Source organism: Pelodiscus sinensis, chromosome 10 (assembly GCF_052426305.1).
Source record: "Pelodiscus sinensis isolate ZL-2025 chromosome 10, ASM5242630v1, whole genome shotgun sequence".
NCBI lineage: Eukaryota > Metazoa > Chordata > Testudines > Trionychidae > Pelodiscus > Pelodiscus sinensis.
The window spans coordinates 51,490,795-52,391,508 of record NC_143061.1 but is presented as its reverse complement, the minus strand read 5'-3'; the positions used below and the strand labels follow the sequence as shown (position 1 = coordinate 52,391,508).

At 44.2% G+C, this 900,714-nt stretch overlaps 12 protein-coding genes, 2 long non-coding RNA genes, 1 other non-coding gene and 1 pseudogene across 31 annotated transcripts; 7 read left to right on the top strand and 9 right to left on the bottom strand.

Annotated features, from left to right (window-relative positions):
- The first annotated feature begins 15,648 nt into the window (after positions 1-15,648).
- PPP2R3A (protein phosphatase 2 regulatory subunit B''alpha) lies at positions 15,649-93,384 on the top strand. 3 transcript variants are annotated; one of them, XM_075937375.2, is made up of 14 exons: positions 15,649-15,802; positions 43,339-45,872; positions 58,749-59,009; positions 62,081-62,184; positions 66,790-66,892; positions 68,763-68,837; positions 71,363-71,449; positions 72,065-72,221; positions 74,179-74,227; positions 74,801-74,890; positions 76,897-77,072; positions 80,827-80,945; positions 83,267-83,373; positions 93,067-93,384. In XM_075937375.2, the coding sequence occupies exons 2-14, from the start codon at positions 43,863-43,865 to the stop codon at positions 93,161-93,163; spliced, it is 3,435 nt and encodes a 1,144-aa protein (XP_075793490.2). In that variant the 5' UTR covers positions 15,649-15,802; positions 43,339-43,862; the 3' UTR covers positions 93,164-93,384. The 3 variants fall into 3 exon arrangements, with proteins under 3 accessions (XP_075793490.2, XP_075793488.2, XP_075793491.2); XM_075937373.2 differs by lacking the exon at positions 15,649-15,802 and adding an exon at positions 15,841-15,978; XM_075937376.2 differs by lacking the exon at positions 15,649-15,802 and adding an exon at positions 16,815-16,994.
- LOC149523878 (uncharacterized) lies at positions 83,868-101,245 on the bottom strand. The gene is made up of 3 exons (XM_089780985.1): positions 97,151-101,245; positions 85,258-92,659; positions 83,868-83,902 (listed from the first exon to the last, which is right to left on the bottom strand). The coding sequence occupies exons 2-3, from the start codon at positions 87,041-87,043 to the stop codon at positions 83,868-83,870; spliced, it is 1,821 nt and encodes a 606-aa protein (XP_089637111.1). The 5' UTR covers positions 87,044-92,659; positions 97,151-101,245.
- A 9,113-nt stretch (positions 101,246-110,358) lies between these two features.
- Positions 110,359-145,603, bottom strand: MSL2 (MSL complex subunit 2). Its single transcript, XM_075937378.2, has 2 exons — positions 144,251-145,603; positions 110,359-116,735 (listed from the first exon to the last, which is right to left on the bottom strand). Exons 1-2 carry the CDS (start codon positions 144,390-144,392, stop codon positions 115,141-115,143), a joined length of 1,737 nt encoding a protein of 578 aa, XP_075793493.2. The 5' UTR covers positions 144,393-145,603; the 3' UTR covers positions 110,359-115,140.
- Positions 145,604-149,645: 4,042 nt separating this feature from the next.
- PCCB (propionyl-CoA carboxylase subunit beta) lies at positions 149,646-225,354 on the bottom strand. Its single transcript, XM_075937379.2, has 15 exons — positions 225,155-225,354; positions 217,115-217,234; positions 213,742-213,810; positions 199,655-199,711; positions 198,763-198,876; positions 193,948-194,058; positions 191,469-191,577; positions 190,925-191,045; positions 185,797-185,878; positions 181,686-181,809; positions 172,985-173,092; positions 169,290-169,390; positions 159,028-159,126; positions 158,705-158,798; positions 149,646-157,467 (listed from the first exon to the last, which is right to left on the bottom strand). The coding sequence occupies exons 1-15, from the start codon at positions 225,320-225,322 to the stop codon at positions 157,346-157,348; spliced, it is 1,599 nt and encodes a 532-aa protein (XP_075793494.1). The 5' UTR covers positions 225,323-225,354; the 3' UTR covers positions 149,646-157,345.
- A 4-nt stretch (positions 225,355-225,358) lies between these two features.
- LOC142830733 (uncharacterized) lies at positions 225,359-243,223 on the top strand. The gene is made up of 3 exons (XR_012906180.2): positions 225,359-225,480; positions 240,948-241,044; positions 243,087-243,223. It is a non-coding gene; the product is annotated as an uncharacterized LOC142830733 (long non-coding RNA).
- Positions 243,079-539,187, bottom strand: STAG1 (STAG1 cohesin complex component). 2 transcript variants are annotated; one of them, XM_089780890.1, is made up of 35 exons: positions 538,940-539,187; positions 500,697-500,748; positions 464,859-464,999; positions 460,482-460,584; positions 444,142-444,306; positions 416,588-416,684; positions 389,632-389,708; positions 381,911-382,115; positions 377,405-377,556; positions 367,001-367,074; positions 357,662-357,785; positions 344,897-344,995; positions 339,460-339,539; positions 335,372-335,479; positions 332,025-332,139; positions 329,928-330,045; positions 317,392-317,495; positions 311,566-311,658; positions 311,371-311,460; positions 310,972-311,175; positions 307,425-307,495; positions 302,930-303,017; positions 300,520-300,600; positions 286,067-286,159; positions 277,434-277,608; positions 272,033-272,172; positions 270,220-270,321; positions 265,072-265,220; positions 263,086-263,214; positions 260,404-260,609; positions 259,505-259,676; positions 256,838-256,948; positions 252,155-252,269; positions 246,710-246,790; positions 243,079-246,619 (listed from the first exon to the last, which is right to left on the bottom strand). In XM_089780890.1, exons 3-35 carry the CDS (start codon positions 464,885-464,887, stop codon positions 246,596-246,598), a joined length of 3,774 nt encoding a protein of 1,257 aa, XP_089637016.1. In that variant the 5' UTR covers positions 464,888-464,999; positions 500,697-500,748; positions 538,940-539,187; the 3' UTR covers positions 243,079-246,595. The 2 variants fall into 2 exon arrangements, with proteins under 2 accessions (XP_089637016.1, XP_089637017.1); XM_089780891.1 differs by lacking the exon at positions 538,940-539,187 and adding an exon at positions 534,841-535,447.
- Positions 539,188-554,100: 14,913 nt separating this feature from the next.
- Positions 554,101-566,787, top strand: SLC35G2 (solute carrier family 35 member G2). Its single transcript, XM_075937380.2, has 2 exons — positions 554,101-554,380; positions 561,975-566,787. The coding sequence occupies exon 2, from the start codon at positions 561,998-562,000 to the stop codon at positions 563,231-563,233; it is 1,236 nt and encodes a 411-aa protein (XP_075793495.1). The 5' UTR covers positions 554,101-554,380; positions 561,975-561,997; the 3' UTR covers positions 563,234-566,787.
- A 23,593-nt stretch (positions 566,788-590,380) lies between these two features.
- Positions 590,381-629,453, top strand: EFHD1 (EF-hand domain family member D1). The gene is made up of 4 exons (XM_006123680.5): positions 590,381-590,898; positions 615,919-616,066; positions 625,063-625,197; positions 627,723-629,453. The coding sequence occupies exons 1-4, from the start codon at positions 590,588-590,590 to the stop codon at positions 627,855-627,857; spliced, it is 729 nt and encodes a 242-aa protein (XP_006123742.3). The 5' UTR covers positions 590,381-590,587; the 3' UTR covers positions 627,858-629,453.
- A 134-nt stretch (positions 629,454-629,587) lies between these two features.
- LOC102449525 (uncharacterized) lies at positions 629,588-644,454 on the bottom strand. Its single transcript, XR_016350374.1, has 5 exons — positions 643,702-644,454; positions 637,023-637,076; positions 634,991-635,086; positions 634,098-634,383; positions 629,588-633,824 (listed from the first exon to the last, which is right to left on the bottom strand). It is a non-coding gene; the product is annotated as an uncharacterized LOC102449525 (long non-coding RNA).
- GIGYF2 (GRB10 interacting GYF protein 2) lies at positions 644,358-777,107 on the top strand. Of its 8 annotated transcripts, XM_006123679.4 has the most exons (28): positions 644,358-644,484; positions 655,038-655,115; positions 667,352-667,481; positions 672,816-672,911; positions 685,161-685,269; positions 702,398-702,509; positions 703,350-703,390; positions 729,090-729,269; positions 734,187-734,395; positions 734,477-734,639; positions 734,728-734,928; positions 735,230-735,420; positions 738,671-738,830; positions 742,349-742,515; positions 742,961-743,052; positions 744,549-744,656; positions 745,272-745,372; positions 745,958-746,058; positions 747,521-747,682; positions 749,517-749,675; positions 751,716-751,952; positions 753,803-753,925; positions 761,727-761,936; positions 762,088-762,293; positions 762,632-762,786; positions 768,137-768,297; positions 768,688-768,832; positions 775,346-777,107. In XM_006123679.4, exons 2-28 carry the CDS (start codon positions 655,075-655,077, stop codon positions 775,411-775,413), a joined length of 3,828 nt encoding a protein of 1,275 aa, XP_006123741.3. In that variant the 5' UTR covers positions 644,358-644,484; positions 655,038-655,074; the 3' UTR covers positions 775,414-777,107. The 8 variants fall into 8 exon arrangements, 7 of the variants coding, with proteins under 7 accessions (XP_006123741.3, XP_075793498.2, XP_075793497.2 ...); XR_012906183.2 differs by lacking the exon at positions 775,346-777,107 and having other exon boundaries at positions 768,163-768,297; positions 768,688-768,824; XM_075937383.2 differs by lacking the exon at positions 729,090-729,269.
- Positions 690,563-692,426, bottom strand: LOC149523877 (uncharacterized). The gene is made up of 2 exons (XM_089780889.1): positions 691,549-692,426; positions 690,563-691,353 (listed from the first exon to the last, which is right to left on the bottom strand). Exons 1-2 carry the CDS (start codon positions 692,096-692,098, stop codon positions 690,731-690,733), a joined length of 1,173 nt encoding a protein of 390 aa, XP_089637015.1. The 5' UTR covers positions 692,099-692,426; the 3' UTR covers positions 690,563-690,730.
- On the bottom strand, positions 709,838-744,961 carry KCNJ13 (potassium inwardly rectifying channel subfamily J member 13). 2 transcript variants are annotated; one of them, XM_025184983.3, is made up of 5 exons: positions 744,837-744,961; positions 742,720-742,892; positions 713,424-713,475; positions 712,332-712,819; positions 709,838-711,352 (listed from the first exon to the last, which is right to left on the bottom strand). In XM_025184983.3, the coding sequence occupies exons 2-5, from the start codon at positions 742,739-742,741 to the stop codon at positions 710,730-710,732; spliced, it is 1,185 nt and encodes a 394-aa protein (XP_025040768.2). In that variant the 5' UTR covers positions 742,742-742,892; positions 744,837-744,961; the 3' UTR covers positions 709,838-710,729. The 2 variants fall into 2 exon arrangements, with proteins under 2 accessions (XP_025040768.2, XP_006123738.1); XM_006123676.5 differs by lacking the exons at positions 713,424-713,475; positions 742,720-742,892; positions 744,837-744,961 and adding an exon at positions 713,116-713,218.
- Positions 719,693-719,846, bottom strand: LOC112545891 (U1 spliceosomal RNA; annotated as a pseudogene).
- Positions 777,108-777,244: 137 nt separating the features above from the next.
- Positions 777,245-795,111, top strand: SNORC (secondary ossification center associated regulator of chondrocyte maturation). Of its 2 annotated transcripts, none has more exons than XM_006123674.5 (3): positions 777,245-781,271; positions 791,910-792,089; positions 794,979-795,111. In XM_006123674.5, the coding sequence occupies exons 1-3, from the start codon at positions 781,199-781,201 to the stop codon at positions 795,086-795,088; spliced, it is 363 nt and encodes a 120-aa protein (XP_006123736.1). In that variant the 5' UTR covers positions 777,245-781,198; the 3' UTR covers positions 795,089-795,111. The 2 variants fall into 2 exon arrangements, with proteins under 2 accessions (XP_006123736.1, XP_006123735.1); XM_006123673.5 differs by having other exon boundaries at positions 791,907-792,089.
- Positions 795,112-798,458: 3,347 nt separating this feature from the next.
- On the bottom strand, positions 798,459-895,194 carry NGEF (neuronal guanine nucleotide exchange factor). 5 transcript variants are annotated; one of them, XM_075937389.2, is made up of 16 exons: positions 895,055-895,194; positions 877,855-878,209; positions 871,210-871,315; positions 856,883-857,089; positions 855,423-855,565; positions 826,189-826,463; positions 816,827-816,987; positions 816,448-816,600; positions 814,211-814,340; positions 812,392-812,466; positions 808,778-808,867; positions 807,212-807,375; positions 805,935-806,090; positions 802,683-802,762; positions 801,389-801,493; positions 798,459-800,729 (listed from the first exon to the last, which is right to left on the bottom strand). In XM_075937389.2, the coding sequence occupies exons 2-16, from the start codon at positions 878,129-878,131 to the stop codon at positions 800,557-800,559; spliced, it is 2,295 nt and encodes a 764-aa protein (XP_075793504.2). In that variant the 5' UTR covers positions 878,132-878,209; positions 895,055-895,194; the 3' UTR covers positions 798,459-800,556. The 5 variants fall into 5 exon arrangements, with proteins under 5 accessions (XP_075793504.2, XP_075793503.2, XP_089637014.1 ...); XM_075937388.2 differs by having other exon boundaries at positions 894,929-895,067; XM_089780888.1 differs by lacking the exon at positions 895,055-895,194 and adding an exon at positions 887,104-887,211.
- LOC102447502 (uncharacterized) lies at positions 801,796-876,322 on the top strand. The gene is made up of 6 exons (XR_016350375.1): positions 801,796-802,080; positions 820,504-820,585; positions 828,866-828,987; positions 850,791-851,091; positions 853,883-853,981; positions 873,304-876,322. It is a non-coding gene; the product is annotated as an uncharacterized LOC102447502 (transcript).
- Positions 895,195-900,714: the final 5,520 nt, after the last annotated feature.

Here is a 900,714-nt window from a genome sequence, read left to right as displayed (position 1 = left end):
GGGGTTTACTCCAAAATCAAGTGCATTCTAAGCTCAGTCACTTAGCTTTTTTGGTAATTTGGAACTGGACATTCCTCTTTGCCGAAAAAAATGTAAAAGATTAACTGAATATTAGAGTGAGAAGAATGACTATTCAAGATAATTTCTGAATTTTATTTCAGGATATCATTTAAGCATAAAAGACTTAGACTGTCTAACTGCAACAACTTTGGAATCATCTGTTGGTACTTTTAGTAGCAATGTTGCAATTAAATATATTTCAGACCACAGAGTATCAGTAGCAAGCAAAACATTTCAATCATTCAGTAAAACCATCACCACGGACAGGTTTGTGGTAAGGACCAGCAAATACCATCAAGACACCATAGATAAAAAGATTGCTCGGTTCATTTATGCCACAAATTCTCCTTTTTATATTAGAGCGGTAGCTGTATTAGTCTGTAAGTTTATACATGAGTAGTCATGTGGCACCTTACAAACTAACAAAAATATATAAACAGTATCATGAGCTTTGGTGGCTAAAATTCACTTCATCATAAACACCTTCATTGACATGTTACAACCAGGCTACACTCCATCTGGTAGAGCAAACATTGGTGGAAGGTTGCTTGATAGAGTGTATGAGAAGAAAGTTGAACAGCATGCAAAAAATATCAAGGACAAATGTGCCAGTTTAAGCCTTGATGGCTGGAGCAATGTACACAATGATCCAGTAATGTGTATCTGTGTAACAACAGAAGATGGGGCTGCATACCTTTCGGAAACAATAGATACATCAGGGAATGCCCACACAACAGAATATTTAAAAGAAGTGGCAGTGAACAAAAATTCAACTGTCCCATGCACAGGTTTGTCACAAGACAATGCTACAACCAAGGCAAAGAGGAGAAGAACCTTAGAAGAAAAGGAACACTGCTCCTAAATAACATATGATTGCAGTGCCCGTTTACTGCATCTTTTAGCCAAAGACTTACGTACATCTTCTCCAGGAATAAAATAAAATATTAAAGTCACAAAATACTTCTGTAACAACCATTTTACTTCAGCTTCACTGAAGAGAGCAGGAGGATACAAACTAATTTTCCCTCTGAAGCTACGTCTACAGTACGAGTTTTCTCGGCAAAAAATATGTTAATGAGGGGCTCATTTGCATGAGTTGCAATCTCATTTGCATATTTTCTGCCAATCCATTTTTGCTCTAGGGTTTTTTACGCAAAAACAAGCAGTGTGGCTGTTTTCTTTTTGCTCAAAACCCCCTTTTTCCGCAAGATCCTTATGCCCCAGGTATACTGGTCTTGCCGAAAAAGGGTTTTTTTGCGCAAAAAGAAAACATCCTCACTGCTTGTTTTTGCGCAAAAACCCCTAGCACAAAAATGGATCGGAAGAAAATATTCAAATGAGATAGTGACTCATGAAAATGAGTCCCTCATTAGCATATTTTTTGCTGAGAAAACTTGTAGTGTAGACGTAGCCACAGTGTTCAATGGAGTAAGTGGTTGATTGTTTTGAACAACTTATTAAGAATTAACTTCATAAAACTTCTGAAGTTTCTAACATTGGATTAAAGAGAAATGTAGAGGATATGCTTGGTATACTGAAATCTATTGTCCATAGCCCTAAACAAACTTCAGAGACATTGTTGAAATTTGGAAGGCATTTCAAGAGGCATTGACAAAAAAATTCCTCACCAGAAAGTTAAACTGCGGGCAATAAATAAGTGAATAAATCAAACACTAATTCCACCCTCATTTTCTTGTGAGCATTCTTAACCCCAGGTATAAAGATAGATACCTAACTTCAAAGCTAATGATGCTGCTGTGATATGGGCATTTCAAAATCATTCTTCAGTTATGTCTGTCATAGTAGTTTCGCTCCATCCCCTGAAATGTATTTAATCGGTACATGTTTACTGATGGGCTGTGTCTAGACTGCATCCCTTTTCCGTAAAAGGGATGCAAATTAGACACATCGCAATTGCAAATGAAGCGGGGATTTAAATTCCCCCGCTGCATTTGCATAAACATGGCTGCCGCTTTTTTCCGGCTCGGAGCTTTGCCGGAAAAAAGCACCAGTCTAGACGGGGATCTTTCAGAAAATAAAGCCTTTTCCAAAAGATCCCTTATTCCTCTTAAGAAAAGGAATAAGGGATCTTTTGGAAAAGGCTTTATTTTCCAAAAGATCCCAGTCTAGACTGGCGCTTTTTTCCAGCAAAGCTCCGAGCCAGAAAAAAGCGGCAGCCATGTTTATGCAAATGCAGCGGGGGGATTTAAATCCCCGCTTCATTTGCAATTGCGATGTGTCTAATTTGCATCCCTTTTACGGAAAAGGGATGCAGTCTAGACACAGCCATGATGTTTTGAACAAAGTAATTCCCCTGAATCAGTGAAAATCATTAGTTAGGAACCTTGAAACAGAGTTCCTTCAGTTGCTAAACCAATTTTTCACACCAGTAGCTTCCACTGTAGGCAGAGAGAATATTTTCATTTGGCATTATTCACTCAAATCTCAGAAATTGACTGGGAGTTGAAAGAAGCGGGAAAACTCATATTTCTGTTTCAATCTGTGAATCAAAATGACAGTGGGAGCCAATTGTAGAAGTTTTAAGGAGCCCATACATTTAGTGTTGTGATGACTTATCTGTTAGAGTTTATAACATTTGAAAATTACAAAAAAAACCTTGAAGAACAGCTGTCAGCTGGCAACTCAGGAGACAACTGCCATTGTAAATATGAAACATTTATGTAACATTTAAGGCTATATCTACACTACAAGGTTTTTGCGCAAAAACCGGCGGAGCGTCCACCCTCAAGCACATTTTTGCGCAAGAAAATTGACAGAACAGAGGGCTTTTGTTGGTAGAGTTATTCTTCTCCCCACGAGGAATAACTCCTTTTTGCGTTACAGCTCTTACGCAAAAAGGTATGTGTGGATGTTCCAGAGGGGTTTTTGTGCAAGAAACCCCTATTGGAAAAAGCACAGATGCTCTCATGCCCATTCTGTGAATGGAAATCAGAGCTTTCTTGCACAAGAGTGTCCGTGCAGTGTGGATGCTCTCTTGTGCAAAAGCACATCGCTCTTGCGATGCTCTTTGAGGTCTGGACGCACTTTTGCGCAAGACATTTTTGTGAAAGAACTGTTCCGCAAAAGGCTTCTTGCACAAAAACACTGAAGTGTAGACAAAGCCTAAGATTTAGTTTAATAAAATATATGTGCTCTGCAGTTTTGTGTGTGTGATTTCGTTCTTACTATTCCTAATGTACTGCTACTACCTCTGCAGCTTCACACAGGTAATAAGTATTATGTAATGTTTCCTAAATTTAAAACAATCAAGTTATCTAAAACAATCACACAACATATACCCTCTTCGATGATGTAAAATGCTGTACAGAATTGTAAATTAACATGTTTTAGTGATCAGATTTGCACCATTGCTTTGGAGTTCTATGAAGAAGTATTAGGGGGAAACTTGATTTAAAGAAATTATTTTTCTTGGTGATTTAAACAAATCCACCCTGGTTACATATGCAATAATAACACACATTCTAGAATCTAGACTTATTATTTGATACTCTTCTGTCTTGTAGAGCAAAGCTCATACCCAAGTCATTTCAAAGTTTTTCAATCACGCATGGCTCTGATACTTTTTTTTTATGAGATTAAACACACTGCCAGATTGTCCCCTAAGCAAGGTATGCAGGGGGTACAGCTTTAGGTTGAGGCTCTTTTTTGTTTTCTCTCTATATATTTTTTAAAAATTTCCTGCAGGATGACAGAATGATGTCATCATGTCATCGGCATCCACATGCTGCCGCCACCCCCGTCCTCAGCTGCTTGCTGGGGCCAGCCTTGGTGCCATCCCCTCTAGACATGGGTTGCTCCAGCTCTGGCTCTCACTTCAGACCCCGGGGGGGCTGCACTTCTGGGAAGGAGCTGCTGGGGCTGGGTCCCCTCCATCATCTGAGCCTGACCCCGCCCTGGGGCACCCCACATCCCCTCCGACATCTGAACCCACCCCCCCTCAGCCCCTCACCCCTTCCACCAAGACCCTGCCCCCCAGCCCGTTTCTGCCCCCTCCATCCCAGCCAGATACCTACCCCCAGCCTGCTCCTGCACCTTCCCCTGCTCTTGTACCCTCCCCCAGGCTAGACACCCTGCCCCCAGCCAGCTCCTGCCCCGTCCTCCTGGACAGACACCTACCCCCAGAGAGAGGGGGGTTGGCAAGCATAGCAAGTAGGAGGCACAGCCCCCTAGTATTAGTTTAATTAAAATTAAACCATATTACAACAAAAGTATTATCCAATTGCTAAATATTTTTTAGCTATTTGAATTAAATAATTCTAATAATTTTATTTCCCCCAGTTTAAACCTCTATTTATCAGGTTCAACTTGATTTATTTGTTTAACCCTAAACTAGCTTTTCCTGGGAAATTGCTAACCTGCATAATATCTCTGGTCTTCTTAGCTCACAAGTACCATGTGAAAATGGCTAGTTTGCTAGAAGCCAAGCAGCAGACCCTGAGGGTATGTCTAGACTTCATGGCTCCATCGATGGAGCCATGTAGATGAGTTTACTAGACATAGGAAAATGAAGCGGCAATTTAAATAATCGTGGCTTCATTTACATTAAAATGGCCGCCGTGCTGTGCCGATCAGCTGTTTGGCGGCATAGTGCGGTAGTCTGGATGTTCCGTGGTCAACAACAGAAGCCTTTGTCGACTGCTATGGTAAACCTCATTCCACGAGGCATAACGGAGCGGTCGACAAAGGTTTCCGTTGTTGACCACGGAGTGTCCAGACTACCGCGCTGTGCCGCCAAATAGCTGATCGGCACAGCACGGTGGCCATTTTGATGTAAATGAAGCAGTGATTATTTAAATCGCCGCTTCATTTTCCTATGTCTAGTAAACTCATCTACATGGCTCCGTCGACAGAGCCACATAGTCTAGACATACCCTGAGAGATCAGGGACAAGGGCTGCCATGGAACAAGGTTTGCTGACCCTGGGCTCACTACTCTTAAAAGAAACATCTGTCACCATCCAGCTAGCTGAGGAAAATAAAGGGTTAGAATTCTAGAGAGACCCTGGATGGTGACAGATGTTTCTTTTAAGAGTAGTGAGCCCAGGGTCAGCAAAACTTGTTCCATGGCACGGTCCCTTTTAAAAAGAAGCATTCCAGGAGGATCAGGGGAGCGGGTTGGGAGTGAGGGCAGGTGATTATCTCCTGAATCTCAGAAAGGCCTTCTCTGGGCTCAGCCAAGGAAGCCTAGAATCAGGACAGAACTGCAGGGAGGTTCCCTGGAATTTACTCTCGGTCCTGGTGGGCCATGAAGCCTGCAAGAATGATGGGCTGTAGTCTCAGGCAGACAAGCTGTGGAGACCCTGTCCCAAGTCAGAAGAAGTGCTTGTTCTCAGATCTTTCTGTCTGACTCCTCGGTTCAGAGACTCGAGAGAGGCCAGGCCTCAGGAACTAGGGGTAGACCGAGTTTGAGTGATGGAACAAACGGACCAGTAGTTTATGGATCCGCGTGCTGGGACCCTATCGTATAAAGCAGGCAAGGGGACTCCCTGTGTGGCCAATTTGCGAGGGAAGCTGTGACACTTTTGGTCACAGAGATCCCCTCAAGACTGTCAGTTGTGCTGAAAATACCATAGAGCCCACCTACCTGCCCTCTGGGGCACCCCACCACCCTTGCCTACTAAGCCAGAATCTCTAATCTCCCCCCAGCAGTGGTACAGAGTTGAGGTCACGCCCACAGCAGAGCAATACAGACACTAAGAGCAGCTCAGCTCCAGGAAGTCTCAGTCAAAGGCACAGCCCCCGTGGGAACAGACCCCCAGATAACTCCGTCTCACTCTACATAAAGTCTATACAAAGTTCATAAGTTATTGGTCCCTATGACGGGATGCGCATACCCCCCGCTGACACAGGTGGAGTTAAAACCCTGTGGGTGGAGGAAGTCCTGCCCCTTCACCCAGACTGGGCATGCTCCAAATGTTGGGGCAGCATAAAAAGCAGCAGAGCAGCTCACTCTGGGCTGGCTACTGAAGGATCAGGACCTTCAGCTAGAGCTCCAGGGCTGCATCAGCCAGCGGGAACCAGAGCCCCAGGAGACTGCTACCACGCAACCCCAGAGCAGCCCCAGGGAGAAGCAGCTGCCGGGAAACCAGAAGAGCCAGCCACCTCATGGGATGCCATCTCACCAGAACTGATTGGATGTTACCCGGGGAGGATGAGGGAGCGGCCTCTCCCACCCAGGTAAACTTGGTGTGTTTTGCAGAATTCCCCCCTGAGGGAGTGGTAGACTGTTCTGCCACTCATGGGGCCCTGGGTCGGGAACCAGTGGAGTAAGGAGGGGACAGGTCCCTCTCCTGGGGTGACTGGCCCCAATCCCCCAATTATTGACTTTTGGCTACCAAGCCATGCTGCCCTAAGTTAAAGGGCCCTTCCATATTGACTTTGGCTACTAGAATGGGCTGCCCTGAGTTAGAGGGCTACCTCTCATTGACTCTAGACATTAGGCGGTACTATCCTGGACCAAAGGTTGGTGTTCATAGTCCATGAGAGAGACTGCCAATAATTCAATGATGACTAGGTGGTGTCCACCCCCCCGTGTATCCTCCCCCCAAGAGACAAGGTGTGCTTATGCCACGACAGTCCCCATTATCAATGAAAAGGAGCTATGCACAGCTGTTGTCCCTCCTCAGGTAACAATTATTTACACTGGGTTTAATAAGTTATTAAATATAAAAAGTAAGATTTAAGTGATTGCTAGTGATAGAAGACAGATCAAAGTAAGTTACTAAGCAAAATACAACAAAACACCAGCTAAGCCAAATACACAAAGACCATGGTGTCCAATGCACTAAGCTACAAGCCACATGTGGCTATTCAGTTGGTTGAGTGTGGCTAGTTCGCCAGAACTGGTTGGACACCATGGCACTTAGATTACTTGTTACAAATCTTAATTTCTTGCTCTAGTTTTTACTTCAGATAAAGTTCTTCTCAGGCTAGAGATGTCTTTTTTGACCTGTGTCCAGCCGTTCCCTTCCACCCCTTTTGTATGCAGGTATTTTCATGTAACCTCTTGGGGTAGGGAGGCAGTCTCTAAAGCCAGCTTAAGACCATCACTGTTTACTTTCCATGCTTTGTATAGAAGTTCCCAAGGGAAGGAAGTCTTTGTTCAAGTCCTCACACTCTGTGGAAAAGTACAAAATTCAGGATAGATTTCAGTACCAGGTGACCTGGTCACATGTTTGTAAGACCAACTGTAGTTCAGCTTACAGGAAAAGCAAGTCTATTCAAAGATCATTGTCCTAAATACTAAGCCATTGAGCTCCTTAAGTACCATCAATGGCCCTTACTTAGCAGGTCTAGATCAGTACACAGGTTTATGCTTCATATTTATAACTTCAAAACCAGGAATGATAAATGCACCCAAATGGAATACACACATTCAGCAGATTATAACTTTTTAAATGATATGTTACAGGAAGTATTTTGCCTAAAGCATATTTGAGTTATGTTCTAGTCAGGCATACTTCCATAAAGATGAGTGTGCCTCCTCACAGAGGCAAACTCTGTAGCTAAAGAGAAGAGGCTGTCTGGAAGGTAGGAAGTTGAGCCCAGGCAGGGAAGGACTGAAAGCTGCTGTGTGAAACAGGACAGCCCTTTGGAGGAAGGGCTTCACAAGTCTGGGGCAGACTGGCAGTGTGTTTTCCTTTAGACTTTGGTTTGACTTTTGTGTCTTGCTGCAGAGCTGAGGGTATGTCTAGACTGCAAGCTTCTTCTGAAAAGAAGCTTTTTTGAAAGAGCTCTTTTGAAAAAGCTTCTTTGGAAAGAGAGCATGAACATCTCAAAACCAGATCAAAAAAGCAATCTGCTTTTTCAAAAGAGACCATCCAGACTGTATGGACACTCTCTCGAAATAAAGCCCTGATTGCTATTCACAGAATGGCTACCAGGGTACTTGTGCTTTTTTCAATGGCCTCTTCTTTAAAAAAATGCCCTGTTCTGCGTCCACACACACCTTTTTTTCAAAAGAGCGTTTTTGAAAAAGGCGTTCTTCCTTGTAATCTGACATTTACCAATGTTGAAAATAACCCTGCATTCTTTCGATTTTTAATTTCGAAAGAACATGATTGCAGTGTGGACGCAGGTGAAGTTTTTTTTGAAAAGGGCCAGTTTTTTTCGAAAAAACAATGTAGGCTAGTCATACCCTGAGTTACCACAGTAATCAAAAGGCTGAGAGAACCATTGCAGGTTGGGGGAGGGGAACTGAGGGGGGGTTACTGTAGTGCCGTTTGCCATCACAAAGATTGATCTGGCTCTGCTTCCTGCTGAAAGCTAGTAACTTTAAATTGTTTCAAAATCCACACAAACTCACACCATTTTGAAAATTGCTGTGCCTCGTCAGGCCCAAGGTGAGAGTTAATGTGAGTTGTTGGTCCCTTGATCATGGGTTTCTTCAGATACCCCAATAAGTAGCTGATTTAAATGTTTACAGGGCTGTACTATGAGCATTTCAAAACATACTGCTCCAACAGGGTGAGGGTAGAACGAATGATGTGAATTGGGCCAATTGGTCAAGGAGTTCCTGGTGTTCAGTTCCACACAGATAAGTTGCTTTTCATTTTCAAAGTGCTCCAAAATCTACATGCACAGGAAAAAGCTCTTAAAAATTGGCATGCTGCAGCAGGCATGAGTTTTATATGAAAATGCAGCTGTCCTGAAGTACAGCCCTCTTCCCGCCCCCCTGCCCCAGAAAGTGATGGTAAGCATCTGAAAATGTTCAGGTTTTGTGGAGAACTAGGGAAAAATATAAATCTATAAACCTCCACATCTGTATCTTTGCACTGACATGGCTGGAGCAGCACCACTCTTGCTGCCATAGGTGGCCCTGGTAAGTTCCCACACACACCTCCCAATCTCCTGTCCTGAGCCTGCTGCCCTGAGTCCTGCGCCTCCCACCTTGTTCCCCTGAGCCCCCCACCTCCTTCCCTCTGCCCTGAAGTCTCCACCCTGTTACCTGCACAAATTTCTTTCCCTTCCACACTTTTTAGGGACACATACCTTTACCCAATTCCTAGGGCTCAGGGCAGAACTTCCTGTGGGTTTGCAGGATCTCTTGCCACTGAAAGACTTACGCAGTAATATTCTTATTCTCTATTTATTGACAGTTTGCAAGAATACACATGCTAAGCACACAGTGTCATGCTCACCAATCCTGATAAAGGCAGGCAGACTTCCCCTGTTGGCCAGGCAAGGTCAGTCTCTCTGGATCTAGCTGCTGCTCATCATGGTTGTACAGAGGAGTTCTGGCAGCTCTAGTCTCAGGCCATGTCTTGGAGATGAGTTCTTCTTCCAGGTCTTCCCTCCTTCTTTTTGGTGTTCCTTTCTTCCTTTCCCTTTTCCTTCTTCTTGCTAGTCTCCTTCTTGGACCCCAGCTTATATAGTGAAACTTGAGTCCTGCTTAGCTATACCTTAACCAATTATTTTAGTATAATTTTACTAATCAATCATAACATACTATAACAGAATTACCTAACCAATCATACCCCACCACCTTAGTTGATTTACACCTAGCAAAATTATACAGCAGACAGAAACAGTTACAAACCAGACAGAGATCATACAGACAAACAATAGGAAAGTGGGGACAATAATCATAGAATGTGGATTCCACAACCATAACTATTGGTAAATAGTTTCTTGCCAGACTAAATGCTGTTAACTAAAATTTCTCTACCCATCTTGAAATCTGTTTCTTTGTTTATCTGGTGACAGTGGGGGCCATTAGGACAGGATCTCCCTCTTACAGCCTAGTGTGACGCTATTTTAACGCAATTTAGATAGAATGTGACTCCAGGTTTTACAGCTAATGGCTGCTGCTCTTCAGTCTGGCTGCAGAAGAAGGCTTTAGTTTAGGCCTACCAATATGGCTACAGGCCTTCCAATATGGCTACAGAAAAACTATATTGTTATAACCCTCTGCCTTGAGCTCATAACCCCCTGCCCTAAGCCACTCATCCCCTGCCTCTTCTTACCCTTGAACCCTCATTCCATTTAAAGAAAGCATGGACACTTTTCATTTATTTTCAAAAAACAAAACTGCTTCAGTTAAAGACCCAAGCAACACCGGGTACATCTGCTAGTACTTTATATTACAGATGCTTTGTTTTTAATTCTTTTTCTGTATCTCCAAAAAAATCTATTGCCCTGGGAGTAAGCAGACCAAGGTCATTGTACTCAAAACCCCACAGTGTTTGCCTTCATAGTGTTGTACCGTGACAGAGTCAAATGTGTTAACATGACTCTGGGCTCATTCAGTCCATCAAAATTAACATGACGACAAGAATGGCAAGCAAGTCTAACACATTTTACAGTGGAGGGGAGCTCATTTATTTTCTCCATGTTTTATTTAATTTCAAGCTTCCCATTCTGGGCAATGTGCTTATAAAATGGATTGTAGAGAATGTGGTTTGCATTGTCACATCATAAAACCTTTTGAGCTTTTTCCAGTTGGTTTTTTTTTTAAATAGCTGTGGTGGGGTTTTTTGAGTTGGGGAAAACTGCAACAACATTGTTAAACCCTATAATCACTGAGCTGAGCATTTTATTCCACTGTAGTTGCAAATATTGTATAAAGGTTTCTCTTTTAATATTAAGAATTGTGATCATTCTCTACTGCATTTCTAAGTTTACAATGGTGATACTGAACTGCTCTATGGTCTTTGGCAAAACTGTCCTTAGACCAAATGATGCCTCAGGGGACGTGTATCTTGAACGCTCCTTCCCCTCCCCGTTTAATCTTTTGAGTACCTTGTTTTTATTGCCATAATAGCCCGTCACATATGTTAAACATGACAAAAGAAGTAGTAGTATTTCATGTGTATTGTTTCATAGATAGGGGTTCAATAGATATCTCTGGCATCTGATTAAATATGTCCTTTATTAGTTGCTGTTTACACTCTTCAAGGTTCACAATATCACAGCTGGGCTTTCACATCACTTTACTTTGCACTTATAGCTCACTGACTGATTGGTAACACCCTGCTCCTTGGCATGGCTGACAGTATTCTAAGAGCTTGGAGGAAAATTTGGTCCTCACAAGGTCTGGAAGGTTCCACAAGATGCTACAAAGGTCCAGTACATTAATTTTTCAGTAACCTCCAAGAATCGACATGTGGGCTACCTGAAACATGTTATTTCCTTCCCTTTTGTCACTAACAGGAAAGACCACCCTGAGTCTGGTGTGCCCCCAAGCCTAGCATCCCAGGTGGTTGCTTGGGTCACCTAAACATGGCTCTGACCTTTGGGGTTCATTCAAAGCCCATTGAAATCAATAGAAAGCTTCCCATGGGCTTTGAATCAGGACCTTGGAACAAAAGGGGTATGCAGAACCCTACCAGGACCACTGCAAAGATCTACCAAAATATAGTGCAAATCAGATCTCATCTACCTGATACAATCTTGAGGGAAGGCCTTCCAGCCTCTTTGGGAATAATATTAGCCACTGGCATTTCAAGGGGAGAGTTCTCCTCTCAGAGTTCCCCTAGCAGTACCCACAAGTGTCTCTATAGTTGCAATCCTCCTTGTGGCCAGAGGGCGTTCTGCCCGTTTGAGGGTGGCACAAACTGAAAAAATGTTGGATAACAAATTCAAACATTGGATAACAAATACTGGATGCACTTGGTGCAAAAACCTGGCTGAAAAGGTGAGTCCATGCATGGATTTGGGTTATTCATACTATTGTTTGCTGCTGTCCACACCTGACAAGAGCTTGGAACTCTGATCCAGACTTTCAGGCAGGGCCGTCCCTACCCACATGCAAAACATGCAGTTGCGTAGGTCACCACAAAATTTGGGGCACCAAATTGCCCAAGTACCACTTTGAAGTACCCCTTCCTCTCTCTTTGTTGCCCCTCTATTATAGAGGCAGCAAAGGGGGTGGGGATGTTGACTAGTCAAAATACTATCCGATAAGCATTGCTTATCGGATAGTTCTGTCTTTTACATCCTTAGTTTATATTGTATGAATTTTAAGTTTTTTACAGATATAACTAAAAATACAATTTGAAAATAAGTGACTTTCCTCTGGACAGTGTCTAAAACAGTGTTTCCGTACCGGGGTTCCACAGAACCCTGGGGTTCTGCAAGCCATCATCAGGGGTTCCGCGAGAAATCGTGGAATAAATAAATACAAATTTTGAAATGCCGTGACTATCTTACTCCAGGTTTTCAACTTCTTACCTCTGTGAACAACCTTTCTCATGTCTTACAGACATTAAAAGCAAAGAAAGAAATCGTCTGCTGTCTGTCGAGGAAGAACTGCGAGTGTGTTTGTCAAAAATTCAGCCAAGAATTCAACATTTGTGCAAAAAGAAACAAGTCCAAGTGTCACACTGAAAGTAAGCTTTATATTGACTTTGGATGTGAACTTTATTTTGATGTTTAAGTAAACTTTATTTTGATTTGATATTTGAAAAAAAGATTAGATAATACAAAAAAGATAGGAAAAATACTCAATTTTTTTTTCTTACAATGTAAGCTGACTATATATATATAATATATAACAGCTCTTTACAAATAAATTTTCTTGACAATAATTTAGCAGTAAATGAATTGCACTCCCCGCTGTCAACTTTTTCTAGCCAAGCAAATGTTTTCATAGGTAGGGGTTCCTCGAGATATGAAAAATTATTTTAGGGGTTCTTCCATGGGGAAAAAGGTTGGGAATCACGGGTCTAAAGTGTTATGTGTTTGTTTAGCTAATTGTAAATTTAGCTCATCCTCACCTTACCTATACCAATTTAAAACATTGTAGAAGGATACTAATTGTACCATTTTAAATAGTGAATGATAAAGCACAATATATTAATAAAAATAATAATGAGAATTACACCCACCGGGGCAAGTTAGGCATTTTAGAACTCAATACTCAAAGAACTGAATTTAACCATAAGGGAGAAATAAAATTATGAAATGCAAAGACCAGTTAAAATAATAGTACTATAATCCTTAATGAAGTTTGGAAGAAAATTGCAGAGAATGTATGTACACTGTGCATTTTGATAGGAAGTACCAAGTAGTAAAATACTAGGTACGTATGTGCATGTGTGAGAACCATTACTAATATGTAGTGGTATATTAATACGGTCTTCTTCGGGGGACCCAACAGATCATCCCTATTTGTTCAAAGGGCACCTCCTCTACTTGGAGTGGAATCAGAAGGCCCTTGGGTGTTCTTTTGGGCTCTGCTAACAGCTGATTATCTGTGTGGCAACTTCCCCTTTGAAACTGCCGCCTCCGCCTTCTTTAAAGGGGCAGTGGAGCCCGGAATCAGCTGGGGAGCCCTGCTGGGGCTCTTGTACATTGCAAAGGAGGAATGTGGAAATGCCTATGACTAGTTGATGGAATGTTTATTGACTAGTCTAATTAACCGCATTTTAACATCCTTAATATAAACACAGTTCCAACTCAAGTATAATAGTAACAGTAATGATGAAGTCAAATGTTAATCATGTACATGATTGTGACTGGTAAATATAAATGCCAAAATAATTAGAAAAAAATCCTGTTCTTAATAAAGGAGAAAAAAACTTAATTGTGTGTGAAAATTAAGTAAATACATTTTAATGGTGTGAGAAACAGTTCACTTAAGCAGAATAGATATCGGCATTAACACAGAGTGTGTCTGTTATAAAAATAAAATCTGCTTATTTTCTAGCTACTCAAGATATCGCACACACAGTATCAATCATGTGTTATAAAATGTGTATTAAAGCTTCAGAACTGATACCTGAATATTTGGGATTGGGAATATCTTTCTGATTTATCTCCTGATTGTTCTAAATGTACATATTAAAGTAAGTTTTAGTATTTTTCTCTTTTTTTTTTTTATATCATGGTGGGGGAGGGGGAGAAGGTGCCCTGTGTGAACTGGTATTTTGGCCTATCTTTCCTAAGGCCAGCCCTATATGTAGATGCAGGGCTGCCTGTAGTTGCTGGTTACTTGGCATCCATTTGAGCAGCTTTTCAATTTCCATAGCCCCTCTTTGATCAGTATGTTGACGGTCTTCTTAACCATTGCCCACATTCTCCACCATGGGTTAGAGCAGGGGCCTCCACCCTTTTTAAGCACCTAGGTGCAGGATCTGGGAGGGTGTTTGTATGCAGGGAGGCTGGAGCAGGGGTTTGGGGTGCAGGAGGGGTTCATGACTGGAGTAGGAGTTTAGGATGTGGGCACCACCAGGGCACCGCTTACCTCTGATGACTCCTGGGTGGTGGCGCAGTGGGGCTAAGGCAGGGTCACCCCTGCCCTGGCCCTGCACCACTCCCCAAAACAGCCAGCAAACTCCATCCCAAGTCCTGTTGTGCCCCCTCTTTGTTCTATGGAGATAAGGTGCCCTCCTCCCACTCTGCATCCTGACATCAGCAGCCTTCCTCTTCCTACCCGGACACTCCCTGGGGATGTGGGGGGCACAGGTTCAAGGCCAAGGGCAGGAGATGTGCAGCAGTGGGAAGAGGAGCAACTGAAGTGCTGGTACTTTATAGTCTCTTGGCAAAACCAGTGAGGATCACCTGTCAGAGGCTCCAAGTTCTACCAGAAAATTCTGATATACGTGCTGGTGACCACTGGGTTACAGGGCTTGATGTTTGAGGTTGGCCATATTGCTCAGAATCAAGGGCCTTTGGCCTGGTCACTCGGCAGAGAGAGCCCCTGGCCAGGGGAAGGGACATCTGACCAGGGGTGTCCCGTGAGCCTAGGCAGTTGCCTAGGGCGCTGCCAGCCAGGGTGTCCCGTGATTACGTCATGGCCATTGACGGCCAAGCAGGCAGGGGCACTGATCGTGCCTTCTGCCTAGGGCGCCAGCTGCCGCAACCGGCCTCAGACCACTCCTACATCTGACCTTCCCTGCTTCACCAGGTTCTGACCCAGGGCCCAATAAATAGTAGTTCACAATGTACAGCCTAGAGATCAGGCACCCCTATGCACCTGTCCCCTGGGCCACTCCCTACCCAAGCCTCAGTTCCTCCACTGGAGCCACTGATTAGCTTCCGAGTCCCCCCTGGAGTCTTCCCAGGCTGCATTCGATTTCCCATCCCCTCGCTGTCACAGCCTCATAGCCATCCTCCCCAGGGGAAGGGCCCGGACCCAACTGTGTGGGGCCTTGGCAGCGTCCCAACCAGCACAGACACGGGCACTAGCACAATTGCTCTCCTGCTCCATCCACCCAAGCTGGGCTGGTGTCTCCCTGGGAGCATGCTCAGTATGGGTGTGGAGATGGGGCCCCCTGGCTCCAGAGCGACCCTTAACTCTCCCGTCACCAGTATGTGGCTTGCGGGGAGGGGAGAAGGGGATGTCAGGGCACGAGGGAGCAGAGGGGGAAGGGGCGTCAGGGGCTCGTGCCCCCTCTGCAGCTATTGCTTTGGCCACACGGGTCAGACCGCGGGCCGCCTCCTCCACTAGCCTGTCTCCCTACAGCCGCCAGTGCCCGCCGCCCCAGGGCAGGAAGAGAACAGGCCAGCAGCGGGCGAGCCCCCGTCCCCACCGCCGGACGCGCAGGGGCTGGGGCGCCTAGTCCCGCCTTTGGGCCCTTGGCGAGAGCTTCAGCCGCTCCCCGCCCGCTGAGCCGCCTCCGTCCTCGCTCCGGGCTGGGGCACGTGGCAAGGCTCCTCTCGCCCGCAGCCCTGCGGGGGCCGCTGGGGAGCCGGCCCCGGGCCGGGCGCTCTCCGGGCCGCCCGGCTCCTCCCCCGCGCTGGGTGGCCGCGGGCAGGGGCGGCCCCCTGCGGCGCACGGGGTAAGTGACACGCGGGGCGGGGGCGGCCCGCGCAGGGCTGCGCCTGCCCCGGCCGCTCGCTCGCTGCCCTCCCCCGGCTCCGCCTTGGCGTGCGGCCCCCGCGCTGCTCCGGCTGCCGCCGCGGCCCGCAGGCGCCGCCCGCTCCCGGAGCCCGGCCGCGCGGAGGAGACCGGCGGGTAGGTGTCGCGCGGCCCCGCCCCGCTTCCTCTCCGGCCGGGGCGCCCCGCGGCTCGGCCCCGCTCCCGGGCGGTGCGCGCGGCTGCCCGACCCCCAGCCGCACCGGACGGCCCGGCCGGGCGCTGCGTGCTTTGGCCGCAGCCCCCGCCCTGCTGCCCGCTCCAGGCTGCCCGGGGCCGGGGGTTCGGGGAGGCATTGGCGTCCAGCCTGGCTGGCGGAAGGCACCGTTCGCAGGAGCTTGCGGGCGAGCCCCAGGGGGCACGTTCATGCCTTTTAAAAATAGCGGCGCAAAAGCCCACCTAGTGGCCTCTGCCTGGCCGCACGAATCCCCAGCGTGTGGGGACCCTCAGTCCAGGACCGCGTCCTGCAAGCGGGCAGCTCTGCGCTGGCCCAGCAGTTGTGAGGAGAACCTGGCCATGGCCCCCCTCGTGCCCTGAGCACCCAACTGAGAAAATTAAACTGTAAACACTTCATCAGCTAGCGCTGGAGCAATGCATCTGCTGTGTCTTTGTGTGCACACACTCAGCTGGAGGGTGGTAGGAGGGGGAAGTGCTCCAGGGCTGCTCACACACTGCTTGTTAAAGTGCCAGTTTACAATAGGTTGCACTTTTCTGCAGTGTTAGGATCCTACATGAAGTTAGGGTATTAGCAACTAGTGTCTTCCTCACTGAAGGGGAATCCCTCATGAACATCTCTTCTGAGTGATGGTAACTGCTTTCTGGATCATGTTCTTGTGAGTCACAGGTTCCTAGCACTTGGAGATCAGCCTTTACTGCTGACTCAGTGTTCAGTTGTCGAGTGATTCGCTGCTTTGGATAGTATGCACCACTGATGCCTAGTTTGGGATGCACTATGCCTGACATGCCCTTGGGAAGCAAAACTCCTATTTTAGTAGGACTAGGAGTTCATAGTGTTTAAAAGGTGACCAGATTCTGATTCCGAGGTCTTCTAATGGTGTCACCTACTCGACTTTACGGTTGACTGGTGGGTCTCTGTTATATCGCTAAATGAACAGGTGAGAAGGGTTTTCTGTTGCTTGTGTTCCTCATGGGTGCAGGTATTGCTGTTTGCTGGGTTGTGGTATTGCTATGGGTTAGACGTGTTTCACCATCTTGCCCATTCCTGTGCTGCAGGCTACCGGGCTGGTCAGGCAAAATTTGAAGTGGGATTCTGACTGAGGTAGAAATTTCATGAAACAGTCACTTAGTTGTGACATTGGTTCTCTCTTCAATTTTGTTTAGACGGTAGATGGAGGGAATTGCAGTTCCTACAATGCTGCAGAATTGTCCATTTGTCTTTTTGCAGCTGAGATATTGTCACTTGATAGCTCTTTAGGGATCAGATACCTTGCAAGCACAGCTCTGAGTTTGGAAATCAGCACAACAACTATATGCCTCCGGCATAGGTAGGACTTTTGGATACACTGATAAATCATCTACTAGGAGCAAATATAAATATCTACAGATATATTGTGCCACGGTGGAGCAGCATTTTGGTGAGCTTGGATCGTTCCAGTGGCTTTTGCTTATTCCTGATACCGTCTGTATTTTTCGCTAAATTGTTTTGTCTCTTGAAACGCGTTTGGTCAGCACGCAATATTTCTGAATTGTGCTTTGTTCTCTTCACTGCCTGAGTATCCTTGATAAAGCAAATGTAGAAACTTTTATGCATGTATTGCACCATGTCTTTAATAATGGATGTCCAGTCTCCTGCCAAGGATAGTTTCTACCCTGAAGAAGTGTGTCTTTCAGCTGACCCATTGGGGCATGTGCAAGAGCTCTAGTGTAAACAGGGCTTTATCTGAACCAAAATGTTGGTTACAACAGGCCAACAATAAGAGTCTTGCAGCATAGGTCAGGCCATGCAAGAGCCCAGTCCTTAAGATCAAATCTTACTTGTGGGCACCCCCTCTTCCAGCCTCCTGTTCCACATGCCACAGCTTCTCTGTTGCTACTGCAGGGCATAGGAAGAAACAAATGGTTGAGTGCAGCTGTTTGCTTCTGTACTCTTGTTTAGTTTTTGTTCTTTATCAGTACTGTTTATTTGTTTTCTGGGGCTGTAGAGCTACTTGTGTTACAGAATCTCCCTGTTGCCTATGCTAAATTAGGGATGTAAAAGGTTAACTGGTTAACCAGTAAGCATTAGCCTTACTGGCATGCTTACCAGTTAACCAGAGGGTTGGGTCAAGCCACAAAGGAAGAGGCAATTTTTAGTTTAGCAAAGACTCTTTAAGCAAAATAAGCAGTGATGGGATAAGAGAAGGTCCTCTCATGAGTTGCTAATTACAAAATAGGAAACAAAAGGGTAGGAATAAATGGTCAGTTTTCACAATGGAGAGGGGGAAATAGCCGGGGATCCCCAAGGGAACTGTACTGAGACCTGTGTTGTTCAACATATTCATAAGTGATCTGGAAAAAGGGGTGAATAGTGAGGTAGCAAAATTTGCAGATGATACAAAATTACGCATGGTATTTATGTCCAAAGCTGTCTGTTAACAGTCACAATGGGATCTCACTACACTGCGTGAATGGTAACAAAACGGCAGATGAAACTCAGTGTTGACAAGTGAAGGGTAAAGTACATGAAGAAACATAATCGCAAGTATAAATAAAAATGGTGGGGTCATTGTGGATAGTTCTTTGAAAACGTGGCACTAGTGGAAAAAAGCTAACAATGTTAGGAACCATTAGGAAAGGTGTAGATAAGGCAGAAAATATCATAGTGCCCTTCTATAAAACCATAATATGCCCACACCTTGAATATTGAATGCAGTTCTGGCCTCCCCATCTCAAAAACAATGTCTTAGAATTGCAAAAAGAACCGACAAGGCGTATGAAATAGCTTCCATATGAGGACAGAGTAAAGAAGTCATCCCCTCCAAGACCAACTCCTTACCATCAGTACAACTGACAAACCTCCATTGCACGGGCATCTTTGGATGCCACCACATTGGCCGTACTGGAGTCCCTGAGGCTTATATTACAGACTCTGCCAGGCAGCCTACCTCTAGACCTTTGCCACAGGTGTCTGTACACCAGAGTGCACTTTCACTTGCACAACTGGAAGAAAATGCTCAAGAACGGGCACAGAGCAATCAGCCCCCGATGTATCTCCTCCTGACAACTCTTCTTCCTCTCTGGACGGAGCAGTCATGCCTCTGCCATCTACACATGACTTTTTGCACTTTTAAGATCTTTTTAAAAGAGTCGCTGCAGTGCTTAAAATAGCTTTAGAGGAAGTATCGGAATCCCAACACGAAGGTGTTACAAGGAGGAGGGAGAAAAATTATTCTCCTTGACCTCTGATGGATGATAGGACAATAAGCAATGAGCTTAAATTGCAGCAAGGGAGGTTTAGGTTGGACATTAAGAAAAACATCTTAACTCTCAGGGTGGTTAAACACTGGAATAAATTCCCTAGGGTGGTTGTGGACTCTCCGTCACTGGAGATATTTAAGAGCAGGTTGGACAGACATCTATTGGGGTGATCTAGATCAGTGTTTCTCAACCTTTTTTTGCTCATGGCCCCTTTCTGAGCCTCGTTTACCTCTGTGGTCCCCCTCAGAGCCACTGTTAGTTGGAAAAAATGGAACATTAGGTAAATTATGTACCTTTTTTTCCCCATGTGGCTCCCTAGAGAAAGGGCGTGGCCCCTGGGGAGCCATATGGCCCATGGTTGAGAACCACTGATCTAGATGGTGCTTGGTCCTGCCATGAGGGCAGGGGGCTGGAATTGATGATCTCCCAAGGTCCCTTCCAGTTCTATGATTCTAAGACTGTTTAGCTTAGAAAAGAAATGACTAAAGAGGGATAGGATGGAGGTTTCTAAAATCATGAATGATGTGGAGAAAGTGAATAGAGAAGTATTATTTATATGCTTCACTTAACATAATAACTGGGAGTTACCTGATATGTCGGTCAATAGCTCTTAGGCAAGGTTGTCAAGGATATTAGCTCATGTTCTGGATGTTTCTAAATTTTTGATTGTCAGAAGCTGGAACTGGATGACAGGGGTTGGATCACTCAATGATTGTCCTATTTTGTTCATTCCTTCCAATGGATCTGGCACTGCCACTGCTGGAAGACCGAACACTGGGTTAGGTGGACAATTGGTCTGACCCAGTATGGCCAGTCGTATGTTCTTATGCATATACTATATATGTTGCTGTAAGTAAATGCACAGTGTAGAAATAACCTGAGACTGAGACACGGAGCCATTAGGTTGCTGGGATGTCTAGAATGAGGAATTGAGGAAGTGGGAGTAAGAGACAGGAGAGGGAAAAGCTGAAGAAAACTGGGGCAGAAGAATCTGCCCACTAGAGAGCACTCCTCTTCAGAGCCAGAATGGACAAGAATCTTGAGTTTCAACATTCCTCTGCCGTCAGAAAACACCTGTGACGCCCATTTGAAAAGTGGGTGTGTCAGCCCCCTCTTCTCATCCACTTAGAACAGTGGTTCTCAAATAGGAAGGGGGGGTTGCGATCAGCTTTCAGGGGGTCCGTTGAGCATGGCCGGCATTAATTTGCTAGGTCCATGACAGAAAGCCAAATACCTAGTGTGCAGTATTGCAGCCTGGGCCTCACTAGCCAAGGCATGAAGCCAAAGCCCGAGCAACTTAGCTTCAAGGTGCCCCCTGTGGAAGTTGACCTGCTTGGTACCCGCTAATGCCGGTTCTGGCTTTTATATGCAGAAAAACAGTTGTTGTGGCACAGCTGGGCTTTGGAGTTTTTTATTACATGCTGTGGTAGGGGGAGCTCAGAAAGAAAGAGGTTGAGAACCCCTGACCTAGAGGACAGCTTAACTACTGCTATTAGTTGCTCTATTACTATAGAAACTATAGTAAGAAATAAACTTGTCAGACACATAGATGAACATAATTTGTTGGGAGAAAGTCAATATGGTTTCTGTAAAGGGAAATCATGCCTTACTAATCTGCTAAAGTTCTCTGAGGGGGTCAACAAACGTGGACAAGTGGGATCCAGTGGATATAGTATACTAGATTTCCAGAAAGCATTTGACAAGGACCCTCACCAAAGGCTCTTAAGTAAAGTAAGTTGTCATGGGATAAGAGGGAAGGTCCTTTCATGGTTCGATAACTGGTTAAAAGACAGGAAACAAAGGGTAGGAATAAATGGCAAGTTTTCCGAGTGGAGAGAGGTAACTATTGGGGCCCCCCAAGGGTCTGTCCTGGAACCCATCCTATTCAACTTATTTATAAATGATCTAGAGAAAGGGGTAAACAGTGACAAAATTCGCAGGTGATACCAAACTGCTCAAGATAGTTAAGACCAAAGCTGAGTGTGAAGAGCTTCAAAGAGATTTCACCGAACGAAGTGATTGGGCAACAAAATGGCAAATGAAATTTACTGTTGATAAATGTAAAGTAATGCACATTGGAAAACATAATCCCAACTGTACATACAATATAATGTGGACTAATTTGACTACAGCTACTCAAGAGAGAGATCTTGGAGTCATTGTAGATAGTTCTCTGAAAACATCCACTCAGTGTGCAGTGGCAGTCAAAAAAGCCAATAGAATGTTAGGAATCATTAAAAAAGGGATAGAGAATAAGACAGAAAATATTGCGTTGCCTCTATATAAAACCATGGTACGCCCACATCTTGAATACTGAGTATAGATGTGGTTGCCTCATCCCAAAAAAGATATATTAGTATTGGAAAAGGTTCAGAAAAGGGCAACAAAATGATTAGGGGTTTGGAACAGGTCCCATATGAAGAAAGATTAAAAAAAGTTGGACTTTTCAGCTTAGAAAAGAGGAGACTTGAGGTACGTCTGCGCTGCAACACTATTTCAAAATAACTCGCGCTATTCCAAAATAACTTAGTCTGCCTCTACACAGCAGGCAGTTATTTTGAAGTAGCATCAAAATACTGTCAAGTAGGAGGACTTCTTACTCCGTCTGTAACCCCTTATTCCTCGTATAATGAGGAAGTTGAAGGAAGAGTGCTGTATTTCATAATAAATGCCGTGTAGATGCTTCTTATTTTGAAATAAGGTACACAATTGACGTAGCTCAATTTGTGTAGCTTATTTCGAGTTAAGCCCTGCAGTGTAGACACATCTTATGGGGGGATATGATAGAGGCCTATAAAATCAAGACTGGTGTGGAAAAAGTGAATAAGGAAAAATTATTTACTTATTCCCACAATCTATGAACTAGGGGTCACCAAATGAAATTAATAGGCAGGAGGTTTAAAACAAACAAAAGGAAGTTTTTCTTCAGTCAGCACACAGTCAACCTCTGGAACTCCTTGCAAGAGGATGTGGTGAAGGTTAGGACTTGAACGGGGTTAATAAAACAGCTAGATAGCCATTGATGGATGTAACCTCCGTGAATCTTTTGTCCAGGGTGGGAAGGAATGGTGTCCCGAGCCTCTTTTTCTCTGGAGTTGGGTGACGGGAGGGATCACATGAGGATTACCTGGTGTGTTCAGTCCCTCTGGGGTATCTGGTATTGGCCACTGTCGGCAGACAGGATACAGGGTTAGATGGACCTTTGGTCTGACCCAGTATGTCCGTTCTTATGGTCTTATTAGCTCCAGTGACAGAAGTTTGTGTGATGGATATAATGGTTCTAGTCCTGCTTGTGAATTATGTGGGTGTCAGTGTGGTCTCTCACAATGAAATTTCTGCATATTTAATTTACTTTTTAAAATAGCAAGGTAATTACATCTGCAAAACTGCATTAAAGGAACATTAAGGTTACAAAATCAAGCTCTCCCTGTTAGGAAACTCCAGAATTAAGTTGTCTTTGCAAGCTAATTCAGCCCTCTTGTCTGTGTGCATTATGATACAGTATCTAATTACGTGACCACATACTGCATTTTCCATAGGACCCCTGAGTCAGTGGAATGAATGGATGAACTTGCTCTGGGAGTGAATTAAGGTTGTGTAATGAATCAGGCTTTTGTCTGTAGGATCCACATCTCCTTTGTTGCAGAAGTTGGAAGGTGCGTGGTGAAGGAGGCAAGGGATTGCTGCAAGAGGAGAAGTGATCTCATGGTAATTGAATGCTGCTTTGCAGAATTAGATTCTACTCCTGCCTCTGCTACAGAGTTCCTATGTAATGCTGGTCAAGTCACATCAACCAGATGTTTCATAGGTGATCACCAACTTTGTGTTCCTTGGGTGCTTAAAGAGATGAGATGGGTGAGATAATACCTAGTATTAGACCAGCTTCTGTGGGTGAGAGAGACTGGCATTCAAATTACACAGATACAGAGACCTGGATGTCTGATTTGTTGAAGTGCAGAGTGCTCAGATGCAACTGAAGTTAATGGGAGCTGTGCTCTGAACACGTAAAGTGCCATACAACATCAAGTACTCTGAAAAATCAAATTCTGTGTATCTCAGATTGGGCAACCCAAATCAGTGGATACTTTTCACTTTAATCTCTCTCTGGCTCAGTCTCCCATCTGCACAATGGTAGTGAAAATATTTATCTCACCTCATGGCAGTGTTGTGAAAATAAATTCCTTAATCTGTATGAAGCACTCAGATACTCACGTGATGAGCGCAGTAGAAAGGTCCAGAGGAACTTATTAATTCTGTGTTCAGGGTGGGGTTTGACTAATGGAAATAAGTCCTGGAACCAATTTTAACAATAAGGGTAAAACTAAATACTGAATCGCTGCTAAGTTACTGAGCACTGTTCAGTGAAACGTTAGGATCACCTCCATTTGTCAGGTCTATGTTTTTTTTCCCAAGTCCTCATCATTTCTAGTTCTCGGTAGTTTATGATCAAGTGTATTTAGTAGAAAAAATGAGATAAATACATGGGGCTTTTTAAAAAGTCCCCTGACTTAGTAAAGCTACAGGAGAACAGCCTCCTGCTATTTACTGAGCATGCCGGGCTATAAAAGAGGTTTCATTTTCTTTAAAGGAGGAATGGAAAAATCATCCATGCTTAAGTATTTAATTTGCATGGATCATATTTGCCCTGTGTGATTCTAGTGTGGTTCAGCCAAAATCACAAGTTGTAAAAATGCCAGACTTTTCTGAGCACTAGAACATGCTGCACCTTTTTGGAATAATTTATTACATTTTAACAGCTGCAACTCTGCAGAAGACAAGATAGAACTAGCAAAAAGATGAATGAATTCATGGAAGGCATGACTAGTAAGAGTGAATTCTCATCTGCCTATCACTTGTTGTTTATGTATCAGAGAAGGTAACTTATCAAGTATAGACCAGCATATCTAGCTTTTACATAAAAAGTTTGTGATTTTTAGATTTCCTTCAACCTCCTACTGCTTCTTCCATAGATTCCTACAGTCACTTGGTTTATATTTTCAAGACTAGTGCCACAAGAATCAGCTAGAAACCTGCTTTTAAAAAACCTCCTCTAAGGTTAAGTTTCTCCTTTATATTGCTAAGTGTTCCATATCTCTGAGTCCTGAAGGCTGGCTCTCCATTACAGGCATTCTGGTACGGGAAGGCTGGCTCTCCATTACAGGCATTCTGGTACGGACAGACCTTATGTATTGGAGTTCACATGGTTCTTGAATTCAATAGACTATTAGGAAGTGTTAGGACATGACCTTGAGGAGCTGTATTAAATAACCCGGTGTGCAATGGGCCTTTGCACTAGGTGTAGGCCTAGACCGGTTGTGTTCAGCAGTGTGCCAAAGCCTGCTAGAACCAGGGGTTAGCCATGATCAGCTGACATGCTGTTAAACATTACTTGTCCCAGTCTGTGCTGCCTGCAAAATCATGTTTTCACACCACCTTAACAGGACTCCTCCAGGCCATGTTTAACCTGAGAGTTGCCCTAACTTGTACTCCTGCTCCACTGGTCTCCAGTGGGTCACTGTGAGCATATGAAGCCTTGCAGAAGTTATGCAAAAGCCCCTTCTGCTTGGGGATGTTCCCAGAGGGAAACTTTACTCTGGACCTCTAACTCCTTTGTGTGAGCCTCATTAACACATAGGAGGCATAGCGCAGCAATGAATTTGTCCCCTTTTATTTAGCCATACAATGTATCGAGCAGGCCTCCTGGCATTGCAAGCTTTCCAACATGTCTCAAACCAGCATCTCTAAGAACCTGTAGTTTTTATTCTACTTGTTGAGTCAGCTGTAGCTGAGACCACCCAAACCTTATCATAACCCCAAGTAGTAGGGTGGTGGGTTATTTTCTTCAGAGTCACTTTATTGCCAGGTGCATAACCCTGCATCAGAGCTATTTTGTTGGATTTAGCTGAACAAATAAGGGGATTGGGAGCATCTCATTGAAAGAGAGGGAACTAGGAATAAGCAAAAGAGGGGGGGGAAAGCTTTTCTTTGTTTGCTTAAGATTCAGCTTAACGCTTTAAGTTAACACTAAATGCAGAAAAGGGAATATCCAGTGTTGGTGTATTTACTAGGCTCAGCTCTCTGGTTGGTAGCTTTGCATGTTTTTTATAAGACACCCAGGGGACTCTGATAATTGCACAAAAGAAACAAATGTAATGACTAATCTTATTGATTTTAAACATCATAGATGACATTTTCCTAACTAAATAGGTGTTACAGCCATCATGAGGGAATTTTTCAATAAACCTTTTCCTAAAATCTAAAGAGGAACTAATCTCAGAACAGAAAATTAACAGGAGCTTAGGTACAAAAGATAAGGACTTGATCACATTCATAATGTGCAAGTAGAATAAAGTTCAGACGAGTTATTTATATCCGTGTTTACGCACACTCTCTCACAGAGCACTTGCTGCTTTGATAGGGCCAGTTTCAAAAAGGTAAAAATGATCATGAGCCAAATCAGCTGAGAGAGAGAATTTAATTTAAAAAAAAAAAAAAGGATTTGGGAATCACTAAAGAACACCTTACTAGCTGCCTCAAACGCCCCAATCTCTCAATTGAGGAAGAAGGCCATACTGGGTGAAAAACTGACATGGTTTAGTAGGGAACCGAAGATAGCTATATTAATAATAATAATAGATAGCAAATGGAAGAAGGGCGAGGTTAATAATCATGAACAGGGCTCGACAATCTATGTAATCTACTTGCCCGTGGCGAGTAGATTACATCCCGGAAGAGTCGGGTTCGGGCAATCTGCGCATGCGCAGAACGCCGGACAGCGTGGCTGGAGAGCCCTGATCATGAACATATATTAGAAGTTAGGAATTGTGAAAAAGTGAGAAAGGAAGGGACCCAAGAACACATGGCCAGCAGAGTTCAGAACAATAAGGAGGAGGACTGTGGTCCATCACCAGAGGGAAATGGTAGTGTTATGAACAACAATGCAGCTCTCTGTTCTGTGTCTGGGGAAAAGCAGATGATGTAATTTCATTGTATGGTGATAACACTCATTCCATTCCCCTAATATCTCTGGAGGATGTTTAGCAAAAGCTACTAAAGTGAGACATTTTAAAATCAGCAGGTCTAGATACTTGCATCTAAGAATTTGTTTTTCAGGATCTGGTCGTGTAGCTAGCTGATTCCAAGTAAGTCTCAGAGCCCGGGGCAAATTCCAGAAGCCTGGAAGAAAGCTGCTGTTGTTTCAGTTTTTTAAAAAGGGTAAATTTTAGGCCTGTCAGCCTGATATCCTGGCAAGATAATGGAGCAACTGATACTGGACCTGATTAATAAAGAATTAAATCAGGGTAACGTGAGAAATGCAAATCCACATGGGTTTATTGAAAGTAGATCTCTGTTTTTGATGAGATTACGAGTTTGATAAAGATAATAGTATTCTGGTCTGCTGCGGGGGTAGGCAAAGAGGGCAGCTGCCCTGGGGCCTAGTGATTTTAAAAGGATCTGGGACTTTAGGTTGCTTTTGCAGTCGACAGAGCCCTGGGCCCTTTAAGTCATCATGGTCTGGGATGCACTGAGGGCTCCGTGGGTAGGCTAGCCCAGGCCACGCCCCTTTCTGGGGGCCAGAGGCCCTGCCCCTTCTGGGGTGGAAAAGCTGAGTCCCCCATTCACTTTGCCCAGGGCCCTATGAAGTCTGTTGCCAGCCCTGATCATGTTCACATAATATACTGGGACTTCTGTAAGGCATTTCACTTGGTACTGCATGCTGTTTTGATTAAAAAATTAGAAGGATGTTAACGTGGCACACATTAAATTGATTAAACACTTGGCTAACAGAGGTCTCAAAATGTAATTATAAAGGAGGTGTAATTCTCAAGTGGGTCCTGCCGTGATTGGTTCCCAGTGTGATGCTGTGGCCATGTGACAGGGGGTGGCTACTCTCTGCGGGATAGTGCCTCCTCCTGGCTGCTCTGGGGATTAGCTTTGCTAGGCGTTGCCCCTGCCAGTGGTTACCCTCTGCCATTCTCACAGCTTACAACCCTCTCCTGCCCCAGTGCCTCAGCGCACTCTTAAAGGGTTGACCCTCTGGCGCAGGTCACCAGGTGGGTGGTCTCCCTTTCTGGGCTTGGAAAATCACATGCCACCAACACGCTCAAGGACTCTTTCTGTTCCGGTCCTGCCGATGCTACTTCTCCAGAGGCTGGTTAGGGAACCTAGGTCCTCCCTCTTTTCTGGCTTCTGGCTCAGGCACCCTAGTCTGCAGTCAACCTCGTCTGTTCCATCCCAGACCTAGCTGCGTTTCCCTGAATCTTTTCCTAGCCTTCTGGCTCTCCCCTCCTTGTCTGGTTTGCCAGCCTGTCAGGGGGTGCATGCCCCCAGTGTGCCTCAGTGCCCCCTGACTGTCCTCATATAGCCCCTCGCAGGGCGAATTCCAGTCTGTTTGGGTTGCTCATCATAGGCCACAAAGCAGTATATAACTGGCCCTTTAAGCAAGGCCGAGTCCACCAAGCAGTTTATAACTGTTGTAGCAGGGCGCACCCCAGGTAGGGGGACCCGGGCCCACCGTACTCCACCGGGTCCCAGCCCAGGGCCCTGTGAGCGACCAGGTACCGGGTCACTCCCCCGGCGGGGCCATCCAGCCGAACGCACCAAGGTTCTCAGGCCAGGAGGGGCGGCTCCCGCTCCTGCCCTGGGCCACTTCCTACCTGGATCCCCTGGCTTCCTTCCCCTGGACTTGCCCCGCTGGCTGCGATCTCCAGGCCAGCGTCCCCTCGGCCGGCAGTCTCCGGTTGGCCCCAACTCGCCTCCGCCTTCCTCCGGCCTTTCCTGGAGTCCCTGGCAACTGCTGCGGGAGAGCTCCCTGCTCCAGCCCTTCTACTTCGGCTGGCTCCCTCCAAGGAGCTCCTGCTTCCTCTGCAGTCAGCCTTCCACTGCCTCCCCAAAGCAACCTGTGCTTCTCTATATATACCTGCCCGCTGGGGCTCTCACTCCTCTAATGGGTTCAGCTGGCTTCCCCAAGCCAATTGTGCTGCCCTAGATAGTTGTCAGCTGGGCTCTCACTGGCCCTAAACCGCTCCAGCTGGCCTCTTTCTTTCTAGCCCTGGCTCAGAGCCTGAGTCCTGGTCTTAATGGGCCAGTGCAGGGCAGGCGCCCTGTCACACAGCCCCAAAACTCTCTCCTCCAAAGGAGCAACATTATGCCACTTGTCTCTCTAACTGACTTCCTTGCAACGTTCTGCTGCTGCCTGCTTCCCAACTTCATGGAAGCCTGGCCTGTTTCTTCACAAGTGAGTTTCTCCTATTTAAGGCTTTTTTCCTCCTCCTAATTGGTTCATTTGGCCCTCTGGGCTACTGTAGCCCCTTCTGAGCATGCATAGCAAGGACGCCGTATCCCAGACCAAAATTGTCAATCCAATGTGGGGATGCATAAATGGGAGGAGCAGAGCGGTTATTTTACCTCATTGTATGGCACTGCTATGACTACTGCTGATATGTGGTGTCCAGTTCTCTGATTCAAGACAGATGTTGGTAAATTGGAGAAGGTTAAGAGAAAACCCGCAAGAATGATTAAAGGAGTAGAAAACCTGCCTTATATAAGGATAGACTCAAAGAGCTCAATCTCTTCAGCTTAACAAAGCGAAGGTTAAGGCGCGACTTGATTACAGTCTGGAAGAATCTACATGGGGAACAGATATTTACTAATGGACTCTTCTGCCTGGCAGAGAAAGGTCTACCATGTACCATTATGTGGAAGCTGAAGAAAGAAAAATTCAGACAGTAAGGCACACATTTTTAACAGTGAGGTTAATGGACTGTGTCGCAATCTATGTGGATTCTTCAGCACTGACCATATTTACATCAAGATTTAAAAAAATTTGCTTTAGGAATTATTTTTGGGAGTTCTGTGGCCTGTGTCATTCAGAAGGTCAGACTAGATAATCAAAATGGTTCCTTCTGGCCTTGACTTATATTAAACATAATTTGTAGTGCTTGTACGGATGCTGAAAAGTAAAAGAACCCAAGGTGTCCTATTTGGACTAGATACACACACTGCCATTGAAGGTCAAGTATCAGAATATGAAACCTGTGTAAGAAACAGAAGGGAAAGGAGTCCCTGAAATGGCACAAGCTTCCTGCTCTCCCTTCTGTAGTTTGGGAGTATGTGTAATTCCCTGGGCAAAATAGTGATAAAGTAACGAGATATCATTTGATTCATAAAAATGTACAGACTCAATTTTTGGTGGTGACCCCCTTGTATGTCATGGCAGGGGAACTCGCTATCGTGGCTCCTCGCACCAGCTCCTCCGGTTGTTTTAAATTTTGATAATCCAGCATCATTGGAAACAAGTCAAATTGAGTATCATTCAAAAGTCCTTTCTCCCCCAAATACAGTGGTACCAAACGTGACAAACCTAGCACCATTATGTAGCTATGTATTGGAGAATATGTTGAAAAATTCGTGTTTGAATTGCACTGTAACTCTGGCATGGCAAACATGTGGCCTTCACAAAGGTCATCTGTGTTGTCAGTTAATGTACAGAACATGGTACTTGATCAATTTTTTTAATATTACCGATTACTGTAAATGGAAGGAGTGTTTCCAGCTGATTTGCCATTGACAAAAAAAGAAGTGGTTCAGTTGTATTGATTATCGGCTTTGTTTATTATGCCAAAAACTGTTATGAGGCATTTGCTATGACACCTGCATCCAGCCAGAAATTAATGGAATCAGTTTGCAAACGTGATGCACATAGTTATGCAGCATATGTTACTTAATATAGTGAATTACAATCCCAAAGTGATTTATTACAAATCTTTGTTATTTCTGTGATCTTGATCATGTTTAGCTGTCAGTGGGGGAACAGAGTACCAACCAGTAGCTGAATCTTTGGGGAATACTGCTGCATTGGATGTTTGGTGCACCTTTCATGCTGTAAGACATGTACCCATAAACTGAATTTGGCATAGTTTGAGAGGAAGGACATTGAGCATCAAGAAAAAATTGAAGATGCGGGGAACAGTGCCAACTGTGGTTGAGATTCACATAATAGTAGGCCCTATGGCATGTATTTGGAGAATACTTACTTCTTTTGAGGGAAGCCAGAAGCCTGAAGGCATTCATTAAGTACAGTTTCAACATGCGAGACAGGTAAGAAAGGGTATGAATCAGTCACTGTTAATGAGACTATTGCATGGAAAATAGGGAGTGTGTTTGTCCAAAAGACGCCCATGCGTACGATGTTGGGTAATCTATAGAGTGCTACAACAAGAACATATGTAATGTATTGCATTAAAAGGTAAAAGCAACAGAAATAAATACGGATAGGACTAATGCAGTGGTCTCCAGCCTTTTTATGCCCAAGATCACTTTTTAAATGTCAGAAGAAGCCAAGATCTACCATCCCATCCTTCCCCCAAGATCCCACCCCTTCCTTGAAGCCCTACCCTCTCTGTTCTCCTCCTCTCCATCACTTGCTATCCCCAGCCCTTATATTCTCTCAAGGTATGTCTAGACTACATGCCTCTGCCAACAGAGGCATGTAAATTAGACTATCTGACATAGTCAGTGAAGCGGGGATTTAAATATCCCCGCTTCATTAAAATAAAAATGGCCTTCGCACTATGCCAGCTCAGCAGATCATTGGCACAACGCGGCAGTCTAGACGGGGATCGGTCGGCAAGGAAAGCCTTTGCTGACTGATACCTTATGAGGTTTACAGGATCGGTCGGCAAAGGCTTTCCTTGCCGACCGATCCACGTCTCGACTGCTGCATTGTGCCGACGATCAACTGAGCTGGCACAGCGCAGCGGCCATTTTTATTTTAATGAAGCAGGGGATATTTAAATCCCTGCTTCATTGACTATGTCGAGTAGTCTCATTTACATTCTTCTGCCGGCAGAGGCATGTAGTCTAGACATACCCTCAGGGTACGGTTACACTGCTGCTTTTTTTTCCTGATTCTTCCATAGGAAGAGGTTTTTCCAACATTTGACCTGTCTAGACTGGACCAAATGTCAGAAAAACCCTTCTTTCAGAAGCCCCCTTATTCCTTGTGGAACGAGGAACACAGGGGTTACCGGAAGAGCATGTTTGCTTTTCCTCTTAAAAAAAAAAAAAAAAAAGGGGTGGAAGAACAAACACATCCCTGGACGCAGAAGAGTTTTCTTGGGATACCTCTGGAATCCTGGAAAAACTCCTGCAGTCTAGCCATACCCTCACTGGGTTGAGACAGGATGGGTGGGCTATGGGGTGGGAATGAGGGATTTGAGTGTGGGAAGGGGTGAGAGATGCAATCTCTGAGAGGGAATTTGGTTGCAGGAGGAGGTGGAGTAGGGGATGCAGCCTTGGGGAGAGGGTTCCAGGCTGGGGATTGTTGGGGTCAGATGGAGGCTTGGGGTGCTGAGAAAGCTACAGGCTTGTGGATGTGAGGGTGCAGGAGTTTGGGTTGGGGTATGTGAGGGGCTACGGGCAGGGAGGTTGGGCGTATAACGGGCTCAGGACACATTTGCAGTGTGTGGGTGGTGCAGAAATGTTGTGGCAGAAGGCTGGGGATGTGGGGGTGCAGGAGTTTGGGGATATGAGAGGCTCAGGACAGGGGGTGCCAGTGTATGATAGGCTCAGATCTAGAGTCTGGGGTGGGGGTGTTATGATGCTGCGGCCAGATGGGGGCTTGGCCAGGCTTCATTTTTAAATAAAATATTATGACAAACTCAAAAAGTTTCAGCACTTTCTTTATGAGAAGGGCGGGGAACCTGCTTTGAGTCAGGAGTCACTTACCCACAGAAAAGTCAGTTGGTGCCACACAAGTGAGATGCAAAAAAATAACTCCTCCAAACCAGCCACCCACCCCAAGCCTCACTAATGTGGCCCCAACTGTGCTAGTGGGAGCAGGGGACATGGTACTGGGGAGGGGTGCTAGTGGCTGCTGGGGTGGGGACAGGGTGCCAGTGGGAGCAGGGACAGGGTGCCAGTGGGAGTAGGGGACAGGGTGCTAATGGGGACAGGGGACAAGCTGTTGGTGGGGGCAGGGGACAGGCTGTCCCTGGCACGCATCTCCTCCAGGGACGCCTCTCCCTTTCTCCCCCACGCAGAGGAGGGAAGTCCCCCTCCCCCCATGCAACAAGTCCTCAGCATGCTACACACCTGGATTGTGGTACCGGGCCAGCTGTTTGGGGGACGGGGAGCAGCCAGTGCACTTCCTGAAACCCTGGAAGTGGTACACAGCTGCTGGACTTCTTCCACCCTGTAGGATGCTGGCACTACCTCCATTGTCGCTGGAGGTAGGTAGTGGGGCTTCTTGGGGGTGGGGGGAAATGGGAGGGCCCCAGATGCCTTGTGATCGACCAGTCAATCACGATTGAGGGGTTGGTGACCACAGGACTAATGCAAACTATGCGGCTTAGCTGGACTTCATACGTTGCCTTGCTGAGCCTTTACTGGTGGCAAGGGCTGTGACAGAGACTAAGGTGGAGAGAAATATGTGCTTTGAACATGATTGAAGAGGAACAGGTGCTTAGCAGAAAGGCTTTTAAAGCGCTGACTGAAGGTGACGTGTGTGACACAGTTTTCTATCTGCAGAAGTGAATCATGGCGCATAGCCTTAAAAGCTGCAAAAAAAAAAAAAATGGACGCTATCAAAATGAGAAGATAGCACATTTGTCAACAGTCATATGAACACTCTTTCCATCTGGGAAAAGCTTTTGGTTCTATAGTACGAGAGAGTTTCAGGGGTCCCTGATTGATGCCAAACCTGAAAAAAATAACACTGGGTGACCCATATTACTACTTTAAGTACATTACAGCAATGGCTGGGTGGCATCCGCACCAGCAGGTATGACAGTCAGTAAGTGGCGTAGCTCACAAAGCCTCACATATGGCCGGTTTCTAGCACAAACATGAGCACTAGGGCTGCTTTTTCTCCACTCGGGCTCTTCTGAAGAAGCGGGTTTTGCCCACGAAAGCTCATGATACTCCTATGTTATTTTTGTGGGTCTCTAAGGCTATCAGGTTATTTTGAAATAACTCCCGACATAACTATTTCTTATTCCTCTTCACAAGCAGAAGTAGATATTTCAAAATAACAAGCCCATTATTTTGAAATAACAGGCTAGGTAGTATGGATGCCTCGCCTTGTTATTTCAAAATAACTCCCCAGCGTAGACATGCCCTAAGATGCCACAGGGCTGCTCTTTGTTTTTAAAGTTACAGACTAACACAGCTACCCCTCTGAGATCATTGATTTAAATTTGCCGTGTTTGGTGCCACTGTGTTCATGGGAGGAGTTCCGCAGAGGGTGACACTACTGGAATAACGGTTCTGTAGATTTTTCTATCCCTAACTTGACCTTGGAATGAGATCGTATTACACTGTCCTCAGACTGCCTAGGTCTGTGCAAAGTAAATGGGAAGGAGTACTTGAACTAGTAGAGCCCTGGTCTCAAACCCTGTAACTTTGCTAGTATTAATAGATTGTATGCTGGTTTGCTTTCCATATGAGATTGGCGAGGAATTAACAAATATTGGCTTATAATGCACAAGTAGCTCATTTCAACAATTCTGTGTGGCGGTGACAGCATGGTGTATTTCGGGCAACTCTTTCTCACTGTTGCTAACACCGGTGCAGCCTCAGAAGGGTAGACAAGGCTGTGTTTTTGATGCTGTGTTGTGGAACCTTTCTCAGAACAGATACAAACTTGGTGTTAAAGTTGTGTTGGGTCCGGCAGCTTTGTCTACCCTCATACTCCCACAGTTGCTACTACTGACAGACCAGTCAATTATGTGAAGCTTTTGCCGTGGTGTATATCCAGTTAAGCATGTCACGTTTTCACTGTGATGCACAGTCAAAGGGACTAGCAGGAAAGTCAGGGCAGATAGTAAAACTCTGGAGAATTTAAGGGAGTCATCTCTACATTTTTAAAATACAGGAATACACTTCACAGGGCTTTATTAGGATCACCTGTTCAGAGATTTTATGAGCACAAGGAAAAAAACTTTACTGCCCACAGCTAAAAAGCATCTTGTGGTAAAGGCAATTAACCATGAAGTAGCCACAAAAGGTTTCTAACTCAGAGCATAAGATAAACCTTAACAGTCACCACCTTTGCAAGTTGCAGTGAATGTCAGTGTCTTAACAGTGGCTGGCAAGTTGCCAAGGGAACACCTACAACCATCACAAAGTGCATGCTTTTGTTATTTGTTTCTTCATATTTTACAGGCTGCAGCCAGATAAAAGGGAAAGTCCTTGCTACATTTTAAACTGTAGTGTACAGCCCTGTAGCAATTTTTGGAGCTACAGGTGATATAAAAGTAGAAGATGAATATCCATCATTTTCATTCATTCCACGAGTTATTACACCAGAGACTGAAGGCTCTGAATGATTTGCAGGAGAATATTTTCCCAGGTCTTGTCTTTTTATATTTGAGAAAATGAAGCAAGATCTATAAGGAAACCCTCTCCTCTGGAGGCTATAGATGGAGTTTTCCATTCTAAGAATCTCCTACTCTGCTGAAACATGAGATGTTTTTGGAAACTCCCTGTTTTCCCCAAATTCTAGCAGGGCCCTCCAAGGTTATGTTAGAAAGTGTCTGAGAGCAGTTTTGTCTGTAGAGTGATCAGATCTTTTTTATGTGGAAACCCAGTTGTGTGCGTTACAATTTGTAGGTGGACACTTTTGGTAGGACCTCATATAATCTGTGGCCACAGAATTTACTTCTGAATCCACCTTGCCATAGAATTTTGAAAAAAAAAAAAATCAAGCATTTGTAAAAAGGAAGAGAGCTTTAGAGACACTGTGTTGTTTTATTCAGTCTACAGCCGACTTTAAGTAATAGCTTTGAGTTGTGAACTGCTCCCTGAGAGAGAGCGTTAACTCTGAAACCTCGTCATTGTCAACGTGGTTTCACTGCTGATTATTTTTGCAGAAATATCAAACTAATGAGTCTATTCTACATCTGAAATATCTCCCCTGCCTTCCCAGCTGTCCCCTAGTCTGATGCCAGAATCTTCAACTTCTTTCTGTAAGTTCTATAATGCAGCTGTGCATTTCTGAGTGCAAAATTTGGATCACACCGAAAATGTAAGGATGGTATAAATACATTGCATTTACTATCAAAATTAATAGCAGAAGGAATACAGTATCCTTCTGTATATATTTTCATGTGTATGCCATTAGAAATACTAGAGTGTAACGAACTAGACCATAGACTAGAATTTCCTGTTGCATTGTACCAGAGCACACCAAAACTGTGGGTCTTGCAGCAGATGTGGATCACGCTTGCTGCAGGCTCCATGGTATCCTGACTGTTAATTGATACAGTGTTTTATATGTAGTCATTTTCCAAAAAGAAGGGGATTGGAATTAATGGAAATAGAATTCTGTAATGTGATAGAGTACAGGAACCTTGGCCCATGTCACATGAGGTTAAGTATGTATCGTCAACATTATACACAGAAACTCCCTGGCCCCCTTTCCCCAAAAGTCGGTATTGGAGTAGTTCTTTATAGAATTATCCAAGAAGTGTTGAAGATTGGGCTTCTTTTCTCCACCCAGCCTTTTTATTCTGAAAAGTAGAACTTTGCTGGTCAGCGTTACACATTGTTGGATGTTAGATATGACTCTGCCCTCTCTCTTTCCTTGTCTAAGTGGAATGAAGAATTTGGTACCTCACTACAAAGATGTCACCATGAGAAAACGTATTGCGACTGGATCCGAATGAAATTTCAAACAGGTTTTCCTGTGAGCCGTCCAGGTGCCAAAGCCTAGGGTGTGTCTATACTGCGGCTGGGAGCAAGCCTCCCAGTCTGGGAAGGCAGATTCATACTTGAGCTACTGTACTGCCGTGGTCATTCCGGTTTGGGCTGGGGCTTTGACCCTAGGGGTTCAGATGGGCTTTAGAATGTGAACCGCAGTGTCCATGTTGCTATTTCTAGTGTCCCCGTTCAAGCCCTGCTCGTGTGAGTCCGTGTGCCAGGGCTGAGAGACTGCCTCCAGTCTGCAGTGTAGAGAATCCGTAGAGAACGCAAATGTCTGATCCTGACACCACTCACCCATCATAATCTCTCCTATTCTTTGCTGCCTTTTCCCAGCTTCAATGTGGATGACCCATGGTAGATAGGTTACAGAGGCTCTGATCTTCCCTGACATCCTTTAAACGCCTACCTCAGCCTGGATGAAGACAGACACTCTCCAGGCAAAAGTCCTTGAGTAAAAATGTCTTATTCTCTCTGCTCGGGACCGCAGCTTGTTTAGCGGGAATTGCCTTGTGGACAGCTGCCTTGTAGATTGTCAAGGCTGCTGTAAAACCTATGGGTTTATACAGCTATTAGTATTTCAGAATCTGATACTCACCTAACACTGTGCTCCTTTGGGGAGTTCCCTTTGCCTTCTAGCAAATACTCTGCTGCTAACATTGAGGCAGCTGCCCACTGCAGGAAGAGTGAGTAGAACTTTAAGTGTAGACAGGTCCTTAGAGACTAGCTGCAGAGGCCTGTCCTATGCTTCTTAGGCGCACAGGATGTAAGTAAATGGAATATTTAACAGAGTGCCATTGTTCAGTTATTTCACACCAGCATAATCTGGATGTGAATAGAGCTTCCAGTGTGTTTTACAGAATAACCTTTTATATCCTTGATATCTGCAGCAATTTTCCCCCCTTCAAAAGTGATTCATGCCTGCTTGCAGATAGGAAAGATATAAAGCATTATTCTGTAACCACACAAGAAGCCCCATTCATTCACATGTCATTTTGTGAAACTAACTCTTTATCCTCTGGGTTGAAGTTGGTTTCGTGGCAGCCATTATCCAAAGTCTGTCTTAACCCACAGTTCAGATGTACTGTTCTAGAGGCACAACTAGAACAAAACTTCAGGCTTAAAAGAGTGAAATAAGTATGTTTCTTTTGGGAGCGCTTAGTCTTTCCAATGTTACTATTCATGAAGAGAGGGTGTTAGTCACCAAACTCTAATCACAAGAAGAGCAGATTCAAGCTATGTTTAAGATCAGATAACTGGAAGGCTCTTTTTATGCCTCATCTTGACTCGGATTTAAAGTGTGTTGTTAGATCATGTTTTCTGGCTCAGTCTAACACCTTCTAAAACTAGTCAAGACAAGGCAAACTGCAGTATAGCACAGCGGTTCTCAGCTGGGGGACACATGCCCTTTGGGGTACGCAGGTCTCTTGTAGGGGGTACATCAACTTATTTAGATATTTGTTAGGTTTTACAACACGCTACATACTTCAACGTGCCATTGAAGTCAATATACACTAAAATGTCATACAGACATTGACATTTATACCGCTGTAGAAACTATACCGTGAAATGTAAGTACAATATTTATATTCCAGTTGATTTGTGTAATTAAACTAATTGTAGATCTCATGACCTTGTTTAGCATTTGTTTATTATTATCCTTACTTATTTGTGGTCTACTTTTTCAGTTCCATATATAAGACTGTTATTAGGGGTTCCGCAAAATTATTTTGAGTTTAAAAGGGTTCTGTGGCCAAATGAAACTGGGAAACACTGCAATAGGGTGTTGAATGTAGCAAAGCTGGTGTTATAACATGTTACCCAGTTCAAGTCTTTGTTCAGGCCAAGGGTGTCATATTTGCATAGGGAGGTCAATTCCTCTCTCTCTCTCAATCTCTTTCTCTCTCTCAGTCTCTCTCTCAATCTGTGTAGTTGGCTTGTGAAAGTCCTTTGTATAAGAATGGCTACTTTTAAGTCCATTAATGAGTGCCCGGGCAGGTTAAAATGTTCCCTTTCAGGTTTCTGTGTGTTTCCATTTCTAAAACCTGACTACTTGTTGTTTTTAAAGTTACAGACTAACATGGCTACCCCTTTGGGATTTTCAGTAAGTGTGTGCTATGATACTTTTGTATTTTGATCTCTGATTTTGCATGCAGTAGTTTTTAAGCGAGATGAAAACTGGGCTTACACAACACAAATCAGACTCCTGAATGAGCTACAGTAGTCTGGAAAGGTTGAGAACCGCTGGTGTAGCACATACTAAGCTAGCCATGTTAAAGCCAAGGGACAAGAAGAGGTACAGTGAGGAAAGGACTTTCTGCGTTAACTTTAAAAGTTTTTTTTTTCTTCTTTCTTTGGTGGCAAGTCCCAAGTACTTCTTTACCTGACAGTTCTTAGTCGAGCACATTTTCAGATGCAGTAAGAATTAGTAACTGGCAAGGTGCAGCATGTTAGTACAATTAAAAGGATGTGAGGAATTCTTTGATATGGCGGCAAAGGAATCCACGTGCTTTTGGGCTTCTGAGCAGAGGCGCCCTATCATGGAAGCAAGAGGTAATAACCCTCCTCTGTCAGCTCTGATGAGTCTCTGTCTGGACTGTGTTGATGCCCAGACACGTTAGTACCAGAAAGATATTGACAATTTGGAAAGAGTTCAGAGAAAAGCAACAAACAGGGCTAAGGGGACTGGGTTCTATTGAAACACAGTGTTTTATAAGTACGTCGCTCAAGGGTGTGGGAAGGCGAGATGACGTACATACTCTGCTGGGCCATAGGGAATGTCTTTCCTGCCATGTTGTAAGTGGAGACAAGCCCTAAGGATGGACGTAATCATCCATTTGTATTGGACAGGTGTAAACAGTGAGGGTGGAGAACGACTACTGAGGTTGGTACGAGGCCATAATTTGAGACAAGGGAGGTAAAGCAGAAACAATAAAATGTAGGCTCAATATCTGGAACAATGTGTTGCTCCTAAGCTGAATTAGAGCATGGAATCGTATTTCTAAGGCCGTGGTAGCAGCTCCATTGTTTGGGACTTTTTGAATTCGACTGGAAGGGGCATGGGAACACGCACTAGGAGAGTTAACTCTCAGAAGCCAGAGCAGTGGAGAGCTCTAGTCATTATGCTAGGATAGGCTCCTAAGAGCTAGTTTTGGTGCCACTGTGATCCATAGGATTCTGTGGGACTCTATAGACACCTGACCTCACTCAGTACCTGGGTTTTCAGGGGAGCCGCTCCCTCCATGCCTTTGTTTCCTCTTTGAGGCATGCACGTGTTCCTCTAGGTGTCTGTCTCAGCCTAAGCCCCAGGGTGATTCACATGGGAACATCGGCATTTGTCTGCCAAATTTGTGGGTGGGGCCCAAGTCTGTTGGGTGCTCAGAAACACCCATGGATCGCAGTCAGCCTCTGGCTGCTAGAGGAGCTGGTGGTGCCAGGATCTGCCTTATAAGCGTTAGACAGCGATTAGAACTCCCCCCTGGGACGTGGGAGACGCAAGTTCAATTCTTCCTCCCTGCCCGAGGGGTGAAAAGGATTTGAGTAGGAGTTTCCCACCTCTCAGGTAAGGCTCTAGCTACTAAGCTATGGGATATTCTTAGCTGGGGCTCCCTCGAGATCTCCTATTGAAGCTGCTCCTGTGTGGATAAATAATCCAAGAATTGCTTGAACTGTGGTCTCCCACATCCTATGTGTGTCCCCCTAAGCACCGGACTGCAGAGCTGTCCTCTCTTGCTTTGGCCTGGCCCGATGGCTAAGTATCCACCATGGAACAGCTGCAGCAGAAGAGACTAAGGGAGCTGGAGAGAGGCTCCTGTTAAAATCGGGCTTCCCCCTCTGCCAGAGGAATTAAACCCGAGTCTCCCATATCCTAGACCAGTGTGCTAACCACTGAGCTGACTGGCGTAAGACAAGTGCTGCTATTTCCTCCTCCTCCGGCAGGTTGGTAGGTTTGAGGCAGGCACCTGATTGCTGTAAGAAACATGTTGGGTGTCTAAACCGGCCGACTGCCGGAGAAGGTCCCCAGTTGTGAGCTACAAGCAGAAAGAGGCACCTCCCTACGGGGCCCAGGTGTAGGAGCCCAGCTCTGTGAGAGGGGAGGACACTCCCTCTCGTCCACCTCTGCCAATGGCTAATTCACGCGCTCCTCTGCCTATTGTCCTGGCTTTTGTGGATAGCACCCGTAGGCTCCTGTCTCTCCCCATTCATTGCGTAGGGAGCCTAGGGCCTGCCCCACCAAGGGAGAGGAGAACTGACTGCTAACGTCCTTTTTGTAGCACCTGCTGGGAATGGAAAGAATTAGGGGCTTTATTGAGCCTAGGCAGTCCACCTCTGTCAGTGCTGGAAAGGACGTGCAAGCCCAAGGACCAAAGATGCTTTTAAAGACATACAAGTGTGCGCTTTTCGGCTTGGAAAAAACCTCGCCGCTGCATTAAAAAGCTGACTTTGGAGACTTCGCGCGCGGTGGCCCAGCTTCAGCAAAGCACTTCAGCAAACACATCAGGGACACCAGGTCCCACACTTAGCATTCAGAGCTTTGCCGAATTGGAGTCTATGTAATTCAGAGTGTTTTGTGTGGTAAGCCTCCCAAGGTTTAAAAAATGACGTCTCTTTATCCCAGGGCCTATTGAGTCATCGCTGTGACTGATGGCACTCACCCCCCTAAGTGCCCCTCCCAGCCCCTGGGTGCTTGGGGGCTACAGCCAGCTGGCGTAGATTCTCGCAGCCCAGGATGGGCTAAAACTGGCACCAGAATAGGGGAGCAGCGGCAGGTTCCTTTGCAGCCCGGCCCAGCTGTGCCTGGCAGCCAGCGGAGGCAGGATGGAATGTTCAGCCAGCAGGTGCCTGCACGTTGCAGACACCGACATTAGAAGGAGGGTGGCCTGGGGACGTGGCTTTCAAGAGTGTGATCATTGCGATGTGGTATGCAGTCCTGAGAACGAATGTGGAGAGCGTCCCAACCATGCATTGGTAGGTGTGTAGAGCTGGAAGCACATAGACCATCCCAGACAGCTGCTTGTCCGAACTCTCCTTAAATACGTACATGGCAAGCCACAGTGTTCTTCCTAGTAATTTCATTGCAAGGAGAGTTAACTTTCTAATTGCACATATTTCACAAACTGGCATGCCTATCAAATGCTAAAACTCACAATAATTTGACAGATAAGCTGGATTTGAGGGTGGTTGGAGGGGGTTAATGTGCTTTGCCTGAGTATTGTATGAATGGTATTAATATCTAAATATCTCCTTGTCCTCTGTTTGTTGGGTACATAACTGGAGCTATCATTTTTCCATAGCCACCACTTTTCATATTTTTGAACCATCCTTCTGCAGTTGGACGGTTTTTCTTTTCCCAGCAGGAGGCTATTGGTAGCCTTGCAGCTACCAGCAGGCAAGAGATGAATGTTACATTTCCTATTGAGCGACCTTTTCCACTAGGAAGCCCTAAGGCTATTACCGAAGGATCATTTGGTAACAATCTACTATGTATTTGTGTGTGTGTATGTATGTGTATGTGTCTGTTTGTCTGAGAGTCCGTTTGTTCAAGAATGCCTCCCAAACAGTAAGAGCTAGGACTGCCAAATTTGGTTGCGTCTTCCTCTTATCCTAACGTAAAGCAGAGTCATTGTGCCGAGACAATAGGACGTGCCTAGAATCCAACTGTTTCTCATCAAATGGAAAGAAGGGCTCCGATAGCAGGGACAGTTATACTACAAAATGACCACAGGGGAACAGCAAGCATGCTAGGCCTGGGGATCCCTGCTACCTTGGCTGGCCCCAGAGAAACTCCCCCACCCCACCCCGGCCCTGACTGCTGCTGGGGTTGTAAAATCCCATTTAAAGGGGGGCTGGAGTGCCCCTGTCCACGGTGGGCCCCAGAGGGCTGGAGCAGTCCCTTGCCTGTGGTCGGAAAGGAGCTGCTCCAACCCCCACTGGTTAACTGGAACCGGTAAGCATCACCCATTAAGAATAATTCTTACCAGTTAACCTTCCAAATCCCTAACTCCTGCACCCCCCACCTCCCAACCCCCTGCCCTGACTCCTGCACCCTCCAGCCCCCTGCCCTGAAGGACCCGAACACCACCAGGTACAATTTCTAGTTACTCCAATAGTTTGTGATATTTGGCACCCCCAGGATTCTTTAATGACTGGATGTGTTCGTCATCTATGCATACAATTTCCTCTTTCAGCACATTCAATCTAGATACATATTTTAACTTGACTGGCTGATGCAAGGTACCCCTGAAGCTATAGTGTAAAGAAGCTCTCTTTTATTGTACAAATAAACTAAAACGGCTGGTCCTGGTCTGAATCGCACCCTGTGTTGTGGTAACTTGTCTATTCAGGCTCTTTTCTTGTGTCAAATATGGACGTCCTTTTGTTTGTTTAAAACTTGCTGCCTGCAGTATTCCAGATATGGGCGTACCATGGATTTATAAAAGTGTAATAAGATATTCTCCGTCTCATTCGCTATCCCTTTTTTAATGATTCCTAACATCCTGTTTGCTTTTTTGACTGCCACTACACACTGAGGGGACATCTTCAGAGAACTATCCACGATGACTCCAAGATCTCTTTCCTGATTAGTTGTAGCTAAATAAGCCCCCATCATATTGTATGTGAGATTGGGTTCTCAGAGCAGCTGTTATGACCTTAAACTCAGCGGTCAACTCTAGTGTCTGGTTTGGTGGCGATTTCTTTTTCCAGCTTTGGTATTTCTGCCTAGTTCGGCTGTTGTGTGTATTTGTGTAGGGCCTGAGAGGGTGCTTCAGGTTGTGAGCCAGAAACTCTCTTCTTCGTAAGGGATCTTTCCCGATATTTTTGAAGGATCCATTCTCTGCAGCTCTATATTGAGGGTGGGAAGGAGAGTTTAGCATGTTTGGGGGGGTCAAAGGAGGCAAATGTCTTTGCCTCCGAGCTCAGGCATCAAACAGCCATGTTATTGCAGCCCCTGTGTTGGTCTTCATTACATGTGTGACTTTAATTATGCGATCACAGTGTGCAGTCTGGGTTTGATCTTCTCTCCCTATCTGTCCTCATTCCCCAAAATGGTCAAAACATTTTTGCTCCATTTAAGAGGGGAAAAAAGTCTCCTTGAGAAGCCCTAAAGAAATACATTGTGGAATATGAGACAGAGCTAAGAAAAGAGTCTTTAGAATGGAAATACAAAGGCAGCCTTCAACTGCATTATGTTTGGCCCACTGATTCTCATCGTGCCATTTCCCAATACAACATCGTGCTGGGAATTAGATCTCGTGTCTTATGTTTGGTACTGTATTAGTTCAGGTTGCGTATTCTCACTAGTAATGATATTGACTCTTGGTTTGTTTTTTTTTATTGCAGGTGTCTCCCTTCTTAACGACAGGAGTTTAGTTACAGGCGATTAGTGCCTGCCTTTCTCAGCACAAAGCCTCCCTCCCTAACATCCCAGGCCTGAAGAAGGAGAAGAAATATAAGGGGAAAAAATAACATTGTCATTTTTTAGCCTGGGATCTGGTGTGTGTTCTAAAATGTCCCTTACTGAACCACCCTGGACTATAAGAAAGGAAGCGATGGATGCAGTGGTCAGACGAGTAATCTCCACGTGGAGTACAGTTTTGAGCAATATTATGTAATCAGATCAGCCCGAATCAAACTTTATCGGTGCTGCTGGGGCTGTTGCAACGTTACTGCAGACATCGACCCGGGCCTCGCCAGGATTATAGACTTTACAGCCCAGAATTTTCCCTCTAGTTATTTTCTTAACCAGTGGGATGAGGCTGAAATGGGAATGTTTCCGTTAACCCCAGCCTGGGTCTGAAGGGGCGGTTGGCCCTTCGGAGTTTGTGGTGAATTTCAGAGCCTCCGTCCCCAGGGGAGTTCATGCTATGGCAGCGGCCTATAGGCTTGTCGTCACGTCTGTGAACTGTTACAGCAGCGTGGTGATAGACTGTCACTTTCGGCACACGGTGCACTACTGCGCCGGGACCTGCCAGGTGTTCAGGCGAGGAGTGGCGTGCATCGTGGCCCACCGCGGAATCTGTGCAGAGCTACTTCACGTCCCTGCGTCCAATGCCAAAGGGGCAGATCTCGACCAGAGACTTCCAGCTCCTGAGCACAGGCTGTCTTTGCCTGGGAATGAAGACTATCAGCAGATCCTCCCAAGCAATCCCCGGCTCAAAAAGGGGTTGTCTTTGCAAGCCAGCTGCAGTCTTAAGGACATCACTGGGGAAGCGATAAACCTGGCCAGTGGTAAAATAAAGGAATTCTCCTTTGAAAGGCTCAGAAGCTCTTCCAGCCATGTGACCTACCGAAAGGGAAGGAAAGTGAGATCAGAAACATTCAGCAGACGGTCATTTGATTTTGATCTGATTTATGGACACTTTAGCAATGAGGAGAATTGTCCTCCCTTTGGCTTGCCGCAGACTCCCTCCGCTGGGGAGAAATGGCAGGCGAGCTGCAGTTCCCCAGAGGGAAACGTGAGTGCTGCCGCTTCCCTCTCCACCCAGCCCTTCTCTGAAGAGAGCTTTATCACCCAGATTTTGGAAAAGCACAAGCTGGACAGCTCTTCTGGTGGAGATATCAAAGTGTGTCTGGACATTCTGCTCAAATGCTCCGAGGACCTGAAAAAATGTACCGATATCATCAAGCACTGCATCAAAAAGAAATCGACAGGCGAGACCAGTGGGGCCAATGATAATGACCCCTTGCCCAGCTCTGAGATGATATATAAGAATTTGATGACTAGATTTTCTTCCTACCTGAAAAAGCTCCCCGTTGATCTAAAGCAGCCCAGTCACTTGGAACTCAGTGAGCTGGCAGAACTGGTGACCAGTTTGCATGGGTTGCAGCAGGCTCCCTTTTCCCCAATATTCGGCAATGAGCAACCTCCTCGATACGAGGATATTGTGCATTTGCCACCCACCATGACAAGACCCTCTCCTGCTGTAGAACTGCAAGAGGGCCAGCATGAGATTGGCACATCTGGCACCCCAAAACCTGTCCAAACCAACGCCGGGGGCTTTACCTCAGACTCCTTCCACAATGCCACACAGCAGAACAACTCTCAAACTGTGAAAAATGTTTGTACTGTATCTCCATTACTAGCAGCAAGCCCTTCCAACTGCGTGTCTTCCACAGAAACACTCTACATTGAAGAGGAGTCAGATGGGGAGGTAGCACTAGGGAAGGAAAAGAGGACAGAAAGCAAAGGTAGCTGGGAGAGTTTAGAGACCAGCCAGCAGAAAATTGGAAGTTCAGATTTTACTGTAGTCCATAAAGAGGCCAGAGTGAACACGGAAGCTCTCGCTCAGGCCTCTGAGAAGGACACTGGTTCTACACAAGTGGTTGATTCTCTTAAGAGTGATTCCAGGGATAACGCTTCTTCAGGAGAACAAAGCAAATCAAGGAAAACCAACCAGGATGAGATAGATAAGCTGCTGTTGGAGTTGGAGCACTTTTCACAGAAAATGGAGAGCACACTGAAGGAGCCCACCGCAAAGCAGAATGATCCTGCGTGTTTGAAGAGCCTTGGCCAACAAGGTGGGAAGGTCCAACCTCTAACACCTGAAACCAAAAATAAAGTCTGTTTATTCCCTGACAAGACCTCTCCTTCCCCTTTATCAAAGACCTTGGAAACCAATGGCCACAAAATGGAGGAAGACGACAAAGCCCTTCTAATGCGTATCCTGGAAAGTATTGAGGATTTTGCCCAGGAATTGGTGGAAAGCCAAATGGGCAAAGGAAGTTTATCCAAAGAGAAGGAAATGATGCAAATTCTTCAGGAAACCTTGACCACTCCCTCTCAGTCCTTCCCAGCTGTACAGAGAACTGGTACAAGTGCCACAACCAAAGACACTGTCCCCACATTGATTCAGCAGGCCCCAGAGGTGATCAAGGTAGGACCTCAAAGCCTGTGACACTGGAAACTATGAAAAACGTGTGACTGTTGAATGAATGTATGTGCTCACATGACAGGTCATGCCCGACTCTCTGAATGCGACGGGGACACAGATTGAAAGGTGGCTTTGAAAAAAAATGCATCACAGTTTCAATCTGAGATCACCGCTTCCTCATTGCAGGAAGAGCTTTTCTCCTTACTGGTGGTGCTTGGGTTGGTTCTTCTTGCATTGTCCTGTAAGTGCACCCTTTATAGCCGAGGGGAAAGGAAATGTCATTGCTAAACAAATTACCGATGCCCTGGACCGGGGTGAGCCAAAGTAGCCTCCCTTACCATTCCCTTCATCACCGAGCACCACACACTGGTGTGCCCCTGCCTCCAGGCAGAGCCACAGGCCTGTTACCCTGCTATCCTGCATTCCTTGTGAACAGCAGAGCCCGCACCCTCATCACCCCTGAAAAAGAAGCTGGCAAGAGGCAGTTTCTTTTACTCACTCTCTCTTCCGAGCACAAGGAGCCAGCATGGAGTCTGGCATTTCTGCAGCAGGGTTCCAGGTAGGGTTGCCAGATACCTTCACAAAAAATCCCGAACAGGCAGGGAAAAATTGGGTGTACAAAACAAAAAAAAAAGGTCACTGCGCCTTTAAATTAGCATGCTCCTTGCTTCCCACCCCACCTTCGCAGATGCCACCAGCCATCTGTCTGAGGAAAACAGTTTTTTTTTTTTTTTTTAAACCAGACGGAAAGCCAAAATACCAACTGTCCTGGAGGAAACCGGACACCTGGCAACCCTAGTTCCACGAACCGGCAGCCCAACTTCCTGGCAGCCAGTTTCACTGCCATTGTCCCGTGAAGCCCAGTGTGGATCTGCCCAGGTGGTGGGGATGGCTCATGGCCTCGGTTGCTTGAACAAGCTTGGTGGCCCTGCATTTGGCATTGGGTTGAATTTTCAAACAAGCCTAGGGCCAGGTTTCCAAGTGCTCAGGATACACAGGCGGGGCCAGACGCTCCAGAGCCCAGCTCCCATTTAGGCACCTAAGTAAGGGCCAGGTTTTCAACCGTGCTCTGTGCCCAGTAATGCCAATGGGAACTTATGGCCAGATTTTTAGAAGAACTCTGCATCCAAATTGGCCCCCAAGGCTTCGTGGGTTTTTTTGAGTGTGTAGCTACCGGCAGTGGTATAGATAGGGGGGGAGCTCTTCTGGTTCCGACAATGGGGTGCGGAAATCCTTTTTTAGACCCCTCGGTATTTCTTCAGGCAGCTCTGCTAATAGCAGGCTGCAAACAGAACCTTGTCCGGTATCACTAGCAGGAGGGAGGGATTCCTTCCTGCAAGAGAGAGGAGAATGAGTCAGGCCCAAACTCTCTGAAATAAATGTTGGTCTTACCCTCCTCAGACCCATATTTATTTATTTACAAAGCCAGGTCATTGGAAAGAGTGTAGCTGCCCTTAAACTATGAATGTCAAACAAAAACCTTGTTTGATATGTATTGCTCCTGACTGATGTATAAAGATAGCACCAACTTTTTTTCATTTGATGGGAACATTTCTGGGGTTTTTATGTTTGATTTTTTTTCCAGCCTGAGGAATATGTGTCCTGGGCTTCCCTCTTCTCCTGGGGGACAGTGGAAGTCTTTGGAAAGCTGGAACATGGCTGTTGCCGGAGATTAACCCTGAGCCACTGTTCTTTCAGTTCCCAGTCCGGGGTGAGGATGCAACTTCCTCATCTGAGCCTGGGAAAGCTAAAGAATTAGTTTCCTTCTTCAGGAATGTCACCTTTCTGTTACCCAAAGATTTCTGAAGTCCCCCAGGGAAAAAAGGGAAGTGAGCCCCTGGTATTACAAAGACAAACAGAAGGCGCAGTGATAAAACATGGATGCTGTCTTTATATCACAGAGAGCAGCAAGCAAGCATCACGGTTTTGTGGTTGTTGCTTTGCTTTTGTCCTGTAGCAACAAGGGGATTTTTTAACTAACTGTGGGAGGCAGTCAGTGTTCCAGCCAGTCCCTGTAAGACAGTGCTATGTTAGCCATACCACCGTGACTTTGGTTTGGAAAATTGTGTTTAGCTGACAATTGCCAGGCTTCATCTGAAGAGACAGGAGACTGTTTCAGGAGAGCGGTTGTTACACTAAAGGAGTCGACTGTAAAACGAGGGTAGCCAGGTTTACTCGCTTGTCTTCAGTGCTGTGAGCACTTCGGATGAACAAGCGTTGGGTATTCGCTGTAAAGCCAAAAACCGCATCTTTCAGATGGAGTCACTGACACAGTGAGAGGTAGTGAATTGATTGGGATCTTCATTAGGTTTTGGCTATGGTGCCACGTGCTTTTTACCCCTAATCTGAGCTAACATAGCATGTGTCCACGTGGAGGTGCATGTGCCCATGTGGCCAGCATCTTGTTTGTTTTTAGCAGTTAAATCTCCCACAGTGCCGCTCTCACGGAGCGCAGCTTCTGCCTGTGCCCAGAGTGTGCATGTGCCATCACCACCATGGAGCCACTGAATACGCTCCAGCTGCAGGCTACTGGAGCACAGTAGGACTTTCTGGCCTGGTGCACCGATTTGCAGGGAATGGCGCCAGACACCAGAACTGGGTCTCAGAGCAGGGAGGCTGTTTCCTGCTGGGTCCTGTGGAAGAGCACCTGCCTGAATTGAATGGAGAGGGGGGCAGGAACCAGTCCCTGGGGAACTGAGGAAAGAGTGCATTGGGACAAGGAACCTGGGTGGAGGTGGCTGAGATTGGAGGCTGGTGGAGGGGGAGAGAGGGACACTGGACTGGAAATTCATGGGGATCCTGGAAGTGGCTAGGCAAGGAGCCAGTGGCAGATGGGGGTGAAGAAACGGGGAATGAGGATGAGAAACCCAAGGAGTGGAAATTGGAACTGTGTCGGTGAGAGAATAGGATTGGAATCAGGCGCTAGGGGTGGGGAAGAGATGAGACTGAGACAGGGACAGAGAGAGGTTGTAGGTGGTAGGAAGGAAGAATTTCTGCCACTAGAGAATGCTCCCTCCAATGCATGAAATGGAACCCAAGATCCCTGAGCCTCATCTTTTCTCTGTTACAAATATCTGTGAAGGCCACTGGCAAAGTGGCCTTAGTCTCTCTATTGCTGGTCCACACAGAAGGTTAAAAACCTACTACTGCTATCGGTTACTCCATTAGTTCTGTGAGGGAGAACCTGATGATTCCAACTCTGCTGATGTCCCACGGGGGTGTTAATATGATGTTGCATGATATTTCTGCTTTTCCAATTTGCTTCTTTTAAAATTGACAAAATTGCTGAATGTTTAAATGGTTATTAAGGTTGCAAAGTCAGTCACCAATTGGGTTATAACTTATTTTTCTTCAAATGATGGTTCATATTATATTCCACTGAGGGTGATGCATTTGTGACCATGCTTCCAAGGTTGGAGAATTTGAAAGTAGTGTCTGTTGGCCCATTCATGTGCCCTGGTTTGTCTCATGCTCCCATCCAAGGTAAGAAAGAGCAGAGTGGACTGACTTCATCTCGAGTTCCTTCTCGCTGCCACCTGGTCTGAGTTCGAAATTGTAAAGGTTTAGCCTCTGCCTAAAAAGACAATTATACATACTTTTATGAGTTTTATTGTGATTTTACCAATTCTATTTTTACCTTAGTTCTGATAATTAATAGTTTCAGTGCTTGTTTTAGAGAGAGACGTTCAGGTTTTCACCCATCCCCTCCCATACCCATGTGCAGGTCCTGGACTATGTCGAGTACTCCAGACTTCAAAGTCTGAGCCTTCTGGCCATGAATTTGGTAGGGCCCTACTTACTGATGAAAGGAAGTTTGTGGTCAGAATTGTCCTCCAAGTAGATGCAGCAGATACCTCCTTCAGAGTTTTGGCTATGGCTATAGTCACGTGTGGGGAGTCTTGGCCTGATTCTTTTGGTTTTCTAGGGAGATACAGAGCACTTAACCATAAGACAGATGAATCGCTGGATATGCTAAAGGACTCCAGGTCCTTTACTCGTTGGGCACCTACAGTCTCTTTACTCGTTGGGCACCTACAGTCCTGCCCTGAAATGAAAATTCTAGTCCAGTCATTTACCCAACATTACCGGTCTTCTCAGTTATCCAGGGTGCACACAACCTCCTGGAACCCTAAGTTGCAAGAGAGACTTGCCAATCCTTTCTTCCGTTCGCACGGTTCCATCACCTCAGACGTCCGTGAGGTGAATAGTCTCTGGTTGGTATCCCCTGTTTGGTGAAGATGTCATCTATGTCCACCAGCGGAGAGGAGTGAGATCGGCTGCACAGAGGCAGTTAATCTGTGGAATTGGTGCATCAATCCTCAGATCTTCTTGTCTATAGCCTGTCTTGCCAGGACACAGAATGTACTTGGAGACTCACTCTGCAGACATTTTGCGATCAACCATGAATGGAAACTTCATGATTTGATAGTACACGGCCTCTTCACCTTGGGCGGGGGCGGACCTTGACCAGAGACCTGTTTTGTTTCGTAGATGAACAGAGAATATAAGACATATTGCTAGGGAGCCCTCAGTCACCGCTCCCAGGATGACAGACTCCTCCTATTCCTTAACAGTCTCCCGTCAAGTAATTACAGCAATGTATAAATCTCCCCAGCCAGCCATAGGTGATAGAGAGGGGAAAAAAGAACAAAACTATTTTTTGAAAATTAGAAAGTAATACACTGTGGAGAAATAGCCCAAACACGCCTGCCCAATGGAACAAAACACTTGGCACCTGAAACCTCTAAAGCTGTGACTGCTAATGGAAATGCCAGTGCTATTGGGCTTTTGTGGCAGTTCACTTGGGTTTGAAACCACTGACCAGTTCACCTGCAGGGAGTGCTTGGATCAGCCCCAGCCATGTAGGAATGGGGTGCAGCTATATCTAGCGATAGCAGTTTCATTCGTCTTCCTTTATCAGGACTGGGCCTCCAGATCTAGCTTTTGAGCGAGTGTCTGACTGCCTTCTGTTGGGTAAATAAGAGCTCTCTGACTTGTGGCATCTCTCTACCTCATCCTTTAAACTGGGCCACTTAACAGTGAAGAGTTGCCTCAGAATTCGGAAGTGTTTTCTGATCTCTTGACCCAGAAATTCTGCTGAGCTGGGTTCATTCTGGTGACTGGTATGGGCTTTGCCCTGTAGGTCAGCAGAACTAATATGAGATTTCTCTGCTGCACAGTTCTGTTAGTTCCTTTGTGCGTCCTGATAACTAGAAGGAATTTGCTTGAAATCTGCTGTATCTCCAGTGCTTGGAACTCACATCTGGCAAACCAGGCCTCATTGTCAGTTACATTCTTCTGGAATGTCAAAGCAAGAAAAGAAGCTTCTTAGCTTGTCTATGACCTATTTACCTGGGCATGAAAAGTAAATTTCTACAATTCTAAAAAACTCATTGGCTTCCAGATAACTACATCCCTTTTTCCACACAGGTATAGGGGGACTTCTTTTAAAGACAGGTTACTAAAACTGTGGCTACAAGAAGTCCTTTGGTATCTTTCTGGTCATTCAGTAAGGCTTGCCTGATTTCAGTGAAAGACCAGATAAAAATGCCCTGTCACTGCTGATTCAAAATAAATCAACATCTGATACCCTGCCATGTGACAGTGGAAACAGATCACAGCAAAGTGGAGCCCTGAGTCCTGTTGGAGCATCTAAGCGCTGCCACAATATTTTAGAAATTAATTAAAATAAAGAAATTGGAAACTAATTATAAACTTTTGTCTGTCTCTGGAGAGTGCTGTCTTGGACCTTTCCCCTGCCCCATTCCTGCGATGGACTTACAATGGTAAAGCCCTGTGTTCCGTTTAGGTAAGCTGAAGGAAAGGTGTCCAGTTGAACACAAGGATCGGACTGACACCACTTTCTCATTCGAACGTCCTTTTGTAGCATAATATGACGCATAGCCCGTGCTGGGCTCTGGTCTAGTCACCTTGGAGTATAGGCAACCCAGGAGAGAAAATTTTCTTGGATTTTCTGGCCGCAGATCAATAGAGAAACCAAAGAATAGTGTAATTCTGCCATGTATGCCAGCTGGCAGCTCCCCACATTCTCTTTTCCCTCTTCGTTCATGGGGGTCCCCCATTTAGGTGCTGCATCGGGGTTTATGCGATAGGAGCATTAGAACTAAGGGTGCAGTTAGACGCTCGCCCATTCCGGCGACTTGGGCGCATGGGGGTCAAGCTATGGGGCTGTTTAATTGTTTAATCTCTGGAACCGCCCCCCCCCCCCCACGCAGCCTCACCCTGCACCAGATCAGAGCTGGCTGTGCCACATATGCTGTTGCTAGGGTTGCCAGGTATCCGGTATTCACCCAGACAGTCCGGTATTTTCGCCTCCTGTCCGGTAAAAATAATTCAGAGAATACTGGACACCGGAGCTGTCCGGTATTTTCTGAATTTTTACCCGGCCAGGAGGCGAAAATGCCGGGCACCTGGCAACCCTACAAACACTCAGTGCCCAGCCTCCCTGCCCTCCCCCCTGAGTCCCTCTCCGGCTTCCAACACCCCCTGACCCCAGCCCCCAAGCTTACCTGGTTCCCCAAGGCTGCTGGGCAAAAGACCTTTTCTTGAACAAAAAACCCCCAAGTTTGGTCTCTCTCTCCCCCCCCCCTTTCCCTCCCAACAGAATTTTTTCCTGTAGTTTTTTTTTTTGGGGGGGGGGCGGCTCAGTATTTTTGTTTCAACCATCTGGAAACCCTACCAGTGGCCACGTTCCTTGTTCTCCATTGCAGCACAGTTTGTCTAGTCAGCTGCTTCATGTTCTAGTAAGTGGATGCTCACATAAGCCATTTGTCTGAATGAGACTCCTACGGGAATGCTGCACACACTCGTGAACACTGAAGCCTGCGGCTGGGACAAGTGACACCCAAATCTGTCGTGTGCGGAGGTCCAACAACCATTGACAGGTCTCCCTTTTAAACTACTGCATGGGATAAAATCCTGTGCATTTCTGGACCTCCTACAAGAGTCCCAGTGAGAGCAAAGGACCAACACCGGGAGTGTGGCTCAATATGGCCTTAATTTGGTGGATGATGGGACACTGTAGGGATATTTGCTTGTATTCTCAAAAGCACGTTTATAATAAAAACAGGCGCGTCATCGGGAAGACCACCTCAGCTGTGTTTTCCCAAACTCAGAAAGTAAGTTCCTGGTGAAGCAGCTGGGACCATCCAACCCCACTGGGGATGGTAGAGACTAGAAGAGGATTCCTAGAAAACTGATATTTGCTCGTCCCGTCACATGATTCCATACAGTTATACGGATCAGAGAATCAAGCTTGCACCCAGCTATCATAAACCAGGATCCTCTGTAGGAGTCTCTTCAGAGTAGCATAGTTAGACACTGGCTGCTCCTCATGCCAGAGACAACAAAGTGAGAGCTATGGAAAAAGTAACTAGAAAGGGTGACTCATTAAGGTCTCTTTATAAAACCGTTTTTGTAACCACTGCTCCAAAATGCCTGAGTTTATTACCCAAGGTCACCTTACCAGGCTTCTTTTAAATGGAGAGAAACAAGGTGATTTGCTTTTTCCAAATGAGGAGTAAAAGTTAAGCTTTTGTAAAAATAAAAGTCTACAATTTGAGTTAGAATGAGTCTTGCTCCACGGCTTAGTCAGCTCATGAAGCAGAGGCATCATAAACCTCTCCCACCATTTCCACATTGGCCGGTGCTTAGAGCATGTGTTTGGCCCAGCAGGGGCTGACGGATGCAGGTTTACACATCAAATTTCAGCTTTGAAGCTCTTAAAATAAGTACTATTGGGCAAGGTGATATATTTAGCAACTTTTGCAGTGTGTCTAACTTTAGCACTCTTGGTAGTGGTGGTGGGTACCTCCTTTCCCACAATACCCCTGGCCTATTACAAGCCAAGGACAGATTATCTGTCATATAGCCAGCAGGGGAATAGATTCTGTTGTAGATCATGTTTCTCGATAAAGTATTGCAAGAAGGCATCAGGAGATACTGGTAGTGCTGAGGGATAGCTTAAATGTCAGTAAAAAAGGGGGGGAAGGGCGGGGGCTTTGGCTTTGGGATTGAGATACTATGCGAGGACACTTCCCTGTGAGGAAAGAGGAGAGTTAGTATGTTTCTACCTGAAATCACTTGTAGCTCCTGGCCTGTGAAGTGCAAAAATAAGAAAGTGACCCACTGGGGCTGACGTGATTGCCTGCCCAGACTGTGGTCCACAGCTGGAAAGCGAAACGCTTGCTCAGGAACTTAACAAGATGATGATCAAGGAAAGCTCTCTGCGAAGAGACCCAGACTTAAGGGGAGAGCTAGCTTTCCTTGCGAGGGGCTGTGATTTTGTTCTCCCATCGCGGGTCAAGAAGAGGCAGAAGTCATTCCAGCAGGCCCAGGTTTGAAGTCTGGGGTTTCGTTTTCTTTTTTTGTATTACTTTGTGCGTTTTTATTGGAGCAGGGCATGCGACTATGTTCCCTCTAGGCTTGTCTATTTGCAGAGAGTAATTTGCAGCCAGATACCAACCGGTTTATAAATAGACCATCAAGGCTTAGAGTGCAGAGTTAAAATGTCTTATTCGTAAACAAGGGGAAACAGTTTTTTGGTTTGTTTGTTATTTTAGGACAAGGACCACAACTTCACAGGTGTAGGGAGAAATAGATAAAGATGGTGAAAACTTTGTTGCACTGTTTTTAAGAGAAGCACCATTGGGGGGTGTCCCCAAATGCCTGGCTGGTTGGTATTTTGCTTTACGTGCCATGCCCAGTGATCCAGACCTCTGTTGCATTGTGGCAGCTTTGTGCTGCTCTTTTGACACAAATCTGCCCTGAAGCCAGCATAGCTGGTCTTGGGAGATTATGCCAGGCGAGCGTGCTCCCCTGCGTCAGCTCCAAAGCTGGCTTATGACTTTTCCAAACCCTGCATCTTCTTGGACAGCCAGGGATTCAACTTTACAGATAGGGTCAGCAGCCAACGTGTGTTTGGACTGATTCTTCTCCAGCCCTGAAATCTGTTCTGTGGGTTGATTACTCAATGCCCATGTCATAGCAGCATCAGCCTTATTTGTACTTAGCTACCCTGAAGCTTTGGGTGGACAACATGGACGAGAAAATGAAGTGGAGTAAGTTTTTGCTTCATCTGTTTCTTCTCTGCCTGTCATGTAAGCTCATCCTTAAACATTTTGCTGCGGTGTTTCCTCAAATCCTTTCCAAATGTCTTGACACCATTAACAGTATTACAGCCCTCCATTTGCACTTTGTCCAAGCCAGAGGAAATCTTCAGCCTGTTCTTCTAAATTTCTCTGCCACCCTGTCTTTGACTATATACGTTGAGACGGCACCACTTGCTTTCACACAGTTGTCTTCGCAAAAGATCATCCGGCTCTGCCAGTTATTAACAAACTATTCAAAATAATTAGCTTCTGAATGCCATTTGTCATCTTGAGGTAGGATAAGCTATGATCTGGCTTGCTGTCTTAAGAGCAACTTAGGAATCCAGCACCATCCTTTGTAAATTGTTCCAATGGTTAATAATTACTCTTACTACTTAAAATTTAGATCTTTTTTTCCAGTGTGAATGTCTAGCTTTAACTGCCAGCCTTTGGATCATGGTGTTCCCCTCTTTGCTGAATTGAAGAACCAGTTATCAAATATTTGTTCCTCATGTAACTACTTGAGTCTGTAATTTTATATAGACTGAACCCCTTGTCTTTGTTAAGAAAGATTGAGATCCTTGAATCTTATCACTGTAGCATGTTTTCTAATCCTTTAATTATTCTCTTAACTCTTTTCTGAACCCTGTCCAATTTTTAACCTCCTTGAATTGTGGACCCAGTGTTACAGCAGTGGTCACATTAATTCCAAATGAATAGGTAAAATTAACCCTTCTACTACTACTTGAGATTACCCTGTTTATAGCCCTGTTGGGCACAACTTTGATCTGGGATACGTGTTCAACTGATTCTCCACTATGACCTCCAAATCTTTCTGAGAATTGCTGCTTTCCCGGATAGAGTCCTCCATCGTGTAAGTATGGCCTATGTTCCTAGTTCTTAGATGAGGCATTCATCCATATTAACATGCATATTCTTTGCTTGGCCCAGTTTACAAAGTGATGCAGATGGCTCTGTGTAAGTGACCTATTCTTTTCAGTGTTTACCGCTCCCCCAATCATTGTGTCGTTATCAATAAGGATTTTGTTTTCTTCTAGGCTGTAGATAAAAATGGTAGTGCAGTATAATGCTAAGAACAAATCCCTGTCGGATCACACTCGAAACATATCCACTTGATGCTCCCTCGTTTACAGTTACCTTTTAAGATATAACAGTCAGACAGCTTTTAATTTATTTAATACTTGCCATGTTAATCTTGTATTTTTTTAAATAAAAATGTTGTGTGGCACCAAGTCAAATGCCTCGCAGAAGACGGAGGGATGTCACATCAACATTACCTTTTTCAACGAAACTTGTAATCTCATTAAATAAAATGCCAAGTTCACTTGGCAGGATCTATTTTCCATAAATACATCTTGATTGGCATTAATTCTATTACCCTACTTTAATTTTTTTATTAATCATGTCCCATATCAGCCTCTCCATTATCTTGCCAGGGTCTATGTGATACTGATAAGTCTGTAACTAGGTATGTCATCCCATTTACGCTTTTCAAATATTGGCACATTAGCTTTCTTACAGGCTTCTAGAACTTCCCTGCTTGCTCTGAGATTTATTAAAAAACAACATTTAATGGTACAGAAAGCTACGTAGCCAGCTCTTTTAAAATGTTTGGAGTCATGTGGTCCAGACCTGCTAAATTAAAAAGTCTAACTTCAGTAACTGTAGTTTAACAGCTCTTGAAATACTAGTGGAATGGAAAGTCTGTTAGCATATGATATAATTATGTTATTCCATCCCCAACTATAAAACAGAAAATATTTATTGAACATGTCTGCCTTTCTGCATTGTTATTGATAATTCTGCCATTACCATCTAGTAATGGACAAATACCATAGTCGGGATTCATTTTGTTTCTAATATCCTTTAAAAACTCCTTATTGTACTTTTCTTGCCATAGATTTCTCCTTGTGTCTCTTGGCTTCTTTTATCAAAGTTCTACATTTCTTAGCTTCTGAATTTTATTCATTGCTATCAATTTACCCTTTCTTATTTTATATAAATAATCTGCCAGTTTAGTTTTCTTCTTCCATTGTGGGGTTATGGTTTTTGGTGTATCTAGGTATTCTTAAACAATTTTCAATTATCATTCATATTCTTTTTATTTTAAATTCTTCCTGCATGCTGATTTGGCTCATAATTGTTTTCAGTTTTGTGAAATTGCCCCTTTTGAGACCACTGTGTCAACATGGCTTGCATCTTTATGGCCTACCCAATCATACTGGTTTCCATGCAGACACCCCTGAGAGGGGTCAGGTAATTCCTATATAAAAGAGCATCTGGGAGTACCAAAAGGAGGAAGAAGGGATTACAGCATTTCTAGGAAGGGAAGCCTGAGAGAAACAAAGAAGAAACAGAAGGAAGGAATTACAAATCTCTCCTCCTGAGAACTCTGGGAAAGACCCTGAGCAAGCTTGAGGCTTTACACTAGGAGCTGCTGCTGGTATTCAGAGACTTCCTGTTTTGTGACTCTTAATTTTTGCCTGGGCTGTAAAGTAAGAACCCGTAAATGTTGTTCACATACTTTTCTAGAAGGCTCCATTAAAGAAGAGATACTGATGCAGAATAGAGTGTTTGGCCTATCTTTGTGGGCTCTTACAGTGAAGTCATTACCTCACTGAGAAGGAAACTGAGGCAGGCCAGAGCAAAGTGACCTCTGGCCATGAGGGGGCGCTCAGTAGGTGGCTCTCTTACTACAAACAAAAAGTGCATGTGAATTCTTGACCTAGACTTTGTTCTGTTTGCACATTATAAATGTAATCAAGTCATGAACATTTTTACCAGAGATACCATTCATTTTTAGCTCTGTATCAGATCTTTTTTATAAGTTAAGACTAAGTATAATATAGAAATCCCTCCTGTTTTTGAGTTAGGAAACTATCATCGATAATTTTTGAAATTCCAAGTATGTTTCAGTACTGGCAGCTGAGGACCTCTGGTGCATGACATTCAGATTGAAGTCCTGTATGAGCATGCAGGGGGGTTTTGTTTTTTTTTCTCTTACACATTGTAGGTGGGTGTGTAGAAGGGAATTCCTAGTGTCCTTTGGTGGTCTTAGACACCAACTAATACCGCATGTAGCGCTTTATCTGTTAGGACATTGGTCCATAACCATTCGAGGTCATTTTCTTCTAGACTTGGCAACAAGAATTGCCAGTTTTGACAGAGAGGGCCTTTTCCCCTCCCTTTTTGCCTTCATCGATGGCTGTAAGCCAGGATGGGCGGGGGGGGGGTGAAGGGGGGCCCCAGCCTCTGCTTGCCAGAAGCTGGGAACAATCAATGGGGGGAGACATGAATCTGTCTAGCTCTTTTTTGAACCCTGTTAAAGTCCTAGCCTTCACCATATCCTCTGGCAAGGAGTTCCAGAGGTTGACGGTGCGCTGACTGAAGGAAAAACTTCCTTCTGTTTGTTTTAAGCCATCTTGTACGCTGAATAAGGCAGAGGCCCTGTAGAAAAAGTAATATATGATTGGCATCGCTGTCATAATATGCATGTACCGAGGGGTGGAGCTAAGGTTGTGGAAGCAACTTTAAATCGGCCATTTCCCAGCTTTTAGATGATCGACTTTGCAATCTTATTAATAATAATTTGAACGTGGCACTTTTGTGTCTTTTATGCACACGCATAAATTACAGAATATTTGATGCGCGTTAGTGTCTGGCTGCATGTGTGGAGCATGAGGGTTTCCCCCTCCCTTTAAAAAAAAGAATCTAGGAAAAGAATTTATTTCTTGCATTATCTTTTCAGGTTCAAAGTAAGCAAGAGAAGAAGCCTGGGACTCCATCCCCAGCCCCTTTGAAGTCACCAGCCAGCCCACGACCTCTTGTGCCTGTGAATAAAGCCGTTGCCAATGCCCCTGTGTCCATAAACATTCCACGTTTCTACTTCCCCAAAGGGCTTCCCAATGTCTGCGCCAATCCGGAGGAGACCATTGCCAGCATCGAGGCATGCTTTACTGCCTTGGAAGATATGAGAGCCAACATTTATGAAATGGGAAAGATTGCCAAGGTAAATGAACCACTACTCTCTAGATCACTCGCCGCTTGGGGGCCGGTGAAAGATTAATTACACGTATCAATTATCTCTCAACTCTAGTTGCAGCCTAATATTTTTTGGTGCACGAAGAGCAAATGTACCGAAAGTTGGAATGACTTAGATTCAGAAAATAAAAAACCAAGAACGAACCCTGTTGGTCTCCCTGGGAGAAGGGTGCCGTGTGTCACCTCTGATACGTGCTGAGTCAAATCTGACTCATAAAATGGCAGCTTCTCTGGCCAGCAGGCAGACCTCTCAGAAGTGCTGAGGTATTTAGCGGAGAGCACAGGCACCGCTGTTGCGTAAAGCACAGTTGTGAATAATTTGTCCTGGGCATATAGAGCTAACTTCTGACCTCACTTATGCTGGTACAGATCCAGACTGAGAGCTGAAATACATGGATTTATACCAGGATTAGATGGGTATGAGATCAAAAACTGATCCTTGGCCTGTTTTCCTGTTCGCTAATCTCCATAAACAGCTTCACTTTTTCTCAGCTTTGTAAGTTGAAATTATTCACCAGACATTTATCATTGTTAGCCTTTCATGAGCGCTTCGTTGTGAGCATTCAGGATCTCAGCCTAGGGGTTCATGCTGTGGGTTAGGTTTGACTGCAAACCTATCACAGGCACGGGTCCCGGATGCACTGGTGCCAGCCTGTGCCAGGAGGCAGGAGGGCTGGTGTACTGCAACTGCAGACATTGCCAGTTGCCCTGTTTGTGATCGGCTCTCTGCCCCTGTGATCCTGAGATGGCATGAAGCAGGCACACTCTGGCTATGGTTGCCATTGTGAGTGGAGGTGCTTACAGCAGCTCTCATCGCACCAGGGTGGCATGAGCAGTGGCGCAGTTACTCATCCAAGTACATACCCAAGGGGTTCTGGCACATTTGTAGTGGGGGATGCAGCTTGGTCACACTCCCTGCAGCACAGCAGTCAGTCTCTGTTAGGTCATGATTAGCAGAAGCAGACTATGGCCAGCTACAGCCCTTGTGACACTGATCCCTAGGGGATGAGTTTGTATAGGGCAGGCTTAGCAGCTCTAACAGTCTGCATGTGGGAGCCTGGATCCGGGGAACAGAACAGCGCGCTGGCTCACAAGCAGTTGACCATGTTACCCTTTTCTCCCACATTTCAAGTGCGTACTCTACTAAGGCTCTTAACACAATGGCAGCCATTGGACAGATGAGAATTTAGGTAACGCATCATTAGGCAAAGTAGCAGGGCTTCTGTAGAGCAAACCAGTGCCTCAATCAGTGGTACATCGAGACATCCCTGGGCCGGCACGCTACCTGATGACATCCAGCTGGGACAAGGTACCCTGTGGGAATACAGAAGTACTGAAACGACACTAGATTTGGGGTTCTGGAGGAAGCGCAGTAGAATTAGCAGCCTCCATGAGTCAAACGGTGTAATGTGAACCTCCATCCTTTCTCACTGCATACCTAGATCTGACTCACGTTCAGTGGACTGAAATCAGGTTGGTCGCGTCCGGAAGTAGTCACTCAGCTGGCTGGTATTCAGGTTGGAAGAGGGGCAACGAAGGAGAAAAGCTTGGGGAAAGGGAGCCCGGGAGAGAACTTGGTTCAACACACAGAAAAGGGATAAACGTGTGTGAGAGGCTTTCCGTGATTAGTGGGGGTTATATCTCAGTTAGTGCTTCCCTGCGTTTCCCCTTTGGTCACGCCTGGATGCAGCTTGAACCCGTTGCTCTTCGTCCGAGTGCCAGCCCCACGTGGGCATTCTGACATCTGGGAGGTGGTTGCATCTGCTTAGAACAGGGGTCTCGAACTTGCGACCCCGGGGCCTTCTACAGCCTAGGCAGTTCCATAATCCACTGCCGGCGTGTAAAATCCCTGTGGCCATGGCAGAGTGTGTTCATACTTTTCCCCCCTGCCCTGCCCTGCCCTGCCCTGCCCTTGCCCCACCTCTTCCTGCTTCTGCTCCACCCTCTTCCCCATGGCATCCTTCCGCTCTCCTGCCCTGAGGGATGCGGCGCGGGGTGTTCCGAGGGACCTGGTGTGGGGCGGCAGCAGGGTTGGGGCTCCCCCTGCATTCACCGCGTGGGGGGGGAAGTGATGCAGCATCCTCTGCTCTGCCGTCATCACCCGGGCCTGCTAGGTCATCCCACTTGGCTGCGGTGGCAGGAAACGGAGCATCCCAGCCCCAGCCTGCATGGGAGGTGGCAGCGGAGCGGAGGCTGACACATCGCTCCACTCCACTTCCCTGCAGCTCCTGCTGCTGCAGTGTGTGCACCCAGCCTGCCTAGGACCCCGGGGGCTAACCTGAGTATAGGACAGTTGGGGCAGCTGCTGTGGGGGCCCACCATCCAGTCCCTATGTAGGGGATGGGGCTGCCACCAGCTCCCAGCCCTTTCTGGAGCAGCCCTTGCCGATGGTGGGCGCCCTATGGGGCTGGAGCAGCCCCCTGCCCATGGTTACCGGTGAACCTTTCGTATCCCTGGTCCATACACAGATCTCAGGGCACCGGAGGTTGGCTGATATAACCAGCAGGCTCCAGTATGTCTCTGCTTCCTCAGTTGAATTGCCCAGGAGCGGGAGGCTGAAGTGACGATGATGTCTGGAAAGTTCTGCAGCGTCAAAGACTTTGGCAGGTTTGCTTCTCTGAAGCACCAGCGCTCATGATGCGTGGGAAGGGAGGGGGGCTTTCTAGACCAGCTCTTTGAATTGCATCCAGAAGTAAAAGCCAGGGCAGATGCTGACTTATAATTTGCTATGGGACATGAGTCCTAGCCACTGGAAACTGCCCCTCTCTGTATGCACCATCCGACAAAGGCGGTGCTCTTGCCTGTGTAGCACCATGGGCAGGCCAGGGAGCGGTGTCCTTGGTGGAGGTTGCTTGACTCCGTTGACGTCTCACGCTGGCCTGACGAGGTGTGAGAGGCAGCAGGTCCTGTGTTGCGGTGAGAGCCTGAGTAGGTTGCTTGTGGACAGAACACACGGGTTATATGTAAGTGAGCCCTGTCTGTGACTGTGTTAACATCTAGCCCCCTCTGCTACCACGTGTCTGTGTGTTTGATTTGCAGGTCTGTGGCTGCCCTCTGTACTGGAAAGCCGCCATGTTCAATGCAGCAGGGGGAGAAAGGACGGGATTTGTGTCTGTACGTTCGTTCGTAGCTATGTGGAGACAGTGAGTACAGCGAATAAGAACATCCTTCCTGGGGAGAGGAAAAGGCCAGCTACCCAACAGCCTGCCCTGCTAACACTTCTTCACGCCCGCTTTCTCACCAGCTGCTTCAAATCCCTCCTCCTTCTCTCTGAAGAAATCCATGCTTCAAAATCTACATGGGTTTCAAGTTACCTTCCCCATCACTTGCTGAGTGTGTGTTTCCCCGCTGCATTAATAGGTTCTGCAGCCGTTGACTAGAAGTCACCCATATCTGCTAATGTTTCCGTCTGAAGTACAAAGAGGCGGACACCGAGTCAGTCCTGAGATAGAATCGTTCCCTAGGACACCAGGACCTACTGTGGGGAGGATGGTCCAGTCCAGTCTGGTGACCCCTGTTGGAGGGAGAGTCCCACAAAACTTGTCCATTTGGGTGGAGTGGGGGAGAGGGGGCCATACCCTTTCCTCCTGGCGGCAGAGCCTCTCCTTGGCATATTTCCCGCTTGGGCACTTTGCGTGTTTCCACCCTTGTGCCTCCCTGACCACATTGGAGCACAGCTCTGCAGCAGGCAGTGGAAGCGTATCGTGTCTAATTTGCCATCCAGTGTTGCAACAGCCTCTCCAGTGTTAAAGCTGGTGCTCTCATTATTAAGCCCTATATTAGTTTCCCTTTAGTGCTGGGTTTAAAAGTTGGTTTTGCCTGAAAATTGTCCAATTTGCTCTGCAGCGCAGCAGCATGTTCCTGCAAAGAGCAATTAAAACTCATGCTCTTTTGAGCTCCAGGCTATTGAAAGTTTGCCTTAACTTTTGCTTCGGTATTTCATTACTTCTCCTAAAAATGCTCTTCCCATTCAGTTTTGTCACTGAGCTACGCAAGATGCAATTTCAAGGGAAGAAATAACCAAACATTTAAAGAGTTGTTGTTGAAAACTGGGTCTGAGGCTCCGTCAGTCAAGTTGATGGAGGAAAAATATGGCAACTCAGCATACTTTTTAATCTGTCCCTTAATGGGCTGGGCCTGCGGTGACTGTGTGCTAGGCCTATTGCCTACACTTAAGAGTCACCATCAGAAATCTCCACTTCATATCTTTTACTTTAGGGAGAGTTAACACAGTCCTCTAGGTGGACTATTCTATTTATCCCTGTTTTCAGACTGGTGTGATGGAGCTACTTTGATTAAATATATTGCACATTCTGTGTTTGGGAATGGAGATATATTCATGACATACAGTGATGGAACACTTTATATTCCATCATTAACTAAGGAGGCGCATCTACTACAGATAAACGCTTAAATCAGCCAAACCAGATTACGTGCACCTCAGATTTATAGCAGAACTGGCTGAGGAGTGGATCCTGGTGGAAACTTGAACTCCCAGGGCAGTGTTATGACTGAACACTGCATTTATTTTTCTAACCGTTTTCTATAATTTCCTGTGTTCAGGCATCTAAGGTCTCAGCTTTTAGCAAGTACTTAAACATGTGCATAACTTTATGCACATGGGTATTCCCGGTGCGTTGAACAAGACTGTGCACAAGCATAAAGCTACTCACAGATGAAAATGTCCATCGGCGTTAATGCAAGTCTGTAATAACTAGTTCTTATTAATGCCAAGTAATCACTAGCAAATGTGTTTTAATTTTTGCAGTTCTTGGAAATGATGGAGTAATTTTTCTGAGTGTCTTATTGTTTCCAACCCAATAGCTAGGGAGGGTTCTGCAGCCTGGTGCTTTGTACAGTGTTTCTCAGTCCCTGTTATGATTGTTATCAGTAGTGGCTTAGTGAAAGCCTGAGAATTCTTCATTTTTTGTGCACGTTTTGGTTCTATAGACACCAGTTATTTAGATGACTATGTTAATCTTGACCCACAACATTATGCAGTAGGAAATAGCAAAGACTGGAATAACGTTCCACTCCTCTGAACTAGTCACGCCTCAGAGTCACAGACTAAGATATCATCCTATAGGGCATGTTTCCATTCAGTAAGGCACCACACCCTGTTAGCTCTCCCCGCCACAGCCTCCCTCCCCCACCCTCTCCACTTCCCACACACCCTTGACAAAAGAAGTCTTTGTTTGCCTCTTTGGGGTGATTAGTATGCTAGGGAATTCTGTCAGTCAAGTTTGGCAGCATCCTCAAATTCTGCAGTCTTGGAAAAAGATTAAACTATGGGGGGAGAGTCTAGTAGGGCATCTCGTTGGCTCCCTCGCTAATGGCTACTCAATGTTAAGTGGCCGTGTCAATCTTAAAAGTTCAGAATGACACAAGAAGTGGATGTTGGCAGCCTTGCCTTGATTTGAGCAAGGCTTTTGACACAGGCCCCCATGGCATTCTTGTGAGCAGGGAAAAGTGGTCGAGAGGAAATATTTACAAGGTAGGTACGAACAAGGCCATCCCCAGGGGACTTTGCTGCACCTCTGCTCTACCCCCACTTGCCCCTGCTCCACCCTTTCCCGCAAGCCCACCCCCTGCTCCGCCCCTTCTTTTCCACCTGCTCCGCCCAGTCGCTGTCTCCCTGGCTGCTTCCCCCAAGCCGCCCTGGGGCTGAGGCCGGAACGCTCTGCTTCTTGCTGCCACAGAGAAGCCGCGAGCCGGGGGGGAGGAGGGAGCAGAGCAGGCTGCTGGGCTACTCGGCGAGTGCCGCGGGAGGGTGACCCCTGCTGCTACACCACACCAGGCCCCTGTGGCTCCCATCCAGAGGACGGTTGAAGCAGCCACCATGGGGCCTAGGACAGTTGCTACACACCCAACTGCTCTGAGTGCACAGCTGGTTGAAAGACCGTACTCCGAGTAGTTATCGATGATTCACTGTCAAGCTGGAAGCCGTATCTAGTGGTGTCCTATAATGGTCAGTCCTGGGGCAGCTTAATAGTGTTTTCATTAATGACTCGGATGAGCAGAAAGATTGCTTATAAAATTGGCACATGACACTAACTGAGCTCTGGAATAGGCTGCCAAGGGAGGTTGTGAAATCCCCATCATTGCAGGTTTTTAAAACCAGGTTGGATAAACCCCTGTCAGTGATGATCTAGGTTTATTTGGCCCTGTCTCCATGTAGTGGCTGGACTTGATGACCTTTCAAGGTCCCTTCTAGCACTACCTTTCAATGAGTCTATGAATATTGATTTTGGTGGGCCATATTTAGCCCTCTTACACATATACATAGTGAAATTTTCCCTTTTGCAGAGGGCTAGCAAGAGCCTACTATGCCACGGAATTCCCTCTGAAATCCGCAAATTAGGGCCTAAATGAGATTCAAGTGCCTTGTGCTTTTGCTTTGCACAAAGGTGAATTTCATCCATTCAGAGTGAGAGAGGCAGAGTCATGTTCTAAAAACAAAGTTTTCAGGCAATGCGAAGACATAAATCTTTTCAACTGATAAGGGAAGCTGAAGGTATCAGTGGAAAAAAACTGTGGTCAGTGGAACTAAGGACAATAACAATGAATTTTTAAAACCTATCAGAAACAAATGCAATGCTAACAGGGGTGTAGGTTGAGTATTAGATGGGCATAGGAAAATTATTAATCATGGTGCAGAAAAGTTTCTTCAATAAATATTTCAGTTCTGCATTTGAAAAGCAGCTGGCTGACTTATTTTTATCTTACACAGTTAATTAAACGTTTTATATTCAAACAGTAATTAGGCAGAATATTAAACAGAAAACTGCTAAAGCAAAACATTTTTTTAAAATCACAGGACCAGATAACTTGCAACAAAGAGCTTTAAAAGAATTGGCCAAGCAGGTGATAATCAGGTAGAAGTAGAAAGGTGATATTGCCACTGGATTTGGCATTCGTGAGTCTGTTATTGAATACTGTGGCCAGGTCTCTTATCAACACTTCAAAAAACTGGAAGGTTTAGAAAAGAGCTGGAAGAATGTTATGCAGCCTAGAAAGCCTGCCTTATGTAGAAAGAGATGAGAGAAACTCAATTTTAGATTAATTTATCCTAGAGAAGATCAAGTCACTTCCTGAGCAGTGGGACACCGTGATAAGAAGCACCACAACCATTTCTGTCAGAGGGCTTTTTCTTTTTCTTCAAGGCAGTAGTTGCTATGTGACAGTCATCACAGTTATGGGGCTAACTGTGCCAGTGCCCCCCTCAAGTGTTTGGCCTCTTGCCCCTTAGCTGTCTAAGGCTGGAATCTCATTATTCTTTCACTCTTTGGGCAGACACAGAACACATGGCCTCATGTACCAATTACTTGTAACCCCGCAGGGCTGTCAGGGTTCAGACACCTTCCTTTCCTCCCTTCAGGGTCTTGTGATATTGACCAACTTCCTCCTTTAAACAGAGGTGTTTTATTTAGCAGTTGGAGCAAGACATAAAAAAGAGATGTAAAAAATAACAGTCTATTTACATGATCACATCTAATGTTACACCACCCTACATGCCCAGTTCGACGCCCTTTCCTCTTCAGCTGCACACACTGTACAGAACCAGCCGTTTGCATAACTTACATGGTCACAACAACTTTGTGTAAGTTGCCTAACTCCTGGGTGAAATTTGACACTTGAAATAAGAGAGCCTGACATTCAGACTGTGGCTTCTGATTGCAGTGTCCCCGGAGAGTACCAATTAGTGTGAGTATTTTGTACCCTTATCTCTTTCTCTCTCTCTCCCTTAGATTACTTCAGAGCTGCCATGATGATGCAGCCAAATTCCTGTACCTTTTAGCAAAACCCAACTGCGACTACCTAGAGCAGGAAGATTTCATCCCGCTACTTCAGGTACATATCCCTTGATCAGCAGAACCTGGGTGGGTGAGCACGGGGGAATGGGTTTTGCTAATTTAGGATATTTGTTCGTAACTTCTTCAGTGAATGTAAAGGGCAGGCAGAGCTCTGGATGGGCTTCCAAATAGTAATGTGGGGGAGGCTCATTTATGCAAAACTTTCACTCAACCCGTAGTCTCCAGTTGGGGTAACTGTTTGGAATTAACAGGTAGATGCACTGAACTCACTCAGCATTTCTGCATGCTTGTATCTGCAAATCTCAAACCTTGGGACTGGAGAACATACAAGGCATCGTGAAACAGACCAATAGATGATATAGACTAAAGTATAAACCATTGCAGGTTAAGAGTGCAGATAACCATTATTTAATTTACCTAATCATACTACTACTCCCAGACTCCCAAGTGCAATTGTCAATTGGCACGTTTGCAAAGAATTATGAAAATAAAACACTGTATATGCCACCTAGACGATTACGTATTTATATTCTACTTTACAAATAACATTTCTTTGTATTTAACCTAAGTTATCCTTGTTTTAATTTCATCCCATTGCTTTTTCTTTTACTCTGATGTTCTGTATTAAACAAACATCCCTCTCCATTCTAGGTGTCTAGCTCCTTCAGATATGTGTGTCCCCGTATCATGTCCTGTCTTAGTCTTTGCTTGCCAAGCTCTGTATGTACTTAGCTCTTTTAATCTTCCTTCCATAAATTAGTCCCTCTGGCTTCTCTGGCCATGGGCTCATGCCCTTCCCTGAGCTCCCTTCGGTATCAGTCATTTCTGATATTGTGCTGCCCAACGTACATAAACGTGAAGATGCCTTGAGGGGCAAAATTGGGTCTCTGAGCGAGTGGTTGCCTTCCCACAAACAAAACTGGCACCATTCTGAGGTGGTGGGTGAGACTTCTGGGATGGATTTTTCTCGTGCTCCCGGGCGGCACTTCTTACATTTTTTTCCCCACTGTGCATGTTGCCTCTCCTGACTGACACCAGCTCCAGTTTGCAGCTGCCAGTGCAATCTAAGAGCTGCATAATCCTTTTTGTAGATTCATAGATTCTGAGGCCAGAAGGGAGCCTCTATGATCATCTATGAGACCTTTTGCGCAGCATTGGCCAGAGACTATCCCTGAAATAACTAACTGTTGTAATGTTTCCTGGGCTGCTGGTCAGTCAGGCGGTGGCTGTTCACTGCCACTGGCCTTCAAGGAAGCCATGCAACATGCTTGGAGCCTTCCCAGGATCCTCTTAGAGATGGGGCACAGTCAGGCATGGAAACATCCACTTGCCCTTGGAGAGGCTTGTAGTGCAGGCCTGTGGTGCTTATGCCGCCGATGGAGGTATTGACTGGCACTGGGTATTTCCTACAAACCACACGAGAGTGTATCTTTGTGAAAAGATTTAAAAAAGCAGCTTTCCCCGTTGTTGGGTATTGCTCTGGAAAGACATCGAGGAAGGGCTGTGCTTAGTCTTTCAGAAGAGGACTTATTTCTGATGCATCAGTAAGACAAATATCAGTATCTGTGAGGAAATAAAAGGGAATTTGGGGCGGAAAGAGTTGTGTGGTCCAGGTAACTCACTTTTTTTTTTCTCTACCTCTAAAAACGAGTTTTCATCTGCTCAGTAATTCTTCCTTTGTTTTTCTGTCTTTAAGTAAATCAAAATGGCTCAGCAGGTGCGTATTGTCCAGAAATGCCTGTACGTTAGTTTTAAAATGGTGTAACTTTCGTTTCTAAATGCTGCCGTTGCCTTTTAAAAAGTGCCCCAGAACATCACATTATAAACTCAGTCATTCTTAAACTCCGATTACAAGGAGTAGAGAAAAACACCTTCTTGTTCCAGTTTCACTTGGTTTTGTCTTTCAGGACGTGGTTGAGACGCACCCTGGCCTGACGTTCTTGAAGGATGCTCCAGAATTCCATTCCCGCTACATTACTACGGTAGGGTCTCTGGGTCTCTCCACCTTGCCCTGCGATCCCAACCCTCCCCCGTTTTACAGTCTGTCACGGTTCGTGAGCAAGTGTTGTGAGGTATTTGGAAAAGCATGTGTGTTTACCCAGGCTGCTAATGGTGGGCTATTGTATTGTACCGTTTTGGCATTTCCTTGAGCTGCAGGTTGGATTTTTTTTTTTTTTTTTGGCCGCTGTCCTGACAACAGGCATCATGATAGCGAAGGAAATAAGAGTATGAGCCTCGTGCCTAACCACTGGACCACACAGTCGTTCCCACCCTCTTTGGCCTAGTACCTCATGCCCAGTGTCACCCAGCAGACCTGTTCAGAGCCAGGAATAGAGTGCCCAGGGCTAGAAGGACAAACAGACCTGCAGGCACTAAGTGTGTGCATGAAATGATAGCGTAGGGAGGAGGAGTTTAAGTTAATTGGGAACTGGGGAAAGTTTTGGAAAAGGAGTGAAATTGGCTTTCTAGCGCATGAAATTAAAAAGGTGAAGAATGTTTTAACTAAGATAGACAGCTGACATCCCCTAGAGATTACTTTATCAAAGAGGGACTCTTGTATCATAGTAAAGAGGAAAGGGCAAGAAATTGGTCAAGTACAGCTCTGCACTAGTGAGAACTAGTCAAATGTAAAAGTCCCCATTAAAACGTGTGAAAGCAAGCAACTGAGTATTGACAGAATGTGCCAGTGCTTTTGGGCAAAGGCTAGAAGTCTGAATGCTAAGATGTGTGAACTGGACAGAGAGTGCCTGGCAATGAACCAGGATATTGATATAATCGGCGTCGCAGAAACTTGGTGAAAGGAGGCTAATCAATGGGACATGGTAATAACATGCTGGGATGTACCGACATACAGTCCAGACCAGTGGGAAGCTGTCCCATGCCTGCCCTGGAACTTGGGGTACTTGGCTGCTGCAACCTGGACTGCTCACACCACCCACCAGCATGCAGGTCACCCCAGATATGTTTGTGTAACTGCAGCCTGCCAGTCACATTCTGGCTCTTGCCAGCTTGGGTTTCACTGCTGGGTGACCCCAATGCGTCCCTAGTCCCAGATTTTCCCCCAGAAATTTATGTCCTGTACTGTCCAGCCCTCCCCGGACAGTCCAAATATATTAACTCTGTTGTTCCTTTAAGGGAAAAATACACCATCTTACTACCTTAAGTGGCGTTACCCAGATACTTCAGTTTGAACACATTGGATTAGATAAAACAATAAAACAAGTTTATTACTTACAAAGAGAGATTTTAAGTAAGTACAAGTCAAGAGGCATAAATGTCGGAAATGGCTGAAAGGAAAAGATAAAACATGTTCGAGTGCTTGATTGAACAGACTATCTTAGACCCAAGCAGCGTTTCTCAGCACGTGCTTGCAACAAGATTACCGACCAAACTCTTCAGATCAGGACCCCTCGCCCAGAGTCAATGGCTATTTCCTTTGCTTTTTCAGGTGTAGTGAATGCTATGGGCAGAGAAGTGCCTTGGATTTCTGTCCCTCTTTGTTATCATTTCAGTCCTCTCCCTCCCCCCGAAACATTTCCATCGGAGAACCAGGAGACCACATGTCTGTGCGGAAAGATATTCTCTGCTGGCTTTTTCTCATTTGTTTGAGCTTCCTTCGTGTTCCTTTCTTGATGGATAACTCTGTTTACTGCTTATATGCAAATTAAGGAAAGCCGATACTCCTTTCTTTACAGCAGACCTGTTTGCCGATTTCTGCCTAGCCAGGGGCTGCGAGGTTCGAAGCGTGTTAATGACATGATACGTTGGAATCTTATAACTTCACATATAATATTGCCACACATATTTTATCGGGACAACACAGACCAGCAAATTATAGGTTCCAAATGATATCTTGCAAGGTGTATTTTCTACAAAGATTTTTACACTTTGTAGGGAGTGAATAGAGGGATCTATTCCATCACACAGGATACGAAAGGAGTAATGGGATAGGTCACGCTGATGGGGTGTTGCACCCTAGCTGAAGGAAAGTATGGTCAAATGAAGTCAGAATCTTAAATGAATCAAAGTGTAACCTTGATGTCTATAGATGGAAATTCCATGCTTGACGAACAGAGCGTAGCAGTAGGAACGTACTTCTGACCTTCTGACCAAGATGGCAATTGTGAAACACTCCCTGCCAGATTAGAAAGGTTAGAAAGGCACAGAATACAATAGATAGCGCATGTGGTCTTGATAACATAGATACACAGGCACAACCACACACAAAAATCCAATGTGTTGGGGAAGAGTCAACACTGCTTTGGTAGAGTGAAGTCATGTTTGTTGTTAAAAGCAAAATTCCTGTGGGTGAGGTTAAAGTGGATGAGTTTGGCAATGCCTTTGGGCAGATATCTGATGTCCATTGTCTTGTAAATCCAAAGGGTAAATTGCTTTTTTTTTAATCATTGACTAAAGCAAGGGAATATGTTCACTCAGCTTTATGAACTGATGTAGTTTAGACACCAGATGTCTTTAAGATTTCTATTCATGTGTTTGCTTTTTGCAGGTCATACAGAGAATATTCTACATGGTCAATAGATCTTGGTCTGGGAAAATTACCCTAACAGAGATGAGGAAAAGCAACTTTCTGCAAGTATGTCCTTAGCCTTCTATTCTGAAATATTTGTGTTCCTATAGCCCCCCGGGGCTCTGGCTACATTTAAAAGGCAGAGGCACGGCAGTTGGACTGGCGCGAGCGGGGACTGCCCCGGGCCCCGCTCGCGCTGTTTCCCACTGTGTCTCTGCCTCCCCCCACACACTCTGAGACAGTGCTGGGGGGAGCCGGTTTTCAAGGGATGCGCCCCATTTCCTGCTGAGATTTGAGACTCTCAGAGGCAAATGTTGCTGAGTGTCTCGGGTGATGGAAGGCAGCGTGTGCAGACGCTGGGGCAATTGCAGGTGGCTGTTTGGTTCCCTCTTCCGCCCCGGTGGTGGTAACAGGACTCTCTGGGGATGAGAGTTGTTCATGCAGACATCCATACTCTCATGTGGGCAGCTCCATGTGCGAGCAAGGGTGTCTGTCTGTCGCTGTCCCTCTTTTCTCAGTCCCTCGGTAAATCATGTATTTGCATAATCCGAATCAGCAAGCGCCTGGGAAAGAGGTGGATTAGTTCCCAACGTGTATTTCCCCCTCCGTGCTTAGACAGTTGCTGCAGCATCTCCCTGTCTAGTTTAGAGTTAACTTCCCATCCCACTTGTGCCATTTCAGACTCTTGCCCTTTTGGAGGAAGAGGACGATATAAACCAAATCACAGACTACTTCTCCTACGAGCACTTCTATGTCATCTACTGTAAATTCTGGGAGCTGGACACTGACCACGACCTCTACATCAACCAGAAGGATCTGGCTAGGTACAACGATCATGGTGAGTTGCTGCGCCAGGCCAGGGCATGGGCTGGGGATGGTGGGAACTGGAACCTGTAAGAGCTGCAGGAAGCTTCCCTTGCTGGACTTCACTTGGTGCTAATTGACAGAGCCATTCCTAGGGCTAGGGGAAGGGGTGCTGCAATAGGCGATCCAGCCATCCAGCTCCGTGGCCAGTGGCTGCAGGGGGATGATGTAGCTCAGCAGAGGAAACAGAGCGTAGCTGTAAAAAAATAGCAAGAGGGACAAGCAGCTGGCTCCGGTTGTTGCCGCGAGTGGAAGGCGAGCGGTTCAAGTGACAGTGGAGCGTGGGGTGGGGGGAATAGCCCTGAAGAAGCTTTGTGCCCTGAAAACAAGATCCTGAGAGCACAAGGAGGTCTCTGGCATGAGGGCAGCTCCTCCATGTTCTGGCCCTAGCCACAGGGGTTGGGATGGTCGGCCACGACGTGTTCTTATGCAAGTGTAACCCACACACCTAGTGGGGGGATTGCTGGCCCATGGAGTGGCACTTAGACACTTACAGCGAGAGAGAAGAATGAGGGCGCTCTACAGCTTAGCTGGGAGCCAGCTGGCTTGATAGCACAAGCTGTAGCACAGTGTTTCTTAAACTGTTTAAGACCGAGGAACACCAAACAATAATTTTTTTTAATGTGGAACACCAAGGACTTTTTGTTGAGCAAACAAAAAAGGACCAGGGAAAAGTTGTTGAACTTTCTTCTCTGTGGCACACCTCCGACTGCCTCGCAGAACCCGGTGTGCTGCGGAACACGCTTTCAGAAACATTGCTCCAGAGCCCCCACTCGTAACTGCCTGCAGGCGGATCCGAACCTGGGCCCTCTGCAGCTTAGTGTAGGAACCTCTGCAGCTTGAGCCAGCTGGTTCGAATCCGCCAGGTGGTGATTACGCAAGCTCAGGATCCCAGACTCCTTGGTGGTCCTCCATGAACCCAACAGGAGCACCAGCCGCAGCCCACACGTCTTCCACATCCCCCGAGGCAGCACTAAAGCACAGGCGCCTTGTTCAGGACAAAGCAACAGCAGCCCCCAAGGAAAGGCACCAGGGAGAGAGCTCGTCTGCACAACATAGCCTCAGGCCGGACACGAGAGTCGGGAGCCAAACGCCCGGCCCCTCCAAATGCTGCTCAGCCCTCTCTGAATCTCGCTGCCCGGTCACGTTTCAGATGCGTTTAACCCTCAGCTTTTACCCCGTCGTAGGGCACTAGCCTCCCGCCTCCTTATTCATTCGCCCAGGGACCTCTGGCTCCTCTCCCTGCGTGGTCTCAGCACTAACCCAGGGGCCTGCCGGGCTCCAGGCCTGGGAGGGGCTCTGAGGCACTTCCTCTCTTGGCTGGGGGAGAGGACAGGCTGCTATGGGCCTTGTGGCTCCATCTGGTTGGGGGGGAGGGGGCGCAGCACGGCCTCATCCAGCCTGCACTTCGCCTGATCAGCTGTTTGTCGGCTCAGCGCGGCAGCCATGTAAATTTAAATGAAGCGGTGATTATTTAAATCGCCGCTTCATTTTACTATGTCTGGTAGCCTAATCTAAATGCCTCTGTCGCCAGAGGCATGTAGTCTAGACGTACCCTAAACGTGCTGCACTAGCCTTCGTGCCACAAGTCCTCCTGTCACTACGGCAGCCCTTGCTCGTGGACAAGTCCCAGGGGTGCCAATAGTGCTAGTATGGCACGCTCCTTAGACCTGGATGATCCGGAACCGCCGTGTTGTGAGGAGACGCTAGTTTTGTTGGGGGGAGGGGAGGACACAGGAAGTGACAGCGCGAGAGAGAACTGAAATGATTTGTTGCTGCGGTGTAAGGCTGGGCTGGGCTAAAATGGCTGCTGGCCAGCCGTCTGGGTGTGGGATGGCGCCTTCCCACACACTGAGCCCACCACAGAGCGCTGAGAGACCATGAGGCTGACCGTGCCTAGGTCCTGATGCTTCATTTTTCTTCATTTGCAGCTTTATCAACCCGGATTATTGAGCGGATATTCAGTGGCGCAGTGGTGAGGTACGGCAGAGCCCTCTGGCTGGGGAATGAAATGGAAGGAAGCAAAAACTAGAACAGGAGCCGTGTCAGCCTTCGCTGGAAGTGCCGGGTGTTCTCGTATGGTCCCCATTCCCGAGGGAGGGCAAAGTGCTAGCAGTGCTGTCGTGGGATAGAGCCAGTTGGAAGGGGGGGCACTGGGTGATATTAAATAACATCCTGTCAAATTAGCACAGTCCCACACGCACTGGGCTGTGGGAGAGGCGGCGAGCGGGAGGGGGGGGGTCCTAGCCCTGTGGCACCGTCAGGAAAGCATCATTGCAAAAGCTCCTAACTGCTCTGGGGGAAGAGCGTCAGAAGCCCCTTGGTCTCTGCAGGGCCGGTAGGGACCCGAATGCAGAATCTGCTCTCCGGTGCGCTCCTCCCCCGAGCCAGGCCCAGTCAGTGGGGGTCGGAGGGGCTGACCAATCCCAGGCGCTCCTACCGGCCTGATAGAACAAGCGAGGGTGTTTTTCAGGTGTGTGGCGATTCCCAGCCCCCCCCAATGCTGCGGGCTGGGTTCCTGTTGTCACGGCGCGGGCGCTTTGTGTCTTGCAGAGGCAGCGACGCGCAGAAGGAGGGGCGGCTGAGCTATGCAGATTTCGTGTGGCTCCTCATTGCTGAGGAAGACAAAAGGAGCCCCACAAGGTAGGACTTGTGGGAAGGGCATGGAGAGAGACACGCGGAAAGCACAGGGGAGTGGGGCCTACTGGTTAGTGCAAAGCCCACTGCAAGCCGGCTCCTTGCCAGGCAAGTCAGGAGTGGTCCTGCCGGATCCCCCGTGCAGAGAACTTACCAATGGAAAACTGGGTAAAACCAGCCTTTGCTTTGCCTCCTTCTCTCTAGCCCCTGGACTTCACTAGGGCCCCACAACTTCCCATCACGTCCTGCTCTGTCCTGCCCCATGTTTGCCTCAGGAGAGATGCAGCGATGGGGGGAGGAAGAAGCTCCAAGCCGTCGTTAGCACCACCAGGCAGACCCTGCTCTTGGCTTCAGCATGGCTTATGCCTGGGCCCGGGGCAATGCCCCCGGCTACCACAGCACCCCTGGACAGCAGCCATAACTGCAGTCTCGGTCCCCACACTGCCAGCCCAAGGGCACCCAGTCCCCCCCTCCTCCCCAAGATTTAGGCCCAAGCTGTTGTAGCTTCACCCCCAGCTGCCCCATTCGGCGCCGCATTTCACCTTCCCCAGCAGGGCCCGGCCTGGCCTTGCCTACGGGCAGGGCTAGGTGCAAACGCTGCCAGCAGGCACAGACCCGCCAGCTGTTGTGGGGCATCAGGGAGGCTTTTCTCTCAGGCATCGAGGTTGCTACATGAGGGGGGGAGGCCAGGGCACCAGAGAACCATCTTGCCCCCCCCCCCCCCCCCACACCTCCCATGTGAGCCCCCACCCAATTTTGTATAAGGACCGCAGCCTGCCAGCCGCCTTCTGCCGCCAGGCCAGCACCGGGAACACACGCCTGTCTCTCTGGTTTCTCTGGGCGGGGACCCTGGTTTCTGGGGCTCTAAAGGGTGCGGATTGTTTTAGGGGGGCTGCTTATCAGAGAGGTGATTCCTGCACTGAGCTCTTAGTGCGAGTCAGTGACTTGGGTGGGTGGGAGGCTGGTGATAACGAAGGGGGAGGCTGGACTCTAATCCCTGCCCTCTTGCCACACCGTTGCCCTCTTGTAGGAGACTTGCCTCGTTCTGACCCGTTCTAGCAGCGGTGAGGGTACAGGACAGGCCATTCAGGCGGGATTGGGCACTGCGGTGACTGCCTGGGGAAGGGTGGTAAAAAGCACAATCCAGGGAGCCCCTGATTGAAGACAGATGTGTGAACCAGTCGGTGTGGGAGAAAACTACACCCCCCCACCCCATTCTCCTGCCTTGTGTCCATCCACTCTGAGCCTCATTGGGTGGATTAGGACAGCGACTGGGGATGAGGAGCGTGAACTGGCTTCCCATCAGTCCTGCCCCAGAACTGTCTCTGGCAAAAGCCACGGCACGTGAGAGCTTTGCCTCTTGCTCGGAAGAGCCCAGAGCACGAGGTGAAACACTCAACCTACGCTAGCTCCTGCCGTCTGTTCTCCAGCAACTAGCCTGTTCTGTTTGAACAACCCCATCTTGGGCTAGAGCAGAGCCCGTAACACACGACACAGCAAACATAGTGATTAGGGGTGGAAGAGATCGCAGGAGGTCTTCTAGTCCAGTGTTTCTCAACCTTGTTTTATAAAATACCCCTTTAAAAAAAATTATAAGTACCCCCAGTACCTACAGTTTTCAGACACACGCCATTTTTTCTACCATTGCAACACATTTGTTTGAACAACGTAATCGTAGCCTGGTAGGCGATGCAATTTTTGGGTGTAAAAAGTTCAAAAATAATAAAACACTGTAAAACAAAAAAATTCAGTTGTCTCCAAAATTCAATTGTCCGTGTACCCCCAGACGTCTCTCGAGTACCCCTGGGGTACTCGTACCACTGGTTGAGAAACACTGAGCTAGTCTAACCCCCTGCTCGAAGCAGGTACAACCTCAAATCATCCCCGCGAGGGCTCCTGACGTGGTGATTGTTTCACGCTCACACGGCTCCGCTCTCCGGTGCCCCAGGTAATATTGTTGGCTTCTGCACCACTGCCAACAGGAAAAGACGAAACCTCTTCTTGCTCCTTAGCATTGAATACTGGTTCCGGTGCCTGGACGTGGATGGGGACGGTGTGCTGTCCATGTATGAACTGGAGTATTTTTACGAGGAACAGTGCGAGCGGATGGAGGCCATGGGCATCGAGCCGTTGCCATTCCATGACTTACTGTGCCAGATGCTGGACCTGGTGAAGCCAGACAGGGATGGTAAGAGCTGCTGTCACGCCCACCTCCTGGGGGTGCTTAGCAAGGCCCGTGTGCTCTTTGTTTGGATTCTCTCCCCACTACACCAGCCTCGCCCAAGGCTGTGCTAAACGTTGGGACGTGGGAGAGAAGAAGGTTGCTTGCCCATCCCGGCACAAGCGGTAACAATCAAGGGCTTGGGAGGAAGGGATTTATGGTGACTAATTCTTGCTAAATTACCGGGGCCACTTCTTAAATTTATGATGCAAAACAAGCAGGAGTTGGGTGACATGTATCATAGAGGAGAGTAAATACATAATGGGGGGGGACACTTTGGCCAACTGATGTTCTCCTCTGATACCACAAAGAGACGTAGGGCAGCCCCCTAGCCCTGCAGTGAAATAGTCCAGGAGGTAGAAGGGCAGCGCTGATGTTTCAGAAGCTGGTGGCTGAGGGTCTAAAGCTCTGTAAGGCCAAGTTCTGGGCAGGACTTGTGCACCTGGGTGTGCAGAGAGGGGTTTGCCCTAGCCGGGCTGGAGGACGCCAGTCAAGCCATTCTGGGCCACTGTGCAGCACCAAAGCCATCCTCTCACACAGCCACACAACAGGGCTGCGCAGAGCTCCGCAGTGAGCTCTGCGTGTGGTGGATGCTCCCTGAACAGTCCCATGCAGTCACTGCCTTAGGGACTAATTCTTGCTAAATTACCGGGGCCACTTCTTAAATTTATGATGCAAAACAAGCAGGAGTTGGGTGACATGTCTCATAGAGGAGAGTAAATACATAATGGGGGGGGACACTTTGGCCAACTGATGTTCTCCTCTGATACCACAGGGCTCTGCTCCAGGCAGAGTGAAGGAGTGGGGAGGGGAGGAGGAGGCTTCATTGGCTGCCTCTTCCTCAGCAAAATATCTCAGCTGCTATTGATCAGAAACTTGCCAATGGGAGCTGAGAGATTTTGCTGAGGGGCAGGACAGAGCACAAAGCCTCCCTCCTAGAATAGAGCAGCCACATTGAATGCGGCTGTCGCTGTCCCTGACCTGTGCTGATCTAGCTCGCTGACAGCCTCTTGCCCACCCCAGACTCTCATCCGCTTCACAGTACCACTGAGGCTGCTGCTGCTTCTGGCTCTGCCAGAAGCATTTACCACCCACCCTGTAGACTGTCTCTCAGCAAGCAACCCCACTCAGCCCTGGTCTCTGTTTTCAGAGCCCTCTGGTCTCAAGGAAAGCACCGTCCCCATCTTTGGCGTTCTCTGAGCATAAGGAGCATCTGGCCCATACAGCTGTATGGTCACTGGTACAGCTTGACTCAGCTGCTTGGCAGAGCACCCACAGCTAGCAGCATGTGTTTCTACTTGGGGTGCACATCAAATTTATTCCACATGTGGATGGAAAAATTAGAGGGAACATTATGGGTGCAGCTAGAAGCCTTGTAACATGCAAAGATGGAGTCTTGAGTCCCATTTTAGCTAGTCTGGGTGTATGGAAAGAGAAAATCCCTTCCTTCTCTGGTCTGTCCCTCTGAAATGGGGGCTTAAAAGGGCCCTTCTCTTCCTGTGGCAGATGGTCTCCTGAATGCAGCCATGGACCATTGAGCACCCATAGGGACAGCACTTCTCTTCCTTTCCTTAGCCCAGATAAAAACTCTCACAAAGTGCCTGTGGGCAAAACCCCGCTCGGGGAGGGATAAAAACATCACCCAGGAGGTCAAAAGACACTGTTTCACCCTGTAGTGGGTGAGCTGGCATTCACAGGGTCCCCACCCTGCTGCAGTAATGGCAGGCTTAGCACCTGAGTTAACCTGCTTCAGCTGATGTGCTACCCTCGGCCTGAGTGACAAGCAAGAACATCAGACCAAAACAGTCCCCACCAGAAAGTTTAGCACAGCATTAGAATCCAAGCTCTGGCATAAATTCTGGCATGCAGTGGTTTTACAGCCTGAAGGGCACATTATCGTAATCCGCTCTGGCCAGCTGGATTGCACTAGCTGTAGTAGGAAAAGAGCCTGAGAACTAAGCTCTTGCAGGACCGGCTCTCAGAATCTGGCAAGACCAGGGCTGATGGGGCAGAAATATACGTGTTTAAGTGCTAGCCAAAGAGTACTTAGCCAAACATCCTGATAGCAAGAGCTACCCAAACGTCCTCCAATCAAAGATGGTCAGAAAACATTTCCCAAAGAGCAAGACACTGACCTTTCCTAAATGATACGCTCGGAATAACAGTACAAATTAAATATATTTAAATTGAACCATCCATGCCTAAGGTGACATGAGAGGGGCAGCATGAACTTGTTTGTATGAGGGTATAAAGGGGTCTGTCAGAGGGAGGCTCTTTCATTCGAGGGGGAACGAAAAGGCCTGCCATTTGCCACGGTGTGTCCTTTAGCACGGGTGGGCAGACCTGTCTCAGCATCCTTCTAGAATTGGCCCGGTGCTGCTAATGTCCATGTTTGACAGTAAATCCGGCCTGGTGCCTTTGGATCTTGTGGTCATAAAGTGGTTTGCTCAAGGTCGGCCCTGCCAGCTGTCTGCACGGGGTTGGGGCACCGCACAAAGAAAACACAAACACACGCACACAGCCACACACATCTATCAGCATCTCACCCCATCTAGCCATTCCTACAACAGGCTCCTGCAGTCTTGCTCAGCTTGGCTGTTACCTCTTTTAGCGAGAGACATTTAATCTTCATTGAAGGATGGAAAATCCACCCCCACCAATTAAATAATGGATAATAGTATTTAAAATACTGTTTAGATTCAGTCTTGCTCAATGGGAGGGGGAGGGTTAATTAAAAAGTTCTTTTGTAGGTATCAAAATATAGCCTGTATTGGGACGTTCACAGCAAAACTGCACCTTCAAATCACCTTTACAGTTGAAACAGCCACTATTCAGCCCCTTGTCCTGGAACGGCGGGATTGGGATGAGGTAATCACACGCATCTCCTGAGTGTAGGTGCAAATAATCAACACAACAGGAGGAACAAGCCTTACACTAAACAAGGCAAAAGCCACAGACAGCGAGCAGCCTGGCTCATGGCCAGCTGTAAGATGATTGTCCAGCAACACATGTTGCTAAAGCACTGATTAAAACACCGCAGCCCTGCACTCAGATGGAAAAGCAATGCTGGCCACTCTTTTGGCTGCGATTCATGAGTGTATTTAGGAGCAAAAAGTAAACCTAGAGAAAGCCCCAGCACAAAACACAAACAAAAGCAGCCTGCAAAGCACCAGCTGGCCTTCAGCGGGTAATCCTGAACCTGAAACCAAGCCAGCAAATGTCAGTACCAGCCTGGTAAGGAGCTGTTTACAACAGTAGCCTGTCCATGAACATGCGTCAAATACGCCTCATTAGGGAGCCTACCTGAGAGGCTCCCACAAGAAATACAAAAGTGGCCCGATTAGAAACAGCCTGAGGCAAGAAAACCACAGTGGACCCATTGACGTTGCAGCACATGCTGGCAATCTCTGCATTGGTCATGCAGAATGCGGAGTGTAGTGCTAACAGGCGCTGGGCCCTGAGCAAGGGTACAGCAGAGCCCAAGATGGGCCCTACTAGACAGGCATGACAAAGCCAAATGCGAAACAGTCGCAGGAGATGCTCGCCTTTGGTCCAGGCCGGATGGCGCTGTTTGTTTACGTAACAAACGGGCATTGGCAGCTTGAAAACCCAACACCTGCTGGTGGCGGTATCCCAACGTAGAAACGGCTTGTGCTGCCTGAGGCCTGTTGTGCAACTAATTAAGAATGTGCCACTAAAATAGCGTGTGCTCTTTCGGCAGGAAGGGTGACACTGCGAGACCTGAAGCGCTGCAGGATGGCTCACGTGTTCTACAACACCTTCTTTAACTTAGAAAAGTACCTGGACAACGAACAGCGGGATCCCTTTGCGATACAGAAGGTACAAGGCAGGGTCTCCACACATTGCTGCTCCAAACCTTAGTATGGGTGACGTTTAGCTTGTTGTATGTAGCGAGACAAGCAGCAGCAATAGCAAGAGGGTGGGAGGCGAAACTGGACGAAGCTGCTCTGAAAATACACGTTGGTCTTGTCCGGTGTAGCTTTTAAGTGAGCAATCCATCCGCTGCACCCGCTCTCTGGCACCAGAGAGGAAACGTCGCTCGTTCACAGACCGTGTTTGGGTATAAGGCCCAGGGTACAATGGTTTGTTCTGCCATTGTATGGGGGAGGGGGTTGCTGGGCTCTAGTGACAGGCCCCTCACTGCGTTAATTGCTCCACCGCCCCTTTGTCCTTTGAGAATGCTCAACCTCCGCCCCTTCTGAAGGTTCTGCTCTACTCCGAGGGCATTTCCCCTCTTCACCCTACCCCCACCAAAAAGTCCTTTGCGGGGCAGATTGCACCAGTGTGCCCAGGCCGTTCATGTTCAGATTTCTGACAAGGGTTGGGTTTCAATTGACAGTGTCAGGCTGTAGCTCACTAGTAGAAATTGTAAGAAAAGATGTTTCTAGGGTGAAGATAGGACAGGGTATCTCAGGCCCACATTGGTCATTCACAGACACCAAATTTGGCACTATAAGAATTAGGCTTGTCAATCACAGGTAACTCAAGCAATTAATGTAAAATGAATGAAAGGAAAAAAGTCATGATTACATACCACTTTAAATTATACATATTCTTGGATATTTTTCTGCATTTTCAAATGTATTGATTTCATTTACAACAACAGAATACTAAATGTACAGTTCACTTTTTGTCTTTATAGTACAGCTTTCCCGTGGGAATGCCTGCTCACTCTTTCAGGTGACACTGTAAATAAGCAGGCAGTACTGTCTTACAAATATAAACAAACTTATTTTTCTTAAACAAAATACAGGACTATGTAGCACTTTAAAGACTAACAAGATGGTTTATTAGGTGATGAGCTTTCGTGGGCCAGACCCACTTCCTCAGATCAAATAGTGGAAGAAAATAGTCACAACCATATATACCAAAGGATACAATTTAAAAAAATGAACACATATGAAAAGGACAAATCACATTTCAGAACAGAAGGGGAATGCGGGGGGGGGGGGGAGATTATTTTTCTTAGTGATTGACTGAACAAGAAATAGGACTGGTTTTACATTGTTTTCTTTTTGAGTGCAGTTATATAACAAAAATATTAACTTTGCATTTGTAAGCTGCCCTTTCGTGATGCAGAAATTGCACTAGAGTGCTTGTATGAGGTGAATGAAAAATACTGTTTCTTTTGTTTACCTTTTTACTTCATAAAAATTATATGAAGTGATCATTGTACACCTTTAGTACTCTGTGCTGTAATTGAAAGTGTGGGGACTATCCAACAACATTTATAAATACATTTAAATTGGTAGTCTGTTATTATGTAACAGTGCAATTAAAACTGATCTATTGCAGCTATTTTTTAAAATCTCAATCAATGTTTTCAATTGTTTGACAGTCCTAGCAATAAGCTCATTGCACACACCCTAGGTGAACACCAAATGCCAAGGCAAGCCGAGTAGCTGTGCAGAGTTTAGGTCACTTGAACTATTGTACAGCTGGTGTTCCCCTCTATCTAATGAAAGTGTCTGTTTTGGGTACGTCATTATCAGTAAGAGACTCTGCATTCCTTCCCATCTGTATTGGCTCCTGTTGTGTGTTTACATGGCCCCTGACACCTCTGCCAGCATTGCACAGACCCAGTGTGCCAGATTGATCCAGGACCTTGAGCTGTCCAGGCCCCACTGCTGAATTGCTACCTGGGGCCAGCATCGTATGTTTCTTGAAAAGCTCATCTGGAGCGAAAGGCCTGGCCCAGCTCATGCCTGTTGAAGAATGCTCTAAGCATACTGCCCTTGTGCTCCAAAGAAGCTGCCTGGTTGGTTGTAGGAGCAATTCAAAGTAGTGTCAGTGTTTTCTAAAGCCTGGACTGATCTGAGAACAAGTCCCCGGGGGGGAGTTCCCTTCCTCTTACAGAATGTCCTGCCAGAGAAGTTCAGATTTGCAGTGTTATTCCTGCTAAACATTTTTGGAATGCCATTGTTCACGGTGGCTGTCAGATCCACCTAGATCTGAGTTTTAAAGCCTAATATGAAATATATAATTTCTATTCAGCCCTTTGCGTAAAGAACTCGACCAATCTGTAATTTAAACCCCAACAGCAAGAGTTGCAGAAATGCTTGTGGTTATAGAGGGGGGAGAAGATTTTGCCAAACTCGTTTGTAGACCCGTAAGGACATTTCCTTTTCTGATTTGTTCAGGATGTTGAAAACGATGGGCCGGAGCCCTCAGACTGGGATAGATATGCTGCGGAAGAGTATGAGCTCCTTGTTGCTGAAGAATCTGGAAATGAGCAATTACAAGAAGGGTAGGTGCTGACATGCTACTCTAATTGACGATTCTTTTCCCTTCTCTTCCCCCTCCCTCTCTCCCCATCTGCTATTTATTTAGCAACTAGACTATTAATAACTCCAGTCATCTGAAGAAGTGGGCTGTTCCCATGAAAGCTCTTAATACCATCTACATGTTTTGTTAGTCTCTAAGGTGCTCCTGGACTATTCGTTGTTTACGTTTTTTCCAGTTACAGACTAACACAGCTACCCCTCTGATGCCTTACATTCAGTAATCCCACACATTTTGTATACAGAAAAACTGCCTTAAACTAGGCTGCAAAGGGAGAGAAGAGCATTTGCCTACTTCAGACGAGCAGGCAGCGAATGTTAGAAGGAAGAAAACGTAGATCATCTTCGTTGTTTGTTTCAGAAAGAGAGTAAATATGTATTACAGTTGGATTAGAAATGCAAGGTAAATAGAAAATGAAACCTTAAAGTATTACTAGAGGATGAGAGATACAAGCCTCTACTACAGGTCTGGGAAATGCACTCCTGCTGTCACCGCTAAATACAAGGTGGAACAGATTGTTTAGCATAAGAAGTGAACATAGATTATAAAACCATGACACTCAACCTTTCCAGACTACTGTACCTCCTTCAGGAGTCTGATTTGTCTTGCACACGCCAAGTTTCACCTCCCTTAAAATCTACTTGCTTACAAAATCAGACATAGAAATAAAAGTGTGAGCATTATTATTAATTTATACGCTATTATTCATAGAATCATAGAATAATAGGACTGGAAGGGACCTCAAGAGGTCATCGAGTCCAGCCCCCCTCCTTCAAGGCAGGACCAAGCTCCGTCTACACCATCCCTGACAGATGTCTATCTAACCTGTTCTTAAATATCTCCAGAGAGGGAGATTCCACCACCTCCCTTGGCAATTTATTCCAATATTTGACCACCCTGACAGTTAGGAATTTTTTCCTAATGTCCAATCTAAACCTCCTCTGCTGCACTTTAAGCCCATTACTCCTTGTCCTGTCCTCAGAAACCAAGAGGAACAAATTTTCTCCTTCCTCCTTGTGACACCCTTTTAGATATTTGAAAACCGCTATCATGTCCCCCCTTAATCTTCTTTTTTCCAAACTAAACAAGCCCAGTTCATGAAGCCTGGCTTCATAGGTCATGTTCTCTAGACCTTTAATCATTCTTGTCGCTCTTCTCTGTACCCTTTCCAATTTCTCCACATCTTTCTTGAAATGTGGCGCCCAGAACTGGACACAGTACTCCAGCTGAGGCCTAACCAGTGCAGAGTAGAGCGGCAGAATGACTTCACGAGTTTTGCTTACAACACACCTGTTGATACAACCTAGAATCATATTTGCTTTTTTTGCAACAGCATCACACTATTGACTCATATTCAACTTGTGGTCCACTATGACCCCTAGATCCCTTTCCGCCATGCTCCTTCCTAGACAGTCACTTCCCATCTTGTATGTATGGAACTGATTGTTCCTTCTTAAGTGGAGCACTTTGCATTTCTCTTTATTAAACCTCATCCTGTTTACCTCTGACCATTTCTCTAACTTGCTAAGGTCATTTTGAATTATGTCCCTATCCTCCAAAGAAGTCGCAACCCCACCCAGTTTGGTATCATCTGCAAACTTAATAAGCGTACTCTCTATCCCAATATCTACATCATTGATGAAGATATTGAACAGTACGGGGCCCAAAACAGACCCTTGAGGAACTCCACTTGTTATCCCTTTCCAGCAGGATTTAGAACCGTTAACAACAACTCTCTGACTACGGTTATCCAACCAATTATGCACCCACCTTATCGTGGCCCTATCTAAGTTATATTTGCCTAGTTTATCAATAAGAATATCATGTGAGACCGTATCAAATGCCTTACTAAAGTCTAAGTATATGACATCCACCGCTTCTCCCTTATCCACAAGGCTCGTTATCCTATCAAAGAAAGCTATCAGATTAGTTTGGCATGACTTGTTCTTCACAAACCCATGCTGGCTATTCCCTATCACTTTATTACCTTCCAAGTGTTTGCATATGATTTCCTTAATTACCTGCTCCATTATCTTCCCTGGGACAGACGTTAAACTGACCGGTCTGTAGTTTCCTGGGTTGTTCTTATTCCCCTTTTTATAGATGGGCACAATATTTGCCCTTTTCCAGTCTTCTGGAATCTCCCCTGTCTGCCATGATTTTTCAAAGATCATAGCTAAAGGCTCAGATACCTCCTCTATCAGCTCCTTGAGTATCCTGGGCTGCATTTCATCAGGACCTGGTGACTTGCTGACATCTAACTTTCCTAAGTGATTTTTAACTTGTTCTTTGTGTATCCTATCTTCTAAACTTACCCTCTCTCTGCTTGTATTCACTACGTTAGGCACACCTCCAGACTTCTCGGTGAAGACCGAAACAAAGAAGTCATTGAGCATCTCTGCCATTTCCAAGTTTCCTGTTACTGCTTCTCCCTCCTCACTAAGCAGTGGGCCTACCCTGTCCTTGGTCTTCCTCTTGCTTTTAATGTATTTATAAACGGTCTTCTTGTTTCCCTTTATGCCTGTAGCTAGTTTGATCTCATTTTGTGCCTTTGCCTTTCTAATCTTGCCCCTGCAGTCCCGTGTTGCTTGCCTATATTCATCCTTTGTTATTTGTCCTAGTTTCCATTTTTTATACGACTCCTTTTTTATTTTGAGATCATGCAAGATCTCCTTGTTAAGCCAAGCTGGTCTTTTGCCATATTTTCTATCTTTCCTACACAGCGGAATTGTTTGCTTTTGGGCCCTTAACAACGTCCCTTTGAAATACTTCCAACTTTCCTCAGTTGTTTTTCCCTTCAGTCTTGCTTTCCATGGGACCTTACCTACAAGTTCTCTGAGCTTATCAAAATCTGCCTTCCTGAAATCCATTACCTCAGTTGTGCTGGTCTCCCTTCTACCTTTCCTTAAGAGCATGAACTCTATTATTTCGTGATCACTGTCCCCTATACTGTTTTCCACTTTCAAGTTCTCAACTAGTTCCTCCCTATTTGTTAAAACCAAATCCAGAACAGCTTCTCCTCTGGTAGCTTTTTCAACCTTCTGAAACAGAAAGTTGTCTCCAATGCAGTCCAGAAACTTATTGGATAGCCTGTGCCCCGCTGTGTTAGTTTCCCAACATATGTCTGGATAGTTGAAGTCCCCCATCACCACCAAATCTTGGGCTTTGGATAGTTTTGTTAATTGTTTAAAAAAGGCCTCATCCACCTCTTCCACCTGACTAGGTGGCCTGTAGTAGACTCCTAGCATGATAGCATCCTCGTTTTTTACCCCTTTTAGCTTAACCCAGAGACTCTCTACACAGCTATCTCCTACGTTCATCTCCACTTCAGTCCAAGTGTGTACATTTTTAATATACAAGGCAACTCCTCCTCCCTTTTTCCCCTGTCTGTCCTTCCTGAGCAAGCCGTACCCTTCCATACCAACATTCCAATCATGTGTCCCATCCCACCAGGTTTCTGTAATACCAATGATATCATAGTTGTATTTATTGGTTAGCAATTCCAGTTCTTCCTGCTTATTACCCATACTTCTTGCATTTGTATATAGGCATCTAAGATACTGATTTGATCTTGCCTCCCTGTTGTGCCCTGACCCTCCTTTCTCCTTGCCATTATAGGCCGTAGTCCCCCCCATTTCCAACCCATCTCCCAGTCCCGCACATTCAGCACTTACCTGTGGGCTTTGCTCACCAGTCCCCGTCGAACCTAGTTTAAAGCCCTCCTCAGCCCTTATTGAAACATTGCTTCCTTTTTACTGTTTAATTATAAAATAAATTACTTGGAATATAAATATTGTACTTAATTTCAGTGTATAGAATATAGATCAGTGCAAACAAGTCATTGTCCACATGAAATTTTACTTCATATTGACTTCACTAGTGCTTTTTATGTAGCATGTTGTAAAACCAGGTAAATAACAGAAGAACTAGGGGGTCACCAAATGAAACTAACAGGTAGCAGGTTTAAAACAAACAGCAGGAAGTTTTTCTTAACACAGCGCATGTGGAACTCCTTGCCAGAGGAGGTTGTGAAGAGCAGGACTTTAATGGGGTTCAATAAAGAGCGAGATAAATTCATGGAAGTTAGGTGCATCAATGGCTATTAGCCAGGATGGGTAGGAATCGTGGTGGCCCTAGCCTCTGTCATGGGTGATGGGAAAGGGAGTACTTGAAAATTACCTGTTCTGTTCACTGCCCTCTGGGGCATCTGGCATTGGCTACTGTCGGCCGACAGGACACTAGGCTATATGGACCCTTGGTTGGACTCAGTCTGTCCGTTCTTATGTTCTTGATGCAGTAATATAATCCCTGGGAGACCTTGGCACATCCCTAGTTGAGAATCATTGTCGTAAGAGACCATTCAAGGTGAAAAAGTCACTTGGCACCTCTGTAGGCATAGGATGAACAGGGTCGTTAGGGGCTCACAAGCTGTTGTAATAAACCATAAATCCAGTGTCTTTATTAAAACCTTGCAAGGTGTTATGCAAATTTCATTTGGGGATGAGAACAAAGAATTCTTTCACAATAATACTCGCCGCCCCCCCCCCCCCCCCCCAGACAACTGTCACTGTCTTAAGAAAAAAGAACCATCTGCCCAGAGACTCCACTGTAGTTGAAGTCACAAAGTTGGCCATTGCATAGATTGTGAAGTCTTTAAGCATCACACTCACCACAAGCTCTCCAGGGCTGGGAGGCCAGCTGTCCCGATCCTGATCCCTCGCTGCCAGGTCACGATGAAACAGACAAAGCGGCTGCCACTGTAGTGCTCGGCTGTGGCACCTACACGAAGGAGGCCGACTGCCAGCTCTCCAGTACCATCGCTCTAAAGAATTCAAACGAGACTCCGCACCACAGTTCACCCGGTAGCTTCGGGATTGCATCAAACCCTTCCCCCAACACCGTCAAGGGAAAGAGCCCCACTGCAGCCCTCCCCCTGCTTCCCACACTGAGAGCTGGACCAGACTAGCCACCCCATGGCCTGTGCTTTGCAGAGCCCTGCAGCCACTGCCCCAACCGTCTTGGGGCCGATCCCTACTGCTGAGGTCAGCCCGCAAGGCCCTGGGAATTACGGGGGGGAGGGGCCCTCTGTGCTCTCCGCAGTGGCAGGAGCCACGGGAAGTGGAGCGATGCAATAGCCTGCTCTGCCATCGCTGACCCGGGTCACTCTGCTTTACTGCAGTGGTGGGAAGTGGAGTGATCCGGCCCCCCGGCCTGCTCTGCTCTCCTGCACAACGTGGGTTTCTGGGAGAGGGTGGCAGAGCAAAGCAGGCTGCCAGGTCGCTCTGCTTCCCGAGGCTCCTGCTGCCACGATGCGGGCCGGCTGGCCTGACCCCTGCTGCCTCCCCATGCCAGGCCCCCCTAGTCATCCTCCAGGTTGCGTTGATTGGGGAGGGGATGGTTGGGAAAAGGTGCACAGGGTAGAAAGGAGCTGGGCAGGGCTTGGGAAAAGGGCAGAGGGAAGGTGGAGTAGGGTTGGGGGTTGGGCCCCACACTCCCCGAGGGCCTGCCTATCAAACGCTCTCTGGGAAACTCCCACGTGAGCATCGATTGTTTGGATACAGTGATCGGCTTCAACAACCCTCTAGATGAAGTTTTCCAAGGAATCCGGACCACGCTGCAGCAGAGACCTGTCCTTTTTGTTATGGCCCACTCGGTGTGTCATCTGCAAATTTCATCCGTGACGCTGTTGTATCCATCCAGCTTAGTGATAAATATTAAATAGCATGGGGGAGGAACCAGTCCCTGTGGGAAACTCTCTCTCTCTCTCACACACACGATTCCCCTCTTATGGTTACACTTTGAGAGCTGTCAGTAAGCCAGTTTTTAATCCACTTACTCTGTGACTTAGAGCAGGCTTAGTTTTTAATCAAAATGTCACATGGTATCAAGTCAGCCTCTGGCTCATTATGTGGATCTTCCTATCGATCCTTTCTGCTTCTAATGCTTGCAGCTGATCCCAAGCTGGGAGGGTGGCAAGAGTTTTGAAGGATAGTGCTATAATATAACGTGATCTGGACACACTAGAGAAATGGTCTGAGGTAAATAGGATGAAGTTCAATAAGGACAAATGCAAAGTGCTCCACTTAGGAAGGAACAAGCAGTTTCACACACAGCATGGGAAGCGACTGTCTAGGAAGGAGCACTGCTGAAAGGGATCCAGGGGGCACAGTGGCCCACAAGATGAATATGAGTCAATAGTGTGACCGTTGCAAACCTCCTCCCCCAAACAAACAAATCCCCCCAAAACAAACATCATTCTGGGCTGTATTAACAGGAGTGTTGCAAGCAAGACCTGTGATGTTCTGCCACTCCACTTGGTGCTGATTAGGCTTCAACTGGAGTATTGTGTCCGGTTCTGGGCACCACATCTCAGGAAAGCTGTGGAGCAACCGGGGAAGTAGACTTGGAGAAAAGCAACAAAAATAATTAAAGGTCTAGAAAACATGAGCTATGAGGGAAGACAATGAACTGTGCTTTAGTTTAGAAAAGAGAAGACTGAAGGGGGACATGACAGCAGCTTTCAGGTATCTAAAAGAGGTCAAGGAGAACAATTTTTATCCTGCCTCCTGTGACATCCTAAGGATAGGACAAGAAGCAATGGGCTTAAATTGCAGCAAGGGAGGAAAAACTCCCTGTCAGGGTGATTAAACACTGGAATAAATTGCCGAGGGGTGGTGTGGAATCTCCATCATTGGAGATACTAAAGAGAGGTTAGACAAACTCCCGTCAGGGAGGAACGGTACTTGGTCCTACCGTGAGGGAGGGGACTGGATTTGATGAGCTCTCAAGGTCCCTTCCAGTCCTAGTGTTCTGTGATTCTAGCTTCTGAAATGCACTGCGAATGAGACAACGTTCATGCCACGCAGATGGCCCTGTGGCACCAAGGTGTCTTGACTGTGCCAGGCAGATGCAGTAGAAATGGGTGTTACCTACCTTGGAACTCAGCGGGGGAGCCGGAGGAAGAGACTGAGTCCTCAGTCCCTGACACAAACCAGCTGGTTCCTGGGAGAAAGACGCAACCAAGGCAGGCTCCTCCAGCAGGCACCAAGTGAGCCCTCCCGCCTGGAAGGACAGTTCTGGTCTTTTGAACTTCTCCAACATCAAAGCTGAGGAGACATTCTTGGGAGGCAGGCTGGCACGTTGCACTCCCGCTGCTCATCTCCCAGAACATGCCAGGGAAGGGGAAGAGGCCTCACAGAAGTGCAGGGCTGGGCTGATGTTTTCCTTTCCCTCTCTCTGCGAGCACAGGGGAAACGGGAATCCAGAAGAAAAGGCCGAAGAACCCAGCAGGCACTTCCCCTTGGAGATCTTACTCTTCTACCCTTTGCAGACGATTCAGTCAAGTGAGATAGGCCCAGTAACCCCAGTGAGGGCCCACTGGGCAGTGTTGGTAGCCCTGACAGACTGATGGACGGACATGACTCCCATGGGGTTCCGGCATCTGAGTCACTAACAAGATGCCACCCTCTGAGTTCAAGCCTAACAGGAAGGCTCTGTTCAGTGGTGCCACACACCGCGCAGCACGAGATGCAGGCTGCCGTGTGGCTGCTGCCAAAAAAAAAAAAAAAAATCTGGCCTAAGATTTCCACAATGTCAGGGTACTGAATGCATCCAAGGTCATGGGGAGAATTTAAATTGCCTGGCACCCTGCGCTCCATTTTAAAGAGGATGGAGAAACTTCAGGTAGAAGAACCCAAAGGAATCTCCTCTTTACGGGTATGACTTTGATGGAGCGCCTCCTGCTAACCATGATATTGATTAGTCCCTAGCATAGTTCTACTATAGCAGCTCCTCTGAGAACGAAGGGAAATTCAGAGCCACTGAGGTCTAAGACAAGGAGGTGGATGATGAGGCTTCCAGCTGGGGTCTGAGCGAGGCAAAGCCAAGGCCGCCTGCACAAGAACGGTCTGCAGCCCAGCCTTTGAGTTTTTATGGCCAGAGACGTTTGGTCGATTCTTAGACACTAAGTTCTTTTGGAACTATATTGGAGGCAAAGGTGTCTAATGGACACCATCAGCACCAAGAGGAGCACCAGTTGGAACCACAATGGCAGCGCTGAAAAAGCGGCTCCATTAGAACAGAAGTGTTTTTACCTGATTAAAAAATCCTAAACCGAAACTCTTTTTCTCAAAATAGAAACCCTCAGCTAGAGTAGCGTTCCTTGCTGCTGCAGCAGGGAGGGGAACTAGGCACTGCTAGGGAGAGTGAGATTATTCCTACCCTTGGCTCCAGGTGAAAAGGACTAGAACATCAGGCACGTGTCCCCAGCTATCAACACTAAAAAGAGTCACTGACCACAGCACACAACTGAGAGTGGTGCTCAGTGTAGACACAAATACAGGAGAATCTTAGTGATAATTTTCCTATGCTGTAATTTAAAGGGCATTCTTAAATATTAACAGGAAAAAGAGATTCATATTTAAACCTTCCCAAAATGTCCCTCTGTGCTCTTGTATCTTTTTGCTCTCTTGGTGGGTGGGATTGCAAAAATCAACAGTACAGTATGGGACTGAAAGGCTATGTCTACACTGCAGGCTTTTTACACAAGAACAATTGTTCTTGCGCAAAAACTTGAGGAGCATCTACACTGCACGTGCATTCTTGCGCAAGTACATTTTCAGTAAAGCGTCGGAAAAGAGGGCTTCTTGTGCACGAGTTATTCCTCTCCCCCTTGAGGAGTAAGCCCTCTTGCGCAAGAGCTCTTGCACAAGAAAGCAGTGTGGACGGGCAACGGGGGTTTCTTGCGCAAGAAACCCCTATGGCTAAAATGGCCATCAGAGCTTTCTTGCACAAGAGAGTGTCCACACTGCCATGAACGCTCTTGTACAAAAGCACATGACAGTGTGGATGCGCTCTTGTGCAAGACCTTTTGCACAAGAACTCTTGCACAAAACAGTTCTTGTGCAAGAAGCCTGCAGTGTAGACGTAGCCTAAAAGTTTAAGTAATAGAAGCCACAACATCTGGGGCTTGTACAACTGCACATCGTTTAATGTAATCTATGCCATCAAGTGCCAGCAATGCCCCTCTGCCATGGATATTGTCCAAACTGGGCAGTGTCTGTGACAAAGGATAAATGGACACAAATCAGACACCAGAAACAGTAACACACACAAACCTGTAGGGGAACATTTTAACCTCCCTGGCCAGTCGATAAAAGTATCCTTTCTTCTACAAAGGAATGTCACCATCCAATTAAAGAGACAGACTGCTGAACTGGAGTTCATTGCATGTTTGACGCTGTCTGCATAGCCTTGAATAAAGACATGAATTAGTTAACACACTATAAAATTTCCCATGTCTTTGACATTCTCATTTCACATCAATAGCTATGAATGGGACACATCCAGCCTACTTAACTTATTAACTCGGGTCCTACAATTGACAGTCACTTCTCCTATTGTTATACACATCTTAGTTTCTGTTATTTCCACTCCAGTTCATCTGATGAAGTGGGTTTTGTCCATGAAAACTCAGGATTCTATATATTTTGGTTAGTCTCTAAGGTGCCACAGGACCACTCGTTTTTAATAGAACTAGAGATAGCAATGAAAATGCTGCATGAAAGTTTAAATACTTTTGTATCTGAAAACATTAGATTTTTATAAACAAAGTAAACATGTTGAAACATGTGACAGTGGCTTTGTTCTTTCATTGCAGATCATTTGAAGAGGACTATGAAACAGATGAACTTTTAACTCTCCCTGAAACTGGAGACAAGTCAGACAAACTAGTTATCTCGGATCTTTCTTCATAGATGAAAGGAAGATATGTAACTAGTATCTTCAGTATTTAAATGGAGAGTCCTTAGACATTTAGGGATTTTTTTTTAAAAATCCTTCCTTGAGGCAAAGTGCTTTATTTTATACACTGTAATTCAGGATCCCTTTTTTCTTTCATGTGTAACTGCCAGATAATTTCTATAAAAAGGCTTTTGCAAATTGTTATTGTGCATACTTATTAAATATGGCGACTGCACTTTGTTTCCTTTTTCTCTTGACATACAAATTCTATAAAATCTCCATGTGCAATAATGGTCAATCAGCTAATGCTTAAACATCATAAAACTGCATGTAACTTCAACAATAGTCATTACCAAATTAATTCAAGGCAGTTATTTCTGCATTAGTTACTCTGTGCTGTTTAATTTACCAGTCTGCCAAATTAACTCTGTTTAAATGAACATCTAAAAAGATTTCCATCAAATCTCAGCTACAATTAAGTTCTTTTTTTTAATCAAAATATCCTGTTCATTCTAGAAAGAAGCAATATTCCCAAACACTTATTTGTTAAGCATGCTTTATTCACCCTACAGGGCAATGCAGAGACACCGCTACCCAAAAACAAAACAATTAAGATGGAATGCAGGTTTAAGCACTTTTATATTTTCTCTCACGGATGGCAGGAACTTGCTGCAAATACCCAGGATGCCACCATATTGTCCTCTCGCAATTCTGCTCTATTGTAATGCCTACAGAACAACTCAACAATTCGGGCATTGATGTAGTATGAGAGCTGCTTCTTGGGCGTACCAGAATTAGCACCATTTCCTTGTGCTTCCCCTATCTGTTGTATCCATCTGTTATCTATAATCTTAGCCTTTAACGTGTTTAGCTCTGTGAGGCGCAGGCCTTAAGATACTACTGCAATACCAATTAATTAATTAAGAGTATAATACTCATAAAAGGTTGAGTGTACTTTTTAGGTAACAACATTGCAGGGCTGTTCTAATGGGCCCCAGAGCATGCTTTACAACCTGAAGAAATTCAGAGTTAAGGCTAACCTTAAAATATCCAAGCATATAAGGTATGAAAATGTACAGTAAATGCACCCAAACACCCTTCACTCTGCCCTATAGTGACACTATGCAACACCCATTTATTAATAATCTATTATCCCAAATTACTGATTTTTAAGAACAACTGATCCTGCCCCTCCCCCCACTCCCCCCCCCGCACCCCAACCATGTTACAGGGAAAGTTAAGCTTGTTGGATGCCTTAACCTTGTAGTCCCATTCCTTTGGTGTGGCTTTCTTTTACATTCTTTTCTCCAAATGTCCACAATTTACCACATTTATTTTTGTGCTAATTATATCATTCCCTTTACAGGTGCTTGTTGTAAATTATCAGTGTAGTTACTTAACCTGAACAACCACCTTCATGCATTTGTTTGATGGGCATTTCCTTAAAACCATCTTACACGGACAGTAAAAAAGAAACCCAAAGAGAATGGTTCCATTTGGTATCCAATAGCGTCTAATGCAGTGAAGCCATGCCGGGTCAACCTTCATGTGAAGATAAAGGCTGCTTCATGCTGCGGAGGAACAGTTCAGAGCAGTCTGGGGTTTGTTAGTTTTACAGCTGCCTTGTAGCATCTCAGCATCACAAAGCAGCCAGCTTGCACATCCAGTAGTTTCCTCCCTCCCGTGCTTCACCTGCTCCTGATACCCACACCTCACAGGCCATCCTGCCCTATCCCTTTTGTGCAGTTTTCCCTTCTTCTTTAGCTCCCTCCCTTCCGCCGTGTACACATAGCCTCCCTTCCCCTCCGCCTGTCGCCTTGTTGGACAGATCTAGTGAAACAGGCAATTTTTTTAAAAGAACTATTCCAGATTAAGGGTAACTGTTTTAAACTATAAATCTTCATCACTGAGCTTTTTTCTTCAGCCGAGCCTGGTGTCTCAAATCTTATCTGGGAAGCCTTTCAGGCAGGGCGCAATTTGGGTCAGCGCACAGCCCTGGTACCTCTAGACATGGCAGTTCATAGCCCCGGCTTGCTGTGTCAGGGATGAAAATAAAATAAATTGCTTGAGCCACAACACCTCTTTCATAAGCCCTGCTCTCAAAACACTTCCCTCTTCTCAAACGGCCACCGTCTCGTTTGGCTCCCAAAAGGGACTGAGGCCATATGCTGCCCTTAACTGAGATGGCGATCGGTTTCTGTTTGGCCCATGGGGAATGAAGTCAAATTGCCCTCAGGGAATATGGTGCTGGTTTGCAGTACAGGAGGTAGAGCAGAGCCAATGAATGAATGTGATGAGTATCTGGGCTAAGGAAAGATGTGGTCTCAGTGCCCTGAGAACATGAGCTGGCTGAAGGAAAAACTGTCGATGGTGAAGAAAAACAGAAAGCAATGATGGCTAAGCCTGCCTGTCTTCACACTGGAGCGACACAGGATTTACCTCTCTGCCAGTTCCTGTGCAGATAATGACTGAGCTCAAATCATCAGGGACCAGAGAGAGGCCTGGCACAGGAAGCTAAGTTCATATTAAAAATGGGTCTTTCAACTAATAAATTAATGTACTGATCACGTCACTTGAAAAATGTATTCGGTGCCCAAAAAAGTATATGATTCTAGAGGAGGGGATGAACTCCACTCAGCCTTCACCATCACTTCATGCTCTATAATAAATAATAATACGGTGAGATGCATGGTCTGAGCTGCTCACAAGTGTATCTTACCACTGCTAGTAAGATTTTTGTGCTGCAAGGGGACTGCAATGCACAGTACTATGATTTGCAAATTGTTAGGGAACCATCCATGGACAGTATACAGATAACCATGGGTCTGTCTATTTGTGGTAGATTTCAGCTAGCCAACCAGAAGTGATTCTTCTTTCTTCAAATGCCATAATCACACCTAATTATAGTCAGTTGGCTTTTCTGTAGTGCTTTTTGCATCTACACCACTTCACAAACAGTAGATGATTAATTCTCAGAACATCCCTCTGTAGTTAGGTCCACTTTACAGAAGGGGGAACAGACACAGACTGGTTTAACAACTTGGAATGGAATTTATTTAACCCTTCTGCCAGGTGGAATCAGCAGCAACCAGTGCCAGGTTCAATATTTAGGCGGTTTCCTTTAACAATACAACACTGAACTGATTGAGCCTCACGCCTCCCTGCCCTCCAGTAACCTAGGAAAACAACACACCCTGCCCGAGGCATCTCTAAGGGGCAATACTTCCCCCCTCATGGAGAGAGAGGCTGAGTGTAGAAAATAAACTTTAAGGGCATGTCTAGACTTGCTTTCACTTTCGAAATTTTATATGCAAATTTGGTGCTAATTTGCATAGTCTTCTGATCGCTTTTTTGAAAGTGAAAGCAGTTTAGATAGTTTTTTTTAAAGACTCCCCCCACTTGTTCGAAAGAACCCTGTACACCTCTTTTTTTTTTTTAAGGAAGAAGGGTTCTTTCGGAAAAAAAAAAGTCTAAACTGCTTTCACTTTCGGAAAAAACGCTTTCAAAAAAAAAATCAGAAGAATATATGCAAATTAGTGCTGAATTTATATATCTCCTTTCGAAAAAAGAAAGTCTAGAGCATGGGTTCCCAAACTTCCAGGGGGGGCATGAGGCGACCCAGCCACCGCCTCCCCGGTCAATCCCACCCCAAGTTTTGCTGCTATTTTTTTGGGAGGAGGGGGCGTGAGGGTTTCTCAAAAATCAAAAAGGGGGCATAAAGTTTGGGAACCACTGCTCTAGATGTACCCTAAATGAAAGGAGGGATGTCACCTGGCTTTAAGTAGGAAAAATGCTGCAAGCAAAATTCATGACCATAAAACTAAGTTCTTGTATTCTACAACTCAGAGGTCCTTTACCAGGTGCCCTTCTGCTCCCTCACCACATCCCAATCACAGTGATTGTCCTTGGTCAGTGAAGACCTAGAATACAGCAGTGCAGCTTTGAGTTCACCTCCCTCCCAGGAGGGAGAAGGAGTCACCATGTATGATCTATCCACGTACCTGTTCTGAGGCTGCTGCCGCACCAGTCACCCACCATGCGGCTCACCAGCTGCCTCACGGCTCCACCCGCCACAGTGCCAGCTGTTCCAGTGCATAATGTCATCTTCTGCTGCTTCCTGCTTCCTTACTGTGACCTCCGCACGTCAGGCTCTTGAGGTTCCATGCTGCTATTTGTGATTTTTAGCTCTGGGGTGGGAGGAAGGGCAAGAGAACGTCATTGCTGAAGCAGGCGGGGAAGAAATGCTGTTCCACAGGTGATTTCAGTTCTAGTGATCACTTAACAAAAGACTGTTAATGGAGCTTAATTAGTTCCAACTTTGAATAATGGGGCAGGTTAAATCGTGCCTAAGGGCTTGTCATCACTATACCAGGAATCCGTGCTGCAGTTATCGATTCACTAGCTGCCGATGTATCGTGTCTGCTTAGATACCATAAATCGATCTCCCAGGAGTCTCCTGTGGAGGCCAGTACTCAGCCAGGATGAGATGAGTAGCCAGAGTCAAGGGGAGAGCAGGCCCACCAACCTTACTGCCCACAAAACTGCCAAGTGCGTAAATGATGTTACAGAAATTAGGTTGACGGCCGGGGTTAGTGTTGACAAGGCCTTAGACTAAGTCCCCTTCCCCTCTTATCCTTCATGGGGTGTGGCATGCAAGCTCTCTGCTCGTTTTGTCATCTCCCCTCCATCAGGACAAGCTAAGTCCAGTCCCATAGCCTTATACTCAGTGACCTGTAATCGAACCCCACCCAAAGTGAGGACGACCGAAATTGCTAAGTTAAACATTCCATTAAAATGGAATGAGGTTTAACAGTTAATTCAAACTAAGGGGTTTATCTAGGAATCGCGCTTCTCTGCCGCATGTAGACACAGGCAGTTACTTCGGGCTAGTCAGTTTCCAAAATGACGACTAGCTGGGAATATGCTAATCAAGCACAGGATATTTAGGGGGTAGGTTTAGAAGATAAAATAAAAAAAGAACAAGTTTAAAATCACCTAGAAAAGTTAGATGCCTGCAAGTCACCAGGGCCTGATGAAATGCAGCCTAGAATACTCAAGGAGCTGATAGAGGAGGTATCTGAGCCTCTAGCTATCATCTTTGGAAAATCATGGGTGACTGGAGAGATTCCAGAAGACTGGAAAAGGGCAAATATAGTGCCCATTTATAAAAAGGGAAATAAGAACAACCCAGGAAACTACAGACCAGTTAATTTAACTTCTGTGCCAGAGAAGATAATGGAGCAAGTAATTAAGGAAATCATCTGTAAACACTTGGAAGGTGGCAAGGTGATAGGGAACAGCCAGCATGGATTTGTAAAGAATAAATCATGTCAAACCAATCTGATAGCTTTCTTTGATACGATAACGAGCCTTGTGGATAAGGGAGATGTGGTATACCTAGACTTTAGTAAGGCGTTTGATACGGTCTCTCATGATATTCTTATCAATAAACTAGGCAAATATAACTTAGATGGGGCTACTATAAGGAAGGAACAATATGTTTCACACATACAGAATGGGAAGTGACTGTCTAGGAAGGAGTACGGCAGAAAGGGATCTAGGGGTTATAGTGGACCACAAGCTTAATATGAGTCAGCAGTGTGATGCTGCTGCAAAAAAAGCAAACATGATTCTGGGATGCATTAACAGGTGTGTTGTGAGCAAGACATGAGAAGTCATTCTTCCGCTCTATTCTGCGCTGGTGAGGCCTCACTTGGAGTATTGTGTCCAGTTCTGAGCACCACATTTCAAGAAAGATGTGGAGAAATTGGAGAGGATCCAGAGAAGAGCAACAAGAATGATGAAAGGTATAGAGAACATGACCTATGAGGGAAGGCTGAAAGAATTGGGTTTATTTAGTTTAGAAAAGAGAAGATTGAGGGGGGACATGATAGCCGTTTTCAGGTATCTAAAAGCATGTTATAAGGAGGAGGGAGAAAACTTGTTCATCTTGGCCTCTGGGGATAGAACAAGCAGCAATGGGCTTAAACTGCAGCAAGGGAGGTTTAGGTTGGAGATTAGGAAAAAGTTCCTAACTGTCAGGGTAGTCAAACACTGGAATAAATGGCCCAGAGAGGTTGTGGAATCTCCATCTCTGGAGATATTTAAGAGTAGGTTAGATAAATGTCTATCAGGGATGGTCTAGACAGTATTTGGTCCTGCCATGGGGGAGGGGACTGGACTCGATGAACTCTCGAGGTCCCTTTCAGTCCTAGTATTCTACGATTCTATATTTAAATCCAGCGCTTCATTAGCAATTTCGGTCAGCTTTATTAGCCTCCCTAGTTGAAACTAGGGGGCTAGTGTAGACATACCCTTAGTCTAGGGAGATTTAAACTGTATCCTTTGTACTGATACAAGTGTAGATTTCTTAACACTCAGCTACTGGTCCCAACTCTTGGAAGACAGCAAAGGCCTTCTGGGTTAAAAACAGTCTCAAAGGAACAGCTATTGAACAATGGGAAGACAGGAATCACATCCTGCAAAAGGTAAGCTGCCACTACTGCTAGAACCTTTGAAAGCACCTTTGTGGCCAAGATGTGTCAAAGGAAAGCACTTGGTACTGGAAATGATCTTGGCCTATACTGAATTGTAGGTATTTTTCTGTATGGTGTGTGTGTGTGTGTGTGTGTGTGTGTGTGTAGTTATACAGAAATAGGAATCTTGTAGGTTTAGACATTAAAAATAATCCCTTTCTTCTAGTAAAGGAATTATAGTTGCTTGAGTTACCATCCTGAACTTCTGAGATTTCACAAACTTGTTCAGTTTAGATCTAAAAATTAGCCTCCATCTTCCATCCTCCTTTGGCACTAGGAAGTATTTTGAGTAGAACCCCTATTCCTGTAAGGAAAAGGAACCAGCTCTACTGTTCTTACAAGGGGAAGAGACACCACTTCTTGTCTTAGTAGATGCTTGTGAGACAAGTCCCTGAAGAGAGACCAGGGTGGAATCTGTTCTATAAAAATCATCAGTTTGTTGTAATTAGGGCGAGTCTAAACTAGAAATGCCACACTGCTGCAGCTGCAGCACTGTAGTACATCTGCTGAAGACACTTATGCTAATCAGGGAACTCTCCCATTGGTGTAATAAATCCACACCCTCAAGAGATAGTAGCTACATTGACAGGCAGAGCACCATCCACACCCCAGTGCTTAGGTTGCTGAAATATACGTTGCTTGTGAGGAGGAGATGGCTTATTCGCAGACATACAGGTAGGGTAGATGTGGCCTCTGTAAAATTTTATTTGGCCATGACTGCCTGATCATGATCTGGAATTGAAGAGTTGGGAACTAGTAATATTTGTGTCCAAAAATGTTCAGCTGCTTTTGGTCCTTGTCGTAGGGGATAGGTCTCAAAAAGTGCTGCCCACCCCCATTCATTCACAACTATGGAGTTAGGTGGGGGATAGGAAAATAAAAAGTCAGAATCTTTAACGGGTATGTACTATTTATCTCCCCCTTCTACAGATCGGTGTAGAGAGTGGCTGGCATCTGCTATATCATCTGAGGTAGATTCGTGAGAGCCTTATTTATAGGTAGGACCACTCTGGAGGGTGTTGCCAACTGCAAAATATCCTGCAACTTGTACTGCAGATCTTTGACCTCCTCCAGAGGGATTGATCCATAGGGTGTCAGCGAGGCGTCTAATGAGGTCCTGAAGCTGCCTGATGTCATATGCCATGGAAGGTTGTGGAGACATGGAGATGATGGCTAACTCATCTGCCCCAGACTCCTGCTCTTGAAATAACTCCTCCTGTCATGCTTAGCCAAAGAGAGAAGGAAAGGTTACTCACTGTGTGCAGTAACTGAGGTTCTTGGAGTCACGTGTCCCTGTGGATGCTCCACTTCAGGTATTGATGTGCCCCAGCAGCCTTGATCAGAGCTTTACAGTAGCAGTGTCCGGGAGGCTGTGGATGCAAATTAGGGCTATGTCTAGACTACATCCCTTTTTCGAAAGAGGGATGTAAATTAGACAGATTGAAGTTGCAAATGAAGCCGGGATTTGAATTTCCCATGCTTCATTTGCATGATGGTGGCTGAGCGTTCTTTCGAAAAAGGGCTTTTTTAAAGTGAAACCATCTAGACACAGTTCTTTTGGAGAAAAAAACCCTTTTTCGAAAGATCCTGTAAATCTCGTTTTTTGAGTACAGGATCTTTCGAAAAAGGGTTTTTTTTCCTCAAAAGAACTGTGTCTAGACAGTGGTTTCACTTTCAAAAGAACGCATGGCTGCCATTATGCAAATGAAGTGTGCGAAATTCAAATCCCAGCTTCATTTGCAATTTTGATCTGTCTAATTTACATCCCTCTTTCGAAAGAGGGATGTAGTCTAGACATGCCCTAAGAGTCTCACAGTGCCATTGATGCTGTGAGCTTTACCCAAGCCCACCAGTTCCTTTTCTATCACAAAGTCCCTACTGCAAACTCTGAAGTAGAGGGCAGGTGGAGCACCCACAGGGTGTTGAAGAAGATCAAGGTACCAAGCTTGTCTTGACCACTATGAGAATCATTATGGCCTTCTGCCTGATCTTGCTCATTGCTCCTAGAATTATGGGGATTGTAGAAGCATTTTGTAGTTTGCACAAATGTTGAGGTTCCATCCATATTCTGATGGAATGCAGAAATGACCACAAGATGGACTTTGATCAAGCTCCTTGCTAAACCTGAACTTTTCAACTCCAGTAGGTGTTCCAAGACTAATGGTAGTGGTGTGGTAGAGATCATCAAATGTCTTGACACCATGCAGAGAACCTCTTCCATTTCTAAACGTGAGTATTAAATGTGGTCAACTTCCTGGTGTTTAACAAAATGTGTTTAACTTGTTCTGAGTAGATTAGTTCATTATTATGGAACCATGCAGGAGACATGCTTGTAGGTAGAGTATCTCCAGGTTTGGATGAAGAGTATGATCATTATGCTGAGACAGCAGATCTGGATGGCAAGGGAGAACTCGTGAGGTGCCATGTTCATCATGCAACGGTACCATGTTTGGGCCATATCAAGACTATGCAAATAACTTTGACCCTGTCTGTTTGTATCTTGTGTATGATATCAGTGGAATTGGTGGAAACACCTAAATGAGTTATGCCTCACATTTGATAGTGATGCCCAGTGATCATGGCAACAATCCTGCTTGCGAACAGAAACCTGTGCATTTGTGGTTCACTAGAGATGCAAACAAGTGGATAATGGGAATGCCCCAATGGTTGAAGATTGATCTCAGAACCTCACCATTCACCCCCATTTTGTAGCTTTGGGAGAAGTATCAGGTGAGTGTGTCCACCATTGCATTCGGATGGCTGGGTAGATAGCATACTGTGAAGCTTATGTTGTGTTGTATGTACCAGATCCATAGTTGCTATGCAGTGAAGCCATGAAAGTGTGAATGAGCTCCTCCTTGGAAGTTGATGTAAAACATGCATGCAACATTGTCAGTAATGATGAGAATGGACTTGTTCTTTATATGAGGTAGGAAATGCCTGTCAGCATTGCAGACAGCTCTAATAAGTTAATGTGTAACAATCTCCACTTGAGACTGTTTGCCTTGAATCGTATGTTAATTTATGTGTGTGCCCCACCCTATCAGTGAAGCATCTGTGGTGATCACAGTCAATGAGGGTTCCTGTTGGAACAGGATACCCATAAAAAAGTATTGTGTTCTTGTCTACCACTGTAAAGCATCCAGGACAGTGAGTGGTACTGAGAGTAATTTGTGTAGGTTGTTTGCTGGGTATGTGTTCCTATACTAGGCTTAACCATTCTTGCATGTTGCACCATGAATGTTGTGGCTGCCAAGTGTCCTGGTAGTTGTTGGACCATGCAAGCCCCTATTTGGGGACTGGCTTGTGCCTCTGAGAGAAGGTTTGTAAGAGTGGTGAATCTGGCTAGGGGCAGGGATGCCTTGGCTACTATGGTATCAAGATGTGCCCCAATGAAGCCTAGATGTTGGACCAGGATTACAATTGATTTCCATTCATTTATTTGTAACCCTAACTCCTGGAATAGTGAAATGGTGATCCAGACTATGTCCATAGTTTCTTGTCGAGTTTGGCCTCTGAGAAGGTAATCGTCCAGGTAAGGGAAGATCATAATTCCCTGTTTGCATTAGATATACCGCAACCACAGATTGGGCTTGGGAGAAAACTCTTGGTGCAATAGATAGGCTGAATACTCTGTACTGGAAGTGTTCCTGCAGACATTTCCTCTGCAAGGGATGAATAGTGATATGAAAATAAGTATCTCCGAGGTCAAAGGCTGAAAACTAGTTCTCCTGTTGGAGCACTGGGAGAACTGTGCCCAATGTAACTATTTTGAATATTTGCAAGTGTACAAACTTGACCTTTCTTAGGTTCAAGATAGGTCTCCATCCCCTGTTCTTCTTCTGGGTCAGGAAATAATGTGAATAGAATCCCTTCCCTTTGAATTGTGACAATATTTTCTATGACACTTAGTGGTAGAAGGTCTATTCTTTGTTGTAACACGTTTGTGAAATGTGTCCCTGTAGAGATAGGGAAGGCGGAGGGTAGGTGGTCTGGAAGCACAAGGGGATAGTATATCTCAACTGGAATCATTTTAACCCCATTGGTCCAATGTTATTGACACCGAGATGTGATAAAAGGGCTAAGTTAAATGACTGAAAATTGGGGATGGATTGGGCACAGGTGCTGTCTGGTGAGGGAGACAAATTCTTGACCAACTTTTCAAAACTGTGGTTTGGAGGAGCTGTCTGGGAATGTCAGCACCTGTGATTGGGGCATTTGTCAAAGCTGGAGCATTGTTGTTGCCAACCTCTAGTGTCAGTTTTCTTTGAGAAAAGCTTTTCTGGATTGAAAGGTAAATATTCTATCTTTTTCTGTAGGCCCTTGAGTATACTCAAGATCTGTAGTCAGGATGCCTGGCACATTACTATAGCTGTGGTCCTTGGCTGCCATATCTGTAGTGGCTAGTGACTTTTGGCTGTTTTGGCTATCAGTTGACTTCCACTGATGATGCTTGAAATTGTGACACTCTCCTCAGGGAACTCTGCTGTGAACGAGCTAAGTTTCCCATAGTTATTATAGCCTTATTTTACCAATAATGCAGAATATTTGGCCATTTTGAATATTAGGGTACCTGAAGAATATACTTCATGCCCAAATAGATCTAGTCTCATGTTTTTTCTCCTGTGGTGTGATTTGAACTCTGGTTGCTTGAAGAGTTGATTCAAGCATCGACTACTAAGAAGTTGGGGGCAGATATGCAAAGAGAAAGTCTGCCGATTGCGAGGGTTCATAGTACTTTCTATCAATCCTTTTACATGTTTGTGGAATTGAGGCTGGTGACTGCCAAATGGTCTCTACTGGATACAAGATTGCATTGTTGAGATGAAAAGCGATCTCGGAAGTAAATACTTATTGCAGTATTTGTACCAGCTTGTGCTGATTTCTCAGCATCTCCACAGGTGGGATGTCCTAGCTGTGAGCAACCTCCTTAAACAGTTTCTGAAACTCTTAAAATCATCCACCAAAGTGGGCAGTTGATGCATAATAGCCTCTTCTGGGGAAGTAGAAAGAAGATGTAGTTTCTTGGTCTGTATTAATTTGTATGTTCTCTCCTAATCCTGAGCCTCCATGGGTGGGATGTCCTCTGTAGCCTGTTGAGGAGCCCTCGTTGTATTGGACTATTGGCGCATGCAGTGCTGATATCACAAAGTCTTTCCGGTATATCAAAGACCGTATCAGAGCCAATGTCCGGTCTGTTGGTGCTCTGGGGTCTGCTGCTCTTGTCCATGCTGGCATCTGTGCCGACTGATGCTGTGACTGTTCAGTCGGTGCAGATGGTGCTGATGTATTTTTCTCCATTGAAGCCCTCTGCGTTGTTGGTGCTGAGGGTGGAGTCATGATGCCTGAGGAGATGCTCGGTGCAGAGTCCCATGCTGGTGAACTCGGCGCTGTGGAGACATGTCTTTGTCTGTGCCTCAACTGCCTTTCCTTTGCTTGGATCTCAGTAGTGCTGGAAGTGCCTGGTGTGCCAAAAAATGCTTATGGGAGCATATTTCAGCATCTGGGGTCACAACCTGGCAGGAGTCCACCTTTGTATTTGCAATGCTCATTGTGAAGAAGTCTGAGCCCTCTTTTCTTGGTCTTTTAGGGGGTACATCTCCCTTCCCCATTTGGAGGAGTGTCCGGAGAAGCAATTTGCTTGTCTGACTGTGGTGATTTCTCCATTAAGATCATTTTTAACCACAGAACCCTATTAGGTGGGCTCTCGCTTTCAAATGTATGCAGTAGGAGGGATATGCCCCTCACTCAGATAGAATACACACAATGAGCACCCATCTAAAATGGGCATAGCTTTGGGGCAGGAGCTGAAGTGTATGAATTTTGAGTAACCAGGCATCTTAACAGTAACCATCCCCCGTAAAGGTGCTAACAATATAAAACTTTTTTCCAATAAACTATAACTTTGTGATAAATTAACAACAACTTTCAATCTAATTAAACTATGTTTCTAATGGTCTGGTAGCACTTTATAGATTAACAAAACATGTAGATGGTATCATGAGCTTTCGTGGGCACAGCCCACTTCTTCAGATGACCGGACTTTCTGAAGAAGTGGGCTGTGCCCACGAAAGCTCATGATACCATCTACATGTTTTGTTAGTCTATAAAGTGCTACCAGACCATTAGTTGTTTTTAAAGTTTATCCTGTACAGACGAACTTGGCTACCCCCTGAAACTCATGTTGCTAATGTTTTTAGGGAAAAGTGGTAACACTGTTAGAGCTCCATCTTCAGCTGATAACAGCTGAGAAGGAAATAGAGAGCCCAGGTCATATGTGTGTCACAAGCAGCACCAATGGCACTGCAAGATGGTTACTACATGTGTGTCCTATTCGGACACTGCTACTGTAAGCCTCTGATCGACAGCACTAGGATGTACCAACACCTGAAGTAGAGCACCTGCACTGACAGCACTCCAAGAATAATGTGAAACTCCAGCCTCTTTGAGGGATGATGGACTGTTAAATTGCTGTCAATAGGCAGCCCACAGGTCCCAATATGGCCATTGTGAGGGTCCAATAAGAAAGCAGGTTCCACCAACATTGGAGCAAGATCCTCTCTGCAAAAAAGGCAAATTCCCAAAGATATGTGTGGGAGAATACGCCTCAGAAATTGACAAGGCTGACTGGGAGTCCTTTTCCTCCACATGGGGGCAATGAGGTTGAATGGTTACTTAGAGACTGAGATCTTGATACTCAGAGATGCTCGGCACCTGACAAAGACAACTCTGGATCTTCCAACATCAAAATGTCCTTCAAATATAGGAAGAATTAGAAGCCCTGACCTAGTCAGAGAAATATGATTTGATTGGAATAACGGAGACTTGGTGGGATGACTCACATGACTGGAGCACTGTCATGGAAGGGTATAAACTGTTCAGGAAGAACAAGCAGGGGAGAAAAGGAGTTGCACTGTATGTAACAGAGCAGTATGATTGCTCAGAGCTCCAGTATATATAGAGGGAGAAAAGCCTGTTGGGGGTCTATGGGTTAAGTTTAGAGGTGGAAGCAACAAGGGTGTCTACTATAAACTGCCGGATCAGGTGGATGAGGTAGACAAGGCTTTCTTCAGACAACTAAGAGAATGCTTCCAGATCACAGGCCCTGGTTCTCATGGGGGACTTTAATCACTCTGACATCTGTTGGGAGATCAATATATCAGTACACAGACAATCCAGGAACATAAGAATGGCATACTGGGTCAGACCAAAAGTCCATCCAGCCCAGTACTCTGTCTGCCGACAGTGGCCAAAGCCAGGAGTCCCAGAGGGAGTGAATCAAACAAGTAACGCTCAAGCGATCTCTCTCCTGCCATCCATCTCCACCCTCTGAGAAACAGAGGCTAGGGACACCACTCCTTACCCATACTGGCTAATAGCCATTTATGGACTTAACCTCCATGAATTTATCTAGTTCTCTTTTAAACCCTGTTATAGTCCTAGCCTGCACAACCTCCTCAGGCGAGGAGTTCCACAGATTGACTATGCGCTGTGTGAAGAAGAACTTGCTTTTATTTGTTTTAAATCTGCTGCCCATTAGTTTCCTTTTGGTAGCCCCTAGCTCTTGTATTATGGGAACTAGTAAATAACTTTTCTTTATTCACTTTCTCCACACCACTCATGATTTTATAGACCTCTATCATATCCCCCCTTGGTCTCCTCTTTTCCAAGCTGAAAAGTCCCAGTCTCTTTAATCTCTCCGCATATGGGACCTCTTCCAAACCCCTAATCATTTTAGTTGCCCTTCTCTGAACCTTTTCTAATGTCAGTTTATCTTTTTTCAAATGAGGAGACCACATCTGTACGCAGTATTCAAGACGTGGGCATACCATGGATTTATGTAAGGGCAATAAGATATTCTCCATCTTATTCTCTATCCCTTTTTCAATTATTCCTAACATCCTGTTTGCCTGGACGTCTTCAGAGAACTAGCCACGATGATGCCAAGATCTCTTTCCTGATTAGTTTGTAGCTAAAACCAGGATGTTTTTGAAGAATGTTGGGGATAACTTTCTGGTACAAGTGCTGAAGGAACCAACCAGGGACCATGCACAGCTTGACCTGCTGCTCACAAACAGGGAGGAACCAGTAGGGGAAGTAGATGTGGTTGGCAACTTGGGAACCAGTGATCATGAGATGGTAGATTTCAGGATCCCGACAAAAGGAAGAAAGGAGAGTCGCAAAATACACACCCTGGACTTCAGAAAAGCAGACTGACTCCCTCAGAGAACTGATGGGCAGGATTCCCTGGGTTGCTAACATAAAGGGGAAAGGAGTCCAGGAGAGCTGGCAGTATTTTAAAGAAGCCTTATTGAAAGCACAGGAAGAAGCCATCCCGATGCACAGTATTGAAAGCAAATATGGTAGGCGACCAGATTGGCTTATTGGGGAAATCCTTGGTGAGCTTAAACACTAAAAGGAAGCTTACAAGAAGTGGAAACTTGGACAGATGACTAGGGAGGAGTATAAATATATTACTTGAAACTGCAGGGGGATTATCAGGAAGGCAAAAGCACAGTTGGAATTACAGATAGCAAGGGATGTGAAGAGTAACAAAGGTTTCTACAGGCATGTTAGCAATAAGAGGGTGATCGAGGAGGGTGTAGGGCCCTTACTGGATGAGGAAGACAACCTAGTGACAGATGACGTGGGAGAAGCTGAAGTACTCAATGCTTTCTTTGTCTCAGTCTTCACAGACAAGGTCAGCTCCCAGATTAATGCACTAGGCAATGCAGTATGGGAAGGAGGTTGACAACCCTTAGTGGGGAAAGAACAGATTAAGAACTATTTAGAAAAGCTAGACATACACAAATCCATGGGTCTAGGTTTAATGCTTTCGAGGGTACTGAAGGAGTTGGAAAATGTTATTGCAGAGACTTTGGCCATTATCTTTGAAAACTCGCGGAGATCAGGAGAGATCCCAGATGATTGGAAAAAGGCAAATGTAGTGCACATCTTTAAAGATGGGAAGGAGGACAATTCAGGGAACTACAGACCCATCAACCTTACATCAGTCCCTGGAAAAATCATGGAGGAGATCCTCAAGGATTCCATTTTGAAGCACTTGGAAGAGGGTAAGGTGATCAGGAATAGTGAACATGGAGTCACCAAGGGCAAGTCATGCCTGACCAATCTGATTAGCTTCCATGATGAGGTAACTGGCTCTGTGGATATGGGAAAGTCAGTGGATGTGATATATTTTGACTTTAGCAAAACTTTTGATACGGTCTCCCACAATATTCTTGCCAGCAACTTAAGGAAATATGGATTGGATAAATGGACTGTAAGATGGATAGAAGGCTGGCTAGACTGTTGGGCCCAACGGGTAGTGATCAACGGCTTGATGTCAGGTTGGCGGTCGGTTTCTAGCAGAGTACAAGGATCGGTTCTAGGGCCGGATTTGTTCAACATCTTTATTAATGACCTGGATGAGGGGACAGATTGCACCCTCAGCAAGTTTGCAGATGACACTAAGCTAGGGGGAGAGGTAGATATGTTGAAGGGCAGGGATAGGGTCCAGAATGACCTAGACAAATTAGAGGATTGCGCCAAAAGAAATCTGATGAGGTTCAACAAGGACAAGTGTAGAGTCCTCCACTTAGGACGGAAGAATCCCAAACACTGTTACAGGCTGGGGACTGAATGGCTAAGTAGCAGTTTGGCAGAAAAGGACCAGGGGATTACAGTGAATGAGAAGCTGAATATGAGTCAACAGTGTGCCCTTGTAGCCAAGAAGGCAAATGGAATATTAGGTTGCATTAGGAGGAGCACTGCCAGCAGATCTAGAGAAGTGATTATTCCCCTTTATTTGGCTCTGGTGAGGCCACATCTGGAGTACTGTGTCCAATTCTGGGCCCCCCACTATAGAAATGATATGGACGCATTGGAGAGGGTCCAGGGGAGGACAACCAAAATGACTGGGGGGTTGGAGCACATGACCTATGAGGAGAGGCTGAGGGATTTGGGCTTATTTAGTCTGCAGAAGAGAAGAGTGAGGGGGATTTGATAGCAGCCTTCAACTTCCTGAAGGGAGGTTCCAAAGAGGATGGAGAGAGGATCTGCTCAGTGGTGACAGATGGCAGAACAAGGAGCAATGGTCTCAAGTTACAGTGGGAGAGGTCTAGGTTGGATATTAAGAAAAACTATTTCACTAGGAGGGTGGGGAAGTACTGGAATGGGTTACCTAGAGAAGTAGTGGAATCTCCATCTCTAGAGGTTTTTAAGTCTCGGCTTGACAAAGCCCTGGCTAGTATGACTGAACTGGGGTTGGTCCTGCTTTGGGTAGAGGGCTGGACTCGATGACCTCCTGAGATCTCTTCCAGCCCTATAATTCTATGATTCTATACCAGAACTACTACAGTGCCAGAAAAGACCCTGGTACCAAATAGCTCAGGTTGCCATAGCTGGTGTCAACAGAACCGATAATGAGCACACTGTATGTCAGGCTCTCATGCTTGTTTGACTGAGGGTACCACTTGTATAGGCCACCTTAAAAATATGCTGTTTTTAAAATCACAGTATGTTAAATCTATGCAATTAACAGTTTTAATAAAGAGCACAAACTACTTTAAGAATTAAATATATAAACAATTATTGCAATTTAATCTGTACGTATTTTAACCTTTTACTCTATAATTAGGTAATGTTTACAGCATTTAAAGACTTAATAGCAAAGAGATTGCTTGTCGTGGTTTTACTTTTGCTGTTTTACTTTGCATTGGTGTATTTGTTTTTCAATGTAAAAGTACTTCATTCTATGGAGGTGTCATAGCATTGGGATCAACAATTATATCCCCTTGTGTTATCCAAAAATCTTTTCCTTACTGTCGCTTAGATCACACTGCCCACGTTGTTCCATTATCCTAATCATCAAAATCAAACTTCTCATTCACATGTTTAGAGGCCTAGTTCATTTCCAACAACCTGTATCCAGGACTCAGTCTGCCAGAGCATTCTTCCGTCATTTTCTGATCTACAAATGATCAAATTCTGGGGGAAAAAGCAGGGATAGATTATAATGAATAGGGTCCTTAGTAAACGTGGATGATCCTGGAGAGAGATGTCAGCGCAGTTTCACAACTGAGCTTTTCTCTTCTCTGCCTCTACCTCCCTCTTCTGCCCTTATGCCACCCCTACCACTAACTGACCCCTCATCCTTTATCTGTTAACCCACTTTATCTGTTAACTCCTGCTTTATCCCTCCAACCTTCTGCCCTTGCATCCCCTAACAACTGCATGTCCCCTGCCTTTTGCCCTTGCCTGCTCCCCGCACTTAACTCCCCTGTCTGCATTTCCATAGCATCCCTTCTACTTGCTACTACCAGTTCTCAGTCCATTTTCCTCCTTGTAGATTCCAGGTCCCCTCTCCTTCCAACTCAACCAGTCTCTGACCTCCCATCTCCTCAGCTTGCCCAGTCTCTGACCCTCTTTCTCTTCTCTCCCTCTTCAGCCCTGCAGCTGGAGGAGTAGTGCAAGCTGATTCTTGTCAAGCAGATGGCCAAGACACCAAACAGCACCTCTTATTCTTGCCTGGATGAAGGCAGAATAGGATGTTGGAGCCTGGGATATATCAGTGAAATGCCAAGCATGGGCAGTAAGACTGGTTGTAATTGGACTGTCCCCTTGCTGCACTCCAGCTCCCCCAGCCATGGGGTGGCAGCACCTGCTGCCTTTGCTCTCCCAGCAACATCTGACTGTTGCTAGACACAGAGGAAGTCACATCACTCCCTCCCACCAAAGACTTAAAATAAATCAGAAGCTGGGGCCCCACAATAATGAGACCCCATCCTCTCCTCCCCCTGCAATGAAAGCACTGTTCAACTTCTCCTATTCTCATTTCTCATCACACTGCCCCTTCAGGGTGTAACATATTCCCACTGTCCATTTATGAAACCGCCATTCTTACCTCATTTTAATCCTTCTTAAAACTCACTTTTGACGTATCAACTACAAGGTGGAAAAACAGATGTTATTTAAACAACAGAATTTCATGACCTGCAAATGCCCGAATTATGTCAGTGCATATCAACTTACTATTTCATCTAATTGTTTCTCAGCCTTTTGGTGCCTGTCTACAATTAGAGAAATGTAAGACCATTGGGGCAAAGACCATTTTTCTTCATGTTTCTTCAAAACATGAAGCGTACTGCTGATACAATAAAAATAATAAATTTAAAGTCCATCAAAACTAGATGTGCTTGCAACTTGGACATACTTGTTTATATATAAATAGTAATTTGGCATGGAAAATGTTTAAAAGTTTCTATTCCTTGAAAAAGGATTTGTACTCTTTTATTCAGATGGTACACCTGTGTACAACCACATTAATTTTGTACCATATGAACTGCACCTTACCATGAGCCATTTTCCTAAAGTAAATAGAGCCCAAGCATATCACAATACAATGTTAATATAATATTACATGATCCAGAGAAGGGCATTTTGAAAGCAAGTTTTTGATCTTCCTGTGCAGCATGCTCTCAGTTAAGAAGCAGCTTACATCAGAAATATCTTTGATAGACATCCTTCACCAGCTTTTGTAGCCGACGCAGTTCTGAAACTAGAGAATTTGAAGAAAGTTTGCAGAGTAGTACATTACTTCAGAAAAACTGAGGTGATACGGCGTGCACACTTAGTAAATGCCAGGTAGTCCCAAGTGGTCCTGTCTACACTAATGCAGACTTCAAGGTTTCCCGCTATTGCACCACTACATGAGGGCAGCACTGCTTGTGGTATTAAGTAATTGTGGTACTCACTAGTATAGACAGCCAAAGCACAGCCAACATGAAGGTAAAGATAATTTAAATTACTATTCAGATTGCTTTACATGGCACTAGAAAGACAGGACCTATGCAATTATTTCACTTCAGTTCTCTTCTCCAACCTTGTAATCCTTTTCCACTGCTTAATTTACTTGTCAACACACATGGGAGGCAGAAAATAAAAAGAAACAAAAGCTAACTAAGTTATGAAGAAGCAAAGAATTTTCCCCCAAAACTAAAAAGCGTCCAGACATGCCACACTGGTACCCTCAGCAGTTACAAAATAGAATTAGAAAACTAACATTTATTAATTATTTACATTTTAATACACATTTGAAGAACGTGGTAGCATAAAAAGAAACTTGTTTTTAAAACAACCTGAATTTACCATTTAGCAATGTTACATTAATGCTCAGGGATCTCCTATCAATGGTTCCAAAAAACACTTCACCTAAATCTCCAACAACTGGAACCTCACTTAATGCAACAGTAAAATATAAATAATTAAAAACTACTCCCACATTCAGGAATGTATACTCAAGTATAAAGTTTAAAGTACAAATAAATGTACTAACAATAATCTCAGCAAAACTTAATAGCTTTGCGGAAGTGTTCAGAAGCAACTACCCATGTTGCTCAATCTCCACTAAAATCTGTTTGTCATTTGATTACTTTACTTACATGTAGTGGAATAATAAACACAGATTTACATGAGTAGGTCAAAGTCAAACCACCAAAGTAGAAAAGGGTAGGATCCTCTTGATCAACACACAAAATCACATACAAATTTAACTAAATATGTTTTAATAGGACATCATTAAATCTCATGAGGGTTAAAAACAGAGAATTCAGGTACTTGGGTTGGCAAATAAAGACAAGAATACTAAGAAGCATTTTCCACCATTTACTCTCGTTATCAAAAATATTTTTCAACTCTTCTTGCAAAACAAAAACAAAATAGTACAGACTGGACACATACATCACATTTTTCTTCCTATGGCTTTAACCCCCCACCCTACCCCACCCCACAAAAAAGACGGGGGGGAATACAAAACAAAACAAAAAAATTATCTGACCACGTTCACAGAAAATGACACCATGGTACACTACAAAAACAAAAGGTGGTGTCATTTGATTTGTGTCCAAAATGTTTTTGCTTATTTCTTAGATAGGTAACCTTCATTGTACATGCTTTGTGCACAATCAAAATATATCCAACATTATGTCATAATTCATTGGAAGTTTCATTTAATTAATAAAAATATGGCTGCCATAAAATGAAATTTGAAAAATTCTAGCACTGTTTCTCTTTAGACATGCTGTTATAACAGTATCTGTCCTTTAAATTAGAAGAATAATGCTAGTCAGACTATTCTTATTTGTGCTGTGCCATTTAAAGATGAGATGTCTCTGCAACATGAAGTCTGACTTTTTAAAAATGGCATAAAAAACTTAAAACTGCTGTAATGTGCAAAATGCAAAAAGCCTTCTGTAAACTATTTCATTATTTTCAGAGATTAACTGGAAATCCACCAACTGGGCATCAACAATTGGGGGGAAATGAGCTATCCAGCATACTTTACTTAATGAGTACTGAGAATAATTTGATCCCATGTACCCTATCTTTCTTGACTAAGGAGAAGCAATTAACAATGGGCCATTTTCCTAGGGTAAATAGATCCACAGTAGAGTGTTATTAACTCATGCATATTTTAAAATGGCAAGTAAAGGCTGTATAAACAAGGATGTATGGAGGGCACCAATGGAACAAGAGATTTTATTCCAGAGCAGATTTATTTTTTATATTTTTGGCCTAGGGTCAAATTGTTCTCAAATACTACGTGCGATTCCCACTGAAATCAATAGATTTATATATGTAAAGTATATATAAGTATTTGCTTATTAGTTGTTTTCTCTCATGATGAAATGAACAGCAATATGTCAAAGATGAATGGAGTTTATGCCATATGACATAAAATATGTCAGACATCTACCTTTTTCAGAAAAAGCAAATAAAGCAATTACACAGAGGCTCAATCAGGATCCGTGGGACAGCCACTTTACTACTTACTGCAGTTGTTAGTATTGTTACTTCTTAGCCAATTCCAGTGAAGGACAACTTCTCTTTTCATGAAATTACTGATTTGCAATAGTTCCATGCTCTAGATAACCAATGTTTGTGATAAAAAATACGGGTCAATCAAACACTGTATTCCTTAGTTAATAACTATTTTCAAGATGAATGGGATGTGATTTGCTAGCAACACTGACGCCCTATGGCAGTGTAATTGGCAGTTACTTTCACGTATCATAAACAAGCACAATTTTGATGGACTGACTGGATACACTTCCTTACATTTAATTGGAAGCTTTAATTGTGTACAAAGCATTAACTGGGACAATAAGGTTAATATGTGTCTTGCCAAAGGTCATCTTGTATTAAAACCATTTACATCAGCATGTGATCTCAAACTATGAGGTGCTGTGAGATCTAAAGACATAGTTTTAGGGTAATTCCTCCATTATCTGCAAACTATTTCCCAGACACTAACACACAAAACATAGCAATGAAAAACACTTGATACAAGTGATCTATATGCAGGAGCTTCGGCAAGTTAAACAGAACCATAGCTGCCTTAAAACTGTAGCAGTTCCCCTACTAAGGGCAGGGAAAAGACCAAGAAAAAAAAAGATTTAACAGTCATATCTCATGTCTATAGCTTCATCCAAACTTTTATCATCGTGTGTACTGGCAGCTAAAAATGTAGTTACTGGTGATCCTGTCACATTAATTACACTGGTGCTTGTGCTGGCACTGCGCACAATGCTTGTCACATTAATGCCCAAAGTAAGCCTAGTCTGTTCTAAGGCTTTTTCTGGCACTGCAAATGCTTCCAGCTTCTTCTCCCCATTAGCCATATATGAGTTTTGGCATCCACGGCATATACAGTCTAAGCAGGCTTTACGGTTAGAGTAGCAAGGGCAACGTTGGCCACGGCATGTAAGAACACTTGGATTTTGGGTGGCGCGACCACATTTACACCCTTTCTTTTCTTGTGGTTTTTTATACACAGTTTTTGTCGGACTTCCTGGCATAACATTACTGCTAGCAACTTTTTCTTTTGCTTTGTCTTTTGTTTTCAGTATTCCTGGTTTGGCTTTCGGGTGAGATTTCTTGGGGGCATGTTCTTGAGTCTTTTTCATGCTTTTATTAGGCAGAAGTACAGTTTTACTTATTTTGGGAGTAGTGCCTCCATTGGGTACAGTTGCCACAGGCTGCAAAGACAGTTTATTTTCCTGTTTCACTGTTACTGGTGCTGATGCTCCCAACGTTGGGCCACAAAGAATGCTGGAAATGGGCAGTGGCTGAACCTTTTCGCTGTCACTTTCTGATCGAGATCGTTTTCGGTTTAACTTAACAACCTTAGGTGTTGCTGCTGTACAGGAGATCCCATGTGGAGAAGCACCTGTGGACATGAAAACATTATGGCTAAGAGGTGGGGGAGAAAGCTGCAGAAAAGGACCATTGGATACAGTGGCTTCCAAGCTGGGCTGCAAATCAGAACCACAGACTTCAGTGCCTGAAACAGTTTCTAAGCTTCGGAGAACTTCCTCAACACTAAGCAATAGTGAGCCACCAGGTTTTATATCTTCACTGAAACCGCAGATGTCAATGCCTGATGCACACAAGTCACTAGTAGAAACTGTGTCACACACAGGTTGAAGACTGCTAGAGATATCCTCAGTTTTTATGTATTCTCCAGTACTACACACATCAATTGTATTTGTATGTTCAGGAGAAGGCATGTTTACTCCAAGTTTATCCACTGAAAGCCCATTACAATTGGGCAACCCATTGATAACAGAACTTCTAATATCAATATTGTGTGTGTTTTCTGGTATGGAGGAAAAACTAGCTTGAGGATCATTAGTATGTTCTGAGGTTGAAGGTAAAGGGGAATGTGTCAAACATAAAGGCATGGCTGCATCGGAAGTTTTTTCTGTGTCTTCATGGAGTGGTGATCCATCTTTGAGCAAAGCCAAAAGATCCGAAGAACAGTCAACAGCCTGTATTATGTCTCGTGCCAATGGAGTCTGTGTTATGTATTCGCACAGTTTTTTATAGCAGTTCACTAGAATGCTCAACTGTTTATTTTCCTCAAACTGCTCATAGTCTTTACACCAACTACATGATGGTTTCATCATCATTTTCTTGCCTTTACAAGTTTTGCAGACATAATGCTGACACGTGGAGTTGGTGGGGGCAATAGGATCCTGTAGCAAATTTCCTACGAGGAAAAAGAAAAGAAGGCTATTAGAGCAGACCAATGGGCATCGGCTTTCAGGGTAACCTAAGAGGGACTTCCTATTAACAGCAATATGAATTTCCTGCATATTTTTCAGTGATTTATAAGGTCATGAGAAAAAAAAATACAAAAACAGTATGAGATTTCAGACTCGTTACAAAAGCTGTATTGCGTTGTAAAACAACTTTGTGTTTAAAATGTTACTACACTGCAGAGAAAAAATTTAATGTAATCTGATGTGTTGCTGTCTGTTAACCCAGACTTTAGAAAACACTGTCTCAAGCAAACCAGTATCAGCTTTGCCTCATTAAACACCACATCCATCTCAATGTGGTGATCTCCATAGCAAAAGAAATTTGTAACCACTTCTATAACAAACAAGAAGCTGAAATGTATTCACTTGAGTTTTTTTATAAACACTGACTACAAATACAACAGAAATCAAAACTAATTCATAAACTGTTTGCAAAAACTGGTGGTGATGGGGAATCACAATTTATATTAGTTACAATATATTATATGATTGGTTTCTATGTCTGGACATAGAACAACATTTGAATGGCACAGAGAGCTCTTCAGACCACAGTCTGGAAAATCTATTCAGAAGACAACCGTGGCCTAGTTGAGTGTAACTGATTTTTGATCCAAATGAGACAAGCCAAACCCTTGTTAACTTTCTTTAACACGGAATCTGAGCCACCAGGTAAAGGAATGAGATGCGCAATCTGATTATTCAAATCAAGTTCTGATTCACTTGTTGAGTCTTTTGTGTTATCAATTCCATTCACTAACTCTGATCAGTGTATGGCTGGGTTTTGATAATCAAAGGAACAAAGCCCTATATTCATTTTACCTTAAAATACATTTTCCCTCTCTTCTCCTCCCCATATTTTAAAGTAAATATAACAGGTGTTAGCTGTGGTGGCAGCCAAAGCAAGCCCTCATCCTCCATATCCTACCCCTTTTTGCTGGCAGGATTCTCTATTCCTTGGCCTAGCTCAGCCGCTGTATTATTCTTACTTCAAACTATTAAAAACTAAACTATGTTCTAATTCAGCTGTTTAAAAATGAAATTTAAGAGTCCAATCACTCAGCAGCACTCCTTGGTTCAAAGGATGGACTAAGGGGAATCATTCTATTTCTCCTTTAACATTTAAAGCCTAGAAAATTCCTATCTGCTGAGCTACAAAGGGGAACTGCCATTGCATTCTCTCATGTCAGCTGTCATTAAGCACAGTCAGTTGGTTTTGATTTAAAATCAATTTTCAAGTAAAATTATCAGGGATCATTTCTTGGTCCAAAATTATGTCCTATTTTAATCAATGAGCTGAAAGAAAATACATTTGCTCATAAAGTTTTCAGGTGACAAAAGATCTGTGGAGTGGCAAAAAAGTGAGGACTGGTCAATGTTACTGTGCAATCAGAATGAGTTGTTAAGCACAGCTAAAATATGCATTTTAATACAACCAAAAGCAAGGCCATACATCCAGGAATAAAGAACAGAGGCTATGTTTATTGGTTAGGAATTATAGCTTGGAAAGTGATGACTAAAAAAGGCTTGAGGGTCACAGTGGGAACTTACTGAATACAAGCTCCCAGTATGATGCTGTGGTCAAAAGGGGAATACAATCCATAAAGGATATTGAATAAGACAGAAAGGAGGCAATATTACCTCTATGCAGCATTGGTGAGACCGGTAATGGAATACTGTGTCCAAACTCCTAGGATTGTATTCACCCTCTGCCTCAGTGTCTACTTCTCTTGAAGTTTGTTGTGAAGCAACCAAGAAAGTTTTGAATGACACTGTCCCTGAATAGCCACACTTAACTGGTATTGTATCTGTTGTTGAGTTTTGAATGCAAACAAATATTCCATTCAAGGATGTGTACACTCAGTGTACCCAAGTGGGATAACTTTTCCTAGCAGTACACATCAGGATGGCACTCATGTTCTGTGGCTCTTGACATTTCCCTGGCTAGTTAGGGACAGTATCACCCAAAGTGCTCTCAGTTTCTTCACAACAAATATCAAGAGTAGAGACTGATGGAGAAGGAATGGAAGGGATGGAGGAATATACATCTGTAGCCACATCTCAAAGAACAATAGTTATGATACAGGTAAGTAACCATCTTTTCTTCCTTTGAGTGTTTACATCAGTAAGTCTTCTAATTTAATAAAATATAAGTGCTATTGTGTTTGTGTGTATAATTTAGTTCTTAGAATTCCTAATATACTACTGCCGCATCTGCAGCATGATATACATAAGCATTATGTACTATTTCCTAGATTAATACAAAAATCAAGTTATCTAAAAAAAATTAAACAAAGTATACCCTATTAGATGATGTAAAATGATATACTGAGCTGTAAATTAACAAGTTTTAGTGCTCAGATTTGCATGACTGTTTGAAGAAGTATGTGAAGTAATATCAGTGAGAAATTGTATTTAAATCAATAATTTTTTGGGGGTGATTTAAATCAAATAACCCTGGGTAGAAGGATGGGGGGGGGGGTTTGACAGAAATCATATGGTTTAATACGATCTCATACTGCTGTTACTGTTTTCCAGGCATTATTGAAGCAAGATAGCGTGTTGCCAAATTGAAGTACATGGACCTGAAGGACTCTATGCGCCTTGAAAGCTTCTCTGTCTCTCACCAACAGAAGCTGGTCCAATAAAATAAATTACAACCCTCCCACCATGTCTAATATCCTGGGATCGACAAAGCTACAACTATGCCAAATAGAGGCGACAGGGTTGAGATTTCGGAATTGGTCTGTTGCTCTTAATTTACTAGTCAAATAGGCTGCTTCTTGAAATGGAGGACAATAAGCTGTTTAGATAAACTATATCCAGCAGGTTTTTCCTGTGAGATTTATTCCCCTTTCTGGAGTTATCTTGACATCTTAACCAATAAAGTGTCCATCTGAAATACTGGTGAGGTAGTATTACAGCAAAAAGTATTGTAGACCAGCAAAAAGATGTATAAATACCTAAGGAATGCAGAGCTGCTCACAAGTCCTTAAAGGATTAAATGTATGTTAAGTCTCACCCACTTTCTCAGAGAATATAAAAAATGCTGAATTGCAGTCTTCTACAACCACAATGCCCTTCATGCTGTTACTGCTAATGTGACAGCTCTGGAAGCTGCACCCATTATGTCTAGAGCTGACAGCAAAGTCTTGGCAACCAGATGACCTTCAGCAATGAATGCCTTGAATCCCTCCCTAGATGTTTCAGGTGACTTATCTGATTGTCGTTTAACTCTGTCTTGAAGGGGTGCGTGCACATGCCTGGGTGTGTAATATGTACCTGATCTTCAACTTGATGAATCCCCAAAGTCAGCAGACAGTATTGGGGAAACCACTTTACGTGGGGTGAACAAATGTCCAGCTTCATCCAAGACACAATCTGCACCAAGAGAGATACAGGGGTTGGCATGCAGAGGGGCAGGAGCATTGCACTCTTATTTGGTAATGACACAAAAGATGGCACAATGCTAAAGTTGGAACTAGTCCCAAAGATGTGGTATGAACTGCAGTCATCAGTTCAGCCAACAACTAGGATACATCTGCAATGATTCCAGTTAGTGCCAGGCAGTGTCTCAATGAGGTCCCAGCAATTGAATGCTCCTGAACAGTGAGGGAATCAGGAAGAGGGGAAAGCAATTCTGATACGGCATGATAACTCAGTGACGACGTTATCACTACTGGCACAGTCAAGCTGATGCTTCCTCAGTACCAGCGAGCAAGCAGATGGCTCAGTTCCATCTTGCATACTTGAAATATCACAATGCTGATGTGTACTTCTCATAGAAGAGGAGAAAGACTCTCCTTGACCTCCGGATTGGCTGCAAACAATTTTGACACACCTTTTTCTTGGAAGACCTGAGGAAGGAGAATGATATCTTTCTCCTGGGGGAGGAATCAGCATCTGAATGAGGAACACTGGTTTGCTCTGAAGTTTGCTTTCAGCTTCAAAGTTGTGCCTTCAGTGCATATGCATGCTTCACAGCCCATTCAGTAAGGTGCTGCTTGAACCTCAATTTCCTTGGCACCTGTGTTCTTTTCTTAAGAGACTTGCAAATGAGCATTTTTCTTTAACAGTGTCCTTCCCCTAGACACAAACACCACGTGTGGGATCGCTATTGGGAACAGTTACCCCTCATCACAGACAGTGTTTAAACTCTGGTGAGGACATTCCAATAGGATCATTAATTAACCTAACTATTCCTAATTTATATTAAGGGTACTACTAACTAACTATAATCTATTTATAACAAAATCTCAGAAGACAAGAAACCATCTGAGGAAATACCACATGACTTGCTCTAAATCCAGCCGTAGGTAATGAGAAGAACCGAGGGAGGTTGCAGCAATACTGCCCTGAAATAGTCAGGGGAGATAACAATCTATGGATTTTATTTAAAGTATGCATTAATCTTTGTTTTTAAATAAATCTGTTTAAAACAAAATCTGAATTTAAATATAAAATATGTTAAGGCCTAAACTTATTATAATCTCTGGTAACATATACATTTAAAAAAAAAAGCTGAATCCATGAGCCTCTATCATAAACTTTATATAGAAAAGCAGCTTTTATTGCAAAGAAAGAATAAGGGGGAAACAACTCACTTTTGAGGTAAAGCTTTGCAAATATGGGACAAAAGGCACCACTGCATTAACGGCAGAGGATATAGGGGCTGTGTTACTGGGTGCAAGAGACTGGCAAAGTTATCACAGATTTTAGAACCAGGTTCTCTGACTCTCAGATATAATATGTATCGCACCAGAAGCTTCAACCTATAATATTATTTTATGGTTTCTCCCTGAGTTTCAATTGGCTCAGTTCTCAAATTATAAATATTTAATATGCTCCAAGTCATGGAAAAAACCCTGAAGTGTATGTTTCCAAAATACATTTTATGTGCTGTTTTGTGTGTTTAAATTCCAGTTACCATCCTAATGCAGCTTGACCTAAATCATGAGCAAAAAGTTAAGATAGTAAACAAGCAATACAGGCAGTCCCCGGGTTACGTATAAGATAGGGACTATAGGTTTGTTCTTAAGTTGAATTTGTACGTAAGTCGGAACTGGCTCCAGATTCAGCCGCTGCTGCTGAAACTGACCAGGGGCTGACTACAGGAAGCCCAAGGCAGAGTTGCTCTGCCCCCAGCTTCCTGGAATCAGCCACTGATCAGTTTCAACAGCGGCTGAATCTGGAGCCTGGAACAGAACAGCTGGGGCGCTGCCGGGTAGGTCCCCCCAGGACCAACCCGGCAGCACCCCAGATGCTCTACCCCAGGCATCCACAACAAAAGCCTGGTCTGCTGGGGGGGGGGGGGGTGCACTAGCTGCGCCCCCCGCCCCCCAGCAGACCAGGGAGACCCGGAGCAAAGCCGCGGGGGCGGCAGGGTCCCGCGCCTCTGCGGCTTTGCTCCGGAGCAAAGCCTTGGAGGCGCGGGACCCCGCCGCCTCTGTGGCTTTGCTCCAGGTGTCCCTGGTCTGCTGGGAGGGGTCCCCGGTCTGCTGGGAGGGGTCCCCAGCAGACCAGGGACACCCTGAGCAAAGCCGCAGAGGCGGCAGGGTCCTGCGCCTAAAAGGCTTTGCTCCGGGTGTCCCTGGTCTGCTCGGGGTCTCCCTGGTCTGCTGGGGGGGGTCCCCAGCAGACCAGGGAGACCCCGAGCAAAGCCGCAGAGGCAGTGGGGTCCCGCGCCTCCAAGGCTTTGCTCCGGAGCAAAGTCGCAGAGGCGCGGGACTCCGCCGCCTCCAAGGCTTTGCTCGGGGTCTCCCTGGTCTGCTGGGGATCCTCCCTACAGACCAGGGACACCCGGAGCAGCTTTTCTCGCCCCGGAGGATGCGGTGGCGGGACCACTGTACGTCTGGATGGTCCCTCCTCCTGCGAGTTCCGGGGCGAGAAAAGCCCCGTTCGTAAGTCGGATCCGCGTAACTCGGGGACTGCCTGTATATCAGTCACCATTTTCTAACATACTACACATTTGAAAATATTAAGCTGCACAGTTGCTTAACTACACTTTCAGTGGTTACACAAGGGGACAGGCAGCTCTGCAGGAGCCAGTATGTGCAGGGATCCGCTTTTAAGACAGCTCCAAGTGCACACAACCCGCACCTGCTCTCGCACTGCTGCCTCTGATACAGGGGTAGAAGTGCAGGGAACAGAACTGTGTGTAACCACACACGTTAACTGATGAACCCAGGCTCATCAATTAACCTTGTAAACAGATACACTATCACATCCTTAGTGTCTTCTAGCTGCTCTGGTACTTGGAAGATACAAGGTACCTGTTACCTATTGCCTTTTACCAGTTTATTAGCATACTCCTAGTTATATGGGGGATCCTATGTTCACAGGGAGCTTCCCTCCTAAAGACTGTCTCTCAGTTTCTAAATGATAACTGAAGTTTCAAGTTTCTTTTTTTAATGCTCTCTCTCAGCATGATAATTCTTGGTTATTCAGAGCTTGGGTAGGGGAAGGGAGTCAACACAGGATATTTCAATATCTTCCCACTAACTCTAACAATCTATTATTGTCTTTTCCCGAGCTGGACAAAATATGAGTATTTGAAGTTGGTTTTGTGTAAACAACTGATTTGGAAGGTGTCCCTCCATATCCAGCTGCTTCAGCTGAAGTTGCTCATATATCCTGGGCATAGTTTTCTATATACACAAAGACAAATTAATAACCAAGTCTGTATACTAGGGATGTAAAAAGTTGTTTAAAAAAGTAACTGTAACCACTAAAATTAAAGATTAAAAACTTTGTAGTTACATGGTTACACGGCTTAGCTTTATACTGAGCCCGCAGCAAAGCCTCCTCAGCAACAGGGCCCCAGCCCCTGCCGGCCCTGCTCCTGAGAAGGAGGCTTTGCTGAAGCAGTGAAGCCACCTTCCAGGAGTGAGGCCAGAAAGGGCTGACCAAAGCAGCCCCTGTACGTGGCGGCCCTCACAGGGCTGGAGCAGCTCCAGCCTCTACCAGTTAATTGCACCGATAAGCCTCATCCATTAGGGGTGAGGCATACCAATTAACTAGTTAACCTTTTACATTCCCAACTATGAATCTCTCATAATGACCAAGTTCAGAACATCGGCAGCTTTCAGTAAAAGTCCTTCCTCAATTGAGTTACATAGTACAATGACAGTATGCAACCAGTCAAACCAACAGCTCATTTTTACCAACAGCTTCTGATTTACTTTTGATATGTCTGCAGCCTGATAGTCACAAATAACACTTCATGAACCTCAAGTATTACAAAGTTCATCTCTGGCCTCTGGATTTCAAAAGTGTTATTACTGATCAGACAGACAAATCATCTTCTATGGCAAATAAATACACTGTATGTTTGTGTTGTAAGCTAGAGCTCCACACAAGCTCTTTCAGAAAACATAGCAACAATATCCACTGGAAATACCAAAAGCTGACAAATGTTCCCATGGATGCCTTCACAAAATTACCATAATTGAAAAATTCCTACACCATCAGACAATGTCAAAAAAAGTTGAACATTCATCTCTTCGAGGCAATATGGTTCCTAAAAGTAACTTTTTATGAAATGACAAAACATCTATTCAACCAGAATTCATCCCCCTACTAGGGAAGAAAGAACTGCTGCAACATTGTCATCCAGTTATGCTGGAATAAATAGAAAACTCTTCCGCAGAAGAGTGAAGTTCTTAATATAGTTCCTCAACTCACAGTGAAAGAAAGGAAATATTGGTATTGCAACAATCTTTTATTTCCACCTCCTTGTTATACTCTGGTTAAGTTAGTGGGGGGGAGGGAGAGGAGGAGGAAAGCTACAGTTAACGAGCTGAGAAAACAAAAGCTCACAGGCAAGTAAAAAACATGGAGAAATGGATGAAAGGTCAGAATTTGAAGGGAGCATGGGCAATGATATAAGGTCAAAGGAGAAACAAGAAGGAACAGAGTAGAAATCAAATCACTATTTCTATGTTCATATACTAATGCAAGAAGTAGGGGGAATAAATAGGAAGAACTATCAATACTTATAATTACAACTACGATATAACTGGCATCACACAGACTTGATGGAAAAATACACAACTGGAATGTTGCTACAGAAGGGAACATCTTGCTCAAGAAGGACAGGCAAGGAAAAAGTTGCCTTGTATATCACAGATGTACAGTTTTGCATAGGGGCTGAGCTGAAAATAGGAGACAAACTTGTTGAAAGTTTCTGGTTAAAGACAAAAAGCGGTAAAAATAGGGTGAAATGTGTTTATGATCCCACAAGCAGCCAAATTTTCTACTGCACACCATTACTGAACATTTGCTTACTTACTCATTTTTACCATATAATTATAAAATAAATTAGAATATAAACATTGTACTTAAATTTCAGTGTATAATATAAAGAGCAGCATAAATAAGTCACTGTATGAAATTGTAGCTTGTAGCAATTTTGCTAGTGCTTTTCATGTAGCCGGCTGTAAAGCTTGGCAAATAGCAAGATGAGACCCTGGAATACCCCTGCATGCCCCCAGTTGTATACATACTTCTGGTTGAGAAACACTGGTTTAGACTGGGTCTGTTTGTAGAATAAACTGCCTTGACCCAGACCCAGCTGTGAAGGCAGTATATTTATAACCTTGCATGGTCTAGAACAAAAGTTCCAGCTATCATATAGCCTAGCAATTGCAAACAGTTCCTTACCAAGGTCTGTAAGCTGATCTGGACTGGGTTGACTACATTGGATAAGGCCACAAATCTGTGCACTTGGAGGCAGACTATCGCTGCTATCAAACTGAGATAAGTGTCCATGAATTCCAGTGTTTGTACAGGAGGCAAGGGGATTGTTGAATGTTCAACTGTAAAAAAGTTCAAAGTTGTTTATGACGTTCTGTGGTAGCCATCAAAAATTCTGCATGTTGTTTCATACAAGATTCTTGATACGTGTTTTGAAAATATATGTGGGTCCAACAGAGAGCACCCTGTATTGAAAGTGATTCTGAGCTAGATTGAAACACAGAAACCATCTGTGGGAGGAGTGGATAGCTATATGAAAATATGCATGCTGAGGCTCAGAACCAACCCAGTAGCAGAATTACGGCTGTAAGAATTACATTTTGAATTTTTGTGCCTTCATAAAGGTATTCAGTAGCCTTAAGTCAAAGAGAGGCTTTCACCCACCATTTCTTTTTGGAGCCAGGAAATACTTGGAATAAAACCCCTTACCGCTATTTTGTATGGGAACAGGTACTGTAGCTCCCAAGAGTAGGGAGTCTATTTCTTGAGAAAGTGTTTTTGAGAAGTGTACCTGAAAAGAGACGGGGAAGGGGGTTGGAAGGCAGAAGGGAAGTAAAGTGGGGGGTATCTGTGGAGATAATCTCCAAAACCCACTTGTCCATAGTGACAGACTCTGAAGCTTGCTGTAAGTGCAAGCCAAATGGAGAAAGGTAGACAAAGCATTGCAGTCAATACGATGGAGTTTGCAACCCAGAATTTTGACCACCCAGTCAAAACTGTTGCTCAGAGGCCAAAGGCTGGTCTGTAGATGTTTTTCTCTATGAAACCTCTGCCTTTTGCATTGGCCTTCATAAGATCTCTGGGAACTAGAGCATTGAACAGGGCAAGATCTCTGTATTTTCTGGGACTTTAAATTTTGTTTTTCAGTAGGTGTATAAATCCTCAGAGACTATAGAGTGGCTTTCGAGTCCTTTTTTATGTTCACAGACTTGTCTGTGCTCTTTGCAAACTGTTTGGATATATCAAAAAGAAGGTCCTTTGATCTGCTGTGGACTTTATTATCTTGAGCAATTTGATATTAAATTACTCAAGATAGTAAAGTCCACAGCAGTCTGCGAATAGCTTCAAAAGGATCTCACAAAACTGAGTGGACAGATGAAATTCAATGTTGATGAATGCAAAGTAATGCATATTTGAAAACAGAATCCCAACTATACCTTGGAAATAATGGGGTCTAAATAAGTTGTTACCACTCAAAAGAGAGACCTTGGATTCACTGTGGATAGTTCTCTGAAAATGTCCACTGAATGTGCAACAGCAGTCACAAAAGCAAACAGAATGTTGGGAATCATTAATATAACAGAAAATATCATATTGCCTCTATCTAAATCCATGGTACACCCACATCTTGAACACTGTGTGAATATGTGGTCACCTCATCTCAATATATATATATATATATATATATATATATTCATAAATACACACAGACACTTATAGAGGGAGAGATCTCAGAAAAGGTTCAAAAAAGGTCAACAAAAATTATTAAGGGTATATAATGGCTGCCATTAGAGGAGAGATTAATAAGACTGGGCCTTTTCAACTTGGAAAAGAGATGACTAAGTGGGGACATGATAGAGGTCTATAAAATTATGACTGGTGTGGAGAGAGTAAATAAGGAAAATGTATTTATTCCTTCCTATCACACAAGAACTTCAGGGGTCACAAAACAGAATTAATAGACAGAAGGTTTAAAACAAACCAAATTAAGTATTTCTTCACACAAAACACCCAGTTAACCTGTGGAACACCCTGCCAGAAGATGCTATGAAAGCCCAGACTTTAATTGGATTAGAAAAAAACAACAAAACCTATATACATTAATGGAGGGTAAGTCCATCAATGACTATTAGCCAGGATGTACAGGGATGGTTTTCCTACCCTCTGTATGTCAGGGCTGGGAATGGGCTTGGGCAGGATGATTACCTATTCTGTTCACACCCTTTGGGCCCATCTGGCTTTGGCTACTGCTAGAAGACAGGATACTGGGTTAGATGGACCTTTTGTGTGACCCAATATGGCCATTATGTCCTCTAACATAGTCTGGACCTGCCTCAGAAATCCTGAAAGCTGGCACTAGGAGGACCTACACATAACTACTAGCATGCACACAGAACAACTGCTAGTATCAACAGTGTCAAGAGAGTTCTACAGAGACATTATGGAAAGAAGCTGGCCTTCTGGAAACTACTCTACGTGTTCCGATGGGAGATGATCAATAAAGGAGCTCAGCTTGATGTAATCAGTGTAGGGATATAACTATTGTTTAAAAAGTTAACCATTTAAATGACTTTAAAGTATTTCATATAAACCATTAACTAGTTAAAGGGACGGGGCGGGGGTTGGGTTCAGCTGACTGGCCAGTGCAACTGGGGCTGCTCCAGACAGCTGGCTGGCAGGAGATTACGGGGGTCGGTTGACCAGCACAAGAGTTAATGGTTAAAGCAGGTTAATTGGTAAGACTAATGCTTCCCAGTTAACATTTTACATCCCTAAATTAGTGTGGTTGTATTTTACCACTAATATCTACTAGTTTGTGATTTTTACTGATAAAGGAGCCAATGAGTACCACAACTACTACTTAAAACTAGTAAGAATCATAAAAAGCTCAACTATGGGGTCACAGTTAAAGGAAGATCAACATGGATAGCTGCTAAGTCTCTGTCTCAAGCTGAGGAACTGATGGTAATTCTCCTGTGCAGTGTTATATAACAACAGGGTAATGTGGGAGACTGAACAACATACAGACATAGGCTGAACAGAGAGTGCTATATGAAATCTCCAATCAAAGGCACAAACACACCTTGAGTGAAGCAACCATAGAACAACTATTTGAGGAAGAACCTTATTTCTCTGGACTGTGGAAGAGAAGGCTGAATATTACAAACACATGGTTCTGGGAAAATTCGGGACTGCAAGTGTGCTGAGGTCATTCTGCAAGAAATAACCAAGACTGGGTTACCAAAGTGCAGTTTGAGTCAGGCTCCTGTGACCAGAGCTGCTGAACCAGGGCTATTTAGCACTCCAACACTCAGGTATTGTCTATTTTAACCCCCGTTGTTGATCTAATTTACGTTACTTCACCCATGCAAATAGCATAAGTGAAGTTGGCATACTTACCATGACATCTTGCGAGTGGTAAGAACTGTGGGGGCTGCTTTGCTGTTGATGCCAGCTACTTTTCTCGTCCTGGTGGAGTACCAGCATCGACAGAAATGCTCTCTGAGATCAATTTATCATGTCTACCATGGAGACAAGCCCTCAGAGTGTGATTTTCATGCTCTCAACCAGTCTACAGGCATGTGTGTCTCAGATTGGAAGCTGCAGCAGCAAAGCATTGTGGTGCACTCAACTTTCAGGGCAAGTGGTGACACAATCCCTTTCTGGTCTGGATTACAGATGTTAGTAGCATGTAATTCGTTAATTGTGTAGTCAACAAAAATTCTTTCGACTACACAATTAATCAACAAGGGTGATCACTGCACTCATTTCCAAGCTTGGTCTGGCAAGTAGTTCAGGTGCTGGTGTGAAGGCATCCCAGCTTGCACTCACTCCCAGGAACTACCTCTGCTGCGTCTCTGCAGTATCACCGCAGAGCCGCAGTGGGGGAGTAGCTCCCAGGACCTGGTGCAAGCCAGGACTGAGCCAGGCTGCCATCCTGCCTGGTCCTAATTACTTTTCATGCAGAGCTGCAACAGGGAGTAGCTCCCGGGACCCAGTGCGAGCCAGGACTGCTCTGGACTGCTGGCCAGCCCTCTAAAAAATTTACTGGCAGAGCTGGGGATGGAGGAAGGGAGTTGGTTGTGTGCAGTTGGTAACATTAACCAACAACACTTTCATTTATCGGTTAATTGTTTAACCAGCTATACTATTATTTCCCTAGTCTGGACTGCACCTCAAACCCTAACACAGCGTCTTGTCATCTGCAGACTTTGTGTGTGTACTCTTCCCCCCCCCCACTATTTAAATCATTAATGAAAATACTGAATAGTATTGGATTCAGGGCAGGCCACGCAGGACCCCACTATATATGTGTTCTCATTTTGACAGCAAACCACTGATAACTACACTTTGAGAACAGTTTTTCAAACAGTTGTGCATTCACCTTGTAGTAATTTCATTTAGATAACATTATCCTAATCTACTACCATATGAAACTGTGTCAGTGACATTATAAATATAAATATTACAATCAAGGTCTCTGAACTCTGGTGTAAACTGGATCTTAATTCTTCATCATTCTGATGAGAAACCGCAAATTTAACAAAATAGATCTGAAAATACAATCAGCACAGAGTGCACATATATTTTGATATTGAAAATGGAAAAGGAATTTTATGTGCCAAGACAAAATATGAACTGCCTCACAAAAGTTGGGGGGAAAGCTGAAAGTTTTAGTGTCTGGACAAATGCTTTTGCCAGCTCAGAGCATGAAAACAGTTTGGGGTTATGGGATAGATGACTGTTTCTGCTAAAATAATCAGCAGAGAGACAGTTAACAGCTGATACATGAAAATTTTCATGTTTGGATTTCAGAGTTAACAGCCACTGAGGTGAATGGGCTTGTGCTCAGCTATCCTTCAGGTTGTCTACAGACTTAGAAAGATAATAGCGCATCAAGTTATAATCTCTTTACATTTCCAAAGTTCTTTTCAGATGAAAGCTAAGTTTTTGCTTAAACTAATATTTCAACTTGAACACAAATCTGTGGCAAATCCTTCAGCATTACAGAAAGGTGATCATAATGTTAGGAAAACTATGTATCTTGCATATCACATGTGAAATGAAACCATTAATAAACAACCACCACTAAGTATTCTGAACAATATTGCAAGGATTTATCACTTCCATCTAGCTACACAGCAATGTATTAACAGGAAAGTATATCAATATCACCCAGAATGTTTTATAGATACATAACTAAAATAACATATTGAGTATTATTCTTTATCTTAAACAACCTTAAAAAGACAAAATAGAAAAACCCCTCAAAAACGGATAAGCGAATATATCAGAATAATTCACACCACTTCAAACTTCTCTCCACACAATTAGCGAAGACACTACAAGTCCTGTTTTAGCTATTCAGAGAAGTAGAATTAAAGATTACTATGGATGAGTGTATGTTATCCTCTTTGTTAGTTCTCGAGAATAAGTAGCTCACGTGAGCTTTCAAACTAAAACAAGCAAAATTAAAATACTACAGGCAGTAATAAGGGCAATACCCAATAAGTTTTTAAAAGGTATTAGACAATCCCAGACATTTTAAAAATATACACACAGGAGGAATAAGAATATGTCCTAAAATATGAGGCTTAAACCAATCAAAATCTCAAGAATTTAGCTAAAAAAAGTAAGGGACAATCTGAGGTTAGAGAAGAAAAAACTCTTTTGCTGCTGACTTAAAACAGGTCCTTTGCAATCAGAAATATCAGTGAATAGGAAGTACAGGAATCATCAATCTGAATGGAGAAAGCATTTCTTCCTAACTTGGTATTTTTTCAGCATGAAGAGCTGATGGCTGGCAGATACTTACACAGGTGGCTAGCAAATAAATAATTTGCTGGCATCTGCCACTGGAGAAATATTTGATAAACCAATAACTGATCAAAAGACCACTTGTAAGGAGCTTGCATAAATCAGCTGAGTTCCCCCACCCCCACTCTGCCAGATATGAAACCAAGAAAGATTTGTGGGATGGAGACCATGGGCTGGCTGACTGAAGGAACAATGCAAAACCACATTACTTGTTTATTTAAAACAAGGCAGCTAGACAACCCATTTGAATCAAGTCCACTTTTTAGGATAGCTAGTATTAGTACTAAGATGACCTAGCTCATTTCCCGAATGTTGGTGCAGTAGCTTTTCCTCCAGAAAAAAGCCCCCACAATTTAAACCACTTCTGAAACACGTGATAGGATCAATATTCCCCTTTCCATGCTGGAAGGATGGAAGTTGGGTGAACCATGGGTCCTTGATTTATGCAAGGACACCCTCATTTATTGACATGGCTAGGTTCCCTTGCTATGGGAATGACAGTATGTAGAATAATTTGATTCTCTTCCTGCACTTCTGTCAGCTCAGCACTGAGGGTCTCAGTTACCTTGGCCAGAAGATCCTGGAAGGCCTTGAAACTGTCAAGTGGGGATGCTGGGTTCCCAGTCACTGCCTTGCTTTGAGGAGTAAAGGCATGGCGGGGAGCTTATCATAAATAAAATAGTTCCTCCATATCCTTGTCTTCTCATCACCTGGTAATAAGAAAACTCTGAATGGTAATAGTAACCACTGTAAGGAAGAATTCTGGGTTGGGAGAACATGAGTCTGGTCCTCAATCTCCACCTCTGATGATGGTGACAGTGAGGGGAGAAGAGAAGGATTGGGGGCTGGTTTCAAATTGGCTCTGAGAAGAATAAGATATAGCTAGCCCTCTTCTTCAATTCAAGGGGATTTTTTCTTGTACCAAAGAGCCTAGTATCTGATGGCTCATGTTAGTGTTGGCATTGAGTAGCTCTGAAGACACCAACCCAGGTTGTTCCAAGGAAATGTTGCCTTATATATGGAAGATGTATCCACTTACACTGAAGTTAAGATAGAAGTGGGGGAGGGGAACCCATTGAAAGTCTCCAGGTAAGGATAAGAGGGGTAACAAACAAGGGTGATGTGATGGTAAAGGTCTATAGACTACCTAATATGGAAGAAGAGGTTGATGAGATTTTTTTTAAATAACAAAATAATCCAAAACACAGGAGTTGGTGGTGACTTGGGACTTCAACTACCCAGACACCTATCAGAAAAATAATATATCAGGGCACAGATTACAAACAAGTTCTTGGAATACACTGGTGACAACCATTTACAACAGAAGGTGAAGAAAGCAAATGGATTTGATTCTGACAAATAGGGACGATATAGCTGAGAAGCTGAAGAAAGAAGGCAGCCTGGTTGATAAGTCCATGATTCTAAGGAATGATAGGAGAGAAAACAGCAGAATAAAGACAACAGACATCAAGTGGGCAAAACTCAGCCAATTCAGAATTGGGAAGCAAGTCAAAGAAAAAAGTTCAGGAGAGACATAAATAAGGGCAAACTCTACTAATGCAATGGAAAGACAGAAAATATGGGAACAGGTCACCCATACCTTAACCGGATTTTCGATTACGTGAAACTTAAAAAAAAAAATTCATACAAGAAGAGGGCATTGTAAATTTGCAAAGATGAATATAAAAAAAAATACACCACCACAAGCATGTAGGGATAAAATTAGAAAGGCCACAACACAAAATGAAGTTAAAATAGACTGGGAATTAAAGGGTAAAAAGAAAGGATTTACTAAATACATACAAAGAAAGAGGAAAATCAGGGACAGGGTAGGCCTTATACTAAATGAGGACAGCAAGACAAGGATATCAAATGCAGCAATGGCCAAAGTATTTAAATTTTCACCAAAGAAGTTAGCAGAGGTTGGATGGCTGACAATAACAAACATTAGTGTAAATGTAAATATACTGGGTCAGAGCAATAAGCTATCTAGCCCAATATCCTGTCTTCTCAATGCCAATTACTCCACAGGGAATGAACTGAACATGTAATAATCAGGTGATCTACCCCTTCACCTATGCCCCACTTCTGACAAACAGCAGCTAGAGACACCATTCCTAGCCATCTTGGTTAATATTGGACCTATTCTCCATGAATTTATCTAGCACTTTTTTGAACCCTGCTAAAAATCCTGGCTTCCACAACATCCTCTGGCAAGGAGTTCCATAGACTGATTGTGCATTATGTGAAGTAATACTTCCTTTTTTTTAAAACCTGCTACCTATTAATTTCATGTGGTGACCCCCTAGTTTGTGTTATAGGAACAAGTAAATAACACTTCCTTATTTACTTTCTCAATAGTAATGATTTTATAGACCTCAATTATATTCTTCCCCCTTTAGTTGTTTCTTTTCCAAGATGAAAATGCCCAGTCTTTTTCATGTCTCCTCATATGGCAGCTGTTCCATACTCCTAACCATTTCTGTTGCCCTTTTCTGAACCTTTTCTAGTGCCAAGATACCTTTTTACGGATAAGGTGACCACATCAGCACAAAGAATTCAAGATGTGGGCATGTCATGGATTTATACAGAAGCAATAAGATATTCTCTGGCTTATTCTCTATCCTTTTCTTAATGATTCCCAAGATTCTGTTTGATTTATTGACTGCTGTTGCACATTGAGTGGATGTTTCTAAAGAACTATTCACAGTAACTCCAAGATTTCCCTCGAGTGGTAACAGCTAATTTAGTCCACATCATTTTACACATATAACTGGGATTTTGTTTTCAAATATGCATTACTTTGCATTTATCAACATTAAAATCCATCTGCCATTTTATTGCCCAGTCATCTAGTTTTGTGAGATCCTTCTGAAGCTCTTCACAGTCTGCTTGGGACTTAACTATCTTGAACAGTTTAATATCACCTGCAAATTTTGCTACTTCACTGTTTACCCCTTTCACCAGATAATTTATGAATATGTTGACTAGACTTTTGTAGGGTTTAGCCTCTTTTTAAGAGGAAATCTTTCCCATAGAAGATCTTTTGCAGAAACTGCAGCTAAAGTCAACCCTTGAAATGAAGAATCAGTTCCTGGGCCTCACAGCGGAGAAAACGCCTTGTTTAGTGTTGCTTGCTGAATTTCACACAGATCTGGACTACACAAGAAAATTATACCAGTTCAGTTAAAACTGGTTCTGAACCACAGATGGGCAATAATTTTTGCTGGTGGGGCCACTCCAAGAATTTGGTAAGTGATCAAAGGCAGCACTCTTCCATGATCTTAATGGAGGAGTTGCAGGGTCTGGGATGGAGGTTAGGTGCAGAAGGGAGCTCGGGGTAGATGAATGGAGTGCAGGAGGGGATGTGGAGTCTGGGAGAGAGTTTCGGTGAAGGAAAGGTTGTAACATAGTGCAGGGTCTGGGAGGTGCAGAAAGGATTCTGACCTGGAGGAGGAGTGCAGGGAGTAGAAGGGGGTTGTGACCTGAGGCAGGAGTTCAGGGGTTTGAGTAGTGATATGAAGCAAGGGATTGGGGTGCACATTCATGGTTACACACAAGCTCCTGGTATGCATTGGGAACTGCTTGCCGCCCCATGCTGCTGCCTCTGATACAGAGGCAGCAGTGTGGGCCGGGCCAGCAGGCGGGAGCCGGTACACATGGGGAACTGGCTTACAAGTCAGCTCCTCTCGTGCACTGGCTTCCAGGGAGCCACCTGCTGTCCCACACTGCTGCCTCTGATACAGGCACAGAGAGATCTTCCAGGGGGCACTTCTTCTCATCCAGCTATCTGCCTAGTTTTACAACATACATAAAAAACACCAAAGTCAGTACAAACTAAATTTTTGTACAACAGGTTTATACCCCGCCATATACTACACTCCAGTGGTTCTCAAACTTTTTGACTTATGGTTCAATTCAGATCTTTCCACGGACCACCAGTCAACCACCCATGATGACAAAATGGGTGCAAGGGTGGGGGTCTGGGTGGAAGGTGGGTGCAGAAGCAGGCTAAGGGTGGGGGTCTGGTGGGGAGGTTGGGTGCAGAAGTGGCCAAAAGGTTGGGTGCAGGAAAGAGCTGAGGGGGTCCTCGAGGGAGGGAGGGCGCAGGAGTGGGGTGGGGATGTGAGATCTCGGCAAGAGAACAGTGCATGAAGGCAATGGGAGTGCGGGGTCTGGGCATGAGGGGGATGAGAGGGACTTAACGGGCTCCGCCACTCCCAGGCACCACTGCTTCCATTAGCCATGATTCTGGCCAATAGGAGCAGCAGGAAAAGCCTCCAGACAAGCTGTTTCCTTCACTGCTGTTGCCCCAGCCATTGAGGGGGGAGGGGGCAGGGAGATAAACAGCAGCACACGGAACCACTTCCTTTCCTTGCAAGCTGGATCTGGCCCACAAGGCTCACCACCGCCCCCTTCTCCTGCCCCAGAAGCGGGAAGTCAGCACTAGCACTCTAATCTTGTGGGGGGCCTCAGGCCTGGAGCACTAACACAGGCTTCCTGCTGCCAGGGGGGGTCAGGCCCTGAGCCCAGGGCTCACCTGCAAGGTAGTCAAGGGTCACTAGAGGTCTGTGGACCGCACTTTGAGAACGACTGCTATACACCTAAATCAGTTGGTAGGGTGCAGGAATGGGTTGGGGGAGTGGGAGGAAAGTAGGGTGCAGGAACTGGGTGTGGTGTCTGGGCAGGAGGGAGGGTGCAGGAGTGGGGCACAGGGTCTAGAGGCATGAGAGTCATGGGGGGTGCTTACCTAGCTCTGTTCCTCCTGCTGCTCCCATTGGTCATAATTCTGGCCAATGGGAGCAATGGGGAAAACCTCCAGGCAAGTGGTTTCCTGCACTGCCACTCCCCTAGCCCAGTGGTTCCCAACTTGTTTTATACCGAGGAGCGGCAAACCCATTCACAAACTTTTGGCGGACCAGGAACATTTTACTTTCATATTCATTATGTAAATAATGAATATTCAGATATGCAAATAAAATGTTGCCAGTCTGCCAAAAGTTTGTGAATGGGATTGCCGGTCTGTGGTATAAAAAGCCCCAGCCCCTAGAGCTAGTCCTAACCCCTAGAGCCCCTCAACCCTCCACTACTCTGCCAGTGCCAGGCACTGACCCAAGACCCTTGCACCCAACCCCGCCCCCGATGCCAGCCTCTCGCCCTCAGAGTTCCCTAGTGCCAGGTTCCTGCTTCCAGAGCCCCACTGCACCCAATCCCCTCATGTCCCCCTGTTCCAGCCCCCAGTCTCCGCCCTGCCTCCCAACTCCATCTCCAGAGTCCACCCATGCCCGCTCCCCTTCCTGGATGTCACAGTGCCCCTCAGTGTCAGCCTCCCCCTGAACCTGCTAGCATTAACCCCAACTCCTCACCTAGCCCTGCTGCTGCCTCCCAACCGCCAGCTGAGTGCAGTGTGCTGGGCCCCTGCTGAGCACCACAGTAGCCACACTCCAAATGGCACTTGGTCCCAGCTGACTATTGAGGTTGCTGGGCCCCTGCTGAGTGCAGCTGCAGCACTCAGCTGAAGCCAATCACTGCGTGGAGCCCGGCTGCTGCGATGCTCAGCTGGGGCCAAGCACTGCATGGAGCTTGGCTGCCATGGCACTCAGCTGGGGCCAAGCACTGCATGGAGCTTGGCTGCCATGGCACTCAGCTGGGGCCAAGCATCATGTGGAGCCCAGCTGCTACAGAAGATGAGCCCTGATGAGTGCTGGGCTCCACGCAGCACTTGGCCCTGGGTGAGCATTGCAGCTGCCTATCACGTGGCCCTGCCAGCTGGGCCATCGGAGCTAGAACCAGGGCCACAGTGAGGCTGTGCCGGCTCCAGCCGCAGCACATCCCATTGCCTGCTGGGCCACTCACCCTGCTGCTGCATGGGAACCCCAGAGGGTGGGGCTCATTAGCAGCTGGGGGAGTGGCCTGGCAGCATGCTGCGGCCCAGTAAGCAGGGGTTCATGGACAAGCAGTTGGGAATTGCTGCCCTAGCCAACACTGAGCTGCTTCATTCCCCCTGCATCCCGGATTGGCCCACAAGGCCTCCCCTCCTCCCACAGCAGGAAGCTGGTGTTCCAACCTTGGGAGAGGCAGGGCTAGAGTGCCAGCACAGGCTCCATGCTGCAGGGTCTGGGCAAGCCTGTGGCCCGTGTGCAAAATGTTGTGCACCACTAATGGTCCACGGACCACACTCTGAGAACCACTGACTTAGAATATAAATATTGCACTTACATTTAACAGATTTATTTTATAATTATATGGTAGAAATAAGTTAGCAATGTTTCAGTAAGTGTGCTGTGACACTTTTGTATTTTTATGTCTTATTTTATAACTATTATTTAAGGGAAGTGAAACTTGGGGTAAGCAAGACGAATCAGACTCCTACAAAGGATACAGTAATTTGGAGCCAATGACTTAGACAAACACTGCATGAAAATTACTTTTCCCGCTATATGATCTCCACAAATACTTTAGACAAATACTAAAGTGACATTTTTTCTAGGTATTTCTAAAACATAGCGATATCAAACAGCTACACAACATAGTAGCTAAGTGTCCAAAACCTAAACATTCCTGAGGTATCTAGCAAAACCAGGGAAAGCCAAACCTGACATTCCTGTTATTTATAAGGTTTTTAAAAAAGCAGAAAACATCTATAAAATAAACCACCAACATTTTGGGCATTCTTCATATAGCCTAAAGTAAAAAGGATATGCCCAGCTCTTTTAAAAAATCTTTTACAGTTCACCTTTGGAATATACTCTCCCTGCAAAGTGCTAAGCTAATATTTCTGTGGTAAAAGTATCAGAGAGTCAGCCGTGTTAGTCTATAACTACAAAAACTTAAAAAACAGCAGTGGTCCTGTAGCACCTTAGAGATTAAACCAAAAAATATATGGATAGTATCATGAGCTTTCGTGGGTACATCTGAAGAAATGGGTGGTGCCCACAAAAAGCTCATGATACTATCTATATATTTTTGGTTAGTCTCTAAGGTGCTACAGGACCATTGTTGTTTCTTAAGTTTATTTCTGTGGTAGTTTGTGGCCGTGCTGACTCACTTTCTAGTATAAACGTTTTAAAGTTCCAGTTTTCCAAATTTAGTTTTTAATGAGAGTAAGAGCTGTCAATTGTCTGCTAGTGACAAGCTGATACTGAAAAGTCAACTGAATTTCTGAACAAGCCCTGAAAGGGTCCAAATTGTTTAGGAAATCTTTAAAAAAAAGTTGGAAAAATATAGTAGCAAAATACATATTAAAGCAGTAGAAAAAATACTTATAACCTTTCCTTTCACATTTCCATACTTTTTCCATAGTGGAAGAATATGTTGCATAAACATTTACAAAACTTTGTTTTTAGAATGAATTGTAATATTAAACAGACTATAATTTAAAAGCAACAATACCTGAGAACTCATGTCCCCAAAACACCTAAAAAAGCACCAAAGCTTCATACAAATCCAGGATTAGTCTGTTTGCAGATTATAAGCTCTTTGGAGAAGAATCATCTTGCATTTGTCTATAAAATCATCACACACACTGCCGCACTGTAAAAGTAAATACTATTGTATGGCCGTGGTTTTCACCCTGATTACAGTCCAATCAGTTCAGAACAGAACTGCAGCCTATGTGACATCCTCAGGACCATATAAGTAGTATTGAATGTGGCCTACAAATACAGCCCACTATGGTAACCAAGTTGAGAACCGCTGCTGCATGGTCATGTCTATATTCCAGATGTGCATCTATGTAACTTTATCAGTGTAATTACAACTACAGCAAATCCACACTATAGAGACCCTACACTGATGCAGTCTACTCTAATACTGCTATTCTCAAACGATGGGTCAGAATCCCAAGGTGAGTCACCAGAGCTGGCATTAAGCTGGCTGGGGCCTAGGACTAAACTCTGAGGGCCTCAGCCCTGAGTGGCAGAGCTCATATTACAGCCCCGCACACCCACCTATGGCGGCAAGGCTTTCTCTCCCTGCCCAGGATGAGAGGGCTTGTGCAGACTCAGGCTGCAGTCTCCCACCATAGGGTCATATAGTAATTTTTGTCGTCAGAAGAGGGCCACAGTGAAATGAAGTTTTGAGAACCCCTGCTCTAATAACTACGCTGGTTCAGTGTATCTTAATTAGGGGTTTGCACTGGTTTAAATTAATCAATACAGAAAAATTTGCACTGGTGTAACAAACTAGGGCCAAAGCGGCGAAGAGTCCTGTGGCACCTTACAGACTAACCGAAGTGTAGGAGCATAAGCTTTCGTGGGCAAAGACCCACTTCGTCAGATGCATGTAGTGGAAATTCCCAGAGGCAGGTATAAATATGCCTCCCTGATTGGCTAAATTGATTCCTGATTGGCTAAATTGATAGATCCCTGATTGGATCCACCTCATCATCTCTAGCCTGATTCTGGCCTGCATATTTATACCTGCGTCTGGGAATTTCCACTACATGCATCTGACGAAGTGGGTCTTTGCCCATGAAAGCTTATGCTCCAACATTTCAGTTAGTCTATAAGGTGCCACAGGACTCCTCGCCGCTTTTGCAGATTCAGACTAACACGGCTACCCCTTTGATAAATAAAACTAACACTGGCCCTAGTTTCAAATATCATAGCACAACTATGTGGCTCTAAACATTTCTGCCAAGACTGGTTTACACAGGGTGATTTAAAGTGCCCTGCAATTCACACCCCCATGGACCAGTCTGCAGCACAGTGTGGATAAGCCCTAACACTTTGTTAAAAGTATAGAATCATAGAATAATAGAACTAGAATGTCATCAAGTCCAGTCCCCTGCCCTCGCAGCAGGACTAAGCACTATCTAGATCAGGGCTACTCAAATTTTGGAAGCCCCTGGGGCCACAATGATACTCACAGCACATGCTGAGGGTCACAACTTAAATGTGGTTTCATATGCATGCGAATAGCTTCTTTCACACTGATGGGCATGAATACACAGATTAAGGCAAGACTCTACAACACGCAGGCTCCATTTAAGTCCGTTCTGCTGATATTAATAAAAATGCAATATTTACCTGATTTCCACCCATATGACAGCAATTTTAATGAGCCAGGAATTTAGCTACTAAAACACATATCAACAGAAGACCATTATATTGACTACTTTTTTGTTTTGGCTTCACAACAGTCCAGGAATTTAACTACTAAAATACATATCAACTCAAACTGCAGCATAAGCCCAAACCACACCACAGGTGGCAAGGCCACATGTTGAGTAGCTCTGATCTAGATCATACCTGATACATGCCTGACTAACCTACTCTTAGATATCTTCAATGATGGAGATCCCACAATCTCCCCAGGCAATTTATTCCAGTGTTTAACCAACCTGACATTTAGGAAGATTTTCCTAATGTCCAACCTAAACCTCCCTTGCTGCAATTTAAGCCCATTGCTTCTTGTCCTATCATCAGAGGTTAAGAATAATTTTTCCTTCCTCATCCTCATAAAAGTATTATAAAGAGAATGTGAGGAAAAAAAGATGTTTCTGTTTTAAGGCATTACCATGATTCCAAATGGATTTCAGTCACTTTATATGCTTGCCCTTTTACAGATTCTGTTTCAAAAAAGCCTAGACCTACATGAGATATCTTTAGGGTGGTATCAACAGAATAATTAAGCATTTTAAAAGCTGAAATTTAAATCACACCTCAAGTAAAGTTTCCAATGGTGAGATGTATTAAGCTATAGAATAATCTCCCAATGTAAGTGTGAGAAATCCTATCACTTAGAACTTTTAAAACTAGACTATACAATATACTGTTCTTTATTTTATTTGCTGCATCCGAATTGCACACTACCTCACCAACACTGTAAAATAAATCCTGATGCTGATTACTTTATTACTAAGGCCCTAATCTGGCAACACATTCTATGGAAGGGGACATTGTATCCACCTAAAGCCCCACTTAAATGAACAGAATCATAGTCTAAAATCAACAAATAGACAGAAAGACTGGAGATAAGGAAACAGACAGACACGGACTCCAGAAAACAGAGAGGGAGATCACATATGAATCATACTGATTTCTTATTTTAATAGCTACATTTAAAAAAAAATGAAACACAGAGGATCATTTTTCTTTGATAGTTAAATGAAGGATTGAGGAACAATCAAAAACGGATCAAATCCAGTTTTGTTTTGTTTAATCATTTTTAGATTTTCTTTAAGGCAAGGACAATGGCTATGATAGTAGGGATAGAAAGGAACACACGGATTTTGGGTATACTGTACAGGAGCAGCAGATTTTAGCAACACACTAGATACAAGGAGTAAATGAGAAAATTAAACCAAAGTTGGAGGGCCAAAGAAACAGATCACACATTTTCTGCCATAGGAAAGTAGAGGAGGGAATGAAGACTTGAATAGTAGTTGAGAAAAAGGGATGGCAAGTCTGCTTTTTGTCATATTGAGTTTAAATTGATGAGTTACACAATGTATGTACATGGTAAACTTTCCTATTCAATGGGACTATTCACATGCTGAAAGGTCTATGGAATCAAGGTGAGCCTATTATAGTTTCTCTGTGGCAAGGACTTCCTTTTACAATGTGAACACTGAGCAAAATGTGGGGGGGAGTTGCACTACTGTAGGACAAATAATAATAGTGAGACTGAAGTGGGAGAAGTCAGGACAGAAAGATTTGGAAGCTATAATTACGGATAAGGTATATTAAGGCAAGAGAGTAGACAAATTAATCTAAGGAAGAGCTGTAAAATAAGAGGGAGCCCAGGGAAGAAGCCTGTGAAAATCCCAAGGGGGAAGAAGGAGGTGGAACTGCCAAGCAAAACACAGAAGGAGCAGTCTATAAGGTAAAATAACCATGGAGGAAAGCAAATAGATAGGTGGAGTGATTTACCACAGTGAAAGAGAGAGAAAGCAAGGAGGAAAAATATGGAAAAGAAAAGACAGCTCTTGAACTTCCCCACAGATTATCCAGGAAAGAGCAATCTCAATGGAACAGGAAGCATGAAAACAAGACCACAGAAGACCATGGAGAAAGTTAACAGAAAGTCAAGGCAACAAAAAGAAATGAAGCAGCTTGGTCTTGAAGGGGGAGGAAGAAGATGGGATAGTAGTTAAGAGACAGAGGGTATTAAGCAAAAGATCTTTAAGTAAAGGAAATGGCAACAATGTACAGTAAAACTCCAGTGGTCCGGCATTCAATGGTCAGGCACTCCTGATGGTCTGGCACCATCTGAAACCTGGAAGTGCTCCAGGCAGCAGGACAATTGGAGCTGCTCTGCCCCTGGCTTCCCCGATACAGCGGCTGAATCGGGGACACCTGGAGCAGAGCAGCTGGGGCGCTGCTGGGTTGGTCCTGCAGCACCAAGGGGCGCATCCTCCCCACTCCACCCCAGACCCCTCATAGCCCCCCCCTTCCGATAGTCCAACATATTTGATATTCCAGTACCCCCTGGGTCCTAAAGGTGCCGGACTATCGGAAGTTTACTGTAATTAGATTTCTGTTCAAAAGCAGGAGGGATTCCAAATAGTCCAGCACCTTGGGACCTGACCAGTTCCAAACCAGAGAATTTGCCGAACCACAGGAGGTCAATATTGTCTAGCAGCATTACCAATACTTCCACAGCTTACTGAGCTCTTAGAAGACATTTACGGTTAAATTAAAGCTAAATAACAGCACTGAACACTGAGAGCTAGGACTGGTAGTTGCAAACAAACTTTATGGGACCATGGGGAAACTTGGCCATACCCATAAGTGGACAACCAGATAACTAAAATCATGCTGGACCAGGGACATTGCTGGACCAGACAGTGCCCAACTAGAGAGGCTAAAACCTGTGTTTTTCTTCTATTTTAACCCTTACTGTTGTAATGCTACATTTCTGTTATCCATATAAATGTCGAATTCTTTTTTTAAATCCAGTTAAGCTCTTGGCCCCAATTATATCTTATGGCACTGAGCTCTATGGGGTAATTATTTGTTATGTGAAAAAAATTGTCACTTTAAGCTTGCTGTTTCAAATTAATTGACACTCCCTTTGCTCTTCGGTTATGAGAAAAGAGGAATAAAAGTTCCTGGTCTGCCTTTTACACCATTTAGTATACCTTTTGTCACATCCCTCTTATTCCGTTTCTAAGAAAACTGTCCCAATTATTTTTCCTGTTTTGTCGGTGGAAAATTTCCCACTATTTCTAATAATTATCATATACCATAGAGTCTTTTTCAGCTGTATCCTATATGAGGTAGATTGACCATAAGTGACTAGAGTATTTCTGAGTATACCTTTGATTTTATAGCATTCTTTCTGTATTATTGTCCTTATGCATTCCAATGTGTTTTTTTATACCAGTACTGCATGTTCTCCAAAAACCTTTTAAGATAGTTGAGAGAAGCTATTTTTTTAAGGCAGCAGAGAACTGTATTCTCCATTCCCAGCTAGCAATACAAACCTACCACATTTCGTGCATGCCCCCAATACAGCTACACAAGATCGCCATCAGCATCCTATCCCCTCATTCAGTGCACCTCACCAAGGCATGAACTGCACTACCACATCTACTGTTTTGCAAGTCAAGTAGGCAGGGAGATACAGCACACCCACGTGTTAAATGTTTTGGTTCCAATGCCTGATGTCAAAACATTTTGGTTCTAATTCAGCTTCTCTGTCACAGGGCACAACCATTACAAGATACTATATATATATATATATAGTGCTCTGGGTTTTTTTTGCAAAAAGCTGAACTTAAAATTTTTTGACTCAGCAAGGTTTCTATATCTGAATGTTTTCCACCTGATTTGGAAACTTTCGGGGGCAATCCTTTATTGGGTATTTTATAAGATCTCAAAAATTAGACAAGTTTTGTTCCCAGCATGCTCATTCTTGTTATGTTTTCTACATTTCTCCAATTTATGCAGGCACAAGGTGAACAATTTTGGAGTTGTTGGAAAATAGGCAAGGGGGGGCGGAGAAAAAAAAAAGGTCTAACTTCATTGGAAGCTATACAGACTTCTACAGGTGTCACATCTTAGCGATGTGCCCCACTCTCCGGAAAAGGGGTTAAACAACGGTAAGATTTGCGGGACCATTTCCCATTTAAGTGGGTGTAAAAGCAAGGCGGCTTCAGCGCTGTGGGCTCCCCAGGGTACACAAGGCCCCGAATTCATTGTGCAGCGAACAATAGAAAGCTCCTCACCGCAAACACAGCAGGAGAGGGACTGTCGGAAGTAAGGCAGGAGCTTGGTGACCTCGGAGAAGGCCTGGGGGTCGCCGGGGTCGTAGTTGAGCACCAGGCGGCTCGCTGACACGTAGAGAGCAGTGGCATTCACCGGGTTCATCGCAGCCGCTCCGACGCCCACGGCTCCGGGGTGAGAAGAAAGGGCGGCGGCGAATCCGCGCCGGCCGAAAGTCCGCGGGGCTGCGGGACCCCGGGAGCCGCGCGGCGGCCCGAGCGGGGCGCGGAGGCCGCGGCGCTGCCCGGCGGGGGCTGGGCGGGGCGAAGGGCCGCGCTGCGCCGGGCTCGCTCGTCGCCCCTCAGGGCCCGCCCGGCCCTCTCCGGCAGTGTCACGGGGCCGGGGCCTGGCTCGTCCGGCGGCCGCGAGGCTCCTCCTCCGCCTGCAGCGGGCCCGGCGGCTGCGCTACTCCAGGCTGCGGGCCATGCCGGGCCGCCCGCCCGCCGGGCCTGCTCCTCTCGGCCACACGCCCTCGCCCGTCCCGCCGGCGGCTTAGCAGGGGCCCCGCATGGGGGCGCGGGGCGGGGCGGGACCGCGAGCCCAGCGTAGGGCGGCGGTGGCGGCCCGGGCCGCGGCTCCCGATCCGGCAGCGGGGGAGGGGGCGGATGCACCGGGCCTCAGCACTGCCGCATCACCGCGCCGCTTCTGCGGCCTCTTGCGCGGGGCCGAGAGCTTCCCCCGCTGGGCGCTCGGCAGGATCCGCTGCGCGCCGCAATGTCAATAGCAACCGTTAGAGCCAACCGTCACTGCGGAGCCATCGCCGCTGCCGCCTGGCTCCGCGCACGGCGCATGCGCGGCCCGGCCGCGGCTCTTCCCCGCAGCAGAGGCCCAGCCCTGGGGTGGGGGCGGCGGCCAGCGCCCCCTAGCGGAACCCGGCCGTGCCCTGGCAAGGCGCGCCGGGGACAGCCCCTGCCCGCGCGGAGCCATCGCGGTGCGCCCGGCCCCTGGCTCAGCCTGGCCCAGCCCAACCTTGCCCCAGGCCCGAGCCAGGGGCCCCGTCCCAGCAGCAGACCCCAGGCCCGCGCCTTCCCCTTCCAGGCCCGCTGACGGGGGCAGGAAGGGCCGTTGCCCCGGAGCTCCCGGTCCCTGCTACTGCAGCAGTGGCTGGAGCCCCGCGCCGCCCCCTCTGGCCGGCTCGGAGGGCCAGCGGGGGGTGGGGCACAGGCCTGGGCCGTGCTGAGGGGCTGGCTGCCCGAGCCTCGCCCCTTTTCGGAGCCGGCAGCCTCCCCCACCCAAAGCCAGTGACACTTGCCACGAGGCTGCCCCCTAACCTGCATGGGGCTCCTCGAGCTGCTCCCCACCCATAGCAGCTTAGGCCTGGGGAGCGGAGGCACAGCTGCGGCTGGCCCGGGGCGCTGTGTGAGAGAGACTGACACAGGTCTCCTGGCACCGAGGCCTGCAGCATGTGCGGGGCTCCTCTGGCCTGGGGAGGGTTGAGGCTTCTCTGAGTGGGGGAGTTGGGATGAGTGTAGCCCAGGGACTAGCCTCCTGCCAGGGGGTTCTATCCGCTGCCCATGCGCCTGTGCCTGCCTTTTAAAATGCTCAGGCAATTTTTAAAAGGCCTGGCACGTTTCCCAGCTGCCACTACTGTTGACCAGGACTCTTTTAGAGCCAGTGTGATGCCATAGAGGCAAACTAGGCAGTCATCTGGGGTGCCAGGCTTTAAAGTTGTGCCAAATTAGACATGAGTGATTTTTTTCTATTAAATGTATTCTTATAAACAACATATTGAATATTATACGTGTAAAATAGTGCATCATTGCCATGACAAAAGTTGAGATTGATTTCACATCATGGCACGTGGCTGTGTATGTAAATACAGTTAAAATGTGTCACAGCATAGCTTCAAAACAGCACCACCTGGCTTTGCTGCCTGGGGGCAGAGTCTGGCAGTTTAGTCAGTAGCCCAGCCTTGACCAGTCATACATGTGAGTCAGTATTGCTCCCCGTTTAGTGAAGGCTGGTCAGCAACCCACAACAGCTGTTCTGCCATATTACAAGCTGTGAACCCAAAGATGCTGTACCCGTGAAGAATTTGTATTGTGTTGGACTTGAAAAATTTGATGAGGTTTTAACAAGATTGTAAAAGGAGAATCACAAATACTTGTAAGATTAAGATTGTATATTTATTGTAAACTTTTGTTGTTAAAGTAATAGCAAAGCCCTGATTTTCAAACATCTGACTGCTAATGTTAAATATCTTTTAACATATGCATTCCCTGCTGTTCTATTGCAATTAATGTTCAATAATAGAAATTCCAGCCTTTTTATTTTAAATAGTTTTAAGTTAACATCTTACATCTCAAGATGTACTTGAAATTTATTTCTGAACAGACAATTTTCACAACATCTTCATTGCTCTTCAAATTCTCTTGCCTTTCACAGTTTCTGTTGCTAGTAGGGGAACGTGGCTTTCCAAAGTTAAAATTGATTAAGACATACCTTTGTTCATCCATGGTGAAGGAGAGACTTGTTGGACTGGCCACCCTCCCGCTAGAACACAAAGTATCTCCTACTTTGTCTCAAAAAACTTATTACCCAATTTGTAAAAGCAAGAGCACAAAAAGCAAAATTGCTAAATGTTTATATAAATCAATGACCCAGTGCAAAAGGGTTATAACTCAAAATCAGACTTCATTCAGTAGCAAGGAAGGAAGATTTCCATAGCTTCCCCCGCCCCCCCAGCCCCAAAATCAGTTCCTTAGGAAGGAAGACAGTTGCAACTTGAAATACAACTCTTTATAGCACTTGTCACAAATTCAATGTGGGTAAAACTTTAAAGTGTCAGCTACTGAGCAGTTTACCCTATACAGTATAAATGTGTTACAATTAAGAAAAGTAGAAAACATACATTTTTTTATTTTATATTCTTTCAAATGACAAGTTAATAAAGATAAAATGTCATTGCAGATGTCTCATTTTTCTCTGTATTTAATGTGGGGAAGACAAATTCATAGTTTGCTTATGCGGTGAAAAACCCTTGGGCTCTACTTTTAACCTCCCTGTTGGCAGCTCTGCTCAGCCCCAGCCAGCCAGGCTCAGCACAACATAGGACAGACCCACTCCCCTATCCTGGCTCAGATCAGCATGGACCCCTGCCTGTCTCATTTCAGCTCCATTCCCAGCACAGCCTAGATCAGCACCAACCCCTCACCTGCCTCAGCCTTGCATTGACAGCATCCTGTTCAGCCTGGCTTAGCACAGCATATGATGAACCCATGCCCAGCTAGCCTCAACACAACCCTCTAACACAACTCAGAACAATACAGACCACTGCTGGTCTCAGCTCAAGCTCCCACCCAGCATGGCTTAGTACAGTCTATTATGGACACACACCCATGTTCCCCAGCAAAGCCTAAACTTCAACCCAGCACTTTCCCTGGCCAGCTCTGCTCAACATCCCAGTCCCTGCTCAGCCCAATATGGAGACCAGCCCAGACTCCTCCACTCTGTCCAGCCCAATGCACCTCACACACAACCTGGGTTAACACAACCTATTACAGCCCCAATCTCCATCCTGGCTTAATAGAGCTGACTACACCCCCACAGCTTGGTCCAAGCTGGGCTATGCTGCACCCTAACCCTGCACAGCCTGGCTTTGCACAGAAAAGGCCAGACCTCCCCACCATCTGCCCTGGTTGAGAACAGCAGAGAACAGACCCCACCCCAGCATGGCTCAAATCAGCCCAGCACACACAGTTACAAAGCTTGGCTTAGCCCAAAACAGCACAGCCCCCTTCCTGATTTAACAATTGCTGACATCACAATTTACTACTAGTAGCAGTTACGTCTGCAGCTGGTTTTGTTGGGTTTTACTGCCTTGTCACAATTTGCTACTATTGTGAAATCTCAATTTTGAAATTTGGACACAAAAAGGTATTTTCAAATTGTGAAAGTTAGTATAAGAAGTATTTAAAAAGAACTGCTTACTTTTCATTTCAACATTATTTCACAATCAAGCATCTAAAGCCCATTTTTAGAAAGTGTTTAATATATTTTTCCTTTACTCAAAAGAACATTAAAATTGAACTTCTCTATTACACATTTGTAGTTCAATGGTATAATTCCAAAAAAAATCAAGATATTTACCTTAAGAAAATTATACATGTTCTGTAAACACCCCAACTATACACGCTTTCTGCAGTTGTATTCATCCTTCTTATGATTTCGGAAGTATTCACTGGTTCCCTCTGGAAGGCAGGGCACGTATGCTCACCTCTTGCAAGAGTTACACTGTACTTTTGATAAGTAAGTATGACCTGAGTTGCTAACACCAACTTCACACATGTTAAATGCTACTGTTTGGGTCTACATTCAATGAGCATTCCATGCTCAATTCCCATGAGTCCAGTCAATGTCCACTATTAAACATAGTGAGTACAGGAATGTGTTGCTTCCATTTTTATTTGTAGGTGTCAGGATCATATTGTCTTCATTGTTGTAGTATCATTTATTAAAAATTTATTTCACCCTAACACTACATGTAAACTATGAAAATATGTACCTAAAAAGAAATCACCTCCAATTCCTCAAGAAGTTTCTTTCATCTCATCACACAAGGGTCAATTATTAACAATTCTTTTGATTCCATTCATGTGTGTGTGTTATTGGAAATATAATTTCAACAATTTTGTAACAATTTTTTTCAAAACATTGTATGCAGATACTCTTGTGTGTAATATCTCACTAAAACAAGAGAAAATCATATTGTGAATTCCCTGATGTATGTAGTCTTTGAGTATACATTACCAATATAACATTCTTCAGACTAGCCCTTTATTTTTAAACTGCAGTACTCAGAATTTCAAGCCTTATATTGAAGTACCATTTGAATCTATTACATTTATTGAAAACCCACAAAATACAGGAAATTATATCACAGCTGCACTTGAATCTTATTATGTAGTACTACATTAGTGGATACAATCCCAATGTATAACAATGGAAACATCTTAATGCAATAACCCAATGATCTGGTACATTGTATGGAAGCAATAATATATCATTTTGCATTCCAGTCTGTGTTCTTTGAAAAAAAGAAAAATCCAGTTATACTTGTCAATTAGGCAAACCATGCAATCTAGATTGTATTGTGTAGCCTTCTTTTTTTAGAAGGGGTCAGCTCCTGTTGCTACAGTTTCAAGTTCAAAGTGAACAATACCTCTGGTGCTTTTCTCAAATTTAGAAATGCACAAAGTCCAAGGATAGTAACTGCAGACAACCACAAGTCTTATTTGTACTACAAGTTTTATGAAAGCAATGAGTAAAAGTTATGTGTCCATGAATATGTAAATCCTACAAAAATCTATGCAATGACTAAAAATGTAGTAAATACTCACATCCTCAAAGATATTCTAGGGTCTGATGGACCTCTCAAACAATCATTGACAGCGGGATGGTTCCTGCTGGGGTTGCTTATTGGGTCATCTCTTGGGGATCTTCCCACTTTTACCCACCCAGCAATCTCTTCTTTCTTGTTATTCTTAATACACCCATGGCATTATGCCAACCCTCTTTTCCAATCTGCAGTTCCAACGCCATGAATATTGGTGTGTTCCATTTTTCATAGATTATTTTTAGTTACTCTCATTCTCATTAGTATCTATGTACAACATGTACCCTGCAGTGATGGCAGGACTTTCCAGGATGTTTCAACTGGATATCTCATGATCTTGGACAGTAACTGGCATTTTTCTGAAATCTAATTTTATCATAACATCACATATTGGCATATCTTTTGCAGTAAACTTGCAATATTACCGGTGTAGGGTTATTTCTAAACCACCCATTTGAGGCAAGCATCCTTAAGCCTATGACCTAGTAACTTAAATCTATTTAGCATACATTGATTATGTATGAACTAGCATATGAACTGACCATAACACTACATAACACAATGATAACTAACTGATGAAATGAGCTAATTGGTTATAACTGTATTTCCCTATTTCAGTACTGTACATACTTACCATATTTATACTCATTCCCCTATGCAGCACTTATGTTCTTTATGATGCACTCAACCACAGAGGTCCTACATCTTTGCACACATGATAGGAAAGTTTTCATGGTAGGACAGTTATCTCACTGAAGCCTCCTAAGTGGAGTCACTTGAGAGGTTTCCCACAAAGTAAGCAAGCAAAGTCAGCAATACCCTTGTATGGGTTAACTAACCCTATGTTACCTTCCAGTAAGATTTAAGTGACTTACATCCATTATGTATGTAGTTGAAAAGTCCTAAGAGACACTTTAGTTTTATGATGTCTGTGTTTTCAGGACTTTTTAGAAAGTATTCTGCACAGTTGAATTTCATGACTATTTGTATGTAAATCCCTGAGCGTCTCTGGTCATGTCTACAGTAATGAGGTTGTAGCTGCACCACTGTAAGATCTTTTGCATAGCTGCTCTATGTCATCAGAAACTCTCCTGTTGACATACTAAAACCACCTCCTTGAGTGGTGGTAGCTATGTATGCAGGAGAACCTCTTCTATGACATAGTGCTGTGCATATTACTGCTGATTCTAGCAAAACTTAACATTGTTCAGGGGAATATTTTTCACATAATTGTGTCCGGGATATGAGATAATCAGACATTCAGCCAAACCAAAGACAACTAGATGCTACAGTGAGAATCTTAAAGCTATATATGAGTACTGGAAGAACATTAATTAGGAAATTGCCAGACTCATGACTGCTCAGAAAACGTACTATATGGCACAAAAAGATTACAAACTCTGACACCTGTCGCATGTTCAGATTTAGTAAGACATGAATTAACTCATCTGAAGCTTTATTTGAGTATGCTAGTGAATCAATACTTAATACAGTACTCTACAGAATACAGAAAGGAAATGTACATACCAATGTATGTATGTAACTGGAGAAGGGACAGCAGTATACTTCAGTTCACTTCTATCTTCCAACAACTTATCCTCTATATTCTAGTTTAGAACGGGGAATATCCACTCATGCGTTTTTCCAGGATTGATTTTGCTGTCAAAAGATAGGCTTATCTCAACCTAATCAATAAGCTAATGGCATCTGTCACCATATTTGCTTCTTAATGACTTAACAATCAAGACATCACTTAATGGTTTGCTGTTACACTGATCACAGAACACATGTAGAGCCCTGTGTAGCTTCACATCTGATCTGTGACCTGTAAACATGATTTGTGCATATAAAGTAAATATCTGCGTATTTACAAGAGCTTTAAAATTTGGATCTGCAACCATCTGCAAAAATGGTCAGTGGATATCCATGGATTTGCAGGGCTCTACCCATCTACTATACCAAATGTTCCTTATCCATTTGATAGATTACTGATTTTATCTATTATAGTGCATTTATGAGTATCCCTTATTAATTACACTATTTTTTCCATGACAGCACAAACCTATAGGAATAGGCATTCCTTTGTATACCATGGGTGTTTGTAGAAAGAGATCAAGGAAAAATGACCTATTGGCTGTGAACCTGTTTTCAGTATCTGGTTTCTGTGACTGATAATCTAAAAGCATCTATTGATAGACTATCACTAATAATAGAAAACACCTGCCCCATATTAATTACAAGTCATTCCTTTTGGGGCATTTGGACTAGGTCAGCTAAGAGTAAAAGCAAAGTGGATGATTAAGCACATTTTCCTGCTTATTAATTTAACACAAAGCACTAGGGTCAGCTAAAGTTTACCTTAGGTTCATCTAAAAAACAAAGAATAATAAACAAAACACAGTGGGGCCGGCTCTCTTATAAAGAATCAAAGGGTTATGGTAGTTCGGTTCATAACACTTCACTCTTTCACTGGGATGGGTTGCATCTACTGGGTCAGAGGATATTTCTCTTACTCAAAAATCTCCGTATTTTGAAATAGCCAGCGAGAGAAATCAGACTGGGTTTTTATGTGACAAATTTCACCTACCAGCCATTGTGAAACATGATCGGGAACACCACTCCATTGTAACACGGTTGCTCTTCGCTCCGGGCAAACAGATTTTCTTTTTTAAAGTTTGAAAACTGGTAGGAGGAAGGCTCACATTGCTAACAAGATGAAGGGAGCAACAATGCACTCTGTGGACTGTGACAGAATCAGCTTTCCCTTTTTAAAGTTAATACTCAAATACAGGTATGTAAATAAATCAATTATTTTCTTTCCTACCACTCTGAACTGCGTGCATGGCTTCACCCTTATGAAGATGACTGGTCGGGGGGGGGGGGGGGGGGGGAGAAATTGTAAACACCCTCAGTGTTGATTAAATTATGAAAGGCACCCGACTCCCAGAGCCATAAAACATATTTACTGTCTGTAAGCATCCTGTAAGTCGAGCGGAATGAACTAATCCCATGGGATCCAGGATAGGGATGACTAAAGGAAGAATTGCCATGTGGGGAACTTCACATATCAGATGAATTTGTTCAGGTCCCTGAGACCTAGAATCTGACCCAAGCCACCTTTCTTTTTTGATAAGAGGAAATAAGGAGAATAAAAATCTTTTCCAATATATCCCTGAAATTTTCACTCTTTCTTTCTCTAAGTTTGATCAGCTTGCCTATCTCCTGATGCCTGGCTCTCTCATGAGAGTGGTTCCTGAAAAGGCACCATGAAGGGGAGTAGCAAGGAGGCAGGGATTGAAACTGACCCGCAGAATCAGCCCTGGTTACTTGAAGGATCCATTGATCTGTGGTGATTGCCACTCAAGTCTCCAGGAAATAAGATAGATGGGAATCCAAGGGTGGAGTAAAGGGTATACAACACCTTTGTAGACTAGTCCAAGTCAAATTTGATGTCATTGTGTCTGATCCAACTGATTGCTTACAGAAGAGGTAGTGAAGCTGTCTTCTTTCTCCTTGTACAAATTGTTTAGGAGGTCTCTGCTACTGAGAATCTGAATCAGGATATTGAATGTTCTCATAGCTGAGGAATGAAGATGGATGACAAAACTTTCTTTCTGAAACAAGGGGTGCATAACAAACCCAATGATCTGAGTGTGGATCTCAAGTCTTTTAATGAATGTAGAGTCATCAGCCTTGACACAGGACAGATTCCAACCACTGAATGACAAATATTCTATAATCACTTGCATCTCTTTTGGTAAACCTGACAGTTAAGTATGATGAATATTGCATCAGAATACATGTAGTCACTAAGCCCTGATCTACACTGCAGATTTAGGCTGATGTAAGGCAGCTTACATAGACCTAACTTTGTAAGTATGCGCTAAAATGCAGCTCCCACCAACATAACTTGCCTGCTATACCAACTTAACTCCACCTCATGAAAGGCATGGTTCTTAAGCCAATGTAGTTAGGTTAATGCAGTGTCAATGTAGATAATGTGCTGCCTGCATTGATTGTTGCTGCCTGTCAGAAGTCATCCCATATGCCGCACACTAACAGTTAAAATGGTGCAAGCATTCTGCGTGAGGATGCTCACTGCTGACAAAAGGAGCGTAGTGCGGGCATGAAAAAGCAGTCTAATTTCTGTGGTGCTGTACGCTAATGTAACTTAGGTTGTAATTTTGTGCAGGTTGGATCTCTCTGTTTCAGCATCCTTGGGACCTGGCTGATCCCAAAGGAGGGAGTTTGCCAGGCCAGAGGTCAGCCTGTCTGCTGATGGTCACCAGGCTCCCCTGGGGTCTGTCAGCAGATTGCTGGGCTCCCCTGCTCCCGGCTCCACAACCAGCCCCAGTAGCTCTGCAGGCTGTCCCAGGGCCACTGGGGCTCCACAGCCTGCCCTGGGACCACCATGGCTCCACTGCTCCAGGGCCACTGGGACTCCACAGCCAGCCCCAGGGTGTCTGGGCTCTACAGCCCTGGGTCCACCGGAGCTCCGCAACTAGCATGACCATGGATGTTGCCAGACCAGATAGTTCCAGACCAGAGAGGTTCAATCTGTAGTTGAAACTTGCCCTGAATGAACATTCAAATCAACCTCATGTAATACAGCTAGAAAAGAGGTTTCAGCAGTTAGCTGCCCTTCACAAATAGCTTAAACTGACCTCTAGATTCTGAAGATAACTTGTCCTTAACACTCACACTCTATCCTGCTGCAGAAAATAATATTGTGCTATGCTTACCTGTAAAACTCAAGAAGAGTAAATTTTGTTCCCAAACAAATCCATTGTCTTGGGGTTTCTCCTTGAGGGTAGATTTTCCATACTCCTTTGATCATTCATTTGCTGCAGCAACAGCTAGAGATGATGGACCCAGATGAGCATCAAAATATACAAATCTTTTAGATGGCACCAGATATCTATGATCTGTGCATTTTGCAGTAGCTAAAATGGAAGCTGATTGATCAGAAACAGATCTTTGGCTGAGTCCAGCATCCCTTCATTAACTGGTAATGCGACCCAGCTTCAGGATGCTACCTGTAGAATGTCCAAGTGTTTATATGCTTTTTCCTAAACTATTTCCAAAGGAACTTCTAATAGTTTTTCCAGACACTTTAATAATTTCTAAAAGGTGTTAAAGTCATCAGCTGAACTCTGTGAAATGGAAAAGAAGAAGAATGAAGTAAAGGATCAAAAGGATTGTCTCGATGGGCTGCTATTTCACCATCACTTCAAATGTGTTGTTCCTTGCATTTGACATGTAGAGTGATCAAAATTAGAAGAGATTACAGCAGATGACTCAGACACAAATCCTGTATATTGTGGGAGAACTTGTACTTTAAATTGTGGTTATTGAAGCCATGAGGGCTGATGTGACCATGTCTGTGGACATTAGAAGAAAGAGTTTGGAGGGAACCAAGTGTGGCTAGTTTGGAGCAAACCAAGCAGCAAAGTTAGAATTATTATCTTCAGGACTTTTAGGAGGTTCTTTCCCATATGCCCCCCCTCCTCTCCCAGACTTATTTTTCCCCAATCCAATCCATTCCCCCCCCCCCTTTTTTTTTTGCAGAGGACCTTCTGCCAGAGTCTGTAGAGGAATCAGACTTTGGAGGAAGAAACCTCTAATGCAGAGTCATGACAGGAGACTGAATGATTTGAGTGGTACTAAAATCCTTAATTTGACATGTGGTTCAAAGACATTATCATTACAGGTTCCCTGACTTCTTTTTTAACTGAGGATTTGTCTGGCATGTAGATCAGGGAATCCTCCAGGACTGGTTATTGAGGTTCTGGAGTGAACCTGAAGAATGGTGAAAGTAAAAAGAAGCTTTTGGAACTAAAAATGTAATTGTAAAAGGTCCCTGTAAGGAGGCTGCTGTAGGTGGCTCTCTTCTTTGAAGCTTCCTCTATAGATGAAACTGCTGGTGCCAACAACGGAAGGTCTGCAGAAGACTGCCCTGAGCACTCTGATCCTGAGTGAGGCAGTGCTGCGAAAGAGGATGAAGGCAGGTGATTCTTCTTTCCCTGAGGTCCCTCAGCTGAAGCAGGAAGTTTCTGTATCAAGTCTCTGCTGCGGTGCAGCATGCCAGGTCCTAGTCCCTCTTTTTCCCACACCAGAAAGAGCTCACCTGCACTAACAGCTCTGCACTCCCCAGCACAAATGGCTCCTTTGAAGACTTCTTTCTTTGTGGATTTTAATTTAATTTTCTCAGCATGAGTCATACAACAAATGAACCGAGTACATGAAAATGAAAAAACGAACCCTCACACAACAGAAGCAATGCCAGCATTCTCACACATGGTGCCTCCATCTGGGTCACAGACAGGACATGGCGGACGTGCCTAGTGGTTGGAGCAGGACTAGATAGTCATGAATTGGAGCTCTGAGTTAGAGCTGGAGTCAGAGGCTAAGAACTGAAACTAAGGGTCAGAACCAGAGTCAAAAGTCAAATGCCAGACTAGAAAAAAGCCAGGAACTGAAGCCAAGTTCAAAATCTGTACTTAAAGCAAAGCAAGACTGAGGTGAAGACTGGAGCAGAGCTGGAACAAGGAAGAAGCAAGACTGGGAACAAACAGGTACAGGAGCTACCACAGCTGCGGGTGAATGCTCTGAGTAGCTGCTACCCATCTGCTGGCTCTACCCATTGCTCTGGCAGTATAAACAGTCAGGCAGTTACTATAGGCTGGCTGCACTTGTTAGGTTGCCCACAGACTGGCTCTGCTTCAGTCTCCAATTCCTGACAATCTGTACCATCACACGTCACAAGGACAAGGACCAGTCCCATACAAAGTGCTGAACACCTCTCGTGCTATTTAAATATCCCAAATGCACAAATCTGCATTTTCCAGTGCAGTAATTTGCATATCTTGTTTATTTTCAATTAGCCATTACCAGTTTCCACTGTTGTATATTAATTTCCCTTCTGTCAGCCTCTTGTCACAAACAGCAGTGGGAAGGTGTGATAAAAGTAACAATGGATCAAGCAATATCAGGATACATTAGCACATTTTACACCTTTCATTAGATCCAACTTTAATTAAACAAACAATTAAGTTTCTAGCCAAGTGTTATTACACCCACCTGTGAGAATGTGATCTCACTTAAAGAGTGTTGCTTCAGTGGGAGTGTAAAGTCAACAGCTCTGGAGAAAACAACAGAGGAAACGAAACCATGGATCCCAAGAACAAATTCCTCAGGACTCTGCATTCAGGATGATTTCCAGTGCTTCAAGAACCCTACCATCAGCACCATTAGAGTGATTATCCTAGGAGTTTGGCCTAACAAATCTGATGGTTGCTGAAATGCAGGGACAGAACCAACAAGCCAGGAGCCATACATGATGCATCCTTCCCAAATTCCACTGATACCAAGATCTGACTGGATCCAAAGGCATAATTCTCTATTGGAGCCCTTTCTGTCTGTGCTAAATAACAAAGGAAAGCCAACAGAAAGCCATGGAATATTCCTTCTCTGTCTCCATGCCAGAAGATCAGACTCTGGGGTCTTTGGCTTCATTTGGACTCACAATTTCAAAGGGGAAAGCAATTTCAGGACTGTTGTCTGACTAAAGAATCTGATCATTATAAGTAATGATGTAATACCAGATAAAACAATTCTGTCAAATGTATTGCTACATAGTACTTAAGCAAATAATATACGTATTCCAAGCACCTTCCCCATGTCTCAAAAGTGGCTTCATGTTGCAGCTAATTCTCCTTAATATTCACAGTGGAATGTTTGCATGCTTCTTCCAGGGATTGGATAGTGTTTTGCTTGCCAGAACTTCCAGATCACGGCAAATGCGGATTCGAGTAGTAGAAGGTTCAATGATATCATCAACAAATCCTGTTCAATTTACCAAAAACAAATTACACACATACACACTTTTGCCTCCCAACCACAATATATCTAAATGTAATTACTTTGCATCATCAAAACTATGCAGTCACTTAACAATTCATGTATTAGAGAACTGATTGTAATTGTAAAATTAGAAATTAATTCGCAAGAGAAGCATTTGAGTTAAACTGTAGTTAAAATTTACAATGTGTTTCAATAACTTATAAAGCCTTCAATAAACTTTATCAAACAAGCAGACATTAGAAAGCCAAGAAATTTAGATTTACAGTGGGGCTCAACTGTAAATATCATAGGGCAGTTCTATATGTACAGTCTCCTACAGTTCAAATTAAGTCAGTTCAATTTACAAACGTCAAGATATATTTTCTGTCAATTCTGCAAATTCCACTTGGAATCTGATAGTAAAATTCTGTTTATTTTCTGGCTCAAGCCCTAACAATATGCATGGCAGTGAAAACATATAGCACGTCTATTGATAAACCACTGCCCAGAAAACAATTAATCTTGCTGTGCAGAGTTACCATATTTGAACTTTCAAAAAGGAGGACACTCTGGAGAAGAAGTGTATCTGTATCATTATCTACCAAATCATGTTGTATTAATGTATTATATACTATTCATTATGTGCATGCTATCAGGCTGTATGTACTCCTGATAAGATGACAACGTGGTACAAATGAATATACTGATCAACAGAGTAGGCAGATGATGGCTTCGACTGAGAAACGGGACTGCCACCTGGGAGAAGTAGTGTCTGGTGGGGAAACTGAAGTTGAGGCCAAAGTCTGGTTTCTCCTAAAGTTGACCAGCATACCTCATTGAACTCCACCCCAACTGCTGGAGCACTCTAAAATACTGTGGAAATTGTACAGGTTTTGAAATGTTTCTTACATTTAGAACATTTTTAATATGCTTATCAGCACCTCAGACATGGCCCTGTGTCTTACATCTAACCAATACCTCAAAAAAAATTGTGTTAGAAGCCCTTCAGATTGTTTTGTGGCTGGAATTGGGCAAAAAAAGTGTTTTAATAATTTTCAAACCATGATTAGTGCCACTTTTATTTCTGTATCCCTTATCTTTACAATGCCTTGTGTGAATAACTGAATATTTGATCAAAGTGTTAGCTTGTGTCCACAGACCACACAAGTGAAATGTGACTTTCAAAGGACTTCAACCAAGGAATTTAAGAAAGGAACTCAAAAAACAAAGTCTCAGGTACCTCTCACAGCTGCAGGAAAGGGATTTGCAAACTTATTCACATATTCTGCCTCGGCATCTGTCTCTTTTCCTCTGAAAATGATCTGGACAGCACCCTAGAAAGACATACAAACATGCCCTGAAACTGGGCTGCAATAATTAATCCATCATGAAAAAGGCTCTTTTTTAAGGCACAGGATTTAATACCTGAAAGCACCACAGGAAAAACTAGCAAGTTACATGAGAGAAAAATCATAGCTGTCTTCATCCCAGCAAGCTTCTTGAGTGATTCTTCAGAGATAGCTATGGCTGCTAGAAGTTAGAAGTGAAACAGCCCCCATTTACCTTTGCACCCATTACTGCAACCTCTGCTGTAGGCCACGCGTAATTAACATCTCCTCGTAAATGCTTCGAACTCATCACATCATACGCACCCCCATAAGCCTGGAAGAGACAGAAAGTCATTGATATCCAACAAGTGCACCAACAGCAACACATTAAATCCCTTCTGCAAGTATTGCCATTCCAGAGACAAGGATGCACTGACAAGAGCCCACGTTGATCCATTTTGACAGCAACTGCTCAGCATTTTGCTGCAAACTTCACAGGAAGGCTGTGCCAAAGCTGACCTCTATCTAACAAAAGCATTAAAGTAAATTGGAACAATAGAGGTGGCTAAACTCAATGACATGAACATTAACTTCTTTTAGTATATGCTTTTTATAAACATGTGTCTATCACAAAAGCCTTTCCCTTCCTTGTCATGAAAGGGTTAATGTATTGAAAGTACAGTAGTGCCATAATACATACCTGCTGATCTCGACTCAAAGATATTCTGAAAATGACTTTCTGAAAATGACATGGGAATGGTACTTCTGAGCAAAACTGTACCAGAAGAAGAAAAGAAAACTGAACCTGTTTAGAATTCAGTTGATACTAGCCTCATCTTTATGGTTCTATCAAAGAGTCACTTAGAGCAGAATCAAGACCTTCAATTTTAGCATCTTTATTATTATATTACTGCTATCACCAATGTAATCAATGCTGAATATAAAAAGGAGACACCAAACGTTATCATCTTAAGAGTTCTGAAATTTATCTGAAACTAATGTGCTGCCAAGCCACAAAACTGAATTTGCAGCAACTAAGAAGAGCATATAATTTGCAGGAACTAATAAGAACATAAGAATGGCCACACTAGATCAGATCAATGGTCCATATAGCCTAGCATCCCACTTCAAGCAGCAATCAATGCTAGGTGTTTCCGAGAGAATGAACAGAACAGATAAACAAGTGGATCCATCCTGTCATCTACTCCCAGCTGCTTGCAAACAGAGACTGGGGACACCCAGACCATGGGATACATTCTGACCAGTTGATAATAGTACTTAATGGACTTACCTTCCATGAACTAACCTCATGCTTTTTTGAACCCAGCTATATTTTTGGCTTTCACAACATCCCCTAGAGTTTCACATGTCGATCGTGCACTGTGTGAAAAAGTACTTTATTTTGTTTGATTTAAATCTGCTGCCTATTAATTTCATTGGGTGACCCCTGCTTCTTGTGTTATGTGAAGAGGTAAATAACACTTCCATATTCACTTTCTTCACAGCATTCGTGATTTTATAGACATTTATCGTATCACCCCTTAGTCATCTCCTTTTCTAAACAGAAAAGTAATAGACTTTTTAATCTCTTCTCATATGGAAACTATTCCATACCTTTAATCATTTTTGCTACCCTTCTTTATATCTTTTCCATTTTATCTACATGTCTGATAATTCTGTTCTTTACTATAGTTTCAGCCAACTTGCATGATACTGAAATCAGGCTTACTGGCCTGCAATTGCTAGGATTACCTCTGGCACCTTTTAAAAAAAACTGGTTTCACATTAGCTATCCTTACTATCATCTCGTATAGATGCTGATTTAAATGATAGGTTACAAACCACACGAGGAAGTTACTAACCTTGTTCAGTAACGATGGTTCTTTGAGGTGTCCCCCCCGTGGGGGTGCTCCACTTTAGGCGTTGGGCTCATCCCAGTGCCGCAAGTCAGAGACTCATCAGCCATGGTTCAGCCGGACCGCGCATGTGTGGCAGCATCACGTGCCCTTCGCACCTTTTGTGAGTCTGCGTGTGGTCTGGCTCCCACCAATTCCTCCTAATCGAGTCACTCCTGAAAGACATAAAGAAGAGGCTCCGAAGCGAGGCGGAGGGCAGGTCGTGGAGCACCCCTGGGGGGGACACACCTCGAAGAACTGTTGTTACTGCACAAGGTGAGTAACTACTACTACTTCTTCGGGTAGTGTCCCTGTGGGTGCTCCACTCTAGGTGAGTACAGAGCAGTAACCTGGTCTACGGAGGTGGGATCGGAATTATGATGTTTGTGCTATGGAGAGCACTGTGGAGGCCAGTACTGAGTCACGAACAAGAACGTCGATATGTTTTGCAAATGTTATGTCCGAGGACCAGGTTGTCACACGGTGGAAATCCTGTAATGGGACTCCTTTGAGGAAGGCCGTTGACGTGGCCATCGCTCTAGTGAAGTGAGCTTTCTTTGAGGTTGGTATGGGCTTATTGCTTAATGAGTAGCATCGTGCGATGCATTTCACATTTAGTTTAGAAATAAGCTGCAACATTAAAGGTTGGCCTTTAGTTCGTTCATCCGTCCATTCATAGCAACAGCCATTGTGACTATTGGAAGGGACGTGTTCTCTCAAGGTAGAAAGCCAACACTCTACGCACGTCCAAGGTATGTAGTCAGGCTTCATGGCAAGAGGCATGTGGTTTGGATAAAAGGTTGGAGTACAGGAGCTGCCAAGAAAGCTCTCCACTGTCAGCAGAGCCGTGGCTACACTTTACTTTCACTTTCGACACTGAGGCTGATCGGCACAGCATCGAAACATGAGTATGCAAATGAAGACCGATACATTTAAATCCCGGGCTCATTTGCACTTCCAAAGGGCTTGATTTGCATCTCTCTGTCGGCAGAGGGATGCAGTCTAGACACAGCCCATGTCAGGGAGTGTTGCACTAGTGGGGGTGCCGCCAGTAGCCTGTGAACGTCCTGGTTGCCTGGGCAATATATTGATGCTATCCAATGTTGGAGGCATCTGAGATGCAACCTCATGTGTTGCACCACGTAAGTTGTGGCTGCCATATGCCCCATGAGTTGCAAGCAGGTAAGTATGAGGACTTTGGGGCTGATGGAAAGAGTGCACGAGGCTTTGTATTTTGTGGAATCTGTCCAGAGGAAGATGGGCCCTTGCTGTTGTAGAATCTAATCATGCCCCGATGAACTCAAGAGACCTTTGCAGTGTGAAGGAGGATTTCGGGACACTGCTCACGAGGCCCAGAGCTGTGAATAACTTTCTCGTGATCTCGGTGGCCCGTAGTGCATGATCGTAAGTAGGTGCCTTGATTAAGCGATCGTCCAGGTATAGAAATATCATGATTATCTTGGCGGTGGAGATACATGGCGACTACCGATAGTGTCTTCGAGAAGACTCTGGGCACCGACAATAGGCTGAATGGAAGGACTCTGTATTGAAAGATTTGCATATGACAAATCTGAGGAAGTGTCTGTGTGCTGGATATATCGTCAACATGGAAATAAGCATCCTGCACGTCAAGGGACATAAACCAATCTCCAGTGTTGAGCGCTGGAATGATAGAAGCTAATGTCACCATCTTGTAGGTATCGATTGAGCTGTCAAAGGTCCAGGATAGGCCTCCATCCCCCTAATTTTCTCTCGGTGAGAAAGTAATGAGAATAAAATCCGTTGCCCTGAAATTGTTCAGGCACTCTCTCCATGGCCTCAATACGTGTAAGGTGTAAAGCCTCCTGCATTAGGAGGGCCTCATGAGACGGGTCCCTGAAGAGGGACAGGGATGGGGGAGAAGTAGGGGGAAGAGAAAGAAGTGGTATCATCTAGCCGGATGTTATTAGCTCTTGGACCCAATGGTCGGTGGTGATAGCAAACCACCTGTGTTGGTATGGTCGTAGACGATGGTGAAACAGCTTCTGTGATTCCGGGTGACATTTCAGGGGAATAGTCTACAGTCCCTTGACCAGACCATAAAACTGGCAGCCTGTTATTGAGGGTTGGGCGTCCTACCCATCTGAGGACGATGTTTCTGTTGGCATGGTTTCCCCTGCTGTTGTGGTTCATACTCCCTGTATCTGGGTATGGAGTATGAAAAAGGCCTTTGCTTATAATACGGTGTGTAAAGTTTGTGGTGGTACGGTGGCATGTACATGCTGAGAGTCCTCAGAGTCGTCCTCGAATCCTTGCCTCAGTCTTTTCGGCAAACAGACTCTGCCTGTCGAACAGCAAACCCTCTACCTTTGCTTGTAGTTCCTTGGGCACCGAAGCCATCTGGAGCCAAGAAGATCTTCGCATTACCACAGATGTTGCTGTGGTATGAGTCGCTGTGTCTGCGATGTCGACGGAAATTTGTAAGGCAGTATAGCTCTCCTAGACTACTGATTTTAATATCTGATGCTTGTCCTCAGGTAAGTGTTCTAGGAGTGTCACTAACTTTGTGTAATTATCAAAGTTATTATTGGAGAGGAGGGCAGCATAATTCGCCATTCTCAGGGTTAGCGTGGCGGACAAATAAACTTTCCTTCTGAAGAGGTCTAAATGTTTAGCCTCTTTATCGGAGGCGACATTTTTGTATTGCGGGGTCTTGGCTCTTTGTTGAGCAGCATCAACAACAAACGAATTAGGTTGCAGGTGCGTGAATAAGAATTCCATCCCTTTAGAGGGAACAAAATACTTTTTGTCCTCCCTCTTATGTGTGGCGTGGTAGCAAGCTGGTGTCTGGCAAATTTTGTTTGCAATTTCCAAGATTGCATTGTCTAACTGTAACGCCTATCTAGACTTTTGCAATGGTTGCAGATTCTTCAGGAAATGGTGTTGCTTCTGTTGTACTTCACCTAGCTGCATTTCTTGTGTCTCCGCCACTCTCTTACACAGGTCATGGAATTGCCAAATATCATCTGTGTGGGAAGAATCACCAGGAAAGACCGCATTGTCCGGAGAGGAAGAAGACTGATCAGTCGGGGACTTCACCTGGAATTGGGTGCATTCCGACGTCGGTATCTCTTCTGCCTCTGGTTGTTGTACTGGAACAGGTGCCTCTCCTGAGGGAGTAGGTGATCTTGTGGGTGGTTGAGGAGGTGTTGGTAATCTGACACTGCTATGTGAACGCCACTGATGGTAATGAGGGGATGTAGAACAAGAGTGGTCTAACAAATAGCGGTGTCAATGGTGGTAGTCACGATGTCGATGATATCGGTGGCAGTAATACCTCCTTGGGGAATACTCAAGTGAGTACCTTCTTCGAGTCACTTGACAATATCTGGAACACGATGATCGTGTGGGTCATCTAGGTGAGTGAGATCTATTCCTCGTGTACGTTGGGGAGTGTGAGTGCCTGCAGTATCGCTGTGGTGATGGTGAATATCATGGTGAGTGCCTGTGTTGCTGGCTAGTTAATGTGGCGCAGCTCTCATGCAGTGATGGCATCGAGAAACCGGAGGCTGGCGAATGAGGCTGTGGAGAGAAGACAGCCAGTTCCGGGCTAGGAGAGGGTGTAATTATCCTCCTAGACTTATGCTTGGCTTTCCCCGGTGCTGGAGAAGGTTGTCTACGGTGCTCTGGTACATCTTGTACCGGTGCCGAAGATGCAGGTGAAAGCAGCACTGTTGTTTGCGGTGCTGGTGTATCGAGTGAGCTCGGTGCCGTTGGTCTCGGTGCTGCAATGGTGATTGGTGCCGAGCTTGCTGTCGATGAGGCACTCGGTGACGGTGCCATGGGTGATACCGGAGTGCTCAGTACTGCCCGACTCCATGTTGGTTTTATTGCTGGTGTCAGCACCGGTGCTGTGGTCGGTTCTGATGCCGGTTGTGATGCCGGTGCTGCCCTGATTGGTGCCGCTGTCTTCTGCTTTGTCGGCGCTGGTGCTGAGTCAGCTCTTGGAATTGTGGCCAGTGCCAGTACCAATTCCCTATGTAGGGTCGGACTCTGCTCTGATATGCTGTGTCTTGTCTTATGCCTTTGAGCATGACAGCCAACGGCCGATCCGGATGTCTCCGGCTTATCACCCGCACTTCTCTGAGCCGAGGATGAGTGTCGGGGAGATGACTTTTTGCCTGTTGGTGTTCCTGGGGACGCTGGAGATCTGGACCACTCGCTCTCAGTGGACTGCAACGCCTTATTGAATAAGAGCATTTTCAATCACATCTCACAATCACACCTGGCCCGAGCCACCAGCTTGGAACAGTGCGGGCATTTCTGAAGGATATGACCCTTGCCCAAGCACTTAATGTAGGTTGAGTGCCCGTCCGATACTACCATTGCATTACGGCATGTTGTGCATTTTTTGAAACTGGGGGACCCCGGCATTTCGAGTGATTTAAAGTAAGAACCAAAACTTTGAAGATAAAATGACACTATATATATATATACACACACACACACACACACACACACACACACACACACACACACACACACACACAAAGTAACGAAGGATATATAATTTCTTTTAAAATGACGAACTCTGAGAATAAAACTATATAACTGCTGACAAACTATAACTAACAACTAAGTATTTATACATTTTACAGATTTTTTTTCAGTCAGACTGAGGAGAAGGGGTTCGCTCCGCCTGCGACCGTGAACGGTTAGGAGGAACTGGCGGGAGCCAGACCGCGTGCAGACTCACAAACGGCGCAAAGGGCACGCGACGCTGCCACGCATGCATGATCTGACTGAACCGTGGCTGATGAGTCTCCGACCTACGGTGCCGGGACGAGCCTGACACCTATAGTGGAGCACCCTCGGGGACAGTAGTTCTGCAATTTCATATCTGAATTCCTTCAGAACACTTAGAGGAATACTATGTAGTCCTGGTGGCTTATTACTATTTAACATATCAATTTGTTTCCTTTATTGAAAGAATGGCTAAAGTTTGGGAATCTCCCTCATACCCTATCCAGTGAAAAGCGATGCAAAGAATTTACAGGCAGTCCCTGGGTTATGTACAAGATAGGGACTGTAGGTTTGTTCTTAAGTTGAATCTGTATGTAAGTCGGAACTGGCGTCCAGATTCAGCCGCTGCTGAAACTGATCAGTTTCAACAGTGGCTGAATCTGGACGCCAGTTCTGACTGACATACAGATTCAACTTAAGAACCCCATGCATCCCCAAGTCAGCTGCTGCTGAAACTGATCAGCGGCTGATTCCAGGAAGCCCGGGGCAGGGGCTTCCTGTAGTCAGCCACTGGTCATTTTCAGCAGCTGCTGACTTGGGGACACCTGGGGCAGAGCAGCTGGGGTGCTGCTGGGTTGGTCCAGTGGCGCCCAGAGCGGCGCTACGGGACCAACCGGCAGCGCCCCAGCTGCTGTACCACAGGCGTCTGGAGCAAAGCCGCGGAGCACGGGGGCAGCGGGACAGCCCAGACGTGCCGTGGCTATCCTGCTGCCCTCGGGCTCCGTGGCTTTGCTCTGCTTTGCTCCCCGTCCCCCAGGTCTGCAGACCAGGGGGAGGGGGAGCAGAGCAGAGCAGAGGAACGCGCGGCCAGCTGACAGCCCAGACGCGTCTGGGCTGTCAGCTGGCCGCGTGCTCCGCTCTGCTCTGCCCCCCCCCCCCCCGGGTCGGATCCGCAGTTACGAACGGGGCACTTCCTCTCCCTGGTCTCCAGCAGACCAGGAAGAGGAAGCAAAGCGGCGGAACGCGCAGCCAGCTGACAGCCCAGACGCGTCTGGGCTGTCAGCTGGCCGCGTGCTCCGCTCTGCTTCCCCCTCCCTCCAATGGTCTGCAGACCAGGGGGAGGGGGAGCAGAGCGGAGCGGAGCAGAGCAGAGCAGCAGAACGCGCAGCCAGCTGACAGCCCAGACGCGTCTGGGCTGTCAGCTGGCTGCGCGTTCCGCTGCTTTGCTTCCTCTTCCTGGTCTGCTGGAGACCAGGGAGAGGAAGTGCCCCATTCGTAACTGCGGATCCGACGTAAGTCGGATCCGCGTAACTCGGGGACTGCCTGTATTTAGCATCTCCAGAATGGCCCTATCTTCCTTGAGTGCTCCTTGAGCACCTCTATCATCCACTCATCCCACTGATTATTTGGTGGGCTTCCTGGTTCCTATATACTTTTTTGAGGCAGTCCTTTTTGGCAACTCTTCTGCTTCATCATGGGTTAGTAGCTGTCCTTGTGAAATGTACTTTTTCTCCCCAGGTGCTCAAAGTTGTTTTTTTCTCCTGTAGACTCATTCTCACAGACCTGTTAAGAGTAGACCTGAGTGGTTTAGATCTCATGATTCAAGAGCCAGTTGGACGCAGAATCTGCACACTGCTGCAAAGAAGTGATCTGAGAGATCAATCATCTTCTTATGTTTTTCTTGATCTGTCTTTTTTGAAGGAACTTCCCTGCAGAACAAACAGTACTTCCATGGCCTCTTGGTATTCCCGCAGCCAATTATTCAGATTGTGCAGTGGGTGCTGGACTTAAGAGGTCTCAGTCTTGCAATGCAATTTCCACAGGGTCAGCAGCTAAAGCAGGGGTGGGCAAGAGGCTGCCTGTGGGCCGGATCTGGCACGCAGCTGCCTCAACAGAATCCCTGAGGCAGAGAACAGGTCAGACTTCAATTGTTCTCCATTTCAGACGGCTGGGGAAGGAAGAGGGAGACTTCTCATGCTGTCCCTCCCTACCCCCCAGGCAAAATCTCTTATCTCCCATTGGCCAATCTCTTAGTTTCTAGCCAATAGGAGCTGAGAATTTTTGCTGGGAGAAGGGACAATGTAGGAAGCCATTTCCCTTCCTCCTCAACTCCTCCTCCTCATGCCTGGAGCGCAGCCACATGGAGCAGCCTGCAGCAATCTGCCTAAGATTTCTCCTGGTAAGCACCTCCCAGCCAGAGCCTGCTTCTGGCACCCCAGCTCCTCTCGCACCCCAACCCTCTGCCCCACCTCCACATACCCAAACCCTCTGCTCCCTCCTGCACCCATATTTCCTCCCAGATCTGGCACCCCAATCCCATGCCCCAGATCACAATTTCCTCCTACCCTAGGTCACATCCCAAAATCCTGCACCCCAGTCCCCTGCCCTAGGTCACAACTGCTTCCTTCACCCAAACTCCCTCACAGACCTCATTCACCCTCCTGCACCCCAATCCGTTCCTCCCAGCTCCCTTCTGCACCCAACCTCCATTACAGACCCTGGAATTCCTCCATTAATATCCTGGAAGAGTGCGGCCCTTGACCACTTTCCAAAATCTTGGTGTCGCCCCGTCAAAAATTACTGCGCACCCTTCAGCTAAAGCTATTCCTTATTCTAAAAGTAAATGTTGCACAGGCAAAAGAGGCTCCTATGTAACAGTGTCAGTGCATGAGAAATAACTCATTTTTACTCCATGAGGCCCACAATTTGAAGACTGGCCCTTTCACTTCGTCTGCTATTACAAATAATCAGGAGCCAGTCAACCAAACTTTTTTTTAACTACTAATGGTGAACTACAAGAAACATACACCAAGTTTCTTTTAAAAAGCACAACTGCACAAGAAAAAGGAAAGGTTGGGGTCCCAAGACCACTTGTGATGGCACACACACAGAGGGAACAGTTGTGATTTTTAACACTTCACACTCTCTCATAGTTGTGCAGCTCTGAACATTCTGGGACACTTCAGTCAGGGCATGCATCTCCCAAAATGAGTATCTGAAGAGGAAAAAGGAGCAGGATCTCAGCGATACGGACAGAGAATAGGGAGAGATTAACAGGAAGCAGCAGCAGCAGGAAAGTATTATGCGAAAGGGTAGAGTCAAAATGATATCAAGGTGGCACACTTAGAAGAAAGAGGATTTTTTATAACAATAGAGAACACAGGGAGAAATGGAGAAAACTAAAAAGTACAGTTTTTGCCATGCTGCGACAGAAGAGTCTCTCTAATAAGTAGCTGAAGAGGTGAGGCTGAACACAGAAAGAAAGAAGAGCAAGAAAATGGTACCTTAATCCACGAGAGACTGTAAGGTATGGAGACTTTGCATTTACAAAGCTCCTATCAGTGCAGTGTCTAACAGAAAGAATACATGGCTAGGAATAGAAGGGAGAAGAAAAGGGCACCGAGGACAGAGCTCTGAGGGACAATGATGAAGTTCAAGGCCTAGGGGTGATGACAGAGCAGCAGAGAAAGAAAGCGGAGAACACAGACTCACCACAGCTCCAGGTCTCAACTGTTTAAAGCGACAAAAAGATCAGAGTATGGTAAGCCTGGATCTGGCCAGAGTTAGGTCATTTATGACCTTAGCGAGAGAAGTTTAGTGACATGGAGGAGACACAGGCTTGTCTGCAAGAGATCCAAGAGAGGAAATGAAGGTGAGAGTGACAGAATACTGAAGAAGCTTAGTGTCAAAGGGCATGGAGGGGTTGTAGCAATATTCTGACAAGCAAGTAGAAACAAAAGCTGCATGAAAATTGAAAAAAGAACCATTATGAGAGAAGAAGCAAGAGAGAACAGGATTCCAGAAGAAAGTTGTCTATGAATAACATTCCTTCTAGCAGAACAAGAGTACTTGTGAACTCCAAGAAATGATACCACCTTACCTTTCTGGTGATAATAGTAATTTTGGGCACAGTTGCTTCTGCAAAGGCAAACAGTAGTTTTGCACCATGACGTATGATTCCACCATACTCCTGAGCTGTGCCTAAAAATTATGAGAACCAAAAAACCACTTTAGCAAAGTTATAAAAAAAAAAATCATTCACCTGTGAAGGGGTCTCCAGATGCTGCCAGCAGGTCAGCTAACACCACCAGCTGTGTTTACTGGACAGCAGTGTTCTCCACAGCTCCATACTGGACAATAGGGTGAGGAAAGCTCAGATGGAGAACTGCAATGAATATATACTACAGGGAACAGCAGCTATATGGCATTGCGATACCATACAAATACTGTCAAAAGAGTCCCATTTGGAGGCAAATTTTGATTCAGCTGAGAATAGCACAAGACCCCAAACTATCTACTAATTTCACTTTTTTGGAACCATACGACTCTGAGAAGGGTATGGTTTTTCAGTTTAGCTTCAAGGACAGTTCAAAGCCATCATTCAGAGTCAGCAGCAGGTGAGTTACAGTGAAAACGATCTATAAAAATCTGTTCCCTAACTACACACCTTCCCACAAAGTTAAGGGAGGATTTGCTGCTATACCCTTTCTTAGAAATGAGATTAATAGGCAAGCAAAGAATTTCCCTCCATCACTCTGAGGTCCTGGGCTCCCCGGAAGTTTGAGGAATCAATCCTGTGGTTCTAATGATGGAAATACAGCTGCAAGAGACACCATCCTGAATGCCTGAGACTTGGCAAAGTTGTTTAGAACTTTTACATTTAAGATCAATCTCCACCCTCCATTCTTTTTTGGGACCAGGAAGTAGTTGGAATAAAATCTTTTCCCTCTGCGCTTAATAGAAAATAGATCCACAGCTCCCATTCACAGAAGCAAATCAACCTTTTGCTTTAACAAGTGCTTATGAGAGGGGTCCCAGAAGAGAAACAAGATGGGGGTGGTATACTGGAGAAAAATGAAATGGATACTGTACCCAGGTCTTATAATCTCCAGCACCCATTTGTCCAATGTGATTCTCTCCCCTGTGGAAAGACAAGCAGAGGTGACTTCTGAAGGGTGGAAGGAGAGGTGTGTATACAGCTCAGTGTAGTGAGATGGTTCCGGGTCCTCAACCAACCTGCAGAAACAGACACTTGGATGATGATGATGGCTCAGGAGTCGGTGCCGAGGGAACAGGTGGTCTCTTCCGCTGGAATCTCAACTTTTTCCTTAACGGGGATGTAATATTTCTTACTGGCTCATTCACACGTCTGCAGACTCATCAGAGAAGTCTGCCAGATGGACTTTGCCAGATCCTACAGGGCCTCATTCACAGGCAGAGCAACTCGGGTAGAGAGAGATCACGGGAGGATGCTTAGGCGCTTATGCTGGACTTTTAAGGGAATCTGCAATGCACTTCATTAACTTTTGGAAATGTCTGAACTCATCAGCTGCAGACATTAGGGGAGGCATAACCCCTTCATTAGGGAAAATTAAGAAATATTTGTTTGGGGAGTGTGATGAGGTGGCTGCCTCTCACTGGCAGAAAAGGGGTTAAAAGCAGCCCTAGGGAGGTTGCACCAGAGACAGCCAATTAGAAAGGGGCTGAGAGCAGCAGTGACCCCTGGCATATTGGAAGGGCTGCAGTGGAGGCAGAGCAGATTCAGTAGCTGACAGCAGTGAGGCACCACCAAGGCGGGCACCCTAGCAAGGAGAGCGAATTCCCATGGCAGCTGGCAGAAAGCGCCAGAACAGTGATTCGCACCCTATCGCAGGGGATAATCTCCTTAGCTGCCCTAGGCTCCTGGTCTTCACAGGGTTTTTGTGCCTACGGTCATAAAGGAGGAGGAGCTGGAGCAGGGAAGCATCTCGTCCACATTCCCCACAGAAGAGTCTAGGGGCCTGGGAAAGTTGCTGATGATCCCACTATGGAGAGGTCTGAAACGCACTGGGGTGACAGTCACTTGGATGGGATTCTGCAGCCTATTTTTGGTGGAACTCCCCCCTTCTTGTCACCAGAGCGTCAGGATGGAAATTCCTTGTTTGATGTGCTGGGGAGCACTGCCTCGAAACATTCACTTTGAAGGAAAATTCCTTGTTTTTAAGAGGGGGAGCCTCAGCACCCTGAAAGTGTTGGGTAGTCAAGTGGCACCAGGGGAAAGGTCCCACCTTGGTGACCATGCTTGTCTCGGTACCAATAGCCAATTAGTACCAACTAACAAGGGAGATGCACACTCCTGCAAAACAAACAGTGCTCTTGAGAATCTGAATTCTTGCAGTACTGGGTGGGTTTGAAGAGCAGGGCTCTGTTCTTTTGTCTGTATTGAGGATATATGCTTTCCAGGTGAGTCCACGCTGATGAAAGTAGACAGTAACAATGAGGGTGCCTAAGGGGCCATGGAGACCATAACATCTTCCTGAAACTGTGGCCAACTGGGATGTAGATGGTGAAGAAAAGGCCGTGGCTACCATCCTCTGTGAGGTGGACTATTTCAATGATGCAGTGTCCTGCTTACGCTGCACTGAAGGTTTCAGTATGGAGTTACGCTTGCAGCCCTTTTTCTCTGCTGAGCCTGGAGACTTGGGTACAGAAGCAATACTAAGCATGTCTGGAGCCTTAACCATACCCAGGGTGGAATGCAATGTCTCTACAGAAATTGTCTTCTGCAGGGACCAATTGTCTTCTGCCTGTTTTAGATGGAGTCTTTCTGTGGAAATTACTCCATTTGCTATGAATATTCTCTGTATCTCAGGTAGACCAAGGTAAAAGTGCTGTGGTTAAGTGGGCACTGACTGCTCAGCACTGAATTCGGTAGTTGAGGGGGGAGGTGTCTTCTGAGCCAGATCTCAGGCTAGTTGGAGGAAAAACCCTGTCATTAGGAGTCTCAGGGTTAGCTCCCGATTTCTTTTTGCCCTGCCCTTAAAGCAGTGCAGAGCACTTCTGTGGGACACAAGATGCTCCCAAGCAAAAGATATGACAGGAATGCCTATTGCTGGCCAGGAGGCCTCCAGGCAAGAGACATACTGCTTGAAGCTCAAAGAGCCTGCACATCCCCAGGTAACAGTATGCAGCAGGGGAAGGGGCCTCTCCCCAAAGGGGAAAGAGAGTGAAAGGCTCACCTTGATCAGGGCTCTGAGGAACAGAACTGCTGGAATCAGACAACACAGCTGTTCTGACACAGGTGGTCAGCCAGGAATTCCCACCCCAGAAGTTTCCCCCTTAGCACTCCATGGGACACTGGCTACTCCAAAAGAGGCACTGCCCCTTTCTCCCCAGAAGAACTAGTAGGTGATGCAGTGGGTTTGCTCTCAGCTGCACCTTTTCATGTACTATCCCTCTCAGAGCAGCAACACTATCACTGAACCCTTTTGGAGGTACCTGCATTCTCAAAATAATATGGAAACAGAGCAAGTGAAGTGTGAACAACTTCTGCTCTAGCTGCAATGAGGGCAGGATTTCTGGGGTGCTGGCAATGGCAAGGAAGCAGCCCATCTTTGGCTGGGCCCAGCATGATGGCTTTCAACTGCTCTGGCACTTGCAGGGGGATGGGCACATCCTGCTCCCTATGGCTGAGCCTGACAAACATGACTTTAGATCAAAACAAAAAAAGAAACAAAGAGAAACTGTATTAACTATCCATAACCAACTGTCCTCCCCACCCCAAATCACACCGTGTTACAAACATGGAGGGCCTACCTGGCAGAAATCCAGGAACATCCACAAAAGTGATCAGAGGAATGTTGAAAGCATCACAGAATCGAACAAAGCGGGCTCCCTTCACAGAAGAATTTATGTCCAAACACCCTAATAACGTTCAGAAACAGAGAGGACACTATATGTCATGGGGTTTTACAACTGTTCTAATAAATTGTAACCTTCAGATATTGCATTCAGGATAGTATCAGGATCTCGCTGGCTCGTTTGGCTGTATTACCTTGTATCCAAATTACTCCTGTTTCTGTATTTTCAGTTGTGGCGGGCTATTTTTTGTCTACTTAGTGATGTTTCCCCCTCATTTCACTTCAAGGTCATGGATAAAAAAAATAAAAAACATTCCAGGTGCCTAAGTCCAACTGGTAGTCAGAGAGACTTAGGTGCTTTGAATGTTATGGGATATTATTGCATGTTACGAGACTGCATTGTTTTAGCACTAAGAGTATGACATGTATTTTATCTGTAAGCATTACATAGTATTTCTCTATAACGTACAAAGCCTCAGATATCTGCAGTGTTGTAGCCATGTCAGTCCCAGGGTGTTAGCAACACCAGGTGGGTGAGGTAATATCTTTTATTGCACTAACTTCTGATGATGAGACAAGCTTTCGACCTATACAGAGCTCATCTTCAGGTCTGCGACCAGTACTCAGTGTCACAGCTAAATACAATACTGAACTGATAGTTTAGCAGTCCTCATTATAGGCTAAGGAGACCATTCCAGGTGAAGTGGCCCATTACTTATATCCAGATAATTCTGGTAAGTGTGCTGTGCCCACATGCTGGAGAGGAAGGTGAAACTCTCCCAAGGTCATTGTCAATCTGACCTGGAGGAAAATTCCTTCCTCACCCCACATATGGGGATGAGTTAGATCCTGGGCATGTGAGCAAGAACCAGCCAGAGCTAAGCACCTGACAGAGGGATTCTAGATACCACCTGAGAGCCTCACTCCATGTAGTGTCCCATTGTCCTGTCTTGTCACTGCTAGTATATCACAGAAGGGAGATAAAAATCTCCCAGGATTCACTAACATGGGAGCCTTTCCTGACTTTTGCAGGTGACCAGCTGAAGTTTGAGCTTTAGACACATAAAATATAAATCAGAAATTACCCTATAATTAAGCCTTAACCTCCACTGCACATGCCACTCAGTCATACAACTGCACATACATTTGTCCAGTTCTCTCTCAAAGCTAAGTAAGTAGTTGGCCTGCACAACTCCTGTTGAGAGGCTGTTCCATGAGAAAAAGTGAGGTTCTGGCTAGAAACCTTCTAATTTCCAGTCTGAATTTGTTCTGGCCAGTTGATATCCATTTATTCTTGTGGGAACATTGCTCATTAGCTTACATAGCTCTTCACCTTCCCTGGCATTTACCCCTCTATTGTGTTTATAGAGAGCAATCATATGCCCTTTCAGCTTTTGTTTTTACTAGACTTAACAAGTCAAGCTTTTCTATTCTCTAAGAAGACAGACCTTTTGTTACCCTAATCACCCTAATAGCTCTTCTCTGCATCTATTCCACTTTAAATTTATCTTTCTTGAATATGGGTGAGTACAGTTGTACACAGATGAGGTCTGATCTGTGCCTTTTAACAAGGCATTAATATGTCTCTATCTCTAGAAATGCCTCATCTGATATATCATAAGAGGCACATTTACCTTTTTCACAGCTTCATATTCATGCTCTTAGTCACTCTGGGTATGTCTATACACTGCAGCTATTTTGGGATACTGGAGTTGTAAGAATTTATTATTACTTTCTTCACTATTTGCTCTAAAACCTTGTATATCACTGAGGTCAGACTTACACGCCTGAAATTGTCAGATCACTTTTCTTCCCTTTCTTAAATAGAAGTATGACACTAGCTTTTCTCCAGTCAGATGACACTACCCTCAGATAACTGATTTATTAAAAATTATTAGTACTGAATCAGCAATCTTATGTTCCAGTTGTTTCAGTATTATAGGATGGAAGTTTATGTAGTCCCCCCACCTCAATTTGAGTGCATTAACCTCTAAATTTTTCTTCCACATCAGATGTTATTTCCATTTTTAAACACACATTTCCATCAGACATATTGCATTCATGCACATCATCATAGTTACTGAAAACTGAGGCAAAGGATTCATGTAGGTTCTAGTTATCTTCTTCCTGTTCACACTGCATAGTGGCCCAACCTCAACCTTCTTTATTCTCTATTTATATAACTAAGAAACTAATTTATTTTATATTTCCTGAGCAAAAGATAATTCAGCTTGACTTTTAGCACTTCTCACTTTATTCTCACATTTTCTAACCCCCTTGTGATGTAGCTTTCTTTGCTGATCAGCCCCTTTTTGCATTCCTTACAGACTCTCTGCCAACTCTTAATAACCTTTTTTAAGTAGTTATTCATTCAGCTGAGCCTGGAGCCTTTCCCTCGAAGTTTTTTCCCTCTTTCTTGGTGAAAATTTCAGGCAGCTTTTGTATAGTTGATTTGAAGAAATTCCAAGGCTCCTCCACATTTAAGACCTTGAGCTCTTCAGTACAGCTGACTTTTCCTAATTCCCTTAATCTCCCAAAGTCTGGCCTTTTGAAATAAAAAAACATAGTGACCTTGTTTTAATGATCCTTCCATTTAATTTAAATTGCATCAACTGGTGATCACTTTATGCTAGGTTTTTCCTAAGAGCAGCTCTCCCATTATGTCCTTACTACTTATTAAAACACTGAAGAAGTTTTTCCTTCTTTTTCCATGTCAGAAAACAATTAAAATATACATATTTTATTATATTTAATTTATACTAAACTGGTATCCAAATGGAAACAAACAGTCTTGAGCATTTAGACATCTTTGCCAAAATTAAAACCACCGAATCGAAAGGAAGCCAGCAGAAAAACCTGCTAATTTTTTCAGGTACTCATATGACGGTTAACAATTTAACTTGGCAAATGTTTGTATTTGATCAAGTTGCCCTTGAGAAAAACGATCAAAAGTCATCATATGACCATTTGATTTTCTCAAAAATGTAATTTGCCACATAGAAACAACATCATTTAAGAAAAGCAACAAAACTCCCTTCAAAATAACAGAATTCCCCTACCAGCTCTGATAGAGGTTTATCTAATCCAGTAACAGCAACCTAGGGCTAGTACTAGAGACTGCAGAGAAACATGCAAGGGAAATAAGGGCTAATACTTATGTTAGTTACAGATAAATTTATACCCTGAAAGGGGAAGTTACTCACCTGGTGTAGTAAGGATTATTCTTCGAGATGTGTCCCTGTGGGTGCTCCACTCTAGGTGTCGGGCTGATCGGAGGCTTTTCGTAGCTGTAGTCGGCCAGACCGCGCATGCGCAGCAGGTTCCACGCACCGTTTCTCCAGTCACGCGGTCCGGCCCCTTCGCCAGTTCCTGTCACCGTCCGGAATCTGTAACGAGATAAGGAGACAGACCCGGAGCGGGGAGGAGGGCGGGACGTGGAGCACCCACGGGGACACATCTTGAAGAACGATCGTTACTACACCAGGTGAGTAACTTCCCCTTCTTTGAGTGGTCCCCGTGGGTGCTCCACTCTAGGTGACTACAAAGCAGTAGTCAAGATGCGCACCGGGTCAATGATTTTGTGCAGAGGCTAGAACCGCGGACGCTACTGCTGCGTCCGGGGCCCAACGCCGCACTGCAGCATAATGATGAATGAAAGAAGTGCTAGAGGACCAGGTGGCTGCCCGGAAAATGTCGCTGAGAGGGACGCCTCGGGCAAAGGCGGTGGAGGTGGCCACCGCTCTAGTGGAATGAACAATAGGTTGAGAAACGAGAGGCCTTCCTTTGAGTGAATGGCATGTCGAGATGCAATCGGTAATCAGTCTAGCTATACGTTGACTCGAAATAGGATTGCCTTTGGAACGCTGCGCTATGGACACAAGCAGCCTGTCCGTACGTCTTCATGAGCGGGTTCTTTCTATGTAAAAGGAGAGAGCTCGTTGCACGTCGAGCGTGTGAAACAAGGCCTCTGATGGAGAAGAATGTGGCTTGGGATAGAAGGCAGTTAAAACTATAGGCTCATTGATATGAAAAGAGGTATTGACCGTGGGAATGAACGCCGGATGCAGGCGCAATATCACTGTGTCCTTTAAAAAGGATGTGTAAGGAGGACTTGCCATTAACGCTCCTAGCTCGCTGACTCTGCGTGCCGAGGTAATCGCCAATAGGAATACAACTTTCATTGTTAACATTCGCAGTGATATTGATGCCAAAGGCTCAAAGGGGGGGTGCACTATTGTGTGCAGTACCAAATCCAGGCTCCAGGCTGATGGAGGGGGTCTGTGAGGTGGATGCAGGTTCATTAGACCCTTTAAAAACCTTTTTGTAGTTTGATGGGAAAAATTGAGGAACCCTGCAGTGGCTCATGAAAGGCACTGATTGCTGCTAAATGAACTTTCAGAGTAGACAAGGAGAGACCAGAGTCTTGAAGCTGCAGGACGTAATCTAGGATCTGCTGCAAAGGAGAAACAAGGGGTTCCACGTTTTGAATTTGAAACCATTGAGCAAATCTGCGCCACTTTAAGTTCTCCAAGTGGAATCTTTCCTACTACTCATCAAAATTGTCTTGACTCGTTGTGAGCAAAGGTGCTCATCATGTTTGAACCAGTTATCAGCCATGCTGTGAGGTGAAGTGAATCGAGTCTGGGATGCAGGAGAGCTCCGTTCTGCTGTGATAACAGGTCTGGACGAAGAGGTAGTGTCCATGGTGGGCATAACGACATACTGTGCAAGAGTGGGTATCACGGCTGTCTTGGCCATGCCGGAGCTATCAAGATGACTGTCGCCCGTTTGAGCATTATTTTCTCGAGAGTCCTGGCCACTAGGACTGTCGGGGGAAATGCATAGAGAAGCAATCCGCGCCAAGTGGTGAGAAGAGCGTCACCCAGAGATCCGCTCCCCATCCCCGCTCTGGAACAGAACTGGGGACACTTGGCATTCTGCGCTGTGGCAAATAGGTCTACTCTCGGCATACCCCACCTGCGAAAGATGCAATGTAGAACATCTGATCTTATCTCCCACTCGTGATCTACCGGGAATCGTCTGCTCAACGAGTCTGCAATGACATTGCTGATGCCAGGTAAGTACGACGCTGTGATGGTTGCGCCGTTCTTTATGCACCAGTTCCACAACCGTATTGCTTCCACACAGAGGGAACAAGATCTGGCACCCCCGTCAGTTTACATAGTACATTGCTGCCACATTGTCTGTGAATATCCTGACGGTGGTGTGCCGTATGCATGGGAGAAAATGCTTGCATGCTAGGAAAATGGCGCGTAACTCCAAGAGATTGATGTGATAAGTCTTCTCTATGGAGGACCATTTGCCCTGAACACGATCGTTGCCCATATGTGCACCCCAGCCTATGAGAGATGCATCTGTCGTTATAAGCACAGAAGGCTGAGGACGACAGAATGGGACTCCGGAAAGGATGTTTCCTGTGCATTTCCACCAACGCAGGGAGTCGCGAACATGAGGCGGCACAGTGACCGTCTTGTGAATGCTGTGTTTTTGTGGTAAGTATACCCTTCCTAACCAGTGTTGAAGATCTCTGAAGTGAAGTCTTGCATGAGGAAACACGAAGGTGGTGGATGCCATGTGGCCCAGAAGGCGCAGACACGTATGTATGGACACAGTTGGAGCTATGTCGAGTACCTTTACTAGTTCCTGTATCGCTTGGAACCTGTCTAGAGGTAAGTATGCCCTTGCCGTGATAGAATCTAGGACTGCGCTGATGAACTTTATGTTTTGTGTCGGAGCAATGGTCGACTTCTGTTCATTTATTATCAAGCCGAGAGAATCGAACGTGTTTCTGACTAACGAGATCATCCACATGGTCTCTTGATGCGTTGGGGCCTTTATGAGGCAATCGTCTAAATAAGGGAATATGAGGACGTGCTGGCACCGTAGATATGCCACAACTACCGCTAGAGTCTTTGAGAAAACTCTGGGAGCTGCCGCCAAACCAAAGGGGAGGACCCTGTATTGGAAATGGTCGTTGTTTATCACGAAGCGCAGAAAGCATCTGTGCGCCCGGTGGATTGTAATGTGAAAATACGCGTCTTGCAAGTCGAGGGCTGCAAACCAATGGTTGTGCGATAGGAGCCATCGGGAGATGGTCTCCTGGATGAATAGGCAGTGCTGTATCTGCTGCCATAAGACCTCGAGGGTGAACGAGTTGGTGAGCGAGACCTAGAAGTATGCATCCCAAAATGTGGTATGGGGTGCCTGTAAACATAAGTTTAGTGAGGCCTCGAGTGGCGGTGCGGAGAACGCGAGCTGCGATGATAACGAGGCCCCTTGGAGAATGGTATCGCGGAGGGGAGGGAGACAGTGCCGAAAAAATCGGTGATGGAGATGGAGACCCTCTTCTAGGAGCCGACTTCCTTTGAGCTTTTGAAGGTACGGCCGAAGGCATGGCGCAGGGCTCATCGACGGAGGAATGCCTGGAGACCTGATCCTCATCATCTAAGACCAGTATTGGGGAGTGCCGCGCCGATGAAGCTGGGGAGGCTAACTCTCCTACCGGTGCCTTAGGCGGAACCGAGCTGCCATGGTCCGCTGGTGCCGTGCTCGCTTTCTTCATAATTTGCAGTGCCACTCCCGGCACTGTAGTGTGACTGCCACTCGGCGCTGTATCAGGTGCCGTGGGCGTTCGGTGCCCCGGTGCCGCCTGCTCTGTCGGTGCCGCTTGTTGAAGCGATGCCGTATCGTGTCTTCCGTGTTTCTGCACTGTCGGTGCCGAGGTTGTAGGGTCAGGCACTCTCATAGGCTGCTGCCCTTGAGTCGGCGGTGCCGATTTCTTCCCCGCCTTAACAGTGGTCGACGGCACCGGCACGGAAGAGGAACGTCCCACAGACTTATGCCTGTGCGATTTTTGTTTCGCGGGTTGATAACCTGTTCCGGAGGTACCTGGCTGGTCACCATCACTGATTTTAGATAGAGGGGCCGCGGTCAGGGATCGCGCCGGGGAGACTTTTTTCCCCTTCTTTTGAGTCCACCCGCTCTGCGGTGAAGACCTCCTCTTGCGCTCCATAGAGGGATCTCCTTGAGGCATTTCAGAAGGCTGCAGAGCCTTATCAAATAGGATGAGCTTCAGCCTCATGTCCCTGTCCCTACGTGCCCTGGCCGTTAATTTGGAAGAGTGAGCATATTTGCTCGGCACATGGGACTCCCCCAAGCCGTGGCCGTCGGACGCCGGCATGGGGTCTTTGCACAAAGAACATTTCTTAAAACCCGGTGAACCGGGCATTTTGAATTTCCTGGGTTCAAACAGTAGAGAAAACTAGAAATAACAGTAGCCTTAACTAACTATGTCAAACTTTCAATTTTTTTTTAAACAAATAACTAACTACCTAACGCTAACCATAACCTGAGGAAAACGAATGAAAATTTTTAACTTTTCTATTGAAAGGAGCTGCCTCTGAGGAGAGACTCAGATCTCCGTCAGCAACCTAGGATGGTTGAAAGGAACTGGCGAAGGGGCCGGACCGCGTGACTGGAAAAACGGCGCGCGGAACCTGCCACGCATGCGCGGTCCGGCCGACTACAGCTACAAAAAGCCTCCGATCAGCGGCGCTGGAACGAGCCCGACACCTAGAGTGGAGCACCCACGGGGACCACTCGAAGAAGAACACAAGGATATATAGACTTCGCACATTTTTTCATCTTTTAAAAAGAACCCTTACTATGGTAACTCCAGATGTGCTTATTATCCAACAAAATGTCTCAAGTCTGTTAAGCTCTTGATCTCCGTTAATCATACATGGATATAATGGCATTAAGCTCCACAGGCTTGTTGTGTGTTATGTGAAAAAGCACTACATTTATCAGATTTCAAGTTGCTGGCTACTGATTTCACCAAATATCTTTTCTTAAAATAAACAAACAAGGAGGTGAGTAGAAGTGCCCTCTCCATACTGTTTATTTCATTTACCTTTTTCATATCCCTCAGATTTGTCATTTTGCCAAATTAAACAGTTCAGATGGCAGGTTTTCCATGTCCCTAGTCTTTCTTGCTGCCTGCCTAGGAATCCTCTCTCTCTTTCAGCTGTGTCTGTTGGGCTAGAAATCCAAACACCATATTCCATCTGATGAGGACTACTAATTTATAGTAGAAATTTAGAATTTTTTCCAGTAGTGTCCTCTATTTATTATTTTTTATTATTAATTATTATTATTATTAGCTGTGCACTGAGCAAAGCTTTTCACTGAGCTGACCCAAAAAACCCATCGTGTCTTTTTCTGAGTGGTACCAGTTGAAAACAATTTTTATTTCAGACCATACAAATCATCTTACATTGCTCAACATAGAATTTTATCTGCCATTGTACTATGTTGCTCATCCCACTGAAGTTTTTCATGGGCTTTACTAATCTTGACATAACATTATTTAGGCTCATGATCTGCAAATTCTGCCACATCACTGTTTACCTCTCTTTTCCAGATCATTGTCACATAAAATGCTACCCCTAGCACAGAACCTGGAGACATTCCACTATTAAACTTTTAGGGGAAAACGAATCATAGACCCAACCTTTAAACACTCATAGTACACCAAGTTATCATACGTCCTCACAATGTGTTTAATAAAACACAACCAGTAGCCACCTTACAAACACCCTTAAGCAGATATACAGCAGCAGACCGCTTGCTCCTACCTGATGCCACTTTGGGTTGATTACCCACTATTCCAACAGTTCTTCCATTCATCCTTGCAAATCCAACAACGATGTTCCTGGCATAAGAGGGCATGATCTCAAAGAATTCCCTCTCATCAACAATCTGTAAGAATGAGATTCAGACAGAATCCTCATATGGATACACATGGTGTAGTTCTGGGACTTACAACAATATCAATGTTACACAGAAAACCCCCCCACTGACGAGGAATCAGACAATTTTATTCTCTTTCTTTACAAATGTAATTGTCAATATATACTGGATGCTGCATTTACTTTTGAATATATTCTATTGAGGTGCTAAAGAAAAGAAGGACAATCCAGGGAACTACAGACCAGTCAGCCTTACTTAAGTCCCCGGAAAAATCATGGAGGAGATCCTCAAGAAATCCATTTTGAAGCACTGGGAAGAGGGGAATGTGATCAGGAATAGTCAACATGGATTCACCAAGGGCAAGTTGTGCCTGACCAATCTGATTAGCTTCTATGATGAGGTAACTGGCTCTATGGATATGGGGAAGTCAGTGGATGTTATATATCTTTACTTTAGCAAATCTTTTGATACGGTCTCCCACAATATTCTTGCCAACAAGTTAAGGAAAGATGGATTGGACTGTAAGGTGGATAGAAAGCTGGCTAAATTGTCAGGCCCAATGGGTAGTGATCAGTGGCTCAATGTCTGGCTGGCTGGCTGGCTGCTGGTTTCAAGTGCAGTGCCCCAAGGATCAGTTTTAGGGCCAGTTTTATTCAACATCTTCATAAATGACCTGGATTAGGGGACGGATTGCACCCTCAGCAAGTTTTCATATGACACTAAGCTAGGGGGTGAGGTAGATACGTTGTAGGGCAGAGATAGGGTCCAGAGTGACCTAGATAGATTAGAGGATTGGGCCAAAAGTAATCTGATGAGGTTCAACAAGGACAAGTGCAGAGTCCTGTACTTGGGATGGAAGAATCCAAAGCATTATTACAGGCTGGGGACCGACTGGCTAGGAAGGAGTTCAGCAGAAAAGGACCTGGGGATTACAGTGGATGAGAAGCTGAATATGAGTCAACAGTGTGCCCTTGAAGCCAAGAAGGCTAATGGCATATTAGGTTGCATTAGGAGGAGCACTGCCAGCAGATCTAAAGAAGTGATTATTCCCCTTTATTCGGCACTAGTGAGGCCACATCTGTGTCCAATTCTGAGCCCCCCCACTACAGAAAGGATGTGGACGCACTGGAGAGGGTCCCAGTAGTGAAGGGTCCCATTTTGGTGAAAGGCAACCAAAATGATTAGGGGGCTTGAGCACTTGACCTACAAGGAGAGGCTGAGGGATTTGGGCTTAGTCAGTCTGCAGAAGAGAAGAGAGTGAGGGGGGATTTGATAGCAGCCTTCAACTTCCTGAAGGGAGGTTCCAAAGAGGATCGAGAGAGGCTGTTCTTCCTAGTGATGGATGGCAGAACAAGGAGCAATGGTCTCAAGTTACAGTGGGGGAGGTCTAGGTTGGATATTAGGAAAAATTATTTCACTAGGAGGGTGGTGAAATACCGCAATGGGTTACCTAAGGAGGTGGTGGAATCTCCATCCCTAGAGGTTTTTAAGTCTTGGCTTGACAAAGCCCTGGCTGGGATGATTGAGTTGGGGTTGGTCCTGCCTTGGGCAGGGGGCTGGACTCGATGACCTCCTGAGGTCTCTTCCAGCCCTGTGATTCTATGACACCAAAGAAAATCTTTCAACGGATTCCCCTGTAATGAGGGCACTTTTCTAGTTTGCAACACACTAATACTTACCTTGGATGTTTATAAATACTTGATAATAATCTGAAGTGTGTGCTTTATTAAAGACTGATCTCCAAATGTTAAAAAAAAGTAAATGAGACACACAAGGTGGATGAGGAAATACACACACACATCTATATAATTGTTTTGATCAGCATTGGTTGGTGAAAGACAGAAACTTTTAAGTTCCACAGTTGTTTACATCTCTTTTTTTAAACAAACCATTTTCCTTACATATTTAGTATGTGTTGCAGTCCTCCGTGAAGTCAAAGCATTTTGCTTCTTCAGAGAAGATCAGTGCATAATTCTTTGTGTAATCCCATACACATTATACTAATACATGCAATCTGTGTAATGCTATCTAAGTAACTGGTGTTGCACAAAATGTAAGAGGCTCATAACAGAGCAGAACTGAAGTGTAATTTTATTTGCACAGAAGCAGCACATACTAAGTCAATGGCATCTATAGAACTGAGACAGAAAAACACAGCAGAGCAGTCTCCCTGAAAAGCAGTTCTTGGCCATGTTCTGCTTTTACCACCTGAAGGGATCAGGCAAGGAAGGTTCTTCAAACCTCCCTTGTAGCCAAATTCCTTTCTGTGCCCCACCTCCTCAGAGGTCAGGGCTAAATTCCTCATATCTGCCTTTAAACCTAGGAACAGACTTCTCATTCTGTGATCTATAAAGTGATGTCCACAGAAATGCAAAGCAAAGTTCAAATGTTCGTAAGTGTGCATAAGTATAGATGGAGCAATAGTTATACCTGTATTATTGTCGCCTAACATATCATTATGAACCCGTTTTCTGCTGTTTAAAATAACTTTGCCTACCACCCATGTAGGCTGCAGTTTTCCATGCTAGATGTTGGCTTCAGAATATTTTGTTCAGTTTGAGTAAAGGCAGTTCAGCTATTTCTGAGGACCTGGTAAAGGACAGATAGGTAGTTGTAATAATGCAAAAAATATCGGCTCATATTTTAAACAGCTCTGTGCCTGGGGGGAGAATTTTCAACAGTATCTGGCCTAGGAGCAGAAGTCCTGTTGAAAGTTAGTTGGACTTTTCTAACTCACACAGGCACTTGTGAAATCCCAACCCTCTTTTGGGGCAGGTGCTTGAATTTTGGCAGACGAATAAGCCCTTTGCTTACCCCCATGATAATTCACCCAGAGGTGATCTAATTTTTAGCTCTGGGAACAGAACTTGACAAGGTTTATGCCTTAATATTCAGAACATTCCATCCACAGTGAGCATGCTCCTAGACCCCACTAAGTCGCTAGCACTATTCTGAGGTAACTTCACAGAGCTGAACTGCCAGATAAAATGCATCATTACTCTTATCAAAATACTATTCAATTACAGAGCTGTTACACCATGATTTCTGCGGTTTTATCTTTTCCACAGAACAATATTAACATGCCCATGCACATGAACTGTATTTTAGCAGGTAGGCAAATATCAGCCTTTACCGCCTATTTCACAGGGTAGATGGATATTGGACAAAGTCAATTCTGTCAAATTTCAGACTATAGCTCAATAAGGAAGAGCCAATTCACACCTTTTTACACTGCCTCTCAGAAAATCTGAAAAATCTATGTGCCAGGATGCCAGTACAATTGAGCTATTGTACATGTACCCTATTGCTTCAGTATGTTGCACATGATCCCCTTGTGTCTGTTCCACAGAGGATAACAGCACACTACTGCTGACAATTAACATTTAACTCAAGTAGTAGAGTGCTGAGCCATGAATCTGAAGGTGTAAAATTCAAACCCTAATGATAACCTGCAGAGGATATTGTAACAATTATATATTTTTGTATTGTTATTTTTAGTTTTCGTATGAAATAAAATATGACACAAAAAGCTAAGTGTTTCTATGAATAGATCTGAATCCCCGAATAAAGTATGTTTCTCTTTTAGTTAGGGGAAACGGTACAACACACAGCATTATTTAAAGAAATAAAATGGGAAGGGCTCTAAGGTGTGCTTTTTATAGCTTTTTTCTCATCCACCTTTTAAGAAAAGAACTGTGAACAATACTATCTTCCATTTATGTGACTTATGAGCATTTGGAAGAGGAAAATGAGTCAAAGATAAATCCTAAATCTGATATTCCATTCATACACCAGAATGCTTATTTTTGCAGTTTTATTTCCCCTGGGTTTATGATCAATGCATGGAGAAAGAATTATCTTAATGGCTACTGTGAAGAGAGAGTTCACTGTAAGTGGGTCTCCTGTAGCATTCTGCTAGTCTGCTTCGAGCATTTTGAGCCATTTCATAATTTGTCACATACTGTAAATACTTTTCTTTAAGAACAGAAGGCTTACCGAATGTACAATGTCCACCATATCATAGGCTTTAGTAGACTCCATTGGGACAATTGTGTCCAGCTCAGGAACCAAGCGGTTACTTCAGACAAATAAAATGCAAAGTAATTAAAAATGACATCTACAACCACAAAAATCAGATTAATTTCTATACAATGGGAGGAGTTACAAGTGCATGTCTTCTGTATGGAAAGAGGTGGCCTCTTGGAGGATTGCAGGATCTGTACATCTTCCACCTGCTGCAGACTCTACTGGCCACTAACACAGGAGCTACAAAGAGGCGGTGGGATGGGGAAGACACAGAGAATATTCTGGCCTGGGAAGTGTTAAGGGGGAAGAAGCAGCAGCAGGAGATGTTTTAGGGCAGGGGGGAGCAAACATTTTTGACTGGGGGCCACTTCACAAATTTTTGAAGTGGCCCTGGGCTGCCTTGGAAGGGGGGGTTCAGGTGGAAGGGGCGGTGCCAGGATATTCTGTGCTTCCCCAAACACAGACCCTGATTGGTCTGGAGGTGGGAGAGCACGCAAAGTTTTTGCCCCCCCTCAGAGAGAACTGCCAGCTGTTCCGAATTGCTGGCAGTTCCCTCTAGGTACTCATGCTCCTGGCGGTGGGAGGAGACTTTGCGTGCTCCCCACAGGTCAACCAGGGACTGGGGAGGGGGAACACGTGAAGTCTCATGTTTTCTGCCTCTGCCCTGCAAGGGAGAGCTGCACTTAGAGTCAACCGCCAGCTGAGCAGCAGCTGGCAGTTGATTTTTAAGTGCTGAGCCCCCTGCAGGGCAGGAGGAGACTTCATGGGCTCTCTCCGACCCTAAGCCCTGATTGGCCTGGGGACAGGGGGAGCGTTGCAAAGTCTCCTCCCACCCTGCCCCCCGGCCTGTAAGGAGTGTGCAGTGCTTAGAAGCACTGCACCCCTTGCAAGGCAGGAGGAGACTCTGTGCACTTCCGCCCCTGCCCCCAAGCCCAGATTGGCCTGGGGGCAGGGGAGTACCAGGGCCTTTGCAGGCCAGATCAACTTGCTTGGTGGACTGGATCCAGCCCGCAGAGGCCCTTTTGCCCACCCCTGTTTCGGGGGAAAGGGGACAAGTCTTTCATTTCTGTCTCCCTAATTGTTGGGCTGGAACACTACTGTGATGGTGCGAGGGAGGGAAGCACCAATGAGGAAAAAGTTGCACATAACTATCCTCTATATATCAGCCCTAAAGCAGTGATGCAAATCTATGGGCTGTCATCTTTCCTGTCTGAATTATATGGCGGTGAGGCACCTCTCTTTGGCTTTCTCCACTGGCCATAAAGTCTTTTGCACAAGGAAGAATACATTTATTAATGGGATAAAACTGGCAGGAATATACAGTAAAGTTTTTCATGTTGCTGTTACAATAGTCTACTTAAAGGTTTCCCTAAAATCATCATCTAAAGGAATCCTTAATTTGAAAAATGCAACTGAGTTTGATTAAATCATGTTAAAGCTAAACATCTCAGAAACATCAACTGTCCAGAAAATGTTTTTGTAAATGGGTAAAAAATTCTGCAAGATACTTGGGAATCCAATCTCAAGTAACCTTAAGGATCTGTACAATGGAAACATCAAAGCGTTGCTCCAGGAAATAAACAGAGCTCTGGAGTGTTGGAGGAATAACAGTCTTTTGGCAAGAGAGAACAGCCATTGTGAAAATAAATGTTTAGCCCGTGATACCCATGTTGTTTCACAGCCCTCTTCAAATAATAAAACTCCAGCAGATATTCAGAGGATGCTGTTTGAATGTATATAAGAGAAAGTTGAGAGCGCGTGCAGCTACTTTCCACAGACTCACAAAGCAGAATGGACCAGCTGCTCCAAACAGTATAAGGTACTATGAAAGCAGACAACGTAGGCAGTAGTGGGTTGAGGGACTCTAAACCAGGCAAATACTAATTTTTAATTGGACAGGCGAATTGTGGTAATATTTCTAGGTTAACAAAGATTAATAAAATTACATCCCCCAGAAATCTGGAGGCACCCTTTGGCATGGGCCCCTGTAATGGGGGGGGGGGGTCTATAAACCTCATGTAGATGGAAAGGGAGAAGAGTTCCTCCTGTTTGCAAACAAGCAGCTTGATCACACCCCCATGCAGCTGCCAGAACTGACAATCATGAATGCAGGAGCACAGCTGCAATCAACAGAGAAAACAAGACCTGCTATAAAAGGGAGTACAGACAAGGAAAGGGAGGCAGAAAGGCCAGGGATAACAAAGGGGTGACAGCTCAGCACCAAGAAAATGGCAAGGACACTAAGGGAGACTGCAAGCCCTACAACTGAAGAGCTGATAGATTTAAATGGAGTTGAGGGTCCAATAATGGACCCAACTGAGGATAAACTAAGGAGGTTCAGCGAGGAGAGGCTGAGACCCCTCAAAAGACCACAACAAATGGTGGTGACAGCCTCCCTTTGAGTTTTGGACAGTATTATATTTATTTTTCAATGCCTTTGCCTACAGTCCAAACTTTAACACAAGGAACTAGAGAGTTATACAGAGTAGAAGAGAAACGGGATACTCATGGCTGATGGATTGTGTACTAAAGAGAGTCTTCCAACTCCTTTAGTAAACAAACATCAATTTTTATTGGCCTTCTTTCCATCAGATGAGTACTTTCAACCTAGGTATTATGGACCTGATCAGAGATAGTCAATGCCTCTAATTTCCGTGAGCACAGAATAAAACCCTATATTTCTCAGCTCTGGAATGAAATTCTTATATAGAGGAAACTAATTTAAATATCATCTGGACTAACAGGAAACAAATATAACTCATAAGTCACATCAGTATTTACTGCCAATTTTCCTGACAAGAAAATATCTGAATATATGTTATAACAGGACAAGAATTTAGGCAGATGCATTATCCCAAAGGAATGGGCTTTGATTTGGGGGAAAAGGATCAGCAATGTTGTTTTGTGGCACTATATAAGAAAATACATTTTAGATCTCGGTGTAAGTACCCACTCTCCATATGCAGAGCTCGCCACGCAGCAGCAAGCCCCGCTCGCCAGCCGTGCGGTTCGGCACGCTGCACATGTGCAGACCGCGCTGCGCATGCGCTGATCGTGCTGTGTGGCTGTGCCAGCTTGTAATCTACTTGCCACGGGTGAGTAGATTACACTAATTGTCGAGCCCTGCCCATATGGATGGAGAGACATGTTGCAGAAATTGTGGTGCAAAAAGGTTATGTTATGCATATATGGTGGAGATGTCAAAATGTTAGAGCCCTGAGATATAGTTCATAACCTAATACTACAAAATGCTGACACACAGAGATTCTTTGGTAATACTTCTTCCTAGTAGAAATGGATCCCTGTGTGAAGGGGGAGGGCAGTACAGCCGCATGGGAGGGGTGGAAAGCTAGCTCTTGGGAGCGGTGGCTCCATGTTCTGCTCCTTTCATCACTGCAGTTCCCAGGAGAAGCTTGTGGATCCTGGATACCGATTTATATCCATGGATATAAATGTGTTTCCGCATAGGGCTCTAATTACTGGTAGCCCCTCTCAGAAAAAAAATGGCCATTATTAGAGGAATTCTTTAAAAAAAAAAAAAAAAACACCCACATGGCATGCTACTCACATGGAAAATTTACTCACTGAGTTCATGTATGGGAAAAAGATAGACTACAAAAATAACACTTACAAATGTCTTGAAATATTAATAAATATAATAGGATTTCTTGGTTTCTTAATCTCTCTCTCTATATAAAAAGTGTTTCCTGCTGGATGACAGAACATCATCATCGTGTCAACAGGCTCTCAACAAAGCGAAAGTGGCTAGAGAGGGGGTAGGCAAGCGTAGCGAGCAGAGGGCGTAGCCCCATAATATCAGTAAAGACACAAATGTTCTCCTGTTTAAAACACCATCCAGGAGAGTCTGTTTTTGGTAAGAAGATCTGTTCTGTAACTTATTTCTGCCTAACAGGAACACAGGATGAATCTAAACAATGATCGGTTAATACCGTATTTCTGGTAGCTTTGGGACAATGGTTTACAAAACTGCTCATAATTCCTAAACAAAGAGCTAACGAAGTACCCAAATATGCAAAGGCATCAATGTAGAACCAGTGAAACTACAAAGCTATACGCACTGGGCCTTTGTGCTGCTGACATCACCTCTCCTCACAAGCCACAACTCTGGCCTCCTCCCCAAGGGAGTAGAAGCTACCAATATCTGATGATGATTGCTCTCCTGGACACTCAGTGGGAGAGCACACTCCCTACAGGCTGCTCCAATATGCCATGAAGCACCATATTATTGAACTACATATACGTCATAAATAACGTGTGGTGCTGAAATCATTGTCTTTGCTCACTGCTATGACCCCATCAGCCACATCCAAGTCCCTCGGTTGGTTCTTCCATCACCTCCACATCAAATACAAGCTTCTTGTTTTTACCTGTAAGGGCCCTTCCTAACCCAGCCCCACACTCCATAGCTAATCTAACCTGTAGCAACATCAACCCTTGCCTTTATTCCACCAGTGTTCCCATCCTGTACCACCTTCTTCTATCAAACAGCTTCACACTGTCTTCAGGTTGCCCTTATGCCCAAGAAAAACTTGATAAAATTCAAGCAGCCACTTCCTTATCCTCCTTAAGACACACCTCTACCATGCTGTCTACAAAACATAACTTGATGAGTATGATTAGGCAGCACATGGTAAACTGGATTGTCTGTCCTTCAGGGCAAGGATTGACCCTTGTCATAATCTGAGCCTAACACAAAGGGTCCTTTTGTCGAAAAGCCGCTCTTCCTCAAAAAAGGAGGTTTATGTGGCTTTTTGACAAAGGAAGGGTCGCCAAAAAAGCCGCGTCTTAACTACTTTCACTTTCGAAAGCTCTGCAAAATCCCACAGAATTTGCATATCTTCTTTCGACCGTTCCTCGTAGTCTAGATGAGCCCTATAATAATAACTATAAATAGACTTGACAAAGTATTGCGTGTGCACATATACATGTTGCAAGAGGGAATTCATCAGTGAAGAAGGCAAAAACCAGAAGCCTAACTGCAAGATGCTCATTTCCACGTATTCACGCGGTCAGAAAGATGCAAGATTATTAAACTGATAAGAACATTTAAGATATTACATGCAAGCCCCTCACTTACCTAGGATCATGGCATTTGCGAACTGGGGCTGGATCACGATTACTGAGAGGTAGGTAATTAAAAAACTCCCTGAGATTGAGCAGAGCATCTACATCATTCTCAAAAGCTCTGTGTGCGACCCCTGTAGAAAAAGGGAGGGAAAGAAGGAAATGAAAGAGAAACTCTAGAAAGGGATGGCAAACTCAGCCACAGGTTTTCCACCACAACCCAGTAAAACACTCTATAGTCGAGTTAAAATTACTTAAAGGGCTTGAAAATCCATTTCACTTCCCCTTGTATGTGAAAGCAGCATATTATTTTCACTTAAAACTTTCAACGTACTCCCAGTTGTTGTTATCCCATCGATACACTGCAAAGTGCAAAAATGACTACTGCTACTCAATGCTCAAAACCCAATACCCAAAGCCCATAATCTTCAGTGAAGAATTTCACCTGGAGGCTCTTAGTGTGAAAAAGAAATTCTAACATCTATGCTGGAACTGCTGCTTCATTCAGTGTGGAAAACTGGAGCATATGTTAGCTAAGTAAAATAACTAGGTCTCACCGGATACTGAAGTGTGTGTCTTTGCTCCCCCAAGCTGTTCCTGAGTAACATCTTCATTGGTGACTGACTTGACTACATCAGGGCCGGTGATGAACAGATAGGATGTGTCCTGAAAAAGTAGATTGTCAAGTGAGAGTTCTAAGCTGCAACAGCACTTCACCGATAGGAAACTATAAATGATTTTCTTCCGCTCTCACACTTTCCCTCAAAGGGTATGAAAAAAGGTGAAAAAGAATAAATTCCTTCAAGATCCCTTTTTTTAAAAGATGAGTCGAGATTAATTCAGCAACATTTAGTCAAAAATCTCTAAAGAATTTAATAATTTCCCACAGATTATGTGTTGTTGATCTGGATAAGATACTCTGCATTCCTCAAAGAAGACTGAGAATGAAGGCTCAATCCCTGGCCTTAAGTGAAAAATAAAACCTGAACTTAATCCAAAGGCACTGCAGCATCTCTACAGTTCTGGCATTCTGCCCCATCTCTTACTGTTGATATATTGACCTGTCTACACAATTCCTCTCTCAGCTTATGCAGAAAAACAACCGGGGACAAAAGTTCATTCTGGTTTATACACAGTTGCATCTTCAGTGCAATTATATTCTTTCCCAAATTAAGCAAAATAAAATCTTGTCTGTACTAGACTGAGATTTTGGGACAGTAATATACCACCTGCTTTTTCTGTGCAAGCCACAAAAAAATTTCAATGAGAAGAACTGCCAAATTCTGTAATGTGTATTGCCAGCTTCAATATATCTCTTGTACAGTCAAACACACAAAGCACACCAATGGAATGGAGAGTTAATTTTTTTCTTTGAAGTCTTTCTGTTACCAGTGATCTTAGATATAATCAACTCCCATAACAAGTGTCCATCTGTAGCACTATATAGGGCTAGGATGCTGCTCCTGGAAACTCTGACGAAAGCTTGGAAGATCATTTTTCTCCTTCCCCATCTCCTCCAATGGACCCTACCTAAATAGCTGCGTCCCCGCTAGCCTTGTTTCAGTCACTGATTGCCACAAGCTTAAGAAGATTCCACATCCAGCAGCTCCTTTTACATTATAGGGCTCATATATAGGCCTTCCAGAACCCTCTTGCCTGACATTGTCACACCTGGTATGATGACTCCATGGTGACTTCATAACTTCATGCTGACTTTGTATGTAAACAATGTTTCCATTATGTTGGTTTACAATACTTAATTTACATGCAATCCGAGGCAGACAGGTGAATTTACATCCTTTGGATGGCAGAAGCCTATTTGTCAACTCTGCCTTAATGCAGTCACTTAGAAACATTTTATATTTTTTTTTACACACACACCTGCGTTTCTTACACAAATATTATATGATAGAAATGTAGCCGTGTTAGTCTGGTGTAGCTGAAACAAAATACGGGACTACAGGCAGTCCCCGGGTTACGTACAAGATAGGAACTGTAGGTTTGTTCTTAAGTTGAATCTGTATGTAAGTCGGAACTGGCGTCCAGATTCAGACACTGCTGAAACTGACCGCCAGTTCTGACTTACATACAGAATCAACTTAAGAACCGCAGGCGTCCCCAAGTCAGCTGCTGCTGAAACTGATCAGCAGCTGATTCCAGGAAGCCCGGGGCAGAGCAACTCTGCCTGGGGCTTCCTGTAGTCAGCGCTGGTCAGTTTCAGCAGAAGCTGACTTGGGGACGCCTGAGGCTTTGAGACGGTCCCCAGCAGACCAGAGGCACCGGGAGCGCAGCGGCAGCGGGGTGCCGCGCCTCTGAGGCTTTGCTCTGGCAAAGCCTCAGAGGCGCGGCACCCCGCCGCTGCTGCGGCTTTGCTCCCCGTGCCCCTGGTCTGCTGGGGGGGGCGCGCAGGTAGTGCCCGCCCCCCCCCCCAGCAGACCAGGCTTTTGTTGTGAATCCTGGGGTAGAGCAGCTGGGGTGCTGCCGGGTTGGTCCTGCAGGGACCTACCTGGCAGCCCAGCTGTTCTGTCCCAGGCTTGAGATTCAGCCGCTGTTGAAACTGATCAGTGGTTGATTCCAGGAAGCTGGGGGCAGAGCAATTCTGCCTCCAGCTTCCTGAAGCCAGCCCCTGGTCAGTTTCAGCAGCAGCGGCTGAATCTGAAGCCAGTTCTGACTTACATACAAATTCAACTTAAGAACAAACCTATAGTCCCTATCTTGTACGTAACCCGGGGACTGCCTGTATTTTCTTCCACTATTTGATCTGAGGAAGTGGGTCTGGCCCACGAAAGCTCCTCATCTAATAAACCATCTTGTTAGTCCTGTATTTTGTTTCAAATATTATATGCACATACATTTCACAATGCTATTAAAGAGCAGTGTGATTGTGGCTTTTATTCAAGACCTCACATGACATTCTTTGGGGACAAATACATGAAAGCAGTGTGCTAAGCGCAGTGAGTTTTGATAAGCTTGCTAAGAGTTGCTGTTACAGAACAATGAATGTTGGCACTGAGGAATTCTTAGAGCCATATTTACCTTCACCATGAATGTAAAATCTGTTAAAGCAGGTGAGTAGACTGCTCCACCAGCACAAGGACCCATGATAAGAGAGATCTGTGGGACTACTCCTGAGCTCAAAACATTTCTCTGCAAGAGCAAAGAAACAAAACGAGTTATAATAAAAGCATCTTGATTCTTACATCCCTGCAAAAGCTTGCAATAGTCCAGGGATGGGGAACCTACAGTCCACAGGCTGGATCCAGCCCCCAGCTTACTTGGATTGTGTCTGCGTCAAACCTCGGCACCTCCCCTCTTCGCGAGGGCTGTAGTCCAAGCACCGGCAGCCCTGAACCAGGTCAGCGAAGTTTATTTTTGTTCTTGTGAGACATGTCAGTGAGAGTTGTTTATTTTATTTTGCTTGTTGGAAGTCATGTGAGGAGGTATGTGGTGTTTTTAAATATTTTTTTTAAGCAAGTCACAAGATTTACAAAGATTCCATGAGAACTCTCAATGACAGGCAAGAGAGGAACATAACTGCTCAAATACATTCAATTTTACAAAAATGAGATGGGAGAATGCAGACAGCCTCTGTCAATGTGAGGAATGGCTAGAGTTTCTGTGCCACACCTCCTTTTAATTCTGTTTCATTGGCATGCTCAATCCTTCATTACGGGACCATCTGTGCTAGTCACTAGCAACCCTCCCCTACTGACTGCCTCTCCCTACAGCACCACTGTACTGGCATCAATCCCTCCACAACATAAGCCAAAACTAACCACCTTCTCAAAAAGCATCAACAATGTTTTCATATTATTGTGGGGCATTAGGCTGGATCAGCTGAAACACTTCCAGCAGAAACCCTTTTGGTTTCCACATTTCTCATTAACTGAAAGAGCACTTAACACCCAAAATCAAGTTGGTGTATGGGCAGGGGCGGCCCGTGAGCCTACGCGAGCTAGGCAGCTGCCTAAGGCAGAACTGGAAAAAGTTCAAGAAGGGCGACAAAGATGACCACATGTTGAATAGTAATAGAGAGGTAGTCGTGTTAGTCTGATCCGGCTAAAACAAAAGGAAAAACTATGTAGCACTTTGAAGACTAACAAGATAGTTTAATAGGTGATGAGCTTTCGTGGGCCAGACCCACTTCCTCAGATCATATTCTGGAAGAGAATTGGCATGACCATATATACCAAAGGAATACAATGAAAAAAGCGAACACATTATTAAACTGACAAATCAGATTTAGTATAGAAGGTGGGGTGAGGGGGAGGAAGGGAGGGAATAGCTATTTGAGTCAATGAATGGCTAATCAGGGGTGATAAGTGGGAAGCTCTCTTTGTAATGCTTAAGGTAATTAGCATCTTTGTTAAGGCCCATTTGTAAAGTGTCAAATTTAAGGATGAAAGAAAGTTCTGAAGTTTCCCTCTGTCATCTGGGCTATGTCTAGACTGCAGGCTTCTTTCGAAAGAGCCTCTTTCGAAAGACCGCGTCTAGACTGCAGGCGGATCTTTCGAAAGAGCAATCCGCTTTTTCGAAAGAGAGCACCCAGCGAGTCTGGATGCTCTCTTTCGAGGAAGCCCTATTTACATTGAAGAACGCCTTCTTTCGAAAGAGGAACTTTTGAAAGAAGGCGTTCTTCCTCGTAAATTGAGGTTTACCGCCATCGAAAGAAAAGCCGCGTTCTTTCGAAATGATTTTGAAAGAACGCGGCTTGAGTCTGGACGCAGGGGAAGTTTTTTCGGGAAAAGGCTACTTTTCCCGAAAAAACCCCTGAGTCTGGACACAGCCCTGGTGTTAAAGTCTCTTTGAAGTAACCACCCGGCTTGCTGCACCCGCCCCATGCCGCTTTGTCTCCGCGCTGCCCGTTCCCCACGCCTCCCCTGTACCCCGGATTCCCTGCTCTCCCTCTTCCCTGCGACACTCTGGCTCTGCGCTACCTTTGCACCCTGCTCCCGTCCGATACCTGCCCCCAGCTCTATGCTGCCCGTTCCCTGCACTGCCCCTAGACCCTGATCCCTCTGCCCCTCCCGTTCCCCGCGTCCCATTCCCCATGCCTCAACCGCACCCTGCACCCCTCTGGCTCTGTGCCTCCCATTCCCTGCGTCACCCTTGTACCCCCCCCCCAGTTTCGTGCACCCTGTTCCCCCTGTGGGTCGGGAGTGAGGGGTGCTTGTCCATAGGGAGGGGCTGGACAGGCCAGGGAACAGGCTGCTATGACCCAGCAGGGAGTGAAAGGTGGAGTTCACTTGACGTGCCTTTGCCATTATGGAAAAAAGCAAATGAAAATGCTATTTGCTATTTATAGGGCTAAAATGCCAGGACAAAAATGAAAACAAACACCAGAAGGGTGCAGGTGCCAGAGGATTCTGGGGGTGAAGCAGAAGGGCAGACACCCGCAGGAGAGGGACCATCATCAGAGGAGAGAGGCAGGGCAGGTGTGTTGAGGGAGATGTTAGGAGAGGGGATGAGGATCAGATCAGAGTACGGCTACTGGAGGAGTGGGCACAGGGGGAGAGAAGGGCTGGTGGAAGGGGGCAGGTCTCAGGAAGGCTGAGGGCAGTGAGAAGGGCAGGAGTCAGGACAGCAGGGGAGGGTGAGGGGTTGGGGGGCAGCAGGCACCAGGGGAGCTGATGGAGCAAGGGGAGGAGACAGGGCAGCAGAGGGAAAAGGTAGAGGTTTATAAGATATTTATTAATAACTTGGGTGATATTTAGTAATAACTTATTAGTAATTACTGTTCTTATTCTTATTAGGAATTTATGCCATTAAAAAAACACTTTTTGGGGTGGAGGGTGGCAAGTCCCTTTTTTGTCTGGCGAGTAGGGTTTTCCAGAATTTGTCGAGACCTGATCATGCCAATTCTCTTCCAGAATATGATCTGAGGAAGTGGGTCTGGACCACGAAAGCTCATCACCTATTAAACCATCATGTTAGTCTTTAAAGTGCTACGTAGTTTTTCCTTTTGTTTTAGAAAGATGACCACGGGCATGGAACAGCTTCCAAACAAGGAAAGACTGAAAGGAGTAAGGGTGTTCATTTTAGAAAACAGACAACTAAGCGGGATATGACAGAGAGCTACAACATGAAGAATGGTGTGAAAAAGTGAATGAAGAAGTGTTATTTACGCTCAATACGAAAACCAGGAGTAACCTAATAAAATTAATAAGCAAACAAATGGAAACACTTCTTCACAAAATGAACACTCTACTTGTGGAGTTCATTGCCAGGGGAGGCTGTGAAGCCAAAAGTATAACCGTGATAAAATAAGAATGAGATAAGCTGATGATAGTTAGCTGTATCAATGGCTATTACACAAGATGGTCAGAGTGTAACCCCATGCTCGGGGTGACCCTAAACCTCTGACTGCCAGAAGCTGTGAGGCAAAAACAAGGATGGATCCTCTAAAATTCCTCTGCTCTGTGCACTATAGAGATGTTAAAGACTAGTCAACTAGTTGACTATCTGATAAGCATTTGCTTATCGGACAGTCTTTTGACTAGTTAACTAGTCGATTTCCCCCCCCATGCCTCTACAAGATAAAGGCAGCAAAGGGCACTGGGGGATAGAGGGGGGAGAGGGAGGTGCTGGGAGAAGGCTAGAAAGAAGGGGTGGGCATGAGGAAGGCAGGGATGGAGCAAGTCATGTGTGAGGGGTACTTCAAAGTGGCAGCGCTGCACAGCTGTGCGGTGCTGACGCTTTGAACCCAAAGGTGGCATTTCAAAGCAGCAGCTGCCATGGAGCCCAGGGTCAGCTGGGAACTCCTAGCTGACCCTGGGCTCCCTGCGGCATTTCACTAGAACCCGGGGTCAGCTGGGGACTCCACTGACCCTTTGAAACGCCGCCTCCTGCCAGTAAATTTTTTAGCAGGCTGGCCAGCAGCCCACCTCAGTCCTGGTTCATGCCGGATATGGGACCTACCGCCGCTGTGGCTCTCCATTTAAAGTGTATTAGGAGGCAGCCTGGTTCAGTTCCGGTTCATGCTGGGTCTTGGGAGTTCAGCTCCTTCCCTGGACAGGAGATGATGCCACCTTCTGCTGCTGGCTCTGTTTCAGAGGCAGCAGTACAGGGTGACAGACAGTGGGTCTGGGAGTGGAGCTGGTTTTTAAACTGACTCTCTTTGTGGACCAGCTCCCACCTGGGACCCCACGCTGCTGCCTCTGATACAGGGGGCTCCTCAGAAGTGGGGCCGGAGCGCACTGGCTTCCGGCCCCAGCCCCCCGGGGACTATAGAATAGTCAACTAACCAATAAGGATTCATAAGGTTAACTGACTATTCAATTAACCGATATTTAACTTCCCTAGTTTTTAGTAAAATCAGAAACAAAGAAGTCCTTTAGCACTTCTGTCATTTTCATATTTTCTGTTATTGTTTCCCTCCTCTCTTGTTGAGAAGGCGCTCGCCCTGTCTGTGGTCTTCCTCTTGCTCCTAATGTACTGTAGAATGTCTCTTCCTGCATCTCTTTGCTTTTACTGTTTATAGATGCTCTTGAAAGAGTGTCTGCTATAAGATGCTCTTTGCTGGGTTTGTATTCAATAACTACAAACAAGGAGGAACGGACTAGATTTTTGGTCAGAAGTGAGGATGTGCACAATGATAATTAGAGAGCATCATGCACTACCAAGCTACAGAACAAAGCCTTAAGAGAGAGTAGGTCCACCAGTATCAAAGCAGGGAGCAGAGATCCAATCTGATTTAAAGAAAGTTCTTTTCTGACATATATCTCAGCATATGCATAGGACGTTAGACGTTAATGTGACTCAGAAGGTAGTCTATTATATTTCCGTTGTATAATAATAATAGATGTTATATAGTGCTTTTCATCAGTATATCTCATCCATTAGGTCACTTACCAAGAAGATATCAGCATAACCAGCCAAAGACTCTACTCCTTCCTGGATACGGGCTCCTCCAGAGTCATTCAGCCCAATTACAGGAGCCCCAACCATGACAGCCTGATCCATGATCTAAAGATAAACACATAAGCTGCTGATTAGACAAGATCCAGCTAAAGCTGAAAAAACAGCAGAAGTCAATTAAGTTTACTACTATGTACTTGCCACACACACAATAAACCTCCAACAGAATAAAATAACTACATACTCCATACTAAACTCACACAGTTACAAAAAGAATCATTCAAAGATCAGGAAATGCTACAATTAAAGTCATTTGTGTAACCTTAACTCCACCCTTTGGTGTGTGGGTTATCATAGTCTTCAGTTGCATGATCACTTACAATCTTTGGTCTCATTCTGCATGAAAATTAAATGATTCACATTCAGGTAGTCAGTGGTACAATAATTTTATCCTCAGTGAGGGTGCCCTGTCTCATAGTGCAACACCCAAACAATGCAAGAACCCCCTGCCTTATCTGCTATATGCACATTGCTTTACAGTGTTCTCCACCCAACCTGTGAAATGAATATGGCGTAACTCTGCATAAAAAACCTAACAGTACATGATCATGTAATTAGCTCTCATGTTGTAAACACACATGTGGAAGAAGTGGATAATAAATTTAAAGTACATTAGGAACTGACAAGGGGAAGAAATATTGTACAAAAATACAAGACGGTAAAGGCTGAATAAGAGAGGTGTATTTTTCTCAAAGTAGCAACAGCACCTTGCCTTACGTTATTAGCAAATTGAAAAGTCCAAGTCATTCTCAGATCTGGTTATTAAAATCAGTAGCACAATATAGTGACAGGGAGTCATTGGCAACTTGTTTTTTTCTCCTCTTACCTTGCAGATCTTTTGGGCATGGGCACCAGACAAACTCCCTCCAAATACAGTAAAATCCTAAAAGAAAAAAAAATTGCACATAGAAACAGTTCAATTGCCAATGAAATTATATCCTTGCATTAGTATTTTCAAGATAGTGTTGGGGTTATATACTTGATACCTGACCTTCTCAGTTACATATTGGTATAAACTAGTAGTAACTCCAGCTACTCTGGTGTAGAATTAATGTGAGATCAGAATCTCACCTTGCATTCTGAGATTCATGCAGCCTAAACTGATCTCTTCTTTCTAGAAGTATCCTCATTCTAGAAAACAATTTTTAAATGTCAACCTGAAAACTTGCCTCACACCATGATGTGAACTGTTGTTACACGACAGTAAACTTTAATTCTGTCAGGACAGGACTATGGGGATACATCTACCCAGCACCCTAAACTTGAAATAAGATATATAATTTGTGCTACACAGACTGCGTATCTTATTTCGAATCTATTTTGAAATAGCTTCTTTTGAAGTTTGTTGCGTCTACACAGCGCCAAATTTCAAAATAACAAGCCATCCTTTAACCCTTGTGTAACGAGGTTTACCAGGATGATGAAAAAGTGCGCCTGTTATTTTGAAAAATATTTAAAAATAACAGGCAGCCTGTGCAAACACGGAGTAGCTATTTCGGGATACCTCTGGTATCCCAAAAGAGCTGTGCAGTATAGATATACTCTAGCTGATTGCTCCAGTTCTGTTGTTCCTATGGACGGTGCCTGCCCAACAGTCAATAGAAGTAACAGTGTTATTTGATATAAGCTAGTCAGCTTCCCACTTCCCACCCGAGCTATGGAGACAGACTGAGTGAGACTATCACAGGCACAATTCAATGCTGCTGTTACACGTGGGAGAAGTGTTGAGCAAGGATCTTATTTCTGACTTCATTCCCTGTGACAGCATCAAGGATCATGCGTGTGTTGCTGATGAAGAAAGGGTTTCAATGAGCCTAGAAAGTTTCAGAGGGACATAATGAGAGTTTCAGGCCTCAACACATGATGCAGAAGCAAACTCTTTAACTCTCACCTCAGTGTATTTCCACCCATGTCTCCCTTCCCATTCTATTTTACTTTTGCTTCCCCACCTCCATTCTTCACCACCTTGATCACTAATCAACCTCCGGTGTTTCTGAGGAAAACCAACTTTTACCCATGTTTCTCACTTCAGATCTCTATTTTATGTGTATTATACCACTACACTTTATATCAGAAATACAGGCAGTCCCCGGGTTACGTACAAGATAGGAACTGTAGGTTTGTTCTTAAGTTGAATTTGTACGTAAGTCGGAACTGGCGTCCAGATTCAGCTGCTGCTGAAACTGACCAGCGGCTGACTACAGGAAGCCCGAGGTAGAGTTTCTCTGCCCCGGGGTTCCTGGAATCAGCCGCTGATCAGTTTCAACAGCGGCTGAATCTGGACGCCTGGGACAGAGTAGCTGGGGCGCTGCCGGGTAGGTCCCCGCAGCACCGCTCCTCGGCGCTCCCGAAGTCAGCTGCTGCTGAAACTGATCAGCGGCTGATTCCAGGAAGCCTGGGGCAGAGCAACTCTGCCTCGGGCTTCCTGTAGTCAGCCGCTGATCAGTTTCAGCAGCGGCTGACTTGGGGACGCCTGGGCCAGAGCAGCTGGGGTGCTGCCGGGTTGGTCCCCGCAGCGCCCCAGCTGCTCTACCACAGGTGTCCATGAGAAAAGCCTGGTCTGTTGAGCGGAGGGGGGCGGCGCACTAGCTGTGCGCCCCCCCCCCCAGCAGACTAGGGAGACGCGGGCAGTGGGACCGAGATGTGCCGCGGTCCCACTGCCCGCATCCTCCGCGGCTTTGCTCCGCATCTCCCTGGTCTGCTGGGCCCCCCCCAGCAGACCAGGGAGATGCAGAGCAGCTTTTCTCGCCCGGGAGGACGCAGGCGGCGGCGCATCTGGGCGGTTCCGCTGCCTGCGTCCTCTGGGGCGAGAAAAGCCCCATTCGTAAGTACGGATCCGCCGTAAGTTGGATCCGCGTAACCCGGGGACTGCCTGTAATTAATTAATGTACTGTGTTCTTCCTTGATTTTATTTTCTCTCCTATTCATATGGGTATATTTTCCTCCTTTACTATCATTGCCTGTATTACAGTAGCATCTCAAGGCCCCAGTTGTGATCCAGTTTACAGCGAGATGTAAACTAAACATAGCAAGACATGACACCTGCCCCAAAGAGCTTCAATCTAAATCAGACAACTCAGATGAAAGGGGAAAGGGAAAACAGAGGCAGGGAGAGAAGTCACTTGCCCAAGCTCACACAACAATGACTATTTTGGCTAAGGTAATTGTCACAGGGAGAGAGAGCCTCCATTAATGGAGGTAGTCTCTGTCCTTTTGTGACTAACAGGTGTGCCTTGGCAAGTCCTGGACAAATGTAGGGATGGTACCTAGGAACAGGAGCTACATAAGGAAGCTTGAGAAGTAAGAAAAAGGAGAGATGGACCAGAAGCAAGGAGGCCTGGATAGCACAAGATAGAAATTGTGGAGCTGGAAATGTGGCAGGGAGCTGGGAAAGAACCCAGAAGGAATGTGTGACTTTTACTAAGTCAGGACAGGCAGACGTTGGCTATGTTATAGCTCCCTTTGACCTCTGGAATGCCATTAAGAGCACAAAGGGGATAAGCCCTGGATCCCTTGGTTCAAAGCAGGGCTACTCAGGATGCAGCCTGTCTGTTTGCAGCCCGTGGTGCGATTTGGGTTTACGCGGGGATCAACATGCAGCCTGCGGGTGGGAGCCAAAACAAAAAAGTAGTCAATATAATGGTCTTCTGTTGAGATGTGTTTTAGTAGTTAAATTCCTGGACTGTCATTGCTCATTAAAAATGCTGACGTACGGGTGGAAATTGGGTAACTACTGCATTTTATTAATATCAGCAGAACTGACTGAAATGGGGCCTGCATGTTGTGTAGTCTTGCCTTAATCTTTGTATTCATGCCCATCAGTGTGAAAGAAGCTTTTGCATATATTTTTGCATATATATATATATATATGCAACCTCACTTAAGTTGTGGCCCTTGGCATGTGCTGAGAGTATCATTGTGGCCCCAGGGGCGTCCAAAGTTGAGTATCAGAGGGGTAGCCGTGTTAGTCTGGATCTGCAAAAGCGACAAAGAGTCCTCTAGCACCTTACAGATTAAGAGATGTATTGGAGCATTAGCTTTCATGGGCAAAGACCCACTTCGTCAGATGCATGTAGTGGAAATTTCCAGAGGCAGGTATAAATATCAGGCAAGAATCAGGCTAGTGATAACTAGGTACATTCAATTAGGGAGGATGAAGCCTACTTCTAGCAACTGATCTGGAGGTGTGAACACCAAGAGAGGAGAAACTGCTTTTGTAACTGGCTAGCCATTCACAGTCTTTGTTTAATCCTGAGCTGATGGTGTCAAATTTGCAGATGAACTGCAGCTCAGCAGTTTCTCTCTGAAGTCTGGTCCTGAAGTTTTTTGCTGAAGTTGAGTAGGCCTTGTTTAAAGGAAGACTGGGACTATAGAAGAGCTGAGAGTGAAAAAAGGCAGCAGAGACAGAGCTGTCTGAGTTATAAGATAGGAATTCTCTGCTAATGTCTTTGAGACATTGGTGTTCTGACCCCAAGGGTGTATTGGAGAAGTACTGACAGGGACCCTGGCAGAGGGACTGAGGCTGGGTTTTTGCAGGGCAACTTTCTGTCAAAAGGCGATACCTGAGAAAGGCAGGGCCTGTTACAATGATAATCTGCCAAATACAGACATGAATTGATCAATGCTTTTATGACTAGATAAAGGCTTCTTGTGATAACTGGACCTGCATGTTCACCCTAATTGTAAGATTAATTGGGAGATTAACTATTTAACTTGTTTTTGAGTTTTTTAAAGGAAAAGGCTTTGGAGAAAAACTGGCTAGTGGAGTGACCAAATTGACTGTCACTTTGTGATGGGGCATCTGCCCTGCACTGGCCCTTTAAGAGTAAAAACCCAGCTCTGGCAGAGGGCGGGAGCGTTGGATCCAGGAGCAGAGGCAGAGACAGCGGATTCGGGCCCACTTGAGGCCGTATAAATAAGGGTTCCTGGAGAGGTGGAGACTAATTCTCACTCTTGCTCCAGCTGTGGAACAGGACAGACCTGGCTGCCTGGAAAGCTAGAGGCTTCCTGACACAGAGCAGGGCTAGGGAAAGGCAGACAGAGCTGGGGAATCTCTGGCCAGGCAAACTCCCAGGCTGCAGGGACTGAGATAAGACCTGAGGCAACTAGGGTTGCAGGGAGGCAGCCAGGGCAGCAGAAGGCAGCAGGTCCACACCTGTTGCCAATGATGAGTGGCCATGCCTTGGGGCAAACTGCAGTCTGACAAGGGCTAGATGAAGACTGACAGTAGATCACGGAGGCAAGGTAGGCATAGGGGGTTTGGGGTTCCCTGAGAGGGGGAGTACCGCAGAGTGTGGAGGCCCTGCAATAGGGCAGTACCCAGAGGGAAGGAACCAGAGTCTGGGAGGGATGCGGGCCCTAACACAGGTGGTGGAGCCATTAAAATGTAACAGCAAGCGAGACATTGGCCAGAAGGGGGTGCTCCAGCACTGAATGAAGCTGATTCCCTGAGTAACCAGCAGGAGGTGCTATGGCAGTGAATCCCACTGTGGTACACATAGGGTTGCCAGGTGCCTGGTTTTGAACCAGACAGTCCAGTATTTGAGCTTTCTGTTAGGAAACAAAGTGAGAAAATAGAAATCAGAAAATAGAAATGTCTGGTATTTTCTAAATAAGATGTAATGTAGATTGTGATGTAATGTCAAGTGTGTCTGGTATTTTTGTTGAAGCCATCTGGCAACCCTAGGAACACACCCCTCCCACTTATTGGGACTCTGGGCTTTTTTTTGTTCCAAGTTTGGAAAGTGTCTGACCAGACGGACACAAATGACTTTGCCACCTCCACCAGCTTTAGTTCACTCCTGAACACCAGAGGAGATGTGAGATTATGGGTTCACAGTAGCATGTACTCTCCACCCCGACCTTATTTTTTCTTTCTTTCTTTCTTTCTTTCTTTCCCAGCCCTCTCTTTTTTCTCCCCTTCCATCTAGTAAGAGTCTAATGAGACCATGTTTTGCAACACTGCTGCAAACATGCAATGTTGAAAAGACAACTAAAAGTAGTGCCCTAAAAATAGGGTTCCCAGGTGTCCAGTTTTGAAACAGACAGTCCAGTATTTGAGCTCTCTGTTCAGAAAACAAATTGAGAAAATATAAATGTGCGGTCAAGTGTGTCTGGTATTTTTGTTGAAACCATCTGGCAACCCTACCTAAAAAGCCCAATGCTGGTTCAAGTTTGTCAAATCTCAGGGTTTGCTTTTCAGCAGTAAGAGTCAACTCCAGAGAAAGAAGCTGCAACTTTCTATTTTTACTATTTTTTTCTCTTTTGTGTATTTGCCCTGTTTTATCTTCTTAGAACACAAAAAAGTTTCAACCCCCGCCTAAAAAAAAACAACTTTAAAACAATTGTTAAAAGGATATTTGAATGTTGTATTTGGCATTGTACCAAGTAAGCTGAAGTCTCTTTATACCAAATCCTGAACTTTGTTTGACATGCTTTAATGCTGGACAATGATGGGCTTATGTTAACCTCTTTGGCTCTTTGGGCCCCTTTAGTCCATCTAAATTAATACAACATTTTTGCCATCCGTGAATAAGCTTAAAGGATTAAATTCATGCTGAGAAGCAGGCACCTTGGCAAACAAGCAAAGGTTTCAAAGTTGGTTTAAAACAAGAGCTTGTTTTAAAATGCTTCAATATGCCAATACTTGTTTAAAATACATCTTCAAAGTAAACAATTTTTTTATTTAAAAAAGGATAAAACAATTGTATTAAGTTCACTTTTTGAAAATTATTTTAACAAAAGCTTTGTTTTATGTTTTCCTCTTCTTTTAAGGTTTGTAGTTTCTGTAATTGTAATAATTAAGAGAGTTTAATAAAAATATTTTAAGAGGGGAAAAAGTGTCAAAAATAAAGAATTGTAAATATTAAAGATTAAGTTGCTAATACAGACCTTTACTAAAACACCTTCATGGGGAAACCCTCCTTCTCCTCATTGTTGATAAAATACCATCTTAATTTTGGGCTGCTAAATTACATTTCAAGCCACCACAACACTAACAACTATTGTAGCTCCAACCCTGTTTGTGATTGTTTTGTGATTTAGCAATTTCCTTTTTTCCTCTATTTTGTTGTTAATGTCAGTCACTGCAGCTATTGTTTTGTGCACATAGACAGCACAGTGTTAGTGTCACAGGTTAAATCCCCATGATGGGCTAAAGTGCTACAGTGGCTGTGCTCGGGGCCCCATGATGACTTTCGTGGGCCCTAGGCACTTTTGCCTTCATGGGCCCTTCCCACCATAATAATATCAATATTAAAAATTATTTTTAATATAAATTTAAATACTTTCAACATTTTATGTTTTTCAGTTTTAGGCAAAATTTAATAGATTTTCGTGGGCCCTAGAAGTTTCATTTTTTTCTGATCTGAGAAAAAAATTAAAAGATTTTCTTCGACCCTACAAGTTTATTTTTTTTCTTCTGATTTTAAAAGAATTTAAAACATTTTCGTGGGCCCCTAAAAGTATTGTGGGCCCTAGGTATTGTGCCTATTGGATAAGTCGGCCCTGGTTGTGCTGTCTTCACAAATGTTGGTGGTGGTCAAACAGGAGGGCAAAGTGTGTTAGGGTATGTCTACACTACAACGTTAATTCGAACTAACTTAGTTCGAATTAGTTAATTCGAACTAAGCTAATTCGAACTAGCATGTCCACATTAAGTGGACCCTGAACCGGGCTTAAGGATGGCCAGAAGCAGTGCCGGTAGGGCATCAGAGGAGGACTTAGAGCGTGGAGATGCTGTCTCAGGCTAGCCGAGGGCTGTGCTTAAAGGGTCCCGACCCCCACCCCGGACAGACAGTTCTCATGGGTGCCCCGCTTGCAAAGCAGTCCTGGCTTAGAGTGCCCGGACTACCCACACTGGGCACATCACAGCACTCGGCCATCAGACCGGCTGCACTTGCCGCAGGCTGCCATCTGGAGAAAGGGAGCAATTGGGGGGCTGCAGGAGAGCTTCCACCCCCAGAAGCCCGCAGAGCCAGCCCAGTCCTCCCCATCGGGGGCACATGCCCCATTCCTCCCTCACCTCCTTCCACTTACCCTTCCCTAGCCCCTCTTCTTGATGTACAAAATAAAAATAACGTGTCTTCCAAAATGGAATCTGTCTTTATTGAACAAAACTGGGGGAGACTGGGAAAAGGAGGTGGGAGAGGGGAAGAGAGAGGCTGGGAGAGGGGAGGGCAATTAAAATGATCAGGGGTTGGGAACAGGTCCCATATGAAGAGAGGCTAAAGAGACTGGGACTTTTCAGCTTAGAAAAGAGGAGACGGAGGGGGGACAGGATAGAGGTCTCTAAAAGCAGGAGTGGGGTGGAGAGGGTGCATACAGAAAAGTTCTTCATTAGTTCCCATAAAGAAGGACTAGAGGACACCAAAGGAAAGGAATGGGTAGCAGGCTTCAAACTAGTAACAGAAAGTTGTTCTTCACAAAGCAAAGAGTCAACCTGTGGAACTCCTTGCTGCAGGAGGCTGTGAAGGCTAGAACTAGAACAGAGTTTAAAGGGAAGTGAGATCAAGTCATGGAGGCTGGGTCCATGGAGTGGTATTAGCCAGGGGGTAGGAGTGGTGTCCCAGCCCAAGGTTTGTGGAAGGCTGGAGAGGGATGGCACGAGACAAATGGCTTGGTCACTGTCTTCGGTCCATCCCCTCCAGGGTCCCTAGGGTTGGCCGCTGTTGGCAGACAGGCTACTGGACTAGATGGACCTTTGGTCTGACCCAGGATGGCCATTGTAAGCTCAGGGTCGGGGGTCTCACTGGACCCCCTTGATTCTCTTGCACACCTGCTCCTGGGTGGCCAGGCTGGCAGCTCTCCTGCCCTAGCCGGCCACTTTCCTGTGCCTAGTGCGGAGATCGTGGACGAGGTCCACGATGTCTGCACTAGCCCAGGCGGGTGCCCGCCTCTTGCGGTCCCAGGCGCCGCCAGCCTGGTCCCAGGAAGAGGGGGAGGGCATCGGGTGGGTGGCTCGATCCGTTCCAGGTGCAGGGTCTGCTGGGTGCTGGCAGGCTTGCACCTGGCACGGGCACCGTAGCCAGCCCATGCCCCTTTAAGGGGTCCGGGGCTGGGAGGGGGGCAGAAGAGTTTCCCTGGTGTTGGCCAGAGTGGCTAGCCTTCCACTAGTTTGAATTAAGGGGCTACACACCCCTTAATTCAAACTAGCTAGTTCGAACTAGGCTTAATCCTTGTAAAATGAGGTTTTCCTAGTTCGAACTAAGCGCTCCGTTAGTTCGAATTAAATTCGAACTAACAGAGCGCGCTAGTGTAGCGCCTATGAAAGTTAGTTCAAACTAACGTCCGTTAGTTTGAACTAACTTTGTAGTGTAGACATACTCTTACAGATTAAAAAGCTGGTGAATTTTTACCTCCTTTGGGTGTTGCAAATGGCTCATGAATGGAAAAGTGGCTCCAAATAACTTCATTTTGTTGTTTCTTTTTAAAGAAGGCAATTCACGTAAGTAAAAATGCCATTGGTGCTAAAATATTTCTCCTAGTAAAACTATTTTTGCATCTAATGGCTAAAAATTTTCACCGTTTTTGTAAATGCACAACTTTATCTAAGTAAACAGTGCAACACAAAATAAAAGACAGCTGTAGTTTGTTTGGGTTTTTTCATTTTTACTGATCCTGGGTGTATAGCCAAAGATATAATAATATCCAGTTTGTTCTTAAACATCTTACAAATATATTAGAGCAGCAGTTTTAAGTTTTGTTTCAGATACAAAGTGAGTTATAAGCTCTTAAACTGTTAACATTTAAAAGGCTTAACTGTACTTTTTGTAATATTTAATCAAGGAAAAATATCTAAATCCCAGTTTTGGAATATTTTACAATTTGCAAATTTTTTATGACTAAGGACCTTTTTCTTTTCTAGTTTTCTACATGATTAACATAAAACCAGGATTTTGTTATTGTAATTTCTAGAGGGCTGCACCCCCTGCTTGCTACACTCACCAACCCACCTCTGTCTGCCGTGGCCAAATCATGGCCTCCCCTCCTACCCGTGCAGGAAGGAGCTGCTGCCGCCCCGACGCTCCTGAAAGGAACCAGGGGCCAGCAGGGAGCCCAGGATGCCCCCCGAGTAAGGGAGGGAATGCTGAGCCATGGCTGCTGCTTCCCCTTCTGACTCTGCCGAGGCTGCGGGGCAAAGCACCACAGAGTGAGATAATGATGTCACTGTCGTCCCTCAGGAATTTTTATAGATAGATATAGATATAGAGAGAGAATTTTATGAACTTACATCTGATCCTAGGAAAAACTGGTTCATAAACTAGAAGAATTAACTTGTGATAATTCACCCTAATTGTGAACTCAACTGATTTCATTCAAGCGAGTGTAAGTTCACAGAATGTCACAATAATCTATTACAGTAAAACCCGTGTTATCCAGCACGCTTGGGGATTAGGGTGTTCCGGTTACCTAAAAGTTCCGGTTCTGTGAGGGTCCCATCAACCTAGGAAAAACCAGTGGACAATAATAGTAAAACTCAAGTTTATAATATTGGTAGTTTTGTAGTGTGAGGCAGTTGGTCTCACATTTCTATCTTGAGTTGAAGATGATTAGTACTTCTTAAATAAAAAATTGTTAAGCCAATCATGGTAAACCAAGTCTGGCCTGTGCGCCTGAAGATGTGACAGTATTGTGGGTGGGGGCAATGCCGGCTAACAAAGTTTTCTGGTTAACAGAGTGCTGGATAACAAAGGTTTCACTGTACAATAATGTTGGTGGGAAAAAGATGTAAGAGAAACAGAAAGACTGCTTTAGTCCATATACAGTAAAACTCCATTGGTCCGGCATCCAAAGCTCCGGCACTCCTGATGGTCCGGCACCATCAGGAACCCGAAAGTGCTCTGGCTGCAGGACAATTGGAGCTGCTCTGCGCCCGGCTTCCCCGATTCAGCTGCTGCTGAAATTGACCAGCAGCTGAATCGGGGAATCTGGGGGCAGAGCAGGTGGGGTGCTGCCAGGTTGGTCCCGTAGTGCTGCCCCTCAGGGCTGCGGGACCAACCGGACAGCACCCCAGCTGCTCTTGGGGACGCCTGTGGAAGAGCAGCTGGAGTGCTGCCAGGTTGGCCCCGCAGCACCGAGGAGCGGCGCTACGGGACCAACTTGGCAGCACCCCAGCTGCTCTGCCCCAGGCATCCCCGATGCAAGCCGCTGATCAGTTTCAGCAGCGACTTCATCGGGGATGCCTGGGGCAGAGCAGCTGGGGTGCTGCCAAGTTGGTCCCGTAGCACCCGCCCCTCAGCGCTGTGGGACCAACCTGGCAGCACCCCAGCTGCTCTGTCCCAGGTGTCCCGGATTCAGCCACTGCTGAAACTGACCAGCAGCGTCTGAATCGGGGACGCCTGGGGCAGAGCTGGACTATCGGAAGGGGGGGGGGGTTAGAGGAGTCTGAGGTGGCATCTCCCCCCCACCCCAGACACGTCATAGCCCCCCTTCCAATAGTCCGGCATATCTGATAATCCGGCACCCCCTGGGTGCTAAAGGTGCCGGATTATCGGAAGTTTACTGTAAAGAGGTCTACTGATAAATTCAAGGATTGCATTGAGATCATGAGTGGTAAACAAAAGAAGTGTCGAACTAAAAACACAACGAGCCAAAATGGGTCTATATACCTGTGACAGAGGCGCAAATAAAAGCAATGCCTTAAACAGCTCCATGTTAGTACAAGTTGTCCAGGTCTAGGAGCAGTTTAAAACACTGGGTGCTATGAAGTTTTTTCAGGAGTATGTTTCAAACAAGAAACAACTCAGTCCAGAGACCGAAGATCCAATTTTCTACCTTTGCTTCTTTTTTTCTCTCTCCTTTTGTGTATGTTTGTCTTGTTTTGTCTTCTTAGGAAATGGGATTGGACTTCAATGGCACCAGCAACTGCAGCACATTTCAACTAATGTATTTTCTAGTCTAGAAAGGACAGTTATTACCATTTTAAATAGCATTTAAGACACTGTCAAACAAAAGGATTTCTTTTTTCTAAAAACTCTCCAGCTAAAGAGAAAAAGCAATGTTGCTAAAATAAAAGCCTTATTTAATATTTCACATTTCAAATGCTTTAACCATTTACAGGTTAAAAAGATTCTAAGTGTGTTTACAATGATATTAAGCAAGCTGAGGTCTGAATACCAAACCCTGAACCTTGTTTAATGGTGGGCAGTAACTGGGTTATGTTAACATCTCTCTTTGGACCCATTTATTCCATCTAACTCAATATACCTGAACCAGTGCACACCATGCACTGATCACTTCATCATGAATTAATGCCTGGCTTACTCAAACTCCCAACTCAAGTCATCTCAAAACACCAGTCCACTAAGGCATCAGCATCAAGCTTTATTAACCTTGCTAATAACAGTGCCCTCATGCTAAAAGATTCTCACTGGCTCCCTGTTTTCCACAAACATCAGTCTCCTCACCTTCTAGGCCAGTGGTCTCCGACCTTTTTACACCCAAGATCACTTTTTAAATGACAGAACAAGCCAAGATCTACCGCCGCCCCTTCCTCGAACCCCCGCCCCTTCCTCTCTATTCTCCTCCTCTCCATCCCTTGCTATCTGCAACCCTTATACTGCTGCTTTTTTCCCCAATTCTTTTGTAGGAAGAGGTTTTTCCAACATTGGCCTGTCTAGACTAGACCAAATGTCAGAAAAACCCCTTCTTTTGGAAACCTCCTTATTCCTCGTGGAAAAAGGAATATAGGGGTGACCGAAAGAGCACATTTGCTCTGCCACTAAAAAGAGCAGAAGAACAAACACATCCCTGGATGCAGAAGAGTTTTCCTGGGATATCTCTGGAACCCTGAAAAACTCCTGCAGTCTAGCCGTACTCTCACTGGGTTGAGGCAGGATGTGTAGGCTCTGGGGTGGCAATGAGGGATTTGGGTGTGGGAAGGGGTGAGAAGTGCAAGCTCTGGGAGGAAATCTGGATGCAGGAGGAGGTGGAGAAGGGCACGCTGGCTCGGGGAGGAGGCTCCAGGCCAGGCAGTGTTGGGGTCAGATGTATGGATGGGGTACTAAGCAAGCCACAGGCTTCTGGGTATGAGGGTGCAGAAATTTGGGTTGGCGTATGTGAGGGGCTCAGGGCAGGGGGTTTCAGTGTATGATAGGTTAAGATCTAGGGTCTGGGGGAGTGCAGGAATGTTATGATGCTGTGGGCAGATGGGGGCTTGGCCCCAATTGGGGGTTTGTTGGCCAGGCTTCATTTTTAAATAAAATACTGTATCAAACACAAAAAGTTTCTGCATTGTCTTTATTTATGAGAAGGGCAGGGAACCAGTTTTGAGTCAGGGGTCACTGACCCACAGAAAAGTCAGTTGGGGCCACACAAGTGGATGCAAAATAAAACTCCTCCAAAACCCCCACAAGCCTCATTAATGTGGCCCCTGCTGTACTGGTGGGAGCAGGAGGCATGATATTGGGGAAGGGTGCCAGGGGGTACCGGGACAGGGTAGGGTGCCAATGGGTGGGGCAAAGGACAGGGTGCTGGGCCACTGGGTGCTGGGGCAGGGTACTTTCGGGGGTTTGGGCAGGGGGAGGGGACAGGGACCAGTACCTGGGGATCCTGCAGCTGCAGGCCAAGGCCCAAGAAGTGAGTGGGCTGCTCCCCCAAGCCCTAAACAGTAGCACAGTACCTGAAACACTGGTTCATTGTGTAGCCTGATGCCTTCCTGTGCGGGCTGGGAACGGGGGGGATGGGGAGCCCTGGACCACGCCGGCTCCAGCTGGCATGCTCGAGACTTTATTCCCCTCTTCCTTGGGGAGTGGAGGGGAGGAGGAGAGTCCCAGACAGCCCCAACCTAAAATGCCGGTCCTTCGCGCGCTGGGGAATTTGTTCCCCTTCTGCCTTTCTGCGCGCGGGGAAGGGGTTGGGTGTCAGGGACAGCACTGGCTCTGGCTGCTCAGGTAGCGCGTGCTGCCATGGGGAGGGGAGGAGTAAGGCACAAGCTTCCCGAGCGGTTGTGGTTGGTGTGCACTGGGACTCCCCCCTCCCCCGCAGGCAGGCAGCAGGGGAATAAAGTCCCCAGCACACCGGCTCCAGCTGCTCGGGCAGTGTAAACGGGGAGTCCCAGATCACGCCAGCCCCAACCGCTTGGGCAGCATGTGCTGCCCAAACAGCTGGAGCCAGCAGGCTGGGGACTTTATTCCCCTGCTGCCTGCCTGCGGGGAAGGAGGGAGTCCCAGCTCATGCCAACTGCTACCGCTCGGGAAGCTTGCGCCTTACTCCTCCCCTTCCCAAGGCAGCACGCGCTGCCTGAGCAGCCAGAGCCGGCGTAGTCCCGGACACCCAACCCTTTCTCTGTGTGCAGGAAGGCAGCAGGGGAACAAAGTCCCCAGCGTGCAACGGACCAGAATTGTAAGTACCGCACCGGCTGTTCAGGGGGGAAGAAGAGCAGCCCACACACTTCCTGTACCAGGCGCGCGGCTGCAGAACTCTCCCCACCTTGCTGGAAGCCCGCACTACCTCCGTTGTTCCTGGAGGTAGCATCAGCACGGCATTCATCTTGGGGGGTGGGGGCAGTGAGGGGCCCCCAAAAGCCTTGCGATCAACCGGTCAGACCCCCAGGATTGACGAGTAGATCGTGAGCAATGCATTGGTAACCACGGTTCTAGGTTCAACTCTTACCACCCAGGTTCCTGATTCCCATCTCTCACACAATGGCGTTTATCATCAACCCTGTGGGCCTCTCCTTGCCTAACTGCCCCCTCACCCACAGTTACACATTGTTAGACCACTTCTATTACCCTGCTGCCACCCGTTGCAAAATGATCACACTGTTATGTTGGAACAATATTAGCTCAAGGGACAATTTACATAATTTAGATATTCTAGAAGACAAACACAACTGAAACTGAATTTACAAAAGATTAGCAAGTTTGAAAGGTCAAACTCACAACATATAATTGACACAAAGCAAAAGAATACCTGACTGAAGACATAAGCCAGTCTCCCATTAATACAGCCTTGGCCAGTTACCACACTGTCTCCAGGATACTGCATGAAAGAGTAAAGAACACGTAGGTCAGAGCAGTAATCAGATTCATTAAAATAATTATATCAACGTCTTCTGAATTCACACCCAAAGTATTTGTTAGCCTGGGAATGGGGCTGTCTCTTTTTCTTTGTTTATGGTGGTCACAAGCAGTCCCCAATCCCGATAAGGACATTTTGGGGCTACTATAATATAAGCAATAAATAAAACTTAATAGGGAAAAATGATGAGAACTCTGTAGCTTTGTTTAAACTTCAGAAAATTGAGGTGTTAATGTGACACTGAAACTAAACATTAAAATGCAAGGAAACACAGTTATTGGTACGCTGTGCTCCTCGGAGCCCACCAATGCCAACTAGCATGCATGTCAGACCTGACACACTCATTATCCCCAACACGCTGTGATCATAACACGTATCTAAAAGCTGTCAGGTAAGGTACCATATGTAAACTGGCCACATGCGGTTCCTGAAAATAAAAATCATGGTGTAATATATATGGATTTTATTCAGATGATACGGGCATACTGGAAATATTTTCTTAAATAGATTTGGAAGATAGGGCACGTCATGTGCTTACTCATGTGTGAACACAGCCCGGGGCCTATCCTGCCACGCCACCAGATCCAGCCCGTGGATACCGGAGACTCACTTGGGTGACTCCCAGCAGCCCAGCACATTTCTCAAGCAGCTCACTGCTTGTCCTGCCCCTCCATACGCTGCTCAGAAAAGTGTCTGCCTGGCTGTTTGTCTTTCATAGCTCTGAGCCCAGGGGAAGGGGGAGAGGCTTCACCCGCTGTCCCTGCCCCCAGCACAATCATACTGGCCAGTTTCTGGCCAATGGGAGCTGCCTGTTTGAAGAACAGGCAGTACGTGAAGCACCACCCCCAATCCCCTCAAGGCTTGTAGTTAATTCACAGATGTACATGGCCCCTGAAGCCAGTGCAGGGGCAGAGCAGTCAGGGAATCTGCCTGAGAAACGTGCTGGGCTGCTGGGAGTCACCCAAGTCTCCTGGCCAAAGCCTGCCACCGGCACCCCAGCCCCTTCTCCCCCCAACCCTCTGCCCACCCCAAACTGATACTCCCTCCCAGCCTCTACACTCCAATCCTCTGTCTCAACCTCCTCCTGCTCTAGGTCACAACCCAAACGCTTGTACCCCAGGTCACAACTGCCTCCTTCACCCAAACTCCCTCCTAGACCCCACACTCCTACCTGCACCTCAGTCCCATACCCCAAGTTCCCCTCTGCACCCAGCCTCCATCCCAGATCCCATACCTCCTCCATTAATACTATGGAAGAGTGTGGCCCTTGACCACTTTCCAAAATCTCGGAGTGTCCCCCCCCCATCAAAAGTTATTACCCACCCTTGCTCTAAACAAAGGAATGGGATTCACTTGACTGTCTGGACCGCTGGCAGAGGACAATGAAAGAACATTAACATACACCTCTAAAAAGCTATCACGCTAACAGATTTATTCTTTTATTACAAAGCCATCTCAGCACTGTGTCCTGAAGTCAGAGTTAACCAAACAAGCTGGCATTTGCTCTGACCTGGAGGAGGGATGTAGGAGGGGGTGCAGGGCCTGGGAGGCAGTTGTGATCTGGGGCAGGTGTGCAGGAGGGACTACAGGGGTTTGGGTTGTGACCTGGGCAGAGAGTTGGGAGAAGGGTTGGGGTACCAGGGGAAGAATCTGGTCGGGAGGCACTTACTCTAGGCAGCTCCTGGCCAGCAGCCCAGAGGAACCTTCTGGCAGACTCCCTCTCTGCTTCATCCCCATACGCCGCTCCAAGCAGCTGGCTGCAAGGGCCATGTGTGTGTCTGTGTGCCACATGCCCCTTTTAAGGGGCCCTCTACATGCTGCCTGCACTGCAAACACAGCCCAGGCAGCTCATACTGGCCTGCTGCCTGGGCTATGGGACAGCAGTAGGCTGGATCTGTAGGTCTGGTGGCCCTACAGACTGTATTTTGCCAGCTTCTGCTCCAGACTATAATTAAGCCCATGTCACAGAAAGAGCTTGACATAATTGCTCTAGTACTAAGATGGACTTGTCTAAATCAAAGTGATATAAAAGACCAATTGTACTCACGTGAGAGGGAAGTAACAAAGAATAGGATTAATTGCCTTATGCCAGGACACACACACCTTACCACCTAAGATGCTTGCTGAGCAGGGGGAAGGATCGGTGTGGCCCCAGCCGCCACTTCCCATGGCGGCCTCTGGCTGGAAACAATGAAGCCAGTGAGAGCTGTGAGGCTCTGTGGCTATGGATCCTTTAGGACAGTGTTTCCCAAATGGTGTTCTGAGGAACCCCGAGGTTCCGTGAAGTGAAAATAAGGTTTCCGCGAGAAAATTCCATAACAATAACATTTTATGATTTAAATTTGTTTTTGTACACATTAAATGTGATTTTTGTTTTTAAATATGTTCAATTAAACTAAATGTTCATCTCATGACCTTGTTTAGCATTTGTTTATTATTATCCTTATTTATCTGTGGTCTACTTTTTCAGCTCCATATATTAGACTGTTATTAGGGGTTCCGCAAAATTCTTTTGAGTTTAAAAGGGTTCCATGGCCAAATAAAATTGGGAAACGCCGCTTTAGGAGAACAAAGTGGCACAGGTCTGCTAGCTGCTTTCCCAAAGCAGGCTCGCAACCCACTTTGAGAAACACTGATCTAGAACATTCCTGGCAGGTGTTTGTCTGACCTGTTCTTAAAACCTTCAATGATAAAGATCCCACAATCTCTTTAGACAATTTGTTCCAGTGCTTAACTACCTTTACATTTAGAAAAATTTTCCTAACATCTAACCTAAATTTCCGTTGCTAGATTCTTCTAGTCTGCAGAAGAGTGAGGGGGGATTTGAGAGCAGCCTTCAGCTTCCTGAAGGGAGGTTCCAAAGAGGCTGGAGAGAGGCTGTTCTCAGTAGTGACGGATGGCAGAACAAGGAGCAATGGTCTCAAGTTGCAGTGGGGGAGGTCTAGGTTGGATATTAGGAAAAACTATTTCACTAGGAGGGTGGTGAAGCACTGGAATGGGTCACTAGGAGGGTGGTGAAGCACTGGAATGGGTTACCTAGGGAGGTAGTAGGTAGAATCTCCATCCCTAGAAGTTTTTAAGTCCCAGCTTGACAAAGCCCTGGCTGGGATGATTTAGTTAGGGTTGGTCCTTCTTTGGGTAGGGGGCTGGACTCGATGACCTCCTGAGGTCTCTTCCAGCCCTAGGATTGTATGATTCTTGTCCTATCCTCACTGAATAAGGAGAACAATTTATTGCCCTAAGCATTAAAAAGCACAAGAAATACCTTATTCTGATCAGACTCCATCCCAAAGTCTGCGCACCTGTGCTCCACGAACATGTCATACTCAACAAAACTGCCAGGATCCAGCAACAGAAGAATTCGCTCCCTCGCCGTCAGCTTTCCCTGAAATGCAGCAGACAACATTTAACAGGACTGTTATCTGGTTAAACATCCTGGCAAGACAGAACTTAATACCACTGAAAGAAAACACATGAGGGTTAATATATTTATCAAAGAACTCAGAAGCACCCCCCCATTTCATCCCTTACTGAAATCCAGGCTGGGGAGAACAACCAATGTGAAAGGTGCCTGCTGGTGGAATCTCTCAGGAAGCAGGTGGGAGAGCTACAGCAGGAGGTGGCTAGCTAGGCTGAGGAGCATCCGAATCCACGAGGAATTCCTTGAGAGTACTCATGTGGAGACAGCTGAGTCTGAGGTAGCTCTCCCACTACAAAAGACTGCTGACACACCACTGATGGAGGAGGGGATGGCTCTGACTCAGGCAGGACACTGGCAGCTGGTCACTTCTGGCAGCAGGCAGTGCTCCACTTCTACTCCCAACCCTCCCGCCGTGATTCTGGAGAACCGTTACACTGTTTTGGCCATGGGACATAAGGAATCACACCCTAAAGCAGAAGAGGAGAAGCCTTCTACCCCCAAGGCTGGGAGGTCTGCAGCCTTGATTGCGAGAAGGAAATATAGGGTAGTGGTGGTTGGCGACACTCTTCTGAGGGGAACAGAGGCACCCATCTCTTGCCCTGACATGTCATCTGGGGAGGTATGCTGTCTGCCAGGGGCCTGTATCTGAGACTTTATGGATTTCAGGAAGACAGAGTTTAGTAAACTCAGAGAGTTGAAAGATAAGGTCCTACAAGTATACTGGAAGCAAGAGGAAAACTAAAGACAGGGTAGGCCCATTGCTCAGTGAAGAGGGAGAAACAATAACAAGAAACTTGGAAATGGCAGAGGTGCTTAATGACTTCTGTGTTTCGGTCTTCACTGAGAAGTCTGATGATGAAGGAATGCCTAACAATGAATGCTAGTGGAAATGGGGTAGGTTTAGAAGTTAAAATAAAAAAGAACAAGTTAAAAATTACTTAGAAAATTAGATATCTTCAAGTCACCAGGGCCTGATGAAACGCATCCCAGAATACTCAAGGAACTTGGAGGTATCTGAGCCTTTAGTTATCATCTTTGAAAACTAATGGAAGTCAAGAGAGATTCCAGAAGACTGGAAAAGGGCGGATATAGTGCCCATCTATAAAAACGGAAATAAGAACAACCCAAGAAACTACAGACCAGTCAGTTTAACTTCTGTGCCAGGAAAGATAATGGAACAAGTAATTAAGGAATTAATCTGCAAACACCTGGAAGATAATAAAGTGACAGGTAACAGCCAATATGGATTTGTAAAGAACAAATCATGTCAAACCAATCTGATAGCTTTTTTTGATTGGATAACAAGCCTTGTGGATAAAGGAGAAGTGGTGGACGTGATATACTTGACTTTAGTAAGGCATTTGACACGGTCTTATATGACTTATCAATAAATTAGGGAAATACAACCTAAATGGGGCTACTATAAAGTAGGTGCATAACTGTCTGGATAACAGTTCCCAGAGAGTAGATATTAATGATTCACAATCATTCTGGAACGGTGTAACAAGTGGGGTTTCACAGGGTGTGTTTTGGGACTTTCCCTTGCAACAAACCCCGGTGCCAGCTTTCTCCACATATTTACTCTGCTGACACCATTATTGGACCTAACCATGCCAGTTACAAGATCAAGAACACATATTCCTGTTCATCCAGAAATATAATGCCATCATGTGCCTAAAGTTTCCGTCTGCAATGTACATTGGACAAACGTCTCAGACACTTCGCCAAAGAATCAATGCACACAAAACAGACATAAGACACTCTCACAGAGAGAAAGCTGTTGCTTGCCATTTCAGCCAGACTGACCATTCCCTCAATGACCTTAAAACATGCATATTGCTTCAAAGAGACTTTAACTCCAGATTTCAATGAGAAGCTTCAGAACTGTCATTCATGCTTAAATTTGACACTTTATGTATGGGTTTAAACAAAGACTCTAATTATCTCACCCATTACAAAGATAGCTTCCCCAATTATCACCCCTAATGTCATTACCGCAGAGAAACTTCCCCTATTATCACCCCATGTCATTACCTCACAGACACTAACCTTCCCCCCTCACCCCCACTCTTTTCTAAAATTTGATTTGTCAATTTCACGTGTTCATTTTTTTGATTGTATCACTTTGGTATATGTGGTTGCGCTGATTTTCTTCCACATATTGATGTGAGGAAGTGGGTCTGGCCCACAAAAGCTCATCACCTAATAAACCATCTTGTTAGTCTTTAAAATGCTACATACTTCTGTCTTTTGTTTCAGCTAGACCAGACTAAAACGGCTGCATCTCTATCAACGATTTAGATAAAGGCATAGAGAATATAATTATTAAGTTTGCAGATGATACCAAACCGGGAGGATTTGCAAGTGCTTTGGAGGATAGGGTCAAAATTCAAAACGATCTGGACAAACTAGAAAAATGGTCTGAGGTAAATAGGATGAAGTTTAATATGGACAAATGCAAAGTACTTCACTTAGGAAGGAACAATGAGTTTCACACATACAGAATGGGAAGTGATTGTCTAGGAAGGAGTACTGCTGAAAAGGATTTAGGTGTCACAATGGACAAGTTAATCGTGAGTCAACAGCGTGACGCTGTTTTAAAAAGCAAACATGATTCTGGGATGCATTAAGCAGTGTTGTGAGCAAGACACGAGAAGTCATTCTTCCGCTTCACTCTGTGCTGATTATGTCTCAGCTGGAGTATTGTGTCCAGTTCTGGGCACCACATTTCAAGAAAGAGGTGGAGAAATTAGAGGGTCCAGAGAAGAGCAATAAAAAAGATTAAAGGTCTAGAAAACATGACCTATGAGGGAAGACTGAAAGAATTGGCCTTGTTTAGTTTAGAAAAGAGAAGACTGAAGGGAGATATGATAGCAGATTTCAAGTATCTAAAAGGGTGCTAAAAGGAGGAGGGAGAAAAATAGTTCTCCTTGGCCTCTGAGGATAGGACAAGAAGCAAGGGGCTTAAATTGCAGCAAGGGAGGTTTAGGTTGGACATTAGGAAAAACTTCCTGTCAGAGTGGTTAAACACTGGAATAAATTGCTTAGGGGAACTGGAATCTCCATCACTGGAGATATTTAAGAGTAGGATGGATAGACATCTACCAGGGATGATCTAGACCAGCGGTTGGCAACCTTTTCATCCCAAAGAGCAAAACTACATCAAAATTCAGAAGAAGTGGTCAACAAAGAGCCAAATAAGAAAGCCCCTATGCATGACTGTAAATATACAACTTAATATTAGTGATAATTGACAATGATAAATAGCAGCACAAAGGAAACACTGTACTCACAGACTTCTGCTGCTGCATCTTTTCACACATTTCTTTGAAGTTTACATCATAACTGGTCAAATCCAACTTTGTGCACACATTCAGCCTGTTTTTTGTCAATCTTGTGGCAGGGGGCTGGGGATGTGGGGGTGCAGGAGTTAGGGTTGCGGTGTATGAAGGGATCAGGGCAAGGGATTTGGGTGCATGATGGACTCAGTGCACAAGGCTGTGGTGGGGGATGCAGGACTGTTATGGCAGGGGACTGGGGATGGGGGTATGTTGGGCTCAGGGTTGGTGAGTGGGGGCTGCAGGAGTGTTATGATACTCTGGCCAGATGGGGGTGGGTCCCAATTGGGGGCTTGTTGGCCAGGCTTGTTTTTAAATAAAGTAAAAATACTATGTCCAACACAAAAGGTTTCAACATTGTTTTTATTTATGGCAGGGGTGAGGAACCTTTTTTGGGTTGGGGACTACTTACCCACAGAAAAATCAGTCCGGGTCCACACAAATGAGAAGCAAAAAGTCCTCTAAACCACCCCAACTCTCACTGATGAGGCCCCCAACTGAAACACCTCACTCCCGTGGTGCTTCATCCCCATGGTGGGGGGAGGGACAGGGAGGACTGAGGTTCAAGGCCTCAGGCCAGGTTTACTCTTCTGGGGTTCCAGGGTTAGTGGATTTTGCGCCCCCCCCCCCCCCCGGCTCTGGGCTGGGGCCAAAAATGAGGGGTTAAGTGTGAGGGACAGGGTTGCCAGTGAATGGGATAGGGATGGGGGTGCAGGATCTGGGCAGGAGATAAGGTGTAGGAGGGGTGAGGGTGCGAGATCTAGGTGGGAGGTAGGGTGCAGGAGAGGGTTGGCAGTAGGGTGTTTGGCCAGGGACATGCAGCAGGAGTGCACTGGGGGCAGGGTATCTGGCTAGGAGGCAGGAGTGGGCTGGGGGTAATGAGTCTGGCCAGGGGGCAGAAGCGTACTGGGGGCAGGCTGTCTGGCCGGGGGGAGGGGAGGGGGTAAGTGAGTATGGGGTCTGGGGTTGGGAGGGGCCACTTACTTGCTTTCACACCACACGTAACATGCCCCTCGCTGCTCCGATTCACCAGGCAGGATTTGCAGGGAAAGCCTCCAGGAACTGTTTCCCAGGAGAAAGACAATGGCAGCACATGGAGCCATTTTTGCTTCCTGGTTTCCCGCACACCAGGAGAAGGAAAAGGGCGGCACATGGAGCCTTTTTGTTACCCGTACGCCAGATCCAGCAAGGAGGCTCAGGGCTTTCTCTCCCCATCCTGCTCCCTCTCCCCTTCAGGAACCTGGTGCTGGTGTTCCAATCTTGTTGGAGGCAGTTAGGCTGTAGCACCAGCATTGGCTCCCTGGTGTGAGGGCAGCTGGGGGGCTGAGTTGGGGCTCCAGAAGAGCCGTATCTGGCTTACGAGGCATAGGTTGCCGACCCCTGATCTAGACAGTGCTTGGTCCTGCCTTGAGGGCAGGGGACTGAATTCAATGTCCTCTAGAGGTCCCTTCCAGTTCTAGTATTCTATGATTCTACCATTTGTTTCACTAAGCCACTGCCTGACCTCTTCCCACAGTATTTAAAACAATGAAAGTAATCTAAATATCAGTTAAGGCAAACAATACATAAACTGAAAGTGGAAAACAGCAGGAAAGGAAACGCCATTATTTCTGGAGAGAACATCAGGACAGAGGTGATGGGTGATCCCTGAGAAGTCCTGTTAAAAAGCTGCGAAGTGCAGTGTCTGTTTCTATTTACTCTGAACAATTTGTTTTGATGTTAGGCTTATTTTTTCTAATGGCAGAAAGCACACAGAAGTAATCCTTTCACAACTAACCCAATTCAATCTCTCACACAGCCCCCTCCTCCCCTCAGTGCCCTTTAGGGAGGGCTGAAGATCCCCCGCCCCCGATTTGTATGGAGAACATTGCTGGCTTTTCTTCTGTCAGGGAGCAAGGGGAAGTTTACCGTTTGCTGCATTCCTCATTCTGGTTGAAGAGCACAGGGGGCAGAAGAATCTGGATCCACCCCAGCTGGGAGACATGCACCCCTCCCCTGGCTGTGCCCATGGCAGCTGCATGGAGAGGCACTTCTAGCGTGGCCCCACACTGCTGTGGTGAGAGAGAGCTGCGGCAGTCCTCTCTCGCTGGGGCAGCCTGCATACTGAACCCTTCATCCCCAACCGCGAGCAATAATTTAAATGAAGCACGGACATTTTCATATTATTTTCCAAAAACCAAAATTAATTGAGTTAAGGACTCAAGCAACAATGGGTAAATCTAGTTCTTTACAAAGAAGTGGGTTGGGGACCTCTTCCAGTAAGAGCAAGTGGAGACCAGTCTCATCATAGCCCAACCTGCTAGGAGAGAGCTAATCACCCAGACCCATTGGCAAGAATGGGATGGTGGTGGTTTAAGTCATACTCCTCTGGTCCCAGAGGAGGTTGGGACGGAGTACATGGAAGTGTGCGTGCGGAATCACTGCAAAGGTCACACGGCCCTCAAGAAGTGGCTGCACAGGCATCAGTGTTGGTTAGAGGGGGTGTGTGGGGGCAGGCAGCAGAGAGTCAGGGATTAGGGGATAGGGAAGGATTTGGGGGTAAGGGAATCAATTTGAGGTTTGGAGATGTCAGGCTGGTGTGTTACCTACCAGCTCTGTGTTCTTGGGGAACCAAGACATGGACACCTGTCAGCCCTGTGTTCTTGGGGAGCCAGGGCATGATGCTCATGGAAGACACTCCCCTCCCCAGGGCCTCTGCATGAACCAATGACAAAGGAATGAAAAAGCAGAGGAACACACACCTAAACCCCTCTGGAGAAATGTGATAGGATTAAGGGAACACCCCAGCCTCATCTGCATCCCAGATTGAACAGACAGACATTCATATTAGCATACAGAATGGAGAAGAGCACTTCCAAAACAAGCACACTGAACAATAGCGCGTCACCTATTAAACCATCTTGTTAGTATTTAAAGTGCTACATAATTTTTCCTTTTGTTTTGACTGAACAATGGGATACTGAAAGCGGAAAAGCACTGTCTGGTGGGAAATCTCTGCTCTGGATGCTAATGAACCCATGCCTGCTCACACCCAGATCATTAATTATCAGACCAATTTTAGTAATAGATCCTCTATTAATAAGGAAAATAGTGAAACTGCCTAATTGCACGATGAGCTCTCTCAAGGAACACCACCCACAGCCAGGAATGATCAGTTTCTATTGAGCCTAAACAAAACAACTTTAGAATATTCCCCTGAACTATCTATTTACCCATAAACAAATCCAGTGTTCCTTTTGAACCATGTTTATGTCCCTACAAAAACTCCTACCCTTGCTCAAGAAAACTGTTCTGATGCCTGGATCTAAAGTCTGCTTCAGTTCCATTGGGACTTCTCCTGACTGACTGACTGCACTGGGGGCTCTGTTCTGCCTGTCTCCAACACTCTGGACCCCAGCTGCCATCACCATCTGGGAACCTGGATTAAGCTTCACAGAGTGCTGAGATCCCTCTCTTCCCCCTCCCACACTCCCCCCTCAGGTGCAACCTCCTGACTCTGCTTTATGTGATCAGTTCTAGTTTGCTAGCCCTACCATTTGTGAACAGATTTAAGTTAGATTTAATATTGTAACTGTTTTGTTTGTTTGACTCTCCTTGTATGGTTACTACCTAGCAATAAATAACTTTCATTGTTAAACTAGTTGTTGCTCTCTCTCCTCTCTTTCTCCCTCAAGGGTATTTTGGTCTCTCTATTCACTCTGCAATAATACTCCTTGTACCCAAGCAAAAGATCACTGTAGCATCCAAAACTCCTGTGGGTTTGCTCATCAAATAGCGGAACAGTTGTGGCGTGAAAATGGGGATAGGAAGGTGCTGAACCTGGGGGCCTATGAGGTGGCAGCTTAAAGTGCTATTAAACCCAGTCCACTGAGTCCAAGGGCACATGAGGGTCCCAGCTCAGCATTGCTTACTCCAGAGTCATACAAGGGGTCAGCTTGTGAGCGCTGATTAACCCTCTCAGAGGTGCTCTGTTACTGTGGATGGGAGTGTCAGTGTTTTCTGGGGAACATAGTTCCTGCAGGGGAGCTCCATTGGGAGGGAATTGGCAGCAGGGAGAAGTACAGCCCTGTAGGAGAGCACAAGTAGCATACTGATAGACTTATTATCCCCTCCCCCAAAAGAATAACCCTAATAATGAGCACACCCCACAGTAACGAGCACAGCTGATAACAGGTGAGGGGGGAAGAAATGGGGTGGGCCAGTCAAGGGAACCCAGAAAAGGGTGGGGTTGGTGCCAGGGTCTGGGAGGCCAGAGTCTGAGGCTGGTGTCCAGGTCAGGTCTCACCAGAGATCAGGTCTGGGGTTAGTTGGGGGTGTTGGCAGACGGGCCAGGGCCAAGGACTCGGGGGGGGGGGGGTCAGGCTCTGGGGCAGGGGGCAGCTGGCGCGGGGGGCGGGCTCTGGGGCAGGGGGCAGGGGGCAGCTGGCGCGGGGGGCGGGCTCTGGGGCAGGGGGCAGCTGGCGGGAGAGGCGGGGGGCGGGCTCTGGGGCAGCTGGTGGGGGGGTCAGGCTGAGGCGGGAGGGGCCCGGCCGGCGGAGGGACTCACCCGTTTGTGCTGCGCATCGATGCGGGCCTGGCCGCCCCCCAGCAGCGCGGCGCGGCGCTTCTCGGCGATGCGCTGGGGCACGGAGCTGCGGGCGCAGCCCGAGCGGGGCCGGACCAGGCGCGCCCGCGGGACCAGCAGGAGCCGGGGCAGGAGCCGGAGCGCGGCCATGGCCGAGAGCAGCTCGGCGCGTGCACGACTCGGCCCCGCCCCTGGCCAGGCTCGCGCACGAGCGGCTGTCTCGCTCGGGCCGGTCCCGTCCCGCCTCCCGGCGCGCAGCGCAAGCGGCGGGGCTGGCGCCAACCCTCCCCCAGGGCCGGAGCGCGCAGGTGGGTGCGGGGCCCCGGGGTGACCGTTAACGTCCCGCGCGGCGGCCTGAGGGGCCCTGCGGCACGCGCCGAGCCGGGCCTGGCGCTCGAGACAGGGACTTGCCGCGGGAAAACTCTCTGAGGGGGAGCCCGCGAGGGGGGCTGGAGAGCGGGACGTACGGGGGGGGGGATTCGGTAGCAGCCTTCGGCTGCCTGAGGGGGGGTCCCGAGAGGCTGTTCTCGGGGCGGCAGCACCAGGAGCGATGGTCGGGGGGGGGGCTGAGTTGGATCGTAGCAAACTCTCTTTCCCGGGGAGGGGGAGCACTGGGTAGGGTCGGGGGGAGGGGGGGGGCTGGACTCCCCTCCCTGCCCGGTCAGTCGCAGGGGAGGAGGCGGGGGGGGGGGGGCTGCTTTGAGCAGAAGGTTGGTCTAAATGACTGAGGTCTCCTAAAATCCTATTGAGTCTCTGTTCCGGCGCCCTGGGGAGCGGGCTACAGGGGGTGGGGGCGGGGACTGTGGAAGATCGAGCTGGTCGCACCCTACCCTGCAGGGCGCAAGTAGCCCTTGCTGAGCGGGGGAGGACAAGGCTTCCCTTCCCCTACATGGCACCTGGAGGGCAGGTCAGTCTGCTCCCCCTTCGGACGTGAGGAAGTTCTGCAAACATCTCCCTCTGCTCCTCAGCTTCAGGGAGAGGGAGCCCCTATCCTGACCCTCCTGCCAAGCCTCCCTCCCCCCCTCAGCACTATATTGATGGGCCCTATTCACCGTCCACCTGGACCACCCAAATCCCTGTACATCCACACCTCCCCTGACCACTATCTACCCGGCATCCAAACTTTCTTCCCCTGCTGATCCCCAACCACCACATGAACCCCCCCTGCAGAATTCCATTACTATTGCACCCACAATCTCTGTCAAGCCCTTGTGCACCCCCATTGAATCACCTGCACCCATATTGCCCCACACTCTCACTTCACACCTAGAGTTGCCCATGCTAAGTCCCTCTGCACTTGCATTCTGCCTTGCTGAGCCTGCTCACCCACATCTGGTACATTTGGCAGGGGCATGGGGGTGTATTGGAGTTGGGTGCAGCCTCACCCCTGAGTCTGTTCCGGGGGAACTGCACAGTGAACTTCTACCTCAGGGCAGCCAGGTCTGTGCTCCCCCCATGCCTTTTTAGAGTCCCCACATTTATTTGATAAATACAATTTACAGAATTGAAAGTATTTGGCCCAGAATTTTTAGTTTTTTTTAGGCTCAATGTCTAGGAGTAATGACTGAAGTGTAGCTAATGTGATGCCCATTTTTAAAAGAGACTCCAGCAGCGATACTGGCAATTACAGGCTGGTACATCTAACAAGTACCGGGCAAACTGATTAAAACTATAGCCAAGAACAGAATGTCAGAAACAACTGAACAGGATTTATTGGGGAAAGAGTCAACATTGTTTTGTTAAAATTGGCTAGAATTTTTTTTTTGGGGGGTGTCAGGTCAACAAGCACATGGCCAAGGGGGATCCACTGGATATAGTGTACTTATTGTTTCAGAAAGCCTTTCACAAGGTCCCTTACCAAAGGCTCTAAAAGCAAAGTTAAGTTGGCATGGGATGAGGGAAAGTTCTCTCATTGGTGAGTGTAAAAGTGAGGAAGCATGTTTAAACAATTAAACAGAATAGGTGGGGTGGAGGGGAGCGGTCCCATCCCCTCCTGCTCCAGTTCCTACTGGTGGGTGAGGCTTACTGGTTAATGTTTCACATCTCTAATGATGATACGGACTTTCAAAGAACTACACGGCCATTTTCCTCCCTTTGCCCAGTATATTTGCAGACTGTGTACAAACCCCATATGGTATTTCATATTTCATCACCTATGCATTAAGTTTTCCCTACCTCTGACAGCTTGTTATATTGCAACATACTACAATGGAAGGCAATATTCTTTTAATACCCTAGCCCATCTTTGTAAGCATGTTTGAAAATCTAATAAAACTTCAATGATAAATGTTTAACTGTTGCTTCTGCTTCTTGATCTCCATGAATTTTGGTGATAGTGTGGAGGGTGATGCCAAGATGCTGGAATACCTTCCGCCATTAGCAGATATGCATGACAACCCACAGCCTGTAATAAAAAGTGGATTAGGTCATAAACTGGAAATTCCTGCCATTTTACTACAAACAAGGAACCAAACACTTACCAGACTTTGGGAGTGTTTCTGCCTTTTCTGTTTCTCTTGTTTTGTCAGCAGCATGCTCTTCCAAGGGAGTCATCAAACAGTTCCTCTGAGTATGGACCCAGGACATGCTCCTGTAGCAAAGCTTCTTTGGAGATAGGTGGGAACACCAGAGTAGGGAGGTGAGAGGTTAAGGGTGATGCTGACTGGTTCTGATTAAATGGAGGAGACAGGAGCAGCTCCCCACCTGCCATGGGCTAGGGATGCTAAATCTCAGGTAATTGAATAGTCAAGTAACCTCATGAATTCTTATTGGTTACTCAACTATTTTATAGTCCCTGGCAGTGGAGCCATCAGCCAGTGCACTCCAGCCCCACTCTCAAGGAGCTCCCTGGCACTCCGCGCTGCTGCCTCTGTATCAAAGACAGCAGCCTCGGGTGCCAGATGGGAGCTGGTCGGTGAGGTGAACCAGTTTAAAAACCAGCTCCCGTCACGGACCAGCTGCCTGTTAACCTTGGCTGCTGCCTCTGATACAGAGACAGCAGCGTGTGGTGGCAGCAGCCAGTGTCTGGAGGGGGTCTGAGCTACCAGACCTGGCGCAAGCCAGGCTGCTTGCCTGCCTGGATCCTAATACACTTGAAATGAAGAGACGCAGCAGGGGTAGGTCCTGGATCCAGCACGAGCCAGAACTGAGCCAGGCTGATGGCCAGCCTGCTAAAAATTTACCGGGGGGGGGGGGGAGGGGAGGGAGAGAAATGCATGTAGTCTACAGAATTAACCTGTAACCTTTTGCTTATCAGTTAACCTGTTAATCACCCACACTACTACATCCCTACCATGGGCCAGGGGGCTGCCGCAGACCGGTTGCTCTAGCATCCAGAGCAGCCTCTGTCTGCAGTGGACTCAGGTGCCCCACAGGCAGGGACTGCTCTGGCTGGGCTGGAGCAGCCCCGGTGGGTGGGGGAGGGGAGGGCGTTTTATTCCAGCCAGTCTTCTGCCCCTTTAATCGGTTGAACAATATGGGATTTTACATTCCTATGCCAGTCATTTTACTAGCTTGATATATGGGGCACCCTGTGAGCTGGCACTAGATTCAAGAGTCAGAAGGTCACAACTCTGGCTGACCAAGCTGTTGTGAACCACTGAGGGCTCAGTACTTGATGCAGTTCCTAGCACCCAATCCAAGCCCTAAAAAGAGAGAGGATAACGGAATTTCCAGAGACGTAGTTCTCATCCTTGCTTTTCTGGTAGTCTCTCCTGAACTGCTTTCTCTATTCCCAGTGCAGCCACACTATCTGCTATTTCTTGGTACACATGACATGATCATTTCTGGTCATCTCTGTCACTGAATCTGAACTACTTGCTTGTCTCGTACCAGTGATTTGCTGGAAGCTGATTGTGTTCTCATGACCAGGTAGCACACTTGGCAAAGGTTGTCTGCTGATCAGTGGCAAATATGATTGGTTTTCTTTACAGCTCAGTGATCTACAAGAAGAATCTGAGAATTGTAGGTTCTGATATTAGAACCTCCTTATACACAATTCTCCAAGGACAAATTGACTTTACAACCCCAAATTTTTGCCTAATGTGGTTTCTCAGCTTCATTTGAATACTATGGATGTGCAAAACATTGCTTAAGGATTGGATTTAGTATGGATTTCATCCTTACAGTAGGCTCTCCCAATACAATGTATTATATATATAAACATTTGGCAACTAAGAGAGCCATGGATGCGCTGCTGGTTGTAGTAAAGGTAAAGCCTCAGATGAAAAATTCCTCTGGAGCATGAAGGAACTGAGAGACTGAGTTGGAAGTCAAGATAGCATCTGTGGGTGCTTCTCCGTGGAAAATCCCGCAACCTGAGATACCCATTGGAGCTGTTACACCTGAACAAGGAAATACTGATTTAACCAGTTTGTGAAAACAAAATCCTTCCCTAGCTAAGCTGAGCCTCACCAGAACAGAAAGAAGTTCCGTTAACTATTTTACAACTCAATGACAGAGACTCAATCTGGGTAGCCAAACCCAGTGATAGATCATTTTGGATGCACCAGAGAAATATAAAACAGCTTTTATTTATGTCATGATATATCTACTTGTAGCTATCACAATATTAAAAATAAATGGCAGCATTATCCATGCCAATTAAATCAGGATTTCAGACTATATGTGCAAGTTAAGATCTGAAGCTGTTAATAGAAAAGCAAAATGGAGACACCGGAAAATTTATTATATTGGTGCATTCCCAAAAAAGGCTGGAGGAAATTTATACACTTTGATCATAGTGTCTGCTTTCTCCAAATGGGTACAAGCAATCTGTATGAGAAACAACCAGGCAATTGGTACTGTTCTGCATGAGAAGAGCTTTACAAAATGTGGACTTCCCTTGGGTAACTGATTCAGATCAGGGGACATTTTAGTGTACTTAATACTGTAATAAAATTGGGAATACAAGAGGGAAAAATTATCACACATCAACATTGGGAGAAAGAAGTAATATAACTTTAAATTTTACGCTTACTGAATACACTGAAGAAAAACGTTAAGTTGCCCTTAATACTGGTGTCTCTGAGCTATTCCAGATGGGGACAGACAGCATCTTTTACAGGTATAAAATGGTGTTGCCTAAACACCTGCTTTGTGTTGTGCCTGCGTTGGTACAAAGCTGTTGTAACTGATCAATGGTTGCTACAGGTAAAAACACCTAAGAGAAGTTAATCTGTGAGAAGGCACAAACATAGGTATAAGACACAGACTGCTTTTTGCTTTGATGCCACAACAAAGGTGCAAGAATGGTAAATAGGAGATCAAGTAATGTTAAATATCTACAATGAAAAAGGAATACCAGAAAAGTGTTAATCAGTCAAAATAATTATGCAGTTCGAAATCATAATATGAAATGCAATATTATACAGGCAGTCCCCGACTTACGCGGATCCAACTTACGTCGGATCCGCACTTACGAACGGGGCTTTCTCGCCCCGGAGGTCGGGGCGAGAAAGCCCCGTTCGTAAGCTGCTCCGGTGCCCCTGGTCTGCTGGAGACCGTCTCCAGCAGACCAGGGGCACCGGGCGGGTTCCTGCGCTTCTGAGGCTTTGCCGGAGCAAAGCCTCAGAAGCGCGGGGAACCGCCACTGCTGCCGCTTCAGTCTGGGTGCCTGTGGTCTGCTGGGGACCGTCCCCAGCAGACCACAGGCACCCGGACTGAAGCCGCAGCCGCGGCGGGGTCCCGCGCCTCTGAGGTTTTGCCAGAGCAAAGCCTCAGAGGCGCGGCACCCCGCTGCCGCTGCGGCTCTGCTCCCCGTGTCCCTGGTCTGCTGGGCGCGGGGGGGCGCAGCTAGTGTGCTCCCCCCCCCCCCCAGCAGACCAGGCTTTTGTTTTGGACTCTGGGGCAGAGCAGCTGGGGCGCTGCCGATTGGTCCTGCAGCGCCGCTCTGGGCACTACTGGACCAACCCGGCAGCACCCCAGCTGCTCTGCCCCAGGCGTCCCCAAGTCAGCTTCTGCTGAAACTGACCAGCGCTGACTACAGGAAGCCCGAGGCAGAGTTGCTCTGCCCCGGGCTTCCTGGAATCAGCTGCTGATCAGTTTCAGCAGCAGCTGACTTGGGGACGCCTGGGGTTCTTAAGTTGATTCTGTATGTAAGTCAGAACTGGCGGTCAGTTTCAGCAGTGTCTGAATCTGGACGCCAGTTCCGACTTACATACAGATTCAACTTAAGAACAAACCTACAGTCCCTATCTTGTACGTAACCCGGGGACTGCCTGTATTCAGAAACAGTTTAAAATGCTTGAAGAGATCCAAGCTGGGAAAATGGCTCACTTCATTGCCAATAAATATTTGTGGACTGGTACAACTGCTCACAGAGGCTGATATCCTCTGAAATCTAGCTGAGGTAAAAATGTCTTCTCTTGATTACTCTTAATATTACAGAAGACTTATTTCTCGCTTTCCCTATCAGTCATCAAGAAGACAGATATGTAGGAGACCATAGTACATAGGCAGCCATCCTCAAAGACTTCATTTTTAAAGAGTGCGGATGGGGTACTTCAAACTCTCGTTAAACAGTCTCATAGGATGGTGACACACACCTTTTCTGGACTGCTATATAATGGATTGACTAATGTGATGCCTAAGGAGCTACGCAACCCATCTATGGTATAAAACGTAGTAGTGCGACAAAAACTTGTGAAAGAACTCATCTAAGCAGCCCAATACATTTGAATACTTGGACTGGACATCAGACATGCCATATATGTGACAAATGGAGAATACTGTATGGTCACATAGTAATTAAAAATACAATTATGAAGGGAAGGTCTGTCTAATGAATTAGTTTAGTTGGTGTTTTATTCCTAAATTTGAAGCTATTGTTGGATTAATCAAAATTATACCTATGCCCAAATTAGTTGAAACACTAGCAAAAAAAAATCAACCAAGTTTTTGTTTCAAAGGCTGTATAATTACTCCCTAAGATTACAATACCCGTTATAAAAATTTAAATCTACGCTTAATCTTTGCTAAAATGAAAAAAAGCATTTAATTCACAGAAGAAAATTAAATACAGTAAATAATAAAATAGAACTAGTATTAAATTTAACTAGCTAATGAGATCAAATACATACAATTTAACATTATCTAGTTGTGGCATTTAGTTTGAAGATATTATTTTGTATAGAAATGTTGATAATTGTAGTAATGCTTATAATGTGCTGCAAAATAAACTATGTTAAATGACTGCTAAAGAAACAAGAAGGAGAAATAACCAATAGTGGATCATTTTTATACCATCATGTAAAATAAGTGACATCTTTGAAAATATCACATTTCCTAGTGAATGTGCGCATGGGGGGGGGGAGGTGGATGTTAGGGTACATAATTAACTGATGAGGCTCGTTGATTAATTCTAATGGTTTCACACACATGGACACACCCGGCTTCTTCTGTATCAGACGCAGGGGTTGGGGGCAGTGTTCCCTCTAAGCTTTGGCAGCTGCCCGGGAAAGATTAAAATGTCACTCAGCTGAGTAGCAGAGCACCCACAGTTGGCAGTATCTGTTTCTACTCGTGATGCACATTCACACATGTCTTGGTGCACATAGCAACATTTATTCAGCACATGGATGGAAAAAATGGACCATTGGAGGTGGGACCTGATGCTTAAAAGCTGGCTCCCCATGCATACCAGCTCCCGTGGAACTGCCTTCCCCCCACTCTATTGCCTCTGATACAGGGGAGAGGCAGGAGCTGATACATGTGGGAAGCTGGCTTTTAAACTGCCTTCCCCTGCCTCCCCCCCCATTGCTGCCTCCCACAGGCAGCAGTATTGGGGGGGCAGGTGGGAGCCTGGCCCCCCACCCCACACTACTGCCTCCCACAGAGGCAGCAGGAGGGCATAGGGAAGCACCAGCTCCTGCCTGACCCTCGCTTCTCCCACAAGTAAAAATGTAACCTCTATAAATTTAATCAGTTCCATGTTTACAAAAATAAATGTATGTTAACATCCCTAGTAAATATCAAATCTCTTAAATTGATAAACCCCTCAAAGTGCATTCACAGGAACATTTCCAATGATGTTTCTTTGTAATGATTCACAAACAAACCAGAACTCTGAATGAAAATCGTATTTATAGAATCATGGCCATTTCTCCAAAGGAAATGTAATTTTGGATAGTTAATGAGTAAATGTGAGGTAATACTTAGGCCAGTGTCTTGCTGGAATAAGTATGTGCTTTTTGCTTATTTTGAAGCTTATTTACATAAAATTGTTGATGTGCTTAAAATGACATTGCTAACAGAACAAAGGTAAGAATGTGTTGCAAGTTTTGAGGAAAAAAATTGTCACAAGAAACTGCAAGCCCTCAGGAAAAAAAAATGCAGAAATTGGTAAAATGAAGCTTGCATATGCATAATGTTCGGGTTACCAAAAAACCAAAGCGTGATAGCCAACAGGATAAAGGTTAATTTGTAATGTAGAAGTATACAGAAGATCTAAGTGAACATGGGCCTAAACTGGAGAAATATTGACTCCTGAAGAAAAGGATTAAAGGATCTGATCAAAACAACATAGACAGTTATTGTTGAAGAACTTCCCAGTATGACAGACACACCCCTGTATTCACACTCTACATGCTATTGTAATCATTTTGTATCATTTAAAAACTCATAATTGGCTTTAAATTCTGTGCAAACCATGGCTATTGTGGCTGATTCCTTTTTGCAAGCCCAGATATCTAATGAGTGGAAGCCACAAAACCAGTGTGTAAAGGACGGGGAATCCCGTGTTTACCTCAGGAAGGAGGATGGTTGGAAGTCAAGGCAATCTTCCCCCCAAGAATGGTTCCTCACCTGGAAATATCCATTGCAAACCTGTGAAGAAAGAGTCAAAAAGGTGTTTCCAGTATAACTCCACTGAGTACTTGAGAAATCTAGGCCCTGAGCTAAAAAGAATTAAGCCCTATGCAATGCAGCTGTCCTTATCGCAGAAGCCCCAGACGTTCCTATAGTTCTCCTGAGTTTTGTGAGGACTGAGCCTATTGAGGTATATTTAGAATTTATTAAAGTTGAGTAAATAATGAGTGAATAGGGAGGAAAAACAGCTGAATCCATATTACTCTGATTAAGGAAAGCTCTGTCCAAAAAGCTGACTTGTTACCTGACCAAGAAGCGGAGGCTCTGTCAATGGGAAGACAGAAGATTCCTGTAACTTTAGCCAACGTATGTGTGGAAAAGTAACAGTGGGGTCACTGGATAGTATCTAGGAACGTGAATGGTTACAGTTAACCGTTGGCTCAGCCTCCTGCCCAGCCCTGTTTTAAGTGGTTAGCCAGTTAAATATGATGTTTCCGTATAACAAAAGGGAATACTGTGCTAGGATCTCAGAGATGAGTGATAAAATCCCAGAAACTGCTGAGGAGGGAAGGGAAGGTCTCTAACTCTTTTGTAGCAGAAGGAAATAATGTGGTTACAGGGGCTGAGGCTAGCTTCTGCACTGCAGAGCAAAGCAGCATGCCCTCAGGGTTGGGAGATGACCCTTGTGACTGAAGAAGCTGTCCCAGATATCAGGCGCCAGCATTTTGCAGTTGAAAAAGGGATCAGATCCCACTTTAGAGAGCATATGTTGATGTGTTTTAGAGGGAGCCCCCAGAAAAGGAAAATGGGAAGAGGGGATTTTTAAAAGAAAATGGGAGATTGTATAGTTGCCCTGAGCAACTCTTTCAGCATTTGCTTGTACCTACCCAGCATTGTGGAGAATTGGTTACTAACATGATTGTCCCTTTGCTGGTCCCTTGGGTGCACAGACAAGAGGAAGTTACTGGTCATTCAAGATGTGTGGTCCCAATCTACATTCTACTGAGAGTTATACACATGCACCATTGCGTCCAGAGCCAAAGAATGTTACTGTAGTATTATCCATTGGTTTGTGCATGCATTCTTGCTTCCTCTCATGGTTTCATCTTAGGCAATAAAGGTGGGATGGACTGACAGTCCTCATTTCCTTCACCACCACAAAACAAACATCTACAAGAGAGGGGAAGGAAGGCAGAAAAGGGCCACACATCTTGAAGAATCTCCAGTTGGAGATGAGTTACCTCTTCTTCAACTGATGGTCCCTCTTGCAGTCCACTGAGGTAGTTAAGCAGTATCTAATTAAGAGGAAGATGGGATTACCATGCAAAATGAAATATCACAGCCTTGCACCTACGTGTAAAGAGCAGCAAAGAATGTACCCAGCACTACATAGCTGCCCTTCATATATCCAAAAGTGGTACAACATGAAGCACAGACATAGTTGATGTTTGTGCTTTTGTGGAGTGGGCTTGTATCCCAAAGGGTGGAAATTGTTTTAACAATTGATAGCAGAGCATAATGCACCCTGAAATCCACTTAGAAATCCATGTTGTGGAAATTGTCCCATAATCCATTCAGCTACAGTGATAAACAGTCTGGAAGACTTTTTGAATGGTCTTGTCCTCTGCAGGTAGAAGGCCAAGGCCCTGCAGATGTTGTTCTTCTGCTGATGCACAAGGTTTTGGGAGAAAGTAGGTAAGGGTATGGGGTTGACTGAGGTGGAAGTGGGATACAACTTTGGCAGAAACTTGGAGTGCAGATGCAGGGAAACATTCTCATGAAATGTGATGGGGGGGGGGGGTGTCTGCCATTATGGCCCTCATTTCACCTACCGTTTTCACAGAAGCAATAGCTACCAAGAAGGCAACCTTAATGGAAAGGAGAGATAGGGAGCATTAGGCCAAAGATTCAAAGGAAATTCATTAAGATTGAGAGGATGAAGTTGAGGTCCCATCGAGTTGGGAGCGGGATGATGATGGGTTGAATGGGTGGATAAGTATGAAGGAGGACCTTTCAAAACCTACTAGCCAACGGATGTGTAAACATGGAGTGCCCTTCCACTGGAGGATGAAAAGCAATAACAGATGCTGTATGCACCTTGATCAAATGAAAGGTGAGTCCTGACATCTTCAGGGACGAAAGGTGGTAAAAAAAATGGGGGAAGGGTGATATCCATGTTCTCAGAGTCCTTTGTGTGACCCAGGAAATGAATCATTGACACTTAGCCTGATAGGAATGTCCTGTGGATTCCTTCCAGCCAATGTCTTGAACTGCTAATGAACATTCCTGTTCAAGCAAAGATGTCCTTCCAAACCACAAACTCTGAAGTGAATGAATGTCTGTGGATCAGGATGCCTGCTGTATTGTGCGAGCACTTCTAGAAACGTTGGCAGCAGAACAGGGGACCCTCTGACATGTGAGAGGGGAGAACAGAATTGATGAAGTAAAAAACAGGTGATGAGAATAACTGGCTCTCTCCCACCTGATCTGTGGAGGACACATGGCAGTAGCAATAGCAGGGAAAAGCATAACTGGTCTGGTCCAATCAGCGAATGACAAGCTCATTTCCTGGTAAGAGGTGCCCTTGGAGCATGACCTGATGAATTTGCTGTTGGTGCAAGAGGCAAGAAGCTCACTGTTTGGAGTTACTCGTCAAGTGAAAACATCGCTGACTGTGATGTCATGGAGATCCCATTTGTAGCTGGCATGAATTTCCAACTCAGAAAATATGCAAGCAGATGGAGCAGAGTCCCCGCAAGATAGGCTGCTGACAACAGTACCTTTGGGGCTTATAGATAAACCAGTTCTGCACAAAGTGCTAGAGACCACATATTTCCCTTGGTGTGTTGGAGAAGCAAAATGATTGATGGCTCTGTTGAAGTCTGTGATGAGGAGATTGAAGAACAGGGTCATTCGGTTGCCTTTTCCTTGCAAGAAGGCTCATAGGGCCATTGATAGAATGGAGAAATTCTGACTCGTGTCAGTAGCAGTTGGCAGAACTTGTAAATACCCAATAGTCATAGCTGGTTCTGGAATCCTTGAAGGAGTGGAAGGAATTACTGGTTTTCTGATGGAAGAGGTGAGTCTTATGGGAAGGAAAGTCCTCTATGGTATTCCGCACTACTTAGGGGAAACCAGATGAACAAAGTCACAATTCCCTCCTTGTGATAGTCCCCAGAGCCACCTGCTTGAAGAGGTGTCTGCTGTTTCCACTGAGGTCTGGAATGTCATCCTCACAACCAGTTTGCCTTCCTCTGAGATAGCCTGGAAGCAGGCACAATACTACTGGGGAAGCTGCTATGCAAAATCTGCCACTTTGCTGTAAAGTAAGGAAATCGTATTTAGTGCCAGGTGATTGTAAATCTGGAATTAAAAGCTGGCTGAGAGGACTTTGGGACCCGGAAGGTTCTGCCATTTAGCCTTCTTGTGTGCCAGGATTGAGTATGGGTGTTGCTGCCTGCCGTGCTCCATCACTGCTTGTATCACAGGAGAATTGGGTGGGGGTGAGACAACAGAAACTCAGACCCTTTTCCTGATACACAGTACCTCTTCTCTGCCCTCCCTCCACCTTCCAGGGAGGATAGGTGCAGAAATGGCAGGAGTGAGCCAGATAGTCTGAGTCAGCTGCAGAATAGCATCACTGATGAGTAGAGCCACTCTGGTAAGTACCGAGACAAGATGTCAACAAACTGATGCTGTTTGTCCTGTACCTCCTTTAGTGGAATATGGAGGGTCTCAGACACCCTGAATAAGAGATCCTAGAACTGGTGGTAGTCATCTAGGAGCAAGGTTGGAACCAAAGACTGCAGTATCTGGAGATGACAAAATGAACTGCTCCTGTTCTGTGTACTGGTGGAGCCAGGCTGAGCAGTTCATCCTCCAATACTGGTTACAAACACAGATGCAAGGATGCCCAAAAAGGAGAGATGAGGGACTCTTCCCTTGCTGAATAAGAAGGTTCTGATGATGGATTCTGAGGCCAGGACCACCAGCATAGCCAAGATGACGAATCCATCGGATGATGCAGAGGGCACCAAGGAGCAGGGCGTTAGTGACTTGGGAAAATGGAGGTTATTTTGTAATATTCTGTTTTGGAAGAACCTTTAGATATTTGTATATACTGTGAGAGAGGGTCCCTGCTCTGTCCAGGTGAATCCTCTAATGCTGAGAAGCCAGATCCTGGTTCAAACAGTGGTACCACTGGAACTAGAGGAACCATATGAGACATAGAGGAGAGGGTGGAAACATGACCTGAAGGAAGTAAGTCCAATTTAGGAGAATGTGCCTCTTCAGGTGGGAGCTGAAACGAAAAAATGTGGAGATCTTGCCTCCACCAAAGTAAAGAGTTCATGAGGCCTGGGCACCAACTCTAGCCTCCCCAGAGTAAACAGTATGTAATCCACAACCAGAATCCAAGCCAGAACAGAGAATTGCTTTGGAACTGAAGGTTCCTTTGACACAGGGAGTGCCAACTTGGATGGCGTACATAGCTCGATGGATAGAACCAGTGGGTGCAGTTGTCTGTGTGACTTGTGCTTGTGAACTTTGGAATGTGCTACTTCTCCATGGCTGGAACACATGGAAGGTACGTTGTCTTCTCTGGGCCTGGAGGAAAACTTATTGCCATGCTTATGCACATGCTTCCTTGCCTCACATCATGACTAGGCCCTAGTACAGGGTCCCCAGTGCCAATACTAGTGGAACCAGACTGGATCTCCATGGTAAGAGGTGCATGTCTGGGTTTTTAAGGGGAGATTCCCTGGTCTGAGTCTAATTGCAACCTTATGGCAATCTCTATGAGGTGCTTTTTGAGACAGAGAGCCTGGTCTTCTTAGGTACAGCTTGGGAAGGAGGGGCAGGTAATGCACCTGGATGCAGTGTGGGCTTCTCCCAAGCAGTAAAGATGGCATTGGTGCTTGTAGCTGTTGGAGACTGAGCACAGGCCAGAAGTGCAGATCTTGACCCTGGCATCTTCGGTACAATGCAGAACCTAGGGGGTGTGTGTCAGGACAGAATGGGAAGGAACCATAAAAAACGTCATCTCAAGTCATAAAATGAATATTACTAAAACTACAGCAAAACAAAAAAGGTAACAGTGTACAATACTACAAACAGTCCAACATGTCACACAGATGAGAAGAGAGTAGAAGCTCTGCCATGGAACTTGCAATAGCGAGAAAGAACTGATGAGGGTATGGTTGCTCCTCTCTCCCCTTTATTGCCCCAGAGGAAATTATGAAAGCAGCAGGGGTGTGCATGTGTGAACCAACAGACAATACTACTATTGAATTCCTCATCTCTGGATGCATGGCACGTGTATAACCACAAGGACTACCACTCAAAGAAGCACCTATCAGAGATTCAAGAAAATTTCTACTGGCCAGGAATACAGATTTATAGTGAAGAATTACTGCAGGACTAGTGAATTTTGGCAAAAGAAAGAGACCTCTAGGATTCCAGATGGTTCCTGTACATCTGTTGTCTGTAATACAAGCAGCATTTACGAGGGCAATAAACAGTGTGGATCTTTTGTCACATACTAGCCAAGGGGGCAAGAAATATATCTTGGTGGTAGATTTTGCCACCAGATTGTTAGAGCTACTGCCTCAAGCTCTGAGGCACATGGCGAGCCAGTAACTAAATATGCAGGTTCAGAAAAAGTTAAAAGACAGGATGAAGGATGTATCTGCTGACTTAAAATTATTACAGGATATGGCCACCTCCCAACAGACCCTATAGTGCCAAGAGCAAGATGCAGGAATAAATTCACACAGAAATACAAAGCAGGTTAGTCCTGGAAGTAATTAAAGGGTCTGACAGCTGCTAGGGACCAAGCAAACAGGTGATACCCAGGACAACACAACACTAAGATTTTGATTTTAGAAAACTCAGTATGGTCATAGTAACAGATGTGTATCTCAGGGCTAGAACTGATGATATGCTGGACATTTTGAGCAAAGCTAAACATCTTAGTTCTTTGAATTTAACTAGAGGTTACTGGCAAATTTCTTTAAATAAGGAAGCATCGAAAAATTGCTTTAATCATTGATACGGGAGTTCACAATGTAGCCATTTTATTTAATGCAAGAACCATTTTTCGGAGGCTGGTCAAAGTGAGAAATGATTTGCAGAAGTGTGCAAGGGCATATATCAGTGACATTGCAATGTTTAGCAACACTTGGTCTGATCACACACACACACACACACACACACACACACTGTGCAAGGGCATATATCAGTGACATTGCAATGTTTAGCAACACTTGGTCTGAACACACACACACACACACACACACACAGTAAAGTTCTGTAAGTGTAAAATTGGAGCAGACAGAATTCTTTATTTGGGATATTGGGCAGATGGGGGTCAAATATTCCCAGGTAACAATGAAAATTGAAGCCACTGGTAAATTTATTACAGAAGGTTTTTTTGTAGGCTCAGAGACTTTGTATCTACAAAAAGTAAAAAATATCCTCCTATAAAAAGATTGAGTTTAAAGTGGTATGTAGAAAGAAAGACACATCAAGAGGGTTTTGATAAGGGAAAGAAAAATCTTGTCTCAAAATCTTTTTCTTAATAGTCCAGATTTTGACAAAGTGTTTGAACAGAGTACAGATGATTCAGACACTGGGTTTGGGGCTTACAGTGATTTGACATAGGAACTGTGTATACAAAGGGAAAAGAAGAGATGATGGCAGATGCCTTGTCCAGGAAAGAGGGCCTCATCCTCCTGCGTCCATGTCGGCCAATAACTAATCCTACTGAAGCTTTGTAAGGGAAAGAGGTGCAATGGAAGGTACCACTGTATGGTAGTTAAATAATCTCTATGTAAAATATGGCATATAAGGTATTATTTGAAAAGTCTTAATTTGCTGGTCAGTATTGATTGCCCTGGTAAAATACATGTGGCAATATGTGTGTGAAGATTCCTCTCTATGAAGATATTAACACATGTTCTGCACCCAACAGCTCTGCCCAAGCAGAAGTCAGGTCTGTCCTAACCAAAGGAAGGAATGTGTATTTTTGCCTTAATTTACATTTAATCAGTAACTGGATCATCAAGCAGGTAAGAAAAATAAAGGAAACAAAGGAAATTCAAACAGGTAAAATAACCCAGCAGGGAATATGCTTCCACAAGCTTTCTGTCTCTAGGTCTCAGCTGGAAATGTTTTGCAAGGGAGGTACTGAAAGTAGAAAAAGGAGAGAAAAACATCCTCCCCCACCCCACACCAAGGTTACAAGACAGGAGGTGACAGCCCTCCACTAGTATGGATTACACTATATATGAGACTCCGAATGTGATAACTTGGGCTGATGAAATGTACCTGGCATAAATGTATCTGTAGATACTATATGTGACAATAATTCTGTCTGGAATTTATAAATAGGAAAATTGATTACGCCTAAAATGGAAGATGATAAAATATGGGTAAGATCTGTTGAGAAACAGTCAAATGAAAAAAGAGTTTCATTCAATCACGTCAGGTAATGTCAGACAGATAAATAGTAACAAGTTTTTAAAGTTCTTATATAGAAATGCTAGAAGTCTAAATAATAAGAGGGGTGAACTAGAGTGCCTCCTATTGCATGAAGATATTGATATAACAGGCATCACAGAAACTTGGTGGAATGAGCATAATCAACCAAAATACATCAGAAAATATGTGAAAGAAAGCAGAGAGTCAAATGAAGTAAAAATTGTAAATGAATCAAACTGTTGCATGGAATCTTCATGGATAATTCCATGTTCTAATAATATGAATGTAGTTGTAGGGATACGTAATTTGTTGAGGGAAAAGTCAATCATGCCTCACCAATCTACTAGAATTCTTTGAGGGAGTCAGCAAGCATGTGGACAACGGAGATCCAGCAGACATAGTGTACTTAATTTTCCAGAAAGTCTTTGACAAATCCCTCACCAAAGGTTCTTAAGTAATATAAGCTGTCACGGGATAAGACGGCAGATCCTCTCATGAATTAATAGCTAGTTAAAAGATAGGAAACAAAGGGTAGAAATAAATGGTAATTTTTCAGACTGGAGAGAGGTATCCCCCAGTGGTCCATACTGGGACCAATCCTATATAACATTCAAAAATGATTTGGAGAGAGGGGTAAACAGGTGGCAAAATTTGCAGATGATATCAAGCTGCTCAAGACAATTAATTCCAAAACAGACTATGAAGATCTTCCAAAGGATCTCATAAAACTAGGTGAATAGGCAACAAAATGGCAGATGAATTTTACTGTTGATAAATGCAAAGTAATCATAGTGGAAAACATAATCCCAACTATACATATAAAATGTTGGGAACTAATTGAGATGTTACCACTCAAGAGCAAGATTTTGGAGTCATTGTGGGTAGTTCTCTGAAAACATCCAATCAATGTGCAGCAGCAGTCAAAAAAAAAAAAAAAGAAACAGAATGTTAGCAATCATTAAAAAAGGGATAGAGAATGAGATAGAGAATATTTTATTGTCTGCATATAAATCCATAGTACGCCCACATCTTGAATATTGTGCGCACATGTGGTTGCCTCAGCTCAAAAAAAGTATCTGGTCACTGGGAAAAAGTTCAGAAAAGGGCAACAAAAATGGAATGGCTGCCATATGAGGAGAGATTAATTAGACTGGAACTTTTTGTTTTAGGAACGAGGAGATGTGATAGGTCTATAAAATCATCACTGGTGTGGCAAAAGTAATAAGGAAAAGTTATTTACTTGTTTCTATAAGAACTAAGAGGTCACCAAAATGAAATTAATAGGTAGCAGGTTATAATCAAACATCGCAGTCAATCTATGGAACTCCTTGCCAAAGGACAGACCAGAAGCATGATAGGGTTAAAAAAACTATATAAATTCATGGAGGTTAGGATGGGCAGGAATGGTGACCCTAGCCTCTGTTTGTCTGAAGCTGGGAATGAGCGATGGATCACACTTGATTACCTGTTCTGTTCATTCCCACCTGGCATTGGCCACTGTTGGCAGACAGGATACTGGGCTAGATGGACCTTTGGTCTGACCTAATATGGCCGCTCTTATGTTTTAAATTGGGTAGATTTGCGACAGTTTCCCAACAGGACATTTAATTTAAAAAAAAAAAAAAAAAAGAGACAAGAATGACCAGGACACTTACCTGGGAAGTGGAAGATGCTGGAACCAGTTACCATGCTGCCATCACTATTTCATTATTTATCCAAACTGAATTAGCATCAACAGAAGAGACTTGTGGAGACTGTGCACCAAATCAGAACAGTCCGGAGCTCAGTGGTTACCATGCCCTCCTGAGAGATCTCCTTTCACCGATCTTTTGGCAGACACAGATTTGACCCAAGTTTGGCACATCCCAGGCCAATGTGCTAAATCACTGAGTTAAATATTATACGGTGGGTATCAGCACCACCTCCTCTTTTTTTCACCTTCCCCTCCGATGTTTGTGGAATAAAGCAGGTGCCTAATTCATTTCCAAAAGAAATGCCTTACATGCCTAACCTACTTGACTTCAGGTAGCTGATTTGTCTGTGACTTAGCATCCACTCTTGTCATCATCATCTCCCACAGGCCAGCTCAGGCAGCTCCCTGCCTAGTGTGCTAGCCTTTGCAGATCACATTCTAAGGCTCCTATCTCTCCCCATTAAATGAATAGGGAGTCTAGGTCAGGGTTTGTGGACTGCAGTGATGTTCCTTGGCATCATACTGCGTAGGACTGCAATGACTAAGTCCCTTTGTAGACTAAGGCCAGAGAAGTGATCCAACATGAACATGACTCAACCTGGTAATGGCAGATCTAGAACAAAATACAGGTCCCTGGAACCTTAGCTCAGTGCCCTACCTACTGGACCACATTGGCTCTTCACCAGTTCACCCAATTATCTCTGGTAACCAGTACCAGCAGATACCTCAGTTCTTCTAGACACTGTAGAAGCGAGTGCATTCACAGCTTGGCACTGATGAAGTTCATGTAAGACTTTCAAGTAGCAGTCACCCACATGAAATTGTACATTTTTAGCACAAACTCCAACCTATTGGAATGTTAAACCTTTTCATTTCTTAATCATCCCTGTACTTTACCCAAATGGGGTGGGTTACTTGAGCTTTAAGAGGAAGAAGTCTAATTCACCGGAAATGTGTCTCAATCACATGAAACCCTGTAACAGTTTAAAATTCCCAGACTCATGACAACTCATCAGAATTACTGCAAACAACGAACACAAATCTCTTTTGCCCTGAGACCTAAGACTGAGTATGAGCAATACCATAGGAAGTTTGGAGAAGGAGTCGGAGCTTAAAGTGAAAGCTGTCTTTCAGCCTTAATTTTGGGGGTATTCTGTGATGACTGGCCAGATGCTATTTTAAAATGCTGTATGGCGAAGAGGATGCTCACCACACACACATGACTTTGAATAGTTTATTAAAGGAAAGGTGAAGCATCAGTTTTAAATTGTACAAAAGGAAAAAAACCCTCATATTGTAAATGTACAATTTACAGAATTACTAGCAAAACCAATCAAGAAGACACTCTCAATACAAAAAAACCTATTGACTGCAAACTGAACTGGAAACCCGTTGGAGGGGATGTTCAAGTGACCTTTGTTGTGTTATACAGTAGTCTACAATGTATAACTCAGGGTTCAGTTTTCCACACAGAGAACTGTGAAGCACAAGATTTGTCTGTGACTATGACTCAAATCATGCAGCGTTTATTATGCTACTATGCTCACAGAACAACAGTGCTGACAGGATAATGCAGCCATTCCGGCCAACCCTCTACCCCCTGGGGGTAACTTGCATCCTTGTTGTTATAAAGCAATGATCCAGCAACCTCAAAGGCTGTTACAATAGTCATCCATCTACGCTCGAGGAATGGCTGAATTACCAAGTTAAACATTTTTGGCAACCAAATCTTTCTGAGAACTGTACACATTTTGAGAAAAATCTCAGCTGTTAAAAGAATGAAAAGAATGATCTGTTTTGACATGGGTTGTTTTTCCCTCCCCGGAGGTAAGCACTAGGTGTACAAGTTATTTTTAAAATGACCTTGTAAAAGAGAAAACTCCAAGATAATTTTGTAGTTGCTAATAAAAAGCAACTCTAAACCTGCTGTGCTTGAAGTGGATCAGTCTGCTTTGTATCTCAAATGCTAACATCCAGACTTAGAAAGGAAGATTAACATTTTGTTGCTGATTTTCAGAGGTGCTTTTTCAGTGGGAGTTGTGGGTGGTCAGCATCTCTGAAGATCAGCCTAGTTTTAAACTACGGTAACAGCTACTAGGCAGAGTCAGAAAATCTAAGCATAATGAGATTCCAAATCATTGAAGACACTGAAAATTTCTTATTACAATGAATTAGGTGAGAACTTTTTGGGTTTTTTTACTTTTTTGAAAAACTGTATTTTTTCAAAGAATTACTCTTAATATGCACAGTTAACACTGAAAATGTAGCTGTAGTCCATTGTAAGCTTAAGAACTTCACCATCTACGCACAAATTTCTATGCAGCACAAACAGTACTTCTAAATGGCAAAATTAATTTACAAAAATAGCACAAAAGGGTATTTGCAGCATGGAAAGTAGACTTTTTATATGGTACAATTAAAATTGCTTTTAGACTGCTAAAGCGATTCCATTTCCCCCCCCCCCTTGATGTATTTTATATAGCAAAGTTGCTGTTTATGTACCTTGGATTGACAGGGCATGAAATAGGTAGTAAAAACAGCAAAGTGACTACTTGAGAACCATTTGTGTGTTTTACTGAGAATACTTTATTTGCTGGTATAAGTTGCTAAAAATGCACAGAGCAAGTACCAATAGAAAATGTACTGTTTTTGTGTCCCCTAGTGCTATATAAAATGAATGTTACACAGCATCTGTTGGAAAAGTGGCTTCGTGGACATCTCTTATTTTATGCCCCATTATAAATAAAAATAAATCTTCTCAAGAGTATAAAATCTGGGTTTATCATATCAGAATCTGACTTTTTTTGGCAGAGATGCACTTCATTAGAATTCTAGCCTCTTTTGTAAGAGTGTTCTGAACTTTTCAATGCCTATTAGAGGATATGCACGTACCATACTGTTAATTAAATCCAGTGTGTTCAAAAACACATTTCTGTAGCCAGGATGACCTGCTTATAGCATCATTGCTAGTCAGTCACTGACAGGCATAAGTTTAATAAAAATGGCTAGCTTTTAAAACATAAAAAGGCAAATGTTAAAACAGTTTTAAATTGTACAGCAGAAAAATAAAGTTAAAAAGTTTTTTGTTTTCATTTAATGTTTTCAGAAAACATGTGTAGAACAGTGTTTATTTTGACAGCTGTCTCAACAATTTAAAACTCCCTTCCCATCCAGAAAAAAACATCTGTATAAGGACAGTCAAGAATGTGATACAAACTTTTTTTAAGTCAGCCTTTCTGAGGTGATTGGATTGGCCAACATTCCTTTGTATCATTAAGAAGGTCCTCTTCTCCTCTTTTACTACAAAATGGGATTGACCTTAATCATTTGGTTAAAAATCAAACCGTATCACATCAAAAATGTGGTTTCATACAAGCTATCACAGTATATAGGCCTCTAGCTCTAAACAATAGAGTTCCAAATTTGTAAAATGTCTTCTCCAGACTTCAGAACATAGGCATTCCAAATCCCTAGAAAAATGATTAAAATATATCAGTTAACTTTACAGATAAAATAAAATAAAGCAAACAAATGGCAAAAAATGCTCAATAAAATCTTACTGAATCATCCTCAATGATAGCTGCAGAGTCAAAGAAGTCTGGCCTCAATTCAGCTCGTTCTCGTCGGTTTCTTGAAGGTGGCTGCAAGAAGAGGTCGTTTATTGAATTGTTCTCTATATTCAGACAGGAATAGTTCCTCGTTTAGAGTAACATACTAAGTTAACAACATATAAAGAAATGTATGTATAGGATACACACAACTTCCAGAAGCAAGGTTTCCTGTGGTGAAGTGGGTTTGGCAGGGGTTTTTAGATACTAAAGCCATGTCTACGCTATGGGAACTACTGCTGCATAGTTATGGTGCTGCAGAGAGTTCTTCCTGTGGCAAAACTCCAACTGTGCCCCTTTGGGCCCCGCACTTCTGGCAGACAGTGCCTGCCTCAGAAGCTCACTGTGACCCTCTATGATGCCTCTTTCTCATTAGTAGAGGCAAGAGTCACGGCCTACTGAGCCATACGCATCACAGGTTAGTTCACTGTTTGGTATAAAAACTCCTCTGTACTCCCGGTCTTCCCTCTCAGGAGGAGACTCTGTAGTGGTGTGGGGAGGGTTGGGGAAACTCGGGCCCAACTACTACTCCAGGTTCTGGCCCAGGGAACCTAAGTAACAGCAACTGATGGGATTTTTTCCCCCTATCCCTAATACAGCAACCTTTTCCCTACGCTACTTCCCCAAACGCTACCCTAGTACCGTCTCTCAGGTACTTGAGTGTATCTTCCCTGCTTCAGCACAAATTCTCTTTCTTTTTTGAACTTCTCAGCTCTTCAGCAATGCACTTCCTCGTAACCCTTCACTTTTCTCCTTCCCCACTCCATTACCTGGGAAAACCTTTTAAAGTAGCCCCACAGGCCTTAATTGGCTGCAGGTGCCTAATTAGCTTGCTGCTTCAGGCAAGCTCTTAACTAGCCTCAGGTGCCTACTTGCCTTGATTACATGGCAAGAGTCTCTGGCACTTTCTTCAGAAAAGAGAAAACTATTTACCCCTAGCCCTACATATCTGCCCTCCCTTAGAGTGTATCTCCCGTCCCATGTATTCTCTTTAATTTGTCCCGCGTAATTATTTGGTATTCAGGGCTCTGTGGATCCTCCTCTGTAGGCTTTCACCCACCCTGCCGCCCCCAACACCACAATAAGATCAGAGTATGGCAGACAGCTGGTCTGGGTCTGTCACATTCTATTAACCTAACTGTGTCTACACAAGGAATTAGGTTGGGATAGCTCCAGTGCTTAGGGGTGTAAATTTTTCACACTCTGGAGAACCATAGCAATGTTGACCTAACTGCTAAGTTAAGATGAGACATATTATAGGCCCTAATGTAGAAAAGTAGCACGCACCTTCAAGTATGTGTTTAACCCTAGATGATTCCAGTGGGATTTAAGCATGTGCTTAATTTAAGCACTTGCTTATGTGCATTTCCTGAATGGGGATACTTTCCAGAATCAGGGCCACAGACTGGGCTTCATGAAGCTCTGCTACCATTTACTTTTCTCATGCCACTCCACATTTGAAATCGGAGGACAACTATATATTTTAGAGAGTTTGTCTTTCTGTTCAAGGACTCTTCCTAGACGGTAAAAGCTAGGACCACCAAATTTGTTATACGGCTTCCTCTTAAAGCAAGGTAAGCATTTAATTGTACCAGAATGCGACTGTTTCTCATAACATGGAAAGGTAGAGCTCTGCTAGCAGGGACAATTATATACAGGGCTCGACAAATACACTCGCCTGCGGCGAGTAGATTTTACCAGCTGGCGAGTGCAGAGGTGGACTGGCCTGGTAGGCTGTTGTGACAGGCTGGCGGAAACCCGCACTACGGGTGGCGTGGCCCCATCCAATCCGCTGGCCGGCAGAGGAGCAGAGCGCCGCTGGGAAGGGGGAAGTGCAGCGATTCTTGCCACCGGGCTGCCTGCGTGCAGCTCCGGCGCGAGGAGGCGGGGTGAGATGCCAGGATGCTGGCATGGCATGACGTGGCACCGCTGATTTTAAAGAGCCATGGCAGCTCAGCTCTGGCCGCGTGTCACTGGGAACTGGCTGCAGCGCGCAGCGCAGCTAGGGCCTGCCCTGCTGGCTCCAGTCCTGCCACGGCCCCAGCCTCCCTTTGTCTCTGCGCCGCCCGTTCCCCACGCCTCCCCTGCACCTCGGAACCCCTGCTCTCCCTCTTCCCTGCAACCCTCTGGCTCTGCACTGCCCTTGCACCCCACACCCCCCGATCCCTGCCCCCCCCAGCTCTGTGCTGCCCATTCCCTGCACTGCTCCTAGACCCCGACCCTTCTGCCCCTCCCATTCCCTATGTCCCATTCTCCGTGCCTCCACCGCACCCCGCACCTCTGATCCCTGCCGCCCCCAGCTCTGTGCTGCCCGTTGCCTGCACTGCTCCTAGACCCCGATCCTTCTGCCCCTCCCATTCCCTATGTGCCATTCTCCGAGCCTCCACCGCACCCCGCACCTCTGATCCCTGCCGCCCCCAGCTCTGTGCTGCCCGTTTCCTGCACTGCCCCTAGACCCCGATCCTTCTGCCCCTCCCATTCCCTATGTCCCATTCTCCGAGCCTCCACCGCACCCCGCACCCCACTCCCCCGATCCCTGCCGCCCCCAGCTCTGTGCTGCCCGTTCCCTGCACTGCCCCTAGACCCCAATCCCTCTGTCCCTCCCGTTCAACTGCGTCCCATTCCCCATGCCTCCACCGCACTCTGCTCCCCCCGATCCCTGCGTCCCTCTGGCTCTGTGCCTCCCGTTCCCCGCGCCACCCCTGTACACCTCCACTGCTCCCTGCACCCCTCTAGCTCTGTGCTGTCCCTGCACCCTGCTCCCCCTGTGGGTCGGGAGTGAAGGGTGCTTGTCCATAGGGAGGGGCTGGACAGGGCAGGGAAAAGGCTGCTGTGACCCAGCAGCGAGTGAAAGGGGGAGTTAACTTGAAGCGCCTTTGCCTTTATGGAAAAAAAACAAATGAAAATGCTATTTGCTATTTATAGGGCTAAAATGCCAGGACAAAAACGAAAACAAATGAAAAAAAAAACCCATCGCAAAATGCAAACGTGTAAAAGATAACAAAAAAGGGGTGTGTGTGTGGGTGGCCAAAAAATGTTTTGCTTGGGGCAGCAAAAAACCTAGAGCTGGCCCTGGGGGAGGGGAAGGGGCTGGGCTATGGGGAGGTGAAAAATATGGGGAAGGGGCTTGTGCTGAGGGGAGGGGTCAGGAGGAGGAGAAGAAGAAAGGGGAAGGCATCAAGGGACAGGGGTGCAGGAGAGACAAATGCCAGGGGGCCAAGTGCAGACAATGAGGAAAAGGGCAGGAGGGGAGGTGTCAGTGGGAGGGGAGACAGGGTGATGCCGGGAGAGGAGAGGGTAAGGGCACTGGGGACTAGAGGGGAGAGGGGAGAGGTGCTGGGAGAAGGCATGAAAGAAGGAGTGGGCATGAGGAAGGCAGGGATGGAGCAACGCATTTGTGAGGGCACGGGCATGAGGGGAACGGGGGCAGAGGGGGTGGATATCAGGGAAAAAGAGGGCAAAGGGGGCAGGGACAGTGAGGGAAGGGAGAGGCACCAGGAGGGTGCAGATGCCAAGGGACTCGGGGGGTGAAGCAGAAGGGCAGACACCTGCAGGGGAGGGACCAGCACCAGAGGAGAGGGGCAGGGCAGGTGTGTAGAAGGAGGTTTTAGGAGAGGGGATGAGGAGTGGTAGCTCACCTGATCAAAGTGGGGCTACTGGAGGAGTGGGCACAGGGGGGAGAGAAGGGCTGGCAGAGGGGGCAGGTCTCAGGAAGGCTGAAGGCAGTGAGAAGGGCAGGAGTCAGGACAGCAGGGAAGGGTGAGAGGTTGGGGGACAGCAGGCACCAGGGAACTGATGGAGCAAGGGGAGAAGACATGGCAGCAGAGGGAAAAGGTAGAGGTTTATAAGATATTTATTAATAACTTGGGTGATATTTAGTAATAACTTATTAATAATTACGGTTCTTATTCTTATTAGGAATTTATGCCATTTAAAAAAAACACTTTTTGTGGGGGAGTGTAGCGAGATAGATATTGTATATATTGAGATAGAGATGTTAAATTGCGTTTAATCAACTAATTGACTGGTCCCCCCTGCTGCACTTCAGCTTTTTAAATGTATTAAGAACTGTGCAGTGGGCCAGGAGGACCAGGTGCGAGCTAGAACAGCGGATTCCTGGCTTGCGCCTGGTCCCCCACTATGCCTCTGCCTCTCCTACTCCCCCTCGGAGATGGTGCTGGGGGGAACCGGCTGAGCCTTTTGCTGCAGTAACTAAATTCTTAATAGTATGTCATAGAGGAATAGCCCAGTTAATGTGAAACTGTAAAAGCAACGAGCAGTCCTGTGGCACTTTAGAGACTAACAAATTTATTAGGTCATGAGCTTTTGTGGGTAAAACCCACTTCATCAGATGAGTTGGTATGGAAATTACAGAATCCGGAGTATATATAACATCAAAAGAAGTCAACTGGCAATTATGGGATGAGTGTAAATGAAGCTAAATAAGTCAGGGTGGATGTTCATTCACAGTACTTGGTGTGGAGATGCGAATATTGAAGGCGGGAAAGCTGCCTTTGTAGTGCGTTAACCAGTTAAGATCTTTATTCAAGCCTAAATTGATAATATTGAACTTGTAAATGAACTCTAGTTCAGCTCTCTTTGGAGTTCATTTACAAATTCAGCTCTCTTTGGAGTTCATTTACAAATTCATTTACAAATTCAATACAAATTCATGTTTAGGTTTGAATAAACATGTTAAATGGTTAATGCACTACAAAAGCAATTTCCCCACCTTCAATATTCACATCTCCACACCAAATATAGTGAAAGAGGCACATCTACCCTGACTTAATTAGCTTCATTAACATTGGTCCTACAAATGATAGGTAACTTCTTTTGCTGTTATATATACACCCCGGATTCTGTAATTTCCATACCAAGTCATCTGATGAAATGGCCAGTAAGCTAGTATTGTGAGAAGAGGTGGCAGACAATTGCAATTACTGGATTAAAAAAAAAAGACCATTTGTATGACTGAGGCACTTGTTCTGCTGCTACTATGAATTGCCACCCATCACAATACAAGGGAAATGTAATCTCATGCTTTGGGGTATAAGCAGCTCTCCTGTTAGGAAAGTATGTTTTCACAACTGGTGAGGTATACTATGGGGAGGTTTTTATAAGTTCTTCAAGCACCAGGTACTTGTTACTGCCAGAAATAGAACACTGCTTTGGAAGGAGCTGTGGCTGAATAACATTTCTTCTGTTTCTGTTAGGGGATCAGTGTGGCCCGTACTTGCTTCAGATGATTGCTGGCATCCAATCACTTCCCTCAGTCAGGTGCTCAAAGAATGACAGGGCAGGCAAACCATTTTGGGATGCTGTTTTTCTAGTTTCTTCCCCTCTAAGTATCCTGACCCATTTAAAACTTCTTATTAATAATACGGCCTTACTGACCAGATCAATGACCATGGTGTCTTCAAACTCCTCATTCATATCCTCTAGTTGACCTCGTGAGGACATCATTACATCTTCAAAGATGGGCTCGGCATCATCCTCCATTAAACCCCGTCTGATTATTAAAGAGAAAAAACACTGTCAAGGCATTTAACTCTTCTAACTATGGCTTTGTCGTCTCCTTTTTTAATTACAAACAACCAGCCTTCTACAATTTGGGCTGCACTTTAATACCGTCAGCTGAAAACAAAACCAACCTATTTATCATGTTATCAACTGAATGGAGATCTCAGTTGTCAAAATAACTGAACATTCTTCGAAAGGGAAGATAAAATGTCCCAGATAAGTGCATTACAAACATCAAAGAAGTTACTCAGTCTGCAGTAACTGTGGTTCTTTGAAATATGAGTTCATATAGGTGCTCCACTTCAGGTGCACCTACACCTCTAGAGTCCCTGATTGAAGATTTTCAATTAGCAGTGTCTGTTTGGCCCACACATGTGCACTATCCCATCTCATGCTAAACAATGAGACTATGGGTACATCTAGACTACATGCCTCTGGCGACAGAGGCATGTAGATTAGGGTACCGGACATAGTAAAATGAAGCGGCGATTTAAATAATCGCCGCTTCATTTAAATTTACATGGCTGCCGCGTTGAGCCGACAGACAGCTGATCAGCTGTTTGTCGGCTCAGCGCGATAGTCTGGACGCTCCCCCGCCAACATCAAAGGTATCTGTCGACCACCCAGGTATGCCTCATCCCAGGAGGCATACCTGGGTGGTTGACAAATACCTTTGATGTCGGCAGGGGAGCGTCCAGACTATCGCGCTGAGCCGACAAACAGCTGATCAGCTGTCTGTCGGCTCAACGCGGCAGCCATGTAAATTTAAATGAAGCGGCGATTATTTAAATCGCCGCTTCATTTTACTATGTCCGGTACCCTAATCTACATGCCTCTGTCGCCAGAGGCATGTAGTCTAGACGTACCCTATATGGGAGCACATAGACAACCACTCTTACTTCTTTGTCCATCTTAATGTCCTATACAGAACAGTCCAAAGGAGTGGTGTAGTGGTGCACGCATCAGTGCACTCAATTACAAGAGCCACAGTTACTGCACAAAGTGAATAACCTCTTCTTCTTTGAGTAGTGTCTCTCTGGGTGCTTCACTTTCAGTGACTTCTGAGCAGCATCCCCAGAAGGAGCAGGGAGTTGAGGAAGAAAGTGAAGAACTGAAGACAGTACGGCAATACCAAGCGCCTCATCAAATCTGTTGGCAAGGGTCAATGCATGATGTTTTAAAAATGTATGTATTGAAGCCCATGAAGCCACCCTACATATTTCAGATAATGAACATTCTTAAATAATGCTATCCATGTTATCTGTGATCTGTCTCAGTGTGCTATCACCTTTGAGGTATGATTGCCTGCAGCATCATGGCAAGTGATAAAACATTGAGATATCTATCTTGATAGTCTCTGGGGAGAGATCGTGGACCCCCTGGATCTATCCGTGAAGGAAGTAAAGAAGAAGAAGAGCTTAGATGACTTTCTACATTGCTTGGTCCTATCTAAGTAGAAAACCAAAGTTCTTCTATCATCAATGGTATGAAAACAGGACTCCTGCAGAGAGCCACAAAGCCACCAATTTCCCAGACACTACTGGCTGATGTGATGGCTACTAAAAAGGCTGTCTTCCTAGATAAATGGAGCCGAAGAACTGATTGCCAGTCTCAAAATACCAAGCTGAGATTCCAGGTTTGGATGGTGTTCCTAATATGGGCATAGAGATTTCCCAAGCCCGTATTAAGCATAGATACTGAATGAGCAAACACAGAGAATCCTTCTGTCAGAGGATGAAAGGTTAATATTGTATCCAAATGAACCATCATCAAAATAACCAAAACCCCTAATTTCTTCAGATCCAACAGGTAATGCAGGATGGCTGAAAATGTCACTGACTCAGGCAGAAAGCAGTGATGACAACATCAATAGACGATTTCTTTTCTATTTCTACAGGTGAAGAGTACATGTTGACCTCTTTCTACTATTCAGTAACAACTGACAATACCAGCTATCTTAAACAGTAGAAAAATAGAAAAGCCAATGCACAGTCAAGGTGCACAACTAAGGCTCCATCTCAGGTCGAAATGACAGAGGAAACTGTATATCCATTGTGTCTGGTACCAGGAGGCATAGGATATATGTGCAAGTCGAGTAGACACTGCTACCTGAAAATCTCCTATCAAGGAGTTCTAGGGGTGCATGCTTGCTTGCAGTGGAGCACTCATGGGGAAACTACTTGAAGCATTAAACCTTACAAAAACTCTCCAGGGCAGGAAAGTGGTAAAAGACTCATTTGACAAAAGGGCAAACAAGTACAGAGAGGTCACAGGACTTGCCCAAGTCACTCAGCCTCTCAGTAAATCACTGAAGATGCTGGGAACAGAACCCAAAACTGATTCCCATTCCTAAGCATTAAGGGCTTGGTCATGTAAGGTGCTGGGCCCAATCCAGTGCAGCAAAGCACTTCAGCAAATGATTATGCATGTAAGTGATCCAACTGACATTGCTCAAGTATGCAGGGGTGTAATCAGGAAGGCCAAAGTGCACCTGGAGTTGTAGCTAGCAAGGAATGTGAAAGATAACAAGAAAGGTTTCTACAGGTATGTTAGCAACAAGTCAGGGAAAGTGTGGGAAGGGTGGGACCTTTCCTAAACATGAAAGACAAACTAGTGACAAATGATGTGGAAAAAGCTGAAATACGCAATACTTGTTTTGCCTCAGTATTCACAGAAAAATCAGCTCCCAGACTGCTGGACTGGGCAGCACAGTATGGTGAGGAGGTGAGCAGCACTCAGTAGTGAAAGAACAGAATAAGGACTATTTAGAAAAGTTGGATATGCACAAGTTCTTGGGCCAGATCTAATGCATTTGAGGGTGCATGTAGCTGATGTAATTGCAGAGCTCCTTGTCATTATCTTGGAGTACTCTTGGCAATTGGTGGAGGTTTTTTTCCAGATTATTGGAAAAAAGCAAATGTAGTGCAGCCATCTTCAAGAGGAGGAAGAAGGAAGATCCAGGAAGCTACAGACCAGTAGCCTCACTTCAGTCCCTGGAAAATTCATGGATCAGGGCCTCAAGGAATTAATTTTGAAACACTTGGCAGAGAGAGAGAGTTGATCAGGAATAGTCAACATGGATTCATCAAGGGCAAGTCATGCCTGACAAAGCTGATCGACTCCTAAAATGAAAGGACTGGCTCTGTGGCTATGGAGAAAGTTGTGGATGTGATACACCTTGACGTTAGCAAAGCTTTTGGTATGTTCTCCTACAGTATTCTTGCCAGCAAGTTAAACAAGTATGGCTTGGATGAATGGATTATATGGTGGATAGTAAGCTGGCTAGATCATTGAGCACAATGAGTAGCGATCAGTGGCTCGATGTCTAGCTTGCAGCCGGTATCAAGCGGAGTACCACAGGGGTCAGTGCTGGTGCCAGTTTTGTTCAGAACTTTCATTAATAATCTGGATGATGGGTTGGTTTGTATCCTCAGCAAATTCACGGATGACAAGAAGCTGGGGGGAGACGTAGATATGCCGGAGGGCAGGGACCGGGTCCAGAATGGCCTAGACAAATTGGAGGATTGGGTCAAAAGAAATCTGATGATGCTCAACAAGGACAAGTGCAGAATCTTGCACATATTCCGGAAGAATCCCAAGCACTGCTACAGGCTGGGGACTGACTGGCCAAGTGTCAGTTCTGCAGAAAAGAACTGGGCGATGACAGAAGATGAGTCACCAGTGTGGCCTTGCTGCCAAAAAGGTTAATAGGCATATAGGGCTGCATTAGTAGGAGTATGCCAGCAAATCGAGGAAAGTGATTATTCCCCTCTATTCAGTGCTGGTGAGGCCACATCTGGAGTACTGTGTCCAGCTTTGGGCCCTTCATTAGAGAAAGGTTGTAGACAAATTGGAGTCTAGTGGAAAACAGTAAATGATTAGGGGTCTGTGGAGCAGGACCTAAAAACAGAGGCTGAAGGAACTGGGCATATTTGGTCTTCAGAAGAATGAGGGGGCACTTGAGAGTAGCCTTCACCTACTTGAAGAGGGGTTCCAAAGAGGATGGATATAGGCTGTTCTCAGTGGAGCCAGATGACAGAACAAAGGCCAAAGAAAGTTGCGGGGGGTGGAGGAAGAGTGTCTGGATCAGATGTTAGAAGAAAACTATTTCACTAAGCGGCTGGTGAAGCACTGGAATGGGTTACCTAGAGAAGCAGTAGGATCTTCTTCCTTACAGGTGTTTACGGCAAGACTTGACAAAGCTCTGGCTGAAATGATTTAGCTGGGATTGCATTAAGCAGGGGATTGGACTAGATGACCTTCTAAAGTCTCTTTTAACCTTAATCTTGTATGATTCTGATACTCTTATGCTAAAAGTGCTTTGATGGAGGGGGCCATGCTGATCAATGCCTTGCAGAACTACATGCCAAATCTTAGCCCACATTCTCCACTGATGCACATAACTTCATACAGAGTGCAGTGCTTCTATTAAAAGAGGTAAAATGTTACACAAACCCTAACAAAGCAGGAACTAGACGGGGCTGAGTCCATCATTAACAGATTCTCTGAGCAAAATTATTTGTCATCAGAAAGGTTCTTGGTTGTCTGAATACTTACACTGCATGCCTTACACCACTTCTCCCTTTCATGTAGTTCATTCCTGTCCGGTCCTTTCGATTTAAATCTTCTAGCTTCTGCTGGCCCAACCAAGATATCTGCATCTGGGGACTAAAACATACAGGGCAGCATTACTATTCAATCCCAGCACTGATTTTGTATGTATTATTTTTAGATGCTATTATAGCCCAGGACCTTGCAGAATCCTTTCTACAATTGGCTCCTCATTGCACATGCTCAATAAATGTCATTAAAACACTCTAATAAAAGCAGTCACCCGTCACGGTAATGTTACATTATTTCTAAAGACAGAGAGCTATTTCCTTTTATTAAATACTACAGCTGGTCCCCGAATTACGAACGAGTTACGTTCCAAGCACTTGGTTGTAACTTGATGTGTTCATAAGTTGAATTACATTCACTGACAAATGGCCGTGCTGTTTGTAAGTACGGATTTCGTTTGTAACACGGGTTCCGGCTGTATAGGAGGTTGGTCGTAAATACGAACGGTTGTAAATTGATGCATTCGTAACTCGGGGACCACCGTACTGACTTAAATCAGGCAAAACACAAGTGAGAAATATCCGTAAAATTTATGTGTGTCGTAGTGAGCATATAAACGTAACACTCAAAAAGGAAAAGCAAAATACTTCTAAGAATATAGTACTGAATTACTTAGGGCCCAGTTACTACACACATGACTCTGTGAAGGGTGGGATCTGAAAATGAGGCAAGCAATTCTCTATGATATAACCTGTGTTTCACAGCACATATGTGAACATCGAAGAATCATCAAGTTTTACATTTTCAGTTTCACCCCAATCAAACCTAACAGAGTCAATTGCTATCACCAGGTGCTCAGGAAAAGCAAACATACTCCAGTGGAGAAGGAAGGATCTGTCTTTTTGCTTATGTTCTTCATTGCTTGTTTAGTTAGGCCTTTTGTTTATTTTTTACATAGTAAGTTAAGTTTTCAAGAGCACCTAACTGATTTTCAACAAGTCTTAGACCCATAAGTGCCTGAGACACTTCTAAAAATAAGCAGGGTCCCTAAGTCACTTGGATGCTTTTGAAAATTTTACCTAGAATGAATTCTCTCAAGAATTCATACAAGTAAATTAATTAATTTGTTGAGAAGTTAAAACAATTAAATTAGTAATTTAGCACATAGTGTCAGACCTTTTTGGTATCTAATGTTCATAATAATGAACTAACAGTTTTCAAATTTCACTTATATTTTAAACACACTGAAATCTTGCAAACTTGATTTTTTTAAGGGTTTAATAGACTTTTGTCATCAATATTCTTAATTGAATATTTCTTTTCAGCAAAATGTGAAGAATAAACTTCTACTGGAGAATTACTTTTCCAAAACAGGTGCCATTTCCTGTTGTTCTCAAAGGGACTGAGGTCACAAGCTGTTCTAATTTACATGTCTCCATTTATCTTCTCACGGTATTCCTCTCCACTTCCTGGAAGACCACCATCTTTCCTGAGGTTGCTTGACTTCACTCCCACTGGAAACACTGTGAGGAACGGGCCATTTTGAAAGAGGACATCTTATAGTCTCAGTTCCATTGAGAAGAATGGGAGATGGAGGCCATCATGAAAGAGAGCTATTCTTTCTGAGTGTCATTAAAGAAGATTTTATGCCATACTCTACTGACAAAGAGCTAAACTTTCAATTATTAAAAATAATAAAAATTGCCTGTAATCTTAAATATTTATTTTGAAAAGGTGCCCATTGGTCTAGATCTACTCAACAGTAAAGGCTGGATGAAGGGGGAAAACTAGGCTGGAAGCATAGTTATGTGTGTATGCCCACATAAGTAGGGTAATGCAGAAGGGACTGGAAAAATGGTGAATGTGTGTGTGCTGAGGAATGTGTTGGACAGGAGAAAAAGGGCATATCGACTGCTTTGCACTACCACTGACAAAAGTTCCTGTGAACTAAGTTTCACAGGTTAGTATAGCCTGGCTGCTTTGCTCCAGAATGACATAAAGCAGCCAGAGGATACTAGTGAATCTGCCTACAAAAATACAAACAAACAAAACTACATGGTTCATGTTAAAGATCTTAAAATTAAAAATACCAAATAGAAGCACTTTCACAGTTTCTTGTTCCGTGTTTATGTATGAACTTTTAAAGTAAGGTAACAAAAAAACAAACAAACCCCAAAACACCAAACTACAAAAAAGATCAGTAGTTTAGGAAATTCAAACATTTTTCAATTTATGACAGTGCACAACTAGGGAACCCAAATAACAGCTCTGCCTTACAGTGGTGAAAAAATATAAAAATGTAAGTCTCTAAAATTCAGTCAAACCTAACTAAACACTAAAATGCCTCAATATAATCATATTGATATTGAATTGGATAATTTCAGCATTCTTGTAATATATTTCTCCCCTAAAGTATGGATATGTCCTCTCTACCTTTGTTTTAATATAGTTTTTTTCCTGTGAATCTAAAAAAGATATTATTTGACAATGTATACCAGGCTAATTCTTGGGTCTACCAGGCAAGAGATTTCTTTTTCATAACATATATTGCAAATGTAAAACCACAAACATGCTGTGTAACTGCTACTGCTCATACCAACTGATTGGTTTAGCATGTATTTCTTGTTTACACAGTACACTTGATCCTAACATCTTAGTACATACTTGTGTAAAAAATCTTGTTCAGATCCATGTTCGGACTCATGCTCTTGAATCTGCTCTCCCATTTGTCTAGTGTTCTCTCTTAATACAGTTGAAGTGAGCTGTGGTGTTTGCAGAGCCCCTGGAGTTTGAATGGTGTCATTCCTGTTTAACCATGAACCTTCCAGACTCTCTTCTATAAAAAGATAAATTACAGTTAGCTAGTTACTTGACACAGTGTGTTTATTCAGCACAATATTACTATAATTCACAACTTATTCAGGTCAACTTTTAAACAGGAGGCACATATTGCAAAAAGTATTCACATTAGAACATATATAGAATACTGATTCAGGCGGCGGCTTTGCTCGGGTCTCTCTGGTCTGCTGGGGGGGGAGGGGCCCCTCGGGTAGAGCAGCTGGGGTGCTGCCGGGTTGGTCCTGTGGGAACCTACTGGGCAGCGCCCCAGCTGTTCTGTCCCAGGCTCCAGATTCAGCAGCTGTTGAAACTGATCAGGCTGATTCCAGGAAGCTGGGGGCAGGGCAACTCTGCCTCCTGCTTCCTGTAGTCAGCCCCTGGTCAGTTTCAGTGGCAGCAGCTGAATCTGGAGCCAGTTCCGACTTACATACAAATTCAACTTAAGAACAAACCTATAGTCCCTATCTTGTACGTAACCCAGGGATTGCCTGTACTTTAAACAGTCCTGGATCTGCACATCTCAGAATAGATCCTAAAGTGGGGATCTGCGTAGGGAACTTAATAAAAAATAATAAAAATCTACAGGAATTTGCAAAACAATTTTTTTTATCCTTGCAGTGTGTACGTGTCAACTTCAAAGTCATATAAAACTCATGAAAAAAGAAAGGTTTCTTAATTTACATACATTCTAGAGAAGACCATATCGTAAAGCCATACATACATACCCTCTACCCTTTTTTTGTGAAGTGGAGGCCGTCCTTTTTTATTCCTCACTGAAGATGCTTTGCTGCTACTACTTCCACTGTTCACAGACATCCTATCATCTTCACCCCCAGTAACTAGTGAATTTCGATAGGAAATTAGTGGAAGCCATACATCTTCCCTCCTTTCCATCATCTGTTCTGTCAGGAACTTCTCCAGATATGAGTGACTGTGAAAACAGAAGACAATGTGGAAAACAGTATCTTTCTGTGCATCATTTCCTTTCTCCCAACCCCTAAGTGGCCCTAATCACACTTTGATCTTGAGGACCTATGCTATTTCTTCCTATTTTAATCCTATAACACAGAGTATTGTAGGCAAGGTGCCATCTTTTTGACTGAAGGTGGCAATACATTCCCTTCAATTACAGTTAAAACAGTTGCTTAACTATCTATAAATATTCCCTCTTAACTCACCCATAGTGGTCTGAAATGATTCAGTAAATTTATGCTATAAATATTCTTTCTAGTCTCAATCCCCAATATAGTTAATATACATATTCCTTCCATATAAACAGATGGACTGAAAGTCACAATAGCCTGAGAATTGGCAACATTTTTTCAGAGGAACAAAGACCAAATTAATTTCTCAAACACAATTAATTATTTTTAAATTAGAGGATTGACAGTCTGTAAGCACTGGAGCCCAATTGTTCCAGCTGGAGTTCATGCATACTTGCCATACTTTTGGAAAAAACCTCAAGCCTGTTCTCCAAACTAGATCTGCACTAGTTACAAGTTTTTGTGTATATTCTGGTCAACTTCAGGATTTTTTTGTCTGTCTTTTTCAATTATTTAACCATGCCATTTAAAACAGCCAATAAAATTAATATGATAATACATACAAAATATGTTAAAAAAGAATTGTTAAGGTTGTGAAGACAAGCACTCAAAAGTTAGGAAATACCAGAATTAAGGATGTCTGTGCAACATAAATTCTGTTCTTTTGAAGAAATGCATTATAAAGCAACCTTTAATTACATGTTCATTCAACACAAAACCCCTGGATATCTCATTGGCAATGAGTCAAACCCAGATCTCTAGAACTAAAAGTATAAACTTCTATTTCCTGAGCTAAATGACCGAGATAAAGTAGTCAAGCAGGCGTTAAAATAAAAACAAGAGTGAACAGGCAAAAGAGGAAACAAATGACCACTCATTTAGCAAAGACACAACATGTTGACAACAAAATTAACCAAGACACTAAAGGAAGTGAAGAGAAGAAATTTTTAATCGACTCCCCACTAATGCTAGGAGAATGAATAATCTATATATTTGAGTTTGTCTGTCTTTCTGTCCATCCGTCTATTTGTTCAAGGATTCCTCCTAAATAGTAAGAGCTAGAACCACTAAATTCAGTATAAACCTTCCCCAGCATAACTTAAAGCAAGGTAAGGGTTTGGTTATGCCAGGAAAATGGGATATGCCAGAAATGGGATTGTTTCTCATAAAAACATTCAGAAAAGAGACAGAACAACCAGGCAAGTGAAAGGGACTGCCCAGCCCCAAGCCTTCCACCCCCTAGGAACTCTTTACAGAGGGTGGAGGGGCTGAAGTCCCCACTCCCCAATTCAGATGGGAATATTGCTACAGGTTGGACCCCTCTGCAGTCCAGCACCCTGGGGACCTGGCCGGTCCTGAACAAGGGAAATTGCTGGACCAGGGGAAGTCCCCTGTCACTGGCCTCCCAGGCACCTGCCGATTCTGCTTCTGGCCCCAGCCAGCCCCCATTGCCTTCAGCCAGCTGTGCTGCTGGCCCTGGCTGTACCTCTCAGTGCAGAGCCCCCTGACGCAGGGCTTCTAGCGAAGCTATAGAGATCCTTGCCTAAGCCCCTGCCACGCTCCTGGCTGCGCTGCCTGAGCCCCCAGCACTGCTGGACTCCCTGCACCACCTGAGTCCCTCCTGCGGGATTCCAGGATGTACCACTAGAGGTCCCTGCACTGGTGGATCTCCTGCTGCAGGGCTCCTTATGCCGCTAGACCCCCCTGCTGCAGGGCTTCCGGCCGCATCATGAGATTCCTTGGGCCGCCTGAGCCCTATGGCGCTGGGCTCCCTGCATCGCCTGAGCCCACTGCCCACCACTGGCTTCCCTGCTCCTGGGCTCTCTGATCCAGGAACATATGTGGTTCAGTTTAGGGAGGTACAAGCTATAGCTATTCCCTTTTGTCAGGGAGCAAAAGGAAAGCACACAGTTTGCTGCATTCCTCACTCTGGCTGGGGAGTGCAGGAGGCAGATGAACCTGGACTCTCCCCAGCTGAGGGTTATCCGCCTCTCCCCAGGTTGTGCCCACTGGCTCCGCAGCAGCCATGGACAGGCACTTCTCATCCGACCCCCAGCTGCTGCAGTGAGAGGGGGCTGGGGTGGTTGTTCTTCCCCAGGGCAGGCTGCATACTGAACTCATCATCCTCAGCCCCATCCAAAAGCAATGATTTAAATGAAACATGGACCTTTTCATTTTATTTCCCCAAAACACAAAAATTAATTGTGTTAAGGACTCAAACAACATTGGGCACCACTAGATAGTTTATTTGTATGATCAGGTCTTTGACTGCAAATACCTTAAAGCAAATAGTTGGACCACCCACCACAACGATGAATAATACAGTTTAGCAAAGCCCATGAGAAAAGTAACAGTATCACTTACACAGTCTTTTTGTCCTGCCGCAAGAGTTTAGAAGAAAATTCACTAAGCACTTCAAGGAAAGCAAGGTTAGGAGGTGGATATTCTTGTCCTTTTTGATTCTGGTATTTGAAGGCAAATTCAATGCCATCTCTATAGTAAAGAGAGATGTAAAATGTTCACAGTTGTGACAATCTCCTGCACTGCTATAAGCTTTTATTACTTTTAAGAATCTCAAACTTTTTCAGTTCTAGTACTGCAAACACAAAATACATACTTCTTATTAAAGAAACAGGGAAATCAAAGCAACATGTAAAATTCATAACATTTTCAGTGAGGTATCAAACATAAAATAGGCGTGTATGGATTTTAATCTCCCTTCCATCTTTTTAATCTACTACTTATTTTTCCTCTCTTCTCTCTCTATATTTTACTCTTCATCTTTTGTCCTTTTCTCTGTTCAAGTCTTTCCCATCCTCCTGAAAACAGCCTGTGTCAAAATAAGTAAAGAAATGCTAAACATTTTAGAAAATATTTCTGTTATTTCAGTAGTTTAATTTAGCACACTAACTAAAATACTTTACTTTTTTATATGCAGAACTTAATTATTCTGTTTATAATGGGAATTATAACCTCTAGCTATAGAGACAAAAATAAAAGTGCAACATATTGTATTTTTTTCTTATATATTACACACAAAAATCTATATTAAAAGAACATTATTAAGGCTGCAAAGTCAAGCACTTTAAAATTAGGAAATGCCATTTATTAAGGTTGTTTGTACAACCTTAATTAGGATGCCTTGTGAGTATGCATAATGGTACAATTTTAATAACATGACAGGATCCCAACTTCTTTCAGTGCAGACACCTGTATTGAAATTTACAGCTCAAATGGTTAAAATTTGGCAAATCGTCAGCAACTGAATCCAGGGTCTAATAAAGGGATTTGTGCATGGGATAAGACGAACTACCATTTGATAAAAATGTATTCATGTGCCTTTAACTTCATCAGCTGCAGTCTGTCCACCAATGTTTCACTTCTCCCAGAATTATTCTAAACATTACAAACTTCTGAGGATCTTCAAACAACCACCATATTTAAAAACCTGCCTGAAAAACATGGGGGAATAATACATGGAAATTCTCTCCTCAAAGGGAGATTTCCCATCTTTCCAACGAGGGAAAGTATTTGCTTATACCTGCTGCCCCTGACTTGCGACACGATGGGTTCAGAAGATAGCGTCGCAAGCCGGGAGCGTCGTAACTCGAGTCCACATTTACAACAGGCGTTGTGCGCTGCTGTGAATGTGGGGCCAAGGACATAAGTCGGGGGATTTCGGCCCCTTCTGCACTTACGGGAAAGGTCATAAGTGCAGGGGGGTTGTAAATCTGGCCGTTGCAAAGCGGGGGCCTCCTGTAGCTTTGGGTGGTCCTGAGACAGTGAACGTTAACACTATCACATTTTTGCATGTGGAAAAGTTAACTCAGCTCATTTTAAGGGGGAATTTAGATGTGCCATTTTTTCTCTCCCTCCAAATCACACATTCAGTGTAGTTGTAAGTGTACTGGCCCTAGGATATTAGCAAGACCAGGTGGATGAGTTAATTTCTTGTATTGGATGAATAGAAATTGATCCAAATAAAGGTATTATCTTACCGACATTTAAAGATAGAAAGAAATAGTCCATATTTCAAATTAAGTCACCAAAACATTTCTAAAAGTTTTTTAAATAAAATATGTGGTGCATGATGAATTCATGATAACGTGGCATAAAGGCTTTATCACCACTTGTTTGGTACCGCCTGTGTACATATGGCATTGTGATCCATGTGCAACATGGCTACCTCGGTCTCATCATGATAAAAGCTTTGTATCCCGCTCATCATAAAGCTCTCTCTATGTTCAACACAGATGAACCTGTATTATATTTACACATACACATTTTGGGAAGAATATGCGGAGGCAAAATTCTACTTTAAATGACATCATAGTATTTCACACTACTCACTTGTGCAGCGTGGCCACGGCCTCTCTTGTTTTGATCTGATCCAGCCCAAAGGTGAGGGCAAATCTGCGGGCCAGTTCCTTAATCCCACTGACATGGGCAGACGTCCTGTCCAGATTGGGACCTTGTTCCTGAACAAGCTCATTAAATAGCTAGAGAAAAAAGTGATGAGTTAAAAACCCAGGAGACAGGAAATATTTTCTGAAAGAAGGATTTGGGGAGACTTTCCATTGACTTCAATGGGCTTTGGATCAGGCCCTGTGTTAGCAGCTCCTAAAGTAGGGAGCACAGTGGAAAGCTGTGGCGCTCAGTGTAAATGGCTCACCCATGTAATTTCTAAATAAATAAGCTAAATAATTGACAGAGAACCTCATTTTAAGAAATCATCTCAGAATGGAGATGTTTCTAGTGCGGCTCCACGGGGATCCATTCTAGGCCTGATGTTTTCAACATTTTGATCAATAATCTGCAAGTAAATTTTAGACACTGCTGATAAAATTTGTTGGTGACACAAAGATTGATGGAGTGGTAAATAAAGAGGACAGAGCATCCATAAAAAGTAATCTGGATCAACTAGTAAATTGGCCCATTCAAACAAGACAGGAACAAGATATGTATAAAAGGGGATGCTGGTGTGACCCATACTCGTAGCCTACAATTTAAAAAAGATGTAGAGAAATTTGAAAAGGTGCAGAGAAGAGCCACAAAACTGGTCTGAGGGCTGAAGAAAGTACTTAACATTACAATATTTCAAGAGCTCGATCTGTTCTAGAACTAAGAGGTGAGTTGATTACTGGGTATAACTACCTTCACATTGAGACAGCAACACAAGGCTCTTTAGTGTAGCAGAGAATTATCCGACAAGAACCAATGGCTGTAAGCTATGTAGAAGTACGAGCAGAGCCTTAGTAGCTCACAGTTGAGGAATATTCAAACTCACATGGTGACTTGGCAAGCAGGAGCACAGAGGAGAGTACTTGACAGAAGTTGTGCCATGACCTATTTCTCTATGAAAAACAAGATCTAGCTCTTATCTAGTGCTTTTCATCCACAGATCTCAAAGCACTTTACAAAGGAGGTCAGCATAAGTATCCTTACTTTACAGATGCAGAAACAGTAAATATTAATCCCTTTGCCAATTTTTCTCATATGTTAGATTAATTTGCACAGTCAGTATTTTCCCACAATGTTTTACAACCATTCAACCAGTTCGTGAACTAGCCACACACAACTGGCCGAATAGCCGCTAGCGGCTTGAATATCATGGTTTACAATATTAGAGCAGAGGGTGTCTGAATTTGAAGGTCCAGAGTGCTGGTTTTTAATCTGTGAGTGGCTTATATCCAGGAACTTCTTTTGATCAAGTATTGCACTCCATCTCATGATTTCTGGTGCTCCAAGTCTCTGGGAATATAGATGTCTACAGAAAAGACCCCTCAAATTGTCAAAAATGGTCTACAGAAGTATGGCATAAACAAGAGGGGGTATTTCATAGGTGGTGCCTATGATCTAATTATATTCTATGATTTAATAAGTGGCACTTGTTATTGAAGACATTTTCTGAAGATAAGAGCCACAAGACTGATTTGAGGGCTAAAGAAAATGCTTATTTGAGGGCTGAAGAAATGGATGAAATAAGGATCCACTGAAAGATTTTTTTACCTTAGAAGTGTCAGTTGTCACAACTAATCAGTAATAACAAGCAGATTAGAATTCCCTTTGGCTTAACATAACCTAAAGATAGCATAAAAACTCATAAATACGCAAAATGAAAATACCAGAAACAGAACACATGAAATTAAGTGTGGGAAAGCAGTTACCCCTCCAAAATGGAGTTTGTCTCACACAATATAAAAGCCAGAGGACTTGAAAGGCAAAGTTGGGGAGTGCAAATCCACCAGTTGCGGAGGAGAAAAACAAAGAGGCCAGCTCTTTAGTTTACACCAATGTAATTCTTTCTGCATTTGGCACAGTGCTGTGCTGATCTCAGATTTTAAAAAACAACTAATGGTCCTGTAAGCACTTTAGAGACTAACCAAAAAATATAGACAGTATCGTGAGCTTTTGTGGGCACAATGAAAGCTCATGATACTATTTATATTTTTTGGTTAGTACCTAAGGTGCTGACAGGACCATTCATAGCTTTTTTTAGTTTTTTATTTGCAAACTCACAGGACTACCCCTCTGAGACTTTTAATCTCAGTCTGTTACCCTTTGGTTAAAAAGTTCAATTTGAGTCCATTATTTGACCATCTCAAATTGTTATTAACTTCAAGAACTTTAAGAAACAGAGGCAGATAGAGGGGATTTCAGGGAAATTCTGCAGCCTGTATTATACAGGATATCATGTTGATCTCTTCTGGCCTAAGAATTTATAAAAATATTCTGGGTACCAGTCCAGTGGCCACATTACTAGGCCACAATGCCTTATGGGAAAATGTGATGGCTGATGGACATTGTGCAGCGGAATCAAGAGGGAGCTAACATTCTGTTGAGATCACAGAAATATGTGGGACGTAGATTATAAAATTATTCAGTACCCAGAGATATGGGATTAGACAGTGGATGACAGAGATGTGGAGGAGGACAGTGAATGTTACAGCCAGGAAGAAGAGGAAAAAACATAATTAACAGAATCACTGACCACTGGTGTTGCCAAAAGATATTCCCCCTGCAAGCAGGTGGCATTCCCACTCTGCAGTGAAGTCTAACAACATTTATCAAATCACACTCATCCCTTCCCTTCTCCTGGGTTTTTGCTTTATTGACAACTAAAATAAGCAACTCAATACAAACTGTAGTGGAAGCTAATCAATAAGGAGTTTTAAACCAAAGGATACTTTAACTAAAATGAAACAATCTCCACATAGCTAAACACGGATTATCAGGTTAAAACATTTCCATCCTCATGAACATATCAGATAATCAACAAGAAGAGAAGTCATTTTGGACCTACTTTTTAACCAAGCAAGAGGGGCGATTTGCTTGAGAATATGAGATAGTGAGGAAGGCTGGCATCAGTAGCCATGAACTCAATATATTAAAAAGTAGGTTCTTACACTGTAGCGAGAGAGAAATATCAAATTTCCAAAAAGCAGTTTTGGGGGAGGGAGGGATGTTTCCATGGCCCCCTGCAACATCCATTCAGGTTACTGGAAAAACACCCACTGGCTTCAATAGGCTTCAACTGGACCTTTTGTTATCACAAGAATGTAGAATCCAATGGTCAATTTAAAAAAAAAAAAAATTAAAACCAAGAAGAGGCTGGTATGACTTCCCAAGGGATGTAAATAACCTATATTAGGTTTCACAGAGTTTAAAGTTAGGAAGGACCATTCTGATCATCTAGTCGGAACTCGTGCATAACACAGGTCAAAGTATTTTGCCCAGAAATTCCAGCATCAAACCTATTAACTTGTTGAGCTAGAGGAGATCTTTTAGAAAGACACATTCAGTCTTAAAGGTTAAACTGATGAGAGCCCCCTACGATCTTTGGTCAATTGTTCCAGTGGTTCACTTCTCTCACTGTTAAAAAACTGTATTATTTCCATTTCCAATGTGTGTAGCTTCAAATGCTAGTCACTGGATATTTTTATGAGTTTGTTTGAGAGATTAAAGAGCCCTCTAATATCAGACGCCTTCTTCTTACATTGGTACTTACAGTCTAAAATCAAGCCAAACTTTTAACTTCAAGTCTCTAATTGTAAGGAAAAAAACTTCCAGACCTCAGATCATTTTTGCAGCTCTTCTTGGCATCCTTTTCGACCACCAACAGTGGACACATTAATTCAAGTAGTAGTTTCACTGACGACACAGACACAGGTAATTTCACCTCCCTACTCCTGCTTGATATTCCTTGTTAATACATTGAAGGAGAGTATTCAGGGATCATCAACAGGGGGAGTATTTTTACTGGGCTCCCTCAGATTGGTTTGCAAATCAACGTTATTCAAACTTTTATCAGTGATCTCAAAGAAAACATAACATTGCTATTAATAAAGTTTGAAGACAACAAAGATTGATATTTGGTAAATAATCATGCAGACAGGTCATTAATATAGACCAGGGTGGGGAACCTCAGGCCCGGGGGCTGGATGCGACCCTCAGCTTGCTTGCATCTAGTCCCTGAAGCTCAGAGCCACGTCCAGCATTGGGGAAACTATGCTGGTGTGCCAGTCCCCCTGTGGCACTGAAGCACACAAAATCTATGAGGGTAGGCCCCCCCAAGCTCTGGTGTGCAAGGGGAATGTGAGGACTGTCTTTCTCCTTCTCATTTGGGGGCCACACCGAGGTTTTTTTTTCCCCACTTCTCACTTGTGTACGGCCCATGACTGATTTTTCTGTGGGTCAGCAGCCAACTCAAAAAAGGTTCCCTGCCCCAGACACAGAGTTATATGCTGGTTGCTTTCAAATACCACCCACATTTTAATGTAACCAAATTCATGGTCATACTTCAAGAAAAAAATAATGCTGGACAAATTTTCAGGGTGGGATACTGTGTCTTGAGAAGAAATTTTTCTGAAAAGGCCTTAGCAATAATAGCAGATAACTAATAGAACATGAGCTCCCAGGGCAATGAATGGCTGCAAATGGCAGTGTAATCCTTGGATGTATAAGCAGGAGAATAACAAGTCAGGATAGGGAGGTGATACTACTTTTATGTACGGCAGTGGTGAGACTGTCCAGTTCTGATGCTCACATTTGAAATGCTAGACAACTGGTAAGGATTAAAGAAGTGTCCCAAAAATAGTATGAGAACGGGAAAACATGTTTTTTAATAGTTAGAGACTTAAGGAACTCGGGCAAAAATTTGAAAAACAGGAGCCCAAGTTGACAGTTAGAAGACATGATGGAGCACTTGCAGCTCCTTACGTGAAAGGAGAAAAGACGAGATCACTATCCACTTAGACCCTGTGACAGCTGATGGGTAGACACAGCAGGAAGCATTACTACTCAGAAGAGCCTTCAGTGCCCTTCTTCTCTCCTTTTTTTCCAGTCTGAAGCTTTGCAAAGAAGAGATTAGCAATGGCAAAAAATGGTGCGTGCCCAAACTGAGGAATGAGACTGGGATCACAGGGCATTAGACAAAGCAATGCAGAGTGATTTTTCACGATGAGGGATTATTACTGAGATAAAAAGCAATATTCTTACCTGCTGCAGACTGAGAATCAACGTCTTTGCACACTGAATTTTATCTATTTGCCTTGTTTTACTCAAAGTCTCCTTAATGATATCACCATAGTCATTGTAGTACTGTGAAAAAAGAAGAAATAGAAACTTTTAGAGATAGAATTTCTTATTCTGCATAACTTTCATAATAAAACGGTTTATCTATATTTCCTGTTTTGAGAAAGCACTAGTTTCAATAAAACCCTGCTCTCGAATCCATGTGACAGATTTGCAAAGATCTGATATCTAAATTCAGGCTCACCAGTGGCTAGGACCCACCTTCTAGGGATGAAGTCAATAACTGTTTTAACGGTAAGTGAAATTAAGCATGGGAAAGCAATTTCTCCTCCAAAATGCAGTTTCTGTGTGTGTCACTCTATAAAAGCCAGAGGGCTCGAAAGGTAAAGTTGGGAGGCACAAATCCAACCCGTTACATAGGAGAAGGAATCAGAGGCCAGCTCTTTACCTTACACCAGTGCAAATCTTCCTGCATTTAGCATAATGCTGTACTAATCTCAGACTTGTTACACCTTTTGATTGAAAAGTTCAGTTTGAGCCTGTTATTTGACCACCTTGAATTCTTAACTTCAAGAAATTCAAGAAACAGAGACAGATAGAAGGGAAGTAACTTGCTGTTCATTAGAGGTTGGGAACAAGTATATAAACAGCACTTAGCCACTGCTTTTGGTACACTGGGAAATACTTAAAAACACTCTCAACGTAAACAGCAATAAAAGGTACAGCCTATTTTTGCCTACAAAGTCACAGTTATCCGTCCAACAAAGAGTCAGACTGTCTACCCTCTCTCCTGGCGTTCTTTCAGCGTCCAGCAAAAGCGACAAGCAAAACCCCCTTCATGTTATTTGTTCCTCTGGGGTTCTATTAGATTTGTCAACAAACTGGTATTAAGTACTTTTACATTGTGTCTTCTACTATGCTGAACTCTGTAAATTTAAATAATAATGATGAAGACCATGTGCGTTCCAGGGATTATGATAGGTGCTTTATAAACCCCATATAGACAACTCATAAGTTGTACCTACACTTCAATATAGAGGCATTTTTAACACTTAAAAATCCTGTAGTGGTGACACTACATACCCCGACAGCAGGGATACTCCTTCAGTCTAGGTACTGCGCCTCCTTGAGAGGGCATATCTAGGTCGATCAGAGAATTGTCCAGTCAACCTAGTGCTGTCTACACCAGGGGTTCGGTTGGTTTAATTGTGTGTAGTTAAGGGTGGCTTTTTCATACTCATAAGCATCAAAGTTATACTGACCTAGTTTCCTAATGCAGATCAGGTCTGAATCTTTAAAAAAATTCCAAGCTGGATTCTGGCTTACTAAGCCCCTACTCATTTATTATGGCTAGTGAAATGATCCAACAGGTCTATTTTATAAATATAAATAACTTCGTTCGTGTATTTTGTCTCTAATTAATAATTTTTGTTTACATTTTCTACTCCTGTTCAATTGCTCTGCCACCAGACTAGCCAGGCTTGCATAAAAGTCCATACAATAAATAGTATTATGAAGCATTTGGGGCCCTTTAAACCCCAGGAAAAATTAAACACCTGGTTCTATATATTTGCTGCAACCTGATCTCAGAGCTTTTTGCATCTCAGTAATAAATTAATATCAGACAGAAGCCAGCACTGAAGAATAAGCAATGGGAAAGATATCAACATTGGAAGTGAGAGGAACAGAATACTTTAAAGACTTTTCCAGATATAATTTCTCTGCTCATTTATGAGGAGGAGGAGGAGCAGGAAAAGATAAAAATATAGAATCATACCTTCATATAGTGTTTGAAGATATCTGCTGCTGCATGCATGTCTACAATATCATAGATAATGAGTTTGCTAAAGGCTGCCAAAAGGTTCCTTCTTTTATGTAAAGCCTCTATTTTGTTAGCTTCATCCTCTTCATCTCCCTCTAAATACAGTAAAGAAAATGGTTATTAACATCTGCTGTTTTCTAAGGCAACAGCAAGCCCTATTATTTTTGTTTAATAACATCAACAGGTTTTGTAAAATTAAACTTGCCAAAAATATATCTAGCATACTTTAAGGAGAAACTAAAGCCAAAGAGGGGGAAACTCAAGCTGTTTTTTTTTTTTGTTAGAAATCTTGGCCAGATAACAAGTTGTAGATGCCTCTTTAATTTGGTTGCACTGAACCTATGCATTTCACATATGAATAATCAGAAATAATCACATTCCAGAATTAGTTTTGCAACAAAATCTCTAACACATGCCTGGATTTGACATTCCTGGCACTCAAAAATGTATAAAAATAAAAAAGGAAGAGAAATGTTTGACTGTGAGAAACATTAACATAAAATGCAGCATAAGCACTGTCCTGTGAATGAAAATAACAAGATATATTCATCAAACGTGAAAATAACAGACCTTACCTTAGAACTTAGTTCATCCTATGCTATACTGCACATTGGGCTACCCACAAACAGACCATAACATAATAAATGAGATTCACCAATTTGGTAAAAAACAACAACATTAGATGCAAACGTTGAGAACAATGATCACTTCACTGTAAAATAAATTCAATCAAATTAATGAAACACAATTGGTATATAAATACCTTTTCTCTGACTATATTATATTTACAGACACAGCCAGCAACTTGGGCTCAGAACTTTTTCAAACTGTAGTGACGACCAGGGTCAGGTGCATATATGCCTTGAGCCCTGGTTGCTCTGGACCAAGGTTATGAATAACACCTGGCCAATGTTTCCCTAATTCCCTCTGCCTCCATGCTTGAGTTGCAGTTGCACCCACAAGAACAGAAGGCTTGAAGTGTCAGAGTAGCGTTGTGGAGGCAGTACTGCTGCCTAGATTTGTCAAAATAGCGAAGAGAGCTTTAACCAAGGCTCAAAGGGGGCAAGTGACAAAAGCCTACAGGCAGATATAAAAAAAAATAGTGGCCTTAGCAGAGGTTTAGATGTGAGATATCTTGATTTTAATATGGCTTTTGACAAAGTCCCACATGATACACTCATAAGCAAACTAGGGAAACATGGTCTAGATGAAATTACTATACAGTAGGTGCATGACTGGCTGTATAACCATATTCAAAATGTAGTTATCAATATGAAACTGAGGATGCTTCAAGTGGGATCTATAGCCTGGGTCCAGTACTGTGTAATATTTTCCTCAATGACCTGGATAACAGAATGAAGAGTATACTTTTAAAATTTGAGGTGGCACCATGCTGGAAGGGCTTGCAAGCCCTGTGGAGCAAAGGATTAGAATTCAAAACTACCTTGATAAATGAAGAATTAGTCTGAGTTCAACAAGATGAAATTCAATACAGACAAATGCAAAGTTCTACACTTGATAAGGAAAGATCAAATGTGCAAGTAAAAACTGGAGACTAACTGGCTGTGGCAGTACTGCTGCAGAGGATCTGGGGTTTCTAGTGGATCACAAATTGAGTATGAGTAAACAATGGGATGACGTTGAAAAAAAAGATTAATATTTTGGGGTGTATTTACAAAAGTGTCATATATAAGTCATGGGAGGAAACTGTCCCCACCCTTCTCGGCATTGGTGAGGACACAGCTTGAGTATCTGAGAAGGGCAAGAAGGGCAGAACCTCTGATCTCAACAGGTTATCTGAGAGGGATCCCTGGATAGAGATCAAAGCAGAGACAGAGGAGGAATATTTTTGACTTCTACTGGACACTATGGAATAATTTATTCAATTACTTGTCTCTGGTAATAGCTGTTCAGTACCTGAAAAAGCCATGCAGATGATCTCTGAATGGAATGTAAGCTGATTAAAACTGGATCACAGTTCTAAAGCATTGTGTCAAACTTGGGACTAAGGCCTACAACAGTAGATATTAAAGATAACTGGTTCACCTTCTGTTTGTGGCTTCAAGTGACTTCTCCTTCACTGAGAAGATTGTTCAGGTGTTGATGATAATATTATTTCCTTTGGGTAATGTGTGAGAAAGACGAAGATGATGAATTTAGTTGTCTTGGTACCTGAAAACTGATACTTCAGGTGTCTTCCTGGACCGTCCAAGAGTCTAGCGCTCTATCTGGTCTCCTTCATTTTTCCCCAGAAATTCATTTATCCTGGAACTGAACTATCCTCCTCTCTGAAGGGAAGATTCCCAGTTTCTGAGCTGGCTTTAGAGGAAGCCCTGAAGATCTAAGCCAAACTTATCTTCCAATGGAAAAAAGCAGAAGCTACGGTTCTAATTGTAGAATCTTATGAATCTTGCCATCCTCTCTGTAATGAGAGCACATGGGCGTTTTCTCTGTTCATCTTGGAGAGATTTGGTGAACACTGATATTTTTTCCCAAAGATGATATTGGTAGTGTGCCACTATAAGCTTGATAATTCATTACTCTTAAACCTAAAAGTAGAGGAAGAGAGACTTTTCTCCCCAGGAAATACAGACTTATTTGAAGTAGTAATATGTATATGTCTATCTTTAGATCTGTGTACAGCCACCTCCACAAAGGCTTCATAGGTGGGTGTGTGGGGAGGTGTGCGGTATGTGTCTGCCTTTTTACACATCATCTGAAGAGACTCTGTACTTGACCAGATTAACTTTTGCAACTTGTAAAAGTCTATCTAAAACAGGAAGTGAAACTATCAAAAGAGCAAAGACCAAGAACATCAAAGAATGGGTGAAATCTCCTTTATCAAGGTGCTTGGTAATTTGCAAATAGTTTCCATTCCTTCCATTAACTCATGAAAAGCAACAGAATTTTCGATGGTGAGTATGCAGACGTCATCCTCACATTGTCATCGTATGACTGTCAAATTCAGTATCTATCTCCTGAAATTTTTGCACAATAATCTGCTCCTTTAATATGGTAGGAGATCGCTCTCTCCTTCTGTTTCAATCACAGATCAGGTATCTTCAGATCTGAAGAGATACAGGGGGCAGAAAGCATGGTTGTACAGCAGAAGTACTAATTCACTTTAATGAATTTTTAAGTGAATACTACAATACTATGCAGTTAGGAAGAGCAGAATCGGCATCAGGAGTAGAACAAGTAAATAATATTTAGTTACTATACAGCATTTTGTATCTTCAAAGCACTATTCAAACAACTGCTGTTAACTGGAACCTAACACCTGGATGTTGAAAAACAACACTATCTGATCAGTCCTCTCGCACAGGTTCAAGGAAATGCTTCGTTCATTCCACAAAAGAGACAGACAGACAGACTGGAAAGGAAGGTCATTTCATATTTAGATCCTTCAAATTCTTTCCTAATACTCATCTCTGTTGTGATTCCTGAGAAATATGAAATGCTCATGCTGCTGGTGTGTCATGACTGCTGTTCCTTACACTAATTTTAATTGTCTCACTGTGAGCTCTCCTTGCTAGCTGCTTCTTGCACCACTTGTTATCGTGTGCCATATACTTAGGCTGTGAACTATTTAGGGCAAGGAACACTTTTTATTAAATTTATAGCCAGAAAAGGACCCCAAGATCATCTGTTCTGACCTTCTTTATATCATAGCCCATTCAATTGTACCCTGGATTGAGAATCAATTATGTTTGACTAAAAGAGGGGTGCAGTCACAGGTGGGCCTGAGTGGGCCATTGCCCCCCCAGCATTGCCCACCCACTGAAGTCTGGGCCCCCTACAGTGGGCCTTTTTGGCTATGCCACTGGACTAAAGTATAACTTGTGTTTGACTAAAGCATAACTTCCAGAAAGGTATCCAGAATTAAGACTCTCAGAGATGCAGAATCTGCTCCTTCCACTGGAGTTTGTTCCAATGGCTAATCACCTTGTTAAAAAGCTGTGCCTCACATGAAGTCATTTTTTTTTATTTTAGCTTCCAGTCATTGGTTCTTGTTTTGATTTTCTCTGATAGACTAAAGAACCCTTCAATAGCTAATATCCCCCACCCGCAATGAAAGTACATACTGCAATCAGGTCACTGTTCAACCCTCTTTTTGATAAGGTAAGCATATTGAGCTCTTTACGTTATCCACTGTCAGACATTTTCTCCAGCCACTGAATACATTTTGTGGCTCTTCACTGAATTTTGTCTAGTGATTTCTACATTGTGTTTACAATTTTGCAATATACGTGGACAGTGCCTCTAGCACAATGGTGTCTGATCACTGATTTACCAGTAGCCACTTCTGTACCACAATCAATCTAATTCTATGTCCCCCATTACTGTACTTTGTGAGTATCTCTCAGTCTTTACTGTATTTCTCCATAAAATGTTGTTGTGAGGGTGTGAAGTGGTGTTGTCCCTGATTTTGCAGGTGGGGAACTGAGTCACTGAGAAATTATGTGGCTTGCCCAAGTCACAAAGGGCATTTGTGGTGGAAGATAGCATTTATCCTGGGTCTTCTGAGTCTAGGCTAATGCCCTAAGCACTGGACCATCTTTTCTCCCCAATACTAATATTACTTCTATTGCCACCACCAATACTATAACCTCAAACCAGTTTTCAGAGGACATGCATTCCTACTCTTCAATGGGGAGGGGAGGTCCAGCAGAAATTATGCTTATTATGAAGCAATATCACCTAATGAAAAAATCATTTGGATTTGTATCCTGCTTACTGTACAGGTTTCTAAGGTACAGCATCAGGTGATTCTGGGCTACTGGAAATCAAACACCAAGTATCTGGAGTTACTGTACATTTCTAAAACATACTTTTTGTGTTGGCTTGATATTGAAGCATCTTGAATATAGATGCGTTAAAAAAAAGACAACAATTAAGGAAGAATGCTGTTTTAGGTGTATGCCATGGCAATTTATACTTTTGCCCCATTCTCTCAATGAAAACTCTCTATTAAATTTCACTTTTATCTCTGTTATCTGTTGTAAGAGGGTGCAGGACTACAGACTATATACTAGGGATGTTAGCGAGTAGTCGACAACTCACTTCCTCCCCTTGCTGCCCGGCCTCGCCTGGTCGCATACAGGGACTGCTCTGGAAGCAGTCCTGTCCACAGCCACCTCTGGCCGCCACGAACAGCCTTTGTCCACTACACAAGTACCCAGATAACTGCAATTTAACATCCTTATCATATACCAGCACTTATTTCCAAAGAAAGTAAGGGACAAAAGCAAGAATTTCATTTGATACATTTAAGTGCATACATTTGTACTTTTTCCTGACAGTCTCGTGTGTCAGGTGGGAGAGGTAAAGTAGAAAACATGATGGCTAAACATACCCATGCTCTGATTCTCGTCATCTTGGTCAATGAAGACATGATCCATCACAAAGCTAAGGAGTTCAGACTGGAGTCCAGAGTCTGGATTGAACACCAAAGGTTGAAGACCCTCTCTACCTCCAGTCATCAGCTGGTGGCTAAAAATCATCAAGAGATCACAGAGCAGCATGAAAGCCTGAAACACAAAGTTACTGCATTCAGTTAACCCATAAGGGTCGAGAAAATATGTTATTTATATAATTTCTAGGCATTTCCCCACCACTAACTGGTAATTGCCCTTCTGTAACAATGCAGAGCTCTGATAATTTGTTAATCTTGGGTTCATTCTTTGTGAAGGAGATCCCAGGGAACTTCCATAATTCTAAAGTTTTATACCTTTGACTTCTGACAGGACACTGCTTGCCACCTTTCCATTGGCAACAAGCAGACCCCTCTGCTTTGAACTGCCAGTTTTTTATTATTGAAACAAAACAAAACAAAACAAAAACTGAATTGGAAAAAGGAAGATAAGAGTTAACAAAACTCCCAACATTAAGATAGTTGTGTGGGTAGGTGAGTAAGTGGAGATCTCTCACAGTTCCTTTATCTTCCAAGAACAAAACTTCAAAAGTGTTCAGTTTTCCTTGAAATTCATGTCTGTTACACATGGTCATTTGCAGGGATGAGTAATACATACTGGGATAGACCCCTACTTTGATACTCTATATAGTTTTTCATCCACAGTATTTGCAACAGAGGCAAGTATTATTTTACAGATGGGGAAAGTGTGGTACCCAGAGTTGAAATAACTTGCTCAGATTCACCCAGCAGGCTAGAGATAAACTCTTGATCCAAGTCACTTCAGTTCCAATCTAGAGTTCTAACCATTTGACTGCACTGCCTCCCTAAAGTTAAGATGCTGTAACAGGGGAAAACTCAGATAAAAGACAGAATGTAACTTGGTTCAAAGAATTACATTGAAACTAAAATAATGAGAGGGATAATCTACCTCTAAAAGTAATTAGGTAGAAAAACTAGAACGACATCCAAAATGAAATTATGAGGGGATGGATGAGTTAAGGCACTAGTCTGGAAAGAGGATTAAAAAAAGCTAACTAAGCAAATCCTTGATTCTTGCTATGTGTGAGTCTCAGGCATAATTCTTTGTAGAGATTTCTTTTTGCCATAAATCTAGATAAAAACTGTTGAGGTTGGCTGCAGAAGATGACAATTTTAGAACTAAACTTAAATTCACATATTCTTGAATATGCCGGCCTGCTTTTTAGGCACTGAATAGAAACAAAAGGAGGGGAGGCTAGTGACAGGGCTGTTCTCTACTCTGGCACGCCGAGGGCAGAAGGTGGGGGCCTGCAAGAGAGCTTCAAAACCTTGCCTCTACAGGCACAGGTTACAAAAACTGCCCCCGCCCCAGAATCACAATACACAGATTTGGGGGAACTGCTGCAACCATCAACTTCTGGCACAATGCTCAGATGGTGAAGGGGGAGGGGAGGCACAGAAGCACAAACAGCAGTTCAAACCAAACCACAACATTAAGAAAAATTACCCTGAATGTGAATGGACTCACATTTCCCTGGTACTCACTTCTAATTTTCTCTTTGTTCAGTCCACTCCCATGCCCTGAATTCCGGAGGGGGCGGGGGGAAGGGGGAGGCATGGTAGTCCTGCCTGGGTTTAAGTCACTCGCTCTCTCTCTCAACTCCTGGTTTAATTCTCCAACACAAAGAAACCTATATCCAATTCAAAATTCAACCCTCTATCTTGACTGGTTCTCTCAGCCCCCTGGCTAGTTAACCCCTTAGTCACTAGGTGCTGGCCAGCACTCCTGTTCATGACAGCTAGTTATTAGTAAGGCTATGATTCTGTCACAGAGATCACAGATTCTGTGACTTCTGCAGCTGCAGAAACCTGTGTGGGATCCCGCAGCCAGTGGCACCAGCCACTGCTGGAGCAGTCCTGTGACCAGTCCCACTAGTTATTGATGCAGTGGTCCTAGGGAACCAGTGCAGATGGCCGCACAGGTGTCCCTTCTAAAACAAGCTCTGTGGAAGCCCAGCTCATTTTGTGGGCTTAGTTGATGTTTTATGGGAACTGTAGTCTCTGATTGCCAGAGTTTGGGAACAGAAAGTAGTTCTCCAGGTTCAACCATGTGCCCAGGATAGTATCTGCAAGCCCTCGATCCCTCATATCTACTGCCTGAGAGCCAAGGTCCCCCCCATCTGACAATTTCACTAGAGACTATCCCAAATTCTGGTTTTTTTTAAATCAATGTCATCTGCTAATCACACTGCAACTTGTATCATACTCTATAGACTATTTCCAAGTAGGACTTGTGATTAGGCTGCTTACCAGAAAGCCCCTGGTACAGGCTTATATGAATGGCCATACTGAGTCAAACCAAAGGTCCATCTAGCTCACTATCCTGCCTTCCAACAGTGGCCAATGACAGGTGCCCCAGAGGGAATGAACAAAACAGGTAATCATCAAGTGATCCATCTCCTCTCATCCATTTCCAGCCTCTAACAGAGGCTAGGGACACCATTCCAACCCATCCTGGACAATAGCCATTGATGGACCTATCCTCTATGAATGTATATAGTTCTTTTTTGAACTCTGCTAAAGATCTGGCCTTTACAACATCCTTTGGTAAGGAGTTCCACAGGTTTACCGTGCACTATATGAAAAAATACCTCCTTTTATTTGTTTTAAATCTGCTGCCTATTATTTTCATATGGTGACCCGTAGTCCTTGTGTTATAAGAACAAGTAAATCACTTTTCCTTATTTACTTTCTCTAGAGCTGTCATGATTTTACAGACTGCTATCACATATTTCCCCTTAGTTGTCTCTTTTCCAGGCTAAAAAGTCCCTGTCTTAATAATCTTGCCTCATATGGCAGCTGTTCCATACCTCTAATAATGTTGGTTGCCTTGTTCTGAATTTTTTCCAGTGACAAGGTATCTTTTTGAGATAAGGCAGCCACAGCTGCATGCAGGATTCAATATGTGCGTGTACCATGGTTTTATATAAAGGCAATTAATATATTTTCTGTCTTATTCTCTTATCGCTTTCTTAATTATTCTTAACATTCTGTTGATTCTTTTCACTGCTGCTGCACACTGGGTGGATGCTTTCAGAGAATTATTCATAGAGCCCTGCACAGATATAAAATTAGTATCCACATTCACTATGTACAAAAATGAGCCATGGATATCTGCATCCAAATACATAGCTGCAGATACCCATGAATATAAAGCGGATATCCGTGAATGTGCAGGACTCTCAACTACCCACAATGACTCCAAGATCTCTCTCTTGAGTGGTAACAACTAATATAGTCCCCATCATTTTATATGCAGAATTGGGATTATGTTTAATATGCATTACTTTCCATTTATCAATGGCAAAATTCATTCGCCAGTAAGCCACAGGCTCCCTCCCTGTAGGAGGCATTTAATCCTCTTCTTGAACATTTTCAGAAGTTCCAGGCAATAGCAGGTATTTCTGATGACCCCACCTGAGAGTACACTGCAGAAGCTGCACTCTAAACCCTCTGGCAGAGGCCCTAGCCTCTCACCAGATACACAGCCAAGTTTTGATGTGTGGCAGCCGATCTCTGCTGGGATGAGGCTGCTCAATGAAATAACTTCCAGCAAGGACTCAATGATTCTTTTAAAGACAAATGGTTCAGGTAGAACCCCCATCTATCCTAGCGGGTGCTGATCAATTGTGTATTAGGATTAAAAACTGGCTAATTGAACAAGGGCATCCTGACTCATCACATTGGACCTGTCATATGCAAATCTGGGTTATCTAACAGACCTCAAGCTGATGCAATTTTGACCCTGACTTTCCAACAACTGATGCATATGCTACATTCAATCACTGGAAAAGACCCTTCATGTCCACCGCAATCTGAATTCACTTTGACCTCATTTAGGCCTTAATCATTGAAACTGATTATTCAGACTTTGCAATAGATGCAGCTCTTTCCTTATTTGGGGATTTTGCAAGGGAGCTGAAGGAAAGGTAAATGCACAGTCTCTTCTCTAGGATTCTTCTCGTTATAGAACAAAATAAGACAGAGGATACTGGAGTGAACTGTTGGTCAGTTAAGTAGGGTTTAAAAGTAGCAGTCTTTATTTATGTGGAACTTTGGGTCACATTTTATGGAGAGAGGACAACACATGTGCAATGGTGCTAGAAATTTTTGGAGTGTGGATGTGGAACTGCATCTTCCCTTTTATCCATCTGTGCTCCTCACCACCCTCGAGACCTGGGGCTGGCAGCCAGGACTGCACATATGGGGCCAGTTTGTGTGACCCCCCCCCCATGTGCAGATCCAGACCCTGGGGCTGGCAGCCATAGGGGTGTGGCACTGGCACCCAACTGGGATCTGGGGCTGGCAGTAGAATCTCTGAGCAGCATTGGAGCTGGTGATCAAGACGATAGGCAGCAGGAGAGTTTGGCCAGGACCCCATGCACCTCTACTTCTTGTACCTACGCATGTGTGTCACAGATCTAGTCACGCTCATACTGCTAGCAGCCCGCTAGATGGCTGTGAGGGGTCTGGATATGCAGATGTTTTCAATCTCTGCAGCATGGATAGGCAACCTTTTTTGTGTTGCGGGTCCACTGACCCACAGAAAAATCAGTTGCGAGCCACACAAAAGTGAGAAGCAAAAAATCAAACCAACAAACTCACTCTGAGTGAGAAGCAGAAAGACTCTCCGCACATTCTCCTAGCACACCAGAGCCTAGGGAGCCCCAGGCTAATAGATTTTGTGGGTCACCCTGGAGTAGGGCCAAAAATTAGTGTAGTGTGTGGGAGGGAGTTGCCAAGCGGGCTTGGAGTGTGAGGTTTGGGAGGAAGGCTGCAGGAGCGGGCTGGGACAGCTAAGCGGAAGGTGAAGTGCGAGAGCAGAGTGGGAGTGCAGGGCCTGGGCGGGAGGGAGACTGCAGGACTGGAGCACCAGCCCAGCTCCCCGATGCTGGAGGAGCTGCGAGCCTCAAGGGCTGGATCCAGGCAAGTCTGGGGCCACATTTGGCCCTGGGCTGGAGGTCCTCCCCTGTCCCTGGCTCTAGAGTCTGAACAGAGACCATCCCAGTCTTGGAGCTCCTAGGCTGGGGTGGCCAGCGGCTCTCCAAAGAAAAAATTGCGGCTCCCGCACCTGTGGCTCTGAAAGGGGCAGTGTGTTTCTGTCTGAAAAAGACAGAGCCAGAGTTGCGGTGTCCCATGCAGACTTCAGAAAGGCAGCCTTAAAAGGGCAATGCCTGCTCTGCTCTTTTTTTTCCCCCCCTTGACCACACATGGCAGCCGGGGCTTTTTTTTTTTTTTTGGCTCAACTTTTTTCCCCTCGGCTCTTTGCGCTGTATCCACCACTATTTTGGCTCTTCGTCTGTAACAGGCTGGCCACTCCTGACCTAGGCACTTTTAAATTGCAGATTCTTTGTCTAAAATTCCCACCTGAGAGCTGCAAGCACAAGTCCAGCTGCCCAGCCTCTGGAACAAACACTAAAACTCTGCCTGCAGCTAAAACAGAGCCTCAGCCAGAATTCCACTGAATGTGTGAGCCTGCTGGGTCACAGTTTAATGGTAGAGCCATGTTGTAAATGTACCCCAAAACACACACACACTTTGCACAGACATTCAATACATTATTGTGTTTTTTTACTCACCTAAGAAATACAAAGACCCGCTCCAAAATAATAAACCCTACAGGCATTTCCCTCTCTAACTCATCCTTTCTTTTGGGGGACCGACCATCTGAGGTCAGGTCCTTCTGCCCCACTGCCTAATTTAGCTCATGCAACATCTTCCCTCATCTTAAACTGATAAAAATATCCAGAGAGGGAGTGCGCCAGTACAGCAACTTTTGCTGTTTATAACCTTGCAATCTTCTTTGTCAAGTGATTCTATTTAGCTTCAACAAGTGATCCCAGACTTCATTGCTAGGTGACTGATCCCCCTGATAAACCCGTTCTCCTGGGTGGGAGCCAGTCTTTTGTCTAGCGTTCAATTTGTCTGCACATTTCAGTGATTGGTCATTTAAGTCGACAGATGTCTTTTGTTATCATTTTAGAATTGTAGGCCAACATAGAAGCAACAGGACCACAAGATGGTAAAGAACCCCTTGTCCAAAATGGAGTTTGTAGGCTGATAAATACATATATAAAGAATTCATATTCTCACACACAATTAATAAATTCTGTCTTATTCCCCAAATCACCACAGTATGGTGCGTAGTAGTTATTAGTAGAAGGGGAACCAAGGCTGATGGACTAGTCAGGAGGACATTCAACAAGCAACAAATAAGAGTAGAGTATTAAGGGGGAAGCAAAATGACGATATACAAACACGTAACTCATATTCAAGATATTATTAATGGAAAGGATGAATGTGTGAGGCGCTAAAAAGAGGGATGAGTCATGACTGGAATGTTAAAATCACCGGATACATCTTGTAGGGAAGGACAGAGCATGCAGGAGGGAAGGCAATATTACTGTGCATCAAAAATACTATTAGCTGCTTTTGAGTAATTCACAGCTCTGAAGCACAGATAAAGCACAAAATCAGCTGAACATCCATCTTAGATACCAAATCAGACTAGACATCAGGATGAACACTTCTTTTACCAGCTCTTTATAGCTGGTAGAAAGACAAAATGAATTATCATAAGCACATTCAATCTGGGGGACATGGTGGAGGATAGATGCTACCTCTTGTGAAATGCCCATGGAGCATCTAAAAAGCAGAACTTTAACTGGCCCAAGTTTCCAGTGTTTAAAACAATCATGATTACAACTGATTGAGAGGAGAAACTTAGACAAAACAACCTGAATTATAATTTGGGGCTGTTTAAGAACATTTTATCAGATGCACCTAAAAGCTCACAATTTGACAATCACAAAAGGCGGCTTTCTTGATTTAAAATGAGTAAAAAGCAATCCTAGATAAGAAGGGAAAACAATTTGATCAAACAAATGGGAAAGGTAGAAGCAGCCTGCAGCCAGGTACACAGCTATCTGCCCTCCCCTTGCAAGCGCCAGGAACTTTAAATTACATTTCCTGCTGGCTGGCTCAGTGTGGTCTCAGGGAGTATTCCCAGGTGATTAGGACTGGCTATTGCTATAAACACTCTGCACCTTGGACCATTGTGGAGCTTTTACACCTGCTTGGAGTGTGGCAAGAAGAGTCTGTGCAGTCCCAGTTCCGAGTGACCCAGAGGAATTAGGACATATATGGACAGATTTCGCAAAACTAGTGTGAAAAGGACTATGAGCAGGACACACTGCATTGCAGAGCAAAGATAAAGGAGGTGAGGCAGGCATACCATAATGTGCGGGAGGAAAACCATTGCTCCAGTGCTGCATCCAAGACTTGGCAGTTTATAAGGAGATGGACACTGTCCTCAGCTGTGACCCCACCTCTACCACCTAGAGCTGTGTGGATACTGCAGAGGGCATGGAGTCAGCAAAATGAAGACCTAACCTGGAGGGTGAAGTGTGGTGCTCCCAGCAGGGTTGCCTGGTGGGGCAGGCAGCCAGGAACTATTCTCCACTCTTCAGGTGCATAGCCAGTCACAGCAGCTGCTCCATAGGGAGCAGGAGATGAGATGCAGGGTAAGTGGCTGTGGCTTGGGGCGTGAAGAGGTGAGGCTGGCTGTTTCTGTGAGCTGTGCAAAGCCTGGTGCACACCCATCATCCCCTCACCTCCATTCCCGTACACTCACCATGCTTACAGTACTTGTAGGGTGCGTCTAGACTGGCAAGATTTTGCACAAAAGCAGCCGCTTTTGCGCAAAATCTTGCTGCCTGTCTACACTGGCTGCGAGTATTTGCGCAAGAACATTGACTTTGTACTGTACAAAATCAGTGGTTCTTGTGCAAATACTCGGACGCTCCCGCTCAGGAATAAGCCCTCTTGCGCAAGTATTCTTGCGCTAGAGGGCCAGTGTAGACATCCAAGTTGATTTATTACGCAAGAAAGCCCGATGGCTAAAATGGCCATCGGAGCTTTCTTGCGCAAGAGAGCACCTACACTGGCAAGGATACTTTTGCGCAAAAGATGTGTGGTATCCTCGCAACACCTAACAGAGCATAGGAGAGAAATGAGGGATTTGTGCTTTCTCACAGCAGATGCTGGAGTGCGCAGAAAAAAATGGCGCAAAAGGAAGCAGGAAGCACTTGAGAGGTCTGGGAAACAAAGCAGTGCTTGACGGGATGTTTTACACAATCCCAAGATGCACCATACTTTGTTCCCTATTCCCACAACACTGAACAACAGAGGGTGCCACACGGCACTGTGGGTTAATATCCAAAGTTCATTCTCATGATGTCGACAAGAGAGCTAAAACATTACACACGATCTGATGCTGACAGAGGGAGCAAGTGTCAACTTGTCAACTTTTCTTCTGGTGACTTTTGCATGTCAACGTTTGTTTCAGTGATGAAACTTCGTAGGGTAAACGTATCCTGAATACATTTCTCTGAACAAGTTGGTTTATTAAAAGGAATAGTGCAGAAATTTGTTTTATCACAAGACTGAGCTAATAAAAACCTCTTTTTTACTTTTGCTACGTTTAAATAATCCACCAGTATTTTCTAAATAATACGTGCTTGCATTTCTTTTACCTGTTCTTTGACTGGAGTGTTGACATTTGATAGGCACTGCTGGCAGACAGCCAGAAAGGATTTCACAGTTTTCCTCAATACCAACAAGTCCTCCTGGGAAAAAACATTGAAAAGAAATAATATTCTTTAAATAAAGACCATAAGAACATAAGATCACGAAAACAGACATACTGGGTCAGACCAATGGTCCATCTAAGTCCAGTAACCCCTTTTATGACAGTTGCTGGTACCAGAAACTTCAAAGGGCATAAATGGAATACGGCAATTAATAATCCATCCTCTGTCATCAAGTCCCAATTTCTGGCAATGAAAGGTTTAGGGACACTCAGAGCATGGGGATGTGTCCCTCACCACCTTGGCTAATAGCTACTGATGGAACTATCCTCCACAAACTTATTTCTTTTTTTAACAGTTATTGTTTTGGCTTCACAAAATCCCTGGCAAGTTCCACAGATTGACTGTGCTTGCATGAAAAAGCACTTCCTTACATTTGTTTTAAATCTGCTACCTATTAATTTCATTGGATGATTCCTGGGTCCTCGTGTAAGGTAAAGGAGTAAAAATACCTTCTTTTTGCTTTCTCCACATCAGTCATAATTTTATAGCCCTTTATAATGCCCCCCTCAGTCATTTCAGTCCCTGTCTTTTTCACGTCTCCTCATATGGAAGCTGTTCCATACTTCTAATAATTTTTGTTGCCCTTCTCTATATTTTTTTCAATTTTCATGTAAGTTTTTTAGAAGGAGTTACTAGAACTGCATACAGCATTCCAGTTGTGGAATCACTGGTGAGCTTTAATACAAAAAGGAAGCTTCTAAAAAGTGGAAACTTGGACAGATGACTAGGGAAGAATATAAATATATTGCTTGAGCATGCAGGGGAATAATCAGGAAGGCCAAAGTGCAATTGGAATTGCAGTAAGCAAAGGATATGAAAGGTAACAAGAGAGGTTTCTACAGGCATGTTAACAATAAGAGTGTGGTCAGAGAAGGTGTGGGACCCTGAAAGGTAGCCTAGTGACAGATGATGTGGAAAAAGCTGAAGTACTCAATGCTTTTTTTGCCTCAATCTTCATATACAAGGTCAGCTCCCAGGCCGCTGTAGTGGGCAGTACAGTACGGAGAAGAGGTGAAGCACTCGGTAGTGAAAAACAGGATAAGGACTATATAGAAAAGCTGGACATGCACAAATCCATGGGGCTGGATCGAATGCATCTAAAGGTGCATGTGGCTGATATGAGTGCAGAGCTAGCTATTGGCCATTATCTTTTAAAACTTGTGTCGACTGGTGGAGGTCCCAGATGATTGGAAAAAGGTGTATGTGGTGCCTATCTTTAAAAAAATGGAAGGAGAATCCGGGGAACTACCGACTGCTCAGCCTCACCTCAATCTCTGGAAAAATCATGGGAGAGGATCCTCAAAGAATCCATTTTGAAGGACTTGCAAAAGAGGAAAGTGATCAGGAATAGTTAACATGGATTCACCAATGATAAGTCACGCCTGACCAACCTGACTGCTTTCTATGATGAGGTAACTGACTCTGTGGATATAGGGAAGACAGTGGACATGATATATCTTGACTTTAGCAAAGCTTTTGATATGGTCTCCCATAGTATTCTTGCCAGCAAATTAAAAAAGTATGAATTGGATAAATTGACTGCAAGGTGTACAGAAAGCTGTTTAGATCTTTGGGCTCAACAGGTAGTGATCAAAGGCTTGATGTCTGGTTGGCAGTAGGTATAAAGCAAAGTTCCCCAAAGGTCTTTTCTGGGGATGGTTTTGTTCAATACAGACAGTCCCCAAGTTACGAATGCATCAATTTATGATTGTTCGTATTTATGAGCAACCACCTATACAGCTGGAACCCGAGTTATGAACGAAATCCACACTTACGAGCAGCGCGGCCATACGTCATTGAATGTAATCCGACTTACAAACACATGGAGTTACGACCAAGTGCTTGGAATGTAACTCGTTTGTAATTCGGGGACTGCCTGTATCTTATTAATAACCTGGGTGAGGGGATGAATTGCACTGTTAGCAAGTTTGTGGATGACACTAAGCTGGGGAGAGGCAGATAATGCTGGAAGGAAGGGATATGTTTTCCAGTGGGAAACATACTTTGCACTTATTAGTATCAAATGTCATCACTCATATTCTTGTCCAGTAACACAATTTGTGAGATCCCTTAGTAACTCTTTGTAGTCCACTTTAGATTTCACTATCTTGAATAATTTTTTGAACTGTCTGCAAACTTTGCTACCTCTCTCTTCACCTCCCACCTGTTTTCCAGTTCATTTATGAATATGTGAATAGCACTGATTCTAGTATAGATTCCTCAGGAACCTTATGTACCTCTCTTCAATGTGAAAACTGACCATTTATTCCGACTCTTTGTTTCCTATCTTTTTACTAGTCACTGATTCATAAAAGGACCTTCTCTCTTATCCTATGTCAGTTTACTTGGCTTAAGAGCTTGTGGTGTGGGACCTTGTCAAAGAGTTTCTGAAAGTCCAATTCATTATATCATCTGGATCACTGGTATCCCCGTGCTTATTGTACCCTCAATGAATTATATCTAGGTTGATGAGGCATGATTTCCATTTATAAAAGTTACGTGATCTCTTTCCCAACTTAGTGTGCTCATCTATGTGTCTAAAATTCTGTTCTTTAGTCTAGTTTCAACCAATTTGCTTGATACTGAAGTTAGGCATACCGGTCTGTAATTGCCAAGAGAGCCTCAGAAGCCTTTTTTGTTTTTAAATGGGGCTACATTAGATATCTTTCAGTAATCTAGTACAGAGACTGATTTAACCAATAAATTATATAACCCAGTGAATACTTCTACAATTTCCTATCTTAGTTCTTTCAGAACTTTGGGGTGAATACTATCTGGTCCTTGTGACTTTTTACAGTTCATCAATTGCTTCCAAAAGCTCCTCTATAGAAACCTCAGTTTGGGATAGTTCTTCAGACATGTCACATAAAATGAATACTTTGGGGGCAGGGGAGCACGCAAAACCTCCTCCCCTCCAGCCAAGAGCACATGGTGCTTTTAAGCACCACGTGCTGCTCACAAGGCAAGGGCAGGGGCAGAGCGGAGGAGGCTTCATGTGCTCCCCTGCTCCCAGACCCCAATTGGCCTAGAGGTAGGGGAGTGTGGAAGTCTCCCACACCAGAGGCATGGGCACCTAGAGTGAACTTGGGGGTGGGAGGGAAGCACTCTCTCACCCCCAGACCAATCATTGTCTGGGGGTGGGAAACCCAGAAGTATCGTGACCCCGCACCTTCTGCTTGATGCCCCGCCCCTTTCTGTGCAGCCTGGGACCACTTAAAAAGTTTCCAAAGTGGCCCCCAAGCAAAAAATTATTGCCCACCCCTGCTTGGCAGCGAATATCAATGAAAAGAATTCATTTAGCTTCTCCAGAACGGCCATACCTCCTCTGAGTACTAATTTACAACCTTGACTATTCAGGAATCCTATTGTTTGTCAGACTTCATGCTTGTGATGTACTTCAAAATCTTTTGCCTGAGTTTTTGGTCTTTTGGTAATTGCCCTTCAAATTCCTTTTTGGCTTCCTAAATAAATGTTTAAACTTGACTTGTCAGAATTTATGCTCATTTCTACATTCCTCACTGGTATTTGACTTTCTTTAAAAATTGGATGCCTTTTTGCCTCTATCTTGTTTACAGACAGTAGATTTTTTCTGGTCCTCTTACTGTTTTTTTTTTCATTTGCAATATACATTTAATTTGAACCTCCATTATGGTGTTTTGACATAGTTTCCATGTAACTTGCAGGGATTTCACTCTTTTGAGTGTTCCTTTTAAATTTCATTTAAACTAGCTTTCTAGTGTTTATGTAGGTCCTGCTTTTGAAGTTAAATGCCACTATGGGGGATTCGTTAGTATTTTCCCCCTATTATTAATAATCTATTACACCCCGATTCCCAATCTATTAATAAAAGATTAACACAAAACAGAAGTGACAAATAATTTCATGAACACTCAAGGCTACAGCTCTCCAAGCAGAAAGAGAGAGGAAATAAAAAGAAAATAAGGAGCTCTCTAGAGAGGCACTATCTGCATCACACCTAGCATAATTAGCCTCTAAAAAAGGATCTAGGTATCATTCTGAAAAAAAGTAAGAACAACAACAATATACTATCATCACACCCAGGGTATTTTTAAATCCAAATACCAGTTACAACTGCTGGAATTTTAAATTTAAATTTTAAAAGTTCACAAATAGTTTAAGACAACAAAATAAACCTGCACAGTATTTATCCAGAACTCGGTTCCAAGATAATTCAACAAGAAAAATCTGTTAAACACCAAGAAACATGCATCAACTCAACATGATCACAATATCCTAATCATCTGCAGAGAGGGGAGCTAGAAAGGTAAGACTGTTTTGTAGAAATAACTGCTAATGTACTGGCCAAGGAACAGGAATTAATGACTTGGAGACTAGAGGCATGGAGGTTTGTTGGACTGGAGAAACAAGGATTCACTGGCAATAAATAGTATACTGGGAAATCCATGGATAACTGGTGGTTCTGGGGGACAACTGATGGAATTGTACATGTGGGTGTTGAGAAAAATTGTTACTCACCTTTCCATAACTTCTGTTCTTTGGGATCTGTGTTTCCTAAGTCCATTCCACTGTGCCTCACGCACAGTTGTCAAAGGATTTTTGCTCAGTAGCACCCATGAGGGCAACATGAGCACCCCCAGCTGCCTTCCACATGCGCATGCAGTTAAAAGGGGCCATTGTCCCTAACTCTGTTCCTTTCTCCTGGAGAGACTCCAGTGGGAGAGGCAGGGGGTGGAATGGACATGTGTAATACTCCCCAAAAACAATATTTAGGGAATGTCAGGTAACTGTTTTTAATTCCTCAAGTGACTGCCCATGTCCATTCCACATTGTAGGTGACTGACACACAGTTTGAGCTAGAGGCAGGTTTGGCATCTACTTTAACAGGGATTGTAAAACCACCTGTCCACATCTGCCATCTCCATAGACAAAAGAGCGATGGCATAATGGGAAGTAAAAGTAGATCAAAGACCAGGTTGCCACCTTACAAATGTAAATGATGAGCATCTGGTCCAGAAAGCTTTCACAAACTGCCTGTGATGTAGTTGAATGAGCCACCCCTTTTTATGGAGTTTTGTACCCACAAAATGAGAGCATAGACAAATCTTCTATCAAGCTTGTAATCCAGAAAGATTCTTTAAGGAGACATTGAATGGCCTCTCTGAAATTGCACTGAATAGCTGCAAAGCTGGCCTGAATAATTTAGTCTTATCCAGATTGTGATGTATCCCCATAGTCTTTACAGAAATATGCTTTTGAATATGAATACACTTGACTCAAATATGCTTTATGCAAAATGAGGCAGATAATCTGTCACTGAAAAAAGTGTAATACTCTGAATGTGTATATTCTATGTGCGCGTATGTATCATTCTTGTATGTGAAGTTATAAATCTGAAGTATAAATCTGTTTATATATCTAGATGTGCTAATGAAGGCCATTTGTAGTACTCAGGGAACTTAATTATCCGGTACCCAGGATAATGATCTGTGAATAGTCTTGATTTTCCTGTAAGACTTGACATCTGGCTAGATCATCTGATGCTAGAAACCACTTTGGATGTGGTACTATTCCATGGGAGTCCGAAAGGGTTGAAACTGAACATAAAGGATTCCCACCTGGGGCAAAATCTATTTATAGTTAGGAAGCCAAACAAAAGGTGCAGTTGCCAGACCCCAGGACACTCCCTGTTTACCAGCAGATGACTACTAGTAACATCTAAGACTGAAGAGGGGGAAGGATCAGGGCCAAGATATGAGCCTCCTAGCTTTTGAAAAAAGATTATTTGAACTATTGTTAGGGTAAGAAATTGCATGTAGCAATTTTCTTATAGTATTAAGGTTAGATGGTGCATTTTCTTTTATTTAGCATATTCACTCACTTTGATCCATCTGTTATCATCTTGTAGCGAAGGAGTTTGGTCTCCCTCTGATCTGGAAAGGGAAGCACTCCCTAAGATACTTTGGTGAGCAGGGCCAGAGCAACCCAGCCCCTACTCCAGGAAACAGAGAGGTGGGGCTTGAAGTATAAAGTAAAGAACTAGGAGCTCAGTTTGGCCCTAGCCATGGGGGAAGATGCCTTGCCCAAGTTCCTGACCGGAGGCTCGGCCACACCACCAAGGATAGGAGAACTGGCCTCGGCCACCAGGACTGCTGGCAGGCCCCAAAGACTGTCCAGGACAGCCAGGACCACTGGCAGGCTCAGAAGACTGGCCAGGACCACGGGTAGACCCAGAAGGCTGGCCAAGACCGACAGGACCACTGATCGACCCAGACCCTGAGCCAACTGAAACCCTACCAGAGTCTTCATTCCCTGCAGACCTGAAGGAGGGGGATCAAGCCAAGTATGTCCACGGGGGGAACTGGGAAGTAGCCCAGGGGTACTTGACCCATGTCCAGCTGAGGAGATGGAAGTGAACTGGTCAGCGCGTTGCGGCCAGGATCCCAACTGACTCTGCGGCAGCCAGAGTTGCCACTACTAGGGCCCTGGGCTAGGATGCAGAGGAGCGAGTGGGTCTGTGTCCTCCCCTGCCACTCCATTCCCCGGATGGCAGGTTCCCCTTGTTTCAGGCAAAAAACTTGTCAGCTCTCTGACAGAGTAAGGAGACCCGAAAGCCATTAATCTGTGTGATTTTTCTTGCACCTCCTGTGGCTAGATATACAACTGCAGCTACTCTTTTTAACAAATCCTGGTATTCTCTGAAGTTGTCTGATGGAGACAAGGCAGACTCTGAAATCTGGCAACGAAGTGGAAGAAGCCAGTGGTTGTTGATATGCTCCTTGTCCAATTCTTGCACAGAAGAATCACAAGTAACTGATTCCCCCTGTACTGTACCAGTACTGGCAGAGGGACACAGTGGCTACTAGATGCTATAGAGCACAGGGGGAAAAAAAAGACAGTTACCTGTTCTCATAACTGGTGATCTTCAAAATGTGCTGTTCACATCCATTCCAATCAGGTGTATGCGTGCTGTGTTGGAAACTTTTTCTCCTAGAGCTCCTATAGGATCAGCTGTGGAGACCCCGAGAGTGGCACTGCTATATTAGTGCATATATACCACTGCCGACCACCCCCTCCCTTGGTTCTTTATTGCCTGCTACTCTGACAGTGGGGAACAAGGGTGGGTATTGCAATGGACTTGACCAACACATCTCAAAGGACATCTGTTAAGAGAACAGGTAAATATCTGGACCCCTCTCTTGCACAGGTAGGCTACTGCCACCACCATACATTTGGTAAATACTCGTGGGGCAGTGCACAGGCCAAATGGGAGCACTGCGAACTGATAGTGCTCATTCGCTACTGTGAATCTGAGGTAACATCTGACACACAGAATTATCGAAATGTAGAAATATACATTGTTCATATCGGAGGCAGCAAACCAGTCTCCAGGATCCAGACAGGGAATTATGGTGGCCAGCAAGACTATCCTGAACTTCATTTTTCACATATAATGGGTGAGGTTCCATAGGTCTAGGACTGGTCTTAGACTCTCTTTTGCCTTTGGTATAAGAAAATAACGGGAGTAGCAACCCTTACCCTTTACTCCACTGGGACCTCTTGAATCGCTCCTACTTCGATGAGCCATCAGACCTCCTATTACAGGAAATGCTCATGGAGAGGGGTCCCTGAAGAGGGATGGGAAAGGGAGATGGGAAGGCAGTGGGGATGGAAACAGCAGGGAATATCCCACCCCAACCATGTGGCGGACTTAATAGTCTGAGGTAATATTGGCCCACACATGGAATAAGTGGGATAGTCTGTCTGAAAACAAACGGGAAGGATCTGCTAGGTCTGGCGCTCTGCCCTCGGGTGCACCTTCCAAAGGCCTATTTTGGGCCTGGAGGGACTTTGGAGGAGTTGTTCCCCTGGTAATTCTGTTGAGATGGGGTTCTCCTCCTATTATTGTTCCTGTTGCACCAACAGACTTTCAAGTGTGGATACCAGATTTGGACATAGCATTCAAATAGCAGCATCACAAATTGCAAATACTGAAGTAATATCACCTCTTTGCTCCTACTCAGCATTCCTCTGTTAACATAGCAAAGTGTTGGGGTAGCACTTTCAGCTATAGCATCACATTGAGAGCTCATGTTCAACTGACCAGCAACAATGGCCCCTAAAACACTGTCAGAGTCCCTGCTTTTGGGATGGAGTCCCCGATCCTGTGTGACCTACATTCTTGTTCTCAGATGTATGTTGTTGTATTTAGATATATTAAAATGCCTGTTGTCCAACCCTTTCTTCAGAGATCCACATTACTCGGTATCAATGACCTGACCTCATTACTCACCACCAATCTTGGTATCATCTGCAGTCTTTAAATTATTTATTTTCTTCCAGGTTATTGATAAAAATATTAAATAGTACTGGGCTGATAACATCCCTGTGGGATTTCATTAGAAACAACTTCATTGGATAATGATGGCTCTCCATTTACAGTTACTTTTGACATCTAAGTGTTAAGGAGGTTTTCTTTGTCCCTTGAATACAGACCAGTAAATTTATATACTCTTACAGAAGCCAGAATACATTATGCCAGTATAGTTATCTTTAACAGCTAAATATACAATCTTGTTAAGAGCATTATCAAGCCTGTCTGTTTCTATTAAATCATATTTATGGTATTAATTTTATTTTTGACCTTCAACTGTTTATTGGTAGAGAACCGTATCAGCCATTCCATGACTCTGCCTATGATTAATATTAGACTAGCCAACCATTTGATAGTCAGGTCACTGTTACAGGTTACTGTTTACTCTCTTAAAATATTGACATGACTTTATTCTAGCCCTAGCTTCCATAAAATATTTATGAGTTCAGTACAGAGACTGAAGATTATAATTAACATTTTTCTATTTTTCCTGACTTTTTGAAAGGAAAAAGAAAAAGGAAAAAAGATTTATCCCTTTTACTTTTTTTTTGGACACAAAATGCAACAGAATAAATAATGTTTAGGAATTTGTTCCCCCCTCCTACCCCCACTCTATAACATTTTCCTCAACTGTGGAAAGTTACAGAGCAGCAAAAGGAAAACTCTAACTTTTTCCAAAGTTAGAGAAGTTTTGAAAAGTTACAAAGTAGCAAAAAGAAACATGAAAATTTCAAAAATGAAAAAAGCAAAGGAAATCTTTGGATATCAGTCTATGCAATCTGTGGCAAAACAAAAAAAAGCAGTAGGTCAGTGTGCATTAGAAAACCTTTAGTGCGTGGCAGCCGAGTATGGATGTTAGATATTGATTAGGTGAATAACTGTATAACCTCATGAAAAATTTGTGGTTACCAGATTTGACAGTCACCCCCAGATAGCCCCGTCACTCTGCGCTGCTGCTTCTGACATGGGATGGTAGCAGCCTTTGTCCACCAGGGCCCAAGCTCCTCATGGACAGAGGCTGCTCCACAGCAGTAGTCCCTGTCCACGGAGGTGGGGGTCCAAGCTCACCGCGGACAGAGGCTGTGCCAGACACTGCTCTGTGGGATGCTATCTGCAGCAAGCCTGGGCCCACTACAGACAGAGGCTGCTCTGTGGCAACTCCCCCAAACCTGCAGGCTGCTACTTCTGATAGAGGCAGCAGCGTGGGAGATGGGCAGAATGAGGGGGCTTCACAGAACCAGTGTTCATGGGGAGCCAGTTTTTAAGCCAGCTCCCCCGCCTGCTCCATCATCCTCTGCATTGCTGCCTCTCTATCAGAAGCAGCAGCTTTGGGTGGGGTAGGGACAGACCACTACACAGGATCCGGTGTTCATGGGGAGCCGGCTTAAAAGTCAGCTCCCTATGGGCACCGGTTCCCACCTCCCCCACATCTTGCTGCCTCTGATTAATGTGTGTAGTCAATAGGATTAATTTATTGGTTAGATTGGTTCTCTCACTACAAAGGAAATTTTCCCTCTCGTTATTCATACCTCCGCTTCAACTGCACTGAGCCACATTAACCCTGACTGAACTGGCCTGATTAACACTGGTCCTACACTTGATAAGCAACTCCTTTCTTTTGTTATATTAATGTGTGTGTGTATTATATAGATATACACAATTTCCACTCCAATGCATCTGATGAAGTGGGTTTTTCCACAAAACCTTATGCCCTAATAAATATGGTAGTCTCTAAGGTGCCACAGGATTCCTCGTTGTTTTTGCAGATACAGACTAGCATGGCTATCCCTCTGAGAATAGAGTGTTATAATATGGCAAGCTAATCTGAAGGATATGCTGATAACTATTTGTACATGTGCCCTAACAGAATACAGACACGGGCTTAGCACTGTTAAAAAAAAATCACCTCAGAAATTAGTTTCTATAAACAATTGAGAATGCATCATAAATGCAAATGAAATACTTTGAGCTTCATCTTGAGATGCTCTCATCGATTCTGGCAAAATCACCAGGAGGACACTCTGTCTGGGCAAGATGGACAGCAACTGTGTGTTAACAACATATTCAGCATATTTATTCAATGGCTTTCTTAATGACCTCGCACAACCACTGAATAAGGTGGTGACAACAAAGAACTCTGTGGTAGTTCGCATGTGGGCTCTCAGCTCAGAAGAGAAATTGTCCACACTACTCTCTCTACAATCTTCCTGTGAGAAAATCACAAAGCAACCCAGGGACAGGCAACACAGGCAGGTCAAATATCCAGAATATGGAAGGCAGCTGATACAGCTAATATTAGGCGGGCACAAAATCTTGACCCAACACTAGGTAAAGATTAACGAGCAGCACAATAAATAGTCTCTGTGCAGTACCCAGACAGAAATGCTTCCTGACAAAGTCAAGCTATTCAGGGTTGTCTGATCATAACCTTTTTCATCTCTGTAACCAAAAATGAAAGTTTTGATTCAGGCTAATGATCTGCTAGAGTCCCAATGAGAAAAGATGACTTCTTGAGGAAAGGCTACGAGTGAGCCCCATTCTCAATAAAGCCCTGCACAAATACAAAATTTGTACACGTATCTGCACCCGTATCTGCAAAAATGCGCTGCAGATACCCTTGGATATCCTCAAATTTGCAAGGTTCTAGAGACAAAGTTTATATCCACATACATTTCTGCAAAAATGAGCCACAGATAGCTGCATCCACGTCCACCAATGTGAATATCCAGGGATATAAAGTCTATATGCACAGATTTGCAGGGCTCTAGTTCTCAGCCAGGGGTATATATAAATCTGAGAGTATGTAGGGGAATTCCAGGGGATACATCAACTAATCTAGATATTTATCTGACTTTAGTGTAGGCTACATAAACAGCAATAATAAAGTCAATACAAACTAAAATTTCATACAGACAATGACTTGTTTATACTGCTCTGGATACAGTACACTGAAATGTAAGTACAATATTTATATTCCAATTGATTTATTTTATAATTATATGGTAAAAACGAGACCAAAAAAAGCTATTTTTCAGTAACAGTGTACTGTAACACTTTTGTATTTTTATGTCTGATTTTGTAAGCAAGTGGTTTTCAAGTGAGATGAAACTTGGGGGTACGTGAGATAAATCAGGCTCCTGAAAGGTACAGCTGTCTGGAAAGGTTGAGAACCACTGCTTTATAAAGCAACTGGCATCTGCCTTTCTTAAAGGACACACCGAGAACCGAATTAGCAAAAAGGAGAGGACTGCAGCACACAAGGAATAGCATAATGTTCTGTTAATGTGTGCAGAATCTGGTGAGGGACAGTGGTCAAAACGCAAGCAGGGAAAATCTATGATATGATCCTCTTCACTGCAGTGACTGAGCACCTCTCAATTACATAAAAACAACAAACTACCAAACATTTTCTCTTCTTGCTTTCCCTTCGAGTGAGAGCAGCTTGAAAAGTGGAATATATTTTCTGTCTCATCTTTTTCTCTCCTCCACCTGTGTGTGAAGATTACATGGAGATATACTGTGGTAACAGAAGTAAATAGGTTTTGCAATTAGTTTTGAAAGCTGTGGGGCTAGTGACTATTTTTCTCTCTCTGAAAGTGAGTTACAAAATTTGGGTCCCGCTCTCAAGAAAGTCGTCTCTTCAGTTGGTCATAATTCTGGTGGAATGTAGCTGTCATTGCAAGTCATGATCAAGGAAGAAGAGATGATCTCTCAGATCTGGGACAATCTGGTGGATGTTTCTGCTTACCAAGACAGACATTGAATTTGGCTCTGTAAGTCTTGGAGAGCCAATGTAAAGGGTAGAGCACTGAGGCAATATGTTCATAGCCATCCGTATTACTCAACAGATGAACTGATACAAAATGCAGGAGTCTAAGTTTTGTCAGCTTCATCAATTTGGCACTACTCCCATTAAATGGGGTTGCAACAATCAAACCCGGAAGGTGATGAATTCATGCATTACTATGACCCGATTGATGCTTGACAAGGTGGAATTGGATTACCCATCAGAAGTGAATAATCCCTAACACACATTGATCTGTGGTCATTTCCAGCAGTCACACATCACACCTTAGAAATACCCACCCAGGAACCTACCCCTGCAACAAAACCCGGTGCGAACTCTGTCCACATATCTATACAAGTGACTCCATCGCAGGGCCTAACTACATAAGCCACAACATGGGAGCTCATACAACTGCACATCCTCTAATGTGATATATGCCATCAAGTGTCAGCAATGCCTGCTGCCAAGTATACTGTCCAATCCGGACAGTCTCTATGACAAAGGATAAATGGACACAAATCAGACATCAGAAATGGTAACACACATAAACATGTAGGAGAACATTTTAACCTATCTGGACACAGTCATGGATTTAAAAGTAGCCATCCTTCTGCAAAGGAATTTCGCCACCCAATTACAGAGCGAGACTGCAGAACTGGAATTCACCTACAAATTTGACACTGTTAACTAGTTAATGTCTTTATTCAAACCCATAGCCAATTTACCCGGCATTTAACACCCACACTTTCACATAAAAAAACTAGGAATAGGACACAGCCAGTCACTTAATTAGCATCATTAACATGGGTCCTACAATTGACTGGTACTTCTTTTGCTGTTATATATATCTTGGTTTCTGTTATTTCCACTCCAAACTCATCTGATGAAGTGTTTTTTAATCCATGAAAGCTCATGAATCTATATATTTTTGTTAGTTTCTAAAGTGCCACGGGACCACTCATTACTCATTAGCACGTCACTCAAAATTCTATCCAATTACATTAAAACAACAGAGCACATGATAAAGGCCTACATATAGGAAGGGAAAAGTCCAGGAGTTAGAACAGAAAATTGAGAAACTAATAAAACTAGAAAAGGTAAATTAGTTACTTCCAGATGTATAATTAATTTATATTGCAAATGATCTTTCACAGTTCTTGCCATGCAATTACAAATACATAAAAGCTATAGGAATGGTATTTTTCTAATTTAAGTCAATCTAGATGCATACATGAAATATGGACTAACCTACTATTAAAAGAGTTAGTGAATAAGTTTGGATGAGGATACATATACAAGAACGTGTTTGTGTGCCAGTTTTATAGCACAATTCCACTGACATGACAGACATTGCTTCACATTTTGGCCCCAATTCCAGACATACTTAAACACATCCTTAAGCCCTGTCCTGAACAGAGATGCTTCCTTGAATCAGGCTGGAAGAGTTTCATTTCACATGGTAAGTCTGTATCAATTACATAAAGAAACACAGCGATGCAAGTCAGAAACCTAAGGGGTTTTAAAGGAACTGCAGAGTGTGTGTATAGGGATAAGGTGCTCAGGAAGACAAGGACTTTGTATGTGCAAAAAGTTTGATGCTGCCCACAGTTTTATGATAATTAAGTTTAGTTTTGCACCACTGATTTAAAATACATAAAAACAATAATAATACGAAGAGACCTTTCTGCTTTAATAATACAGATGTAATGATTCATTAGTAACATCCACTACCAGCAAACTTACACTTGCCTTTGGCAACATTAAAAATACAGTTATTCATTTAAAATTAAATACCTTGTCGATTGTCAAACATCTGTGATGCTACAAAACAACATTATTTCCTAAATTGCAATCCATTCTAATTAGATAAGCAGTATCACCAACACAATCTCTGGCACAGGCATCTGTCTCATTCAGAGAAGTATTATTAGACACTTTTAGAAATGAAAAAATCAACCGGTATCAACTTCCAGTACAGAGTCAAGGCAGATAGTCCATTGCCCTGTCTCCTACCTAGTCAAAGTGGGTATTAAATGCTGGTAAATCACAATGGTAATTATTTTCACCCACTTTGTACTGGTGTAAAAATGACTGCACATAATGTTAGGGAATGGTGAATGAGGCCCAATGAACCCAATGACCTAAGCAAGGTTAACTTCTTCAGTAACAGCTATATACACATAAATTTTTACTTACTTTGGAGGGGGAGCCTTCTGTGATTTTCACCAGCTGCCAGAGAATAGAGTAATGGGAACACTGTAGCGCCTGAACAACTATCTGTAATAGAGGGAACACAAAGAATCCCAATAACCTGGAAGACATCAAGTAGAAGTCTAAAATTTAGTTAAAGTTTTAGAAAGAATTTTGGAAATGTGATAATAGCTCTTATGTGTCACTTCTCATTTTCAAAGGTATTATTTTACTCCTTGGTCTCTTTGAGACAGTTTACCTCTTCTGGTAGAAAAAAACCATGTCGGGGATGGTAACAAACACTGTAGCAGGAGTCTTTGTCAGAGCAGAGCAAAGAAAGATGTAGGCAAGTGTGAACATGACAAAATTATGACCAAGCATGTGGTCAGCGCCATGTAAAAGCATATGTTATACACTGCATTCTTAAACTGTCAGTACAACAGCCTGGTAACATGATGCATGTGACCATCTATCCTAGTTACAAACCAGAGAACACACATTTCATGGAGCTGGCAAGGATAATATTAGCGCTACAAACGGAGATATCAGTGAGAGGTATCACCTGTAAAGGACAACTACAACTTCCTCTCAAACTCTTGTCCAGATTAGGGATGTTAAATATTGATTAACTAATTGAATAGTTGAACTGATCGACTATTTGATTAGTCGATAAGGACTAGCATGCGTTCGGCCTTTGAAAGGTATAAGAGCCTCAACAGGGGCCCCAGCTTTTGCTTATCGGATAGTCAACTAGTTGGTTACATCTCTAGTCCAGATCAGCCCACAATCAATAGAAAAGAACACAGAGGTGTCTATGGGAAGAGAGGCTATACTTGAAGACCATTTAATGTTTTCTTTGTGTTGCAAATTTTGTGTCATATGTTATGTCTCTAGCAATTCTAAGTGCTTCACACTGAAGTTTTACAAGAGGATAGAACTAAGGGCCAAATTATCCCCTTTGCAAAAATACAGCTGTTAAGGGCTCATGAGGAAAGCTCTGTAAAATTCACTTTTCAGTGGATTCTTTCCACTGGCCAACAAGCATGAGCAATTTGTCACACAACCGAAGGACAGTTGACAGTCATAAGGATAGTTATTTCTCTGCAAGGCTATTCCCCTTGGCAGCATGGTTTCACTATGAATCAGGCTGTTCTGCTGGCTGAGTCCTTCTGAAGCTTCTCATTGTGAGCTTCAGAGAGACCTGAGCATGGTGCCTCAGCTCTGAGACACAGGGCCGAATGCGCAAAAGGAATTGGGCATTGTAATGTTCAGCATCACGGTGCCTGGAAAAATCACTGATGGCCAAAGCTTGACTTAGGAACCTAAGATCTTACATGATGAATGGGGAAAGACAGGTGTCTTAAAATGCAATTCATAAAAACCAGAAACCTAGGTGAGGAGCCAGCCATGACAGCCTGTGGGAGATGCTGACCAAAGGAGTGCATGCTAAATCCTATCTCTCTCACAGAAACAGGCTTCTTAGTCTGGGCTGCAAGTAGGCAACTTTCTTTGCTTGCAATTCTGAAGCCAGGAATCCACTGTGCCCACAGAAGCTCATACCATCTACATTTTTTGTTAGTCTCTAAGGTGCTGCAGGACCATTCATTGTTTTGTAAAGCTTTTTCAGTTACAGAGTAACACGACTACCCCTCTGAAATCTTAAGAGTTAGACACCTTACAGCATTTTAGCAAGAACTACTGAAGGAGGAGGTGCTAACCATATAACTTTTAGCCCAGACATTAGAGCCATAGCCTAGGACGTAGAAGATCCAGGTTCAATTTCCCTCTCCATTACAGTGAGAAAAGGATCTGATCAGGGGTCTCCCACCCCTCAGAAGAGTACTCTAACCAGTGAGCTATGAATACTCTGAAATGGTGCTTCTTGCCCCTCTCCTGTTTAAGTTGAACTATTGGGCATAAATAATGAGTGACTGGCACAGGGGTACTGGATCCTGAATCTCCCACGTGGGTGCCCTCACCACTGGACTACAAAGTCATTTTTTGCTCTCGGCCCAGTGATTGTTCCAAATACTTAAATAGCTATTGAGCTGACATTACAGTGTAATCATAATTCTAATCTTACCAGCACATATGCAGCATATTCCTTAGCAGAGTACATAAATTTATTTTCATTTTATAGAGCAGGAAATTGAGGCAAAGAAAGATTGGCTTGGTTAAAGTCATACAGTGAGTCAGCTGCAGAGTGAACAGAACCTAACCTAACCTTTCACTGAAAATCTCAAGAATTTCATTACAATTAACTTCACTGTGTGACCAAAAAGCATGGTTTAAACTGTAGTATCAGGAAATGAAAGACTAAAGCATCAACTTACTCTGCTTCCGTAAGATTATTTTCCTAAAACTCATAAAGCTTAACTCCCCTAAAATGATCTAAAGGATATATTGCTAATTGTACCTGTTCTGGCATAGCTCCATGTTCAATTCCAGTCCTCAGTAATCTGTAGCAGTTACTAAACAGATCCCATTTTGTGAGATCATGAGCACTAAAACAAGAGGCAATAAAAAGGCATTAGTTGAGTTACCTCAGAAATCCAAAATATGAGAAGAAAACTGAATTTACTACTCAATCAGTATTTGTTTGCAATGTTGAGATACCAGAGCAGTTTGAAAGACACTTGTGTCGTTCATGCTACATTAACAATTGAAGTTTTGCTTTTTCTTACATTAGGAATATTTTACAACAGATTTTTCTTAATGCAGAATTAAAATAAATGTTCACCATACACCTTTATAAGATTACATTGAGATAGCTGAATTGTGGTCAAACTACCATGTCTTGAATTTGTTTTTAAATAAGTTTACTTCTGTGATTTTAAACACTGCTACAACTTCAGCAGGCATTTCTCTGGCATTGGAGAAGACACCCACAAGAGAAATCAAATAAAATATTTTAAATTATATAGTTTAGGCAAAGTAAATGAAAGTATTTTTCTCTAGTTATTTACAATAAAATGTTTAATTTTAAAATATTAAACATTCTAAAACAGTTAACGTAATACACAATGGGAATAGTCACTGGAGAGGAAGAGCACTGAGAAAAGCTCTTGAGACTTGTCACTTCAGATCAAGTTATAAGGTCCTGATACTATAAAGATTATCATATGGGTGGATACCTACAGCTATGGAGAACTTCACTGATTTCAGTGACTTAATGGAAAGCTATATTCTTATTGTTGAGGAACTCATTGCTTCATAGTCATACTCTTGTACTAAAAGTGAGGAAATATTGGGGTACTCTCTGCTACTGGTTTGTACCTACTCGTACTGTCATTTAATTAAATACTATTGAATAACAGAACTGTAGAAGACCATAAAGAGAAACAAACAACCTCTCTCACAGAATTTGAATGTCAGGTAGGTTTGGCTCCATGACAATAAGATGTGTTATATATAAATTCTAGGCCACATTAATATCTCTGAATAATCCTGTTGTGTACACAGACCCCGATTCAACAAATCACAAAAACATGTCCACGCACAAAAGCTGTACCATTTGAATAATATAAACAATTAAAGTGGTACATAACCTCCTAGTGTAAATGCAGTCATGCTAAACCAGTTTATTTCTCTAGGGAAGGAGAAAATAAAAATGCTGTCTTATTTCCAAATTTTTATTTTAAAGACCCTCAGTGGCAGAGAGTCTCCACAGAGGGTATTCTCTGACTTCATGGCAAATGGAGGCAGCCCAGATCTTTGTTCTGTGCCTGGGCTTAAGCCTGCCCCTCAAGAAGAATCCTCCAGAACAATAAACCCCAGAGCTGGAAAAAGAACTAACTGTACAAAAGTATAAAAGTGTTATTCAACTTTCTATTTGAAGTAGAGTTTGACATGACATTTTGGGTGCTCATCAAGGAAATCCCACTTCTATTCCAAACTACTTAATGGCTGCGTCTAGACTGGCAAGTTTTTCCACAAAAGCGGCTGCTTTTTCGGAAAAACTTGCCAGCTGTCTACACTGGCCGCTTGAATTTCCGCAAGAACACTGACTTCCTACTGTCTGAAATCAGTGTTTCTTGCGGAAATGCTATGCTGCTCCTGTTCGGGCAAAAGCCCTCTTGCGCAAATGCTTTTGCGCAAGAGGGCCAGTGTAGACAACGAGGTATTGTTTTGCGCAAAAAAGCCCCGAAGGCGAAAATGGCAATCGGGGCTTTCTTGCACAAAACCGCGTCTAGACTGGCACGGATGCTTTTCTGCAAAAAGTGCTACTGCGGAAAAGTGTCCGTGCCAATCTAGACGCTCTTTTCCGCAAATGCTTTTAATGGAAAACTTTTCCGTTAAAAGTATTTGAGGAAAATCATGCCAGTCTAGACGTAGCCAACAAGTGAACAACAGTCATAAAAAAAACCTGGTCTGAGTGTGGATCAGACTCTGACATGGAGAGTACCAGAATGAAATTCCATAGATCAGAATTTTCCCTCTTAGTTCTCTCCATGTCTGACAGTCTTTACACTAGGATGCAGAAAGTAGCAAACCACCCCTTAGGTGTGAAGATTCAATGTACGTATGTAGAACTAAAAACGCACTTGAGGGGGGTCACTGGGGCACCCTCTTCTGTAACACCCTTCTATCATCAGGGAGAGGATCTCAATGGAAAGTGAGGAGGAGTAGCCTTTCAAGCCTCCTCAAAAGTTTGCAGTGATACAGAAATTGGGAGAGTGGTAAATAATGAAGAGGCTACATCATTGATTTATAGACATCTGCATCATTTGGCAACCTGGGCACAAGCAAACAATGTGTTTCAATAAAACCCAACATAAATGTATACATCTAGGCACAAAGAATGCAGAGTACACATACCCAATTGGGAACACTATTCTGGGAAGCAGTAAACTGGAAAAGATTTGGGGATTGTAGCAGATAATCAGCTGAACATGAGCGCCAGGTGTGATGCTATGTCCAAAAGAACAAATGCACATCTGGGATGCAAAAACAGAAGACTCTCATGTAGAAGTAAAGAGGTTTATTTTACTTCTATACTTGGCATTAGTGTGAGCACATTGTCTATGTTTGGTACCCACAACTCAAGAAGGATGTTGATCAAGAAGAGGGTTCAGAGAAGAACCACAAGAAAGTTTAAAGGATTAGAAACATACCTTCTAATGAAATATGTAAGCAGTTGAATCTATTTTGCTTAACAAAGAGAATGTAATAGGGTGATTTGCTCACACTATGTCAGTATCTAGCTGGTCGCAGATCAAAAAAGGTGGTGCACCACTGCCTTATGGATTTGTTGAGAGACCGGAGATCTAGGGGCTGCATGCTATTGAGAATAGTGTTTCCTTTCTAAAATCTCTCTCTCCACTGAACTCATATTACTGTTCCAATTTCTGGGAAGATGGACTATTGCATCCTTCATTTGATTACCTCAAACACCCCTCTTTGATGTGGTTCACTCACAGATGACAGATGTACATGAAAGACTTCAATGGGCGGGGGGAGGGGCAAGGGAGGGAAGAATCTCCCAAAACATGGAAAACTCAAAATTAAGAGAAGTTTTTGGAGTTGGACAGTTTTTGAGAGTCCAGTCTATATCTTCCAAGCCTCAGGAAAGATAGTAATAGTTTCCTTCTAATCTGTAACCTAGAAGAGCAGTGGCTACAAAGAGAATACTTGAGGAGATAAGATAGTTCTAAGATTCTCTCACTGGAAGGAGGGAGAGGCTTCTTCCCTTATCTAAAGATGTCACTGATTATTTTGTGATTCTCTCCTATGAGTCCACCAACAAAATATTTGGAAAGACACTAGAATGGGGCGGGGGGTGACCCCCTGACCTCTGACCCCTTCCAAAAAACCCAAGAACCCCTCACTGACATGGCCCCCAACTAAGAAGTAGAAAGACACGCCCCACATTCCCTTTGCATAACAGAGCCTAGGGGGGCTCAAGCTAGTAGATTTTGTATACTCCTGCCTCCCAGGGGGACGGTGGAAAATTGAGCGACAGCACAGGCATCCCAATGCTGGAGGTGGGGGGAGCCCTGAGCACCAGGGGCTGGATCCAGGCAATCCAGGGGCTGCATCCCCAGGCTCTAGATTCTTCACTCTTGCACTGTGACTATTTTCTTCAAGTGGAGCCACTGTTGCCCCCAGGATGCATATTTGTAAGACTTGAATATGAATTTTCATTTGTCAGGTGAAGCATCAGTCCTCAAAACACTTCTAGGAAAATCAATTTTAAAGTAGCTTTTTTGTGCAGGCTCATATGGCCTCCTTGTTGAGCACAGACTTCACAACAAGAGTCCGCAGCCAATCCTTTCAGGGCTAGTGCATATTTGATCTGAGGGTTAAATTTATTCTCCTATCAGGCAGAAATACTCCTTGAGCAGGTATGACTAAGCACTTAATTGAGGAGACTAAAACCATAGCCAGAATATAGAACACCCTTTAGTATTTAGGTTTAACTACATCTTGAATGGGAATTCTCACTCCGCCTTAATTATTCTTGCATACACCAGGTGAGGAAGAATTGCACAGCTTTTCTCCAACTGTACCTCCCCCCCCCTTTCAGTGTTTCATTTTCTAAAAACATACCTGTGAAGTTGGACTCCCTTTGCCCCCAATTCATGCTGAAGCACCACCCAGAGCCCTCACCCCCTCCTGTGCCCCTCCCAAACCCCAGCCCTGAAGCCCCTCCCACTAGCCACTGCAGAAGTCACAAAGTCCTGGATCTGACAAACTCGCAGCCTTACTTATAAGGCACTGATTTCAAATTGGATGTATACACAAGTGCAATGCTGAATCAAGCCCTCCAGTTGCCATGTGTTTCCTGGCACCCAGCCTATGCTTTTTGTATTTCAGCACATTTTCCTCTTCTTTCCTAATTCTGAGTATCCTCTTTTATAGTCTAACATTATACATCACTTGACATTGCTGATCCAAGTAAAAACACATACTTATGAAAAGAAGTTAATCTCTTCAAAGTGGAAAGGACATTGTATATATCATCATCATCAGCTTCTTCTCCCTGGAAATAAAAGGGATATTATCAAGGATTCATAAATACAAAAAAAGTATGTCTTTCAAAACTCGTGTGCAGAGGATTAAACTGTATTCAAATTATAGTCTGAGAGTTGGAGCTATAAGAACAGAGTCAACACTAGGGATGTTAAATAGTGGTTAGTAAGCTAATCGATTAGTCAATAAGGGGGTTTGTTGCAGCTCTACTTTTTAAATTCCATTACGTCAGTGTCCAGTAGAGATTGTGTATGTGCCCTGAATTCCCTCAAGCCCCACCTCCTCAGGGGGACAAAAGGCACAACAACTCTAACTGCCACTCAATTCCTTCACTTTCCAGAATTCATAATACTGAGCTGTGGGGACAGAAAGCAGGTTATGAGACCCACTTGAAGAACATCTTGAAGAATCTCAGTTACTATCAGATAAGTAAGCATTCTTTCTTTTTCGAGTTACTCTGCACGTAGATTATACTTATATGGTGATTAGTCATCTTTAAGGAGTGGGAAGCTTGTAGTTATGTGAAAAGAGATTTTAAAATAGTTCTTTCAAAACTGGCATCAGATTTTGAAGTGGTGACTAAATAAAAATGTTTCCCAAATGCACGCACTCAAAGCAAGACAGCTGGTTTACATACTTCCAATACTGGAACCCAACTATCAACACTATTGATCAGCTTGTGCTCCGGTGGAATGAATTTAGATATTTGGTGGAGGACTAACCAATATCATAAGCAGTTTTAAAACCATCCAATACCCATTTTGTAAACGTCTGTGATGAACAACCATCTCTTTTCATGTATTATCATAAGCAACAAAAAGTCTGGATGTTTTATGCTAAGAGTTAGAACATCGACTTTTTCATATCTAAAATATATAATTTATAGATGATTCAGCAGGTGGAAAAAACCTGATGAATGCAGAGATATGAAAATCTCATAGTACTTTAGGAATAAAAGATGGATGCAGTCCCCTGGTTACACTATCCATATGTAAAAGCATATCAAGGATTTATCATTATGGCTTCTAATCTACTTATTCTATGAGCAGATATAACTACCACCAGAAATGACTTTCATTGATAGTGGATAAACTGGACAATCTAATAATAGTTGAAAAAAGAGGAGGGTTCATATGTGAAGAAAGCACTAAATTGAAATCCCATGTTGGGACAATTTTTCTAACAGGAGAAAAGACATGGACAAGCCATTTCATAAGTCTATTCACAACAGATGAGAGAAAATTGTATTTCCCTCTACAGGAGGACAAAATACAGCTATTGCTTCCAAATGGACTTTGATTTATGAAAATTAAAGCTCTGAATGCTTTAAAGATAAGAGGTAATCTAATATTATTGGAACAGAACACTAACGTGGAACATAATCTATAGACAAATGTTTCCATATAACAAATGTAGATCGTCATATGGGATAATTACCTACTCTGAAGAACACTATGTCTATTATAGACATCCAGCTATCACTCACGCTATGGCCGCAGAGACTGAATTTGCTCTTGAGGGTAGCCGTTGAGCGGCCATGCAGGGTGCATATGTAACCTTATTAATCACTGCTAATGAAAATATCCTGTAATTCTGTCCTGAGGCACATGAACACCAGGAGAAGAATGGACATGTGGAAAAACTCAAAGACGGGGAGAAAAAAAGTAGATTTAGTAACTGGTATTCATCAGATCCCTTAAGCTAATGTTAACTTTTCCCATATTTTGTACACTTAACATCCAAATCCTGAATTTATAAATAGATATCTGAGAAGAGTGAAACTAACTTTGTGCTCAGAGGAAGACATGGAAGCTCTTGATAAGCAAATTGCTGCAGGAGAAGTTGAAGATTAAATGAAGAATTTAAAATCCAATAAAGCTCCAGATCCTGACTGGACTGCTAGGGAATATTGTAGTACTCTAAGGTAAGTGCTGATACCTATTTCACTAAGTTGTTTAATGCTACGGTGCAAAGAACGAGATTCCAGATTCATGCAATCAGGCCTGGCCATTCCTAAAGAGGGAAAAGATCTTATGCATCATGTAGACCTATTTCTATAACTAATGTGGCTGCTAAAGTTTACGAGAAGATGCTAGCAAACCGTCAGTTGTAGCTTCTCCAGATATGTTCAACATGACCAATCTAGGTTCCTTGCTGGCAGCCATCTATCTGCTATCAGAAGAATTCTGAATATGATCTATCATGTTAATTCTAGCAATTCTTCCCAGTTGTTCCTTTCTTTCGCTGCAGGCAAAGATTTTGACCAGCTGAAGTGAGAGCACTTCACATAGATTTTGGTAAGATTCTATTTTGGAAGCCACTTTATAAGGGTATATCAGCCCTATATGCTTATCTTCTAAGGTCTGATTCAGGTAATGGTCCTCAGTCATCTCATTTTAATTTGTCCAAGCATTGTCCACTATCCCCCCTGCTGTTTGCTTTGGCAATGGAGCCATACGCAGTAAACATAATGGAGTCTCTTCGTAAAGGGTATCAAAACATCTCCTGGATTAGAACACAAAACAGCTTTTCTTTCTGATGTCTTGTTATATTTGCAGGACCCAGAATCCTCATAAAAAATTACAGAATAGACTTAAAAATGTAGGAACATATCAAGGCTTCAAAATAAACTATGATAGAACTTAAAATACAACAACAGACTAGTAGCACAGCCCACTTCTTCAGATGATAGGAGTGTTAGAAGAAGCAGGCTGTGCCCATGAAAGCTCATGATACCATCTACATGTTTAGTTAGTTTTTATGGCGCTACTAGTCTATTGGGTTTTTTAAAGTTTTGCCTGTTACAGACTAACTCGGCTACCCCCCTGAAGCTTATGATAGAACTGAGACACAAGATGGGTGATGTAATATATTTTGTAAGTCCAACTTCTATTGGTGAGAGAAATAAGCTTTCAGGCTTTCACAACTACTGTTCAGGTCTGGGAAGCTTACTCTGTATCACAGTTAAATACGAGATGGAACAGATTGTTTAGCATTAAGCAGTTAACCAATATTGATATATGGCCTCCGTTTATATACTACTTAAAGACTTTTTTGTAAGTGACTGTGCAGATGACATTTGACTCCAGTTAAGATCCATCACATTTTTGTAACTAGGGAAGCACTAGGTTGAAGTATAGCATGGCCCTAGCAGCAGGCCCCGGTGGAAGCCACCAAGCAGGGGCTATAAGGTCCAGGTTCCAATACCAGTTGCAATGCAGGGCACACAGTCCCACCTCCACCTCCTGAAGCCCTAAAAGTCAGAAAGATCTGATGAAGTCCTGGAATCTGTGACTATTGTGACCAAATCGTAGCCTTAATCACAATTTACAACTGAACGTGTTACTGTGAATGAAAGGAAATCATGACAACTCAACAGGCAGTTGATGGTAATGCAGGATATTGACAATGGATATTACAAAATGGACAAAGGATCAAAGATGCAAATCTAGATGATAAAGCAAGATTAATTTTAGAAGAACAAACCTCTTGCAACAGATCCTCTACCGAATGGTTGAATCGGTCCACAAATTCATCAATCAGCTGGCTATGGGCTATGTCAACTCTATTCTGAATGGTATATTCTTCACTGCACAGGATGCTATAGGTTTTACTGCAGGCTTCTAGAACATCTGACTCTACATGCTTCTCCACAACAAACTTAATCTGTTTTAACAAGGCATCCAGATGCTGTAGATCAGACAGAAAAGTCAGTTTCTATTACATAGAATATTACATAAACAATAATACTCAAAAAACGTATGTTAACAGATAGATCAAAGTAGGAAAGTATTACTATATACTCTTCCAAATGCATCAATTTCATATGAACATGACTAATCAGCCAATTGAAAGCCACCAGAGAGCCAGCATAATGTACCATACCTTCTCCATTCTGCCTGTACTGTAAATTTCCAGGTCAAAATACTGGGGGATTTGCAGAAGGTTTGCTACTTTCTCTGCATCAGCAGAATACTAGAGATTATTGAAACAAAAAATTGAAAAACAATTAATGTATATATTACAGAAAGAAAAAAATTATATACATAAGTAAATAATATATTTTGTGGGAAACTGTACCTTTGAAAGTAACATAGGAAGCGCAATAATGAAATGTTCAGTCAATTTGTTTCTGTCATCTATTTGAGTTTTCCTTTCTTTTGCAGTTAATACCTGTGAAAATGAGGAAAAATGTGTTATAAAATAATTAAATGTCTTACTTCATTAATGCAATATTAAATTGAAGGATCAAGATCCCCAAAATGGAAGCTAATTTAAAATGAAAGACCCTGTGGGTATTTTTTTTAAAAGAAAGGAAGAGAAAAAAGATTAAGAGAATGTGAATGTGAAAGCAATAGAAACCTCCAGTTACCTGAAGGGGAAAAAAATCTCATTTCCTCCATTGTTATATTGTCTGCATACATCCCTCATTCTGGGGGTCAAATATCTGAGGTCAATGGATACTTTGCTATTGCCTATAGTGGGACCAATACTTGGCCCTCAAAGGGAACACTATGATCATCCAGTCTTACCTCATATATAACACAGGTTGTAGAACTACCTCTAAAATAATTCCTAGAGCATATATCTTAGAAAAAAACATGCAAACTTGATTTTAAAATAGTTAACAGTGGGGAATCCATCGTGACCCCTGCTAAGTTGTTACAATGGTTAATTACAGTATACTCACTCCAAAAATTTACAAGTTTATTTCCAGTCTAATTTATCTAGCTTCATCTTCCAGTCATAGGATTGTGTTTCATCTTTTCTTCAAGACCGAACAGCCCATATTAAATATTTCTTCCCCATGTAGGTATTATAGTCTGTCACCAAGTCACCCCTTAACCTTTTCTTAAAAATAAATAGCTTGAGCTCCTGTGGTACATCTAGACTACATCCCTCATTAGACAAAGGGATGTAAATCAGACACTTTGAAATTGCAAATGAAGCTGGGATTTGAATTTCTCATGCTTCATTTACATAGTTGCATCATGGTGCTCTTTCGAAAAACGAGGTTTACAGGATCTTTCAAAAAAGGCTTCTATTTTCGCAAGAACCACGTCTAGACTCTTGTTTTACTTTTGAAATAGTGTTTTTTGGGAAAAATGCTGGGACATGAATATGCAAATGAAGCACGGGAAATTCAAATCCCGGCTTCATTTGCCATTTCAAAGTGTCTAATTTACATCTCTCTGTCAAAAGAGGGATGTAGTCTAGATGCGCCCCTTGAGTCTATCCCTAGAAATCATGTCTTCTAATCATTTAATCAATCTCATGACACTTATCTGAACACTGCCTAGAATTTTTCAAAACCATTCTTTGAATTGTGAGCACCATATCTGGACACCATATTCCAGCATCAGTTGCATCAATGCCAAACCACAGGTAAAATCTCCTATCCAACTTGTGATTCCTGTTTATCCCTCCAAGGACTGCATTGGTTCTACTGACCACAGCGTCACACAGGAAGTCATAGAAAGTGGGGTGCAAGAAAACCCAGAGCAGAGACTCTGCTCAACTGCTACACTCAGGCCTACAGATTGGCAATCTTCCAAGATCCTTCAGTCATGGAGCACTTAAGTCAGTAAGATGCTTGGCTTTGGTGTTGAAGTCTGGCAGGGATTCAATAAGCATGCTATTAGAAAGGGTTATGCTTCTAGCCAGTGGCAGAGTTACACAATGGATAATGACCCAAATTGAATCCTGTATCAGCTTCTACTACAAACACCCCAAAACATAGGAGTAAGTTCCCTATGAACAGCTGAGCTGTTGCTGGTCCTGGGCCCTAAAACGTCCTACTCCTAGTCCATATGATCAATACTGCACTCATAGACGCTGGGAGTAGGACAGACTTGCAACCAGATAGTACAGGTCAATGGGAAAGCAGCCAGTCACATCAACAATCCAACTGATATCTCTGTGTTAGACTTTACTCATCATTCTTGTGGACTGAGTAGACTGCAATAATCAGATAGGAGAAATCAACAGACAGCGCCCAGCATCTTAAATTTTTAAGAACGTAACTTTTGCACCTGGTTCAGAGAGTTATTTTGCCAATACTTCTAAGAAGAGAGAGAAACACACATCCAAACCCCTGATCTCCCCCCCTTTTTTGGGGGGCTAGAAGAGTAAAAGCAAATTGATATCTGTAAGTTTCCCCCTTTTTTCAAAATCAAATATAGAACAGCCTCCTCCCTACCACATGGAATTGATTGAAAATTTCACAGCAGGCTGGGTGAAAATCATCATGAAATTATTAATAAGAGTTCATGATTCTAAGGAGCAGTAAGAGGTTAAAAAGTCCAATAAAGATAATGGATTTTAAATAAACTGACTTCAGCAAACTCAGGGTATTGATAGGTAAAATCTTAGGGGAAGCATTTTTAAGGAGAAAAAAGGCCAAGAGATTTTTCAAAGACTCATTATTAAGAGCACAAGAGAAAACTGTACCACTGCATAGGAAAGACAGGATGTGTGACAAGATACCATCCTGGCTTAACTAGGAGATTTTCCATGATCTGAAACTCAGAAAAGAGTCCTACAAAAAGTAGGAATTAGGTCAAATTGCAAAGGATGAATATAAACAAACAACACAAGTAGACAGGGACAAAATTAAAAAGACCAAGGCACAAAAACAAGATTAAACTAGCTAGACACGAAAGGGTAACAAGAAAACATTGCACAAATAAATTAGAAGCAAGGGGAAGACCAAGGACAGAGTAAGTCCATCTACTATGTATCTGAGAGAGCTTGTCTGTCTGTCCAAGACAGTATGAGCTAGGCCCACCAAATGCGGTATACAGCTTCCTGTTATAAATTAAAGCAAGGTAAGAGTTTGGTTGTGCCAGGAAAATGGGATGTGCTTGTAATGGAATTGCTTTTCATAAACCACACAGAAAAGGGAATCACCAGGCAGCTGAAAGGTACTGGTTGGAAGGGCATCCTCCCCTCAATGTCTGGGGATTGCCCCAGCTCCAAGCCTCTCACCCTCAAAGTGTCCTTTAGGAAGGGCAGAGAGGAGGCCGATGCCCCAGAGTGACCTAGACAGATTAGAGGATTGGGCCAAAAGAAATCTCATGAGGTTCAACAAGGAGAAGTGCAGAGTCCTGTACTTGGGACGGGAGAATCCCAAGCATTGTTACAGGCTGGAGACCGACTGGAGTACCCATCCACATACTCATAGTTGTTTGGCTTGCAAAGTTAATGAGGGCAAGAGGGATCAGTGAGGAAGAGAGCTTTGACACTGATTAATCCCAAGCACTCATTAACAGAGGAGACTCTGGCTCAGAAGGTATTATCAGATCATTAGTGTAGCTAAACTTGAGACATCAATGACTGGGCTGAGAAGGAACATATGGAGGATGGCTTGGGTGCTGCTGCAGCTCCTACTGAGCACTTGCTATGGGATTTCCTTAGTACCTAGGTAGGTGAGCAGTCTTTTGTACTGTTGATTTTCCTGTTATCTGTACTGAGTATTGTTCAGGGATGGGCTTGGTCTTTTCAACCTGAGGCAGAGTTAAGTAAGGTTAACTGGCTGTGACTGGTGTCTGATGATGAGCACAGTTGATTTCCTAGGGGAATGGGAAGTCTGCATACTTCTTTCCAACTGAGCAATTTGTATGAATTCTGTGAGAGGCAAAACCAGTTTCTTTTTTTAAGAACCCAATTTTGAACAGGAAAACTATGCAAAATAGGGAAATTCCTCTCTAACTTCATTATGGCTGATGGGAATCACCTTGGGAAATCCTTATCATCCTTAGAATTCTGATGCAATATTTGAGGACTCTAACACCTATTTCAATAGCTTCAGGGGGTAGCCGAGTTAGTCTGTTACAGAAAAAAACAACAAATGGTCTGGTAGCACTTTATAGATTAACAAAATATGTAGATGTTATCATGAGCTTTCGTGGGCACAGCACACTTCTTCAGATGACCGGAGTTATGAGTAGGGGATATGAAAACTCCCCCCCCGCCCCGCTTTTCCCTTCTCTTGTTTATTTTGAGTTTTCACATCCCCTACTCATAACTCCGGTCATCTAAAGAAGTGGGCTGTGCCCACGAAAGCTCATGATACCATCTACATGTTTTGTTAGTCTATAAAGTGCTACCAGACCATTTGTTGTTTTTGACCTATTTCAATTACAGTCTACAATGATGATACAGGAAAGGAATCGTACGTTGTGAAGTGGAAGAATATTGACATAATCAGCATTTATGAATCACAGAACATAAGAACGGCCATATTGGATTAGACACAAGGTCAATCTAGCCCAGTATCCTGCCTTCCAACAGTGACCAATGCCAGCTGCCCCACTAAGAGTGAACAGAGCAGGCAATCATCACATGATCCCTCTCCTGTCATCCATTTCCAGCTTCTGACAGAGGCTAGGGACACTATTTCTATCCATCATGGCTAACAGCCAGTGATGGACATATCCTCCATGAATTTATGTAGTTCTTTTTTGAACCCTGTTAAAGTCCTGGTCTTCACAACATCCTCTAGCAAGGAGTTCCACAGCTTGATTGAGCACTGTGTGAAGAAAAACTTCTGTTGGTTTGTTTTAAACCTGCTACATATTCATTTCATTTGGTGACCCCTAGCTCTTACGTTAGGGGAACAAGTAAGTAACTTCTCCTTATTCACTTTTTTCCATGAATCGTAATTTTATAGACCTCTATCATATCCCACCTTAGTCTCCTCTTTTCTCAGATGTAAAGTCCAAGACTTTTTAATCTCTCTTCATATGGGACCCATTCCAAACCCTTAATCAATTCTGTTGCCATTCTCTGAAACTTTTCCAACGCTAATATATCTTTTTTGAGATGAGGTGACCACATCTGTATGCAGTAGTCAAGATGTGGGATACATTGATTTAATATAGAGGCAATAAGATACTCTCAGTCTTATTCTCTATCCCTTTTTAATGATTCCTAACCTTGCTTGATTTTTGACTGTTGCTGCACATTGAGTGGATGTTTTCAGATAACTATCCATGACGACTACAAGATCTCTCTTGAATAGTTAGTTGTAGCTAAATTAGTCCCCATCATTTTGTATGTATAGTTGGGATTATTTTTTCCAATGTGCATTACCTGGCATTTATCTACATGAAAATTTTATTGCCCAATCATTTAATCTTAACTATCCTGAGCAGTTTAGTATCATCTGCAAATTTTGCCAACTCACTGTTTATCCCTTTTTCCAGATTGTTTATACACAGGCTGAATAGGATTGGTCCCAGTACAGACCCTTGGGTGACACCACTAGTTACCTCTCCCTCTTTCTGAAACAGACAGTTTATTCCTACTCTTTGTTTCCTGTCTTTGTCATATTGGTTGCACTGCTGCAAACAAATCTGACAATACTTTCCTAAGAAAAGCATTTAATAATTTTGTCTTTTTTTCCAATCAGAGAATAAGGAATTATTTTTCTATGAATATTTTAACAAATTTATAATCTGTCATTTTCAACAAAAGCATTCCAAAAAAATGAGATGTCTTGTCTAAACTGTAGAAAGATATTTTTCTAAAGATACAGTTTTACAACTACCTAACTTACTTCAGAATGAGATTAGATTTAGATATATCATTTCCACTACTTTTCTTAAAAATATTCAAATCAGTACATCATTAGGTGGTAAGAAAAGTCCCATAAAATTTTTTATCGGATGTCACAATCTGTCGTCATGATTCTACACTACAGCAATATAGTATCATCGACTATTAGGCCAGAAGGGACTACCACATCATCTAATCCGACCTCCTCTATCTTAGAGGCTACCAACATCAAACAGCCATGCACACATTAAACCCGACAGACAAAGTAATATAATATACCTATAATAGTAACATATAAACATTTCATAGTGGTGGAAAGGTTTGAGCCATTTATTCAATAAAACTCACTCTCTTGCCAGTCCCTCTGCCTACTGGTGGATGTGCTTCAGCAGCTTGTCGTATGGTACACACCATCAGCTCAATCAGAGCACTCTCTTGTCGGTCAGACATCGCTGAGGAGAAAGAAAAGGAAGGTAGATCTGATTAACTGTATTGGTGATTTTATGGAATGCATTCATAAATTGCAGTAAGCTAGTGAATAATCAACAAGAGTACCTGAGTGAGTTAGCAGCCTTAGTCCTATTTTCAAAGTAGTTAGGGCCTACAGAGCAGAGAGGCTCCTAATGAGATTTTAAAAAAGCACCTAGATGTTTTTCAGCCATTGAGTTAGGTACCTAAGGGCTTATGAAAATCTAATTAGGCACCTAAACATCTTTGAACATCTGGACTTAAAGTTAATGTTGAAAATGGGACTTAAGTTCTTCTGAAAATTCTATCATGAGGCTAAATGTTAGTTTAGGGTACAATCTATACAGTACTATTATATAAACTTTCCATAATAATCTATTTCACCACTATCTGAAATTATTGGTTTATCACTTTTTAAAGACAGAAGGGCCCATTATGATCACTTACTCTAACCTCTTTTAGAACATAAGCTAAGTCCTCAAGCTCATACGTCTGGTTCAACTTTAATCTTTTAGACAGGCTTTGATTAAAATACTTCAGGTGATGGAGAACCCACTACCTGAGGTTTGTTTCAGTAGTTAGTTTAATTCACTGTAAAATTCACACCATATTTCCAGTTAGAATTAATTTAGCTTCACCATCCACCCACTGAATCCTGATATGTTTGTCTGCAAGATTCGAAAGTCCTCTACAGACATCTCCCCATATAGGCACTTAAGAGACTGATGGTCAAGTTACTCCTCAACTATCTCTTTTACAAGCAAAATAGACTGAGATCCTTAAGTCTATTATCCTATGGAGGTTTTCCAGCCTTCAAATAACTTTTGTGGCCCTTTTCTAAATCCTCTCCAGTTTTTCAACATCCTTTTAAAAGTATGGATGTGAGAAATTATTAATCCCACATACAGGGACAAAATAATCTTCCTATACTCCTGCCTGACATTTCCGTGTCACTCTATTTGAGGATATTGTTTCTTACCTTGCAAGTATGGCCAGCATTCTTTGTTCCCAGCTACGTAAGGTCTTGCATTTGATTTTATTGAAATTAATGTTGTTTGATTGTGCCTAGCTTATGAAATTATCCAGATTACTCTGTAACTGTGACCTCTCTGTCTCATATTCATTTCCTGACCAATTTTTTTTGTTTGCAATGTTTAGCAAGAATCATTTATTATTTTCTTCCTGATTGTTGATGAAAATATTAAACAACATTGAAACAGTGACTAATCCTTGTGGGATCCCTTTAGAAACACACACATTCAATAAGGATTCACCCTTAACAATTGCATTTTATAATCTATCAGCCTCTGATCAATTTAATATGTACTACACTACATTTTTACAATGTTACTTTTTTAAATGAGCATGTTTTGAAGCCCTAATTAGCATGTCCTAACATCTTTACTAACAAAGTTTGCAATTTCCTCAAACAATGAGGTTATGAATTATTTTGCACATTTTACTAACTAAGGATAGAAATTTGAACAGATTTCTAAGAGTCCTTATGCTCCAGTGTATAAATTCTATGAATCTTGACACTTCAAAAACTAGTATTTCAGTCCACTCAAGCTCATCTCATCTGAAGAAGTGGGTTTTGTCCACGGAAGCTCATGCTATTATATATAGATACACATCTCTGTTAGCCTCTAAGGTGCCTGCCACAGGACAACTCTTTTTTTTAAAGTTACAGACTAACATGGCTAACCATCTCAGGATTTCTAGTGCCAGATTTACCACATATTTACTAATTATAACCTTACTCAGATATCCCACTTAGAAAACAAAACCTGCACATTTCCACCAAGTCATGTGGATATTTTGATGGGGACTACACAAAAATAAGCAATTTTACTTGATTTAGGATCGTCCCTTCACTTTCGAAAAGTAACCTCGACAAATCTGAAAGTTAATGATATTCTCTGTGACTCTTTTTTCCTCCATTTGCATTGGAAGAAAATTGTGTCTATTTTCTGGCAATTTCTTAAAACATTCTGCAGACCTCAGATCAGTATGGACAACAGTGATTATCTAGTCAGATCTCCTACATAACAAAAGCCCAAGACTTTGCTGCATCAAGCTAAGCCAACAACCATATCTGGAGCAGCATATCTTTAAAAAAAAAAATCTTACTTTTTAAGAGCATCTAACACATCCTTAAACACACAAAGGAACTGAGTATTTTGTATTGTGCGGGTAAGCCTAACCCAGGATGTAGTCAGCCACCTTGCTGGAAGAAAGATTTTTATTTTGCATTGAACTAAGACTCAAGTCATTAAAAAGCATTTTTCACTTTTATTTGCTGGTAACCATTTCTGACCTTCTCCCTTGCACTTCAACTCATTTAGAATTTTATTTCTTTTTTGCAGTAAACCTCTTACAATTAATCTAAACCAATCCAGGGCCGTGTTGGAATTGAAGCGACCATTAACTCCAATTAATGCAACAAAAGGCTGGTGTTTGTCTTTAATGGAACAACTTTTACTTCCTTAAAAGTTCCTGTAGAGGGGCTGGACATCTCAGGGCAGATGTTTCTGTGGAAATTTCAGAATGGAGTGTGTTAGGGTCACTTGGCTAGTAGTAACCAAAGCTGATGGAGACCATTGCATGGCTGTGGTGTAATAAGCAGGCTGCTGGAGTCAGAGATGCTGAACCAAGGCTGCTTAAAACACACATACTTAGGGCATGCTTGTATGCTGCCTGGAAGCATCCAGACAGGGAGCTACACTATCGGTGCATTCTAGGGCACTCAGGATTACAGGACAAATGATGACATGACCTCTCACTGGTCTGAGTTGCACCCCAAAATGTGATAGGCTGCCATTACAGGTATGCATTTGGTAAATATACATGGATCTGAGAACAAGCCACAAGAAAGTCCTGTGTGTATTGGTAATGCTGACGTGTCATTACAAATCTCAGAAACTTTCCATGGGGTAGGAAAATAGACATGATATATGTATGGTAAACATTTGGAAATAGACATCCTGAAGATGGAGGCCAGAAAACCATTTTTTAAAATCTAATATGAAGAGAATTGTAGCTAATGTTACCATACATAAACTCATATACTTGTTGAGATCTCGGACTTTAGAACAGGTCTCACCCCTTCCTTGGAGTTGCGTATCAAGAAATAATCTAAGTGGAATCCCTTTCCTCGATGAAGTAGCAAGATGATTATATCCCCTCCATTTGGGGACAGGCTAAGTAGCTGACAAGGAGATTCTCTCTTCAAAAGGAGAATCAAATTGCTTCTTGCCAAAGACTGCTAACAAAACTACCATGGCTAAATGCTTCTGAATTAACAAAGAGGTAAAGCAAGTATGATACTGTCTTATAAGTCAGTGGGGTTGATATCATAGAATCATAGAGCTGGAAAAGACCTCAGAAGGTCATCAAGTCCAGCCCCCTGCTCTAAGCAGGACCAATCCCAACTAAATCTACCCAGCCAGGGCTTTGTCAAGCCGAGACTTAAACACCTTTAGGGATGGACTCAAATACCTGTCGGTAACCCATTTAAGTTCTTCACCACTCTCCTAGTGAAATAGTTCTTCCTAATATCCAACCTGGACCTCTCCCACCACAACTTGAGACCACTCCTTATTCTGCCATCTGTCACTACTGAGAACAGTCTCTCTGCATCCTCTTTGGAAGCTCCCTTCATGAAGTTGAAGGCTGCTATCAAATCCCCCCTCACTCTTTGCTTCTGCAGACTAAACAGACCCAACTCCATCAGCCTCTCCTCATAGATCATGTGCTCCAGCCCCCCAATCATTTTGGTTGCCCTCCGCTAGACCCTCTCCAATGCGTCCACGTCCTTTTTGAAGTGGGAGGCCCAGAACTGGACACAATACTCCAGATGTGGCCTCCCAGAGCCAAATAAAAGGGAATAATGACATCTCTGGATCTGCTGGCAATGCTCCTCTCAATGCAACCTAATATGCCATTAGCCTTCTTGGTTACAAGGGCACACTGTTGACTCATATCCAGCTTCTCATCCACTGTAACCCCCAGGTCCTTTTCTGCAGAACTACTACTTAGCTGGTTGGTCCCTAGCCTGTAACGATGCTTGTAATTCTTTCGTCCAAAGTGAAGGACTCTGCACTTGTCCTTGTTGAACCTCATCAGATTTCTTGTGGCCCAATCCTCCAATTTGTCTAAGTCACTCTGGACCCTATCTCTGCCCTCAAGCGTATCTACCTCTCCCCCTAGTTTAGTGTCATCTGCAAACTTGCTGAGGGTGCAATCCATCCCCTCATCCAGGTCATTAATAAAGATGTTGAACAAAACCGGTCCTAGAACCGAACCTTGGGGCACTCCGCTAGAAACCGACCACCATCCTGAGATCAAGCCATTGATCACTACCTGCTGTGCCCGGCTTTCTAGCCAGCTTTCTATCCATCTTACCGTCCATTTATCCAATCCATATTCCCTTAACTTGCTGGTAAGAATATTGTGGGAGACTGTATCAAAAGCCTTGCTAAAGTCAAGGTATATCACATCCACTGACTTCCCCATGGCCACATAGCCAGTTACCTCATCACAGAAGCTAATCAGATTGGTCAGGCATGACTTGCCCTTTAGGAATAGTCAGCATGGATTCACAATCACTTTCCTCTCTTCCAAGTGCCTCAAAATAGATTCCTTGAGGATCCCGTCCATGATTTTTCCAGGAATCGAGGTAAAACTGACCGGCCTATAATTCCCTGGATCGTCCTTCTTCCCTTTTTTGAAGATAGGCACTACATTAGCCTTTTTCCAATCATCCGGGATCAATCCTGATCTCCATGACTTTTCAAAGATAATGGCCAAAGGCTCGTCAATGACATTTGCCAACTCCCTCAGTACCCTCGCATGCATTAAGTCCGGACCCATGGATTTGTGTATGTTTAGCTTTTCTAAATAGTTCCTAACCTGTTCTTTCCCCACCAAGGGCTGTCCATCTTCATCCCCTCTTGCGTCACTTAGCGCATTAGTCCATTAGTCGACCTTGTCCGTGAATACAGAGGCAAAGAAAGCATTGAGTACTTCAGCTTTCCCCAAATCATCTGTCACTAGGTTATCTCCTTCATCCAGTAGGGGCCCCACATCCTCTCTGATCACCTTCTTCTTGTTAACATGCCTGTAGAAACCTTTCTTGTTATCCTTCACATCCTTTGCCAGTCGCAATTCCAATTGCGCTTTCGCTTTCCTGATAACCCCCGGCATTCTTGAGCTATACATTTAAACCCCTCCCTGGTCATTTGTCCAAGTTTCCACTTTTTGCAAATTTCCTTTTTGTGCTTAAGTTCAGATATGGTTGATGCTGAGACTGGTGTCATTTTTAAACTTGATGGATAAGAGAAAGTTACTCACCTTGGCGCAGTAACAATGGTTCTTCGAGGTGTGTGTCCCTGTGGGTGCTCCACTATAGGGGTCAGGCTTGTCTTGGCACTGCAGATCAGCGTTTTGAACAGCACTAGTCAGCCAGACTCCACATGTGTGGTCGGCACCTCGCGGCACTCATGCCCTTTTGTATAGCCTGCCAATTCCAAGGTTGGCTTCATCCTCTTCTTCGAGTGATGTTCCCATGGGTTCTCCACTGTAGGTTACTGGGTAGCAGTACTCAAAAATACCCAGAGAGTGTGTTCTGGAGTCATGGTCTATTTGATGTTGAAAGTACTGCTGAGGCTAGTGAAGTGTTCACAGCCAACCGGTGCACAATTGTGTAGTGCTTCATGAAAGTGTCATGGGATGACCAATAAATGTCCCAAAGGGGAATCCCTCACAGGAAGGCTGTGAATGCAACTACAGCTTTTGTAGAATGAGACTTTGGCTAGGATGGGAGTGGTTTATTGCGTACAGAATAGCAAGTGGGAATGCACGAGACTAAGTTTCGCAACCCATTGGGATGATAGTGCTTCACCTTTGAATCAATCAGCGAGGGAAACTATCAAACATTTCGTTTTGCAGAAAGCCTGAGTCCTCTCAATGTAGAAGGAACGTTGACAGAGTGGAAGACTGCCTCTTGCAGTGAGGTGTGTGGCTTAGGGTAAAAGGAAGGGAGGACAATTAGTTGATGTGCAACTCAGACACTTTAGGGATAAAGGCTGGGTGGGCTCTTAATACCACACCATCTCTGTTAAAGGTGGTGTATGGTGGTACTGCCATGAGGGCTGCAAGTTCATCAACCCTGTGGGCAGATGTTATAGCAAGTGAGAAGACCACCTTTAGCATCATCATTTGGAGCAACGTAGTAGCCAAAGGTTCGAAGGATGTTTGAGTAAGTGTATCTAGCACTAAGTTCTGGCTCCAAGGTGGAGTGGGAGTCTATGAGGAGGGTTAAGGTTTGCCAACACCTAAAGGAACCGCTTGGTAAGTGGGTGGGCAAACACCGAAGTGCTGTCAATGGAGTGCCAGAAGGCAGCGATAGCCACACGATGCACCTTCAAGGACAAAATGGCTAGACCTGTCTGTTTCAGGTAAAGCACGTAGTCGAGGATCTGATTAAGAAGTGCAGCATACAGAGCGACCTGATTAGAAGAACACCATGAGGCAAACCTTCACCATTTAGAGAGGTAAGTAGCTCGGGTGATGTCCCTTCTACAGTGAATCAAGATTTCTTTGACCTATGCCAAGCAGAGATCTTTGGATGCGCAAACCAGCTAGGAACCAGGCGGTTAGGTGCAGGGTCTGAGGGTGTAGGTGGGAGTCTCGGTTCTGGGTCAGCAAGTCTTGTAGGTTGGGAAGGACATATGGCGGACATAGAGACATTTGGTGAAGAAAAGGAAACCAAGGCTGGTGGGACCAAGTGGGCACTATGAGGATCGCTCTGGCTCTGTCTGTGTTTATCTTTTCGAGGACTCTGGGTATAAGTACAATGGGGGGAAATCCATACAGGAGGGGGCCCCTCAGTTGAGAAGAAAGTCATCTCTGAAGGATCCGTAACCAATGCCCAGTCTGGAGCAAAAATATGGGCATTTTTGTAGGTGGCAAAGAGATCAGAGAGAAAACACAGTATGTGCAAATATGTTGGAGTATGTTGCCACGGAGTTTCCACTCATGATCCGATGCAAAATGTCTGCTCAGGGAGTCCACAGCAGCATTGTTGAAGCCAGGTAAATAAGAAGCTATTAAAATGATGTTGTTGCGAATGCACCAATTCCAGAGGCGAAGTGCCTCTGCACAAAGGGATCGAAACCTTGGTGATTTATATAGTACATTGTGGTGATACTGTCGGAAGTATTCTGACAGTGGCATCATGAATGAAGTTCTAAAAGTATTTGCAAGCATTGAAGTCTGCTCTGAGCTCCAGAAAATTTATGTGGAGAGCTGTCTCTCATGAGGACCATCGGCTTGGTAAAGACACGCCGTTCATGTGGGCTCCCAAGCCAATGAGGCAAGCGTCCATGGTAACGTGGGCTGAAGGTTGAGGGGACGCCTAATAGGACGTTGTGCGAATCTGTCCATCATTTGAGGGATCTGTGGATATCAACTGGAGGAGTCACTGTTGTGTGGACATGATGTTTTGTTGGAGCAAACACGGATGCTACCCAATGTTGAAGACAGCGGAAGTGTAGTTATGTGTGATAGACTACGTAAGTTTTGGCTGCCATATAGCCCATTAGTTGTAGGCACATAAGTATTTGAACAATAGGGCTGATGATTAATATGGCAACCTGGTCTTGAATGGTTTGGAATCTTTGGATGGGTAAGAAGGCCCATACTGTGGTGGAGTCTAGATAAGCGCCTATAAACTCCAATGTCAGAGAGCTTGAGCATATATTTCTGGTTGTTGATAATTAGACTGAGGGAATTGTATGTTTGTCTGGTTACTTCTATCATGTGTCATGCTGAAGAGCAGACTTTTATATGGCAGTTGTCGAGATAAGGAAAAATTATAATGCCCCATCAAAACAAGTGTGCTGCCACTATTGCAAGGGTTTTTGAAAATAGCCTGGGAGTGGAGGGAAAGGCCAAAAGGAAGCACCCAATACTGAAAATGTTCCCTGCCTACTGTGAAGTGAAGAAATCACCTGTGGGTGGGATGAATGGTGATGATGAAGTAGGCATCTTGAAGATTGAGGGCTGCAAACCAATCCCTGTTGTCTAAGACTGGTATGATGGATGCAAGAGTTACCATTTTGAACCGCTGTTTTCGGAGGTAACAATTGATTTTTCTAAGATTGAGTATGGGTCTCCACCTTCCTGGTTTTTTTTCTGCATGAGGAAATAGTGAGAATAGAGTCCTTTTCCCTTGAACTTGTCCGGTACCTTCTCTACAGCTCCGATGGACCTCTTGTTTTAGCAAGTTCTCCTGAGAAGGGCCCCTGAAGAGGGACAGGGTAGGTGGGGTGGTTGGAGGCAGAGAAAGGAAGGAGATGGTGTAAACAAATGACAATCTCCAGAACTCAACAGTCAGATGTAATGGTGGACCACTGGTGGTAAAACAGTCTCAAATAGTTGTGAAATATGGGTGAGGCATGATGGCTTGGATTGACAACAGGAATGGATATCTGGGCGATCTACAGCCACAGGGGACCATTGCCTAGAACATGACTGTTGGTGATGATAATAGCTGGAGTACTAAGGTGTACGGGTGCGATAACAGTAGTGGTAATGTGATCTCCTACGTGAGGAACATCTTTCAGAGTACGCACCCCTGTGCTCTTCCCAATATTCAGCATGTGGTGACAGCACGGGTAAATGAGGGAGTATTACAGACTCCCTAGATGAAGGTGGTGGGGAAAGAGAAAGGTGCCTTGCATGACGACGAGAATCTCTCTGCAGTGCACAGGGAACAGGGATAGAGATCTTCAATGTGGCGAGTATAGAGAAGCCTGCTGGCTGCCTGAAGGGTGTGTTGGATCGGTGACCTCGGTGCCGGTAGAGAAGGTGTGAATGCTGGGCAGAATGTAGAAGAAACGGAATTCAGGCTTGGGCTCCAATCTCTGTTCGTCTTTGCAGGGCCTTTTTTCAGTGCTGAGAAAGCATTGGTCCTCCCTGGTGCTGGGTTGAATTGTCACCTGGGCTCTGGAGCTGCAGGTGCTGGTGTGGCTGGCACCTGTGCCAGTGTCTTGGCAGATGGGGCTGCAAGTGCTGACGTCGATCTCGGTGCTGAGGTTCCCCTGGTTTTGGCAACGAAAGTGCTGTCTTTTTCGTTTTTGTGACTGGAATCGCCTTTGGATGCGAAGAGGCGGTGCCGGACATCCCTGGCTTATCCCGTGCTCACCCTGCTCAGTGAAACTGGTAGGAGAGAATGTACTGGGGAAGGCCTCGTCTTTTTTGCCAGAGCTGACCATGGAGAGAACGCTCTCCATTTTTACGTGGTAGCAGGGTCTGCAGGAGCCACAGACGCCAAGTCTGACCGCTGGAGTGCCTCGTCTAACAGAATCAACAGGAGGCGTATTTCCCTATCACGCTGTTAACTTCAAACAGTGGGAGCGTTTCTTAGGCACATGAGCCTCGCTCAAGCACTGGATACATGATGAATGACCGACTGAGGCCGGCATAGGCTTGTGATGTGTGTCGCACTTCTTAAAACAGGGAGAACCTGGCATCTTTGGTTTGATCTTAAGTCTCTTCTTTTTTTGAAGCCTGAACAAAGAAGTTTTTTTTCCAACATGCTACGAACTAAGAGCTAACACTATTAGCTACAAACTGACTAATATTAACTATAACTAATAACTCTTGTTGTTTTCCTGACTAGACAAAGTTGGAGAGAGAAGCTCGCTCTGTCCACGGCCCAAGTCAAATAGACCGTGACTCTGGAACCTGCCTTCCCGATATTCTTGAGTACTGCTACACAGTCACCTACAGTGGAGCACCTATAGGGACATAACTCGAAGAAGAGGAAGTTACTCACATTAGAATTGGCGAGAGCTGGACCGTGTGCGTGTACAAAAGGGTACGAACACCACGCCGGCCACACATGCACAGTCCGGCTGACTACTGCTGCTCAAAACTCTGATCTGCAGCATCGGGACAAGCCTGACACCTACAGTGGAGCACCCACAGGGACATCACTCGAAAAACAGCGATCAGAGTTGATGGTATGGTGTTGAACTGATTTGTCTCACTCAATATGATGGACTGTGTTTAAAATCTGGGGATGGCATTGCATTGAAGTAAATACTATTTAACTAAATAACCAATGCAACCAACTACTTAGGGTACTGTAATTACTACTAATAATAATTGTAATTCAATAGCTGTGGACACACATTCACGGAATCATCATAGCCTGATGTAAGATACCCCACTGAAAGCTTTGACTCAAGCCACAGGCAGGGAGAAGGAACGGAGTGGTACTGAGGACAGACTACCCTTAAATACCTTGGGAATGGACATGAAGAGCCAAAGGGTGCATACCTTGTCCTGATGGACACTACTAAGCAAAGTTCTCCAGTTTCAGCTCAGTGAGCGAGCACCTAACTGAGAGCAACACATCTGCAACCATTCAAAGAAGAAATGAAAAATACCTACTGGCTACGTCTACACTGGCATGAATTTCCGGAAATGTTTAAAACAGAATAGTTTTCGTTATAAGTATTTCCGGAAAAGAACATCTACATTGGCCACAGATGCTTTTCTGGAAAAGCCCTTTTCCCGGAAAAGCATCTGTGGCCAATGTAGACGCGCTTTTCCGTCATTTTCGCGATCGGGGCTTTTTTCCGGAAAAGTCTACTGGGCTGTCTACACTGGCCCTTTTCCGGAACAGTGTTCCGGAATAAGGACTTATGCCCGAGCGGGAGCAGAATAGCTTTTCCGGAATAGCGGCTGATTTTGTACAGTAGAGCGTCATTGCTTTTCCGGAAATTCAAGGGCCAGTGTAGACAGCTCGCAGCTTATTCCGGAAAAGCGGCTGATTTTCCGGAATAAGAGGCCCAGTGTAGACACAGCCCCCGTGTGTGATCAGTGAGTTATTGGTGTTGAAAAAATCATGTACTCATACCAAATCCAACCTTCTACAAATGTGGCCATGCACTGTTACTCAGCAGCAAAAACAAAAAAACTCCAAAAAAGAGAATGGGGGAATATTTTTTTCCCTTTCACTCCTCATTCAAAAATACCTGAACTATTTTCATTCACATTTTCCAGAATAATTCATCTTCAGTCTGAGGACAAGCATGGAAAAATTAATTCCCAAAGTTGAAAGTTTCAGAAAGTTATGAGCTTCAACTATAGTGTCCACCATAATTCCCTAATGACAGCAATGAATTACAAAGAAAAGTTAAAGAAGTTGAATTTGGACCAAAATCTCCAATCCTGTTCCTTAGCACTACTGATTGGTGGCATGGAGATGTAATCTTCTTATAGGAGACCAGCTGTGAAGTAGCCGTGTAGGCGGGATTTCTCATCTGGCATTAGGGATGTACAGTCTTATAGAGAGTGAGAAAAGAATGGAGAACAGCTCTACTGCAACAATTCTCAGCTGGCAAAAGGCAGATCTTGGATTCGCTTGCACTGGGGCCAGTGTAAAATGGCCCACAAAATCAGGGCACATATTCCCTGATGGCCCCTCTTGAGTGGATTTCATCACGGGAGAGAAACTGATCTCCTTTAAGATGAGTACCAGAACTACATAAACACTTAAAGAAATTAGCAATAACTCTTAGTTGTAAATCAAATAGCAATGAGTTAACATTCATTAGTAGATTGTTCAGATAAGTAGATTTCCAATTTACACTGTGTGAAAAATCAATAGAGGAGTTCAATATGAGATACAGAAATACTGTATTTTGAAAGTACTGTCTTTCAGGCTATGATAGTATGAAAAAACACTGTCATCTATTCTTATTTCATTCCTTACACTATGTTCAGCAAAGGAATTCAGTAGTAAAATTCCATTCCCCCCGCTTTTTTCAACATCTGCATAGTTCAAGAGATAATTTTCATATTTGAATGAACTGGCACTTTTGTGGCCACAACTGTTTTTTGCAATATAATTGTTGTTCCTAAGGCATAAACCCCCAAATTCAGTATTATCATATGAAGTAATGGCTCTATTCAAAGCCATATCATTATTATAATTACCTATTATAAAGTGCCCAACAACATGCTAGCCACATCATTGTTCAAATAGGAAAAGGTGCTGGCCTCTAACTGCAGACAATGTCAAAATGAAGGAGGCAAGAAAACAATAAGATGAAAAACTAGTGAGCAAATGGTATTACCTGTTTCAATTAAATATGAAAAAAAAAATTGGTCCTATGACCACTGTCTTGAAGATATATTAACACAGCACCCATTTAATGTATTGCCTTCTACTAAACAATTTGCATTATTTTGGAAGAGGTTAAGATTACTTATATAATATTTACATTTTGCATAACCCTTCTAAATGTAGGATTGGAATCCGGCATTTATATCAAAGATTAACAGCATTTTTATTGAAAATAAGTAAGCATATTTTATTTGTTAATAAGTGACACAAATACCTTCTTCTCCTTGAACTGGTTCTTCCAGTAACAATTCTGACATACATTCCCAGTCCTTCAGTAGTTCTTGAGAACTCTCCCACAAACTGTCCACCAAGTAAGCTGCATGTTCATGTAACTAGAAATAACACAAATGTCAATAAAATGTTCTGGTTCAAATGGAGCTTCATCAATTATTATAAGGGCCTGAGTGAGGACAGTATTCTTCACTCCCATCAGAATGCTTATCACACTTCTCTGTAGAGTTAAGGTGTCATAATAGTGGACAAGAGGAGTGGGGTGAGGGGACATTCTATCAAGGTGTTTATTTTTCTTTTACTAACAGTATGCAATAGGCATGGGGAATTTAATATTAGCTTTATAATGTACACAGTTTAAGCATCATAATATATACTGTAATAATGAAAAATGACAGAACCATGTTCATTCAACACTTTGCAACTACACTACCAAAAAGTGTAAAACTATTGAACTACAGTTTAACAACATAGTTCGATAAGAGCAACTGGGTCCGATATATTTATTTAAGAAATGTGTAAACATTTTAGAAGGAAGGGCACTATTTATGGACAAGACATTATCATAAAACATTTTCAAGTTATGTGCAGATTTATCCACTTTTCAGCATGCACGTGGAACAAGAACCAAATAGCTATTGAGTTTAACTCTGATATCTGGATACATACCAGAAGATACTTTCAAAACTGTTCAGCATTGGCTAACTTGGATCTCATTGAAAATAATGGTAGATTGCTCATTAACCTCAATGGATGCAGAATTAGGCGGATATTTTTGAAAATCCCATCAAAAGTTTCTTTGTAATAATGGTATTCTACTGAACTAACAAAAATCATTCTGGAAAGAATAGCCATTAGCTTTCACTGACTTGTAAGACACAAGTTATCAACCAATAATGACACAAAATGACACAAAATCCTGATGTCACTAGTTAGCAAGTAATGGTGCTGCCCCCCAAATAGAGAAATCTTGGGTGTTAGAAATCGCTGATGTCAGTGTCCGCTCATGAACTTTTGTGCTCATGGCTGTTCTCAGACGAGCTGAAACAGGATATGAAAACTCTTTTATGCTTGTCATGGTCACAAGCCTAACTGCACCTCTGACCCCTCTTGTGGTCTCTGTGATGCACCTCCATACATGTTCAGCCCTCATGCTTTTACCTCTCTGGAGTGGAATCTCACAATTCTCTTAAACTGGGTCCTGGACTACTGGCTTTGGGTACCTTCAGTTCTTTCCTTGGGGAGTTTGTGACCAGTGGTAAACACAGCAATCAGACAACCATTTCAAATCAAAGTTCTGTTTAATTTCAACAGTAGGCACAAAGCATAATGTTAGAGGAAAAGGGTTTTAAAACAACAGAAAGGCTACAGGCATGTCTATCTTATCTAAAGAGATAAGGGAGGTACGGTAATATCCTTTATGGCAGTTTTTCTTCAACTTTTTAAGACTGTGGAACACCAAACAATTTTTTTTTTAATGCAGAACACCAAGATTTTTTGTTCAGAATTAAAAAAAAAAAAAAAAAGCCGAGGGAAATGTGGATGTGTGTCCTGACCGAACTTCTGTCAGCTGCTGGGGAAAAAAAAGAAAAAAAAGAAAAAAAAGAAAGAAGAGGTCGTGGTACACCTTCTACTAGTTCGCGGAACACCTATGTGCCGCCGAACACAGTTTAAGAAACACTGCTTTATGGGATCAACTTCTGACAGTGGAAGGTATACATTTTGAGCAATAAAGAGTTGTTATTCAAGTCTGGGAAATGAAAAAGACCGCCGTGTAATCTGATAGTTTGTATCTTCCATCAAGAGACACGGACCCAATGAAAGATATTACTTCATCCACCTTGTCTCTCTCAAATCTTGGGTCCAACATAGCTACAACACTGCAACTAAATATCTTATCTAAAGTTTACACTGAAGACAGGCAAGAGAAAACTAGTCCTAGGGAGGATATTAGTATGAGTTTACTTTATAGAAAAGGACAAGGGATCCAATGCATATGGTGTACATAATATTAAAACCTGTTTGCAAAAAAACTCACTCACTCAAATATAAAGTAGATTGGCATCAGAAATATTTTTACCTCACTTTCAAGAAAGAAAAGAACCAACATCCTAATGAGGTTCCCATTTGGACTGTTCCGTCCTCTCCTCTTCGCTAATGCTTCTTCTGCCTGGGGATCATGCCTGCTAAACAGTCTAGAAGTAAGTAAGAAGAGCTATGATATTTATATTAATTAGCTTTGTTTGCTCAACAATATGGTTAACACATTCATTCATAAAATAAAATTAAACAATTAAATAACCATTTCTACTCAAAAGAAAACCTACATTTATTTAGCTTCAAGGGCCAGAAGCACTTTAGACAATGAAAAAGTTATGAAATGTAGTGGTACAAAATATTTAACTTATAAGCTAGCATATTAAAGTTTTTAAGTTTGGCACTAGTATGGCTATCTTTCAGAAAAACAATGTTACTGTAACACTACCAATATAAGGATTAACTGTAGGACATTCTAACCTGGATTGCAGCCTCTTTTACATAGGGCATAGTAATCCTAAACTGAATTCAAGTATTTAAGCAAAATGATAGCTGTGAAAGGAGGCAACTATCCTATCCCACCACTATCCTTTGTTTCATTAAAAAAAAAAGGATAGAAATGAGTTACAGCTCAACCTTTGTATATTTCTTAAAATTCACTTTTACGTAGATTTGTGCACAGTATCTAATTGCGTACTTCCCCCCAGCTCCTCCTCTTTTTACTCATGTGTTCAGATATAAATTTCAGGAAGACGAGACAAAGGGCTAATGAAGAAAAGACAAAAATGGTTGCTGGGAGGAAGAGTCATATTTCAAGCAAAGCAAGTGACAGGATAGCTGGATTTCTGGGTTGTGTTCTTTGCTTTACTACAGATTTCCTGGATGGTTTGAGTTATTTCCCCTCCCTGTGCCTCAGTTTCTCCATCTTTAAAACAATTACAGCAGAATATTCTTATTTCACAGGGCTGCTGTAAGTCTTTATTCATTAATTCACATAATTTAGCTTGGCATCCTTAGATGGAAGGTCTCTATAAATGTGAACTATTCTTGTAATAAAAAATAGCAGCAGTGTAGCAAGTTTTTACTTGTGCTAATATAAATGTTACATCAATTCACATTTACAATCATTAGTATAAATATATACAAAAGATATAAAATATCAAGCTTCAGGACACAAGCTAACCACATTATGGTATTTCTTACACTTCCTCTAAAACACTTGGTGTGGATCACTATTATAAATAAGTTACTGGATTAGACAGACTCCCTGGCATGATCTGGTATACCAATTTCTAAGTTCCTCTCTGCTGGCAGGTGTCTAGGGAGTGAGAAATGGTTATAAGTTCTTTTCTGGTCCTTCCTTGCTTGATAGCGATTTCAAGTATTCTCCTCAACAGACCACCACACATTCTTCCTGCAGATTTTAGATGTAGCTATGACTCAACCACTAATGCCAGCTAACAAAGGCTTCACTATTCTGTGTTAGCAATTCCTATCAGGCCTGACAAACTCAGTACAATGAAAACATTGATGTCACACAATTTGTCTATCATGAATGTTGTGTGAGGTATCAGATAAAAGCTTATATAATACTGATCAATCTAAAAATTGAGACACATATGTATGGTTGATACACAGATAGTTATGTATACATATTAGCAATAGTTTGCAATCTATATAACCAGGACTAGTTGCATAAGATTTCTGGCAGACAGGAGAGATAAGATGTCACATGAAACTATGCCAACATAATGAATGTTCCATTTTCATGTGAAGTCTGGAGGAAAAAATAGGTTGATGGAGATGTGTAACCAAGAATGCAGGGCACAACACAGAACAAGCAATAGTTGAGTATTTCTGGGGAGGCATTTCAAAAGAGGAATGATGGTGGTGAAAGATACATTTTATTTAGGGTACCCATGTTTTCTAATTTCAAAAAACAGCCAACTGAAGCACTGAGCAACAGTTTTTCCTTCAATACTTTTGGCTTTCAAGAACACATATATAGGAAACAGGATAACACATCACTTTAAACAGAGACTTTCCAAACTAGGAGAAATTTTCATGTGTTAGACAAACTAATTTATCTTTCAGATTGTTCATAGTTGTTTTGCCATATTTATTAATTACTGAAAATATTTTAATACATTGTATAAAAGAATTAATTATTTTACATTATCTATCAAGCAGTGAGATCATATTACTGAATCCACAACATCATATCCACTTTCATAGTAAAAGACTGATACCACAAGCATAGAATCATGTGTTTTGTGTCTCAAAGAGAAAATCTGGGGTACTATGGGCAGGGGGAAAAATCCCTCACACCTTAAAAATGCAAACAACAAAGGGAACACAAAATATCACTGGTGAAGTGAACTGTTGGCTGCGTAAATAACCTTTTGTGTCAAATATAAGCTGGTATGAAAAATTTCATTACAATTAATTCTTATGCAAAAATATCTGTAATAAACTATGAAAAGCTTGAACAAATTTAAAAATAGGGTAGGAAAATTAATGTTAAAGACTTCAGAGTGTTAAAAATATTGTTCCAGATTCCCAGCTAGTCCAGAGAGCAAAGAAACAATCAGCTGAGATTCTGCCTTTTTGCATTCGAATTTGCAGCTATCCAGCAGAGTGAAGGAGAAATTTCTGGACATTTCTCATCACCTGACATCAAAGGTATCTAGCTACCACTAATAATTCACACTCTTTTTTAACATGCAAGTAAATGCACATAGAGGTAGTATTTTAAATTAAAAATTCCTTTTACAATAGCTAACTTTGGTGTAAACTGGCATCCTATTATTTCGAAGTTGAGTAAAATAAATGCCTTGAAAATAACTATATCCTAAACAATCATGCAGCCATGTCCACAATTTGTTGTACCAGGCCGTATCTTCCCTACGCAGGAAGGTTGAATTAAGATATGCAACTCCAGCTACATTAACTACACAGCTGGAGTAGATGTACTGTAATTCAAGTTTCTGCACAATCTCCACAGCTGGAGGCCGATGGGAGCAAACACTCCCATCAGAGTCCCTCATTCCTTGTGAGGAGCAGGAGTACTGGTGCCAACAGGGCTCCTCTGAGTTCAATTTAGCAGGTCTTTACTAGACCTGCTAAATCGAACTCTAGGAAATGGATTGCAGCAGGATCAATCTTCCTCCTCCTGAAGACATTGCCCCAGAAGCTACAATGAAAACCTGGTACAAACTCAAGGGATTTGAACATAAATTGACAAATCATTTGTTCAAACAAGAGCATTAACTGCTTTGCTGAATCAGGTTATACTTTCTATATATCAACCTGTCACTTACACACTTCACTATGCATTCTCAGAAATCTATCATGAATCTGCTTTTCATTTCAGGATGAGAGGTAGCTTACTTTTTGTGAAGGAACTCTCCAGCTGCTACTGCAACCGGCCGGTGTGCTGAATACACCAAGTGATAAACATTCTCACAGTCTTCATTGGACAGAGCTTCTTCACTTCCACTGAAAAAGTCAGAAAGTAACACCTGAACCAAAAGAAATATTTAATTTCAGTTCCACCACCTCCCGTAAGTTACTTCAATGATAGACAGTCCACACACACACACATACGGCTACCTGGGCCACAACTAAACACCACAGAAATCAATGGGACATTAACTTCAATGAGTTTTAAATTAGGCCCCCAAAATATCTGAACACTTCACCAAAATAAAATACCTTTAAGTTCAAGTGGCTGTTTCTTATGAATGTAGTACCCTAGGAAATGGTGAAATGTTTCCTTAAATTTTAATAACCACCTTTTTAAACTTTAATTACTTGCCAATATTTTAGAGGGTCCTTCTAAAAAAAACCCTGAACCTTTTTGCTTCTATTGAAGTGTACACATTTCAGAATTTACAAAAATATTTACAGCTAATATTTTAGTTCAGAATGGGAAGGCATTATAATTGTTCATTTACACTTGGACATGATTTTTTCCTAGAAAATTTCTCATGGGCTGAGACATCACATGCATTGACTCAGCCAAAGAGAAACTAGCTAATAGCCATTGATGGACCTAACTTCCATGAATTTATCTAGATCTTTTTGACCCTGTTAAAGTCCTGGTCTTCACAACATCCTCTGAAAAGGAGTTCTACAGATTGACTGTGCACTGCGTGAAGAAAAGCTTCCTTTGTTTTAAACCAGCTAACAATTAATTTCATTTGGTGACCTCTAGCTCTTACATTATGGGAACAAGTAAATAACTTGTCCTTATTCACTTTTTCCACACGAGTCATGATTTTATATACCTCTATCACATCCCCGCTTAGTCCTGTCTTTTCTAAGCTGAAAAGTCCCGGTCTTTTTAATCTCTCGTCATATGGGACCTGTTCCAAATGCCTAATCATTTTTGTTTCCCTTTTCTGAACCTTTTCCAATGCCAACAAGGTTTGTTTTTTTGAGATGAGGCGAACACATCTGTACATAGTATTAAAGATGTGGGAGTACCATGGATTTATATAGAAGACATATAGAATAAGATATTTTCTGTCTTATTCTCTATCCCTTTTAAAATGATTCCTAACATTCTGTTTGCTTTGACTGCTGCTGCACAGTGAATGGATGTTTTCAGAGAATGATCCACAAAGCTGCCAGATTCCACTGGTTTCCATCCACATAGGTTTTTTTTCCCTACCAGTATTAGTAAAGTGACATTCTCGTAAAGTATACATGAAATGAAGCACATACTGACTGCACATAACATTAACTAAGAACCGTGCACCACTTCTGCATCTAATTAAGGTGCTTACAACAGTTCAACCAGCATGCCCTGCAAATTCTAGGTACACATTATCTAACAAAGTAGGGATGTTAAAAGGGGGTTAATTAGGTAACCGTGTAATATTAAAAACATTTAGTGGTTACATGGTTAAACGCTACAGGATCTGCAGTATAAAGCTTATAGTACATAGCCCTGTTAAACACTTCGTTTAGTTACAAGCTGAATGACCTTACATCTGGTTGTATTAAAACAAATTTTATTTGAGTGGGCTCAATTCACCAAGTGATCCAAATCATGTTGGATGTCTACACAGCGGCTACGTCTACACTGGCCCCTTCTTCGGAAGGGGCATGCTAATTTTGAACTTGGGAATAGGGAAATCCGCGGGGGATTTAAATATCCCCCGCGGGATTTAAATAAACATGGCCGCCGCTTTTTTCCCGGCTTGGGGAAAAGCCGGAAAAAAGCGTCCAGACTGGCGCGATCCTCCGGAATAAAGCCCTTTTCCGGAGGATCTCTTATTCCTACTTCAAAGGGCTTTATTCCGGAGGATCGCGCCAGTCTGGACACTTTTTTCCGGCTTTTCCCCAAGCCGGGAAAAAAGCGGCAGCCATGTTTATTTAAATCCCGCGGGGGATATTTAAATCCCCCGCGGATTTCCCTATTCCCAAGTTCAAAATTAGCATGTCCCTTCCGAAGAAGGGGCCAGTGTAGACATAGCCAGCTTGTCTATGCTAGCTGACTCTGGCTTGTGGAGCTGTTTCATTGCTGTATAGACTTCTAGACTTAGGCAGAATTCCAGGCTCTAGGTCTCTACATACCAGGAGTGTCCCACAATGTAGACTCCACCCCAAGCCTGAAACAGCCCACAGCTCCAAGGTAGCTGGCATGGGGCAGCCATGAGATTTCCTTTTCTGCGTAGGCATACCCTCAATATGTTTGTCCTAGCCTCATAATTGTTTACCAATCTTCCAATCTTTGTGACTCTTACATATTTTATCAGCAGTAACAATACACTTCAAGATCAGTGAAGAAACATGGAACAGGCTACTGATCTCTGCAGAATGCCTCTATTCAAGGAAGATTTTGCATTAACTTTTGGATACATCAGTTAGCAACTTCCTAATGTGTGTTTTACTGATACTGTATAGTATTAATTTTTAATTAGAATGTCATGTGGTAGTATGTCAAAAGCACTTACATAATTAATTTAATCAACTAAACTCTCAATCTCAAATAATGAAATCAGGTTTGTTTGAGAAGGCATTAATTATACACCTAACCTTTAATGTTTTTAAATTGATTTGATCATGCATCAGTTTTTCCATTATTTTTTCTAGGATTCAAGTCATGTTCACTAGCCTGTAATTAGCTATGTCACTCCACCTGTCATTTTAAAAAAATGGCACATCAGTTCTCTTCCAGTCTTCTGAAATTTCCCCAGTATTCCAAGACTAATTAAAAAGTAACATTTATGGGCCAGAGATCTCCAGCCAATTCATTTAGGACTCTTATAAGCAAGTTATACAGGAAGGCTGATTTAAAACACTTATCCCAGTAGATATTATCTAATATCCTCCTTGTCACTAATGGATTGAAAAATATTTCATCATCCTCATATGATATGGATAAGCTTAGCAGATTTCAATATTAATTCAAACTTAAGGCAGATTTAAACTTGGAAATCTAAACATGTTGAGGTATTTTAACCAACCAATTGTCAGCTTTCTTTGAAAATTCATTCTGTATTTATTCGAGTACTATAAATCTGGAAAGGATTCACTGTTTCATTAACATTTAACAGAGATGATTAATCCTTGCTTCAAATTTAACGAACGCTCATACCACCTTCTACATATTTTGTTAGTCTATAAAGTGCTACCAGACCATTAGTTGTTTTTTAAGTTCAAATTTAACGGTAGAGCTGTGCCCAGAATGGTCCTCTCAATTTAGTGGAATTATTTTTTATTGATTTCTCAAGCAATTTAATGCCATAATTTTCTTTTATGTAAATCATTATCTTGATTTTTTTTCTGATTTTATGACAGAACACAATCATAATGTTTTGAAAAGTCATTTTCTTGAATTATAACGACTACTGGTCCCAATTCAATATCGGGCACTTAGAAGGATGAGAACTTTAGGTCTTGCCAGATCTCAACACACAAACAATATTATATACTAAATTTTTAAAAATTGAGCATTTCAGTGTGTAATTAATGAAAAAAATCTTATATTGTACGCTTCAGTGTATTTTAAATCAGTTTTAACAAACATTATTTCAGTAGTTCTGAATATAATAGGACGTTGATGTTTTTCGTCATTCACATATAGATATGCCGCATTTTATATTATCTAATACATTCTTACATTCCAAATTCCCTTCTGTATTCTTGAATTTTTGACACAAAAGTTGTTCTAACAGAATTGCTTTTCCTTACTTTAATGTGGTTAAATTCTCACACTTGGCACAAAATAGCTTCTGGCATTTAAAAGAAACAACGAACAGAGAACAATGTAACATAGTTAAATGATCTGTTGGTTCCTTCCGTCTATTTCCATTTCCAAATATTGCTCAGGGAAATCATTATTACACATTTAATGTACATCCACTGCTACATGTCTTTAATAATATAAATGAGAAAATTACATCTCATACATATTGCTGGCAAAGTGTTTCCGATAGTAAATTATATTAGCTTTGAAAAATACTCACTGAAGTATTAGAGTGACTAATCGAATGGCTTCCACAGCGACATCATATTCCTTATCAAGTGTCATTGATACAATGCGATCCTGAAAAGCAGTTGTAGTAGTATAACAAAACACAAAGTTTTCAGAAAATAAATATTTAAATTACCAAATAAATGGTCTTTGATGGGCATACCTGACAACTGGCCACATGACAACCGTTTGATATCTTTCAAACATACTAAGTTCATCTAGTACAATGTGTCTTCAAGATAATGTGCCAGATTCTGTATGTCCTGAACCTAACACTATATAGGCAAACAAGCAAACTATACAGGTAACCAACTGTCCCAGCTCGTGCTGGGTCCTTTCCCCTCTACTCCACACTGTGCTTCTGCTTTTTAAATAGGTAGGTACTTAACACATTTAAAAAGCAGAGGTGCAGCGTCAGGGACTGGGCATGATCTGGGAATCAGCAGATTCCCAGCTCGTACCTGGTACCCACTACACCTCTGCCTCCCCTGTCCCCTTCGGAAATGGTGCTTGGGGGAACTGGCTTTTAAGCTGGTGACCCCAGCACCGGCTCTTGCTCCCCCCCAATTACTGCCTCTAGTAGTGGCGGGGTGGCTATGGTGGGGGGGCACAGGAGCTGTGTGGGGGCCAGGATGTAGCCTGCTGGGGGGGGGAGGCACAAGCCGCAGGGGGCGGGATGTAGCCTGGTGGGGGGGGGGTGGAAGGCGGGTGGAAGGCGGGGAGGCCTATTGTGGGGGGAGGGGAGAGACAGGAGCCACGGGGGGAGGGGGGCTGGCCTGCCATGGGTGCTAGGAGCTGCAGGGGGAGCTGAGATGCTTGCTCCTCATTTCCAGCTGCTGTTGACCCCTCCCCCAGGTACGTACTATACGCTTGTCTGAGGAGCATCCCAGCACTTAAAGGGCCAGTTTCTTTCCCCCGCCCCGGCTTTTTTTGCCTGTTTCTACAGTTTTCCGGATGCTTAAGTTCAGGATAGCGCAGACTGTACTGTACTGTACAGTTAGAAAAGAAGTGAATACAACGTAGTTTGGGGCTCCTTATCAGAATTCCTTAGCTCTTTCAGAAGTACTCCATTATGAAACAAGCTGAGAGATTTAAAGTGCCCTGGTGGTCGTGCTTGGATCTTTGCTGAAGGACATCTTAGCACACAAGCTAATTCTACTAAATTTCCTCAAGTTCAGGACACCTAAAAATCCAGATTTTTCTGGGACACAAAGTATTAGCAGAATCTTATGCCAAGCTACATTACTTAGCACATTACAAACTAAAGTTGTTGAAGGAAAAGTCTGAGCATGCATAAAATTCAAAGGACCTGACATAGTTAAAGCAAATATTTCTGATATTGCTGCAAATTTGGGCACATTTGGGGCAATTTTTGACATTTTGAGGTCCATGATGGCTCTTCTCCCTGATTCTCGCTGATCTGTCAACACACCTCCCCTTTTAGGGAGTTCAAATTGGTGGGCATGTGGAAAGTTTTTAGCAAGAACTTATCTGTCTTATGAAATAGAGAGGCCCTTCAACTCTAGGTCTCTTCTTGACTATTGATGTAGAATGCCCATCTAAGAGGTGTTCAACAATAAAATCACTAATGTGGACAGAATAGGGATGTAATAGTATAGCTGATTAACCGATGGACTGATAAGCAAAAGCTTATAGGTGAATGCTATAGACTACACACATTTCCCTCTTCCTTCCCCCCCCCCGCCCCCCACATCCCCCACCTCTTGCCAGTACATTTTTTAGCAGGCTGGCCAGCAGTCCAGCTCAGTCCCAGCTTGCACTGGGTCCTGGAACTATCCCCGCTGCGGCTCTGCATTTAAAGTGTATTTAGAATTAGGTAGGCAAAAAGCCTGGCTCAATTCCAGCTCTTGCCAGGTTCAGGAGTTCAGACCCCACCCCCCAAAGAGAGAGGCTGCCTGGGGACTATAGAATAGTCGAGTAACTGATAAGAATTCATGAGGTAAACTGACAATTCAATTAACTGATATTTAACATCCCTAGGACAGAACTATGTCCAGAAGAGATGCTCTCCTGCTCCCAGAGCTAAGACTGCTCATTCAGGATGGTATATTTATGCCACCAGGAGAGCGCTCTTCTCCCAACATAGAACGGCTACATGGCAAACCTTACAGCAGTACAGCTGTGCCACTATAATGTCCACAGTGTAGATATAGATTAAGTGATCAGGACCATGGGCAGTAGGTGAACCTAAAGCGGAGGGAGGCAAGTCCCAGGCCTGCCCCTTCCTCCCAAGGCCTCAATCTTTTTGCCTCCTCCCCTCCCCCCTCCCCACCAACACTCCAGCCTAAACCTCCCACTTGCATTGGGCAGCACGCAGCCCAAGCCTCTCTGACCCTAGAGCAGGGGGAAGGAAGGCAGTGCATGGCCACAACCTCCCCAGTGCAGGTGAATGAGGAGGGAGAGTGGCCCCAAAATCAGGCACAACTGAAGCCCAGGCAGTCCCAGAAAACTGGATGGGAGGGGACTTGGGAGCTGCACTGAAGGGGAGGGCTGGGGTGATAGTGTGGGTGAGGCCAGCCTGGAAATTTGGGAAGCCATTGCCTTCCCCTGCCTCTGATACCTGCCGCCCATGACTGGTACTATGCTCCCCACAGACCAGGACACAAAACTTGAAGATATATAGCCACTGCACTGATAATCAATACTGCCCACAACATACCTTTTAAGATCCAAGGATCCTACATATGCTTATCACAACACGTGGTGTACCTCATCTACTGCATCAAATGTCCCTACAAGTATGTGGGTGAAACCAGGTCATTACTAAGCTCTGGAACAGGGGTGGAGAACCTAAAGCCCGGGGGCTCAATGGGGCCCCCAAGGTTCTGGGCTCCTGTAGGGGTGGAGCACACAAAATCTACTAGCCTGTCCCCTCGTAGGCTCTGTGTGCGAGGAGAATGTAGGGAATGTCTTTCTCCTTCTTAGCTGGGGGGGCACATCAGTAAGGGTTTGGGATTTTTCTCATTTGTGTGCAGACCCCGACTGATTCCTCAGTGGATCATTGGCCCCCGACCCAAAAAAGGCTCCCCATTAATGCACAAAGGAAAATGATAAAGGACAAAAGTGCATGAACACTTTTCGCAGATTGACTGCAGGATACTGGGGTCAGGGATAGGGACCTGGGGTGGGTGGCAGGGTGCTGGGGACAGGGTGCTGGGGACAGGGTGCTGGGGACAGGGTGCTGCTGGGTGCTGGCAGGGTATTGCTGGGTGGGGTGAGTGGCAGGGTGCTGGGGCCAGGGACAGGGTCATGGGGTAGGTGGCAGGGTGCTGGGGACAGGGACAAGGTGGTGCTGGGTGCTAGGGTGGGTGTCAGGGTGCTGGAGAAAGGGTGCTGCTGGGTGCCGGGGACAGTGCTGGTGGGGGCAGGGGACAGGGTACTTGTGGGGGGTTTGGACAGGGGCAGCTGGGACCAGTACCTGGCAATCCTGCAGCACCTTTGGGTTCCAGGAAGTGTGCGACTGTACTTCCCCTCCCCAAACAGCTGGCGTGCACGCTGCTTGAACAGCAGGGGCTGTTGCACTCCAGCGACTTACTTCCACGATGCTGTCCTGTGGGGAGGGGGGGGAGGGAGAGTGCGGGGAGTCCCGAGGCAGAGAGCGCTGCCTGCACAGTTGGAGCTGTGCAGACCTGGGTCTCCTGATTTCTCCCCCCCCCACACCACCACCACCACGTAGAAAGGCTGCGGAACTAAGTTACCAGGTGCCACAGCCCCACCTGTTCAGGCAGTGCATGCCAGCTCCTTTGGGGATGGGAAGTGCTTCCCTCCCTGCTGCGGGTCACGTGGGGTCACCCCTGTCCGGCATCCCCCTAGTATGCCGGCTGGGAGCAACTGTTCCCCTCTGACCCCGCCTCGCTACACCTCTGCGTCGCCAGGGAGGAAGGGGAAACAAGTGTGCTGTTTCTTTAAGAAGTTGGCTAGCTGGCGCTCTCTCTTTCAGAAGGGGTGGGGGAACTCCTCTCAGAACCCCTACTTTCGCTTCACAGAACCCCAGGGTTCTGCGGAGCACCAACTGGGAAATACTGAATTAGACATTAGGGCTATGTCTACATTGGCCCCTTCTCCGGAAGAGGCATGTTAATTTCCAACTTCAGAATAGGAAAATCCGCGGGGGATTTAAATATCCCCCGCGGGATTTAAATAAACATGGCCGCCGCTTTTTTTCCGGCTTGGAGAAAAGCCGGAAAAAAGCGTCTAGACTGGCGCGATCCTCCGGAATAAAGCCCTTTTCCGGAGGATCTCTTATTCCTACTTCGAAGCTTCGTCACACCCATGAGAAGTGGACATCTGGCTAAATAAAGTCATGCCAGACCACGGATGTTGCCAGACCAGAGAGTGCTGTACCTACCAAACTAAATCTATGTCAACCACAATCACTTTAACCAGACTGTTCCAACACTGCAGGCACATACGGGCTCGGGCTTATGTCACCTGATGTGCTCTAATTCTTTGTTCCCTTTTCTCTACAGCTGCCAAATAGTATGCTTTCTTGTGCTCCTGTGTGGCTCTGCTATGAATTGTTTCCTGGAGAGCACTACAGTAAAGTTATTTTTCATTTAAATTATTTTTTCATGCCATTTTATTAAATTAGCCCATCTGCCTACAAACACATACACTCTTTTATAATAGTGAATAACTAAACGAAGTGCATGGTAAATCCCAGCAATTCCATCACCCACTCAGAAACAATATTAGGTTGTCCTTTCAAAGAATAGAATAGAATCATTCTGGAGAAATACCCATGGATGGACATTTTACACTAATGATTAACCTACAGCATTAACATTAATTTCAATTAAAATGAGATTTATTATGTGTGCCCTCAGTTTCACACACTTTCATTGAAGAGTAATCTTGACAGCATCCCTTTCAATGTTTATTATATTATACATGAAAATTATTTATATATTTAGAGAGAGAGAGAGAACATTTGTGTGTGTGCATTATATATTATATGAAAGTTAATATTAAAGTACAAGAAAAAACTTTCATGAGCCCTAAAATTCACTAAGATAAAAATATTAAAAAAATAAAAGGATTATGGGGTAATTCGAGAGGACAAGTGGACAGGAAAAGTAAGAATCATGCCCAGACTTGAGAAATAACTTTAAAAAATAAATGTGCTCGTATTACCCTCATAAATTTTTCAGAAATACATTTGCTCCTGAAATGACTTGCATTTCTTTAATTTAAAAGACCAGTCCTTTTCCTACTGAAAACAGAAAGCACAACAGTTTCATCACTGCAATTGCTGTATAGTCCCCAGGAAAAGTACCTAATCAGTGGCAGAAGCCACTTAACAAATTAATGCACATGATTTAAAAGAACTGATACAACAAAATAGATGAGACATAATTCTACAATTTTATAGTATTTTCAAAAGTCACATTTCCTCTTTTAACTCTTACCTTGAATCTGTTAGTGAATAATTCCAGTTTAGGGAACAACTCTCTGTTGGTGTACAGACTCTGTAGAGCTTTCAAACACTTCAACCTCACTTCACCTTGCTAAAAAATAAAATAAAAAGCGCACACACACACTAAAATTATCAGTTTGTGCAAAATTTCTATCTTCTCAATGCCTCAAAGTCAGGAAACAAAGTAGTTTATCAAATGTGCCAAATTCTGTCAAAAAGTTATTTGCAGAGGTTTTTAAGTTCTGAGAATCCATGTTGAAAAATACCACATGTAAGTAATGAAAAGGCTATAATGGAAAGTTACTATTTAAAAATTCACAATACAGCATCAAAGCAATGTGTCTAAGTAAAAATATCAGCATCAAAGAAGAACAGAAATGTAGGGCTGGAAGGGTCCCCCAGCAGTCATTCAGTCCAGTCCCCTGAGCTGTAAACTTAGACCATAGCTGACAGATGTTTTCCAACCTATTTTTTTAAAAGCTCAAATGATGGGGATTCCAGCCTTCCTAGGAAGCATATTCCAGAATGTAACTACTCTTAAAGTTAGAAAAATTTTCCTAATATCTAACTTGAATTTCCCTTGCTCCAATTTAAGTCCATTACTTATTATCCTACCTTCACTGGGTATGAAGAACAATTGATCACTTTCTTGTATCGGGTTCTCTCTCAGGCCTGAAAGTGTCCAGTTTTTTTAACCTTCCCTGTTTTTCTAAACCTTTCATCATTTTTGTGGGCTCTCCAGTTTGTCCATATTTTTCTTAAAGTGGGGCATCCAGAATTGGACATAGTACTCCAGCTGAGGTCTCACCTCTGCAAATACTACCCATGTCTTACACACAATACTCATGTTTATACGTGGCAGAATATTAGCCTTTTTTGCAGCTACATTAATTTGGTGATTCATTCAATTTGAGATCCACTAGAACCCCCAGATCCTTTTCAGCAGTACTACTACTTAGCCAGTTGTTCCTCATTTCATGTTTGTGCATTTGATTTTTCTTTCCTAAGTGAATTACTTTCCACTTATCTTCATTGAATTTCATCATGTTGAACTCAGACCAACCCTCCAATTTAAGAACATAAAAATGGTCACTGTCTGACCATAGGTGCAGCTAGCTCAGTAGTCTGTTGATTAACAGTGGCCAATGCGAAGTGACCCAGGGAGAATGAACAGAATAGATAATCATCAAGTGTTCCTTTACATGTTGCTCATTCCCCACTTCTGACAAACCGAGGCTAGACACACTGTCCCCGGCTATCCTGTCCAGTAGGCATTGATGGACCTATCGTCCATGAATTTATTTAGCTCTTTTTTGAACCCTGTTGTGCAAGCAGTTCCACAGGTTGAATGAGCATTGAGTGAAGAAGTACTTCTTTTTATTCGTTTTGTTTTGCTACCCATTAATTTCATTTAGAGATCCCTTGTTCTTGTGTTAAAGGAAGGAATATATAAATCTTTATTCATTTTCTCCACACCAGTAATGACTGTATAGACCTCTATCATATCCTCCCCTTAGTCATCTCTTTTCCAAGCTGCAAAGTCCCAGTCTTATTAATCTCACCTCATAATTTAGTCCCCATCATTTTATACTATGACAAAACTCCTACTCAAACTTGGTGGATCCTGCACTTTCAGGTGGATTGCTTGCCTCAGACTCACAGCACCCCTCAATTTAGGCACCACACCTACGGCATCAAGATCACTGTTGAGCTATTCTTATAATTTGCAAGCATAAGACATAGAGGGAAACAAAACTCCATAGTCTCAGTGGGTCCTCAAATGATACAGGGCTGAACAATCCCCCTTCTTTTCTCCAGCCAGTCTTTTCCCTAAGTGGAAATGGGGAAGTGGGTGCTGGGGGAGAGGAAGGGAGAGGCAAAGAGCACTCTGGCTCATCTTCCATTCCAAGTTCCAGCCCAGTGCCCTGTAACAGCAGCTGCCTATATAAGTCTCCAACACCAGTTGTGAGGCAGCTACAAAACCCCTGGGCTACTTCCCCACACCATATCTCGGACTCTTCCTCCAAGCAGCCACTGGAGCTTGCTCCTTCCAGACCTTCTGCAGTGCTCCCTTTGTCCTCTTAGCTCCCTGAGTGCTAACTAACTGCAGAGAAGCTCCTTTTTAATCTATCTTAAGCAGTTTTTTAATTGGTCCCAGATGTTCCAACTAGCCTTGGCTTACCTAACTCTGCAAACCCACTTAATTAGGTCCGGGTGCTCAATTGCTCTAATTGATTATAGCAAGTTCTCACTGATTCTGGACTAGCCCCTGCCAGTTTAGTCAGAGAAGATGCTAATATACCTTCCTTCTGTCACTCTCTTCTATCGTTCTGGCCTGACCCCTGTCACAATACATATAGTTAGGATTATGTTTTGCAATATGCATAACTTTGCATTTATCAACACTGAATTTCATCTGTCACTTGGTTGCCCAGTCATCTAATTTTGTTAGATCCTTTTGAAGCACTTCAGTCTCCTTTGGATTTAGGGTGAAAGAACTGAGGCAGTACCAGGGTGAAAGGACCAGGTGATGTTTCTCAGAGATAGCAGGCAGTTTCCAAAATATGGGGAGAGTTCTTTCAGATGAAGAAGTACCTGGAATAGAAGCTTTTCCCTTGGTACTGACTCAGAAGTTCTTCTATGAATCTCTCTATTGAACAGAATTCACCTAGAAGTAATAGCTCATCAGAAGGATCCCTGAACAGAGTTGAGGACACAGCATTTAGAGGCAGCATGGAGCTGGAAAAGATATGGTAGTCATTCTGCACTGTCTGCTTTGTTTGGCAGTAGAACTGGTGGCTCTAAAAAGGAAGGTAGAGAGCACAATGAAATTGGTTCTGTGCTTGTGACAAATGTATCAAAACTGACAAGGCTGAAAACTGGGAGGGATCTCCTAGAGACCAATTTCTTGCAGACTAGTTAGATTGCTTGCTGGAACACTGGAGAGTATGACTAACGCTCAGATTTTTGAAATAGAAACACTGCCTTGCCTTTTTATAACAGGAGCTTGATTAGAAGGAGTATTGCTTCGTAGAAGTTAAGCATGATGTTTTAAGCTCATGGTAACTACAAGCCTGTTAGTTTTATGTCAATGGTATATAAGGTCTTGGAACACATTTTGAAAAAGAAAGTAGTTAAGGACACATATGTAAATTATAATTGGGATAAAACACAAAATGGTTTTACAAAAAAGAGATCATGGCCAGACCAATCCAATCTTTTTCTTTTAAAATATAACTGATCTTTTTAAGACAAAGGAAATGCAGTAGATTTAATCTACCTGGATTTTCAATAAAGCAGTCAATACAGTTCCACATAGGAAGTTAAACTGGATAAGATACGGGTTAATATGAGAACTGAAGGATGGATAAGGAATTGGTGAGAAGAGGAAACTATGATGAGCCATATTGAAAGGTGGACTATCAGGTTGGAGGAAGGTTTCTAGAGGAAATCCTCAGGGAATTAGTATTGGGACCAATCTTATTCAACATTTATTAATGACTTTGGCACAACAAGTGAGTATGTACTGAAAAAATGGTGGATGACACAAAGTTGGGAAGTATTAGTAATAAGGAGCAAGACCAGAATATCATACAAGAAGATCTAGAAGACCCTGAAAACTGAAGTGATAGAATGATAAAGTGTAAGTTCATGCACTGACAGACTAACAAGAATTTTAGCTATAAGCTGGGACATACCAGTTGGAAGTGACAGAGGAGGAGGAAGACGGTGTGCTCTGGTCCATTATATGATGACTATGAGCCACTAACGTGATGCAGCCAGAGACATGAGAAGTAAGAGGTGCGGGGGATGATGCAGCATCCCAAAGCTTTGCACCCAGTGTGGCATCATGCCAGGGTTCCAGCTGCCAGTCCATGACCAAGGGTCCCAGATGCCAGCCCTCCTGCCACCACTGCCCAGTTTTCTGGATGCTAGTCCTGCTGCCGCCACTGTCCAGAGTCCCAGATGCTAACCCCAGGGTCCCAGCAGCCCACCCCACTGTTGCCACCAAGAGACCTGCCATCCAAAGGGTTCCATTCCTGGCCATGCGCTGAGGTTCCAGAGCCATCCCCAGCTGTGGCCTCAGCCTGGGGCAGTGAGAGGTGCAGGCAGAGTTCAGTACAGGTGCATCTCAGCATCTCCACCCTAAAAATTGTTCCAGCACCACTGGATGCAGGTGTGAAAAAAGCCAATGCAATCCTAGGGTGCATCAAGCAAGGTATTTCCAGTAGAGATAGGGAAGTGTTAGTGTAATTACACAAGGCTCTGGTGAGACTTGATCTGGAATACTGTGCACAGTTCTGGTCTCTCATGTCTAAGAAAGATGAGCTCAAACTGCAACTAGTGAAGAGAAGGGCTGTTAGGATAATCACAGGAATGCAAAACCTACCTTATGAGACTCAAAAAGCTTGGCTTGTTTAGCTAGTCAAATGAAGGCTCTGGGAAGATACGACTGTTCTCCACAAATATACCACATAGATAAATATCAGGAAAGGAGAGGAGTTATTTAACTCAAGAGCTAATGTTGAAGAGGAACAAACAGAAATAACTCACCATCAATAAGCTCAGGCTTCAATTCAGACAAAGGTTTCTAACCATCAGAGGAGTGAAGTTCTGGAACAGCTTTCCAAGAGAAGCAGTGGGGGGCAAAAACCCCAACATGCACACACAACCCGTGTCAAGACGGAGCATGATAAGTTTATGAAAGGGGTGATGGTATGATGAAACTGTCTACAAAGGCATGTAGCCAACTGGCAATTGTTATATCAAATCAACAGTGATGGGACACAAGATGGGGAGGCCTTTGAGTTATTACAGAGAATTCTTTCCCAGGTATTTGGCTGGTGGGTCTTGCTGACATGCTTCAGATCCAACTAACCACCTAATTTGGGGTTGGTAAGGAATTTTCCCCGTAAATCAGATAGGCAGAGACACTGAGGTTTTTCACCTTCCTCTGCAACATGGAGCATGGGGCATTTGCAGGTTTCAACTAGAGTAAATACTGGATTATTTGTAATCTTTAAATCATGATTTGAGGACTTCAGGGACTCAATCAGAAGTTACAGAATTATCACTGGCGTGGGTGGGTGAGATTATGTGGTCTGCAATGTACAGAAGTTTGGACTAGGTTATCACAATTGTTCCTTCTGGGCTTAAAGTCAATGAGAAACTCATTTAAACTGTTGAAAGGTTTCATCCACTTTGTTAGTGAACACACCTTCTCTCTTGCTTGCTTTCTGAGAAAAGGTCTTCAGTTCTTATCCGGACATCCACAGATATCCAAACAAGCACAGCCAGAAATATCTCCTAAATGTAATGCTAGAAGCGTAAGATCTGAGGCGATCCTGGCAATTACAGACCGGTAAGTCTAACTTCAGTACCGGGAAAATTAGTTGAAACAATAGTAAAGATTACAATTGTGAGGCGTGTAGAAGAACATAATTTGTTGGACAAAAGTCAACATGATTTCTGAAAAGGGAAATCATGTCTTACTAATCTATCAGAGTTTTTTGAAGGGGGTTAACAAACATGCGGACAAGGGGGATCCAGTAGATATAGTATACTTAGATTTTCAGAAAGCCTTTGACAAGGTCCCTCACCAAAGGCTCTTATGTAAATTACATTCTCATGGGATAAGAGGGAAGGTCCTCTCTTGGATTGAGAACTGGTTAAAAGACAGGAAACAAAGGGCAGGAATAAATGGTAAATTTTCAGAATGGAGAGGGGTAACTAGTAGTGTCCCCCAAAGGTAGGTCCTGGGACCAATCCTTTTCAACTTATTCATAAATGATCTGGAGAAAGGGGTAAGCAGCGAGGTGATAAAAGTTTGCGGATACCACCAAACTGTTTAGGATAGTCAAGACAGAAGCAGACTGTGAGGGATTCCAAAAAGATCTCAGCAAATTGAGTGATTGGGCAATAAAATGGCAAATGAAATTTAATGTGGATAAGTGTAAAGTAATGCACATCGGGGAAAAATAACCCCAACTATACGTACAGTATGATGGGGGGCTAATTTGGCTACGATAAATCAGGAAAGAGATCTTGGAGTTATCGTGGATATTCTCTGAAAACTTCCATACAGTGTTCAGCGGCGGTCAAAAAGGCAAATAGGATGTTAGGAATTATTAAGAAAGGGATAGAAAATAAGACCCAGAATATCTTACTGCCCCTGTATAAAACTATGGTACGCCCACACCTTGAATACTGTGTACAGATGTGGTCTCCTCACCTCAAAAAAGATATTTTGGCCTTGGAAAGGGTTCAGAAAAGGGCAACTAAAATGATTAGGGGTTTGGAACGGGTCCCATATGAAGAGAGGCTAAAGCGACTGGGACTTTTCAGTTTAGAAAAGAGGAGACTGAGGGGAGATATGATGTCAGCAGCGTCTAAGACAGCCTGTAATGCTGTTCTTGCAATCGTCTGACCTTCGGATATAAATGCTCTGTATTATTGCCTCTTAGCCTCAGGAATGTCTGCAACAAAGTCATTCAGTTTGGTGTAATTTCTGTAATCGTATTCACTCAAAGCTGTGTAATTCGAAATGTGAAACTGTAAAGTAGAAGACATATATTTTGCACCTGAATGCCTTGAGTCTTTTGCTACCGTGGTCTGATGGAGTAGACCGGTATTGCTGCTGCTTGGATTTTTGTTGTGCAGCCCCCACCACGAGAGAAGTAGATGCTGGGTGAGAAAAAAGGAATTATGAACCCTTGGGTGGGACATAATGTTTCTTATCAGTTCTCTTAGCCGTAGAAGAGATTGACACCAGAGTTTGCTACAGCATCCTTGCTGGTTTCCGTTATTGCTGGATGAATTGGCAATGCTAACTTTGATGGCAGTATGTCTGTTAGGTCGTGTTGATTGTCCACAACCTCCTAGAGAGGAATGTTTAATTCAGCAGCTACACATTTAAAAAGGTCTTGGAAATATGTACCTTCATCCGAAGTTGTTGACACCGGGGCCAGAGATCCTCTCTCCACTGGAGAGGGGTCCTTTGGGTCAGGAGGAGTCACAGCCTCCTGTGAGAGTGGGTCCCTTTCCTGTATTTGTTCGAAGGGGGAGTACTGCACTCTGGGCCGCTTCCAGCCCTGCTGGTGTTTCTGATAAGATTGCCATTTGTCTCAGTACTGCCAGTAGGGGTAAGGCTCAGGTGGAGATACCCAGGGACTGCCATAATACGGAGGCATATTCCCAGATCTGGGAGAGTAAATACTCTGAGCTGTGTAAAGGGAATTCTCTGGTGAAAAACCCCTGCAGAAGTCATCGTCAGATTCAGATGAAAATCTTTCCTGACAGAGTGATCTCTGTGATGTTAACATAGGGGAGAGCATTCAGGTTGTAAAAATGGTGAGTTAAAAGTGGATGAGACTAACAAGTCTGTGTTGAGTATAATGCCCAACAGGAGTTGCCAGTGCCGTAGCGGGGGCCATGGAGGCTGAGGCGCTGAATCATGCCTCGGTGCTGAGGGCACTTGTGGTGCATTAGGCGCCTCTGTGGTGGAAGTTTAGGTGCCTGTGAACATAGTCCGCACCATGCTCTCATGATGCGTTGGCAAGAGTGTATCATTGCCGGGTGGTGCTGCAGCCAGTGAAGCAGGCAACTTGAAGCCTGTTGCCTCAGAGCGTGATTTAGTGCATGCACGCTGTTTGTGTCCACTGGGGGCTCCAGAGACACCATAATACATGCTGAGGAGCGGTGCCTCCGCTGCTTTTGGCACCAGCCATGAGGGGGATGGCAGTTTCGGTGCTGTAGCCCCTTCAGATGCTGAGGAGGCTCGCTTTTTGGCAGGCTTTTTGGATCCCAGCTGCTTTTGTTCCTCAGGCTGTTGGCCCGGATCCGAGGCTGGTCTAAGCGAGTTTTCCAATAAAAATAATTTGAGTCGGAGGACTCTGTCTTTCAGAGCCCGCGATTTTAGCTTTGCGCAATGAGAGCATTTCTGCGAGATATGCTGCTCTCCAAGGTAGCGGACGCATTGTGAGTGACCATCCGAAAGCAGAATATGCTCTTTACATGAGGTGCAGCGTTTAAAGCCGGGCAATCCAGGCATGCCTGTGTAAGCAGTCGGAGACTGTAGGGAGGGATTAACTAGGAGAAAAAAGAAGAAAGCCCCTTATACCAATTAAGATTTCTTCCTTTTGTTTTCTTCTCTTTTTTTTTTAAACAAACTAATTAACTATTCAAAAATTCACTAATTAAACTATTATAATGAATTGAACTGGTTTTAAAAGGTATAACCATGTAGACCTGAAGAAGCTAGGGAGCACTGCTGAGTCCATCTGTAGCCGGAGGCGGTAGAGAAGGAACTGAGGAGTGGGACTCTCACATGCGCGATGCCTGTAGCCTAACAGTGTGCGACTGCTGGTGTGTACCTGCGCAGCCCCAGGGACACTGCTATGAAATCTCGGCTCTGAAGCGGTACACCGATCTAATGTGGCGCACCCACCGGAACATCTCTCGAACTTTTTGTTGGTCAGAAGCATGGGGAAAAAAACCACATGCTGACTGACCAAAGTTTCACTGACCAAAGTGCTAGCATGGGTGGACAGTGATATGCTGGCAGGAGAGCATCTTCCGCCAACATGCCTATCGCCATTCACTGGGGGTTATTTAATTATTCTGCCAGAAGAGCTCTCTCCCACCAACCTAGAGCAGCTACATAGGAGACTTACAGCAGCACACCTGCACAGGTACAGTGATGCTACTATGAGGTATGTAGGTAGACATGGCCAAAGACATTATTCTGCAAGAAACTGATACAAAGATGACATCTAAGACTCACACTGTCATATTGTGATAGCTACAATCTCGTCACCTCTCTACATTATCCAAAATATGGTCTTGTTGCATAGATAAGCAGGACATTAGGTATTATGAAAAGATAGATGCCAGAAACAACTCTGGAATCTTTACCATCTCAGTAAGAAACAGCAATATAACAGTACGGGCACTTACAGCCTACTCTATTAGCCTCATTTAGCATGGACACTTTAACTGACAGGGTTTTTTTCTCCTCCCCCTCGTTCCTCTTTTTCTGCTTTACAATTCAACCTCTGTGCCCCTTGCTCCATATTTGTAATCTGAAGAAACGGGTTGTGCCCACTAAAGCTCATGATACTATTTATATATATTTTTGGTTAGTCTCTAAGCTGCTACAAGTTCATTGTTGTTAAAGTTTTTTCACTATATCAATAGTTAAGATGTATAAAACATAAAACGGAGTAGCTTCTCCCCCATTATACACAGTCTATAACCTGGCTATCTATGTTGATGTTTTCAATCGCTCCCATGCAATGTGGATCTATGTTAGTAATAATACTGCAGGAAACAGTCATCACATCTAGCTACTTTTAAAAGTGAAAAAGACACTTTTTTTCTTCCAGTTGGATCCACTACAACCTAGATCTGTTTCCTCACCAAAATCTAGTTCACAATCTATCAGAATCCCTCCAAAACTATTGCTGGCAACATTTCATGCAGTCGGCATCAACTGGTGATAATCCATATTGGGATTGGACTCCCAGTAATTGTCTAAATTACAATGGGACTTTCAAAAGGCAAACTGGCCAGGATACAATGACAACTGAAGCTACCATCCATATGATATCAACAGCACCTGAAAATGGTGATTGTTTCACTCAGACAATCCAAATAGCTGCAAGGAAAAAATCCTGTATGGCCATCGAAAAGGATACTCACTATTGTGGAAACACAGAAACAAAAAGCGTAGTATACCAAGTACCTCACGAAAAACACTCAAATTACTTACTAGAATCACTGAAGTTAGTGCACTGTCAAAGATGGACTGAGATGGCTGAAGCTCTGTACTTACTCCAGTTGCTATATTTGACTATTATTGCACCAGCTTGGGCCTGCAAAGCCAGCAAAAGTTCAAAACCGTCAAGTCTCGGCCAATGTGACTGCAACTCATGAGAGCTGCAGGAGCTGATGATGTTTAGCTCTGAAGTTTTTAACAAATTCTGGCAAAGGAACAAAAATGGCTAGCAAGAATCTCCAATATCCATTCCTCAGTTTGCCCTGGGGATTCAGTGTGATGCTGAGAAGTTCTAATCAATCACAGATTTCATGTTTTCTTTGGTGACAAGTCAGCAGGCAATGAATTCTCAATGGTGTCTACCACAGGGATCAGTCATCAACTCTGTTTAATATCTACACCACCAATCTTCCTCAAACATCAGCACAGAAATTTGTCTGTGCTGATGACATTACTTTAACTAAAACCAAACACCACTAAGATAATTGTGTCAGCATTTAATCTAAACAGAGTAGAATTGTACTTGGATTTCTGTGGCCAGCAGATAAGGATACAATTCCATCCCAAACTATTTTGGTTTAACTGTAGACTAAAACCTCACAAATCACTAGTACCTGAAAAATATCCATGACAAAAATGCTTAAAAGTCTCAGAGGGAATAGATGTGTTAGTCTAACTGAAAGAACTTAGAAACAACAACGGTCCTGTAGCACCTTAGAGACTAATAAAAACATATAAATAGTATCACGTACTTTCACGGGCACAACCCACTTCTTCAAATACAGATGCACATAAATCTCATCCAAAAACAGAAAGGGGGACCACGTGTGCAGCTGATGCAAAAAACTCTACAGGCTTCTGCAGAATACTGCTCACCCATCTCGACACATTGTTCCCTCACATTGCTTGTGAACTCTCAACTTAACACAATCATGCATACTAGTACAGGCACAGTAAAAAGTAAAGCCAAAAATATAACTTCCTATAATGGTGTGCATCCATTGACCCCAAATTTGTTGAAATTTAGGAATCTTTTAGGAGTCCCATGATATTTGAAGGAACAAGGATATCCCAATACAGGAAGACCTAGAGAATAAGTGAAACCCCTGACATATACTGAGAAAACCTTTTTGGCTTGCAGTGTAGGAGCTCAAAGACTCATGGGTTCTCCCTTCCCATCCCCCCGCACAAAAACAGTAGCAAGCAGGGAAGAAGACAGCAATATCCCAACAAACACCTCATCAAGAATACACATGAAGAACCAAGTAGCTTTTCACTTTCATGGAAAATAAGGTCTGCTGTGAACCCATAAACCACGTGGCAAAGGCATCTAACCTCTTCCATAATTTGAAATTGATTCAAGCCTATTTGTGGGTGTGGAAATGGACTTCAAACTATGCAACACCCTGTCAACAAATGTTCCAAACAATCCGAGGAATTGAAGACCAGCTAGATTAACTTCTGTACCCGGAAAGATAAAGGAGCAAATAATTAAGCAACCAATTTGCAAACATTTAGAAAATAATAAAATGATAAGTAACATCCAGCATGCATTTGTCAAGAACAAATCATGTTAAACCAACCCGATAGCTTTCTTTGACAGGTAACAAGACTTGTGGATCAGAGAAGCATAGATGGAGCACATCTTAACTTTAGTAAGCTTTTTGATAGTGTTTCACATGAATTTCTCATCAAGTAGGGAAACAAAACCTACAGAGCTACTATAAAGTGGGTGCATATGTGGTTGGAAAACCATTCCTAAAAGAAGTTACCAATGGCTGACAGTCATGTTGGAAGGGCATAAAAAGTGGGGTTTCACAGGGAACAGTTCTGGGTTTGGTTCTATTCAATATCTTCATCAACGATTCCGATAACGGCATAAAGAGTCCACTTACAAAGTTTGAGGACAATACCTAGCTGAGAGGAGTTCCAAACGCTTTAGGACAATACCTAGCTGAGAGGAGTTCCAAAATCTTTAGAGGATAGGATTAAAATTCAACATGAGCTCAACTAATTGGAGATATGATCTGAAGTAAACAGAATGAAATTCAATAAGGAAAAATGCCTACTGCTGCACTTAGGAAGGAATGATCAGTTCCACATACAAAAAAACAGGAAATATCTGCCTTGGAAGGAGTACTGAAAAAGGAATCTGGGGTCATAGCAGAACACAAGTTATATATAAGTCAACAATGTCACACTGTTGCAAAAAAGAGAAATGTATTCACAGGAGCGTTGTAAGAAAGAAACAAGTGGTAATTCTTCTGTGATATCTCAACTGACTGGAATACTGTGTCCAGTTGTGGGCAACACATTTCAGGAAGGACATGGACAAATGGGATAAACTCCAGAGAAGAGCAACAAAAATCATTAAAGGTCTAGAAAACATGACCTAAGGGAAGATTGAAAAAAACTGGGTTTGTTTAGAACGTAAGAAAAAAAGTCTGACGAATATAACAACAACTTTCAAGTACCTAAAAGGGTGTTACAAGGAGGAAGGAGAAAAATTGTTCTTACCCTCTGAGGTTAGGACAAGAAGCAATGGGCTTAAATTACAGCAAAGTAGGTTTAGGTTGGACATTAAGAAAAATTTCCTAACTGTCATGGTAGTTAACCATTGAAATAAATTGCCTATGGAAGTGACTAAATCTCTATCATTGGAGATTTTTAAGAACAGGTTAGACAACATCTGTCAGGGGTGGTCTATATCATAGCTACTCCTGACATAGGTCCATTCCAGTCCTATGATTCTATGTTTTAGTGATTTCTCTGTCATCCACACCATGTCACCTTAAGCAATCAACTGATCACCACCTAGTCTTGGACTTCTAATGTTGCTGTTGTAAGCCACACAAAAGAAAAGGATGACTACTGAAATACACTACTCAAGAAATAAATGAAAGGAAGAAAAACAATCAAAAGGTGACATATTGAACAGGCAAAGCATTTTCCTGGTGCCATGATCAGGAATATACTACTTACCCTGTCATGTAGTGTCCAACCGACATATTTTAAATAACTATCGTTTAGGAAGGCATCACTGTACATTTTCATCCACACTCCAATTTCCTCAATACAAACAGCTCTAATCTCAGCAATAGCATCACTAGAGAAAAAGAAAAAAAGAATACAATTCTTTCACAAATCCAAGTCAAACACAATTTCCCCTTCATCCTCAGAGTAAAAGTTGTGGTTGTGAGCATCCATGTTGTAGTGCCACCTACTGATAGTAGATCGGGCATGGGCAATAATTTTTAAAAGGGGGCCACTTCATACATTTCTGATGTGGCCCTGGGCTGCCCCAGAAGGGGCAGGAGCAGACGACTTCTCATGCTCCCCCACCCACAGACCCTGATTGGCCTGGAGATGGGGGAGCATGTGAAGTCTTGCTCCCCCACCCCTGGCACCTAGAGAGAATTGCCAACTGTTTTAAAACAGCTGACAGTTCTCTCTAGGCCAGTGTTTCTTAATTGTGTATCCCTACCTCCCCCATTTTTGCTCAATAAGTTCTCCTCCGGACCCAATTTTTGCTCAATAACTTTTCCCCAGCCCCTTTTTTTTTTCCCTCTCAAAAAAAGTCCTTGGTATTCCTCATAAAAAAAATTGTTTGGTGTTCCTCCATCTTAAAAAGTTTAAGAAACACTGCTCTAGGCACTGCAGCAGGAGGCTTCATACACTCCTTCTACCCCCCCAGGCCAATCAGAACCTGGGGATGGGGGGAGCATACAAAGCCCCTCAACCCCTGCCCCCAGCCTGCCAGGGCATGCAGCAACTAGAGAACTGCCAGTTGTTTTAAAACAGCTGGCGGTTCCCTCTGGTGCTGTGCACCGCTGTTGGGGGAGGCGACTTCCCACACTCCCCCGGCCAATCAGGGCCTGGAATGGGGAGAGTACATGAAGTCTCTTGCCCCCTTCCTGCACTCTGCCAGCAGCACATGGTGGCTAGAGAGAACTGCTGGCTGGCGGTTCCCTCTGGTGCTGCGCACCACTGGCAGGGGAGGAGACTTTGTGTGCTCCCCCATCCCCAGGTCTTGATTGGCCTGGGGGAGGGAGAGAGGCAGGGACGCCACGGGCCAGATCCATCAGCTTGGAAGGCCACATCAGACCCACAGAGGCTCTCTTACCCATCCCTGTCTTAGATGGTTCTGTGCATCCTGTGTTCTGTGACATTTGGGTCTACAAATTTACCCTAATTATGAACTATACAAAGTGTATGAGTGTTCATAAAGTATCACATTGGCATATAATAATAAATAACAATGGGGAAAGCTTCAGAAAAAAAGAGAGCGAAAAACTATTAGTATAAAAAAAGCCTACAAACAGAGTTCAAGGACTGTGTAAAGATTATACCTGGTAAACAAGAACAGTGTGAGCCTATGATCTCAAATGATGCCCTAACCAGTGAGAGGCCAGAGAGCTGGAGCCAGATAACATAGCCCCATTTACCTGCTTAAACTCTGTGTATCTGTGTGTTTCAAAAATCTTAGGATGTTTTTTTCGTTCCACACTTATTTACTGGCTCAACTATCCAAGACAGCATATTCTGTAACACTGCTATGACACATGGCCAAAAAGGTAATTAAAAGCATTATCCTAAACCCTTCAATGCTGGCAAGGTTTGCCAGGTCTCAAGATAGTTGATCGCACTATTTACTACATGCTTTTTTTCAGCAGGAAGGCTGCCACTGAAAATCAACATATGAGACACCACAGCTGCATTTCTATTTTTGCTATTGTTTTCTCTCCCTTTTTGCATGTGCTTTTCTTGTTGCCTTTGGAAATGGGACTGGACTTTAAAAATGACAACACCAGACCCTCTCAACAAAATTCTTGTATTTTCTGCCTACAGGACAGTCATCTTTAATACCGGCTAACAGACTATCAAACATAGGGGGGTTTTATTGTAAAAATTCTGCAGCTAATGGAAAAGGGAACAAGGGATGTTAAATGAAAGCTTAAACTATACTTCATATTTCAAATGCTTTAACTGTTTTCTCCCTTCTTTTCTGTATCTTCAATAAAAAGCTTTACGAATTTTTATCCGTGTGTTTCCATGGCACTAAGCAGGCAAAGATCTCTGCATACTAGCAAAGGGCAACCTAGGCTAGAGAGTGGGCTGCGTAAGTGCACCTCCTCTATCTCAGTGAGCTGCACAATTGTTTATAACCAAGTAACCAATGTAACTCAACCGGACGTAGAGGGTGCATACAGCTCTTACAGTCAGTATTGTGTACAATCAGCACACACCTCATTTGACTTTCCCTTGCTCTGTGTGCATTTCACTTTAATTTCTATGTATCAGAGGGGTAGCCGTGTTAGTCTGAATCTGCATCTGACGAAGTGGGTCTTTGCCCACGAAAGCTTATGCTCCTACACTTCAGTTAGTCTATAAGGTGCCACAGGACTCCTCGTTACTTTAATTTCTATATATGTATTAAACAAATTTTCCTGCGGGATTACAGAGTGATGTCAGCATGTCTCTCACATCTCCCCTTGCCCAGCTCCGGGCCATAATCTCCACCCCCTCACCCCCACACACACTGGGGCTCAGATGCTTTGGGCCCTGCCAGTCAAGTGCAGGCAGCAGCCTTAGCCATGGCTGGGCTCCTCTGCCCAACAGCAGGCTCGGGGTTGTCCCGGCTGCCCCTCCAGGCCGTCACTGCTGCCCCCCCTGCCAGTCTCCTTGCCCCCTGCAGCCTGAGCACAGGACCAGGCACTGGCAGCGTCCTGGGACTCAGACGCTTGAGGCCCTGCCAGACCTATGGGGGCAGCAGCATTAGCCATGGCCGGGCTCCCCTCCCCAGCAGCAGACCAGTGGCTGTCCATGGGCCAGCAAAGCAGGCACGGGGTTTGGCCCTTTCAGCCATAGGGGGCAGAGCCAGGGCTGACATGCCATGGTCTTGGCCCTCCCAAGCAGCCGGAGACAGGGTGTTTGGATTAGATTGGGGAGGGCAGGAGCCAAGACTGGCCCAGAATCAGGGGGAACGGCAGGGGGTGGAGGAGGAGGAGGAACTGGCAAAGCTTTGGCTCGGAGGGTGGGCAAAGAGTCAGGGCTGGCACAGCCTGGGGCAGGAATAGCGTGGCCTCGGCCCAGCCCGCTCTGGTGGCCGGGGGGTGAGCTGGGGTTGCCTACCCCAAGAGAAGGAGGGATTGGCAAGCATAGCGAACGGGGGCACAATCCCTTAATACTATCAGAAGAAAAAAATCTGCATGGATGGAAACCAGCAGAATCTGGCAACCCTGAACATTAGCAACAGTTTAAAACAAATTCTCAGACTCAGAGCCCTGATGGGCCAAGTGCTAAATCAAAAAATGATTTGAGAAGGATTTAATGACTCCATGTTTACCCTAAAAGAAATCTAGTCATACAACTATTCTACAAAGCTATTCTTACTCGGGGATTTCTCTCGGCTTCTTGAAGGAAACAACTTCTAAACAGAGAGATCCTTCTTGCCATGCAAGTTGGTATGTCAGAGTTTCTCACAAAACTCAGGGGACTTAAAACTGATATTTAGTCCACTTTGCTGGGGCTAAAAGAGTGTATTTCTGACCTAGCCAGGAAGTTCAGTATAACTGAAAACAAAGTAGGAAACAGTGATGTCTGCAGCACTAGAAGGATTTATAGACCAGAATCAAGTTTTTGGCAATCAAAGCATATTGTTGAGACTGATTCTGCTTTTGCTTACACCATAGTATACCAGTCTCATCAGTGAGAAAGAACCAAAGAGGCTGACAAAATTCAATAGTTGATAACAAATATAATCTAATCCAGTGATTCTCAATCTAAGTCGGAACTCCAAAGTCGGTCATGCCCCCATTGTAATAGACCTGCCAGGATTGGCTTAGAATTGATGGGGCTGAGTGTCAAAGTTAGGTTAAAGGCCCCCTGCCTGGGGCTGTGCCTGGGGCTGAAGCTCTTGTGCTTCAGTTCTGACCCACCCACATACAGAGCAGTGGGGCTCAGATTTTGGAACACTCACTTAGGGTGCAAGAGCTAAGGCCGGCTCAGGCTTCTGTCCCCCAGCTGGGGTACTAATTTTTGTTGACAGACAAGGATCAAGGTGCAATGAAATTTGAGAACACCGATCCAATTTAATCATACAGTACTGGAACAAAGCTCCTACAAAAACTTGGTAGGTCCTGCACTTTCTGGCAGGTTTGCTTGACTTAGAGGCTCACAGCAGCCCACTCTTTTAGGCACCATGCCCAGGGCTTTAGTTTGCTGTTTGGTGAGCTCTTTTCATCAATGTCCAGTGCATGGTAAAACGGAAAATATGCTCCACAGTCTTTTTCCCCAAGAGGAAATGGGAGGTGGGTGTTGGGGGGAACCCAGACCCATCTTCTATTTCAGATTCCAGCCCAGGGCCCAGTGACAGTAGCTGCTTATGTGAATCCCTGACATCTGCTAGAATACAGATCCAAGACCCCGGGCTACTTCCCACACCTTCCCCAGCATCTTCCTTCTCTCCAGTTGGTCCTCCTAGTTGTGGTCTCCTTTCCTTCTACGACCAGCAGCACTTTCCTCGCAGCTGCATGCACCCTACACCTGCAGGCAAGCTTCTTTTATAGCCAGCTTGAACTGGTTTTCTTAATTACACCCAGGTGTCCTAATTGGCCTAGGCTGGTCTTACTCTGCAGGCCTGGAAAATTAGCCCTAGGTGTTCCACTGCCTCTGCTAGTTCTAAACCAGCCCCTCCCTGTTACTCTGGGAACAGAGATCTCCTCAGTCTGAGGCTTCTACGTCTCCCCCACACTGCTTTATTATAGCCTTCTGCTCTGACCCTATCACAGTACATATTGGAATGGCCATTCTGAATAGGGTTATCACAGATGTTAGGCTTCAGGGTGTGTGTACTCATTATAAAACAATGAAAAGTCTTAACTGAAATTAAGAATATGCAAGAAGCATTCTTCACAGCTGGGCAAGAGGGCTCACTGGAACTTTCCCAGTTCTCCATTATAGCTGCTTGTGAAAAACTATGTTTGAGGATAGTTGGAAGTTTTTCAAAGTGACATTACTAAAGGCACAAAAGCACACAATTCCATTGCACAGAAAAGCTAGGAGGTATGGCACTGACTACCTAGCTTAACCAGGAAATCTTGAATGATCTAAAAATTAAAAAGGAGTCCTATAAAAAGTAGAAATAGGTCAAAGTAAAAAGGATGAATATAAACAAATAACGTAAGAACATAGGGCCAAAATTAGAAAGGCAAAGGCATAAAATGAGCTCAATCTACATAGAGACATAAAAAGTAACAAGAAAACATTCTACAAATATATTAGAATTAAGAGGAAGACCAAGGACAAGGCATGAAAATTGAAAAACCATAACAGAAAATGTCAAAATGGCAGAGATGCTTACTGACTTATTTGTTTCTGTTTTCACTGGGAGGTAGGACACTATCATGTGATCAGAAGACCCTACGCAGAAGACCCTCAATCTTTTTATGAATGTGTTGAGGCCTTGCAGATTTAGGATGGGTCTGAGACCCACTTTGTATTATGAAATAATGGGAATGCAATCCCCTGCCCCATAGCTCCCAAGGAACCTCTTCTACTGTCCCTGCAGCAAGGAGCGAGTGGAACTCCTGCATGAGGAAATGCTCTTGACAAGGATTCCCGAAGAAGAATGGGGAAGAGGGAGGGAGGGAGAAAGGAGAAGAGCAGAACTGGAGAAAATATCCCATGCAAAAGACCCATCAGTCTGAGGTTATCTGAGACCAAGCATGGTAAAAGTACAACAGACAATTCAGAAATCAGAGAAAAGAATCCAGGGTGTAGACTGATGAGTTGCCCACAGACGCACCTTCTAAAGGCCTACTTAGAGCCTGACAACTGCCTCACTGAGCCCTGGCTGAGGCTGGATGTAGAATGGGGATGCTTACACCTACCATTCCTGCTCCCCTTCTTTGGGAAGTCCTGCCTGTGCAGGGAAGGGTAGAGGCATTCCAGGGGCTAAGGTTTCAAATGTTTTTGCTGGGTAGCCAGGGTACATAGGCCAGAGATTTTAATGCACCTTGCGAACCCTTTAGGCTGTGCACCCTAGAGTCTGTTTGCTCCGCAAAAAGGACCATGCCATCAAAAGGCAGGTCCTGATGTATTTGTTGTACTTCAGGCATAAGGCTAGATGCCTAAAGCCATGAACAATTGCTCCTGGCTATGCCCAAGGACAATGTTTGTGCAGTTGAATCGGCAGCATCCAATGAGACCTATGAAGAGGTTTGTGTCACTACCTTGCTGTCATCCCTCCCAAACTCTGTCCTGGACTCAGCAGGGACCAACTCCTTGAATTTCAGTACAGAATTGTACCTAATCAGTACTGGCTGTGGGTTGGCAATCCTGAACTGGAGCCCTTCAGTTGATGGAACCTTCCAGCTGAAGAGATCCCACTTTGTGGAGTCTTTAGACTTCAGAGTTGGCCCCTGTTTCTCTCTCATTCACTCTGGCCACTACAAATGAACAGGACTGCGTGTGAGTGAGAAAGTATTCATATCCCATCAAAGGGACAAAATATTTCCTATCTACCCTTTCTGCTGTAGGGGGAATGCAGGCACAGGTTTGACACAGTTTTAGAAGTGGCCAGAACAGTTGTCACAAGAGGCAAAGCCACTCTAGATGGCCCTTTCAGGGTCACAATGTTAACAACTGGGTCCTGCAATCTGACTATCTCCTTGGCCTGAAGCTCCATATTGTGAGCCATCCTACGTAGCAGGTCCTGGTGCACTCAACTGTCAATAGGGCCTGACCCAGAAGGAAAACCATGACATCTCTTCATCTAGGGAGGGGGAGAAAGCACCCACAGGCGACACTGGAACCTCCTTGTCCTCTGGACTCATCCTGCTTGGCACCATTCTCCTCTGCACTGACCACAAGCTCAGAGCTAGTGGTAAGCTTGAGATATGGACATGGCTCCATGTCATCCACTGATGCTGTTTTGGAGCCTTTAGAAATGAGATGGCTCATGGCTAGCAGGGGTACTTGTGCTTCCAACACCTCAGAGTGGGAACCCGCAGCATGTGTGCCACTGCGCTTCCTATGGCACTACTTTCATGTCTTAGCTATGTCTGTGGCGGTCTGATCTGTGCTGGCTGCACCTTAAATAATAGGATCTGAATCTGATTATACAAATCTTGAGCGTGAAGGCAGGACCGGGGCGGGATGGTTCTGGAGAGTGGTGCCATAGGAAACAGGTACTAGAGAGTGGTGCCTCAGGGACGGGCGCTGTGGGGAGTGATGTCATGGAGATGATCAGCACATCAGCATGGCAGGTTCGGCTCTGAACCATGCCAGAGGCCTATCTTGGCTGATGAGAGACTGTGGAGCCGTCATGGCAATCAAGCCCCTTTCAGCTTCACAAGTATCCAGCACGGAAGCAAGCTCCAGTTCCTTCATCTGTCACTCATGATCCGAAGTCCAACAACACCGGAATTGACAGCCCACACTGGAGGTCCCAAGTTGACAGTGCCAGCTCCTGTACTATTCAAGCTGCATGTTCCAGCACATGATGCACCTCAGGCACGCTGTTCGATCAGGCCACTCTCCAAGCTCTCGTGCTGCTTACAAGATACCTGAGAGTGTGAGAGGTGCCACAATGCTTCCATGGGCTTTGCTGCCAGGGAGTTACAGTTCTGAGGGTCTCTATGGCCAGAGTCTTTCTTTGGTACTGTTTCATGCACAGAGGTCAGAGCGCACCATACAGAAGTGCTTAGTGCCAGATCCTGATGGCCCAGCTCTGGCTGCTTCCATCAGGATGTCCTTCAGCCTGAAGTTACATTCCTTTTTTGTTGTTGGGTGGAACTCTTTACAAATCTTGCACTGCTCTGTGTGGGGTACCTCCCCATGACACTTGAAACAACAGTGGTTGGGGGAGTCGCCTATTGGCATGTGCTTGTGGCTGATTCCACAAGATTTAAAACTTTGGGAGTGAGGCATGCCCCAAATCCCAAAGGGCAGTCAAATTGGGATGGAGGAAAAAAACTCCTAAGAAGCTAGTTTTAAGTAGAAACTATTTACAGAAAACTGAACTACAAAGACTAGGGAAAGCACTTGAAGAAAAGAGACAGCAGTTCCAACAACTGTCTCTGGGATAGAAAGGAACTGAAGAGGCGGTGGGTCAGGAGGGACCTATAGTCACCACAAAAGCACCACTCCCCGGGGGCACACTGCTGGCCCAACAGGTGCTACTAAGGGAAAATCCTTCCACATGCACTAACCTGGAATAGACATGAGCAAGTACCCTGAAAAAACAACCTCGAGGTTCCCTTTCCCATGTCATCTTCATCCCACTACCTCTCATCTCCACAGACCCTCAGAGAGCCCCCGTCTCACCCAGCCTACACTCCCTTTCTGTACTGTCTAACTCAAAAAACAGGACTATGTAGCACTTTAAAGACTAACAAGATGGTGATGAGCTTTCTTGGGCCACTATTCTGTCTAACTCAAGGCTTTCATGGACAACCAAAATTTGGAAGTGGAACATACATTTCTTTATGGCTAAAACAGTGAAACAGTTTCATATCCCAGCAGCTTACTTGGCAAACGTACATGTTTTTAACAATTCATTACAATGTTAAAATATTATCTTGTCTTACATCAATCACTCAATCAGTTGTAAAATAGGAACAAATTCACCATATGCTCTAGCACCTTTGCACTGTGCTATGAATTAACCATAAACCCATTTTAACTAGTTATTGCAAGCTAAGTTATTTGCACTGCTATGAAGTAGCACAAAACTGCCGGAACCTGCTAGCTTATCTGGCTTTAAAAATAATTTAAAGGCTTAAAAAATTCCCAAGTTAAAAAAAAACGGTTTAATTGGAATTCAGCTGAAGAGAACACATACTGTACTTTAAGGATAAAAATCACTACAATAATGGTTTTAATTGTAGTTAAAACAAGAACTACAAATCTAGAAAAGTCAGAGTTAAGGTTAAACTTAAAAGACATCCAAAATGCTAACACATGTAAATGTACAGTGAAGTCAACCCATTCATTTTTTGCTATATACAATAATCATATCATTATCATTATTGTATTTTAGTCTTTATGGCCCCACCTTGTAGGAAACTGCTTTTTAACAATGGTTTCACTTTTTTTTTTCCTCTTCTAAGGTAATACTTAGGACCAAATCAAGTCTGTCTGGGTACCTTATTTATTTGAGTAAAAAGGGAGACACTTCAATTCTCTTGCTTAACCTCGAAGATTATAATGATTTTAGTTTTCTTTCAGAGAGAACCAGACTGTTGCACCAAAAGAAAATCAACATAATTGGTAATGAAATTTACCAAAAAAGGCCTTTTATAGTGCTAATTCTCTTACCGGTATCTATGAACAAATATACCCTTAAAAATAGAGTTCATCATATTTTCAATTTCATCTTGATTTTCTTGTAGCTGCAAAAAAGAAATAAAAGATTACTAATATTTCAGACTGGTATCCTGATAATTTATATTTCTATCATCCCAAAACATTATCTTATACTTACAAAGTATGCTTCATTCAAAGGTATTTCCTGCTTTGTCAATATGCATAAACAAAAACATTTCATACATTTATAGTAACTGAATGGAAGGAAGCTAGCACATTCTACAAAGCTGCCCTTCGGCTAAGTATGATCTCCCTTTTTTAAAAAGGAAGTTGAGGCAAGGCCATAGTAAGTGCCCAAATCTGCTCACTACCTTCAGTCTTCATTTAAGTACGTGGAGCTGCAGGTGCTCTACATCTCTGGAAATCAGACCACTTAACAACCCTAATTATGGATTTAGAAGAGTAAATTTTTCAAATGTGTGGCCCCAGTTCAGGAAAGCAGTAAAGCATGTGCTTCGCTTTAAGTATACAAGTGACAGACTTCACTGGGCCCTGCGGCCCCCCTGGAAGGCATGGAGTCTCAGGCAAAAAGGGCATGGCTGGAGGCTAGCCTCCGCCACTGAGCCCTCAACACCACCAGGGATTCCAGCACCAATTTCAAGGGCTTAGGGCACTGTTGCTCCAGTACTTTTAAATTGCCAACTTCCCTGTTTTCCTGCACTGTCAGCGACCCTGGTTAAATATATGCTTAGCAGCTTTACTGAATACGGAAACTTTCTAGAATTGTAGCCTATGTGCTTAATATTAGGGCTAATTCCGTAACACCTAGTCTTGTGCTTGAAGTGAAGATCTACAGTAAAAACACTCTCTAAAAACATGAAATAATGGGGATTCTCGCTTATTCTTCCTCTCTGATTCTGCTATCAAAGACGGTGATTTGTAATCTGTGTAATTCTGGTGTTTCTAATTGGGATTTAAAGGTATGACTAAAATTTGTAAGCAGGTCTACTGACCATGTGCAAAAGTGAACAGAATCCAACTCACTCAGTTTTAGATGTGTTGGCTTTGCATGACTTAGGACTTGTCTACACACAGAACTATAGATAAAGTGGCATACCTTTCTCCTTCCCAGATGCAAACACAGATATAACCGTATAAATACGTTTATGTCAATACATCTTATTCCCATATGGAAAGGGAAATAAGCTACACTAATATAAACACGTCTAGTATTACTGCATCCACTCTCTGGATTGTTCATGTATCACCATAACCAGGGCTCGACAAATAATACAATCTACTCGCCCATGGAGAGTAGATTGCAATCCGGAAGAGACAGGTTCAGGCGATCTGCGCCATGGTCCGGCGAGCCCTGACCATAACTAAAAAAAATCTGCCAATAGATATAATTACACCAGTTCAAAAACTGTTGATGTTGTTCGTCCATCATGGTCGATGAAGACCTCAACACCACTAAGTGCTCTGAGACTGGATACAGTGTGTCCGAAGATGACTTATCAGGCCAATTCGGGCACCAAATGTCCTGGAACATGTTGGGCAGACATGCGTAGGCATTGCAATCGTTGCGCTGGTAGCTCTGGACTTGCGCAGCACGCGCTTGTGTTGTGCTTCAGAGATGCGCCTTGTTTCGAGAGCTTGGCATCCCCCTTGTGGATGAGACTGCACCAGGCAGGGCAGTTGTGTGCCAGCGATTCCCAGGTGGTTGTATCAATTCCGAACGACTTCATGGAGGCCTTAAGTGTGTCTTTGTAACGTTTCCTCTGTCCACCACGCAAGCGTTTACCAGTAGAGAGTTCCCCAAAAAGGAGCTGCTTAGGTATATGTTCGTCCGGCATACGAATGACATGACCTGCCCATCTAGTCTGTGCACTCATCAGCAGAGTGTGGACTGACGGTAAACTTGCTCTAGAGAGAACCTCAGTGTCTGGTATTTTGTCTTGCCATCTGATGCGTAATATTCTGCGAAGACAAGTCATGTGGAAGTGATTAAGCTGTCTTGCGTGCCTCCGATACACAGTCCACGTTTCACAGACATACAGGAGGGTGGTGAGTACCACGGCTCTGTAGACCTTCAGTTACAAAAACTGTACACAGACATAGTCTAACAGGAAAAAAACCCAATAAAATCTTTTTGTCACTAAATGAAGCAACTATGACCCAAACTACACAAAAAGAACAGATCAGTGCACCCGCCAAGTGATCTGTGCACCTGCCAAGTGATTGGGGCTGGCCCCGCCCCCAGGCGCGCAGTGCATGGGCGGAGCCAGCCCCTGGGCACATTGGCAGCGCCAGCCCTGGGCGCACAGCACATGGTCAGTGCCGGCCCCAGGCGCGCGGCAGTTAGGCGGCTCCACCCCCGGATGCGCAGCGCAAGGTCTGTGCCAGCCCCGGCCCCAGGCGTGCAGCACCCTGCCCCCGGGTGAGTGACGCAAGGGCTGTGCCGGCCCTGGGCACGCAGCATAGGGGCGGCACTGGCCCCGGGTGCACAGCGCATGGGCGCTGCCAGCTCCTGGGCGTGTGGCACAAGCGCTGACTCCAGGCATGCAGCGCATGACTGGTGGCGGCCTCGCCTCCGGGCGCATGGGACATGGGCTGTTGCAGCCCCTAGCGCGTGGCGTATGGGCGGCCCCTCTCCCCTCCCTCTTTTTACTTAGGTGTAGGCCCCTGCTGTCCCTGCCTTTCTTTGGCATTCACGGCTTCAGCCACTAGGGTATCCGGCTGCAGGTATGTATAAAAGGGTTCATACCCTTTTGAGAGGACAAAATATTTTCTCCTCATACCCTTTGCAGTAAGAGAAATCAAAGTAGGGGTCTGCCACAAAGACTTTGTCATAGCCAAAACTGTCTTAATGAACAAGCTACATCTTGAGAGGTGGTCAGGAGCCAGGATATCCACCATGGGCTCAAGTTCTTCATAACTTTTCCCTCTTGGAGGCCTAAATTATTAGCCACACTTCTGAGCAGATCTAGGTGGGCACAATTATCCACAGGGAGCAACGGGGTAGATGACCTCACCACTGCCTCAACAGGCAAAGAGAACTATAATACACCCAGCAGTCCTGGGTCCTCCTGACCTCAAACCTCCCAGGAGAATTCTGTGTCGCCTGGGTATGCACTTGTTATGGTGCCAGGTTGACCACCAGGAGCAGTGTCCAGACACACATCACTCATAGTGCCTGGTTGTATCCCTATAATGGAAACACGTGTGCCCCAATACCAGCGCTGGACTGTGTGCTACACAGTGTGGGTTGTGGTGTTCCTGAAGCTGTGCCCAGTTGTGCAAATGTGGCACCAGGGAGCATGCCGCTCTTGGTGCTGAGTTGTGGTGCAGCTACGGTGCCTTGTTGCACCCCCAACTCTGTGCTAGCTTGACCACCAGACTGGGTGCTAGGCTGCGCATCAGTCTCAGTGGCAAGATGTCTTATGGACCTGATATCATGATAAGAATGATGCACCCTGACCAAGGAGGACGACGGTGGACTTCTCCTGTCTGACACTACTGACATGGACCAGAAACTTGGGCTTGACGGTACAACCATGGAGTCCAAAAAGACCACCAGAGCAGTGCCTGGCTTTGTGGCCAACACATTGCTGATGGCTGTGAAATCAATCTCATTGAGAGCGCATGGAATGGCAATGGCTCCTCCTGGAATCACTCCAGTCCTGGTCTGAGACCAAGGTTGAGCCTGACCTTGATGTCCTGGATGGCTCAGAAGAGTGGTGCTCAGGCAACAGTCCTAGGAGGAGTAGCAGTCCCAAGGAGAACAGTGCCAGGGTCATGTAGATTGCTGCCTAACCATGGTAAACTTATCCCATGATGGCACCATAGTTCTAGTCATAACTAATCTAGTGGTCACCCTTGGAGACAGAGTGTGTCGGGCCAACACCTCTATAAGCCCCTTGCTACTTCAAAGATCTCTGGGGTGGATGGCATGTTCAGATCCCTAATTTGGCTATCCTTTGCTGGGGAATCCAGGAGCACTGCATTCCATAGATCCTCTGGAAGTGCCAGACTCGACGATGCTGGAGGAGGAGATGCGGGCTTGTCCCTAGGCCCAGTACAATATTCCAGAACAGGACACACTCCTATGCCTTATCAGCCTTGATGAGTGATCTTCTTTGCTTGGGCCACTTCTTCTTATGTGGTACCTGTGAGTGTGACCGATGCCACAAAGATGTCCCTGCAGCCTTTGTCCGAGGAGAACGTCAGTGCAGAAGAGTCTTAAAGGAGGCTTCTTTTGGTGCCGTGATGCCCTGCAACAAAGAAGGCACATTGTGCACCAAAGAAGGTGGTTTTGGGGCCAGCCCCAGTTGCACAGACAGCAAGTTCAGGGCTGACTTCATCAGGAGAAGTTCTAACCTAAAGTCCCTTTCTTTTTCAGTTCTGGGATGAAAGCCCCTTTAAATCTGGCACTTATCTGTTTGGAGCTCTTCATCCAGAGTTGGGGGTGTAGATGTCCCCTGGGCATAGGCTTTTGACAAGAAGCACGTGGCTAGAGGACTTGGGACCAAGGCATGGGCGGGATTACTCCAACTACTTAACGATAACACTAATTAAACACAAACAACAGAACTCTATGTACAACTATTTACACTACAAAGCTAAGGGAAATGCTTGCCAGAGACAAGAGAGTTGAAAGCTCCCATGACGTCACTGGCAGTAAGAAGGAACTGAGCTAAGAGAGGGTGGCAGTGGACTATATACGGCAACTAAACAGTGCCACTCCATGGGTCTCCACAGCTGACCAATGGGTACTGCTATGGGAAAACCCTTCCAACAACTGGACCTGTGGCATGCACACACCTGCTTGGGAATGGTCATGAGCAATCACTCCAAAAAGAACCATTTGTTTCAGAAAGACCGAGTGGGGCCCAGAAAAAGGAACTACCTAGTCACCTGGATGGAGGGCCAAGTCTAGAGGAGGAGACTGCAGTTCACAAAGAAAGAAGGGGCTGGAAGTGAGAAAGGATGATAAATAGGGAAACTGCCAGAGGAAGGGATGGAACTAAGGCACTACCTCCCTCCAGAGCCCAGTCAGGGGGAGCCACAGTGAACCTTCTACCTGCACTGAGCTAAAGGCCCAAGCAGCCTCCCACCCAGTGCCCGAGTCCACCACCTAGGGCAGGTGGAGGGACCCAGGTTCCCCATAGCTGCCCAAGAAGAGTGACAGTTCAAAACTGTAGCCCCACCATGATAAAAGCTGAGCAGTCAGCTGTGTGGAGCCATGGAGACCCTCTACCTTCCCTGGGCATGGGGCCTGGGTAACTCCCAGCCCCTGTTCCCAGCTCTGCAAACTCCCTGCTCAGAGCAGTGGAGGATCTAAGTGCAAGTCCTGACAGCAGCTCATCTCCTCTTACCATAAGAGACTTGCATGGATAAAAAATTTGTATCTCAATCCGTGCTATCCGCAAAAAAAGTCTGTAGATACAAAAAAATGATACCAGTGGATTTGCAGAACTCTACAATGCTCACAATCTTTGCTGCGTGTATGAACCCAAAATCTGACAACATATCCCTAAGTAATATGTTTGAGACTGCAGAGAACTTCTTAGACAGAACTAATCTCTTGCTTCCCAATACTGTGCTTGAACAAGAAAAGCAAACTCTCTCTCCAAGTACAGCAAAAGAAAGGATGAATAATTTAAATTTCAAAATCTTTTTGGTGTACTTGTGATTAATTTGCTCTCCTTTTGGACAAGAGGTTGAATATAGACTAATTTGAAAATGTGTACTATGAGCAAAAAAAAACCCCCACCGCTCAGGTCTACACTAGGGAGTTATTTCAAAATAACTCCACTTAGGTCGAATTTGTAAGCAGAGTGTCCACGCTTTCCCATGCCCGTTATTTTGAAGTAACGGATTGTTTATTTCAAAATCTGTACTCCTGCTTTCCTCAAGAAATAATGCTAATTTCAAAATAGTTATTTTGAAACAGAATTAGTGTGGACTCTCCTGTGCTGTAATCTCGAAATAATTGGCCTCCGAAGGCCACTTGCAGCTGCAGCTCTCACTGCTCTGGCCAAAACCTGGATTCTCCACTGCTCCTCTCCTCCCACAAAGCTTAAAAGTCCTGGCAGCAGGAGAAGAGCTTCTTGCACATGGCCAGCTTTGGAGGCCCCGTGCGAGACAACAGCCAGCAAGGTAGCCATAAGTGATCCCAATGCTCCAGCAGATCTTCCACAACCGCCAGCACTCTTCTGCTCCCTCAGCTGCCACTGGCTAGGAATGCAAAACAGCTCTAGCCTGGCCTGGTGCAGAGATCCTGGATCTTATCAAGGTCTGGAAGGGGAACCAACCGCCAAGATCTCCTTACCAGAATGAGAAAAGCAGAGTTCTATGACTGGATCGCTACCAGCCTGACCGAAAAAAGCCCCACACAGACACTGGACCAGTGCCAAATGAAAATCAAAGAGCTCCAGCAGGCCTATCAAGAGTCCAGGGAGAAGAACGGACACTCCAAGGAGGCACCACACAGCTGCTGCTGCTATGACATTTGGGTGCCATTCCGGGAAGGGGGCCAGTCACCTCCCCTGTTGTCATCGTCGAGTCTGGTGAGGGCATTCCTGGCATCAGCCTCCAGAAGGATGTAGTGGTGGATGACACCCGCATAGAAGAGGTGGCCGTGGCCAGTCAGGCAATCATGCCTGCCTGCTAGCCAGGACCAGCTCCTCACGCTGGAGCCACTCCCCCACCCCCAGGATGTCTCCCAGGCTTCAGATGAACCCAGGGAAGCCACTTCAGGTGAGTTCTATCACGTTCCTTACATACACATGGGAGTAGGTGATGGGCTACATCCTCTTCTCTCTGCCTACTCCAACTGGGGGACACAACTGCATGTGCACATGGATGCACATAGAGCGCCACTAGGCTGAAGCACTCAGCCCCATGATGCTCTCACACAGGAACCCCTCAGACCTTCCCGCAAGGTTCCTGGAGACCTGTGCCTTATTCTGGCCTCTGCAATGGGACACCTTTCCACACCAAGCCACCACTAAGGAGTCTGGGGTCATGGAACCACACACATCAGTGCTGCATACGGCACAGTGTTACGCCTGCATTCAGGCAGCATTCGCCCCCGTCAAGTGTGGCAATGCAGAGCGCCTAAAGTAACGCTCTCTTAGGCAAGCAGCCTTTGCGGTTCACACACGCATCTTCCCCAACACACACACAGACCTCCCCCAACACACACACCCTTCCAGTGGGCAGGGATAGAAATTCTCTCTTTGAGGGACGCTGCCAGTTCCGGACCAACGTGTACAGGACACAATAGGAAGCTGAGATGCCTTGTCCTCCCCTCCCACTCGCAGGCTCCTGGCCTGCCCAGCACCTTCCCATGTCTGCTTGTCCCCATGTTATGGGTGCAACAACGCTCTCCTGGGACATCAGTGCTCCTGCAGGACAGTACCTGCTGTCAACATATGGCCTTGCTCAAAGCACATCTCTATTGTCTGAACTGAGACCTTTGGTGTTGGCTCAGAGATTAGGGCTAGGCTTCGTACTCAGTGTCTCCTGGGATGATTGCCCTTGTAACTTTTCTTCACAGCTGGATTAGCTGCGAGTGTGGCGCATCCTCCACCTCCCACTCCATCTACCCTGCTCTGTGGGATCCATAAGAGGAAATGTACCCTCTCCTGAGGGAACAGATGGCCTGCCTGCAGTCCCTTAACTGGGGGCTCGAGGAAGAGCACCAGGAGTGGGCCACCTACCTGGAGGAGCGCTGGGCAAACTGGGACTGGAGGAAGGCCGCCTGGGATGAGCTGGCGAGGAACACAATAACACGTACTCCTCTCTCACCTGGATGAAGGAGCGCATGTTGTTGTGCATTGAGTTGGCCTTCAGCCACCTCCCCATGACTTCCCCTTCTAGCCCCCGCAGGGGCTGCAGAACACAGGGAAGTAGGAGTTCTCAGGCAGCTGAAACCTCCTGACCAACCAGAGGCAGGCGTCAGTCCTAGCCCCATCCCTGAGCCCCCTTTCTGGTTCTTCAGCTTATCAGACAGGCAACTAGTCGCTTCCCTTCCGTTTGCTGCCTCTATCAGAGAGAGGAAGCTAGGAGGCGGAGCAAGAACCAGTGCTTGGGTGAGACGGCTTAAAAGCCAGTTCCCACCAGCACTGTGTCTGTGGGGGGCAGAGGAGATAGAGGTACATCAGGAAACCGCGCAAGGGGGGATGGAAGTATTCTCCACTCGTGCTGGTTCTGCTGCAATTCTGCTTTTGAAATGTGTAAGTGTCCCATTGGGGCTCTTGTACATTTCAAAGGCTCAGGCGCCACATGGAACACGGGGCTAGTTCACCACTGGCCCCATGCTCCCTACGGGGATTCCACTTTTGAACTGTAGCAAGAGCCCCGCAAGAGGCAGAGACACACTTATCAACTAACCAAATAGTTAATAGAAATTCCATCAACTATTCGATTAGTTAATGAATCTAAATTTAACATCCCTACCCTGTTCTATGGCCCCCCCCCCCCCAATAAACAGTCCTGTTTTTTGTTTTTTTCAAAAAATATGTCTTTATTATTTCCTCTGCAGGGGAAGGGGGAAGATGGGAAGGAAGGATAGGGGAAGGGAAGGGCAAGGGAGGAAAGGTACACAGAGGGAATGCAGGGGCCCCTTGTGGAGAGGCATGGGGGGAGTCTCACAATTGCCTTGCACAAAACTCCCTCAAGGCCTCCCTGATAAGCACAGTGCTTTGATGTGCTCTCCTGATGACACTAGTGCCAGCTGCTCAAATTCCCTGGCCAGTCATTCAGCCTCAGCCCCCCACCCCGACAGAAAAATCTTCCCCTTGCTCTCAGATAGGTTGTGGAGCACACAGCAGTCTGCCACCATGAAAGGGATATTGCGCTCACTGAGATCCAAACAGGTGAGGAGACTCCTGAACCTCCCCTTTAAACAGCCGAATGCACATTCAACAATCATGTGGCACTTGCTAAGTCTGGTGTTGAAGTTCTCCTTGGAAGGGTCCAGGCTGCTCACATAGGGCTTCATGAGCCAGGGGAGCAAGGGGTAGGCTGAATCACCCACAATCATGATGGGCATGTCCACCTCACCAACTCTGATAGTGCGGTCAGTGGAAAAAGTGCCAGCATGCATCTTTCAGAACAGACAGGCATTCCGGAAGATGTGGGAGTGATGCACCTTTCCTGACCATCTAATGTTGATATCGGTGAAGCATTCCATGGAATCCACAAGGGCCTGCAGCAACATGGAGAAGTACACCTTCCTGTTGATGTAGGCCAAGGCACAGTGGCCAGAATAGGGATGTGCGTGCTTTCTACAAACCCACCACGGTTGGGGAAGGCCCATGGCAGCAAAGCCATCAACAATGCTGTCCACATTCCCCAGAGTTGTGACCCCTCCATAGCAGCACCTGGTTGATGGCCTTGGCTACCTGCAGGAGCATGGCCACAACTGTGTATTTCCCCCCACCAAACTAGTTCCTGAAAGAGCAGTAACTGTCCAGTGTCACAAGCTTCCAGAGGGTGATGGCCATGCACTTCTGCATGGGGATGGCAGGTCGCATGCGGGTATCCTGTCACCTGAGGGTGGGGCAAGTCACAGAGCTCCAGGAAGGTTGCCTTTCGCATGTGGAAATTCTGCAGCCACTGCTGGTCATCCCATCCCTGCATGATGATGTGGTCCCACCAGTCCAAGCTTATCTCCTGCTACCAGAAGCAGTGTTCTGTGATGTCCAGGGGATTGAGGGGCATGCACAGCAGTAGGAGCACCTGGACCTGGGGGAGCAGGGCCTGCAGGCCATGCTGGGGTTTGTTCTGCAGGTTCTGGTCCTCTTCTTGCTGGAGTAATACGTGGGCAGTCTGGAAGTACTGCACCATGAGGCACAGCACGAGGCCTGTGAGCCTGGCATTGCTTTGCAGCAGCTCTGGCTCCATAATGTCACTGCTATGGCATCTGCAAGGGCAACCAGAGCACACTACATCCCTATTGTGTCTCGCAAGGGGGGAGGCAGTAGAGGAGTGGCTTGTGAGACATGGCCATAGAGAGGAGCTCCTGAAAGCATACATCTCAGCCTGCCAGACCAAGCAGCCGCATGAAGCATCTGCACTTCTGGTGCCCTCCCCGGAGTACTTCCAGGGGTTTTAAGTCTGAGGCATGCTCCAATCAGTGGACACGCTATTTTGGAATAATTCTTACTAATTTTGATGCTTCCCCGTAGTGGGGACATGCTATTTCGATTTTATTATATCAGGAGTTATGATGTCAATTTTACTTATTTCAAAATAATTACCTCATGCCATCATTTTCAAAATTATAAAAACTTTGAAAGGTTACACTTTTTGCAGGAAATAACTGGTGTAGTTAGATATTCTTTTACATGTTATCAGGAGAGAAAATGATATAACTAGGAAAATAACTTTGGTTCTTTGACTTACCTCTTTCCTTTTTTGAAGCAGGAGCTCCAATCTTTCATTAGCTCTTTTACCAATCATTTTGTTTCTCTCAGCTTCATACTGCCTCTGTGTATTATCCTGGTGAATACTCAGGTTTAAGGCAACATTCACAAGAGCAGTCATAAGCTTCATAGCTGTAAAAAGTGGAAGATAAAGGAAGGTTACTCACCTGTAACTGAAGATCAAACATATTGCTTCTGCAGATCCACACTCATTGGATGTGAGCAACCCTTGACACATGGATACAGAACCATCTGGAAAACAGTTCCCATCAAGGTCACACCCAACCCCCTCACTGATCCAAACATTAGAACTGAGAGTATAAAAGAAACTGGCCCCAACCACCCTCACAGTCCTTCCAAAGTTCTTAGAATCACATTAAAATTCCTGTTTGGGGAAGGTCAGCAAGTGAGTGTGGATCTCCAGAGTCAATATACTCTAAGAAGTCCAGTTACCGGAAATAACTTTCCTTTCTCCATTGAAAATTGTCTCTGTAGATCCTGACACACTACAGAGAATGAACATGAGTAACAACTCTGTTCAACCAAGCTGAAGTAGAGCCCTGCATGTGACTATTTTTTAATCCTGCTCTCATCCCACCCCACAATATCCGTTCCCACCCACGCCTGCATTGTTCCTTGTATTTTTATCTTCCTCCTACCCACAAAAACTTTAGCTCTTGCAAATCCCGGAAGAGAGATTCCCCCATGCTACTAAATAAAAACCAATACAAGTATTTATAAATGAAATTCAACTAGTATTTAAACCATTAAAAGAATAAAACAAATCTTCCTTAAACCATGTCAAAAATACCTTAGCTCCTGTTAGACATCCAATCTCTCTCTACTCCGCACTTAAATTTAAGTATTAAAACCTTTATTTGAAAAAAGAAATTAACTTCACTTTGCTGAAATTCTATTTCTGACAAACGGACAAAAGATTTAATGTTTTCCCACAAATGATCAGAGTTTGGGTTTTTGCCCACCCAATCCCACATGCATCAAAGTACTGCTGCCTGGAGATCCACCTCTGCTAACATCTATCAGTGTTTGGAATTGCTACTGGTGCTCTGGAGGGAACTTGTCCTTGAACTCTGCTAACCTACTGTAGTTCTTAAAGTCACACTGCCCTCACCAGTTCCAAGATGCCGCCACTGGTGACCCTTGGGTTGGAGGATGTGCAGCAGTTAATATTGTGAGTCCTGAACATCCTTCACTGGATTCCCAGGTCTGCTGCAACCCTCTGAGGGTATGTCTACACTAGCCCCCTAGTTCGAACTAGGGAGGCTAATGTAGGCATTCGAATTTGCAAATGAAGCCCGGGATTTAAATATCTCGGGCTTCATTTGCATCTTCCTGGGCGCCGCCATTTTTAAAAGTCCCTTAGTCCAAACTCCGTGCCTGCGGCTACATGCGGCACGGAGTAGGTAGTTCGAATTAGGATCTCTAATTCGAACTACCGGTACACCCCATTCCGTTGCAACTTCGAATGCCTACATTAGCCTCCCTAGTTCGAACTAGGGGGCTAGTGTAGACATACCCTGAAACAAGTGCTGGTATTGTCAGCAAACATGCAGCAGAGTAGGAAGAGGAATGTTTGCTTCACCTGGTGACAAGGTTACAGCAATCAGAACCATACACCAATAGAGCTATTGAGTAGCATCAGTGGTAGGGATCCTAAGATCCCCAGTACAGCTGAAAAGAGGGGTCCACAAGAAAAACTACTAGGCACCTTTTGTAGAGTTATATGCCAGAGAGGAAGGCAGTCTGGGTCATATATCCAGACTCTACAACAACCTCAGGGGAAAAAAATGTTCTGGGTCCAATAACAACTCCTCAGATTAAGAAGACTGTTTTGGCAAAGGAGGCCTGTTGGTACCAGGGTGCTGCGGAGAGTCAGAGAGATGGGCTTCTCCATGAGCATCAGAAGGGGAACATCCCTAGGAGTAGGGATGCTGTAGATGAGCAAAGGGCTGCAAAGGAGGAGAGACTGCAGGGGTGGGAGGAGAAGCCAGAGGTGCACCAATGGAGATGTGGGAGAGGCCTGGCAGTGTCTTTGGGGCCAACCTGTCTGGCAGGCACGTGGGAATGAGCAGAGCAGGAAATTCATGTACCAGTGAGCGCTCTGGTTGTTTGGGTGGTGAGATCACCACCAGGTCCCATTCGTGCCTAATGTTACCTTACATCTGGGGAATCCAGTCCAGCAAATTCTGTGAGCAACATCTCACCCAATCTGGATCAGCTTGGGGAGGAAACTGTGCGTGGGAACAGTCCACTGTGGGGACCTGGTCTTACTCCCATGTGAGTATCTTCTATGCTCATATTGGGACTTCTCCTTAACCTTCAGTACTGCTGGTTCCAAGGCATGCATGGCATTACAAAGGTGTTCATACCAGTGGTGACTGCTGTACAGGAGGTCTCCTGGGCCTGGATCCTAGGATACCCAGGGCCTCCAGGCTCTCTCATAGGCTTCCCTGATCCTGGGCAGGAAGGACTTACAGATGGACTTATAGATGGCATGCTGCTCTGTGTGACTTGTCCAGGCAGTAGACTGCTGGCACTCAATTCAAAAAGAGAAGCAGTGTGGGCAAGCAATACAGTTTTTGAAGCTGGAATCCAGGCCATAGTAGTGGAAGAAAAGGGGTGGGAGTGCAGAGAAGGTACTGAAGGCATGGCCAGTCCACCATCAGATGAAACCATGAGGCAGAGCAAAAGCACCTGTTAAGATCAACAACTTTGAAAATCTTTGGCTCTGGATGCATGGCGCATGCATATAACCCTCAGTGGACTCAACAATAGGAAAACAAATTGATTACATCAAAAGCAGAAAGTCACAGGAAAAAACAGCCAGTGGGGCCTCTTGACAATTGAGATTCTAAATGAGCACTCAAGGACAACAAACTCATTGGAGAGAAGCTAAATAAATTCTTTGCATCAGTCTTCCCTACAGAGGATGCAAGGGAGATTCCCAACCCTGAGCCATTCTTAGTAGGTCACAAATCTGAGCAACTTTCCCAGACTGAGGTGGTTTTGAACAAATTGATAAACTAAACAGCAATCAATCACCAGAACCAGATGGCATTTATCCAAGGATTCTGAAACTCAAATGTGAAATTGCAGAACTAGTAACCGTAGTATATAACCTATCATTTAAATCACCTTTTGTACCAAATGACTGGAAGATTGCTCATGTAACACTAATTTTTAAAAAGAACTCTACAGGTGATCCTGCCAGTTCCAGGCTGGTAAAGTCTAACTTAATTACCAGGAAAACTGGTTAAAACTATAGTAAAGAACAGAGCTGTCAAACACACAGATTAACATAATTTGTTGGGGGAAAGTCAACATGGTTTCTATAAAGGGAAATCATGCCTCATCAATCTACTACAATTCTTTTAAGGGGGTCAAAAATTGTGGACAAAGGGGATCCAGTGGAAATAGTATATCTAGATTATCAAAAAGTCCCAGGTCCTTGACCAAAAGCTCAAATAAAACAAGCAATCCTGGGATGACAGTAGGTATTCTCATGGATCAGTAATTGGTGAAAAAGGCTAGGAATAATTATCAGTTTTCACAGTGCAGAGAGCTAAACAGCGGCTTGCACTAAGACCAGTACAGTTCAATTTATTCCTAAATGATCTGGAAAAAAGGGTTAAAAAATTAGGTAGAAAAATCTGCAGATAATATAAAACTCTTCAAGGTAATTAAATCTAAAGCAGACTGCAAAGAGGAGTTCAAAAGTTTTCACAAAACTGGGAGACTGAGCAACAAAATGAAAGAAGAAATTCAATGTTTATAAATGCAAACTGATGCACATTGGAAATCACGATCAAAACTTATAAAATGATAGGGTCTAACTTAGCTTTTACCACTCAAGAAAGAGATCATAGAGTCATTGGGGATAGTTCTCTGAAAACATCCACTCAATGTACACTGACAGGCAAAAAAGCTAACAGAATGTTGGAAAAGGGCAGATGAGATAGAAAATATGCCGCTTCTATATAAATTCATGGTATGCTCACATCTTGTATACTACATGCAGATGTTGTCGCCCCAACTCAAAAAAAGATACTAGAATTAGAAAAGTTACAGTAAAGCGAAACAAAAATTATTAGCTTTCATTTGAGGAAACATTAATAAAAACCGGGACTTTTCAGCTTGCAAAAGAAACAGCTAAGGAGAGAATATACCAGATCTATAAAATCATGAATGGTATAGAGAAAGTAGATATGCAAGTGTTATGTACTCCTTTTCATAATAGAAGAACTATGGGTCACAAAATTAAATTAGTACATTTACTTAGGAAAACTGAACTTTAGTACAATTTAAATGTGTTTGATATTTGGCATTTGAGTGTAATTTTCAAAAGCACTCAGTATATGTCTTATTCTACTCCCAAGGAAGTCAATGGTAAACTTGCTTTTAATTCAATGAGGAAAGTCTTAAACGAACAAGTATATTGAAAATTCCACCTTTTGTGCTTACTTACCAGCAAGTGTACTGGTATGCCTGAAAGCTCGGACCTGGGAATCCGACAAACCAGTCAGAAGAGAGATCACTGTATCCATCATATATTCGTCATAAATGATGCTATACTGACATTGTCGAATCAGTACACCAATGAACTCACAAAAATTTGATCGAAATTTTTTCCATTGTGGCCCAGGCATGGTAAGCGGGTAATCTCCACTGTCCTGAAAAGAGAGAAAACATTCATCTACTATATACTTTGAAGAGTTTATTTGTTTGTGGATTTGTTTGTGAAAAATAAAGTCATACTTCGTGATTGCCCACAGATACCAAATCTTGCATAAATAATCCTACCACTTAAATTAGCAAGAAAGCACTACTTTTTACACTGGAATATGCTAGGTGAAAGGTTTAAATAATTATTTTTGTTCTTCATTGGAAAAAAGTCATGACTATTATGATCAGAGTTCATAAAAATATTTGCTAACAAAATTAAAATTGAGTCACCTATTCTACCATCATTTTAGTGCAAAGAAAATGTTTACTGTTACAAATCACAAAATAATGCAAACCATTTGTTGTTTAAGTTTATCCTGTACAGCCTAACTCGGCTACCCCCTGAAGTTTCCTATAAGTGTAATCTATGCAAAATGACTTTCCCTGGTCAACGACAGGCCTCACCTGCTAGTATTCTAGACTACAAATGTTTCTCGTTTAATCCTACGTAATACACCGAATCAGTATTCTACAAAAATATATAACTTTCTATTATATGCAACGCATTTTGTTCCTCAGAACTGAGTTGTAAATCAAAATGTTGTAAGTTCAAACTTTTTTCCCCCCCACAGGAATCAATGGTATAAAGCGAGGGACTGGTTCCTGAATCAAGGCTTGATATGTTTTCACTAGAATAACTCAGCTTTTTGTACTAAATGAATTACTGATAACTAATATAGCAGCATCAATGTATTTATTTGATAAACAGCACTCGAACAAACATATAAAATCATATATGCATTGACTTTTCAGAATGGAGTTGGAAAGGAGTCCCTTGTAGTTGCTTTTCTGATTGGCTTCCACGGCCAGGGTAGCTTGTAACCAGATAGCCTTGTTGCTTGTTTTTGATGGGCTCCAGGCCCCAGGATCAGCCAATCAGTAAGCTTGAACAGTAAAATAAGTGATTGGCTGTGATGGCATGTGATCCGTGCTATTCTCCCTGCTGGCTTTCATTGTAAGGGCAAAGCAAGCATCGTAGGAGCAAGTAGGTAGTCAACTGAAAAGTGTCGTAAGTGGGGTCCAATGTAAGTGAGCCTTGAAAGTCTGAGGCTACCTCTCTGATACTTGAAAGTCTGAGGACTCCTTGTATATGTATTTGCCTTTCTCTTACAGCTGGATTCTATATCATTGAAGTATGGGACTGCATAAGACACACAACCAGGTTCCTAGTCCCACTTTTCAGCCACCATTCCATTGTGGGAGCGACAGCGTGAAATCTTTAGGTCAGTGCAGCCAGTCACCTCTCCCTTACTATCCTCCCAACCTGATCATCTCAGATATAGCTGCATTTCAACAGCAATGCACATACAAAGTTTGTAAGTGCTTTCTTATCCTCCAGAGTGAAAGGACTACATGTAAAATATAAACTCAGTAACAGCTTTAACTACAGAGCGACTGCTCTCTCTCCATAACATCATAGTGATTATGTAGTCCATCAAAACAACACTATGAAACTTGAAGTTTTCAGAGTTAAATGCCCACAAGTCAGGCAATATCGAAGTTAAAATTTTTCAGTGGAGTTTTATTTCTCCTTCCTTGAATGTATGAATTTTTATACAGCTTTTAATTGAGTGATCAAATGTTAGTATTTCCTTAGGATCAATATTCCCTGTAAGCTGTGCACTTATGTGGTCGCCCAGGAGATTAGCAAAGTGCCCGCAGCTAGGTTTTGTTTCCAGTAGTGGTGCATATTCACACATGCTTCAGTGTACATAATCTTTTCATCTGTGTGCAGAATAAATTTTTTAAGGAGAATACTGCTTAGGACTCTTCTCTCATACCAGACTGAAACAAGCAAAGTAAACAAGCAGATGTAAAACTCTTATTTTTATGCAAGTTGTTAGTATTGAGAAGAAAGCTGCACACTACAATTATTACCTGGCTGCCAAAACAAAAATGTATTTTTTCCTATACAAATGAAACCTGCACATAAAAACCTATAAGAACATTATTACGGTTGCAAAATCAAGGAGACAAAAACTGTAAAATGCCAGAATTCTGGCTGCGTGTGCAACCTTACCTCACGCTGTGAATATGCATTCAGATATAGTCTTTGATTACATGAACACGTGATTTTTTTTTTCCCCCATAAGAAAAATCCTATTCAGAGCACAAGATGGATGTTGACCATTTAAATGAGCAACTATTCAATATTTTGTTTTCTCGTTAAGGCTCCTTGATGTTGTTTCATACATACTGTTCAAACCCTGCTCTAAAGACAGAATTACTAATTTCCTCATGGGCTTTTCTATGCTGATCATCACTGGAATATCTGAATGCTTCACAAACACAAATTTAGTATCACACCACCCTTATGAAGTGAAAAAATGGTAACACTACCTCTCATTGTTCTTTGAGATGTGTTCTTTCACACCTATGCCAATTAGGTGTGTACATGCCTTATGCATGGACATCAGAAACTTTCCCCCCAACAGCCCTCATTGGGTCATTGGTGTAGTCCCATATAGTGGTGCCTTCATGGTGCTCAATATATGATCCTGCCCACCCAACTCCCCGCCCTCCCACCTTTCGTTCCTTCTTCCCATCTACACTAACAGAAGGGAAGGAGGGTGGGTATTGAAACAGATGTAAACACCACATCTTGAAGAACAACTGCTGCAAAAAAGTGATTAACCATTTTTTCTTCTTCAAATGCTTGTTTCTGTCAATTTCAATCAGGTAACTTCCAAGATCTTCCCCAAGACGACAAGGTTGGAGTTAAGGAATCAGTGATTGGAGAATGACTCTGCCAACAGCTGTGTCACTTCCAGACTGAAGATCAATGGCATAATAGATGATAGTTGCGTGCACCAACGTCCACATTGCTGTTCTTCAGATCTCATGGACTGGTACTCAGGCAAGGAAAGTAACCGAAGAGGCTTGCCCTCTTGTTAACTATGACTGCCGAGAGGGGAAATTTGGCTAGCTTATAACAAGTATAGATACAGTCTGTGGTATAAGACGAGATACACCGAGATGAGACTGGGAGACCTTTCAGTGAGAGCAACAAAAAAAGTTAGGTCAATTTTCTGAAAGATCCTGTGCGGTCAACATAGAATGCCACCATCCTGAAGATGTCCAGGGAGTATACTTGATGTGCACTGTTGTACAGTTTCAGGAAGATGATCATGAGAAACATGCCCTGGTCCATGTGGAACTGGGACACTACTTTTGGGCAGGAAGGCTAGGTGCAGCCTGAGCTGTACCTTATATTTGCGGAAGACAGTGTAAGGGGGTTCAGACATTAGGGCTTTCAACTCTGTCACCCTCCTAGATGATGTAATGGCCACTAGACATGCCACCTTCCATGAGAGATAGAGGAGGGAGTCATGGGTTTGAAGTCTTGAGGAAAAAAAAGCTAAAATTCCATGTTGGTAGGGGTGGTCATGAGTGGGGGCAGAGCCTTTTTAAGTCCTTGAGAGAAAGTGTGCTACCATGAGGCCAGTGAATATTTGTCAACTGAAATAACCCAGGTGAACCCTAATGGATGACATTGTTAGTCACTGCTCCTTCAGATGGAACAAGTAGTCTGGGACAGCCTCAATAGGTGCCTGGAATGGCTCTAATCGATGCTGGGTGCACCAGGACAATAACTTCTTTCACTGAGCAAGGTAAGTGGCACTGTTGGATGGTTTTCTCATGTCTAGAAGCACCTGATTCACCAGCTGTGAGGCACTGGAGCACCAAGGGATTTAGCCATGAAGTTTGGAAGCCATGAAATGGAGGGCCAGATCAAAGAGACAACCATGAACCTAAGTGATTTTTTCTTGGTAGAGAGGGAGTTCTATTGAGGTGTCCACTGGCAACTCCAGGAGTGAGGTGTACCAATGCTGATGAAGCCATGCCAGAGCTTGTAAGATCACCCATGCCCTATCCCCGTGGATTTTGAGAATGGCCCTAGATGATTTGGATCAGGGTAAACACATACATTAGACAATCCACACAGAAGTATGAACGTGTCCCACATGAAGCCTGGGCTGTGGTTCTCAAATGAGCAGAACATAGGGCACTTCCTGTTGTCTTTGGTGGCAAACAGGTTGAGCTGGGGAAACCTCCATCTGTGGAAGATGGAATGCAGGACATCCTGGTTTACGAACCATCTGTGATTGCAAAATGACCTGCTGGAATGATCTGCTATCATGTTCCACACTCCCAGGAAACAGGACACTTCCAGCTGGATGGAGCTACACGGAAATCTCATAGTAGGAGAGCCTGTCGGCAGAGGGGCAATGAATGAGCTCCACCTTGCTTGTTGACACAGAACATTGTGGTGGTACAGTCTTTCAGAACTGTGACATTACATAATCGTATGAAAGGTCTGGAAGACCAAATGAACTGCCTTGAGCAACTAGACATTGATGTAGAGAAGAATCTCATCCTGTGACCACAGACCCTATGTCTGCAGATTACCCAAGTGTGCTCCTCAGCCCAAGGCTGAAGCATATGTAGTTCTCGTAGAGGGTTTTCTACCACCCAGAAGGACCTGTATTACTTGCTCTGAGCAAGAGAGTTTCATGGGGTTTAGCCACTCAACTTGTACACTGAGGTGGAGAGACTCAAGATTGGGATGTAGGAGACCGTCCTGATCTTGTGACAGAAGGTCTGGAGTTAGGGGCAGCATAAATGAGGGCTCCACTGACATGTTTAGCAGGCTCTTGACCCATGTTTATGTGCCCAGGCCAGAGCTATGAGGATGACTTGGGCTTGGTCCTGTCTGACTTTTAGTACCCTGTGAATCAGAGGAATGGGAGGAAAACCACACAATAGCTGCTTCCCCCCAAAAATGAGAAATGCAACCCTCACAGGAGCCTGGGATGAAGCTCTGGAATGAACAGAAAAGTTCTGATTGTGCTGAGTTGCAAAAAGGTTTATGTGGGGAGAGCCCCACCTCCAAAAGATTGACTGAGCAACCAGTGGAGGGAGGGATCACTCATGAGACAAAGAAGCGGCTGAGTGTATCCTCCAAGTCGTTCTGCGTCCCTGGGAGTTACTCTACTTACATGTGTATCGACTGCTCTACAAAGAGGTTCCATAACCTAAGGGCTTCCAGGCATAGGGGAGAAGAGCATGCCACCCCGGTTTGCTTATATAATAGACTGTTGTTGTATTGTCTGTTAAAACTAGGACATAGTGGCCTCACAGGTGGAACTGTGAATGATGGTGGATATGCTCTCAAAGTGTTCTAGTGGAAGATACACTCTTTCTTGTGTGGAGTCTAGGACTGCCACCATAATCGTTATACTCTCAATTGGGGAGAGAGCAGTAGGCTAGCTTGTTGAATGTGATTAATCAGTGTCACCTGAGCCTCTATCCAGCCCCTGGAGCAGCCCTTGAGCTAATCATTCTGGTATAGAAACATCCACATGTGATGGCTGTGTAGGAAGGCTACCGCCACTGCCATGCACTTTAGCTATGTCTGTACTATGAGCTTCGCCAGAAGCAGCAATACAAATGATTAGCATTTTCTCATGCTTCATTTGCATAATCTCTTCTGGACCATTTCTGCACAAGATGTTTTTGCGCAGAAACAAGGAGTGTGGACATTTCCTTTTTATGCAAAAACCCCTTTTTGTGCAAGATCCTTATGCCTCTCCGGGTGCCAAGGAAAGGCCAAAGGGGAGAACTGTGAACTGATAATGCCGATTGCCTATCAGAAATCTTAGCTACTTCCTGTGAGGGCGATAAATTGCAATGTGGAAATACACATCCCTCTAATTGAGGGCAGTATACCAATCGTTCAGATCCACTGAGGGGATAATAGATGCCAGAGAGACCATGCAGAACTTGTGGTTCTTTACGAACTCATTGAGACTGCACAGATGCAGTATGGGCCAGAATCTGTCTTTGGCTTTCGAAATTATGAAATAGCGGGAGTAGAACCCCTCACCCCAAAATTCCAGAGGAACCTCCTCCACTGCTCCTAGATATAAGAGTATGTGCACCTCCTGAAGCAGAAGCTTCTTGTGAGAAGGGTTCCTGAAGAGGGACAGTGGGGGAGGGAAATTGAACATGATATCCCATCTGTATCATGCACTGTATCCAGCAGTCTGTGGAAATGCTGGTTTATGCATGGTAAAAATGGGATAAAGGGAAAGACACAACAAAACAGGAAGGATCCATGGTAATGACTGGTACAATGCTCTCTACTGTACCCTCAAAATAGCTATTTATGACCACAGGCAAGCTTGGATTAATCAGAACCTTGGCTCTGTTGCTGAGGCTGTCGCCCGCGGCCATTTCTATTCCTTCTCTAGAATCTATTCCATCCTGCCGATTTTGTGGCAGGCATAACCAGAACAGAAGACGGGGTGTGAAATGCCTCCTCTGAGTAGAGAGTGGTAAAAACTCTACTGCTTGCAACTTTTGGTTATCTGATAGGGCTTTTACATTCCTACCTTCTGAAATTCCACTTAATCACATGCATTTTGGATCTGTGTTATTTCATTTGTGGTGTGTATTACCTTGTGTATTTTGTGGGAGTTTGATACATGTAAATATCCTCAGAATGCTATGTTTATGAAAAAGAACTCTGTATAAATTGGTCCAGTAAAAGGTATCATCTCACTCACCTTGTCTCCTGCTTATGAGAAACCATTTTCGTATCACTTCATGTTTGAAAGACAAAGGGGAAGGAAGATGGACAAAGAAAAGACTGATTTTGACATAACTGAGTTACTGTATACTTCCTGAGGCAAAGATCAAAGCCTGCTACTATCTGGCCCATATAAACGATCACACCTATCTTAAGTGTCCTCACTATTTATAGAAAAGCACTTGAAAAGCCCTGTCATTCCTTTTCCTCCGCTCTTCAACTTCCCGTCTCCAACACTGATTCTCTTCCTTTTGAGTTTCAAGAATTCTGTCTGGATATCTCTCTGCTGTCAATAGCCATTTGATTTCCCACCCTCACACTCTGAGCATCTAAACTAATCAAGGCTGAAGGGGTTACATATAAGAACACCAAACTCCATATACAGCTCCATGATGCAAAAATAACTTCACATTTCTTGGGGCAAGATTCCTTCCTTTTGTGACCCCTTACTATAACTATCCTTGAGCCACCAGTGGCTGATCCTACCCCTATTTCAGAAGTATCATTGACTTCAGGGGATGATAGGGATGATTTTTTGAAAGTGTCCTTTTGTGTCTGATTAATGTTTCTAGAAACTACCAATTACACATTTTGATGATTTTCTTTCTATTCCTCTGCTAGTCTCTTTATATACTTTTTCTCGTGCTAATGCCAACTTTTTCTCTACTTATTTAATTTGTCATTTCATCTGTATGTCTTCTCTCAAGCAGTATAGTTTCTTGTACTTAGATACTGCTTATCCATTAAAATAAACTCCAGTGGTATCTGAAAAGCCCCAGTGCCCATTAAACAAAATTACACAGTTTTGAAGGAAAATATATTGCATTTCCAGTTTTAAAAAACTCTTCAGTGTAAATATTTATATACTATACCTCATCAAACTCCTCAGTCATTTTCCTGATGATTTCTGCATTTTGCATGTTCCTGAACATTTCAATTCTTACAGTACCTGTGATGTAATCAATGAACAAGTATAATTAGTCCACTTTATTTCTAAACAACACTCATCAATCCATTTAGAATTTTTCCATTGCTGTGCAATTTGAAATTGGTTTGAAAGCTTATTTAGCAGTAGTGTTAACAGAATATGCTTAACAAGACGTGTCAGAACCTGATGCCAACAGGGGGAGAATCCCAGGTTGTTATAGGGTTCCAAAATGCCCTCCCCTGAGCCATTCCTGGTGGTATTTTATCAAGATAGGACTGTCATTCTTTCAGTGGAAAGTTAACTAAAATTCCATAATGTGCGCACTTGTGGTTTTTTATGCAGGTTATCAATTCAAAAGTATTTTTCATGAAGAATTGCTTATCCACTATGGCTTTGTCTACACGTCAGAGTTTCTGCGCAAGAAGCTTTTTGCAGAAGACATCTTCCGCAAAAACTTCTTGCTGAAAAGCACATTGCAAAAGCGATGTACTTTTGCGCAAGAGAGCGTCCACACTGCATGGACACTCTTGAATAAGAAAGATCTAATTGCCATTCACAGAATGGCCATCAGAGCATCTGTGCTTTTTCTTATAGGCTCTTTTTGCACAAGAAACCCTTGTTGAGTGTCCACACACACCTTTTTGCTCAAGAACTCTTGCATACAAAGGAGTTATTCCTCGTGGGAAGAGGAATAACTCTACCGGCAAAAGCCCTCTGTCCTGTCAATTTACTCTTTTTTTTTTTTTTTTTTTTTTTGCAAAAATGTGCTTGAGGTGTGGACGCTCCACAGGTTTTTGTGCAAAACCAGCTGTTTTTGTGTAGTGTAGACATAGCCCAGTTATTCTGTGAAACAATACAGGACTGGTAGTTAGAATTTCCCCCATCTTTTTACTTCTACAACTAAACATAAATGAATACAGAACTCTGCATGCTTTTTTCAACTAGTTTTCAGAGTATACCACTTTGCAAAGGCAAATTAATATTATCTTGCTAATTCAGTGTCCATTATCGAATTAATCATCAAGACTACTTGTCAGAACTAAACAAAATTAGGACTAAAACCACCATGATGTAACACATATTAAACTTGTCTAAGAAAAAACCAAGGTAAGTGACTGAATTTTGCATCAATTTAGTGCAGTTGATTGAATGCCCACAACTAAAGTGGAATACAACTCTGTATTTTAACAGACTAAATGAAGAAAAATGTAAACAAACAATACAGGAATATTTATGGAGCCATATATCCTGCTCACATTCTATAAATGTTGTATCTAAATTCCAACTTAGTAAATTACATTAGGAACAGCACCCTTAAATTTTGCAAAAAGTTCCACCAGATCTACAAGGACCTCAGCTGTATATCTACAAAGACAGAAGCCAGGCTTCTGGGAAAAATGCTACTATACTCCCCCAAAAAAATCTGTTTAGAGTTCAGATAGAAAGCATGTACCAGTAATTTAAGAATATAAAGAATTATAGATATATTAAAATTATTCACGTGACAAGAATTATCAACACCAGAAATCCAAAATATGGAACCACTATTGAGTCTCCAGGACACATTTCTATATTTTCTTATGCTTAGATGTATTTTGTCTCTCTCATTATCTCTAGCTTTCCTAGATTTGTACTAACTTGATTCTGAAATAATCACAACCCTATAATATTTTATATCCTGAGATTACCGATATGTACTCTCAATCTTAATACAGTTTTTTAGTCCAGTAATTTCCTTTCTTTTAAAAAACTATTAAAACTGTCATGTATGAAGACTAAAGAATCCCAAAACAAATGCCACCTTGAGATACTCCTAGTGATTTGAAAAAATAATATAAACATTACATCATTTTTTATACTTTAATTCTTTTATTGTAACTTTCTTATGGTACACAAATAATTTCTTGTGCTTTGTTTTTATACCATTTTAACCCTCTTCAATTTTCTCCTACTGTAATTCCTGGATTCACTAGGGTTGGTTTTCCAAAGTTTGAAGAAACACTGGACTGTTGAAATAACCTCTTGAACCTTGCTACTTAGTCAGTTAATGAGGCAATTTCTTATTCCTATATAGTCTTGGCGCAACTTCACATAATGAATCAGAGATATCAGTGCTTGGAAATCTTCAAAGCACGTACATTGTCCTCTGAATTAACCTTCAGTTCTTTATGATGAAATTAGAGCAAGCAGCTAATGGCTTTCTGAGTCCAACCCGAGCCAGAGTTGCTGAAATGAATGAGCAGAAACAAAATGAACTGTTTGTAGAGATTGCATATGGGGACACTGTGGTGCAATCCCATATTAGAATGGACTCCCTTGATTTTCTCATTGCAAAATGCAGTCTCATGATGTGAAGGCATCAAGAAGGCTTGCAAGAGCACACTCCCTTAGATGAGACTTGAGACAGAGGAAGCTGATAGTTCTTCAGAGTGAGATCAGATTACAGTTGGAACATAAACATTAGCTCACCTTGGGCACTAAAAAATAACTCCGTGGATGTTTGGTATAGGCAATAGCTTGGGCTAGCTGCCTAAGCTGTTTCCTAGGACACAATGTCCACGCTGCTATTTCTTTTGCACAGTGGTTCCCAAACTTTCTTATGTTGAAGACTGGCAAACCCATTCACAAACTTTTGGTGGACCTGCAGCGTTTTATTTACATATTCATTATGCAAATAATGAATATACAAAGAAAACGTTATCGGTCCAACTCTTACAGTTTTTCACACACACCGTACCCCCATGCTGACCACAGGGCTGCAGCCACATTCCACCGCGCTGCATGGACCCTAGACTCAACCTCCTCTGGGCCGCTTTCTCTTTGTCCCCTTCCCGTTTCCGCCTTGGCCTCCGGAGCTCAGCCTGGAGGCTGCTGGACCACTGGGCCCCCTGGGTCTATGAGGCTCTTGCCTAGAGCAATCACCCCCACCTCTTTCAGGGCCCCACCATTACTTTTTTTAAGTTTTGTCCTCCTGAAGCTGAAGATGCTGTGGATGTTCAAGTGCTCTTCTTTGCCTTGACACCATAGTCACCCCACCACCACCCATCTCTGCTAAAAGGCGATGGTTACTTTTTGTCTTCAGCAGGGATGTTGATGTCCCAGTGTTTGAAAGTTTTGTTACTACAGACATTGAGAAGCCGTTTTCTGGACTGATTTTTCCAATTGTTTGAGTTTTATTTATTCCAGGCACTTTGGGCACTGAGCCAACAGACCAGCTTACTTTCCTCATTCTGTGACGCCTCTCTGTGCTGCATTTACAAACACATTGGGCAGCGCTGCCTCCTCTCTCGCCCTGTCACGGAGGAAGCTGCAGCTGCTCCAAGACCTGACCGCAGCAAACTTGTGGGGAAGTCACAACAGCAATTGTCGCTCTCCTCCCTCACAGGAGTGACGCCACCGCACAATCGCCGAGCAAGGAAGCCTGGAGGGTACAAGGCAGAGACTATGCAGCATGTGTCAAGAAAGCACATATGTGGCAGGTAGGCGGGGGCCCCACTTTAACAGCGTCGCGCACTGCTTGTTTGTTTGGGCCATGCACAAGGGAGATGGAAGCTTCCCAGTGCTCAGGCTCCCTTGCAGGTGCACTGGAGGAAGGGAGGGAGGGGGAGAAGCTACAAGCAGACCCACCTTCCAGCTCAGCCACATGCTTCTCCCCAGCTCGCCCCCAGAGCCATGAGAACAACTGACTTCAGCTGCGGCAGCCACCACGCCCCAACAGCCAGCGGTCCAGGGACCGGTGGTTGGGAACTGCTGTTTTTTAACATTAGCTTCAGTGGTCTAGTTCAATGTGAAACTCTGCACCTATGCCTGACAAAAGATATGTGCATGATTGTAACCTCACTTGGAGGCATCAGAACAACAAGAGATCAGAAAAGTGTCTCAACAGTTATGCTTCAAGTAGCCAGTCAATGGCACAATCAATGAAGCCAAGAGCAACTGACTACTTGATTTAGTAATTACATAACATTTTGATTAAAAAACTAAAATGATATAAAATTAACGAAGCACACATTAAACGGACTATACTGATTAGTTGTAATGTAAATTAGCAATGAGCCTCACATAAGTGTGTTTCTAGTAGGGTCTCACAGGGATCAGTTAATGTTTCCACTCTAGTGAACACAATTATTAATAAACCTGGAAAAATATAAGACCATCACTGATAAAATATGCAGATGACACAAAAACTGGGGAAATAATAAATACTGAAGAGGACAGGCCACTGACAGAGCAATCTGGATCATCTGTAAACTGGGTGCAAGCAAACAATAAGCATTTATGATAGAATTACAGAGATGGAAGGCTGCAAAGGACTTTGAGAAGTCATCAAGTCCAGCCCCCTCCACTGAGGCAGGAAGAAGTAATCTTAGATCATCCCTGACAGGTATATGTCAATGGAGGTTAAGAACAGATTAGAAAGCATATTCCACAGTTTAACTACCCTTACACTTAGGAAGTTTTTCCCTACATTTTACCTAAATCTCCTTCGGTGTAGATTAAGCCCATTACTTCTTGTCCTAACTTCAGTGGACACGGAAAACAACTGATAACCAGCCACTTTATAAATTAAACAGATGGAGTTTTCAGTCTCTCACTGGAAAGCAAGTTTTCCAAACCTCAAATCGTTAATGTAGCTGTCTTCTGAATCCTTATCAACATTTCAACATCATTTTTCAGATGTGAACACCAGAACTGAACACAGTATTCCAGTAATGATATATGCGGAGGTAATACCACCTTTTTAGTCCAGTCCTCAATGGGAACCATGTAACCATGACCTATATCTCATGACTTCTAACTATTCAATCACTATTTTCCAGAATACAGTGCCTTATTCTGAGAATGTGACCTGCTCTCTTTATACCTATTCTAGAAGACTCTCTCGGTGTTGCTCAGGACCTTCAGGGTATGGGGATGGCAGTGTGGGGGGTGCAGGAGTCAGAGCAGCGGTTAGGTGTGGGGAGGCTCAGGGCAGCAGGGAGAGGTTCCCGAGTCAGGGCAAGGAGGTAGGAGGGGCTCAGGGATGGAGGCTGATAAGTGCGAGGGATCTCAGGGCAGAAGGGTACAGGATTTGGGGCAGGAGGTGGTGAGCTCAGGACAGGGGGCTGGAAGGTGTGGGGGGCTCAATGGGACAGCCCACAAGGAAGCTGCACACCAAATTTTATGGTCCTAGCTCTTACAGTTTAGGAGGAGTTCTTGGACAGGCTCATGGACAGACAGAGAGATGCACAAACGCTCTAAAATATATAAACAGATTTATGAATTATTGGCTTTGGCAGCATCTAAATACATATTGTTTGCTTTAAGTCAGTCACCACAAAGCAACATATCAGTGACCTGGCTATGTCATTTACCACCCCATCTATATTTCTGCCATCCGCAACATTTACCAGTAATGGTTTTATATGTAATTCTAAATAATTAATAAAAATATTGAATAGCATTGGATCAAGTACAGATCCCCACAGACCTCACTAGAAAAATACTCACTTGATGGGGATTCACTGTGAGCCATTACTTTGAGATACTTTAATCCACTCACAAGATATCTTTTTAAAAAAACTTTATATTCATTTTCACAAATGGAAATATAACCATATTTGCTCCAATCCCACAGACAGAGACAAACACCTACAGGATCTACATAGAGCATTCTTAAAAATGAAATACCTACCCGGAGAAGTGAAAAAACAGATCAACAGAGCCAAAAAAGTACCCAGACATGAACTACTTCAAGACAGGCCCAGAAGAGAAAACAACAGAATTCCACTTATCACCTACAGTCCACAACTTAAACCCCTCGAACGCATTATGAACAATCTATTCACTCTCAGAAGCCTTGTGGGAAAGGCCTATTCTCACTTACAGACAACCCCCTAACCTCAAACAAATTATTTCTGATAACGATGCAACACAGCTACACCATAATCATCCTGGAACCCACCCCTGCTGCCAACTCTGCACACACATCTATACTAAAGATTTCATCACTGGACCCAATGACATCAGCCACCAAATCAAAGGCTCATTTAACTGCACATCCACTGTGATCTATGCCATCAAATGCCAGCAATTCCCCACTGCAATGTATACTGGCCAAACTGGACAATCTCTATGGGAAAGAATTAATGGACACAAATCAGATATCCGAAAAGGCAACACACAAAAACCTGTTGGAGAACACTTTAATCTTCCTGGACACTCATTAATGGATCTTGAAGTTGCCCTTTTGTTTCAGACCAATTCCACAAGCCAAATACACAGAGAGGGATTAGAACTTAATTTATTCACAAGTTTAATTCTTATGCTAATGGTCTAAACAGGGATACTGGATGACTTACATACTATCTTCTACCTTTTAATAACTTAACCAAACAACAAACGGAGGTACTAATGGTTCTTAAACTACTGTAACTACTTGAACTATCTACTCACCATCTACATGTTTTGTTAGTCTTTGAAGTGCTACTAGATTATTCGTTGTTTTATAAGTTTTTACAAAAACAATAGTTCATGAAGTACCTACGTAGAACCAATCATTATATAATTCTGTCTGATATGTGCTGCTTTCAGAATTTCTCCATAGCTAGCAAAAACTTGCTTTGCACTATTTATACAAATACACTTTTCTCTCTTAATTAGCACAAATTTGTTTCTCATATTGCTGGAGACTTCAGTAATGCCCATTTTCTTGTTTCATGTCCAGCCTTCTTTACTTATATTCAAAAACATTTTAATTAAAAAAAAAATCCTTGCAGTAAACCACTAGTTAACGTAATTCATCCAAAACTTCTGCATCACCTTTTGAGATAACAGAGGTACAAACAATGGATTAAAAGACTGAATATTTACTTGTTACCAACACTATTTGTTTCTCTATCGTAGATTATTAGTGTGCAATACTTGTGCAAATCAATCATGTAAAGAAAAAAAATGTCTTGGCTCACTATATTCACTCCCAAGATTTATTTGAGAGAGATGCCATTATTACAGAATCTTAAAGCAATTTTTTTCTTATTAGTTCAGAGTCAGGAAGATAGTCCTCTACTTCTTTACCAGGCAAACTGGTTGAAACAATAATAAAGAAGAGATTCAACAGACACACAGATTAATCCCAAAATGTTGGGGGAAGAGTCAACATGGCTTTTGGTACATGGAAATTTTTTCTGAGGATGCCAACAAACACATGGTTAAGGGTGATCCAGTGGATATACTGTACTTGGACTTTCAGAAAACCTTTGACGAGGTCACTCACCAAAGGCTGGTAAGCAAAATAAGTAGTTATTGAATAAGAGGGAAGATTCTCTCGTGTATCAATAACTGAATAAAAAATAGGAAACAAGGAATAGGAATAAATGGTTGGTATTCACAGCACAGAGTAGTAAACAGTAGGGTTCTGTACTGAGACCAGTGCTATCCAACATAGTCATAAAAGATCTGGAAAAAAGGGTTAAAAAAAAGTGATGTGTCAAAGTTTGCAGACAACACAAAAAAAATCACTCAACACAGTTAAGTGAAAGGCTGACTGAAGACTTACAAAAAGATATTAAAAACTGGGTTACTAGGCTACAAAATGGCAGATGAAATTCAATATTGATAAATACACAGCAATGCACATTGAAAAACATAATCCTAACGATACATACATTATGACTAAATTAGCTGTCACCACTCCAGAAAAAAAATCTTGTAATTACTGTGGCTAGCTCTCCAAAACCATCTGCTCAATGTGCATTGGCAGTCCAAATGCCAACAGAATGCTAGGAATCATTGAGAAAGGGACAGAATGATCATAATGCAACTATATAAACAACAATTCACCCACATCTGGAAGACTGCATGGATTTTTCCTTGCCCCCATCTCAATAAAGAAATTGAAAAGACAAGAGAGAAGAGCAAGACAAATGATATGGAGTATAGAATGGCCTTCATATAAAAACTGATTAAAAAGAATGAAACAGCTCATCTTAGAAAAAATAGGATTAAGGAAGAATATATAGGGGTCCATAAAGTCATGAATGGTGTGAGAAAGGTGAATAAAGACGTGCTAAGACAGACATAGCAAATTTAAAATAAACATAAGAACGTACTCCACGCATGCATTCAACCTGTGGAATTCAGTGCCAGGAGATGTGAGAACGAACGAACAAACAAATGCACGCACGCACACAAAATCAGTTAGGTGCCTGAAGGTTAGATTCATAAATGACTATCAGCCAAGATGGTCAGTGATGCAACCCCATACTCTGTGTTCCCCCAAACCTCTTACTGCCAGAAACTGGGACCAGATGACAGGGAATGGATTACTCATTAATTGTTCTGTTTTGATCATTCCCCCTGAAGCATATGGCAGCAGCTACTGCAGGAAGACTGGATAACAGGCTAGACCATTGGTCTGACCCAGTATAGACATTCTTATGTTCTTACTCCAAAAATTAACCCATTTTTATTCCTCTCCCTGTATTTTTGTGTGTGTTTTTCACATGCCTTTCAGAAATGAATGCCCTTTGCTCTCTAACTTTCACTGTGTATTCCATTTCGGTTGCTATTCATGGCATACTGCCTAGGGGCATGGACAGGAAATAAATAGAGACTGCACTGATTTTTTTTAATCGTCAAAGTCTTTTTTTTTTTAATAATGGTTTCTCTGTTCTAATGCCTGCTTCTTACCATAGTTCCCCATTTTGTAGTGTATTATCCAAATTAAAATGAAACTGGCCTGTTAATATAGCCTTTGGAAAGGGAAAGAAATTGTCTGACAAGAATTATGTCTGGTCTGTAGCAGCATTAGTAATTGTAACCATTTCTACTTCATCCTTAACGCTCACCCTCTATCAGTCATCCAACTTTCCTCTCTGAGGCTACATCAACACTGCCAAAAAGGGGAAGGAGTTTACAATGAGCTAAGTAATACACAATAATGAAGACAAGAGAACTAAGTTTTACAGTGAGGTAGCTATGCAAGATTACCAGTGGTTTTTGAAGAGCGTCTTTTTTTTTTTTTTTAATAAATTTTTAATCACCACCTGACTTTCCCATTTTGTTTTGCTAGAAAGTTTTAGAGTTACCATTTTATTTGTAATATGCTTACTTTTCTGCTTCTTAAAGATGCAACTACAATATGAGTAGTTCTTACATATTTTATAACAATCTGCTCTGTTACAGATTTTTTTCCTGTGTGCACAACTTCATGAAATCATTAAGCAGCAGTTTTAGGCAAGGGATGCACATCCTATTGCAATATCTAGATAGTTCATTATGATGTTCCACTCTTACTGGCATTGTCAATCAGCAAAGCCAATTCTTTCCCACTAGCAATCTTCTCTCTTATTTCATATACATTGCTACTAATAAATGTTGAAGAATATCTGTTCTCTCCTGTTCCAATGCTCTTGAAAAACACTGGTTGAGGTATAGTTATCACAAATCTTATGGTTCCTTTTCCCTGTACATTTGCCCACCCATCTCTGACAAGGTGCTTCAGTTAGTTTTTTTTCTTGCACAGTTGGCATCACATATTCCTATTCCAGCTTCAGAAGAGATGTAGTCAAAGACTGTCTGCTGGGTAAAATGATATGATGGTCTTAATAGTTTAAATGCTACCTGCCACTAACTGTTTTCAAAGACTGATAATGGACTACTGGAAGTAATTATTGCTGGAGAGGGTTTAGTAAATGTTTGTTGATATTCAGGTATCACCTTGTCTACAAAGGAAGTCACTGTTAAGTCTTTTGAATAAAGTTGTTTGAGATGTCTGTTATTTTTCTGATTCTTGAAGAGCTGAAATTTAGTGTACCATCACTTCCAGCTAGTGATATCACAGAAACAGAAGTACTCTGCATGAGGACATGTGCTAGAACTGCAACCACTTTCAGTGTTTTCCACCTTACTTCTTGACCTTTATATTTTCACTCATGGAATATTTTAATAACTGCTGGATATTTCATACATGTAAGGATGTGTCTGGTACAGCTGGTAACATCTGGCAGTCTTTGAACAATACAGGTCCTTTTTTATCAGACTGCCTTTTCAGTGTGGGAATGCTTCCATATGTTAAAAGATGGATGCACCTCTGCTGAGGGAGAAGAAAAAAATAAATTAAGATCTCCTCTGTGCTGGTTGTGGTTGGTTCCTCCTATAGATCGCAGGATCAAGACTCTCAGGGAAGATCCATTCCAGCCCATCAGGATTTCCCTTCAAGTCCCTGCAAGCACAGGCCTCTTGCTATCTGGCCCAGTGACTCTACACGAACAAGCAGGCAGCAGAACATTTGTTCCCCAGCAAGACAGAATGTTTCACACTCCTGCTGAGAGGACACAATGCCCCTGGGATGAGTGGGCTTCTCACCAGGGCTAGTCAAGAGACCAGCAGCTTCAGAGTACAAGCTGCTTCTCCCTATCTGCTCATATTGTCTCTACGTCAAAATCCAGTTCCAGGACATAAGTCATCGGAAGCTGGCAGGTTGCAATCCACAAAAGGCTCTGTACTCATTCTTATCCTCTAGTAAACATGACAGAATCCTCTAATGAAAGAGGGAAGTAAATAATATGCCTCGGGGGATTACCTAGCTATATAAGGTATATAAGACTACAATGTACAGGAATTATAATGGCCTAATATTATAAACTTTTAAAATTTAACTTATTTTGAAATAATTAGCTATTATTAAGATTTTTGAAGGACTAAAGAGCAGCCATAATTATGCCATTTTAAACATTAATCTAAAAATTATTTCATTGTTCACTCTCAAAGAAAATGTTTCCCATGAGTTTAAGTTTTTTTTTTTTTTTTTTTTTTTTTTAACTAAAATACTAATTTTTCCATTGCAATCTTTGAGAAAAAATAGGGGGGAGGGGGTTCCTGAAAGTTTCTGGGATTTTTTCCAGACTCTCATGCTTCTACTTGTGGCCAGGAAACTGAAAACGTTTCTTCTGCAGGTGGACATTGCTATTATGATCCATGCCTTTGCCACCTTCATAATAGTCTAGCTGGAGTTAACCGGTGTTGCTCGGGAAACCGGAGGAACAAAATGTAGAAAAACAGTAGTCCATATTTTTTTTGAATGGTAGAAAAATTGCACTGATTTCTGTAGGGATTAAAATATAGGTCCGCATCATCTCTGTGTGTGTGCGTGTGCGTGTCCCCGATGGTTACATACAGGAGGGTGCCCCAGCTTGCGCCCGGGGCTGCAGGTGCTGTGGGGGGCAGAGCGGGTGCCCGAGCCATTGTGCACATGGGGGTCGGGGCACTGCGTGCCGGCTGGGGGCAGGGAGAAGAGGGTCACTTATGTAACCTCGCGGGCGGGAGGGGGCAAGTCCTGGGAAGCGCTGGGGGCCGCAGCAGCGGGCATGGCACCTAGGGTGGGCTTGGTGGCCCCTGCAGCACAGCGCGACGGGTTACTTTTTTATTTTTACAGCTTGAGCTCAGGCCCGATCAGGTCCAAAAGTATCTTAAAACCTTCTCCTGGAGGAAAGGTTATCCCATGCAAAGTTTGGTTGCGGTAGCTCTTATAGTGTCCAAGTTATTAGAGCACAAACATACAAACATTCTCCTTTATATATCAGATTACTGCAATGTATTCTATGGGGGAGGGGCTACACCTCGAATAATTAATTAAGCTGCCACAGAATGCAGAAGCCTACCAGTTTAGCAGAGCTTGTCAGCACTAGCATCATGTGCTGCCTCTATCAGTTTCTGAAAATGTACCGTGTTGGTATTATTACAACCATAAAAGTCTTTGGGACCTTCATACTTGAGACCTCTACTCTCTGGGTCATCCTAGCACAGCTGCAATCTGCAGGAATAGTTAAACTGAATTAATTCCCCTTGATTTCAAACAGAGGAAGCTAGCATTAATGTTCCTTGTGAGGAGACCTCTGTTCTGAAACAGCATCCTAAACCCAGATTGAAATAGCCCAAATTAACTGATCTGCAGGGTGCGCTAGAAGGTGAACCTGTTGGAACTGAAAGTTTTATTCTTTTTATATTTTTTATCTTAGGTTTAGTAATGTAGTAATGTAAGGTAATATATAATCATATTTAAGATTGTAGTAAGTCAAATCCTTTAATAAAGTATGTATCTCCTATATTTCCTTGTTCTAAAGTTTTAGTAAGTGAAGAGACAGGATCTCATATTGTGTCTGTGTTAATGAAGACTATAAGAATGTTAAAGGCTAAGAATGTTAAAGACTGAGGCCTTAATTGCTTGATTTACAACTCCTCTCTTTGCTGTGCCAATGCAGATGTTGATGTTGTGCTGCCATACCTTGAGAGCCCTTGTAACGTTGCTTATGTGTGTGAAAAGGAGGGTATGAATGTGTCGAGATAACTTTGCAAAAAGTTATTGCTCAGAACCAGATGGCCAAAAAGGAGAATGCGGGATGAAGACAAACTGTAAAGGACAAACTGTGAAGAGAAACCATCAGTGCATACTCATAATAAGGAGTGACTGAACTACTGGCAAAATGGCAGACTGACGAACCTTGAAGCAAGCAGGCATCCCCAAAAAGACAACTGATTACAGGATGAGCCTTCAAGAGATGTTTGGGAACGACTGACATTAACAAGGTAACATTCCCGTCACAGAATAACACAGCAGAATACATTGATTTCAACAGAGAAAAGGATTATAAAAGCAGGATGCTTTGCTATGGAACTTTGGGTTCATCTTGCCAACAAATCCAGAGACTCATCGGATCGATCGACCGACAAAGGCCCTGTTCCGCTCTGTGTTCAATCTAGCTGGCCACTAGATTGATACAGACTCTGGACTAGTTCTAAATATTAGTGTAACAAGTTTTCATGGCCAGAGAAGAGAGGTAGCAATATCATTTAATGAGTGACTTACTTTTGGAAAAGTAATATAGGCATCTTTAAAGTCAGGAGGTGCAAATAATGCTGGGATTCAAGAAAAGAATATCTTCTAGGAAAATCATACAAAATTTTTATTTTGTAAATATTTCATTTCTGTAGCAATATCATGCAAAAACCATGTGATTATGATTAAAGTATTTAGGGTTTTTAGTACCAGATAAATTCAAAGTAATTGCACATTAATTTTTTTTTCCCTAATAGTGCCACTCTAAGGCATAGTTAAAGTTCTTTGGGTGCCTTAATTGTGAATTTATTCAATACATTAATGTGTTTAGCTTTTTTTAGGTCTTTTATTCCCTGATATGCAAGGTTAAGGATATAAATTAGTTTTGGCAAAATTATAACATCTCTGTAATATATTTTACTCTAGATTAAAAAAAACACAGTCAACTGTAATTCTATGTAACAGTTTTATTTTGGAATTTCTTTTTTTGAATTAAAATGTCATAAACACTGTGTAGCAGTGATTCATAATGATTTGGAGATGATAGTAGTAACAAAAAAAGTTTATGGTCAGGTTTACCAGTATGATCTGATTGCTTTACATCATTCTACAGCAGCACACAGTAGCCACAGCATACTGACCCATTAAAATTGTGATTATAGCTACTTAACATTTGTGCTGCTTTGTCAAATAGCTGGCATGCTGTCACATTATTGGATTTTAACGTGAGCAAACAGGTCACTGCAGCACCATTATGTGTTTGCCCCAAACTCTATGCAAAGTGGGCCATGTGTGGTGTCAAATGAAAGCTTATGCTATGCTGATGCTACGTATACTACTCATATACTTGTATGATTTTTATACGTAAAATTATGGATATGAGCTCTGTACTTGTATTTTAAATGGTCGCTGTCTGGGAGAGAGGAATAGGCCTTGACCACTATTGTGAGAAATGGTTATCCAATGAATGGCTATGCTAATTAGCAGTGCTGCATAGACAAAGACTCTCAAAGACAAAGACTGCCAATAAACACCTGAGGAATGCATCTGGGAATCTGCAGGCCATCAAGTACATCATGGCTACTTGAATGAAAGATATACACAGGTCACTTGGTCATGTTATCAGCTCCAGTTTGGAAAATAACAAAAACACAAAAGTACCATGAGATACTGGTCTTCAATCCTGCCCTCTGCTCCAGAAGCACAGCTGCTTAGGACAGAGGGCCCAGAAGGATCTGTGGACCCATCCTGACATAAGATGTACACCAAAGACTTTCAAGCTGGCGGTTTGTTAAAGAGAATACATCACATACACCAATCACCAAGTTCTTCATGCAGATTCTTAGCAGAGATGTAACAATCTCAACCTTTTCTTTCTTTCTCCAATCTTGGGCTTTAGTAGCCTTGGCTTTGAGCAATTCACTCTGATTTGACACTCCGTAGTGCCCAGACCAGCCTGATATATATTTCACACATACAACTCAGTTTTCCCCTCCTTCCTGTTTTTCTTCATTCCATCATGTGTACACAACCCAGACATTCTTCATACTGTTACATACACTATTTTTCCCTCCATACACACAACACAGTATTCCTCATATTCCCCTGCACACACTCATCAGTTTTTCCTCTCTCACATTCCTGTGTCACAGACATATGTAGTTTCCTTGTCCCTCCTGATCTCCCTGTTAAATACATCTGTTGTAAGTAGTTTAAAGAAAACACACATTTGGGATTGGCAGCCTTTTTTTGCTGAATGTTGGATAACAAACCTTATGCGTCAATAGAGAACGGTCCATGAAATCTTCACACAAACATGGAAAACTGTTCTTCCAAAATGAGCACTATCGCCAAATGTTCTCAATGGGACTGAGGCCTCCAGTTGTCCTCAATTAAGACACCCTCTTTCACCTCTTTTTGCTCCCAGTAATTGTGAAGCTCAGCTGCCCACCGGGAAGATTGTGTTCACTTATTGTGACCAAAAAGAATATCATGAGGCGAAGGTGAATGGAGACAACATTTATCTTTGCTAAGAGCAATATGTGGCCTAAGTACCTTTGGGTACGTCTACACTGCAGGGCAAAAGCTGAATTAAGATACATAACTTGACCTATGTCAATTGTGTTGCTGAAGTTGAAATACCTTTATTCAGCATTTGGCGCTGTGTACACAGCAGAAAGTCAAAGGAAGAACACACTTCCTTTAACTTCCCTTATTCCTCGTGAAATGAGGTCTACAGAAGTCAGAGTAAGAAGTCCTCCATCTCAAAATTATTTTGAAATAATGGCTTGCTGTGTAGACGTGCACTATGTTATTACAAAACAATGCTGCTGTGTAGACGTATCCTCTGAGAGCAGGAAACGGCAGCATTTTGAGGTCAATTCTTCATAGAAATATGCAAAAGAATATTCAACTTCTGCTGATGGAGAAACTTTAAAGGCTAATTGGAAAATATAAATATTAAGCCAAATGAAAAAAACCTTCAAATGTATATGCACAAAGTATCAATGAGTTTTAACATGATAGTGTCTCTCTTACTCCATTATTAAAATTAGTGGAGATTACAAAAATGACCAAGACCATGTACTAGATTTCTTAAAAGTAAACCCGAACTAGTGAATTTACTGGTAAACTCTCAAATTCATTAAGAACAGCTGTACTGGGTCACACCAAAGGTCCATCTAGCCCAGTATCCTCTCTTCCAACATTGATCAATGACAGGTACCCTAGAGGGAATGAACAGAACAGGGAATCATCAAGTGATCCACTCCCCGCTGTCGATCATTCCCAGCTTCTGACAAACAGGGTAGGGACATCATTCCTGCCCATCTTGGCTAATAGCCATTGATGGAACATGAATTTATCTAGCTCTTATCTGAACCCTGTTAAACTCCTAGTCTTCATAACACCCTCTGACAAGGTGTTCTAAAGGTTGACTAGGTGTTGTGTGAAGAAAAACTTCCTTCTGTTTGTTTTAAACCTGCTACCTATTAATTTCATTTGGTGACCCCTAGTTCTTGTGCTGTAGGAAAAGCAAGTAACTTTTCCTTATTTACAATCTCCACACCAGTCATGATTATATAGACATCTATCATATCCTCCTTAGTCTTATTTAAAGCCGTGGTGTCCAAAATGCTAGGCACATGTCTATTTGGCCGGTTCAGTGTGGCTAATTCGCTTCAGAACTGGTTGTATACCATGGACTGGTAACAAACGACAGTTAATAGTTATGCAATTTCACATTTCAGTTCCTTCGGAACTCTTAAATGATTGCCATCTGGTCCTGGTGACTTATTACTGTTTAATTTAGCAATCTGATCCAAAACCTCTTCTAATGACATCTCAGTCTGGGACAGTTCTTCATATCCGTCACTTATAAAAATGGCTCAGGTTTGGGAATCTCTCTCACATCCTCAGCCTTGAAGGCAGATGTAAAGAATTCATTTAGTTTCTCCACAATGACCTTATTTGTCCCTGAGTGTTCCTTTAGCATCTCAGTCATCTAGTGGCCACTCTGGTTGTTTAGCAGGCGGCTTCCTGCTTCTGATGTACTTAAAATATTTTGCTATTACTTTTTTACTTGTTGGCTAGCTGTTATTCATATTTTCTGTTGGCCTTCTTAATTATATTTTTACACTTCATTTGACAGGGTTGATGCTCCTTTTTATTTTCCTCGCTAGGATTTAAACTTCCACTTTCCAAATGATGCCTTTTTAATCTCTCACTGCTTCTTTTACTTGGTTGTTAAGCTATGGTGGCACTATTTTTGCTCTCTTACTATGTTTTTTAAGTGGGGTATACATTTAAGTTGAATCTCTATTATAGTGTCTTTGAAACCTTTCCATGCAGCTTTCAGGGTTTTCCCTTCTTTCACTGTACCTTTTAATTTCTAACCAATCTCTCCATTTTTGTGTAGTTCCCCTTTCTGAAATGAAATGCCAGAGTGTTGGGTTGCTGTGGTGTTTTCCTACCTGATATTTATTTTCGTTAAATTTCATTTGGTCAATAACCTAGTTCTTCATTTTTTTTAATTGTATCCTTTGGTATATATGGTTGTGACTTGTTAGTCTTTAAAGTGCTACACAGTCCTGTATTTTGTTTCAGCTACGCCAGACTAACACAGCTACATTTCTATCACTAGTTCTTCAGTTTATCAACATCCCTCTGAATTTTAGCTTTATCCACCAAAGTATTGGCAACACCAGCTTCCTTTGTGTCATTTGCAAGTTTAATCAGTAACATCATAAAGACAGATGTTAACTATCACTAGACCCAGAACAGGTCCCTGTAGAACCCCATGAGACCACCATCCAATCTGACATAATTCCATTAATAGTTACTGTTTGTCTGCCGCTGTTTAATTATATATCCACTTACTGGCAGTGATTCTGAGCCAACATTTCTATGGTTTATTTGTCAAAATGCCAGCTGGAACTGCATCAAAAGCATTGCTCAAGTCCAATATATTATGTCCACCAAATTCCCCGCATCCACAAAACCAGTTATCTTGTCAAAGAAGGGAATCAGGTTGGACTGACATTATTTATTCTTAGTAAATCCTTGCTGACTTCTAATGATTAGCCTTTCATCCTCCAGATATTCCCAAATTGAATGTTTTATATATTGCTCTAATATGGTGTCAGGTATCAAAACACCAGCTCCTCCTCTCCTCCCCCCCCCTTTTTTTAAAGACAGATTAATGCAATAACCGTCTTCATTCTTCCAAGACCTTCCTGCCATCCATAAATTTGCAAATATTATTGCCAGCAGGTCTGAGATTTCATCATCTAGTTCCTTCATTACCCTTGGATGAATAGCATCAGGCTCCACAGATTTAAATTTATTCAAATTGGTCAGATTGACACACCTATTCCTATGGGTTCTTCACTTATCGCGATCTGTACCCCTTCCCTTTTATTCTCTGTAGTAACTTTGCTAATCATCTGGTCACATTTTTTGAGAGACGACTCAAGTGAAGTAGGGACTGAGCAGCTCTGCCTTCCTAACATCTTCCCAAAGCCCCTTATCTACTCCAGTGAGCAGCAGAGCCACGCCCTCCTGGATTTTTCATTTCTGTCTGACATTTAATGAACCCCTTCTTGTTATCGCTATTATTCCTTGTCAGCTATAACATTCTTCGCCTTGGCTTTCCTCATTTTTTTATGACACACTTCAGTAGTTCTCTCTCAAACCAAGCTATGAGACTTTGGGAGTTTGAAGGCAATTGAGCACTGCTGAAGAATGACTTGGCCTAGACACGACTCTCTTATGCCTTGGGAGAGCATCAGCAGATCAGGGTAAAAATCCCATCTTGTACAGTCCAAGGCAATGATGACTACAAAAGTCACATGACAAGCAGTTTTCTTTAGGATGTGAATAAAAGAGGAAGAAATATATAAGTCAGAGACTTAAACTGACAATAAAATATGATCTAGCCAACACTGCTGGATACCTCCTGCAAAAACCATGACTGTTTGGCCCTGATTTTAGCAAATATTGGCCCTATTTATTATCACAGATTGTGGTGAACCCTAATGGCAGAAGTCTTCAAGCAAATTCCCAAGGACTTTTATAGGCCACTTCACACTGAAAATCAGAACCAAGTGCTCATGGTTTTCATTCCCTATAGTAGATTTCATTATTATGTTTTGCTCCTACAAGACAAAAATTCTTATGGAGTTTTAACAACAAAAGAACCTCTGGATAGGAAAGTGGGCATTTGAGAGTCTGTCACAAGACAACTCTTTTGAGAATCATGCCATTTTTGGCAACTGTCTATTCTATTTATACATCCAGCTCTGTGTTTTGCAGTTTTTTAGAAAGAGCAAACTAAAAGCCTGTATATCTAGGGTTTTATAGGCAGTCAGTATTTTGGGTCAACATAGGTATGTCTGTTCTGCAAAGCAAAACCCAGAGAACTAAGTCTCAGAGCTTGGGTCAAATGACTAGGGCTGCATATCTAAATGTAGCAGTGTATACATTACCATTTGGATTGCAGCTCAAGCTCTGAGACCCCCACTCTTCCCTTTCTGGGCTGCAGAGCTCAGGGTCTAGGCTGTGAAGCAATGTCTACACTGCTATTTCTAGACATGCAGCCTCAGCCCGAGTATATCAGCATTATTGTACTTTATATGAGTCTTCGTTAAGCACTTTCTTAAAAAAAACAAATTTCCAAAATGATGTGAAAAATATTAGAACAAACAAATTACACCTAGGCAATGGGCTCTAATTTCTGATACAAGACCAACAAATTGAATTTACAGTATGATGAAAATCTTCAAGATACTACTCATGGTTTTGGTACCTTCCATTACAAAAATTAAAAAAGATATATAGATTGAATGGGGATACTTGTCTGAGAGATGATTTTACGCATATACACTAAATGTGTCCAATTATTATTGGGATGTTATTTATACCTCCGTAGTACAAACTGTTAGTGAACTGCTTCCAAATGATCCTTTAATAATCTTTCTGGTGCTTCCTAGCAAAAATGCTCAGAATCAAAGAACTAAAGTGTTAATCTCATCAGCTAGTAACTGCTAGATTATATGAACCAGAAAATATGTCCAAGAAAAACAAGAATATTCAAAACCACATCAGTCTCACAAGGTAAAGACTCGACTGTACGAGAAGAATCTTTCAAAAAATCTTCCTTCTACTACCCATTTAGTATTCATGGGGGAATTCTATTCCACAATGCATGCACAGAATTTATGTCCCCTGCAGATATTTTTTTTCCCTGCAGAAAAGGGACAGAAAATTAAAAGGAAGCCATAAGAGCTATCGTGCAACTCTCCCCAGTGGCATCTTCTGGATGCCCAGGGCATCTGGCAGAAGGCTAATTACTGTGGGGCAGAAGCAGAACGGGGAAAGATCTGGCTGGTGGTGGCTCCTACCCTGTGCCAGGCTTACCTGCTAGTCAAATCTGGGCTAGGGATGATAGAATTTCCCTCTTTTACTACACTAGGGACCAGGTCAGACCCACACCCAGATTTGTCCCCTGGCTCTAGGAAGCTCTGAAGCCTCCCCTCCCACCTGCTTCCTACACCCACTGGTCCTCAGCTGCAGGGGGAGGGACACCTGTTGAGGAAGCTCTTGCTGAGCCTCACCCAACTGCACACACTCAGAACCCCCTCTCCAGGAGCCTCATTCTCCTACACCTGGACCATCCCAATGAGTCACCTACACCAGGATCCCCACCCCCACCAAGCCCCAAACATCTGCACTTGGATATCCAACCCAGAGTTCCTCATACCCAGAAAACCTCCCGCTGAGTTCTATACCCCCAACATAGCCCCAGACCCACCCTGTTAATCCCCAAACACCTTCACCTGTATCCTCCTGAAGATTCCTATTACCATTGCTTCCAGATCCCCCACTAAGCCACCCACACTCAGATTGCTCCATACAGAACCCAAATCCAGATAATAAGCCGCTCCACATTTGGATCCTGTCTTTCTGAGCCTGCCAACCTATGCAGAGGTGTAGGCCCCTGGGGTATTTCTGAGGCAGGTACGATTCTTGCACTGTATCAGGATTGGATGCATCTTCGCTGCTAAGTCCATGTCCCAAAAAGGTGATTGGAGCGCTGCTCAGTGATCTCTGTGCAGCCAATGGCCTGTGGTCCTCAATGCCAAGGTGGAGCCTCTACATTTATTGGACCAATAAAATTGGCAGAATTTTAAAATGTTGTGCATCGATCTTTTAATTTTTTGGTGCAGAATGCCCTCCAGAGTCATTTGTCTACACTAGACATTTTCCATGAATTTGGTGACTGCCAATTATCTTCAGGCACTGAGGATATTTGTAAAAGCTAGCATAGGTACCAACCTTTGATGTAGAACAAACATTTGTAACCTAGGTCAAATGAGCCACAAACAGAATTTGAAAGGCAAATGGATTCATGATGCTAGATCCATTTCCCAAAGACAGCAAAGTTAACCAATATCAAAAATTACCAGTATGCCTTGTATTCTTGCTACACATTATTCTAGAAATATACTAGTAGTTAAACTGTACATTCATAACCCCGCTTCTTCATATGTACATAATGTATCACAAATATACATGCTTAATTGAGGCTGGCCAAAAATCAAGTGTTCTATGTATGGCAGGTACAGTATCCTAAGGATGGGTGGTACAGACATCTTTGTGTGCTACAACAGATATATGAAACAAGATTTTAAAAAGAGTAAGGTCTGAAATAATACAATGGAATTTTCTTATTTGTAACAAACAAGTAATTAAGCTCGTATTTTGTGACATTAAAAACTGAACTACAGCAAAACTGTTCTCAAGACTAGTAATATATAAATCTCTCTGATGATGCTGATTTAATGAACTGATTAAGCCAAGTTATCTGGTGTCCAATGAATCAGTAATTTAAACCAAACCACTAACAATGTCCTCCAGAGTCAACTTGTGAAGTCTGATATGAAAAGACATTTAAAACACTAAGACAGACGCTATCACTCCGTTCCAAAGGGTTGCATCTCCTTTTCTCAACCCACAAATTTGATTCAATCTTTAGCATTCAACAAACAGCATGATGGTCAATTTTCCATGTCTCAGGCAATATACAACAATTTCATGTAATGCCCATCCAACAAGTCATAGAAACCTTGGAATCATTTGGACTTTTTTGGGACATCTCATAAGAAAAGTTAATGGAAGCTCCTTTCATTTAAGAATAAATGGACAAAACAGACTGGAGAGAGGCTTCCTGAGCCAAATGAAAAGGGAAATCAACTAGGGAGCATGCTCAATCACGACTTTCTCTTAATGAAATTCCAGTTAAGGATCGTGAGTGGGCAGAGCTCTGAGTGTCGCTAGCCTCTGTTTGTCAGAAGCTGGGAATGGGCAACAGGGGATGGATCACTTGATTACCTGTTCTGTTCATTCCCTCTGAGGCACCTGGCATTGGCCACTATCAGAAAACAGAACCCTGGGCTAGATGAACCTTTGTTCTGACCCAGCATGGCCATTCTTATCTTATGTTCTCCTCAAAACAATCTCTAGCCCTTGGTAAAACTTCAGTGTGCTGCTCCTATTGTCAAGCGATATACAGTACAATCAGGAGGACTCTATGCAGTGGGCTTGGCTATGTAGTACAGTGATCAGACTTCTGTGGTCCAATGCATGGCTATATGGTCCACTGGACAGAGATATAAGGTCCAATGAGTGGACATCTATGCAGAGTGGGTGGGGGCTGTATAGTATAGTGTGCAGAGTTCTGCGGAAGGGGTTGAGAGTATGGTGGCTTAAGGCAGCACATGTGCCTGTGACAGGGATAATACCAGCAGCAACCGTGAACATATAAAAACAAATCCTTCTTCCAGAAATCTGCCACATTATATAGCTGTTTAGTTTGTCTATGATTAGAAGGCCCTTGGCACAGCTTAAAACAGTGCTGCCAATTCAATTCATGATTTCATCACACCTTGTGATACTTGCGTGTTTTTCTTAAAATCCCCATTCCTAAAATCATATGGTTACTCAACTCTGAAAACAAGCTTGAACACTCAGACCCAAAAGACTCAAAAGCGAGAATGAAATAATCCAAAACGTATTACTTTTAAATTTTATATTTTTTTAAGTCCCTAATATGTTTTTCAATGTCTGGGGTTCTCAATTCTGAATTCACACACTTACTTAAAAAGTTGTCTAACAATGCTATTCAAAAGATGAAGAAGCCAAAACTTTGCACTGTTTGAAACCAGTATTGGTGCGAGTATTTAGTAACACATTAGAAATCCACAGGGATATTAAACTTAGTTCATTTTCTTGAGGAGTTCATATTGCAGTTCAACCATAATCGCTGGCCAAAATGCTGTCACATGGTGACTGACTCTTGAGATTAATATAGAGCCAGCACACATGTTCCTAATCAACATACCCTGTACCAAATGGCTGAGATTGCTATGGCAAATCCTGCATTTCCTCTTTGTGAGGTGTGTTAGGGTGCCTCCCTTGTCCCTGAAACAAAATACAGGACTATGTAGCACTTTAAAGACTAACAAGATGGTTTATCAGGTGATGAGCTTTCGTGGGCCAGACCCACTTCCTCAGACCAAATAGTGGAAGAAAATTGTCACAACCATATATACCAAAGGATACAATTTTAAAAAATGAACACATATGAAAAGGACAAATCAAATTTCAGAACAGAAGGGGGGGGGGGGCAGAAGGTAAATGTCTGTGAGCTAATGATAGAGGTGATAATTGGGGAAGCTATCTTTGTAATGGGTAAGATAATTAGATTCTTTATTCAGACCCAGGTGTCAAGTGTAGAATTTAAGCATGAATAACAGTTCAGAGGATTCTCTTTCAAGTGCAGTCTTAAAAGGCTTTTGAAGCAGGATGCAGATAATTAAGTCATTGAGACAATGTCCTTTCTGGTTGAAATGGCAAGAAACTGTTTTTTCTTTGTGATCCTGCCTAATATCTGTTTTGTGGACATTGATCCTTTGGCGAAGTGTCGGAGACTTAATTACCAGCATCCTGCTTCAAAAGCCTTTTAAGACTGCACTTGAAAGAGAATCCTCTGAACTGTTATTCATGCTTAAATTCAACACTTTACACCTGGGTCTGAATAAAGAATCTAATTATCTTACCCATTACAAAGATAGCTTCCCCAGTTATTACCTCTAATATCATTAGCTCACAGACATTTATCTTCTACCCCCCCCCCCCCCAGCTCCCTTCTGTTCTGAAATGTGTTCATTTTTTTTAATTGTATCCTTTGGCATGGTTGTGACAATTTTCTTCCACTATTTGATCTGAGGAAGTGGGTCTGGCCCACGAAAGCTCATCAGCTAATAAACCATCTTGTTAGTCTTTAAAGTGCTACACAGTCCTGTATTTTGTTTCAGCTACACCAGACTAACACGGCTACATTTCTATCCCTTGTCCCTATTCTTGGGCATTGTGGACTCTGCTCAATTCCAGTGAGAGAGAGATGGGAATGTCAAAGGGATCCACTCTCATTCTCTTGGTCCCAGCTCATTCAGGTTTGTGGGCTGCGTACCCTCTTCCTCCTTACGTAGGGTAGTACTCAATCCTTTCATGCCATGGAAGTCCCTCTGCTTGGCTTAGGCAGGGCCGCCTTTCCCCTGGTTCTCTGACTAGCAGCAACACTACTTCTAAATCCAATCAACTTTCTCCTTCCCGCCTGACTCAAGTGGGAAAGTTCTGTTAGGTCTTAGGCAGGGTCCTAACTGGCTGAAACAATGCAAACCAATTATCTTATAATAACCTATCCTCAATACCCAGGATATAAAACCTTAATAATCCTAAAGCTGATACTTTACCTCTACCACTCACCTGCTAATCTAACCCTGATTTATCACAACCCCGTAAATTGATTAATTACACCCTAGAGCAAAAGCATCCAGGAGCTTAATTGAAGCAATTAATACCAAGTGTGGGAGGAACAAAAGAAAGGAACAAAGTCAGAAACTCAGTAAGAGAAGAACCCTGAGGCACACAAGTCTATGGGCCACTGCAGGCTCAACAAAAACCCAACATGTAAGAGATTAGTTCCTGTGGAGAAATCCTGGAGAGAGGGCTTAGGGAAATTGTATGGATTCCTGCTGGACAAAGGCAGGGGCCTAGTAAGACTTACGAAAACTGTCCTGGAACAGTGAGCCAAGATAGCTGGGTTTTTAACTGATTAAATTTGGAGGTTGAGATAACTGGACTTTGTGTTAGTTTAATGTCTAACAGAGTAGATTTAGTCACCTTAGTGGAGAGAGACCAAACCTGCCCATGCAAAAAGGCTGGGAAAGGACTGAATTTATCCTTGTAAAAAGGGTAAAAAAAGAAATTGTACTTTAATTTCTTATGAGTTAATGATAATAGGAAGCCTTTCCAAAGCTTTCCTCTTCCAGCAGCTTGTAGTTATTGATGCAATTCAGCCTGAATCACTCTCTGACAGTGAACAAAATAGTGTCCTGGAGAATGACAGGGTGATGGAAAGTCAAACAGAAGATTAGAAGAGGGCAACAGTGAAGGAGTGCCCATCCCCCAATTTACAACTTCAGTAATGAATATACATATATTAAGGTTCTAAAGTTTAATATGCCAGCCCAAAATCAGCAAATGGGAATTGGGAGGGAGGGGACAGAGATCAAATGCACAGAATATAACCACTTTGCAGCTAGCTACCCAACACATTTTTAAAATACTTCGGGGAATCTCCTTAGCCAGAAAGCAGTGATCTGAACACAGAAAAGAGAGCCCGAAAACCTAAAAAGTTCCCAGTCCCACAATGCCAAAAGGTCTGCTAAGGCAAGCTATTGAGGAGCAGAAAGGGAATGCTCTTGGGTCTGTGTCTCTGATTACTGAGAGAACATGGGGACTGCATCGAAAACTGCTTGAAAAAAATACCATTACATTCAAGTACAGGGGAGATTCCCCGTATGTTCCACAGCCTCATAGTATGCTTAAGCTCTGATACGGAGACCTCAGTGGTTCAGGAAACAAATTAGCAATCAGTATTACCCAAAAGAGCCACAGCAGTGTGAATTTATTTTTCCATTTAATATTTTAATATATATTATTTTCACAGGAAAATGACTAACCAAGTATTATTTTATCAATGACAATTAGTTAATACCTTAGGTCAGTTAATAATTAAATCACACACAATGTGTTTTAGTACAGGGTGTCCCTGCTATATGTCCAAGATAAGTTTAAAAAAAAAGTGGACATATACCAAAATGACATCAAGTAGGATTTTTCCCCCCCATAGACAACTTCCAATTGGTCTTTTTTTTCCTGTGTGACATGAAAGTGGGGAATGGGAGGACTTATAACACAACAGTTCTGATAAGCATCAAGAATATTAGTGTGGAACCAACGTGTACCAGGAGGACGTATAGCAGGGATGCCCTGTATCACATACTGCAAAGAGCTGCACATTAAATAGGCATTTGCAGCTCTCAAGCTTCAGTCTAATTATTGCTGGCTTAACTATTCCATTCCAGCCAAAACAAGCAGAAAGTGAGATTCTGAGTCCTTTGAATCTTCCAGAGGCTATGAAGGATAACCCACTCTCTTCTGTTGCAATGTACTAATAGAGACTTACAGAAATGGACTTTTTGGGTGGGAAAAGATAAGTGAAAGAACAAAAATACCTAGCATAGGGGTTCTCACCCTTTTTCGTTCTGAGGAACAGAACAGGCTAATAAAAACTCCTTGGCAACTATTGTTTTTCTGCATATAAAAGCCAAGGCCAGTGCTAGCAAATAGCAAGCAGGGAAACTGCCTGGGATAAAATGCAACAGGGGGCATTGCAAAGATAAGCTGCCTCAGCCCTTGATGTTAGAGCTGGGGGCCCCAAGGTACAGTACCATGTGGTGAGGCTTAGGTTTTCTGCCCTGGGCCCTAGCGACTCTTACAACAGCCATGCTTGGTAGCTTCACTGAAACCTGCTCTCAGTTCCCTAGGGGACTCCAGACCCCTGGCTGAGAACCACCAACACAGCATATGCTCACAAAGAAGGGGTGGCAGGTGAGATCCTATAAGGGTTGCTGTTCCCAGACCAATGGAGCATGTCTGAGGGTGCAACAGGGGTAATTCCACCAAAGCCTGAACAGGAATTTGAGAGAGGCAGGACTGGTGTCCTGACCCCAAAAGAGTCCTTTTTGCTATAATGTCAAGGCAATTGAAGCCTAAGCAAGATTCCATTCTCTTTAATTTTCAAAACTTTATTCCTAGTGAAGGAAAAAAGGAAAAAGTTAAGGCACAGCTACATTCATGGCTTCTGATTAAAAAAAACACTTGGGAGGTAATTGAAATGGGGAGTCAGGGATACATAAATATATACCTACCTTAACTCCTGTCTCCTTTTTTGATCATTGATGGAGTCTTACCAATCTCTTTTTGAGTTTTTGTACTCTTTAGAATGGGGATGGGGAAAGAGAGAGTAGGCTCTCCATGAAATACACAAAATACTACAACTGCCTAACTAAACCAAGCATGAGGTCTCCTGCAAGGTTAACAGCACTTGCACTAAAATATACATTGTATGACTGTTAAGTGATTTAAAATAAATCTACATTAAGTGTTTCCAAGGTACCTCGACATCCTGAACACTGGATAAAGAAGTTGATTAAATCCAGAAGTGCTATATCCCTGTCTTGTTTATATGATTCAATCCAGTCGTCCACCACGGACTGTCAAGAAAAAAAGAAAACTTATCAGATATTCTTAAAAGGCTTTATAAATATAAATGACTTTTCAGAGTAAACTTTTCAGAAATTTATTTTATAACTGAGACTGTACTTCCCACAACTGTGTGAGTACAAATTCAGAAATCAACTTGCCTTCCCTTAGCTGGTGGAGACAGAACAAATACTGATAGAGCCTAGGTCTGCATACATTCTTTTCTAGCATTATATTATGATAGTTAGCTGTTCAAAGGCAAATTAAGAAAACAAAACTGTGTGCCTGAGGTATTTATTCAATCTAACTAGTTTTTGTTCTCAACATACATCCCGTCTTATTTCAGAACTCCACCAAGAAAAAAAATATTCAGCAGAGTAACCCTCTCTGGGGATCAGCATCTCATTTATTTTGCAAGACTGGAGTCTTCTAATGGTGATATTGGTCAATGAACCATGAGTCAGTTTTAAAATAGCGTATATGCTTTGGTTAAACAGTTGGTGATGGAAAACATATTCTAAACAAAAGAAAAATGAAAAAAGGTGAGACATCCTTACGTTGATTGCGACTAAAAAGCCACCCATGCCATTCCAACAAAAAGCTGAGCTATGGTCTGACAACTTGAGAAGGGATACTGGGGTAACACTTTTACAGTATTCAATCAAATTTACAACAGCCACCATCAACTGTTATAATAGCACAGAGGTGAACAGACAAGCAGACAGGGGCCAAGAGCCGTTTCATATGCTAGGTCACTGTGGATGAAGAGCCGGCTCAGCTGCATTAAGGATGTTAAAAAGCAGGTAACTGGCAAATCATGTCCATGATACAATTTGTACCAGCTTGTACTGGCTCCAGCACCACCCTCTGTCCCAGCTTGCACTGGCTCCAGCACCACTGCAGATCTGCATTGTAAATGTAGTAAGAGCGCCTAGGCTCTTACTACATTTAAAATGCAGCGCTACAGTGGAAGTAGCTCTCAGGGCTGCCACGAGCTGGGACTAAGCAGTCTCGGCTCAATCTGGCTCCGGGACTGCTGTTCCTCTGCCTCCCCTGCCCCCAGCCTCTTACATTGTAGAAAGGGTGCTCGGGGGAAACCAGCTTTTAAACCAGCTCCCCCCAGCACTGGCTCATGCTCTGCCCCCCTTGCGTGGAGGTAAGGAAGAGAGCGAGTAGTCGAGTAGTCACTTACATCCCTAAGCTGCATGATAAATTAAGGTACTGAATGAACACTGCCTGTCAATGGAAGAGAGCAACCAAGGAGTAGAAGACAGTATGGCACAGACACAAGACCAGCTGGAAAATGTACGTAGACAGACAGACAGACACAAGAGATATCTTCAGCTATTTGTCATGCAATAACTTCATCCTAAAAATCGTTAATGCTGGTACTCTAAAATTGGTGGAGTGGGAGGAGAGGTGTCACAAGGTATTACAGCAACTGGTGTGGGCAAAGAAATTTGTAGAGACTGAGGCAATGGAAAAAACTAGAAAAAAGCACCAACCTCTCTGCAGGAGCAAGAAGGTGGTCTGAGTTTCTTCTAGACCCCACCAACATGAAATCACTATCTTATGAGGGAAACAAAATAGGTGGGATTCTTCCCACATCTCAACACCATCGTCCCCTTAATCTAGAGCAGTGTTTCTCAAAGTGGGCTGCGGGCCTGCCTGGGTAAGCCACTGACAGGCCTGCACTGCTTTGTGTACCTAAAAGCATCTAGCCATAGAGCCTCAGCGCTATGGGAAGTGGCAGCCCGGGCCACGCCACTTTCCACAGCTTCCCTTGGCTGGAAACGGCAAACAGCAGCCAATGAGAGCTGAAAGACTCTGTGACTACTGACACTTTAGATAAAGCTGAGCAGGCCTGCCAGCAGCTTATGTGGGCGGGCCCACAGCCCTCTTCAGGAAACACTACTCTAGGGAGCAACATTACTAAAACAATTACACACATTTTTAACTGAGTCAAATGTTTCTATGTTTGTTTATTTTATATAATGGAAAGGAAACCACTTTTTAAAAAAACACATATTACTTTACACAAAAGCTAGTTGACTATTCTGGGGCAATGACTTACACAAGGTTTCATCTGGTCGAAGTCACTATTTTGGAGAGATTAAACTTTACCAGGAATTTCTTTACAATTAGTAACAATTTCAGCTTTACTTGCAACTAGTTTCTGTATTCTAACACTGTTGGAAAATAAGGGGAAGAAAAACAAGTTGTAGTCTCCAAATGTTTTGGTAAAGGGATTCTGCCACTTCTCAAATTGCTATAAAAGTAGAAATTCAGATGCCACTTTCGGGATTTCTAAATCAGAAACAAATGCTGACTTCGCCAGGTGGGCATGGTTACCAGGAATCTAGTTAGCTGGTAAAGGAAGAGCATCAAGGAGGGTAACTGCATACCAAAGCCTTAGACTTAGTATGGGATGAGCCAATTCACTGATGAGCATAAACCAGTAGACTTGTTCACAAATGCCCTCTGCTCCAATTAATCCTGGAGAGCATGAAGACAAAACTGACCATTTGTGCGATGCTTGGCAGTCAGAGTTTCTTTCTCCCTGGCATCTTGCTTTGGCACTTTTCATAATAAGAAACCTTGGCTTTGATGGGTTTATCAGCCATTTGGTCTCTGTCTGTCTCTCGCACACACACGCACACACACTGAAAACAAGTCTTACATATATTACTGGATCGTCTACTTGCAATATATAAAACCAAAATAAATTAAGGTACAAAAGTGTGGCCTCAAACTACAATACCAGTTTCGTACTGCATCATTACATTTTTTGCAGTTATTTTTTCTGTGTGACTTCCGATTTGATTAAAAAACATGTTCTATGAACTACCAGCTTATGATTTTCCCATATCTGTGTTTCTCACACCGAGTCCCCAATTCAGAAAAATGAAATCAATCATACCCCCTTCAACCTCACCATGGCTAGTTTAAGGGCTATCCCCTTTTTTATTTATTTAATTAACATGCCTGCAACATGCCTCATACTTCGGAAAGCGTTGGCGTATATCTTCATGTATGATATGATACTTCCTCACATCTTACATCCTTTGATGAACAGAGTAACAGTTAACAAAGTTGATGTTTAAAGTATCATCACTGGCATCTGAGTTAGCACACACCAAAACGAATGATGCAGTTCACACCTGAGAGCTATTATTTCAGTCTCTCTGCAAACTCAATCAGACATCTATGCATCCGTTACAGTCTTTTCATGGTTTTGAGGTTTTCTTTGCAACTTTAAGAGCTAGACACTGCTAAAATTCTAGAAAACTTTTAAAAGATCTCTTCCCCCTTCTCCCACGTAATCCTATGTGCCCTTCCAGAGCAGCCTCCCAAACCTTAGGAAATGCAGGTCCAATGCTAACATAGTAGGCATTCCTCCACATATATCTTAAGAGTTTTAAAATTCTTTTCAGAACTGAAACTGACAGAGCATTGGCAGCTTATAGGGGAGACTGAAACTTCCCAAACAGCAAGGTGTGTCCCTGCCAACACTTCAACCACATTGTCCCACCTCTGCAGGGCCACTGGGCTCCAGGGGTTGGGGCCACATCACACACTTTACTGGAGCTGTGAAGTCTCCAGTGGTGAAATGGTGCACTTTTCCTCCTGACACTTTTCCTCCAGGTCAGGGGGAGAGTTGCAGGCACTAATCAGCCTAGGGAAGGGACCAGGAGTTGCATGTGGGGGAGGTTTTGGGTTCCAGGGCACACAGGAGCAGTGTTGAGGGCTAGCCTTCCCAGGTAAGGCTTGTGAGTCACCTGTGGTCAGAGACATGATTTATATCTCCTCTACCAATGTAGCCTGTCATACAGTTGCAGCCTTTGACAGTCAAGAAGCTAAGGATCACCTAGAACACAGGATTATCATGGAATCAGAACCATAGAGCTAGAAGAGACCTCAGAAGGCCATCAAGTCCAACCCCTGCCCAAGGCAGGACCAATCCCAATTAAATCAACTCAGCCAGGGCTTTGTCAAGCCGAGACTTAAACACCTCTAGGGATGGAGACTCCACTACTTCCCTAGGTAACCCATTCCAGTGCTTCACCATTCTCCCAAGTAAAATACTTTTTCCTAATATCCAACCTAGACCTCTCCCACCACAACTTGAGACCATTGTTCCTTGTACTGCCATCCGTCACTACTGAGAACAGTCTCTCTCCATCTTTTTTGGAACCTCCCTTAAGGAAGTTGAAAGCTGCTATCAAATCTCCCCTCACTCTTCTCCTCTGCAGATTAAACAGACCCAACTCCCTCAGCCTCTCCTCGTAGGTCATATGCTCCAGCCCCCTAATCATTTTGGTCGCCCTCCGCTAGACCTTCTCCAATGCGTCCACATCCTTTCGGTAATTGGGGGCCCAACACTCCAGATGTGGCCTTACCAGAGCCTAATAAAGAGGAATAATCACATCTCTGGATCGACTGGCAATGCTCCTCTTAATGCAACCTAATATGCCATTAGCCTTCTTGGCTACAAGGGCACACTGTTGACTCATGTCCAGCTTCTCATCCACTGTAATCCCCAGGTCCTTTTCTGCAGAACTGCTACTTAGCTAGTTGGTCCCCAGCTTGTAACAATACTTGGGATTATTCCGTCCCAAGTGCAGGACTCTACACTTGTCCTTGTTGAACCTCGTCAGATTTCTTGTGGCCCAATCCTCCAATTTGTCTAAGTCACTCTGGACTCTATCCCTGCCCTCCAGCGTATTTACCTCTCCCCCTAGCTTAGTGTCATCCTTAAACTTGGTGAGGGTGCAATCAATCCCCTCATCCAGGTTATTAATAAAGGTGTTGATCAAGGTTACATCCTTGATCTTCTTGACTAATAGCCATCGATGGATATATACTCCAGGAATTTATAAATCTTTTTAAAATCCAGTTACGCTTTTGGCCTGTACAAAATCTCATGGCAATGAGAGCCACACGTTGACTGCATTCTGTGAAGAAGTATTCTCTTATGTTTACCTTAAGCCTTGTGCTTATTACTTTCAATTGGGAGATAGTAGTGTGAAGAAGTAAATGATACTTCCTTATTCAATTTTGCCACACCATTCTTGATTTTATAGAACTCTAAAAAATCCCCTCACACGGTCCTCTCTTTTCTAAGATAAAAAGACTTGGACTGTTCAACATCTCCTCATGCAAAACCTGTTTCATACCCCAAATAATTTTTATTGCCTTTTTCTTTGTACTTTTTCAAATTGAAATACATCTTGTTTGAGACGGGGTGACCAGAATTGCACACAGTATTCCAGGTGAGGACTACCATGAATTTACATTGTAGCATTATGATCTTTTCTATTTTTCTAACCCTTTGCAAAGGTTCTTAACATTCTGTTAAGGAGTCTTCAGACGTTTCCAGAGAATTATCCGTGCCAACTCCAAGAACACTTTGGGTGATAAAAGATAATTTAGACCCCATTATTTTGAATGCATAGTTGGAATTTTTCCCATGTGCACTACTTGGAATTTATGAATACTGAATTTCATCTCCCATTTTGTTGTCTAGTCATCCAATTTTGTGAGATCCCTTTGTAACTCTTCACAGTCTGCTTTGGACTAACCATCTTGAGTAATTTTCTATCCCCTGCAGACCTTGCCACACCACTCTTTACCTCTTTTATTCAAGCCATTTATGAATACATTGAACAGAGATTGGTCCCAGTACAAAGCCTTAGGTGACATCACTATTTAGCTCTTTCTACTGTGAAAACCTGCCTTTTATTCAAATAGCTACTGATCTATGAGAAGGTCTTCCCTCTTATACCATGACAGTTATATTACTCGAGTCTTTGATGAGTGACCTTCTCAAAGACTCTCTGAAAGTCCAAGCATACTATCTCCATTGGATTTCCCTTCTCCACATCTATTGGCCACCCACAAAGAATTCTAGAAGTTTGATGAGGCATGAGTTCCGTTTACAAGAGCAGAGTTGACTTCCTGAACAAAAGTATTCATCTCTATGTCTGATCATTCTGTTCTGTATTACAGTTTCAACCAATCTGCAGGGCACCCAAGTTAGATTTATTCACCTGTAACTGTCAAGATTGCATTTAGAGCTTTTAAAAAAAAATTGACGTCACATTAACTATCTTCCAATCATCTGGTACAAAGACAGATTTAAGAGGTACATAAGAGCGGCCGTACTGGGTCAGACCAAAGATCCATCTAGCCCAGTAGCCTGTCTGCTGACAGTGGCCAGCACCAGGTGCCCCAGAGGGAGTGGACTGAAGACAATTATCAAGTGATTTGTCTTGTGTCATCCATCTCCAGCCTCTGACAAACAGAGGCCAGGGACACCATTCCTATCTCCTGGCTAATAGCCTTTTGTGGACCTAACCTCCATGAATTTATCTAGCTTCTCTTTAAACTCTGTTATAGTTCTAGCCTTCACAGCCTCCTCTGGCAAGGAGTTCCACAGGTTGACTATGTGCTGTGTGAAGAAGAACGTTCGCTTATTAGTTTTAAATCTGCTACCCATTAATTTCATTTGGTGTCCTCTAGTCCTTATATTATGGGAACTAATGAATAACTTTTCTTTATTCACTCGCTCCACTCCACTCATGATTTTATATACCTCTATCATATCCCCCCTCAGTCTCCTCTTTTCCAAACTGAAAAGTCCCAGTAGCATTAGCCTCTCCTCATATGGGACCCGTTCCAAACCCCTGACCGTTTTAGTTGCCCTTTTCTGAACCCTTTCCAAGGCCAAAATATCTTTTTTGAGGCGAGGAGACCACATCTGTACACAGCAATCAAGATGTGGGCGTACCATAGTTTTATACAGGGGCAGTAAGATATTCTGGGTCTTATTTTCTATCCCTTTCTTAATAATTCCTAACATTCTATTTGCCTTTTTGACCGCCGCAGCATACTGTGTGGATGTTTTCAGAGAACTATCCACGATAACTCCAACATCTCTTTCCTGATTTGTTGTAGCCAAATTAGCCCCCATCATACTATATGGATAGTTGGGGTTATTTTTTCCAACGTGCATTACTTTACACTTATCCACAATAAACATCATTTGCCATTTTATTCCCCAATCATTCAGTTTTGTGAGATCTTTTTCAAGTTCTTCACAGTCTGCTTCTGTCTTGATTATCTTGAACGGTTTAGTATCATCCGCAAACTTTATGACCTCACTGCTTGCCCCTTTCTCTAGATCATTTATGAATAAGTTGAATAGGATTCGTCCTAGGACTGACCCTTGGGGGACACCACTAGTTACCCTTCTCCATTCTGAAAATTTACCATTTATTCCTATCCTTTGTTTCCTGTCTTTTAACCAGTTCTCAATCCAAGAGAGGACCTTCCCTCTTATCCCATGACAAGGTAAGTTTCACACACAGTAATTCTGCAATTTCACATTAATCCTGGTGGCATCTGAGATAGATGTAGGTCTAATCTGTTCCTTAAGAACACTTGGGTGAGTGCTCTATACACTCTTGATGACTTACTAGTTTAATTTATTGATTTTTTTCAATTATCTCTTCTACTGACGCCACAATCTGGGACAGGTCCTTGGTTTTGTCACCTACAAAGAACAGCTCATGTATGGAAATCTCAATCACACCCTCTGCAGTGAAAATTGATGGGGAAAAAAAAACTTATTTCGTTTCTCTGAACTTGCCTGGTCTTCCTTGAGTGCTCTTTTAGTAACTTGATTATCCAATGACCACATTGATTGGCATATTTCCAGCTTCTGAAGTTTTTAAAACTTTGTGTGGTTAGTTTCTTTTGGCAGTTGCTCTTCAAATACTTTTTTTGCCTTTTATATGGTTACACTTGATTTGCTAGAATTTATGCTCTTTACTATTTTCCCTACTGGATATCGTCTCCAATTTCTAAATGATCTCTTATGTCTCTAATTACCTGTATCACTCTTGTTTAAGGTAGCATTATTTTGGTTCTCTGAATTTTTATTTGGAAAGCTTTTCCTAATACGTAACTTAAATCTTCCAAGCTGCAGAGTCAACCCACTACTTTTTCTCCTAACTTTATTGAACAGGGCAATTAGATTGGTATCCATCACTGTCCTCTTTATAACATCCTAGAACATACTTTAAGACTCATCTGGTTCTTCCCTCAGTCTTCTCAAGTCTAAACTTGCCCAAATTTTTAAACTTTTCCTCAAAGGTTAGGTTATCTAATTATCACTTTTGCTACTTTCCTCTGGACTTTATTCAACTTATATACCTCTTTCCTGAAGTGTAACATCCAGAATTGGACACAGTAGTCCAGTGGAGAACTCATCAGTGCCAAGTAGGGGAACGCATGATACACCTGGAAAAACACTCAAAAAATGCTAGCCTTTTTGCAACTGCATCACAGGATTGATTCATATTCAAAACTACGATCCACTAAAATTCCTAGCTTTTCAGCAGCAGCAGCATTTAGCCAGTTATTCCCCATTTTGCACTTCTGCAATTGATTTTTCCTTCCTAAATAACTTTCCACTTCATTCAATTTCATTTGTTGAATTCCAATCAATTCTCCAAATTTGTCATGGTCATTTTTAATTCTAATCCACTCCTACAAAGAGCTTGCAACTTCTCTCACATTGGTATCATCTGCAAATTTTATAAGCATATTTTCCACTCCATTATCTAAGTCGTTAATGAGAATACTCAGTAGTAGTGGACCCAGAATAGACTCTTGTATGACACCCCCCCCCGCAGCTATATCCTACCATATTGACAGCAAACTCTTGATAACTACTCCAGGTACAGGATGTCAACCACCAGTGCGCATCCTCTTATAGTAATTTCTTCTACATGACATTTCCCTAGTTTGATTATGTGCATGTCATGTAGGACTATGTCAAAAGCCTTAATGAAATGAAGATATATTACTTCTTCCCATCCGTAGCGTTACTAACCCTATCAAAGACAAAAATTAGGTTGGTCAGGCAAAATTTGTTCTTGATAAAAACATGCTGGTTATTCCTTATAACTCTGTTATCTTCTAGTTGATTACCATGTTAATTTTTCCCAAATTAGCTATTTTCATTCATGAGTCTGACAATTCTGTCCTTTTCTATAGTTTCAACCAGTTTTACCAGTACTGAAGTTAGATTTACTGACCAGAAATTGTCAGGATCACCTCTAAAGACCTTTCAAAAAATTGGCACCACATTTGTCATTAGGTACAAATGATGATTTATCAATTATCAAAACTATAGTTAACAATTCTGGAAATTCACAATTGAGTTCTTTCAGAACTTTTAGGTGAATGCCATCTGGTCCTGGTGACTTATTACTGTTTACCAATTTGTTCCAAAAACTCCATCTGAGACAGTTCTTCATATTTCTCACATAAAAAGCATGGCTTTTGGAAAAACTATCTGCTAATGGTATCCACTGTCACATTCTGGATGTCTGGCAGGTAATATTCTGAGTAGGGATGTAATCAACTAGTTAAGTAGTCGACTACCCAATAAGCCTAGGCTTATCAGCTAGTCAAGTCACTATTCAGCTACTTGCTTTGCCCGCCTCCCCTCCCCCCCCACTGCCTCCATATCAGAGGCAGCAAGAGGGGGGAGCAGGAGCCTGTGCTTGGAGGGAGCTGGCTTTGGTTCCCTCTAGCACCATCTCCATGGGGGGAAGGCAGAGACACAGCGAGGGCCCCTGCTTCAGTCCTGGCTTGCGCTGGGCCCTCAACCACTGCACCTCTGATTTTCAAATGTAGTAAGAGCCACCAGGGTCCCCCACTGTGGTTCTGCCTTTTAAACGTAATAGTAAGAGGCAGCTCAACACATTTGTTGGAACTAAGTCTTTTGTATAATCTGTGTTTACTAAGAATGATGTACATTCCAAGCCAACTTTGTAGGCATGGCATGTGTAATCTTGAGTAATTTACCACAAATGATCACCATGTGCCCTAGTAGTTTTAGCACTGTGTGAGCATGAATTTGTGGACTGATTTGTGTTTTTGATATGGGGCTTCTGAATTTCAACATGGGTAGCAATGCTTTGATACTTGCCCTTGCGTTGTGCTCCAATGAAGTCCAATTGTTTACTAAACTGTTGATTTCCATTCATTTATTTGAAGACCTTACTCACGGAATAGTGTGATTGTGGTTTGAACAGCCTCCATCATGCCTCAGAATGTGGGTCCTTTGATTAGGCAATCATTTTGAAAGGCAAAAAACACAACTCCCTCTTTGTGTAAATGAGCAGCTATCACTAATGCTTCGGAGAAAACTCTTGATGTAGTGGCTAGAGCAGGGCTATATCCCAATTTGATTATTTCCAAAACTCATTGGTGTGATGTTATGGACGCTCAGATGTTGTAGAAAAGTCTGAGTTGATATTGAAAGGTCGGGGATGAGTTGGGTGTTACTGTTGCAACGTACATGAAGTCATTCGAAATATTGAGCAACTTTTCAAAATTGTAATTTTGAAGTTGCTGAAATGGGATGCAAGTGCTTGTGACTGAAGCCACCATCTACACTGGGATGTTGAAACTGGTGGGCTGTGTCTAGACTGGCAAGTTTTTCCACAAAAGCAGCTGCTTTGGGGGAAAAACTTGCCAGCTGTCTACACTGGCCGCTTGAATTTCTGTAAGAACACTGACTTCCTACTGTCTGAAACCAATGCTTCTTGTGGAAATACTATGCTGCTCCCATTCGGGGAAAGTCCCTTTTGCGCAAAGCTTTTGCGCAAAGGGCCAGTGTAGACGGCTCAGATTTGTTTTGCGCAAAAAAGCCCCGATCCCAAAAATGGCGATCGGGGCTTTTTTGCACAAAAGCGTGTCTAGATTGGCATGGACACTTTTTCACAAAAAGTGCTTTTGCGGAAAAGCTTCCGTGCCAATCTAAACGCTCTATTCCACAAATGCTTTTAATGGAAAACTTTTCCGTTAAAAGCATTTGCAGAAAATCATGCCAGTCTAGACGTAGCCGTGTTGTTTGTCATGTCATATCATATTTTGTCCATTCTTTGAGGAACCTCTGGCTCTCTGTTATGATTGGTATTTTCTTGCAGGTGAGGGAAGGAACTTATATGACTGGTATCTTCTCCTAGCATGCAGAAAGCAGCATGCTGAGTCTTTCATAGAATCAATGACTTCATCTGTCTTTTTTGCAAACAAATGTTCCTTATGGAAAGGCAAGTCTTTCACTTTCATTTGAAGTTCCTTTGGTGTTCCTAATGCCTAGAGTCATTATGCTCAGCACATTACCACAGCTATGGCTGTTGTTCTGGCAGAAAAATCTGCTAGGTCTAAGAATACCTGGAGTGCAATTTTTGGCCCTCTTTAAATATTGCCTGAAAGTGTGCATGGTTTTCCTCAGGCAGGTCAGTCATGAAAGTTGTCCATTTTACATAATTATCAGTCATATTTGGCAAGTAGAGAAGAACAGTTGGCCATTCAAAATTGAAGGGTGCCCAGAAAGTATACTTTGCATCCTGAATGGGTCAATTCATTTTTGTTCCTTATCTTGAGGCCGAAGTCTTGAACTGCAACTATTTGTTGTGATAGTGGGTAGCCTCAATAACTTACAAGTTGGGGGTCAAAAATGAAGCCAGCACATAGAAAATACTATGTGCCTTCTTGCCTTCTTACAAGTGTGCAGAATCAAAGCCAATGTCTGCCATGTTGTTTCTGCAGGGTCAAAGATGGCCACATTTTTGAGGAAACTTCTGAGGCAGAAGAGGGTTATAATACTTGTGCCAGCTTATGTTGGTTTATTTATCTCCTATAGAGGTATAACTTGACTTTATGCAGTTCTCTTAAACAGTTCATGGAATGGTTTAAAACTGTCCACCAAAGTCAGTGGTGACAGCATTATGGCCTTGTCTGGGGATGAAGAAGAAGAGTTGTGCACTGGTAACATGTCCTGGTCTGTGTCCTCTTTCCCTTCATGCATCGGAGACGATTGTGTAGGTGAACACAGGTGACAAAAGAGATCCCACCTCAGTGCTGTGGGTTCCCAATTTCCCATTGTACTGGAAAGTACATGGGAGACACATCCATGGTAGTCTGTATCATGGTTGCTACATATGATCGCCTGGGCTCATGTGTCTCTGCACTGGATGGTGGGTTTTTGCTGAAGAGAGCTGTGGGGATGCATCTTTTCCTCTTCATCACTTGAGAATCTGGCTAAGTCTTATTGGTTGTTAAGTCTGATTGGACCCACAAATGGGTGACTGTAGTGCTGATGATACTTCTAAGTCTCTCTGATTCACCAGTCTCTGCTGATACTGCTTTATGGGAAGTTGGTGCCATGGTGGTATACATAGGTCGGCATCAACCAGTGATGTTGTTTGGTCACTGCAATCAGTACAGATTTAGGCTCGTCTGCCAGTGTGGGTTGAGTATTCAGTGCCGAGGAGTGCAGCACAGTGCCTGTTGGGGTGGCCACAGTCAAGTCCCATATTGGTGAGCTCGGGATTCTGGCAAAAACATGTTTTTTATGGTCCCTCAGATCTCAGTGGTGCCTGGATCATCATGGCAGCTCCCCCTCATGCAGAATAGCATCAAGGTTAGTAACCTTGCAGGAGACTGCCTCTGCTTTTGTGGATTTCTCTGCAAAGAACAAGCCCTCTTTTTAGGTTTCACACGGGCATGCCCTCTTTTTACTTGAGAAGCAGGCAAAATTTTGTTTGCTTGTCTGTCTCCAGCTGGAGAGACTTCGCCAACAGAATCATTTTAAGATGGACATTCCTTTCCCAACAGGCTCTAGCCTTTAAGCCGCTACAGAGGGGACATTTCTGAGGTATAGGGATGTTAAATATAGGTTAATTAATTAATAGACTAGTCAATGAATTTTCCACTGACTAGTCGATTAGTTGATAAGTGGGGGAGCCGCAGCAGGGTTAGCTCCCGGCCACGAGAGCTAACCCTGCTGCAAGTCTGCCTTTTAAATGTATTAAGAGCTTGCTGGCTCTTGTTAGTCAAAGACTAACAAGTGAACAAAACATTTTTCTAAATTATTATCTAAGGAAATATCCCAATTCTTATATAACAACTATCTTAGAATTTTTCCAACTGTTTTAGGTATGGCCCTGAGCTCCACCTATAGACAAGAATGACTGAGAATGAACTGGAGGGTGCAGATTGTACACATGGTACTCAACACCGTTGACGTTGCAGGATTCCTATTGCTCGCACGACCCATGCCAACACTATTGCTTTAGATATCTGATTAATGGCACTGGGACATACTACCACCTAAAATGGAGCACTCACAGGGACTCCACTTGAAACAGAATTGATCCTGCAGTTTATATCTTGCCCTCAAAATAACAAAATCTTCTACAACCTTCAGTGTTCTCATCCAAAAGTCTACAATAATGCAGAACAGAAGTGAGGATAGCATGCAACCTTGCCTTACACCAAAAAAATCTTAAAAACTATTGTGTGTGTATCCTCTCAGTCCTGATGCAGACTTGTCATACACAACATACAAAAATCAACACCCTTTGCGGTAATTCCATACGGTCAAGAGTTCTCCTCTGTAAACACCAAAAAACACTTGCGTAAAAAAATCTATTAACTTAAAAATGATCTTTGGCAGATATTTCAAGCTTTTCTCAATAAATCTTCTCAGGGAATATAGCACATTTCACTATTTCTTTACATCACTCAACGTGTGTGTGAATGGTTCAGGGTGGCTGAGCACAGCGCCTTGACAGATTTCATCCAACAGGCTCTATGGTTAAAAATCTACCAGCTCAAACCTTCACAATGTCACAACAGTTCACGAATTGTGATGCCAGCTGTCTGGATACTAGAAAAAGCTTTTTAGAATACACTCTTGTACACCTTCTCATGTTCTCTTGCTTTTCTTTCCATCCATTCTTTCATCTCTTAACTTCCTTGCCTTAATCTGCAATGGGAAGGCTTGAAATCTCTGAAACCCTGGGAGCTATGCTGAATGAAAACTAACTCTTGATAGGATCACCAAAGACAGATAAGTTTGAAGCGTAGAAGCCAGATTAAAGGCAGTCAACCAATGTAGGTTATTGAGAATCAGGCTACCACACACAAAAAAGACAGTTACAGAAACAAACCATACGCAAGTGTCAGACTTGCAAATACCAATACCAACTGTGGAGAAATACAACTCACTGGAAAGAAGACAAGATAGTTCTGGCCAACCAGTAAATTTAGCCGAAGCTATGACAATGGAGAATCAAAATTGCAAGGAAGTGCACCATCTGAAATGGTATCTTTACAAGTATGGTTAAGACAAGAATTGGGTGTTCGAATGTTAGATCACTTTGGATGACAGGCAGAACACCATAAGTTAAAGATATAAAAATCTTTGGCCTAATTATATTTGAACTGAGTGAGATCAGATGAACTGGACAAGGCAAATTATCATCAGTGTGACTGTTTTCTATTCAGGAAGAGAGGATGATAAACTTGAGGAATATGAATACTTATTATTGAGAAAAGAAACTACTGAAAAATTGGAACATGTTAATTAAAGAATATTGACTGTTCACTGTTGAGCCATGAAAAAGTCACAGTTCTTCAGGGCCAACAAATGATAACAAACAGATCAAATATTTTTATGAGACAGAGCAATATGAAGAAATCTGACATTGTTATCTTGATGAAAGTGCTATGTGCCAGGTTGCTAGATATGAACACTGATGCCTACGTTTGTTATTATATTGCCTGAGTTGTGGGTTAGTCTATATAGTTGAATAAACTATCTTCCCTGTTTCCTTTTTGTGATAGGTATATGTATGCCAATTGTCTTGAGCATGGCTCATGAGTCTTTTAATGTATGGAGCGAGGCATTGGCTAACTCGGCAAAGAGCTTGGTGCCCTCAAAGGTAAGTCTTTGTGGACTAAACCTCTCAGGGGAAACCAGAGAGTTGGAGCCATGAAGCTCACCTCAACTCTACTGCAGACATGACAGATCTTGCTGCTGTATCTGCGGAATCTAACGCAGCCTGTAGTGCCATCCTAGAAATTAAGGCACTCTTGCCGATGTCTGACAAATTGTTTCCTCTTGATATCCAGGAGGAAGTCAATAAAAGGATGTTAAGTGATCAAATATGTTGTGTGTACGTTTTGCGAGAAGCACTGTATGATTCAAGATTCTGAGCTGCAGGCTGGCTGACGAGTATGCCTTCCCGCCTATCAGATCTGGTCTCTTCCATTCCTTGTCATAAGGGACTATATGGGGTGTTTGCTATCTGCTTCTCTTATTAACAGCATTCACCATTAGGAAATTTCAGCTGGGGTGGGAGAATGAAAAGTCTGCTCCTTTGGAAGCAACATAGTACTTTTTATCTGACCTCTTGCATGTGGGAGGTACCGTGGCAGGTACCAGAGGGTTTTTGCTAGGTCCCTCAAGACGTCATTCATGGGGATAACTAGTGTGGCGTGTGGAGAGGCATGAAGTATATTTGTCAACTTATGCTGGGTTTCTGGCATGGCTGATAAAGATGTTTCTAGGGTATCTGCCAATCTTCTAAAATTTTCTTGAAAAGTTTTAAAATCATCCCCTGCTATTGGAGATGGGGGCATGATTGTGTCACCCGGAGATGAGGATGACAGGTGTGTGGGTGGGGGCGATTCAGGCATTTGGTCCTCACCTGTCATAGCCATATCCTCCTCCTCCAGGTTGGAGATAGAATGAGCAGGTGACTGAACCGTGGATGCCTGAGATCTCTGTGCCGGAGAAGGCTGCTGTGCCCTGTAAGTTGCTCATGGGTCTCAGTAAGGCCAGTTGGGAGGGATGGATGGTGGGTTGGCACTGCTGTGGTTGTTTAGTCGGCTTAGGCAAGGAGTGCCTTGGGGTATGCACCTGGATAGGATTATCATCATCACTAGACAATGGCAGAGCTGAGTTCACCAGGGTAGGTAACAGGCTGCACTGCGATATATTCGGGGTGCCATCTGTGCTGATTTGGGCGTCACCAGCACCAAGGAAACGAAGAGCTACACACTGGTAGTGAACAGCTGCAGAACTACCAAAAGAGGGAGAAGCACAGCTGCCAGAGGAATCTTTGCCAACGGTATTGGTTACTTAGAGTGAGTCAGTACCGTCTGTTTAGTGTCCACCAATTGTTTAGACTATGCCGATTGTACTGTGGGTGGCAGTGTGGTGGTACTTGAAGCTGAGGCTGAGTGTGGCCTGGTCGGTTCACACAGTGTTTTGGTTGGCACCAACAAAGACAGTTTTTGCTCGGCCTCTGTCCATGCACTGGAAGAAGATCAAGCTTTCTCTTTAGAGTCTCACACTTTGTCATTACTGGACCCCACTGACTGCTTGCTTTTCCGGTACCTTCGGTGAGGCCAGTGCAGGGGCAGCCTTCTTCTGAAGAGAGTGCATCCTTGAGGGGCAATCAGCCCCTGAGGAAGAGTGAGATCTCTTCTTGGGTACTTGAGCCTTGGTAGGGTCTTTTGGTCTTGATCTTCCTGGAACTGCTCTCTCAGATGGGAGACATAGTGTGCTCTAGATACAAACACAATGCATCGTTTTCTTCAGGAGCATCATTTTTAATTGCAGCTCCCTGGCCTTTCTAGTTCTCATTGGCCTCACCTGAACAGCAGACACACTGAAATAGGACTGGATAGCCTGCAGGTTATGCACCTTTTAAAACCAGGCCAACCAGGAATGCCCCAATAGAGAGAAATATTAATAGTTGTTAAAACGGTATTATAGAGCTAACAAAATCTAATCTAGCTATACTAACAATGACAGGAAAAAAATTTAACTACACTGCAAATAGAACTGTAACTAACAGCTGAAAAAAAAAAGAGAAACTGCTACTAACTACTATCTAATACTAATACTATCTAACTAACAGTTGAGGGCAACTGCTAAGCTGTGACCAAAGCCGGTTGCTGTAGAGAAGGAACTGCAGGGACGGTTGGCTGTGCATGCAGAATAGCAGTTTCAAACGTTGCACACTGACAGCCCCGCATGTACAACTGACGATGGGCTCTGCTACCTAAAATCTCCAATTGGAAGCACAGAGGCGCTCAGACACTTAAGATGGAGCACCCACAGGGACACTCCTCAAAGAACTAATGTAGATTTTTGAAAAACTTAAAAAACAACAGTGGTCCTGTAGTACTTTAGAGACAAACAAAAATATATAAATACTATTATGAGCTTTCATGGGCACAGCCCACTTCGTAACAACCATGTAATGGCTTAACAACCATGTAAAAGAAGCGGTGAGAGATAAAAAGGCATCTTTTAAAAAGTGGAAGTCAAATCCTAGTGAGGTAAATAGAAAGGAGCGTAAACACTGCCAAATTAAGTGTAAAAATGTAATAAGAAAAGCCAAAAAGGAGTTTGAAGAACAGTTAGCTAAATACTCAAAGGTAATAATAAAATGTTTTTTAAGTACATCAGAAGCAGGAAGCCTGCTAAACAACCAGTGGGGCCCCTGAACGATCAAGATACAAAAGGAACCTTTAAAGACGATAAAGTCATTGCGGAGAAACTAAATGAATTCTTTGCTTAAGTCTTCATGGCTGAGGATGTTAGGGAGATTCCCAAACCTGACCCTTTGTAGGTGACAAATCTGAAGACTTGTTACAGATTGAAGTGTCATTAGAGGAGGTTTTGGAATTAATTGATAAACTTAACAGTGACAAGGCACCAGGACCAGATGGCATTCACCCTAGAATTCTGAAAGAACTCAAATGAGAAATTGTGGAACTATTAACTGTGGTTTGTAACCTATCCTTTAAATCAGCTTCTGTACCCAACGAATGGAAGATAGCTAATTTAACACCAATATTTAAAAAGGGCTCTAGTGGTGATCCCGGCAATCCCAGACCAGTAAGTCTAACATCAGTACCGGGCAAATTAGTTGAAACAATAATAAAGAATAAAATTGTCAGACACATAGAACATAATTTGTTTGGCAAAAGTCAACAGTTTCTGTAAAGGGAAATCATGTCTTACTAATCTATTAGAGTTCTTTGAAGGGATCAACAAACATGTGGACAAGGGGGATCCAGTAGATATAGTGTACTTAGATTTCCAGAAAGCCTTTGACAAGGTCCCTCATCAAAGCCTCTCACGTAAATTAAGTTGTCATGGGATAAGAGGGAAGATCCTTTCCTGGACTGAGGACTGGTTAAAAAACAGGAAACAAAGGGTAGGAATAAATGGTAAATTTTCAGAATGGAGAGGGGTAACTAGTGGTGTCCCCCAAGGGTCAGCTCTAGGACCAATTCTATTCAACTTAATCATAAGTGATCTAGAGAAAGGGGCAAGCAGTGAGGTAGTAAAGTTTGCGGATGATACTAAACCATTCAGGATAGTCAAGACAGAAGCAGACTCTGAAGAACTTGAAAAAGATCTCACAAAACTAAGTGATTGGGCAACAAAATGGCAAATGAAATTTAATGTGGATAAATGTAAACGAATGTACATTGGAAAAAATAATCCCGACTATCCATATAATATGACAGGGGTTAATTTAGCTACAACTAATCTGGAAAGAGATCTTGGTATCATCGTGGATAGTTCTCTGAAGACATCCACGCAAACAGGATGTTAGGAATAATTTAAAAAGGGATAGAGAATAAGACAGAGAATATCTTATTGCCCTTATATAAATCCATGGTATAACCACATCTGGAATACTGCATACAGATGTGGTCTCCTCATCTCAAAAAAGATATACTGACATTAGAAAAGGTTCAGAGAAGGGCAACTAAAATGATTAGGGGTTTGGAACGGGTCCCATATGAGGAGAGATTAAAGAGAGTGGAACTTTTCAGCTTGGAAAAGAGAAGACTGAGTGGGAATATGATAGAGGTATATAAAATCATGAGTGGTGTGGAGGAAGTGAATAAAGAAAAGTTATTTACTTGTTCCCATAATACAAGAACTAGGGGCTACCAAATGAAACTAAGGGGCAGCAGGTTTAAAAGAAATAAAAGGAAGTTCTTCTTCACACAGCGCATAGTCAATCTGTGGAACTCCTTGCCTGAGGAGGTTGTGAAGGCTAGGACTCTATCAGGGTTTAAAAGAGAACTAGATACATTCATGGAGGTTAAGTCCATTAATGGTTATTAGCCAGCATGGGTAAGGAATGGTGTCCCTAGCTTCTGTTTGTCAGAGGGTGGAGATGGATGGCAGGAGAGAGATCGCTTGATCAGTCACTTTTCAGTTCACTCCCTCTGGGATACCTGGCATTGGCCAGTCGGCAGACAGGGTACTGGGTTGGATGAACCTTTGGTCTGACCCAGTATGGCCATTCTTATGTTCTTCAGATGACAAATATGGAGCAAGGGGCCCAGAGTTTGAAATATCATTATCATTAAAATAATATCAGATCTGTTAGTAACAGACTAACACAGCTACCCCTCTGTAGATTTTAGAGTACTTAGTTTCAACCTTCATTATGGCAGAGCTTTTGCTCTTCTATAATAATAATAATAATAATTAATTTGGCATTTAAAATATATGAAAACAAGACCTTGAAAAGGTTTGAATTAGGGATGTTAAGTAACAGTTAATTTAATAGTCGAATAACCTCATGAATTCTTATCAGTTACTCATTTAGTCTATAGTCCCCAGTGGCGGGACCGGCAGCCAGTGCGCTCTGGGCCCAATCCCTAGGAGCCCCCTGTCACTCTGTGCTGCTACCTCTGGGGTGTCAGGTGGGAACTGGTACACAAGGGGGGACACTTTAAAAACCAGTTCCCCTCACGGACTGGCTGCTTGCCAGCAGCATGGGATGGTAGCAGCCCCTGACCGGGGAGTGCGGAGTCTGAGCTTCCAGACCCAGTGCAAGACAGAACTGAGCCAGGCTGCGGGTCTACCTGACTCGAAATACACTTTAAATGCAGAGCTGCAGCAGAGGTAAGTCCCAGACCCAGTGCAAGCTGGGCTCCTAGCTAGCTCACTAAAGAATTTATTTGTGGGGGGCGGGGAAATGTATGTAGTCTATAGCATTAACCAATAAGCATTTGCTTATCAGTTAATTGACTATACTATTACATCCCAAGTTTGAATCAAGATGAACAGGACCAAATCACAAAAATGTGCAAAAATATAGCTCCTTTTTGAGATTTATTAATTCCTTCCTTACGTCTCACAGGTAGAGAACCTCTTAGAAGACTCACTAAAAAGATAAAGCATGGGTGTTCACAAATCCTTAAAAAATTATTTCAAACAGATCGAAGAGTGATTAACCATCTGATGCTGAAATACTATGATATAAAAGGAATCTGTAATGCAGAATAGATGTATGGGGACATCAATATTACAAAATCATCAGTCAGTAGCACTTGCTTCCAACAAACAATTTCCAAAATAGCAAAAACATACTCAAATACAGAAAGAATTCCTACTCATACACCAAGTTTGACCAGTATCTCCTGGGCCATGATCATATCCATGCTGACACAGGCAACAAACCTCTGGAATCAATAATGAAAACACAAACGGGTCCAAAGTTTCTTGAAATAATATTCATAAAAATTGAAAAATATCATTTGGATGCACAATGCAAGAGAGTATTTGATGTTCATCCTGATGTTCGGATTATATACACTTTTTATCATCAGCATGAGTGCCAAAAGACAGGGATAGCTTGACAGCTCTTAATTATGAAATCTTCTGCATGCACCAGGAGGCAGAGTTTCATCAGGAACATAAACCCAGCAGAACTCTATTGTGTGACAGATCAACAGGTGCCTCAGATAGAGACATAGCCAAAGCACTGTCAATTGTAGTCTTTATGCCAAGATGAACAAACAGGAAGACATCTGCCAAGTCACTTGGATTTTTTTGTATAGCCACCACTCAATTCAAATATCTTCACACTACAAAATGGTATTATATATAAAGGCAGCAGATGAAAATCTAAACATCTGAAATCCTGAAATGCTAGCTTTCATAAACAGAAGCCTGTTGGTACGGAAGCATATTTACATGAGTTCCAAGATTTCTTACATCGGCCAAACATAAGCAGTGAGGTCAAAGATCTCATACACCAGGGCTTTATCTGCAGTGAATTCTGCAATTCAATAAAGCATATCACTCAATGTTGAACAAAATATTTAATTTACCACAAAGTAAGTCATGCATGAACCCAGGTATATTACCATATTAAGTATCTCTCATAATTGTGGATTATAAATATCTGGTTTTATTAGGAAAAATATCATGCACACAAGAGCAGCTTCCACCACTGAATGCTACAAAGAATCAGCACAGATTGCCAGAGACTGTTCATACAGATAATGGATCTCTGTGGGTCTGTAAGTAAATTTTCAGTTTGCAACATAAGCAGAATTTGAACATCACAACCAGTCTAATGGAAAAGCAAAAGCAGCACTCAAGATTACCTAGTAACTGCTTTAAAAAAAAAAAAAAAAAAAAAAAAAGGTATACTGGCATGACAAAGACCCCTGGATAGCATCGCTTGACTGGAAAAACACACCAACAGAAGGCATGTACAGCAGGCCAGCACATACCGCACACCACATACAGACTCGGTTACATACAGAACAACTTTTGAACAAAGCTGCCTTGGAGAGAACAAATTAAACAGCAATGACAACAAGACAGACCCTACAACTTAGAATCATAGAGCGGGAAGAGACCTCAAAAGGCCATCAAGTCCAGCCCCCTGCCCAAGGCAGGACCAATCCCAATTAAATCAACCCAGCCAGGGCTTTGTCAAGCCAGGATTTAAAAACCTCTAGAGATGGAGACTCCACTACTTCCCTAGGTAACCCATTCCAGTGCTTCCCCATCCTCCTAGTGAAATAGTTTTTCCTAATATCAAACCTGCACCTCTCCCACCACAATTTGAGACCATTGCTCCTTCTACTGCCATCCATCACTACTGCGAACAGCCTTTCTCCATCTTTTTTGGAACCTCCCTTAAGCAAGTTGAAGGCTGTTATCAAATCTTCCCTTACTCTTCTCTTCTGTAGACTAAACAGACCCAACTCCATCAGCCTCTCCTCGTAGTTCATATGCTCCAGCCCCCTAATCATTTTGGTCGCCCTCCACTGGACCCTCTCCAATGCATCCACATCCTTCCTGTAATTGGGGGCCCAGAACTGGACACAATACTCCAGATGTGGCCTCACCAGAGCCTAATAAAGAGGAATTATCACATCTCTGGATTGACTGGCAATGCTCCTCTTAATGCAACCTAGTGCCATTAGCCTTCTTGGCTACAAGGGCACACTGTTGACTCATGTCCAGCTTCTCATCCACTGTAATCCCCAGGTCCTTTTCTGCAGAACTGCTACTTAGCTAATTGGTTCCCAGCCTGTAACAATACTTGGGATTCTTCCGTCCCAAGTGCAGGACTTTGCACTTGTCCTTGGTGAACCTCATCAGATTTCTTGTGGCCCAATTGTCCAATTTGTCTAAGTCATTAGACTCTATCCCTTCCCTCCAGTGTGTATACCTCTCCCCCTAGCTTAGTGTCGTCTGCAGACTTGCTGAGGGTGCAAACCATCCCCTCATTCATTAATAAAGATGTTGAACAAAACCAGTCGTAGAACCGAACCTTGGGGCACTCCGCTAGAAACCGACCGCCAACCTGACATCAAGCCGTTGATCACTACCCACTGGGCCCGACCTTCCAGTCAGCTTTCTACCCATCTTTCCATCCATTTATCCAATCTACTTTCCCTTAACTTGCTGGCAAGAATGTTGTGCAAGACAGTATCAAAAGCCTTGCTAAAGTCAAGGTATATCACATCCACTGACTTCCCCATATCCAGTTACCTAACCAAAGAAGGTAATCAGATTGGTCAGGTATGACTTGCCCTTCATGAATCCATGCTGACTATTCCTGATCACCTTCCCCTCTTCCAAGTGCTTCAAAATGGATTCCTTAAGGATCCCCTCCATGATTTTTCCAGGGACTGAGGTAAGACTGACTGTCCTGTAGTTCCTTGGATTGTCCTTCTTCCCCTTTTTAAAGATGGACACTACATTAAGGCTCCTCAATGACATTTGCCAACTCCTTCAATACCCTCGGATGTATTAAGTCCAGACCCATGGATCTGTGTATGTTTAGCTTTTCTAAATAGTTCCTAACCTGTTCTTTCCCCACCGAGGGCTGTCCACCTTCGTCCCATATTGCGTCACTTAGCACATTAGTCTGGGAAGTGACCCTGTCTGTGAAGACAGAGGCAAAGAAAGCATTAAGTACTTCAGCTTGCCCCACATCATCTGTCACTAGGTTACTGCCCTCATCCAGGAGGGGCCCCAGACCCTCTCTGATCACCTTCTCGCTAACATGCCTGTAGAAACCTTTCTTCTTGTCCTTCACATCCCTTGCGAGTTGAAATTCCAATTGCACTTTCGCCTTCCTGATAACTCCCCTGCATTCTCGAGCTATACATTTATACCTCTCCCTAGTAATCTGTCCAAGGTACCAAAATGCTTCTTGAACTCCACAAAGGGTAGTCAATGTGAGTAAGAGACAAGGGGTAGGGAATATTTGCAAAGAGTAGCACATGGTAAAAATGCAAACAACTAACTTTGCAACTATAATTTTCTTAAAACCACTACCAAAAAATTATCCTGAACAGAAAATGCAAATGAATCTTCCCACAGGTCAGGAAACAAGGAGAGTCTGCAATGAATGTCAAGTAAGTTCTGTTGAGCTTCATGAATTGGCAAACACAATGTCAGAAAAATGTAGGAGCACAGAAGTCTCCTGAGGGCAAATGGCAACAGAAGAAAGGCCTGAAAATTAAACTACATGAAGTTAAGTTGTTTTGTAATTTCAAAGACTATGTTATAATGAAAAAGATTAAGTTTCCATTACAGAGAGATATTACAGCTCACACTATTAAAAATGTAACAGTGCACATGTATATACTTTTAGTGCCCTAAGTAATATTTTTTATTGAACCAATTTCTGTTGGTGAAAGACAAGCCTTCAAATTTAGATAGAGCTCTTCAAGTCTAAGCTTGAAAGCTTGTCTCCCCCACCAACATAAGTGGTCCAATAAAATGTACTACATTACCTTCCTTCTCTCCCTAATATCCAGGGACCACCACAGCTACAACAATCTCTACAACTCAGTATGGGGAAGGAATGAAAAGGGAGAAAAGGCATATATATCCACATCTCACCAGTTTTTAACCTTGTTTTCTGAAACACTGGTGAATGTGGTTTTTCTCTGTCTACCTGTGCAATTAAATAAGTGTTAAGCCACATTTGAGTGTAGCAGGGATGTGAACAGGCAACCAATTAACCAGTAAGCATCACCCTTATTGGGTGGTGCTTATCAAGTAGCCATTAACTGGCTCCCCAAGCAGCCAGCCCCAGCACAGGGGCTGGGACCTGGCAGCCAGCGTAGCCAGCTCCAGCACTAATTCAGGGGCAGGGAGCCAGGAGCCAGTGGCAACCCCAGCCTCAGCATGGGGGCTAGAAGCGGGCAGAGCAGGAGCCCCATAGGCTGGGGGGAGAGGGGGAGAGAGAGAACCTGGAGCTATGAGATCCCACTATGTTGATTAACTTAATGTTTAACCATTTAACTGATTAACCAGGCTTTTACATCCCTAATCTATGGTAACACCCATTGTCAGTAATGTCATTCTTTAGTGTTGACAGAGGCAAAAATTTCACCTAGCTAAATGCCTAGCTACTACTGAAAATGGGACTTGGGTATTTCTGAAAATGGTGGCCAGCCCTCCATGACTCTCTGAGCCGCTAGTAGTCCTGTGCCATAGCAGGGAGCTCTGGCAGGCTGCCTGCCTGATGCAGTCCTAGCAACACCACTCCCAGAAGTGGCCGGCTGTCCCTAGCAAGCACGTCTCTGCGTGCCCCTTGTGAGGACAAAGGCAGCAGGTCTCCACCCTCAGCACCATCCTCACAGTTGCAGGGGTGGAGCATATGGGCCCAGGCAGCACACAGAAACCTAGTGCCCTCCTCCCACCAAGGGTCTCACAGTGACACATCTGCCCCCGGTAGCTCCTTTGAGTGGCATAGGGCCATCATGGCATTCAGGTAGCCTTTCTGCCTGTGCGCCCCAGGAACTGCCTTTGGTAAGCACCTCCTAACAAGGGTCAGAACCTGCACTTTGCATACCCTTTCGCATCCCAACCCTCTGACCCAAATCAAAACCTCCTCTTGGACCAGAGCTTCCCAGATCCTGCACCCCAACACCCTGATGTGTCAGACTCCCCTCCTGCATCGTAACTCCCTCTCAGACCCCATACTCACTCTTGCTCCCCAAGCCTCAGAACCTACCTGTAGCTCCCTCCTGCAGCCAAACTCCACCCCGGACTCCACACCCCCTCCATTTAGGTAATTGAAATGTGCAGCCCGTGACCACTTACCAACATCCTTGGAGTGGCCCCTCTCCAAAAATTATTGCCCACCCCTACATTAGAGTGACCTCACATACACTACTACTTGCTTTGTGCACCCAGGACTCCGCCCTCTAAACACCCCCTCTTCCAACAAGCTTAGCATGCTTATTTCACAATAAATAAGTAAAACTACCACTTCCCCTAACTCAATTCCTTCTTCAGGAGCTTCAGGGGGTAGCTGAGTTAGTCTGTTACAGAAAAAAAACAGCAAGCAAATGGTCTGGTAGCACTTTATAGACTAACAAGACATGTAGATGGTATCATGAGCTTTCATGGGCACAGCCCACTTCTTCAGATGACCAGAATTATGACTAGAGGATAAGAAACTCGAAATAAATAGAAGGGAAGGAGGGGGGGAAGGGGAAGAGAAAGATGCTCTGTCGCCCACCCCCCTACCTCTATACATAAAGTATCAGGAGAAAGGGTGCTAAACCTGAGTAGATAAAGATCAAAGTCAGTGGAAGGATTGCTAAAACAGGAAGGATACAATTCAGAAAGCTTTTAGCACCTTCAGCGATAAAGGCTCCACCGCCCCATATCTTGATTAAATCCTTCTGAATTGAATCAAAAGTTCACAACACACACACACGCACACACACACACACACAAATTTCTCCTTAGAAATTCTCCAAGAACAGACTGTACAGTTGGAGTCTGTTTCACCACATATATATCTTGCTATACATGTCCCATTTAGAAAAGAAGGAATACAACTACTTTCTAAGCAACTGACAAAGGCACTCAAAAAATAAAGTCTCCAGCAGCAAAGCAGTCATTTCTACCTTTTCTCTGGCTTCGATTTATATCAATAGCTCTCAGATAAACATCCAACACAGATGATTTATCTGTTCCTTCATAATAAAACTGAAAATTAATATTTCAAACAATCCTTTGGGATCCTGCCAAAACAAAACTGAACATTTGTTGAAAAACAAAAGCGAAAGCTCTGATGAAGTAAACCAAAATGAAGAAAACACACCAGAAAGCATTCCATAGTTCTCTTATAAGATTTGTTCTGTCTTCACCTACTAGATAAAAAGGATAAATTTAACATCCTCAAATTCACAAAATATAAGAGACTTTAGAATTCTGATCTTCTTAAGGATTACTCCTTTCTTAAGGATTAATGTGCGTTCCCTACATTAATGCACAACTGAGTCCTTTCTTGGATTAATGTCTGGTTGGTAAAAGTTCCAAAGGGTTTCTGAGTCTTCAGACAGTCTCATTTTCAAAACTGACTTAAGCACTTAGGAGTCAAAGTGCTGCTAAAAGTCAATAAGACTTGGATTCTTAAGTTCATTAGGCAGCTTTTGAAATTGGGACTTAGCCTAAGTCATTTAAGATACAATTTTCAAAAGCACCTATGTGGCTTAGCCCAAATTTCCCGAAGAGATGCTTATACATATAAAAGCAACAGGCAGCCTCTGGGCCAACTGCACTGGCTGCTGCAGAAGTCATGGAAGTTCCAGAAAGCCATGGAATCCATGACTTCTGTGACCTCCATGACACATTCACAGCCTAATTGTTATGATTATTTCATTATTTTCTTGAGTCTGAAACGACCAAGAAACTTGGACCTTGACAAAAAATAACTGATTAGTTGTTCTACTGAAATTATTTTACTAGCCAGAAGTTTATAATCCTGGAGGTGAAGGACATGACTTCTTTTCTCTAGAATTAACTGAAAAAAGGACTTGGGCTCTAAGTCACTCCAGTACTGTTTAAAAGTTTACCTGCTGCATTTAAAAATCTCACATCTTTTCTTCCTTGCTAAACTTAATACACGATAAACTTCATGAAAAGCTGCTTTAATATATTCCCTAATTTTAGTACTCACTTGTTTCTCCATTTTAAAACAAAATAGTGAGTAAATTAACTAAAGCTCAAGATTTCTTCCAGCACTCTGGTTATTCCACATATAGTCTCCTTCTTGAACACATTCCACTTTTCTTTCTTCATTTCAACATTTAAGATTGGGGGGGGGGGGGGAAGGAATCTCGACATAATATTCTGAAATTCCATCAATCTGATACAGATTATCTAAAATATAGCCACCACAATACAAGGTTTACAAAATGTGTTTGTTACAGTCTGACAGTATTAAGTAATCAAGCTGTAACAAAAATGAACAGCCAGCACATTCGTTATTTTACCTGCATCGCACTTTTCCCCAGTTTCACCACCTCAAACAAAGTGACAGGGTCCCCTTCTCCATTCTGTTGAGGATGACCATTTGCTCTTCCACGACCTATTCCTCTAGTTCCAGGTTCAGAACGACTCTTGTCTCCTGGAGACTTTCGAGGTTTCTTATTGGCAGACTGGATAAAGGGAACAACATAATGAAAATTGGGTATAGTTAACATTTGAATGAATTAATTCAAAATATCTTTAAACCATTTATACATATCAATCAACAATTGCTGGGGTAAGTGCTTGGTATGCATTTTACATGTCACGTAGAGAAGTATGAACTCCTAGTACCAAAGAACTAGCAGAACATATTTCCATAACACGTGTCTTAACCAATATAATAAATACAGAAAATAATGCCATGTCTTGCAATTACGCACAAACATCAAGATTAGAAATTATGGTCAATGCAGAAATAACAAACCTGCCATGTACGTACTTACACAATAACTCGTGCACCTTATTTACAGAACTACTATATCATATTTACTTCAGGACACAATTATTACAATTGATGACAATGGTCTTTTCTTGACACTAAATCTGTGGTTGAAATCCTGGCCCCCTGAAGTCAACAAGAGTTCTACCTATGAACCCACGTTACCAGGGGTGACCCTAGACTAGCTGCCAGCAACTGGCTTCTTAGGCGAACCATGCAATCGGCGCCTCCACCTCCAAATCCCTCAATGATATTGCGCCACCATTTGGCACACCATTTAATTTGGCACCCTAGACAACCACCTAGTTCGCCGATATGGACAGGCCGCCCCTGCATGTTACATTAAAACTAAAGAAATCTTATTTTAAATACAATATCTATAGTTCTCCCTTGTGTATGTTCTACGTGAGCCACACAGCTGGGAGATCAGTTTTTGCATGTACATTAGTCATTTTGTTCCAGATTAGCTCCTTATATAAAGAGTTAATCTTGGGGTGCCATCACTGTACACAGGTCGCTGTCGTTTTCTTATCACTTCCCATTTAAACAGCAAAACTGTTTTGCACACTCCTGGCTCCACCAGCTGTTTGCCTGCAAATCTGCACAAGTCAAAAACAGACAAAGCAAGATACGTTTAAGGAGCAAATGGAGTGGAGGAACACACTCCTGGAAGAGATGTGGGCTGAGTGCCAGGATAGAAAGGCAGAATGGCAGGAGAGGAGAATGTGCGGGGAGCTGCAAGCAAGGCAACAGGACAATATCTTTGCCTCCCTGATGGCTGTGATGGAGCTCCTTGCGGCGTCCCTGGAGAAAAACACACTGCAGGATCCTTTCCAACCAATGCAAAATAACTTCTCCCCCTCCGCCAGTTCCATAGCCTCCACTCCAAGGGTCCCCAAGGGCAGTCTCATGGGGAGGGGAAACCTCAAGGGCAGCCTCACATGCAATCTCCAGGGCCTTGGGAGGCAAAATGCTGTCCTCCTCGTGTTTCTAAGTCCCCTCCCCCTCCTTTGGGGTCCCACCCGGGACTTCTTTTCTTTCCTTGCTGTCTTCGCTAAATAAAAACACATGTTTTCTGAACAGTCTCTTTACTGCTTGTACTGCAGGGTGGGCATGGGGTATTACAAGCAAACACACTGTATGTACCTAGTTGAGACCAACTTCCATGAGTCTCAAAACTGACCATTCAAAAAACTCTTACAAAGCCTCTCTGATTTGCACTACCTCCTGCTGTGCTCTCCTTATTGTCCTGGTGTCTGGCTGCTCAAACTCTCTGGCTAGGCACTTTGCCTCAGCACCCCAACCTGACAAACAAATTTCCCCCCTTGCTCTCACAAAGATTATGGAGCACACAACTGGCTACTACCAAAAAGGGAATGTTGCATTTACTGAGGTCCAACCTAGTCAGGAGACTCTTAAACATTCCCTTTAAACACCCAAAAGGGCATTCAGTCACCATTCTGCACTCACTCAGCCTGCAATTGAACTGCTTCTTACTGCAGTCTAGGCTGCCCGTGAACGGCTTCATGAACCAAGGAAGCAAGGGGTAGGTTGGGTCACCTAGGATCACTAAGAGCATTTCCACTTCTCAGATTCTGATTTTCCAATCAGGGAAGAAAGTTCCAGTATACAACTCTCTCAAGAGGCAGGAGTTTCTAAAGGTGAATGCATCCTGCACCTTTCCCGACCATCCCACATTGATGTTGATTAATGGCCCTTGTGATCCACCAGCTACCTGCAGCACCATGGAGAAGCACCCCCTGCGGTTTATGTACTCCTTGGCAAGGTGGTCGGGGGCCAAGATGGGAATGTGCATTCAGTCTATCACCCCACCACAGATAGGAAAGCCCATCACAGCAAAGTCATCCACTATGGTATCTACATTTCCCAGAGGCACAACCCTCCATAGCAGAATGGTATTGATTGCCTTGGCTACTTGTGTAACAGCCCCCACTGCAGATTTCCCCACTCTAAACTGATTCCCAACTGACCAGTAGTTGTCTGGCATTGCAAGCTTCCATAAGAGGCAACTGTCATACACTTCTCCACGGTCAGAGCACATGTCATTCTGATAGTCTTGCACTTCAGGGCAACGGGAAAGACATTCACAAAGGCTCCAAGAACGTGGCCTTGTGCTTTCGGAAGTTTTGCAGCCACTGCTGATCATCCCAGACCTATAGCACTATGTGGTCCCACCAGTCTGTGCTTTCTCACAGGACCAGAGCTGGCATCCCTCTCTGTCCAGAGGATCAAATGCCGGCTGCGTTTCCATCAGCACAAGGACTTGCATGAACAGTAAGTCCATGGGATCCCAAAATTTGTCCTCATCCTCTTCCTAATGGAGTGACATGCATACGCTCTCAACATACTGAACCATTAGGCACATACAAGTAGACAGAAACATCACAATCGTTTGATGCAAAATGGGCTCAATGTTCACGCTGATATGGCGTTTACGTGGGAAACCAGAGCCAAAAAAAGGCACATTCATCTCAAGCAAGTGGGAAGGGACTACACAAATGCATTATGGGACGCTGACAACACGAACCCACAAGGGAAGGTTACTCACCAGGTGCAGTAACTGGAGTTCTTTGAAATGGTTGTCCCCATGGGTGCTCTACCTTTAGGTGCATCAGTGCCATTGAGCCTCTGATTGGAGACTTGTGACAGCAGTGCCCATGGTCGGCTGTGCTTGCGATGTGTCGGCACACAAGATCTGAAGCAGCTATTCTGCATGCACAGCTGACCGCCTCCTCAGTTCCTTCTCTGACCCAGATGTATGTAACTCCAAAGCAGAAGGGAAGAAGGATGGGTAGTGGAGCACTCATGGAGACAACCACCTCTAAGAACTCCAGTTACCGCACCTTCTTCTTCAAGAAGTATTCCCATGGATGCTCCACCTTTACGTGATTATGAAGCAACAGTAATATTAGAAGGTGGGAACCTTGGAAAGCGCATCCTCATGGCCTGCCGCTCTGTGTATACGCCCCAGCGCCTGGAGGAAGAAGTGCATGGCGATGGAGGATTCTGGACCCAGGAATTAGGTTAGAGCGGGGGGGGGGGGGCTGGGGGTGCCTAGCTCTGTGGTAGAGAGAGGGCATTGGGTTAGAGCAGGAGGAGCTGAAGCACCTTAAACTCAAAGTGTTCATGGATGCAAATAACAATTTTACACATCAAATTATTGTATTATATTCAAACAAGACCTGAAAAAATATTATAAAATATACTTAAAACATAATTTATAATAATACATAATTAAGACTTTCCCATAGAAGTACATTTTCTTTGGTGACCCTGAAAGCTATCAGTTTTTGTTTGTGCTGCCCTCAATAGGCTTCAAGTTTGACATGCCTGTTGTAGGTCTTCTGGAATTTGTGAGGATGAGCTACACTGGTTCTGGGAAAGTCATCTTCATGGTGTTCAGCCAGCTAACATCCACGCTTGGAGATGCAATGTCTGAATATTGGGATGGTGTATCTGGGAATGCAGGGGCAAGATTAGAAAGGAAAAGGCACAAAATGAGATCAAACTAGCTACAGGCATAAAGGGAAACAAGAAGACCTTTTATAAATACATTAAAAGCAAGAGGAAGACCAAGGACAGGGTAGGCCCACTGCTTAGTGAGGAGGGAGAAGCAGTAACAGGGAACTTGGAAATGGCGGAGATGCTCAATGACTTCTTTGTTTTGGTCTTCACCGAGAAGTCTGGAGGTGTGCCTAACGTAGTGAATACAAGCAGAGAGAGGGTAAGTTTAGAAGATAGGATACACAAAGAACAAGTTAAAAATCACTTAGGAAAGTTAGATGTCAGCAAGTCACCAGGTCCTGATGAAATGCATCCCAGGATACTCAAGGAGCTGATAGAGGAGGTATCTGAGCCTTTAGCTATGATCTTTGAAAAATCATGGCAGACAGGGGAGATTCCAGAAGACTGGAAAAGGGCAAATATTGTGCCCATCTATAAAAAGGGGAATAAGAACAGCCCAGGAAACTACAGACCGGTCAGTTTAACGTCTGTCCCAGGGAAGATAATGGAGCAGGTAATTAAGGAAATCATATGCAAACACTTGGAAGGTAATAAAGTGATAGGGAATAGCCAGCATGGGTTTGTGAAGAACAAGTCATGCCAAACTAATCTGATAGCTTTCTTTGATAGGATAACGAGCCTTGTGGATAAGGGAGAAGCGGTGGATGTCATATACCTAGACTTTAGTAAGGCATTTGATACGGTCTCGCATGATATTCTTATTGATAAACTAGGCAAATATAACTTAGATAGGGCCACGATAAGGTGGGTGCATAATTGGCTGGATAGCCATAGTCTATCGGTTCTAAATCCTGTTAACGGTTCTAAATCCTGCTGGAAAGGGATAACAAGTGGAGTTCCGCAAGGGTCTGTTTTGGGACCCGTACTGTTCAATATCTTCATCAATGATGTAGATATTGGGATAGAGAGTACTCTTATTAAGTTTGCAGATGATACCAAACTGGGTGGGGTTGCAACTTCTTTGGAGGATAGGGACATAATTCAAAATGACCTTAGCAAGTTAGAGAAATGGTCAGAGGTAAACAGGATGAAGTTTAATAAAGAGAAATGCAAAGTGCTCCACTTAGGAAGGAACAATCAGTTCCATACATACAAGATGGGAAGCGACTGTCTAGGAAGGAGCATGGCGGAAAGGGATCTAGGGGTCATAGTGGACCACAAGTTGAATATGAGTCAACAGTGTGATGCTGTTGCAAAAAAAGCAAATATGATTCTAGGTTGTATCAACAGGTGTGTTGTAAGCAAAACTCGTGAAGTCATTCTGCCGCTCTACTCTGCACTAGTTAGGCCTCACCTGGAGTACTGTGTCCAGTTCTGGGCACCACATTTCAAGAAAGATGTGGAGAAATTGGAAAGGGTACAGAGAAGAGCGACAAGAATGATTAAAGGTTTAGAGAACATGACCTATGAAGCCAGGCTTCATGAACTGGGCTTGTTTAGTTTGGAAAAAAGAAGATTAAGGGGGGACATGATAGCGGTTTTCAAATATCTAAAAGGGTGTCACAAGGAGGAAGGAGAAAATTTGTTCCTCTTGGTTTCTGAGGACAGGACAAGGAGTAATGGGCTTAAAGTGCAGCAGGGGAGGTTTAGATTGGACATTAGGAAAAAATTCCTAACTGTCAGGGTGGTCAAATATTGGAATAAATTGCCAAGGGAGGTGGTGGAATCTCCCTCTCTGGAGATATTTAAGAACAGGTTAGATAGACATCTGTCAGGGATGGTGTAGACGGAGCTTGGTCCTGCCTTGAGGGCGAGGGGCTGGACTCGACCTCTCAAGGTCCCTTCCAGTCCTATTATTCTATGATTCTATGACTGTTGCGCTGTGTCAGGAGAGATAGAACTGGTGGGAAGTGATGCAGTGGTCGGATGCTCATCTATAAGAGGTATGGATCCCATGTTTCGCTGGGCCAGTTGAGGGCTATAAGGATTACTCTGGCCCTGTCCTGTTTGATCTTGAGGATCACCCATTGTATTAGTGAGAACGGGAGAAATGTGTAGGACAGAAGTGCCTTCTTCTGTATAGTGAAGGCATAGTCTAGGGAGTAAGGGCCTATGCCCGCTCTGGAGAAATAATACGGGCAATGAGCATTTGCATGGGAAATGTAGCAAACAGGTCCACTGTTGAAAACCCCCACTTCTTGAAGAGTTAGAGTCAGCATTGATGAATTTCCCATTCGTGATTTTGTAGGAGTTGTCTGCTTAGATTAGTGGTCACCAGCCAGCAGATCGGGATGTACTGGTAGATCTTAGAGCCTCTGACTGGTGATCCTGACTGGTTTGGCCAAGAGACTATCAAGTGCCTGTACTTCAGCTGCCCCTTCCCTCCACTGCTGCTCATCTCCTGCCCTTTGCCTTGGAGCTGCCCCTCCACCTGGGAGCCTCCTGCTTTCTGTGCAGGGTGGGAGAGGGAGGCTGATGTCAGGGGACCCACTCTTCCACTCTGTATCCTTTCTCCACAGAGCAGAGAGGGGGAACAACAGGACTTGGGATGGAGTTTTCTGGCTACTTTTGGGAGTGGGCCAGGGCCGGGGTGACCCTGCCTTAGCCCCACTGTATCACCGAAGAGGAGCCACCAGCAGGAGCCCACATCCCAAACTCCTACCCCAGTCATGAACCTTCTCCTGCACCCCAAGCCGTTGTCAACCCCGAGCACCCCTGCATCCAAACGCCCTCCCACAGTCTGAACCTAGAACCCCCTCCTACATCCCAACTGCCTGCACCAAGATCAGCTCAGGGCCTCCTCTCACACTCCAGATCCCTCAAGCCTGCATCCCAAACCTCTACCCCAGCTTGATGAAAGTGAGTGTGGGTGGGAAAGAGAGGGAAGATGGAGTGAGCAGGGGTTGGGCCTTGGAGAAGAGGTGGGAAGGAGGTGGGGCAAGGGTATTTGAGGTAGATCTTGGATTGAACTTAAAATTCCAAAAGTGATCTCATGCTTAAAAACACTAGAAACCACTGGCTTAGATTGTCCACAAGTACCTTGTCCTTTCCAGGGAGGTAAGTTGTGACCAGGTGTATGTTCTGTGGGATTCACCATTCTCATAAGCAGACCCACCTCTCAGCACAGTTGATATGACCTGCCTCCTCCCTGTTGGTTGATACAATACATTCTAGTGATACTGTCAGTAAGAATTTGGACTGTTCTGGATCAGCTGTAGAAAGCATGCACAGGCACTTTGTACTGCCCTGAGTTCGAGTAGGTTGATGTACTGCCTTGTCTCGTCCTGAGTCCATTGAGCCTATAACACTCAATGGTCCAGGTGTGCACCTTAGCACAGTAGTGAAGTATCTGTAGTAATCATTACTGATAGTGGGGTTTATTGGAAGAGGACCCCTACACATACATTGTTGTGCAGAGTCCACCATGTAAGTGAGGTTCTTATCTTGGCCGGCATGGTAAGTTGCTCATATGATGGATGTGTGGCCAGTACACTGTGCATAGCCATGCCTGGAGAGGCTTCATCATGTATAGGCGGGCCGGAGGCACCACAAACGTGGCCACCGCCATGTGCCCTAATATATGTAGGCAGTGCTGGGCCATTATGATCAGACTGGTCTGCGCTGTTGATATGAACTCCTAGATTGCTGAAAAGCTGTGCTCCAGAAAAGAAGCCTTTCTGCAATCTAAATATGCCCCTATACATTCTAATGTCTGCGTTGGGGTCAGTGTACACTTTGCTATGTTTATCTGGAGTCCAAGGCTTTGGAATAGCGCTCTGGTAGTTGAGACAGCTTGTTCTGTGTCTCACCCTGTGGTGCCCATTATTAGACAGTCTACGTATGGGAATATTGTGATCCCCATTTTGCATAAGTATGCAGCTATTACTGCCAAATCTTTGAGAACACTCATTGGGCTGTTGAGAGTCTAAATGGTAGCACTGTGTACTGGAAGAGTTTGTCTTTTATTATGAAATGAAGAAAGCATCTGTGCAATGGGTGTGTTGATATATGAAAATGGGCATCCTGGAGGTTGAGAGTAGACAATCACGATCCCTTTTCCAAGGCAAGAATAATTGTGGCGAGGGTTACTATCTTGAATCATTGGTAACGTACAAAGTGACTGAGTTTGCAGAAGTCTAATATTGTGGCTTCCATCCTCCCAACTTATTGGTGGTGAGGAACTAATGGGAGTAGAAACCCTTGCCTCTTTGCTCCTTTGGTACCTCTTCTATGGCACCAAGTCCTAGGAGGTGTTCCGCCTCTTGTATGAGGACATGTCCATGAGAGGGGTCCGTGAAGAGGGACAGGCAATCGGGATAGGAAGGGGAAGGAGAAGGGGGGGGGGTGATAAAAAACGGGATGCAGTAACCAGCTTTTATGATTTCTAGCACCCATCTATCGGTGGTGATGGTACATCAGGCTGCATAGAATACAGGTAGTCTGCGGTCAAATGTTGTGGAGTGTTTGAATTGCTGCCGTGGAAATTTTGAGGTCATCAGACCCTCAACCAGGACTTAAAAATGCTTGTCGGGATGTTGATGGTTGTTGGCATGTTGACTGCTTGGAGGCCTGTCTGCACCTGTTTTGGCATAGTCGACATCTATTGGTTGCTGGTTAAAGGATTTGGGTCTGTACCTCTGTGTGAATGACATGCCCTGTTTTATTTTTGTGACAGGTACGTGGATGTCAAGAGTCTTTAATGTGGCCCCTGAGTCCTTTAGAGTGTGTAAAGAGCCATTTGTGAATTCAGCAAAACCTTGGTACTCTTGAATGGCAAGTCTTCGACTATTGCTTGGACTTCTCTCGAGAGCTGAAGCCTCATCACCACTGCAGAGACTAAGGATTTGGCTGCCGTGTCTGCGGAATCCAGTGGGGCCTGTAAAGCAGTACTAGAAATTAGCACCCCTTCATTAACACTTGACTTTAAGTGATCCCTTTTATTATCTGGGAGGCATTCAATAAAAGATGCTAATTAATCAAAAATATGGAGTGCGTATTTTGCTAGTAGTGCCAAGTAATTGGCTATTGTGAGCTGGAGACTTGCAGATGAATATGCTTTTCTCCTAATCGAGTCTAGTCTCTGCCAGTCCATGTCGTAGGGGATGGTTTGGATAAATTGTCATTTCCCTCTTTGATTTACAGCCTCTACCAAGAGGGAATTTGGGGCTGGGTGGGAAAATAGGACGTCTGCTCCTTTAGGGGCAAGATAGCATTTTCTATCTGACTTCTTGCAGGTCAGAGATATTGTGACAGGCATCTGCCAGATATTTTTGACAGGATACATGAGAGCCTCATTCATGGGGATAGCTAATTTCGTATGTGGAGATGCATGTAATATGTTCATCAGTTTATGTTGTGACTTTGGCACAGCTGACAAGGAAATCTCCAGTGTCCGCAACTCTCTTTAAAAGTTCTTGGAACAATCTAAAATCATCCCCAGAGATCGGTGGTGGGGCATGATTGTATCGTCAGGGGACGATGATGAGACGTGCGTGGATAGAGGCGAGCAAGGTGTCTGTTCCTTGTATGTAATATCCATGTCCTTCTCTTCTGCATCTGAACTGTATTGATCTGGAGACTGTACTGTTGGTGCGTGTGATTATGACCCTGGAAATGGCAGTTGTGACTGCTGCATCTGCTGTATTCCATATGCTGCCCGTGGGTCCCAAGATGGCCAATTGGGTGGGATAGGTGATGGGAGCCACTGCAGTGGTTGCCATTGTTGTATTTTTTATTAGGCTTGGGTGAGGAGTGTGTCGGTAAGTGTGTCTAAATGCTAAATATTGGGACCACTGATGTGGCTGGGGTGGGTGAGAAGTTATACCTGGATGTGTTCAGGGTACCATCAGTGCCAAACAAGGGTATTCCCAGTACCGAATAGAGAACTCCGCCACAGCTATAAATTGCAGTATCAGCAGAGGAGGGGGCAGTATGGAAACCAGCAGGGCTCGCAGCGTCTGCAGTGATGTTTATTTTGGTGCCAACTTTTTGTGCGTCATCGGCAGGGCTCGACAAATAATACAATCTACTCGCCCGTGGCGAGTAGATTGTAACCCAGAAGAGCTGGGTTTGGGCGATCTGCGCATGCGCAGATCGCCGGACAGCGCGGCTGGCAAGCAGGGCTTGCCGCAGTTTGGCGACTCTGGTCATTGGCACCAAGTGTTTCACTGGTGGCGACACTGCTGCCATGGGTGGAATGGTGCTGCAGCCAGTGCCAACAGCATTTTGATCGATGCCAGCATAGAGGCTTTGCATTTCACCGCTGCTGGTGTCTTTGATAAGGCACGAGCTTTATTGCTTGGAGTCGCAGCTTTTATCATTGCCAGACTGCTTGTCCGACCCTTTTTGTATTGAGGGTACAGGGACAGTACTCTGTGGAGGGGAACCTTCCTCAAAGGAGAATCCATTCCTGGGGAGGAAAAGGACCTCTATTTTTGTTCCTGAGCTTTTTCCTGGTCCTTTGAGCTCAATCAAGTGGAAGCCCCCTTTCTCCGATACTGTCCCAAGGGACATCTGCCTGGGCAGGGTGATTTGTTCCGGGTCTGAAGCCGGCCAAGCCTTTTTCTCCATTTGAATCATTTTTAATTGTAGCTCTCTGGCTTTTCTTGTTCGGGATGTAAGTTTTTTTGCAGTGAGGGCACTGTTCTGTGGTATACTCCTCACCCCAACTAAAGACACACTGTTTGTGTCCATCAGAAATAGAAATGGACAGCCTGCAGCTCATGCATCATTTCAAACAGGAAAAGCCAGGCACATTCCAGGGAAAGCAAGGTTTCAGCAGGTGTTGATATTGCTGAGGTTGACATTGATATTTAATTCTCTAAACTACTTCTAATCTACTATCCTAGGTGAAGAGAATTTTTTTTAAAAAAACCTATCGCAATGGAGGGTAAGACAGACTAATAATAACTATTAACTATTAAAACAAATTCTATAGTAACAACTGTCTACCTATAAACTATGTAACTTCTCAGTGAGGTAAAAGAGTGACTGCTGAGCTGCGACCGAAGCTGGCGATGGTTGTGAAGGAATTGAGAAGACAGTCAGCTGCGCATGCAGAGTAGCTGTTTCAGACGTCATACACCACGTGCACAGCTGACTGCAAGCACTGCTGTCACAAATCTCTGATCAAAGGCACAGCAGAGCTGATACACCTAAAGGCGAAGCTCCCATGAGGACAACTCGAAGAACCACCATCCACTGCAGTTTTGGTCTCAGCATGCACAGGTATCATAACCCATTGTGCAAAGTGGTGCAGGCACTATAGGATATTTACCCACAGTGCATCATTCTTCAGTCAACTACAGGCTCCCTAATGGAGATGTGCTAATGTGAACTACATTAAATTCTTCCCCACAATGTGGGGACAGACCTTTGATTTGGCAAAATTGGGTGACCAGAATTGACCAAAATAGATTCGATCTCATCTCATAGTGTAGATGTGGCCTGAGAGATGGAAAGAAATCCCATTTCTAATGAGAGAGCATACACAGAAAAAGCACATATTAAACTATCAATTCAGTTAACTAAAAGCAGCTCCATGTCAAGACTATGGAGTATTGAAAAACTGGCATATTGTGTCTACTATATAAGTCTGAGGCTTTTTTCACAAAATAATAATGTGATTAGCATTTTCATGTGGCATAAAAAGTTACATTGAAAGTTAACTATGAGCATGAGTTATCCTAGGTTTGTACTAGACTACTTATTTTATGGACAAAGCTTAACTGGTAGTGAAAGATACTATTCCCTCCTATGTGAGAGTCAATACTAGGATGTTTGTCAATTACAGAAACATCTGAAGTGCAGGTAAGAGGCTGAATGGCATGGTTGATTTGTAAACACTGATTTTAGAGAGAAAACTGGAGAAAATATTGATTGGAAGGAGTCAATGAGTACAGAGGAAGACTTCTCTAAGGTCAGCTGAACAAAGGGTATCACGAGGGGGCAGACATGAACTTTTTTTTTTCCAGCTTGATCCCTAAACCTTGGACAAGCGGGCTTAGCATCCCCACCACCACAACAACCACCTTCTCACAAGAGGAGTCCTTTTAATTGCTACTGGAGAACTATTTTCAGGTACCACATGAACAGAGAGGTTAAAGAATATGCAGCATTCTGCATTTGAAGCACATGGAAGTAAGGCAGTTCTGCAACTGCTCTCTGAGGCTACATCTACACTGTAGCCTTCTTCTGCAAAAGCTTATGCAAATGAAGCACGGAGTTGAATACTGCTATGCTTTGTTTGCATAATTAATTAGCAGCTGCTTTTGCACAAAACCCCCCTCTTCCGCAAGAGCCATTCTTCCTTTAAAAAAAAAAAAAAAAAAAAAAAAAAAAGAGGAACAACAGGTCTTGTGCAAGAGGGGGTTTCTGGTGTGGGTCCAGAGATGAGGGGTTTCGGGTGCAGGCTGGGGAGGGTAGGGCAGAGGGGTTCAATATGTGGGCAAAGACTCTGTGCTGGGGCATGGAGGTAGGGTACAAGAGGTGCAGACTCTGTCTGGTGGTGCAGGAGCTGGACCTCCTGTTGACTGCTTCCAGGGCACAGCATAGCCTGCGATGCCAGAACAGGCAGGAAGCTGGTCATACCACCTCCCGGTCATCTTCTCACCCTACTGCAAGACCACCCAGTGACTGTCTTTCTGCGACGCAGTACTGGGTCATGATCCATACTTTGAGGATGACTTTCCAAAAATACAATATTGCCATAGGCTTTAACGTACAGGATGGCTAATGACACAAATGTGGAAAACATGCCTTACAATGAGAGACTTAAGGAGCACAGTATATTTTGTTTATCAGAAAAAAACATCGAGAAGCAATTCGATCATGGTTCACAAAAACTTAGATGAAGAGAAGGTACTTATTAGAGCATTCTAATGTATCAGGCAGAAGCATAAGACAGCCCAATGGCTAGAAACAGATATTAGGAAATTCCAACTAGAAATAAGGTTCTGCTCAGGCTGCATAGAAAAAGGTTTCCTCCTCTGAGATTATCTTGTTCATCTACAACAGCAGATATGTTCTATAAACGTCTATGATTTTTTTTATAACATATTCCATTCACGTACTTCAGATAATTTAAAAGGAAAAAACAGGGAAAGACAAAATTATTAAAATGAAGATCACAAAAACGATGCACAATTCTCACAAAAAAATCTCATACATTGCGTAATTCCTATTACAGAATCAGACTTAATAGTAATACTTATGATGGCCACTACCTACACAGCACTGTTTGATAGAATATAACCTCTACAATTATATATGACTGTGAAGAGCTTCAAAAAGATGCCACCAAACTAAGTGATTAGGCAACAAAATGGCAAATGAAATTTCATGTTGATAAATGAAAAGTAATGCACATTGGAAAAAATAATCCCAACTATATATAGAATATGATGGGAACTAATTTGGCTACAACTACTCAAGAGAGATCTAGGAGTCACTGTGGATAGTTCTCTAAAAACATCCACTCAGTGTGGGTGAGGCAGTGAAAAAAGCAAATAGAATGTTAGGAGTCATTAAAAAAGTGATAGAGAATAAGACAGAAAATATCTTATTGCTTCTATATAAAACCATGGTACGCCCACATCTTGAATACTGTGCACAGATGTGGTCACGTCATCCCCCAAAAAATGTATTGGGATTAGGAAAGGTTCAGAAAAGGGCAACAAAAATGATTAGGGGTTTGGAATGGGTCCCATATGAAGAGAGATTAAAAAGACTGGGACTTTTCAGCTTAGAAAAGAGAAGACTAAGGGGGGATATGATAAAGGTCTATAAAACCATGAGTGGTATGGAAAAAGTAAATAAGAAAAAGTTCTTTACTTATTCCCATAATATAAGAACTAGGGGTCACTAAATGAAATTAATAAGCAGCAAGTTTAAAACAAAAGTAAGTTTTTCTTCATGCAGCGCAGTCAACCTCTGGAACTCCTTGCCAGAGGATGCAGTGAAGGCTAGAACCTTAACAGGATTAAAAAAAGAGCTACATAGACTCATGGAAGTTAGGTCCATCGATAGCTATTGGCCAGGATGGTGTCCCTAGCTTCTGTTTCTCTGGAAGTAGTAAACAGGGGAGGGATCACATGAGGATTACCTGTTATAATCCCTTCCTCTGGGGCATCTGGTATTGGCCACTGTCGCCAGACAGGATACCAGGCTAGATGGACATTCGGCCTGACTCAGTATGGCCATTCTTACGTTATTATGACCGGTGAGCAATTTACTCATAAGAGAAGTAAATATCTTACAAACAAAAAGGGTTACTTACTAGTTATTGCAAGTTTTTTAATTGCCTACGTACATTCCCATTCATGGTGTGTAATGTACCAAGGCCCCAGAAGACTCTCTGGTTAATAAATACCTATAAAACAGATACCAAATCTAGGTATAATGTTCATATTATACTAAAGAATAAAGCTCCTTATCCAGATTCACAACACAAAATACGTTGCTGTATCTTAAATCTTTTAACCTGCATTAGTAGATAAGAACATAAGAACAGAAGAACGGCCGTACTGGGTCAGACCAAAGGTCCTTCTAGCCCAGTATCCTGTCTGCCGACAGTGGCCAGCACCAGGTGCCACAGAGAGGGTGGACCGAAGACAATGATCAAGCGATATGTCTCCTGCCATCTCTCTCCAGCCTCTGACAAACAGAGGCCAAGGACACCATTTTATCCCCTGGCTAATAGCCTTTTATGGACCTAACCTCCATGAAATTATCTAGCTTCTCTTTAAACTCTGTTATAGTCCTAGCCTTCACAGCCTCCTCTGGCAAGGAGTTCCACAGGTTGACTACACGCTGTGTAAAGAAGAACTTTCTTTTATTAGTTTTAAACCTGCTACCCATTAATTTCATTTGGCGTCCTCTAGTTCTTCTATTTAGGGAACTAATAAATAACTTTTCTTTATCGGCCCTCTCCACACCACTCATGATTTTATATACCTCTATCATATCCCTCCTCAGTCTCCTCTTCTCTAAACTGAAAAGTCCCAGTCGTTTTAACCTCTCCTCATATGGGACCCATTCCAAACCCCTAATCATTTTAGTTGCCCTTTTCTGAACCCTTTCTAAGGCCAAAATATCTTTTTTGAGGTGAGGAGACCACATCTGTACACAGTATTCAAGATGTGGGCGTACCATATTCTGGGTCTTATTTTCTATCCCTTTCCTAATAATTCCTAGCATCCTATTTGCCTTTTTGACCACCGTTGCACACTGCATGGAAGTTTTTAGATCTTCCTAGGGATTAACTAAACATTCTATTGAAAGCGTGAGCATACTTTCTAGATCACATGAAGAAATTAGAAGCCACTAAAAGATAGCTCAAGCACTGTTTCACTCAAAGTAAAAAAGAGTTATGCTTAATAAAATCACTCTCGGGCCTAGGAAGAATATTGTGTCTCTTGCTATATAAAAAAGTTTTGCCTGCTGGGCCACAGATTGACATCACGCTCTCAGGACACGAAAGCAGCCAGAGAGAAGGGGGGTGTTAAGGGTAGCAAGCACGAGTCACAGCCCGCTATTAATATGAAATAACAAAAGACAAAAATGTAACGTGCATGTATATAAAGGAAAAAGTACAAATAGCTCGTCAACTTATCTTTTAAGTAGATCCTATATTTCTATTTCAACACACAATTTTTTCTGATCAATGTTACATACATACTATGCATCAGACATGTTAGCATATAGTTATTTAAACAACTAATTGATAAACCTAGGCTTATCGGTTAACCCTAACAACTACACACAATCCCCACCCCCTGCTGAATCTGGAGCCCACAGAGTCACCTCTTCCCGCAGCGCTGCTGCCTCTATATAAGAGGCAAAAGCATGTGTGGGGGGGAGGGCGCAGCGGGAGAGAGAGGAGACAGGATGGTGGAGCAGCCCCTGTCTACAGGGAACTCAGGCCGCACGCTGACAGGGACTGCTGCTGCCCCATCTGGATCAAAGGTACCCGTGTGGGACGGCAGGTAGGAGCCCGTCAGCACAGGGAGCCCATTTTTAAACTGGCTCCCTTCGCAGACCAGCTCCACCTGCCACCCTGCGTTGCTGCCTCTGATACAGAGTAGGTAGCACAGGGGAAGGAGGATCTCCAGGAGTGGGGTCACGAGTCAGGAGTCCACTGGCTGCTGGCCCCACACCAGGGAGCATTTTATTAACCGTGTAACGGCTAAAAATTGTTGCAGCTACACAATTACTAAAATATACGCTATCTAACATCCCTACTGCGCACTATAAATCTTCATATAGTTTGAGAAATGATTCTCTGCAAACCTACTGATGTGATCAGCAGGAGGACAGGATGGGAGAACAGTCTACAATCAAGTTTAAATTGATAACACAACATAACTGAACACCACATACTGGAGGCCTGCCAGGGCGACCCCTTTTTCTCTTTCCTTTGACTTCTGTTTCTTCAAGCTCACTGCCAGCATCTGAATGTGCAGTAGTTTCATTTGTTGAATCCCTAGAGAAAAAATACTGGTTAAATTAGGATTTGAAATAAGTTATTCATTTACTGATGAATGGGCCACTGATTAAATATTTAGGTCTAGTGTAAAACAAAACAAATTATCCTTTAAAAGCTTTGTGCAGCATTCACTCTGCAAATTCATCAAACACTACCACCTATAGAGGAATGCTAAACTATGTAAGTTTTATGAAGCTAAAAATTACACTGTGTGCACTCAGACCAGAAGACATATTTAAACAACTGGCTCTTTTAAAATTAAATTCTTCTTTGAAAACTGACTATGTTAAACAGCACCTTCTTAACAGATCCATTCATGTATATATGTAGTAGTATCAGCAAGCCCGCATGATAAAAATAAGATTACACTACTATTTACTCAGTATCCATGAAAGACCATAAAGCTATCAGGAAAGCAAGATAGATTCTATCCCAGTTATTGCTTTATTAAAATGATTATGTACATTCCAATTATAGAGCAAAATTCTAAACTAAGCTGCACTAAAATACAATGAACAGTACAGTGCAAATAAGGGCAGAATTTATCCTAAAGAATCTTTATTGCTGGTGATGATGTAATTCAGAGAAGCTTCAGCTTGATTCTCATCCCAGGTTGAGTTTATGGCTTTGGGGGTTAGAAAAAAATCTTTTCACTTGCACACCGAGCAAATCTTATCCACAAGTCACTGAGAGACGAAGGACAGTCTATACTACAAATGGAAGTCAACCCATATTATGTCAATTCACTGGCACCACACTGATCACTGAATTGGCGAATGTACACAATACCCTCTTCTTAGGCCAGTGATGCACGTCCTCCCCAAGAATGCTTCTGCTGATCGAAGCATGGGATCCTCATCAGGAGAAATTGAGAAAATATAAATGAGAAAATATGAATGTCATTATCAACGTGACATTCAATGAAGGTGCCAAAAGCTCTGTGTGTAAATTCTTGCGTTGGTACCCTTCCTATCTAATTGCTATCCCATGATTCTTATCTGCTTCTTTTAACTATCCAATCCTTAGGTGCTTATAGGTTACCAGTTCTGCCTACTTGTTTTTCCCTTTGATATTTTCATACACTCTGCTCGTTGCCAGCCCCCTTCCTTTTTTTTTCCCCCCCTCTCCCTCCCCTATTTATTTTGGGTCTGAACATCCTAAACTTAAAACTTGGGTCATCTGAAGTGGGCTATGCCCACGAAAATGACACCATCTACATGTTTTGTTAGTCTATAAAGTGCTACCACACCATTTGTTGTTTTTCAAAAAAGCTAAGGCTGACTGTGCTTAAGAGTGTACTTAATTTTCGAGTAAGCCCCATTGAGCTCATTTACACTTCTGGGTTTTTTTGAGATAAACAAGTACTGAATGGGTTGGAAACCTATAGCTCACAAGCTAGATCCGGCCTGTGATGTTCTTTGATCCAGCCTGCAAGACTTAGTCACTACTCCCAACACCAGGGGTGCAAGCCAGTGCAGTGGGGAGGGGAGCATGACACTTCAGAGGGGGGGGGGGGGGGAGAAGAACCTTATGGGCCCAATCCAGGCAAACTGGGGTCAGATCCTATACGTGGGCTCTATCTGGCAAGTGGGAAAGAAGCTCTGTGTTTCCACAAAAATGCTCCATGCAGGCACCAGCCCACATCACTCCCATTGGCTGAATTTACTTGTCAAATCACACATACTAAAAGACACAGAGTCTTCAAGAACAATGTATTGCAAAGTTAATTATTTAAGTTACTAATCAGTTGATCCACTCAGCCATATCCACATCTTCATCTACATCATTTTCTCCCAATAAGGAGTTTTCCTTATGATGTTTCATTCTTGCAATTAGGCCCTGCATCATCTACTTGCACTGCTTACACTGGACATGTTTTCCTTTTTTTACCCAGGGAACAAAATATTCCCAGATATAGTTTTTGGGAAGAGAGACTGACAGTTTTTCTGTGGCAAAAGCATGGGGGAATATAAGAAGCTCTAAGTGCGCTCAATAGTATCTTCCCTTTTCCTTTCCAGTCCACTTCACTGTTCCTGTCTGTGCTGCCACTGTTCTTTCTTATATATTGTCCCTGTCTTTAGATGATGTCTTAACTAACTCCTCTGCTGTGCATGGCCAATGTCCACGACCATAAATGCACAAAACAAAACAATCCTATTCAGCTTGTGTCCTTCTTTGCACATATTACTCTTTAGTCTGCTGAAAAACAGAAATTGGAAGCCCAGATCTTTCAAGAAACAAGAGCTTGTAGTTAGGCTGGACAGACTAGAGCCATTAATTCATTTTTATAAAAGACTGTTCGTGTATCATGTTTGTGATGAAATGTAACTAACTTATTTTTAAATGAGAAATATAGTATGCGGATTGTTTACAAAAAATTAAAAGTACAATTTAAATTTTTAAAAAATCCATGGAAAGCAGGGTTGCTCCAGCAATGACCCACCACACTGAACTGCGCATGGCTGGGCTGATCTGGCCCACCAAAGTCCCATTATGCCACCAAGTCACTATGGTCCTGGGTTGCAGGAGGGGGACTGCGCCTCTTGCTGATTACCAGTTACTGGGTAAGCATGCCAGTAAGGCTAATGCTTACCAGGTAACCGATTAACCTTTTACATCCCTAACCTACATTCCCTAGCAACATTACGGGGTGCTTGCAAGTGCGAACAGCCAGCTTTTTATCCTATAGCACAGGGGTGGGCAATAATTTTTAAAAGGGGGCCACTTAAGAAATTTCTGGACTGGCCCCAGGCCACCCCGGAAGGGGCGGGCCTCAGACAGAAGGGGAGGGACCAAGAGACTTCTTGGGGGGCGACCAAAATGATATGGGGGCTGGAGCACATGACCTATGAGGAGGGACTGAGGGATTTGGGTTTGTTTAGTCTTCAGAAGAGAAGAGTGAGGGGGGATTTGATAGCAGCCTTCAACTTCCTGAAGGGAGGTTCCAAAGAGGATGGAGAAAGGCTGCTGACAATAGTGACGGATGGCAGAATGATGAGCAATGGTCTAAACTTACAGTGGGAGAGGTCTAGGTTGAATAGTAGGAAAAACTTTTTCACTAGGAGGGTGGTGAAGCACTGGAATGGATTACCTAGGGAAGTGGTGGAATCTCCATCCCTAGAGGTGTTTAAGTCTCGGTTTGACAAAGCCCTGATTGGGTTGATTTAGTTGGGATTGGTCCTGCCTTGGGCAGGGGGCTGGACTTGATGGCCTCCTGAGGTCTCTTCCAGCTCTATGATTCTATGATTGTGCTTACCCCCACCCTGATTGGCCTGGGGTGGGGGAGCATGAGAAGTCTTTCCCCTCCCTCCCCAGCCCCACTACCTAGAGAAAAATGGCAGCTGCTCTAAAACAACTGGCGGTTCCCTCTAGGCGCCTAGTGGGAGGAGACCTCGCATGCTCCCCCTGCTTCCAGGCCTATCAGGGTCTGGGGGCGGGGGAGCGCACGATGTCTCTTTGCCATCCAAGAGCACGCGGCAGCTAGAGACACATGCTGGCTGTTTTTAAATAGTCGGAGTGTCTCTCTAGCCGCTGCATACCCTTGGCAGGGCAGGAACAGTACATACGAGACTTTGCGCGAGCCCAGCCCCGCAGGCCAATCAAGCATGCAAAGCTTCCCCTCCACCCCCTGCCAAAGGCACGTGGCAGCTAGAGATACATGCCAACTGTTTTAAAACAGCCAGCATGTCTCTCCAACCGCCATGAACTGTTGCAGGGGCAAGGAAACTCCCCCTCCCCTATGCCCTGATTGGCCTGAGAATGAGGGAGCAAAAGAGCAGCCACAGAGCAGATCTACCAGCTTGGCAAACTGGATCCGGCCCGCGGAGTGCCCTTTGCCCACCCCTGCTATAGCAGAAGGTGAAAGTCCATAGCCTTGGCTATAAAGGCAAATATAAAATTGGAATAACTGACAATTTTGTTTATGAGTACTAGAATTTAGCTCATACTTCCAAAGTTCTACTGGCTCTGCAGTGCTATAAGAAATAGTGAAAAATATTTTTATTATGGGTACAAGACTAAAAGAAACATATACAAAAACATATCTGTTCAGTGAGATGGTGCCGCTTTTACACAGTCACTTTACCAAGTAGACTACTACTTTAAGTGACTAACAGTCCATGCAGGAAGTCTATAGCAAAAACACAATACAGACCTTAATCTCTCAGTCCCATGCCTTAAAGCCATTTGTTCCTCCCCAAGTAATACTCCTCTTATTTTTAGACATCTGAAGAATTCAAATTGTAAATAAAAAATCAATTTCAACTACTCACTGTAACACCGGCAAATCTGAAGTAATCATTTTTGTAGCACTGCACCCTGTATGAAATATTAGAACTACATAGAATTTCTTCTAGTGATGATGTTACAAAACAACTTCCTGGAAACTTTTTTCATGAATCTGAAAGTCCAGTCTATAAAATGAAAAGATAAAAATGTGTTAAAGTCACGATTTCAAATGCACATTCAATATATTAAATGACTAAAGGGGCACTGTTATAGACAAAAAGCTGTTAGTTCTGTATTAAGTTTGCTATTTCAATCACATGAAACTCCAAAAATTCAGAATGAATATGCTATGGCAACTTGGCTATATCCTTACATATAGTCATCATTACAACTGGGTCTAACCACAATAATCTGAAAATCTGGGAGTGACCTTTTTTTAAGGTATTTCATGTGTCATTTTGTATTCTCATATGTATATTCATGCTGATGTCACATTAACATAATCTGTATATATACTATTCTAAGAAAACAAAAAAATGAAGATACAAACAATACAAAATAAATGTAAACGAGATGAGCACAAGGGGATAGTGAATGAACTTTCTATTCAACCCAGGAAAAATGGAATCTATTCAGTAGGGTTTAATTTGACCTGAAAGTTAAGTCTGAGCTGAAGAAGGCCTTAAGACAAAATTCTTGTTAATGTTACCTTCCAAGAACTCCTGCTGCGTGATTAGTCTAGCTAATAAAATGCAGGCTGAAAGAGTTTTAGATTATTTTTCCCCATAGTAATTCAAACCACACATACAAGAATGTCTAACTATAACAAAAAGAGTTTTAACCATGAAGATTCCAAAACTATGGCTAAATTCATCTTGCACAATAAGGCAGAATTTAAAATAAAATATACAAGTATGCATTCTCAGAAAAGGAACCCTCCAGTCTGGAGATGAGGGAGTTAAATGACATCACAAAGGCACGTTTGAGAGAACTTTCCAAATTAATGGACTGTATAAAACTGAGGCAGATTTGTTGATACAACCAAATATAAGGGATTGATATAAAGTTGTTGCATTCAATGTGAGTCTGATGAATAAAACACATGTTGTTTTCTAGCATCTGTGGGAAACTGAACTGAATGCATTATGGAGTGCTGCACTGTGTTACAGAAAGCCCTGTAGACACAGTGAAGGGAGCAATTAATGCTAGCATCTTTTCCTTAAACATTTCATTCCTTGCCTTCAAAACTTTGAATGGAAGGGACACATCCTGATGGATCCTGAAAGAGTCATCAAAATGAAAGGATTTTTTTTTTGCATTCATTTCCTAAATTTCATACTGGGCTGATGTACTTAAGTAGGTTAGAGAAATTACATGGGGAGTTGCATCTGCCTGAGAAACAAAGGTAAACCTGCATTGATGAAGCTGCTCCCGTGATTTGTCAACCTCCTTGATCCACAAGGCTACAATGTGCATTTGTCTCCATCTTATTTTATCAACATCTAAATGTTTCTGCAAGCAGTCATACCAGGAACATCACACCATAGTTAGTAACTATGACAACATGCCTAAGCCCTTCCCACTTCTGGAAAACTACACAGCCAGAAGGGTCTGCAGCAGCAGTTCTACCTACTGTGCTTCCCACATTCCTCATCATGAAACACATCTCTCAACCTTCACATCTGAGAATGTGCAACACCAGCACACAAAATGGGTGACCAATGACCAAAATACTCACATTTTCTTTCGTCCTTTGAAGTTTGTGTGAATTAAATATAATATTTATCCTTATGAAACTCTAAATTAGCACATTTATACATTGCTTTTAATAGCAAAGGTAAATAACCATAACAACCACCAGTGAACTCTCTCTGGAAGCCTTCCATGGTTGAAAAAGTTTGAATTAGTTAAATGTTTATAGAGCAGTCATGCAGTTGTGTCAGGTTTCCGCTCAACTGGCCTGCTCTGTCATGGCCCTTGCCAACTTACTGAAAAATGACTGTTGCACACACAACCAGTCCTACCACTGGCATACAGAGCAGTTTGATGGCCTCCTTTTATAGTTCACACATGAACTCCTCGTTGCATGTTCTGGTAATGATACAGCTGTTACTTTATTTCCAGGGACTTGGATTACATTATTTTGGATATGGGATAGAACCATGGTCACCAACCCATCGATCACCATCAACTGGTCAATTTTGGGGGTACAACCAGTTAATCACGAGATGTTCCATTCCTCCCCCTCCCATGAAGAAGCAGCCCATGCTGGCGCTACACCTCCTGGGAAAATGGAGGTAGTGTCAGCTTCCTGCGGCGTGGAGGAAGTTCCGCAGGTGCACACCAGAGCTGGTGCTCCAGGAAGCATGCGCTGCTCCTCCCCAGAACAGTCGGTGCACTTCCTGAGAACTTGGATCTGCCACACAGCCAGGGACTTCCTTCCCCCATGCTGCCTGCCTGCGGTGAAGGGGGGGGGGGGGGAAGAGAAAGAGAGACTTCCTGAGAAGTTGGATCTGGCGCAAAGCAGCAGGACTCCTCCCCCCACGGACAGGAAGGAAGGCAGGCTGCACGGGGAAGGAAGTCCCTGATTGTGCGCCAGAGCCGGCGTCTCAGGAAGCACACCGGCTGTTTTGAGAACGGAAAGGGAAGCACATGCTCTTGTTGAAACTCTGGATCTGGGGCAGTCCTGGGACCCCCAGGTACAACCCGAGCTGTCCCTGTATCCGCTTCCTGGCAAGACCCCCCACAGCACCCTGCCCCCTCACCATGCCCAGACCACCACAAGTATCCTGCCCCCAGCACCCTGCTGCCTCCCCCTGCCAAGATCCCCATGAATACCCTGCCCCTTAACCAGGGCCCCACCAGCAACCTGCCCTGGCCTCCAAACCCCCACCAGCACCCTTTGCCTGCCCCCTGGCCAGACCTCCATCCAGCACCCTTCCCCGGCCTTGTGGCAAGACCCACACCAGCACACTACTCCTTCCCCCTCCCTCCTGGCCAGACACCTACCCCTGCTTGCTCCTGTACCCTATTTTCCACCCAGATTCTGCACCCCCATTCCTATCCCACTCACTGGCAGCCCTGTCCTGCACACTGGATCCTTCATTTTTGGCTACACCTCAGAGTGTAGAGGGGCCCACAAATTCCACTAACCCTGGAACCCCAGAGGCGTTAATGTGGCCTGAGGCCTTGAACCTCAGTCCTACCTTCCCTCCCCCACCCCTGTGGGGTTTGAGTGCCAGGGGAGTGAGGTGTCTCAATAGGGGCACATCAGTGAGGCTGGGGGGAGGGGCTTTTTTTTGCATCCAACTGATTTTTCTGTGGGTCAGTGACCCCTGCCAAAACATGTTCCCTTCCCCTCTCATAAATAAAGATAATACTGAAGCATTGTGTGTTTGACATAATATTTTATTTAAAAATGAAGCCTGGCCAACAAGCCCCCAATTGGGGCCAAGCCGCCACCTGGTCAAAGCATCAGAACACTCCTGCACCCCCCCCCCAACCCAACCCTGATCCTATCATACACCAGAACCCCCTGTCCTGAGCCTCTCACATCCTCAAACTCCTGTACCCCCCACATCCCGTCTTCTGCCACAACACTCCTGCACCATCCATACACTGCAAATCTGTCTTGAGCCCATCATACTCACAAAGTCCCTGCACTAAGCCTCTCATATACCCCAACCCAAACTCCTGACACTCACATCCACACGCCTGAAGCTTGCTTAGCATCCCAACCCTCCACCTGACCTCAACACTCTCCAGCCTGGAGCCCCCTTCCTGAGCCAGCATCCCCTTCTCCACCTCCTCCTGCACCCAAATTCCCTCTCAGAGCTTGCACCTCTCACCCCTTCCCGCACCCAAAACCCTCACTCCTACCCCAGAGCCCGCACCTCCTGTCTCAACCCAGTGAGAGTGACTAAGGGATGGTGACAGCAAGTGACGGAGAGGAGGGGAATGGAGAGGGAGGGGCCTCAAGGAAGGGGTGGGGTCTTGAGGAAGGGATGGGGTAGATCTTAGCTTGCTCTGACATTTAAAAAGTCATCTTGGGTGTAAAAAGGTTGGAGACCACAGAGGCAGAAAACTCTTTCAGGGCTACACTGATAGCCCTCAAATATGGACAACATGGAAGTCACAGTATCTTTGACATTCTGGGATCTTTGGGCCTTCTGCAGAGGCCGGTGCTGGAGCAGTCTCAGGACACCATGCTCCCCTACCTCCAATAGAAGAAGAAATTTGGATGTGTGAAAGGACTCCAGGCTGGGAGTTTGAGCATAGGAGAGGACAAGGGCTCTTGCATAGCGCTCCAGGCTGGGAGTTTGAGCATAGGAGAGGGTAAGGGCTCTTCCATAGCGTTTACCACAGGAGGGCTCTATGGAAGCAGCAACTTGTTCCTCAGTCAGCTCCTAGGCAGAGGAGCAGCCAGGCAGCTCTGCATGCTGCCACCCCTCAGCTCCCCATGGCTGCAGTTCCCAGCCAATGAGAGCTGTAGAACAGGAGCTCAGAGCAAAAGCAGCACACGGAGCCACCTTGCAGCCCCTTCACCTAGAAGCTGAGTGAGGGACATGTAACTGCTTCTGGGGAATCACAGAGAGCCTATCAGCCCCACCTAACCCCACCCCATCCCAAGTAAGGGGCCCAGGCAACTCAAAACTACCACTAGGTAGTTGCTAACCTTCAAAGGTGGAGGCACCATATCATTTACTCAAATTGTCTATGCATAATGCTTCAACTATTCAGTTACTCGCAATTTAATATTCCTATTTTCCAAATCAGTACTAGTCTCAATGAGTTCTCCATCCTGTCTTGGTAGTGTCCAAAATTATCAAAGGAGTGAGAAGACTGGAATATATGCCTCTGAGGACGTTCTCTGGTTGAGTATACCATACCACCACCACCACAATTGCTTTTGGTAGAGACTATTCTTAATATGCTGGCCTTGCGTCAGTTGAAATTTGCACCACTCAATGCTGAAAAGGTCTCATTCGAAGTCTGGCAGAAAGTGTAATATAGATCGCAAAAGCTGAATTCCTTAAAAGAAAAAAAATCTCTTCTCAAAAGATAATTTATCAGTATCTGTATTATAGACTGACATTTTTAAAATCTCTCCCCTGGAAGAAAGACTGCCTTCCTGAGAGTCAAGATCTTCCCCCTAAAAACTAAATTTTGAATAGGAAAGATTTTTTCATATTCATTGAGTCTTAAACTTCCAATAAAACATACACATAAGGTAGGTGTTCTTCTTAAGGCCTTCTTTTGTTGAAGCTTTGAGAACCCAATCATCCAAATACAGATAGACAAAAATATTATAACGCCTCAGACAGCCTGCTAAAACTAACTTTAAGACTATGATTGTGCAAGAACGTGTGTCTGTGTATGTAGATTTGGTCTCAGATATGGAAATATGCTGTCAATCTCCCATGCTTTATGAAAATTGGTTTATTAATATGAATAACTCAAAGATGCTTTAGGCAAAATGCATTGTGACATTTCTCAAGTTACAATCTGCTGAACGTGTATGTTCTATTTCTGTACATGTACTGTTCTTGCATGTAAAGTTAAAATATCAAGTGTGGATCTTTTTATAAATCTAGATGTGTTCACAAGGGCTATCTGTAATACTCAGGAGACATAATGGCCTGTTGTTCAAGATAATGATCTCTAAATGAGTTCGTTTTTCCTGTAAGCCAAACTGTAAGACATGTGGTCAAGCCACCTGATTCTACAACCCATTTTGGATTTGGTACTTTTCTACTCGCGGTGAGAAAAGTTTGGACAGAACACAAAGAATTCCTGCCGTGGACAAAAGGCAGGAACCAAACAACAGATATGGTGACCAGATGCCAGGAGACCTCCACTTACCATACAAGACGCCTGCTGAAAACATCTAATACTGAATCACAGGAAGGTCTGGACCCAAACTAGGAGGCTGCCTAGCTTGTGAAAGAGATGATTACAACAGCTGTTACAGTAAGAATTTGCAGTAATAAGTTTCTTAGTATATTAGGATTAGCTGGCGTATTTTGTTTATTTTTGCTTAATACCTTACTTGGATCTGGGTTTTCACTTACAGCCACTTAAATCCTACTTTTTATACTTAATAAAAACAATCGTTTATTATCAAACCAAGTGTAAATAACTTTTACTGTGAATATTTCTTGAACTGAAAAAGGGGTTGACCTTACGAAAGTGTAAAACTTTTATACAGAGTAAGACTAATTTATTTCGGGGTTTGGTCCTCTTTAGGACTGTGTTCTTGGGTGTTGTTAGCAGCCTTAGAGCTGAGCTGGTTCAGTGTCTGGGTTGGTCTTCAGGGTGGGGGAAGACTGTTACTCCAACTCTGTGCCTTAGCCCAGCAGGATAGGGCAAAAGGGAGCTCCAGAAGGTAAGTAGGCAGGCTCTGTAGCATCAGCAGCACACCAGGTGACAGTCTCAAGGGGACCCCTGAGATTCACAGAATCATAGGGATGGAAGAGACCTCAGGAAGTCATCAAGTCCAGCCCCCTGCCCAAAGCAGGACTAATCCCAACTAAATCATCTCAGCCACAGCTTTGTCAAGGCAAGGACTTAAAAACCTTTAAGGATGGAGATTCCACCAACTCCCTAGGTAACCTATTCCAGTACTTCACCACCCTCCTAGTGCACCAGTTTTTCCCTAATATCCAACCTAGACCTCCTCCCCCCCCCCATTTGCATCCTCCTTTAGCTCAAAAACTCAATGCCAACTTAGAGTAAAAAAGAAACGGATAACGGACAGAATCAACATAGCAGAATTTTCTGCTATGTATGCAAGCTTTCATGTCCATCCTCCTTTAACATTAGCAACTATCTTGTGCACAACACCCATTTTTTCGGTTCTCTTTAAATCTCTTTTATTGATCCTAACAGAATCAGATACTTGCTTAGTACATTCTTGTGGGGCAGTTCCCTGAAAGGGGAGAGGAAGGGGACTGAGAAAGGTTTTCTAATTCAAAGGCACCAGCTATTTTTCCAAACCCCAACTGTCCGATGTGACTGAGGTCCATGCCAGAAGCAACTGAGTAAGCTGACTTCCAACTGGTGCAGAAGTGAATATAATGTTTATGTATTTGCAGCTCTCCATCCTCATGTCAAACTTTGTGGCATGACATTTGACAAAGATGACAAAGTTGCAGGACACTTATTCATGGCTTGAAAGATTTCCCTCCATTCAGATACTGTGTTGGATTCAGAGTCCAGTATCATATACACAAGTTTATCTCGCTGAATCCAGACATGCCATGGGCCAAAATAGGGCTCCTGTTCTTCATACTGAGAATGTTTTTACATTTGTAATGAACACACCATATAATCAACAGTTCTTGAAGTAGCAAAGCTTGCAACCTATTCTGAAAATCCTTCTGAGCTTGTTGAGGAATATGGAGCAAACTTAACATCTTGATAGAGAATGACTCTTATCCAGGCACCCGAGGCTCTAGTTTGAGTCTCAGACAGCAGAAACATCACTAGACTAGGGATATTAAAAAATGGTTAATTAGGTAACCATATAGTCACTGAAAATCTTAGTGGTTACAGAGTTACATGTTGTGGGCTCTGCAGTATAAAGCTTACACTAAAAAGCCCGTAGCACAGCGGGCTCCCTGTGGCAGCCAGTGAGATACAGAGGCAGCAGCTCCCAACTCCTTGTCCTGCTCCCAGGGAGCTGGCTGCCGCCCCACACTGCAAGATCAGATACAGAGCCAGCAGCACAAGGTGACAGCCAGTTCTCTTGGAACCAAGCCAGGAGCTGGTATGTAATCATTACAATAACAGGTAAGTTCATTGCTTATTGGTTAACCATTTAAAAGGTCCCTACGCTGGACATGATGCACACTTTTTAAATTCTTCAGCTCTGACATGGAATCAAAGAGATAATTCCTTTGCTATTAATAGTTAACTATTAAATTTTCCTAAGTATGAGTAACAATAAAACTAGCACAAATATCTGTAAACCAGATCTGAAAACTAATCTGGAGTCAAATGATCTGAAGAGGTTCATATCTGTCTTTTGCTACACATGAAAATAAGTCAGGTGGTATGGGAGAGCCACACCCTTTTATAGTCTCTCAAACACAGACACACAGGTAGAAGGGGCATCTTATAAGCTCTTCTACTAGAATGTATCCACTGTCACTAGCATGCACCAATCACTGCATCCAATTAGTGGGAATATAGAGAAGACACTAAAAGAAGGGACAGTTTTACTGAATTAAGTATGAAAATCAATACAATTGACAGCACACATTGTTATTTTAATATGCTTTTGCCCTCTTTTCTGGGAGTAACAATAAAGCAGTAGTGAACCCTCCCTCCAGGGGTCCCAAGACTCATGCAATCCCACCCATCTCCTTTCAGCTACATGGATTTGGGAATGAAAACTCTTGGAAGGAACCAGTCAGATATTCAGCTGGCATTAGAGGATTTTCAATTTTGTGTTTGAATCATGACTCACATAATGGACCCTGATCCCTGTCAGTCATAAGGCATTACTGTAACACTACCACTAAGACTACATTTTTGTGCTGAAGCAAAGCAGTAAAATATTATCTAACCATTATTTTTCCTTCTCTGAAGTGGGTACCTGATGCTCTGTAATCCAATTTGTTTATTTCCCTCAACTTCCAGGCACAGACACTCCTCTCCTTTTAAAATATCACTGCTCTGAAGCAGGGGTCAGCAACCTTTTCAAGCCAAAGAGCCAAACTACATCAAAATTCAGAATAAGTGGTCAACAAAGAGCCAATATAAGAATGCCTATTTGCATGACTGAAAATATACAACTTAATATTATTGGGAATTGTCATGATGATTAATACAAGCATAAATGAAACATTGTACACATCAACTTTATTTAATGGGACTTTTGCTGCTGTTGGGGGTGCAATTTGTGGATGTGGAAGGTGCAGGAGACAGGGCAGGGCACTGGGGGTGGAAAGTAGAGTATGTGGGGGGCCTTTAGGTGCAGATTACCTTACCTGACTGGGGCTGGGCTGCAGCACCCGGGCAGCAGTGGCTGGACGAGGGGCCAGCCCAGGATCGCCACAGCTGCAGAAGAAGGGGGAGAATCTCATCTAGAATCCTGGATTTCATCTTGAATCAAGGTTGGACAGCTAGCACTGCAGTGTCATGGGACCCTTGGTCTGAGCACTGTATTAATACAATTGCATTATAGTTGCATGGGGGGCTTCTATGGGACCCAAATCCATCCCTATTGGTAGAGGATGGTGTGAAGAGTTCTGTAGAGGCGTCACAGGATACCCTTTAATTCGGGTCATGTGTTCATCTTGATGCCAGAAATACTACTCCAGGAATGGGACTACCTGTGACATGCAGGCAGAGCCTAAGGGGTTAAGGGTGTGGCTAGTGTCCCTATTTTTGGTTCCGAAAATATGGTCACCATACCAACAGCAAGCCCTCAGTTGGTCCTGTAAACGAGCGCTGTGGACCAACTACCTCTTGCTGCATCACAGCCAGTTCTTACTCAGGCACTCCACCTTACTTTCACCTCTGGTTAAAGGACCAAGACAAAAAAAGACCATACTAATTTGAGTAATTACATGTTTTTTAAAATTTTGAATTGATTTTTCATTTTAATTTTTTACAAGTTGGGTGTATTTTGGGAATGACAAAAAAGCCATATTTGGCTCCATACTGACCCATATTTGGCTCAAGAGTGATAGGTTGCTAACCCTTGCTCTGAAGTATACTAACATGCTCCCAGCAAAGAGAGCTGTCCCAGCAAACTGAAGCCGCAGCCACCAGCCCAACCCAAGAAAGTAAATTTTCAATTCTGATTAGCTAATCTTTTCTAATGTATGTTATCTCCAGATACATTGATTTCTTATACATCAAGGTCAGATCCTAACTGGGAAGAATTCCATGATATCTCCCTCTTCCTGAAAAAAAAATACTCCAAAAAGGGGGAAAAGAAATGAGATATTTCCCCGCCAAATGGAACTTATTGAAAAAATGTGTGATGCCCTGGACAATGTCTCAGAGAAGGAAGAATTACCGATAAGTATATTTGCCATTCTCCTGCATGGACATCTGATGCTCCGTTATCCATTACAACAAGTAAAACAAATCTCCAGAAGAAGGAAGGAAGGAAACATAACAGTGAACCAAGATGATAAGCTCCCTCTTATCAGAGGGTGTGTGAGGTTTGTTTGGTGTGGTTTTGGTTGTTTTTCTTCTTTCTTTCCCTATCCTTTAAAGGGTTTTAATAAAAACAAAGAGAGATACCAGAACAAGATGTTCAAAGTTGTATTTTAAAGAGATACATAAGAGAATTCACTAAAGACATGACAGCTATATCATACCAAAATTACCCAAAAGTACGATAAATGGTCTGGTAGTACTTTATAGACTGATTTTTTCAGTGTGTGGAATAAATTTGGTGATAAACATCTGAACATGTCTTGATCCATATAACAAATATAAGCACATACTGGAGCTATGGGCGCTTTGCTCATCAGCTGGGTGGCATTTCAACATTTTCTGGGTGATTGCCCAAGCATACTGCTTAGAGGGAATACTGGTTACAGATAACCTTCATTTCTTCTTTGAGTGCCCACTGTATACTCCCACTTCTGGAAAAAATTTACCAAGCAGTACCCCAAATTAGGAAAAGGGATTCAGTATTCTAACAAAACAAAGACTGAAGTACAGTTCTAGTTCTACCTGTGCATCAGCTCCATCTGCCAGATCTAATGCATAATGTTTCACGAATGCATGTACAGAGTCCCTACGTATCCCTTAAAATACACACATACGAGATAAGCGAGGGGGGGGTTGTGTCTCGAAGGGTCTAGCAGAACGTAAGCTAATACCCATAATCAAAATATCCTGCTATTTTATGACTTTCTTGACGCAGAGTTTGATCCACCTGGAAATAGTTTAAAAAAATACTCTGACTTATGAGTGTCTAGATATGAAATAAAACATTTATTAGATCTGTAAAATTCTTGAGTTCTACTGAATAGGCAATGGCTCTTTTAGTATCAAAATTATAACTCATGGATTCCCGCCTTTATTGTGTGATTTGAAGGGGAAAAATAGTAGCTGTAGTTTGATTACCATGGAAATCTAATACAACATGGATTAGAGATCTTGAGTCAGTTCTTTGAAAAGCATAGAGAAAGGAGAGTATGCCATATGGGCACATAATGAACTTGCCTCACTGCAGCTATCACAATAATAAAGGCATCCTTAATAAATAAATGAAAAAAATGAACACTCCACCAAAGACTCAAATGGCATTTTAGCAGATGTGCTAACATTAAACTAAGGTTCAGATACGTTGGTGGAAAAAGAGCTCCAAGTCCTTCAGGAGCTTTTCAACTGACACATAGATCTGAATAATCTCCCAGCTGGAGTCCAGACCTGCTAACAGTAACCATTCTTTCCTTACCTGGCTTCCGTGGAACCATACCAGACTATGGTCTTACATGTGGCTCTGCCTTGAACCAATCTGAAGATAGTAGGTAGTAAAGAGCTTTCAAAAGTTTCATCTAACCCACTGTCTTATGTGCAATGCATATTGCAGGCAACTCGTGCTAATTTCCCAGTACCTGTAGACAACATTGTCTTAGTTGGTACTGAACCAACACTCAACTTTTCATTCTGTGTTCCATGATATTAGACACATCCAATCCTACAGAGCTTTGCTGACAAAGACTCTTGGAGTAAGACTGCCTGTAAGCTATTATAGACTCTTGGAGTAAAGGTGCAGCAGATGGTGCTTATGAATAGAAGTACAGGCAGTCCCCGGGTTACATACAAGATAGGGACTGTAGGTTTATTCTTAAGCTGAATCTGGATGCCTGGGACAAAGCAGCTGGGGCGCTGCCGGGTAGGTCCCCGCAGCACCGCACCTCGGCGCTGCGGGGATCAACCCAGCAGCACCCCAGCTGCTCTAACCCAGGTGTCCCCAAGTCAGCTGCTGCTGAAACTGATCAACGGCTGATTCCAGGAAGCCCGGGGCAGAGCAACTCTGCCTCGGGCTTCCTGTAGTCAGCTGCTGGTCAGTTTCAGCAGCGGCTGACTTGGGGATGCCTGGAGCAGAGCAGCTGGGGTGCTGCTGGGTTGGTCCAGTAGTGCCACTCCTCGGCACTACTAAACCAACCCAGCAGCACCCCAGCTGCTCTGCCCCAGGCGTCCTGATTCAGCAGCTGCTGAAACTGACCAGCAGCGGCTGAATCAGGATGCCTGGGGCAGAGCAGCAGGGGTGCTGCCGGGTTGGTCCAGTAGCACCAAGGAGCGGCGCTGCGGGACCAACCGGCAGCACCGCAGCTGCTCTATCACAGGCGTCCACGAGAAAAGCCTGGTCTGCTGGGGGGGAGGGGGGAGGTGGCGCACTAGCTGCACCACCCCCTCAGCAGACCAGGGAGACACGGGCAGCAGGACCGAGACGCGCCGCGGTCCCGCCGCCCGCGTCCTCCGCAGCTTTGCTCCGCGTCTCCCTGGTCTGCTGGGGGATCTGCGTAAGTCGGATCCGTGTAACCCGGGGACTGCCTGTACCCTTCTCCTAGACATGCCAGGCACTTTACATGAGACACCACAATTTCAGGATCATGACCACATACAAGGGTGGCTATGACCCTTCTAGAGCAATCAGGGCAAAAATACCTGCTTGCAAATGGCAATCTGAAGGAACTGAGGTGTTTTATGGGATGGGATTGGATTCTACACCTGTAATTTTTCCTTCCCCTCTGTTTTGACCAGACTTTTGGACAGCATATTTCATGCCAGTCAAAGGAGGAAAAAAAGCCCACGCTCTGGCATATTTCTTCCAAAATGCCACATCCTGCAGCTGAATTTCCTGCTTAAGGCTTGCCTGTTATATTGCGATATTGGAGTCAATACTTACTCTCATTTTTCATTTTGGCCTGGAATCCCCTAAGTATCAAAAGTCTAGCGATTTTAGATTGTTCAAAGCTGGCTACCTGTTATCAATTTCTGCCCAACACTTTAAGGCTTTTCTTCCACATTGCTACACAGTGAGGGAGGTGGTACATTACAGTGAAGCCCAGCTGTGGCAGGATGCTTTTTTATCTTAGTTGTGCTTACTACAATGCCATCTTTCCTCCTCAATACCAGTTCCCTGCAGACTTTTCTCAAAAATAACCTGCTCACTAGTAAGGAGAAAGACAAAAAAAAATCAAATATCTAATGGAAAAACCTTCTCTTGAGTGTAAATTACAAAAGGAAAGGGCTAGAAAGAGCAAGAGGAAAGGGTTTACTGTCAAGCAGATGGAAGACATTGGGAGCTAGAAAGGCTGTAAGTTTTCCAAGGAGCTCCACCTGCTTGAAGTACTTGTGAAATGAGACACATATTAGAAGAACAGCCTCTATGTTTGGAACACATGGAGGAATAACCATTTATAATGAATCATGAAGCACCAGGTACCTATGAGCAGGGCTCAACAAATCAGTGAATCTACTTGTCTGTGGCAAGTAGATTTCAGCCCGTCGCCCCGTTCACCGGCGGCGCACACATGCACAATACGGGTCTGGCGCATGCGCAGTGCGGAGCTGGTGAGTAGATTTCGCCGCAGTTTGTCAAGCCCTGTCTATGAGGAAGAATTTTATTTTGTGTATGCCACAGATATTTTGTTTTAACAATAGCTACTTCATTAGCAGTTGCTGGAGAACTAATGGATGTGAGAGCAGGAAAAGGGTGAGCTAATGATGCTTTAATCACAGTGAATATTTTATTCACCTCCTCTTTCTACATATCTTATGAGCAAGGATGAACATCACTTTCAAGAGTCTGTTGCTACTTAGTTTCAAGAACTCAAACTGATAGCCATTTGCACTTGGATTTGCCAGGTGGCTACAGCAGAAGTAAGAATATCCTTGAAACACTTCTTCCTTAAATGCAAGCTGATTCATTTAAGCCATTATTACACAGCTTTCAACAAGACAGCGAAATCTCCCATCCTTACACAAAGTGGGAGAGCATCAGTTTGGTTTTGAAGAAGCCTTTAACCTCTCTCAGTATGTGGTAGTGTACAATTGATGTATTTTCTTCCACATGGCCTAAATCCTATCTCTTTAGAAAATTAATTAATTTAAACCCAATTTTATTTACTATCACTGAAGCAAAGTTAGCACTAGCTTTTCAAGTGTGCTCTGCACCCATGCATCTGATGAAGTGGGTCTTTGCCCACGAAAGCTTATGCTTCAACACTTTGGCTAAGTCTATAAGGCACCACAGGACTCCTTGAAGCAAAATGCAGGACAATGTAGCACTTTAAAGACTAAAAGTGCTACATTGTCCTGCATTTTGCTTCAACTACCCCAGACTAACACGGCTACATTTCTATCACTATTCCACAGGACTCCTTGACGCTTTTGCAGATTCAGACTAACACAGCTATCCCTCCGATAATGGGAGACTATCTTTTAAAAGCAACGAGGAGTCCTTTGGCCGATTGAGACTAACCCGGCTACTCCTCTGATACTGTCTTTTAAAAAGCACTCAGAGGGGCAGCTGTGTTAGTCTGTAACTTTAACAAACGACTAGTCCCGTTGCACCTTACAGACTAACAAAAATATACATATGAGCTTTTATGGGCAAAACCCACTTCATCAGATGACCAGTCAGCTCTTCTTTAGACACCTAAATAAAGTTAACAGATTTTCAGCTGCTAATATTGAGTACTTCTGAAAATCTAGTCCCAGAAATCCACTGAAAAAAAACAATAGAGCAGGGATGGCCAACCCGTTCCAGATGAAGAGCCAAGATCCAGCTGGATCCAGCACGAAGAACTGTTGTAGAGAAAAAGTTGTAGAGAAAAAAAATTAAAAAGGAGCCCCCAAAAAGATGTAGAGGAAAAGAAAAAAGGATTGGCCCTTTAAGAAGGCTTTTTGGCCTCAACAGGCTCCCGCTGGCGGCTGCGGCCACAATATTGCATCCGCCAATTTGATCCAGATGGCTGACCTGCCCCGGTGAGCACAGGGGAGCCAGGAGGCCTTGTTCAGGGAGCGCGAGGGCAGCTTTGCGAGCTTCAGGGGGCAGCTTCACGAGCCGCACTGACGGGGGGATTAGAGCCACAGGTTGGCCACGCCTGCAATAGAGGGCAAATTTCTTGTTGAAATCCATGAAACTAAGTCTTTCCCTCCCCAATAAGCTTCATAACAGTAATAAGGCTGCCTCCAGAAAAAGAGTAAATATTAACTTTTTAATTTGAAAAAATGCTTTAACCTGATACTCCACTGTCTGATATAAGAATGTACTCATCTAAAAATCTGAAAAATGCTACCCATAGTTACTAAATTGCTTCCAATGTTTTTCTTATTGCAATGTAATGGCAATCCCTGAAAGTGGAGAAAAGTGCACGGTCCCTCCGTTTATTTTTAAATTCTATAATTCTAGTACGTAACATCTGCTGTGCCTCTAAAAAAAAAAAATCACCTTTTTAGCAAATACACTGACATTTTCTACTGAACATAAATGAAAACTGCATTCCTTTTCAAAGCAAAACTGCCATACTTTAAAAGAGAAATCAGAAAGATTATTAAACAGTTTGTGCAGTCTTCATAAAAATAGATATAATTTAACTATAGTTCCTAGAATTCCATTTCTTACCACATAGCGCAATACTTCAGATTAAACTTAATTTTTTCTCATTTTAACTTGAAACAGTGTTACTATATCAGCTGATTTTAAGTTGGCTTTGCTGCCTTTTTCCTGACTTCTATATTTCCCATTTTTCTACCAAGCTTACTGGTCTGCGTTAACAGCCAAATCATATATACACAACATTGTGTGTGACCTACTAGAAAGTTGCTATAGCAACGATTTCTTTCTGCAGTACATATTATGCATTTTAAGTGCCATCGTACAGTGTAGCATGTCTTGTCAATTAATAAGCAAGGTTCAGAATATCATAATATCAAAGTGATACACTGAAGAAAGTAAAATATGAAAAGCATTGTGTCCACCTTGTCCACAAAATGAGATGCATGTCAGTATGCATTCTATATTTAGATTCTTGATTGATAAAAAGCAATTGCTGGTTTCTTTAATAAAAGCTGTAAAACTTTCACAACTACTGAAATCCAAGCACAACATTCATTAAGTATGAAAAACATTCCAGGTGATCTTTAAAGAGGATTGAGAGAAATGTACAACCAAAAGGCCTGAGCAGTTTCTGACACCCTCTGTATGATCAGCAAAGAAGTTGGTGAATATAGGAGGGTATAATAATTTAGGCTTCTGCTCTTTGGTTTATGTAAAATCTTTACACAAGCAGGGAGCATTTTTAAAAGAGGAAAATATGGTTGACCTAGTCTCATTAGACTTCAGGGAATCACTGGGCGAAATCCATGGCTTGTGCTAAACCAGAAGTCAGACTACAGGATTAGAACGTTGCACCACACCACAGTATCTCTAACTCATGAACCAATCCATGCAACAAACCTCGGTGCCAACTCTGCCCACATATCTACACCAGCGACACCATCACAGGACCTAACCAGATCAGCCACACCATCACTGGTTCATTCATCACCTGCACATCTACCAATGTAATATACACCATCATGTGCCAGCAGTGCCCCTCTGCTATATACATCCGCCAAACTGGACAGTCCCTACATAAAAGAATAAATGGACACAAATCAGATATTAGGAATGGCAATATAAAAAAAACCTGTAGGAGAACACTTCAATCTCCCTGGACACACAGTAGCAGATTTAAAGGTAGCCATCCTATAGCAAAAATACTTCAAGACCAGACTTCAAAGAGAAACTGCTGAGCTATAGTTCATCTGCAAATTTGACACCATCATGTTAGGATTAAACAAAGACTATGAATGGCTAGTCAACTACAAAAGCAGTTTCTCCTCTCCTGGTGTTCACACCTCCAGATCAGCTGCTAGAAGTGGGCCTCACCCTCCCTGACTGAATTAACTTCGTTATCTCTAGCCTTATTCTGGCCTGCATATTTATACCTGCCTCTGGAAATTTCCACTACATGCATCTGACGAAGTGAGTCTTTGCCCACGAAAGCTTATGCTCCAATACATCTGTTAGTCATAAGGTGCCACAGGACTCCTTGTCGCCTTTGCAGGATTAGAATAATGTCTCTTCTCATATTAAAAGCTACCAATCTATACAGCTGCTATCCCTTTAAATGACCAAGACTCTTCAAGACAGAGAAAATAAATATAATCAACTTATTTACACAATCTAATATTAGCAGGATATGTACAACCATGACAAATAGTAAAACAGTCTTTGGGGGTAGTCATGTAAGTGTTTTTTTTTTTTAAAGACTAACAAGACAGTGAGTGGTCCTGTGGCACTTTAGAGACTAACAAAAAATATAGATAGTATCATACGCTCTTGTGGGCACAACCCACGTCTTCAGATGAGGGGAGCAAGAGACCTCATGAATCTCATGATACTATATATACACTTATGATTAGTCTCTAAGGTGCTACAGGACCAATCATTTTGGGAGGGCGGGGGATTGTTTGTTTGTTTAAAATAGTTATCCAAGCAAGGGAACAGTACCATCAGGGAAACCTTAGAAAATTAAATTGTGCAAATTTAAAGGCTTGAGAGTCTAACATTTTACTCTGTAATGCTAGTAAGTTACATTGTAGTTCCATGAAATGTATGAATTGAGTACCGAACGGTGCCTTACTATCCCCCCCTGATTGTAATACATATGTTCTTTACCCATAAAACTGCAGTTGGTACTTGCATCTGAGGATGAGGATATTCTCTCACTTCATTGCATTAATGCAAACTCTGAGCCAGTGAGTTTCAGAACTTTGGAAGGTTTAGTCCCTCCCCACTGAACAGTACAAAATAAACAGGGCCCTATTTTCTGAATTCTGTGTTACCTTGAAAAATGTTGTGTCCCTCTTGCATACTGAGTGTGCTGTTAAATTACAACTTTTTTATGCTTAAGCCAAAGGTAACCAAGCAGTTTGCCAAGATACAGAAGTTTTCAATTACAGGATAAAGGACGCTATTTATGAGAACTATATCTTCGTGAACAGCCAAGTACTGGTGTTTATTTAAATCCTTCTGAAAGACGCTATGTCTATCAGAAAGGCAAATCTGAGGGGTGTAACATGCATCCTTAGCCCTCATGCTTCTTCTCCAGGCCTTTTCTCCATTACATGGTGGATTGACACTGCAATGATTGAGCCACTGGCGGTCAATATATTGTGTCTGCTTAGACGCAATATATCAATCACCAAGCACTCTCCCCATCGACTACAATACTACTTCAGAAAGAGAACAGTAGCCAGAGTCAACGTGAGAGCAGCCCCTACCAACCTTGCCACGTGGAAGACACTGCAGTAAGTATTTCAACTTCAACTATGTTATTTATGTAGTTGGAATTGCGTAGGGTAGATTGACTAGAGGTTGGAGGTTGTTTGTGTAAGCCCAAGTAGCTAAATTAGGTGTGCTCTGTAGTGCATTGGGTTAACTATATGCAACTACACCTCCCTGTAATGACCCGCTCACATTGAGGGTAACATTCTATCTCTCACAGCCAATTCTTTTAGCTCAAGTGGTAGAGATTTGTGCTTTTATAGTCTGATTCTACAAGGAGCTAAAAACTCTGGCCCTAAACCAGCAAAGAACATATACATAGCCCCAATGATTTCAGTGGGACTGCACTCATATTTAAAGTCAAACATATAGTTAAGCACATTGCTGGATCAAAATATTATTATTCAACAATCAGCAGTAACAATATCTTAAACTAGGTTTCATCTCTGCTGATTATCAATGGAGAATTATTGCACACACATTTCCTAAGGTCTCCTAGTATTTGAAAACATATGCAGTTCTGTAATAGATGAGCATAATACATAAAATACAAGGATTTAACCTACAAAGGAAAAAAAATTATGCATGAAGACCGGTAAAATGGGAGGGAGGAGAAACTGGTTTGGGTTTTTAAGAGAGGTTTCCCTTTCTTGCTTTTCACATTAAAAATTGAAGCTCGCTTGGGCTTGAAGATGTCCTGGAAACTAATAAAATGGTAACAGCAAAAGAGAGTAAAAGTTGGGAAATTGAAACAGAGGGGATTTTTAGGCAGATGATTTAAAACTTAGTGTTTGTCAACAGCCATTTAATGTTAGTAACTAATGTCAGTAACTCATTAACTTCAGTTAAAGGAAGCTTTCAATAGTGACTCAGCACAAATACACATCCCTTAAATTATCTATTAGAGCTTACAATAAATCCTCTTCTGAAATCCTCCAGCATAATCAGAAACTAAATTTGAATTTGTGTGTAAAAACCAGCAAAATTTGCTTTAAATTAAGCTTTCAACGCCATCAGAAAGAAGAAGCACATTCCCTTATTTACAAAAAAAGTATTTTGCTATTTCTGAATGCCAATGCACAGAAAAACCCCAATAAAAATGTTTACAATATTATTTAATATGACTGCAGGGCACACCTCAAGAGATATTCTAAATTCGATTGAATGTTGGACAGGAATCATTGAGACAGTGGGATGCATTTTTTACTGTCTTCCCTAGAAGAGTGTAGGTTTTTAAAATTGTCATATCCATACTACCAGATTCATCTCTCTAAATATAAAACAAGATTTTCGGGCAGGACATGACTTCATCACATCACTCTGTGTCCTGCCTGACTCCTCCCCCTCCCTTCCCTTTCCCCAGTGCTCAGTTGCTGTGCAGGATCTCAGGAGAACGCTGAGCAGCTTCAAGCCATGAGTTCTGTGGCCTTTCCTCTTCCTCCCCACACCTCAACTCCCTCACACACACCCTAGGTCAGGGGGCGAGCTGGGCCAGCCTTGCCTTGCTTAAAAACTGGCTACCCACAAGCACTGGCTCCCACCTCCTCCCCCTTGCTGCCTCTGATATTGAGGCAGCAAGGGGGGAGGAGTTGTGTGTAGTCATTATGATTAGCTACCTGCTTAATCATGTAACCAACTACATATTAACATTCCTACTCTGATTCAATTAGCATTGATGTCTCTCTCCAATCTCTGTTCCCCTTTATTTCTTATCTTTTCTCTTCAAGCATCTGAAGTAAATCATATCTCACAAAAGCTTATTTCCTGAAGTATTTGTTAGTCTTTAAAATGTCACCAGATTCCTTGCTGTTTTTGCTAAAACAGGCTAACATGGCTACCCCCATGAAACCTGTCAAAATGACAGAAGTTTTTAACAAGTATTATTCTTCCAGGTACCAAAAAACAAAAACAAAAAAACACCACCCACAAACACACACACCCCACCACCACGACCACCACCACCACAAATAACAGAATCGTCAACGGCAAGATCAGACTGCCTTAAGGACAGGTTCTGTTCAGATCAACCCAAGTCTGAAATTTCCCAAAGCAATAGCTGCTAAGATGCTTCAAACTCTGATTGGAATGACAGAACATATGTATTCTGTTGAAGAACTGTAGTTCCAGCACAACTTTATATTTTAATCCTTTCTGGAAATCATAAGGATGATTAAGCATACTGACCAAAGTAACTTTTCAAGGGAACCACCTCAGTAAGAGACTCATTTGCTCCTGCATTAAACTAATCTTAGGGAGAGGGTTCAGACATGAACAGAAAGACAAAAAGTTTCAGAAGGAGTGGCTTCAGACTATGCTTGCAGGCAGTGTTGACTGCTGTGACTAGCTAGCCCTTAGTGCTACAATCAGCCCAACAGCCTGACATCTCAAAGAGATCTGTCTCTCTCTTGTTGGTGAGGGATGGGGCTGAGTTTAGCTAAACAGGAAAAATTTGGTATCAAGTCACTTGAACCAAACTTACGTGCCTCTCTCAATTGCTCTCAACAGTGAAGTTTCAGAGGGATTTCAGAGGGAGAGAGTGGCACTTTCCTTCCATGTTTTACACTACACATGTGGTATCAAGACAGACAGTTATGAACAGTGGTAGTATATCATGTTCTTTTTCCTTCCTGAAGACAGAAAGGATTTAATGTGCATGAAATGCAAGTAGCTGGTATGCTGGAAGCAAGGAGCAAGCAGAGATGCTACTGAGAATAAGAGAAGCAGAGGACTTCCCAGATCGTCACATTTGGGAAACAAGGGCATCCTAGGTTCAGAAAAGAATGACTTGGCCACAAAAGAATCAGAGAGAGGAGACGTCAGAGAGAAGGCCTGGCACTTAACCACTAGAGGCAAGTGGTGACAGTTGAATTCTACAGAGGAGGAGATAGAGGAAGATGGACAGGTTGTGGCCACCACAGAGAAAAGGAGGAGAAGGAATTCTAAATAGCTAGAAGATCTGAATCAATAACAGGTTCTTTATTTGGTAAGTGTGTAAGATTCTGATGGATCTATGGGGTCTTGAGAGATAAGAACAGTTGTGTTAGGACAGTTGTGCTGGACACACATGTTGATGGACACTCCTCCCAACTTGTCATAAAATCAAGCCTGCAAAGAGATCAAACATCCAAAGTAAACAGAAGCTCCTTGCTAGAGAGATTCAATATTCAGAAAAAACATGTTCACCAAGTGACAGGTGGAAAATAGCATGATATGCTGCCTGCATGGTGTCAAGACAGTAGATGGATCGGCTTCTGACTCCAAGATTGGATAGGCTTCTCAAACCAGCCACTGGTGATGGATGACATCAGCACCGATGATGATGCCTAGCAGAATATCACACATACAAGAGATTACTTAAGGACACTCAGGAGCATCCCCAAAAAAAGAATTGTTTGACAATCTTCTTCATACTCCATGAGCAAAGGAAGGCGAAGACCCTGGAAGTGAACACTGGCTAGGAATGTAATGCAGAATAGAGGGTTCTGATTCTGTGAAACATCGGTCCATCTTTAACAGAGAAAACGTTTGGGTGGCCTTTCACTTCTGAAGAAAGGGAACTAATCTTTTTCAGGACAGGTTGGTTAGAGTAATCATGGAGGTTAAACTCACAGCAAAAAGGGGTGGATGAAAAGAGGCAAAATATGAGCACTCAGCATAAAACTGAGATGCTGAAAATGAAATTAATCAAGGAACCCTAAGACATAGACAAGAAATTCTTTAAATGCCTATACACTAATACACAAAGTCTGGGTAACAAACAAGAAAAATTCCAACTTGCTCATTTATCAGAATACATTTGATCTAGGTAATATTATTGAAACCTGGTGGGACAATTCACACAACTGGAATGATAAAAATCAATCATCATAACTTATTTAGGAAGATCAAGTAGACAAAAAGGGAAATGGTGTGGTACTCTGTCAAAAATGGCATTACTTGTTGAGTCACTGATAACTTGGACAAAAATGTTCTTGAATGCTTTTAGATCTATGTCCTAACAGATGAGCAAAAGACAGGATATAGAAAAAAACAACCTATGGTCAATGTAACAGTCATTGAGAGAATATTGTCAGCAGCAATGTTCAGAGATTTAAAAGGTTATTTTAGTATTAGCAGCATGACATGTGAAATATATGTTGCTCAAACTGAAGTGTCCAAAGCCACATTTTGATTAAAAAATTAGAACAAAATAAAGTTATCACAGCACATAGGTCACAGAATGTAATAATAGAATCACAGAACTGGAAGCGACTTCAAGAGATCATCAAGTCCAGTCCCCTGCCCTCATGGCAGGACCAAGCACTGTCTAGAATAGATCATCCCTGATAGATGTCTATCCAACCTGCTCTTAAATATCTCTAGTGATGGAGATTCCAGAACATCTCTAGGCAATTTATTCTCGTGTTTCAACACCCCGACAGGGTGTTTTTCTGTCCAACCTAAACCTCCCTTGCTGCAATTTAAGCCCATTGCCTCTTGTCCTACCATCAACGGCCAAGGAGAATATTTTTTCTCCAATCTCCTTGTAACACTCTTTTAGATATTTGAAAACTGCTATAACATTCCCCCTCTCAGTATTCTCTCTTCTAAACTACACAAATGAATGTCTTTCAGTCTTCCCCCATAGGTCATGTTTTCTACATCTTTAATCATTTTTGTTGCTCTTCTCTAGATCTTCTCCAATTTCTCCACATCTTTCTTGACGTGAGGTACCCAGAACTGGACACAATACTCCAGTTGAGGCCTAATCAGTGTAGAGGGGAAGTATTATTTCTCATGTCTTGCTCACAACACTCCTGCTAATCCCTTTCAACTGTACTCCTTCCTAGATAGTCACTTCCCATTCTGTGTGTGTGAAACTGATTGTTCCTTCCTAAGTGGAGTACTTTGTATTTGTGCATATTAAACTTCATTCTAATTACCTCAGACCATTTCTCTAGTTTGTCTGGATCATTTTGAATTGTGACCCTATCCTCCAAAGCACTTGTAACACCTCCCTGCTTTGTATCATCTGCAAACTTAATAAGTGTAGTCTCTATGCCATCACCTAAATTGCTGATGAAGATATTGAACAGAACCAGACCCACTTGTTATGTCCTTCCAGCATGGCTGTGAACAATTAAAAACTACTCTGAGAACGGTTATCCAGTATCTTCATCAACAAAGAATTGTCATAATATGTTTCCAGTGCAGTCCCCTAGAGACTGATTCTTGGACCATACAATTTAACATTTTTATCAATAATTTGAAAGAAAACATAAAATGATCATTGATAAAGTTCACAGGTGACACAAACTGGGGAATGACAAATATTGAGGAGGAAGAGGAACAAATGATTTAGAGCAATCTGGGTCACTTGATAAACTAGCACAAACAATATGTATTTTAATACAGATAAATGTAAATAATGTAGGCTACACTTCAAGATGGGAGCTAAATCTATCCAAGAATGCACAAATTGGGGAATCTCAAGTAAGAATAGTAAAGCTTTTCTTTATATCTGTATTTGGCATTAATGCAACAAGTGCTGGAATACTATGTCCAGTTTCGATCTTCACAATTCAAGAAAAATGTTGATAAATTGAAGAGGGCCACAAGAAAAGATTAGAAAACATGCCTTATAGTGATAAGACTCAAAGAGGCCAATCTATTTGGCTTAAAATGAAAGCGAAGGTATGACTTCAATACAGACTATGTGCCTGGAGAAAAACTATTTAATTGATCCTTCTTCCTAGCAGAAAAAGCCTAACATGATCTGATGGCTGAAGTTGTAGCTAGACAAATTTCAAACTGAAATCAAGAATTTTTTTTTAACAGAGTGAGGCTATTTAATTTGAACAATATATCAAAAGGGTGTATTCTCCATCACTGGCATTTTTTCAATCAAGGTAGAACTACATTCAAAAAGAGCTGTCCTAGTACAAAACAGAATTATTTCAGAAAGGTTCTTTGGTCTGTGTTATACAGATACAATAGATTAGGCAAAACACTCATCCCCTCTGGATTTAGTATCCTTAAGTAGTGTCTTCACTACTACAAGACAGCAATAGGTTTTGCGATAAATTCTCTATTGTTCAAGCATTTCAGAAACAAAAACCCAATTTCACCCCAATAAACTTTGTTGCAGGTTCTCGCTGCAACCAGGGCCCTGGTGACTATCTTGGGATAGGACTGGCTTTCAACTTCTCTGATACTGGTTGGAAAAGCATTCCAAAGTAGCACAAAGGGCACAAAAATGCAGCTACCATCAGGCTCCAGATATAGATGCAAGATGTTTGTTTTTTTAAGATCAGTTGCTAAAGGGGATGTAAAATCCCAGTTAAACTGTTAACCAGTCAAATGTTAGGTTAACCTAACATTTAACCAGTTAACCAACTAAGCAAGATCTGGTGGGGGACTGCGCGCTCCAGCCTGCCTGGAGCAGCCCCCAGCTTCCCATTTCCCAGCCTCACATTGGGGCTGGCTGCTAGATCCCAGCCCACGCTGGAGCAGCCCGTCTGTGGAGCGCCCAGGCCTGCCACGGTCAGAGGCCATTTAACCTTAACCTTTCACATCCCTAGTCGCTAACAGGAATATAATCCCTACAAAGCCAACGCAGAGAGCAGAGAGAGTGAGAGCAAGGTAATACAGAAGTTGAGCAATCCGGTTTTGATGCTACTCTAGCTCCTACAATCTGCAGAAAACTATTTTACCAAGGTAATATAGACATTTCACCGGACATGATCCTTAGGAGATAGTTTACAAGTAATTTCTACACTGATTTAACAGCATTCATATGGAAACATGTTATTACACCAAAGGCGACATGAGGCAATTCACAGTATAACTTATATTCCTCCAATAATTGAAATATAAACAGAAGCAAGAGAACAGGTCAAGGAAAAATTAACCCCAATTCTAACTACTGATCATACTATTCACACATTTTATATGGTATAGGGTTAATGTAGTTTAGCACCTTTCATGGGGAATTATTAATTCAAAACCAACAAACAGTGAGTGTAAGGAATATGAAAGTGCACAGATTTTTCCTCCCGGCTGTGTGTAGAAACAAAGAACTATTCAGTTATTTTATCCACCCACCTCCAAATAAAGGATTGTCCTGAATATTCAAATGATTTGTCCACTCTAATTTTAAATTCTTTAAGTGGTAGTGGTTTGCTATTTCAGGCAAACTCATCTCTGATATTAAGTGTACCTTTGATATTAAGTTTTAATCAAATTACATCTATCTACGTGCTATTGTTACACCCTAGACAATTACTCCTACTTGGTGTTTTCATTCTCTTTAAAAAATAACCAAGGCAATGTTATATTCCTTCAATTATTGCACCATTACATATCTTAGTTTTTCAACCATTAGTAGTTCAAAATACAGTAAACTTCCGATCATCTGGCACCTTTAGGACCCAAGGGGTGCCGGATTATCAGATATGCTGGACTATCAGAAGGGGGGGGCTATGAGGGGTCTGGAGTAGGGTGGGAGGGGATGCCACCCCAGACCCCCTCATAGCCCCCCATTACAATAGTCCGGCTCTGCCCCAGGCGTCCCTGATTCAGCCACTGCTGGTCAGTTTCAGCAGCAGCTGAATCGGGGATGCCTGCAATAGAGCAGCTGGGATGCTGCCGGGTTGGTTCCGCAGCGCCAAGGGGCGGCGCTATGGCACCAACCCAGCAGTACTCCAGCTGCTCTTGGGGATGCCTGGGGCAGAGCGGCTGGAGTGCTGCCGGGTTGGTCCCGCAGCGCCAGAGCACGGCGCTGCGGGACCAACCCGGCAGAACCCCAGCTGCTCTGCCCCAGGGGTCCCCGATTCAGCCGCTGCTGAAACAGATCAGCAGCTGATTCCAGGAAGCCCGGGGCAGAGCAGCTGGGGTCCTGCCGGGTTGGTCCCGCAGCGCCATGCTTTGGCGCTGCGGGACCAACCCGGCAACACTCCAGCTGCTCTGCTCCAGGCATCCCCAAGAGCAGCTGGGGTGCTGCCGGGTTGGTCCCGCAGCCCCGAGGGGCAGCGCTACCAGACCAACCCGGCAGCACCACAGCTGCTCTGCTCCTGGTTTCCCCGATTCAGCTGCTGGTCAGTTTCAGCAGCAGCTGAATGGGGGAAGCCTGTCTGGCAGCCCCAGCACTTCCGGGTTCCTGATGGTGCCGGACCATCAGGAGTCCCGGAGCATTGGATGCCGGACTAATGGAGTTTTACTGTAGATTCTTCCAGGTCTTAAAATATGTTTCCCCAGTTCATTTTTTGAGTACTGAGAACTTAACCCTAAATAGTAGTCTAAGCCTGATAAGACAGGGTCAGATACAAAAGAATTGACATACTTGATCCCTAAAGAAATTGTTTTGTATTATATTGCACAAAGTACTATTGGCTAGTTTTGTCATTAATACTGAATGTCCAGATCATTTCTATCTGCTTTTCACAAAAGCTTGTTGAATTATTTCTAGGTCAGTAAAAAAGAGTTACTCAACCTGTGCAGTAATGGGGGTTCTTCGAAATGTGTGTCACTGTGCGTGCTCCACTCTGGGTGCTGGTGCATCCTCACGCTGGTGACCAGAGATTTTTCTAGCAATGCTCTGCCCCACCACGCACATGACGTAGTGTCTCCTCATGCTATTGGTGTCCGTTAGGCATGAGCACAGCATGGCCCCAATGAGGCTCCAAGCAGCGGAAGGAGAGAGGGTAGTGGAGCACGCCGGGGGACACACATTTCAAAGAACCCCTGTTACTGCACAGGGTGAGTAACTCTCATCTTCTTTTCTTCGAGTGATACCCCCATGGGTGCTCCACTCGGTGACCACAGAGCAATAGTCATATTGGGGAGGAGCGTTTGGAATCCTGCCCCTGCAATTGATGATAGCACCACTTGTCAGACTGCCATGGATGGAGCGATGGCGGAGGTGAGAGCACAATGTTTTACAAACTTGTGGTCAAAAGAGCAAGTGGCTGCCTTGCAAATGTCCTCCAGCAGTACATTCTTGAGGAAAGCAGTTGTGGAGTCAACAGCTCTGGTAGAATGAGTAGCAATGGTATCTGGCAATTGCTTGTTGTGAATAGTGTAGCACGTGTGAATGCAAGACGAGAGCCATTTGGATATTCTCTGTGAAGAGGCTGCTTGACCTTTGGAGGGTTCAGCAAATGGTAAGAGCCTTGCTGATTTTCTACATTGTTTTGTTTGATCTAGATAGAAAGTAAGTGCTCTTCAGATGTCCAAGGTATGTAGCGATGCTTGGATAGATCAGAATGCAGCTTGGGAAAAAACGCAGGTAAATGTATCGGTTAGTTAATACGGAATGGAAATGAGATCTTTGGTAGGAAATTGGGGTGATGCCAAAGGGTTACCCTGTCTTTGGTAAATACCATGTATGGGGGGGGGTGCCATTAATGCTGCCAGCTCTCCAACTGTCCTGCTGGAAGTTATTGGTACCAAAAAGGGGACTTTCATGGAGAGATGCATCCAAGAGCAAGTTGCCAGAGGCTCAAAGGATGGTTTAGTTAAACTTTTAAGGATGTGATCTAGGTCCCAGATGAGGGCTGGAGGCCACACCAATGGAAAGGTGTCCTGAAAACCTGTAAGAAAACATTTAGTGAGCGGGTCTGAAAAGAATGATGTACTCTCTCTGTTTTTGAGGAAGGCTGCTATTGCTGCTGAATGAACCTTAACAGTATTGAAGGAGAGGCCCAATGCTCTTAGTTCTAGTAGGTAGTCCAGTATGTTGGGGACAGGTATGGTGTCTGGAGGGATGGAATGGTTCTGCTTAAGCCAGTCACAGAATCTCATCCACTTGTACAGGTATGTCTTCCTTGTGGATTCTCCTCTTCTGTCAATTACTATACGCTTTATTCTTTCTGAGCAGGTATTCTGAGCATTCTGGAGCCAAGCCTGGATGTGGAGTTTCTCCAGTTTTGGGATGGAGGATCCTGAGGTGGAGTTGAGTGAAGATTGTGTTGCAGGGGAAAGATGTGGGGGTCCATTATCACTAAATTGTACAGATAAGGAAACCACATTTGTCTCGACCATGCTGGTGCAATGAGGATAACATAAGCTGTCTGATTTTCATGATGATCCTGTGAAGTAGTGGAATTGGTGGGAACGCAAAGAGAAGAGTTACATCCCATTTCAGGGATAAAGTGTCTTTTAGAGATCCCTTTCCCAAGGCTTCTCTGGAACAGAACAGGTGGCATTTACAGTTGGCTTTGGTTGCGAAAAGATATACATCCAGTTGCCCCCACTTGAGGAATACTTTTTTGAGGGCTTGAGCATCTATCTCCCATTCATGATAGTTGAAAAAGATGTAGCTGAGGGTGTCGGCCATGACACTGAATACCAGAAGGTAGGTCGCTATGGAGATGATTTGGAGTGCAATGCACCAGTTCCATAATTTCAGTGCTTTTATACAGAGGGAGGAAGACTGAGCTCCCTCCTGTCAGTTGATATAGTACATACAGGTCGTATTGTCAGTCATGATACTGATTGTCTTGTGTGCTATATATAGTGCAGTAAGTGTGGGCATGCATAGCGCACTGCCCTGAGTTCTAGCAGACTGATGTGCTGCGTTTGCTCGTTGAAGGACCATTTGCCTTATACAGTGTGAAGTCCAAGATGGGCTCTCCATCCCATGAGGGATGCATCCGTCATAATGGCAACTGTCAGGGTTGGCTGGTGAAATGATACCCCTTGTAGTATACTGTGTGGGTCTGTCCACCAGTCAAATGAATTGAGGACACGTGGTGGGATAGTGATGGTCTTGAAAAGTGGGTCACTGCACGGGATATGGAGTGTAGCCTGCCAGGCCTGGCAGCACCTCATATGTAATCTGGCCAGTGTGACCACATAAGTGGTTGCAGCCCATATGACTGAGAATCTTGAGGCCATCAAGGACTGTTTTAGTTGAGGTCATGTGTGCCAGAGTTATGAGGTTGTGGAGGGCTTCAAATCTGTGTCTTGGTAGAGCTGCGCTGCTGGACATGGTATCGATGTGAGGTCCTATGAACTCCAGGGTTTGGGTGGGTCAGAGCGTGGACTTTTGGTAGTTTATGTGGAAGCCAAGTTCAAGAAGAAGGTGGGTGGTCATATTGATCACATCCTGCATTTCCTGGAAGGATGTGCCCTTTATAAGGCAGCCATCAAGGTGTGGGATTATCATCACTCTGGCACCTGGGTGCACTAACAACTGCCAGAGTTTCGGAAAAAACTCTCGGGGCTGCTGAGAGGCCAAATGGGAGAACTTGGTATTGGTAGTGCTGGTTCCTAATTATAAAACACAGGAATCACCTGTGAGCGGGATAGATCATTATGCGGAAGTACGCGTCCTGACGGTCGAGAGCAGAAAACCAATCCCCTTGATCTAGGTGCTAGAATAATTGTTGCCAGAGTCGCCATCTTTAATCTTCTGAATGACATGCTTGTTAAGCCTCATTGGATCTAAAATGGGTCTCAACTCACCAGTCTTCTTTTAGGTTGGGAAATGTGTTGAATAAAACCCTTTCCTTTGAAAAGGCATTGGTACTGGCTCTATCGCACTTATTTGCAGAAAGTGGAGGACCTCCTGTTGGAGGAGTGCCCTATGAGAGGGGTCCCTGAAGAGGGAGGAGGGGGGGAATAGGTAGGGAGAACAGAGAGTAGCTCACTCAAATGAGCTCTAGTACCTATTGATCTGATGTTATTTGTTCCCACTGATGCAAAAAAGAGTGGAGGTGGTGGGCAAATCATAATTGTCCAGCAGGTGGTGTAACAGTAGCAGGAATGTCTCTCTGGTTCCCAACTGTAGAATAGTGGTAGAGATGTAGCCGTGTTAGCCTGGGGTAGCTGAAGCAAAATGCAGGACATATATGGTTGTGACTGTTTTCTTCCATTATTTGATCTGAGGAAGTGGGTCTGGCCCACGAAAGCTCATCATCTAATAAACCATCTTATTAGTCTTTAAAGTGCTACATTGTCCTGCATTTTGGTTCCCAACTAAACCTTCAAATTTGCTGTTTTGATTATGTGGGTTGGGATGTTAAAGGTTGCTGCTGGCGCTGAGGCCTACGTCTTCAAGGCCTATGTTTTTGTCTGAAGTTGTACCTTGGTTGGGGCCAGTATTAGTCCGAGTCTCTGGTAGGTGTTGCCCGCCAAACAAAAGGATAAAGGTACGTGTACATGCCCAGAGTCTTAAGGTTGTGAGTGAATCCTTCATCAAAGGAAGGACCTGATCCATTTTTGCAGCAAAAAGGGTGGTTTTATCAAAGGGGAGGTCTTCAACTTTGTTTTGAAGATCCCTGGGTACCCCAGACGTGTGGAACCACAAGGCCCTGTGCATTAAAATAGCAGATGCTGTAACCCAGGCTGCAGTATCGGCCATGTCCATGGCAGATTGTAGTGCAATGCAGGAGATGGTGTGTCCCTCCTGTATAATGTTGAGGAGTACTGCCCTCTTCTTCTTCAGCAGGAATTGGAGAAGTTCTTGAAGTCTGGAATAGTTGTAGTAGTTGTAATTGGCTAGCATGGCGGTATAAATTTGCTACCCTTAGAAAGCGAAGTTACTTGGTGCAGTAACGGTCATTCTTCGAGATGTGTCATTCTTCGAGATGGGTGCTCCACTGTAGGTGCTGGTGGGCTTGCTCCAGCGCCACAGTACGGAGATTTTTCGTAGCAGTAGTCTGGCCGGACGGTGCATGTGCACAGAGCGTCTTGCGGCGATCGCACCCTTTCACACTGCTCAGTCTGGTCTAAGCCAGTTCCTCATACCCACCTCAGCCTCTGGAAAATAAAAGGGACACAGATTCCAAAGCGAGGAGGTAGGCAGGTAGTGGAGCACCCACAGGGACACACATCTCAAAGAACAACAGTTACTGCACCAAGGTGAGTAACTTCGCTTTCTTCTTTGAGTGATGTCCCTGTGGGTGCTCCACTTCAGGTGTCTGCACAGCAGTGTCCCCCCCACATCATGCAGGTAGGTGGGATTTGGAGCCCCTATCAATTCGCAGATGAAAGGACTGCAGCTGCTACGGAGTTATCCAACAGCCATCTATGCTGTACAGAGTAATGTTCTACAAAGGTGCGATAGGACACTCGCATGGCTGACCTACAAATGTCTGCAAGGGGAACACCTCTTAGAAAGGCAGTGGAGGCTGAAATGGCTCTAGTGGAGTGCATTTTAGGGCACTCAGGGAGCAGTATTCCCCGAATAGAGTAGCAGTGGGCTATGCACAACACAATTAAGTTAGCTACTCTTTGAGATGAAATGGGATCGCCCTTGGAATGCTCTGCCAGACCAGTAGAAGTCTGTCTTTCTAAAGGGCTTAGTGCGGTCTATATAAAAGGCTAGAGCTCTACGTATGTCTAGAGTGAGGAGAGCCGCTTCTTAGGAGAAGCATGTGGCTTAGGGTAGTATGAAGGCAGTATACTGGGCTCGTTGATGTGGAAATCGGAACAGACCTTAGGTATGAAGGCTGGGTGATATCTGAGGATGACACAATCCCTCTGGAAGATGGTGTATGGAGGTACAGCCATCAGCACTGATGGCTCACTGACTGCACTCAGAGGTAATTGCGAGTAGAAACATCAGCTTCTGGGTTAGCAGCTGAAGAGGTATTGTAGCTAACAGCTCAAAAGGTGGGGCCATAAGGGTCTGTAGTACTAGATCCAAATCCTACAAAGGAGAAGGTATGCGCAGGAGAGGGTTCAAATTTGTTAGACCCTTGATGACCCTCTTTGTGAGGGGACGCGCAAATACCGAAAACTCCTCTATACCAACGGGATGGTAACCAGTGCATGTAGGGTGAGTAGGACTGGTTGAGAGCTCCTGACCAAACAGTCAAACCTACTGCCTGGTATTGGGTTGGTTCTGCGGGTTGTTATTCTGATTGTGGCGTCTCGGAGGCCGGTGACATTGACAAGAGTTATCTAGGGGATGGTGCTGTTGTTGCCATTGCTGCCTAGTATGGGTATAATTATAGCACCTCTGAAACAGCATGTAGCTCCATCTCCCATATGGTGGAGTGTACATATCAAGTTTTTGGAGCGTTGACCTGGTATCTTTGCTAGAACGTAGTACCGTGTCCATCTTTTCTGCAAAGAGATTATCTTTTTAGAAGGGTAAGTCCTTCACTTTTGCTTGCAGATCCTTGGGAACTGCTGCTGACTGGAGGTACGAGGCCCTTCTCATGACGACTGTGGTGGCAGTGGCCTGGGCTACAGTGTCTCCTACATCCATCGCTACCTGCAAGCTGGTCCTAGTGGCAGCATAACCCTCTTGAACAACAGCTTTTAAAATGGGTCTTTTAGAATCAGGCAGTGATTCCATAAGGGTTGTCAAAGGCCTCACATTTTTTTGAACCCTGGTGAACCAGGCATCGTTTTAACTTTTTTTTTTTTTTTAGGCAGGGAGAAGAGTAACAAGTTGGGTAAACTGGGAGTCAACGGAAACCTAATAAGTAAAGAAAACTAAGAACTTATGCTAACTATTTTAAACTAGTCTTTACCTTTAATTTTTTTTTTTTAACAGGGAATGAATAGAAAGGAGAAAGCTAACTATAAGAATGAAAATAAACAAGAACAAGCTTGAATTTCCTCACGACCTAGAAGGATCCGAGGAGAGCTGTTTCCTCCATCTGCAGCCTGAGGCGGTTGAGAAGAACTGGCTCAGACCGGACCGAGCAGTGCGAAAGGGCGCAAACGCTGGAAGACGCTCCCCAAGCATGCGCCATCTGGCCAGACGACTGCTGCAAAAAATCTCCGTACTGCGGCACCAGGACAAGCCCAGTATCTACAGTGGAGCACCCACAGGGACATCACTCGAAGAAGAATTCAAGTCGCAGAGGAGGAGACTTTCCTTCCCATAATATCCAGTCATTTATGGTCCTTGTCTTAGGGGGTGGACCTCATATTTGGCTGCCGTGTCTTCTACGTGACCAAATCCACACTAAAGAATTAGGTGGAGGGTGTGTAAAAAGAAAGTCCATACCCTCGGAGGTGATGAAATATTTGTGGTCAGCCCTCTTATTGGTAGGAGTAATGGAAGCTGGTGTTTACCATATATCATCAGCCGTGTCCATGATGGCCTCATCCATAGGAAGAACAATTCTAGAGGTTGTAATGTGCGCAAAAGTCTGTATTGTTTTTCTTTCCCCTCTTGCAGTTCCTCTTCTTGTGTCAGGGCCAGCCTCTTAAAAGGTCCCTGAAATTGTTTCAAGTCATTGGATAGTGGCGGGGTAGTAGGGATGATGCCTTCATCCAGCAAGGAGGAGTTGTGTAGAGGCCACATGTTGAGTACCCCAGGTAAAGGCTAAGGGGACTGCAGTGGTCTTTTGGCTGTAGCTGAAGGAGTGGTGTAGTGGCTTCCCTGAAAAGACCAAGAGTCCCAGGGATGCAACTGGCCAGGATATAGAGGTGGTAGATAAGGTCAATGGTGTGAATATCATGGAGATTGTGGAGGCAGATGAGATAGTCTAGAGGAGTGGGGCTCCCAAGGAAAATGCCACTAGGTGGGACTAGAATGCTGAGATGAAAAGTGGCTGTGAGGTTCGGTGCCAGCTTGGTTCGGTGAGAGGGATGGAGCTGGTGACCTCAGAGAATGGAGAAAATGCACCAAGTCGCACGGAGACAGAGGTGCAGATGAGGCACGGACTAGCAAAGGCACACGGTGCTGTGCACGTCCCAGCAGTAATGCTGCGGCTGAGTGAGCCATACTTGGTGCCGTTGGCACGGTCAGAGATGGTTCCTTAGGAGAAGGCATGCTGGTGCGGGGTTTCTTGGGTGCTGCATGTGATGCCATCTCCTGTGCCATCTTCAACATGGACTTGTGCCTGGAGGGCACAAGATGGTTTAGGCGGTGCCGTGCCAGACGTACCAGGCCTGCCACCTACACTCACTCTAGATAAGCTCAGTGCCGGAGAAACCCAGATTTTCGCTTTAGATTTGTCAGACGAAGTAGAGGAACAATTTTTGTCCATACCTTTCAACTTGTCTGAGACTTTAGCCCTGGGAAACAAATCGTCCTGTGGTGGCTGAAGAGATTTTTTTTTATAGATAGGTTTTCAGCCTGTTGGTGGAGTAGCGTCATGCTCAGGCAGTGAGATCTGAGCAGTGCACACACTTCTGCATCAGATGGGCCTCTTCGAGACACTTTATACACTAGGCGTGTCAGTCAGGCATGGGCATAGTCTCTTGGCAGGACTCTCAAAGTCTGAAGCCTAGCAAGCCAGGTATTGGGGAAAAACAGATTGGGGTGTCAAACTACAAAGAAGTGTTTGGCGGGGCGGAGGTTGGCAGAAACATTTTGGGTTTTTTTTGGAGGGGTTGGGGTAGCAAGTAGATAGGAATTCAAAACTTGTCAAGGAGAATTAAGTAATGTTGTTGGGGGGTTTTTAGGAGAAAAAGGGCAAGTCCACAGAGCTCTGTCTGCCGCTGTGGACAAGTAGAGAGGGAAATGAAAGGGCCATGTCACAGTGCACACCTAACGAACACCAAGAGCCGCTATGGCGCGTGCGTGCATGCAGGGCAGGACACTGCTAGAAGAATCTCCAGTTGCCAGCACAAGGACGTACCGTCACCCAGACTGGAGCAACCACAAGAACATCACTCAAAGAAGAATGTACCATTCCCTTCACAGCATTAGACCAAGAGGAGAACAGACCATCTTCTCAGACTATGCCAAAATATTGTATTTTTGATAATCCGTCCTCCTTCCCTCACACTCAGCTTGCTTTTTTCATCTACCTGTAATGTCTTCCTATGGGTGCCATTATTATGATTATAGTGGCCGTAAGATTGCCATCTAAAATGGGTTTAAAATATTTTTTTTCTCTTAAGTACAGAAGTCCTACACATAGTTTTCATATGTTTTCTCTTCATGAATTTTAATAGAGTATCTGAAACTGGGCTTTTTATGAAGTGTGTTCTTGGCAGTTCAACTTTTCACTGTTAGATAAATTATTTACTTACACAGTTTGATAGACAGATTTATCCCTGAGCAGGTCTGATGCAATATGTAAGTTTAATTGCATTTTGGGATCATTTTTAAGAGTTATTCATAAGAGTTGAAACTACGTGTGACAAATTTTTGTCAAACTCTTCTCCCTTGTATGGATAAAAAACAGATTCGATCAACATGGGCAGTTTTCAGTCAGATTCTAAGTTACTAGGCAGATTTTATATATGGGGGTCCGACACATTGCATTGATGTAAAATCTGCCCTTCCCCATTCCAAACAGATCTATCCCGCTTACTTAGCTTCTATCCGTAAGCAGGGGGAAAAAAACTCCACAGGAAATTTATATACAAAAATCTTCACTGTAAAACAGTAAAGTTAACTTGTACTACATGCAATACATATGACAAACATGAACAAGGAATGAAAAGTTAAGCATATGCAGTCCATACCCTTCAATGCTCTAGCCACAAGCATACACTTTACCAATAACAACCATTACTTCAATTACCAAACAGCAAGATCCTATACCACAACCTTAACTCCTTTGTAATGTGACCAGGTATAGTTTATGTTTTGCATTTGCACCATAACTATTTATCCCAAAGGCATTGGCTATTTAAAGCTAGAAGATTAATCAATGGAGCTTACCTTTAAGAATGTATTAACATGCAATGGAGCCTCTAGCTGCCACTCCCGATGTCTAGAAAAACAAAAATCAAGTGTTTATTAGGTTTCTCCAGCCATTTCTGCAGTATCAACAAAGCTTGGGGTATACAGTATGACTTCAAAGCTGAACCACCACTTCCAGATGGAAATTTAGGAGCACTCAAAACAAAGGTTTGGTACCTGGTTTGGGTTCATAATTTAATTGCTGCCAATACAGCCATCTTCCATTTTGAGATATGCTGGACAGACTAACAGAATGAGCAAAAATAGTTATAGGGAAATTTTCTGCAAGGACCCTAAGGATCTTCCCTCAATCATCAGACTGAAGATGACAAATTGTTCTGTTTAATTCAGGAATTCATCCACAGGTGTTAATCTTTATGTTCTGCTAAGGTAAGGAACAAACTCCTCACATTTTAATTACTTGCAACAGGACTGATGCCATAAGCTACTTTCAGTTAAAATGGTCATCCTTTCCCTAGGGCCTGCACAGTAATTAGAATGTCCACTGCAGAGTAAGAAGGGAGTTTCAGGAGTAACTGCAGATCCTGCGTTTAGAGAGAACTGACTATGCTAATTTGTGAACAAGAGCCCCAGTGACTGGGCTTTCATACCTCTCCAATCCATGTGTCTGATCTCACCAGGTGTTTTAATTATTCTTGTTAATGAAGGAGTTGTGCTGACCCAATTATTCTATATGAGCCAGCTGAAAAGGGAATTTTGAGTCAAAGAATAGGCAAACATTAACCTAAGTGTTTGAAAGAATTTGTAGCAGGGAATTTGCTTATATTCTACATAGATACATTTCTAGATCAATAATAATGGACAATATTGGAACAGTTATTACAGCCTGAAGGAAATGTCCATGTTTTTCTTACTACCCAAAGACAAGCATTTTCTTGAATGTGAATTGCAAGCTGATGGGAAGAGAAGATTTGTGTCCTGAAGAACTATCAACCTGAGAGAGCACGAAAGATTTTTTTGATCATCTGGGATTCTCTACCACATTTTTAACCAGGGGAAGAATTAACAATGGGAGAGCAGCAAAGAGAAATCTGAAATGAGGAGTGGCAGTTTATAATCACTAGAGCAAAGTGAACCCAAAGGCATGTTAAATAGCAGGATTCAAAAAAGAACTAGGTACATTCATAAATGATAGGACCATCAGTGGCTATTAGCCAGGATGCGAAGATTGGTGTCCCAAATCTCTGTTTGCCAGAAGCAATGGGCAATATGGTATGTCACTTGTTCATTACCTTTTCTGTTCATTCCCCTTGGGGCACCTGGCATTGGTCACTGTCAGAAGACAAGATACTGAACTAGACGGACCTTAGGTATGGCTTTTCTTATGAAATCAACAAGGCATCTGTAGGGCATCTCTGAAATTTCACCAGACGAACAAAACAGAGAAGGAACATGTATGAAAATGGTTGCTCATCTCAATCCCCAAGAACAACATACCTGCCCAAAAGAAGATGACACTAGTCCCTGTTTTCAGGGACTCTATGTTAAGAAAAATGGATAAAAAATTCTATAAGGGACAAAATGGACAGCATAAACTCTGTGCTGTCTTCCTGGAATTAAGAGAAGACATACGATAAGATGGCATTTTGAAGTTGATACACCAGGCTGCACTGGAAATGAAACACATTGGCTGGCACTAATTACATGACATCAAGCTTCAAAGATTATTGAACACTGCAGGGACCTTGCAAGAGAGAAAAGGCCAGATGATATTTTGGAAATACTTCTTGTTCCATGAGCAAAAGGAAGATGAACTTCTGGGCTGGTTAAGTAACAAAGTAGAGGGATTTGTTTTCAACAATATTAGACATGTTCTCTGGAAGAGATATTTATAGAATTTGTATAGCCTTCAATCACAATGGCACAGAAACCAAACTTGTGGGACAGACACGTTAGATTATTTGGAAATCATTAAACAACAAAAGGTAATGGAGTAAACAGTAAAGATACTATGCGATGCAGACTAAAGGAGTCACGATCATCACAATTCATGGTGTCAAGGAATGTGAAGAAAAAACCCTTAATTACTGCAAAAAGTACAGAAATTAGACGTTCAGGCACCTATAATATACATCCTATATTCTTCAACCTCAGACAGACTTCACCACTGCCACAACCATACATCAAAGACCATAACTTTAATTCCAGGCTTTTAGTGATATCATCTATGCAATGCCTTCACCAACAACCACCAAGCATCTCAAACTACCTATATTAAATATGCCAAAATAACTTGAAGGGTGTACGTGCAAAAGGAAAGGTTGTACGGTTGTTTGTTGAGTCCATTTTTTTAACCAAAACTACCACCAGCCTTCGTTATTGAAGTGAGATATTTTTTTAAAATTCATGCTGCTTATCAATTATAATTCTGCTACATCCCAGGGTTTACATCAGAACACAGGACTGAGAAAGGCCTCCTGGATCATCAAGTCCATGCCCTTGATATTGCAGGCAACCATGTCACACTCCCATTTGTAAATGTATCCAATTCTATCTTAAAACAAGTTATTTTCTCCACTACTTCTACTGTAAGGCTATCCCTGAACCTCACTCCTCTCAAGATCAAAAATCATCTTCTAATGTCCCATCTAAATGTATTTATGGTCAGCTCACACATTTACTCTTGTCCCAACACTATACGTTAATGACTAGAATTTTAAACTATTCCAGATTAAGTCGTCAGTATCTTGTACAATGGCATTAATACTTCCTTATCTTTAGTAATTCACCTCACATATCCTAGGATCATATTGTCTCTTCCCCACCCCCTTTAAAAAAGTTACTTCTTTTGTGGCTCACAATCACTCTATGAACTAACAAACAGCCAGGTCAGTCTCCTCCTCTGCTGCTCCAACTGATAAGCCCATAGTTTATAGAAGAAAGTCTTGCTTTAAGTGCATCATCTTGCATTTTGTACTATTAAATTCTATCTAATTCACGCAGACCTCCAGGTCATCCTATTCTTCCTATAGAATATTCAGATCCTTCTCTGTTACAATTACAGAGGTAAAATCCCATGTAATTAACCATTTAAACGTACTGTTTAACCAGTTAACTGATTAAAAGGGAGGTGGGTGGGTGACTGCTCTAACCCGCCTGGGCTCAAACAGCTCCCATGCCGCTGACAGGGACTATCATGGACATGGTCAGGCCCACTCCTGGCTCACTGCGTGTTCGGGTCAGTCCCGACACCAACAGGGGCTGTTCCAGCCCTCCTTCTCCCCCTCCCCCCTCCAGTTAATCAGAACGGGTAAGCCTCACAAGGGTGAGGTTTACCAGTTAACCATTCACATCCCTATTTACAATGCCTCCCATGATTATCTCTGGCTGCCATCAGAAAATGTCATCATTAAGTAATCGGAAAAGTCATTAGCACATTGCTACTTTTTGTGCTAAGGTCATTAATGGAAACATTAAACAATATTGGTCCAAATGCTTGAGGAACTTGTCTAGTATCCTCCCTCCAGTATCCTGTTGCCTCTCCATTAGCTTGTTCCTTACTTATCTTACTATTCCTGAACTAATCCCCATCTTCACCAATAAAACTGGTAATTTCTCATACCATCCCAGGTCAACTGCTTTATTACAATGTGAACAGACTGAACAGACTAAATCTATGTTTCCTTTATCTAAGAAATCATTTATCTTCTCAAAAAAAAATAAGTCTGACACAATCTACCTTTGCAGATCCTTGTTGTATTTTGTTCTATTTTTCCATTTAATTCCGTATCTTTATTTATTCTTTCCCTCAGATTTGGTTCAAAAGTCTAGCATTCTACTGAAGTAAGACTAAAAGCTCGATAGTTGCACAAATCACTTCCCCCCCCCCCATTTGTACATATAGCTGTGATTAACTATTCACTCCAGTTTGATAGATTTATTAGAAAAAACTTTGCTACTGGACTTTCAACTTCATAGACTTCAAGGCTAGAAAAGAGTATTTGGAGTGACTATGCTATCTGGCCCAGGACTCCTGGCAGCCTGTCCCTTAACGGCCTTCAAGCCCCGACCCCTTTCTATCATCGCCCTGCCCTCCCCCCTATGGCACCATTTCCCCGAGGACATGGCTTTGAGAATCACTGGATGGGGCAGGGAGCCTCTGGCACAGCGCAGCATGGTGGCAGTTGTTGCAACCCCCACCCTCTCTGGGAAGGCAGGAACTGCAGGGAAACGGAATGCACCATTCCAGCTGTCCCCCATCCCCTCAGTAATCCCCAAACCCACATCCCTGGGGGAGGAGAGGGCAGGGTGATGGTGAGAGGGGAAAGGGCTTGGGGAATGGTAACAGACAGCCCCTCCCCCAAACCTGCCAGGACCCCTGGGCCAGATTGCGCATTCACTCTAGATGTGGATAGCCCATAGGCTACATGTTTGAGACCCCGCATTTTGATCATCCAATCTAATCTCCTGTATAATGCAGACCACGGAGCTTGGACCCACCACTGACAGCAACTGCCCCCAGCCCGCACCCTTCCACACAGCTGCCTCAGAGGCAGCATGCAGGGAGGGGGCAGCAGGTTTTCTCACTGAAGTTTTTAACTTTGTATCAAGTTGTTAGGCCCTAGAAAAATAGGCCTAGTGCAATTATGCTAAAGCAAATGTAACAAAGGTTTCTGGGTAGTCCCTGGGCAGAACTGGAAATAGGTTCAAGCAGGGACGCACCCTACACGCTTGCTCAAGTTGCAAAATGAGATAAGAAAGAAGCTGCATTTTTGTACCTGCTGTGATGAGGAACAGTTTGTTTTGAGAACTGATAAGGAGACTCCCTGTTTCTACTCTCGCCCTATTTGTTCCGAACTCCCTGTTTATGTTCTCCTTTGGCCATAACAAACTGCCTCCTTGTTGCCCAGTACCTGTATTTTGGGCTGATAAGAAATTGCTGATGCATTATGAATTGCTTAAGGCCATGATGTATAGTTGGCCAGGTGTGCATGGATACTAAAAGTTTCTAACTGATAAAGGGGGGTGGGTTGCTTGGGCAAATAGTCTATGACGCGACGGAACTGTCTATATAAGCCTACCAGTTAATGAAATCGGGGCTAGTTCTCTTTGGAGATGGGCCGCTCTCTATTGTATGTGCACACTATTCAATAAAGAGCTTGTGATTGCATCTTGCTGGTGTTGCCTGTCTCTTTGCGGTCAAACAACGAACAGAGGCCATCCGGGTTCGAGTCCCCGACAAAGTCCTTTTATATAGCTTTCTATTAAGTCCTTTTACCTAGAAACTTTGTATCTTTTCATACAGAATACAGAAACTTCTATTAATGCTTTTTACATAGAAACTCTGTATCTTGTAGAATAGTTTCTAAAAAAAAAAGTAAGGCAAAGAGAACGTCTTTGTACTCCCTTTTACTTAATTGATTGCCCTGTTGAGTGAATGAGGTGCAAATGGATAAGGCATGAAAGACAAACACCTCTGGGTACTTGCATTGGTTGAAGAGGGGATGGAAGCCAGATCCAGGAACAATGAGAAGAACAAGACCAGTCAAGTGGGCTCATGAAAAGAAAACTGGACATATGGACACCTTAGGAGTCAGCAGCAAGTGCCTGCTTTTGAAAGCACCCGCTTTTGAAAGCACCCTCTCTGAAGGTTCATGTGGCAGCACTGAGACTCCAACCAGAAGAAGGTGCCACAGATGTCTAACTGCATATGCATATGCATGTGATGATTAACTGGTATAGATCTGCATGAGAGGAAAGACACTATAAGATGATTCTTACCAACAACCACAGGACGTACCACAGTAATACCAACCCTGGTACCTTCCCTAGCAACAAACCCCGTTGCCAGCTTTGTCCACATATTCACTCTGCTGATACCATTATTGGACCTAACCAAGTGAGTTATAAAATCAAGAACACATATTCCTGCGCATCCAGAAATATAATTTATGCTATCATGTGCCGAAAGTGTCCATCTGCTATGTACATTGGACAAACGTCTCAGACACTTCGCCAAAGAACCAATGCCCACAAAACAGACATTAGACAGGATCACAAAGAAAAAACAGTTTCTTGCCATTTCAACCAGAAAGGACATTGTCTCAACGACTTGATTACCTGCATCCTGCTTCAAAGACTTTTTCAGACCACACTTGAAAGAGAATCCTCTGAACTGTCATTCATACTTAAGTTTGACACTTTACTCCTAAGTTTAAACAAAGACGTTAATTATCTTACCCTTACAAAGATAGCTTCCCCAATTATCACCTCTAATATCATTAGCTCACAGACATTTACCTTCCCCCCCATATCCCTTCTCTGTTCTGAAATTTGATTTGTCCTTTTTATGTGTGTTCATTTTTTTTTTTATTGTATCCATTTGGTATATATGGTCATGTTATATTCTTCCACAATTTGATCTGAGGAAGTGGGTCTGGCCCATTAAAAAAATCACCTAATAAACCATCTTGTTAGTCTTTAAAGTGCTACATAGTCCTGTTTTTTGTATCAGCTACACCAGACTAACACGGCTACATTTCTATCACTATAAGTCTAAGGCACTTTACAGGGGGACCAGGGGTTTTGTCTTGTTAACAAGGGACCATCGATCTGGATCAGCAGAAGCCCGGCTCCACCTCTCCCCCATCTAACTCACCTGGCCAGTGCAGTTACCAGGAGCAACTACTGGCTCTAGAAGCAATGACAGTGTGTGCTTGGTTTGTGTATATGAGTGCGTGAATGTAATTTATCATATGCATATGATAAGTGTTGATTGCTATATGTGTATTACCAATAAATGTGGCATTTTGCCTTTTCCCCTTGAAAAGATCCTGTGCAGTACTTTTAAGTACAACACGGGAAACCAGCTGTTAAGCCAGCTCCCCCACAACTCCTGCCTGCCTCTGCAGGAGGCAACAAGGTGGGGGGTGAGTAGGCGGGTCCATGAAGCTGGCACATGAGGGGAACGTGCTTGGCAGCCGGCTCCTCAAGCATATTAGCTCCAACCTGCCCCTCTCACCCTCTGCGCTGCTGCCTCTCTATCAGAGGCAGCAGCGCGGGGGAAGGGGAGAGAGATCCGGGGCTCTTGGGGAGTCTGCTTAAAGCCAGCTCCTCACGGGCACCAGCTCCTAATCTCCTCCCCTTGCTGCCTCTGATACAGAGGCAGCCAAGGGGGAGAAGTGCATGTAATCAACAAGATTAACCGAAAAGGCTGCACTGGTTAATCATGTAAGTCTTCTACACAATGACATCCCTAGTCTCTATTCTTACTCAAGAGTCCGCTATCTATTCCTCTATTCCACAATAGCCTTAGATCTTTTGGCCATGTCATTACATTAGGAGTTCATGTTACACTGATTATCCTAGGAAGTAGTGACTCTGAAGAAGATTTGGGTGGCTGTGATGGATAGTGTTCCCCATCCTGTAAGCATGGCCTATATTCTTTGTTCCTAGATGTATAACATTCCCTGTATTAAAATGAATATTGTTTGCTTGCACCTAATCTACCCAACAATCCAGATTGTTCTGGATCAGTGATCTTTCTTCTTCATTATCTGCCATTCCTCAGTTTTCATACAATTTACTAGTTATCATCAGTCACAATATTATGTTTTCTTCTAGATCACTGATACAAATGTTAAATAGTCAAAACCAATCTCAAAAGCGGAAGCCATGCAGGGAGCGCGGGGCCAGCAGGGACTGCCCCGCAGGCCCTGTGCTCCCTGCAGCGCCTCAGCCTTTGAAATATTCAAGAGCTCCACCCAGGCTCTTGTACATTTCAAAAGCACAATCACAGCAGAACCAACGCAAATGAAGGTGGCTTCAGTTCCCGCTTGTGCCATTTCCCACTGTGCTGCTACCTCCCCTCCCCCCGAAAAAGATGGTGCTTGGGGAACCAGCTTTTAAGCCGGTTCCCCCCAGCACCAGCTCCTCCCCCTTGCTGTCTCTCTCTCTCTGATAGAGGCAGCAAGGGGGGAAGCAACTATTCACATCACTAGTCGACTATCTTAAGCTTACCGGATAGTCGACTAGTCGCTTACATCCCTAATTTCTTCCCACATTCTATGTTATCATCCTTATTAAAAAATGAGGCTAAGTACGTGTTCATTTTTGGACCACACTTGCACTATCCTTGAACTTTACCTCATTCTCGCTGCATAGCAATCCCATTTCTCTGCTTCTGTTTTTCTCTGTATGGCTAAAGAATGTTTTACTATTTGTTTTACATTTCTTATGCAAACACTTAATCAGTATTTCTTCTGACAATTGTCAATTCATCCATACAGTTTTTAAACCTCCAATACCTAAGAGCTCTCCCCCTCCCTGCCCAATCGCTCCTTCCATTCCTTCTGATCTCTCTGCTTACACCTTGTATCTTTTCTGAGGAGTCATTTTGTAAGTCAGGTATGGAGCCCTTTCCTACAAATTCCTCCCTCTTGCTTGGGAAGCAAATACGACGTGTTTTTTGTATCAGACTTAAATTACAAGCATCCTTCACATATAAGTTCCTCATCTATTCAGTCCAGCTCATTTCACTCTGAGTTTTCCCAAAGTTTCCCTTTAAAATAAAAAAACCTTACTTTTTTTCACTCTTCCATTTAATTTAAACTCAGTCAACTTGATCTCTCAATCTAAATTTATTTTCTCTGACCTGCTTTTCTATACTCTTTTTAATAACTTATCAAATTCAATTCAGAATCAGACCATCTCTGATGACTAACTGTTTAAATAAATATATTTAATCCAGGAATAACTGTATTCTACCATTAACAACAACCACTCTTCAATCCATATCTGGAAAGTTAGACTCCTTTAACAAAAGAATTTCTCTAATAATATAAAAGAGAGCTTTATACATACCAAAATCCAAACCCAAACCCAGGGGCCTCAGCAGGCCACTAACGCCACCCTAACAGTACAATGATCTATCCTTCCCCAAAGCAATTTTAACCTCAGATTTTGAAGAAATAAGTGACAGAATGGACAAAACAGCCTACTACATTATTGACAGACATACAAAACTACCCCTCCACCTTTATTTGATTTCAGTTCCTCCTGAACAGCACATATCGCTCAATACCTGTATTTGAGACTACAAAAATGATTATGAGAATTCACTTGCCAGCTGTGACTGGATAAATATAAGTACTGATATAAAATTCAATGAAGCTTATGAGCCTATGATTTTATTCATGTAGATTTACAGAATAGCGTATTCTTTTTAAACCGAATACACACAATTTAATAAAAAGAAATTAAGTAGACTCAAAGTTAAAACTCAAACTACTCCATAGCACCAGCAAGTACCCTGAGAAATTATCCCAAATCTTTCCAGCGTGCTTATCCACAGAAAAGTCTTAAGGAAGAAAAAAATATGGTGAACTCAGCCTCTGTCAGATTATTAGAAGGAAGGAAATGCAGGAGTCATGGACCACTCACTATCATCATACTATCAGATCCAGCATTTAAGCCTAAGACTTCGTGTGTGCGAGCATGTGTGTTTTAAGAGCACCGAAGTCATCTTTTTCATCAGGGAACATCCTGGATAGAGGCTATCTTTGTGGTAACTAGTACTGAAACCATTAACACAAATTGTATCCAGAAGGAATGGGTTAATTAAGTCTTCGATCAAACAACTATACAAATCTAATCAGCTATATTGGAAGGAAGCATAAATGTTATATCTATAGGCTTTTTTTAGCAAACCATTTCAACAAAAAACAAAGGAGAAACTAGAATTCTCCCTGAAGAGAACAGAGTAAAACAGATGAGTTTCTTTCTCTCTCTCTCATCTACTGTTATGCTGTTATTTTTTTTTCCTTCTCATTCTATCCTTTCCCATCACTAATTTAGTTAGTATTGAAGAGGGAAGGGAAGGGAAAGGGAAAGGGAAAGGGAAAGGGAAAAGGGAAAAGGGAAAAGGGAAAAGGGAAAAGGGAAAAGGGAAAAGGGAAAAGGGAAAAGGGAAAAGGGAAAAGGGAAAAGGGAAAGGTGTTGCTGTAGTCAATCAGTTTTATTCATAGGGTTGAGTAACATTTTACAGCTATGAAAGTTTCACCTGAAAATTAGGAAGAACAAACATTACTTTCTCCCTCAAAGAGCCTGAGTGAGCAAGAAGACACATCACTCATTAGTTGAAGTTTTCAAATAGTATTAGGTGTCATCTCATGTACACTGTATCACTGAATTTAATCAAGTGACAAAATTTGCACACTGTGGTTGAGTCCATATCAAAAAGGACTCAAAAAGTAAGCTCTCTTGAACAACTGCAGGTGAGAAAGCCACAGTTGCTGTCGGACCATAATAGCAGTCTAAGAATTAATGCAGTGTTTCTCAAACTGTGCTCCTCAGAGCACCAGGGCTCCGCAAGACATCTCCAGGGCTCCACGAGGTTGACAAACTGGAAACATTGATAGGTACTACACATACAATCAGTGGACCGCTGGGGCTCTGCATAAATTTTTACGCAGGTAAAGGGATCCGGAGCCCATAAAGTTTGAGAACCACTGAATTAATGAAATATCAAGATGTGTGATTTAAGTATAACAGATAAAACTACTTTTATCAAAGGAGCAGACATAAATCTGTAACCCAAGCCAAGCAGCATCAATTATCGTAAACATATGGGTTGTGTCTACATTGGCAAGATTTTGCGCAAAATCTTGCCGCCTGTCTACACTGGCCGCAAGTATTTGCGCAAGAACACTGATGTTCTACTGTATGAAATCAGTGCTTCTTGCGCAAATACTCTGATGCTCCCGCTCAGAGATAAGTCCTCTTGTGCAACTGTTCTTGCGCAAGAGGCCAGTGTAGACAGGTAACATGAATTTCTTGCACAAGAAAGCCTGATGGCTAAAATGGCCATCAGAGCTTTCTTGCACAAGAGAGCGTCTACACTGGCACGGATGCTTTCGTGCAAAAGCAAATCTTTTGCGCAAAGGCACATGCCAGTATAGACGCTCTCTTTCACAAATACTTTTAATAGAAAAACTTTTCCGTTAAAAGTATTTGCGCAAAATCATGCCAGTGTAGATGCAGCCATGGAGTCTTAGGTCCTGTTTCGCTCCCATATTGCAACTATACATTGTGGAAACAGACTGCATAATACTGGACCAATTAAAGTACAGTAGTACAAACTCACCTGAAATCCTAGGTATAAACATGTGCAACTAACCCAAAGCCACCACACATGCTACACCTGACTACACTGCTAGTATTTGTCTACCAACTCGAGCAGAACTACAAGGTGTGGGTCTCTTAGTCATGCTAAAAAGAAAACATCATTCATCCTGTACAGCTACTGTAGTTTTGAGACAGGTCCTTTCAGATGCTCCCCTCAGGTGGTCAATGTACCTCTTGAGCCCCTGATCAGAGATTTCCAGCTAGCAGCATCTGTTCATCCTACATATGTGCCCTATACTTCTTGCTGACAGACATAAAGGTATACAAGAGCATACAAGCAAATCACTCTCAGTTCTTTCTCTACTCAGTAATCCCCAAGGCAACCACCAAAGCAGAAGCATCTTATCTGACAACTTGGAGCAGCATATAATGCTTTGAAAACATATGGACTGAAGTCTAAGTAGTGATGATAAATCTCTCAGATACTGGAATATTTTTCAAAAATGCAGTATGTGTCTTCTATCTGGCTGAATGTGCTCTCACCCTATGGGTGAGGGAGAATGCTGAGCACCCGCTGATTCACAACAGGTAAAGAACACAATCGAATATCCATTTTGAAAGTCTCTAAGCAAAAGCAGGAGCTCCCTTACATCTATTTGCAAAGGATAGGAAAAGTTCAGGTGATTTCAAAAATGCTTAGTCTTATCCAGGCAGAAAGATAAGGCCCTTTCAACAACTTAGGCATGGAAACAGCATTCCTACTAAGAACTGTGAGCTTTCAGAAATACACACTAGTAGATGATTCAATTGATTAATATGAAAACACAATCTATTTTTTCATGTGGACATAAAGAGACTTTATTATTAAAAAATTATGGCACAGGGGAGATATCAAGTCTACAATATCCAACCTTAGAGGCAGACTTGATAGCAACCAAGTAGCAGAAGGTAGGTCACCTTTGGTTCAAATAAAGGTCTCATTAGGTGGCTAAGAACCAGATTAAGGTACCTAATGCAGGAGAAGAGATTACTCAAACTCTTAATATTTCTACATTATAAGAGTTGGGCAAAAATGGAGCATTTCTTGACTGGGAAAACGCCAAATACAGCAGCAGCAAGTACCTTGACCACTAAATGATAAATAACCTGGATGTCTTCAGATCCAGCAAATCTAGGATGAAAGGGGAAACAATTCAGGCCAGAGGTGGCAATGACTGCACCACTGGATAAATCTCTTTCATTTCCTCAGCTAAGTAGTGCAGGTTGTTTTTTCTACTGTTCAACAACACCTGGTCCACCTGTCAAGAACCATCCAGGAGCCACATCCTGAGGCACAGAACCATGACACTGGAGTGATGTGAGCAGCCCACCTTCTGAGATAAGAGATGAAGAATAGTCCGGAGCTTGCTTAGCAGTTGGACACAGAGCTGAAGCAGTACCAAGCATGCCTCAGCCAGGTAAGTTATGACCAGGGCTTGCCAAGTGGCGGCAAGCCTTGCTCTCCAGCCACGCGCTACCGTGCGCTGCACATGTGCAAACTGCGCTATGTGGCTGCGCCGGACAAAAATCTACTCACCACGGGCAAGTAGATTACTTTAGTTGTCGAGCCCTGGTTATGACAATAACTGGCCTTGTCCTACCTGATCTTGTTCAGCAACCTTGACATTAGGGCTGTTGAAGGGAAGACCCACTGCCATGCAAGGTTCCCTCTAACTATGCGGAAGCACAGCCCTGGAATGGTCCTGTGGCTGCTTAATTTGCCCTGCCCAACAAGTGTGGAGAGAGCAGCAGCAGGTTGTACCATTTTGGTAGGAGATAAAATTTACTTGCACCACTGTGGCCACGTTCTGATGCCAAGCATACGCAAATTACCAACTGCTCCCCTGAAAGGCAACACTCAGCATGTCTAGCAACCTTGTCCCATGAAAGCTAAATAGTAAAGGTCCGTGCATACACGCTTTCTCTAATCTTTAAGCAGTTTGGCCTGTTGGTATTAATTGTGACCTCAATTCTGTTGATGGGAGGCCTGTCAAAGCTCTTAGTGAGATAAAGACAGTTTACACAGAAGGCTTCCAGTGCTAAACACTTCCCATTGTACAGTCATGTTTTAATTTGCTTATAACTTTACAATTTGCAATTGTTCAGGATGAAGTTTTCCATGCTGGGTTCTTGTCCAAGGCTGAACTGTTTTGCAAGGTTTCAGCTAAAACAGTTCTGCTGTTTTTCAGACTGAAGTTAGAAAACAACTGTATTGTTTTTCATGTGTTAAAACATTTTTATGACAAATTACTAGTGTCTCCATACTTGGTATAAGAACTTTAAATGCAGTAGGGGTAGAGAAGATGATGGCTGTCATTGCATCAGAGATGTGCCTTTTGCCCTCCTTGTGAAAATTCACTGAAATCTAACTGAGTTATAAGCCTCTGTGGATATGTCTACACTGCCACCCTAGTTCGAACTAGGGTGGCAGTGTAGACATACCCTGAGTGAGTTAGTGCTGACAGGAGGTTTCTAAATTTTCGTGTGCATTGTGCATACTCCATCCCTACACATGAGATGGAAACACAAACTATACATGCACTACCCCACAAAGTGAATGACCATGCTCCATTGCAAGACTACAAAGGCTCAAGAGCTGAGCTGCAATTTTCTTCCAATAACTCCTCCTAGCTTCTGGAGGACACTGTAGTGCCAAGAACTGGATCCAGGAAGATGGTATCTCCTGTGTTGTTGATGCCCAACCTCCCCACACACACACAAAAGCCAAATCATGAGATTTTCAGCACTTATTCATGTCTGGCCATAAGTAACCAATCAAAAAAAAAAAGCTAACTGCCTTAGCTAGAAAACCATCCAATCTCTTCCTGCTGTCTCCTGCCTCTTCACAATAAACAAAGCAGGAATACTACAGACAAAAGCCTCATTCACAATACCAAGCCAACTCACACCATGAATTCACACCATGAGCAACAGTCCTCTTAAGAACTAAGTTAGGGATCCTGTGAAAAATGTAATTATGTCATTAAAGACTATCAATGTATACAGGGAACCAAATTAAGGATATATTGGCAACAGTAATTCTAACATTGAGTGCCAGCCTTTGCAATATTTATATCAACATATGATCAAAATACAGAAATGAAGTAAAATACACAAAGACCGAACAGTTAGAAGTGGGCTAGTGTTTGAATAGTTTATCATCAACAGTATGAAGGAGGAGAAATAGCTTGATAAAACTATGCAGTGGAAGACTACTAGGTTAAGAGAGAAGATGATCTCATAGAAAGATTAACAAAATAGAAATTTTTGAATTCTAAGGATTTATACATATTTTTAACAGCTATATGAAGCTAAATAATTACTTTGCTAGAATTTTTAAATTGGTAAACTAAATATTAAAGAAACTGCAGATCAACTACATCTCAAATCAGGATTTCCTTCCACTGGCAAATTATGGGAATAAAACAGCCAAGACAGCAATTTTTCCAGAATGTAACCATTCATTCATAAACACAAACACATCCAACACAGCCTTGAAGTTTTTATGCTTGAATAATTTTCTAGAAGACCATAAAGAGTACGAAAATTGCAGTGGGACCACCACTCTACCCCTCACACTACTTGGTTTCGGTCCACACAGTTGCTTAGTTGAATGATGCTAACCTTCACTTTCAACTGCTAAAATTTCCTACAAACAAACTTCTGTTCCTGTCAGAAGGACATTATATGACACAGCTATATGAACAGGTGATGTTCTCCAAGAAAAGCTTGTCACAACTAATGTCACAAAAAAAGTCTGTTAGAAAACTGAAGCAGGCAGCTCTTTGTTCTGCTCAGCAGTCAGAGCCTGGCATTGCCATGTGAAGAGCAACTCTCAGAATTATTCAGGCTCACCCAACACCTACATATAATTGGGATGTGAATGGGTAACCGGGTTACTGATATCAGAGGGGTAGCCATGTTAGTCTGGATCTGCAAAAGTGACAAGGAGTCCTGTGGCACCTAATAGACTAACAGATATATTGGAGCATAAGCTTTTGTGGGCAAAGACCCACTTCCTCAGATGCATGTAGTGGAAATTTCCAGAGGCAGGTATAAATATGCAGGCCAGAATAAAGCTAGAGAGAACGAGGTAAATTCAGTCTGGGAGGGTGAGGCTCACTTCTAGCAGCTCATGTGGAGGTGTGAACACCAGAAGGAGAAACTGCTTTTGTAGTTGGCTAGCCATTCACAGTCTTTGTTTAATCCTAAACTGATGGTGTCAAATTTGCAGATGAACTGTGGCTCAGCAGTTTCTCTTTGAAGTCTGGTCTTCAAATCTGGTCTTGAAGTTTTCTTGCTGCAGGATGGCTGCTGTTTTTTTGCCGTTCCTAATATCTGATTTGTGTCCATTTATTGGAGACAATTAATGGACACAAATCAGATATTAGGAATGGCAATATACAAAAACCTGTAGGAGAACACTTCAATGTCCCTGGACACACAGCAGCAGATTTAAAGGTAGCCATCCTGCCGCAAAAAAACTTCAAGACCAGACATCTGCAAATTTGACACCATCAGTTTAGGATTAAACAAAGACTGTGAATGGCTAGCCAACTACAAAAGCAGTTTCTCCTCTCCTGGTGTTCACACCTCCACATCAGCTGCTAGAAGTGGGCCTCACCCTCCCTGACTGAATTAACCTTGTTATCTCTAGCCTAGAGTCTATAAGGTACCACAGGACTCCTTGTCAGAGTCCTGTGGTACCTTATAGACTATAGGTTAGAGATAACCAGGTAAGCACTACCTTAATGTGTAATGCTTGCTGGGTAAAGGTTAACTATTACCCAGGAGCAGGCACCCAGCCCACAGAGGCTGGGAGTCATGAGCCTTGCAGCATGATGGAGGAAGGGCAGAAGCAGGGAGGAAGGCTGCCTGATCCCAGCCTGTGCAGCCTTGCATGGGACAAAAGCAGCAGTGCGGGGGCAGCCCTTTCTACCGAACCCCCACTGCCACCTCCACCTCCATCCACTGTGAGTCTGCCGAGTCCCAGCCCATGAATCTGCAGCCCTTCCTCCCACGTTTAACTTGTTAAATTATTAAACAGGATTTTACATCCCTAGCACATAACAATAGCACCTGTGCCATACTTTTACAAAAAATGAAAATGATCTTTTGTCATCTATATGAACACATTCTACAAATTAGCATCAATAACGACACAATCTCTGGCATCTAGAGCAAAAATGTTCACTTGTGTCCACACTATAAACCTGTGTGCCTATAACGTGATTATGATGCTCTACATATAGATGGCCTATACATTTTGCAAGGAGTACAAACATTTACCGTATCAATGATATCTTTATTCACACCTGGCCAATACATTGCTACTTATCCTCTTTTTGTACTTGACCATTCACTTAAGGATCCTTTTCCCCTAGTTTAACTGAGTCACAAAGGACCTATGCAGATTCATAGAATTCAGGGTTAGGGATGTGAACAACCAGTTGACTATCTGATAAGCAAATGCTTATCCAACAGTCGAGTCAACTAGTCACTCCCCTTCCCTTGCTGCCTCTATCAAAAAAAGAGGCAGCAAAGGAGTGGGGGGAGAGTATGGAGTACTTCAAAGCAGCAGCGCTGCATGAAGCCTGGAGCGAGACCCCGGGCTCCACGCGGTGCTGCTGCTTTGAAACACTGTGTGCAGCCTGGGGCCAGCTAGAGTGCCCCCAGGCAGCACACAGCATTTCAAAGTGGCAGCGCCGCATGGAGCCTGGGATCAGGTGGGGACTCCCCCACAGACACCGGGTTCCGCACATGCTGCCACTTTGAAACGCCACATGGAGCATGATGCCAGGCTCCCTAGTGTTTCAAAGCAGCAGCATCGCATGGAGCCCAGGATCAATGGGAGATTCCCCCATAATCCCAGGCTCCACAAGCGCTGCCGCTTTGAAACACTATGGATAGCATGGGGCCACAGGGGGACTGCCCTGCTGGTCCTATGCACTCTGCAGCACTTTCACCTTTGAAACAACCCTAGGGCTGTTGCTACACTTCAAAGGCAGAGGCACCCTTTTGACTAATTGAATAGTCGATGTAAATTACATCGACTATTCGATTAGTCAATTACTCAAAACTTAACATCCCTATTCACAGGCCATTTTGATCATCTAGTCTACCTTCTGTAGAGCACAGGCCATAGAACTGCTCCAAAAAAAATCCCATAGCAAATCTTTTAGAAAGACATTCAATCTTGATTTTAGAATGACTGGCAATGGATACTCCACCACAAATCTTAGGTATTTGTTCCCATGGGTAAATTAGCTTACTCTAATAAAATTATGGCTTCTTTCACCTCCCCTCTAAACCAGGTCAGTTTTAACAAGTATGGCCTTTATCCCTGATCGTGAGATTCTAGCTTTTTGAGCATCGAGTAAGATGTTCTAAAATGACTCAATTATCATACATTTTTCTGATTAAATTCTCTCTCCCAACTGACTTAGTATATAATAATTTTCAGTTCTGGGAAAGTGGACCTATTAAAGCATCAATTGATCATAAGTAGAATAAAGACATGATCGCTTGCAACAAAGCTAATCAGTTCCTATTCATCTGTTAGGACAAGGTGTAGCTAATAAAAGAATTTGCTGGTGTTGGCAGAAACACTTTTTCCATTAGGATACTGTCATCAATAATGTTTAGAAATTTCAAGGATGCATTAATACTGTCCACATTATACCTCTGCTATGTGTCACTCAAACTCAAGTTCCCCCATGTCATGCAGAGTGTTTCTCCCTTATTCATTAGAAAGAGGTACATAAGGAAACAGTCATCCTCATTCCTAGTGTGATTTGATGGGCTGTGGCAAACACTAGCTAAGTACTCTGTCTTGTGCTGTAATTGTTAGAACACTGATCCATAACTATTCACAAAATTTTCTTCCAAGTTTCCAATGAATCAAACATGAAATGCCATTTTTGACAGTCACTCATCCACCCCTTTTGCCTTCCTGATCCTTCCTAAATAGGTTATAACCACTGATTTTAACATTTCAATTGTGTGAATCATCCCACCAGGTTTCAGTAATACCAACTAGTTCAAATTTATGCTGATAAATGAACAATATCGGTTTCTCTGGTCTGTTATCCAGGCTTCTACCATTGGTGTATAGACAATTCAAGAATTTCTTCATAAGGTCTGGCTAATTTTGCCATCTTGAGCGCTCATATGTTCCTCTTTTTATCCTTTCCTTTTGCTATCAGTTCAATCAACTGATTACTCTAGCCAGCCTGTCCCCATGGAGATCGGTACCGCTTCTATGGAGGTGGAGGGCATCCTAATTATACAGTCCCTTTCACACAAGATGATGACTTACTTTCCACAAAATCTAAACACCTCTACCTCAGTGTTTCCCAATTTTATTTGGCCACACATCCCTTTTACAATCAAAATAATTTTGCAGAACCCCTAATAATAGTCTAATATACGAAGCTTAAAAATTAGATCACAAATAAGTAAGGATAATAATAAACAAATGCTAAACAAGGTCATGAGATCAACATTTAGTTTAACTGAACATATTTAAAAACAAAAATCACGTATTTATTATTATTATTTTTAAATCATAAAATGTTATTGTAATGGAATTTTCTCACGGAACCCTTATTTTCACTTCGCAGAAGCCCAAGGTTTCGCAAAACACCATTTGGAAAACACTGGTCTACCTTACACCACTTAAACCTTCCTTTGGAGCACATCTACCACAGAGAGCTTCTCCCTGTGAGGTACATAGTGTCAAGCATAAACTGCTTTTCCCCATCTGGAAAGCACAGAACATACCACATGCTGCAGTATATTATCCTGTGCTCTATCACTTAATTCCCTTTCCCATGTGAAATGAGACACCACCTGAGTACTGTAGCAAGTTTATGTGGAAGACATCAGATTCAGCTTCTGGATCTTGATCTCGATGGGATTATTCCTCCCAAATATTGGACAATTAAACAGATATCCTGGATTGAAAATAATATTTTTTGAAGTTCAGAAAGAGGCTTTGAAACTTAGAGGATGCTGCCAATAAACTTTTTGAAAAACAGGTGGCAACTGTTTGCTATCAGTTTTGATCATAATCAACAGACATAGCTGGCTCTGGGGGAAGGGAGGGGGATTGAGTTAGAGCGGGAGGGGGATTGGGGGGCTTAGTTCTGAGGGAGGGGGGAAGCATTGGGTTACAGCAGGGGGCTGAGAGTGCCTGGCTAGTGGGTTAGAACAGGGGGGCTGGGAATGCCTGGCTCTGGGGGAGGAAGGGGGATTGGGTTAGAGCAGGGGGATGGGGGTGCCTGGCTTTGGAGGAAAGGAGGTGGATTGGGTTAGACCAAGGGGGTAAGGGTGCCTGGCTCTGGGAGAGGAGTGGGGCATTGAGTTGGAGCAGCGGGGAAGGGAGGAAGGCGCTGAAACACCTTAAACTCAACATCTTCATGGATGCAGAATAAGGCATATGTCATATTTAAATTCTGGGGAGGGAGGGGAGAATCAGCATATACCTGTTAACACTGTGTTTCTTTAAAGAAAATTCAAAGGCTGTTTGCCAGGCTGAAGCAATTATTCTGAGGTATGAATCTCTCCCTTATTGTTTTTAAACCTCTCATATCTGCAGTCTGGGACAGACCTGAATTTTTAGAACTATAAAAAAGCCGTAATCTTTGTAAGTATTAAAAAAAAATATGAGGAAACCATACCAGAGATCAACAAGCTGGAGTGAAACAAGCACTTCAAATTGTTCTAATTTACTTCTCAGTTCAGTTTAATTTTAAAACACTCACAGGACATAATAGGGCAGTAGTGTTAAATTTAAAATACAGGGTGGGGATGGGATTTTGTTCTGTTTTTTAAGTGAGAGAATATTACTGTATTTTTAAAGGATTTGGTTTTTTTTAATTTCATGTTTGTTCCTTGTCAAGTTCTCTGAAGATCTACGGACTGGCCGTGAAATTTTTAAATGACAAGCGACTTTTATTGGTTTTTGTCTGAAATGTCCTGTGATGTTACTTTTATCACTTGTGTACTATATCTATCTATCTACATATAGACAGTGCTTTTTTTGTAAGAAAAAAGTTGCCAGTACTCCAGGATTAAATCTGTTGGCAAAAAAAAAAAAAGTTGTTGAGAAAAAGAAAAAAAAAAAAAACCATGCCGGGAGCCGAAATGCACTCGCGGCCCCTTTAAGGGCTGCATGTCCCGGGTGCGCTTCCATCTGGTGCCAAGCTGCCCCAGGAAACAGGAGCCGGTACACCAGAGGGGAATCCCAATCAATTAAATTAAGATGGGAAAATAGGTGCCAATATGCCATCCCAGGGCGCACCATCACAAAAAAAGCACTTTATATAGATATATAAAAATAAGTATATAAAACGTGGCTCTTCGCACTCTATCCACAGCTATTTTGGCTCTTTGCCTCTAACTGGTTGGTCACCCCGATCTAGTTTGTCTACTCTGACTACTAATGTACAGAACCAGTGCTGATATCACGGGAAATGGGTTCTTTCACTGCAGTTATGTTTGTGCTATCTACTGCAGTGGTTCCCAACCACCGATACTCAGACCGATGCCGAGCTGAGAACCACAGGGTGCCAGGTCACAGTGGCTCTTGGAGCCATGGCTGAGGTACATGACCCAGCATCTCCCCTCACACCATGGCTATCGGGAAAGGCATGCCCCACCCTGCCTCTCAGCCAACCAGTGCTGGGCAGGGGCAGAGTCTCCTCCCAGACAAGCAAGAATGGTTCACTGTGTTGTGAGGGCCACACAGAGCCTGGCACTCGAGCCTTAGAGCAGCCACAACCCGGACAGCAGCACTCAGCTGGTGACAGATGAGGGTGATGGGGCAGGCACTGAGGGCCTTTGAGGGTGGAGGGCTCAAAGAGGCAGGGAGGTGGCACTCGGGGACTCTGGGGGTGGGGCTAGTACAGGGGGAAGCTCTAACTGGTATCTGGCTCTAAGAGGCAGGGGGCTAACACTGGGAGGCACTGAGATGTCCAGGGTGGGAACCTGGCACTGAAGGAGGCCTGGGTGGTTAGGTGTAGTGGGGCTCTGGGTTTTCCAGTCCGTGGTATAAAAAAAAGGTTGGGATCCACTAGTCTATTGGAGGGGTTTGGCACCTTACTTTCCACTGTTTTCCCCATGTTTTTCCCTCTTCTATCTGTCTTTCCTATCTTGTTAAATGATAACCTCACGCATGGTAGAACCCTGACTTATACAGGTTGAACCTCTCTAGTCAAGAACCCTTGGGACTGACCTGTTCTGAATGAGAGAGTTTTCTGAACCGAGAGAGGTCAATATTGTCTAGCAGCATTACCAACACTTCCACTGCTTACTGTACTGTTAGAGGACATGTAGGGGTAAATTAGAGCTAAATAACAGCACATAACACGAAGAGCTACGGCTGGTGACTGTAAACAAACTTTATGGGACTGTGGGAAACTTGGCCACACCCATGAAAAGTGGACATACAGCTAACTAAAATCATTCTGGATGGATGTTTCTGGACTAGAGAAGTTCAACCTGTAGTTGTATGTTGGGCTTGATATACATGACTCTGCAAAAATAAATACTACTGTGATACCTACCACTAGAATCACAAACTGTCTTTGGCAAATGGGTTTGTAGTCTCCCCTACTGACATTCACAGCTGGAAATAGTTATATTTCCAGTAACAGAGAAAATGAGAATTACACCAGGAAATAAATACACAATATAAAAGTAATTTTTTGGTGAAATAAGCTCAAGACTTGAGTCTAACTTAAACCATTTTCACATGAATCTTATAAATGATGTCATTCAATACAGAAAAGCCTTATCTCATGGACTGTGGTAAAAATTCCTAAGCATTACAGCGAGTACACATAATCTACCATATCTTTGAGAGTTTGCTTGTTTATCTGTATGTTCAAGAACTCCTCCTAAATAGCAAGAGCTAGGAACACCAAATTGATATACAGCTTCCTCTTATCATAACTTAAGGCAAGAAGAGCGTTTGGTTGTACCAGGAAAATGGAATGAGCTTGGAATGGGATTACTTATAAAACCATACAGAAGAGACACACCCAGCAGGTGAAAAGGGGCTGGTAGGGACACCCTCTCCCAAGCATCACACCCTCCAGGTGCCCTTTAGGGAGAGGGCACTTTTGGCAAAGGGGCTGAAGCTCTCCCCCAAATTTGTACAGGGACATTGCTGGCTGTTCCCTTTAGTCAGGGAGCAAGAGCGAAGTGCAGAGTTTGACACACTCCTCATTCTAGCTGAGGAACACAGGGGGCAGACCAACCTAGCGTTGCCCCAGCCAGAGGACTTCCAAGCCTCTCCCAACTGCACACACTGGGGAAGCTGCTGCAGTCATGGAGAGGTGCATGTAACCTGGCCCCAAGCTGCTGCAGTAAGAAAGGGCTGGGGTAGTCAATAATGAGTGGTAATGAGTCAATAATACAAGAGACTGCATGGATAATGGATTATTTGGCCCAACTGCCACAGTATTTTGAAGAGTGTGTTGAGTTTAAAGGTTGATGAAGCAAACTCCTCAAATCAGAGTCCCTCAGCACAAGCCTCCTCCCCCACCAGATACAAATCAACAGAACTACATACATAACAGAACCAGCAAAAGCAATAACCCCTATAGCACAGACCTCTCATTTGTCACCTGCACAAATCAACATCTTCCAGCACTACACACTCATTCACCCATCCTTATTATAAAACCATAAAAATGAGCAGCAACACCATAGGTCATCACTAGTTTTCATGAAAATTTAGCTTATTACACAAAAAACGCACTAACCTCAACTACCTGAGTTAACAGATAAAAATTAATGTAGTTTACTCTCCTGGCAAAATAAAATATATGAAAAGATAATAGAATTTAGCAAGATATGATCTTTTCAAGATTAAATCTCAGTGACCTTATGAAGTCTGAAGAACAAGGAAGCCCCCTTGTAGTTTACTAGTATATCAAAGCAAACATACTTACAAGTAACATTCTAAGATCACAGAGGAAACTAGTAAAAAAAAAAGTGCATGCAGTGGAAAAAGAATATTAAGCCTTAAGATTCCTGTGACATAAACCACTCGTAATTAAAACATGTACTGCACACCCAGAAGAAGTGATTTACAATTTGACAAGATATTCAGATGTCCATTTTAAACCTTTCAGTTTACTTTTTTTTTAAGCATCTCATCCCCTTTATCGTAATTTCCTGTTAAAAGGTGGGGGCTACTGCATTCTGTTGCTAAGGTTAGAAGCAAAGACCTTTTAGGAAAACATCCATATTCTCTAGTTCAATTAAGCTGGGAGAGGGTGTGACCCTTCTTCTGCAACCTTTGCTAAAAGTCTGATTTAAAGGGGATCTCACAGTATTAATGATAAGGGCTCAACAAATAATGTAATCTACTCACCCATTGTGAGTAGATTACAATCCGGAAGAGCCAGCGCAGAGCAATTTGCACATGAGCAGAGCGCAGAACTGCGCGAAACCGTGCGGCTGGCGAGCCGTTAATGGTGATTTGGAAAAATGTTGGTGGCATGCACACAAATAAGCAGTTGAGAGATGCAGCTGAAAGGAGTGGGGAGACAGAAGAGTACTGGATTGACACAGCAGTCCCCACTACAAGGATCTTGCCTCATGCCACAGGAAAAGTATCTGGCAACCTTCAGGTTCATTTCTCTTTGACACCTATAGCTTATCTAGAAGACTAGGATTTATGGTTATTATACATCAGTGGGTCCCTCAACTCTAATTCACTCTCTGTCCATATTCCCAAATCTCTAAATTATGATCTTGACAAATTGTGCCAACTAATCCAGATAAAGATGTAAACTTTAGCCCTGTGTTGTGCTCATTCAAGTGTCAGTGCACCTCCAGGTCAGTGCAGGATTAAAACATATCTAAATCAGCCCTCCAAAGTTACCTTAAAATGACCAATGAGTATATTCCTAACTATCAGATCCATTCCCACTTCACCTAGATCAAAAAGTCAGAGTCTAGAAGCTACAAATCTATACATACTGTCCAGCACATTGTTACTGCCTTTCCTTGTAAGCTATTTTATTAGTCAACTTTTCTTTCCATAGATCCTCGATTCAAATACATAGCTACCCAAAGGCATTACAGGTTGTCTTCTGAGGAGAGGTAGTTATAAAAGTAACAGTAAACTTTTGGAATGAGGTGCTATCAGTGCATGACTTGGGTTCCAGTAATAGAAATAAAAGCCTATTAAAACAACATTGCAAAGAAGCTTATTGAGAGGATGATATACTGGACAGAAGCCCAATTCAGGGAGGAGATAAGGTGCCTGAAAGATTCCTGCCAATAGCTGAGGATACCATCAAATATGGAAAGTACCTTATTCACTTTCAATTTTATGGTGAAATGGACCATATAATTAGCATATGTACTATCACAGTTCCGGAATATACTACGGACAGTATGAACTGTTATTCTACTAAAATGGGATGAGAATGAAATAGGGCCCACCACAACTCCATAGCCTGGAAAATGCTGCTAGAATCTTAGGACATCTTCTAGGAACTTTCAAACACACACATTACTGGAGGCATAGCCAAACTTCAATGATGTTGAACACACACCTCTTCAAATGCTTGTAAATAACCTTTATAATTTTATATCTGTAAAGATGTGGAGTGGGAATAATGCTGGCCACAGCTAAAAACTTTACTATTGCAGATGTTACATTTTCCAACAAAAATTTTATGCACCCTTTCGCCCACAGCCCTCTCTGATCACCACACCCCCAATACTTGCACATAGACATGTGCCTGATAAAATGACAAGGGAGAAAAATAGAAAACTGCACACAAAGTCTAATGCTTAACCAAGTGTATTTTTATTGTTATGACAGTAATGGACACATTTCAACTGGTATACATGCAATCAGCAAGGCATAATTCATTAACTACATAATCAATCACATGTGCCCTATGCCAGTAATAGATACTAATGGCATGTGCTGGCAAAAGAGCAATGCAGGGAAACACACACACACACACCCACCCACCCACCAATATGGGAATGAGGAAGACCAGGTATTGCATTCAAACTAACAAGATTTTCCCTTAATAGCTTGTTAATTTAAGATCTTACCTTTGCCTGTGCAAAAATATAAGAACACTTTTCACTAAGGAAACTCACAAGTAATTAAGTAAAATGTATTGAAAATTAAATCAGCCCCTGCCTCCTCTCCCCCAGCCTCATCTCAAATAGAACACTTGCCTACGCTTTTCCACCAGTAATCTGATGTTACTGAACAGCTGATAAATTTAATTGCAAATGGTGCTGATATTGTCCTGAAACATCTGTCCCTTTTCCACTCTGGCAACTCCAGAACGCTGTTACAGTTCAGCATCCACTACCTAAAATTATGTGTAATGTTCACTATCACTGGTCCCCCCTCAGCTTTTGAGCTTCTGTCCTGACTCCACCACCTGCAAAAAATTTTTCAATTACTTCATCACTGTTTTGACTATGAAAGGGTGTCTTATTACCCTAACACAAAAGGTGAGACAAATACCTGAAGTTAACTTTGGTATGTGAAACCATAGGAAAAAAGCACCCATATTGCTGGAAAATATTAAAAAGATAAACAAAATTACACTGAGTTATTAGCTTCCCCCATGCTCCTTTTTTTTTTCCAGTGCCCTCTACTTCCACAGGACATCTCAAGGCTTTCTCTTGAGAGAGGAAGAGAGAGAGAGAGAGAGAGAGAGAGAGAGGGCGCTAGACACAGGAAAACTGAGCACCTCCCACATTGGACAAACACACTGCAGGAGTTCCAAAGGGAAGCTGCTGATCAGTAATGACAAGTGCTATCAGCTGGAATAAAGAGACAGATGTCTGAAGAATTGAACAAAGAGACCAAAGCAAGGACTGAGGGCAACAAATGCAGAGTACATAAAGCAGGGATGGAGAACCTAAGGCCTCAGAGTCCAGATGCAACTCCCAGCTTCCCTGGATCCAGCCCTTAAGGCTCAGGGCTCTGCCCCATAATTGGGAAACCTGCGCTGTGCTACAGTCTCCCTGCCACCTGCTAGGGATGTGAACAACTAGTTGTTTTCCCCCACCCCCTGCTGCCTCTTCAAGCAGTACTTCAAAGCAGCAGACCCTGGGCTCCATGCGACGCTGCTGCTTTGTAACAATGCGTGCAGCCCAGGGCCAGCTGGTGTGTCCCCAGGCTGCATGTGGTGTTTCAAAGTGGCAGCGCCACACGGGATCAGCTGGGGCATTTCAAAGCAGCAGTGCCGTACGGAGACCAGGGTCAGTGTGGAGTCCCCAGCTGACTCAGGGCTCCACTTGGCACTGCTGCTTTGAAACACCGTGGGGAGCTCGGGGCCAGCAGAGGACTGTCAAAGGCGGAGGCACCCTATTGACTAATCAACTAATTCCCCTAGGCTCTAGTGTGCAAGTGGAATGTGGGGAGTGTCTTTCTTCTCAGTCAGGGGCCACATCAGTGAGGATCTGTCGCTGGTGTGCTGGGTTTTGTTTGTTTGTTTTTGCTCCTCACTTCTGTGCAGCACCCTCACCCAAAAAAGTCGCCCTTCCCCCCAACATAAAGCAAGAGCAAGAAATTAAAATGCAAGATAAGCAAATATTTTCAGTTCTAATGATGCAAAAGAGCAGACAAGCACCCTGACCACTTTGATTCTATGCCTGCATTCACACCATCATTCCCACAGTACACATCACTGCCATTTTACACACTGTACTGGTATCTGGGAAGAGTCTGAGTAGTGTATCTGTTAAAGTCCAATGACTCATGCTGTCAACTACAGTGTCTGTGTACAGACAGCAAATTTCACCCCTTTGTTGAGTCACTAGGTTGGGAATTGCTTCAAGACAAAGAAAAGCCCCTTGTGATTGTCACAGTAGAACTGAGAACCACTTTTGTCTTGCCCAGCCTGGAACAGTAACAGCAATCCTAGCTTTGTGTTATTTTATTTTCCCAAGAACTCTCTAAATTAGAGGAATTTGAACACTGCGAAGAGATCTATCCCCCACAGTTTAGAAATAATGTATCCAAGATGAACTAGTTGTCTGTTCCTACTCTAGAGCAAAACGTCTGGCACCTGGAAACACATCTTGCAGACATTTCCAGAGAGAAATATTGTTCACTTTCAATTCTTGAATAATCACTCGTGTGTGAGTGTCTGCCAATAAACGGTTATAGGATAACTGTGGTAGACTATACACAACTCCCATAGGGTTATGAAACTCTGCACAGTTCGACATTGTGTGTTCCACTTTGTATGTTGACATAAAACATAGTCAATGCTTGAACTACTCTGCTCTGCAGTTGAGGAAGAAAAGGCTCAGGAGTCCAACACACAAGGAACTCATCGCTCAATAACAAATATTAATTCTCTAAATATACTAGGTGTATGTGATATATAGCTTCTTGATAGCCAGTGACAAGAGCTCTTCTTTAGATAGCCATACAAAGTTATGTTTGTGATATATGATGTTCTTTCTTACAGTTTGCATTACAATCACTTGATGACAAGAGCAAGCTCTCTCCTTTTCCACTTAAGTGCTATAAAGATTTTCAAGTACCTTTCCTGAAGGAAAGCACTACCTATTTCAGAGCTCCAACCCAGAGCATGTCTTTTATTAACAATTCTAAATTGTATGGAGTTTATCTAATTTATTTTGAAAAACATTTTGAATGGAGTATGTATTTAAATACAATTTTGGTCTGGATTCTACAAGTCAGGATATTGGTATTCTGATGTCTCAATTACACCTGTACTGCTGAAAAAAAATTGTGAATACCTGAGGTGGATACACCATCCTTGTGTTGAAATTCTCCCCCACAACAAGCTTCAAATATTTTCAATGCAAATGTTTGATTGAGATGTTTAAATAGCATCTTGCAAATCAAGACCCCCAAAGCAAATCTTGGGTGAATAAGGATGTAATGGTTGAAGCTAGAGCAAGCGTGATCAATCAATCTCCTGATAACAGAACCAAGCTTCCAAAAGTCTACAATGAGTTTGAGAGCTCCTCAGATATCAAAGTACCAAGAATAAATACCCAAAAAACCCCTTCCCCAAAACTCTTTGGCACTCCCTCTGGCAATGAACCATCTTCAGAGCTTAGCAAGTATTCATGAGAAGGATCCCTAAAGAGTGATGAAAAAGCAGGAACTGGCAAAAGGTTAATGTCAAACTGAATAAAGTAACCCTGTTAATCCCCAAGATTCATGAGTCTGTGATGACAATACTTCAACACTAAGAATGGAGGGAACAGTTTCCAAATGAAAGGGATGACATTTGCAAGTTTAAATCCTGCCTGTGATTTTCATAAATCCTATAAAACCAAAAGGCCAATAAAATGATGATGATGTAGCAGATCTACTTTTTATACTTAAAAGCTGACAGCGTTTGTGAGTGTGTTGAAGTTGAGGAGGTTATTTTGTTGCTGTATTTCCCTGAAAGGAACATGAAGCAGAGACTAACAAAACACTGGTATCCTAAGTGTTTTCCTAGAGTGTTGTGAAATTCCTAGACCTCTTATAGTAGACCTTTATCATCTTAATTTCTCTAGGAAATTCCCTTTTACAAATAAGATATTTGAAATGGTAACACAAAAACCTGTTGGGGAATATTTTAACTTTCGGGGGGGGAGGGCACTCATTAATGGATTTAAAGGTGTCTATTCTCTTACAAAGTCATTTCAGGAACTGGCCTTCATCTGCAAATCTGACACATTCACCCAAGGACTGAAAACTTGTTGTGGATAGGCCATTACATTTAACACCCAAATGACATCAAAAGCTAAGCATTGGGTACTTATAGCCCACTCTATTAGCCTCATTTAGCACAGACACTTTAGTTGACAGTGGGTTTTTTCCTCCCCCCTCCCCTTTTTCTGTTACATATTTGTACCCCTGGACCTCTTGCTCCATATGTGTCATCCAAAGAAGTGGTTTGTGCCCAGGAAAGCTCATGATACTATCTATATATATTTTTGGTTACTCTCTAACGTGATACATTGATTGTTTTTAAGGGTTTTTTTGGTTACAGACTAACACCATGGCTACTCCTCTGAGACTTTCCCTTTTACAGTTAAGTAGCTCTGTCCCATTAAGTAGGAAGTCATCTACCCAGGTTCTTCTTTCCAAAAGAAGTCCAGCTGAACATAGCTACAAATCAATCGTACAAAATAAATGAAGATGCCACAGCTTTATACACACTCAAGGTGTACCTTAGGTCTTGTCTACTGTGTCACATTTTTTCACCAAAAACTGCCTTTTGGCGACAAAACAGGTCTACACTGTAATACATATGTTGTTAGGAAAAACATCCAATTTTGGCATCAAAAAACTTTTACCCCTGCAAGAGACTTTTGTCTTTCACCCTCTTTTTATTGTTGACTAAGAGCCAGTGTGGACTCTGCCATCTGTTTTGTCAAGGGAACTGGTTTCTACCAGTATCCCACAATGCCCGTTCTGATGGCTGTGTGCATTGTTTTGTGATCTCTGCTGCCTGGAAGGCACGCGCACCTCCCCTTTCAAAACTCAAGGAAATATCCAACAACTGAGTGAGCTGCTTCACTTGGGAAACAAAAAACAAATCAGTGGCGTGTTTCTGTTCTGCCCTGCACTAAAAACTGCAGGCAAACTGTTGCTACAGGAGAGGGCTGTTATGCTGCTTTGATATTCCTTACCATGGAGAGGTCACAGAGCTATGAGGGAATCCCAAGAAGCACAGGAATCAGCTCTGCCTTCCCACAACACTGCTTTGTTCTGTCTGTTGAACAGGGTGCCAGCAATATGGCCATGAAATGTGGACAAGGAGGGGCAGAAAAACTCGTTTAACCGGTTTTCACTTTTGGTGACTTTCGCACGTTGACAGTACTTTACTCATCAAACCTTCCCAGTGTACATATAGTAACCAAACAACATTCAGAAATCAATGCTCAGGTCTTTTGGCAGCAACTGGGGAAAGAGCACCATTTTCTCTTAACAATGCTATTAGTAGTAGGTCATCAATGCCTGATAACTAATTATTTTAATGTCCAGATCTAGCTTTTTACCTTCTTTATCAAAGAATGCAGAGTAGATTTGAGTCTCATCAGTTCCATGAACTGCATGCAGAGTGCACCACTACCATATTTTGAGAAAGATGGGTGTGGATAGCTGTTACCTTTCTTTAAACTCCGCATGTTGGCAGTTTCAAGTGAGTATGCTTTGCTGGCTGTAATAAGCTGTCTAAGAGGACAGGCTTCTAGAAGATAAAACCAAACCCTCAAAACTGGATTGTACAGTTTTCACTGATGATACTGATGGCATTTTTAAGATAATCATCCTATGAGTTCATGAAATTGCAGAGTATCTTTGAGAGAAGAGGAAGATCATGTTGCACCCAGTTATCCCGTGAAGTTTAAATATCAGTAGCTGTATCTAAATCCAGACATTCAATAAGATGTTCTACTTCCTCTTCAGATGGTATCTGTGGGATTAGTAAAAGGAGATGGTTCCCTCAATACCAATGGCCATGATAGATATGGGTAGAACAGAACTGGTGCCAGACTTCTGTTCTGAACCCTGGGAAGGCTCCCTTCCTAGTTACTTTTTTCAATCCTTTTACAATTAGTAGAATACATAAGGAAGGTCAGTATGATCACACTGCCCATGATGGCACTTCTCATGGTGCCAGCACCCAGAAGGTAACTGCCCAACAACCTCTGGGAGGTAGAGAGTGATCTCAGTCTCAAGAGAAGTAAACAATAGTCTTGATAATGTTCCCTAAGTTCCCTGAACTGTTCCCTGGAAAAAAAAAAACAATGAAAGGTATCAGACTAGTTACCATTTGATGGCAGTTTTAAGTGTGGATCCATAGCCCAATATGGAGGGCTGTAACAAGGGTGGGGCAAACAGGCCACTTGCCCCAGGCGCATCATAAACAGGGCACAGAGACGCAATAAGTAATAATAATAAGCGGCAAAAGAGCACGATGCGCCCTAACCTCAAGAGCGGGGTTGTATAATTAATATTTTGCCCCAGGTGCAACAATACCTAGTTATTGCGCTGCCAATATAAGGAGGTCTTTACAGGCGAGAGCAGCAGCTCGTGTAGCGGCAAAGTTGTAAAGCCGAGATGTATTTCCCTGGAGAACCAGTTGAGGTCTTAGGAGAGGTTTGTATAGCTAATGAGAAAGGTTTAACCCTGCAAGATTGCTTCATTGCTGGACAAAGAGAAGAAAGAACATAAGAGTGGCCAATACCAGATGCCCCAGAGGGAGGGAAAACAACAGGTGATCCTCACACAATCCCTCTGCTGTCACTCATTTCCAGACAAACAGAGGCTAGGGACACTATTCCTACCCATCCTGACTAATGCCACTGATGAACCTAACCCCCAGGAATCTAGCTCCTTTTTGAACCCTGTTTAAAGTCCCTTCACCACATCCTCTGGCAAGGAGTTCCACAGGTTGACTATGAACTGAAGGAAGAAAAACTTTCTTTTGTTTGTTTTAAACCTGCTGCCTATTAATTTAATTTACTGACCCCTAGTCCTTATATTCGGGAAATAAGTAAATAACTTTTCCATATTCACTTCTGCCACACCAGTCATGAATTTATAGACCTCTATCATATCCCCCCTTAGTCTCTTTTCTAAGTTGAAAAGTCCAAGTCTTTTTAATCCCTCTTCATATGGGATCCGTTCCAAACCTCTAATCATTGTTGGTGCTCTTTTCTGAACCTTTTCCAATGCCAATATACCTTTTTTGAGATGAAGTGACCACATCTGTATGCAGTATTCAAGAATTGGGCATAACATGGTGTAGAAGCTATTTTATGTTTAGCTAGAAGCCATCTTGTATATCAGAAACCATTTCAGCTTTTCTCTCAAGCACATAGACCAGAGTGAACTTTCTGTCACTACGTGAGAAGAGGCCTACAGGATGGGCTATTGGTATGTGTTAATTGGGCTGGTTGGGACAGGAGACTTACTCCCTCGTACCTGTCCGCCATCTTGTTGATAAGGCTTTGTTTTTCCAAATTTAATTGAGGATTTCTGTAATTGGATGCCCTGACGTCAGACTGTTTGGCTAAGGGTATAAAGATACTAGGATTGATTGTATTAGCAGCCTTACTGGGCCTGGCTCTGCTATGACCACGTTTGGCTCATGCTGTGCTTTATTAATTAATAAAGATGTTTGTTAGCTGCCTAAACACAGAGGAGCGTGTTTTTGCTTCGACAATGGTTTTATAATATAGAGGCAATAAGATATTTTCCATCTTATGCTTTATCCCTTTTTTAATTATTTCTAAATCATTTTATTTGCATTTTTGACTGACGCTGCAGAGAACTATCCACAATGACTCCAAGATCTCTGTCTTGAGTAGTTATAGCCAAATTAGTCCCCCATCACATTGTATGTATAGTTGGGATTATTTTTTCCTACGTGCAGGGCTCGCCGAACCGCAGTGAGCCCCGCTCGCCAGCCGCACTGTCCTGCATTCTGCGCATGCACAGATTGCCTGAACCCAGCTCTTCTGGGTTACAATCTACTCGCCATGGGCGAGTAGATTGTATTATTTTACGATCCCTGCCAATGTGCATTACTTTACATTTATCAACATTAAATTTCATTTGCCATTTTGTTGCCCAATCACTTAAATTGGTGAGATCTTCTTGAAGCGCTTCACAATTTGCTTTGGTCTTAACTATCTTGAGCAGTTTGCTATCATCTGCAAGTTTTGCCACCTCACTGTTTACCCCTTTCTCTAGATGCCTACATGCCTAACTAGCTACATGCCTTACACTTTTTTCCTCTACCTTTGGGCATTAAGGGACAACGTAGCCAATGCTGCAATGGGAGATCCCAATCCAAAGGCAGATCTGAATGAAGAAGTTCAAAGAATTCTGTACAATTAATCTGAGCCATCATTGTAACCATGGATCTACACAATCTGATGACTCAGAGCCTTATGAGAATGCATTTGCACTTCAGTGAGCAGAAATGGGAAAGCCAGATCCTTCAAGATATGCTCTTGAGGACTGGCTTTTTCAAAGCTGATCTTTGTAGAGTCATAGTGATTGGCACCTTTGGTGTTGCTTCAGTCAAAGAAACAAGTATCTGCAGTAAGACTTTGCAGACTTCTTAGCCCATTCAATGGTCAGAATCAAGACTGGTCTTCAAGCACTTACAGATTCCTGCATATCAGAGCCAGAAGGTTTAGCCATTAGCACTTTCTACAATAGCTCAGCCAGGAGGCGATTCTGATGCTCATTTCTGATTCTGGGGTGAAGGTACTGCATTATAGAGCAACAAGGTGGTGAATGACCTTCCCTAAGCTGGCTGAACCACTCACCTGTGGATATGAAGCAAAAGTAGTGGCAGGCCAAAAGCACATCTTAAACTCTTGTTTTAACTGAAAACTAAGGAACATGTATGGATTATGGCTCTCCACTTAGGCTCAGGTTTTAAAAGGTATTTAGGCACTGCTGCACTTAACATTTCAATGCCTGATTTCAGAACCTGCATCTCACCTTCTAAAGCAATTTGTACTTCTGATTCTTCTTAAATGCCTAAATCTCTTTTGAAATTGAGATTTAGGCTTCTAAAATACAGTTAAGTGTTACAACTAACGTCTATAAAAAAAATGGCAAACAAAATTTAAAAACTCAGTATACCAGAAAGGTGTCAACAGACCTGGGAACAATCTATTCTGAAGAACACAATGTGGTTTCTAGTCTGTCTACCACCACAATTGGAAGCAACAGGCATTCAGTTCAAAATGTTCAAAAGATTGCACTGCAAGCTGCACAGTTAGTACATCCCCAGATCGTTACTAGAGGGACCTCTGCACAAATAAATTTATTGAAAATACAAAGGTATATCTCACAGTATAGACCATCTATAAATGTTTCTACGTTACTGATAGAAACATGAGACAGACATCCCAACAAAATTCATGGCAATTGCAAATTCATGTCCAGTCATAAAGTGCAGTATTGATAGTCTCCATATACATTTTCGAAGCTCACCTGGTCATACACTCAGAAGCCAGTAGTCTGCTTTCAGGCTGACTGAAACAGGTTTGCAGGACATTTGTGTTTGCTAACTACTCTAAGGGAAAAGTCATATATGCAGTAAGAAACATGTTCCTATCACAGCAATAACATTTTGCAATGATTAGTCATTATGATTAAGCAAGCTTCTCCATCATGGCTTCCAGAAGCACTTGAAATCCATCTGCCATGGTTGTAGTAGCAATGTCTTCTGTCTGGCTGCTTTGTGTCTGAGTAAGTCTCATGATGAACAAAGGAAACAGTAGGTAGCAAAGTCTCCAAGAGTGGGAACACTGATGTATATATTTTTCTTCTGGAAAGCACTCCTGCGTGCTCACTAACAAATACTGCAGAGTTCATAAACATCCTGATGCTGTGCATGTTGCTAGTGCTTCAAGTGCTTTATACCCATAAACCAGTGGTTCCCACCTTTTTTATGCTGGGGACCAGCAAACCCATTCATGAACCTTTGGCGGACTGGTATTTTATTTGACATTATGTGAATAATGAATATGCAAATACAATGTTACCTGACCACCTAGCCTCAACCCAGTCCCTTGCTCCCCAGTGTCTAACACCCTTTAGCGCCCCACCCGTACACCCCATGCCCTTTAACTTCTGACCCCTATAGCCCATGCCACACCCTCTGGCCCCATGACCCCACCATATCCAACACCTCTTTATCCCTTTCACCCCAACACTCCCCAGATCGAGGCTGCCCGCCTAGGGAGTGTGGCTGTTACTGCCGCACAGAAAGGGGAAGCGGCTGTTGGTGGTGCACACATTCCCTCCTTTGCGCCCCTTCCTTCCCCAAACATGCCTTGTATCTCCACTGTGGGGAGCGTGGAACCCCAACTGGGCCGCCATTACGGAGGAAAGAACGGAAAGAGGGAGGCGCCTCTTTCTCCACCTCCTCCTGCTGCCACCTCAGCACTGCAGCTGGCAACAGCAGCCATGTGGGCAGAACACAGAGCCCCAGCTAGCTGCCATCACCAACGTGGGAGGGAGGTGTCTCCTCCTGATGCCACTTCAGCCCTAGTACGGTCACTGGCAAAAGTGGCCATGCAGGCAGGGGGATCAGTTGTTGGAGGCCAAGTGTGAAGGAGGAATAAAGGTGCCTTCTGCTCTGCCTCCTCTTGCATGCCTCAGCCACCATGGCTGCCAGAGCTGAGCCACCAGGAACAGCCAGCTTAAGCTGCAGCAGCCACCATGGCCCAGCAGCAGCGCACAGCCCAGAGGTTGGGAACTGCTGCCATAAACCACTCCCGATGGTCTATGAATACCTCAACCACAATTCAGTAGCACTTTTTATTACGTACTTATTTGCACTCTGTAGAGAGCAGATTATGAGCAATGTATAGCTCCCTTGCAGTTTGGCAATCCTAGGTGAGGAACACATCAACGATATCAGGGACATTAGCTGCCTTCACAATTTGTCTACAGCATTGTACTTGCATAACCAGACAAACTATTACAGACTATGGCACTGACAATCAATTTACTAAACCTATTCCGAGTAGATAGGAAACTGGCAACATCTGAATCTTACTAAAGGGATACAGACACACCCATCTGCCCTGATACCAAGGCTCTACTAGGGATGTTAAATTTTGAGTGACTGACTAATCGAATAATCGAAATTTGCACCTACTACTCGATTAGCTGATAGGGCGCCTCCACCTTTCAAGTATAGCAGCAGCTGTTGCTACACTTCAAAGGTGTAAGTACTGTGGGAAGCACAGGGCCAGAGGGGCAGTCCCCCATTGGTCCCGTGCTGCCCACGGTGTTTTAAAGCAGCAGCACTGCATGGAGCCGGGAGTCAGACCGGGACTCCCCTGCTGACTGGGGCTCCATGCAGCGCTGCTGCTTTGAAACGCTGCATGCAGCTTGGGGATACTGTTTTGAAGTTCCCCTCCTCTTTCCCCGCAACTTGCTGCCTCTTTCTGATAGAGGCAGCAAGGGGGAGGAGCAACTAGTTGACTAGTCATTCTCATCCCTAAGCCCTACCTCAAGACAAAGCTTTATCTTCAACAGCTACTTTATAGCAGTCTTGTAAAGTGGAAATAAGATCTATTAGACGAAGACCTAAATACATGGCTATCTCCCCTAATTTCAGAGACAAAACCTAGCTGTAGAACATAATTCAAGACATGAATATTTATATTGCAATAATAATTCAAAATACCTCACATCCCCCTTTGTCAGAAGCCAAAGGTTTTCAATCTATTAAAACAAGCAAGAGCAGAGAGAGAGAATCCCTGCAGATTACCAGGGAGTAAGGGGAACTGGAGTGGTGCAAGGCTATCACAGGGAAATAAAAATCATTCTTGGAAACATATAGCCAGTTTTAGTAGCCCTATCTTCTCATTCACAGGTCACCACACTGCTGCTGCTGCTGCTCTCCTCCCACATCATCAGTGTTGCTTTCATGGTTTCTGCCAGTCACAGCATCACCACGTCACCCTGCTCCTGCCCCTTCCTCACATTCACATCAAAGTACTACCAATCTCAATATTTCCTTTTAGTCCCAGACCACAAAGTTACTGATGTTGCCTCCACCCTGCCTCACTGTGTACTGTGCTAGTAGTGTTGATGGTGGCACCCTACTTCCCAAGTCATAAACAATGGACTCAACCCCAGCATCACCGCTCGCTCCCCCACAACCACCACCAAACCATTGATGCTCACCATATCCCACCTACCACTCAATCACAGTAGACCAGTAACCACTGCAGCCCACCACACCATTAGACCACAGATCCAGTACCACTCTTGCCCATTTCATCTTCCGGTCACACAACATGCCCTGCTGTCCCTTTCCCCAGAGCCCAGCTCACAGTATTGCTCCACTGTCCATCAATTCTTCTCAAAGGTCAACGTCATCAGGTTATAATGCCACTGCTGCCACTCCCCAGGCATATAAATCACAGCACTTCCATCCAATCCACAAAGGTCAAAGCTCTGATGACACTCCTATTTCTACGTCCCTCCCAAATGGCATTCCCATTAGGGATAACCTCTACTTGCCCCCTCCAAATCAGTGTGGCTAGCCAATAATCCTTAGCCTCAAAACCCCAGGGTAGAGCAACTATGACTTCTCGCACCACTGCTGCTACTGTGGCCCACATTCCTCCCCGTCCTGCCAAAACTTGTTTCTACTGCACATCCCCACATCCTCCTTTCAGTCACAGAACCACCGACCAGTTAGCGATCTCCCTCGCAGCCCGTCGTAACACCTCCCATCCCACCCCCTCTGTCTACACTGATTCACAGGTCACAGCACTGCCCAACCCTACTCACATTACTCACCTCCCTCCACCACTCCCAGCGCAAACAGCCCGCCGCCCACCTCTCCCCCCAGATCTCAGTACGGCTGCCATCCCCAATCGCACCCCAGATCACAGCTGCTGCCCCTGCTCCCACAGCCCAGCCCACCTGACAGCATTACCACCCCGGCCAGGTCCCAGCGCTCCTAACCCCACCCGCGCACCTTCAGCCCGGCCCCGCGTCCCAGCGCCACCAACCCTACTCGTGCTCCCGCCGCCCACCCCGGGGCACAGGACCTGCCCCCTCCCTCAGACCACCGCGCCATGAGCCTCCCTCCCCCCGCCACAACAGAGCCGCTGCCCCGGCGGCCGCCCCCGCCGCCTCTCCCCTGACAGACCCGTCAACCCCTCTCGCGCTCCCGCCACCCGCGGCAGGTCGCAACTCGCAGGGTTGCTGAGGAAACGGCGGGCCTGGCCCAGCGCAGGGGGCACGTTCGTCCCGCGCCGCTGCTGAGGCCCAGGCCCGGCGGCAGGGGAGGCCGCTCTGCCCGCCCTGCGCCCCCGGCTGCCCTGCCGGGGACAATGAGATGGCGGCGATCGCCCCGCCCGGGGGAACCGCTGCTCCGGCAGGAGCCGCGCCGCCCCGCCTCCTCTCCACTCTCCTCCCCTCCCCACACGGGCAGCGCCAGCTCCCGGCCCAGCCGCCGCGGAGACCGAGCAAGCGGCCCCAACCCGCTGCCCCCGCCCCCCGCGCCTCCATCTTGGATCGGCGCCTCAGAGCCGTTCCCCCCCGCCCGGGCGCCGCTCACCTCGGGCCGGGCAGCGTCCCGGGAGCCTGCGCTGCGGCTGGCGCGCGGGGTCTCGGTGGGTGCGGGCCGGAGCCGAGCCGGGCCGGGACCGGGGCGGTGGCGTTCGCGGGGGCCGCGCTCAGCAGAGCCGCAATCCTAAACCGCCATCTGGCGGCATTTCCGACCCGCCAATGGCGCAGCCGCCGCCGCGCGCCGGAGCCCGAGCGCCCCCTGCCGGCCGCGCGCCGCCACTACGCCTCGCGAGCCAGCCACTCGGCCCCGCCTCCTCCTGAGCGCGGCTCTCGGGGCGGGGCGCCGCGAGCTACTTTCGCGCGAAAACCGTCGACATGCGCGGAACGTCTTGCCGCTCGCGCCCCGGCCCGAACTGTGCGCGCGCACGTTACCCGGACGGGCGTAAGGCGTCACGGTTCGCCGGTGGGCGGGGCGCGTGGTAGAACTCGGGGCCCCTTAGAGCCCCGCGGCTGCCCCTTCCCATGCCCCGCCCGCCGGGACGCTTCTGGCAGGGCGGGGCCTGTCCCAAGTTGCCGCGGGGTGGGGCCGCGGAGGGTTCGCGCCTTCTCGCCGAGCCCCGCCCTCCCGGCGCCGCCCTGTCGGGCCTTGCGGGGGCGGGAAGGACGGAGCGGCCCCTCTGTGCTGCCCGGGCTCGGGGGGGCTGTTCTGCCTGGTGCTGGCGGGATGCCCCGTTGCTGCGGTGGGCCTGGTTTGCGTCTCACCCCAGGCCTGCGGGTTCCTGTTCAGCAGCGCTGGGGACCTGCGGGCCGGGATGTGGCCCGGGAGGCTCAGATCCCAGCCAGCGTTGAGGAGCCTTGTAGGCGCCCCCCTTCCATCGTGGGGCTAAGGCACAGCTGCTCGGCTGAGCACCCCGCCCTCTGGTGCGGGGGAGAATGCGGAGAGGCCCTTTCTCCTGGGTTGGGGCCACCCGCTTGTGCGCCCCCCCCCCACTGATTTTTCTGAGGTTCAGTGGCCCTTGACCCAAAACGGTCCCCCACCTTCGCTGTACAGCATAGTGCTGCTTGCCACGAGGGAACCATGGCTTGAAATGGAAGAGGAGGAAGTAGTGGTTCTCTCATCTGGCCCTCCCCCAGCCGTGGTGACTTGAGAATGAAATTGTGGTCACCATAGGTTGCATAGATCTTCAAAATAAAATTCTACAGGCCTTGGGGGTCTCCTGCACTGGGGTTAACAACCTTTGGCAGAATTTGAGGCACCAAAGGCATCGAGGAGCTTTGCCTCCAGTCATGTGATGAGTTACAATCTTTCATGAAGAAAAGCTGTGTTACTAGTCTTTCTTTATGGTTGTTGTATGGTGGGAGAAGCTTTTAAATATGAACCAAATGTAATAAATGCAGACTCCAACAAAGGAAGGAGCATTGATTTCACTCCCCCGCCAAAGTAGATTGGACTCCTTCCTGTGGATGTGTGGTTAGGCTACTGCGAAGACTTTAGCCTCTCAAGAGGCTCTGGGACTGCCTTACAGTCTTCAAGACAGACATCCCTGGACTTTCTTACTCTTATCTTTTTGGTTCCCATGGACAGAAAGGAGGGAGGAATTGTGGCTGGGGACATGCTGTTGTGGTACTAGAATGAGCTACTAGTTGCAATAGACCTATAATTCTGTACCAAAAACTTGGTTGAGCTACACTTAAGGTTGTTTAACACTACCTTCAGCTATTTCCGAATTAATTTTAGCTTCTGAAAGCCAAGGAATGCAGAGTTAAGGTAATGGCTTGCACACATTCTCAGCATTGCATGTAAGGGGACAGTAAGCCTCGGAACCAAACCAAACTTAACCCATCCTTAACAAAAACAAAATCTGTGTTCGTTATGTCCTACACAATTCTATTCTAGCATTCATGTTCATGCACTTTCACTACATTTTATGTAGCTGAATTGATTTAGGGATGAGTTGCAGAAAATGGTCAGAGCTTGTCCTGCCATGTGAGAGGAACAGCAGCTTCATTTATTTTCTGCTTGTGTTATGCAGGGGGGTCCAAACAGAAGGTCACAATGATCCCCTTTTCACTAAAATCTTAGGGTTAAGAAGTATATTAATAGTATATAGGTATATCTTCTATCAGTTGATTGCCACTGCTGGGGCTTTGGTTCACCTCAGTCCCTTCTGCTCTCTGCCTATGGCACAGAGTACTTCAGTTTCCAGAAAGCTGTATCTTTGGTGTAATTCTGGTTGTTGGATTTGGTGACACAGTGGCTGAGTGCTGTTAAATAGCCTACGGTGTGCAGGAGTTTGGACTAGATTAGCTGGTAATTCTTTCTGGCCTTGCAATTTATAACGACCAGCCCCCTAAACAACTTTAAAAGATATGGCCATTTTACCTCCACAGTTGTCAGTTGGTCTAAAGTGAAATAATTGTTACTTGGCAAGGGGTGGGATAGGCCAACACATAATTTGTCTAGAGTGAGACATTGTTATTTGGCAGGGGGAGGGGCACGCCAACACATAGCTGCATCATCTCAGGAAGTGTCCCAAGAAAGATCTTTGACTCAGTTAAAAATCCTATTCCCCATTTGCACTTCCCACATTACCTTTTAGAGAGCACAGCATATGCCCTTGCTTATGCACAGCCAGCTGGTCAAGCCCCTCAATCTGGTCACTCTTGGTATCATTTCAAGGCCAATGCCTTGTCCACAGTCTGCATAGAGTCATTAATTTACATTGTCTGCTTGTTGTAGCCACTCTCGCCACCTCAGGGACCACAGCTCCCTCTTCATGGCTCAGCCCTCCAGCCATATCACTGTCCGTGTTCCTCCTCTTCCAGGGGAGTTTACTTCCTAGTCTTGCTACGCTTTCTGGAGCTGCAGTCTGCTTCAGACACAGCCTTCTCTCCTCCATCTACAGGCAGCCACTGACCCAGCTTTGCCTTGAAGCTCTTTTTATAAGGGCCTGCTGGACCCTATTGGGCTCTCTTCACAGCTCCTCTCCTATTGGCTGCTTTTAACACAACCTCCCTAATGCTCTATTAATTCCTTATTATACACGGATTAATTACAAAGAGGTTTTTAGTGAGTACCTGTAATGAGGCATTACAAGTCATAAATGCTCCTGATGCCTAACTTAATGAGTTATGTTAAATTCAAAGCAAAGTTTGAATTTAACCACATTCTTTTGGCAAACACTGCTGAAACTTCTTAGGTCAGAAGCCCTCTTCCAGTCCTATAGCTGCTTCCTTTGTCCCTTTAGGTGCACTGAGTCCATGGGCAGAGAGGGTTGGAGGATCCACTTCCCCTTTATATAGTTTGTCTCACTTTCAAGAAACCTTTCCAGATGCATACAAGGAGACAAAAAGACTGTTGAAGGGTGTTTCTTGCTGCTTTTTTCTCACTTGTTTGAGTTTCCTTTGTTTCTCTTCTTGCTTAGCTATACTGACTACTTCTTAAATGAAAATTAAGCAGAGCATATAGTCCTTTTTTAGGACATTTTTTGAAAGATGTCAACACCATACAGTGGAATCTTAACTTCACATACAGTATTGCCATCTATTTTGCCAGGACAGTAATGAACAACAAATCATGAGTTTTGAAATGATAGCTCACAAGACACACTTCGTACAAACATTATCACAATACCATGTAGGGCATGAATATAAGAGTATGTGTTGTCACAGTGATGGGAAAAGGTATTTTGAACAGCTTGTAAATTAAGAAAATTCAAGAGAGCAATATAACTTCAAAATGATGAACTCTGGTGTAGTAGAGCCTATCCCACGAGATGAAGTGCAAAATATTGTAAAAGAAATGAGAAGTAGTAAAGCCCTAGTCCTGACAAAATCTATATTGAGGCATGGAAAAAGCTTGTAATAGAAGGCTTCCATCCCTGATCTTCTTAATCATGAGATAGGCAGATACCAAACACATGGAGAAAAAACATTGTGGTACTAATAATGAATAATGGAAAAGGTGACTTTGGCACCTCCATAAATTGTAGAGGTAAAGCGTTGATGAGTCCTACAATGAAACTGTGGACAAGAATCATTGATAAGAGACTGAGAAGTGGAATAGGACAGTATTACTGCAAATCAATATGGCTTCATGCTGGGGAAATCACTTTTTTCATTGAGGCAGCAAGTGGAAAAAATATTCACAATGTTTATTGATACAAATTCTAAGGAAAGTAACCTGGTGGTGTTTGAGGGAGAAATGCTATATTCAAGCCATGTATGTAGGTGCAATATCAATAGTCACTAACAGACAAACTGTTGCGAAACTGTGGGAATGTACAAGGAATCTGCATTGAGTCATTTTTGGATACCCTTATGAGGAATGTGGTTACAGATGTTCTTCTCTGAGAGATTTCACATGTCCAATCCACTTCATGTGCATGCATGCCCAGAGCATGAGCACCAGAAATGTTTTGCTTAGTGCCTATCAGGGTGGTACATATGCTCTGTGCTGCTGCGCAATAGTACAAAGAGTGGAGCTTCCCTGACCCCTCTCCCTCCCACAATTCTACTTTACTATCTGTGATCTGTAGTGTGAACGTATTGGTGTGCTTTGAAAGTGTTCTCCATTTCAGGAACTGTTTTTCTCCCATATATAATTACCTAGTTAGTAGTTATGGGTAACTTCAATTACACTCAATATTTTATTTATTTATATATATTTAGGCAGTTTGCTCCAAAGTTTTCTGCTCGCAGTAGTAAGGAATACCGTGGTCTTCAGGCTTTAACCTGCCACTGCCTGCAAGAAGTCGATTCCAGTGAGTAACCCTCATTCAAGGTGTCTGAAGTGCCTCAGCAACTGTCATGTCCAGAACAAGTGTCAAATTTGTAGAGACTTCAAACCCCAAACTAAGAATGAAAAAGAGGTGAGGCTGCATCACCTCTTAATGGAGGCAGGCTTGTTTCTGCCTTCGGAGCATTCCCATTTGGGGAGGCACCAAGCATTTCTACTTCAGAAGTACCCCCTCCAGATATTGTTGGAGACTCTAGTCTACATAGCTCCCTTTTCCCAGTACCAAAGAAAAAATACACAGTATATATAGTATGCTTCCAAGCAGCTAGCCTTTGCCAAGAGATCAAGTTTTCAAGACCAGCTATGATTAAAAAGCTGTAAGTTGGGTACAGTGTTCTCAGAGAAGAAACTCTAATATGGGATCACCAACTCTGGCACCTGCACCTGCCCCACTGAGGCCAAACCCTTCTGTGGCACAGATCCTTTAATGCAACAGCCTCTCATTACTGATGATACCAGAAGCATATGCTGCAGCACAGTACCTGTTGTACCTCTCAGTACTGGATTCTCCAATAGTACAGAAGTCAAGTTATCCAGTACTGATTGATCCCCAGACCTCATAGCATCCAACTCTCAGTACTGTGACCAGCTTTGGACTATCCAGTGCCTTCTCACCTGGTGCTGTCAAAAGGCAAGTCCAGCATGCTGTCTTGGGTACTAGTGTCTCCAGGGATGCATCACAAGCCCCTTTCAGCGCAGCATATCATGCCTTCCTGATTGAACATGTGGGGCTCCTTCTCACAGTAGAAAATATGCCCCTAATAGCGTTGTTACCAGGATAGAAAGGGTCACTCTCTGGCATTGAGAGGATTCTCCTCTTGATACCCAGTAAAGGTCCCATGACGATCTAGTGTTCTGGATACTTTGTCATGTAGGGGTGGAGGCCTTGTGTCCTACCAATAGCCAAATTGGAACCCATGGGATTTTCCTCTCACCACCAGATCTTCCCCACTTCCTCCTCTCTCTGGATCCCTCTACACATATTGGTATACTTTTCAGGAAAAGGCCCAGGACATTTTCTTCAGCACCAGGGGTGATAGCAGGCATAAACAGCCTTCCCCACCAGAACCTCTTTTGGGTTGCAAAGGTACAAGAGACTCCACCTCAGCCTCCTTTAGATTTCTCTTCCCAGACTCCATTGTCTCATTGAGTGGCCTTCCCCGTTTACCAGGTTTTTTTCCTCTCTGGATATCCAGATGAAGGTAGCACAAGATAACTCCCAGTAACTGGTAGGATGACTTCAAGAACGGGGAGCCCATGGCCCTCCCCAGTGCCTTTGTCCCCCTAAGATCAGACACGATGCCCTGGAGTGCTCATTTCGGGGAGCTAGTCCCATTCGCAGAAGAGTGGTGTCACAACAGTCACACATACTCCATTACCCCAGCCACTTTCCCAGTTTGCCCCTGTTCCCCTCCTGGTTCATTCAGCAGGGTAGGATGTTCCCAGGGGACACTGCTTTGGGGGCAAGGAACTAGGGTCGGCTGTGTGGACTGGGTCCTGAGGGGAGACGAGTCTGTCCTACATGGCTATCAGGTCATATGACATCCTGGTTCCAGAGGCAAAAGGAAGTCTCTGACCCATACTAACCATGTGCGGGCTAAACGAATATATAAATAAGATTTTGTATTCTCATTCTAGTCTTCGTTATTTCCTTGCTGGATCTACGCAAGTGATGCGTCACCCTCAACTTGACAGTTGTATATTTCCATATCCAGTGAAACCAGTAAGATTCTTAAGATTTTGATCAACAGTGCCCATTATCAGTTTGCAATCAAAAAATGGGTGTACATCCTCCAAATGTAGATGTCTTAGGGATTTTGTGGGTTTTCACTGAAAATAATTTTTGCACTCCAGAATTAATAGAAATTGTCTGCCACAAGGAGGAAGGAATGTTAAAAGGGTATAATTTTGGAATATTAAGAGCAGTTGCTTAAAAGGTTTGAGTCCCAATTTATATTAGGGGCAGATAATGAAACAGAATCCTTAAAATGAATGAAATCTAAAAAGCCTACCATAAAAAGTGTTTTGCAGAAAATTGTTGATCAGACACTCCATCTACTGGATACTGATGAAAGTACAGCAGAGAAAGTAAGAGTTGAAATCTGAACACTCAGCACGTGCTCATGGGATTGGGAAGGCTTTTCCCCCAAGTCTGATTGCATTTGGCAGTGCCCTTGGAGTTTTGTTTTACCTTCCCCTGCAGCATGGGGAAGATTTAAAGGAGTGTAAACAAACGGTGGATTCTCTGCAACCTGAAATCTTTAAATCATGATTTGAGAAGTTCAGTAGCTCAACCAGAGGTACAGAGTCTATTACATGAGTGGGTGGTGAAGTTCTGTGGCCTGCGATATGCATGAGGCCAGACTAGATGATCACGGTGGTCCTTTCTGACCTTAAAGTCTGAGGCAACGTCTACACTGCAGCTCTATTTTGGGATTCTGGAGGTATGCTGAAATACCTGTTCTGAATCTTTTGAGTGCACCTGCTATTTAAAAATATAACTGGCTCACTATTCCAACATCCCTGTAAACCTCATTCCACAAGGAGTAATGTACATTTTGGAATAGCAATTTATTTTGAAATAAGCGCTGTGTAGACAGCACCAAATTTCAAAATAAGCTACTTCAAAATAACATCAAAATAAGACACAATTTGCATAGCTCAAATTGCATATCTTATTTTGACCTACGGTGCACTGTGGACACACCCTGAGAGTCAAAGTGCACACGTAGTTCCTAGACTAGCAATGTGGAAAGAATTCTCTACCATCCCATAGTTAGAAGGATAAAAAATGGTGAGAGTTTGTTAAAGAGGTTGCATTTCCTCTTCTATTCTTTAATATCTATAAGCAGTGCTTTTTTTGTGACGGCACTTGCGCTGTGCCAGACAGAAGCCCGCAATTAAAGGGGCCATGACTGCATTTCGGCCCCAACCTCCTAGATCTCCCTGGTTACTTGCCGGTGCTTTTATTTTTGTTTGTTTGTTTGTTTTGCTCGACAAATTTCTTTTGAAACCATCTGGCAACCAAGTACCGGCACCTTTTTTTTTTTGTTTAAACAAAAAAAGCACTGTTTATAAGTATAGGTTGTCTTGCTAAGGCTACACTCTGGTGAAACCTCAACCACCCGCATTTTATACTTTAATTTCTTTATAAGTCCAGACACATTGGGCTGATATTGAAAACAATAACTTTAGCAATTGCTTTTAATATTCTAAATTACTCACTTCTGGACCAATTCATTCAAAGAGTAGTAACCATACTGTTCAAAATGCCTTCAAGTTAAACGCATCCTTGGTTATGTGTTAAACATGTTAGGTACTAAAGACTTGAAACTAAAGAAATCTTGGTTATTTGATTTACTCCTTGATATAACTGTTGAGACTTATCTCTTGTCTGTGAAGATTGTATTGTGTGTGTAGTACGTATCTGCCAACATTGGTTGTCTACAATTGAATGATGAATTGTTGCTTATATATTAATGTGGTTCTGAATTAATTAATACATTGTTGGTTGGTTAAGAATAAGCAAGTGTCCTGATTTGAGAAATATTGTGTAACTTAAAGTTGACCTGAAAAGAACCCAGCATTAAAATTAGTAAACTAATTGTGACATTCCAGAGTGCAGTTTAGACTGGTGTGAGGCTGTATCACTCTTGCCCTGGGATTCCTCCCAATGCTTTACTGCTGTAGCTTACCCTAGGGCTGTTCACAAATAGGCTGCCAGCATGCAAGTTGTACCCTGAGTGTCTGAGGATAGCCACAGCCTTGGCCCAGCACCTCTGACCGCAGTAGTCTGTCAGCAACACACACCAGCTACCCTTGGCTTTCTGCAGCCTTTGGTTACTATTTGCAGGGTGACACCAACATGCTTCCAGTCCTGAATTTGACCAAGTTTAGAAAGCATTTTATCTTTTTCTCTTAACCATTTCTGACTTTACTGCCTTATAATAGTACTTATATAAACCTATCTCTTTGTAGCTAAACTTGGTTTGTTCTTTAATTCAAACAAATCCAGTGTCATGAATTCTTTGGGCAACACCATTTAAGGAAACATGTTGTCCTATATTGATCTCCTTAGAGAGGCAAGGGACGTAAGAAGTGCTACATGGGTTTGAACATGTGCTACCAATATTACTCTGGGGCATTAATAACTTTACATATAATGCTTCAGAGGGGTAGTCAAGTTAGTCTGTACAGGATAAACTTAAAAAACAATGAATAGTCTGGTAGCACTTTAAAGACTAACATTTCACCATATTATTGACCAGTGAGTTATCAGTTTTCATATGATACCTCACAAGGCATATTTTGTACAAAGATTATTCCATAGTGTGAATACAAGAGTTCATTCTGTCATACTAATGTTCTCTGGACTCTCAAAAATGGGATATCCTATTAGATTCCTTTCTGAATTGGCTATATACTTACCAATTGGCAAACTCAGGGTATGTCTAGACTACCGGGTTTTGTCGACAGAAGCTTTGTCGACAGTATCTGTCGACAAAACTTCTGTCGACAAAGAGCATCCAGACACATTGAGTTCTGTCGACAAAGCAAGCTGTTTTGTTGACAGAACCCTGTAGTCTAGACGCAACCCTACAGGCAATAACACCTTCTGTCGACAGAAGGTGTTATGCCTCGTAAAATGAGGTATACCAGCGTCGACAAAACTGCGGAGTTCTGTCGACGTTATGTCGACAGAACTCAGCGGTAGTGTAGACGCTGGTATAGTTTTGTCGACAAAAGTCCACTTTTGTCGACAAAACTCAGTAGTCTAGACACACCCTTAGTTTGTTAGATTTTAGCTTTAAAGTGTAACTGGCAGCCTGGTAAATTGATAAATATTGATCCTTTTTTGTGGTAGCTCCAATACACAGTGGGAAAATATACTCACTATTGTAATCATGATTATAACTATATCAACTGGTTTTTTTTCCCCCTAATCTTCTCTATTTCTCCTCCTGTCTTCCTGTATCATTACATGCAGCTATTCCTCATTTACATTTCTTCATCCACTAAAATGATCAGTGCTTTAGAGTGCAGCACTGAGAGAAATCTGAAACATCTATATAAAACTCTACATGAATTCCACATCCACTTTGAGACTCATGATGTGTCCCATTTATTTACCTCAGGGATGCTTTGTCTACACAATAGAGACTGTACCTACAAATGCATTTAGCCCTTTCCAATATACACTTTTCCATAAATATTGGAAGAAATCTGAACTTTTATGAATAAAAAAGTTATTAGTTAAAATCAACTACATTTTTACATAGCTGTTTGTTTTTAAGGGACTACTTGAACAGCAGGGAAAAAATGGAGTCTTGCCTATGTGTTATGGTTGTGGGACTTGCTACATCTCTGTCTCCTTTCTGGTCTCACCATGTGTGCCCTCCTCTTCCCCACCCCTCCCATGATCAGCCCCAGAGGCTTAGCTTCTTGCCTTTCCCTGTCTTGGGAGGGAACCTCATAAGTCTTCCACTTTTAGATCAGAATCTGAAATTGTGACATCTCTTAAAAAATTCTGCAGTCCTACCTGGGTTGTTTTTCCACTTTCAGGACTCTGTGACCAAGAGTTCCCTTAAAACAAAAGTATTTTGCTTGTAAGTTGGAACAAGCTAGTAGAGGGAAAGGGTTTTAAAATAAACAGCCTATATGTATATTTAAGTGTTTCTAGTCATTGGTTCCCCCGCAAATTCACATTATTTTGCCTTCCATTCCAGGAACCATACAAAATGAAGTTACATTTTCCTAGTCATCCCACATTGTCTTGAGAGTCTGTGAGACTCTGTGTCACCGACTCTGTTCAAATCAGTTTTGATTCTCTCCACATGTCTCTCAGTGATCCTTTTAAGTATAAGCTGATAGGCAAGCATTAGGCTGCCCACATTTCTAATCCCATCACGCCAATAACCAGCATCCCTGCACAAGGACTAGCCCATAAATATCCCAATATTCCACTAAACAAGAAACCCCAAATGGAACAATTATACTGCCTTTGTAACTAATGTGGGAATGTTGGGAGATACAATGTTTAGGATTAATTTAATTTTGGACTATCATCCCATTTTTAATAAAATACTCTTCTCTGTTTTCTAGTTCTTATGTACTTGGGGACATTTGCAAAGTTAACTTTGTACATAATGATCAGTAATAATGCTGGTATTTGAAAGAGTAAGTCATTAAAAATAATACCTTGTCCTGGGGAAAAATTTGGAGCAGTCTTTTCTACTTCTTTGGTTCATTTGTTGCTATGACTAAGGCTGTGCTACACTTGGGAAGGTTTGGCAACAAAAGTGCTGTGCACATGCAAAAGTTGCCAACAGTGAAAATTGGTCAAACTGGTTTTTTTTGCATCCCATTGTCAACATTTCATGGCCACGTTGCTAGCACCCTGTCAACATACAGCAAACCAATGTGGTTAACCATCCCACAGTGTAGTGTTGTGGGAAGGCAGAGCTGATCCCTGCACTTCTTGGGATTCCCTCGTAGCTCTGTGAGCTCTAATTTCTGAGACATGTCAAAGCAGCACAGAAGTCTCTCTAGCCCTCCCCCTGTAGCAAGACAGAACAAAAGCATTCCAATGATTTGTTCTTTATTTGTTTCCCAAACAGCGCAGCTCACTCAGCTGTCAGATACTTCCCAGAATTCTGAAAGGGGAGGGGAGTGGCACGTGCCTGCGGCGCAGCAGAGATCACAAAACACTGAGCACAGCCATCAGAACAGGCATTGTGGGATACTGGCAGAAGCCAGTTTCCTTGACAAAACAGATGCAGAGTCCACACTGGCTCTTTGCCAACAGTAAAAGGGGGGGGGGGAAATGAAAGTCTCTTGCAGGCTGGAAGTTTTTTGTCACCAAAAACTGGGTGTTTTCCTAACAAAAGTTGCATTGTAGTGTAAACGCTTTCACTGTTTTGTCCCCGAAAGGTAGTTTTTGGCAACAAAACATGGAGTGTAGAAAAGTCCTAAAGTACTTATGGCCTAAGACCGTGGTGTCCAACATGCTAGTCACTAGCTACATATGGTTATTTGGCTGGTTGTGTGTGGCTAGTTCGCTTCAGAAGTGGTTGGAAACTATGGGCCTAAGATATGTTCAACACACATATTTTGTATGTTATAGTTATTTTTGGGTAGGGTATGATTCTTTTTAATTGGAAAGAGTTACACCAGTAAAACCCATAGTTATATATGGACTATCAGTCAGTTTACTGTGTATGCTTAAGGATGGCCCTGAAGGAAAGTATTCAGGATTATTGGGAAAACCTTGATTTGAGAAGCTCATCATGAATTGGATTAAGATCAATATGATCATGAAAAAAAAAACCCTCAAAATCTTCAAGAAATACTGGGAAGAAACTCTGAAGCTTTTGAAAAAAGAATTTGGGCAGTTGATCATCATGTTAGTGAAGCTCACTGTCAAGTCTGACACCCCAGCCAAAATATTAGACATCTTCATATCTTGTTTAGCCACTTTGATTTATTGCTAAAATTTGGTGAGTGATAATGGACCTCAATTCTGTTCTAAAGAATTCCAGAGCTTCAAATAAAATTTATCACATATGTTCTACTCCAAATCACCCTGTGACAAATGAACTAGCAGACTGATTCATATTGATACTTAAGCAAGCCTTAAGAGCTAAGGAGTATACTTTGAATAATCAGAAGAAAATGGACAATTTCTTGCTTGCCTGCAGGAATACACCACACCCTACTACTCAGGAGTGAGCTGCAGTTCTTTTCTTGAAGTGGTCTTCATGTTTCTGTTAGGACCTGTTTTATCCTGATTTTGCCTTGTATAGTCAAATGCCAAGTTATGTGAATGACACAACAGGAGATTCATCATTGTTCTTTTCTAAACACTGAGCACCTGGCAGCTCACTGATTTCTTGATTCTGCAGTTTGTCATAAGACTGTAGAAACGTGTGTGTTATACAGCATCTCTTCTATAAAATTTCTAAATTAATAGATATCAGAACCATGGAACTGATAATGTAGTCTGACCTCTTGTATAGCACAGGTCAGAGAAATTCACTCAGAAATCTCTGAATCAACCCCGTAACTTCTGGTTGAGCTACTACATATTTGCAAAAACACATCCAATCTCCATATAAGGATTTCAAGTGCTGAATACATCACATTCCTCTGTGAGCTGTTCTAAAGATTAATTACCCTCGTTGTTAATATGTGCATCACTTTCAAGTTAGAATTTGTCTGGCTGCACCTTAAAGCCACTGGATCCTGTTAAAGCCTTTTTCTGCTAAATTAAAAAGCCCTCATTGGCTATGGCTACACTACAAGTTTTGCCAGAAGAGGCAATGCAAATGAAGCGCGGATTAGTACTTTCTCACGCTTCATTTGCATATTCTCTTCCGATCCATTTTTGTGCAAAAACAAGCAGTGTGGACGTTTCCTTTTTGCACAAAAAGGAAACATCCACACTGCTTGTTTTTGCGCAAAAACCCCTTGTGCAAAAACGGATGGGAAGAGAATATGCAAATGAAGCACAAGAAAATGCTAATCCACTCTTCGTTTGCATTGCCTCTTCCAGCAAATCTTGCAGTATAGACAAAGCCTATAAGAAAACTTCTCCTCATAAAGGTGCTTATAGATTACAGTCAACCTAACTCCTAACCATCTCTTCAATAAACTAACAAATTGAGTAAATTCAGACTCACTGTGAGATAGGCTTTTGAGACCTCATATTATTCTTGCGGATCTTTGCTGAATCTTCCCTAATTTTTCAGCATGCTGTTTGAACAGGAGGCAAGAAAAAATGGACAAAATATCCCAGTAAAGGCTTTACTCACGCAGTATACAGAGGTTATACCACATCCCTATTCCTATTTGATATTCCCCTTCTTATACATCCAAGGATCACATTCATCCTCTTAGCCAGGGATGGGGAACCTAAGGCTCGGGGGCCGGATCCGGCCCCCGCAGCTCAGGGCTCTGTCTCCCAGCATGCTGGCACTCCAGCCTCCCTGCCATTTCTCTGCAGGGCTGGAGCACACAAAATCTACTAGCCGGGTTCCCCCCAAGCTCTGTGGTGTGAGGGGAACGCGCAGTGTCTTTCTCCTCAGCTATTTTTTTATTTTTTTTCTTCACACTTGTGTGCAGCCCCCAATTGATTTTTCTTTGGGTCAGCAACCTCTCACCCAAAAAAGGTTCCTCAGCCCTGCTCTTAGCCATCACATTCCACTGAGAGCTCATGTTTTGTTGCTTCCCGGCAGGACACCAGATTCTTTATATAGTCACTGTTTTCCAATATATACCTCTGCTCCCCTCCTGTAAAAAGGGGCCTTCCTAGATTCATAGTTTTGCATTTGGGTGTATTAAAATACACAATGGTTGTTTCTCCGCACTCCTCCCCATCCCACACAATTTACAAATATTGATCTGGATTCCTCTGGATAGCCCTATTATTTACCACATGACCCATCTTTGTATAATCTATATACTTTAATATTACTGATGATTTAGAAGGAAATATTCAAGGATGTTAGTCTGAAAACAGATCCCTCTAGAGTCCCACTAGAAACACTCCTAATCAATAACCATTCCTAATTAACAATTCCGTTTTTATCTATTTTTAGATAAAAAAATATGTGTACCATACTGAAGTTCTGTTGTGCTAATTTCTGTAATCAGATTGTTGTGTGGTGATTAAGATTATTAGAATGGCCGTCCTGGGTCAGACCAAAGGTCCATCTAGCCCAGTATCCTGTCTGCCGACAGTGGCTAATGCCAGATACCCCAGAGAGAGGGATCACAACAGGTAATCGCCATGTGATCCTCCCGTCACCCACTTCCAGAGAAACAGAAACTAGGGACACCATTCCTACCCATCCTGGCTAATAGCCATTGATGGACCTAACCTCCATGAATCTATCTAGCTCTTTTTTGAACATTTAAGACTAAATGTCTTACCGAAGTTTATCATATCAATATAAATTTCATTTATCAGACAGACTTGTGGTATGAACAGAACAAGAATTATAAAAACAGGCGGCTGTTACTGGACGTTTTGCTGCTTATATATCTGACAAAGCAAACCTATATAATTAATTATTTGGAAAAGAGCAAGCCATAATCTTTTCAACACTGGTCATATATTATAGACACATTTTGATTTCTGATGATAGACCTAGTTGTATTTATAAATTCTATTGTTTTTCTCCTTGACTGAACCTGCTGCTTCATCAGAATAAGCTTTTTATCAATTAAAAGATATTTAAAATCCCCCAAAAAGAAAGTGATTGCAAGTAATACTCTATACATTAAATAAAAATGAATGTTGATATTACTGTCAGCTGCCCGTGTGCTCACTGGGCATGCTCACTTGCAATTGCTCTGTCGCTCTCTCCTGAGTCTTTTGCTGTCCCCTCAGTTTTTTCCTCCATGCCTCTCTTTGCAGGGAGAAGAGGGTGAGTGGAGAAAGGAGAAGCAACGCTTGTTCTGCTGCAAACATCCTTTTCTGGAGTACACCAGGCTGTGTGTGGCTGACTGCACGTTACGCTGGGATTAATTTAGCTGTTCTGTTTTCTGGGCTTTTACAGCTTGTGAAAGATGGAAGGGCTGACACATTCTGGAGAGCAGGTTTCCTTTCTTCTTTTCCTTTAACATCACGCAGCCTCCTTATTGTTTAAAGGCATTATTGTTTGGACTTGATCGGCTTCTTCTACGCAAGAGGTAAATAGAAATTTCTTCCCCTCTTTTCCTTATGGTATGTACTGGTGTGTTGCGCGATAATGCAGACATCCCTCCCAGCTGGTCTACAGATTCCGGTTATTCAAGTGACAACCTCCTGCCTCTGTTATTAGTGTTCACTGCACAGGCAGGAAACCTGGTGGCTGTCATTTGTTCAGAACAGGCAGAGATTCACTGGGACCCTTCTCAAAGTGACTTCAGTTGATCCAGTTTCATAAATATAGGCCAAAATGGGTAAGAGCACAGCCCAAGGTACATCAAGCCTAGGACTGGCAGTGCTGTTTTATGTATCATTAGAGAACAGCTCTAAACTCATTTGCTCTGTGTGTGTGTGTCCAAGATACTGAAATCTCTCTAGTCGTCATTCAGCAGCTCACAGGAGCCGTGTGGTTTGTATTTACTCCCCCTCTCTGCCCTCTCCATTTTAGCTTTGTGGTGAACAGGGAGATCAAAGCCCTTCTTTCATTTCTCTCCCAGGCTTTAGAATTCACTAACATGCTCTTCAAAGAAATACAGATAATTCCAGGATATCACAAGGGAAGGAAGAATTCCTCCTAAGACAGGTGTGAAGAATAAGCACAGGTGGAGAAAGCTATAGATAATCTCACAGTAGGGCCAAGTTTCAGTCAATGTAACATTTTTAATTGGCAGACTGCAAAAGTTCCCAAACAGTCAGTAAGATCATATAGTTTTACTTTAAAATGTTTCAGTTTACATGCAGCCACGCATGCAGTGTTTCTGTCCCTAGCAAGAATACTATGAATATAAAAGATTAATCTAGGCTGAGGCATTCAAAATAAGAAGTTCTATGAATTTCAGGAAAAAGGATGCTTTGAAGCAGTGGTTGGGGAATCTTTTTTGGGCCGGAGGCCACTAACCCACAGAAAAATCAGTCAGGGGCCACACACAAGTGAGAAGCAAAAACACCACCACCAACAAAAAAACACTTCACCGATGTGGCCTCCAACTGAGGAGAAAGCAGTCCCCACATTTCCCCTTGCACACCAGAGCCTATGGGGGCCCAGCCTACTAGATTTTGTGTGCTCCAGCTCTGTGGTGGTGCAGAATCTGGCCCCCGGGCCTGAGATTTCCCACTCCTGATTTTTTTTTAACATAAGAGACAATCATCCAGCTTTCTTTGTAGGAGGGAAAGCATTTAGAATATCTGACAAAAATGTCCATAGTGCTGCTACTGACATAGTGTAGAGTACATCTGTTCTCAGAATCAACTTTCCCCAACAGATTTTTATTAAGTTATGAATACTTTTTGAATCCATCTCAGTTTGATTAAATAAGTGCCCACTTGTCACCAACGTATAAGTAAAATTCCATTTTATTACTACTATTTTAGAAACTTGAATTATTATTTTAGTCTAGTTGTACATCTGCCTGATTTTCCTCTACAAAATGCAGACTGGATAAAATCCCAAACTTTATATTAAAAATTATGGATATAAACAGTCACTTAATTTCAATTAAATTGTTATGCAATAATTTTATAAAGAGGCCATAAAGCCAAAAATTACATATTAAAATTCAGTGTTTGTAATATGTTATAGAAATAGTTAGCTATATAAAATGTGTTTTAATGCTCAGGATCTATTTCTTCAGAGAGTATTTATCAGGTGGCTTTCTTTTGTTTGTTGGCTGGATCATTTAATGTAAAGCTTAAAAAAGAAAGTCATCAGTTCTTAAAAAGGGCAAAATTAGATGCTATATGTGATTAAAAAAATGATATAATGTTTAATATGAAACATCACTGTAGCAAATATTTTATTAAGCTCATAACGTAAAAATTAGAGACAAACAAGTTAATTATTTTTTAAAAGAAATCTAGTATGTGAAAGTCATTCCTTTTTAATTCCTATAATTAAACAAAACTGTCTAGCATTATGCCTTTATGTTTGTTTTCTTTCACTGGACAATATTTTTGTTGTTCCTGCTCAGAAAATGTTTTCAATAAAAATATCAGAGAGAGGCTCTTTATTAAACTATTGTGCCATTCACATTATTTCACTCTTCAGACACAATCTTTCATTTGCCCCTGCTGACAGTTTCATTTTCTGCAGAAAAGACTGGATGCAAGAATATGTAGGGGAGTTACCAACTTTAGAAAACAGAACTTTTTTTATTCAGACTCTTATAATCTTAGACTGGCACTGTCCTAGTGCAATCCCTTTGAAATATTTTAAAACTCTATTTCGGATATAATATGCAACATGCGTAAGATCTGTGGTAAGTGTAAAGCCTGATAGACTGAGTTGGAGATCAGCTGGCTGTGTGGCCATGCAAGCATGCCTACACAAAGGAGATGCCCTCTGGAACTGCCCATGCTGGGCTAGCGTGGAAGAGAAGTTTTGGGACAAGCTGTAAATGGTCTATGGGAGTCAGGAAAGAGGCTGGATCCACTTTTACACTGATACAGTGGTTCCAGTCCCTTGTGTCACTAAGATGGAGGGGCGGGCCTGATGGGGTGTTAATATAACCCTGTCTGTAGCATCTCTGTTTACACCGATTCTGTTCTGGATGTCCTCAGTTTAGAATTAGGATGATATTTGTCTGCTGGCAAACTCAGACTGGGTTCTACGTTCCCATTGGCTCACCATTGCGATTCTGCCATCAGTGGAACCCACGCAGCTCCACTGCTTGGAGGAATGGCATGTGGACCGCAGGGCCCCCTTAGAACTTTCACTACCATCTGGTGTCTGGCTTTTCTGCAGCTTGTACAGTAGGCCTGTGCCACACAGTTATGCTACTGTGCACCTCTAACAGATGGCTATCAGTTTCAACTGTAAAAGGCACTAAAAGCACAATTCAGAGAATTGAAGCTGTTCTCTATCGGAAGACTACAAATTCTGTATTAGTTCCTTTTGTCTGGGTACTCCCACTTGGTCACATTCCTTTTACTGGGCAGATAGCACATACCCATCAGCCTGCCCTATCTCAAGGTGTGTACTGTAGTCCATTCTCCAGGAGCCAGCCCTCCTCTTTCTTGTCTGATAGCAAGCCCCATTCTGCCTGTCCAGGAGCAGGACCCCATTCTACTGGAAGCCCAAACTTGTGATGGCTTCTTTGATCAGGACGTGTCACTGTCAGTGCCAGTGTACAGGCCTGATACCTCAGACAGGCTCTGCAGGCTGAACATGTCTTCCCAGGCCAGTGAAGGCATGTAAGCCCTTCAGACAAAGATGGGTAACACAGACTACGCCTACATCGCCAGGGGCTTGGGTTTTTTTTTTTTTTAAATATACACAAATTGCAAACCGCAATTTGCATATCTTTTTCCGCTTGTTTTTTTCGGAAGAGGCTTTTCCAACATTTGGCCAGTCTACATGGGGCCAAATGTCAGAAAAACCTCCTTTTTCAGAACATCCCTTATTCCTCAGGAATACTGGGATGCCGAAAGAGCGTGCCCGCTTTTTCAGAAAGTGTTCCAAAAAAGTGGACACATTCTCTGGACGTGGCAGAGTTTTTCTGGGATCCCTTTGGGGTTCTGGAAAAACTCTGAAGTCTAGACATAGCCACAGTGTCACACTCCTCCACCTTTAGAGGGTATGTTGGTGCACCCTGTGTAGAAACCCCTTTCCCAGCAATTCTAGAATCACAGGTTTAGGCCAGAAGAGAGCATTGTGATGGTATATGCGGACATTCTGGCCTCAGAGCACCACCCATGGTTCTTGCATCCAACATAGTTGACTTTGGTTGAGGTTGAGTAGAGATGTCAAACGTGGGCTAAATCTAGCCCCACACCCTCTGCCTTCATCTGGCCTACAGCACCCTCTGCATGCAGAGGACCTGGGTCCAATGCCACATTAGTGGTCCTTCTCTCTCAGGCTGAGAGGGAGGTCACTTTGATGTGTTGCATCAGGAAAGAAGCCAAAGCTAATCAGTACTCCCTCGCCCAAGACTCTTACCTAAGGCAGACAGTAGCCACAGTCTAGGGCTGGACAGAGCAATAAGAAGTCTTTAGCCTAAGCCTTCTTGCAAAGGCAGTATAATGGAGTCAGCACACACGTCTCACTAGCACCCCCATTTTGACCAGTACATATCTGCAATCACTCAATTTTTTAGTCAGGCGTGAGCCTGATTTTCTTCCAGATCTTACAATGGAGTGGTACCTGCTTCTTACAAGCACCCCATAGCTGATGGTAGTTCTGTGGGTCTTCTGCAACTAACCCCCTGGCGGAGGGCATACAGTCTCTAGTTCTTTCTCTCACACTGGTTCAGGGCCATAGCACCAAGGCTTCCTTCCCAGAGGCACTGCCTTCCCTAACAGCCCAGCAGGGGTCCATCTTGGTCCCCTCAGTTGGTGTTCTTTCTACAGTCCTCCCTGGGCTCAGTCTTCAGCCAGAACAGGATTCATCAAGGCACCCTGGCCTGGTTGCATCTGGCTATGTTCTGGGCTCAGATTGTCCATGGTCCTGCTGCTCTTCCAACCAGCTAGGCTCCCTCTTCTTCCTGTTCAAGTTCCAAGTGGCAACTGACTGCTCAGCCTCTGCTGCTTCCTTGTAGATGGCCATTCTGGCCCCTGATTGGTTGCTCTAGCAGTCTCTCCGATTGGCAGCTTCAGTGCCGCCACTCTAGGCCACCTAAAGGACTTTTCCTCTGCTCTTTTTTAGGGCAGGGTGAGGCAGGGCTGAAAGGCCTCCAGCAGGAAGCCTCTGGACCTAGTTCACCCCATCACAGGCAGGTAGTCGATACTAAACTCTTGAGTCCCTGGGCACGGCAGTGCAATCATCAGTCTTTAGCCTACCCTCCTAATAAGGCAAACAGCAAACATAGTCCAGGCGCTTGCAGCCTTCTGGCTGGAGCAAGTCACAAACAAAGCACAGGCCTAAAATGAGTAGGCTACCACCCTAGGATTGGTTGCAGAGACTGCTCCACCAGGTCCCAGCCCTGGGCCCTAACAGTGAGAATCCTACTGAAATATGCTGACTCTTACTGCAACAGGACAAACTGAATAATGTCTAGTTCCCATGGACTACTTCCTACCACAATCCATTGCTATGGCTCTGTAGTCTGCCAGTCCTCAGAGTCCTCGGGTAAGTAGTGGACAGTAATCCCAGAAGCTTGTCCCCATTCTCAGTTTTCTCTGTGGGCATGATGCCACACAGTTTGGAGTTTCTTCTGTCATCCTGTAGGGACTTTTGCCTCCTTTCCTGGCTCTGGTGCAACTTAGATGAAGGCCTGCCTTTTATAGAATCATAATATACCAGAACTGGAAGGGATCTCAGGCAGGACCGAATACCAGCTATTCTAGATCATCCCTGACAAGTATTTGCCTAACCTGCTCTTAAAATCTCCAGTGATGGAAATTCCACAATCTTCCTAGGCAATTTATTCCAGTGCTTAACCACCCTGACAGTTAGGAAACTTTTTCCCCTAATGTCCAACTTAAATCTCTCTTGCTGCAAATTAAGCCCATTGCTCCTTGTTCCCATCATCAGAGATCAAGGAACATACTTTTTCTCCCTTCTCCTTGTAACATCTTTTTAGGTGCTTGAAAGTGATTATCATATTACCTCTCAGTCTCTTTTCCACACTAAACAAACCCAATTCTTTAAATCTTCCTTCCTGTCCCTCCCCTCTGCTTCTGGTGCACAGGGTGGGGCTGACTTGGCTCCATCCACTAGGGAGAGTGCAGCAGTGCCGCCATCTCAGGCTTGGAGGGAGGCCACTGCCTCACCATATCAACCTCCACGGAGTTTGGACGGAGCAGAAGTCTAAATGGGCACTTGGTGAGGAGGGAGAGGAACTAGGGAAGAGTTTATGACTGTTGTAGAAGGATATCTTGGACTACTTCTGTGTGTCAGGTGAAATCAACATTTACAGACAACTAACGATTTCAGTCAAATCCTGCCAGTCTCATCTCTAATACCTACATGGGGAACAAATATTTATTAATGGCTTCTTCAATCTAGCAGAGAAAGGTGTAACACGATCAAGTGGCTGGAATTTGAAGCTAGACTAATTCAGACTAAAAATAGGGCATAACTGAACAGTGAGAATAATTAAAACTGGAACAATTTACTAAGCATCACGGTGGGTTCTCCATCACTGAGAACTGTTAAATCAATGTGGGAGTTTTTCTAAAAGATTTGTTACAGTAATTATTATGTGGCCTATGTTGTTGAAGAGTTTAGACTAGATATCCACAATGGTCCCTTCAGGTTTTAGGATCTGTTAATCTAAACTATATGCCATAATAGTGCAAACATGAGTTATTGGGTTTGATATATTTACTTGAGTAACAGGAAGAAATGTTCCTTACACTGAAGGCATTATTGGTTGGAATTCTCTGGCCTATGTCATGCAGAAAATCAGATTTGATAGAAAGCATAATGGTCTCTTCAGGCTTTAAAAATCTATTAGTATATTAATTTTCTTGTTTATAGAATAAACTAGGGGGCTGTGCTTGCTGCTTGATTTGCTTGCCAACCCCCCCTTCTCTGCCCGCTTTTGCTTTTGTGGCCAGGGAGCCTGATAATGTCATTCTGTTGTGCAGCAGGAAAAACTTTTACATAGATATAGATGTAGCAATTCAGCTAGGTTAGGTGAAAAATAAGGCACCTAGTGAGGCAGAATGGAAAAATGTGTGATGTTCACTTTCATATAATCTGGATATTTTTGTCATTTCGTAACACTTGTTCTTCTCTATGCTGCCCAGGAGGGCACCGCTTCTTTTTCTAACATTTTTACAGTCTTTTTTTCCTAACTGAAGTTACTTTGAAAAACAAATTGGTAGTGAACAGTTTTTGGAGATAATAATATACATCAAGAGCTTCAGAGAATTTGAAAAATTATTTTAGTATTTTTTACAGTTTTGGGGTACATGTGCCTAGTTCTCTGAAATGTTCAGTGATGCCATCAGCCTGACTCGGGGTTGCTTTACTCTGAATTGACAAAAATGTCCCTAGTCTTCTCTAACCCAAATTTCATTTTTTATCTGTAATTCTCTTTTCCCCCTAGAAGTTGGTAAAGAATAAAAACCATTCATGATTACAGAATGACTACCTGATCTAAATAGTCCAATGAGGAAACGATTTTTATTGTAATAAAAGTGGTTGTTATTAATTTGAATTAGGGATGTAAAATTCCATTTAATTAGTTAATCGGTTAAACATATTGTTTAACTGGTTAATCAATTAAAGGGGAGGGTGGGTGGGGAAGTTGCTGGAGCAACCCAGCTGGAGCAGACCCAGTCTACGACAGGGCGCGAGCAGCACCCTGCCCGTGGCAGTCTGGGAGCTGCTTCTGCCCCCACTCATTAACCTGAACCAGTAAGCTTCATCCGCTAAGGATGAGGCTTGCCGGTTAACCAGTTAAATATTCAGATCCCTATTTTTAATGCCTCTTTTTAAGAAGCAATGTAACAAGAATAGATAGTTTCAAAACAAGCACCTACAGTTATTTTTAGACATTTTAAATAAAAGTGTCCTGGTTTTGAAAGATACTGAGCAACTTCCATTGTCAAATAAAAATAAAGGTTAGGTTAATTTGTAAATAATCAAGACTGCAGTGCAAATGTATTTTACAGTATTGGGTGAATAAAAATAACTATCTGTTTTTTTTCCAGACCAGACCTAGTTCTGTGAGGAAATGGATACCTCTTCCAAACAATGTCCAGTCAAAAAACGAGTGAAAATCCATCCCAACACAGTGACAGTGAAATATACATCCCATTATCCCCAACCTGGAGAAGAGGTTTCTGATGAAACCAGTGATGATATTGGAAGCTTTGTGGAAGACAATCCAAAGAAAAGATTGCTGAGTGACAGAAAAAGGAAAGGAAGAGCCTTCTTTGGAACTATGGATATGCAACCTCAGCCAGCCCAAGAAATGGAAGACAATGAGACTGGTCAACACCATAATTTTACAGATGGAAGCATATTTCAGTCCAGAAAGACTTGGGTAGTACTTTTTGCCTCTGCCTTGGCTCATGGCTGTGTGGCTCTGATAACTAGACTTGTTTCTGATCGATCCAAAGTGCCATCTCTAGAACTAATTTTTGTTCGTTCAGTCATACAAGTGTTGTCTGTCATTGTTGTGTGTTACTACCATGAGGACCCCTTCGGACCAAAAGGACACAGATTGCAACTCTTCTTTTATGGTGTTTGCAATGTTATCTCCATTACCTGTGCTTACACTTCCTTCACTATAGTACCCCCAAGCAATGGAACCATTATGTGGAGAGCCACCACCACTGTCTTTAGTGCCATTTTGGCTTTTTTACTAATAGATGAACGAATGGCTTATATAGACATAATGACAGTGGTTAGCAGTATCTTTGGTGTTTGCCTGGTCATGTTCCCCAACATTGTTAATGAAGAAAACTCTTTGCTCAGTGTCTGGAAAGAAGCCTTTGGCTACACCATGACAGTTATGGCAGGCTTGACCACAGCTCTTTCCATGATTGTCTACAAGTCAATCAAAGATCATGTCAGTATGTGGACTGCATTATTTACTTTTGGTTGGACTGGAACTGTGTGGGGAGCCTCCACCATGTTTTTTCTTCAAGAGCCAATTATACCACTGGATGGAGAAACCTGGAGCTATCTCATTGCTATCTGTATATGTTCTACTGTGGCTTTCTTGGGGGTCTATTATGCCTTGAATAAATTTCACCCAGCTCTGGTCAGCACAGTGCAACACTTAGAGATTGTGACAGCCATGATTCTGCAGCTTGCGGTGCTCCGCATCTTTCCCAGCATTTATGACCTCATTGGGGGGGCCATCATTATGATTAGTGTCGTTTTCCTTGCATGTTATAAGGTGTCCTGGAAGAATTTAGGAAGGCAAGATTATCAGGAGATAGTGGATTCTTCCATTAAATGAATGTCAGTTTGTTGTAGTCTTTTCTGTAATCGTTTCTGGGCTGCCGTGTGAAATTAATGTTAATTTGCCAATGTCCTTTGTGTAGTAGAGTGGACAGAGTCCTAATTTTCTTGTTCAGAAATAATAGGCTAGACTATACCTGATAACATGATTTTGGAATCAGTGGAATTGCACCAGAGATGAACTTGTCTAAATGTGTAAAATAATTTTAAATGTTTCAGTGTGCGAACTTAGATTTATTCTCAGCTGGGGTAGGCAGTAGCTGCTAAAATTACATGTAGAAAATTCTGTCCTAGGAGTGTTTCTATCATAGTCCTCCTTGTAGAATATCATATCGAAACTATTGTTAGTCATCCCGGGCATTGCAGCTGTAAACTAATTTTATGGTAACAAGAAAGTCATATGTTGACATTTACCATTGAAGGAGAAAATGTATGTTCCATGGTAACATTATATGTTACTTCTTAACATGTATATGGTTATAATTCTTTAAATAGCTACTCGGAGAGGAGTAAATAAATAAAGTGATGTTCTCTGTGCTCTAATAGTAAAGGTTCTGTCAGAATCCCCATAATAACCCTTGACTTGGTCCAAAACCTCCCTGTTAGCTAAAAGCTGGAACAAATGAAATTAGAAAAAGATATTCACAGGGAAAAATGAAAGGAAAGATGAGGTTATTTTGTAATTGTCTGAGTGAAATGCACTTAAAAGCTGGTTTCAGATGTGTTTAACTCACAAGTGTTTCTAACCATTCATATTATTGCCTCATTTTCATAAGCAGTTAAGCCCACCTAGCTATCTGTCCCCTCATTAGCTCATGTTTGATCCTTGATTCTTCAGTTTCTCCTTTCTTGTGTGCCCACTGAAGCCTAAGCAATATGCCCCTCTCAAAAAGTACACCTCTGTCCATGCCTCCTAACCAAGTCTGGAGCACAAGCCCTACTCTTAGGTATAGCTTTGCCCCCTGGGTCTCTACAGATTGAAGAAATTCACTCACATTTAAGTTGCATAAAATGAAACCCTCACACTGTCTGACAGTTTCTGGAGAAAAAGATGTCTTTAAAATAGAGAGCAAGAGAATTACATTAAATTAAAAGCAGCAGTTTGCATCACATGTATCATCTGGCTAATTTCCCAAACCCAGAGAGGCAGGCTCTGGTTGCTTAGCTGCAGAAAAAAAAAGAAGCTCTCATATATATAAAGAGGAAATCCAGTCTCTGACCTCTGTGGCCAGAAACACATCTTGCTGTGGTGTCCAGAGAGTTCTTGCCTATCCCTTTGCCTAGGGTACGGTGATTAGGTACCTTCCCTGCTTCAATCCAAGGCAGCTCTCCTTGTTTTACAAATCAATTTTCTCAAGATGCAGCCCCACACAGTAAGCCTGGTGAACAAATGAATGATGCATCCTGCCAGAGATGGCCAACAGAAGAGATATATTTAAACCATGAGCAATGCAGCCTCTCTCATGTCAAATTCAAGTTAAGACTTCCACAGATCACTGAATCCAATCTAGCCAAGCTTTTCAAAACCTTTTATCTAGTTTTTTTCCTTGTCATGAAATAAATCATTGGCAGACCCTAGGTCACGCTCTTAAGGCCAAAGTTGGTATGGCTTTTTAAATGTGTGTATGTAAATAAATGTTTACATGCCAAAATGTTATCCAATATGAAAAATTGGCCAATAATGATTCTTGAGCTTTTTCCCAAAGTGTGCTAAAATGGAAAGTTAAAGTGAATGGCTCCATAACCCATTTTCAATCTGCTGAGCAGCAATCCAGGAATTTAAGAGTTCTGCTCTTATTAAAGCTAATAACAAAGTTTACATTGGCTTTACTTGCTCTAAGATCATATCTTAAGTGGATGGGCTTATGGATCTAGATCTTCAGTTAGTGCTAATAGAATGGAATCTAATTAATTACATTAATTTACCCCAGTTGATGATATTGGTCACAGCACCTGCGCAGCGTTGGCTAACATCCAACTGACCAATGGTGTTAGATCAGCGGTTCTCAAACTTTAGCAGCCCGAGAACTACTATTTTGATTTAATTTTTTTCACTGGGCCCTCACTCAGCCCCTTCTCTTGGGCCCCACTCCTGCTTGCTCCATCCCCCCCTCTTTCTGTTGCTAGCTCACCCCCAACCCTCACTCACTCTCACCAGGCTGGGGTAGGGAAGCTGGGATGCAGGGGGGGGGGGAGTGAGGGCTCTCACTAGGGGTCTAGGCTTTTGAGTGCAGTGGGGGATGAGGGCTTTGGGGTACAGGAGAGGCTCAGTGTTGAGGCAGAGTGATCAGATGGTTGGGTGCGAGCTACAAAAGGGAGTTTAGCTGTAGGAGAGGACAGTTGGGATGGAGGGAGTTCAGAGTGTGGGACACCAGCAGCGCTTACTGCAGTTCCCAGGAAGCTGCCACCAGGTTTCTACAGACCCTGTAGTACACGGGCAGCCAGCAGGCTCTATGTGTTCTCCTTGTGCCTGCAGGTGACATCCCTGCAGCTCCTAATGGTTGCAGTTCCCGGCCAATGGGAGCTGCAAAGCCAGCACTTGGGCAGAGGCCGAGCACATGCACTGAGGGCAACAGGAGTCTAGATGGCAGCTGCTCAGAAGAAAGGCAGTTAGGGAATTGGCCTTAGTCCTGGGCTCCCGCTGTTCCCCCACATGCAGGACGCAGTTTGAAGGAGGAAAAGTTGATCAATGGAGTCCCTGGACCCCTGGAGTACCTCTCACAGACCCCCAGGAGTCCATGGACCCCAGTCTGAGAAATGCTGGTGTAGGTCAAAGAAGATTGTGTTCTCATATTTGTGCCTGTTCTTATCAGTAAAGAGTTTGTGTAAGCTTTATGACCTGGGAGGCTGAATGGAACAGCATTCAATAGCCTCTCAATGACAAATTACAAAGGAAGTCTTGACCCTTCCTACTTGCCTGAAAAGTGCCTGTAATATAGGATTTCAGAGGAGAAGTTGGAGAAGACGAGGATGTAAGGGAATGAGGGAGTGAATGGACTCCCTGGTGAAAATAGACAGAGAACTTTGCTGCTCACCAGCAGAGACAGGGGTTTTTTTTAACAGAAAAAATTATAGTCACTTTTTTAAGTGAGTTAATTTAAATGGCTTCATGTAATCCTAGTCTTGGCAGGTGATAGACTATGCAGACCATGGTCCCAGTTTGGCAGAGAAACAGTTAACTGCTTTTTCAGAGTAGGACCAGAGCTGTCTGCTTTCAGTTGTCACTCAGGAGAGAGTGAAGACAGCTGTGCAGAAGGGAAGGGTCTGTCTCCTCTCTCTCTATATGAGAGGTTAGTTCGGTTTTTTTAAATGTGTAGGGAGTTGTAAGACTGAATTAGCACAGAGGGTTGTTTTTCTGTACTGTTGGGCGCTGTTTGAGGTTCTTATGTGGTTGGGAAACATCCTTGAAAATTAAACCTCTGTTTGTGCTGTGGCTTTGCATGGCATAATAAATCATGCCCTTTGGGAATGTGGTGGGGAAACATACTTAAATTAAATGACAAAATTCATACTGAAGACTGTGTATTTTTTTCCTGTGTAGAATCTGCTAACTTTGGGCCAACTGTCTTGTCAGTGTAATTAAGATGAATGATCAGTGAGCGTGCTCATCACTTGCTCTGATGTATCTTTCCTTAAGTTACAATGTTATCACTGAAAGCTTTCCCAGGCTCTGCACTCAGGATAATGGAAATATTATACCTTGTTGTGTGCTGGAGGAAACCATGCTCTTTTGGAATCATTTCCAGCAAACAAAATGGTTGGTGGGAAAGAATGCAATAAAGTGGCCTGCGGGAAGGGTACATTGATAGAATGGAAGTGCAGGTAAATTCTGGCACAGCAATGCAGTAACACAAATGGGCAGTCAGGACCTGAGTAAGTCTCTGTGTTGCGGAGCTTTCTCCTCAGTCACAGGAATTGCTGTCTCCCATCCTCAGTTCTCACTGGAACTGCAGAAAGGGGAAAAACAGTAAGGCTATGTCTACATAGTTTCCCTCTTCCGCAAAAGCCTATGTAAATGAAGCACAGATTAGCATATTGCTATGTTATCATTTGCATAATTAGTTAGGAGCCATTTTTGCGCAAGAGGCTTTTTGCGAAAAAAAATCCCCTCTTGCGCAAAATCCGTTCTTCCTGAAAAAATGTGCTGTGTAGACAGTGCCTTTCTGTGCAAAAAACAGATCCTAATTCATTATGCAAATGAAGCATGTCAATATGCTAATCCTCGCTTCATTTGCATAGGCTTTTGCGGAAGAGGGAAGCTGTGTAGATGTAGCCTAAGAGAGCTCAAACTCCTCTCCCCAGGGATCTCCAGTTCCCTTTTAGCAATACAGAGTAGCCCTGATTTTCTAGCATCATTTGATGCACCTCTTCCCCCACCCCCAAACATCACAGAATCACTTGACATTAACTCTCATTATAAAGTGACCTTACTTCCCTTAAATCAAACTTCCTGCCATTCCAGCCTTAGGACAAGATGACTCCCTCACTCATAAATGAACTGTAATTGTAGATAGGTGAACAGATATCTGGGGTTGGTAAATTACACGCTGACTACTGCTAATAACAAACTGCTGCAAATAAGTAATAGAGATGTAGCCCTGTTAGTCTAGTCTAGCTGAAACAAAAAACAGAACTATGTAGCACTTTAAAGACTAACAAGATGGTTTATTAGGTAATGAGCTTTCATGGGCCAGACCCACTTCCTCAGATCAAATTGTGGAAGAAAATAGGCATGACCATATATACCAAAGGGATATGGTAAAAAAAAGTGAACACATATAAAAAGGACAAATCAAATTTCAGAACAGAGGAGGAATGAGGGGGATTTCTTTCGCTGCCTCCGCCTACGAGAATATTTCCAAACTACCAATGAACATCACTCTGACCAACCAGATCCCCCCTATCAACACCAAAGGAAAAATAATTCTATATGGACTCCCCCTGACGATCAGAATTACAATCTGGATTTCTATATACAAAGCTTCCGCAACAATGCACAGACTGACATTATTCACAAATGACAACAAGCGACACACAATCTCAGCTGCGCTGAACACTATGCTATCCAGAGTCTCAAAAACAACCCGGACATTATAATCAAACCAGCTGACAAAGGGGGTGCTGTGGTCATTATGAATAAGTCCGACTATAACCAGGAGGCAACCAGACAACTCTTCAACACCACATTTTACAAACCTCTCTCCTCTGATCCCACCTCAGAATACCAAAAGAAACTACACTGTGTCCTTAGAGACCTCCCTACATCTACTTGGGACCAAATCCACATAGAAATACCTTCTGAACCCCAACCAGGATTGTTCTATCTGCTTCCCAAAATCCATAAATCGGGACACCCCGGACGTCCCATCATCTCAGGTATCGGCACGCTCACTACTGGATTATCCAGCTATGTAGACTCTCTTCTCAAACCCTACGCAATCAACACTCCCAGCTATATCCGAAATACTACTGACTTCCTGAGAAAACTACAAAACATCGATTAACCTCCCTGATAACACCATCCTTGCTACCATGGATGTAGAAGCTCTATACACCGACATCCCACACGAAGATGGATTACAAGCAATTAGAAACACTATCCCAGAGAACAGTACTGCCAATCTGGCAGCAGATCTATGTAACTTTGTTCTCACTCACAATTATTTCTAATTTGAGGACAATTTATACCTCCAGATCAGTGGCACAGCCATGGGTACCCGCATGGCCCCACAGTATGCTAACATCTTTATTGCTGATTTAGAACAACGTTTCCTCAGATCCTGTCCTCTTTTACCCCTTCTCTACTTACGCTACATTGATTACATCTTTATGATCTGGACCCACGGCCAAGAAACACTGGAGACATTCCACAGAGATTTTAACAACCTACACCCCACCATCAATCTCAGCCTGGACCATTCTACACGAGAGATCCATTTCCTGGATACCACAGTACAAATCACCAATGGTAAATTAGACACCACTCTCTACTGAAAACCCACTGACTCCTACAGTTACCTTCATGCCTCCAGCTCCCATCCAGAACACACCATACGATCCATCGTCTATAGCCAAGCCCTTCGATACAACTGCATCTGCTCTAATCCCACTAACAGAGACCAGAAACTTCAGGATCTCTACCAAGCATTTATAAACCTCAATTACTTACCTGGAGAAATAAAAAAGCAAATTGAAAGAGCCAGACGAATACCCAGAAACCATCTACTTCAAGACAGACCCAAGAAAACCAACAATAGAACACCACTCGTCATCACCTATAGCCCCCAACTTAAACCCGTCCAACACATTATCAATAAACTACAACTTATACGAGAACTGGATACTACACTCCGAGAAGCTCTGGGAGACAGACCCATAGGGTGTGTCTAAACTACATGGCTCCATCGATGGAGCCATGTAGATTAGGCTGATCGGGAAAGGGAAATGAAGCCGTGATTTAAATAATGTATGGGTCTGATCAGCTGTTTGTTGGCTCAGTGCGCTAGTCTGGATGCTCCCACGCCGACTTGAAAGCCCTTTATCTACCTCCTCATTATGCCTCATAGGATGAGGTTTACCGGGGAGGTCGATAAAGGGCTTTCATGTCGACAGGGGAGCGTCCAGACTGCCCTGATCTGCCGATAAACAGCTGATCAGCAGAGTGGGGCAGCCATTTAAATTTAAATGAAGCCGCAATTATTTAAATCACGGCTTCATTTCCCTTTGCCGAACAAACAAATCTACATGGCTCCGTTGATGGAGCCATGTAGTCTAGACGTACCCATAGTCTCCTACAGACAATCACCTAACCTCAGGATGATTCTTACCATCAACCACAGGACATACCACACTAATACCAACCCTGGAACTTTTCCTTTCAACAAACGCCGTTGCCAGCTTTGTCCACATATTTACTCTGCTGCCACCATTATTGGTCCTAACCAATTCAGTTATAAGATCAAGAACACATATTCCTGCTCATCCAGAAATATAATTTATGTCATCATACATTGGACAAACGTCTCAGACACTTTGCCAAAGAATCAATGCACACAAAACGGATATCAGACAGTATCACAAAGAAAAAACAGTTTCTTGCCATTTCAACCAGAAAGGGCATTGTCTCAATGACTTGATTACCTGCATACTGCTTCAAAGACATTTTAATACCAGACTTGAAAGAGAAATCTCTGAACTGTCATTCATGCTTAAACTTGACAATTTATGCCGGGGTCTTAACAAAGATACTAATTATCTTACACATTACAAAGATAGCTTCCCCAATAATCACCTCTAATATCATTAGCTCACAGACATTTACCTTCCCATATCCCCTCTCTGTTCTGAAATTTGATTTGTCCTTTTTATATGTGTTCACTTTTTTTTGATTGTATCTATTTGGTATATATGGTCATGCCTATTTTCTTCCACAATTTGATCTGAGGAAGTGAGTCTGGCCCATGAAAGCTCATCACCTAATAAACCATCTTGTTAGTCTTTAAAGTGCTACATAGTCCGTTTTTTTGTTTCTGCTGCAAATAAAGGTTAGATGTAAGTTCTATGTTTCTGTGATAATAAAATGATTCCAAGAAGACTCTTAAGTTAACACCGTAAGGGTAAGAAATAACTGTATTGGCAATAATTTTCAAAAGCTTGGCTCAATATTCAAAGCTAGTTCATGTTAGGCCCCAAAATAAAAGTAGCCTGGCCTTTGTCATGCTCCTTCCCTTTAAAAATAGGCAGCTTCAATTAGCAGCTTGACTTTAATCACTTGGATTCAAAACTTTAAACCTGTGTCTGTTTTATCCTTCTCACTTTGCTGAGTAATGTCTTGTCTACTCTTTCCAGGGCTTTGTCATGCTTCCTATGTTGAAAGGAGACTTGATCATCTTCCTTCTCTTCATGTTGTCTTCTGTGGATTCCCAATTACTTGTCTGTCACATGGTGTGCTGGCCGTCAAGGGGAGTAGAATTCTGGGAATGGAGGATTGCAGGTTGGAAGCAAGGCTTGCCGGCAAAGGGTCAGGACAATAGGCCTAGGGAGTACCTGGCAGTTTCTCCTTGGAGAGGCCAGGAAAGAGGAAAGAGCTGTGAAAGGTTCTCCCACTAAGAATCTGAATCCAGTAACATCACTATCAGCTGGGGCAGAAGTCTGAAAGATCTGTGGAACCGCTTGGAAATAGCAGGGGGCGGGAGGGGGGAAGCCTAAAGTTGATGAGGGGGTGATGGAACCCTGGGTGTGTACACTTTGGATAACAGACCATGTGAGCCTTGCATGGAGGGCTGAAGACTGTGGCTTTGTAGTTAGAATGCAGGTGAAAGAAACTGCTATGACAACTGATGCAGTGTGAGCTTGAGGCTCACAAGAACCATCTGTATAGTGCGAGGATGGACAGACGACTCGTGGTTTCAATCCCCTGTATCAAAGGGAACACTGCACTGGAGCAGTTTCATTACCCCAGAAAGCCATCTCATCTAACCACCCCGAGAAGAAACTGAGACTCAAAGTATTGTGCCAGGAGTGGGAGACCGTGAAGCAGTGAGGAAATGGAGGCATAATTACACCAATATTAGTGCAAGTTATCTTGTACAATCTGCTTGTAAGCAACAGTGTTATGCCACATCACTTCATGCAACAGAAATGGCATAAGAGTCCTATGGAGCCTCCTGACATAAGCATGAGAGGTGATAAGACCTACTTCTTACTTTACAGGTTTCTTCTGATTCTGTAAAAGGACTTCAAAGGTGAGGTATGGCAGGGTGTGCATACCCCACCTGAAGCAAGTGGGGTTAAAACTCTGTGGGCAGAGGAAGTTCCACCCATTCACCCAGAATGGGCATGCTCCAAATGCTGGGGCAGCATACAGGGCAAGAGATCAGCTCCGTCTGGGCTGGCCACAGAAGAAGAAAGACTTTCAGCAGGAGCTCCCGGTTTTCACCAGCCAGTGACCCTAACAGCTGGAATCAGAGTCCCAGAAGACCACTGGTACTCAGCACCACAGGAGCCCCAGGGAGAAGTGGCTACCAGGAAACCGGAAGACATAATGACCAGCTGGGATGCCGACCCACCAGCACTGATAGGAAGTGACCCAGGGAAGGTGCAGGAACAATCCCTCCCACCCAGGTAAACTCGGCGTGTTTTAGCTGGATTCCCTGCCGAGGGCATGATAGCCCGCTCTGCCACTCATAGGGCCCTGGATTGGGACGCAGTGGAATAGGGTGGGCTCGGGTCCCCCTTCCAAGATGGTTGTCTCTAAACTCCACTGACTGTAGCTGATAGGTTGTACGACCCTGGAATAAGGGCTAACTATCGACTTTGGCCATTAAGCCGTACTGTCTCGAGACGGGCCGACTACAACTGACTCTAGCCATTAGGCCATACCGCCCTGTAACAGGGGCTGACCACCACAGACCTTGGCTACCAAACCATGCTGCCCTGAGTTAAAGGGCCTACCCCTATTGACCTTGGCTACTAGACCATCTCGCTTGGAGTTAAGGGGCCATCCCCTATGCACTTTGGCTACTAAGCTGGGCTGCTCTGAATTAGTGGGTTGCTCCTCATTCACTCTAGCCACTAGGCGGTACAACCCTGGACCAAGGGTTAGTGCTCCTAGTCAGAGAGAGAGATTGCCGATGATACAACGGCCAACTAGTTGGAGTCCACACCCATGTATACTGTCCCCAAAGGGACGGGGTATGCATAGGCCGTGACATGACGTCTGGGACTGCAGAAGGTTAAATCCAGATCTGAGCTCAAAGTCAATGACCCAGTCATGAGTCCCTGCAGTGGGAGGCTGTGCTGACTTTGGTATTTATGGTGGGTTTATGTAGAATCTGAACACTTGGCCACTAAGGCTGTGTCTAGACTACACCTCTCTGTCGACAGAGAGATGTAGATTAGGCACGTCAAAATTGCTAATGAAGCAGAGATTTAAATATCCTGCGCTTTGTTAGCATAAACATGGCCGCCGCTTTTTTTCGACATGTAGCTTTATGAAAAAAAAACGGCAGTCTAGACGAAGATCTGTGGAAAAATAAATCCTTTTTCGACAGATCCTGTATTCCTCCAAAAATGAGGTTTAGAGGATCTGTCAAAAAAGGGTTTATTTTTTGACATATCCCCGTCTAGACCACGGGGTTTTTTTTTTCCGAAAAAGCTCTGTGTCGGAAAAAAGCAGCAGCCATGTTTATGCTAACAAAGCACAGGATATTTAAATCCCTGCTTCATTAGCAATTTTGACGTGCCTAATCTACATCTCTCTGTCGACAGAGAGGTGCAGTCTAGACACAGCCTCAGATAGGAAATTACTGCCAAAGAGTAGTCAGATGACTGTAACTTCTAGTCACTACTAGAATGGCTTGCAGTTGAACTGGTCACTTAAAAATTAGCATCTCTGTCCTGCTTCCAGTCCCCTGAAACATTCTGTATGCCTATAACCCTTTAATTGCTGTAAATATAGTTAAAGCATGTGTGAAATGGTATTAATGGTTACGAAAGTGTGCAAAATTATGCTGTTCATTTGCAAGTAACACACTTGAAAAGATTTTGTCTCATCCTGTAAACTAGGTGACATGATTTCAGTGACATGCAGACTTATGGCTCGGGTGACCCCATTTCCCTATGCTGAATACAGCACACCTGTTGAAATTACAGTAAACTTCTGATAATCCGGCACCTTTAGGACCCAGGGGGTGCCAGATTATCAGATATGCCGGACTATCGGAAGGGGAGGCTATGGGGGGTCTGGAGTGGCATCCCCCCCACCCCACCCCAGACCACTCATAGCCCCCCCTTCCGATAGTCCGGCTCTGCCCCAGGCGTCCCTGATTCAGCCGCTGCTGGTCAGTTTCAGCAGCGGCTGAATCAGGAACGCCTACAGCAGAGCAGCTGGAGTGCTGCTGGGTTTGTCCGGTAGCGCCGAGCCTTGGCATGGCGAGACCAACCCAGCAGCACCCAAGCTGCTCTTGGGGACGCCTGGGGCAGAGCAGCTGGGGTGCTGCCGGGTTGGTCCCGCAGCGCCGCTCCTCGGTGCTACTGGACCAACCCGGCAGCACCCCAGCTTCTCTGCCCCAGGTGTCCCCAAGTCAGCCGCTGCTGATACTGATCAGTGGCTGACTCCAGGAAGCCCGAGGCAGAGCTGCTCTGGCCTGGGCTTCCTGGAGTCAGCTGCTGGTCAGTTTCAACAGCAGCTGAATCAGGGAAGCTGGGGGCAGAGCAGCTCCAATGGTCCAGCTGCCCGGAGCACTTCCAGGTTCCTGATGGTGCCGGACCATCAGGAGTGCCGGACCATCGGAGTTTTACTGTATGGCTACGTCTAGACTGGCATGATTTTCCGGAAATGCTTTTAATGGAAAAGTTTTCCATTAAAAGCATTTTCGGAAAAGAGCATCTAGATTGGCGCGGAGTTCGCGTTATAACGATGCGCTTTTGCGGAAAAGCGTATGTGCCAATCTAGACATTCTTTTCCACAAAAAAGCTCCGATCGCCATTTTTGCAATCAGCTTTTTTGCGGAAAACAAATCTCAGCTGTCTATACTGGCCCTTTGGCGCAAAAGTTTTGCACAAAAGGGACTTTTGCCTGAACGGGAGCAGCATAGTATTTCCGCAAAAAGCACTGATTTCAGATAGTAGGAAGTCAGTGCCTTTGCGGAAATTCAAGTGGCCAGTGTAGACAGCTGGCAAGTTTTTCTGGAAAAGCGGCTGATTTTCCGGAAAAACTGGCCAGTCTAGACACAGCCTACTTGTATTCACCTCACAAAGGAAGGGGTTAAGCCCCAAGGATGCACTGTACATCAGAGCCCAGGGAACCTGACTTCAGGGGCTTCAGTGAACCCAGTCAGAGAGGTGGCTCAGCAACAGCCCTGCACTCCCTGGGGGCAGGACGTGGGGGAGAGCAGATGAAGAAGGTGCTAAACCCCAGCATGGGGGCCTGCTGTGGAGTATGCAGGGTTGGGCATGAACAAACTGGAAATCATTCCCTCCCCTCTACCATCACCACTCCATAGCTTAACAGAGGGGCTGAGAGGCTTCCTCATGCCAGTGCTGTGTGGGACTTTGGCACATGCAGGGCTTGGCTCTTCTGGACCAGGGTCCTGGGCCAAAGGGTTTGAGGCTTTTCGGGGGTGACATCCCAGCCAAAGGCAGTGGAAGAAGGAAGGAGGCTGCCAGCCAGACTCCTAGTGAGCTGAGTTCTACAGTCCGGGTCTGGTTGTCTGCACAGAACTGGGAGCTGAAAGCATCCCATAGGAGGGGAGGAAGGAGAATACAGAGGGGCAGTGTGGCTAGTGGGGGATGAAGGGGCAAAGCAGGGAGAGGACAGCAAGAAGGGGAGCATGTGAAGGGCTGATGGATGAGCAGCAGAGACAACATGTAACCGGCCGCTGCCTGGCACCTGCCTGTGCTCACCAGCAGTGTTCCCTGTACTCAAGGAACCTTGAGCCTCTGACTGGACGGGGCTGATTAGTCACCTGTGAAGCTGTGCTGCCACGCAGCGCAGAGGGAACACTGTTCCCCAGTGATGGCAGCTCACAGCACAGAGCCATTGCTGGCCAGAAGTAGGATGGGGGCCAATCCCTGCAACGAGAGACCAGCAGGGGAAGTGTCCAGCTTTGCATGCTGCATCAGTGCCCCACCATCAACCTTGCACCCTCACCCCCATTACTGGCCAGTGGATCCCCCCATTCATCACTAGTAGGTAAGTGGTTGGGGAACAGGGATCCAGCCAGTCACAGGACCTGTCAATACTGGTTGGAGGAGGAAGAGACCGTAAGTATGGGACAATGTGCCCATTTTTAAGAAAAAAGTTAGGAAACCTACAGGAGGGCTGAAATACAGAACTGTCCCTTTAAAATTGGGACAGCAGGTCACCCTCTTTGCAGACAATGAAACCATATGCAGGAGTAGTCAACAGGCAAACCACTGGCCAAATCTGGACTACCAGATGCTTTTGAATGGAGCCAAACTCTTTTTATTACTTATCATAGTTGTTGTGGGAGTTGTTATTTTCTTTGGATTCAGGACCTTGATTATACCTTGACCAAGATATCTGGATCTTGACAAAGAATAACTGACTACTCTAATATGGCATTTTTGGAAACTGAAAGAAAACTGCCTAGAACAGCACTTTTCTCTCTTAGATCAGTGTTTTTGTCAACCAGTGGTACGAGTACCCTCAGGGGTACTTGAGAGAAGTTTAGGAGTTATGTCAACACAACTGAAATTTGGAGAAAACTGAATTTTCGTTTCAAGTTTTACAGCACTGTATTATTTTTGTTCTTTTTACACCCAAAAATTGCATCGCCCGCCAGGCTACGACTAAGTTGTTGCAATGGTAGAAAAAAAATTGTGTGTCTGAAAACTGTAGGTACTTGGGAGTACTTATAATTTTTTTTAAAGGGGGTACTTTATAAGAAAAGGTTGAGAAACACTGTCTTAGACGTCAAAATCTTATTTTCAGAATAACATGGGGTATCTTCCCACCATTTATAGGAGCAGGAAGAAAAGAATGTCAGAGGTTGAAGAGATGGAAGTAGGACAATTTACAGCACGCAATGTTATCCTTGCGGGTAAATCAGTGTGCTATAGTGCACATACTGCAGAGGGCAGCCTTGTCCTGTGTTAACAAAGTCCTGTAAGTGTCAGTATCACTAGCAAGCATACTCCAGTCATCTGAAGAAGTAGGCTGTGCCCATGAAAGCTCATACCACCATTTACATGGTTTGTTAGTTTTTAGGTGCCATGAGACTATTTGTTGTTTTTTAATTTTTTCTGCTTTCATTGAGCAATTCTAAAAGTCTTTACAGCAAGAGCAGGATTCCCATTGCTGTGTACCCTCAAATCAGGGAAAAGTGTTTGAAATATCCTGCCTTCTTTTCCCCACCCTTCCAGTCTATGTAACACTTATTGTAGACCTGATAACCACACTAAAACAAAAGGAAATCTTGTACTGCAATTGCATTATCCTATTTGTAACATCTTATGTTTCACTTACAAACATTCAAGGTCACCAGCTGTGTCTATGTAACCGGCAATTTACATGCGATTAAGCACTGAGTGTCACTTGACTTCCCACATTTCCTAGAAGAGACTACTTTTCACCTGCCAAGAGGGTATCTGAGACCACAGTGCCTACTGCCGTGAAGCTCTTCCATTGTTACAATAATTCTATTGTTTTCTAACCCAGAGGAGTCTTCCTTCTCTGTTCAGTGGTCAAACAGGCAGGTGCTCTCATGGATGGCTATGATGGGCTATTAGGCAGATCATGGAATGATTCATTACAAGACCAATATGCTGAACTGTATTGCTCTTTATAGATTTTCAAGAAAAAGGCTGATCAAGTAGATAAAAGCATCAGTTTGTGCTGCACTTCAGGGCAAGGCCACAAAAGAGACGATTCTTTTTGTTACCATGCACCAAACACATGCTTTGTCATTTACTAAGCAGGAACTCCTGCCTTACATGGAGTGAGGCAGTCACCCAGGCCTCTGGATGGAAGGACCATTATCTACCAAAGGAAAAAGTAAAGATCCAGGATAAATTGTTACAAGAAAAATAGAGCCTTTGGACACACATTGCATCAGCACCATGACTACGTGGAGGAGAACAATTTGTGGTACCAATCTGCCTGCTCCATGCCTGGCACCATCACTTGCAAACTTCTGCACACTCCAGTATCCTGCAGTCATTGGACAGTTTAAGGCATGGAGGGTATCAATCAGTTGGGGTATGTCTACACAGCAGCGCTATTTTGGGATAATGTCCGTTTCTGAAATAGCATTCTGTGAGACTTAACAGCATGCCCGTTATTTCGAAATAAATTTGAAATAATGGGCTTCTTATTCTGGCTTCCTGTAAACCTCATTGCATAAGGAATAAGGAAGATGCCGGAATAGCGATTTATTTTTAAATCAGCGCTGTGTATTCAGCACTAGATTTCGAAATAAGCTATGCAATACGCGTAGCTCAAATTGCATAGCTTATTTTGAGGTACACGCTACTGTATAGATGTATCCTTGGAATTAGGAATGTTAACTAATGTATATTTGTGTAAATGTGTAACCCCTCGATTTTTTTAGCCGTTACAGGTTTACAGAGAGGGGAGGGGCAGGTGAGAGACAGTGCTCATGGGGAGCCAGCTTGTGTGGGGTAAGCCACTCCATTGGAGTGGATAAGTGCTGGCTTGAAAGTAGGCTTGAAAGCCCGCTTCTCACATATACCAGCTCCCGCCAGCAGTGTGGGGGGAGGCAGAAACTCCATGGGAGTCAGTATTCTCCCACCTCCACCTCCCCTTGCTGGCTCTGATACAGAGGCAGCTAGATGGTGTGTGTAGTCATAAGGATTAGTCGATAAATCCAGGCTTATCGGTTAATCATGTAAACTGTTACATGCTACAATCCCTAGTCAGAAGCCTGGCATGGCAGTGTGCACAGAATGCTGTATTCTGTTTTCTCTAATCCTGTACAAAAATGGAATAGGAAGAACTGGTACACTAGAGACTGCCAATTCCAGTACTAGTGAGTTAGTACTGCTTGGGAATCACTCTAATTTTCAAACAACGAAGACTAACAGCCCTGATGTGTAATTTTCAAGGCATGTCCAGTTTTCTTTACCATGTGTGCACAAGCACTAACTTTTGGTTTTGCCAGAGGCTGCTTTAAGAGATGCATGTATTTCAGGGGGGCTCTGTCAGTTTTGGAGGAGGCTATTTTCAGCATATATATAATGAGGATATGAATGAAGCCTACCTGCTCACTTTTGAAAGGGTTGAAGAACATGAGGACTGGTCTATAGACCAGTGGGCCAGTATACTCAGTCCATTCCTATGTGGAGAAGACCAGAAGGCATACCATGACCTGCCCACTGAAACAGCAGCAGACTACCCCCAGTTGAAGGCAGAAATCTTAGCCGGAGCAGGAGTGACAGCCTCAGTGCAGGCTCAGTGGTATCACAAATAGAAATACCAGGAGAACAAACCTCTGCGTTCTCAATTATATGACCTCATCCATCTTGCCTGGAGGAGGTTACAACCTGAGGCCTGTAGCCCTGAAGAAATGCTAGAGCAGTGGTCTCCAACCTTTTTAAGCATGAGATCACTTTTTGAATTTAAGTGCAATACAAAATCTTTCTCAAAACCAAATACCTGTGTCCCACCTCCTTTGTGCCCTTCTCTGAGGCCCTGCCCCTGCTGATTGCATCCTCCCTCCCTCCCCTATTCTCCCCCCCTTTCATCAGGCAGGGAAAGCGATTTGGGGCACAGGCTCTGGTCTTGGGCTAAGAGATTTGGAGTGTGAGAGCAGCTCCAAGCTAAGCCTGGGACAGGGAGTTGGGGTGCAGGAGGGAGTTCTGGGCATAGGTTCTGTAAGGGAGTTTGGGTCCAGGGGCTTGGGACTAGGACAGGAGATTGAGGTGCAGGAGGGGGGGTTCATGACTGCGGCAGGGTTTCAGAGCTCGCTGCAGCTGGCCACCTCTGACCTCAGGTGGCTCCTGGGTGGTGGTGTAGTCAGGCTAAGGCGGGTTCACCCCTGCCCTGGCACTGCACCACTCCCAAAAGCAGCTAGCAAACTGTTGTGCCCCCTCTCTGCTCTGTGGAGATAGGATACAGGATAGGAGAGGGGGCATCTTGACATCAGCACCCTTCTTCTCCCTCCCCTCCCCCGCACAGCAAGCAGGAAGCTCCCAGGGTGGGGGGAGGCAGCTCCAAGATAAAGGGCAGGAGGTGCGCAGCAGTAGGGAGAGGGCCAGCTGAAGTGCCGGTACTTCACAGCCTCTTGGCCAAACCTGTCAGAGGCTCCAAGATCTACTGGTTGGTGACCACTGTGCTAGAGGCATTGGTTATTGACCAGTGCATTAGGGGCCTATCCAGGGCCAGATTAAGGCATGGGCTAGCCGGACAGCTGCCCAGGGTGCCAACCTATGGGGGGCGCCTGATGGCAGCTGTAAGGGGCGCCACGTGCCCAGCTCCCGGATCGCGGGCTGCAGCAGCTCCCAGCGGCCACCTGGGGCGGGGGCTATGTTAACCCCCACAGTGCTGACCAGCAGCGCCCTACCCCCGCGGCCGCGGGGCCCTGCACGGCCAGGCTCGGCCCGCCCCGGGCGGCCCTGGGTTGCGCACCAGTGGCGGTAGCAGGACTGGGCCAGGCCAGGCCAGGCACGTGCATCCTGCCGCCGCCAGCTCCGCGCGCCCTCCCCCACGTGCCGGGCGGGGCCGTGCAGGTGCCCTCCCCCAATCCGGAGCGCAATTCAACTGCCTGCCCGGGGCGCCGGAATGGCTCGCTCCAGCCCTGGGCCTACCACCAGACCTTCGCACCTGGGTGAGCCAGAATGAACTAGCCACCCATGACGAGCTTGTGGTTCTAGTGGAGAGGTGGAGGGCCCGCAAGAGAGGTGATCTGACCAGTTAGGAGAGAAGTTCCCCATGTAAAATTAACAGCACCAATCTCCAAGAGTTCCAGTACCTGAACCCTCGAGGAAGCCCCAGTGGGAGAAGACGGGAGGGGAGGGGAGGACCTACTGGAGGCTACAAGAACTCAAAATAACGAGGTCAGACACCTCAAGGCGAGAGACCGGGTAATACCTAGGGCTTCCTACAGATGCTACATTTAGGGAGAATGGGGGCACACAGCCGCACAATGTCCCAATACAGAGGAGCCAATGCAATGCAATATAAGAGAAAATGCATGCTCCCCAATACATCTTGTGGGGGTCACACTAACCCCACATCAATACACTAGGCAAATCAGGTTAAATGGGGTAGAAACCACAACATTCAGGAAGGGCCATCATGGTCATCTCAGCCATGCTGGCAGCGTAGACAACTACTCCAGGCAAAATGTACAGAAGTCATATATGTTCACGGGGCAATGTGTTATTACCTCACTGTTGAAAGAGAATGTCTCACCATCAAGTGGGCTAAGGAGAATCTCTGCAGTGACATTTGCCAACTCACTCAGTACTCTCAGATGCATTAAATCTGGACCCATGAATCTGTGTATGTCTAACTTTTCTAAATAGTTCTTAACCTGTTCTTTCTCCACCAAGGGCTGACCGCTTTCTTCCCATACTGTCTTGCCTAGTGTAGTAGTCTGGAAGCTGAGGTTGTCTGTGAAGACTGAGGCAAAAAAAGTGTTGAGTACTTCTGCTTTTCCCACATCATCTGTCATCCGGTTACCTCCCTCATCTAGTAAGGGTCCCACACCCTATAAGACAGGGGTTACAAAAAAGAAGTGGAGGGGGGTATATTAGCGTTAGATTGAGAAGATCTCTATCCCCAGGGTAGCTGGGAAGGGCCAGTTTAGAAGCAGCAAAGGCAATCAGGGGCAGTTGAACACCTAGTTGACCAGGCTTGCAGAGGCAGGGGAGCCTGGGCTGATTAGGACACCTGTGGTTAAATAGGGACACCGGTTAAGACTGGCTATAAAAGGAGCTTGCCTGCAGTTGGTGGTGGGTGTGAGTAGCTGAGAGGACAGAGGAAAGCACCCCTGGGAGTAAGAGGAAAAGAGACAACAAGTGGACATTAGGAGGACGAACTGAAGAAAAGGAAGGTGCTGGAGAAGGTGTGGGGCAGTAGCCCAGGGGCCTCGAAGCTGTATTCTAGCAGGTGTCAGGGACTCACATAGGTAGCTGCTATTACGGGGCCATGGGCTGGAACCCGGAGTAGAGGGTGGGCCTGGGTCACCCCCAACACCTACTTCCCCATTTCCACGCGGGGAAAAGACTGGGGAGATTATTATCCCCTTATATCATATGCTGTCCAATGATGTAAAAAGCTCAACAAACAGCGAGCTAATGCCCTAGGCATGGTACCTAAAACTGTGGGCTGCTGTGAGTCTCTGAGGCAAGAAAATACACCTGAAAGCGCAGCACTCACCAAGCTGAAGAAGGAGCTTTGTCACAATACTTACATATATAGATACACAGACACACAAAATATACACATACTTCTTTCATATTCTAGTTATTGAGTATATGTCTAACATTGGTATCCTAACAATTTAATCATTATTAAAAGAGTAATGGGCCACATAATTACATTACAGTATATTAAAGTAATTGCACTTACCTACAACCTTTCTTCATTAACATCCCACTGTACATCTCAAACTGTAACTTTCTAGATGAAATGGTCAGCAATCTTACTTGCACATCTAGACCCCGGTATGGTCTTGATGCACATTAAGGACAGCTACATTATTCGGTTACATCTGTCTTTCAAGGATGGAAAATTAGCATTCCACAATGCAAGATGGTTCTGATGCAGTGAAAAAGATTTTAGAACTCTTCCGCAAAAGGCTTCTTGTGCAAAAACCCTGTAGTGTAGACAAAGCCTTAGAGAAAAAATCATTCTATGTTTTCTGAAAATGCAAGCGGGTCTTTTGTAGACTTAGGGTAACCAATTCTATTTGCTCAAGAATAAGTAGAACCAGTGGTGTTTGAAAAATATCCCAAACGTAAAAGTGCTTTTTCTCCGGAGAAACAAGTGCTCTCCATTTCCTTCAAAAATATCAGTAGCACATGGTAGTTTGAAGCTACTGATCTCAGAAATGCAGTGCACGTACACTACTATGTGGGGCAAAAAGAATTAAGACATTGAGAAGCAGGAGCATCTGCTTCCTGTAAAATCTCAAAATTTAATGATGATGAACTCATGCAATAGAGATAAATTCTGCACAGGCTATTTGTTGCATCACATCTTGCACAAGCAGGTTTAATAAGTGTGCTTTACAGAGTACACACACAGCTCTTGGTTCTTTATGCTTGACCCTAGCTTTTACACTTGACAATACACCTCTGCCATTTGTGTCCCTATCATAATACTGACCTCGACATTTTCAAATGTCAAAACTGAACTGGAGTAGTGCATCCTTCCCTATAATAAAGAATATATTATCATTGGTCAGACGAGTCTCATAAAAGCCAAAGAGAAGAAGTTCACCAATAGAACAAATCTTCAATAATCCTGACACAGGTACTTGCTCTTCAAGAGAATTGTCTGCTGTTTCATCAATTATAAGTGCGTAGTAAAGATTTTCTTGTACAAACATGCATATCTTTCACAGTGTACAATTTCACTGTTGATTTTATGAGACATCCATTTATAAGACATTCACTGTAGCCATCTTTTAAGCTTGGGCACAGCCTCAGCATGCACATGTAGCAATTGAATGAAATTCAAATTTTTATTTGTGTCCATGAAAGGTCACTCCTTGTGCTGCTGAATACGGCAAATTAAGTTATAATCTTCAGCAATGAAATCACTAAATGCTGCATACCACATTTTTTGCCTGCTGACATAAAACTATCTACATGTTCTCCTTTTTCAGATGCAGATACACTTTAAGCAATAGTAACAGAGAGGTAGCCGTGTTAGTCTGATCTTAGTAAAAGATCACCTCGCCCCCACCTTCTGATTCTATGTAGCTGATAAGTTACTGTATAATTTGTTTACTTCTTCATTGTATCCTTCTGTTATATAATGGTCATGCCAATTCACTTTCAGAATATCATCTGAAGAAGTGGGTCTGCCCCATGAAAGCTCATCACATAATAAACCATCTTGTTAGTCTTTAAAGTGCCATATGACTGCTTTTTAAACAATAGTGTATGGAAGATTTTTAATGGGATTAAAACCTTTCTAATGCTTCCCTGAGCAAAACCCATCATCTACAAAAGCGCTAATGATTCTTTCTCTATACATGTAGATGGGAGACTATGTCCAGCCAAAATTGCTTTGCAGCATACAGACCAGAAAACACCATTAATCACACTACTATAGTCTATTCCTTTACACTATGCCACCCACAGCTCTCCAGAAAAGATCTCCCTTATCTAATTTTTCTTTTCTTTTTTGTTAGCTCTCACTGGTACCCCAAAACTGGTAGCAGATTCAGTGGCTGGATCGTGTACTGTTGCAGCAAATTCCACTGTATTTGTTGAAGCACTATGAGTTCCTGAAGGTGAATCTACACTGTTGATTTTTAACAAAACATATCCATCTTTCAACCTGGCCCTACTCACATCTATTACTTGTGAATCATGGTATTCAAGCCTAATAATTCTGCCTTTTTGTTTCCACTGTGCACCATGCACATGCTCCTACCTCCATTATAAAACATTTGTTTAAGGCAAAATAACTTCCAACTAACATTTTTAATAAGTTTAGCAAGTAAAAAAAAAAAACAAAACCATTGTGGCTTGTGAGCCCCAGAGCACCCATGGAGTCAGACTATACGTGTGAGCCCTCTTGGTACTTGCTGCTTAAATGTCTTGTGCTTGAAAAAAGAGAAGGCAGGAGACTTATCCCAAGCTTTTAATAAAATATCAAGCTCTTAAAATTGCATACAAGCATTAGCAAATGCAGTGGCCCACATGCTGCAACAATGCATAGCTTATAGTATTTCTGCAAGGATGTCACCAGGTGATATAACGCTACAGGTACATATACCATCACTTATGTCTCTGACTTGCCCGCATCCAGCCCTAGTGATGACAAGCACACTTTCTGTTTTCCTATATTGAGTGTGCTAATCAGTTGGGGCTTGATTCTGCTCCTGGCAAAACCTCCCCTTTATCCTCGCAAATGTTGTACTGCATACCACACTACTATGGCAGGGAGATATCATAGGGGATCCCCATAGTTTTGTAAGCTGTGCTAATCTCGCCTACACCGAAGAACCTCTGTTACGAACACCAGAATTACAAACTGACAAGTCAAGCATATACCTCATTTTGAACCAGAATTTTGCAATCAGGTAGTAGAAGAGACCCGTTCCCCTCCACACAAAAAAAGGTAAATACAGCAAACTACTAAATAGGAGGGAATGCAGTGTTTTTCTTCTGCATAATAAAATTTCAAAGCTGTATTAAGTCAATCTGCTCTTGTAAACTTTTGAAAGAACCATAATGTTTTGTTCAGAGTTACAAACAACCTCCATACTCTAAGGCTACGTCTACAGGCTTCTTGCGCAAGAACAGCCATTCTTGCACAAAAACTTGCAGAGCATCTACACTGCACGGGTGTTCTTGCGCAAGAAAACTTACAGTACAACGTCAGAACAGAGGGTTTATTGCGCAAGAGTTATTCCTCTCCTCACGAAGAATAAGCCCTCTTGCGCAAGAAGGCAGTGTGGACGGGCAACAGGGGTTTCTTGCACAAGAAACCCCTATGGCTAAAATGGCCATCAGAGCTATCTTGCACAAGAGAGCATCGACACTGCCATGGATGCTCTTGCACAAAAGCACATGGCAGTGTGGACTCACTCTTGTGCAAAACAGTTCTTGCACAAGAAGCTTGCAGCGTAGACATAGCCCAAATGTTTATCTCTCTAAGGTTTCTACTGTACATTCTTCCACCATCCTGTAATGGCTCAATTTCTCATTGGCTACATCTATATCACCAAGTCTTGCAGAAAAACATATGCAAATGAGGCACAGCGATGACTACTGTCGTGCCTCATTTGCATACTTATTGAGTCATTATTTTTGCGCAAAGGGCTTTTGCGCAAGAAGAAGCAGTCTATACTGCTCCTTCTTGTGCAAAAACCCCCTCTTGCAGAAGAGCTGTTCTGCCTGAAAATAAGCGGCAGAACAGCTCTTGCACAAGAGAGGATTTTTGTGCAAGAAGGAGCAGTATAAACTGCTCCTTCTTGCACAAAAGCCCCTTGTGCAAAAATGGTATTTCATTTGCATATGTTCTTGTGCAAAACTGGGCAATGTAGACATAGCCTAACACTCTTCTGACATCAGGGTTGGGTTTCATAAGCCAGAGCTATAAAGACTAACCCTAAAGTAACCGTGGTACTGACTGAGGTTTGTAAAATGATGGAGTAATAGCCTTTACAGTTGACAATCACATATTCCTTGTAGCAGGCAATCTATAGGCACATGCACCATTCAGGAAGCTGTTCTTTCAAAGGCAGATAATTTAGTAGGGCAAATATAGTACCAGTCTATAAAAAGGAAAATAAGAACAAACTGGGGAATTACAGACCAGTCAGCTTGACTTCATTACCATGGAAGGTAATGGAGCAAATCTTACTATATATTTTAGGAATGTGCATCTGTCTGTTTGTTCAAGAACACCTCCTAAATAGTAAGACCACCAAATTTGGTATGCAGCTTCCTCTTATCATAACTTAAAGAAAGGTAAGGGTTTGGTTGTGATAGAACAATGGGATGGGCCTAGAATTTGATTGTTTCTCATAAAATGGAAAGAGAGGGGTCCAGCAGGAGGGACAGTTATACTGCAGAATGACCACCGGAGGGCAGCAAGGGTCCAATGATGGCAACTGGAACAGCTATAACCCCATTGGGCCAACAGGGGGTCGAGGTGGAGAAATGGACAGCTCTCTACTATATATATCAGAGAGTTTGTTTGTGTGTCTGTCCCTCAGTCATGGGACATGCACCTTTTCCTGGCTGTGCCTGCTGTAGCTACAGTGGCCATGTACAGGCAATTCTCATCTGGCCCCAAGCTGCTGCTCTGAGAGGGCTGGGGTTATCCTCTCTCTTTCTCTCTCTCTGGGGTAGTGCATACTGAACCCCTCCTCCACAGCCCCACCCCAAGACACTGATTTAAATTAAGACAAACAAAACTTATTTGAATTAAGGACCTGAGCAACACTGGGTCAATCTTCCAGTAATCAATACATTTGCAAACAGCTAGAAGATAAGGTGATAAGTAACAGCATGTATTTGTCAAGAACAAATCATACTCCCTCAAAAAAAGCTACTAGTTTGGTAACAAGTCTTGTGGATAGGCTGTAAGTGGTAGATGAGCTATATCTGGACTTTAATAAGGCTTTTGATACTATCCAACATGATCTTCTCAAACAAACTAGAGATGATCTCCTCAGACAAATGCCTTGATGGAGCTACTATAAGATGCATAACTAGGTGGACAACCATTCCCAGAGAGTAGTTATCAGCAGTTCATAGTCAAGCTGTAAGGGTATATCAAATGGGGTTCCACAGCAGTGTTCCCTCTACTTTTTTTTTCCGTGTGTGGAATGAATTTTGTGTGTACCAATATGGAAATTATCGCCTCCACTTTGGTGCACATAAAGTTCATGGATGATCTGTGGGTGGTGGGGACAAGAAGTTCAGAATGTGGGATGGAGCTTAGCTTTGTTGGGGGGGGGTGAGGGTTCTGTTTGGGGGTGCAGGCTCTGTGGGGCACCTGGGGTTTAAGGTTTGGAGTATGGCAGGGGGCTCACGACTGGGTCAGAGAATTGTAAGGGTAAAGCCTAGGGGTAGGGATGGGGGGGTTTAACTACAGATTCCCCTGGGAGAAAGGGCTCCCCCAGTCCCCTCTCACTGTAGCAGCTCCAGGCTAAGTGAGAGGTGCCTCTCTGGCAGCAGTTCCAGCTCCGATAAAGCTGAGTTGGGTCTGGAGAAAAGACATCTCTCTCTTAGCTACAGCAGGTCTGTGCTGCTGGAGATGGCAGAGAGAACTTTGCAAGGCCCCTCTTCCCCCCGCTCTGTCTTGCAGTAGCTCCCTGCTAAGTCATGGAGGCATGTCTCCTTCAGCTCTGGTGGCTCCCTCCTGGGGCCAGAGCAGCACACCTCTCCTCCGGCCCCTGCAGGGAGCTGTTGCAGCCAGGGGAGAAGGCCTCGCTGGCCACAGCAGCTCTGTGTGCAGCAGCCTTGCTCAGGACATATTAGAAGGAACTCTATTCCCCAGAGATCAGTCTTGTGCCTGGTTCTGTTATCTTCATAAGTGATTTAGATAATGACATAGAAAGTTCATGATGTTTGTGGATACCACCAAGTTTGGAGGGGTTGCAAGTGCTTTGGAGGATAAGACTAAATTCACAATGACCTAGGCAAACTGGAGAAACAGTCTCACGTAAATAGGATGAAATTCAATAAGGACAAATTAAAAGTACTCCATTAGGAAGTAAGTCAATTGCACACATACAAAAGGGGAAATGACTGCCCAGGAAGGAGTTCTGTGGAAAGGCATCTGGAGATTATAGTGCTATATTACTATAGTACAAGCTAAATATGAGTCAAAAGTGTAACACTGCAAAAAAAAAAAAAAAAAAAAGCAAAAAAAAAAAAGAGTGAATATCATTCTGATATGTTAGTAGGAGTGTTATCGGCAAGACAAAAGAAGCAATTCTTCCATTCTCCTCCAGACTGATAAGGTTTCATTTGAGTATTTTGTCCAGGTCTAGGCACCATATTTCAGGAAAGAGGTGGACAAATTCAAGAAAGCCCAAAGGATAGTAATAAAAATGATTAAAGATTCAGAAATCTGAACTGGGGGGGAGAAGGGGAAGACTGAAAAAACCTGGGTTTGTTTAGTATGTAAAGAAGAGAAGACTGAGGATGAACATAATAGTTGTCAAGTGCATAAAAGATCATTACAAGAAGTATGAAAAATTGTTCTCCTTAACCTCTGACAATAGGAGAAGCAATGGGCTTATACTGCAGCAATGGTAAGGACATCGGGGAAAACTTATTTAACATTGGAACAAATTGTCTCAGGAGGTGGCAGAATCTCCATCATAGGAGGTTTTTAAGAACAGGTTAGAAAAACACCTGCCAGGAACAGGGTAGTTATTACTTAGTGCTGCATTTAGTGCAGAGGACTGGACTAGATGACTTATAGAGGTCCTTTCCTACACTTCCATTTTGGCACACTAGCTATGTCAACCACCTGTTGGTAAAACACAGTAATATTTGCCTCACTCACCTCCACCACAAAACTGATAGTTGTCCTTCCTGTAACAGGCTAGGATACCCAGATTCTAGATGGCAATAGCAAGCAGCTGCTGGACTGGCATGGCCTACTGCATTTGTATTAGGAATGTGAATGATTAACCTTACCGGCTGATGCTTACTGCTTACAGTTAACTAGTGGCCCACCCAGAATGGAGCACCTGCTGTCACACCACAGGCGGGGGGGGGGGGGCAGCCCAGCCAGGCCTGCTGTGCCACTCCATGGGCAGGGGACCTGCTGCAGCCTGGTCAGGCCTGCCGCCCCAGGCACAGGTTTTGCTGATCCCCGAGAAGGGCTTCTGGGTGCTCAGAGCACACAGCAGAACTGGCTGATGTATGTTTATCAGGGTCCTCCGGAGGCAAGCAGCCCCAGACCTTGCCTACAGAGCTGGGCTGCACAGCACTGTCTCTGGCTGACCTGGAACAGATGGCAGGAGGGGAGCAAGGTAGGGGAACTAGGACAAGAGGGGAGGGCAGAGTGGAGGGAGTGTAGTGAGACAGGGCATGGTGTGAGGGAAGTGGTACAGAAGATGTGGGCAGGATATGAGGGAGGTTGGGTGGGGGGGAAGTAGAGAACTGGGCAGAGCAAGGTGTGGGGTGGACTGGGTCAGGCAGGCTGAGCAGGGGCTGGGGGATGAGTAGAGTGGAAGAGCTGGGCAGGGCAGGGCGTGTTTAGGGAAGTGTGACTGAACAGGGTATGTGAGGAATGAGGTGGATAGGAGGGGAATTGGGTGGTCTGGGCAGGGCACATGGATAACTGAAGGAGGAGCAGGACAGGCAGTGTCGGGGTGCAACAAGGTTGGGTAGAGCATTGGGGGAAATGAGGTGGGTTGGGTGTGGGGGGCAGAAGGCTGATCTAGAAGTGGGGGAGTGAGGTGGACTGAGAGGGACATGGCAGGGTGTGGAGGTAATGAGGTGAGCTGGGAGTGGGAAGGGCACAGGCATGGACTTGGACTGAAATTAGGTTAACTAGGCAGGGCTTGTGAGGGAGCTGGACTGGGTTTGAAATGGGAGAGGCCAGGAACCTAAGCTAGGAGGCATGTGAAGGATGGAGGCTGGTGTGGCAGTGGGGAGGGAGAGCCAGAGCCAGGTACAGGGCTAGTGTGGGAGTGAGATAAAGGGCAGGGAAGAATATGTGAGGAAATGGGGCTCAGGGGTTCCTAGGAGTGGGATGCAGCAGCCTGGGCTGGGTTTGAAATGGGCAAGGTGAGGAGCTAAACTGGGACTGAGATCGCGTAGAGAGTCTGTGGAAGTGGGGCGGGGGGAGAAACGGGCAGAGTTGGTAATAGCAGGAAGGCGCGGACAAGGGCTAGGCTGGGTGAGCGATAGGGCAGGAACGGAGGCTGGGTGAGCGATAGGGCAGGAACGGAGGCTGGAGACCATGAGGAAAGGGCGGGAAAGCTCGTTGAGGAAAGGAAGGGGGAGGGGAGCCGCACTCCTGGCTTGAGGGACAGTTGGCGGGGCCGCCAGTGCCAGGCAGGCGAGGGAACCGCCCGGCGCGTCCTTAACTCTCCGCCCAGCGCCCCGCCCCGCCCCACTCCCGGAGCCTGGGAATAAAGTTCAGGGCCGGGCACGGGCCGGGAACTCGCAGCGCGAGCACAGGGCGGCTCCCGCCTGCTCCGAGCGCCCGGCCATGGCCTCCAGCGAGCTGGCCCAGAAGCTGCAGCGCCGGCTGCTGCTAGAGGAGAGCGACCCGCAGCCCGCGCCCGGCGGGGAGGAGGCGGCGGCGGGCAGGGGGGCCGGGCAGGAGGAGGACGAGGAGGAGGAGAGCAGGAGCTCCATGCTCGCCAGCGCCGACTCGGAGCTGGGGGCCAAGCTGAGCCGCAGGCAGGACATCAACGAGGGCACGGCCCGGCCCCGCCAGGCCAAGGTCTTCAACCCCTACACCGAGTTCAAGGAGTTCAGCCGGCGGCAGATCAAGGACATGGAGCGGATGTTCCGACTGTGAGCAGCCCCCCCCCCCCTTTCCCCGGCCCCGGGCGCCTGCCCCTGGCTAGCCGCGGGCGGTGCGAGTGCCCGGGGGCAGCCCCGTGCCCGGCTGCTGGCTGGTTGAGTTGGGAGGCTCAGCCTCCACCCCCGTCTCGCCCCAGTGCGGATGATGAGAGACACTGGGGGGGAGAGAGCGGGTGGCCCCGGGAGTCGTGTTGGTCCCGCTCTGGCAGGCAGAGCGGAGCGCGAATCCAGGGTTTCAGACGCGCGTTCTTGCGTAGCAGCCCTTCGCCCGCGGTTAATGGTGCGAATGAATGAAGTTAGGTTGCTGTGACTCCGGGAAGTGGTAGGCTCGATTGGGCTGGTGCTGTCTGCGGAACTTAATGCGTCGGACACCGAAACTTTTCTTCCCTCCCCTCCCCCGCATGCCACCGGTTGCTGCTTCGGCTCTGAATCGTGTCTGATTGGGCAAGTGTTTGCCTCTTTATCATTCCAGAAAAAGTCACATTGCAGCAGAAACACTTGACCCTTCGCTATTTTTCCCTGCCTCCCAAAGCAAACTGCAGTTATAATTAGCCTGTTCTTCTAAAAATGCCTGTCACTTGTTTTAGTAACTCAAATGGGCTTTGAAACAGGCTTTTCATGTTTGTTAACATGCTGTCTTGCAGATTCCTGAATAATATTTCATGGAATTCTTCCAAAACTTTACTGTGAACCTCATTGTAGAATGCTTTATCTTATTTCAAAAGTGGGTGGTGTACATGAATCTTTGATTGTTTCCAGGCAACTCTAGAAGTTGATGATTGAAATAAAGGGCTTCCTTAATAGTTTCCTTTTAGCTCACCTTTAAAGCCAGCTTAGTTTTATGTGCACTAACACTTTTAGTGCTTGTTGTGTCATAATTGCCCGTTCTTTTTTGTAGCTATACTGGGTTTTTCTACTCAGTCTTCTTTAAATGAAGTTGAACTTTTACAAACTGTTGTATGGACAAAATGGGACTGCTGAGCCTCAAACAGCACTAACCCTCCTTTTGAGTGGCTCTTGACACAGCCAGTATCCCCCATTCACTTTTCCTAACTTTAGTTACTCCTGGGGAAATTCCATATCATAAAAATTCTGCACACAATGCTTTACAATTCTGCTAATTGTTAAAGTAACACTATATAGTCAGGAGTTTAAATTATTTTGGGAACTTTATTTCAAAATACCTGTCAGTGAGAATGTCTATAACAATACAAACATAAGGCTATGTCTACACTAAGAGTTTCCTTGGCAAAAAATATGCTAATGAGGGACTCTTTTGCATGAGTTGTGATCTCGCTTGCATATTTTCTGCCTATCCGTTCTTTTGCTAGGATTTTTATGCAAAAATAAGCAGTGTGGACGTTTCCTCTTTGAGCAAAAACCCCTTTTCCCGCAAGATCCTTATGGCCCAAAAAAGGAGACTTACCAATCTTGCGGGAAAAGTGTTCTTTTGAGCAAAAAGAAAACGTCCACACGGCTTGTTTTCACGCAAAAACCCCAGGGAAAAACGGGATTGGTAGGAAATATGCAAATGAGAGTGTGACTCATGCAAATGAGTTCTTCATTGGCATTTTTTTTGCTGAGAATTCGTAGTGTAGACATAGCCCTAGAGTGGAGTTAAACCTCTAGGACAGTGGTTAAGTATGTTCCACAGACGAGTGGTTTGCAGTTGTCTTGCAGGTGGGCTGTAAGCTCAGGACTCGTCATCCTGCTGCAGCTAGGTGCTTATGCTGGTCCTCCAGCCCTGTGCTTCCCCCCACCCCCATGTGGTTGGAGCATTAACGCCAGTGTCTCGCTGGGGAGAGGGGAACGGGGAGGGAGAAGGACAGTGCAGGAAACTGTTCATCTGGAGGCTTTCCCTACTGATCCCATTGTCTGTAATTCCTTCCATTGGGAGCAGCAGGGAGCATGGAGGTAGGTGAGCACCTCTCATGCCCCTTATGCCCAGACCCTACACAGCCATTAGAGATGTAATATTGTATCCAGTTAAACTATTAACCGATAAATAATGCTTATCGGTTAATCCTACCAGCTTCATGCAAACCCCCCGTTCTCCTGCAAGTAAGTGTTTTAGTAGGCTGGCCAGCTCAGTCCTGGCTCATGAAAAGTCCCAACAGCTACCCCCTGCTGGGACTGAGCCAGCCTGCTTTTGCCCTTTAGATATTTCCAGAGCTGCTTATAAGGTAATGGTGTAACAGACAATATCGGCTACACGTTTACCGGATTACATGCAATTTAACATCCCTAACCCCCATTGCCCTTACACATACCCTCCTTCTGAGAACCTGCACCCTCCCTTCCACCCAGATTTCCCCACCCCTCTCCTACACTCAACCTCCCTCCTGGCCAGACCCCACTGTTGCACCCAGCCCCTCACCTGCACCTGTCATCAAAGATGTTGGGCTGGTGATCCATGGAAAGGTCTGCGTTGAGTGGGGTAGGCTGTGGGCCAGAAAGTTTGAGAACTGTTGCTCTAGGACACCCCACTTCCTGTATCTCTGCTCTTCTCCCCTCCCCCAATATAGCTGGGGGGAGCAAACACACTCAGCACCCCCATTTTCCCCGCCAGAGGCCTGCTGCAAGGAGTCCCCTTGGCCCAAATGCTCACAGCCCCTCTCTCCAGAAGCCAGGGAAACAGGAGAAACATCCAGATGCTAGGTCCTGGAATTGCTCACAGATTCCTGCCTTCCTTGAGGATGTGCTAGGAACTGCAGCTGCTGGGAATCCTCCAGTTCCTTCCCCTCCCTCCTTGGTTTTGCCTTCTATTTGTGAGCTGGACTCAGGTGACAGCCAACATCTTTGCATGATGTGTGGGAGGGAGGGGAAGGACGGGTCAGGGACAGTCTCCAAGACAAACACTAATTTCTGCAAAATAATGCAGTGTGTCATGGTGCAAAATTTACTTGAATCTTCCAGAAGTACTTGAGTCTTCATGTTGACCTCAACCACAATTCTACCTGTTCATCTGTTACTTCATAATTCCTTTGTTACCTCTCTCCTCTCACCTGCCTTAGCCCCTTTTGTTGTCTTTGTGGAAAACTGCACCAAGGTTTTCAACAAGATTGTTCCACCATCCCCATGCAGATCCTTCCCTGCCCTCTATTGCTCTGATAATTGGTGCTTATTTGTTTGTCTGTCTCTTCCACCTGTACCTGTTAAGCCTTGTCCTCATTCTCAAGTCCTTCTTTCTTTTAGACATCTTCCTCTCAAAATACAAACATTGCTTGTTACCTATCCTCAGAAGCCCTTCTTGCCCCCTTAAGCGGCTTTTCTTCTGAACTCTCAGAATGCCCTGCTTACAACTGTTGTCTTGAGTTACCCTCTTGACTTTTAGTTGTATTCTTTTTAAATAACTTAACTTTTCGCTTTGCCATCCTGCCTATAAGCAATTGTCCAATTAGTGATGGGCCTGTGTCTATAGACAAATAATCAGTTGTGACATTACAAAGAGGTATTGTAGCTGAGCAGGTGCTAGCTAGGGTGACTCTTGGGAATTTAAAGTGGAGTGTGTTAGCTTTTTGCTTATGTGCTCTCCCTGGTGGGGGGGGCTTTCAATCAATTCTGTTGCTGATGCAACATTAATTGCAGTTCGTTTTCAAAATGAATAAAATAAAGGTTATTTTTGTCACCATTATTTTGAAACAAGATCCTCTGCCAGTTGAATGAGATACTTTGCTAATTAAACCAATTTAGTCTGGGGGAGGCGAAGATGAGAGCAAATCCAGGTGGAAATGTATGATGAGTCTCTTCCAGCTCAAATAACAAAGGAAAAACAAACCCAATTAGAACATAAAATATGAGGAATTCAGCAAGTATTGCATTCAGTTCTGGAAATGTAAATACATTTCTTGCTTATAGGTTACCTGGCTGCAAAGTTCAGCAGTTGCTGGTAGCCTTTTTCCATGGTGGCCATATTTGAAAGCTAGCTTCTGTCCACTGTTAAATTGCATTGGATAGAAGCTTTCCTCCCTTAAATTTTTGTATATATGAAGGAGATGGGATAGAAGGTTTTCAGCCTAATACTAAGGGGGCTTGTGTGCTGTACACACTGAGTGCAAGTCATTGTAGTTCTTCTTGTAATAAGGGGGACAAGTGTAGGGAATCGTGAAATTTGATGAGGTTAAGATCAACTTCAGATTTCTAGCAGCACTTAGAAATGGAAGACTAACAAATGACTCTTGTAATGATGCCTCTTGGTGACACAAGTTCTGAGCTTTGAGGGATGACTATAAATAAAGTCTCACTAGCAGCCACTAGGCAATTCAAGGTAAACACCAGTATTCATACCAGAACAAGTGGCTATCCATAAACTGGCCATCAGTAAGCTTAGGCCTGAAATTAGATGGAGTCTCTAACTCTGAGGCATAAAGTTCAGGAACAGTTTTTCAAAGGGAGTAGTGGGGGTGAACAACCCAACATATAACAAGACTGGTCTTGAGAGGTTCATGAAGGGGTTGATATGACAAAATCTGCTTGTGAGTGCTATCACAAGCAGAAATTGACTACATGCACGTAGCAAATATCTCCAGTAGCCAGTGCTGGGGTGCTAGTGGGAAAGGCTCTGAGTTAACTCCAGAGAAGTTTTTTCCTGATGTCTGGCTGCTGGGCCTTGCCCATGTTCTTGGGGTCGAACTGATGTTTGGGGTCAAATTGACAATGCGCCTTTTTGTGTGTGCCTTCCTCTGCTGCATGGAGCACATGTCACTGGCAGATTTAACAAGTGTAAATGGGTGATTCTCTAACTTGAAGCTTTTAAATCCTGATTTAAAGGCCTTTTTGTGTAACTCAGCCAGAGGTTAGGGTGGGCAGATGAGGTAATGTAGTCTGCAGTGTTTCAAAAGGTTTGACCTAGATGATCATGATGGTCCCTTATGGCCTTAAAGTTTGTTTTAAGTAGCTCCAATGTGGATGGATTGTCTGTAGAGAAAGCTGACTTTGTATCAGGCAAGAGAGCAAACTTCGGGTGCCTACAAAACTACCAAACATCCCTGGCAATCATATGGCAGTGAACATCAAAAAGCAACACCTATAGTAGCATCCTACTTGAATGTGATGAGAGGTGAAAAATACTGCTGTGAAATACCGATGACAATGGAACTCACTGTGGTTGAGCTTGGTAACAAACTACTGCTATTTAAACTACTTTGTGAACAATTTGCATGTCGATCTGACTCTTCTTTCTGCCCTCCCACCCCAGAAAATCATGCCCTGTCATAGTTGATTTCCACAGCCACACCACCATCAGGGGATCCTACTACCATGAGGAAGAAGCTGAGAAGTGGGCAGCAACAAACTATCCTGGAAATTGTAGCGCAAGGTCTAAATGTACCTCTAACTCTATCCTAGTCCATGTCTTCTCTGAAAACACAGGGAGCTTCAGAAGGTTTATGTTCCCACAGTAGCAGCACAGACTAGGGCAGGTGAGACTAGAGGCTTCAGTACTATCCAGGAGAACAAGGTACCTGATGAAATTCAACTTCTGAAAGGCTGGACTAGGAAGATTGAATTCCTATGAATTGGATGGATCCATCTTTAATAGTAATCCAACCCACAAGCATCTGGAAAATTTGTCTCCATGGTATGACAGATGGCCCAAAAGCCCATCCCTAGGAGATGCCAGACACTATATGGGTCTGGGTTTTTAGAATAGACCAGCCAACAATATGAATCAGAACTGCTTGACTTGGGTCCTTTCAGTGAAGAAATCATGGGGCTCAGGGAAATGCTTATGAGAGGCTACGTCTACACTGCAGCCTGCTTACGCAAACAAAATGTGAAGTAGAATATCGCTGCACTTCATTTGCGTAATTAATTAGGGGCCATTTTTGCGCAACAAGCTTTTGTGCAAAAAGGAGCTGTGTAGACGGCTCCTTTTTGCACAAAAGCCTCTTGCTCAAAATCAGCCCCTAATTATGCAAATGAAGCAGGGTAATATTCTACTCTGTGCTTCATTTGCATAAGCTTTTGCAGAAGACGGGATCAGTACAGACATAGCCAGAGAGATCAGAAAGGGGTGCCACAATCTCTGGGAGAGCCAAATGAAACAACCAACATGTGCTATACAGGATGTCCTCCCTGTAAGTCCAAGATAAGTTTCACTGTAAGTCTAAGTGTGTTTTGGAACATAACTTAGTGGGGAATTTTTTTCCTCGCAGCTGAATTCCATTTCTGCGAATTGGTTTTGGATTTTGGGGGGGGGGGCGGTTTTTGAGTGGCGCTTAACAGCAGGGAATGGGAGGACTTACAACACATCCGTTCCTATAAGCATTAATGACTTTAGTGTGGCACAGATATACCGGGGTGACTTATAGGGCGTCTCTAATATAACATCAGAAAGCATGGGTCAACATTTGCAAGCTTAACCCTTACAGATGATAGAATTTGATTATCTTCATAGTCTCACCCAACCACGTCACTCACCAACTCCTACTAAATAGTAAATCAGCCCACAAAACCAAGTGCAAAACAAAACCAGCTAAGCGGGAACTCTGACATTTGGGAGACTACCAACTCCACAGTGAGTGGTCAGCATTGTAAGCTGGTAGTATCCATAAAAACCCCAAGTATGGAAGGCTGCTGGACTTAATGGTGTTTCTAGTTGAACAACTACAGTTTGAAATGGAAGCATCGAAGTGGCCACTTGACGTCTTGAATTCGAGAGACATAATGCAGATATCCAGGCTGGAGAGACGAGCTGAAATGGTTGCACATAACCCACATATAGAACCAAACTCTGCAAAGAGTAAAGGGCCGATCTCCTTACTGTGCTCAACCTACAATCTAAATGACCAGATGAAAACTGATATAATTTTTGCAGTAATGGAAGGGCACCTGAGTGAACTTGGTTTCCACACACGACATGGATTTTGTGGTTGTTGTAAACTGAACTCAATACAGATGGCTTCAAAATGTCATAAACAACAAGTCCTGTGGCACCTGATGGACTGACTAATTTATTGGTGCATAAGCTTTTGTGGGCAAAGACCCACTTTGTCAGATGCATATGATGAAGTGAGTCTTTGCCTATGAAAGCTTATGCTTCAAAATGTCAGGCTAGTGGTTCATCTGGTGCCTGCCTATGACTCTGTGAATAGAAATGGGCAATTTTTTGAGAAATAGCTACATAGTCTCGGTCACGTGCTCTTTGCTCAAGAATTGATGTTATTTCATCAAGATACACGGTCAGATAAGTAGATGACTTATTCACTGGAATGGATTGCTCTAAGGTTCAGTATTACCCTTGGGCTGTGTCTAGACTGGCAAGTTTTTCCGCAAAATCATCTGCTTTTGCGGAAAAACTTGCCAGCTGTCTACACTGGCCGCTTGAGTTTCCGCAAGAACACTGACGATCTCATTTAAGATCATCCGTGTTCTTGCAGAAATACTGTGCTGCTCCCATTTGGGCAAAAGCCCTCTTGTGCAAATCATGTGTGCAAGAGGGCCAGTGTAGACAGCACAGTGCTGTTTTCCACAAAAAAGCCCCAATGGCTAAAATGGCGATGGAGGCTTTTTTGCAGAAAAGCACGTCTATATTGGCCACAGCCATTGTATGAGGAATAAGGGAAGTCGGAGGAAGAGTGCTCTTACTTTGAAATAAGTGCTGTGTAGACACTCCCTATTTCAAAATAAGGTATTTTGAAATAAGATATGCAATTAACGTAGCTTATTTCGAGTTAAGCCCTGCATTGCAGATACACCCCGAGTGTGTTTGGTCAATCAAACTAAGACAGAGTATACCTTCCACCTAAAACTCAGTCAAGCTCTACATGAAGTCAAATTACTGTGTGATGGTAAAGTCCTTGTGTACTATGACCCTCCTATGTACTTTGGGAACTCGTTAGAGTGAATACTGACATCCATAATGTACATGAATGTCACTTGTTTTTGGTTCAATTCTAGGCACCTGATTAGCATACAGTGGGGAATTGACCCCAAAATATTCAGAGCAACTAATCTCTGCTGATCCTGCACACCATCCCACTATGATCCTGCACAAGCCACGCTCACAAAACTGAACTTTTTGTTAGCCTTGTAGATTTTTCACAGGGACTTGGAAATGGATTCCCATAGTGTCACTAGCAGTTGTCATTGTCTCATAACAGTTGCACCACGATTAGTGAGGTGGAATGCCTTTTTAATAAGAAATTGGTCAGATACACACATTCCATCACTGAAGAAGCTGAAGTCCTGAAAGAGCTTTGCTCCTGAAAATCCCATCCACAATACCACAGTGGAAGGCTACTGAGTAACAAAATGGTGCAAAATGCTGATCTTGGAGAATCTGGTTCCTTCGGGGGGGGGGAACCTCCCTCCAGTAGTGATAAATGAAAACAGTAGTGCACTCTAAATTTGGGGCAGGAGCTGGGCTGTAAACGCTGGTGGTGATCTGACTGAAGTTACGATGGACGTTAAGAAACAACTTCACATGTGATTTATGGAGAGCCAAAGCAAACACTGCTTGATATGTTGCCTTCTGTTAACATCCTGTTCTCAGTGACACCAAATCATGGCTATAGTTTTGGACCAATAAGCACTGCTTACTAGTGCGTAACAGAGAATGAAATCCCGTATTAAAAAAAAAATCTACATATTCAAGTACTCACTTTGGTTAGGCCTTCAACACAGGCTGAAGAGGTGGCACAGTTGCCTTCCTCTTACTGGAAATGACTCACCTTGAATTTTTTTATTTGTTTTGTCAGAAGGCTGATAAAAGTAGGGCTGTAAGAGTTCAACTGTTTAAACAGTTAATCGATAAGCTGATGCTTACTGATTTTTGTTATAGTTAAAACTCTTCCCTCCCAGCACATGCAGGCTACCTGCCCTGCTCCCAAGGAGCTGGCTGCTGCCCCATGCCGGAGGTGCTGCAGTACACACCTTTGCAGAGCGAGCTGTGCAGGGCAGCAGCTGACTCCCTGAGACTGAGGCTGGCAGTTGGAGCCAATGCACTGGAAGCCACCTTGTACTATGAGCAGTCCCAGGCGTGCAGGATGGCCTGGTGCATCTCTGGTCTCAGCCGTGCGGGGCATGCAGGTAGGGGCCCCACGTGGTCTGACTCAGCTTTGGCAGGCTGGCAGGACATTTCTCCCTGCCCTAGCTGTGCCTAAGCTGGCCAGGCCAGGCAGGAGGCTAAATGTTAACCCGATAAACAACTAAAATTTTAACTAATTAAAAGATTTATACCCCTAGATAAGACGAGCACTGGGCATGATGATATAGAGAATGAAATTGCTGGAGAAGCTCACAAGACTGATTCTTGTCTACAATACAAATGTATTGCTGGCATAATTATACAGACACAGCTCCCTAGCGTAGATGTGTCATATGCCAGCAGAAGTGTTCCTTTTGGAGTAGTAACGCCATCTCTTCAAACTGCATTACCTACAGTAATAGAAACTTTTGTGTCGGCATAGTAGTCTGTGCTGATGGTTGTGCAGCCAGAGCTGCCTGAAGTGGGGTGGGGGTTTTCACCCTTCTGACACAGGTATGGCAGCAAAACTTTGTAGAGTAGACCTGAGCTGGGAATGTAAGGAGTGAAGTGCAGAATTGAGGCACCATGGACCATGCTCTTACTCACCATTGTGGAAGTGAGAGAGTTCCTTTCAGTGCTTAACATCCTAGCTCAGAGGGTGAGTCACTCTGATTTAGTTTGTTTTGCTTCTTTTGGGTACCAGCTGAGCAAACTGCTTGAGCCTCATCCAGGAACTAATGACAAACTAGATGAGAATTCTGCAAACCAGAGAAACTGGGAAGATGGCCAAAAAGCAACTCAATAGTATCATGAAGAATGCTACCAGCAGCAAGCAACAAGTGAGGGAAGATGAGTCTGAATTAGAAAGTTTAGGCATGTTGGAATCTGTGCAAACAGGAGTCTGTCTAATAAATTGCAATGTGTACATAAAAATGGGGCATGTGACTTCCCAAAGGCTAGAGAATATCAGAGGGGGAGCAGTGTTAGTCTGACGAAGTGGGTTTTTGCCCACAAAATATGCTCCAATAAATCTGTTAGTCTATAAGGTACCACAGGACTTCTCGTTGGAAAGGCTAGAGAGGACATTTCAACAGATAGCTTCAGGGCCGTGACTAAAAGGACAGAGTTTTAGAGGAGAGGGTATTGAAGTGCTAGTTGGAGGGAGATTAGACCCTCAACACACAAAGAACGTGCTTTGATTACAATGGGAATTACGTATCCGGCTACGTACTCTGGCACTAAGAGCTCTCACTTCTTGGAGAGTAGTCCTGTACTGGGTGTCACTTAACGTAACCAGTGTCTTGGCTTGTGGGTTGGACTACTGATTGATATTCTGAGCTAGGATCATCCCAGGCTGCTTACTCAATACTCTAATGGTTCAAGAAACAGCAGCTGGCTGGGTTTTTTCTTTTCCCTCAGAGCTGTTTTAAGCCCGGCCTGTGGAAAAAAGTCTGTCTCCTTCCCCCAATGTTCACCATGCTCATAAGTGCTTGTAATGGGACAGTCCTGGGATTTTGGTAAGAATCTGTAATATGAAAATCTAAGATGCTCCTTATTTTATTTAAGAACAGGGCATTGAGGATGGCTCACTCAGGGCATGTCTATACTACAGAGTTTTGTCAGAAAAACGGCCAACAAAGCCTGAGTTATGTCCATACTGCAGTTTGATTCTTCTGAAAGTAAATCAAAAGAACAGAGGAGTTTTTCTGGTATTGGTAATTCTCTTTCTACGAGCAAGAAGGCTTTTTCTGAAAAAGGTCTTTCGGGGGGGGAGGGGGGAAGAGGTGTGTGGGGACAGGGAAGAGGGAGTTCTTTCAAAAGAAGGGGGGCGGGGGAGCACAGGTGCCCTGGTGGCCACTCTGTCCGTAATGATCATTGCTTAAATGCAAGAGAGCATCCATACTGAATGGACACAATCTTTGGAAAAGCAGATGGCTTTCTCAGTGTACTTCTGTGTGTGGATGCTCTCTTTCGGAAGAAGCTTTTTCAGAAGATTTCTTCTGAAAGAATTCTGCAGTCTAGACAGAGCCTCCGTCTCCTGTTGCAAAAGTGATGCTTGATTTTGTTGGGGTTCATGTGTTGACAGCCATGTAAGCATGTCAGTGGATATTTCTCCAAATGAGGTCACAGCCATGGTGTCCCTTAGCGCTCTCCTTAGCTGGAAGATGTGACTTCCCTTGGCTTTCCGATACGTTTTGTGTACCTTCATGAAGTGAAGTTTCTCTTACTGCTGTTCTAATCTGGCCTTGAAAAAAGAGGAAATGAAGGGGGGGGAAAGAAACCCATGAGTTCTCCTTCCAAAATGAACATTTAGTCTAATTATAAACTGCCCAGGGCAACACTAATAACAACCCCTATAAACAGAAACCCTTGATTCTAGGGGTAGCTGTATTGGTGGAATTTATGAAAGTGGTCTCTAAATCATCTGTGTTCATCATAGGCCCAGCCTTGCCTGAATGAGTAGAGGAAGATAGGGCATGATATATCCTGTTTGAAAGAGAAGATTGAGCTGCTAGCCTTAATAATACTATGCTCCTTCAAACTTTCTCTTCCATTAACGCATACAGCTTCCAGGGTGTACATTAATCATGTGCAACCCTGGAGACCGGACTCCTTTGGGTACACGATAGGCAATGCCACGATCTCCACCTGATCCTCACCTAAGTACTACAGCTAGAGTTGCCAGGTGTCTGGTTTTGAACTGAATAGTCCAGTATTTGAGCTTTCTGTTCAGGAAACAAACTGAGAAAATAGAAATGTCTAGCATTTTCTAAATAAGATGTAATGTAGATTGTGATGTAATGTCAAGTGTGTCCGGTATTTTTGTTGAAACCATCTGGCAACCCTAGCTATAACCTGTTCAGGAGTGGACCGTAAGAGGAAAGCTCAGTCTCCCCACCTATTCAGTGAGTTTTATTAAGGACAAGAAGACTTACAGGGCATTGGCCGGTTGCTTCAGGGCTGGGCGGTGGTGATGGAGGGGCGGGTGCAGGAGGCTGGGGGTCAGGGGCCTTATTCAGTGTGCTGGTAAACAAGATGGCAGAACCCTAGCCTTGCTGACCACTCCTTTGGTGGTATGGCATTCCTCAGTGGACACTGGAGGATAGCTCTTCCCTGTGGGCTCACTGCCCCCAGTGGACACTCTCCTATCACTTCCCTCCAAACAGCAACTCCTCCCTTTCCATGTTATGGAAAATTGTCCTCTTTCCGGGGGTTCCAGTTGTCCCAGCACAACCATGCCCTGATCTTGCTGTAAGAGGAAGTTGAATACTAAATTAGGTGGGCCTACCTCTTAGGCTACATCTACACAACATGCTTCTTGTGCAAGAGCTGTTTTGTGCAAGAACTCTTGTGAAAAAGATCTTGCGCAAGAGCGCGTCCACACTGCCATGTGCTTTTGCACAAAAGCATCCATGCCAGAGTGTATACTCTCTTGTGCAAGAAAGCTCTGATGGCCTGTTGCCCATCCACACTGCCTTCTTGCGCAAGAGTGCTTATTCCTTGTGAGGAGAGGAATAACTCTTGGGCAAGAAGCCCTCTGTTCCTATGCTTTACTGTAAATTTACTTGCGCAAGAACGCACATGGAGTGTAGACACTCCTCCAGTTTTAGCGCAAGAACAGCTGTTTTTGTGCAAAAAGCTTGCAGTGTAGATGTAGCCAAATGTTTAGGAGAGGTTCTTGAACAGACAAACTCTAATACATACACATGCGCACGCACCAAGGACACAAGCACAGACTATCTGTCCCAAATGGCTTAGAATCCATGATTTCAAAAATTTTCATAGGAGAAGACTTATCAGGTGTGTGTGATGCTGTTGTTCATGTATTTTTCTAGCTCTACAACTACAAAACTGAGTTCCTTTATCTGTTTATTGCCCCCTAGAGGGCAATCTTCAGCAATGTAATCATGTCTGTTAAGAGGAGGGCGGAAACCACTTGAAACAGATATTGGTAATGAGCAAAAAACATGGTGAAAGCTTAGCATGTAATGAGCTACATGTAATGGTTTCGTAATTCATCAGAGGTGCACTAAGCTATATAGTCCCCTTCTGTCCTGAAGCTCCAAGGGCCTATATCCAATGGCTAAAGTAGATTGAAAGAAGAGGAGGTGCTTTGATTCTTCTTCTAAAAGAAATCTCTCCCCCCCCCCCCCCCACCCCCCATATGTATCCACAGAACATGGGTTCCTAAACCATGGTCCTCTGTACCAGTAACCTCTGGCTGGTCACATGTTGCTGGGCTGCCTCCTTGTTTTGAGCTTTTAAAGTGACTAAAAGGAAGCTATATAACTTTCTAGTACTTGATGTTGAGGTAGAGACTAGACATTTTAACCAAGATCATGACCTCCATTGGGCTAGATCAGTAGTCTCCCAACCTTTTGGAGCTGCCGCATGCCTGGGGGTGGGGCCATGCACTCGGGGTGTAAAAACATAAATGCCCCAGCGGGCACTGTGTTCGAGACCAGTGGGCTAGATGCTTGACCAAACGCATTACGAAATTGGTCCCTGCCATGAAAAATGTTCAAGCCAAAAAGAGAAGATGAGAGGTGGGAGGAAACGCAGGGGTGACATGACTAGGGATGTGACAGGGTAATTGACGGGGCTAGAGCAGCTCCTCACAGGCAGAGGCCTGCTCGAACCCCGTAGGGCCTTCTGCAGACAGAGGCTGCTCCTGCCTCGCTGGAGCAATCCTTACCTGTGGGGGCAGAGCGTTGCAGATGTCTGTGGCAAGAGGCCCCCCTGCCTGCTCTCCCTGTACTTGGTTAAGGAGCTAAACATACTGTTTAACTAGTTAACCAAGTAAATAGGATTTTACATCCCTAGCCATGACTGCCTTAGTCACACTGCAGGTTAAAGACCTAGCAGGGAAGGAACCCAGGCTTCCAGCATCCCACTCAGTGCCCTGCTCATTGGACCACTGATGTGCCTGCTAATGATGGCAGGTTGTTTCTGTCCAATGGCCAACTCTCCATAGTTGTACTGTAGCTGATGCCTAAGTGTGGACAGGAACAAGACAGGCTTAATTGATGCAAACGCTGACTTGCCCTTGTGTGTTTAGGCAGCCCTTGTGCAGTTACACAGATAAGTGGCCACTGACTGAATTACAGACTGATGTATTCTGCGTAAGTAACTGCTGTAGTTGCAACAGGAACGTTTCGTTACATGGATTGGCCAGTTTGCCATTACTAATTAGAAATGAGAAGGGAGCTGGCACACAGACTTTCAGAGATCCCAATGAAATTTGGGCACCAAAATGTTATTAAAAATGTCTATTCTCCCATTTAAACAGGACAATCCAAAACAGGGGTAACCAGCTGTTGTACGTTCCAGGTTGTCAGAGACTTACAGGAGTAGCTCCTATCTAGGGATAAGCTAGGGGGTGGTGGTAAAAGTTAAAACTTGTAGAGATGAAATGTAGGATATTTAAAACAATGAGTCCATTAAATAGAAATTCCGTCTAAGTGTGAAATGTAGAATTTGTGTTTGAATGCTAATTATCTGTTACGCTCAGATGGAAAACATTACACATGAAGACGATCCCAGCTGAATGATAATTCTTTGCCAAAACCCTAGTAGAGGTTAGGCTGTTTGGTCTCCAGCCTCATACGTTACAAAGTAGAAACTAGATTTGTCTTTTTTATTTGTTTGGGTATTTAAAGAACACTAGTGTTTCTCTCCTGCTTGAATTCTAATCTAGGAACATGGGATTGTCATAGTGCATCATACCTATAGTCGATATTGAGTCATGCTAAGGGCATCTGAAGTATTCACATAATGGTCTTTGCTCTAGTTATGATTTACTCAGACATTAGTTGTAGCAAACACTATTGATGTTGAAGTGAGTACCTTAATTCTGGGGTATCCTAACATCCGAAGGCTTCACTCAGCAGCTTTGTTTGTGTGGAATTCACCCATGACTGTCACTGCTATTGCTGCTCTTGTCCATTGTGACTCAGTAAACACAAGGTAGCTAAAAGCAAATTCTCCTAAACTTTAAGGCCCTGCTCCTCCTGACTTATGTGCTGTGAGTTTCTTGTGCATGTTGGTTTGGGACAGACAGGAGCTCAGAGTTGAAATCTAGGCTGTGGAAAAACCCTGGTAGTGCAGGGGAGAGGGCCTACCTATACCACTAATACTGAGACTTCAGTGGTTCAGGAGCCAAATTAGGGAGCAGCATTATCCAAAAGAGCCACAGTAGTGTGAGTTCATTGTTCTATTAACTAAGAGTACTCTGAGGGTATGTCTACACTACCCTCCTATTTCGAAATAGGAGGGTAATGTAGGCATACCGCAATTGCAAATGAAGCCCGGGATTTGAATTTCCCGGGCTTCATTTGCATAAGCCGGGCGCCGCCATTTTTAAATCCCGGCTGGTTCGAACCCCGTGCCGCGCGGCATGAACTAGGTAGTTCGAACTAGGCTTCCTAGTTTGAACTACCGTTACTCCTTGTGGAATGAGGAGTAACAGTAGTTCGAACTAGGAAGCCTAGTTCGAACTACCTAGTTCGTGCCTCGTGTAGCCGCGCGGCACGGGGTTCGAACCAGCTGGGATTTAAAAATGGCGGCGCCCGGCTTATGCAAATGAAGCCCGGGAAATTCAAATCCCAGGCTTCATTTGCAATTGCGGTATGCCTACATTACCCTCCTATTTCGAAATAGGAGGGTAGTGTAGACATACCCTGAGTGTGTCTATATATGCTGTTGTCATAGCAAGAGGATTGCCCAAGCATTATTTTATCAACTTCAGTTGGTCATTTCAGTAAGAGTATTACTCAAAATGATTAAACTAGTATGTTAATATCGTGGGCTGCAGGGGAGACATTAAAGAGCCCCTTGCAGCTCAGGACCTTCAGTGTGAGTATCACTGGTCTACACTGACCTGAACTTGAGTGCAAAATGATCCTGGAGTTCTTGGGGCAGGGGTCTTCTAGTATAGAGAGAACTATCTTTAATGTTTACCAGGCTGTGATTTTTTTTTTTTGTTTGTTTTTGTTTTGTTCAGACTCACGTGTCCCTTGGAAGGAAACATACATTTGAAAGTTATGGACTATCAAACACCCATTTCCCCTCCTTTACCCCTGGAGTGTCAATGCTTGAGTTTTTCTCCTAACTCGGCTACCCCTCTGAAGCTTTTCTCCTTCTCTGTTCGGGGCCATGTTAGTAAAGCTGGGGCAAGGGTTATTTCTGTTTTTTTGGAGCTGTGTGGGTTCCCCCCCCCCCCCCCCCCCCCCTGTGAGTAAGCGGCCCTGGACTCAAAAAAAGGTTCCCTACCCCTGTTGTAAGGTGGTGTGGTGGTGGTTTTGGTTTTGTTTTTTTTAAACAGCTGAGGGCAACAGTGATGAGGACCCTGTCATTCAAATCTGTTTATAGCTGTTTTACCCACCACATGTTCTAGATGTGTTTCTCAACCTTTTTTTTAAAAAAGTACCCATTTGAAAACTGTTAGTACTAGGGGTACTTCTAACTTTTTTTAGACACACACAGGTGTGTGTTTTTTCTCCTACCATTGCAACACACTTGTTTAAACAACTTAATCGTAGCCGGGCAGGCGATGAAATTTTTAGGTATTAAAAAGTACAAAAATAATAAAGCATTGTAAAACTTACAACAAAAATTCAGTTTTCTCCAAACATCAGTTGTGTTGAAGTACCTCCCCCCCCCCCCCGACTTCTCTCAAGTACCCCTAAGAGTACTCGTACCACTGGTTGGGAAACACTGTTCTGGATGGCTCTGGGACTTGCAGGTCTGGTCTGCAATAAGCTTACTCCTTACCCACCAGTGCTAGTATAGACAAGGACTTCAATGACTGCAAGAACGATTGTATGCTCTTCTGGCAGAGGGACCAGGAAGTCTATAGCTTGGACTAATTATAATCTGTGACCTAATTAGCTCTTTATTTTAACAATGTGAGAATACGGTTTAAACCATTATAATAGATTCCTTCTGGATTCTTACAAACTCTCTGGAGAGTCTAAGCCTTACAGCTCACCTTGGCACAATCTTCTAGCCTGGGCAAATGCCATCCTAGCACTACAGGGTAGAGATGTCAATCTGAAAATTGAACTTCAGTCTCTCTCCTCCAGCCCATGTCTCTCAAGGGAATTTGGGGGCGGGAAATGCCCATTGGCCCATCTTAACCCTAATGGGAGCAGAAAATGTCAGTGAGGCTCCTGTGTTCTTATCACACGTTAATTAAACCTGTTTTGTGAGGGCTGAACTGGTAGGGAATTGGTTTAAACTCTCTTTGCATGTCATAAAATAAACGAAAACCTTCAGCCCTGCAGTGGGAAGTACCTCATATGTCTTGCCCTGTTCCCAATACTAAATAAGGAACTTACTCCGTATAAGGGACTTCTCTCCTCTCTTTCCACCCCATAACTCTTATTCCCTGCTCCTTTTTATTTCCCTTTTGCCACCATCAAATTGACAGTCTGGAAGTAGCATTTGTGCCTTGTTAAGATGTTGCTTTTTTCTGATAGGCCTCTACTCTTCGGGATGTAATAGTATAGTCGACTAATCAATAAGCAAAAATGTGTAGGTTAATGCTATAGACTCCCTCTTTCCCCCCCCCCCCCCGCCCCACCTTTGCCAATACATTTTTAGCAGACTGCCCAGCTCACTTCTGGCTTGCAGTGGATCGAGAACCTACTCCTGCTGCAACTGCATTTAAAGTGTATTGGGAGCCAGGCAGCCTGGCTCAATTTCAGCTCACGTGGAGTCCAGGAGCTCAGACCCACCTTAGACAAGGGCTGCAGCAGCACTAGGCAACAAGTAAGCACAAGGGGAGCTGTTTTTTAAACTGGCTCCCCTCCTGGACCAGCTCCTGCCTGACACCCTGCATTGGTTCCTTCGATGCAGCAGCTGCCGGCCCTGCCCCCGTGGACTATAGAATAGTCAACTAACGGAAAAGAATTCATGAGGTTACTCGACTATTTAATTAACTGATATTTAACATCTATACTCTGACACAGCTGTTTGCTTTGTGGGAACTACAGTCTCCCTGCTGGGACTAGCAGAGGAAGTGGCAAGAGTAACATAGTAGTGGATGTGTGGTACGCTCTGGTTGGGCATTCACTGGTCGCTATGCTTGGGCTGTGGGTGACCCCTGCTGGCCTGCGTCTGTAAGCACTGCCCAGTGTGGGGGGGGAGGTCCACCCTGAAGGACCTTGCGTCACGTAGATCGTAGCCCAACCTGTTCTCACCTGAGCAAGGAAGAGTTATGAACAAAGAAAGGGTATGGTTTGAGAAGTGGCAGTCTTGGTTGGGAAAACATGAAGAGAAGAGACTAAGCTAAGTACTGGGGGGGTCAGGGGCCTGTGGACCCCTACCCCAAGGGGCCTGAGGCTGCCTGACCCCTCACTTTGATGCCCACATAGAACCTGGGCTGTGCTGTACCTCACAGAAGCAATACATCTTCTCTTCTCTACTGGCTGGCGGAGTCTCATCTTGCTGCATACCGGGTTCAGGGTCAGGGGATACCCATATGGCTACATGTGACGACACGGTGGGTATGTCTCTATTAGCAAAACCAGATACATGGGGTGGGGGGCAGGAGTGATGACAAGTTATCTACTGTATGGAACTGTGTCCCTGCTGCCAATGTGACAAACCTCCCAAGTCTGTAATCGTCATCTCGAGGGCGTGTGGAAGCGTGTGCATGTCTAGCACAGCAGTGGGATAGCATCTGCTCTGAGCAAGGCTCTCTACTGTGCATTCTGCAGCTGTGATCCTGGAATAGGCACAGTACAAATGCAGACTCTGCAGGATGTGCTTATCAGCTGCCCGCAGGTCTGAGTGCTCCCTGCAGGACCTGAAAGATGAACAAAGGGCCCAATCTATAATGAAAAATACAACTCTGGATGCAATTTGAGTTTTGAAATATTGTCCCTTCATGGCACCCTTCCCCCTCAAATGTATTTGCTTTAGTGGGGGTTGTTCTGGATGCTGCCTTACCACCATCTCCTGCAATCGTTGGGCCTGAAAGAACAGGCACGCTAGCTAATGATGGATCTTCCTCTTCCCCTGGCCATGTGCCCAAGCAAATCCACCAGTGCTCTGTAGGGGGTGAAACAGCCACACAGTTGGCAGTAAAGTAAGAGTTGATTTTAGGTGAGAGCTGATTAGGGACTTGATGTATACTCCTTCCAGATTCCCTAAAGGGAAGCTTCCACAGGACAGGTGGCAAACAAAATGGTGCTGCAGCAGGGGCCAGGAGCGTGCAGGGCTCTAACTACCAACTGTAAAGCTCTGATTACAACAGGCTGAATAGAGATGTATGCACAGCTGTGTGGGTTGTATTCCCTGATAACACTTTGAGTACTTGTGCCCGCAAGGCTAAGTGTAGCACCAGAGCACTTGAGTGAAACACAAGGATGCATGTATCTCTGAATCTCCTAAATAGCATAACCACATAGAACTGGAGTAGGAGTACCAAGATTATATTCTACTTCAAGACTGGGTGGGTAGTGGGTGGTAATCCTGTAGTCCAGGATGCAGTTTTCATTCTGCTGGATCTGTAACTTGTTTTCAAGTCTAGAAGAACAAGTTCTTTCTGGTGTCCCCCTCCCCCTCCAGCCCATCCATCTGGGAAAGGGTCTTGCCAGCTATCAAATCTGCTGTACAGTTCATAACAATTCCTATATTTCCGAGTTGGCTCTAAGTAGGATTGCCTTCCAATATTGGAGTCCTGAGCTGTTTTTTATCCTCTGCCTTGTGGCTATAGAAAATCCGGAGGTTAAAGTGTTTTGGAAAGCCCTGCTCTGAAAGCTGGACCTGGCTCTGTGTACTGAACACCTATTGTGCTACTGGTACAATGTCGCTTTACCATCTCAGCCCACTACTAACAAGACCTAATTTCTCACAATCCCTGCTTTGTGCTGCCTGTTTGCTGGAATGATGGCATCATGAAACTGTGCCTAATAGTTCCAAGACCAAAGTACGGTTGGCTAACCCCTTCAGGACCAGCCCTCTGATTGTAAGGCGGGCTTAGCACACTGAGGGGGGGGGGGGGGAAGTGCTGATATACAAAGAGGCAACAGTCACAGCTGACAAACTAACTTCCTCCTATTTAGTAAGAAGTCAGCGTTAAAACTCTGCATTACACCTGGGATTTTGATAGTGGGATTTCTAATTTTAGACTAAAATGATCCTGAAGTGAGCATGATGTTCAGTACATCATTATCTCTTGGAGCTATATAACCCACATTTGTTCACACATGATTCCTTAAATTCAGGAATGGTAATGCTGCCTTGCTTTATTCCCCATCACCACAGGTGCACCCATCAACGGCAAAGTTCCTTTCAGCTAAGAATAAAGACCCTAATCCCAAAACAAAATGTTTCATTCAGCAGCAAAGGTTACTGGGTGTCACATGTAGATGCTGTTGTAGTGATGGTTTTTTTTTTTTTAATTTAAATAGCCCTGATGAGAGGGACACTATACAGTTCTGCATATTGTCTAACAGGAGATGAATTTGCTAACTGCAAAATGAGTGTCCGATGAGTAGCCGTGTTTAGCCTCTGTTTTACACTAGGGAGTTATTTCGAAATAACTCTTATTTCAAAATTAATAAGCAGAGCATTCATGCTGCTAAGCCTGTTACTTTGAAATAATAGCTTCTGCTTTCCATGAGGAATAATGCTTATTTCAAAATAGCAGTAGTATGGCCGTTCCAATGCTGTTATTTCAAAATAACTATTCCCCAGAGTCATTCAATGTAACGAGTCCCTAGTACTTCTGGGATTCTAAATAGAGGTTAACACATCCTTATTAAGGGAGCGTGCCTCGGACTAATTTTGGGGCTTCCCTGTAGTGTGGGCATGTTATTTCGGGAGTTATTATTCCAAGTACTTTTCTAGTGTAGACCTGTAGTACCTTTGAGACTAACAAAAGTATAAAAGAACTGTTCAGAGTGAGATAATCCTGTGCCATTAAGGAGAGTCTAGGCATAGGTCTTCCTTCCACTTCAGCTTTGAATTAACCATTCCCTATCGTCCCTTGTGTTTCTGCAGTGGTTGGGGAGATGGGGGGGATGGCAATCTAGGGTGTACAACCATCTTGCTGTGATCACTCCCCACAAGCACCAAGAGACCAGCAACTTTGTTTTTTCTGGTTTCCAGTGCAGCTTCTTGTCTGACTAAGCTTCTTAATTGGACTCTGTCTTCCAAGAAACAATGATTATGTTCATTTTAAAATCTGAGAGGGGTATAGCTTTTCTTTGAATGTGTTTCACGGTGCGTGAAAGACTTGACTTGCTTGAGCAAAGAGGAAATCTTGTTAAAAGCTGTGACTAGGATTTCCTTTTTGAAGCCATAAAATAATTCTGAAATGTGTGAAGGGAGCAAAGCTGGGAATGGATCACTAGGGAGAGGCATGCAGGGAGGGGTTATTGCTTGCCTGAAAGCAGACTCCTGCTCCCTTCCTTCCACTTAGGAAACTCACCCAGCTCCTGCCATTCTGCTGCTGTTTCTTATCAGAGTTAGACACTGAATCCCTATCCTGAGCGATGCTGTGCTGTCAGCCAGCCAGTGCTCCAACTAGCAGAGATCCCTTCCTTATTCATTAAGCATTAGAGCTCCTTTGATATCTCTGCTGGAATTCACTCATCACCTCTATTGCTTTAATTACAACTCACTTCCTTCTCTCCTGGAACTAAATGAGGTTCCTGAAGTATAAGGAAGAGGCTCAATGGGGAATGTGTATGATCCTAAGTTGTCTCATGGATCAAAAGTCTCATGTTCATCCAGAGTGAAGGTAATTTAAGCTTCTTACAGGTACTGTTGTATCACATCCCCCGAGGGGGGGGGGGGTACTCAGGGCAAGGAGTTAGTGTCACGGGCTCAGTGCTGTGGCTCAGTGGATGGTTTTGGGGGTTCATGAATCAGGGCAGGGAGTTTTGGAGAGGGTGTGTCCAGGAATAAGGGCAAAAGGCTTGGGAGGGGGGAGCTTCAGAGCCGGGTGTATGTGGGGAGGTGAATGATGCAGGGGAGGGGATGTAGGGATGAGTGCAGGGAGGGATCAGGGTTCCATTTTTTTGGGGGGGGGGAGCTGCAGCCACACATACCAGTCCTTACATGTTGCTTTTCTTTCTGCTTCCTCTGATTCTCAGCAAGCAATGGGAAAGTGCAGCGCCTGCTGCATTTCTCTCACTTCCTGCTGCCCAGGGGAGGAATGCAGCAGGCTCTGCACTTTCCCCTTACTGGCTGAGAACCAGAGGAAGCAGAAAAGAGAAAAGAAGCAATTTCTAGGGACCAGTATGTGTGGCTGCAGCTCCCCCATCCCTCTGCTGCCATTTTGGAGTGGGGGTGTGTGCGTTCAGGCATTCCAGAACTGGGGGGTGTGCGTTCAGGCATTCCAGAACTGGGGGGTGACTCCAGCCAGCACCTTGAACCTGCTAGCTGTTGAGCCTGGGAGCCAGGTATGGTGTGTGCCACCCTTCCTCCCACAGCTAAGCACCACAGCCAGCCAGCTTCTTGCCAGAGCACTGCAGAGCTTACTTTCACCTCTGTGTTCATCTGAAGACCTAGCAAACATTGCTGTTCTCCTCTAATGGAGGAATTACTCTTCCACTTTCAGATGAAGGCCAGAGGGTAGTGAATACTTAGATTCCAGACTGCCATTGCTCCTTCTCCTACTCTGAAATCTGTTGTCTGTTTCAACTGCATTCCTGTTAAAACACTCTCTCTCCTCCCCCTGCCATCTTAGCCTTTTTTGAAAAGCACTTATTTCAAATCTTGTGACCACTCAAAACTTGTTGAGCCTTATGAGCCCAAATGCCTGAAGCCCACATCAAAGCATGAAGAGGCTCTGCTATAGAAACTTTGGCATGGCAAGTGCTTTTTACAAAACCAGCTAACTTCCTTTTTAAATTTTAAAGGCTGGACCAGGATATCATGCCCATGTGATATCTTCGGTTGGAACTTGGTGCTTTCTTCTGATGACTTAAGAGAAACAGCAGATTTGCTGACATGAAATTAAAAAGTGAAGAGGTGGGTGGGGGTGGGTGTGTGTGTGTGTGTGTGTGTGTGGTTTTTTGTCTTTTTTAAACCTAGAATAGCAACCATCTAGGCTACAACAGTCAGTGTCTGCAACAAGAGCTGCTTATTTTTACTTCATTGCCCCCATCCATTTATCACAGATATTTGTCTGGAGAAACCTATTGTGGTGTGTGGGTGTTTTTCAAATGTCTCTCCTTTAACTTGCCAGGTGCCAAGCAGAATTCTCCCGTTTCCGAATCCTTGTGCATTCCTGAAGTGATCCTTTATTTTGCATAAGTAGCAGAATATCTCCTCACCTTAAGTTCCCTGCTGGGCCCCCTATTAGTGAAAGTCACAGTTACTGGGCTAACTGCTTCTCTCATACCTCCTGGTCTCTTTGGTACCCTCGCTCTAGTCTAGGGGGTCCTTTCTGGAGGAGGAATCATGTCTACAAGTGGAAGAACCACATCTTGGGCTGCATCCCCACCTGCAGTTCTTTTTGCTCCAGGAGCAGTGGGTTAAGAGAATGACCAAACTATTTTGAACTCAAGTGTTTCAGAGAAAAGGTGGTTTGTTTTGTTTCGTTTTTTTAAAAGAACAACTTGTAAACATGGCTTCCTTACTGGGTGCCTGCCCGTCTCTCACATTGGGCTCCTGACAGGTTTAAGCTTCCTGTGGGCTCCCTAAAAGCATTAGGATCTAGGGGCTGGGTCTCTTCCCTTAACTGACAAACCAGTTGTCCTCTTTCCCTGCACCAGAGTGTCAGTTGAAAACTTCGTCCTGTCCTTGGGCCTCTCTTCTCACAAAACAAGTCCCCATCCTAACTGTTGTTAATAAAGCCCTTTGATCTTTTATTCTATGGTGTTGGGAAAACAGCTGTATATCTTCAGGTTGGAGCCTGGAAGTATGCCACTGTCCTGTAATTGTTTCCTCCTCCCTCTCTCGCCCTGAAGTATTTGAAAAGTTGCTTTTCTAGAGCTATCCTCTTGTTTCCCTGATAGTCACCTAGTAAGCTGGCTCATTACATTCATACAGAAAAGTCTTATCTCAGTAATAACTGTTAGTATTCATAAAATTTATTACTGAATCAGTATTCTTAGATTATATAACATCTGCCACAGGGAGCCCTTCAAATGGTAAAATACTTATGCCCGAATATTTGGTCTTCCTCTTAAATAGTTGGAGTGACGATCCCATCTTTTCTTAATTCTCAAGTATTGTGAAAGACCTTGTCAGGAATAGATACTTTCTGGGTATGGCATTGAGTAGCTTTTTGGCATGTACGTGGTACATCACCGTTGACTTGAATCCTCCAGTACACTTGTGCACGGTGTAAATCAGTGTTTCTCACTTTTTTTATCAAGTACCCCCACTACCTACAGTTTTCAGACACACACACAGTTTTTTTTTTTTTTCCTACCATTGCAACACATTTGTTTAAACAACTTAATTGTAGCTGGGCAGGCAATGACACTTTTGGATGTGTAAAAATTTTTAAAATAAAATGCTGTGAAACCTAACACACAAATTCAGTTGTCTCCCAATGTCAGTTGTTGACATACCTCCCAGACTTCTCTCGAGTACCCCTAAGGGTACTCATACCACTGGTTGAGAGACACTGGTGTAGAGCATTGAGCTGTAGAAATCCATGGATTGATACACCTCACCCTGCTGGAAAGGAACTGAAGACTTGTAGTGGAGATGTGGATTCCTCCCTTATTATTTCTTGCATGGTTGCTTCCAAGTCACTTCTGCATTTCCCCCCCACCCTGCATCCCCCCCCTCCCCCGCAGACTGATCTGCTTTTTTCTTAGTTAGCAGAGTTCAAAGGTCTCATGTGACTTCCCCAAACTTACCAGATAGCAACAGTTGGCTTGGTCACCATGTCCCTGAACGTAGATCTGGGGAGGAGGGTATGTGCATGGGCTGTCTCAACCCTTCATTAGAAAGAGTGTCAGGAATTGGACTAATGCTTACCTATGTTGTGAAACTAAGCTTTGAAAATTCCCATTGTCACATACCCTGCTACACTTACAAATGCTGACACTTATTCTCTGTCCCCACAGGTACGACTCTGGGAAGGATGGGTACATAGACCTAATGGAGTTGAAATTGATGATGGAGAAGCTGGGAGCTCCTCAGACCCATTTGGGCCTGAAAAACATGATCAAGGAAGTGGATGAGGATTTTGATGGGAAGCTCAGCTTCCGTGAGGTAAGGATCAGCAAAGATGTATTTCATGTGGAGCTGCGTAGCCAAGGCGGTAGCAGTCTGGAACATGGTCAGTGCAGCCTTCCTCTGAATTTGGCTGTGCTAGCTCTTCCTTCCCCTTTCTAATCTGGCCAAGATTTTTCTAAGCCTGAGGTAGCTAGATAGGCTGTGCGGTTGTGGAAGCATAGTCAGCAGGGCAGAGAAGCAGGCAGACTCTATTGCATAAAGCAAGAGGCAACTAAATGACAAGATGCAACTCATCATTCCTGGGGAAGTCTGCGCCAAATAGTTAATTCTATGAACAATATTGTATAAATCCTGCATATTTTAGTTGTCAGAATAATGCAGTATAATCAAGCCAGTTTCAGTTGCTTTGGTAACTTTATTTCTAAATACATGTCAACAAGTATGTCTGCAAGCTTGTTGAACTCTAGACCAAGCCCTGTGTGTAATGTAGTTGAATGTACTTACCACAGCTATGAGCTGGATGGGAACAGTTCTCACTTCGGAGTGAGCATAAGTGAAGCCTAATGATGTAGCAGTTAAATAATTACTGTCAACTTGAGCAAAAGCGTCACCCAATATACTTACCTATTCCTTTTTTGGATGCCATGGCAGATGTTTATCAGTTGCAGGGAGTTGTCTTGTTTCTGGGATCTTTATTTGTTGCCTCTGTTCCTAAAAGGGTTAATGCTTCTCCTCCTGCTGAAGTTATATAGCCCTGCTATGCCTAATCAAAAGGGATTTCTATTGTCTCCACAACCAGGACTCTGACCCCTAAACTGTTCAGACCTGTAATTTTCAATTCAAAAGTGCCAAGAACTCTGGCAGCTCCTGTGCAAGAGGGTGTGAACTAAGGATAGGCAGCAGCTGGACGCTAATGCATACAGTACAGTGGGTAGGAAAGGGTATATGAGTAGACTAGAACTACTGCAAGGGTGTGCAGACAGCTGCTTGCTAGGCTGGCAGAGGACATGAACAGAGATAACCAAAGATGAGGAAAGCAGCAGCTGTTACTCACATTGTAGCATCTCTGCGCTAGTGCGTACGAGTGTGCTGCACACTGAACATCAGTCTCTGTATCCAGTCAGGTGTCTGCCCCCACATCTACTGTGAGAAAGTCACTGCTGATAGTTGACCATGTAAGCTAGGTGATAACTAATTACTGCAAAACCTCTGTTCATCCAGTGTCAATGCCTGAGACCTAGAGCAGCCTGGTGATATTTCGGTGGGTGCGTTGTGGAAAAAGTTGGCTGTTGTGCAATACAGGGAGCTCCTGTGTGGAGGAAGCTAGGGATGCAAAGTAGTTTAATCCAGGGGTGGGGAACCTTTCAGGGTTGGGTGGCCCTGACCCCCCACACACATGAAGCAGAGGCCACACACAAGTGAGAAGCCACGTTCCCCCACGTTCCTCTTGCCCACCAGAGCCTAGGGGGGCCCAGCCTAGTAGATTTTATGTATTCCAGCCCTGCAGTGAGGCAGCAATGGGGCTGGAGCATGAACACAAGCTCCCCGATGCTGGGGTGGGGGCTCTGAGCCTCAGGGGCAAGCTGAATCCTGGCAAGCTGGGGGCTACATCTAGCCCCTGGACCTGAGGTTCCTCACCCTGGTTTAATCAGTTAACCAGTTACCAGCTTAAACAGGGGTGGGATCTTGCTGGGCTGGAATGCTTCCTCCCTGCAGCAGATTGGGAGGTGGGAGGGGAGGAGCTGCTCCAGCCCCTGCCAGTTATCGCCCTTACCAGTTATGGTTGTTTACTGATTTAACCATTCGCATCCGTAGTACAAGCAGGAAAGCATTGTGTAGTTATTTAGACTTTGCCTCCCTATTGGGTTTGGACTCTCAACTCCTTTTGGATAACATCCCTAAGCCACATTCTTACAGCACATGCCTATTGCTCCCTCTATGTACGTATTTTGTGTGACGCATGCTGATCATCTGGCAGAATAGACTTATTCAAAATGAGGATAACTCCTGTGTCTTCGCTCACTGTCCATTTCACTAAATGAAATCCCAGCATAGGTTGGAAGTGCTGGCTCAGTGTCAGCTACGTGCGCAGTCCTCTTGCCAGCCTCTGCTTAAGACGTCAGATTTCTGGAAACCCCTCACCTAAATGCCCCCCCTTGTATGCTACTTTCTCACCAGCAGCCACTAGCGTGCACTGAAAAATAGCTTGTTGGAACAGCAAATGTGTCTAGGAACAATGCACTTGGCAATCATGCTGCCTGCTGACCCAAAACTGATAGTTGGACACTTGTCAGCAGGACATGGTACCAGCTGTAGCTTAACAATTTAAGAACACTGATGTCAAAACAGCAATACAAACATATTAGAGCAGAGTATTACTAATGCTTGCCAGAACCATGAGCAGAAAACAGAAGGACTGAAAATCTGTCTCTGAGTTTAGATCAGCAGTGGCTCTGGGCAGGGAAGAAAGCCTGCCCATCTTATGATAAACTGGCCTCTGGGGCTTATCTGTCTCCACAGATAAATTCTGGATAGTACCAAGGAATCTGGTGGAACAGAACACCAGGGCTATGTCTACACTGCACTGTAAAACTCGAAATAAGATATGCAAATTGTGTAGCCTGTTTTGAAATAAGTTTTCAAAATTTGGTGCTGTCTGCACAGCACCAAATTTCATAATAAAGTGCTATTTCAAGATATCCCTAAACCCTTGTGGAATGAGGGTTACTGGGATGCCGAAATAGCATGCCCGTTATTTTGTAAAATATTTTGAAATAATCGGTGGCTTGCAACAATGCAGGGTAGCTATTCCGTGATACCTCTAGTATCCCGAAATAACTTCGTGTGGCCATACCCCAGGTCTGTGGCCATAGGTGAGACTAGGAGTGAAGACAAGAAATGGAAGCTGCCTGGATACTAGGCTGAGATGACGAGCTCTTCAGATGGTAACTTTCAGGAATGTGTAACTGTTTGACAGGCAAGGGTCCCTCTACATCAGATATGTTGCTTCTTTGATTTTCTGTTGAGGTCTGGGTTTGCATGTTGGTAGACTAGAAAACATTGCTGGTGTCTTAAACCCCACTGCCACTATTAAAATAGATTGATATAGCCTCCCATGAGGGTGCATGTCCTTTCTATCTCAAGTTCCCTCGTTGCATTGTTGCCACAGGGCAACTTCCTACTTCCAGCTTCCTCAAACTCTGCTGGCGTAAGCAATCCTCTCTGTTCAGTCATAAGGACTGTTCTGGGGGACTTCTGCCAATACTTCAAATACTGTACACAGCAGCTGGCTCTGTTGCATCATGTAATCAGATGCAAAATGATGGTGAAGTAGTGAAATTGTTTAAACTCAGAAATCTTACTACTGTTAAAACCCCTACGCATTGGGCAAATGAGCCTCACCATGTCGGCCACACTTTGTGGCCATGTCCTGGACCAGAATACTTGCTTAGCTATCTGCCCTCAGCACTTACCTAGCTGCAAATGCATTTGATTCTGTTTTTCTGTATAATCCATAAGCATTATTTGGTAGCAAATTGTTCTGCGTCTCCCAGTGTGACAAGTGAGGTGGAATCCATTCTTGCATTGTCCAACTGTGTTTCCCTTCTGCTGCTAGCCAGCAAGTAGCTGGAAAGGAACTTTGTTACTATGTTAGCCGTAACGTTCTCTTGGCCCTTGAGAATAATCTTGGCAAACCTTGGTGAAAATGAGCATGCTAGTTTAACAGTTTGGAGGAGGGGTTGGGGGGGGTGGGGGGGGGTGTGTGTGTGTGTGTGTGTGTGCTCTCATATAATTTAGAATAACATGCAACCTTGAGAGAATTTTACACCTTTGTTGGTCCCTCTTGACTAGGGCTTTCTTTGCTCTTGCTAGAAACCCTGAGGATACCGTTCCTAAGGTCCCATTAATCTGCAACAAGTAACACTGGATAGCTGCTGCAACCTGCACCTGTCCCTCCCAAACAATCCAATTCCTCCCCACAAAAGCTTTTGTGTCTCTTGGAAGAAAGTGGCTTATGTCTTTACAAGGTACTGACACTGGGGAGTGGGAAGGGATTAGAACTGGAAACTGAATAGCAATTGTTGATTATTTGTAACTCAGTGACTACTGCAGTACTAAGGCAATTCCAGAGCAGGGGAGGCTACAGGAGCAGACGCTGTGTGAGAACATATTTACAGCAAAGCCAACCAGCAGCGATTTTGGCAGCAGACCCCTGCATCTATTCATTGTGTACTGCTTGCATTGGATGAGCATGTCGTAGGACATAATGTGGAGTGCCTAACTGCTAGTCATCTGCTTCCCGTCTGTGTTCCCACAGGGCTCCACATCTGCACCGTCTCCAGAAAAAACTGTAATTCCCATTAACTGTAAACAACTTACTCTGTAAACAACTCTCTTCCAGTATTACACTAGCTTCCTCTTGCAGCTGACCAACATGTTGGTCTATAAAATGGATTTGTACAATCGATCAACTAGCTCCACAGAGTTCCTCTTTAAGGCTCAGATCGAACAAGTTATCCTTAAAGAGAAGCACAACCTATTCTGCAGTGCCTAGGCTCAAACTCCCCAACTTCCAAAGGAATGAACAGATAATAGGTGTAACAGCACAACTTGACTCTGTCCATATCTAGCATCAATAAAATCCATCTTGGAATCACTCTGCCTGCACTAGTAAAATGACCTAAATCACATGTCTACCAGCTGGGTTCAGGGAAGTCATGCCATCTCAGGGCACAGACTGTGTCCACCTGCGCATAGTTCATTTCAAGGGCCTGTGTGTCTCCACTTCAGTTAACTACCTCCCTTCCTGTTATCGAGGTTTATGATGTACACACTAGGCAAGAAGTATAGTAGCCATGTTGCTATCACTTTGCAGGAGGGCAGGCACTCTGTGCTGCATTGGGGTTTGTGTAACTGGAGTATGGCTTTAGACGTACGTGTGTGTGTGTGTGTGTGTGTGTGTGTGTGTGTGTGTGTGTGAATAAACATCACTGAAAATAGACTGTGTCAAGATTGTGGGATTGGAAAAGGGTGCCCAGCTTTCTGCGCTTTTCAGTGTAGTCTTTAAAAATTCTGGTATTCTGCACTTGGCCTCTCTTCGACATAAGCATCTGGTAAATGGCCACCATTAATACCCAGGCACAAAAGGTTGGAAACATGCAAGTCCCACATGTCTTTCATTGGCTGAAGTAGCTAGTAAAGCAGCATATTTTTCCGGTGGTAACAGCCCATCTTCCATAAGAGGAATATTGCCTGATTCTCTAGTTTCAGGGTGATTCATGACCACGTGTCCTTGTGACTGGTCATGGCTGGGTGTTTCCAGGCACTGACCTACCCTTCCCTGAACTGCATTTGCATCAAATCTCCGGACTGCTTTGTTTCAGGATGCCAGGAAGTTTGGCTTACAAGGGTGGGGTTGGAACAGTGAGGAGGAACAGCTGACTAATACTAGTAGAACCAGAGAGTTCAGGCTGTCTCAAAGATCCAAAGCGATATTTGAGCTGTTGAGTGGGGAAGAGGCAGGGACAGAATGATTTGAATAGAGTAGAAGGAGATCCTTGTCAAATTTTTGAGGTGGGCTGATTTGTCCACTGAGCCAACCCTCACCTAATGTTAAACTTTGTTTGGGGAACAGGAGACGCTTCCTCATAAGGCAGTTTGCCTTTTGTGTGCTCTACTTTAATAAGCACACCCAGCTTGCAGGGCTATTACGTAAATCCTCTGTCTCAGAACTTCAATGCTGTAGTAGAGATTAGCCAGCGCTGTAGTTATCCTCCCCACCACAGTCTCAGACTGCTGCACCTCAATCAGCTGCTCAGCAAGTGTCTTCAAAATAACAAATCTATGTTTCCTAATCATATGCATTAGTGATGAAAGGAGCTGGCTGAGATTGCCGATGCACTTGGGACATGCTGTCCTCTAGTGGAAAAGTGTGATCTCTGCAGTGAAACAGACAAATCCCATCTGAATTGAGGCAATACAGAACTGAACTTCCTTTAACTTTCGGTGTCTGAAATCCCACCTTCTGGAGTGAGCGCACATGGTCCTACATTTTACTTAGCCCCTCCTTGCTGGACTTGAGTGGTACAATAGGGTCTGATGCAGCTCCTCTCACACAGATTCATCCCTGTGGAGCTAGTGCCTAGGCTATACGATAGCTGAGACACAAATGGTGATGTCTAATTACAGCAGTACTTGAACATGACTAATGGTGTCTATATTAGTGTTTGAATCATAAATCCTGCCTTCAGAGGATTACAATAGAGATGTGAGTGTCCTCAACTGAAACTTGGTGCACTATCAGGAAATTCTGAGGCATTGTAGCAAATTTTAATTTTTTGGGGGGGAAGAAAAATGTGCTTCTCAGACTATGTAAATATCAGATGTTGTGGTTTTGTAGTTTAAATAAATTGGCAGCAGGCCCTCTGGTCAGGTACCTCTTGGTATCTTAACTAGAAATGTTAAAGTGCTCTTGTAAGGGTTTTTTAACAAGTTGCTATGTAAGCACTTAGATCAATTTTTCAGCCATCCCTGAGTGTGTTTGGGTATCGCTCTGTTTGACTACTAAAGGTCATTTTTGCTATTGCAACTCTACTATATTAATGGATGCAATAGAAGAAAACCTTCTGTCAAAATTGTAGCCTTGCAAGGTGGTAATCTTAAAGCTGTGATGCACTCCTAAGTCTTCTTCCATGTTCGTGAGAATCCTAAATAGTGATTTAATACTAGAGCTAGACCGTTAACACCTCTCCCCAAGAACAAAAAAAAAAATCCCTCTAATTTTTTTTTTTTTTTAAACTTCCCACTATCAGTATGTTTTGGCAGAAATGTCAGAAGGCATTCTCTTTTCTAATATGGATAACTGAGTTCTTTGAGTGTTTGCTCATGTCCATTACTCATTCAGGGTCTGTACACCATTGCTAGAGATATATTTTTACCTTGTTAGTATCTGTCAGGCAAACTCTAGTACCTCCTGGAGCATCAGCATAAAGGATGCTACCAATAATGTACCCTTTCCATTCTTCTTACTACCCAAATGGTTGCTGGAACAATCACTCGTCAACTAGGCTCCTTCCAAATGATTTTTTTGAACGGTTTTTAAACTCTTTTTTTGAAGTGCAGCTAGTCCTTAATGCTAGCTACAATATAGATCTACACTGTTTTCTCTATTCTTGAGGGATTTTACCCTAGGGGCTAGGAACACCCTGTTCCGTGGTGTGCAAACCTGTGCCCATGGGTGACCTGCACTCCAGTTGCTTTAAGTGCTTGGTAGAAACTCATGACTTGAGACTCTGCACTAAAAAGGACTGAGAAATAAGGCTCAAGGCTAGATTAATGGAAACTGCTCTCAGACCAGCCTCAGAGCCAAGCCATTCTGATGATACACCATGCACTTCACTGTGAAGTGTTCCTCTGGCATCGTTCATCTCTGGTGCAGAAGAGGAAGCACAAGAAGCAGTGTGTGCTCTCCTGGTGTAGAAAAAGAACAAGCAGGAGGAAGACAGTACAATGTGACAGATGCCAGGCCACTCCTCCTTTCCCAGTGCCATGGTAGCACCATCAACTCTCCCAGAACACTGTCTGGTATGGCACCCTCTGCTGATACATAAAAACCACCACAGTCCCAGCAGCAGACTGTCTTTGACCCCAGAGGATCTCGCAATAGCCAAGTATTTACTGTTACTCCCAGTCATCCCAAAATTGATGGGACATCTGGCTGCAATAACTGGGAGCAGAGAGCATCAAACTCCTTTTTGGCAGTAGCCCCAGCAGCACCTTTTAGGGGCAAGCCAGCCCATATCCCATGATGACAATCCTCTCCAGTCTACCACTAGTTCCTGAACCCTCAGCACCAGATGGAGGCAGAGAAGGGGACTGCTCAGTGTTTGTCTAATTTGCGAGGCAGCACAGCCACGCAGCTGCTTAATGAGCCCTGTCTGGCCAGGGGCTCAGGATGGAGCTGCCTGCCAGGGGGAGGGGCACTTCTCTCTCCTTGACAGCAGCAGCTCCTTGCTGAGGACTAGCACCTACCAGGAGAAACAGTCTACTCTGCCCTTAGTAGGGAGCTGCTGCTGTCATGGAGAGAGACATGTCCCCCTTCCACCGCCTGGCAGGCAGCTCCATGTGCAAGTCCTGAGCCCCTGTCTGGGCAGGGCTTATGATGCAGCTGTGGGGCTGTGCTGCTGGACATCTTAGAAGGAAACATTGGTATCCCTCTACTATGGTCACTGAGGGAGAACCTTTATCTGAGTCCCAAGAGGAACCTTTATGTGCAGTCTAAGGTCTGGATAGGTAGTCAGAAATTCTCCACTAGGGTTACCTGCCTTCTTGAAATGGTTTTTGATGTGGGCATGTCAGTGAGGCCTGTCTCTGGTTCATTGTTTACTGCAAGCTATTTTAGACTGCTTGCTCTATCAAAAGCAGCAGATCTGGCCCTTGCGTCCTGTCTGATGTATGTTCCCTTGAGCTTATCTGGACAGGTGAAAGGTCAGTTGAAGATGGGGGCAGCGTTCTGTTCTGATGCTTTAATTTGGTCTGTTATGTATTATGCACCTATAATGAAAAGCTTGGTGAACTGTTATAAAAGGGACACCAAAATGGCTTGGGTTGACAACACAAGTGGCAGCTCATGCCATAACGCAGCTAGACCTTCCTGAGAATCACACCATGCAGCTGTACTACGCATTCCACCACAGGGAGGGAAGAGAAGTGACAGTCCCCTTCTCTGGACCCTGCTGCTGTCTGTTATGAGGCAATACATGAACCACGCTGCTGCCAAAGCTCTAATGTGTGGGAAGTCCCTGCTTTTCCCTAAAGAGGCTCTTCTCTCCAGTCTGAGAGCGCACAGTTCTGCATCCAAAATGCTGGAGGCAGCTTATTGTAAATACATTTTTTTCCTTTTGTTTATAAAATGTTTTCCTGTGGTGGTAACTTCAAATTCTTATATTGGATCATATGTCAGTAGCTGCTTTTACTTAGCATCTAGTTTAATTGCTTGGAATTGTAATAAACCCCCTTTTTTCCCTTGCTAGTTTCTGCTGATTTTCCATAAAGCTGCAGCTGGAGAGCTGGAGGAAGACAGCGGGCTGATGACTCTGGCAAAACTCTCTGAGATAGATGTTTCCACTGAGGGAGTTAAAGGAGCCAAGAACTTCTTTGAGGCCAAGGTATGGTAGTGTGGTGGAGGTGGGGGGGACTGAAAAAGCTTGCTATAGTTCTCATCTTGTTCTCTGGAATGGGCATTGCTGCTTGGGTGCTAGACAGTATGCCAGTTGTTATTGGGTTCAGTCACAGATGACCCCTAGGGGGTGCTTCTCAGGGTGCTGACATGGCCACTGCCACTAGCCTTCCCACCCTCTGGGACTCCTCATTGCTGGGTCCTGCTTGGGCAGCTTTGCTGGTCTCCCACAGCCAAGGCCCTGAGCTGAGGTCCCTGCCCCCACTGAGAAGCAGTATAGACACTGAACCACTTCAGGACCAAGAAGAGTGCAGTTTAGTGCTCAGTTTCCTGGGATACCACTCCCCAAATGGCATCAAGCCCCAAAATATTTCCTTTAACAAGGAAAGGGGAAATGCACACAGTGGTTGCCCCCCCACCTCTGGTAACAATTAATTACACAGGGTTTGATAGAAAATACAAACGAATTTATGAAGTAGAAACAGTAATATTTAAATGGTAAGAAGTGAGAACAGGCAGAGCAAAGTAGGTTACAAATCAAAAGAAACAAACGCTTGGTTAATTCTACTCTGAAACCTCAGTTCAAACTCATCCTAAAACCTCTTTTCCAGCTGCCCCTCCAAACCAGGGCTGTCTTCCCCACCCTGGGGTCTCTGGCTCCTGTCCTCTAGGTGCAGCCCAGCCAAAAGACCAAGGGCTCTGTTTTCCCATTGTTTTTGTTAAGGAATTGAGGCCGCTCCCTACCTACCACTGGCCAGATTTAAGGACAAAAGAGATTGTTTAACCCTCCATGTCTCTCATTCACACATGTAAAACCACAAAGTATTCCCCACTCTATAGGTCTAATTTTACACACACACAAATGATACATACATCAAAGTAAGATAAACAGAACCAGTCAATTGTGACATGAAGATTGATGGGGTACACTAAATAATTTGCTCAAAGCACTTTTGAGTTACGTATTTTCATGTCCCCTAAGTCCATTTCATGAAGCATGGGGAGGGGGGTCCGTCACACCAGTGTCAACAGATGTTATTCCACCAATTTAAGATGTTAATTTTCCTCAACACAGAGTACACAGTCCCACTATCATTCTGGGTTGTGCCAGTTCCTGTTCAGATGTGTATGCTGTGCCCCACAGAGCATTATTCTGCTGATAAATGAACCACAAAATGGCTTATTTTGCCAGCCTCTGCTGCTCTAGTGGTGCTTCCTTCCCCTTCAAGCACCCTGTAGACTTCTTACTCCATCCCATCATCTCCATGGCTGAAATAGCCCTTGAAATGTCATCATCCAAACCTGTTCAAAAAGTATCCCGAAGACAGTAATTATTAAGGACTAGGCTTCCCAAAGAAAGGGTGGGTGTGTATTGCAGTCAAGAGGTGTGACTGCAGCACCTGGGAGTAATAATAGCTGTGGCAGTATGGGCAGTGGCTGCTTGATTATTTATCTGGGATCCTTGGTAGGTTTAAATGTGCTACTGTCACACCTCCCAACTGCGGTGCAGACATATCTGCAGAGTCTGGCCAGGATGCTATGAAGAGTTGGTTGTTAAACACAGTCAGTTGGAACTCCTCACAGAATAAAGCAGAGCTTTTACAAGCACCTAAAGTACTGTGTGATCAGTGAACACCACACAGGCCAGCAATCCTGCACTAACTTCTAACCTTCTCTGCAAGGAACTTCCTCTTCTCCAGCACCAGAGCACGGAGCTTAGTTCTGAAAAAAATATGTGAGTGTTCTCATCTTTTAAATTTTCTAGGCCAGAATAACATCATAAAGCTTTTTGTTTGGATAATACTACAAAGCCTTATCTTCATGTTTGGTTGGACCGGGCTTTTAAAGTTTGGTAAAACATGATCTGAAAGGAATTCTGTGGACAAAAATAGTTGTCTAACATAGCACAGCTGTTAACACACAAACCGGAAAGTAGAGCTGAAAACCAACTCTCAAATGAAGCCTTTTCCTTTGGTGTGCAAATGGGCCACAGTCTGAGCTCCTCATATTTCATCCCAATTTGGAATTCACATTTTCTGCAATTTTTTTATCTTTGGGGAAAGCTTATTGAGTTTTCATGACTCATGCTGTGATGGCTGGTGACCTAGTGATGAGGAATGGGAAGATGCATAACTGGTCAAGACATTTGTCCTATAAATCTTGAAAGTCAATTCACGCATTTAGCGTCCCATTTTATTTAGCACAAAAGGTCATAAAGAAATTAGAATATTTCCTACATGTTGGAATAAATATATCCACACTCTTTTCCGAAGTGTGGCTCAGTTCCAGGGGGAAGTGACCATTGATAAATAAACTATCCTATTTATTTCAGAATAAAAGTGAATCAACAGGTTGTCAGTGTAAATACTCAGCTACTGTAATATTGTTAAACCATAATCAATTATGGCACCACTGAATCTGGTAACCAGTGAAAGATGTGGCCAACAGGGGTGCTGATAAATAGTTCAAATTCTTAATCCTTGCCATAGCTCATGTCTGTATTTCCCTTGACAGGTTCAAGCCCTTTCTTCAGCTAGTAAGTTTGAAGAGGAGATCAAGGCAGAGCAGGATGAGCGAAAACGGGAAGAGGAAGAGAAGAAACACCGTCGGGCAGCATTCAAAGAGCTCAAGTCTGCATTCAGCCAGTAACCATCCATTCTACCAGTAGACTTCTTCTAATTTGGTCTGTTTCCATGAATTGCAACTGTGCCTGGACTATTTCCATGAATTGCAACTGTGCCTGGACAGTATCTCCTGCTAGAGCTTGACCATCCTTTCAAACTGAAGCTTCTAAATCAGTTCCAAAGGATACAGCTCTCACAACTACCATGTGGTCATACAGTGTGAACAATAAGAACTGTGTACATACTCATCACTCTAAACTGTCCGGTAGTGCTTAAGTTCGTCCTAGTGCTGAAGAACCAAATAGCAAATCATGGATGAGCAATGACAATTGTCAGCTTTTCTTAATCAAAAAAAAAAAAGTCTCTCTGGTCTACCTTTTGCTCTTTGGTTTCTATTCTTCATAACCCTCCCGTTCCCCTTGAGGTATTTTGTTTATTTTCCAGGTAAGTAGTGATGTCTTAGAGCAAATCAGAATGAACCAAGTACAGATTACTTTTTCTGTTATCGTGCACTAAACCTTAGCAGGATCATATATATTTTACTTTGCTCTACTCTCCTTTCTCTGAGTCCAAAGGTTGTAGAGTCGGCAGGGCTAGGAATGAAATGAATTGACAGTCGCATACCTTTTCTACTAGCCAAAAGAATAACAGCAGCCTTCCAACTCTTTCTGTTGGAAATGCTATCTTGACAACTCTCCCAGTTTAAAAAAAAAAGCCGGACTTCTCTTAAGTAACATCTTGCCCAGGATGTAGGAGAAATTAGCACTACTTAAAACAAAATAGAAAACTGATGGAAGATGAAAGATCCAAAAAAAATCAGTCTACTGTATGGCCTCACTAAACTTTTTTAGGCTCTTCGATTTAGGAGAAGCAAATGGGTATATCTGTGTCTATGAAATATTTCCTGCTGGGCAGCACAATCGAATGATGCACAATTTTCACCTCCGAGAATCTTATGTTCATGAACTGAGGATGTATGTGTCAAAGTGACTTTCATGAAGTCATTATTCTACAAAACCAATATGGTACAATGAGCAGTTTCTGCTCAGAAAGGGAATAACAGAGAGGTTACAAATCAAGATTGAGGTGCATTGGGCAAATTTGAATTTAGTAAACTTGCATGATACCCTTACCATAGCCTATGGTACCCATTTTTTATGAACTCACAGGACTTGCCCACAAATTTTAAAAAAATTGCAGGTGCATGTCTGTATCTGCTGAAAGCCACCAAAAAGAGGAGGAGTCCTTCTTGCAAAGCCTCTCTGTATGCATTAATGTTCTGCCTCTCTGTTGCCCAAATTCCTTCTAAGACAAGACTCACATCAGTGGTCCGTGATGGATCATCTGTGTCTTCACCTGTCTGTCTTGCTGCTTAAGCTGTGAGCACTAAACTGTGAGTGTAGAATAATAAATAGAAAGACCTCTAATCTTTAATGTCAGATGGGAGAATTGCTAAACAATTAAACTATGTATATATCTCCACAGATTATATTTTATAAATCACGCTTTTAGCTAAATATTTATAATTAAATGTTTTATTCTTTACAACCAAGCAGATAACTGCATCTTCAATTTTCTCCTATTGCTAAAATGTATAAATAAAACTTCCTTTAATACCTCAGATCTTGTCAGTGTGTTTATATAAAGTCCTCAAACATCCTATTTTGTTCTAGAATTCTCAGCACAGATCCCACTTGTAAAATGTATCTTTGCTACTTGAAAGACAAGAACAGCTGTCATGACTAAGTGTTCAGCCCCCTTGTGATATTTCCACTACAGCACAGCTACTGTAGCTATGCAAAGGCTAATGGTGTTAACTTCCAAGGGACAGAGTTTTGTGTGAATATGTGAAATGCTGTCTACTGAAACATGTTCACATTTCGTTACTGTCAGTGGCTTCAGATCTTAAAATTGAAGATGCATCTTCTCCCCAGCAAGAAGTTGCAGATAGTGACAGATGTAGGGAAAGGCAGTCTTTACTGCTTTTCACCCTTGATGCTGTTGAATTCCTTGATAGACAATGCATCCGTAAGGATCTTGATGATACTTAAAGATAGAAGCACTCCTTTTTTTTTTTTTTTTTTTAAACCACATGTACAGAGGTCTAATCTTGTATATGTGATAGATAAATGCATCACATTGAAGATGGAGTACCTCAGAACTCATTGTCTTCCTGTTGGTGTACGCTGACTGCCAGTAAGGCTGAAGAGGGGAAGGAGAACTAACAGGCTGTACTAAAGGCTGACCAGGTGAAACATGGCATAATAGCATAGGCCTTCAGTATAGCAATAGCCCTGATGATTGATTAGAGTGTGTGTTCCTACAATCTTCTATCCCTGAGATATACCAAGTTATATTGGGTAAAATGGGAATACTTTTTTTCCCCTCTACTCTCTGCTGTATATTAACACTTTGTACCAGAAGGTCACAACATTTCACAAATTAGCTTCCACAAACCATTAAGTACTGTTGTTTAAGAACACTACAATGTTAGACCATCAAGAAATCTGGATGAGGTGCTCAAGAAGAGAGAACCAGAGTATATCTAGAACAGCTTCCACTCAAATCCTCAATTTATACTCTGGTGGCTCTTAGTTACTGACTAGAAAGAGGACTACATCAGGACTCAACATGGTCTGAGGGGAGAGGAGGCCTTGCCTCAGCGTAGGAGGTGGTAGGGAGCCCATAGAGGGTCACAGGCAGTGAGGACCCAGGCAGGGACGGTTCATGCGTATGTTGAGGATAGTAGCCATTGGCTGTGTCTAGACTGGCATGATTTTGCAGAAATACTTAAAAGTTTTTTCGTTAAAAGTGTTTCCACAAAAGTGTCTATATTGGCATGGATGCTTTTGTGCAAAAGCATCTGTGCCCAGTATAGATGTGCTTTTGTGCAAGAAAGCCCCGCTGGCCACTTAATTTTTTGCGCAAGAAAGCTCAATAACTAAAGGTGCCTGTCTACACTGGCCCTCTTGCGCAAGTATTCTTCCGCAAGAGGGCTTATCCCTGAGCAGGAGTGTGAAAGTATTGGTGCAAGAAGCACTGAATTCTTATAATAGAATGTCAGTGCTCTTGTGCAAATTCAAGCGGCCAGTGTAAGCAGCTGGCAAGTTTTTGCGCAAAAGTGGCTGCTTTTGCACAAAATCTTTACAGTCTGGACGCACCCTAACAGAAAAAGGTGGGATGCTACAAAGGGTATGTCTACACAGCAGAGTTTTTTTGGAAGAACATAAGTCCACACTGCTACTGTGTTCTTTTGACAAAGTTGAAAGAATGCAGGGCTTTTTCTGACAGCAGTAAAACTCTGTCCAAATGGAAAAAGGCATTTGTGGACAGGGAAGAGCGTCTTCTTTTGAAAGATGAGGACTCCAGGAAATAACACAGGTGCCTTGGTGGACACTCTGTCCAGAGTAATCAAAACTCTATAGTTCCTCTCCCCTGGCAGCTTTTAAAGCTGCAGGCACCCTGGACAAGGTTTGTGGCAGGAAGCTGGCCCTGTCACCCACACTGGGAACTATAGCCAAGCACAAGCCCCCATATTCACCTGGCCCTAATAGGGAGCACCACCAGGACTCGCAGGACCCACCCACGGGCACCACACGCCATGTGCCCTCTGGCTCTGGGACAGAGAGCTTGTCCCTCTAGCTTTGTGGGGAGGAGGAGACGCTGCAGGATCTTGGCTCCCAGAGGTACAACACAAACACTTAAGGTGAGATGGTGGCGCCTTTGGCTGTGAGGGGATACCACTCTTGCACCAATTAAGGAGCAAGGTGAAGGAGCTATGCCAGGGGCATAGGTCTCTCTCCAGGGCAGGATCACACTACTTCCCATTCTTCAGTAAGCTGCACTGCATTCTAGGGGGTGGTGAAACCATTTCCCCACCCATAGTGGTGGACTTGGGGCTTGAGATGCCGGTAGTCACCCACCAGGCGCTCCTTGATGAGGAGGAGGACAAATAGGAGCTGCAGTTCAGGGAGAATACGGCCATCATAGTCACCCTCACCCTGGAGCTGGTACCCAAGCCCTGGAGGTCTCCCAGGCATCCTCTGACAGCAGGAAAAGATCATCAGGTGAATGCTCTGTTTGCTACACACACACACAGGGTGAGGGAGGCAGGCACAGAGGAGAAGGGGGAATGGTTACTCAGCCTGCAGAGTCTGCTGCAGTCCATGCATGTACAAGCGCATGCAGCACCAATGTGCACCACAGAAGCCAGATGCAGAGCACCCCTGGGATCCTGCTCACAGGCTGTGGGGAGACACCCCCACCATGTGACACCCCTGGGGGGATGGGAAATGCCTTCCCACAACCTGGCAATGCTGGAAGCAGGCTGGAAGGCACATGCATGACCCTACAGAGACGGAGTGCTGCAAATGAGGCACCACCCATGGCCACAGACAGCAGCTCCAGACACAGGTATATATGTGGGGGAGAAGCATGGCTCCCTAGGTACCTCAGGGCCCCTGTGAGGCAGGGCCAGTTGTGCAGGCTACACATGGCCTTGCTCCCAGGACATCCCCATCCTCTGCTCTGAGGACTGTTGCTCTGTGCTCACAGAGGAGGGACATTGTGTGCAGGGATGACTGACTGCCTCTTCCTCTTCATTCTCCACAGCTGGAGCAGCAGTCACTGATGGGTAATCAGGATTGAGCACGTGGTGTCCTGTGTGACATGCAGCAGACCCTGGCCCAAAAGGTCTGGGATGAAGCCAAGTGACAGAACTACATGTAAGACCAGCATGTGCGGCTGGGCAAAAACATGTTCCACAATCCGGGAAGTGATGGCAGACCTGGTTTCTGTTCCCCACTCCAGCTCCCCTGCCCATGCCTATGCCCCCTCCCCTTACCTTTTCTAACATCCCTGACCCCACTCCAACGCCCCATCCTGCCCATCTCCTTATTGTCCCAGGCCCCATCCACCTCCGAGTTCGCTGTCGTCCCCAGACCCAAGGTGGCATTTCTAGCTGCCCCACACGCCACTCCCAATACTGAGCCCCCCCCTCCTTCCCATTTGCTTAAAAAAACAATTTTTTTTGTTCCAATCCACACTGGTGTCTTTACTGACTGTGTAGGGAAGAGGGGAAGGAAGGGGGTGTGGTGGGAAAGGCATAGGTTCATTAGATATGCAACTGAGGCTGGGCCATATTCCACGCTTAGCCTCATTTGCATATTTCTGGCACAAGATTGTGCCAGTGCAGATGTAGCCCTAGGGAGTCAAGGCACAGGCCTCTAGTGGAGAGGCAGTGGGGAAAGTTACTGGGGTCCTTGAGACAAACTCCTTCAGGGCCTCATGGTTGTGCACTCCCCCCTGATGTGCTCAGTAGACAGCAGCTGTCCACAGCTGCGTGAAGGCCCTCCTTTCCTTGCTGGACTCTGCCCCCCACCTGGGTAGGAAGGCCTCCCCCTTCCTCTCCACGATATTGTGGAGAACACAACACGCTGTGACAATGTGATCTCAAGTCCAGGTGGGTCATGAGACGTCTGAGCCCTGCCTTCAGGCAGTGGAAGGCACATTCCACCTGCATTTGGGCCTGGCTGAGGTGCACATTGAATTGTTTCCTGCTGGGGTCCAGGTGGCCAGTTTAGAGATTCATGAGCCAGGACATTAATGGATAGGCCACTTCCCTAACGATGCACTGTGGCACCTACAGGTCACCCATGCAAATGTCCCGCTGGGGGAAAAATGTCCCAGCTTGGAGCTTGTGGTAGAGCTGGCGTTACTGAATAGGTGGGCAGTATGTGCCTTGTCCGACCACCCAACAAAAATGTCTGAAGTGTCCACGGTGGTTGATGAGGGCCTGCATCATCATGGAGAAATAGCCCGTGTGGTTTATGGATTGGGCCGCTAAATGTGGTGCACGGATTAGGATGTGGATTCCATTGATAACCCCCCTGCAGTTGGGGAACGCCGGGGTGGCAAATCCTGCAATGATGGGGTCCAGTTCTCCCTGGTGTATGGCCCTGCATAGCAGGACGAAGTTGATGGCCCCCTCACCCTGCAGAAGGGGACAAAGAAACACACAAAACTGAGCATGAGAGGGAATGTGAGAGCCTCTGGGAACTGCCTGCCCCTCAAACATCACAGGCACCACCCCGTGAGGCTACCCTCCAGCAGCAGGGCTGTGTGAGGGTGGGATGGTACAACCCCCACCCCTGGGGGACAGGGCTACCCCCCCTAGTTCACCCCAGCACCACCCCTCTCCCCCTTCCCTGGGGTCCACCTTTCCAGGACTCCCCCTTGCAGGGACTGCAGCCTGAGAGTGTCTTACCTCCATGAGGAGGGCCCTGACAGTGGACTTTCCCACGCCGAACCAGTAGCTGTCTGGGGTGACGAGCTTCCAGTTGGCGATGGTGACCCACTTGTCCAGGGGGATGGCAGAGCGCAAGTGGGTGTCCCGTCGTTGGAGGGTAGGGGTGAGCTAGGCCCAAAAAGGTGACTTTCCGCATGCAGAAGTTGTTCAGCCACTGCTGGTCGTCCTACCATTCCACGACCAGGCCGAACTAGTATCCAGCCTCCAAAATAGTCTCTCCACCATGGGGTGCAGTTGCAAGGGTCTTGCTCCCACATAGAAGAAGAGGGACTCAGATGAGCTGGGAGTCAAGATGGTCTGAAAATTGCTGCAGAACCTGCAGCATGACTGCGTGGGGCCATCGCATGTTCAGGGGCAGCTCCAGCTCCATGGCAAGGAGCATGCTGTGGCGTCCAAAAATTGCGCAACCAGAGCGCACACTGCTAACGCTTTGCTGTCTCTCTGAGAGGTAGGCAAGCATGTAGCAGAAGCTGAGAAACGGCTGTCCGGGGGGTTCCTTTAAGCACGCCTCTCCGATAGCCTTAGGCAACAGCACCCAGAAGCAACTGCTGACCTAATGCCCTGCCTGAACTGGTTCCGGGTGGCCTTATATGCGAGATAGCATCCACACTGATTGGACGCTATCTTTTGAAAAAGTAGATTGCTTTTTCAATGAGCTTTTGTTTAGGTGCTCTTTTGAAAGAAGCTTGCAGTCTGGACATAGTCAAAGAGGAAGGGCAGGAAAGGGTCACATCTACCTGGTAACAAGTGATGATATAATGGACTGATGCAGTGTTATAGGTTGCTGTCTGCTCAGGAGGCAGCCTGGGTTCTGGTCACATGGTCCTCCTGAGAAGACACCTACTACCTACCTGTTTCCTTCATTGAAGACACACCTGTTCCCACCATCGAACAGTTCCTGATCCCTGGGGCTGTGGTCCTAAAGATCCCAATCCTGGTTCCTTTGCCTGAAAAAGAGAGAGAGAGAAAGTGAGTCAATCCACACTACCGCCAGATAAATGTTGGGATGGAGACTAACCCAGAAATGAGATTGGGACTAACCCTTTACTTTTTATGAAACTCTATATAAGGGAGACCTGCCATAAGGCCATGAGTTTCCACTACCCTTCCACCAGTGTAATGACTATTAAAAAGGCAGACTTCCTTAACAGATAGCATAGAGAAAAACTTAATAGCTCAAAGGGGAGATACATCAAACATGTTAATAATACAAAGAGGTCCCAGAGTGGGGGAATGTCATGCTCCCAAACTAGGGGAAAAGCATGAATAAGATTCTTAAGAAATTTAGACATTGTAACACAGAAAACACTGTGCCCCAGGAAGGATACAAGTGCATGCATTGCTCCTAGATAGTGTGACAGGGAAGGGTTAAAAGGGAAAAGGGGCAGCTGAGACAGGGCAGCTGCAAACTAATTAAGGACCAGGTGAACTGAATTAGGCTGCCACAGAGCCTCTCTAAAAGCCTTCCCTAGGGCAGAAGGAGAGGGAAAGAGAGTGGAGGAGGAGCAAACAACCTGGTGATAAGGAGATTTCAGTCCTGCCAAAGGCTGTAGGCGGAGGTGAAGGGCTCGAGCAGGGAGTGTTGAATGGTTCCCTATCCCCAAGGGGCTAGAAGAGGGCTTACTACTCAGCTGTGACTGGCTCAGGGCTTCAGCCCAATACACCATTCTTTATGGTGAGGACCAGGAAGGCCCAGGGCTAAAAACTCTGCAAGTGAGGGCCCCGCTGCAACCCTCAAAGGGTGAGATAGTGGACGGAACAAGGGTCAGGGTACCAGGAGGGGGACTGACCCGGTCACAATGGGTACTTTTGCAGCTTACAGAAACTAGTCAATAGTGCAATATTGCTGAAATGGGGGTTGTCAGGGATAGACCTAGTGCTGAGATGCCCAAATATAAAACCTCTTTCATTTAGTTTTATAAGGCCTTGTCTACACTATCAAGTTTTGTCACCAAAAACTGTTTTTTGGTGATAAAACAGTGAGAGCCTATATACTCCAAAGCAACTTTTGTCCAGAAAACACCCAGTTTCAGCAACATAAAACTTCCAACCCTACAAGAAACTTTTTTCCTGTCCCTTTTTTATCAGCAAAGAGCCAGTGTAGACACTGTGGCTGCCTTTATACTGTAGGCTTCTTGCGCAAGAAGCCTTTTGTGCAAGGGTTTTGCGCAAAAACGTATTGCACAAGAGCACGTCCACATTGCATGGATGCTCTTGCACAAGAAAGCTCTGATTGCCATTCACAGAATGGTCATCAGAGCATCTGTGCTTTTTCCCACCTAGGCTTCTTGTGCAAGAAACCCCTCCAGAGCGTCCACACTTGCCTTTTTGCGCAATAGCTGTCGCGCAAAAGGGAGTTATGCCGCATAGAAGGAGGTTTACCTACACCAGCAAAAGCCCTCTATTCTGCCATTTTACTGCCGATTTACTTGCGCAAAAGCACATTTGAGGTGTGGACGCTCTACAGTTTTTTGCGCAAAAATGGACATTTTTGTGCAAAAACCTTGCAATGTAGACATAGCCTGTTTGTTTGTTGAGAGAACTGACTTCTGCCAGTATCTCACACTGCCTGACCTGATTGCTCTGCTCAGTGTCTTGATCTCCACTGCCCTGCAAGGCATGCCCCCACTCTCTTTTTATAGCCTCTGGAAGTATCTGACAGGTGAATGCGCTGCTCCATTTGGGGAATAAAGAACAAATCATTGGAATGCTGCTATTCTGCTCTGTACACAGCAGTAAACAGGCCACTGCTGCAGGGAGAGGGACAGAATGTTGTGCTGCTTTGACAATCCTCAGCATGGCAAGCTCACGGAGCTATTCAAGCCACCAGTTGAAAAGGCTGTGGGAGAACTCTGAGGGAAGTCTGCAGAGACTGTTACGTACCCACAGTGCATTGCTCACACTGTCTGTGATATTTCCTTCCAATGAGGATATGATCTGTTGAAAGATGGAGCAAGTGTGAACACAGTTTGGCAAGTTTTGTTTTGTCAACTTTGGGCATCAATATACATTTTGACGACAAAACCTGGTAGCGTAGACAAGACCCTAAGTCAGTTTGAGTCTTTCCTGCTTTGGAATGGAAGGTTCTGAACTTCAGATAATCAATTTCTTTGGTGGACAACATCCAGGCTATTCGTTGCAATTATTCTGGTTCCAGATCTAGGAGCTGATTTTGGTTTTGCTTGACTCAGGAAGAGCTGTAAGGTGTTGGGGTGGGGGGGAGGCTATGTTAAGAGATTTATCAGATATGAATATCAGAACTGCCATCAATCATGATAATTACTCTCACCTCAGTTTCCTCAGTACAGGCAGTCCCCGAGTTACGTACAAGATAGGGACTGTAGGTTTGTTCTTAAGTTGAATTTGTATGTAAGTCGGAACTGGTACATATTGTAGGGGAAACTCTAGCCAAACATTTCTCCAGAGCTCAGTTTTATTCTCCCACACCTCACTTCCCTCAGTCCTTTATTCTCAAGCAGAGGTGTCTGCAGAGAAAAGCCACTCCGCGTCAACCTGGTCTGCTGGGGGGGGCGCTAGCTTCGCATCTCCCTGGTCTGCTGGGGGGAAGCAGCTAGTGCAGGGTTGCCTCACCCCGTTTGTAAGTAGGGATCCGATGTAAGTCGGATCAATGTAACCCGGGGACTGCCTCTACCTTAAATGTAATGGGGAGTGGGGAAGGCCCATATGAATGCCAATTACCAAGGCATAAGAAAAGAGCCTGGCGGGGGGGCAAGACTAGAGCCCTTACTGGAGCAGAACTCCTGACATTACTTGTTCTGGTCTGTGACAAAGTAGTATATTAATGGCTCTTAGTGAAAGATGCTGTGAAAAGGTAATTACTCATTTCATGTATAACAACCGTTCTTTAAGATGTGCATCCGGGGGGTGCTCCACTGTTGGTGATGGGTCACCCGGAGCCACAGATCCGAGCCTTGCAAAGCAGTTTCCCTGACTGGGCCATGCATTCGCAGGAGCTGTGTCACAGCACTCCCAACTGAGCGTCCAACATGCGTGGCCTGACCCATCCATTTCAGTTCCTTTTTAACTGCCCTCAGCTTCAGATGGAGCTTCAATATGCTCTCTCACACTCTTATCTCAGATAATATTTTAGTGTTTTGACAGTTATCCTTATTGTGTTAGAAATTCATGTAAATAGTTCTCCTTGTTCAATTTTACCTCACAAAATGTTTTTTCTTCCCTACAGGATTTGAACGTGGCTTAGCTGCTCAGCTCAGAGGCAACATGAACCAGGCTCCTTCCCAGTTCTCCTCTCTTCTTTTTCTTTCTTTTTTTTTTTTCCAGTACAGAAAAGGAAAAGAGAAAGAGTAACACTGCAGACAAATCAATATGTCTGGTTCTTCGGGCTTCAAGAAATGTGATGAGTGCTAGGAGCCCATGCCAGTATCCGATGACCATTCCCTATGCATTTGCTACTTAGGGGAAGCCCACATACCACAGAAGTGTGATCACTGCTGCAGCCTGGCAGGAAGAGCTAGAAAGAATACAGTGCTCCACCTCAGAATTATATTATTGGACAAGGCTATGCAGCCTGCTGAAGCACAAAATGCCTCCCAAGAATAGGAAGACTCACCAAAGAAAAGAGCCACTTCTCCGACACAGTCTCTTCCTTGAGAGTAAGTAGGGAAGAGACCAGGCACTTTGAGGACCCCTGCTATCAAAATGGCAGGCAGAGCTTACAAATTAGCCATGGCGCCTGTCTGCACTTCCTCAGTGCTGAAGCCTAGGGGCACTCCACACTTGTGGTGCCCCATAAAACCCAGCACCACAAAATTATACGGGGCTGCAAGCAAAAGTGGCGTGTTCAAATAAAGCGGCACCGGCTTCAATGCTGCCACTCTCAACTCCAGCCGTGTCAGTGATAGATACAGATCCACAGTTGACGTGGGCAACAGTGGGGAGGCCATAATCAGCACTTGACAGCCAGGGCAAACATCATCACTCATGCCCTGCCTCTACAGGTCTATCACCTGAAGAATCTCCAGCCCACAGCTCTCCTTGCATAATTAAATTCATCTGAAGGAGTGGGTTGTGTCTATGAAAGCACATGATACCATCTACATGGGTTTTTTTTAGTTTAGCTGCTAGATTATCTGTTGTTTTTTAAGTTTAATCTATTAAAAGGCAGACTAGCAGGAGTGTTTGCTTATCAAGAGCCAAATTTATACCTACTGTGCATCTGCCATAGTTCCTGTAGTTATACCTAGGAATAATTTGGCTCCATAGTCTTGTGGTTTGTAATAGTCTTATGTTCTGCTTGCTTGAGCATAACAGAAGTCCTCGGATAACTCTACTAAAATAGATACTAAAATGTATTTTGAATTTTCCAAATAAAATTTTAAAAAAATGCATACCTTAAAAATGTTCCCTTCTTGAAATTTTGCTTGATAAACTCCCCCAAACTAACTAAAAGCAAGTCCCCACAAACTAGATTTCTCCAGTGTCAGACAGAGGCCTCTTCTGAATTCTCCAAGTAAAATGCAAAGAGATATTCACATGATCTAACTGACTTCTGTCAAGATACGACATTGGAACAACAATGCTACAAGGCACAGCTGCTTCTGCAAGAGAGCTGCAAGTGCCTATTCTGACATCTTGGGTTGGAATTCTTTTTCTTGCTATCCTCCCCTGCACTTTTCTAGCCATTAGTAATAGCAAGCAGCCAAGAGAATGGAAATACAAGTTGTCAGAGACCAGAACCTTACAGTTTTGCTACAGAGGCAGATGCTCCCTCAGAGCAGTTGCATATGACTAGTCCCTCTTTCTAAAGGTACATCTACACTGCAGCATTATTTCAGTAGCCTGAAATAGCTATTCCACATCTTTGAAACAAGCCTGTTATTTCAAAATATAATGGAGTAGTTATTCTGACATCCCTGTAAACCTTGTTCCATGAGGACTAAGGGACATTTCAGAATAGGGTTTATTTTAAGCTAAAGGTGCAGGGTAGACACACCCCAACAAAATAGTCCAATGAAAGATACCACCTCACCCATCCTGTCTCTTCAGTCTCCCAATGGAGCTCATTCTAAATACTAAGATTTTTCCAAATATATGTAATGTGGTCATAGGCAGCGAGGTCCTTGGGTACCATGGGCCCATATAACAGGAATATTCCTATCTCATCTACACCAAAGGTTAGGGCCTGGTCTCACCCCGGCAATAGATGACTTGTGGCAGCACCCAGGAGGTGCACCGCACCCCCGTGCCTTGTCAAAATTGTAATTGCTAAATGGAGTGCTCTTATACCCCCCTCCCTGTTCCTCTGAGTGGTCCTCCCTACTCCCCATCCCTTGCAGACACCAGTTGTCTATGCTCCGGCCCCTGCGCAATCCCCTCTCCCCCATGGCCCCCCCCAGCCTGCCTGCTGCTCAGGGTGATTTAAAATGACCAGGGGCCTCCACTACCACCACCATCAGCCCAGTGGGGCTAAAGTGGCTTCCAGACACATGCTTGATGCAGCTGCTAGCAATCTTTCCTCACAAATCATTCTTTCTAGACTTTTAATCATTTTTGCTGCGCTCCTTTGGACCTTCTCCAATTGGTACACAACTTTTCTGAAATATGGAGCCCAGAACCGGACACAATACAATACTCCAGTTGCAGCCTTAACAACATGGAGTAGAATGGAAGAATTACTTCTTGTGTCTTGAGTACAATAGTCCTGCTGATACATTCCAGAATTATGGCTTTTTTTGCAACAGTGTTACACTGTTGACTCATATTTACTTTGTGGTCCACTATCAACTCCCAGACATGGTCAGTATAGAGGAAAGGGAAGACATTGCTTCCCCTGGATCTTAATGTCCAAACACCTACCTCTTCTTACCCCTAGTCTGATTCTTCCTGCAGGCTCCAACAACAGGGTGTTTCAGCCTGGTGAGTCTGCCCCTAGAGGCAATCTAGTAATTTCAAAGTAAAAAGTCTTACAACTTGCCAGATCTATCAGCATAACACTGAAACTGTTCAAAGAGCCATTAAGCAATAATGGAGTAATTTAAAAAGCATTTGCCATCCTGGAGGTATATACTGTCAGATTCTGAATGTACTTGACAAAAATAATTTTGCATTACTGCAATATTTATTCAATCTATTCGGCTACAGGACCTTAGTTTACAATTTGCTTAAAATATTTAGTCAGTTTGTTGCGGCAGTAGATTATAAAACCACACATTTAAAACATCCTTGCATAGATTTTGAGATGCAGAATCTGAGTATTCATCTTTAGACTTACATACTTGGATCTTCAGACAAAAAGTTCTTTAAATTCTTCAAAAGATCTTATTTAAAATACACATTTTAATTACTATAATACAAAAAACTTGCTTCCAAAGTCGTCTTGTTCTTTCTATCTATCTCTGCTGTAATCTTTCTCTTTTCACTCTCTGTTCAAGAGAGTCCTTATAGGGACAACACCTCTTTTCTTCTACATACCTGGTTAAAATGAATTTTCCCTTTTTTTACTTCTGACTATTTGATGAACTACTTTTACGAGAACCCTTCACCAAAATCAGTAAGGTATAAAATCTTGTTATACCTAAAATATTTAGACATATTTTTAACATTAATATAAAATGAAATTTTGTAAATATGTCTATTGTTATGGAGATTACACAAAATAAATTAGTGTTCCCTTTTTCTAAAAGCAATGAATATTGTGATGAACACACTAAATTGCTCTGATTAATTTAAACTTATATTTTTGCTTCAGTGTCTTAAATCTGTAGTAATCTGGAATGATTACTTGTGCAGGCTTAAGAGTAAAATTAAAATATAAAATCAGCTCAGAAATACTGATTAAAAAAAATTAAACAAAGAAGAGCTGCATCATCTATTCCATAATATTTAATGTTATATTCAGCAGGACAGCTGACCTGCCCTTACCACAAAGTTTGTGCAAATAAATCTTTGACAAACTTCAGGGTATATATAAAAAAAACTTGTGACTTTTTTTATTCCCAAATAAATTTAATTAGGTACCTTCTGCAGGTCCAGTCTTCACAATCTGGCATGCAGTGGATAACATGTTCCATTTTCGTTAGAAAGAATTTGTAGAAGAGTGTTGTTTTTTTTTCAAATGTCATTTTCTACATTTGGATTCAGGGATTTTGCTTAAAGGGGGTAAGCAGGGCAGGGAAAGAAGAGAACAATGGGGAGAGGGCAGTGCCTGGGAAGAATGTCTGGAGCCTGCGGTAGAATATGGGCAGGGCCAAAGCCTGGGGAGTTCACCTTCCCAAGAGATAGCTTCATCCAATACCCGTGCCCCCAGAGCTCTTTCCATAGTACTCCTTCCTAGACAGTCATTTCCCATGTATGTGTGTGCAAGTGATTGTTCCTTCCTTAGTGCATTTGTCCTTTTTTAATTTGTTTACTTCAGACAATTTCTCAAATTTGTCCAGATGATTTTTAATTTTAATCCTATCGTCCAAAGTACTTGCAACCCCACTGAGCTTGGTATTGTCTTCAAACTTTAAGTGTACGCTGTATAATTTTAGTCTCAATCATTTATGAAAATATTGAACAGAATCAGACCCAGAACTGATACCTGAAAGACCCCATGTGATAGACCCTTCCAGCTTGACTGTTAACCATTGATAACTACTCTACGGGAATGTTTTTCCAACCAAATATGCATGCACTTTATAGTAACTCCATCTAGGCTTTGTTTCCCTAGTTTGAGATCAAGAGGAACACTAACAAAAGCCTTACTAAAATCAAGATATACAACATCTACCACTCCTCCCCTGCCACATCCCATCCACAAGGCTTGTTTCCTATCAAGCAGAGCCATTAGGTTAATTTGTCATGATTTGTTCTTCAAAAGCAACATTCCTTGATAAGCCATCATCACCTTATTTTCCAGGTGTTTGTAAACTGATTATTTACTCTATTATCTTTCTGTGTTCTTAAATTAAGAGGACTCATCTGTAATTACCCAGATTGTCTTAGTAGATTGCACTATATTTGCCTTCCTCTGCAATCTCTGTTTTGCATGAGTTTTCAAAAATAATACCCAATGTCTCTGATATTTTCTCAGTCAACTCCTTGACTATGTTAAGATTTTTTTCATCAGGTCCTGAACACTGATCAAGATGTCTGCCTCTGTGAGAAAGCAGTGTGAATAACGTGACAGGGTGATTTCTGCATATGAAGTGTGACTACAGTTGCCAACTTTCTAATCACATAGAACCAAACACCTGCCCTGCCCCACCCCGTGTTCTAAGCCTCATCCCACTTTCTCCTGCATCGCTTGTCCTTTCCCCAAATTCAATGGAATGGGCCAGAGGATTGGGTTGTGAGACTGGGTGAAGACTCCAGCTGGGGGTACAGGATGTGGGAGGGGGCCAGAAATGAGGGATTCAGGAGGGGGCTGTGTGCTGGAGTAGGGGTGCAGGAAGGATTCTAGTTGGTGTTGCCGACTGTGGAAGTAGGAGGGGGCTCTCGGCTGGGTTTCAGGGGTTTAGAGTGTGGGAGCAGGCTCAGGGCTGGGCCTGCAAGCTCTGGGAGGGGGATCAAGGCACTGGTTCAGCTAGGCTGTACTTACCTTAGGCCAGAGGCACAGAGGGACTAAGGCAGACTCCTGCCTGCCCTGGTTCTTTGAGACGCTGGGACAGGGCCAGTATGTCTGGCTCCTCGACAGAAAGTCTGGGGAGGGAGGTTTTCTGGGCACGGCCCCCACAGCTCCCGCTCACAAAGCCTCCCGGCCAATGGGAGGGGCGGAGCTGCTACTGGAGGCCGGGGAGCGTCCCTGCTGAACACTCCTGGGAGCCCCGGCAGTTCCCTGTCCCACTATGCGGCCCTTTAACGCCCCGCTCAGCACTGCTGACCCGAGCCGCCCGCACCCCTTTTCCAGGCAGGGCTGGCTCCTTGTCAGAGGGCTCTGGGTCACCCAGGTCGGGCGGGGTGGGGGAGCTGGGCCCAGAACAGAGGCAGTGGGGAAGTACCAGAGCACTTGGGCTCCCGCCCGGCCCGAGCTGGGTGCATGCGGAGGACTATGGCCCGTGCCTGGCCTGGGCCCTAGGGTAGGATCGGGGCTGGGCGCTGTCCCGACGCAGCGGCCTCGGCCGGCCTCATGCTCTCTCTCGAGGCCCGGGCCTGGCACTAGGGCGGGGGCTCGCGTCACCCCGCGGCGGCCGTTGGCGTTGCGGAGCTCGCGCTCTGTTCGCGGCGCGCGCGCTCTCAACTCGCCGCCGTTCCCATCCGGGGCCTGGGTGGGTAGGTGGCGCCCTATATCACGTGACGATGCGTGGCGGCGCGACCGCCATCTTGTGTTGTTGGGACTGAGGAATTGCTTCGGCTGTGAGAGACTCTCCGTCCGGGATCGCAGGTAATTAACCCCGTTGGCGCCGGCCGGCTCCCCGGGGCGGCCAGGCGGTGCCTGAGCCTTTCTCCTTCCCGTCCGGGACGTGTCAGCCCCGCCGGGGCGGCCCTGCTGCGGGAACGTGCCTAGGCCGCCGTGGAAGCGCCGGTGTCGCCTGCGGTTGCTGCCCGGGGAAAGGTCTTTGCCGTGGGGTACAGAAGCCAAGGAGGCCCGCGGCCTTTGAGCAGCCGAGGTGACTTGGACTTGGCTTATGGGCTATAGGCCTTGCCGGAGCCTCCGTTGTTCGTCTTTCCCCCCGTCGCTTGCGCGGAGACGCAGCCGCCTGCCCCTCTTCCCACTTCCCGGTGGCTCTGACTGGTGGAGGCCCCGTGCAGGCGGCCTTTGGCAGCAGGTCCTGCCGTGGGTTGGGTGAGTGCTGGCGGGCCGGAGCCTGTCAGACACCTGCGGGATTTCTTGGGTCATTCCGGGCCATTTGTGGTCCCTGCTCGTTCCCTTCTTCCCCTAACTCCTGCGAGCGCTCCTCGCCCCCCTCAGCGTCTTGGGCGAGCCTTCGGGCAGGGTCCGTTCGCACTGACGCCTGTCTCCTCTGAGCATGTCTGGCCTTGTCATACTGCAGACACAGGAAGAAAAGAGCTGGTTCAGGGCTGAGGCGTCAGTAGGATCGGTGTTAAGGGGAATAATCATCAGCAGCGTGTGACCCTAAAGGCTGTGGTAGGGCAAAGAGCCCGTAGATCAGGATCAGGTGTGTTTGGTTTTAATCCAAGGCAAGTAGTCTCAGTGTCAACACAACGATTCCAGCACCTACGAGCATGTATAATTGCAGTTTAAATCCAGACAAGTTGGAGGCCAAAGGGGTCAATACTTATTGACGTGGTTGGAGTATTAAAAAAAAAACCCCATATTCTGATTTGCTTCAGAATGATGGTCTTGGGGGGTTTTCTTTTTTGGTTACTTTTGCCATTATTTTACGGTCCATATTTTGTTCTCTGTTTTATTTCTGAATGCTGCTGTTGTACTTTTAATTTAATCATTTTTGGTTTATCACCCTTTGATTTCTTGCTTCAAGAGCTAGCATGTGTCACTTTCCAAACAAGTGGATTCTTCTGGCATTTGTTGAACTCACCTATGGCTGCCAACTCTCTTAGTAGTAGAGATGGTAGGAGCACTAGTGGCCACTAATGTATCTAAATCTTGTTTAGATCAGAGTTAGTTGATTTTATGGTAATTAGTCTGCACCCTGTCACTACTAACAGTAGGTGCAACAGTAGGTGTTTTTTTAAAAAAAAGCATAGCTATGCTAACTCAGTGAAGTAACTGGTGTCAGAGCACTTGTCATAGAATAGATTCTTTACTGAGCATGGACAAAATGCAAGATTCTGTTTACTGTGTTAAATAGGTCAGAAATAGGGGTACCATCACTTAAGTGATATGTGGCACTGAAAATTTACAGCAGTGATAGCAAGACTTGGCAGCTTCTTGATTCCATTGCTGTCTTAATATCTCTCTTCAGTTCTCTAACAAAGCTGTAAATTATTTGTTAGTGATTTCAGGAGGTGGACAGAGAAGCCTTGTCTGGGCATGTGGAGGTACTTGCACAAAGATTGCATTCTCTGTCATCAGGTTTGCTGCAGAGCCTTTTCTGAACAAATGATTTCAGCTAACAATTGAAATGTAGAATATTTATATTGCTATCTTGGTGTACTATTCTTCCTTTGCAAATACACAGGTTTCTTGATGTTGTAACACATCAGTAAAATAATTTATCAAATACATGAAAAGTTTTTGTAGAGCTCTGGGGCTTTTTTCCTCTATTTTTACTTTGTGAGTCGGTTTCACTATTTCCCACTGTATTGTCAGTCATCTTGCTTTCTGAAAAGACTAACACCAACTGGAGAGTTGAAAAGTCTTCACATTTTAAAGAAAAACTATGTCCCTTCTTCCAGAGATGTATTATCTATAAGGTCTGCCAAGAGACTGATATTTTTTTAAAATTACGAAATAAAACAAATCAAGTTGAATAATGCCTTTTACATTTATGAATACTTCAAAAGAGGCAAATGAAGTTTTCCATTTGGGATGAACTGTAAAATTGAGAGATGATGAATAGCCCACTTGCACATTATCTGGGTGGCTGGATGTACTTTTTCTGAGTATACAGCTCTGTGAAATTATATTAGTAGCATTCTAGAACACTGAAGAAAAAGATAACTTAAGGTACATCTACACTACAAGCATTGCAACAGATCACAAAAGGATATTTCTCTTTTTTAGTAAATCTAGAATCTCAAGAGGCAGTGGCTAGTAGGGATGTAAAAATATGTTTAAAAATGTAACTGTGTAACCACTAAAAATCATAGCATTTACACTTAAATAAGCTATGCTGCAGAGCCTCCAGCACCTGTAACCGCTCTGATTTTTAGTGGTTACATAGTTACATTTTTAAATGCCTGGCCCTGCTCCCAGGGAGCCAGCATATAATCTGATGGAGGAAGGTGGATCTGGCTTGCCAGGGACAGGGCAGGGGTTTCCTCAGCCCCTACCTGTAACCAGAACCTGTAAGCCTCACCCATTAAGGTGAGGCTTACTGGTTAACCTTTTATATCTTTAGTAGCAACATCAAAAGAAGATTTTTTTTTTTACACCTGTCAATCTACCTACATTTACAGTCGTGGTTAGGTCACCCTCATTATGTTTCAAAGGGTGTGAAGGTTTTTATACAGTTTTGAGAGAGCTAGCTAGATCACTTAAGTTTTAACTGTAGACCGGGTCAGTTAAAAGTGACCTACAAAGGAGAGTTGGTGGGAGACCCCTGCTGCACATTTTGTTGATTATATTTCTTCTTTACTGTGTTCAGGCCTTACGTTGTCTTGAAGTTTTCTGCTTGTGTTTAACATTTGAAATGTCAAATATATTAATTTTTTTTTACTGAAGATTTAATTGGAAGTCCAAATAACTGATACATGAGTGTTTCCTCCCCAATGCTCTCCTCCCTCCCATAATTAAAACATTTCACAAAGATCTTGCCTCCAAACTGTTCCTTTGAGTGTTTGAGTTAAACACCTGTTAATGAACAGTCCCATTGTCTTTAAACAGTCTGATTATTGTCATCTCAATTCAGGATTCCTTTCCTTGGCTTTTGTGATGACATGGTTATATTAACTTTCTAGTATGCCCATTCAAGGAAAAATTTGGATAAATTATACTTTGACTGTAAAACAGAACAAAAAACTAACAAGGATTTTAATAAAACAACAAATGGTCTTGTAGCGCTTTATAGACTAACAAAACATGTAGATGGTTTCATGAGCTGTCAAGAAGAGATGTTTAGTTATGGTAATTATAATGTACATGTGAACATCCTGCCCTCTTGTGGCTGGCTGCATATTAAAAAGAATATAGGGCCTTGTTACATTACTTTTCTGTAACTCACTGTATTACAGGGGTGGGGAATGTAAGGCCTGGGAGGCTGGATGCAGCCACTGGTTTACCTAGATCTGGCCCCCAAGGCTTGGGGCTCTCCTCCCACCAGCATTGCAGAGTTTGTGTTGGTGCTTCAGTGTCCTCCCCACCCACCCCAGTTGTTTCTCACTTGTGTGAGTCTCCTGACTGATTTTTGTTCCTGTGGGTCAGTCTGTCCATCCCCCCCACCCCCCCCCAAAATGTTTTCCACCACTGTTTTATTAGCTCCAGAGGTAGTGGCAAGGTGTGAAGATAAAGGATCAGGGTCTCAATCACAGCTTTGTAAGTTTGGGTGACTTTGTTAGTATTTTAGTTGGAAGTGGTGGGTTTAATACACAATGATTTTCAGCTGTCTTTCTCAGAAAACCAAGAAACTTTGTGAACCTGCTTTTTGAATAAGGGTCTGAGGGTGGGGAAGCAGGTAAGTGTCATGGCTGCCACCTTCTGCCTGAGGCCCCGCCCCTTCTTGAGTGGCCCAGCGCCCCTACAAACATTTTTGAAGTGGTCCTTGGTTAAAAATTATTTCCCACCCCTGCCCTTTGTAGAGCCCTGCAAATTTGCAGATATCTGTGGATGCAGATATCCATGGCTCATTTTTGCAGATAACAGTTTTGTATTTAGAACCATATGAATATGCCGATATCCTCTTCATATATCCTCTATGGGTGGAAAGTTTATATTCCAGTCAGTTGGGAAAAGGAAGAATCCTTTTCTTAGACCTTCCCTGGAGTCTTGATTGTTCACATCTCTCTGGGTTTGTGTACGTTACAAAAGTAGGTTGAATTTAAGTTGAATTTTTGCCTCCAATTTTACAAAGTTAATGCTGCATGTTCCCATTACATACATTCACATGCAGGAGCACATCCTCATTGCCATGTTAATCATTGAGTGATGTACGGTGGGCAGCCATCCCATCATTGTTAGTGCAGATTTGAATTCTGGGATACACTCCCAATACTTGATGGAATGTCAACATTTTTGCAGCTTTGTTGTACATTTCTTCAACCTTCCATGATGTACTTGCCACTTCTTTCCATCCCTGAAAGCAATGACAAACCATCATTTTCATGCCTTTTTTCCTAAGCCTAGGTTACCCATGCAGTGGTCTAGCAGACCCTACTCAATGGCATGCCGTTGTGAGCATCACAAATACTTTGTACGTTATCCTGTGGTGTTTGTAGGCTTAGGCAGGAGCTGCTGCATAGAAGAATGTGATGCTCCACTGAAGTAGTTGGCAGATGCTGGCAGCAGTTGGGTATGACGTGGGCCTGGGAAACAAGTACAAATTGGTGGGATATCATAGTTATGCTAATATGGGATAAGAAGCTGTGGCTGCAAACTTTTTGAATGTGTAAGGCTACTTGCAAGGTACTTCGCAAATTCCTTTCACAAGCCCTGAAATGTAGCAATATCAAAATGAGACATGCTCTGGCAGTGGAGAAACGAGTGGCGATAGTCCTGTGGAAGCTTGAAATGCCAGGCTGCTGCTGGTCAGTCTGGAATCAGTTTGGACTGGGTAAATCTGTTATGTTTATAGGAAGCACACAGGGGATGTTAGATATTGGGTAATTGAACAGCAGTATATCCACATGAATTCTTATCAGTTACATGACTATTTGAGATCCCTCGGGGCAGGGCCAGCAGCCAGTGCACTTTTGCCCCACTCACAGGGAGCCCCCTACCCCACCACGCTGCTGCCTCTGCACTGTTGCCTCTGTATCAGAAGCAGCAGTGTGGGGAGCCAGTTTAAAAACCAGATTCCTGCACAGACTGACTGGCTGCCTGCTGCCCTGCACTGCTGCTTCTGATAGAGCCAGCTGTGTGGGGTAGCAGCAGCCCCTGTCGGCAGGGGTCTGAGCTCCTTGTTGTCAGAGGCTGCTGCTGGGGTGAGGTAAGGGGTTGGGGGAGGCTACTGCTCCAGCCTCTCTCTGCGGGGGGCTCGGACCTCCCACGGACGGGGGCTGCTGACAGAGACCCTCTTGTGTCTATGGTGGGCCCAGGCTTGCCGTGGACAGAGGCTACTCCATGGGATGTGACAGCAGCATGGCGGGGCAGGGGGCACCTCAGAGGTAGATCCAGTGCTTGAGGGTAAAGCAAGATTTAAGCGTTTAAGTAAGCTCCTCCTGGGCAAGGGCTCCCTTACCCCCTCCCTTGTTGCCTCTGATAGAAGGGAAAGGTATCCTTGAAAGTAGGAATAAGAGATCCTCCGGAATAGGGCTTTATTCCGGAGGGTCGTGCCAGTCTGGATGCTCTTTTCTGGCTTTTCCCCAAGCCGGAAAAAAAGCGGCGGCATGTTTATTTAAATCCCGCGGGGGATATTTAAATCCCCCGCGCATTTCCCTGTTCCAAAGTTCTAAATTAGCATGGCTATTACGAAGAAGGGGCCAGTGTAGACATAGCCCTGGACTTTTTGCTGCTATGATGTGTGCTGCAATGATGCCAGAGAATATAGCAATGATGCCAGAGAATATAGCAACAGACTGAGCAGAGGGGGACCAGTTGAGAGTGGGGTGGGACAAAACAGAAGAGTGTATAGTGAACCTGTTATTTTCAACTCAGCATTATGTTGCTGTCTAGCAAATAGCTTGTGAAAAGCCTTATCAGAGTATCTCATCTCCCTTCTTGGGCATCTCCACATAGAAAATAATAGCTGCCTTCTGCAGTTGACAGATACTTTTCACTCAAGTAGTAAAGTTATGGGCTTTGGATCTGAAGATGACAACCTATGGGAAGGTTATTATGGTTCCGCAAGACACTTGTGGTTTGGTTTTTTTTCAGTTTAAGTTTTAAAAAACTCAGGAAGTTACATTAACTGCAGGAGGTCTTTGGTTAAGGCATTTGAATGCATTCTTGGAGAACTGGCTTTTATTCCTTTCTGTGTCACTGAGTTTGTGTGATGTTGGGCAAATTGCATAAACTAAAATTTCCACAGGTGACAACTATGTGGTGGTGAATTTTCTGCATAACCCAACTTGAGACACGTGTTGTCTGATATGCAGAACATTCTCAGCTGTAAGGTCAATGGGAGCTGGTTACTAAACATACAGAGTGCTTATCTCCACTAGGCCCCATGGCAGCCTGCATGTACATTATTGCCTTTGCCAACTTCCACCTTCTATGACTGTAGATGTGGCTCCAGAGAGTTGACTCACCATCACAACAGGCAATGAATTTTTTGCTGATAGTTTTTCCCTGCCTCCTGGAAGGTATGCTCTTCGTAGGTGGACAGACCTGTGATAGGTTTGTGTATGGATCCTGTTTTTCCATCCTTCCCAGATAGATATCTTGCAGAAAGAGGCGGCCGGGGTGGGGGGGGGGGGGGGAACACATGGAGACCACATGATGGAAGTAACACGAACCTGTCAGGGATTCAGGATACACATCAATATTCTGGAACTCCATACAGTATGGAGATGTCAGGCATTTCTCCTATGTATTGGCTTCCATCACGTTTGACAACATGACCATTATAGATTACGTAAACAAATATGGAGGCACAAGGTTGGCTGGCTGCACTGTATGTTGAGGTATTCAGTGTTTCCATGAATCCCATAGATTGACTATTATAACTGGAAGGGACCTTGAGAGGTTATCAAGTCCAGTCTCCTGCACTTATGGCAGGGCCAAGTACCATCTGCATCATCCCATACGGATATTTATCTAACTTGCTCTTAAACATCTCTGATGATGGAGATTCCACAACGTCCCTAGGCAATTTATTCCAGTGCTTAATCACCCTGACAGGAATTTTTTCCTAATGTTCAATCTAAACCTCCCATGTTGCAATTTAAGCCCATTGCTTCTTATTCTGTCATCAGAAGAGAACAATTTTTCTCCCTCTTGTAAACACCCTTTTAGGTACTAGAAAGTGATTATCATGTCCTCTCTGTCTCCTGTTTTCCAAACTAAACAAAGTTCTTTCAGTCTTTCCTCACAGGTCATGTTTTCTAGACCTCGAATCATTTTTGTTGCTCTTCTCTGGACCTTCTCCAATTTGTCCATATTTTTCCTGAAATGTGGTGCTTAGAACTGAACACAGTGCTCCAGTTGAGGCCTCATAAGTGCTGAATAGGGTGGAAGAATAACTTCTCGTGCTTTGATTGCTACAGTCCTGTTAATACATCCCAGAATGATTGTGGTGTTTGGGACATGGGTGGTGTGTGGGGTTTTTTGTTGTTTTTTTGCGACAGTATATCAACACTCATATTTAGCTTGTGATCCAATATGGCTCCTATATCACTTTCTGTAGTATTGCTTAGATAGTAACTTCCCATTTTATATGTGTGAAACTGATTGTTCTTTCCAAAGTGGCGTACTTTGCATTTGTCCTTTTTGAACTTCATCCTGTTTACTTCAGACTAGGGATGTAAATAATCACAAAAATTAACTTGTTAAATTATTACAATATTACTGTTTAATCATTTAACCATTGGACAGAAGCCAGGGCTGGGGGCCTGCCCTCCCACCTGGCTGCTCCAGGGCGGCTAGGGCTGGGCTCCTGCCTGTTTGCCCATATAATCTGGGATCAGAATCTTGGGGTGCCCAGGCCACTCAGGCGTGACCACGGCTGGGGTCCTGTTAGCTCACACAGCTGATGCCAGGTTCTGCTGGCACACTGGAGTCCTGCCAGCATGTCTGGGCCATTTTGGTGCAATTGAAGCTGGGAGTCTAATGGCCTGCCCCACACAGCTAGGGTCCTGTCAGCCTGATGCAGGTGTGGCAGCCAAGGCTGCTGCAGCCTGGCGTGGTTGACTGTCCAACTGGTTACCCAGTAAGCATTCTGGTAAGCCTAATGCTTATCAGATAACCAGTTAAACTGTTATCCTTTTACATCCCTACCCAAGACCATTTCTCCAGTTTGTCCAGATGATTTTGAAATCTAACCCTATCCTCCGAAGCACTTGTAATCCCTACCAGCTTGGTATCATCCACAAACTTTGTACGTGTGCTCTATAAGACATTATCTAAATTATTCATGAAAATATTAATCAAAACTGGTCCCAAAACTGATCCCTGCAGAACCCCAATTGCTGTGCCCTTCCAGCATGACTCTGAACTCTTGATAATTATTCTCTGAGAATGGTTATCCAACCAGTTGTGCACCCACTACATTGTATTTCCCTAGTTTATTGATGACAAGGTTTTGTTGTTGGCAGCCTATCTTCTGGGTACTCAGAATGTGACTGCAGACTCTCTCAACAGAAGATTAGTGGCCAGTCATGAACTCCACAATACTGTAGTAAATGACGTCTTGAACTAATGGAGGACTCCAACTAGAGACCTCTTTTCCTCCCACTACAGCAACAAATGCGGTCCCTGTTGTATCAAGGGGTATTAGTAACTACTACCAACGTGATGTTCTCATACTCTGCTAATTGGACCAGATCAACTATGCCTTTCCTCTTCTTCTACTCCTGCTTTGAGTACTCCACAAGTTCAGGTAGGAGTGAGCCATGGTCATTCTGATCGCTCCATTCTGGCCAAGACAGTTATGGTTTCCCAACCTTCTTTGCATGTCAGCCTGTCCCCTGCTATTCCCAAGCTGCTAACACAATAGCATGTTGAGGTATCCCTATATGCAGATGCTTCACCTCAGTGCATGGTATTTGGATTGGCATCTTCTATAGAAAAGGAAGGTATAAGAGATCCTCTTGAGCAGCAAGTAAGAATCCATTAGTCATTTCTACTGAGCCAGGAGGGAAAACTTTGCCTCCTGAACCCGACAGAGAAGACTTTCCCCAGAGGAAGTAAAGAGAGCTTTTAATTTTTTTGGAGGGGGCGGGGGGATTATTTCCTATCTTTGAAGACATTGGGTCCTCCTCAACTTGCTCAAGGTTCACATAGTGGCAGTTAGTGCCTTCCATCTCTATGGAAGGAGACTCTCCTAGTTTATAACAATAGTTGGGAGAGTTAATGGAGGAGCAGTCTCCACAGCATAATCTCCAAGTGGACTTTCGGGTTTATTACACAGTCTCAGTTGTTTGGACTATCTCTACCCCTTGGGATGAGAGCCTGTTGCACGTAAGCCCAGGCGTCTGCTGTGGCCACCTTCCCAGATGTATCATTTTGAGATACGTGTAAGGCAGCCGTCTGGAGTTCAGTGTATGTATGTATATACATTACACCTTGGTGCATAACTCAGTAACGGATTCCTCGTTCAGTGCAGCTATCCTCTACTAGACCATTCCATTTTCATCCTTGTGCCGCCTTCGAAATGAGGTACTGTTTGTTAATCACTGTCAGTGGTATACAAGAGGAACCATCCCTCAAAAAGAGGACATTACTTGTCTGTAACTGGAGGTTCTTCGAGATGTGTGGTCCTATCTGTTTTTTACTTACCACCCGCCTCCTCTGCTGTGGATCTGCTTGATTTGCAGTAGAGAAGGAACTGGGGACATGGTCTATCCACCTTGTCCATTATCACCGCTTATGAAAACGTGAGACGAGGCAAGGGCATTTGCATGGACCAGCAGACACTGCTACTTTCAAACTCTTGGTTCCTAGGCGCATGGCATGCATGTGTAAACTCTTAGAGACCGTGCATCTTGAAGAACATCCAGTTACAGGTACGTAATTGAAAATTTTAAATGAAATATTCTGGCACTTGTCCAGGAAATCTTGGTACTTTCTATGCATATGTGATTCTATTTTTCAAACCCTGTAATTTATCTTAATTTACAAAATTGTATAGCTATGACTTACTTAATTGAAGGTCTTCAGAAAAGAGTGATAGTGATTCCTAAGTAGATATTTACTTCCAGTTCTCATGTCTTTTGTTGCTTATTGATGTCAAAAGAGAGACTGTTTGTACATATTGTCTTGTTTTTTCCTCTCTCGCTGTGATTGGACTGGGTGTTGGAAGAGGTGTCTGGGACCAAATATCTTGTTTTCTGAAGTAGTGTTATCAGATTTAATTGCTTTACAGGGCTTAGGTTAACTAGCAGCAGACTCTTAATTGGTTACCCCTTTTAGCACTTCTTATGGCTGGGATGTCTAGCTGTAGTCAGAGTTTGTGTATGAAGGACACGTTAACCTTATGAAGGAAAAAATTACTCCCTGATGTCTTCATGATTTTCTTCATTTTTTATTTTTATTTTTAGGTTAACACTTTTAAAAAAAGGAGTATAAAAGAAGAAAATGGCAGCAGAAACTCAGACACTTAACTTTGGGCCTGAATGGTGAGTTGTCTTAGTTTTTTCAGAGTTTGGGACATTTTTCTGAAGGATTGTAGAAAGGCCTTATTTATGGACATGTATATTTGGGAGGAGGGAAAGGCTGAATGGGTTGTAAGACTGAACTGGATACAAAGTCTATTCATAACTTACTCAAAACTAGTCACAGAGGGGGTAGCTGTATTAGTCTGTTTAAAAAAATAAAATAAAAACAAAAACCTTAAAAAAAAAAAAAAAGAGTGGTCCTGTAGCACCTTTAGAGACTAACAAAAATATAGATAGTATCATGAGTTTTCATGGGCTCAACCCACTTCAGATGAGTGAAGATGAATGGAGGAAGAGGCACAAATATAATGCAGAAAAATTGGAGAGAGGGGGAAGAGAAGAAAAACCCTGTTAGTGTCTGTGCTAAATGAAGCTAATAGTGGGCTGTAAGTGTCCTATATTTAGCTTTTGATGTCATTTGGGGGTTGAATATAATGTCCCAGCCAGGAACATTGTCTTTGTTCAGCCCCTGGGTACATGTGTCAAATTGTCATATGAAGGCCAGTTCTGTAGTCTCTCCCTTTAGTTGGATCCTGAAATTACTCCACAAGAGGATGGCCATTTTTAAGTCCATTAATGAGTGCCTGGATAAGTTAAAATGATCCTCAACCCGTTTCTGTGTGTGAGCATTTCAAATATCTGATTTGTGTCCATTAATCCTTTCTCATAGAGATGGTCCAGTTTGACCAATATACAAGGCAGAGAAGCATTGCTGGCACTTGATGGCATGTATCATGTTAAAGATGTGCAGTTGTATGAACCTCTTATATGGTGGCTTATGTAGTTAAGTCCTGTGATGTCACTTATATAGATGTGTGGACAGAGTTGGCAATGGAGTTTATTGCAGGGGTAGGTTCCTGGGTGAGAGTGTTTGAGGTGTGATGTGTGGTTGCTGGAATGAATTTGTTTCAGATTAGGGGTTTGTCTGCAGGCGAGGACGCACCTGTTTTTCAAGGCATGTGAGAATGAGGGATCATTTTCCAGGATGGGTTGTAGATTGTTAATGATGAGCTAGAGGGGTTTAAGTTACGGGCTGAAGATCATGACTAGTGGTGTTATGTTACCTTGAAGAAGCTGAAACCAGGGTATTTGTCTGACTTGGTCAATCTGTGTTTTTACTTCCCCAGGTTGGTATTTAAGTTTTAAGAATGTGAGCGAGAAATTCTGTAGGTGTTTGTCTCTGTCTGTGGGATTGGAGGAAATCTGGTTGCATCTTAGAGCCTGATTATAAGCAATTGATCAGGTGACGTGTCCTGGATGGAAGCTAGAGTTTTGTTAGTCTCCAAGTTGTTACAGGACCACTTGTTTTACTCAAAACTAGTTCTGTTCTATAGTGACTAAAAGTAATCATCGTATGAGACTATTTAGTGCTCTGTGAAAAGAGTTGGAAGTTTCACGCCATGGTAATAACTAATGCATATACATCAGAGGTTTATTTGGGTCTGCCTGACTTCAGTGGGTGGACTTGACCTCTTAAGAATACTTCTAGCTCTAAATTTATGCAGTTTTGTAAAATTTTGAGCATGAAGCTGGTCTAGTGGGGGGCAAGGCAAGTAACTTTTTCCCAAGCTTATCATAGTTTTGTAAGGTTTATTAGTTTATATCTTTTGGCAGCGTCACATAATAACTTTTGCAAAAACATGCTGCATTTATTTGCTCTCCTGAGGTTAGATTCATGCTCCAGCAGATGTAGATGGGTGGGGTGATCTCTTTAGCAGCAATGATGGAGATTTGTGTCAGAATGGAAGACGGGAATCAGAAAGCATCTGAACATCTTCAGGCCTTTCTTACAAGAAGAAAAACTTTTGCATAAAATTTTCAAAAGCTTGGGCTCCTAAGTCACAGTAAGTGCTTTTAAAAACTTTACTGTTCCAGCCCTACCCATTAACCAAAACTGGTAAGCATTATCCATTAATGGTGATGCTTACCAGTCAACTGGTTAACGATTAACATCCCTAATTTGTAAGAGCTTTAAACTACGGACAAAAAGGAGCCAGGACATTAAGCTCAAAGCCCTACTTCTAGAACTGATGCTGACTCTGGCACTGGATGGGTCCCAGTTGAGCTTGGCTCACAGCACCGCTGTGTCAGCGTGGAGTGCTCAGCCAGGTCCGTCATTGGCGCCACAGAGACTCCTTCCACGGCATCAGGTCCTAAAGCACCTAGTAGAGAATGTTTCTTGCTCGTAAGGGTGAGAATAGGGCTGGAGGTGAGCTTGGACCCAGGAAGGGTAGCTCATCTCCTCCCGGTGGGAGTAGGGGCTCAGCTTCTGTGGAGTGCCCCAGCCTTCCTAGTGATGCGCCAGCCACTCGGGACATGGGACACCTCAAAATGCCATCAACCCCAGAGGCCCTGCAAGTGGTGTAGGACATCTTGTCCTTTCTGATGTCATCCACACAGATGTTAGCTGCTCCCAGATCAAGAGAGAAGCTTTCAGTGCGGCTTTCTTCACTCCTTGCAGGGAGCATCTTCCCAGTGCTCGTCTATGCAGAGCCATTGTGCCACTGATATAGGGCTGCCCACGTGTCAGCACACACCATTCCTCAGGCTTTAATCACCCATTGCGTATGAGGTGATGCAGACTAGAGACGCACACAACTCCACAGCCTCGGTACCAGAAGCATTGTAGCCTCAGTGCAGAGTCTCACGTATGAAAACCATTATTGGGAATATGGGTCCTGGTATCCAATGAACAGATCCAGGCCCTCACTCTGGTGTAGGCGCTCCTTATACTGGCACCTTTCACAGTCCTATTCCTGCTCGGCACTGATGGCCAAGTATTCAGCGTCTATTGCCGGATTGCCAACCCAGATCTGTCAAGCGCTATCACCAATCATGGGTCTCGACATAGCAGGTCGTGTCTGTAATACAGATCCCACAGCAGTGAATGCAGCCAGGATTGGGATGCCTGGTCTATCTTGGTGTGGCCTGAATGCCCCCCCAAATATGATGCCCCTATCTCCGGCTTCAGAGTTGGACCAGGAATCTTTGCAGGCTGGTCAGGGCCCTCCATTTGCAGTACTGCCTGTCCCAGCAGCCCAAGGGACAACGTTCGGTACTGTGGCTTTACCTTTACCTTATGGGACTTCTCACAACTGCCGCCATGGCACAAGCCAGCATCCATGAGATTGGACGAGCCCTTGGTAGACCATTTCCTGCCCACAGGAGTTGCAGTCTCCCCTGCTTGGGATCCTCTGAATGACTCAACCTCAGGAGCAGACTGTCGAAGTGGCTCCTACTGTGCTGGCATCATCATTTTTTATCCCTAGACAAAGCTATTGTGGGGCCACTGCCAATAGTCCATCAGTGATGTCAATGATCATCAGGAGCTGTTAAATAAGGGTTTCCTCAAACCTAAGGTTGCCTACAGAAGAGTGAGAGGAGTCCTTAAACACACTGTTTAATGTCCTGAGCATGGCATTCCCAACCAGTATTGCACTGCCAGTATGTGAGGGGGTGGCGAAGGTCAACAAAGCCCTTTGGCAAAGCCCCCTATTGCTACCTCTGATATCTAAGTGGGCAGAGTGGAAGTAGCACGTGCCTGCCAGTGGATATGTATACCTTTACAACTACCCTACCCTGAACTCAATGGTAGTGTCTGCTGTCAACAAATGGAAAAGACAATCTATGCTGCTCTCCAAAACAGAGATGAAGAAATTGGCCTTTTTGGGGGGGGGGGGGGGGGGAGAGAAAAGCTTATTTGTTGGCAAGTCTTCAGCTCAGGGTGGCAAATAACTAGGCACTCTTCAGCTGATACTGGTTTTGTATCTGGCAGTCTATAGCCAAATTTGCTGACTCCCTACCAGAACCCCCAAGAAAGGCATTTCCAGGCCATTCTTGATGAAGGCCAGAGGTTTGCAGGAGTATAGCAAGTGGCCTTAGATGTGACAAGACTGTGCTGTGCAGGCCATGGTCTCCACTGTTTTCAAGCAGCAAGTGGTGTAGCTCCAGTCTTTGGGTCTTTCTGCCAAGATCCATTAGTTTATTAAAGATCTCTGTTTCAATGGCCATGGTCTGTTTGAGGAATAAAACACACAAAAAAGTGCATGGCCTCAAGGATTCTTGTATGACCCTAAAGACCGGGGTGGGCAAAATGTGGCCTATGACTCAGCAGGAGCCTAAGGTAGCCTTCCTGTCTTGCCTGCATGCCACTCAGAGTTGTCAGCTGTGGGGGATGTGCTTTTCTGAGTGCTGTCATGAGCTGCTCCTGGTGCTCAGAGAAGCACATGGTCACTCTGAGTGGCATGTGGGGACATGGAAGGCTGGGAACCTGCCTGAAGGACCTGCTGGGACTGCTGGCTGGGATTTGCCTGTCTCTGGCACCCCAGTCCCTCCTTCCCCCAACCCTCTGCCCCTTCTTGCGCCTCTACCCCTTGAAAGCCAAACTGTCTGCACCTCCATATCTCCTCCCAGATCCTGCACCCCAGTGACCTGGAGCAGGTAACTACTCAAATCCCAGCATCCTTGTCCCAGCTCGCAACCCCCTTCCAGACTCTGCACCATCTCTTATACCCTTTCTCCAGGTCAGAATCCTCTCATATACCCATATCTCCTCCTGCGTCCTGCACCCCCTCCTCCACCCTAATGCCCTGCCCTAATTCTCAATCTCCTTCACCCAAACTCCTTCTCAGACCCTAAACTTCCTTCTGCATCCCAGTTTCCTACATAAGCTCACTTCTGCACCCAATATTTATCGCAGACCCTGTACCTTCTTCACTAATATCCTGGAAAAGTATGGCCCTCAACCACTTCCCGAATTACTGGAGTGCCCTCCCACCAACAATTATTGCCCACCTATGCCTTAAGACCATAGGCCAGAGGCCTGTGTCTACAGGCACAAGAGGCAGCACTTGGAACTGCAGCTCCTCCCTAGCTATGTGGTCAGCCTAAACAGGTTCCCTTCCAAATAAAGCAAAGGTGTTGAGACTTCTGCCTCTATGCATGACATCTCTGCTTTCCCTCCACTAGAACCAGAAGCAGCTGTTTTGAAAGTGCTCCTGAGGGTGATGTTCAAGTGACAACACCAGACCCTGTCATCCATTCACATCCTTGGACACAGAGTCTAAGGATAACATTCCTATCCATCCTTGCTAATAGCTATTCATGGTCCTATCTTTCATGAATTTATCTAGCTCTTTTTTGAACCCTTTTAAAGTCCTGGTCTTTGGACTCACATCCTCTGGCAAGGAGTTCCATAGGTTGATTGTGCATTGCATGAAGAAATACTTCCTTTAGTTAGTTTTAAACCTGCTACCTATTAATTTAATTTGGTGACCCCAAGTTCTTGTGTTATGGGAACAAGTAAATAACTTTTGCTTATTTGCGTTCTCCACATCAGTCATGATTTTGTAGACCTCTATCATATTTTCCCTTAGTCTTCTTTTTTTAAGCTGAAAAGTCCCAGTCTTTTTAATGTCTCTTCATATGGCAGCTTTTCCAAATCCCTAATCATTTTTGTTGCCTTTTACTGAACTTTTTCCAATGCCAAGATGCCTTTTTTGAGATGAGGCGACCCCATCTGCATGCAGTATTCCAGAGTGGGTGTACCATGGATTTATACAGAGAATAAGATATTCATTGTCTTATTTTCTATTCCTTTTTAATGATTCCTAACAGTCACTTGGCTTTTTTTTTTACTTCTGTTGCACTTTGGGTGGATGTTTTCAGAGAACTATTCACAATGACTCCAAGATCTCTGAGTAGTTAAAGCTAATTTAGTCCCCATCATTTTGTACATATAGTTGAGATTATGTTTTCCAATGTGCATTACTTTGCATTTATCAACATTGAATTTCATTTACAATTTTGGCTCAGTGACCTAGTTATGTGGGATCCTTTTGAAGCTCTGCACAGATCCTGTTTCTCCAACCACCTTTATTTTTTCCTGTACACCTGGGTGTACATAAAATTGGGCCACTGAGTCCTTAACACCATGCTGCAAAGATATACCCTACAATTTATTTCTAACCCTCACCCCCAGGCCTCCTTCCCTTTTTCCCCTTCAGGGATCCCTCTCACAAGAGTTTGCTGCAACAGGAGTGCAAATGCTGTGGCAGCTGGGGGCAGTACAGGAAGTCCCCCCTCAGAGGTAAGGGGTTCTCCCCCAGATGCTTCCTGATTCTGATGGCCACAGGGGGCTTATATCCCCATTATAAATTTGCAAGACTTCAACATATACCTGGTATAGATCAAGTTCCTCATGCTCTCTTTGGCCTGCATCATTTCTTCCTTGGATCTAAGTGATTGGTATGCCGCCCTCAATTTGAAGGATATGTACTTTCACATCATGATCTTCAGAAGCCATCTGTGCTTTCTTCATTTTATAGTGGGCTCCTGTCACTGCCAGCTTGTGTTTCCATTTGGCCTGGTGACAGCATTGTGGGTGTTCACAAAATGCATGTTGTGGTGGCATCTTACCTTGGGCTTTGGTGTATCCTGATCTACCTGTGTTTCTATGACTGAATGATCGGGGCTATTCCAGGTCTCAGGCCCAAACATCATCGTGGTACCGTTGGACGTGTGGGGTGTCTTGGTAAACATGGAAAAATAACCCTTAATATCCGTCCTACAGAGAGCTTATGACTCCATCAAGGTGAGAGTGCCCCTTCCCACAAAAGGTTCCAGACAATGAGATCTCCCCTCCTTGCAGGCTTCTCTGCATTTCCCAATGCAGTGGTGCACATGTGCTAGGCCATAAGGCAGTATGTACCTATGTCGCAGGTCTTGTGAAGTTCTGTATATGACCTCTACAACAGTAGCTAGGGTTAGTTTCCATCCTTGCCAGACATTATCTGGACAAGGCTGACGCCGTGCCTCTTCCCCCTTCCCTCCCACCACGATTCTGACCATATTGAACTGGTAGTCCAATCCCAAGAGGGTCCCACGTGGGAGTCCTGTTCAACAGTCTGCAGCCTTCAGTGTCGTTGATGACAGTCTCCACGGAATTCAGCTGAGGATTGTACTTCAGTGAATTGTGAATCAAGTCATGTGCTCTATTCATGACCTGCAGTTGCACATAAATATCAAAGAACTCAGAAGTCGGCCTCGCATGAGAGCTGTTCTTGCTGCACCTTTCTGGCCACGTGGTTTGCGTGTTGATAGACAATGCAGCCTCCATGTTTTATATCAGTAGGCAAGGAGAACATGGTCATTGTCCCTCTGTCGGGAAATGCTAAACCTTTGAGAATGTTACGTTTAACATGCAATTCACCTCCCTGGTATCAGGAACACACTGGTGGATTGACTGAACACATTTTTCTTCTCTCTCTGTGATTTACCCTGAAGTGATTAAGTTGCTTTTCCAACAGTGAGGGATTCCCCAAATAAACCTATTCATCAGCAGGCAGAACAGGAAGTGACCTTGGTTTTGTTCAGTACTGGGGCATGCTCCTGACATGTTGCTCCAGTCCTGGTCCAGGGAGCTACTGTATGCATTCCTGCTGATTCTGCTGATGAACAGGGGCTTCTCAAAAATCAGGAGAGACAACTGTGACTTCATCCTGCCTTTCCTTCAAAGGTGGTCTCTTCTTTCCACGTTACACCAAACATCTTCCTACTGATGGGTTTTTTCCTCAAGCACTTACACATCACAGACGTCCACCAAGCAGTGGCTTTTTATCTGGAGTGGACCAAGACTTTCTGCAAGTTGTTGTAGCTCTTTGTTGTGATGGCAGATTGGATGAAGGACCTGCGGTTCTCAAAGGATCCCCGGTTGGGTTACATTCTGCATCAGGACCTGTAATGAGTTAGCATAGGTTCCACTCCTGCATCTGGTAAAAGCCCAGTCAGCAAGGCTGTCTCTACATTGGCACGATTTTGCGCAAAAGCATGATGCCTGTCTACACTGGCGGGGAGTTCTTGCGCAAGAATACTGATGTTCTAATGTGTGAAATCAGTGCTGCTTGCGCAAGAACTATGATGCTCCCTCTCAGGAATAAGCCCTCTTGCGCAACTGTTCTTGCGTCTACACTGGAACGGATGCTCTTGCGCAAAAGCACGTGCTAGTGTAGACATACTCTTGCGCAAATACTTTAACGCAAGAACTCTTGCGTTAAAGAGTATTTGCGCAAGATCATGCCAATGTAGACATAGCCCAAGAGTTCAGGCATCTTCAGTAGCCGCCTTAGCCCATATGCCCATCCAGGACTCGTAATGTTGTCTTTGGTGCATATGTTCATGGTACATTATGACATCACCTGGCAGACCAGAGGGAACGCTGTTTTCATCAGAGTAATGCTACATGCTCATCAACTCCTGCTCATCAACTCCTACTCATCTTGATTGATATTGCTTGGGAATCACCAAACATGAAATGGACATGAGCAAGCACTCAGAGAAAAGTTAGCTGCCTGTTCTGCAACTGGTGTTCTTCAAGATAAGTTGCTCATGTCCATTCCATAACCTATGCTCATTCCCCATTGTTGGAATTTCTGGGAAGAAGGAAATTGAATGTGTAGGGCACTGGCAGTACCCTTTATACTGTGCCATATATGTGTGATCTCGGGGGGGGGGGGGGGGGTGGTGCCAGAGTTGGTCCTGTATAAATACCACTGAAGGAAAAAACTTTGACACTGATGCATGTGGCAAGCCCACACACCTAACATGAGATGGGCATGAATACCTACTCTTGAAGAACACCCAGTTATGAAACAGGTCTAGTCTTCTAACTTAAAGGAGCAGACAAAACTTAGACATGCTTGGAAGCAGTAGTCTAAAAACAGTAACAGTTAGTTTAAAATGCTAAAATTGTCTGTTGATTGCAGGGAATTTTGTAAAGCATAAAATTGTTTATTTTGGTATTGTTTTAGACTAACAGGTAAAGTAGGGCTTTCAAGGAACGTAAGCAGTGGGGGTAGAAAAGCAATTTTGGGACCATACTATATTTTAATGCATTGGTAGATATCAGGAAATGCTGTGATTGTATAATTAAATTCCTGTCTACACTAGCAGAGCTTTGTTGCTATGCTGATGTCATGGTGTAGTAACATGATTTTCTTCATCAAAAAAATCATCTTTGGATTGTCGGGGGCAGGTGAGCAAAGCCCACAGGTAAGTGCTGAATGTGCGGGACTGGGAGATGGGTTGGAAATGGGGGGGACTACGGCCTATAATGGCAAGGAGAAAGGAGGGTCAGGGCACAACAGGGAGGCAAGATCAAATCAGTATCTTAGATGCCTATATACAAATGCGAGAAGTATGGGTAATAAGCAGGAAGAACTGGAATTGCTAACCAATAAATACAACTATGATATCATTGGTATTACAGAAACCTGGTGGGATGGGACGCATGATTGGAATATTGGTATGGAAGGGTACGGCTTGCTCAGGAAGGACAGACAGGGAAAAAAGGGAGGAGGGGTTGCCTTGTATATTAAAAATGTACACACTTGGACTGAAGTGGAGATGAACGTAGGAGATAGCTGTGTAGAGAGTCTCTGGGTTAAGCTAAAAGGGGTAAAAAACGAGGGTGATATCATGCTAGGAGTCTACTACAGGCCACCTAGCCAGGTGGAAGAGGTGGATGAGGCCTTTTTTAAACAATTAACAAAACTATCCAAAGCCCAAGATTTGGTGGTGATGGGGGACTTCAACTATCCAGACATATGTTGGGAAACTAACACAGCGAGGCACAGGCTATCCAATAAGTTTCTGGACTGCATTGGAGACAACTTTCTGTTTCAGAAGGTTGAAAAAGCTACCAGAGGAGAAGCTGTTCTGGATTTGGTTTTAACAAATAGGGAGGAACTAGTTGAGAACTTGAAAGTGGAAGACAGTATAGGGGACAGTGATCACGAAATAATAGAGTTCATGATCTTAAGGAAAGGTAGAAGGGAGACCAGCACAATTGAGGTTATGGATTTCAGGAAGGCAGATTTTGATAAGCTCAGAGAACTTGTAGGTAAGGTCCCATGGGAAGCAAGACTGAAGGGAAAAACAACTGAGGAGAGTTGGAAGTATTTCAAAGGGACGTTGTTAAGGGCCCAAAAGCAAACAATTCCGCTGTGTAGGAAAGATAGAAAATATGGCAAAAGACCAGCTTGGCTTAACAAGGAGATCTTGCATGATCTCAAAATAAAAAAGGAGTCATATAAAAAATGGAAACTAGGACAACTAACAAAGGAGGAATATAGGCAAGCAACACGGGAATGCAGGGGCAAGATTAGAAAGGCAAAGGCACAAAATGAGATCAAACTAGCTACAGGCATAAAGGGAAACAAGAAGACCTTTTATAAATACATTAAAAGCAAGAGGAAGACCAAGGACAGGGTAGGCCCACTGCTTAGCGAGGAGGGAGAAGCAGTAACAGGGAACTTGGAAATGGCGGAGATGCTCAATGACTTCTTTGTTTCGGTCTTCACCGAGAAGTCTGGAGGTGTGCCTAACGTAGTGAATACAAGCAGAGAGAGGGTAAGTTTAGAAGATAGGATACACAAAGAACAAGTTAAAAATCACTTAGGAAAGTTAGATGTCAGCAAGTCACCAGGTCCTGATGAAATGCATCCCAGGATACTCAAGGAGCTGATAGAGGAGGTATCTGAGCCTTTAGCTATGATCTTTGAAAAATCATGGCAGACAGGGGAGATTCCAGAAGACTGGAAAAGGGCAAATATTGTGCCCATCTATAAAAAGGGGAATAAGAACAACCCAGGAAATTATAGACCGGTCAGTTTAACGTCTGTCCCAGGGAAGATAATGGAGCAGGTAATTAAGGAAATCGTATGCAAACACTTGGAAAGTAATAAAGTGATAGGGAATAGCCAGCATGGGTTTGTGAAGAACAAGTCATGCCAAACTAATCTGATAGCTTTCTTTGAAAAGATAACGAGCCTTGTGGATAAGGGAGAAGCGGTGGATGTCATATACCTAGACTTTAGTAAGGCATTTGATACGGTCTCGCATGATATTCTTATTGATAAACTAGGCAAATATAACTTAGATAGGGCCACGATAAGGTGGGTGCATAATTGGCTGGATAACCGTAGTCAGAGAGTTGTTGTTAACGGTTCTAAATCCTGCTGGAAAGGGATAACAAGTGGAGTTCCTCAAGGGTCTGTTTTGGGACCCGTACTATTCAATATCTTCATCAATGATGTAGATATTGGGATAGAGAGTACTCTTATTAAGTTTGCAGATGATACCAAACTGGGTGGGGTTGCAACTTCTTTGGAGGATAGGGACATAATTCAAAATGACCTTAGCAAGTTAGAGAAATGGTCAGAGGTAAACAGGATGAGGTTTAATAAGGAGAAATGCAGAGTGCTCCACTTAGGAAGGAACAATCAGTTCCATACATACAAGATGGGAAGCGACTGTCTAGGAAGGAGCATGGCGGAAAGGGATCTAGGGGTCATAGTGGACCACAAGTTGAATATGAGTCAACAGTGTGATGCTGTTGCAAAAAAAGCAAATATGATTCTAGGTTGTATCAACAGGTGTGTTGTAAGCAAAACTCGTGAAGTCATTCTGCCGCTCTATTCTGCACTAGTTAGGCCTCAGCTGGAGTACTGTGTCCAGTTCTGGGCGCCACATTTCAAGAAAGATGTGGAGAAATTGGAAAGGGTACAGAGAAGAGCGACAAGAATGATTAAAGGTTTAGAGAACATGACCTATGAAGCCAGGCTTCATGAACTGGGCTTGTTTAGTTTGGAAAAAAGAAGATTAAGGGGGGACATGATAGCGGTTTTCAAATATCTAAAAGGGTGTCACAAGGAGGAAGGCGAAAATTTGTTCCTCTTGGTTTCTGAGGACAGGACAAGGAGTAATGGGCTTAAAGTGCAGCAGGGGAGGTTTAGATTGGACATTAGGAAAAAATTCCTAACTGTCAGGGTGGTCAAATATTGGAATAAATTGCCAAGGGAGGTGGTGGAATCTCCCTCTCTGGAGATATTTAAGAACAGGTTAGATAGACATCTGTCAGGGATGGTGTAGACGGAGCTTGGTCCTGCCTTGAGGGCGGGGGGCTGGACTCGATGACCTCTCGAGGTCCCTTCCAGTCCTATTATTCTATGATTCTATGATTCTATTTCCTCTACTGCTATAGGATATCTGTGAAGCCAATTGATTCCAATTGTTGGACATATTTTATCTGTCTCAAACTTTTGTTTCAAGTCTAGTGCAGTGATAAGATAGCACAGATATGGATTCTGTCCATTTTAATTTTCCTCCTTCTTTCCTCCCCCTCTCCCTCTTTATTCTAGGCTGCGAGCTCTGTCCAGTGGCGGGAGCGTGACATCGCCTCCCCTTTCTCCTGCTTTGCCAAAGTACAAACTAGCAGATTATCGCTACGGGAGAGAAGAAATGTTAGCACTTTTCCTAAAGGATAATAAGGTGTGTATGGGGGTTTGGTGGGTGGGGAGAAGGCTTTTCTCCACTATTTTGTAATTATGGAAAGAGGCGCCTCTGAACAATGTGTGTCTATAATGTTTTTAAATGCATATTCCTTATTAGAGAACAGAAGTGCTCCTTCTTCATATTTGTCCATATAGCTAGCTGCACATATACACCATGCATATAAGATTGGAATCTGTAAGGGGCATGTCTGCAACATGCATGTCCTAGAGTCTCCTTCCTCCCACCTGAGAGCATAAAGGGTGGAGCCACCCTAATCGACTCTCAGTTCTTCCCACTCCTGACCGAAAGATGGAACTTAGCAGTGTCCATCTGCTATCCTGTAGCTCTTCTCTTTTTAGATAAGGATTGAGAGGTTTTTTTAGTGTAGTTACAATAGCTATCTGCCTTGGTGTATTGGAAGGAAAATAAATCATGCATCAACTCTGGTCATTGATCATTCCACTACAGCATTGATGCTTTTGGTGACCTCTCCTTTGGTATTGATATCCTTGGTTCTGCCTCACTTGGTACTGTCCTTCCCAGTTCCTAAAGATCTTGTCGTTATGCCAGTATTCATTACTCAGTGCAGTGTTCATAATAATTAACAGGCTTCTGTCAGTACTAGAACCAAAGATGTATGCACTAATAAAGTTGGTATCCACCAAGCTCCTCTAGCGTCCTTCTTTGTGATTTATAGGTAGCTATCCCAGTATCCTTAGCCTCCCAGTATCTTTAGCCTCCATGAATATTGGAGGTTGGCTGCACTGTAGGAGAAAGTTTATTCCTGTCTTTTCTTCATCCAATCATAACAGGAAACTTTCTTCGAAATTTGGCCATCCACCATCAATGTCTATGAATAGAAGTCCAAAAGGAAGGCTAGAGGGCACTCTTCTAGTTGACATCAAAAGAGGCATGGGTTGGACATAACCCTCAAAGGAGTTAGGTGTCCTTGAAATATGCCCCACTGGGTATCCTGTTCCTGATTTTTGTGATTAATATTTTAGAGGGGACCTTAAAGCAGGGTAAATGTGAACTGATCTTTGGTCTGTCTTATAAATGGTTCATTTAAGTTCTTCGTGTGGTGCCATCCTAACAGGTCACTTGTATGCAGGTGATTCAGTGCCAGCTTCACAAATCATGTTTTCTGTTTTCTCCATGCTTGGTGAGTTGTTTGTTGCCTGATATAATTAAAGTTTCAAGTTGAAAAACGTTCTCTGTGTATTTTCATACCAACCGGGCTCTGAGAGTACTCTAGCAAATTAACGTGTACCAAGCCATACCAAACTCATGTTCACCACATTTGTGGATAACAGTCACAGCAATTCAGCACCATCCCAACAAGGGATCTTTATTTTTCCATGATCACTTGAATTCCCAGTGTCTCTTGAAAAATGAGGGGCCAAAACCTCATGATAATCTGTGTTGGTACTCCTGACCTGATACACCTCTGGATGGATTCTCCAATTGATTTACCGGACGTGTCACATATTATTTCCCTAAATCAGGGCCAGATCCTGTCCTTCATCTCTGCATCTGAATGCATGCATGCCTCATTTGCATGCCTGACATTTGCAGGGCAGCTACCTGAAGCTCACTACACATATTCACACAATACATTACTAGTTAGTTCAACATAGCTAGTTGAGCAGAAGATGCTCTTCTGAAGTGCAGGACACTTAGGCTTAAAACAGAAAGTCTTCTAGAAGACTAACATCTCTAGATCAAAAGACTTTGCTGTCCAAATTCCTCCGTGTTCGCTAGGTCATAGAACCATAGAGCTGAAAGAGACCTCAGAGGGCTGGACTTGATGACCTTCTGCCCTAGGCAGGACCAATCCCATCTAAAGCAAACCAGCCAGGGCGTTAAGCCGAGACTTAAAAATCTCTAGGGGTGGAGACTCCCACTACTTCCCTAGGTAACCTATTCCAGTGCTTCACCACTCTCCTAGTGAAATAGTTTTTCCTAATATCCAACCTGGACCTCTTCCACTGCAACTTGAGGCCATTGTTCCTTGTTCTGCCAACCGTCACTACTTAGAACAGCCTTTCTCCAGCCTCTTTGGAACCTCCCTTCAGGAAGTTGAAGGCTGCTATCAAATCCCCCCTCACTCTTCGCTTTTGCAGACTAAATAGACCCAACTCCCTGAGTCTCTCCTCGTAGGTCATATGCTCCAGTCCACTAATCATTTTGGTCATCTGCTGGACCCTCTCCAGTGCACCCACATCCTTTTTGTAGTGGGGGGCCCAGAACTGGACACAATACTCCAGATGAGGCCTCACAAGAGCTGAATAAAGGGGAATAATCACTTCTCTGGATCTGCTGGCAATGCTCCTCCTAATGCAACCTAATATGCCGTTAGCCGCCTTGGCTACAAGGGCACACTGTTGACTCATATCCAGCTTCTCATCCACTGTAATCCCCAGGTCCTTTTCTGCAAAACTACTACCTAGCCGGTCGGTCCCCAGTCTGTAACAATGCTTGGGATTCTTCCATCCCAGGTGCAGGACTCTGCACTTGTCCTTGTTGAACCTCATCAGATTTCTTGTGGCCAAATCCTCCAGTTAGTCTGAGTCACCCTGATCCCTATCTCTGCTCTCAAGTGTATCTAACTCTCCCCCTAGCTTAGTGTCATCTGCAAACTTGCTTAGGGTGCAATCCATCCTCTCATCCAGGTCATTAATAAAGATATTGAACAAAACGGGTCCTAGAACCGAACCTTGTGGCACTCCGCTAGAAACCGTCCGCCATCCTGACATCGAGCTGTTGATCACTACCCGCTGGGCCTGACCTAACCAGCTTTCCATACGTTTTACCGTCCATTTATCCAATCCATATTCCCTTAACTTGCTGGCAAGGATATTGTGGGAAACTGTATCAAAAGCCTTGCTAAAGTCAAGATATATTACATTCACTGACTTCCCCATATCCACAGAGCCAGTTACCTCATCATAGAAGCTAATCAGATTGGTCGGGCATTGACTTGTCCTTCGTGAATCCATGCTGACTATTCTTGATCACTACCTTTCTTCCATGTGCCTCAAAATGGATTCCTTAAAGATCCCTTCCATGATTTTTCCAGGGACTGAGGTAAGACTGACCGGCCTACCTGGATGTAGTTCCTTGGATCGTCCTTCTTCCTTTTTTTGAAGATGGGCACTACATTAGCCTTTTTCCAATCATCCAGGATCTCTCCCAATCTCCCAGACTTTTCAAAGATAATGGCCAAAGGCTCCTCAATGACATTTGTCAACTCCCTCAGTACCCATGGATTTGTGTATGTTTAGCTTTACTAAATAGTTGCTAACCTGTTCCTCTACCCACCACGGGCTGTCCATCTTCATCCCATCTTGTGTCACTTAGTGCATTCGTCAGGGAGCTGACCTTGTCTGTGAAGACAGAGGCAAAGAAAGCACTGAGTACTTCAGCTTTCCCCACATCTGTTACTAGGTTACCTCCTTCATCCAGTAGGGGCCCCGCACCCTCTTTGATCACCACCTTCTTGCTAACATGCCTGTAAAAACCTTTGTCATCCCTCACATCCTTTGCCAGTCGCAATTCCAATTGCGCTTTTGCCTTCCTGATAACCTTCCCGGCATTCTCGAGCTATACATTTATAGTGCTCCCTGGTCATTTGTTCAAGTTTCCGCTTTCTGTAAGCTCCCTTTTTGTGCTTAAGTTCACGGAGGATTTCCCCTGTAAGCTAATCCTGTCTCCTACCATGTTTGCTTCCCTTGCTACGCATTGAGATGGTTTCTTTCTCTGCCTTCAATAAGGCTTCTTTAAAATACTGCTAGCTCTCCTGGACTCCTTTCCCCTTCATGTTGGCATCCCAGGGGATTCTGCCCTTCAGGTCTCTGAGGGAGTCAGTCTGCTTTTCTGAAGTCCAAGATGTGTATTTTACTACTCTCTTTCCTTCCTTTGGTCAGGATCCTGAAATCTACCATCTCATGATCACTGCTTCCGAGGTTGTTACCCACCTCTAGATGTCACTGTCTACTTAGTGTTTGTGTTATACAGTTCTCTCCATTAGCTCAGTTGGACTCCACTTAGCTGCAATTTGAACCTTTCACATTTCTGTTTAGGGTTCTGTTCACATTCCACACTCATGAAGTCAGGGAAAGTCCTGGTCCAAAGTGTTCCTCCACTTGGCAGCCCCTCTCGTATGTGAAATCTAAATACTGTCTTTCTGGTCTAGATGGATCCCTCCTTTGATCCTTTGCAGTCTTGTTCTTTGCCACATTAGGCAATTACTTTGACTAATAGAGTGAGATCCAACTACTGACGGTAATAGTTACTTTATCTGCATGCAATAAAATTTAACACTAAGACCTCCTCCCAAGTTCTCACTGAAAGTAGTCTCAAATTTACACTTGGATCAGTTCATTTCGTGGTATTTTTTTAGTAACACTTTGTTTCTCTCCTGGAGAGACTGAAATCTCATCCACTGGATGTCTTGGTAGTACTATCATACTCCCTCACCAGGAAAAAATGCTTCGTCACCCAGGATTTTGTATTCTGTGGGACTAGATGTTGGCGACAGGCCACTTTAACTCATAACTGTCATCCTAGTTGGTATCTAATTGTATAAATATCTGTGTGAATTGTCTGAATTAATTCATCTTGCATTATGGCATGCATGACAGCCCAAGGAGCCTCATTTGCATGCCTGACATTCGTAGGGAAGCTACCTGAAGCTCATGACACATATTCACACAATACATTATTCCCTAGTTGCCATATTGGATGGAATGACCTGCAGTCTCTTTTGAAACGGGACCCCTAGTTTCTACTTCCTTGGAGAGAAGTGCTCAATAGTCATCAAGAGCAGTATCTACATGATCAAATATTTGAAGAATGAATAATTGCTTTCTTAATAGTAACTGTGGTTCTTTGCGATGTCTTCTGTAACCTGTCCTCTTTCCCTGCTTAAATAGAGTGCCTTAGTACTATGATTCTGTATTGAAAAAAGAACTGAGGAAGTTAGGTTTGCTTCACCCTTAATGTCCTTGGGTAAGAGATGTGAAGATATGCAGGGTACAAGTATCACCCCAATAGACACTGCTGGTGAAATCTGTTTGCATGAGCATGGGTTGCATGTGCATCTAGAATAACCTCCACATGGACAGCACTTGACTCTGAAGTAAAAGAACTGCTTTTTGTCTCGCTGTGTTCATTGATTCTTGGGGAAGAATACAAGGTGGGTATTGAATACAGAAGATTTTCTGTTGATGGAGGTTAGAAGTTGCCTAGTGCCATCTCTGGAATGCGTGTACCAGGGCATAATGCTTAATCTGTGGTGTAACTTCAGCATGCTATCTTCCTTTCCTACAGATACCTTCAGACCTTCTGGATAAGGAGTTTCTACCTATTTTACAGGAGGAGCCCCTACCACCACTGGCACTTGTACCTTTTACAGAAGAAGAACAGGTTGGTATCTGCAGAGGTGTAAGAGGTGACTTGATGAAAAATGGGTCTGAATAACTAAGGTAGGGATTAGATTAATGGCAGGTGACAAATAAGCTCTATAAGTATCTGAAAATATAAGATTATCAATATGGAAAGGGTTAAGACTGGGAGACTTGATCGAAGAGTTCTGTGTTAAGTTCAGGTGCCTGATATTAAAACCTAGTTGGCATCATACACTCTTTAACCAGAATCCTTTTGTTCACTATTCTTCCTCTGCTGTAGGAATAGTGGGCATTTTCTAGCTGAGGTGGTCATCTAAAATTACCAGATGATTCCAAGAAATGAGTGGCTAGTGTGGGTGCTGGTTTTTTTGTTTGTTGTTTTTTGAGAGAGCTCGGTTTGAGTTCACCGAATTTTCATATTAGTAGGATAGCTGTTAGAAGAAAAAGTAAAGGTTTTAATGAAAGTTTACCTTTTGGTTATTGGTTACTGCCTAACTGCTGATTATTCAAGTGTCCTCTGCCTATTCATGCTCATGAGGTGCAGCTCTGATGGTGGAACTTTTCAATAGCAGTGTCTATGGAAACACTTTTGCTCCCCTTCCTGGTCCTCCCTTTACTGTTCCTGAATGTTCTAACGGTAAGACTGTAAAAAAAGGGTGTGTTGCTCTGGCAATTTCTCTTCCTCCCAGATACCACACCTGGCAAATCAATAACTGTTGTGGGCCATTGGCCTGGATCATTGGCTTAAATGCTTTCTCTAGTGTAAATGGTTGAATTTTAAATTTGAGTGATAGATTTTATTTATTTTTTGAAGTAGTATTTTAGTGATTACAAAGTTGGTTCAGTGATCCAGTGGTGGATCCAGAGATCAAGAGGCCTCTTGATCTGCTGTTGTTTTGGTATACAAGCCTAATAAAAGATGTTTAGCTTGCTTCCAGAAGTACACACTCAAGAAAGCCTTCTATCTGCAGTTGTTGCCCACTGAAGGCTTAGACAAACATCAGACTAGACCTCCCCCCTCCTCTCCAAGTTCTGCTTCTGCAGGAGGTCTGACAGCCACGTTTTTTGGATTTGGCATGTTTCAAATCCTTGGGCGCTCTGACGAGTATCTGCCCCCTGTTGCTTCTGGTGAGAAACCGTAGAAGTCTCTGTGGGAGGTGCTGTCTGCTGTTTTAAGCTCCAGGAAACCTGTAGGCCTCAAGAAGAAATCGAAAACTGTTGAATCCAAAATTACAAAGCAGAGATGGAAAAGGCCTCTGAGCAGAGACCTCCACTGCTCCCCCTGCCCCTTTCCCCTGCTCCCTTGGATCTAGTTACTTCAGTATTAGAGCTCATCTTGAGTGCCAAATCTGATAGGGGCAGTCTATGGATTCTAGGCATCCTGGTCTTGAATTGCAGCAGAAGGATGCTGGTCTTTAGTCCTGGGGGAATTCTGCACCAAAATATTTAAAAATCCCGTGTACAATATTTTAAAATTCTTCATATTCTTTTTCTTAGGGTAGTATGATCACGCACAGTTTTTAATTATTTTGGTAATTTTATTTAAACGACAGTACAAAGAGTGGACTCGAATTGAGGGAATATTGGAGGAATGCTTCAAACCCCCTTTAACAGTAATGTAGATAGCTATTAATCAACAAATATATGCAGCCATATGCTCAGTGTTATTATCATAGGCAACTGTGAAGAGCAAGTGAGGGCTGAGAAGTCCAACTCACAGTTTATATTGACTTTCTGAATATGTTCAGTAGCAGTTCATTGGCCACACTTCCATAGGATTTTTTTTCAGTCCTATCATAAGCATTTATAAGGCTACATTATCCTTTGCGGTATAGCTCTTTTATACCACTCTGGCAATGTAAAGGAGCCTTAAAACTTTTACAGCTGTTGATATTCCTGAGAGAATTCACTAAAATCAATGGGAATAATTCACCAAGCAGGCAGGCTGCCACATTCTGCTCTGCTTAAGGGGACAGAGCCTGCCTCACATCTGCTTCCTCAGAAATACCCTAAACACCCTGCCTTGCCATGCAAGCTTTCAGTGTCCTTCAGTCTGTGTGTCTCATACATATGCCCCAGACCAGCTTCTCTGGGCACCCAAAGCGATTTGCCTGCACTGCTGGGGGTGGCACTTCTGATCACTCTTCATTTACTTCTTCATGAGCAGTCATTTTGCTTCAGGGAAGCAAATAAATCTGCATGGGCCATAAATTCTGCATATGTGCAGTGATGTAAAATTCCCCTAGAAGTAAACCTGGTCTTACAACAAAGTAGCTTATATATCAGACACCTGGATGCAGTACTCTTTTATAAGACCCTTTAACAATTGTCTTTGTGGATTGCAGCTCAGATAAATCATATGAATCAACTAATGGAGTTTATTTTGGATCTGGAAGGGTGTGACAGAGGGGCAACAGACAAGCTCTGTAACAGCCCTCTGTATTGTTGATTCTCCTCTGGAGAAGTGGAGCTCAATGGAAGAGTTTCAGAAATCACCATCTCTCCAACCACTGAAAACTTCCATGTGCTCCCCTTGTAAAATGCTATCACTCTTGTATTCTGCCCCCCAAGACCTCTGATCTCCCTTCTACTTTTGAGGTCTAACCTGCCTACTCGACTTATCATATGGGCTATAAGGCGAAGTATATTGCTGGGCCAATATATGGAGACGGTTCATTCCATTGCAGATACTATGAGAGAGAGAGCCAAGTGTGAACTTCTAGCTTAATTGACACGTATCCTGATAGGCTAAATGGACCTATTGACATTGCTTGGAGCCACAACATGCCTGTTATTCTGGGGTTCCTCCCTTTCCGAAGGCTAAGGCAAGTCTTCCATCATCAGGTCTGAAGCTCAGAGATCGATCAATGGGAACAAAGAGCAATTTCTTGACATTGTACCAGACCCACTGTCATAGGAAGAGCCTATGGTATCTGAGGAATACTAGAAATGGATCTGAACCTGAAGGACTAGACCGCTCCAAGATTAAAATGTAGGGATTTACTCCTAGCTTTCCCTTGTGAGCATGCATTATTTTGTCACGTGATAGGGTAGCAGCTACACTGAAGATCCCCAACTGAGATTCCCCCCTCCTCCCCCCCAATCCTTGGCTCTTCATCTAAAAACAGAATTACATTTCTGGTTCTAGACTATTTCAAAAGCAATATGTTGACTTTCATTTTTGCTTAGATAATAAAAAAGGCAGATAGAATATATGAACTGCTATGTGAAGATTTCTCACTTGTTCCACTCTCACCCAACCCCCAACTCACTTGAGAGAGAGGCTGTTGTCCAAAGGTCTAAAGATGTCAGATACACTCCAGGCCCCCTTTATTAAAAGAAAAAAGATCTATGTGTGGGGTTGAGTGGCAAATTAACAAGCTGTTTTGGCATTCTGTTAATACTATCTTTGGCAGTATTTAAGTTTTAAGGCCTTGGTTACTGCTGAAGTTTTTATTGGAGCAGTTGATTTTGCCATTGTTTTGACATGGGTGGTTTTGATCAGTGTTTGTGAGTAACTGGTCTGTGGACTGACACTGGTCCCTAAGATTTCCCTGACAGTTTAGGGATGCAGCAAGCCAGTCTCTAATATTAAAAAGGCGGAGAAACACTGCTTTAGCTCATTTGGGATTCCTTCCAGAAATCAAAGCTAAAATGGAGGGACTTGCTGTCAAAGGACATGAATTATTGGATGACAGGATAGTGTAAAATGGTGCAACTCACCACTGCATCACTTCCTGCTGATCACTCTCGGAATTAGTTGTGCTCAATTATGGAGAGCCCTCTTCTGGCTGGTATCTCACCTGCTGTTACTCTTTTTCTGTTGATAGCTCCACCGCCTTATGTTAGGACTCGCCTCTCCCCCACACCACAGCACCCTTCTCTCTGGGTACTGCCTCATAGTAGTGTCCCTATGTTCTGCGGTCCTCCTTCTCCAACCACCTAAACCCACTTTATCACCTTGTTGTCTAGCCCCTTACCTCTGGGGCAAACGGTAGTGTGACATGCCAACGCATCGTAGGCCATGGGGTGTGGAACTATTGCCTTTGCCTGCCCTGGTGCCTCCTTGCCGCAGCCCTAGTATCCCTCAGGCCCCTGTCACTAGGCCTCAATCTGGGACTATGGCTGGCGCTCACATGGCTCACCCTACCTTTCCCCAGCACTCCTCTGTCCATGGTACCCTGGCTAGCAGGCAACTAGGTCCTTCTCCCTGTAAAGCTGGAGTGAGTGTGCTCTGCCTGGCCAGCCATCTCTTTATACAGCCCTCTTGGGCGCTGGCTGCAACAAGGCCTATCATGATTGGCTCGTAGGTACAGCCCTTTCCTAGGGCTGTTTTAGTCTCTTTTATGCTTTTTTATTTAGGAATATACCAATATTAAAAAGAAATTTGTTATACTAGTGTTCAGGTATCAGAAGCAACAGTTGGTCCTCATCTTGCATTTTATTTTTCTTGGTGGCACTACTACTGAATGACAGTAGCAGCATCAAAGCAGAAGATCTTTTAAGCCCTGTGCAAAGAGCAAAGAAACAAGTGTCAACTTTGGACCAGGTTTCAAGTTGGATATAATGCCAGAGAATTGTACATGCATTTTCAGGCATTTTTTACCCACTCCATTTGGAGACTGACTGTAACTTCAGTGATAGCTGGAGTGCTTCAACCACCAACATATACATAGTAGCAATGGTACTCTGTCCATTATTCATGGTCCACTCTTCTGAGAGCTTGTTAATATCAGTGGTTCTCTCTTTGGGAAGCAGGAGCCACAAAAGCAATAGTAGGGGAATTCAAAGGGAAAACCTTTCATTCAAAATACTTAAGTCTAAAGAAGGATGGAGGTCTCTGATCTAGATGACACCTGAGAGAGCTTGATTCCTTCCTTAGGAAGTACTCTTCCCATTATGTTGACTCTGGCATTATATAATACCTTCCCTTTCAACACACGACTGTTTTGTTATCTTGACCTACGGGGGAAACGTTTCCATATCTCGGACTAGCACACACAAGTATCTTGGTTTCCTAGTAGGAGAGGATGACTTCTAGTTAAGAGTTCTTCCCTTTTGACCTTTTTACTGCACCCAAGGTTTTTACAAAGTGCACTTATCTGTATATGATTGGTGATACTGGACTCAGTCAGTAGTACTTCCTTGCCTGAAGAATGGTTTGCAAAGATTAAATGAGCCATGTCTTGGCTATACCAACTTCCATGCCAAAAGTTGTCCTCTGTCCCAGTATAATGGACTTCATAGGTGACTTTCAAGTTACACACAATGGGATACATGCCCCGTAAGATGAAAGCAGGGTTTTCTGTATGTCTTCCTCTTGATCCAGAGTGTAACTTTTAGAAAGGCAAAACCAAATACAAATTAGTACAGAGCTAAAGTAATTTTGGTGACAAGTGATTCTCAGACCACCTTAGGCTATCAGAAGTTTACCAGTCAGTTTACCTCCCTCTTATTCCAGATCTGTTGAATTAACAGAACAAAGTTTATTGCCCATACCTAAAATTCTCTGTCTGAAGCTTGGAGCTGTAGGCCTTCGATAGATTTGGCGCACACTTTTATTCTAGAGATATGTGTCTTAATTAACTGTTCTCATATCCATTGGTTTCCTATGCTGACAGCAAAAAATTCAAAGCAGCCACACCTTAGACACTATCAAAATAGAATAGGCTCTGCTTTCCTGGGGCCTACACTTGAGTATCGGTCCTTGTCCCTCAGCAAATTAGATTACAGCCTGTGAGGGGCAAATTAGTTACAGTGGCATGCCTTAGGTATGTTACTCTTACAGATATCTATAGGGCTACAATGTGACATATATTTACTCTTCATTAGACTTAGCATCCAGAGCTGATGCACAGTTGGGTAGGGCAGCACCTTGTTTAACTAGGATTCTGTCACACTTTCCACAAAGGGCGGTATTACTTATAAAACTACCCTCATGAGTGGGAATATGCAGAGGACACTCAAAGAAGAAATGGAGGATACTCACCTTAGCCAGAGGACTTTGAGATATATTCATGCATCCTGCCCACCTTTCTCTTTTCCTCAGAGTCCTAATTACAGCCAAAGTGGGACTTGGAGGAGGCACTGGAAGGATCTGAGGCAGCCAGAGTGACATATCCCCTTTTATAGCCTCGCCCTCAGAACATTCAGGAACAGTGAGGGGAGGGACAGGAGGGGGCATGAAAACGCTCCAGCAGGCACAGCTATCAAAATGTTCCACAGTCAGAGCTGGACCAGAGGCACATCCTGTAAGTGTGACTATGCAGAGTCCATCTTGAAGAACTCTAGTTACAGGTGAGTGACCTCCATATTTAGTTCTATGTCATCTTGAAGGTGCTGTATTCACTGTTCTCCATACTATATCTCTGCCGTAGCTTCTTTGCGTGCTTAAACAACACTTGTCCAATTTTTTATATGTTTGAGAGAATTTTCTTCCAACTTTTCTAGATGAGTCACACTTGGAGCCTTGAAGAAAATTCTTTTCAGAATCAGGCAAAATCATTCATTATCAATTATCCTTCTCCTAAGGGGCTCTTATAGGATGAGATCAACTCTGATGATGGAAATGGCTATACAACTGGTGCTAGATCCTTCAGATTCCCTTTCTAAAATGAATCAATTGTAATATAGATCTGCTGTTTTGGTGTTGATGTTTTTACTACTTCTCCAAGTATTCACTGTTCAGTGATAGCAGAGTTTCAAGGGGATGCCGTTATTACTTCCAGCTTCCATCTCTGGTGGTCTGATGGCCTTGGAAGCCAAAGGACGTCACAAACACATCTCTTGGCACTCAATCTGTATTATCTGGTAGGAGATTAAGAATATCAGGTATCTGGGAGGAAATGTATTACTTAAACTGTCAAGGGGGCTCTAGGTGTCCCTCTTACAGTGGGGAGCTGTTAGTCGGTGAGTGGTATATTGTAACAACTCAGTACTCTTGGCTTTATATCTCACAGGGAAGAGAAGTACCCTAGTTTTGATCAGATCTGCAGAGGAGATGATCATGAGTAGTCTTCACAGAGATTGTGACAGTTTTTCTATACAGACAAAACAACCTTGTATGATTTTTCATTGTTCTGGGCTCTGGTGGAGGTTCTCAAACTGGCGTGTGGTCTGTGAAAAGTTGGCTGGTCGTATGGTACTAACTGTCCTCATCTCTATTAACTTGATTCAAAGATAAAACTTCTTGCCTACATGCAGAATGTTGGGAAAATGTCTAATTGTTGGATTACTTACCTTTAGTTCCCTGTAGGCCCACGTGAAAATTAGTGGAAAGGATGGAAAGGAAGATGGGCCACACAATCATGAGTGACAAAGCCAGTGTGTCCATAGGATAATCTCTATTAGGAAATGGTCCAAACTGTGAAAACAATTGAGAACCCCTGTTGTGAAGTTGAGTTCTTAAGGGTAGATGTCGCAAGTCTGATTTTGGTTTTTTTGCTAGGTCTTCAGGTACTTGTGGATGCTTGCCACCTTTTGAACTTGGCAGTCGGTTCCTCCTTGATGGTAGTCAGCAACAGAGCTCTCTGCAAGCCTTCTCATTTCTCTTATCTTTCTGGCTTCTCAGTTCTCTCATCTGTCTTGCTTTAAGTATTGTTTTTCAGTTCTTCCCTAGCTTCTAGCCAGACCCAGTCTTTTCTTATTTGTAGACTCTGCAGAAATATTGGCTTCTGGTGCAGAAGTGCAGGTAAAGTTTGTTCCCAGTGATCTCAAGGAATCATGGTTCCTTGACTGTGATCATTCTGTTGGATATTGTGTTTTGCAGTTGTCCTGACTCATTGCCTCTCAACCCTAGTTGATACTTTGGAATTAAATTGGTATCGGGCACATCAGTCGAAACAGTAGTTAAGAATAAAATTGTTAGGCACGTAGAAAAACATCATTTGTTGGGCAACAGTCAACATGGTCTCTGTAAAAGGAAATCATGTCTTACTAATCTGAGTTCTTTGAAGGGGTTAACAAACATGCAGACAAGGGGGATCCAGTAGATATAGTATACTTAGATTTTCAGAAAGCCTTTGACAAAGTCCCTCACCAAAGGCTCTTGTGTAAATTACATGGTCATGGGATAAGAGGGAAGGTCCTCTCATGGATTGAGAACTGGTTAAAAGACAGGAAACAAAGGGTAGGAATAAATGGTAAATTTTCAGATTGGAGAGGGGTAACTAGTGGTGTCCCCCAAGGGTTGTCCTAGGACCAGTCGTATTCAACTTATTCAAAGAGAAAGGGGCAAGCAGTGAGGTAGTAAAGTTTGCGGATGATACTAAACCATTCAAGATAGTCAAGACAGAAGCAGACTGTGAAGAACTTGAAAAAGATCTCACAAAATTAAGTGATTAGGCAACAAAATGGCAAATGAAGTTGAATGTGTTTAAGTGTAAAGTAATGCACGTTGGAAAGAATAACCCCAACTGTGTATATAGTATGATGGGGGATAATTTGACTACGACAAATCAGGAAAGAGATCTTGGAGTTATCGTGGATAGTTCTCTGAAAATATCCACACGGTGTGCTGTGGCGGTCAAAAAGGCAAATAGGATGTTAGGAATTAAGAAAGGGATAGAAAATAAGACACAGAATATCTTACTGCCCCTGTATAAAACTATGGTATGCCCACATCTTGAGTACTGTGTACATGTGTGGTCTCCTCACCTCAAAAAAGATATTTTGTCCTTGGAAAGGGTTCAGAAAAGGGCAACTAAAATGATTAGGGGTTTGGAACCGGTCCCATTTGAAGAGAGGCTAAAGTGACTGGGATTTTTCAGTTTGGAAAAGAGGAGACTGAGGGGGGATATGAAAGAAGTATATAAAATCATGAGTGGTGTGGAGAGAGTGAATAAAGAAAAGTTATTCAATAGTTCCCATAATATAAGGACTAGAGGACACCAAATGAAATTAATGGGTAGCAGGTTTAAAACTAATAAGTGAAAGTTCTTCTTCACACAGCACATAGTCAACCTGTGGAACTCCTTGCCTGAGGAGGCTGTGAAGGCTAGAACTATAACAGAGTTTAAAGAGAAGCAAGATAAATTCACGGAGGTTGGGTCCATAAAAGGCTATTAGCCAGGGGATAGAAGTGGTGTCCCTGGCCTCTGTTTGGCAGAGGCTGGAGATGGATGGCATGAGACAAATCCCTTGATCATTGTCTTTGATCCACCTCCTCTGGGGCACCTGGCACTGGCCACTGTCGGCACACAGGTTACTGGGCTAGACCGAACTTTGGTCTGACCCAGTACGGCTGTTCTTATGTTCTTTCTAGAATTAGTCTCACTCTTTCTTGGTCCAATGAATATTTAAATATTTATGCAAAATTGAATGTCTTTGACAAATTGAGACAAGAATAACCTATAATTTCATGATGGCAGTCACCTGGTAGAAGGGAGACCTGAGTTCAAGTCCCTGCTCCCCAATGGGGATTGAAACCCGCATTTCCCATGTCCCAGACAAGTGCTCTGACCACAGGTAAAGATTATAAAAGGAGAGAACACCGTCTCCTCTCCCTTTCCCACTTCCTTCTCTTGCCAAGCTCTCCAAATAGTGATCCACATTTTATGTGGAAATTAATTTGCTTGATTACATCAGTTGATAGTGAGCTAGCTTGAAGTTGAAATGGATCCACCTTACATTGCTTTTTACTAGGTGTTACGAACTTGTTAAAGATTCCTCTTCAAGAAATCTGTATTCTGATACAGGACAGCTTCCACCATAGATGGGGTGTAGCAGCCATATAGTTCTTATTCCTTAAATTTAAGCGCGTTCTTGTTCAGCTTAGGTCTTTAGGAAGGAATCCTGCTTTCTCTCAACACTGTAAAACTTGCTTGTAGAATAAAGGAATTCCTTTTTTACTCCATCCTGCTGGCAATTGAAGAGTATATTCCTGAGAAATAAAAAACTATTTTTGCATTATTATTTTTTTGCTTTCTGTTGGAGTAATAAAATGATTTCATTATTTTGTATTTACATTGGCACCTAGGAGCCCAAACCAATATTGTGGCTCCAGTGCAATGACCCTCCAAAATGTAGAGGAGACCAGTTTATGCTCAAAAGGGTTTCCAATTTAAATAGACCAACGGATGAAAGAAATAAAGCATTAGCCTTATTTTTACCAATTGAGCTACAAGGCATAGAATAAGTGACCTAATGCAAGCGTCTAGGTAGGGGTGTGGGGGGGGGGGGGAGGCTGGATATATTTTAAGCAAGGAGAGATGCAAAATATCTTTGGAGCGGTACTAGATGTAATTATTTCTTATCCTTAAGAGTGAACAGTAGTATAGCTGCAGCTTCTGAATCTTATACTTTGACCTAGTGCTGTGGGACCGTCTCCAGCAGACCAGGGACATCTGGAACAAAGCTGGGGAGACCGGTTGGACGCCAGTTCCAACTTACATACAGATTCAACTTAAGAACAAACCTACAGTCCCTATCTTGTATGTAACCTGGGGACTGCCTGTATTAACGTAGCGCTACATAATAAACACAAGGGTTTTTATTACATATAGACAGGGCTCGACAAATCACTGAATCTACTCACCTGTAGCGAGTAGATTTCAACCAGTCACCCAGTTCACCGGCGGCATGCACATGCACAATGCGGATCTTGTGCATGCGCAGTGTGGGGCTGGCGAGTAGGTTTTGTTGCCGTTTGTCAAGCCCTGCGTATAGAAAGTAGGATTTAAGTGAAAACAGTCAAATCAAGTAAATTACTAGCTTAAAATAAACAAAAAACAGCTAATCCTAAATCCACTAAAGAACTTGTTTCATGCAAATTCTTGCTCTGAACCTGTGGTGTCCAACAAGTGCTGAAGCAGTAGACACTAAGTGGCTGTTGCTGTACAGATCTAGCCACACTTAGCCAGCTCGATAGTTACATTGTTCAAGCCGACCAGCCACACACAGCTGGCCAAATAGCCACATGTGGCTAGTGGCTAATGTTGTGGACACCATGGCCCTAAACAGTTGTTCTAAGAATCTTTCACAAGTTCTGCAGTCTCTTCACTTGGGCCTGATCCTTACGCCGTTCAGTCTTAAATGTTTCCATCATGCATCTTAGGTGGTAAGTGGGGGGGGGAGGGTTCCTCCTTGCCTCTGGTGACTGCCCTTATTGTTTGTCTCTCCTCTCCCGCCCTGCCTTTTTTGCCAAAGGCAGGAATTCTTTGTGCTCAGTTTAAACTTTCTCACCTTGAGTGGAAAGGTACAAGATCCAAAATGGGTTTCAGCATCAGATGGGCTAGCCACATGTCTTTTTGGGACCAACCATAGTTTGCACTTGCAGTAAGGGTAAACAGTTCATGGATGATTGGTTTGAGAAGCGAGTCACTTAAGATCCTGAAGTTATCACTCATGGCCCTCGTTAGGATGTTTAGAAATAAAACCAGATTCACTCTTCATATTGACATACTAGAATAATACATGCACAAAAAAAATCTACAGATAAAGCGTAATGTAACTTTTAAGTTGACCTGTTACATGATATATTTTGCATGAAGTGTCTTTGATTTATGCATATTCATAATCTGATAGATTCCCTATCAAACACCCCCAATTCTTGCAGAATGGAGGAGCTGGTGTGTTACTGTCTTGCTTTAAAAATTAGTTAATTTTGAAATAGTATTGAAGCATTTCATGAATGAGCAGGCATATATTACTCACCTTTATATGTTGGCTCTATATTACTATTGATTTTAAGCTTTTGAAGTGCTAGTCAGTCATAAGCAGAGAGCAATGGAAACAGTAGTATGAGTACGTTTTTAATTACTTTTTGAAAATAAGAATTGCAGGTAAATTTTTTGTTTTGTTTTGGAGTAAAACGTTGTCTCACAGCTCACTGTAGCACATCTTTATTGGCGTGAACCTGTTCAGCCTGTCCACTTGATTCTCTGGCTCTGTCACCATAGTATTTTAACTGATACCACAGTACTTGCCCTTCAGGGAGCTAACTGTACACTCCTGAAGATTCCAAAAAGGAGATGGAAAGATAAAGGGAAATGTGTGCTTTTGTTTAGAAGTTCAAAGGAAACATTAAGAGTGGTGGGGGGGAAGTGGGAAAAGCTGAAAAGTGGTATTTTTGATGGGATCCCTTAGTTACTTCTCCATGAATCTCAGCAGTTTTTTTTTATGTCTTTTGATTTGTTTTGTGATTTGAGAGCATTTTCAATCAGAGTAAATACAGAAGAATCAAGGTAGGTAATGTTTTTATGCTAAAAATCATTGGGGAAAGGTATGTTGGCTTGTTTATCTCACCATGGCTGTCTCTCCTTCTTGGCAGAGAAATTTCTCCATGTCTGTAAACAGTGCTGCTGTCCTGCGGTTGATGGGACGAGGAGGAGGAACGGTGGTAGGGGCTGCTCGAGGTCGAAGTTCCTCTAGAGGTAGAGGTGAGCTGTTTTCTGAAGACGGGGATGATACAGTTGATGGGGGACAGATTTAGGTTAAATTTGTCTGAAAATTGACCACGTTATTTGGATAATATGAGTAGTTCCTACTCTCAAGGAACTTTCTTTCAAAAGCCTAACGTGGCGGTTGACAAAGAAGGGAAGTGAATGTGGGAGAATGAGGGTTACAGCACCCCCAGATCACTAGGAATACATGTTACGTACATATTCCTATTTTGTGTGTGTGTGTTTCATACAATATATAAATTTGAATTGAAGGAGAATGATGGGGGGGAAAAAACCATTTTTGAGTTTTATCAAGGATAAGGTTGCGTGACTCTGTTATGCCACCTCTGATGGCTGGATATTTTTTATTTAAACAAGTGTGTAGTTGCTCATAAAAGGAGAGAATGGAAGAATTGATTAAGAAGTTGACAAAAGTTGTTTTTACCTTAAATTTGTGGTTTGCCGCCAGGAACATAGAGACATCTTCAAAGACATTCATCAATTCATTTAGATCAGTGATTCCCAACCTTTTAAAGCATATGAACCCCTTTCCAATGTAATAAAATTTTACAGACCCAAACGCTATAGCTGTTTTCAAACATTCCATTACTTGATAATAATTTGAAATGTATAATAGTTGATCTCTAAACATATATAGTAGTATTGAGAGATAATACAGTATGTCCGCATTGAAATGTAGCAACTTTAAGGTGAAAAAAAAATGGTGTAAAGTGACTGACGTGTTTTATAAGTTGTCTCCAGAGTACAGTCGTAGCTTGTAAGCTTCAGGGTTGGCTGAGGGACATGCAGACTGCTGGGCACAGAGCTTCTCAGATCCCATTGGCTGCAGTTCACCTGTGCTGTTGCTTCAGTTCCTGTCCCATCTGTCTCCTGCCCATCCACAGAGTGAGGGGGCTCTCGTGGCCAAAGGGAGCTCTGGAGCTGCCAGCTCGCTAAGGGCGAAACTTCTGGAGCATGGGATAGGGTTGGGGGAACAGCCATGCACGTCGGGACACTGCTTGCTTTTGATCCTGTTCTCCAAAAACTAAGGGAGCATGGGGGAAAGTGCTTGCATACTGTGCGTGCCTTTCTCACACCAGCCAGGTGTGAGAGGCATGCACAGCATGCACTTTGCCCACATTCCCTTGGCTTTGGGAAAACGGGGAATGCTCAGGGAGGTGGTGGGGGGAGAAGAAAAGGGAAAAACTAAGGATTAGTCCCACCGCAGTGGGCCCGATTCTTACTTCTAAAAACTTTCCATGGACTCGCTGCAGTGCCCTCGTTGGACCACAGGTTGGGAACTACTGATTTAGATATTTGTCTAGTTTTATAACAGGCTACATTTAAAAAAAAAATAAATAAAAAGCCACACTAATGAAGTCAGTACAAATAAAAATTTCACACAGACAACTTGTTTACACTGCTCTGTCTACTAGATAGTGAGTATAAGTACAATTACAATTGATTAACTTTTATAATTATATGGTAAAAAAGAGAAACCATGGCCGTTTTTTCAATAATAGTGTGCTGTGACACTTACGTATTATTGTGTAGTTTGTAAGCAAGTAGCTTTTAAATAAAGTGGAATTTGAGAGTACCTAAGAGAAATTGGAGTCCTGGAAGGAGTTACAGTAGTCTGGAAAAGTTGAGCCACTGACTGAAATCATAAGTCTTTATTTGTTTTTAGGAATGTTGTAGATAACAAACGGAAAGAGATTAGTGGAGGTATAAGGTCTGTCATAAGAGTTTATTTTTTTTGCTAATAGCACTTTGTGTTCTGTTAATTCCACTACTTCACTAAAGTTATTCTCTGTTATTTGTTGGGTCCTTCCATGCTGCAACATTTAAAGCAAATGGGGAAAAGGTGTCCTTAGACAAGGCCATGTCTTTGTCAAGGTCAGGCTTTGTCTTCGCTTAAAAGTTTAAAATGCAACTGCGGCAGTGTTTTAATCTGAAAGGGTGGCCACCACAGGAGCACTAGGGGAGAAGATCTCTCAGCACTCAATGAAAATCATCTCTGCGAGGGAAGCTGATAACAACACTGGGAGCACAGCTCCCAGTGCTGTAATCTGGTTTGCATTGATGCTTTACAGTACTGTAGTTAGGGATATAAATACTCCTTAAATGTCAACCAGCTAAATGATATAATTTTAATAGTTTAACTGGGGTCTGGACAGCTTGAAAGGGCTCCTTTAGCCCGTCCCTTTGCGGATGTTGGGTTGGGGACTGCTCCAGGCTGGCTGGGCTGCCGATTAACCTGTCACCCGTTAAGCATCACCCAGTAAGGAATCGATTACAAGGGGTGAATGGTTAACCCTTGACATCCATAGCTGTAACTTGCTGCACTTGCTGGAGTGGGGGTGGTTTTTCAAGCCTCTGACCCAGAAAGTTATAGCACTGCTAAGTGCCAGTATAAACTTAACTTTAGAATAAGGTGTAGTACCTGCACCTGCTTTGTTTGGTAAAAGAATTTTTGAAGACCAAAAATAGATTTTTAGATAGATAGTATCTTTTAACTTTAATTTTCTGGTGAGAGTTAATGATCTGTGATCTGTATTAGTTAGATGGGGAAGAATAGAGAAATCAAAGTGATTGTCAAGATTTGTGTTGTAATCTTAGATGATGATTTCATATATCAAATTATTTTTTAAACATTTAAAATTATTCAACATTTTATTAAAATTATTCTGTAAAGCAGTGTATTTTCCACAGTAACCTTAATTTACATTTTTTTTAATCAAACAGATTTATTCTCTGTGTCGAGAGATAGGCTTCCCACGATCCAAGTCCTCCACGGGTCCACTTACCAGTGTCCATATGGCCCGGAGTCGGAGTCTCAGTTCCCACTCTATGGGAGTTAATGTGGCTCAGCAGCCTGAGTCCTTGTTGTGCCTCCCCTCTGTCAGGGTAAATACAGCCCTGAGGCCTAGTTCTTGTAGTTCTCCCTTCTATCAGGGTAAATATGGCCCTGAGGCCTGGTCCACAGGTGGAAGGGAAACTACCTCTGCCCAGGAGCACTGTGGAGGTAAGAGGACTTGGGCCCTCCCACTGCGCCGGGTCCAGCCCAAAGCCCTGTTAGCAGTGGCTCAGTACACTGCTTGCTCAGCGGGGAATCCCATTGCAACACACTGAGCACTCGGAGGTCAATTCCCCGCCCTGGGCTCCTTCCTACCACCCTGTGCGTCTCCCCATTGCTGTAACTCCAGACTGTCTTCTGGGCCGTGGCTGTTGCTGTGGTTGCTGCTGCGGCTGTGGCAGCCACTGCATCAGGTCAGGCTGCGCCTGCTCCTCTGATTCTGGAGCTCTGCAGATCCTTCCCCTTCTGCAGTCAGCCCTGAGGGTACGTCTACACTACAGCGCTAGTTCGAACTAACTTAGTTCGAATTAGTTAATTCGAACTAAGCTAGTTCGAACTAGCGCATCTAGAACTAAAAACTAGTTCGAACTAGCGTTTTGCTAGTTCGAACTAGCGCGTCCACACTGATTGGACGCAGGGGGGCATTTAAGGGCAGCTGAAACCGGTTCTGGCAGGGCATCAGGTCAGCAGTTGCTTTGTGTGGCTGCTGTCTGAGGCTATCTGAGGCTCGTGCTTAAAGGGACCCCCCCTGGACAGCCGGTTCTCAGCTTTTCCTGCTTGCTTGCCAACCTCGCCGAGGGACAGCAAAGCGTCGGTCTCTGTGCCCGTCTGTGTCGGTGCTTCCCTTCGGGGGGGCCGCCGCAGGTGGCAACATGGAGCCACGGCTCGCCCTGCACCTTCTGGTGCACGTTCTGGACTTGCTGCTGCAAGCCTGCCAGCAATGGCTCGAGGCTGCCTGGCACCACCTGGGGAACGTCAGCCCCCTGCCTCTCCGCCTGGCCGCCCTGGGGGCCGTGGAGGAGCCGCGGCGGCGCCCCGGCACCGGCGTGCCCCGCCGCATCTGGCGTCTGGACACCAGCAGCGACTGGTGGGACCGCATCGTCCTGGAGCGCTGGGACGACCGACAGTGGACCCAGAACTTTAGGATGAGGAGGGACACCTTCCTGGAGCTCTGCGAGTGGCTCGCCCCTGCCCTGCAAAGAAGGGACACTCGCATGAGGCCCGCCATCCCCCTCCAGAAGCGGGTGGCCATCGCCCTCTGGAAGCTCTCCACGCCGGACAGCTACCGATCCGTCGGGAACCAGTTCGGCGTGGGGAGATCCACTGTCGGAGCAGTGCTCATGCAGGTACGGCGCTCGTCGGCCACCGAGCCGGGGGGGAGGGGGGCTGCGAGGAGGGGATGGGCCGCCCCAGGGACAAAGGGGGGGGCGGGAGGAGGCGAAAGCGCCCCGCACCGGAGGGGTCGGGCTGTCCCGGCCATACTACACGCTGCCAGGGGGGTTGCTTCTGGGAGTGGGGCGCGGGGCACTGCCAGGGCACGCACGCTCCCAGCCACCTGGGCGCCCCACTGATTGGCGCTTTGCTGTGTCTCTCTCCGCAGGTGGTCAAGGCCATCAACCGGGTGCTGCTCCGCAGGGTGGTCCGCCTCGCCAACCCGGACGCCGTCATCCGGGGATTCGGCGCCCTCGGCTTCCCCAACTGCGGGGGGGCCATCGACGGGACGCACATCCCCATCCGTGCCCCGGAACACCAGGCGTCCCGGTACGTGAACCGCAAGGGGTACTTCTCCGTCATCCTGCAGGCCGTATGTGACCACCGGGGACAGTTGACGGACATAAATGTGGGCTGGTCCGGCAAAGCACACGACGCCCGGGTGTACCGGAACTCCTCCGTGTGCCAGCGGCTGCAGGACGGGACCTTCTTCCCCGACCGCCACATCAGGGTCGGGGACGTGGACATGCCCGTCTGCCTGGTGGGGGATGCCGCCTACCCACTGCAGCCCTGGCTCATGAAGCCCTACACGGGACACCTCAATCCCTCCCGCCAGGCCTTCAATAACAGGCTGAGCAGGGCCCGCATCGTGGTGGAGGGGGCCTTCGGGCGACTGAAAGCCCGCTTTCGATGCCTCCTCACCCGTCTGGACCTGGCCGAGCACAACATCCCTCCCGTGGTGGCGGCATGTTGTGTGCTCCACAATTTGTGTGAGCGGAAGGGGGAGGCTTTCTTGCCAGCCTGGATGGCTGAGGCTGACCGCATGGCTGGACACTACGGTCAGCCCCGCACCGCCGCCGTCCGGGAAGCCCAGCGGGGGGCCATCCGGATCCGGGAAGCCCTGCGGGAGAGCTTCCAGGTGGAGGAGGAGGAGGACTGACCTCTCCCTGCATGCCCCACCGGGGCCTTCTTCCACCCTACCCCCCCCTTCCCCTTTCCCCTCCCTACCTACTGTCAAATAAAGACACCTGTTTTTCCAACAAAAACGTCTGTTTATTTCACAGAACTGGGGTGGGGGAGGGAGGAATGAAGGTGGGAGAAGGGAGGGGGAAACCTGGGACGAGGGAGCTGGAAGGGGAGGGGAGGGAAGGGAGGAAGGGAAAGGAAAGCTCAGGGGTGGGAGTCTGGGTGCCTCTCCCGTCTCGCCACACTGCGGGTCCGGGGGCGTCGGTGGGGAATGGTTGTGGAGGGGGGGGCAGAGAGGACAGGGGGTGTGGAGGAAGCAGGAGCGGAAGCAGGAGGAGCAGGAGGAGCAGGAGGAGCAAGAGGGGGAGCAGGAGGAGCAAGAGGGGGAGCAGGGGGAGCAAGAGGGGGAGCAAGAGGGGGAGCAGGAGGAGCAAGAGGGGGAGCAAGAGGGGGAGCAGGAGGAGCAAGAGGGGGAGCAGGAGGAGCAAGAGGGGGAGCAAGAGGGGGAGCAGGAGGAGCAAGAGGGGGAGCAGGAGGAGCAAGAGGGGGAGCAAGAGGGGGAGCAGGGGGAGGAGGAAATGGAAAGCGGTCTAGCAGGCTCTGGAGGTGGCCTCGCAGGGCACGGCCCTGCTCCTCCAGGGCCTCCAGACTCCTCTGGCGCAGCCTGAGGTCCTCCTGGACCCAGTGGTCCTGGAGACGGAGCTGTCGGTCCAGGAACCGGAGATGCCGCCTCTGGTAGTCCTCCTGGTTCCTGGCTGTCCTGCTTGCCCGGGCGCGGGCGGCTGCTGCAGGCGGTGTGGTGCGCCCTGCAGTCCCTGGTGCTGCAGCTGTGGTGCAAGAAGACCAGCGGTCAATTACCCCAGGGGCCCAGGTGTGTGAAACCCAGCTCCCCTCTGCAAGGCCAGGGCCCCTGCAGGATCCCCAGCTGCTGCTCCGTGGTGGGCAAGGCCCAGGCGCACGGTCCCGGGGCTCCCTCTCGCCCCAGCCCCCCGTACACATAAGGGGAACACGAGGGTACTCACAGGTGGACGCCTCCCCGGCCTCTGATGATGCAGGCGAGCGGCTCTGTGGGGTGCCTCGGGGGTCCCGGGTCCTGGGAAGGCTGGCAGCAGGCTCCTGGCTCTCAGAGCCCTCTTGCTCCTCCTCGGTGTCCAGGAGCGGTCCCTCTGCCCCGGGGTCAATCACGTCCCGGGGGGCAGGGACGGCATGAGCCCCCAGGAGGCGGTCCAGGGCATGGAAGTGGGGGCAGGCCTCCGGGTCAGCCCCTGGCAGGCAGGCCCGGGAGTAGGACTGCCGCAAGTCTTTAATCTTGCAGCGCACCTGCTCCCGGCTGCGCTGGTGGCCCCTGGCGGCCAGGCTGGCAGCCATGCGTCCATAGACGGCCGCGTTCCGGTGGCTAGTGCGGAGATCGTGGACATTTGAGGCTTCCCCCCAAACCTCGATGAGGTCCACGATCTCCGCACTTGACCAGGCGGGCGCCCGCCTTGTGCGCCCCCGGGCAGGCTCCCGGGAGCCGCCAGGCTGGTCGTGGGGAGCAGTGGAGGGCTGGGAGCCCTCGGATGGCTGGCTCATGGTGTGGCAGGTGCAGGCTGTGCAGGCACGGGTGCTGGCAGCCTTGCAACTGGCACAAAGTGAGTAGCCAGCCCGTGGCCCTTTAAGGGCTCCGGGGCCGGGAGGGGGGCAATAGAGTTTCCCTGGTGTTGGCCAGAGTGGCCACCAGGGAAACCTGGGAAGCCTTAGCCTCCCACTAGTTCGAACTAAAGGGCTACACAGCCCTTAGTTCGAACTAGCTAGTTCGAACTAGGCGTTAGTCCTCGTAAAATGAGGTTTACCTAGTTCGAACTAAGCGCTCCGTTAGTTCGAATTAAGTTCGAACTAACGGAGCGCTAGTGTAGCGCATAGGAAAGTTAGTTCGAACTAACGTCCGTTAGTTCGAACTAACTTTCTAGTGTAGACATACCCTGAGTGAGCTGCCCTCAGGGCCTTTTATACTCAGGCCTCCTGTGAGCATGCCCAGCAAAGCCCTGGGGGAGGGACTTTCTCAGCCAGCTGGGCCCAACCCAGTCTGTTCTACAGTACAGGGCTGAGATGCTCCATCACACTCTGATATCAGTTTGTCATAGAAATGATTCTCTTATCAAAAATATTAACTTTCATTATGGGTAACACAGTTGCCATATATAATAGATGACTGACTGAGAGAAAAGTAATCTCTTTTAAAACACAATTTAACAATTGGCAGTAATGTTGAAGTACCAGCTGACTTAATTTAAATGTATTCCATAAATTTCTAAGTGTACTAGTGGGTTTGTAACTCTTACTGTAGAAGTGTTTTTAGTCTATTTTAATAATCAGTCTCTGAAAAAGTTTCAGTGAAACAGTAGTCTGAACTGCAATTTTACAGTTAAGTTAGCATTACCAAGGCATTTTAATTATAAAATCGTCTGCTGTAGTGTGTGATTTTTCATTTTTTAAATCTTAGTACATTTTGTGGGGTGTCATTTGAGTTGTGACTAACAAGTTTTCTCTGTTATAAAGTAGTACTCCACAAGCAATCTAAGGTGGTGCACTTGACCTTTTTAATTTATTTGTTTCCCTGGGTGCTCCCCGTGGAGTATACTTAAGTCTTGTGCTTGGAGGACTGGAAGGTTTGCATTGATGAAGAGGGCTGCAGAGAAGTAAAGGGTTTAAGTTCCTCTGTGGACTGAGCTATAGACTGACTTCTGGTAGTGTTGCTGTTTTCCTGTTTGAGGCCATCCATAATGGAGGCAGTTTTACCCAGTGCTGTGCTGTGTATTTATTAATTGAGGCAGAGACATTTTTTTTCTCCCGTTGTATCCATTTTCACTACCATTTCACAAGTATCTAAGCCATTTAGAGCCCTAAATTCTACTTAAAATATACCTGAGTTGGGAAAATCAATAACAGCCAGAGCATTTCTTACACTACTGTCATGGCAGTTCTTAATTCTAAACCTTTAACAATTTGAGCTCATGAACACAGCATGCTACATACTAATTTATTTGGAGGTTAGAGTCACATTGTGGCTAGAGAGCCCCCCTGATTTCTAGGTGATTTTGGTTCAATTCCCAGCTCTGCTACAGATTTCCTCTGTTACCTTGACAAGTTAACTTCATCCTCTGTGCCTCAGTTCCCCATCTGTAAAATGGGAATATTTGCTTTGCCTTGTCTGTGTATATGGTAAGTTCTTAATGGCAGATCCTGTTTTTCACTGTATGTACAGTAACTAGCACATTGAGGTCTCTATGTACTTCTGTAGTACAAATAATAATAGCAATACTCCCCATTTACAATTTTTTTTTAAACGCCCCATGTATTTTGTGATTTTTCTCTATCTTTGCGTTAAAGAGGCTTCTATAGTCTTCATTCTGGCATTGAAATATCAACTAATCCTTGTGTTTTATGCTTTGTTCATTTGACATCTACCTCCAGACTGTTGGGATCAGGTACTCAAGAATTCTTTACTTCAGTAAGAAAATAGGGAAAGTTGGAGAAGTTGGCCACAATTGGGAGGCAAGCTGGGCTTGTACAAAAAGAGTAAACTTAGAGCAAATTGCATTTTAAAATATCTCCACTAGGTACAATCTGTTTAAAATCATATTTACTAAAACATATTAGTTTTTCTGTTGGTCTGTAGAAACTGCTTTGACACATCTTGGTAATCTTTTCAGTGATACACTGATTACATCTTTGTTTCCTGTGTAAAATCTATGCATTTAATAATTGAACTGTTGCATAGTAGTGTCTTTCCTTCTTCAGTCTGTTTCACCTCCTTTCCCTGTGTTGTTTGTAGCTCTTCTCTGCATTACTTTGTCCTGGATTATAACCAAGATTCAAATTATTCTGATTTCTACATTCCCAAAAGTTATTTTCATGTTCTTGGTAAACCTGCCGTAAAATCGCGAGTATAATGCGTTCTCCCCCCCCCCCCCCCCGGTTTTTAAGGGTTAAAACTGGGGTATGCGTTATACATAGGACGTAATTTGTAAAATTTTTATCTCCACCCTCCTCCTCCAGGCTCCCGGACAAGGCACGGTGCACGGGCAGCTAGGTAGGGGGCCCCCCCCGGCAGGCGCGAGCTCAGCTGCCCTGCCCGCCGGTTCCTCACCTTGTCTGGGAGCCTGGCTCACCTCGCGCCTGCCGCAGGACCTCCTGCTCAGCTGCCCGCACGCCGAGCTGGGCTCGCACCTGCTGCGAGGACCCCCTGGCCAACTGAGCTCGTACCTGCCACAGAGGCCCCCTGGCCAGCTGCCGGCGCGCTGCACTGAGCTCTCGCCTGCCTTTGGGCCCCCCGGCCAGCTGACCTCGCGTCTGCTGTAGGGGGCCCGCTGCTCAGTTACCGGTGTGCCGGCAGCTGGCCAGGGGGCCTTCGTGGTAGGCACGAGCTCAGCGTGGCTGGCCGGCAGCTGGGCAGAGGTCCCCCATGGCAGGTGCAAGCTCAGCCAGGCTCTCGGACAAGGTGAGGAGCCGGCGGGTGGGGCAGCTGGGCAGAGGGGAGGGCAAGGGGCCCAGCGGCAAGCGTGAGCTCAGAGCAGTGCACGAGCAGCTGGGCGGGGAGCAGGTTTCCAACTCCGCTGCCAGCTTCCCGGTGCTGCACGCACTTTTCCCTGATGAGCATGCAGGTGGGAGCGGCTCCTTCTTTCCTATATATACGGTAAAATCACGAGTATAATGGGGGTGTGCCTTATGGATAAGAGCTCAGTTTAATCCAGAATTCTGACATTTAAAAGGTAGGTACGCATTATACTCGTGATTTTACAGTATTGGTTGGCACCCTGTTTGTTTGTTTGTCTTTTTCCATGAACAGCTCCAGACATGGTGATGAGGGGCACACAACCTTGAGAGATATTAAGTGCTTTAAAATGTAGGTGTTAATTCCCTCTCCCTCCCTGCCATAAAAGCAAAAATCAACTTATTGGGAAACACAGCTGCTTCTTCAAGTAGTGTCCCCATAGGTGCTCTACTCTGGGTGCTGGTGCGTTCTTGCTCCAACGACCAGAGATTTTTCTAGTGGTGTCCACTGCACTGTGCGTACGCTGTGGCACCCCCCTCATGCCGTTAGTGTTAGTTAGGCAGGAGCACAGCCCCTCAGTTCCTTCTCTGCTGTCCCTTGAAGCAGACAGAGCTTCTCTCCTTTCCACTGTTTCTACAGAAAAGCAACATAAAGCTGATTATTTCCCCTTAGTTTCCTCATATTTCCAAGTTTTAAGACTCGCTTCCCGAACCTATAACAAAAATAAATAAAAAATTTTTCTTCTGTCCATTGGCCTGCTGCTTTTCACCACACCTGGGATCTCCCAGCTTCAAGAGGTGTGAGTTGTGCCGGGATGCTATCCCCGTCTTTGACAGGCACTCTGTGTGCATAAAGTATGGAGAATCTCACCAGACACAAAGGTACCTACAGTGTTCTAAATTGACGGTCAGAAAATGCCGTGACCATCCAACAGATTGAAAACTTTCCTCTGTGAAAGGTTCCACCAACCGTCTTCTGAGGACACACCACCTGGCTCAAAACCAATTTCTGCCCAAAAGTATGGACAGAACGTGTCGCTCTACCTCTTCTGGCATGTCTCTCTTGAAAAGGAGACTGTCTCCAGCCTGATCCTTACCTGTGGCACCTATGGCCACAAGCGTCAGCACTGTGGATAAGCCCAGCACACCTGGCATGGCACTGCCCAAGATGCTGGCACCGCATAAGCGGGTGCACTCGGAGCCCAAACAAAAACAAGTGGCACTGTTGGCACCGACCACACTGCCAAGCAAGCATAACCACCATTCCGCACCAAAGCTGCCAACTCAGTCGGCACCCGCCTCAGTATTTAACAGACCCCGTACTGAGATGCTTCCTCCTGACCAATCAGCACTGCCAGCACCAAGTAAACCACGTACCTCACTATCGTCCCAGGAGCACCTATGACATGAGTTTTTTCTTAGGAGCCGTCTGTCACCGGCACTGTTATCACCAGGTTCCTCTATACAATTGGTGCACTCATGCAGTTAACCAGTTCTGTCTCACTCCCTAAGTGAAGCCAGCACTGAGCCACACAGCTGCTTTTCTTCCCAGTGTTCCAGTCCAGCACAGAGAGCTCCATCTGGGACATGGCCTATTATGTATGCATATCCATTGCCACCACCACCCTGGTATGCGCATCATTACACATACCTGCCACCCCCGTACTCTGCGATCATGTCCTCATAGGAAGAGCTATCATACCGAACCTTCCACAAGATCTAAAGAACCACCTCCTTCTCCCCAACCCACGACATCTATAACAGCACCTAACTCCCCAATCCAAACAGACATGGAAGACTCTTTTAGGGTGAGGACAGGTCCCCCATGCATAATTCTTTGTCCTCACCAGATGAGGCGGTTATTTCTCCCACTTTGCCACCAGCCGATTACTCAAAGAAGTTCCAAGAACTTTTTAAAGGGGTAGAATTAGCACAAGAGCAAGATTTACAGGAGGTTCAGAAACCTTACAACCCCCTACCTCTTCCAGGATCGCCCTCCTCATGGATGAGGTTATTATGGACTCAGCAGACATTTGGCAGACCCCAGCATCCATCACTCCAACCAGTAGAAGAGCAGAAAATACTTTGTCACACCAAAAGGAATGCACTTCCTTTTCACTCACCCTCCACCAAACTCCTTGTTAGTTGATTCCGTTAGACACAGAGCCAGACAACCTAATATTAGATCAACACCACAAGACCAGGACCACAAAAAATGGACATTATGGGTGGTGAAGTGTACTCCTCAGCCACCCTGCTCCTTAGAGCAGTGAATTATACCACCATGCTAGTGGATTGACTATTCTAACTACTCCAAGCTTCAAGAGCTTACTCAATACGTACCTGACCACAAGAGGCCTATCCTTCTCAATATCATGCAGGAGGGCCATACAATTTCTCGCACCACTCTACAGTCTGCAATGGATGTAGCAGACACAGCTGCACGCGTCACAGCCTCGGCTGTCGTGATGTGGAGAATATCCTGGCTGAAAGCATCAGAGGTTCCAAGGGATTTGCAGCAGAAGGTTGAAGACCTATCCTTTGATAAAAACAATCTCTTTGCAGCAAAAACCGATGCAGTACTTCATTCGATGAAGGACTCCCATACCACCCTAAGGATCCTGGGGATGTATATGCCCCCCCCCCTTTGAGAGAGCCAGATATACCAATTACCAGAGACCCAGGGAGCCATACAGACAGGAACCGAGGTATGACTTCCGACAGAAACAAAGGCCTGAACGACGTAGGCTCCAATGCCAGCAACAACATCAAGCAGCATCAGCCCAACCATCCACATCCAAGCAGTAAATTTGTCGATTTGGCCGGGAGCCAGAAAGACACTTTCCTTGTGGTCACACCATCAACCAATTGTCTACAATTCAGCCACAGCCTCCACCCCTTTTTTCAGCTATGGGCTCAAATAACATCAGACAAATGGGCCCTAGAGCTCATCCACCATGGTTACTCAATCCCTTAATTTCTCGTTCTCCTACCTACCCTGCCACACCATCCTCCCTCAGGGACCACTCTCACAAGACCCTCCTTGAGCAAGAGGTGCTTCACCTCCTCCAATTAGGTGCCATAGAACCAGTTACCAACAGAGTTCCATGGCTGAGGGTTCTACTCAGCTTATTTCCTAACACAGAAGAACAGAGGATGGAGGCCCGTTCTGGGTTTAAGAAAGCTCAACAAATATGTCGCTTACCACCGATTCAAGATGGTGACCCTAACAACAATAATTCCAGCATTAGTTGAAGGAGATAGGCTTTTGTGTGTCAACCTTCAGGATGCGTACTTCCACATAAAAATCCATCCCACCCACAGGCATTTCCTATGATTCACTGTCGGCCATCACCATTACCAATACCGAGTGCACCCTTTAGGCCTTTCAATGGCTACCAGAGTGTTTTCTAAAAGTATAGCTGTTAGTGGCCAACCTATGTCATCAGGGAGTCATATTTCCATACTTAGAGGACTGTCTCATAAAAGGCACATCCTTCCGAGAGACAAAGGACACGGTCGAGACTACCTCAAACCTCCTGCTCCATATTCGCTTCCATATAAATTACGAGAAATCCACTCTCCACTCCACTCAGGCGCTAGAATTTATAGGAGCATGCATTGATACTGTTGCGGCCAATGCGACCCTACTCACATGCAGATTTGACATCCTGTGCAACATCATAGCAGTAGCATGGGCAACCCCTACACAACAGTTGGCGAATGCCTAAAAATCCTGGGATACGTGGTTGCCACAACTTACATCGTCAGCTGGCAAAGCTCCACATGAGATGCTTTCAGTCTTGGCTAGCCACACTTTACATGCCATCCAGAGACCTGCTCTCTAAGTTAGTTACCATTCTGCTATGGGTCCTCAATTCCCTGCACTGGTGGAAAAATCCATATAACATATTAACTGGCGTTCCATTCCATCAACCTACCCCTACACTTACCATGATGACGGATGCATCACTCATGGGATTTGGTGCCCAGTTAGAACCCTCATGGCCCATGGCAAATGGTCCTTTACAGAGCAAATGCTTCATATCAACCTTGTAGAACTGTGAGCGGTACGGTACGCATGCTAGCATTTCCTACATCACAGCGCACAGGACTATCAACGTTATGACAAAATTAAAAACCAACCAATAGTCTGGTAGCACTTTATTTATAGACTAACAAAACGTAGATGGTATCATGAGCTTTCGTGGGCACAGCCCACTTCTTCAGATGACTGGAGTTTTGAGTTTAGGATGTCCAGACCCAAAATGGAACTTGGTACTTGGTCTTGCCATGAGGACAGGGGACTGGACTTGATAACCTCTCAAGGTCCCTTCCAGTTCTATGAGATAGGTATATCTCCATATATTAAATAGGGGAGAAGAGGGAAGGAAAAAAATGGAAGGGCGCGGGAAACAAGAGGCAGAGGGTATGTAAATATCAAAGGGAAACCAAACATGCTCCACCCATTTGATATTTACATCCCCTCTGCTTTTTGTTTCCCGCCCCCTTCCATTTTTTTTCCTTTCCCCCCTCTCCTTTTTTCTCTATTTATTTTGGGTCTGGACATCCTAAACTCAAAACTCCAGTCACCTGAAGTGGGCTGTGCCCACAAAAGCTCATGATACCATCTATATGTTTTGTTAGTCTATAATGTGCTACCAGACTATTTTGTTGTTTTTTTAAATTAATCCTGTACAGACTAATTCGGCTATCCCCTGCAGCTTCTGAATATTGACAGACAACACCACTTGCATATATTACATCAATTGACAAGGTGGTGCATGATCCCCGTCTCTATGTACGGAAACTCTCAAACTATGGAACTGGTGCGTTGTGCATCAGATCACCCCTGTTGCCACTTCCCTCCCAGGGGGCTAAGTGTTACAGCAGCTGCCCTCAGCCGCAAGTTCTACGACCAGCACAAATGGGAGATATACAGGCAGTCCCCTGGTTACGTACAAGATAGGGACTGTAGGTTTCTTCTTAAGTTGAATCTGTATGTAAGTCGGAACTGGCGTCAGCCGCTGCAGAAACTGATCAGTTTCAACCGCGGCTGAATCTGGACGCCAGTTCTGACTTACATACAGATTCAACTTAAGAACCCCAGGCATCCCCAAGTCAGCTGCTGCTGAAACCTATCAGCGGCTGATTCCAGGAAGCCTGGGGCAGAGCAACTCTGCCTCGGGCTTCCTGTAGTCAGCGCTGGTCAGTTTCAGCAGCGGCTGACTTGGGGATCCCTGGGGCAGAGCAGCTGGGGTGCTGCTGGGTTGCTCCAGTAGCGCGGCTCCTCGGCGCTACTGGAGCAACCCAGCAGCACCCCAGCTGCTCTGCCTCAGGCGTCCTGATTCAGCCGCTGCTGAACCTGACCAGCAGTTGCTGAATCAGGACTCCTGGGGCAGAGCAGCTGGGGTGCTGCCTGGACCAACCCGGCAGCCCCCAGCTGCTCTACCCCAGGGGTAGGCAAGAAAAGCCTGGTCTGCTGGGGGGGGCACTAGCTGCTCCCCCCCCCAGCAGACCAGGGAGACGGGGGTGGGGACGCCCAAGTCCTCCACGGCTTTGCTCCGTCTCCCTGGTCTGCTGACCTGGGAGACACAGAGCAAAGCCGCAGAGCACGCGGGCAGCGGGAGAGTCCAGGCGCGCAGCGCTGTCCCACTGCTGGCGTGCTCCGAGGCTTTGCTCCCCATCTCTCTGGTCTGCTGGTCAGACCAGGGAGACGGGGAGCAAAGCCTTGGAGTATGCCCACAGCGGGACAGCCCGGGCGTGCTTGAGCTGTCCCCCTGCAGGCATGCTCCGTGGCTTTGCTCCCCATCTCCCTGGTCTGCAGGGAGACGGGGAGCAAAGCCTTGGAGCACGCCTGCAGCGGGACAGCCCAGGCGCGCCTGGGCTGCCCGGCTGCCCGAGCCCCTCCGCGGCTTTGCTCCGCGTCTTCCTGGTCTGCAGACCAGGGAGACGTGGAGCAGCTTTTCTTGCCCCGGAGTACACGGTCGGCGGGACCATGAGATCCCGCAGTCCGTGTCTTCCGGGGCGAGAAAAGCCGCGTTCGTAACTGTGGATCCGACGTAAGTCGGGGACTGCCTGTACACTCAAGTCCTCAAATCACGTACTTAAGAGCCTGACCGAGCTGTCTTTCGAGCCCTTTGGCCAGACCTATCTATTAAGGTCTCCTGTCTAGTCTCAATAACCTCCAGGGCAGACCCCCCTCTCAATACAATTTTTAGCAAGGGCAGAGTGACACTTCGGCCCCACCCTAAATTTCTCCCAAGAGTTCCCTCTCCCTTTCCCATCAGTGAACCCATACACTTGCCTGCCTTTTCCCCCAAACCACACACTGCTGCATCACATTCTGCTTGGCACACCCTCGATGTCCATAGAGCGCTCACGTTCTACATTGATCAGATAAGAGCCCGGTAAACATCTCCTCAACTCTATCTTTCCCAGAATGATCCAAGGGACAAGCTGTCTCTTCTCAGAGGATTTCCAAGTGGTTCTCTTCATGCCTCCACACATACTATGCCATCCACAATAAAAAAACTACCTGGCACCATCACTGTCCATTCCACTCAGGCCATGTCCTCTGCTACTGCCTTCCTCAAGGATGTACCTGTCCAGGACATTTGCAACGCAGCCACTTGGTCATCAGACCACACATTAGCACAACATTATGCCCTGGCATCCTCCATCACATCATCCATGGCTGTGGGACAAGCAATATTACCCTCGGTGATAATGACAGGGCTCCAAACCTCGCTCCACGTGCTGACTACTGCTTTATAGTCACCCAGAGCAGAGCACCCACAGGGACACTACTCAAAGAAGGAGGAGTTACTCACCTTGTGCCATAACAGTGGTTCTTTGAGATGTGTGGCCCTGTGGGTGCTCCACTACTCTTCCTCTTGCCCCTGCTTTGGAGCTCCACGCTCTATTAGCATGGGTGGAGAAGGAATGGAGGGGCTGCACGTACACCTAATGGACACTAACAGCATGAGGGGTGGTGCGGTAGATGCTGCTAGAAAAATCTCGGGTCACTGGCACGAGGATGCACCAGCAACCAGAGTGGAGCACCCATGGGGACACACATCTTGAAGAACCACCGTTACCGCACAAGGTGAGTAACTCGTTCTTTGAAATGTTAAGTCAGTTAATATAAACTGCTACTATTCTTGTGAGATGGAGGAAGGACTTGTCCATTGTCAGTTTTCAGTAACTCATTAAGGAGAAGATTATAAAAAGAGGTCACGTTGACATTAGAAAAGGGATGCAAAGTTCTTTTTACATTTTTTTTTTTTTTTTTTTTTTTTTTTTTTTTTTGGTTTGTGTGTGTGTGTGTGTTTTCAGGCAGAGGCCGAGGAGAAAGTGGTTTCTACCAAAGAAGTTTTGATGAAGTGGAGGGTGGATTTGGGCGAGGAGGAGGCAGGGAAATGCACAGATCTCAGAGCTGGGAGGAAAGGTAAGAGAAAAGCTTAAACTATAACAACATACTGCAGAGGCATCTGCTTTGGATTTCGTTCTTGCACATTTAATCCACAAAGATATTTCAGAAATAATTTTTAAGAATGTGTAGTGGTTGATTCTTTGAATTCCCGAAGTGGAGATCATATAGTAATTTTGCTTGAATCCTAGGTTTTCTAAACAAAGCATTGTTGAAAAGAAGCTTTAGTTGGTAATGACTTGGGGAGTTCTAAAGAGGATGGAGAGAGGCTGTTCTCAGTTGTGACAGATGACAGAATGAGGAGCAATGATCTCAAGTTGAAGTGGGGAAGGTCTAGGTTGTGGATATTAGGAAAAACTATTTCAATAATAGAGTGGTGAATCACTGGAATGAGTTACTTAGGGAGCTGGTAGAATCTCCATTGTTAGAGGTTAAGCCCTAGCTGGATGAAGCCCTGGCTGGGAGGATTTAGTTGTAACTGCTCCTGCTTTTAGCAGGGGTTGGACTCTATTCTATGGTGTGTATGAACAGAGCACAGCTTTGAAAAAGTGAGATGTTCTAGAAAAATTATTTTCCATTGTAGCGCTCTTGGATGAAAATTTGTATAGCTCTAATTGAGAGGACTCTTCCATTTGTTTTAGACTTTTGTCTGTTTGCAGTGCTTTAGGCCTAGATTTTTAAAGGTATTAAGGTTCCTGATAGGTTCCTGTTGGCCTTTTAAAAAGCATATGGGCACCTAAGTACCTTTACAATTTTGGTCACATAGACTAGCGAGAGAGGAGGAATATGTGAGAGTTGGACCAGAAATGATGGTATGCTTCCAAAGCCTTGTTTGAAACTTCTATTCTGCCTTTGTAGGGGAGACAGGCGGTTTGAAAAGCCAGGGCGAAAAGATCCAGGTAAGATATTGTTACTATACATGTACATTATGCCATTCTAAACTTTTATATTCCTGGTCTACCATTGATACATGGTTCACATTAAGGATGTTAAGTAGTGTGTATTTCACTGATTGAATAGTCAATGCATTTTTGCGTTGACTATTCAATTAGTTGATAGGGTGGTGCTGTGCCCTTGAAACACTGCTATGGCGTTTCAAAGGGGCATCACCTCACAGCTGTTCCTTAGCTTAGCGCTGCACGGAGCCTGGGGTCATCTGGGGACTCTAGCTGAACCTGGACTCCGTGCAACGCTGCCCCTTTGAAATGCCATGGCAGCATTTCAAATGGGCAGTGCTGTACTGAGCCTAGATCAGCTGTGCGGCATTGCCCCTTTGAAACGCCACTGCATAGAGCCCGTGCTCCCTGCAGTGCTGCCACTTTGAAGTACTTCCTTCTCCCTTTCCTCTCCCCCTTTGCTGCCTTTATCTGATAGAGGCAGAAAGCAGGGGGGAAGCAACTAATCAAGTATCCTCTCAACTAGTCCTTAATATCCCTAGTTCATGTACTTGGTCCGAGCCCCTCTAAAATTCACTATTAAAAGTTCCTTAGAACACTCTTTGAGCTATTGCTTGTTCTTCTGTTACTTGAGTCGTATTCATCAGGAATTACTTGAGGTTCCCATTTTTGAACGATTGCTGTCCATCAGAAGCAATACTTTTGAAATGGTAGCAAATCCTCCACTTGCTGGAGCTTGCTGCTCACATGAGAAAAGGCAATCAGAACACACATGTGTTCCATTCTTGGCACTGACTTCAGTTTGATACTGGGGAGCACATTTAAGGTAGCACAGTTTGTCATATAGATCCTGAGTATTTGTGGCTTGACAACCCCAACAATTCTGTCCTCCACACTTTTTGGTGCATTTGTAATGCTTTTGCTGTTTTTCACTTGATACATCTAGCACATACAACAGATCATTCTCAGTGAGAGTTTCTTGGCTGTGGACCCTTTTGCTTTCACAGGAAATTAGTTATAGCCATTGTCTTGCCATTCTTAAGGTACAGTGAAAGGTATACCTGTTTCGTTGTTGTCTTTGAAGTGTTATCAGTTAAGGTAGCTCTTTGATGAGTGAATGGGGAAGGCTTGGGGCAGGAAATACATTGACTGTTTGGAGGGCAAATTTTCAAAAGCATGAACTGCATTAAGAGATCCAGTTACCATAAATCAGTAGGAACTGGGTGTTTAACAGCCTTTTATCTTCAAAAATCTCACTCTTTTATGATCAGTAGGGCTGTGTTACTAATTTTGTATTGGTGCCAGCTTGCCATGGAGTTAGGAGTGTTTTAAAAAGCCTTATAATCATCACCTGATATTCAAAGCTCTCTGAATTGCCTCTTCAGGTATCTGCGCTGATGATCATTGAGTTTTCTTAAGGTTGCTAATTTTTTGGTTCTTAGGGCTGTGGCTTAGACAAAGTGAAGAGATGTGTTTTTAACTCTGCCTAACTTCCTTTTTCTGTAGGAGAGATTGCTCCAGAAAATGACTAACATAGTGTTCATTTGGGGTTCCCTGCATCTAACTTGATACTTTAATCCTTTTCTCCCTCCATGTGTCATGAATCTTACTTTGAAAAAGTGGAGAAGTTTAAAAGACTAGCAATGTTGAGTGTGTTTGCTCCAGTTGTTTTTAGGGGTTGTGGTTTATATTTTTGGATGCAACTGCAAAGTGGCAGTTATATTAGGAATGTCAACATGTAGTTGATTACATGATTAACCGATAAGCCTGTACTTACACATGCTGTACACACCCACACCCCTCTCCAGCCCCTTGCTGCCTGTTTTTGAGACTGAAAAGGGGGGAGGCAGTTGCTGATTCTCAAGGTGAATCGACTTTTAAGCCAACTCTCCACATGTGCTGGCTCTGTTGAGTCCTCCCCCCCACATCTCACAATGGCAGCAGTGGGGTGGGGGTGGGGAGCAGGCAGGAGCCAGTACATGCAGGAATTCGCTTTCAAGCCTGCTCTCAGCACATGATGGCTCCAGAGCTGCTGCAACCTCCTTGCTGCTTCCCAGAGAGGCAGCAGGGAAGCGGCAGGTGGGAGCTGGCATCTGCGGAGCTGCCTGGCCCCATTTGCTGCTTCCCACAGAGGCAGCAGGAGGAGAGGGAGCAGACTGGAGCTTGTGCATGCAGGGATCTGGCCTTGTAGCCGCCTCCTTGCCAGCACAGGTTGTTGCCTGTGGGTCCCTCTTGACCCCGTGTAAGTATGTAATCAATCAAATTTCCAGTGGTTACATGTTTACACAAATATCCAATAGTTAACATCCCTGGATTGTACTGTTATTTTGCACATCCTTGCTTGGAAATCTGTGGATGAGCAAGCCCAAAAACTACCTCCTATAAACAGTACAGGAAGAGAGAATTCTTACTAAGATAAATGAGGGTAGATATGGTAAACTGGAGGTACTAGTAGCTACAAAAGTAATTTGAGTTAACGACTTACATTTATCTTCGCACCTTTTCATCCTGATGGATGTGGCAATACTTTGCAGTTTTACCAAACTAGGCACTTGGCTTATTAATGAAACCACTGCAGCAGTTTTAGCAGTTGATTGATACTGCGGCTACGTGTACACTGCACCTCTCTTGTGCAAAAGCCTATGCAAATGAAGTGTGGATTAGTATATTGCTTCACTTCATTTGCATAATTAATTAGGGGCATTTTTGCGCAAGAGGCTTTTGTGTAAAAAGGAGCTGTGTAGACTGCTCCTTTTTGCACAAAAATGCCCTCTTGCACAAGAGCCGTTTTGCGCAAAAAGGAGCTGTCTATACAGCTCTTTTTTACACAAAAGCCTCTTGCAAAAAATGCCCTTAATTAATTATGCAAATGAAGTGCAGCAATATACTAATCCACACTTCATTTGCATAGGCTTTTGCGCAAGAGAGGTGCAGTGTACACGTAGCCTACATGTCTCTGTAGGATAAGAAGCAGATGTTTTTTAATTGAAATGGCATGAGGAATTTAGATATGCAGAATGTTAATCACCCTAGCTGGAATTTTGCCAGGATGCCAGGGTTGATGCTCCTTCTACAAAGCATGTCTTGGCATCTTCAGTAATCACAAATGGTCAAGACCTTGGCTTTGTATCTTCTTTGAAAGATAGTGTCCCTTAACAGAATGCTGTGTTATTGATTTAGTATTTACTCAAATGGAAGAATGCTAATTACAGGTAATTGACAGCTGCTTCACTTAATTGGTCCTTTCACACTCTTTCTGATACTTATCCCAGTCTGATCCTGTTCAGCTTGGGGAAACAGACAGGATCACGATATGGCTGAAAACCATATTTGTAAATTGTTCAGATTTTTAATATTAAAATATTCTTGGGGTTTTAACTATATGTGCTTAGATTTGCCCTGTCATTCCTTCAGGATTTTCCTTCTTCCTGGTGCACTCATCCTAAAATTACTTTCTTCCTTTTCCTCCAAACCATAAATGTCTGGGCAGTATCAAGTGGTGGTTTGGTTGAATTTCAACCTTGGTCAGTAATAGAAAAACTCACTGCTATGTAATGGTTCTTTAATGGCTTATGTAAAATTATTTGGGGCCATGGGGGACCTAAGTTCACTTTCTAGTGGACCTATTCCTGTCACCCACAAACAGCACAGTTAACAGTCTTAGCCAAGAAGCCAAGGACTGAATTGGCATGAAAGTAAATTTCTCACTGAGAAATGTTCTCGCAAGTTCATGGACAAGGTTCATTAGAGGAGGAATACAGTGACTTGTCATCCTTGCCAAACCTGACAGGATTTCAGTTCTCTGTGATATCACTTTTACACTTTGTATCAGCAGCATCATATTTGCCCAAATCATCTAATATAGTCAGTCTTTCTCTCTCTGTATATACACAGACAAATCTTTTCCTGTTGGATATCAGTGATGTCATCACATCACTGTGTCCACAGGAGCAAGTCCCCCCTCCCCACTTGTAGCCTGGGCACAGTGGCCCCTGCCTGCCTGGCCCTCCCCTTCCTTCCCCAGCAGCACAGGGATAACCGTAGGTGCTGCGGCTGGCCAGACCCTGGCTATATTTTGGCGGCCGAGAGACCATGACCTGCGTCACCTTGGCCCTCCTCCAGTAGCCAGATGGGCAGAGAGACCAAGCCTGTGGGGTGAGGGGGCCGAGAGGCCTGGGCTGGTGCAGCCCCAGCTCTCCCTTCTCCAGCAGCCGGGAGGGGGGAGAAGAGAGCTGGGCCTGCCAACCCCCAGAGACCGGCGGTGGAGGGGGGGCGGCTTCGCTAGCCTAATGAGCGCGGGGCATAGCCCTCTAGTGTGTTCTGAATAAGCCTTTGAGTTTTCTTTGATCAGATACTCACTGAACCATTATTTCTTTGTATCCCTCTTTGTTGTGAGTGGACAAAATATAGATACATAGAAAGTAGGAAATAAACCACTCAAAAATATATTGGTAATTCAGAAATCATGGCACCCCAGGCAAATATTTTGATTTTTGAAAAATAAAAGATTAAGAAATCCCATACAAATCCCACATTAAATAGACTTGATTTTTAAAACGTTTTATAATTGATAACTTCATGGAGGGCTAATGGTCACATTCTTCAGCATTTAGAATGTGTTTTCTACTTGAGGCAATCAATTCACAAACTGAACAGCACCTCTTAATGTTGGCATTATTATTCAATGCAAAGGTACACTATGCACTGCAGGAGTTACTATGCAAATTGCCATATGCCCTATGACTTTCAGCCAGAAATATCGAAAGACGCTTCTTAAAAGCTTAGATTATTTGCCAATTAAATAAACAAGTTGTATGTTAGATCATTAACATCTAGGAAAATCAGAGGCAAATGCCAGTCCAGGTTTTACACTGCATCTGTTGTTAAACGAGTCCATCAATTTCCAAGCAAGAATAGTGATCAGCAAATACATGTTCTACTGTTAACCAATAACAAACATTAATTATGATTTACAAGATACTTAAAGTCCATGTTAAATGTGGCAAATAGATTTCCATCTTAGTGCATATTTACGTTTCTCATTTTAGGAATACTTGAATATTAAGAACAACAAACTTAATTGTATACATTATATCAAACATTTTTGCTTCTTTTAAACTTGTTGCTTTTTTAAAGTTTAAAACAGAGCTATAATGAAAAATGTAAAACAATAGTTTTAACAATTGGAGATGTAAAATTCGAGATACTTGGTAAAGTCCATTACCCTGACTGTAGGGAAACTTATGTTGCCTGGGTATGTCCACTGCTCTGGTATGATCTCATCATTCAGTGTTCTTAATAATAATAATATAGATTAAGATTGTTATTACACTCCTGAAGTGCAGAATAATCGAGTTGTACAGGATTTGTCACCTAAAATGGAGAATTATCAGTGCATGTAAGGCAGCTCTTTTCTCGATTTGGGGCTTAAAAATAGAAAAGGATAAATATAGTACAACCCACCTACTTTATTGTGGCCAATAATGTTATGAAGAGAAACAATTGAACTTTGAATTGCATGTGTGGACCCACCTATGGGAAGTGAAGACAAATTAAATGTACATTAATCCAAGACGGTGTTTGCTGCTATTGTACAGGCACTACAGTGGGCTGAAATATAGTTCTATTTTACTGGGCGCTAAAGACATAATATTGAAAATATCCATTCTCTAATAAAATCAGACCCTTAATCCTGTGGAGTTTTAGGGAAGAAATATGGAAATATTTTCAAAACAATTAACTGTTTCTGAATTCAGAGATTGACCATCTGCTCTCTAGTTCATGATTGTATGGCTCTCCTTTTTCCTGTGGTACATAACATATTCCTGTAACAACTACAACTAGTTGACATGGAAAAATAAAAACATTTGTATAACTTTTTAGCTGTCTTTTTAGTAGAAATTATCTTTTGGAAATAAGGTGCAGCTGGCACTTCATGACAAAACAGCTGTCCCACTAGATTCTCTATGACCAGAGATTGTCAAGCTCTGTACTTCTGGGTTTAAAAAAAAAAATCCTATAGACAATGTCATCCTATGGCTCCAGACTATATAGTGTGCTGTTGGGCACTTGACAATAAAATCCATTCAAGTATATTAATACAGTTTTGTCTAAACTGCCTATTAGTGGTTATGCCATGTTTGTTGCTGGGAAAAGTCTTTTAATTATCCTTGCATGGCAACATTCATTTTGATGCTAAATGTTGGATGTTTGAATCTGAATCCACAACCCATTTAAAGCTGCATTCCATTGCTGAGAAACTGTGAATTTACAACAGACAGTCCATTTGACTGTTAAACGCTTGACCATATTATAAATCGTTGCATATAAGGAGCACCATTCCTTGGTCTTAGTACATTTAAAAGGCACTCCTGGCCAAAAAGAAACATGTAAGAAATACTTATTTCGATTTTATTTTACAATTAATTCAGGTGTCTGATTTTTATAAATATAACTTATCCATGGTACCAGACCTACTTAAAGTGTGAGATGTGCAAAGATTAGAACATGTGAAATTACACTGTGCCAAGAGACATGAAAGAACATAAATTGCTGTATAATCTGTTTTCTACTGCTGAAAAAATTTATTAAATGTTTCCAAGTACGAAAATATCTCCCCTGAAAACATGTTGGTTTCGTATATACACATTAGATTTTTTTGGCAATTGCTGTCTTCACAGAGCTGTCAGATATTGTACCCACGTCTGATCTGGTGGAATGAAGAACTGCAGTCAGTGTTCTTGATTTGGCATAATAAACAAGCACAGCAGGAATACATTTCACTGCTGCTGAAAAGACTGGCAATGGTTGTGGTTCAGCCACCTGAAAACTAATGTAACCATATACCCAGAAAACGTTGATGTAAAAGAGAGAACAATCTTGGAACTACCTCATTGCTCATTCCCCCAAACTAGTGTAATTTAGCTGAACAGCCTCAGGTTAGTTTTAGATGAAATCTTCTATTGCAGTGTTGCTGAGCATTTTGCCATAGTACCTTACCCATGTATCATTTAATTAGGTTTTGGTCAGCTGTGGGAGTCTGAAAGTCTCATACTTCAGGGTCAGTGCATTTTTAATCATAGTCTAGTGAATTCAGCAGGTAGCACTTGTACTTTCCCAGAACTTGTCCTGTGATACTTGTCCCTGACTCTCTATTCAGTACAGTTAAAACAGACTCTTCATCAGTTTACATGTGCACATCATGCTTTTTACTCTGCATTCTATACTGCAATCAAAAGGATGGAGAAAAGGGAAGGAGCACAAAAGAAAATAGGAGGAGAAGGAAGGCTGGAAGTTGAACCTGAAAGTTTAATGTAATTAAAAAAGGCACCAAATTCAAATTCTATTCTGTCAGACCAGTCTCAGAAATCTGGAAGCTGTCAGTGTGCTGTCCATTGATGCGGATCTTCATATCAGTCCTCTTTGGACTCTTAGAGTCTGCTGCAGCTGGGAGCTCTGGAATAGTTTTATCAAAATTCTCCATCTTGATCTGATATTCCCCTTTGGCACCTCGGGCCAGCATAGAGGCAAAGCGATGGTGTAGAATGATCTCCGATGGGAGGTAGGACGTCCTCCTCTGACACGTTTCCCCTGTGCCCTCCTGCATCGCTGAGAGAGAGACTACTAGCTCAAAATGGCGAGGGATGTCCCCGTGGAGGACAACAGCTAGAGGACTGGATGGGGTAATGGAGTGGTAGTAAGTCAGTGGAAACACGAAGAATGGACACTCCTCAAAAGTGATACTGTCCAGGTGGAAATCCACACTAGTTTGATGTAGCTGACCATTCTCCTGTTCTTGGTAAATGATAGCTGAAACCCGAACACTGGTGAGCGGGCTGGGACGAGTGTTAGCCACCTGGAACATAAGGTATGGCTTGCCCTCAGTGTGTGCCACTACTGCAGAATGAGTAAAGCGGATGGAAAATGCTCGATTCTTTGGACGGGCAATCTTTGCCACAAAAGCACCTATATAACAGGAAAAAATGAATTAACTACAACCGTGATGCTCAGATGAGTTTATTATTTGTCTACAACCTGTATGGAATAGCCCAGTAGGAGAAAATGAGGTTTCAAATTATTAGTTGTAATCTACAGATAGCATAGCTCCCCTCATACTAAAAGGTGCTGGCACCAGTTTCTAGTCTCAATTTATTAGTCAAAATAAATCCACTATATCCATTTTTTTTTAAAAGAGCCTTGGCTTTCTTGCCATAAACTTCTTTGTCTGCACGATCTAGTAGTATGTATAAGACAGTTGCAGGGAGAGCTGTGTCCCTTAATTACTGAAGATCAACTCTTTGAACAATATATATGGCATATAATTTGGTCCTTCATTTAATGAAACTGTTTAAAATATAATGTGGAAATCTTTTTGCACAGGATAATATATTTATCTAAAATTATTCCATCATTCAGCCATTTTAAGTAAATTCAAATTAAGTACCACTGGGATCCTACAATGTTTCTGAATGTTGGCTGCCCATGGAAACTTAACAGTGAACTGAAGGGGGATGAAAAAATTGAGCTCGGTTTAAACAAATTATTTAAAAGTTTTGGGTAAACATGTGAGTCTGTACCAAAACAAATTGGTTTAAACCTCAAATCACTGAAAGGTTGGAAGGAAGAAATTGACAGAGGAAGATGGAAGATAACTTATTGGAAGTATGAGGATAATAGTTACTGTAAAGAACAGCACTTTTTGGATTCCAGTAAAATTCTGAAAAACTATTATTCAAGTGCCTCTCCATTTTTATAATTGACAATTACAAAACTGTTGAAGTTATAATTTTCAGTCTTGGGTTTTTTTTAAGTAACTGGCCCCACTCCTTTTATGTCCACTCTGTAAGTATTCACAATGAGATAATTAAGAATTTTACCAGATCTGCTCTATGCATGTGGTTGACTGGACCTACCATATTGAAAATTGTGAAATAAATCTGATTACCTGTGATGAAGGCCTCCAACATGAGCCCCAGGACCATCTGTATAGCAAGTAAGGCGATAGCACTTGGACAATCCCCACTTGGGAACATGGTGCCATAACCAATAGTGAGCTGTGTCTCAAGGGAGAAGGAGAAAGCAGCTGTAAAGCTGGTGATGTACTTAACACAAATGGTGTGGTTTTCCGGTGGGGCATCATGATCCAACTCCAAGTCCCCATTCATTTCAGCGAGGAGGTACCAGAGCACTGCAAAGACTAGCCAGTGCAGGACAAAAGAAGCAGAAAAGACGAGCATCATCCATCGCCAGCGCATGTCCATTAGTATTCCCCAAGCATCTCGTAGATATGCCATACTTTTCCCTTGGGTCCCATCCATCTGTAGTGTGCTATGTCCATCTTTGGTGACTATCCTCAAGTGACTTTGATCCAGGAGGGGCACACTAGATTTGGTATTGTTGCTATCTATCATATCTGTTCTCATCTTCAGAAAACTAAAAAAAAAGAAAATTATTAGTTATATAACTGCGTATTTGTATTTCAGCCAATATTCACAGATTCTGAGACTACAATTGGGGACCAAATACTGCCTGCACCCAGCAAAGGATTTCTTAAACATGGCAATGTAGGGAAGGTTAACTTAGTACTTTGGAGTGGAATTTAACACTGCTTTTGTGCTAATGTTTAACTAAAAAACTAAACATTACTTTTAGAATTTTCTCTACGTAGTCATTTAAAGAGAGTTCTCCTGTTTTACCCCCCAACACACATTTATATTTGGATCAAATACCTGTGCTAAAGTGGCTGATCAGAAGCTGTTGCCCTGCAGCATGTGTAGAACAGGCTTTAATATTGTACATCTGTGATGATAGCAATTAGATGTTGCAACTCTTTGTAGCAGTATAGCAATCTAAAGAATAATAAAAAGCTAATTTTTAACTATAGTTCTTCCCCTTATTTACTTTCTTGGAGAAGGCTGTGTCTAGCCACCTGGCTTCTATAATTCTTAAATTTCAGCACAGATGTTCCTCACTTTTTGCCTCTTAATTATTTTTACCTCTATCAACCATATTCTCATATTGACTACAATGTTGGTACCTGGGGGAGAGCCTCTTCTGCTGAACATACTCAGGCCACTGCTGCTGATAGGCTGCATTAAGAGGAGGATAGAGAATAATATGGAAAATGTTATGCTGCGATATAAATTGGTGAGACATCCTCAGCTTAAATAGAGCATTTAGTTTTGGTTATAAATCCCATTGCAACAATAGGAAAAAAAAGTTTAGAAAAGTTAATAGGACGCTTGTAAGTGGAGGTGAACTTGCAAATGAGGAAATATGAAGTTAAGAGCCAAAAATTCCAAATTTTATGCCTAATAGTCTCCTACATTAATATTTTGGGTCTTAAATAAGAATAACCACTTTTTCCGAGGTGCCAAGCATCTTCAGCTCTTATAGATTTGACTCGCTGCTGTAGATGGCCTGCTTTAGACAAGTGCTTTCATGTTTAGTTAGGAGCCAAACTTTGGGCTCCTATATTTAAAAACTTTTGGTTTAGAAGACTTTTGCATTTGAATAGAAAATTAGCTTTATATAACTACTGAATGAAAGAGACATTCTCTTGACCGTTCCTATCACTTGTTATCTTTTCCCATAAAACAAAAAGGCACATAATTAAAAGGCATTCAAATATCTATTGAATTAATTGGTTATGGCACTCATTCCCACTGGCCAGTGTAGAGCCACGTTTTTCATGACAAAACAGTGTTCATCAGTTGCATCTTTCTCCCCTGCAGCATTTTTGTGTGGGAGGATGTGCAGTTACGTGGGTTATGAAAATTCACACCTTTCTCTGAAGGCCTTGCTACTATACATACCAGGCTAAAGAAATCATTGGCTTAATCTAGTCTGACAGTTTTTATGTTCACATTAGTAGCCACCAGCTTTAGTCTGAGTATCTGGTATTTGCCCTGTTTATCATAACGTGGACAGTTTAAACAAAGATAGAAATGGCTTTAATTACCTATTTGATCAGTTGTGTTTTGATTCTGAAATTGGTCCTGGGACTAATTTGATTTTTTTTATACAAATTGCTTGCAATTTGTTCTGGATGTGAAGTGTGATTATTAACGTATCCTAGTAAGTATTGTGAACAAATCTTGTACTGTTTTCTCTGCTTGTGGTAGTGGGTTCCCCCTGCTTATAAATATGTATTAGTTCTGTTTGGAATATGCATCCAAAGGGCTTAGAGAATAACCAATAGTTTGAGTATGATCTGGGAGCTTTTCCACACCCTTTTATTCTGTGTCTCCATTCTCCCTATTAAGTACAGCTGTTTCCTCATTTCCTGCCATGAATATGCCACATCTACCTAATGGAAAAGATCAGGTGGCTGCTTTTTTTAAGATTCTAATGGTTTTCTGAAATAAGATGAAGTAGGCAAGGTAATATCTTACGTTGGTGAGAGAAGGTTTGGAGGACACAGAACTTCTTGGATCTTTTCTGTCTTGTTTTTCAGAAATACAAAATTGTCTTATATAATCCACTGCTCTTTGCTCCATGCATAGAGCATCAGTAACTGATGTATATCTGCTGAGTCAGTTATTAGGAGTGCTGAGTACTGTCTACTCTACTAATAACCCTAATCCTGATCTCCATGGACTGCCCTCCAGTGAGGCTGTTCAGTTTGTATTCGTTCAGTCTTTTTGGGTGGCATCACAGCTTTCTGTAAGAACACAATTTCTGATCTTGCTGCAATGATAAGGAATAGCAAAGTAAATAGAGTAGATTATTTGAAAAGCTTTAGGTACTAAGCATCAGACTTAGTGGTCTGAAGAGCTGAGTGTTGCATTAAGACTCAGTGGCCATTAGTGCCTTGAGGAGGGTTAGAGTATGAAGATTATGCCAAGTTAGTAGGAATGATGGGACTGCAGACCAAATTGAAACCAGCGCCTCTATCATTTTAGATCCTTGGTATAAGCTGTTATTATGAGAAACATTTACTCAGTTACTTGGAAGGAAGGAGAATGTGTACAGGCTTAAATGCCTTTGGTGTAAACCATATGAGTTCTTATTGTGGGGACTGGAGAGCAGTTGCATCATATTTCATGGTTAGTATACGATGACAAAGTGAAGCAAAGCTACTCCTTACAAAACTAAATCTAACAGTGACAGATAGTAATAAACTGCTTAGGGTATATAATACTGTGACGGCGCGCTCGGGTTTTCCCGTCTCTTGCACCCCTGTAATGGCACGGACAGACTCCACCAGCCAGTAGAATAGAGGGAGTTTATTGCTTTTCCAGGATACAGCACAGATGTAATCTGGTTACAGGGCAGGCTTAGGATGTCTCAGCCCCCCTTGAGATGGGGGAGACTGGGCCCCTAAATTCCAGCCCCTTTCCCTAGGCTGTCTCCTCCATGCTCCCAGACCGAAACTAACTCACTCACTTCCAGCCCTGCCCCCAGCCAGGTCTCCACTCACCTTCTTCCCATTGTTCTGCTCCTTGGGAGATGCCTGTCTGACGAGTTTCGAAGCCCCCTTGCATAATGACTCATCCCCTGCCCTGCTAGGCTGTGCTGCAGCCAGTGGAGGTCACACACAACCCACTGCCCAGCATAGCAACCAGCAAGGTACCCCCCACTACATCACAAATATGGAATAGTTTTTCAGGTTCATTGTTCTTTCTCATGCCTATGTTAAAACAGCAAACTTCAGCAGAGCAGCCTTCTTAACTGTATAGTAATACACATTTAAAGTTATGAAATCTCCTGCACCAACCTTTCTTTATTACATTGTTGTTTTGAACATTTTCTGTTTGATGTGGTGGTGATAGTGCAAGGTTGCCAATCAGTGGTGCAGTGAATAAATTTTAAGTATGAGTTTAGGCTCCATATTTAATGTCGATTAAACAGTAATCAAGAGGGTGTGAACCTGTTGGTGTCTTGTCTTGTTAGATCATGAGGTAAATCTTTTTTTGTGGGATGAATGGAGAGAGAAGGAAAATGCAAGCGGACCCCAAAGTAGTGCAGCTAGTTGATGATGAGAAGAAAAACATTTTGGGGTGGGGGATAAATCAACTGGTATTTTAAGCTCTGAATTCCAAATCTAGAATGTGTGAGGATTCCTTCTCCACCCTTCACGCAATTGTTTTTTGAAAAGCAGATGCACCTTAAATGTATTTGAAAAATTAGATGACAGATGTTCATTCTCTGTCTACTTCTCTCCTTTTCTCACCTAATTCTGTCAGATGATTTACATATTTTCTACTTTCACTGTTCATAGATTCTTAAATTATAAGATCAAGAGGAACTATTGTGAACATCTAGTGTGACCATCTGCATAAAACAGGCCATAAGACTTCCCTGGATTGATTTCCTTTTTGAACTAGATAATTTTTAGAAAAATACCCAGTCTTGATTTAAAATTTCCAGTGACGGAGGATTCACCACAGCCATAGGTAAGTTTTTCCAATGCTTAATTATCCTCACTTAAAAAAAAAAAAAAAAAAAAGCATCAACAAAAATCCTGAGTCTGTCCAGCTTTAACATCATCCCTTGGCTTTGGTTATGCCTTTGTTCTTCTCATGAATCTGCTTCTCAGTTCGTCAGGATGTACCTCTTGGAGACAAAGAGAGCTACTACTACCAAAGAAGTTTTTTTTCAACCTCTTTGTTTCCGTACCCTTCGTTTGATATATTTTTCTAGTTTTCTCAGTACTTTCTCTTATGTTGCTCTTGCATTTTGAGAATGAAGTGATAGATATTAAATCACATGTGTATGTGACACAGCTTCTTTTTCTTCTCCTTTTATTTCCTTTCTTTACCTCTTGTTCATAATCTTGTCCATTCCTCAACCCAGTTTCTTTCCTACATTAATTTGGTTGAAACAAATGATTGTAGAATAGCTAAGTCAGTTGATGCTTTTTTCTCTTTTTTTCTTAGGAGAGCCCAAGTGGTTTAACTGAATCTGACTTCTTTTTTTTCTAGTCCTTGTCTCCTGATGGTTTGTCCATGACACAGCCATACTCTGCAGTTCTTTCATACTTTAGTGTACTCCTGAAGTCCATGTTATGTTAGCAATTATTTTCCACCATAGAATTTAATGGTTACAAGCGTACATTGTCCTGAACACCTGTAACCTGCTTCATTTTGCCAGTTTGAATACACTTTCTTCTGCCTTCTGCTCTGTGGCTCTTCAGCTGAGGCAGTTTGGCTGTTTTATGCCACCCTGATTTCCTATCTTTCCCTTGCTTCTCAAGGCAGTTCATATTCCACCTCACTCTTGTGAAAGAGCGCAAGTACTCTGACACCAAATGTGTCCCCCTCCTTTTGTTCATATCTACTTCCTGACTGAGGGCAGTGAGGTAAATGGACTTTCAGACTGTCGTCAGCTACAGAAGTTGTCACCACTGTGGTGTTAGAGCTCTTGAATAGGCTTTCATTTGTAGCAGAATTCCAGCAAATCTTCTCCAGAGTGCTACCCAGCTTCCCAAGTGCCATTACATCTCTTGCGTATTCTATTTTAATGGATTTTTGGAAAGCATATGAGATAAATAGTACTGTTTGGAGTCTAGTTGGTATTTACAACCAACTGGTAAAAGGCAAAAATACTATTATAGGATGAATTTGCTGGGCTTAATTCTCAGAAGCTCACAATTATCCTTCTTGTAAGTATAGAATTTAGTTTCCTTTTGGCAGTGTATTGAAGTATAATTCTGAGTATATTAGTGCAGTCATATTGATTAACATGCAGGTACTGCGAGGAGGCAAGTAAAAATCCAAGCTTACATTATATGGGCACAAATGAAAAATGCTGTATACCTATTTCAGAAATAACTGGCATTGCTTAAAGGTAAGCAGCTAGAGCTCATGTTGTTCTTGTTGTTGAGGCATTGTTCCACCTCATGGCTAGATGGACCTAAACTCTGAAGCAAAATCTCTAGGTTCTGTGGCAGCTTCACTTAAATTTCATTTTAAGGAGCTTATATACACACATCAGTGTCAGAGGTGTTTGACATTACATCCAACTTCTTTAATGCTGTCCCCATGCTTCATATTTTCTGTAAATTATTCTATTGGCAGTGCATAACTGCACCATAGAATTTGTCAGGAGAAGCTGGGAAGGAACCAGTTGTGCTTTTGGCATCTGTGAAGACATAGGAGACAGTTTGGTTTGTGGGTTAATCACGTCAACTGGATGCTTGTACTGCTATGATCAGCAGTGAAATTGCTGAAATTTAAACAATATTGTCTCTAGGTTTCTGTATTACTAACCATTGAGATGAGTGAATGTAATTTACATGACAGATCTGTTGTTCTAATTTTCTTGCAGAATTGACAAGGCACAGTGTAGGTTTACAGTTGATTTATGTTTTCAAGATATAATTTGAACACCCCTCCTAAACCCGCTCTGAGCAAAAATAACTTCTGCGGCACAGTTTTGTGGCAGAGCATGAATTCTAGGGCAAATGCCAGAACCTGTATATTCTGTGATTCTGAAGTAGTTGTTGGAGATGAAAAGGAAGAAGTAGCAAGATAATATTCTCCTGATGTAAAGAAGTGTAGAATGTACGCTGAATTTTTAATTAAATTGTAAACTGTTAAAAGGCTTTGAGGTAAAATTGATGAATAGGAAAGGGAGGGAGGGAGTTTTGTTTACATTACAATGTAAACCAATAGTGAGTCTCCTTATTGATTAAGATTTTGACTAGATAAATATTGATATACCACTGTACCGCTCAAAACTATTAGACTATTATTTCCACCACTGATTATGAAGTGACATTTGAGTGCCATATACTAACTAGTCTCCTTCACGTTATTAGAAAAGCTTTACCAAAAAACTGGTTAGACTTCATCTTGTAAGGTAAATATTTTGAATTCCCTTACACAGAAATCTGGATGTAAAGTCCTAAATTTTCATTATTGGGCACTGGGGGAGATCAGTGGGATTAGGAAGGGAGCAAAGAGCTGGTTTCCAAGTACTAGCCATTTGATATTTAAAGCTGGATAAAATGGGCCCATGTTTCTCTATTAGCTATCCATCTTTAATGTAACTTGACATTTTCTTAAATGCTGCCCCTATCCTGTGTGCAGCAAACTAGCTTATTACCTATGAGATAATCAGTCATGTTCCGTACCAGTGCAATTCATGCCTGGTGTTATGTACAAAACCCTCCTGAATAATTACCTTCACATTAACAAAATAGTCTTGCTAGTTCCCAGTGTAACTCTCATTTCATAGGTACAGTCAGTTTGCTATCAAGAGATCCTGAAACTGTAAGGTCGTCATTTAAAGCTAAATGTTTACTGAGCTCTGATGAATGCAATGGGAAGGTAGAAAGGGGTTAGTTTTTTGTTTGTTTGTCAGGGGAAAGTGCAAATGCAGTCCCCTCTACTACAAATTATGCAGTTGTTTCCCGCATTTGGGGAAATCGCAGGGGTTAGCACACCCGCAGTGTAAAGGATGAGCCTCACCCTGGGAAAACCACCTTCCTGATCATGGTATCTCTTGATATTTTCCAGAAAACAGAGCTGGAAAGCCAGTGCGAACCACTATTTTTATTTGAACCAAAACAAAACTACAGTTCATGTTTAGTTTTCTGTACCGAACCTGAATAAAAGTTGAGTTGGGAAAAAAAGGGTGGGTTACAATGAAAATACAGATCCAACATTTCTTACACTCAACATTTTAAACTACCGTGACCTTATTTTTATTCTCAAGTAACCGTTAGGCATGCTTGCAACCAGAAGGGTCTCCCCAAGTATAGTAAGAGAATAGGAGGAGACCAATCCATAGGAGTAAGGAAGGAAAGGAGGCACTCTTGGAGCTATCTGCACAGCACGTCGGAGAGCAAAGGGCCCAGAGACAGATGAACCATCTCTGGATTAATCTGTATAGCAATAAAACACCCCACAATGCCAAATCTGAGAGCATGGGTCAACTGAATTGGGATAGCAGTCCTGGGCTCTGAAATCCTCCCATTTCTCTGGGTTTCCAAGCCACCACTCTGACCTGTGTCTGATATGTCTACACTGCTGTCTTTAGCACCACGAGACTCATCTGATTTGGACTACGAGACTTGATGCCACACGTCTTTTACTGCTATGTAGATGTACTTTGAGACGTTCCCCCAGTGAGAGGAGGAGTGGAATGCTCCTGGTCCTAGAAATTAACTATTTATTCACTATCAAACAAAGAGTAATGGCTCCCCAGGTGATTGCAGTCACATAGACATCCTTCCTCCTATCCCCAACCCATGGCAAGTGCCTTCCTTGAGTTGTCACACTTGAGGCAGGGCCATTGCCCCAGACTCAAATTTAGGTCTAGTTTGGAAGATGGTATTCCAGTGTGCTCAAACAAATTGTTTGTCAGACAACATGAGAACTAGAACTCACGTAAAGTTAAAAAGTAACTAAATGTCCAAAAATGAAAATAGTTGAAATGTAAAACTGAAACTTTTTTTTAATTTACTTCTATTCTTTTGGGTTGAAATTTGGTTTGAACCAGTTGACACCAGTAACTGAACCATTTTTTAATTGCTTGAACCAGAACTGAACCTAAACACACTGAATGTACCTCAACACAAATCTGAACCAAACCAGAATAAATACTGGTGTGAACCTGGTCTTTTCCCATCTGTAGCAATAGTTGATTACCTTTGTTTCAATTCTATGCACCTGTCTTCTGAGCATTGTGGAGTTTGTCCAGTGCTCTCTTTTTTGACAGGGTTCTTAATGATGGAGAGTTTGGCTTCGCTCTTATACGACTATGGATATTATCAGTTAGAAAAAGAGTTCATTTTGCTTAAGGTTATGTTCCAGTAGAGAAGCTTCAAAAAGCAAAAGCTCTACACTCTGAAAACAACTTGCATTGTTTTTTAAAAGTTAAAATTATTCTGTTGTAAGTAACTTTGCCAAAAAAGTAATTGTATGTACTTACCAATGTCTTTGAAGCTTTAATCTGTTTGCAGGGGAAAGGGGGAGAGGCTTTGGGTCCCAACAGTAGACTTCAATAATCTTATGTTCTGGTCCTAGCACAAGCAAGAAACTTTCCACGGTTGTAGGGATCTCTTCTTTGAAATGGGTTTACATGTCTCTCATTCCTCTGTTTATAATATAAGGGGTTTGGTTTTCATCTGAAGCTGATGTGATTGGTCATATTATCTGCAGGGGGGCCAATTAGCTCTGATCAGGTGGAAAAGAATGCTGGTTTATTAGAAGGGCTTTCTTTATCCAACACAAACCCTAGCAGCAGAGGAGAAATCCTCAAGAACTTATTTGGAGGAGAGGTGCTTTTCCCTTCCTCCCCCTTCCCCCTCACTAATCGGGATTGGTCTGTAGGTTTGCATAATCTTATTTAAGGTTTTACTTGGAAGTTCAAAGGGACAAAATTCCTTAGAACTTTTTCCTCCTATAGTCGCTTTAAAATGTGAAATATTCTCTAATGCTTTTTTCCGAACAAAAGTCAAGTAGGATATATTTGTGTGGAGTTTGGGAATCCTGGTGCCTAATGTACCCTTTCAATGTTTCCTTCTTTCACTGGGTCTTTTACACCTGAGTCTTGTTAGCAGATGGAATGGGCTACATCTAACAGTGAATATTGTTGCAGCCTAGTCACAGTCACTGGAGACTGTAGATGATTTGTAGTCTAATACTAGTCAGAAGATCCAGATCCTGCCCTTCCTGTTCCATCTCCGTACTGCTCCTTTGTAAAAGTATTGAATTACTCATGGGATTTTCTTTAAACCTGTGATGAAACAAAGTTGATTAGAGGAAGTTGCTGCAGTTTGAAGATGTGGTGAAACTGAATCTGGATAATATAATGCGCTACTCATGCACTCAGATTTTTGTGTCCCTCAGTTTTAGTGTTGAGTAGAACAGCTGTCTAATGAAATATTTTTAGCTGAAAATATGCCTGTAGTGTCCAGTTCCGAACACCATTATAATGAACTGTGAGGATACCTTTGTAATGCAGTTCAGTGTTCCATTTTTTTTCTGAGTTAGCTGCTGATGTGAAGACTTTGAGCAAGCGTCAGACGTAAGAGGATCTGAGAAACAAAGGCTGTGATTGTTTTCAGTAAAACTACTGAAGGCCTGCTGGGAAAATTATTAATGTAGACTTTCCTACTTAGGAAATGAAATCTCCCCCTGATGGTTTTTCCTTTTTAAAAAAACAAAAAATACAGAACATTAATTCTTTGTTTCATTAGAGGAGAACATTTTAATGCATGTTCAGGCAGAGCACCATAAACTCTGATAGGCATATTATGACCTCCAGGATCAGTCAAAGTAATCTAGCACAAGGGGACACCCTCCATTCATGCCAGTGTGTAGGACAGCATTTTGTCCTTGACTCTCCTTACATATTGTAGTGGGGTTGCACTTCCACTACAGAGAACCTTTGCTGTTATCCACTTTAATAAACTTTTTTTAATCATAAGAAGCCATATTTTGTATTGTAGAAAGCTTATAGTTCTCGTCATGTGTTTCTGAACAAATCCTCATAGAGTGCTTTGGAAAGCTAGCTCATGCTTAAGATTAACGCTTTCAATAGGACATACATTGAAATTAGTCCTGCTGCATTCCTTTGTTTTTTTATTTCTCCTTTTGCTCTGAGCGATTAATTTCAGTGCCAGCAAATGTTAGTGAATTTAGTTAAAAATACAGAGGACTTGGAAAGAAATCCAGCAGCCTTTCTAGGAAAAGTAGTCAAACTGCACCTGAAGGTGCTTGAATAGTAGGGCTTAGAAGGAAACTGGAGGTAGAAAGAGGGTCTAAGACTGGGAATCTGGGGAGGTGGCATTACTTAGTGTTTAGAACTATAATCTGTCAAACTGAACTTTTTGTCAGAATATATCACTGATTTACTGTGTGTCATTATGCGAGTTAGATTATTATTAAGGCTACGTTTTAGTCATGGGTGTAGTTAGTGTAAGTCATGGGCAGATCATAGGTAGGAAACAAAAATACATGATTTGTGTCCAGGCCATGGTTTGTACTATATACCTCTCACTAAATCTTGGGTGCTGTGAGGGAAGGGATGTTGTAGGTGCTCTGGGGGCACAATGGATGCAGAAGGTGGGGCAGTATGTAGCCCAGAGGCACTGTGGGTGCTTTGGGGGGAGGCGGGAGAGGCAGTAGTGCACAGCCTGAAACTTTGTTGATGATATGTAGGGGAGGATTGAGTGGTGGTGTTTGGCCTGGGATCTCTGCTGCTGCTGCTCGGGGTAGGGGGAGGCACAATGGCAGCCCAAGACTGCCCCAGCAGTGTCCAGTTTGGCTGGTTCAGGGGCTGCCCAAGCTGCTTAGCAGACTGTCAGCTGCACTAGTTACTGTCGAAGTCTTGGAAAGTCATATAATCTGTGACAGACTTGTAGCCTTAATTATGTATGTTTGCATGTAGTCCAGTAATGTTGTTGTGCTAGGTGTTATCCAGTTTTCCCTAGCTATAAAACATGCCTGCAGATTACAGATCTTTGAGAAGTTTTTTGAGGTTCTCTGAAAGCTATAGCAAATGCCAGATATTACCATAGTATTTATTTACTTGCCTTGTGAGAAAACAAAAGGGCAGAGGAAAGGAGAGAGAGAGTTATAGTATTGGATCGATTTCTTCCCATTAGCCCCCATTAACTATTGGCAGTAATATTGCTGTTAATAACCCTGTTCCTCTTAGGAAAGAATGAAGTCTATATATCTTGTGGAAACTTAGTCAAGTTATTTGCTGTTCTATTAGAAAATCCTATACATAAACAATTTATCACATTGCTGTGTCCCAGAATTCCACTCCTGTTCTTTGGGGTTAGCCACTTTACTATTCCAAATTGCACAGCCGTAGACTTTGTTGGCTAGATGCCTATTTGCTCTCAAGTTTTCCATAAACACTGTTTCTGGCTTTGTGTCAAACATGAACACAGGTGCCCTTTTACTGCACCTTCTCCTCAGGAAGTCCAGTCAATTAGTCCAAGGCAAGGCCATAGATTGCATTTTATTCTTTTCATCTTAGAAAAGCCATGGTCAAAACCTGGCTGCTATACTAAGAAATTTCAACCCAGTAAGGTGAGTTTCTGGTAACTGTGTAAATTCAGTTTACTTATACTGTGGAAAACTCAAATTTTTAATATAAACTACGTCAATTTTTTTGTTGCATCGACTTTACTCCACATGTTAGTAACTTCACTATTGCTCCTTTTCTGAGATTTTTTTCCTGATCCTTGATTGGTTGGAGTTTCAAAATGGTGCAGTGGACTTTTAGCTGAGAGAGTGTTCAAGGCCCTTTTTTTTCAAAATCCAGCTTGGTTAAGGTGACATTTCCCAAATGGAAAACAGGACATTGTGCAGAGGTGAGCCGAGATGCTTGCCAGATGTCTCCCCTCCTTCATTCGACTGTCACTGGTCACTCAACCCCTGCCTAATACAGCTCCACTCACACCCCGCCATCCTCCATATGTTTCTCCACACCACACTTGAAAGAAAAACAACAACAAAAGTGGGCACTTGCTCTTGCCAAAAGCAAATGTGGCAAATGCCCTCTTTTGCTAAAAAAGTTGAGATGGGGGGATAGGGCTTAGAAAAAGGACTGTCCCAGCCAAAACAAGATGTACAATTACACTAACCTTATTACTTATCTGTGTCCTTAGTCTTTGTCATCTGTCACTGCCTGCTAACTGGCTTGTTTGTGTTGTCCTGGTACATGGAGACTTAAGCAAGGCCCTTTTACTGTTTAATTGAGGAGTGTGGCCCCAAAACACTTGCTTAATGTGATCATTTAGACCTGCATACAAACACTTGAAAAGATGCTAATGCCAGAACTCTAAAGATTGTGCCTTTCTCCTTTTATATATAATATTTACTCTTGAATACGCTTCCCTTATCCTTAAAACAACTGTATTGGACTAGAAATTCGGGGCTGTAAATTCATCACCTCCTTTTTCCAAGGTCAATCTAGTATATTGCTGTCCCTACAAGCAGCCCTAAAAAGTGCACCAGATCATGTCTTGTCAGTTTGTGCATGTCAAACAACATTAGAAATAGATTGAATTTCTTGTAAAGTACTAATTGAGAACTTAATATCAGTAATACTATGTCAATATTTGAAAACAAAACCATTGTCTTTCTTAACGTAATGGACAGGAAAACTGTAAATTCCTTGACTGCAGTTTTCTGCACAAGAGAGGGGCTAGAACCACAAAGATAAATATAATATTAAATGGCAGGCTAGGTTTGTTAATACAAGGATGCATGTATGCAAATTATGAATGTAACAGTACATCTAGCACATTAGTACCAATTTTGAAATGGTGCAATTAAGTGCAGTCTTCAGAAATTACATTGCTGAATACAATAACCATCAAATGCAAAAGAAGTTATTATAGTACACTTTGCTATGTTTGGGAGGAATGTCCTGATCTCACCATGAAAATGATTTGACCAGTTAAAGTAATCTTACCTGAATACCAGGCAGCAGCTTTTAATGGAACTATTGTAAATAGGGAAGCTAGATCTACTAAATCCCCTTTAAAACAAAGCACGCTGAATCTCTGTTATAAGGTTTGTGTGAACTTGCCCTTCTGGAATAAATACTATACTTCTCAAAGGGTACGTCTAGACTACATGCCTCTAGCGACAGAGGCATGTAGATTAGACTACCCGGCATAGGAAAACAAAGCGGCGATTTAAATAATTGCTGCTTCATTTAAATTTAAATTGCTGCCGCGCTGAGCATACCTGGGAGGTCGACAAATGCCTTTGATGTCGACCACGGAGCGTCCAGACTACCGTGCTGAGCCGACAAACAGCTGACCGGCTCAGTGCAGCAGCCATTTAAATTTAAATGAAGTGGCGATTTATTTAAATCGCCGCTTCATTTTCCTATGCCGGGTAATCTAATCTACATGCGTCTGTCGCCAGAGGCATGTAGTCTAGACGTACCCAAAGAGGGGAGTTGGATAACTTAAGAAGGGCTTGTAACTCTTCACTGAAACCACAAACTAAAGATGTTCCTTTGTTACTGGTTGAGAGTTTTAAAGGGACACTGTATTTAGGGGCTCCTGCACATGTCCCAACTTTTTTCTTAAAAAAACAAGCAAATTGTCCTGTATCCTCTGTCTCTCCACCATCAGTACTGATGGCTCCTGCTGCTGGCCACATCCCTGTTCACCTGCCTACCACTGGTGAATAGGTAGGATCCAGTGACTCAGGATGGGTGTGCAAGGCTGGTGGTGGGGTGAAGATACTGTTCATGGGCCTGGCTGCTCCTCCATCTGGTCCATTAGTGAATCCCTGTTGCATGCCAGCTCTTGGCCAGCAGGGCACTCTCCCCTTGTATCCAGCCAGCATGGGTTGCACACTGTGAGCTGCAGTGGCTGGTGAGGAGGTCAGGCATGAGGTGCCTATCTGTTGGCCCTTTACTGGCCCTCCCCCTTCTCACTGTCTTCTCCCTGCTTTGCCCCCTCACTTCCCCTTCCAGATCTGCTTCTCCTCCATATTCTCTTTCCTCTCCCATTCTCCCCCCTCCCCTGCCCCAATATAGTCCAGGAGAAGCTACATCCTGTATGTGCCAAAACCCCACACTGTGCCACACTGGGGAAGCCTCTTCTCCTCTCAGCTAAGATGTGGAGTGGTAGGGGAAAGTGATTTCCAGCTTGTTCATGCCCTGATTCTGCAGGCTCCACAGCTGTCCCTGGGCAAGGGCTAACCCTCTTTATTTGAAGAAAAATGATTTTATCAGGTGTCCTGTACTCAGCATAGGGAAATATGGTCACCCTGTGCAGAGTTAATCTTTAACATGGCAGTTAAGAGTTAAAGATTAATTCTTTGTCATTTTAATGTAGTGTTTTTTGCATCTTCCTCTATCTTTTATATATGTAAAAGAATGGCTTCAGAGGGTGACTAGAGAAGACACACAAATTAGGAAATCTGTTGGTAAGCCATGAAAATTGTATAGGGTTTGTGCTTGTCAATGAGGCCCTGTTATCAGTAATTCCCTGTGGTTTACCTATGAAAAACACGACTGCAGGTACAGAATCTCTGACCTTTGCGCTATCATTGCATCCAGGTATTTAAGTTCTTGTTAGAAATTCTAGCCAGGCTGAGGAATCTGTAAACACCTTTATGTATTCCTGCTTGACATTGTTCTTAGAGCTTCATCTTAGGATATCTTGCAGGATATGACTTAGAGCCTTTTCTGTGCTTCAGAAGCATAATTTGGGGTCACATTTTCAGATTTATTAAGATAAGGAAAAATAGGAAATTAAAATACAAACTTCACCAAATATTGGCTCTCTTAAAATATTTGAATTATTTCATAAAAGGATCTTATGTTGGTTGATTTTTCCATATATCCCCTTTTATACCAATTTTAAAATTGGTATCTATTTTGGAGCTATCCAAACACTCCCAGGTTAGCATGTACCCACAATAGCAGGCAAATGTGTCACATCTGTATGGCTCATAAGATTTCTAAAGTTGTAACAGGAGAAAACCGAATATAACTGGATGTTGCATTATAAAGCCAATCTCCCCTGCCTTTAACAACTCTATTTTTGCATCAGAAGCGAAGATTGGGATACTTTCAGCCCACTTAATTATCCTCATGAGCGACTGTCCTATACTTGACAGGTTCTCCTCCTCGCCCCCTTCTTTTGTAAATATTTGGTTTCTGTTATTTCCACTGCAGCTTATCTTAAGAAGTTGGTTTTACCCACGAAAGCTCATGATACTATATATATTTTTGTTAGTTTCTAAGGTGCCACTCTACTACTCGTTGCTATTAAAGGTAGTTGGTCCCAGATCTACCAACATTTTATATCTTCTTCGCCAATTTCTTAAGCTTGCATATAGTTATTCCTTTCCTCATTGCCTCATCTATAGCTGTCAATCTCATTCTTAGATTTTGTTTATCCAAGATACACAGTAATGCAGATGCCACAGTATTTTTTGTTTGGCCCATAATTCTAAAATCACTCTTAAATTTACCAACACCATTGTTTTGCACTAAAAATATTATTGTAAATGATTCTGATAAAGGGTGGTTTTATAGGCCTCCCCAAAAAAGTTTTTGTACAAACTCTACAACTGAAAATCACGTAATTTATATTTTATTAAAAATAAATGTACAGTGAACCCTCGTTTATCGCGGTAGATAGGTTCCAAACCCGACCGCGATAGCTGAAAATCCGCGAAGTAGGGACACCATATTTACGTATTTATTTAACATGTATATTCAGACTTTTCATGTTTTATTTCTTTCTGTACTGAATTATATGTCATATGTAATGCAATGAACCATCAGTAAGAGCAGATATTACTAATTATTAATGGAATTAACGAAATATTTGGGGTCTTCATATATCGCGGCTATTTTCGAAATTTCTGGAAAATCCGCGATATTTCTTTTATAATATATACATACGTAATGAAAAAAGTCCGCGAAGTCGTGAATCCGCGATGGTCGAACCGCGAAGTAGCGAGGGCTCACTGTATAGCACTTTCCTTTTTACTTCTCATTTTTGCCTTCCCCCCCGTTTCTTCCTCATCCTTTCCTCTTGAACCTTTTCACTGTTCCTTCCTTACCCTGTGAATCTCCATTCCTCTTGGTCTCTAAATGCATTGCTTCCTTTGATCCTCATCTCTCAAATCATGTTGGAGATTCTTGGGACTGTATGTTTGATTACTTGTGATGGCTCCAGATGCACGTTACAGCCATATGCTTCCAGTGTCCTCAGATTGGACTACACGTTCACTTATGTATGTTTTCTTCGCAGTGAGACCGAATTTTGAGGAAGTTGGGACAACAACAACAGGGAGGAAACATGAGTTTATTCGCTCTGAGAGCGAGAACTGGCGCATCTTCAGGGAGGAGCAAAATGGGGAAGAGGATGATGCAGGTTGGCGATTAGCTGGGTCACGGAGGGATGGTGAGAGGTGGCGTCCTCATAGTCCAGGTCAGTGGAGATCTGGAAAGTACTGATTATACTTGACTTCACGACATTTGAATTGACTTAGGATATTTTTAAACCGACAACTTGTTTTGACTTCAGACATTGGTTTTGACATTATGATGCTTGATACCAGGCTTAATATTTCTAGGTTCCTAGTTATGTTTCAACTTGAGACATAATTTTCAGGAACGAAGTGTGTCATAAGTCAAAGGACTGCTTATTGAAGCAAATGGGCAGCGAGTGAAAAAGGCTTACGAAAAAGTAGGTAGAGAGTTTGCTCTCTTGTTCACTAAACACAATTTAAACTTGCACTGTGCACTTTTAAACACAGCCACATGATGACAAATTCCAAAGTGTGAATTTAAAAAATGTTAACACCAAACACATGTATGTTCTGTAGCCTCTGAGTTTCTTGATTTTAAGAAGGAAACAATACTTATTTTTTGTGTGCCATTGTGGATCCCACTTTTGGTGTTTATACACCTCATATATGCAAGATCAGAATTTTCTGAGTGGTATTTTCTAGTGTTGCACATGCAGCCTATGTCTCCTTTTGCTCCCATGTGAGAGCATAAAGGTTGGGGCAGCCCTGACCTGCTCTTCCCCTCAGTTCTCTCCTGCTGCCTGAGGCAGCAAGATGAAACCTGGCATGAGTAAGATGTGCTACACTGCTTTGAGCTTAAACTTAATTCCACATTAGTTGTGTTTTGTGACAGTTTCTTCTTCACTTGCTTGTTGGTTCTCTATTTTAAAGTTCTTGGGGGTGGGGAAGACAGTGAGACTTCCTGTATGCTCCATTATACAGCAGCACCAGGTGCTTTGCGCCAACCAGACACCAACCCTTCAGGATTTAAACAGTCTCTAACCTGTGATGGACTCATCCTTTCATTAATGGGCATAATAAAATCTTTTTCTGTTTGCAGGAGAGTTGCATCTATAACTGTGATGAGTAAGTCAGTCATTTGGTGCATGATGGCGTGTACCAACCCTGCACTAGGTTAGCAGGGATGGATTAATCACTGTGGGCCCAGGAGGCCATGTCCCCTTTCCCTCCCTGCACATGCTCCAGGCAGATGTGCCTGATAGGAGGAGATAGCCCTGCTCAGGAGGCCAGAACTCCAGTGTGGTTGTCGGTCCTAGGCTGGGGATGCAGGGACCACGGGCAGTTTGATAACCTGGCCCTGTCAGGGGACTGGCGCCTACTTGACTGCAACTCTCTGAAGCAGCAAGGAAGCCTGACAACTAGGTGACTAGCATGGCTCCTGCTTGCCCCTCTCCACCCCCTTTGCTGCCTCTCATAGAGGCAGCAAGGTGCGGGGATTTGAGTAATTGATACTCTATTTGACTACTCACTAATATCCCTATTTGCAAAAGGAATGGTACTAACACATGCAGAATCAAGGTACCCTCACGTGATCTTGCAGGGATCCCCTTCAGGATGACATCAGTATGAATGAGCAGTCCTTTACCATTTTAGAGAGTAGCGCGTGCGTGTGAGAGAGAGAGCGAGCTAGTATCATGAGGTTTGTGGGCAAACCCCACTTCCTCACATCAGTAGAGTGGAGGAGAAATTAGTATGAAAGTAGCACTGGGCACTGAAACCAGAGCAGCGCCCTCATCTCTCAGCATCACCATTTGAGAATTGCTCTTCCTGGTTAGCATTTCCAGTCTGTGCATTTTCTCTGGCTTTGAGCAGAGAGGTCCCCACTACCATCACAAGTTACTTCAGAGAGAACCCAGGAAAACCTCACCACAGGGCACTGACCCTGCACAGGCATGAATGGTATTGGGTTGACCAAGACATAATTTATTCAGCATGCCACCAGGGCCATGCTGACCTTACTGCCAATAAGCTCCTGTTTGGCACTTCAGACAACCTGAAATGCTGGAACTTTTGCTCTAGGGCAGGCCTGAACCCAGGATCAGTACCTCAGGAAAGAGAGCTTGGTGTAGGCCTTACCACTGTTCCCCTTGATTCCTGAAGTGGCTTCCAGAATCAAGAAACAAAGCTGTAGTCATTCTGGCAGATCTGGCTCAGAGCTACTATAGTTGTTCATTCAGCTCCTAGGCCACAGACTTAGTCATATATACTTCGCCAAGACCTGAAATCACTGACCTGACTTTGTGGCTGTTTGCTAAGCACCAAGGACAGACTCCTTCCTAAAGTTTCAGAAAGTTTGATTTCAAATTAAGAAAACATTTATCAGAAGAACATATTGCTTCACGTCAAAGAGGTTCTCAAAATTGGCAGTCCAAAATGATCTAGACTCAGCCCACTCCTTTATATTTAAGATAATTGATGACCTAACAGTCATCAAGAAGGCAGGTCTCTCTCAGATCTATCAAAGTCACAGTAATTTCAGCTTTTCACTTGCCTCTTAATCATATGGGGACTTGTCTCACTTCATTGTAGTGAAGTTGCTTGAAGATCTACCTCATACTTACATACGTACTCTTAGAGCCACTCTGAGTGAGCAGATCTCTGAAAAGTCTTCCTAATGGCCATCACTTTGGTCAGAACAGTCAGTGATCTTCAGGTGCTCATGCGTGATCCTCCCTGTAGAACATTCTATAGGGACAATGTGCTGAGACCTCTTCTGTGATGCATCCCTAAAATAGTTTCAGAAGTTTTCCTGAATCAATCCAACTTACATGTTGCTTTACAAAACTGTATTTGGCATTGGGAGAAAACTGACACAATTGATTTGTCAGCACTGTATCCCACAGCTTACCTTCCATCCCTGCTATTTAGTGTCTTCAACTGCCATGGGCTTTCAGTTGAGAGAGAACTGAGAGGATCATGACTGCTTTGCCCTTTTAATGCCCTCATATAAGAGCTTGAGGAGGCACATGAACTGTGTGACTCCAGTGGATGTTATTTAAAAATATATATATATAAATAAAAATCCAGTCTTGATCACATGAAACACACGTGCACCTCTAATGGTATCCATGTTGCTGACAGCATCTCAAAGAATGACAGTTACTGTAGGGTATAAGTCATTCTTGCAGTTAGTACACATGCTTCTCCCCCCCTCCGTTTCCCATTCCTTTCAAACTGCTATCCTTTTGTTTTAACACTTAGCAGTGGGCCTGGGGTTAGACTAGCATATCATCAGATGATTTCTGTTACGTGGGTGAAGGAGAAAGAGTTTGCTTGTCATGGTAAAAATAATTCACCCTGTCCTTTCCTCAGACATACTGCAGCTTTGTTGTGCCATTCAGTTATAATTACAACTGTTAAAACAGCACCTCATGACGATCAGATGTGAGGTGTTACCCATGATAGTCTTGTACTCTTGGTGCGCACTCATCTAGTACCAACTGATTATTCTTATAAAGAACAAATGGACTTTATGAAATTATAATCCAGTCATATATAGTCGATAGGTGTGAAACCCGTTGTTCTTAGAATGCTATGTATTTGTAAAATCTTCTAGGATTTGAGATGAAATTGCCAAATTTCCTGACATGGAAGTGGGAGAGTTAAGAGGCCACACTGACCTTTCAGATCAGATCACCACAATCATGTTTGCGTTTTCCTCTTAGTAGGTGACAGGCCCTGAAAACATTTTTAATACCTTCCTGTTGTTGCCTGTTTTGAAAGGTTCTGAGGAAGGAGGCTTTAAGTTTTAAAGAACTTTTTTACTTCGGTGCAGAAATAATACTATTGCATATCAGTACTGTAAGGTTTGCAGTCAGAATATTGGTTACATGACCCATTTAATATATGTTTTGAAGACATTAAACTATATATTTAAGAAGAAAAATAAGACCAGATTGGCACCTTTACATTTCCTTGTTCAAAATGTAATTTTAGAAGTTCCACTTAATTTTTGCTGTCTATTGTTAGCATTACATTTCCTGGATTTGTTAATTGAAAATAAAGAATCAGATTTTGCTTAATATTAGCTCTTAAGTTGGCAGTTTTTAAAATTGATATGTCATTGAAGCGAAAACAGTTGGGGGACTGAGTTCTCCAGCTTAGTTCCCAACTGAATTTGTTCCAGCAACAGCTGCTGTGAGGTTCTGATCAACTACACAGAGAGGGGGAATAGGGGGCTTTGCTGGATTTTAACAGAATACCCCCGAATATGCTCAGAAATAAGATAGGATTCAAAAGGTATCTTTTTTCCCCCCCGTTTCCCCTCATCCTGCAGACTAGCATGTCAGGTTTCACTATTCCATGACTCAAAACTATTAGGGAATTTAGGTCAGTAGAAGTCCGCGCACCACACACACACACACCCTCCATACCTCCCTCCCGATGGGGAAAAAAACCACAGAAAGCTTCATTCCAAAAAACTGATGTGGTGAAAGTTTTTGACTTTGTGTTTAAAAAGGAAAAAAAAAAAGAAGAGCAGTAGATACAATGAAAGCTTCTTGCCCCTACCTCCTTCATTCTTAAATATATCAGTCACTGATTCCTAATGCAGTTGTCCCACTGAATCAAATCATGTCTGATTTTATAGGTGTCATTTTGGTGTTTTGGCTGTTTTATGACCTACAACTTCTTTTTAGGCTGTTTTTTAACAGTAACTGATTTCAGATTTGGGAGTCTATAAGGGAAAGCGACAAGGAGTCCTGTAGCACATTATAGACTAACGGAATGTATTGGAGCATAAGCATTCATGGGCAAAGACCCACTTCATCAGATGCCCATGAAAGATTATGCTACCGGACTCCTTGTCACTTTTGCAGATCCAGACTAACACTGCTACCCCTCTGATATAAGGGGAAGTAGTCTTAAGAACACTGGCTGCTCTTTTTCTTTAAAATGCCCATTGACAGGTGATTTGTACCCTGTAGTGGTGGTCTGAATTTTTGTCACTATTTGTCCTCTTTCCCCCTTCCTTATCACCCTTTCAAATAAGTTTTTGTCCCGGGGACTGTCTTGTAAAGTTACTTTCCCCCCTTTAGACGGCCCTCGTTCTGCAGGCTGGCGAGAACCTATGGGACGGCGGAGGTTTGAATTTGATTTCCGAGATCGGGATGATGAGCGGGGTTACCGACGAATGCGGTGTGGCAGTATGGAGGATGATAGGGACAGTCTCCCTGAATGGTGCTTGGAAGATGCAGAAGAAGAAATGGGAACATTTGACTCATCTGGGGCTTTTCTCTCATTAAAGGTAAGAACCTTATTTGTAGATGTGAATAGATTTCCTGTTGTGGAAAGCAGTCTGTAAAGTTGTGTGTGTTTGTGTCTATAGAAGGTTCAGAAGGAGCCAATCCCTGAGGAACAGGAAATGGATTTCCGACCTGTAGAAGAAGAGGATGAACATTCTGACGCTGAAGGGGACCATGGTGAAGAAGTCAAAGATCTTGAAAAGGCAGCCAAGAGGGAGGGAGAAAAAAGAGATACAATAACAGCAGGTAAGAATGATTTCTCTGGGTATCCGTAATATACTGTGTTCTTAGATTTCAAAGTCTTAAAATAACCTAAAAACTTCAAATGTTACAGAGGCAGCAGAGGAAGCAGTCAGAGCATCTTCACCGTCTGCCAGGTCAGGTACTCCATCAAAACTCCAGCCACAAGAACCACTACAGGCCAGCCTATTTGAGAGAAAGGAAGAGTGTGTTTCAGAACTAACCGAAAAAATGGAAGACAAAGAAAATCAAACTGAGAACACACTGCCATCCACAGTGCCCAATAGAGGAGAAGGTAATATACTTAGATGCATACAACCTTTGGGTGGTATCCCTGGGAGAAAGTGGTGGCTAGATTTGTCTTCAGAGAGACCACAAAAGTAGGCATTTGGAGCAGAAAATTAGATTTGGTAACCAGGTTGCTGAAAGTGTTTCCAATTTTTATTAAATCGACTGGGTGATCTTTATTTTGGTGCTCGCAGGTGACTTTGTGATCTTTCTCAAACATTTAATTTTGTGAGAGCCATTTTCATATGATCTGTCTGTGTTGTACGTGTCAGAGGAATTTCATGGTCCACTTTTAATTCTTTCTCTAGATCTGGCTCATGCTGTTCAACCTTTGCCACAGAGTCCTCCAGTTACAGCTTCCCCTGTTCATCTTTGTCCACCTGTTGCCAATACAAATCCTGCCCTAAAGCCAGTTCAAACATCAGTCTCAGCTGCTCCAGGCATGGGCAACATTCCAGCTGATCCAGATGATGAAGAGGGTCTCAAACACTTAGAGCAGGTAGAATTTTTCTCTAATTTTAAAAAATTCCTCCTTTGTTTACTGAATGTTGAACAGTGGAAGAACACTAAAAGAATGAGCAGTTCTTGATAGCTTAGGCCTATAAAATAAAGGAATATAACTTGTAAAGTCCTTGTGTATAATAGTTTGTCAAGTCCTTTCATACTCAGGCTACTTCCTTCCTTATAGTCATTATTTTGAGAGAGAATCAAAGCATGTAGTTCAGGTTCTTAATATTTGAGATGCCCTATGGTACTTTTTGTTTCCAGTAAAGTTCAGGTAACAATTAGCAAGTGTCATAAGTTAAGTTATAAATTTGGCAATCAGTAATCTTCTCTTAGCAGTATAATGTGTTACTAGGCATTCTATTCAATAATATATCATCAGTTAACCCTATTATTATAACCTTCAAGTAGCAAGTTGAACTTCTGAATATTCAGGTCATGTGATGGAACATTTTAGAAATCATATAGGAAAACTTTCAGATATGTTGATCCAGATCAAGAAGAGGGTTTCAAGTGTAGAGCAGGTAGAATTTCTCTAATTTTTAAAATTCCTTCTGTGTTTACCAAATACCAGACAATATAAGGAAACTGAATGAATGAGCACTTTCTGATGGCTTAGAACAACTAAAAATAGGAGAATATAACTTGTCAAGTCCTTTGTATACAATAACTTAAATACCCACCTGGGGAAGTGAAGAAACAGATTAACAGAGCCAGAGAAGTACCCAGAAGTTACTTACTTCAAACAGGCCCAACAAGGAAAATAAAAGACAACCACTGTTCATCACTTAGGGCCCCCAGCTTGGGCCCCCTCCAGAGATTCATTGACAACCTACAATCTATCCTGGAAAACAGCCCCTCACTGTCAGCCTTTGGGGAGATAGGCTAATGCTCACCTCCAGAACCCCTTCCCATCCCCCGCCAACCTTAATAAAATATTTACCTGCAGCCACACACCACATCACAAATAGACTCACTCAGGAACTTGCCCTGGCAACAAACCCTGTTGCCAAATCTGTTCGCATATCTATAAAAGACACACCATCACAGGACCTAACCACATAAGCTACGACATTGGGGGCTCATGCAACTCCACATCCTCTAATGCACTGGTTTTCAAACTGTTTTTTCTTATAACTCATTTGAAGAAAATTATTGATGCCCATGATTGACCATAATTGGACTTAAGTGTGGTTTCTGAGGTGGGGCTGAGGATGAGTGCTGCTGCTTTGGAGGTGGGTCAGAATTGGGGTAGGAGAGGCTTGCCTCAAGCAGCGCTCTGTCAGTGATGCAGCAGGGGTACTAAGGCAGCTTCCTGCCTGTCCTGTTCCCACAGACCATGCTGCATCTCAGAAGCAAGCAGCAGTAGATTCTAGGCAATGGGAGTGAGAAGCTAGTGCTCAGGCCAAGAGCAGTGCATGGAGCCCTGCGTGCTCCTCTGCCCCTCACCCTCACTTAGGAGCTGGGCCTGCTGCTGGCCGGTTCTGTACCTGCAGCACAGTGATCACCCTGCAACGATGCCGTCAAGTGGCAGCAATACCCCTCTGTGTGTTGGCCGAATTGAACAGTCTCTGTGACAAAGGAGTAACAGACACAAATCAGGCCTCAGGAATGGTAATATACCTTAATCTGTAGGACCATCGTGTTTAACCAGTTCTGAAGCAGTAGCTACTATAGTGGCTACTGCTGTAGTGAAAGCCAGTCAACTGGCCACATAGCCATGTGTAGCTAGTGGCTAACATGATGGGCACCATGGCTTTAGGGGAACATTTTAACCTTTTTGGACATTGAAAAATGGAATTAAAAGTAGCCATTCTTCTACAAAAGAATTTTATCACCCAATTACAGAGGGAGACTGGAATTAATTTACAGATTTGACACTCAACTTAGGCTTAAATAAGGATATTAACTGGTTAACACACCGCAAAGGCAAAATTCCCCTGCCTTTGATATTGGCGTTTATACCTGGCATGCTCAGAATAGGATACATCCAACCTGACTCAATTAGGATCTTTAATACTGGGCGTACAATTTGAGTAACTGCTTTTGCTGTAATTTATATTCTGGATTCTATATTTTCCACTTCAACTCATCTGGCAAAGTAGGTTTTACCCATAAAAGCTCATGATATATTTGTTAGTCTCTAAAGTGCCACAGGACTGCTTGTTTTTAAAGTTACAGACAAACATGGTACCCCCCTAAGACGTTTGTGTACAATAGTTTGTCAAGTCCTTTCGTATTCAGACTATAATTATTATGTTGAGAGAGAATCAAAGCATGTAGCTCCTTTTCTTATGTTCTTCCTGTGGAATTTGGGTAACAATTTATTTCTTTAGCAAATGTCATAAGTCAAGTCATAAATTTGGCAATGTGTAACCCTCTGGTGCTAAAATCATCTGTTACTAGGGATTCCATTTAGTAATACATCATGAATTAACCAAAGTGTCATAGCCTTCAAGTACTAAGTAAACTTTCTGTATGCCCAGGTCATGTGGTAGAGCATTTTAAAAAATAAGAAAAAGTTTCAGATGTGCACATTTTCCTCCTCATGTGTAAACTGCATTCTGTAACAGCTGAAGAAATGAGAAGATAGTCTTGGAGCAATTAGTAGTAGATGAGGCTTCTCCCATATTACAGCCATTTCTGTGTTCTATTCACTGACTTTGCCATTGATAGTGTGAGATTCCTTGAGCAAATAGATTCAGTATTTGCATCATTGTATCCAGGGCTCGACAAATATGCTTATCTACTTGCCCGTGGCGAGTAGATTTCCACTAGTCACCCCGTTCACCGGTGGTCCGCGCATGCGCAGTGTGGGTCTTGTGAATGCATGGTGCGGGGCTGGCGACTGATTTTCACTGCGATTGTTGAGCACTGATTGTATCCATATGTCAAATGGGCACAATATCTAACTTAAAAGGTTATTGTGAGACTTCCGTGTTTCAAAGCCTCTGGAGAGACTGGGAAGGAGTTGTTGAAGACATGGGGAGTAAATTATTATAGGTGCAGTTATTTAATCTGTTAACCATCTTGTAGCCCACCAGATGCAGGTTTTGAGTTCATTAGTCCGGGTTATACTGCCTTGCCTAGCTCTAACTATAGATTCTGCAGCACATTTGACCATTGTCTAGGTGCTGTACAAGTTTGTGATTGACACCATGCTCTTAGTTGCATTGAATGCCACCGTGAGTGAACTATTGTAATGCAGTATTTTCTAACGTGTTTCTTGCTCTCTCTTATTGCAGCAGGCAGAGAAAATGGTGGCATATCTGCAGGACAGTGCGTTGGATGATGAGAGACTAGCTGCAAAACTTCAAGAGCACCGAGCAAAGGGTTCCTCCATGCCATTACTCCATGAGTCCATGCAGAAGTGGTACTACAAAGATCCACAAGGAGAAATTCAGGGTAGGTCTGTGCCCTTTCCACTTCCTCTTTTGCTTCACAGAACTGCTAAGAGAAGTTTACAATAGATTTATTCAACCTAAAAAATGCACCTTTATAGAGAGGAGACGAGCCATTTGTGCAGGGATTTTGCAGCTCTTGTGAAAAAGATTTAAAGAGCTGTTCCTTTACGTAGTGCATCCCGTGCCCTATAGATTGCCTTGTGACTCATTAGACGCTTCTGTAAGTTAGACCAAATCTTAAAAATAGTCATCTTACATGTCAGTAGCTAATCAGACTTCTTTGATACCATGGAACTGAAAATCTATAAACATGTCAATATTAGAGGATATTCAGTAGACTTGATGTGACACCTGAAAGATAGATTTGTAATATTCCTGGCGTCAGTGTCCCCAAACAAGCTCCTGAAAGCAAATTAAGACGTTTCCAATCATTGGTGTATTGAAGATGTAGAAAAAATACCATTAAGCAAGAAATGTAGGGGTATGTTCTTATTTCCCAAAAGAGAAATGGGGGTGTGAGAGCTGCACTCTAGTGATCAAAATATTAGATGGAAACAAAAGTTCATTGAAGCTATCACTGCAAGAAACTTACTGACCTCAGTGGACTTTCAGCACACCAGCCCGTAACTCATTTGGGGGTGTCATTCCACTTACCAGTATGTCAGCTATCTTGTGATGTTTCAAGTTGTTACCAAAATAAGGAGCCTGGGGCCATTCCCTTGGGAATTGGAAATAGGCATTTGCCTGTTGTATGCATCTGAGGCCTATTGAAGAAAAGAGTTCATACAGGCCACTAAACCACCATGATTTACTTGCAATACCATGGGTTTTTGGTCAATGTAGAGAAGAGCTATCTACTCCCAATACTGAAGACACAACACCTGAGGGTAACTCTGGACACAGCCGAAGATGATGTCTTAATTTCCAATGAAATACCAGTGAAAATAGCTGACTTGATTCAAAAGTTATCTACATCCTGGTCAATAGGAAGCTTCTTAATGCAGCCCCAGGACATGCTAGTATTAAGTGAGCAAACTCTCCAGTGTGTCCGTATTGACAAGGACATTAAAGATTTCTGTTCCCTTTCTATCTTTCAGTCTCATTCAGTTTTGGTTCCAAGATGGCTGTCACAGCCACAGTGTTTTGATCTGATAAAGTTTAATGAAACAATCAGTTCAAATCAGGATACTGTATGTTACAGCTAAGTACAACAGTAGTAATGTTGGACTGCTTGGGTAGACTGTTGAGAAGATGTCATCAAAAACCTCATTAGACAGACGAATTAAGATTTGCATCTTAAGTTAGGTGGCACTTGTTTTTGCATATTTGACACGGGTGCAGATGTGAAGCAGATATTTTGTGGAGACAGATAGTCAACTATCATACAAGGAAATGCAAGGCAGCAGCTTGGTCTTCATACAGTTTAGATGTTACGAATTAGAGATTCCATTCCGTGTCACTAAGCATTTGTCAATAGTTAGACCAAAGGCATCTCAATAACCTTCTTAGAGGTTTGCAGTACGTGCACAGTTATTTAGTTAATCCTTCCTTTTACAGATCCCACTCACTGCTATGAACATCTTACTGTACAAGCTATCAGTATGTAAAGGTGTAGAGAGGGAGAAACACATTTTTATGTGCAAATCCTTTCTTGGGTCTTGTATATCTAGCAGTTCCACCTGGTCAAGATTATACTGAAAAAGCCATTAGTTTATTCTCTAAAGTTTGGTTTAATACCTAAGTAAGTAGTTCACCTAATTTAATGTGTGCAGTTTTGCAAACTTTCTACTTTGGGTAGATTTTCAAAGAGTGGTTCTGTGCCTGGACCAACATCAGAGGCCTTGCTTGCATGCATACTTCTAGGGGTAGGAAACACATCTGTGAAGTTTCTTTGTATAGGGGAGCTTTTTAATATTCCTTTTTCCTTTACATTTGCTAATATGGTAGAACCTCCTCAATCTATCTTAATTTGTGCTTGACTCTATACATAAAATAAAATACCAATCCCGGGGGTAGAGAGTTTGTACACAAAGCGTAAGAGTGAATATATTTTCTAAAAATGCCAACTTCCTGAGTTCTACCTCAAAATGGGAAGAGTTTCCCCATTTCTAAAGGTATGTAGACTGGTGAGATCCACAATAATGGTGTGGATTGCAAATCAAGGTGATATTTGAACGTTGCTTGCCACCTAGGAAGGATAGACAGGGGAAAAAGGGAGGAGGTGTTGCCTTATACATTAAAAATGAACACACTTGGAGTGAGGTGGAGATGGACATAGGAGACGGAAGTGTTGAGAGTCTCTGGGTTAGGCTAAAAGGGATTAAAAACAAAGGTGATGCCATGCTACGAGTCTGCTACAGGCCACCTACCCAGGTGGATGAAGTGGATGAGGCTTTTTTTAAACAACTAACAAAATCATCCTAAGCCCAAGATTTGGTGGCGATGGGGGACTTTAAGAATCTGGTGATGAGCTGGCCCATTAAGGATAATTAATTGTTTTTTGGATTTGGCCTCTAAAAGCGGACACTGTCTAGCTCTTCATGTATTTTTCTTCTGGGGTGCCCTTCATGCTACTTGTTCTGCAGTAGAGAGCATCCTTCACAGAGGGGGAAATTACCTAGTTGATAATTCTGCTTCTCTGAAGATATCTCCTTGCGGGATTCTTGCTAATCCTCTATTCTCTCTTCCCATTGGAAATTACCTTTTGTCAAGTGTGTTTCTCTGAGTATTTTGATGTTGGCCATCTTTAAAGGATTTATGAGATTTTTTTTGAAAGACTGTATTAGCATTGTATGTTCAATGCAGTGCATATATTAGGGTGGAAATGGGCGAAGTGCAGCTTTCAGGGGGTGAGGTCCTGTCTTTTTATGTAATTTTACTTGGAAAAAAAATAAAACAGCCTTGAGATTTAAGGGAGTTCTGACTAGGGATGTAAAATCCTGTTTAATTAACCAGTTGAAACTTGAACAAGTTAAGAGATTAAACAGGGGTAAGCTGGAGTTGTGTCCCTGTCATGGGCCCTGGATGTCTGGAGCAGCCCCCCATCAGTTAATCATAATTGGTAAGCCTCACTGATTAAGGGTGATGCTTACCAGTTAGCTTTTAACATCCCTAGTTCTGTTACGGAACTAAATATATAAATATTTTACAAAATACCTTCAGAGATCAAGAAGTACAAGACAGACATCTTTTCTTCCCATCCACCTTGCTTGTTCCTAAAGTATTATCCTGAAGTGTATAAATTATACAGAAAAATGGTGTACAACATGCACACCGTATAAATCATACAGTTTGTCTTTGTCAGAACTGCTGAATTAACTATTATTTCAAGGAACAGACCTAGGATCTGGAATATATGTGCAGTCCCATAAATAATTCATGGCAGTAGAGCAAGGGGAATTTGAAGGTGGGAGCCACTGACATTTAGATATTGTCTCTATTTTTGAGTTCCATGCACTTGGTTCCCTACACAATGAACTTGACTTTTCTGTCTTTATGTATTGGTGGGTAATATTACAGGTCCCTTCAGTAACCAGGAGATGACAGAGTGGTTCCAGGCTGGGTATTTCACTATGTCCCTGTTAGTAAAGCGAGCGTGTGATGAGAGCTTCCAGCCACTTGGAGACATCATGAAAATGTGGGGCAGGGTCCCCTTCTCTCCAGGTCCAGCACCACCTCCACAGCTGGTAAGCATTCGACCGTCATCACAAGTCAAACAATGATTTTTTAAATGAGAAATGTTATTTTCTGAGTAATGTCATAAATCCTTGCTATTAGAAGTTCACGTGCTTTCGGTATCAAGTTTGCAACCCTCTGGGAAACAGCAGCTCGGGAAAGGAAAGGGAGTGAAGTTGGTCACTGTTTTCACTTAATTTTAAACTTCTACTTACATGCTTTGTTATGTTGAGGCATTAGGGCATAGTCCCAATAGCTTATAAAAGCTGTGCATCTCTGCCTATTTCATTGACAGCGTGTATTTTTTGGATGGTCAGGAGTTTTGTTTTAAAATACTTTCTGATGTTTACATGCTGCTGGATGTGCTATTTGTCCTTCTTTGCATTACCTGTTGAGAGCAATATTAAAAGTTGTAAATATTCACACTGTTAATAAGTGGTTTATTTCCAAACACAGGGCGAGATGGACCAGGAGCGACTAACTAGACAACAAGAACTTACGGCCCTGTACCAAATGCAGCACCTCCAGTACCAGCAGTTTTTAATACAGTAAGATCAGTAGTCACAGAGATCTGCTAGTGGCTGTGTTCTGCTCTGCAGTTGTAATTGTTCGGGTTCAGATTCGGCACATTGATTCCTTCTCTAGGCAGTAGAACTGAGAATGCTGCAACTCCAACTGCAGTAACCTTAAACCTAGAGCTAGCTACCCCAGGCACACTTCACTGTCTTGTATACCTTAAGTGCTACTTACTCTAGTCATGTGCTATAGGTAGATAAGAATTGCTATGTGTGTATCTATTTATCAGAAAGAATCCTGATCCTCCTTGCAAACTGTCTTGGGGATTTGGAGTCAAGTAGAACAGAACCTCTTAGATGTTTTGAGGCAAATAGAAAACCTAGTGTAGAACCATCTTTTCCTCTGTCGACTCGTTTCTTGGAGATGCGGGGAACTATCAAAGACGGGTGGGGTGTGAAGGAATGTACGAGGGCCACAATGAACCCAAACATTGTGGGCAGGTTTACTGGGGAAAAAGGCACTTGGTGCCTCCCGCAGGGGTCACTCTCACCATACTCACTGGCAGTGGCAGGAGAAGAGGAGCAAGCTGGCCCTGCTGCTTTGCTGTGCCCAGGGTGGGGACAGGACTGGACCACCCCTGCACTTGCCAGAGAGAAAAAGAGTGCAGTGGCAGTCAGTGCCGCTGCTGGTAAGCGTAGGAGGAAAATTCTGGGTGGTGGTGTGCAAGTCCCACTAGTCCCCTGCGCCACCTTGTTTGGGGAAAGAGGTGGGGTGGGAATGGAGCAGAGGTGGGAAGGGGGTGAGAGAGAGGCAGGACCACAGAAGGCAAGGCCTGGGTGCAGGGGGCTTTCCCAGCCTTTCTTGGAGTAGGGTGTGTGTCATGTGACCAGGAGCCCCCCAGGTTTCCCCTGATCAGTTTCCTCTGAAGACTGTAGCTTGATACCAGTTTTTGCACAGTGAAATGGGAATTGGCGTCTCTGGGGTCTGACCCATTTCTAACAACTTGTATGGCAGAAGGTTAGAGTAAAGAAAGTAATTAAAGACTGGGTAGCTTTTTGCAATTGTGCATAAAGGTGTATTCCATTTTCATGACCTTTGAATAATGGCTCTTCATCTAGGATTGCTAATGTCAAGAGGTCTGTAGCTGTAATGGGAATGTGGGCTTGACTAGCTGGACAGTTACAAAAGTAGGTCAGCATATAAATGAACTTTATATCAATTTTGGGGAAAGTGCAGAAAGCACCAAGCTTAAAATTGCAAATTGGAAAGGAAGAGTCAAATTGGTGGTTGGAGGTGAGGCAGGGAATTTTGTTGTGCCAGTCTAGGCCAGTTCACTGTGTCTATAACCTAGTTCTTCCCAGATCCCATTTTGTGGTGTCCTTCAGGAATCCATGTGAGTACAGAGAAATAGTTTGTTTTTTTGGATTTCTGGGAATTAGACTGGATGATGTAGGACTTCCATGACCTGGATGTTATCTAGTTAGACACAGTGAACAAATTCCAATGGCTCTCTGCTTCTCTTTTAAAGACAACAGTATGCACAAGTACTGGCACAGCAGCAAAAAGCAGCCCTCTCATCCCAGCAGCAGCAGCAACTGGCTCTCCTCTTACAACAGTTTCAGACCTTGAAGATGAGGTGAGTGTTCAGATCTCGACTGATTTTTATCCAGCTTAGGCTGTGGTTGTTAGTGTGGTGGTCTCCTGTGTCTACGTGTCTGTTTCAGAATTGCTTGGTCGTATCTAGGGTTGTGCATTCAACTTTTTTCCAGGTGGTGGGGGTGTGGACTATAAAAAAAAGCTGTTGGATATTGAATACCTTTTTGTCCACGGCTTCTGTTTGGGAGAGGACTTATGAAAATGAGAAGTCTCCTCCGGTTGAAGTCCTGGGGAATCCTCTTATGGGGGAAATTGTCACCAAAGTCCTGACCAGGATTGGTAAAGCACTTTTGTGAGGACACAGTGTGCTGGAATTCAACTGGCAGAGGCAAGTGAATTCTAGAATTTCATATGCCTTTAGTCAGGTAGCCTGTGAGCTACAGCTTGTAGTATCCTCGACTGAACAATCTTTAGACAGGAGATAACTTTCTGCACAGTAGTCTCAGCATCAAGTTTTTGTTTTAAATAGAGGTTTTTTAGGGTGGGGATGAAGGAAAATGCAATGGCATGTTACTAAATTTAAAATGCCCATTGTGTGTCCAGAGCAGACCTGTCTTTGGAAGTGGCATGTAGAATCTTCTTGTTTGTATTACAGAATATCTGAACAGAACCTGATGCCATCTGTAACGAGATCTGTGTCAGTGCCAGATGCTAGCTCAATTTGGGAGCTTCAGTCAACAGCCTCACAGCCCACGGGTAAGAGACTACTTCTAGGAAGTCCCTAGGGCCTGAATCTTTGTTTTCAATGATTGCACCTCTTTTTGCTACTTGCTAAAGGCAAGATGGATCAAGGTTTGCATATCTCAGCTTCCATTAGAAACGAAAACCAGGTCTTCAACTCACCTCATGCTCCAAGGAAAATTCTATTTTGAATGTAAGGAAATACAGCTGTGCATCACCACTAGAGATCTTCAGCCAAAGCGATGTAAAAAAATGTAGCATACTTCCTTACATTACAGTGTGAAGCGGCTTCTCTCCTGGTGTAAGGAGGGAGGGTTGGACAGTGGGGGCTTGGTCTAGAATTTGGTGGTAGACCCCTCACCTTGATGCACCTATGCTTCTGAGGAAAGTATTAGGGTTATCAGGCCTTGCTCCCTGGGATATTAAGCAAGTGTGGCTTCTTTACTGAACATAATTATAAGAGTGCAGCACACCATTATGTTTTCAGTATTTGTAACATAGTAGTAACCAGAATGCATAAGGCCTCTCTCTACCTGGCTTCTGATAGTCCTCTTACTACGGCTTGTGAATATTAGTTATGCTATTGTCTTTACTTTGCAGTTTGGGAAGGAAGCAGTGTCTGGGATCTCCCCATTGATACTACAGCTCAGGGACCAGCGTTAGAACAACTTCAGCAGATTGAGAAGGCCAAAGCTGCGAAGGTCAGAGACTATCATGTATCCTGCAGAAAATGAGTTTCATTGTAGAAGGATGCTACTGATATTCTAAATTAATAGTTATATTTTTACACTTGTGTATAAAACATTCTTGGGCATCTCTGAGGTGTGAGATTGAGATTATTTTTAGTGTTGGGTCAAACTTAAACATTCAAATTGAATTTCCTCCTTTGCTGTTAGAAGCAGATAGGAGCAATAACTGTTAGTTCTTGCTGCTATTTGAATCCCAACTTTTTTTCTTGTGCACATCAGTTTAGGGAACAGTGAGTGCTAATTGTTGGGGGCAATTCATAGATATTCTAGTCTCCCTATATATTAAAAAAAGTGTTCCTGCTGGGCAACAGAATGACATCATCAGGCTCACTGGCCACAAAAGCAGCCAGCGAGAGGGGGATTGGTGAGCGTAGCAAGCACAGGATACAGCCTGCTAGTACCTTCTATGAGTCATAATCCAAAATGGTGTAGGATGTACTGCTTGAGATGACCTCTTAGTGACTCTTTGTAGTCTCTTAATCAGGGGTGGGCAAAATTTGCCCCACAACCCTGCCAAACCTTCAGATCTGGCCCACCACAATACTCCGGCCTGTCAAAGTCCCATGAGCCAATAGAACCCTTGGGCAGGCTCCCTGTTTGCTGCACCCCCACATGCTGCTCAAAGTGTCTGGCTGCTGGGACTAGCATGTGCTTCTCTGTGCACTGCCCCAGCACAGTGGGAGCCGCCTGGGGCTGTGCTTGTGATACAGGCAGCATGCGAAGGTCCTTTCCACTCCAAAGGGTGCACAGTGCAGAGATGCACTTGGCCTCAGCAGCTGGCCACTTTGAGCAGTGTGTGGGTGCATGGTAGGCAGGGAGCCTGCTTGAGGGTCCCAATGGGCTGTTGGCCAGGCACCGCCTACAAAGCCTGCACCAAAGCACTCTGGACCCCCTACTGTACTCTGCTCTTGGTCACAACTCCCTCACCAATCCTGCACCCTCTCCTACATGCATGCCCCATCCTGGACCCTGCACTCAAATCCCGTGCCCCGGATCTCACATCACTCCTTCACCCACACTCTCTCCCAGACTCCACACTCCTTCCTGCATTGCAGTTGCCTATCCAAGCTCCCTCATGCAGCCAGCCTCCATCCCAGACCCTATACCTTCTCCATTAATATCATAGAAGAGTGCAACCCTTGACTACTTTACAAATTGTTGGAGTGCCCACCCCCATCAAAAATATTGCCCACCTCTATTCTTAATTCAGCAATGGTTTTAAGGAGCTGGCTCAGGAGAATTGATATGGAGAGGAAAAAATTGTGACCCCTTCCCCCAAGAAATCAGTCTAAATGTTCTAGGTATCTAGTCCCTGAGGCAACATAGATTTACTGTGGGATCACTACAAAGAATGGTGTAGGAGAGCCTCACCTACTCTGCTCTTGTATCTAACAGTAGTTTTATGTAATTGCAGCTAGAACAAGAGCGGAGAGAAGTGGAAATAAGGGCCAAACGGGAAGAGGAAGAGAGAAAAAGACAGGAGGAACTTCGAAGACAACAAGAGGAACTACTTAGGAGGCAACAGGAAGAAGAGAGGAAACGGCGAGAAGAAGAGGAACTGGCGCGAAGAAAGCAGGTGAGGTTTTTTTCAACACAGTTTAAAGCTAAAGCTATAGTGGCCCACAAGCTAAATATGAGTTAACAGTGTGACGCTGTTGCGAAAAAAAGCCAACATAATTCTAGGATGCGTTAGCAGGAGTGTTGAGCAAGACATGAGAAGTCGTTCTTCTGCTCTACTCTGCGCTGATTAGGCCTCAGTTGGAGTATTGTGTCCAGTTCTAGGCGCCACATTTCAAGAAAGATGTGGAGAAATTGGAGAAGGTTCAGAGAAGAGCAACAAGAATGATTAAAGGTCTAGAGAAAAAGTTCCTGTCAGGGTGATTAAACACTGGAATAAATTGACTAGGGAGGTTCTGGAATCTCCATCTGTGGAGATACTTAAGAGTAGGATAAATAAATGTCTATCAGGGATGGTCTAGATGAGTGGTTCTCAACCATGGATCATATGTAACATTCCTGTCTTTGCATGTGTGTATATATCTTTGCCAAACTGAAGTTTCCACTTTATGCGTTTGACAAAGTGGACTGCAATCTGTGAAAGTTTATGCCCAAATAAATTGGTTAGTTTTTAAGGTGCCACAGGACTCCTCGTTGTTTTTGCTGAAACAATTAACATGGCTACCTCTCTGAAAGGTGAGACTGATTCTGAGAATCAAACCATTTTATTGACTTAGACTCATGTAGTTATGAGTCCTGTTAGGGGTGACAACAACCTATCACAGCATTCAATTCGTATCTTTATACATGCATCTAGGGCTTCTCTTCATTTCCCAACTGGAACGCCTTCTTTTCTGTTAGCATGACTCACAGGGTAGATTTTTTTTTTTTTTAACCTATAGTCTCAGATCTTCATAGCTGAATGGAAGGTACGTACTAAAAGATTATACAAATTCAAGCTGAAAATATTTCCAGTCCATAGGAAAAGGTCCATGTGTTCTCCAAGGAAATGGCTATATTCTCTTAGTTTGGATCATAGACATCAGTAGACATCTGATAGAGTTCACTTGAAAGGGTACAGTAACTTTCAAGTTCTAGATTCGAGTGAGGGGCTTGATGTATTGAGAGAGATCTCCACATTGTAAGAGATTTAAACTTGGCTGATGTTTAGTTTTAATGATTTAAAACCAAATTATACATCGTCCATGTAAACTTATGCTCTTATTTCTGTTCCTTTTCCTCTCGTTAAGTCTCATCTTAAATTAGTTTTTAAAGTCTTTGTCATTACCTTCTCTGTGAGTGCACTCAGTAAACGGCACAAAATTCCCCAATAGTTATTTAGGTGTGCTTGAGCAATGCAAGTAGTAATTCATGTCATGTTTATTCTGATATCAAAAGTGCATTGTGAGCGATCCTGTGAACTTAAACTGCCATTTGTGAGTGACACTTTGCTGGTGGCCGTTTTGCTGAGAAATTGAGCATCAGGTTTAACAACAGAAGTTCATCATGAGCAAGGTGATGCTGCAGATGTATTTTAAATTACTACCAAATATGTGTTTTGAAGTGGTGGTTAGTCTTTTTCCCAGCTGAATACAGGCAGTATAATAATCTTGCAAGTCTGTGCAGAATAGCGTGAATAGGGATAATTAACCTCAATAATTAGCTCAAAATAGGATGGTGGATTTTTTTTGGATTGCATATGAAGAATAGGATGAAATGTTGATCATAGTAGGGAGATTGGTAAATTTCTGGTCTGTTTGTACGATAAGAGGGGATATGTTGGTATAATTGCCTCATTAAAAAGTGCGGTGCGCTGGAGGATTCTCTGTACGTAAGTCTAGACAATATACAGCAGTGGTCCCCAACTCTTGTGTATGTATCACTTTTCTTTTGATCATTTTTCTTCATTTCAGGAAGAAGCCCTGAGGCGGCAGAGAGAGCAGGAAATTGCACTAAGACGACAACGGGAGGAAGAGGAGCGACAACAGCAAGAGGAAGCACTTAGAAGATTGGAGGAAAGGAGAAGAGAAGAGGAGGAAAGACGTCAGCGAGAAGAGTTGCTTCGTAAACAGGTGAAAATGATCACGAGATTTACCATGCTCAAGCATGGGAGATGCTGGAACTGAGTGAACACGGAGACTTGCTAGTGCCAGCTGAGGAGAGGATGATCCTTTCTAAGGATGTTCCTTTCTTATCAGGATAGGAATCTGGTATTGAAACTGCACATGGGCAGAATTAAATTGAATTAATATAGATTACATTTGCCTTTCAGCCTGATAATGATAAAAGTGAGCAAACTTGGTGCTGTGGAAAGCCATCTAAACTTGATTGTTGAGAAAGTGGAGTAGATAGTAGTTCGTTTGTCACAAGAGTGCCTCCTTGCACCATGCCAGAGATAGTCTTTGTCGCCTCCTGCAGGCCTTCTGTCTTTGCATGTTATAAGTTCTAGCTGAGAAGGTAGCTAGTTCAGCCCCTTCAGAGTATTATAATATCCAACTGAAGTTCAAAGTCCCAAATAATCTATGTATCTTCTGGCCCTGGTTCTCAACCTTTTCCTAGAGTTTTACTGCCTTTCACTGGCTCTAGGATCAAGTACTGTTGTTGGACATAAGTCTTCTTGAGGCTGGTATCTTTCAGCAAGCTTTTGTGCTTTGGCCCTTCACAGGAACTTGCTTGCCTGTTTTCTGTAGGTTTTTCTTTACAGCAGACTTCCTCCTACTGTCTCCTTTCTCTAGGAACTCCAGCAGTTTACCTCAGGGGTCTCCCTGCTTCCTAGAGGTCCTATCTTTGGCCCCATCCCATAGGAACCTAACTTGCTCTCTGTTGGCTTCTTCCAGACTGACTTCACTAAGCCTTTCCCAGACCAGAAACTCCCCTTGTTGTTTTCTCTCATTAGGTCTCCTCTCCTGACATCATCGGCCTGTTCAAATAGTCCTCTCTGATCTTCTGCATCTTGATTAGATATTAAGCCAGTATCGCACTCAGCTGGGTGGGAATATCTTAGAGGCAGCCAGCTTGTGAGAGACCTATATTTGTTGAATGTTTTATTTTCAAGTACACATTTGACTGTGCCTCTAGGATATATCCTTAAGCTTTCCAGTCAGTGGTCATTAATTTAAAGAGAGGGAAAATGCATACAGTACACTACCATATACTGCAAAATATTCACTCTGTAAGATGCAGTGGTTTGGACATACTACAGAATACTGCAACATCCTTGACTCTTCCTTTACATCGCCTATGTTTGCCAGTCCACCAGGCTCCACTCTGTCAAGACTTCATTCCTGCTTAAAACCTCATCCCATGCGCCAACATATCCAAGCTTAGGTACTATAACTCCTTATTTGTGGCCTCTTGAGTCTCCCTTTATGGATTCCAATATGTGCCAACTGATTCCACCAGCGCATTCACAATTTTTTTTCAAAGTGCCTGCATCATACCGATCCCCAACAATTTAATTGTCTTCAGAATCCACTTCAAAGTTGTCCACTGCTAAAATGTATAACTTCATGTTGATGTCTTTCTCTTTTCCCCTCCCTACTCTAGCAATTCATCTAGCAATGCTTCCTTCCTTTCTCCCACCACATAATCTTGTGCTTGTTGATGCAAAAGTAATCTTCCTTGCTTTTCTAGTGGTATGAAATAGCCAAATCTTAATTCTTCTCTACTGCCACATTTCTAATTTGATCTGAAAACCTTCCCTTTTTATTCCTCTTGTCCTCATTTTATGGGTTGAAAACTGACAGCAGCACTTACTGTGAGAGCTAGCAGCAAGTAGTAGAGTTGCACAGTAATAATGTGAATACAGATCCCAGGGGAAAGTTGGTATTTGGATTTTCCCTCTGTCCAGTCTGATCTCTAGCTAACCTTTGCCTTAATTCAGTTTGCCCTTTTAATCCAGTTCTTTCATGGAACATTATGAAATCTGTATTTTGAAGGACAGTAGACCAAATTATTATCTCAGCCTGATAAATGATACAGTATCACATTGTTACGATTAAATAAAAAGCGGTCATCTCTTCTCTCAGGACTTCTAAACCGTACATGTTTTATGAAGTATTTTAGATCTGAGTCCTCTTAAGAAACTTTTAAATTTTTTGTTTCCTGGGAAGGAAGAGGAGGCTGCCAGATGGGCACGTGAAGAGGAGGAGGCCCAGCGTCGACTAGAGGAAAACCGGTTGCACATGGAAGAGGAGGCAGCCAGACTGCGGCTTGAAGAGGAAGAGCGAAAGCGCAAGGAGCTAGAACTCCAGCGCCAGAAGGAATTACTAAGACAGAGGCAGCAGCAGCAGGAGGCTCTGCGCCGGTTACAGCAGCAGCAGCAGCAGCAGCAACTTGCACAAATGAAGGTAATGCTCTACCATAATTTACCTTTCCCCACTCACCGAAAATGTTCAGGTAAAACATCACCGTAGAGTAGGACCAAAAGAACTAGCATGTAAGATGTCAGTTAGCTGAATTGAATCAAGAGAAAGGGAACTGAGTGGTGGAACCCTATGGTGAGGAAGGTGAAGAAAAGCAAAGAATTATTGAGGAGCAGATGCTTGAAATTTGGGGAACGATGAGAGAAACAAGGGGAGAAGAAATTAAAACAATTGGAAAGGAAGAAAGAGAGAGCTCAGCTAGCCAGGAAAGGCTGCCAGAAGAAAAGAGTAACTTGATTCTTGATTTCCCCATTCAAGAATCACAGCTTGTTTTTAAGGACATGACAGGAGGTGGAAAAGTGGCGTCCCTTGATCTGCATAAAAGTCACCTTTTGATCACAAGCCACAACTCAGCTTGTATCTAGCACTTGAAGGTTTTTTTTTTAATTCCCCCTTAGTTTGAAAAACATGTATAATGTTTTTTTTATTGTTTTAGTAGCCTCCAGTGTGAGGTAACTGAGCCTTAAATGCTTCAAATACCACACTGTCTTTGAGGAAAACATTTTTTGGCTGAACAGTTTCTGATCTATTAGGTATTGAGTGAGCCTAACACTGCCTTGCAGCTCATGGCACATGTAACAAAGTATGACCAATAACATATACTTTTTTAAACCAGGTATTTGAATATCTTCTGTGACAGACCCGGCCAGCTGGCTGCTGCACACTAATGGAGGGAAGACATGCTGGGGCCTGGGTGAACAGCTCTCTCTTCCCTGAGTAAATAGGGCCAAGCCTAGTGCAGCATAATCATCCAGGCACCTGGATCAATTAGAGCTTGCTGGAAGCTACAAGCTAATTAGACATCTGCAGCCAATTAAGGCTTGTGGAGCTGTTTTAAAAGGTTTCCCCCCAGATAAGGAAGGGGGAAGGTAAAGAGTGAAGGACTGGAAGAAGGAAGTGAAGTGTAAAAGGGGTGTTTGGGTGAGGCTGGATCTAGACTGCAACATTTTTGCGGAAAAAAGTTAGGTAAAATATGCTCTACATTTTGCGTAGCTTTTTCTGCTTTCTTTTTCCCCCTGTGGAAGAGGCTTTTCCACCATTTGGCCCCCATCTAGATGGGGGCCAAATGGTGGAAAAACCACCTCCTTTTGGCGGAGCCCTTATGCCCCTGGAAACAAGGTTTTCAGGGCTTCCCGAAAGAGTGTATTTGCTCTTCTGTGGAAAATAAAGCAGAAGAGAAAATGCGTTCCTTGGACGCCGCAGGGTTTTTGTGAGTTACCTCCGGTATCCCACCAAAAAAAAACCAAACAAACATAGTTTAGATGTAGCTTGAGCGCGCACGAGAGAAGCTGAGGACTGACCAGAGGAAAGGTATTGGGAGAGATCATTTGGGGAAGTGGCCCAGAGAAAAGCTATTAAACTGGAAGTGGCAGTAACCTTGTCTGTTGCTGCTGCCTTAGGATCCCTGGGCTCGAACCCGGAGTAGCAGGCAGGCCTAGGTTCCCCCTAAACCTCCCCACACCATCAGAGTCTGTCGCTGAAAAGGGACCAGAACTACAAGGGGTTTTGACCCTAAAACTATCAACTAGCTTATGATGAATGTGGCTCAGTAGCTGTGGCCCCTGTAAGGAGAAAGAGGTCACGTGGAGGGTCACAACAAGCCTTTGAGGCAAACAGTGTATGTGGGAAGCATGAGACCCACAGGTCATGGCCAGAGATTTACCACACTTATAATATGGCTTTTATTCAGTGGGATCAAAAAAATCTGTCCATAGATTTAGTCTCATTAGTATTCATTCAGAGAATTTGTAATTATTATTTAATACTTTCCCCAGCTCCCTTCTTCTTCAACATGGGGCCAGCAATCCAGTTCGGGAGCCTGTCAGTCCCAGACCACATTATCATTGGCAGAAATCCAAAAGCTTGAAGAAGAGAGAGAACGGCAGCTTCGAGAGGAGGTAAATTCACTTTAAGTAGGTTTGAGGTGTGCAAGCTCTATGTTGGAGTAGAACTGGCTGTTTCTACTTGGCTGTTCATCAAATGAATTAAATCTAAAGAGAAATAAGCCAACTTTTAAATAGGACCAAGTCATCTGAGCTGTTTTGTTTTTCAGGCCAAGAACCAGGTGCCTATTTGAGACTACTGAACTAATTAACATTTATTTTAAAATGTAATTGATTGCAGAATTTCAGAAAGAAGGAGAGACGACTTCTTTTCGTTATGTAATCCCAGCAGTATATTAAGGGTGTATGTTCAGGGGACATTGAGAACTTGAATAACAAGTACATGCTGAAGCAAAATGCAGGACAATGTAGCACTTGAAAGACTAACAAGATGGTTTATTAGATGATGAGCTTTCGTGGGCCAGACCCACTTCCTCAGATTAAATAGTGGAAGAAAGTAGTCTCAACCATATATACCAAAGGATACAATTAAAAATGAACAAATATGAAAAGGACAAATCACATTGCAGAACAGGAGGGGGATGCGGGGGAGGGGGGGGGGAGGAAGGAAGGTAAGTGTCTGTGAATTGATATTAGAGGTAGGGAGAGTGGGATGTTTGTGAGTTAATGGTATTAGAGGTGATAATTGGGGATTTCTATCACTATAAGTACATGCTGTGGGTGAGATGCATTTACAAACCTATAGGAAATGACTGTTGGGGAAGTGAAATTGTAAGAGAATGCAGCAGCTCTTTGTAATGCAGGAAAAAATGTGGGGCTCAAGATGGACACTTCGTAAAACACTGTTGGAGTGCTTCTGAGGGCTATTGATCCTTACATTATTCCTGTGATTGGCTTCTGGGGGTGTAAAAGGCTAACCTTAACCAGTGAGGCTTAATGGTTCCAGTTAACTGGTAGAAAATCGAGCTGCTCCCTGCTTGCCCTGGGTAGGAGACTGCTCCAGCCCCACAGGCCCACCACAGACATGGGCTGCTCTCGGACAAGGGATGATCTGGCTAGCCACCGTGATAGGCCGGTCCCATCCCACCCTCTGCCACGGGTTATATTCTGTGGCTCTCTTGGTGTTGGCTGCAGAGCTTTCAGTGAAACCTCCTTGAGAGTGGGACTGGCAGCTGTTGCTGGCCCTTCCCCACGGAGGTGGTTATACTGCTGCAGGAGTGGGGCCGGCAGAGGCTGGTGGTCCCCACTCCGAGGGAGGCTTAGCTGCAGTCAGCAGTATGAAGCTAAGTATGTGTAATCCCATGGTTATCACCAACCCATTGATCGCGATCGACGGTCGATCGGAAGGGCTCGACCAGTCGATAGCAAGGCGTTCGATCCCATTTCTCCCCACCCAGAAGAAGCAGCCCCCCACTGACGCTACCTCCAGCAACAATGGAGGTAATGCCAACTTCCTGCAGGGTGATGGGGCAGTCCTGCAGCTGCATGCCACTTCTGGGGTTTCAGGAAGTGTGCAGGCTGCTCCCTCCTCCCCCAAACACCCGGCACATTTCCTGAAGCCAGGTCTGTGGTGCGCCAGGGACTCCCTTCTCCTGCTGCCTTCCTGCACGCGGGAAGGGTAGGAGTCCTGGGAGGAGGTGCATGCTGGGGACTCCCTTCTCTTGCTGCCTTCCTGCGCATGGGAGGGAGAAGGGGGTAGGAGTCCTGGGAGGAGGCACGTGCCCAGGACTTATTTCTCTTACTGCCTTCCTATGTGTGGGCTGGAGGGCAGGGAAATATAGGAGTCCCAGGCACCAGGGGACTCCCTGCCCCAGCGCCCACCGGCACCCTGGCCCCTGGTCCAGCACCCTCACCCAGCACCCTTCCACCTGACCCAGCACCCTGGTTCCTGCCTCAGCACCCTGCCACCCGCTCCTGCCCCCACCAGCACCTTGCTCCTGCCCCCACCAGCACAGTTGGGGCCACATTAGTGAGGCTGGAGTGTTTTTGGAGCAGTTGTTTTTTTGCAGCTCACTTGTATGGCCCAACTAACTATTCTGTGGGTCAGTGACCCCTGACTCAAAACAGGTTCCCCGCCCCCTCATAAATAAAGACAATGCTGAAACTGTTTTTGACATAATATTTTATTTAAAAACGAAGCCTGGCCAAGAAGCCCCCAATTGGGGCCAAGCCCCCATCTGGTTGAAACAAACATAACACTGTTGTACCCCCTCCCCTCCCCCCTCCCCCAAAAATGAGCTTGTCATACACCAGAACCCCCTGTCCTGAGCCTCTCACATCTTCATACTCCTACACCCCTACATCCTCAGTCCTGTGCCACAACACTCCTGCACCATCCATACTGCAAATCTGTGTCCTGAGCCCATCATACTCCCAACCTCCCTGCCCTGAGCCCCTCACATACCCCAACCCAAACTCTTGCGCCCCCACATCCACAAGCCTGTGGCTTGCTCAACACCCCAACCCTCCACCTGACCCAACACTCCCCAGCCTGGAGCCCCCTTCCTGAGCCAGCATCCCCTACTCCACCTCCTTCTGCATTCAGTTTCCCTCCCAGAGCTTGTACTTCTCACCCTTTCCCACACCCACATCCCTCATTCCTACCCAGCGCCCGCACCTCCTGTCTCAACCCAGTTAGGGTACGGCTAGACTACAAGAGTTTTTATCCCAGAAAAAATCTTCCGCATCCAGGGACGTGTTTGTTCTTATGCTTTTTTTAGTGGAAGAGCAAACAAGCTCTTTCAGCAACCCCAGTGTTTCTCGTTCCACGAGGAATAACGGGGCTTCCAAAAGACAGGGTTTTTCTGACATTTGGCCCAGTCTAGATGTGCCAAATGTTGGAAAAACCTATTCCGACAGAAAGATTTAAAAGAAAAGGCAGCAGTGTAGCTGTACCCTGAGAGTGTATAAGGGTTAGGGATAGCAAGTTATGGAGAGGAGAACAGAGAGGGCGGGGCTTCAAGGTAGGGGGTGGGGTCTTGAGGAAAGGATGGGTTAGATCTTGGCTTGTTCTGACATTTAAAAAGTGATCTTGGTCGTAAAAAGGTTGGAGACCACTGGTGCAATCTGTGACCGCTAACCTGTAACTTCTAACCTGTAACTGCAGGTTGTTTTGGGAGGCTGGGGGAGGAGGAGGGAGATGAGGGTTCCCAGAGCTGCCCCCAGAAACCTCTTCTGCGGGACGGGGGAAGAGGAGGAGTCTGCAGCCTGTGCAGAGTGGGACCAAGATCTGGGGGTTATCCCTTCTCTTTCAGGGGCAGCCCCCACCCCCTGGAGAGCCTGCGGGCCGGGGGGCAGTCCCTAGAGCCATTACATTTCAAAAGGGTTGCTAGGTGTCTCCCCAGGTGGCTCTTAAGGAGCCATTCACGTATTTTTTTTAATTGCCCTGGGTCACCAAGTCTTCCTGAATTGTCAAAATGGGGAAAAGGTTGGGAACCACTGCCTTAGTCTCATCCCCCAGCAGTATGCAGGCTGTGGGGGAATGTCCACTGGAGGGAGGTGTCAGCCCTCCACTGCCTCTCCCTCATGGAAAGAGCGGGGGTAGGCTCACGGGTACTTGCCTGGACTGGAGGCGGTCAAGATGGGGGAGCCCCAGCTCTGGTGTCCACTCTTGGTGCTGCAGCTGCCCCTAGTGGCCACTCTCAGTATCGCATCCCTCCCTTTTGCATCCCTCCTCTCTGTCCCCTCCCTTTCCATGTTATCGAAAAAAGTCCCATTCTCAGTACTTCATGTTTTCCAGGCACGACCAAAACCTGACCTTGGATTAAGTTAGGGTAAGAGGAGGCTGCATACTGAATTTTATGGCAAGTTGTTGAACAAACTGACTCTCGGACACAGAAACACTCTTAATATATGTGTGTGTAAAAATACCCTGAGATCAATATGGCTACAATTTATCGGAAGGACAGTGTGGACAAGGCAATATCCCTTATTGGTGAAAGAGACAAACTTACGTTGGTCCAATAAAAGAGATTACCTCAATCACCCTGTTCATAACATTGTCATAAAATTAATCAGATATTCAGCATTTTTGGTTGATTTGTCTTAGTTATACACTTCTTATTGGCTTCTCACCATGCCATTTGACGGTATCAGCTTCTTTAATACAAAACAAATACTTTATATGTAATATGACTTCCTTTACAATATTTTGTTATTTCTATATGAAATAGACAGTGTGTCTGAACTATTTGCATTGGTTTGTGATCATATTGCTTATGCAACAAAAATCTCAAACTGAAAGGTTCTGTTACAGAATGCCTTTAATTTTTTGATATCAGGCTTGTATCGCTAGACATTTGGCGCACAGCTGTAAATGTACAGCATGCAAGCCTGCTATATGTTAAGTGGTTGTGTGGACCATGCAACTGCACACTGAGTTCCATATAGTGCACTTAATTTGTTTTTTCTAAGTGCAGTGCATCAAAACACCCTATGGAACTTCTAGGGCAGTAGGTGGGGGACCTAAGGCCCAGCCTCTGACTTGCCTGGGTCTGAGCCTTGCAAGCTGGAGTCAGGCAAGCTGGGGCCAAATCTGACCCACAGGTTTTGTTTGGCATCCAGAGGAAGTGGCTCTGCTCACTGCCGCACCCTCTTTGCTTCTCCATCGCTGGGGAAACCACCTTTCGGCTTTTCCCTCACTGCTCCAATTGGCTGTAATCAGGACCAATAGGAGCAACAGGGGGACAGTGTCTGGGAGCAGTGGAGGACACTATACCAAGTGCATTCCCGGGGAACTGTGCCAGAGAAGCATGCCCTCCTGCTCAGGCCCTCCCACTCCCAACATGCTCCTGCATCCCTGTCCTGCCCAGACCGCTGTTCTGCTCTTGCACCCCACCTCCCACCAGACTCCCCATCCCTGAGCCCACTCCTGCACCGTACTTGACCTATTGACACCCAACCCACTTGTACATCTTCACTCCTGCCCAATCCCAACACCCCTAACCCACTTCCTGGCAGCCTCCTCCGACATACTGAATCTCTCATTTTTGGGCCCCACCCTACAGCCAAGGGAGCCCACAAAGTCTATTAGCCCCACCCACGGCTCTGATGTGCTAAGGAAATGTCGGGAGTGTCTTTCTGCTTTTCATTCAGGGGCCATGTCAGTGAGGTGGGTTTTGGTGAGATGGGTGGGTTTTTTTGGCGCTCTTCACTTTTGTGTAGCTTCCAACTGATTTTTCTGAAGGTCACTGGTCCCCAACCCAAAAAAAGTTTCCCCACCCCCTGTCCTAGTGCATGATAATGGTGTCTATGCAGACAGTGTATGGTTGGCTAGAACACAAGTTATATAACCAACTTGCCAGACACAAACTCCATGTAGTCAAGTTCATAGTTTCTTTAATATTAATATTTTACGTTTTTTATCTAGTAAAATTTTACCTTAATGATTTTGTATCAGCTAAACTGGTTTCTATTATAGGCATAAAATACTGTATACAACATAGTCAGAACAAGTGAAGAGGAAGCTACTTCATGGCTTAGCAAATAATCATGGCTAAGCCTAGCAAATTAGCCATTGTAACTATGCATCCTATGTGAAGCATGGAAAAAATTTCTCCAACAGTTCTCAACCAGGGGTCTTTTCAGGGAGCCTGCCAAGGAGGGTCAGCATTAGGCACTCTGAGGCCCAGGATAGAAAGCCAAATCCCCTCAGTCCTGTGTCCCACCACTTGGAGCTGAAGCCAAAGCCTGAGAAGCTTAGTTTCATAGGGCCCCCTGTGTCTGCGGGTTCTGGGCAACTGTCCTGCTTGCTACTCCCTAATGCAGAGGCAGGCAAAAGCTGCTCAGTGGGCTAGATCCAGCCTGCCTAAGGCTTTGATTTGGCCCACGAGACAGTTCCAGGCCCGGCCTCCTAGCACGTTGCCTCTAAGCAGAAGAGGGGCTCGAGCCCTTCTAACGGCTTCTATTTAAACGGCTCACCTCTTCCCCTGCCGAACAGCTGCAGGGAAGGCTCAAGCTCTTGAAATCTATCTAGCAGTTGAAAGGGCTCTCGTCTCTGGCACCCTAGCAATGCGCTAGAGGCGCAGGGAGCTGTGAGCCCTTTTATATGCTTCTATTTAAAGGGCCCTTGCCTTCCCTGCACCCAGTTGTCTACCAGTGGTGGGGAACACAGAGGCTTTTAAATAGAAACAGCTGAAAGGGAGTGCAGGTCTCCAGCAATGTGCTAGAGGCAGGGGGAGCTGCATGCCCTTTCAGCTGTTTCTATTTAAAGGTGGGGGGCAGGAGTGATGACAAGTTTCTATTTAAAGGGATCTCATGTGCCCTGCAGCTGCTAGGCAATACATTGCCTGACAGGTGCAGGGAAAGCGCCAGCCCTTTAAATAGAAGCACTTAAAAGGGCTTGCAGCTCCCAGTGCCTCTAGAGTGTTGGTAGGGAGCCAGACATGAGAGCTGCCCTTTCAACTGTTTCTATTTAAAGGGCTCTCCTGCTGGGTGGCTGCATTGTCTGGCAGTTGAGCCCTTTCAGCTGCTTCTATTCCAAGGGCTTGTGCCTGCATGGCAGCTGCCAGACAACAGGTTAGCAGTGGGGGCCAGGAGCTGGAGGCCCTGTTATATGAAATCTAAGCCTTCACCCCAGACAATTCTGGAAGCAGGCTAGGCGCCCACCCCCCTTGCACTCTCCCTTCTGCTCCAGGTCCCTTCCATTGGCTAGAAGTCAGGGGGCAGGGACCCCAGGTCAAGTAAAGCTCCTGGTAGGGTAGCTCTTAACCCCGCCCATTTTGGGTCAGCCCCGCCCTTTTGGGGTTGGCCCACAGCCACTTCCAAAATTTGAAGTGGCCCCCCCCCCCCCCTTCAAAAATTGCCTATTCTTGCCCTAGTGCCAGCCCTGGCTTTTACATGCAAAAAAACAATTTTTGTGGCACAGGTGAGCTCTAGAGTGTTTTTATAGCATTTTAATGGGGCTGTAGGAAGAAGAAAAAAAAGGAAAACCTTCTCAATTGACACGCTTTAAAGGTTTAGGCTTATATTATGACAAGGATTTTGGCTTGTGAATGGATATATAGAACATTACTTCTGTTAATTACTGCCATATTTTTGTATCCTCACTATATAGTAGCATTTGTTTACAAATGCACTATTTTTGCTTTTACTCTTTTGTAATATTTGATTATATTGGCTATATCTTTGGAGCATTCACCCATCAGAAGCAAAGCTCTGTTATTTCTTAACTCTGGAAAAGAAAATTATTTGCCTTCAATTGTTGTACTCAGCCTTATCTACTTTTTTTTGGTAGCAGAAAGGTTATTATGGTCTTTACCTCTTTGTTGAAAAAGGGGGACAGACATTTGCCTTAATCACATTAAATCAGAGTTTAGGAATAGATTATGTTCTAAAGTGGCGTAATGGCTCAGAAATTTGGGGAAGCAAAGTTCTGTTTTAAGTTAAAGCAACAAATTAAATACTATCCTAGAATTTTAATTATTTTTAAAAAGCCAGAAAAATGAAGAATTGTGATGTTTCTTAATATTTTTTTAGTTTCATTTTCAAACTCTCTGCTTCCTACTCATGTGCAACAGCAGTATATGATGAGGCTGGTGTAAGTGGTTTCCAGAGTTAGAGCAGCAAGAAATTGAGTGACTAACTGCCTGGGTCATAATGTTGAGGCAAAATTAGACACTATCATGTACTACTGACACTTAAAATTCAGTAGTCGTAATTTAAACATACTTATAGAAACCAATAAAGAAGCTTATAGGCATAAAAATGGTGCTGTCCATTATATCTCCCCCCCATCCCCCAAAAGAAAAAAAAACCCTCGCAACCTGAAATCAGAAAGAATCCACAAACCAGAATCCCTAGGAGTCATTACCTTCTGAGAGTAAGAAAGGTTTGTTGTTTCTTTTGCGTGTGACAGCAAAGACGTCAGCAGCGTGAACTGATGAAAGCCCTCCAGCAGCAGCAGCAGCAGCAACAGCAGCAAAAAATGTCCGGTTGGGGCAATGTTTCCAAACCATCAGGTGCTACCAAATCTCTCTTGGAAATACAGCAGGAAGAGGCGAGGCAGATGCAGAAGCAGCAGCAGCAGCACCAACACCAGCAGCCAAACAGAGTCCGCAACGCTACGGTGCATATCTTATTTACCTAACCAGTACATGGAAACTTGTCACCTGCCTTGTTCCCCTCTCATTGCACTCTGTGTCGGTTTGGTGAGACAGTGCTGCTGCTCCTCCAGATATGATGCTAACAGCCACAATCTTTCTGTTATGTTTCAACAGCATTCTAACCTGCACAGCAGCATTGGAAATTCAGTGTGGGGCTCTTTAAACACTAATCCCACCAGCCAGTGGGCAACTGATCTAGTCAGCAGCATCTGGAGCAATGCTGACACCAAAAACTCAAACATGGGGTTCTGGGATGATGCAGTGAAGGAAGTGGGGCCTCGTAACTCAACCAGTAAAAACAAGAGCAATGCCAGCCTCAGGTAGGAATCGAGGAGGAGCTTGTTTTTTGGCAAAGGACTGCCAGTCTTGCCTGACTTTCTTTTTTAACCGATTTATAGCTTCATCACCTTTAGGTCTTTAGAATTCTGTACCTCTTTCTTAAAATGGTATTTGACAATAAAAGCTTATGGGCTGCTTAGAGTCCCAATTTCTTTGATTTTTCACATCCACTAAGAAAATAAGATGGCTCTTAAATGTTACTGGCCCTTGATAAAGTCATGAGCTTTTATAGGCTGTATAGTGTTATCTTTAATATTATCTACATGAATTGATGACTATTTCAGGCATGGTATGTGTTATGACAATTTCTCTGTCTCAGTAAATCTATAGGAATTACGAGCAGACAGAACAAGAAGGTGGAAGAAGAGGAGAAGCTATTAAAGTTGTTTCAAGGGGTCAATAAAGCCCAGGATGGATTCACTCAGTGGTGTGAACAGATGCTTCATGCACTCAACACAGCCAACAACTTGGATGGTAAGAAGTGGGAAAGAATGTGAAATGTATGCTTTGTAACACTATCTGAAGAACATCACGTTTGCACACGTGGAATTCTGTGGGTAACAACTGCATTTTTATCAAAGTGGTGTTTGGTTGGCTGGGAAATGGCATTGCTATAAACTACACTGCATTGTCTTCCCTCTGGGGATGAAATATCGCAGCTATAATGGAATTGGGATTAACTCCAGACTCTCACCCTTACTGATGATTCCTTTTGGTTGGAGATGACAGGTTACAGATGTGAGAATCTAGTGTTGTTCTAAATACATGTCACATTGTAATTGTCTCTCTAAAGCATTTTTTGATACAGGTTGATTGAATTATGCTCTGCTCTGATGTTATAGTCAATAGAATTGCATTGACTGGCATAAAAGCAGATGATGGTTTATGGTCCATTTGAGCATGGGGTTCATTGAGCTGCTAATACTAACTCTGCTGCAAAATGAGTCCAATTAGGAATTGCGGATCGAGAGATTATTTGTCCTTACTGTTGTACACGTAATTTTCTTGAACATCACAGTGAGGTGAGAGGGGAGTGTCTCCTTTTCTTTGGGTAAAATAAGAATAGAATGTCTGCAACATGTTCTTGGCTCGCTTGCTCATGTACATTCCACTTTAAGAGTGCACGTGCTGCGTGCACCATTGATGCAGACTTTTCCCTCCGTGGTATCTGTCAGGTCAGATCTCATGCCTTCTGGTGCTGTACGTTTATGTGACAATACAAGGGGCATTGCTGGCTTCATATCCTTTCACTTGCTTCCTACTACTTGTGATGGTTGCTGGAAAATCTCTTCTTGTTTCAGCAAGCATCTTCAGTGGTTTGTTCTTTTTCAATGGCCCTGTTCAGCCAACTGCAGCCAGAACAGTGGCTTCTGCAATGGCCATGAAGTTATGCTCTTGGTTGCAATTCTTGGCGCTATCACAAGAGGTTCAGCAATCAAAGACGTTGCACTTGAAGTGAGCTTACGCTTTTCAAAGAAAATGGACACACAGATCCAAGGCCCGGAAGAATCAAAGGCTGCTGCTCTCAGGTCTTTGGGCCTCTATGCTATAGTTCCTTCAAAGAAACATTTCAGCCTCCTTTACCAGCTCTCTTCTCGGCACCTCTGTCACAAAAGGACTTGTTCATGAGAAGAAGCAAGGGATATAACTGTCATCAACTGTTTCGATTCACCTCAGCCTCACTACTGGGGTCGCATAGATATTCCACAGAAGCCTCAAACTACTTTTGAAGACGCTCAGACGGTGCTTATGTCAATTCCCTCATCAGGTCCTGTCCCCCTGTTGTGTCTGGATCAGCTTTCCCATTTCAGCCTGGTATGTTCCTTGACCATATTGAACTGCTGAATTCTAAGTATAGTGGTGGACAAGTTATACCCTTCATTTTTCCTCTACCCTCCCATCGGTGTCCCACTTTAGGGACGCTCCTTAGGTGGAAATTCTAGTCCAAGAGATGCAAGTCCTCCTGTGAGTGGGGGGCTGTGGAGAAGATGCCTTACAACTTGAGAGAAGTGGTTTTATTCTAAACTTTTCCAAAAGGATGGGAGGGTCTCTAACTCATTCTGGATTTGCACCCCCTCAAATTGAGGCTTATATTAAGCCAGATCCATTACTAATTCACCATCCTTACCTTTGGTCTGTCTGCACTCCCCAGGTTTTTATAAAATGCATGGTGATGGTAGCAACCTTTCACAGAAGGCCTTAAGGGGTGTAAGTTTATCCATACTTCAATGACTGGCTTATCAAAGGCTGCTCACATGTTCACCATCTGTCTGGTCCCAAGTCACCTTCCAAATGCTGGGCATGTTGATAAACACAATTTGATTCTCGTTCCAGTACAGAGAATGGAGTTGATCAGGACAGTACGGGTATGTCTAGACTACAGGGTTTTGTCGACAGAAGTTTTGTTGACAGATACTGTCGACAAAGCTTCTGTCGACAAAGAGCGTCTAGACTACATCCAGTTCTGTCGACAAAGCAAGGCGCTTTGTCGACATAACAGTGTGGACGCAAAGGACAGTGTAGATGCAATAATGCCTTCTATCGACAGAACTCTGTCGATAGAAGGCGTTATTCCTCGTAGAATGAGGTTTACATACGTCGACAAAACTGCCGAGTTTTGTCAACGTTATGTCGACATAACTCAAAGGCAGTGTGGACACAGGTATAGTTTTGTCGACAAAAGTCCACTTTTGTCGACACAACCCTGTAGTCTAGACACACCCTACTAGACTTGATCTATGCCAGAGCTTTTTTCCCCAGATAGTGTTGGATCTGATATCAAGAGTCAAAGCCTATCCCATAACAACATCCTGGGTTTGCCTCAGACTTGTAGAGAAAGGTTTAGAGAACATGACCTATGAGGGAAGACTGAAAGAATTGGGCTTGTTTAGCTTGGAAAGGAAAAGACAGAGAGGACATGATAATGGTTTTCAGGTATCTAAAAGGTTGTCTCAAGGAGGAGGGAGAAAAATGGTTCTCCTTAGCCTCTGAGGATAGGACAAGAAGCAATAGGCTTAAACTGCAGCAAGGGAGGTTTAGGTTGGACATTAGGAAAAACTATCTAACTGTCAGGGTGTTGAAACACTGGAATAGTTGCCTAGAGAGGTTTGTGGAATCTACATCTCTGGAAATATTTGAGCAGGTTAGATAGACATCTATCATGGATCGTCTAGATGGTATTGGGTCCTGCCATGAAGGCAGGGGGCTGGACTGGATGACCTCTTGAGGTCCCTTCCAGTTGTAGTGTTCTATGATTCTGGGATGCATGGCTGCATCCACTTACCTGGTGTGGCTTTCAGTGCTGCACCTCAGAGCCTGCAGACGTGGTTAGCTTCAGTATATTCCCAGAACAGACAACACTTGGTGCTTACTATTCCTGTACCAATCCTTGTCACCCTCAGCTGCTGAAAGAAATCAGTCTGCAACGGCAGATGTTGCCTTTGTCGTCTCCCAGCCATCAGTATATCCCTATTTTGTTGTTTCAGACCACCTGGGTCACCTCAGGACACAGGACCTGTGGTCCCAGGAAGAGCTCTCCCTACATATAAACATCAGGAAGCTCAAAATGATCCACTTAGTTAGCCAAACACTTCTTCCCCAGCTCATGGGCAAAGCAGTCCAAGTATTTACAGAGAATGCAGTGGTCATGTTCTACATCAACTATCAGGGAGGAGCATGCTCCTCCGCCCTGTGTCAGAAGGCTATCCCATCTATGATTTGAAGCACTCCATCTGCCTCAAGACTTCCCATTTTTGCAGAACCCCCATCACCCTGGCAGATCACCTCAGCAGATGTTTCTTCTCTTACCGCAAGTGGTCTTTTCACCCAGACGCCACCAGGTTCATTTTCCAGAGGTTGGGGTGGTGGTGGTGGGGTTTCTCCTTAGATGTATCTGTTTGCAACCATGTAGAACATGAAATATCACCAGTTTTTATCTCTATAGGGATCCCTGGCTCCCTTTCAGATGCCTTCCATGAAATGCGTAGAACAGGAGCTTTGTCCCTCCAGTTCCTCTGGTGCTCAAAGTCCTTCTGAAAATTAAGTGGGATAAGGCAAAAGTTATTTCTTTATCTTTGAGCCCTTCACCTGACAGTGGGGAAGCTCCATTGTTGAACCCACTGGAATAAGCCTGTTTAGAAGACATCTGCCAGGTCTTGCTAGATAGTCGGAAGCCTTCTACTAGGGCTACATACCTGGTTGAATGGAAGCATTTCTTGTTATGGTCTTCTCAATTAGGTCTTGCTCTGACTGTCACACCTTTAGTTAATATAGAATTACCTGCTCTACCTAAAACAACAAGGTCTGGTCTTTGCGTCTGTTAAGGTATACCTAGCAGCAGTCTGTCTTCTACCTGCTAATGAGTGGTAGGTTAGTTTTGTCATAGATATCTATCTACCTTCTTAAAGGGTTGGAGAGATTTCACCTGCAGATTCTCATGCAGATTCCCTCATAGGATTTAAATCTGGTTCTGTCAAGACTTGTGGGCCTTCCATTTGAGCCGCTAGCGTTGTGTCTTCTGTTGGTTTTCCTGGAACACTGCCTTCCTGGTGACAATTTTCTCATCCAGAATGGTCTTGGAAAACTAAGCCCTTAAGTCAGAACTACTGTACACAGTGTTAAAGGGCAGGGTTCAATTGTGTTCCCACCCAACCTCCCTTCTGAGGGTGGTTTCACTGTTTCATAGCAACTAAGCCATTTTCCTGCCAGTTTCTTCCCCAAACAACACAGGAATTCAGAAGAGCAGTGGGTTCACTCATTGGCAGTCAGGCATGATTTACCTTTTTGCATTGAGAGGACTAAGTTGTTAAGACCAGATGAAAGGCCTGTTTATTTCAGCTCAGAGAATCTCATCTTGGAAAATACCTGACTTCAGGCGCGCGAGAGGCTGCGGATCCGTACTATGTCGGAGTTACTCAGTAAGAACAAATTGGGAGGATGTGGGGCTGGCGATGCCTCTTATACTTATACATTAGCATGTGGCATCTGAGTCATTACAGCAAGCCCAACAAATTAGGAATATCATAGTGTAATCAAATACCTGATTAACTGATAAGTCCGGGCTTACCTCTTAATCTTATCGACTACATGCATCTCTCTTCTCTCCTCCCCTCCACCCCCCCGATAGAGGCAGTAAGAGGGGGAGGGGAGTTGGTACATGTGGGAACTCCCTGTGCATATCAGCCCACTTAAGCCGCTTCTCCCCCATACCCACACCCTGTGCTGCTGTGTCGCTGTCAGAGGGGTCAGATGCTGGCTCCACAAAGCTACCTGCTGCCGCCTCCCCCAGAGACAGCGAGGAATGGGGACAGGAGAGGCTCTGTCCAAGGCAGATCCAAGCTCACCACAGACAAGCTGTTCCATGGGATGCTGTCTGCTAGGAGCTCAGGTGGGGGGGGGGGGGGGGGGAAGAGCGGCTTATATGGGCTGACACGCACAGGCTGCTGGCCCCACCCCTGAAGACTATTGAGTAGTCATGTAACTGATAGTATTTGCTGTGGTTACATGACTGTTCAAGTAATGGTTATCACACATCCCTACAACAATATCACCAAAGGAAAAATCTTACAGGTGCATGCACCATTGCCAAACATGGAATAAACATGAGCAACACACCTAGAAGAACAGTAGTTTAGGAAAGGTTAGTAAGCAATTTTGTTGGGACTACATTATGGGGAATTGAACAGAAGAGGCTGTTTACAATGGTTGCTAGTTCGACAAAAGAAGAACTGGATTAAAAAAAAAAAGTTTTTGTTTTTTGAAGGCGCACACTTTTGCATCAACACATGTCTCTCTCATGGTCCATCTTCTTCCCCTCGTATTGCAGTTCCCACGTTTGTTTCTTTCCTGAAGGAAGTAGAGTCTCCGTACGAGGTCCATGATTACATCAGAGCCTACCTTGGAGATACTCCTGAAGCCAAGGAATTTGCCAAGCAGTTTCTAGAGCGCCGTGCCAAACAAAAAGTCAGTCAGCAGCGGCAGCAGCAGGTACATGTTTATTTTGGAGAAGGATCTTTGAAGTGCATTAGTAGTATTTCTGGAAAAAGTAGCAAAGGCTCAGTGAAAATCCACATCTCTGTATATAGCTCCTGGTAGTGAAGGAGGTAGATTATCAAGAATGGAGGGAGGAAACATGTTTCAGGAGCTACTCTGGAATTGTACAGAATCTACCTGTGTAACTACCTGAGATCTTGTGTAAATAAATAACTTTATAGGGAGATAATGTTATGGTGCAGGATTAGTTTATGAAAAAGTTAAATATAGATTAATGGATATTCTGCTTATGTGTCATGTGGAAAATTACTTGATGTCAACTGTGTATTTCTAGTGAACAGGCAACATTTAATTCTAGCTTGTAATCTAGATTTGTTGTTCCAGGACTCGGTGTGGGGGATGAACCATAGTGCACTGCATTCCGTCTTTCAGACCAATCAGAGCAACAACCAGCATAACTTTGAGGCTGTGCAGAGTGGCAAAAAAAAGAAGAAACAGAAAATGGTTCGGGCAGATCCCAGCTTGTTAGGTGAGTTTTGGTACAGTAGAGACTTGATTATCCGACCTCAATGGCACCGGAGGATGGTCGGATAAAGGAAATGTCAGATAATACAAAAACATTCTTTTAATACAGTAATTAATTTTACAAATTTGAACTTTGTAATACCTTGCGAGGTCCAGTTCTAAACCTCCTGAATCTGCTGCCTTGACCAGCCCTTGTACTTCCCCGCAAACGGGAGTACGATCCAGGGCTCTGCCTTGCAGCGGGAGCACAGCCCTTGCCCTGCACCACTCCATGTTCCCTGGCGATGACATGACGCAGGGCAAGGTGCTCGCTGCTTTGCCCAAAAACAGGAAAAACAGGAAAAAAAGCTACTTTGCTGACCGTGAATTCTTCAGCCACAAGAGGGAGCTGCAGACCTGCCAACCAGAGCTCCTGCCCAACCCTGGAACAGGGGAGGGGAAAGGGAAATCAAGGCCATTGTCCAGCATCCCGGGAGCCCCTTGCCGTGATGGGCAGCACGTTGGATAACCGGAATGTTGGATAAACAAAGGCCGGATAATCAAGACTTTACTGTACTTCAAAATTAGGCTCTTCCGTTTAAGTGGCTTATTTGGGATAAAAGTCTTTTTTAAATTCTATGTGCAAAGTCCTTTTTGGGTGCTTCATAGGTCCTAGAGATTCATAAATTAATATATGGAAGAAGTATGGATGAAACCCCTTTAGAGGAGTCTGTATTTTAAAATTAATGAATTAATTACATTTAAAAGACAGCTTTGAGACTCTACCCGTCCAGTACTGCTACCATTTCCACAAGTGATGCAGGGCATATGGTGTACTACATTTATAATACTAGGAGATTTTCCCGGTGTTGCTCAGGTCCCCAAGTTAATTTTTCTTAATTTAAATCATTGATCTGGTGTGGAGCTGGGGAGAAGTGGTTTAGTATGCAGGCTGCCCTGGGGAGACAGGACAATCCCAGTTCTGTGTCACCACAGCAACTTGGAGCCAGGTGCCTGTCCATGGCTGCTGCAGTGGGCACAGCTGGAGGAGAGGGTGCATGTCCCCTGGCAGGGGGACAGACAAAGTCTCTGAAATATATGGTAGATAGCTGTCTTTCTCCACCCTTTTCCCCTCCTGCCCCATTTGGGTGTAGCTGTTCTGGTCCCCATCTCTTGCCCCTTCCTGCCCCCCTCTGGTCATTATATAGTGTAACTTGCCCTGCTAGCAGAAATGCCTCCCCTTTACATTTTATGAGAAACGGTTGCATTCTAGGCACATCCCATTGTCCTGACCTTGCTTTCAGTTATAGGAGGGAGCTGCACACCCAATTGGGTTGTCCTACCTCTTACCATTTAAGAATAGTTGTTGAACAAACTCATAGACTGACAGACACTTGAACTCTTTCAAATATATACTAGACAGTTATGGATCTCTGAGGTGGTTAAAGGTGGTACCTATATTCATGATTGTTTTAGCACTACACCCAAATGGAGGCAGAAACACCAGATGGGGAGGGCTTTTAGATAGGTACATTTGTAGTGGTTATCAGGAGTCAGTTTGGGCAAGGCATAATCCCGCAAGTGTTTGCCTCTTGTACTTACAACAGATTGGAAGATCCAGTCCAGCAGATTAGAAAAATCTATTTTTCTAGAAAAGGGAAAAATACCGGTTTGGAATAAATTCTTTCTAATCTGTGATCTTGAGGAATTAGTTGGTCTCTTAAATGTTAACCTTGACTCGGTTCTAAAACTATCTTGAAAATAGGTGGGAAGAAGAGAAGACTTTTCTGGCTGTGGAAGTAGAGAACAAATCAATTTTTGTCGGTGTTTTTTCTTAAGCGTAAACTATTAAAATGGAAAGTTGAGGTTCTAGAAGGTGTTAGCTAAGCATCAAATATTCACACATTGGGGATATTTTTGATATCTGAGGGGGAGGAACTGATTCTGCTTTATTTTTTAGATAAATTGAAGTTTGATTCTCTCAGGATATTAAAAGGAGGATTATAAAATCTTAAGCTAAATACAACCTTTTTCTGGTGTTATAATAAATATAATCATAATGGAGAATAAATACTACCGTTTGGGAAAATACAAAACTAGATTGCATAATAAAAAATACATTCCCTGGCATTTTAAAAGTTACCTGTAAGAAACTGTTCTTCCTTGAGACAGAATTTGCAGCATTGGTTTTCCACTTCCATTTTTTAACTTTACATTCCTAGATTTAATTAAAGATTTAAAATATTTATTTTTTGTTATGACAGAAAGACCATTATACAGTGGTCATTATTCCTTGTAACCTTCTCTGCTAACAGAATCCCCCCCCCCCCCTTTCTCTTTTATGAGAAACAATCATATTCCAGGGTCTTGGCACAGTCGACCCCATCCGTGTTTTAAATTGATAGGAGGAATCTGCATACCGCATTTGGTGGTCCTAGCTCTTATTAGGAGTAGTAATACTGATATCGGGAGAATTGCTTTATCTTTTGCACAAGTGAAAAGATAAATATATTTTAAAAAGAAATTGGCAAATCTGCTCAAATAAGGATCAGAGAGGCATTGTTTGAGTTCAGGAGTTGGCATCAGGAACTCAGGAGTTCTAATCCTGAATCTGATACTTAGAGCCCTGCAAATCCGCAGATATCCACTTTATATCCCTGGGTAATGTGAATCCCGATATTTGCAGCTCATTCATGCAGATGTGGATAGAGAACCCTGCAATTTTGCAGATATCCACTTTATATATGTGGGTATCGTCATCCACAGGTGTCAATGCAGATAGCCATGGCTCATTTTTGTGGATGCAGATACAAATTTTGTATCCACACAGGGCTCTACTGATACTGACGCCTTGTGTGGTCTTATCCAATGCTTCAGTTTCTTTTTGTAAATGAAGAAGATTCATTTATTTTACCACAGCAGGATTGATGTGAGGATTTCTCTAAAGTGCTTTGAAGCTGAAAAGCACTAAATAAATGCTAAGTCATTGTAGTAATAATAGTGCAGAGCTGATACAGGATAAGTATGTCCGGGTCTGTGCTATCATAAAATGTGAACTAAAATTCAGCCTCCACATAACTCCAGTCACCTCTTCTATTCCGAACTACTTTCTCTATGACTGGGGCCTCCCTCATCTCCTACATTTGTAAACCAGCTTTATATATTGACCACAAACCATCTTATTCATTAAACTATTGCTTCACCTACCAGAATTCTTCCTCTTTTCCTGACTGCTGTAAGTAATTTATCCTTTGTCTCCCATAATTATAGTCCTTTGAAATCTGGAGCCTCATCTTATTTCTGTTTGAAACCAGTTCATTGTCTGTGCATAACTGACTCTGACACACTTCTCTATGGCCTGTACTTCCTTATGCTTTCTAAACTGAGGTCATGAAATACCGAACCTCCCTTTTAGTTTCCCTCAATCATTTTCCCTGTGATTTGGGTTTAGGTTTTTTTAACCCTTCTTCCCCACCACAGCTAAGATTTCTATCCTGTTTGCTTAGTTACTGTAACTACTCTGCGTACTTTATTCATACATCTAGACCATGATCTTCCAATGAAGAAAATGATACTTTTGATGAATGAGAGCTGCATGATGTGTATATGTTCCCCTGTTCCACTCATTCCTTCCCACATTTGAAGATCCTAGTAGGATAGAGTTCATGATTTGAAGAGTGGAAATTTCAGTTCCCCTAATACAGTAAACTTCCGATAATCTGGCACCTTTAGGACCCAGGGGGTGCCGGATTATCAGATATGCCGGACTATCAGAAGGGGGGTCTATGAGGGGTCTGGGGTGGAGTGGGGGGATGCTACCCGAGACCCCCTCATAGCCTTCCCTTCTGATAGTCCGGCTCTGCCCCAGGGGTCTCCGATTCAGCCGCTGCTGGTCAGTTTCAGCAGCGGCTGAATCGGGGACACCTGCAGCAGAGCAGCTCAGGTGCTGCTGGTTTGGTCCGGTAGCGCCGACCCTTGGCACTGCGAGACCAACCAGTCAGCACCCCAGCTGCTCTTGGGGACGCCTGGGGTAGAGCAGCTGTGGTGCTGACGGGTTGGTCCTGCAGTGCCGCTCCTCGGCGCTACTGGACCAACCCAGCAGCACTCCAGCTGCTCTGCCCCAGGTGTACCCAAGTCAGCCGCTGCGGATACTGATCAGCGGCTGACTCCAGAAAGCCAGAGGCAGAGCTGCTCTGCCCCGGGCTTTCTGGAGTCAGCCCTGGTCAGTTTCAGCAGCGGCTGAATCAGGACGCCTGGGATAGAGCAGCTGGGGCGCTGCTGGGTTGGTCTGGTAACGCCAAACCTCAGCGCTGCGGGGACCAACCCAGCAGCACCCCAGCTGCTCTGTCCCAGGTGTACCCAAGTCAGCTGCTGCTGAAACTGACCAGCGGCTGATTTCAGGAAGCTGGGGCAGAGCAGCTCTGTCTCGGGCTTCCTGGAGTCAGCCGCTGGTCAATTTCAGCAGCGGCTGAATCTGGGACAGCTGGGGTGCTGCTGGGTTGGTCCCGCAGCCCCAAAGGGCAGCGCTACTGGACCTACCCAGCAGCACTCCAGCTGTTCTGCCCCCTGCTTCCCGGATTCAGCGCTTGTCAGTTTTAGCAGCGGCTGAATCGGGGAAGCTGGGGGCAGAGCAGCTCCAATGGTCCGGCTGCCCGGAGCACTTCCGGGTTCCTGATGGTGCCGGACCATCAGGAGTGCCGGACCGTCAGTTGCCGGACCATCGGAGTTTTACTGTAGTCTTGTTTTAAAAAAATCTCATAGCTCACAAAACCTTTTCTAATAGTGTTCTTTTTGTAAACCTCCCATCTCTAGCCAATGGGCAGTCATCTTGTTCTGAATTGTTTTCTTTATTTTTGTAAATAGAAATGGGGAAAATATTTCAAAGCCTGCATTGTGGTTAGTCACATCTCTCTGTTTCTTGTAGCTTAAAGGATAGTGTTTACTACTACTTTAGTTTTTAAAAATAAAGATGAACATATCCATCCATATTACATATTGGACGAGATCTTAGTATATTTTTATCCCCTCTGTGGAAATAGTACTGTACTCCTCAAACTGTATTAAGATCAGCATCTTTATTCACTAGATTGCACATCTTGTTTTCAGCAAGAAGTGTTTTCATATTAGAGATCATACAGCACATTTTATCACATTTTATGCCCTTTGCTTCCTTCCCCAGACCTGAAGAAGACCTATCTGTAGCTTAAAGCTTTTATCTTCTACCAATAAGGAGATCACCACTCCCCTGGTTATCTACATGCATGTCAAAATAATCCACTGTGGTTACTTATTTGAATGGTGGAAATCTACAGATGTACTGAGAGAGACTTTTAAATAAAATTAATTGGAACAGAACTTAAATATACAGACTTTTATTAAAAGTGCAGTGCTTTATCAACTGGAAAACATTCTTCAAATTACAAGAATGAATATACCTAAATTACAAGAATTAATATACCACCAGAGGGCACCCACTTGGCTTAGTAAATAGGCAATTTCAAATCCATTTTTTAAAACTGAATATAACATGCAAAAAATTAAACTGGATAACTATCACATACTAAGCTTTCTAAATACTTAATCTAAAGACAGTAAAGCATGGTACTTTATATGCAGCTTCCTCACACAAAAAATGTAATGCAATAATTTTCCAACTATTGGTGCTCAAATGGTATCTGTACAAAAAAAGACAAGTTCCAAAACTTTGGAATAGATGTGACCATATTGGCTATGTGGTCACTTTCTAGCATTGGTTTGCATTCTTTCCCTCTGCGCTTTCCTTAGTACATCTGATCTTTAATGTTTATATGATGTAAAACATGGGGGTTATTTAGTGTATGTTGGATTTCCTATACTCACTCAGCCTTGCACAGCTCCCTTAATATCAAGTTGCTGAAAAATGATAAATAGATGGGTAGGCTGTAATGATTGAAAAGAACATAAACATTTATGGTGTTTTTAATTCTAAACGTACGCACACTGTCTCCATCAAGGTTCTATTTGGACAAGTGGTTTTAAAATGGAAGCTGGTACCACTTCAGATTAAAAGCTCATGCTAGCTTCAGAAGCTAAGGAGGGATGATCAGGATCAGTCCATGGATATTGGATCTTTGCACCAGTCAACTCTGCTTCCTGTACCATCTAAATACTAGACTGAAGAATATCTTAGAAATACTACCATATTGGTGCTTTAAGCATTCTTCCTTCTGAGACGGTACTATCCAGTAACCTAGCATAGTATTGCGGAACAGTGATGCCAAAGAGGCCATCTTTTGACAGATTTAAGACCAAACTGCTGGTGCTTCATCACATAGGATCCTATGATGCTTTGTCTAAGTCTGCGGGTGGTAACACTGGTGACTTTGTCAAATTGCGGTTTGGGTGGATATATTCTGCCCTAGTGAATTTCTTGGTTTAATTAGGCATGTATTCTCTACTTCCTTTCTTTAAACAGCTGTTGGGTATAATAAATAAAACCTATTATATCATACTTACATATGCACATCCAGACTAAAACATTTCTTCTTTTGTTTTACAGGATTTTCAGTGAATGCCTCATCAGAGCGGCTCAATATGGGCGAAATAGAGACTTTGGAAGACTACTGATCTTGCAAATTGACCGGCTTTTCCTGTGTCTGTTAACCATGGATTCTCCACCTTTGGACACAGAACTTTCTCCACCTTCCATTTTTCTTCACCTTGCAGTGACTTACAAAGTCCGTCATCTCAGGCTGCTTCTTCTAGCACCAACAAAATCTTTGTCCCAGATTGCACAGTCATTGTTGTCTCGGTCAGCCTACAGACATGTGGACTTTGCTCTGTCTCCAAGATGGGTGGGAGATAGGATTCATTCCCAAAAAGGCTGACTGCAGGCAGCAAGCACTCACTGTGCTGTCATTTCTTTTGCTGATTTCTCTGGAAAGTCTACTGGGATTCTGCATATGGTATCTTCCTTTCCTTGGTCATGCTTATCACATCCAATTTGTGCAATCATGGAGAGAGTTTGTGGTTAACAGAGATTGGTCAAAACCAAAATGCCACACAGATACTGACTTCAGTGCTCCATCAGGACAAGAGGTGCTCTCCAAATCCAGGAGCTGCATTCATAAGCTAACTTTAGAACTGGCAACAGCGGGAGAGGGTGGTGGTGGGCAGAGTTTAGCTTGGATTGGTTTGATGTTGCACACCCCCTGCCAGCCCCTCTCAGCACATTAATTTTGGAGGGAAAGCTTTGAGTCTGTCTTCCATTAGGTAGTGATGACAGTTACTGGAGTTCTCCCCCCTGGAACCTCCAGCCCTTCTGGACATATGGGAATGTATAATCTGGGGGAGGGGGTGTACCTCTTCTGTTTCAGGTTGAAATTTCTCCTTTGTATATTACCGTCATAGGGATAGGACCAGTTTATTGGAGGCCCTTCTGCTGTGAATTTGTCTCGTTTAAGAGACAGCTAAAGTCTTGGGTGGGGAAGGACATTATTTTCCAAACAAGTATCTCCCACATTCTCAATTGGCTTTGTATGGCAGTGATTGAGTTTTGTGTTAGAATATGCAAGTTAAGGGGCAGAGACCTATCCTCTTCCTAATGGAGTGAGATTGAGAACCTGACTGTAGGCAGCATCTGAATTCCTATACACCATGGAGAGGGAGAAAGTGAGGTGAGGCAATGGCTCCGATTGCCTTCTACACCTTCAGTTACTGAACATCCCTTCATTCTGATCCATAGTACTTCACTATCGACACAATCCCAGGTCTCCCTGCTCCCCACAGGAGTTTAAAAAAAACCCAAAAACCTGAAATTGCAAAATGCACTTAATATGTATGACACCCCCCTCAATCCCACTTCCTGTTCCTAGAGGGCTGCAGCATGCTTGTGGGGGGAAGGCTGCAGTTTGGGGGAAGTTGTGTTAAGGTGTCTGCCTTTCTGTCATCACTGCCTGAAGAAGGAGGCTCAAGTTGCTCCAGAGCAGTTTGGCTTTGGGTTTTATTTCATTTGGTTTATTCATTTTGGGGAGGTAGTCTCCCCCTCTTCTTCCTCCCTCTCTTCCTCCTCCTCCCCAAACATGTACAGTAACTATACAGAGACTGCTGCAGACTTGTATATAGTTTTTGGATCCAATAGCATGGAGAGACTTGGAACTGTTGTAAATCTGGTATCCCTGTCTCCTTTGCTTTGTAAATTCATAAAGAGGGGAAGAGGGGCAGTTAAAATGTTTACAAAACTTTAAACTCCCTCTAAACTTTTGCCAGTGTGGGAGGGGGGAGAGAGAAATTAAAATAAAACCTGGTTGTATTATATCTAAGACCGCATTTTCTGCTTGCTTTTGTCTAAGATGATTTAGCTCAGGAATAATCTCAAAAAACAGACCTGAAAATTGACCTTCATCACACTTTTCGTCAAGAAAAAACAAGCAAATGCACAGGACCGGTGTTCCCTGTAAGTTGAGTACTTGGGTGGCCACCTAGGAGAGAGTCAAATGCTGCCCAGGTGATTTAGTGCAGTGCCCATGGCCAGCAGCAGGTGTTCCTAATGGTGGTGCACAGCCTCACATGTATTGGTGCACATAACAAATTCATTCTGCACATATGTGGAAAAATTAGAGGGCACATTGCACAGGACATGGAGCTACAACTGCTGCTTTAGGTGGTGTTTTTTGTTCTTGATGATTTTAGATAAACCTCAGATTGGAAAATTGACACAATCTTAACTCCCCTTTCTGCCATACACATATGCACACACATGCATTCATGCTCACCTTGTTTACATAGGAAATAGCAAGCCCTGGCAAGTTTTCTGTCAGGAACTGCGAATGCACAAAAAATGTAAGTGAGTATATCAGCAAGCAGCCTCCCAGCCCAGTTACCTTTGCTAAAGTAGGAAGAGGTTCGCTCTAAACACTTCAGGTTGAAGGAAGGAATCTCTGAGGGTATTCTGTTTCCCATTCTTAAACAAAACCATACTTTTATTTCTCCCAATCCACATACTAGCTGTCATATGCTACTGCTTGCATTTTGATGAGGAGAATCTCCTTAAAGTTTGAATAGTGATAGAAATGTAGCCGTGTTAGTCTGGGGTAGCTGAAGCAAAATGCAGGACAATGTAGCACTTTAAAGACTGACAAGATGGTTTATTAGATGATGAGCTTTTGTGGGCCAGACCCACTTCCTCAGATTAAATAGTGGAAGAAAATAGTCACAACCATATATACCAAAGGATACAGTTTAAAAAAATAGTGAACACATATGAAAAGGACAAATCACATTTCAGAACAGGAGGGGGATGCGGGGGGCGGGGGAGGAAGGTAAGTGTCTGTGACTTGACGATATTAGAGGTGGGGAGAGTGGGATGTTTGTGAGTTAATGGTATTAGAGGTGATAATTGGGAAAGCTATCTTGATAATGTGTAAGATAGTTCAAGTGTTTGTTCAATCCTCTTTGGAGAGTGTCGAATTTTAACATGAATGACAGTTCAGAGGATTCCCTTTCAAGTGCAGATGTAAAAGGTCTTTGTAGCAGAATGCAGGTGGCTAAGTCATTTAGAGAGTGTCCTTTCTGGTTAAAATGGCAAGAAACTGTTTTCTCTTTGTGATCTTGTCTGATATCTGTTTTGTGGGCATTGATCCTTTGGCGAAGTGTCTGAGATGTTTGTCCAATGTACATAGCAGACGGACACTTTCGGCACATGATAGCATAAATTATATTTCTGGATGCACAGGAATATGTGTTCTTGATCTTATAACTCACTTGGTTAGGTCCAATAATGGTATCAGCAGAATTTTTTAACTGTATCCTTTGGTATATATGGTTGTGACTATTTTCTTCCACTATTTAATCTGAGGAAGTGGGTCTGGCCCGCGAAAGCTCATCATCTAATAAACCATCTTGTCAGTCTTTAAAGTGCTACATTGTCCTGCATTTTGCTTAAAGTTTGAGGATGTGATGGGAAGGTAATGGGAAGGGAAGGTCCCTTACCCTTTATGTGTTTAAAGAAGGATTATATTGATTGATATCACTTCGTTTCCTGCTTATGGCCTGGAGTGCTCCCACCCCATTCCCACTTTGCTTAGTCTCAAAATTTATCTTAATTTGAAATTTACTATCTGGTTGAGAACATCATCTTAAAATCTATTTTTGTAAATAATTCTTAAATGATGCAAAGTAGCCACTGTGCACGTGACCTGCTGCCCTCTTCCTTTTTGCGATAGCATGTAATTTTCAGAAGGTAATCCTGAAGTTATGATTTTGCAGGCATGTAAGAGTGTAAATCCAGCCACATGAATTTCCAACAAGAACTTGAGAGATAAGAGGGAAGCAATGATTGCTGAATAAAAACAGCAAAAGTGGAGGGGGGGAGGCAGTTATTTTGCGTTAATCTTAAGGACCCCATCTGATTCCCATTGAAATCTGTGAAAGGCTCCTGTAAACAATAAGGTGGGTGGGAAAGGACTGCACATTGTCCTTTGAATTGAAATATTTTGGCTTCCTGCCACTCACCTTTGAAGCTTGTGCTGTGGCCTGGTTAATGACTGCACATGGCAAAACTGGTACTTTTTATGTTGTGAAAAGATGGCGCGAGTCTCAAGTATGGTCAGGGTCACTTGTCAATATTTGGGGTGAAAAAGAGCAACTAGAGTGTTGTCAGTTTGTCGTGGGTGCAATCCGTGTACAACTAAGGCAGTTCCCAGTTTACTTTTCAGGTATGTTATGGAACTAGAGTCACTATTGCTTTTATGTAGCAGTGACTTGATAATGAGGCCTGTGGTTGGAGAATCATTTGAGGTCCCTTTTCACTAGTGATTTCTGAAGCAAGTTTCGCTTCCAAATGTCTCAGTGGGCTAGGGTAGCAACTTTTAGTCCACTCTGTCCTTCCTACGTATTTCAATTTCTAGTTGCTTTGGCATAAAATTCAGTCTAGTAAAGTACGGTAAAAGGAAACCTGAATCTTCATTAGCCTCCTTACTTGATTTAAGAACGTGATTTACATATCAAAGCAAAGGCGATCTAAAGACATCCTGTAACAAAAAAAAAATGGAATCTGAGGGTATAGTTCTGGTATCCCAGAAAAGCTCTGCCACGTGCAAGAAACGTGTCTGCTTTTCTGAGGGGGGGAAAAAAATTGGGAAAAGCAGATGTTTTTTCAGCAGCTTTGTAAACCTTGTTCTACGAGGAAGAAGGGATGTACTGAAAGAGGGTTTTTCCCCAACATTTGGCCCTGTGTAGACTGGCCAAATGTTGGAAAAGCCTCTTTCAGAAGAAAAGTGGAAAAAGATAGGCAAATTGCAAACCGCAGTTTGCATATCTTTTTCTGACTTAGCCTGAAAATTAAGATTATAAAAGCCCATGCAACTGACTACATCTTCCAAGCATAGAGAACTGGGTACTGTGATGTTTAAATACTCAAAAGCCAGTTTTCTGAACTACAGCACATGTCTGAATAGAATTGATTCACTTTTTTCAGTTTAAATGCTCAATCTTCAAATCAGTTAAAACAACAACAACAAGTCTGGATGCATCGGGAGAGAACATGGTGAAACTGTCACATCTCCAATAAGCTGGAATGCTTTCCTTTTACAAGATTCATTCTTTCCCAACTCTCTGATGATTGAAGTGCTTGGGTGAGCCTAGATCAAAAATGTGCATTTGTTCTCTGCTGTTTGATCCTCTTTCTTGAGTCTATTTGAGGGGAAAGAAGATGGGTAGAAAAAGATCCATGTGAAATCTGACGTGTGTGTCTGTGATTTGAGAAGATGCTTCTTAGGAGGAAATTGCCGGGAAGGGGGCAATGTTTAGTGGACACTGTAAATCTTTCTAGTGTTATGTCCAGAAAACAGATGTGAAAAAACTGCTCTGGCTTGATTTCAGAGCATCTTTAACCCTAATGTTTGAGGCTCTTGTTCTTTGATTATGCCAGCCCTGATAAGACTGTCCCACACACAGGAGGGTAAAATATTGAACCATTGGTCTTTTTTTCGATTTTGTAATGAATCCTGTTGTATTTTCATTTCCAATGTGACATAAGATGGACGCTCAAAGGTAAGAATTTCAAACCGAGTCCTGAATCTTTTGAGGTATTCAGCCAACAGCCACTAGTGTGTACTCACCAGACTGGGAGGAGTAACTGATTTCTAACGGTCCAGCTATGCATGAGCAGGGAGGAATTTTGAGGCACAATTTTTAGAGGGTGGAGCTGTTCCTGACTTCAGGAGGAAGGTCTGCCTGGAAATCAGTGTCTGTGAGTCTCTGCAGGGTGTTTGTACTGTCTCTCTGTGCGTGTCTGTGTGCCCATGTGATCAGACTGGACAAAGTTTTCATTGTGCTGGTGAAGTTTCCAAGACTTTTCTACTTTGAAGAGTTTTAAAGAATTCCTTCTGACACACTCTTCTTGGAGGAAGAAATGCCCCATCACAGCATGCTTCACTTGGTCCTGCTGATGCTCTCTGGGGTCCTGGTGCCTGCTGTCCTAACAGGTAAACATCTTTGTTTGGATTAACAGTTCAGAAGCATGGGGAATCTGTTGTTTATTAACCACCTCCTCCCCCGTACCTACATCTCTTCACCCGTTTCCAAAAGTTTTTCACAAATAACTAGAAAGAACCCCTTCCCCGTAGTTCAATAAATCGTGTTAGTAATCCAAATCTATTTTTGGTCTGACTTCTGTAATGAATCTTGTTGTATTCTCATTTCCAGTGTGACATGAGATGGACACTCAAAGGTAAGAATTTCAAACAGTCCTGAGTCGGTTGAGGCATTCAGCCAACAGCCACTAGTGTGTACTCCCCAGACTGGGAGGGGTACCTGATTTCTAGCTGTGCATGTGGTTAGTACAGGGGAAGAGTTTGATGTGCAGTTTGAAACAGGGAATGCTGGAGGGATGGAGTGGGGCAGACAGGCGAATCTGTTGCATCTCTTCAAAAACAAATTCAGGCTTTGTCTCAGAATAAAAATTATTGAGAGTTGGATTGAAACCAGGAGTTGCCTCTGTAGCTGAGAGGAAGAATTGGATACTTGGAATGCTAGCACAATTAAGCTGAAATATGTTTCAGTTCCATCATTGGGTGGTGGTGATCTCAGCCTGGACACTAACCAGTTTCTAGTTACTCATTTTCTGATTCCCGTGCACAAACACAGCCACCACCAGCCAGTGCTTGGGTCACAATTAGTAGAGGAGTTTTCTAAATCCTCACCAAAAGGTGTAATTATGTAAAGCTTTTCAAAAAGGTGAGATGAATAGGTCTAAGATGCTTGAGTTTTTCCTTCAAAACTGTGTATAGTCCTATGAACTGAGGTGGGAATTCACTGTCCTCGTCTGATGAGTTCAATAAAGCTTGTTAAGGCCTAGAAACAAAGCAAAGAGGGTACAGGGGAGGAGAATAATAGGCAACACTTGTGCCTGCTCTCGGGCTCCATCTTGAATGGAACTGTTACAAGTAACTTTTCAGTTGCCATCTCACGTGTTCTCAGCACACTTCACTGACCAGTGTATATTGAGGGCATCTCCTTGTTCCACCAATTTGAGAATCGTTCTAAACATTGTTTAGTCTTGAAATGATTTTTATACACCAAGAAACAGCGTTGTGCCCAGAGCTCTCTCCACGTGGGCTGGCCTCCGTGCATTGCCAAATGTTAGGGAAATGCTCCTCACAAGTGTAGGTGTGACCATGGCAGATCACGGGGTGGAGGGTTCGGGACAAGGTAGGAGGCTATTGTCTGATGACACGTATTGCTAAGTGCTTATCCTGTATTCCAAATGCTGGGTGTCTTGGAGTGACACTAGCTTGCGGTGTTCACTGCAAATTTGTTCCTGCCCTGTTCATTCTGATACCTTTCATAGGATTCTTCTGACTATCTGCAGAGCAAACAGCTGTATAGTAGATCTAAGCTTGCATGTTTGGGGAATGTCATGCAAACTAACTTCATCCTGTAGAATATCAAACTGCGGTGTCTATAGAGGGAAGTGAAGAGTAAATATACTGTATTTTCCGGCGTATAAGACGACTTTTGATGTTAAAAAACATCCCCCAAAAATTGGGGGTCATCCTATATGCCGGGTATGCGGCTTTGCAAAGCCTCGGGGGAAGCCGGCGGGGCCCCTCCGCGGCTTTGCAAAGCCTTGGGGGAAGCCGGCGGCGGGGCATCCCAGGCTTTGCTCTGGCAAAGCCTCAGAGGCACGGGACCAGCTGCTGCTGCGGCTTTGCTCCCGGTGCCTCTGGTCTGCTGGGGACTGTCTCCAGCAGACCAGGGACACCGGGAGCAAAGCCGGGGAGGCGGAGGGGCGCTGGGGTATAAGACGAAACCCTATCTTTTAACTAAAAAATTAGGGGGTCGTCTTATACGCCCAGTAGCCTTATACGCCGGAAAATACGGTATCTAATTTTATTTCATGTAAAGATCTTGGTTGCTAAGAACTCTTTAAGAAATACGGCATCTAAATTATGACTGCAACTCCCAGCGTTCTGATAGGATTTATACATGTAGCTCACTAAACATTTGAATTATAAATTGCACTTGGTAACTAAATTGCAACAACTATGACTGAACACTTCCCCCAAAGAGTAGGTAAGCTTATTAGAATCTACCTCACCATGTAAGCACATGTTGGTTATTTTTCACATGGACATAAGAAAACAGGATCGCCAAATCCATTCAGTACACTCAGACTCTGTGCAAAACCACCGTGCAAAAACTTCCATGGGATAATCAGTAGATCTGGAGTAAGGAGCATGTTCTAATTCAGCTGTGATTAGGCTTCTGATTTTACTGTATCTTACCAGCACTTAACTATTATGTTACTTTCATCTTCATATTACACTTTGTGTGGAATACCCTATCTGCCGCCTCCTGCCTGATTCATCAAATGATAGTGGTACAGCCACAGTGTGTTGTGTTGATAGAAAATGTGATTGTAGCATTTTCTCTTCCAGGTTTGAGCTCCTGGTGGGTTGGTTCTTTGGGTCAGGGAACCAGCCTGCATTAAAGATAATTAAAGTCTAAAAAGGACTATTCTGCAGCAATGAGTGTGAAGGGTTATCTATTTCTAAATCAAATCTCAGTGGAACTTTTTCTATATTTCAGCCTATCATAAAAGGGAAGTTTTCTGCCTAGCCTTGACAGATGTGAAAGGGTACAGATAGTCCTCTGGTCTGTATATGCATGCACACAGCCCCGGCCTTTTTGTAAACGAGTTTATTTAACATTAAGCATAACCACAGCACTCTGCGCTGCTGCTCACTTGAACTTCCAGCATCACAGACTGCCCTTTGTGCTTCCTATGAAGGGCTCTTTTCATCCCAACACTGGCCACGTGCCCACCATGGCTATCTGGGGCCGGACAGCCCACTGCTGTCCGCAGAGCTCCCCAGCCCCTGCCCTTCTGTGTTAACACCTCTCACTCTCCAAAGCCAAGCTCCACAAAGCCAACCTTGGACCAGGGTGCAGATGACATAAATCATGCTGGCCAAATGTCCTTTTGTCCTCTGATTGTATCTTGTTTTGTTTAAGTGCTGCCTTGAGGAGACGAGCAAATTAGGAGACTAGCAAGACTGAGTAAATAATTGAATTGTTTCTGAGGTTTCCAACACCTGCATAGAGCTCACTGCAGACACGTGGGGCTGTCTTGGATCGGACCACGTTCTCATTTAGTCTTGACTTCATGCTGAAAAAGGTGGCAACCTCCAACCCAGAGACCTAGCCAATTGTTTCCAGTATCATGATGATTAAGGAAGAGAAGGAAAAAAATTGAGTCTTGATTCTGTCCATTTTCTCTAACTCTTAACGCACATTCCAAACTTGAAAATCCTCCATGTGCCGAACCCCTATCTCTGACTTCCATCTGTTGTGCTGGGGAACTAATTTTACCTTTCTGCCTCCTGCGCATGCAGATGGGAAAACGGAGTGATGGAAGAATTGAGTTTTGCTTTATCACACCAACTTCAGAAACACCACCTGAACAAACAAGATGGCTCATATTATAGCAGGAGGGTTTTTTGGTTCCTGTAGCACGGGGGTCCCCACTCTGTGGGACACAACTAAGAGGAACATTTGGTGGAGAGCATGTCTGGAGCCTGGGCCAGCCCCTCTTCCTCTCACCCCCAGAAGGAGAGGCAGCACTGCCCACCTTCCCAGCCACTGACCCCGTACCTGAGACTCTGGCTGAGGCTCTGCTCCAGGTCCTGCCCCCAGCTGTGGTCCCTGCTGTGGCCCCCTCATCCCTGTCCATATCCTCCGGGAGCCAGTGTTTTTTTGGGGGGGGAAGTGCAAGGTGAAAAGTTTGAGGACCGCTGCTGTAGCTTGTCTATAAATGGGTGAATCTATGTGAATATACAATGGATTTCTTCAATGAACTAAAGTGTAAGCATGTTATCTCCCAGTAATGTCACTCTTGGTGCATGTCACCAAGTTAACATCAATAATAATAGAAATGTAACGTTTCTATTATCCTATAACCCAACTTCTGAAGCAAAATAAGACAGGCATAAGGAAAGGAGAGAAGACGACTTTTGTTTCAACTGATCAAACCAAAAAACATTAAAAGTAGAGTTACAATTGTAACTAGATATTCATGTGAAGATTAGAAAGAAAGATCAAACACCCAAATATGGGGCAATTCAGAGAAGTTTTAAAAACATCTTTGCCGGTCAGTTTTACTGTAACTGTGCCTGTACCCGGGCTCTAACTCGCTTGGCATCGGTAAACTTGGAAATTATTGCTTGGAATCCAATCTCCTGTTTTTGGGGAAGGCTATTGGGATGTAGTCGATGAGTTTACTCCAGCAAGCTACAAATGTGAATGTTTGAATGTCTGCTCTTAAAATATATGAAATATGGGTAGCAAGAATCTCCAGCTTAATTATGGAAAAGTATTAACCCCTTGCCCCCTGATCTTGGAAGAGCTTGGAATCTTCATGAAACTAACCTCAATATAATGAGGGCTCAAAAGAAAGTGTGCTTGTTACTACACTATTGTGGCATGCAGGGTTCTTGTGTCTTCCCCATAAGAACCTGGTGTTAGCTGCTATAGTGACAAGGACTGAGCCTGCAGTCTGGAATAGCTTATGTTTCTATATTCTTGCATTCTTTCTGTTGGGATACTGACTTGGCACCAGCTCAAACATGAATTAATTCATCCTAACACCCTGGTGATGTAGGGAAGCACATTCTCGCCCTCCTTCAGCTGACAAGTCCGGGCACCAAGATGGTATCCGGTGCATTGTGATTAGTCTGTTGGTGTGTCTGGTGGCTGACCCCGTCATGGACAGAGAGCAAACAGCTGTGCCGTTAGCTTTTGATATTGGAGACCCTGAGGGCCTGTGGGGGCCCTGGTGCCTCTGTTTTGGGGAGATCCTATGTTTGGTTATCCTCAAGGGCTGTGATTTGTGGAAATCCATAGCCTCACCTCTCCCGATGACTGCAGTGTCACACCTGCTAATGATACTCAGCCCTACCTTTTGCACTAACCCGGGACACTCACGCTTCCTCTCCTTCATAATGTCTGGCAGAGAGAAGAGACTAACTGGGCCGTAGCTTCCTTCAGCTCTGATCTGATAAGAAGCAGGCATGGAGAGGACTGGCAAGGGCTGAATGTGCCTGGGAGCTTAAACTGTACTCCCTGAAGAGCTGTGGTTATCCCAGTAGACGTAACGTCAGATACACTAAGAAGCCTAGGGAAAAATCAAGTATGTGAACCCCTGAGAAACAGGCATGTTTGTGTAAGCTCTTTTGAAATGCCCTGGCTTTGGGAAACAGGGCTGTGTTTAGGTACCTTCACAAGTCAGAATGCTCAGCTAATCCAGCTTCCTTCCTTTCACTAGGCAGCCCAGTGGTGATTAGCAGACTGTGTGTCTAGGGAGAATGCGCAATCCCGAGAGACCTTCCTAAGTGAAGGCTGACTTTGATCTTCACCAGATGGCCAGGCAGGGATACAGCCTAAGGATGTTAACTAGCCGTTAACTGACTAGTTGAGTAGTTGATGGAATTTCCATTGACTACTTGACTAGTTGATAGGCATTTCCGCATTCCTCCTTTGAAATATACAAGAGCTCCTGGTTGGGCTCTTGTACATTTAAAAAAAAAAAAATGTGGAATTCACCATGTAGCTTGGGGCCAGCAGGAAGTCCCACTGACTCCCGGCTGCGTGCGGTGTGCCAGATTTGAAATGTACTCAATCACCTGCTGACCTTGGGCTCCATGCTGCGATGCCAATTTGAAAAGCCAAGTGGAGCCAGTGTGGCATTTCCCTAGAACTTGAGGTCAGCTGGGGAGTCCCCAGCTCCACGCGTAGTAGCAGCACACAGCTGATCCCGGGCTCCGCTGTGCAGTGCTGCTGCTTTGAAGTACCCCCTCTTCTCCCCTTTGCTGCCTCTAGCTGATGGAGGAGGATTCGACTAGTCGACTGACTATCTGATAAGCATTTGCCTATCGGATAATTGACTAATCCTTAACCTCCCTAATACAGCTATGGCCATTTGGCCATTCATACGGAGGTGACTTTGTTCAGGTAATAGCTATACCACTTTAAACCTTAATAGTTAGACTTTCCTTAGGTTTCCCCCCAATACTGCCCAAGTATATTGTACAGGTTGAACCTCCTGTAGTTTGGGACTCTCTGGGCTGGCAACATCCGTGGTCTGGTGGGACCACAGATGTTGCTGGACTAGGAGCCCTAGTGGCAGAAGTTGGCAGAGGCTGGAATTGGAACTGGCTGGCAGGGCTAGTGGCACTCTCAGGGCACCAGAGCCTGCAGATGGTGGGGCAGGGAAGCTGGCAGGGCTGCCAGAGTTCCCAGGGCTTGGGCAGAAAGCTGGTGGAGCTGAGGGAGCTTGCGGGGCTGCCACAGGCAGCGTGCTGTGGGCAGTGGTGCCAGGTGGCTGGGGAGAAGAGCCTAGCGGGGAGTCTGGTGAAACCCCCTCTGCGAACTCCCTTGTCCGAGACAGGTCATGTCCCCAGGGTTCCAGACCAGGGAGCCCACCCTGTATTATGTTACATTTCATAGTAAGTGGTAAAGTGCACTTCTATACAATCTATCCTTCCACATGGTGGCTTAGTCCACTGTTGGTTCTGGTCAGGCGGTTTGGTGGAAAAGTGTATTCATCATGCAGATGCTTCTCTTATAAACTCCACTGAAACATCCAGGGGCTTCAAGCACGTGTTCCACTCTCTGGTGTAGTGGGGGCTCTGAAATGGGCTGCAAAGAGGCATCATTTTTCTTTAGTAATTAAAGCTCTGTTAGAGTGAAACCACAATAGCTCAAGGCAGAAAATTCACTTGTAGCACACGCTGTCCTGGTCTTAAAGGTCAACTGCAAGTATATTTAATCTGAGGGTGACAAGAACAGCGAGTCCACAATCTGGTTGATTACATATCAACCCTTAAAATTGCTACATGGTATCAAAGCATTTTAAAATCAGCGTCCACATCAGTTCTTCCTTCACTTGTCTAGAACTAAGTTTTGTGCCAGTCCTGCCACAGTGAATGTCCTCAGTGCAACAAATGAAGTTTCCCAACAATGTGTTAAAGGTGCCACCAACTGCCATGGGGGGGACACGTTCTCCATCACTTTCCTGCTATGAATATGCCAGCAATTGAGCATGGTCCCAAGGAATAGTGCTTGCTCCACACAACAAGCTCACTATCTCTAAGATCCTAGCACCCAAGCACGCATGAGGAGTATACACTACTATATGAGCTTGAGTTCTTGTGTAATCAGATAGTTCTCTCTCCCGTTTCTTGCTGGCACTTGTGTTGACAGAGAGGGGTTGTGAGTTGGACATACAAACAAGTGATTTAGAATTGGTGAAAAGTTGCATGCACATTGGTTTATTCTGAAACCTGTAGGCTAGTAGTGTAGGTAGCTAATTAAATAGCCCCAACTCTGTTTTGCACCATTGACTGCAGACATGACTCAACTTGATTGTCAAATTCCTCTTGATCTGTCTTGGTAGCTGATACCCCGGGCTCTCTAATAAGAAATGTGCATGTAAGTGTTATCACTTCCTAGATAAGATGCTAGTAGATGGCAATCAAGACACTGTAGCATTAATTGGTTTTGTGCTGAACCCGTGAGTTTGGATGTGCTGGATTGACAAAGTACACTGTTTCTCTCCTCCGCACACTGCCTTCGCTTGCATAGAAGTGCAGCGTAGTTAGTTGGAAGGATTAGGTTTTTATCGGTAAACGTCAAGCGCCAATTTCTCACCTATTTCAATATGCGTACACAAACCTATGAAAACATGGTTCTAGATAGTGACGTTTTACTTTTTAAATTTGCAGACCTCTACAATTTTTCAAATGAAGGTGCTGACCCCTTTGGAAATCTTAGCTGTAGTTTGCAGACTCCCAGGATTCTCTGTATATCACAGTTTGAAAACCACTATTCTCAACAGCCCGGCTCTGTTCCCAGCATACCAAAGCCCTGGCTCGGGAGAAATCTCGCCTGAGTGGAACTGTTCATTTCCGGCTGGGTTCATCTGGGCAGAACCCTGAAACAGACACCCCTGAGCAGGGGCATAGAATCAATCTCAGCTCAGCCCAGTGCAGTTTAGTGCATCATAATGTGCCTAATTAGTCTCTGGGTTGCAGGTACTTTGCCCTGCAGTTTGGGTATAATGACCATGCACAATGCTGTCGTCTCGCTGAATCCCCCTGAGCCAGTTGCCCTGTGTGTGGCCCAGACTTTGAGCCCAGGAAGCTGGGCTGTTCTGTATCCCCACCATTCTCTTTCTCAGCCCCGATAGCCAGTGTTAGTTGACATGTCCCTGGCCTTGGCTGCTCTGCTACATTTTCTATCCCAGTGTGACATTCCCAGTGGTTTCAGTAGGGACCTGTGGAATGTCTCTATTTCTCACTGGGGCCTCTGAGTTGTCCCACCTGAACAAAATGAGCATTGATACAGGCTTCTGGGCCAGCCACACATAAACAGGAAACCCCTTCTCAGTCCCAGCCGACCCTGCTGGGAAAAGAAATAACAGGACGTGAATCGCAGCCTCAAACAGAATGCAGTTTCTTTTACTTTTCCCTGGGCAGCCCCAGTGGGCGCCATCTAAGGAGGACTCAAGTCTCTGACTGCTCCAGTCTGCCATGCTTCCAGGGGATGCCCCTCATCCAAACGGCTGCTAGTCCTGGCAGGAGGCTTCTGGCTCCCACTGTGGAGTTAACTGTTCAGCCAGAGGCCTTGGGTATGCAAAGGCCCTGAACGATCTCAGACCATGATTGCTTCTGGGAGGGGGAAATGGCCAGAGGCTGAGCAGTCCTGAGCTATGAGCTTAGCTTTCACTTCCTGACTTGCAGCGAGTTGTAAGTGCGTCCAAGCACGGAGCCGGGCAGTCGCTCGACACGGATGCTTGCCCCGATCGTTGCTGGGAAACGTGGTGCAACCTTCTTGTAGGCTCAGCCTTGGTGTTTCTGGTTTCTCATGTTCACGCACAGCTTTGGAATTGGGAGGTGGGATGCAGCAACGGCACTGGACCAGCACAGGGGTTGTACTCCAGTCGGCATCCCAGCTCAAGGGCGCTCTAGCACCTCTCGCTAACCCACGTCACCATAGGGCCTGTGTGACATGTAAAATTACCCGGTGGAGGCCTTCACAGAAGTGTGCTCTCCTCAGCCTTGACAGGCAGCCCCTTCTCGAGCAGGGGCTTGGTTCTGCCCACCCCCACCTGCATCTGGCTGACGGTTTGTTCCCCCAATGTACATCTTAGAGCCGCTGCCTTTGTACTCATTCATCAGCTCTGACTCCAGTGCCCATGGTGAAATCCTGGACCCCCTGAATCTGTGGGGCCAGGATATTACTCCCAGTCTCTAGTCCTTTCCATAAATTCATTGAAATGTCGTTCTGGAGGGCACAAATCCAGCCCCCTGTGCTGTGACAGGACAAATAAACTCACTGTGCTTGTCAGGTTGCTCCAGTTTGTTCTTAAACTTCCACCGACGAGGATTCTCCAGTCTCCCTTGGAGGCCTGTTCCAGAGCTTAAATACCGCAAGAGTTGGAAAGGTTTCCTAATCTCTAACCGAAATCCCCCTTACTGCAGATTAAACCCTACTTTTTGTCTGCTCGTCAGTGAACATGGGGGACAGTTAATCACCAGTCTTTATCCGGCCCCACTCAGTCTTGCATGCTGAAGACTGGACATGCCCAGTATTTTTAACCTTGCCTTGTAGGGCAGGCTTTTCTGAATTTTATGAAGTTACTTTCTCTTGACTTCTCTGCCGTTTATCCACGTATTTCCCAAATTGTTCAGTTTTGAGCACTGCACAATGCTCCTGCTGAGACCTCATCACAGCAGAGTATAAAAGGACAGTTGCCCCCCTATCTCCCAGACAAGACTCCTGTTATACGCCACAGAAGAATATTAACTTTTTGGCAACTGCACTCACATTGGCTCCAGTTCCATTTGGAATCCAGTGCAACTATAGTTCCTCCTAAGCTGTGTGGCCTCGCGGGAGTCCATTCGGCTGGGGTGGAAAAGCGTAGAAGGGCCAGTGAGCACAACCCCAGACCCTTGTCAGCACCGAGCGATCTAGCCGATTCTCCGTTTTGTAGTGGTGCCTTTGATTAGGTCCCCTTCCTAAAGGTCGTACTTCGCACTTCATTGAATTTCTACTTGTGGGTTTCAGACCAAGTCTCCAAATTGCCACGCCTGCCTTGAGTTCTAACTCTCTCCCCAAAGAGCTTGCAGCCGCTCCCCAATGCAGCCTTATGGACTCTGCTCTGCAGAGAGGGGCAAAGAAAGTGCCTCGTTAAACGGGGCTTCTCTTGAATCTCTTGTATATGTGGCTTGATGAGAGGTTGGGGAGGGGGATTTTTCCTGCTCTGGGATCCTGGAGGCCTTGGTCCATCTGCAGACTAGGTTGCCCTGCACTGCAGCTCAGCTGAGGTCATTTGCGTACATCCATTTCATCACCTCAGCCATGTCCATGCCGTGGAGGAGGGAAGCTTCAGCAGTGGACAGGCCAGAGCTGAGAGCCATGGGGGAGGGGGCGAGCCAGGCCAGCCAGTGCACATTGCAAGTTGTGCAGGTAGGAGTGCCAGCCAACGATAGCCAGTCGTCCAGTGCTGTAGAGGCATTGGTGGCTGATGACGGAGTAACTGGCATTTATGCTTCTTCTAGCAGAGTACCCCCAAGGACCTGCCCCCACGCTGTGGAAGGAGCCACCAGAGCTGCCATCAGGAGGAGGCCCCTTCGACGTTGCCACCACCACAGGCCACTTGTCGGACTCCACAGGCTTCCCCCCCATCTCCTCAGAGTATGAGCCTGAAGACACCACCCACCTGCACCGGCTGGATGGAAACGGTACGCAGGGTCTTGCAGGCAGTGCCCTGCGCCAGCCTCTGTTAAACCTGTTCAGCTTAGGAGGGGTTTGCGGTTGCACAGCTGGGACATTGGGCCCCTTTGTGTGGAGCAAACGTTACTGTGGTTTAGCAGAAAATCAGGGATGTGTTGCTGGGAACTCTGTGTCCTGTTGTCTGAGATCTCCAGGTAAAGGGGAAATGAACACCGGCAATACAGGCTATTCTGTTCTGAATTGCTTGTTCAGCACCATAGATGTACATGGCACCCCCCAAAACAAGGATGGATTCCTGGCCCCAAGGTCTATCAAACAAATAGGGTTAGCAGTGAGATGGCCTAGAGAAGGGAATCAGCCGGAGTCCTTCTGGGTCATTGTGTCCCAGAACAGCACTTCTGGTCCTCGCAGGCTGCGTTCTCCACTAATCTTGCTCTGGTTTTCATGTTTGGATTCAGAAGTTCTGAGCAGCTCAGCTGTTTGACCCTCACAACCCCCCTGGGCTTATATTGTAGTTTGCTAAGTCATCTTCCATGTGCTATCATCTGTGGTAATTCAAATGAGTCTGTCTTTATCACTAATCCTGTGCAAACTGCATGCATTGATTCCTGTGCCCCCACCCCTCGAACGTTACTTCCGAGAGGCTGCGCTCCTCATATTCAGTGTGAGATGGAAGCCTTGTGGAGTTTCTTCCTATCCCTGCTCCCTTCCCAGTCCTGGGCTAGCTCTCTGCCCCTCCCCACAGTGTTTCTGCTTTTGGTGCAAGAGGTTTCTGCTGCAGCGTTCCTGACCTCTGGGAGGCTGGGCCATCTCGCTCCATGTTCCGGAAATGATCAAATGGTCTGTGAAATTCTTTTCCCCTCACTGCTTGTGTCTCTTCGTTATTCTCTTCCTCTTCTCTCGCTCTGTGTCCCTCTCCTCTCTGTAAGTGATTCTGGGCTCATTTGAATGGCATTCTCCTCAGCCCAGCCACAGCATGTGGCCGCACAGACTGTTTCCCCATTAGCCCACGAGACTGATCCAAGTTCTGACTCGAAGATTTCAAAGGCTGTGGCAGGACGCTGAAGTGCCACTTCCCAACTGGCTGCTTACATCTGCAGGGAGTGACCTTGGGAGGCGGAGGGAGGTTTAACATAGGACAGCTGCCCGGGTGAATCATCACAGGAAGGGCCCAGCTGGCTGTACGCGTGGCCTGATTGTTGTCACCATGTGAAAATTCTGCCCCCGGAACTCTCCTCAAGGGCCACGTCTGTGCTGGAGCCCTGCCTGGTGCTCTAGTGATCATGTGGGCTAGGTGAGCCTGCAGTCTGGCCCAGGCATCTGCTAGCGAGCACCCCCCCTTGGGCTGTACCGCTCCTTTCCCAGCCCGGTTGCTGCAGCACCTTCACGTCTCTAGCAAACTCTCTGATTGCTTTAAAATGGGCTTCCCACGTGTCTTCCTTCCCTCCTGTGTCATTTCCACCCCACCCCTCGGCTTCCAGCACGTGTCACTGGCCCAGGGCCACTCTGTTTTCTGGCAGTGGCTTTTGTGAGGTTTCTAAAGGGAAGCCCCCAGCAGCATCGCTGTTCTTTGGCTGCCCTGCTGCTGCCCAAGGGAGAAGGGCTGTTGCAGGGCACAGGGATGGGAGCCAGCAGGGTGCTTGTGGCTTGGATTGTTGCCGAGGGAGAGATGGGTTTAAAACAAAAGTTACTCTGTGTAACTGACTGATACCATTTTTCCTTGGAGGTTGGTGAAGGAACATTTGTGTTTACAACTGGCTTTCCTCAGGCAACAATTGTAAAATGCCATTAGCTCCCACCCCACCCAGCCATGAACCGTGGCTGTGCCAGGGCCGTCAGTGCCGGCACTGGTGGCTCAACACACAACGTGGGGGTGGTTGTGCTTGGGACTGCGGGACTGAAAATGTGAGTGCATGTGCTAGGCCTGCAGGATCTCCCAAATGGAGTGGGGGCTGAATATTGCAGGAGTGGAAGACTGCACAGGTGTAGGGAAGACTGAAGTGTGTCCTCCCTCAGTGCGAATGCCTAGAGATCAGTGAGGAAAACACTCACCTGGTGGGGGGAGGGGGGAACAGGAGACCAGAGCAGCAGGGCTTGTGCAGGCCCCCTGCCTTCCCTCACTCCACAGCACTTGCAGAAGTGGCCGGCACTGTCCCTGTGGCCCCCGAGGTGGGTGTCTCCACGGGCTACTCCTGCCCCAAGGGCTGACTCTGCAGCTGCCATTGGCTGGGAGCTGTGGAGGCAGGGCCTCCCCTCGGCTAGCAGCCGCTGCCAGAGAGGTGTGATGTTTGCTTTTGGGAGCTGCCTGAGGTTAAGTGCCAGTCCCTGCCATCCTCCTGCACCCCAATCCTCAGCCCCAGCCTGGAGCCCGCACCCAGCCTGCCGAAAGCGAAGGAGGATGGGGGAGAGCAAGCGATGGAGGGAGGGGGATGGAGTGGGCAGAGGCAGGGTCTCAGGGAAGGGGAGGGATGGGGTGTGGCCTCAGGGAAGGGGCCAGGCAGGGGGCGGGCCAAGGATCTTTGGGGCTGCATGATTAGACAGCTGGCAACCCTATTGGCTGGGCATGTGGATGCCCTGGCACTGCCAGAAGAGTACGCCCAGCAGCTCAGCCAGCAGCTGGCAGGACGCCAGCCAGGGAAGGCGCAGCATTGCCCGGATATCAGGCTGAGCACATCTGCGTGGGGACAGCTTGTGCGTGCCTGGGGGCCCACCGACTGCCATGCCCTGGGGCCTGGGATTGCTGTCAGCCTGGCAATGCTGGGTGTGCCTGCCCCCATTTTGCTGGTCCTGGAGCCAGGCACGTGCTATGGAGCTGGTTGTGTATTTGTGGATATGCTGTTTTCCTGCAGCCCTTTGTGCTGTTGTGAGTGTCTTTTCTCTGCCTCCGTCCTCTGCAGGGTCCCTGGGTCCTGGAGCTATCAGCGCCATCGTGATCGCTGCTCTCCTGGGCACGTCTGTGATAGTGGCCCTGATCGTCATCACCCTGCGGAAATTCTCTGCCTCCTGAACCCAATAAAAAGCTTTTTCTTACTACATGTGTCTTCTCTGTCTGTCGGTGGGTGCTGGCCTGCTCATCTGCATCTGACTGAACAGGGCCCCCTTGAGGACGCCCCTCGGTGAGGAGTCTCAAGGCCTTTTAACTGACTTCTAACACCACCACTGCCCTCCATGGATGCCTCCCTCCCATCTGGGGGTAAGTTAGAGCCACATGGGCTGACGTGGCTGGAGTGTGTCTGGGTTGTTTGTGCTGCTCTGAGCCACAGAATTGTTCTGGTCCTTTGCTGACATCAGAGAGATTTGTGACTCTGGTGCTGATGCACAGCTGCTGCTCGTGCTCCCTGCCAACAGACACATTCACAGCACAAGCTTCAATATCCCTTTGATTCAGGCAGGAGTAATGCAGGACAGATGGGAGGGATGGGATCAAAGGAGCTGACTTTGTGGTCTACCCGTTACGCTCACTCCTGTGGGCTGCTCCCATTCGCTGCGGGGCATTCGGATACTCTTTCGTGTGCACACACTTGTTTTACTTGCTCCATGGGCTGTGATGCAGGCACAGCCACTGCTTGGTTTAGCAAAATGCCCGTTGTCCCTCCTGATGACTTACTATTCTGGAGATGTCCCCTTAAATGCAGCAACAAGTTTGGTGCATTCCCACTTCCACTCCCACCGAACTCTTCATAAATGGTCTCCTCCCTGGGCCATGATGCTTTTGTAGACTGAAGTGGCTGCCTGCTCTCTTGCGCTCTTTGTGTTTCCTCCTGTTTGTAATATTGCCCTCCATTTCCATATTGACCCCTGCAATTTAGTGCCCTGAGGGATGTGCCTTGTTTGAGATGCTAGGAGAGAGATCTGGTCTATAGGGGTCAGCAGCAGCAGCAGCTGCTGCCTGTCAAAATCTGAACAGGCTTTTGGATGTTTTCTATTATCCGTGTGAGATGATATTGAAAAGGCTCTTGCATCCAGAGGTGCAAGAGAGGGTGGTGATGCCAGCACAAGACTATAGAGGTAATTGCCGGACATCCCTGTTAAAAGCTGAGCTCTGGGACTGTCGTCTTCACTCTCCCCTGCTCTCCTCCCCGTTCAAGGACTCTCACTGTCCATTACTTACATACAAAGAGCTATTCCCATCTAGTTAATTCGCTCAGGGCTCTGAAAAGTTTTGACCCTGTGTCGCATGATTAGGTTGATCTAATCTCCAACGTAGGTGTGACTAGGTCAACAGAAGAACTTCACCGCTCTTTTGTTGATGTAGGAAGCACCTACATTACAGCTGTGGTGCCATAGCACTACGGCTGTAGTATAGATACACCCATAAGGGGGTGTTTGTTGAATGGGCAGCACCTGACCTCTGGTGGTGATTGCTAGGGCAGACTGATCCAGAGTGCTGTATGAATGTCAGCAAGCAGCAGCTTCTATTTACTAGAAGTGTTGAGTTTCTAGCAGTAACTGAAAGCCTCCTCCATAAAACAGCGCAAGCAGCCTCTTGCATGCACCAGTGCTGCCCCATAGACACCTTGTTACCCCTGATCTCAAAGTCCTTTCAGATCCTGGTATCACATGTGAATGGTGTCGTTTGTTAGGTGGTCATCTGTCAGCTGAGCTACGCATTCTAAATTCTTAAACCTAGGCCACCAAACAACAGGTATTAACTCTGTCCCTGGGGACTGGACTAGCTGTGAATCAGCATGTGAGCTGAAACAGTCTTGCTTTAGATCTTTACTGCTTCCCCTCACTAACATGGTCATGAGTCTGGACGGAACTAGGAATGAGAACAGATCTGACACTGTTGGCCATGTGCTCAGGTAGAGGAGGAGGCGGCGAGTGGTGATGCTGATCACGCTCTGGGTGGGAAAATGAAAACGCAAACCATGGCAGGCTTTGGAAGGTGCTGGCGCAGTCAGCTGTATTTTAACCACAAGAAAAACAACAACAATAGTTCTTTTCATTTCCCTCAGGCAGCCTGATGATGACCGGGGTGGGAACTCTCACCTATGCTCCTTTCACAGACTGACCCTATCTACAGCATTAGCCCACCTGAAACTGGCATGTTGGACTGTGTCTCTGGAGTGGGGGAGGTTAAAACGGAACATAGAACAAATCCAACTCAGTGTCTGAATATCATGTGCCATGGGTGACCGTGCAGAGTCCCCAAAACCCCTAAAGAAGGACGTCGGTGGTGGCATGTGTCCAAGGGTCCTGAGAGGAAGGGTAAAGGCCAGGGAAAGACTGGAAACCCCTCTCCTCCAGAGAAATGCAAAGTTGACCAATGAATGATCTCAGCCTGGTACAATGAATTGTCCCCTAGCCTGGGCCAAGTAACCTTTTCATTGACTACAGTTATTTTCATTTCAATTGTAAAAATCATTTTTTGTCCCAAGCCAGTGTTTAGGGTTAGTGCCAGGGCTGGGAAATGTTCATGATAATTTGGGCAAGGCTGCATGATCTGTAATACGATTGTATCTATTTGTGTTCAATTATTTTCATAGCTAGAGCTTTACACTAATTACCTGTAAACAGCTGCTGCTAGAAGCTTTGGACCCTGAGCGTGAAGTCTGGTTGTACTTAGAAAAGTGACTGTACAATTTATGGTCTTTGTATTTATAGCCTCCTGAATACAATCTACTCAATTTACAATTCAAATGACAAGTGTGTTTTGGACTGCCAGCCCCACCAACCTGAGCTGGAATGGGTCAATCGAGCTGAGTGCCTTCTGGCTCACATGCCGAGGGGGGGGTTCTGCTCTCATCGGAATGGCAGAGCCCTGGCTGGTCAGGGTCAGCTGGCTCGAGCGTCAGGGCTAAAAATTGCTGAGACATTGGGCCTTGGGCTGGAGTCCACAGGAGGGTCCCAGAATCCAGGCTTCAGGCCAAACAGCTACACAGCAATATTACAGCCCCACAGGCCAAGCCAGAGTCAGCTGATCCAGGCCAGCCCCAGGTGTTGAATTGCTGTGTTGATGTACCCATAGGCACTTGTCTAACTTGAGACAGCATGTTCCCTGGTGAAAGAGCAGAATCTACTGTCAGCTCTTTCTGACACACCTGTGGTGTCCAAGAGTTGACTACAGCATTAAGGTTTGCATCCACTGGAGCCTTATCAATGCTGTTCCAATGCAAGCCGCAAGTGAATGCTGCTCACTCTCCCAGCGCTGTTGACTGCAATACTGATAACTGCATTGTATGAAGAGCCTGTCTACAGCAGACACACACTCAAGTAACTTGATGTAGTCACAATGGCATGAGCCTCTGGCAGGCATGCAGCAGGGATGTAAAGTGAGGCTTATGCCAGTAATTAACTGCATCAATTGTAGTGACACCAGTGCACATCTGACAACTGTAGACAGGCTCAGTCCAAAACACACAGTGGTGACTAAGGGAAAGCCTAGTAGCTGAGTAAAAAGGTGTTGACTTTACAATCCTCTCTTTGACCACAACCATACTGACATGATATGCTCAATCTGAAGTGTGTGGAGGGGAGGAAAGAGGGGAGGAGCAAGGATGCTGGGGGGAAGTGCAGAGATCAGAAGCAGCATTGTGTGTCAAGAAATGCCCGGAAGACTCTGTGTTACAGCATCCCAGAACAATGCTGAATAATTTAAATTCCCTGATTTATGTTCATGCAAATAAGTGCTCTGGGTCAGCTGCCCGTTTGTGGCCAACAAAGGGTCACTGAGGGAGGGGGCCTCTCTAGAACCACAAAGAACAGGGCAGGCTAAACAGCCATTTGTTGTTAGAGTGCTTTCTTGTGCTCAGTTTCCAAGCACTGTCAGGTCTCTGTTCCTTGCCAATGCTCTGGATCCCTTGCCCTCTGTTCCATGCAATGCTGCGTTGCATCAAATAATTCCCTTGTCCTTCTGGCTACTGAGGTCTTCCTATATACATGGAGGTGTCAATACCGTACATACAGTTCATGCACACAGCTAGCTCGCTGGGTTTACAGAGGGAGTATCGGCCCTCACGTAGCTTTAGTACAATGTCTCCTAGCTCCCTGGCCAACTTCAGCTATTTTGTATGAGCTCTTGTTAGGCATGGCCTTACTGCTGCCAGGCGGCCTTTGCATGAACCCCGTGTCTGAGTTCAGCCCTGCCCTTTGGAAACAGGCTCCAGAGTTGTCTGGGAGTGTGGCACAGCCTTGTGGAAATTCAGTTTACGTTACATTCCAAATAGGCCCTGACAACGGAAGGAACCAAGTTCTACAAACATGCGGGGGTAACAGCCCACATTTGAAGCCTCTGGCTCTGATGGAACATCATCCATGTGTAGTGGTTTGGCAGACCATAGTTTCTTTTACCCTGCTATCTCTGAATGGGGGCCATGCTCTGGAATCCCACATACCCCTGCTATTGTCTTGCAGGTGTTAGCATCCATTAGTGCCGTTCGGACGAAGGCCGTCACACATGCCCTGCACAGCAGGGCTCTCTGGTGGTATTCTCTGCTGCTGTTCTGCATGCAGAGAACCTTGCGTTTGGTCCCCCGGGGGTTGAAATGTAGGAGTCCAGGCACTCTGCAGGAGTAAGTTCAGGAATATCAGGAGTGAGGGTTGCTGAAAGGCAGGATGTGATGCTGTTGATTTAGCTTGTTAGTGCATTTCCTAGAACTGGGTTCAAAGAGCAGTTTGGGGATAGGAGTGGGCCTAGCAGCCCAACAAGAGGACTGGGAATCAGGCAGCAGAAGTCCTGACTTCTAGTCCCAGCTCTGGCACTGTCTCCCTTTGATTTCAGGTGAGTCAACAACTCTGCCTCAATTTCCCCACCTATAAAATGGGCACTTGCCAACCTTAGAGGTTCTGTTAAGTGCTGGGACCCAGAATTGCACCATGTGCTCCACAAAAGAAAGCCCCTATTGCCACTGTTAATTGCCATGTGAGTACTGGAAGAGGTAAATAATGGCTTCAGCTCTCGTGTGTGTGCACAGAACTAGGTTGTTGGGTGGCACGGACCCATTCCTACAATGGAGGGGCCCAGCAAGGGGGTAGCTAGGCATCTGAGCGAGTTTTCTATGGTACGCAAGGTTGAACTATTTCCCTAGCCCAGCCAATTCTGTCCATTTATACTAGAAAAGTGGCTCAAGCATCCCTGGTATGTTACAGCTGCGGTGACTCTCCTGCGGGACTCTGATGCCGTCTTGTCCAGCAGCTCCTCACTGCACAGGGGTGAGCACTGGGTGCTCTCTGGGGTTGGCAGCACAACTGGCACTCCATTACACTGAAGAGTTCCTTGAACTTTGGAGAAGTGGCCTATCCTCTCTTGGGTTGGGCTCCAGAGGAATACAAAATGTGGAGGGGAGAACTCTGTGAGCAGAGCAGAGTCTATTTGTTTAGGAGTGGGTGGGATTAGCATATTAAAAGACCAGGCTCTGTGCCATGGCCCATAGTACCAGCACCACCACCTCATTCTCTCAGCCTGCAGCATCTGCCCTCCATCTCCATAAGCCAGAGGTACTCCTTGTGCTCCGGGGCTCAGGGAGATCGGGGTCATTGGCGATTCCTGCTGCCCAGCTTCCTCCGCTGACTGTCATCCGACTTGTGGACCCGGAAACACTCCTTTAGGTTCTGCGATCGGATCTTGGGGTTCAGAATTTCCTCCCCCATAGAGCTGGGGAACCAGCCCCTTTCCTGGTCATGAAGACGCTCCCCAAAAATCCAACCTGAGGGGCAGGGAAAACATGTAGCTGACTAGCATGGCCAAGGGCAGGAGTGAGAGCGACCCTCTGGGGCTATGCTTTGGAGGGCCCGGGCTCTCTGATACCCTTGAGACAAACAGGTGGCTCACAGATGAAGCAAAGGGTTAGGGACTCAGGAAAACCCCGGGCTCTAATCCCCTCTGAGCCACTGGCTTACAAAGGTACCTGACCTTGTATCCTGGTTGCAAAACTGGCTAAAAGGAGGTCCCGCAAGAGAAACACATGCCACCTCTTCGCTCAGCCTTCCTGGCTGCATGAGTACTAAAACCCATAGGGACAGGACATAGCTATACTTGTTAGCCAGAAGAGGGAGCACAAGGTAAAGGATTGAGGGCCTTAAGGGGTGTTTACACTCTCAACTCTGTTATCTACAAGGTCTGCTGTCCCCTGATGCCGAGGTCCCATGAGGTTCAGGGAGTATCAAAGATTCAGGGAGTCCCTGGTTGTCCAGCAAGGGCACCTCTCCGTTAGGAGGAACATCCCTGTACATTCAGAAGCAGTAGGGTTGCTGCAAATGGCAACCAGTCAGGAGCATTGGCAAGACTAAGCAGCAGCCAGTGCCTGGGAAAGCGGTCTCCCTTGTGAGGAGTGATTTTAGGGGTGCTTGGTCCCAGTGCCCTTACCATCATCCGTCTTGTCCAGAATGTTGAGAACATCTGCCAGCTCCAAGGACAGCTCATCTGGTTGCTGAGCCACATACGGATGGACACACTGCACCTGGGGGCAATCTGACAATGGAAAGGGACAAGGTAATCCAGCTACTCCAGAGTCCTGTGACTACTGTAAAGTATAAAATGGCTTGGTTTTGGTCTGCACAAGCAACTTGACATAACTGCATCTCTTGGGGTATGGGAAATTCAGTGCTCAGAGGTGGATTACCTAGACCAGGGGTTGGCAATGTACAGCATGCTCACCCTAAGTGGCAGGCAAGATGATTTTTGTGGCATGCGCAGCATGGTGTAGGGGCCAGGGGGCTGGCAAACAAGAGCGAGCAGCATGACGCTGCACTGAGCTCTGCATCCCTGGGGTGTGCAGCTCCTGGGAGCTCAGGGGTTAACACCTCCCCACCCCCCATTACAGGCTCTGCCTCCTGCTCTAGGAGTGGGTGGGGTTGGGGCTGCTCCACAGATTGGGGTGGCACAGCCAGTCACGCTGCTGCCGCCTCCGTGGGGAGCTGGGGCCTGGGCTTAGCCACAGCTGCTCTCCATGGGTGGGGAGACCTTTCCCCAGTGCCCCGTGGCGCTCGGCTGGAGAATGGAACAGTCCTGAGCAGCCCCAGGTCTACCTGCCTCAGCACCGGAGCTGCAGCCTGTAGGTGAGGGGCGAGTCCCGGACATGAACAACACTGCCAAAACAGCAGCATGGTGCAAAGGGTAAAGGAGAGCTGTGGCTCCAGCTGGGAACGGACTGTACTGGGATAGGGGTGCTGGTGCTATGTCTACACTTGAATGTACAATTGTGTTATTGCTTCTGACTAGCCATGGAAATGCAGATACTCTGAGCAAACGGGAGGCAGAGGGTGGGAAGGCGGCATCTTGAGATTTTAACATTTTCCATATCTAGTGTGACCTGGTGAGACTGGTTTGGTGGAACGAAGGGGGGCAGGAGACAGGAATGGTGGGATGACCAGGGTAAGGGGCTGGAGGCGGAGAGCAGGGAAGGAACCTGAATGCCAGGCACAGAGGAGAGAGAGGAAAGCTTTGGAGGAGAGCATGGATGATCTTGTTAGTCTCATTCAGAGAGCTGGCAAGACCCAGTGGAGGGGAGAGGCCTTGAGGGACGCAACCTCAGTGGCAGTATCTGCTATGCAGCCAGCCTTTCAGATTGCCCAGACAGGGATCCATGAAGGGGAGTAGGGGACACCACGAGGTAAATGAGTTTCTCCCTCCCTCCCACCATCTCTGCTGCATCTCTTACCCATGAGCCTAGAGGTGAATGAAACAAACTTGGTTCTCCGGTTTGGGGCCAGCGAGATCATCCAGCGCTTCATCTCACTTCTGTGACCGGAGACAAACAGAACAGAGCCATGCAGGTGTGAAAGTCCGGCTGCAGCACGTGTCATTCTCCCAACCAGCTTTGCTTGCCAGGCCTGCCCTCCCATCTTTTCCTATTTGCCAGCTCCAACTCTTTCCCTTTCTCTGCTAGAAACTCATAGCTGCTCTCTGGGCAGCTGGGATGCGGTGAGGGTGCCTCAAGGGAACTACACAAACATTTGAAGGTCTGACTGCTCAATATTAATAAATTGGGGGAGAGCTGAATGATTCCCCCTCACTGTCCCTGCATTCTGCTTGACTGTTTCTACTAGGATAATGTAGAATCTGAGTCCTCTGACTTGCTGCAGCAGCAGCAACAGCAATGGGCAACTGCCTGGACAATAACCAAAGTGGAAAGTTAGATCCAGTACAGTACTCCCATGCTGTTGATCCGAGGCCACAGCAGGTGTAACATACTCAGCTCTCTCCTCTTTCCAGCCATTTCTTCTCTTCGTAAAGGGCGGCCCCCTGGATCTCTGTGAATGGGCTTTCCATTACTCCTGGCTTGATCTGCTGTGGAGTGAAGGTGCACACCCTTTCCCCAAGCACTCAGATTATATAAGGAATCTTTGGCTTCTGATTCAGCCCTTCCCAAAATCACTGGGCAGGTTTGTTCCCTTTCCTTCCTCACTTGCAGCCAGTGAGTAGGAGGGATCAGCTCTGGGATTTCTTCCCTCCCTGCCAGTTGTCAGAGCTCTTCCTTCCTTGGCATGTTCTTGCCTGCCTACCTTCAGTATCACTCGGCAGTGTCTGGTTCCCTTTCTAACTCTGCACTCTCTCCCTCTCCCCGTTGCCATGTGTAAGCAGCAATGTGCAATCGGTGTGCTCTCCAACCTCTGCATGTCAGATCTTAGCCATGCCTGTCAAGCATCACTCATCTGTGTGACACTCTGGCATTTTCCCTGAGTTGTCATCTCCCACGCACTGGCTAGGAAGTCTCACGCAAACTGAACTGGTGACTTTGAGACAATCCATGCTGAGGGGAAGGCACACCAAGTCACGCTGCAGGAGCCTTGTATGTGAGAGGCTTCCATCTACTGCAGCAGGAGCATTATGAAATCCAGCTAATTCTCACTGGCTTTCATGGCTCCTTCAGATGCCTGCCCCAGCTGCTCCCTCCCCTGATTTAATGCCTTCCTCACCTTTCCCATTAATGAGTGCTCATCCCCTTCCATCCCTCACAAACTGCTGGGGCTGGCCTGCCTTCTGAATCTCTTCCATGACTGAGTTTTTCCCTACACCTGACTTGCCTCCCAAATCCAGCTAAGGAGTACCCATCCCACTGAGCCACAAACTGCCAGCAGGTGGAGATGGCAAATTCCACACAAGACTGTTGAGTTGCATTTAACTCACCCAGGATAGTTGCCACAGGAAGGGCTACACAGAACGTGGCAGCTCTGCTTGGAGACTCACTAGCTACATTTTGAAGCAAAATGCAGGACAATGTAGCACTTTAAATACTAACAAGATGGTTTATTACTGCTACATCTCTACCACTAGCTACATTTTGAATCTTCCAAGTGCTGCACAGAGCTCAGAGTGGTATGATTTTAAGTTTATGCCTTGCATAAAAGCTACAAGTACTGGGAGAGGCCAGAAATTTTAATTTTCTGGCTTCTGGGGATTTGAAATCTGAACTCAAGCTTAACATTGTAATTAAATGCAAGATTTTAGATTAATGAAGCTTCTTTATAGGGGGAAGGGGAGAACACCCTGACAAAAGCAGAAAAGAAAGGTGCTGATAGGAAAGTGTCATCGCCTGTATCGGAGTGTTTGAAAGTGTGACCCTAATGAGCATGAAGTGCATTGACTGGGAGCTTAGACACTGAGAAGGGGCTACATGTTCAACGACGCTAGTGGCAATAATGCTGAGATTGGCCTTGTCTACGGAGGTATAAGTGACTGAAAATAGGATCTCATTATGCTAGTTCTTCTCTTCCGAAGCATACTGTAGTCAGCACACCCTTAGCTGTGATAAACAAGGGTTGCCTTTGCTCTCAATGCTTATTTGTGGTATATAGCTTTTAGGTGCCCAACATCTCCACTTCCAGGTTCAGCAAATCTTTTAGTCACCCTGGAGTAGCAGAGCTACAGGGGGATGGGAGCAGTCATAACGCATGCTACTCTCTGGTCACACTAATCCTGCAATGAGCGTGTGGGTGGCTTGCTGCAGGATTGAAGCCATGGCTGGAAATCTGTTCTAATTACTGTTCAATGGCAGGATTTTTAAATTCCAGTCTCCTCTTCTGCTTTCCCAATTTCAGGGTGCAAATATCATGTAGACATGTAAATACTGTCTATGTAAACACACCTATAATTGCCTGGGCCTGCAAAACTGTGGCTGCAGTGAGAGACGAGATTGAGGCCAGTCTGGAAATTAGACCCCATGCACCCAAAACAATCAGCCCACTGTTAGTGGTGTTGAATCATTTGCCCAGGCTGACCTTGTTTGATCTTGAAGTAAAAACCACAGAATGAGACAGAAAACTGTATCCAGGGAGACTTCAGCACAGTGGAATTCAAGACCACAGAGCAGCATGAGAGCTACCATCAGGATTGGGGCCAGCTATAGAAGAGTGCTTGACACTGAGACTTTTGCCTTCATCTTTATAGTAACTGCTCCATGTCCCAGGGACCGTGCACAGCTAGGGTGATATTTTACAAAGCAAAATGCAAGAGTTTTAAAGTGGTTTGAATCCTAGTGATCCACATCAAGCTGTGCTTGTAGAAATGTACTGCATGCTACTGCTAATTTCAATTACCATCTGGATGTAAGTATGATGAGAGATTTGCAAAGCAGCCATATAATTTCCTTTTGAATCTTAATTGAGTCTTGACCTACCTAGAAATCAGCATGTTACACAAGGATGCTGTAAATACAATTGTACAAAAAGGAAACTCATCTAGTTTTATATCTGATTCCCTCTCCTCACCCCCTCCCAAGACAAAGCTTTGTCTTTCATAGAGAAGTTATATCCAGAAGAGGAGGAAGGGTTGTGTGCTGGGTGGAGTCAGTCCAGCTTGCTATAGAGGAGGTGGATGCCAGACTGGTGCCTGTGGCAGGTTGCACACACTTTTGAGGGTGCAGAGGAACAGCAATGCAGGTCAATATGGGATGATAGGGTTTCATACTCACTGGGATGATGCCTTGAGCATATAGCTGACCTCCCGATCATCCGTATTCTCCAGAAGCCTCAGGATAAAGACATTGGCCAAACTCTGTCCCTGATCTTCTAACTCCTCTACCCGGAGAAGCCCTCGTGGTGCTGAGTCAAACACCTGGTACTTCTCGCTGAGAGAGGTAAGCAAAGGGTCAGGAAAGCTCAGTCAGTCTGGGAGTAGTCTAGCTTTAACAATGCAACATTCTGAGAAAAGCATGAGACAGATACCAAATTCTTGCCTGGTGAGAGGAAGAGACATCACCTAGGGAGAGTGAGAATGCTGGGAGCTAAAGCACAAGACTGAAAATCAAGAGACCTAGATTCTGTTCCTGGCTCCACCACAAACTTTTCTGACCGTGAGGAAGTCATCTAATCTGTGTCCCAGTTCCCATCTGTAAAATGTTGATGATATTTTCTCCCAGAACGACTGAAATGAGAGGCTTACATCACTGATGTTTGTGAAATGCTTCTGTGTTCTTGCATGGAAAGTGATATGCAAGAAAAGTAGTACTGAGCTCCTGACACGGTGACAACTTGCATATTAGAAATGCTTTAGAATGCTTTATAGGTTTGATAGATTCCTTATCTGAAAGTCTTTTTTTAAATGTTAAACTTTGTTTTCTGGCATCAATTCTGTGTTGCAATATTTCTCTTGTCATTAATTCTATACTTCTAACAGGGGCAGCTCTCTTCCCCCATCTCCCCAAACGGCGTGCAGTGTAATAGTACAATCCTTTGTCTCACAGATTGGTTTGCATACCTCCGAGCTGATCAGACCCTCCCAGCTCAACCAACAGAACTTATTTACTAGAGGTTTAACTTGCTTAACCTCTGATATTTTTCAGACTGGTGACCAGCCATGAGCTAATTTACAGCAGCAAACCAATATCCAAGAACCAGATATTTAGCTGCTATACCCAAAATCAATGGAACTATGCTAATTTACTTCATTGAAGATCTGGACTGAAATTTGAAGGTATACAAAGGTCAACCTGTGTACGGGCATGCAGCCTATCAACAGCCACAGTTCGCAGCCCAGGCAGTGTAAATATTCAGACAAAGGAGTGATCTTTACATGGCCCTAGACATGGTGTCTGTGATACAGGACTGTGTACTGTGGTAGTTCAGACATAATTTGGTCAATTATTATTCAAGAATCTATGCCCAATTCAAGCAAGAACTGGTTGGATTAATTGAGGGGGCAGGTGTGCTTATAATACACATCCAGGTATTGGCCACACTGCAAACTCACCCAGGAATCTGTCTGCAGAGTACCAACAGGTCATTGAAAAGGAACAAATAGATTTCTCTGAAGAGTTTCTTTGTGCGGAGCGTGCGTGATGTCTTTGGGCCATTCATTTGCTGCAGTTCCCCTTGTTTTAACAGCCACCGGGAGTGAGAGATGATAGGCACGGACTACATGGAAGAGAGAGACAGCAAAGATCATAAGAGCAGGATCTGGCAACAACCTAACTCATTTTAAGATGCATCTTGATAAGTTTATGAACAGAATTACACATAGGGTTGGCTGTGATAGTAGGGGACTGGACTTGACAACTCAAAAGGTCCCTTTCAATCTTATGTAATCTTTACAGGATAACTAATGCATATGCCTTACTTCACTCTTGCAATGCTAGAAATGCAGATAAATCTCAGAGCAATGAGTAGGAGGAACACGACCTATGCCATGAGAAGAGGTATACAAGGTTTCAGTAACAGCAGATGCAATCTAAGTACTGAAAGTGCAGTGTAGAGTAAGAGGAAGCTGCCATGGAACACAGAGACCAAGTGGAGGGATGGGGTAGCTAGGTCTGTAGGAGCCAAAAGGGGGAGAAGGCACAGAAGCAAGAGGACAACAGTGTGGTACTGGAGCCAGAGGACTGGAAGGGGTACAGAAAGTGGATAGAAGAAGAAGGGAGGAGAGCAGGAACTGGGATGAAGGAGATAGGAACAGAGGGTAGCAGGCTATGGGCGCAGGGGCAGTAGGATCTAACCATTAGGAATACTGCCTTATGGAGCCTGGACTTAAGCCCATGCGCCCTGGGTCTCTACATTCTTTTGTTGTCAGCCAATAGCTGTGAAACCCATTGTCCAAGTATCTCCTTCCCCTACTCCCCCAGGGATCAGCCCAAATAGAGGGTGACAGCAAATGACTACTTCCAATTATTCCATTAGCTCAAGTGGTAAAGGTCTGTGTCATGGCTGTGAAAGACCCTGCTGATGTCCCAAGTTGGGGGAAATATGATTGGAATTTCTCTTAAGGCATTTTTAAAAAGATGTAAGACATTACATCCAAAAAATTACTTCAAAAGACACTATGGTTACAAAGTGAAGTGCTTAATAGTCAGGAAATGCCCAAATTAAGGTTGCCTGTGCAACTTTGATTCATTCCCCCTGTGTGTATGCATTACAGTACTGTCATTAATTACATCACCACATACTACTTTTTGCAGAGGAACCATGCCTCAGTGCACAGAATCAAGTTCTCCTAGGGTTGTGCAGTGAATTAGGCTGTTGCCTTCAGGACCCCTGCCTCATTCGTTCTAGAACTTTGAGACTGTTTAGTGGATGATGCAGGGGCTAACAGGAAGAGAATGAATGGGCTCATGGTTAAGACAGTTTAATGCTGTGCTGGGGAACTGGATTCTATCCCTGCCTCTTCCATAGAGATTTTTTTATATGGTGTTGGACAAGTCCCAAACCATAATGTTCACAACTGGTCATTATCTTCATAGTCTGGGTGTTTGCAATACCCAGATGCTATCTGTTCCATCTGTGCAGGGGTTACCAGTCTGTACTTATACAGCTGTACTTATACCTTGATCTTAAACTCCAATTTCTTCTGGATGCTAATCATCTGCTCTGTTCGGCTCATCTTCCTGACCCCTTCATTACATGCTTTCACCACCTGCAAAAAGAGAACAAGCCAAAGGTCTGATTCCAAGCTACAGTGCTCCTCTCCCATGGGTTATTTAGCAAGTGTTGGTGTATGACATGATCTTTCTACTCAGGTGAGCACCACAGTATAGGCATTATAATAATGGAGAAAAGGAAATACTACTTGGCAATCTCATAAGCAGGGTCTTGTAGAACAACAACATTTTACATACAGTAATTCCTCATTTAACACTATAGATATGTTTTAGAGAATGATTGTGTTAAGTGAAAACGTATTATGTGGGGTCAATTTTCCCATTGAAAATAATGGAAAAGGTGGGGGTTGTGTTTCAAGCGGTGGTGTCTGTTGGGACCGAGACATAAGGTTGGAAGAGAAAGGGGACTGGGTTACAGCAGGGAGGGGAGGTGTTTGGCTCTGGAGAAGGGGATTGCGTTGGGAGTATGCTCAGGGGTAGATGAGGATTTTGCGGGGCCCACGGCAGCACAATTTCGTGGGGCCCCCCCTTTGACACGGCGCATGCGCGGGGCTTCTTAAAGCACGGGGCCGGGGGCGGCAGCCCTGCTTGCCCTGTCCTATATCCGCCACTGAGTATGCCTCTGTGACGGGTCTGCTGGGACCCGCACTGTGTCCGGCGAGGGGGGTCGCCGGGGAACAGCATGGCGAGCGGCGAACCATCTGCCGCTTTGCAGGGAGGCGGGGGAAGCCCCACGCCGCCGCCGGCGACGGGCCAGCTGGGGAAACCCAGCCACCGGCCTGCAAGTGGGGGCGGAGGAGAAGGGGCAAGGTGTCCAGTGAGGGGGGAGTCAGTGGGGAACAGTGTGGTGAGTCAGGAACCCTCCGCCACTTTGCAGGGAGGTGGAGGAAGCCCTGCACAGCCGCCGGCAATGGGCTGGCTGGGGAAATGGTATTATTTCGTGTAATTCAAAAAACGTTCCCTTAGCACGATTTTTTTCATCGCAAAAACGTGTTAAACGGGCATGTATTAAATGAGGAATTACTGAATTACAAAAGTGAGAAAGTAACATTAAAGACCCAATTCATCTTCCATAGTGAAAGTAAGCTTTTCCATTGAGCTCAATGGGAACTAGACTGGGCCCAAAAGAATACAAATTATGATAAAATTCCTCCTTTTATACATGTTTCTCTACATGTATTAACTGCACATCCCAGCATTAACATAGAGCTTTGCAGAAACATCAGTTCTTAGCTGAATGGCCATTGGTTGGGGCAGTTATAAACAACAAATGATACATACATAGACAAATTATATAGCAATATTTGACACTCAAGATAATTTTTGGTGTAAACTAACTGAACTGACTAATAAATACTGATCCATTTTTTTTGTTCTGTCAAGTTAGTTATTTTTGCCAACACTAAATTCACTTAAAGGTGAACAAGAAAAGGATTTAATGTTAGGAAGGCTTTATAATTAGAGGTCATATGGCACTTATTTAAACTATATTCAGATATTGATGTCATTGTCATGCCAATATTCTAATATCTAGCAGGTACAACCGCTATAATCAAACTATATTTCTCAAAATCCTACAATGCTACAAATCACTTGTTCCTATATGTTCAGTCCAGAAAGTATACATGCACGACCAGCTTCGTATGGAGGAAAAGGAAGGCAAGGATTAATTTTGAGGAAATACTGTCATTATCTTCAATAAGATATTGATGTTGAGGTGGAGGGCTGCAACGTCCCGTTGGAAGAGAAATCAGTAATGCAGCAGTCTGTATATTCTTACAGAAACATATTTGTTTACACTAGAACAAGATGTGGTCACAAAATAGCTTAACACAAAACAACCTCTTTTAGGGATCTCAGTACAAATATCAACGCCCAATTCACAGGGAGCAAGACTGTCTCAAGAACAGAGAGATTAGAGTGGAGTGCAAACTCTCTTGCAGCTTGCCGCAGCTTCCCCATTAAAAAAAATCATCTGAAAACCAACAACTAAAAACATGCTTACATGCTAAGAAAAAGAACTTGTAAGATTATGTACAACAATGCCATTAGCTGTGCTCTGTCATAACAATATATACCTAATTAAAGGTAAATGAGGTTTAGCCTTATATTGCAACTTAAAAATGTATAAATCACCATGCCACAGATTTATAAAATGGATCAAGTCAGACAGTCTTTGATAGACAGGTACAGCAATGATCATCTATGTCCATAGCAAACTTAGCCATCACACTCATTGGAATAGGGGTGGGCAATATTTTTTTGTTCAGGGGCTACTCCAAGATGTTGGTAAGTGATCAAGACTGCACTTCTATGGAGGGGGTGTGGGGTCTGGGATGGCAGGTGGGGTGCAGAAGGGAGTTTGGGGAAGAGGATTGGGGTCCAGAAAGGGGTGGGGGGTCTGAAGGAGTTTGGGTGAAGGAGGGGGTTATGATCTAGAGCAGGGGCTTGGGATGCAGGAGATTATTCTGGCCTGGGGGAGGGGCATAGGAGGGGTGCCGGGGTCTTGGGGGAGCTGCCAACTGGAGGAGGTGGGGAGAGTGGATACAGAGAGTTGGGTGATGACCTGGGGCAGGTAGTTGGGGAGAGAGAGGGGATGGGGTGCCAGAGGCAGGCTGTGGCTGGGAGGCACATAATCTAGGTGGCCCCAGCTGGTAGCCCAGCAGGAACCTGAGACAGGCTCCATGCCTGTCTGCTGCGCTGGCTGTCCCCCTCCCATCCCTCCTCAGCTTGCAGAGCAATTAGCAGCCAGCTGTTTAAAACAGTGAGAGCTGTTGTGTAGTAAGGGTACTACCAATAAAGAAGGGAGTGGTACCTGTCAATTATATCAAAGACCCTGGAAAATCCTATCCCTAACAAATAGAGCTGCAGAAAGCTTCAGATAGCCAAACATTTAGCACTGAGGTTATCACATACTCTGTCTTTATGAGGCAGTATAAGGGACCCTGAGCCACCATCAAGATAACCTCAAGGAAGACACTACAAGGCCTTTCAAATGTTCTGTGACTATCCCAAAATGTGTATTCGGATAGGCATTGTGCTGGAATAATAATTGAATTTCAACCTCTTTATCATACCTCCCTATAGATTTTGAATGGGAACCACACACAATCTTAAACATTCATTAAAAGCACTTCTTTAAAGAAACTACTATTCAAGGGCAGAAAGTTAAGTTGTACCACAGGATGAAATCCAATCCCTGTCCCTCCCCTAGTCTGCTACTGACTGTAGTTAATTTAAATAGATCTTCCCCATGAACTCCATCACAATTAGAATTCTCTGAAATATGGGGACAACTTTTCTCGCTAATATCTCCTACAGAATATACAATCTGTTAACAAGAGCAATTCCCCTGATGTCTATTTGCTAGCATGGTCTACCCTGAGGGAAGAAGAAAGGGAAATAATTACTCTATCACATGATGAGGCAAATGCATCTCTGATAACTCCATAGAGATCAGTGGAATTGCACCAGGAATGCATATAGCCAGAGTACCTTTTTAAAGACACTGAGGATGCTGGCTAATTTTCAGTCTTCTGAAATTTGCCACCAGACTTACTATTTCCAACTCTTTGTGTGCTTCAAGGGCAGTGGTTTCCTTCTCTGATTTCTCTTCAACTTTCTTGAGAATATTCTGCATAGGAGGCAAAGGCAGAATTAATTTTTCACTCTCCTTGATAGCACAGAACATTTTTCAGACACTATCATCCTCTTGGCCAAATTTGACTATCAACAGTAATAAATATTGGCTAGGTAACAGAATATGAAGTCTTTCCCCACTAGGTTGCTAGATCAGCTCTACCTCCATATTGGCAGTAACTGAATGCTGTTCCCATCAAATGGTTGAGTGATCTATGTAAAATGAGTGTCCTGGTCTCAGTCCAGTAGCTAGTGGACAAGTCAAAAAGTGCATATGTTATAAAAGCCGCTCAACCCAGCACCTGCTGGTAATCTAAGTAGCTAGCATGTCACTCAGACTGAACTTTCCCCATATCACTAGGAGGCGGCCCTCCCAATGGAAGGCAGTGAGTGGACATCAGCCGCTGTTGGATGTCCTCTCAAGCACTATATTGTCACAAACAAATATACACACACAAAACCCAGGACAAGGAGGGCTCTTTCGATAAGCATGGGGGAAGCACCAGTGAAACAGTGTGAAGAGACATTTCTAACTAATTGCCTAGTTTTTAGATTAGGGTACTATGGGGGGGAGGGGGGCTTCCAATTTTAGCTGTGAAACTCTACATAATCATGCCATTTCTACTCTTTTAGTAATTTATTTCCAGATACCTGTCAGCAAATGTCTGTAATAATACAGACACGCACAATATTTTCCCCAACAGTAGGGAGTCAGAGCAATCCCTATGACAGCCCAGTTCTTGTTTCTCTTCCTGCATTCACCCACAGCCTCTACCTCCCCAGAGTCCACCTGCAGAGCCCACCTTAGCCAATACACCAGAACCTCCTTCTCCCCACAGCTCAGCCGTGGGGCTCTTCCTCCCCGAGACACCTGTCCCCTACCCTCCCCAGAACTCAGGGATTCAGATGGAGAAACAGCCTGATGCTTGCTGGGCTGTCAGAAACCCTCTATCTCCCCTGTCCTCGCAGTGTCTTCTATGTGCAAGATAGGCTCTGCCAAGTCCAGTGGTGGCTAGCAGCACTGCAGCCCATTTCTGTGGAGGGAAAAGAAATTGTACGTGCACAACATTATGTTCTGCACAATTCTTCATTTAACAGTGGCACAGAATTCCCCCAGGAGTAGGGCAGAGGGATGCTGCTGTGCTATGGTTTCAGATGTATGTGTGAGGAAGGGGACTGTTGCATCACTTATTTTTTACAGCGCCCTTGGCTATTTAGTAGTTTTCTTGCACCACAGTTTCCTATAGAATACTGAGCTGAGTCTGAAGCAGCTTTTCTCCATTAATTCCTTCAGCTCTCATCTTCCTACTTCTTGTGTCCCATAGGGCTGGTGCAGAGTCAGGCCTGATTATACAAGAATCAATCTATTCTGCACCTTGACCACACGTGCACATTGCTCTGACTACATCACTCCCCTTCCTGGCCTTTCCTCCAGTAGGCATATGCTTCCTCATCTTCTGAAGAGGCATTGCCCCTCCTTATTCCTTACTCTTCTTGGCACCCATCCTGAACTTCTACCACTTCCCTACTCCCTCACTCCACTCCTCCAGGAACTGGATGCCATGCTGCTGCTTCAAGCTTGGATATTGACTCTGACATGGGGGGCAAGGCGAAGAGAGGGTGTGTGTCTTTGTGTACGTGAAAATACGAAAACTCTGACACTCCATGACAGCTACCTAGGGGAGTCCTGGAGGGAGCACGGGGGAACTGTCAGAAGACAGAGCAGAGAGGAGCTGTACCTGAACCAGTAGCTTGAGCCGAGTGATCCTCTGAAATGGCAAAATCAAAAAGGATGAGAAAGGCAGGCCTTTGCACTTGGGATCCATCTCCAACTGTGATATCACCTCCCGGAAAGCTGTCTTGTCTTGGCTGAGAATAGACAGACAGATTGAGCGTGCTTTGATCACTTCCTTGTGTATCAGACCTGTGTTTGGATTGGGCATATTTGTGTGGTGCTATTTTCCATATTACTCCCTTCCCCTGCCTGGTCCTTTCTTCAAAAAAGGGAAAAATAAATTCACCAAACACTCCTCAATGTATTTTTGGTTTAAGTTTTGGTCTATTTATAGCATAAGGGGATGGAAAAACAGACTTAAAGTACAAGTCACCGTAGTGGATTCACATGTGTAGCACATATAGATTTAGCAGCACATGCTGAGTGTGTAGGAGTGTGCGAATGGGGTGTGTGTCCAAGTAGATGAGTCAGAGGAATAATTATACATTTTTACACAGTTGGATCATGGTGGCAAGGTAAAATCCCCACAGACATAGGAGTAAGCCAGGCCATAAAGGAACCGATAGTCTTAGCTGTTATTGACAGTATTTAGCATGTTATTGGCACTGCAGCGAAACATGATGGATCTCATGCTGATGGAAATCCATCTGACATGGCCACAGTTGTGCCATTTGGAGTTCACAGTGGTGAAGGCATTACCACATGAATACAGCGCTGTAGTGAGGAATCTCAAGTCCCAACAGGTATAAACAAAGCACTACTCTAAGAAAATTTCCTCTACGTGATGTATTTCCTGGCACTTGAAAAGATGTGCTATGAGGAAGCTTACACTACTGGAGTCCTAGCTAACAAAAACAGCACAGATGTGAGGATACTATTCATTTTGTTTTAAATCGGTCTTTAAAGCATGTGCTTGGAAATGTACAGTTGAAGTTTAAACAAAAGAATTATTCATAAGGCAGGGGGGTATTCTTAGGTTTGCATGACTGTTTGAATTACCAGATCCAAGATAGACTGTAATTGTGTGCCTGAGAGAGCGCAGAGCTAAATGCAGGGCGAAACATACAGTGGCAGATAAGCACTGGCTGCAGAGTTTTCCTCCTTGCTTAAATCTTATCTAAAACATCAAATTTTTTTAAACTGACCATTTTTTCCCAACCCCAAAAGACTCTGTATTTCAGACTCCTTCTCCAGGAGCCACTCCAGATCCAAACAGGTCCTTTAGTAATATCACACAATCCAGCCAATTTTCTATAATCTGCTCTTGTCAAATTGTTCATATTCTGAGACTTCTTTGTATTACTAGTGTCCCACAAGGCACCGTTCATCTCTGCCCCAGAAACACTGAGGTGCATGACATTTGAAAACAGTCAACCAAACCCAGCAGAGAGATCCCTTGTGGCAGAGGTTCCAGTAGGACTATAGCGTGTATCTTTTTGGAGGCAAAGAGAGTTAGCTGGAGAAGAGGAAAGGGGCAGTAATTTTCCATGCTCATCTGAATCTAGCTAAAATTGTTGTTGCTATAATGTGGAAACATATAGGGCAAAATCTGTACTGGCTAGCTTGGGAAAAAAATCCAGGGCATTATTACTAAGGAGAAATTAAAGAATTTGATGAAAGGCAAACTGCTAAGGCTGTCTTATTTTGATCTGATAAAAAAGAAAATTCCCAGATGGCTAATAGATTTGCTAGATTTGAATATACGTGAGAGAACACTTAGGACAAAATATCCGGGTGACCTCCATATAGTGCAAGACCAGGGCATGATGGGAAAAGAGATTTTATAGTCTTAAAGAAGAGAATTTATCAACTCTCCAGAGGGCATACGTCTTTGGGAGAATCTCAAGAGAGCTGCAACTAGACTCAGGACCACAAAACTGAGATCATATAACCATGTTTATCTTCATAATTTTTGCCTCTACCTGCACTTCACGTACATGCAGATTCTACAGCTTTGTGCTCTATCATATACACTGTATGCTCTTTGTGCTTTATAGATGACAACTCAGTATATTTGGAATGCTAGTTTTCAACCTTGTCATCTGACCCTCCAGATAAAATTTAATTAATTGTTGAAATAGATTCAGGTCCAGTTCAGGGAAGGGCCAGGGCTCGTGTTTTTCAAACCAATTTACTGATCCTCTGCAAATGCCAAATTAAAAATAAGATGGTAGCATCTTGAATACAAAATCTGGTGTTGGATTCTTTGCAAATACTTTAGAGTCAGACAATAGCACTCACAGAAGTTGTTTGTAGGCTCTCTCCTGGTAGGTCTGGTTGGAGACGTAGGTTACGTACACCGAGAAGTGATTAACTGTGTGCTGGTAGACAATGTCACAAACATCTGAGATGACAATGTTCTCTTCCACCCGCTGCTCAAGGTCCAAGAGGAAACTAGATGGAAAACCCAGAATTCCTATTAATCATGACCTGCAATTAAATTCTGGGACCCAAACTATTTGGAGGGGAAACCAATTAGTACCACTGCATACCCTTTAAAGTAGGTTAAGTCTTCACCCAGCAGATTCCTTTATTCCTCCAGGACAGAGGTCACCTGAGCTAGTAAAAAGACCCTGTTCCTAACTCAGCAGAGTCAAAAGACTAATAGCAGTTGTCTTACCGCTCGCTGACAGCCATGACATCCAGGACGTTGGAGAAGAGGATGTGAGCCTCAGATGGATGTAAGATCTTTTTCAGACGTTCATTCTCCATGAAGTGAGACACCAGCAGATTCAGACTTTTGTAGTACGAGGCTTCAGAAGTAACCAGTTCAAACATGGCCTTGGGGAAAATCCCAAAAAAGAGACATCAACAACATAGCCTCTGAAAGCTCACCGGCTTGATTAGTGATAATGAAAATGTTCATACTGTGTATCAGTCACTTTGGCTCCAAAATGCAATGAAAGCTCAGTGTGCAATAGTAACATCCCTTTATGCACTATAGATGATATTACTAGGAAAGTGACTCTGAAATGACCTTGCTAAGACACACAACTTCCGCCTCTGCCTAGTCTTCTGTATCCTGCACGATTAGTTTGCTGACTAAACAAAGCTCTACTTTGCTGTGTGCACTGCACTAATGAACCAACCTACTGTACCATAGTTGTAGAAAAACAATACAGCATCAAAAACAAATAGCTCATCAGTAACTGGTGTTCCTAAATAATATAAAGATTCACACTCTTAAAATGTGCCTGTGCATACCATACGAGCCAGGAATCCTCTCAACCAGGGGGTATGTGTGCCCCTGGGAGTACATAGAGATCTTCTGGCGCTATAATATTGATATCCCAATTGATTTATTTTATAATTCTATGGTAAAATGGGAAATTAAGCAATTTTCAGTAATATATTTTTGTATTTTTATATATAATTTTGTAAGCAAGGTGTTTTTATTGAAAGTGAAACTTGGGGTAATTCAGAATCCTGAAATGGATACTGTGGTCTAGAAAGGTTGAGAGCCACTGCTCTAAAAAGCTTTGACTGTTTGAATGAGTAACAGAAAGGTCCTGCCTCAAGCCATGGAATACTCCATGCAAGACTATATAACGAGGCCTAAATAAACTCCAAGAGCATTCCAGGAAGTTTCTGGGTAACAGCGCAGATCTGGAACTACCATGATCATTCCTGTTCCTTGCTCTTGAATGTCTGACTTGACCTTGGCTTGATTTGGACTTCTCCTCCTGATTTGGACCATGAAATCTGACTGGGATTCTGACTCTTGATATCAACCCTGGCCCGGACTGAACAACGAACTTCTCTGCTCTTCTCAGCTCAATGATCACAGCTCACAACAGAGAACCATGCTCTGCGCAGGCAGTCTGCCCAGCTGCGGGAAGCAAACATGGTATTGCAGGCAACCAGTCCTACAATCGCAGGTAGCCCAGCCACAGGATGAGAATGCTACACTACAGACATGCACTGCAGTTGTGTACATGGAGGCGGTCTGTCTCCCACAGCTTTTCAATGGTGACTGAAAAAATTCAGGGGGTTGTTCACCAAAGCTGCCTGCTGTTTCCGCTTGCCCCCAGTCCTAACCCACTGACCAAGTGAAAACAGGATTCATTATTTGCCTCCTGATGGGAGATGCAATGGACTGGGCCTCATCCCTACTCAAACGACCAAGTCCAGGGTATCAAACTTAGAGGCTTTCCTCCAAGAATTCTCTACCATATTTGACAGTCCCCACCTTGCCCACTTGAAAGAGATGGTCCTCTACAAGCTTCAGCAAGGGCAGGCTCTGGCCTCTTTCTGTCCTCCAATGACCTCCACATGAACCCCCAGAAGGTGGAGGTGGTACAAACCTGCGCACCCTCCAAAAATATCAAGGAGCTTCAATGGTTCTTGATGTTCACTAACTTTAAAAGGTGCTTCACCTCAGGGTTTACAGCCCAAAACAGCTTGATTGACAGCACTTCTTCACAAGGACACCACCCTATCTCTGGAGGCTCACAAACATCTGCTAGTACATAGATCCTGGTCCTTCCTGACCCAACACAACCTTTTCTCATTGAGACCAATGCCTCCAATGTAGCAATTAGGGCCACTCTCTCCTAAGGACGTAGTCCACAATATCAACTTCACCTTTGAGCCTACTATTCACAGACGCTAACCCTGGTAGAATAGAACTATGGAATTCTAGACCATTTCTAGCCATCAAAGCAGCCTTTGAAGAATGGTGCTACCATCTGGAGGGTGTACAGTCCTCAGTATAAGAATACTTGGATCACAAAATACAGGGAGCCCTCTGTCAAGCCAGAGTGATGAACCAGAGGCAGCTTCATGGGTCCTATTCTTCACACTCTTCAGTTTTACCATCACTTACTACCAGTAGAACTGAGTCAGCAAGTTCCAGAATGTTACTTTTCAGACCCCCGCTTGACTATTCTTGGGTTTATTGACCTCTGAACCAATCCTAGGAGCAGCAGACCATATACAGGCTTGCCGATGATGGGAGCGGGGGGAAGATGGCAGTTGATTCCTAGGGCTCCTGGCCACCGCCACCACTACTGTGGCAGTGGTGGTGGCCAGAGCTCTGGGACCTTTAAATTGCTCTGGAGCACTAAGCAGTGCACTCTGGGTGGCCCTTAGGCCCGCTTGGGGAGGCGGGAGTGCAGCACACTCCAGGCAACACTGAGGGCTGGGGCTCCTTCTGCCTGAGGCCCCACTCCTTCTGGAGGCACAGAGCCAGGCCTCCCCCCCCCCCCCCACCTTGCCCAATGGCCCAGCCTGGCTGTCAGCTCCCCTGATCATGTAGGTTTGCAACTGGAAGGCTGCACCTCCTCTCTCAAAACAGATTTGCTTTCACAGCTAATAGGAACAGTTCTGATATCTGGGAGAGCATCAGGTCTCTTTCACTTACCTATTGACTTCCTACCAGTAGTGGTCACCATGACCAGCTTTTCAGATGCTTTGTGTTGGGACTGAAGCAATGGTGAGGGGCTCAGAAGATTTGGAATCTATTTTCAAGTTCATCACACTCCTTTTCTGCCAATTCACTTGAGCAATTCACTTAACATCTATGTGACTTGTTTCCCCACCTGCAAACTAAGGAAAACACCTCTACCTCCAAGGGGTGTTGCAACAATTAACTCATTTCCTAGTAGGTGTTCAAATACTACAGGAATTGGGAACCCTATAAATGTCTATTGTTGTTTAGTGCTGTAAGTTTACTCAGTCGTGTATAAGAAATCAGCTGTTACAAATAAATAACTGGGATCCACAATAGATTTATTCAGGTTGGGGGCTGTTCTTGGAGCTGTCAGACAAAGAATAACATTTTTCTGAATGAGGTAAAGCTCCATAAAGATTCATAGTGGCATATTTCAGGAATTTTCCTTTGAGTCACCTCTTTGAAGTTAAATCCAACTTCAGAATTCCTGAAACAACAAAATACCAATTCTACTGTTGTAAACCCCAAATCCAATTCTAGAGACTATGATGGAACTGGGACTAGGAGAAGAGGAATGGTAGCACAGCTTAGTATGTGATGTGGCTCCTTCCTTCTTTTTTTCTGGAAAGCATCGACCAGGCATATAGTAGATCTGTGATCTTAAAAAGCCATCCCATTTAATGTATGTATGTGGCCTTCATGGAATATTTAATTTCTCCAAAAAACTAATTTTGTTAAAGAAAAAAGGTTTTAGCCTTGATGTAGTGTTATCTTCCCGAGTCTGCAGGCAGCCAGAAACAATGGCTTAGATGTGTGAACAACACAATTTTATCAATCACATAGGATGTTAACTAATGATGACACTTTAAACGAGGCATTAACTATGTCATTCCTGATCATTTTAGCAGATGGGATGACAGGAAGTGAAAATGAAGACCACGAGGAAGTTAGCAGTTAATACAGGGGAAGAAATGCAGAATGAAAAAAGTAAGTAGTCTTAAAGGCTGTTTATATGCCTACTGTTTAATTATTAAATGAGACAAAACCACTTGGAAGTGTTTGCGAACAGAATTAGAGGAGAGGGATGAGACTGATTAAAAGGTTTTTTCTTAATTCTGTGTAACCAGCTTTTCCAAATCTAATATCTTGGTGACACAATTTGTTTTTAACCTACAGTACAGTAATACACTCAAGTCATTACATTCACATTCTGTCACTTCCTCCAGGGCAGTTCACTGTGAGAACCTGAGTAATGTCTCTTCTGGTTTGTTCTTCTATTTTTTGCATCATTAAATTATCTTCCATATAGTTAAAGAATGCCCTTGATGATTCATATTTTGCTGTACTTAAGGCTCAGCAGATGTCTGGATAATTAAAGCTACCCATTGGTGATTTAGTCATTTCTAATAACTGTTCCAATAGCATGTCATTTTTTGTCATTTCCTCCTGACCCCTATGGTCTACAACACATGTACATCACATTTTCTTTTGTTTTTCCCATTCCTGTGTTTTAGCCCCTATTATCTTGCAGTCACACCTCCTGTTGTTGTTTTATATTTTTCTGCTCTTGTATTTGCTTTTGATGTCAAGTGCTACCTCTTCCTTCTTTCCTCTTTATGTCTTGCTTATCATAATTGTACTAATATTCAAATCTGTGACTTACCCCCGTCACCATTTTTGGTAGTGTGAACAAGAACACAACTGGTGTCATGAAGTACCACTTGTTGCTCTTCCTACCTGTTACCAAAGTTTCTTCTATTTTGTATTTTTAAAAAGTGAATTCTATTGCTCCTTTTATTGGTCATTGCTAAGTCCCATAACATCTTTTATTCAAGCCTTCTCTGCTTAAAGTGTCATCTGGAGTGAACATATAATCTCACCCTACCTGTCCTATTATAAAACCTACTTAAATCCACCCTGTTGGCTTTGAACAAAGACAGCTGATACCCCATATGCTCAAACAAAAAACATTGCCTGGTCTTCACTCTCTGCAAAAGACATCTCAGTATTAACAGATACTCCCGAAGGAACTCTGCATTACTGCATATAGACAGAATTCATGTCCTCCATAATTTTTTTTTCTCCGCAGGAGATATATTCTGCCAGAGAGGACTGCAGGTGGCATGCCTTTCTCTCACCAGGGTCTGCTGTGGCCCCAGAACAGAGGGAGCTGACTCATCAGCAGTAGCAATCAGCAGTAGACCGGGAGGAAGAAAGGCTGCATTCCTCAAAGCATTGTGTCTGGAGGACACATGTGGGGAGGTGGTACAGGGCATATGTATGTGTGTGGCAAGAAAGAGAATGATTTATCAGGCTTCTGGGAGTAGGTTACAGACTGGGGTTGAGAAGGGCTAGTGAAAGGGAATAGACCGTGGCGGGGGCTGAAATGAAGTGGAGATGCAGGGCCATGTGGGGATGGCGAGAAGAGGGATGACTGAGGATGGTGCAGGGGTACAGGCAGATATGACCAAAGGGAGAGGCTAGGGCCAGGGTCTGTATGGGGAGGCTCCCTAATTCCCTAACAAGTCTCCCTCTGAAAAACTCCTGTCCCATATGACTCCCTCCAACACCCAACCACACTCCTGATTCACTCCCAGGATCCTTCCCAACTATTATTTTATAGAATCATAGAACTGGAAAGAACCTTGAGAGGTCATCAAATCCAGTCTCCTATTCTCGTGGCAGGACCAAGAGTCATCTAGACCATCCATGACAGGTGTTTGTCTAGCCTAGTGTTTCTCAACCTTTTTTTATAAAGTACCCCCTTTAAAAAAATTATAAGTACTCCCAGTACCTACAGTTTTCAGACACACACATTTTTTTTCTAACATTGCAACATATTTGTTTAAACAACTTAATCTTAGCTGGGTGGGCAATGAAATTTTTGGGTGTAAAAAGTACAAAAATAATAAAATGCTGTAAAACTTAAAACAAAAATTCAGTTTTCTCCAAATTTCAGTTGTGTTGACGTACTCCCCAGACTTCTCTTGAGTACCCCTAATGGTACTCGTATCACTGGTTGAGAAACACTGGTTTAGCTTATTCTTAAAAATCTCTAATAATGAAGATTCCTCAAGCTCCCTAGGCAATGTAGTCCAGTGCTTAACCACTCTGACCATTAGGACTCCTAATGTCCAACCTAAGCCTCTCTTGCTGCAAATTAATCCCATTTCTTCCTTTCCTATCATGAGAGGTTAAGGAGAATAATTTTCCCCCTCCTCCTTGAAAACTGTTATGTTGCTTTTCAGTGTTGTTCTCTTTTCCAGACTAAACAAATCCAGTTCTTTCAGTCTTCACTCATAGCTTAGGTTTTCTAGAACATTAATCATTTTTGTTGCTTTTTTCTGGACTTTTTTCTCTCCAATTTGTCCACATGTTTCCTGAAACATGGCATGCAGAAGTGGACACAAACTGCAGCTGAGGTGTAATCAGCGCAGAGAAAAGAAGAAAAATTACTTTTCATGTCTTGTTTGTAACACTTCTGATAATACAGCTCAGAAATTGTTTAATTTTTTTTTCAACAGTGTTATGCTCTTAACTCTCATTTAGCCTGTGGTTCACTATGACCCCTAGATCCCTTTCTGCAGTACTCCTTCTTAGGCAGTCATTTCTCATTTTGTATGTGTACAACTGATTGTTCCTTCTTAAGTGGAGTATTTTACCTTTGTCCTTATTTAATTTCATCCCATTTACCTCAAACCATTTTTCCAGTTTGACCAGATCGTTTTGAATGATAATCCTATCCTCCAAAGCACTTGCATCTCCTCCCAGCTTAATATCACAAACTAAGTTTTTGTTAATGAGAAGGTCATGCAAAATGGTATAAAAAGCCTTACTATAGTCCAGATATACCACATCTACCACTTATCTCCACCATCTATAAGGCTTTTAAGCCTGTCAAATAAAACTATCAGGTTTGACATGATTTGTTCTCAGTAAATCCGTGCTGAGTATTACTTATTATCTTCTAGATGCTTGCAAATGGATTCTTCAATTATTTGCTCCATTATCTTTCCTGATACAGAAATTAAGCTGACTGGTCTGTAATTCTTTGGGTTGTCCTTATTTCCTTTTAATAGATGGGCACTATATTTGCCCTTTTCCAGACTTCTGGAATCTCTCCAGGACTTTTCAAAGAATTATAATAGCTAATGGCTCAAATATCTCCTCAATCACCACTTTGAATATTCTAGTATGCACTTCATCAGGCCTTGGTGACTTGAAGACATCTAACTTGCCTAAATAATTTTTAACTTGTTCCTTCCCTATTTTAGATTCTGAATCTATCCTATTTTCATTGGCATTCACTATGTTAGGTGTCCAATCACCACCAACCTTCTTACTAAAAATCAAAACAAAATAATCATTAAGCATCTCTGCCATTTCCACATTTTCTGTATTGTTTTTCCCTCATCACTGAGTAATAAGCCTACCCTCATTGGACTTAGTCTCGTTTCTAATGTATTTGTAGAATGTTTTCTTGTTTCTCTTTATGTATCTAGCTAGTTTTATCTAATTTTGTGCCTTGACCTTTCTAACTCTGCCCCACATACTGTTTATATTCATCCTTTATAATTTGACTTTGTTTCCACTTTTTGAAGTACTTAATGTCTCCCTGAAAGACTACCACCTGTCTTTGTTTTTCCCTTAGACTTGCTTCCTATGGGATTTTACCTACCAACGCCCTGAGTTTGCTAAAGTTTGCCTTCTTGAAATTCATTGTCTTCCTTTTGTTGCCTTTCCTCCTACATTCTTTTGAATCATGAACTCCATCATGTTATGATCACTTTCACCCAAGCTGCCTTCTACTTTAAAATTCTCAGCCAGTTCCCATCATTTTGTCAAGATCAAATTTAGAACAGCCTCATCCGTAGTGGCTTTCTCCATTTTCTGGAATAAAAAATGGTCTCCGATACATTCCAAGAACTTGTTGAATAATCTGTGCCCTGCTGTGTTAGTTTACCAATAGATGTCTGAGTAGCTGAAGTCTCCCACTGCCACCAAGTCCTATGATTTGGATGATTTTCTTAGTTTTAAAAAATTCTCATCTACCTCTTTCCCCAACACTGGTTTAGGTGCCTTGTAGTAGACCCCTACCTGACATCACCCTTGGTTTTTACCCCTTTCATTCTTACCCAGAGACTGTCTTCTATTTCCATCTCAATCTGTGTTCAAGTGTATACATTTTTCCCTGTCCCTTGGCTCCTCCATTACCCTGGCTCTCCCAAACGTTTGCACTGCTTCCAAGAGGTGTGAAAAATTCAGTTCTATATTGTAATTTTAATTACAAAGTTTTGTATTAATTTCCCTGGTAGGAATCTATTTGTCAATAAATATTTCCTGAATCTTTTTTTCTGTCTGTATTGTTAGGGACATACTTGTTGACAGATATTTTGAAATAAATTATCAAAAAATTGAAAATGGCATGATTATATTATGTTACTTTGAGAAATAAAATACAAGGAATTTTGCACAACACAGATATTTTAATTTTTGTAAATAGAATTCCCCCAAGAGTAATAATATAAAGTGCTTCTAATGAGGTGTCTATATGCTTTCCTGGATGAAACATAAAGGAGTTAAATCCCTTCACTGGTCTGAGGAGAAAAATATCCCAGAGACACTGCCCGAGGTGCAAAGCTTTCAGATACTACCTAATAACAGAGACCGGTTGGGTTGCTGAAAAGAGGTACCGAGATTGGTGTTTCAAGAGCAAGCAAGTCATAATGAACATTTTCACTAATGTGTATATCACTGCAACAGCCCTGAGTGTACAGTCAACAACTCACTCAATGCATTATTTGATACAGCCCTATAAATTAACAGTGCTCATGCATCCTCATTGACCCAGTTTTGCATACTACAACCCGTTATTCTGTTTTAAAGGTATCAAAGTATCAACATTGCAAAATAAGGAAACTCCACTGGGCTGAAGACCAACCCTTTCATTCCTTTTATTCCACTTAATGTTTAAATATATTAAATTTTAAATATATTAAACAAAGTTTCCTAGGAAGAAAGTAAGTATCTGAAGAGCATAATCTGCTATGGAAGGAGGTCAAAAAGAGTAACAGAATTAGTACTTCATTACTTCTTTATTCTCCTTATAAATTAATAGTAGCAGTAATGAGAAGCTATGTTCTCCATACTCCACTGAAGTGAGATTCTCTTCTGGTGATGGAGGCATGGTACAGTCAGGGCTTAAATTCTGAGACTATTTCCTAGAACCTTCCATGACACTATCCCCATTCAACTCAGGGACATAGAGGTTTCAAGGGCTTTACCGTAAAGCGGGTGAAGCACTCCAAAGCTACAGTCTCCAAGAGAGGTGCTGGGGTGGCCAACGCTTTGAAAATAGGCACCAGCTGAATTTAAGCCCTGGCTATAGGACTTCCTCATGCTCTTTAGAAAGTGAAGCTCATTAACATTAAATATGGAGATATGTGATAGACCACAATTTGTCACTGATTGCAGTGGAACTTCCTTATTTTTGAATGATATTTGTTTTGAATTAAGTGACTCTAGCCACACCAATTTTAAGCAAAAATCCAAGAGAGAAACTTTTTATTCCCTTGCATGCCTTCCGTTACCTCCTGCAGTTTGATCTCATCTGGTTGAAGGATATTCAGGACACCGCTGCTCCTGATTTCTGGAAGATCCTGCCACAAGTTAAACCTGGAGGTGGGGTTCCTGAGCAAGCTGATTTGGGGAAAGGTCCTGTTTTCTGTAGTATTTGTGGGTTCTGCCTCTGATGGAGTCTCCTCATTGGCTGAGCACTCCTCAGGATCTGTCTGTGAATCCTGCAGCCGCCGGGTTTCAATCTCGTGAAGTGTAGATTTATCTCGATATTCCTGATACAAGAGCCCTAGAAACCAACAGGATGATTAGAAGGCTATTATTGAACAAAATAGGGAAAATAATATGGATTTTGGAGTGAATATTTTACTTTAAATTCATTGAAGCAAAGAGGTAGAAAACATCCATTCTAGAGTGAAAGAAAAAAGCCAAATGTTGATTTCCAAGTTTCAATCAAAAGGGGAAAGAATAAAATTATGAAACTATGGAAATGCTGGATTCTACATGTATCAGTTTGTATATGTGAAAAGCAAACTGTCTCATTTCTCTGTGGGGTCTTTAGAAAGGTCTGTAAGAAAAGGCTCTTTCCTGTATCTTTATATGATGCTACTGTATTACTAAGGATCTATATATCTGCTGGGGAGGTGGCATTATATAAATCTTTTACTTTAAGGGTCCGACCTAATTCCCATTAAAACGTAGGGAGTGTTTTTCATTGACTTTAGTGGGGATAGGACAGGTCCTTAGAGGAAGGGTAGTCAGGTCATTAAAGCACTGGATAAACCAGGTATCAGGGGCCTTGGTTCCTTTCCTGGCTTTACCATTATGTTTCTTGGAGAATTTGAACATTCCCCTTAATCTCTTTTTTTCCTCTGTTCTCTGTAATACTTCACAGACTTGTAAGGAGAATACATTATTTAATGTTTGTGAGATGCTTGAATACTATGGTGACAAGTGCCATAGAAAAATAAATAAAACTTTAAGGCAAAACTGCAATCATTTTTTCAGTCTACCAGTCTTAGAGATTCTCCTCACTCATTTGAACTACTAAATGTTTTACAACAATATGTAATTGCAATTTATATTTCAGATCTTACAACTAGGTAAAACTCTTCAGACAATATTTATAGATATATTCATTTAGTTCAGTGAATCTGGTAATCTACTCTCTCTCATCCTCCAGTTTTATATATATTTAAGATTGAGTTGGGTTTAGTGTTCAGAACAGGCAACTGGAAGTCAAAGTTCCTGAATTTTATTCTTAGCTCTAACAACCACTGGATTTTCCTGGAGGTCTGACTACCAGAACAGGGGAAAACTAAAATAAACATCCTCAAATGAATGAAATGAAATTAGTTATACTTAAAACTATTGAAAATAATAAACAATCTCCAAATGTATCTGGTCATCTAATTTATGTCTTTTGAATGCATTCACTCTTAAGTTCCCATTGAATTTCCCAAAATTTCTGCAGAATCCATGACAGGGAAAATTCCACTGAATAAGGCAAAACTTCTTTCTGATTTTCAAAGGTTTACCCTTAACAAAAAAATTCAAAATGATATTGTACTTGGAAGTTTTTAAGATCTAGTGTTTCTGATAAGGCATCTGCTAGTTGTCCCCCTTTGCCCATTATAGTCATCTAGTGGAACCCAGGAACTAACTGCTTGGAGCTAAAATATGAATTACTGAATTTGACTAATCTCCTATTACTCATTCATTGCATTTACTTAAGTTAAAAGAATGCAATTTATATCCTCTCCCTTGGTTTATACTTGAATCTTAGATGTGTTGTTATTGTTAAATGAACAAGGATGCAGGCATCAGCCATTGCATAAATGCTCCATTTTGTTTTACTCAATAAGGATTAAATTTATTTGGTAAACTGTATAAATGATGTTTTATCCCACAAACAGTTTTCATATATAATAATATAAGAGACAGGCCAGGAGTTCATGTACCAGATATTTCAACTTTTTTGAAACTCAGTACCAATTAGTTTGAACCTATATTTCTATACATACTAAGTTATGATGGGAAAACTGTGGGCATAAGAAACAAATTACCACATTCTGTGAGTATATCCTATAAACGGTTCTTTCTGGAAAGATATTCAAGACTGATTTAAAATAGCAATAGGATTAGCTGTACCTTGGAAACCATACACTTTTCTGTTAGCTTCCTACACTATAAATGTAGAAAAAAGACTTCCCTTGAAGTTTATCACAATGCTACTTGTATAACTCTCATAATCTAATATGCTTATATAATTTCATCCATGTTGTTACCTGTTAATTGTCAGTAATTTGCTCAGCCCTAATACAGGGCATGTAATGAGATGTACAGAACATTTTAAGCTTGTGAACAAGCATTGACTTTAGTGAGACTTCTCATATAGTTAAATTTAAGTATGTGCTTAAATGCTCAGCTGCACTGGGGCCGGGTATGCTCACTGACTATATAAGGAGACTACCTTTTCCCTAGTAGAGGAGACACATGGAAGGAAGGAAGGAAATTGTGCTGATCTATCGTATTCTACTTTGTTTTTGTTTTATGGAATGTAACTTATTCTCTTTGTAAATATTTAGAAGCAATTCTTGTAATAAGGATCTGTGGGGAAAACTCCCTTCTTCTGTTTTTGGGGAAGATGAAATAAACCTTTAGGCAGTGAAATTCTTGTTTTGTTAATAGGTTCCCTATCTGAGCCACCTTTCATTAGATTTGCCAGAGGAAAGACAACAACTCTTTCCAAAGGAGCTTTCAGTCCAAAAGCAGAGGCAAAGTAAGAGAGAAACAGACTCGGATGAAAAGAGGTAAGTTGTGATAGGGTGATGCAGTTTTTCCTCATAAGTCTGGAACATCATGAGTGTCATCTTAGGTAAGATTGAAGAGAGAAACACATTTTAAAGAAGGATTTGATGTTAGAGTGAAGCATGCCTGGTGCACTGCATTGGAGAGGGTGTTCCAGACACAGAGAAAGTATGAAAGCATGAAGATGATGGAGGACAAAAAGGAGATAAAACCTTCGGGTTTATCTCGACAAGGTCCTGCGAGAGGGTGCACCCCGCCCACCTCTCACCTCCAGCCCTCCTGATCTCTCCATTGGTCCCCAGCCCCGCGTAACTTCCCGACCGCCTCCCCCTCGTCATCCTAGCCGGCTGCACACGATGCAGCCAGTCCCCTTCTGAATCGCGCCAAAGAGTCACATGTACACGCTCGTGCTTCACACGCTCCACTTCCCCACCCTCGTGTCCCACCCAGACACCAAGTGGCAGGACCTCCTACCACCAATGGAGGGTGGGGAGCCCCGGTGGGCCAGCCTCTATTTGACCTTGGTTCCATGGCCCACCGGGGACATCTGCTGGAGAATCCTGCACAGCGCGGTGAGCATGGGCGTGTACTTGGCGCGGTTCACCCCCACCTCTGAAACGTGTCTCTTCTGTGGCGTGAGGGAGACCCTGGCGCACATTTACATCAAGTGCGCCAGGCTACAGCCCCTCTTTCGGCTCCTCCAGAACTTCCTGTTGAGGTTCTGGCTGCACTTTCCCCCCCCAATTGTTAATTTACGCACATCCCATCCGTGACCCCACAAAGTCGCGGGACTTCCTGGTCAACCTCCTTCTGGCTATGACCAAATTGGCAATCTACAAAACCAGGGAGAAGAGGTTGGCCGGGGGAGGGGCCTGCGACTGTGGGGCCTATTTCTGTTGCTGTATCCGCTCACGTATCCGGGCAGAGTTCCAATGGGTAGCGTCCGCTGGCTCTCTCGAGACCTTCGAGGGGCAGTGGGCGCTGTCCGGGGTTCTCTGCTCAGTATCCCCATCCGGTTCCCTCGTTTTAACCCTTTGACCCTCACACCCGTACCTGTTTTTTCATTATTTGTCCCCAGTAAAAAAAAAACTTTGGGTAGAGTGACAGATTTGGGGAGGGTGTTGCTGGTAAGGATGGGAAGCGTTAACTTGATATGGAGGGTGACAAAAGTTGCAGCACATGAAGATGATTTTATTTGCAGTATTTTGGAACAGACTGAAGGGAAGCAAAATGAGTCAGGGAAGTCAAACAGGAGGCTATGATAGTTAAAGCAGGAAATAATTATAGTGTGGAGAGGTATTTTAGACCGACTGAAATTTTTATAAGATTTTGATGAAAGAGAAACTATTATCTAGGATTGGCCTGGATATGGGGACAGAGGAGGAGTCCAAGATTACACTGAAGGTATGTGTACCTCTTGTTATAAAAGTTTTATTGAGCAATAGCTGTCTGCGTATTAGCTGGTTTGAACAGTGCAAATCTTAGAGTTAGAGTATGGAAGCATGAAATTGTTGCATTGATTTAAATGGCTAAAGTAGTAGTTTGCATCCTATACTATTCATAGGTTTTATATATTGTCTATTGTAATTTTGAACCTTTCTCTGATTTTATATTACTTCGTTTTAGCCATTTGTACTAAAAATTGAAAATTGTATGTGATGGAATTAAATTATATCATAACCCAAACACACAAAGGGAATGAAGTAAAGGTGCATGAACAACTTTCATCCTGGCATTCCTAACTTATGAGTGCTTGAACTTACTTAATGTAGGTTTTTAACATTTTGTATATAATAGCATATAAAGTCTAGTGTTTCTTGGAACCATTTGGAATTCTGTTTCATTGCACCGACTTAGAATAGATTCTATGTTTGGTCCCTTGACAGTCCAAGCAAGCAATCTCTCCCCCCCCCCTCCTTTCAAGAGGTACTACAAAGCAGAGGTCTGTTTGGCCCTAATTTTAAAGCCTGCTTTGGACCTAAGACAGAGCTGAGCACAGCCAATCTGAACTTGACCCAAGAGTGTCAAGTTGTTTTCAGAGTCAATTGGACCCAAACATTTGCTCTTGAACCTTTGTCAATGCCACCACCATGTTTTTGGGGCTTGTTCTTTGGTAGCTTCCTGCTTACCATGCCCTACGGTTGCTATCTATCTCCAGCCTCCTGCCTTATGGATCGGTGTGATGATAGCTGTGTGTCCCACTACCACCAGCCTCCATAGCCTCACTGAGTTTTGTATGCTGCTAAATGAGAGGCACTGTAATTGGAATGCTAAACCATATGGTACTGGTCAGCCAGTAGCACTGTGTGTAACATACCCAATTTTAAATAAAACTCACTCATACCTGGCAGAACATTAAGATACTTAAGATTAACACATCCTATGTGTATAAGCAAGCTGTATGACCAGCCAATATCTGGTACAGAGCACTGTTACACAGGGTCAGGAGTAAACTACCAACAGAGACTGAAGGAACAGCAATAAAGGATGCAGAATCTCATCACCATGCCACTCTTCAATCCCCTAAAGAACTTCAGTGCTGACAGACCTTTATAATGGACAGACTGGCACCAAAAGTGGAAGTGTCCTGATAAAATTTGCAGATGACACAAAGTTGGGAGCTATTGCCAATTCAGAAAAGGATCGGGATATCATACAGGAAGATCTGGATGATCTTATAAATTGGAGTGATAGCAATAGGTTGAAATTTAATAGTGAGAAGTGTAAGGTTATGCATTTAGGGATTAATAACAAGAATTTTAGTTATAAGCTGGGGACACATAAGTTGGAAGTAATGGAGGAGGAGAAGGACCTCGGAGTCCTGGTTGATTATAGGATGTCTATGAGCCGCCATTATGACATGGCCGTGAAAAAGGCTAATACGGTCTTGGGATGTATTAGGCGAGGTATTTCCAGTAGGGAGAAGGAGGTGTTAGTGCCATTATACAAGGCATTGGTGAGACCCCATTTGGAATACTGTGTGAAGTTCTGGTCTCCCATGTTTAAGAAGGATGAATTCAAACTGGAACAGGTACAAAGAAGGGCCACTAGGATGATCCGAGGAATGGAAAACCTGTCTTATGAAAGGAGACTCAAGGAGCTTGGCTTGTTTACCTTAACCAAAAGAAGGCTGAGGGGGGACATGATTGCACTGTTTAAATATATTAGAGGGATAAATACCAGGGAGGGAGAGGAATTATTTAAGCTTAATACCAATGTGGACACAAGAACAAATGGATATAAGCTGGCTAGTAGGAAGTTTAGACTTGAGATTAGACTAAGGTTTCTAACCATTAGAGGAGTGAGGTTCTGGAACGGCCTTCCAAGGGAAGTAGTGGGGGCAAAAGATCTATCTGATTTCAAGATTAAACTAGATGGATTTATGAAGGGGATGGTTTGATGAGATAACATGATCTTGGTAACAAATTGACCATTCATTATTAGTGGGAAATAGGTCAATGGAGGGATGATAGGAGTTACTATAGAGAACTTTCTGGGTGTCTGGCTGATGAGTCTTGCCCACATGCTCAGGGTTCAGCTGATGGCCATATTTGGGGTCGGGAAGGAATTTTCCTCCAGGGTAGATTGGCAGAGGCCCTGGAGGTTTTTCGCCTTCCTCTGTAGCATAGGGTACAGATCACAGCTGGAGGATTCTCTGCATCTTGGGGTCTTCAAAGTATTTGAAGGCTTTAATATCTGAGATATAGGTGAGAGGATTATTCTAGGAGGGGGTGGGTGAGATTCTGTGGCCTGCACTGTGCAGGGGGTCAGACTAGATGATCATAATGGTCCCTTCTGACCTTAAAGTCTATGAGTCAGTATTTTGTAACATTTTAAATGGCAAACAAATTCCCCAAAGAAGCTGACGATACATAGGTACCTTTTAAAATGCATGCTCTGGGAAACAGTTTACATTTTGACATTGCTAAAGACATTTACAAATGAGTGTGAAAGGGTTCTGGCTGTGTTTGATGCATACTTTATACCCCCTAAACATGGTTTATGAAAGAGGATGTTTTCACCAGAGAATTCAAGAACAAGGGAAAATGTTAAATGTTTTCAACCAGTGTCTGAGGAGTTCTTATAAAACTGTAATTATGGAAATGAAAAACATGAAAATATCCAAAACGGTCTGGTTATTGGGTTTTCAGATAAAAAATCTTTGAGAGCAGCTATAACTGATGAGAGATTTAACCCCAGACACAACTAGGGTATGTCTACACTAGCCCCCTAGTTCGAAGTAGGGAGGCTAATGAGGGCGACCAAAATTGCAAATGAAGCGCGGGATTTAAATATCCCACGCTTCATTAGCATGTTCCCGGGTGGTCGCCACTTTGGAAATTGACTAGCTCAGATGAACTGCCCACATCTACACGCAGCAGAGAAGGACGATTCCGAAATAAACCCCTTACTTCGAATTAACAGTTAAACCTCATTCCAGGTTAGACATACCCCTAGATCGATAGCACAGTTGTCAGAATTAGTCAAACAGAAGAAAAGACAGGAGCAGATTGAAAAACTTGAAACTACCTTAGAAACTGTAAACCAGCATTGGGGAATCTTTTTTAGGTCTGGGGGCCACCCAAAGAAAAATCACTAGGGGGCCACACACACAAGTGAGAGGCAAAAAACAACAGAAAACAAACAACCCACACTGACCTGGCTCCCAAGTAAGGAGGAAAAAAAAGAAACCCAGACAGACATATATGGCCCCCAACTGAAAAGTAAGGAAAAAAAGACACTCCACTCAAGCTCTATCCCTATGGTGGGGGGAGGACAGGGAGGCATACCCCCAAGGCTGGATTAACTTTCTGGGGATTTGGGGCTAGTAGACATTGTGGCTCTGGGGTGGGGCCAAAATGAGAGGTTCAGTGTGCAGGAGGGGGCTGTTGGGGAGGGTGCAGGGTTAGGTGGGGAAAGAGGGTGCAGGAATGAGCTGGGGGTGAAACTATGGGGTCTGGATGGTAGAAAGGGTGCACCTCCCTTTCTCTGCATGGTTCTCCGTATGGTGCAGGAAAACACTCTCTCTGCAGACACCGCCACTCCCATTGGCTGCAATTCCTGGCTGGATCAAAGCAAGCTGCAGGTCCTAGGTTCCCCGCCCTACTGTAAAGTCACTTAAATGTTGAGTTATTATACTAAAACCCCTGAGGCAAGGAGAGAGAACTTGGAGGGTAAGAGACAAGTTCCAGCCTATACACAAGGTGTGGAAAAAGTCATATCCCAAGAGATGATGCATGTACAGCTAAAGGCACACTGTGTAAGAAATTCATGAAAAGTGAACATTTTGCATTTGTTTGCTGCATCAAAGTAGTCAGGGATTTGACTCCTATTACAGAGAATCAAGAATCACTTTTTTCAGGTTCTATCACCTGTGATGACATAGAGCCTGCCTGGAGAGTGAAATTGAATATTCATAGCAAGATCATTGACAAAGGATTGACAGTCACCTTTAACCCTTCTTAGGGCCAGGGTGCCCTCCATGGGACTCTGGGCAAGGGGTGGGGGGGCTGCTGGCTCTGTGCTCCAGATGGGGATGGGGGCAGCTGGCCCTGAGCACCATGCAGAGTGCACCATGCCAGCTCCCAGACAATCCTCAGTGCCTCCCAGAGTGCAGCGCCTCCCCTCCCCACCCTTTAAAGCTGCCCAGAGTGCATGACATGGTGCTCCAGTGGCGATTTAAAGTACCCAGGGCTCCAGATACTGCCACAGTAGCAATGGCAGAAACCCTGGGCCCCTTTGAATTGCTGGGACCTGGGCCAACTGCCCCCTTTTCCTGCCCCCCAGTTTGAAAGAATGGTGCAGATTGGCACAGCTGAGAAAATCACTGAGCCCATATCATGGTAAGCGACAATGGTACCATTTAAAAAGAATGTGTGGATATTAAGATATTCAGTGTTGGGATTGAGCAGTCCCATCACTGGATATCTTCCTCTTAAAAGATTCTCAAAACTGGATGCCTCACGCAGATTCTTGCAAATTATCTTAGACAACATGTCAAACTGACTATATTTGAGAACATAAGAATGGCTATACTGAGTCAGACCAAAGGTCCATCTAGCACAGTATCCTTTCCTTCCGACAGTGCCCGATGCCCCAGAGGGAATGAACAGAACAGGGAATCTTCAAGCAATTCCTATCCCATCACCCAATCCGAGCCTCTGACAAAGGCTAAGGACACCGTTCTTACCCATCTTGGCTAATAGCCATTGATGGATCTAACCTCCATGAATTTATCTAGTTCTTTCTTAAACCCTGTTAAAGCCCTGGTCTTCACAACCTCCTCTGGCAAGGAATTCCACAAGCTAACCGTGCACTATGTGAAGAAAAGAATTCTTTAATTTGTTTTAAACCTGCTACATATTCATTTCATTTGGTGGCTCCTAGTTCTTATATTATGGGAATAAGTAAATAACTTTTCCTTATTCACTTTTTCCACACCAGTCATGATTTTATCAACCTCTATTATATCCCCCCTTAATCTCCTCTTTTCTAAGTTGAAAAATGCCAGTCTTTTTAATCTCTCTTCATGAGAGACCCATTCCAAACCCCTAATCAATTTTGTTGCCCTTCTCTGAGCCTTTTCCAATGCCAATATATCTTTTTTGAGATGAGGTGACCACATCTGTACACAGTATTCAAGATGTGGGCATACCACGGTTTTATACAGAGGCAATGAGATGTTCTCGGTCTCTCTCTTTTTTAACGATTCCTAACATTCTATTTGCTTTTTTCACTGCCACTGCACACTGAGGGTATGTCTACATTGCATTCCTCCTTCAAGAAAGGAATGCAAGTGCAGACATGTGAAATTGCAAATGAAGTGCAGATTTGAATTTCCTGTGCTTCATTTGCATAATCACGGCTGGCTGCTTTTCCGAAACAGTGTATTTCAAGAAAACAAATGTGGTCCATTTGGGGTTATTTTGAAAAGAAACCCTTCCTTCGAAATAATCCTTAAACCTAATTTTTTAAGGAGTAAGGGTTTCTTTTCGAAATAACCCCACATAGCCTGCATTTGTTTTCTCGAAATACGCCATTTCGGAAAAGTGGCCGCCGCAATTATGCAAACGAAGCATGGGAAATTCAAATCTATGCTTCATTTGCAATTTCGCTTGTCTGCATTTGCATTCCTCTCTTGAAGGAGGAATGCAATGTGGACATACCCTGAGTCGGTGTTTTCAGAGAACTATCCATAATGACTCCAAGAGCTCTCTCTTGAGTAGTTGTAGCTAAATTAGTCCCCATCGTATTGTATATATAATTGGGGTTATTTTTTCCAATGTGCATTACTTTACATTTACCAACTTTAAATTTCATTTGCCATTTTGTCGCCCAATCACTTAGTTTGGTGAAATCTTTTGGAAGCTCTTCACAGTCTGCTTTTGGTCTTGAGCAGTTTAGTATCATCTACAAATTTTGCCACCTCACTATTTACCCCTTTCTCCAGATAATTTATAAATAGGTTGAATAGGATTGGTCCCAGTACGTGCCCTGAATCATGGAGATTTTGTTTTTAAAGATTACTTTTTGGGATGATAAGTGCACCTGAAAATTTCCAAAGAAAAACGACAGAAACATTAACGAACACAAATGGAGTTGTAGGTTTCCTGGACGATATTCTGATATATGGATCTTCTATAGAAGAACATAACAAAGCCTTCAATGAAGTTCTAGGCCTAAGCAGTCAGTCTAAACTGAATCTAAACAAGGTAAAATGCACTTTTTGCATACCCCAAATCAAATTTCTGGGACAGACAATAAACAAAGATGGAATCAATACTATCCCTGAAAGAGCAAAAGCAATTCAAGAATTGATTGCACCAGCAAAAGTACCAGAATTAAGACGTACACCAGAGTTGGTAAATTATCTTGGTTGATACTAGAAGACCTTTCCACAGTGACAAAATCACTAAATGGATTGTAAAAGTCCAGTACATCTTGGCTATGGGGACCAAATTAAGAAATTGCCTTCAAAAAAGCAAAGTATTATCTAAACAGCTCGGCTACGTCTACACTGCAGGCTTCTTGCGCAAGAACAGCTATTCTTGCGCAAAAAATTGCAGAGTGTCTACACTGCACGTGCATTCTTGCACAAGTAAATTTACAGTAAAGTGTCAGGACAAAGGGCTTCTTGCGCAAAAGTTATTCCTCTCCCCACGAGGAATAAGCTAAAATGGCCATCAGAGCTTTCTTGACAAGAGAGCATCCACACTGCCATGGACGTTCTTGCGCAAAAGCACATCTCTTGTGCAAAAGCACATGGCAGTGTGGACGCGCTGTTGCGCAAGACCTTTTGCGCAAAACAGTTCTTGCGCAAGAAGCCTGCAGTGTAGATGTTGCCCTCCAGTTCTCAGGTACTACCATATGCACAAACCCACAGTGGTCAGTACACATGTAAATAGATACGGCATAGGAGGTGCACTGTTGCAACAAGAAGGCTCGAAGTTGACAGCTGTTGTATTTTGCCCTTGCACACTTACAGAATCTGAAAAATGATATGCACAGACTGAAAAGTAGTGACTGGCAAACAAATGGGAACTTTTGCAGGTATCTTTGTGGACTGGATTCATTTACAGTGAGAACAGACCATAAACTGCTTGTAATCCTAATCAATGGAAAAGACCTGGATCAAGCACCACTGATATTCCAGTGTCTATTGTTAAGGTAAATGTGAGTTAAGTCAATGGCTAAATATATTTCTAGGAAAAATCTGGTAGCAGCAGCTCAGGGCTACTCAACTTTGGAAGCTGCTGGGGCCACGATGATACTCACAGCACATGCTGAGGGTCGCAACTTAAGTGTGATTGCATATACATGCAAATATATATGCAAATATATGCAAACAGCTTCTTTCACACTGACGGGCATGAATACAAAGATTAATACAAGACAACACAATACTCAGGCCCCATTTAAGTCAGTTCTGCTGATATTCATAAAATGCAGTATTTACCCAATTTCTACCCATATGACAGCACTTTTAATGAGCAATGACAGTCCAGGAATTTAACTACTAAAATGCATATCAACAGAAGATTGACTCCCCATTGTGTTCCTAGTGGAGGCCATGTTCAAAGGATCCCACCTGCGGGCCACATGTTGAGTAGCCCTGCAGTAGATACTGTATCATGGAGCCCATCAGTGCACTCATCAACCCATGAATTCAAAGATGACATGAAGATGTATGTGGATGCTGTAGGCACATACAAATCAATGTCAAAAGGAGACTCTTCCTACTACAAAAAGCAATCTCTATTAATTGGCCACTGTTGGAAGATGGGATACTGGACTAGATGGACCTTTGGTCTGACCTAGTACAGCCATTCTTACATTCTAATCTCAACAGACACACAACTTCAAAAAGTTCTAAAGTATTTTAGGGACAGTTGGCACAAGTATCTAAAAGACACTAAGGAAGTGACACAAGTCTTGTGTCATGCATGGGCAATTCATCAAGTCAAATGGACTCATGATTAAAGGCAATTGCATCATCATGCCAAGCAAAATGAAAGGAGAAATCCTAAACTTCATCCATGCAGAACTTCAAGAATCAATTAAATGCCATAAGCGGGCCAATTAGTCTGTGTGGTAGCCTGGAATCAGCAAAGACTTAAAGAATAAAGTCTGATATGAACACTGTGAACATCAAACAAATAGGGGTGGTGTTATTCAAGACTTTTGTGTTCTATCAGACAGACCTTTGAAGAGAACAGCTGCAGATTTATGCAAATTCAGGGGACATTACTACCTTGTTCTCATGGATTGTTTTTTCAGGTCTACAGAAATAGGGAACTTCAAAGACAGTGAGACAGTGTAAATATTTTAAATCGTGGGAATGTGGAACTTAAAAGGAATAGCTGTAATGGAATGCTAAAACTGTTCAGCCACTAGGTGGCATTGTATATAAAATACCTGATTTTAAACCAGTAACTTTCAAACTTTTTTTTCTCATGATCCAGTTGAAAAAAATTATTGATGCTTGTGACCTAACGTAATTGTCTTTGACTAGTGTGGGGACTCCTGGGTGGGGGGAGGGGGTCAGGAATGAGAGGTTTGGGGTTCAGGAGTAGCTCCAAGTTCAGGGGGGCCTCAGGACTGGGGCAGGGTTAATGGTCAAGGTTGGGCACGGGTTTGCCTCCAGTGGCTCCTGGTCAGTGGAGGTGCTAAGGCAAGCTTCTTGCCTCCCCTGGCACTGCGGATCATGCTGTGCCTCAGAAGCAGCCATCAACAGGTCTGGCTCTGAGGCAGAGGCACACATGCAGCTCTGCATGCTGCTCTCGCCCACAGGCACAGACCCCCCCCCCCGTCCCAGCTCCCATTGGCTGGAAATTGGTCAGTGGTAGTGTGGAACCTATGCTCAGGGAGGGGGCAGCGCATGGAGCCTCATGACTCCCCTGCCTAGGCCCCAGACCTGCTACTGTGAGCCACAGTGCCAGGATAGTCAGAAAACCTGTCTTAGCATCCTCACTAGCCACCAAGTTACACTACAGCAAGGTAACCCAGTGCCTGACATTATGAGACCCAGTACTAGGTCATGACCCATAGTTTGAAAACCACTGTTTTAAATGACCCTCTGATATATCTAGCAGAGCATTAAAGGGTCTAATGATTAACATGGGCTGGTGTGTATAGGCAAGCTCTATGACCAGTTCATTTCTGGTACAGAACAACATGATAGGTACTGCAACTCCTCAGCACATTCACCCCACCGTGCATACAGAGCACTGTGAGGCAGGAGAAGGGATAAGAGACAACACAACCCAAGCCCGAGAAGGTCAGATTTGTTTTCATACTCGATCTGAACCCAACACTTGTAGTCAAGTCCTGCCAGGTATGGATTAGGTTGCAAGGCTCTATAACAGAGGATTATTCTCAGAGACTCAACTCACAATATCTTTTCCCACTGATTACTGTTTCCTTTCCTCCTTGACCACAATGCTTTGTTTAATTTATCTGTTTAATTTAAATCGTAAACTCCTATGAACAAGAACCACATACTCTTCTATGCCTATAAAAGAAAAAGCCCACTAATGGGTGTAGAGGAATCATCATACTGAAGCTGACCCTTGTGAAGTCTGACTGATGGCAATTTTTCTCCTGAAGAGCACAACAAGGGTGTAGGCAAGTACATCTATACACATTGGTGTGCAGATTTTTAGATTCCCACAAGCAGCATTTTTTTGTATCCGTGTAGGAAGGATGGTTCAGTGGCACTTGACTGGAACCTGAGAAGTCCCATTGGGTTTTTGGATCAGCCACAGAATCCCTGTGATACCTTGCACAAGTCACTTAATCTACCCTGTGCCTCCCCCATCTGTAAAAATGTAATACTAATTTACCTCATTGGGTGTTGTGCAAATAAAATCCATTAATGATTTCAGAAGTTCATACACTAAGGTGATGAGAACCTTGTAAGCACCTAGATAGATATCTGACAATTAGGGTGTTTTGGTGTCTAGTGTTGTTTTACATCTTTATTAAGCCTTTCATTAACACACTGCCTCTAAATTAAGACTATAATAGCACATCTACCTTGGGAGATTAATGGGAATGCAGCAGGAAGGAGACAACAAATCAGACAATGCATATGTAAATTTGAAACTGCTCACTACATCCCGGAGCTATGCCCAACATTAATCTATTTAATCTGATAAATATTGTCTGACTTCTTCTGGCATCTAGCTTACTCAAGTCTTCCCAATGCCTTCCATTTCTTCCTTGGTCCAAGCTTCCCATAGCATCCTCCAAGGCTCAGCTTCTCCTCATCACCTAACTGCAGCACACTTGTCCTACTACTTGTCCTCAGTGGTCCAAGTAGCCTCCTTACTCCCAATTGTAGGATTTTGCCTGACAGCTTAACAGAATCTCTCTAGCTCAGGAGTGGCCAACCCATTAGATGAAGAGCCAAAACAGTGGTGGATACTGCGCAAAGAGCCGAGGGGAAAAAGTTGTCGAGGGGAAAAAAAAGAAAAGAAAAAAAAAAAAAAGCAGCAGCCCCGGCAGCTGCCCTTTTAAGAACAGAGTGGGCATTGCCTTTTTAAGGTGGCCATTTTGAAGTCTGCATGGACGCAGTGACTCTCGCTCTGTGTCTTTCAGTCAGAAACATGCTGCTCCTTTCAGAGCTGCGAGTTGCTGGTGTGAGAGCCGCAATTTTTTCTTTGAAGAGCCGCATGCGGCTCACGAGCTGCATGTTGACCACCCCTGCTCTAGCTGATTTCCTATGATGGCCCATTACAGGTGTCAGCCTTCACTCCCAGTGGAGCTGACAGCCACTGCAAGCTCCAGGGCAAGTCATATTTGCGCAGAGTGGTGTTCCGGTGGCTATTCAAAGGGCCCAGGGCTTCAGCCGCCACCACAATAGCAGTGGCCTGGAGCTTTGGGCCCCTTTGAATCTCCAGGCTCTGGGGCAATTGCCACCTTCCCTCCCCACCCCTTGTCAGTAGGCCTTCGTCTCTACCCTCTGTAACTCTGATTCCTAGAGCATCTCTTCCAGGCTGCCTGGACTGTTTAACATGACTTTCTGAGTTACTATTTGGATGTTATACTGGATTCCCACATAACAAAGCTTTATTAAAGTGGAGTTAAGGCTCACTGGCGTGCATACGAGGTGTGCCGGGTGTGCCCAGGCACATCCTAATGTCTTAGGGTTGCCAGGTGTCCAGTTTTCTACTGAACTGGGCGCCTGGAAGCCTGGCAGGGGGAGTGGCTGGGAGGCGGAGCGCGATCAGCGCTGGGAGCCCAGGTTGAATGTAAGGAGGAGGGGCAGCTAGGTCCGTGCTCCCGCACACTAGTCAAGCACGCGGTGAAGCCACAGCTGGACTGACTCGTGCTTCGTCTGCACCGTGCGGGGGGCGGGAAGGCCCTGGGATCTGCACTGTCCGGGTCAGTCCCGCTCCCCACCGGCTGATATGCTCCTCCTTCCCCCTGCCCCCTCCTGGCCGGCTGGTTGGTTTCTCCCCCACTTCTCCTCCTGATCTTCTCCGGCCAGCCCCGCTGCCCCCGCCACCAACCCTGCTTCCGGTGGCCAGTTCTCCCCTCCTCCTCCTGAGCTCCCCCGGCCGGCCCCACTGTACCCAACTCCCACCCCCACCACCAGCTCTACCTCCCTCTGGCCGGTTCCTCCTCCCAATCTTCCACGGCCAGCCCCGCTGCACCCCCCACTAGCGCTGCTTCCGGAAGCCAGTTCTCCCCTCCTCCTCCTGAGCTCCCCCAGCCATCCCCATTCCTGCTGGCCGCCCCTCCTTCCCCCCCAATCTCACCTGGCCAGCCCCGCTCCGCCCTCCCGCCTCCCCCCACTGACCAGCTCTGCTTCCCGCCCCCCCCCCTTCTCCTGGCCAGCCCTGCTCCCCTCCTGGCTGGTCCCTCCTCCCCCCCCCATGAAGTGTATCTGGTATTTTTTTTAAGACTACCTGGTAACCCTATGATGTCTCAAAAAAAAAAGTGGCTTTGAGTTTTAATTTAATCACATGATACGCTCTTTTAGTTTTAAAGTATGGATTGCTGTATTATGCATTAAGTGCTAAATTGCACATGTAAAAAACAAATTAAGAAGTACAATGTCCCATACTCAAGTTTGTATTTTTTAAGTAAAGTTTAGTTGTTAATTTAAAAAAAATTAAGTTTAGTTAAGTTTTAGTTTCTTTAGTTTGATTAATAAAAATAATGTCCTTTATGATTGAGTATTCAATAAATGTTCGCCTTAAAACAAAAATTCCCTGGATGCACACACTAATGAAATGGTTGCTGTGTCCAGCAGAGCCACCTTCTCCTTTCATGCCTCCGGAACATGGAACTCCAAAACCCAAACATGGGAAAATCAAGAAATGTTCACTCCCCACCACATATTTTTTTAAAATACATGTTATGCTTAAACCCCTCTCCACACAGCTTTTAAAGAACCAGTTAAGGTAACGCTTCCCAAATAAGAACCCCCATCAATCTTAAATCTGCCCCATATAGAAACCACAAGAAACTCAGAATGTACCTTATCACTTCATAACATACATTGCCTGTATAGATCCGTGCCTACTGCAGCTACACAATAAGATTTATGTAAACCCACAAGTCTTTCAGTGTGGTCTGTATATTTCCATTGACCAGGAAATGGTGTTTTTTTTTTTTTTGGTGGATTTTAGAGAGGATGTTAAATTAAGCTTTATACGGAAAATTAGCTAGATAGCCTTATCTGTAGAGAAGTTATCAGCTGCTCCATAATTAAAGAAAAAAAAAGCCATGTATGAAGCCAGATAATTTAACTGTGGTCACTTAACAATTCTATCTACCACATAATTTACAAAACGCAAGCACCTAAAGACAAGAAGATCAGCAGCTAAGTACATCATATATTTTACATTGACTATATAAGTTACTCTCTAACTACAAAGATGTGCATATTTTCATAACATAACTCTGACAAATGGGTTTATGTGTTGTTTTATGTATTTTTGTTATCTACAGTTCAGGAACTATTGCCTTATAAAGAGATACTGATAACTATATTCACATATGTTTCCTACTGAATAATTGACAATATAATGCTTTGATAATTTTTTATTTGATTTTTTTTTTCAGAGTTAAGTTATATATGTTGGGCAAGTGGCCTGATAGTGATTCAAAAATATAGTGTGCAAATACACATAATCGAAGCGTCCAAATTATACATTTAGCTATGCCTGGGGTGGCCAACTTACTGACCCTTTGAGCCTTACAGCGCTCTTCAAAAGTTCAGGATCTGGGGAATGCCTGCTAAGGCTTGGAGCTTCAGACCTGCAATGGAGTGGTGGGGCTAAGGACTTCCACTCTGTACTCCCCAAGAAGGTGGATCTTGGGGCTTCAGCCCTGCAGGAGGTGCTTGTCTGGGCTCAGTGCTCTGAAGCACAGGTTGGGGGTATCTTGTGGTTTCAGCCCTGAGAGCCCCAGCATGCACACCCTGCAGGGCTGAAGACTCAATACCTGCAGGAGACCCATCTCCCTGCTGGGCAGAAGCCAGAGGTGATGCCTCACCACACAGCAGCCACTGTAGTGGGTGAGCTGCTAGGACGATGAGGGCGGGGTGGGGGGAGAAGGGCATGATTCAAGTTGTTGGATGGGGCAAACCTTTAAATTGTGCCTCACAATCAGTCAGCAATTACCTTTTTCAGAAATGCTCAGTCCTACCACCAGGCCACAGGGCAGAAGCCCTGAACTCCACCTCCAAGTCTGGTAGACTAGGAATGGGAAGGCATGGGGGGCTATGTGAGCCACACTTTAACTATAAAAGAGCAGCATATGGCTTGCGAGCTGGGGTTTAGACACCCCTGATATATGCAATCTTCTGTTGCCTTCTTCCTTCTGTCTACACCAGTGTTCCCTCTATATTTTTATGTCCATGTGTGGAATGACTTCTGTTATGTGCACCAATTTGGAGGTGATATATCACATAATAAAAGTCATTCTGCACATGGATCATATGTGGAAGGGTGTGTAGAAGCTGTAGAAACCATTTTCATATTTAGCTAGAAGCCATCTTGTATATCAGAAACCATTTCAGCTTTTCTCTCAAGCACGTAGACCAGAGTGAACTTTCTGTCACCCCGTGAGAAGAGGCCTACAGGATGGGCTATTGGTATGTGTTAATTGGGCTGGTTGGGACAGGAGATGTACTCCCTCGCACCTGTCCGCCATCTTGTTGATAAGGCTTTGTTTTTCCAAATTTAATTGAGGATTTCTGTAATTGGATGCCCTGACGTCAGACTGTTTGGTTAAGGGTATAAAGATACTAGGATTGATTGTATTAGTAGCCTTACTGGGTCTGGCTCTGCTGTGACCACGTTTAGCTCATGCTGTGCTTTATTAATTAATAAAGCTGCTTGTTAGCTGCCTAAACACAGAGGAGCGTGTTTTTGCTTCGACAATTTGGAGGTTCCACCGAGATTCCTAACGCGCCACTTGCCCGTATGGACGGACCGGCACTCCACTTCCAAACCTCTCAGAGCGCTCAAGAGAAGGTAAAGGGGATACCTGTTACGAAATCTCCTGGTTGAGGGCTTGGGATTTGGAGTGACGGCCGGCCATCGGGGTAAGGGGAGCTACGGAATTCAATTTTGTGGAGCGGCTAACATTTTTGTCTGTCTGTGTCTGTCTTTGTCTATTAGGCCTGTCTTATGTGTCACAGTTCCAAAAGGGCACACCAGTGTCTCTAGTGAGGCAGCCATGCGCTGGACCCTCTGTGTTCGGACGCTAAAAGCTGGTGTGGTGCCATTACTCTCTCTCGGCACACGGAACTGTGGGGAAGCTTTGTTGTCTCTCTCTGTTATTTGTGGGCGTAGTACTGACCTCTGAGGCTAACCCCAGGCCATAGTGCCCCATTCCGCCAGGCTGTCTCCAGGCGCCAGGACGTGGTGTTCTGCCGGGCTGGGGCAGGTGCCGGAAACCCCTGCGAGGCAGGTGGACCTTGAGTCCAGTGCTTCGCAACAAAAAGGGGGGGGACCAGTGCGAGCAGGTGAATTCTTGATTCGGTGACTCGCAGAGCGAGCAGGCGGATCCTGATTCAGTGACTCGCAGAGCGAGCAGGCGAATCCTGTTTCGGTGACTTGCAGAGCAAGCAGGCGGATTCTGATTCGGTGACTCGCAGAGCGAGCAGGCGGATCCTGATTCGGTGACTTGCAGAATATGGTGTAAGCAGGCGGACTTTAGTTCGGTGTCTTACAGAATTAAGCGCGCGCAGGAAATGGGGGTAGGTCAGTCTACAGGAATTCCAGTGCCTTTATGTTAAGTGTTTTCTGGTATAGGATCCTAATGAAGTCTGATATTAAGTGCCGGGTGTCTTAGGGCAGCGTCACTTAATAGAAACCCATGGGAACTAGACAATAAATAAAGATGCAGCTAAATGTGGAAACTATAGGAAAAATGTGAAAAAGGAGAAAAAAATGTGTGTGGAAAATGAGTATGAATGTAATGAGTGAAGAATGAATGCCGTTGCATAGGTCTGAGACTTGAGCTGATCCCAGCTGCACCAGGGCTCTCCCACGAGGGAGCTCTGAACGCAAGGGGGGGGGTCAGCTGAACCTCGAGACTCAGCGGATATGTGAGGGAGTGACGACTCCCCTTATTTCATGAGCTGCTAAGGTCTGACACTCTAGACCCGGCAGACTCTTTCTTTGGAGTGTGTAAAGTTAGTTTAAGTGGGGGTTAGTCTAAACACCCCCCACTCTGCCGAAAGGCACCCCTGTGTACTACATGTACGTGCATAATGGTCCAAGGACCTGTAAGCATTTAACAAATTGGAAAAGAGGAAAAATTAAAGCTATGAGGGATGAAAGTAAAGCTCAGAAAAGCAAAAATCCACCCTGCAGTAAGATAGGTAACTTAAAAGTTGCTGCAGCACCTCTGTGCCAAAATAATACATAAGAAGTGGAAAAAAAAAAAAAAAATTCTCAGTTGGCACACCCATATCAACCAAGCTTAGGGGGAAAATCTGGCACAACATCACCCCTCTATCCCTCTTTATAACGCATACACAGATAGAGAGGAAACATGAAAAATAACTGAAAGGAATTAGCTCTTCCCTTTGAAAACACGGGCTCCTGTAACAAACTTGCCCGATCCAAAGCAAAACACAAAGTTTAAAATAAGTTTAATAGTTTAAAGAAAGTGTTCCTCCAAATCCTAAAGGGGAGGAAAAAAACAAACAAACCTGCTTTAAGAAATGACTCGTTTCTTGCAGCCTCTTCTAATCATCTTAGCAATGAAACAGTCAAGTTAAACATTTGGCTACAGATACTTTGTTAAAATCTATTAAAGAGAAAATAAGGAATTCTACTGAAACTTAATTGGTTAACCGCATAAAAGAATAGAATCTATACATTGTAAATTTGTAAAACCTGCACCCTAAGGGTTAAATGTGTCTTCCAAGGAACCTAATTATTGTTTAAAAAAATCCAAGCCCAGAAACTTCACAGTGTTTCTGGTCAAGGCTGAGCTGATAGCACTTTTGGCTTGCTTTCAGATCCAAGGTTGTGTGTGTCTGCAAACTGCCTGTCTGTTCTGGAAGGGGGGGAGCACTGTCCCCCATAAGTAAGTCTGTAACATTGCATGTGATTCTTTTCAGGAAAGGAAAACCTTTTTGCTTGCTGGAATAGTAACTAGCAAGCACCTTGTTCTAAGAGTTTCTGTGGCAGTAAAAAAAGCCTGGTCTGCAGTACAAGAGGGAAACTGAGGCATGCCACCTTTAACTTAATAATTAAATAATAAAGTAATTTACTCAAACCCTCTGAAGCTAGTGTTCAAAATAAAAGCATACAATTGGGTAACAGCAGGCTGATCAAAAAGTAGCAAAAATCTGTAAAGAAAAAGTGTTCTAAAATATAATGCACCACCCCAATGTGGGTAGAAATGTTTTCTTTGTCTTTCAGATCATCAAGAAGCGCTAATATCATCTGAAAATTAACTGAAAAAAAAAAAAACATGGTTCTGTGTCATGACATAATAAGTTTGTGTTCTGTGTTCTGTCCAGATTTGTCTTGTGTGTGTCTTAATTGTGATATATGTATTTCAAATGTTGTGTGTACAATATTGTTGTTTTAATGAAAGAATAATTTAAGTCCCTTAAATAATCTTAACATTGTGCTTTATATAAATGGTTCTTGCCTTTATAATTTTAGTAGAGTTTTAGTAGCAGGCTATGCAGTTTGTACTGTCTAGAATGTAGTGAAATCTGCTCCTCTACCTGCTGTTTTTCCCTTCTGTCCTACCATCGCCAGCTCCTATGCCGTCTCTTTCAGAACTGGCCCTCCTGCAAGACCAAGCCCCAGAATCGGAAAAGCAGGAGTGGAGACTGGCAGGGTGCACCTTGCACCCAGACCACTTGTGGTGCAGCTCTGATGGCCACATTGTTGCCCCAGTGGTCTTGCTACCTCACCTTGCCCCCGTGCTCCCTAGATTGTCGCACGTTGGCAAAAGGGGGGATGGTAGCAATCCTAAAACAAAATTGGTTTGCTCCCAAATTCTCCCAAGCAGCCAAAGATTATTGTCTGGCTTGCCCTGTCTGCCAAGCCCATAACGTGGGTAAACCTGTAAAGACAGTTCCGGCAACCAGACCTCCACCTTTAGGACCATTTCTGAATTTACAAATGGACTTTATTCAATTGCCTAAATGTCAATCCTTTGAATAATGTGCTGGTTATTGTTTGCTTGTTTTTGGGATGGGTAGAAGCTTATCCCTGAAGGAAACATGATGACATCACAGTAGCTAAGAAACTTCTAAATTATTACATCCCATCATGGGGAATACACCTTGTGATCTCCGGTGATAAAGGTACCCACTTTACTGGGCAAATTGTTCAAAAAAAACTAGAGAAGTACTACTCTCCCAGACAAGCACTGCACTGTGCACGACACCTGGAGAGCGCAGAAACAGTAAAAAGATGAAACAGGATTTTAAAGAACGAACTTGCTAAAATATGTGAGAACTCTGGCTTAACATAGATAGTAGCACTCCAGATTGCCCTAATGAGCATGAGAGCCACTCCTAATCAGAAAACTGGACTCAGTCCACATGAAATTGCATGTGGCCAACCTATGAGACTGTAAAGTAGCCCAGAAATTAACCTGGCTGATGCCACACTTGTTAAAGGAAGCATAGTCAAGAATTGTCAGGAACTTATGAGGTGTGTACAGTCTTATCATTTACAGGTTAAGGACGCCTTCCAGGAGGCCCCAACTGAGCTGTGCCTTAAACTACAACCAAGAAACTGGGTTTGCGTGAAAGTTCACCAGCGGAAGACTGCCCTGGAACCCAGGTGAAAGTGTCCCTACCAAATCCTTCTGACCACCCATACTGCTGTAAAGTGCGAAGGATTGCCCACCTGGATTCACGCATCCCACTGCAAACCCGTCCTGGCCCCTACAGAAGTCGGCCCCAATAAGGAGCACCGCAGACCTGGTACCGGAGACCCAGGTCCAGAAGCAGATGGGAATCACCACAGACCTGGTACCAGAAACCCAGGTCCAGAAGTAGACGAGGATCAGCACAGGCTTGGTACCGGCAATCCAGGCCCAGAAGCAGACGAGCCTGAGAGACCAAGGCTAAGGTACCAGCTGCGGCCCAAAAGAACCTGCCAGCGATAGGTGAAGCAAACTACGAAGTCCTGAAGAACAGCCAGCATGAGGCTGGACAAACAATTCATGTTAAGCTTATGCTTAATCTTGTTTTTAATATTTAGTAGTTATAACCTATATGGTTCAAATGTGTTTATGCTTTTAATGAACCAAGTTTCCCAAGAATTTAATTCTACAGGTTGCTGGATATGTGCTCACAGTCCAGTACATTCAGAAGGAGGCATCCCAATAATTCCAGTCCCACTAAACAACACTCAAATGAATGGCACACTGTTTAGTAAACTAAGCCAAATGATACTTGGCAGGATAAAGAGTTTACTAACCCAGGGTATATCCGCCTAGCCTTGACCCCAATTGGAAAGTACTGCTAGACATGTAACGGTTCAGGAGCCAGGGTGAGAAAAAGCCAAACCGAATGGCCCTAGACTATGTCCTAGCTAGTAAGAGCGGGGTTTGTGCCTTAGTAAGAAGAAAATGCTGTGGGTATATTTCTGACACCAGCAAAGAAGTAAAGGAAGATGCCTCAGAAATTAAAAGAACTGTGAAACGCCTAAGGCAGGGGGAAGACTGGACCCTCTGGGATTGGTTGGGAGGCTGGTTTGGACATGTGGGAACTTGGATTTTGCAAAGAGTAGTTTTAGTATTGGCTATATTCTTTTGTGCTTATTGCTGTTTCTTGTTAATCAAATGCTGTATTTCTTGTATTCTAGAAAACACAAGATAGACCCTTACCAAAGGGAATGTGGAACTCATGATGTTAAAATAGGATGAGCAGAGAAAGGAACAAGAAATGTACATAAATACTTTAATGGAAAATGGAGGTATAAAATGGTTTCAAGGTTAGCCTTTAAAAGGCTAAAAGGGGGGAGTTGTAGAAGCTGTAGAAACCATTTTCATATTTAGCTAGAAGCCATCTTGTATATCAGAAACCATTTCAGCTTTTCTCTCAAGCACGTAGACCAGAGTGAACTTTCTGTCACCCCGTGAGAAGAGGCCTACAGGATGGGCTATTGGTATGTGTTAATTGGGCTGGTTGGGACAGGAGATGTACTCCCTCGCACCTGTCCGCCATCTTGTTGATAAGGCTTTGTTTTTCCAAATTTAATTGAGGATTTCTGTAATTGGATGCCCTGACGTCAGACTGTTTGGTTAAGGGTATAAAGATACTAGGATTGATTGTATTAGTAGCCTTACTGGGTCTGGCTCTGCTGTGACCACGTTTAGCTCATGCTGTGCTTTATTAATTAATAAAGCTGCTTGTTAGCTGCCTAAACACAGAGGAGCGTGTTTTTGCTTCGACAGGTGGGACCAAGTGTTAGGATTGAAAGTTTTATCCATTTTATATTTGTATTTTTAGGTTTAATAATGTAATAATGTAGGGTAATATATATAATCATATTTAATATTGTAGTAAGTCAAATCCTTTAGTTAAATATATATCTACTATGTTTGTTATACAATGCCTCTTTGCTTTGCCCAATGCAGATATTGATGCTATGCCCTTCCTCCAGAGTCCTTGTAAAAGATTGTTTGTGTAACAGTAGTATGCATGTGTCGAGATAAAAGTGCAAGTTATTGCTCAGAACCAGACAGCCAAAGAAGGAGGGGTGCGCGTGAGTAAAAATTAGATAACCCGGGGTCAAAGAAAAACCATCTATAACCATCAATGCATACCCTTACTCAAAAGATGACTGGATATTGGCAGATTGATGGCCTTAAAGCGGAGCTAGCACCCCTGAAAGACGACTGATTACATGAGGAGCTTTGGAAAATGTTTTGCGAACAGTGACATAAAAAAGATAACACTTCGGTCACAGGCTGACACAGCGGAATCCATTGATTTCAACAGAGAAAAGGATTATAAAAGCAGGGTGCTTTGCTATGGAACTTTGGGTTCGTCTTGCCACCAACTCCAGAGGAGCATCAGATCTATCGACCAACAAAGGCCCTGCTCCCCCTCTGTGTTCGATCTAGCTGGCCACTAGATTGATACAGACTCTGGACTGGTAACTATGACATCGTCTGGCGGGACTGTGTATGCATGGTGTTTGTTTGTGTGAGTGACTGAAAAGCATATGCAACCGTTGTGTTCTCAAAAAATGCAGCGTACTGCCTTTTCCCCTATAAAAGATGTCGCATGCTTTGTTTAAGCATAACACAAGGTTTGGGGTGTAGGCTGCCTAAGGAAGAGAGGAGTATTCCCAGCCCTCTCTCACTGTAGCAGCTTGGGGCTAGGTGAGAGCACGGACGCCTTTTCAGACTTTGTTGGGGGGGACATGTGCATGCCATGATGTGGAGGGGGGAAGAGAAGAGAGTGAGAGCATGGGGAGGTGGACTGAGGACAGAGCTTCAGCAGTATCACTGAGCATGCTCAGTACAAGCCAACCACCAAATAGGGTGAGGGGGAACCAACCTCATCCATCCTTCCCCCACACACATCACCTCTATCCAGAGGCTACTAAGGCACTGGAAAACTCTACTTTTTTTGGCAGACAACTTAGCAATTAGCTGACAGAAGCACAGTGTCTAACTCCTAGATAAAAGAAAGCAAATTAAATAAATATTAGACCCACTCAGTTCTAACACTATCATATTCTGACATCTTGAGGCAGACTTAAGGGACACTGGCTAGCCTTAACATTTTAATGTATATTCTTACTTTGTTACTAACTTGGTGGAGAGAGACAGACCCTGTCAGGATTCCTGGACTCTATCTCTGCTCTGGAAGGGAAGTGTGATCTGGTGATTACAGCAAGGGGGCAGATACATTTCAGCTCTATATAAGAACATCAGAATGGCCATACTAGGTCAGACCAGTGGTCCTTCTAGCGCTGTAATCTGTCTTCCAACAGTGGCCAATGCCAGGTGCTCCAGAAGGAATAAACAGAAGAAGCAATCATCATGATCCATCCCTTCGCCCATTCCTACCTTCTGGCAAACAGAGGCTAGGGACACCATCCCACCCCATTCTGGCTGGTAGCCATTGACGGACCGATCCTCCTTGAACTTATTTTGTTCTTACTGAAACCCTGTTATGGTTTGGGCCTTTCCACTATCTCCTGGCAAAGAGTTCCACAAGTTGACTGTGAAAAAGTAATGTTTGTTTTAAATCTGCTGCCTATAAATTTAATTGGGTCAGCTTCTTGAATTATGTTATTCATTTGAATAACATTTCCTTATTCTATTTTTCCACAACATTCATGATTTTCTAGACCTCCAACATATCCCCCTACTTGTTAGTCATTTCTTTTCCAAGCTGAAAAGTCCCAGTCTTATTAATCTCTCCTCCTATGGAAGCTGTTTCTTACCCCCTAATAATTTCTGTTGCCCTTTATCTACCTTGTCCAAATATAATATATCTTTTTTTAGATGGGGTGACCAGATCTACATACAAGATGTGGCCATACAATGACTTTATATAGAGGCAATATGGTATTTTGTCTTATATATGCCTATCCCCTGAAGCTCTATTCCTATCCTAATGATTCCCAATATTCTGTTAGCTATTTAGTTTTTAGACTGCCGCTGAACAGATGTTTTCAGGGAACTATCCACAATGATTCCAAGATATCTTTCTTGAGTGATAACAGCTATTTTAGACCCCCATCATTTTTTTTATGTATCATTGGGATTTTATTTTTCCATATGCATTACTTTCATCTGTGCTTGTGTTGCCCAATCACTCAGTTTTGTGAGATCCCTTTCTAACTCTTTGCAGTCAGCTTTGAATTAGTCGCAGATGACCTTATTTTCAAGAACATTTATAACTTTAACAACAGTGATCCAAATGCAAATGTCAGCAGCACAACACTCATTCTTGTTCTTTTTTCCCCTCCTTTCTTTTAAGAGGCACACCTGGCCGTTTTCATGATGATCTAACAATCCTTCAATTACTTGAATGTCCAGCCTTTTGTTATTTTTAATCACCCTGCCTGCCTCTCTTTATAACAAACTCCTAGCCCCAAAGGCCAAGCTGTAAGCAGCTCAAACTCTGTTGCAGTTAAGACCTGCTTCTGGAGTCAGAGCAAGCAGCTTTAAGCAGATCTCAAGTATGAAACCAATCTCAGGAGGAGGGGGCTACTGTCCCCCAACACCCGATAAATGGTGTTACTTGGGTGAAAGGTGCTGCTCCATGGCCATGGCAGTTCCAGCAGGCCTGGCCTGGAGAAGAGTGCCTGTTCTCCAACTGGGGAAGGTCTGGGCTAGACTGGTCAGGGGGCCATATTTCTCCCCTGGCCATGGCAATTCTAGGGTTTGGGGAGAGACATCTCTCCCTGCAGCAGCCCTTAGCCCCTGCGTGGAGCTTAACAGGAAGCTACACAGCCACACAACTTAGAGAGAAGGAACTTAGGTCCACACTCTGTGTTGCATTTCCCTCCCAGTTAGGCCCCAATCCTGAGAACAGATATATCCTACATAACCACATAGATGCAGTAATCGATTCACATGAATCAGATTACAGGATGAGATCTTTAGTTTGTAATCTCTTTCATGCAGAGACTTTCTCTCTTATTATATGTTTATTCAGCCCCAACACAATGAGGTGCTGATTTTGATTGGTGCCTCTGAGTGCTACTGTCATCCAAATAATATGTTTAATAGGAATGTATTTATAATAAGGTTAAACAAATATGTGGATTTGCATTTGAGATTCAAAGTATATAATTTTTGTTGCTATTTTCAAAAGGATTTCATGTTGAATTTAGATTTTGAGATTTTTGTTCAAAGAACAGTATTTATTTAGGTTTAGTGTAAAAGTGGCTGTCTTCTAATCCTGGTCTATCCTCCCATTACCAGGAAGCCCTGGAGAAGATAGAAACCTTCCACTATTTCCTGTAGAAAGGAGCAACTGGAGTGCCTGAACTGAAAGTGGTTGCCTTGAGATATCTTTGGCTTGTAAGTACCTTTTGATTGTTTTATTTGGTCTTTTCCTTATCAACCTCTGTGAAGTACCCAGGGTGGGAAGAAAAGCACACTAGATCAGAAATGGATGGAGCATCTGGAAAATGGAAGTGGGGGAAGGGGAGATGCCCCAGTTGAGTTTTTTAAAAGGTAGTAAAGAAGTCTTGTTTTTTTCATTTTTGTTCTTATGTTTCTTATTTATCTGTGTAGTCACGTGGTCCCCAACCCGGTGCCCGCGGGCGCCATGGCGCCCGCCGGGCTCTTTACATGCGCCCGCGGAGCAATCTGGGCTGGCAGGTGCCAGCCCAGGACGCATGGCCGGTCCCGGCGGCGCCGCGCGTGCCCTTGCCGGCTCCGGCCTTGGCCCCGCCCCCGGGGGCACCGCGCGTGCCCTTGCCGGCTCCGGCCTTGGCCCCGCCCCCAGGGGCACCGCGCGTGCCCTGGCCCCGGCCCCGGCCCCGGCCCCGGCCTTGGCCCCGCGGCGCTTACGGAGGGCGCGCCGGCCCCGGGCGCGCGGCGCTTGTCGGGGGGCGCCGGCCCCGGGCGCGTGGCTATGGGGGGGGGGGGCCCTGGCCCTGGGCGCGTGGCTATGGGGGGGGCCCCGGCCCCGTGGCTATGGGGGGGACCCGCCTCCGGGCATGCGGCTGGGGGGGGCCGCCCCCGGGCGGGCAAGTGTCCCCGCCCCCTGGCGCCCGGCGGGCGAATGGCCACGCCCGCTGGCGCCCGCCAGCCTGAAAAGTCCACTGATGTAGTCTATTTAAATGCTTTTTGGGGCAGTGACTGTTTCTTGCTCTCCCTGCACAGCACCTTGCACAGCAGGTCAAGATAAGATCTCTTGGTGCTACTGTATCATAAATGATTGATAATAATAGACTAAATTGGAATCCAGTGATTATATGAATTGATGGCTGATGAGGCACTCTCTCTTCTGAGGAGCTTTTTCCACTTCTTGTGCTCTCACATCTAGAGGGCAATATCTTCACTTAGCAGTGGGTGGCAAATGACTACTATTAAAGGGGTTAGTTTTTGCTCTCCAACCATTGCTGCTTTCAAGGTACAGGCAACCCTTAAGAGTTAAAGGAGTTCCACCAATTTCACACTTAGGAGCTAACATCCAAAAGAATCTTAAATGGGTGATATCTTTATTCTTGGGGCAGAATTTATATCAGTTAAAGGGCCAGAAAATAACCTACTTGCGCAATCATTTTTTACAAATGTCAGGTCAAATTTGGTTCTAATGTATTTGTAAGTGTTTGAACTTTTTCTCTCTGATTTATATTCATTTTTGATGAGTGAAGACACTGAATGAGCAAAGACTTCACACTCTAAAAAATCTAGGAACATTATCTGGGTTAATAGGGGCAGTAATTCTGTCAGACAACACACTGCCTTGGGCAGCCCATAAATTTATGGGCACAACAAACATGGCTCTTACCTATTTGTTCAATGAGGGTTTTCCAGGAGTCAGTTGTCATGGGGTGGATCATTTGCAGAGCCTCAGGGAGATCAGGTGGGCACTCTGGGAGTATGGGGCTTTCATCAGGAGTAAGCACCGGCTCTGCCCTGGAAGGGGATTCTCTTTGAGAGAGAAATGTACAGTCAGGCATTGTCAATCAAGCTGCCCTTTGCCCAAGCATTTGATATTCCCAGCTTCCACACTAGGCTCTGACACTTACCAGCAGCATTGGCCAGCAAGACATATGTACCCAGGGTCCCTTAAAAGGGGACAGAGCAGGATGATTTGAGGAAGGGTTGGAGAGCAGCCTCAGGGAATGGAGTCAGAGAGCAACCACAGGGAGGGGACTACTTATGGGGGAACATCAAGAGCAGCGGGGGGGGGGGGGGTGGAGAACAGCCCCAAGTGGGGTGAAGGAATTTGGGGGGGAGGGCAGAGAGCAGCCCTGGGTGGGGCGAGGGGATGTGAGAGGGGTTGTAGAGCAGCCCCAGCTGGATGAGGGGATATGAGAAGGGGTCAGAGTAGCCCCAAGTTGGATGAGGGGATCTGAGGGTGAGGGGGGTGTTAAGAGAGCAGTGGGGAGAGTGAAGAGATATGAGGCAGGGGTCACAGAGCAGCTGTGGGGGGTTGGGTAGCAGCCCTGAGTGGGGGAGAATATATGGGGGATCAGAGTAGCTTCAAGTTGGGTGAGGGGATTTGAGGGGGGAGAGGTGAGGGAATGTGAAGGAGGTGGTAGTTGGGGAGCAGCCCCAGGAGGGATGAAGGGAGGAAGGGTTGGGGAGCAGACCCAGGTGGGGAGAGGATATGTGAGGAGAGGGGGGCTGGAGATAAGCCCCCGGTGGGGTGAAGGGAGGCGGGTTGGGGAGCAGCCCCAGGTGGGGTGAAGGGATGGGAGGAAAGGAGATGGGGGGTTGGCGAGCAGCCCCAGGAAGGGAGCAGCCCCAGGTGGGGCGAAGGGATGGGAGGGAAGGAGTGGGGGGGCTTGGGGAGCAGCCCCGGACAGGGTGAGAAGGAGAGGAGGTTTGGGGAGCAGCCCCGGGGGGCGAGGTGAGGGGATGGGGGGGGGGGTTGAGGAGCAGCCCCGGGCGAGGGGTTGGGGAGCAGCCCCGGGCGAGGTGAGGGGATGGAGGGGGGGGGGGTTGGGGAGCAGCCCCGGGCGGGGTGAGGTGAGGGGATGGGGGGTTTGGGGAGCAGCCCTGGGTGGGGGAGTTAGAGATGGGGGGTGGGGAGCAGCCCCGGGCGGATGAGGTGAGGGGGGTTCTTGGGGGGGGGGGGGTTGGGGAGCAGCCCCGGGCGGGGCGAGGTCCGAGCCCGCGAGTCCCCCGGGGACGCGAGCCCGGCGGGGTCCCGCCGCCTGTAGGCGGCACGGGGCGAGCGGGTGTCGCGGCGGGGGCGTCCCCTTCTCCCGCCCCCGCCCCGCTGTCGCCCCCGCCCCTCACCTGCCGGCCGGGCGGGCTCCGGCCGCGCTCTCCGCGGAGCCGTCGCGGTCCAGGGCGCAGGCGGCGCTGAGCGCCGCAGCCAGCAGCTCCATGCGAAGCGGCAGCGAGTCGGGCTCCGAGCGGCGGCTGCCGAGCGACTCCGCAGGCGGCGCTGGGCTGGGGGAGGCCGGGCGGTTGCCACGGCAACGGGGGTAGGGAGGCAGCAGCCTGCGCGGGAGGGAGACGAGACCTGCAGCGGCCGCGTGCGCGGGGACGCCCCCCCCCCCCCGGGAGACCGACCCCCCCCAGTCCCTGAGGAGAGCGCCCGGGGCCCCAGAGCCCCCAGCCCGGCTGGAGCCCCGGCCCGGCGACCCCCCTTAGCGCCCCCCGGCCCGGCCCCCCCAAGAGCCCCGGGGACGCTGACTCCATCCCCCGGCCCGGCAACAGCCCCCGAACATGCAGAGTCCCATCCTGCCCCCCAAATCCCTCCCTGGCTGGAGACCTGCCCCAGCTGCCCTGCACGGATAGCGCCCCCCCGGCGGCCCCCCTTTCCCGTAACAGAGCCCTCCTGAGGGCACCCTGCCCTGGGAACATTGCTCAGGCGCTCCCCCAAAGAGGACCCTGCCTCCCACACCAACGTCCCTGCTCCAGCCCCCCCTCCCCCGACAGGGGCTGCTCCCCACGGAGCTCGAGACCTGCACACCAGCTGCCCCTTAGTGCCCCTGCACACACAGAAGACCCTGTAACCCAGAGCACGGGTCCTCCCCTCCTCATACACCCCCACGTGGCCCTTCGTCTGGACCTTCAGTTCGGAGCACAGAGCCCTCTCTCCTGCTTCTTCTGCACCTCACTGCCCAATGAGTGTTTTCAAGGGAAAGGCGGGTGTTCTTGGATTACTCCCGGATTCTGTGTATATGGTGCATTTCTTCTACCAAAGGCAAATTCTGAGATAGGGGATAACTTCAGACTCCACAAATTTCCCTCCTCCAATAACCCATTATCTCACAGAACAACTGTATTCCTCCCCATACCATGATTTTGCACTTTCCTCCTTACACTCCCCTCTACGGCCGTGTCCAGACTCAGGGTTTTTTTTCGGGAAAAGTAGCCTTTTCCCGAAAAAACTTCCCCTGCGTCCAGACTCAAGCCGCGTTCTTTCGAAATTATTTCGAAAGAACGCGGCTTTTCTTTCGATGGCAGTAAACCTCAATTTACGAGGAAGAACGCCTTCTTTCGAAAGTTCCTCTTTCGAAAGAAGGCGTTCTTCAATGTAAAGAGGCCATCTTCGAAAGAGAGCATCCAGACTCGCTGGGTGCTCTCTTTTGAAAAAGCGGATTTCTCTTTCGAAAGAAGCCTGCAGTCTAGACATAGCCTACCTAAGAACTGTCAGTTCTGCTCCGACAATAAAGATCAATATTTTTAGCACTCGACAATCTGTCTTCATTCTTTAATTTTTATGCTATAATCCCATCTTGCTGATCAGTCTGAAATTTTGTAGACAGCCTGGGTGCCACTCTTCGCTACAACTTGCTAACTCCTAGCCCTCCCCCAAAATTAATTTGATAATTAAATTTCCCAGACAAACCTTAACTCCCCCCTTGAATATATAAATATGACTTTTTCAATATAATTTAGGCAATAACAATATGTGAATCTCAAGCTATAGATAAAAAGCACATATTTTTCTGTATTATTTGCCAAATAATGCCTCAGGATAATTTGTCCCAAATTCTTCCAGTTACATTGGTATAATTCCAGAGAAACACAACTCATTTCTGTAGATACCATCTGGGTTTACAGTGGTTGCCACACATGTCCCTGGTAGAGCTCCTCTTGGCTGGAATCTCTGTCTCTTGGCTGCTAGGCTATGGACTCAATACACGAGATCCATGTGCTTGGAAGCTCCCCTTGGATAGAATAGGTTGTAGTAGTCTCTCTGCCCTTGGCATGGTTAGCACATTTCCCAATCAGAGCCAGGCTGTTACCCCTTTATGGAAATGGGATCTCATAGCCTAGTTGCCCTCTGCCTCCAGAACCAACGGTGACCCGCTCCCAGACTCCCCAGTAGCTTAAGCATATGCTTTCCCATAGTGCCACCTGTGGTCATTCTAGGTTTATAATTTAACTCTTGAGGAGCATGTGACTGGTGAAGCAAATAAACACACGGATTGTAGAAAGGTTTCCAAACACAATTATCCTTTACCTAGATACTGCAAGAGAGATAAAGATGTAGGCAAACAATAAAACACCTGCATCATGCATTTCCCCACCTCCGTTCCTCACCAGTCTTGAGCATTCTTTGTTCTGAGGCCAGAGTCCAGGATGCTCCCTTCCTGCACACAGTTTCTCTTAACTATGGAATGTCTCTCTCACCTGTGCTCCAGATTCCTTCTTCCTGGCTGGTCCCTCAGTTAAACAAGCCCACACTGCTATGAACGCAACAAGCATGCTTCTCTCCTGTCCTAACTTTCTCCGTGTCTTAGCAGGGCGTCACCCTGACTCACCCAGGCTCAGTAGTTTCAAAGGCTAGCTCAACACTTTGCTTCTTTGTCCTCCTGCTTGGGAGAAATTTTCCACCAGGCAAATGCTAGCAAGGCAGGCCAATATGGTTGAATTGGTTTCCAATCTTCCCTCAGGCAACCCTTCTTAGCATAGACATTTGGAAAGAGCACAGCAATTAAGGCTAACAGTTCTCCTTTGTCCCTGGTCTGGGGGACTGCACAACACAGACCTGATTTACTCCACATCCACAATACAGTAATTTCATAATACCAATCAGAAGAACTCATACATTGTACATAGACGGATTTCCTAAATCATCACAACCAGTGTTACTGAAGAATTTGGCCTTTTGTGGTGGAGTGCTGGGAGAGGTTAACAGCTACTAGTGGTCACAGAGGGTTTTGACAACTCAAAATGGGAATCATCATGGGGTAATCATTGCATTTGACAGCTGACAGGGAAAGTCAGGAGCTTGTCAAAGGGAGGTTTGAGAATTGCAAGGGGGGGATCTATCTTTTGTCACTGTTGTGGATTTGATGGAGTGAGGAGAGTCTGAGATCAGGATTGGAGGTCAGGAGTCTGTCACCAGTTAGAGGAGCAATATGCGAGGAAAGCTGGCTGGTCCAGCATCCACTAGTCACAGAGAAGGTAGGACTAGAGGCTTGGAAATGGGGTAAAGTGGTCAAGAATATTGGTTACAATGAGGCCAGTTTATATGATCAGTGGATAGTGACTGAAAGCTGAGCATTTGTCCCTAAAGTAAGAGGGCTAACAGTTGTGGGAGGGCAAAGAACTGCTATTTACAGGGAGGGCAATTACTTGAACGAGCATGACAGAGTTAAAAGCTGCCTATTTTTCACTCCTGCTGTGGATCAGGGCCAAGAATGAGGTAGTTCTTCTTAAACACTTATTTATCAATGGCTGCCAGAGCAGGGAATTGCATAAACTTTACCAACTTAGCTAAAATGAACACAATTCTAAGTATGATTTTCATGGGCATCTCACAAGAAACTAATGCATGTTCAAAGGTTAATTAATTCAATTTTAATAACTTTTGTGCTAGTATTTCTTAACCAAATATTTTAACAATTAGTTATTGTATGGTATTTTTGCTCTGGAGATCTGAAAAACTTTGTATAAAGGTTGAAAAATATCTCCATTTTATAGATGGGGAGTCTGAGTTACTGAGAGGTAAAGATATTCAAAATTGCAGCAAGTCAGTGGCAATCAGAAGAACTCAGATATCCTGGCTGTCAGATTATTGACCTATTTTGCTGAGCCACCATCTCAGGGCTTATGTCTATGACAAATCTGAAGCTTTTAGAAAACTGAGCTTTTTCAGTTAAATGCAAAAATAGAAAACATATTTTTCCACCAGGAGCCGACAACTATTCCGGTCCCCCGGGCAAAGGAGGAGGAGGCCGCACTGCACTCTCAGAAGAGGCAGAGCCTCGGGCAGAAGGGGTGGGGCCAAGGGCAGACGGCCTTCAGCACCGCCTGGACTGCAGTGCTCCCCTCCCCTACCAAGCACTGCCTGAAGCATGTCACGCGGTGCCCCCACTTCTCCAAGCAGCCCTGAGAGCCACATGGAGCACTCTAGCCACATGGAGCACTCTAGCCACAATTTAAAAGGCTCAGGGCTCTGGGCACCACTGCTGCTGGAGACCTGGGCCCCCTTTGATTCACCAGGCCCTGGGACAATTGCTCTCTTCTCCCCCCAATGCCAGCTGCCTTTTTTCTTCAAACTTTCCAAAATCAACTCACCTTTGGCCTGAGATGAAAGCATGAAATATGTGAGACCCTCCTCCCCCCCTTTTTTTTAAATGAAAGCTATGAGGAGTTGGAAAGAGGAGTTTGGAGAAAGGAATGCCCTCTGTAACCATGGGAAGTCACTAGTGGGATAATAAGGAACATCCCACATTTTAGTCACATATAAACCTGTTCCATTTTTAACCACTGACGGTGACAGGCTCATTTTCCTTCCCCTAGAAAGAATATTTTTATTTTTAAACTTTAATCTTTGAAAAGTGTTGCCCTTTCTTCCTTGCCAAGTAGACACCACCTACTCCTACTTCAGACTCTAGGTCTATAACTGAAGTGCTCCTTGTAATTAGAACAAGTGCTTTAGAAACACACCCAAAGTCAGGGCTCCCCACACTCAGGGGAGAGGAGTGGGGAAAAAACCAGTCTGATTATTGGCATGACATGCATTTTAAAAATGAAGCCTCCAAGCAAGTGAGCACCTCCTGTTAGGTGTCGAGCGCTTTCTGCCCTCACTGATGTCACAGAAGAGGCAAAGCTACTTGAAGACTGGGCGCTCTAAATTAAAAAAATAAAAAAGAACACAGTTCCTTTCAGGAATTATAGGGTTCTCTGAAGCACCCGAACACTGTGACTTATCCCAATGTATGCCTGGCTTTCCCCCTTTCGTTAGCCCCGATGGCACAGGTTACAGTATATAAAATGTGGCTGTGTGCTAAGCAGAAGGACTGTGAGCTTGTGTGTATTTCTCCAAAGAAGTAGGGAGGTGGGGTGGTTGCCAAATGTTCTGAGCTTTAGCATACTGCTGTGGAAGAGAAGATTGTAAATGTGGCCGACCTGGCTCATGGCTGTATTGAAAACGGAATAACTTACTGGAGTTCATAATTTGCCTCTTTCAGTATTACAGTTATGACTTGATTTTTATTCTAAACCCCTGTTTTGAGGTGCTAATACATTTTCAAAGAAATTAATCCACTGGACTAGTATTGCTCATGTATATTCTAAGTACAAAGGGGAATTTTTTTGGAATCTTGGCAAAAACTTCACTTGGTTGTTTCTGGGGTTGGAAAAAATAGCTTTTTGTATGTATTTGTAGTCACATTTTTTGCATTCATCCTTCTAGAGGAACCAAAAAAAAAAAAAAAAAAAAAAGAGAAAAGCAGATGACCCTTATGCCTTATGTGTGTGTGTGGGAGGGGGCATTACAACTCATCAGCTTCCAATGGGAGTATTGCATAGAAAAGGCTGCAAATGGGGCTGAGACAAATAGGTCTATTCAACTGAAGCCAGTTGAATCACAAGAGACATGTGGGGTCAGTTATAACTTCCACCAGTGCTATACCTAGTCAAATATATTTCATGACTCAATTATACAACATGCGTCTGCTGAGCAGTGTTTTCTGCAATGTTTAGTAGTACAAGCATAACGTCTATATTTTGGTAGAGTGTTTTGAGTGTTACATCAGCTCCTGAAGGTTATTTTTGCACAGTAATTCAGGCATCAGTTTCTTTTTTTCCACTTTCTTAATCACAGTCTCTAAAGGTACCATCTGTGCACAGTGTTCACTCTTGGGCCTTGTCTTCCTAGTGTGGGACCAATGGAACTCCCCAATCCCTAAAGTGTGGTGGTCCCTAAAGTTGGAGGTAGCTGCCTGTGGCACTAGCCAGGTGGGTCGTGTGCATCCCTGGACTTCCAACCACTATCTTTTGAACTCTGAGTCTTTTAGTTCATTCTTGACCAAAGCTGTTCTAGCTCTTCTGACTCTGCTTTGGCTGTGCACCTCTGATGGGGTGATCCAACACTGCACTGGTCAATGGGGGCTGACCAATCACTGTGAGCCCAGGAGACCACACACTCTTGCCCCTGCTGGGCATGCTCCAGATGGAAGGGACAGATAAAAGGAGGCAGCCCAGCTCAGGGCTGGTAGAGGAAGGATATGTGCCACAGTCTCTTGGACAGGAACCATCTACTTTACAGGCTGTTGGGAACGAGGTCCAGGCCTATGCTATAGAAAGGCTGGGTCTGGCTAGGTGAAGTAAATAGGACTAAGATAAAGGGGCTGAGTATCCTTGTGATGCAATAATGTAGACCTGGAAGAAAAATTTTGGATGAAACTTTTGTTGCCAAAAAATGTTTTGATCAATGACAATATTCTGCAAATTTGTGTCAAATTTGCCAAAATCTTTCGGTTGGTGGGAAAATTTTTCAAAAAAGTTTTTAAACATTTCAACTTTTTTATTTGAAATGATATTTTGTTTTGAATTTTACTTCAATGTTATTACATTTAAAAAACCCAACACCTTGAAATGAAATGTTTCATTTGATCTCAAACATTTACAACTTTTTGGATTTAATGAGCATTTTGAAAAAAAAATATTTTAGGTCATTCTAAAACCAAAAAGATGTTCAGCTCTGCTGTAAAACAAGTTATTTGCACAGCTTGAGTCATAGAATTTCTGTCTTCTCAGTTTGCTTTTTTTAAATCTAGGGAATTACATGCACACTATGAGAACATTATTAAGGACGCTAAAGTCAAGCACTGATGTGCTAAGAAATGACAGAATTGAGGTTGCCTGTACAGCCTTAATCTGGCCACCTTGAGTATATACATCCTGATAGGATGACCACATGCTGATTTTTTCCATATCACCTAAACCTGCTGTGGTTGAGTAGTAAAGGAGATGTATCTGTTGGATCCCTGCTTCATTTGTGGCTGAAATTGGAAGGGGGGTAGCAAACACAGCAGAGGTTTACAGGAAGCGAAGCGATGATCTCAAGGCTACTTCCTTTGAATGCTGCCCTGGAGAATTGGCTTGGTTTCTCTTCTTGCCTGTGCCACAATTCCTATCTGATGTAGGGCAAGTCAGTCACTTAAACCAAACGTTCCACTGATTGCATCTTCCTCATTTTCTGGGTGAATGCCTGGATGCCCTGGGGCCTGATTTACAAAGGTTCTGCTTACAGCTGCAACTGAAGGCAATGAGAGCTGTGCTTTGAACATCCAAAGTTCTAACCAATCTGACAAATCAGTTCCTAGGCACCCAAACTGGAAATACACAAGAAGTGGATACTTTGATCTAAACTTCTCTGTGCTCCAGTTTCCCATCTGTGACACTGGGGTGGTGCTACCCTCTCATCTCACAGGGATGTTGTGAAAATAAATGAATTAATATTTGGCTACATCTACACTACAGAGTTTTTGCACAAAAACTCACCGAGCGTCCACTCCTCAAGCGTGTTTTTGCACAAGTAAATCAACAGAACAGCAGGGTTTTTGCGGTGTAAGTATTCCTCTTTTTACAAGGAATAACTCCTTTTTGCGCAAGAGCTCTTGCACAAAAAGGTGTGTATGGATGGGAAACTGCCTCTTTGGGGGCAAAAAATCCCTATTGAAAAAAGCACAGGTGCCCTGGTAGCCATTCTGTGGATAGCTATCAGCGCTTTCTTTTGAGAGAGTGTCCATGTAGTTTGGATGCTCTCTTGCGCAAAAGCGCATCGCTTTTCGGATGTACTTTTGCAGTGTGGACATGCTTTTGTGCAAGTTTTTGCAGAAGATCTCTTCCGCAAAAAGCTTCTTGCACAAGAAACCTGCAGTGTAGACATAGCCCCTGTGAGCAGTCAGATGCAACTTCACAGGCTCTCTGTTCATTGTCTTGCCTAGTGAACCAAACCGGAGACCCAGAAGACTACCAGAACAAGGAACTGCCACTCAGATCTACTTCAGGGATCCTGCTTTATTCCAGGCAACCAGAAAAAAAAATGAAATAGGGTCCTGCAAGCTAACAAAACATTCCACACATGTTTTCTCTAGGGAGATTTTTGGACTGTATGCAACACCGACATTCCCATTGCTCTGAAAGCCATAATTACACATTATCCTGCCAAATGTCTTGCTCTTACAATCTACCTTGCTGTTTAAGAACTCGTTGCTTTTAAAGTTACAGACTAATATGGCTATTCCTCTGAGACTTGCTGTGTATATTATTTTTTGAAATGGGTTATACTTTCTTTGCTCTTGCCAAATTCAAATATACTCTCATTTTTTAATAATCTTGGGAATTTCATCCGTTTGATCAACTGCCACTCAGACCATGTAGACGTTATTTTTGTAATAGGCCTCCCTCCCTTCATGCTTTCTTGCTACTCTTGATTTAAGATTACTTTTGCCAGTTGTGGATACTGGCTATTGGGAAGAGGGGCATGGTAACACAGGGCATTTTCTGTTGTGAGGCCTCATTTCTGAGCCTATTTTTTTCTGCTGATCCAAGAAAGCCTACTGTGATGGGGTGTAAAAGCCCTGGAGTAGCCCAGCAAGAGTTAATTATTCACTGTGGGCTGAGGGGTCCATGCCCACTCACCTTTGCTGGGCATGTTCCTGCTGGAAGGAGGGTGTAAAGGAAGCCACTCATTTTAGTCTGGGCTGATTGAGGACAGCAGATGCAATCTGCAGGTTCCAGCCAGGAAACCACTTGAGCTGCAGAGGCTGAAGACACTGATTCCACTGAAGACCCCCAGTTGACTGTAAAGACAGATGGCTGTTGTGCCCAGCGGAGCCGTCAGAACTGGAATCACAGGTAGGAAGTGGCCCATGGAATGTGTTTGTGGAGGTTGGAACCTGAATCTGCAATTGGGACTTGTAATGTTGAGAACCCTGGAAACAAACTCGAAAGCCTGTGTGTGACTGAAATCACATCAAGTCAGGAAGTGCAGGAGAACCTCCAGCGCCTTCGACCAGGACTACTGGTTCCATAGGGCACCCAACGTGGGACTCAGTAGAATAGTGTGGACCTGGGTCTCCTTACCTCCGGCTGTGCCAGGTGCAGGTGCGGCAAATGCCCAAAATACTACGCACCACTGCCTAGGACCATGAATGAAGGATACTGGCCACTAGGCCTCACCACCCTGAAGACAAGGACAGCCTCAGACTCTCTGGCCGCGAGGCCTCACTACTATGTGAGGGGCTGCAGTCACCGAAAAGAGGCAAGTTCTCTCTCTCTCTCTCTCTCTCTGGCCTTCCACCTGTTATGGGGAGTATCAATCCTGTGACACTTAAGTACTGTGATCTTAAGAGCTCACTTTTTTACTAGGGCTTTTTGTAGTTAGAACAGCTTTTCCTGGATTCTTTTGGAGCTGTCTTTTTTTTGTCAAATTTGTTAATGATTTATTTTTATTTCACACTGGCTTAAACTATGCTTGGAGGCTTTGCCGACTGTCTTTGGTTAATGGAATTTTATTTATTTGAAATAAAATGGGTTTTTTTGTTAAAAATAAAAAATAGAATATAATTACGGAAGGAATGCACATGCTCAGTGAGTAACTCCAACTAGGTGCAGGAAATGTGACATATTAAAATCTGAATTTACTGCTGTTGGCACTGAAGCTTCTGTGTTGGCCCCTGAGCCAAAAAATCAGTTATTCCCTCTGCTGTAACAGACAGCCTATATTATGAGAGGAGACTAAAATAATTCGACTTGTTTAGCCTGGCAAAATGAAGGATGAGGGAGGTTATGACCAATCTCCATAAATACCTCCAGAGGTAAACACAAGAGACAGCTAATAACTATTGAAGATAACGGACAATGTTTGCACAAGAACAAGTGTTTATAAACTAGCCATGAATAAATTTAGAGTGGAAATCAGAAGAAAGTTTCAGAGGAGAGAGACTGGGGAGCAGCCCCACCGTAGGAGTAGTGGGGCATGAAAAACCTAACTAATTTTAAGGTGGAACTTGATACATTTATGAAGGTGATGATATAACAAGATTGCCTTTGAGAGCAGGGGGAATGGACTGTATAACCTACCAGGTCCTACCCAGACCTGCGTCCCTATGATTTTAAAGTGCTTTAAAAATTGTTGTGGTGCACTCGGAGGTGGCCGCATGCCAGTAACCAGTGAAATGATTCTGTTGATGTAGGTTTTTTTGTCTAGTTGGTCTGGAGAGAAGAGAAGCCCCTGGTACTTTTTGTTTAGTACAGCTTCCTCTGGTACCATGGCAGTGAGTACCATAGAGAACAGGAAGCGGTACCATAAGGAGCTGAGCTCTGCTGTGTCCAGGGAAAAGCCACAGGAGTGGACAACATGAGGGGTCTTCTCTCACTGTGACAGTCTGAGGCCTTACTCTCAAGCTAAGGCCTTTTGCTGAGTAGCAGGCATAGCCATAAGCTGGGAGACATATGATCATGTCCTCACACATCCCAAACCAACCAAATGGAAATATAGCTATTTTGGGCTGTTAGAAAGGCGATCCGATCTATCGTCGCCAGATAAAGGGAAGAGACTAGAAGGTTTAAAGAAAGCGTAGGTTGATACTGTTCTGTCTGGCAAGGACCCACTTACCAATAGTTAGGGTTGTGAAATCCTCATTTCTTTATTGTTCTGTCATTATGGTCCCCACGTCTCTACTGTTTATCTGTAGGGTTTCTGTCTGCTGTATAACTAATTTTGCCATGTAAACCAGTTGAGGTGATGGGATATCATTAGTTAACCATGTTACAATATATTAGGATTGGTTAGTTAAGTGTCAGTAAAATGATTAAGATGTGACATTATTGAACTGTCATATGAACATACACATCAGTGTTGTGCAATCACTGTTAGATGTCTGCATCAAGTCTTGCACAAAGTGGGCCAAGTGAGGTTGGTGATGATTCACTGGTTCTGTTATACTATTGGTATGCACCTATCATGTTTTGTATTTGGAGTTGTGAGGATTGGCTATGTACTTGTATTTCAGATATTTATTTCTGGGATACCTCAACAGGAGGCTTGGCCAGCCTATTGTGAAAGGGCGGTTTAGCCACGTGAATAGAAGTGCTTGACTGACAGTGGGCCTTGGGAGGCGCCAATGCACATCTGAGGAGAGTTTCTGTGAGCGTTCCTACCGTCATAGGAGCAATGGCGTCGTCCTGTACAAAACTGAGTCATGCATGGACAGGCGACTTGCGCACGGGACAAACTGAGTCTTGAGAGACCAATGGGATTCCCTCCACATGGCTGAGGGGATATATAAAGGGGCCTGGAAAACTCTGCCTTTTGTCTTCAGTCCTGCTTCTCACCTCTGGGGATCTTTGCTATGAATTAAGCTCTGAACAGAGGACTGAATGACCCCCTCCCAGCTGTGGATGCATTCTAGAGACTTGATTTAAACCAGCAGATTATTCTATCAAAGCTACAAGTCCGCACCAAGAACTTTGCAATAGTTGTTTGTATTTGATTCCATTAACAATTTTAACTCTCATCCTTTTTTTTTTTTTTTTGCTTTTATAAATAAAGCTTTAGATTTTAGATTCTAAAGGATTGGCTCCAGCATGCCTTTTGGGTAAGATCTGAGTTGTAAATTGACCTGGGAACATGGCTGGTCCTTTGGGATCAGAAGAACCTTTTTATTTGCTGAGATACGTTATGGAAATCTATCATCTGTACATGGAGTGGCACTGGTGGTGGCATAGGAGAACTGGAATGTGTGGGGGAATTACTTGCCTGGCTTCTTGTCAGCCAGTGTGGTGCTGGAGGCACGGGGCAAGACAGCAATTCTCAGTCCTGGATACCACAAGAACCGTCACGGGCATTGTTGGTGGTCAGTAAACCGCTCTCATTTTAATTTATATTAAGTGTTTTTTGTAGCACAATTTGCTGTGCTTTGAATGAGATAAAGCAACTTCTTTGCTACTTGTAAGAATCCCAGAAGAAGGTGTTAAGGCCAATGTCCCGTCCAAATGCAGATCAGAAAAATAGATTCTTCCTGCTGTACCTGTAGCAAATTCGCCGTGTGATTTCAATTGGCTATAGTATTGCTGCTCATGTCCTGCCCTGAATACTAATGTTAGCATTGCCGGGTGCTGTGACATAGCTGCTATAGTTGTAAACTCACATATTCCTTCACATATCTGCAGACTTCGGTTATTTTAATAATGCATTAAAAAAACTCCTTGCGCCTGCCCACCCTCAGTGCTGGCACAGATGCTGCGTGTTGCTGTCGTTGCTCAAAGTGACAAGAAAGCAGCTCGACTGCTGCAGCTGCCACCAGCAGCCTGGTGCTGCATCCCCCACGGCACCATCTGGGGCCATTTTACTGTTCCAATGGGATGGGTCCCTGCGATGCAGACCCACAGCCTCCTTCTCTCAGATAAACCTTTGCTGACCAGCACCAACTTTTTTCTTCCCTGAGATATTAGTGTGAGATGCTCTGCATGTCCCTAGACATCTTGCTCCTTTCCAAGGTAGATTGGGACAAATAGCCGTTTTCGTACAGCGACACCCTCACATTCCTGTGCTCATTCTGCAGAGCACATTACCAGTGGCTCTCTTGTAAACTGCAGCTGGTTTTTATGGCAGAGAAGCTAAGGACAGGGGCTCATCTGAGGAGCTTAAACTCTGGTCTTATTCTTTATGCCAAATCTCTGTCCAATTGCAACAGCTCTGATTCTCCCTCGCATGCCGTCACCCTGCCTGTGTTCTGTTGACACAGGACTTGTCACTGTGCGGACCTGTCAGGCTCTGTGAGCCCTAGTATATTGAATCTGGTTCCCTGCGAGCAGCTCATTGTTCTTGACTCCAGAATTAGGATCATCATTTGCATGCTTGCCAGTTGCATAACTGGCACGTCAGGACGTGCAAGGCTGACAGCCGGGAGTACGCCAGAGGGAGAGGAAAAGGAAGGCAGATGGGTTTAACACTCCAGCATACTGCAGCTGTCTGATTTCAAGTGCTCAGTTTAACACCAAAGAACACCCAGTGCCAGCCAGGACAATTTACTTTATTTAAATATGGTTTGACTGATTTATTTTTTTAGGCATTTAAACTCTGAGTCCTTGAGAGTTGTGAGAGAGTATCTTTCATTGATATTCATTTGGGGTCTATAAATGCACCACGCAACCTATTGTAATGCATCTAGTATTTAAATCTCAGGGCTTGATTCTTGACAATATAGGCTTAGATTATTGTGCATATAAACACAACATAAAAGGCCAGGGAGTACAAGGGAGTGTGGTCCTGCAGCCACCCTTTCTTCCTGCCTAGCAGCAGAACTGAGACACAAGAGGAGTAGGAACAGCTAGGCACCTCATACGCTATGTCTATACTGAGGCGCTATTTTGGGTTATCAGAGGTATCCCAAAATAACGATCCCATGTCTTAACAGCACACCCGTTATTTCAAAATATAACGGGCTCGCTATTCCGATGTCCCTGTAAACCTTGTTCCATGAGGATTAAGGGACGTTTCAGAATTGCGGGTTATTTTGAAATATGGTACTGTGTAGACAGCACGAAATTAAAAAAATAAGCTATTTCGCAATTGCCTCAAAATAAGGGATGCAATTTGCATTGCTCAAATTACATCACTTATTTTGAGCTAGGGGTGCAGTGTAGATGCACCCATAAGGATCCCACTTAAGTCTACTCTCTCTCGTTCATCCCCTCTCCTTTTGTCATCCAGGGCATAGATCTTGGACAGTAAGGGAGTAGGCTCAGAGGAAGTAGAGATTTCACTCTCTGTGGAGGACTTGCACTGTTCTTCAACCTTGCTTATGCCCACAGATGGTGCTTGCTCACTATCTATGGAGTCTCTCAACCTACACCTCCCAGCAGTGCACTGAAGAAAGATTTTTAGGCTCAAGGCCTTTGTTACCTCCATAAGTGAGGGGTTTAGGCAAAACAGGAGTACCTGGTGCAAACATGTATCACCAGCTCTTTAGGATGCCATATTGTGTATCGAAAGAAAACTGCAATATTAAAAAAAAAAAAAGGTGTCCAGCATCTTCAAAAGCACAACGAAAGCCTACAGGGGCACTCGTCTTCTTCCTTTCCACCTTCCCCACTCCCTTCTTCCTCTCTCTCTTCCCCTTCCGTCTGTCACCCTATGCCTCCAAACACATGCTGATAAAGTTTTGGCACACAAGTGTTAGCTGCCATATGGGTATAATTTTAATGGATGAACACAGCATTCCAGGGTAAGATGAGATGAGATGAATGGGTGGATGTAATATTGCCCAGTGCCCTTTCAAAACAGTATTCTCTCTGCCAGGTAGCTCTGACAGTTGTTCAACTTAAGCCATCTTCACCCACCCTCTTGTTTCCCTCCTTACCTTTGGATCCATTGTTCTTCCAAGGCTCTCACGTCAGGGGGTCCCTTGCAAGATAATCCACCCACGGTCAGAGGCTTGCTCCTGCTGTCTCCCCTTCCGAGTGACGCTGTGATAGAAAAGAGGGGCAATTTTCACATGTACTCTGGGCAACAACTTGTTTGTACCGAATGAGGTGGGAGAAGCAGTGACTTATATGCAATGAGTTGCATATTGATTTGTAAGAATCAACTTGTCCGATGAGCAGGCTTGAGGCCCATATGTGAACACTTGCCTGCAGATGATCATGTGTGCATCTACCCAATTGCATATGCAGTCAAATGCGCAAATGTAGACATACAAATGCATTTTTTGTGCATGTGAGTGATCACTGAAAATGTGGCTTTCAGAGTCACTGACTTTCATCTCCACCTTTTAGGGATCTAGGACTAGCTGTGCCCTTCTACCGTGTGCTGGTGTCTTTTTTGCTGTGCCGGGAATTTAGTAGTGCTCTCCTTCCTGGCGGTTTACTGGAAGACAAATGAAGTAAACTTTCAGTAGAAGGAGCTTTACCTTGAATTGCTCTTTCTTTTTCCATCAGAGGAACCTGAGTGGCGTTCATGAGGAACAAAAGTTGTACAGTTTGAACCTCTGTGATCCAGAATTCTCTGGTCCAGAGACATCCATGGTCTGGCAGGACCACAGATGTCACTGGACCAGAGAGCCCCAGCCACAGAGGTTGCCAGTGGCTGGGAGCTCAGGGAGCGTGGAGGGCCAGTGTCCTGGTGGCAGGAAGTCCAGCCCGCAGCTGAAGCAGGGCTGGGAGGGGAGTCCCACCAGCCGAGCGCAGAGCTCCACCGGCTAGGGAGACAGAGCCCCTGCCAGCTGGGGGCAGGAGCGGCCTGAGGCGGGCTGCAGCAGCTGGCGCCCCAGGTGGAATGTGTGATCGGCGCCCCCGCCAGGGCTGGCTCGAGCCATTCCTGCGCCCCAGGCAGCGGGCACACGACACATGCGTGGCCCCGCCCCCCAGCGCACTGTGCTCCTTACAGCTGCAATCCGGCCCTGGCCCCCGTCTGCACGGCCGTCAATGGGGTGACATCATCATTGGGCGCCCTGTTGAAGGCGGCGCCCTAGGCGACCGCCGAGTCGGCCTATAGTCACGGGCTGCCCTTGGTTGGGGGTATGGATCCATTACTGGCTGGGAGCAGAGAGACTCTGTGGCCGGAGGAGTGGAGCTGCTGTTGGCCGAGGGCAGGGAGCCCCACCAGCTAGGGGAAGGGAGCTCCATGGGCTGGAGGAGGCTGGGAGCAGTGCACTAGCCAGGCCACTGGCCAGGAGGGGAGCCCTGGAAGAGCCAGAGGCTTGACTTCCCCTGGTCCAGCAAACTCCCTCCTTTGGGACCCTTCAGATCCCGAGGTGCCAGACCAAGGAGGTCCAACTGGTAGTAGAAATCCCAACCAAGCTCACTGCTCACCATGGCAATCACAGCAAGGGAAGGGTGCCCCTCGCTTCTTGGGGGCACGGTGTTTTCTTTTAGATTTACTTTGCACTAAGCTCCCATTTTAAATCAGTAGCAAAACTCTCACTCTTGAGCGAGTTCAGGTCCGAGCCCTAAGTGAAGAGACACCCTCTGAGCTGACGCCACTGGGTCTTCACAGGGAATGGCACGGCCAAGGTTTTGCTAATCTGTGGTGCAGTGTCTGCGGGTTCTAGTGTGAGTCCTCCTAACTTTTTCTCCTCTCATTTAAACCCTCTGCCCCTGCCAGAAGAGCTTGGTTACAAAAACCAGCCTCTCTCGCTAGCTAAAGGAAAGCCTATGTTATCTCTTAGGACTACCCCACAATGAGGCCATTGTCCAGGCTGGGTTTAGTTTCCTTTAGGTTTGCTTTTTCTCTTGTTCCCTTTCTCTGCTCTCGCGTCTTACTTTTCAGATTGGATTTTTCTCTATTCCATCCTCCTTTTTTCACTGGCTTTCTCTTCCTTTCCCTTCTCCTTTGCTGCAGGGTCTTCTCTTAGTGCAATGTGAACAGGTTAACATGCAAGTCAAACTTTTGGGCTCATGCTATTGAAGTGGGTTTGAAATTAAGATAAAAGTGCTCACCCATCCTTTGTTTCCAGGTCCTTTGGCAAATGCTGTGAAAAGAGGTTCCTGCAATGAGACTGAGGCTTGTGTCAAAACATACGCGGCACAATGGCTGTGACTGAGAACAGCGTCCGGCTTGGCGAGGGAGACCTCAGACAGCTGCGTACACCCTTCCAGCTGACTGGAGAAATGATAGCCCAGGACTGGGCTTGTGGCTAGTGATGCAGGGGAGAGAAGTATTTCTCCTAGCAGACTTTGCTGGGTTGCCTGATGTGCTGAATTGCTCTGAACGACCCTATTGCTGCAGGCATTCAGGAGGAAAGCCCCATTCTGAGCAGAGAATGACACGGTGGGCATGCAGGAGAGAGGCACTGCTCCAAGCGGGTCAGGCTGCACCAAGGTTGTCGCGGGCACATGCAGCGTTGCTCTGAGCTGGCCCTTCTGCAGTGGTGCTGTGGCAAAACAGAAGCACAGCCCTTCTGTACCCTGGTCCTGGCGCAGTGATGCTCTGGCTGTGCAGGAGCGATGCCCCTTCTAAGCTGGTCCTGCTGCAGTGACGCAGTGGCTAAGCAGCAGAGGCAGACAGACCAGATCTGACCTTGTTTAGCTGCTGCACTCACAGGACGGAGGTGAGGTCTGCCTTGGATGCAGACAGTCTGCCCAGGATCCTCACTGAGAACAGTAGCAGAATATTAAGCAGCAGCTCCTTGCTCTTGTGTTGTCTGCTCAGAAGCTGGGTTGGACAAGGACAGAGCTTTCCTGGTGCACATTCTGCAGGGCAGAGCGAGCCCTTTGCCTGAAGGAGTCAAGTGGGCACCTTGGCTGGGGAAGCAGAAGATGGCCACTTTCTTGAGAGAACCCCAGGCCTCTGTTTGGGGCAGGGGAAGGGCATGACCCTTATGCGGGCAGGGGAAGCCTGGCTCACTTGCGGGGGGTAGGGCAGTGTGCTTCTGTGCTGGAGGACAGGGCAGAATGCTTCTGTGCCCTGCCTCGCACCCAGAACACCTGGAACAGGGCTGGGCAGAACTTATACCTGCAGGCCACAACTGAGTAGGCAGATTGTGTAGGCACAACTGAGTAGGCAGACCTGCCCTCCTCCCAATGGATTAGCCATTGGACCAAAGGGGCATGCCCAGAGCTCCAGCGAATTGGGGAGCCCTCAAAAAATGAACATTCCCATGCTGCCAACAGCTCTGACTCCCCCACCTAGTGTTCCAGCTGGCAAGCAGAGTTGGAGGGGAGCAAGTCCCTGACCATGCTCCCTGGCAGGCAGTCGGGGGGCGGAGGTGAAGGCAGTCGGGGGCTGGAGGAAAAGGCACTCAGGGGGCTGGTGTGGTCTGCCGGCCACAGTTTGCCCACTCTTGGTATAGATTCTAAAATATAATGTGCATGTTGCAGCAGGCGTCCCTGGCCACTTTGCCTTCCAGTTCACTGTTGTGTTGATTTCCCCAGCCCTCCCTGTGCAGTTCTTCTTTTGCAGAGGACTCACTCCACCCTCCCGTCCTCACAACCTTGTTCTGGCAAACTGGCTCCCACCCTGCTTGCTGGGGGGCTTCCCAGCATGTACTAGTTTTCCTCAGAGAGGCAGAAGGCGGGTTCCAAGCCCACTCAGGTGCTGTCTTTGAACACGTTCTTGTTGCAAGTGATTACTTGGCCGTTCGAGCTGAGCTACTAATACTTTCCTGGCACTGGCCGTGGCTACACTGGCAGACAGAACGGGCTGGCAGTTACAGCGCTGCTCACAGAGCGCAGCGGCGAAAACGCTCCTGGCTGTCCACTCTGTCAGCCGCCACTTGCGGCTCTTGCAGTGGCTTTCAGAGCAGAGCCCTATGGGCAGCTCTGCATTTGGCACCATCTTCCAATGGCATTTGTGCTCTGTGCCCTGCCTCCTCGGTCTGCGGAAACAGATCCGCAGCTGTTGACAAAAATGCTGACAGGTCTCACTAACATGTCACGAACGGCATGACACGTATGACACGAGCGGTCTTGTGGCATTCGCGGAGAGGCTGACCACAGTGGAGTGCCGCTTTTGGGCTCAGGAAACAAGCACTGAGTGGTGGGATCACATCATCATGCGAGCCTGGGATGATGAGCAGTGGCCACAGAGCTTTGGATGAGGAAAGCCACGTCCCTGGGACTGTGTGCTGAGCTCGCCCCCACCCTGCGGTGCAGACATGTGAGTGAGAGCGGGGCGAAGAAGCATGTGGCGATCACACTGGAAAAGCTGGCCACTCCAGACAGCTTCCACTTGGCCGCCAATCAGCTTGGAGTGGGAAAGGCGACCACTGGACTTGTGCTGATGGAAGCGTGCAGGCCCATCGGTCGCATCCTTGGTGCAGCAGGGCAGGGATTCTTATTCATGGCAGGGAGCAGGGGATTTCATTCACGCATGGCCGTATTGTGCTCTGGGCGAGTGTAACTTGGGGAGAGCACCGTGGGAAGGCCCAGCAGTTAGTAATAGCCACTCATTACTGTGTTCATCCTGGAAGACATTTTGCTGCCTCGGGTGAGCAGGGAAGCAAAGGAGGGTCTTTTACTCAACCGCAAGATCTGTCCGCGACCATCCGTGGCTTGTCTTTCTGTGGCGATGGTTCTCTGCTCCCAGTTGATGGCACAGTCATGAGGGAATGGCAGCCTTCGGGGAGAAAAACCCTATTTGCTTTGCCAGCAAATGTGCAGAGATGTGTGGCACAGCAGCTGCATGAGAGACAGAACCCAGCCTTCCTGCTGTAACCCTCCCGCTCCCGGCAACTCACTTGAGTGTCTCCTGACACCCAACTCCCGCTCTAGGTGGATCACTCACAGCCTCTGGGGGCTGCGACTGGCTTGCCTTACCAGGGGTGCAAAACAGCTGCTAATTGCAAGTCTCCATGGATGCCTCTTTGGGTCCTCCCCCCCATCACCATCAGCCACAACTTCCTCCTAATGGCTCGGTCCATTGATGGATGGCCCCTGAGCCCCGAAGTCACCTCCAAGTATCGCATCCAGCTCTTTGTAGTACCTGCAGGTCATGGTCGCAGCACTGGAGCTGTGGTTGGCTTCCCACGCCTTGTAATAGGCATTTCACAGCTCCTTCCCTTTTACCCTGCACTGCGGTGCGTCCCAGTCATGGGCCCATTCGGTCATGCATCTTGAGATGTGCCCGTAAGTATCATAATTCCCACAGCTTGATCGCAGCTGGGACTGGACCGCCTCTGCTCCCCAAACACTGATGAGGTCCAGCACCTCGGCTCGGCTCCAAGCAGGGGATCTCCTGGTGCCTAGAGCAGGTTTGGCCAGCTGGAAAGATGCACTGAGAACACACCACGTGTTGCCGAGCGAACAGGAAGGGGACTTTCACATTTCAAAAAGGGCACGTTGGAGGGTTGAGAGCAGGGCCATAGAGTTCAAACAGATGACCAGAGAGACAAGAAAAGGCATTGTGGGAAGGGTGCCGGAGGCCAATCATGATGCAGTACTACCCCGTGGTGCCCACAGTGGCACCCTAGCGCTGTGTCCAGAGCTCAGTAAGCTCTACACCTCTCGCTGGGGTGATTTGCCTAGAGCTCAGCAGCTCTTGAGCTCGTGCGCACTAAGTGCCTTGCCAGTGTGGACACCTCGAAAGTTAGTGCCAGAGGCTGATTTACAGCTCAGTAACTTCCCAGTGCAGACTAGGAATGTTAAATATCAGTTAATTGAACAGTTGATTAACCTCATGAATTCTTATCGCTTAGTCGACTATTCTATAGTCCCGGGGGCGGGGCTGGCAGCCAGTGCACTCCAGCCCCACTCCTGGGGAGCCCCCTGCCACTCCGTTCTGCTGCCTCTCTATCAGAGGCAGCAGCACGGGGTGCCAGGAGGGAGCTGGTCTGTGAGGGGAGCCAGTTTAAAAAACAACTTCCCTCATGGAGACCGGCTCCTTGCCACCCTGCACTGGGTGGCAGCAGCCCCAGCCCGGAGGTGGGGGGGGAGTCTGTGCTCCTAGACCCAGCATGAGCCGCCCTGGCTCCTAATACACTTTAAATGCAGAGCCACAATGGGGGTAGGTCCCAGACCCGGAGCAAGCCAGGACTGAGCTGGGCTGCTGGCCAGCCTGCTAAAATACTTACCAGGGAGTGGGGGGGAGGGAAATGCATGTAGTCTATAGCATTAACCTATAAGCTTTTGCTTATCAGTTAATTGGTTAATCGACTAGCCAGTGTTTCTCAACCTTTTTTCCTCATGGCCCCCTTCTGAGCCACGTTTACCTCTGTGGCCCCCCTCATAGCCGTTGTTAGTTGGAAAAAAAGGTACATAATTTACCTAATGTCCTGTTTTTCCCATGTGGCCCCCTAGAGGGAGGGCGTGGCCCCATGGGAGCCACATGGCCCACGGTTGAGAACCACTGGATTAGACTATTACATCCCCAGTGCAGACTTGACCCGTGATAGTTCCAGTTGTGGAAGACTGGCAAGGACTGGTGCTCAAACAAGAATGCTAAAATCCCCCTCTTGCTCTAGTGTTGATTTCCTAGGAGCTCCCGCCCCACTGGCCTGCTTCCTGTTTTCCCATCATCCTCAGTTGCATTGGAAAAAGGAAGGAGAGTGACTTCTGGGTCTGGGACTCACCTACAGCATGCCTAGTGCTCATCTCCTCTCTGCTACTCCACCCTTTCTGTCTGCCCCGTTGCCTCATGGACCGATAATACTTGGAATTCCTTTGAATGGCAATGTAGTGAGTCTGTGATGCACCATCCTGGGTCACGTGGTCAGCACCTTCTGACTTCTCCTCATCCTCAAAAATCACAGCTGCCTGTAAAGCCGTCTGCCGAGAGCTGCCCTTTCTGACACCATTAGTTGCTTTCCTGCAATGCCTTTCTACCTCTTCCAGTTCTTCTGTCTCCATGACAACAGATACGCTTATTTAGGACCAGAACGGCAGAAGACCTGTCACCTCGGTAAACTCCATCAGATTGCTCTGCTTCTGAATCGGAAACAAAACAAAAGAAAAACCCCCAGAAAGTTCCACTTAATTCAGAAAACCCAGAGTGCACTTTTTATGATACAGAATTTGCTACCTGCTGTGACATGTGTCCCATTATGATTAAGGAAGCCATCTCACATCTTGCAAGCCTTACTGAAGTGTCTTTAATTTGGACTAGTACATCACCACCCCAGCAGCCATTAGAACATAAGTACCAGGTCCATCTAGCGCAGTATCCTGTCTTCTGACAGTAGCTGCTACCTTGTGATTCAAGTGATCCATCCACTATCCTCCATTTTCAGCTTCCTGTAGACACAAGTTTAGGCTCCCCCAAATCATGGGATCGTGTCACTGTCTTGCCTAACTGTTACTGATGAATCTGTCCCCCATTAATTTTTAAAATGATTTTCAACCCATTTATACTTTCAGCCTTCATAACATTCCCTGGCAACTAGTCCAGCGATTGACTGTGCGTTATAGGGAGAAGCCTTTCCGTATGTATATTTTAAATAGGCTGCCTATTATTTCTATTGGGTGATTCCTGGTTCTTGTGCTTATGTGTGAGGGTAAATCACAGTTCCTTTTTCTTTTCCTCCGCACCATTCATGGTTTTATAAACCTCTATCATATCCCTCCTTAGCGGTCTCTGTTATAAACTAAACAGTCCCGGTCTTTTTAATCTCTCTTCATATTGATGATGTTCCACACCCATAATTTTTGTTGTTGTCCTTCTCTGTATCTTTTCCAATTCAGTATACCTTTTTTGAGCTGGGATGACAGGATTGTATGCAATGCAATGGCTGATGTGTTTGTGTATCATGAATTGATACGGTTGTAAAGCTTAAGAGGAGTAGCCGAGTTAGCCTGTAACAGGAAAAACTTAAAAAACAACAAATAGTCTAGCAGCACTTTTTGAAGACTAACAAAACATGTAGATGGTATCATGAGCTTTCGTGGGTACAACCCACTTCTTCAGATGAATGGAGTTATTAAAAGTACAATTCCAAAATAAATAGGTGTTGGGGGGAGAGGGGACAAGTAAGGGGGAAAATAGTGAATTAGAGTGTTCATGTTACATGAAGCTGATAGAGAAGGGGCTGATATAGTTGTGTTAAGTTTTCTGTCTTATTTGTCCTTTTCTTAATAGCTCCTAACATTGTATTCACTTTTTTTGACGGATTGCTGCGGCACACAGAGCAGATATTTTTGGAGAACTATCTGCAGTAACTTGAGTGGTAACAGCTAATTTAGATCCCATCATTTCGTATGTGTAGCTGGGATTATGTTTTCCAATGTGCATTAATTTGCATGTATCCACATTCAATTTCATCTGCTATTTTGTTGCTCAGTAACCCAGTTTCGTGAGATCCCTTTTTAACTCTTCACGGTTAAATATCTTGAGTAAATTTGTATCATTTGCAGACTTTGTGGCCTCTTTTCCAGATTGTTTATGCATATGCTGAACAGCACTGGTCACAGTATAGTTCATGGGGGATACTATTATTTACCTCCCTGCACTGTGAGAATGGGTCATTTAATCCTACTCTTTGTTTCCTCTCTTTTAACTAGTTACTGGTCCATGAGAAGACCTTCCCTCTTATCTCACCAGCACAGGCGGTGAGTTTTATGGGCTCATGGTTCCCGGACACCAGGAATATTGCTGGCCGGGGGCCCAGCAACACCAAAGTTTGGGTCTGGGCCTCTCTCCCAGCTTTGTCTACCAGCCTGTGCACTACCCTCCTCTTGCATCCCCCAACCTGTCTGCTGCCCCTGGACAATTTAAAATGGTTCCCCCCCCTCCGCTGTTACCACCAGTAGCAGGGCTAGAGCAGCTTCCTGCTGCTCGCTCCACATGGCTGCCCACACTGCAGGCCTGAGGGTCAGGATATTTCTGTTCAGTGTTCCCCGCCCCTGCCCCCAAACTCCCATTCTCCCTCCAGCCCTCAAACTCCCTCCTAGAGCCTGTACCTCTCATCTCCTCCTGCATTCCTACCCCCTGCCTCAGATCAGAGCCTGCCCCCAGCACTCAGACTCCATCCCGGAGCCTTAGGCTGGTGGAGGGGAAGGAGTTTGAGTGGGGGAGAGGTGTGGTCTCTGGTCATTCTGGGCACCACAAACATTTCTGCTGAATCTGCTGCTCATGGTCATGAGTAGGCCCTCCCAATAGCCCGGCTGTGAAAAAACCCCAAAATAAGTCCTTTCCCATGAAATCCAATGTCTCCTTGGTCCTAGAAGTGCCCCAGAAAAGGAGGCTCCTTGCTCCGACTGGGCAAGGAGGGGGACAGGACTTGTTCTTCCCCACATGCTGGAGAGTGAAGGGTGTCACTAGACCAGACTCTCCTTTGGAAGCCTCTCCCGGCTGCAGAATGCTCTCTCAGCTGTGACGGTTATACAGAAGTGAGGGTGGCAATCCCATAACTCCCCTACAACAGATTTACAACCCCCCATCTCCTTTAGAATCAGGACCCCATGGTTACAACAGCATGAAATTTCAGATTTAGACTCTGAAAGTGTGAAATTTACCAATGTTCAAATCCTGTGGCCATGAAATTGACCATACTGGACCATGAATTTGGTAGGGCCTACTCATGAGTGCCTACTTTGCTTAAGAGCCTTTGGTGAGGGACTTTATCAAAGGCTTTTTGAAAGTCCAAGTACATTATGCCCCCTGGATCACCCTTGTTCACATTTTTGCTGGTACCCTCAAAAATTCTAGTAGAGTTTTGTAATAGTCAGTCTCCTGTGTTGAGGTCAAGAAGGGCAGTTAACTACGAAGATAATACTTGGTTCTCGTGTAGATATTCTAACTCAATGAGCATTTACAGACATTAGTTGCTGACCAATAGACAGTGTGTACTCAATCTGCAACAATATTTTCCTCACTTGATAAAGAGGAATAGCTCAAATAATATTGCCATCCAACAGCCTTAGTGCTAGTGTATCTGTGAATGAGAGGGTTGAACTAGTGCTGTGAACCCAGGCAAAGTCAGAGTCTTCAGCAAGTTCAAGAATTTCTCCTAGACTCTGGGGATTCATCCCTGAAAGCAATATATTGAGGGTCTGTACATACAGCCCACTAACCACGCACTCACAGACCACACTGCAATTAGGTGCCCCTACAAATGCAGCTAGGTGTATTGTCGTGGAAATACCTGAGTTTATCTTACAGGCAGATGTGCTGATTTACAGGCCCAAAGGACAAGCTTTGGGAGAACACAAGGCTATAAAAAAAGCAGCACAAATAAAGATGGCGATGATGATGCCGAATGCTGCAAGTAAAGCTGTACTCCATGTGCCTTGTGACTTGAGAGAATTTGGAGTGTGAAGAATCTGTTTGGACAGAAGCTTTGCTCTGGGTGCAGATGCTCTTGTATAAGAGTTGGCTGAACTTGGCTTGTTACATAGAGCTCCAGAAACTGATTGCAACCTTAAACATTGATAGGATTCCTGGAAGAAAAGTTAGTCCTATGGATGTATTGTGGGAAGAAGGAGGCTGCAGTTGCTTCTGAGGGACAGAACTGGTCACATTTGAATGCCAAGCTCCTCTGTGGACTCAACGGTGATGGCGAATGCAATTATCGGCCAGACCTAACGCACAATCGGAGCAGACTGTGGGGCTGCGTGATGACTAGTGGCAGGAATTGTATTTGTCCCAAGCATCGTACTTTTTTATCTGCTACATCACACTAAAGATGTCAAAGCTAAATACAAGAAATCGGTGTATTACCAGCATTGGTGCATGAAACGTGAACAGGCAGCTGGCCTGACCAGTATATGTGTATATTATCCATGGAAATAGTCTGTGTGGACTTTGTGACCCTCAAACCCGAGGTGGTAGGAGTGTTGGCGATGGCTGATCACTTCACCCTGTTCACTCAGGTGTTTGTGTTTTCCCATGAAAGATCAGACATTCTGGGTTATAAAGACATTTTACTTTTATAGTCTACCCAGTGGAACTGACAGCCTCCGCAGGCCCCTGGGCAAGGTGTTCGTGTTCCGGGAAGGGGTGGGGCTGAGGGTGGAAGGGGTGGGGCCAAGGGCAGCCAGTTCTCAGTCAGTGCTGTCCAAAGCATGACAGTGGCAGCCAGAGCCGTGGGCCCTTGTGTATCACTGGGCCCTGGGGCAGTTTCCCCCTCCCCAGCTCCTGTTGCTGGGCCTACCACTGGTGATGACAATGGTGAGGAGCCGGTGGGAGAGCGAGTGTAAACCGAGTGCTGTAGTTGCCATCCTTTTCATTGCTACAGATTGTGTGTAGATCTGTTGTGAATGAATTCACCAGTTAGTCAGTCTCCTGGGGAAAGTCTAACTCCCTCCTCTCTTTAACATGCTTGCAAGTCACACAGCATGTTTCAGTGTCTGCAGGTGGTGAGGGCCTGGGCTCTGCCTCTCACCCAAAAGAGGTCACCGCCAAGACTCTGGTCTCCTTACCACCATACTGAACCGTTAGTTCAGTACCGACACTTGGAGGTGAGCCTCAGCTTCCCTCCCCAGTGACCACCGACATCACTTCCTGCAGAAACTCTCGTCTGTTGGAATTCCCTGGTTTCAAGCACTGCCTGTTGCCAGCCTTGTTTAACTTTGGAGAGCTCACAAGATCATAGTCCCGGGCTACGTTATGCCCTTTGCTCAATCCCTGCACAGGAGGCCAGTTGCCATAACCTGGTAGAGTCTGGGAAAGGAAGTAAGAGGCAGACTTTTGCTGCCTACCAGCCTCATCTTCCTTGCAGCATGGGGGATGGAGTCAGGTGGGAGGTGTCTGGTTGCTGAAGGATTTATTGCTTCATAAATATTTTTTGCACAGTACTGAAAAGGTCAGTTATATATTTACACCTTTTTTTTTGGTAAAAAGTCCTTGGTTCATCAACATTAGACAGTGGTTGCTGCCGAGGTTGGAAGGGCCATGCTGACTGACTCTAGTTCACTGCATAGAAACAGGCTGGCTGTAAAGAGAGATTCCCTGATATATGCAATAACAGGTGTTGTTGTAGTCTGATACTGTCAACTTGTTGTCTGGGGGAACACTCTCACAGAAGATCAAGACCCCTTGTGACATTGTCTGATGCACACCCTACCAGGTACAGGCAAGAATACACTAATCAAGCCTTTAAGTACCCCACAGTCTCAGCTTTTGGCCCGAGACTCAGCTTTTGGGACTGTCTCAAAAATCTCAGATCTCCTAACTGTGCACTTGGGAAAGTGCTATTGGAGGAATTGAGAGACCGGTCACTTACGGCAGGCAGAAAACTCTTGAGCAACACCTTTGTCAAGAGCACGTGCAGTGGTAATTTTGTCAGTAATATTTTTAAGCAACCAATGTAAAGTACCTGAATTTTGATGTAATTAGGGCACGTTTACATAGCAATTAAGTGCATGGCAAGCTAGTGAGTGAATCTGCAGCACTCTAGCAAGCCACTCACTAAGGCTATGTCTAGACTGCAGGCTTCTTTCGAAAGAGGCTCTTTCGAAAGCATCTTTCGAAAGAGCCTCTTTCGAAAGATCGCGTCTAGACTGCAGAGGGATCTTTCGAAAGAGAAATCGGCTTTTTCGAAAGAGAGCACCCAGCGAGTCTGGATGCTCTCTTTCGAAGACGGCCTCTTTACATTGAAGAATGCCTTCTTTCGAAAGAGGAACTTTCGAAAGAAGGTGTTCTTCCTCGTAAATTGAGGTTTACCGCCATCGAAAGAAAAGCCGCGTTTTTTCGAAATAATTTCGAAAGAACGCGGCTTGAGTCTGGACGCAGGGGAAGTTCTTTCGAAAAAAGGCTACTTTTTTCGAAAGAACCCCTGAGTCTGGACACGGCCTAACTGGCTATGTGGACACTGCTGTCCTACAGGGAAATTCCCCTGCTGTGCTAGCATACGCTGCTGTGAAGTCAGCGTTCGCTACAGAATGTTTATGTTCACATGCTTGGGTATTTGGATGTAAGATGGGCTGAGGAGCCAAACTACCCTGCCTACAAGAGGGAAACTGAGGCAATCAGTATATCTTAGGGAGAAATTGAGTCACCCCCCCACAGAGCCTAAGGACTAAATTCTGTCATCCAAACTCAGTCTTGTTAGAGTAAGGACTCCATAGGCATCAGAATGGCAAGATACGCTAAGCTATTTAGTCCAGCCTCTGCTCAAGAAAATGCAGATTGAAAATCTGCTTTAAAAGGACAAGTATCCAAAGCACCGATGGTGTTTTTTTTATAAACCTTGGACTCTAGGGACACTCCAGAGGCCTGGGAAAAAAGTTAATGTTGTGCCCATGTTTTAAAAGAGTAAATGGAATGATCCAGGTAACTTTAAGCTGGTTAGTCTGACATCAATCACAGATGAAATTATGGAAAAGCTGATAGGGGGCATAATCAGTTAAAAATCGAAGTGTGGTAGTATAATGCAAATCAACATGTGCTCTTTTGTTTCTTTTTGTTTTGAAAATTGGTATTGTCAAATAAACTTGATATAATTTAAGAGATTGTGACAAATTTGGTTGATAAAGGTGACTGTTGACATAATATAATTGTAAAGTATTTGACTTAGTCCTATATGGCATCCTGATTTTTTTTTAAAAAAGCAATATATGAAATCAGTATCAAATTGACTAAATATTAGTTAACTGATGGCTCCTAAAAAATACAGTAAAACCTATGTTATCCGGCAAGCTCGGGGATTAAGGCATTTCAGTCATCTAAAAATTCTGGTTATCTGAGGGTCCCATCAACCTAGGAAAAACCAATGGACAATAATAGTAAAACTCAAGTTTTTAATATTGGTAGTTTTGTAGTGTGAGGCAGTTGGTCTCACATTTCTATTATGAGTTAAAGATGATTAGTACTTCTTATTTAAAAAATTGTTAAGCCAATCATGGTAAACCAAGCCAGGCCTGTGTGCCTGAAGATGGGACAGCATTGTGGGTGGGGTAATGCCGGTTAACAAAGTTTTCTAGTTAACAGAGTGCCGGATAACAAAGGTTTCACTGTAATTGTAAATGGGGAAATCACATGACAGGGATGTTTGTAGTGGAAGTCCCATAAGGAATCTGGCATGGTGCTATTCAATGTCTTGACCAATGACCTGGAAGAAAATGTAAAATGATTGCTTGTGGTAATTTCAGTTGACAGGAAAATTGGGGGAAATGGTAAATAATGATGGGGAGAGGCCAGAGGGGATCATTTTGTAAAGTGGACTCATTTGAACAACATGCATTTTAATGCACAAGCAAAGGTTGCATTTATAGATAAAGGTGGCATTGCCTGCAAGTGTTAGGGCTTAGCTACACTGTCACTTTACGCACTATAACTTTCTCATTCAAGGGTGCAAAAAACACCCCCTCTCCTAAGCACAGCAAGTTACAGCTCTGTAAAGTGCCAGTGTAAACAGGCTCTCAGCTCTGTTAGCTACTCCCTTCATGGAGATGGTTCACTTAAGCGCTTTCTCCCAGCGCTACTGCTGTGCCCACACTGCTGCCTTAAAGCAGCAGCTGCTGTGCTTTAACCTCACAAGCTGGTGCTCAGCTAAGGCTGTAGAGCAGACTCATCAATCTCTCTCTAAGTGATCTCGGTGCCACTAGATGGGACAGCCACCACATCCAGGAGGTAAGTGCATTACAGATGCAGCTAACAGGCTGTTGGCAGAGATACAAGAATGATCTGAGGTTTACCTTGTAGCCAGAGACTTTAACTGAAACTATTTTGTTTATCCAAGAGAAGGTTAAGAGGTGACTTGATCATGGTCTACAAGTATCCGCCTGAGTAAGGTTTCTAATAGTAGATAGTTCTTTAGGTAACAAAAAAAGGCATGGTGAGATCCAGTGGTTGGAAGGTGAAGCTAGACAAATCCAGATCAGATATAAGGTGCACATTTTTAACTGTGAAGTTACTTAGCCCATAGAATAAGTTACATAGAGACATAGTGAATTCTGTCATCTGAAGTCTTTAAATCAACACCGAACATCTTTCTAAAAAAAAAAAAAATGGTGTAGCTCAATTAAAAGTTATGGGCTTAATGCACAAACTACTAGGTGAGGTTCTGTGGCCCTGTTATGCCATGGGTCAGACTAGATGATCATTATGATCACATCTGGCATTAACAATTGATTAATTTGCTTTTTAAATGTGTTAGCCCCTTAGCAGCGGCCCCATCCGGAAGGTTCTACTGGTCCAAAAACTATGACGAGTTCTCATCGTCCCTCGGAAAATGTAAAACACAAACATAAAACCCAGGCCTTGTGCATTTCTGTCATTCTAAGAATAAACAAAATAAACCAGATGATGCCATTTTTAGGACAATATTTTGACCTAATAGCCTTTCAGACTGCAAGGGTTTTTTTTTGTTTTGTTTTGTTTTTTAAATGTGATCTGAATGTACAAACAAATGCATCTTTGCTGGCCCCTCTCAGGCTTTTCTAAATAGTTTTAATTATTTTGTAACTCTGGTAATTCCATCTTAAAATGAATCTTCCCCCCTTCTTTACAGCCTTCATTTAGTCACCATCGATTTCTTCCCTCATGTTTCACGTAAAACTGAAGCTAATACCCTTATTCTGTAAACTGTCTAATTCATCTCCACCCTCAGGAGGCTAAGACTGCTCTGCGAATATGGGTCACAATCCTGCTGCAGCTCTCGCTCAGTCAGCTGCAGCTCCTTCAGATGCCCCCCATCCTTTTAAAGAGTTTCAGGTGCAGGTGAGCCCTTATTGAAGCTCCACACAGGTGCAAGAAGCTATGTAAAAAAGCAGCTCAAGATTTGCTAGATCGTTGCTGCAGAAGGGACCTGTGTGGGGTTTTACCAAAAGCCATTTGTGTTTTGTTGGAGTGATCTTTGGGGCCACGTATCATTTACAAAAGGCAAAGGCCTTAATGATTTGTACAGCTCATTGGCAACTCGTGCTAAGAAAGCCTTTTCTCTTACCCCACTTGTCTGTGTGTGCCACACAGGGAACAGAGAGCCTCTTTCTGAAGCGATTTAGAAATGGACTGTGCATTCTGTAAAGCCACATTCTTTAGTCACCATGAGATCCACTGTTCCGGGCAGGGGCAAGGGGGGGGGGGGAGGGGGAGAGAAAGTAAAACTCAATTGTTGAAAGCCCTTCAAAAAATGACCTAAGACAGATTTTCTAAGATATAAACATGTCCTATTTTTAAAGCCTGATCTCTCAGGAGCTTTCAGGGCTAGAGGTGCGCACACAACACCCCCCGCCACCTGTGTCTCTATAACTTTATAGATGCAGCATGGGGGCTTCATGGCACAGTGGGCAGCACAGAGGCAGCTGCCTGCCTGGGTGGTGATGGTGGGAGACACTCTCTCCCCCTCCCCCGCCTGGTGGTGCGAGGCCAGGATCGTGGCCGGCTTGCTGGGTTGACCAAATGTGGCCCCTGAAGCTGCCTGACCCCCATGAGCAGAGTCAAGAGAGAGCGACAGTGAGACTAGGGCAAGAGCTAGACGGGAAAGAGGCTGGTGGTTGCTCCTCACAGCATCTGGAAGAGCAGCCTTTCCAACTCTCCCAGTCTGATGGCCTGGAGCCCCCTGCATCATTGCACAACAGAGAATCATGCCCAAGAAGCTGAGGCACATGGGGGGCTGAGTGCCCTTGTCGTCCCCACTCATACTTGGAGCCAGGGGCCAGCCAGGGTTGGCACCATCCATCCAGAAGGAGAGAATTAGCGATGCAAAGGAAGGATACCAGCCCTAGATCCTGAGTGCTTGTCCCACTGGCTGGGTAAGCCTGTGGGGGGCTCTGAAGCAGCATGCAGGTTTGCTTATGCCACTGATTTAGTTGTGGGCCATCAGGCATTGTTATGAGATGGGGGCCTCGTTGAATGCTCATCTCTGAGAGCTTTACCTGTTCTGCTTAATTTACCCCTCTCCTGACCAGGGAATAAACTGTCCTTATTAGGTGGCCTTTGCTTCAGTGATGCAATATCCTGGGGGCCAAAGGGTGGTTAGTCTTTTGTACGCCCTAGGGAACTCAGGTGCCTTTGGCCCTAAAGCAGGATGGGTCAGAGTTGACTCTCCACCCATCAGTACCCTCGCAAGGGGGGGTTCCATAGATAATTATCACGGTGGTTGTAGGAACTCCTATATTTAGGCTGATTAATATGTGTATGAATAACATTAAATAATTATCGCTTGCCAGCCGAATGACTTATCTTTTATTTTTGTTTATACTTTTTTATATGACAAAAACAAAGAGTAAAATCACGTACCTAGCTCATACTACAGCTTATAATTGCAGTCGATGCCTCAAAGCCACATTTGTTATCCTCCCAGGTCTCCAATCCTGTCCAGCAGAAAACTATGCTTCCTCCCAGGGGTGTCATTGAGTGGAAGTAGCTGAGAGCTATCTCTTAGACATGAAAGCATTCCCCCTGTGGGGCTATACACAATGCGACTGGTAGGGGGAGTCAACCTAATTCTAAAAGTATACTGGGAAGCATAAGTGGAAATCTACAGGCCTTTCTGGTTTTCATTATAGGAGTTTAAAAATAATTAAACAAAAGCTTGAATTTATTTTGTCTCCTTAAATTACTGCACATGCCATAGCAAAGAGTACATTGCTGGGCTGGGTGTTTCTGTGAATCCCTTTGCAAACCCAGTCCTGCTCCCTCCTGGCCTGTGACTATTGCCAACTTCTTTGCCACTTTCTGCCTCTCAGTCCCCCCTTCTCTTTCTAGTTTTGCCTCTGGCACTACCCACCTCCACTTCGAAGTCACTAGAGAAAGCAGGATGCCAGGCCCCTGGCTCTTCTGTGGGCAGAGGGATGATGGTGTTAGTGTCTCCACGAGAAGTTGGTTGGCGATTGGCTTAAATTGATGTTTGTAATGAATGCAGTTTTATAACACTACAGTAAATAGGGTGGAGTGCTCTAGCTGCTCAGTGAGATCTGAGTGGGCCAGGCCCTGCAGTGTGAATGCTTTGGTAACACAGGAAGCAGTAGCAACCAGTGGCACATGCTGGTAATGTACAAAAAGGGGAGATGGTGCTTCACTGCTTCTGGGCAGAACAACACCCAAAACCTCCCCTCTTGTCAGGTTCTCCCCACAATGGTCCCCCTGGCCCAGACAGCGGAAACGGCAAATCTGCGTTGTGCATTCCAAAGCAATTGCGTCAGGCTTCTGCACACAACATGCCGTATGCAAGTACACACCCTCTCAGCCCTGCACAGGGTGACTCATTCGGGTGTGGGTGGTGGTAAAGTGACAGGGATGCTTGCATGGGTGTTGTCTGTGCCTTACTTTCTATGTGCATCCACGCAGGATTGCATTGTCCAGAAGTGTCAGTCTGGACCATTCATGAGCACTAGACACACAAACAAAACAGGCCAGCAACAGAATCACATCAGTTTATACTAGGAATGAACATAGCCCAATGTTTTTACAAGATTAGCCCCCCTCACAACAACAGTTGCAGTCCCGATCTCCTTGCTGTTCAAAACCCAGTCTAAGTAGCAACCCACCCACTGGGATTCTTAGTCTCCTCTTTCCTGCATACTCCACTCAGGGACCACTGAGTTCTCCAGCTTTGTCTACACCTTCAACCTAAGGGTGACATAGCTACAGTGCTCAGGGCTGTGAAAAATCCATGCACCATAGCTTTGCCTCCATCAGTGCAGCCAGATCAGTGGAAGAATGCTTCCACTGCCCTATTGTTGCCTGTGGCAGTGTTCCCACAGGCATAGAGGAACCCCTGTCCTGTCACTGCAGTCTACATCTATGCTACAGGATTAGGCTGTGGCTTTACTACTGTAGTCTCCATAGCGTAAACATGGCCTCAGTTACTTATCCTCTCTGACTGCTCTTTCTGTGTAGTTTCCAGTGAGCTCTTTTTCCTCTGCAGCTGAGATAACCTTCAGTGCTTGATTTTTCCATAATGAGCGTCTCCCAAGTAACCAGGGCAAATCTAGAAATAGAAATGGGCACAGCTCTAGTTTTCTTCCTAGGTAAGGCAAGTGTTGTCTGTCCCAAAGGCACTAGGCCTGACTACCTACTATGCAGCCTGGTCAAAAACCTCCAAACCAGACACACCATCTACTGCCATGTTTGCATGAATCCTGACGAGTCTGCCTTTAACTCGCTCCTCATGGCCACATTCCTGAACAAAACCCAGGTCATGTCATCATGGGCCAGAACTGTCACGTCTTTCTAACTCAGTCACCTTTGATTCCTGAAGGCTGAAATGTTCATGGGCAAAGTCTAAGCTGTGTCTGAATAGCAGGCTTGTTTCTGGCAATAAACTACATGGGAGGGTATGAAAAGCAACTTGTACTGTAGAGTCCTGCACCGGACTATTTTTTTAAAATCCCATTCTTGTCTCTCCCTGCAATTCCCACTCCCATCTACTCCTGCATTGTTTCTTGCATTTTTTTTCTGTTCCCACCCGCAAAACCCTCCCATCCCACAAATTCTGCAGAAGAGAGATTCCCCCACACTGCTAAAAACAAACAAAAACAATAGAAATCAGACACAATTTTGATCACTAAAAGAATAACACAAATCTTGCTTAAACTATGTCAAAATACTTTAACTCCTGTTATAATAGACATCAAATCTCTTTCTACTCCTTACATTTTAGTATTACACCCTTTATTGAAAAACAACTTGCTTTACATCACTGAAATTCTATTCATGACACACTCATGACAGATTTTACTCCAGGTTTTTATTGCCCATCCAATCCAGCCCGCAACAAGGTCCATTTTACCTGCTCCCACTATAATGGCAGAGGGTCCTGAGGTAGTCACGGGATCCCAGTCCCACTACCGGGCTTGGCCATATTGCTAACTCCCTAAGGGTGTTCTCAAAATCTCTCCTTGCTTGTCACTGCAGCGTGTGTTTTCTCCAAGTCAAAGAACTGCTGTGAGAGCCAAGCTCTTCTCGGGCCATCTCCTTCATGCTTCCTCCACTACTCACATGAAGGGCTGGATTATGATTAGCCCTTGCTCCATTAGGGAGAAGGGAATGAGGAAGCAGGGTCAAGTGCAAGCTTGTGGAGAGTGGCCTGAAGATCTATCTTGTGCTATCTTTCTGGCTGGGCTGGTGTGTGCACCTACAGGAGGCAACAGGGGCAGCTACCCCAGAGTCCACCAGTTCAAAAGGTCCCGGGGCTCCTGGCCATTGCCACAGTGGCAGCAGCAGTGGCCAGAACCCCAGGCTCTTTAAATCGCTGCTGAGTGCTGGCTGGCTCTGAGGGCTGGCAGGGAACGGGAGGGGGTGTGGTGTGGTGCACTCGGGGCGACTGAGGGCTGGCAACCCCAACCCTGCCCCTTCTGGGTGTGTGGAACCCTCCTTCTTTTCCCAGGGGCCTGACAAGTCTGTCAGCCCCCTGTTCATGTCAACCTGAGATGCAACCACAGCACTGCCCCCGAAAGAGGGCTGGGGGGTCAGTCTCAGAATCTACCTCAGAAAGTGCACTGTTAGCTCACTTTAAGATTGGATGCTCCCCCATGATCACCGGGTACCTGTGCACACGCCCTGCCCCTCACTCCCAGACAAACCAGAGCAGTATAGTTACAGGCAGGAGAATTGTCCTCTTCCAAACGCAATAGTTTAAAGTAGGTTTGACTTCACTGTTTGCCCTGCACCTTATCAGAAGGCTACTTCTATTCTTGGCTCCGAGCACAACACCTCTCTGTATTAGCCTGAGGAAAAGACAGCAGAGTCGAATCCTCCTTCGCCAGCCTGTCTTCCATTGTCCTTCCAAGTGCCTCGCAGAGTGAAGGTTCGCCATCTCGAGCCCTGCTCCATCGCGTATTGAGGAGAGCGGGGGGACTCAGCTCGCTCGCACTGACAGTGCTGGCAGGGTTGAAACGGAGTGGGAGCCAGGCATCACTTTGACAGACTGTGCTGTGAATAGCTGGCTGACGTGTCTTAGGTTCAAACCTTTCCCGCTGACAGCAACATGACATGAAACTGACTGTACAGCTCTCTCCCTTCCACTTAATTTTGTTTCATTCTTCCAGCCTAATACAGTGGCAGTAACGGCTGCTTCTTGTAGAGCATTGGTCACCAACCAGTAGATCGGAATCTACCGGTAGATCTTGGAGCCTCTGACAAGGGATTCTGACAGGTTTAACCAGGAGGCTGTCAAGTGCTGGCACTTCATCTGCCCCTCTCAGCAGTGCCGGCACTTCTCCTCTGTCTTGGAACTGCCCCCCAACCCCAGGAGCCTCTTGCTTGCTATGCAGGGCACAGGAAGAAGAGCAGGGTGTGCTGATGTCAGGGTGCCCTTCCCCTCACCCTCTAACCCCATCTCCACAGAGCGGGGGAGGGGGCAGCAATGGAGAGAGTTTTCTGACTGCTTTTGGGGATAGGGGTGAGCCTGCCTTAGTCCCCTGCACCATTACCCAGAATCCATTTGTGGTAAACGGTGCCCAGCTGGATCCTGCACCCCAAACTGCTGCCCTAGCCCTGAGTCCTCCTGTACCCAAACTCCCTTCTAGAGCCTGCACCCTGACCCCCACAGCTGCTCAACTACCTCAGCTCAGAACCTCTCCCACGCTCTAGATCCTTTAGCCCAAGATCAGAGTCCGCATCCCCCTCCCCCAGACCCTAGCCCTCTGTCCCCAGCCTGATAAAAGTGAGTGAGGATGATGAGGAAGGCAGTGGGAAGGAGTCGGGGCAAGGGTGTTTGGGTTTGAGGTAGAGCCTGGATTGCACTTAAATTCAATCGTGCTTAAAAAGGTTGGAGACCCCTGTTGTAGAGGATGGCGCGAGGCGCATCTCGCTGCCCCCCAGTTCCTTGCTGGAGGAAGTGAGTGGGTGAACTGGGCAATGGCAAGATGACCCACAGAGTCGTGTGTTTCAAGCAGTGGATTGGGAGGCAAGAGCTCAGAATGTTCTTGGGGCTTTTCTATACCAACATGGTTCATGGTCAGCTGGGTCTGAATCTACCCCCTGCTGACTCTGCCACTGTGCACTGACAGTTCTTTAAAGCACCCGGGGACATGTAGTGCACGGCCGCTGGGCCCACACGGACGGTTAGTGTGCCGCAGGCCAGTGCAGGGGGAATTGACATCCCAGCCTGCAGCGCATTAAGTATTTGTATAGATAAGCCCTTGGAGCATGACCTTGATTCTGGAATTTGCTTCACTATTGAATAGGCAAAGCCCACGGCTACATTTCTATCACTATTCTACACCCAAGTTTGTTGACCTTCTGGGTGCACTCCCAGGCTTATTTGTGCTCATGCAGGAGGGCTGACTGAATTGCTAGGCCCTGGGGCAAGGTGAATGGGGGGCTGACTCTGTGCTCCCAGAAGGGCTTAATGGATTGTACCGCATCCCCTTCCCCCCAGCCCTGAGTGATGTCTGGAGCTGGGGCTCTGGCCACAGTAGCAGTGGTCGGGAGCCCCAGGCCCTTTTGAATCACCGGGCCTCAGGATAATTGCTTCCGTTTCCCCCTGTTGGCGGTCCTGTACTCATGCATTTCCTTGATGGATGGCTTCAGTGGCAAGGGACTGGAGGAGAGGGCTCATCTATGGGCCGAGTCCAGTTTTGTTTTTTACGGACTCCTGTCAACTTTCATTACTTCAGGCGTAACAGGGCCACTGCCTTGCGAAAGGACTAGACCCGCTCCGCCGTCTGACAACCCTGCTGCTAGGTACTACCATGATAGACGATGGTTATCTGTACATTTGTAGCAATGTTCAGTACAGAGCTGCTGGAGCCAGGTATGTCTGTGACAGTTACTGGAAGCTGTGTAGCTAATCCCTTCAGCCAGCACTGAAAATGTCCCCCTAACAATGGCAGTAGAGAGCAATATGTACTCTGTGTATCTTTTCTGGTCCCTAACAGTATTGTTCTGCATATGCGCCTATGTTTACTGTCAATCATAACTGGACTTATCAATATTTCTCAGTCTGGATAAAATCAGAACTGACTTGAACCTTCACCCATCTCTCCAAGTGTGCCTGAACCAACTAGGCAGATTCAAAAGTGTTAGTTAGACTTTCATTATTATTATTATTATTTTATTTTTCATTTTAGTGCAATTTCCTGCTTTCAGCCAAGTGCTGGTCTCGGACATAATATGTTACAGTACCTCTGACACTTGAAATCTCAAGAGAAAGCGTCTTCTTATGAGATTGTGAGCCCCTGTGTGCTTTGCATTTTAAACAAAACAAACAAAACTTTTCACTGAGGAGAGTCAATTAAACCAGTGGTTCTCAGTGTGTGGTCATGGCCCCATTTTCATGGTTTTGCCAGGCTGGTGTTAGACTTGCTGGAGCTCAGGGCTCAAGTCCAAGCTCCATCACCCAAACTGAGGCTGTGAAACAAAGTTTGGGAGCTGCTGGGGTTCTGTATTGGCTGCTGAACAGCTTAGCAAGAACTTTGCTGCTGAACTATTGGCAGCCGAAGGGGAAAGCTCATTCTGGTGCTAACAGAAGGGAAATAATTTTTAGTGAGAGCTTGCAGATGAATAGCGGTTTGGAGCGAACTCACATCCTAAGTCAAGGGCCTGGAAAAAAGAGAAGTTGCGTGGGTGGGAGGAAGATTTGCGGCTTAGATGTTTACATTTTCTCTCATAAATTGTTAATGCCTGGTTTGTGCAAACTGGTCCCCCAGCAGAGTGAGTCATGCTCTGGCTCCGGGCCTGCCACTGGCTTTCCAGCGGTCTAAGCTACACCTTGGCACCCAGTCTCTGCCAGGTGGGACCCCTCATTTATGTCCTTGTTTGTTGGCTGAAATTTCTTCCTCCCGGTTGTGCCCTGTCAACCCCTGAAATAGAGTTTCACTCACCTGCTAATGAGAATCTGTCATGGCTGGTTCATACTCTCCATGTGGTCATATACCAGCAGAGAAGGCAGGCTGTATCTCCACTGACTCTGTACTATATTCCCAAAAGATTTGTTTAAAGGTACTTACAGCAAGATCTGATTCTTGGAACGGCAAATCCCTGCAATCAGTACCTGCGACCTTCAGCCCTTTCTGTAACCAGCCACTGCATGCTGGAAAGCAAAAAACTTTCCCTGGGACTTTGTTTACTTTAGTTTCCAGAGTCACTGCAAACATGATTTTAAAGCAACAGTTCTCCCTTTATTCAGATAAGTCGGTGCAAATATGCACCAAACGTCCTTCATGCTGTCTGGGTTGAAGGCTTTACTACAATGCATATGTAACATGCCCAATAGACATCTTTAATGACTGGACAAGGATCTAAAAATGTGGATGATAATTTGAACCGCAAACTCAAAGGAGTGCAAATAATAAATGGTCTCTGTTTACATTTGGAAGGGCAAACTGGTTTTGCTATTGCTTTTCTAATGCCTGTAAATAATGCAAGCTGATTGCTAAGTTTTATGGTTACTTTTTAATTGCTGTTGTCTTTTAGTTCATTTTGTGTAGGTAGCTAAGCATTGGTATGTATGAAGCAGAGCCAGTCTATTTTTGTGCCTTTTGAATCTATTAGTCAAAATTTCTTTTATAACATTTTCTGTGCGGAAATACTTTGACATCTATGTAGGATTTACACCTATATTTTCTGTTGTCCCCTATTGAACCAATAATCTCTGTTGGGAGGTTAGGCTTGAATGTTTCTTAATTCTTCTGGACAGCTGTGTGGTGCAGTCTCTACGGCTATGTCTACACAGCAGCCTTATTTTGGAATAACTGGCATTCTTCTGAAATAACAGTCTGAGTCTACACAGCAAGCAGTTATTTCGATATAATGTTGAAATAAAGTCGAGCTGGACGACTTCTTACTCTGGGTCCCATTACCTTCATTTTATGAGAAGTAAGGAAAGTCGGAGGAAGAATGTTCTAACTTGGACTTGCTGCTGTGTAGACAGCTTATTTAGGCTTTTGGCACTATTTCTACTTAAGCTGCACAATTGACATAGCTCAAGTTGAATAACTTATTTCGGCTTTAGCCCTGCTGTGTAGATGTGCCCTAGGAAAGAACACATTTTTCCTACTCCTGAATAGAGTAACCTGAAGTATGCTATTTTTATATTTCTTTTTGTAAAATCCAGTGCATCTCGACTAAATCAGTGGAAACCTTTCTGTTGATTGTGGGATTTGGATCAGGCTCTTAGCATAGAGTCACAGAAATGTAGGATTGAAAGGGGCCTATGTCATCTAGTCCAGTTTTCTGAAGTGAGACAGGACTAAGTATTATCTCCAGACCAGTGTGTCTCAAGCTTTTTCATACCAGGGACCAGCTTGCTGCCTTCCTATACCATATCAGGGAAATCTCAGGGACCAAAGCTAGCCCTCAGTCCAAGCACTGAGAAACCCTGATCTTAGACCATCCCTGACAAAGGTTTGCCTGTCCGGTTCTTACAGACCTCCAGTGACAGAGATCCCAAGACCCTCTAGGTAATTTGTTCCAGTGTTTAACTACTCCTACAATTAGGAATGTTTTCTTAAAGTCTAACCTAAATCTCCCTTGCAGTTGGAGCCCATGACTTCTTGCCCTGTACAACTATATCCTAAATTTTTGTCAGTCACAAAATTCTCATCTCTTTTAAGATCTGGCTCCTGTATTCTGGAACCTGGTCTCCTGCCTCACTGATTTCCACAGGTTTAAGGCCATTCGCTCATTTGGTGTCACTCTATTGAAGTGACGGGGACTGTGCCGATGTACTTAAACTGATGATCCAGTCCTGGGTGTGCAATGCATTCAGCAATCTGTTCCTGGATTGTTAATCCAGGGCAAGGTTTAGATGGGTCCTGTGTGGAGATAATGGGCAGTGTGAGTTGAGTCCCTTGGTCTGTGAGCTTGTATTTGTAGGTGTCCAGCAGTTTCATTGAAGACTCCACTGGAATGATGACTTGTCTCCATCAGGAAACATGCCACCGTACCTGCCATTAGCTGCTTTAAACATCTGTTTTTGCTGTGCCCTTCAGGATCTAAAAATCATTCAATTGACTCATCTACGATTCTGTCCCTTTTAAAGCTAAATAAATCCTGAGTTTACAATTTATCCTTGTATGCAAACCTCATTATTTCTCTAGCTACCTACCTTGGTCTTCTCTGGGCCTTACCATTTTTACTGTTTTTTTTAAATACAGGCAGTCCCCGAGTTACGCGGATCCGACTTAAGTCGGATCCGCAGTTACGAACGGGGCACTTCCTCTCCCTGGTCTCGAGCAGACCAGGGAGAGGAAGCAAAGCGGCGGCGGAACGCGCGGCCAGCTGACAGCCCAGACGCTTCTGGGCTGTCAGCTGGCCGCGCGCTCCGCTCTGCTCCTCCCCCCTCCCCCCTCCCCCCCCCCCCCGCAGACTAGGGGGAGGGGGAGCGGAGCAGAGCAGAGCAGAGCGGCAGAACGCGCGGCCAGCTGACAGCCCAGACGCGTCTGGGCTGTCAGCTGGCAGCGCGTTCTGCCGCTCTGCTCTGCTCCGCTCCGCTCTGCTCTGCTCCCCCTCCCCCTGGTCTGCAGACCAGGGGGAGGGGGAGCAGAGCGGAGCACGCGGCCAGCTGACAGTCCAGACGCGTCTGGGCTGTCAGCTGGCCGCGCGTTCCGCCGCTCTGCTGTGCTCCGCTCTGCTCCCCCTCCCCCTGATCTGCAGGGGGGGGAGGGGGAGCAGAGCGGAGCACGCGGCCAGCTGACAGCCCAGATGCGTCTGGGCTGTCAGCTGGCCGCGCGGTTCTGCCGCTCTGCTCTGCTCCGCTCTGCTCCCCCTCCCCCTGGTCTGCAAACCATGGGGGGAGGAGGGGAAGCAGAGCGGAGCACGCGGCCAGCTGACAGCCCAGACGCGTCTGGGCTGTCAGCAGGCCACGCGTTCTGCCGCTCTGCTCTACTCTGCTCCCCCTCCCCCTGGTCTGCAGACCTGGGGGACGGGGAGCAGAGCAGAGCAAAGCCGCGGAGCCCGAGGGCAGCAGGATAGCCACGGCGCGTCTGGGCTGTCCCGCTGCCCCCGTGCTCCGCGGCTTTGCTCCAGACGCCTGTGGTACAGCAGCTGGGGCGCTGCCGGTTGGTCCCGTAGCGCCGGTCCCGTAGCGCCGCTCTGGGTGCCACTGGACCAACCCAGCAGCACCCCAGCTGCTCTGCCCCAGGTGTCCCCTAGTCAGCAGCTGCTGAAAATGACCAGTGGCTGACTACAGGAAGCCCCTGCCCCGGGCTTCCTGGAATCAGCCGCTGATCAGTTTCAGCAGCAGCTGACTTGGGGATGCCTGGGGTTCTTAAGTTGAATCTGTATGTAAGTCAGAACTGGCGTCCAGATTCAGCCACTGTTGAAACTGATCAGTTTCAGCAGCGGCTGAATCTGGACGCCAGTTCCGACTTACATACAGATTCAACTTAAGAACAAACCTACAGTCCCTATCTTGTACGTAACCCGGGGACTGCCTGTAATTTACATTTATAATTTTTAATTGAATAGATCTCAGTCCTTCATTAAGTGTAGCCTTTCTTACAGTCTATTAATCTTTTTTCCACATGAACTCACCAGTATTAACTTCTAAATTCCTTTTCCCGGTTTTCTTTTCCACTATATCAGGAGTTACTGCAGTAGCTTAAGAAGTAGCTCCCAAAACTTGAACACGGTACTCTAAATGAGAGGGCTCCATTGTTCAAATACTGTCATTATATTATGTTCTGGATTATTTTTACATCCCCTTATTAATGCACCCACACATCCTATTTGCATTTTTTTTATAACTTACTTTTTTTTTTAAATTCTCATTACAACAGTCAGATTTAAGAGCAAAGAAATAACAAGTGTAGAACAATAGATGTGAAGAGCTCGAGTCTTCCTCTAGCTACTGCCATTGACTCTGACTGAATCACGCCTGATTTGCACTGGAGTGAGTGGAACATCAGTATTTACACTATTTTCTGTGGATAGTGAAGCATTTTAATAAATAATTTGCAGCGTGCAATATGTTGCTTGGAGAAACCACTTTTTTTGGTGCTGCAAAGGTAACTTCCTGGAAGAGAGCTGGTTTAGACTGTGGTGTGGTCTCCCAAGGGGAGTGCTGGAATCCCCACTGCTCGATTTTTAAAAGTGTGCCAGGCAAAACAAGAGAAAATGTGACACAGGGAACAATTCTGCAGTGGCAGGGAGATGGGACTCAATCTCTTTGCATGGCTTGCCTGGATCTGTGTGGTGTTGCCCCAAGGGCGTAGGTAGCAAACTCAGTTACAAATGCCGCTTGATGCCCTTTCCAGGGTGTGTCTAGAGACTATACCTCTCTGTTGACAGAGGGATGCAAATCAAGCACATTGAAACTGCTAATGAAACAGGAATTTAAATATCCCATGCTTCATTAGTATAAACATGGTCTCTGTTTTTTTTCAAAACGGAGTTTTTTCGAAAAAATGGCAGTCTAGATGCGGAACTATCAAAAATAAACCCTTTTTCAAAAGATCCTGTATTCCTCAAAAAATAAGGTTTACAGGGTCTTTCGAAAAGGTTTATTTTCGACAGATCTGTGTCTAGACTGCCGTTTTTTCGAAAAAACTCCATTTTGAAAAAAGCGGCGGCCATGTTTATGCGAATGAAGCATGGGATATTTAAATCCTTGCTTCATTAACAATTTTGATGTGCTTGATTTGCATTTCTCTGTCGACAGAGGGAAGCAGTCTAGACATAGCCTCAGAAACACAAGATATCCCCCCCCCGGGGACTCTCATCTGTGAATTAATCACTGAAGTAGATCAGCGGCGGAATTAGGGCAGGGCGAGCGAGGCGGCTGCCCCGGGCCCCGCGCTTCCCGAGGCCCCGCGCATATGCCGTGTCAAAGGGGGGCCCCGCGAAATTTTGCTGCCCGGGGCCCCGCGGCGCTGCCCGGGGCCCCGCGGCACTCTCATCCGCCCCTGAAGTAGATCCCTCCCTGGCCTCCCTCGGGTGTAGGTGCAATAAAGGAAGAGGGGGCGATGTTCAGGGACAAACAAGGTAAAATGTTATTTAGGGATTAATTACAAAAGAGGCAGGAAGGGGACGATATTACGACACAGACAGAACAAACATCAGACAAACTGGTGGCAGCGACAGCACCAACTGGGGCCTGAAACCAGACCCACTAAATCAAACCCTTTGGCCCAGTGTTTTAAAATGGTCAGAACAACCCTTAAATACAGGGCCCTATCTCTCCTGAGGACTTGGCGGTGGCACTGGGGGAGGTGCCCAGGACCTGCCAGCCTCAGGCTGATTTAGGGCCCTTATGGAGGAGCGCTGGGGAACACCATGATGTTCTGTCCCAGACTGGGTGTGTGTGAAGGGGAGTCGCAGGCTGTTGGTGTCACAGGCGGGTTGTGTGTGCGTGAGGATGGTAAAATCCCCTTCTTCCTCCGCTGCAGGCGCTGCTGGGGTTGTCCCTCATTGTCAGAGGGTGGATCAGTCAGACCTGCGCACTGCCACCACGAGGGTGGACAGCGCTGAGGCTGAGGCATCACAGTCCTTATAAAGCCACAAGAGCGGGAAAAACCTGAGGAGAACGGAACCCTCGTGGCCGCTTGGCGGGAAAATCCGGTTTAGACGGGTCTCTGAGCAGTCAGTGCCTGAGGAGATCCCACATGGATCCCCTAGGTCAAGGGTCACAGATTCCATTTTGGTTGTCCCATTTACTGCCTTAACACTG

Coding starts and splice junctions, on each gene's coding strand:
- PPP2R3A (XM_075937375.2), top strand. CDS start 43,863: ATGGCAGCGGCCTATAGGCTTGTCGTCACGTCTGTGAACTGTTACAGC. Junction 68,838..71,362: donor ATTCCCGCTACATTACTACG/GTAGGGTCTCTG, acceptor TGCTTTTTGCAG/GTCATACAGAGAATATTCTA. Junction 80,946..83,266: donor ATCCCTTTGCGATACAGAAG/GTACAAGGCAGG, acceptor TGATTTGTTCAG/GATGTTGAAAACGATGGGCC.
- LOC149523878 (XM_089780985.1), bottom strand. CDS start 87,043: ATGGGGGGGACTACGGCCTATAATGGCAAGGAGAAAGGAGGGTCAGGG. Junction 83,903..85,257: donor TGTCATATACTTAGACTTTA/GTAAGGCATTTG, acceptor CCTTGTATTTAG/CGGTGACAGCAGGAGTGCAT.
- MSL2 (XM_075937378.2), bottom strand. CDS start 144,392: ATGAACCCGGTGAATGCCACTGCTCTCTACGTGTCAGCGAGCCGCCTG. Junction 116,736..144,250: donor CCTCTCCTGCTGTGTTTGCG/GTGAGGAGCTTT, acceptor TTTTCCTCGTAG/GAAATTTGCTACAGGATCCT.
- PCCB (XM_075937379.2), bottom strand. CDS start 225,322: ATGGCCGCGCTCCGGCTCCTGCCCCGGCTCCTGCTGGTCCCGCGGGCG. Junction 217,235..225,154: donor TCGATGCGCAGCACAAACGG/GTGAGTCCCTCC, acceptor GCTGCATTTCAG/GGAAAGCTGACGGCGAGGGA. Junction 213,811..217,114: donor TGGAGTCTGATCAGAATAAG/GTATTTCTTGTG, acceptor TCTTTCATGCAG/TATCCTGGAGACAGTGTGGT.
- STAG1 (XM_089780890.1), bottom strand. CDS start 464,887: ATGATTACTTCAGATTTGCCGGTGTTACA. Junction 416,685..444,141: donor TGGGGAAAAGTGCGATGCAG/GTAAAATAACGA, acceptor TTTTCTTGACAG/TCCGTGGTGGACGACTGGAT. Junction 311,176..311,370: donor GTACAGGCAGAATGGAGAAG/GTATGGTACATT, acceptor TCTGATCTACAG/CATCTGGATGCCTTGTTAAA.
- SLC35G2 (XM_075937380.2), top strand. CDS start 561,998: ATGGATACCTCTTCCAAACAATGTCCAGTCAAAAAACGAGTGAAAATC.
- EFHD1 (XM_006123680.5), top strand. CDS start 590,588: ATGGCCTCCAGCGAGCTGGCCCAGAAGCTGCAGCGCCGGCTGCTGCTA. Junction 590,899..615,918: donor ATGGAGCGGATGTTCCGACT/GTGAGCAGCCCC, acceptor CTGTCCCCACAG/GTACGACTCTGGGAAGGATG. Junction 625,198..627,722: donor AGAACTTCTTTGAGGCCAAG/GTATGGTAGTGT, acceptor TTCCCTTGACAG/GTTCAAGCCCTTTCTTCAGC.
- GIGYF2 (XM_006123679.4), top strand. CDS start 655,075: ATGGCAGCAGAAACTCAGACACTTAACTTTGGGCCTGAATG. Junction 734,396..734,476: donor GGGCTTTTCTCTCATTAAAG/GTAAGAACCTTA, acceptor TTGTGTCTATAG/AAGGTTCAGAAGGAGCCAAT. Junction 734,929..735,229: donor AGTGCCCAATAGAGGAGAAG/GTAATATACTTA, acceptor TTCTTTCTCTAG/ATCTGGCTCATGCTGTTCAA.
- LOC149523877 (XM_089780889.1), bottom strand. CDS start 692,098: ATGAGCCAGCCATCCGAGGGCTCCCAGCCCTCCACTGCTCCCCACGAC. Junction 691,354..691,548: donor GGCCGGGGAGGCGTCCACCT/GTGAGTACCCTC, acceptor CTTGCACCACAG/CTGCAGCACCAGGGACTGCA.
- KCNJ13 (XM_025184983.3), bottom strand. CDS start 742,741: ATGCCTCAACATAACAAAGCAT. Junction 712,820..713,423: donor CAGAAGAGGCTCTCCCCCAG/GTACCAACATTG, acceptor CTTTTTTTTTAG/TTTTCTGAAGATGAGAACAG. Junction 711,353..712,331: donor GTTGGAGGCCTTCATCACAG/GTAATCAGATTT, acceptor CCTGTTATATAG/GTGCTTTTGTGGCAAAGATT.
- SNORC (XM_006123673.5), top strand. CDS start 781,199: ATGCCCCATCACAGCATGCTTCACTTGGTCCTGCTGATGCTCTCTGGG. Junction 781,272..791,906: donor GGTGCCTGCTGTCCTAACAG/GTAAACATCTTT, acceptor TGCTTCTTCTAG/CAGAGTACCCCCAAGGACCT. Junction 792,090..794,978: donor GCACCGGCTGGATGGAAACG/GTACGCAGGGTC, acceptor CGTCCTCTGCAG/GGTCCCTGGGTCCTGGAGCT.
- NGEF (XM_075937389.2), bottom strand. CDS start 878,131: ATGGAGACAGAAGAACTGGAAGAGGTAGAAAGGCATTGCAGGAAAGCA. Junction 807,376..808,777: donor AATTGGAGTTTAAGATCAAG/GTATAAGTACAG, acceptor TCTTCCATGTAG/TCCGTGCCTATCATCTCTCA. Junction 806,091..807,211: donor CTCTGCAGACAGATTCCTGG/GTGAGTTTGCAG, acceptor TACCTCTCTCAG/CGAGAAGTACCAGGTGTTTG.